At 45.2% G+C, this 1,153,433-nt stretch overlaps 1 protein-coding gene across 1 annotated transcript; it reads right to left on the bottom strand.

The window, feature by feature from the left end:
- Positions 1-63,353: 63,353 nt before the first annotated feature.
- On the bottom strand, positions 63,354-784,100 carry VWC2 (von Willebrand factor C domain containing 2). The gene is made up of 4 exons (XM_069216931.1): positions 783,222-784,100; positions 778,874-779,634; positions 421,233-421,362; positions 63,354-66,301 (listed from the first exon to the last, which is right to left on the bottom strand). Exons 2-4 carry the CDS (start codon positions 779,555-779,557, stop codon positions 66,150-66,152), a joined length of 966 nt encoding a protein of 321 aa, XP_069073032.1. The 5' UTR covers positions 779,558-779,634; positions 783,222-784,100; the 3' UTR covers positions 63,354-66,149.
- Positions 784,101-1,153,433: the final 369,333 nt, after the last annotated feature.

Consider the following 1,153,433-nt stretch of genomic DNA (forward strand, 5'->3'; position numbering starts at 1 on the left):
TTACCAGCCGGCATTAACTTCCTCTATGGGAAGAGCACGAGGAGGGCTTTTAGTGCTTGTATCCTTAAATTTACCATCACTGAAGGCTTCCTTAATTTGGTCTTCACCTTATGTTATGATTGTTCTTTTATCCATTAGGGGGTGTAAAGACATTCTGATTTAAAATTTCTATAACAATGTCCCATGTGGTCTCCTTAAAGGAATGTTAGAGGATGCTGTGGATTTTAATGATTCTTCCACCAAATTACAGGATGAAGATTTAGATGTCTAATGGGTTGGTGATTTTAATACTCCCCTTTGTTGTCAGGAAAGATTAGAATTGTGTGCAATTCCCAATGAAGTTAGAGAGTCCTTAATCCACTTTACTCATTCACCTGAAGGAGAAGCTCTGAACTCCTTTCTATGTTTTTTGACCAGGTCCATGTTAGGGAGAAAGCGGCACCAGGCTCTTTAAATGTTCCAACTTTCATAGGGAATGCGAAAGGGAGTACTATTGATTTTATTCTTATTGGCTCCCCAGATTATCATTTAATCTGTGATTTTAAGATCATTCCTCACTGTGCCAGTGACCACAATCCCCTGTGTATTTACCTAGACTTAAATATAGATCAGGTATCTAGGGATAAGGGATTGAGAAGAAATACAACCTTTCATCCAAACTCTGGTCTTCATCTGAAGTGGGACAAAATAAATCCAACGACTTTCAATCAAGAAATTATAAGATCTAGGCTTGACTCCATTAACATATGTTTATCTCAGCAGTCTGATCATGAATTTGAACTATTAAGTAATGCTATTTCGCACTCCCTTGTGGTGGACAGGCCTACTATGGGTTTGCCAGCACACAGATGGTTTGATTTTGCGTGTTCAACTGCTCACAAAAAACTAAAGGATGCCCTTAAATCAGTTCCTACTTCCCGTTATGTAATTAAATTAGCTAGGGCTGAGTATAAGGCCACCTTGGAAAAAAGGAAATCAGAGATAAGGTCTAAGGCGTGGGAAGAGCTACAGGCTGCGTCCGATCTGAAGGACACTTCAAAATTTTGGAAGGTGGTGAATCATTTTTATTTCTCGGACAGTAACACTAAGGTTGATGTTTGTCTTATCGCAGAAGAAGCTTGGTTGAATCACTTTAGGAAAGTTTTTGATCCAGACAACGACTTTCTGACTAAGGAAGAAAATAATACCAACCCCAACATAAATGCCCTTGATATTTCTTTTGATTTACATGAGATCCTTGGAGCCATTAATCGTTCAAAACAAGGGAAGGCTCCTGGCCCTGATGGTGTTCCCATCGATATTTTTAAATCTATGCCTAATCTTTGGGGTCCCTTAGTTACAAATGTCCTAAAAAGTGCTGTTAAAGGAAACATACCTCCTTCCTGGAAAATGGCAATTATTATTCCTATTTTTAAAAAGGGTAATAGACAAGATCCTTTCTGTTACAGACCAATATCTTTGATCGATTCCACGGCCAAGATCCTGGGCAGTGTGATTTTGTCCCGCCTGGACGATTGGGTGCTACAGACGCAGATTTTATCTCCAATTCAATTTGGTTTCAGACCCGGTTTGGGCACAGTTGAGCAAGTATTAAACTTGAATCTTATTCTTAGCAAATATGTAACTGCCAAAAGGGAGTCAATTCATATGGCTTTTATTGACTTATCCAGCGCATTTGACTTGGTAAACAGGGAGAAGTGTGGCAAATCATGGAAACCCTAGGGTGTGACGTGACTCTATTGGAACTTATAAAGCACCTTCATATGGACTTAAAGGTTTCAGTTCAATTTGACCCATTGGGACAGAGAACTGCCCCATTCCCTCTTTTAGGGGAGTAAGACAGGGATGTATTTTGGCCCCCATTCTTTTTTTAATATATATAAATGGGCTCTATGACTTTTTGATAACAATTGGGAAGGATATGCCAAAGATGGGTCAGAGATTGCTCCCAGTTTTGTAATATGCAGATGATGCTGCACTTATTGCACGCACTGCTAACGGTTTACAAGGCTTGTTGGACCTTTTTCTGAACTTTATGCTGGACCTCGATTTGAAAGTCAATTACTCCAAGACATTTGTCATGATATGTGGCCCTCGAGATACAAAATATAAACAATTTATTATGGGGGGCAATAATATTAATAAGGTGAGTGATTTCTGTTACCTAGGTATGCATTTAAGTTCTTCTATGCTTTGGAATACCCACCTTAAATTTAAGACCCAACAAGTGGCAAGGAATATGGAAGCGATTTTTCGATTTGCTTGTAAACTGGGTCATAGACCATCGCCTCAGATTATGACGCTATATAATTCTAAGTGTGCCTCAGCAGCTCTATATGGGGCTGGTGTCTGAGGCCACATCAAAGTACCTACTCTCCAACGTATCAAGAATAAACTTATGCGCAGACTGTTGATGGTACCTAAGTGTATAGCAAACATCATTATCCACGAGGAGTTGGGTCAATGCTTTTTAGAGGACACAGTTTCTATTGCCCCTCTTTTGTTGTGTATTAGATGTTGGACGAATCCAGCGGCAAGTCTTGTACAGGAATGTATTACTGAATATATACAGCTGGCCAATTCGAACAGGATTCCCTGGCTTTCATGTTTGCAATCATCTTTTGATAAGCTGGGGCTTACGTATATGTTTGATGAACCACAACTGCTAACCACAACTGCTAGGTCTTTGCTGAAATCACGATACTCTGAGCATACCTTAGACATAAGACTTCATAGTTGTCTGAAATTGAAATCTTTGGATTCTTATACCCAGATTGTTACGGCCTTATATATAGAACCCTATCTGACCTGGTTTTTATGTCCAAAAACCTTTTTTAGACTGAATTTGATTCATTTTAAGGTGGCCTTTCAGAATCAGTGTATTTGGCAAAAAGATTTACCACCCTGTCCCTGTGATGCTAGTTCAAAGTAAAGTACTTCCCACTTTTTTCTTTTATATTCTCTTTATGCCACCCCGAGGAAGGCTTTTATCTTACCTATTTTACGTACATTAATACCAATCCATTATCAGGAAGCTTTGATACATCTTCAGAAATGATCAAATGACAACATTTGTTTTCAGGTATTACATTTTATCAGATCATCTATTGTTATTAGGAATCGTTACTAATAATTTTTGTAATTTATTAATCTATTTATGCTGACTCTTAGAACTTATTTCTGTTTTAAAATCTTAGATTTTATATTTGGTATAGTATAGATTCTCCCACAGGGAGAAAGGTTTTTAAGTATATTTCAGGGTAGCTAAAAAGTTTTTGGGTTTTATATCATATGATCTTAGTTAATGTTCTGATAAGAATACTGGAATATTCTGCAAATGAGGAAATTGGACTAGATCACTTTGCCCTTTTTTTGTAAAATATATGTAAGATATGATGTTATGAGCTGTTGTCTTAATCCCTTTTGTTTGTTTGTTTACTTGGATATGTGATTTTAATTTGTACTTTTATGGCAAATGCCGAATAAAGATCTTTGACTGACTGACTGACTCTTTGCGATCGTAAAAGGCAACTTTTCTAACGTCTCTATATGAAGCATGGTGAAACTCGCTTCCCTCTTAGCCATTGTCTTTTGTTCCCTGGATACATTAAAAGGAGTGAATACTTCAGTACCGTTAATGTATCTCCATGGGATACGGCCATTTTTCAGTGTATGTAACATCAAACCAAGCTGCATAATGGAACGCAGCTGACCTTGTCCATGGTATAAACGTGACATGTCTGTCTGAATGATGTCTATCGTAGACAACACTATGGCCCTCATTACAACCCTGGCGGTCAGTGTAAAAGTGACGGTAATACCGCCAACAGACCAGTAGAAGAAAAAAAATGGAATAACAACCATGGCGGTTACAGCCATGCAAAACCACCACTTTTACACTTCGACCGCCAGGGTGGTAACGACCTCTGGGCTGGAGACTTCAGTCTCCAGCCCGGCGGACGTCACTAGACCGCCGGCAGTATCAGGACCCCGCATACTGCTATGGATTTCATGGGGATTTGCACTGCCACGAAATCCATGGCAGTAGGCACTATCAGTGCCAGGGAATCCGTTCCCTGGCATTGATTGCGGTCTCTCCTTCTCCCTTCCCCTCCCCTGAGTCCTCCCCCAACATCCACAACCCCCCTACCATCCCCCAAAGGTGGTAGGACCCCCTCCCCACCCCTGCCCCACACCCCTCCACAGAAACACCCACACACACCCCCCACACCCCACTACATGCACGCTCACACCACTCATACACATACACGCACACATACATACACACAGACATATATGTCACATTTCCCATACACACATTACATCCCCCGCATGCATACACACACTCACACAACCTCTCTACACACTCACACGCACACCCCCATGCACGTACACAACACCCCCTCCCCTTACGGACGATCACCTTACCTGTTCGGTGATCCTCCGGGAGGGAACGTGATCCATGGGGGCTGCCCTGCCGCCAGCACCTCGTCACCAGAACACCACCACGCCGAATACTGGGATGTAATTCGGTGGGTGGTGTTCTGATGACGTGGCGGTGGAGGTGGAACAGCCTCCACTTCACCGCCAACCGCCAGTAAGGCTGCTGGCAGCTCTCTGTCTGAAAAAGGGTGGAGGGCTGCCATACGGTTGGCGGAAGACCGCCACCACTGGCAGTCTTCAGCCCGGAGTAACTTCGGCGGTCTTTGAAAAAGACCGCTGAGGTTAAAATGAGGGCCTATGTTTGTTACTGAATAAATTCTGTTGGACAGAGTGTTCATGCCGTTATCGACAACTGCTAAAGCCTTTTCTAAGTGTTCCTTATCTATTTGCCTTAAACGCGCAGCAGCTTCTATCTGAGCAAGTTTCCATATCTCATAATACATAGCATAGCTGAATCTTTTAGAGCGCTGTTTCCTAGAACCTAACAAAAAGTCCTGCAAGTCTATATCTTCAGAAAGCGTGTTAAGGTGTTCTTTAACTGTAGCTAACCTGTTAGACTGTACCCATTGGTGGCACAGTTTACCTACACTGTATGTAGTAACTTCCCCGTGTGTTGACCTGAGATAAAGCGAAGATATGGACAGCTGATTTTGAAACCCCCTGAGGAATTAAAAAGAAATGCGCCTGACAGCCATTGGTGTCAACTTGCCAAATTAACCACCCGCTGAGACTGGAAAGTGAAGAATCATAGGTACCAGCCTGAACCTTTGCATCTAGCTGTTCCTCCGTGCTATTCAGGAAGAATTGCCAATCAGTAAACTTCGCCGGTGTGGGAATACTGGGCGTGTTCATGTCTTTTATTTTTGCTAACCCTAGGAATGATGTCTGTTGAATTGTGTCATTTAAAAACATCATTTGCACAGGAATCAGGCATGCTCTAAATAAAGCTTCGTTATCCTGTATTTGCCAATCTTGTGTTCCCCATACACTCTTTAAATCAATAGTGTTCTTCCAGTGATCGTAACCTTCAACAGTAAGACGGGAAACAAAGGAATCTGAATAAATCAGTTTTGTGTCTGTTAGCAATATTTTCCTAATTCTTGAAGGAGGTAATTTGAAAAAATAAGACTCAGAATTTTTTGTGTCATGCAGGGAAAAATACGTAAATTTCTCTAAATAACTATTCGGGCCTCCCGCTGGTGGTGTAATACAATGTTCCTACTGTGTGTAGTTGAGTGCCGGTCTATGTTTAGTTGCACGGTGCAGGTAGTAAAATCCCCAATTATTATAGCAGAACATTTCCCTGTAATTCATTGTATTTACATATATATCATAACTTTCAAATACTGACTAGTCCTTCAGTTCAGTTAACATAGAATCAACTGTCTGGACATCCCAATCATCAGATACAACACTTGGTGTAATGACATCTGTCATAGATATTTTAAATACATATGGAATTTGAATAACCTCCGTTGGCCCGTATATTTCCAATGGAACTTTGTCCTACACAGTCCCATCACAAATGGGTACAGCTGAAATGTTCACTGGGAACAAGTCTCTGCAGACCTTGTGTGATGAATAATATGGAGTTACGACTTCATCCACAGGTTCTACAGAGGAGCGTTCAGGAATGTAATGACCATTTATGGGCAAAAAGAAAACAGCCACGTAACCAATCCATAAAAATAAGGAAGAAAATGTCAGGCTTAACCATAGATAGTTCCAGGGGTATCTTAAGTAATTAGTTTTAAGCCATAGATATATCTTACATATCCTTGAAACATTTTCAGTCACTGGGGTGGATGAGTCTGAAGAAAAGTCATCAATATCAATGAAGTAACCAGAGGCAGTATCTGCAATCATGGGAGCAAGTGCAGTACTTGCAGATGGGTCTACTTCACGTGGAGGCTCATAGTAGATGGTGCCATCAGTCTGTGTTGTATTGGTGTATAAAGCGGCCAAATCTTGGACAGGAGTTGTTGTCGAAGTGGTAACAGGAACCAGCAAGAGCTCATTTTCTACCCTCCCCATGATCGAGGAGGAATTTGTAGCATTATTGGACATTGTTGCATAGTCCAAAGTAGTGTTGTTCATTCTATTTTGAAGAGTTATGTCTTGTTGGGTAGTGAGGAGGGATCGGAAACTACCCAAGGGACCTCTGGGTCTACTGTGCAGGATCGACCACATGGTGAAATTTGACATTGTCAATGGAAATAAATGTGTTTCCCTGTGCTCTGGGCAGTGGTGGCAAGATAACAGTTCTGGTACATTGTACTCCCAGGTCTGAGACCGGTGCTCTGTAGGATGGACCGAATTCCTTCTTCACAGCGATCTTTTCATGAACCAGATCGCCAACTTTAGGAATCCAGCCAGTGGAAGTTTTTGGTATATCCCTTGTTCCTAAGGTGGCAGCACTGGTGGATGATTTATCATCACGAAAATTGCTAAAAATTCCTGTAAGACAGTGAGATGTTCCTTTATGTCAAAAGGTGTTTCTGCTGCCACCATACCAGAGCCATCAAGATCTGGGACGTGCATCAGTATCCCAAAGAGAACCTCATATGGAGTGCATCCCCCCAAGGACCATCTTGGCAGATTATTCAGTGCTTTCTGGACCCCATATAGGTGATGAAGCCAGCTGCGGCCAGAACCTAATACTCTAGATGTTAAGGACTGCTTCAGATCACGGCTCTGCCTCTCCACGGCCGAATTTCCCTCAGGATGGTATGGTGAGGAGTAATGGAGTTCAACACTTCTTGTCCCCATTGTGTCCCTGAATGCCTTAGAGGCAAATGCAGGGCCCTGGTCCGACTGGAACGCTGCAACCACATATGTACCGATAAAGATCAGCAAGTCTTTTATAACAGTTCGAGCGTCAGCAGACCGCTACGGCCATACCCACAGGAATCTAGAACAAGAATGTACAGCTAGTAGGATGTATCTATATGCACCATCAGGCTGGAGTGGACCACAATGGTCCAGGTACACACATTGTAATGGGCTGCTGGATACTACGAGGGATGTCTGTGGTGGGCGTTTGACATTGGAGCCCTTTATTTGCAGAACAGAGGACGACATATTGCTTTGCCTGTTTGTATAGACCTGGCCACCAGAAAGTTTTCTGCAAGAGTGTTACTGTGGCCGAACATGGTTCATACCACCATGAGCAGAAGCAACACCCTCATGCGCTGCTTTCACTAGATCTAATTTCTGGTTTTGGTTGGGGATTGCTCGGTCCCGACTTTCTTCTGCTAAATACTGGCAGAAAAACCAGTTGGATATCCAACGCTGTTTGATATTTTTTGCACACTATGCTGTTTATTAGTGCTGTGCTATGTGAATTTTGTATAGCATATGCACTTGTATGGCTATTTAAATGTCTGTAATCTAAGACTATTCTATAGGAATGGTCTTGCTTCGCAACCGGAAATAACAGATTTTTCATTGCAGAATCACAGGGCTCAACCACTCCCTGATACTCTATCTGAGTGAGGATCTCCCTCACCGGAGCTCTTGCTACATGTTTTACAGGATATTGTGTCTGAGGTTGGGGTGTAGACCCGATAGGTATTACATGACATGGAGAGTCCTACGCTAAAGCCCATTTGACAGCGTTGGCTTCTTTTTCTACTTCTGGAACAATAATAGAGAAAGAAGGCAAAATTACATCTTCTACATGTGGGAGCTTGCGAAATGTTCGGGTGGCCAATCTCTTTCGGCCAATAGGATATCACAATTAAGTTTGTCCCACAATATCACACCGATGGTGCGTTCTACATCTCCCTCAATTTGAATCTTCAAATCATAAACTCTATCAGGTGGGAGAACGCGCCCGTCTGCCATTTCAACTGCAATATAATCGCTAGTTGCTGTCGCATCCAGATGATCTTTCAGACTCTGGCAATATACTGTGACCTCTGCTGCACTGTCTAACAGTGTCACTGCCCACGTCAAGTTCTTCAGAAGTGTTCTCAAATGTCCTGGCATTTTTAACTGACAGTGCTGCCACCTTTTTCTTTTTAAACTGTGGCTTTTGTTGTGAAGTGTTTTCTTCTTTTTTGACTGTAGACTTTATTGAGTCTTTCTTTTATTGCGCGTATTCAGGACATCGGTCAGGACGGCCCCCTCTCTCACTACGTCTATCTGGTGCATCCTGAAAAGAACGAGAGGGACGTGAATTAGTATATCTCTCAGGAGTTTTTATATTCTCCCTATTTCTGATAGTGTACCTCCTTTTGGAGTTCTCCGGATGTGGAGAGTCTGCTCTCTGCTTCTGTCTATCTTTACATTGTCTTGACTTATCCCAGCACTTTTTAGAACCCTCCTGAGCCTGTTTTGTACCTTCCCCAGGGGTGGTACTCTGTAATTCTAGCTTCTTCGGCTTGGCTCCCAGACTATCCCATCCTATACTAGTGTAGGTATCAGAAATAATTTTCAGTAGCTGTCTCTCCTGTTCCAAATGTTGAGTTTCTCGAAGACGCTGGTGTATAGCCAGTGCTACCACTTCCCCTTTAATGTTACTGAGTATTATTGAGGAAACTGCATCAAAGTTACGCATTAATTTCATCCTCAAATCTAGGGCAGGTGCTGCCCCATGCTCATTCTGTATTTGTTTTAACACTTCTGGTAAATTGGCAAGTGTCGGGGTACCATGTTTGGTAGAATAATTTGCAGCAAAGACTGTACCACATGTGGTGCAGTCATCTACCGAGGGAGCCATCCCGAAGGGCAAGCACATTGTAAGAATTCATTGTTTCTCCTGTGGTTCCGTATGGGGAAATACAGCTGATTTGTTTTCTGGGCTATCCAGCATGGTATTTTCTCCTGTTCTGTGGGTACTTTATCCATAATAGTATGCACTGTTTGTGGATTAATCCCAGTAGCCAATTGGTATCCAGCAGGTTCTGGTGGTGCTGGATGTGCTGGGTGTTGTGTTCAAAGTCCTCATTACATACTGAACAAGCCGTCTGTAGAGTGTTACTATCTCATCGTATAAATTTTGCAGATCTGCTCCTTGTATAATTTGTAACACTGGGTGAGGTGTGTATGTGGCAAACATGGGCCACATTGGTACATCATTATCAAAAGGACCTAATCTCACACATTGTATTACATGTGGTATGACGCCTTCAAAACAGTTCTGATGCTCTTGATAAATAAGCGGTATTTCATGATACTGGTATGCTTGGTACCGTTGAGGTACATTAGCAATTCTATATGTGTGAAATGTGACTGACCTGCAGTCTTCCCAGGAAAGGTGACCCAGGAGTAGGATGCTTCTGTTTGGTAAGCTTCATTAGCTTCTACTATGAATGTAATATCCCCGCCCTCATCTGTTAAGCTATGCGCTACTAGATGTAATGTTAATGCTTGTCTAGCATTCTCAGGAATGTCTATGGCGTTAGCCATATTGTAAAAAGGGTGAAGAGATGGAACACCAATTGGGGAGAAAAGTCCTTTAATGAGTTTGAGCTCGAACAACCTAAAGCCTAATTAGGTGTTCCCTGTTCAGATGAGGAGGATCTCCCACAAGACTATGGACGTCTCCGTATAATGGTACTTAGGGTACCTGTTGTCTTGTGAGACAGTGATAGTCGTGGTGCCTGTAAATTAGTGCCTAAACACCATCGTTGGTGGCGCCATGTCGTAGTTGGACTCTTGCTCTAGGCAAGACTGCTGGTTTAAGGATGACAGTACTTACGTTTGTAGGTGACTATGACTATCCTACAAAAAGTTGCAACTGTAGTCCCAACCCTTTCAGGTCACTAGCAGTACCTCACCAAAAACCCAAACAGTTAAAGGTGATTTGTGGCAGCCTTTACGCATGGACTCAAGAATATGACATCTCAGGGAGTGTCGTGGTTAAACCGAAATTACCCCATTCTCACAGATACATCATGTCTCAACCAAACACAGGCAATAACGAAGATGCAGTAAGGTTTCAATAGTTTTTATTCAACACAATCTGCAATCTACAGTAAATTGCAAGGGCTGCAATGATTAGGATAATGAACAGTGCAAGAGACATAATTGTAAAAACAAGAGTCATAATTATAAAGACTCCCACCATGGAAAGATGTAGAGTGTATAATATGTCCTATTACCTTATTCTGATAGACCTAACCTTCTACCTAAAGGAGAGCTGCCCAATCTGCCAATGCTATGTACCTGAGAAGAGCCCCCAACCCTTGTTACCTAGGAATAAGGTATCTAGCTCACACTCTGTAGGAACACGAAGTCTGGGTCAGCATCAATAGCAGTGATGGTATCTGGTCGGAATCCCTCTGATTATTTGTTTAAAGTGAGGTGTATTTATACAGATCTATTTGGACCCCTGACGTAGGTTGTTCCCAAACAATAGATAACACAGCATGCTTGGGACGGCAGTTAATATAAACAATTCCCTCAAAGATGTGAAGATGGAAAGTACCTAATGGGAACACCTACAGTTTGTTTGTCTTTGTCGCTTGATTTGACGTCTTAGCGCAGTGGCACTGATAACAAATGGCCTAACTATAAACAAGGCAGCCATCTTAAAAGAATTAATTAAATAAATGGGCCAAGACAGAGCAAGCTAAGTATGTTAAAAGTCACTAGGTAATGGGGGCACAAGTCTGCAAACTAAAGGCTAAGCTAACTCCTGTTATCCCATTAAACCAAACTAGGATTAATTACAATTTTACTCCACAAGCTGAACTTGAGGGTGACCTCTCAAACTAAGATTCAAACACTGCATGATAAAGACTGCATACTGGATTCATAAATACTCTCTTATACTGAACTATTCCAAACCTGAGGAGGTGGTATTTGGAGACACTTCTGTATGAAACTCAAACTGGTGGCAAAATTAATTTGTTGTCACTCCAATACACATTTTACTGGCTTGCAATCTGTGCATAATTTTTTATATCAACATTACTTTCTATAACCAAATCTCTGTTTCTTCCCACTAATGATTCTAAAAAAGGTTCTCCCTATCTTACCCAAACACTCTTGGTAAAGTTTCCATTCTTTCTATATTGGATTATAGCAGCTCAGGGGCATATCTATCAGAGGCTTAGTCACTTTTTCTGATGCTCCGGCAGCATAAGCATCTCAAACATATCTATGAGGCTACCAAAAGCCACTTTGTGTGGCTTTGCATGAACTCATAGATATTGAGTAGGACTAAGCAGTACAAGTCGCTGCGTTGCCTTACTCTGCACCAGGGATGCGTGCCATGGGCATTGCAGTGGATTTTCCCATGCAACACCCATTGATTTTGACTCTGCCCCAGATTTACTTAATCACGTAAACCGATGGCAGTGCCACAACTTTACACCTCCACACAGCAGGTGTAACAAGGAGAAATATTTTCATTTCTCCTCGTTTTTTCCTCTTTCCACGTGTGCTGCATTTTGCAGCACAGAGAAATATAAAAATGCCTCTTGGGATTGTTTTGTGCAGGAAGATGTTCCTTCCCACACAAAACCAATCTTGCATGCAACGCAGGCAGCCAATTGTGCACCAGTGCAGGGTGAAAGGATGGGAATGCACCGTATTTCATAAATACGTTGCATTCCAGCCCTTTCACATTGGCATAGGGCAGTGCACCAAGAAGACCTGCCGCTGCCCTAGGTCAATTCCCCATAAATATGGGCCTCAGTCTACAAGGGTGTGGCCCAAAAATAGCTTTGCAGGTTCTACGTTATTCAGATGCAGCCACTGCCTATTGTTAGGCCTCCACAAATACAAGACCATATCTGCTAAGCTTCACTATTTCCCTGTTTTTAATATATGGCCCAGATTTAAGAAAAGTGGCGCTTCATGTGGTGCTTCATGTCATGAAGCACCACTTTTCTTGCGGCCCATTGCGCCCTTGCGCAACCATGTGTGTGCGGTATTTATCATACCGTGCATCATGGCACAGATTAGGCACAATAGCATCATAATTTTTGACGCTATTGTTGTACTTTGCAGGATTAACACCAAAAATGTTAGCGTTAATCCTGCAAAGTACATAGAGGCATCTTAAAAATAATGGTATGCCTTATTGTAATGCCTGCTATGTGCAGGCGTTAAAAATGCCACAAGAAATTGAACAGTGGAATCTCATCGATTTTATTGGGCCATTTTTGCAGGTCCCCTAATGGGGGAACTCTCCCCTTTGCACAAATGATGCCTGGCGCAGGCTTAATGTGGCACAAGGGTTCAAATTAATATGGTGTGGCGTTTTTGCCACACTATCGCCACATTAGTGTAAAAAAATGACACAAGTGTGGCGAAAGTTGGCGTTAGGTCCTACATAAATTTGGGCCTATGTATCTCCTACAAACTTACGGGAGATCTAAATCCTGTTTATATTAAAATCCTGGGTTTATATGCCCTCACATACACCAAGCTCTTCTTTGGCCAATCTCATTATTTTCCCTTGTATCAGAAAAGTAAGGACTGGTGGCCACTATTTCCAGTTTCTCATTCTTCTTTCTGAAACATGCTCCTGCTGACTTTCTGCCCAAGGCCCCTTAATCTAGGTTTAGAAAACACGTGAAAGTCTACATGTTTTCCCTGATTCCTTCAGCGGGTACATTGCTGTTCGATTTTTATCAGGTGAGTGCCAGTACACCCTATTTTGGAAAGCAGTGAGTTATAGAAACTCTTCATTTACAGATGTATTAATTCATTCATTTAATAGTCACTTTCCATTGGACGATGCGGTTAGTAAACAGTGCCAATAATCGCAGATAGTTACACATCATTGAAAGAAAATTATAACATGTTGGAGCTTTTAAGTGATACAAATGTGTGAGCTAGGAAATGGGTTATAATAGATATTTACCCATCAGAATGTTTACCAACCATTCTATTTGAAGAAATCTAGCTGTCATGTATTACGTTGGAAATGGCATAAGGGAATCAATTTCTAGTTGAAGCTGAGAATGCCAGAGTCACCGAAACACACACAGCATCCATCTGCATGTGCGACCCTTAGTACACTGTGAGTTCAAATCACAAAAGTAGCTAATAAATTGTGATGTGTAAAACTTTGATCATTTCCAGGGAACATAGGTGTCTGAGAGGTGTGAGAGTTTATAGATGCCTTTTGACTCACCTGTTTGTGGGTGTTCGCAAATATTTTAGGCACAGCACACTTTCAAAATGTTCACTCCCTGGTGCTTATTTACAAATCCTGTGAGTTGCAGGTGGGTCACTTTTTGTGGCAGATAGTACAGGCCCATTTCTACAAGGCCTCACAAAGTCACTTTGCATGGCTTTTCATGGCCTTGTAGCTATGGCGTAAGGCAAGATGTCCTTTCCTGCACAGAAACAATACTGTCTGCGACACTTGCATCCTTGCACCATGGTGGAAGGATGTCTGCATTGCCACTAAGCAGCCCATTGAGTTCCAGCAAAGGGAAAGAGGACAGAAATGTGCTGTATATTGTAGATATCATGCATTTCTGCCCTTTCCCTGTGGCTCAGGGCGGCGCAGCAAGGTCACTTGCTGCACTGCCCTGCACAACGAGTCTTGTAAATAAGCCCCCCTGTCTCTTGAACGGGACTGACTCGTGCAATATTACATAAAAAAAGATACATTTTACACATAAATGAAAGGATTTGGAACTAGAGGGTTACCGTTTGTGAATTCCTTATACCGTAAATAGAGCAGTGTTCATGTGTGAGTGAGACTTACTGTGCAAGTGGCTTTGTGAATTGTAAATGGAATGCAAACCTGCACTATTTGGGGGAGTCTTTGGTTCTGTGTGTGGACACACACACACACACAATCTCCACAAGCACTGAAGCATGCAGAAATCAGCTGCCTGACCTTTTTGTAATGCTGGATATCGGAGAGGAATTGAAATGTGAAGAAATTGCACAATTGCAAACATTAGTAGAGAGTGTTACAGAGTTATAGTACAAGAACAGTGCAGGCCTAAGTTTCGCAATGATGCAAGACAAGGGAAGAGTTCACTGGAAAATAGAGTGCATGATCAGCAAGGTTTTACTTAAAGGAAAATCTGTGTTTGCAAGCTTAGAGGAAGTCTCGGGAGCAGAGCAATAAAACACACACACATGCATACAAAAATGAAACAAATAAATGGTTTGTTAAGCATTGTTAGAATAACAATGAAGAGTGTGTGGTGAAAAGGGTTAGGATTTTGTGGACTTAAGTGACGTGATGCTTTTGTAACAAATACATAATTATAGGGTTATCTATTTTTGGAACTTTTGTGCAAAACATTGTTTATGTAACTACATAAGTAGCTGTCTAAAAGCAGCTATTTGAGACCTGCTGTCTACCTGTGTGAGGAAAGCTACTCTCCCTACTTGCCTTGTTAAGAGGAGTCCTGTTTTTCTTTATTTCATTTTCCCCACAACAGTTGATGAGGCAGATAAGAGTCCCATTTATCTTCAAATGACTGCTGCTGTTGGGATACCACCTACTCCAGCTGCATAGATCAATGTGCATCTTTGATGGGGTAAGCAGACACTGTGTTGCCTAACGATTTGACTATTCACGGGGTTGGGTAGAACCTGGAGTTCCCATCTTTATAATGAGGATAATGTGGACTCTGTTCCATGTTTTGTATATGTAACTTGTCTCGATGGCAATGGTAAACATAGGTATAACGTAAAAAAGCTTATTGCATGTAAGATGGTGTACAAGCATTTTGCAATATTAATTAAGCTTCTGCGTATTAGGTAGAATGTCTATCTCAATATAAGGTTGGAAGTGGTCTATTTGGGTGATCTGAAGTTGGGAATCTGATATGTGTTCCAAAATGTTTACATAGAGGGACGGGCGAGAGGCCGATGTTGCTAAACATTACCACCAAATATGATCTGAACACTCAAATCACCGTCCTGGACCTAATGTCCAGAAGTCATTTTATGGTCTATGAGATGCATATATTGGGGGTTATCCTCTCCTGAGTATGTAGGGAAGTGACCAGTTGCTACCGATTTAGATTACAGTCAGACAATTGTGATTAACATTTAGAAGTAGTTGACGTGTCTATATTTTAAAATATGATGATGATGATGATAAATGCACATGTGCATGTAAATAGAAATGTGGCCATAGAGTGATGTTGTTGTATATTATTTTTGTGACATTGTTAAAAATGGGGTCTTTGGTTGGCAGTCAGGTTACCCCCTGTCCAAGCAAGGACCCTCACTCTATTCAGGGTAAAGGAGAATCACCCTCACTTAACCCCCGCTCACCCCCTTGTTAGCTTGGCACAAGCGGGTAGGCTTAACTTCAGAAGCAATGTATAAAGTATTTGTACCAACACATAGAGTAACTCAGTGAAAACACTTCAAAATGACACAACACAGGTTTAGATAAATAGGGAATATTTATCTAAACAAAACAAGACAAAAACAACAAAAATCCAACATACAAAAATCAAGTTATGAATTTTCAAAGAATAAGAGTCTTAAATCCTTTAGAAAACAGTGAGAATGTTGTTAGCATACAAAAGTACCTGGGTAGCGTCAAAATAACACTACACGGGCAAGTGTGAGTCGGGAAAGGTCAGTGATGCATCGATTTCTCACTCGCAAGCGAGACCGTACGTCATTCCATCTCTGGTCGGGTCGGCGTGCGTTGTTTCTCCTCTCCCGCAAGAGAGCGATGCTTTGATCTGGACAGGCACCTTGGGTCTGGGCAGGATTTGCATTGTTTTTCCACGCCCAGCGATGTTGCATTGAAAATCTGTTATCACAAAACTGTGCTGCGTGGGGTTTGAGTCATTATCAGCTTCCGTTAGCAGGTGCTGCGCATCGTTTCTCCAGCCACGCATCATCGATCTTCCAATCGCAATGCAGGTGGAGTGTTGATTTCTGCCGCAAAGCGAGCGGCGCATCGTTTATCAGCCGTTTCACAGAAGGTACGTCGAAAACTTCCCCGCACGGCGGTCTGTGCGTGGATTTTAAGTCTTTGTCTGCCAGCTTCACCTTTCAAGGGCCCAGAAACTGGATAGGGCAGGGCAGGAGTCTCAGCAGAGAGTCTAGGTGCTGGCAGGGGAAGTCTTTGATGACCCTGAGACTTCAACAACAGAAGGCAAGTTCAGTTCATGCCCTTGGAGATTCTTCACAAGCAGGAATGCACAACAAAGTCCAATCTTTGTCTCCTTTCACAGGCAGAAGCAGCAACTGCAGGATAGCTCCACAAAGCACAGTCACAGACAGGGCAACACTTCTCCTCAGCTCTTCTCCTTGGCAGAGATTCCTCTTTATTCCTGAAGTGATCTAATTTTCAGGATTTTGGGTGCTCTTCTGATAACTCTTTCTGCTTTTGAAGTAGGCCTACTTCAAAGGAAAGTCTCTCTTGTTTGTGAGATCCTACCTTGCCCAGACCACGCTCCAGACACACACAAGGGGGTTGGAGACTGCATTGTGTGAGGGCAGGCACAGCCCTTTCACGTGTGAGTGACCACTCCTCTCCTCCCTCCTAGCACAGATGGTTCAACAGGATATGCAGGCTACAACCCAGATCCCTTTTGTGTCACTGTCTAGAGAGAGGAGCAAAGAGTCCAACTGTCAAACTAACCCATACAGGGAATCCACAAACAGGCAGAGTCAAAGAATGGTTAAGCAAGAAAATACCTACTTTCTAAAAGTGGCATTTTCAAGCATACAACCTCAAAACCAACTTTACTAAAAGATGTATATTTAAATTGTGAGTTCAGAGACCCTAAACTCCCCGACAATCTGCTCCCAAGGGGAATCTACGCTTTAATCATATTTAAAGGCAGACCCCATGTTACCCTATGAGAGAGATAGGCCTTGCAACAGTGAATACCAAATTTGGCAGTAGTTCACTGCCAGGACATATAAAACACATTAGTATATGTCCTGCCTTAAACATACACTGCACCCTGCCCATGGGGTTGCGTAGGGCCCACCTTAGGGGTATCTTACATGTAAGAAAAGGGAAGGTTTAGGCCTCGTGTTGGGCCTGGCCCTTGTGGCAGGTTCATCCCTTGACTTTTTACCTCCTTCCCCCCTCTCGTGTTGGCTCTAGGACTCTGAGCACTTCATCACTGCTGATCAGTGCTAAAGTGCAGGTGCTCTCCCATCTAAAGTTGGTATGGTTCGCTTATACCTATTTGGTATATTTAATTTACCTGTAAGTCCCTTGAACAGTGGTATCTCAATGCCCAGGGCCTGTAAATTAACTGCTACTAGTGGGCCTGCAGCGCTGCTTGCACCACCCACTGAAGTAGCCTTTCAAATCTCAGGCCTGCTGGCGCAGGGCCTGTGTGTGCAGTTTTCTGCCACAGGGACCTGGCATCTAAATTTACTTGCCAGGCCCAGAACTCCCCTTTTACTACACGTCACCCCTAAGGTAGGCCTTAGCTAGCCCTCTGGGCAGGGTGCTATGTATGTAGAAGGCAGGACATGTGCCAGGTTGTGAGGCCTGTCCTGATAGTGACAAACAGCCTAACTAGGTGTCTCACTGCTGTGGGTGCTGCCTTCATAGAATTGCATTGGAAATGTTCTGCCTTATGTGTAGGGGGTATTGTCTGATTCATGAGGGGTAGCGTAGGCATGTTTGGTATGGTTGTAATGGTGGTAAGAAATGCTGCTTACTGGTGTAAGTGGATTTTATTATTACCATTACAGAAGTGCCACTTCTAGAAAGTGAGTATTTCTCTGTGCTTATGACTGTGTTTTGCAGCTTGACTCTAATCCACGTCTGGGCAGAGTGACAGTCGGGATTTGTGCATACTTTTCAGACAGCCTGTACACAGGGAGGGTGGAGGTGTCACAGAGGTGCATCTGCATACTGAGGCCCGTATTTATACTTTTTCTAGCGCCGCATTTGCGCCGCTTTTTGACGCAAAACGGCGCAAACCTACAAAATACAATGCCATTTTGCAAGTTTGCGCCGTTTTTGCGTCAAAAAACGACGCAAATGCGGCGCAAAAAAAGTATAAATACGGGCCTGAATATTCTTCCTGGGCTGAGAGAAGGGAGAGGTGGAGCACACCTGCATTTGTAAAGGCTGTGCCCTGGCCTCACACAATAGGGTTGTTTACCCCAACAAATGTTTGGAGCCTGTGCTGGAGGAGAGAGGGGGCACTCCCAGAACCAGTTGTAACTGGTTGGAACCTCCTCTTCTCTTCCTTTGTGGACACACTGTAAAACGGAGTATAAGTACAGGGGAGTTTTCCCCACAATTTGAGAACTCTTGGAACTTACCTGGAACTGGACACAGACTCCTGAAGGGACTCACCGGGAACCTCCATTGACTGCTGCTGCTGTGCTGAGCTGTGACCTGCTTGGTCCCTGTAAGGAACTGCCACCCATCTGCATCCATTTTTTGCTGGCCTGCTGCTGGGTCTGCCCCCTGTTTTCCATTATTCTTTATCCCCCAGGGGCAGGGTACCGTGGCCCCTGACCCGTGACCCCTGCAACTGCTGAAATCAAGGAGTGCTTCAGTGCTTGGAACTAGCACCTGGAGGGTGCTCTTCTCATTTCTCAAAGAACTACCGCTTTGGAAAGCCCTTTATCTTTACTACCCCAGCGCTTGAGAGCACTTGTTGCTGCCGAGGGATTCACCGCCGCAAGCCGGCTTTGTTTGTTCAAGGGCGCCGGAGTTGTGCTGTCCCTGGGACCCTCGGGGCACCAACAGATTGTAGGAAAGGAGCGAGCGCACTCCTACCATGCCCCAGGGACAAAGCACGCTCTGAGGAGTGCCCCCGGGGCACAAGCAGGCACCTGCTTTGGTGCTGCTACTCCGCCTGCAGCCTGGGCAGGCCCGTTGTAGTTTTCAAAGCTGGGTGGGAAGGAAGCCTCATTGGAGGCTCCCCGCCCCACCGGGCCCCTTTGGTTCTCTTGCGATCACGAGTTGCAGGGGAGGTAAGCCTCATCAGAGGCTCCTTCCTGCCCCACCGAGGCCCTAAATATTCGTCAGAGAGACCGCAGGCGGAGTGGAAGCCTCGCTGGAGGCCCCCACACCACATGTCTCCCTTGGGGGCCCCGCAAGAGTCGGGTGAGGCCCCCCATCGGTGGCCCCACTGGTTGTTTCTTGGCTTTCACCCCCCCTCGTTGTAGGGTCAGTTGAGGCCCAGAGGGTGCCCCAGAGATCGCAGGCCCAAGGAGGGGCCCAACATTAAGGAAATGGAGGGGGTGCGTGCCACCCCTCTCCCCCTGACATAACAGCCCCTGTCTTGGCACACAGGAGCGCCAGGAGCCCCCTTTTGATCTTCGCAGCACTGGAAGTGCCATTCATCATAAATACAGGTACTTTGAAAAGGACATACATATTCCTGATGGTCCTGGTCTGGACATTATTGATTCATTTGTTGGCTACCTATTTTTTGTATGTGACATATATGTTTGCTAGTGTTCCTTTTATGGGCATGACAGGCTTATACGTGTTTTTCACTTGCCATATGTTTTATAATGTTCCTGATATGGGCATTGATGATATTTCAATGACAAGTGCATTGGTGTAGTAATGTGATTCCTGACTATTGCTTATGTTGCTGAATATTAAGTAAACTGTGTGTTATATGTGACTACTGTTGGTTCTGCAGAGTAACTAATGTGTAACGTTCTGACACTGCTAAGGTAGCAGGATGTTACTGACATGTTGTGTTTGGTCTAATGATTGCGTTGTGTACAATACGGTGCATTTTCATATAACTTGGTGTTGTATTTCCCTTGTGGTAGGGATAGTGATTCACGTGTGTTGTGTGTGTTGTGAAAATGCTTTACACATTGCCTCGGGATAGGCCTGACTGCTCGTGCCAAGCTACCAAGGGGGATAGCAGGGGTTATCTTGGACGTATAACACCCATGCCCTGACTAGAGTGGGTGGGTTCTGCCTGGCTTAGGTGCATACCCTATCCAACCAGAAAACCTATTTCTAACATCTAACAAGTGGGTAGACTTGCCAAGTCTGATTGGAAGTTAAAACTGCACTCACAAATATGCCAATCATGGAAAGCCAATTATACATACATTTTACACAGGGGCACTTGCACTTTAGCACTGGATAGCAGTTGTAAAGTGACCGTAGTAACAAAAACAGCAAAAACAGAGTCCAGCACACTTCAACAACCTGAGAAACAGAGGCACAAAGGTTAGGGGAGATCACGCTAGGGATGCCAAGTTTGACACATGCCCACCCCCAGCTGAATGTGGGGAGCAACTACCCAACCTCATGGGAGTTCCCATCACTAAGGCGCAAGAATCTGGACAGACCATCAGCATTGGCGTTTTCTGTGCTAGGGAGGTGTTCCACCATAAAGTCCATCCACTGGAGGGAAATAGACCACCTCAACAGTTTCAAATTCTCACCCCTCATTCATCTGCATTAACCATCTGAGGGGCCTGTTGTCGCTCTGAACCCGGAAGTGAGTCCCAAATAAGTAGGGTCTTAGCTTCTTCAGCACCCAGACCACAGGAAAAGCTTTACAATCTCCACCTATGTTCCTTGGGAAGTAACCTCCTGCCAGTGAAGGCTACATGTTGATCTAGGCCCTCTTCATTAAGCTGTGAGAGTACTGCTCCTAAACCATGCTGTGAGGCGTCTATTTGCACAACAAACTCCTTGGAGTAGTCAGGAGCCTTCAGCATGGGTGCTGTGCACATGGCAGCCTCTCTCTAGATCACCTTCTTTGGTTGCTCCTTGGAAGTCAACTCATTCAAGGGGGTAACAATGGTGCCATACCCCTTGACAAACCTCCTGCAATAGCCAGTGAGGCCTAAAAAGGCTTTCACCTCAGTCTGGGTCTATGGGGTCTCCCAAGCCAGAATGGTGTCAATCTTAGGCTGTAGGGGTACCACCTGGTTTCCCAAATACACCACAGAACCCTGCCCTATTTCACACTTTCTTGCCTTAAGGTGAGGCCTGCCTTTTGCAGGGCTTTCAACAATCTGCAGAGGTGCTGCAAGTGTTCCTCCCAATTGGTACTGAACACTGCAGTGTCATCTAGGTATGCTGTGCTGAAGTCATCCAGCCCAGTCAACACCTGATTGACCAATCCCTGGAATGTGGCATGGAATATTTTCATCCCAAATGGCATCACCTTAAACTGAAAGTGTCCATCTGGGGTAGGAAATGCTGACCTCTCCTTGGCTCCCTCTGTTAGTGCAATCTGCCATTACTCAGACGTCAAATCAAACATGCTCAGGTATTTGGCAGCTCCTAACCAATGCATGAGCTCATCAGCTTGGGGGGATGGGGTGTGCATCAGTTTTAGTGACCGCATTGAGACCCCGGTAGTCCACACAGACCCGGAGTTCTTCGGTGGCACAAGGAGCAGCAGCCTTTGAGACTAAGACCACAGGGCTGGCCCAGGGACTACTAGAGACTCAATCACCCCTAGGGCTAACATCTTAGACACCTCATCTTTGATGCTGGCTCTGACCTTATCAGTCACCCTGTAAACCTTCTGTTCCTGGGAGTCTGCAAGTCCACCAGGTAGGTGACCTCACTCTTGCGCTCCACCACCTCAAATGGCCCAGTCCACTTGTCCTGGAGTGCCCTAGGCTCCACTGGTGCCATCACCCACACTTTTTGCCCAAGCTGAAACTCGACGAGAATGGCATTCTGGTCATACCACTGTTTCATGTCTGCCTGGCTTGCTTCCAGGTTCTTTTGGGCAAGAGCTCTGAAGCGGGCAGTCTTGTTTCTGAAGGCCAGCATAAAGCTAAATACATCCTGGGAAGATTTACTTGGGCCTTTCTATAAGCTCTCCTTCACCAGACTCAAAGGTACCCTAAAGGGGGGTCATACAGTAACTCAAAAGGACTAAATCCAAGCCCTTTTTGAGGCACCTCCCTGTAGGCGAACAGAAGGCATGGCAAGAGTATGTCCCACTTCCACCTCAGGGGCTCTGACAGGCCCATGATCATACCTTTTAAGGTGCGGTTGAATCTCTCAACCAGACCATTGCTTTGGGGGTAGTAAGGAGTGGTGAATTTGTACGTTACTCCAAACTCCTACCACAGAGACTTCAAATATGTGGATATGAAGTTGGTACCCCTATCAGACACCACTTTCTTGGGGAACCCCATGCAGGTAAAAACCCCCATCAGGGCACGACCCACCACAGGGGAAGTGACTGACCTCAGAGGAATGGCTTCTGGGTACCAGGTGGCATGGTCCACCAAGACCAGGATGAACTTATTGCCAATGGCTGTCTTGGGATCCAGAGGTCCTACAATGTCAATACCGGACCTCTCAAAGGGGGTACTAACCACTGGAAAAGGTGTGAGAGAGCCTTCCATTTCCCCCCACTCTTGCCTTTTGCCTGACAAGTCGCACAAGACCTGCAATGAGCATCTGAGTTCCTGTGTATTAGGGGCCAGTAGAAGTGGGTGACAAGCCTTTCAAAGGTCTTGTCCTGCCCCAAATGTCCAGCTAAAGGCACATCATGGGCCAGACCCAGTATAAAGGCTCTGAAGCACTGGGGTACCACCAGCACATGGGCTGACCCAGGCTAAATCAGGTGAGATCCTGGCTCTTTGCCAGATGCCTGGTCAGCAGCCTGCTGCAGTGAATCCACTAGAATAGGACATGTCTTCTGTGCCTCACAGATTGCCTCCATGGTGGGTCCCCCTTCCTGCTGCCACTGTGACAGCTCAGGGACCTCACCCAGTTCAGCCACCCGTTCCCCTGTAGGCTCCGGGGCATCACCCTCAGGCTTCGCCTCCTCCCGGACTGTGGGAACGTCTGGATCTGGTTCCCCATGCCCCTGCCCTTCTTTTTTTGGCAGTCCCCTGGGACACTGTTTCAGGCTCCAAGGGCTCTTGACCACCCTGATGGGCTGCCATTAACCTGGTAAAAACGCATACCCACCCAGGAAACCCAACATCTCTAAGTGTGACCTGTGTTCCACCTCCTTCTAAGGGGAATCCTCCAGGTCATTGCCAATCAAACAATCCACAGGCATGGTTGGACTCACAGCTACCTTCAAGGACCCTGAGACCCCCCATTCAAAGGGAAATTGCGCCATGCTGCACAGGCGCTCTGAGTTGTCCACTGCAACTACTTGGTGAAGTATCTGGGAATCTATCTGCTCTTCAGACACCAAGTGACTCCTCACTGTAGTCACACTGGCTCCTGTGTCTCTCAGAGCATCCACCCTCTGTTCATTAATGGTCACCCACTGCATGTACTTTTTAGTGTTCTCAGGCGCTATGGTTCTCTGGACCATCTCACTGTCCCCTAGTGAGACAAGGGTCATCTCAGCTGGCTCCTACCCACCTGGAACCAACTCCTCCACAAGCTCTACACTAGCCAAACCCTGGGACTGAGCACCAATGGGTGCCGGTATACGCTTGGAGCACTTGGGGTACCCCCTCACATGACCCACTCGGTCACATGCATTATACTTATGTGGGGGACCCCATTCCAAAGGTTTCCCTTTGGAGAACCATGGCTTCTTTTCATTGGGGGGCTGGGAATCCTTACCCTGGGAAATAGATTGGGGCCGTTTAGAAAACTCCCCCTGTTTACCTTTACCCCCCCTTTCTTGGGTTCCTGCCCACCCTTGGCGTGGTCTCCCCCATACCTCTTCTGGACCCTGGTGCTCTCCCAGCAGTCCACTTCTTGGGCAAGCTTCCTGAGGTTAGCTAGCTTGCTGTCAATTAGGTGCTGGTGCAGCTCTGGAAAACATAAACTGTATAAGTGCTCCCAAGCAATTAAATTGTAAAGCCCCTCATAAGTTGCTACCTTACCGCCCTTCACTCAACCATCCAGTGACTTGCAAAAAGAATCAACACATTCCAACCATGTTTGGGATCCCTTCATCTTGTCCACTGCACCTTGTCCTTCATGATAGGGTAGGTGAGCCCCTGGGGTTCCCCTAAGGATTTCAGAGTGTCCCTTCCCTCTACCTCGAAGTGCTTCCACAGACCCAGCCCTAATGAGCTTCAGGGACCAAATTCATATGGCGAGCAGACGCAGACCCCTTAAACCACAACAGGATGTCATCCTCCCTCTTGTAATCCTTCACAAGGTCCTTAGGAATGTGCACCTTCCTCTCAGGCTACTCTGTGCTATTGCTGCCCCCATCTCTTCTAGACTGGCTCCTCGGTTCCAGCTCCCTTAAACTGAGCTCATGAGCCAGCAGCATCTTTTTCTCCTCTATGGCCAACCTTCTCTCCTCCATTTCCATTTTAAATTTCTCTAACTCCAGCTGATTAACCCTCTCTGCCTGTCTGTCCTGTACCTCTTCAGGAGTCAGCCCCTTAGATGAGACACTACTACCTGCCCTGGAGACCTTCTCCATGGACATAACAGGCCCACCCATTATACCATTGTGTATGAATTGCTCTTCCTCCTCCTCCTCCTCATCCTCCTCCTCCTCCTCTGTGTGTCCCTCAGCTTCCTTGGCTGTCACCCAGACCCTCAGTGCCTTTTGCTGCTCCTCCTTCCTGGTGGAGCCCAAATGAGACAGGCAAGGTTTTTGAAGAACTGCTTCAATTGAACCACTATATAGCTCTCCAGTTTCCCTAAGTCAAAAGCAGCTCAAACTGATGCATCTCCAGATTGGGACATGATGAATAGTCAACAAAAGTGCAAAGTTCCAAAGGCAGAAAACAAGTTCCCAATGAAGTTAAAAAAGTCAATCAAAGATCACCAAAAATATGGAAATAGGAAAAAAACAATCCAAAAGAGAAAAAGCCAAAACAGGCTTTATGTGGTCAGTAGTGGTCTGCACTGAAACAGTAGTGTACACTTAAATACTGTATGTCAAGAACAAATACAAGTCCAATCCCAACCGCTGATCATCAATGTTAGAAATGGAGTCTTTGGTTGGCAGTTATGTTACCCGCTGTCCAAGCAAGGACCCTCACTCTAGTCAGGGTAAAGGAGAATCACCCTCAGTTAACCCCTGCTCACCCCCTTGGTAGCTTGGCATGACCAGGTATGCTTAACTTCAGAAGCAATGTGTAAAGTATTTGTACCAACACACACAGTAACTCCGTGAAAACACTACAACATGACACAACACAGGTTTAGAAAAATAGGGAATATTTATCTGAACAAAACAAGACAAAAATGACAAAAATCCAACATACACAAGTCAAGCTATGAATTTTCAAATAATAAGAGTCTTAAATCCTTTAGAAAACAGTGAGAACATTGTTACTGTACAAAAAGACCTGGGTAGCATCAAAATAACACCGTACGGGCAAGTGTGCATCGGTAAAAGGCCAGCGATGCACCAATTTCTCACGCACAAGCAAGACTGTGTGTCGTTCCTCCTCCAGTTGGGTCGACGTGTGTTTCGCCCAGCGATGTGTTGAAAATCCAGTCGCACTGTATCACAAAACCGCACTGCATGGGGTTTGCATCGTTATCAGCTTCCAATACTGGTTGTTGCACATTGTTTCTCTATCCACGTTGTGTTGATCTTCCAGCCGTGATGCAGGTGGAGCGTTGATTTCAGCTGCAAACCAGTTACGCGTCATTTATCAGCCGTGTCACGGAAGTTGCATTGAAAATTTCCCTGCACAGCGGTCTGTGGATGGATTTTCAGTCTTTGTCTGCCAGCTTCACCTTTCAAGGGCCCAGGAACTGGATAGGGCACCAATTGGTAGGACAGGAGTCTCAGCAGAGAGTCCAGGTGCTGGCAGGGGAAGTCTTTGATGGCCCTGAGACTTCAAGAACAGGAGGCAAACTCAGTTCAAGCCCTTGGAGATTCTTCTCAAGCACGAATGCACAACAAAGTCCAGTCTTTTTCCCCTTTCACAGGCAGAAGCAGCAACTGCAGGATAGCTCCACAAAGCACAGTCACAGTCAGGGCAGCATTTCTCCTCAGCTCTTCAGCTCTTCTCCTTGGCAGAGGTTCCTCTTGATTCCAGAAGTGATCTAATTTTCAGGGGATTTGGGTACTCTTCTTATACCCCTTTCTGCCTTTGAAATAGGCCTACTTCAAAGGAAAGTTTTTCTTATTTATGCGATCCTGCCTTGCCCAGGACAGGCTCCAGACACACATCAGGGAGTTGGAGACTGCATTGTGTGAGGGCAGGCACAGCCCTTTCAGGTGTGAGTGATCACTCCTCCCCTCCCTCATAGCACAGATGGCTCATCAGGATACGCAGGCTACACCCCAGCTCCCTTTGTGTTTTTCTAGAGAGAGGTGCAAACAACCCAACTGTCAAACTAACCCAGACAGGGAATCCACAAACAGCCAGAGTCAAAGAATGGTTTAAGCAAGAAAATGCTCACTTTATAAAAGTGGCATTTTCAAACACACAACCTCAAGACAAACTTTACTAAAAGATGTATTTTTAAGTTATGAGTTCAGAGACCCCAAACTCCACATGTCTATCTGCTCCCAAAGGGAATCTACGATTTAATCATATTTAAATGCAGCCCCCAGGTTAACTAATGAAAGAGATAGGGTGGAAATCTGGTAGACACTCTACCTCACAGACACTTCTGGACAAGAAACGTATTGGTGAAGAATCCCTGAACCGAGAAGAACTGCCTGGCTACTCAAAGGATTCACTGAGACTGCTTTTCTGAGAAGGACTGCTGCCTTGCTGTTGCCCTGCTGCCTTGCTGCTCTCTGTCTGTGCTGAAAAGTGCTCTCCAAGGGCTTTGATAGAGCTTGACGCCTGTTCCCTGAACTATCAGGACCAAAAAGACTTTGGCCCGTATTTATACTTTTTGACGCTAAACTGCGCTAACGCAGTTTAGCGTCAAAGAAATTAGCGCCGGCTAATGCCATTCTGAAGCGCCATGCGGGCGCCATATTTATAGAATGGCGTTAGCCGGCATTAGCCGACCGGCGCTGCCTGGTGTGCGTGAAAAAAAACCACGTACACCAGGCAGCGCCGGCGTAGGGGAAAATGGCGTATGGGCGTCTCAAAATGGGGCAAGTCAGGCTGAGGCAAAAAAATCGTCTTAACCCGATTTGCGCCATTTTTTTTTGCCGCCCAGACGCCATTAACATGACTCCTGTCTTAGCAAAGACAGGAGTCATGCCCCCTTGCCCAATGGCCATGCCCAGGGGACTTATGTCCCCTGGGCATGGTCATTGGGCATAGTGGCATGTAGGGGGGCACAAATCAAGCCCCCCTATGCCACAAAAAAAAAAAATATATATACTTACCACAACTTACCTTTTCTTCCCTGAGATGGGTCCCTCCATCCTTGGGTGTCCTCCTGGGGTGGGCAAGGGTGGCAGGGGGTGTCCCTGGGGGCAGGGGAGGGCACCTCTGGGCTCATTCTGAGCCCACAGGTCCCTTAACGCCTGCCCTGACCCAGGCGTTAAAAAGAGGCGCAAATGCGGGGTTTTTTGCCCCGCCCACTCCCGGGCATCATTTTTGCCCGGGAGTATAAATACCACGCACATGCCTGGGAGTCATTTTTTAAGACGGGAACGCCTACCTTGCATCTCATTAACGCAAGGAAGGTGTTTATGCCAAAAAATGACGCTAACTCCATGAACTTTGGCGCTAGACGCGTCTAACGCCAAAGTATAAATATGGAGTTAGTTTTGCGTCGAATTTGAGCCGAAAAAAAGACGCAAATTCGGCGCAAACAGAGTATAAATATGCCCCTTCATTCCTGCAACTGGCCTCCTTGTGTGATGAAAATTTAATGCACAGCCTGCTAAAAACAAAGTACAGCCTGCCCCGCGGTGAGAAATTCACTGCACACCGAACCAGAATGACGCAGCCCGACTTCGCAAGGAGAAGACCGATGCAGCGCCAGCATAGCGATCGGAACTTTGACGCACGGCCCACTGGATCGATGCACAGCTTACCCGGAATGACGCAGCCCGTCTTCCAGAGAGAAATCGACGCAGCGACTGCTGTGCAGGGGAAATTTCCATGCAACGCCCACTGAATCGACGCAGTGCTTGTGACTTTGCTTCACAAGCCCAGGATTCCATGCACCGACCACGGGGTGCCAGAAAACCCCGCCACCCGAAGTGGAACCAAGTCCGCACGCTGGAAATCAACGCAAAGTCTTCCCCTGCGTGGAAAATAATGACGCAAGTCGGTGTGCGAAGGGGTGAAACCGATGCATACCTCCCCGTTTTCCACGCAGCGCCTTCTCTGCGGTCCCTTGAGGAGATTGTGAACCCAAACCAGGTACTTTGTGCTTGCAAGAGACCTTTATTGTTTTTAAGAGACATTCATTTGTTTTTAAAAGACTTAAGACACTTTTAAACACTTTTACAATGAAATCTCAACATTTACATATTGCATTTTAATTGCTTTGACCTGCTTCTTATCAGATAAATATTATATATTTTTCTAAACACTGTGTGGTGTATTTTTATGATGCTATATTGTGTTATTGTATGAGTTATTGCACGAATACTTTACACATTGCCTTCTAAGTTAAACCTGACTGCTCAGTGCAAAGCTACCAGTGGGTGGGCACAGGATAATTTGGATTGTGTGCGACTTACCCTGACTAGAGTGAGGGTCTTGCTTGGACAGGGGGTAACCTGACTGCCAACCAAAGACCCCATTTGTAATAACAGCTATTTACTATTCTCACTGACTGCCCCAGCTAATGTATTGTGTCGAGATCTTATGGCTAAATTAAAAATTACGGTTCATTTTGAGCCTGATAGTACTATGATTTGTTCTAATCCTGGAGTTCCTCCTTCCAGGATTATGGCCATAACAGTAGATTCTTCTACTGCATATCAAATTAGAGTTTGAGCCACTGACATGGAAACATTTACCACAGCAATATCCATAATAACAGCAGAAACACCATAGTTGTTGGAAAGGGAAGTTCAGTTACCCAAAGAGTTCCTTTTCAGACAACAAGGGCAAGATTCTTGGATATTTGCCAATGAGTTGGCACAGCAAATAGAGGCCTTAGACATAATGCTGACCAATGGCACTCTGATAGCCTGTGATCACAACTATGCCTTATACTATCCCTTACGGGCATGCATTATATTAATTGAGCTGGATAAAATGGTTAAGGAATTACTGGATGATCAAGTGTTTGATGATGATTAGAAGAAAACAGTTATAGTCTTTCAGGATGACAAACTGTTAAGGACAATATTAGAAGTAAGGACACCCACCCTAGGTAGAGTCTTTGATTCTGTTAGGGATGAAGATCTTTCTGAAGTACCAGACACCTTATGGACTAACGGTCCCCATGATGTAGGCCTTATTCATACTGCTACTCCATTCAGAATTACATTTAAGGAAGGTGCTATCCTACCTAGGGTGAGACAGTATCCCCTTTCTAAAGATGCAGATGAGGGCATTGCCCCTACTGTACAGGTGCTGTTAAAGAAAGGAGTAATCTACCCTGGAGTGTCTCCTTGTAACACACAGATTTCTCCGTTCAAGAAATCTAAGGGTAATATTTGACATATGGTTCAAGACTTGCACCCCCTAAACAATGTAGCTGTACCAGAATTTCCAGTTGTTCCTGACCCTTCCAATATTTTGACAAATATTCATCAAGATGCCAAATTGTTCTCTGTCATGGATCTCAAGAATGCTTTCTTTAGCATCCCTCTCCATCCAGACACTTATAATTTGACAGTGTTCTCCTATCATTGGACTCAGTATTTGTATTCTCATTTTCCTCAAGAGTATTGTGAATCCTTTAGCATTTTCAACAGGGTGGTGAAAAAAGATATGTCAAACTCTCAGTGCAACAGTACATTGTTGCAGTATGTTGATGACATATGAATTTGCAGTCCTCCAGAAAAACAGTGTAGGACAAATAATATATCCCTTTTGGTTTCCCCGTACAAAGAGGATTCAAGGTAGAGAAAGACAAGACAAAAGAGCATATTTAAGAAAAGTGGTGCTGCATCTAGTGCAGCGTCATTGTTATTGTGCCCCTTAGTGTCCCCCCAACACCACCATGTGTGCAACATATTTAATATACGGCGCACCACGGCGGTGGTTAGGGAACTAACGTCAGAAGTTTTTACGCTAGTTCGGCGCTTTGCAAGATTAGCTTAAAATGTTTTTTACAGTAATCCTGCAAAGCACCCAGAGGCCCATTGTATCAAATGGGAGCCTCCTTTTAACGCCTGCTCAGGAGTTAAAGGTGCTGAAGAAAATGATGCAGAGAATTTTTTTTGTGCCATTTTTTTTGCTCCCCCCCTAACGGGGGAATGTTCCCTTTGCATACATTATGCCTGGTGCAGGCATAATGTAGCGCAAAGGGTTTCAAAGTGGCATAATGCATGAATTGCGCCACTTTGTAAATATGGCCCACTTTGTAAATATGGCCCAGCATTTTTGGCTATCTACCACCACATTAGCATTAAAAAAAAATACGCTAATGTGTTGTTGGAATGGCCCTAGACCCTCTTAAATCTGGGCCAAAGTTCAGTATTGTCAGGAAGAGGTCCATTACTTAGGACAGTAACTTAGGACAGTTATTGTCTGCTTCTGGTTGATGAGTAACTCCTGATAGAGCAGCCACTATACGACCAATTACTGAGCCAGAAAATGTTAAGGGAATGCAGAAGCTTCTCAGCTTCTGTAATTATGTGAGACAATGGCCCATATTTATACTTTTTTAGCGCCGCAAGTAAATAAATATGGGCCTATGTGTCTTTGATTACAGCACTTTAATTTGCTGACATATTAAACAAGCGAAAGACGGGAAAGATAAGATAATGTGGACACCAGAAATGAGGGAGACTATGTAAAAATTGAAAACTGAGATGCCCTAGTTTTGGGGACTCCTGTTTACACTAAGGAGTTTTATCTCTTTTGTCATTGCAATGGTCAAATGATGTCAGCTGTCCTTATGCAAAAATATCCCCTAGGACATAAACCCATTGCATATTTTAGTGGACAGTTGGATTCAGTGATAAAAGGACATTATCCCTGTGAGCAAGCTCTCATCATTACAGCCTTTGCAGTGCAGAAGAGTACCCCAAATGTCATGGGGGCACCTTTGACGCTCTATGCAGAACCTACAGTATTTGCTGTTATTCAAAAGGCTAAGACTACTATAACTTCACATAGAGTATCAGGATACAAAATGATACTGTCACTGTCATCTTTGAAGGTTGTGAAGTGTCATACAATGAATCTTGCCACATTTTTGCTCATCCTATATTAGACTCTGAGGCTGATAGCAGGAGGGGTTTTGGATGAGTCAAAGGTGAGATAAATGAGGGAGAGTTTAGTAGGGTTGTTTGGGAGATAATTGTAGTAAACTGAGGTTTGGGGTGGGCTGGATGTGGAAGAGGAGGGAAAAGCTTAGGGAAGGTTATTTTGGAGATGAGAGTAGTAGGATGGGTTTTGAATGAGTCAGAGTGGGGATGACGGATAGATTTATGGAGACATGACATAGGGTGATGGGTAGACAAAGTAAAGCTTACAAGAGAGTACATTTATATTATTTGTATTTATATATATATATATATATACACATATATATATGTATATAGATAGATACATACACTTTTTTAATTTTAATTAAGCTATTCATCATTATTATTTTTTTTTACTTTCATGTACTTATTTATAATTTTAATTTTATTTATAGATTATTTTATTTTTAATTTTTCTGTAGTACAGTAGGACTAGCCAAATAAATAAATAGATATGTAAATACATAGTAAAGGAATATATGTTCAAGGAATATAATAATGGGTATAATAGTATGAGAAGAAAGGTAGTATTGTATAAACACAGACTTTCAAGATTTTTAATATTTGAAGTTAATTAATAAGTATACTTTTCTAACATTTATTTATCTTTCTTCAATTCTTGAATAGTGAAATGCTTATGATAATAAAATATTTGATCAGTGTGGTATAAAACGAGAGTAGGGATTCATAAGTATGTAATAGAACAACTTATGTAGGAGCTATGCAATGACCTAAGAGCGTATGAAGCATAGAATAGCATACACATATATATGTACATACACACACACATATATACATACACACATGCATACACACACACACAGACACACAAATATATTTAACCGTGAGTAAATATACATTTGTTAAACAGGTTCAATTAATTCCATAGTTTGGCTGCTTGAACGGAGGAGGATGTACCACCTATAGGCCCTCGTTTTGACATTGGTGGTAAAAAACATGTACCACCACAGCGATGGCCGCCAAAAGACCATCGCGTGGCTACTATCCATCTACCATATTATGACCACAGCCGGATTTCCGCCACAAGAAGGGCAGAAATCCAGCTGTGGCCATACTGGCGGATGGCGGTAAGGTGGCGCTGCTACCACCAGCAGTGCCACGCGAGTAGACCGCCGCCAGCAGTATTATGACAAATGATATGGCCTGGCAGTGTTCTGTTGGCGGGCGCTGCTGTCGGTAGCAGCGCCCGTCCCATCTCCTGTCAGAGACCCCCTGGATCCAGGTAAATCGGGTCTTTGACAGGGGAGGGGGGTGGGGGGTGTTGGGTGTGTGTGTTTGCATGTATTTGTGAGTGTGTGCATGAATGCGAGTGTGTGTTTAGTGTTGATTGTGTGCGTGTATGTATGTAAGGGTGAGTGTGTGTATGTATGGAAATTGGAATGCGTGTCTGCATGTATGTTTCGATGTGTGTGCTGATGTGTGCATGAACGGATGAATGCATGCGTGTATGTATGTGTGAATGAGTGTGTGTCTGCATGTGTGTGTGTGAATGAGGGGTGTGGATGTAGAGGGGTGGGGGGGTGTGGAGAGTTATGGGGGCCTCCTATCAGTGACAGGGAAGGAATTCCCTGTCACTGATAGGGCCTACCACCATGGTTTTCATGGTGTTACAAAAGCCATGAAAACCATGGCAGTAGGCAGGGATATAATACATCCGGTGGCACAATAACGGCTGCTGGGCGGGAGATGGTTATCTCCAGCCTGGCGGTTGCTACCGGAGTGGTACATTGTCATAATGTGGCGGTAAGTACCGTCAGCCTGTTGATGGTACTACCACCACATTAAACTCGACCGCCGGGGTCATAATAAACCCCATAGTATTTTTCTTGTAAGGCAGTGCCAATCTTGAGCGGAGGTTTCTTTGTTGAATGTATTTGGTTATTTTGATTCTGATAACAAGCAGTCCTGTACCATGTATAGCTTTGTGGTGATACAAAGCAGCTTGAAGATGGATCTTCTGGCAAATGGTAACCAGTGTAGAGTTCTCAAGGCAGGGGAGATGTGGGCTTGTGGCTTTACATGTAATAGTAGCCTGGCAGTGGAGTTCTGAATAGGTTGTAGTTTTTTCATAATAGATCAAGATGAACTATGATTGACGCCATTGACATAATCCAGTTTGGATAGTACAAGAGAGATAGTAGCTTGCACCTTGTGTGGAAATCCGAGGTGGGGGAAGATGCGTAGCAGGGTATTCAAGGTGATGAAGCTTGTTCGTGTAAATTTTTCCACTTGGGCATTCATTGTTAACTTGGAATATATGGTAATTCCAAGGCTTTTAACTTCCTTGGATAATTGAGGAGGTGGTCCGAGATTGTCAGGTCAGGCGCACAGTGGGTCATGATTTTTCCATTCACCACATGTGAGTATTTCCATCTTGGAAGCATTTAGTTTGAGATGGCTCCAAGTCTTCCACTGATCAACGGCTCTGAGACAACTGAAGATTTGTGAGTTTTCAATGTCTTTGGGACATTCCAATTTAAGTAGTATTTGTGTTTCATCTGGTTAGTTGTAGGATGTGAGGTGGAAATGATTGATCAGTTCTGGTAATGATATCATGTAGATGTTGAAAAGCAAAGGTAAGATGATTGATGCTTGGGGGACGCCTGCTTTTGTGAGGTAGTGATTGGATGAGAAGGGGGGAAATAGAATTTAATAGTTCTGTTTTGAAGGTAGGATGTAATCCAGTTGAGAGGAGTCCCTTCTCTGCCGGCTTCATGGAGTCTTTGAATTAGGGTGTCATGGTCAACTGTATCAAAGGCAGCCGAGAGGTCCAAGAGAAGTAGTGCAGCAACTCCATTGCGGTCGACTGTGTTTTTCAGATCATCCCAGATTGCTATGTGGGCCGATTCAGTGCCTCTTTCTGGGCGGAATCCAGTTTGGTAGTCTGAAAGTATGGAATTGTCTATAATGAATTGTGACATCTGGGTGAATGCTGCTTTTTCTATCACTTTGCCCACGAAAGGTCCATTTGAGATTGGTCTGTAGTTGTTGGGGTCCTGTGGGTCCAGGTTTGTTTTCTTTATTAACGGACGTATGTATGCTTTTATTAGGAATAAAACATAAACTATATTCTGTTTATTTTCCCCAGAGCAATGGTATTGTTAATTGCACAAACGGGTTACTGAAGAATAAGTTCAGCAAGCTATGTGCCACGTTGCATAAAAAATGTTTGTACTGCCTATCATTAGCACTATTCTCCCTGAGGAATACACCTAGTTCTGATCATCACCTGACATCCTATCAGATAGCGACAGGAAGACTTATAAATATACAACTACCTGCCATTAGAAGTAAGGTACAGGGAGAAAATACAGCTGAAACTTTGAATGATGAAATGTATATGTATCTCTCGAAGTTAACAAAAGTTGTAAAGTTCATTTCTCAAAAGGAAACCAAAGAAAAGAAAAAATGCACCACTGCGGCAGTTGACTTCTCAATTGTGCTCATTGGCGATGAGGTATATATGAGGCACTTTGTCCGGAAGTCAAAAGATCAGAAATTCGGCGGTCCTTTTACCGTAACAACGTTCACCAAGGATCCATCTATCAAATGTTCAGATAAACCCTGCATCATGCCAATTACCGCCAGCAATGTAAATGGAACATCAGGCGGAGAGAAGATTGTGATCATAAAATATAGTCTCCAATTATTCAAACCAGCAAAATGAAGGTTATGTATTTTTTGTTTTCTTTTTCTTTTTTTGTCTTTTGACACTATCACTTCTATCGCTTCTTTATAGCAGTGTATTTTAGTTCTAATATCACACACCTGCAAAGAGAACTGTCTACTAAAATTCATTTATTTCATAGTATTCATACTAGGTTGTTAGATAACATGTATTATCAACACGTTAGACATAGGACTAGAAAGTATCAGTGAATCATGTTTTGTGTGCTGATTAATTCCTTATGCCACACAATCAGATATGTTACACCTAACTAAAGAAGTAGCCCCAGGCACAGCTTTTTAGGGCTCATTTACAAGAAATGATGCTGAACTGCACTAGCGCAGTTATGGGCCAACATTTTTAACGTCAGATCCTAACACCATCTATGCACCATATTTACAAAAGGAAGCACCATGGTGTCAGGATTTGGTTAGCATAAATAAAATGATGCTAACCTTTGAGCCGCGTCTTAAAGGAAAATGACGCTAGTGCTGCAAAACTGACGGACTGATTAACGGAAAGTATTTTGATGCTAATCAGCTTAGCGTCACTTTAGTGCCAAAACCATCAAAAACATTGCTGCAAGACGCCATTCCACTTAAAAAAAACACAGGAGGCACAGAAAACAGCAAAGGAGATCCAGAAATGGAGAAGCAAATAGCCCCCAGGTCAACCACAACAACACAGTTACCAGCCAGGATGCTCAGGCAGAGACCCGGGAGAAGGGGAAGGGGAAGTGCAGGTTCAGTGAGGAGAACAGCATTTGATCAGGGAGGTGACACACCATCAACAACAGCTATTTGTCACCTCCAAATTGCCATTGGGGAAGCTGGAGGCAACATGACAGGCCATAGTTGACAAAGTCAACAGTGTGGCAAAGGTCAAGAGGACAGTAGCCAACTATAAGAAGTGCTGGCATGATTGGAAGGGCAGAACAAAGGAGGACTGGCCCACAATCACAAGGCAGCACTGTAGACCGGAAGTGAAAGTCCAGCACCCCATGAGGAGCTTCGTGACCAGGAGGAGATGGTGGCAGCTGTCATCCCTTAGGAGTCATTCACAGGAGTCCAAGGATATGACAGTGCAGCATGTGAAGAAGTACAACAATCACAGGGTAAGTCGCACTGGGGGGGAAATGTGGGAAATAATTTATGTCAAAAGGGGGAGGCAACCGCATCCCTGTGCCAAAATGTACTGTATGCAAGCTAGAGTCTAAGATGCTGGCATGCTTATGGTTAAATGGTAAACAGATGTAGGGGCTCACCTACAAGTTTCTTGCGCTGCTCGTGCCTCACCTCTTCACATATAAAAAGGGAGGCATCAGTTGTGCAGGGGGCTTAGAAAGAAGCTCTGAAATGTCAAAAGGGGGTCAGCCATGTCCCAGTGCCAAAATGTACTGTATGCAGGCTACAGTGTAGGATGCGGGCATGCTTATGGAGAAACAGCGAAGAGATGTTGGGCTCACCTACAAGTCCCTTGCACTGTCGTGCCTCACTTCACATTTAAAAAGGGAGGCACCAGTATAGAAAGGGGCATGGATAGAATCATTGTATGTGCACTGACCTACCACAAGTGGTACATCCCAGGACAGAACCAGCACCTCACTTGCAACATTGTGTGAAGTGCAGCATCATTGCAGGTGTACCCCAGTGGGGGCCTCATATACAGGGCACTACCGGCACACAGTGCCATGGGAGCGTTATTCCCAATGAAACTTTGGTGATGCAGTGTGCCAGTCCATACTTACAAGGCCACACAAAGCCATCATGGCCTTGGCAGTATGGGCACCGTTCACACGGAACACTGCGTGAAAGGGCCATTCTATGGTTGTTGTTTGGGGTGCAAATGAAACACCCATGGAACCCAAACAAACCTGACACATACACAGATTAACAAGACAGGGAACTTGTCACATTCCTACCCCACCCCAGTGGTGGCATAAGAATTACATCATGGGGAGAAATATCATCAATATTCCTCTTCTGGTACCATTCCTATGTGTGCTGCAGGATGCAGCACACATAGAAAGCTGATAACACACCTTGGGGTAGTTACCGTGCAGGAAGGTCTTTATTCATGCACCTAAAATATCATCCCCACAATACTGGAACACTCGCACCATGGTCCAAGGGTGTCTGCGTTGGCACTAGCCAACATTTTCTGTTCCACTGCAGGTGGAGAGGGCATATATTATACATATGGTGCATCTCTGCCCTTGCCTGGTGGTGCAGGGCAGGGCTTCAAGGTACCTGCTACATCACCCTGCACCACTAGCCATGGAATTGAGGCTCTTAGGGGCATATTTATACTTGTTTTGCACCTAATTTGAGTCATTTTTTTAATGCAAATTTGGTGCAAAACGAGCTCCATATTTATACTTTGGCGCTAGACCAATCTAGTGCCAAATTTATGGAGTTAAATGTGTGGATGTGGAAACCTACTTTGCGTCAATGAGATGCAAAGTAGGTGTTCCTGTGCAAAAAATGACTCTATGGCCTTTAGTGCCATATTTATCCCCTGTGCTAAAATCATGCACGGGAGGGAGGAGGGGTCAAAAAATGGTGCAAAGCTTGCTTTGCACCATTTTGTAACACTAGGGTCAGGGCAGGTGTTAGGGGACCTGTGGGCCTATTTCTATGGTGGAACACCATGGAATAAGCCCACAGGTGTCCACCCCAGGCACCAGGGACACCCCCACCCACACCAGTGGGGACCCCATCCCAGGAAAGTATAGGTAAGTATTTTCTTTTTTTAAGTGCCATTGGGGGCCCTGAACAGGGTTCCCCACATGGCACTGGGTGCAATGGCCATGCCCAGGGGATCTTGGTCCCCTGTGCTGGCCGTTGGGGTGGTGGACATGAGTCCTGTCTTTTGTAAGACAGGAGTCATGCAGTATAGATGATTTTGCGTTAGAAAATGAATCTAGGCAGGTTAGAGTCATTTTGTTTTACTCTAACCTGCCTAAAGTATTTTTTGGGTGCAAAACCCCCTTCTTCCATACCACCAGCCTCACCTGCCTAGCCAACCCTTTGCTCTGGCTTGCACCATTCCATAAATATGGTGCCTGGCTGGTGCACAGAAATGGTGCAAACCGGTGCTAAACGTTTTGGTGCAAAACTGCGTTAGTGCAGTTGTGCACCAAAAAGTATAAATCAGGGCCTTTAGTCCCTCAAGTAGGAGGATGTTACGCAGTGCAGCCAACACAGCCAGCTTGCTGTGTTACGATGTGTCATGTAGAAAGTGCAGACATGCATTGCACCTACCAAAATGCAACACATACCTGTATTCTGTGATGGTGTACTCACGGCTTCCTAGCGCCAACACAAGCACACTTGCACCATGATGTAGGGCTGCCTGCGTTGCGGGGATGATTGCCCATGTATTGAGAGGGACACCTTCCTGAACTTGAACAATCATGTTGACCCTCTTCTACTTGACCTTTATGCAATACACAATGAAACAGGAAAATGGGGACTACAATGTCAGATCTCACTGTTGCACCACTTCAAAGCCATCATGTGGTTTACAAATTTGAAGTATGTCTAGATACCTAAAGCTGTGAATGTGTAACATTCCATAGGGTATCCATGGGTGTTGTGGTGGAACGCCCAAACCAACACCCATGGGACTTAATTGTTATGTAGTGTAAGGTTTGAAATGGTTACACATTTACAGGGCCATCACTAGTAACACAAGTTGGTATGGTGCGGGCTGGTAGAGTAGTGGCCTCCACACTGTGCCACTGGAGCATCAAAGTCACTGAGACTACAGTTGTGCAGTGTGGTGCTAGGGCCTTGAAAATGAGGCACCTACACTTCTCACTTGGAAACCTTGATTGTAAAGATGATCAATCATGTCAACATCTAGCAGAGCTCGACATTGACTTACCTCCATTTCATTGCAGAGGACAACAACAACCCTCCTGGCCAGCTGCCTGTCATGGACTTCTCAGTGGAATTGGATGAACAGCTGCAAACTATCAATGGCGAGACCCTCCAGGAAATCCTGGGTGTCATAAAGATAACATCTCGGGCCACAGGGAGGCCAAGCATCATTACAGGGTTTCCAGGTGATCTACCGAAGAGCTAATAAACACCACCTGCCAGCTCAAACCCAGCTCTGGACGCCCAGGACCCAACAGCCACATTCCAAAAAACTGTGGTAGGAGTCCAGCGAGAGTTGGCAGATACAGTGCAGGTGGGGATGAAGACTGTGGTGGGTACCCTCCAGGCAGTCCAGATGTGCCTCAGTTCAAATAAGGACAACTCAACACACATACGAGGTACTCAGTCTCCGCTTCATGGGCTTAAGCAGTCACTGGCCGACATTGCTGGTGTCGTGAGGCAGAGGCATGAGTAAATGTCCAGCCAAAGTGCAACAGGGTAATTCACAAAAAGTGGGGGTAATGTAGCAGGCCTTCAATTCACAGAGCAGAAGATGGACTACCTCATTGCCAACTTGGGTGCCTAACACTATGACGCTGCACAGTGTTGCAGACCCTGCAAGTCCTCCTCGCTGGTGTGCTACCTCAAGTGTTCTCACAGAAGAGGAGTTCCGGGGACACACATTCACATCTTCAGTACCTGAAGTGTGTGTGCCTCCCTCTACTGCAGCACCTACAACACCTCTGTCATGGGAGGCACCACATACATCAGAAGATGAGGATGTGGAAGAAACATCTTTCACAAGGAAAAATGGCACGTAGCTTTTCTTGTGGGATATGGCCCCTTTCTACTTTGCTCTATGCTTAACATCATGTCAGTGTCCTAACATCTGGCACTGTCCTCAATTGGACTCTCTCACTGTTGACCTCTCACATACGTGGACTGCCATTCTGTCCAATCTTCTGTAATGGCAATGTGCTCCTCCTCCTCACTGAAGCACACCTCTCCTACATGTGTCCAAGGACATGTTCACACCCATGGACTCTGTTTGGACATCCAGTGGCTAAGTACATCTGTTGGGGGGTGTCATTAAATGTAATATACAGAATTACTGCACGCAAAATCACATTTGTAAATAAATTCACTTTGTACAACCTTGGTGTCGTATGTGTGTCAAAAGCATTAACAACATGAACATGTTGCAACATGTGAAGCTAACACACTGACTGCTTACCAAAGGGATATGTTTGGATTTGTGACAGAAACAAAGCCACACACTGATTGAAACATAGGTGAAGTAACTGATATATGGCTTGACTAGCAAGCCATTCCTGAGGCTCCTAAGCATGTTATGCAACAGGTAGCATGTATGAATTGTGACAGCTGGTAAAATCACAACACAAGAGGCTGTGCTAAGCAAGGATGGCAGCAACAAGTCAACCTTCATGTGACAAACAAATGATGCATGTTCAAAACTGTGAGAGGCAGCCTTAAGTGTGTCAGCAACATATCCTTGATTTAGGGTGAGTGCAATTATAACATTACAACAATGCATGTCTCATGGCTTACCAACAGAGAGCAACTGCGTATGAATACATGTTTTGGAATGTGTGTCCATGCACATCCAGATTGTCATGTACATTGTCATGTACATTGCTAAATGATGCCTGGAGATAACTGATGTGACACCATTGCCAACCTGACAGGTAATTGACCATAGGGGAAACACATAGGCCCATATTTATACTTTTTGACGCTAAACTGCGCTAACGCAGTTTAGCGTCAAAAAGTTTTGCGCCGTCTAACGCCATTCTGAAGCGCCATGCGGGCGCCGTATTTATGGAATGGCGTTAGACGGCGCAATCAGACCGGCGCTGCCTGGTTTGCGTGGGAAAAAACCACGTAGACCAGACAGCGCCGGCGTAGGGGGAAAATGGCACATGGGCGTCTTAAAATGGGGCAAGTCAGGTTACGTCGAAAAAATCGTCTTAACCCGACTTGCGCCATTTTTTAACGACGCCCATCCCCCATCAACATGACTCCTATCATTGTAAAGATAGGAGTCATGCCCCCTTGCCCAATGGCCATGCCCAGGGGACTTATGTCCCCTGGGCATGGTCATTGGGCATAGTGGCATGTAGGGGGGCACAAATAAGGCCCCCCTATGCCACCAAAACAAAATATAAAAAAATAAAAAATTATACTTACCTGAACTTACCTGAATGTCCCTGGGGTGGGTCCCTCCATCCTTGGGGGTCCTCCTGGGGTGGGCAAGGGTGGCAGGGGGGGTCCCTGGGGGCATGGGAGGGCACCTGTGGGCTCATTTTGAGCCCACAGGCCCCTTAACGCCTGCCCTGAGCAGGCGTTAAAAAGTGGCGCAAATGCGCCGTTTTTAGCCACGCCAACTCCCGGGCGTCTCTTTTGCCCGGGAGTATAAATACCACGTAAAGGCCTGGGAGTCATTTTTTAGACGGGAACGCCTCCCTTGCATATCATTAACGCAAGGAAGGGGTTCACGCTAAAAAATGACGCACATTCCGGGAACTTTGGCGCTATTCGCCTCTAATGTATCTATAACTATATCCTATAATTCCGTAAACTAACCAACCTACCTATACAAATCTAAGCTACACTATCTTATCCTAACTTATACTTAAAACTAACTTAGCTTATCTTAATGTGTCTTTGGGCCTTAAGCTGTGCACAAAATTCCTGCACATATGGTGGCTCAAGAAAGGGAGGAACAGCCATTGGAGTAGTTGGGGCAATCGTATGTCCAAATGACAGTGATGGTCAGCCCCTGTAGACCCTGCTCTGTCTGCAGCTTTAGACCTGCCTGCTGTGTGGGTGCTGGAGGCAGATGGTCCCTTGAGTGGTCCCGCTTGAGGAAAGGCCTTCCAGGAGCCCAATGATCGCTCCCGCTTGTACAGCTGCCCCATCCTCCGGAAGCCCTTCTGCACCAGACAGATGTGGCAGTAGAATTCCACCAGCTTGTCAAATTCACGCTTCTGAGATGGGGCCATGTTGGCAGCTGAAACAGAAATGGGACATGTCAGCTAAATGTATTTTATGCAAATGAACAGGCATCACACGTTGGCCAGCACAAATCACAATGAAATCTTGAAGGGCAAGGTCCATACACATCTGCACACCAACCATCATCTCAATTTTGCTAATGTCCAAGGTATCAAGGCTAGCTAATATTGAATGATACCACTAAACCATCTTGGGCCATCTTCAAAGGATGATGTTACCATTGACTATGCTCATCAAACACAAAAGTTATGTGATCATGGTAGGTCACACTCATCTTGTTGGATTGCTCATCAATGTCTCTCCTGCATGTGCCATCGGCCTTAGATCAGTTGGCATGCACCAAACTCATCTGAGCAAGAACTGCTAGTTAAATGTAGTCCATCAACGGTTTGTGCCTGGTAGGGCAAGGATAGATGTCTGGACACACTGCTTCATGGAAAATGGATGTGACAGGTATCATATGTGAAAATGGAGGGTCGAGCACTCACCATGTCACACAGAAGAGCATGACCTTACACCAATATCCACTCAGGTGAGGTGTGCCATGACCTCCTGCATAGTCCCAGAATTACATGATGTGTCCCACTATGCTGCCCATTTCATGCGTCCAAAAATCTGGTTACTGTGTTGCACAACAGCACTCAGAACCACCATTTCATATGTGGGTGCATGCATGCCCTTACACCTCATCTGCACAGGGATGTTGGAACAGCACTGGCTAATGCTGTACATTGTATGAAGCTTTTTGCATCACATCATGGACACAATTGGGACCACCACTATTTAATGATGTTTTGAGTGATGACTTGTCGTAAGACAATATTGTAAGGAAATCCCTCAGGCCAAACACACATCAAAATCTGTGAGGATTACATGGGTTGGCAATGTTGCGACATACAACACAGTGTATGGGGCATTACACCACATGGATGGTCAAATTTATGGTATTTTCAAATGTGGTATGTTGCCCACTGTCCTGTTAATCTCTGGGACCTATCCACAGGGTCACTAAATGCACCATGACCTTAGTTACTGTGTGCTTCATGTGGCAAACAGAGCGGTAACATGTTTAGAGAACAATACCTTGCCACTCTGAATACATTTGTTGGACCCTGTGCTTCTGGCACCTTTCTGTACTGTCATCACTGTGTTTGCACTCATACATCCTATGTCCAACATTTACACAGTGCTTGCAGCACATGTTGCAACCAGTGCATTGTTTTCTTGGGACATAGAAAGAAAATGAGGCAAACCCAGTAACCCCAGGACCCGGGTATGTAAATGTAATAATACATTTCTGGCCCCAAGCAGGAAGTGTAGCCTTCGACTCCCACGGCAAACTATTTATATAATAGACCTTGGGCCAGATGTATCAAGCTCCTGGTTTGCATTTCGAAAATAGCGAATTTTAAGAAATCGCTATTTTAGAAATGCAAAATGGGATGTATCAAAACTGTGAGTCGGTAATATCGATTTCTTAAAATTCGCAAGCGCAATTTGTGAGTTGCAAATACCGAATCGCAAAAAAATTAGCAATTCAGTATTGGAAAATCGCAAATTGTGAAAACGGTGAACCTGAACAAGCTGATGACAATCCAACCAGGAAATGAGTCAGCCTATGTTGTTTCCAGGAGCCACACCCACAGTAGCAGGCAGAGAGACACAGCCCAGCACCAGGGACGCAGTCGTGTGATCCAGCCAGGAAGACAGGAAGCGCAAGCTCAAATTCAGTTGGAGGTGCTCGCTGAGGAGTTGGTCAGAACCGTTACATACTTTTTGGTAAGAACTCACTCCAGGTACCTGAAAGGGAGAAGAGGAAACTGTGGACAAAAATCCAGACAAAAATATGCGCAGTGGGTGTTGCGCAGTGCTCTGTTGAGGAAATACACAAGCGATGGTATGACTTGCGTTCCTATGCCAAGGAGAGGGTGGCCAGCAGGCTAAAGGAGGCAAGGAGCACTGGAGGAGGACCACCCACCCAGACACCATGTACACCAATGGAAGACATGGTGGAGTCCCCACTGCTTCCTGAAGCTGTCAGTGGTGTCACTGACATTGACACCTCAGGGACACCCAGCACCAGCAAAGGTTAGGGCAGTAATGATGTCTATCCCCATATGTGTATGTACAAATGCCCCTTAGAAAATATCTGTTAGCTCAATGCATTGTGATAAGTAGTCCATGCCCCATCTTACATACAACGCAACAATGCCTTATGGGAGTGGTGGTCCACACCCCTAAAGTGCTAATCCCACATATATAGCAAGTTAGTGAACAGCCACACAGAGGAACAACACAAGCAACTCACAGTGATACGATGTTAGTGTACAGTCATTATTATTGTGCTACATTTAGTGAAATATTCATAAATGACATGCTGCACATTGTCGTTGTAGATGTTCCGGGCCCTGACGCAGCAGAAGATGGAAATGTGTGGGATGGCGAAACACAGCCACAGCCCGACTCAAACACCAGTGAGTCCTTCAGCATTGTACCAACTAGAAGCAGGGCAAGGGTGTTACCTCTCCCAGAGTATAACCTGGACTCAGATGAAATGCCAGATGAAGTGTCCACAGCACCTCCCGAGGCTAGATCCACAGGAAGACAGCAGTCTCTGCCCCAGCGACAGGCAGTTTGTGTCTCACAATGAAAATATGGGAGTACTGCACAAGCAGTTGGATGCACTCAATGAAAACATTGGATCCATGCACAAGCAGTTGGAGTCTCTGAATGAGGGACAGCAAACAGCAGCCGAAAACACAAAGGAGTTGACAAATGCCATTAGGGAACTCTGCACTGATATTCAGCAGGAGCATGTCAGCCACCGTAGGCACCATCACCAATTTATGGGAAGGTTTGATGGGTTCTGCAGATCGGGCAATCGGCTTGCTAGCTCAACTGCCTTGATTTCACAACGTGCTGTGGGCATACAGGTTGAGATGGCACAGTACAGTCGGGACGTTGCACAGAGACTGGTGCAAATAACCAATGTTCTGAATGCAATGCAGAGAGCACGCAATGCTACAAATAGCGAACTTGGTGGTGGGGATAGTGAGGAGCTCTCTAGCTTCAGCAGTCTTCCAGCCCCTGTGATGGATCCCAGGCGTGGCAGCACCAGACACAGTACTGTCTTGGAACCTGCTACAAGAGGTGCCAGCGAGGCCACTGAACACTCAAGTGGAGTATATGGATGTAAGTAGTAACGTAGAGGGCTACAAGGGACTACCTTAACGTGTAGCACTACAGTTATACTATGATGCTAATAGTGTGACAGTGTTACTCGCACATGATTGCCTATAGGGCATAGCTATGTCCTATTGACACATATGTTACTTAAAGTCAAGGTAATAAAGATGCTAACTACAGAAATACATAAAAATGAAGTGGTGGTGTCATTACTTGCATCAGAAATGGTTGTGCGTGATGTCAGCACGTCTTTGCCTGCCCTCTGCTGCACTGCTCCTGTCTACTGGGTGAAGGGGTGGTAAGGGATCACCATCCTCATCTGAGTCCGACTTCCTGGGTTCCACGGGTATGCCCCTTGTCATTGCAATGTTGTGCAACATAGCACATGTAGCCACAATTTTGCAGGTCGTCTCTGGGCTGTACTGTAGTGTACCCCAACTCTTATGGATGAACCTGAGGCGTCTCTTCAGCAGTCCTAAAGTCCACTCCACCACACTGCGGGTTGCCCTGTGTGCAGCATTGTACCTCCTCTCGGCTGGCGTTGAAGGGCTATGCGCACTCTGAAAATGCGCTCCTGTCTCCTCCTCCCTCTGCTCAAACCTGCCAGAATCCTCATCCTCCACGCCATCACGTAAAGTGCAGCCATTGTGGGAAAGAGGCTGAGTCATTCTAGGCCTCTTTATATAGGTTGCACCTGGTTACCACCTGATTTCAATTCATGGTAAATTGCATGTGCAAAAGGCCATTCTGTGAATATTCCCTATTTGCGAATTTTTTATGCATCGCATTGCGAAACGGAATTTGCGTGTCGCAATCTGTTTATCGCAAATAGCATCATGATTTTGCGGATCGCTATCAGAGATTCACAATTCTACTTCGCAATTTGCGTATCGCAGATAGTGATTCAGTAAATCATGTCGCTATTTGCGATACGCTATTTTAGCGATTCCTTATTTTTGCAGTGCGAATGTCTTTCATACATCGTATTTGCCACTTTTGCATTCGTAAATGGCTGATTTTTGCGATTTGCACCGTTTGCGAATGCAAAAAAGTTTGATACATCTAGCCCATTGTTTTTTAATTGTATGAAAAGTGGGTCACTTGCCAGGCCAAATTGGCAGTTTAAAACTGCACACGGAGATCCTGCAGTGGCAGGTCTGAGCCTTGTTTACAGGGCTACTCGTGTAGGTGACACAACCTGTGCTGCCGGCCCACTAGTAGCATTTGATTTGCAGGCCCTGGGCACTTCTAGTGCACTTTTCTACAGACTTACTAGTAAATCTAGTATGCCAATCATGGAAAACTAATTACACATATAATTTACACAGGGAACACTTACATTTTAGCACTGGTGAGTAGTGGTAACAGTGTGAAGAGTAAACAAAACAGCAAAAACAGAGTCCAGCACACAGAAACAACCTGGGAAGCAGAGGCAAAAAGTTAGGGGAGACCACGCCAAGGATGCCAAGCCTAACACGTGTCCCTCCAGATGAAAGTGGGGAGAAACTACCGAACCTCATGGAGTTCCCATCATTAAGGCGGAAGAATCTGAACAGACCATCAGCATTGGCATTCCCTGTAGAAAGATAGAACACCTCAACAATTTGGGATTCTTACCCCTCATCTACATTAGTCTGAGGGGCCTGTGGTGTGTCTGAACCCGGAAGTGAGACCCAAACAAGTAGAGTCTTAGCTTCTTCAGTGCCCAGACCACAGCAAAAGTTCATGCTTAATTGCACTCCATCTATGTTCCTTAGGAAGTAACCTCATACTGACGAAGGCTACAGGTTTATGTAAGCCCTCTTCATTTAGCTGTGATAACACTGCTCCTATACTATGCTCTGAAGTCTCAGTTTGCACAACAAATCCGTTGGAGAAATCCAGGCCCATATTTATACTTTTTGACGCAAAACTGCGCTAACGCAGTTTTGCGTCAAAAAAATTTGCGCCAGCTAACGCCATTCTGAAGCGCCATGCGGGCGCCGTATTTATTGAATGACGTTATCCGGCGTTAGCCGCCGGCGCCGTCTGGTGTGTGTTAAAAAAAACGACGTACACCAGGCAGCGCCGGCGTAGGGGGATATGGGGCTTGGGTGTCAAGAAATGGGGGAAGTCAGGTTGAGGCAATTTTTTCGCCTCAACCCGATTTGCGCCATTTTTTTTCACTCCCAACCCCCATAGAAATGACTCCTGTCTTAGCAAAGACAGGAGTCATGCCCCCTTGCCCAATGGCCATGCCCAGGGGACTTCTGTCCCCTGGGCATGGTCATTGGGCATAGTGGCATGTAGGGGGGCACAAATCAGGCCCCCCTATGCCACAATTTTTTTTTTTTTAAAACACTTACCTGAACTTACCTTAATGTCCCTGGGATGGGTCCCTCCAGCCTTGGGTGTCCTCCTGTGGTGGGCAAGGGTGACAGGGGGGGGTCCCTGGGGGCATGGGAGGGCACCTCTGGGCTCCTTCAGAGCCCACAGGTCCCTTAACGCCTGCCTTTTGCAGGCGCAAAAAAACAGCGCAAAAGTGTCCGTCCGTCATTTTTTTTGACCCGCCCACTCCCGGGCGTGAATTTTGCCCGGGAGTATAAATCCGACGCACATGCCTCGGAGTCGATTTTTTAGACGGGAATGCCTACCTTGCATATAATTAACGCAAAGTAGGTGTCCACGCTAAAAAATTACGCAAACTCCATGGACTTTGGCGCTAGACGCGTCTAACGCCAAAGTATAAATATGGAGTTAGTTTTGCGTCGGAATTGCGTAAAAAAAAACAACGCAATTCCGGCGCAAACGGAGTATAAATATGCCCCCCAGTGCCTTCAACACAGGTGCTATGCACATGGCTGCCTTCAGGGCATCAAACGCTGTCTGACAAGACTCAGTCCAGATCACATTTCTGGGTTGCTTTTTGGAAGTCAACTCAGTCAAGGGAGCAATAATAGTGCCATACTCCTTGACAAACTTCCTATAGTATCCAGTGAGACCTAAAAAGGTTCTCACTTCAGTCTGGGTCTAATTTTTGGCTGTGGGGGTGCCACCTGGCCACTCCCCACCTGATGTCCCAAGTACACCACAGAACCCTGCCCTATTTGGCACTTGCTTTCCTTAATAGTGAGGCCTGCCTTCTGCAGGGCCTCCAACACTTTGCAGAAGTTCTGCAAGTGTTCATCCCAAGTGTAACTGAATACAGAAATGTCATTGAGGTAGGCTGCACTGAAATCATCTGGTCCAGCCAACAGCTGGTTGACCAACTTCTGAAAGGTGGCAGGGGCATTTTCCATCCCAAAGGGCCTCCCCTTAAACTGGTAGTGCCCATCTGGGGTGGAAAATGCTGACCTCTCCTTGCCCCCCTCAGTTAAGGCAATCTTACCCAGAGGTAAATTCAAATGTACTTAGGTATTTGGCAACCCCCAACCGGTCCATGAGCTCATCAGCTCAGGGAATGGGATGCGCGTCAGTCTTGGTGACCGCATTGAGTCCCTGGTAATCCACACAGAACCAGAGATCTGGAGTGGCACCAGCAGCAGCCTTTGGGGCAAAGACCACAGGGCTGGCACAAGGGCAACTGGAAAACTCAAAAACCCCTAATGCTAACATCTGAAAACTTCATCTTTTATGTTAGCTCTAACCTTGTCAGTCACTTTGTAAACTTTATGTTAAACAGGAGGACTGTCCCCAGTGGCCACATCATGTGTACACAAGTGTGTGACCCCTGGGATCATGGAGAACAGGGAGGCAAACTGACCTAACACCTGGCGACATTCCCTCTGTTGTTCTGGGGTCAGGGAGGAGAGGTTCACACCCCCCATAGACCCATCCTTCTCCTTAGCAAATAGGTCAGGAAGAGGCTCACTCACTTCCTCCACCCCATCATCTGTTGCTAGGAGCATAGTTAACTCAGTTCGCTCAAAGTGTGGCTTAAGGCGCTTCATATGCAGGACACTCAAGGGGTTCCTGGAAGCCTGCAAGTCCACCAGGTAGGTGACTTCACTCTTGTGCTCCACCACCTGCTTTGGCCCAGTCCACTTGTCCTGGAGCTCCATAGGCTCCACTGGCACCATTACCCACATTTTCTGGCCAGGCTGAAACTCAACCAGAGTGCCATTCTGGACATACCAGAATTTCACGCCCTCCTGGCTTACCTATAGCTTTGCTTGTGCGAGACCCCTGAAGCGGGCAGTCTGGTTTCTAAGAGCCATCATGAAACTAAATACATCCTGGGTGGCTTACTGGGGGCTTTCTCCAAAGCCTCCTTTACCAGATTCAAAGGTCCCCTGACAGACTGGCCATACAATAGCTCAAAAGGACTAAATCCAATGGCTTTTTGTTGCACCTCCCTGAAGGCGAACAGAAGACATGGCAAGAGGACGTCCCACTTATGCCTCAAGGGCTCTGATTGGCCCATAACCATGCCATCCAAGGTGCGGTTGGACCTCTCAACTAGAACATTTCTTTGGGGGCGGAAAGGAGTGGTAAACTTATACGTTACCCCACACTCCCTCCACAGAGACTTCATATATGTGGATATGAAGTTGCCACCCCTATCAGATACCACTTCCTTGGGGATCCCCATGCGGGTAAAAGCCCCCATCAATGCATGTATCACCACAAGGGAGGTGATTGACCTCTGAGAAATGGCTTCTGGGTACCGGGTGGCTTGATCCACCAAGACCAGGATGAACCAGTTTCTCATGGCTGTCTTGGGATCCAGAGGCCTCTCAGTGTCAATACTGGCCCTTTCAAGGGATACTAACCACTGGAAAAGGTTGGAGTGGAGCCTTACATTTCACCCCACTCTCGCCACTTGCCTGACAACTCTAGCAAGACCTGAAATGAGTATCATTAGGGGCCATTAAAAGTGGGTGACAAGTATTTCAAAGGTCTTGCCCTGCTCCAAATGTCCAGCTAAAGGCACATTATGAGCCAGACCCAGCAGAAAGGCTCTGAAGCACTGGGGTACCACCAGCACATGTGCTGACCCAGGCTCAGCAACCTTAGGCTCATTTACAGGAGGCCGTCCTCCCAATAAATCAAGTGAGATCCTGGCTCCTTGCCAGCCGCCTGGTGTGCAGCCTGTTACCGCAAACCCACTAGAGTAGGGCATGTCCTATGTGCCTCACAGAATGCCTTCCTTTTTGGTCCCCCTTCCTGCTGCCACTGTGACAGCTCAGGGACCTTCCCAGCTTAGCCACCTCTTCCCCTGTAGGCTCTGGGGCTTCACCCTCAGGCTCCACCTCCTCCAGGACCGATGGAACTTCTGCACCTCTTGCCCTTCCTTTTCTTGGCGGTCCCCTGGGCCACTGTTTGAGGTTCCAGGGGGCTTCTGACCACCCTGACGGTTTGCCGTTGAACTGGTAGATACGCATACCCATCCACGAAGACCCAACATCTCCAAGTGTGACCTGTGTTCCACCTTCTTCCAAGGGGAATCCTTCAGGTCATTGCCAAGCAAACAATCCACAGGCATGGTTGGACTGACAGCTACCTTCAAGAAACCTGAGGATCCCCTCCCCCCATTCAAAGGGAACTTGTGCCACTCTGCAAAGGTGATGTGAGTTATCCACTGAAACTACTTGGTTAAGTACACGGGGATCTATCTGCTCTTCAGATACCAGGTGACTCCTCACTGCAGTCACACTGGCTCCTGTGTCTCTCAGAGCCTCCACCCTCTGTCCATTAATGGTCATCCGCTGCCTGTACTTTTGAGTGTTTTCAGGGACTAGTGTTCTCTGGCCATCTCACTGTCCCCTAGTGAGACAAGGGTAATTTCAGCTGGCTCTCACCCACCTGGAACCAATTCCTCCCCAAGCGCTACACTAGCCCAACCCTGTGACTGAGCACCAGTGGGTGCCAGTGTACTTTTGAGGCATTTGGGATCCCCTCTCACATGACCCACTTGGTCACATGCATAACACTTACGGTGGACCCTTCCACAGGTTTCCCTTTGGAGAACCATGGTGTCTTTTCAGTGGGGGAATTGGGAATCCATACCCTGGGAACTAGGTTGGGGCCCTTTTGAATTCCCCGTTTACCATTACCCCTCCTTTCTTCTGAGAGAGACTCTGCCCCTCTTTGGCGTGATCCCCCCCATATTTCCTCTGGACCATGGTGCTCTCCCAATGGTCTGCTTCCTGCGCAAGCTTCCTGGGATCAGTCAGCTTGCTGTCAATTAGGTGCTGCTGCTGCTCTAGAAAACAAGGACTTTACACATGCTCCCAAGCAATCAAATTGTATAACCCCTCAAAGGTTGTTACCGTACTTCCCTTCACCGAACCATGCAGTGACCTGCAAAAGGAATCTACACACTCTAACCAAGTTTGGGACAGTTTCTTTTTGTAGGACCTAATCCTGCCCTTATACTGCTCAGGGGTCAGACCATATCTTGTGAGTAGGGCGTCCTTCATTGTGATGTAGGTGAGGCCCTGAGGATCCCGTAAGGATGCCAGTGTCTTTCCCCTCTACCTCAAAGTGCTTCCACCGACCCGCCCCCCAATGTGTCTCAGGGATCAGGTTCATATGGAGAGCAGACTCATACCCCTTGAACCACAAGTATATGTTATCCTCCCTCTCATAGTACTTCACTACGTCCTTGGGAATGTGTACCCTTCTTTTAGGCTGTACTGAGGTACTGCTTCCACCATCCCTACTGGACTGGCTCCGCTGATCCAGATCCCTCGAGCTGAGCTCATGAGCCAGCAGTAACTTTTTCTCCTCAATGGCCAGTCTCCTCTCTTCCATCTTCTTTTGTATCCTAAACGTCTCTAATTCTAACTGGTGAGTCATGTCTGCCTGTCTGTCCTGTAGCTCTTCAGGAGTCAGACCCTTGGATGACACACTGCTACCTGCCCTGGAGACCCTCCTCACAGGCATAACAGGTCCACCCACTACACCATTGTGTATATTCTGCACTTCCTGATCCTCCTCCTCTGTGTGCCCCTCAGCCTCCTTGCTGTCAACCAGGCCCTCAGTGCCTTTTGCAGCTCCTCCTTCCTAGTGGTGCTCTTAATGGGACAGGCAAGATCCTTACATAACTGTTTCAAATGAGCAACTGTGTAACTTTTCCAGTTTCCCTAACTCAAAAAACAGCTCCAGCTGGTGCATCTCCAGATTGAGACATGGTGGCAAATCAAAGACTGCAAAGTTCCAAGGCAGAAAAAAAGAGTTCCTAATGAAAAGATCAGAATTAATAAAGAAGATCACCAAGAATATGGAAGCTCACCAAGAATATGGCTGGAGGAAAAAAGTCAAAAAAGAGAAAAAGCAAAATTACAACACAAGTAGAATGTGGTCACCTAATGGTCTGCACTGAAAACAGTAGTGTATAGTTAATCACTGTATGTCAAGAACAAATATAAGTCCAATCCTCACTGCTGATTAGAAATGGGGTCTTTGGTTGGCAGTCAGGTTACCCCCTGTCCAAGCAAGGACCCTCACTCTAGTCAGGGTAAAGGAGAATGCGACTTAGTTAACCCCCGCTCGCCCCCTTAGTAGGTTGGCACGAGAAGGCAGGCTTAACTTCAGAAGCAATGTGTAAAATATTTGTACAAACACACACAGTTAATACAGTGAAATCGCTACAAAATGGACATCACATCAGTTTAGAAACATAGGTAATATTTATCTAAATCAACCAAGACAAAACCAAAAAAAATCCAACATTCACAAGTCAAGATGTGAATTTGCAAAAGAGTAAGGCCCGTAGTTATACTTTTTTTGCACCGCATTTGTGTCGTTTTTTGACGCAAAAACGGCGCAAACTTGCAAAATACCATTGTATTTTGTAGGTTTGCGCCGTTTTGCATCAAAAAGCGGTGCAAATGCGGCACTAAAAAAAGTATAAATACGGGCCTAAGAGTCTTAGGGCCAGATGTATCAAACTTTTTTGCATTTGCAAATGGTGCGACACGCAAAATTCGTCCGTTTGCGAATGCAAAAATGCCTTTCACGATGTATGAAAGGCATTCACAGTGCAAATATAAGGAATCTCTAAAATAGCGATTCTTTGCAACTGCGTCACAAATTTGAGTGTCGCATTCTGCGTATCGCAAATAGCGACATAATTTAGCGAATCACAATCTGTGTAATACAAATTGCAACCTAGATTTGTGAATCGCAGATTGCGATCTACAAAATCATGTCGCTATTTACAAAGTGCAGAATGAGACACGCAAATTCTGTCTCACAATGCTATGCATCAGAAATATGCAAATACCGATTATTTACAAAAAGGCCTTTTGCACATGCAATTTACCACAAAATGAAATCAGGTGGTAACCAGGTGCAAATTATATAGAGGCCTAGAATGACTCAGCCCCTTTTCCACAATGGCCCCACTCTACGTGATGGTGAGGAGGATGAGGATCCTGGCAGGTTTGAGCAGAGGGAGGAGGAGACAGGAGCGCATTTTCAGAGTGCGCATATCCCTTTTTGACCAGACAGAGGAGGAGCTATATGAGAAGTACAGGTTAAGCTCAGCAATGATACTTGACCGGATAGCTGATCTACAACCCATATTGCAGTGCACCACACACAGGACCAATAGTATACCCACCCATGTGCAGGTATTATGCTCCCTGCACCTATTAGCCTCAGGGAGCTATCGAGGGGTTATAGCAACAGCTGAAGGGGTCTCACAGAATGCACTCTCACAATTTTTCAATGCATTTCTCAATGTCATGCTGAGCAAAATTCAACAGCACATAAGATTCCCTAACACCCCACAGGAATTACAACAGACAAGATTTGATTTATCCCAGATTGCACGATTCCCACATGTAATAGGCGCCATCAATGGGACACATCGGTCCACCATCGGCCACAGAGTATGTTTATCGGAACCGTAAAAATTCACATTCCATGAACATACAAGTAATTAGCAATGTCTCCAACATTATAACTGATCTCGTAGCCAGATATCCAGGTAGCACACAACTCTACATCTTTCGGCACAGTGGAATTTACACAAGACTACTAGCTGGGGAGTTTGTCGAAGGATATCTACTGGGTAATGTAATAGTTGACAATGTTGCATTGATGTAAATGTGATGTAACGTATAACAATTACTCATTTTGCTCTCATGTCATTCCAGGAGACAGTGACTACGCGGTGCGGTCATTCATACTGATGCCCTCCCTGAGTCCTGCAACGCCAGCGAAAGGAGGTATAATGCTGCTCACAGGACAACCCTCAGTGTTGTGGAGAGGACCTTTGGCCTGCTGAAGAGCCACTTCAGATGCATCCACAAGAGTGGTGGTGCACTACAATACAGCCCTGAAACAACATGCAAAATTGTGGCTACATGTGCTATGTTGCACAACATTGCTACAATGAGGAGCATACCTGTGGAACCCACCGAGCCAGACTCAGATGAGGAAGGTGATCACTTGCCACCCCTTCACCCAGTAGACAGAAGCAATGCAGCAGGGGGCAGACAAAGATGTGCTAACATTATGCTCAACCATTTCTGATGTAAGTAATGACAATACCACGTCTATTATATGTATTGCTGTAGGTAGCATAATTATTGCCTTGACTTCAGGTAATATATCTGTGATTAGGACATAGCTATGCACTATACACAAACAGATGCGAGTAACAGTGTCACAGTATTAGCAGCTTAGTGTAACTGTTTTGCTACATGTTAAGCTAGTCCTCTACACCCCTCATTATGACTTCCTACAGCCACAAGCTTCACTTGAGTGCTCAGTGGTCTCGGTGGCATCTCTTGTAGTGGGTTCAAAGACAGTACTGTGTCTGGTACTGCGACACCTAGGATCCATCACAGGTGCTGTGAGACTGCTGAGGCAAGAGAGCATCTCACTATGCCCACCACCTAGTTTGCTATTTGTAGCACTCCGTACTGTCTGTATTGTCTCCAAAACGTTGGTTATTTGCACCAATCCATGTGCAACATCCAGACTGCAATGCCCTCCACTCACATGCCCACAACATGTTGTGATATCAAGGCAGTTGAGGTAGTGAGCCGATTGACGGATCTGCAGAACACCTCCAAACTGCCCATCAATTGGTGATGGCGTCTACGGTGGCTGACACGCTCCTGCTGAATCACAGTGCAGAGTTCCCTAATGGCGTTTGTCATCTCCTTTGTGTTTTCTGCTGCTGTTTGCTGTCCCTCATGCAGCTTGCACCTTTTCATTAAGAGACTCCAACTGCTTGTGCATTACTCCCATGTTGTCATTGTGAGACACCAACAGCCTGTGCATTGACTTCATGTGTTTACATTGCAGGCGCTGCACTTTCAGCATGGAAGCTTCAAGGCCACCAAAGAGTGATGGGCCCTCTCCTTCATCAGTGCACTGTCTGCCTGCATCGTGACGCCTCCTGAGGGGAGTGGACTGACGCTGAGGCAGGGACTGCTGTCTTACTGTGATTCTAGCCTCTGGGGGTGGTGTGGGTACTTTTCGGCATTTCTTAGAGTCTAAGTTATACTCTGGGAGAGGTAACAATCTTGCACTGCGTCTAGTTGGTTCAATATTGAAGGACTCACTGCTGTTTGAGTCGGACTGTGGCTGTGTTTCGCTATCCCCCACATTTCCACCTTCTGCTGCGTCAGGGCCCGGAACATCGACAACGACAATGTGCAGCAGGTAACTATTTTATTATTTCCCAAATAGTTGCATAATAGTATTAAATGTACACTGACAGGAGTCTTTTGTGTTGTTTTCTCTATTTGGCTAAACACTATCTGGCTATTTATGTGTTAGTTGCACTTTAGGGGTGTGGACTACGACTCCCATAAGGCATTGTTGCGTTATATCTAAGATGTGGCATTGACTACTTATCACACTGCATCGTGTTAATAGCTATTTTCTAAGGGGCATTTGTACATGCACATATGGGGAAACACATCATTACTGCCCTTACCTTTGCTGGTGCTGGGTGTCACTGAGGTGTCAATGTCAGTGACACCACTGACAGCTTCAGGAAGCAGTGAAGACTCCACCATATCTTCCATTGGTGTGGACGGTGTCTGGGTGGGTGGTCCTCCTCCCTACCCTCTCTTTAGCACGGGAACGCAAGTCGTACCATCGCTTGCATATATCCTCAATGGAGAGCTGCGCAACTCCCACTGCGCATATTTTGGTCTAGATGTCTCACTTTCAGGCACCTGGAATGAGTTATTCCCAAAAAGTTTGTTGTGGTTCCTGACCACCTCCTCAGTGACTGCCTCCAATTCCTGCTCACTGAATTTGAGCTTGCGCTTCCTGTCACCTTTCTCCTTCACATTCCAATCTGTGGCCATGTTGCTGTTTGGTCCTGGCTAGCTCACAAGGCTGCCTCCCTGGTGCTAGGCTGTCTCTCTGCCTGCTGCTGTGGGTGTGGTTCTTGGAAACAGCATGGGATGACTCACTTTCTGGTTGTGACGTCATCAGGCTGTTCCAGTTTGCAATTTTCACAATTTGCGATTTTCAAATACCGATTCGCTATTTTTTTCCGATTCAGTATTTGCAACTCACAATTTGCGTTTGCGAATTTTAAGAAATCACTATTACCAACTCGCAATTTTGATACATCTCATTTTGCATTTCTAAAATAGCGATTTCTTAAAATTTTCTATTTAAGAAATGCAAACCTGGAGCTTGATACATCTGGCCCATAATCCTTTGAAAAAAGGGAGAATGCTGTTGTTACACAAAGTACCTTGTTAGTGTCAATAATAAAGCTGCACGGGCGAACGTGCATCGGAAAAGGTTAGCAATGCATTGATTCCTTTTTCACAAGTGGGGCCGTGCATCGTTTCCCTCTCCGGTCGGGTTGACAATGCATCGTTTTTTCCCTCACAAGAGCGCAATGTGTCAATTTCCAGATGAGGCACCTCGGATCTGCGCAGAGTCGGGTTGAGTTTGATGCCCAGGGAGGATGCAGCACCCGCTTGTGGCTGCTGATAATGATGCAAACCCCACACAGTGCGGTTTTCTAACACTGTGCAACAGGATTTTCCATGCATCGTCCTTGGGCATCAAAATCGACCTTGTTCTCTTGCGAGGCATCGCCTACCTGACCGGAGAAGAAACGATGCACGGCCTCGCTTGTGAAGAAGGAGTCGATGCATTGGTGCCTTTTCCGATGCATGCTCGCCCGTGATGCTTTTTGTTTTATGCTAACCAAGTACTTTGTGCAAAATCATAGTTTCTTTTGTTTTCTATGGAGTAAGACTCTCATTCTTTTGAAAATCCATATTTTAAATAGTGTATCTTGGATTTTTTGTAATTTTTGTCTTGTTTGATTTAGATAAATATTACATATTTTTCTCAACTGGTGTGGTGTCCATTTTGTAGTGTTTTCACTGAGCTACTGTGTGTGTTGGTACAAATAATTTACACATTGCGCCTGAGTTAAGCGTGCCTGCTGATGCCAAGCTACCAAGGGGTGCGTAGGGGTTCACCAGGTGTGTTTCTCCTTTGCTCTGACTAAAGTGAGGGTCCTTGCATGGACAGGGGGTAACCTGACTACCAACCAAAGACCCCATTTCTAACAGGAGCAACTCACCATTGATTTTTTTTGTGAAGGAAGGTGTCCTTTCCTGCACAAAAACAACCACCCCAGCAAGGCAGGCACCCTTGCACCATGGCACAAGAGTGGCTGTATTTGCACTAGGCAGCTGATTTAGCACCAGTACAGGGGGGAACACAAGGATGCGCTGTATTCTTGTAAACACAGCGCATCCCTGCATTCTGGAAATTATGCAGCCTGGTGTCCAAAATTACTTGTAGCACCGCGCTGCACAATTTCTCAATACATAAGGCCCTTAGTACACACATGTTATGGATAAGTGAATGTTGCCATTTGATCATGTTCCCTTCTTCCAGGGGCCACCTTTCAGGGGACACACTGTCAGTTTGCTACTGTATATTGTATCTGACCCTGGCACCACATTTGACATGCAGCAGACAGTCAAAACTTCCCTGCCCAATTACCTACTAGGGACTTATAGGTAGCAGTTGGATTTAACCTTACTCTACTATCCACTAAGGACTCACAGGTAGTTGGAGTCAACCTTGCCCTATCATCTACTAATGACTTACAGGTGTCTGTCGTTGCAATAGTGCTTGTAGCATATACCTTTTATTCAGAGTAGTGGCCCTAGGCCTAGGTAGCAGACCCAGGGTACAGCGAGGGTCAGGCCACACCATTTCAGTAACTAAACTTTTTTGTACTATAACTTTCTCGCACTGTGATTGGGCAGGTAATTTGGCTACACACGGTTTGTTATCTTTTCTCACATGGGTAGTGTCTTTCTTGTCATCAAACTCTTCAGACATTGTGTGAGTCACTCACGAATTTACCACACATGACTAAACATTGTGGACTCTGCATTATTGCTGCTATTGATGTTACATTTTAGAATTGTTCCCCATCTTCAACATACTCATCATCCAACTGTTCCTGCTCCTCGTGGTCAATGGGCCATGGGAGATTATGTCTTGCACATGTGTCTGGCAGTATACAGCACAGTGGTATTGTTTCAATTGCTATTAGTGGGGAGTAGGGTAAATGGTCCCACTACCTATCATGACTACAGGTGTAATACTGCTGTTTTCTAGTATCCCCCTCCGCAATGTAGCAGGCCCAGATGAGGCAATGATTTGGACTCTGCGTGGCTTCCCTGTGGGTGTGCTTGTGAAGAGTAGTCAGCTATAGACAACAGGGCATATTTAAGAGCCCCTAGCACCACCTTAGCACCGACATAGCATCATTTTTTGTGTGCTAAGGTGTCTTTTTCCTATGCAATATTTACAAAGTGGCGCAATGCATGTATTGCACCATTGTGTAACCCCATGCACCACATTATACCTGCGGCAGGCATAATGTATGCAAGGGGGGCATTCTGGCACTAGGAGGCCCGCAAAAATGGTGCAGTGAAATGTAACTGATTTCACTGTGCCATTCTTTGCATCATTTTTAATGCCTGCTCAGAGCAGGCGTTAAAATTATGCTCTTTGCTACACTAGAGTCAACATTTTGGACACTAGTGTAGCAAAGCGCCACAATAGGATCAAAAATGTTGATGACCGCCATGGTGCACCATTTTATAAATATGTCGCAACCATGGTGTTGTTAGGTGCCCGTGTGGGGGAGGTATAGGAAAAGTGGCACATCAGCTCTGATGCGTCACTTTTTCTTAAAAGTGGACCAATATCCTTTGGCATCTGCACAGAGAGTAGGGGTGGTTTGGGGGAATGCTCTTTACAGCTAATGGCCCCTCATCTATGTACATGACATACTGTATCATGATGTACTCAGACTCATAGCTGATAGCATGAGACAGGCAATGATATTGAGTGACAAACAAGCAGGATGACCACTGATTTGTTAGACATTGCAATGTTGTGAGTTGTCAGCAGTTTCACCTATTGATTTGACACATATCTCACAGTGATCAAAAGTTCCTGACTAATATTTACAGGCCTTGGCAAACAGTGTTGCCCTGATGCATCACAAAGTGATTCCTATCTATCTGTTTCCATTTTGGTACAACAGTTCAATGGCATATATGTGTGTTTTCAGTCAACCATGTTTATTTGGGAGGCAATGTAAACATTACACACCACACTTTTCTGAGCTCAGTGCATTGTGTCTTGTACTTAGTGGATGACAACAGTGTTCTCACTAGATTTACAATGCTTTGGGCCTACTCATGGTTTCCTGGATATAGTTTTCTTTGGGAAATAGTACTTTGACATACACTCCAAGACATATGTTATATGGGAAGAGATATTTACATGTTTAGCAGTCATGCTTACTCCCCAGGTATTTATGTGAAAAATGCTGGAAAATGTGAGAATGTCCCTGTGCCCGGCAACAGTATTGTGTATGTCTGGATGATTTGTGTGGTTATCCTCCTCTTCCTGGGGAGCTTCTTGCTCCTCATCCCAGGGGACATTTGTTTTCACACAGATGTTGTGCAGTATGGTACATGCCAGGATCATCTTACACACTAATGAGGGTGAATAAAGTATTTGCCAACCTGATACATCCAGAAAATGGAAGAGGGATTTTAACAAGCCAAATGTTCTCTCAACAATGATCCCAATATATACCTGGTTATAGCCCCTCTACGCATCTGTTGGTGGATGAGCAATAGGGGTCATCACGATGGCTGAATGTTGTAACCTTGATCAGCTGAAATGCGAATGTAAAAACAATATATAATTGCTTTAGTGTACTGCATTTGCAAACATCCATGTGTGTCATGTGTATTGGTATTGCCATGCATTTCAGCCAACTATGACCACATCATATGTTAGTCATGCCAGTGTGGTGCAGTTTCCAGTGGCCTGTTCACTCACTGTATATGGGGTCAAATGCAGTACAAGCGCAGATAGATCATAACAATAAACTTCTTGACTGTCATATTTGTGCAGCAGGGTTGGGTGGTGTTTGATTCCCATTGCTCTAGTCCACTCAATGTTTTGTGTTGTCACTACATGTGTGGTGCAACAGATTGTGCTTGGGAATCTTTTTTGTCGATTCTACCTAGATTGTTGGTGACATGCCAGACATGGTTGATACATTGTCCATGACAGTAGATATAATGCCATCCACACAGTATGTCTTCACACATCACAAATGGGTGACAACTGGCATTTCTCAAAACATGTTTGCATTACACAGTGTAGTGGCATTGTGTACATGTGTGAGGAAATTGTGCCCAATTTGTGCGCACAAAACATGTATCCTGCAGATTTGTGGGTGTTAATCAGCAGTCTAGCTACACAACTTCCTGCACCGTACTACATCTCTAAGAAGGAGACCTGGTACACATTAGTTGTGGACTCATGCCAATTGAGGTCTATACAAGTCGAATTACACACAAGTTGCCTCAAGAGTACACATTCACACTTGCATCAGGGGCTGTTGGTGTATCTCTTAGCTTTCAGGATGTATATTGTGTATGCATGAGCACCTTCCAGACAAGGCTGCTGCCCCAGTACCATGCCAAGTGATGTCAGTGTGTACCATTAGACTTCACACATGTGAGATGTGAGTTATTTGACATAGCATTGGACATTTGTACAATTACATGTGACCTGGCCATGGCGGTGATTTGTCATCTGGCACCTAGGTTCTCATTGATGTGCCCCATGGCACAGGGTAGCACAGCAAATGCCTTGCTGTGCTGCCATGCTATACTGTGGAGAGCGAGGAAAGTACCTTATCAACAAGATATGGCACCCTTCTGTCCTCTCGCCCTGCACTTATGCGCAGCTTGCTGCCTAGCACCAAGGCAGGCAGGCTTGTAACATGGTGTAAGGGTACGTGCATTGTGGGGATGATAGTTTTTGTGGAGGAGTGAACACCTTTCTGCACATAAAAACAATCATGAGAAATGTTTTCCTCTTTCTTTGTGTGCTACCGAATGCAGCACACATGGGAAAAGGAAGATGTGATAGATATATTTCTACCCATTGCGTCACTCTTGTGCCACCCCTGAGATGGTGTAAAAGTGTGATACATTCTCTGCCTTGTAAATCTTTGAATAAGTCAGGTGCATTTTTCGTCCATTGGTGTTGTGTGGGTATACCCCAAGCAACACCTCTGGAAGGGCCCTTTCACACAGTGTTATGCATGTAAGGGATTCCATATTTACCAGCACAGGATAAGCCAAGCAAGGTGGGTTTGCATGGCCTTGTAAATATCAGTGGCACACTGTGCCAGGGGACCATTCAACAAATGTTGCAATGGTGGCACTGAGTGGCACAACGACGGGTTAACCGAGGCCCCTAATCCCTGATGTTTGAGGCATGACATGGCTGATGTCCCACGTGTGTTGCATGTAACCACCCCCAGGGTAAATAGTGCACCTCCCTTGCACACGGAGATGTAGAGCATATTTCCTGTCTGTTCTGCATGGCTGTGTGTCTTTCCATCGTGCAAATTATGCAAAATTAGCTTGGGATGTCTTCACCTGTATGTCAGGGTGATTTGCATTAGCTCTGTGTACAGAGGCATAGTGCATGTATGTGTGACAGGCCTCATAATGCAGTTCCTATCTGTGTAGGCAGAAAGTGATCTGTGTATTGTGCCCCCCATATGTCTTTATTCTTGTGACTGTTAGGTACCTGCTGTTTGCTTACCTAAAAGCAGGCCATTCCCATATTGTTCATCCTGAAACCTCTGGTTGATGATTGAGTTTCTGAAGATGAATGAGTCATGGACGCTGTCTGGTTATTTGGTCAGCACATAGATGACTAAGCTGTGATGGTCCACGATGACCTGAACATTCATTGATTGCGGTACACATGTTCTGTTGGGACAGGTGGTACAAGTTGCACATGTGTACAGTCGATGGGTCTGAGGACATGGGGAAACACAGTAGTTGCATAGAAGCATTGTTTAATTTCCTGCTGCAATTGCTGGGTGATAGGGAAGAGGATGTGTTGGGGCATGAGGTGGATGATTGCATCCAGAACAGAGGGCAGAAATGCAGACAGGGAGTGCTGCAATACTCCACCCACTCGAGCTGCTGTGGTCTGGAAGGATCCCGACACATGGAGATGAAGCACAGCTAGGAGCTTAGTTAAATGTGAGATGTTGGTGGATTGCTCAACCGCTGGTTGAAGATGTGATGCAATGAGGTAGATCAGTTGGATGATGGACTCTGTGCAGCCAGTAGACAGTGATGACCTCCTGGTGGTAGACACTCTCCCTTCTCCTACGCTGCCTCTGTGGTCTGGGGGGTGGTAACTGTGATTGTGCTGGATGGTGTGGTGTTGTTTTTGGGGGTTGCACTGGTCTCCTTGGTGTCCTAAGTTGTAAGAGGAGTAGGACCATGTTGTCCTACACATTGCCAGGGTATTTTGTGAGTGTTCTCCTTATGTACCTTTACCTGGGAGACATTTTAATGTATGGTCTGACCAGGCATTACAATTTTGACAAAAGTCAGATTTAGCACAACATTTCATAGGTAGGTGTCATTTTTTGACATGCTTGTAAATACGGCACAAGTGGGCTAGCATTGAGAGAACACCTACCTTGCATATCATTGTTGGTATCTGATGCAGCCAGATCTGATGAAAAATGATGCTAGCCCTAGAAAAGTAAAGCTAGAGACCTTTAATTCCACTTTGTAAATCTGGCATTGATTTTGTGCCTCCGTAGCGTAAAAAAATTGCACTACTGCAGAACAAAATCCTTGTAAATGAGTCCCTACGTCTTTTGCATCTCTACCTGTGTAGGATTAAGGCCTGAATGTAACCAGCACAATAGAATAGTAAAATCTCTAGTTAATTCCACAAAATATGATTCCTTAGCAGAAGTTTTTATATATCCTTACAGACAGACAGGACATTGAGTATGAGATAGCACGAATGAAGGAAACAGGTCTTCCTAACAGTGCAGAATGGATAGAAATGGTTTAAGGTTTAGATCTTTAGGAGGAACATGCCAGCCGACCAAGTGTAATAGTTATTTAGTAAATCCTTTACCTCTAGATTGTGTTCGTAGGACAGGATTTAAAGTTACAGGATCAGCTTGTGCTCATGATCAATGTCATTCTGATATTGAATTTTCCTGTGGGGACATATCTTTATAGAATGGCACTGCTATTAGTCAGGATGCAGTACAGAAGTGTGCATATATCTGAAATGATAATATTGTGTGATACACTTAGATGGATGGTAAAGTAAGTCCTCAGAAAGTCATGAAATGAACGTCTGTTTCTTTAAGTTTCAGAGGAAATGGCACAGTTAATGTAGGACAGAATTTCAACAGCAGTGCCACAATAAATAACGCCAACATATAAGGGGCACCTCCAGACTCATGGACTATTATTGGCAGTGTGGAGAATGCTCAGTTACGGCAGAACTAGAGAGGCCTCTGTTCCCTAGTGCCTTTGCATACCCCTGTCTTGGTAATTCCAGGAGTTAACCTTTCTATGCTACATGAACACCCCATGAGTCATGCAACAACTTGGTAACATCATCACTGACAGAGATGTGCTGCCGAATATTAATGCTGTACACCCTGAAAGGCTGTTTCCCAAGGGTACAGGTTGTTTAATGATGCTCTGTTACTTTTTGGAAGTATCCTGCCATTTGTTCAGGCAAAGGCAACTGCTCAATGGCTAGAAATAACTAGATGGGAACTTCTGAAGAAAATTAATACCACAAAAGATGGATTTAATGCCATAAAGGAAGAGCTGCGTGCTATAAGAATAATGGTCATGCAGTATTGTTATGTACTTAACCTCATGATGGGCATGGAAGGTGGGGTATGTGCCAAGATAGGAATTGCTTGTTGTACTTTTGACCCAGCAAATAAGGTGGACAATGGAACCTTTTCAAAGGCTATACAAACTTTGCATAATCTGCAAAAGAAAATGGTAGATGAAGGAGGTGCCCAGATAATTGGTTCAGTGGGTGGTTTGCTAGTGTCCCTGATGTCAGGACTGTTAAAAACTTTATTACCAGCCCTTGTGACAGTGTTGTTGATTTATTGTGGTATTCAATTAATTATAGCATGTTGTAGAAAGATCAGTACAAAGGCAGGAAGGATGTTTACAGTTAGGACACCTACATGAGTAGTAGATGCTCAGGGCAATCCATATCGTCTGGTGCCAAGTGCAGACTTAGGATTCAAACCAATAGTTAAACTATCAACTAGAGGGGGAATGTTAGAGAGGAAACAAAATGTGAAGAAATTGCACGATCGCAGACAGTAGTAGAGAGTGTTAGAGTTTTATCTTGGTAAAATACCAGTGCAGGCCTAAGTTCCCTAATGGTGAAAGACAGGTGAATTGTTCACTGGAAAATAGAGTTCATGCTCTGGAAGGTCTTAGTTAAAGGTAAACCTGTGTTTACAAGCTTAGAGGAACTTAAGGTTACAGCACACAACAATGTATTCTTTGCAAATTGAACACGTGATTGAAAGAATATGTGCAGGGGATAGAGTTAGGCAATTGTACACAGAATCTGATAAGAAGTCTTGGGAGCACACAATAAAACACACTCTCGCATGTGTACGAAAGAAGGAAATTAATGGTTTGTTAAGCATTGTTAGAATTACAATGAAGAAAGTGTAGAGGAAAAGTTAGGAGTTTGAAGACATAGGTGATGTGATGCTTTTGTAACACATATGTAATTATTGGGTAACCTATTATTTGACCTTGTGTAACAAACGTTTTTCATGTAACTATATACATGGCTCACAGCAACCATTTGAGACCAGCTCTCTACCTGTGTGGGGATAGCTACTCTCCCTATCACAACAGTAAACCTGATTTTGCCTTGCCAAGAGGAGTCCTGTTTTACTTAATTTCAGTTTTTCTGCAATATGGAATAGTGAATATATGTGTGAGTGTGTTTGTGTTTGTACGCCTTTAAGAGGGAAACATACAGGCCAACCCATAATACAAACACATAATATATATTTCAACACATATTGTTTGTTATGCCTGTTGCATCTGGTTACATTTTTACACAATTTCCTGCAAATCTAAAATGGTCATTAACTCAAAGGGTGAATATTTGTTTACATGTGGTACAGCTACAAAATAAACCAGAACAATGAACAGTACTTTATTTTGCTTATCCCTATAAAACATTTATTTTATACTCTATAACAGAATTATAGAGCTACACATACTATTGATATATACTTTAGTATAATCACTGTGAAAAAGCACATTTAGTGAACATAAATCTATATAGTGATGTGTTTCTTAAGGTTTATGAAAAACATATACCAAGATTCTATATTATTGTTATGTCTTCGGTCCCAAGGCCTTCTTATTGAAGGGATTCTGATTGTCCAGGGTCATCTAAGATATCAATATCATATTATAAAAAGAGTGAGCACTTTGACATTTTGATTTCTTATATCTGCTTGCAGTCATGTCTAGTGCACATGGCTTGGCGTTCAATCCTCCAGGTGCCTTCTTCATAAGTACAGTGGCATATAGTGCATTCATCTGTTTTCACCTCTCGCCCAGCTGGAATGATAATGGTTTCTGCAAAGCAGTTTGGTCCTGAAAGGTAAAGGAAACAATTTAGACTGGTCATCGGCCGAAAAAGATATTCACATGATGAATCACTACATTCATTTAATGTTTATTGAATTCATATAGTGCTTTATCTTAATCTGTGCACAGAGTCTTAGAAGCAGTACAAACTTGTGAAGCCAACTGTACAGGAGAAAAAATATAACCACTTAAGGCAAATTCATTTTACTTGTTGTGGATTCTTGCATGGCCAGTATTCAACAAAATCCCCACAACTTTAATATATGCAAAAGTCAGAATGGGGAGTAAGCAAGTTCAAAACTCCACATCTGATTTTATGTCATCTTATTTATTGTTAGTTGTGGTCACACAATTATGTTCCTGAGACAGTCTAAAACATTGCACCATGGCTCGGGAAATGAAGGACTCTCTGCTGACATCTTCTCTGCTCCTCAAACACAGGCTCTTATTTATGTGGAAAGGGCATATTACAGCACCACAAGCCTTCTTCCTGTACTACCCTACACCAATGTTAAAGGGTAGAAATGCACCATATTTATAAAATACAATACATTCCTGTCCTTTCCTACTGTGCTGGTGCACAATTGGCTGCCTAGCGCCAATGCAGGCACACTTGCACCATGGTGCAAGTGTGCCTGCATTTTATACATGATTGTTTCTGTGGAGGAACAGGCATCTTCCTGCACAGAAACAATACAGAGAGACGTTTTCCTCTTTCCATGTGTGCTACAGAATGTAGCCCGCATGTGAAGAGAATACATGAGGAGAAATACAAATATTTCTCCTCATTATGTGTGTTCTGGGAGGCATAAGGTTTTGGTACTGCCACAGGTTTGCATGATTGTGTAATTCTAGGGCAGCATCAAAAGCCCTGGGTGTTGCATAGGAAATCCCTCTGCAATGCTCATGGAAAGCCTCTGTGGTGCAGAGTAAGGCAACAAAGCAACTTACTCTGCTTTGTCTTACTCCATATCTATGAGGCCAAGCAAAGCCAAGCCAAGTGGCTTTGCATGGTCTCATAGATATGGTTGAGAGACTTGCTCTGCCGGAGCATTAAAAAAAAGGGATGCTCTGATCGCGCAAGCTTCTCATAAAAATGTCCCAAAGAGTTTTCATCCCAGTGAGGCCAACTCACCATTTTATTTTTCTGACTAAGTTGTCATTACACTAAAAAATAATAAAGCTTTTTATTTACAGTATTTAAAGATTACAAACGCCACACTATGAAAGGTTGCATTAAAAACATGTTATTAACATAACCATTGCACTTTTTCATAGTTTTTAACAAAGAGAAACCCTTGCGGTTTAAAGTGGCACAGAATTATTACTTCATGTGATTATGTACTCCATCTCCATTCCTTGTGGGAGAACCTTAAAATAGAAACTGCTAGACCTGGCAGCCTTAGGGTGGTTATCATCCAACTTTTTGCCTGCCTCCCTCCACTTTTCTGGCACAATTTCTGCTGGTTGTTTATGACTCTGTACACTGTACCTCTGCTAACCAGTGCTAAAGTGCATATGCTCTCTCCCTTAAACATGGCAACATTCTTCATCCCAAACTGGCATACTTGATTTATGTATATGTCCCTAGTAAAGTGCACTGCATGTGCCCAGGGCCTGTAAATTAAATGCTACTAGTGGGCCTGCAGCACTGATTGTGCCACCCTCATAAGTAGCCCCTTAACCACTTCTCAGGCCTGCTATTGCAAGGCCTGTGTGTGCAGTTTCACTGCCACTTCGACTTTGCATATACAAGTACTTGCCAAGCCTTAAAATCCCCTTTCTCTACATATAGGTCACCCCTAAGGTAGGCTCTAGGTAACCCATAGGGCAGAGTGCTATGAGGGTGAAATGCAGGACATGTACTTGTGTGCTTTATATGTCCTGGTACTGGAAAACCCCTAAATTTGTTTTCCACTACTGGGAGGCCTCTCCTTTCATAGACTAGCATTAGGACTGCCCACATATACTTTTTGAGTGTTAAATTATGATCCGATAGGGGTGACCAGGTCATATTTAGTATTGCCAGAATGGTAATAGAAAATCCTGCTTATTGGTGAAGTTCGATTTAATATTACTATTTTAGAAATGTCCCTTTCAGAAAGTGAGCCATTCTCTGCACTTAAAACGATCTGTGCCTTACAGCCTGTCTCCAATCAACATCTGGTCTATGCTGGTTGACAGCTCCCTTGTGCATTCCACCCAGACAACCACAAACACAGGACAATCAGTCACATCTGCATTCATCTGCATACTGAATAGGTCTTCCTGGGTGGAAGGGTGGAGGGTCTGACACTTACATTTCAAAGGCCAGCGGCCTGCCTTCACACAATGGACTAATTTGTCGAAATGAGACGCAAGGTGGATTGACCCTCCCTAAAAATGGAGCTAACTCCGATATTTTGATACTAGACAGGTCTAGCGTCAAAGTTCCCCCACTTTAAAGGCATTTTTGAATATATAAACTGTGTCTCTGACCCCATCAACTCCCCAACTGCTGCCCTGCTGTTGTCCTGCTGCCTTCCAGGCCTCTGACTGTGCTGGAAGGACTCTGCCTTCCCTCAAAGTGCTCTCAAAGGACTTGTATTGAGCTTGCCCCCTGTTCTAAATTGTCAGGGACAGCAAAGAATTCAATTACTAGGTTTTTGCTAGTACTTGATTCTAGCGACTCTGGAACAACTTCAGCGATGCCAGTGATGCCACTGCCTGCTCCCATTCCATGGCACTTGCTGCACGTAATGACCGTGGCCTGCAGCACAAGTCTGTTGCTGCCACGACTCTGCTGGCATCGCAATAGTGTGGAATCGACACATCACGTCCTGACGGACCGGAACCAGCAAGCGACCCTGCCAGGTCACAAGGAATTGGCGATTCATCTTGTCCTGCATCCAGATGGAACCGAAGCCTCACCTCCACCTGCTTCACAGCAGAAAACCAATGCCTTGTTCCTCAGAAGCCGTAAGGGACTGATGCCGCACCAACCCCATTGACGCCTCTTTCTGACTCTGTGCAATGTCCTTGTTCTTCATTTTTAAAAGGTACTGTACCTGGTGTCCGTGTGACTCCGTAATGAGCATTGGTAGTGTTGGATTCTTGGGAACGACTCCGTCAATGATGCCGTGATAACCCCAGTTGGAGCAATTGTGTTTTCTAGGCGCTTTAGTTGGATTTAATCTTTATAAATTCATAACTTTGCTTGTATACACTGGATTTTCATTGTTCCAACAGTATTTTATTCAGATAAATATTATTTATTCACTAACCTGTGTGGTGCCTTTTTGTGGTGTTTTCACTGTGTTGTATAAAGTTCTGCACAAATACTTTACACATTGCCTTCTAAGTTAAGCCTGACTGCTCAGTGCCAAGCTACCAGAGGGCGGGCACAGGATAATTTGGATTGTGTTGTGATTTACCCTGACTAGGATTGTGGTCCCTACTTGGACAAAGGTGTATAGCTCTGCCAGTTAGAGACCACATCTCTAACAGAAACCAAAAACATCAAGAATGGTAAGGGGTGTTAATTTAGAGAAGGCTGGACAGGGAACTAAAAGAATTCCACAATAAAGCATTCATACAGACAAACAGGCAAACTCTTTTAGACTCATTGAGGAAAAAGCAGAAATAAACACTGATTTTTATTTCTCTGACAACAGACAGTTTCCCTAAAATGGTATATCTGGAAAATGGAGGAACTCTAAAAATCAAGGGTTGCGTGACAGGGAAAGGACATAAAGTGCTATATTTAAAAGAATACGTGCATTCCTGCCTTTGTCCCCGCGCTGGCACCATTTTGGCTTCCTAACACCGACACCATGGTGCAAGGGTGCCTGTGTTGTAAGGATTGTTTTTGTGCCAGAAGGGTCACCTTCCAGCACAAAGACAATCCACTGAGGCTTTTTCCTCTTTGTATGTGTGCTGCAGAATGCAGCACACATAGAAAGAAGAAATAAACAAGGAGAAATAAAGATACTTCTTGTCACTTGGGAAGGTGTACCATTTTGGTGAATGCCCAGGTCTACAACTTTTGGTAAATCTTAGAACGTGTCAAAATCCATGGATGTTGCATGGGAACACCCACACAAGCCCTATGGAATACCCCCCTGGGCCAGAGTAATGCAACACAGTAATTTGGGCTGCTTTGCATTACTCTGGATTTATGAAGCCACTCAGAGCCAAACAAGATGGCCTTGCGTGGGCTTGCCTGTGCATGCACCACGTTGCTTGGTTAAAGAGCAACTCAACTCCAGCCATAAATATACCCCCATGGATTAATTACATCTACAAAATGGAGGAAATCAATAAATGAAGGTTCTATTATGTCTAGAAAATGGATGAAATGAAAAATGAGGGTTCCATTTGTCTAGAAAATGGAGAAATCAATAAATACATTTTTTATTATGTGGAGAAAATGGAGGAAATTAAATAAATGAAAGCTAGAGAGCGAGGTTCTTGTTTGCCTGTCAGCATGTGAGTGGGAGATAGTTCACCTCTTTACTAGTTTAACATTTGAATCCAGCAATCTTCAAGTCAAATTTGACCAGCTAATGTTTGCATAGCGTGCGCTAGTACAACGTGCTAAGTGTGGTGATTATTTTTATTAGTGGCCTTTGATCAGTTTCAGGTAGACACTGTAGCATTGTCCCCAGCCTGAGTATTTGTACATGACTATGCCACACACGTCTTTATTGTTCTGTGTGTAACTTTGAACTCAACATTATAAACATGAAATCTATTCGTCACACCCAAACACTTAAGTCAAAGTTCTACAGAGTAAATCCTGAACCAAAAAGGTCCCATCATCGCTAAATCACAAAACACTACACCCCCATTAAATAAAAAATATTTTTATACAGATATATATCTTACAACTCCTCTATAAGTCATCGTGGATTTCTGACCAAATGCCCAGATTGTGTCCTCTGAGGCTGTGACTGTGAACAGAGAAGAGAAGCATCCATGACTGGCACTGGTGCTATAGGGACAGATGCAGTGAAAGGGGCTCTCTACTGTCATACTCGAATCCAGCCTCATCTCTGAAATCAGGAACTGACAAATTATGAGGCAGATGACTGCAGTGTGAAGAATCTTTCGTAATGTACTTTCCAGGGTGGTGAGCAGTCACCATGTGTCCTTTGCAAGTTACATCTTTGAAGGGTTCAGCATCAAAGGGAACTACTCCTTCATTGAAAACAATGTTCTTGGCACATCAATGCTTGTCAGCATATTCTTTCATCTTTAGTTTATGACACAAGTCTGTTCAATGAAGTTCACCATCTGTTGTAGATCTGCTGTTGGTCCAGGTAGTGACTTTGTCCTCATCGCTCTCTCGAACATGAGGGTGGCAGGACTTTCACCTGTCGTTGAATGACAAGTCGACCAATAAGCTTGAAAAGTAGCATGGAGAGCTGAATTCAGATCAAGCTGCTCCAATTTAGCATGCTGTACAGTCTTTTTGGGTGTGCGCATAAAGCGGTTGAAAACACCATTTGTGTGTGACCAAAGAGATGCGCTTTTCTGATGCTTCACATTCAGATGATCGTGAAAGTCTCTGAATTCTTAATTGTTGAAAGGCAGGCCACTATCAGACTTCAGCATTGAAAGAACACCCCATTTTGCAAAAACACAATCTATCTTCTCAATGACTCTTTCTTGAGTAATCGATGAGAAATCTTCTACTAGTGGGAAAACAGGAGTATTCATTGATAACCACTCTCAGGTGATGTCCATTGTCATGATGACCAAAGAAATCAACAGCGATTCTCTCCCTTACATTTTTTGGTAAATCCAACATGTTCATGGTATGTTAAGTAACTTTGGGAGATAAGCAATTGCACAAATGACAGGCCTTACGCTCTCTTTCAACTCTCTTGTCAGGATGAGGAAACAAAACTCGGTCTCATAGAGCTCATTTAGTGACAACAATTTCACAATGTCCTTCATGGGCCACTTCAATTTCTTGTTGTTGCAGACTCTCTGGTATGACAGTTCTTAAACCTCATAAGACAATACCTTCTTGAATAACTGAATGCTCGTCTTTCACATTTTAGAACATTAGATATCAACTGTCATATGTGAGAGGTCGAGTGTACTGTTTTCAAGACTGATGTGCAATAATGTCTTTTAGTATCAATATGTCACTGTCTCTACTCATTGCAGTAATAATTTGTTTCAAAGAAAAGTGGCAGGAGCACTGAACTTTACAATGACGTTAATGTAGGTTTCAGCAACTTTGGAAGGGGCACCATGACACTGTAATGGCACTTGTGAAAAGTAGTCAGCAGGGTTTTTATCTTTCCCTGGTCGGTGCACGATAGTGTAGTAAAATTACTGTAGTTGCAAATCCCAATGTTGAATTCTAGTAGCCATTTTGGCTTTCGGATTGTCAGAGATAGATGGCAAGCAATTCTTGATGATCGGCTGCAAGAGTGAAAGGTTTTCCATACAAGAACATGTGGAAATGTTCACAAGCCCACACCACTGCTAAACTTACTTTGTCAGGTTGGGAATTAGCATGTTCAGTTTGTGACAAACGTCTGTTTGCATATGCCACAATATGGCTTTAAGCATTTGGCTGTCCATTGTGTTGGGCAAGGATCGCACCCGACTCAACCTTGCTTGCATCAAAAACAACCTCTAAATGAAGCTTTCAATCATATTGGGCCATTTCAGTGGCATTCTCCATTGCATGCTTGAATTTCTTAAAACTCTGTTCACACTAGTGTGACCAGTAAAATGAAGAATTTATTTTTGCTAAGTCTCTTCAGGGAGCACTTACTGTGACAAAGTCACTTATGTATCTGTAACAGTAACTGGCCATGTCGAGGAATGAATGGAACATGGTAACATCTTGTGGGGGGTTGGTAGCTGGCAAAGCTTGTACTTTAGCTTGTACTTTAGCTGGATCTGCCTTCATACCATATGGCCAAAGAATTTGAGTTTTGTTCCGTGAAACTCACATTTCTCAGTATACAGAGTTAAACCTGAATAATAATCAGCTGGAAAACAACAGATTTCTGTAAGAGATTTATCATGTTCATTTCGGGTAGCTCTGAAAACCAATATATCATCACTGATTTGAAAGCATTCATGACAGGTTGTATGTTTTGTCGAATGACGTCTTGAAAATGTTCTGCTGCTGATGACACATTGAAACTAAGGGGCATATTTGCAAGGCCCTTGCACCTCCTTGTGTCACACTAGTGTCATTTTCTTAAGCTAATGTGGTGTCAAGGAAGCAATTTCCTTGTGCCCTATTTCCAAAGTGGCGCAATGCACACATTGTGCCACTTTGCAACCCTTTCAACCAGGTTATGCCAGGGTCAGGTTTAATGTATGAAAGGGGGCATTCCGGCCCAGGGAGGCCCAATAAATGGCACAGTGAGAGTTACAACATTTCATTGCTCCATTATTTCCGCCATTTTTAACGGCTGCTCAGAGCAGGCGCTAAAACGACACACCCATTATACTCAATGGGCCTCCCTGTCCTATGTGTGGATGTCTTTCTGAGGTAAACATCAACATGGCACATCTGCCTTCCTCACTATTACTTGGCAATGAAAGTGAAGAACTCTTGGAAAAAAATGTAGATGACAATCAACTTCATTCACTGTTGATTTGCCTCAGCTGATATTGCCGCTTGACTTTTTTGACGTGCGTAGAACGTTGCTTCTGTAACGTTCGGCTCTCCATTCGGTTTTCTTGTTGTGATGCACTTAGATTTTCCTTCACCTTGCATACCATTATGAAATGGTTCTCTTTCCCACAGCCTTTTCACACTTATCCAATTGCAGGACATTACCCTTTAGGTAAAAATGAAAATCCACATCCAAGGCACAGTTTCTTTTTCTTTAGCGACATCACTTTGTGTTCTTCACGTTTGTCTTTCCGCTTACTTTTCATTTTCATGACTTGACTCTTTCTGGGCACCTCCATGTCATCAGCTTGTTGATCAGCATGTTCCTCTGCTCTGGCAACCATGAGAACTCACTCCAGACTAAGAGTTTCTCTCAGCATTCATCATTTCAATAAATCTTACAGACATTAGTCAATAATTCGAAGATGTATGGTTTCTTTACCATTGAATTCATTGAACTTACAGTGTTTGACGAGTGTGACAAGACTCTCAACAAATTCCTTGATTCTTTCACCACATTTCTGTCATTCCTGACTGAAAATGTAGCTTTCATAATCAACACTCGTCATTGGATTGATCTTAAGATTTAACACTTCTCTCATCTTCAGTTCGCAACAGTTTCTTTATTACCTCTTTTACTCCTTCACTTGCAGCATTTTTGAGGTATTTGACAACATTTGTGTTGTCTGTTTCTTCCAATGCATCAATAAAATCATCAAAAAGTTCCATCCGGGTAGTCCATCTATCACCAATATTTTGCTTTTTGGTGGTATTGAATGGAGTTTATGGTTTTAAGAAGGTGGTGTTACCATATTTTGTGCTCTTTGCAGCAGCAATTGAAAAGGTTCACTATTCTGACCTCCACTCACGGCCTTTCAGTTGGTCTGATGTGATTCACCAGTCGTAAGCACAACCCCTTGCTTCTGCTTGGGTTGTAGCACCTGCTGCTAAGGTCGGAATGCTCTCTTTCCTCAGGTTTTGGTAAGTGTGATTGTATTCTTTATACATCTGATTATCACCACCTCTAATGTTTCTCTGCATTTATCTGCTTCTACTCACAGCATTCTCTTGCACCTGGCAAACTCTGCTTGTTGTATTTTCTGTACCTTGTTGTTACTGTCTTTAGTGTTGTCGTACAATATAATATATAGCTCAGTGCCACGTAGTGGAGCAGTACCTCTTACACAGCCCTACTCTCAAGTTTCGGGCCAACAATGCATACACTTCTCAATGAGGCTTTCATTATCTTCAAAAGCTTAACACTGGCAGGAGTGGTGCTTTGACTCTAGATATGCCAAACGTCAATCTTCACTTCGACTGAGGCATGTGTGGCACACATGAGCAGTTTACTGGACCATGGCAAACTCTGTGGCAGAGCAGTGCCAATCTTCGAGTTACCACACATGGAGCTTGGTCTTACACATCTTTATAGCTCTACGTGTAACTGCAAATTGAACTTTCTTAACATGCAATCTATTGACCACACATGAAAACTTATGTCAAGGTACTACAGAGTCCATCAGGAACCAAGAGGGACCCATCATCGCGAACTCACAAGACACTACAGACACCATGTTTTATTAAATATGCAGAAAACGCTGTGATGGCAAAGGGATCAATTCCAGTGGCCCTAACTGTAGCTATTGCTAAAAAATAAGACTCAATGCTATCTTATCTGTGCTTGGATTTTCAGTATAGTTTATGACACAACTAAGCAAATTTGCATTTTGTCCAGAAGTCATGCTTGCTTTTATCAGTGAAAATAAGAACTGCACAAAGAATTTCAAGTCTCATTGCCGAAGTATTCCCTTCAATTCTTTAATAATATGACATGTTTTGTCACAGTATGTCATACTTCTATGACATGTTGTGTCACTTTTATCAAACTTAGGCCCATATTTATACTTTTTAGTGACGCATTTGTGCTGCTTTTTGACGCAAAAACAGCGCAAACATACAAAATACAATTGTATTTTGCAAGTTTGCGTGCTTTTGCGTCAAAAAATGCCGTAAATGACGTGCTAAAAAATTATAAATATGGGCCTTACATTCTTAACAGAAAGGGCATCTAACTTTTCCCATTCATTGTTTAATTCTAATGGTGATTCTAATGCATGTAGTTACAGTGATTACACCATATTATCTCATAACCAACAGTCTTGTGCTGACAGCATGTAAATGATAGTGGATGTTCAGTGTCAAAAGAGATGAGCATTCCTGTCCTTTTCTTGAGATGCAGCACAGCAAAGTGACTTGCTGCACTGTGCTGCATCACTTTGCTATAAGTATGCCCCTTAACGCCTTAATGTGTAGAGCAGATGTAGAGGTCCTCATTAAGGTGTACTACATTTTTTAGCAATATTATCCATGAGGAAGGTCACTCCCAGGTAGATATTGACCTGGATAGAGTGAGAGCTCTCAAGGTGAAGCTGAGGGCCATACTTCTCCCCCCCAACCGAAGTCAATAACTATTCATGAGTGCTCTCTCCTTGGATAATATTGCTATTGTAATTAAGAAAGCAATAATGGGGATGGGCAAGGTTGGGGTGAGGGCTCCCAGTACATGCTGACATGCTGATAGTGAGTACGATGTCAAAAGATAACAGTCTCCACAGAATGGTAGCAAACAAGTGAAGAGAACTACTTAAATGCTACAAGATGGTTGCGCAACATTCACATGATCAAGGCTCATATTTGAATGAATAACAGAGCACCATAGAAGGGAAATCAGAAAAAACATATGGCCAATGACTGAACACAAACACTTTCTTGATGGACATTATCCTATAGGTGCAATAAAAAATGATGGGGTTGGGGGAAATGTATGATATTGTGTGACAGCGCAACATTTGGAGCATACAACATTGGGATCTAGGCAGATTTAAGCAGGTCTCATTATTGGTAGATGTGGCCCTTGGAAGCTGACAGTGCTGGTGGATATTTCACCCTGACCTTTGCTAGGAGGCACTTTTGAGGTTGTGTATGATGTAGGCGTGGGTAGTGTAGTCTGTAGACTCTTGAAGAGTTTTACCACTATCTATGCTCTTATTAAAGCTCTTAGATGCCAGTGGAATTCTAGCTTGTATATGTTTCAACCGCCCTTTGCTCGGACTCTTATAAAAGTTCTGACGTGTATGTTAGTGTATATTTCATCCATACATCGCTCAGACTATTGCAGCCCCTAAACTCAGCAGCTAAACTCATTTGTGTGCCAGAAGATGCTTGACCATGCCACACATATTTCATAATTGTGTTAGCCCTCGTTAGTGCATCAAACCATAATAAGTAAACTTACAAGGCGACGTGAATAGGTGGATGAACCTTTTGACTTGCAATTAAGATATTCCTACCATAGCTCCAGTACATAATCAATAATCAATACACAATAACCAATAGTCATTAGTAATCAATAAAAGCAATAATCAATGGAGTCAGTAATTGTCACGCACCATGACCTTTCAGTCATGAATAACCACACCTTTAGTAAAAGTTTAGAATGTTTATTTCCCTATATTGACAGCGCCAAGGTCATGTAGATTAATCTCAAAATCAAATGAAACACATACAGAAACAACACTGGTTGCCCAAAGCGGCGGAAGAAACAGAATCTAATCAAAGCTTGAACTACAACACATTCTAAAGTTATGGTGCAAATCAATAGCAAAGTCAACTGCCACAAAGTTATAACATACATGGAATTCGGCAGAGAAGTTCATCAAGCATTGGTCCCTGTTATCATAATTCAATTAGTGAGAATCCTTAACTAACAACAGATTAGCATCGGCATGTTGGGCTTCATGCAAAACAGTTTAGTAACACAAATTTGGAAAAACACCTAACTATGGCTCTATCAAAACAGCGCAGTTGGTACCTAGAAAGAAAAAGCAAATATGCATAATAATCACATTTCAGATATACATATCCTTAGGGTGGATCAGCAAAGCAGAATCAGTCTTCGTCCTCAGGACATCAGTCGATCAGCAAGACATCAGGCTTCAGCATCAGAAATTATAAAAGGGCAAAGTCATAAAGCATTAAAGATAAGCATGTCTCTTATCAAGATGCATAAGAAAGTAATAACTTTTCGGTCAGAAAGAATAAGGGCAGTAAGCTGTCTTCTCTCAGAACGAGTTGCCCGTTTCTCTCTCTGCAGCGTTGTTATATTAATGTTGCCTAAACTTTCCCCTAATTCCCTATTGGTCAGTTAATTGTATGTTCACACTCTGTTCAATAAAACTACTATACCAAATCTATGAATTCTAATATTTCTCAGATCTCATATTGTTGATTGGTTCATCTTGCGATGTCCTCATTATCCGGCTTGTCAGGTAACAATATTGTTGCAGCTTCTACTCTAGTCAGTATCTTCATTGTTCTTGTCCAGGGAAAGTCAGTCTCACACACATTACACATAAAATGTTTCATTAGCAGGAACATCATCTCCTAGCAGTCGGTTCACATGAAAAGCTTCTGTTATGAGCACATTTAAACAATACAATAGACATCTCACAGTTTAATTCACTTGGTCAGCATTTTTATTAAACTAAATAAAATTATTATTAAACACTAAGAAATAAAGCTTTTACATGAGGCCTGGCAAAATAGGCTAAGACACTCGCTAAGTTAAGGCCCATAATCAATTAAAGCGAAAACATACTTCATAACTCTCAATATGACATATTACTACATTAGTCTGACATATATTCAATATTTCAGAAGTATTAATCATTGATTATTTCACTTCCTTAACATTGGTGGCCATTCTTCGTAATAACATTTTCAAATTTGTGCATTTTTCTACGTTGTTTCATTTTCTACATAAACGTATTATTCAAAATACATAAACATTCATTAATAATTTTTATTAAAGCACCTGCGCTGGCACCCTTGCAAAGGCCTTCCTTGACCATCCAGGGCTTATTGTGGAGCATGAAGTAGATTTGCAGCAAGTCCCTTGTTAGAAAATAGGGTCTTTGATTGGTAGTCAGGTTACCCCCTGTCCAAGCAAGAACCCTCACTCTAGTAAGGGTAAGTCACACACAATCCAAATTATCCTGTGCCCACCCTCTGGTAGCTTGGCACTGAGCAGTCAGACTAAATTTAGAAGGCAATGTGTAAAGAATTTGTGCAATAACTCATGCAATAACACAGTATAACACCACAAAACTAAACCACACAGTGTTCAGAAAAATATATAATATTTATCTGGTTAAATGCAGGTCAAAACGATCAAGATTTGATAAGTACAAGTTAAAATATCACTTTAGAGAATGATAAAAAGAGTCTTTAGTCTTTAACAAACATCAAGTGTCTCTTGCAAGCACAAAGCACCTGGTTTGCATTCAAGTTATCTGCAAGGTTCCGCAGAAGAGGAGATGTGTGGAAAACGGGGAGGTGTGCGTTGGTTTCTCCTGGCTCACACAGACGATGCATCGATAATTTTCCACGCAGGGAAGGCTTTGCATCGATTTCCGGCGAGTCGACTTTGATCCGCTTTAGGTTGCAGGGTTTTCATGCACCCCAGGGACGATGCAGAAAAATCCTGGGCGTGCAGGACAAAATCACAGGAGTTGCGTCGATCAGGTGGGCGATGCGTGGAAATTTCTGTCGCATGGCAGGCGCTGTGTTGATTCTTCTCACAGGAACTCGGATTGCATCGTTCTGGCTCGGCCTTGTGGCGATCCAGTGGGCCGTGCGTCAAAGTTCAGGACGCAACTCTGGTGCTGCGTCGATCTCTTCTCGGAGAGCCTGGCTGCGTCGTTCCGGTTCGACATGCTGTGATTTTCTCACCACGGTGCAGGCTGTGCGTTGTTTCTGGCAGGCTTGCAGGATGAAGTCTTTTTGGTCCTGAGACTTCAAGGAACAGGAGTCAAACTCTATCCAAGCCCTTGGAGAGCACTTCTCATCAGAGCCCGAGGTCAGCCAGGCAGCGGGACAACAGCGGGGCAGCAGTCCTGTGCAGAAAAGCAGTTAGGTGAGTCCTTTGAGCAGCCAGGCAGTTCCTCTTGGCAGGTTTCAGGTTCTGGTTCAGAGTTTCTTCACCAGTAGTATCTTGTCCAGAAGTTTCTGAAATGGTAGGGTCAGAGGCCCTGTTTAAATACCCAAATGTGCCTTTGAAGTGGGGGAGACTTCAAAGAGTGGCTTAGAAGTGCTCAAGGTCCCCTTTCAGTTCCATCCTGTCTGCCAGGGTCCCAGTAGGGGATTTAGCATTCCATTGTATGAGGGCAGGCCACTGTCCTTTCAAATATAAGTGTCAGGCCCTCCACCCTCCCAGCCCAGGAAGACCCATTCAGTATGCAGATGTGTGCAGGTGTGACTGAGGATCCTGTGTTTGGGGTTGTCTGAGTGAAATGCACAAGGGGTTTGTCAATTAACCTAACCAGACATGGATTGTAAGGCACAGAACGATTTAAGTGCAGAGAAATGCTCACTTTCTAAAAGTGGCTTTTCTAAAATAGTAATATTAAATCCAACTTCACCAGTCAGCAGGATTTTGTATTACCATTCTGGCCATACTAGATATGACCTTGTTACTGCTTTCAGATCAGAATCTACCTCTCAAACAGTATATGAGGGTAGCCCTAATGTTAGCCTATGAAAGGAGCAGGCCTCACAGCAGTGTAAAAACAAATTTAGCAGTTTTACACTACCAGGAGATATAAACTGCACAGGTACATATGCTGCCTAGTATCTACATAGCACCCTGCCCTATGGGTTATCTAGGGCCTACCTTGTGGGTGACATATATGTAGAAAAAGGGGATTTTAAGGCTTGGCAAGTTCTTTTAAATGCCAAGTCGAAGTGGCAGTGAAACTGCACACACAGGCCTTGCAATGGCAGGCCTGAGGCATGGTTAAGAGGCTACATATGTGGGTGGCACAATCAGTGCTGCAGGTCCACTAGTAGCATTTAATCTACAGGCCCTGGGCACATGTAGTGCACTTTACTTGGGTCTTACAAGTAGATTAAATAAGCCAATTGGGTATGAACCAATGTCACCATGTTTTAAGGGAGAGAGCATCTGCACTTTAGCACCGGTTAGCAGGGGCAAAGTGCACAGTCTTAAAACCAGCAAAAACGATGTCCAAAAAGTAGAGGGAGGCAGGCAAAAAGTTAGTGGTGACCACCCTAAGGCTGTCAGGTCGAATATCCCTGCTTTTAGTGACTCCACATGATTCCTTCATATGCCTTAGTGTATAGAAATAATTCACTTGTTGAGCACCTAATTTGTAGTTCGATGGGATGTCATATCCGAATGTGTGGCCTGCTGTAAATCCTGTGTCCTGTGCTCCTTATATGCCTGGCTGTGACAGGGTGCCACCAGTCATCTGCAGAGGGTATCTGTTAGACCTGAGGGGGTAGGAGAGTTATGGTGCAAAACCTTGTTGACAAGTTACCCTAGTAGGGCCTGTAACATTCTTTACAAAACTCGACTGGCTTCCAGGATGCAGAAAACAGTTTAAGAATAGGCTGATGTGCAGTTTAGCATCATACATCAATTGGATATTAGGGCAGTTCTGTATTTATGGCTGTAGTAAATAAATGTGAACCTTTAGGATTTATTGAAGGCTATGTATTTGCACATCCTGACTGGTGTGATGATAAAAGCCACTGATCTCAAAGAAGTTCATTTATGCTTGTATCTCCTGTGTTTTGCATGGGATGGTGATAGTGGACTATAATGCTTTGGTCATGAATCTGCTGGAGTTTTGATTCAGCAGATGTGTGCCCCATTTGCTTTATCCTCTTCCTTTGTTGCGATGTTTATTTTTGTGTTTGTGTGTGTGTGGGTGTGTGGGTGTGTTCACCTTTAAAGCATAAAGACAGGACTGTCCTGCCACAAAAATCACTGCATACCACCCAAAACAATATGCACAACACATACAGAAAGACACAGAAAAGGGCTTTTTGACAGCTCCTTTCTGCCACTGACTGCTGTGGTTTAGCTGGCTTTATACACTAACTGACAGGTTGTCCATCAGTGTTGTTTTCTGCCTAAGGCATTTTTCAGGTGTGAATACTTTGAAAGACATAGGGGAAGATTTATGAAAAGTGGCGCTGCACCTAGCGCAGTGCCACTTTTCTTGCACCCCTTAGCCCCCTAACGCCACCATGTGTGCGTTGTATTTAAAATATGGCGCACCATGGTCGGTAGTCAGGGGTACTAGCGTCATCATTTTTTACGCTAATCAAGCACTCTGCAGGATTAGCGTAAAAAAATGTGACGCTTGTTGGAAATGGCCTTTCTGCAGGGTCACCCCCAAACTTTTTGCCTTCATCCTTCTCTTTTTCTGACCTCATTTTTGCTGGCTTTAGGACTCTGCGCACTTTACCACTACTAATCAGTGCTAAAGTGCATATGCTCTCTCCTTAAAACATGGTGACCTTGGCTCATACCCAATTGGCTTATATAATTTATTTGTAAGTCCCTAGTCAAGTGGACTAAATGTGCCCATAGCCTGTAAATTAAATGCTACTAGTGGGCTGCAGCACTGTTTGTGCCATCCACATAAGTAGCCCCCTAACCATGTCTCAGGCCTGCCACTGAAGTGCCTGTGTGTGCAGTTTCACTGCCACTTCAACTTGGCATTTAAAAGTACTTGCCAAGCCTTAAACTTTCATTTTTCTACATAAGTCACTCCTAAGGTAGACCCTAGGTAGCCCATAGGGCAGGGTGCTATGTAGGTAAAAGGCAGGAAATGAACATGTGTGTTCTATATGTCCTGGTGGTGTAAAACCCCTAAATTTGTTTTTGCACTGATGTGAGGCCTGCTCCTTTCATAGGATAGCATTAGGGCTACCCTCATATACTGTTTAAGTGGTAGATCCTGATCTGAAAGGAGTAGCTTGGTCATATTTAGCATGGCCAGAATGGTGATAAAAAATACTGCTTAATGGTGAAGTTGGATTTTATATTACTATTTTAGAAGTGCTTAGAAAGTGAGCATTTCTCTACACTTACATCGTTCCGTGCCTTTCAATCCACATCTGGCTAGGTTTAGATGATAGATCCCTTGTACATTCACCGAGATAAATCCAAACACAGGATGCTCGGTCACACTTGCATACACCTGCATATTGAATGGGTCTTCCTGGGCTGGCAGGGACACTTACATGTCAAAGGACAGTAGCCTGCCCACACACAAAGGACTACCACACCCCCTACTGGGACCCTGGCAGACAGGATGGAACTGAAAGGGGACCTTATGCACTTCTAAGTTACTCTTTGAAGTCTCTCCCACTTCAAAGGCACATATGGGTATTGAAGCAGGGTCTCTGACCCTACCAACTCAGACACTTCTGAGGTAGAGACTTCTACTTCACAGACACTTCCTAGGGAAGAAACTCTGCATCAGAACCTGCAACCTGCCATGAAGAACTGCATGGCTGCCTAAAGGACTCACCTGGACTGCTTTTCTGAGAAGGACTGCTGCCTTGCTGTTGCCCTGCTACTCTCCGGCGGTGCTGAGAAGTATTCTCCAAGGGCTTGGATAGAGCTTTCCTGCTGTTCCCTGAAGCCTCAAGACCAAAACGACTTCATTCCTGCAAAAGAACTCCTTGTGCGGCGAAAATCGATGCACAGCTTGCACGAAACGATGCACAGCCTACCTCACGGAACAACACAGCCCGACTTTGCAAGGAGAAGATTGATGCAGCACCAGCGCTTCGACCAGAAATTTGACGCACGACCCACTGGATCGACTTAAAGCCAAGCCGGAACGACACAGCCCGACTTCCTGAGAGGAATCGACGCAGCGCCTGCCATGCTGTAGAAATTTTCACGCATCGCCCCCACCAGATCGACGCAGCCCCTGTAACTTCGTCCTGCACACCCAGGATTTCGACACATCATCCCCGTGGCGTCTGAAAACCCCACAACCCGAAGAGGATCCCAGTATCCACAGCATAAATCGACACAAAGCCTGCCCTGCGTGGAAACTCAACAACGCATCGTCTGGGTGTGCCAGAAAAATTGTTGCACACCTCCCCTTTTTCCACGCATCTTCTCCTCTGCGGTCCCTTGTGGAGAATTTAAACGCAAACCAGGTATTTTGTGCTTGCAAGAGACATTTGTTGCTTTTAAAAGACTAAAGACACTTTATATCATTTTTATAGTGATATTACAACGTATACTTATGGCATTTTGATCGTTTTGACCTGCATCTTATCAGATAAATATTATATATTTTTCTAAACACTGTGTGGTGTATTTTTGTGGTGTTCTACTGTGTTATTGCATGATTTATTGCATAAACACTTTACACATTGCCTTCCAACTTATGCCTGACTGTTCAGTGCCAAGCTACCAGAGAGTGGTCACAGGATAATTTGAATTGTGGGTAACTTACCCTATTAGAGTGAGGGTCCTTGCTTGGACAGGGGGTAACCTGACTGCCAACCAAAGACCCCATTTCTTACAACGTTAATCTTGTAAAGCACCCAGAGGCCCATTAAAAACAATGGGAGCCTCCCTTTAATGCCTGCTCTTAGCAGGCATTAGAAATGCCAATAAAAATGACGCAAAGAAATCTCTTAGATTTCTTTGCCCCTCCAGCACAGGAATGTCCCCCTTGCATACATTATGCCTGGCACAGACATAATGTGGAGCAAGGGGGTACAAAGTGGCGCAATGCAAGCATTGCACCACTTTGTAAATATGGTGCAGCGTTTTTGGCCTTCCAGCACCACATTAGCGTAAACAAAATGATGCTAATGTGGCGCTGGACTGGCGCTAGGCCCCCTTAAATCTGGGCCATAGTCCACAAAACACATTGGCATTTTTATAGTACTTTCTTTTTTTTGAGTTGGGAGGGTGCCTGCACTTTCTCAACAACTGTGACTCCCCCCTGTACCCTTTCGGCTCGCTATCTATCCCTGCTGTGGTCCCATCTTATTCAATGTGTTCTTTTGGACGGCCGGGGAGCTGAAAGTGTCACTATGATTTTTTAACTCCAGAGCACCTTATCTATTTTTATTTTACTGTGCTGACACTGCTGTCAGACATGTAGAAGCAGTACAGTAAACAAGCATTTGCAGTGCAATGCATCTCGTGTTTGCTCCAGTTAGAGCTATTAGCGTTCTAAATTCCTAACCGGACTTTTCTTGCCACATAAATTGAAAATGAAAAGTAAAACAGTTGACATAGGTGAGCTGATTCAAAGCTCCGGCCGCCATGAGCGTGTAGGAGAGACACAAAAGGAAAAAGAAGTTCGCTTGCAGTCAAACGTATCGGCAAAAGTGCAATTATCCACGTAACAGGGTCGATGGCCAAGGTGTAACAACGCTGCCCCGAGGAGGGACAAACGTAAAGCATTTACGAATGATAACAAAGGATTTCTGAATGGCAAGCCCATGAACGAGTGACAGTGACGGGCGAGTGGTGGCCGGGGTTAAAAGCCCACAGATCGATTACAGCACGTCAGAGCTAAAAATGGAAAAATTGCACTACTGAATCAGGATGCATGTGTGCGTAACAATGCTTGCTCTTGAAAGCGTCAGGACGGATGTGCAGGCATTTGTGCACCGGTCGGTGATCTTGTAATGGTTAAAAGAACAATTTTTCAATATGACTACCATGTGCGCACATGCACACACGTGTCTTGACCAGCATGGGCCAACTTGATATTTACTTTAGTTTTGTATTTCCTATGGCCAACAGTAAAATTCAAGAAAGTGCGTAGGGGCACAGAAAGGACAGCAAGCGGCAGAGGTGTACTAACCACTTCATCTATAAAAGAGAAAACAGAAAAAATATCACTGGATGCCAAGAAAGTATTGCTTCTGTTTTGTGCTTCAAAAATGTTGTCATCTTCGCGGCATCACGTACTGTAAACGATGATCTACAGCAAGTAAGGCCTGGGAGTAGTGTGAGATATAGATTTTTAAATGAAATGTATTAGCAAGGGGCTTAACATCCTCATGTATGAATTGATATCAGCATGGAAATGTAATAGATTAGCTCACAGTAAAGTAAATGCAAGCTGGCGTGTACATAATTGCCACAATTAATCACTGCACGGGAGGAATGGAAGGATGCTACCAAACGCCTGATGCATATTACTATTCATAATCGGCATTAATCAAGTTGGCAAGTGAATCTGCTAATGTATTTCTTGTTAGATGAACTAAAGATACCGCGAAATCAGTCCGAGAGGCTTGCTTATCAGTGACATTTTCAGCAGACTCTCGAGTTTAAGGGTGTTGTAATTTTCGTGCAGATGTAAATTCTAACCACATGATTCATCGAGATTGTTGTGAAATTTAGCACCACAAAGATCGAGTTGAGGCCAATGCAAAAACTTTCCACGACCACCTACACGATGCGGTGCTCTGGGTTTCTTTTATCTTCTTTTATCTTGTGGGGTGAATGAAATCATTTGGGCACATTTTCTATGTCTGTCTAGAATACTGAATAAAATTGCCACATGGGAATCTCATCTGGTCTCATCCCCTCAGTGCCACACTTTGTGTAACTGCACCACCACGCTTCACAAATTCTTTACTTTTCAGAACTTTAGCTGTAAGGGGATGAACACTACTGTGTTCACTGTCCGCTCAGACTCTTGGGAGGTTTTTCATCAGGAAACACAGGATACCAGTTTTCACCTCCTTTGTCTTTTGCATGGAAAATGAATGATACAGTGCTTCTTACATAGCATGTATTGTCTAATCTTATAATTCTATTTTATTATTTTCTATTACATTCTTTTGTGTACGTATATTGATATTGATGCAGATGTGCAGAACTTGACTTGATATTTATTACCAATTGTTATTGTGCGGAGAGGGCAAGGCTCACAAGAAGCAAAGCCTCCTTAGTTTTGAAGCATGATGCTCTCTCAAAAAATATGATTTATTATATTAAGTTCGAAAGGTCTATATGCATGAATTATGCCACGGTAATTTGTCACACCTAGAAGATTTAAACAAGGGTATGAAGCGAGAACAAGGGGTCAAATCTGTGTTGCAACGAGCTTTGTACTTGAAGTTACTTGCACTTGTAATTCAGGCTTAGAAATATAAATGGATGCACTTCCGAGTTAAAACCCAGTTTTTGAATTTAAAAAAAGTTGATTTTGCACTTGTATATCGATTTTATCATACAGAGGTGTACCACAGTAGGAATGGCCTTCAAGCTTATGCACACCATCAAACCTACTTGTTTATAGGTACTAAGCCATTCTCTGAACCCATTGCCACGATATAAATGGTCAGAGATGTACTCTTGTAAATCCCTTTTCATAGTGAGAACGCAAAGAGAAACGTCCCCCATAATTTGTCGGGGTGTTAAAAGGGGGTTTATCCGTGAGGAAAATATTTTCCCTCCGTAAGAAAAAAATATCAAATGCATTTACAATTGCTTCCTTTTTCTGCATGCAAAAATATCAGCATGGATGTTGTCATGTGCAAATGGGCGTTTCTAGACTGATTATAGTGTATCAGTGTGTTTCTATGGGGCTGCCTTATGTTACACAGAGAAAAAGATAAAAACACATTTTGATCAGACCCCGAAAGAGATTATTTTATGGAACAAGGTATGTCAGAGTGCCTAGAACGGATCCTCTTAGCCTTCTTGACTTACGTGGAGCCTCAATTAATTAGTACTGGCATCTGGGGAACCTCATTGAATCCTTATTGGTAATGATACACGCCTCTGAGTCTATAATGGAAGCCTGGGAACTTGGCCTAAGAAACAATCATTTATGACGCAAACGTTGAACAATTGTATTTCATTCACAATCAAATATAAAACAGATCAACACTTTAATGGGAGCACTTGAGTTTTTCTGAATTCAGGTGAGGTCACCCATAATCCATACTATAATCTGTTTTGTGTACTTGTAAAGCGCCTACGAATCAGTTGGGGGATACCTACTCACCTTTTAGCTTTAATTTGAAATTCCTCGCACATTTACAGAACGTTTTAGAATTGTCGATTTATATTTTGCTTCATGTGTAGACCCTTTATTAATCCATTAACAATATTTAATTTTCTAAGCAGTTGCAGGCCACCTGAATAGGCGTCAGGGACCAGGGGTGCGCAGCCTCAGATGAGGAACCGCTGGCCTAGAATATTCCAATGCTCTTTGCCATAAAATATGTAACATATATCAATGTGTGTCAGACAGCCGCCCCAAAATAAAAAAAAAGAATGCTACTCAAACCCAAAAAAACTAGATTTACACGGATAGTGATGTGAACCCCGGTCTTCTAATCTAATTTAATGAAAGATCCATAGAGTTAGGCTTCCTTAATACTTCGAATGCCTGGCTTGTGAAAAAGTAGCTTCACGCATCTCATACGTTAAACTCTAATTACTGGAAAAATACATAACAGACATGATATGGATTCTGCTTTGCCCCCACAAAGTTAACAGGGTCAACATTTATGTCAAGCACCTTTCACCAAACAGTTCTAATCAGCCATAGAAAGCAACAGGAATCGAAATTGCACAAACTTGTGTTTCAGTGCACTTCTGGCAAATTCTATTAAGTAAAACTGCAGAGTTGAAGTCTTATACTTGTCCGATACAAATTTTTGGATCAGGGCACAGCACATCTCAAAGTTACTTTGAAATGACAAGTACCCAGTATTCTTCTTATTGCACATTTTAAAGGAAGTATACGAGGTCAGAAAGTTCCATTCTTCACTTGAAATTGTCTACAGTAGTTTATACATGCTCTGACCACTGTTGAGATGATGTAGTGCAGGCATCTCCTACAAGTAACTCATGGGCTACTGGTAGCTCTCCAGCTACCTGGAAGAAGCTCTCTTGTGTGCAGCCCAACCTACTAAATTTGAAGCTTTTGCTTGGTTGAATATATGGAAATCAAAGTTAAAAAGTGTGCATTTGAGACGAAAATATGTGTATTTTCAGAACTCATAAGCTGATATTTGGAGAAAAATGGTTGGCTTTCCAAAATATATTTAGAGCTTATATTTGAGTGATAAATCATGTGGCTATTGGGAGACTTAATAGTAACAGTTTTTCCATGATGCTCTGGCATTGCACCTACGGCTGATATGTATTAGCCACGTAAAGGCAGTCCAAATCGACAAAGCTTTTTTCTACACCACTGGTGGTAACCCTCCTGTTGCATGGAGGTGATCACTAAAGGAAATCTTGCATATGGTGGCCACTAAGTAATCCTGTCTGACGTGATCACTGTTACAAAACAACAGTAGCACACAAAGAAGAAAAGTAGCTCTTACTACAGAAAAGGTTGGAGACCCCTGATTTCTAGTACAGCCATTTATTTCTGCTTTATGCCTGAATCCGGCATAACAGCACACATTGCTGTCCCACTATCAGCACACTTGTGAAAATAATGAAACCGCCTTCCAGATTGCCATTCTCTATGTAGCATGAGTGGCAGTCCCAAACAATCATCAACAAAAGTGCTTTCAAAATGAATCCTTTATGGTGCTGGAAGAAGGATTATGATTGTTCCTCACTTCTGCCCTTGGAAACAAAGGTCTTGGTACTAATTACCTTCTGTTGGGCAATGGAGAGTGGAGAGCAGATTCGCTCATGTTTTAAAAGGTAATCCACACACGAGAACCACGGTGAATTTTAATTTCTATCTCATTCCCTAGGCTCTCACCTTCGTGCAGCGTTCCGTGTTTCCCAGCTAGTTTCGCACTTTATGAATACCACTTCATCTATACATGAATACATACCCACACATATACACAGACGTACAACAAGGCCAATAGGTCTGACGCGGGCACATAAAGGCATGAGCAAATGGTATTTACATGTGTTAGTTAGCTCCTTGAAGCAAGGTACACGTGTGTATGTAGAAGCCTTGTATTCTATACGAACAGAGACAATGAAGTGTATGTCTACTGGCGAGCTGTTGCAAATCAGGGCAGTAATTAACCCCTTGTGCATTACAATTAACTGCCAACAACATTGTGCATTAACATAAACTGCAACGTTTATCTATCATACATGTTTATTGAGAGCAAGGAACTAGGATAATATAACTGTGAGATGTCTCTTTTAACATTTTTTAGACACGAACAATTATTGGGGAAGACAGTTTGCATTTACATGTACATTTTACGGGAGGATTCCCTGGGCACACCAGTGCCGGGGCCTCGTTCACGTCTGGCAGTGAAATAAACACAGCAAGCTGTAGTCCACCAGGCCTCCTCCATCTCCCTTGAGTGCAGCACCTAACCACGGCACAGGCATATGCAGGTTGGGTGTCAATGCAGGGTAAGATGGGATGTGTGACTTACCAGTCAGGGATAGGAGGAAGCAGCGAATGCTCATGAATGGAGGCAGAACGCCCCAGGCAGGCATATGCTGATGCAAGTGGTGGGCAGTGGAGGGATGCATGGGAGCAGGTAACAGAGGGGAAAACATTAGGACGGGCTGTGCTGACACCTAGTGCACGCCCTGATTCCATTGTGCAGAACTGGTGATTACAAATGAAAGCTTTGCACAATGCCAGGGAGCTCACATAGCGGACTTGTTAGAGTCAGGCAAGATGTTTCTTTACTGAGACCTACATTTAATGTAATCCAGGAGTGGTCACTTTGCAGAGTTGGAATGTTGGAATAAGGCAAGAAGGATTCCTTTACTCTGGTCTGCTAGTCGTTGCAAGTTAAAAAAACAAGCTTTATAAAGGTGCCTGGTGAAGTAAAAATAAACAAAAAGGATTGCTTTCAGTAGAACATGCATCTATATCGTAAGGAACAGAATGTTACACAGAGTGTATTGGTTTAAAATAATTGCAGGTACGTACTTCCAAGCACTGCTATGCAAGAAATCCATAGGCGATGGAATGATACATAAAAGAGCCTGTAGCATGAGGTGAGAGGTTTGTACTCTTCGAGGCTGATCCAAGATGTGATCGACAAAGTCTCAAAGGAATCGCTGAAGGTGAGTGATCCAAACACACTAATGGCTGAAGAGGGCTGACCAAAGCACACACTATGTATATTAGAAGCAGTAGATCTTGAGGATCACATCACTGCCATGCCAGACCTAAAAAAGTATAAAACATTGCCCAAAGAAATGCCTCTGTAATGAGTCTTTTTCTGGTTTTGGATCATGCCGCAAAAGTTACTAAGTTTGGATACTTATCTATATATAAAATCCATCACATCCAAAACAGGCATGCAAGTACTGTTTTAGCATTAACTTTATTTCCCTTCTCCCAAGTCTATCAGAGACATCTCCATGGTCTGCCTCCTGCTACATTTGGTCGTACATATCCTAGTGGTCAACAAATGGTTCCACCAGGGGCGGCACCTTCGCAATGGCGAAGGAGCATCACCCCCCTGGCTAAACCAGAAGCTGAAAGACAAAACAATATTTCATTACCGTTTTATCTTTCAGCTGCTGGCTCAGCCAGCAGCATGTGAAGGGGAGCGCACTGGGCCAAGGGAGGTTGAGGGGGGGAAAGAGGAGAGAATGCACCTAAGTGCGCATGTGTGTTTGACTGGCCGTCTCAGGCCCCAGGGTTGTGTCTGAGCGGCAGTCCAGGCTGCTCAGACCAATTCTGACACTGCTTTCATGTTAGGTTTAACATGAAAGCAGTGCGAAGATTGCTGGGGAGCCTGCTGGTGTCCCAGTGAATGCTGGGACACCACATCGAGAAAAGAGGAGCAATGCGGCAGGAGGCGACAGCGACGGCAAAAGGTAAGTGTTTTTATTATTTGTTTTTTTATTCCCCCGTCTCTCCCACCGCCCCCTCCCCTTGAGATTCGCTGTGCCTGCTGCTGAGTTCCACATCGTCCATTTGAGACAGTTTTTAGAATACTCTGCTCTGATGCCTTTTTGGACAAACACGAAGGCTTGCTGCACAATCCTCAATAGTGTAGTCACTGAAACAGTCAATTTCTAGAATGTGGCAAGAAATTGATGGTCTTTGGAAGAAAGAAATCCCTTTTCTCTAAAAGGATGGTGCACACACACAATCATCAACCCTCCACCCGCACACACAAGAACAAACACACTTTCACAAATGTTGTCATGCAGCTACCCACACAGTGGAGAAATGATTGCATGGTACCACAAGTGTAGTGGCATATGTAAGCTTATGCCCTCTGGAGTATACTATACTAGTGAACAGCACAGTTACTGGCATTGTCTTCGTGCCTGTGCTTCAAACAAAAACAGTTACATTCATTATTAGTATGAAACTTGCTTAAAAAAGCAGCACTTAATGCTTCTGCAATTTTACTGTGGTCTAGCTGTTGTAATCTGTTGATCCTCTTTAAATATACATGATATGATTTACAAAGCTTTTCTATGACAACTGTATCTTACTCCTGTCTTAGATATTAATTATTCCTCATTACCCAGACCTGAAGTACAACACATATTCTGTGAGCAGTCATGCCATTCTCAAGTCCTTAGTGTGACTTGCTCATGGCTTTCCAATTTTAAGACATGATTATTCAAGGAAAAAAAGTTAGGTGGTTCAGATAGCTTTATACCATATCCACTATACAAAGAAAAAGTGCAGTGAATCAGGCCATAAAGATGCATCACAAAAAGACCATGCATCTTCTGCACTTTCATACCAGATGCCGATATCATGCAAGGGGATTGCAAGAACATCATAATCAATTGCTTGGCTGAAAACACTCTGGCCTGATTTAGATCTTGGTGGAGGAGTTACTCTGTCATAACGGTGACAGATAGCATGTCTGTCAAAATATAAATCCAATTATATCCAATGGGATTTAGATTTCGGTCGGCAGAAGTGATACCCGTCCCCGTTGTGATGGAGTAACCCCTCCTCCAAGATCTAAATAAGGCTGTGTTGTGTGCACAGGAAAGTGGCATCATGCATGCAAATTAATTTGGATTTTATTCTAAAGTATACTACGTACTTCAACTTCCAATTTACTTCTGTTACCATACCTAACAAGCTCTTCATTATACTAGAGACTGACCTGGAAGGATTATGATGCAAATATACAGCCTTTGCTTTGGGTGGCTCCTTCCTATTTTATGTTTTTGAGACAGCATGTTGTCAAGACAGTACAGTTACTGACTTCTAATAGAGTACCTTGTCTCTAGGCGCATCCTGTCTGTTGGTGTATGCACTACCAGGGCATCGGAAATACTCACAAAGAATGCACACAATGTCAGACTTTCTCTATATATGGACCACAGATCTGAAATACCGTCCCTTGCACCTGAGATAACCTCCTTCATTAATGCAGTTCTGGAAGGGTCTCAATACCCAGCTCTTCACTATCTTCCTGCTATCATGGACTGTTTCTCTTCCTGTCCTTGCTATCCTCACTGTGTCGCTGTGATTTATCTGTACTTGTGTGCATTTGTTGTCCTGGGTTCATATTGGAAATGTACCTCCATTTCTGTCTGTCTTCACATGTTGTGTTTGTCCTGTTGCTATGTACAGCATATTACAAAAACCGGCTACGAAAAACATATAGGAACTTTTTCTATTTTTGGGCTAAATCAAGTTTCTGTACGTGGTAGAACATGAATTCTAAGTTCATAGATGGCTGCAACACCCAATATACAAACTTGCAATTAATAGCCTCATCACACTATAGAGCTGCAATGGCACCTTGGTTTTCAATTAACAGACAACGCATCTCATATTTTCTTGTCTCCTCCGGGCAGAATATAATTAATAAAACATGAGGTTCTGCACTGTCTGTGTACAAGTATGTAAATAATATCCTTATCAAACCAGGGACATAGCTTCGGGGGATTGGGGGTGACACCACCTAAATAAATGCACTTTTGGCTAGCCATTTGGGTCTGAGGCCTTGACTCGGGTTGTCTATGTCTGTGTTAGTTTTTCACTTCATTCTGAATTCACTAAAAGGTTTTAACTTATTTATTCATTTTTTGGGGGGATCAGAAGCTTTATATATATATATATATATATATATATAGAGAAACACTTAACTTCGGCAATTCCCTTGCCGCTCCTAATCGCCAATGGTGCCTGGATAAGACGCGCGCCACCACGTCTGACATACAAACACAACCTTATTTTTTAATAAGGCAACCAGCACTCCGTGAATGTGCAGATCTAAGGTTTAATACAAACAAACAGGAACGCGTTTCGGCGTCTCCGCCTTTCTCAACCTCAGGTTGAGAAAGGCGGAGACGCCGAAACGCGTTCCTGTTTGTTTGTATTAAACCTTAGATCTGCACATTCACGGAGTGCCGGTTGCCTTATTAAAAAATAAGGTTGTGTTTATATATATATATATATATATATATATATATTTATATATATATATATATATATATATATCTGTGTATTACCTACTGACGGTTGCCAGTAGGCAGTTATAGTTAGGAGCATGTTTCCATAGAAAAAGAGTTTTTTGACTTGCCATAGCTTTGGCATTGTTTGACAAATCTTCACACAATTTTCCAAACAAAGTGTGCCCATGATCCTTGTTGCACCTCGAAAGTTTGGGGTTGATACATCAAGCAGGGGGTAGAGATAAAGAGGCAGTGAAAAAAGTTGTGTTTCCTGTGATAATTCCCATAGGACCTTTGAACATGACTAGAGCCCGAGTCACTGGATGGAATTACACCAAATTTGGCAGAAAGCTAGCTTTCAGTAGACAGATTGTGCATTTGGTAATTTGGTGTAAATTTGTTCCGTAGTTCAGGATAATTTAAAGGAAATTCAAATTTGTATTTCTGAGGTCACAAAGACTTTGCGAATCATATCAAGCTCGTGCAGGGAAATGCAGAGCTCGAATTGGCTGCCAGGTAGTGTTGGCAGCCAACTTGGGACTCGGTTGAAATGACACTCCAGTGGCCCTAAATGTTTAGGCTGGGCCTTGAGCGACTGGGTTTCCAGGTCTGATATCAGCCTGGGGAGGGGGGCTGTGTGGCCCCTGTCCTAAAAAAAAAAATGTTTAGGTTATGGGGTCCCTGGTGCTCAGATCGTCCTGGGGAGATGGGCCGCATGGAGCCCTCCCCCCCAAAAAAAATTAAAAGGCCGGGAATGGGGTCCCCAGGGCTGAAATCGGCCAGGGGAGGGGGGCCACATGGACCTGCAGCCAACTTTGGCTGTGCATGACCAAAGGCTTTGTGCAGCGCGGGGTTAGGTGTTGGGGACTGTGAGCAGTGCAAGGTTGGGTGGTTATAGGGGGTTGATCGCAGGGCCTAGCCACAGGCCAGGCCCTACGGCCAATCCTCATTGCTCATGGTAGAAGGCTGTTTATGGCGGTTGTTGGATCAACATATAGTAATTAAATTTATTTTATCTTTAAAAAAAACATAGAAATTCACAGAGATGTTAAAGTTAGGAAAAATAATTTAAAAAAACATAGACATTCACTTAAAGAACCAAAAGTTACAGGGACGTTATAGTAAGGCTCATATTTTAAATGCACAAAACCAAAGAAATTCAACTTTTATAGTTAGCGGTATCGCAAGTATTTACAATTTGTGCCCTTTGATAACTATAACTCGCACCCTTCCCATGCACTGTGAATTACCCCACAAATTACGGCACTCATGACATCTTTGATAACATCATTGTTAATATCAATGTAATATTTGCAGTAAAATGTTTGACAAACTGTGCATGGTGAAGGCACGACTTATACTTACCTTAGGGCGCAAGTTATAGTTGCTTGAGACAACTCTAACTTTAACATCTGAATATCTATGGTTGGTACGGTTAAAATGTGAGCCTAACTATAATGTCGCATTAACCTTTGGCTTTCTTAAGTCTATCTATCTATCTATCTATCTATCTATCTATCTATCTATCTATCTATCTATCTATCTATCTATATATATATATATTCATATATATAGTGTTAGAAATGGGTTTTTTTGGTTGGCAGTCACATTACCCCTTGTCCAAGCACGGACCCTCACTCTAGTCAGGACAAAGGAGAAACACACCCGGTGAACCCCTGCTCACCCCCTTGGTAGCTTGGCACAAGCAGAAAGGCTTAACACAGAGACAATGCGTAAAGTATTTGTACCAACACACACAGTAATATAGTGAAACCATTGAAAAATACACAAGTTAAGTTATGAATTAAACTACAATATAACGCTTAGAAACACAAATGCTTCGAATTGGTGATATTACGGTGTCGTGAGGAGTCATTCCCAACAATCTGACGCAAATGGAGCAGGTCACTGAGTCACATGGACCCCCAGGTACAGTACCTTGTGAAAATGAGGAAACAAGCCGGTGCACGGAGTCGTGGATTGTGGCGTCGCTGGATCCGTTGCAGTGTTGGTTCCCGTGCTGTGGAGTGAAGGAGCAGAGGCATCACGAAGAGATGTCGGATCCTTGCTGCGGAGCCGTGGAGGTGAGGCAGCATCAGAGCAAAACGTGGGATCCGTGCACTACTAGTGGTCGGTCACAACGTGGTGCAGCGACTTCAACAGAGTCGCTGACTTTAGCGAGGCTGCAGCGGCGTTGGGCCTGCCGGGTCATCACACTGCAGCGAGCACCACTGCTTTGGTTGCAGGCGGCGTCACAGGATTCGGCAGCAGTGTCAGTCTGGAGTCGTTCAAAGTCGGTTTCCTTGGATCTTCTTGATTTTCCACCAACTTCTCCATTCAAGGGCCCAGGGATTGGCATATGCACCACTTGACAGGGCAGGAGTCTCAGCAGGGAGTCCAGGTGCTGGCAGAGGAAGTCTTTGATGGCCCTGAGACTTCAGAACAGGGAGCAAGCTTAGTCCAAGCCCTTGGAGATTCTTCTGAAGCAGGAATATGCCACAAATTCAAGTTTTTGTCCCCTTCTTCAGGCAGAAGCAGCAACTGCAGAATGGCCCAACAAAGTGCATTAACAGGCAGGGGCTACACTTCTCCTCAGCTCTTCTCCTTGGCAGAGGTTCCTTTTGGTTGCAGAAGTGAATCTTGAAGAAATCTAAAGTCTAGGGTTTTGGGTCAACTACTCATACCCCTTTCTGCCTTTGAAGTTGCCCAACTTCAAAGAAAAGTCTCTGTTGTTTACAGGATTGTGCCTTGCCCAGTCCAGGCCACAGACACACACCGGGGGTTGGAGACTGCATTATGTGAGGGCAGTCAAAGTCCATTCAGGTGTAAGTGACCACTCTTCACTCCACTCTAGCCCAGATGGCTCATCAAGATATGCAGGCTACTCCCTAGCTCCCTTTGTGTCACTGTCTAAAGGAGGTTCACAAACAGCCCAACTGTCAGTCTGACCCAGCCAGGAAATCCACAAACGGGCAGAGTCACAGAATGGTTAAAACAAGAAAATGCCCACTTTCTAAAAGTGGCATTTTCAAACTAACAATCTAAAAACCACCTTCACTAAAATATGTGTTTTTAATTTGTGAGTTCAGAGACCCCAAATCCCATCTGCTTTCAAAGGGAAACTGCATATTTAAAGGCAGCCCCCATGTTAACCTATGAGAGGGATAGGCCTTGTAAAAGAGAAAAAACGAATTTGGAAGTATTTCCTTGTTAGGACATGTAAAACACATCGGTACATGTCCCACCTTTAAAATACACTGCACCCTGCCTATAGGGCCTACCTTAGGGGTGTCTTACATGTATTAAAAGAGAAGGTTTAGGCCTGGCAAGTGGGTACGCTTGCTAAGTTGAATAGGCAGTTTAAAACTGCGCGCACACACACACACACACACACACACAGTGCAGTGGCAGGTCTGAGCCATGTTTACAGGGCTACTCATGTGGGTGGCACAATCAGTTCTGCAGGCCCACTAGTAGCATTTGATTTACAGTCCTTAGGCACTTCTAGTGCACTTTACTAGGGATTTACTAATAAATCAAATATACCAATTATGGAAAAGCTAATTACACATACAATTTCACATAGGGAGAACTTACACTTTAGCATTGGTCAGCAGTGGTAAAGTGCCCAAAGTAACAAAAACAGCAAAAACCGAGTCCAGCACAATAACCTGGGAAGCAGAGGCAAAACAAGTTTGGGGAGACCACCTCAAGAGTGCCAGGTCTAACACACACACACACACACACACACACACACACACATATATATATATATATATATATATATATATATATATATATATATATATATATATATTTATATATAGATAGATAGATAGGGGTAGAGAGAGAGAGAGAGTGATTAACCAACAAACTAGTAAATCGCCACACATAAGTATTCCTCGAACTGATGGAAATTTACCACTTTCAGTAATTCACAAACATTGGCAGTAGTAGGCTTGGAAAAGTGCACCAGATTCAGGTTTCCAGGAAGGTTACTGGCAATCAAACAACCAAAAGGTGATTGGACGAATGCTTGAAAGTAGTCTAACCACTGGCACTCGCTCAGGGTAGCATTCCAAAGTTTTTCACCCACTGTGACACTCGAGACAGTGCCTGAATGAGGGTTTGGTGGACTTAGTAAACACAGAGAAGATAGGGTGGAGGGAGGACTTCAAATCAGCCATCCTGACATTACTCTGCCTGCCAAATATAGAGATGTCAATCACCCTGTGGACATTGCTATACAGTGGTAGGAACCGCTATCAAGGTGATTTCTGTCAGTGTGGAAAAAGTTTGACACCCAGCTCCATCAAACATGACAGCCAGTCATCAAACTTTTCCAAAGTGTTTTTTTTTTCAAAAACAAACTCCTAAAGTGGGAGTTTGTATTTGGAAAATAAAAAAACTAATGACCCCCACATAATGGGAGTTATCTACCAGGGAACTGGAGTCATTTTTTTGAACTCTTCCTCACACCCAGGATATACTTAGCAGTAAAGGAGAGTTGAAAAAACAATCTGACCATCACCACCCCTAATAGTGTCAACAGTCAGATGACTTACCTACTATTTACTACTCTGTTGGGCCACTGGAAGAAGTTTTATACCTAACATGCTTTCTACCCAACTAAAAAGCAGGCTGGCGGACCTTGAGGAGAGGGTACTCTGTCCCCATTGCAACAGAGAATCCTCTCTGCCAAACTCTTATTCAGCCACAGAGGTCCACCTAATGCCAATCAGTACTAAACCTGCTGCTCAAAGGAACAGTCCATTCTGCCCCCTTGGTCATCTCATCATTCACCTTGCTGCTCTTTTTTGTTGAGAAATTTAATATTCACACTCCTTGCATTCCATTGACTAAACTGTGCCCCTGATCTATTGCTAGATGCTGGTACTTGCTACAGATACCAATTTTTTATGGGTTAGTTATTCCAAGATTAATTAACTGAGTACCTTTACCTTTATTAATAGTACCACTTGTAATTCACAGCGCTTAGAAATCTTATTGTAGTGCTGGAAAAATATATTCAGTTTTAGTACAGTAATACATGGGGGGTGTTTTCTCCCGCATGTAATGTGTATTTTACAAAAGCCTGGCCTCTAGTGATAAAACTGTGCAGTGCACCTTCTCTTCTGATCATGGTAGTAAGCATATTACCTGCACTTCCTAGACAAAATATGTGAATAAGGCCATTTTAGCTTTATTGAGCTGCCCTGCCTGTACTGAGAATCAAAGCCAGCAGTGACGCAAAAAAGAAAAAAAATACCAGGCACAAATTGCACCAAGCAAGGGAGTGTGCCTATGCCTCTGCAGAGGAGATTTGTGTTTGTGTGTGTGAGGGGGTCGGGGGGGAAAACATTTTGAAAATAAGGATACCTGATTTTTCTGGGAAATGAATCCCAATCATGCTGTACAATTATCTTTATATCTTGTTACATTTTGACATGGCTCTTCGAACGATAGCAGCACCACCCCTCCCCCCCAGCGCCTCGAAACCCTAACGGGTACATAGCGCGCTTTATAAATTATTGATTGATTGATTGATTGACTAATTTTGATTGAACAATACCCTTTAACACTGAAACCATGTTCTTTCAATGCATCGGGCACAGAGGACCTCATAAATCTACGGTGAAGAGATTTTTAAATCTCAGCCCATGTTATGGTTTGTTACTGTTCAAATGTACTTTAAAATATGACAATTGGTAGGGCTTTAGGTGGGATTAAAAAAATGGAGGAGTCGCTCAAAGGGGTGTGGCCGACATAACTAAGGACGATAAAAATCTGTGCTTCACATAGTGGGCAGTCCGACTGGTATTTTGCTGCTTCTTTCTGTCGCTGCATTCAGATATACAATACAACAAGTAATCTCACACCAACAAGCCAGGACTGTTCGGTTTGTCAATGGTTGTTAGTTGCATAAGATAAATAAGCAACAACAATGGATTCATTGTATAAAATATTGAACGTGCTTTAGTTCTGAAATAATGAGATTGTGAAAGGACCATAACGAGCCTCTTTGAAGGTACATCAAAGACAGTGCAGGGTGGTACTGCTGCAGAGTTACGTTTTTTGTTCATCCTAAGGGTGAGGGCAATAATAGAGAGCCCGACAGGGATTCGGTTCAGCACCTGCTTTTCAGAACTTCCAGTGCTGAGCACCGGCAGAACCCGGCCCACTTAAAGCCCCATTATGCCAATTATTACGCTTTCCTGATCACTTTGACTGAGAACTCCAAAATATATTATAGTGTTTATACCTTCTCAAGACCTATGTGCTTTGAAGAGGCTCGTTTAGCACTAAATTCATCACGGGAGAAGTCATCAAACAAATATTAGAATCTTCTGTAAAATGTAACATGATTTAGTGTTTATATCCATTACTGATATGCAAGAACAATCAGTTATTTTTGAGGACGCCATTGTCATTAAAACAGATTAAGGGGGTCATTACAACCCTGGCAGTTGGTGATAAGCAGGCTGGCGGTAAATACAGCCAAATTATGACCATGGCGGAAACAGCTCAGACAGGCAGGCACTTAAACACACCGACCGCCAGGGCGGAATCAACAGGCACCACTGCAGTAACTGCCTATTGCCAGGCGGAAGACAATGTACCACGCACTGTATTAAGACAGTCCAATCCACCACCTTTTCCGGGGTGGTACCAACGACATCAAAAGCCTGGTGGAAACAGAGCTCAGAAGTGAAAGGACTCACCTGTGGAGACTCAGGGAAGAACCACGCCGCCTTGTAGCCCGAGCTGCATGTCTTCCCCATGCTCTTCTACATGCTGCTCCACTACAAACACCAACGACGGCGAAGACGACCACGGTGAGTACAGCCGCCTAGCACAAAGGGGAGGGTGGGAGGAAAAAGAGAGTGACACACAAACACAACACCCCCACCCCCAACACCATATACACAAGCAGATGCAGTAACATAACATATTCACCCCGTACCCCTCAGGAATAATGCAAGGACAACTACAATAGATTAAAAAGACTGTAATAAGATAAAATAGTAGAAATACGTGCATCCAGATCAAAAAGTATATACATATTTACAAATGCAGGGACACTGCCCAGTCCTCAATGTTTGTGGGCCACAGGGCCACATTACAAAGTCCAAAGCCCCACTTCACTCCTACAACAACACGGAGAGAACACTGCAGGGGCATCAGGTCGTAAATAGGCAGGCACCTTAGGGGGACAGGGAATGGGGGGCACCTCAGCTGGAAGATGGTACAACGCCACTGTTCCCGGAGCGGGCAACATGCCCTGTGCTTGGTCCTGGGGAGTGCAAGGCCACAGTCTCTCAAGTGGGTCACCAGCCCACTGGCTTTGGAGGGGGTAACATGGCCATTACTCTGTCCTGGGGAGTGCAAGGCCACGGTCTCTCAAGTGGGTGACTTGCCCACTGGCTCTGGAGGGGGTATTGTACCCAGTGATCTTCATCCTGGGGAGGATGGGGTGAGTGGATGGCATCTCCACTGGGTCTGGAGGGGGCATCGTGCCCTGTGATCTTTATCCTGGGGAGGATGGGGTGAGTGGATGGCATCTCCACTGGTTCTGGAGGGGGCATCGTGCCCTGTGATGCAGATCTTGGGGCGTGCAAGGTCACCATCTCTCAGGTGGGTGTCATGCCCACTGGATTTGCAGGGGGCAGGCTGCACAACAGCCCATGGATGCAGATCTACAGAATGACCGCCGGCGGTGACGGCTGTTCAGTGGTGGCAGTGGAGGTGGTGCTGCTGCTGGTGGTGGGGGGCGGCAGCATCCCATCCCCTGCAGCCTTGGACGGCTGCCCACTGCTGCTGGTGGTGGTGGGGGGAAGCTCCAGCCCATCCCCTGCAGCATCCTCTGCAGCCTCGGACGGCTGCCCACTGGTGCTGCTGCTGCTGGTGGGGGATGGGGAAGCTCCAGCCCATCCCCTGCAGCCTCGGACGGCTGCCCACTGGTGCTGCTGCTGCTGGTAGTGGTGCTGGTGCTGGTGGCAGAGCTGGAGGTGGAAGTGGGGGGAGGATCCAGCCCATCCCCTGCAGCCTCGGACGGCTGCCCACTGGTGCTGCTGCTGGTGGTGGTGGTGGGGGGAAAGCTCCAGCCCATCCCCTGCAGCCTCGGACGGCTGCCCACTAGTGTTGCTGCTGGTGGTGGTGCTGGTGGCAGAGCTGGAGGTGGTGGTGGGGGGAGGCTCCAGCCCATCCCCAGCAGCCTCGGATGGCTGCCCACTGGTGCTGCTGCTGCTGCTGGTGGGGGGAGGCTCCAGCCAATACCCTGCAGCCTCAGATGGCTGCCCACTGGTGCTGCTGGTTGGTGGTGGGGTCTCCGACTGAGTCCCAGCACCAGGCCCCTTGTCCTTACTGCCTGCTGGTGCAGGCCCCTTGCCCTTCCTTTCTGCAGCTGGGGCTAGCTCATTGCCCTTCATTCCTGCAGCATTTGGGCCTGGCTCCTTGCCCTTCCTTCCTGCAGCACTTGGGGCAGACACCCTTTCCATCTGGCTGGCTAGTGGCAAATCCTTTCCCACCTGGAGTTGCTGGGGACACTACTGTGCCCTTGGACTGGGTGGCTGAGGTGCTTGCCCGGTTTATGAATACCCTGGCCTGACGTGAAGGGCGGGGTCGGGATGTGGTCAATGGTTGAGAGGAAAAGCTTCTTAGGGACATTGGGTCAGGAAGAGGGAGAAGGTGTGGGAGTGGAGGAAGAGGGAGTGGTTGTAGGAGGTGTCAGTCTGCTGTGTTTGGGTGCAGGTGCATGGGATGGATGCTGTTGTGAGGTGGATGGCTGTTGGGTATCGAGTTTGTGTACTTTGAGAGGAGGGGGCACAGAAACAGTGGGAGAGGACACAGGGGACATGTGCATGGATGTGGGGGTGGTGACTGCCAGTGAGGTGTGTGTTCTGATAAGTGTGCTGGTGATGGGGGCAGTGGATGAGGATGTAGTGCATGCAGGTGTGAGTGTAGACACAACTGGGAGGGAGGTAGACGACAAGGAGGAGGGGTCCACAGTGGAGGCAGTGGATGTTGGTATGTCTGCATCTGGATGGTGTTTGTGTGAGTGCCTGTGGGATGAAGTGTGGTGCATGTGTTTGCCATGTCCACTCTTGTGTGTTGTCCTGTGTGCATGCTCATCTGCCTGTGTGCTTGGGATAAGTTGGAGTTGAGGGGAATGGGATTGGGTAGAGGAAGTTGGAGGGGGGAGGGTGGAAACAGGGACAATGGCTGCCATCAGAGAGGAGGCCAGAGCCTGGATGGACCTCTGTTGGGCTGCCAAGCCAGTGTGAATGCCCTCCAGAAATGCATTGGACTGTTGCATTTGGGCTACCAGCCGCTGGATGGCATTCACAATGGTTGACTGCCCAACAGAAATGGATCGCAGGAGGCCAATAGCTTCCTCACTCAGGGCAGCAGGGCTAACTGGGGCAGAGCCTGTGGTGCCTGGGGCGAAGAAGATGCCCACCCTCCTGGGTGAGCGGGCACAGAAAACTTGCTAAGGGGCCGCTGGGAGGGCGGTGCTGGTATGGGGGTGGCGGCTGTACCTGTAGCTGGTGTAGCTGGGGTGAGTACAGCGTTGTCTGCCACCACCAGGGAGCATCCATCGGAGGAAGTATCAGTCTCCCCGTGGTGCTCCACTCCCCCTCCATCCCACTGGTACCCTCAGTGTTGGTTGACTCTGCCTCCTGGGTACTGTGGGATGCAGCTCCCTCAGTCGCTGGTGCCTCTGCTCCTCCGCCAGATGATGTTAATGCGCATAAGGATAGGATGACAAAACAAAAAGGGGCAGGAAGAGACAAAGGATACACTTGGTCAATGCCGGCACGAACACCACCGTTGGCGTACACAACACACTCACACACAGGGAACAGCCCTACGAACTAGGCAATGCACTACCAGTTAGAATTCTAGTCACCAGGCCATGGATAGGGACAAATACCGCGAACTGCAGCATACCTGAGACCCACACACCCCTGCCCAGTAGTGGATGTCTACTAGCTAGGTTGGAGGATTTTCACATCAGAACCCTGCCCAACATACTACCTACTCTGCAATGTCAGGCCTGGCCTAGGGGTACCCACAGGCCCACATCCCCCACCTGGATACCACCCCACCAGGCGTAAGTAGAAATGAAGGGCACTGCACTCACCCCCTTGTTATTGCTGTGATACCCCCAAATGCCCATCCAGCTCTGGATAGGCCACCAGGAGGGTCAGGGTTTGATGGGCACCCCTTCCTCGTTGGGAGGCTATCCCCAGCTGGGCTTTCGTGGTCTTCCATGCCCAGCATCTCAGGTCCTCTCACCATTTCCAACAGTGGGTGCTCCGCCTGCCGTAGGCACCCAAGGTCCGCACGTCCTTGGCGATGGCACGCCATATACTCTACTTTTGATGGGTGCTGACCTGCAGAGAAAATACACACAGGGAATGGTATTAGTCAGACTGTCCTGCCTGTTACACTCATGGCCCACCATGCCCCTTCATATCCCCAATAGCACAGACATGGCCCAGCATACATGCTGCACGCTGCCCAGGGCCCATCCATCAACCCCCCCCCACACAAGGCCTTCACACACACCACTTCATGCATTCATGCCCCATGCATCATACTCACAGTGTACTCACCAGTTGGTCTTGAGGCCCATATAGCAGTCAGTAGTGGGGTAGGACCCGATCCACTAATCGCTCCAACTCTGCCGAGGTGAAGGCGGGGTCCCTTTCCCCAGTCACACGCGCCATGGTAGGTTTCAGACACAGGTCACAGCAGCACATGCAGTGTAGGTCCTCTCCTGTTGAAGGTCAGGTAGCAAGTGAGTAAACAGAGAGAAAATGGCGGTCACGTCTGCGGAGTGCTCAATTTTTTGGTAACAGGTTCTTTCCAAGTGACATTGGGCTTGGCAGCAGGACTGTCACAGCCAATGTTCTTGTTCTCACTATTGCTGACCAGAGTGCTGGCTGCCCTGGTTAAACATATGTGCAGCTACATTGTTCTCCCCCAAGTGGAGGCTGACTTCTATGCAATGGGACATATCCCCACTATCATTGGTGTGATTGATGGGACACATATTGCATTTGTTCCCCCAGGCAAAATGAACAGGTCTTCAGAAATCGTAAAAGTTATCACTCGATGAATGTGCAGATGGTGTGTTTGGCGTACCAGTACATCTCCCATGTCAATGCTAAGTATCCAGACTCAGTGCATGATGCTTTTATCCTGAGGAATAGCAGCATCCCAAATGTGATGGCCCAACTCCAGAGGCACAGGGTGTGGCTAATAAGTGAGCCCTGGTACCCACCCAGTGGATGTTGGTGTAAGTGTATGATGTGGGCCATATGGCATAGTGTGTGGCTAACAGTTGCTCCTCGATATTTGCAGGTGACTCTGGTTACTCCAACCTATCATGGCTACTGACCTCTGTGAGGAATCCCAGGACAAGGGCAGAGGAATGTTACAATGAGGCACATGGGCGAACCTGAAGGTGAGGTTTCAGTGCTTCCATCTAACAGGTGGATCCCTGTGCTACTCACCCAAGAAGGTTTGCCAGATCATCGTGGCATGCTGTATGTTGCACAACCTTGCTTTGGGACGCCATGTGCCTTTTCTGCAGGAGGAGGAGGCTGGAGATGACCGTGTGGCAGCAGTGGACTCTGTGGACAGTGAAGATGAGGAGGCACAGGATGAGGACAACAGAAGTGCAGTCATTTGTCAATACTTCCAACGACACACAGGTAAGACAGTGTTATTTCACATTTAATTGACAGTTTGATGTGTGACATTGTCACTGGCAGGCTGTGAATTCCTACTTCTATGGCCACTCACTGTACCCATTGGCATCTCTTTTTGCAGATGTTGGTGCCCCACTATTGCTCTTGTTGTGTTTACTGCAGCAAACTACAGGTCTTTCCTTTGTAAACATTACTGTATAGTTGAATTGCAATTTATGAACCTTGTTAAACAAATACATTTTGAAATCATTTGACATACTCCATACTTGTATATTTTGTAAGTGTGTTTATTAAAGTGCTCTGACAAAAAGGGGGAAGTGCAATGGGCTGGGTGATGATGGAGGAAAGTCCAAGTTAGAGTCCAGTCTATTTGTAGCACAGGTGCATTGTCCAAGGGGGGATAGGAAGGGGAGCAATGGCAGTTCAGGGTGGACAGGATGACAGGGTGGGAAACAAGGGTGACAATCAGGAGAGCCTTATTTCCTGATGGGGGTCTTGGCAATAGTCTCTGGTTTCTGCCTGGATCAAGGGGAACATTTGCAGGGTGGTTCTCCTTCTCCAGGGGGAGGGGTGCTGGTGGCCTGTTGGTCCTGTGGCGGGGCCTCCAGTTCACTAGCGGCAGCGGAGGTGGAGGACTGTTCAGTAGTCTGGCTAGTGTCAGGGGCCTGCTAGTGTGCCACTGCCTCCCTCATACTGTTGGCCATGTCAGCCAGCACCCCTGCAATGGAGACCAGGGTGGTGTTAATGGACTTCAAGTCCTCCCTGATCCCCAGGTACTGTCCCTCCTGCAGCCGCATGTTCTCCTGCATCTTGTCCAGGATCTGGCCATGCGTATCCTGGGAATGTTGATATGCTCCCAGGATCGCGGTGAGTGCCTCCTGGAGAGTCAGTTTCCTGGGCCTGTCTTCCCCCTGGCGCACAGCAGTCCTCCCAGCTTCCTTGTTGTCCTGTGCCTTTGTCCCCTGAACCGTGTGCCCACTGCCACTGATCCCAGGTCCCTGATTGTCCTCGGTTTGTGGGGTGCCCTTGGGTTCCTGTAGTGGTGGACCCACTGCTGATTGATGTGTCCTGGGGACAGAGGTATGGGCCCACTGGGGGGGGGGTGTTGTGGTGGTGTTTTCTGAGTGGGGGAGGCTCTGTGGTGGTGTGAGACTGTGCCTGAGTAACCTGCTGTCCAGAGGTCCCTGATGGGCCAGGTTGGCCATCCATATCCAGGCGCCCAGAGCTGCTGTCATCACTGTGGACCTCTTCTGTGGGGGGACTGGATGTTGCTGGCACCTCTTCTCCGGTGACATTGGCTGGGGTACCTGTGGGTTGTAAATGCAGTGTTATTGTTTCTGTGTGTGACATATTGTGCATGGGTGGGTTTCCCTCTATGGTTGCTTTGCCTTGTGTGAGTTATTTGGTGGCCTAGCTGATTGTCTCTAGTGTGCATGCTGTAGTGATGAGTGTCCTTGCAGGGCTGTGAGTGGTGTCCATGCATTGGTATGGCATGCAGGGCTTAGTATTGGGATGAGTGGGTTGTGATGGTGGGGTGTGTGGGAGGTGGTGGAGTGATGGGAGTGAGAGTAAGGGTGGGGGTATGTGATGGCATGCAGGTGGGGGGGTGATAGTAATAGAGAGTTGACTTATCAGAGTCCAGTCCTCCTGCTACTCCTGCCAGGCCCTCAGGATGCATGATTGCCAAGACTTGCTCCTCCCATGTTGATAGTTGTAGGGGAGGAGGTGGGGTCCACCACCAGTTGTCTGTACGGCGAGCTGGCGTCTTGCTGCAATGGAACGTACCTTCCCCCGTAGGTCGTTCCACCTCTTCCTGATGTCATCCCTCGTCCTGGGGTGCTGTCCCACGGCGTTGACCCTGTCCACGATTCTCCGCCATAGCTCTGTCATCCTAGTAATGGATATTTGCTGCACCTGTGATCCAAATAGCTGTGGCTCTATCCGGATGATTTCCTCCACCATGACTCTCAGCTCCTCCTCCAAGAATCTGGGGTGTCGTGGTGGTGCCATGAGTGTAGTGTGAGTGGTGTGGGTGAGGATGTGTTGGGTGATGTGTTGGGGTGTGTGATGTAAGGTGCGTGGGTGATGTATAGGTGGTGGTGGTATGTGGCTCTGGTTGTGTGAGTGCTCTTGCTGTCTCTCTCTGCTGGCAATTATTGGTATTCGTAAAGGGTTGTGGGTAATGTGGGTGTGTTTTATAGTGGTGTGGGTGTGGTGTGTGTATGGGTGTCAGGTGTGTGTCGTTTGAATTGTCCAATGTGGTGTTGTTTTGTTTGAGTGTGTGTATTTTGAGCACAGCAGTATGTTCCGTCAATGGTTTACCGCCACTGAATGATTTGTGGGTCATAATGTTTTGGGCGTAGTTCTGTTGGCGTAAAGGTGTGGGTTTTGATACCGCCAGTTTATCACTGACCTTTGGGCTGGCGGATTTGTGTGTGTGGCTGAATAGTGACGGATTGGTGTGTGTGTGTCATAATATGGTTAGCGGATATCCCCAGTGGCGGTGGTATGTTGGTGGCAGTCAGCATGGCGGTAAGTGGGATTTACAGCCAATGTCCTTATGAGGACCTAATTCCTTATGAGTCGGTGTGAAGCTGACCAGTAGTCAACAGTCATTGTGGTTCTTGGTCAAACATCCTACTGTGCTTGTGGCTCCACCGAAAACTTTTGTGGGCACCTCTGACCTACTGCAAAGGACATTTTGAAATCACTGCGCCTGTAAATGGAAAGACTTAATGGCATATTAGGCACAACTCAACCAACTGCTTCTAAGATAGCTATGACAATCTTCTGTGATAAGGCCTTTGGAGTATTACAGGTGTGGTTCTCAAGGTTGATATTCTACTACTACTAGTGTTAAACATGGAGGAAGTACAGTAAATTGCCTCATAGTAAATAGTATGGTTGATCACTTTTCAAAATGATTACGTTTGGATTGGATGCTTCCGCCAGGAAAAAAATATAATGTTCCCCAATGTTCTGGGAGAAAACATCCAGTGTACCAAGAGCAGTGACATGGTGTGGTGTTGTTTTGTTTGAGTGTGTGTATTTTGAGCACGGCGGTATGTTCCGTCAATGGTTTACAGCCATTGAATGCCCGCCGTGGTGATTCGTGGGTCATAATGTTGTGGGCATGGTTCTGTTGGCATAAAGGTGTGGGTTTTGATACCGCCAGTTTATCACTGACCTTTGGGCTGGCAGATTTGTGTGTGTGGCTGAATAGTGATGGATTGGTGTGTGTGTGTCATATTATGGTTAGCGGATATCCTCCGCGGCGGTGGTATGTTGGTGGCAGTCAGCATGGCGGTAAGTGGGATTTACCACCAATGTCATTATGAGGACCTAATTCTTTATGAGTCTGTGTGAAACTGGCCAGTAGTCAACAGTCATTGTGGTTCTTGGTCAAACATCCTACTGTGATTGTGGCTCCACAGAAAACTTTTGTGGGCACCTCTGACCTACTGCAAAGGACATTTTGAAATCACTGCCCCTGTAAGACTTAATGGCATGGAAAGACTTAATGGCATATTAGGCACAACTCAGCCAGCTGCTTCTAAGATAGCTATGACAATCTTCTGTGATAAGGCCTTTGGAGTATTATAGGTGTGGTTCTCAAGGTTGATATTCTACTACTACTGGTGTTAAACATGGAGGAAGCACAGTAAATTGCCTCATAGTAAATAGTATAGTTGATCACTTTTCAAAATGATTACGTTTGTATTGGTTTCTTCTGCCAGGAAAAAAATATAATGTTCCCCAATGTTCTAGGAGAAAGCGTCCAGTGTATCAAGAGCAGTGACTTTTTCTTTACATAAAAAGAAAAACTGTATTTGGGTTTTGATTTTGGAAAACAAATTACATGCAGCCGGTCTGCCTTGACATCATGACTGATAGGATAGTCGACATTGAACAGTTTTGCTAAAAAGGCTGTTTCTGTGTCGGCAGAAGCACTTTAAGTGAATATTGTCTGCCTGTTTGGAAGGGGACTTTAACTCTGATGGGTGGGTAGTCATTGGGTTAGTCCTGGGGGTCCGTGACTCTTTAGAAAACTAACAAATAAATAATATAACCAGATTAACAGAATACATGTACGAGCAATAAATAAAATTGAAAGCTTTAGAACTCAATCTAAGGGAAAGGAACTGGAAACTGGAAGGTGACAAGTTAAGGAGGTATCCTGATATTCATTTGTAGAAGCAGTTTAAATGCAGTAAACTGAATCTAGAAGGGATAACTGGTTGTCTCAATCGAAGAAGCACTGGTGTGCGCCGACAAGAAGAGAGTATGCATTACGAAGAAAAAAAATAAAGTGATAGGCTAGCATCTAGCATATTTCCCTGCCTTTTAAAAATAAATCTAACTTTTAAAACGCTCCACATTCCAATTAAAATTAAATTAAATTAACATTTAGATTTTTGCATTTTTTGTTTGGACACTAAGGGCCTTATTTATACTTTTTGGTGCAAAACTGCACTAAGGCAGTTTTGCCCCAAAAAGTTTTGCACCGGCTTGCACCATTTTTTAGCACCAGCTGGGCACCATATTTATGGAATGGTGCAAGCCGGTGCAAAGGGTAGGCTAGCTTAAAAAAAAATGACGTTAGGCAGTTTTGAGTCAAAATAAATGATTCTGACCAGATTAACATCATTTTTGGACGCTAAGGGGCATATTTATACTCTGTTTGCACTGAATTAGCGTCATTTTTTTAAACTCTAATTCAGTGCAAAACTAACTCCATATTTATACTTTGGTGCTAGACCCGTCTAGCACCAAATTTATGGAGTTAAAGTCATTTTTTGGAAGTGGAAACCTACCTTGCCTTAATGAGATGCAAGATAGGCGTTCCAGTGCAAAAAAATGACTCTATGGCCTTAACACCATATTTATACTCCCATGTAAAAATGGTGCAAGGGAGGGAGGAGGGGTCAAAAAATGGGGCAAAGCTTGCTTTGCCCCATTTTTTAAGACCTGGGTCAGGGCAGGTGTTAGGGGACCTGTGGCCCTATTTCCATGGTGGAACACCATGGAATAAGCCCAGAGGTGCCCTCCCTAGGCCCTAGGGGCACCCCCAACCACACTAGTGGGACTGCGAGGATGGGGGACCCCATCCCAGGTAAGTACAGGTAAGTGCATTTTATTTTTGAAAGTGCCATAGGGGGCCCTGAAATGGGCCCCCATACATGGCACCGGGTGCAATGGCCATGCCCAGGGGAACCCTGTCCTCTGTGCTGGCCACTGGGGTGGTGGGCATGACTCCTGCCTTTTCTAAGGCAGGAGTCATGTGGCATGGTAGGTTTAGCACCATAAAATGACGCTAATCTGGTTAGAGTCATTTTTTTTTACTCTAACCTGCCTAAAGCCATTGTTTGGTGCTAAACCCTCTTCTTCCATACTGCCAGCCCCACCCGACTAAAGTCATTTTTTAAAACTCTAGCCTACCCTTTGCACCGGCTTGCACCATTCCATAAATATGGTGCCCGGCTGGTGCACAGAAATGGTGCAAGCTGGTGCTAAACTTTTTGGTGCAAAACTGAGTTAGTGCAGTTTTGCAGCAAAAAGTATAAATAAGGGCCAATATTTTGTAAGTTTGCGCCACTTTTGTGTCATAAAATGACGTTAATGTGGTGCAAAAAAAGTTTAAATCAGGGCCTTGGTGCTAGATGGGTCTAGCACCAAAGTATAAATATGGAGTTAGTTTTGCACCGAATTAGAGTTAAAAAAAACGACACTAATTCGGTGCAAACAGAGTATAAATATGCCGCAGAGTATAAATATGCCCCTAAATATGGCGTTAAGGCCATAGAGTCATTTTTTGCACGGGAACGCCTACCTTGCATCTCATTAAGGCAAAGTAGGTCTCCACTTTCAAAAAATGACTTTAACTCCATAAATTTGGTGCTAGAGGGGTCTAGCACCAAAGTATAAATATGGAGTTAGTTTTGCACCGAATTAGAGTAAAAAAAAAATGACACTAATTCGGTGCAAACAGAGTATAAATATGCCCCTAAATAAAATACTTAATAATTTTGGTATTTGCAATCTACTAGTGTTTGTATTTTTGGGCATTATTTTGAGGTTCAAGTCATGGAAATTATTTAGATGTGCGCTGCCGAGCTCCTTAAATTATTCCATGAGAATCCACAGAAGTCAAAAGTAAAGAACCGCTGGTATAGTGGACCCACCTCAGGTGCTTGGCAGCAGTCTGCCAAAGCCTAAAATAAGACCCAGAGTGTAATTGACAATTTCATCTTGACCTGTTTCTGGGGCAGGGGGATTTTAATTGTGCTATTGGTGATGATCACATGTAGGATGAAATGAATAAGAAAAAAGACGTGCTATGGACGATTTCCCAGACTTCATTTCAGTGATGAAAATACTTTAAGCGTAGGCTTTCACTTTGAGGATGTTGCCTTCTTTAGGATTGCATGTGGTAATGGATGAACCTGTTCTGATGTACCAGCAAAGAATAATCTGTACACAGCTTTAGGCTCTCACTGACTTTCTTTTTGTTTTGTCATAGTGATAGGTGCCAAGTCTTTGAGATCTTATTCTGAGAGAAACCACATGGCTGTTGGTATGTGGAAGAGAATGATGATTTTCTAAGCTCAATGAAAGAAGGATTACAATTTTATTGAAGACAATAATAGTTCTCATATACCTTGCTTACCTCACTATATACTGATGTTTTAGTTTTGTTTGACCTGAAGTTCATTGTATTACAATGGAAACCGTCCTATACAACAAGCGTAAATGTACACAAAACTGTAAGTTTACTGTTGGATTTAGCACTTCCTGCAGGGTCATCCCCAAACTTTTTGCCTTCCTCTTCCTATTTTTGCTGATTTTTTTCAACAAGCCTTAGGACTTTGTTAACTCTGCCAACCAGTACTAAAGTGCTTCTGCTCATTCCTTAAAATATGTTAGATTGGCTAATACCCAATTGGTGCAATTTATTTTACCTGTAAGTCCCAAGTAAAGCAGCACTACATGTGCCCAGACTTGTAAATTAATGCTACTGGTGGATCTGCAGCACTGATTGTGCAACCCCCTTAAGTAGCCCTTTAAACTTGTCTCAGGCCTTTATTGTAAAGTGTGGTGTGTGGTTTTAAACTGAGAATTCAACCTGTAAAAATAAACATTTTTCCAGGCCCAAATCTTCCTTTTCAATACATATATGTCACACCCAGGTTTTGCCCTGGGCAGCTCTTGGGGCAGGGTGCAATGTATTTAAAAAGTGGGACATGTACTTTTAAGTTTAAGTGGTGAAAAACTCCTAAATGTATTTTTTGTTACTGCAAGACCTATCTCTCTCATAGGATAACACTGGAGTTGCCTTATTACATTTTATAAGTGCAATTTCCAAATAGGAAGAGATAATCAGCTCATATTTGGTGTCTTAGGGCTACTCATTTGAAATCGTACCTTATGGTGAAGATGGATTTTGAATTACAGTTCTGAAAATGCCACTTTTAGAGAGTTAAAAAGGAACAAATTATGGATGGAATGCTGAACACTGAACATTCACCTCCATTCACAAAGATCTGGGTTTAATCCATTGTTTTTTTTTGCCCCCCATGCCACCCCAGTCTTTACCCTGCTCCACGTGGTAACAGTCCAGCCTGAAATGCAAGACTAGGTCCTCCCTGGACCGGAAACAAGCATCCTAGGACTGGTTTCGGAATATTACCCCTCCTCAGTCAGGCCATCTTGAATCCAGTGGCACAGTGAGCATGGGACCTGTGTCTGGGAATACCCTTCCCACTTAGAACGACAAAGGCTAAAAGAACAGATGATGGACAGAATGCTGTGCAATGGAAACACAAAGTCACAATGATCTGGGTTTAATCCATTGGCATTTTTGCCCACCACGCCACCTCAGTTTGGACCCAGCAATATGCAAATCAGTATTGACCCTGCTCCCCATGGAAACAGTCCAGCCCGAACTGCCAGGCCAGGTCTTCCCTGAACCAGAAACAAGCATCCTGGGACCTGTTTCAGAGTATCACTCCTTGTTAGACCGGTCACAATTGGCATGGTCTCCCTGTCTTTTTTGCCTCTGCTTCCCATGTTTTGACTGTGAGCTGGACTCTGTTTTTGCTTTTTTTTGGCACTCTGGGCTCTTTACCATTGCTGACCAGTGCTACAGTGCAAGTGCTCCTGTGTAAATTATATGTGTAATTGGCCTATCCCTGATTGGCATATTTGGTTTACTAGTAAGTCCCTAGTAAAGTGCACTAGAGGTGCCCACAGCCTGTAAATCAAATGCTACTAGTGGACCTCAGCACTAGTTGTGCCACTCATCTGAGTAGCCCTGTACACATGACTCAGACCTGCCACTGCAGTGTCTGTAAGCACAGTCTTAAGATGCCTATTTGACCTAGCAAATGTACCCACTTGCCAGGCCTAAACCTTCCTCTTTTCTACATGAAGGCACACCTAAGGTAGGCCCTAGGTAGCCCCATGGGTAGGGTGTGGTGTATGTTAAAGGTGGGACATGTACTGGTGTGTTCTACATGTCCTAACAGGGAGACTCAGCTTTCACTGTTGCAAGGCCTATCTCCCTCATGGCAAGGGACTGCCCTTAAATGATATTTAAGCACAGGTTCCCTTTGGGGGCAGATAGAAATGTGGAGTTTGGTGTCTCTAAACTTACAATTTAAAAATACATCTTTTGGTAAAGTTGGTTTTTAAATTGTCAGTTTGAAAATGCCAATTTTAAAAAGTGGGCATTTTCTTGCTTAAACCACTCTGTGACACTGCCTGTTTGTGGATTTTCTGTCTGGGTCAGACTGACATTTGGGCTGGTGTGAATTCTCTCTAGACAGTGAGACAAAGGGAGCTGGGGAGTAGCCTTCATACCCTGATGTGCCATCTGAGCTAGAGTGGAGGGAAGAGTGGGCACTTACACCTGAATGGGCTGTGCCTGCCCTCACACAATTCAGTCTCCAACCCCCTGGTGTGAGCCTGGAGCCTGGCCTGAACAACAGAGACTTTCCTTTGAAGTTTGCCAACTTTAAAGGCAGAAAGGGGTATAAATAGTGAAACCAAAACCCCACATTTTTAGATTTCTTCAAGGATTCAAGCGGAACCTCTGCCAAGGAGGAGAGTTGAAGGGAAGTGCTGCCCCTGCCTGTGACTGTGCTTTGTTGGGCTATCCTGTGGTTACTGCTTCTGCCTGTAAATGGGGGACAGAGAATGGACTTTGTTGTGCATCCCTGCTTGAGAAGAATCTCCAAAGACTTGAGTTGAGCTTGCCTCCTGTTGTTGAAGTCTCAGGGCCATCAAAGACTTCTCTCTGCCAGCACATGGACTATCTGGTGAGACTCCTGCCCTGCCAAGTGCTGCCCCATCCACTCCCTGGGACCTTGAAACGTGAAGGTGGTGGAAAAGGACTGAAATCCATGCAAACTCTGCTGTGGGAACATTTTTGACGCACCTTCCGCAACGCTGCTGATAACCGATGCGCCGTCGGCTTCGCAGCTAAAGTCGATGCTCCACCTGCATCACGGCTGGGAGATCAACGCAACGCGGCTGGAGAAACAATGTGCAACACCGGCATACGGACTCTGATAACGACACAAACCCCACGCAGTGCGGATTTCTGACACTGTGCAACCGGATTTCATCTCAACATTGTTGGGTGTGAAAGATCGACACAAAGCCTGCCCGGATCCGAGGTGCCCCATCTGGAAATCGATGCATTGTTCTCTTATGAGGGAGAAAAACGATGCATCACCCACCAGACCGGAGAAGGAAACAATGCACGGCCTTGATTTCGAGTAAGGACCCAACATATTGCTTACTTTTCTGACCCACGCTCGCCCGTGCGGCTTTATTTTTAATGCAAACCAGGTCCTTTTGTGTAACAACAGCATTCTCACTGTTTTCTAAGGATTAAGACTTTTACACATTGCTTCTGGGGTTAATCGTTTATGCTCGTACCAAGCTACCAAGGGGGTGAGTGGGGGCTATCCAGGTGTGTTTCTCCTTTCCCTGACTAGAGTGAAGGTCCCTGCTTGGCAGAGTGCAAACTGACTGCCAACCAAAGACCCCATTTCTCACGCCCCTCATCAGCCAGGCTAGCTTGAGTCCAGTGGTGCAGTGAGCACAGGACCCACGTCTTCCCACTTAGGTTGACAAAGGCTAAAAGAACAGATGATGGATGGAATACTGAACAATGCAAACATTCACTCCCAGTCCCAAAGATCTGGGTTTATTCCAGTGTTTTTTGCCCACCACGCCACCCCAGTTTGGCACAGCCATATGCAAATCAGTCTTCACCCTGCTCCCGAAGGGAACAGTCCAGCCTGAACTGCCAAGCCAGGTCCTACCTGGACCGGAAACAAGCACCCTGGGACCGGTTTCGGAGTATCACCCCTAATCAGCCAGGCTAGATTGAGTCCAGTGGTGCAGTGAGCACGGGACCCACATCTTCCCACTTAAGGTCACAAAGGCAAAAAAAAACAGATGATGGACGGAATGCTGAACAATGCAAACATTCACCCCAGTCATAAAGTTCTGGGTTTAATCCATCTCTAGTGGAAAGGGAATGGTCCGGCTCCCCCCAAAGTTAAGGGGGTTTTATACACATTTTGTGATGAGCAAAAACTGCAAATTCAGGGGGGTGGCTTGACGCTGTTCAGTGATGGCCGCCTTCTGCTGAGCTCCGCGACCTCGGCGGGAGGTGGGAGAGCCGGCAGCTTCTTTTTGACATATTTTGTGTTCCTGCAGATAGGAGCACTCGGGGGAACATGCCTGGAATGGAACACTCCCCTTGAAAGGACTTCAGAGGTACTTTTACATCCTCTGTGATAATTTTTATGGCGGTCGTGTGTGAATTTTCATTGCGGCCACCATTTTGTATTTTCTTTCACCTCACACTTCTCCTTTTTGAATATGCTTTGATGCCTGAAAGACTCTTTTTTGCATTTTTTGACCTACAGATGTAGGCTTTTATGCTTTCTGCTCATTGTGCCTTACCTTTTGGAATAATTTTGTCCAGATTTACCTTGTTTTTTCATTCTACTCTCTCACCTGAGGAAAACCTTCACTTTATAAGGTATATACTTTATGACATTTTGGGCAGAACTATATAATTTTTACTTATGGGCAGATCCAGGAACCTTTAGCTGACTAACAACAAAGTACAGTGTAATAGAAATCTTGATAATATTCCTTTATCAAACTCCTTTGCTCCTTTATCAAATATGTAGACTACAGGAGCTACTTCTCTCGATGTTACACCTTCAACACTTGTTTCTCCTCATGCTCTTGCGAATAAAGTTTTGTCTAAGCTTCCGGTAACGGTCTCAACATCCACAAATAAAAGAGCTAAAAAGGATCCTCCATTCCCTATTAAAGTAGCAGATACTTTATCTATGGAATTACTTATTGTGGAAATAAGAGTGCTCAAACCTTATATGGAGGATACCAATAACAAATTACAAATATTGGATGACAAATGGTCTCTTTTGGAGAACAGAGTCTCTTGTGTGGAACAAAGAGTGGAAGTGCTAGAGGATACAGTTACATCGATACAATCTTTACTATCTGAAGCTGAAAAAGCATGTAGAAGATATAAAAAATCGGAATTGCAGGAATAATTTACGCATTTATGGTCTTCCTGAAGGAATTGAAGGCTCAGACCCTTTATCTTTCTTTCGGGCATTCTGGCCCAAGATTCTAGACTTGCCTATTTCTCCTGTTATGAATATACAACAAGCACATAGGCTTGGTCACCCTTCACATTTGGCTTCGACGTCAAGGAAACCAAGAGGAATAATACTGTATTTTTTGGAGTATACAGACTTGCTGAAGGTTCTCAGAGCAGCAAGAGCTAAGGGTCGGATCACGTGGTCAGGGTCCAATCTCTTTTTTGCTCAAGATTATGCTAAGTCAGATAAACAGAAGAAATTTCTAGATGTGCGTCCGGCATTGAAGTCGCTTAATGTCCGATATGGTCTTTTTCATCCGTGCTTGTTCAAGGTGACATACTACAATAAGACTACAACATATGAGGACCCAGTATTACTTCAAGGGTTTATTGACTCTTGCAGAGGTGAAACAATGGACACTTCCAAATTATCAGAGAATTGATTATTAAATTATTTGTTTTTTCTTTTTTCCCTTTTATCTTGCACATATTTAAGGGTTGTGCCCTTTGTTGGTTCAATGTAATCTTAACAGTGTTCGATTTTTTAGGAGATTTAATTGTTTCCTCAGTTTTCTCTCTTTTTAGATCTTTTATACATTCAGTGTCCCAGTCTTTTGTCTTTGCAACCTGTGTGGTCGGATCTCCCTTCCCTTCCGTGTCTGCTGTTATGGAGTGAGGGTTACGTCATCCTCCCTTTCTGGTTTCACCACCAACACATAGTTTTTGTCTCATAGGTATGTTTTTCCTATCTGTTCATTGTTCTTTATGTAGTATTAATGTTTTCTTCTTTATTACATTATCTTTGTCTTTTTCAATTTTATTTTCTCTTCATTTTCTTTCTTCTCTTCTCTCTTCTCTTTGCTCACTTGTTTATACTTCTATTATTCACCTTTCCTACAATAAAGATTTTCTTTTGGTTACATTTCTGCATACTAATAGACAGTCATTATGCATTACTTTTATGATCATATTACTTATTTTCTATATTAAATGACAATTAGATTTCTTTCATGGAATGTTAACCCCTTCGCTGCCAGGCCTTTTCCCCCTCCTGTGCCAGGCCTTTTTTTGCCTATTTGGGGCAGTTTGCGCTTAGGCCCTCATAACTTTTTGTCCACATAAGCTAACCAAGCCAAATTTGCGTCCTTTTTTTCCAACATCCTAGGGATTCTAGAGGTACCCAGACTTTGTGGGTTCCCCTGAAGGAGGCCAAGAAATTGGCCAAAATACAGGGAAATTTTCATTTTTTTCAAACAAAATTGGAAAAAGTGGCTGCAGAAGAAGGCTTGTGGTTTTTCCCCTGAAAATGGCATCAACAAAGGGTTTGCGGTGGTAAACTCAGCAGCTTCCCAGCTTTCAGGAACAGGCAGACTTGAATCAGAAAACCCAATTTTTCAACACAATTTTGGCATTTTACTGGGACATACCCCATTTTTGCAATTTTTTTGTGCTTTCAGTCTCCTTCCAGTCAGTGACGGAAATGGGCATGAAACCAATGCTGGATCCCAGAAACCTAAACATTTCTGAAAAGTAGACAAAATTCTGAATTCAGCAAGGGGTCATTTGTGTAGATCCTACAAGGGTTTCCTACAGAAAATAACAACTGAAAAAGAAAAATATTGAAATTGAGGTGAAAAAAACATAAATGTTTCTGTACGTTTTACTCTGTAACTTTTCCCTGCAATGTCAGATTATCGAAAACAATATACCGTTACGTCTGCTGGACTCCTCTGGTTGCGGGGATATATAGGGCTTGTAGGTTCATCAAGAACCCAAGGAACCCAGAGCCAATAAATGAGCTGCACCCTGCAGTGCGTTTTCATTCTATACCGGGTATACAGCAATTCATTTGCTGAAATATAAAGAGTAAAAAATTGCTATCAAGAAAACCTTTGTATTTCCAAAAAAGGCACAAGATAAGGTGTTGAGGAGCAGTGGTTATTTGCACATCTCTGAATTCCGGGGTGACCATACTAGCATGTGAATTACAGGGCATTTCTCAAATAGATGTCTTTTTTACACACTCTCTTATATTTGGAAGGAAAAAATGTAGATGGGACCACCGCTAAACTCCAAAAACGCCTGCAACGTATTCAAAACGCCTCGGCCTGCCTCATCCTCGACGTACCCCGCAACAGCCACATCTCTGCACACCTGAGACACCTGCATTGGCTCCCAGTCAGCAAAAGGATCACCTTCCGACTTCTCACCCACGCACACAAAGCCCTCCACAACAAGGGACCGGAATACCTCAACTGTCGCCTCAGCTTCTACGCCCCCACCCATCTCCTCCGTTCCTCTGGCCTCGCGCTCGCTCCCGTCCCTCGCATTCCGCCGCTCCACGGCGGGTGGGAGGTCCTTCTCCTTCCTGGCAGCCAAGACCTGGAACACCCTCCCCACCAGCCTCAGGACCACCCAGGACCACTCCGCATTCCGGAGACTCCTCAAAACCTGGCTTTTCGAGCAGCAGCGCCTTGAGACCCGCACGGGTGAGTAGCGCGCTTTATAAATGTTAATGATTTGATTTGATTTAGAGAAAGACAAGGGGCAATAACACTTGTTTTGCTAATCTATGTTCCCCCAAGTCTCCCGATAAAAATGATACCTCACTTGTGTGGGTAGGCCTAGCGCCCGTGACAGGAAACGCCCCAAAGCGCAACGTGGACACATCCAATTTTTTGAAAGAAAACAGAGGTGTTTTTTGCGAAGTGCCTACCTGTAGATTTTGGCCTCTAGCTCAGCCGGCACCTAGGGAAACCTACCAAAGCTGTGCATTTCTAAAAACTAGAGACCTAGGGGAATCCAAGGAGGGGTGACTTGCCGGGCTCGGACCAGGTTCTGTTACCCAGAATCCTTTGCAAACCTCAAAATTTGGCTAAAAAAACACATGTTCCTCACATTTCTGTGGCAGAAAGTTCTGGAATCTGAGAGGAGCCACAAATTTCCTTCCACCCAGCGTTCCCCCAAGTCTCCCGATAAAAATGATACCTCACTTTGTGGGTAGGCCTAGCGCCCGCGACAGGAAACGCCCCAAAGCGCAACGTGGACACATCCAAATTTTAGGAAGAAAACAGAGGTGTTTTTTGCGAAGTGCCTACCTGTAGATTTTGGCCTCTAGCTCAGCCGGCACCTAGGGAAACCTACCAAACCTGTGCATTTCTGAAAACTAGAGACCTAGGGGAATCCAAGATGGGGTGACTTGCGGGGCTCGGACCGGGTTCTGTTACCCAGAATCCTTTGCAAACCTCAAAATCTGGCTAAAAAAACACATGTTCCTCACATTTCTGTGGCAGAAAGTTCTGTAATCTGAGCGGAGCCACAAATTTCCTTCCACCCAGCGTTCCCCCAAGTCTCCCGATAAAAATGATACCTCACTTGTGTGGGTAGGCCTAGTGCCCGCGACAGGAAACGCCCCCAAAGCGCAACGTGGACACATCCAAATTTTTGGAAGAAAACAGAGGTGTTTTTTGCGAAGTGCCTACCTGTAGATTTTGGCCTCTAGCTCAGCCGGCACCTGGGGAAACCTACCAAACCTGTGCATTTCTGAAAACTAAAGACCTAGGGGAATCCAAGGAGGGGTGACTTGTGGGGCTCGGACCAAGTTCTGTTACCCAGAATCCTTTGCAAACCTCAAAATTTGGCTAAAAAAACACATGTTCCTCACATTTCTGTGGCAGAAAGTTCTGGAATCTGAGAGGAGCCACAAATTTCCTTCCACCCAGCGTTCCCCCAAGTCTCCTGATAAAAATGATACCTCACTTGGGTGGGTAGGCCTAGCGCCCACGAAAGGAAATGGCCCAAAACACAACGTGGACATAACATATTTTTTTTACAGAAAACAGAGGTGTTTTTTGCAAAGTGCCTACCTGTGGAGTTTGGCCTCTAGCTCAGCCAGCCCCGGGAGGGGGGGGGCAGAAATGCCCTAAAATAAATTTGCACCCCCAGCCCCCATCCCCCCCCCCCCGGAGCAACCCTTGCCTACGGGGTCACTCCCCCTACGTGACATTGGCGCCAAAAAACAAATCCCCGGTGCCTAGTGGTTTCTGCCCCCTTGGGGGCAGATTGACCTAAAATCGGCCATCAGAAATGGTCTAAATACAATTTGCCCCCCAGTGGAGCGACCCTTGCCTGATGGGTCGCTCCCCATCTCTAAAAAAAGAAACAAAAAAAAAAAAAACACAAAATAAAAATTTGCACTGGCGCCTAGAGGTTTCTGCCCCCCCTGGGGGCAGATCGGCCTAATAATTGGCCTAAAATAAATTGCTTCCCCACAGGGAGCGACCCTTGCCTAAGGGGTTGCTCCCCTTGCGTGAAATTCACGCAAAGAAAAAACTCCCTGGTGTCTAGTGGTTTCTACCCCCCTTGGGGGCAGATTGACCTCATCAAAATAGGCCAATCTACCCCCAAGGGAGGCAGAAATGGCCTAAATATAATTTTCCCCCAAGGGGAGCGACCCTTGCCTAAGGGGTCGCTCCCCACCTAAAAAAAAAAAAAAAAAAAACTTTAAAAAAAATGATCCCTGGTGCCTAGAGGTTTCTGCCCCCCCTGGGGGCAGATCGGCCTAGTAATAGGCCGATGGGGCAGAAAAGGCCTTCCCAAAAACATGCCCCCCATGGGAGCGACCCTTGCCCAAGGGGTCGCTCCCTTTTGTCAGTATCAGTAACAAAAAAAAAATCCCTGGTGTCTAGTGGGGTTTCAAAAGCCGGATTGCAAGCAATCCGGCTTTTGAAACCCTCGGAGAGACTTCAAAGGGAAGGAAATACATTTCCTTCCCTTTGAAGCCCCTCCGGGCCTCCCCCACGTGATTGAAAGAGAAATGCTTAGCATTTCTCTTTCAATTGGGGGAGGCCCCTGTGACTAATCAGCGCGCGCTCGGATGCTGACGCCACGGGGGAATGGTGGGGGGGGGGGTCGGGGTGGAAGGGGAAGGTCTTCCCCTTCCATCCCCGGCTTGGGGGGGGAGGGGGGTGCACGGGGGGCGCGCTAGCACTCCCCCAAGTTCCCCTGTGCCATGGACGAGATGATCTCGTCCAAGGCACAGGGGAACTGTAGCCTTGGACGAGATCATCTTGTCCAAGGCACAGAACAGGTTAAAGGTTTGGGATCCCCAATAAAACGTCAAAGAGTTTTAACTCATATTTTAAAATTGAAAGCTGATATTGCCCTGTTACAAGAGACTCATATAACAAGTGTTGAGGTGGCCAAACTTAAAAGACAATGGGTGGGTCATGTTTTTGCCTCTCCACGTACGGGGAAAAGAAATGGGGTTACTATACTCTGTCATAAAGCTTTGAATATTTCTGATTTTTCTCAAGAGTCTGATGAGCAAGGTAGATGGGTTATAGCTTCAACAAATATTAATAAAGTACCTTTAACTATATTTAATGTTTATGCTCCAACCCAACCTGATAAATCTTTTTGGAATGAAATATTAGCCAAGTTAATGACTCTTTCAGATGATTATTTAGTTTTTGGAGGAAATTGTAATATGGTCATGGATCCTTTCCTTGATCGTAAATCTAATTCTAAATTTGTACCATCCACCATATTTTCACAGTTTGCCTCCATGATTGAACAAAGAGCATTAACAGATGTTTGGAGATTGTGTAACCCCACATTACAGGAATTCTCTTTTTTTTCCCCAGTGCATTCTTCCCAATCGAGGATTGATTATTTATTTGTATCACAACATCTCGTGCAACATGTTTTGAATTCAGAGATTGGTATCATATTAATATCGGATCATGCTCCAGTGAGTTTGGATCTTGATATTTTACCACATAAACAGCCAAGTAACAGATGGAGATTTAATAAGTCATTACTTCTTGATACTCATTTTACTAAGCTTTTTGAAAAGTTTGCTACACAATTTTTTGTAGAAAAAGATAATACCCAGCTATCTGTTCAGATTATTTGGGATACTTTCAAAGTGGCCTCTAGGAATTTTATTATCTCTTTTGTTGCCAAAAAATGGAAAACGGCTAATAAAAAGTTATTTAACATAATGGATCATATTAAACAGCTAGATACATTGTATTATTCTTCCAAGTCTGAAAATTGTCTTAAGGAATTACTTCAAGCTAAATTCACTTTTAATAAAACTTCGACTGATATTACTAATTCTTATCTTCTTAAATCCAGTGCTAAGTATTATGTGGACCAAAATAAATCAGGAAAACTTTTAGCAAATTATCTTAAAATTAAAAAAGATAGAACAAGGATTGAATCTATTTATAATTCTTCCCACCTTTTACTACACAAGAACGAAGATATCTTAGATGAATTTGTTCATTTCTTTACACAGTTATATACACCTGAGTCTGTTCCCACGCAGGAGCTTATTGGGGATTACTTATCTACTATTAATGCACCTATAGTTTCCTCTTCTGAGTTTACTGATCTCGACAATGATATCTTTATTAAAGACATTCTGGATGCACTAAATGTTATGAAAAAAGGTAAAGCCTTCATTTATTTCCCTCCCGATTTTGAAAAATACGTGCAGAATTCTACAACCTATTTTTGCTTCATATGATACAGACAGACTCCAATTTCTGAATTCGTCAATCTGGTACAACAAACTCATCAAGTTAAATAATAAAACCATTTACTGGAAATCTTGGCATTTGAAGGGGTTGAAATGGGTCCACCAACTTTTTGACAATGATTCCTCTCTTTCTTTTGAGCAAGCACGTTTTCTTTTTTCACTTCTATCCTCTTTTAATAAGAAATATGATGCCCTAATACATGCTATAAATACTTCTTATCGATCTTTCTCAGTTCAGCAAGCACCATTAGTTCGTTCTTCTCCAATTAGGAGCTTGTTGCTACATTCTGCCTCAGCCTCCTGTATTTACTAATCAATTGCAGCTCTTCCTACAGATAGAACTAAATCAGCAATAGAAGTACAATGGGAGGAAGATTTAGCTATTTCACTTTCTCCCTCATTATGGAATAATGTGTGGATTAGGATACGAAAGACCTCAAGAGCAGCTAATGGAATTCAAACTTTATTTTTCATTTATAATAGGCTATTAATTAATCCTTCATCCTTTCATAAAATTAATTCAAACCTTTCATCCACATGCTGGTCTTGTATGAAACTGAACCGGTTTCAGATCTTAAACACATGCTCTTTGAGTGCTCATATACTTTTCAATTTTGGATTAAGGCTTGGAATCTGATTAATATTATTTTTAAAACTCAAATCTCCTTAACTTTTGCAAACATATATTTAGGCAGCCTTGCCTCCGATTGGTCACGTTTTCTAAAAAATCCTATTGTAATTTTGGATTTATTGTTGGCTGTTGCTTTTCAACAAATTACAAAATCTTGGAAAGGCTCCTCTCAATTATTCATTCAGGCTTGGTGGTACGGGGTATGTTAGAACCATTGGTTGGATAGAGCTTATGTGTCCCTGTGTATTAAAAGAGACATGCTATGGTTACCTATTACGAATTTCCTTAACTCTTTGGTTTACTCTTCATGTCATCATTTTTCTAGAAATTAAGAGGTTTCTAAACCACCATGAAATGTTTTGTTTTTTTCCTTCCTTTTTATTACATGTACCCCACTGTTTATAACTTTTTCTACTGATATATTCAATATATACATGTACATTTTGTGATTTAAAGTATTAATATATGCATTATGCTTCTCACGATGTATCTTTTAGGAAATTGAACTGTTATTGTTTTCTTTTCTCTCTTGTTATCACATGAATTCATATCTTTTGAATATTGTATGAATTTTCAATATACTTTCTATTTTCAAACTTTAAAAAAACTGCAAATTCAGCATTGCATAACTATTGAGAACAAATATTGGACAAATCAGAATAACGATCATCACAATAAAGAACATAAGACTAACCGATTTTTAACAAAAGCTCCAGAAGCATTTGCACTGATGCTGTCTGGAGATGCATAAGATATTATGAGAATTTTTCGAAGAAAGACCCATATATCTGTGTATTCTATCAGGCCCACATCAAAACTACTGCAGATATGTCCTTGGACTTTGGATACTTTCGGTACACAAAGAAAGGTTCATTCACAATACCTGCCCTCTATGGAAAATACCCAGTTATGTCAAAGTGACTTGTGCTCTGTGAAGACTGTGGGCAGAGAAAACATGCAGAAGGACGTTGATTGGGAGGGGTGATGAGCAGAAGAAAGATGAACAGAACACCAAAAGAGAATCCATACTAATAAAATGGTGTCTCTGTAAAAATGTGGCACAACTAAATAAACACACTTTATTTAATAAGCACATAACAAACACACTTCTAAATGTCCAATTGGTTACAACTAGATTAATCATAAAAATGATTAGTATTCAAAATTAATTTGTCACCCAAAATCTTGCATTTAGAAAAATCTTCTGCATCAGCAATGCACATAAATAAATTACTTAAAGCATGATAAAAAGATAGGACTGTCCAATCTTTTTATGTATTGATGCGCCACAGTGGTAAAGATACAACTAGTAAAATACCTTTGTGAACACCAAATGATAAACTTACACAAACGTGTAGGTCTACCTTTGTGAAGCAGGCCGCCAGTCCCATCACTGGCAGGAAGGAATGTTAAAAACACACATATTAGCATGCACCTCTTGACATGCGTTTTATGATAAGGACGGGACTATATGTAAATATTCCAAAACATTAGCATGTTACAATGATGAGAACCCGCAGACTATCTTGGCTTACCTGTTCGTGTTTTCCTAAACTTTTATGTATCAGCCCTTTCGTGATAGCACTATGAAAATGTGCCATTTCTCACTATTTATATTAAATGTTTTGAAAAAGAGTCTTTCAAAAATTAAATTAATAACTGTGTACCACCTTTTTGTACTGCAAATACAATTACAATTTTTCCTCATTTCCTGGCTCCTTAACTCTATCTGAGGTCCCTGGTGTCTTCTGTGATCTAGTGAGCTGGAAGTAAATTGAATCCTTCAGATTGCTCTGCAGATAGTTCATGTTGTCAGCTTCATCATTTCACACTGACTGCCAGCGAGGTTCACCCTTTGCAGCCATCCGTAGATGCTGTCAGGACGCAGTAACTCATTGCAAAATGAGTTGAACTCTGTAAGTAGTTCAATGATCACATCACACAGCCCATGCTACAGAGTGCGGCAACTTAACGTAGCCCATTAGAGAAAGAGAGTGTTTTAGAAACTTTGCAAGGATTGACAGATGAGGTCACAGTCAGTCATTTCGCTCGAAGCAGGTCCGTGGATTTTCTATATTTAAGGAAACAATGCACGTCATTTTCATAGCAACACAACTATTATTTTCTGTTTCCATTGGGCATGAGGTGCAATTGGACTGATGAAGACCTCCTGTGGCAGTTTGTAATGTTTGCTTCCCCATACTGAATGGATTGTATCCATTTATAAACACTCAACATGAGAATAAAATTTGTTTGAGGGGTCCACCTATTTCTTTAGGTTTTTTCAAAAGTATTTTGCAGGTGTTAGTATTTTGTAAGTTTCTGCAATGAGTATGTTTTACTCTACCACGCCATCTCAATAACGCGTGTTTAGTTGTTTTGCCTCTCAGAGACCTCAATTTCGGAGCGTTTGGTTCTGGATCATGTAAGGAGGCTACAAGAGCCTCAGACTAACTTTACCAAAGACATTTAGACAATAGGCTCTCTGGTTCTGGTACCTGAGTTCTAGCCTCCAAAGAGAGCTTGGTACATGGCTGTAACTCCGATGTATTCATCAAGCTTCTATTTTGTAGGCCTGGACAGAATTTCCAATTCCTCCAGTGGAATCGGAAGAATTCTGGTAATTCCGCATTACTTTTGTAACACAGGAGTACTGAAAAAATACAATTCAGCTGCTCCACTGGTGCCAGTAAAATTTTGCAGTGGTTTTACTGGTTTATAAAGTATAGCAACCAGAGTATACACCATTCAGCTTTCCTGCATGATCTGCAATGATTAAAAACGTTTAGTCACTACAGAGTAGGTAAGGGTGATGAGTGATATGCGGTGGTTTCTAAACTTTAGAAACCACTGCAATCACTGCAGAGTATGCATGGGCACCGAGTGGTGTTTGGACACGATATTTTCTTAGGCTAAATGCATCCTCGCATTCATTTTTGGAAGTAAGGGTGCATTTTGTGCTAAGAAAATAGTACCAAAGGCCCACTCCACTCTGTCGCAGACCTCTGCAAAATCTGGCAGCATTGAATTATAATTACGCATGATTCCGTAGACTCGAACTCTGCGATTGCTGTCCAAACCTACAATTTCGAATTCAGCGATGACAGGTGTCATAGAAAAACATGAAAAACAGGAGTTTTACGGCATATTAGATTAGGGTCTTGAAAACTGTGCTTATGAGTTGCTTTCCGGACACTAGCTAGCATTTTAATGAACATCCAATTGAAAAGAAGTAGTCTGAATTTGAAGGAAGAATTTACCTTGGGCTTTCAAAAGGAGGAGGAGCAAAAACAGTATTGGATCTTGCATATAACGCCAGACAGGCACTATCAAATTCTTGTCACACGTATCATACCTTATTGTTTTATAAAACGAAAGCCTCAGTCTGAATTTCGCAAGATTTCAGACCTCTAAATTCTCCATAATGAGATTAGGTCTTGGAGGGCTAGTGTAACAACATTTGTTCTGCTGTCTGTGGTTTCTAAACACTTATCTAGAGGAAGCACTAGCAGGCTTTCCACAGGAGGCTCACTGGTCGCAATTGCTCTTTTAAGGTACTATCTGAGAGGCAGAGGCGTGTCACAGTCGGATGAAATGTGGTAAACACAATAGACCCAAACTCCTTTATCACAGAGTCAACTGGGAGAGATTATTATATTTTCTCATCAATAATGGCTCACTAGAAAAGAACAATGATTTATGGGGAGAATTACCTATTGGTTTAGCCAACTGCTTTGCTGTAAAACATTCTGATCCTTTTCAGCTTGGTGAAATCAAAGAAATTAATATTAAATAAAAGTGCTGTGACATGGCAGTCATATCAATTTGTAGTATGTGTACCACTCATGCGTGAGCCTATAAAATGACAGAAGCACATTTTTTAATTTACTAAGCTGTAAATAAGAAAAATAGTAATGCAAAAGCTTTTTTTTTACACTGTGGGTGTAGTAGGAGGAGCAAGACGGGGAGCCAGGGTGGGGGAAAGCAACACAGGATGTGCATGGTGGAAAGCAACAAATTGGGCGTACTTTGTGGAAGAAATGCAGGGGTAGAATCTACAAGCAAAAAAACACTGTCACAGGTGGGGCAACAAGGAGGGTAAGGTTAGGGAGGTGAAGCAATGGGTGAAGGAGCAATGTGGAGCAGATAGGGAAAAGCACATGGGTGAGAAAACAAGGGGGCACACACAAGGAGGAATGCAACATGGATGGGGCACGGCGAAGCACACAGTCAATGGAGAGCATCATAGAATGCAGGGGCAGATAAGGTCATGAGGGAGGCATCTGTAAAACACATGTACTCCCATAGAGAGCTTAGCCCAAAAGAAAAAGGTGTTGCTTTAAAAGCAAGCAGAGAAAACATAGAAGCAAGCCAATCAAAAGAGATGGTTTGCTCCATGGGAGGAACAAACACAAGACTCGGACACAAATAAGAAGCATGAAAATACAAGTGACAGGAAAGCCAACCAATGATAAGAATGGGATGGCTCCATGCTCCTGTATGTTCTTTTTAAGCCCACAATATGTCGTGCAATAGACAGTGGTTCAACGTAAAAAGGGGCAGATAGTTCAGAATATTCTGTATCTTGTCTGGGTAGCTCCAATAGTCTTGTTTTGTAAACATGGGCCCTATAGTTGTGCATTTAAGCTGAGGAAAAGGGAAAAGCATTAGAAGGCAACAAAAGAAAACAGTACCCTGTAGACCATTGATGGTTATGTGACAACTTGACATTTTTGAACAGCTGTAAATGAGGAACAGCTCAAGTTACAAATATGCAGACCAAAAATGGTCTGCCTAACCAGTAAACAAATGTAGGCAAACTGAATGAAGTTTAAACCCTCTTCTGATGTAAAATGCCACGGTTCTGGTTATTCATGAATGTAAGTATTACTTACTTATATATCACTTCATACCAGCTGTAAATAATTTGACTGATGGGGAAGATGCCCCCTCTGGCAATAACCACCATCCTTGTCAGGGTGATCCACAGATGTCACTAATTTAACCTCTGCTTAACCATTGGCAACTTGGCACAAAGCAGTCAGACTTAATTTGGGGACAATGCATAAAGTATTTATACAGCATACAAACAGTAATAAAGTGAGAACAGAACAAAAGAAAAATCCCAAACCTATTTAGAAAAATAGAGTACTTTTAATAAATAAAATGATGCCAGAATGACAAAAATTTCCTCAGTAGATTTTGAGATAAGCAACTTCAAAGTCGTTAGTAGTATAGACGCCTAAAGAATAAAGCGTCACTCACAGTCATCTGGTCGTGCTGGACCAGGGGAGGTCACAAGTTCATGCTGACCATGATGGAGTGTGGGCCAGATACATGGACCCTATCAGTGCTGCTGAAAACATTACCTATGTCTGGAATAAAGAGTTCAGTTTGTGGTGAAGGATGCCGTGAGGAGCAGGGAGAGCGTCGTAGATGGTTGCTGCTGTAGCATGGAGAGCAAGTGTGTCATGGATGGTCGTTGCTAGAGCTTCCCATGGGCAGTCACCGCGGGCTGTCATTGCTGTAGCACGAAATGCAGATCTCGCATTGCCGGCTGTCACTGGCGGTCACTAGTGTCAAGAGTTGGGTTTAATAGAGCTTCACGTTGGAGGTCAACAAGGGCAGCTTCAACAGGCCAGTTTTCAGTCACCAAGAGTCCAAAATGTCAGGAATGTCTCCTTTTATATTAGGAGGAGCTCATGAGATACCAGCCAAAGGTCCAGTACCTGGTACCTGGGGAGGCGCCTCACTCAGGCAGAGACTGGCAGGGCTAAGGCAGTTCTAGTTGCAGGTACATGGTGGTCCAGTGCAGCAGATGAGCTGGGCAGTTGCAGGGAAGCCTCTGGAGCTTGTTGTGTACCTGTAGCTCAGACAGGAAGTTAGCCAACCCACCCTTGGCATCACTCAGGTTAGACAGGGATGAAGGAAGCAGGTGCAGTATATCCTCTTAGAGAGCAAGGCAGCCCTTTGGTAGCAGCAGGATTGTCCAATGGTAGCAGCAGGCAGTCCTCTGTGGGGCAAGGCAGTCCTTCTTCGTCCACAGGTCCGGGAGTGTACTGATGAGTGGCTCAGGAGGCTCAGGATGTCCAATATTTATATCTGCTGCCAGCAGTTGTGTATGGTGGGGCACGCTCCAAGACATCTGTGATGCTAATAGGCTGGAGTCAGGGTCCTTTGTGCTGGAGACAAGCCCTTTGAAGATTTGAAGTGTAAGTAGGGCAGAGAGCACCTCCATTCCCAGCCATCTTGACATGATGGCCCATCCTATCCACACCTAAGCTCCTTTTGTGTCACTGTCTAACAGAATACACAAAAAACAATACCAGAACCAGACACTGTCATGTGACCCATGATACTGGCAGAAGGCACAAATGGTTAGCACAAGAAAATGGCAACTTTCTAAAAGCTGCATATTCAGAATTATGACCAGAAATCTGACTTTACCATTAATGGGGATTTTAAATTACAATTAATTTGAGTCTAAATAGCATATTTCAGCCTGGCCCCAGTCCAAAGTTATCACTTAGGTAACCCAGTGTTAGTCAATGGGAGAGAGATAGGCCTTCCAATAGTAAAAAACGGCTTTAGGAATTTTTCACTGCCAGGACATGTAAAACCTAAGCACACAAGTCCTACTTTTAAATAAAATTAATCCTGTCCTATGAGCCTTTAGGGCCTACTCTAAGGGTGACATATGTATTAAAAAGGACAGCTTAGGCCAGGGAAAAGGTTTACTTTGCCAATCTGAAATGCAGTTTTAAAATTACACTGTAGGCTGAAGGGGCAGGCCCGAGACATGTCTTAAAAATCTAATTCAGTGGGTGGCAAGTTAGTACTGCAAGCCCACTAGTAGCATTTAATAAACAGACCCTGGGTACATGTAGTGCCATTTAGGAGGGGCTTATAAGCAAATTAAATGTCCCATTTTTACCATGTTTGAAGGCAAGAGCACAAGCACGTTAGCACTGATTAGCTGTGGTAAAGAGCACAGAGAATTAGGGCAACAAAAACAAATCCAGCGAATTATGAAGGGTGAAGACAAAACGTTTGGGACATAAACGCTAAGGATGTCAGGTCTTACACCAGCATTTAGATAATCTCCAAGCACTTCTAACTGACGCAGATATGGGTATAGGAAAACCACAAACCCCATTCCAGAGGTCTTAAATTTATAGTCACCATATTAGCAGCAGGACCACATCTCAGGCCATCATGCAAAGGTCTCATGTTGTCTATGTGTCCTCCGCCTGCTTCCTCACCCTCCGCATGTTCCGCAAGATCTTCCGCTGGATCCCCGCCGACACCAGAAAAACCGTGACCCACGCCCTCGTCACGAGCCGCCTGGACTACGGCAACACCCTCTACGCCGGGACCACAGCCAAACTCCAAAATCGCCTGCAACGCATTCAAAACGCCTCGGCCCGCCTCATCCTCGACATACCCCGCAGCAGCCACATCTCCGCACACCTGAGACACCTGCATTGGCTCCCTGTCAGCAAAAGGATCACCTTCCGACTTCTCACCCACGCACACAAAGCCCTCTACGACAAGGGACCGGAATACCTCAACAGACGCCTCAGCTTCTACGTCCCCACCCGCCTCCTCCGCTCCTCTGGCCTCGCACTCGCTGCTGTCCCTCGCATCCGCCGCTCCACGGCGGGTGGGAGATCTTTCTCCTTCCTGGCGGCCAAGACCTGGAACTCCCTCCCCACCAGCCTCAGGACCACCCAGGACCACTCCGCTTTCCGGAGACTCCTAAAGACCTGGCTGTTCGAACAGCGATAACCCCCCCTTTTTCCCCTAGCACCTTGAGACCCGCACGGGTGAGTAGCGCGCTTTATAAATGTTAATGATTTGATGATTTGATTTGATGAGTGTCCAGAGCACATGGCTAATAAAATAAAAATAAGTGAAGTTATAACTGTTGATTTCCAGTCAATTTCACACAAAATAGAAAACAATCTTTCAAAGCAGATTTCAATTTAATTTGACGAGGACCAAGCGACCACAGGTGTATCACCTACAATTTGATTCGATCTTCAAATGTTTGTGTTTCCCAGCTATCTCGCTTCATAATAATGTTTGATCCTGGGCAGACTACTTGGCTTCCCTGTGCCTCTGGTGCTTTAATTCTCCAACCTAAAAGCAGCTACGAATTCACTCACCCTCAGGATGAATCATTGTATACAAAATAAGAGTAGTGCTAAAAGACTTTGTGGTCTTGTCTGCTGGATATATATATCACTTATATGCAGTATAATGGGTAAGCCTCTTGCCACATTCGCTTTCACTGTGGCAAAAGGAACAATGACACTTGATTTCACATGGCATTTGGAAGCTGCCTTTGTGTCAGAGATATTGTGACATTTCAATCTGTTTATATGCTTGACATAAAACCACTCTCGATAATGTCTTTCTTTTCACCATTGAAACTGAACATAGTATTCGGTTCTAAAGGAAAATCTGGACTCAATTTTGTTTTGGCTAGTTAAACCTAATAACTTTCTTTTCACACAAGACTGGCAGGTTTAGATTCCTCTAATGAAGGGCTCTGGTTGCTCAAGAAATCGCCTCAACTGCCAACTCCTTTAGAAATCCCAATACCTTCAGGAGAAGAGGTGGCCACACATCAGTCGCCATGGCTTATCGAGTTCAAATTGTCAGACCCACACTTGTCATGCGTCTGTGCATCGTTCTAGTACTTGCTTCAATTTCCATAAGGAAAAGTCCACTGTATGAGCAGGTATGTAGCAGATGAGCATGGCTGCAGGAGTTGCATCAGCTGCCATGCACGATCTATGAGGTGGTTTCACTGCACCTGGCTGCAAGATTGATGTGGCGCCTGAAGCAGTGATAGGTGAATTTTTTATGTGTTTCCATAGTCGAGAACTAAAATCACCGCACCTTGTTTGGAGAGTCATGACTCCTTAGTCCGCGAAATGACTCTGCAGATCTCTAAATGTTCCTAGCTCAATACATATTTCACCCAGTCCAGTCATTTAAAGTTGCATTTCTGGATTTGTAGTCATTATGAAACCAGCACTAAAAGCTCCAGAGTGCAACAAAAAAAATCTGGTGTCGAGGAGATACTCAAGAATGATATTGAACTAGGAAACGTAAGAGTTCTGGCTTCTGGCAGCAAAAGCATAGCCAACAAGCAGAAGCAGGTGTCCCTAAGCACCTGGTGAGACCTATCAGGAAAAGCAGATTTTCCAAGAACACGATAATGCCCACCCCAAGCTGTCTCTATAGAGGGGAGAGCATCTTGCAAATGAAAATAGGCTACAGCATTTATAACCTTTAAGAAATCAAATAATCAAAATATGTATCAGACAGCATTTCCAACGAGTACAACTTATTTTTACTTAGGTTTCAATAGTTTTATAGGTTTTTCAGCATACAGAACTTGGGGCAGTGAACCCACTGTAACAGACTACTCACTTTTCATTAATATTAATTATTGTGAAAAAACCTTTATAGTACTTCAAGGACAGTGAGAACACTAGCCCATTCCTGCAAAGAGAAGACAGTCTGCGTAAGAATTCGACACGTAATAGAGATTGGTTTACTCTACAAGAAGGCTGCACACATTTAACATATGTGGAAATCTGCAATTCAAAGTCATGTTTGTTCGGTTTCTGCTCCGTTTCATTGAAACTTGAGGTTGGTATTCAAGTTCCTAATCGGCACTGCAACAGCGTCTCAAAGTAAAGCAAGGGGTGACGAGGAGAACAGGGTCTCTGTGTGTGGGTGGGTGAGGGTGCATGATGGAGAGAGTAACATGGAGGGGTGGGAAGAAGCACACGGGTAAGCACAACATAGAGTGGGTAGGGAGAAGCACATGGGCAAAGTTCAGCGGGAGATAAAAAGACCAGAAGGCCTGTTCAAAAACATATGCACTCTCAAGGCATGCTTAACATAAAAGTACTGCTTGAAAAGCAAGCAGTGGAAGAACACATGCCTGACAATCAAAGTGATGTTTAATAGGAAATGCTCCATGGGAGGGACAAACAGTACACTGACAAGCTGGGTCACAAATAAGAAGCAGGCAAACGGGAGCGACAGGAAAGCCAAACAATGGTAAGCAATGGGAGACCTAAAAGCCTCTGTATGTCCTTGGTAAGCCCACAATATATATCACAACAGACAGTGCTTGTATTTTCTAATAGGCTCGAACAAAAATGTTATTTTAATCTGAACCTCCTTTGTCATCAAGAAAATATGGGCCATGTTCTTTAAGAAATAAGTAAACCTGCAAACCTTGCTTGGAGTTCATAAAATAATTACAGATAACTTAAACAATCCTGTGCAAATCAAAGCTTTACGCACATAATCCTGGAAAGATTTTATGCATTCTTTGTTTACATGTAATGTACAATTTAAAAAATGTGACTGACAGTGTACTTGACATCTTTTTTCGTCATGAGGAAATACTCTTCAGGCTCAGAAAATCAGTTTCGCTACTAACCCACCAATTTTAGGGAGTTTTCTTTGACCCCTAGGTCAAAAAAGGGTTTACTGTTGTTGCTGGCTTAAGTAAATGTGTGACTAATGTGGCATCCGGTTGGAAAATAGTTTGTGAGAACCCACAAAGATGTATGCTAGAGAACACACTCCTCACATACAGGAATATTACTTACATAGAAACCTCGGTGTGAATAAATCAATTTACAATTGTAAAATCAATGTTTCTGAATTAGAAAAGTGGTTTTGTAGTCATACAAAATAATATTTATGTGTGCGTAAGTCTGACTAACATGCAAAGAGCTTCAGGAATGAGGCCCTCTTCACAGCACAGCTGCCTGGGAGACCTAGTGTTCGGATTTATGTACAATGGGCTTTAGGTCCATCCCTTTCAACAAATAAGTTATATCAGTGGTTTCCAACCTTTTGACTTCTGTGGACCCCCACTTTATCTTTACTGGGTCTGAGGGACCCCCACTGAATCCTTATTGGAACCCAGGTATCCCCCCAATCATTCATCACTGAAAGCTGGGGACCTAATCTGTTAATATTATATCATTTTTTAAGCAGTCGTGAACCCCCTAAGGAGGCTTCTTGGACCCCCAGGGGTCCCCAGACCACAGGTTGGTAACCACTGAGTTATATGGATCAAGTTTTTCTGATTTTACATGAGGCATCGTGGATCAGATCTTACAATATCATACAGAAGTATTTCAATTATGCTGTTGGTGGGTGCATCATTCAACATCCTATACAAATCTTACATTGCAGTGTTTGAGGGATTATTTTGCTTATAAAGCCTGTATTCAACCACCACGCTTTTGTCACATTCAATTCTTTATTTCACTCATGGATTTTATACAGAAAGAAATCTTTTTTTCAGGCTATGTGCCAGTTTTGTGTCAATAGACTGCTTTAGGTTCTTGCTGGAGAGTCTCTGGTGATGGCTGAAATACTACAGGATCCAGGAATCTATCCACACCATAGTCTGGCTTCTAATGTGGGTGCAATTTGCTCTGATGATGGGTGACAGCATGGCAACAGAATTAGAAGCGTGTTTCACTGTTTACTGGACGTTCATCTGTGCTTAAATAGGAAATGCTGATTTATGACTCCCTTCACATCTTAACATCACATTTGTCAGCCATTAAACATTTGGAAACATTCAGTGCACTCACATTTTGTTATGGATTCCATTTGTGTAAAACTAGGAGAGGCCTACATGATGCAAGAGCAACCGTTTCACACATTTGCCTATGGTGAAGTAGTATTTCAATCGTGGGGGGGCAGAAAGCCCACTAGACAGCAGGGAATTATTTAAAAAGAGAAAAGTGGGTTGGGGGCTGCCCACCATGGGCACTGTAATGTCCCTACTCCAAGTAAATGAAGACACAGGGGCATATTTATACTCCGTTTGCGCCGAATTTGCGTCATTTTTTTTGACGCAAATTCGACGCAAAACTAACTCCATATTTATACTTTGGCATTAGACGCGTCTAGCGCCAAAGTTCATGGAGTTAGCGTCATTTTTTTGCGTGAACACCTTCCTTGCGTTAATGATATGCAAGGTAGGCGTTCCCGTCTTAAAAAATGACTCCGATGCATATGCGTCGTATTTATACTCCCGGGCAAAAATGACGCCCGGGAGTGGGCGGGGTCTAAAAAACCCGCATTAGCGCCGGATTTTAGCGCCTGGGTCAGGGCAGGCGTTAAGGGACCTGTGGGCTCAGAATGAGCCCAGAGGTGCCCTCCCCTGCCCCCAGGGACACCCCCTGCTACCCTTGCCCACCCCAGGAGGACACCCAAGGATGGAGGGACCCACCCCAGGGACATTAAGGTAAGTCCAGGTAAGTATTTTTTTTTTTTTTTTGTGGCATAGGGGGGCCTGATTTGTGCCCCCCTACATGCCACTATGCCCAATGGCCATGCCCAGGGGACAGAAGTCCCCTGGGCATGGCCATTGGGCAAGGGGGCATGACTCCTGTCTTTGCTAAGACAGGAGTCATTTCAATGGGGGATGGGCGTCGTAAAAAAATGGCGCAAATCGGGTTGTGACGATTTTTTTGCCTCAGCCTGACTTGCACCATTTGTGGACGCCCATATGCCATTTTCCCCCTACGCCGGCGCAGCCTGGTGTACGTTGTTTTTTTCAACGCACACCAGACAGCGCCGGCGGCTAACGCCGGCTAACGTCATTGAATAAATATGGCGCCCGCATGGTGCTTCAGAATGGCGTTAGCCGGCGCGAATTTTTTTGTCGCAAAACTGCATTAGCGCAGTTTTGCGTCAAAAAGTATAAATATGGCCCACAGTCTTTCTGCCCCCCTGGGTGGCCGAGGGAGGTAATTACCCCTGATCTGGGGGGTCGGCAGAAAGCCCATTAGACCTCAGAGAATTTCTTTTTTTAAAACAAGAGGGATACGGGCAGCCCAGGGTGGACATGACCATGCCCCTACCCCAAATAAATGGGGACATAGCCTTTCTGCCCCCTGTGGCTGATGGGGCTAATGACCCCCAATCTGTCCTGCAAGGGAGGGGGGCGGGGTGCAAAAAGCCCACTAGACTCCAGTGAAAGTTTTTTAAAAATACAGGGGTGGGGTCTGCCCCCTCAACTGAATGGGTAACAGTTTTTCTTCCCCCTGAGGGGCAGACTGGTGTAATTACCCCTCATCTGGCCCCCTAGGGGGAGCCAAAAGTCCACTAGATGGCAGGGATTTTTTTAAAATATGGGATTGGGGTCTGCAAGACATGGGCATGGCCATGCCTCCCCAAGAAATTGGGGCAACAGTCTTTGTAAAAATGTGATATGCCCACGTTGCATTTTAGGCTGTTTCCTGTCACAGGCACAAAGCCTACCCACACAAGTGAGGTATTATTTCTATTGGAAGACATAGGGGAATGCTTGGTTGAAGGAAGTTTGGAACTCCCTACAGATTCCAAGACTTTCCATCACACAAATGAGAGTAAAATGTGTTTTTTGGTCAAAGTTTGAGGTTTGCAAGGGATTCCTTGAGCCTGAGAGCCTGGCAAGTCACCCCATCCTGGATTCCTCTAGAAGTCCTAGTTTAAATAAAAGTATAGATTTTACTAGGTGCCGGCTGAACTAGCACTCAAAATCCACAGCTATCTACTTTGAAAAAAAAACAGGTAAGATTTGAGTGGGAAAATATGATGTACCCCTGGTAAGGGATGTTTGCTGTCGTGGACACTAGGCCTACCCATATAAGTGAATTACCATTTTTATAGGAAGAATTAGAAGAATGCTGGTTGGAAGGAAGTTTGTGCCTCCCTGCAGATTCCACAACTTTCCATCTTAGAAATGTGAGGGAAATATTTTTTTTAGTCAAAATTGAGGGAAAAACAACCTGATGAGAGCTGAGAGCAGCACAAGTCACCCCATGCTGGATTGCCCTACGTGTCTGGTTTCCAAAAATGTACATGTTTGATGGGTTTTACTAAGTGTTGGCTGACCTACAGTCCAAAATCCACAACTCCCTAATTCGTAAACAGCAGGTCAGTTTGGAGTAGAAAAATGTGATGTACCCATGTTGTGTTTTGGGCTGTTTCCTGTCACAGGCATTAGGCCTACCCACACAAAAAGGTACCATTTGTATTGAAAGACATGTGGGAGAATAGAATAGTAGGATATGTGTAATTATCAATTGGTTTTTGCTGCATTTGTGCCTTCCAAATGTATACCAGTGTGTAAGAAAGAAGACATTTTGAAAAACACCCACTAAATCATATGCGTCTACGGGTACCCACAAATTCCGAGATTTACACATAGCCACTGTTCCTAAATTCCATATCTTGTACACATTTCAGAAATGCATAGGTTATCTTGATACTTATTTTTCACTGTACATGTTTCACCATATGAAATGGTCTTTACTCAGTACACAACGGAAAACCATTGTATGTTGCAGCTCAGTTTTTGCCTCTGGGGACTTCAGGTTCTTAAAGAAACTACAGACCCTATCTATTCCCACAAAAGGGTGTAGCAAAGGTAATGGTACAGTACTTTTGTAAATGTGCAATTGTAACAAAAAGTTACAGATGAAAACATTGTCACAAATGGCTGCTTTTCCCTACTTGTTTTCAAAATTTCTTTATTTAAACACTTAGAGCAGTGATATCAAAGTACGGCCTGGGTGCCGCATGCGGCCAACCGGACATTTACATGTGGCCCCCAGGTCAACAGCAGCACACTGCTGTTTATTGGACTCAGCACTGGCACTACAAATTGTTAAATAAACGGGCAAGTATTTATTTGGAGTCTAATTGAAGTTAAAGAAAAGGAGTGACTAGGGTGTTTTGGAACTCTTAACTCTCAACTTTAGAAACACATTTATTATTAAAGACATCTGTGTGAAATTCAAACAGTGCATTTCATTAACCTGCAGAACCATTTCACCTTAATACACAACATTATATCAGAAGTATTTTTTAAAGTGATAGTTTTCAAAAATGAATTTTGAAACTTTCATTCCCTTCCATCCTACACACAATGTGAACTGTGAACTAAAAGGCAAGTCAATTGTTCTGTGAACTCTTTGGGAGGGCTGGGTTTCTATAAAACATGAACAACATTATAGTTTATTAAATCAGACACAGAAGGTTTTATACGGCATACATCCTGAAGACATATTTCAAGGTTCTTATATGTGATGATGAAGAAAAAGGAAAAAAAGGAGGTAAAGTGAAATAAAACATTTGTCTAGGATCACCCAATATCGTTAAGTAGAGAAGCCGGGATTTATACCCAAGTTTCTGGTTTCACATTGGGAAATTCATGTATATGCTTCACTTCCCCTACACACACTTTACCACTACCCCTCCATGCCCTACCTCCAGCCCTCCGACCGCCACCATGCTGGCAGCAATGCAGACCTCGGTCACATCAAAGACCAAACAGTGCGGCCCCTGGGAAAATATTTGTGAGTACCCATGACTTAGAGCCTCATTACAAGTCTGGGGGTCATACGACTGCCAGACTTGTGGTGGCGGTAGGACCACCTCATGCCAGGTGGTCCGACCACCTAATTACGGCCCTGACGGTCGGACTGCCATCACCACCAAGAACGTAGTTCCCAATGGGGTGACGGCGGTCAAAGTCATGCTCAGCCACGGTGTCGCTGAGTTCAGTGCTGCTATGGTGATCTCGGCTTCCCTTTCTGCCAGCATTTTCATGGCAGGGACCCTGCCATGAAAAGGCTGGTGAAAAGCTAGTGCTGGGGGGCCCCCTGCACAGCACACTCAGAATGCACACTGTCTGCTATTGCAGGCAGTGTGTATTCCAAGGGCTTTTGTGCGAAGCCATTGACCTCACCAATACCGCTGCATGGTTTCCACTGGGCTGACTGGTGGAAACGTCAGATTTCTGAGGTTTGTGTTGGTCAGCCAGTGTGAACCTTGTAATCAGCTTGGGAGGAGACCTCCAGCTCCGCAGCTGTCTCCTCTCCACAGGGCTGGCCGGCCAGCATTCAGCCCACCAACCTTGTAATGTGGCCATTAGTTTCTTTGGGAAAACTTTGAGGGATCTACACATATAGCTCCTTGCTGAATTTGGAATTCTTTAAAAAAAATTGAAATATTAAGCTTTCCTGGATCATTTATGGGTTTTACCCTTGTTTCCACCAATAACTGATAGTAGGTTGAAAGCACAAAAAGTAGAAAAAGTGGGCTACCTCTTCTAAATAAAAAGTCAAAACTGTAGCTTTTTTGATTCAGCTCTGCATGTTCCTGAAAGTTGGCAATATGGTGACTTTAGCATAGCAAAACGTTCATTAAAGCCATTTTAAAGAAAAAAACAGACACTTTTATCCCAAGCACTTTTTTTCCTATTTTTTACCAAAAACTCAAAAGTTTACTATATTTTGGCTATTTTCTTGGTCCCTTCCAGGGGAATACACTAACCCCGGGTAAAGTTAGCATCCCCAGGATGTTGTGGGGAGGAAGCTCATCTAAATAGGACCACTGCCTACTCTTAAAAAATGAAAGGAAAACTGTTCATTTTAATTTTTTAAACACATACCATTTTCCTTTAAGGGAAACAGGCTGCATTAAAAAAATAAAGATTGCTTTATTTAAAAGCAATCACAGACATGGTATCCTTCTGTGCCCCAGACGCCACCATACCTGTGATTTTAGCGTTTCCTAATGGGTCGCAAATTGTGACCAACCAATTAATATTAATGAGGTAGGTCGCTTTGCGACCCATTAGGAAATGCAAAATTAAACTCCATGAGTTTTTTACATTAGAATAGCGATTGCCTAATTGCGATTCGGAAAGAATCGCAATTAGGTAATCGCAATTTAATAGAATTATACATCTGGCCCTAAAATACTTCTTCTCTAGAAGTGAGCAAGCTGTTCATCTTCCACTCGAGAGAGCTGAGCTGTGATATCCCACAACAATAACTTTCTCCCTTTTCTTTTCCATCTGTAGATGCTGCCCCCTTGCCAAATTACTCCATCAAAAAGAGCCCAAATTTTAGATGTAAACAGATCAAACACAGCTGATATTTATCCTATCATGTTGCTCGTGCACAAGAAACATCAGTTAAAATCCGGAGGCTTTGGGCAAGTACCTGGCTATTAAGGTCCATCAACGTTCTCAAGCTTGATCAAATTCAAATGTAACTTCTGGCTTGCCAACTCAGATAGTTCTGGTTGGAGTGATGTTTTCGGGCTTCAAGTTACATGTCCACTGACAAGGCTGCCGGTAAACTTTGCATACATCCTGAGTAATCTGGCTTTGGACACAAAAGCGGCTAAAATTGCTAACCCCTGCTTTGCACAATTAAGAACTCTAAATGAAAGAACCTCTTTCATTGAAACATTTCTATATATTTCTTTGACAAATGCCTTGCTTCAGTTCAAGTTGATTGCAATTTTTGGCTTTCAAATTTGAGGGGTACAGCCAGAAATGTGCACTGTGCTCTCCCAACCAATCTTTTCTTGTGATCCCTAAAGCAAAATCTTTGACCATTGTTAACGCAGAATTTTAATGAGTTTTATTAATGAATGTTCATGAATATTGAGTGTTGGATTTGCGTAGAAATTGTATTTACTTAGAAAAAATATTGCACGCATTTGAAAGTGTGACCACAGGAGTGGCCACAAATGTTCACAAAGTGTACTTATTAATGGCTTATTAATATTCCACTGTGCTGACCTGATGTGCTCATAGCTAAAAGTCTTTCTATGAGAACTGCTTGCTAGAAGATGCTGTAATAGCTAATGCAATATTGTTTAATTTAATGTGTGTAAGACTGACTTTCTCAGGAGAACACAATGAAGACACTGACTGGAGTATAAGCTTCAACAATATTGTTACCTGACGAGCCGGATGAATGAGAACAGTACAAAAGGAGCCAATCGACGACATGTGAACCATGTAGTAGAAGAAATGCATATTTGAAGTTTTAGTTTTATTGGACAAAATGTGAACATGCGATCCCTTGACCAATAGGGACCTGGGAAGTAGTTTTAGGAAACCTAACTTAGCCAGACCGCACTGAGAAGAAGACCCCATTTGCCCATTTTCCATACTGCCATTACTTTCTTGAGCGTCTTGAGAAGAGACGTGCTCAACTTTATTGCTTAAAAGACTTTGCCTTTCCTGAACATTGATGCTGAATCCTGATGCCTTGCTGACTAGACTGATGTCCTGTTGACGAAGACTGTCACAGCTTGCTGATCCAAACTGAGGATAGGTATATTTACTATGATGTTGTTTGCTATGTCTATTTGCTTTTGTTTCTGGGTACCAACCGCGCTATTTTGATAGAGACATAGTTAGATGTTCTTCCAAATTGGTGTTGACTAAATTGTTTTGCATGAAGCCCAAACATGCAAATTCTAATCTGAAGTTAGCAAGGGAGCTCACTGATGAAGTTCTCCAAATGAAATAACAGCTGATGTCTTTTCTTTGCTGAATCTAAATGTATATGATATTGTTTGCACAATTATTCTTGCTATTAATTTGCACTGTAATTTAGGAATGTAGAGTAGCTCAGGCCTTGCTTAGATTGTGATTCTTTCGTTGTTTCGGTCAGCCAGTGTTGTTTCTGTATGTTTATCAACTGATTTTGAGATTAACCTATGTGATATTAGCGTTGTTAATATAGGGAAATAAATATTCTAACTTTTACACAAAGGTGTGGTTATTCATGACTGCAAGGTCATGGTGTGCGACAATTACTGACTCCTATTGATTACTAATATTATTGATGGTTATTGACTATTGATCTACATGTACTGGACATATGGTGGGAACATCTTAAGCGCAGTCAAAAGGTTCATTGACCTATTTGCATCCCCTTGTACGTTTACTTATTAAGGTCAGACGCGCCAACACCAACAGTGGAGGTTCTTTTTCAAGACGGTACCCAAAGCTTGCCATACTCTGCCTCTCACTCTAAGGGCCTGATTTAAGAAAAGTGGCACTGGACCCAGTGCAGCACCACTTTTCTTGCACCCCTTAGCACCCCACTAACAACACCATGTGTGCGCAGTATCTAAGACATGGCGCACTATGGTGGTAGTTAGGAGAACTAGCGTCAAAGTTCAAAGCTTTGCAGGATTAGAGTAAAAAATGTTGACACTAATCCTGCAAAGCCTATTCAGGCCCATTGTTAACAATGGTGTGCCTCCTTTTAATGCTTGCTCTGAGCAGGCGTCAAAAGTGCCCAAAAAAATTAAGCAAAGAAATCTTTTAGATTTCTTTGCGCCATTTGTTCAGCCCCCCTAACAGGGGAATGCCCCCTTTGCATACATTATACCTGGCGCCATATTGTAGTGCAAAAGGTTACAAAGTGGCGCAATGCATGCATTGTGCTACTTTGTAAATTTGGCGCAGTGATTTTAGCCGCGTTGGGCCACATTAGCATAAAAAATAATTATGCTAACATGGCGCAAGGAGGCGCTAGGGGCTCTTAAATCTGCCTGTAAATATTGCACCCAGATTGATGTTCTTTTAGAAAACTATTGAAAACCTGGCTTTTTAATCAATAACCTCTGTTCCAGTTTCTGTTGCCTTCCATATGTTAGTTGCTGCATTTTAGCCAGTGCGCCAGTGCCAAGAAGCTCAGCAAATTAGTGTTTTATGGAATAAATATAATTTAATATATCATGAGGGCGGATATATATATATATATATATATATATATATATATATATATATATATATATATATTGCAAACGTAGTTAAAGAGCACTCAGTAAACATTGGGGTAAAAGGTGCGAGGGGGGCTGATGTGTTTTTGCCAGACCCAAGAAGTTTAGCAAATGAGTGTTTTATGAAATAGTATATATGGCCTAATTATTGTTTTGTGGGTGGAAGGGGGCTTTGTGGCTCCCTCCCCAGGTCCGACTTTGGCCCTGGGGTCCACATCCCCTGTGTCCCGGTCATGTAACCTGGATGCCCCCGGGCACCCAGTCACAATGTTGGGGACCGGTGGGGGAGTCTGAAGGCCCCCACGGTTCCAGCTGGCTCCCTGCCTCCTGTAGGAGCCAGCATTGCTGTCACAGAGAGGAACCTGATAAATCAGCTCTCTCTCTGTGAGAGCAGTTTCCTCTGTCTCCCTGCCTGCATGTCCATGGGCAGGAAGACAGAGGAAACCTCTGTTCACAGTGAGGGAGAGCTGTTTGCTGTGAGTTGGAAGCAACTGTTGAAGCTTCAGCCAAAACACAGCAAACAGCTGTGTCCCAGGGGAGGGCAGCTCTGGGGGCAGAGGTCCCCAGGGTCATCATTGGGGGGTCGCGCATTCTTCCTCTAACAATCTGTTTAGCCGTGGGAAGGTGGTGGTAGTCCCCGGGGTTGAGGGGGTTGGAAACGGACCCCTTTTTAATTGTTTAATATGTGCCTCGGGGAGGTGGTGGTCCCCGGGGCTGTAGGGTGGCTGTGCAGCCCCCCTACACACATTCACAGAAACATCCTGGGGAGGTGGTGGTCCTTGGGACTTTGGGGAGGTTTGTAGGCCTCCCCTGCACATAATCACAGAAATGCCCCGGGGAGGTGATAGACTCTAGGACTGCCGGGGGGCCGTGCGCACCCCCGCAAATAATCATGAAAATGCAATGGGGAGATGGTGGTCCACTGGGATGTGGAGCGGGACGTGCAGGCCCCGCATACAATTTTACAAATGCCCCTGGGAGGTGAGGGATCCCTCGCCATGCACTGCAAATTACCCCACAAATTACGGCAATCATGCTATCTTTCATAACCTCATTGATAATATAAATGTAATATTTGCAGTAAAATTTTGGATGAAAAAACTGCGCATGGCGGGGGCGCGAGTTATAGTTATCTTAGGGCACGAGTTATAGTTACTTGAGGTAACTCTAACTATAACTGGTGAATTTCTATGGTCTAGTACGGTTAAAATCTGAGCCCCATTATAACGTCCCTGTAACCTTTGGTTTTATATATATATATATATATATATATATATATATATATATATATATATATATATATATATATGTTGCAAATGTACCGATAGAGCTCTCTGTAAATGTTGGGGTAAAGAGTGTGGCGGGCGGGATGCGAATAAACAGTAAAGCTCTATTCTACCCTACTTATGATCCTATACACTAGGAGAGCTTTGCATTGAACAACCAACTCTGTGGTTGTCTTTTTTCATCATTAAATGCTTCAAAACTACCCCCCCAGCCCAAAGGGATTGTAAGCGCTATATAAATGTTACAGTTCACTACATACAATTTATAGTGCATTCACATCGCCCTACTCAAGTGTGGCTCTCTGATGCTATTGTGCTTTCAATTTATTAAATCAGCCCAGGAGGAGATTCTTCAATGTAGCACATTGTGACTTTCAATAGCTATCCTCTGAAGTCTAATGCGTTTTCATAATGAGTGATGTCACCCTATTATCAGCAGATCTGCTGCATTGTGTTTCTTGGGAACAATATCATGAGATTAAATGGTGGCAATGAAATATATATGACAGTCTGCTAAGGCAGAACACATATTAATGTCATGGAGGAGTAAAGGGCATTTTTCTGAGCACGCGTGCTGTAATTGTGAACATGAAATGTTCTTCCCAGCTTTTAGACCACCATTGCAAAGGTCAAATTACCATTTGTGAGAGCAGCTTTCAGCAGCATTCAGTAGACAAAGGCATTATTTCTGATAAATAAACATCACTCGTTAGTCACATCTTTAAAGCTCTTCTGAATGATCCATCACACTGCAGATTCTTGAGTGAAAGTCAGTTTGTATCAATTGTTGCTCTCAGTGTAAATCAGCGTGAATTATTTGCGCTAAACCCAGCTATTGTTACTTTATAAAACACACTTACATCGTAGTTGACGACTTGGATTTTTAGAAAAACTGGCGCTGTATTACATAAACTTCCTCAGTAGTGTTACGTTTTACCAATGAGCAATATAGCACCATATTATCTCCTTATTCTTCTAATACCTACTGTAAAGCCAGGATCACAAATGTCCTAGAATTTAACTATTCCAGTGCAAATACGTTAGCAGGGGCGTCACAATTATAAGTGATGCAGTTTTTACGCCGCCCGTTATTTACTGTTATGCAATAAAGACTGTACCTTGGAGTTTTCCCCCTGTTTAATTTTGACAGGTCCTGCGTACTGAAATTTAATGGTAGAATATGCCCAGTAAATACAAGGGCATGCAGCTATTGCTATATAAGTCACAAAAATTCACATGATAAGCCATTTTTGAGGGCTTAACTTGTAATGAGCTCTGGGGTATAGAATTTTTACAGTGCGGTAAATACTGCATCTCCCATTCGTGCCCTCGTAATCAAGGCTCAGCCGTGCTATTTTGCTTCATTTCTTGGACTGTGATATTATATAACAACTGTTATAATTATTTGCATTTTTCTATTTATATTATAATGTCACACATCTTAGCTAAACAATTTATTGCCCCAATGAAAATCATGTTTAAACACAAAAGGCATATGATAATGCTAATGTTCAATAAATGAATGAGGCTAAACCTACGGGTAATGAGTGAGGGGGTCATTCTGAGTCTGGCGGTCTTGAGACCACCAGACTCAGGGTGGCCATCCGTGGCAGTCTGAACTGCCAAATTCTGACCACAGCCGAAACTCTGCGGTAATACCACCGACACTGCCAGGCTGGAGACAGCATCCAGCCTAGCGGTCCTGTGGTTGTAATCGGCCAGAGCAGCGCTGCAAGCAGCGCTTGCTGACGGATTACGAGTTCCATTCCGCCAGCCGAAAAGCTGGCGTAATGGGGGTGCCGGGGGCCCCCATGCACAACACCATCGCGCATTTCACTCCCCCAAATTATGGGCAGAGAAATGCACGATGGGTGCTGCTGCACCCGCTGCGCCGCCACATTGGCGCTGGCTCGATTTTGAGCCGGTGTCAATGTTAAGGCCCTCTTCACCGCAGGACTGGTGAACAGAAACACTATTTCCACCCGCCGGCCATGCGGTGAAGTCAGTATAGGGCCAGCAGTGTCCTGAAGGCACCAGCGGTCAGGTGGCGGGTTGGGTTTGGTGGGCGGCGGTGCTCGGAATAACCCCTGAGTTTTGATAATTCTCTTGTTTTTTTGTTCATTTTAGATTAGAAATTCCATCCTAAACCTCCCTAATCTCTTTACACGAACTACGGTTACACTAACTTCAGAAAAATATAGTCTGTTTGTGTTTTGGTGCATTGTGTCTATGCTAATACTGTATAACCAACAAGCCTTGGCAAGGACATGACTAGTGTGCACGTGGGTGAAACTGACCCATCCTAAATGTCAGCCTTGGGTCCAAACCTTCATATGTTAAATAATAGAAAATACAAATTCAACTCACCAAACAGATAAACCAAAGTTAGACCGAAAGCCTCTTCCAATTTTTAATTTGTTTATGGTGCCCTGGATAATTCATCCACCGATACCAACAGTGTGCCAATGTCGTTGCTGTATGTCTTCCAGTAAAGCCCACTTTCTCTGATCAACCCCTCTCACATCATGAAAGCTATCCTCAGTATCTTTAGAAAATCCAGATTTTCCAGTCATGGTGCCAACTGTACTGTTTGATTAGACAGAACCATTTACTGCCAGTCAGTTAAAGGTGCCATTAATGTTAGCCTTAAACTGTTCATAGTGTATGTGAGCTGAAAAGCAGAAATATGCAAAACAAATAGTGAGCTGTTCAGTTTCAGCACATTACAGTGACAGCAGACCCCCATAACATTATCATTTAGGAATACCTTCCCAAGCCCAGTGCAGAGAAAACTCATTAGGAGAGGAGAAGTAGGCAAAGGTGGCAATAAAAAAGATAGGTTAAAAACTATTTCTATGCTGTGGTAAAGCAAGATATATTACTCAAGAGTACCCTATTGGCAATAGTTGGCAGTAGTTGTGACCATGTATTTTTGAGCAATGAAAATGTGCTATTCACATAGGACCTAATTCTAAAAAATGTTTCCATATAAAAGTCCATATTACATTACAACAAAGTAGGTACTTTGCCCCCACAAACATTCAGAACCCTGTTTATGATACCAGCATCCACAGAATTTGCAGATGTTTATAGTCATAAGTGGCATTTAATACAGAGAATTGGGTGTGCCAAAGGAAGTCTCATGCAGCTGGTCAATATAAGTGGTATGAGCACCCACAAAGTCATACCTTTGTGGGTATTCATTTTATACTTATGCAGTCATTTAGACCTAGGCAATCGACCTCCAAGCCCTCCAAGGCAATGGATGCTTCGGTCTTCTCTCCCCTGGTGGAGGCTCACAAGATGATCTAAGAGATTCCTTCAGTCAAGCGGGCTTCTCTGCACCTTCAGTTTTGCGGCAGCTGCTGTTGTGCCATTGAAGGCAATGACGCTTTGCCAGACAGGACCCTTGTTTGATGAGCCCTTAAATCAGAGTTTGTTTCTTGCAAAGGAAACAACAATGACCATGATGTGCGGTGGCCATTTTGCGTTTTCCCAAAGCATGGCTGTTCTTGGTAGGGAACATGAGTGACATTGCCCTGCCCTTAAAAGGACAGGGCTACTGTCACTTTAACTTGATGGCTCGCTGGTGTCCAAGCTGTTAGGTCACAGGAACTCGCCAGTGTAATCACAGAACTTCCCCCAAATATTAATGGAGCTGAGAAGCAACTACTTTTTGGGTGGTCCAGATTCACCAAACTGTAAATGATCACTTAAGGCAGTTCTTCCTCTGTCATCCCTTGATGCATCCAGGCACTCACAAATGAGAGCCCTTTTAAAGACTGTCCATCAGTTTTATCTTCAAATCTGGGGTTACAGTGCGCTCAATAGTTACATTTTTAAAATTAATGAAACCCTCCAGTGTCTCTGTTTTATAGCACTTTCCATACCAGCATAGGGTGTTGAAGCACTTTACAGGGGACTACAAGGTGTAGGATTCACATGTCATCCACACTGGTAGGCATTTTCTAAGAGTGCTTGGCCTGGAGACACACAAACTCAGGATTCAGAACATAACAGTGGTTTGCATTGACTTTAATAATAAGACTGTATTTCTATGCAAGCAAACCTTTTTTAGCAGCATAAGGAAAATGAAAGACTGGGATAAAAAACATAACTTTCTGTTTTGTGCCATGCAGTTTGCATGCAGCTCTTTGATGGCAGTTCAAAGCTCACTGTTCTAGATTACGACTGTAACTTATGATCTGCACAATAACAAAAGAATATGTGACAAAAGCAGTGACCCGCTGTGCTATGCACATAAAATGCTGTTCTTTGCATGACACACAGCAGGCATATTAAACATCTGCACTACTTTAGATTAGTCAAAACTGCCACTAGACAAAACTCCCATCTCTCTCCAGCAGCTTTATTAATCACCAGAGTTATCTTGATGCTTTTATTTTTGACCGAGAGCTGCTGGATGTACAAGGAACTTTGCAGTGCTTTTAAAACTGTGGCACAAAGGAAGTCCTAGATATAAGTACACGTGATTCTGTCTGAGGCCCCAGCTGGAGAAGTGCTTTGCTGCTGGCTCAGGCCTGCGGATCGTCTGGGAATGTGTCACAGACCCCTGGGGGGCCACGGACCACAGGTTGGGAACCGTTTGTTTAGATGTGTGTGGGTAAATGAACGGAATAACTTGTTGTGTTGGATACTTTAATAGCTCACATAGTAATTGTGGTAAGAGTGAATGTAACTTCTTTCCCCGTGAAGGGTTGCTCACACCAACAAAACAGTTCATGAACACGTTGATGTTGGTGAAAAGAATAACTGGGCTCAGCAGTGCTTAATTTGAGCGGGTGTTTGTCAGTGTTGCCCACTGCGGATCATTTTAAAGCAAGAGGGCACTTTGTACTGCATTCTGCCTGTGTACAGGGCCGAAACTTAATCCTGAACCCAGGAAGGCAGCAGGATGTATGCACGATTGATGTCGAATTTCATTTGGTACTTTTGTTAATACTTAATTATTTTAGTTGCCGAGGTGTCGGCGATGCAACTTGAGACCAGAGGCTGAAGTTACATTGAAATACATCAGCCTGGCGAACCTTTTCAGCTGACCCTGCAGCATGCCTCTAACACCCTATATGAGACATGCTCCCAAGTAGGAGGTGGTCATCTGCAGCGTTGATGTGCCTCCCACAGGCTGTTTTCAGCTGTGAGGGGTCATGCAGATCAGATTCTTCATAATTTGCTGACATTTGTGTGGCCCTGTGCTCAGGAGGCCCGGGCATAAACTAAGCCTGTCTGCAGAGACTCCCCTGTCCTACAGAAGCCATGGCCTCTGAACAATTTACCACAAGTGATGTTAGCCCACAGAGGAACCGATCATCTCTGACTGGCATAAGTGTTCATTGTGCCCAGGAGCCAACCCCTACAGTAGCAGCAGTGGCACAGTTGGCCCACCATCCATGCCGCAGCATTCTGAGTCCAACCTGACCCATGTCTCTTTCCAGTGCTATGTTTTAACTATGCACAATATTGCCTTGGCATATATAACTCACACTGACCCAGCAGGCCACGTGAGGCCAGGCCAGAGTGGATGACACTGTGCAGTGCCTTATGTGCTGCACTGGCCGGCTAGGATCTTACTGGCAGTGGCAATACTATAAACCCACACGACAAAACGACCTCTGTGCAGTGGTACAGAAAAACAGCTAGTTTGTCTTTCCCGTTCTTGCTCAGTAACGCCTGAATGACCTCTCAGTCTGCAGCGAGCACTGTAATTGCCAGTTAAAAATAGGGGGAAAGAGAAATACAGTGAGTGCGAGGATTGGGCCCTTGGTACCGTGAATAACCTTAAATGCACAGACAAGTATCGTATTTTCATCTGTAAGAATTGTAGCAGATACTAGCCTCTGTCACTCTCCATCCTCTTCACTCATCTGCAAGACAGGCAGCTGGTCCTGGCCTGTATGACTATCAGAGCTTTAAACCCTTCTGCAGGGCTTGAAGCAGAGACTGGTCTCTATGGAGAGTGTAACCTACACTCATCTGTAGTAATAGCAGCAAATCGTGGGTTTGGGTCTTTACCCCTTCACTGCTACAGCATTGCTGCAGACCAAATGTTTTCTAGAGGTTTGTTCCCATCACCTTATTATGGAAGCTGCAAGGTCTAGTTCTTTGGGCCTCGCTATACACGTGTACTAGGTTGTAATTGCTGTGAAACAAGGAGTCTGTGTAGTTATGCTTCTATTTCTCGTTCTTTAGAGATAACTTCCTATTAATCCGTGCTGCCATCTCATACCAGTTTCCACGGAAGCAGACCCCAGAAAAATGGCGCACCAGAGCTGAAAATGTTGACAATAGTGTAGCAAAGTACAAGGAGGCCCATAGGTTTCTATGGGAGTGTCATTTTAACGCCAAAAATGGTGCAGTGAAATCTGTTAAATTTCACTGTGCCATTTTTGCAGGCCTCCTAGTGCTGGAACACCCCTCTTGCATACATTATGACTGGTACAGGTATAACGTGGCGTAAGGGTTACAAAGTGGTGCAATGCATGCATTGCATCACTTTGTGAATATGTGGTGTGGAAAAAAACACTTTAGCACTGCCTTAGCGTAAAGATCTTTTAAATATCCTCTATAGTCTGTGCTCACACTTCATGCCAATACTCTGGCTTCATCCCTCTCTTTCTCTCCCTTTTTCACTCTCAAGCCCCCCTCCCATCGCACCGCTATGCAACTCCAACCCCGAACCCAAGAGTCTGACCTCTAGAGTGCAGGTTGTTTGGCTTGTATTTTTTTATCTGCTTTAGATGTAAAAGTTATGTATTTTCTTACCACACAATAACCAAACAATCCGATTATGAAATAAAGACCTCAAGATTAACTTTCCCTAATGAGGTTTTCACACTTCAATGTATTTTATTGTCCAGTCGCTCCGGAGAAACATAAACCCATTTTTAAGCCCTAAAAAGCCTCTAAAAGTCATATAGTATGACAGGATCTCGCATAAAGTATTTATGCAGGGTCACAGCTTAGATGTAAACCACTAGATTATTGTGTTGCTAATGACTTTATTACAGCTTCCTTCTCTACCATTAAACTTTCTATTTGTGTCATGTTACAATTGACACATTTTTAAGAAAGTTTAACAGTATTTTCCAAAATATTAAAGGTATTTTTCCCTTGTACGTCTCTCTGTTAGAGACTCATCATTATTGATGTATGGAGTATTGTGATTATGTAATACATGACCATCAACACCACGTTGCACATCTTGGGTAATAATGACAGTTTGGCCACATACATGAGCATTAACGTGCTTGAACAAGCGTCTGTCTCTAAATCCTCATTGAGACATTCTCACGATTTATATTATAAGTGTATAGATCCTACCAGCCAGACACAGTATCTCCCTGCTATCTTTTAAATATCTACCCATTAACAGCAGAAAACCTGTTTTGTAGGTGCACCTGGAAATTAAAACAAGAAACGGTTACAATGACTGTAATTTATGGATTAAATCAAAGAAGGTTCAATCGGATTAGGTTTAAATTGCTGGCCGATATCTTGGCACATAATGTAAACTGAAAATTAAAGAACAAAGCCTCACTTCACACTCCCCAGGCCTGACTCCTACGAAAACAGCACAATTGCACTAAGGGCGGTGCTGGTTCTTTCTCCTGGCTCTGGATGGAAACACAGGCTATACATTTTCAATGACGCTAAAATCACGTGACCAGTAAGCATACAAGCTACTTGGTTTCCAAGAACCTAGATTTATTTGCTTTTTTGTCGGTTTTATATATGTTTGCCACTGAATTTGTGGTTTTGCGTTTCTCTGTAGCTCGTGGACCAATAGTTTCCTCTTCAAGGAGAAATACATCCGAGACAGCGCCTGAAGCTTCCAGTTCAACATCTCGCTGTGGGAAGAATGGCCTGTCTGTCTATGGGGTTAGCTATTTTTTGATACCCAAATTTAGATGCAACATCGCTGTCTCTAGAGCCTAACAATATCAACGCATTTCTGCTCAGGTAGGAAAGTTAAGTCCCTTCTCCCGCAGAGATGCCAAGCTCAAAACTACATTTTATGAATGTTTTCTATAGCAGTGTCATCTTTCCACGGCCATTTCCTCGTAAAGGTCTTTATACTTAATTGATGGGTTCTTACAGGTGCTTTGAAATGCAGTCACCTTTTTGGTGCCCTTGAGGAGAGTGAAAAAGGCAGTGACTCTGTGCACTGGATTGTGGGCCTCAGGCCAATGGTGGACCTTGATTACCAAAAACATTACAAAATATTTCTCCCACCCATTTGACAAATAAATCCACATATCAAATACCACCACTACCATAACCATTAGCGCTACTAATACCACCATTAACATCACCACCAATACCAAAGCCACCATTACTACTTCTACCATTAGCACCTCCACCTTGAACAACACCACCATTACCACCACCACCATTGTTATCACTACCTCCATCAGCAACACCATCCCTAGTACCACAAATCACCACCATTACTGTCATCACTACCATCATTACTATCAATACTTCCATCACTACTACACCACCACCAATACTAGCCCAATTACCACCACCGCTTCCACTTTCACTAACATGAATATCACTTGCTCTTCTAACACCAAAACTACATGCAACCAATCCCCAGCCCTACTAACACAATCATCATTGCTACCATTATTACCACCACCATAACCACTACTACATACCACCACCGTTACTACCACCAACACCACCATCACTGCTACTATTACCACCATCACTACCAGCATCATAACATTCTTATGTTTTTACATGTATGACAAAATTGTGTTTTGGACATAGTTGTGTGTGTAAGAGAAAGAGTGATGGGCGCATGTGCATAAGAGTCACTGTGTGTGTGCTATCAGTAACAATAACAGATCTGCTCATGCTTGCTTGCTTTGTTTGCAGTTTTTGCTCTTTGCAGCAAACCTTTTGTACTATTTTAGTTATTACGCTTATAGTGGCAAGACAAACCCTCAATGATAGTGCTTTAGCCCAAGCTAAAATGGCTGATATAATCTACTGGGTCATTGAAATATTGCACTTTTCTACAATGCTTACAATACATTATACTACACCTGTAAAAGCATCTTATTCTTCAAGAAGACTCTCACTGGAAATTCGTCTTAAACCTTTGTGTTTATCCACTTTTTCCAAAAACTGCTGATACCTTTTCTACAGGCTTAAACATTGATAGTTTTCCAAGCTAAAAAAAAAGGCCTCCACTTAGACACTGCAAGTTCAGAACACTAGTACTTTGTCAGTTGCAGCAGCTCTGACAAAACTGTGCAATCCAATTCTCCCTGAATGATAGTCCTTGGTCAGTGTCAGCAGTGCTACATCACACTTTAGGCACAACTACAATTTTGGTAATTTCCTTTTTGCACCACATGGCCTCCAGTCAGCTTTGGCCTTAATTTTGCCCAATGGTTTGCTTTCCTTGTCATCCAGCATGCATTCAAAACACAGCTGGACCTGTGTGAATATTCCGACAGGTCCACCAGACCACATGCACATATAGGGGGTCATTCTGACCCCGGCCGGCGGCGGAAGCCGCCGGCCTGGCTGGGACCGCCAGAATACCGCTGCACGGTCAAAAGACCGCCGCGGGTATTCTGGGTTTCCCGCTGGGCTGGCGGGTGACCGCCAGAAGGCCGCCCGCCAGCCCAACGGGAAACACCCTTCCATGAGGATGCCGGCTCCGAATGGAGCCGGCGGAGTGGAAGGGGTGCGACGGGTGCAGTCGCACCCGTCGCGATTTTCAGTGTCTGCATGGCAGACACTGAAAATCATGGTGGGGCCCTGTTACGGGGGCCCCTGCAGTGCCCATGCCATTGGCATGGGCACTGCAGGGGCCCCCAGGGGCCCCACGACACCCCATACCGCCATCCTGTTCCTGGCGGCCAAAACCGCCAGGAACAGGATGGCGGTATGGGGGTCGGAATCCCCATGGTGGCGCAGCAAGCTGCGCCGCCATGGAGGATTCCCCAGGGCAGCGGAAAACCGCCGGTACACCGCCGGTTTTCCGTTTCTGACCGCGGCTGTACCGCCGCGGTCAGAATGCCCAAGGGAGCACCGCCAGCCTGTTGGCGGTGCTCCCGCGGTCGTTGGCCCTGGCGGATTTTACCGCCAGGGTCAGAATGACCCCCATAGTCTTGCCCCTTGATATACCTCCCTAAAAAATTGTTGTCCAGAGATTTTTATTTTTGATTTGTGTTTTTGGATGATTAGAGAAGTAATTTAGCTTGTGTACACATTGCTAATCTGGGCCACTTTTTTCTGGATACATTTTTTTTAAAATGGCGGATGTGTTGCAGTGATGGTGTAATATTTCAGGAACCATGAGACCTATATACTTTATTCTGGTGTGAAAACATGGGTTTTGGGGGTCAAGTAGTCTTATAGAGACAGAAAATAACTTCTCAGAGCAACCCTTCCGCCATTTTCCAAAATGGTGACTCTACAATGAGGTGTTTTAGCCATCATAGTGATAATTTATTTTAATATTGTTTTTGTTTCAGGTTTTCCATTGATTCACATTCGTAAACATGAGCAAAGTAGGTGGTAGCACAGGATCTTTACTTCCTGACAGAGTGTAGCTAACTACAAAATTTGAGGACTCCTTCAACAAAGAAAAATGTGTCATATGCCAAACTAGTCTGAAAGAAAAGCTGGCAGAAATACAGCAAGCCGAAGTTCACAAAAGATTGAAACTGACAGCTGAAGAGGATCAAATATTTTATCGATGTAACAAGTGCTACAGTATACAGTGGAAAAAAGCCTGGAAAAAATTATCAAAAAATAGCAGAAACCAGTGAATCACAACAAGAATCTGAGTCTTCTAAGAAAGCGACAACTGTCAAACCCGATGCAAAACCACTTAAAAGATCAATGGGTACCACTTGTCCACCTCTAACAACTGATCAGAAAGCAGAGAATCTTCAGTGGGTTATCTGTGATTTAGCCAGAACAAGGACCAAAGAGATTGACAAAAGAACAAAGTACAGAGTATGTGAGTCTCAAAGGGCAAACATGTTTTTATATGCAGCTAGTTTCTTCCAAGATGACGTTTTCAGCTGAGTAGCCGATCTAAACAGCAAGGTAAATATATTTGCAGCAGATTTGTATGCCCCCCCGAACTGCATGCATGCATACATTTGAAAATATGAATGTACAATGAGCTCCCAGCAGCAATGTAACTGCCAGCCTTCAGTTAAGTTTGCACTCTTTGAAAAAACAAATTACGTTTTAAAGCCACTCTTGAGTGTTGGCTCTGGGTTCACACTCAGAGAGATCAGAGAAAAATTGGTTAACATTGATGAAACTGTATTGATCCATTATAATGAAATTAAGATTTTTCTGGTGAAAATGTACAATGACAGAATACGTTTTTGTCAGTCTAGCAAGAATAATGAGCCACTTATGGTTTTCTCAGCTGATTTGACTTCTGAAGTTCTCACTGCCAAACTGAGATGACAGGATGCAATAAAATCAGCAGGAACCATTTTAAGAAACGTCCTAAAAGATTTAGATTTTGGACTTAATGATACATTTTGTGATGCCCCAGAGCTGCACAAAGCATGGGAGTCAACAAGAATGCCTGATGTTACCTTAACATTTTTTACATCATTTAATATCAGCAAAGCAGAACTGTTACAAACTAAAGTAGTTGAGTTCGGAACAGAAGCTGACAACATTGATGATAGCTTTGATGATATAAGCGAAGAAGTGGAAGACAATCCCATGAACCAACAGGCTTAAGCTGTGCAAATGTACTGTCTTTTCCAAATTATATTTTATTAATTATATCATGGCAAAAAAAACTCTGCTACACATGATGACTGCCCACACAATCTATGACAAGTGGAAAAGTAGTGAGCTAATCACTTCAATGAATAGGATTGATGTATCAACAAGGTATAATGACATAGTACGGAGCAGGAACGTACAATTGCTGCTCTTGATAATTTAGAATTTGAAGACAGCTCTTCTTTGTCTGGAACATCCAGCACACATGATACTGCCATGGTTCTTTTTGAAGACTATACCAATGAAGTAGCTGCTGGAAAACAAGCTGTGTCAGCTGTAGGCATCTACAAATGAAGCTGCAAACTTATAGCCCATCTGCCTTGCCAATGTGTACAAAATGACTACAAGCCATTAACATGTCCCAGTCTACCATAAAGTTGCAAAGTGGCTGAGAGCATGTATCTTCTTCTATCTGATGAGGCGGTCTGCAAAGCTGATTTAACTGAATTTATCATATCACTTATTTGGTGTGGACTGAAAGATGAAGAAAAAACAGTTCCTCCGTGGGCTGCAATTCATGCTCTGATCTCCTAGTATACTGTCCACTGAAGAAGGATGGGTTTTTACCAGTAATACCATCTTCACTCACAAACTACGCAACAGTATAGCCAGCTCTAAAAACATTCCAAAATGTGCGTGCTTAGCTTGAGGAACAGCCTATTCTGCCAATTTTCTGTGATGACGGTGTTTTCCATATTGTAGTTAACATTTGTTTGAGCAATCCAGTAGAATTTGATAATCTTTATCCAATGATTGGCATTTTCCACATAACAAAAATTGTGTTCCGGTGTGCAGGAAGTTATCTCAGTAGATGTGGCTTAGAAAATGCACTTATTGAGGCTGAAATCTTTGGAAGCAAAATTGTCCAGTCAGTATTGAGTAGAACTCATTATGTTAATGTGCTACAAGGTATGCTCATTGTATCTGAGATAATAGAAACATTGTGTTGGAATGCTTTCTGGAACAAGAATGACAAATTAGGTTTTGCATATCTTTTCTCAGAAGTGAACAAGGCACAGGGTACACTTCATTCAAAAGGGATAATGCAATGCCAGGCAATGATCAATTCACTCCGTTCAAAATCAGAAAACCTGGAAATTAAGTTTGTAGAGACTGTCAAAGAATGTGAAGAAAAATCAGAACTTTTCAAGTACTGGGGAAATGTTTTACACAGGACCGCTCTAGTGAAAAACTAGGCACACGCTGATCAGGAAGGTGATTGGTAGCTGCAAGTGAAGACTGTGGAGTCAATGATTACTGTGTATCGTTAATTCGATTGCATAAACTACCTGAGTCATGGCTCCTAGCATTTGGAAAGAGTGAAGAAGCTAGAGGTGGAAAACCATACCTCCATAGAAAATTCCCTAAAGACATTTTGTGGTGAAAGACAAAGAGGGTAGTTTCAATGCTCTGGCTCCAGATTTGAAACTGAAAAAGACGATCCAGAAACCACTGAAAAGCTCCAAGGGAATTGTTAGACCTGACAGCCTTAGGGTGGTCACCCTCAACTTTTTGCCTGCCTCCCCCCACTTTTTGAAACTGTTTTTGCTGGTTTTATGATTCTGAACACGTTACCACTGCCAACCAGTGCTAAAGTGCATATGCTCTTTCCCTTAAAACATGGTGACATTAGCTCATACCCAATTGGCTTATTTAATTTACTTATAAGTCCTTAGTAAAAGTGCACTACATGTGCCCATGGCCTGCAGATTAAATGCTACTAGTGGGCCTGCAGCACTGATTGTGCCACCCACATAAGTAGCCCCCTAACCATGTCTCAGGCCTGCCATTGCAAGGCCTGTGTGTGCAGTTTCACTGCCAATTTGACTTGGCATTTAAAAGTACTTGCCAAGCCTTAAACTCCCCTTTTTCTATACATAAGTCACCCCTACTGTAGGCACAAGGTAACCTATAGGGCAGGGTGCTATGTAGGTGAAAAGGCAGGGCATGTGCCTGTGTAGTTTTTATGTCCTGGTAGTGTAAAACTCCTAAATTCATTTTACACTGCTGTGAGGCCTGCTCCTTTCATAGGCTAATATTAGGGCTACCTTCGTATACTGTTTGAGTGGTAGATTTTCATCTGAAAGGAGTAACAAGGTCATGTTTAGTATGGCCAGAATGGTAATACAAAATCCTGCTGACTGTTGAAGTTGGATTTAATATTACTATCTTAGAAATGGCACTTTTAGAAAGTGAGCATTTCTCTGCACTTAAAACCTTCTGTGCCTTACAATCCACGGCTGGCTGGTCACTCAGACACCACCAAACACAGGATGCTCAGTCACACCTGCACACATCTACATACTGAATGGGTCTTCCTGGGCTAGGAGGGTGGAGGGCCTGACACTTACATGTCAAAGGACTGTGGTCTGCCCTCACACCTACTGGGACCCTGGCAGACATGATGGAACTGAAAGGGGACCTTGTGCACTTCTAAGACACTCTTTGAAGTCTCTCCCGCTTCAAAGGCACATTTGGGTATTTAAACAGGGTCTCTGATCCTACCAACTCAGACACTTCTGGACAAGATACCACTGGGTAACAAACTCTGACCCAGAACCTGCAACCTACCAAGACAAACTGCCTGGCTGCCCAAAGGACTCACCTGACTGCTTTGCTGAAAAGGACTGCTGCCTTGCTGCCCTCTGGCTCTGCTGAGAAGTGCTCTCCATGGGCTTAGATTGAGCGTGCCTCCTGTTTTCTGAAGCCTCAGAGCCAAAAAGACTTCATCTCTGCCAAGAACTCCTTGTGTGGGGAAAAATCGAATCACAGCCTGCCGGAATCAATGCACAGCCTGCATTGGTGTGAGAAAATCACTGCATGCCAAACCAGAACGAAGCAGCCCGGCTCCCCGAGTGGAGACCTACGCAGTGCCAGCGCTGTGACCAGAACTTCAGCGCACGGCCCACTGGATCGACGCATAGCTGAGACGGAACAACGCAGCCTGACTTTCTGCAAGAAGAATCGACGCAGCACCTGCTGTGCGACAGAAATTTCCCCACATCCCCCACCGGATTGACGCAGCTCTTGTGACTTCGTTCCGCACGCCCAGGATTTCTCCGCATTGTCCCCGGGGCATCCGAATACCCAGCAACCCGAAGAGGATCCAAGTCTGCACGCTGGAAATCGACACAAGGCCCTTGCTGCGTGGAAAATTTTGATGCATCATCTGTGTGCGCCTGGAGGAACCAACGCACACCTCCCAGTTTTCTGTGCATCTACTCCTCTTTGCTCCCTTGCAGATAATTTAGAAGCAAACCAGGTACTTTGTGCTTTACAAGAGACACTTGTTGCTTTTTAAGAACTAAAGACTATTTTTCATTACAAAAGTGATATCTCAATTTGTACTTATCAAATCTTGATCGTTTTGATCTTGATGCACATAGAGAGATGGTTGTAGCAAAAGAAAGGGGTGACTTTATCAAGGACATTCTGCTGCCTGATCTTCTTCCAACACACACAAACTGCTGTTGTTGTGGACTATATGTCACAATTGTGAATGGTCAAAATTTCATCCATGCAAAACTTCGGAGCTGGCTTTTAGACTGTTCTACAGATATCAAAGTCAGTGTGCACCTTGCAAAAATAGCACATTATCTTTGAAAGTTATTTTAAACTATCTGTCAAATAATGTGAGATAATCAGACAAATGTCTACAAATGGAACAACTTACCTTGTCTGCATCAAAAATTCGACACCTATACCTGAGCTACTTGATAAATTCTGTTCATCAACATCCAACAAGATGAACTTGGAGATATTAACTTGCCAAAACATTGATGATGCTTCAATGAACACTGAATTACCAATTATTACAAGTGGAATGATTGTTAATGAGGAGTTGGTGCCTGCAGAGATATATTCAAAAAGGTACGAGCCATATTGTTCAAGAATTTAACAGCAAATTGGAGGAAGCTGACCTTCATATTGTGCCACATGTTGAGTTGGCTGTTCAAAATGGTTCCAATTGAGTCATTGTACTGTCAAATTACACATATGCTATTATTGTGCTACTTAGACTTGTTGCAATGTTTATAAGTCAAGGACTGTCAAAGTTATGGATCTGTTCTGGAACATGCAAGGAAAGACACTTAATCCAGCTTCATATTCTGTACAAGAAACTTGACCCAGAAATGCACAGTGTTCTTATCAAGGCACATATTCTTACGGGTGATGACACTATGAGCAAAACTGGAACAATGCTTGGAGCTGTAACAGCTGAACCTGTGAAGTTTCTAAAAAGATTTGCTGAGACAGAAGAAGAATATGACTTTAAAGATTTAGAAAAGTACCTTGTGCATGTGTGGAAAATGAGTTCTGACTGTCACACATTTGACGATCTTCGGTACAGTGAGTTCAAGAGATCAGTCCCACTAAGTGACCTTCTAACCATGTCATATTCTGTGCATGGAGACATTAAAAGTGCGTTCAACTTGATCAGATGTGTAAACGTTTTTGATCATGCATATGAGGAGAAAGATCTGTGTGAATTTGGTTGGGAAGATATTGATGGGTTGCTAAAACCTATGAAATTTCTAAAGCCTCTACCCACAGAACTTACACGTACATGTACTTTCAATGCCTGTACTATAAAAAGATGTCCTTATCGATATGCTTTTCTCAAATGTTGTCCAGAAAAAATCAGCCCAGATCAGCAATGTCTAACGAAGCTAAATAACCCTTCTAATGATCTAAAAATACAAATCAAAAATGAAAATCTCTAGACAACATTTTTCACGGAGGTATATCAAGGGGCCAGGATTAATAAGCTGGCCATCCTGTTTCAGTCATGTTCCCACCCTTGTCAGGGGCGTATCTCTTCCACTGTACAGCAGATCCATTGTGGTGTCAGCACCAGAGCTGTTAAGCTTCTCCTCGACCAACGGCTTCCAAGGAGTGACAGCAGCCCCACTAATATTATCAGAGGTTGGAGGTCTGACAAAGACATTTTGCCATTTAAGTTCAACTTTCAAAGACAAAAATATCAGATAACATCATTTATCCCATCCTGTACAAAGCTCATTCATCTACACAGCTATACCCACACTAACTTTTCAAACTTCATTCACTCATTCACCGATGTAGGCATTTATCCATGCCGTCATTCACTCATTGATCCATCCATGTGCTTGATGACTTGTTCATCCATGTGCTCACTCATTAAGCCATTTATCTACATTCACCATAGAACACAGACCCATACAGCGCTTAATATGCAAAATAAAGAGTGGTGGTACTGAAGCTCTGCTCAGAAGCCCATGGACGGTGTCTTGAAACGTCTCAGCATGCCAAATATCAAGGCTGGTAGTCTTAAATCCTCCTCACACCTCTTTTATCCACTATCCAACACTCCCTGCCCCTTTGTCTTACTCCTGTAGGTTCCTGCAGTCTCCCTTTGTGATGGTTTTCCGTCTTTGCATTTGTGTGTTTTCTCTCTTGCTCTCAGTAAATATCTAATGCGAAAATAGGTGTCAGTGGCCCTCACTGGCAACCACTGGCTCAAATTAAGCACTGCAACAATAGCATTTGAACAGTATCGTTGTTATCTTAAGGGGTCTACCCATCACTTTAGCAGGTACCGGGCATGAGAGCCCAGAACTGTCAGGTGTGACTCAAATATAGCTGTCTTCTGCTACCTAATTAGGTGACAAGCAGACATTCTCTTTGCTCGCATTAGGGCCCCTGGCATCATAGTTAGTGGCACCAGTGACCTTGTCTGGAGTGTTAGGCCTGTTGCAGCTGCTGTTTTGAATGCGCTGTTTGCCGTGAGTCAACCAGCTTCTAAGAGTCTGAGCACTCTATTTTGGGATGAATAGACAACTGCTTGGAGATAAAAGAGTGTTCTATTGGTTGTCCCAAACTATTCCCAAAAGAGGCGATTCATCTGTAAATTGGGTAAGCGACATCAAAGGGAATGAGTCAGATGATTGATTCAACAAAATAAAGCAATCAAACTGTTGCATGCGTTCTCGAATGGAGAAGAAAAACGCACCGCCTCGATTAATATTGTTCTTTTAAAGTGATGAGAATTATATTCTAAGGTAATTTGAAGATAAGGAGGCATGATATTCAAGTGGGTGAAGACAAAGGAATAATTATTCCCAGGTTTCAAAATCTCAATTAATTTATCTCGTCGAAATTTGCATGAAAAATGATAGCGCGGTGTCTGTTCAATGGAGTTTGGAGCAGCCAGAATCCATTAGCAATCCTCTGAGTTCAAACGCTGAAAAAAGACGCCAATTTCAACAGCTCACCCTTGGAGGGATACTTTTTCTTGTGTCAGATGAAGACCCGGCTCGCCTTCATTAATGGTTCCTTCTTTTATATCAAGTACTGCCGCGAAGAACGCTAGGGCTAACGCTCGGATAGAGACAATTTGGAGCTCTGATGAGTTAATGCAGCTTATGCTGCAAACATCCTCAAGATACAGTGCTGGATGCACGAGAACAATCTTTTAAGCCAACAGTGTATGTGAGATGTGCAGTGAGGCGTCAATACTGTCCAGTCCAATATTCTCGCCCTCCATAACCCTATATGTTTTTCATAATTAAAAGTCAGTGATTAACCGCCCCACTGTGACAGCATTGTATCCTCGATGAGCTGCCACACCCAGCCCTGCACACGGCTGTATTACTGAATTTCGACACCAACAATATCAAGACACAAGAATACTGAGGGCTAAAATATAGAAAGATAAGTGCACATAGGGAAGCATACATTGACTATTCCTAACTCCACATCTATGTATCTTGAAGATATATGTGCTGTGTAGGTATGTAGATGCAGCTTTAGGTATGGAAAATCTAGACGGAAATACTTGTCCTTATTTTTTTCAGTAGTTTGCCCTCAATATTCTGCCCGACTGGTATTGTGTGTTCTGTACTCAGGGTCATACCCTGCACAACAGTCTTTTTAGGTACTTTACATCCGATTCACATGAGCGACCTACTCTTGTAGTTGTCCTGGCACACTCATGATATCCAGGAATAAACATGGAGTGACAGCAAATTCTATTGACTCTGACCCTTTCTGTGCTTGGGCTACCAGCTTGGTGGCTAGAGGAGACCCGTGTGGTCAATAGAAAAACACGATGTCTGTCATGAGATCTTGTTACACAAACATTTCTACACAAAAACATCACCAGACCAATTGGAAACCAAAGAAAAAGGCAATGACCCTGACTTAGAACGAATGTGCTGTCATTAGGTGCAACATATTCTTGTAATATTCTTAGCTTACTCCTGAATTCCAAGGATAAACCAGTGAACCATGCATGCAAACCCAGGTACTGACAGGGTAACCCTTTCCTATAAAGATCATATCTAGCAGTGTGTCAATTTGACAAAGAGATGACAAAGAATAAGTAGAGTTGTACCGACTTATTACTTCAATGAATATTTATGTGCTGTGTGCACACAATGAACAGAAAGGACCTTTGAGACCCCTCAATTACATCGTAGTGTGTGGCTATCTCCCTATGTGTATGCTTGAATAGCTATAGAGGACTGAAGCAGGTATATTGCATGCTGAGTATCAGGCAATCCACATGTCTGAAGGCTTGGACTGATTTCAAGGATGTACTCCAGATGGGATGCAGATGTACGAACCAGTGAGATAAGGGGTTTTGGAATGCCCTGACATGCAAAGGTGCTGTGAGTGTGTTAAGATAGAAGATTCGCAACAGCTTAGATTCAGATCAGTCCTGCTCTCTAAAGAGAGTAGGCAAGATCTCCTGAACACAAAGAGGAGCTGCTCCTTTCCAAAGACCTGGCACAAATCTGTGGTCTCGTTATTTAATTCCCCTAGCTAGGTTTTCTTGGAATCAGCCAACATCTGAGTGGAGCAGACAGAGGCATTAGGTGATGATATTTTGATATCTCCATGCAGGATGAATTGTGTTTTCTTCATTTATCATCAACTACCTAGCCTAGGTGCAGGATACATCGGGAACAAGTAAAATCAGTACCACTTAGGGAAGGTTGAGGTGTAACTGCCCGACAGAGGGAGTTGAGGGGGAGTAATGCTCCAGAATAACCCCCCTTATTTCCTTACCCCCAAAATTACCATTTCAGAAGCCCTGGTAATTTTTGGGGTACGTAAATATTAGGTATTATGAGCCAGACTTAGCAAGGGCTCGCATTGCCCTTGCATCATGCAAGATGATGAAGAGTTAATCAAGCCCTTATGTGAGATTTACTATGCCATGCAGGGCCACTTTGCATGGCTCTGTGTGGCATAGTCAATCTAGATTAATGCAAGGCAGGCCAGGTTGCTGCTTTGCGTTACTCTGCCTTGGGAAGGCATTCAATATGTGCAGCTTGGGTGTTTCCATGCATCAATCCATGTTTTTTGGTGCATTCCCAGATTTACTACCACTATTAAACCTGGGGATACTTAAAAATGGTATGCCTTCCCAGGGGAGGCGTAAAGAGGAGAAATATGTTTATTTCTTCTCCCTTTTTCCTCTTTCTGTGTGTGCTGCAGAATCCATTCTGCAGGACATTTAGGAAGAGGAAAAAGCCTCAAAAAGCCTCAGAGGATTGTTTTTGTGCAGAAAAGTGTTCCTTCCTGAACAAAAACAAATCCTGAGTATAACACAGGCACCACTGCACGATAATGCAATGGTGTAAATGTAAATGTAAATTTGCACTTGTATAGCGCACTACTCACCCGTTAGGGTCTCAAGGCGCTGTACTCATACCACTATGGAACGCCTCCTGGCTTTTCCCTGTGAGGTGCCCACTGCTGGGCACCCCCAGGGTGAAGCCAGGCATCCAAGCGCTGTTGGGGCCGTTGTGGAGATTAAGCAAGCTATTGCCCAGAGTTGCAGAGTGGGACCCATTAATTAGATTAGGCACCGAGGCGAGAATTATCTGGTCCAAGGGAATTGAGCCCAAGACCTGCCGAAGCGGGACTTGAACCCTGGTCTTGAGCCAGATCTCAGCTTCAGGGTCTGATGGGTTTTCAGTCGAAAACTCGATGGCTGGACCATTATCAACAAAATCTAAATTAGGCCCTTAGGCTTAGAATTGTGGGAAAAGTTTCACCTTCAATGTTTTATCAAACTCATAGATGTCTTTATATTTAGAAAGAGGCTGGACACTGGTCAACAACCTGATACTTATCACTGCCTCGGTCCAACTTTTCAAAGTAGCCTATTTGAATTTGGGGGCAATGGGAGTAACAGAGTCTTGTTAAGTGTCTTGGAAAGACCCGATGAATGTAAGCGTGGCTCTACCAGTAGACTTCTTTATGGGGAACTCTGAGGATGTGTATGCTTTCATACCAGCTTTGCAGGGCTAAGACTTTGAGATTAGCACTAGAGACAATGGCTCTATTCTGTATTCTATTCTGTAATGGCTGATAAAGTAATCTAAAGTATGGGGTTTTGGGTCCAATACTTCTACCCCTTTCTGCCTTTGAAGTTGCCCAACTTCAAAGAAAAGTCTCTATTGTTTACAGGATCCTGCCTTGAGCAGGCCTGGCTCCAGACACACACCAGGGGATTGGAGATTGCATTGTGTTCAGGTCTAAGTGACCACTCCTCCCTCCACTCTAGCCCAGATGGCCCATCAGGATATGCAGGCTACACCCCAGCACCCTTTGTGTCACTCTCAAGTGGAGATGCACAAACAGCTCAACTGTCAGTCTGACCCAGACAAGGAATCCACAAACAGGCAGAGTCACAGAATGGTTTAAGTAAGCAAATGCCTACTTTCTAAAAGTAGCATTTTCGAACTAATAATCTAAAAAACACCTTCACTAAAAGATGTATTTTTAAATTGTGAGTTCAGAGACCCCAAACTCCATATTTCTATCTGCTCTGAAAAGGAAACTGCACTTTAAGGATATTTAAAGTTTAAAGGCAGCCCCAAGGTTACCCTATGAGAGAGATAGGCCTTGCAACAGTGAAAACTGCATTTGGCAGTATTTCACTGTTAGGACATGTAAAAAACACACCAGTACATGTCCTACCTTTAACATACACTGCACCCTGCCCATGGGGCTACCTAGGACCTGCCTTAGAGGTGCCTTACATGTATAAAAACAGAAGGCTTATGCTTGGCAAGTGGGGACACTTGCCAAGTCGAATTGGCAGTTTAAAAACTGCACACACAGACACTGCAGTGGCAGGTCGGAGCCATGTTTACAGTGATACTCGTGTTAGTGGCACAATCAGTGTTGCAGGCCCACTAGTAGCATTTGACTTACAGGCCCTAGGCACTGCTAGTGCACTTTACTAGGGAATTGCTGGTAAATTAAATATGCGAATCAGGATAAAGCCAATTACACATGCACAATTTACACATAGGGAGCACTTGCCCTTTAGAACTGGTCAGCAGTAGTAAAGTGATCAGAGTAACAAAAATAGCAAAAACAGAGTCCAGCATGCAGCAACAACCTGGAAAGTAGAGGCAAAGTTAGGGGAGACCACGCTAAGGATGCCAGGTCTAACAGTCATATTCAGTGACGCTCTGGATGTGCTGTGCACCACATTCACAAGGTGGCGCTAAGGCACTTTTTGTGGCTATAACTGCCTTATAACTGTGGGCCTCTCAGATGCAGATTTGTGCACATAAACTATCGTTCAAAAATGAGGATTTGGTACTTCTATGTGTGCTGCACTATGCAGCACACATAGAAGTGGCAAATGTCCATTGTAGATTGTTTATGTGCAGGAAGGAACACCTTCCTGCACATAAACAATCACTTCCCTCAACGCAGACACCCTTGCACTATGGTGCAAGGATGCCTCTGTTGGCGCAGGCTGCTTTAGCACTGGTGCAGGGGGAAATGCAGGGGTGCGCCCTATTCTTGTAAATACGGCGCATCTCTGCCTTTCAAACCAGGCGCATCATGACACTGCTACTTTTGGCAAAGGATTGTGCTGCCCCAGTTTCTTGTAGATCTGGCCCAAGGTTTATAATGACACCGACGAGTAAATAAAATATTTATGTTTTGCACTGCATCGTACGGAGTGACGGGAAATCCAGCGTTAACAGACTCTTGTTAAGTGCCTTGTCACTAAGGAGGCATTGTGTTTCTGTTTCACAATCTAATGCAGTCTGGGAGATGTAGTCCTGTTCACTTTAGTACATCCAATTCAACTGAAACACCTGAAAACAATTGTTTATTAACAAACGTTTAGGACTGCCTCATCGTGACCTGGATGACATTGAGTCAATTGATTGTTTTAATCATGGAAACCTCAGTGTGACACAAAATCACAGAGAAGACAGGCAGGTCTGACCTGCGGCACGGGAGTCATGACACTGTAAATGTTCGGGGAAATATTACATGGCCTTCCTCAAAAGGACTGCACAAAACCATACACAATGTAAAGGCTGAAGTGGTTATCAATTGTTTTCTCATTAGCACATACCTTCAAGGTGATCCCTTGTATGCGACAACCTCTGCCAGTCCTAGTCATGGCCTTGTAGCTAGCTGACACTTCTGTAAACTTTGAAATCATACATTCAGCGTAAAAAGCAAACACAAAAAAATAATTACTCTGGCTAAAAGTTTAGGACTGGCTTGGATGTGTCATTGGCTTGGCAGCTACTATATCAATAAACCTTTTTTAAGAAAGTCAAAAAACTCAAAATTTTATGCCATTCATATAAACAATGTCTTTAAGGGCCAGATTGACAAGGTCCTTGCACCACTTAGCACCCCATTTGCTGCAAATTTTTTGCCTCAAATGTGACGCAAACGGGCCACTACCATAGCGCCATATTTACAAGGTGACGCAAACTAGGTTTGGCCACCTTGCAAACCCTTTGAGCCACATCATGCATAATATATGCATGATGTATGCAGAGGGGGTGTTCCCTCGTTAGAGGGTCACTAAAAATGGCGCAATTAAATCTACAAGATTCCACTGCGCCATTTCTAGTGTAATATTTAACTCCTGCTTAAAGCAGGTGTTAAAATGAGTCTCCCACTGATTTTAATTGGCCTCTTAACACTATACTGCATTAGCATAATTCTTTTTAAGCTAATTCAGAATAACATTACAATAGCGTAAAAAAATGACGCTAATGTCTCTAACATGCGCCGTAGTGCACTATATTGTAAATACGGCACTACCATAGTGGCACTAGGGGAAACTAGTGATGCACCACTTTCTTGTAAATATGACCCTAAGTGTTTTCAGATTTTCTTTCCAAAATTTCACTCTTCAGAATGAAGGGAATTTATTTGATTACCAATAAATGATCTGACTGTTGAAGGTTGTAGGTTAGCAGTACTGATTGAAGGGGAAGACCACATGCTAGAAATTGTTTTCTAGTGCTCTAATTGATGAGGTTCAAACCATGAGACCCGAATTTCAATTCTACCTTTTCATTGGATCCGATTGTGGGTTCTTGGGTGAATTGCTTTGTATTGCTTTATAACACGTATGCTTCACTTTTCTTGGTAGTATTTTGAAACAGCACTGCAAACCTCATGCAGGTGACAGCACGTGGGACAACACAGGTTACAAAGATGGTAAGAACCCTGCCTTTGTGCTGTGTATTCTTAACATTTAAAAGTGTTTTCCCTCACCCATGAGTGTTTAAATTCACCTCTTGGTTTTTCTGCATTTTGTACTTTAAAACTGCTGTTTTGTTCTACCCATGACTGTTTACATTTCTCTCTTAGTTTTTCCCATATACTATACTAAGCCTCCATCCGCCCCCTGCAAGGTAAAAAGGCAAACTATATCTCAGTGGCTAACCAGTGTGTTTAAAAGACTGATTAATCTAATTTATGGTTTACACTGTGTTTGGAAGGTGTATGTAGCACTTGTTTTTGGCTTGAAAAAGAGATTAGTTTAAGTGCGCGAAAAGCAGTATTTTAGTGGCTTCAGATTTGGGCCTTACCTGCAGAGATGAACAGCAAGCTACAAACTGTGGATTGAGCCTATCTGTATCCAAAGAGATTCTGAATTCAGGAGCTCCTCCCTGCCCCCTGCCCAGCAGCCTATGATTCAGGTCACTTGCCCCTTATATAAGTTTCTACTTGTTGTTCTATCTGTGCTCTGGCTAGGGTTTCTATTCGACTAAGGGCTTAGGGTTTGAGTTATGATTGGCTGTTAGGAGTAGGGTTCTTATTGGTGGCTAGGGTTTCTATTGGACTAAGGGCTTGGGGTTAGAATCCTGTTTGGCTGTTAGGGTTGGTTCTGATTGGTTGCTAGGGCTAGGGTTTTCCACTGGACTAAGGGCTTCGGGTTTGGGTTTTGATTGGCTAATAGGCCTGGGGTTGTGACTGGATAATAGGGCCAGGTCTCCTATTGGCATTGGGGCTTAGGGCTAGAGTTCTGACTGGTTAGGACTAGAGTTACAATTGGTCAAAAGAGTTATTTAAGCCTAGGGTTCAGGGCATCTCAGTATGGGCATTGAGGCTAAGGATGGAGAGGACAAGAGCAGGTGCCTGTTTGGGCGTGTCCGGGCCAGGTCGGGGATAGGGCCAGAAATGCTGCTCATTTTGACATTCACCAGCAACCACCGTAAGCCATCCACATCCACAAACATAGTAACTCTCTCAGCAAATGCACACTACTCATTTACCACAAACAAACTCTGTCCACATTACAATGTCTTAATAGCCACTACAAAACCCTACAAACCACACCTATGTACCCTTCGCTCCCATCTACCATAATATGGCACCTCCATTCTCACACAAAACACCACTCTGTCCTATACTACTAACAAATCGACACATCACCAACACAACAGAAAGCTACATTATACATAACTTTAATGCATCCAGGCACACGCTCCCTGTTCATACAAAACACCATCTCTATCCTCTGCTTCCTCCTGACAGACTCCTTTATATCACAACCAAACAATACTTACACTCCACTCCACCACACATATTACCTCTTCCAGTGATCAAATCTAACACAAACACTCATACCTCTTGCCCATTCCCTCTTACACACCAGATACACTCCTTCCCAAAACACATCATTACCCCATTTATCATTCAAACTCCACTTACCAACATGACTTTACATACAAATCCTTCTCAGAAACCACTACATCCATTTCTCCTCTCACTAACTCCACAAAAGCAAAACATAACACCCACACCAGGACATCAAAGTCTCTCACACACACACACGCACATACACTTCCATAATACTTTCCGTCACAAATTAGAAAAATACATCCCCCCCACCCTTATGACTATACAAATAACAGTCGCCCTAAACTAACTTTACTACCAAATTTTCAATCTTCACTAACACCAACCATAAGTACACCAATGCCACAACTCTCATTCACCAGCATCTCATCCTTTGCACAGTTTGGGAGCATATTTACAAGCCCCGAGCACCTCCTTGTGCCACTCTAGCATAATTGTTTTGATGCTAAAGCGGCATCAAGGAGGCCTTTTTCCCACGCCAGATTTACAAAGTGATGCATCTTTGTAACCCCTTGGGCCACATTATGCCTGTACCAGGCATAATATATGCAAGGGGGATGTTCCCCTGTTAGGAGGCCCAGAAAAAATGGCAAGGTGAAATTTACCAGATTTCACTGCCCCATTCTTAGCGCCATTTTTAAAGCCTGCCTAAGGCAGGTGTAAAAGTGACACTCCCATTGTTTCCAATGAGCCTCCCCAAGCATTGCTGGACTAGTGTCGTAACTTTTGGTGCTAGTCCTCCAATGCACAACAATAGCATCACAAATTTTGTGCTTTTATACTAGTGTGTGCCATGGTGCACCATATTGTAAATTAGGCACTACCATGGTGACATTAGGGAGTTCAGGGGGGGCAAGAAAAATGTTGCATCATAGATGATGCACCATGTTCTTATCAATATGCCCCTTAAAGCCTTAAAATATGACCCACATGCAGTACTACTACTACTAACTAATACATCTTTTGCCCTAAAGAGACTCAAACAAAATAAACAACATGCCACCTTTCACAACCTCACGTGTCTTTTACACAACAAGGCTACTCTTCAAAAACGACACAACTCACCATCTCACTCTCGACACCATATCCACTACCGACACACACAGGCTCAACAATATGCCTTCTCAGCCTGCTGGACAAGGAATACGATACAGAATAACAACACTATTGCAACCCTCTTACAGTTAATAACAGCACTTATGAGACATCTGTTAGACGTTCAAAATATACTGCTCATCCTTCTAGGAAACATAGTCACACCACCACCAAAACACAATCTCTAAACTGCCTTCTAAAAAATGTTTGATCACTCTCTAAAAACAAGCACAACATCTACAACTTACTCACTGACACACAACCTGACTTACCATTCATAAATGAATCATGGTTGGGAGATGACATGGCTCCAGTGTTATATGAAGCTTTATACTAATGTGTCTCATGGTGCACCATATTCTAAATTAGGCACTACCATGGTGACGTTAGGGAGTTCAGGGAGTGCAAGAAAAGTGCTGCATCATAGCTGATGCACCACTTTCTTATAATTATGCCCCTTAAAGCCTTATAATATGACCCACATGCCCCAATACTACCCCTAACCAATACACCTTCCACCGTAAACAGACAAACAAAATAAACAACATGCCACCTTACACAACCTCACATCTCCATGTCTTTTTCACAACAAGGCTTATCATTCATAAATGAGTCAGGGTTGGGAGATGACATGGCTCCAGTGTTGCATGAAGCAGTTCCTCCAGACTATCAAACTATCGCACAAAATCATATAAGCAAAAGAGGAGGTGGAGTAGCTGTAACATTCAAACAAACAAGACAACTCACCAAAACTGATGACATTTCTATACAAGATTGTGAGAGCCTAATCACCAGATGCAACCCTACACCAAATTCCTCTGGTAACTTCCTCCTCCTTTACAGACCACCACCTAGCAAAGAGACATTCCCAGACATGTTTCAAGTCACAGTTTCAAACCTTATAACACTACACTCCAGCCTATGCATTTTTGGCGACCTGAACATTTGGTTTGACAAACCCAATATGACTAATCCAAAAACTATCATCACTGGCCTAGTCACACTGAACCTACATCAGATGGTACACAAACCCACACACATTGCTGGACATAGCCTAGATGTCATTTTTGCAAATCCAGAGCTAATTATCTTTCAAAGGATTAATCCAGTCAAATAGTCAGACCACAAATTGGTAGCTATCCAACATAAAAAACACCAGTCAACACACCCACGACCACCTTACTTGCATCCACCTATCGACTGTGGAACAAACTCCGGGGCATATTTACAAGGATGTAGTGCATGGCAGTGCATCAAGTGATCTTGCTGCGATGCCCTGTGCCACATGGAAAGGGTCAAAATCCACTGTATTCACAAGATACGGTGCATTTCCGTCTTTTTCCCCTGCACTGGTGCACAAATTACTGCCTAGCGCTAAGACAGGCATCCTTGCACCATGGTACAAGGGTGTCTGCATTGTCAGCAGGATTGTTTTGTGCAGAAAGGAATAACTGCCCAAAAACAATCCAGAGAGGCATTTTTCTCTTTCTATGTGTGCTGCAGAACGCCGCAAACCTGGAAAAAAGGAAACAACGAGGAGAAATAAAGATATTTCTCCTTGTTGCACCTGCCCTGGTGATGCATACATTTTTAATGCATTCCCAGGTTTACAGATTCTTGTAATGGGAACACCCACCACAACGCCCAGAGTATGCCTCCCTGACGCAGTGTAAGACAATGCAGCAGCTTGCGCTGCGTTGCCTTACACCATATCTACAAGGCCATAAAAAGCCATGCAAAGTGGCTTTGCACGACCTTGTACATATGGGTCTGCACTATGTGCCACCGGTGCGTCTCAAAAAGTGATGCACTGGTGGCACACAGAGCTTGCAAATATGCCCCTCAATTTTGAATACTTAGAAATGCAGCTAACAGCCAAAACAGATCTAGACACAATAAATTATGTTCAAAAACTTTATGAGTGGCTACAGAAAAACCCCTTAGAACAACAAAACAGGACAAAAGAAAACAAGTACCTTGGAGAAATACAGAACTAAAAAAGATGAAACAACAAATCAGAAGGCTGCAATTGACCTGGCTCAAAACAAACAGCAATCAAGACAAATTTCACCTATGCAAACATAACAGAATATACAAATCAACTGTCAAAAAAGCATAACAAGGCACTATTCAGAAAGAACTCAAAATGCTAAAAGTGCAAATAAATAAGTTTATAAAATTCTCACCAAATTTCATAAATCTAAATGCACAGAAGGAACCTCCCATTACTCAAGAATTCACTGAAAAACTGACCAATTATTACCAATCAAAGCAGACACCTTGGACTCCTGTTTAAAACAAAGAAACAACACCAGCAACAATCCATTTCCAAAAATCCCCTCCAAGAATAAGCTCACCCAGCCCCTGCATTCCTTCAAATAAATATAATATCACAAAGTGAGTTTACGGATCTGTCAAGGCAAGCAGGCCTTCCGGCTGCCCTGCTGACCCTTGTCCACTGCACATTTTCAAGAACATTCTTTTATCTACCTCTGCTGCCACACCAGTAAGAAGAATCATCAATCATTTTTCAACTACGGGAATCTTTCCAGAAGACCTTAAAAAGGCGTACATATGCCCATTGTTACAGAAAACAATCTTGGACCCGTATTACCCCAACAACTACAAACTGATTTCAAATGGACTTTTTTTGGGCAGGCTGATAGAAAAAGCAATATTCGCCCAGATGTCACAGTTCATTGAAGATAACTCCATACTTTCAGGCTACCAAATTGGATTCTGCTCAATAAGAGACATAGAGACTGCTCTCATAACCATCTAGGATGACTGTAAAAACATGTTAGACCACAATGGGGTTGTTGCACTACTTCTCTTGTGCCTCTAAGCTGCCTTTGACATAGTTGACCATGACACCCTAATACAAATATTGTATGAAGTCGGCATAGAGGGGCTGCTCTCGACTGGATCACATCCTACCTTCAAAAACAGAACAAATGTCATCCATACTTCCCCTTACCCATTGAAATTGTACTTCACAAAAGCAGGGGTCTCTCAAAGCTCAATCCTTCCCATGCTTTTCAACATGTACACGAAGTCATTACTGGCAATGATCAATGAATTTCAGCTTGCATGCTACAACTATGTGGATGCCACACAAATACTTCTTAAACTGGAAAGCCATAAAGACATTGGAAACTCAAAAAATGTCAGTTGTCTCAGAGCCGTTGAACAGCGAATGACACAAAGCCATCTCAAATTGAATGCTGCCAAAATGGAAATACTCACATGTGGCGAATGGAAAAATTATGACCCACTCTGCGCCTGGCCTGGCGATCTGGGACCACTTTCTAAAGTATCAAAGGAAGTAAGAAACCTTGGAATTAACATGGACTTCAAGTTAACAATGAATGCCCAGGTGGACAAATTAGCAAGCTCAAGCTTCATCACTATGAAAACATCCACACAAGTCTAGTCTACTATCTATCTTGTACTGTCTAAACTTGATTATACCAATGGCCTCTACCACAGATCATCTCTCTCACCTATGAAAAGACTACAGTAGATTCAGAACTCCGCTATAGACTACTCCTACATATACAGCAACAATCCCACATCTCCCCTGACTTGAGGACCCTCCACTGGTTACAGGTACACAATAATTACCTTCAAGTACTGCGACACTTGAAAGTCTGCATTTATACAATACAACTTTAAATCTCAATTTATTATCTTCCTTAAACATGTATACCCTTTCTATGTAGTCATGTATCTAAATATTTATTACTTTACTCATACTGTAGAAGAAGAAAAAAGAAGAAAAAAACAACTTTCACCCACTCCGATGCACTACTTAGTCTCACCCTAAACATCTCTCAATCTATCCTTTATCTCAACTCTCTGACTTATCCTAAACCTCATTCTACTACTATGATTTCCAAAATAACACTTTCTAAACTCTTTCCTCCTCTATCTCTCCTGGCTCACCCCTAATCTCATTTTACTACTATGATATCCCAAACAACCCTTCTAAATTTCTCCCTCATGTATGGCTCCTTTGACTCATCCCAAACCTCATTTTACTACTATGCTTCCCCTAATCCTTTCTATAGACTCTTCCCTCGTTCATCTCTCATTTTACTCATCCCAAGCCTCATCTTGCTACTATGATCTCCCAATTAACACTTTTTAGATTCTTCCTTCTTTTATCCCTCAACTATTCAATTCAATCCAACTAACAGACTCACATGTCCAACGCTCAAATTAACTCATACTTACCTATACCAATCCACCACTAATCCTTTTGGGTTCCTGAGTAGCGTGCAACTTGCTGAAAATCACTCTGATGCCTCATCAGGGACTAGTAAGTGCTATAGAAATACAAATAAAATTACAATACTGCCATTCTACACTGGTAGAATAAAAAAGGGGCTTATACAAATTTAGCTAATTAGGTTCTTTAGAGGAGTACAGGCATGGTCCATTGACAGTGAAAATACCTTGTGCACAAGTGAATTCCAATCACAGAGGCAGAGGCCCTCTGCATGTGCCTCAGTACAAGATTGTGTCATATGGCTTGCAGAACAGGGTAATATGTGTTGAGTAGGTTGATGGATTTTTTTTGTTTTTTGAGATGGTTAATTTTTCAAAATATGACTGAAATGTGAGACCAGATGGCTGAAGGGACATTCTTGGTAAGAAGAGAGTGCTTAGGATTAGATCAGATTCTAATATATCAATGACCTTAATGATTTTTTGCATTTTATGGAAAACAAATTTGGTCAGCTCATCCGAATTTGGAACTGCAATTAAAAAAAAAAAGTCTTAGCGTCATTTTTTTTTGCTTTCTGAAATTTGTAGCTGAAGAAAGATAATTTTGTCGGAAATTTGACATTTTTGTATGTCTTCCTTTCATTTCGTAGGAAGCTGAGTTTAAAGGAATGAGGTGATTTCCCTCATCTTTGTTTTTGTACATGTAGAATCTTTCTCTTGTTCATTTCCTTATTGAACAAATGACATTTTTTAGGTGTGGTGTTAGCCAAGGCCTTTTGATTTTACTAAAATAATATGCATAATATACTTACATAAAAGAGCTTTCAGACAGTTCTCTTCACCCATTTGTCTGTTGTTGTGTCATTCACAGTTGCTTCTGCCCACAACAGCATAGGGCAATAGAGCAGCCTATTTCAACCACTTTCAACTTTACTTTGACTGATTGCATTTTGCTCTCTTACAATGAGTACATCTGCACATAAGTTAGTTCCCTTCAGTGCCAATGTTCTGTTTTTACTTTATAATTACTTTAGTGTTGTCTTCCAGTTTAAAGCCTGGTGTGAACACAATGGGCCATATTTATACTTTTTGACGCAAAACTGCGCTAACGCAGTTTTGCGTCAAAAAAATTAGCGCCGGCTAACGCCATTCTGAAGCGCCATGCGGGCGCCGTATTTAATCAATGACGTTAGCCGGCGTTAGCCGCCGGCACTGCCTGGTGTGCGTGGAAAAAAACGACGTACACCAGGCAGCGCCGGCGTAGGGGGATATGGAGCTTGGGCGCCAAAAAATGGGGCAAGTCAGGCTGAGGCAAATTTTTCGCCTCAACCCGATTTGCGCCATTTTTTTCGACTCCCAACCCCCATAGAAATGACTCCTGTCTTAGCAAAGACAGGAGTCATGCCCCCTTGCCCAATGGCCATGCCCAGGGGACTTATATCCCCTGGGCATGGTCATTGGGCATAGTGGCATGTAGGGGGGCACAAATCAGGCCCCCCTATGCCACAAAAAAAAAAATACTTACCGGAACTTACCTTAATGTCCCTGGGATGGGTCCCTCCAGCCTTGGGTGTCCTCCTGGGGTGGGCAAGGGTGACAGGGGGTGTCCCTGGGGGCATGGGAGGGCACCTCTGGGCTCCTTCCGAGCCCACAGGTCCCTTAACGCCTGCCTTGTCCAGGCGCTAAAGAACGGCGCAAAAGCGGCCGTACGTCATTTTTTTTGACCCCCCCACTCCCGGGCGTGAATTTTGCCCGGGAGTGTAAATACGGCGCACATGCCTCGGAGTCAATTTTTTTGATGCGAACGCCTACCTTGCATATCATTAACGCAAAGTAGGTGTCCACGCTAAAAAATGACGCAAACTCTATGGACTTTGGCGCTAGACGCGTCTAATGCCAAAGTATAAATATGGAGTTAGTTTTGCGTCGGAATTGCGTAAAAAAAACCGACGCAATTCCGGCGCAAACAGAGTATAAATATGCCCCAATGTGCTTTATACTAGATATGAGCACAGGCCACACGTCACGCTTTATCAGTTCCTGTCTCCTGCCTACACTGTTGTAAATACCTTTTAGAGTGTCCATTGCAGTATTTCACATCATAACAGAATGAAACTCCTCTGTATTTCGTTATCCTCTACTTTCTATGCATCTAATGTACAACCCAAATGCTTCAATATTACACATGTGAATTCATAAGCTAACAACTCTTCTGAGCACGTTTATTCTGGACTCAATTTTAAATTTCACCATATTTATTATGGTCTTTACAGAAAGAAAACCAACCTTTATCTTTGCAACACTTATAAGAGTTTTTTATTTTGTTTCCTTCTTTATATCCTTATTTCTTTCATTCCTTCCTTCTTTTTTCTGTGCCACTTTTCCTTCCTTCATTCTTTTTTGTTCTTTCTTTCTTTCTTTTCATCCTTCCTTCCTTCAATGTGTCATCTTTTCCTCCTTTCTTCCTTTCTTCTTTCGTGCCATTTTTCCTTCCTTTCTTCCTTTCTTCCTTCCTTCTTTTTTCGTGCAATCTTTCTTTCTCTCTTTCCTTTTTCCTAAATTCATTCTTTCTTTCCTTCTTTCTTTTCCTTTTCTTCCTTCCTTCATTATTTCCTTCCTTCTTATTTATTTCATTCTTTATTCCTCTCCTTCCTTCCTTCTTTCCTTGCTTCATTCGTTCATGCCATTCTTCCTTCCTTCTTCTTTCCTTCTTTTTTCTTGCCATTTTTCCTTCCTTCTTTCCTTCTTTTGTGCTATCTTTCCTTTTTGCTTTCCTTCTTTCCTTCTTTCTTTTGAGCCACCTTTCTTTCTTTCTTTCCTTCCTTTTTTCTTTTGTGCTATATTTCATTTTTTCATTCCACCTTTCTTTCCTTGCTTCTTTCCTTCTTTCCTTTCTTCTTTTGTGCCATCTTTCTTTCCTTCCTTCTTTCTTTCGTGACATATTTCTGTCCTTCCTTTCTTTTTATGCCATCTTTCATTCCTTTCTTCTTCCATGCCATATTTCTATGATTCCTTCCTTACTTTCTTTCCCCTGTTTTATGTCCTTCTTTCTTTTTTGTGCATTTATTTATTTTTTCTTCCTTTTAATTTCCTTTTTATTCCTTATTTCTATCTTTCTATCTTTATCTTGCTTTCCTTATTCTTTCTTTCTTTCATTATTTCCTTCCTTAATTTCTTTCATCCTTCTAACTTTCCTTCTTTTTTTCTTTCTTTCTTTCTTTCCTCCCTTCTTTCTTTTCTTCTTTCGATCCTTCTTTCCTTCCATCCTTCTTCACTTTTTTCTTTGTTTCTTGGTTGCTTTGATTGTTTGTTTATTTCTTAAAGGCATGAGGATAGCAGTTGAAGGGCAGAACAATTAGGTTTTTTTAGGTCTAAAATTGTGTGTATGACATAGTTACTTACAAGGGTTTTCAGACACACTTCATCAATTTGTCTGTGGTGTATTATTCACATTTTTCTCCACCCCACTCGAGCATGCATCAAGGGGCAATGCATCAGGTTACTTTGGCCATTGGCTGACTTCACTAGGATTTTGGTATGCTGCCTTTTCACAAGTAGCAAATCCACACACAAAGTAGTTATTTTCATTGCCAGGGAGTACTATGGTAATGTGTGCATTTTAAAACTAGAAAACATTTTTGCCTTCAGTCAATGTTTTTTATTAAGATTGACGAATGCCCGGTAGCTTTTCAAACAATAAAGTTTTGCAAAAACCACGACAAAAAAAAACAAGATTTGCTGGCGAACAAAACCAGACCTATAGGCTTTGCCAATGCCGGTTTAGGCTTTGTATTTAGTTCTGGCTAGAGCAGTTTGTTAAACACCTATTTTGTCATTGCAATAGTGTTGGACCTGGCTTTTTGACAGGGACATCCCCAAACTTTTTGCCTCCTTCCTCCTATTTTTTCTGACCTGTTGTTGTTGGCTTTTGACCTCTGGGCACTTTACCACTGCTAACCAGTGCTAAAGTGCATATACTCTCTGGGTAAATTGTACTACTGATTGGTTTATCCATGATTGACTATTTAATTTACTGGTAAGTCCCTGGTAGAGTGCACTACATGTGCCTAGGGCAGGTAGATTAAATGCTACTAGTGGGCCTGCAGCACTGGTTGTGCCACCCACCTCAGTAGCCCCTTAACCCTGTCTCAGGCCTGCCATTGCAAGGCCTGTGTGTGCAGTTTTACTGCCACTTCGACTTGGCATTTAAAAGTACTTGCCAAGCCTAGAACTCCCCTTTTACTACATATAAGTCATCCCTAATGTGTGCCCTAGGTAACCCCTAGAGCAGGGTGCTGTGTAGGTAAAAGGCAGGACATGTACCTGTGTAGTTATATGTCCTGGTAGTGTGAAACTCCTAAATTCGTTTTTACACTACTGTGAGGCCTGCTCCTTTCATAGGCTAACATTGGGGCTGCCCTCATACACTGTTGAAGTGGCAGCTGCTGATCTGAAAGGAGCAGGAAGGTCATATTTAGTATGGCCAGAATGGTAATACAAAATCCTGCTGACTGGTGAAGTCGGATTTAATATTACTATTCTAGAAATGCCACTTTTAGAAAGTGAGCATTTCTTTGCACTAAAATCTTGTTGTGCCCTTCAATCCACGTCTGGCTAGGTTTAGTTGACAGCTCCTTGTGCATTCACTCAGACACACCCCAAACACAGGGTACTCAGCCTCACTTGCATACATCTGCATTTTGAATGGGTCTTCCTGGGCTGGGAGGGTGGAGGGCCTGCCCTCACACAAAGGACTGCCACACCCCCTACTGGGACTCTGGCAGACAGGATTGAGCTGAAAGGGAACTTGGTGCATTTCTTAGAGACTCTTTGAAGTCACCCCCACTTCAAAGGCACAACTTAGTATAAAACAGGGCCTCTGCCCTACCTCATCAGACACTTGCTGGAGAAGAAACCTGAACCAGAAACTACATCCTGCCAAGAAGAACTGCCTGGCTGCTCAAAGGACTCACCTGTCTGCTTTCTACAAAGGACTGCTGCCTTGCTGTTGCCCTGCTGCCTTGCTGAACTCTTGTCTGGCTGTGAAAGTGCTCTCCAAGGGCTTGGATAGAGCTTGCCTCCTGTTCCCTGAAGTCTCAGGACCAAAAAGACTTCCCTCTTCCTCTTGGACGCTCCGTGCGCCGAACTTTTCGACGCACAGCTTGTTCCGCGGCAAGAAAAACGCCGCACACCGACGCTGATCAACGCGACGCCTTCGGGACGACCGAAACTTTGACGCACGGCCTCGCAAGGACAACGCCGCCCGACTTCCCGGGAGAAATCGACGCGACGCCTGCCGTGAGATCAAAACTTTGACGCACGGCCTCGCAAGGACAACGCCGCCCGACTCCGCAGGAGAAATCGATGCAACGCCTGCCGTGAGATCAAAACTTTGACGCACGGCCTCGCAAGGACAACGCCGCCCGACTCCGCAGGAGAAATCGACGCGACGCCTGCCGTGAGATCGAAACTTCGACGCGCAGCCCCGCAGAACGACGCGCAGCCGGAAAACAAGCAGGAGAATCCACGCACAGACCCGGGACATCTGGTAATCCCCGCGACCCACAGAAAGAGACTGTCCGCGCGCCAGAAAACGACGCCCGACTTCCCCGCGTGGAAAATAACGACGCAAGTCCGTGTGTGCTGGGGAGAAATCGACGCACACACCCTTTTTCCACGCACCTCTTCCTTTGTGGCCCTCTGAGGAGATTTTCCACCAGAAACCAGGTACTTTGTGTTTGAAAGAGACTCTGTTTACTTTCTAAAGACTTAAGACACTTTATATCACTTTTCAGTGATATCTTTACAAATTCATATTGCAACTTTGATCGTTTTGACTTGAAGATACCCAGATAAATATTATATATTTTTCTAAATACTGTGTGGTGTATTTTTGTGGTGTTATGCTATGGTGTTGTATGATTTATTGCACAAATGCTTTACACATTGCCTTCTAAGTTAAGCCTGACTGCTCGTGCCAAGCTACCGGAGGGTGAGCACAGGCTGATTTTGGATTGTGTGTGACTTACCCTGACTAGAGTGAGGGTTCTTGCTTGGACAGAGGGCAACCTAACTGCCAACCAAAATCCCCATTTCTAACACATAGTATATTAATTTAAGGAGTTCAGAGTTTGGGGTCAGGCCACAGAGACAAACCTAATCACAGTATGCAGAAAAGACTGGTCAATGTCTATTTAATCACAAACAGTGGTTAGTATCTTCTCATTCCAAGGATAGCTGGTCAAGCGTATGCCAAAAGTGTTGTAAAAGAGAAGGAAGTATGGTTTGACAAGTTAAGGGGGGGTAGGGTTGTGCAAATGTATGTGGTCTGCTTTGGAAATCACCAAGTCAATGGTGCCAGCTATTTCTGTACAGAAAAGATTTTAGGTGGGAGGTTTGGGTGAGTTATTCAGCTTGTTCCAGGTGGAAATTGAAATTCTAAGCATGACATGTTTGCAGAAAGAAAGCAGCTTGGTTATCATAAAATCTATCAATACCTCCATAAACAACTTAATCATACTGGAGATATGGTGAGATAGAAAATGTGGTCTGGTTTTAGATGGAGTTTGATTACCAATATCTACTGTGAATGCTGGAAGGTCTTAGTGGGAGAGTATTAACCAGTGATCATGATAATGATACTTTGGGTATAATGTCAAATGCTACACCCTTTTTGTCAGTTCCACCTAGGTGAACTATCCTTTAGTTGTGGCTGGGTGGCAAAAATGAATGGATCTGTGACAATGTAGATAAGAGTTAGGATTGTGTTTCAGTGAGCATAAGAATATCAAGGTAACGGTCCAAGGTTAGGGCATAGTGGACTGATGAATTTGGGATTTCTGATCTGAGGTTTAATAGAGCACATCTGATGGATTGTGTATCTCTAATCAATATGGATGATTGAGAGGTGTGATGCAGATCAAGGTTTTAGACATCTCTCTATTTGGCTTTCATACTTACTCCTCTGTTTGGTCACAGAACACCTTGGTGACTTGCAATATCCTCATAATGTATGGCAGGAAGTATGTTATTCCACATATATTGCAATACCTGACGTAGGATGTCAGGTGAGGGTGGAGAACATTTTGGTGTGAGATGGAAGCTGAAAGAGGCATTAAATTCAGGTTGATTATGTCGTTCTGCAGATTAAATATAGCTTCATAGATAGAGCTTTTGATTCTGGACTTTTCATTTATGGGTGTCTTTTTGCCTGTGGAATGTGTGTGTTGGGAAGGGTACTTATGCAGTCTAGTTCAAGTGAAGGGGTGAGTGTAAAAGGAGGTAACAATATGTGATGACGAAAAGGTGTCGCTAATTCATTGACAAGGTTTGCTTTGATCTTAGCTCTGATGGTCCAAGTTTCTTGGACATCTCAAATCTGCAATCAAGATGTGGAGCTAGGTGAACTTGGGGGGTTACCCATCTACGCTTACGTAGTAGAAGAACTTGTCTGTAGATGATTTGCAACTGAATTTAGATCATTTAAAGTGCAGATCAACAAAGTCAGTGTGAATGGAACTACACAGGGCAGGACGGAGACAGTGTGTGAATTGGTAGCGGCTGATTTAAAATCATTGAGGTGCATACAGATGATGATGAAAATGTGAATATTTATGTCAGTGGACTGGAGCATGAGCTAAAGACGATAAGCAGGCTAGTATGGAGTTGAAAACGTACCTAAGCGATGTAAAACTACGAAACCTTGAGCCCTCTGAAGAGTGCCTTTCTCCTCACAACCACAAATGACTGCCATAGCAAACAAATTACAAAATCCATGTACGGCACAACAGCATGTAAAGAGACTGCTTCAGCATCAATCTTCTACTAAAGACCTTTATGCTAGGGTTTACTAATTGCTCATGAACAGCTAGACACACACCTGAATTCACTGTATGTGCATTTCCTCATAAAATACTTATTGGCATTTCTATATAAGCTATGGACTAAACTTATTTTGAAAATAAAGAGACCAGGGGTGGCTTCTCCACAATGGCAGAGGAGCGGCGCCCCATGGCTCAGAGCTAGCAGTAGAAAAATAAAACAATATTTGAACATTGTTTTATTTTTCTGCTGCTGAGTCAGGCAGTAGGTGAAGCGAGGGGCGGGCTAGGCGTTGGGAGGTGAGGGGGGGATGAGGACTTGTGTGCACTAAGTGAACATGTGTGTTTGGACGGCCTAAGATGGTCGTCCAACCACACATGCGCACTTAGGTTTCTCCAGCCTGGCTGTGTACACAGCCGGATTACAGAAAGTGCACAGGCCCCAGGGTTGTATCTGAGTGGCAGTCACTCCCACTCAGACCAATCCTGAGGCTGCTTACATGCTATGTTTAGCATATAAGCAACACCTGGATTGCAGGGGTGCCTCTTCAAAAGGATGGCCTTCAGCCTTGTTTAAAGAGGAGGATTTGATGATTACATGTGTGACTGAAGAATGTCACATTGTATGGAATTGTCTTGTGTTGTTTCAAGCACAGTTCTTCATTGTGCATGTTAACATGTTGATTTTTTTAATTGTTTTATTGCATTAGGGAGTGGGATGTGTTGTACATTCCACTCTATGGCTGTGGGACTATCTGGGTTAGACGGATCTCTGCGGTTTAGGGTTCTATGCTGGCAGTTTGAGAATGCTTAAATCCTTTCTAGGGTTATTCAGTTTCACTGGACATCTGTACTCTTAAATAGACTCACCTTTATAGGATAACAGCCTTGCCAAGTGTCACATGAGTTGGGTTAGTCTAACACATATTAGTAATACATGTGCATCCCACAAGGACTGGACATTATCATGCATATTCGTCGCACTTGGCAGGGCTGATCTGAGCAAATATATTCTACCTGCAAAGTCCTTTCTTCCTCTGCCTCATACGAGTTACAGGCCGAGGTCTTTGGTCACACCTGGGATGAATCTGACAGACTGCAGCATTGGAGAGCACTGTGCTAGAGACTCCCATTTGCTTGCAATTAAGTTGTTATTATTTATTGCCACCCACATGTGCTGCACAGCCACCCTGGTGCCTTTCCCAGCAGTGGCTCTGATATTACTAAAGCAAGAAAGCGCTGAGGAGAAGCAGGGAACACCCTCCACCAGACTATATCTCAGCACGCTGATTGTGTCTGGTTTCTAGACCACAAATTCTAAAGTCCTGCCCTCAGCAGCTAAATACTTCTTTCTGGTGATTTAGAGCTCCTAGGCAAACCCTCTCTCCCTTCCAGCTGAGAACCCTGGCCCAGAACAATATGCAAGCAACCGCCAAAGTAATCATGAGGTCGTACAATTAAAAAGTGTGCTCTTCCCTTTATTGCTCGTGTTGTCAATGCATTTAGAAAACACATGCTGAAAACACAGCTTTATATTAATAATACACATTATAATATTGTGTGCTTCATCCAGAGGTGCACAAACGTCATTTGTATATATATATATATATATATATATATATATATTTCACAGAGAGGTCACTCCATTCACAACAAAAGCCAGGTTTCCCCAGCCTTTAGCTGCATGTATGAAGCCAGCACCACCAATCCAGATTCCAATTTTCTTTTATTTAATCTCATCTCATAAAGTATAAAAGTGCTGAGTGCAAAAAATTCAGAACACAAATGGCAACGCGTTTCGGCCTGAGCCTTTGACTGGAATATATATTCATGTCACCATGGTTTTTTTCTTAGCATATTCAAAACTTAAACATTCTGGAGAAAACATACATTTTTTATCACTTTTTTCTCTCGCTAATATTGTTTTACAGAAAGATAAGGCACTTTGGCCCTCATTACAACCCTGGCGGTCGATGATAAAGCGGCGGTAATGCCGCCATCAGACCGGTGGTAAAAAAAAGTGAATCATGACCAAAGCGGAAACCACCAACACAGACAGCCACTTTAACACTCCGACCGCCACGGCGGTAGCAACAAGCGGAGTAACCGCCAACAGCTAGGCGGAAGACAATGTACCGCCCACCCTATTACAACAAGCCAATCCACCAGCTTTTCCGGGGCGGTACCAACGCCATCAATAGCACGGCGGAAACAGTACACAGAAGGGAAACGACTCACCTCTAGAGACTCAAGGAAGAACCACGACGCCATGGAGCCCGAGTTGCACATCTTTCCCATGCTTGTATACCTCCTTCTACACCCTGGAACACAAACGGCGGTGAAGACGACCACGGTGAGTACCACACCTGGCACACAAGGGAGGAGGGGAGAAAAAAGAGAGTGACACACAATTGCAACACGCAACACCCCCACCCCCAACACCATACACAAAAACAGATGCAACAACATTACATATCCACACTGTAACCCTCAGAAATAATGCAAGGACAAAAGAAAGTGAGTAAAGTCAGTGTAATAATATAAATTGCGAAAAATACACCCTCAAAGCACAAAACAGTATCTACAATATATACAAAAGGAGGGACACTGCCCAGTCCAAATTGTCCGTGGCTCACAGGGCCATATCACATAGGCCAAGGCCACACTTGACTCCTACCTCAATATGGAGAGAACACTGCTGGGGCATCAGTTCTAAAAAACACAGGCACCTCAGGGGGAAAGAGAAGGGAGGGGGAGCTCAGCCAGAAGATGGTAAAATGCAACTGCTCCTGGAGGGGGCCACATGCCCACTGCTTGGTCCTGGGGAGTGCAAAGCCACAGTCTCTCAAGTGGATGCCTTCTTTCAGTGGTTCTGGAGGGGACTTTGTGCCCACTGTGCTACATCCTGGCAAGGAGGGGTGAGTGGATGCCTTCTTCCACTGGTTCTGGAGGGGGCTTTGTGACCAGTGTGCTTCATCCTGCCAAGGAGGGGGTGAGTGGATGCCTTCTTCCACTGGTTCTGGAGGGGGATTTGTGCTCTGTAATGCAGATCTTGGAGGGTGCAAGGTCACAGTCTCTCACCTGGGTGTCACACCTACAGTTGTTTCAGGGGCCAGTACGCACTACAGCCCAGGGAGGCACAACTACACACTGCCCGCCCGTGGTCACGGCTGCTCAGTGGTGGCAGTGGCGGTGATGGCGGCGGTGCTGCCTGTGGTGGGAGGAGGCTCCTGCCCATCCCCCGCAGCCTCAGACGGCTGCCCACTGGGGCTGCTGCTGCTGGCAGTGGTGGTGGCAGTGGTGCTGGTGGCGGTGCTGGCAGCGGTGCTGCCTGTGGTGGGGGGAGGCTCCAGCCCTTCACCTGCAGCCTCGGACGGCTGCCCACTGGGGCTGCTGCTGCTGGCAGTGGTGGTGGCAGTAGTGCTGGTGGCGGTGCTGGTGGCTGGGCTGCCTGTGGTTGGGGGAGCCTCCAGCCCTTCCCCCGCAGCCTCGGACGGCTGCCCACTGGGGCTGCTGCTACTGGTAGTGGTGGTGGCAGTGGTGCTGGGGGCACTTGTGCTCGTGGCGCTGCTGGTGGTGGTGCTGGCGGCTGTGCAGGGATGCTTCAGCCCTTCCCCTTCAGCCTCGAATGGCTGAAGTGTATGGCTGGTGTTGTGGCCAGATGCTGCTCCAGCACCAGACTCCATATCCATCCTGGCTGCGGCGTCTGTGACTTTCTCATTGTCCTTGGCAGCTGGTGTTCCCTTCCTGTCCTTGGCAGCTAGTGTTCCTTTCCTGCCCTTGCCAGCTAGTGGTGCCTCCTTGCTTCTGCCAGCAGGTGGTGCCTCCTTGCTTCTGCCATCTGGTGGTGCCTCTTGCTTCTGCCAGCTGGTGGTTCCTCCTTGCTTCTGCCAGCTGGTGGTGCCTCCTTGCTTCTGCCAGCTGGTGGTGCCTCCTTGCATTTTTCAGCTGGTGCCCCCTTTTTTCCCTTGGCAGCTGGTGCCTCTCACAACAGCAGTGGCTGCAGAAACAACAGTGGGTTGTGGACTGGGTGGCTGAGGTGCTAGCCTGGGTCCTGCCCACCATGGCCCGAAGTGAAGGATGGGGGAGGGGCAGGGAATAGGTCAAGGGTGGAGAGGAAAAGCTTTTTAGGGACACTGGTGCTGGAAGAGGGTGACGGTTTGGGAGTGGAGGAAGAGGGAGTGGTGGTAGCAGGTGTCTGTCTGCTGTGTTTGGGTGCAAGTGCATGGGCTGGATGCTGTCGTGAGGTGGATGGCTGTTGGGTGTCTGAGTGCTTGCATTTGTGTACCTTGGGAGGAGGAGGCACAGGCACAGTGGGAGAGGACACAGGGGACGTGTGCATGGATGTGGGGGTGGTGACTGCCAGTGAGGGGCGTGTAGTGATAGACGTGATGGTGGTGGGGGTTGTGGATGAGGATGTAGTGCATGCAGGTGTGAGTGGAGACGCTACTGGGAGGGAGGTGGACGAGGATAGGGACACAGTGGAGGCAGTGGATGTTGGTGTGTCTAAATCTGGATGGTGCTTGTGTGAGTGCTTGTGGGATGAAGTGTGGTGCTTGTGTTTGCCTGAGCCACTTCTGTGTGCTGATTTAGGGGCATGCTGGTCTGAAGGTATGCTTGGGATAGGCTGGGGTTGAGGGGAATGGTACTGGGTAGAGGAAGCTGGATGGGGGAGGCTAGAGACAGGGACAATGGCTGCCAGCAGGGAGTTGGCCAGAGCCTGGATTGATTTCTGTTGGGCCGCCACGCCAGAGTGAATGCGCTCCAGGAATGCATTTGTTTGTTGCAAATGCCCTGCCAGACCCTGGATGGCATTCAGTATGGTTGACTGCCCAACAGAGATGGATCTCAGGAGGTCAATAGTCTCCTCAATGAGGGCAGCAGGGCTGACTGGGGCAGGGCCTGAGGTGCCTGGGGTGAAGGAGAAGCCCACCCTCCTGGGTGAGCGGGCACGGGAAACATGCTGAGGGGCTGCTGGGAGGGCGGTGCTGGTACGAGGGTGGCAGCTGTACCTGTAGTTGGGGTGGCCACAAAGGTGTCCGCCACTGCCAGGGAGCTTCCATCGGAGGAGGTGTCGCTGTCAGAACTGTCCCCTCCAGTCTCCGCCGTGGTGCTCCCCTCACCCTCTGTCCCACTGGTGTCCTCACCGTCGGTGGATTCAGCCTCATGGGCCTTGTGGGATGCAGCTCCCTCCGTCGCCTGTTCCTCTGCTCCTCTGCCAGATGATGCTAATGCACACAAGGACACGGTGACAAAACAAAAAGGGGGGGGAGACAGGGGATACACTTGGTCAATGCCAGCAACAACACCACCGTTGGCGTACACAACACACAGGGAACAGCCCTATGCACTAGGCCATGCACTACCAGTTACAATGCTAGTCCCCAGGCCATGGAGTACAATACCTAATGCTAATAGCAGCACAGCTGAAACCCACAGGACCCTGCCCAGTAGGAGATGCCCACTAGCATATTTGGGGTTGGAGTGCATCAGACCCTGCCCATCATGAAGCCTACCCTGCCATGTTCGTCCTGGGCTAGGGGCGCCCAGAGACCCACATCCCCCACCCAGATAACACCTCAACATGCGCAATTTTTTTAATCTGAAACTGTACTCTCCCCCTTGTGGCTGCTGTGATGCCTTTAAGTGCCCATCCAACTCCGGATAGGCCACTGCCAGGATGCAGAACATCAGGGGGGTCAGAGCCCTTGTTGGGAGGCCATCCTCAGCTGGGCCTTTGCGGTCTTCCTTGCCCAGCAGTGCAGGTCCTCACCCTGTTTGCGACAGTGGGTGCTCTGCCTGTCAAAGATCTCCAGGGTCTGCACTTCCTTGGCGATGGCCCGCCAAATACCCTTTTTCTGATGGGTGCTGACCTGCAGAAAAAGATACATAGAAAAAGGTATTGGTCATACCGTCGGGCCTGGTACACTCATGGCCCACCATATTCCTCCCATCCCCTTATGCACAGACATTGACCACCAGACATGCAGCATTCTGCCCAGGACCCCTCAGCCGCCCCCCCTTACATGAGGCTTACACACACAGCACTCCATGCATCGTACTCACAGTGTACTCACCTGATAGTCTGGAGGACCATAAAGTAAACGGTACTGGGGTAGGACCATATCCACCAGTCTCTCCAACTCCTCCGAAGTGAAGGCAGGGGCCCTTTCCCCAGACACTCGAGCCATGGTTGCTTCCAGACACAGGTCACAGCAGCACTTGCAGTGTAGGTCCTCTCCTGTTGAAGGTCAGGTATCAAGTGAGTGAACAGATAGAAAATGGCGGTCACGTTTGCGATGGTGTGTACCGTCACCGCCGGCGTACATCACCATTGGCTACTGGAACCAATAGGGCCCAATGATAACCAATGAGGTGTTGCATGGCGGTCGTTGACCGCCTCCTGCAACGGTGCACAAGCCAGCGGAATTACCTAATTTCCACTTGACGTATACAAACTGTTTCTGTCACAACTTGCAAGGATTTTTACTCTGAGGATATGTATGAATATGACCCTCTGCTCATTGTTTTTCATCCTAGATCTCAACTGCTGCAGGTGAATAGGAGATGGAGACATACCCCCATGTACAGACCCCTGGTGAACCTGGCAACAATGGAGGACAGGCACATTATCCTCACCTACAGACTTGATAGTGCCACAATCCAAGATCTGTGTGCCTAATTTGTGCCAGACCTGATCTCAGCTATTCGTCACCCCACTGGGATACCTCCTCTTGTGCAAGTCCTATCAGTGCTCCATTTCTTGGCAAGTGGCTCATTCCAAGCAACAGTGGCCCTGGCAGCAAGGATGTCACAGCCTATGTTCTCAAATGTGCTGACCAGAGTGTTGTCTGCCCTGATGAAACACATGCGCAGCTACATCGTTTTCCCCCAGGTGGAGGATTTGGCCACAGTGAAGGCTGACTTCTATGCACTGGGGCATATCCCCAACATCATTGGTGCTATTAATGGTACACATATTGCCTTTGTTCCCACCCCGGAGAAATGAACAGGTGTTCAGAAATCGAAAGAGCTTTCACTCTATGATACTCTATGAATGTGCAGATAGTGTGCCTGGCGGACCAGTACATCTCCCATCTCAATGCTAAGTATCCTGGATCTGTGCATGATGCCTATATCCTGAGGAATAGCAGCATCCCATATGTGATGGCTCAACTCCAGAGGCACCTGGTGTGGCTAATAGGTGAGCCCATGGTCCCCACCCAGTGGATGTTGGTATAAGGGTGTGGAGTTGGCCCTAACGGTGAGTGTCTGGCTAAATGGTATCCCTTGGTATTTGCAGGTGACTCTGGTTACCCCATCCTCTCATGGCTACTGACCTCAGTGAGGAATGCCAGAACAAGGGCATAGGAAAGTTACAATGAGGCACATGGGCGAACAAGGAGGATCATTGAGCGCACATTTGGCCTCCTGAAGGCCAGGTTCAGGTGCCTCCTCCATCTGGCAGGTCGATCCCTCTACTACTCACCCAAGAAGGTCTGCCAGATCATCATTGCATGTTGCACAACAGAACAACTATAATACAACAGTACTTCCAGTGACACACAGGTAAGACACTGTAATCTCACCTTCCATTGCTGTTTTGTGAAGTTATTTTTTTCTGGCTGGCTGCTGTTCCCACTACACAGCCCACTCATTGTACCCTTTAACATGCCTATTTGCAGATATGTGTGCCCTCCAGTGGCTCCTGGTGTATTGACTGCAGCACATTACAGGGCATAACTCTGTTTACATCACTGTACTGTCTAATTGCAATGTGTACGGATTATTAAACAACTACATCCTTAAATCATTGGACATACTCCATACGTGTTTATTCCAAGGGTGTTTATTTCAGTGCTGAGAAGTAAATGGGGATGTGCAATGGGCTTGGGTGATGGTCCATGATAAGGTACAGTCTATTGGTATCACAGGTGCATTGTCCAAAGTGGGATAGGAAGTGGAGCAATGGCAGTTCAAGGTGGACAGGGTGACACTATGGGCAGAAGGGTGACAATCAGGAGAGTCTAATTTCCTGGCGGGGTCTTGGCAATGTTCTCTGGCTTCTGCCTGGATCACAGGGACCATCTGCGGGGTGGTTCTCCTTTTGCAGGGGGTGGGGTGCTGGTGGCCTTATGTTCCTGTGGCGTGGCCTCCTGTCCAATAGCGTTGGCAGAGGTGGCGGGCTGTTCATCAGTGTGGCTAGTGTCAGGGGCCCGCTGGTGTGCCACTGCCTCCCTCATGGTGTTGGCCATGTCTGCCAGCACCCCTGCAATGGTGACCATGGTGGGGTGGATGTCCTTCAGGTCCTCTCTGATCCCCACTGTCCCTCCTGCAGCTGCTGGGTCTCCTGCAACTTGGCCAGTATCTGGCCCATCGTCTCCTGGGAATAGTGGTATGCTCCTAGGATCCCTGTAAGTGCCTCGTGGAGGGTCGGTTCCCTTGGCCTGTCCTCCCCCTGTCGCACACCAGTCCTCCCAGCTTCCCTGTTGTCCTGTGCCTCTGTCCCCTGAACCGTGTGCCCACTGCCACTGACCACAGGTCCCTGATCGTTCTGCGTTTGTGGGGTTGCCTGGGGTCCCTCTAGTGGTGGACACACTGCTGACTGACGTGTCTTGGGGACAGTGGTATGGACCCACTGGGTGGATGCTGTGGTGGTGTTTCCTGAGGGGGGAGGCTATGTGGTGGTATGGGACTGTGGCTGGTTACCGACTGTCCAGAGATCCCAGATGGGCCAGGTTGGTCATCCATATCCAGGCGTACAGAGCTGCTGTCATCACTGTGGGCCTCTTCTAGGAGTGGACTGGATGTTGCTGGCACCTCCTCTCCGGTGACGTTGTGTGGGGGTCCAGTGGGTATGTAAATGCAGTGTTATTGTTTCTGCGTGTGACATATGGTGCATGGGTGTGCTTCCCTCTATGGTTGTTATCACCAAGGCAGCTTTGGCTTGTGTGAGTTATGATTTGGTTGACTAAGTGATTGTCACTACTGTGCATGCTGTGGTGATGGGTGTCCATACAGGTCTGTGATGGGTGGTCATGCATTTGTGTTGCGTGCAGGGCTTGGTTGTGGGAGGGGTGGGTTGTGATGGTGGGGTGTGTGGGAGGTGGTGGATTGATGGGAGTGAGGATGGGAGTGAGGATGGGGGTATGTGATGGCATGCAGATAGGGAGGGGTGAAAGTAAAAAAGTAGTCCTCCTGCTACTCCTGCCAGGCCCTCAGGATGCATTATTGCCAAGACTTGTTCCTCCCATGTTGTTAGTTGTGGGGGAGGAGGTGGGGGTCCACCGTCAGTCCTCTGTACTGCTATCTGGTGTCTTGCAATCACGGAACGTACCTTCCCCCGTAGGTCGTTCCACCTCTTCCTGATGTCATCCCTGGTTCTTGGGTGCTGTCCCACGGCGTTGATCCTGTCCATGACTCTCTGCCATAGCTCTATCTTCCTTGTAATGGATGTCTGCTGACCCTGTGATCCAAATAGCTGTGGCTCTACCCGGATGATTTCCTCCACCATGACCCTTAGCTCCTCCTTAGAGAATCTGGGGTGTCTTTGTGGTGCCATAGGTTTAGTGTGTGTGGAATGTGTGAGTGTGTGGGGGGTAATGTGTTGGGGTGTGTGCTGTGAGGTGAGTGGATGGTGTATGGGTGATGGTGTTCTGTGGCTCTGGTTCTGTGGGTGTTCCTAGTATGGCTGTCTCTCTGTTGTAAATTGTTAGTTGTGGTAATGGGTTGTGGGTAATGTGGGTGTGTGTTTTATAGTGGTGTATGAGTGTGGTGTGTGTATTTGTGCTAGGTGTGTGTTGTTCAAATTGACGAATGTGGTGTTGTTTTGTTGGGTTGTGTGAGTTTTTAGCCCAGCAGTATGTACCACCAATGGTTTACCGCGGTTGAATGTCCGCCGTGGTACTTCGTGGGTCATAATGCTGTGGGCGTATTTCTGTTGGCGTAACGGTGTGGGTTTTGCTACCGCCAGTTTATCACTGACCTTTGTTGTGGCCGTCTTGTGTGTGTGTCTGTATAGTGGCGGATTTCTATGAGTGAGTCATAATACGCGTAGCGGTATACCGCCGCGGTCTCAGTCAGCATGGCGGTAAGTGGGACTTACCGCCAATGTCATAATGAGGGCCTATGTGTGTCCTGTAAACTTTAATTGAAGAATGCACTTCTTAAAGAGTAAGGACCTGATTAAAGAAAAGTGGCGTTGCACCCAGTGCAGCACGACTTTTCTTGTGGGCCTTGGCACCCCCTTAATGCCAACATATGTGCACCGTATCTAAGATACGGTGCACCCTGGAGGTATTTAGAGAAACTAGCGCCAAAATATTTGACGCTAGTTCAGAGCTTTGCAAGATTAGCGTAAAAAATGTTGACGCTAATCCTGCAAAGCCCATTGTGGCTCATTATAACTAATGGCATTTCCCCTTTTAGGACCTGCTCTGGGCAGGCATTAAAAATGGCTAAAAAAATTATGCAAATAAATCTTTTAGATTACTTTGTGCCATTTTTTCACCCCTACTAATGGGGAATGCCCCTTTTGCATACATTATGCCTGGCTCAGGCACAACGTAGTGCAAAGGGTTACAAAGTGGTGCAATGAATCAATGTGCCACTTAGTAAATTTGGTCCTGGAATTTTGGCATCATTGGGCCACATTAGCATAAAAGAAATTACGCTAGAGTGGTGCAAGCAGGTGCTAGGGGTTCTTAAATCAGCCCCTAAAGGAGGTGACGATTAAGAGATCAGTGACCAGAATAATACAGATAATCTTGAGTTTGCAAGCGCAAACCTTGTTGAACCTTGTTGTAATTGTTTGTCTTCCAGTTCTCACCAGACTTTCAATGAACCATAATATTATTTTTTTTAAATGGATAATTTCTGACATTCATACTTTGCCTGGTAACAATGTGTCACTCAAAGTGTCACACATAATAATACATTGAAATGTCATACATAAAACCACTGAAAACTTGGAAATGTCACTCATAAACAAACTGAAAATGTGCAGCTCGGGAATAAGCCTGTGTTGGATCTCAAAAGCGACCATTTGAGTTTTGTCACATTTATATAGTTTATAATTCTCAGTTAGAGGCATATTTATGGAAAAGTTGCACATCATTCGTGATGCGCCACTTTTCTAGCACCCCATTGTATTCCCCATGTGTGTTTACAATACGGCGCACCATGGCGGTCATATCCAAATTAGCATCATAATTTATGCCACTAATGTGGCACGTTGCTTGATTAGCGCCATAAATTATGGTGCTAATGCAGCAAATCACTGAGAGGCCTACTGTTTTCAAATGGAGCATCATTTTAACACCTGCCTTAGACAGAAGTTCAAAATGACGCAAAAAATGGCACAGTAAAATCTAGTAAATTTCCTCCCTACGAGGGAACGCTATTTGCCTACATTATGCCTGTCGCAGGCATAATGTGGCACAAGGGTTTACAAAGTGGCACAATGTTTGCATTGTACCAACTTGTAAATATGGCGCATGGGAAATGCCACATTACAGCCACCTTTGTGTAAAAACAAATGACGCAAAGGTGGCGCTAGACGCATCGCAAGTATGTCCGCAGTTTCTTAGCGCTGATTGTGATGAGGAAGTGGGATAAGTGCCAGGGCTTTCGTGACTCGTCACATGCCATGTGTGACAGATGCAGCTGTCCCGGCTTTGTATCCCTCTCAGCTCTCTGGAACTTTTGAGTCCAACATCACTCCTATATGACGCTCGTCACAGAGCTAAACAGAGACGTGAATTGCGATTTATGCATTTGAGAGTACCGCCTCATTTATCAACCAATGTGCATTTTCGCGTAAAGCTAAAGAAATCACCTACAGAGCATTCCAGGACTTTTAGACGTTTTCGCATTATATTCCAAGTAATCGTATAAAAGGAGCAACAAATAACCTCGCCAGTTCATTAACAATGACTGAAAACTATCGAGAGAGAAATAGAAAATGCTACGCTCAGTACAAAAAGATGTTTACTTTAAAATCGCGCAAGCTACACATTTCTTCCCTGCAGCCACTAGATGGCAACACAGTACAAGACAAATCTGGACCAATAACTAAGGAGGCTGACACAAAATTCTGAACAACAAACTGCAGGATGTACGCTGCTTTTTATACAAAAAAGATCATTAATATAGAACCTCGCCAGACAGCAAAAACTAGCACTTAATTATTATTTTAAAAAATGCTTTCCGCCATAGTGCCTTCCCAGAACCTGCCGCATAGGAGGATCCAGGGAAACCAACATACCTTTAAAATATCAATTGTACAATGTGACTTAATAAAAGAGCTAGACACTCGGGAGATGAATCTGCAGTCAGTGGGCCATATTTATACTCCGTTTGCGCCGAAATTGCGTCGTTTTTTTTGACGCAATTTCGACGCAAAACTAACGCCAACTAACGCCATATTTATACTATGGCGTTAGAGGCGAATAGCGCCAAAGTTCCCGGAATGTGCGTCATTTTTTAGCGTGAACCCCTTCCTTGCGTTAATGATATGCAAGGGAGGCGTTCCCGTCTAAAAAATGACTCCCAGGCCTTTACGTGGTATTTATACTCCCGGGCAAAAGAGACGCCCGGGAGTTGGCGTGGCTAAAAACGGCGCATTTGCGCCACTTTTTAACGCCTGCTCAGGGCAGGCGTTAAGGGGCCTGTGGGCTCAAAATGAGCCCACAGGTGCCCTCCCATGCCCCCAGGGACCCCCCCTGCCACCCTTGCCCACCCCAGGAGGACCCCCAAGGATGGAGGGACCCACCCCAGGGACATTCAGGTAAGTTCAGGTAAGTATAATTTTTTATTTTTTATATTTTTTTTTGGTGGCATAGGGGGGCCTTATTTGTGCCCCCCTACATGCCACTATGCCCAATGACCATGCCCAGGGGACAGAAGTCCCCTGGGCATGGCCATTGGGCAAGGGGGCATGACTCCTATCTTTACAATGATAGGAGTCATGTTGATGGGGGATGGGCGTCGTTAAAAAATGGCGCAAGTCGGGTTAAGACGATTTTTTCGACGTAACCTGACTTGCCCCATTTTAAGACGCCCATGCGCCATTTTGCCCCTACGCCGGCGCTGTCTGGTCTACGTGGTTTTTTCCCACGCAAACCAGGCAGCGCCGGTCTGATTGCGCCGTCTAACGCCATTCCATAAATACGGCGCCCGCATGGCGCTTCAGAATGGCGTTAGACGGCGCAAAACTTTTTGACGCTAAACTGCGTTAGCGCAGTTTAGCGTCAAAAAGTATAAATATGGGCCAGTATGCGCTGAATTGAATGCACCTCTCGCCTCCAGAGAGACTGCAGATTGAAAGTAGTTTGCAAGTGCTGAAAACTACAAAAAAGAAATGCCAATATCTGAGGCAGTACGTCTAACAAGGGACAAAATAATGCTATAAATTGGGCAATGATACTAGGACAACTACATTTTTCACTAATTAACTTAACTTGTATTGGTAACTTGAAAGTACATGTCCTGTGGGTTATTTTAAATTGTTTCTTTTCGACTTTTTGAAAAAAAAGATACCTAATTATAAGTCCCTTAACATTTTATTAAATAGTAGGTCCAGAGAGAAAGCCACTCCCAAAGTTGTGCCAAGGCTCCTGAAAGAGTGTAGTTTGGCTGTGCCACTAAAAGGTGAAAGAGTGGTCACTTTTCTGATGGTCACAATTTTGTGGTCACATTTATGCATAATGTATGGAAGCACATTAATTTAAATGGTGCACTGCAATGCATACAATTAAAGTGCATGGTTGGATATAACGTGTTATGTAAGCTATATATAATCATTATTAGAAGTTATGTATAATGTTTTAGAAATATTATTTTATATAACCATTTTATAGTTCAACTATAAGTAACAGAATTCATTTAATCTGAAACTATACTATTATTTTCTTTAAATTGGCTGGAGTGAAGGCCACATACAGTTTATGTAACTTTCAAGGTGGAGCTTGCTCTTCAAATGATTGTTTCCCAACTGCAGGTGTTAGGATCTGAAACAAAGTTAATAAGGAGTTCATTGTGCGTGAGAGATAAGAAAGCCCGGGACAAGCAGTGCAAGGATGATAGGAGTCTCCTGGAAGTTGTCAGCTGTAACACTTTTGAAATTACTGGGAGCATAAGTGCACCAAGGTTAGATGGTGAGGCTTCTGAAGTTGTAGTTCCTTATTAATTTAATTGGAGGTTTTGTTTTTCAAACAAGAAGTTTTGAAATGTGATATCATTACCCATGGAGAGAAAAAGACTTATGGAATAGTTAGTTGGCAAAAAACTCAGACTCTCTCTGCCCCTTGGTTAGAGTGGACCTTTCTGGGAGACACACCTCATATTTTCTATGTGGCTTTATGCCACAACACCTCTCTCGAACAGGATCTTCTACTGAAATTCTGTTCCTAACCTTTTTCAGATAGTCTTTTAATATTAGGAAAATAGAGGAATTAGATTCAATAGCTAGGCAGGCAAACATAATATCAGAATCCAACTATCAAGTACTTATCTTGATTTTCTGCATTGTTGCTATTGAAGTTTTAGAGGGTCATTCTGACCCCGGCGGTAAAAACCGCTGGGGCCCGGGTCGGCGGTAGCACCGCCAACAGGCTGGCGGTGCTCCGCCGGGCATTCTGACCGCGGCGGTACAGCCGCGGCCAGAAGCGGAAAGCCGGCGGTGTACCGCCGACTTTCCGCTGCCCATGGGAATCCGCCATGGCGGCGCAGCTTGCTGCGCCGCCATGGGGATTCCGACCGCCTCACCGCCATCCTGTTCCTGGTGGTTCCGCCCACCAGGAACAGGATGGCGGTGAGGGGTGTCGTGGGGCCCCTGGGGGCCCCTGCAGTGCCCATGCCAATGGGGATTCCGACCCCCTCACCGCCATCCTGTTCCTGGTGGTTCCGCCCGCCAGGAACAGGATGGCGGTGAGGGGTGTCGTGGGGCCCCCAGTGGCATGGGCACTGCAGGGGCCCCCGTAAGAGGGCCCCACTTTGTATTTCAGTGTCTGCTTTGCAGACACTGAAATACGCGACGGGTGCCACTGCACCCGTCGCACATTCCCACTTCGCCGGCTCCATTCGGAGCCGGCTTCCTCGTGGGTAGGGGTTTCCCGCTGGGCTGTCGGGCGGCCTTCTGGCGGTCGCCCGCCAGCCCAGCGGGAAAGCCAGAATGGCCTCCGCGGTCTTTCGACCGCGGAGCGGCCATATGGCGGCTCCCTCCAGGCGGGCGGCGACCGCCACCCGCGGGGGTCAGAATGACCCCCTTAGTCTTTTATATGTTGCTCCGATTTACGCCTTTACTCTCCATTGGTGATTTTGTATCTTTATGCTACTGTTTTGAGACTCACTTAGGGAACTTTGGCTTTGTATCTATAATAAAGCCAGTTGAAACTTTAATTTGACTCAGAAGTTTAATGTGTGACTATTGAGTTGCACTGAATTTGAATGACTCGGAAAAATTATCTCTTCACCCTTCAGAACAGAGAATAAAAGACCCATCGGACCCCAGGTGGTAGGTCCCCAAGCTGGCCCACTCCGTAAGGAGTCCCCCCAATATTTGAGAACCTGGATTATTAATGTCTGATATTTGCAGAGCCATTTTTGCCTAATACCAAATCAATGAGTAATTGATGAAGTAATTTTGGAGATATCTGATTCAGAACATGCTTGTGTGTGTGCAAATATAATTGCGTAGTTTTGCAAAAAGCGTGCTGGAAACTAGTTAGTCGCCTCCACTGGCCGCTCATCCCTTTTTTGAATGAGAACAGTGGTTTGGGGATTTCCATAGGAGTCAAGATTCTCAAATTTCTTTCAATAATAGACCTAACCTTGTTAGCCTTAGGGGTGTATGTGATAACACATGTCAAGGAGGTCTCCTTAGCTGGATTGTTGGAGACCAGCAGCATTTTTCTTAGAGTCTACCGTGCCCTTTTAGATGTTGCTTTCAGGAGCTTCTTAGGATAACCTCCGCTCACTAGTCTGTTGGTAAAGTTTTTAGCATTTTCAAAGTAGTCATTCCTATTAATGCAATTTCTCTGGATGCAGAGAAACTGCCCACATGGGGGATTTTCTTTAAGGGTACAGGGGTGGCCACTTGAAAAATGTAGTAATGTGTTCCTATCAGTGGACTTAGTATACAGACTGACTTCTATATTACCTTCATTCCCCATTATCCACAGATCCAGGAAATTAATTTTGTTAGTATCACATGACATTGAAAAGTTCTGGTCTTGTGTGCGCTGATTAAGCCTCTTGCAAAGGTACAGCCCATAGCCACCAGTACAATCTGTAAATACATATTTTCTTGGAATTTGAAAAGGATTGCTTTTCAGCCAAAGGGTGGCCAAAGCTACTAGAAAATTGATAGGAACCCTGTGTGGTATGGGCCTGGACTCTAAGTTTGTCCTGATTACTTCGATGCCTCATCCTGTGGTATGCCTGTATAGAGATCTTCTATGTCAGATGTAATCAAAAATTGTCTTTGTTCTTCAAAACTGGATCCTTACAATTTATTTATAATGTCTATGGTGTCCCTAACATAAGCTTGTGTGTCACTCACAAAAGGCTTTAGGAAAACATCAATGTATTAGACAAGTGGCTCTAATATAGATCTGCACGCAGAGACAATAGGGTTAGTGGATTCCTTAAGAATTTTAAGGATTACATGCATGCAAGGCACTCTAAACTCACTGTTATTTAAAAATTCAAATTATTTCTTACAAACCTATCCGCTATCCAATGCTTCTGTGATTAGGTCATTAATTTTCCCACATAGGTAGCAGGAGGGATCATCTCCAATCAAGCAATAGTGGGCTTGATTATTTAGTTGTCACACTTGCGCTACACAGCATGCGTTGAATCAGCCATGGAGAGACCAGAAATGTGTTGTATCTTAGTCGGTATGGCACAGTCCTTCTCTTTCTCCCTGTCATGCAGCAAGTGGCAGCTGATAACATTTAAAATTGATGTGGTGTACATGTTCCAGGTATAGATGGAAAGAGTGAGTGAAGTAACAATACTATAGCTCAACATTCTTAACTGATAGTAGTCATTGACCAATCTAACTTCAAAAAGTACTATCTATGTTCCAAAAGAGTTCTTTTGAAACTAAACTATTATAGATTTGTTTGTAGAAAATACATTATTCTGTATTTCTGACATGCATCTGAGCTGTAATTTTCCATTAAGAACTGAATGACAGCAGCAGCAGTATTTCGGTTTTCATATGTTTCCATACCTCTAACTTGGTTATAAAACCAGTCTTATGTTATCTTTGAATCAGTAATGTGGGTTCTCAGTACAGCTGGAAATGTAAAGTTTTATGCTATTATGGTTACTTTTACATTTTCATAAAAGGATTGAAACTGCTATGAAACCAGTTTAGACTCTTTGTTTCTTGTTTCTTGGTCGCAAACCAACTCGCAGTTACCATCCACTTGAAGTGGATGGTAACACATTCGCAAAAGGGAAGGGGTCCCTATGGGACCCCTTCCCCTTTGTGAATGCCCCAAAAATAGTTTTTCAGAGCAGGCAGTGGTCCTATGGACCACTGCCTGCTCTGAAAAAACCGAAACCATTTTTGCAGCTCGTTTTCCTTTAAGGAAAACGGGCTGCAAAAAGAAAAAAAACTGCTTTATTAAAAAAGCAGTCACAGACATGGTGGTCTGCTGTCTCCAGCAGGCCACCATCCCTGTGAGTGCATGGACTCGCTATGGGGTCGCAAACTGCGACCCACCTCATTAATATTCATGAGGTGGTTCTTTGCGACCCCATAGCGAGTCGCAGAAGGTGTCTGAGACACCTTTCTGCATAATATTTTGCGAGTTGCAATTTGCGAGTCGCTGTGACTCGCAAATTGCAAGTCGCAAAATATTGTTTTGCTACATCTGGCCCTAAATTAGGTAAAATAACTCACATGAATTGGCCCTTGACCCAAAACAGAAGCTGAAAGCCTGTTACCCCCAATAGAAATATAATTCGCAGCAATCGAAATCAATGAAATATGCTTCAGCCTGGGCAAATATACACAGTACAAGTGAAAGACATTTTAAAACACTATCTGAACATCTGGGCAGCCAGCACCGCTCTGAAGGGGAGAAGTGTAATAGGGCAATTTCAATGTTCCTGAACCGTAGTGTTCCCAAAAAGCTGGGGAAGGAAAACAGAACCGAGAACCGTGCATGGCTTTTATTTAAAGTAGGTGACTGCGGCAGCAATAACACATCAATCAACTGGTGGTGTGATTGCTGCTGCAGTCACGGGCGGCTTGCTTTTATTGAACAAGTAATGCAAGTATAAAAGTAAAGTTATAGCAGCTCTTCAGGGCGAGGACTTTCCTAGCTCGACTAATGTTCCGGGCTCTCTAGTCCTGGCACCCATTCCTCACCATAAAAACAATCTAAGTTGGTTTACATATTACAAGCTCTAGCAGTCCTTTAAACTGGTCGAGTCTTCTTTCTCCTCCTCCCCATTGATGGTAGGGCAACACCCTCTTGCCCTTGAACAGTGGTCACACATCCACCCAGTACAGGAAGTCGTCTTGCTGAATTGTGTAACTTTTAGTAAAACTGGGCCTTAGTGAGTTGTCATACTGTCCTTTAGGTCGTGAGTGTGGTGTCTTCCACAATCATGGAGAATAAGATGCCAAAGTGCTTATACATTTATTTTCACATTGAACAAAAAAGGAGTACCTGGGTCATTAGCCTTTTGTGTGCTGCACATTTACAGTCACTGGAGGTATTAGTGATTAGACCTGTTTAACACACAACTTTAATATTTTCCAGGTTTTACTGCAGGGTGCCGAGATAAGAAGAAACTGGCTTTGGTGAATATTGATAACTCTTTTTTTCACAAATATATAGCACACAGCGTCAGACTAAGATTTGTTTTAACATAAGTAGACCACGTTTGTCTTTAATCAAACAGCCACTAACGTTCTTTATGGATTCGTTTGTTGCTGAATAATATAAGTTGTGTATACAATTTGATATGATATGTTTAAATTCTGGTTGCTGGCATATACTCTACTGCAAGAAAATGTGGGCACAAGAAGTTGAACAATGTGATTTCCACTAATGATTGATATGTTATGCCTTGTAAATACATTTAGGTTTGATGCCTAATGTTTGACGCTATATGATTTAATGGATTCATTTGGTAATGTGCACAAAAGGTGTTTAGTCATCATGGATAATGCAATTAGTAACCTTTATCTTTTTTTAAAAAAATTAAATGCCCTTTCTAGCCCTGAAGACGTGTTTGGGTGACAACCTAGTAGAAAAATACATCTTGGCTGGAAGTTTCTATTGAAGATTATATTGTAAGGAAATTTAGAACTCTGAAATTTGTATGTGCCAGAAGAAAATTTTATGGACTGCTTATGTAAAATAAATGTGCCACGGCTAGTATTTTGTGAACATCTCTATTGATGTTATGTATAAAAGACTTCGGCCCAGATTATGAGGCTGGCGTTCTGAAGAATGGCAGCCTTACAATGGCTGTTGGACTACAGTGGCTGAGGCAGTCCAACTGCCGCATTATGAGGTTGGCAGGCAGATCCATCAACCTCCCACCATCCCTCCAGGATCTCAGATCCTGATGGGCTGATGGCGGTGCAGGTTGCAATCAGCCAGGGGCGTGCAGAAGTCAGTTCTGACAGGCTGATTACAACCTTGTTCTCTGCTAGCCTTTTCATGGCAGTACCACTGCCATGGAAAGGCTGGTTTAGAAGAGGTGTAGGTGGCTACAGCGGAGCCCCTGCACTGCCCATGCCCGTGGCATGAACAGTGCAGGGGTCCCCATTCCCAGCACCCTCAAAATGCACACTGTCTGCTATGCAGACAGTGAGCATTTTGAGGGGACTGGTGCTCCCGGCGTGCGGCAGCATTGCCTCCGGCTCTCTTTTGAGCCGATGATATTTTTGCCGCCCCATTCCCACTGGGCTGACTGGTGGAAACCTTGGTTTCTGCCAGTCAGCCCAGTGGGAAAGTCATAATGGGGATCTGGTGAATCATCACATGGCAAATTGTTATGAAGAGGGGAGCCAAGTTTGCAAGAAAATCTACCTCCTGCATGTGTTAGACGATGTTGAGGAAAGAAAAGCCAAAACTCCTGATCTATGAGCTCTGGTCAGAAAGTAGAGAGTGATCAAGGGGGATAGCAATTTAGGAGAAGTGTGAAAAATGTTCAAGGGCCCGATTCACAAAATGTATTTTGTAGTATGTACAGTAGTACTACCCTAGCAGCACTTACTCTTTGTAAAATGCAATTCACAAACCCACAAGTATAAATCTTCATCTCCACCTCTTGTATCTTTCCTTTGGGGAGATCCACATACATGTAAGTTTGCTACTTAGAAGGAAATGTGGGTGGGACCCTGGGAGTGCTAGAAAAAGAGGACTACTTACTACTGAATGGGAGTGGATTGGGAAGGAGCAAAGAGGTATTTAGGGAAGGACAGACACCTAAAAAGTAAGCCCGTTATTATTCCCAAACTGCACCTCTAAAGTTACTACAGCCAAAGGGTGAAATATACTCCAGCACAGACCTGAAGTAAGTCCGGTGACACACATTGCTAACCTCTGCTATTGCAATACAATCCCATAGAAAAAATGAAGGCAAAGGCTTACAATACAACCCTTTAGGAAATAATGTTAAAATACAATATTTTGACTTTTACAAATTTATATAGATTTAACGTAATATTACCATAATAAAATTAAAACAAAAATATTATTTTATAATGAAATTATTTATTATGTTTGTTAGCTTAAAAAGATGTAATTTCACATTTTTAATAATAAGATAAATATTAATTAATTTTAATTATAACGTTTACAATTTTTAATACATAATGTGTAAAGAAAAACCTTTTACTTTAGGTCGGATATTTTAAAATCTTTAAAAAATTATTGTAATTTAATATTTTATATTTAAATTAATGAAATATTTAATTCAAAAGCAAATGCTGGAATATTTTTGTTATTGAAAATAAGTATGTAAAACTAATGTACATAAATATTTGACATACAAATATGTTAACCATTTTTTTAAGTTTAATAAATGCATTAAGTTTCCCTTATACTTTACCATGAGTAGCTCTCTCCTCCTGTGATGGAGAACTCATCATATATAAGAAAGAATGCTAGTAGTAACTTCACACTATTAGGTGTTGAAATAAACATTTCATTAACTTAAACTTAAATTGAATGTACATATATTTATAATAAGAAAAAGCTGAGCTAGATAAATTTATTTTAATATTTTAGTATTATTTGCTATTAGGTTCTACTCTCCTTGTCCCCATTTTTTTCTATGGGAGGGAGTTGCAGTACCATGGGTCGATCATGCGTGGTGCTGCACTTATTCCAGACCTTTTATTAGTTGTCTTAACTTTACACTCATAAATTTGGCTCAACCCACTGATTTTGGTGGTGGAGACATGTAAACCTATACTGTGTGGTACTTTTACACATGGAAATGGTGAATAGTCAAAAGCAGTAGATTTACTAAAAAGTGTATGAGTAGATTTGCATGTTTAGATTTACTCACTTGAAAAGTTACCTTTGGGAATAGGGGCCTAAGATTTTAAACGTGTTATGTATGTTCCTATCTTATCCGATTTTTTGGTACCTTTTCTTTCTTCTTAATTTAATCATTGTATTTTTAAGTCTACCTTTCCTCTTACATGTTAGATTTGTCTAAAACTATTTGTCATTTTAAATTGTTACTCTTGAACTTTTTAACTGGAATTCTGCATTGATTGCTATCTGCATTAGGGTTGCAATCAATGAATATAAAAATTTAATATAGAAGTGTATGTTTTTGTGAAGTAGATGCTACTTAGCAAATCTTTATGTTTTCCTGCAAAATACTTTGAGCCTTATTATGAGTTTGATGGTCCCACCACAGGACTGCCAAATTCATGGGGAGGAAGCAATTGCAGTGACGTTCCCCCTGAGTGTATTACAATGTTCCCACCGGGCTGACCGGCAGGAACAGTGTTATGATATTGATCTCATGTCCATTAAGGAAGCTGAGGCCAAGATCCTAATGCTCCAGCACCCTCGGAATGCACACTGTCTGCAAAGCAGACAATGCTCATTCTGAGAGTGCTGGACAGGGGGGGGGTCTGACCTGCTGATGCCATAGGCAGGGGCAATGCAGGGGCCCCCCTGTAGCCCCTGGCACTGGTTTTCCACCAGCCATCCATGACGGGCTCCCTGCCATGAAAAGGCTGGCGGAAAGAGGAGTTGTAATCACCCAGGCGGTGCTCAGGTCAGCGCAGCTATGGCTGGTTACAAGTCCGACTGCGGTCACCCCGTCGGGATCTTTGATCCTGGCGGGGACGGCAGTCTTTGGGCTGGTCCGCCCGCCAATCTTGTAATATGGCGGTTGGACCGCCACAGCTGCGGCAGTCCGGTGGTCACCACGGAGCTGGCGGTCCTTGGACCGTCAGCCTCGTAATGAGGCCATTTGTCTTTCTTGAGTTGTTATTACCTATTGAGGAAATATTTATTGTCACTAAGGTTACTAAAATATTAAGGAGCAGTGTTCAGTGATATCATACCCTTGACCATGAGGTCATGCACAAATATAAAGCTCAGGTTGGGCTCCCACCTGCTGTATATTTTGACTTTCACCATTCTTAATAGGCACTAGTGAACACAGGCTTGAGGGCTTGGAAGCTCATTCCAGCAAGAGCTAGTATATCTCGTTGTGCTATTGGTGAGCCCACAGACATATTTCGCACCTGAATTTTTCAAATGCTTGTATAGAGAATTTAGAAATGTCTCTTCATGCAACCATTTATCGAGCAATTTACCGTTTAACATCTATTACATGTTACAACTGTAGCTCTGATTTTTGGGGCTGATTAGGGTTCCCATTTATTTTGTTTCTTTGTTTGTTTGTTTCTTACTTTCTTTCTTTTGTTCCTTATTTATTTATTTAGCTATTTGGGTAGGTATTTAATTTAATTTTTATTCCTGGTTTCCTGTAGTGTGAGCAAGACCCCTTGGGGTGAAAAAATTAAAGAGTACGTCTTTGAGTTCTTGATGGTTTCATAGGAGGGAATCACCCTATTTTTTGAATGGATGGAGATCAACACTTCCTTAGAAGGACTATTTTAGGGTTCTTGAGTTTATGAAAAATGTTTCCAGTAACACAGTCAGAACTTTAGAGTCAGGGGAGCCACCTGAGAAGACTAGGGTTGTGGTTGAGATAACTTGCGGTTCATGTCTCTATAGGTTACCGGCTTGAAAATTGCAAACCTTTTTATGGAGAGATGGATGGGTATAATATGATCCAATTTTCAGGCTCCAGTTATTAGTTGAGCATTTGGGACTCCTTTTAGCAAGGTCAAGCGGATTTACGAATACCAGAAAAAAGTCTTTAAGTGTTGCTATCTTGAATATAAATACAGCATACTACTCCCCTTTAACACTACACAAATGGGGCCTGAGCGACACCTCACAATGCGAGCGATGTAAAGTAGAGAGGGATGGATTTCTCCACCTAGCTTTGGTATGCAGCAGTATCCAAGTGTTTTGGAAACAAGTGATGGATGATTCAGGAAATAATTGAAACTCCTATTCAGGTGTCACCGCTAACTGTGCTGTTGGGATGGATGAAAAAAACGGTGATTATGCTAAGTGCAATTTCATAATTCATAACCATTGAGCTCCCCCAAGCCAAACGCCTGGTGGCTAAACATTGGGGCCATGAACTTGCACCCAAGAGAAAAGCTGAGGATGGCAGAACTGGCTTAATGGAATGATCCCCTTCAAACCTATTCTGAACTACTTCCGGAAACCTCAAGTCCTAAAACTATCTGGACACCATTTGAATTATACTTGAGGTCAACTACTAACACTACCTGAAGTAATGTACAACATTAATAAATGACTCTTATCAATAGTGTGAAGGGTGATGACAGTAGACCTACAAGCAAAACTTATCAGATGTTAAGAAGATCAAATGTATTGCAGTGTATTGCTAATGTTACAATTCTTGAATTGTTGTCTTGTTCTATTTCTTAATAAAAAATCAAATTTAAAAACGGGTTCATGTCGTGGTATCTGCAGAAGGCACAACCATACCTCCCTCCTTGAGGATTTTAAGTAATAACGTAGCACGCGGTCCTTCTGCTAGGAGTGTATCCTTGACGCAGGTTCTATAAAAATAAGTAATTTGCAAAACTTTGCTGCATTGATTAATGTGGAAGCGAGGGCTGCCTTGTATGGCCTTGAAATTCGGCACATTGTCCCTCGTAATCATCTGGTGCTGGTTGACTTTATGTTTTTTACAAGTTATTAGTCCCAGCCTTGCAGCCACGTCATTGTGGTGCGTGAATGCTGCTTCGATGAGCGCTCTCTTACCTATGGGAAATGGACATTGCAAATGGCTTTAGTAAGGTAGTTTTAGAGTCAGCGTATTGCTCTAGTATCAAAGGTAAGACAATGATATGGTAGGCTTCTAACAGTGCAATGACAATTTACTACTTGGAAGCAAAAACAGTGTGTGACCTGAACCATTTAGGTGCTTAATTACAACTATATTTTTCAGATTTTTTTTCCCTAGAATTCATGCTTGGACTTTTATCCGTAGCTTTGTATACACTTAGATGGAAAAAGAATGGTGCTATGGGGGGGGTAGAGGGGGGTGAAGGGGGGCGGGTGCCAACATCTAAAGGATGCATTGAACCTGTAATGACCAGCGCAACACATTTCAACAGAAATATGTTCAGTGGGACTTTGAAGGAATTACTTTTAATATATGTTAGGCCAGCTGAAGTCTGAAGACGTCGAAAGCGTGCACTGCGCTTTTAACTACATCTGGAGAGCGGGTTTGATCCTCTTATAATCTAAACAAGAAGTTATTGTTCTTGTTAGTAACGCTTTCATTGTCTTAGGACACTGTAAATATGCAACTGGCACATTTAATAATGCTTTCCATTTCCCTTTGCTCACGATTTTCACTCTAACATTTTTAGCAGGTGATGTATTGTATAAATGTGTGGGATTTTGCAGACGTAGCGAATGATAACCTTGAGCAACGGTTACAAATAGTACTCTAAGATGCAGCTGACTTTTGCGTATGTTTTGGGTATCTCTGAAAGTTCTGTTATAGACTGCAGCACAGAGCACAGGAACACCCAATGCCAGGGGCTGCTTCCTCTTTTGAACCGGGCATGCCTCCATGCAAATGAGGGCATGCCTTTGCTTGTCTGCTTGTGCTGTTTATCTGTATGGGTACAGGAGTAAAGAGAGTCTTCAGTGATGCACTAAATGTACTCCACTGTAAGGACAAAAGTTGACTCCACAGCATGTGCAACTATGTAATCTCCATCATTTTTCCTTTGTCCCTGAATTTCCCCTTGTCTTTTTGTTTCCGACATTTGTTTCACTGCAGATTGGTGCTCCACGGTCAGCCCTCTGGTGTAAGTTCTGGGATGGCAGGCTGTCCATTGACCTTTCCACCGTGTTGTCTCAAGTTTGTAGCCCACTTTGTCCCCTCTGAACGACCCCCTTGCAAGTAGCAGATTATTCTGGAGGGCACTAGAGGCAACAAGGGGAGCCACCTACTAGCACTCCCATCTAAATAAGGTCAGGGGTGTGAGGCAGAAATTCTGTTTTCTCCAGTGAATGTGTTTGCATTCATTACACGTAGCCATTTCTGGCATTACCGTTCCTAAATATCGGAAAATGCATGTGGTAACTGCTTCGCAAACGGTACTCATGCACACTTCATTACGGTTACTTGTCGCTGATTGAGAATGTCAATGACGTTTTCAAGATTGAGTACCGATGATACCCACAGAGGACAACCTCGTCTCCCACTTCCTCCCTGGTCTTCTTTCTGTGCTGGCATGCCTGGAAGAAATTCACTTACTTTCCTATTAGAGCAGCCTCGTGGAAGGTGTACCTGCTCCTCTGCTGAGGCTTTGTAACTTCCCTAACTCCTCACTGAAAACAAAAACACTAACCCAGACTAAATGGCTGGTAATTGGAACAGTAAAGATGTTCCTGGCACTGAACTGTCTCTGCACGAGTGTTTGACCTTGTGAATATAAACTGGAGCTGATCATGTTTTGGACTTGGAGCTGTTAGTCTCTGTTGCTGTTGGTGTGCACAGAGGCTACCCACTCCCTTCCAGCGAGGACGAAGCCTAAGGAGTCTGCAGAATTTTTACTGGATTGACCTTAGGTTGCTATGTCCTTGAATATGTAGAAGTCACTGGTCAGGCAAAAGAGATCGGATCCCTAACCCAACTCCTTGAACCGTGTTCTAACTATCATTAAGAGGCAGGATGTTGAAAATGTTACCTCAACTACTAGAGATATTAATGAAAATTCACTGACCCTACCACTTAGTTAATACCTCGAGCAAATTCCTGCTCTTCAACAGAACTAATTACAAAAAAGGCCTCTTCGCTAATGTTCATGCAATCTTACTTTAACACCTCGTGCAAAGTAATAAACGTTACCAAATGCATGTTCTATAACCTGACACTGAGCACTCCATCTCATCCTATTGCCTCCATGCAGGGCAGCTTTTTGTGCATGAAAGGGAGTGGAATTCCTCCCTTTTAACCTCAAACCTCAATTCATACTCAGTCATATCTCAAACTTAGCAAGAGCAACCTATATACTGTGTCGTGTGACCAATTGAATGTTTGGTGACCTCACACTTGCTTGATGTCTGAGATGTCATTAGCATGACTCTCCTGCATTGGGATTCTAACTACAATATGGTGCTACCGTACACAATTTCTCCCCTCCAATAAGTCACATTTATAAATGTTATGTGGGTATATTCCTTCCATTACTGACGAGAAGAAACATCAGAGACCAGCTATGAAACTAGCTACATAGAATTTCCAGGTTACTCCACATTAGCGAGACACCATGGGGCAGTTGTACTAATTATTCACACATCACAACCAATTTGCTGCTCTGATATGCAAAAGGGAAAACACAGTACAGAACAATATACACTAAGATTGGAGAGCTGCTACTGTCATCTTCTGCACTGGTACTCTAGTAAGACTGCCTTGCAAAACGTCGAACCTAGCACCTTGATGCAGAGCTGTCTAGCATACGATTTGTACTGGAAGCCTGCCCTTTCGCCGCAGATTCCTATGCACAGACAACCTCAGTAAGATCCCATGCATTGGATGTGTGCTGTGCAATTCAGCACACATGGAATCCTCTTTTTTTGCAAAATTAAATCTCCTATGGTTTAAAACCTGCTTCAAGTAGGTGTTAGTTTTTGCCATAAAGCCTGTCTTAGAAATCAGCATTTGCATCAAAACGTATAATGGGTACTGACCCGTCCAGATAATGCACCCTTGACGCAAAGTGATGCAAAGTGGCAAAAAGCACTTTTTACTCTGAGACGAAAGCACTTTTCCAGATAAAAAATACTATTAATACTGGCAAAAAAATGCCAATCCATGGCTTTGCTTTACTTTGTGATGGTGAAAATCCTTAGTAATTCTGTGCCTATGTTTGTAATCTTGGGGCTTTATTTGCTAAACCATTGAATCCTGTGAGTAGTAGCTTATGTTTTAACCAATGTATTCTACTACAGTAAGGCTCAGGATAACAGTTATTTGTAAAAGGAAAATTCGGAATTAGAAAAACAGTGCCCTGGACTATACACATAAATACAACATAAATAACTCAACCACTCAATCTCTTTGTCCTGATCACCGCAGGGCAGTTGCCTGTGCAGGCTTCAAAACTATGGGACAGTAAAACACATAAATACTTATCAGGAACAGACTATAGCACAAATGGCACCCAATGTTTAGGTTATATATCAACTTTTTTACACATGACTTTTCAGGTACCGCAGTTCATCACTGTTTGAAATTGCATTTGCGGCATGTATGCTTCTCCTTTTGACTGTATTAATACTAAATAAATAAATCTCTAATGTTTTCGAGTTATTAAACACTGCTAATTAGACTGGGTGGCTGTCAAGATGCCGAAGTAATTAAATTGGAAGCTGTGGCTGAGTCTGTTTGCGTTTTTCTTGTTTTTTGAGTCACAAGTGTTAGTCATACACTGTAAATGACAGAAAATGAAAATATCGGTCTTAGGGCCTCATTTACAAGAACCTGACGCAACAGCTCCGATGCGTCATATTTCTTGCCCTGCTCTAGGACATAACGGCGACATGGAAGCTCTGTATTCACAATACACAGCTCCATGGCACATGTTTTCACAGATGCGTCAGAAATTCTGGTGCTAAACTCACGCATTGCTGGACTAACGTAAAAAAAAGATGCTACTCCAGGAATGCCAGGAGACCCCATTGAGAAAAGCCTTGCGTCAGTTTTATACCTCCTCTAAGCAGGCGATAACATTCTGACACAATGAAGTCACAGAATGACACAGTGAAATGTCAATTTTACTGTGTCAGTTCTGCGTGGCTTTTCCCGTGGGAACGCCTACCTTGCATACATAATACCTAGCACAGGTATAATGTGATGCAAGGATTTACAAACTGAGGCATTGGGCCCAATGCGTCAGTTTGTAAATATGGAGCAGTATAGAGCAATCCCTGTGCCACCACTGTGTCAACAAAAATTATGCAATGGTGGAGCAAAGGCTTTGCAAATGAAGCCCTTAATGTCTGTACCTCATAGGGCATTAGAAAAGCAGGGCCTCATTTACAAGGCCCGTGGTGCAGGACAGTGCAGCAAGAGTCTTGCTGCACCACCTTGAATGATCAGGAAAGGGCAGAAATGCACCGTATCTGCAAGATAAGTTGCATTTCTGTCCTTTCTCCCTGTGCTGACACATAATTGCTACCTAGCGCCAATGCAGGCACCCTTGCACAGTGGTGCAGGGGTGCCTGCATTGTTGGGATGATTGTTTTTGTACAGGAAGGGACACCTTCCTATGTGTCAGATTCCTTTGGGGTCCATCGGCGGAAACACCCCAAGCAACACCCATGGAACGTCTCTTTCACGCAGTGTTATGCATGAAAGGGGTCCATATACAAGGCCATGAAAGCCACGCAAGATTGCTTTACCTGGCCTCGTAAATATGGGCTTGCACACTGAGCCACTGGAGCGTCAAAATAATTACGCTCGGGTGGCACAGTGTGCCGCTAGGGCCTCAGTCTTCTTTATTTATATATAGCCATTTTTTATTCTATCTCTAAATCGAGAAGGGACAACAACAAGTGTTTTAAGAAAAGTTCAGCTAGCGAGGTAGGTGAACAAACTTGCAAGAATCATGCCATGGTTGTGAGTGAACATAAAGCATGTGCCTGAGTAACTCTTTTCTCGCAGATCCTGCACCCCGTGATTCAAAGCTGAAATGGGTGTATGCTTGTGGGCACTCCGGTGAGTACATCTTTCCGAAGGGCAGCCGAGCTTTTGTCAAGAGTACACAATCTGATGTTTCAGACTTGAGCGGCATACCTCAAAAGAAGAGACATATTAGAGGCCTGATAGTTTTTATTTATGTTATTTTCTTTGTTTGGAATCACAATGTTTTTAAAATATGAACACATTTTGCATTCTGAAAAAGATTGTACGCAAACAGCTCTGCACCCTCATGGATACTGATTCTGTCTGCCATTATGGGTTGCAAAGACTTGACATAATGCATTTACCATTCACAAAGACAGTCAGTCCAGTAGTCACTGAGTTGTAGAAAGGGTCATTACTAGTATGCAGAAGACAAATGACCCAAGATGGCCGCCTGAATGATAGTGCCGCACTGTAGCCTGACTGATTCTCCATGCTGGACCCCCCTAAGGCCCCAACAGTATTGTGATACCACCCACGGAGGAAGAGGTGAGCCCCTTACCCCCCTCGGGTGAGTTTGGAATATGCAGGAGCCACTCTGGTGTGGAGGTGGCCGTGGAAAACCCAGATTGGCCCGCACCAAGGCAGCATTGACAGATCACGGCTGGCCCAGAAGGAGGAGAGCGAGCCATGTAGGAGATTGCTGGAGGCGTGCTATGCGGAGGAACGGTGGCACTGGTGATGGTGCAACCGGGGCTGCTGAGTTGTAATAATCCTCAGAAAAGGTTTATTCCGTTCAGACTGACACGTCCTTAGTCTGGCCCCATCGCTCGAAGAATCCCCTTTCCACTTACATTCTTTTCCATCCGCATTCTCAATTCCAACCCCGATAGATCCTTAAAGAGAACTTACATTTCCCAGATACAACATGAGTGCCTCCACTGTCAAGTAGGTCCACCTGGATTCAATGAGGGTGTTGTGCCTGAAGCGTTGAGGCCAGCAGAAGAGCAGGGGACTGGGTGGCTCTCTGTTGAGGATCTGGGCTGACAGCAAGAGCACGACGACTTGGATTGATGGGAGGTGAGCCCTCTGGGAACACTGGGCAGGCAAGGCCGTGTATACTCCCTGGATCAGGGAGGGGGGGCTCCCACTATTCCCCCTCCTCCCCCATGGAAGCCCCTGGGACTCTTGTGGGAGAGGGCCTGGATATGTGAGGCCTTCAGGAGTCGAGGGACCTGGAGGATCATGTTGTGTATTACATTGACCTACATCAACACTAGTAAAGGAGCTGAGACCTGAGTATTGAAGAGATGGTAGAGGCTTTGTGGCTATAAAGACAGAGGTGTAAACTCCCAACAAACATTTATTAGGACGCAGACCACATGCATTAAGTAAGGGTCACCGCAGTGGCTTGCATGCACTGAAGTGAACGTGAGAGGTATTCCTAGCACAGGGTTGCGGCCCTCTGTTAACACACTGATTAAACAGGGCAGGCAGGTTGGAACCTGGCACCCATTAATTGCACAATCGCACAGCTGGGCAATCCCTAGGCCATGAGGAAAACAACATGGGATGCAGATGCCACCCAAGCCCAAGGAAGGTACGGGCATGGCCCCCAAACCATGCCACCGTATTGAGGACGGCCTGGTCAGAATTGCCCAAAGTGCAAGTCCAGATAAGGTGCAGGATGGGGGGTACAATAACACCATCAATACTTTAAGTAAAATATTTGGTATTGGATGGCAACAGGGCTATTACTGAAAAAAATGATGGAGTGGCCACTATAGTAGCGCTTATGTGACAAGATATGGACAAGATGTGAGACAAGGTTAAGGACTTGGGAACCAGAATGGATGGGATGGAGGAGACGGTGGGGGTGCATACCACCACACTGACTGAGCATGAGCGTCGACTGCAGATGCATGGGGATAAACTTGCAGACCTAGAAGATAGGTCACAACAAAATAACATTTGTGTCCTGGGGTTACAGGAAGGAACAGAGACTGCACTGATTAAACAATTTTTGGAGTGCTGGCTACCAACTGTACTGCCAGGCCTTAAGGTGGCAGGGAGCTTGCAGGTGGGTACAACCCATAGGACACTAGGAGACAAGGCAAAGCCAGGAGCACCGCCACGCTTGCTTATCGCCCAGATGCAGGGATAGAAAGACAAAACGAATGTGCTGGCAGTGGCTTGGGCTCAGGGGACCTGGAATATAATGGGAACAAGATCTCCTTCTATCCTGACTATGGTACATCAACGCAGAAGAAACAGAAATCCATCATGGGGATTGAAAAGAAACTCTGGGAACGTGGTTGGGCATACCCACTACTGTCCCCGGCTACGAGTGGATGTTCACGGAAAAATACATTTATTTGACTGAGTAGAGGAGGCCATGCTGTTCATTGAGAACAACTGAAATCATGCCCACGGAGAAGAAAAAGGGGGCAATACACTAAACATGGTTTTGGAAAGGCGGGCAGCGAAACTATATTACTACACCGAGTTGACAGACCTCGAATGTCGGACCCAAACTGTGTTGTACAGTCTTGGGAGCTTCTTCAAGAGTGAATGATTAGTGGTAGTGCTGTGACTGTTGTAACCTGGACCTCAGGAGCACATAAACAGCCTGCAGTGATGGGCTGTTTGATTGTTATCACGGGTGGGGCATTGGAGGCCTGGTTGGGGTAGGCCACATGGGATAGGGGTTGAGGGGTGGCTTGGTTATGGGGATGTGGAGAAAGGAGCATGCAAACTAGTCAAGGAAGCCACTTACAGGCACAGAAAGGGAGCCGGGTACGAACAAACTGTACATCTCTTACATGGTGGTGAAAATAATCTCCTGGAAACCCGATTAAAAGATAGAGAATATGGTACTAGCTTCCCAAGCAACAGTCAAAGATAGTAATGCTACAGGAATCACACCTATTGCCAAACGAACATGACAAGATTTGCCCTAGATGGGGAGGCCACAGTGTTACTGTGGGTGGACACCAGCATTCATTTTCAGTCAGACACAGTCTTGAAGGCAGCAGACCATTGATATATTGATGTGGTGTGCGATATTGGTGGCAGACAGATGGTACTTCTTAACACATATGCACTGAACATAAATTCGCCAGACTTATATGAGAGGGTCACATGCCTGCAGGCACCATATGCACATTATGACATCAATTGGGATGGGGGACTGCAATTGCATGTTAAGCAGGGAGTTAGACAGTTGAAGGCCTGCTATGTAACTGCTGGGTAGGTCGTCATGAGCTCTAAAAGAGGGGATGGATACGTTGGATCTGGTAGAGCTGTGGCAGGCATGCCATGGGCAGACACATGGCTATTCCTTCTACTCCCCACCGCATGGGACAATCTCCAGGATAGATTATATGTTTGTACACCCAGAGCAGTTGGCGCACTTTGGGGTTATACATTATCTCGACTGCACACTGTCAGACTACGCTCTGCTGGCTGCGGAATTGCAGAGTTATGCCAATGTCACCTCAAAGCCGCAATGTCGCTTTCAATCCCAGCTGCTGCAGGGCCAGGCCTACAGGGAAGATATTTGAGAGGCAATACAAGAATATCTTTTCCGGGTACTGATCAATCTGCAGGAATTTTATGAGATGCATTTAAACTAACTATCAGGGCGAAATGCATGGCTGCAATGTATGCAGCACGACGGTCATTAAGTGACACAGTCACCGACTTGGAGCAACAGGTAGCAAAAATAGATAGGCAGGCACCATACACAGATAAGGTATGGGAAGCACAACATAACCTAAGCGATGGAAAGGATGAAACCTGCGACACATTAGGGAAACATGATTACTGTATATACACACAGAGACACAACATGAACAAGGTAACACAGCTGGTAGGTTGTTGGCGTGGCTGGTCAATAGAGAGAGAGGGGGTAATGCAGTGGTAGCCATCAAAGATGCGAATGAAGAAATGCTGACATCCCAAGATGTGATACTGAGGCACTTCGCTGAATTTTACTTTGCACCACATATGCAACAGGCCCTGGGCCTTGGCACAGACATAAAGACCATACTAAATGAGGTGCAGCTACCCCAAGTGGATGAGGAAATGAGCGCTCAATTGAATATTCCACCAGAGGAAACCAATATCAGATGGGCCATCACACATTAGAATTTCAGAAAAGCGCTGGGCAATGACGGGTTAACTGTAGAATTCTATCAAGCATATGTGGATCTTTGTAAGCCGTTATCAGCCATGTAGAGGAAGGCAGTTGAGAGGGGAGTACTGTCTTCATCGCTGAGGGAAGCACATATAGTGACCCTACCAAAGGGTGGGAGCGACCCAACAGAGTGCGAAACATACACAGACCAAGAAGGGTTTGTGTGGGATGGAACACCACTACCAATATATGGAAAGCGTTTCTCATCACTGAGAAAGCTGTGAAAGGGGGAAAAGCTTGTGCCCTAGCCAGTTTGGACGGTCATTAAGTGTTTGATGCAGTTGACTGTCTGTTCATGAATAGGACCCTCCGCGGATATGGGCTGGGGGAAGACAACCTCAGATGGGTGACGTTATTATATACTGACACCATGGCCAGAGTGAATGTGGGTCACAGATTATCGGGAGGCCTGGCGATAGAGCTCCCCTCTGATATTTGCTATGGTCATAGAACCGTTAGCACAGGTTACACACAGACGTGCAGATATCGGGGTTCTGATGGGGCAAGAGGGAAATAGTGTCTTTATATGCGGACAACATCCTGCTGAGCTTGATGGACCCTGCGAATAACTGCACACATCTCAATACCACCATAGAAGAAGTGGGAATTTGTTCTGGCTTTACTCTGAATGCTGATAAATCAAGGCTATATCCGAAATCACAGGGCCTGGGAGGGGTGTAAGACACATGTACAATCAAAGTACAGACTATACCTGTTAAATACTTAGGAATATATCTGAGTTCAGATATGATGGAAGCCTATGAGGTGATTGTGGGCGGGTTGCTGCTTAACCTTGAACAGAGTGTACTCAGATGGCTACAATTCCCCATGTCCATAATGGGGCGTATAGCCATACGTAAAATGATAATGCTACCCAGAGTTTTATATATATTAAAGCACATGCCAATGAGTATCCCTGAGGCATGCATTTGCAAACTAGACAAACTGCTCAGACTACTTTACTGGGGAGCGGTCATTCAAGAATCAGCTTGGATGCCCTGAGGTTGCCACTGGAACAAGGGGGGATGCAGTCTCCAGACTTTCGAGCCTACTACTGGGCTTCCTATATGCAATATGAGGTGCCCTGGTTTCAGGTGGACGCCGCTGACCAGGGGGGTATATCTTGAAATGGCTGGTTTAACGGAGGGAGCTGTTAGCACTGTCCCTGGTCCCTAGAAAGAAAAGGGTTACACTGCCATTACATGTTAAGGCTCTCTTAGAGATATGGGAACGGGTGACCAAAAGGAAGGGTGATTTATTTATTTATATGCAGGACTTGAGTCCATGGCACACAGGTATCTGTCTCCGGTTACCATAATTTATGAGAGCCATAGTGGAGGTAAATACCAATTTACCATGGATGGGCTACATGAGGACGGAGAGATGATCAGTTATGTACTCGTTTGCATCACATGGGGACTTGGAGGAAGTGGCTTCCTAGGCTATGCTGGCATTACAGAGGCTATACGTAAGGCTTGGGAGGAGTTCCATCAAGAACTGGAGACACATATAGTTAATCAAGCATTTCCAGTGCTAGAGAATGGTGGTAAACTAATTACACAACTTTATAGCCTGCTTTTGCCTACCACAGCTTCTCGAATGGAAAAACTTAGGACCCAGTCAGAGGGCGATCAGAGGGCAGAGCTAGTGGAGCATGAATGGTTGACAGAGATAGGCAGTTGTCAGAAAGTGACACAAAATGCTAGTTTGAAGCTGATCCACTATAAATGTGTACAAAGGGACTACGTGACACAGCAATGGCTGCACAGGCTTGATCCCACCAGAACAGAGCATTGCCCTAAGTGCAAGACTGCGCAGGGTTCATACTTACAAATGTGGTGGACTTGCCCTGGGTGGGTGACTCCTGGAGGGAGGTGGTTGATAAACGGAGGGATCTGACAGACCTCGTAATCCAGCCAATGGTGCAGCTGTGCTTTCTGGGGCCTGTGCCACGACCTAGGTAAGCCAAACGCATGGTGAAAGTATTAGAGCTGGGGGCATGCAGTGGCTAAGAAATGTGTTGCTCTGCGGTGGATGACAAATAAGATACCACCCAAAAAAATCCCTGGATGTGGGAATTTGCCGAATGGACACGGGCGGAATGTGGGGTTTGGCATAGATTACTATATAGTAGAATGCCCCACGGAGGCCTGGCTGAGTTGCGTGTACAGGGAGAAATGGAGGAGAACATAGAGATGGGAATGCAAGATTGGGTAAGGGTCTGATTGGGGATAAGCAATAAAGAATGTCACATAAATCAAATCAAATCATTAACATTTATAAAGCGCGCTACTCACCCGTGCGGGTCTCAAGGCGCTAGGGGAAAGGGGGGGTTACTGCTGCTCGAATAGCCAGGTTTTTAGGAGTCTCCGGAAAGCGGAGTGGTCCTGGGTGGTCCTGAGGCTGGTGGGGAGGGAGTTCCAGGTCTTGGCCGCCAGGAAGGAGAAAGATCTCCCACCCGCCGTGGAGCGGCGGATGCGAGGGACGGCAGCGAGTGCGAGACCAGAGGAACGGAGGAGGCGGGTGGGGACGTAGAAGCTGAGGCGTCGGTTGAGGTATTCCGGTCCCTTGTTGTGGAGGGCTTTGTGTGCGTGGGTGAGAAGTCGAAAGGTGATCCTTTTGCTGACTGGGAGCCAATGCAGGTGTCTCAGGTGTGCAGAGATGTGGCTGTTGCGGGGTACATCGAGGATGAGGCGTGCCGATGCGTATTGAATGCGTTGCAGGCGATTTTGGAGTTTGGCTGTGGTCCCGGCGTAGAGGGTGTTGCAGTAGTCCAGGCAGCTCGTGACGAGGGCGTGGGTCACGGTTTTTCTAGTGTCGGCGGGGATCCAGCGGAAGATCTTGCGGAGCATGCGGAGGGTGAGGAAGCAGGCGGAGGACACAGCGTTGACTTGCTTGGTCATGGTGAGAAGAGGGTCCAAGATGAAGCCGAGGTTGCGGGGGTGGTTTGTGGGGGTCGGTGCGGTGCCGAGGGCCGTGGGCAACCAGGAGTCGTCCCAGGCAGACGGGGTGTTGCCGAGGATGAGGACTTCCATTTTTTCAGAGTTCAGCTTTAGGCGGCTGAGCCTCATCCAATCTGCGACGTCCTTCATACCCTCTTGTAGGTTGGTCTTGGCGCTGGCGGGGTACTTGGTGAGGGAGAGTATAAGTTGGGTGTCGTCGGCGTAGGAGGTGATGATGATGTCGTGCTTGCGAACGATGTTGGCGAGGGGGCTCATGTAGACATTGAAGAGTGTCGGGCTAAGCGATGAGCCTTGAGGTACGCCGCAGATGATCTTGGTGGGTTCTGAGCGAAACGGAGGGAGGTAAACTCTTTGGGAACGGTTTGAGAGGAAGGCGGCGATCCAGTCCAGGGCCTGGCCTTGGATCCCGGTGGAGCGGAGGCGGGTGATTAGGGTGCGGTGACAGATGGTGTCGAAGGCAGCCGAGAGGTCGAGGAGAATGAGGGCGACTGTTTCACCGTTGTCCATCAGGGTTCTGATGTCGTCAGTGACTGAGATGAGGGCGGTTTCCGTGCTGTGGTTGGTTCGGAATCCGGTTTGTGAAGGGTCGAGCAGGTTGTTGTTTTCCAGGAAGGTGGTCAGCTGTTTGTTGACGGTCTTCTCTATTACCTTGGCTGGGAAAGGCAGAAGAGAGATGGGGCGGAAGTTTTTCAGGTCGCTCGGGTCAGCCGTAGGTTTCTTTAGTAGGGCGTTGACTTCGGCGTGTTTGCAGCATTCGGGGAAGGTAGCAGAAGAAAAAGAAGAGTTGATGACGGTCTGGAGGTGTGGGGCGATGATGTCGTCGGCTTTTTTAAAGATGAAGTGAGGGAAAGGGTCCGAAGGGGCGCCAGAGTGGATAGAGTTCATGATGGATTTGGTTTCTTCAGTGTTGATGTGGGTCCAGTTGTTGAGGGTGATGGCCGGGGGAGCGGGTTCGGTGGTGTTATGTTGGGTCGGGTGTCCGAAGCTGTTGTGGAGGTCGCTGATCTTGCGATGGAAGAAAGTGGCGAGGGATTCGCACGAATCCTGTGAGGGCGTGACGGCGTTGTCGTTGGCATTGGGGTTGGAGAACTCCTTGACGATGCTGAAGAGTTCTTTGCTGTTGTGGCTGTTTTTGTCCAGTCTGTCGGTGAAAAAGGTCTTTTTAGCAGCGCGGATCAGGCGGTGGTGTTCGCGGGTAGCGTTCTTGAGGGCGGTCATGTTGTCAGCGGTGTGGTCCTTGCGGCAGGCCTTCTCGAGGGCGCGACAAGTTTTCTTTGATTCTTTGAGGGTGTCAGAGAACCAGAGAGGTTTTTTGGTGTTGGTCTGTCGATGCGTGCGTTTGAGGGGAGCAAGGTTGTCTGCGCAGTTGGAGATCCAGTTTGTGAGGCTGAGGGCTGCGTCGTTGGGGTCGGTGGTGAGGGTGGGTTGGTTGGCGTCGAGTGCTGAGAAGAGTTGCTCGTCGGGGATCTTGTTCCACTGTCGACGAGGGATGGGTTGAGTGCGGAGGTGGCGGGTCTCGCGTCGGAATGTGAAGTGGACACAGCTGTGGTCAGTCCAGTGTAGAGCGGAGGTGTGGCTGAAGAAGACGTGTTTGCTGGCGGAGAAGATAGGGTCAAGCGTGTGTCCGGCGATGTGGGTGGCGGTGTTCACCAGTTGTTTGAGGCCGAGGTTGGCGAGGTTGTCGAGCAGGGTGGCGGTGTTGGGGTCGTTGTTTTGTTCCAGATGGAAGTTGAGGTCGCCTAGGAGGATGTAGTCCGGTGAGGCGAGGGCGTGCGGGGAGATGAAGTCGGTGATGGCGTCGCTGAAGGGGGCGCGCGGTTCGGGAGGACGGTAGACGAGGGATCCTCTGAGGGTGGTCCTCGAGTCCGTGCGAATCTGAAAATGCAGGTGTTCAGCGGCGAGGGGGGTGTCTTCGGTGGAGGTGGTGACGCTGATGGAGTCTTTGAAGACGATGGCGATACCTCCTCCTACTTGGTTGGTGCGGTCTTTTCTGGAGATCTTGTAGCCTTCGGGGATGGCGGTGGCGATGTCTGGAGCAGAGGAGGAGTTCATCCAGGTCTCCGTGATGAAGGCGACGTCCGGTGCTGTGGAGTCCAGGAGGTCCCAGAGTTCAACGGCGTGCTTGTGGACAGATCGAGCGTTGACCTATGTATAGGGCTGAAATAGCGAGCTGTCCTAAGTGCCAGTTCCCAAACTATTATGTATGTAATGCAAGTGACTGCTATATTTTCGTCTGTTTTGGAGGTGGGCACATGATTCTAATTGTTGATGTTTATTACTTGTTTTTGAAAACTATAAAAACAACTATAAAAAAAGAACTAGTATACAGAAAAGAGGATTACCCCCCCCCCCGATAGTGTACATTAACCAGTCCCTTCATCTAAGGGCATATGAGACCCTTTCATCACAACAGGAAATTTGAGAGGCTACTGGAATTTTGTAGTTGTTTAAACCTCCCTCTGCCTCTTCCTTCCTCCACAAAAGGGTGGTTCAAAGCTTACATTCTCCCAGAATGCCTGGCTCATGTGAATTTAGAGCTATTAACATTTCTTGAATTAGCTCAACAGAGATAAGAATCTGTTGATAAATCTCCATGGGCAAGAGCCATGCAATTCAAACCTTTTGGCGTTTCCATGAAAGACTGACTCAGACTGATCGCACAGGGAAGTAATACTCTAGCCTCACTAAAATTAGGCAAATCTAACTCGCTCTTGTCCAAGATAGTGGCCCTTGCTCTCTTACATCTCATAATATGTAGTCCCTTTAAAGTACAAGGCAAGATGAGCATAGCCCAGAGCAGGTCTTGTCTATAACCAGATACTGCTCACATTTGGGCATAACAGTGTCACATGATTTCGATGAAGTCACCAGTGAGGAATGTAGATCATTCCTGTGCATTGACAAGTAGGGGCAGACTAACTTTGAGGCATTTCTGGATCTTGATTATGTTCCCAAGAATACGAAGCCTTGTGGTCCTTGTGCCAGTGTCACAGTTGTACTGGTTGTGATTAACAGGACCAATCAGGACATCATTCGAGCAGTCATGTTACCACACATCATGCAATTATATGTTTTGTGATAAGCATTATCAGGTTAAGCTTGGCAATATGCATATACCTGGTATTTACCAGAACATTCAGAATTTGGAGTGGTAAACACCAAAATTGACTTGTGATTAGGTAGTAAGGGGTTCTTGTTCTCCTACTAGCATTCTTTCTTATATATGATGAGTTCTCCATCACAGGAGGAGATAGCTACTTATGGTAAAGTATAAGGGAAACTTAATGCATTTATTAAACTTAAAAAAATGGTCAACATATTTGTATGTCAAATATTAATGTACATTAGTTTTACATATTTATTTTCAATAACAAAAATATTCCAGCATTTGCATCTTAATTTTGAATTTAATATTTCATTAATTTAAATATAAAATATTAAATAACAATAATTTTTTTAAGATTTTAAAATATCCGACCTAAAGTAAAAGGTTTTTCTTTACACATTATGTATTAAAAATTGTAAACTTTATAATTAAAATTAATTAATATTTATCTTATTATTAAAAATTTGAAATTACATCTTTTTAAGCTAACAAACATAATAAATAATTTCATTATAAAATAAATAACTGCTTTCATTGTTATAGTTACAAGTACACTACATATGAAATTTTAAGCAACCCTGTCAATAGCACAGAATTAAAATCTTTTGCTTGATGCCATTGCATCAAATATAGAGTTCCTAGTCTTATCTCATGTCAATTTAGCCATACATCAACTAAAATTTACAAAATATGTACATTCTAACACACCTTACATTTGTAATGTGTGTCCAAAATATATGCATTTTCAATTACGTCCCAAAGCAGAAAAGATGATAATCAAACCTTTCCCTTAATAGACTTATTAAAATCCAGTAGGTCCAAAGTTAAAGGTGTGCTACCGGGTACCACATATATGCTGATCATTTTATACTCAAGGTACCTCACAAAATATAATCAATTAAACAATCCTAACATATATCAGCTAGACAGGTTATTTTCTAAACAAATTGTCTTATCGAAATATTATTAAATTTTATTTTGTCAATGTAATCTTCAATGAGTTGCTACAATTGGTATGCATACTTGTACTGTATTGTTCTAATAATAAAGTATAAATAAATACAGTGTTAAAGTGTTTGTCTTGAACAGTGCAGTGTTAATTAAACCCATACACTATACTTTATTAAAAATCTCTCTACTCATAGTACCATGCACATGTCTAATGGTGCCTGAAATGAGGGTCACCAATATGTGAGTCCTTATCTAAAGAAATATATATATATAGAACATACCAGAAAAAGAAAGTATATGTGTGTCATTAAAGTTTTCTTACACACAACCAACTCTACTCTCTAATTTAATTTTGCCATTATTGGGTGTTAACCAACTTTAAAATAATAAATGTTATGCAGCTCACGATCCTGCATGTCCATGTCAATGAAATTAACATCCCCCAGGTCAGAGAACTCCTTTACATATGGATTACCAACCTGAGTTCAGATTGAAAATATAGGTATTTCTCATATTAAACACATGTGGATATCTTTTTGTTGAAACTCATTTTAAGAACTTCTTCATCGTGCCAGTAATGTTAATAGCACCCACATTAGTGCTTTTCATATTTTCATGTTCTTATTCAATTTAGTATACTACAGTCCATATATGTACAAATGGTCTAATAGGGCATTTAAAGTCTTTATTAAGACTCACTGAAATGGTAATACCATGCTGTGTCATGGTGTGACTAGTTAGATTCTTAATACAGTTGGAATGTAATTCACTTAATTGAATAAGTATCTAAAATTAGGAAACACAGTAAAATGGTTCTTAGTTTCATCAGCATGGACAAGCAGTATTCATGAAATGCCTAGCATATATTATTATAAAAATGGTTAAAACCCAAAAATGGTGAGATCAAATTAGATATTAGAGGCAGGTATGTGTATAAACACTATGATGATGCACACATGTTTTCTTTTTCTGGTATACATTTTATATAGATTTCTTTAGAGAAGGACTCAAAAAATGTGACCCTAATTTGAGACACCAATAGACATGTGCACTGTACTACAGTGGTGAGAGATTCTTTAGGAAGTCTAGTACATGCTGTTAAATTGCAACATGTGCACTTTGCTGGTCTAAGACTTTAAAAGTATATATATACATATATATCCTTTAACATTAAACCATGTTCTAGTAGATATGACTACCAATTGTAGCAACTCATTGAAGATTACATTGACAGATCCATCAGAGAATCATTTAGATAACAGCTGATTTGTGTAAAAATAAGAATATGTCTGGCTAATATACTATACGATTGTCTTATTGTTTATACTTTTAAATGCACCTTAAGTCTAAAAATATTTTGTATGTATGTGATTTATGCAGGAGGGAGCACACCTGTGACTATTAAACTAAGGGTTTATCATTAGGATATTTGGTGAATGGTGTTTCATCACCATGTTCACCTCTATGGACCATAACTGAAAATACGTATATTTTGGGGAATAACAAAAAATCTTACATTTGCTATGAATGTAGATACATTGTAAATTAGTGTTGCTGTATGACTACAGTGACATAAAATAAGACTAATTTTTTGATGCAATGGCTTTGAGTATCTCTTTTTAATGATGTGTTTTAATAGGATTGATTAAAGTTTCATAAATTGTATGAGTATAAACAATACCTGTGAAGAAAATTATGCCATCCTTTGTAATAAACAGGAGGCATTCATTAAATGAATGAAGCGTGGAACATACATGGATTTAAATTATGCAAACAACTCTAAAATCTTTGGACATCACAACAGGAGATTTGTTAGAAAAGAATAATAGTGGTGAACTAGAATAATAATCATAGAGGTCACCAATGGTATTCAACCATGCATTTATTTTTAAATGTACTTACTTCAGCAATCCGGTCAGTAATGGTGCGCTCTTAGTGCGGGTACAGGAAGGCAGACCGATCTCCTTAATCGAGATCTTCAGCCAAAAGTGATAGTACTGCACCCTGTGAATTCCTTAGTATTAATTGCAGAACATGCAACTTCACTGACACATTTCACAGGGGTCACAGGGTCATGTATGTGTATTTCACATTTCAAATGTGTAGGAAGTGTCCTCCCAATGTGCGTCCTAGTTGTTTTACTAGCATTAGAACTTTGTGCACATTACCCCTGCCGAAAAGGAGTAAAGTGTGTGTGCTCTCTTTGTAAACATGTCAAACTTGCTTTTTCCTGATTGGCACAATTACCTTGCTTGTTAGTCCCTAGAATGGTGTAGAAAGTGCACCAAGAGCCTGGGAGTTAAATGCCACTGGTGGACTGTAGCACCTATTGCGTAATCCACAACAGTATCAGTGCAAACATGGCTACAGGCTTACCCTATGTAGCCCGACTGCTGCAATTCAAAACCTGCAATGCAGCCTGTCTAAAAATTCCTTTTAGTAAAGAATGGACCTCCTTTGCAATTATTAGTAAGCCACTCTATGTTGGCAATGTAGCATACAAGGCAGGTTGCATGGTATTTAATAGTGGGAAAAGTAGAAAATTACTATTACCATATCCCTACAGTGAAAGCGTCCTAAACGTGATTTTTACTCTGGTAGGCATAGCTGTCCTATGTAGAAAGTCAGAGTACAAATACTAATATTGTATATCAGGAATGCAACCAGCTAGAAAAATAACTAAACAACTTCTTCATTGGGTATTCCAAATCTAATTCAAAGGCAAAGTTGTATTTTAATGCATTTTAAGGAAAAGTAACTTTTCAAAAGCTCCAATTTTGTTCCCTGAAATTACAGAAGGCTAATTTGTCATACCTCTCTAGCAATTCCCAGCCTGTGCTCAGCCTGGGAAGAGATGTAAAAGAGATGTGAAATCCTACCCAATAGCACACAATAGGCTGACCTGAATGGGCAGAGATGACTCCTTGGAGCCCAACAGAATAGGGTGTAGGCTGTGGGTGCTCCATCGACACCACAGTGTTGAATCTTGCCTGTCAGGTCAGGTCAGTTAAGCCACATGTAACACTTTGGTGCACTTGAAAGGGGAAGAACAGGATGCCAGGACAATTATTGTGTATCCCTGGTCTGGTTACTGAATGACCCAGCTTTTGGCCCACCAGACTTCTGTCTCTAGGTTATTGTGGGTAAAGTGCCAGCTTCAAGCTAGATTTTAGTGTTAGATGTGCAAGGACACTAGTGATTACCACAGATGACTCCCCTACACACTCACAGCCATCAGAGTCCATGTTTTGTGTGGGAAAAGGCTTGCAACATCTTGAAAATGCCCTGACATATTTAGTTTTAGGCCAGTTTGTTTAAGGCACACATGAACAACTAAAAAAGTGGGTAGGTTTAACATGGGAATGTTTAGCACAATGCCTAGGGAATGCCCAGGAACTACCCCCACCAACTAGCTGATTATTCATAAATGTGGCTGCCCAAGAAAGAACACTTCCGGATCTACGGAAGAACAGATGTGGACTGGGCCTTCTATCTGTTACCTGAGAAGAGCCCTGAAGGATTACACATGCCTTAACGTTTATCCAGGACAAAGACGTGGTCTCCAAGGGTCATTTGGCTGCCCTCCAGTGTGGCTCTGGGACACAAAAAGCTTCAAGAAGCATTTTCCTTGGAGTGCCCCAGCTGACCTTTGGCAACTGGACCTGGTCCTGACCATGCTGGTGACCTCTGCTGAAGTCAGTGCCAAATCCTATGTGCTGCCCCTCAGCTTTCAAAAGCCTCAGAAGTGACCAAGAGGAGCTGCTCCAAAAACCCTGAAACTCTGAGATCTGAAAGTCTATCCACAAAACGTATGACCTGAATGAGCCTGATTTGTGCTTCCAAACCAAGCTCTATCATGATCAGTCTGAAATTCCAACTAAGTCCCAGTCGACTGTAACCATAAACTATCATTGGTGCTTAGCGTTTTTTGGTGCTATTTCAACCTCAAACTTTATACATGTGTCTCTGTGTTTCCCCTTATTGATTTTTTGTTATTTTGGTGTCATTTTGTTTATTTAAATTTAATCTACATTCCTAATTCGGCTTGGGGTATTTATTGTTTGGTGGTTTGTCTTTTATGCTGTTTTTGTACTTCATAAATACGTTACACATTGTCCTAAATTAAGCCTAACTTGACTCCTCTGTGCCACAGCCACCAGGGACTTCCACTCAGGCTAATTTAGTGACTTTGAGTGTTCACCCTAACAAGAGCTGTGTTTATTACTTGTGGTGGGCAGTTACCCACCCCAAATAATAATCCAATGTCAAACAAAATGAATAAATTGTGTGTGTGCATAATTAAGGTCCGGATTAAGTTCATGTAAGAAGGATAAAGCATGAAAATTTGAAACATCTAAAAGTGTGATTCAATTCAATTGGAATTTTGGGCATGATTTAGTGTTTTGCAGAAGGGTACTTTATCACAAACACAATGGAGTACCCTCTCCTGCAAACCCTTGGCTCATGTGCCTCATTTAGAGATGGGAGGATTGTAAGGGTTCCGTCAATGTAGCCCCCATTCTCTCTATCAGGAGAAAACTTCCTCTGATGGCCTGAAAGAGAAGGAGTGATAGGATGAAGGCCATTACATCAAGCACACTTATTAGGGTGGACAGTATAATGTCTTTTTTCCTATCCCTCAGGATCAAACAAAAATAATTGAAAAAATCTTCCCTTGCCCTGGGAGAAACCTCAGAGGATGTGGGAGTTTTTGGTTATTCTGAAGCAAACTCCTGCTTTTGGAGCTTACATTTTGGTGAATTGCTGCCAAAAGTGACAATGGCCAGCCACCAAACTTTTCTTTGTATAGATATGACTGCTGGGCGGGCGGGCGATCATCTATAAATCTGACAGGCAGTAGTCCATCATGATGGCAGAGATAATGTGTAAGTTAGTGTTAGAAATGACATCATTGGCATGGTTCCCCCTGTCTTTATGCCTCTGCTTCCTGTATTTTTGACTGTGTGCTGGATTTTGTTTTCTCTGGTTTTTGGTACTCTGGGCACTTTAGCACTGCTGACCAGTGCTAAAGTGCAAGTGCTTCCTCTGTAAATTGTGATTATGATTGGTTATTCCTGATTGGCATATATGATTTACTAGTAAGTTCCTAATAAAGTGCACTAGAGGTGCCCATGACCTGTAAATCAAATGCTACTATTGGGCCTGCAGCACTGATTGTAAAATCTATATTAGTAGTCCTGTAATCATGTGTCAGACCTGCCACTGCAGTGTCTGTGTGTGCAGTTTTGCATTGCCAGTTCGACCTGATAAGTGTACCCACTTCCCAGGCCCAAACCTTCCCTTTTACTGCATGTAAGGTAGGCCCTAGGTAGCCCCATGGGCAATGTGCAGTGTATTTCAAAGGTAGGACATGTACTGGTGTGTTTTACATGTCTTGGTAGTGAAATACTGATAAATTTGTTGTTAACTTTTGCAAGGCCTATCTCTTTCATAGGTTAACATGGGGACTGCATTTAAGTACCTTTTAAGTGCAGGTTCCCATTGGGAGCAGATAGAGATGTGGAGTTTGTGGTATCTGAACACACAATTTAAAAATACATCTTTTAGTAGAGTTGGTTTTTAGATTGTCTGTTTAAAAATGCCACTTTTAGAAAGTGGGAATTCTCTTGCTTAACCATTCTGTGGCTGTGCATGCCTGTGGAATCTACTTCTGTGTCAGACTGACAGTGGGGCTGTTTGTTTCTTCCTTCTAGGTAGTGACACAAAGGGAACTGAGGAGTGTCCTGCATATCCTGATGAGTCTCCTGGGCTAAAGTGGGGAGAAAGGAGCTGACACTTACACCTGAAAGGGCTGTGCCTGTCCTCACGCAATGCAGTCTCCTACCCCCTGGTGTGTGTTTGGGGCCAGGCCTGGGCAAGGCAGGATCTTGTGAACAACAGAGACTTTCCTTTGATGGTTGCCTACTTCAAAGGCAGAAATGAGTATAAGTAGTGGACTCAAAACACCAGACTTTTAGAATACTTCTGGATCAAGAGGAATCTCTGCCAAGGAGAAGAGCTGAAGAGCTGGAGGAGGAGTACTGATCCAGCTGTGTGTGCTTTGCTGGGCTAGCCTGCAGTTGCTGCTTTTCCCTTAAAGAGGACAAAGACTGGACTTTGCTGTGTATCCTTATTGTGAAGATTCTCCAAGGACTTGGACTGAGCTTGCCCCTGTTCTGAAGTCTCAGGGCCATCAGAGAGTTCATTTGCCAGCACCTGGGCTCTCTTGCTGAGACCCCTACCCTGCCAAATGGTGCCAAATCTAGTCCCAGGGCCCTTGAAAGGAGAAGCTGGTAAACCCCATGAGAAAATCCACGCACCAGAGCCGAGCGGCAGAAAAATTGATGCAACACCTGCACCGCAGCTGAAATATTGACGCATCACCAGTAAAATCAACGCATCGCCAGCTCAGTTCAGATTCATCACTGCCATGTGTCTGGATTTTCCACATATAGGCCCTCATTCTGACCTTGGCGGGCGGCGGAGGCCGCCCGCCAAAGTCCCGCCGTCAGGTTACCGTTCCGCGGTCGAAAGACCGCGGCGGTAATTCTGACTTTCCCGCTGGGCTGGCGGGCGGTCGCCTTCAGACCGCCCGCCAGCCCAGCGGGAAAGAGGCTTCCACGATGAAGCCGGCTCGGAATCGAGCCGGCTGAGTGGAAGCTGTGCGACGGGTGCAGTTGCACCCGTCACGTATTTCACTGTCTGCGCAGCAGACAGTGAATTACATGTAGGGGCCCTCTTACGGGGGCCCCTGCAATGCCCATGCCAGTGGCATGGGCACTGCAGGGGCCCCCAGGGGCCCCGCGACCCCCCCTACCGCCATCCGGATCCCGGCGGTCGGACCGCCGGGATCTGGATGGCGGTCGGAATCCCCGCGGCGGTGCAGCAAGCTGCGCCGCCGTGGAGGATTCAATGGGGCGGCGGTACACTGGCGGGAGCCCGCCAGTGGTGCCGGTCCGACCGCGGCTTTACCGCCGCGGTCGGAATCCCCATTGGAGCACCGCCGGCCTGTCGGCGGTGCTCCCGCGGTCCTCCGCCCTGACGGTCTTTGACCGCCAGGGTCAGAATGAGGGCCATAGTCTCTGGACGTAAAAACCTGCAACATCCAAAACCTGAGATTACTTGTCCGGAAATCGATGCATCTCTTCCCTACAAGGGAAGAATCGACGCATCGCTTGCCCGATGGAGAAAGAATCGATGCGCGGCTTCACTTGCGCGTAAGGAATCGACTCATCGCTTGCTTTTCCGATGCACGCTCACCCATGAGGCTTTATTTTATTACGCATACCAGATACTTTGTGCTAAAACAACTCATTCATTGATTTCTACTAATTAAGACTCATTTTACCTTATAAAGTCATATCTTTACTTGAATATGTTGGATTTTTGTCATTCTGGACTTGTTTGATTTAGATAAACATTGGCTATTTTTCTAAACTGGTGTGGAGACCTTTTCTGGTGTTTTCACTGTGTTATTGTGTGCGTTGGTACAAATGCTTTACACATTGCCTCTGAGATAAGCCTGACTGCTTGTGCCAAGCTACCAAATGGGTGTACAGGGGTTATTCTGGGTGTGTATTTCCCTTACCCTGACTAGAGTGAGGGTCCCTGCTTGGACAGAGTGCACCTGACTGTCAACCAGAGTCCTCTACAGAGCTGTAATGTTACAATGGAACAGAAGCTTAAAATTCAGACTGTTCGGGGGTGTATTCTGCATTTTTAGCAACGTGTGCAACACTGTTCTTTACAGCTGAATACTATAGGGATTTAGCCAAATTTGCGACCAGGATAACTTAAACTAAGCTGTAATATTGAAATTAAGCTGCTTTTTGAAAATTGCACAGATAGTTTGATGAGATATTTTTCCGGAAAACTGAAAGTACACAGGAGTAATGATGTGCGCATTCTAAAACACGTATGAAATGCTGATGCAATGATTTTGTGAAATTTTAACCTGGACTCCTAGATCTATGTGTGTTGTGTTTTTCGATAGTTGTTGTGTGACATCTGATTTCCTATTAAGCTTTTGAACTGTCCTTTAAAGAGAATCATTAATATATGCAGAGTCTATTGACGTAAACAAAGCACACACCTGAATGATCTATTCTGGGGTATGTTCCACGTCACTATGCCAAATAATGATGCTTAATCCTCTTTCAATGTGCTTCATTCTACTTACTGTCAAACTTCACTTAAATGACAACTGCATATTAACAAAGAGATCCTTCTCTCTCCTTTCTCACCAGTAACAGTACATGTGTGTTGATTCTTGGGATCAAAAACGGTATTGGTGCTTGGTATCAAGAAATGTGTTGATGCTTGGGATCTAAATCTGTACTTGTTAGAAATGGGGTTTCTGGTTGGCTAGGATATGCACCTCAGCCAGGCAGAACCTACACACCCTAGTCAGGGCAAGGGAGTTACACGTCCAAGATAACCCCTGCTCACCCCCCTGGTAGCTTGGCACGAGTAGTCAGGCCTATCCCAGAGGCAATGTGTAAAGCGTTTGCACAACACACAGAATACACGTGACACAATATCCCCACCACAAAGGAAACACAACACCAGATTATATGAAAATATACTGTATTGTACACAACGCAATTATTAGACCAAACATCACATATCAGTACTATCCTGCTACCTTAGCAGTTGCCAGAACGTTACACATTAGTTACTCTGCAAACTAGCAGTAGTCACATATAACACACAGGTTACTCAGCATTCTGCAACATAAGCAGTAGTCAGGAAACACATTATTACACCAAAGCACTTGTCATAAGAATATCATGAAGCCCATAGTAGGAACATTAGAAAACATATGACAAGTCATCAGAACAGTTTAGTATGTTATGTCCATAACAGGAACATGTTCATACATATATCAATACATCAAACACAGGTAGGCAATTGATATATTCAAGTCTGTAGAAAGAACTTTTAGTATATATATTATTCTTTTTGGAAATACCTAGCTTTAATGGTGAAGGCACCTCTAGTGCCTGAAAGATGGAAAATGGGGCCCTCGGCGCTCCTCTGCGCAAAACAGGAGCCTCTCTTATCCTTTGGCTGGAGGAGGGTGGCACGCACCTCCTCTCCACTGTGGACTGGCCCCTCTGGGGACCAGTGATCACTGGGGCCCCCCGAGCCTAAACCAGCCCTCACTAGGGGGGCCAATGTCCTCGGGATAATGCAAGAGGAGGGGGGCACCACGCACCCCCTCTGACTTTGTAACAGGCCCCGACTGGGGCCCGCGCGCTCCTGGGGTCTCCCCCAGGCCTGCACTGGCCCTCTGCTGTGTGGTGGAGACCTCAAAATCCGATACTGGCCCACCCGGGGCCGTAAAGGGAAGCCGGCAGCGCAGGGGGACCTCCAGACCGTGGCCTCCACAAACAAGTCCGGAGTGTCGGGGAGCAGTGGGAGCCTCCGGTGAGGCTTCTTTTCCCCCTGCCTGGCAGAAGAGACAACAAGGGGCCTGGTGGGGCGAGAGAGCCTCTGATGAGGCTTCCTTCCCTGCCCACCGGCTCCAACAGCACTCTGTGGCCCGTCCGGCTGTCGGAAAGGGCCAGGCACCAATGTAGGTGCCTGCCTGTGCTCCGGGGGCGCTCCACAGAGTGCGCTTCACCCCGGGGGAACGACAGGAGCGCTCTTGCTCCAATTTCACCCGGAGTTGGATCTTCTTGTGCCCCAGCGGCACAAAAGACAGCGCGCCTCCGGCGCTGAAGACCACGCAGCTCGGGTCGTGGCGGTGATTTCTTTAGGCAGCGATGAACAAGTGCTTTTTAAGGTGCTCAGCACCAGAAAGGGGAAGCACTTTCAAGCGCTAAAGCAATCCCCCAGCAAGCACTTTCCCAAGTGCTTAATTTCAGCAAGAAAGTGAAGCATCCCTCGTCCTTCAAAGTCGATGCAGGGGTCAGGGGTCACAGCACCCTGCCCCTGGGGGACAACAGTTCAGGAAAAAGGCTCACAGGTGGAGGGGCCCAGCAACAGGCCAGCACAAAGAGGATGCAGCAAGTGGCAAGTCCTTTTCAGTGACCAAGCAGGTCACAGGTCAGCACAGCAGCAGCAGTCCATGGCGATTCCTGGTGAGTCCTTCCAGCATTTCTGTCTCCAGCTCCAAGATGATTCAAAGTGTCTCTCAATTGTGGGGAAAATTCCCCTGTACTTATACTCAGTCCTTACAATGTTTTGCAATGGTAGGGAGAGGAGGTTCCGGCCAGTTACAACTGGTTTTGGGAGTGCCCCCTCTCTCCTTCGGCACAGGCTCCAAACATCAGTGGGGGGTTAACAACCCTATTGTGTGAGGCCAGGGAACAGCCTTTACAAATTTAGGTGTGCATCCCCTCTCCCTTCTCTCAGCCCAGGAAGATTATTCAGTATGCAGATGCACCTCTGTGACACCTCCACCCTCCCTGTGTACAGGCTGTCTGAAAAGTATGCACAAAGCCCCAACGTCACTCTGCCCAGACGTGGATTGGAGTCAATCTGCAAAACACCAGAGCCATAAGCACAGATAAGTGTGCACTTTCTAGAAGTGACATTTCTGTGATAGTAATAAAAAATACACCCACACCAGTAAGTTTATTATCACCATCACAACCATACCAGACACGCCTATGCTAACCCTCATAAATCAGACAATACCCCTTACACATAAGGCAGGGCATCTCTAATGCAATCCTATGAGAAGGCAGCACTCACAGCAGTGAGACACCAAGTTAGGCTGTTTGTCACTACCAGGACAGGCCACGCAACCTGGCCATTTACTGCCTTCTACATACATGGCACCCTACCCATAGGGATAGCTAGGGCATACCTTAGGGGTGACTTACGTGTTGTAAAAGGGGAGTTCTGGGCCTGGCAAGTAAATTTAGACGCCAGGTCCCTGTGGCAGAAAACTGCGCACACAGGCCCCGTGCTAGCAGGCCTGAGACATGTTTGAAAGTCTACTTCAGCGGGTGGTGCAAGCAGCGCTGCAGGCCCACTACTAGTATTTAATTTACAAGCCCTGGGTATAGAGATACCACCGTACAAGGGACTTATAGGTAAATTAAATATGCCAATTAGGTATAAGCCAATCATAGCAACTTTAGATGGGAGAGCACCTGCACTTTAGCACCGGTCAGCAGTGATGAAGAGCTCAGAGTCCTAGAGCCAACTTGAGAGGTCAGAAAAAATAGGAGGAAGGAGGCAAAAAGACTGGGTATGACCCTGTATAAGGAAAAAAGTCCAACAGTACTGATGGTTAGGATCAAGAAACAAATTGCTGGTTGGGATCTAAAAATCTGCTGATGCTTAGGATCATCAACCACGCTTCTGTTTGGGATCTAGAACTGTAATGATGCTTATGAATTAGAACCATGTTGATTCATGGGATCAAGAACCGTGTTGATACTTAGGATCAAAAACTATAGTGTAATTTAAAAAGGCTTGTAAGGGGCAGCAGCAGCCCATGGTTCTCCCCACTGAAGTAGTTTCATGGTTGAATATTAACTTCACTAGGTTTTATAGCACAACAAAAAAAACAAGCATTTGCAATGCAACCGGTCTCGCGTTTGCTCACGTTAGCGCTATTAGCATTGTAAAATCATAACCTGACTTTTCTTGCCACATAAACTAATAATGAAAAGTAAAACAGTTTCACATAAGCGAGCCAATAGTCGCCATGAGCTTGAAGGAGACAAAGAAAAGGAAACAGAAGTTTGCTCGCAGTGAAACTTATCAGCAAAAGTGCAATTTTCCATGTTAGCAGCAAAAGTGCAATTATCCATGTAACCAGCATAGGTGTACTTATCGATGTAACAGGGTTGATGTCATGCACAGCACTCAACTTCTGCCCAGGGAGATCGCACTGCACAGGAAATGAAGAGATAAAGTAGTCCAGAAACCAGCTGAAAACACAGAGCCTCGTATGTTTTCTGTAATTTACCAGTGCCCTTGAGGAGGGCTAAACACTGGAAAAGGCATGACATATGCATGCCTTTCACAAATGGAATCAATCGATTTTTAAAAGGCAAGCCCACAAACTAATGAAAGTGACGGGTATGACAGGGGCGTGGTTAGAAGCCCACAGAGAGATTACAACATGGTCCAGAGCGCTCGCGCGCTCGACCCTAAAAAACTCAGGGCCTCTTTTACTAGAAACTAGTACATCAGCTTTGATGCCCCAGTTTTCTGGGCCAGTTTTCTGGCTCCAGTCCCAGACCCCTAACAATGCCATGGTAGCACTGTATTTATGATACAGCACTCCATGGCATATGATTCCACAGATGCACCTGGCGCATCTGCTGGCGCCAAAGAGGCACATTGCTGGAGTAGCATTGGTAATCTGACGCTACTCCAGCAATGCGAGGAGAGTCCCATGTTAAAAAGCCCAATGGCACTTTAACGCCTGCTCTGAGCTGGCATTAAAAAAAGTGATGCTGTGAAGGTGCCGAATGGCACAGTGAAATGTAGTAATTTTCACTGTGCAAGTTCTGTGTGGCTTTTAACTTTGGAATGCCCACCATGTATACATTATACCCAGCACTGGTATAATGTGGCGTAGGGCTTTACAAACTGGTCCAATAGTCCCATTGCACCAATTTGCAAATATGGTGCAGTGTAGGGGACTGCTTATGCAGCCACAGCGCAACAAAAAAGTGATGCTACGGCGGCGTTAAGGACTTGTAAATAAGCACCTCAGTGTTGGTTTTCACCAAGGATCTTTTTTTGAATAAAGAAATCTGCATTATGTTCCACTATAAAGAATCAGGAGGGACCAAGGGGCGCAGCTGTTATTAGGAGCACATGGGTGTGAAAGTCCCACTGCACCACAATTATAACGGCGTTCTTTTCCTACCATAAAGGGTGACGTGGTCCCATTTTTATTGCTTGCATTATGGCCATTTACTACGCCACTGGAGGGACTGGCTTGAAATGCAGGTAAAGTGGCAGGTGGATGCATGAAGGAAATACCATTTGAGGTGCCTTTCACCCACATTGTTGGGCTCCCTGGGAAAAAATTGTTCTCTCAGTTATCATTACACACAAACAACCATCCTGTCTTTTAAGCGTCTTGTGATGTGTTAACTTATATATAACTGCAGCGTGACCTTCAAAGCCAGGTTGAGTGGTTATAAAGCAAAGAGTAACGCTTCTAAGTTACTTCTGCTAGCGTGCCTGGTCCTTAGTAAGTAAACTTACAAGGGGACGCGTAGAGGTCGATTAACCTTTTGAATTGCATGGAGTATCCTAGTCATGCAGTGACCATTGAATCAATAACCGACAACAATAATCAAGAAAAACACTCTATGAAACCACAAATAAAAACCATAAATCAAAAATAACCACTACTCAGGAAAAGGGTTAACAAGTTTTATACCCTATTGCTTACAATTCTAAGTCATCTGTAAGTTCAAACTTTATTCAAATCAACTCTTTTATGATTCATTAGTTAAAAGACATTGGGGGTCATTATAACATTGGCGGTAAAAGCCGATTACCGCCGTGCAGAAGACCGCCAACACACCACCGCGGCCACGGAATTCCACCACAGCCATTATGACCCACAGCACGGAATCCGCCAAAATCTAGACACCCACACAAGTCCGCCACACCAAAGGTCAGTGATAAACTTGCGATAACAAAACCTCCACCGTCACGCCAACAGGAATAAGCCCACACTATCACGACCCACGAATCCATGTGGCGGTCTTTCAACTGAGGTATTCCATTGGAGGTACACTCCGCCGTGCTCAAAATACACACACATTTACAAAACACATCCACATTGGACAAATCGAAATACACACACCTGATACACATACACACACCACTCCCACACACCCAATACAATATAAAACACACACCCACTTTACCCACAAACCCCTACGACAACAATTGCGACAGAAGGCCAGAGAGAGACATCAGCAGAAAGAACAATAGCATCCACAGGCACTCAACACCATCACTAAAACAACATCCACGCACCTCACACAACACACCTCTAAATATCACCCCACACATCACAACACACACCACCCCACACATCACCCACACCACCCCATGGCACCACAAAGACACCCCAGGTTTTCTGAGGAGGAGCTCAGGGTCATGGTGGAGGAAATCATCCGGGTAGAGCCACAGCTATTCGGATCACGGGTGCAGCACACCACCATAGCTAGGAAGATGGAGCTATGGTGAAGAATCGTGGACAGGGTCAACGCAGCGGGACAGCACCCAAGAACTAGGGATGACATCAGGAAGAGGTAGAACAACCTATGGGGGAAGGTACGTTCCATGGTCTCAAGACACCAGATTGCGGTTCAGAGGACTGGCGGCGGACCCCCACCTCCTCCCCCAGAACTCACAACATGGGAGGAGCAGGTCTTGGCTATACTGCATCCTGAGGGCCTCGCAGGAGTAGCTGGAGGAATGGACTCTGGTAAGTCAAATCTTTAACTACTTCATCCCCCACCCTACCTGCATGCTGTCACATACCCCCATCCTCACCCTCACCTCATTACTCCAACTCCTCAAACATGTCCCACTATCACAAACCACACATCCCAAACCCAAGCCCTGCATGTAACACCAAAGCATGGACACCCATCAACAAAGCATGTCCACTGCACATACCCATACACCCCCCTAAACCATTATCACAGAAGGTCCCACACAAGAACGGAAGCACTGGGATACAGGGTGACCCACCCATTGCACACCATGGCACATACAGATGCAATAATCATGCCTTTACACCCCTGCAGGACCCCTTCCCAACGTCACCGGACAGGAGGGTCCAGACATGTCCACTCCACCCACAGAAGAGGCCCACAGTGATGACAGCAGCTCTGTCCAACTGGATCTAGATGACCAGCCCGGCCCATCTGGGACCTCGGAGAGGTCGGTTCCCCTCACACTGGCACAAGCCACAACAGAGCTTCCCCCCTCTGGAAACCCCAGCACAGCACCCACCCAGCGGGCCCATACCTCTGTCCCCAGGACACGTCAAGCAGCAGTGTGTCCACCACTACAGGGAACCCAGGCTAACCCACCACCCCAACAAAACCAGGGCCCTGGGGGCAGTGGTAGTGGGCACACGGTTCAGGGGACAGAGGCCCAGGAACACAGGGGAACTGGGAGGGCTGCTGTGCGACGGGGGAGGACAGGCCCAGGGAACCCACTCTCCACGAGGCCCTCTCCAACATCATGGGAGCCTACCACCATTCCCAGGAGACGATGGCAACGGTAGTGGCCAAGTTTCAGGAGACCTAGCGGCTGCAGGAGGAACAGTATTTGGGGTTCAAGGAGGAACTCAAATCTATCAATTCCACCCTGGGCACCATTGTAGGGGTGCTGAAGGAACTCGTCAACACCAGGAGGGGCAGTGTGGCACAACAAGGGTCCCTGACACTAGCCTGGACAATGAACTGCCCGCCACCTCCACCAGCGCTAGTGGACAGGAGGCACCGCCACAGGACCACGACGCCAGCACCCCACCCCCTGTAGATGGAGAACCACCCCGCAAGCGGTCCGTGAGATCCAGGACAAAGACAGAGAACAATGCCAAGACCCCGCCAAGAAATGAGACCACCATGGTTGTCATCCTTCTGTCCCACTTTGTCACCGTGTCCATACTTAAACTGCCCTAGCTCCACTTCCTATGCCCCTTTGGACAATGTACCTATGAGACAAATAGACTGGACTCTGCCATGGACATTCCTCCACCATCACCCCTGACCATTTTACAACCCCCTCCACTATTTAGCACTTAAAAAAACACCCTTAAATCACAAAACAATCTGGAGTCAGTCTGTGCTTTCACAAATGTGTATTAGCAATAACTGTGGCAAAATGCTCTATCCAATGTAATGTCCTCATACCTATGTCACACAGCTCTAGTCCATGCGGAAACAAAGCAGAGGTCACACAGTGGGACCCACATCTGTGAAATCGAAAGGGAAAGTGACAACTCAGTGTCCATACACTGGGTGAAAATGACAGACAGATGAGAGGTAGAAGAATTAAATCAGATGTAGAAGGCAATGATGTCTTCTTACCTGTGTCTCACTCGAAGTATTGCTGGATCACCGTGTTCCTGTTGTCTAGGTCCTCTTCTTCTGCTTCCTCGTCTTCACTGTCCACAGGCCCCACAGCTGCCACAACACCTCCATCTGAACCATCCTCCTGCAGAAAAGGCACCTGTTGTCGCAAAGCCAAGTTGGGAAGCATACAGCAGGCCACGATGATCTGACACACCTTCTTTGGTGAGTAGAATAGGGAACCACCTGTCATGTGGAGGCACCGGAACCTGGCCTTCAGGAGGCCGAAGGTCCTCTCTATAATCCTCCTAGTCCACCCATGGGCCTCATTGTAGCGTTCCTCTGCCCTTGTCCTGGGATTCCTCACTGGGGTCAGTAGCCATGACAGGTTGGGGTAACCAGAGTCACCTGCAAATGGCGAGGGACAACTGTTAGACACACACTAACTCTTAGGGACATCACCAGACCCAGACACCTAGTCACACTGTATTGGGTCCATGTCCTCACCTAATAGCCACACACGGTGCCTCTGGAGTTGCCCCATCACATAAGGGATGCTGCTATTCCGCAGAATGTAAGCGTCATGCACTGAGCCAGGAAACTTGGCATTTACATGGGAGATGTACTGGTCAGCCAAACACACCATCTGCACATTCATAGAATGGTAACTCTTCCGGTTTCTGTACACCTGTTCACTCCTGCGTGGGGGGACCAAGGCAACATGTGTCCCATCAATGGCACCTATGATGTTGGGGATATATGTCCCAGGGCATAGAAGTCACCGTTCACTGTAGGCAAATCCTCCACCTGAGGGAAAACGACGTAGATGCACATGTGTTTCAGCAGGGCAGACAACACTCCGGACAACACATTTGAGAACATAGGCTGGGACATCCCTGATGCAATGGCCACTGTTGTTTGAAAAGACCCACTTGCTAGGAAATGGAGTACTGACAGCACCTGCACTAGAGGGGGGATTCCTGTGGGATGGCGGATAGCTGACATCAGGTCTGGCTACAACTGGTCACACAGTTCCAGGATTGTGGTACGATCAAGTCTGTAGGTGATAATTACATGTCGCTCCACCACTGACGACAGGTCGACCAGCGGTCTGTACACCGGAGGATGCGGCCATCTCCTCACCTGCCCCAGAGGACGTGCTCTATGGAGGAGATCAGCGAGCAGAGAGTCAACCAACACTGAGGTACGTAAACACAACTTTATGGGAAAATGTTTGAAAGTCGACATATGGCTGTATTAGTGTTTAAGCAAGGCCTAGATATGTGTGACGCAGTCAAAATTAATACCATGTGGCCCCCTGAAATGGTGTCTGCCTGATCTGTAATGTGGGACAAGGGGATATGGGGTAACTATGCTGGCGTTGTACACCGTTGCGGTAGGCGGTCGAAGACCGCGGCGCAATCCTGCATTGGTTAACATTGGACCCTATGGGTCCCAGGAGCCAATGACCATGTACGCCGGGGGTGACGGTATGCACCGCCGCGGACGTCACCGCCATTTTCTCTCTGTTCAATCACTTGATACCTGATCTTCGACAGGAGAGGACCTACACTGCAAATGCTGCTGTGACCTCAGTCTGGAAGAGACAATGGCTCGTGTGTCCGGGGAAAGGGCCCCTGCCTTCAGCACGGAGGAGTTGGAGAAACTAGTGGATGTGGTCCTCCCCCAGTACACGCTCCTCCACGGTCCTCCAGACAAACAGGTGAGTACACTGTGAGCATGCTGTATGGGCAATGCCTGTTTTGAGTGGTGTTGATGAAAGATGGGGGGGGGAGAATGAGGCGTGCATGATACTACGTGAGTGCATGTGCGTCATGGCAAGGGTAGGGATGCGGGCCTATGACTGTGACAGTACGGACGATTATATCTTCTCCTTTTCCACTGTATATTCCTGTAGGTCAGCGCCCACCAGAAGAAGGATATTTGGCGTGCCATCGCCAAGGAAGTCCGGACCCTGGGGGTCCACCACAAACGGAGCACCCACTGCCGGAAAAGATGGGAGGACATTCGCCGCTGGAGCAAGAAGACGGCGGAGGCCCAGCTGGGGATGGCCTCCAAACGTGGAAGAGGTGCCCGTCGCACCATGACTCCCCCTGATGTTCTGGATCCTGGCGGTGGTGTATCTGGAGTTGGATGGGCGCTTGAGGGCATCACAGCAGCCACAAGGGGGTGAGTACACTCTCATTCTGCTGATTCAGCGCGCATTGGAGGTGTCTGGGTGGGGGAGGTGGACTGTGGGTTCCCCTAGGCTAGGGCGAGTTTAGTAGGCAAGGTCCCTTCTTAAGGCAGGCCCTGTGGCACCCCACCCCACCTGTGTTCAGAGCCACCTACAGCTAGTCAGGCTCCTGTGACTTCCATGTGTGCAGCAATCGGGCATAGGCCTTGTAACCCATGTCCCTGTGATTAATTAGGGAACTCTAAGTGCACGGCGTAGTGCGGGGGCTTCTGTGTCTGTAGTGTCCACCAACTGTAGCAGTATTGGATGCACTCAACATGTCAGTTTTCTTCTGTCCCCCCCCCCTTTTTGTGGTCTCCCTGTTCTTGTGTGCATTAGCATCATCAGGCAGAGGAACAGTGCCACCGGAGGAGGAAGGAGCTGCATCCCACATGGCCCTGGAGGGCAACACAATGGATTCAGAAGCCACCAGTGGGGCGGAGGGCAAGGGGAACTCCACGGCAGGGACAGGAGCTGAGACCAGCGACACAGACTCCTCCTCTGATGGGAGCTCCCTTGCGGTGGTGGGCCCCTCTATGCCCCCCGCATCTACAGGTACAGCCGCCACCACCCTACCAGCCCCGCCCTCCCAGCAGCACCCCAGGAGGGTGGGCATCTCCTTCATCCCAGGCACCTCAGCCCCTGCCCCAGTCAGCCCTGCTGCCCTCAGTGAGGAGGCCATTAACCTCCTCAGGTCCCTCACTGTTGGGCAGTCTACCATTTGGAATGCCATCCAGGGTGTAGAGAGGCAGTTGCAACAGACCAATGCATACCTGGAGGGCATTCATTCTGGTCAGGCAGCCCAACAGCGAGCTTTTCAGACTCTGGCCTCAGCACTGATGGCAGCCATTGTCCCTGTGTCCAGCCTCCCCCCTCCAACTTCCTCCACCCAGACCCAAACCCCTGTGCCTCAGCCTATCCCAAGAACACCATCAGACCAGCATGCACACACGTCAACACACAAGGGAAGCTCAGGCAAACATAAGCACCACACATCCCACAGGCACTCACGCAAGCAGAAATACCAACAGCCACTGCCTCCACTGTGTCCCCCTCCTCCTTGTCTCCCTTGTCTCCCTCCTCCCTCCCAGTCTCGTCTCCACTCACACCTGCATGCACTACATCTTCAGCCACTACCTCCATCACCAGCACACCCACCACCACACCCCGCTCATGTGCAGTCACCACCCCCACTACCATTCACACATCCCCTGTGTCCTCTCCCAGTGTGTCTGTGAGCCCACCTCCCAAGGTACACAAACGCAGCCACACACCAACCCAGCAGCCATCCACCTCATGACAGCCTCCAGCCCATGCACCTTCACCCAAAGTCACCAAACGTACACCTCCTACAACCACTACCTCTTCCTCCACTCCCAAAGCCCCTCCATCTACCCGTCCCAGTGTGTCCAAAAAACGTTTCCTGTCCAACCTTGACCTCTTCCCCTCACCTCCTTCACCCCTTCAGTATCAACATGTACTTGTGTGTGTGTTGTAGTGGGTGAGGGTGGGGGTGGGAGTGTTGCGTGTTGCGTGTGTGTGTGTCACTCTTTTTTCCCTCCCCTGTGTCATAGGTGCAGTACTCACCGTGGTCTTCGCCGCCGTCTTTGTTGTTCCTGGTAGAGGAGCAGGAAGATAAAGGCTGGGAGTATCTGGAGCTCGGGTTCCATGGCGTCCTGATTCCTCATGGGGTGTGTAGAGGTGAACATTTTCCCTTCCAAGTCCTGTTTCCGCCGTGTTTTTGTTCACAGTGAATTCGCTCAGAAAAGGTGGCGGATTGGACTGTTGTAATAGAGTGGGCAGAACCTTGTCTTCCGCCTGTCTGTTGGCGGTTACAGCCGCGGTGTATGTTTGTACCGCCTTGGTGGTCGGAGTGTTAAAGTGGCTGTCTATGTTGGCCGCCACGGTTGTGATTCCATTTCTTTTACCGCCGGCCTGTTTTCGGTTTTACCGCTGCTTTAACACCGACCACCAGGGTTGTAATGACCCCCATTATCTCTTAAAGATAACATATGCGACAAAGCAACACTATAAGCTATGAATATCAGCATTAATAATGTAATTCAGCAATTAAGTTTGTCAGTCATTTGTCACCGTCAACGTCACCCCTAACAGCCTACCTAACCAAGATTAGCATTGGCATGGGGTCTTCATGCGAAAAACAATTTAGAGAAAACATTAATTTGGAAAAATCTTCCTAAATGTGAGTCTTTATAAACAGCGCAGTTGGTACCTAGAAGAAAATGCACAAAATCGTCAGTCACATTTTCATAGCTACCTATCCAGGATGGATCAGCAACAAGTCAGTCTTCGTCTTCAGGTCATCAGATAGTCAGCTACGGATCAGGCTCACAGAGTATGAGCCCAATATTAGCACCTCGGACAGCGTCTCCTGACGTCATCAATTTTCTCCCCGCAGTTCTGATTCCTCACCCCTTGTCATGACTTTTTATTAGGGTCTCCCAGTCCATCCCCTTAGTTGCTAATTGGTCCCTCAGTCAACAGATATGACTTTAACCTATAGTTTTTGTTTACTGAATCTACTAATTTTAATAAACTTCAAACGACACGAAACGGATTGGTTCTTCTTGCGATGCCCTCATCATCTGGTACTTCAGGTATCAAAATTGTTGCACAGGGCTTTCCAGTCAGTGCCTCTATTGTTCAAGTCCTGGGAAAGTACATTTAGCCTGCTCTGCACGAAATTGTATCAAATTGTCTTCATCATCTCCTGTTCATTGGTAAATTGCAGAATGTTCTAGCTAAATACATTGAACTTCGAGGGGTTCAAGGCTGCAGTCCACGATTTACAGTCCTTTGCAAGGCGTCCGGTTTCTCCATGTTCAGAGTGTGCAAGGCCCAGTTGAACTAGTCCTCCAGTTTAGCTAACTTAATACACAAAACAGAGGTTATATGTCTCATTATGACATATTACTACATTTTTCTCATATAATTTCATTATTTTTCTCACTTTCAGTTGTTTTAGTACACTGGTGATCATATTCCGATGGCACATTCTTCGAACATGCACATTATTTTTCTACGATTAATTTCTCTATGCGTTTTCACATTAGTAACAACATACAAAGCATTAATAATTTTCTAATTAGCATATCTGCTTCAACACTTCAAAAATAAAAAACATTTTTGACAGATTTGATGTTGGTGTGGCATATGTGGTGGTGAGGGTGCTGCCTGTTTTTCTCATCAGGACGATCCATTTCAATGTCTTTATATTATTAGGGTTGAGTCCCGGCTGCAGAGAGAGACTGGGTGATCTTGGGCGAGTCTCATGCTTACAAAGTGTCCCTGCGGCCTGATTGCAGTTCTTACACTTTATTGGGCGTAGTCATTTTCAGTGTTTTCTTTCTAGCTTGGCACAAGGTGGAAAAAATTTGTATTGTGCGCAAAGAACCTATCACGAAGCTCGATTCGCCTGGCCACAACTTGATTTACGCACAATCGAGGTTCCACGTGCACTGTTACATTTGCCTTTATTTTACTGCGGCCAGTGCTTCAAGTAACTAAGCAACGACGGAGACAGTTTCCAAGGACCACATTGACAGTCTTGTACTAATTTGAATAAGTGCAAGCGCTCAGCACGCAGCTGCTACAGCCGTGGGATTCTGAGGGGAGGCCTGGCACGCTGCCTCTCCGAAGTTAATCTTCTGTGGTAATTGGCCAGCAGTACTGCAATCAATCTTCTTCAGTTTTGTAAGCATTCATTGAGAATAATCCGCTTTTGTATAGTTGTCGTCCTACGCGCTTCCGGTACAACTAGCACTTTTACCACAACCAAATTCGAAAATCAGGCTATTGCAATCATGGTTTTGGAAGTGACCACAGCAGAAGGTATCTTCGGGAATACCTGCAGCATGCAACGCTAAGGACACCCATGACACGCTCTTCGCAGAGTGCTCAAGTGGCTGTCACGGACCTGGGGAAGCGCTAAATCTGAATGAATTAATTTATATTTAATAATAGAATATGGACCGAAATCAAGCACATGCCGGGAAATATTCCAAGACTGTATTTAGAACTAATAAAACTGACTAGCATTACAATAGGTGAGAAGTGAGTTGGGCTGGATTTAAGAACTGGAAACAGTTCAAAACGTTTGACTGGAGGTATTTATGTAAGGTCGATTCTCTGGCAGCCTGCAGGTTTAAGTCTGTGGCCCTTATTTACTAACATTTTGAAAGGCCTCTTGTGCAGAGTTAAATTAAGTTGAGCTGCACCAGAGCCAAAGCAGTGTTTAGTAAATAATAGGCAGTGTTTTCATATGGAACCATTATGCCCTATTTTAATTTACATATCCGGGCAGCTCTTGTTTTCCCTCATAAATGGATAACTCCTACAAGTGCCTTTAACGAGCAAATTAATCTGCCCTTGTCATAGGAGTGAAAATGTAAAACCTCTGTCGCTGACCCGCTTTAATCAAGTGTTTTGTGAGGGCTGCGTAGTTTTTGTGTCAGCAGAAACGTGTATCAAATAAAACACAACAAAATGACATCAAGAAAGTCAGACGCATAGAGCTGTCTCCCCTCAGATATGCAAGGTGGGTTGTGGCAGTGGTTGAGGACTGTAGCAGGTGCCTTGCATGTTAACTTCCAGGCATGCCACGTTTGGAAGCTTGGAAAGTAGCATACGATGTGGGGCGGCTAAGAAGTGAGGGCTAAAGTAAGAAGCAGAGAGATAATGGTTTCTGACTGGCTGGGCGAAATGCTGCGACAAATGCTGTAATCTGACTGGTTGACAAAATGAGCTTAAATTTGTTAGCTTAAAACCTTTGAAATGTTTATGTTCATTTAGGAGCTGGTCGCTGAAGAGGGCAGAGTCAGGCACAAAGGTGCTGTTCAAAGGGCAGTACTGAGGACTGTTGCTGAGTTTCATTAATGTATATTCATGTATTCTGAGTGTTGGATTTGCGTAAAAAATGTATTGAATTAGAGAAAAATAATGCACACATTTTTTATTTGTGCCAACTCGAGTGGCCGACAATGTTCACGATGTTTACTTATTAATGGCTTATTAATATAATGTTGAGGTTATATTTGATTAATGTAATAATATGTCATATTAAAGGTTATGTATTATGTATTAGCTTTATTAATCATAGGCCTTAACTTAGTGAGGTCTGGGCCCAGTTGGACGGCCTCATGTGAAGCTGCATTTCTCAGGCATTTTATAAAATGGCTGCTTAGAGAATTAAATTGTGATTTTCCACTGTACTGACCATGTGCTCGTAGCTGACGTTCGTTCTCATGAGAAACTGCTTGCTCGAAGATGTTGTATTAGCTAGGGAAACATTGTATATCATAGTATGTGTAAGACTGACCTTCCCAGGAGAAGACAATGGATGCACCGACTGGAGTATAAGTTGCAACAATATTGATACCTGACAAGCTGAAAGATGGGAACCGGAGAAGAGGAGTCAATCATCGACATGTGAACCATGTATTAGAAAATTAGTAGATTTGGGGTTTTATTTTCATTGGATTAAATGCAAACGTGCGATTCTTTGACCAATGAGGATGTGGGAAGTAGTTTTAGGGAATCTAACTTAGCCGTACTGCACGGAGAGGAGAGACCCCACTTCGCTATAATTTTCTTGACCGTCCCGAGAAGAGACGTGCTTAACTTTATTGTTTAAAGAGACTTTGCTTTTCTGAACTTTGATGCTGAATCCTGATGTTTTGCTGACCGAACTGATGCCCTATTGACGAAAAGTGTCATAGCTTGCGGAACCATATTGAGGACAGGTATAAGACGATGTTACTGATTGTTATGTCTATTTGCTTTTGTTTCTAGGTACCAACCGCTATTTCGATAGAGCCATAGTTAGATGTTTGTGTTGACTAAATTGTTTTGCATGAAGCCCAAACATGCTATTCTAATCTGATGTTAGTTAGGGTTCTCACTAATGAAGTTCGCTACATGTAATAACAGTTGATGTCTTTTCTTTGTTGAATCTAAATGTACGCTATTTGGTTTGCGCAGCTATTCATATTATTAATTTGTACTGTAACCTTAAAATGTGTAGTGGCTCAAGCTTTGATTAGATTGCGATTCTTTCGCCTCTTTGGTCAGCCAGTATGAGTTTGTATGTTTATCATTTGATTTTGAGATTAAGTTATGTGACATTAGAATTGTCAATTTAGGGAAATAAACATTCTAACTTTTAAATAAAGATGTGGTTATTCATGAACGAGAGGTCAGGGTGTGTGGAAATTACTGACTCCTGTTGATTATTGATGCCATTGATTGTTATTGCTATTGATTTGAATTGGTATGGGGTTACATGGGGGGAACTACTCAAAGCGCAGTCAAAACGTACATTGGCCTATACATGTCTCCCTTGTAAGTTTACTTAATAAGGTCTGACGCGCTAACAGGATCCTCTGACTTACTGAGTCTGACGTTAGTGGTGTCATTCTTGAAAGGGGATATAACACTTTAATGTCAGTGTTTCTCACTTGAAAGGTAGGAGGGCTCCTTCATGGACTCAAAAACTGCATGGCAAGAGTCCAGGCATCTTTGAGCCACTGACAGGTAAAATCCCCAGATGCTGTTCATGTGATATGATTGAGCCCTTCTTCCCCAAGCATGGAGGGGAACAGAAAGTGGACAGAAGTTAACAGGCGTTTGGTGTGCAGGAAGAGGGAAGAGTGTATTTAGTCACCACAAACTGCTACCAACTCGGTGGGCAATTCACCAGAAACTATGAGGAAGTGATTGCTTCAAAATGAGGGGTTCCTTGTCTCACAGACACTGGCCCACAGCCGCTGCCTCACATCTTTTCATTCTCAGAAGGAGCTCGGTGTTATGACCCTGGCACCTAGGTGGGCTGGCAGGGACATTAAGGACGTTACTCCTATACCTGCCCAGGGGAATAAATATATTTTACTGTTTGCAGTTCAGTACATAGAACATGTGCAGGACACTTCTGAGCCAAGTAAGCTCACCAGCACTCAGTGAGGGTGGAGGTGCTCCTATCTGAGGCTGGAACCAGAGGAATTTAGTTACCTTTTGATTTGGTTCGTACTGACATACGACCAGGAAGCTTGTCCCTCTGGTACAGATAGGGGCAAGCAGTAAGACAATGAGGTCCTGCCCAAGGGGGCATTGTAATAAATTTAGGGCCTCATAATGAGTGGCGTAATAATCCTCCTATGAACCTCACCACCCAGTAGTGACAAATACAAAGGGTACCAGACACTCTGCGGGTGTAAAAAAGAAGGTACTTAATGTCCTGCAGGAAATAAGACGTTACCAAGTGAATGGGTAATTTAATCTACAAATGCCCTAGTAATTCCCCATTCTCACCTAAGTTTCTGCCAGAGATTTGCTTGTTTTCAGCAGCTGGAGTCACCAGGTGAATATGTCCTGGTCTGTAGTTTTACTGCAAATCTTGTAACTCTCCTTAAACACCCCATCAGTCAAAGAATCTCGTTATGAGGGCCATTGTGAAACAAACGTGTTACAGATATGTTGGTTGTGGTGTCAAGGTTTGTTTGTAATATTGTTTGTCCACCACAAGCAAACACCACTGCAAACAGCTTCGCAGCACATATGCTATAAGAAGCAATTAATAGGTAGAACAATAAAATGCATACAAATATCACCTGAAAATCAATAAGCTTTCCAATTAGGTGAATAGGCGCAATGCAAAGTGAATTTCAAAGGATTGCTTGTAAGTGAAAGCAGCCAATAAACTGCAGCATTACTCATCCAAACAAACAAGCGTGCTCTGCTTTATTGGGATGTGGGCGGGTGACCGCCTCAGGGGTGCCACCACTATGCCATGTGCCTGCACCTTTATATAGCTGCCTTAAGTGCTTGGGCCCTAGATAAAACCAGGCTCAATTCCTTTGAGCCCTATCTGTGTGAGGTCTAGGTTCCCTGAGAATGGGTTGTTGCTACTGGTGGGGTCATGGAAACGGGGTCACATAGTAAGCAGTGAGTAGTGCAAAGAGAGTGGGTTAGGAACAACAGCTCAGTATCCACCACTGTTGGGATATTTATGAGGGCAGAAGTGAGCTTTAGAAGCAAAAGCAGAAACAAAAACATTAGGCAGGAGCTATTTCTCACTCTTAAAGGTGGGTCTGCCCACACAATCCCCAGTGAGAGTTCTGAAAGGAATGGTGGGCATGGGAATTATGCAAAGCAAGGGTATCAATAGGCCAGCTTGGACGTGCAATAGGGATTTCTGTTTCCATCGTTTATTGAATTATGTAGCAGTGACACAATGGATAGAGGGCGGGTGCGATCATAAGGGCTACCTTTGTGAAAATAAAGCTTTTTTGAATTTGGACAAGCACAGATGAATGTGCAAAGGGGAAATTTTCTTGACTATGCGTGATTAGTAGAGGCAGCTAGGATTCTCAACATAATCTCCATGCCAATTGCTGCCAGTGGCCCTCATTATGAACTTGTCGGTTCAGACCGCCATGGCTTCGGAAAAGACCGCCACCGGCATGGTGGTCTGAACCGCCATATTATTAACACAGGGAGGGCTGTCTGTGGCGGCCCTCTGCCATGGCCACACTACCGCCGACAGGCAGCCTGATGATGGCGGATTATATTATCAGACAGGGCAGAGCTGCAAACGGCGCTGCCCTCCGGATAATGTACCCTGTTTCCCCCAGCCTTTCCCTGGTGGGTTCCCCCTCCAAGGAAAGGCTGGCCGAAGGGGTGCTTCGGGCCCCCCAGGGGGCCCCTGCATTGCCCATGCACTTGGCATGGGAAGTGCAGAGGCCCCCGTGCAATGTCCCGTCGCGCAGGTCACTGCCCGATTTATGAGCAGTGATCTGCGCAACGGGTGCTACTGCACCCGCCGCACAGCGGCATTGACGTTGGCTCCATTTGGAGCGGTTGTCAATGTCCTGGCCGTGCATTCTGCTGGCCCGACGGGCGGAAACAATGTTTCTGCCTGCTGGCCCAGCAGAATGTTCTATATGCGGCCAGTGGGGACTCAGTGGGCTGGCGGTCTATGGAAAGACCGCCAGCATGAACACGGCGGTGTTTACCGCCGTGTTCATAATGACCCCCAGTGTTGGTAGACTGTATAGTTGGTAGACAAAGGGGGTCATTATGAACACAGCAGTAAAGACCACGGTGTTCATGCTGGCGGTCTTTCCATAGACCGCCAGCCCCCTGAGATGCCGCCGGCCGCATAAAGAACATTCTGCTGGACCGGGACATTGACGACAGCTCCACATGGAGCTGCCATCAATGCCACTGTGCGGCGGGTGCAGCAGCACCTGTCATGCAGATCACTGCCCGTAAATCTGGCTGTGACCTGCACGACGGGACACTGCACGGGGGCCCCTGAGCACCCCTTCCATCATTCTTTTCATGGCGGGGGAACCCACCAGGGAAAGGCTGGGGGTAACAGGGTACTTTATCCGGAGCAGCACTGCCCTGTCTGATAATGTAATCTTCCATCGCCAGGCTGCCTGTCGGCGGTAGCCTGGCAGTGGCGGAGGGCCACTACAGGGGGGGCCTCCCTGTGTTAATAATATTGCGGTTCAGACCACCATGCCAGTGGCGGTCTTTTCTGCTGGCGCCGGCATGGCAATCTGAACCGCCAAGTTTATAATGAGGGCCATAGTGTTCCTAACTCATATGGGATGATACTTGATGATTGTTCAGCTAATAAGGTTTGCAATCGCAGAAGTGGTTTGAGGATTAAGGATTGCCTGTTTCTGCTGAACAGCGGCACAAATCTTGTCTTATGAGCAAGGGCATTTTTGGTAAAGCTAGGTTATGATTGTCCCAATTCCAATTTATTCATAGGGTTCATGTGGCCCCCAAAATATTGCACAAGATATAACAGGTATGTCTGAGGTGTAGCGTACCCACCCATGGCTGATTTTATGCATATGATCTAGAAGTGCCCATTAGTAGGTAAGTACTAGGAGGCAATAGTGAAAATGGTGGTGGGAATGGTTGTTTGTTTGAAAGGTGAGTTGACTACTCCCTACTGGGTCTTCTTAAGAAAGCCTGTGAGGGTAAAATGAAATATAAGTTCCCAACTGTATCTGCTTCTAGCCTTCCAGAGAAAAGCCATGAACTGGCTATAGAAAGCTGGCTTGTCTATATATATGTGGAGGAGTGAAGTAAGGGAGTGGTTGGTGGCCCAGTAGCTACACATCCTACGGGTCAGAACAGATGAAAAATTTAGGAAGATGTGAATGACGTGGAGTTCTTAGCACGAGCAGTGTAGCAGATGTTTGACCCTCTTAGAGAAATTACACAATAGTCTTACTCTTTTCTGAAGGTAGTTGATACACAATCAATGGCCAATTTTATATTACTTGATGCTTGAAATGGCCCAACCAGCGATGAATTTTTTTCATCTGCACTAATTTTGAGGGAAAAGCACCTATTGTTCTTGAGCAGAGAGAAAAACATACAAAGGAGAAGGAAGGTGGGTGTAAAAGACGAAGAAACCATCACAAAAGGAGAAAAGAGGAAACTGGAAGAATGAGATAAAGGAGAAAGTGGTGTTTGGTAGTGGATTAAAGAGGCATAAAATGGATTGAAGGCTGTGCAACCTTGGTATCCAGCGTGCTGACATTTAATAGCACTGTCCGCAAGCCTCTGAGTAGATTTTTGCACACCACACTCATTCTTCTACAAATTAAGCACTGGTTCGAACTGTCTAATACTCTGACATCTAAAAGTAACTACTAACTCCGTCCAATGCTAATTGGAAGGTCAGTACTAAGAACATATTAATGTAAGTAATGGGAAGTTTTGTTTTTTGGTACTTTTAATAAAAAATAAAATCTGGTATAAAAGAAATGTATGCTATTAGGAAGAAATATTTTATAGTAAAACATCACCTGTTCCCAAGATTCAAGGGTGCAGCAGATGCCGAAGCATCGGGGTCCAGGTTTGTGAGGGGTTCTCCGAGCCCCATGAAGGGCCCCATGGGAAGCAGCAGGCACAGCCTAGCCTTCCCTTTGGACTCTTCGTGACGTCAGAGAATTGCCAAAATGACAGGATACGTGGTGGGGGATTTACAGGAGGATTAGTGGTAGGGTATATAAATGAGCACCAGGGGAAAGGTCAGCCCCTACATGGTGGGCTAGCTTCCCACACTGTGGGAAAGCTTGGCCACCCACAAACCCTACATGGTATGGGTAAGATGGTTGGGAAGATAGAGGAGAGGGGTGCAGAATGCCTGTTTAGGGCAGGTTGCAGGTGGAGTGGGATTAGTTGAAGGGGTATGGAGAGTCAGATGCAGGCTTGTCCACCTGGGGGGGAAGAAGCACAGGTGAGAGATGACAGGGTTTTGATGCCTGGGGCAGGGTGACAAGTTTTCATTGAAGGGATGCTTGGGAGAAACAGGTGAGATTGAGGTGGGGTATGGAAGGAGACCATGGACAAATGGTGCCTGGAAGGTGGAAACAAGGTGAACGAGGGTAAAGTGTGGGAGTGAAAGTGAAATGCAGGGAATATAAAGGGGGATTTTTGGAGTTGAAAGGTTGCAAGTTATTTGCTTATGTTGTTCAAAGTTCAAGTTATTTGCAATCCTGTCCAAATATATTGCCGTTTACACTGTACTGGACTGTGGTGTGTGACTGTGTCACAAAATTTTACTGGCTTTTACTATCCTACCAGAGACGGTGGGAGAAGGGGCAGCGGTGATATTTACCTTGTTACCATTAGGACCTATGGGCCCCTTGCTGTGCCACTGCCAAGTATCAAACGGAAACCAGGAGACTGTTTAAACCCTACCAACATCAGAGGGCTTGAAGTGATGAGGAATTCCCTCATTTGTAAATCAGATAAAGAAGACATGCCCAGTAAAAATAAAATAAGCTGGTGGACCAATAGGCGGATATAAAGATACAGAAAGAGATGAACAGGCCAATAGATATGAACATATGCGGGCAGGCGACAGTCTACCCCACGTAAAGTCTTCCCACGAATACAGAATAAAGCTATGAATGAGCTTGGTAATGGGTACTTTCATCACTAGTGTATTTACATTAGTGCTTTGCATATTCTTGCAAGAGCTCATTAGGCGGCTCTTACTTATAGCTGAACGCTTTCCATTTTTCAGTTGTCCTTCCTCAGGGCCTTCCATTCAATCAGTATGTCAACATTCGCCTTGATAACTATTGATTTCCGTTGAGTGCTGGGTTCTAGCACTGCTGTGTGGAAAGAAGAGCCTCATGGGAGTTGTGGTATAAATCACCCGAAGCTTCTGATTGTCGCAGTTTGGGGCTGCTAGAGGAGGAACACTGACACAGTCTATGCACTAAATGGATTTCACGTTTAAATTAGATATATCACCTTCTGGCATTACGAAACCATTTGTATCAGGATTCAAATCGCTAGCAATAACTGGTGTATATCTGCAAACACCTTCAAAGGACAGTAACAGCACAACAAAACCCTACAGAGGTTTCTGGTTGCAGAATGCAGTAATCTTTTAATGTACACATAAAGCTTTGGTTATACTTTCTGGCTATGGAATAGCCCGTGAGAGCATTGGTGTCAGGTTCAACATATTATTTATGACAGTGGTTCCCAACCTGTGGTCCGTGAACACCCAGGGGTCCGTGACACATTCCCAGGGGGTCCGCAGGCCTGGGCTGGGAGGAAGGCACTTCTCAAGATGGGGCCTCAGACATACACGTGCATGTGTGTTTTCATATTTATTACTTCCTTTGTTGAGCAGTTTTAAAGCACTGCAAACTGCAAAGCTCCATGTACTTTAAAAATAAAAGCGTCAAGCTAGCTCAAGTGATTAATGTATTTGCTGGAGAGAGATGGGAGTTTTGTGCAGTGGCAGTTTTGACTCAAAGGTAGCGCCCATGGTTAATATGCCTGTTGCAAAGAATGTGTATCATGCTAAAAACAGTATTTTATGTGCATGGCACAGTGGGTTACTGCTTTTGTCACAGAGATTATTTTGTTACTATGCAGTTCATAATCGTAATCTACCACAATTAGCTGTGAACTGCCATTAAAGAGCTGCATGCAAACCGCATGGCACAAATTAGAAAGTTGTTTTTTTCCTAGTCTTTCATTTTCCTTATGCTGCTACGGAGCTTATTCTTCTGCCTCAAGCATTTGCTGTGAGCAAAAGACACATATGGGAAAGGCGGAGGAAGGGAAAAACGAAAAAGCGTCACAAAGGGAGAAAGTAGAAAGCTACTAGAGTGAGCTGAAGTGGCAGGGAGTGGCTTTATATGGATTGAAGAGGCCCAAGCTGGTTTAGGATTATGCTGCCTCAGTATTCCGTGTACGCAAATTTAATTGCAGCAGCCACATGTTTAAGAGGAGGGCTTTGGGCACCGGCACATTTTTATTTACAAATTAAGCACTGCGCTAACGTCATCGCTAATCACTGTGGTGTGTTTTGAATCCTACGTTTGTGCTTCTCCGGACCAAGCACTCTTAGAAAATGCCTACCAGTGTGGATGACATGTGAATCCTACATCTTGTAGTCCCATGTAAAGTGCCCTGATACCCTACAGTGGTATGAGAGGTGCTATAAAACAAAAGAAGTACATGTGACAGAGTGGCAAGGGAGAGATGAGAGGCCCTTATGGTTTACTTCCTTTCACCTTCACTTATTTATGTGAAAAAGCTTTCTCAGATCTTGCATACCTAAAAAATAAAAACAGAAATTGCTCCGGAAAAGTAGAATCTGACCTGAGGATTCACCTTTCCTAAATAAAACCAAACATTGAAAAGGTAGTTGCGGAGATGCAGCGCCAACCTTCCTAATAAAATGTTTCGATTTTTGCATATTTTTTCAATATAAAAGAATTTTATCTTTAATAATTTGAGCATTTGTTTGGTGTGTACTTGTTATATTTTTTGCGAATTACTGTTTTACTGTTTGAAAATTAAATCGTACAAATTGCTGGGGGTCCCTGGCTTCCAGTAATGATTCATTGGGGGTACTCAGGAGTCAAAAGGTTGGGAACCACTGATTTATGAGCTACAACAAGGTGATCAATGAGCAGCTCGCAGGACGCTGTAACCTATGAACCCAAAATCCAAAGAAAAAAAATGAGCAATCATCAAATTCCTATAGTCTATTGAACCATGCATAAACATCTAATTTATTTATTTTATAAAGCATCAACCAACCAACGTTGGGCAGCAAATCTGCCCCACCAAGCAATCTGGACAGTGGACAGCTGGAATTAAAAAGCATGGACTAAGTCAGCGTATCTGGCGTATAACTCTCACCCATCCCTTGGTCCCTCTGACCCACAGTCCTTGGTCAGTCACTCTTCGTCCATGCACTCAGTTGCTTATCCTTTAATGCGTGCATCTATTCATCCACCCACCGACTCATTCTTCCCTACACTCACTTGAGTATACATAATACTACACACACAAGCTCAGCAATCAATGATGATAAACTTTAATTTACCTTTCAGACCTCTTGACTTTGCAGGCTAGTTTGTGAGGGACGTGATAGTGCTTCTAGGGATGTGGCACTTCTAATATGTGAGGAATGTAAGAGTTTTGGCAGTAGTGTATTACTGCTTATTTGTGAGAGGTGTGAGTGTATTGTTGGACTTGTGAGACTGCTGCTTCGTGATGGGTTCTAAAATTGGTGTCAATAGTACCTAACAGGTAGTCTGTGAGAAAATGTGAGAGCAATGTGAGATTGGAACTCTGTGAGGGGTGGAATAGATGGATATAAGAATACTTCTGGTATTTTGCCACTGGCACTCTGTGAGAGGTATGAGAGTGATTATGGTAGTGTATGAATGCTGAGCTGTGAGAAGAGCGAGAGTGCTGTCAGTATTTAGGGTGCTTTGCTTTTCTACCTTAAGGAGTTTCACAGCGGCCCTTGTGTTTTGTTGAGGCCATGGCTGAATACACCTTATGCATTTATTTAAAAAATCGACAAATTTTACTGTTGAAATGATGCACTAGCATTCACTCCTAACTGAAATACTCCTCTTCCACTTGTGACCCTGGGTTTTCTGCTTTCCCTAAGAGGTTTACCAAAGATTAGGGGTGGCATTAGTTTTTATTGATCTATACTGTCCATGTATTTATTTTCTAGAACCATTGCCCAATGCCTCCACCCACCAACCACCAAAGCTCTGGGTCCCACATCATGTGAACAGCCGTTTACTAGCATCAGTTAAACCAATGACTAGAGTACCAGCACTATATCCTTTAATGCTTACAAACACTCAACCTCTGCTCCAGGACACTTTCTGTGGCCTAACAAACACAGCAGTTGTCCCTGGCTGACACCAGTCTAAGTTTCGTAACCTCACAGTTATGCTAGATCCTCTGCATTAGCACACACATAGTGCATATGTGCAGCAAAGTGCCCTTAATGCTCAGGGTGGATGTGCAGTAGAGTGGGCTATATGGGAGCAGATAGTTCACCACCAGACCGAACTATGCACACACCAAGCTGCTCATACTCATGAATGCATTGAAGTGGACCACACTTGTTTACTCAATAAATCAGTAAATCTCTTTCATCACAAACTTCTGTGAAGGAGCAGCAAATCTGCAAGAATCCTGGCAGTGGTAAAATGAATACATAATGTGATCAGTGGGGGTGGGAGAAGGGAAGAGGCAGGGAACACATCACAGAGGGTTGGCTGTTTATTGCAACATGGACTGCCCACGAGTTCACTCCATATGTGGCAATGTGCCATTACATTTGGATATGTCAGCCATCGCTGACGCAGGAAATCCACAGTGCTTAATCCTACATTTCACTGGCCTTTTACTCATACATATGCGAAAAGTGCTACTATATTTTTTTTTAGCTTCTGGTGCAACAGCAGGTGGTGCTGTGGTTGGTGGAAAGTTGCAAGAATGGTTTGGGGTCAGTAGGTAATAAAATGCACCTCAGCTGTACTAAAATACCTTCCTATTGCAATTCTCTTTGATGTTGACCATGCAAAGCTCCATTCTACTGTAGTTACCATGGGATTGTAGTAATAATGTCAATATCAGTTGTGAGTGATGGAATTACTTCATCGCCGGGCCATAAAGAAGAAGATAACGAAGGTAGTAGAGCCGCAGCTTTGGGACCAACTCTATTGAACCCACAGTAAACTTCATGTAAACCCTATAGCACTTGACTCTCAGGGTAGCAAGGCAAAGCAATCCAATGCTTACCTTGGGTGGTGGTGTAAGGTAGAAACTCTGAACTGCAATGTACACACTAATAGTCCTTTTTGTGTCCCTTTGCCTACGGCTCTAAGTTGGGGAGGGCCAATCACTTGCTTTATTAACTGATTGCTTCATCAGTAAAGTTCCAGTAACAATACTAAAAAGTGCCAATTTCCAAGATATATAAAAAATGGAAAAACAGTAATACATTCCTAAAAACTGGTTGATGGTATAATGGACTACAAAGCTGCTCTACTACAGATGTTGATGGGAATTCCATTCTGGCTTGTTTACTCCAATGTCCAAATACAGTTGCTATTCTTTTTTACACTGTGATAACCACTAGTACTCCTGATACCTGCTACTCACATTCCTCCTTCAGAAGCTCAGTTCTAGTAGGACTTTTATATTTCATATTGACATTTCTTACGCCACAGCTGCCACTAGAATACATTGTTCGCTATCTACACTTGCACTAGAATACATCCTTCGCTAGCTATACTTGTTATCAAGGCACACTTTATCTTAATTACCCATGAACAAGTCCATTAAGGGATAAAATACAAGTTTTCTGACTTATGTTTGCTCTGTAGTCATAAAGTTTATTGACAAAAGTGATATGAAGCAGCGTTTGTAGAGATTTATTGGGAGTTATGTGGCAAGCGAATTGTGGTTAACATCCTTTTTAAAGTTTCTGTAGAACAAGGGACATGGCATGTTGTTAAAATTCCCTTAATTTGATCTTACATTTTAATATTTTCTGTCATAATGCATTTGTAAAAAATAGAAATCTGAGAACATAATAATGTGATAATTTATTGTTAACTTAAACATTCGAAATATGGCTTTGAGAGGTTAACAGACTTGAATGGTGGATGAAATCTAAGTTGTAAACTTCAGGATTCAAACGAGGAAATTTAAGATGACCCTTCTAGGATTTAAATTGTGAATTTTAAGTTGATCACTCCTGGACTTCAACGTCAAGAAGATGAATGAGGAACTGGCTAAACTTTTCTGGAATGTGTGCAATCAACTTCATTGCAAGAAAAAAGTACTTAAACGGTGTCTGCCAGGCACAGTGATATATGGGTGCAGAGCATTAGCAGAACATCTATAATTAAATGGACCCATGTGGCACACTGAGGGATCTATGTCACATTAGAAGAAATTACCCTTGTTTATGGGAGCAGTGTGAGACCAAGGGTGCTCTGCATGCCAAATGTACTTTACAAGAGTGTGAGGCCCTAGAAGCTCACACGATAAATGGTGCATACCTTTCGCAGTGCCTCAGATCACAAGAGGAGAAAGAGGCAACGCAAGTTTTTTTGGCAGATAATGTTTCATCTGCCAAAAAATTGTAGTTTCACTACCAGACCAGAACCTTGTACATTAGGATTGTCTGTGAATGCCCACTAAATTACAACTTACAGAGTATTCACTCTGCGGATGACCCATTCTGCACCTCCCATAGGAACATATGTTCTCACTGCTAACCTGATAGATGGCCTAACAGCCTTTCAGAAACGTGTTATACTGGTTCATGTTAAAAGTGGAATTTAGGTTTGGTAATGTATTCCAACCATGATTCTATTAAACAAGATGTTTTAGTTCTAATCTTAAATATGACATTTTGTAGTCGTAAGTGAAATGTACTACTATCAAATATTTTGTGAGTTATGCCCTTGTGGCCTGTTATTTATGCATCTGGGATTGCCAGGTGTGGGAACACAGGGACTGTTTTTACCAGGTGTATGCATTTAGGTTAGCCAGAGACAAGGGCACAAAAGCATTGAGTCATCTGTCTGATCTCCCTCTGTGGCAATATGGAAGCCCCCCAGCAGCCTCCCCCCGACACTGTCTCCATCCATGAGCCGCAACACACCATGCCTCCTCTGCTCATATTCGGGTGGTAAGTGGGAGTGGAGAAATCCCCTGAATCGACGATAACCATGTGAAATTGGACCTGGTAACTCCTGATCGGCATTGGTATTACCCATTCTAGTAACCGTATTCTATAATTGCATATCGCAGGGGTTCGAATACCAGTAAGAGTCGACTGCGGTAAATGTGGGACCCCTGCACTGTGCAACACATACATTTGGAACCCTACCCACCAGCTAACCTCACCCTGTGGTACAGAAAGTGTGAGAAGATGAACAGGTGAACATCTAAGCTAGTATCTATTAAAAGATGATTGAACTTTAAAAAGGAAGAACTCTGAGAAATGGAGGAAACTCTTGGTGTGAAATTGCTTTCTATGTTACAACACTACTATGCCTTTTTCCTATAAAGGAAAAAAAATATGTAGCATGATAAAATTGTGCATGGTGGGCTTCAGCACAGAAAAAGTTCTACTGTGCACTTTTTGTAATTAAACCATGACAATATCTTCATACAACAGATGCCCAACATGACTGCTTGGAATGCATAGGACCCAATCTTCCTGCTGCCTGGCAGACCTGCATCCTCACTTCTGTTTCAAGAGCAGTCACACCGCTTATCATAATGTAATGTGTCATGCAAAAGCTCTCCTCACTTACCTGTTTATTAGACAGGCTAATAGCTCATATGATAAAATTGAATTTTCAAAGATTGCAAAGACATTTTCAGATCATGGTATGACCATGGTGACAGGAATTATGCAGCAGGTGAGGACCAAGCGTTCAGCAGGTTTTAGTAAAATATAAGACATGGCAAGTTATGAGGCGTAATGCGACACGTTTGTAGCAGTATTATTTCATTATTTTAACAATTTTGCACAAGTTGAGACTTTCTTGGGAATGTACAACATCATTGTTATCGGTCTGACAAATACAGCAATCAGCAGCTAAAGTTAGACTTTGTAAAAGGCCTGTGGCCGCTGCAGCATTTACGGGAGTTTTGAGTAACATTTGATCCGTTTGAGAGAGAAACATTTTTTTCTGTTTGAAATCTTCAAATTATGAAGCAGATGACGATGTATGTGGTAAATGCCCAAATCCGTAATTATCTGCAAAACATTGTGGTCACAGAATTGCATAATCCCAGTGGCGCTGGGCATAACTGCCAAGGGTATATTTAACATTTAATACCCCTAGATGACAGGACATTTATTTTACCAACCAAACTGTGCATTTTTCATTATATATTTTGTTTTTTTGTCTTGTTCACTGTAGGAGGCTGGCCTGGTTTGTAGTGGTACCAAGGGGTACTTACACTCTGCATCAGGTCCAGTTATCCCTTATTAGTGTAGAAGAGGTGTCTAGCAGCTTAGGCTGCTAGAAAATGGTAGCTTAGCAGAGCAGCTTAGGCTGAACTAGGAGACATGCAAAGCTCCCACTATACCACTGGTGTCATATGCACAATATCATAAGAAAACACAATACACAGATATACTAAAAATAAAGGTACTTTATTTTTATGACAATATGCCAAAGTATCTCAGTGAGTACCCTCAGTATGAGGATAGCAAATATACACAAGATATATGTACACAATACCAAAATATGCAGTAATAGCAATAGAAAACAGTGCAAACAATGTATAGTCACAATAGAATGCAATGGGAGCACATAGGGATAGGGGCAACACAAACCATATACTCTAGAAGTGGAATGCGAACCACGAATGGACCCCAAACCTATGTGAGCTCGTAGAGGGTCGCTGGGACTGTAAGAAAACAGTGAGGGTTAGAAAAATAGCCCACCCCAAGACCCTGAAAAGTGGGTGCAAAGTGCACCTAAGTTCCCCAGAGAGCACAGAAGTCGTGATAGGGGAATTCTGCAAGAAAGACCAACACCAGCAATGCAACAACAATGGATTTCCAGACGAGAGTACCTGTGGAACAAGGGGACCAAGTCCAAAAGTCACGATCAAGTCGGGAGTAGGCAGATGCCCAGGAAATGCCAGCTGTGGGTGCAAAGAAGCTACCACCGGATGGTAGAAGCTGTGGATTCTGCAAGAACGAAGAGGGCTAGAAACTTCCCCTTTGGAGGATGGATGTCCCACTTCGTGAAGAAGCTTGCAGAGGTATTTTCGTGCAGAAAGACCACAAACAAGCCTTGCTAGCTGCAAGGGTCGTGGTTAGGGTTTTTGGATGCTGCTGTGGCCCAGGAGGGACCAGAATGTCGCCAATTGCGTGAGGAGACAGAGGGGACGTCCAGCAAGACAAAGAGCCCACTCAGAAGCAAGCAACTCCCACAGAAGTGCCAGAACAGGAACTACGAAGTGGAGTGAACCAGAGCTCACCCGAAGTCACAAAGGAAGGTCCCACGACGCCGGAGGACAACTCTGGAGGTCGTGCACTGCAGGTTAGAGTGTCGGGGACCCAGGCTTGGCTGTGCACATAGGAAATCCTGGAAGAGTGCACAGGAGCCGGAGCAGCTGCAAAACACGGGGTACCCAGCAATGCAGTCTAGCGTGGAGAGGCAAGGACTTACCTCCACCAAACTTGGACTGAAGAGTCACTGGACTGTGGGAGTCACTTGGACAGAGTTGCTGAGTTCAAGGGACCTCGCTCGTCGTGCTGAGAGGAGACCCAGAGGACCAGTGATGCAGTTCTTTGGTGCCTGCGGTTGCAGGGGGAAGATTCCGTCGACCCACAGGAGATTTCTTCGGAGCTTCTAGTGCAGAGAGGAGGCAGACTACCCCCACAGCATGCACCACCAGGAAAACAGTCGAGAAGGCGGCAGGATCAGCGATACAAGGTTGCAGTAGTCGTCTTTGCTACTTTGTTGCGGATTTGCAGGCTTCCAGCGCGGTCAGCAGTCGATTCCTTGGCAGAAGGTGAAGAGAGAGATGCAGAGGAACTCTGATGAGCTCTTGCATTCGTTATCTAAAGAATTCCCCAAAGCAGAGACCCTAAATAGCCAGAAAAGGAGGTTTGGCTACTTAGGAAGGAGGATAGGCTAGCAACACAGGTAAGAGCCTATCAGAAGGAGTCTCTGACGTCACCTGCTGGTCCTGGCCACTCAGAGCAGTCCAGTGTGCCAGCAGCACCTCTGTTTCCAAGATGGCAGAGGTCTGGAGCACACTGGAGGAGCTCTGGGCACCTCCCAGGGGAGGTGCAGGTCAGGGGAGTGATCACCCTTTCCTTTGTCCAGTTTCGCGCGAGAGCAGGGCTGGGGGATCCCTGAACCGGTGTAGACTGGCTTATGCAGAGATGTGCACCATCTGTGCCCATCAAAGCATTTCCAGAGGCTGGGGGAGGCTACTCCTCCCCAGCCCTGACACCTTTTTCCAAAGGGAGAGGGTGTAACACCCTCTCTCTGAGGAAGTCCTTTGTTCTGCCTTCCTGGGCCAAGCCTGGCTGGACCCCAGGAGGGCAGAAACCTGTCTGAGGGGTTGGCAGCAGCTGTAGTGAAACCCCAGGAAAGGCAGTTTGGCAGTACCCGGGTCTGTGCTAGAGACCCGGGGGATCATGGGATTGTCTCCCCAATACCAGGATGGCATTGGGGGGGCAATTCCATGATCTTAGACATGTTACATGGCCATGTTCAGAGTTACCATTGTGAAGCTATACATAGGTATAGTGCACGCGTGTAATGGTGTCCCTGCACTCACAAAGTCCGGGGAATTTGCCCTGAACAATGTGAGGGCACCTTGGTAAGTGCCAGGGTGCCCACACACTAAGTAACTTAGCACCCAACCTTTACCAGGTAAAGGTTAGACATATAGGTGACTTATAAGTTACTTAAGTGCAGTGGTAAATGGCTGTGAAATAAAGTGGACATTATTTCACTCAGGCTGCAGTGTCAGGCCTGTGTAAGAATTGTCAGAGCTCCGTATGGGTGACAAAAGAAATGCTGCAGCCCATAGGGATCTCCTGGAACCCCAATACCCTGGGTACCTCAGTACCATATACTAGGGAATTATAAGGGTGTTCCAGTATGCCAATGTAAATTGGTAAAATTGGTCACTAGTCTGTTAGTGACAATTTGGAAAGAAATGAGCGAGCATAACCACTGAGGTTCTGATTAGCAGAGCCTCAGTGAGACAGTTAGGCATCACACCTGGAACACATACATATAGGTCACAAACTTATGAGCACTGGGGTCCTGACTAGCAGGGTCCCAGTGACACATAACAAACATACTGAAAACATAGGGTTTTCACTATGAGCACTGGGCCCTGGCTAGCAGGATCCCAGTGAGACAGTGAAAACACCTGACATATACTCACAAACAGGCCAAAAATGGGGGTAACAAGGCTAGAAAGAGGCTACTTCCTCACATTCACACTGTACTAATTGCCTCAAGGTGCTCTACATGAAGGTGTAGAAATCTGTACAATTACAATAACACATGTGAGAACAGTTACATAGATTTTCCAGTTTTATTGAAGGTTTCACTCAATGTCTACTCCCTGTTGAGAGTGTTCACATAGCAGGTGTGGTTCCTAAACTACACACACACACACTCACACACACAAGATGCTTGAAAACTGTGTGTGCCCCAGTAGGTTTATCAGTGGCCCAATATATATGCGTAGAAGTTTGCTTAAAATGTTTAAATATGACTTTGTATGCAGTTGTGTATGTCTATTTAAATATAAATATATACTCAAATACATACAAAGTCAGATTTACAAATTTTTAAGTACATGTAGGCTCATGTGTTGCCTCAAAGAATTACTGTGGATCAGTGGAAAGCTGGTTGATAAGTACACATGGAAATGTGCAGTGTCTGTTTTGAGCTTTGTCACTTCTTAGTACATTCAATAGTTGTGTTGGTGGGGCCCAAAGTGGAGGAGGGAGGGAGCAGGATAAATGGAAACGGGGTACAGTTAAGCGGTGGTGGGAATAGTATAGGGGTGGTGATTGAATATCTGAAGAAGAGTTGGCTTTTGACTGATTTAACCCTATAGACCACCAGAAGGTTGGCTTGGGGAAGCCAGATTACATTGAATAGTTAGTAGCGTTTGATTTTGCTAAAGGTACCTGGATTCTGAGTCTTTTAAGCTTTAAGAAGATGAGAGGTCATTCTTTTCCCAAAAGAACACTTGGACAATATTGTGTGGTTTCTGGTTCTCACAGCCACATATTCCTCAGTCAGTCCATGTCCAAGAGGGTGCAGCAGTGTTTCTTATAATTCCTTATTTGATTGCTGAGGCGTTGCTGACTAGAACGTCACTGGCATAAACTCCACCGTGGACCGTCGCTAACCCAGCATGCAACTAACCTTTACACTGCAAAGCTTCTTTGGGCTGTCTCGTCTAAGGTAGGACTGACAAGACTGTTTCTCAGTAACCAGCATTTCTGTTCCTCCTGCTAGGAGCTGCCTAATCTCTAGTACTCTCAGCTGAGAGAGATCACATTTTAGTAATGAATTAGTGGCACAGACGTGATGTATGGCAGCTAACAAATCTGCAGCTGAAAAGCTTAACCAAGAAAAATAGCATAGAAATGAAAATGTCCACCTCTGAATTACAGTGAGCCATTTGTGCCTACAAGTCCCATTTGTGACACCACATTTATTTAGTGAATTATCATAAACACTAACGTGAAAATATTATTTCCAAATAGCAATAGTAGAAAATATAATGTAGTATGAGTATTAATTGATAGCACTTACAAGGATTTCATAATGAATTATGTGGTGTGAAAAAATACATGATTAAAACTGCTTTGACCCAACATGAATGGTGTTTTAGAAAAATAATTTGCTTTGCATATTTTATTTGAATTTATGGGTGCACAATAGTTTTTTTTTTTTATGTAATAAATGTATTACTGTGCATTTCGATTTCTTAACTTGACTAGGCATTAAGATTCATTTTGAAAGAAGCTATGTAAGGTTTTACTTGTTCCTGATGTCTTCTGTAATCTGATTTTTTTCTCTAGGCTGCAAAATGTAATGTGACTGTTCCATTGTATTCCAGGAGAAGAGACATGTTTCAGATTCAATAATGTAACAACATTTGTTCTAGCTGCTGACTCACAGAGGAAGCCCATGATTCTAATGTGAATGAATATTAGTTCAGTTTATTCTGTGCCATGGGAAAAGAACTATTAGTAGCAGATTATTAGAAAATGTAATTTTTGGTGGAACCATGTGACGGATGAAGCTGACAACGTATTTTTCCTGAGAATATGTTGTAAAGTAACAGAAATGGATGGTGCAATTTGCATTGATTGGATGCTGAAACTAACACCCAGGGTGTGCCCACTGTGAGGACCAATAGAATGGATTTTTGCTATTTTAATTAGTGAAGAACTTTAGAACAGAAGTCAGTCTCTTCTTCAACCTGCTTGATGACAGAACCCCTCTGAACTTTCTAGTGAGCAGTCTGTCCTGAACATGTTTAATGTCAGTTCCTTTCTGAACCTTCATAGAGACAGTAAATGTCTGCTCAAGTCTGCTCACTGGCAGTGGTTTGTGGGCATGGAACTCTGAGATGGATGCATTGTCGACAGTACCTTTTTCTCCCCACCAACGCACACTGGCCCATATTTATACTTTTTAGCACCACATTTACATCATTTTTGATGCAAAAGCGGCACAAACTTACAAAATACAATTATATTTTGAAAGTTTGCACCGCTTTTGCATGTTTGGTAAGGGATCCTTTAGGGCGGCACAGTACACGCTGCAGCTCTTAGGGACCATCCGTGGCCCCAAAGCCCTTGGACCACTGGTACCTTTTACACGTGATTTAGCTGTGAGCCAGGGGTGTGCCCATTGTAGAAACAACAACGGCACAGTTAAGGGAAAGAACATTGGTGCTGGAGTCTGGTTAGCAGGATCCCCCACAAACTCAGTCAAGTTAGCATCAATACCAGACATAAAGGGTGGTGGGGGAGGTAACCAAGCCAAAAGGGGCACTTTTCTACAGCCAGGTCCTTTCTGAACCTTCTTAAAGACAGTAAATGTCCGCTTAAGTCTGCTCTCTCACACTCTACTTCTCTAATTTTCCTGATGAGTTTTTTCATCATAGTCTTAACTGCCCTATTCTGTTATGTGGTTCTCTACTAATAAGGCCAACTAATTCTGAAATGCTGATCTTTCCTATGTGCAGTCCGTGTTCTGCACTGGCCTGATGCCGCTGCCAACCGATGCCAGAAAATGGCAAGTGTTTTATTTAGATGAATCAATGCTGCATGCTGTCCCATGAAGAGAGATATGACCAAATGTGTTTTTTTTATTTCCATTCCTGTTAGTAACTTACACCATCATAGTTTTGCAGTGAGTTATTTTAGTAAGATGTTTTCCAGATTATTTTTGCTTTTGTCCACATGTGTTAGCCCGCTCCCACACATGCAAGTTACAATTCTGGTTAGTATTAGAAATGGCACAGCTCTGAAATTGTTTTCCCAAACTGTATTTTGATCAGTTACTGATGTCACCAACATCTGCCTTAAATTCTATTAATAATTGTTATACTGTGTTGTGGCACATCTACATTATTCTTTTGGAGTGCCTAACAGTATTGATGTTTAGTATATTGAATCTTTTCAGACGCTTTGGTCTGCCTATGGTCTTCATATATGTTTATAATTTAGTTTTGAGCACCATTTATGTGACATTGATTCGGGGATTGTAATAAAGCTTTGAAACTTTATTCGGTTTCAAGTTTGATTTAGAGTTATATTGTTTATGGTGTCCAGTATTGTTTATAGTATAATGTCATTGATTTGTAATTCAATGTGTTTCTGACTACTACCTCCTTCAGCAAGTCCAAAGACCCAGTCGACCTCCATAGGTGAGAATTGTGATGGTGTCTCACCTGCCCGCTGGTGGTTTTTGAACCCAGATAAGGAAAGTAAAAACACCTTTCTGGGGCCCCGACGGCGCTCCGGCACAGCCATTGGCCTATCTTGGAGTTTTCAATGTGGTATTTTGCATCACTCTTCACCTCTCCCTTCCTATTTATTTATCATCTACTTTTAGTTTTTCAGCTCATTTATTCAATTTATATTTCACATTTTACATAATTACCTGCGTCTTTAGCCCAAACAAACCTATTATTTTTTATTCTGGAAAGATATTCAGAAAGACCTGGTGAGGTTCAAGTGCTTTGGATTCCTTGCAACATTTATTTATTTGGAGCTTTCAGGCCCAATGAGAAGCAGAGCTATAAAGTAAAGTTCATTTATTCAAAGTTCATTCAGTTCAAATTTAGGCCCATATTTATACTTTTTGACGCAAAACTGCGCCAATGCAGTTTTGCGTAAAAAAAATTAGCGCCGGCTAACGCCATTCTGAAGCGCCATGCGGGCGCCATATTTATTGAAGGACGTTAGCCGGCGTTAGCCGCCGGCGCTGTCTGGTGTGCGTTAAAAAAAACGACGTACACCAGGCAGCGCCGGCGTAGGGGGAAAATGGCAATTGGGCGTCCAGAAATGGTGCAAGTCAGGCTGAGGCAAAAAAATCGCCACAACCCGATTTGCGCCATTTTTTTACGACGCCCATCCCCCATTGAAATGACTCCTGTCTTAGCAAAGACAGGAGTCATGCCCCTTGCCCAATGGCCATGCCCAGGGGACTTCTGTCCCCTGGGCATGGTCATTGGGCATAGTGGCATGTAGGGGGGCACAAAGCAGGCCCCCCTATGCCACAAAAAAAAAAAAAATTACTTACCTGGACTTACCTTAATGTCCCTGGGGTGGGTCCCTAAATCCTTGGGTGTCCCCCTGGGGTGGGCAAGGGTGGCAGGGGGTGTCCCTGGGGGCAGGGGAGGGCACCTCTGGGCTCATTCTGAGCCCACAGGTCCCTTAACGCCTGCCCTGACCCAGGCGCTAAAATCCGGCGCAAATGCGGGTTTTTTAGTCCCACCCACTCCCGGGCGTCATTTTTGCCCGGGAGTATAAATACGACACATATGCATCGCAGTCATTTTTTAAGACGGGAACGCCTACCTTGCATATCATTAACGCAAGGAAGGTGTTCACGCAAAAAAATTACGCTAACTCCATGAACTTTGGCGCTAGACGCGTCTAACGCCAAAGTATAAATATGGAGTTAGTTTTGCATCGAATTTGGGTCGAAAAAAACGACGCAAATTCGGCGCAAACGGAGTATAAATATGCCCCTTAATGTTTTACTTTTTCTAGTCGTGCACTCACTCGATCCATTAGAACTGAACATATTTCTATTTTGAGAGATACTAAAAATTCTAGGACTTATGAAGCTATTAAAGGCAAATAAACCCCAGTCTTCCACGAGCCTACAAAAATGCGCCAGTCTGCTTGCCATACTGAATCTTTCAGAATATAACACTGATTTATGGTGTTTTGGAGAAAAATATATTTCTGACTAAAAAAAGGCCACCGATTGCACTGAAATCACACAGGCGCCATCCTTTTTCAAGCGTGCACTTTCCCTCTAGTATCTTTCAGAACCATACACCGCATCCTGTATTTCCTTTCACACAAACAAAAGCATATTGGATTTTTATCTTTCTAACTCTCACCTTTTATATTCCGGCTTTGTCGAGGGTCACTAATGAATACTGTAGCCTTGCTACAGATAATGGACATGTCTCTGCCGCTGCTTTTATAGATTTATCCAAACCTTATTACGAGAGCAATCGTATTACGCTCTTTTCAGGGCATTCTGAAATAGGATTATGCAATGCCGCAATGGATTGCTTCAAGAGTAATACATATACAGCCGTATTCCGGGGTAGCGGTGGCTCCGCATTATCTTTAGTTTGAGGTCTTTCACTCACACTTGATTTGAAGGTTAAACATATTTTTTCCAGCGGATTTCTCTGTTGTAGTGACCTATTCTTTTCAGCCTGGGGGACCGACTTGTTAACTTTAATGTCTTAGGTTTCAGACTGTGTTCGATTGTGTATACCCTGTTGCAGGTACCAGTGTTTTCTTTGTTTTACTTTCTTTATTTACTTTTTATTTTAGTTTTTTTGTAATTTATTTTTATCCTGTTGCAATCGAAATAAAGGTAGTCCTTAATGTGGAAAATCTACTGCTCTATTTAACCCCTGAAAACACATTTTTCAATTGTCAAAAGTGGTGTGACCTTGCTTAGACACGTTTTACTCTAAATATTTAAGGATGCTGCTGATTTCTGGTATTTCTGTGCCTGCACATTCTCTGAAGGCTGAGTATTATGAGAGTCTGAGTTATGTGTCCTCTCCAACCTTTAACTTGACAAATCAAGTCCGAATTACAGGTTTTACCGCTGGTCCTCAAATGTCTAAATCACTCAAACATGAAACACCTTAGAATGGGTTGAAGGGGAAAGAGGTTATTACAAGACACCGGGGGCCTTATGATGGGCTGTGCTCAGGGCCGGACTGGGAACCCAAAGAAGCCCTGACAATTCTAGCAGATCAGCCCCGGGGTCGGGGTGGGTGGGTTTTGGAGGTCAGGGTCGAGGGCTGCAGGGGAGGGGGGTGTAGGACGAACCGCTGCTTCTTTTGTTCTTTTGCTGCTGGAGGGAAATATTGCAGCACTGCTGCAAAATTCTAGGTCTGGACCGGAGGCTCCGATTATGTTTCTCTTTCTTCACTTTAATTTTGACAGCAGTCAATCAGAAAGTATACAGAGAAAAACTACAAATCCCAAGAGTATCCATAACACGTGATGACCATAGAGACAGTCCCCCTCTATAACACTGACACTCATTAAACAACTCCTCTTTCTTTGCTGCTTCGCAGCCAGTCAATTGCTTTTGTTTTGTCCTTACTCTATTACACGGTTGTTACGGCATTGTGTTCGCGCTGGGAGTGCGCTGTTGTTTAAACATTTATTGCCTGTGGGAGCGTTTTTATACCTCCCAGGGGCAGCCAATCTACTCTCATCCCCTGTCAGTAGAGTGGGAGCAGGGAAATGACGAGGCCTGGCGTTCCCACGAAGTCCTCTTTCTATTGTCACAGCTTTTGTAAAATCAGCGCGTATGTGGGAAGCCGAGTGCTCTTGAACACTCTGAGACGCATGTGCTTAGTCTCCACACAATTGCTGGCTGTGTTCTCCCCATTTTAAACCCCAAAAGTACTAATCTTGGGTTTGCAATAATTTTGTTACAGGCTAGTCCTGTTTTCTGTTTGGGCAGAGCTCCCTCCACATCCTAAGTTTTTTATATATATATATATATATATATATAACTTGTGTATATATATATATACACTGTTTCAGGGCTGATATTCTGCCCATTTGGTTCTAAATCACCTAGTTTTCTGCTCCCTTGGAGCCCTCTCTATTTCTTATCAGAATGGCTCCTTATGATGACCAAGGAGATGATGAGTACTATGTGGATGATCCTGCTGGATCTTTTGAGCATGACCTTGTCTATGCTTTAGATGCTGTGGTGCGTCATATAGTCAACCAGGCCTTGGCTCAGGCTACCAGGCCCATTAAACACCACCTTATTGGTGCTGCTGAGCAGCAAGGATGGGTGGCTCCCTCAGGAGCTCAGGCGCTCACAGAGCCTTCCTTGTCTGGCGGTTCACAAGCCCTCAAGCAGGGTAACAATCCGCATGCGGTGGACTTTGAAAGCCTTTTCCGGTCCCTGGCCAGGGATCACAACTATAATACTACTTCCTCCCAGAAATCCAAGTCCAAGGAGGATTTGGCTTCTTCCTCGTCTGACCATTTCTCTGATCAAGGGGATGATCTCCCCCGAAAGCAAAAAAAGAAGTCGCCCACCAGCAAGAGCCTATTCCTGTGCCAAAAGTCCTTACTTTTGAACCGGAGGACATTGTTCATCCCCGATCTTCTCTATGGTTGCCTCCAGCGGAAGTTGGAGACTATGTGGAATCCCACATTAGGCATGGATTTGAGAAGGAGGTTCGCTCCAGATTGCGTTCTGAATGTCCGAGACCTGATTTTCCCTCTAAAGTGACTGAAACTCCTGAACTGGATTCTACTTTAGCCACTTATTTGAAAAAGTTTTCAAAAGATCCGAAGAAGGGCATAGATTGTGCCTGGCATGGTTGCCAGGACAAGCTTTTGCATGTGACTGGTCCATTGACCAAGATTTTGGAGCTGGGTTTTCAGGCCAAGGAGTCTGGTGAGTCCATTGACCCCGATGTTCTGGTGGGTTGGGCTCAAAGGGACCTGTGCTTTTTGGGGAATGCTAATTGTGCCATTTCCACTGAATGTCGTTGTTCCATTTTGATCAAGATGGATCCCAATTAGCGGACCTTTCTTCATCTGAGTCAGGTCCTCTGGCTCAGGGCCTGCTTTTTGGCTCTCCTTTCCTTAAGGAACTTTCAAAATTTTCGGCAACATTTGCCAATTTGGACAAGGCCCAAGGGTCTATCAAAAAAGTTCTCCACCCACTTTTTCGTGGGGCCTGAGGCTAGAGGGCGTGCTTTAGGCAGTTTCAGCCAGTAGGGCCCTCAGCGAGGTTACTATCATCAAGGAAGAGGTGGCTTCCAAGACTATGACTCCTCTGCCTCAACCTTCTTTCCCTCTCGTCTGAGAGGGAGTCGTTCCAGATTCCGCAGAGGGAGATCTTGAGGCACACAATCCTACTGACAGGACACAGGATCTACAGGTGAGCCTGATTGTGAGTTCAGAGGTTGTTTTGGGGGGCAGGACAGAGGGTTTTCTGCAAGCGTGGCGCAAGATCACTTGCGATGCTTTCATCCTGGAGACCATTCAGGGCTTCAAGCTCAAATTCATTTTATGAGTCCCCCTCTGTAGGAAAATGGCTCTCTGTTGCAGTTACCCCCCACTTTTTGCCTGATATTGATGCTGACTTGACTAAGAAGTGTGCTGGGACTCTGCTAACCAGGCCCCAGCACCTGTGTTCTTTCACTAAAATGTACCATTGTTTCCACAATTGGCACACCCCTGGCACACAGATAAGTTCCTTGTAAAAGGTACCAATGGTACCAAGGACCCTGTGACCAGGGAAGGTGCCTAAGGGCTGCAGCATGTGTTGTGCCACCCAAAGGACCCCTCACCTAACACATGCACACTGCCATTGCATATTGTGTGTGTTGGTGGGGAGACAAAGGCAAAGTCGACATGGCATCCCCCTCAGGATGCCATGCACACAAAATACTGCCTGTGGCATAGGTAAGTCACCCCTCTAGCAGGCCTTAAAGCCCTAAGGCAGGGTGCACTATACCACAAGTGAGGGCATAGCTACATGAGCAATATGCCCCTACAGTGTCTACGTCTATTCTTAGATATTGAGTATATGGTCTGGGAGATTGTCAAAGTGAACTCCACAGTTCCATAATGGCTACACTGAATACTGCGAAGTTTGATATCAAACTTCTCAGAATATTAAACCCACACTGATGCCAGTGTTTGATTTATTAAAAAATGCACACAGAGGGCACCTTATAGATGCCTCCTGTATTTTACCCAATCCTTCAGTGCAGGACTGACTGGTCTGTGCCAGCCTGCCACTGAGATGAGTTTCTGACACCATGAGGCGAGAGCCTTGGTACTCTCTGAGGCCAGAAACAAAGCCTACACTGGGTGGAGGTGCTGCACACCTCCCCCTGCAGGAACTGTAACAGCTAGCAGTGAGCCTCAAAGGCTCAGGCTTCGTGTTACAATGTCCCAGGGCACTCCAGCTCGTGGAGATGCCCGACCCCCAGACACAGCCCCCACTTTTGGCAGCAAGTCTGTGGAGTTAATGAGAAAAACAAGGAGGAGTCACCCCCTCAGCCAGGACAGCCTGTAAGGTGACCTGAGCTGAGGTGACCCTTGCCTTAGGAAATCCTCCATCTTGTTTTGGAGAATTCCCCACAATAGGATTAGGGATGTGCCCCCCTCCACACAGGGAGGAGGCAAAAAGAGGGTGTAGCCACCCTCAAGGACAGTAGCCATTGGCTACTGCCCCCCAGACCTAAACACCCCCTAAATTGAGTATTTAGGGGCGACCCTGAACCCAGAAATCAGATTCCTCCAACCTACAACAAGAAGAAGGGCTGCTGACTTGAAAGCCCCGCAGAGACGACGGAGACGACAACTGACTTGTCCCCAGCCCTACCGCCTTGTCTCCAGACTCAAAGAACCTGCACAGCAACACATTTAGCGGGACCAGCGACCTCTGAGGACTCAGAGGACTGCCCTGCACCCAAAGGACCGAGAACCTCCAGAGAACAGCGGCACTGTTCAGAAACAGCAACAAACTTGCAACAAAGAAGAAACTTTAAAGAGACTCTCACTCCCTGCCAGAAGCGTGAGTCTTTACTCTCTGCACCCGATGCCCCCGGCTCAAGTTCAGGACAACCAACACTGCAGAGAGGACTCCCAGGTGACTCCAAAGACGTAGCCACCCTGAGTTGACCCCCTTGTACCCACACGGCAACGCCTGCATAGAGGATCTAGAGGCTTCCCCTGCCCGCGACTGCCTGGTAACAAAGGAACCCGACGCCTAGATCAAGCACTGCACCCGCAGCCCCCAGGACCGAGAGGAACCAACTACCAGTGCAGGAGTGACCAGCAGGTGGCCCACATCCTAGTCCAGTCTGTGGTTGGCCCGAGAAGCCCCCTTGTGCCCTGCCTGCGTTGCCAGTGACCCGGGTCCCTCCATTGCTTTCAATAGCAAACCCAACACCTACTTTGCACACTGCACCCAGCCGCCCCTGTGCGGTGTGTTTTGTGTGCTTGTGTGTGTCCCCCCCAGTGCTTTACAAAACCCCCCTGGTCTGCTCCCCGAGGATGAAGGTACTTACCTGATAGCAGACTGGAACCGGAGCACCCCTGTTCTCTATAGGTGCCTATGTATTTTGGTGCCCTCCTTTGACCTCTGCCCCTGACCGGCCCTGTGTTGCTGGTGCTGTGGATTTGGGTTGCCTTGAACCCCCAACAGTGGACTGCCTATGCCCAGGAGATTTACTGTGTAAATGCTTTACTTACCTGAGAAACTAACCAAAACTTACCTCCCCCAAGAACTGTTGATGTTTGCAGTGTCCACTTTTAAAATAGCTATTTGCCATTTTAACCAAAATTGTGTGTACTTCTGTATTAAATAAAAGTTCTATACTTACCTGTGTGAAGTACCTTGCATTTTATGTACTTACCTCAAATTTGAATCTTGTGGTTCTAAATATAAATTAAGAAAATATATTTTTCTATATAAAAACCTATTGGCCTGGAGTTAAGTCTTTGAGTGTGTGTTCCTCATTTATTGCCTGTGTGTGTACAACAAATGGTTAATACTACCCCCTGATAAGCCTACTGCTCGACCACACTACCACAAAATAGAGCATTAGTGTTATCTAATTTTGCCACTATCAACCTCTAAGGGGAACCCTTGGACTCTGTGCACACTATCTCTCACTTTGATATAGCATATACAGAGCCAACTTCCTACACCCTCTCGGTCGTTACCTCCCCGTCTGATTACTTTTTCCGTTCAAAAGCACAGATTCGTTTCTGCAGAAATCTCTTCACTTTTGAAAAAAGGCGCTATTGTCGAGGTTTCAAAGCATACTGTAGGATTTCACAGCTCGGTGTTTTTAGTGGACAAGAAAGGGGGTGGTTCCCGTCTTATTTTGAACCTCAAAGAGTTCATCATCATTTCAAGATGGAGGGCATCCACTGAAGGAGGGATATTCTTCAGGAAGGAGACTGGATGGTTTGTCTAGATTTAAAGGATGCTTATCTAGCCATTCCTATATTTCCTACCCACTGTCGTTTCCTCCAGTTTCTGTGGGAAGGTCTTTATTACAAATGCACGGTTCTTCCTTTTGGCCTCTTCTCGGCCCCCTGGTGCTTCATGAAGGTGATGCGGCCGGTAGTCGAGTCCCTCTGTGCATGAGGGTGCGCCTAATAATTTACCTCAACAGCATTCTTACCATGGCTCAATGCTCCAGTCTAGTCCTCTCCCACCTGGAGTGGCCCATTTCCCTTCTTCAGGGTTTTGGGTTCATAATCAACACCTAAACGTCGGTCTTGATTCCGTCTCAGCAGATAGATTTTCTGGGCTTTCGGATAGACTCTATCCTAGCTCAGTTGATCCTTCCCCCTCAGAAGATTGATCTAAAAAAGAGAGAATTTAGGTTACTGTTGTCCAGACAGAATGTATCTTTGAGGGCGATTGCCCGCATGGTGGGCCTGCTCACTTCTTCCATCCAAGCAATATTTCCGGGGCCTCTACATTACAGAGCTCTGCAGAGGTTAAAAATGTATCATCTTCAGAGAGGCCTCAGGTATGCAGACCAGGTTCTTCTTTCGATGGAGGCTCAGTCGGAGATGAGTTGGTGATTGGAGCACATGGAGGCTTGGAATGGCAGGGCTATCTTCAGTTCCTCCCCGGAGATTGTGATAGAGTCCAATGCCAGTCTTTGGGGATGGGGGCCCATTGCGTGACAATTTCCACAGGGGTTCGTTGGTCCAAGGCAGAACTGGACCTTCATATCAATTGTCTGGAGCTTTTAGCGGGCTCGTTTGCAATCAAGAGTTGTCCCCTCTCAAGGCGAAGAGCTGTATACTTCTTTGGATGGACAATTTCTCGACAGTGAGATATGTCAACAAATTGGGAGGGACCAGATCTCACATTCTGGTGGAGATTGCAAAAGATTTTTGGCACTTCTGGCTCCAGCAGTGGATCTCGGTGGTAGCGAAATATCTGCCCGGGAGCAGCAATTCAGTTGCGGATTGGCATTCTTGTCACCTTTGGGATTTCAGCGACTAGAGTCTTCACCCCAAGGTTTTTTGAGCTGTCTGCGCTCGGTGGGGTCCTTTCTCGATAGATCTTTTTGCTTCCTGTCTCAACCGTCAAATGAAGAGATTTGTCAGTTAAAGGCCGGATCCGGAAGCATTAGCCACAGACACCTTCCTCTATGATTGGTCTCTGGATCAGGGTATGCGTTACCACACTTCCTGGTGATTCCCAAGGTGTTGGCTCAGATTCGTCGTCAGCAGGTGGATCTTATTCTAGTGACTCCTCTCTGGAGGTCCCAGGCATGGTTTCCGGTGGCTCTGGAATTGAGTTGCGGACATCCTCTCTTAATCCCGATCAGGCAGAACCTCCTTCTGGATCCTCTGGGCCTTCCTCATTCTCTTATTTTTTCAGGACAGAAGGCCTTAGTGGCGTGGCGTCTTTCAGGGAAAGATGGAGTGTCCCAGGCCTTTGGCAGGAGAGTTCCGCTTTCATTGCGGGATCCTCGTCTTCCAGTACCCACAAAAGATGTGCTTCCGCTTGAAACCGAGTTCTTGGTGAAGTGCACGGAACGCTGACCCTTCTTCAGCGGATTGCAGTTTAGTCCTGAATTTTTGGTCTTCTCTAGCTTCGTCTGGTTTGACGTATAGATGGGTGATAATTATCGGTCGGCCATTCTGGCGGGTCATTTGCCAATAGATGGTAAACCAGTGGGGGAATCATTTGCAAGCTTTTGAAAGGTATAAGGTTGGCTAAACCCCCTTGTCCTCATTATTCTACCTTTTGGGATGTGACTGTTGTTTTACTATTTTTAGAGTCTTGGCTGGCTAATAGATTCCTTTCCAGGAAGCAACTTTTGGCCAAACTCACTATGTTATTATGTTTAATATCCTGCAAGCGGGTTTCTGATGTGAGAGCCCTGGATTTAGCAGGCAGGGTTTTGTCCCCTGAGGGAGTAACTTTTTCTATTTCCCATCGTATTAAGTGTAATTTGATTTTTTTTTCTTATCCTAGTTTTGTGGACAATCCTAAATTGTGTGTAGTACAATGTCTCCCAGCTTATGAGGTAAGTACAGAAGAATTTAGCTCTGATATGGGGGACAGTTATTGATTTAATTGGTGAAACCTTATCACCCTGTTCCGTCTGCCCCTCTGGCCAGAAGGGTTCGCTGGCTCTTGGGTGAAGCAGGCATTGATATTTCTAAATTTGGTGCTCATTCCACTAGAGGGGCCATGGCCTCAAAATCTTTTGCCCTGGGTTCCCGTCTAGAAGACATTCTAAGAGCTGCAGATTGGTCATCTGAATCTACATTCAAATCATTTTATTATAAACCTATTGTGGATATTGCATCGGTAGTGGTGGGTCAGCTTTAAACAAGTATAATCGTGTTAAGAATTTTTCAATTCTATTAAGGCCATGGATGTGAGGATTATCCTACCTGCACTGTTAAAATCGTGATTGGTTTATTGTTTTATAACTGTTTACCATTTTCATTGAAATGTTTACTGTATTCCAGTGCTTTTCCCTCCCTGTTACTGCCTATAGGATTATTTTATCCTGGTTCAGTTTTATGGCTTGGTTTTTTCATCTCCTTATAGGGACTGAGGACAAATAATTCTGACGTGTCTCCAGGGCATTATTCTGAGGATTCAGAAGGAAGTTGGATTTCGTCCCTCTTCTTTTTCAAGTTGGTGTTCTTGGTTTCTCCTCTACAGGCCATTTGATGTCCTTTCAGCTTGTGTATTATGGACTCGAATCGACTTTTTTGTGTTGTTCGAGCAAAGAAAGAGGAGTTGTTTAATGAGTGTCAGTGCTATATAGGGGGACTGCCTCTATGGTCATCACGTGTTATGGATACTCTTGGGATTCGTAGTTCCTCTTTGTATACTTTCTGTTTGGCTGCTGTCAAAATTAAAGTGAAGAAAGACAAGCATAATCCCCGCCTCTCTGTCCTTAATAGAATTTAAAAATTCTTAACGCAAATGTTAGAATTTTTTTTGCTGTCTCCCACAAAACCAGCCCTCATGCTGAAAAAAACGCCCCCCACCCTTCCAGCCAACCAACAAAAATGCCTGTTACGGCCAGTCTGGTCCTGGCTGTGCTGGTTTGGTGCATAGCCGAGCATCTGTTTTAATGTACCTGCGCTGTGTAAAGCTGTAAAGTGAATTCATTTAACCCAATATTTCTTAGAGTTAGGGCTTGTTTTTCTAGTAGTACCGTTCGGTAACAGTAAGCAAAGTTTGCCCGTTTCTGTTTCTGAGCTGTGGTGTCTAAAATAATGCACTAATTTGAAGATATTTTGGGTTAAATTAATTCACTTTACACAATGAGGCCACATAAAAAAGCACTCCTCTGTGTTGTGCCAGTGCAGCCCATCATGATAACAGGAAGAACAAAATAATCATTCTCAAGGCCAAAGAAGTGAATATCAGATTTGCTTCCGGGGAAACAATGTTGACTCCTCACAAAACCATACTCCTAGGTAATGGCCTTCTAACTGAGTATTCAAAGTCTAGCAGAAGACACACCGTCCTCTCAAAGATATAGAAGCAGCTGTGTGCCATTCCAGTCACTTCTATACTAAAGATAATTGGTGGAAGCAACTTTGTTCTTTACCACAATCTTAACAGACAAATATCTTAAAACCCCTTTTTTATCTAAGAAAACATCTAGACATGCTTGATTATTGGAGAATTACAGGAACTAAATGTTGACATTCTTAGGTGGCTTAGAAATTAGCATTCTTAGATGGCTTAGAAATAAAATAAAACAATTAGGAATGGAAATTAAAACTTCACAGCCAGAGAACACTGTCTCCAAAACAACCTCTGAAATTTCTGGAGTGAGACTATAAAAGGCTACTGAGCAAAAGAGCTAGTGATCATATGCAGGGCTAGGAAGAACATCTGTTTTGTAGTGCCAACAAGATGCTGGATTTATTCACAGATTATAACTGAGTTTAGGACTGGGCCGGCCTGTACTCCCAGGTCCCTCCAGTTCTTGTTCCATTCATTACTAATGGAGATAATTACTATCTCAACAATGGAAAAAAGGACAAAAGGAATGCTGGAAACCCATGCCCCACCCCTTATCATCGGGAGTGTTAGAAATTGGGTCATTGGTTGGCAGTCAGGTCACCCCCGGTCCAAGCAAGGACCCTCACTCTCATAAGGGTAAGAGGGAATCACCCTCAACTAACCCCTGCTTACCCCCTTGGTAGCTTGGCACAAGCAGTAGGCTTAACTTTAGAGTGCTAGGTGTAAAGTATTTGTACCAACACACATAGTAACTTAATTAAAACACTACCAAATGACACAGCACAGGTTTAGAAAAATAGAAAATAGTTATCTAAACACAACAAGACCAAAAAGACAAAAATCCACAATACACAAGTCAAATTATCAATAAAATTGCAAAAAGAATCTTCATGTAATTTTAAACACAATGCTAACGCTGTTCACGTGAAAAGGTACCTTGAGTGCATCAGAAATAACCCCGCAGGGGCGAGTGTGCGTCAAAAAGGGCTGGTGAACCATCAATGTCACTCACGAGCGAGACCTTGCATCGTTTCTCCTGTAGTCAGGTCGGCGTGCATCATTTCTTCTCTCCACAGGAGAGCGATGCGTCGATCCGGTCAGCATTCTCAGGTCCGGGCAGGCCTTGCGTAGCTTTTACACACCCAGCGGTGTTTGTGTCAAAAATTCAGATGCATGATGGTCCAAAAACCACGCAGCGCAGGTTGCGATCTCACCAGCCTCCATCAGCAATGCTGCGCGTCGTTTCTCGAGCCGCGGGCGTCAATCTTCCAGTCGCATTGCAGGTGAGCGTCGATTTTTCAGCCGCAGATCGGCGTCGCGTTGATCTTTTCCCCGCATGGCAGTCAGTGTGTGGATTTCTCACTCTTGGGCTGCCAGCTTCTCTTCTCAGGGCCCCAGGAACTGGATGGGCACCACTTGGCAGAGTAGGAGTCTGTCCAGAGGCTCCAGGTGCTGGCAGAGAGAAGTCTTTGCTGTCCCTGAGACTTCAAACAACAGGAGGCAAGTTCTAAATTAAGTCCTTGGAGATCTTCACAAGAAGGAAGGCAACAAAAAGTCCAGTCTTTGTCATCTAGCACAGGCAGAAGCAGCAACTGAAGGATAGCTCCACAAAGCACAGTCACAGGCAGGGCAGCTCTTCTTCCTCAGCTCTTCTCTAGGCAGAGGTTCCTCTTGGTTTCCAGAAGTGTTCTAAAGTCTGGTTTAGGGTGCCCTTCTTATACCCATTTTGCCCTTTGAAGTAGGCCTACTTCAAAGGAAAGTATCTCTTGATTGTATAATCCTGCCTTGCCCATGCCAAGCCAAAGACACACACCAGGGGGTCGGAGACTACATTGTGTGACGGCAGGCACAGCCCTTTCAGGTGTGAGTGACCACTCCTCCCCTCCCTTCTAGCACTGATGGCTCATCAGGAAATGCAGACTACACCCCAGCTCCCTTTGTGTCACTGTCTAGTGAGAGGTGCAACCTGCCCAACTGTCAAACTGACCCAGACAGGGAATCCACCAACAGGCAGAGTCACAGAAATGGTTTAAGCAAGAAAATGCTCACTTTCTAAAAGTGGCATTTTCAAACACACAATCTTAAAATCAACTTTATCAAATGGAATTTACACTTTAATTATATTTAAAGGTTTGCCCCCATGTTAATCTACGAGAGGGACAGGCCTTGCAACAGTGAAAAATGAATTTAGCAGTATTTCACTGTCAGGACATATAAAAGACATTACTTTATGTCCTACCTTAACTGAGGTACACTGCACCCTGCCCTTGGGGCTACCTAGGGCCTACCTTAAGGGTGCCTTACATGTAAGAAAAAGGAAGGTTTAGGCCTGGCAAGTGGGTGCACTTGCCAAGTCGAATTTACAGTTAAAAACTGCACACACAGACACCGCAGTGGCAGGTCTGAGACATGATGACAGAGCTACTTAGGCGGGTGGCACAACCAGTGCTGCCGGCCCACTAGTAGCATTTAGTTTACAGGCCCTGGGCACCTCTAGTGCACTTTACTAGGGACTTACTAGTAAATAAAATATGCCAAGGGAGACCACGCCAAGGATGAAAAGTCTAACATGTGTCCTCCCAAGCTGAAAGTGGAGAGCAACTATCCAACCCCATGGGAGTTCTCATCACTAAGGCAGAAGAATCTGGACAGGCCATCAGCATTGGTGTGTTCTGTGCCAGGACGGTGTTCCACCATAAAATCCATCCCCTGTAGGGAAATAGACCACCTCAACAGTTTTGGATTCTCACCCCTCATCTGCATTAACCATCTGAGGGGGCTGTGGTTGGTCTGAACCCAGAAGTCCCAAACAAGAAGTGTCTTAGCTTCTTCAGTGCCCAGACCTCAGCAAATGCTTCACGTTCTATGGCACTCCACCTACATTCCCTGGGAACTAACCTCCTGCTAATGAAGGCTACGGGTTGATCTAGGCCCTCTTCATTAAGCTGTGAGAGTACTGCTCCAATACCATGCTCTGAGGCATCTGTTTGCACACAAACTCCTTGGAGTAGTCAGGTGCCTTCAGCACAGGTGCTGTTTACATGGCAGCCTTCAGGGCATCAAAAGCGTTCTGGCAAGCCTCTGTCAAGATCACTTTCATGGGTTGCTTCTTAGAAGTCACCTCAGTCAAGGGGGTAACAATGGTACCATACCCCTTGATAAACCTCCTGTAGTATCCTGTGAGACCTAAGAAGGCTCTCACTTCAGTCTAGGTATTGAGAGGCTCCCAAGCCAGAATGGTATCAACCTTTGGCTGTAGGGGTGCCACCTGGCCACTCCCCACCTGGTGTTCCAAGTACACCACAGAACCCTGCCCTATTTGGCACTTGCTTGCCTTAATAGTGAGGCCTGCCGCAGGGCCTCTAACACTCTCCAGAGGTGTTGCAGGTGTTCCTCCCATGCGGAACTGAACACAGCAATGTCATCCAGGTAGGCGGCAGTGAACTCATCCAGCCCTGCCAACACCTAGTTGACCATCCTCTGAAAGGTGGCAGGGGCATTCTTCATCCCAAATGGCATCACTTTAAATTGAAAGTGTCCATCTGGGGTAGATAATGCTGACCTCTCCTTGGCCTCCTCAGTTAAGGCAATCTGCCAGTACCCAGATGTGAAGTCAAATGTACTGAGGTACTTGGCAGCTCCCAACCAGTCAATGAGCTCATCAGCTCGGGGGATGGGGTGTGCGTCAGTCTTGCTGAAAGCATTGAGTCTGTGGTAGTCCACACAGAACATGAGTTCAGGAGTGGCACCAGGTGCAGCATCCTTTGGGACCAATACCACTGGGCTCGCCCAAGGACTGCTGGAGTGCTCAATAACCCGTAGGGTTATCATTTTGGATACTTCAGCCTTAATGCAAGCCCTGACCCTGTCAGTCACCCTGTAAACCTTCTGTTTAATGAGTGGACTGTCCCCAGTGTCCACATCATGTGTGCACAAGTGTGTGACCCCGGGGATCAGGGAAAACAGGGAGGTAAACTGTCCCAATACATGGCGACAGTCACTCTGCTGCTCTTCAGTCAGGGAGGGAGGGCGCATCACTCCCTCCTCAGACCCATCTTTCTCTGCTGCAGACAGGAGGTCAGGAAGAGGTTTACTCTCCTCCTCCACCCCATCATCTGCTGCAAGGAGCATGGACACTTCAGTCCGCTCAAAGTGCGGCTTGAGGTGGTTGACATGCAGGACCCTTAAAGGGTGCCTTGGAGACTGCAAGTCCACCAGGTAGGTGACTTCACTCTTGCGCTCCACCACCTCAAATGGCCCAGTCCACTTGTCCTGGAGTGCCCTAGGCTCCACCGGTGCCATCACCTACACTTTTTGTCTAGGTTGAAACTCAACCAGAGTAGCATTCTGGTCATACCGGTGTTTCATGTCCTCCTGGCTTGCTTCCAGGTTCTCCTGTGCGAGACTCCTGAAGCGGGCAGACTGGTTTCTCAAAGACAGCATGTAACTGAATACATCCTGGGGGGGTTTACTAGGAACTTTTTACAAAGCCTCCTTGACCAGACTTAAAGATCCCCTTACAGGGTGGCCATAGATGAGCTCAAAGGGACTAAACTAAAGTCTCTTTTGAGGCACCTCCCTGTAGGCGAACAGAAGGCATGGCAAGAGGATGTCCCACTTCTGCCTCAAGGGCTCTGACAGGCCCATAATCATGCCTTTCAAAGTGCGGCTGAATCTCTCAACCAGACCGTTACTTTGGGGGTGGTAAGGGGTGATGAACTTGTCGGTTACCCCACACTCCTTCCACAGAGACTTCATATATGTGGAAATGAAGTTGTTACCCCATCAGATACCATTTCCTTGGGGAACCCCATGTGGATATAAACCCCCATCAAAGCATGATCCACCACAGGAGAAGTGATTGGTCTCAAAGGAAAGGCTTCTGGGTACCGGGTGGCATGATCCACCAAGACCAGGATGAACCTGTTGCCCATGGCTGTCTTGGGATCCAGAGGCCCCACAATGTCAATCCCTACCCTCTCAAAGGGAGTACTGACAAGAGGTAAATGTTAGAGGGGACCCTTACATTTCCCCCCACTCTTGCCATTTGCGTGACAAGTCTGGCAAGACCTGCAATGTCCATGTGAGTGCCTGCGCATTAGGGGCCAGTAAATATGGGTGACAAGGCTCCCAAAGGTCTTGTCCTGCCTCAAATGTCCAGCTAAAGGCACATCATGAGTCAACCCCAGTAGGAAGGCCCTGAAGCACTGGGGTACCACCGGCACACGAGCTGACCCAGGCTCAGGAAACTTAGGCTCACTATACAGGAGGTCATCCTCCCAATAGATCAGGTGTGATCCTGGCTTCTTGCAAGCCGCCTGGTCTGCAGCCTTCTGCCGCAAACCCTCCTGAGTAGGGCATGTCCTCTGTACTGCACGGAATGCTTCCCTGGTGGGCCCCCCTTCCTGCTGCCACTGAGACAGCTCAGGGACCTCACCCAGTTCAGCCACCTGTTCCCCTGTAGGCTCCGGGGTGTCACCCTCTGGCTCTGCCTCCTCCTGGACAGTGGGAACTTCTGGGGCTGGTTTCCCGCGCCCTCTGCCCTTCCCCTTCTTGGCGGTCCCATGGGCCACTGTTTCAGGCTCCAGGGGCTCTTGACCACCCTGACGGGCTGCCATTGACCGGGTGGATATGCATACCCACCCAGGCAGACCCAACATCTCCAAGTGAGACCTGTGTTCCACCTCCTTCCAAGGGGAATCCTCCAGGTCATTGCCTAGCAAACAATCTACAGCCATGATTGGACTTACAGCTACCTTCAAGGAACCTGAGATCCCCCATCCCCCCATTCAAAGGGAACCTGCGCCACTCAGCACAGGCGCTCTGAGCTGTCCACTGCAACTACTTGGTGAAGTACCCAGGGATCAATCTGCTCTTCTGACACCAGCTGACTCCTCACTGTAGTCACACTGGCTCCTGTGTCTCTCAGAGCCTCCACCCTCTGTCCATTGATGTTCACCCACTGCCTATACTTTTTAGTGTTTTCAGGCACAAGGGTTCTCTGGACCATCTCACTGTCCCCTTGTGAGACAAGGGTTATCTCAGCTGGCTCCCACCCACCTGGAACCAACTCCTCCCCAAGCGCTGCACTAGCCAAACCCTGGGACGGTACAGCAGTGGGTGCCGGTCTACTCTTGGGGCATTTGGGGTCCCCCCTCACGTGACCCACCTGGTCACACGCATAACACTTATATGGGGTCCCCCTACCACTGGCTTCCCTTTGGAGAACAATAGCTTCTTCTCACTGGGGAGTTGGAAATCCTTACCCTGAGAATCAGTTTGGGGCCCTTTGGAGAAATCCCCCTGTTTACCCTTACCCCCCTTTCTACTGAGAGGGACCCTGCCCACCCTTGGCATGGTCTCCCCCATACCTCTTTTGGACCCTTGTGCTCTCCCAGCGGTCCGCTTCCTGCACAAGCTTCAACCTCTACCTTAAAGTACTTCCACAGACCCGGCCCCCCAATGAGCTTCAGGGACCAGATTCATGTGGACAGCAGACTCATGCCCCTTGAACCACAAGTATATGTCATCCTCCCTCTTGTAATCCTTCACTAGATCTTTTGGGATGTGTACCCTTCTTTCAGGCTGCACTGTGATGTTGCTGCCACCATCTCTACTGGACTGGTTCTTCTGATCTAACTCTTTTAAGCTAAGCTCATGAGCCAGCAGTATCTTCCTTTCCTCAATGGCCATCCTTCTCTCTTCCATCTCTAGACTGAGCTTCTTTAACTCCAACTGGTAATCTCTCTCTGCCTGTCTGTCCTGTAACTCTTTAGGTGTCAGACCCTTAGATGAGACACTGCTACCTGCCCTGGAAACCTTCTCCTTGGACATAACAGGCCCACCCACAATACCATTGTGTATGGAACACTCTTCCTCCTCCTTATCTCCCTCATCCTCTGTGTGCCCTTCAGTGCTCTTGTTTGTCACCCAGGCCCTCAGCGCCTTTTGCAGCACCTCCTTATTGGATAAGTTCTTAATGAGACAGTCAAAACTTTTACAGAACTTCTTCAACTGAGCCTTTGTATAACTCTATAATTTCTCTAGGTCAAAAGCAGCTCCAACTGATGCATCTCCAGCTTCGGACATGAAGAAGATTTAAAACAAGGGCAAAGTTCCAAAGGTGGAAAAACAAATTCCCAAATGAAGGTTAAAAGAAAAAGTCAATCAAGGGATCAGCAAGAAGCAGAACAAAAAGAAGTCCCAAAGAGAAAAGCAAACATCACAAGACAAGTAGTGTGTGGTCACGTAGTGGTCTGAACTCAAAACAGTGGTGTACACTTAATTACTGTATGTCAAGTACAAATACAAGTCCAATCCCCTCCGCTGATCACCAACGTTAGAAATGGGGTCTTTGGTTGGCAGTCAGGTTACCCCCTGTCCAAGCAAGGACCCTCACTCTAGTCAGGGTTAAAGAGAATCACCCTCAGCTAACCCCTGCTTACCCCCTTTGAAGCTTGGCACGAGCAGTAGGCTTAACTTCAGAGTGCTAGGTGTAAAGTATTTGTAACAACACACACAGGCGGTCATTCCTACTTTGGCGGGCGGCAGTCGCCGCCCGCCTGGCGGGAACCGCCAGAAGACTGTACCGCGGTCAAAAGACCGCGGCGGTCATTCTGTCTTTCCCGCTGGGCTGGCGGGCGACCGCCAAAAGGCCGCCCGCCCGCTCGCCCAGCGGGAAGGCACCAGCAACGAGGAAGCCGGCTCCGAATGGAGCCGGCGGAGTTGCTGGTGTGCGACGGGTGCAGTTGCACCCGTCGCGATTTTCAGTGTCTGCCAAGCAGACGCTGAAAATCAATGTGGGGCCCTGTTAGGGGGCCCCTGCAGTACCCATGCCAGTGGCATGGGCACTGCAGGGGCCCCCAGGGGCCCCACGACACCCGTTCCTGCCAGCCTTCACCGCCAGAACCAGGCTGGCGGGAAGGGGGTTGGAATCCCCATGGCGGCGCTGCTTGCAGCGCCGCCGTGGAGGATTCACAGGGGCAGCGGGAAGCCGGCGGGAAACCGCCGGCTTCCCTTTTCTGACGCGGCTTTACCGCCACGGTCAGAATAGCCCCAGAAGCACCGCCAGCCTGTTGGCGGTGCTTCCTCCGTCCCCTACCCTGGCGGTCTCGGACCGCCAGGGTAGGAATTACCCCCACAGTAACTTAATGAAAACACCACAAAATGACACAACACAGCTTTAGAAAAATAGAAAATATTTATCTAAACACAACAAGACCAAAACGACAAAAATCCACAATACACAAGTCAAGTTATCACTAAAAATGCAAAAAGAGTCTTCATGTAATTTTAAACACAACGCTAACGCTATTAGCATGAAAATGTACCTTGGGTGTGTCAAAAATAACCCTGCAAGGGTGAGTGCACGTCAAAAAGGGCTTGTGAAGCGTCGTTGTCACTCACTCACGACATCTTGCATCGCTTCTCCTTTAGTCGGGTCAGCGTGCATCATTTCTTCTCTCTGCAGGAGAGCGATGCATCGATCCAGTCAGCACTCTCAAGTCCGGGCAGGCCTTGTGTCGTTTTTACACGCCCAGTGGTGTTTGCGACAGAAATTCAGCTGCATGATGGTCTGAAAACCACGGAGCACGAGTTGCGATCTCACCAGCCTCCGTCAGCAATGCTGTGCGTCGCTTCTCCAGCCGCGGGCATCAATCTTCCAGTTGCGTTGCAGGCGAACGGCGATTTTCAGCCACAAAGCCGGTGACGTGTCGATTTTTTAGCTGCAGATCAGAGTCGCGTCGATCTTTTCCCCGCACGGTGGTCAGTGGTTGGATTTCTCTTGGGCTGCCTACTTCTCTACTCAGGGCCCCAGGAACTGGATGGGCACCACTTGGCAAAGTAGGAGTCTCTCCAGAGGTTCCAGGTGCTGGCAGAGAGAGGTCTTTGATGTCCCCTCAGACTTCAAACAACAGGAGGCAAGCTCTAAATCATGCCCTTGGAGATCTTCACAAGAAGGAAGGCAACACAAAGTCCAGTCTTTGTCCTCTAGCACAGGCTGAAGCAGCAACTGCAGGATACCTCCACAAAGCACAATCACAAGCAGGGCAGATCTTCTTCATCAGCTCTTCAGCTCTTCTCCAGGCAGAGGTTCTTCTTGGTTTCCAGAAGTGTTCTAAAATATGTGGTTTTGGGTGCCCTTCTTATACCCATTTTGCCCTTCGAAGTAGGCCTACTTCAAAGGAAAGCCTCTCTTGATTGCTAAAATCTGCCTTGCCCAGGCCAGGCCCCAGACACACAGCCCTTTCAGGTGTGAATCACCGCTCCTCCTCTCCCTCCTAGCACAGATGGCTCATCAGGAAATACAGACTACACCCCAGCTCCCTTTGTGCCACTGTCTAGTGAGAGGTGCAACCAGCCCAACTGTCAAACTGACCCAGACAGGAAATCCACAAAAAGGCAGAGTCACAGAAATGATTTAAGCAACAAAATGCTCACTTTCTAAAAGTGGCATTTTCAAACACACAATCTTAAAATCAACTTTACTAAAAGATGTATTTTTGAATTGTAAGCTCAGAGACCCCAAACTCCACATGTCTAACCGCTCCCAAAGGGAATCTACACTTAAATCATATTTAAAGGTTAGCCCCCATGTTAACCTATGAGAGGGACAGGCTGTGCAACAGTGAAAAACGAATTTAGCAGTATTTCACTGTCAGGACATATAAAACACATTACTATATGTCCTACCTTAACCATACACTGCACCCTGCCCTTGGGACTACCTAGGGCCTACCTTAGGGGTGCCTTACATGTACGAAAAGGGAAGGTTTAGGCCTGGCAAGTAAGTACACTTGCCAAGTCGAATTTACAGTTAAAAACTGCACACACAGACACTGCAGTGGCACTGCAGTGGCAGGTCTCGGACATGATTACAGAGCTACTTAGGTGGGTGGCACAACCAGTGCTGCCGGCCCTCTAGTAGCATTTGGTTTACAGGCCCTGGGCACCTCTTGTGCACTTTTCTAGTGACTTACTAGTAATTTAAATATGCCAATCATGGATAAGCCAATTACATACACATTTTGTAAAGGAGCACTTGCACTTTAGCACTGGTTAGCAGTGGTAAAGCGCCCAGAGTTACAAAAACAGCAAAAACAGAGTCCAGCACACATCAACAACCTGGGAAACAGAGGCTAACAGGGAGTAATTAAAACGTACTTACCTAGCATTTGTTTTGTTCTTTTTTCTATTGCACAATGGAATGGAATGAGGAGTGCACAGGGCTGCTCCTGTGGAGCCGGAGGTGCATCAGTATTGTTTTCTGCTGTCCTCCGCACATCTCCCTGCCTGCCGGGCTGGCAGGGAGTCACATGTTGGTGAGGAGGGAGAGTGATAAGCAATGCAGGGAGAGTAAGGATGCTTGTTTGTAGAGACTCATCAGGGAGACATTGATGGAAATGGGGGATTCATGCCGGCCTAAGAGTGTTGTTCCTACAGTTGCTTCACAGTCTTCAGGCTCAGATAAGGAGGGGCATGGTCCTGATAAACAGAAGTGAAAATATGTCTCCAGAGAAGCGTTGCCTGACCTCATTTGGCTAATTAAGGCTAGCATGGGCTTCACAGAGGATGAGGTAGCTGAGGCATCCTCTGGGTCCTTGCTGCATCAGTTTTCAGACCTCAGCTATATTCTGATGCCCACCTGGCCCTTAGGGCAGGTATGTAGGGCACATATGTGGCCAAGTCGCTGATTTAAAACATTAAGAGTCTGATTTGGAGTTTGGCTGACAGGTTACTCTGTCACGTTTGTGATGGATTAACCCCATCCGCCAAACTCTAACTCAGGCCCATAGTCCCTATATAGGTCCTTGGATGACTCTTCTGACTGCTTTGGGTTGCTGGAACATATAGAGCACCAGGTGGAATATCTTTTAGATGTGTCCTTTGACATGGTAAGGGCTTCAGCTCCTTCTGGTGGGGCATGTGTGGTGGCTCATTGGAATTTGGTGCTAAAAGACTGGAAACCTGAGGTGGCCCAGAAGTCCTCCACCCTCAGGCTGCCTTTCCAGTGGAATGTGTTGTTTGGAGATGAACTGGAGGATAAGCTTCACAAGGTGTTCAGAGAGAAGATGCATTCTTCATCCCTGAAGTCAGAGCCCAGAACTCAGGAGACAGGCAGCTTTCGAATCTCAAATCACCTTTTCAACAGCTGTCAAGTAGGCAGTTTGCCTGTTTTCAGGGGAGGTTTCCTGCAAGTAGGTGTTGTGATAGGAAACCCAAGTCTCCCCATTCTAAGCCTCGTTCCTGACTGTATGTGGAGCAGGACATTGTAATAGGGGTCAGCTTCGGTATTTTCTCCAGGCCTGGTAAGAGTCTACTTCCGATGCCTCACCATGACCCGCCAAGTCCTCACCATGTCCTGCCAAGTCAACTCAGTCACAATCTTCTGCTTTCACACACTCTGACTTCTCCTGAAGATCTACAAACGGATCCCAAAGGATTGATGCAAAACCGTAACCTAAGCCCTATTTACCAGCAGACTTGACTATGGCAACGCCCTCTATGCCAGAACCACCCAGAAGAACATCAAGAAATTACAGCACATCCAAAACACCTCCGCTAGACTTATCCTGGACATTCCCCGCCATGAACATATCTCAAATCCCCTAAGAGACCTCCACTAGTTCCCTATCAAGAGGAGAATTAACTTCACGCTTACAAGTCCCTCCTCGACTTAGGACCCACCTACAACACACAGCACATTCCTTTCTACTCCCCCACCAGACCTCTCCGCTCTGATCAACAAGCACTAGCCACCATACCCCACATACGGAAGACCTCAGCTGTGGGAGATCCTTTGCCTACCTCGCGGCTAAGAGCTGGAACACCCTGCCCCTGCACATCAGGCAGTTACCATCGCTACCTCAATTTAGAAAGGGCCTTAAAACCTGCCTCTTCAACTGAAGCTCAGAGGACAACCCCCTCTCTTGCCTTGAGACCCTTACAGGTGAGAAGTTGCGCTTTATAAACCTTAATTTGAATTGATTTGATGCCTGGGTGTTGGACATTTTGAGGCACGGCTACAGGATCGAATTTTGGGAAGTCTCTCTTGCTTCAGGGTTCTCCAGACTCCCTCACCCTCCAAGTTAGTGAAAAGGGGGGCTTTGTCTCATGGGATTTGCACTCTGCTGCTGAAGAAAGCCATTCAGGAGGTCCCTCTGATGAAAAGAGGCAGCAGATATTACTCCATCATTTTCCTGGTGGCAAAGACTACGGGAGGCTTCCAGCTAGTTTTGGACTTGAGGCTTTGAACAAGTTTGTTATGCATGTGCCCTTTAGGATGGAGACATTGCAGAGGGCCTTTCTGTTAGTGGGGAAGGGTCATCTGATTTGCACTCTGAATCTGCAGGATGCTTATTACCATGTCCTTGTCAATCCTAACTCCCAGCAGTTCCTGAGGTTCTGTGTCCAGGGGACTCATTATCAGTTTAGGATTCTGCTGTTTGCCCTTCGGTCAGCTCTGAAGGTTTTTACCAAGGTGGTGGCTCCTCTGGTTGCTTCTCTCCATCTCCAGGGAATCCATCTGTACCTTTATCTGGATGATTGGCTGTTCCAGGTTCCGTTGGAGGACCAGATTCGTTAATACCTATAGGTGGTAAACTGTAAACTTTGCGCTTGTACAGTGCACTACTCACCCGTTAGGGTCTCAAGGTGCTGTACGCATACCGCTGTGGAACCCCTCCTGGCCTTTCCCTGTGAGGCCCCCACTCCTGGACAGCCCCAGAGTGAAGCCAAGCATCCAAGCGCTGTGAAGGCTGTTGTGGAGATTAAACATGCTATTGCCAAGAGTTACAGAGTGGGACCCATTAATTAGATTAGGCACTGAGGCAAGAATTATCTGGTCCAAGGGAATTGAGCCCAGGACCCGCCAAGGTGGGAATTGAACCCTGGTCCCTGACCAGATCTCTGTATCAGGGGCTGCCGCTCTACCCATTGTGCCACACTTATCCACCTGTGTGCATCCCTCAGGGCTCATGGGTTTCTGTTGAACCTGGATAAGTGTCAATTGGTGCACTCTCAAGACATGATCTTTATTGAGGTACAGTTTTGTACAGATCTCAAAAAGGTTTTCCTTTCCGCTTCTTTGACTTTGGTCCTATGGTCCTTGGCTCAAGAGGTGATGGGCATGGCTTCCTTTCCGGTCCGCAGATGTCTTCGCTTGTTCGGCTACTTGGCGGCTGCAGTTTTTAGGATCCCTGGCTTTGTGGATTCATCTGCTGTCTTTCTGGGATCCACACTCCAGGAACTTTGATTTGATCATTTCGGTTTCTTCAGCGGTCCTTCCAGAGTTGAGTTGGTGGACAGTACTGGACAATCTATCCAAGGGTGTATGTACCCTTGCAACCAGATCCTCTGACTACAGATACCAGTGCCTTTGGTTGGGGAGCAACCCTGGGGAACAGGTCTCTGCAGGCTCTGTGGTCTCTTCAGGAAGGGAGGCATCCTTCCAACTGACGGGAATTGATGGGAGTTTTCAGGACTGTCATGAGGTTTTGTGATCTTCTGGTGGGGACTAACTTGGTGGTGCCTTCCAGCAACCAGATGACTGTTGTATATCTCAACAATCAGCAAGGGATCCGCTCCAAGTCTCTCAATGTGGTGGTGCTGCCTCTGTTCCAATGGGAGGGAGAGGCATCTTCAGTCTCTGGGTGGACAATGGGGTGGCGGATGCCCTCATTCAGTTCTTTCCTCCCTCTCAGGAGCTGTCTTTCAGTCGGGAGGTCTTTCCTCAGATGTGCGGGTGGTTTGGTGTGCTTTTACTGGACGTATTTGTTTCCCGTCTCAATGCTCAGGTTCCCAGGTTTTGCTCTCCTTGGAGGAACCTGGTCGATTTGGATGATCCGATGTCAAAGTTATTGTGTAGCTTTTCCCTTTCCCGTCCCTTGGCGAAGACTCTTTTTCCCTTTTGGGATTTGCTTCTGGTGTTGAAGGCTCTGGTGTCCTCCCCTTTTGAGCCTTTGGAGTTGGCAGACATTACATTTGTCATGTTCAAGCTGGTTGTCTTAATGGCTGTTACTTCCACCAGGCGGTCTGGTGAGCTGGGAGCTATGATGGCTAGGGAATGCTTCCTGTCTTTTTTTGAAGATGGGATGGTTCTGCAGTTGGATTCCTCTTTTGTGCCCAAGGTGGCTTCCCAGTTTCATTGCTCTCAGAAGGGTGTCTTAGCTGCATTGGTTGCCGAGGCTTGGGGAGGAGGAAGACTTTGCTTGGTCTTTGTTGGATGTTAAGAGGTCATTGCAGGTCTATTTAGATCAGACCATTTCTTTTTGAAAGTCTGACTCCTTGTTCTTGTCCTTTGGGGCCTCCTCCCGGGGGATAAGGCTCCCCTTTCTCCATCAGTAGATGGATCAAGTGGATGATTGAGAAAGCTTATTTTTTGCTGGAGCTCCTCCTTCTGCAGGGATGCAAAGGTGCCCAACAAGGGGAATGGCAGCTTCTTGGACTGAGCAGCTGCCTGGGCTTCCTCCAATACTTTTGTCAAGCACTATCATCTCCAGAATGTGTTGGGGGAAGATACAAATGTTGCAGGCTGTGAGCTCTTGACTGGTTTTGTTGTGCCATGGTTTGTGTTAATAAATCACTTTTGGGTGCTGGTGTATAGTGCTGTATCCTTTTGTGATGTCATGTTTTTTGTCTATGAAGGCCTGGTTTTTGGCTTGGGTATTCTCCATTAGTAATGAATGAGAGGAGGACTGGAGGGACCTGGGGGTAATGTTCTATTACTTACCAGTAATTGCCATTACTCCTGTACCTTGTCCCATTTATCACGCCCTGCCAGTGGTGTAATTACATTTTAGAGGTTTGCCCCTGCAAAGTATATGGAGGGGGGACTCCACTGGCCCACCACCTATCACTTTTGCTAATGGAACCTTAGAGTATGGGGCCCCCTCACACTGCAGGGGCTGCGGAGGCTTATGTTATGCCACTGTGCCCCACCCTGCATCCCAAACTGCCTTTATTTTGGGGGACATGGTAGTTCAGAATAAATGCTGTGTAAGTACGTATTAAGTACTCCCAGCCTCATCATACTATTCGCTATGGTCTCAATCTAGTTGCAGCTTCCTACATTGTGGGTCTGGTTTCACATTTTTGGCAAAGGTGGACTTTAGTTACCAGCCCTGCCTCGACTGAGCTATGTGCAGGCTTATTTTCTCCTCATGTAGGTCTCTGACCTCTACCAAATGTTTCAATATAAGGGCATAACTATGTGGTGTGGTTTTCCAGATACCTCTAAATGTCCTTTAACATTTTCAAACACTTATAAAAATATAAATGCTTGCTATAACTTCACCACGTTTAGGGTTGGATGGTAACCTTTGCTTCCCTTTTGCTTTGTCACTCTTTTCTTGTTTTGTTTTCTGAAACGGCCACAGCTGGGGGGCATAACTGATCTATTCATAAAATGGTCTGTTTTTTTAAGAACCAATGATTCAGTTATCTACGAAAATTCATGTAATCGTACAATGCCTTTGGAGCCACAGTGCTATTCTTCAGTACTCCGCCGAACTACTGAGATGCCACAAATATCTTCACACACACACGGCAGCACGATGATTTTGGCACACTGAAGAAGGGTTCTTTGGCCCATAAGACACTGACTCAAGGACACAAAGGGAATAATCATTAATATAAATGAATAAGCGCATCACATACAGAATAATAATAGATACATGAAGATTTCATCACCATTAACAAAGATTTTATAAGGATATTTCAGGTATGCAGTAAACGAATGTGGGCCTAAGGCTGCCCTGACCACCTGGACGTAAGAAGATCAATGCCCCTTAAGTGATGTAATATGTGATCGCCGCCTGCCCCCCGGCTTGGCATGCAAATCTTGTTTCCGGCCACCTTTTCTTTTATTTGAAAAACATTTGTTTACTGCTTGAGTCTGTATTTGCCTGATCTTTTTAGGTTTTTCAATTGTACATTCCGGGACATTCCAGATGTTGATGTTACAAGCTTGAACTAGAAATGTGAAACCATAAATAAATAAATACATATAGACATACATACATACATACATGTGAGTTATGAGGAATACGTGCCTGGAGGCATTAATAAGAAAGAACCGCAGGAGGGTGACACAAACCCAGGTGTGTTGAGTGGATTATGGAACAATGTATCAGTTCAGTTAAACTAACCTCCATATGCACAAGACTTTGGTTAACAAATTGACAAGAAAAAACTATAACGAGGGTCATAAGAAGGAGGGCCAAACACATGGTTTGCTCATGACTAGCGAAGCTACCACACCACCAACTCAAGGTCTGGGCTATGGTACTCATAAACATTATAACCTGTATTGGTGGCCTGCACTATAGCTTAACCAAGATTGTCTGTGATAAATGTGCTACTGGGATTCATCCTGCATCACACGATTTTTGTTGTTGTTTTGCCTGAAGTTTGTGTAAGCAACTGTAGATGCTGTTTTTCAAAAAGAGAGTCAGCGTATCAGTTCTGCGTGGAAACATGTGTTGAGTTTCCAGCATGTTATTTTGATAAGAAAGATGGATAAGCTACGGCATGATTTTGTTTTTTTGTCTCATTTAAAACTGCAGATGCTGGACAAATACGATATGATAAAAAACACAAAAGCTGTCAGCTGAGGTAGTGGTTAAGGGAGATGTAGTATTTTATACGTGTCTGATCAAGAAAAGAGACATAGCCAAGGTCAGTTTAGTGAGTCTAATCTGTAAGCATATGAACTCAAGGATATGAATCAACTTACACCTTTGATCAGGGGTGGTAGGTAAATTTTTTAATGTGAAATAATTTGCTGATGTAAATGAACTCCTGACATGGGGGATGAAGGCTGTGTTCATTTCAAGTGGTGTATGAGCTGAAGAACATCTTTCACCAAAATTAATTCCTGTGCTAAGAAATTGACATGTTAGGCATATAAAGTTGTTGATGACTAATGACAGAACAGGCTCAGGCTGTGCCACTGTTTCAGATGGTGTGGTGTGAAGCAAACAATTTTACTATTTACATCCAAGAGCACGAAGATCATAGAATGTAATTAATCTTTAGTTATGAGGGAGCACTGGCATATTGTTGGGCTCTTTGGCAATAATAATTTTATCGGTGTGGTCTGCATTTTTTACTTTGAGGTTACATCATGAAACCATTTTGCTTTTTTTAAGTGTAGGAGTGACCAATAAGTTACAACGTATCACTGTAGATTTGGAGAGTGAAACAGTTTAATTTCATAATTCAGTCCTTATACGAGCTGTGAGTTATTCGAGTGCTTGTTTACCAAGACGTGCTGTAAAGTGTATAAAGGAAGTGAAGCCAGTAGGAGCTGATCATTCATTGGATGATAGTGAACTAAAGGGGAGGGAGTGTGGGGAAGCGTTACAGCAGGATGTATTGTTTTGAACCCTAACGGATTTTGTGGCGGAAAAGAGAAGTCCCTTGGAGTTGCAGCGCTTCAGAAAATGGGTGTTAATGAGAACTGTTGAGGAAGAGAAAGGCTTATTCCTCTCTACGGCGTGAGAAAGCCCATTTGGAAAAGACATTGTAAAGCGCATTTAGGATGCAGACTAACTAAAAGGAGAGTTCTGCAGGTGATTGGGGAACTGGGCAAGGGTTCTGAGGAGAGAGTTAGTGAAATGGTACATGGCTAGAGCTGTCAATGACAAACTGAGGGCAGTGGTGAAGCCACAATTGTCCACACTGGAAGTGCCACTAATGTCGTGGCAACAGTTAACTTTGGTAAAGGAAAAAATAATAACCATGGTGATGGTCTGTCACTGTTTAAGTTGGACGGTAATGGAGAGTGAGAAGCGTCAAAAAATGATGGAGGTATTCCTTGTACTCTGGTGGCAGACAATGGAGTAGAATCTGTTGATGACAGGATATGTGTTTTTTTTAACGACTGTCAGGCATGAGCAGTGCATTGTAAAAGCCGAAGGTCAATGAGCTGGTCTACTGAATTATGAATGTGATGGGAAGTGTGCAGCACTAACTAACTTGGAGGAAGAAGTTGAGTTGGTTCGTCTGGACATATCAAACCACTCTCCACAGTTCGTCGGGAGTGTCTTTGTTGGTATCTCTCAAGGGAGGAGAGCTGGTACAAAGGTGACTCTGCAGTGATTGGAAAGTTGAAAAGATTAGAACAAGTGATAGTTGAAAGGTGTGTGCTGCTGAAGAAGAACGTCAGGGAGAGTATGAGGATATTTCCAATTACAGAACAAAAGTGTGTGTGTGAGAGACAGAGAGAGACAGAGAGGGAAAGAGGGAGAAAAGAGAGAGAGATAGAGAAAGAGAGAGCTAATAACAGCTGATGAGGCGGCTCTATGTAATGTAAATCAACCAACGGAGATGGTTTAACTGTTCATAGTTACAGCTGTTCTTCTGGTTGCTTTGTGACCTTAGCAGAAGAGGTCTATGGACGTTTGTTGTTATATGTGTGTGTTTCATTTTTTGTGTCTGTGGTTTGTGTGTTGGAGGGGGGTATGTTGCAAAGGGCTTGCGGGGGTAAGGAATGACTTTCTCTTCATGATCTATATTGGTGTTGTTGCATGTGTCAGGTTGGAAAAATTTCCGTTGACAGTTACAGTAGGCCTGCAGTTGGCTGACAGAGCAGATGCTGAGTAGTTGTTGTTTATGTACTTTATTGAATAAACCTTCAAATGTACATGCTCTGGCTCATCTCTATTCTGCTGTTTCCTTAAGACTGCTTTCCATTCTAACTACAAATTCACTACAATCTCCAGCCTAGTACCTCAGAGACCGTGCATTACCTAGCTTTGCAGCCAACTAAAAAGAACGATACGTATAAGAACGATACGTATACTGTCAGAAAGTGGATTATTAGGTGAAGTGAAAGGTAGTCCGCTTTAAGTAATAATGGCATTGTTTCTTACAAGATCCAGTTAATACTTTAATATTTTAAACTTGAGCTCAGCCAAGGGTAGCTGTAGCACAGTGCAGACAGTCTAAGCTTAAGAAAAATTTGTAAAATATTTATCAGTATTTACCCAGTTATAAAGTTGAAAACACAAAATAATAAAAATCCCATTCCAATTTATGAACATAGAGTAAATGATAATGAGCAAGTAGATACCAAAATGACAAAAATCTGATGTAGGTAACCAGAGATACGTTTTCACAAAGTTGTAGGTGTTGTTGGAGCCCAAAAGCACACAGCACCAACCTTAGGTATCTGGTCATGTGAGACGGGGTCAAGGTCAAAAGTTAAGGTTGACAGCTATGGAGCGTAGGTTGAATACAGAGACCAGTTTGTTCTGGCAGAATAATTACCTTCTGACCTGGTATTTTTTTGTGAGAAAACTCTTCAGGACATTGGTGGGTTCGGGTGCTATCTAGATCCTAAGAGGTGCTCATTGATGGCATGGCTCTGGTGGGAATATTGATGTTGACTGCTGGAAAACCATGAGCAGGCAAAGTTTAGACCCAGGATGTTGTCATCGTTGGGGTGCTGCTGAGCATGGTTCCGGTGAATTCCCTTTACATCTGGACTTAGAAAATCAGGATCCTTTAAGCAGGGCAAACCAGCAAGGTAAGTCCAACCAGCGGTTTGACATCAGTGGCAGTTGCTCTGTTGCAGCCTGGTTGCAACATCTGATTCTTTTGAATTAATACTCTGACAAACTCTCTAATTGTCAAGTTATGCAATTGTGAAGGGGGAAAGGGTACATTCTAACACCAGTCAAGAGCCCAGGCCCTTTTTGGAACTACTTTTTCTCTCTAGGGCAAATCCACTTGGAACTCGTCAGGTGGGCTCTAAAGCTATCTTGGCTTTCTGCAGCTTTTGTGTTCCTGAAGCTGAACAGGAGGCTAGTCAACTAGCCCTTGGCATTCACTCGTCTGTCCTTGGTACATGTGGTGAGCAGGTACAGCTCTTGGGGTCTCTCTCCACAGGTTTAACAGTAGGTGCAGTCCTTCTTCTGTCTTCCACATGTCTTGGGGTGTTCTGAAGATGGTACTGAGGGTGCTGCTTTTATACCCAGTGCCAACCTCTGCATGGGGAACACTTCTGGCCACTCCCTAACCAATGCTGTAAACATTCCCAGGGGTGTCTCGCTTTAGAGGTGGCACAATTTGTGCTGCAGTCAACTAGTGACAATGAATATGCAGACCCTGAGTACACTTGGTACCATACACTGGGGACTTTCGGGTAAGGTAAATATGCCAATATTTTTTACCAATTTGACAAGTTTTGAGGGGTCTGAGCACATTCACTGGGGCTTGGTTAGCGGGGTCCCAATGTACAGAGTTCAAAACCCAACCACATCAGTTAAAAAATGGGAATGATCATGCAAAAAGAGGCCTATTCTTACATATACGGTGAGCTAGTGACGGCCAGAGCTGAGATAACAGGGAGTAACATCAGAAAATAGTGGCTCTGAATTACAAAGCAATTGTGTAGAACACTTTGTCAAGTTAGGTGTTAAGAGACCAAGGGCCAGATGTATCAAAGGGTTTTACCCATTCTGTGTCAATGGGAAAATGTATTCGTACATATGGCCCCAAATCTGAGGAGAAATGGCCACAGAGCAGCAGCGAATGTTAAGCAGGGCGTAGCTGGCTAAAGTAAGGTTTCTCACTTTGCTACTATCTAGTAAAGAACAGCCAAGGACTTGCATGAGCTGCATGTCTGGCTTGCCATTGGCTATTAGTAAGGTATAGCACAGCTTTATTTTGTCCGTCCATATTGGCATTGGATATTTCTCGAATAAAGATGCCTCTTTATGACTTGGTGTAAAAAACATGCCAAGACTAATGACTTTCCTTAATTTATTTTCCCATCTTTTAGTAAGCATAAGAACAAAACTTTATTTCTTTGAAAAAATATCCTTTGTATGGTCATGACACTAGAGGAAGGATATACAGTTGGAAGATAATATTTTTAAGTGACAGGTCACTGCTTAAGCATTCACCCTTCTTTGCAATTAGTTGTTATATATTTGTGTAGCTCAAGACATTCAGAAATTGTATATCTCTGTGCCATTCAATTATAAGTGGCGCTACTAACCTTTGTCACCAAAGCCATTTTTACGGGTTTCACACTTTCATTGGCATAAAAGGGACATGAAACCTACTTAAAAGATGAGTTAGTTTGAATAAAAGAGTGTTCCTCTATTTAGGCCAGGATATCATCCCGGCCCAGTTCCTTATTCTTGATTGCACAGAGCTGAGTGACTCTGAAGTTAATCCTATTGGGTTGACTGAACTCTTCTGCTTATGACTCCATGATAAATTTAAACAGGTCTGGGATGGTTTTTGAGGGGTGTATTTTCTCAGCAAATTTTAAGTTCAGCAGATGTTGTGAGCACTTAAAAAATAAAGGCTATTGATGGCTTTAAATAAGAGAAATTGTTCAGCTTTATCAAAGAAGGCATATAGGCCCTCATTACAAATTGGGTGGTTACTGCTGCCACGGCGACGGCCGCCAACATACCGTCGCCGTAGCTACCAGCCGCTCACCCGCATTATGACCGTAGAAGGAATTCCGCCAGAGGGTTGGTGGAATACCATCGACGGTCATGGCGGCGGACAGCGGTAAGGTGGCGCTGCTGCCAGCAGCAGCGCCATGCCAGCAAAACACTGCCGACCGTATCATGAGCACTGATTTGGCCTGGTGGTGTTTTGCTGGCAGACGCTGCTGCTGGCACCAGGACCACGTCTTGTCTCCTGCCGGAGGACCCCCTGCAAGCAGGTGAGTTGTGTACTCCAACAGGAGAGGGGCGTGGGGTGGTGTGTGCGTGTGTGAGGGTGTTGTGGGGGTGTGGTGGTGTGTGTGCCTGTTTTTGTATGTGTGCATGCGGGTGTGAGTGACTGAATGTGAGTGTACGTGTATGTTGTGTGTTGTGAATGTGTGTGTGCGGCAATGTATGTTAGTGTGTGTTGCGGTGTGTGGGTGTGTATGTGTGCATGAGTGTTTGGCTGTGGGTATGTGTGTGTGTATGATTGTGTATGTGTGCACGTGTGGGTGAGTAAATGTGCGGGGGGCGGAGAGGGAGGGGGAGGGTGGTGGAGGACTCTGGGGCGGGGGAGACACCTGTCAGTGCCAGGGAAGGAATTGCCTGGCACTGATAGTGCCTACCGCCATGGTTTTCGTGGTGGCACATTTGCCACGAAAACCATGGCGGTAGGCGGGGTCATAATCCCGAGGGTGGGATTGTGATGGCGGCCTGGCTGGAGACCGAAGTTTCCAGCCCAGCAGCTGTTACCACCCTGGTGGCCGGAGTGGTACATTGGCGGTTTGGCTTGAGCCAAACCGCCACTGTCATAATTTGGGAAAAGGTACCGCCAGCCTGTTGGCAGTACCTTTCCCCAAATTACCGCCGACGCCAGGGTCGTAATGAGGGCCATAGTTTCTTAAAGTAATGTAGAATGTAATGTGTGTTACATCTTTTGGCACTCCAATGTCTATTTATTAGTGTTGGTTGCTTCTTGACATGACTATGGTCCACTTTTGTCGCTATTCTTCTGATTGGACATGGTAGAAATGGGTCTTTGGTTGGGAGTCAGGTTGCACCCTGTCCAAGCAAGGACCCTCACTCTAGTCAGGGTAAAAGAGAATCACACTCAATTAACCCCCGCTAACCCCCTTCGCAACTTGGCACTAGCAGGCAGGCTTAACTCAGAGACAATGTGTTAAGTATTTGTACCAACACACACAGCAATACAGTGAACCATTACAAAATGACACAACACAGGTTTTGGAAAATTCGTAAATACTTTATCTGAATAAACCAGACTAAGGGGGTCATTCCAACCCTGGCGGTCGGTGATAAAGCGGCGGCCAACCCGCCAACAGGCTGGCGGTCCAAAAAATGGAATTCTGACCCTGGCGGGAACCGCCAACACAGCCCGCCACTTTAACACTCCGACCGCCACGGCGGGACAGACAAACAGCGCGGCGGTCACCGCCAACAGGCAGGCGGCAGACAATGTACCGCCCACAGTATCACAACTCACCAATCCGCCACCTTTTCCGGGGCGGGAGCCCCGCCGATAAAAACACGGCGGAAACAGACTACAAACGGGAAAACGCTCACCTCTATACACTCCACGAGGACGGAGGCCAGCATGGAACCCGAATTAAACATCCTACCAGCTCTTGTCTACCTGCTCATCTACCACGAGTACGAACTCCGGCGCAGAAGACAACGGTGAGTACTGCACCTACGACACAGGGGAAGGGGGAGGACGAAAGGTTACGGGCACACACATACGCCCCCCCCCCCCAACTATCAACATACCAATGCAGAGCAACAACTGAGTGACTCCCCCCAACCCCCCCTAAAAAATGCAAAGACATAATAAACTGTTAAATTAAATTTATGTAAAATTAGGTTCATTGAAGTCATGGAAAATTATCGTTATGAAATATCAAAGCAAAAATCATGAACAGTGCGAAAGCTATGTACAAAGTCAATAAGTCCTGCTCAGTGTGTCAAATATCCACAGTCCGTGGGCCAATGTGTACCAAACACATGGGCAAAGCCCACACAGGAGACCTGAGTCCGTTGGAGAGAACACTGCTGGGGCATCAGATGACAATACTACAGCCACCTCAGGGGGAAGGGAAGGGGGGCACCTCAGCCACAGGGGTCCACGACGCCAGAACCACAAAGGGGCCACCATGCCCACTGTCCCATCCTGGGGAGTGCCAAGCCACAGTCCATCATGTGGATTACAGACTCCACTGGTCATGGAGGAGGCAGGGTGCCCCGAGTGCAGCGTGAACACTAGCTCGACACAGAACCGGCACTGTCAATGGGCCAGCGGTGCATGACAGGAAGGGCCCAGCGGAGCGGTGCTTGAGACGGCGGGGCCCAGCGGAGCGGTGCTTGACAGGAAGGGCCCAGTGGAGCGGTGCTTGACAGGAAGGGCCCAGCGGAGCGGTGCATGACAGGAAGGGCCCAGCGGAGCGGTGCTTGACAGGAAGGGCCCAGCGGAGCGGTGCTTGACAGGAAGGGCCCAGCGGAGCGGTGCTTGAGACGGCGGGGCCCAGCGGAGCGGTGCTTGAGACGGCGGGGCCCAGCGGAGCGGTGCTTGACAGGAAGGGCCCAGCGGAGCGGTGCTTGACAGGAAGGGCCCAGCGGAGCGGTGCCTTTCTTCACGGCGGGGCCCTCTTCAGCGGTGCCTTTCTTCACGGCGGGGCCCTCTTCAGCGGTGCCTTTCTGCACGGTGGGGCCCTCTTCAGCGGTGCCTTTCTTCACGGCGGGGCCCTCTTCAGCGGTGCCTTTCTTCACGGCGGGGCCCTCTTCAGCGGTGCCTTTCTGCACGGCGGGGCCCTCTTCAGCGGTGCCCTTCTGCACGGCGGGGCTCTCTTCAGCGGTGCCTTTCTTCACGGCGGGGCCCTCTCCAGCGGTGCCTTTCTTCATGGCGGGGCCCTCTTCAGCGGTGCCTTTCTTCACGGCGGGGCCCTCTTCAGCGGTGCCTTTCTGCACGGCGGGGCCCTCTTCAGCGGTGCCTTTCTTCACGGCGGGGCCCTCTTCAGCGGTGCCTTTCTTCACGGCGGGCCCTCTTCAGCGGTGCCTTTCTTCACAGCGGGGCCCTCTTCAGCGGTGCCTTTCTGCACGGCGGGGCCCTCTTCAGCGGTGCCTTTCTTCACGGCGGGGCCCTCTTCAGCGGTGCCTTTCTTCACGGCGGGGCCCTCTTCAGCGGTGCATTTCTTCACGGCGGGGCCCTCTTCAGCGGTGCTTGTCCAGTCATTCAAGGGAGCCAGACCTGGCCAGGACTCCCTGCTTAGTCGCCCTCCGACCGTGCATTTGCTGGACCCTTCGGTGACGGAGTCCTGGGCCCGTGGGTGTCCTCCCTCACACCCGGGATGGGGCTTGTGGGGCCCTCCTGGTCCGCGCCCCTGCTGGCTGACTTCTCCGCCCTGCTGCCCTTGCCCTCCTTCGATGAGGCTCTCTGGCCCTTGCCTCCCCTGGATGTTGTGGCAGGTGACGGCCCAGGACTTTGCTCCTTGGGGGGAGCCGTGTCAGTCTTCTCGCGGCGGCCCTTGATTTTACGGGTCCTCTTTCCAGGGGGGGGGGGGGCTGGCTGTCCCCTTGCTGCTGGCCGATGTATCAGTGCTGGGAAAGGGTGGACTCCAAAACCCGTGCACAATGGTGACACTTGAAGCAGGGCTGGTGGTGGCTGAGGTGCTCTTGGGACTCTTAGCAGATGGAGGGGGTGGGTCAGGTGGGGCAAAGAGGTTAAGTTTGTAGAGGTAAAGTTTTTTAGGACCAATGTAAAGGGTAGGTGTAGTGGGTATGGGAGTGGAGGAAGAGGATGTGGTTGTAGGAGAGTCAGGTGTGCTGTCTTTGGGTGCAGGTGCTTGTGACGTAGGCTGTCGTGAGGTGGTTGGCTGTTGGGTGGGTGGCTGCCTGCGTTTGTGTGTCTTGGAAGAGGGGGTGACAGACACAGTGGGAGAGGACACAGGGGACGTGTAAATGGCAGTGGGGGTGGTGACTGCACGTGTGCGGACTGTACTGGAGGGTGTGCTGGTGATGGAAGTACTGGCTGATGGTGTGTGCATGCAGGTGTGAGTGGAGACGTCACAGGGAGGGAGGAGGGAGACGAGGAGGAGGGGGACACAGAGGTGGTAGTGACTGTTGGCATGTCTGCATCTGGGTGTTGCTTGGGTGAATGCTTGTGTGATATGTGGTGCTTATGTCTGGATGAGCTGCCCTTGGGTGTTGAGGTGTGTGCAGGCTGGTCTGATGGTGTGGATGGGATAGGCTGAGGAACAGGAGACAGAGACAGGGTGGAGGCAGTTAGAAGAGGGAGGCTGGAAACAGGGACAATGGCTGCCGTCAGTGCTGAGGCCAGAGCATTGAACGATCGTTGATGGGCAGCCTGACCCGAATGAATGCCCTCCAGGTATGCATTGCTCCGATGCACCTCCCTCTCTACCCCCTGGATGGCATTCAAAAGGGTAGATTGCCCAACAATGATGGTCTGTAGGAGGTCAATGACCTCCTCACTGAGGGCAGCAGGGGTAACAGGGGCAGGGCCTGAGGTGCCTGGGGCGAAGGAGATGCCCGCCTTCTTGGGCGAGCGGGCACGGAGCGAAGGCTGAGGGGCTGCTGGGAGGGCGGAGCTGGTGCGCTGGGTGGCGGCTGTACCTGTAGAGGTGGGGGGCCCGGATGTTGCCGCCACCGCTAGGGAGCTCCCTTCCGAGGACGTGTCGGTGTCGCTGGTGTCACCACGGGTCCCCGTTGTGGTGCTCCCCTCGCCCTCCGTATCACTGGTGACCTCGGTGTCTGTACCATGGCCCACCGGGGCCTTGTGAGTTGCAGCTCCCTCGTGCTCCAATGCCAATTCTCCTCCGCCTGATGATGCTAATGCACACATGCACAAGAAGATAAAGAAAAAGGGTGGGGGGAGAAATAAAAACAGGTTGAGTGAATGCATTGTCAACACCGTTGGCGGAGAGGACAGACACAGGAGCCTCATGCACTACGCCGCGCAATAGGGGTACACTACTCAGTACTTGTGACTAGGCCAACAGGTCTATGGACAACAAATGCGCACATGGGTGATGCTGGACCATCGATTGCTGTACTTGGCACCCTACAGAGGTGGGGGGCGGGGGCACAGGGCCATGCCTAAAGGAGGGGACTACACTACAGAAAGCGCCCTGGCCTGATGTCACCCACAGCCCTCCTCCCCCACCCAGACGCCTCCACTGCGTGTAAAGATAGCAGAATGTGCTGGTACTCACCCCCTTGTGTCTGCTGTGATGTCCTCACCCGCCCATCCAAATCGGGGTAGGCCACCGCCAGGATCCGGGACATCAGGGGGGTCAAGGTACGACTGGCACCCCTCCTACGTTGGGAGGCCATCCCCAGCAGTGACTCGGCGGTCTTCCTGGTCCCGCGGCGGATGTCCTCCCACCTCTTTCGGCAGTGGGTGCCCCGTCTGTTGTGGACCCCCAGGGCCCGGACTTCCTTGGCGATGGCACGCCAAATGTCGACTTTCTGATGGGCGCTGACCTATTTCACATGTACAGGGTGGGAAAGGAATTTTCACCATTTTTCTGCATGTTAGATGTGATTGCCCCCCCTCCCAAACCCTGCCATGTGGCACATGCTCTCATCTGTCGTGCCTTGCACTCCTCATTCGCTCCCCACCCCACCATCTTACATCCACCATACACAACCCAGGCATAGCCCATTCAACGTGCACCCAGTGTACTTACCTGTTGGTCTGGAGGACCGTAGAGTAGCGCATACTGGGGCAGGACCCCATCCACAAGTTTCTCCAACTCTTCTGAAGTGAAGGCAGGGGCCCTTTCCCCAGTCGCAGCAGCCATTGTCTCTTCCAGACCGAGGTCACAGCAGCACTTGCAGTATAGGTCCTCTCCTGTGGATAGTCAGGTCTCGAGTGGTTAAGCAGATAGTAAATGGAGGTCACGCCCGCGGCGGTGCGTACCGCCGCGGTGCGTACCGCGACCGCCGGCGCACATCGTCATTGGCTCCTGAGACCCATAGGGTTCAATGTTAACCAATGCGCCTTCGCACTGCGGTCTTCGACCGCCACGGTGTGCCACGCCAGCGCGTTGACCTCATATCCCACTGTCACACTTCTCAGGTCAGGCAGCCGCCATTACAAGGGCCCACATGGCTTAATTGCTACTGCGTCACACAGGCCTAGGCTTTGCATTGCCACTCATACAAGCCTTTCAATGCATAGCGATTCGTGTACTGTGCAAGCTGGGTGAACGTACCTGTGGGTTGCTTGACTCGGTGCTCCATGTTGTCCTTCCTAGGCACCGTCCGCTGGGACTTGCGAGGAGAAGGATGAATCCTCCTGTGTACCGACCGCTGGTGGACCTGTCGACAATGGAAGAACGACATATTATGCTTCGATACCGACTTGACCGAGCCACTATACATGAACTGTGTGCCCAGCTGGAGCCTGACCTGATGTCCCCCATCCGCCAACCGCCAACCCACAGGGATTCCCCCTCTGGTGCAGGTTCTGTCAGTACTCCATTTTTTGGCAAGTGGGTCTTTTCAGACAACAGTGGCCATGTCATCAGGGATGTCTCAGCCTATGTTTTCTAAGGTTTTGTCCAGAGTGTTGTCTGCCCTGATGAAATACATGCGGAGATACATTGTTTTCCCTGAGGAGGGTGATTTGGCCACTGTGAAGGGTGATTTCTATGCCCTTGGACATATCCCCAACATCATTGGTGCCATTGATGGGACCCATGTGGCTTTAGTACCCCCAAAAGACGATGAGCAGGTGTACAGAAATAGAAAAAATTACCATTCGATGAATGTCCAGGTGGTCTGTTTGGCTGACCAGTACATCTCCCATCTAAATGCCAAGTTCCCTGGATCAGTGCATGACGCGTATGTCATGCGAAATAGCAGCATCCCTTATGTGATGGAACAGCTACAGAGACACCGTGTGTGGCTAATAGGTGACTCTGGTTACCCCAACCTGCCTTGGCTATTGACCCCAGTGAGGAATCCCCGGACCAGGGCAGAGGAACGGTACAATGAGGCACATGGGCGAACTAGGAGGATTATAGAACGGACCTTCGGGGTCCTGAAGGCCAGGTTTAGTGCCTGCATATGACAGGTGGATCCCTAATGTACTCACCAAAGAAGGTGTGTCATATCATCGTGGCCTGCTGTATGCTTCACAATCTTGCATTGCGACGCCAGGTGCCTTTCCTGCAGGAGGATGGTCCAGATGGTGGTGTTGTAGCAGCTGTGGAGCCTGTGGAGAGTGAAGAGGAGGAAGACGACGGGGACGACACGGACAACACGGACACAGTTATACAACAGTATTTTCAGTAGCACACCGGTAAGAATCACCCACGCCTTTTTACATTTACTTCTGCCCTCCTGCATCTCTACTTTCTGTGTTTCCCCCCAGTTCCTTTTAACTGATTTTTGACGTTCCCTTCCCTTTTCAGAGCTGTATGACCCACAGCGTGACTGCTGCTTTGTTTGACCATGGACTAATGCTTATAGACATTGGTATGTTGTCATCACAATGTGACTGAACATTATTGCACCGTTATGTGTAATACATTTGTAAAGAATACAAGCAGACTCCTGATTTTTGAAGTGCAATTGTGATTTATTTTAAGTGCTGCATATGGGTCCATGATAGTAAAACGGTGATGGGTGGGGGTGGAGTAATGTCCATGGCAGAGTCCAGTTCTCAGTCGCACAGGTGCATTGTCCATATGCCTGTGGAAGGATGGAGCAGGGGCAGTTCAAGGTTGGAAAGGGTGACAATGTGGGACAGTGGGATGACATCAGTGGGTATCTTATGCTGGCGGGGGTCTTGGCATCCTACTCTGTCTTCTTGTGTGATCTCAGGTTCCGCTTGCGGGGTGGTTGATCTTCAGCAGGAGGTGGGGTTCTGGTGGCCTGTCGTTGTGTGGGGGCCTCCTGTCCACTAGCGCCGGCGGAGGTGGTAGGCTGTTCGTGGTCCGGGCTAGTGACAGGGGCCCTTTGGGGTGCCACATGGTCCCGCAATGTGGTGACTATCTGGTTGAGGGCCAGGACGATGGTCCCCATTGTGGAACCGATGTTCCTGAGTTCGTCTCGGAACCCCATGTACCGTTCCTCCTGCTGTGCCTGGATCTCCTGGAACCTGGCCAGTACCGTCGCCATCGTCTCCTGGGAGTGGTGGTATGCTCCCATGATGGTGGTGAGGGCCTCTTGGAGAGTGGGTTCCCTGGGCCGGTCCACCCCCTCTCGCACAGCAGCCCTCCCAGTTCCCCTGTTTCCCCGGGCCTCTGTCCCCTGGACGGTGTGCCCACTACCACTGCCCCCAGGTCCCTATTGTTGTTGGGGTGGTGGGTCAGCCTGGGTGCCCTGTAGTGGCGGACACACCGCTGATTGACGCGTCCTGGAGACAGAGGCATGGGCCCGCTGGGTGGGAGCTGTGCTGGTATTCCCAGAGGGGGTTGGGTCTGCTGTGGCCTGTGTCTGTGTGTGGGGAACCGACTGTCCAGAGGTCCCCGATGGTCCAGGCTGGTCATCAGGTTCTAGGTCGACAGAGCTGCTGTCATCACTGGGGGCCTGTTCTGGGGGCGGGATGGACAAATCTGGACCCTCCTAGCCTGTGTGTTGGCGTTCGGGCCCTGCAGGGGTAAAAGAGTATGGTTATTGCTTCTGTGTGTGCCATGGCGTGCGATTTGTGGGTGCCCTTGTCCCCCAGTGCTGGCATTCCCTTGTGGGAGGAGTTGTGAGGGTGGTTTGTGGGGGGGGATGGGTATGTGCAGTGGTCATGCTTAGGTGATGGGTGTCCATGGTTTGTGTTGGCATTCAGGGATTGGTGTTGTGTTGGGTGGGTTGTGCTGGTGAGACATTGGCAGGGAGGATGTGTGCTGGGGGGTTGGGGGTGTGGGTTGGCATGCTGGTGGTTGGGGGGGGGTAAGGTAGTTGAGATTAGACTTACCAGAGTCCATTCCTCCGCCTACTCCAGCGAGGCCCTCAGGATGCAGGATGTTCAAGACCTCTTGCTCCCATGCTGTGAATTTGGGTGGAGTGGGTGGGGGTCCGCCGCCAGTCTTCTGCACAGCGATGTTGTGTCTTGACACCATCGACCGCACCTTCCCCCGTAGGTCGTTCCAGCGCTTTCGGATGTCTTCCCGGTTTCTGGGATGCTGTCCCACAGCGTTGACCCTGTCGACGATCCTTTGCCATAGCTCCGCCTTCCTGGCAATGGTGGTGTGCTGCACCTGTGTGCCGAATAGCTGGGGCTCTACCCTAATTATTTCCTCCACCATGACCCTGAGTTCTTGGTCCGAGAACCTGGGGTGTCTTTGGGGTGCCATGGGGTGGTGTGGGGTGGTGTTTGTGGTGATGAGTGTGGTGTGTGTGGTGGTGTGTGGTGTTTTTGTGCGTGGGTGTAGTGTGGGTGATGATGTTGTGTTCCTGTGTGTGTTGGGGTTTTCGATAGCTGTGTTCTCTCTCTCTCGCCTTCTCTCCGAATTTCTAGTAGTGGGGGTTTGTGGGTGATGTGGGTGTGTGTTTTATAGTTGATTGGATGTGTGGGAGTGTTGTTTGTATGTGTATCAGGTGTGTGTATTTCAAATTGTCCAATGTGGCTGTGTTTTGGAGCTGGGTGTGTATTTTGAGCGCGGTGGTGTGTACCGCCAATGGAATACCGCGGTTGAAAGACCGCTGCGTGGATTCGTGGGTCGTAATGGCATGGGAGTGTTTGTGTTGGCGTGACGGTGGAGGTTTGGTCATCTCCAGTTTATTGCTGACCGCTGATGAGGCGGCCTTCCGTGGATGTCGGGTTTTTGGCGGCTTGGCAGTTGTGGGTCAGAATGACGGTGGCGGTTTACCGCGGCCGCGGCGGTAGAATGGCGGTCTTCTGACCGGCGGTAAGAGCCTTTTCCCGCCGAGGTCAGAATGACCCCCTAAATACGTTAAAAAGCCACAATACACCATTAAAAATATGATCTTAGCACTTAAAAACACAAAAATAGAGCCCAGGGGCACAAATGTTGCAATTTCATGTTAAGCAGCGTTGTGACGGATTCGTTTCCCACAATGCGATGCCACTGGTGCCGTTTACGGAGTTACACAGACCCCAAGGTACAGTACCCTAGTAAAACAAGTAGGAAACAGGCCGGTGTATGTAGTCGGAGAGCGAGGCGTCACTGGATCCGATACAGCTTCAGTTCCAGTGTTACAGGGCAGAGGAGCAGAGGCGTTTCGCAGTGGCGTCGGGTCTTCACTGCAGAGGTGTCGTCCCTTGGTTCCAACAGAGACGATGTCTGGCGAAGTCATGATGCTGCAGGGTGACCACACAGGGTAACGATGACTTCACAGGGCCGCAGGCGCTATGATGGCATCGGATGTCACGGACATAGGACTTACGACACTCCAATCTGCGGAGTCGTTGGGGTTGTCGCGCTTCTGCAAGGTCCACGGCTTCAGTGCAGGTGGCATCATGGTTTCCATGCAGCTGCGTCCTTAGCGAAGTCACACGGCATCGTGTGGTGTCGTTAGGTTTTTTTTCCTCAGAAATTCACTTCCAGGGGCCCAGGAACGGAAAAGGCACCCTCTGGCAAATTAGAATCCACCGCATGCAGACTTAAAACTGGATGGTGAAGCCTTTGCTTTCCCTGAGGCTTCAAAACAGGAGGCAAGCTCTACTTCAAGCCCTTGGAGATTCTTCTTCAAGCACGAATGCACAACAAAGTCCAGTCTTTGTCCCTTTCACAGGCAGAAACAGGAACTGCACAATAGCCCAACAAAGCAAAGTCACAGGCAGGGGCAGCACTTCTCCTCAGCTCTTTCGCTCTTCTCCTTGGCAGAGGTTCCTCTTGATTCCAGAAGTTATCTTGAAGAAATCCAAAGTCTGGGGTTTTGGGTCCACTACTTATAACTCCTTTCTGCCTTTGAAGGAGGCAAACTTCAGATAAAAGTCTCTGTTGTTCATAAGATCCTGCCTTGGTCCTCCCTGGACCTGAAACAAGCACCTAGGACTGGTTTCAGGGTATCACCCTTCATCAGCCAGGCTAGCTTGAATCCAGTGGCACAGTGAGCGCGGACCCACGTCTAGGCATACCCTTCCCACTTAGGGCAACTTTAGCAACACAAAAAGATGATGGATGGAGTGATGAACGATGCAAACACTCACCCCCAGTCACAGATCCGGGTTTAATCCATTGTTCTTTTGCTCACCATGCCATTCCAGTTTGGACCCAGCCATAGGTAAATCAGTCTTGACCCTGTTCCTCATGGGAACAGTCCAGCCTGAAATGCCAGGCCAGGTAAACCCTGAACGGAAACAAGCATCCTGGGACCGGTTTCAGGATATCACCCTTCATCAACCAGGCTAGCTTGAATCCAGTGGCACAGTAAGCACGGGACCCACTTTGTAAAAGTGGCATTTTCAAACTAACAATCTAAAAACCAACTTCACTAAAAGATGTATTTTTAAAATGAGAGTTCAGAGACACTAAACTCCAACTTTGTATCTGGTCTCAAAGAGAATCTACACTTTGTGAATATTTAAAGGCAGCCCACATGTTAACCTGTGAGAGAGATAGGCCTTGCAACAGTGAAAACTGAATTTGGCAGTATTTCACTTGTAGGACATGTAAAACACATCAGTACATGCCCCATCATTAACATACACTGCACCCTGCCCATGGGACTATATATGGCCTACCTTAGGGGTATAAAAAAGGGTAGGTTTAGGCCTGGCAAGTGGGTACACTTGCCAAGTCAGCTTGGCAGGTTAAAACTGCACACACAGATACTGAAGTGGCAGGTCTGAGCCATGTATACAGGGCTACTAATGTGGGTGGCAAAACCAGTGCTGCAGGCCCACTAGCAGCGTTTGATTTACAGGTCCTGGGTACCTCTAGTGCACTTTACTGGGGACTTACTAGTAAATCAAATATGCCAATCATGCAAAAGTAAATTAAACATACATTTTCAATAGGTAGCCCTTGCACTTTAGCAATGGTCGGTAGTAGTAAAGTGCCCAGAGTAACAAAAACAGCAAAAACAGAGCCCAGCACACAGAAAACAACCTGGGAAGTAGAGGCAAAAAGTTAGGGGAGACCACGGCAAGGATGCCAGGTATAACAGGACAGTTCAATGGTACTGAGTCTTGTTACCATTATACCTGAAGAATTTATGTAGAATCCTAGTATTAACTGTCTTTTTGCAATGAACAATCGAACCTTTGGGAACTCTAGTAAGAGTTTGAAAGGAGCGTGGGGGCCATATTATAGAAAGTGCCCTGAGGCTGCAACAGGCATGTGCCCTAGGTTTTTAAGCCCTGATGCACTTTGGTATTGCGAAATGGGTTGCAGATGCTTACATGGCCACTTTTATTATAAATCTTGCCTGCTCTACATGTGCACTTACTGCACCAGCCTGCTGGGGCATCTGTGCCATCTTTTTAAAATCGAGCAGGTTGCTGCCTACACAGATGAAAGTGGACCAGTGGCTTTAAACAGATGTGCCCAGTGCAGAAATGAACCCTTTAGGAAGAGCACATTTGCTGCGTACAACTACTGTCTCGTTCTCAGCCTGGAGAGTGGGACGGTGCACTGTATTCATGGTGAGTCTGCTGGTGTTCAGAATGCCTTTAGAATTATGTTTTGAACAATTATTGTTACATTTGGTGTTGCCTGTTGATACGACGAGTGAGTAAGCAGGCAAGTACAGGTACTTTGCTCAGGAGCATGTTACAGGTATGGGAACCCCATAGGAACTATGATTCAGCCGGCTCATTACAACCCCCGTCCCCCGTTGACTTAAACTTCAACTTACAGAGGTACATCACTCACACTAATTACAGCACACATTCCACATGAATCACAACATTCCACCACAGTCTAGGAGGGAGGACAGGACACCACAATTCTTCCCTTGCCAATAATAACTGTTCTGCGGGAAAATTCTAAACAGTTCATAGTCATAACTATGTTTTAAAATCATGTATTTATGATTGATGCAGCACAGATGCTCGTTTATTAGGTCACATCGGTAGACGTTAATTTGCAGCTTTTTCATTCTTGAAGGCTTCTGAAGGAATTTGGAAGTCTTGTGAGAGTGATACAAGCCACACAAGAATAATAAGAACCGCTATCTAATATTCACATTTTGCAAATAACCTTATTTCCTTTCAGCGAAATACTGTATTGAGACCAGCGTGAAAATACACCGAGGAAGAAGATTAAAATTAACATATTTAATTTTGAAACCAGCATTAAATTCTAGAATCCATCGATTCGTAGCTCACTGCTCAACCTGCTGCTACAGCCATCCGGGCAGAACCACTGATCCTCTGTGTTAATGTAGCCAAGCCCTTTATAATGGTAGATGTGTACTAGTGAGTAATGCATTGTGCCCATTATTCAAACCTGCTGCTATGAGTGGAATTACAGCTTGCTCAAGAATACCATCATTATTCCCAAACCCAAAATATCACTTCACTCCGAGCTGTGCTTCGGGGGTGTCCGGAGAAATTAGTAATTACTCCTCCCTTCGATAATCCCACTTGATTCTCTGGCAAATAACAATTTTCAGGCCATTACACTTCCATCCCAGTCACGCCAGACTTTTCACAAGCACCAGGCACGCAAAATGTCCTTGCAATGTGGTATCCATACATGTCTCGCAATTCCCATTTGGCCGGAAATTCTATTCCCATCCGGACTGGGAATCACTCAGTTCTTGGAATGAGGTCCTTTGTGTTAGTATTAGATGGGAATGTGGCTCTGTGGGGGATTCTGAATGCTGGTAAAACTAAAGGGGGAGCTCTGATTGCTAATACTGCTCAGAGATTTTCAATTAACACAACATAGTACATCACATATCGATAAACTATAAAAGTTAAAATAGTGAACCTATAGGTTACAGTTCTCTAAAATGGTGGGGGTGCTGATTGGCTTTGAGGCAGCACATTTGATCATTTAATGTATATGTCAAGGGTGCACTAATTTGCCCCTTTTGTTTTTGTCACTTTTAGTACTGTCTTTCGGCAGCAAAAATGAATATCTATTTTGTCGATGTGGACACCTGGACCTAGAAGCACAGAGGCCAAGCATGTGTTTCATCCTTTGTGCCGGAACCAAGGACGTAGGCCAGCAACTATCCCAATAGTGGCAGAGCTGGCTTGCACTGAATAAGTAGTGCTTCTTTTCCACTCCATCTCCTTGCTCCCAGATGAGGTCACACGTGATGGGAATGTTAAACTGCATCCTGCAGAATTTACCAAGCAGCTCATTTTGCATAGCCCTTTTGATCAACTTTATTGATTTGTACTGTATAGAGCCTTCAATTTGTTAAGCCCACAATCAATGACAAGTTTTATACATGATCAGGGACTGTGAGGCAGCTATTAGAGAAATAGGAGAAACCCTTGCATAGAACTGGAAATTTAAATAGATCAATGCTTCTGTCTGAAAACTAGATCCCTGTGTGCAAAGCGCCGCCAACATGTGGCATTGTGAGATGAACCTACCCTTGAGCGCTTCCGGGGGTAATATTCCCACTTGACACCGTGGACATAAATATTAAATGAAGTATTCCATTCAGTGGGTTGCACCCACGCTATTTAGGTTATAGAACATTGTAATAGCATTGCCGTCTCCCCGTGTTTAAGAAGCCTACCTGCAGATCATTAAAACACCAATTAAATGTGAGCTGACATTTACAGCTGCACCGATTTTAAAATAAATAGATAAACCTGGAAAGGTCAAGAACGTTTTACCGGTTTAATGTCAAAACCTTGTTCTGGAGATGCTGAAGGTTGTGCTGAAGGTTCTGTTTTGATTTTTTCCTATACGGATCTGTCTTCAACAAAAAGATGTAAGCGGATCAAACCGTGTTCAACCGCAGAGAAACATAATTTGTGTAGGGGGCAGCTTTAATTAGTGCATCAGTTCAAAGGCACGCAGCCCTGGGGTTTGTGGGGTCCTCTGCACCCCAGTTATAGTCAACTATTATTCAACTAGCAGTCGGGCTGGATCCTCACCGATGTCAGACTTGTCTGCACCAAGCCCCGCTATTTTCATGGCCCTGCGGTGCCACTGCTAAATGACTTTATATCACAAAAATAGACTTAGCCTGCTTTTATAATATATTGTGATGGATCGGGTAATGCCATTCACCTTTAGGTGGTGCCATCAACTGGAGTGGCCTCAAAATATGTACCAGGATATTGTTTTTTTTTAACATGCACAAGGGTGGTGTCCTGTATGAAGTTAGTGACTCGGGCCCTAATAACGATTCTGACACGTTTGCAGTCAGAACCATATTTGACTGCATTAAGGACCAAGATACTCATGCTGAATGACTCATTTGTCTAAAACATAAGAATTGGATTTTTTTTTTTTTAAACACGTCTTTATTGACTATGGCATCACACAATCTAGAGCAGACATCACATATGGTTACATCGACAAAGGCAATATGTAATTACATGGCATATCGTAGACAGGTTGGTTCATAACTAATAGGAAAGACAGTGAGGAACTACCACAAAGGTAGCAATGAGATGACAAAGTATTCTCCACATGTTTAACTCACAGTACACTTGTCCCATCTAGTATCTGTAGTGTTGCCACAGGAAGTGGGCAGCACCACTTCCACAGGATTGGAAGTGAGTAAGGGGTAAGACCCCCCGGCCGGAGGTGCGAGGTGGCTCGCACCAGGAGGACACGGTGGAGGGTATAAATAAAGGTGAGAAGGCGGGAACGGGGTATTGTAAGGAGACGGAGCGTGTAATAAAGCACTGCCAACTATTGCGTGTGTCCGGGCCGTTATTACCTGCGTGGCACCCCAACCGCCGGACATCACAATTGGTGACGAAGTAGGCCTACCGTGTTTGGTAGCAGCAACACCCCAGCGCGCTGCACCAACCAGCCTGGGGCCACGCCCCACCTGCACAGCTTGACACGTGCACAACCTCGCCCTGACGGCATCCTGCCGGCTCCATAGGCCGCCCGTCCTTCCCCAGCAAACGCCGGCACCGCCCGTCCTGACGGCGGGAAAAGAACTCAGGGAGAATACGGCGCGCACTGCTCGGCGGCAGCGATCGCTCCCCGCCAGCTGCCCCCAGCAAGGCAAAAAAAAAAAGTAGAACACAGGAAGAATGTGGCGCGCACTGCCCGGCAGCTGCAATCGCTTCCCGCCAACTGCCCCAGCAGCCAGCATAGCCCCTGCAACACGCCGAACTTCAGCGCTCAACACGGTTGGAGGGCTGCTCCATTCCAACACGTCCTCCACTGAGGCGAGTGCCAAATTCAGGTGAGAAAGGCTCATTCCACACCACCTGCGGCCCCACCCACCAACAGAAGACACACTTACCTTGAGGAGAACGTTTTTCTCTGTCACCTCCTCACGTACTCGCCACCAGCACCCATAACCAGCACAGGGATACGTCAGCAGCAGCATTTTGGCACAACACCTCCTCCAGCAAAAAATAAAATACATTAATAAACAAAGGGGAGAGAATTAGCGCTGGACAAGTCAACCCCAAGCCAGCAAGCCCAAGACACAACAGAGAATTCCAGGCCAGCACACAGCACCCCACAGTAACCAGACTCCCTCTCGCCATGGCCAGCATACCACCACTGGAGCCGTTCACCATCACCGGCGTGCCTCCTACCCAAGCCGTGAGGTGGAAAGTCTGGGTGGAACGCCTCAAAACATACTTCGACGCTCTGGACGTCCAGCCAGAAAGACAGAGACCCCTCCTTATTCACATCAGTGGGGCAGACATCCACAAAGTCTTCAAATCAATAACAGAAGCAAGGCTGCGAACATACAAAACCCTGAAAGGTGCAATCACCGCGCATTTCGAGCCTTACGCGAACCCGGACTATGAGAGATTCCTGCTACGCCAAGCCTGCCAGACAACAGACGAATCAGTCGATATCTTCTATGCAAGACTGAAAGAACTAGCTAGCACTTGCACACTGCCCGACGAAGAGGACGAAATTGGGGCACAGTTCATCCAAGGGTGCTCATCATCAAAGTTCCGGGAACGCATCCTGCAACAACCAAACATGCCCATGAAAGACATCCTCACCCTCGGACGGTCTCAAGAACTATCGCGAGCTCGAGCAGCACACATGGAGCAAGCGCCACCAGCCCAGGTGAAAGCAGAGGCGGCCAATGCAGTGACGGCGAACCTACTGTGACCAAAAGGTGACAGCTACAAAGGGAGGCTAAAAGGCAAACTCTGCAAGTGGTGCGGAGGCCCAGCACCACACCCTGCCACCTGCCCAGCTTGGGGCAAAACGCGCGGCGCATGTGGAAAAGCCAACCATTTTGCAAAAGTCTGACAATCTACACCCAAGCCAACAGCTCATACCACAAAAAAGTCAATCAAAATGGTCGAGGCCACTCCAGACCAAGATTCGGACAGTGACATGGACAGCGACCACCACACAGTCCACGTGGTGCATACCATCAGGACCCGATGACTACCCACATGCCAAATTCTAATCCAAGGACTTCCCATACCAGCACTAGTAGACACCGGCGCCTCCATAAATCTGATGGCCATGGACATATATCAGACCTTTCCCAAACCACTACCGTCACTCCGACCCACAAGTTTGCAGGTATTCGCGTTTGGCAACACCCAAACCCCTAGAGATAGCGGGGACATTCACAACAGAAGTTTCCCATGACGCCACTGGGAAAGCCACGAAGATATATGTATCCAAGGACGGTGTTGGGTTCCTGCTAGGCTGCCAAACTGCCCAAGCCCTCGACCTAGTGCATTTTGCGTTTAGCATCCATGCTAACGCACTCCGAGATCTAATAGAGGAATTCAGCTCCACGGCCCTCAGGCATCGGCGAGTAGCGGTCCACCTCCGCCCCAAAGTAGAACGCGAACTCCAACTCCTAGAACAAGAAGGCATCATTGAACGGGTTTCAGGCCCTACACCATGGGTATCTCTGATCATCGTAGCAAGGAAGCACAAGCAGCCAGATGCTGTCCGCATCTGTGTAGACATGCGCATGCCGAATCTAGCACTCAAGAGAGAGAGAGACAGCTGACTCCAACCATAGACGATATTGTCAGCAAACTAACGGGGTCCAACTGGTTCTCCAAAATGGATCTCCGGTCGGGGTACCACCAAATCATGCTACACCCCTAGTCACGGCCAATAACCACATTGTCCACACACAACAGCCTCTGGCGGTCAAGCGACTCAATTTCAGCATATACAGTGCGGCAGAAGTCTTCCAACATGTCATAAAAGGAGTCCTGCAAGGACTTCCAGGAGTCCTAAACGTGAGTGACGACATTTTGGTTCACACCCTTACCGTGGAAGTACACCTGAGGAGGCTGCGAGCTGTGTTCATGAGGCTACAGAAACAAGGACTAACGCTCCAATGAGAGAAATGCGACTTCCTAAAAGATGAGATCTGTTTCTTTGGTTATCGGTTCTCCAAGCACGGCGTCAGACCGGACCCCCTCAAAATCAGGGACATCCAAGAAGCCCCAGCTCCCACATCAGTCTCGGGGGTCCAAAGCTTCCTAGGCATGGTCACATATTGTGGCCGTTTCATGAAGAACTTGGCAGACATCACTGGACCTCTGCGACAGCTCACACAAGCCAACCACCAATGGGAATGGGGCAAGGAACAAGAGCATGCTTTCCGAGACACCAAAAACGCACTCTCTGCCGACACCATGCTAGCATTCTTTGACCCCCAACGCAAGTCAGAGCTGGTCGTCGACGCCAGTCCCACAGGCCTAGGAGCTGTTCTAGCGCAGAAGCAAGACTGCGGGGAATGGGCCCCATCACCTTTGCTAGCCGCACGCTGACACCAACGGAGCAAATGTACTCACAAATTGAGCGGGAGGCCATTGCCATCCACTGGGGGCGCCGCCACTTCTATCTCTATCTGTATGGCAAGCCATTCTCCGTGGTGACCGACCACAAGCCGCTGCTGCCCCTCTTCAAGGGTTCGTCCTCGAAACCGCCACCCAGGATCGAAAAATGGATCCTGCAGCTCCAAGAATTTGAGTTTACACTCAAGTACCAACCAGGTACAAAGAACCCTGCTGATTTTCTGTCCTGTCATGCTCGCCTGGCCACCCCCCAAGAAGTAGCAGAGGCCCAAGAAACAGAAGAGTACGTGCTGGTTAGTGGTAGATCGAGCCAGACCTCTGCCCATACTAGTCAGTGAACTAGTAACAGCAACCAACCAGGACGAATGCCTACAAATTGCCATAACGCCCACCCGGACGGGAGATTGGCGGCCACTCCAACGCCCAGACGCCTTCCAGACACAAGATGCCCAAGCCTGCCTACACGCACTGTTCAACATACGCCACAAACTCTCAGTAAGCGAAGATGGCTGCCTGTTGAGAGGTTTCTGCCTAGTAATACCATCCAGTTTGAAGGCCAGAACCGTGTCTCTCGCTCACGGAGCCCACCAGGGTATTGTCAAATCGAAGACCCGCCTCCGGAACAAGGTGTGGTTCCCAGGTTTGGACAAGCTAGTAGAAGATGCTGTCAAAAGGTGTCTCGTCTGCCAAGCCAGTGGCTCTCCAGACCCCCCAGCACCGGTCATCACAGAAAAGGCAAAGGGGAAGCGCAGACTTTGGGAGCCTTCCTGATGGGTCCTACATGATCATAGTAGTGGCCGACTACTCACGATACCCTGAAGTTGAAGTGGTACATTCCACATCTGCACACACTGTCATCCCAAAATTCAAGAAACTCATGGCCACACATGGGTTTTTTGGTGAGGTGCGCACGGACAATGGGCCTCCTTTTAACAGCCGTGAGTGGGCAGATTTCCTGGCCTCCACAAACACCAAGCACCAGCGAATCACGCCCCGGTGGCCACAAGCAAACGGAGAAGTGGAAAGGTGTGTCAAAACCCTAAACAAAGTAATCCGCATTGCCGTGGTAGAAGCGGGAATCCTAGAAAGTGCTGTATACACATTCCTACGGGAGTACAGGGTCACGCCTCACGCCATCACCGGAATCACCCCCAGCCAACTCTGTTTTGGAAGAACAGTAACGGATGCCATCCCACATCACCTGTTGTGTGCAACACAACCACCACCACCAGACCGATCAGCAGCGAGAAGAGCCAACACTAATGCGTATGCCTCTAGGAAACGGAGAGCGCGCGCAGTAACAGTGTGGGTAGGCGATGCTGTCCTGGTCAAGGACCGCCACCCGGGAGGCAAGTTCCGTTTGCCTTTCGAGACAAAACCATAGACTGTGACTGCTGTGAAAGGTACCATTGATGGTGACGGCCCGGTGAGGGCCAGAGACTATAACCCGCAACATGGCATTATTCAAACGCCTGTCCATATGAACACCCAGTGAGAAGAGAAGGAGCAGCGGGGATGAGGGAACAGACTCAGACATGGAACCCGCATGCCAGGAGATGACAAGCGAAGGAGCGAGGGTCGCTACGGAAAACCAAGTGACCAACCCAGCACCAGAGCAAGCGCAAGAGCAACCCACAGGAACAAGAACACCTAACAAGAGCGCAGAGCAGGTCCCAGTATCCAACAGGTCCGGGAGGCTGAGGCACAACCCAGGCCCTTCTCGGCGATATGCAGACTTTGCATGTGATTGATCCTAGCAGGTGAGACCAGGGGCAAGATGCTCTAACATTCCCTATCGAAGACCCATAAGGTTTCAGCGTCATCTCAAGTTTTGTACTGTTATGTTATTTGGGATATTGCCCCTTCCCCGTTGGGGAGGGATGTAGTGTTGCCACAGGAAGTGGGCAGCACCACTTCCACAGGATCGGAAGTGATTAAGGGGTAAAAAAAACCTGCCGGAGATGCGAAGTGGATCGCACCGGGAGGACACGGGGGGAGGGTATAAATAAACGTGAGAAGGTGGGAACGGGGTATTGTAAGGAGGCAGAGCGTGTAATAAAGCACTGCCAACTATTGCGTGTGTCTGGGCTGTTAATACCTGCGCGGCGCGCCATTGGCTGGACATCACAGTACCCATTTGCATCTGGTGGTCTGCCAGTCCATATTAACATTTCTCCAGAACAATAAAAAGAGTTAAACAGCAACCGTAACAGGAAATTAAAAGAGTAAGGAAAGAACAAAAATAATCAACAATAGCAGCAGCTGCAGCATATCGCAGTTACGATTACTCCCTCACAGTTCCAATCAGTCGGGGCAATAGGGAGGCAAAGGGGGATGGGCATCAGGTAACGAGAGGGGGGCAGCACACGCACGAGGGAGAGAGTACCCAGCTTATGTGAAGATGACCAAGCCGCGACTGCACTACCCACAGATCTACTATTTGAAGGTCATATGTATCTGGTGGGCCGTTCCATCTAATCTCTGGGATGGCCACTCTGTCGCAGCAGTAGACGCTGTCAGGTCCAGAAGCAGCAAATTTTCAGTGGACTCTGTCTAAGTTGAGGGAGCCTAAGCATATAGGCACTCCAACATAGCACCCCATTTCTCCAAATCCCTCTCAGCATATTCACCCATGCACACTATTCGCAGGCTGTGCTCCTCTACTTTCCCTATTTGTGCATGTCTGCCAAATATTTCAGGGGTGGCCCCTTCGCTATGGTGGAGGAGTGTCGCCCTTCTGGCTGAGCCAGAAGCAGAAAAGTAAAATAATAGTTTTCTATCATTTTATTTTCTGCTTCTGGCACAGCAGTGCAGGGAGGGGTGGGGCTGGGCCAGGGGAGGCGAGAGGGAGGAGGGGAATGTGCACCTAAGTGTGCATGTGTGTTTGGCTGGCTGTCTGAGGCCGGCCAAACACACATGCACACTTAGGTTTCTCCAGTCTGGCTGTTTACGCAACTGGTCTGGAGGAACAGCACAGACCCCAGGCGCGTGTTTGAGCAGCAGTGACTGCCGCTCAGACCAAATTCTCACGCTGCTTACATTCTATTTTCAGCATGTCTGCAGCACCAGGATTGCAGGGGAGCCTGTGCTGGTGTCTGAGTGAATGCTGGGACACCACATCGACGAAAGAGGAGCGACAAATGAGGCTGCGGCATCCCTGAAGGTAAGTTTAATGTGTTTACTTTTTTTTTTTTTGCTGTCCCCTCGTGTCTGACCCCCCCCCCCCCCCCCCCCGCCCATCCCGTTGTGATTTGCGGCAGCCACCGTTGAAATACTTATGTTGCTCTGAAGGGCCAGCCCGTGTCCAGGAGCACTTCCGTAAATGTGATGAAGACATCAGTGAGGTACAGATCATCAGCTGCGCTACAACCTCCCTGCCACCACTGAGTCAAATCCATCACCAGTTGGATCGAACAGAAGCACTGCAGCCATGTAAGGGACAGCAGTTTGGCATAAGGGGCCCGTCGCAGCACACAAGTGACTGCCGGCTTCCAAATCTCCACCACCTGGTGAACAATGAAGGGGCAGCCATCTGGGACCCCAGGCCCATGTACCAGCAACCCGGGGACTGTGCCATCTCCCTACTCTGCCAGGAGTGCCTTCCCTTCATTCAGCCCATCTGCGCACCACTGCTCTGCCTACTGCAGCAATCCAGAAAAGTAGTACATCTGGAGCTCTGGAACATCTAGGCCTCGAAATTCAGTGTCAAGTTCAGGAACTCCAAATGTACCCTGCTCCTCTTGCAGGCCTATATGAGCGACACCAGCAGTCCCTTTAGTTTAGTGAAGATGACCTTAGGTATGCAACAGAGTGAGTTCTGCATAATATAGAGGCAGCATGGCAGTAGCACCATCTGACTCAGAGCCACTCAGCTCATCACAGAGAAAGGCAGGTGGTTCCAGAACATAACGGATGACTCCAGGTTTTCGAGCACCCGCCCCATGTTAAGCCGATAGTTGGCCTCGGGTGAATGAGCCACCTGAATGCCCAAGTATCAGAAGTGATCACACCCCCAATTGAGCCCCAGCTCAGGAAGGGAAACCTGATGTTCGCGCAAAGGACTTGCCTGAAGGAAAAGCACTGATTTTTGGTGATTAACTCGCAAACCGGCGACAGTCCGAATTCAGACATGAAACTGCACTGAACTCCCCAGGTGGGTGACACAGATGAGCGCACCGTCTGCATACAGGCCGATGATGGGGTACGGCGTCCCACTACTATGGCGAACCGACAATGCTTCCATAGCCAGGGCGAAGAGGGGCAGCGACAGAGGGCTCTCTTGCCGCATGCCTCGTTCAATGAAGAACTGTTCGGAGATCATATTTCCATTCTGAACTCGTGCCATTGGCTGTCGGTATAATAATTTCACCCAGGACAAAAACTCCGGTCCTATCTCCATCCTGCTCAAAAGAATTGGAAATAACTATTTAAGAAATGATTCATCACAAAGCACGGCAAAGGGGTCCTTTAAAATAGCAGTGCTCTGGAGGTCATCAAATAAAAGAATGCAAATAAAGCTTATAGTCTGCAAAATCGACAATTTCGGGGTGATTTTCAGCCAACTATATGGCCAGATGAAAAGGAAAATCAATGTAAAAATCGCCTCAAAGTAGCACCATCAATATTTCAGTCATCAGTGCCCAGCCACACTGAGTTGAAAGGATCTGCCGTAACAAATAGGTTTCTCTGGTACTTCTCACTGAGTTTAACAATTCACAGAATATTATGCCTGGAACCATTAGCGATAATGCAGTCAGGATGTAGAAAGTGGACAGGCAACTATAAAATTAATGTCCTTGTTTCAGTCCACATTTGTAAAGTTATTGCGGGCGGGGTGGGGGTGGATGGCAAATGCATTTCAAATCTGAACCTTCACATTAATAGAACAAAAGCTTCGCGTTAAAGCAATTTTTTTAAAAATCTGAATTTTTTCTTCCTGATGGTCAAAAAGATCTATAATGGGTATTGCCAATTGCTTTTGAAATCGAAATGTTTTGTGAAGACCAGCAGTGGGGGAGAGGTCAGAAAGCGTACAATAACAGCAGACAAGCATTGCCTGTCTCAATTTAGTCCCGGTACAGTTTAAACCCACTCGGGAATAGAGAGGCCAAAACGATGCGCAGAGGCCACCTAACAGACTATTGTGCACTGTTCCTCATGAAGAAAACTACACTTTTTGAGAGTGTGTCTGTGGCGAACAAATGAGAGAACATAGCACAAATAACAACTCCAATCTCCGACGACTGCGGCGGCTTCCTCTTCCTCCGCCAGAATGTTAAAAAGTATTCAGAAGAGGTTGGCAAGAGTTTCATTTTTTAGAAACATTGACCAGGTCAGAACGCAGTAATTCTACTCACTGCCTGCCACTTAGTAAGACAATTGTGCTAAAAGCTTGTATCTTCGCTTTACAGATATTTACTTGACATTTTTTCATGCAGGTTACTAAATTGTTCAAAATGTTTTGTTTTAAAGATGTCATCAATCCTTCCAACTAAACACCTGCAAATACGTTTTATTTCAGTTTTCTTCTAACCTTTTCTGTCAATTAGGTTAGTCCATCAAAGGACCTGGTGCCGAGGACTAGAAGGCCTTTCAGAAGTTGTTGTGGGGCCCAGGTCAAACGTATTATGCAGGACCCCACCTATGTTCCCCCTAAAGTGGGTGCCAGAGCGGCGACACAGCTCGTCTTCCAGTGCTATGCATTTCAATTCAATCAGCGTGCACACATACAATTGAAATAAGCCTGTTGTCAGCGTGACGTGTCTTTTTCGCGGTTTCTCTTTAAAGTGTTGGTTAGACCAGCCCTCCCTCGCTCCCCTGGCCGCATTAGGGCAGAGGAAAACAAAGGGCACCACTAACACTCATTCGGATTGATGGCTCTGTTATCACCGCAAACAAGACTTTCAAATATAAACAGTGATTTTCATCTTCTATAGTGAGAATCGAAATATTCACTAAGGAGCTCTTGTTCAAATATATACACAGTGCTTTTGGGAGGTAGAGAGGCCAGACGGGAAATTGTGGTAAAGTAAGAAACGAAAAGTTCGTTTTTCGAACAGTTAATTTTGCTTTATTCATGTTGTGTGTAAGAATGCTTTATTCATACACATCTGGCTCTCATTAAACTACCATTTCATCAGCAAAGGGTAGAAAGTAGGTTTGCCTCCTTTTCCCCAGTAAAATACCAGTCACCTGTTTATATTTTAAGATTCTGCAAAGGCCCACACACGATTCTTCTGTGGAACTTTTTATGAAACTGTCTATACATTTTTAAGATGGCTTTTCAGGACCTCTTCACTTTATCAATCAAAGGTCATTAGAGCAGCTATAAAACATATTTGGAAGTGTTTTCTTCTTACATTTACTGTTTAAAGTATGTAGTCAGAGGAAGAATTACAGACTTTAGGTGATTTTTTTATTTTTCTGCTGGTAGAAGCATTAAAACACCGGTTAAAAGGTTATGCTGGTATAACACCAGCCAGATGTTAACTCTGGTGGAGATCCACGGAAAATGATAGGCTATTAATAGTTCGGTTGCTGTCTGGAGAAAGGTAGATTGTTTAATACATCAAAAATGTTCCTTCTGGTATCAGTTACAGTACACTATCACCGGTGATCAGCAGAGAAACAAAAGCGTAATCAGCGGTGTAGAAGTGAAAACAGACTATCTATTTTGGCTTCATAAATAGCAATAAAGTAGAGAACACTGTCTTATTATAAAGGAACATCCTCATAAAGGTGTCATTAACTGAATAATGACATGCTACTTACAGTGCATAGGAACAATATATATGTGGTAGGTTCTGCTATATATAACAGAAGTACAGACTGATAAAGGGCAGAAGGAATAAGGAAAGGAGAAAAGAGAGAGGCAAGACCTGCTTTTCTCTTTTTTTCCTTACAGCTAGATAATTAACCAGTCCTAACCAGGCCAGACTTGCTTTGCTCTTCATTGCCATAGAATTTAAAGGTCCTCTGTGTCAGTCCTTCTTTGCGTTTCCTTCCATCTATGTGTTTGGAAGTCCTGTCCAGGGCAGCTTTGCTTCTTTAATCTCCTCTTTCAGCGTTTCTCAGTCCTGTCTGTGCCAGTCTCACTTTGCACGTCTTCCCTTCCTACAGCTGGGCAAGTCGACAGATTAAGAGGGAGAGCCGAGCCAGACCCTAGTCAAAAGTCTGGCTGGGCTGCTAGAGCCAGTGCATGGCTGAGTCAAGACAATAGTTGGTATCTAAATCATCCAGTATAATGTGACAACATGATTGTCTTTTTTAAAGCCCTTGGACACTCCAGTGCCTAGAGGTGATAGTTTATATTTTTATTTAATTGTTCCTAAGGGCATCATACACTACCCAGCAGTCTCTCAGTGTGGTATATCCAGCCGGTTAGTCACCATACCCAGAATTTCCGGTACCCCCACTATTGATAACCCTGGGGATAGTGAAAATCTGGACCACGTACTGGACAACTCATAATAAGGGTCTAATTGCTTTTGTGTGGTGGGGGGCTGAAAAATGGTTGAGACTCAAACAAAGGTAGGCCATTTAAATTCTCTACTCTTTTACTATGAGTCAAGCTATTTCTCTAAGAAATATCCTGTTTTTAGAACGCATTTGGTTAAAAGTATTTTAAAATTGCCCCATTTTGCACAAAGAAGAACAAATGGCTGAGGGACACCTCTCTTGCATCGAAACCCACACCAAGCCTGGACTGAAAGGAATAGGTTTTTGACACATCTGCACTTTATCTTGCTTTAAAATATCCTGTCTCAAAGAACTTCCACCAGCAACATACCATTTTTGGAGGGAGAGGGACCCACTTAATGCCCTTGCGTGGTTGAATGCAACTGAGATTGAGTCATTAAGCTATCGTTAGCTCTCTATAACAACCTGGGTAAGCTGCTAACCAAGGTGTGCATAAGTTATCCTACAAAGCTAGTAGGCACAATCTGAGTACTGCTGTATCTGTCCTGAAAACAGCCTAATGTGAATTACTGCTTTGCTGATCCATGGTTGACAATATTTGCAGACCATTTGATGAGGACTTCCTGAATTAGTAATAATAAATATGCTAATTATTTGCCACATATTTCTAAATGTCAATTTTCTTCTTCATGTTTTACCATTTGGCGCTGCAGAACCCTTTTGAAATTATGTAATCCTTTATTTTAGAAATGCTCACATCAAAGTAAGCCATCATTTAATCTACTTTATCTAGATGGTAGATGAAAGTGGCGACTTCAAATGTTTATGCCTAATCTACGGAGAGCTTTAGCTGTTTGTTGTGACAGACTTGTAGTTTACAGTTTATAAGGAGTAGGCTTTAAGTCAGTCACTTGTTCATACTTGGATGGCTTTTTATCTATCTCACTTCTCTGCTCTTGTTTTAATGCTTTTCCAATGTATTCTTGCGTTGGTCCCGCCCATGAACATATCAGTCGATACTGTTCTGCTTAGTTGTATCCTTCCACTGCTGGGAATACATGTTTTCTTGCCCCTCCTCTGTCCACTCAATCACATTAGCCTCACTCTCCCGAGCTCATATGTAATTTCCCACGGTGCTTCAAGCATTTATTTAATTGTTATTTTTTTTATGTTTTATACAAATATTGCCCATCTGTTGTGCCCTCCTGCCCCTTGGTGCTCAGCAGCACTTACTTCCCCTACTTTCTCCCAGCACCGTCCCGTTCCACCATTCCAACCACTTTTATCCGTTTTGCGTCTGTTTTTCATTTGTTTATTTTTTTACGGTATGGCAGCTGCAATTTGCTCCCAGGCCATTCATTTCTCACACTGCGCTTATCACATTTAGGCCCATATTTATACTTTTTGACGCAAAACTGCGCTAATTCAGTTTTGCGCCCCAAAAATTAGCGCCGGCTAACGCCATTCTGAAGCACCATTCTTAACCCGATTTGCGCCATTTTTTTACGACGCCCATCCCCCATTGAAATGACTCCTGTCTTAGCAAAGACAGGAGTCATGCCCCCTTGCCCAATGGCCATGCCCAGGGGACTTCTGTCCCCTGGGCATGGTCATTGCGCATAGTGGCATGTAGGGGGGCACAAATCAGGCCCCCCATGCCACAAAAAAAAAAAAAAAAAAAATACTTACCACAACTTACCTTCTCTTCCCTGGGGTGGGTCCCTCCATCCTTGGGTGTCCTCCTGGGGTGGGCAAGGGTGGCAGGGGGTGTCCCTGGGGGCTTGGGAGGGCACCTCTGGGCTCATTCTGAGCCCACAGGTCCCTTAACGCCTGCCCTGACCCAGGCGCTAAAATCCGGCACAAATGCGGGTTTTTTAGTCCCGCCCACTCCCGGGTGTCATTTTTGCCCCGGAGTATAAATCCGACGCAATAGCATCGCAGTAATTTTTTTAGACGGGAACGCCTACCTTGCATATCATTAACGCAAGGAAGGTGTTCACGCAAAAAAATGATGCTAACTCCATGAACTTTGGCGCTAGACGCGTCTAACGCCAAAGTATAAATATGGAGTTAGTTTTGCGTTGAATTTGCGTCGAAAAAAACAACGCAAATTCGGCGCAAACGGAGTATAAATATGCCCCTTAGGCCCATATTTATACTTTTTGACGCAAAACTGCGCTAACGCAGTTTTGCGCCAAAAAAATTAGCGCCGGCTAACGCCATTCTGAAGCGCCATGCGGGCTCTGTATTTATTGAATGGCGTTAGCCGGCGTTAGCCGACCGGCGCTGCCTGGTGTGCGTGAAAAAAAACCACGTACACCAGGCAGCGCCGGCATAGGGAAAAATGGCGTTTGGGCGTCTAAAAATGAGGCAAGTCAGGCTGAGGCAAAAAAATCGTCTTAACCCGATTTGCGCCATTTTTTTACGACGCCCATCCCCCATTGAAATGACTCCTGTCTTAGCAAAGACAGGAGTCATGCCCCCTTGCCCAATGGCCATGCCCAGGGGACTTCTGTCCCCTGGGCATGGTCATTGGGCATAGTGCCATGTAGGGGGGCACAAATCAGGCCCCCCTATGCCACAAAAAAAAAAATACTTACCACAACTTACCTTCTCTTCCCTGGGGTGGGTCCCTCCATCCTTGGGTGTCCTCCTGGGGTGGGCAAGGGTGGCAGGGGGTGTCCCTGGGGGCTTGGGAGGGCACCTCTGGGCTCATTGTGAGCCCACAGGTCCCATAACGCCTGCCCTGACCCAGGCGTTAAAATCCGGCGCAAATGCGGGTTTTTTAGTCCCGCCCACTCCCGGGTGTCATTTTTGCCCGGGAGTATAAATCCGAAGCAATAGCATTGCAGTCATTTTTTTAGACGGGAACGCCTACCTTGCATATCATTAATGCAAGGAAGGTGTTCACGCAAAAAAATGACGCTAACTCCATGAACTTTGGCGCTAGACGCATCTAACGGCAAAGTATAAATATGGAGTTAGTTTTGCGTCTAATTTGCGTCGAAAAAAAACGACGCAAATTCGGCGCAAACGGAGTATAAATATGCCCCTTAATGTTTTGCTGTTACACTTTGGCCCATATCTATACTTTTTGACGCAAAACTGCGCTAACGCAGTTTTGTGCCAAAAAAATTAGCGCCGGCTAACGCCATTCTGAAGCGCCATGCGGGCGCCGTATTTATTGAATGGCGTTAGCCGGCGTTAGCCGACCGGCGCTGCCTGGTGTGCGTGAAAAAAAAACACGTACACCAGGCAGCGCCGGCGTAGGGAAAAATGGCGTTTGGGCGTCTAAAAATGGGGCAAGTCAGGCTGAGGCAAAAAAATCGTCTTAACCCGATTTGCGCCATTTTTTTACGACACCCATCCCCCATTGAAATGACTCCTGTCTTAGCAAAGACAGGAGTCATGCCTCCTTGCCCAATGGCCATGCCCAGGTGACTTCTGTCCCCTGGGCATGGTCATTGGGCATAGTGGCATGGAGGGGGGCACAAATCAGGCCCCCCTATGCCACAAATAAAAAAAAAAAAAATACTTACCACAACTTACCTTCTCTTCCCTGGGGTGGGTCCCTCCATCCTTGGGTGTCCTCCTGGGGTGGGCAAGGGTGGCAGGGGGTGTCCCTGGGGGCTTGGGAGGGCACCTCTGGGCTCATTCTGAGCCCACAGGTCCCTTAACGCCTGCCCTGACCCAGGCGCTAAAATCCGGCACAAATGCGGGTTTTTTAGTACCGCCCACTCCCGGGCGTCATTTTTGCCCGGGAGTATAAATCCGACGCAATAGCATTGCAGTCATTTTTTTAGACGGGAACGCCCACCTTGCATATCATTAACGCAAGGAAGGTGTTCACGCAAAAAAATGACGTTAACTCCATGAACTTTGGCGCTAGACGCGTCTAACGCCAAAGTATAAATATGGAGTTAGTTTTGCGTCGAATTTGCGTCGAAAAAAACGACGCAAATTCGGCGCAAACGGAGTATAAATATGCCCCTTAATTCTTATTTTTAATTTATTGCTCTGAGACGAGCGTTCACCATCTTGGAACAATACATTAAAAAAACACAGCCAAACAAAATAGCGGCTGCACTGTGATGTGCGCGTGCAAAACAAGGGGAATGCACGTTGTGAGAAGTGTTTGAACATGCCCACTTCAAATTTGGGAGATATGCATGCATATGTATCTTGACTCATGCATTCACATGCATGTGTAAGCAAGCACTGGCAAAGGCAATACATTGCTTAGTTAAAGCCTAGTCTTAATGGCTTTGCCAATGTCTTTATTTTAATTAATTCAAATTCATGGATTTTCTCTGACCAGTAATTGTTTAAAGCCTTAAATATAAGGGCAACATGGGGAACATCGGCAACAAAGTGAGAAAAAACATGTATTGTGTGTGTGTGTGTATGTTTCTTTCTGTTTGTGTATATGTGGATATGTATCATTTAATATGTTCACAATAGCAACGACGCATTACACAATAGGTATTGGGGAAACAATTAAAGTTTTAGAGCTCTGCCTTTGTTTTATACTCCACAACCGTCTCGATGAGGTTTGATCCAATGGGAACAAGGGCAACTCCATTTGTCTTAAGGAACCTTGGTCAGATAGCTATATAAGAAACTATGCTTAATCAATGCTTCATTGGGGGCGTGGCCAAGGTCTCGGAGATGGCGCACGCCTAAATTCCGAGCTCCGGAGGGGCCGGTGAATAATTGAGCGAAAAAGCGCCTCTGCCGGGCCGACCGAAGTCCGGACTGAGGGGTAGACTCACAGGAGGGGGCTAGGCGAGAGAGTGCCCCTCTGGTGACGGCGAAGTGAGCCCGGTGCCGAAATCGGCCTCCTGGACGGCTCGGGGGACGAGAGGCCTGGGCGCATGACTGCATCCGCGGCCTCGCGCTGGGCTGTGGCCGGGCCCGCCGGAGAGGGAAGGAGGCGACGGGACGTGAAGGTGCGGGGCCCTGGGCGTGGCCTTATCAGACGGTGAGAGAGCAGGGGGCGGCCGTGCCCGCGGGAGAAGTCGCGCCCAGTCGGGGCGTTGCAGGACGGAGTGGCTGAACGCGGGTGGCCCCGGGAGCAGACGGGCGCCGACCCGGGCGAGAGACTGCGGCCCCTACAGCGGCCCTTGAGGGTGTCGGGTGGCGGAGCTGACCGTCCGGCGTGCCCAGAAGCAGGCGGCTCCAGCGGAAGACGGCGGCACCATCCCGCGGTAGGAGCGGGCAATGCGAGGCGCGAGGGGGGATAGTATGGAGTCCCCTCCTGATAGCGGCACAGGTGCTGGAGGGGCCTGAGAGCCCATGAGCTCCCGCACCGGAACGGGTGCGGCGGGGCAGCGCCCCGGGAGGCGAGCGGCCCCGGGTGGACTCGGAGACCTGCTCGAGGCGGTGATTGAGACCCGGGTAGGGCTGCAGGCCGGGGCTGTGATCAAGCGTCTGGTCATTGGACCCCAGGGGACAACGGAGGAGTTCTCCTCCATCGCGACGGTGCAGCCGAAGAGCGCCCAGCGGCGAAGAGTTATCGGGAGGCTGTAAGAGGGGACCAGTGCAGCGAAAGGCCGGAGTGATAAGGGAACACACGGAGAGGTCACTGGAACGGAGACGGAACCCGGGGCCCTGACATTCCCTATGGTGGCATAACGTGCAGTAAAATCGGTCCCTTGAGGACTGCTGTGGACATTGACGAGCCTGCGTGGGACTGGTAGGCTGTTTGGGGCAAAAGTTGAAAAAGAACGATCTGGACCCGCACCAACGTGGGGCCCCTGGGGGGCTGATCTGATCCCTGGGACGGGGGGACCCATTTGTCTGGACTGCAATAGGGGAGCAAAGGCGCGGAGCACCCAACGGAGAGACTCAGAAACAGTGGACCCTGAAGGGTACGAGGACCCGGCTGAGGAAAAGCCTGGGGCAAGGCAGCGGCTCATGGAGGGGAGGGAGTGACGTCTTGGAGAAGATAGACAAACACCGCCGAGGCTGCTGTCAGGGGTCCCTGGGGCGGGGCCTGCGGCCGCGCTGATGCCCTCCAAGGCTCGCCCCAAGGCCAGAAATATGGAGTCCAAGGCTCAGGCCGAGTGCGAAGAGTCGGGCGCGCAGGACCACACACAGGTCAAGGTCCAGGACACGCTAGATAAAATTCTTGGAGCGATAGAGGACACCAAAACAACGCTGCAGCGAGAGATCAGCCAGGTTGCGGTTGAGGTGAGCTTGCTGAGAGCGGAACACCACAAATTGGTAGATAGAGTCAAAGAAACAGAAACTGCCCTGGCGGACATAGCACCGAAGCAGGAAAACCTGACAGCTGAAGTGTCCTCCCTGGTTGACAGAGTGACGCGCCTCGAAAGGAGAGTTGAAGACGCAGAGGGGAGGAACAGAAGGAATAACGTACGTGTGGTGGGTCTCCCGGAGGGGACCGAGGGTACGAACATGGTTGAATTTTTGGAGAGGTGGTTCGGTGAGACGGTGGCTCCGGGGCGCCTGACCCCCTTCTACACGTTGGAGCGGGCGCATCGGGTACCGGCGAGGCCGCTGGCCCCGGGCAGGCCCCCCCGGGCCGTGATAGCTAAACTGTTACATTATAGTGACAGGGACACCCTCCTGCAGAGGGCCAGGGAATCGGGCCCTTTTAAAGTCGGAAACGGGGAGGTGACATTATTCCCGGATTACACTCTGGAGGTACAAAACAAACGAGCTTCGTTTCTGGCAGTCAAGAGAGCCCTAAGGGAGGAGGGAATCCAATATTCGCTACTCTACCCAGCCAGATTGAGAGTGATTCTGGAAGGGAAGACATCGTTCCTTCAGTCACCTGAGGAAGCCTGGGAATGGCTAGAGTCACACAGCTCCCGGGCAGGAGGGACCACAGGAAGGGTCGCGCTTGGGAACGGGGCGCGCCGAGCGCTGAAGGGAAGGAAGCCCAGAAACCGCAGACGTATGGTACCTACCCAAACACAGAAAGAGAAAGGAAGGAAGGAGGCATTGGAGGCAGCGGCACGCATGAGCGGAGAGGCGTCACCCCAGGAAGAATCCGGGAACGAGTCTGACGACACGATGGTTTCATCTGCAGGTGAAGCGGATCATTCAACCCGAGCCCCGAAAGTAACCCCGCAAACAGCTGACGAACTTGGCTAGCCTGGACGCACGGAAGGCCCTGGAGACAGGGCGCGTATTGGGATCGACCGGCCCCTCCGGGCAAGGCCACCCCCCCAGACCAGTACTCTGCCGTTTGACAATAATGGCGGGTACTGCTAATCAGAGACTGAACAAGTTGCACTGTTGCACAATTTGCTGGGCGACCTACAAGTTCGGAGGCGCCCTGGGGACTGGGAGTTGGGTCATACAGTTAAAAGTTAATAAGGCAATGTGGGAATTGGAATTGGAATGTGACAAAGTTATAGATAAAGGGAGAGGAGGCTCCGAGGCTTGGGAGGGCCGGGACAGAGCCACCAAACCGAAAATGGGCAATGGCAGATTACAATCTCATGACCTGGAATGTTAGAGGGATGGGCACTCCGGCTAAAAGGCACAAGATACTCTCCTATCTAAAGAGAAGGGGTGTACAGGTGGCTCTATTGCAGGAAACTCACCTGGCGCCTGGAGAGGGAGAGAAGCTGAGACGTAGGTGGAGGGGGCAGGTATTCGCAACGGAATACTCTGCCTACGCTAGAGGTGTATTGGTATGGATCAGGGCGGGGGTCCCCTTCACGACGATCTCTTCCAATATTGACAAGGAGGGTAGATTTGTGATACTGGAGGGGAGGCTGCATGGTGTACCGATAGTCTTGAGTTGCATCTATGCCCCTAACCAAGACCAGGTAGCCTTCATGTCGGGGTTATCGAGTCACCTTACACGCCAATGCACCGGAGAGCTATTAGTAGGTGGGGATTTTAATGCGGTGCTAGACACTGAACTGGACAGGTCTACCCCTCCTATACAGGGGGCTGCGGCAATAAAAACAGCCAAAAGGGTAGGGGAGTGGTTGGACGGGTGGGGGCTATCGGATGTCTGGCGAGTGCATCACCCAACTGACAGAGATTATTCTTATTACTCGGGTCTTCACCAGGTACATACAAGAATCGATAGAGTAGTATGCACTGCAGGCCTGTTAATTAACATGACACGCTCGGAATACTTGGCCCGCACCTTGTCTGACCACAATCCCTTGTTAATAACGATGAGGGTGCCGGAGGACAGACCCCCCATACCGTCTTGGAGGATGTCCCCCTCAACACTTGAGGACCAGTCGTACAGAGAAGCCTTACGCTGTCATTTGACAGAATACATCGAGACAAACAACGGGTCCACCCCCACTAGGGCCCTGGAATGGGAGGCACTTAAGGTGGTGACGAGGGGCTTTTGCTTGGGGCAGTCGTCGGGGGTTAGACGTACACTTGAAAGGGAGCTAAATGCTCTGGAGAAAGACATACACGAAGGGGAGTTGGGACAGGGGAGAACTGCGCAGGAGAAGGAGGATTACAGTCGAGCCCGCAGGGAACACTCCCGCATTGAAGAGCAGCTTAGATGCCATGATAGACAAAAGTACACAGCATCCCTGCAGGCGGAGGAGGGTAGATCGGGGAGAATGTTGGCGTGGTTGGTCCGCTCCGGGGGGCAGGGTGAGCCTATCACATGTGTACTAGATGGGGAGGGTTCACACAAGCTCAGCCCGGCCCAAATAAACAATGCATTCAGGGAATATTATATGCAGTTGTACGGGAAACCCAGTGATCTGCGGACAGAGTCCTTCGACGAGTACCTACAGCAAATCCCGCTACCAACTCTGAACGCAGTGAATAAAGAGGCCCTGGGGGGCCCAGTGTCAGTGGAGGAAGTAAACGAAGCCATAGCACAGCTAGCGCCAGGGAAGACTCCGGGAACAGACGGGCTCCCCATGGACTTTTACAAAAAATATAGGTCACTGCTGGCTCCCCAACTGACTGAGATGTACGCGGAGGCACGGCGACAGGGTGAACTGCCACAAACGTTGCGGGAGGCTGTGGTGGTCCCTCTCCCCAAAACTAAAGACAGGGAAGCACGGGTGAAGGAGTTTAGGCCTTTATCAATGCTAAACAGTGATTTCAAAATTCTTAGCAAGATCATGTCTGCTCGATTGCTGCCCCATATGACCAAGCTAGTGCATACTGATCAGAATGGCTTTATTCTGGCCCGAAGCACCTCGTTGAATTTAAGACGGGTTTTCTCGGTGCTGCATATGCCCAGGGCTTTGAGACCGCCAGCTGGGGTTTTGTTGGCGGTGGACTTCGAGAAGGCCTTCGACTCAATCAGGTGGGATTACTTAAGGAAGGTGATGCTCAAAATGGGACTAGGGGAGGAATGGGTGAAGTGGGTGGACCTACTGTACGCTTCCCCCCTGGCTAGAGTTAAGACCGGAAAGTCGATCTCCAGTGCATACCCAATATACCGCGGAACTAGGCAGGGCTGCCCCCTATCACCGATGTTGTTTGCCCTGGCAATTGAGCCCCTGGCGGCACAGTTGCGGCGAGAAGGAGTGGGCAAGGGAATTATCTGGGGTCCGGCTGAGCATATCGTTTCTCTATATGCCGACGATATACTCCTTTACCTGAGGGACGGGGCGGGAGGTGTCGGGTGGGCGCTGGGGATTCTGGAGGAATTCGGGAGTCTATCTGGACTCAGACTTAACAGGAGAAAAACATTTGTATTCCCTGTTCTGGCAGGCTGCGCTCGTCCGGACTCGTGCCCTGCGGACGTAAACTGGGCCCCGCGTACTTTTAAATATTTGGGCATACAAATATTTCACGAACTGAGCGATCTTAGGGACGGCAATCTCGGCAAGACACTTAGATCCCTGCGCACCTCGGTGGAGTTCTGGAGGTCATTGAAACTATCAATAATGGCCAGAGTGGCGCTCTCCAAAATGGTTATGCTGCCACGCCTACTCTATTACTTTGCGAACCTGCCAGTGCAGGTCCCTCCTACATGGTTCCGAGAGTTAAATGCACTGCTTAGAGAGTTGATATGGGATGTGGGTCGCAGGAGAACGGCGCTAACAACCGTCTGTAGACCGGCGCGTCTGGGGGGACTGGGTGCCCCTGACTTCGAGGCGTATTATTTGGCATCTCAGCTCCAATGGGTGGCCGGCTGGATGGCGGGCAGGGGACAGCTAGACCTGGCAACAGCGCAAGGAACAACAGACACAGCTCGTATAGCGGCAAATATGGCGGGTAGGAAGGTCGCCCTCATAGGTGACAGCATAATGTGTAACGTGGCGTTGAAATGCTGGAAGCGTTGCGTGAAAAGGACCGGGGTCGTGCCGCCATACTCTCCCGCTTTACCACTGGAGGTAGTCGCCCTAGAACTACGGGGGCGTGAGCGAGGGGGGCTAGGATTGGGGCCATGGGTGGGAGCGGGGCTGGGGGCAGTGGGGGAACTATTCAAGGAGGGGTTGCTGAAGAGCTTCGAGGACTTAGTAGTAGGAGGGGTACCGCAAGGTCAATTCCTATTCTTCAGGAAGCTGATGCACACCCTAAAAGAGCACTGGAGTACAATTAATGCAGAACCCACAATCCATGGGGTGCTGCACCTCTTGTTGACGGCAGGAGAGGAACCTCACATGATCACAAAAATATACCGTGCCCAAATAGAGTCAGCTGTGGACCCCCTGCACTCCCTAAGAGAAAAATGGGAGAAGACAGCCGGGCGAGACCTGTCCGAGTCGGAATGGGCCAGGGCTCTAGCTTATCCTAGAACGATTTCACGCAACACGAGGCTCAGATATATTCAATACAATTACTTACACAGAACTTACCTCACCCCACATCGGTTGCACCGCATATATGGGGGGGCTCCCAAGGTATGCCCCAGATGTGAGGGTGGGGAAGCTGACTTTGACCACATGATGTGGGTATGCCCGAGAATCCAGGTGGGTTGGTTCGAGATGATGGCTACCCTCACGAAGTTATTCGGCTTGGAGCTCCGGCCAACCCCTGATTTGTGCCTACTGGGTCTTCGAACCGGGATCAGGTGGGGCAAGGTTGGGAATCGTTTCCTTGACCTGTCTCTGGCTCTATTTAAAAGACTGATCACGAAGGGATGGAAGTCCCCAACCCACCCATCACTAACAGAATGGAGGAACGATGTCACAAGGTGGTCCAGGGCAGAGCTTCAGGTCCTTAGGGCTGAGGAGGCGAGGGGGGTCCTTCAGACCCCAATCGCGGCGGAGTGGGAAAACCTAGTGTCTAACTGGGAAGACTTAACAAAGAGTCCGATGGAGCCTGAGGGAGTGGGATGAGCTAATGGACACGGTCAGAAGATCCCAACATAGGGGAAGTTCACTGTAACTAAGACTGAATGACTACTAAGAATCAGTTTGATCCGGATGCGGTATGAGTGTGAGGGGGAGAGCGGGATGGTATAATAAAAAGGATAAGGGAGGGTAATGACGGAACGCAGGGCAATAAAACACGACAAGCAATACCCGGGCAAGCTATCTCCCTTTTTAGTAATTCAGCAATTAAACAGTTCCTCCCACATAGGCCTAAAAGTTCATATACAGTTTGAAGTTGAGTTAAGTCTGTTAACAGGTCACAGAATACAACAGTAACGTAGGATAATGAAAATGTGAATGCCATTATAAAGTTTCAATTGGGCGAAGAAATAACTGTTGATAAGTTAAGTAAATGCATGGTAAAGGCTAACCAAATGCGTAACGTACTGCATGGACCGCAAAGCCCGGAAATGGTATAATTAGCAGAAATGTATAATCACGACAATACGTTACTGTAAGAAGAATTACACTTGTAAAAACAGCAAGTAGTTGATAACAATAAAAACAAATGTAAAAAAAAAATCAATGCTTCATTTATAAAATAACAAATGTATTACTTAGAAAACAATGCAGAAAACAACTACCCAATGATTAGTTAATCTGATCAGGATACACATCCAAAGGAACAGCGCATAGGCTAAGGTGCTGTTGTCTCACTGGTCTCACAGTGTACTCAGTGAAGGTGAGGTTTGGTGTGTATGTACACGGAATCATGCGGCTTTGGTAAATTTATAAGCAGCTGGTCCATACATTTTGGTACCTCAAGTAATTTCTCAAAGAATTAAGCAAAAGGACAGTCTTTTCGCTATAATTTTGGCATCTTGACCTTATATCATAGTTACAGGTCATTAGCAGCACAAAACAGTGGGGGCATATTGGATTTTTACCAAGACAAAGAATATGTTAATATAATCTACTGAATCATTTGTGAAGTACTTAATAAAAGAGAAGCTAAGAAAGGGGAAAAGACTTGCAGTGCCGTTTTAAAGGATTGTACCAGTAAATGAGATGGGCACAATGAATAAATGAATTAGAGAATGATTAGTTAACTGGAGTGAAAAGTGAACCCGAACATGAGAATACAGGAAGATTACTTACTTGGAACCATAACGGAATGGGGTGATCAATGCACTGTAGTGATAAGGCAGAAAACTGATTAGTTGTCAAAGTTACAAATGTAGTAAGGCAGAAAACAATTGTTTGCCAATAAAACACACAGGGGGTGATTCTAAGTCTGGCGGGCGGCGGAGGCCGCCCGCCAGACTTCCCCCTCCAAAATACCGCTCCGCGGTCGGAAGACCGCTGAGGGTATTCTGGGTTTTGCACTGGGCTGGCGGGCGACCGCCAAAAGGCCGCCCGCCAGCCCAGTGCAAAACTACCTTCCCACGAGGACGCCGGCTCCGAATGGAGCCGGCGGAGTGGGAAGGTGCGACGGGTGCAGTGGCACCTGTCGCAAATTTCACTGTCTGCAATGCAGACACTGAAATTCTTTGTGGGGCCCTCTTACGGGGGCCCCTGCAGTGCCCATGCCATTCGCATGGGCACTGCAGGGGCCCCCAGGGGCCCCACGAGAACCCATACCGCCATCCTGTTCCTGGCGGGCGAACCGCCAGGAACAGGATGGCGGTATGGGCTGTCAGAATCCCCATGGCGGCGCAGCGAGCTGCGCCGCCATGGAGGATTCAAATGGGCAGCGGAAAACCGGCGGGAGACCGCCGGTTTTCCACTTCTGACCGCGGTCAAACCGCCGCGGTCAGAATGCCCAGCGGGGCACCGCCAGCCTGTTGGCGGTGCCCCCGTCATTTTAGCCCTGGCGGTCTTGGACCGCCAGGGTTAGAATGACCCCCATAGTGGTTACACGAATGACAGAGGGGACAGTGAACTCGAACTCTAAATTAGATCATGATTTGGAACATACCCAAATATAAGCTGAACTGTTGAAAAATTAGGCAGTTAGTTGGATGCCAGAAGAGCAACCATTACTGGCCTGAAAGGGAAATCTAGTGGGACAAGTGTAGCAGACGCATAATATAATCCAAAATGGCAGAGCATAAAATACAAGAAAACGTAAGGGCCAAAAGTAATGCATACAAACTTAAAATCTAAAGAAAACGGTTGGGATAAAGAATAGCGAAAGCATAGTGATAATTTTCGTGGCAAAATTGGCAATTATTCAAAAAAGAAGAACAGCTGTTTACAACTTTGTGAACCATGGCTTTTCAATTAGTTTTCTTGCTGGACCATCAAGACTGTCTGTCCTCAGGTCCAGCCTCACCACTCAGCACCTGGCTGCCCTCATGGGTAGCAAGCAGCCCTCTACAAATCCATATGTGCGTGCACCTAGATACAAGCTTGTGCGCTGGAAGCCATTCTTTAATAAACTCATTCAAGGGTTGCCAGTCATGGGTGTGCGTATGTTTAGAGCCCAAACCTAGGAGCTTTGCCAAGGCTTGTTTAATGCAAAAAGGATATGCCAGAAGGAGACCGAAATGTCTAATGGTTGACAAGGGCCTACCAGAACAGCAGTGTTTCAAGGTGTTTCACAACATCGTGTAGAGCTACGGGGAGGTTCCCTCTCATCTGAGAAAAGAGATGGCCCTTCACATTAGTGTTTTCTGAACGGGAGGACTGTAGGATTCTATTGGTAATGTCCTAAACTCTAATTGTATATTTTTTATGGTTATTTCTGTACATATTAGCATCCATGTGTATCAGTGGAAGAACATGACCTCTCTTATCTAATTATACTGAGAGCCAGTTCAGCCCTATTACATTTGTAAATGGGTAGCCCTTCAATTTTAATTTAGGGGATCTGAACCCCCAATAGCTTTCAAATAAACAACACATACAGGGGAATCATAGTGAACAATCCTGGAGAGAAACGGGGGTCATGTAAAGTAGCTTCTGCCCTCTAAATTCAACATAAATTAATGCTTAACTTGGAAGGTGGTTTTGATGGTGCTGCTGCTAGTATGTCCATTGCTCCTGATGCTGCTCTAGACAGTCTGTGTTTGTCTGTTGCAAGCATCTATCAGTTGGTTACTAATCCTACCCATTAGCTGGATGCAGTGCTTGAAATGGAAAAATTAAAGTGAAGGTACTCTGTGCTAGAGTACCTGCTTGTTTCCGAGAAGTGCTGGTACTCTCCAATTAAAAGTATTACGTTTTTCTTGAGATGTCCCGGTACTCTACCTCTCAAAATAAAAAAGTGCCGGTACTCAGTACCGGACAGTACCGGCCCATTTAAAGCACTGGCTGGATGTCAAACATCATTCCTGTTGGACAATGTGTAGGAAATGCGCTAAATCACTATTTAGTAACAGTAGGAAAATACACAGTAAATGAAACATATGTTATATCTAACTGTTAGGAATTGGGTTTCTAGTTGGCTAGGGTACGCACCTAAGTCAGGCAGAATCCACCCACCATAGTCAGGGCCAAGAAGTTTTGCACCCAAGATAACCCCTGCTCACCCCTTTGGTAGCTTGGAACGAGCAGTCAGGCCTATCCCAGAGGCAATGTGTAAAGTGTTTGCTCAACACACGCAACACACATGACGCACTATCCCCATCACAAAGGAAACACAATACCTAAGTTTTATAAAAATAAACTGTATTGTACACAACATTATTAGACCAAACTCAACATGTCAGTAATACCCTGCTACACAAGCAGTTGCCAGGACATAACACAGTGTTATTACTCTGCCAAAACCAGCAGTAGTCACATACCACACATAGGTTACTGGTTATCCTGCAACATAAGCAGTAGCCAGGTAAACATTCCCAAAATGCACATATCAGGGTAAAAGTACATATTACCGGAAACCCATAAGGTCACAGTAAACGCTTTACTGAAGATGTACTTGCCCTAATAGACATACCCTCATAAATGCCAATAAAAGGAACATCAGGGCATCAGAGAACACATGCCAAGTTGTAAAAACATATCTGTATGGGTCATAGTAAAACACTTTACCAGTGATACACATGTCCTAGTAGATACATTACAAAGAAATGCCAGGACATCATTATGGATGTGTTCTCATCTACACCATACCCAAGAAGAAGTAAATCTCAGCCCCGTAGACGTGCTCCTCTGTTCAGGGATCCGGTAAATGTGGCGATGCGGGGTAACTTTGGGCAGGCTGGGGATCTCTGTCGAGGGTCACCACCCGACCTGCTGTATACCCATAAAACACGTGGATCCGGTGCATTTCAGGTACTTGCCCTGCCTCACACACTTGAGGAGCCAGGCATCTCCCACTACAAGGGGCATACCCCTCCTTCATGGGGCCCTCCTGGGCCCAGTTCTACTCCTCTGTGGGGGACCCTGCCTTTGGGGTCCCTGCACAAGGCTACACACTCTGTCCACAGCCGCCCACGACCTTGAGGTGGCTGCAGATTGACAAACACCTTCCCCAGCGAGCCGTGCTCCTCCTGGAGTCTGCGGCTGGGGCCTCACCGGGCCTCCCATGTCCTCGGACTGGCCTGCTCTCCTCCGTCCTCCTGCCCGATCAGCAGGTGAACTTGACTTCTCCTCGGGTCGCAGTGGTGAGGGCACCAAACTGGATGCCTGCCTGTGCCCGGGTAGTGCTCTGCTCAGCACGCTTCACCCCAGGGGCACCTGCAGGAGCGCGTTCACTCCAGTCCCCATCCTCCTATGCCCCAGGTGCACACCAAAAAGCGCAACCTTGAGCGCGCTCAATCCTGGCAGTCTGCCCGGGCTGCGGCTTTGATTTTCTCCCTTGGCATACACGGAAAAGTGCTCTCAAGGCGCTACATAAATAAAAGATGAGCACTCTAGAGGCTCTAAGGGCTCGTCAGGCGCTCAGCTCCAACAGGAGCATTCAAATATAGCACTGTCCTCATGCTGGAAAGCAAATAGCTGCAGGGGACAGGAGCCACAGCCCCCAGCCCCTGGGGACACAAGTGGATAACAGGGAGGTAGGGCCCAACAGCACACCAGCACAAGGGGGATGCAGTCAGTGGCAGTTCCTCCTAGTGACCCAGCAGGTCACAGATCAGCACAACAGCCACAGTCCAAGATGATTCATGGGAGTCCCTCCTTCTGTGTCCATGACAGTTGTTCCAGAGTGTCTCTTTGTGTGGCGAAAATCCCCTGTACGTATACTCAGTTGTTGCTCCACACTTACAAAGAGAGGGAGAAGAGGTTTCAACCAGTTACAACTGGTTCTCAGAGTGTCCCCTCTCTCCTCCAGCACAGGTTCCAGACATCAGTTGGGGGTAAACGAGCCCTTTGTGTGAGGCCAGGGCACAACCTTACCAAATACAGGTGTGCTCCTCCTCTACTTCTCTCAGCCCAGGAGGACCATTCAATATGCAGATGCACCTCTGTGAAACCTCCACCCTCAGTTGTCTGAAAAGTATGCACAAAGCCCAGCTGCCAATCTACCCCAGACGTGGACTGGAGTTAAGCTGCAAAACACTAGAGCCATAAGCACAGAGAAATGTTCACTACCTAGAAGTGGCATTTCTATAATAAAGATCCACCTACACCAATAAGCTGCATTTCTCACTTACATTACAACCATTCCAAATGTGCCTACGCTATCCCTCATAAATCAGACAATACCCCATAGCCATAAGGCAGTGCATTTCCAATGCAATCCTATGAGCAAGTCAGCACTCACAGCAGTGAGAAACCAAATAGGCTGTTTGTCACTACCAGGACGGGCCATGCTACCAGGCACATGTCATGCCTTCTACATACATAGCACCCTGCCCTTAGGGCTAGCTAGGGCCTACCTTAGGGACGACTTACAAGTAGTAAAAGTGGAGTTCTGGACCTGGCAAGTAAAGTTAGTTGCCATGTACCTGTGGCAGTAAACTTTATAATAAGACAGATTTGAAAGACTATGTCTATGGGTGGGGCAAGCAGCGCTGCAGGCCCACCACTAGTAGCGTTTAATTTACAGGCCCTGGGTATAGGGATATCACTGTACAAGGGACTTACAGGTAAATTAAATGTGCCAATTGAGTGTAAGCCAATCATACTAACTTTAGTAGGGAGAGCACCTGCACTTTAGCACTGATCAGCAGTGATAAAGTGCTCAGATTCCTAGAGCCAATAGCAAGAGGTCAGAAAAAATAGGAGGAAAGAGGCAAAAAGTTTGACGATGACTCTGCAAAAAGGGCCAGGTCCAACAGTAACTATTTACAGACTGTGTATGCTTAGCAGATGGATAAGAGAGAATGACCCGATCCTCCATTTTTTATATTAACAGTTACAATGATTGTGTTAAGGGGTCAGTTCAAATTACACTGAAAAGTGAAAACAAAAAGTACCCTACTGATAGAAGAGGTTAGAACACTTTTTTTTGCATGTATGTGTGTACGTGCGCAAGAAGAAGCTGGAAAAACAACACATCGTTTCTGAAGTCCATCGGGAAACTGCTTGTTGCAGCTTCATACCTGAAAGGTGATTCTGGCACACACAAACTAATTTGTCATGAAGTGATCAACTGTCACTTTAGATAGAAACCGAGAAATGATGACTGGGGCCACAGTGACTTATCACAGTTGATTATTTCCAGGCTTAATACTTCGAACAGCAAACTTCCACATGCTGTGTTTAGTGCTAACTGAACAGTAAGATCTCACAATGAAGAGCATGTCACTCCAGTATTCCCATCAATTCGAAATAGTGAGTGGCCTGCACACACAGATGGCATGCATGGATTCCCATAATGGTTGGTAAGTCAGGCACAGTAGAGATTGGTCAATGCCTTGTGCCCAACCTACCAAGCGATCAATCCTCTCTGCAAATTGCTTTTGGCATTCCTCAGTGGGAACTGAGTACAGTGCCTGACAAAGGCCAGGCCAAACCAACCCACCAAACTGCCATTTCCTGCTACATATGGTTCTTTGGTCATACTGTGTGTGGTTGAACACAGGACCTGAATTGCTTCAAGGTCTTACACTCAACATACTGTGTGTCCAAAACCCTATCGCGCACACCTTTATAAAGTTAATTCCAATACTGGTATCTTAGATTTTTTACAGATACCCCAGCGCAGGAACGAAGTTATCAGAAAAAAAGATTTTGATCTACATTTTACCTTGAATTGTCTGCAAGAAAATTAAGCTTGCTAGACGTCGGCCAAAATACATGCAGATTTTTCAAACACCATCCAACTTATTCTTAAATCAATAAATGCCTTTTGAGCGGAAACTGCAATTTAAACATAACATTTTAATATTTAATATAGTAGCCTGACTTCGCATGAACTCGCAAGTGCAGGACTTCGATTTAACACATTTATGATATTGAAAGATGTTCATTTTCCATTCTTTCCCTCTGTTTTCAAACAATGATCATCATGTCTCCCCCATTGCCCGGTAATCATGTTTTTCACCGCACCAAACTGGCACAAAAAGACAAACTGGTTATAATGCAGACCTCTGTGTTCAATCAGAGTTTGGAATCCATATTAGCGGCAAGATTTTTAAGGAGGTTTAATGGAGTTGGGCAGACTACAATGATCGAGTTTGGCAGACAAGAGACGGCTGCCAAAATTGGTACCGCAATGGATTGTTTTGTATTGACGGGAGTAGAAATGACTGAGATAAAGATGTTATTTGTTCGTGGGGAGGAGTGTTGGAAAACCGTGGTTTTACATAATTTTGCTTCTCATATCATGACTTATATGCACTTCTACTTTCGTGGTTTATTAGATGGGACAGATGTAGTACTACTTTTGAATAAAATGGTAGGAGGGAATAGAACTCAGAAAGGGAAGGCAAGGAAGAAACCTAAAAGGTGGTTTTGAGGGAGTTGCTGCTGGAGGGCCAATTGCTGCTGATTGCGCCCTGGAAAGTCTGTTTTTTTTCTCTTAGAAGCATTTATCAGTTACTCATCTCTCGAAGTATACTTCTTACAACCCCTGCCTGTAAACGTTACATAGCGTAGAAGGAAATATTGTGATATTGATAGCTTAAACAACTTAACATGTCCATTGAGTGGTAACACTGCAGTCTGCACTGCTCAGTGACCGGATATTCTATAAATTGCTGTCATTTGAGGTTATTCTACAGAATTCCCGAAGTATGAAAGTTCTGAGAAAGTATCCTGGGATCTATTTATTTCTTTACTTATCCATGTTTTTTCCATTGTGTGGACCAGGAACAAAAAGCGAATCTGAGTGCTGCGCATGACAGAGTACTTGTATGAATCAACAGTGTATTAACACAATTTGGAGACGTGATGGTACAAATGTTCTGTAATACAATATACATGTGAATTATATATTCCTCAAATCTAAACTGACTTTCTCAGCTAGATTTCATAAGTGGTCATCATATAAAATGCATAGAACATTTGCGGTACCTGATTTACAGTTGAGAGTGTGTCCTGTCAGCTCACTGGTGAGGGCAAAGGCCCTAGCCTCTGCCATCTTGAAAGAGTACTGACCAGCACATTTAGAGATCCCTGACTTGTTAGCAGGGATATTTGTGATGAAAGTGCTTTCAATGATTAGAGGTAGGCAAGCCAGCACATTAACAGGGAGAGGTGAGTTAATGACGAGCCAAGAGCCTGGTTCGGATAATAGAGTTTGTGCATGAGCCAAGCGTGAAAATATTTAGAGGCATATTTATAGTCTGTTTGCACCGAATTAGCGTCGTTTTTGTTACTCTAATTCAGTGCAAAACTAACTCCATATTTATACTTTGGTGCTGGACCTGTCCAGCACCAAATTTATGGAGTTAAAGTAATTTTTGGGAAGTGGAGACCTACCTTGCCTTAATGAGAGGCTTTAACTCCATAAATTTGATGCTAGACGGGTCTAGCACCAAAGTATAAATATGGAGTTAGTTTTGCAACGAATTAGAGAAAAAAAAATGACGGTAATTCAGTGCAAACAGAGTATAATTATGCCCCTTAGCGTCAAAAAGTGACGCTAATCTGGTTAGAGTCATTTATTTTGACTCTAACCTTCCTAACGTCATTTTTTTGACGCTAGCCTACCCTTTGCACCGGCTTGCACCATTCCATAAATATCGTGCCCAGTTGGTGCTAAAAAATGATGCAAGCCGGTGCAAAACTTTTTGGTGCAAAACTGCGTTAGTGCAGTTTTGCACCAAAAAGTATAAATAAGGCCCTTAGCATGTAAATCAGGCAACAAACATCACGTAAAATATTGTAAAGTGTCTTCAAAATTTTAAAAAGTGTAATTCTTTAACACTTAAGAGCTTTAGCATTATTAAGGCACATTATAGCACTGCAGTGAGATGTACATATTAAAAGGTATAGTTTCGTACAACTAGCAATATGAACTTACAAATTTAAAAGTGATTTTAAATGTGATAATGAAGAAAAAAAGAGTACACATTGACAGTTTCATGCTTTGAGCAATTTCACTTGGCCAGCTCCCAACAGATTATTCTGTATGGACATGACTATGTTGCAGGAATATGTTACACACCAGTTGTATTGTTTGAGGGTTTGTGGCCAGGAGCCGTAAAGCGCTCCGGCCAAAGGTAGGGGAGTTGTTTCATTTAATTGTTTGACTGTTCTTTTTTATCTGGCTGGTTGGATTGGTAGTTGGGGTGACGGAAGATCAGTGGGGGGACAGGGAGATGATAGGGCCTGTGGGGGCCCTGAGCTATACAATATGCGCTCATGGCCAGTACCTTTAATGATTTAACTTGGAATATCAGTTGTAAGACAACCCCCACCAGGAGACATAGGATATATGCTTATCTTCAACACCGACATGTAGAGCGGTTATGTGATTTTAGAGGGAACCTGTAGTGAAAAGAATTATGTTTGACCACTGACTTTGTGTTTCACCACTGTGCATATTAGTTGTTCAATGTTCACCAGTAGCACATTACATTTTGTATTCAGTTTAGCTGCCTATTGGCTTTATCGTAGCGTTAGACATTGCAGTTGAGACATTGCAGATGAGCTGTGTTTTTCCACATGGTAAACCAAGCTTGTGTTTTTCGTAGATTCTCTCACCGAACACTAGCATGATAAGGAAGCGCATATTTTGTGTTTTTCTCTAGTGCAGCCTTGGGAAAGACAGCCTTGAAAACTTTGCCAGCTTTCAACGCTTGTTCCTTCCAAATCTGACATACAGTAGCCAGCATGTTTTGACTATTAGAGGGAAGGGCCTGTCAGTAGGCTTTTTCATTATTCAATCTATAAAAGGTGTCCCTGGGCAGCAGCGAGGGGAATTTTCTGAGACTTCAGTCAGGAGTGGACATCAGCTGCCTGACCTGTCCCGTAAGGGTGGAAAATCTCTTTCTCGCAGTTGAACAGGAGTCATCAACTTGCAGGCATGAGAAAGATGACGAGCAGTGATAGGTCCTACAGTGATGAATTTTGACTTTTATTCTTTGCTTTGACAGTTATGCTATAATATAATCACATATATTTGCTCTGTACATTGCAATTGAGAATCACTTTGATATATTTTCCTTTCATTGCTGTGACTATTTTTAAACGTGTGCCTCCAACCTACTAATCTCCTCTCTCAGGAACCCAGTGGTGAAGTAATAATGCATGTCTTCTTTAAACTAAGCAGTGCATTCCAGAGATTGTTTTAATCTCGGTCATTAGTGAAAGCAAAACAGAACCCTGAATGGAAACCCCTTTTCCACAGTATCCCTTTATGCGCCCAAAACCGGCCAGGGCGCGTTTTGGAAACTCATTCCCCAACCATGCTTCTGGACCCTCAAGCCCAAGGATTTTAATTGGATACACAACACTGATTTGGACTGATCTGTACGCCTACTTCCAGGTAAACCAGGTATACAAGCAACAAAGCACTTCCAGCATTGGTTCACTTTGTCCAATTTACATGATATCTGGGGCTTAGGGCATCCTGGAGAGACAGAGTACGCTTTTTATGCCCCTGACCATCAGGTTCACACTCGACTAGATTACCTCTTCTGTACTACAGACTGCTGACCCCTCATATGTGGTTCTGAGTACCTGGGAAGGACCCTTTTGGACCAAAACCTGCTCCAGGTCATGTTTCAGTGGGGGGGGGGGACAAGGGCTTCCATTTGGATGTGGTGGCTTCATACAGAAGCCTTGCAGGACATGGCATACAAAGACACTTTAGCCTCACACATTTCCAAGTACTTTTAGGAGAACATGGGGTCAGTGGGGTCCTATGGGTTAGAATGGGACACCATGAAGCTTGTCATGAGGGGGCACTGTATCGCCACAATGTGGGGGAGTTGTCGTCTCTCACTCGTATTGTGCTGGCACTAGAGACAGGCCTGCGTACCACAGAGCTTGAGGCAGTATCGACACCTGATGCTCACTCTCGTCAGGCAAACTTGCGGCACCAATACCGGGAGGAGGTGAAGCAACTGTAATCTGGACTATAAGTCCTTCTTAGCCCGCTAGCATGCAGAAGGCGATAAACCAGGATGCATGTTAGCATGGTTACTGTGATCAGAGACCCCCTAGGCCTCTGATGGGCGCAATACGCGATAACTTAGGCCGCATGAGAAATATACAAGTAGACATCGATGAAGTTTTTGCTCAATATTACAAGCAGTTGTACTCTTCCCCTCTGGACTCCTCCTTGGCACCAATGTGGGAGCATCTGCGAGTGGTAGCACTGCCTCGCCTGACTCCACTTCAGTTGTAAGACTTGGAGCAACCTCTCCATTTAGAGGAGATTAACCTATCAATCTGTCAGATGGTGCATGGCAAGACCCCAGCTACCAATGGGTTCCCCGTTGACTACTATGCAGCCTTAAGAGCCACTCTTGCTCCTCGCCTGCTAGGGGTCCACCGAGAAGCGCACCACCGGGGTGCTTTACCAAGCTCTCTACTTAAGGCTCTCATAGTGGTGCTCCTGATATCAGGTAGAGACCCCCTAGAGGTGACCTATTATCAACCGTTGTCAATGTTGAACATTGACTACAAAACCTTGAGTAAGGTCCTTGTGAATAGGTTGCTTCAGATGCTTGGTTCCCTTGTTCAATCGGACCAATGTGGGTTTGTAACTCAAAGGGCGACACACTTCAGCATTCAGCGCTCGTGCCACATAATGGGGGTGATGTCCAGAGGAGCCAACATCCTGGTGGAGGTCTGCCTGAATTTCGAGAAAGCACTTGATACGCTGAGGTGGGCCTACTTACCACAGGTGCTGGAGGCATTTGAGATGGGTTCTAACTTTTTAGGTTGGGTCACGTTTTTATATACCGCCCCACATGTGCAGATCCGCGCCGGCCTCAGATTTCACACTCTTTCCCCATAAGTAGAAGGACTTGCGAAGGGTGCTCTTTAGCTCCAGTAATTTTTGCATAGCTATGGAGCCACTTTGGCCATGATGAGTACTAGGGGCCCTGACTGGGGCATTACAGTGGGACCGGACTGACACACTGTGTCCTTATATGCCGACAGTGTGTTAATATATCTACGGGACCATGCATTCATGCTACTGGCCCTTTACGACCTACCTGACCGCTTCAGGGAGATGGCTGGTCTCAAGATGAATTGGGAAAAATCCTGTATCTTCCCTTTACGCTGGGCAGTGCCGGAGGTGGTGTCCCCCCCCCCCTGGACCTTTGAGACCTTTCAATATCTTGGCGTAAATGGTTACCATTCAGATAGGGAGCTGCTCGATGGTTATCATGGCCTTGACCTCAATTCGCCAATTTATGCACTTTTGGATACAACTACCCCTCTTGCCAATGGGCAGAGCATTGGTGGCAAAAACACTGCGTCTTTTGAGGCTCCTATATTTCTTTGCAGCATCGCCCGTGATACCAACTCGATAATTTTTTCAGGACTTTGCGGAGTCTGGATTCTGAACTTGTTTGGAGATCTGCTCGGAAGCAGGTTTTGATACCCATACTTCAGTGCCCCATGCAGATCTGGTGTGTAAAGTCAAACTGCAGTAGCTGTTCTCACCGGGTAGGCTAACTAGAGGCCTGGGCAAGCTTACATGAGTGGCCAAGCTCCTCAAAACTTGTTATATCCAGCCCAGATGTGCACCAACCTCCTATGTGCTGCAGCTGCCCCTATGGAGCGTGCCGGCAATGAAAAATCTGCTAAAGGTCCTTGAGTCTTCTCCATGACCAGATGCCGGGCTCACCCAAATGGTGATCTATACAGTGATGGTGCTCTGTTATCCTTCCAGAGACTGCAAGCAATTTACGAGATTTGAGCAGGTCTTTCTTGCACACACTGCAATGAGGGTGGTGATTGAGGACAGATGGGCACCAGGACCGGCTGACCCACCACTGCACTTGGGTCTGAAGTCTTTTCAACCCATGGACTATGCCGTCGGTTGGTCTCAGTTTTATACACAGTATTACAGGGGGATGCAGTGAATTTCTGTCTCGGAGCAAGCCCAAAGGGATAAATGCTTTGGCACAGAGTTGACCACCAAGCAGTGGAGAAAAGGGGCTCTGGTAGAAACAGATTCCATGATGCATGATCGTAGGTTATGAGGAGGTGGCAGTGCAGCTACAATGTGGGACACTTATGTTGCTAAATTATTTGACAGAATGGAGTTGTCCCTTCCCCGAGGTTGTAGTGCTTACCATAATGAACTGGGCGGCTGACAGGATTGTGCTACTACGCAACCCATCCGCCTTGATACACTTGATTGCCGGACATTAACAAGAGACCCTGCTTTCTCCGGGGCTCAGTACAAAGGGGTATACCTTGCCCTGTTTCCTTTCCCCCCTTGTACCCACCACCAACCTGTACTTTATATGTTTAGAGAATCCTCCAGTTGCACGTCCCGACAATACCAAGCAACTGCAAATGGCAGCACCAGCCAGAGGGTTTCAAAAGTTACTGTTTTGTTTTACTTTGTAATATACACATCAGAAAATTCTCAGCATGACAGGGTGCAATATGTTGCATTAGATTGTCATCCTATTCTTTCTCCCATTATCTTTTGCTACCCCTCCCATGTTACTGTATGGCCTGAAACCAAAATATTGTTAATGCTGAAATAGTGAGGGATGTTGATCTATGCCAGGTCTAACAGTATCCTAATCAATGTGTGGTGATTCGCAATAAATGCCAATTAAGCAATTTGTAAAAATAGTGAAGAAAAAGAGCTTTGTTGATGTAAAGTACATGATTAAGGTCACACAATTTAATTAGCAAAAGCTACAATTTATCCAAGTTTTTCCGGTTTCACTTCATACAAATCATCCAGGGAATGGGTCTCTATTTGTCTTTCCTTATATTAGGGATTTGTTTTTACCCGCGGTTCATTTTCTGCAGTTTTTAAATACAGTGCAAACACAACAGAATACAAGCATCAGTAACATGTGTCCGTCATTACAGGATATTGAGCCGACACCAACTGCTGGCAGCACTGACAGTAATGCCACATTCTGGGTAAAGGGAGGCAGGCAGAAGCCACATGAACACTCAGCTCATTATGGGCTCAATATTCCAACAGAACCTCGAGCTGAGGCAGAGGCAGGCTTCAGGCTGAGCCTGGCTCGTGCTTTCAGTGGCTTGCCCATCTCTACTGGAGATACAGCAGAAGCACTGTAGTCAAAACGTGAATGCTTGCCGGCTGCCATGCCATAATGGACAGTAAGCATTATTTTTATTTCCATGAACAAAATGCAAAAGTGGGGCTTAATTTCTGCCCAAAAAACATCAGTGGTTATGATGCATCAGCTGTGTCTCCAACACAGCTATTTACAGAAGAAGATACTCATGTGCTCCTGTTTTTAACTTTTGCACCATGAACTAAAAACGTTTTTGTCATGATATTTCCCTTCATTTCACTATTTTAGTGTGTGGTTTGCTCCAAGACGTATATAGAGGAAATTGCAAGCACAGATATTTCCATGACTGGGAGCAATTGTTGAAGCTTGATGGCATATTTATGAGAGACTTGTGTCACGTTTGCACCCCGCAAAGTGATACATCCATGATGCAAGGCTCTGAGCCAGATTTATGAAGCTATGCAAAGCCACCTTACATGGCTTTGAGTGGCCTCATAAATCTTGAGTAAGGCAACGCAGTGTAAAACCCTAAGTCACCTTACTCTGCGCAAGGGAGGTGTTCCATGGGCAATGCGGTGGGTGTTCCCAAACAACACCCATTTGTTTTGATGCATTCCCAGATCTACAAGGCCTTGGAAGCCGGGGAATACCTCAAAATCCCATGCCTCCCCAGGGAAAACGTAACAAGGAGAAATATCTTTATTTCTCCTTGTTTTTCCTCTTTCTATATGTGCTGCAGAATGCAGCATATACATAAAGAAAAAATACGCCTCTATTGATTGTTTATATGCAGAAAGGTGCCTCTTTCTGCAATTAAACAATCCTGCAGACAACACAGGCACCATTGCACCATGGTGCAATGGTGCCTGCGTTGGCGATAGGTTGCGGAAATGGCACCAGCATGGGGGGAAAGGACAGTAATGCACTGTATTGGCTCAATACGGTGCATTCCTGTCCTTTCACCGTCATGTAACGCAGAACAGCAAGGTGACTTACTGTGCTGCACCTCGCCAAATCCCCATAAATTAAGGCCTTGGTTTGTGTGCTAAATTTAAGACAGGGAAGAATCATAATTTGCAGCTGCTATAAGGTTTAGCGCAGTTCTTAGAATCACCACTTGAATATGTTGCTTGGAAAGCAAAGCACCACACCACACACAAAGCTGCACACCTTAAAAGGGACCAACACTCTAAGTTCCACAGAGTCAGAGAGCTGGGATTTGGCCTACTGAACAATTGACTCTCGTGTTTTCTAGACATCAGACAATACTGCTTGCCTATCATTGCTTAATTAGTAATGAAAAGACTTATCTTTTCTAAGGTGCCATTTGTGCTGCTGCCAGGCCAGTATCTAATCTGTTCATTAGGAATGTATCAGGCTTGCGGGCTGACATCAGAGGCCAATAATTACGTTTCTGTCTTAGGGTGGAACAATCTGTATTAAAGAGAGCTAGCGCATAATTTCATATGATTATGTTTGCACTTGGGCTCCATTTTAATTCACCCTTTTGCATTCATTGCATTTATCCACTTTAAATAATGGAACGCTTTGCCCATAGACCCCCTGGGCTGTTTTATTTTAACTCTACACAGTGCAACAGACCATGTCGCCAGTTGCGGCTCGCTGCGCTCACAAGGGGTGTGGCAGGTGTGGCACAGGGTGGGGAGGCGGGGGGGTATGGGGCACATTTAACACAGTTAAAAAAATTAAAACGTACAGGATCCGCCGACCCGTGGCGCTCCTCTTTCCATCGTCGCTGCAGGCACAGGCTCCCAGCCTGCCCTGCGGCCAATCCTGATGCTGCTCAGAGCAGCTTCAGAATTGGCTGTGAGCACCCAGCCAGGGAGCTCCCAGGCAGACCGGGCACCTGTGTGTGCTCTCACCAACCCGGCACCACAGTGCCCAAGACAGCCAACCAAACACACATGCGCTCTGAGGAGGGGATACAACAAAAGGATAATAAACATAGTTTATAATACTTTTGTTCTGAAAAGCTTGTAGCTTCTACTGCTGGCGGGGGGGCATGCTCCTCCACCCTAACAGAGGAGCTGCCCCTGCGACTCATATGCTTAAGGTTTGATCACATGAGTCCTGCACTCCTCTCCCTTCTGCTTTATTCTGAGGGCATCCAGACTAAGTGACCAGGTAAAGGGAAGAGTGAAAGAGCTTCTCTCTGTGACATCTCTTCTGTTTGAGCCTGAAGAGGGACAAAGGCAAGACATCCTTCATATTTTACTCTTAGCCTCCCTTTAGTTTATCTACTAGCCACTCCCTTTTCTCATTAGGCAAATACAGACATCCACAGGTTTCCTGAATCTCTCCTACTCAGGTGGGTTTCGTTGTCACCAATTCGGAGTGGTTACCGTAAACCCTCTACATAGGTAATTATATTAATCCTTAAATTGCTCCTTCATCACTCAATAGAGTAAACCTATTGCCTCTACTGAGATGTCTCTACATTTCCTTGCATTGCTCTTTAACTGCTTTTGGATGGACGTCATAGACCCTCTACAGAGGTGTACGTAGTAATTCATAGGTTCCACCTTCACCACCTTGGGTAGTACACCAAGGACCTTGTATTGAGGCATTTGTAAATCTTCTTGGGTTATGCCCTCATTACTGTTGGGCTGACCCTATTGTAGCTTTACAGAGAAGTATGAAATAAAGTTCCTTGAGTTGCTCTTTCACTATCTTGGTGTTTTTCATTTGCGAAGTCTGAGAATCTCCTTTCACTGAGATTTCACCACATCTGGGCAGATCTGATTGACACTCTAATGGGGTGGTAATTCATTTGTCCTCCATCCCCAACATCTGGGTGGACTCCATAGAACCAAAACTGTATTCTGTTCACTGATCTCCTTCACACCTTGGTGGACTGCCCAGGGCTGATGTTTAACAAGCAAGGCATTGGGCCAGTATTACCTTGATTTGTGACCTGCTAAGTTTGTTTGTCTTGTTTTTCTAGATTCTTTGGGGCATATTTAAGAAAAGTGGCGCTGCACTCTTTTATCCTTTTAGCACCCCCTACTGCCACCATGTGTGCGCCATATTTAGAATACAGCACACCATTTTAACGCTTGCTCTGAGTAGGTGTTAAAAGTGCCAAAAAAATGACAGAATGAAATCTGTTAGAATTCCTTGCGCCATTTTTTCAGCCCTGTAGTGGGAGAACACCCCCTTTGCATACATTATGCCTGGCGCTGGCACAATGTAGTGCAAAGGGTTACAAAGTGGCGCAATGCATGCATTGTGCCACCTTGTAAATATAGCGCTGCATATTTGGCTTTCTAACGCTGCACTATCCTAAAAGAATGATGCTGTGTGGATGGGACACATGTACCCATATGTCCACCTTCACATCTGGAGTATTTGTTCCGCAATAGGAAATGTACCCACTCACTAAATATCCAGGTGGTATGTGATGCCCACAATGTAATACCCGACATAATGGCAAAATCCCCAGGGAGCACACATAACGCTTATATATTCAGGCGCAGTGGAATATAGCAGCACCTAGAACGTGGGGAGTTTGATGAAGGGTATTTACTAGGTACTGTGTAGTAGCACACCAGTACCATGAATATGTGTCAATGGAAACTCATGTGACACCATGCTCACAATTGTTTCTCCATTACGCAGGTGATAGTGCTTATGCATTGAGGCCATGGATCCTTACCCCATACCTAACACCTGTAAATCAAAATGAGAGGCGCTGCAACATTGAACATCGGCACACCAAAGCCGTGATTGAAAGGACCTTCAGCCTCCTGAAATCCTGTTTCCGATGCCTGCATAAAAATGGAGGTGCACTCCAGTATGCCCCGTAGATTGCAGGCAAGATTGTGGCTACATGTGCCATCCTCCACAACATTGCCACCAGGTGTGGGCTACATCTCACCACTGATGAGGCGGAATCCGAGGACAAGGAGCAGGAGCAGGAAGCGCCACTACGACGGCCTGGGGATGGTAGCATTGCGATGGAGGGCGGACGGCGACGTGATCACATTGCAACCCATTATTTTGTCAGGTAAGTGACAACTGATACCGCCCTGACAAATGTCATACACACATAGCCATGTTCTTGTTAACAACTATCCTTTAATATCAGGATTGCATTATGTGAATAGGAATACAATGACATGTATCTTGCTATAGCCATCAAACAAAATGTGGTTATATCACCTAACACATTCAATCCATGTGCATGCAAATATAGCAAAGCTCTGTACATCACTGGCTACTAGGGCTACGACCACCATGGCCTGTGCCTGGCTGGCCCACAGATGTCTGGCGGGCACTGCTGCTCCACAGGATGCGGGCATCTAGAGCAGAAATGCTGCTCACACTGGACATCTCCTCACTGTCCTGAGGGGTGTCACCTGTGCCCCTTGCTGCCTGGGAAGTCTGTAGTAGGTCCACAGCTGCAGTAATGCGGCCTAGTCCCCTGGCCACATCTCCAGCAAAATGTCCCAATTCCACCTGAGGGGTGACTGTGCGTCATGACAAGCATGTGGTAGTTGTGGCTAGACGGCCAATGGACTGACTCAGCCGGTCCATTCGTGCAGCAGTACAGCACTCCTGATGCCTTACATGGGCACGATCTGCAACCATTTCCCTGCATAGATCACTGATGGCAGTGGTGAGGCTGACAATGTTGCCATTCATGGTGGCCAGTCGAGTTTGCACTCTCCCGAATCCCTGTGTTAGAGTGTGTTTTATCTGTTGTAGATTTCTGTTCATTAATCGCATCTGTTTGATTTGTAGGCACTGACCGGTGAGTAGGGATGTCTCCAGCTCCAGGAAAAGCTGAGTACTGTTGTCCTCATCACCTGCATCACTCGCCACATGACGCCTTCTACGCCTACGCACTGCAACTCTCTGTGGGTGGCTTCCACCCATCTGTGGTCTGGGAGGCATCTGTGCAATCTGATTGTCAGAATCCTGATCCTCGATGGGTACAGGGTCAATACCAGCTTTGGTTTGTGGGTTGTAAACCTCTGTGGCAATGCTAACTGTCTCCTCTGCCGCGATGTTGGCATCATCTCTTCCATCCGCACGCTGGTCATCATTGGATACCTGAGGGAGACCTATGGGACACAATGGATACCCTGTCAGTACCTATCATATGTTTGGTACAAAACTATTTTGAGTACTGGACTACATTACCCATTATGCACTATACTTGTACTGGACTACTCAGAATGATGCATGCTTTTGTGAATTGGGGATGTCTGCATAATGGCCTGACAAGTGTGAACATGGGATTTGTGCTACTCACTTTTTGAGGGTCCTGGTGCTGAACTGTCCAGGTCCCCTATTCCCACGACAGCCTACGGCTCCAGTGTGGTCTCCACCAAACTTTCCATTGCTGTGGGTAGGGGTGCTGTGGTGCCCCCACCTGTTCCATGTTCCTCCTTAAGCCGCTCTGCAACCTTTTCTTTCGTTCTGGACCTGAGGTCATACCACCTTTTGCGGACTTCATCAATGAAGCGATGGCTGACTCCAATGGCATTGATTTTGGCCTGTATGTCCAGCCATATTTTCTTTTTTTCCGACTCAGATACAGTCATTGAAGTCCTCCCAAACAGGACCTCATGATGTGAGCAGCACTCCTCAGTGAGTATTTCCAACTCTTTTTCAGAGAACTTTGCTTTCTCTTCCTCCCTGCTGTGTTTGCCTCCTTGGTTTGGCTAGCCATGGCTCCAATTGCCCCTCTGTGCTTGGTAAGCCTCTGCTGTGTGTGCTGCCTACACTCCTCCCACAGTCATGGAGGTCACTTATTACCCAGCACCAGGAAATGAAATTGTTCTCTTTTTGCTCCCTGGTCGCTAATTGCGACTCAATTGCAATTTGCGATTCCGGATCGCAAAATGCAAGATGGTTTCAATCGCAGTCGCAATTTTGCGAGTCTCTATTTGCGATTTCGCAAATTGCAATGCAAGCCGCCACCAAATCGCTAAATTGGTGTTCCTTTCCTACGTACATACCGATTTGCATCTCAGTAATTGCGATTCGCATTGATTTGCAATTACCGAATCACAAATCTTGATTTTCGTACATATGGCCCTAAATCCGGTAAATCTGGTAATTCACTCCCCCAAAAAAGTACTAAATACACAAGTGCCACGACCAACAGCTGCTTGCTTTCTTGACGTCTTGTTATTCGCACGTGCTTGTGCTAATTTTTTACTGTGAACAGGACAGGATTACACAGTGTAGCAAAATAACATAATTTTGGGAATTTTGCTTGCTAAGAGCAACACAACAGAAAGGACTGCATATTTTTTCACCAGGCATTTCCCCTATGGATTGGAGCAATTGCAGGCTATCATTTAAGGCAGGATGCCCAGCTAGCACCTCTGCCACTGTCTCCAACTTCCCAACATAATTACAGCAAGCACAGGGGGCGAGAGGGGGCTTCGGGAGAGAGAGTACAGAGAATGAGGCGAGAAAGAGAAGAAGAGAGAGATGAGAGAGGGGAAAGGCAGCATTTTTAGCTGGGCCTAATTTTGTTCCCGGTCCGGCCCTGAACACAAAAGTGCCAAAATTACACGAGATTATGAAGAGTAATGGAAATTTCAGCTGGGCCTAAGTGCAACACAATAACAGTGCTATGGCTGAGAACTTAACCAATGGCTAGATCATTTCTGGGTGAAAAATAAGCGGCGGGAGCACTCCCTTGCTGGAAATTAATAATGCTCCTAAATCGAAAACGATTCAAGGATAAAAAAACGCCAAGAGGCTTCTGCAGGTGCTCGTCCTTTTCAAAGCTCTCCTAAAATAACTGCTGGGTGGGTCAATCATTAATTAATGTACATCTTATAGCGACATGCAAGGTGGAGGAGCCTCACAGCCTGCCAGCAGCAGAAGCTACAAACCTTTCAGAACCAAAGGATTCTGATCCATGATTATTATTCTTTGGTTGTGAAAGGGGTAGGGCCATGTGGATGACGAGCAGTGAGCGCACTCCTGCTCAGAGAGCATGTGTGTTTGGCCGGCAGTCTTAGGGCAGCCAAATACATATGCGCACTGTGCTCTCTCCAGCCCATCACTGTGATGCCGGGCTGGAGAGAGCATGCACAGGCTCCCAGTCTGCCTGGAAGCACCCTCACTGGATGCTCTCAGCCAATCCTGACGCTGCTCTGAGCAGCGTCAGAATTGGCTGCAGGGCAGGCTGGAGCCTGTGCCTGCAGCGACAATGGAAAGAGGAGTGGTGCGGTGTGGGTCGGCAGATCAGGTCATTTGTTTTGTTTATTAAATGTACCACCTGCTCCCCACTAACCACTTCCCCTCTCCCACCCCTCCCCACCCAACATCCACCCGCCCCTTGTGAGCACAGCGAGCCGAGACTGATGAGTTGGTCGGCGTAACCCTGAAACACATGGCTCATGTGTACTGAAAGTCACCAAAGAGACTGCAGAGGAGGCTGGCAGAACATTGACTACCTTTACCCTCCATGGAGCTCACCGGTTGTTCCTTTGTTTTGCCTTGTTTCCTGATTTTAGTGTGTGACTATAAGGGGACATTCCCCCTCCTTTAAACCTGGGGCCATTTGCCCTACAGGATTAGGGTAAGAGACCTCCCTCTTCTATTCTGGAAATTCCCATTTACAAGTACTTCTCACGTTGATATTGCATGACTTTGTGTTTGCTGTGTTACCTTCCTGTGTGCTGTGGTTTACTGTTTATCACTGATATGTATAATGTACTATTGATTTTCTCTCTTTTAGGCCTCCATAGGGTAGCTTCCCACAGGTAGGCCCTCTCCTTTTACAGCACCTGAGCTCCTCCTATTGAGGTAGCCCCCTTTCTCTTGCTTCTGCAGTGCATGACACTGAGGGATCCCAGGCCCTGAAGAATGCCCCCAGACCTCCTTTGGCTCTTAGCAGTGGGCAGAAACATGTTGGTCAGTAACTACTAGACAGGTGACCGTGGGAGTCTTTACTCTCCTATAGGTGTCCCATCATTTGTTCTTAATCTCACCAGCGGTCACCAAGAATAAAGGTGTACTATTACAAAGGTGACTGACTAGGTGTTCTTATATTTTCCCTAGCATAGCTGGATCCCATATTTTTCCAGATAACTTGAATTTCTGCACTCCCTCCTGTTCTTTTAACGGTGAGGTTGAGTCCGTCCAGGTGGCACTGTCCTACCCGGATGGGGCTAGGTGGTCATATGATGAAGCAAGACACTATATAGTGTGTGAGACCACCTAGTCCGTAAAGGAAATTTCCCCCACCACATAGCTTTAAGCAGCATGCAACTTGTTGCTCATAGTGTGAGATTGTAGAGCCCTAGGTAAGTTTGTTACCAGCGGTTCCATCTAACAAATAAACCCCATACCTCTTGTGTTTGTGTGTCTCGGGGACCCCACCCCTGGGACACAGCAGTTTCCCACCCACACCAACATGGACAGGGAAACATATGTTTGCATTTTTAAATCTACTGCCAGATGAAAGCAAACATTCAAGTCGCCTCCTACCGGGTGGGAAATATACAAAATGCTCACGCCGGCTGGGAGCAGACTTCTATTCAGTTTCCCTGCCTACACTATGGTGGGTGGAGAAACAGAACACATATTGCTCCTGCCCAGAGAAAGCAATTATAGATAACTGCTGCTCTACCTGAGTGGGAGCAATATCGGTTCCTGCATTATGTGGGGAGCCGACTGGGTTGGTTGCCAGTGTGTTGCTTGGTGGATGCCCTGGGTGGGCACTGAACACCCACCTATAATAAAGGGAGGCCCTGGGAGATGGGGTCGCCGAGTCAGAGAAGACTTAGGGAAGGGGTCACCCTGTCCCTTCCAATAAGATACGGTCCCAGAGGATGAGGAAGCAATTGCCGGAGAAGACTCAGGGAGTGGGTCCTGCAGCTCCTCCCCTTTTTTGTTGAATTTGGTCCAAAGGATGGGCTACCTGGGGTCTCATGATGCTCTTGGGTGAAGGGAGGCTGCAGCCCCCCTACCTTATTAATTGAATTTGACCCCCGGGGCTGAGGTTCCCTCAGGGAGGGGAGCCACATGCCCCCTTCCCTTATTCTAAGTGTTGTTTGGTAGCTGCCTCAGGTGGGCACCAGGATGCCCACCTCTAATTCAGAGAAGCCCTGGGGGATGGGGTCCCCAGGGCCACAATAAGCTCAGGGAAGGGGCCTCGTGCTGATATCTGATTGGCTGCCAGCACTGCAACAAGGAAGTGTTGGCAACCATCTTGGGACTCAGCTTCAGCTGAATCCCACCAACAAAGTAGGAAAAAAATAATAGGGGTCAGGGTAGGGACACCTTAGCATCTAACCTTGGTCTAGGGGTCCCTCGGGGACCCTGCCAAGGCTAAAAACTAAAAAGCATTTTTTTTTTAAATGTAGGGAAAATCCACAGCTCCAGATCTTCAGATTATCCCGACATTTAAAGAACAAAACGGCCAGTCTCCTGCCCTCTTTCTTTAAATTAGCCACCTGGTGGGCTAGGTCCTGGAGGCCTTGTCCGCTTTAGAATGGATGGGGGCACATGGACCCCCTTTCCTAGGGCTTCTATAAGGCCCAGGGACCGCCAATTCCTCTGGGCAATCACAATTTAAAAAGTGGAGAACCCGGGGACTACCACCTCCCCGGGCAAATAATGATTTAATGTAGGGTAGGTCCTATGGCATCTCCCAGAGCCCCAGGGGCCCCCACATACCCGGGGCAAATATTCAATTGTGTGCAGGGGCTGGGCGCCCCCCACAGCCACGGGGACCGCCTTCTCCCCCGGGCTTTAAACAAAATGAGTGCAGAGGGGGCCTCACAGCTCCCCTAAAGCCCTACTGGGGAGTTGGCCACAGGGTGGCAGGTCAAGCCCTGTGGCACACTTCCCACTGGGTAAAGCCAAAACGCGTGTAACCACTGTTTTGCATTGCCAAAGGTTCTGGTGAGATGAGGGCCCAAAGGAGAAAGGTCCCCTGTCAGATACAGGCAGGAAGCAGAATCTTCGCACACCACCTGTCCCCAGAGGAGCTGGAGAAGCAGAAGGTAGAAAGGGAGGCTAAAAATGGCCAATCTGAAAATGGAGGAGACAGCTGCCCAGAGTACTGAGAGAGAGCCTTTGGAAAGGGGAAGGCTGCTGAAAAAAGAGCCTTTGAGGAGCACAGATTTGCCCTAGCATAGAAAAACGCTGAGGCTTAAAGGACCTTGGCCAAGGAGAAAGCTGAGATTGAGATGGCCTTGACTGAAAGGAAATCGGACATGGCACAAGAGATGACCCTGAATCTGTATTTGCCTTTGACAAAAAATCAGCATTAGTGATCCAGACAGTAACACAGTTGAGCAATCAGGGCAGGGGGTATCATACAGAGGATGGGGTTCTGTGTAAGTAACAGGTAGGACAAGTGCTTTCAAGTTTTGCATGTCCTAGCAGTGAAAAACATCTACATTTGTTTTTCACTATTTTGAGGCCTATTCCTCTTGTAGGTTAACATTGGGAATTCCTTATTACACTTTTCAGCTGTAATTCCTGATTGAGAAGGAGTAGCTATGTCATGCTGGAATGGTAATGATAAATCCTCTTTACTGATAAAGTCAGAGTTGACATTACTATTCTAGAATTGCCTCTTTTAGGGAGTAGACATTTCTCTGCTCCTTGTGTGCCTGCAGTCTGTCTCCAATACACGTTTGGGGTGGGTGACAGCTACACTTTATGCATTCCCTCTAAACAACCATAAACACTGGTAGGTTAGGTATGTCTGAGTAATCATGTGCATTCTGATGGCCCTCCCTGGGCAGGAAGGGTGGGGAAGGGTAACACTTACACCGAATAGGCAGTGCCTGTCCACACACAAAGGGCTAATTACCCCCTACTGATAGTCTGGAGCCAGGACTGGGAAGAAATAGCATCTGTGCACTTCAATGACCTTTCTTAAAAGTCTCCCCTTCTTCAAAGGTACAATTGGGTATAAGTACTGGACCCCAACACGCAAGAACTTTTCTGGACCTGTGACTACTCTGCCAGGAAGAACTCCTGTGCTGCTGAAAGGACTGCCACTCTGCTGGAGTGCTGTTTGCTGAACTCTGTCTTGCTGTACTCTTGCATTGATTAACTGCCCTGTTGTCTGCTGTTCCCCAGACTGGGTGATATGGACTCACCATGTCTCACTTGAACCCACAGTGACTCCAAGGGCTTGCTGGCTTGCCTCCTGTTGCCTAAGTGTCAGGGGCACAAAATACTTCTGGGGCAAAAATCAGGTGATTGTCAACCTCCCCTTCCATTTTCTCCACCTGCATCTCCTCAAAGTCTACCCCCTCATCCTCCTGTGTTGTAAACTTTAATCAGCAGGCCTCTTCCCAGGCCCTGACGACCTGCTGGTGCTTCTATGTCTTAGATTTCTTGTTTGCAGGAAGCCTCCTTTACCTGCAGAGTCTTTTGAGCGCAGTCACAGGCTGTTGAGCTCAAACTTTATGCCTACAACTGACAGAGTCACAGATGCCCAGAGTTAAGTAGAATGGAAGTAAATTTGGAAAAAGCAAAAGAAGCCAATCAACGAAAACTGAAAAAAAGGTTCAATCCAGCACTAAGTTATTTATATGGAATTGTAGTGGTACACAAAATCATCAAGTGGTACTACACAAACACAAGTTCTGGATTCCACCACTGAACACCAATGTAAGAAATTGGGTTGTTGATTGAGGGGGTGAAACCCCTACTCAAGCAACAACCACATTCCTTGCCTGTATGTAACCCCTTGGGGATCAGGAATTCACTCCACTATAGTCCTGTAGGGCTCATGCAGGTCCACTTGCGGGTTCAGACATGTACAGTTGCAAGTCCAAGCAGGACCAGTTGCTACAGATCAGCTGGGCAGTTGCAAGGAGGCCTTTGGAACGTATTGCTTCCCTGGAGCTCAGAACAGGAGGTCAACTAACTGACCATTGGAGTCACTCAGCTTAGCCTGGAATGAAGAGAGCAGGTTCAGTCTTCCTTCTCAGAAAGTAGAGCAGGCCTCAAGCAGCAAGGTAGTCCTCTGGTAGCAGCAGGGCAGTCCTCTGAAGAATAAGGAAGGCCTCAAGCAGCAGGGCAATCCTCTGGGGAACAAGGGAGCAATCAAACAGCAGGGAAGTCGACAAGGGAAGAAAGCAGTCCTTTTTATGTAATGTCCACAGGTCTAGGAAAGCACTGAAGAGTTAGTCTGAGAGGCCGAAATCTACACCTGGTGCCAGCCTTTGAAGTGTGAGATATATCTACACTTCCCCCCACATCTGGTACTGGAATATCTCTCATTCCCCTGCTCAAACTCCAAGGGGTTTGTGGTACCAATAGACTGGTGTCAAGTTCTTTGCGAGTGTGCTGAAGGCAGACACTTTGAAATGTAAGTGGGACTCCACCTAGCCAATCCTGCCAGGATGGCCCATCTTGCCAACACCTCGTCTCCATTTTTGTCACCGTCTGAGAAGAATGCATAAATGTCAACTACACCCAGTCATGTGACCCAGGTCACAGGCAGGAAACGGTTAGGACAAAAAATGCCAACTTTCTAAAAGTGGCATTTTCAGAATTGTGAATTAAATTTCAACTTTGCCATTAAAGAGGATTTTAAATTACAATTCATTTTAGTGTAAATGTGTCATTCCTACCTGCTCCCAATCAAAAGTTATCACTTAAATGTAAATAGGAAACCCAATGGCATCAGTTGGGAGAGATGGGCTTGCAGTACTGAAAAACAAATTGAGGAGTTTTCACTACTAGGACATGTAAAATTTAAAAGTACATGGCCAGCGTTTTAAATACACTGCACCCTGCTGTTTTGGGCCTACCTTAAGGGTGAGTGATGTGCATCAAAAAGGAAGGGTTAGGCCTGCCAAAGGTTTATTTTGCTAGGTCGTGAGGCAATGTAAAACTCGACTAAACGCTGCAGTGGTAGGCAGGAGACATACTTTAAAAGACTACTTTAGTGGTTGGCACAATGAGTGTTGCAGACCCACTAATAGCATTTAATTTACAGGCCCTGGGTACAGGTAATACCACTTTACTACAGATGTATAAGTAAATTACATTTGCCAGATGGGTGCAGGACAATTTTATTATGTTTAGAAGAGACAGCATTAACACTTTAGCCCTGGTTAGCGGTGGTAACATGCACAATAGCTCTAAGGCCATCAAAAACGAATTTCCACAAACGGGAGGGGAGAAGACAAAGTGCATGAGGGAAGACCAAACTAAATGCCAAAAGGTCTAACAGTTTTTCTTTTCCAAAATTGTTTTTATTGCTGCAAATGTAAAATTATTTTTGAAAAATTGCAAAAGGTCTGCTGAACAAAAGAAAGAAGTTCATAAAGCTGATCTCTAGCTACCCATCTGAAATTAGACGTGTCAGAAATATATGCATCTATGTAGGGAATGCCCTGATCTCCCACGGGAGAGGGAGGTGCTCAGCTTACCCCATGGGGCCCCATATTTTTTCAGAATGAGTTTTGGAACATTGAAGGCAGGATGAAAATCCTCATAAGGGCGGCCAACCCTGAAAGATAAGCCAAAGAGATTGGAAATCAAATTTGTGAACTCTGTATCGGTTCATCGGATCACAGACCCCACACCTAAATATATCGTTTTTATTGCCTACAAATTGGTTTTTGCTTGTGGGAATTATATAGCATTTTTATTCCTACAAAGCTATGCCTTTTGTGTGGATATAGATTGCTCATCCTCACCCCACATTCACCCAACATAGTGAGGTTCATGAACAGGGAGAAAGGGTTTGACAACCATAAAACGTAGGCCCACAGATTTTTTTGAGCCAATCACATTCGATTTTAGTTTCAATATGCAGTTTGTTGGGCAGTTCACGAACCTCGGCAACAACGCATCTATAAATGTACTCATTTTTTCCTTCAGGTTTATCAAATGCTAGACGAGTTTATAGCAGAAAAACAGCCAATATAGGAAAGTAAGTTGGACAAATCCTCCATTTTGGTCCACATGTGGGGTTGTGATATCCAGCGGTTTTTGCAGTGCAGATGAGCAAAAATCCATGGCGTAGTCTGAATGGGAAAAACACACACACAGGTATTCTTTATCAAAAATATGTTTTACAAATGACATGTTTATATCTTTTTGGGCTGGATCAGAGATGTTATTACCTGGGTATGTAAAGTGGATGATATTACCGGCAAATCACTGTAAAATGTAATCTATGTACTAGGGACAGAGTGGTGAAATATATTACGCCATGTGAACAGAGGCGAACTAGGACAAAAAATAGGCCCGTACACGAAAATTAACGTAACCCCATTAGCGAACCAGATAATAAAAAAAAGTGCCCCACATTTGCAAATCAGAACAATTTTGAATTTGTAAAATCACACTGCATGGGTATGATGCAAGGTACAATCGACTACATACATTTGTGTTTGTTGTAGGTAATGTTTGTTTTATTATAAAGGAAATCAATAGTAGAAACGGCACTCCTGGCCATAAACCCGTCTCACAAACATGGACGTCAATTTACCGAAGTGCCAGGAATAGCGGAAGTGACCACATGCCCTTTACATCCATTTTTACCACACACACACACCACACACACACACAGACACACATACTTAAACATACATGCAAATTTACACTTGCATACGCCCTCTCACATAAACACACTCACCCGCAAGCATGTACACAACATACATTTAACAGCATTTTTACTTACCTCAGATGTATGCAAAGGGCATATTTTAGCTTACTGCACTCCATTTTTATTCCACTAATAGTGAATAATATGTTATTATTAACTATTACAGTAATGCAAACATATTAGAAAACAAAGAGAGCAGAGCCCCAGCCTATGTCAATAAGGACGAGCTGCTACTGTGTTCTTGGCACCAAATGTTCCACCTTTAAGGTAAGGGGTCGCAAAGGCAGTGCCAGGGGTCGCAAAAGGCAAACCACAGGTCGGGTCGCAGCTGGACCCCCTGGCGACCTCTAAATGACGTCCATGCTCACAAACTGCTAAGAAAAACGACTCAGACACTCATCTGTCAAACCAGCATATTGGGCCCTGCCTGACTGCCTTATAGGCCAGTCCGGCCTAGCAGGAGAACAGTTGGCAGTAGGTTATGATCCTCTCTCAATTTTCATGAAGGGAGCACTTTTGAACCCTTGATAATGGTGGTCTCATTTGATGATTTTTATAAGAGCTGTCCAAAACAAGTATACATATACCTAGGAATGATTCTGAAAAGTTTTAAACTTTTAAACTGGGAAAAAGTAAAAAAGTAATGTGTGTGTCTCAGTTGTCAATGTACCCACATGTAATTTATGTTGGAAGACTACACCATTAGCTGAATGTTCACTTCATGTAACTCCTGTGCAAGAAACAATGTGACGGTCAAACTCGATCTTAAACCAATCAGTTCATCTTTAGGCCGAAATTGTCTTCAATATTGGCAGCAAGTACCTGCCTTGCAAAAAATCATAATAGTTACAAAATAAGACAACGTTCTCCAGTGTCTAAGGTGAGCAGCCATTACAGGGACACACTCAAATCTTATTTGGATCAAAAAGACTGGGGAAAAGCATATATGAACATGTATTGAACCCAACCAAAACATAGTTAAAAGGGATCTGTCCCATGGGTGCCTAACAGAGCTAAGATATGGCTCAGGCAGTCTGCCATTTTCAGTAGCAAGAGGGAGCGCACAGTGGGTTCAGCAAAAGCCTTGTTTTCCCTTCCTTCCCTTGCATGGTTCAGAAACAGTTCTCTGATTGACCTTCTGTCCTTCTCGGATATACGCTTAGGGTTACTGAACAAATCAGAACAACCTAGAGACTGAGTTGGGGACTTGACATACTTTAACCAAGGGATCTGCAGACCGTGCGCACACCCCAGGCAGTCCTCAATAGCATGCCTGTTAAAGGCCGTAGCCTCACCACACTACACTGAAATCCACAATAGCAACTGGGCTAGTTGCACATGATCCTCAACATAATAAAAACCCAATTCCTCATGCACGAAGAATGTGGAACTTGAAGGCCCCAACCCTAACAGTCTCCTACAGAAACAATTATCTTCATTTTAGATGACCCTACAATTACAGGACCCCCCAAATAACACCTCCATACAACAACACAGAGAGACAATTTTATATATCTGTACGAGGGACAGAACAAGTTTACTGCCTACTGTGATAACACATTTAAACAAAGCACCACAAGCCTGCCTAAATCGTGTGCAGCAATTGGAAAGACAAGGCAGCGAATTTCCTAGTTGGTCAAAAATGACCCCCAAATAGGAGAATGACGATACCCTAGTTACATTCTCCCCCTTAATAACTAAAGACCTAGTTTTAGCATGCTGCTTTCCACATACATATAATGGGGTTTTGAGGAGATGGTAGTTCATCCATGAATGTAACAAATAGACCCAATAGCTCTTCAAGGCCATTTGCAGTGCAGGACAACAAAACTGCGTTGCCGCATACAGCAAAGAAGGTACACTGGCAGACTTTACTTCGGGCAGATCTTTCCCATTTGCAGCCTGGTCACTAATGAGACTGTTGATATATAATACTGCAAGCATTGGCAAAGCCAACATGTCTTTTCTTTGTGGTCTTTTCTTTGGCCTTTGTATTTTTTATCGATGTAACTGACTTTAAAATATTAGAGAAATGCTATAAAAGTGTGTTTTATTAAATTAAAAACAAACATTATTACAAAATGTTTCTAATATTTGTAAGCCAGTTGCACAGAAAAAAAGAAAAAGGCAAAATGTATTGACGTGTGTTAGAAGAAAGAGGACAGAAGATTGAAGAAGACGGGATAAGACAGAAGACCGGATAAGACGGAAGACGGCAGAAGACAGAAGATGGGAGAAGACAGAAGGCAGGAGAAGACAGAAGACAGCAGAAGACAGAAGGCAGAAGAAGACAGAAGATGGAAGAAGACAGAAGTCAGAAGAAGACTAAAGGTGGAAGAAGACAGAAAAAGAAGGAAACTGTGAGAAGACACAAGACGGTAGAAAACAGAAGATGGCAGAATGAAAAAAGGCGTGAGAAGACAGAAGACATGAGAAGAGTGCAGACGTGAGAAGATGGCATGCGGTAAAGAAGACAGTGAAGACAGATGATGGTATGCAGAAACAAAAAAGAAGACGGACGGCAACAAAGAAAGAAGACAGAGAAGAAGGCTTCAAAGAAAGAAGACATCAGAAAAGTAGGAAGATGGCATGCTGGAAGAAAAAAGCAGACAGCACGAAGAAAGACCACAGAGAAGACTGCAGCGAAGAAAGAAGATGGCATGCAAAAAGAAAAAATTAATACCTTCAGCGTCGCAGCCAGAGGAAGGAAACTGGCAAGTGTCCAATTGGAAGTGACCAGAAGGAGTACTTGGTCCACAGGCCACTCAACGGCAAGACCAGTGAAGAAGACGAAGACGACAACAAGAAATGACATGAACACGATGTGCTGGCAAATCCGAAATAGGTAAATCAGAGCAAAATTTGAGTAAGCTAATGGTAAGTTCAGGTATGTAAAGGGCTGGTTCCAAGCCCCTTTAAAAAATGTTTACTAACAAAAGATTTTGCAAGCATTCGGGCAAGCGCGTGTTCAAAACCAAAAAAAGATGGGTGACAACACACAGCCTTGTCTTACTGCACACAGAAGGGTAAAATGTTTGGTACATTACCCCCATCTCGTATCTAACAGAGGGATTAACATCTATGTTGAGAACTCTTGAAAAATCAACCAGAGGGGAGTGTAACCCAAGAGCTGCTAGGGTTTGCCAGAGTTTGGACCTAATTACCCAATCAAAAACACAACTATTGTCCATAAAGACTAAATAGATTTTCCCTTGTTTGGCCACCACATATTTACCACTAAGTAAATTTAAGTTCAAACACTGCTCCATGGTGCCCTTTCCATCCCTAAATCCATACTGACCAGGACAGAGAACATTATTGGTACTGGCACAGTCTTTTATACACTGCAAAATGATGCACCCCAGGACCTTTACAACTGAGTCTAACAATGAGACAGGTCGATAACACCTGGAGTCCTTATGGTTTACCTTTTTTAAAAACAGGGACAATACCTGCGGATTTCCAGAAGGAAGGAATTTTAATCTGGAAGTGCTGGCCAAGATAGCGGAACAAACTTCGGTCACCTCAAAACTGATGTTCAAAGGAAAAAAATGATCTTCCTTCTCAGCAATCACAGACACACCCTCATCAAGTGCATAGATCTTCCAAAAATGTGCCACCCACTGATCAGGAGTAATGAGGAACCAATGTCATCAGGCACAGCCTCACAAAGCTGCCTCTCATTGACAATGGGCCAGAATCCCCTGGAATCCCAGGATTTACAGGTTGAGATTAATCGCTCCCAGTATGCCTCTTTGAGGGCTGCTTTTCGTTCATGGATGCCAATCTTATAGGTCACTCTTGCTGCAGTAACATCAGACTGACTTTAGGGCTTGAAATTAAGAGTCTCACAAAGCTGCCAAATTGCCACCCTGCAAGCCTTATTAAACCAGCCGGTATGAACAATTCTCTGACGTCCAGACATATCCCTCATGATGAAATTTATAGAATTATTTACAACATGGAATGCATTCAAAACAGAAACAGGAGATGGGTCGGGGGATAATGAAGGTTTTAAGAGGATAACTAAATTGGTCTTAATTACTGCTTCTGATAAGCATAAAATTAGAAGACTAAACCAATTCACCCTCAATCCCTTATCATGGGGAATTAAATTGTTAGGGCCTAGAGCAGGGATAGACCTGCCGCTCATTGGTTTTGCTACCCTTACTTCAATAGGATTATGATCGCGAAAGCAAGTCTCATGAACCAACCCTGAGCTAAAGATGTCCACTAGGGTTTGTGGGACAAAAACATAATATATGACTGTCCCCCTTCTTCTGCCAACAGAAGTGGGATGTTGGGCTGGCAAATCCAGCCCTGAAGCAATCATATTGCATAGACCAGCATGTCCCAAAGCATTTAATAATCTTCTCCCCCTGTGGTCAGATGATAACTGGCAAAAAGGAACATCTTCATCCACAAACAGGTTGTTTGTAATTTGGTTGATACCTAGCTTCTCATTGAAATCATCCCCCAATATAACATTAAAACACTTGAGATGGCTAATGGATCTTGCCTCAAGAATTGATAAAACTTGAAATAAGACCTTGATTTGACACACAGGGTCCCTGACTGAGTTATAAAAATGAACTACAACAAATGAAACACAAGAAACAACGATCCATAAAATGTGGATCACTGTGTGTCTAAGGGGGAACTCAATCTGATTCTCTCAGCTTTGGAGTTCAAACGAAAACTCTGATTCTACAAAAGCTCTTAGCACCTGCCTCCCAAACAATACTCTAACCACTAACCATTTCCATAAGGGACTGCAAACAACTGTTAAAAGTGTTTTCTGTGCATTTCTGATATCTATTTAAAAAAAGAAAATATTGACACCAGTAAAATTAAAGGTCCAACAGCTCCCTAACAGAGATAATATCTTGTGAACACCACAAGCTTCTGTCAAAATACAAAGATCCGTTTCTCTCAGAGGCATCTGTTCTTTGGAATATATGTTTTAATTTAATTCCTAACTCTCCCCATTTTATACCACAAAGAAATTCTCAATGACCCTGAACATGAAGAAATGCCCTCATCCTCCACGTGCCATTGTCAGGAGTGGAACACTGACCCCACTGATTCCAGCATAAAAGTTTTAACTGTGTTATCACTCTATAAAGTGCTATGCATTTAGCATATCTATCTATCTATCTATCTATCTATCTATCTATCTATCTATCTATCTATCTATCTATCTATCTATCTACAGTAACATAACAAAAATTACAGGGACATTATAGTTAGTTTCAGATTTTACACACACAAGCCCACAGAAATTCAGCAGCTATAGTTATACTAAGGTTGTAACTTGTGCCTCCACCGAGTGGTTGTGTGAGTGGTTTTGTGAGAGTGGGAATTTGAGTGTTTCTATGAATGTGTGAGTGAGTGTGAGCGTGTTTCTGTGTGTTTGTAAGTGTGTGTGAGAGAGGTTTTGTGAGTAGGTGTATGAGTGGCCAAAGTTATTAGCAAAACAAAAAACACTTTTCCTATGGGAACCAGGTTTGAACAATAACTACTACCTACTGGCGACCACCAGTAGGTAATATCTATCTATCTATCTATCTATCTATCTATCTATCTATCTATCTATCTATCTATCTATCTATCTATCTATCTATCTATCTATCTATCTAAAAATACGTAAGAAAAATACACCATTTTAAATATCACAATTTCCAGAGACTGAAAACTTTAAAAGGCCAGATGTTCATTCAATCTAGAGGCAATACATAACCCACACAGCAACTCATAGTTCTCACCAGTGCTTTAAGTGTATCTATGACTGAGTTAAAGAAACTCATCAAAGGGAAGAATTAACCCACCCATGAGTATGCGGTCAAATTATTGTTGCTGGTGCAAACATCACCTGTGCCTGCCGACACTGTCAATAGTTGTATGAAAAAACATCTCATCAAAAAGAAAACAAAAAGGTGAAAGAAAAGGGTGACATGTCCATGAGTGTGTTTTGAAAAGTGATGCCGCAAATATATCAACTTAATACTCACTTCAGGTCCTTCATCACAGCTCCCCCCCTTGCGGTTTTGCTGCCTCCCTGGATACTGAATTGTTCACTTAGTTATTGTATTATTGTTGTCAACCTTGCCTAGCTTATCTTTGTTTAATTTTGTCTAACTTGTTTAGTTTTGTTCTACCTTCGTTAATTTCTGTTGTTTCACTCACTTTCCTGCCACTTTCCAGCCCCTTTTTCCCATGCATCTCCTTCCTGCCCTAGCAGACCCAGCCCAATGCCTCCCAGCCCCTCTCTCTACTCCCAGGACCTACTTAAAGGAGGCAACAGCATGGCCGCACAGCGGGCATGCTGATGGTACGGCGAATGCTCACCGAAGGCAAGCCCATCTGCACCTGGACCACGCCCAGTGGCAGGAACCCGGGTTCTCCCAGCACACTGATACACCGTGCTCTGAACTACAGACTCCGCAAAAACAAATCCTGCTGCACTTCTCCGCAATCAATAGTAGGACCTTTGACCTACCAACACTGTCTCTTCCCCCGCACCACTGGAGCAAACACATACACAACAACCACCACCATGCTGACCACGCCAACCATGACTGCTTCTGAACAACTCCACTGCCTCCTGCTCAAAGCACAATCGCTCTGCAAGCAAGCCACCGACATCTGGGACACCAGCACTTTCCTCACCCCTGACGTGGTCTTCTTCAGCGAGTCCTTGATCAACCCTGCATCTGCTCCTGACATAGCCTCTGCAACTTCACAGGACTACAAGATAGCACACCGGGACCACATCAACAAACACAGAAGCGAAATCACCATCATCCACAAACAAACCATCCACTGCAAAACTGCCATAGAAAATACCTCCAAAACGTGGAACACCTCAATTTCCAATTGCAAATAGATGACAAAACCACCATCAGAGCCACCTTCACCAACAGACCTCCAGGACCATGCCCCAGTTTCTGCAATGCCATCCCCGAATTTATCAGCCCGCTAGCCCCCAATTCCAAAAACTCCATCTTTCTTAGTGACCTATAATTTCACCTTGATGACCTCGATAATGCCAACACCATCAACCTCCTTGAAAGCATGAACCATATCGGCCTGACTCAACTAACCACTGACGCCATTCACTACACAGGACACACACTCATCCCCATCTTCACTGCCAGTGACAGAGACAAGTACATCCATAACACGACCTCACCTGAACAGACCATGCCATCGTCCACTTCACCTTCACAGGATCCCCCGGTACCACCACCAAGCCTCCCAGCACCCCACACTGCAGCTGGAACAAAGTATCTGAAAGCCAGTGGACCAACATCCTCAACACCTCCTACCCTGCCACCACAGCCAACCTAGAACAGGCTGTCAAGAACTTGTCCATCACCAACTGTGCCGAAAGAGTCACCCCGTCAAGTCCACCAAACACAAGAGACCCACCAAACAGGCCAGTTGGTACACCATGGAAACGAGAATCATGAGAATTGTGAAACGCAACTCAAAGTGACTAGAAAGGAAATGGCGCACAAGCAAGGAGTCTACAGACCGAGCCACCTTCAAGTCGTCCCTCAACCAATATCATCAACTACTGAAAGAGACGAAGAGAAGCACCCTAGCCAACCACAATGAAGATAGTTCTAACCACAGATAAGAACTCTTCAACATCATCAGAGAGTTCTCCATCCCCTCAGCCAGCGAAAACATCCTCACCTCTTCTCAGGAACTGTGTGACACCCTGAAGACCTCTTATATGAAGCTGCAGACACCCTCGGCCTCCGCGCTCTCATGGACGCAAACCTCAATGCTATATCTGACCACCTCCTCACCACCTAGGACCAGGTCACCACACAAACACCACAGGCATCATGAACTCCGTCCACTCAGGAACATCCACGGACCACTGCCCCCACCACATTTTCAACCTTGGGAGCAAGATGATCAGCAGTGCAACCAATATCACTGTCAACTCATCCATAACCATGGACAGCTTCTCCCAAGTATGGAAACACACAGAAGTCAAACCCTTTCTCAAGAAACCTTCCGCTGACACCAGTTAACTCAAGAACTACGGTCCCTTCTCTCTGCTTCCCTTTCCCTTCAAAGTCCTTGAAAATGGCATCAACCTCCAACTCATAGAACACCTGGAGATCAACAATCTTATGGACCCCTCCCAATCCAGTTTTCACACCAACCACAGCACCAAAACTGCTATGATAACTGTCACTGACGACATCAGAACCTTCCTGATCTGGGACAAATGGTGGCCCTGATTCTCCTTGACCTCTCTGCAGCAATTAATATAATATCTCACCACACCCTTGCCAAGAGGCTTCATCAGATCAGAAACCAAGGAGGTACCCTCAAATGGTTTGCATTCTTCCTTATCAGAAAAACCAAGAGAATCTGCCTACCATCTTTAACCTTGGAATAAAGAACATCATCTGCAGAGTCCCTCACAGCTTATCCCTCAGCCGTTCAACATCTACATGACACCCCTGGCCAACATCGTCAGAACCCACTGAACAAACAACATATCCTATGCAAATGACACAGAGATCATCTGTTCACTATCAGTAGACCCCTCCACAATGAAGGCCAGTTTCCACAGGTGCATGATTGGCATGAATAACAACTGCCTAAAACTCAACACAGACAGAATGGAAGTGCTGATATTTGGGAACAACTCCTCACAGTGGAATGACTCATGGTGGCCTACTAAACTAGGAGGACCAGCACCCACTTTGACAGACCACGCTTGCAATCTTGGCATCATCCTGGACAACAAGCTCACCATGAAAAACGAGATCAACGCAGTCTCTTCTGCCTCAATCTGCGAATGCTCCATAAGATCTTCAAATGGCTCCCTGTCAACACTAGACACACTGTCACTCAAGACCTAGTCACCAGCTGGCTGGACTATGGCAACACACTCTACATAGGAATCATCACGCTTCTCCTGAAGAGACTACAGACCATATAGAATTCAGTGGCCAGACTCCTCCTAGATCTCCCCAAACAGACCCACACCACCTTTCACAGCAAGAAGCTCTACTGGCTCCCCATTCAGAAGAGATGTTAATTTAAGATGCAGATCCACACCTACAAGGCCCTTCACAATCAAGGACCAGCATACATCAACCTCCGCCTAAACTTCCACCAACCCTCCAGACACCTGTGCTCAGTTTCCCTCTACCTCGCACACCCTGCATCTGCTGCAGCAACAGTGAAGGATGCTTCTTCTCCTACCTTGCGGATAAATCCTGGAAAAACCTCCCCCTTCATCTATGGCCCTCATCCTCTCTTCTGGAATTCAGGAAAGGACTCAAGACCTAGCTTTTCAAATGAACTATTTAGCAGCTAGCTTCTCTGTGTCTGGATACCCTTGTGGGTTATTAGCCATGCTCTGTAAAACCTGTTTGATTTACTGATTGATTGTTTGACTTCATTAATAAACAAATTTCAACACTAGAAAAACACTGGAACACAAAATAATACACAACCTGAAATCTGTCAAAGGATGTCCAAGCCGATTAAACCAAATCTACACAGAAATCAACAGAGCAAAATTCAATAGGAAGGCTTGACACTTCGTCAAGTATCATAAATGTCAGGTATTAGTTAGCTGGACAAACTCTAAACTTGTTTAGTAGCATAATAAATCTTCGCTTTTAATTAATATTAAAAAATAAAAAATAAAAATTGAGAAGGTGCCCCCCTAATAAATAGAATTAACCAAAAGAAACTTACAAAAATTTTTACAAAATGGTATATGGAACTTATTCCCAAGAGGAATGTAAACTGAGTGTGCTACATATCTTCTCCTAAGTTATGAATGGAACAATGCTGATAGAGCCACAGTCGTTAGTGTATTACATGGGTGCCATATTAGAAGCCCAGATATAAAGTCTAAACAAAGAAAGGACTAAGTCCCAAAGTCTCCGATTGTCAGTAAGCCATTTGGTTGCCATCTTAGAACAGAGTGTTTATGGACGCCAGCTCCAACATTATCCAAATAAAGATTACCACAATTTTTAAACGTGAATATTAAAAAGTCACACCAGTGAAAATACATAAAAATGGGCATCATATAGGAAGTGACAATATCAAATCAAAAAATATGAAGTAGGAAACTTACAAAAATTCACTCTCATGTCCATAGATCGAAGTCACTAATTTGTATATAGAACTCATCCCAGAAGGCAAGTTAATTATGTATGTTACATACCCTCTCCCAAGATGTGAACGAGATGAAGATCGTAAGGCTACGATTGTACACAGGTACCATATTGGAAACTCAGATATAAAGTATAAACGATGGAAGGCCTAAGTCCTAAAGTTCCCAGTTGTCGGTAACCATGAGGTTGCTATCTTGGAACCAAGTGTTGGTATATAGTCACCAATCCCACAATTATCCATAAAAAGATTGTCACAATCTCAACAGCAAATATCAAGGGGCCACAAATTAAATTACATTAACTTGGGATCATGTAGAAGGTGCCAATACTCAATATAAAATCAAAACATATGACGTAGGAACTAAATCCCAAAGTTTAAAAAAATTGAAAAATCAAAACCAAATCTACTAAAGATGTTATTTTGATAGCTAGAACTATTCATTTTGAGAGCAAATAACCTCAAATGCTCTCAATATATGATTAAAGCTCCTCGGTGGTAAGCCTAATGTACTATGGCTTATATGTATATTTGGGGTTCTATGGGGACACACATGGTATCTCAATTACATTTTTTATTTTTATTTTTTACTATTAATTCATAGCACAGATTAATGATGCTATTAATCAAGTATAGAGTTCATCAGGCTAACTAACACCTGAGATTTATGATACCATTAAGGAAGTGTCAAGTTGCCCTATTGAATTTCACTCTGTTGATTTCGGTGTTTTGGTATGGGTTATTACAAGGATGTGGTAGGCTGACCAAATACTCTTAGATAGGTTAATTCTTTTCCTTGATGAGGTTTCTGGAACTCAATCATAGATACACTGAAAGCAAGGATGAGAACTGTGCGTTGCTCTGTGAGCTCTTTAGTCTGCTTCTTTATTGAATGAACATCTGGCCTTACTAAAGTTTTCAGTCTCTGGACATAGTGATATTTGAAAATAGATGTCTTATTCTTAAGTATATATATATCCCTAATGGAGGTCGCCAGTAGTTAGTTATAGTTAGGACCATGTTTTCGTAGAAAAAGCATTTTTTGACTGCTTATATCTTTGGTACAGTTGACGAATCTTCACTGAAATCTCCAAAAAAAGTGTGTTGGAGATTTTTGTTGTGCATAGAAAGTTTTGGGGTGATCCTTCAAGTAGGGGTGACAAAAGTTGCTTTCCCATGTTAATTTTCCATAGACTCTTTAAACATGCCTGCAGCCCGATCCGCCAGAAGGAATTACACCAAATTTGGCAGAAAGGTGGCTAATGGTCTGCAGAAGGCCTTTTTTGTTATTTCGTGTCAATCCGTTCAGTAGTTTACAAGAAATTTAGGAAAATCCAAATGTGTATATCTAGAGTTGTGAATATTCACGAGTATTTGCGAATGCACGCACAAATAAAAGTGCTGTAATTGACTGGCCACAACGTGAATAGAAAGTTTCAGCTGCAATTTTAAGGTCCCAGGGCATGGTCCCCGGGCTTAAAAAACTAAATGAAAAGTAACATAAGAGGTCAGGGTGGAGGTACCCTTACCCCAGGAGTTTTATAGAGGGGGATTTGAGGGTGGAATTATGGGTTTAAAATGTGTTTCTTCACCATGTGCAATATTCTCGCATATTCGAGAGTATTCGTGAAAATTTGGGAATATTCAAGAATGTTCGTGAATAAGCAAAAAAAAGTAAAAATATCCACAGACTTATTTATACACTAATTTATTCCCTCATACATGCACTCAGAGGCTCATGTGCCGGCTCACACACCCACGCAGACACACATGCAACCACTCAGACTCACTCACAGACTCACACGTACACTTTCCGACCCACTCAGACATTCACGCATCCCCTCACAGATTCATTGACAGAGAAAGGCCCTGTGGCCAACCCCCGCTGTGCACGGCAAAAGGGGTGGTTATAAGGGCTTGGCTGCAGGGCCTGGTTGGATCAACCAGATTGGTTTGATTAAAATTACTTTACATTCAAAAACCACAGAAAGTTACTGAAAATCTAAAGGTTACACGGACATTATAGTTAGGTTCTGAATTTACTCGTACAAAACCATAGAAATTCAGCAGTTAGAGTTATTTCAAGTAACTATAACTCGTGCCCTAAGTTAACTATAACTTGTACCTTTGGGTTGATCCGTCATGTGGGGGCTGAGAAAAATGGGGGGTCCCAAAACACCTTTTCCCCATTCTACATCAATGGGACTTTTCAAATTTTTTAACACAACTACAGTCCAAAACACTCAACGGAATTACACAAAATTTGGCAGAAAGCTAGGTCTTAGTCCAGAAAGCATGCTTTTTGTGATTTGATGTAAATCTGTTCAGCAGTTTTAGAGATATTAATGGCCAAAAAATACACATATTTGGGTATGTGGATAATCAGCTGATCCAACTGCCCACGTGCTGATATCTGATTGGCTGCCAGTACTGCAATAAGGAAGTGTTGGCAGCCCTCTCAGGACACGGTTTCAGTCGAGTCCCAACAAAAAAGTGAAAGAAAAAGAAAAGGGGCCAGGGTAGGGACACCCTGGGCCCCTAACCTTGGTCTCAGAGACCATGCCAAGGCTAAAAAGCATTTAAAAAAAAAAAAAGAAATATCCCAAAATCCAAAATTAGCCCCTGGGTGGGCCCCCTTTCCTAGGGCATCTATAAGGCCCAGGTACCGCAACCTCCCCGGGGCAATCACAATGTAAAATGCGGGGGGCCCCGGGGATCACCACCTCCCCAGGACAAATAATGATTTAATGTGGGGGAGACCCTATGGCATCCCCCAGAGCCTCGGGGACCATCACACGCCTGGGGCAAATATTCAGTTGTGTGCAGGGGCTGCCCAGACCCCACAGCCCAAGGGACCACCTCCTCCCCAGGGCTTTAAACAAATTGAGTGCGGAGGGGTCATCGCAGTCCCCCTGCAGCCCTGGGGACAGCCACCTCCCTGAGGCTTTAATCATAAATGAATAGGGGGGCTGCATGGCATCCCTGGGCCCGGGGACCGCCACCTTTCAGGGGCGAACATACAATTGTGTATGGGGGGTTTCACAGTCCCCCACAGTCCAGGGGGCCACTACCTGCCCGGGGCTATAATAAAAGAATGAAGGGGGTCCACTGCAGAACCCCACGCCCTGGGGACCACCATCTCCACAGGGCTACTTTGCAACTGAGGGGGGCCACGCAACGTCCCTTGTTAGCCCAGTGCAGTCACCCACCTGGGCCAGCTCCTGCTATGTGCCAAGGTGCCCACCCGTGGGACATAGAATAATGGGATGGAAAAGAGAGAGCGGGATTGTTATTGCAATGGTCACTCCATGCGATGACTTGAAAACATCAAAATAGCAAGATGTTTGTTTCAAACGTTATAGTAACGTTTTGATGGACAGCAGACCATGGTCACTTCTGGCCTAATGGTAAAGCTCTGAAACTGTCAATCAGTAGGCTGAAGGCTCAAATCATTATATTTCACGGCAGTGTGTCTGTTTATTTTCTAGTGTTTTGACTGTTAAATATTCCTAGTGATGTAACATTTAAGTCTTTTCCCCCCTCAAAATCTGTGGGTTGAATGTGGACAGTGCACAGTAAGTAGTCACCTCTGGCCTAGTGGTTAAGGTCTCAGATATGCACACTGAAGGATAAGGGTTCCAGCCTAGAATAGTCTGTGGTCATTTCCTGCTTTAGTTTCTTTTCGACTAAAAATGTTTAAGTTACATACTGAAAAGTGATCTCACTCTTTTTAAATGACAAAAACAAGTTTCTTCTCAATTTGCCCGTAAATGCCTCATTCGAAGTATATCATTCATCAAAGCCTAAACCGCTCTCTCTCTCTCTCTCTCTCCCTCAATCTCTCACTTTGTCTATCTCTCTCAGGGTTGGCCGCAGGGACTGGCGCAAGGTTGGGTGGGCCAGGCCTTGCGGGCACCAGTTGCCGTCATAGGCCATGCATGGCAGTGGTTAAATTAATGTATAGCAATAAAAATTACTTTCCGTAAAAAAAAAACATAGAAATTCACTAAAAAAACTGAAGTTTACAAGGATATTATAACTAGGTAATAAAATTTAAAAACATAGAAATTCACTTAAAAAAACAAAGGTTACAGAGACATTATAGTTAGGCTCACATTTTAAATGGTCAAAACCATAGAAATTCACCTGTTATAGTTAGAGGTATCTCAAGTAACAATAACTCATGCTCTATGGTAAATATAACTTGCTCCCTCACCATGCACTGCTAATTACCATACCATGCACTGCTAATTACCCCACAAATTACAGCATCTTTGATAAAATCATTGATAATATTAATGTAATATTTGCAGTACAATTTTGACAAACAAACTGGGCATGGTGAGTGCGCAGATTATAGTTACCTTTGGGCACGACTTACAGCCTCCCTCACTGCCTTAATCAAATCCACAGCAGTCGCTCTTGGGCCCAAAGGGGTGCAGCCCATTCACCTTAATTGGCAGGAGCAGGAGGTCCTGGCACCTACCATCACTCAGAGCCCAAATGGCCGAGTTAAGCATTAATACAACTTCTCCTCATATTGAGTCACCAATCAATCCACCTTTCAATGAAGGTCCAGCGAGCGCCTTCACTATTAGCCAAAGTGCCCACCAGGCTGGGGACATTGTGGCAGCAATCCAACCCTAAAGGGGGTACGATCCAAGCCAATTGACATCTTAGAGCAGGCTGAACTACTTAGTGTGCATCCCGCTCACTCAGGAACCGCCGAGCCGACGACAACCAGCCACCATCAAAACCAAGCTCAAATGATCAATGACTGTAGGCATACGGTAGGACATCTAGTCTGGACCTCTTTCAAGACCAATTGGCCTGCAACTGGAGACACAGAGGTCCAGCGAGTAACCTCCCCTCAGCGCACGGATCAACCAGGCCTCCATCCTACCAAATGGAGAGATCATCAGAGTCACAATTATGCCATAAGGAGGACGCCACACATGCAGGAACCACGGAGCTGCTTGAACTGGTGTTTATACCACACTATAACCCGAGGGGCACACACAACACACTGAATAGGGACAACTTGCTACGCCTCTTTCAACACATTCCAACTTTGATGAACCTAACCTCGACTGACCTAATCTCTGTGAAGTTTGTCTGGATCCCTGATAAAGGAAACTCAAATGCCACAATATCCATCTTGGTGAACACCCTATCAAAGAGACACCATTCTGAGTGAATCTAGGATCTTCAAGGAATAGGGCATTGAATTGCTAAAGCTACATACACCAACATACTCACATGTGCTATTGCAGCAAGGTCCCCCACGAGCTCGTTAAGAGCATCCTGAGAGAGGCGTGAGGCACCAATCATCACTGGCTCCCATGTGTGTCAAAAGCTACGAACTCCTTAGGAATATCATGTTCTTGCAATTGAAGAAACATACGATGCGTGATAAGAAATAACAACATTGATGGATGGCGCCAGTCATGCAATCTCCTTTGTGGTAACCGCGAGGAATATTCCTGGCCAACATCGCTCGGATTGCCACCAACTCCAGAAACCCACAATGGCGCCTAAGCTTACAATTACATCATGGGACGTGGCAGGCTTAAAGACTATCCTGACAAGCAACCAGTGGTGGAATTCGTGAACACTAGTGAGATAATCTGTCTACAAGAAACATGGGCACTCTTTCCACAGTCCTACAAGGCTACTATGAGCTGTTGAAGCTGGCAAAACAAGCAAAGCTTTTTGGCCTGCCATCGGTGGTTTTTCAATTTTCATCAAACAAACCGTAAAAATCACCGTAGTGCCTTATAATCAACCGTCCCCTACCTTGCAAGTGGTAATAATTTCTGGGCTAACAATCTGTCACAAAAACACCTTTACTTCTGATAATCTGTTATTACAATCCACAGAAGGCTCAGAAACTCTTCTCAGTTAATGACCTCTGCAACTGTCTTGAATCCATTTTTCTAGAACATCCCACACACATGACGTCCTGCTGGTTGGCGACTTTAACATCAGGAACTTGAGAAATTCCACCCCAGCACCAAAAATGTTAAAATTCAAGAAAAAATAAATGAACTTCTAAGCACTTTGAAATTAACCTCTGCTGAACAAGCATTTGAAGCTGAATACCCCCACCACCAGCTTCCTCTTACATCAACGGAATCTCTACAATTGATTACATTTTTTTCTCCAAATCCCTAGGAAAACATCAAGATGTCAACAGGTGTGAAGCTGATCATAACCCCCTGACCCTAACATTCCCACAGCAGCCAAGTATGAGGCTGTGGGGTCTTCCACATGTACAGAAGCAACTAGCTTAGTTAGGAGGATCACATAGAGGCCCTCAGATACCGCAATGGTATCAAATTGGCTTATCAAAATGATTGCAGAATTCAAAACCAACTGGGATGATATCCTTTCCACGTGGGGCAAATTGACTGAGGAGCTAAGAGCCATCATGCCAGCAATTGGGGACTGAGTGTAACTTTTGCGTGGGACATGGAGGAGGTGGCCCAACCAGCACTATAAGGCAATTTTCACCTTACATAGAGCACTAAGAAACTCCTTGCGTCACCAGAAGCTTACCCCCACAGTTAAAACCGCAACAGAAATTATTAAACTGCGGAAAGAACACAAAAAGCTAGTGTGTGAGGTAAAGAAAGTCTCCAAAGAAAAAGAATGGATATAGATACATCAAATGCTCCAAGAAAGAAGCCTAGCCCGGTTCTGGAATTATGTCAACAAATTAAAAGCTCCAAACTCAACTAGGGCCAAAGGGTTCTTTGAAGTGGACATGGTGAGCCACGTAACAGCATTATACTCAGGCCATCCAGCCTCACCAACCCACACGATCAGACGGGGGCAGGTAGACCAGACCACCCGGAATCAGCAGGAATTTACAGGAATTTACATCATCTTACTCGCTGTCCTTAGCCACTAAGCACCTTCAACCAAGCAGCTACTGCTTTTCTGCTGCTCTATTGACTATTGCGCAGCTTTTGACGAAGTAGACAACCCGAGGCTGTGGAGAAAGTTAGCTATGTGAGGCATTCCTTCAAACCTCCTAGGGGCCATAATCTCTCTCTACTCAGGTTCATAGGTTCGCCTAAAAACAGGGCCACACACTGCTACCTCCAAAATCACCACCAGAGGAGGTCTGAAGCAAGGTTGCACTCTTGCTCCCTCTTCCTTTTAACCTTTATACAGCAGACTTAGGTAAAGCTTAGGCAAACAGTTATCTGGTCCCCTGGTGCTTAGGCAACTCGACGGTGCACATTCTTCAATATGCAGATGATATTGTAATAATGGACCATTCCAAAATTGGCATGCAGCAAGTACCGAGCAGCCTCCATGTATATAACAGAAAGAACAATCTAATGGCAAAACCAGCACAAGACCAAAAGTAGTAACCTTTGAGCTTCACAAGAAAAAGAAATCTCTTACTTGGTGCATGGGGCCAATGACTATTAAGTCAGCATCGAAATACAATTATCTGGGGGTCTCGCTCACAGATACTTCCAAACCCCTGACCCATATTGGCTCCTTAAAAAAGAAAGCTGTGGCTAAAAAGTCCTTCCGCGTCCACAGTACCCAAAGTTATAAAGGCTACCATGCTTCCAGCCCTTCATTACGGGCACTTGGACTTTCCAGGTGCCTGCGCGCCCAGCCTGGAGCTTGCCCAGACCTCAGGCTACAAGAAAATATTTCTCCTGCCAAGGTATCTACATAGATCTCGAATCTGTCTAGAATTTGGCGTGGCACATCAAGAGCTAACCTGCAAATCTGACATCCTGAAATACTACCTCCAGATACTGAAGGTGACTGGAAACACACTCAAGGCCTGTCTGCAGGGCATCTTCGAGAGCCCCGGGAACCCATGGTCTGATCATTTACAGAGGGCAATAGCAACGTTTCAAATAGAGGTCACTGCACTCACAATGGACTTGATACCATTTTCAACCTAGGAACGTAATTAACAGGCAGCTGCACCTAATCTCTTTCCATCAAGATATGGCCTCCGTAAAGACCTCAGATATCCTTCTTCCTATTAACACATTATACTTTGTAGGGAGACCCCAGCCATACCTCGTAGTGCCTATTAATAGCTGTGTGTGCAGAGACATCAAGTACATGAGATTGCTAGGCCTACTCATCACAGATTTTTATCTAGCTTGGGTCACCACTAGCAAAGAAGGGGCATGCAGATTGTGCAACTTTAAACGGGAATCCTGGCTGCACCTTCTGTGCTGTTGCCCCTCTCTTGATGCCGTTATGAGATCATTACTGAAACCGACTTTCCTGACGAAGAGGGTTTGCACTTACCAGGAGGCATCTTTGATATGTTTCTCCCAAACTGATGCAACATCCTTATCAAGGTGTGCCAAATACACAAAAGAACTAGAACTTAGAGCTCTCCTCTGACCTCGGACAAGGAATCTAAATCCCATTAACTATACCCATAAACTCATGACAGATTAGGGCAACAAGAAACCCGGAAATGTTTAATTTGCATGGCACAGGGTGACTCACTGTGTACTGCACTTTAACTATTTGCTAGGCCGAAATCAGTTGGTTGTTTACTTGCATTGTATCCACCCAATCCTAATTTAACCTGTTGCCCTTTTAGATTTGTTAGCACTCATGGTAAATTGTTTTAAAGTAAATTAACTTTTAGTTATTTGTGGACCACTTTGTGGTCTCAGCAACAATTTTCTAGCAGAGGACTTTTGAACCCACATGATTTAAAATTACTTCATAAATCCTTTCTCTCAAACTGATGCAACTAGTCAAGGTGTGTCAAATACGTCAAAGAATTAAGAGCCCTCCTTCGACCTTGGATAAGAAACCGAAATCCCACTAATTATATCCAAAAGCTTATGATGGATTACGATACCAAGAAACTGGGAAATGTTCAACTTGCATGGCACAGGGATCACTAATTGCATGCTGCACTATAAATAGGGCCTAGGTTTAAACCAGTAGTTGCCATATGTACGAACACTTTTTCCCATAGACACAGAATGGGTAAAAACCTTTGCTACATCTGGCCCTAGGTTATTTACTTGCACTTTATCTCCCAAGCTCTGGTTTATTCTGTTTTTCCTTACCTTTTCCACTTTTTTAATGTCTGCTTTATAGTAAATTAATTTTTAGCTACTGGCGATCCACTCAGTGGTCTCAGCAACAATTTCTAGTATGTATATACTGTATATATATATATATATATATATATATACACACACACACATACATATACATACATATACATATAGTGTGTGCAGATAGATAGATAGATTGTTTCTTTAAAGAGTAATTTATGTACTACATGCTTATCTAGCCCCGAGGAAGTCTGTTACAGGATGAAACATGTGTTGGCTAGAATGATGAGGCTTTGAATGATGAGCATGAATACCGCTGCAGGACCTGGACTATGCGCTCAAGGGTTTCTTCTACATTACTAGGGTCTGTGGACGGGGGAACTAGTCTTCACAGTGTCTCATGTACCCTTGAACTCCCCCCTCATACTGCTTTCCTCTGCAGTCGCTCCCTCTCCTATACATTTGCACCCTTTTTCTCACCACATATTTCGGAACCCCCATCTGCATATCTCACGTCATCTCTTTTCTTATCAACATGTTTTTTCAGTGTTTCCTTCTGCATGTACTTTCTTTCGCCTACACCACTTCACCTCCTTATTGCACACAACCCACACACTCACACTGCATTGACTGTTCCTTTCGTGCTGTCCACATTTCAACAGCTGTGGACCTTCATCACACAATTACAATAGGCATAGATGTGACCTTCACACTGTGTGCTCTTAAGAGGGGCCAAGGATTAGCTGTGCTTGTAGCCCGTCCAACTCTATTTCGTACTAAAAAGAACTGTGAGAAATTTGCACTGCTTCAGACTCAGCTCCATAGCTCTCAGTAGCGCCCGTCATAAGCACCCACTCAGAACCTGAACTCACCCCGACGCCTGGCAGCTACTACAAAAATCATGTATCTAAAAAAACCCTATAAACTACAACATCTGGAAAAATCAAATAATCTTGAGGGAATGCAAGTTGAAGTAAAACGTGAAATATAAACAGGATCTACAATGCTGATATGGATTATGTTAAGGGTGGTTCCAGTCCTGTTGAGAAATCGATCACTGTTTTTGCCTGTGAAGTCAAAGACATGCATGTCGGACCTGTTAGGGATCAAAAGCCAGGGTTTAATTACTGCTTGGTCTGAAATCCTTCAAAATCCGTCCCACTTAAATCCCAGTCTCTAGCACATTCTACGTCCCAAAGTCTGCATTTTACACCCAAATTCGCCAAACAAAATCAATCTTAAACACAGACAAAAGACCTTACTACAAAACTTTCTCTCACGGCATCAAATTCCGGCCTGATTAGGGTTTTCATACATTGTTAGCGCTGCTTGAAAAAAGCACAGCATTCTGCTGGGTCCTATCTCTCCTTACCGGTTTCGCACAGTACGGATATGTTTTTTTAACTGCATATTTTGGTACAATGTATTCAACACCACAGGCGTTGTTACGAAGTACAGACAGTAGCTGATCAGTAACCACGTCTGGTTTCATATTTGAGTACAAGTTTCCCGGCTTCATAGCAGTGAAGTGAAGCCCTACAGGAAATCATTGTCCTCAGGAGGAGTGCTGCAGAGCTCTGGCAGAAGCTCTCCTGCTGGACATTGGCATGCAGGAGGCAGATCTGCCCTTAATGAAAAATATCTACAGGCCACGTAGGTTGAAATCCACTGCATATTTACATTCCGAGGCAACCTTTCCAGCTGGGCTGTTGATGAAAAATCATGGGCTGAAATCAACATGAGACTTACAATTTATTAAACCAACGAGCCAGTGCCCTATAGGATTCTGAAACACCCTATCAGGTAAAAAAATAGAAATGTGAATTTCAGACTTAGCTTCGAGGATCTTTCTACGAGAAGAATACACGTGAGAGAGCGTAGTCAAATATTACATATTATAGACGTGAAATGCTTATATTTAACAATGCTGTATTAATAGTATTATTCATTGAAATGTATTCATAAACGTGGAGAATTTGTTCACCTGTATAAACTAATGTCAACTAGGAGAAATAACCATTTATAACTGAGCACATTAACACGTATAAAACCGCATTCATTAGAACTTGTATATCTTAAGTTAGCGTGAGTCGAGAACTAGCTGTGTAACTCTCATATTAAAGCGTATTTTTCTGTTTCTCCAGTGTGCTGACTTGCAAAAGACCATGACCCAGCGATTGTTCTTTTTCTTTACTTATTTGCAACATTTCAATATTCTCCCATTTGCATCCTAGTAGCTTTTAGTATAAATTATAAGGCTTCGAAACAAACATGGACACTTTCAAGGACAATAAAGCGAGGAGAAGAGAACTCTTGACCCGAGGTGTGTGCCAGGAAATGAAGCAACCCCAGATATGCCACCTACGAAAAACATCAATTATGAAGACCAATTAGGATTTAGAAACATATCATGAAATGACAAATGCATTACTTAATGTATAATTTGATTGGTTACCGATAGTGGGGTGTAGTGACTAACCAATAGAATTTTGGGGGAATGTATTTTGGAAAAAGGGATAAAAACCCATGGCACGAGAGACAGACACCATTAGGTAGGGAATGATATCAATTGCATCCAGAAACTCTGTCACTTTATTTGGTGACTTGAGACTTAGACAACCATCCTTGCCCATAAACTGTCCCATTACCTTTCCCCCTTAAGGGGAGAGTGTCCCTTGCCTTTAACTTAGATAGACTGACGCTGATTCAACTGATGTCCTGAAGACGAAGACTGATCCTGTATGCTGACCTATCTCGACAAGGGTAATTATAATACTAATGAAATCTATTTTGCCTTTTCTTTCTAGGTACCAACTGCTGTATGTTTGATTAGAGACCTTAGTTAGATGTTTTCCAAATTGATGTTCTAAATTGTTTTGCATGAAGCCCAACATGCTAATGCTAATTTGAGGCTAGATGAGGTATCCTTTAGACAGACGGACTGACGTGACTGACGTGATGCTATGCTGAACTAAGACTTTTAGGAGGTATTATGTATCGCGATCTGTTCTTATTCGCATGATTATCTTATGTTTCTGATCTTTGCATTATTGAAAGCTCATCTTAGTTGTCACCTTACGATTATGTTTATATGCTTCTTGGTTTTGAGATTAATGCATTTGCTATTAAATTGTAATCAATAGGGAATAAAATTCATTAAAATCTCCAGTAAGGTGTGGTTATTCGTGACTAAGAGGTCATGATTGCACCGAAGGTTTATTAATGACTAAAGTGAAATATATTTTGGTGTTAACTATTGACAATGTTATTGACATATTGATTGACTTATTGATTAGTTATCTCGTCCTACGGAGTCTCACCACTGGGCCCAAAGATTCATCGGCCTAAAACGAGTCCTGATGTGTATAAATTAACATAGACGGACGCATTAACAGTTCTGGTAGCAGAGCGACGGTTTGGCCCTTGGGGGCCCTAGGACGGAGTTTTCATTGTTTAATTTGTTTTTTGTGATAATGCAATTTGGGGAGATGATGAGTGGCTAGGTTCGCCATGGCTTTCCTGGGATCTCAGAGCCTGCCTAAATGAGTTGGGAATGTTCTCGGCGCCATAGCATGTGTGGTTAGGGTCTTTGCGCTTATTAAATCTTATGCATCTTGCAGGTGGTTGTGGAAAATTTGTGTGTGTTTAGGACAAATTAAGTGTTAATTAGAAGGAGTGGGCGTACTCCACAGTATGAGAGTAGGGAAGTCGGCGTACTTCATGTGAATGCAGCGCTTATTGCTCAAAATTATCCACGTGGTTGGTTGTTGTATACGGACCTATTGAGGTCTAAGACTCTGGAGTATGATGGTAAATATGGTTTATGTTGTAATCTGTGCGGTTTAATAGGTCAATCGGGCGTGGTTGACAAGCCAAGTTTCGAGTTATGATGCATGTGTGGAACCTTCGATGGAGATTTGACAAGTTCTAAAGTGCACTAGAAGGAGTCATTGACAAGTCGAGAGTAGGATTTGCAGGTCGAATTCTGCTTGCGTATGTGGGAACTGAGAAGGAGAGAGTAGCGGCCGAGGCTTCAAGTGAAATCTCTGTAAAGTTCTGAAGCGAATGTGTTACCCTCCTGTAGTAAACCGGCAGATTTGTGTTGTCATTTTAAGGTGCTTGCAATAATTCGCATTAGTTCGTATGAATTGTAAGGAGTTAGTGAGGTGTGGACAAGCCGCAAGACTTTGTCAGCTGCAGTGTGTGTGAGTGTGACGTCAGTGGTGCCGCACTGAGATAGGTCAGATGCTGAGAGGGGTCGCGCACGGATTGGCTGCCGTCCGTGAGAGGCAACAGGTTGAGAAAAGGGTAGGTGAAGAGTGTCCTGGGAACTAAGCCGTTTTCTGATCAAATACGAAATAAAGAACTTCAAAAATGAATGAGATGTATACATTATTGCAACCGATGGGGAACCTACACCACCTGAGGGTACTCCAGCTTATACAGTTATGGAGGAAAAGGGTGTTGCACCTTGTTTATGGATGAAACAATGGCGCAAATTGACAGAGAAAGAGGGGTGTCTAGCGTTTCCAGAACATGGGACATTCAATCCAAAGGTATTAGAAAATTTGAGGTGGATGTTAAGTACGCAGAAACCACCTCCGAGACCGGCACAATACGAGGCTTTGGCGATTTGGGACCTGATGGCTCTTAAACATAGGCAAGAAAGGTTTCACAGGAGATTGACAAGGGCAGAAAAATCCTATGCAGAAGCTAGATGGGACAATGAGAATAAAATGTGGAGACGGGGAATAGTAGATGGGTTAAAACTGTTTCCAGCAATAACACAGGGAGAAGAGACACAGGGAAAGAAAGCTTCTTGTAAAACCGACAAAGATTCAGGCAAAGTTAAAGAGAACAAAAGGTCCTGGGAAGAAGAGGACGACTCAGATGATGAGGAGTTTATGGATAGATTGCTACATGATCGTCCACCACCATATGCGGTGAGCGACGGTGTTCCGAGTACTAGCTTGGATCCTGGGAACCAGACGCAGGAGAAGGGAGTCACTGATACGGTACAGACTAGCGATACAGCCTCGATACAGAGTGGTGACAGTGTACCCACTGCACCAGACTTACCGATACAGTTGCAGTCTCCACCGCAGATAAAAAGAATTTATCCTGATGTTCCAGTGCTTGAGACTACTACAAACTTGGTGGTGCCGCCAGACCCGATATATACGAAGCCAAGGCTGATTCAGATTGAATCAACCCCAAAGCTAGTGTCGCAACCACCACAGCTGATACCTGGGTATAACCCTGTAGCAGGACCTCCGTTAGTACCTGTACCGGGTACATTAGAACAGACCTATGGTGTTGCAGCTCCAAGAAGCTTGGGACCAGGTCAGACACCTGCTGCTATATCACTACCTATTACTGTTGGTCCCCCGGTGCCGTTATATGCCCAAGAGAAAACAAGGACATGTGAACAGGGAGTTATGACTCATGATGCGATAAGAGGAGGGTCTATTAGAACTCCACAGATAATGGACCAAGAAGAACAGGTATGTGAACAACAGAGACCCTTAATGGACCTTAGTCCAATAGGGGCACCTCTTGAAGCAATGCGGCAAGCAGGGTTGGGAGTCTTGACTCCCCAAACTATGAGTACAAATACTTCCCACACTCCAATGATACATGCAGGGAACATTTCACTGCAAGGCTTTACAGTACAGCAGTTAAATGAGTGGTTAGAGAAGACTTGTGCTTCACGAAAAACTACAGTGACCGAAATTGATCCTGAAAAGGAAAAACAAGATGAATATCTGAATCTTGTACGACTAGGAGCAGAAGCTGCTGAGTTGGTGGAAGGAACAATGGGAGTAAATAGGTTGGAATCATACACTGAGGCAGAATTGAGGTACTTATGCCCTAAGATTACCAAAGAGGTGGGAAAAGTGCACCAGAGATTAACGAATTTGGCAGACAAATACAATATTGATATTGATAACACGAAACATTTGAAAAGGAGCTACAGATTAGATTTTGACACTAAAGATTTTGAACACATGAGATCTGCAGGCATGAAGACACACTTGAAAGAGCTGTTGCAAAGTGCACAAATTTGGGGAGCCCTAGAGAAATGGGAAGGCCGGTGAGCAAAGAAAAGAGATAAGGGAAAAAGAGATAGCCCAGGGTCTAATGAAGTAACAACCACACCCAATCTAGACACGGTAAAAATCTTACCCATGAGAGAAACAGCTGGTGGTGTTTTAGTGCATTTGCCTTGGTCCAGGGGAGACATTTTGGGCCATATTTATACTCTGTTTGCGCCAGATTTGCGTCGTTTTTTTTAACGCAAATTCGACGCAAAATGAACTCCATATTTATACTCTGGCGTTAGACGCGTCTAGCACCAAAGTTCATGGAGTTTGCATCATTTTTTAGCGTGGACACCTACTTTGCGTTAATGATATGCATGGTAGGCGTTTCCTTCTAAAAAATGACTCCGAGGCATGTGCGCCGTATTTACACTCCCGGGCAAAAATGACGCCCGGGAGTGGGCGGGTCAAAAAAAATGACGTCCAGCCGCTTTTGCGTAATTTTTTAACGCCTGGTCAGGGCAGGCGTTAAGGGACCTGTGGGCTCGGAAGGAGCCCAGAGGTGCCCTCCCATTGCCCCCAGGGACACCCCCTGCCACCCTTGCCCACCCCAGGAGGATGCCCAAGGATGGAGGGACCCATCCCATGGAACTTAAGGTAAGTATTTTTTTTATTTTTTTTTGTGGCATAGAGGGCCTGATTTGTACCCCCCTACATGCCACTATGCCCAATGACCATGCCCAGGGGACACAAGTCCCCTGGGCATGGCCATTGGGCAAGGGGGCATGACTCCTGTCTTTGCTAAGACAGGAGTCATTTCAATGGGGGTTGGGAGTAAAAAAAAATGGCGCAAATCGGGTTGAGGCGAAAATTTTGCCTCAGCCTGACTTGCCCCATTTTTTGACGCCCAAGCTCCATATTCCCCTACGCCGGCGCTGCCTGTTGTAAGTCATTTGTTTTGACGCACACCAGGCAGCTCCGCCGGCTAACGCCGGCTAACGTCATTGAATAAATACGGCGCCCGCATGGCGCTTCAGAATGGCGTTAGCCGGCGTTAAATTTTTTGACGCACAACTGCGTTGGCGCAGTTGTGCGTCGAAAAGTATAAATATGGCCCTTTGTCCTTTACGAATGACTATCCTAGGTTAAGAGAAAAACCGATCGAGTGGTATCAACAGACAGATAGATTCGTGAAGCTTGCGAAGTGTCTTTGGGAAGATTTGAATACTTTATTTGAGATCATTGTTCCGCCAGACCTGTGGCTCGAGTGCAAGAGAGGGGTAGATTGGCCCACGAAGGAGCCGGCAAGGGATAAGGTGACTGGAGCACCTTCTGAAGAGGTGATGAAATATTATCATGAAGTAATTGAGTTTTTGAAACAAAAGGTGTCACCGAAGGTGACTGATTGGCAGAAAATCGACCGGACTTCGCAAGAGGTTAAAGAATCAATACATGCGTATTATGAGAGATTGTTGAAAGCATTCAAACATTATAGTGGTACTGAGACTATCGAACCAAAGGACATGAATCATCTTGTGTTTAGGTTTGTCGAAGGGCTGAGACCGGAGGTCAGCCAGATGATTAAAAATCATTTGATTTGTTGGCAAGCTAAACCGATTGATGAAGTGTTGCAGTATGCGAAATACTGTAGCGATGAAATTGAGCTGAAGCAGAAAAAGTTGAAGGAGAAAGTGATGGTGATGCAGATAAGAGCTGCACAGGCCGGAATACAGGGAAATGGTGTTCAGCAAATGATACAGCAACAACCACAAATGAATGGTGTGTTTCAGGCACAGCCGAGAGGTAGAGGTCGAGGTTTTGTGAGCCGTAATTCCGATATGAATAATGTTGTTATTCAAAATGACGGTCAGGTAATGAAGAAGATGTCGCCATGTCATGCGTGCGGGGGCATGGGGCATTGGAAACGGGATTGTCTGAATATGGTGCAGGATGGTACAGTCCAGCAGAGCATTAATGCCAGTACACTACAAAATCCACGAGGTCCAAGAATGAGACACCAGAACCCGAATTTTCAGAATAATTTGGTGCAAATGCCAGGGGTACAACCCATGCAGAAAATGCAAATGCCGCGTTTCCAAACAGTGCCAGTACAATCAATACAACAGCAGATCCCTATGGTGCCTAGACAGCAAATGCAGTTACCCCTAGCTCCAATGGGACAGCAACAGGTGACGCTTCCTCAGCAGGTCACAGGTCAGGTAACGAACCAAAACAACACTGTACAGCAATTCCCATTACGAGGTGAAAGTGACATGAATGAAGAATGGTCAGACGACAGCTCAGACAGTGAAGAGTGCAGGCTTGCAGCATCTTTAGAGGTAGATCAGAGAGGCCCATATGTAGAGGGAAAAGTAATGGGCTATAAGGTTTCGTTCTTAGTTGACACAGGAGCTACACGCTCTACAGTTCGCAGTGTAGAAGTACTGAGATTACCTCTTTCAGGGCGCACCATACGAGTGGTCGGTGTGGATAACCAGTACCTGACAAATCCAATTACTGACCCAGTGCAGGTTGAAATTGGAAATTTCCAAGGCCTGCATAGATTTGTTGTATGCGATTCAAGTCCAGTGTCCTTACTAGGAAGAGACTTACTATACAAGACCAAATGTTTGATTACCTGTTCCAACGATGGAATAGAAGTTCAGACAAACAGTGATGATGAAGGAGATGAGGGTCAATTCATAGAAGAAAGAGGAGAGACGAACGAGGATTACCCTCTAATTACTCTATTTCCGGTATTTACCCTAATCGATCTACCTGCTGATCTACAAGGGTCTGTAACAGATAAAGTGTGGGATTTGACTGGGAAAGAGGTTGGATTAATCAAGGGGGTAGGTCCAGTCAAGGTGCAAATAAAGCCAAATGCAGTGTTCCCACAAGTGCCACAATACCACATGACTCAGGATGTCCTCATTGAAGTGACACAGATAATTGCAGATTTTCTCAGACAGGGAGTTCTGAAAGAAGTTCTGAGCAGTCCGTGTAACTCACCTATTATGGGTTTAAAGAAGCCCTGTGGGAAGGTTCGAATCGTGCAGGATTTGAGAAAAATAAACAAAATTGTGATAAAATGTTGCCCTGTGGTACCTAACCCGGCGGTAATAATGTTCCAGGTTCCTTGTGATAATGAATGGTTTACTGTAGTAGACCTATCACAAGCATTTTTCTCAATACCTCTAAATGAAGATAGCCAATTTTTGTTCAGTTTCAAATTCCTGGATAAGGTGTACAGCTGGTGCAGAATTCCTCAGGGGTTTTCTGAGTCACCATCCATCTTCAATCAGATATTGAAGAAGGATTTGGAAACTCTTGTGCTGCCTTTTAATTCGACTCTTGTGCAGTACATCGATGATTTGTTGATTGCATCTAAAACCAGAGACAGCTGCAAATACGATACCATTGTATTGTTGAATCATTTGGGAAAGAATGGACATAAGGTGTCACCTAAGAAGTTGCAATACTGTCAAAAAGAAGTGAAATATTTGGGGCATCTGATTGAGAAAGGGTCCCGAAGAATATCAAAAGAAAGAATAACAGCTGTTTTACAAATGAATCCCCCCACAACAAAGAGAGATGTCAGGATGTTTTTGGGAATGGTGGGTTACTGTCGCCCGTGGATACCCAATTTCTCGATCATTTCAAAACCCTTAATAAAACTGACAGGAAAAGAGGTCAAGGATGAACCATACACAATCACTTTGACAAAAGAAGAGCTTGAGTCATTTTTAGAGCTGTAGGAGTGCATGTGCAGGGCTCCAGCATTAGGAATTCCTGATTATGAGAAACCTTTTCTGTTGTTCTGTCATGAACGTGATGCTTGTTCTTTGTCTGTTTTAACACAGGTCCACGGAGATGCAAATCGCCCTGTAGCATATTTTTCAGCTACTTTGGACCCTGTCGCAGCAGCCTTACCGGGTTGCTTGCGAGCAGTCGCAGCAGTTGGTCAAAGCCTTTCACAATGTGAGGGCATAGTCATGGGATACCCTTTGACAGTATTGGTTCCACATTCTGTCGAAATTCTGTTGACACGAACTAAGACACAACACATGACAAATGCACGACTTACCAAGTATGAGACGATTATTCTGGGGTCACCAAATGTTACACTAAAAAGATGCACTGTGCTGAACCCGGCAACTCTACTTCCCAATGAGAATACAGAAATCAAAGATGGGGAATAATTTGAGCATGAGTGTCTTGAGGTGACTGAGCTCTGTACCAAACCTCGCCCAGATATACAGGATACCCAGTTAAAAGAAAACAATTGCATTATGTTCGTTGATGGGTCCTGTTTAAGAGATTCAACAGGAACATTGAGAGCTGGTTACGCAGTATGTACCATATCTGGTATAGTCGAGGCTTCCTGGCTCGAGAAAGTGTTTTCTGCACAGGTGGCAGAGTTAATAGCTCTTACAAAAGCCTGCCACGCTGCTGTGAATTTGAAAGTCACAATCTATACTGACAGCAGGTATGGATTTGGAATTGTACATGATTTTGGCCAACTCTGGTCTCAGAGGGGTTTTATGACATCCTCTGGTTCACCAGTGAAAAATGGAGAGCAGATAAGAGATTTGTTACACGCGATTCAGTTGCCTCTTGAAATTGCTGTGGTGAAGTGCAGTGCTCACACCAGATCACAAGACTTTGTGTCAATGGGGAATGGTTACGCAGACCAAGTTGCAAGATTTTGTGCATTAAACTGTATATCATTTAAGGAGCAGTGGGAATTGTTACCACAACCGGAGAACGACACAACTTTAAGCCTAGCATTACGAGTGGTTGATACCTTAGACGAATTGAAGACATTACAAAGCCGTGCTAGTAAAGAAGAAAAACGTTCCTGGCAGAAAATTCAGTGTGTACAAAGAGCAGATGATATGTGGGTTTCAGAGGAAGGAAAATTGGTTCTGCCAAATAGTCTTCTGTCCCAATTTGCCCGATTGTATCATGGGCAGGCACATTTAGGAAGAGATGCCATGATCAGATCTTTTAAAATTGATTGGTTCAATCCAAAATTCAGACATGCCGCAGAAATTACTTGTCACAGGTGCGTCATCTGTCAACAGATGAACGCTGGAAAGGGAACAGTGGTAACTTTGAGCCACATTGGAAGAGCTGGAGGTCCATTTAACAAAATGCAAATGGATTTCATTGAAATGCCTGTTTGTGGAGGATTGAAGTACGTGTTGGTGATTGTATGTGTTTTCAGTCATTGGATTGAGGCATATCCCACACGTAGGAATGACAGTCTTACAGTTGCAAAACTACTACTCAGAGAGTTAATACCAAGGTTTGGGTTTCCAGTTTCTATAGAATCAGATAGGGGAAGACACTTCGACAATGAAGTGATTAAACTTCTGTGTGCCGCACTCAACATTGAGCAGAAGTTGCACTGTAGCTATCGCCCTGAAGCATCATGACTAGTTGAACAGATGAATGGTACCTTAAAATCAAGAATAGCAAAAATGTGTGCAGCAACAAACATGAAATGGCCAGATGCATTGCCTCTAGTACTGATGTCTATGAAAAACACGCCAGATAAGAAAACAGGACTGTCCACCCCATGAAATCCTCATGGGTAGAGTAATGAGGTTACCAGCGGTACCTGCAAATGCTCTAGTGAATATTACAGATGATATGGTGTTGGATTACTGCAAAGGTTTGGCTGACGTGATTCGCTCTTTTTCTCACCAGGTGGAAGCAAACGCATTGCCACCAATCGGCGAACCAGGACATTCTTTGCAAGCTGGAGATTGGGTGGTTGTCAAGAAGCACGTGAGGAAATCGTGTCTTGAGCCACGTTGGAAGGGGCCATATCAAGTAATATTGACAAACACTACTGCTGTGAAGTGTGCCGGGGTTCCCAACGGGATACATGCCAGTCACACAAAGAGGGTGACGTGTCCTGTTGAAGAGGAACTTGAAGATTCCGGTACAGCAACGTCAGGAGGAGAAGTCTCAGAGTCAGAGACTAGTCAAGAAAGATCTGAGACTACAGGAGAGCCCACTGAGAACAGCCTTGTCCCTCAAGCTGACAGTGAATTCGAGAGAGGTGACAGAGTGCCTATCTCAGTTGAGGCAGCAGGAGAACTAAGACAAGGAGAGGTTCTCCCAGAAGTAGACGAATACAATTCAGAGCCTGAATACAGCGTAGAACCGGAAGACGACAGAGAAGGAGAAATTGTAAATTCAAGTCGAAACGAATCAGAATTATCTGATCCGGTTACAAATCCGTCAAGAGAAAACACCATATCACAAGAGGAGGGTGCTGTCCAACGTCCTGAAAGAAAACACCGAAACAAAACACACAGAGGTGATAATTGGCCAGACAAGCCCCATCTTAGAATAAGAGAAATAGCAAACGAGACAATATTAGAAGAAAGCGATACTTCACAGGCAGATGATCTGAGTGAAGGAGAACAACAAGGCGAACGAAAACTAAAAAGAATGAGAATAGCAAACCGAAGATATACAGGTCCTGAATGGGCATATGCTACAACCTCTGAATGGCAACAAGAATTCTTAGCATTCTGCTTTGATCGAGAAGTGCCAGGTCAATACTACGGTACCTGAAGGTATTCTACAAGGAAACTTGGATAAAATTGAAATAGTAAAAGCTGAAAAAAAGAAAGAGACTTTAGAAACTACCGGAAAGAGACATTAAACCTGGATTTGACTTCAAGAAACCTGATTACGACAAGCTGCTAACCTGAATTGACGAAAAGGGTCCTGGAGTGAGTGAAGACGCTGTAAAATACGCAGAAAGAGTTTACCTTCTTGAGTTGATTGTTGATCTGCTATTCTGATTCTATACAAACATGACTTATAGTAGCAAAGGAAGTAAGATGTGTGGTTGGTTAGGACTTATGATAGGCGTTGTATGTGTAATAATGATTGTGGGAGTGATTGTAGGAATGCCATGGAGAGAGAATGAAACTATTAATGCAACTTCAAAACCTGAGACTAATACTGCTAATAAACTATCGGCGTGGGAGAAATTTGAGCAAGATGCTAGACATCTGCATGAGGGAACTAATGCAAAAGGGGAACTTTCTACTAATGTCTTCTATCGCTTACTAAATGAATATGTGGAAACTATGGATGCAAAAGATTGTTATGTGTGTACTAAAATTCCTTCATCTGTGCAGGAGGGAGTTACTTATCATAGCCTCCCTCTTACTTATGGGATTAGTTGCAGCTTGCTATTAACAAGATTTTATGATCAAGAGCATGTGCAATACTTCTATTCAAATTTGGATGTTGTGTTTTCCTTTGTGCCTGTGATTGAATTTTTAAATAAGTTAGCTAAAGAGCATGATATTAAAATAGTTAGAGGATTCTTTGAGCCAACACTTACATTTGGAACTGCTTATGCACATCGCAATAATTTGACTTGCTTACTGTCTCCTGCAGAAAAAAGCTTTTTAGATCACACAGATGATAGACGTAAGGCTTTAAAGGAAAGGTTAGAAAAAGGCTTAGAAAAACTTACTTATGCAAATGATTATGCTTACACGGCAATTAAAACACAAGGCAAGTTAGCTATAGATGCATTACACGTAGGTAGACTGTGTATATATAGGCCAAAATCTAATCAAGACAATCTATTTGTGGGTACGAGTGAATGTAGACATGTGTTTCTGTTTCAGAGTAAATGGACCTTTATGTTAAATGGACAAGACCCAGCGATTCCTGGAATCTATTACATCTGTGGGTTAAATGCATATTACCGTCTCCCTAAGGGATGGTATGGGACATGTTATTTGGGGATAGTATTCTCAAAGATATACCAGATTGATGATTTAAAACAAAAACCTAAAACGTCTGAATTACAACATACTAGACAAAAATGAGAATCAGTGGCGGCTGTCATTGGTGACATATTTGGAGCTATAATCCCATCAGTGGGGGTTATCTTGAATTCTATGAAAATTCAAAAGTTGTCTACTATTGTGGATAACATGCTGACAAACTTTACAGGAGCTATACTTCTGATGGATACTGAACTTGCTGCAGAAAGAGCTATGACTCTTCAAAATCGCCTTGCTTTAGACATTCTTTTAGCAAAGAGTGGAGGTGTGTGCAAAATGCTTAATGAACGTCATTGTTGTTCATTCATACCCGATAACAGTAAGAAAATTAGAAGCATGCTTACTAACCTTACTAGAGATAATACAGATTTGAAGGATCTAAAAGAACCTGGTGTTTGGGAGAAATTTGGGAAAGGAATTGCCCGAGTGGGAAGCTGGTTTACCAACATTTGGAATGGGGTACTTGCAAAAATTATAATAGGTCTATTAATTGTTTCGATTTGCCTATTAGGATTATGGGGGGGCATGCAAAATTAATGACAAAATAAAAAGAAATTGGTCTAAAAGAGCCCGACAAAATGAAGAAACTGAAAGAGAGAAAATGTTCAATGAAATATGGGAAAGCTCACATAAAGGGAAAGATATTGAAATGCGTATCATGCGCAAGGTGAAAAATTAAGATCAAAAGATTATGTGATGATGAGCGTCATCAGAGGAGGGACTGAGAGAGCGTAGTCAAATATTACATATTATAGACGTGAAATGCTTATATTTAACAATGCTGTATTAATAGTATTATTCATTGAAATGTATTCATAAACGTGGAGAATTTGTTCACCAGTATAAACTAATGTCAACTAGGAGAAATAACCATTTATAACTGAGTACATTAACACGTATAAAACCGCATTCATTAGAACTTGTATATCTTAAGTTAGCGTGAGTCGAGAACTAGCTGTGTAACTCTCATATTAAAGCATATTTTTCTATTTCCCCAGTGTGCTGACTTGCAAAAGACCATGACCCAGCGATTGTTCTTTTTCTTTACTTATTTGCAACATTTCAATATTCTCCCATTCGCATGCTAGTAGCTTTTAGTATAAATTATAAGGCTTCGAAACAAACATGGACACTTTCAAGGACAATAAAGCGAGGAGAAGAGAACTCTTGACCCGAGGTGTGTGCCAGGAAATGAAGCAACCCCGGATATGCCACCTACGAAAAACGTCAATTATGAAGACCAATTATTATTTAGAAACATATCATGAAATGACAAATGCATTACTTAATGTATAATTTGATTGGTTACCGATAGTGGGGTGTAGTGACTAACCAATAGAATTTTGGGGGAATGTATTTTGGAAAAAGGGATAAAAACCCATGGCACGAGAGACAGACACCATTAGGTAGGGAATGATATCAATTGCATCCAGAAACTCTGTCACTTTATTTGGTGACTTGAGACTTAGACAACCATCCTTGCCCATAGACTGCCCCCTTACCTTTCCCCCTTAAGGGGAGAGTGTCCCTTGCCTTTAACTTAGATAGACTGACGCTGATTCAACTGATGTCCTGAAGACGAAGACTGATCCTGTATGCTGACCTATCTCGACAAGGGTAATTATAATACTAATGAAATCTATTTTGCCTTTTCTTTCTAGGTACCAACTGCTGTATGTTTGATTAGAGACCTTAGTTAGATGTTTTCCAAATTGATGTTCTAAATTGTTTTGCATGAAGCCCAACATGCTAATGCTAATTTGAGGCTAGATGAGGTATCCTTTAGACAGACGGACTGACGTGACTGATGCTATGCTGAACTAAGACTTTTAGGAGGTATTATGTATCGCGATCTGTTCTTATTCGCATGATTATCTTATGTTTCTGATCTTTGCATTATTGAAAGCTCATCGTAGTTGTCACCTTACGATTATGTTTATATGCTTCTTGGTTTTGAGATTAATGCATTTGCTTTTAGATTGTAATCAATAGGGAATAAAATTCATTAAAATCTCAAGTAAGGTGTTGTTATTCGTGACTGAGAGGTCATGATTGCGCCGAAGTTTTATTAATGACTAAAGTGAAATATATTTTGGTGTTAACTATTGACAATGTTATTGACATATTGATTGACTTATTGATTAGTTATCTCGTCCTACGGAGTCTCACCACTGGGCCCAAAGATTCATCGGCCTAAAACGAGTCCTGATGTGTATAAATTAACATAGACGGACGTGTTAACACACGCATGCTACTAGAACTCTGCAATACCATTTCTTTGTATTTATCCTTCCCAAACTGCTTGCCTGAGAGACGCAAGTGTAAGACTTTCGGCCTTCTGCTTTCTTCTTACATAGTGACTGAGAAAACATAAACTTCTACTTACAGCATGTCAATAGCTGGTCTTTTACAGACAGCACATGAAAGAAAAGGCAAATGTCGAAAAAAAATAGAAGCAAAGTAAACTAAGGTTTTACATTTTAATTTTGCTTCATAAATACATAATCTTGATCTTTCATTGGCATGATAATTATTGGGTCATCTGGTTTGTGGAGCTGCCAGTCACGCATCACGTGTTGTACTGGATCCTAGGTGCACCACCTAGGGGCCGCATCATGATGACATGCCTGGTTCAGCAAAGCGCTGAGCACCTGTTTCTTTTTGGGTTGTAGGGTCCGTATTACATATAGGGTACACTGTCCTTGTTTACGTCACACCTTTAAGCAACACAAATGCGGAGTGGCGGCTTCCAAACTGGTTTGTTTTTATCTGTGCAGGTGGCAACTCACCTGCACTTTAAAGAGGGGTTAGAGATGTCGGAGTGTAATTATTATAATCAAAATTAACATGAAATGTTTGCAAATTAATGCCTCATGATGCCGCATAGAAATGGTATTGCTGTGTTTTACTAAACGCATGTTTGAAATGTTCCCACGGGGAGTGGCCACCAATGTATACGATGATTATTGAAATTGACTAATAATGAATTATTAATGTACTACTGTATGATTTTATGTTAGCGTTAAGAATTACATGTTAAGGTTTTTGCTGAATTAATTTCTAGGCCTTAGTTAGCATGAGTCGGGGCTTAGCTGGCGGTCTCATATTAAAAGTGTTTTTCTAACGTGCAATGTGCTGACTTGCTGAAGGACATGTAGCTGTATTTTTCCAGAAACTAGAAGATGTGTGTAACCGTAATAAATTCCTTCTCATGAGACTCGACTTGCTCAAGGAGACATTCTTGCTGAGTGCAACAGTGTAAACTTGCAACAGGTACAAGGTCGCCTGAACTGGTAAAGACAATGGAACCACTGACTGAGCCTGAGAGGCTAAAAAGTTGTACCTGACATTCTACCCGTTGGAGACGTCAATTACAGGAGCCAATAAACTACGTGAGAACTGTTCTAAAGTGACAATTCTAATGAGGTGATTACCTGATCATTGGATGGAGATAATGGTGCACCAAAATTTTGCCCAATTGGAAATTAGGGGACTGTACAACAAGTTTGATATAATCGTATAACACAAAGAGAAATCAGCCATTACGTGCCTTTGCTATTGCCTAGACACTTTGTCACTCTGTCTTAAAGACATTGCGGTTTAACTCTTCGAACCATCCTTATCTTTGTCTTGCCTCCTTATGAAGGAAGTGCCTCGTATTGCCTGTCTTGCTGGGCTTTGCTGTGTTTCCTGGCCAATGGCGAATCAGCTGATGTCCTGAGGACGAAGACTGACTCTGTATGCTGACCCATTATGGAGGGTAACAATATGATAATGAAATTGTAATTGTCTGTTTGCCTTTCCTTTCTAGGTACCAACTAGTACATCTTGATAGAGACCATAGTTAGATGTTTTCTAAATTTGTGTTGATAAATTGTTTTGCATGAAGCCCAACATGCTAATGCTAATTCGAGGTTAGTTAAGGAGTTCATTAAACGGACGCAAATAGACAAATGACTGAATCAATGCTTTGTTGAATAATGTGCTAATGATGCTCTGCTAAAGTTAATCCATGTTGACGTCGTGTTTTGTTCTGATGTTTATGATCTTTGCGTTAATGAGATCTTATGCTAGTTGCCATATTGTGACATTGCTGATGTGTTTTCTGGTTTTCAGACTAATAAACTTGCTAGTAGAGTGTAATCAATAAGGAATAAAATAACGTAAATCTTACTAATCTTTGTGTGGTCATTCATGGTTAAAAGGCCACGGTGTGGTCAAACTTTATTGATGCATTTATCTAGATTGGTTTACCGTCACATATTGAATATTGAGAAAATTATTGACCTAGTGATTTATATGCTGATTAGTTGTCTCGTCCTAAGGTGTCTTCAATCAGGGTCAAAAGATTAATTGGCCTAAAACGAGTCACAGACAAGTAAATTATCTAAGACGGGATGCGTTATCAGAGATTCCCCTGCAGGCGGCTGCAGTGACTAACTGCACCCTGTCTGGGGAGCTTATGTGACCACCTTTCACCTCTTGAGAGGGCTGCTCCCAGGGGTGAACTGATAGTGCACCACCTTTTTGTGGCATATTCTAAGTGCGCCTACTAAGGGTATGTTTTTTCTCTGTGCCCACATTAGTAGTATGGCACGGGTGCAGAGGCAAAGCAACCTTCTGATTTGCACAGGACCACACCCCTATGGCAAAAAGAGAATGTCTCTCAATCAGTATTACAGTGAGTAGGGTCAGCAGAAGTGTCTGTTGATCTTTCTGTAATACCATAGTGTCCTTGAGGCACAAAAAGCAGAGCACAGGCCCATTTGAGCCTCTGGGGCACTAATTGGAATATAGTCCCTGGTGTTTATAGATAATACATATAAGATTCAAATTCTCAGAAGTAATGCTTGAAATGCAGCATGCACAAGTTAGAAACTGTAACCAGAGATTTAAGATGTGCTCCATATGAAGTTCATGTATTATCTAGGAGAACATCTGAGTTATATGGATGAATTTCAGGCACTTTAAATACAATATAACAGCTGATTGGCTTTCCCTTTATAAACTGGTAAGTGCTCTTCCCCTTCATTGTAAAAGCCCTAGAGGAAAGTTTGTAAAGATACTCTGTTCCTTGCTTGGCTGACAATATGGTTTTTGACCCTTACTGTACATCTTAATGGGCCTTGGATTTCTGCCACTACTCCAAGTTTAGGATGAACAGTGGTCCCATTGAGACAGCAGAATACACTAATCAGGAGTTTTAGAGAAGCTTTGCTGCTCCAGCTCAGAGGGTCTCTGTAACTAACATGGTTATGGAAGCTGCTGTTAGCCACAAGACTGGTAGCAAGATTAAGCCTCTGGTGGTAGCAATGCTGTTGGGATCTGCTCTTGAAGAAGAAACAGCTGCACTGCCCAGTATTTGGGGAGAAGCTGACCCTCGACAAGGAGAACAATTAGTTTCAGTGGACCGAAGTCTCTGCCAATATTTGGGGAGAAGCTGACCCTCGACAAGAAGAACAAGTAGTTTTAGTGGACTGAAGTCTCTGCCAAAGTTGTCTCATGACATGAGCCACCCAGGACATAAGAGGACCAGTCCAGGTGACCATAATTGAAATGAAGACATCTAGGGACCCACAGGGCAAGTGGCAGCACTCAGAGTGGGGCGGGTCTGTAACTGTTGCCCCATCAGTGGTGCAACTACAAGTGATGCAGCCAGTGCAACGGCAACAGAGCCCAGAAGGGGTGGCGTCTAGCTGGCCTACACGAGCTACAGTTTTTTACGGGCGATCGCAAAGCGATCCGTCCCGTGTTGTAATCTCTCTTTGAGTTTCAAACCACGCCCATGTCACATCATTCTCTTTCATTGGTTCGTGGGTTTGCCTTTTAAAATCGGCTTGCTTTCATTATTGAAAGGCATGTATAAGTCATGCATTTTCCGGTGTTTAGCCCTCCTCGAGCGCAGCGACCAAGTACTGAAAACATACGAGGCTCGCTGTTTTCCATCCGGTTTCTGGACTACTTTTCCTCTTTTTTCGCTGCGCGATCTCGCTGGGCAGAAGTCGAGCGCTTTGCATGACATCGACCTATTACATAGTTAATTGCACTTTTGACGGTTACGTAGATAATTGCACTTTTGCTGGTTGCATGGATAATTGCACTTTTGCTGATAGGTTTCACTAAATGCAAACTTTTATTTCAGTTTGTGTGTCTACTTTGCACTGATGGCGGCTGTCAGCTCACTTATGTGATACTTATACTTTTTAGTTTATATGGCAAGAAAAATCCAGTTAGTTATTTGAAACTGTTTTATTTTCATTTTCAATTTATGTGGCAAGAAAAGTCTGGTTACGAGTTTACAATGCTAATTGCTCTAGCTCAAGCAAACACGAGACCAGTTGCAGTGCAAATGCTTATTTAACAGGCCGTCCAACTAGTTTCTTTTTTATGTGAGCGCATGCTTTGGGATTGGCCCTGTGCTTACTCGGGGGAAGGAGACAGGCCTCAAGCATGCATTCATGCTCCCAGGTCAAAGACTTCAATAGAATGACAGCCTTGAATTCAGAGGCTACATAAATACATGCTTGTCATGAGCTGAGCTGCTTCGTGAGTAGATACGTGCAAGAAGTCATCCAATTAAGAATATCTCAGATCACTCCAGCAGAAGTAAGATGAAGCCAAGGTGCAGACTGCATGCCTGTACCTCACTTTCTTGAAGTTACATCAGCTTGTGCAGCGGTTGTTTGGCATCATTTTATGTCTGTGTGGGCTGGCTATTTTTTGGTGACATACACAGAGGGTATGGGCAAGGTAATCTTGAAAATGGTGGCCCAGAGAGTACCTGGGAATCTTGGGGTTGGTGGTATGAGGGATAGGATCATAGAACTGATGTGATTACAGGGTGAGAAACTTGGCTCTCGTAGCAGTATTGCAAGTAGCATTGTTGGGAAGAAAAAGTCCTGTGCATGGTAAGAGATGTGTACACCTGCCCTGAGTGCTCAACTGTGTTGTCGTCTGAATCACTAATGCTGATTTTTTGTCATAGGCAAATACAGATCAAGCATTTGCACTAAGACATAGACCTGCCTTACAGATTGCAGTCTTGTAGTACCGGAAGGGGCACCCAAAGCCCTGCTCTCATAGTGGTGGAAGGCTACCGACTTAACCAGGAGTTAAGCACCATAAGGATGGTGGTGGTAGAATACAGTCTAGTGATTAGTAGAAATAAACAGTTCCATTTTACTCTGTGGCACTGTAGTGAGGCCAACTGGCTCACTCACCTTCTTAAATGTTCTCCTACTGTGTGCTTAACTCACCGTTGGCATGCATCAGGTTGATGTGGAAGTATGTTCATGATGGAAACATACGCTGAATGCATGTGTGCTTGCAAGAAATGTGCTGAACAAAGGGTGAAGTGTGGTGTAGTGCACACATGGTAAATGTGTGTGATAGTAGTGTGCTATTTTAAAATAATACACACTGGTACAGTACAGAGAGACTGCAGTACTGAACAGTGTGCACAGACTGAGAGCGTGTGCTGCATGTGGGTATGCTAGTGGTGGCACAATAGAAGAGGATAACAGTACTGGGCAGTGAGTGTGCTGTGGATGTACACTTAGTGCAGAAGTGCCTTTATTGGTACATTACATGGAGGATCTTTGGCTCCATCTTGGGAAGCCCAAGCCTGTCTGGTGAAAACATAAAGAGAAGAGGAATCCCCCCAGACAGATTTGTGTATTGCTGCATTCCGGTAAGCTGGTTGGGGCATGCACTGAAAGATGGGAGAGCCAGGCTGTCTGCATGTTAAAGGGCTCTTTGATTTAAAGACAGATAACATGGAAGAGGCCCGGACACATCTCAGGAAGACAGAGATGGGACTGATAAAGGAATCATAAAGAGTGGAGGGGAGGATTACCCTTTTGACGAACATATGAAAGTGGCTGACATTTAGGTGTAAACTCTGGTCACTCCCATGAATCTTGTTCTTGGTTAATCAGTTTCGAAGTCCTGTCTGATGTGACAGAAAATCCTTTAGGAGGAAAAAGAATGGAGAAAGTTGTCCATTTCAACAAAGAAGCAGGACCTCAACATTAAACTTCAAGGACCAACACATTAAAATTACATTTTGTGTCTGAAAAGGGACCATAGGTAGGGGAGTCTGAGACCCCAAAACGTTGTCATCTGCCAGGCAGCCAGACGGGCTTAGTGAGGAGGGGAAGCTCTGCAAGACTTGTGCTTCTCACCAGAACTAGGGGCCCAAGACTGCTTGTCTCCCTGCTGGGTGAAGGGACGTCACCCAGAGAAACCAAAACCACCTGCAATGGAACCAGGAGCACCAACGCCTGCCTGCTCACCAAGACAAGTGCATCGTGAGGGAGAGGAGAGCGTTGGAGGGAGTGAGGTCCAAGGGGAGCTGTGATGTGAGGACTCCCTGAGCAAGGTGTGAAGAATCTGCTCCTGCACTGATCGGGCCATAACCCATGTGCCGGACTGATTCAGCTAGCCCGTGTACCGGGAGAGGCAACCATGGACTGAGTCAAGGAGCGAGGTGGTAAAAACACACCCCATACGATCAGTCCGTCACCCATGTGTTGGATTATTTTGGCAACCTCGTATGCCATTAGTATGCCAACATCAGGTCAGCGTGACTAGACTTGTGAGTGCCATGGTAGCGACCCTGTATGATAGGTCGCGCCGCTGGAGACGCTAAGATCAAGGGTCTGGGTCATCTCTTGAGACTGAGAAGCTGCTGCTGGAACCAAAACGGGACCAGCTAGCATTGTGTGGACTGCATGAAAGGAGGCCCGATGATCAACAGGACACCACTGGAGCCCCACCGGAGCAAGGTGACAACCCCCATCCATGGGGAGGGGAAAGTGACTTACTACATGATCGCCAGAGCAGGAGCAATCCCAATTGTCAGAACCATCCACTAGCATGGCTCGAAGGAGAAAGCCTGTCAGTTGCTGCCGCATGTGACTGCATGCTGCCAGATTTTGCTGATCCGAGCAGAACTGCGCTGCACTGCTGAAGGGTTCCATACCACCAGATAGGGTAAGCCAAAAACTGGGCCTTTGGGGTCCCAGGGTCTATACCGCATTGATGCTACAACCCCTTAGACTCTAGTGACTGAGTCAGAGGGGCAAACTCTTGAGTTCAGCCTAACCAATTACATTACCTGGATGTGGTCATTAGTGAATGGGGAATAACACTGAACCCACTGCACTAGAGGTGGGAGGACAGAATGTGGCCTGACAACTACTAGAGCCCCGATCTCAAGGGAGATTGGGTTATGGCTTTTAAAGGTCGTTTACCTTTACATGTGTAGAGTAAGAATTAAAATTCTTATTTGTGTTTACAGATCTGTAACAGTGGCTCTCCTCATAGGAGCCTAGACTGCTCATATTATGGTACTCAACAGAGAGTCAGATGCAGAAGGGGTGCTTGGCCCAGTTGAGCTGGATCCATAGTAGTTCAGGCCCCAGGACACCGGGAGTAAAAAGCCCCATCCACCACTGTTGGGCTCAGTAGCTCTTGCTTGAACTGTGGCCCTCTGAATAGGGTTCTGACAACCATCATCAGGGGAAGGACAGCTTTGGCTGAGTCACTTTGAAAAGAAAAAGTTGAAGGTCAGGAGCTGCTGAAACTAAGAGTAAATTAGAAGCATTACATAAGGGACTGTTACGTAAAGCTTTTGATTGTAGAAAAACTGTTAATTGCATGAGCACTGCAAAGGCAAAAAAGACCCAAAGAGCCTTTCCTTGACACTATATGCTCTACCACAGCGAAACATGAAAATGCTTGCACGTTAGCTGTGTCTTCCAGTGTACCTCTCTGAAGCACTTTGAACAAGTGATAAATCCTGAACAGTTACAGTTCCCAATCAGCAACCCCTGCGTCACAGACCTGATGCATCAATTAACCCACACTATTGTAAACCCTCATGCAGCATTGTAATATGTTGTATCAGAGATCCAGGGTCAGAAACAACAGCAGTGAGAAGGGATTAATAGTGCAGTGGTGCAGGGAAGAATGAAGAGCAGACAACTACAGGTGAGAGAGGAGGCTGAATGAAACCGAAAAAGAGACAAAGGGATAAGGATAATGAAGTACGTTGGGAGATACAGGGGAGCAACGTGAAACAGGGAGAAATAAAAAGAGAACAAAGTTATACAAGTGAGAAAGTCAGATGAGAGTACAGAGAGATGTAGGGGAGAATGGAGAGATGTAAGAAAGGCTGTGGATATTTGGTGAGAATGGTCTGAGGAGAAGTGTAGAGATGTGGGAGAGTAAAAGGTGGGAATTACCATGATGCAATCCGAAGCACATTTAAAGGAAAGAATAGGGAAAGTAGAAGAGAGAAGGTTATAATTGAGGGGAATAAAAGAGAATAACGGGGGACTAGAGCAAAGCAGGAGAAAAGGGTAAATGATAAAGGGGAAAGGAACAGTTCAGAATGGAAGCAGAAGTGCATATTGGCAAGAGGGGAAGGAGAGTGTTGAGAAACTGGTGGGAATGGGCAGAGAAAGAAAGGTGGAAATTAGCAAAATAGAGTGAAATCAAGTGGATGAAAAAGTTGATGGATGGATCTCTGTAAGGAAGGACAGAGAGAGGGAAGAATGGGCAATAGTAGGGAAAGGTACAAAAATACAAGGTGATGAGGAGGATGAATGAAGTGGACAAGGAAGAAGCAGGATAAAATAGAGGGATGGAGAGATATCATGGGAAAGGAAAATAGTGGAGAAGAATGAGGAAAGCTTCAAGAGAAATGAGGAAAGTCAAAATCAGAATACAGCATGATTGGGTGGAAGTAACAGGGAAAGGGCTTGGTGTGCACCTTGAATATGGACCACAGAATATCGATGAGACAAAATATTGAAAAAATAATATCGACAGGTAAGTACGTCTAGATTTTCTATACACAAAATCACATATATATAACTATAGGGCACATATATCTCCAAGGTATGTAGATGTGGCTTTATAAATAGAAAATCTATACTTCCCAATATGCACTTACCTTTTTGTATTTTGACCATCAACATTCTGTGGTCAATATTCTTCTATCTCAGTATTCAGGAGTTGATCTTCAGTAGTACAATCAAAGGGGTTGTAGATATTCATCTACAAATGCGGGCATACAATGGCAAATGGTTGAGTGAAGAGACAGAGAAGAACAGGAATACAGCTATCATGAGTGCAGCAAGTACATTGTCAGTGCTGTCCAGTGTGAGAGGGACCTACTGCATCCGAAATATGCCATTGTTTAGTACCTAACCAGTGGGTCAATTTTCCTTCCTGCATTGGGGTCCACAGTACTCTTGTTATGCCAATGTTGCCCCTCTATTATCTTTCCCAACTTTGTTGTGCCTATTTCACCGCACTGAGTGCCTCATTTCGAGATTGGAAGAACTTCTGTCCGCCAGACTCCCGACAGGGTGGTCGCCTCCACTAAGTCAGCGGGTGGAAACCTAAATTTTCACCTGCTGGCCTAGCGGGAAACAGGCTACAGCAGGGTGCACCAGCAATAGTGCTGGGCAGGGGGGGCCTGCACTGCCCATGCCAAGTGCATGGACAGTGAAGAGGCCCCCCTGTGGCCCCTGCATCTGTTCTCCGTCAGGCTTTTCATAGCAGAGTTACTACCATGAAAAGGCTGGGGGGCAATGAGGTTGTAATCTGTAGGGCAGTGCTGCATGTAGCACTGCCCTGGTGGATTAGGATTTCCGCCACCGCCAGACCGTCGGGATCCAAGATGCTGGCATAGCTGCCAGTTCCCTGGCGGTCGAATCGCTAGGGTTGTTATGTGGCGGTTGGATCGCTGCATCCGCGGCAGCCCAGGCTGCCACTGTAATGAGGCCCTAAGTGTGTAGATAGGGGAATTTTTACCTGTCACACTGGCATCAAATAGTGTCACAGTACTAAAGTTTATTGTCCTGATTGAGAGAAATGTGAAACATTCCTCTAGCTGCTAAGGTACCAAGGCCCTCATTCTGACCTTGGCGGGCGGCGGAGGCCGCCCGCCAAAGTCCCGCCGTCAGGTTACCGTTCCGCGGTCGAAAGACCGCGGCGGTAATTCTGACTTTCCCGCTGGGCTGGCGGGCGGTCGCCTTCAGACCGCCAGCCAGCCCAGTGGGAAAGAGGCTTCCACGATGAAGCCGGCTCGGAATCGAGCCGGCGGAGTGGAAGCTGTGCGACGGGTGCAGTTGCACCCGTCGCGTATTTCACTGTCTGCGCAGCAGACAGTGAAATACATGTAGGGGCCCTCTTACGGGGGCCCCTGCAATGCCCATGCCAGTGGCATGGGCACTGCAGGGGCCCCCAGGGGCCCCGCGACCCCCCCTACCGCCATCCGGATCTCGGCGGTCCGACCGCCGGGATCTGGATGGCGGTAGGGGGGGTCGGAATCCCCGCGGCGGTGCAGCAAGCTGCGCCGCCGCGGAGGATTCAATGGGGCCGCGGTACACTGGCGGGACCCCGCCAGTGGTGCCGGTCCGACCGCGGCTTTACCGCCGCGGTCGGAATCCCCATTGGAGCACCGCCGGCCTGTCGGCGGTGCTCCCGCGGTCCTCCGCCCTGGCGGTCAAAGACCGCCAGGGTCAGAATGACCACCCAAATATAGTATATTATAAACTACTGTCTTGGTTTGAACCAAAGCCCCAGTTTCGTAGATGCTAGAGGTAACTGATGGGTCAAATATATGCTCCGAGTCCCGAAGGTGCTAACACCACCTGAAAATATAAACCACTTAATCCTTTCACCAATTATGGGCCAATAAGCTTTGTTACTATGCATGTACAGTTAGGGACATCCTAGGCCTGTCAAAAGAGTTCCCTTGTCACTTGAACAAGAGTAGCGTGACGAAGACTATACACACTGTTTGCAAATGTATGTTGTTGCACTTGTGTGACTACATGATCACTGAACGATTTATGAAACTTTAAAAAAAGATTTATTTGATTATGCAAATAAGATCAGTTATTTCATAATTTTTATGGGCTCCTCTCACTAATACATATTCTTATTAAGTTCAATAATGTATATTATGTAGCATGATGATAACACTATGCTGAGGACAACATAGGCTGGTCTAGAGTACCTAGAGTTGCTACCAAATCAGCACTGACCATCATAATTGCCGTCCTTAAATTCTGATTTGCTAACATAACCAAGCTGAGTGGAATCATTATTTTAACTGTATTATATGATTCTTTTATGGCAAGGGTTTAGCGAGCTGGTGGTGATGGTAGAAGGGTGAATACCGGTATCTCAATGATGCTAAACGAGCCTCTGTCTTGTAAGTGGTGGTACCTTGAATGGAGGGAGGCTACTGCCTCCATCCAGCATAGTGAACATCAAGCCCTAATTGGGATAAGACAAGGCAGCTAGAGAACGTTTCTTATAAATGCCATCCTTACATTCATTATTTTATCTTCATTAGAAAATAAAATCAATTTACTAATTAACGCATTTTGTCATAGCGAGCAAACCACAGAATAATTAAAAGCTAACTTGTGCTTCCAGGCACATGTACTAGTATCCTTCATATATTTAAAGGTTTTTGTCAGACATCTCCTCAAAGCCAAACATTAACAGTTTACTTGACCTTGGATCTAGAAGGCCTTCATAAAGTAGTGCAACGTTTAAATACCTATCACTTGTGTTAGAGCATATGTATTAATTAAAATTAATTAATTAATGTTTATTTATTTTGAATAATTAAAAATGTAGAAAAAGATTAACGTAGAAAAATAATGTGCACGTTTGAAAATGTGCCCTCAGACAGAGATCACCAAGATTCACGAATGTACTAATAAAATGAATAGCATATATAAATATAGAAAACGTATAGAAAGAGCATAGTAGTATGTGATATTGAGAGATATAACTTGTGTTTTGCATTATATTGTAGAGCTTAACTTTGCCAAAGCTGTGGCCTAGTTTTGCCAGGCCGCATGCAAAGGCTGAATATTAACGTTAAAATGAAAGATGCTGACAAATCAGACTAACCCTAAACTGCTCATTGTTTAATTTAAAAAATGTTTAGCTGAAACCTCTGCATGAACCAACAGACAGGAGACAATGGAAACCAGAATGTATCAACTACTGTGTAAAGTGCTCAGATCGTACTTTCCCAGAACTCGAACAATAGAGTCACTGACTAGAGAAGAAGATGCATCATTTTCGATACCTGACGAGCCGGATGATGAGGACATGGCAAAGTGAACCAATCAACAATCTGAGAACTGTACAATATTAAAATGTATAGATTTGGAGTAAATATGCAATTGGACGGAGTCATAACTGGTGATTAATTAACCAATTACGAATTGGGGGATAGTCTGGGTGACTTTGCTATAATACCATGACAAAGAGGGAAAACTTCAGCTGAAGAAGGAGATGATGAGATTGGAGATGAGACGGATGGAGAGAGATGTCAAGACAATTCGAGATTCTGTCATTGGGCTCATGCTCTTGAGATCCGGATGTGTTGCTGATCGATCAGTGACCTGAGGACGAAGAATGACTTGTTGCTGATCAATACCGAGGATAGGTAGATATGACAATACGACTGAATTCATTTTTGTGCCTTTCTTTCTAGCTACCAACTGCGCTGTTTAAATAGTTTTTCTTTCCTTAGGTAGATGTTTTCCAAAATTCAAATTCTAAACTGTTTTCGCATGAAGTCCCACATGCTGATGCTAATCTGGGATAGGTGAGGTTCCTACCTTATGACATTGACACAGAGATAACTGATTGACGAACTGATTTGCTGAACTCTGCTACTTATGTTGACTTATTCATTCCTGATTTGATTATTGCCCTATACTACTCCTTTAGAATGTACTCTGATACAAGTTTTAATTAGACTATGTTTTTGGTGCCTGCTAATGAATTAATACGGATTTTTTGACTTGAATAAAGTTTGGACTAATTTTCATGAATTAGTATTGTCACTTATAGGAAATAAAACTACTAAAACGCATAGAGAGCTGTGGTTATTCATGACTGGAGGGTCATGGGGTGTTATGTTTCTGATTTCATTATCGTTGATGGCTAATGTTTATTGAATTGCGTATTAATTATTAGTGTGACTGCCATTAGCCTATCTAGGATACTCCATGCGAATCAAAAGGTTCATTGATCTATACGCGTCCCCCTCTGAAGTTTACTTACTAAGGACCAGGCGCGCTAACACTTGTTTTATCTTATCACATGCTCGTGACTGAACTGACTGTTTCTGATAATCTGTAGCTGCAATACACATGAAATCTTACGTGTGGTATGTACAAGCCGAGGGTGTAGATCTCCTGATGTTTTCAGCTTTATGTGGATGTTGTACCACAATGCTCTACTGAACAGAACAACCAGAAGAGGATACATACAGAGAAGAACTTTTCTCCCTGGTTTAATCGACGCAGTCTTCGAAATAGAAACTTCTCTGTGTACCTCATCGGAGGATATACACAACAGGCGGATGTCACTAATCGCCCAAGCACCTACTTCCCGCAGGAGAAGGCCACTTGCCTTTGGCACAGTCACATCCTTGGAAAGGAAAATTAATACTCTTCTAACTTCAATGTGGTGTCGATCCGTTTTCTGCTCAAACTCCTACTACAAAAAATGCCAACTGGAATTCGTAAATGTGACATCCAGCTGGGACTCTAATCACAACAGACAAGGACGATACAAGAGCTGACGAAATAACAGTGACTGTTTCTGCGAATGCATCGTGTCTACAGTGAAAGCCTTTCAATCGTTAAGCAGCCTGCCATTTTAGAAACCGTGCTAGTCAAGGGACGTTGTTTTCATTTGTCATCCACACTAGAGCACACTGGCTTTAAAGAACAAGGAGTCCTGTTGCTTAAAACAGAGCAGAGAGCTCGCAGTAATTAGAGGTGCCCCAGTGACTTCCCACAAGGTAAGCAGCACAAGTTCATTGATTCATCGCAGGCTGTTTTCAAGACACACAGAAGACGATACTAAGCCGGGGGCGATTTGCCAGCACTAATATCTGGAAAGGAAGGGTTGGCTCTTGAAATGAACATACACATGAAAGCTCAGGGCCTACGGCGTGGCCGAGTGACAGATGCGGATGCCTTGCGTGCCCCAGCACTCATGAACTGCGAAGCTCTGATCCATCACCCTTGCGGCTTCTTTAAAGTATAGGACAGGCACACTTACACAATACTGAAGCGGCTGTGTTCACCGTTACTATTGAATGTGGGCGAGATGAAGCACGTGACTTCAAGCGCATTGCTATACTTGGCGCTACCCTCTGTACCTTAACTAAATCATGGGGAAAATCAGTGAAAGCAAACTATTGATCAATCCCGCAGGATTCGAGCGCGCTCCCTTGAGGTGTAATACTTTAAGGAGCCTCGAGGTGAAGGAAGGTGCGCATGTTCAGATGGACTATGTTTCTAAAGGTAACACTCCCTGCGAGATGATAGGCGTAGACACATCCCAAAAGAGAGGAGAGTTAATTAAGGCAAGCATAGTCTAATGTCGAAATTCAGAATTAGAAGTCGCATTGCCTGCTCCCTGCAGAAGAGAACATTGCTCGCTGAACAATCAGACAACTGTGAGATGTGGATGGAATACTTCAAAGCAGACAAGTCTTGACTTTGAAATTGAAAGAGATGTTTTTTTTTCATGTAAATCCCATATGGGCCAGAACCTCATGATTGTTCTTTTATTCATGCAGCAGGGAAGTTGCCTTCATCTTTTTCCTTCATTTATTTTTCTGTGATTTTGCTTCCAGTAAAAAGAAACATAATCAACTATAAGGAAAGGTGTTTTTCCTTAGAACGTCTTCATTTCTTTTGCTCTAGCTTTAGCCAAAAAAAACAAAAACTGAATAAGCTTCAGCAATATAAACATGCTGACAAGTGAATACGTTTCATCAATGTACAATATTTGTCTGAGGCTGGTATGGAAGCCAGCATAATCTTAAACTTTTCAGTTTTCTTCCTGCGATCCGCAGTGTTCCAAATGATTCCAGTACACAAGATTATGCTTGCAAAGCAAAATAAAGTCACATTGAACATAAGGTGGAATTATGTGTTCACTCATTTGCACAGCTAATTTTAACTGGAAGAATTACATTTCTTACTTAAAAAAAATACGTCTTGCATTACTACTTTACCAAAAGCACTATTTCATTCATTAGCCCATTGATGGACATCTGTTATTGCTCAGTAGGCTTGACCAACTTGCAATATTCGAATCATTTTAATGGCTCCTGCTACTGCTGACTGAAAAAACGATTTGGTAACCAAGAAATTGAGACTTTTATAATGCCATTTTACAATGCCCAAAAGTGTTCCATCTGTCCCCTTGTTTAGCTGGATTTTTATGTAGGTGGTTTAAGTGAAGATGTCTTCAAGTCAGGGGAAGACATAATGAACGGCCATAAGAGGACTGGGCCTAGGATTTCCTTTTTGTTTTACAATTTTGAATATCTTATGTTCTACTTTGTGCTTGTGAACGTTTATGCGGTTTTATGTGTATAGACGACATATAAACGAAAGAAAATATAGTTTGAAAGGAACGTTTCCGCAGTACCATTCATGACTGTTCCTGGGTCACGGAGACTACTACCAGAGAGTCTTATCTATCTGGGAGAGCAAAACACAGGGGTCGTTCTAAAGTCTTCCCCAAACAGTTTATTTTGAGTTGTCCTATCCTGCATATAATAAGAAAATCAGTGGAAAGCCGTAATCATGTTAAAGTCCTCAGTCACAGCAGCATGAAGAAAACAAAATGGGAGGATGCTGCCTAGAAAATTGCCAGCAATATTCCAATGCGACTAATCTCTAAACAAAGAACCCCAATATGATGCAATGTTCAATAACCACTTTGACTCTGGTCAAGGGCTTCCTCAAAACCAGAAAAGCTGTACAGATTATGAAACAGCTACACAACCAGATAAATAGTGGCAAGCACTAAATAAATGATTGTAACATGAAATATAGAAGAGATAGACTGGACAAAAAATGAGCTAATAAAAGGGTAAAAGTGGTACAAGGCATTATTAATAAGGGATTGGGGCAGTTAGCAATAGAAGGATGACAGACCATACAGTTAATCCAACAGGAAGCATGTCCAGAAGGAGCATTTTAGAAAATAATGAACAGCAGTGGCAACAGGTCTCCAAACTTATGACCCAATCACAGTCACATTATTTTAAAAAGAAGGACACTTCATTCAAATAAGTAAACAAGACCATAGTGTCTTTCCAAGTGACTACGAGTCAGGTATTTCAAGAGGCAATTCTATCCAGGACATAGGTGCCCAGATGTACTAACATTTTGCACTGTGGATGCTACACTTTTTTGGTGCAGCCATGACGCAAAATGGTAGTCGAGATTTGCAAATCTAAGCACCTTCCACTTCACCGGGTAAGCATTAATGGGTTGGAACATGGGTGTTCCCATGCATCCACCCATGTATTTTGATGGAAACCCACACTTGCTAAAGGCAGTAAACCTGGGTTTTCACCAAAATTTTGTGCCTACCCGAGAGAGGAGTAACTAGGAAGATAATCGACATTTCTCTTCATTACCTCCTCTTTCCACGCATTTTGCATTGTGAAAGATGACTGTGCCTTGAAGGTTTTTTTTTTGTGCAGCAAGGTAACCCATCTCGGAAGGGTGCCTGTACTGGTGCATGCCTGCCTGACGTGCACTGGCGCTACCAGAGAGCAAACGTGGGTCATATATTAGTAGATATGGCACTTTTCGGTTCTCTCCTTTTCACGCAATGCAGTGCAAAAAGCTGTCTCGCTGCATTGTATTAAAACTTAGTAAAACTGTGCCTAACATTAATCCATAAAGTAGTTCCAAGCTTTCATTTTCAGGGCGAACTGTGTTCCACTAAGTCTTTAGCAATTTTTCATCAACTTTAGGTAGAGTTCAACAATTCTGGGGTATTTAACTAATGGACATTCATTTATCCAATTATAAATATTTTGAACAATATACAATCACTGCATATGGGTTTATGGACAGTAAAGTATGCATTCTATTAAAAATGAATAGAAAATCTGTGAAAAATATCTAGTGAAACTAAGATCCAAATAAAATCAAATGTTTTTTTTCTTTCACATAGCAGTTCGTTAAGTGTCCAAAAGCCAACATACTGTCAAGTAAATCCAATAGCAGAGTAGCAGTTATTTGTAGTTGGCAGTGCCGAATTTATGCAGGCGGTTACAGGCGACTGGCACTGGCTCACAGACAGAGTACGCCGGATGAAAAATAATTTGGAAGAGTGAGACAAAGACACATGGAGTGCAGAGTGGTAGAAAAAAAGCAGCGTTGGTACTGGGCAACCACAGCATTTGACAGCACTTGCAGCAAGCTCCTATAATTTTTTACAAATTAAGCACTGATAAGTGGTTAAATAGAAATTTAACCAAGAAAAAGTAAGCCACCAAGAAAAAACATGTAGGCAGAGGGGAAATAAGTTTCCAAAAGGAAACACCAGAGAACATCTGTGAAGACAGTGCACAGATTGCCCCATTCAAGAGAAGCTGTAGGAGGGTATTTTTTAAATACATTTTTGACCCCCATGTGCTCATTAAATAAAATAATGGAAAAAACACAGGAAGCTAAGTAGGCTTGCAGCGGGAGCCATTCTGTAATATTATGTGTGTAAATTTTTTCACGTAAACTGGCTACATACCCTTTTTGCAGATGGGGCAGCACTGTTCTGGGTCATACACTGGATCCACACATTCTGTCTGTGGACACGCGGACACTGTACAAAGCACATCTCCATTGGCTTCACAGCTACACCTTTCACATGGCGAAACCTGAAATACAAATACTCTTGTTTTATTACTGACACATTCTTTAAATTACATCACATTTCTATGTCAAATATGTTTTACTATTTTCAATAACTTTGCACTGTTCCACAGACACTCAAGATGTGTCTGTTTAATGCAAGCTTAGAAGGTCACATTACCAAATCTAGGGTTGAACAAACGCTTTTCTGGGATTTAAATATTGTTCTTTGACACCTGATTGGCTCGCCATTCGAGCCGTTATACTATGGAATAATGCAGAACCTTACAAAGAAGATAGTCTTTGAGGTCAAAGTTACATTTTTGTATAGGGTTAGTGGCTTGCAGGCTTTGGGCCTCATTATGATTTTGGAGGTCCGTGGACCTCTATGGTAGCAGTGACTGTCCTACCTACTGCCGTAACTTTGGTGGACTGCCAGAAGACAGCCAGCAGACTGCCATAGTCTGTGCAGTAGGGACTGCGGCTGTCCTGGCCATGGCGGCCAATGTTGGACATCCCGGCATTGGGTCTGCCATGGCCATTACGACCTGCAGGACCGCCAAGCCCTCATAAGCAACCCCACTGTCATGGAAAGCTTGGCAGTCAGACAGGTAAGAGGCCTAAAACAGGGGCCCCCGGAGGATATGGCCCCATGGATGGTGAAGCAGGGGCCCATGTGGGCCCCCCAAAATCTTTTGTTGTTCGGGGGCACACTGTGTCCTGTGCATGACATGGTGCATGGGAACAGTACGCCTTCCATGCTGACAGGTAGGGAAGCATGCCCAGCAGTAGCTTCATTCTACTGCTCCCTGCATCCCCCAATCAGTCATGACAGCCCCATGTTGAACTCGTAATCTGGCCTGGCACAGTTTGAAAGACCGTCACGGTATTGGTCCAGCAGTCCGACCGCCAAACTGGTTATGAGGCCCTCTGTCTAAGGGAGAGCCGTATGTAGATGGCAACAGTACAATGTAGCATTAAAAACATACCTTCAGTTTAAAAAAAAAAGCTGTGTCAGCTTTTTGCATCAACCAGACAATAACATTGCCAGCTTTCTTCTACAATTCTCAAAATGTGGAATATAGGTTTGTTGCACATCCTTGATGTTAAATTGATTCAATGTTAAATTGATTTGAAGTTACATTTATTGGACTATCAAGATATTTCAACTGTGTGAGGCTTTTACACCTCCACATCACATTCCGTTTCCAATACAGTACTGTCAGTTGTATTGTTAGCACACTTCTAAATATGCTGCATGCACTTTCACCTTGTAAGGTAGGAACTACATTGATGTTTTTAGGAACATTCATAGCTGACAGTTGCTGAGGAGTCACATTGACATTAGTTCCCACATTTGCTAAGCATTGTGTTGAACAACAAACTAGAAAGGAGGTAGGAGTAGGTCAGCCTGTGCTAAAGATGATCTTGCCTCTTGTGGCAACTGCATTCTGTGTAGGTCATATCTCAAGCCAATGATGTAATATTTTAGAGATTGCTAATGTTCTTTCATGGAATGCTGTTTTGTTATGTTGTGATCCAGTACTGCCTATTTGGGTGCCTTGGATGGTCTGAGGTTCAAAGTTGACAGTTAAAAGAAACCTATTATATTACTATTTAGGGATGGAAGATCAAAATGTTTTTGATCATTTGCCTGAATATAGGGCAGCAAAAGACAAAGGCCCTCATTCTGACCTTGGCGGGCGGCGGAGGCCGACCGCCAAAGTCCCGCCGTCAGGTTACCGTTCCGCGGTCGAAAGACCGCGGCGGTAATTCTGACTTTCCCGCTGGGCTGGCGGGCGGTCGCCTTCAGACCGCCAGCCAGCCCAGCGGGAAAGAGGCTTCCACGATGAAGCCGGCTCGGAATCGAGCCGGCGGAGTGGAAGCTGTGCGACGGGTGCAGTTGCACCCGTCGCGTATTTCACTGTCTGCGCAGCAGACAGTGAAATACATTTAGGGGCCCTCTTACGGGGGCCCCTGCAATGCCCATGCCAGTGGCATGGGCACTGCAGGGGCCCCCAGGGGCCCCGCGACCCCCCCTACCGCCATCCGGATCTCGGCGGTCCGACCGCCGGGATCTGGATGGCGGTAGGGGGGGTCGGAATCCCCGCGGCGGTGCAGCAAGCTGCGCCGCCGCAGAGGATTCAATGGGGCCGCGGTACACTGGCGGGACCCCGCCAGTGGTGCCGGTCCGACCGCGGCGTTACCGCCGCGGTCGGAATCCCCATTGGAGCACCGCCGGCCTGTCGGCGGTGCTCCCGCGGTCCTCCGCCCTGGCGGTCAAAGACCGCCAGGGTCAGAATGACCACCAAAGTATTAGATCAGTATAAAATTGCTGTGAAGCAACTTGATATCTATGTTCAAGAAAAGGTAAACATAGTGGTTCATCATCTTAAAAGTTTCAGACGAGAGTAAGGGCCAAAAGAGCCAACCGTATCTTACATCACTCCAATAAAGGCATAGGCTGTGTATTGTAATTTTGAAGGGTTCAAATCACAGCTAATCTGTTATTAAGTTGTTTCCAGTTGTTATTCTAAAAAGGCTAAACAACAGCTTCTCGCTTGTTAAAATTCCTAATTAGATAAAGCTGTAATATAGGCAAATTTATTGAGTGGGCATAAGGAGAGTCTCAGTAATAAGAAACTTCTTACCCATATCATGGATACAGATAAAGTAGACACTAATAGCAAGCCTCAATTATGCAAACAGAGCACCTGGAGAGCTAAAGGAAGAGGTGTTGTCCGAACACAGTTTTATAGGTGTTGCTCTTTTGGCCTCATTACGAGTGTGGCGATCCCATAAGTGGTAGTGGTTAGGACCGCTAATGTTGTGGTGGTCCGACCATCAGGGAACCGCAAGCTCTGTCAGGATCTTGTATCAAGGCACCTGGCGGTGGATATCGTAATCCATCCAGCCAGTGCTGCATGCAGCACTTCCCTGCGGATTATGACCTTGTTCGGACCTTGTTCGCCGGCAGCCTTTTCATGGCGGTTACACCGCCATGAAAAGGCTGGTGGAGAACAGGTACAGGGGGCCACAGGGGGCCCATCCACTGCCCATGCGCTTGGCATGGGCAGTGCAGAGGCCCCTCTGCCCAGCACCCTCGCAATATTCACTGTCTGCTTTGTAAACAATGATCATTGAAAGGGCGCTTGTGCAACCTGCTGGCTACAGCATTGTCGCCAGTTCGATTACAAGCCAGAGACAATGCTACAGCCTGTTTCCCCTAGGACGATGTGAGGTTCCCCCCCCCCCCTACCGACCTAGCAGGAAACTCATAATAACTCCAATGGGGAGGTTGCAAGGAATTTGGTGGACAGGCTTTCACGTCTGCCAATTGAGAAATTATGCCTTTTTTTTCTAAGGTCTAATTTTATTAGTTGTCCCACTATAACAAAGGAATGTTGGAGGTGCAATAAGGTAGAACATTTTGATAAAATTTGTAGAGCGGTCATGTGAGTTACTGCCAAAAATGTTCAAGGCCATGGTACCTCTGAAGATGATGAATTGGTCCTTTCTGTAGAGGTTGTGGAAAAAGGGCGTGCTCAGAATGATAAACAGGGATCTCCATGTACCCATAACCATTGAGGGTGTAGTAGTACTATTACTTCTGGATTCTGGTGCAAGGATCACAATTATTTCGATAGAAAAATATGAAAGCATTCAAAGGTAGAAAAATAAATTTGATTGGTTGTTTTTGGGCATAAGTACATTTTCAGACCAAGAAGATAAAAGGGAAAGTGTATGTGGCTCACAAGGGAATCAATGTATTTCGATAGTGGCACCAGGCTGATTTCAACATGGTCATCAGACCTGGAAAGAAAAAAACTGTTTCTGTAAATTGACCAAATTGGAGGGACATTTAAGTCAAGTTTCCAAGAAAATGTGCGAGAAATCTATATTTTTTTCACCCTATCCAAAGAAACAATCGGAGTGCTTGAGTTAAACAATGGCTATAGGTTGTAGCATGAAATGTAAGGGGGGCATGTTAGAAAGTTGATTATCATTTGGGGTGGGTGACCTCATACGAAAGTAAATTATTGTCAGGGTGAACCCTCAAAATCACTAAATTACCTGAGCTCAACCCCTGGTATCTATGGCACAAAGCAGACAGGCTTATTAAAGGGCACAGTATAAAGTATATATGCAGTACCAAAACAGTACTAAAATAAATCAATAACAATCCCAAACCAAATTAGAAAAATAGAGAAAATATAGTATAGAAAATGACACAAACATCCAATAAGTGGGACCAGAGATATATGTTTTTTTGTATTATTTCCTGTCAAAAAGCACAAGAGCCAATGGTAGTCAATGGTAGCAAAAGATAGGGACCTAGGTGCAATTTGAGGCTGACCGTGATGGAGAGCATGTTGGTTACACCACGTGGATTTGTGAAAGCCTGGAAGTTGAAAGTTTGAAAAGGTTTCTTAGTACTAATTCAGAAAGAGACTTTGTCACTTTCTTGACAAAAAACATTGACATTTCTTTTAAGCCCCAAAGCAGAATGGCATTTTGGCACCTTTTGGGAAGAAAAATCCTTCCAGTGAAATTGTAGCTGCCGTTGTGGAACCAAAGGCCGGGTACTTGAAGCATGATGGCCGGGTACCTGAAGCATGATAGTGCTGCTGATGCTCTGGAGCTTTTAAGAGGATGAGTACACTTCTAAGGCCCACATGACTTCAGGGGAAAGCACTTAGAGACTCTGGATGTCAGGCAGAAGCCAACAGCAAAGTTCAGTCAAGGTCAAGTTGCCACAGCATAGCTAGGCAAGTCTCAGAATAATGCATCTTGTAGCTGACCCTTGTAGTCCACTTCTTTGTACTGGGTAAAAGAGGGAGCAGGTCTAGCCTTCAGTGCTCCTCAGGTCACACACAGCAGCTGCATTCCTTTTCTGATCTTCAGCAGGTCCAGAAAATGTTCTGAGGAGGGTTCCTTGTGGTGGCATATTTATGGCTAGAACTAGTTTGCGGGTGGGGTGACTCGGGGGCACTCCCTAATGAATGGGGCAATAGTTCCTAGGCCTTAGTCTACTTACTGTTTCAGTAGTTCCTTTTTGCCTTAGTCAAACAGGCCCAAAATGCAGTGTGTAAGGGCCACTCTAAGATTGCAAAAGTCTTTAGTCACAATAGACGTGGGATGTGAGAGATGAGTGGGTCTAAAGGGGCATATCATCCTTCCACATTTAACATTTAACAATAACATCCAATTTTAAGCAGGCTCTGGACCTTCAGCAAAAAGTGAGACCAAAGTCTTCAAGGGCAAAGCAACGCCTACCTTGCAACCAGAAATGGGGAAACACATGCATTGAGTTCTGGTTCTGAGATTGATCATTTCAAGGAGCAATATTTTCACACATGCCTTAGACTGGTCCTTCAGATAGAACTTGAAACTGTGGTGTCAGCAGTCCCTACCTTGAATGTCCAGCTGAGCTCAGAGGCATCATCCCTGCTCATTCCTGTCTAACTGTAAATCAAGGTGGTCTACTGTGTTGCTCCTTGTAGGAATTACACACCTCATTATTGGCTAAGTATAAGCTAAGCAGCTGCTGGAGAGTGTTGGAAAATGGGTTATTGGTAAGGGCAGGTAGGTACCTACACTTAGCAATAGGCCACTAACCTCCACTTAGGTCCAGTTAGGTCTCAGTAAATTAAACCCAGCTCAACCCTTGGTAGCTTGGCAACGAGCGTCAAGGCTTAACTTAGGAGACAGAGTGTAAAGCATTCCAATATCACACAACAGTAATTAAATAAAACACAGGAAACAGTTTAAAAATCCAAAACCAATGTATAAAAATAGATTATATCTTTATCTTTAAAATTACACAGAAACTAATAAAATCGGATAAGGGGAACCGGAGATATGAATTTTCAAAGAATTATTGTTTTTTAGCACCTAGAAACAAAAAGCGCCAATCGGGTCGTCTGGTTGCACCTCGACCGGGGCAAAGTCAAACTTTAAGGCCGACCGCAAAGGAGCCCGGCTCGGCTACAGGCCTCGGTCAAAAGTTTACCTTCGCACTTAGTCGTTTTTCTGAAGATTTTCTTCAGCGGGACAAACCTGCCAGTCCAATCCAACCTCCTGGAACTCTTATCCGGATACGCGTCCCGGGAATCGTCAGTGGAGATTTTTACCTACGGACTAAGTCGATTTTTCGAGGTGAAAATCCTTCAACCGGGGTAAACCTGGATCTTGATCCGATGCCCTTGGAGCCCTCCTCGGATACGCTGGCTGGGAGGTCACGGTCAACTTTTTACCTTCGGACTTAGTCTCTTTTTTGGAGATTTTCTTTACAAGGACGAACCTGCAAATCAGGCCGGGTCGCGGTTGAGGCAAGCCGACTAGAGTTGCCACGGCGGATCGGTCCCTCTATGGAGCTTTTTTTCAAAAGTTCTCCAAACTTCTGGGGCTTCTCCCAGATGTTCTTTTAAGGTTCTTTTGGGGTCCACAGCTCACCCCAAGGCTCCAGAAGCTCTGAGATGATCATGGGGGGGGGTGGACCTTGGGCGGACTACAACTCCCAGAATGCACCTGGCGCAAACTAATTTTTGGCCACTGGGCTGTGGTCAGCTGGTTGATTTCTTCAGGAGTTGGTGCAGGGGACTCTGGTTAGCAATTTTTCACCTGTAGCAAACAGGGAGTCCCTCCTTGAACCAGTTGAAGCCAGGCAAAGTCCTTCTTGTGGTGAAGCCCAAGTGTGCAGCTGGTGCAGTCCTTCTCAGTGCAGGTTCCAGGTGCAGGCCAGGGGTCCAGCAGGGCAGTCCTTCTTCTTCTGTAGTTCTTCCTGGTAGGGATGTGGTAGGGGACTGAGGTGTGGGTGCAGGTCTGCCAGTTTTATCCTTGCTCCTGGGTGAAAAACAAGGGGGTCCTGGTTCTCCAATCAGGTGCAGGGTCCTTCCCCCTGTGATGACTACTTCCTGGGAAGTGTGGCAAAAATCAATCCCAGGAAGCAACATTCCTCAAAAATCCATCATGGCTGAAAAGGATTTTTGGAGGTTACATCTGGCTGAGCCCACCCACTAGTGTGGGTAAAAATCATAAACACACCCCTCTCCTGCCCTCTCCTAATCTAATCAAGGGGGCACCTAGTTGTCTGGGGTTGCAGGATGTGGGGGTGTTGCTGGGTTGTTCCAAATGTCTTTCTCTGCCTTTGAAGACCAGTTTGGCAGCCCTCCCCTTTCCTGCCTCACTATCTGCTGAGGGGAGATTCCCTTTCCCAGGCACATCCTTTTTGTTCAGCCCAGGCCACTTCACACATTATCAAGGCAGACTGGCCAATCAGAGAAGGGCACTACAGAGCTGAAATTGGCAACTTTTCAGGTAGAGTTTAAAACTCTTTACCTGAGCTAGTTATATTAAATCCAACAATTGTAAGTTCTGGGATTTAATATAACAATTAAACTTGAGGTATCCGACATTTAAGGGGACTTTGTGAATTAAAATAAATTCTGTCCATTTTAGCCTATGGAGGCCATTCACTACAGTGAGGAAAATCAAATCTGGCTATTTTACCTCACCAGGACTTATAAAACTATATATATATATATATATATTTATATATATATATATATATATGGTCCCTACATATAGTTGCATGGCACCAAATCGTAGGGGCACATAGGGCACACCTTAGGGGTGACTTAAATGTAAAAATAAGGTAGTTTAAGACTTTGGAAGTACTTTTAATTTCCAAAGTCGAATTTGGATATAACTTTAGTTTAAAAGCAGCAGCAAGTTAGAAATAACACTGGTCACCTAAGCAGCACCACGTATGCTGAGGACCCTAAACCTACATGCCCTACCATATACTAGGGACTTATAGGTAGGTTGACATAGCCAATTATAATTAGCCCAATTTGCATACTTATTTTACATAGAGCACAGGCCCTGGGACTGGTTAGCAGTATCTAGTTCACTAGCATAATCAAGAAAACACCAGCAAAAAGTGAAAAATGAGGGCAAAAAGTTAGGGGGACTCTGCAATTAGCCCTGTTTTCTCACGATTAACATAAAAAATATGTAACTAAAACATAGTTTACACAATTACTATTCAATAAAATAATTATCAATTATGACATAATTGTTATTCAATTATTCATTAATTTCCCACCCTATACTCATACAAATCAAGAAGCCCACACCTAAAATACAATAAAAAAATATTTTTCTATGATTTACATATGTAAAATCAATTAAATAATTAATGATGAATAATTATTTGTTAATTAATTAATATGTTGTTAACTTTCCAGCTTGGACTCCCACAAACCTAGCATCCCACAATTAAAATAGCAGTCAAACAAATCAGTGTTCCGTAGTTTACATGAATTGAATTAATTAAATAAATAATTAAAAAATACGAATACATTGTTAAGTAGTTATTATTTAATTCACTTCCCACCCTAGACCCCCTATACACTTATCAGCCTGCAACTAAAAAAATAAGTAAAAAAAATTATTATTTCATAAAATACATAATTAAAATCTATTAAATAATTAATAATTCATAGTTAATTGTTCAAGATTAATTTATTAACTTCCCACCCTATACCCCTACAAACCTAACAGCCCACAAATAATATACAATGAAAAGAAATCAATATTACATAACTTGCATAGTAAATATCAGTCATATAATTAAATAAAATTCATTATACAACTTCCCACCCTATTCCCCTATAAATCAACAGTCAGCTATGAAACAATAAATTACTATAAAAAAATAAATGCAAAATTCTAAATCACTTAAAATTACAAGCTATTTAAAAAAATAAAATATTTTATATAAACACTAATGATACATAAAATTGATATATCAACTAAACGCATTCACATAATTAAAAATGATATTGTAACCACTATATTACTAAACAAAATACTGAAAACATCAATATTATTTAAAATGATGTGACTTACCTCAAATAATTATTTTCTTGGCAACAATATTTGCACATCACATTATCTGTGTATCACAATATCTATTTTATGAGGTTTCTGCATGCCAATGTTTTAGATCAATATTTCGTCAAAATACAACCACATTTCAGGTTACAAAAGGAAGGAAAGTGGTGTCTGCATCATGCCCATTTTTGGATAGTTAAGGCCTATACATGTCTGATGTTTAGACAAAATATCAGAGAAAAAATATTGTATGGACAAAATATTGTGTCACGGATAGAGAGGACAACAATATTGTGAAGATAGGTTTCTATAGGTAAGCAAAGTTTTAGTATATATAACTCCACATACTTGCATTTTGGTAATACGAATATGTGAAAATAAATGTATTTTGAAAAGCAAACATTTCGTACCGGCTTGTGCTATCTCGTGGATCTGCCCAGATGAATGGATTGTGATCTGGGGCAGGCATTCTCAGGAAAGAGGATCATAACTCCACATATATGTACCATGACAGTATATATATCTACAAGGTATATAGGAGTTAAGAATAATAAATCTATTCTTTCCTATGTGCACTTACCATCTCAATATTTTTGTCCTTTGTATTTTTGACACAATATTCTGTCCACACAATTTTCTGTTTCCAATATTCTGTCAGTGATCCTTTTGTTCTGAGCTGTGGTTTCAAGAAATCCATTGATGCCTTTAATGTGGCGCAATGGGACCTTGACAGTAAGCCTATCTCAAGCCAATGATGTAATATGTTACAGCTTTCTCTAACATACTATAACGTGTGGTACCGGACAAAATCTTACATGTTGTTGGGTTCTTTATTAATTCAGTAACAGACTGCTGCTTCAAAAAAAAACAAAAAGTCGGTTTCGCACTGCTGTCTCAAAGAAGGCCGCTGTGCACCACTGGGCCAGCTATGAGCTCCAAATAAAGTGGGCGGTAATCCACCAGAGGAGAAGAGGTCCTGACCTCCACCACCCCGGCAGTTGGCAGCTGCATCTGTACTCTTCTCCTGTATGTAATCAGAATAGGCATTTCCTGGCAGCTCATGTGTAATAGCAAGACTGCAATCCCCATAAGGAATGGTGGTAGCGTGGCCACAGGGCTGACTATTGGCAACTATGGGTATTTAACTAAGTTTTCATCTCCACTTGTGGGACATGCACAGTCCCTTTCAGTTGGAGGGGGGGACTTAATGTAGTTTAGTCCTGCCTGCACTCAGAACTGGCATTCCCTGGTGGCCCATGTGTGATTGCAGGACTGCAAGCCCCATAAGGAATGGCATCAGGGTAGCCGCAGGACTGACCATCAGCAGCTGGGGGTATTTAACTGAGCTTTCATCTCCACTGCACGGGACACAAGAGGGATGCGCCGAGGCACGTGCCCGGGCGAAGACCGGGTCACAAGCAGGCCGATGTACACCAATCTGCAGCAGGACAAGGCTAGGCTGGGCCACCCCTCTTTGATCGGAGTTTTAATTTTTGAAAAAGTAAGGTAGGACTGTTTTCAACCTAATTCTCTTGGCTGATTGTTATTCACTGGATATTGCTTAAAAGATGGAGAAGAATAAATCTACACAACAACCTAAAGCGTGAAGTCCAGGGGCTGTGTCTTACCCCCAATTACCTTCTATTTGTCCTCTGCTATGGGGGCTACATCCACAGAACTTGAACTTGTGGAAACCCGCATCAAAGCAGTACAAAAACTGATGAGCGTCCCACAAGGGTCTCCCTCAAGACCACCGCTGGAAGAGGGACCTGCTGCACCCTCTCGTAATCATGCTAAAGGTCCCCAATCTTCAAGTCCATGCATTGTACATGACTCTAACATTGACATGTCTATTATTGTTTCTTCCAGTCCCGTCCCAAATACATCGAAACCCCTGCCTCTCAAACGGAAGGGAAACAAAGATAAAAACTTGAGGGGAGAGGTCAAAGCCAATAAGTTGAGACCGAAGTCTGTCATATTTGAGGCTTCATCCTCTCCATATGGATGTGATGCCGATCTCAGTTCGGCCTTGGTGAATATCTGTAAACCTCTTTTTGATAACTTGATGTCACTGATAAAAGATTACAGGCAGTAATTGCACAACTCAGCCTCCTACATGAAAATATAACATATTTGCATGACTGCCAGGTTAATTCTCAGCCAAATCTCCAGCTACAACCGTCACAACCAAGCCCTACCGTTGCGCCACTGACATTTCGGTAGCATCAAGCTCTGTGCAGCTTATTAACAATTACAGCCAACTCCTGTTAGAACATTCTAGGCAACCCTCTCAAAATCCTGATGTCATGAACCATACCCAAAGACTATGGCCAAACACTTGCCAGCAATGGGACAGAATTTGGGGAGGTAATGATGAAAATTGTGGATGACTGATCCAATTGCAATTAACCCAGGACTGTACGCCTTTTGTCATAGTACTTGCAGGCCTTTCACCTCTTTGTGAGGACCGAATAAAAAACTGGCAGATGCTTAAATGCTGCGTGGTTCATTGGCTCAAGATAAAATAAGACTGGGGTAAAAATGTGATGGATGACATCCTTATGATTCGCAGAGTAGGCCATGCCCTTAAGACTATCAAAGAGGACTGCATGGTTGTAAGCTTTAGAAATTTGTGTCGGGCAAGTTCTTTATTGCACCACTGGAGCTTCTCAGCTTCTGGAGAAAACAAAGATATCTGCACTCCCCTTTATCTATTTTTATAGGCCAACAATTTTCCCCTAATTTGGGAAACAGGAGTCTTGTCTTCGAGGAGCATTAGTGATCATAGCCCAGAGGAGCTCTGCATATCCTGTCCAGTTATGGTAGTAATTAATTTAACATGTCCTGCAAATTTGCAACATTTAAAAAAAGGGGATATGGTTAAAATGGGAAAACTGGACCAGGAAAAGTTCTTTGCTGATTTAGTCATGGGGAAGACTGAGGAAGTGATGTTTTGTTTGCCAGGTTCTGCTGATCCTCAAGTTATCCTCAGCAGTTTTAACAAACTTTGTAACACCATCTCTAGTCTGATGATCTCTAAAAGGAGACTCACCAATCCCCCTAAACATTGTTGGTTCAATCACACGTGCTCCGCCACCACAAAGCAACTAAAGCAGACAACTAGATCTAGGCCTAGGAATACGTATGAAATTAGCGAAGCAAGGAAGTTATATAAATTGGCCCTCAAATCCAAAAATAGGCAAATTAGAGAGAAGGCATGGGAGGACCTAAAAGTAGCTGCAAAATTGAGGGATTGGAAGGGCTTTATGGAGGTTATAAATCACCCTTTTTGCATAAAATAAACATTTTTAAATGGAATGCTACATTACATATGAAAGATGGTTGTCTCACTTTTCCAGCATTTTGTAAGCTAAACCATCTAATCCATCAGTTCGTCCCACCTCCAACCTTTCTTTAGACAGGGAAACTCCCTTTTCTTCACAGTTGTTTTGAGTGGTAGTCATTCCCTCGCTTAATCTAATGAAGTTAGTGATGTAGAATCTCTAAAAGCATTGTGGTAAAAGCTCCTGGTCCAAATGGGGTCCTCATCAATGCATTTAGGCTGAAGCCATCCTTTAGGTCCTCTCTGTTAACTAATGTTTTCCAAGCAGCTGTAACTACTGAAATTCCATGCTCTTGGATAAAATCCACAACAGTCCTCATCTTCAAGAAGGGTGACAGAGGGAATCCATTATGTTATTGTCCAATTTCCCTCTTAGACTCTTCTGTTAGACAATTAGGTGCAGTAATCTTGCAGAAATTGGAAGATTGGGCTACAGATATGGTCTTCCTTTCTGAAGTTTAATTTGGTTGGTTTTCATCCAGGGGTGGATACTGTAGCGCAATCCCTTAACCTTCTCCTGATCACTGAAAAATATGTTAAGGCTACAGAGGGTTTGCTACACATAGCCTTTGTTGACCTATCTAGCTCGTTTGGCCTAGCTGACAGGGGTAGATTGTGGGCTCTCATGAGCAAGGCAGGGGTTGACCACTCCATCACTGAACTCCTCCAATGCTTGCACTGGGACATGCTGGCCCAAGTGTGCCATAGTTCAGGTTGGAAGTGCATGCCCTTTTTTCAGGTTCTAAAGGGGGTCAGACAAGGGTGTATATTAGCCCCTTTGCTGTTTCTCTTTGATATCAACTCATTAGATAGAGTATTGCAGGCAAAAGGGAAGAACTTGGCAAATATATGGGACTGGCCTATGCCTGGTCTCCTTTATGCCGACGATGCTGTGCTCTTAGCACACACCTCAAACGGGATCCAGGTATTATTTGACTCATTTAATTAGTCCAGGGTGGATCTGGATGTAAAGGTCAACCACACAAAATCATTCATCATGACCCTTTGCCCTAGATCCCCTCATGACCACAAGTTTGTCACTGATTGGACTCCTATCACTAAGGTCTCAAATTTTAATTACATTGAAAGTTTATTGGACACAAATTTGAAATGGGATGCGCTCTTGGAGCAAAGAAAACTTAAAATGGATAATGTCAGCAATGATATCTTTATGCTTGCAAAACGTCTTGAACATTAGCCAGCCAGGGAGCTGATTTCTCTTTATACAGCTAAATGCCTCCCTGGGCTCATATGGGGCAGGGGTGTGGGGATATGTGTATTGACATTCCCTGAAAAATGGAAACACGCCGAAATCTGCGCCCTCCTCAAGAAGCCCAAAGCAGACCCCAATGACCTCAAGAACTTCCGACCCATCTCCCTGCTCCCTTTCCCAGCAAAGGTGATTGAAAAAATCATCAACACACAACTAACCAGCCACCTCGAAGACAACGGCATCCTAGACCCCTCCCAGTCCGGCTTCAGACGAAACCACAGCACCGAAACCGCCCTTCTCGCCGCCACAGACGACATCAGATGCCAAATGGACAACGGCAAAACATCAGCCCTCATCCTCCTGGACCTATCTGCCGCCTTCCCTGAAATCACGCCTCCACGAAACCGGAATTCAAGGAAAAGCCCTCGACTGGATCGTCTCATTCCTCTCCGGCAGAACCCAGAGAGTCCGCCTCCCCCCCTTCCGCTCCGAAGCCACCAACATCATCTGCGGCGTCCCCCAAGGCTCATCCTTCCGCCCAACGATGTTCAACAACTACATGGCCCCCCTCGCACAAGTGGCCCGACAACACAACCTCAGAATTCTCACCTACGCCGACGACACCCAGCTCATCCTCTCACTCACCAAAGACCCGTGCACTGCCAAAACCAACCTCCACGAGGGAATGAAATCCATTGCCAAATGGATGAGAAACAGCCGTCTGAAACTGAACTCGGACAAGACGGAGCTCCTCATCCTCGGACCCACCCCCTCCGCCTGGGACGACTCCTGGTGGGCCACCGCACTAGGAACCCCACCGACACCATCCGACCACGCTCGCAACCTGGGCTTCATCCTCGACTCCTCCCTCACCTTGTCTAAACAGGTCAATGCAGTCTCCTCCTCCTGCTACAACACACTCCGCATGCTCCGCAGAATCTACAAGTGGATCCCGACAGAAACAAGAAGAACAGTGACACAGGCCCTCGTCAGCAGCAGGCTGGACTACGGCAACGCACTCTACACAGGCATCCCAGCAAAAGACCTACTACGCCTCCAATGCATCCAAAACGCCTCCGCCCGGCTGATCCTCAACGTACCCCGCCACAGCCACATCTCCCACCACCTGAGAAACCTTCACTGGCTCCCCGTGGACAAAAGGATCACTTTCAAGCTTCTTACCCACGCTCACAAAGCGCTCCACAACACCGGGCCAGCCTACCTAAACAACAGACTCAGCTTCTACACCCCCACCCGTCAGCTCCGCTCCACTAACCTCGCCCTCGCCGTCGTCCCCCGCATCCGAAGAAAGACCTCCGGCAGCAGATCCTTCTCATACCTCGCCGCCAAAACCTGGAACACCCTCCCCACCACCCTGCAAGAGACTCAAGACCTACTCACCTTCAGAAGACTCCTCAAGACCTGGCTCTTCGACCAGTAACAACAGCTCCCCCCCCCCCAGCACCTTGAAACCCTCACAGGTACGTAGTGTGCTTTATAAATCCTATGATTGATTGATTGATTGATTGTTGATGTCTGCAAACTAGTGAAAATACATTTTACCCAGACTGCTAGCGGCACCCAGAAGTACTGCCAGCATCATTACCCACAAAGATTTGATTAAAGTTGCTCCACTCCTACTGTGGATAAAAATATGGAGTTTCCCCACATCAAGAATTCTCGGCAGGTACTTGCTGAATATATTAATCTGGACCATGGCGCTAAAGTCGCATGGTTAGCTTACATTAAAAAAAATCTTTGGATGAACTAGGCGTCCCCCATCTATTCTCCTCACCATCCGACAACAATAGCAGTACGAGAACCTCGTTTGCTCCCATTTTCAAAGACAAAGGGATTTGTCATTGGTGACCAGAGCACAGGCTATGAATACCGTTCAGTATCATATGGAGATTACATCTAAGGAAAGGATACAACCGTACTTTAGGATTTATCTATTTCATTTTAGGGTATTTATAGCACACTTTTTGGTGGCCTTCCCAGAGCAGGGTGGTTGGTTTGCTTGTTTACCTTGCTGTCGCTGTGACAATACTAGCAAGCAAACTTCTACCCGTTTTGCGTTTTTCGTAATTTTTACATGTCTCCAAGAGTTCGCTTCCTACAGCCCATTTTACATTTATCAAATCTGAGATCAGATAATATAGCCCTTAAGTTCCTGCAATACTTGAATTCTGAGCCACTCTGCCACGTGGTAATTAACTACGTATGTTTTGCTATAAGTATTTGAAGAACTCTGAGTCTACCTGTTCAACCACTTTTGCAATTAGTATAAATATTTTCTCTTTAGTTTTTTAATTAATATTTACATGATTTTATTGATGTATTTTATGTTTTTAAATTGTATGCTTGACATTTTTTGTTGCGTCTTTTATGGTTGTAACTGCTGAATAAAGGTTTTTTTTAATTATTTGATTATGATGATGGTGCCATAGACACTGGTGGAGGATTGTGTCTGTGCCGGGAAGGCTGCTGGGCACTTCCATTTTTCATCATAAATCTCTTATGTGTGAATACATTTTTGCTTTCCTTTAAAATGATCTTTTTCTTTTATAAGGTTACATACTGTCTGGAAATTTTAATTTTTAACTTCTGCACAAGCGGTTACTCTCTCTCATTTCTTAACCCCACACCACTTCTATAAATTACAACATTCTATCTACAAAGGTTTTTGAGCGGAGAAACAAGTGCATCTGACCTACAGCTGACAGAAGAAGTGAGAAAGAAGTTTTGTGCTCTTTAAGAAAATCCATTGTAGGATTTTTTAAACGTCTGCTACAGATGGTCTCTAATAGGGCCCGATTCCACATGCACCTTTAAAAAAGTAAGAAATCTACATACTGCAAATGCCCTATGGAGTTTTGAGTAGGCTTCTGTAATTTGGAGAATTGATAACAATCGTGGAAAACTACACTCCTGGGTTTTCTGTTGCCTTACACTGCACACAAATAACTGTTGGATATGTGCATTCAAGCAGTAAACTTTTTTAAACTGTTATATCTTTTTCACCCTCAGTAAAATTGTTTTCCTGGTGGAGGATTCCCAACTATCGGTTCGTAAGAACACCTTTACAGTTCTGTCACTTAGGCTATGTGTGGATATTGGGTGTGAAAACTATTGGGAAAGTGTACAGAGGCATATAAACCCTCTACTATGGTCTGTGGGATGATATGCGTAGTGAAGGAAACTAGTATGCAGTAGTGATGAAGAAGCAAGCATTAGGAAAAAAGAAACAAAAAGTATGGCTAATGAAAAGATTGGTAGATAGAAGGAGAAACAAACCATGGAAGGGAAAGGAAGGGCAAAAGTAAAGAATGAAACAAGAAGGAAGGAATAAAAGGTGAAAGCTATAATGAAAGGGTGAAAGGAAGGAATGGTGTAATAATGAATGGCATGAAGGGTGAATGATAGGTTGGTGGAAGCTTGGAAGGAAAAATAGATGGAAATGTGAAAGGATAAATGGTTGAAAAGATGGATGATTGATTCATGGGTGTAGTCATAACTGAATTGGTGGGAGGATAAATCTGTATATGAAACGGTAAAAGGGTGGCTGACTGGACGCACGGATGGAAGAAAGCATGGTCAGATGGTGAGGGGTGAAAAGATGGTTGGATGGAGAGGTAAAGGGAGGGACAAATTGATGGAGGAATAGATTGAAATGAATAAAGGAAAGTGTCAAGGGATGAGTGAATGGATGCAAGGAGAATGAATGGATGAACACAACTCTCCTATGGCGGGTCATGTTTGCTCACTTCTATACTTTGTGTAATTAGAGGTTGTTTAAGTGGGGGGAGAGGTATTTGCATTATCTGGCTACTCCCTTATGCATTAAATACAACTTAGTGTGTGTTTACCTGAGCCCAGATTTACGAACACTTTACGTCGAGTTTGGGTCACGTTATTAATGAAGATAAGACGCAAAGTTCAGGTTGGTATTTACAATCCAAAATAAATCACGATTTGCATTGGATTGTTACCTAAAGTAATGTAACACATGCAGTGTGCTGCCTTACATTACTTTGCATCAAGGAAGCGTTAGAAGATTTGTGAATGTGGATTTGCACCAAGATCCTCAAACTCCCTGCGGCTGGCATAATGAGGAGAAATATTTGTTATTCTCTTCGTTTTTCTCACTTTCCATGTGTGCTACATACTGCAGCACACATAGAAAGAGAGCATTGCCTTACAGCACAGTTTTTCTGCAGGAAGCAACTCCTACTTGTGCAAAAACAATGCTTACCACAATGCAAACACTCATGCACTATGGTACAAAGGTGTCTGGTTGGCATGTGGCAGCCAAAAGTGTGCCAGCGTATGGAGAGAGCCAAACAACATACATCTTTGTAGCTATGGTTCTGCCCTGTTTTCTCCCATTCACAAAAAGCAGTGCAGCAACTTCATTTTCTGTATTGTGTTGGGTAATTTGTAAATCTGGGCCCAGATTCCTTGTGAGCATCTCACTGTACCCTTTTTCGTGGAAGCACACTTGATCCCACTCCTAACTCTAAATTAATCTTTTCCAGAGTAAATTAGTTGAGAAAAAGCCTGAAATCTAGTTTCTGTGAACCACAGTTAGTTGGAGTTATAAATGTACCTTTCTTTTGATTTTGCATATTTAAGCACACTCTTTACATGCGTTGCATGTTGGCAAGAGGTGTGAATTATTTAAATATTCAGAAACAAAATGTACCGTCTGTGTAGCATATTTAAACACAAATTTACATTAAGCTAGCATATTTAAAATATTCCACTTAGCAGGCACTGATTGCCACAAACAGGTATTTAAAAAGACCTTTATGGAGATTAATGAGGAATATAATCACACATAAGTGTTTGTATTAAAATGGCAAATATGTAGGTTATGCTTGTTTAAGCAGTTTCCTTTTTTGAGCTATCGGTGTTCCCTTCGCTTAGGAGCATTCAACATTCTGGGCCTGATTGATTTAGATCCTGGCGGATGGAATAGTCTGTATTATGCCCTCCATAGGATATAATAGGATCGTTATAAAGCAGACGGGATATCCATCACGTTTGTGACAGAGAATTCCCCGCCACCGAGATCTAAATCAGGTCCTAAATCTCATTACTAAAATAATTATATCATATAATAATGGGAAACTCTGCCTTTCAGTTTCCTTTGATGAGACACTCTTGGTATGTGCAAGTTACCATAGAGCCTCTTGCACTTTTGGTCCAATATTCATTCTAGGATGTTTTGGGGGGCTCTCTTCCTTGCAGTGAGGGTGTCTGGAGCTTACAATACAGCTGAGGTAAATGTAGATGAGCAAAGCATGCAGTTCGGTATATGCATCCCACGGATAACTAACTTATCTTCTGAAGACTACTTGAGAGTTGGCTCTTTCCTACATAACCAGAACTCAAACACTAATGTGTCAGCATATTGCTGTGTAAGGAAACATTTATAATTTGATTATATGTATGCATCTAGATATGTGTATTTCTCTGTACAAATATGTGTAATATCTATGGTTTTATGGTTTACATAGATATTCTTAGGCCTGCTTAACACATATGTATTACTTACGTTTAAATATACATATATAAATATATATATAAACATATTAAGCACATAATTATATATATACATATATATGTATACGTCGAGTTTGGGTCACATTATTAATGAAGATATGACGCAAAGTTCAGGTTGGTATTTATAATCCAAAATAAATCACGATTTGCATTGGATTGTTACCTAAAGTAATGTAACACATGCAGTGTGCTGCCTTACATTACTTTGCATCAAGGAAGCGTTAGAAGATTTGTGAATGTGGATTTGCACCAAGATCCTCAAACTCCCTGCGGCTGGCATAATGAGGAGAAATATTTTTTATTCTCTTCGTTTTTCTCACTTTCCATGTGTGCTACATACTGCAGCACACTACTGGGTCGATCAGTACCATCCAAACGCTGCACCGATTTAGGAAAGAGTTGAAGACCCACCTCTTTAACAAACACTACCTCGCCATGTATTAAACGTCCACAACCCAGCTCCATCTCCTCCCACTCATTGACTTTATGCTTGTCTTTGCCAATGTACATTGCTCCGTTGTCTTTTGGCTATGTTTCCGCTATAGAAACACTATATACATACATACAGATGCAAGGTCCAGAACAAGGCATTCAGTCCATTTGGAAAAATAAAGCTGAATGTGGTTATCGCAAGTGCAGACTGCGGCCCTAGATGGCAGGGTGCCGGGGAGCAGGTCACAAAGCTGAATCATGTCCATCCATTGCTTCCTCATATGGAGGTCGAAGTGGGAGCACATGGATTGGAAAAATGATCTTTTATTGCACAAGTTTTGAGATCAGCATGCTGAGGGTACCTCTGTATTGCTTCTTGCAGTGGTAAAGCAATGCCTTAGATGTTTTCTGCTAACCTTGTTATACTAGCTCTGCAATAGGGTGCGCACTACCGCCTGAGGTAATGTGTTGCTACCACCGAAAACATTTTTCTGCAATGGGCCCAGAAAAAATGCCTCTTCTTTTCCTTCTAATTGAACTGATTTTCTCCAAACTACCCTCAGATCTCTAACTTAAAACGAAATAGTAGGTCATTCTTGGAAAGAGTTAAGTGATTTTTGATGCCTGCTCATTGCTGTGAGATTAAGTGATTTTTCTGCAGGTGAGTGTATTTCACAGGGATTACAAAATAAATCTTGCTCATGGAACGTTTCTGAGAAAAAGGTAACAGGCTTGTCAGAAACTGTGATTTACTACAAAATAACTCATGTTCAGCGTTCTTTAAGTCAAGAATCAAAAACAGCCAATATTTACTCACAGAGTTGGAGAAGGGGCGTTCTGGTTGTTTTAGATGAAGTAGAGTGTTGTCTTCTGTCTAGTGAAATGGATGGGTGATTATTTCTCAAGTAATTTACTCTAGAGGAAGGATTTTGGAAGTGATATATATTACGTTACAATACGGGAGACCGTGACAATTAAGGGTAAAATAGCTATTTCACCTTATTGCATTTCTCTATCTTGGTTCTTCTTTTCTACCACAACTAAAGCCCATGAATCCAGGTTGTAAAGCAGTCACACCGACTAGAGCCAAAGTGTAGGTAAACCAATCATATCTTCACACAGTAGTCACATGATCATTTAAGTACAATGGCAATAGCAGTCTTCTTGACTGCACTGGGAGCAAACGATATTTTTTCATTAATTACCCTTGAAGGATTGAAATGCAGGAGAAGCACAATGTGTGGGCAGGAATAATGCTATTCGCTGATATTTAACAATGGTGTTGACTATAACTGTAAGTGTATCCCATGAATGTCTACTGTTTGGATGTGGCTTTTTTTAACCATTATTTATGAGTTGCTGGGAGTGGTATCTCTAGAGGGCTACTGCTTTGGGCAACTACGATTTGCCTGGTGTTTTGAGTCCCAAAATTCTGGAAAGATTGCACCCGGTTTTCCCAGTATGGATCCGCACCTGGTAAAATCGTGGATGGGACTCAGGCAGAGGCCACTGGAAGAGGAATAGTCCGCTCTGAGCATGCCCCTACCAGCACTATAGTGGGAGCAGAAATCCTTCTCTACCCAGATAGTGCATAGCCTCTCCCACTCCAAGGTGCCTTCACAACCAACCCAGCACTCCTATACCCCCACTGGTCCCCCGACACATATTTGCCACTTGCTAAGAGCAGATGGTCAATACCTGTGCTGAACGCCACAAAGTCAGGAGAAAACTGTGGAGACCTGGTAATTTCATGTCTAACAAGTTAAAACCCATTCCTGGGTTTAACTCATTATCCACATTAACACATAGGAAGACACCATCCTATAGAGTTAATTCCTGTCCCGGTATTGTCTCTCGCAGTTAGCATGAAACTTGTTATGATTGCCTTAGTGACAGCACTTCATGGTGTCTCCCTTAATGCACTTACATACGGTGGCCCACCACGAATGTAATTTATGAGTTATATTGCATTTACAGTACAGAATCAACACCAATAGGCGCCCCCTGGAATTTTGTTCCAGTATTAAGCGGCGTCAGAAATGGTTATTCCTATGTACGGCCCATTGTATTAAAAGTAAAACTCACAATTTTGTAATGGGACAAATAACTTCTTATCCAATTTCACATAATTGCACTGTTTTTCACTGCACTACTCCACAAGCTCTGATCATGACATCGACAAGTAGGAGAAAATGCAGTCGAATTACCTTCGAGTTTAAACTCTCCCTTATTTAAAATTTAGCGAGTTCCACTGATTGATTTTCAAATGCTTCCATACCAAATAGACTAAAAACTAAGCCTTTCTCCTGAAATGTTCTGTGAAAAATGAAAGGAGCCGATCAAAAACTGAGACAATAAAGCAATCACTTCTGTGTTTATGAACCCAAGACGCACAACACTCAATATTTTTTGTGGAGAAGGTGGGGCGGTCTCAACTCATTTTAATTTTTATATATCGGGCAATGTTCTTTTCTGCCAAGTATAATGGGATCATTATTTCAAAAGTAATTGCACTGTCTGGCCAACTCTGGAAGCATGAAAAACGGAGTTAAAAATACAGCATGGATTGAAATAATGGCTCAAAGTAGATATTTCGCCTCTTGACATCTCTCTGGGTCTGCCCTGGTTTTCTACAACATCTAAAGCCCCGCGAAACTAGGTTGTCCAGTGGTCACAGCAATCAGAAAGAAAGGGTCAGCAAAACAAACACAGCGTCACAAGGTATTTCCGGTCTCATTTATTCACGTACAGTTGTAATAACGTTTCTCATTACTGCACCGCGAGCGAGAACTTGTTTTCTATTTATTGCCACAAGGGAAACTGAATACACTACGAAAACTGGGTGTGAGGAATGTAATGTCCTTCTGCAACTATACGTCAAAAGGAATATTGATCACAATAAATACTGTGGCACGATAAGGGGCAGCATGTGGACACTGCTACAGAAGGAAAATGCTCATCCGTGTTGCTACTGATCCATTACAAGGGGCATCATCCCCATCTGTAATACGGGCCAGCTCAGTGCTAAATTCTTATCCTCGTGCAAATAGGTGTTGGTTCATGAATGAGAATTTGTGTGACTGTTATGAAACCCACAGCCTTACAGTTTTCCCTTGATAGCTTTTAGCAACTCAAACCAGCCAATATTTTTTTAATATTAACATTGTATTATTTTATAAGTAAACCATATGTTACATTAAGTACATGGCCAAGGTAAGAAGGGAAATGCAGGAAAAAGGGTCAGCGAGCCGAAGCGCCCATGGCGTCGATTTCTTCCAACTGCTAAGCACGAAGTAAATTAGTTTATGTAAAAAAAACATAGAAATTCACTGAAAAAAAACCAAAGGTTACAGGGACTTTATAGTTAGGAAATAAAATGTAAAAAATTGAAATTCACTTTAAAAACCAAAGGTTACAGGGACGTTTTATTTATGTTCTGACTTTAACTTTACTGTAACTGCATAGCTGTAAGTGGTTTGGTGAGTGGGTGTCTGAGTGGGTCTGTGAGTGGGTGCCTGAGTCTCTGAGTGGGTCTGGGCTAGAAATTGGGACTCTAGTTGGCAAAGGTATACACCCTTGTCCAAGTAGGGATCACAGTCAAAGTCAGGGTCCTGTGCTCACCCTCTGGTGGCTTGGCACGGAGCAGGCAGGCTTAACTTAGAAGGGAATGTGTAAAGTAGTTGTGCAATAACTCATAACGTAACACAGTGAAAACATCACAAAAAATGCTCCCCACCAGATTAGGAAAATAGATAATATTTATCTGAATAAAAGAAGATCACAACGACAAAAATCTAATATGCAAAAGTGGAGATATCACTTTTTAAATGTTTAAATGAGTCTCAGTCCTTAATAACAATGCACGGTTGCCGCAGGGGAGGAGATCCATTGGAAAATAAGGTGCTGAGTCAGATTTTCCAGCATGGCAGAGATGGTGCATCTTTTCATTCCATGCTGCAAGGTGATGAGTCGATTTCCAGGAGCACAGCCTGGGTTCTTCACTGCGATACAGGGATATTTTGATGCCCAGGGACAATACGCTGAAAATCCTTGATGTGCAGGTAGAAGGAGCAGGCGCTGCGTCGATCCAGTAGGCAATGTGTCAATTTTTCCACCACAAGGCAGGCACTGTGTCTAGTTCTGCAGGTGTTGCGTCGATTTTCCGATGCACAGAGAGTTTCTTCTCTGCGGTGAAGTCTTTGTGGCCCTGAGACTTCAGAACAAGAGTCAATCTCAATCCAAGCTATTGGGGAACACTAGTGGGGAAGGCAGAGTCCTTCCAGCAGAGTCAGAGGCCAGAAGGCAGCAGGGCAATAAGCAGGGCAGCAGTCCTTCTCAGCAAAGCAGTCCAGATGAGTCCTTTAGGCAGCCAGGCTGTCTCTCTGACAGAGTCCAGGTGTAGATTCAGACTTGTCTGATTCAGTGGGGTCAGAGAATCAGTTTATATATATATATAGACCCAAAAGGGCTTTGAAGTGGGGGAAACTTCAAAGAGTGATTTTGAAGTACACAAGTTCCCCTTTCAGCCGAGTCCTGTCTGCCAGGACCCCTGTGGGTGGTTATCAGTCCTTTGAGTGATGGAAGGTCACTGACATTAGAAGTGTAAGAGAAACCCCTCCACCCTTAACGCCCAAGGAGACCAATTCAGTATGCAGAGGAATGCAGACGTGACTGAGGCTCTCATTTTGACTTCTGTGGTCTTTCTGCCAGAGCGCCAGTGCTGGCGGTCTGCAGACCACCATATCACAAGTGCTGGCAGCTGTCCGCCCTGTTACTGGTGGAAAGTCGCCAGCATTTGTGCTGGTGGTCAGCGGTGCAGAGGCAGGTGCATCACCAGCACCGCCATGCCAGCAGGACTTTGTCCATCGTATAACGAGCCATAGTACAGCTTGGCGGAGTCCTGCTGGTGTGGTGGTGCTGGGCATGCAAGACCACCAGGACCGATCCCCTCCAGGACTTCCTCTTCGACGGAGAAGGTACGTGGGTGTCCGAAAGGGGGGGCTGTCTGTGTGTGTGGTTGCATGTGCGCAGAGTGTGCGAAGTATGCGTTTGTGGAGGGGTAGAGGTGTGAATGGTGTGTCTGTGAGTGGGGTGTCTGTATATGAGTGCGTGGGTGCGAGTATGAGGAGGGGGTACTGTGAGTGTGTGAATGCGGAAGGGGAGGGGGTGGTGAATGCGTGCGTGTGTGTATGTATTTGAATGTGAATGTTAGTGTGCGTGTATGTAAGCGTGAATGAGGGGTGTATCTGCATGTCTGCGAGTGAGTGAGGTTGTCTGTGTGGATGAATATGAGTGAGTGGGGGTGTCTAAGTGCATGTATGCATCTGCTGAATGGCTGTGTATGTGAACGCATGCGTGCGTGAAGGGGTGTGCGTGTGAGTGTGTGGACGAGTGGGGGGATGTGTGCATGTGTGTGCCGGTGACAGGAATGAAGACGCTTGTTGTCGGGTGCGTGACCCCCCAGGATTTTCGTGGTGGGGTGATCGCCACAGAAAGCCTGGTGGTTTGCAGCCTCGGAATCCAGACAGCAGGCTGAGGCCTGTTGCTGGGTTGGAGTTGCTCACCACACCGGCGGGCCAGGTGGAGCTGTGGAGGCTCACAACTTGTAATGTGGCGGTGCTTACCGCTGGCTCCGCGGTGGTAGGACCACCACAGTGAGGCTGGGGGTCTTATGACCAACAGCCTCGTAATGAGGGCCTAAGGCCCTCATTTTGACTTCGGTCGTATTTTTGCCAGACTGCCGAAGCCAAACCCATCAGCAGGCCGCCAGTGCTGGCAGTCTGCAGACCGCCATATCACGAGTGCTGGCAGCCATCTGCCATGTTACTGGTGGAAACTTGCCAGCAGTCGTGCTGGAGGTCGGCGGTGCAGAGGCGGGTGCATCACCACCACCGCCATGCCAGCAGGCATACGTCCGCCGTATTACGAGCCTTAATGCACCTTGACAGAATCCTGCTGGTGTGGCGGTACAAAACCACCAGGACCCATCTCCTCCTGGACGTTCTCCTTGACAGAGAAGGTAAGTGGCTGTCTGAAAGAGGGGGAGGCTGCCTGTGTGTGGTTGCATGTGTGCAGAGTGGGGAGTGTGCAATGTATGCGTGCGTGGAGGGGTAGGTGTGTGAATGTTTGTGGATGAGTGGGGTGTCTGTGAGTGCGTGAGTGCGAGTATGAGAAGAGGGTACTGTGAGTGCATGAATGCGGAGGGGCTGGTGAATGCGTGTGTGTATATATTTGAATGTGAATGTTAGTGTGCGTGCATGTGCATGTGAATGGGGGGTGTCTGCATGTCTGTGAGTGAGTGGGGGTATCTGTGTGGATAGATGTGAGTGAGTGGGGGTGTCTGAGTGCATGTATGCGTCTGCTGAATAGGTTTGTATGTGAATGCATGAGTGCCTGAAAGGGTGCGGGGGTGTGTGTGTGAGTGTGTGGACGAGTGGGGGGATGTGTGCATGTGCAGAGACATGTGTGTATGTGTGTCGGCAACAGAAATTTCCTGTCACCGGGTGCATGACCACCAGGGTTTTCATGGCGGGGTGACGGCCATCGAAAGCCTGGCGGTCTGCAGCCTCGTAATCCAGACATCAGGCTGAGGTCTGTCGCCAGGTTGGTGGTGCTCACCGCTGGCAACAGCGGTGCGACCGCACCGGCGAGCCAGGCGGAGTTGAGGAGGCTTGGCATCTGCCAAGCCTCACAACTCGTAATGTGGTGTCCTTACCGCCGGCAGGACCGCCACGGCGAGGCTGGGGGTCTTATGACTGCCAGCCTCGTAATGAGGACCTGAGTGTATTGTGTTTATGGCAGTCTTCTCAGCAATCCTGACGCTGCTTACATGGCTGCTCAGACACAAGCCTGGGATATGTGAAGTTTCTCCAGCCCGAGATGGCTGGCCAAGCACACATGCGCACTTTGTGCACTCTTCCCTCCTCCCATGGCCCAGCCCTGCCCCTCCCCTGTACTGCTGACTGAGCTAGCAGATGAAAAATGAAACGATAGTGGAACTATCGCTTCATTTTTCATCTTGTGGCTCTTGGCCTGGGGGGCAATGATCCTTCGCCATAGCGAAGGAACCATCCTTGGAAATTGAACGGGCAGATTCGAGTTTTCGAAATTGGACTTAGGGCCAGATGTATCAAAGATTTTTACCCATTCAGTGTCTATGAGAAAATGTTTTCATACATATGGCCCTTAATTTTGTGCATAAAGGAGTCATCTTTGTCCTACCGGTCGGGTGAAATTAATGCTCCTCTATTGCCACAACCATGAACATTTTGCTTATTTGGGGCTAGTGTTCAAGAAACTATATAATACCGTTCAATCACAAAGCAGAGGGAAACGGCCTTTACTTGATGGCTGTAACCATGCAGGCTGACCACACAAGCGTTATTACGCTTGGTTGAACCACGCATGTGCCTGAACCACACAAATGAATGGTCACGGCACCATGCATATGCGTAGTTCAGGCACACAGCGTGAACAGCTGGTTACCCCCTGTCCAAGCACAGACCCTCACTTTAATCTGGGTAAATCACACACAATCCAAATGATCCTGTGCCCACCCTCTATGAGCTTGGCACTGAGCAGTCAGGCTTAACTTGAAAGGCAATATGTAAAGTATTTGTGCAGTAAATCATGCAATTACACAGTATAGACATCACAAAAATACACCACACTTATTTAGAAAAATATAGAATATTTATCTGAGTAAATGAAGGTCAAAATTATCAAGATTTGTAATAAGTACAGGTTGAAATATAATTTCAAGAGTTGTAAAATAGTCTTTGAATAAGAAACAGACAATTAATGCTGGGTTTGCAAAGTTACTTGGTGTGCGTCAAAAATTACACACACGAGGATCGCAGAGGAGGAGATTGTGTGGAAAAAGAGAGGGTGTGCGTCGGATTTCCCGGCGCCCACAGAAGTTGCGTAGTTCCTTTTCCTGCAACACAGTACTTGCGTCATTTGGTCTGGGTTCCTCTCTGCGGTGAAAATATCTTTGTTGCACCCAGGGATGATGCTTGGAAATCCTGGATGTAGAAGGGGGCGGGGCAAAGTCACAGGCTTGTGTCGTTCCAGTAGCGCGCTGCGTCTAATTTTCTGTCGCACGGCAGGTGCTGCATCGATTCTCCGTCTGAGAAGTCTTAATGCGTTGTTCTGGCTTGGCTGTGCGTCGCTCTAGGGGGCTGTGCGGTGAAGTTCTGGTTGCAACGCAGGTGCTGCATCGATCTTCACTCGGGAAGTCGGGCTGTGTTGTTCCGGTTCGGCTGTGTAGCGATGTTCTCGTCGCAGTGCAGGCTGTGCATCGAATTGTTGGTGCACAAGGATTTCTTTCCAGAAAGTGAAGTATTTTTGGCCCTGGGACTTCAGCAACAGGAGGCAAGCTCAACCCACGCCTTTGGGGCACTCTTCTCAGCAGAGCCAGATGACAGCAAGGCAGCAGGGCAACAGCACAGGCAGCAGGCCTTTACAGCAAAGAAGTCCAGGTGAGCCCTTTAAGCAGCCAGGCAGCTTCTCTTGGCAGGCGGCAGGTTCTGGTTCAGGGTTTCTTTCCCAGGAGGTATCTTGTCAAGAAGTGTCTGAGTTGGTAGGGTCAGATACCCAGTTTATATACCAAAATGTGCCTTTGAAGTGGGGGAGACTTCAAACAGTGGCTTAGAAGTGCACAAGGTCCCCTTTCAGTTCCATCCTGTCTGCCAGGGTCCCAGTAGGGGGGGTTTGGCAGTATATTGTGAGCAGGCAGGCGACTGTCCTTTGACATGTAACTGTCTGGCCCTCCAACCTCCCAGCCCAGGAAGACCCATTCAGTATGCAGATGTTGCAGGTGTGACTGAGCATCCTGTGTTTGGGGTTGTCTAAGTGAAATGCACAAGGGAGCTGTCAACTTAACCCAGCCAGATGTGGATTGTAAAGCACAGAAGGATTTAAGTGCAGAGAAATGCTCACTTTCTAAAAGTGGCATTTCTATAACAGTAATATTAAATCCAACTTCACCAGTCAGCAGGATTTTGTATTACCATTCTGGCCATACTAAATACGACCTGTTACTCCTTTCAGATCAGAATCTACCTCTCAAACAGTATATGAGGGAAGCCCTAATGCTAGTGTAGTGATAGGCTTGTAGGTGGGAATAGAATGTAGAGGAAGGGGGATTCTAGGTGGAGTGTTGAGAAAGGGGAGTCTGGAAGCGGCAGGAGGAGGAGAGGCTGAAGCTGGAGTGCTGGGAGTTGCTGTATTACCACCACTACCAGTACATCTGTACAGGAACCTACTATCAGAATAAAGGACTATTCGTATCATCACCGTGTAATTATTACATAAATGGCGACGAGGAGACTCTGTGCAGAAACCAAGCGACTCCCTACTCCTAACTAATGTGAGCAACAGAAGAAACCCGAAAAATATATGGAAGATCTTGAACTGAATAACTGTAAGTGCCAAGTTACATATATTTTGAAGGAGCGTGACTGTTTTCATAAGACCGTTTTCAGTGTGCCTAATAATGTGGAAAGGATACCAATAATAGTACGACATTAACGGTGAATCGATTATAAAGATTCACATTTCATGCCGTAGCAATCGGCTGTCGGCATTGCTGTGTAATTATTAATAGAAAAGAGCACACAACGGTTTTCTGAAAGTGTAAATTCAACGGAAAGAGCACGCAACGCTTTTCCGAAAATAAACAGTTCCATTCACGCGCTGAAAAAAGAACACTTCTAGCGCGTACTTCAAACAGAACCGGAACGCGAGGAAATGTAATTCCTAACACGCGCTAAAAATAGAATACCGGCGCGTGGAACAGCAAAGGGACAACAACGCGAAGAGATACAATCGTAGATGTAGCGGCATAAATCAAGAACTACTCACATTTTGTTGTCGACTCTGACTCCTGTCTGTGTTTTCATCGATCTCACAAGCAGCAAAGCAGCAAAACAGAAGAAGGACTCTTACAAATGAACTAGAAAAAAGACTGTGATATGAAATACCACATTGGAAACTGAAGGAAGATTGTAATTATAGATTGTGATTTATTTTAATTTCTAGTTATTTTGAATTTAGTGCAGTTATGGCTGAACAAAGTATCTCAGCACCTCCATGTTTTTTACCTTTGCCAGGAGAGCCAACAATTCCTTGGAAAAGGTGGAAGAACATTTTTTCTACTTATTTATTAGCGATAGGGGGGGACAGGTACAGTCCTCTTAGGAGACAAGCAATCTTATTGCATCATTTAGGGACTGAAGGTCGTAGAATATATGATGATTTGCCTGAGATATCCTGGGGCATGGGGGATGGACAACCTGCAAACCCATATGAAATGTCTCTACAAATGCTGGAGACACATTTTGCTCCTAAAATAAGTATAGTATTTGAACGACATAAGTTCTTTTCTAGAATTCAGGGTTATGATGAGGATGTATTAACTTATGTTGCGGCCTTGAGGGGATTAGCAGTAACGTGTTATTTCCAAAATTTGAGTGACTCCTTAATACGTGATCAGATTGTACGCTGTACTAACAGCAAGAAAGTGAAGGAGAGATTGTTATCCATTGATCCCTCATTGGAAGAGTGCATACAAATAGTGCGAAGTATGGAGCATACTGAAACATGGATGAAAGAAATTGAAGTTAAGAGTCACATGAGGGACTCGGACAAGGAAAACACAGTTGAGGTGAAAGAGTTCAAAGTAAAGAAACAAGACAAGAAGTCTGGAAACAAAGGAATTAAAGTCATGGAGAAGAGGAATCCTAACATTTTGTGTTATAGGTGTGGAGGTTTGGGACATATTGCCTCTAGTCCTATGTGCATTGCGCGTACCTTAACGTGTAGGGTGTGTGGAATAAGAGGTCATTTGGCCAAAGTGTGTAGGTCGAAGGGTAAAGTATTTAATAATAGTATCAAATCTGTGGATAATGCACAAGAAGAGCAGGAGGAGATTGTTCTAACTATTAATAGTGCTTTGGAAGTTAACCAACGAGAAATAGAATCCAAAAGTGAAAGAAATTTCAAGAAGGAGAGCACTGTCAAATTGGAAAAACCCCATTGTGACATAATGTTGGAATCCAGATCTGTAAGGGTACTAGTGGATTCTGGTAGCCTATTTACTTTGATATCCAAGAATGTATTTATGGAATGTTTGGAAGGGAAGATTGAGGATTTGCAAAATGCAGACGTCAGAGCAGTTGGATATGGAGGGAAGAGAATCAATATTCTAGTAATGAAGTGGATGGACATTTAGTTCAAGGGCAATGGAGTATACGGGAAGGTGTATATAACTTCTGACGGGTCAAATCTTTTAGGATGGCGACATCAGAAAGACTTAGAGATAGTACTGGACCCTAATGCAGTTGAACCTGTCATGATTGTGGAAAAAGCAAATATTGAACATATGGAGACTCAAGAAATGGAAACAGAGTGGTCCAGAAAGTTAATGGAAAAATTTCCCAATGTGTTTACTGACAAATTAGGTAAACTGAAGAAGTTTACACATCGCATAATTTTAAAGGAAAATGCGATACCAGTAGTCCACAAGGTGAGGTCCATACCATTCTTGATGCGGGAACCACTCCAACAGGAACTTAACAAATTGTTAGAGGAAAAGATTATTGAACCTATAGAGTCCTCGGAATGGTTGGCGCCTATCGTTGTGGCACCTAAGGAGGGAAACAAGATTCGTCTATGCATTGACTTGAGGGATTTGAACAAGAACATTTGGGTGGACAGGCAGCCTTTGCCGAACATCACAGAAATGTTGAGTATGATGGGGGGTGGTAAAGTGTTTAGCGTATTGGACATGTCTGCGGCTTACCATCAAGTTAACTTGCACCCGGATTCACGGCCATTAACATCTTTTGTTACTCCTTTGGGTGCATACCGTTACTGTAGAATGCCTTTTGGGTTGGCCTCAGCATCAGCTGTATTCCAACGAATCATGCAGAATGTTTTTAATGGCTTCCGAATGTATTGTGTTTCCAGGATGACATCATAGTAGTGGGAAAATCTTTGAGTGAACATAATGAGTTGATGGGGAAAGTCTTAGAGAGAATTGAGGCTCATGGGTTGACTGTGAAGAGAGAGAAATGTCAGTTGAGGAAAGATCGAGTGAATTATTTAGGTCACGAGGTATCTGCTGAAGGGATAAAACCAAAAAGAAGTATTGTAAGGGCGATTAGTGAGGCACCGAGACCACAGAACGAGGATCAACTAAAATCATTTCTGGGATTAGCAGAATACTGTTCAAAGTTTGTACATGATTTTACTGTGGTTGTGGAGCCTATGAGATTGTTGTTAAAAAAAGGGACAGTGTTTGAGTGGGGAGAGGAGTGTGAAACAGCATTTATGAGGATTAAGAGTTCCATTATCAATGCTCCTACTCTGGGACATTTTGATGTGTACAAGAAAACGATCTTAATGACGGATGCTAGTAGTGTGGGATTAGGAGCGGTTCTCATACAGGTGGTGGAGAATGGAGAGAAAATCATTGGATTTGCATCTCGTAGACTTCAGGGAGCAGAACGCTCATACTCTGCCATTGAGAAAGAGGCGTTGGCCTGTTGCTGGGGTGTAAACCACTACAGGTACTATCTATGGGGACTGCCTTTTGTACTTCGGACGGACCATAAACCGTTATTGCAAGTTTTTAAGTGTGGTCGAGGTTTGGAGGGAAGTATAACACCCCGGATATCTAGATGGTTGCTTCATATTATAGATTTCAATTTTGTGGTGGAATTCGTAAAGGGTAAGAAAAATGTTGTGGCCGACTGTCTGTCACGTTTGCCAGTTGATGAGAGTTCTGAAGAGGGGTCGTTAATGTATGAAATGGAAGTAGAGGGGTTTCCAATAGATGTTGAGTTGGCATTAGGACAAGAGGAGTGGGAGGAAGCTGTAGTGGAGGATGAAGAATACTGTGAGTTAAGAAGGCTCATATGTGATCCTGATAGTAGTAGCAGTCTCCCACATGAAAGTTTGAGACAATATTTAGAGGTAAGGAATGAATTGAGTATTCAAGGAGAGAAAATATTAAGACGCGGGAAAGTTGTTCCTCCAAGGAAACTGAGGGTGAGGTTGATAAAATTAGTGCATGAGGGTCATCTAGGAAGGAGTTTAACCAAGAGGAGACTAAGACAATTTTATTGGTGGCCTGGAATGGATAGGGAGGTTGAACGGATGGTGAGTGAATGTGTAGCGTGTGGTAATAGAGACAAGACCAGAGTTCTCAGGCAGCCACCTTTAGGATGTGTACAGTTCCCAACACAACCATGGGAGAAGTTAGCTTTGGACTTTATAGGCCCAGTGGATAAATTGGGTAGGAGGAATCGATTCCTTGTTGTTCTGGTAGATTACCATAGTAAATGGTTTGTGGTTAAGAGTTTAGAACGAATCACGACCAGTAATATTATAGAATTTCTTAAGAAAGTGTTTTTGGAAGAAGGTGTGCCGAGAGTTCTGATTACTGACAATGGCGTGCAATTGGTGTCAGCAAGCATGAAGGAATTCCTGACTGGATTGGGGATTAAACATGAGAAGGTTGCGTTGTTCCATCCGCAAGCTAACGGATTAGTGGAGAGGGTGAATCGAATGATTATGGAGAATATTCAACTCTCTTTGGCGAATGGACTAGATTGGAGAATGGAATTGAACAGAATGTTGTGGGCACATAGAGTAACACCCCATTCGGTAACGGGGGAGTCGCCATTTGTTGCTCTTAAAGGTAGAGAACCAGCAACGAAGGAATTTCCTTGGTGGTTATGTGAAAAGAAACAAGTATGGGTTGATCGGGGAAGGATGAGAATGAGGGTAATAGATCAGCAGGAGCGTAATAAATTAAGATATGACATTAGGAGAAGAGTGAAGAAGATTGATGTGGAAGTTGGTGATTGGGTGGTAGTGAAAAGGTTTGGTGTAGTGAAGAAGGGTGAAAGCAAGTTTTCTAAACCACAAAAAGTGATAAAGGTGTATAACAGTGTGGTTAAGCTGGATGATGGAAAGGAGTGGAGCATGGGAAACTTATGCAAAATTAGGAACGGTTAGTATTGTTTTAATTGTAATAGATATTATCTGTATATAGTTTTGTGTGTATTCTCTTTTGTAGGATGTGTAAGGGGGGAGATGTGTAGTGATAGGCTTGTAGGTGGGAATAGAATGTAGAGGAAGGGGGATTCTAGGTGGAGTGTTGAGAAAGGGGAGTCTGGAAGCGGCAGGAGGAGGAGAGGCTGAAGCTGGAGTGCTGGGAGTTGCTGTATTACCACCACTACCAGTACATCTGTACAGGAACCTACTATCAGAATAAAGGACTATTCGTATCATCACCGTGTAATTATTACAGCTAGCCTATGAAAGGAGCAGGCCTCACAGCAGTGTTAAATGAATTTTAGGAGTTTTACACTACCAGGACATATAAACTACACTGGTACATGTCCTACCTTTTACCTACACAGCACCCTGCCCTATGGTTTACCTAGGGGCCTAACTTGGGGGTGGGTTATGTGTGGAAAAAGGTCAGTTTAAGGCTTGGCAAGTACTTTTAAATGCCAAGTCGAAGTGGCAGTGAAACTGCACACAAAGGCCTTGCAATGGCAATCCTGAGGCATTGTTAAGGGGCTACTTATATGGGTGGCACAATAAGTGCTGCAGCCCCACTAGTTGCATTTATTCTACAGGCCCTGGGCACATGTAGTGCACTTTACTGGGGACTTGCAAGTAAATTAAATAAGTCAATTGGGTGTGAGCCAATGTCACCATGTTTTAAGGGAGAGAGCATAGGTACTTTAGCACTGGTTAGGAGTGGTAAAGAGTGCTGAGTCCTAAAACCAGCAAAAACAGTGTCAAAAAAGTGGAGGGAGGCAGGCAGGCAAAAAGTTAGAGGTGACCACCCTAAGGCTGTCAGGTCTAACATGTGGGCTGCTGGGTAAGTGGGGCTGGGGTGGGTGGGGGGTTGGGGGGAATTATGGACAGGGTGGGGGGTCGGGTTGTTTTTAGGATGGGGCGGATTAGGTTTTAGGGTTAAGGGCAGGGGTGGGGTAGTTTTTAGGACGGGGTGGGTTTTAAGATTCAGTGTAGGGGTTTGGGGTAGTTTTTAGGACAGGGTAGGGTTTAGGGTTCAGGGTGTGGGTGGGGGTGGGAGGATCAGAAAAGTTTTTAGGACATGGCAGGGTAGGTTTTAGGGTTCAGGGTAGTTTTTAAGACAGTGTGTGGTAGGTTTGAGGGTTCAGTGCGGGCAGTGGGCCGGGTAGTTTTTAGGACAGGGCTGGGTAGGTTTTAGAGTACAGAGCTGTGGCGGGGGTAGAGGTAGTTTTAAGGGCAGAGTGGGGTTACTTTTAGGGCTGAGGGAGGTGGTGTAGGGCTCAGGGCAACGAGTGAAAGGGGCATTTTTAAGGGCTGGGATGGGATAGATAGCAGAGTATGGTATCAGGTGAAAGGGGGCAGGGCAGGGGGCAATTTACCAGGCATGTTTCTTTACCAAACATGCTCTTACAACTAAATGTGTTGTAAAGGCATGTGTGGTAGAGATGCAGTTGTTGTTGTGACCGCTTGAATCCAGCATACAACCCAAAGTAGATGTTATTCAGGATTTACCAGCAATGACAGTAGAATTCGCTCATGTATGCAGGTATGTATATGATTTTTCTATAGGGCTGTACAGAGTCATAGATAAGTATAAATTAAAGGAGTGATAGGAGAAGTATCTGGGTTATGAGATGGTAATACATTGTTGATGTAGTGTTCTTGTAATAGAATTGCCTTCAGCTTTTTTGGAGCAGCTTTGGGATGGTCCTGGAGGATACAGGAATCTTGTTCCAGATCCTGGGTGCATAGACTGAAAGGGCGTGATGTCATATTTTACACTTCTCAGTCTGCAGTCTGAAGGTGTCCTGGCTGTGGGTGTGCCAATACCCATCAGATATGGTAAGCTTGTCTGTAAGATAAGCAGGGGGTCTGGTTGTGATGGCTTTGTAAATGATGCAGTTGGTTTTGAATTTGATGTGGGCTGGCAAAGGGAGCCAATGAAATTCCAACAGGTAATGTGATCATATATCTTCTGGTCCTGTATAAGAAGTGCTGTGGTGTATTGGATGACCCAAACAGGGCCAATATGCAATCTGTGAAGCCACGGAGTAGGGCATTACCACAATCCAGATGTAATAGTATGGGGGTTTGAAAACAGTTCTGAAATTGCTTTCTGGAAGAAATGGTTTGACTTTCTTTAGAAGACAGCAGACTCATCTTCAACACTAGCATGAGTATGCATCAGTAAGTAAATTTAGACACCTAAAACAACTTCTCACTTTTAACAGCTTCCATATATTATCCCCTGCTTGGCGCCTGAGATACATATGGTTAGCTCATACATGTACCAATTTTCCTATTAGAATCTAGAAGCATGCACTCAAAAGTTGTAACCAAAGGAACTGATTTGTGAATTATCAGTACTATGCTGGTCATAATTCCATCCAAGAGCAGCTAGTGAACACATGCACCTGTTTGACAAGGACATATTTGACTCAAGTGGACATCAGAAATGAACTGAGGCATTTGCTGCGGAGTCGAGGACTAAAGATTAAATTGCAGATGATAGAACATGAAAAGGTGGCTATAATGCTGGCTTCAGCACTTTGTCATAAAATCATGTAATTGGCCATATCTTCTTGTGCCTCAATTAGGCCTTAATTGGCCATTTATTCCATCTGATCTTTACCCTGAGGGCTGGAGCAATTGGAAGATGTCTTCTAGAAGGTCAATGGCAGCTTCCTCTGTCCCCTGCTCTCTGTGGTTTACAGGAGCTGGCACAACTGGCAAAAAGAGAGAGACTCAGAAAGAAAGGAGAGAGAGGAAGGAAGAAAGAAACAAGACATCAAGTGAAAGTCAGGGAGCAGGCTGGTTTTAACATTTTAGAGGGGGCTTGTTTGAACATTTTGCAAGGGTTGTTTTTCATTCCTAGTCCGGTCCTTGCTCGAATTGTAAATTTGTGTAGTATGTAATGTAATTATGTAATACATGTACATTACATTGTGCAGTGCTGACTGTTGTTCCAATTACATTTTCCCATATCCCTCAATCAAATTCTGAGTTATGAAGTGTCACCTCAACCCAAGCACTTATAGTATGCTGTTCTATGTATAGCATTTCATGTTTCATCTGCTCCTCTGCAATAAAATTTCACTCATTAAAATGGTCTCCTTGAACATAAAGTGGTGTGCTTTAATGAGAAGCAAGCTCTACTCTATAGAGATACTACTACTACTACTGCTGCTGCTACTACTACTACTACTAATAATAATAATATTAATAACAATAATAATGATAACAATAAAAATAATGATAAAAAGGTACAGCTGTACTCCAGGTTTATTACAGACATAACAGGCATAATTATCAGGGCACTGCCTTCCATTACAACGTTCTATTGTTAAAACTCACCCATGTACCCATTTCATATAACCTTTCATCCTAACACAAGCTTTCTAATCTGCCCCTTTACCACGTATGTATACATTCACCCTATTTCTCTCATCTTCTATGAACACAGGTACACTATCCACCTTAGTTGCTTCTCCTCAAAAACATGCTTAAGGGTGTCTTCTGTAAACAGGGCCGGACATGGGACCATATGCAGACCTGACATAAATGATGAAACCAGTCCCACGCACTTCAACATCCCCCCTCTCTCTCTTTACATTTATTCTCCCTTTACTTCTCTTCTCTCTCTTCTCGCAGATCCTTTTCTGTCCTCTCACTCTTTCCTTGTGCACTCTTACCTCTTCTCTCTCTGTTTTTAATCCTCTATCTTTTTGTCCCTGCTTATGCCCCACTGTACCAGCTGCAATAGACCCAGGAAAGCTTCAGAAAGTCCCAGAGGTCCAAGAGCGGGCTCCAAAAGTGTGCTTCCACTGTCTTACTCCTTTGTAAACACAGACTGCAGGACTTTATCCTAGAGTCTGTGGGAAAGACAGAACGCATTCAAAAGCTGGCTTATCCCAAATGGGAGTTGATCCAAATATTTATTGTTTCATGAAAATGAGAACACCAGCACAGGGGAAGGTGATAAAATGAGTGTTATGTTTTGTAACATGAAGGGAGCAGGGAAATTGTTTCTCATATTGTTTTCAGTTGTGTTTCAATATCCTCTAACAGTGATCAACCAGAAGGTCAAGAAGGAACCTTCCTATCAGAAACTTTCACTATAACTTGCACAGGGTCATCCTGCTTAACAATCTTCCTTTAAAAAAAAAAATAGACTTGTATGTGATTAAGCAAAAACAGAAACATTAGTGTAATAAGCATATAACATAATACATAAATCCTTCAGAAATATGGCCTTGGTGCAAAAAGAATGTCATAATAAACAGTTGTGAGATAAAGGAAGACACAGCAAAATACTCAATCTTAGACATATTAGCCTAGACATAGCTAAATCGTGCATGGGCCTTAGTGCCCTTTGTAAGACCAGTGACCACCATTCAGATACTCCAGGGGACGTAGGACTAACCCATGATCTAGTGATACAAAGCCGTACAGTAGTAATCACTACACTCAGGGATAATCTACAACGAATATCACATTTGTGTGCGAGCATAAAATCCTTGACTGCTAACTGAATATCGTGACTCATAAGGAAAGACAGGTGCTGCAGCCTTACCAGACCAAAAGCTTTAAACAAACAACATTTCACAAACCTATGGATAATGTCCGCTGCATGTAAGCTGCATTTTGGACATTGGGTCTTGTGGTCTGAACTACTCATAGACCACTTGCATATTCTTTCCTATGTATAAAATAACATATAAACAGTGACAAATTGCTGAACTTTTAAGGTAACAGAACAAACTGAGCAGCTAATAATATCCAAAAGCATCAGAGATATCATCTGCTGAAATATTATGATCAAGCTTGGCATTTCATTGAATAGCCATACTAAGGCCTTCATTATGAACTTGGTGGCAAACACGCCGACCGCCGTGCTGACGGCCAACAAAAGACTGGCAGTGGTGGTGGGTGGCATACCGCGGTATAATGATGCCAAAAATGGAAATTGGCAACAAATTTTCAACCTCCACCCACCGCCAGGGCCAACGATGGCAGAAACACAGGAAACATCACCCCACCACTGCCACGCAGTCAAATCCCCCACCCACCAAATAATGATGCACAAATCAGCACAGCGGTCAGTGAAAGTAGAACGATCATTGGCGGTACCGACCGCCACGGTCAGAAATGGGAACCGCCAACAGCAAATGCACACATTGGCTGATTTGAAAAGCACATACCTGACACACATCCACACCACTATAAAACACACACATACAACCCCCACAATCCTCTTCTACGCCAATAGCACAGCACATATTGACATCCCAATATGCATACACTGAACAGACCATCACACAAGTCACACACACAAAATCGCCACTAAAACGCAAACACTGCACACCCACCATCACAAACCAATATCCCAACCACACAACAGCACTGTCACCAACTCACCTACAACACACCACCCACAACACACACCATGGCACCCCCTAAGCACTCCCACTTCACCGACAGGGAGCTAAGGACCATGGTGGACGAGATACTCAAGGTCGAACCACAGCTATTCGGGGCACGGGTGCTGCAGACGCCCTTGGCCAGGAAGATGGAGCTATGGCAGAGGATTGTCAACAAGGTCAAAGCAGTGTGAACTCATCCACACATAAAGGATGACATCAGGAAGAGATGGAACGACCTGTGGGGGAAGGTGCGCTCCATGACACAACATCGAGGTATAGAAGACTGGTGGAGGTCCCCCTCCCCCGAATACACCGACTGGGAGGAGAAGGTGTTAGCTATCCTGCACCCGGAGGGCCTCACTGGACTCCCTGCAGGACTGGACTCGGGTAAGTCAACAACAATACCCTGACAGTCACCACACCTGTAATGCATGTATTACTCCATCCCTCTCACTACCATCATGCTCCCCTCCCCTACCTAGCCCACAACACCCAAACACTCCTATCCATGTTTTCAGCATGCCCCAAACCCCCCATTCAAATCATTATCCAGCCCCATGTGCACAGTCACCAACCCATGCATGTAATGTCAGGAGCACTGCAACTCCCAGAATGCACTACCACCCTCTCACTAAATGCATCAAAAAGAACACAAAGGGACCCTGCATCCTACTACATGGGAATGTAACCACCAATTACTGCTGAGCACTGCTGCAAGGGACAAGAAAGTGCAGGACACCCACATCTCTATTCTCTCACACACAGGTACCACCACCCATGCGCTCCAGACAGAGACGTCAAGGAGTGCCAGTCCTCCACCTGAAAGTGAAGACCGCACTTAGAAGTGTGCAGAGGGATGTCTGGACACAGAGAAAGTCCCTGGCCCATCCCACAGTCCTGGACAGTCACCTTCCAGAAGTCCCACCCAGGACACTACTGACACCCCTACCACTCAGCCACCACCATCAGATCTGGCCCAACACCCGCACATCAGTGTCTCCAGGCCACAGACTGGCTGCCCACATGTACAGAGGAACGAGTCTCCACCCACCACCAGGCAGGATGGTGAAGTGCCCAGTGCAAGGTGGACTGCCATCCCTGTGCAGGGGACACAGACACAGGGGGCTAGGGAGAGTGGGAGGGTATCAGTGACCCAGGGGGCCCAAGGAGGGATGCTGCTGCCCAGGAGGTCATTGCTGAGGTCCTGGGAGCCTACCACCATTCCCAGGACAGGATGGGCTAGATCCTGGCCACGTTGGAGCAGAATCAGAGGCTGCAGGTAGCACACCACCAGGAGGCCATGGAGCAATGGAAACAGCTCAATGCCACCATGGCCTCCATTGCAGGGATGCTGCAGCACCAGACCAACATCCAGCCTGAGTCCTCCACTCACTTGCAGGCCCCTTACACTAGCAAGGACACTGCCCTGCCATCAACATCTGCAGCAGCTACTGGAGTGGTGGCACTGCCAGAGGACTCACAGGACACCAGCACCCCTTCACATTCAGCCTCAGGTACCCCTTCGCAAATGTGGCCTCAGACCCAGTCATCCCAGTCAAACACTAGCCAAGACCAAGTCCACCACCAGGAATTGACTCTGCCCTGAACTGTCTCCTTTGTGTGCCACTGAGCTACCTTGTTTACATGCCACTGCCATTTCACCACCTTCCAATGGTCCCATGGACTTTGCCCCTGTGCTATCAACAGCTGTGGAAATGTACCTGAGGATATTGTTCACCATGTGCCCACTCCCTTCCACTGTCCCATCACTCATGTATGTTTTATCTTAAAATAAATACACTTGTACACACAAAACATCTGTCCTCATTTAATGTCAGCAAGCAAATGTCAATGTGTATGTATTAGCCAGTTTCCATCATAATGCCACTTAAACTGCAGGAGGTCTAACAGACTGTTGTGTTTGAAGTATGTCACACTGTACATTCCATTGCTTAAACACACATCTGTTTCTTCATTCATAAAGTAGAAACATCACTGGTAAGGAACACCACAGCATTTAGTACATAAGTCTCACAGAAACAATGCAGGAAACCCATTTGCAGAATAGGAAATGTACCTCAGAGTCACTGGAAGTATAGCCGGATTAGCTGGGTTCTGGAGTTTATCTCTTCCCACTCTTCTTCTTCATCACTCTCATTCTTCCTCTGAGGTAGCAGAGGTGGTTAGGCAGCATCCTCCTCTTCCAGAAGTGAGATAGTTTCCTCAGAGACAAGTTATGTAGCATGCAGCAGGCCACTACTATCTGACACACCTTGTCAGAGCCATAGCACAGGGATCCTCCAGAGAGATGCAGGCAACAACATCTTGCCTTCAGGAGTCCTATGGTCCGCTCTAGCACCCTCCTAGTGCAACCATGTGCTTCATTAAAATAGAGTTCAGCATCTGTCCGGGGATTTCTCACAGGTGTCAGGAGCCATTGCATGTTTGGGTAGCCAGAATCCCCTAGAAAAGTGAGTGAATGAGGGTTAATACACACACTTACTACTTGCATGCAGCCTGCCTGTCAGGTATGTCATTAGTACAGTATCATACACACTCACCTATGAGCCAAGCTCTGTCCCCCTGTAGTTGTCCCATCATGTGTGGCACACTGCTGTTTCTCAGGACATAGGAATAAGTGAGGGCAGCAGAGCTGACTGGGCAGGAGAAGAGGTGCCTGTGGCGAAGGAGATGCCCACCCTCCTGGGTGAGCGGGCACGGGCAACTCGGTGGGGGGCTACTGGGAGGGCGGATATGGTATGAGGGTTGGCGGAAGATGACAAACAATGGGTGGGCCCAGTAGGGTCCACCAACACCAGGGAGCTGCCATCGGAGGAGGTGTCAGAGTCACTACCTTCAGTGGTAGTCACCTCCCCCATGGTACTCCCCGCCTGGAAGGCATTCACAGTGCCATGTCTGGCATACAGAGATCTTTTCAAGCTCTGGCCTCTTCTTTGACAGCAGCTAGTGTCCCTGTCTTTCTGTCCCACCTCCCGCCACCTCTACCCCTTCTAGCACCCCACTCCCTTCATCCATCCCAAGCACACATACAGACAGTCATGCACCCAAATCAACACACATGAAGCACACAGAGAAACACAAGCACCACACGTCCCACCACACGCAGGCACAGACCCAACATACCAAAGAAGACACACCAACATCCACCTCCTCCACTGTGTCCACCCACCCTCCTGCCAAAACACACAAACTCTCACACTCATCCGCCACACATAGGCATACTTAACAGGGACCTGTATCCACGTCCAGCACACCTATACCTCATACACTACTCCCTCTACCTCCACTCCCAAACCGGTCTCCAAATCCGCCTCCTGCTGCACCTAGAAAGGTTTTCCTCTCCCGTGTTGACCTGTTTGAACCCATTGGCCAACCCCGTCTTATCCCTAAACGTTCCCTTGGCCTCACAAAGTCTATTCCTTCCTCTTCAAAGTCCTCCCTAGTCAGCCCTTCCCATTCTCGTGCCCCTTCCCCAGGGAGGAAGAAGACCTGTGTTGCCTCTGGTCCCTCTGCCATCCCCCAGTCCAAGCCCACTCCTCCTCCTTCCAGGAGCAAGCCCAAACCATCTCCACCTCCAGAACCTACACCCAAGACACACCCTTCCAAACCTGAGATTCCACCCCTATCACCCCCTGCCCCTGATTCCTAAGGTGCCTGGCTGCCCCATTGATGCCCCTTTCTCAGTGGAGAATTTTTCCATCACAGGAGTCAAGTGTAGTCTATATTTGCTCTTTGGGGACTTGAATTTGGACTGGCCTATTGCCTTGTTTGAACAGATATTATTATTTCTAAATAATACATTTTAGTGCCCAACAGACCTGTTGGTGCAATGTTGTCCTGTTGTGCAGCATTTCACTGTGGGGGACTGGAGTACACAGGTGTGTGCACTGGTTCTGATATATGTTTGCATGTGTCTGGTAAGTACATTTTAGTTGGGTATGTATGGCTTGGGGTGGTGGGGGGTGGGAGGGCATTGTGGTGTGGGTGGTGTGGGTGGGTGTTTAATTGTGCCCTTTCTTCCCAGGTGTGCTAGGCTGAGGTACTTACCGTCATTGTCTTCGTCGGCGGTCACAGTCCGGGAGAAATATGGCAAGGAGAAGCACTGGCATTATTTCCAACTCTCGCTCCATGTCGGCACCTGTGTGTTCTGTGGTGCAGTCTTTACCACCAGGTTCAAAATGACCAACTAGGTCTATCACTCTCTCTATCCACTGACATAATCCTATATAAAAGCCTTAATGATAGATTGCGCACTGTACAAAGAAAAATAAGCCAAAATATCACTTTATCTGTCTCTAACAGTATATATTCGGGAATGTGAAAAGAAATCACAAATCTGAAGATATCTGAATAAGGACTGTTGTGGAAGGTCATAGTTTGCAAAGTAGATAAAGTACAAAACCCATCAGAGTTGAAAATCTTAACAATGGTCTTTATTCCCCGGTTTTGCCATACCTTGGCCTGAGTCATGAATGATAGATGGAAAATTAGAGTTGCCCCACAGCGGTGTAAATGAATAAATAAATGGAAGACAACACCTAGTACAGATTTCTCCCCCCCAAGATCCGGAAAACGTAAATGATAATCCTAAACCAAACTTGTTTGAAATACTTAGGATGGGACCGAAGGCAAAGAAAAATCCAGAAGTCTGGACACAAGACCATTTGGTACCCCAAAGCTAAAAATTCTGGATCATGATGAGTGAGAATATTCGTAATGTGGGAATCAAAAGCTGCTCAAAAATACAGCTTAAAAGTGAGACAATCCTCCTTGATTAAGGCGATGCTTTAGAAAATGTATGGCCCTTCCAGCCCTCTTATATCCCCAGATGAAGCTAAGCTACCTCTTGGCCCCTCAAGTCACGTAAAAAAGTATCTGGGACTCATAGAGGGATCGCCCCAAAGAGATAAAGGAATTTAGGTAAGATGTTCATTTTGACAATATTACAGCATCCAAAAATGATAATTGGAAGGCTATTTCATCATCGCATCTTAGGATAACAGACTTTAAGGGAGTTTCATAATTTTAATGAATAATTCAATTAACATTAGCACAACTCTTAACCCCCAGGTAGGTGGCAGCAGCAACCGTCCCTAGAACTGAGCAGTCTGCATTAAAATTCATAGTGGTGTATATTTTTAATAAGTTATGATTGTAGCCAGAGACAGCCCCAAACCTCTCAGCCTCAAATGCTATTTGTTCCATACCAGACATAGGATCAGTCAAGTAAACTGCAACATCATCAGCATATGCACTTACTTTAAGTTTGACCCCGTTTAGTACAACTGGTCAGATCTGAAAGTATGCACCAAGTAATCTTAGATATGATTCTATATAGAGAGGAAATAATAAAGGGGACAGAGGGTAGCCCTAACACGTGCCGCAATAGTTACTAAATGGAGGAGAAATATGTCCACCCAACACCAACTCAGTAACCTGACATGAGATATAAAGCAGCTACCAAGACCAACAGCAAAAAGAGCAGGCCAGAGAAACATCCATGACACTCTGTTGAAAGCCTTCTCAGCATCCAATAAAACTATACCCAACCTGCTATCAACTGTTTTTGCCACATCAAACGCAGCAAATGCAGAATATGTGATACCGGCCAGGGACAAAGCCATGTTGTTGTGATGAAACTAAATACTGAACCAGAGGGGCCAGGCAAGCAGCTAAAATTTTAGTAAAACCTTTCATGGCTGAATTTATCAGTGAGATGGGATGGTATGATCCTCTCTCCTCTGGGGGTTTCTCTGTTTTTAGAAACACTAAGATGTTAATAAGGTCCCAGGAAGCAGGAGTTTCCTCACCCTTATCAATGCTTATCACCAGATTCATGAATAGGGGGAGCAGAACTTCGCTAAATATCTTGTAGAATTCCCACTTGATAGTAGACTTTCCTTGCCTTTCCCGATGGTAAGGATTTAATTGCCTCTTTAATTTCCTGGACAGTAAAATACTTCTCTAGCTCTGCTATCTGATATGAGTCAAGACAGGGCAGACACTCATGGTATATGTATGCACTGATCTTGGATTATTTAGTAGGTATTGAGAGACCATAAATATCCTAATAGGAGTCTGTAAACCGTTCTACTATGGAATGGGTACCATGATGAACAGTTCTGTCTTTACCCTTGATACTTTTAATTACGTTACTGTTTGTTTGTTACACAATTGGATATGCAAGAACTTGTCCAATATTTTCCCCATACTTACATTGATGCACATTATTGCTATGGTACTTTGCAGCAACTTTTCCCTTTAGCCCTTGGTCCAATATACAGCAAAGCTACACCACTGGTAGGTAAGCAGAACATTGATCCTGACTTATGTCCCAAAATACTTGGGAATTCTGGTACTCTGCCTTCTGGAGCTGGGCTCAGCATTTCGTGTCCTCCTCTTTCATCAACCTGTCACCCTGCAAATTAAACTGAAACGTAGTACCTCATATATAAACCTTTATTGCATCCCACACAATAAGGGGTAGAACAGAACTAATACTAACTAAAATAAATTCCCTGAGGCAGTCATTCATTCAAACTGTATATTCAGGATTAAAAAAGAGTGATCAGACAAAAATTAAAACCACGTCCTTCCTTATTATAATCAGTTTGCTGCAACGACAACAAGAGCGGATTGTGGTATGAAGTAATTTTAGGACACACCTCAATACTGGCAAATTTAATCAACTGCTGGACAATAAAGGCCATGTCAATCCTAGAATACAGCCTATGTGGTGCAGACCATTAGGGTCAGAGGCAGTCCTCAGAATCAAATATTCCAAATGTCTAGAGCAAAGTATGGCAACTTCCTGTACGGTGGTCGATTGACTAGTGCAGCTAACAAAGTCAAACCTAATGTGCCTTAAGAGAGACTGATCTTTGTACACAAGAAGGGTGTCTGTTAAACAATCCGGAAGCTTCTCCCACAGTATCCCTGGCTGCTCCACTCATTGAGGTAACCTCGGCGATGGAGGCTCAGAAAAGGAAAAGAAACAATGTCAATCATCAGGCTTCCCTGCCTAAGAGCAGCTCTCTACAGCAGTGGGTTACATCAAAGAAGAAAAGGAAAACCACTCCCACCAGTCAATCAGATGCACTCGGTTGGTCATTACAGGACACTGAGGAGGGGTGGCAGCATTTCCAAAAAGTCAATGGCTCCTCTTCACAGTACCTTGACCCCAGTCAGTGGTACACCTATTCCCTCTGCCTCAACTGCAAACTGCCTGAAAATTCCTGAAGTCTCGGATGATTTCAGCAAGACAGGAATAACACTGGCCAGTCAAACAATAAGTAAGGCAGAGCCATCCACATGTAGTAGTGGTATTGCTGGAGGTACAACTATTGGGTCAACTGATCTAGATATGGATACCGTCACTATGATTTCCCCTCCATCCATTGAACCCTCTCTTACCACAATTATTCATCTCATGCAGGTTCAGCACTATGAGGCACTCAAACACTACGTCCAGTTTAAAAGTGATAACCTACAACTGTACAATCTTCAGACAAAATTGCAGGGAGAGTTTCTACCATTACAACACAGGTCTTAGAACTTCATCAGTGAGTGACAGGGACGGAAGAGGTCAGGATGGCCTTGGCAATACCAATCAGAGAGCACGAGGACCGTCTGACCCAGATTCAAGCTAAGATCAAGGATCTGGAGAACCCACATTGGCGTAACAATCTTAGGGTCTTTGGCATTCCCGAGGGGGAAGAGGGGAATAATGTTTGACAATTCATTAGTCACTTGTTTACAAAGGCTTTTCTGGAGCTGGATTGGGACTTGGACTGCCTAATTCAGCGTGCCCGTCGTCTTCTGTTCCGGCATGATGCAACCAAATCTGATAAAGCCACCCATCTCAGTTAACTCAGCATCTCTTTTTGTTCGGTAGGGCTTTTGTAAGTTAACAATGGACAGACACTGCAGCTTAGACAGATGACTGATCCACTGAGAGCAGTGGGGGAGCTGGTCTTCCTTCAGGAGCTTGCTAGGTTGAAGATATTCAAGGATGGTCATGTCCAGTATTGTTATCCTGAGGCTGATACTGCCAGGGTTCTTAAGAAGAGGTAGGGTTAGAATTGATATTATAGATGTATTATCATTTGTGTTTTACTTCCATTATTCATCTCAATTCTGTAGCATTCCCTAAATGGCTTCCAGCTTCTTTCTTCATTGCTCTCTCATGGTTGCAGAGATGTTTAAAACTTTGAGCACATCTAGTACCAGGGTGGCCATGGGGCAGAGGGGCAGGGGTAGGGCTGTGAATGCACTGGTGGCTGTCCTAGTGTCCTGACAGCTCAAAGTGTAGGATGATTTTTCCCTGTGGCTGGGGTGGGGTTTCTGTTTGGAGGGTGTTTGTCACTTATGTTGGTTCTTTTTTTATCATGTCATATAGACCTTCTGGGTGTTTGGATGGGTGTTAGGAAAAAGAAGCTGATGTGATCATATATGCTTTAGACTTACAGATGAGTATTGTGAGATATTGGGTTGCTGGTTGACTGGGGTGTGCGCTCTGATCAAGCAACAGCCACAATCCCTTGCAGGGTGAACCACAAAAAATCACTCATTTAACCTGTGCTCAACGCTGGATAGGGTGGCACAAAAAGCAGTCCAGATAAACTTAGAGGTAATGTGTTAAGTATTTATACAGTACACAAACATCAACACAGTGAAAACACAGAACAACAAAATTCCCAAACCATTTTGGAACAAATAGAGAACATTGTGATAAATGAATTGACACAAAAACCATGAAAATCCAATTAGTAGAACCAGAGTTCTGAATTTGCAAAGTTTAAGGTTCAAAATAGCAAGTCCTCATTTTTGGCCATATGGGCACCATTAGCACCACAACCAAGGGCCCAGGAATGAACAAAGACCTCTTGGGGGTTCAATCAGGCTGGACCCAGGTGCAGGTTTAAGATGGTGGGAACCAGTTATCTCTCTGTGGCTAAGAGCAGGAGACCAGCTAAACTAGCCCTTGGAGTCACTCCTGAAGTCCTGGGTGCAGGTGGTGATGCAGGGCTCTGCAGCAGGGCTGCCCTCTGAAAGTCCCAAGCAAGCTGCAACGTAAAGCAGCAGTCTGCCAGAATGCACAGCAGGTCACAGCAGCAGGCAGTCCTTCCGTAGGTCCAGCAGTGTACTGAAGAGTGGACCTGAGAGCCTTATTTTTATACCCAGGTGCCCTGCTCTTAACTCTCAGTTACACCCAGTCATGTGACCTAAAGCAAGCTGCAGCCACAGAGGGCTAAGGGCTGGAAAATGGCAACTTTCAAAAGTGGCATTTTCAAACTCGTAATGATACATCCGACTTTACCATTAAAGAGGGTTTATCATTACAAGTTTGTAGATACCAAATATGACATATCTACCACATCTGGTTAAGGGATTACAATGTATTCAATCTAATAAGGAATTACCAATGTTATTCTATGGAGGAGTAGGCCTCACAGTAGTGAAGAAAATGAATTTGGGAGTTTTCACTACTAGGACATGTAAAACTAAAAAGTACATGTCCCACCTTTTAATTACACTGTTGTGTAGCCCTTTTAGTTATAGCTCCATGCACCGTATTAACCTAGATATATTTTATTCAGCTTCGTTTATTATTTTATCAATAGGCACATTTATGGTGTTGTTTTATTTCTCTCTATCTAGCTATTCTTTGCTTAGGCTAGCACTGTGTTCTTGAAAAAGCACTTTGTGTTTCTCTCAAGGCTACAGTAAGATAGGTTTCAGGTGAACGTGGTAACATTTTTGTCTCTGCTATTCATAGAAACACACACTTCCTTACATAGGGACATTTTGTCAGAACATCAGTTGTTTAATTATAAAAACACTTCCCTGTACCGCACATGTTAGAGGGAGATTCCAGCCAGAGGACCACAACTGTATGCTGATTGCTGAATGCTGTGCTACAGCTGCTTATGCAGATTTCAGGCTTTTTCTCAGGTATGGGGGATGATGTCTTCCCAGGGGAACCTGAAGGGCAGAACTAGACCTTAACATGCTATGCTCTAATATAACCTAGGTATGAATTAGTCTACTTGGCTCTAGTGACAATATGGTAGTGTTATTTCTATGCTTTACTTTCCTTGTCAATATTCTAATTCTGTCAAGCTTTATCGTCCTGGTTATTGCAATACATGCTTTATTGTCTAAGATGCAGTCGCTTTATTAAAACCTTATTGAAACATATAATGCCTCTGTTCGTTATTTGTATATGTGAGACTAATGTAACTGAGAGAAATGGATGAGACTTGAATAACCACGATTTCCTCGAGAAGTCAATTGTGTCAAGCGCTCGGCTGCCCAATCCTCCCTATTCTTGGGGAGAGATGAGGCACTGGTAGTTAGCCGGAGCAAAACCCTGATTAGGGCGATAGGTGTCACCTGTAGTGGGTTAAGACTCAGTCTCCCACACCTCAGATGATTCTGCTGCTCAAATCCAGTAGTCTCATTAGAATAATGAGAGCCCACGCGACATGGCGCGCCAACGTTTGGTCAGGGTCTAATTTTCGGGTCCTCTTGAGCATCTCTTTCTCACTATACTGTATACAAAGATACCTCAGTACTATATACTGAGACGTCCGTGGCATTGAGGATTTCCTCCTGAGCTAAGTAGGGAATACCTAACTGTTGTTTGTTCAAGCTTGAACCCTAAAAGGATAATCCCCATTTGGTGTGCTTATCTTTGAACAAATTTAACATTTATTATGGCGAAACAACAACAGGTAGCAATTGCAGTTAATATGTGACCACCCCTTACTGCACATTTATTGGTGCATGGCCTAACGGCCCAGGGGGGTCCAGTCACATTCAGTTTATAGGCCAGAACCTTTTTATTCTTGGGTCACACTTCCAGCAGTTGATGGGAACACAGATACATTTCAAACTACACACCTGCAAACGTACCTGCACAATACAGACCATATGCATATCTAGAAATACATCTATCTTATCAAGAACATAATAATTGGCTTGATGGCACCCTACGCCACACAATTGTGCACGTTAGGTTAGGTCCTCTAAGGAATGATGGTCCTACATGGCCATTACTGGCCACTTATACACCTCATCTGTCTGCAGAGAACCAAACGGTAGCTGAAGTCTGTCGCTTATATGCTGAGCTGACAGCAATAAACAGACAATTAGTACCATTTGTAATGCAAACATTAAACTAAAGCCCAGCATGTGCTGCACCAGCGCAACCACATGCAGTGACGCCAGGCATTAACCCTGCAACTGTACGTTTGATCATGAGTAAAGTACCTGCCAAACGAGAAGAAATTCCATTTTGGTTAGCTCAAAAAAATAAGTGCGCTGGAAGCAGTATTACACCATACGGGAAATCAGGATAAACACAGAATACTAACTATGTGCTTGCCATTGGGGATGTTGCCCACAGTAGATAACTGTTATACATGGGGCACTGTATTTGCCACGCTCTATACTACCGCACATGGTACACAAACACTTGCCAATTTACCGGAAGTGGTGAAAAAAATTCAAGATGAATACGGGGCTGCCACAGCCCTGGACTTGGGGATGCAACTAATGGGAAACTGTGCACAGTATTCTCAATTATATTAAGAAACCTTAAAGGGGAAGCGGTCGCATTAGCGGTGCACATGCGGCTCCGGGACATTCTTTCCCAGGATCAAGACCGCGAGCTGCCAAAGATTATTGTGGGGACCTACTCTAGTATTGGTTGAGTTAGTCGGGGGGCCAGACCAACAAAACCACAATTTCAAGGTAAATCTAATAAAGATTTTACCAAGCAAGCTCCTGAGGGTAGTAAGAAATGCTTGGATAAAAATAAAAAAAACTCCTAAAAAACAAAGGGGAGAATCTACGCACACGGAGACCCCACAAAATAGATATAATCTCAGAAATAGAGATAATATGAAAACGCGTGACAAATATCAATATACTGATACACAGCAATCTTGTTCCTTTCAGGACTCATCTGAAAAATGCAGTGAGAGAGGTGGGCGGTCAGAGCGAAGAACTGAGTGCGTGAAACCGAGACAGGAATCACAACGCTCAACAGAAGTTTCTGTTAAAAAGGAGGAGAAACTTCCCCAACATAAACCTCAATTCAAAAAGAAAAAGGTGGCAGAAGTTCGACATGCCCTTCAAGAAGAGGGCTCTCTTGAAGAACAAGGAGTGGGTACTAGCGCCACTAGACAGCGCAGCAGAGGTCACAATAGTTCACCGGAATCTTCTAGAGCTTCTTGAGGTGAAAGCAACTGATGACTTCCTACAAGTAGACACTGCGGACATGCGTGTCTCCACACCTGACAGGATGTACGAAGTAACATTACAGTTAGAAGGAGACATTGAACGCACAATAGATGCAATCTTTTGGAACTGCGTCATCAACATATATGATATTTTGCTGGCCAAACAGCATTGGCCACCTGAATTTGTCCGTACATGCCCATATGGGGAAGATGTTTTCAAACCTTCTTTCTCGCTCCTTGTTCCCGAGGAGCTCGCAGAAACCTACGCCATCGATTGGGCAATGGCACAGGCACCCGCATTATATCACAACCACAAAGGATGGAACAAAGATTCCCCCTACTATGTAATTCCTATTAAAAATCAACCCCAGCCCCTACCCTAATATCCAATAAAACATGATGCTAAAGCACCCACGAGGGAAATCCTTACACAACTGGAGTACCAGGGCGTAATTGAACCCTGTGTCTCACCTATGAATAATCCCTTATTCCCAGTAGCTAAACCGGACCATTCATACAGAATAGTCTTAGACTACAGACACTTAAACAGTCATACATGCACATCTGCTATACAAAACTCACATAGCACAGCTCTCATGAATAACACAGTGCGAAAAAATACAAAACAACATTAGACATTTCTAATGGTTTCATCTGCCAAAATATAGCACCTGAGAGTGGAGACTTAACAAGTTTCAGCGTACGAGGCTCCCAGAAAAAATTCTGTTGTTTACGCCAGGGGTACAAGAACAGTCCAGGACTGTTCGTGGCTCGTGTGACTTCAATATTGCACAACATTGACCCTGAATCATTGTCCTATGTCGATGATATCTCAGAGCTTTTCAAACAGACATGCTAGCAGCGTAACATTAAACACAAGAGACAACAATACACATTTGGTCATCAGAGTAATTGCTGGTGCCATTGGTTTCACCTATGTAACTTTCAATGAGGGTGAGACAGTCCCGATTGTATACAAATCACATTTGTACGCAGCAGCAGAACAACGCTTTGCTCTAACTGAGATAATTCTCACTGCTGTTCAGATGGCTGTCATGAAAGAAAGACCACTAGCCCAAAGCAAACGCATAATTGTTGTTTCCCCAATTCCAGCCCTTGAGGCTATTGCCAAAGCCAGCATTCCTAATGCTAAAGCATTACATCCACTGGGCAACCTCCTTGACAGCCACTGATGTAGACTACATTTTTGACCCACAATTACAAACTCAAGAATTTTTGCATTATGAACTAGAATATCCAGTTCCAGCAAATACACTGCCTATTGATCAATATCAAAGAGTCATGTAGACCGATGGCTCAGCGCAACCTGCAACTGGCAAAAAACATCAGTACTCCGCTGCTTGCGCAGTCGTAAGCCGCTACATGGAGGATAATACATTTTGTCCCCAACATACGTTCACACAAACCTTAGGGGATTGCACAACACAACTAGCAGAGCTAAAGGCTCTGGTGATGGCACTGGAACTGCACAGTTAACACTGATTGTTTGTGATTCATGCTACTGTGTCCAGTCCTTCAATGAATACCTGCATTACTGGCGCCAGAATGGGTTCAGAGATTCTAAGGGCAACACCATTAAACACAGACTTCTGTGGGGGAGAGTAGCGGATCTCAAGGAAACGCTACCAAATGTCCATTTTGTACATACACTTGGACACCAGCGTGTTGGAATACACGTTGCTGGAAATACATTGGCTGATGAGATGAGGCACTGCTACTGCCAGAGCAAAAACCGGATTAGGGCGACAAGTGTCACCTGTAGTGGGTTAAGACTCAGTCTCCCACATCGCAGGAGATTCTGCCGCTTAAATCCAGTAGTCTCATTAGAATAATGAGAGCCCACGCAACAACACAGCATGCTGCCCTATGGGCTACCTAGGGCCTAATTTAGGGATGACTTATATGTAATAAAAGGGGAGTTTAAGACTTAGCAAAGAGTTTTTGATGCCAAGTTAACAGGTCAGTGGGACACTGTCTTCAGGCTGCAATAGTATACATGGAACGTGTTTTAGCGTGCTACTTAAGGGGGTGGCACAATAAGATTTGCAGGCCCACTGGTTGCTTTTAATTTACAGGCCCTGGGTATATGGTATACCACTCTACAAGGGACTAACATGTAAATTAAATATGCCAATCACGTATATGCCAATCAAATCATGCATTAGGGAGAGAGCACAGGCATTTTAGAACTGGTTAGCAGTGGTAAAGTGCACAGAGTCCTAGGGCCAACAAGCAAAAATCCAGTAAAAAGTAGGAGGAGGAAGAAAAAAGTTAGTGTTGACCATGTAGAGATGGCCATTTCCAACACGACCGCCCTGCAGACTAAAGCCAGGGTAGACTAAGCAATACCTTGATGGCCTTCCCTGCTTAGGCTATAGAGCATGGACAATTGCCTCTACTGCAGGGGCACTTGTCATTTATATGCCTCTTTAAATTCAATTGGACCCCGCTGTCTACACTCTCCTGAGTGACTGAACTGACCCATGGGGAACCCTTCTCCTCAACTGTGGACCCCATCTGTACAGCACATGACCTTAACTTGCTCACAGATGCATCCCAGTAGGCAGACAGTACCACAATGGCCAACAAAGTAATGTGGCCCATTCCACTCCTTGGATCAGACTTCTGTCCCCAAACAAAGGAAAACTCTGTCCATGAGGACAACAACCAACATGGGCCACTGACAGCTGTCAGTGTTAAGAGCCAGGCCCCAGTCCTCCCTGGGGTCTCTGATCTCTGATGTTTCTCAGAGAGGGGCAGTACCTCCAGGTGACTTTCACCCTTTTTCCACTCTCCATCCCACCAGTTTAGGGGTGGTAACCTGAGTGTTAGAAATATGGTCTCTGGTTGGCAGTCAGTATGCACTCTGTCCAAGTAGGGACCCTCACTCTAGTCAGGGTAAGAGAGATACATACCTAGGATAACCCCTGCTCGCCTCTTGGTAGCTTGGCACAAGCAGTCAGGCTTATTTCAGAGGTAATGTTTAAAGTATTTGTACAACCACACACAGTAACAGCACCACAAAAGGACTCAACACCAGGTTAGAAAAACAACCAATATTTATCTGAGTAAAACAAGACCGAAATGACAAAAATCCAACATACACAAGTTATGAATTTTTCAAGATTAAACTTCTATATACAGCTTAGAAACACAAATGCTTCAAATTGGTGATATTACAGCATTGTGACAGAGTATTTCCCAACAATCTGATGCAAATGGAGCCGGTCACGGAGTCGCATGCACCCCCAGGGACAGTACCTTGTGAAAATGAGGAAAGAAACCAGTGCATGGAGTCAGAGACCATGTTGCTGGATCCGGTGTGGGGTCGGTTCCAGTGCTGCGGAGTGAATGCGTTGGTGCAAGGCATCGGGTGCTTGCTGCGGAGCTGTGGAGGTGAGGCATGTTGGTGTGACTCACACTTCCAGCAGGGTCGATATCCCGCGGTCAGGATGTGGTCTGGCGACCTCACGGGGTCACGGTCATGCCACGATGCTGCAGGCGCTGTAGCGGAGTTGAGTGTCACAGATGTCGGTGACACTGCACTTCGGAACTCATGGAGTCATGGACTTCGGTGAGGCTATGGCAGCGTCTGGCCTGTGGTGTCATCACACTCCAGTGAGAACCACGGCTTCAGTTGCAGGCAGCGTCACTGGATACATCAGCGGCGTCAGTCCGGTTGTCGTCTGAAGTAGGTGCACTTGGTTTTTCTTAGTTTTTCACCACCTTCTCCTTTCAAGGGCCCAGGGACTGGTTTAGGCACCAGTTGGCACCACATGGCAGGGTAGGAGCCTCAGTATGAGAGTCACGGTACTGGCAGAGAAAGTTTTTGGTGGCCCTCAGAATTTAGAACAGGGGGCAAGCTCAGTCCAAGCCCTTGGAGAAACTTCTCAAGCAGAATACACAGCAAAGTCAAGTCTTTGTCCTCTGTAAGGTAGAACTTCATATGCTAACCCAGCAAAGCACACATAGCAAAGGGGCAGTACTCCTCCTCCAGATTTTCTCCTTGTCAGAGGTTCCTCTTGATCCAGAAGTGTTCTAATGGTCTGGGGGTTTTGGGTCCACTACTCATACTCCTTTCTGCCTTTGAAGTAGGCAAACTTCAAAGGAAAGTCTCTGTAGTTGACAAGATCCTGCCTAGCCCAGGCCTGACTCAAACACACACCAGGGGATTGGAGACTGCATTGTGTGAGGAAAGGCACACCCCTTTCAACCGTAAGTGTCAGCTCCTTCCTCCTCACTATAGCTCAGGAGACTCACCAGAATATGCAGGCTACACCCCAGTTCCCTTTGTGTCACTGTCTAGAGGGAATTCACAACAGCTCAACCGTCAGTCTGACCCAGATGCGGAATACATTTCAGGCAGAGGTACAGAATGGTTTTAAACAAGAAAATGCGCACTTTCTAAAAGTGGCATTTTCAAACTGACAATCTAAAAATCAACTTTACCAAAATAGGTATTTTTAAATTGTGAGTTCAGAGACCCCCAACTCCACATCTCTGTCAGATCCCAATGGGAATCTGCACATAAAAAATATTTAAAGGTAGTCCCCATGTTAACCTATGAGAGAGATAGGCCTTGCAACAGTGAAAACCGAAATTGGCAGTATTTCACTGTCTGGACATGTAAAACACACCAGTACATGTTTTACCTTTAACATACACTGCACCCTGCCCATGGGGCTACCTAGGGTCTACCTTAGGGGTGCCTTACATGTACACAAAGGGAAGGTTTGGGCCTTGCAAGTGGGTATACTTGTCAGGTCGAATTGGCAGTTTAAAACTGCACACACAGACAATGCAGTAGCAGGTCTGAGACATGTTTACAGGGCTTCTCATGTGGGTAGCACAATCAGTGCTGCAGGCCCACTAGTAGCATTTCACCTACAGGCCCTGGGCACCTCTAGTGCACTTTACTAGAGACTTACTAGTAAATCAAATATGCCAATCATGGAGCCAATTACACATACAGTTACACAGTGAGGACTTGCACTTTAGCACTGGTCAGCAGTGGTAAAGTGCCCAGAGTACAAAACCAGCAAAAACAGAGTCCAGCACACAATCAAAAACACATGAAGCAGAGGCAAAAAGACAGGGGAGACTTCGCCAAGGATGCCAGATCTAACACTGAGACTGGTCTTTCAGCCCAGGATCTGTACCCTGGGGCTGGACAAGGGTCAGAGGTAATTTCTTCCTCCTCCTAGCCCTCCATCTGGGCTTGTATGCCCTCCATTTGGGAGTTTGCCCAGGGTGCCCTGGTTGCCCGTCCTTCCTGGCTCTTCTGTCACAGGTGACAGCTCATTCCTCAGAAGGGAGACTACGGACATCTGGGACCAACTATAACCCTTCTCCCCAACCCACTGCAGGGCTACCAGGGCCATGGGGCAGACATAGACCTGCCCCTGGGCCTGGGTTAACCTACACACCTGATCAGTGTAGTGCTCTGGGGAAACCAGCCTATCCACTACCATGTTCTGGTTGGCCCGGTGTCCCTCAGAGCAGTGATGGGGATCCCAATCACTTTGACCTGGTGAAAGTGATGATTCCCACCCTCAGGGATCACAGGTTCACCCTCTGAGTCTACCTCCAACTAAGGGAGATTATGGTATCTTCTATCTCTTCCCCTTGAGGACTACCTCCTCCTAAGGCCACATGGGCCACTACTGTGGAGTTTCCACCAGTGGGTAGCTCCTTTGGACATAGGGAGTTCCCCTGCTTGTGTCATAATTAAGAACAATCAAAGCAGTGGGGTTGGAAATGGGGCACCCTGGACCACTGCCCATTAAACCTCCCTCCTTCTTCTCAGAAGGGACTCGGAAACCTTCTCTTTACCATGAGAATTGTCTAGGTCTCCCTTGACCTCCCCCTCCTTCTGCTGGGGGAACCAGAAACACCCTTCTTGGAGTCGCTCCCAGGTATCTTTTTTGCCACTCTGCTGCTGGCCCAGAAGTCCGCCACCTCAGCAAGCTTCTGAGGATCAGTCAGCTTGCTGTCTACCAGGTGTTGGTGAAGCTCCGTAAAACAAAAACAGAGCATGTCCTTCTTCAAAATCAGGTTGAACACCCCATTTAAATCATTTACCTTGCTGCCCCTCACCCAGCCCATCAGTGCCTTTCTGACATATTCAATGAAGTCCACCCAAGACTAGTGTAAAGTCTTTGGCTGTCCCTGAACCTTTGCCTGTATTTTTCAGAGGTCAACCCAAATTAAGAAAGAAGAATGGCCTTCATAGGGGCATTTTTGTTCTGGTTCTCTACCTCTAGTATAAGGAGTGTGTCCCTCTCCACCGGAGACATATGCTTACACAAACAACCCCCCTCTCTCTTTATAGCCTTATGTACCCTCAGCGTTACCATAGGCCAGTGGTTCCCAAACTTTTTCGACCCGCGGCTCCCTTGACCTATTGGCAGTTGGCCGTGGCTCGCCATTACGTTACTTTTTTTGGCAGCTGGGAGGATGTAAGCCCGGCATCGGGAGTACTTCCATTTCCTCCCTGAAAATAATTGTGATGAAGGTATTATAATCGTAGTTGTGATCTACTTTGTCACTGAACTGATGCTGTAATCAAGCACTTTATCAGCAACAAATACTCACTTTACCACCTCTCCTTTTTACTCCGGGCCTTGAAGCCTTAACCCACACGCTCCTGCCATGAAAGCATCTTCTTCAGTGGCAGCAGCTTGCATCATATTCTGCATGTCACAGAACTAAACAGAATGCATATCTCTGACAATCCTTAGCAACAAATATGACACAAACACTATTTAAGTGTTTGGAGAAGTCGTTGTTTTTCATTGGTCCTGATGAAGCGTCAATGGATCCGGTTGGACCGCCAGACGCGAAACATGTAGACCCTATACTTGGAGGTACCATAATTGGTTTAATCCTCTTGTATTCTTGTTGAGAGTACGTGAGCATCACTACTCACTTAGTACTCCTATTTTGTTTTTAACTTTGGTCTCAATCACATTATTAATGATTAAATTTATGACTGTTAATTGTTGATGGATAACCGATTTTATTTAGCCTCCTTTTCTCTCCATTTTTACCCAGGTACTTGAATTTAGGTACCCTATCTAAATGATCTGTTCCCTCTAACTATTAGTAGAGCAAAAACGGTTAAGAGCCCTGTAGGAAGTTGGCTCTGTATGCACTATTTCAAAGTAAAGAATAGTATGCACAGAGTCCAAGGGTTCCCCTTAGAGGTAAGATAGTGGCAAAAAAAGAGATAATACTAATGCTCTATTTTGTGGTAGTGTGGTCGAGCAGTAGGCTTATCAAAGGAGTAGTATTAAGCATTTGTTGTACACACACACAGGCAAAAAAGGAGGAACACACACTCAGAGTCAATTCCAGGCCAATAGGTTTTTGTATAGAAAAATATATTTTCTTAGTTTATTTTAAGAACCACAGGTTCAAATTTTACATGTAATGCTTTGAATGAAAGGTATTGCAGGTAAGTACTTTAGGAACTTTGAATAATCACAATAGCATATATACTTTTCAAATAAATCACATATAGCTATTTTAAAACTAGACACTGTGCAATTTTCACAGTTCCTAGGGGAGGTAAGTAATTGTTAGTTCTTGCAGGTAAGTAAACCACCTACGGGGTTCAAGTTTGGGTCCAAGGTAGCCCACCGTTGGGGGTTCAGAGCAACCCCAAAGTTACCACACCAGCAGCTCAGGGCCGGTCAGGTGCAGAGTTCAAAGTGGTGCCCAAAACGCATAGGCTTCAATGGAGAAGGGGGTGCCCCGGTTCCAGTCTGCCAGCAGGTTAGTACCCGCGTCTTCGGAGGGCAGACCAGGGGGGTTTTGTAGGGCGCCGGGGGGGACACAAGTTAGCACCAAAAGTACACCCTCAGCAGCACGGGGGCGGCCGGGTGCAGTGTGCAAACACACGTCGGGTTTGTAATTGAAATCAATGGGAGACCAAGGGGTCTCTTCAGCGATGCAGGCAGGCAAGGGGGGGGCTCCTCGGGGTAGCCACCACCTGGGGAAGGGAGAGGCCCTCTTGGGGGTCACTCCTGCACTGGAGTTCCGATCCTTCAGGTCCTGGGGGCTGCGGGTGCAGGGTCTTTTCCAGGCGTCGGGATCTGAGAGTCAGGCAGTTGCGGTCAGGGGGAGCCTCGGGATTCCCTCTGCAGGCGTCGCTGTGGGGGCTCAGGGGGGACAACTTTGGTTACTCACAGTCTCGGAGTCGCCGGAGGGTCCTCCCTGAAGTGTTGTTTCTCCACCAGTCGAGTCGGGGTCGCCGGGTGCAGGGTTGCAAGTCTCACGCTTCTGGCGGGAAACGCTGTTGTCTTTAAGTTGCTCCTTTGGAAACAAAGTTGCAGTCTTGGGTGAACAGGGCCGCTGTTCTCTGGAGTTTCTTGGTCCTTTTAGAGCAGGGAAGTCCTCTGAGGATTCAGAGGTCGCTGGTCCTGGGGAAAGCATTGCTGGAGCAGTTTTCTTCCGAAGGGGGGAGACAGGCTGGTAGAGCTGGGGCCAAGGCAGTTGTTGTCTCCGTCTTCTCTGCAGGGTTTTTCAGCTCAGCAGTCCTCTTCTTCTTAGGTTGCAGGAATCTGAGTTCCTAGGTTCAGCGGAGCCCTTAAATACTAAATTTAAGGGCGTGTTTAGGTCTGGGGGTTAGTAGCCAATGGCTACTAGCCCTGAGGGTGGGTACACCCTCTTTGTGCCACCTCCCAAGGGGAGGGGGTCACATTCCTATCCCTATTGGGGGAATCCTCCATCTGCAAGATGGAGGATTTCTAAAAGTTAGAGTCACCTCAGCTCAGGACACCTTAGGGGCTGTCCTGACTGGCCAGTGACTCCTCCTTGTTATTCTCATTATTTCCTCCGGCCTTGCCGCCAAAAGTGGGGCCGTGGCCAGAGGGGGCGGGCAACTCCACTAGCTGGAGTGCCCTGTGGTGCTGGAACAAAGGGGGTGATCCTTTGAGGCTCACCGCCAGGTGTTACAGCTCCTGCCTGGGGGAGGTGATAGCATCTCCACCCAGTGCAGGCTTTGTTACTAGCCACAGAGTGACAAAGGTACTCTCCCCATGTGGCCAGCAACATGTCTCGAGTGTGGCAGGCTGCTAAAACCAGTCAGCCTACACAGGTAGTTGGTTAAGGTTTCAGGGGGCACCTCTAAGGTGCCCTCTGGGGTGTATTTTACAATAAAATGTACACTGGCATCAGTGTGCATTTATTGTGCTGAGAAGTTTGATACCAAACATCCCAGTTTTCAGTGTAGCTATTATGGTGCTGTGGAGTTCGTGTTTGACAGACTCCCAAACCATATACTCTCATGGCTACCCTGCACTTACAATGTCTAAGGTTTTGCTTAGACACTGCAGGAACACAGTGCTCATGCACTGGTGCCCTCACCTATGGTATAGTGCACCCTGCCTTAGGGCTGTAAGGCCTGCTAGAGGGGTGACTTATCTATACTGCATAGGCAGTGTGAGGTTGGCATGGCACCCTGAGGGGAGTGCCATGTCAACTTACTCGTTTTGTCCTCACCAGCACACACAAGCTGGCAAGCAGTGTGTCTGTGCTGAGTGAGGGGTCTCCAGGGTGGCATAAGACATGCTGCAGCCCTTAGAGACCTTTCCTGGCATCAGGGCCCTTGGTACCAGGGGTACCAGTTACAAGGGACTTACCTGAATGCCAGGGTGTGCCAATTGTGTAAAACAAAGGTACAGGTTAGGGAAAGAACACTGGTGCTGGGGCCTGGTTAGCAGGCCTCAGCACACTTTCAAATCAAAACATAGCATCAGCAAAGGCAAAAAGTCAGGGGGTAACCATGCCAAGGAGGCATTTCCTTACACAACCACCCCCCCAAACGAAAGAGGATGAGACTAACCTTTCCCAAGAGAGTCTTCATTTTCTAAGTGGAAGAACCTGGAAAGGCCATCTGCATTGGCATGGGCAGTCCCAGGTCTGTGTTCCACTATAAAGTCCATTCCCTGTAGGGAGATGGACCACCTCAACAGTTTTGGATTTTCACCTTTCATTTGCATCAGCCATCTGAGAGGTCTGTGGTCAGTTTGAACTACAAAGTGAGTACCAAAGAGGTATGGTCTCAGCTTCTTCAGGGACCAAACCACAGCAAAGGCCTCCCTCTCAATGGCACTCCAACGCCTCAATGGCACTCCAACGCTGCTCCCTGGGGAGTAACCTCCTGCTAATGAAAGCAACAGGCTGGTCAAGGCCATCTTCATTTGTTTGGGACAAAACTGCCCCTATCCCATGTTCAGAGGCATCTGTCTGCACAATGAACTGCTTGGAGTAATCTGGAGTTTTTAGAACTGGTGCTGTGCACATTGCTTGTTTCAGGGTGTCAAAGGACTGTTGGCATTCTACAGTCCAGTTTACCTTCTTGGGCATTTTCTTGGAGGTGAGTTCTGTGAGGGCTGTCACTATGGATCCATATCCCTTCACAAACCTCCTGTAATACCCAGTCAAGCCAAGGAATGCCCTGACTTGAGTCTGGGTTTTTGGAGCTGCCCAGACCAGAATAGTCTGGATCTTAGGCTGGAGTGGCTGAACTTGGCCTCCACCTACAAGGTGTCCCAAGCAAACCACAGTTCCCTGCCCTATCTGGCATTTGGATGCCTTGATAGAGAGACCTGCTGATTGCAGAGCCTTCAAAACCTTCTTCAGGTGGACCAGGTGATCCTGCCAGCTGGAGCTAAAGACAGCAATATCATCAAGATAAGCTGCACTAAAGGACTCCAAACCAGCAAGGACTTGATTCACCAACCTTTGGAAGGTGACAGGGGCATTCTTTAAACCAAAGGGCATAACAGTGAACTGATAATGCCCATCAGGTGTGGAGAATGCTGTCTTTTCTTTTTCTCCAGGTGCCATTTTGATTTGCCAGTACCCTGCTGTTAAGTCAAAGGTACTTAAGAATTTGGCAGCACCTAACTTGTCAATCAGTTCATCAGCCCTTGGAATGGGATGAGCATCTGTCTTGGTGACAGAATTAAGTCCTCTGTAGTCCACACAAAACCTCATCTCTCTCTTTCCATCCTTGGTGTGAGGTTTGGGGACTAAGACCACTGGGCTAGCCCAGGGGCTGTCAGAGTGCTCAATTACTCCCAATTCCAGCATCTTGTGGACTTCCACCTTGATGCTTTCCTTAACTTGGTCAGACTGTCTGAAAAATTTGTTTTTGACAGGCATGCTGTCTCCTGTGTCCACATCATGGGTACACAGGTGTGTCTGACCAGGGGTTAGGGAAAAGAGCTCAGCAAACTGTTGCAGGACCTTCCTGCAGTCAGATTGCTGTTGGCCAGAGAGGGTGTCTGAATAGATCACTCCATCTACTGAACCATCTTTAGGGTTTGATGAGAGGAGATCAGGGAGAGGTTCACTCTCAGCTTCCTGGTCCTCATCTGTTACCATCAACAGATTCACATCAGCCCTATCATGGAAGAGTTTTAGGCGGTTCACATGGATCACCCTCTTGGGGCTCCTGCTGGTGCCTAGGTCCACCAGGTAGGTGACCTGACTCTTCTTCTCTAGCACTGGGTAAGGGCCACTCCATTTGTCCTGAAGTGCCCTGGGAGCCACAGGCTCCAAAACCCAGACGTTCTGCCCTGGTTGAAATTCAACCATTGCAGCCTTTTGGTCATACCAAAACTTCTGGAGCTGTTGGCTGGCCTCAAGGTTTTTACTTGCCTTTTCCATGTACTCTGCTATCCTTGAACGAAGGCCAAGTACATAGTCCACTGTGTCTTGTTTAGGCTCATGAAGAGGTCTCTCCCAGCCTTCTTTCACAAGAGCTAGTGGTCCCCTTACAGGGTGGCCAAACAGATGTTCAAAGGGTTAGAACCCTACTCCCTTCTGAGGCACCTCTCTATAAGCGAAAAGCAGACATGGCAAGAGGACATCCCATCTCCTTTTGAGTTTTTCTGGGAGCCCCATGATCATGCCCTTTAATGTCTTGTTGAATCTCTCAACAAGGCCATTAGTTTGTGGATGATAGGGTGTAGTGAATTTATAAGTCACTCCACACTCATTCCACATGTGTTTCAGGTATGCTGACATGAAGTTGGTACCTCTGTCAGATACCACCTCCTTAGGGAAGCCCACTCTGGTAAAGATACCAATGAGGGCCTTGGCTACTGCAGGGGCAGTAGTCGACCTAAGGGGAATAGCTTCAGGATACCTAGTAGCATGATCCACTACTACTAGTATGTACATATTTCCTGAGGCTGTGGGAGGTTCAAGTGGACCCACTATGTCCACACCCACTCTTTCAAAGGGGACCCCCACCACGGGAAGTGGAATGAGGGGGGTCTTTGGATGTCCACCTGTCTTACCACTGGCTTGACAGGTGGTACAGGAGACACAAAACTCCTTAACTTTCTGGGACATGTTGGGCCAATAGAAGTGGTTGACTAGTCTCTCCCACGTCTTGGTTTGTCCCAAATGCCCAGCAAGGGGAATATCATGGGCTAAGGTCAGTATGAACTCTCTGAACTCCTGAGGCACTACCACTCTCCTAGTGGCACCAGGTTTGGGATCTCTTGCCTCGGTGTACAGGAGTCCATCTTCCCAATAGACCCTATGTGTTCCAGTTTTCTTGCCATTGGACTCTTCAGCGGCTTGCTGCCTAAGGCCTTCAAGAGAGGGACAGGTTTCTTGCCCCTTACACAACTGCTCCCTTGAGGGTCCCCCTGGGCCTAAGAGCTCAACCTGATAAGGTTCCAACTCCATAGGCTCAGTTCCCTCAGAGGGCAGAACTTCTTCCTGAGAAGAGAGGTTCTCTTTTTGTTGTTGTGTTGCAGCTGGTTTCCCAGCTGTCTTTCCTTTCCTCTTGGTAGGCTGGGCCCTTTTTTCAGACTCCAGCTCTACTTTTTCACCCTGAGCCTTGCACTGTGCCCTTGTTTTGACACACACCAGTTCAGGGATACCCAGCATGGCTGCATGGGTTTTCAGTTCTACCTCAGCCCATGCTGAGGACTCCAGGTCATTTCCAAGCAAACAGTCTACTGGGATATTTGAGGAGACCACCACCTGTTTCAAGCCATTGACCCCTCCCCACTCTAAAGTTACCATAGCCATGGGATGTACTTTAGTTTGATTGTCAGCATTGGTGTCTGGGTAAGTTGGTCCAGCCAGGTATTGACCAGGGGAAACCAGTTTCTCTGTCACCATGGCGACACTGGCACCTGTATCCCTCAGGCCTTCTACACTTGTCCCATTAATTAAGAGCTGCTGCCTGTATTTTTGCATGTTAGGAGGCCAGGCAGCCAGTGTGGCTAAATCCACCCCACCCTCAGAGACTAATGTAGCTTCAGTGTGACACCTGATTAGCTCTGGGCACACTGTTGATCCCACTTGGAGACTAGCCATTCCAGTGTTAGCTGGAGTGGAGTTAGAAGTGGTACTTTTCTTGGGACAGGCCTTGTCTCCAGTTTGGTGTCCAAGCTGATTACATCTACGACACCAGGCCTTTTTGGGATCAAGGTTTTTACCCTTGTACCCAAAATTGTTTTGTGAAGAGGCTCTGGGCCCACCCTCCTGTGCAGGTTTTTGGGGGCCTGAAGAAGACTCTTTACTATTTTTGTTTTTGGATGTCTCAACACTCTTCCCCTGGGGAGGCTTTGTGACCCCTTTCTTTTGGTCACCCCCTGTGGAAGTCTTGGTCACCCTAGTCTTGACCCAATGGTCCGCCTTCTTTTCCAATTCTTGGGGAGAAATTGGTCCTAGGTCTACCAGATGCTGATGCAGTTTATCATTTGAACAATTACTCAATAGGTGTTCTTTCACAAATAAATTGTACAGCCCATCATAATCATAAACACCACTGCCTTGAATCCAACCATCCAGTGTTTTCACTGAGTAGTCCACAAAATCAACCCAGGTCTGGCTCGAGGATTTTTGAGCCCCCCTGAATCTAATTCAATACTCCTCAGTGTAGAATCCAAAGCCCTCAATCAGGGTTCCCTTCATGAGGTCATAAGATTCTGCATCTTTTCCAGAGAGTGTGAGGAGTCTATCCCTACACTTTCCAGTGAACATTTCCCAAAGGAGAGCACCCCAGTGAGATTTGCTTACTTTTCTGGTTACACAAGCCCTCTCAAAAGCTGTGAACCATTTGGTGATGTCATCACCATCTTCATATTTAGTTACAATCCCTTTAGGGATTTTCAACATGTCAGGAGAATCTCTGACCCTATTTATGTTGCTGCCACCATTGATGGGACCTAGGCCCATCTCTTGTCTTTCCCTTTCTATGGCTAGGATCTGTCTTTCCAAAGCCAATCTTTTGGCCATCCTGGCTAACTGGATGTCTTCTTCACTGAGGCTATCCTCAGTGATTTCAGAGGTGCTGGCCCCTCCTGTGAGGGAAGTAGCATCTCTGACTATCACAGTTGGAATCAGGGATGGAGGGTCCCTGGGTTCCCTAGTTAGGACTGGAAGGTGGGAATTCTCCTCCATGTCACTAACATCCTCCTCTGGGTTGTCATCCTCAGAGGGGTTGGCTTTTTCAAACTCTGCCAAAAGCTCCTGGAGCTGTTGTTTGGAGGGTCTTAAGCCAATTGTGATTTTCTTTATTTTGCAGAGTGACCTTAGCTCCCTCATCTTAAGATGGAGGTAAGGTGTGAGGTCGAGTTCCTCCACATTCACATCTGCACCAGGCATTATGTTTCTAAAAGTTGGAATACTTTTTAAGAATCTAAAACTAGTTCTAGAATCTAATTCAAACTTTCACAAAACGTTTAAACTCTAAGAGAAATGCTAACAGGGACTAACACAAGGCCCTAGCAGGACTTTTAAGAATTTAGAAAAATAGCTCAAATTGCAAAAATCAATTTCTAATGACAATTTTTGGAATTTGTCGTGTGATCAGGTATTGGCTGAGTAGTCTAGCAAATGCAAAGTCTTGTACCCCACCGCTGATCCACCAATGTAGGAAGTTGGCTCTGTATGCACTATTTCAAAGCAAGGAATAGTATGCACAGAGTCCAAGGGTTCCCCTTAGAGGTAAGATAGTGGCAAAAAAAGAGATAATACTAATGCTCTATTTTGTGGTAGTGTGGTCGAACAGTAGGCTTATCAAAGGAGTAGTGTTAAGCATTTGTTGTACACACACAGGCAATAAATGAGGAACACACACTCAGAGACAATTCCAGGCCAATAGGTTTTTGTAAAGAAAAATATATTTTCTTAGTTTATTTTAAGAACCACAGGTAAAATTTTTACATGTAATACTTTGAATGAAAGGTATTGCAGGTAAGTACTTTAGGAACTTTGAATAATCACAATAGCATATATACTTTTCAAATAAATCACATATAGCTATTTTAAAACTAGACAGTGCAATTTTCACAGTTCCTAGGGGAGGTAAGTAATTGTTAGTTCTTGCAGGTAAGTAAACCACCTACGGGGTTCAAGTTTGGGTCCAAGGTAGCCCACCGTTGGGGGTTCAGAGCAACCCCAAAGTTACCACACCAGCAGCTCAGGGTCGGTCAGGTGCAGAGTTCAAAGTGGTGCCCAAAACGCATAGGCTTCAATGAAGAAGGGGGTGCCCTGGTTCCAGTCTGCCAGCAGTAAGTACCTGCGTCTTCGGAGGGCAGACCAGGGGGGTTTTGTAGGGCGCTGGGGGGGACACAAGTTAGCACCGAAAGTTCACCCTCAGCAGCACGGGGTGGCCGGGTGCAGTGTGCAAACACACGTCGGGTTTGTAATTGAAATCAATGGGAGACCAAGGGGTCTCTTCAGCGATTCAGGCAGGAAAGGGGGGGGCTCCTCGGGGTGGCCACCACCTGGGCAAGGGAGAGGGCCTCCTGGGGGTCACTCCTGCACTGGAGTTCCGATCCTTCAGGTCCTGGGGGCTGCGGGTGCAGGGTCTTTTCCAGGCGTCGGGATCTGAGAGTCAGGCAGTCGTGGTCAGGGGGAGCCTCGGGATTCCCTCTGCAGGCGTCGCTGTGGGGGCTCAGGGGGGACAACTTTGGTTACTCACAGTCTCGGAGTCGCCGGAGGGTCCTCCCTGAAGTGTTGTTTCTCCACCAGTCGAGTCGGGGTCGCCAGGTGCAGGGTTGCAATTCTCACGCTTCTGGCGGGAAACGCTGTTGTCTTTAAGTTGCTCCTTTGGAAACAAAGTTGCAGTCTTGGGTGAACAGGGCCGCTGTTCTCGGGAGTTTCTTGGTCCTTTTAGAGCAGGGCAGTCCTCTGAGGATTCAGAGGTCGCTGGTCCTGGGGAAAGCGTCGCTGGAGCAGTTTTCTTCCGAAGGGGGGAGACAGGCCGGTAGAGCTGGGGCCAAGGCAGTTGGTGTCTCCGTCTTCTCTGCAGGGTTTTTCAGCTCAGCAGTCCTCTTCTTCTTAGGTTGCAGGAATCTGAGTTCCTAGGTTCAGGGGAGCCCTTAAATACTAAATTTAAGGGCGTGTTTAGGTCTGGGGGGTTAGTAGCCAATGGCTACTAGCCCTGAGGGTGGGTACACCCTCTTTGTGCCTCCTCCCAAGGGGAGGGGGTCACATTCCTATCCCTATTGGGGGAATCCTCCATCTGCAAGATGGAGGATTTCTAAAAGTTAGAGTCACCTCAGCTCAGGACACCTTAGGGGCTGTCCTGACTGGCCAGTGACTCCTCCTTGTTATTCTCATTATTTCCTCCGGCCTTGCCGCCAAAAGTGGGGCCGTGGCCGGAGGGGGCGGGCAACTCCTCTAGCTGGAGTGCCCTGTGGTGCTGGAACAAAGGGGGTGAGCCTTTGAGGCTCACCCCCAGGTGTTACAGCTCCTGCCTGGGGGAGGTGATAGCATCTCCACCCAGTGCAGGCTTTGTTACTAGCCACAGAGTGACAAAGGCACTCTCCCCATGTGGCCAGCAACATGTCTCGAGTGTGGCAGGCTGCTAAAACCAGTCAGCCTACATGGGTAGTTGGTTAAGGTTTCAGGGGGCACCTCTAAGGTGCCCTCTGGGGTGCATTTTACAATAAAATGTACACTGGCATCAGTGTGCATTTATTGTGCTGAGAAGTTTGATACCAAACTTCCCAGTTTTCAGTGTAGCCGTTATGGTGCTGTGGAGTTCGTGTTTGACAGACTCCCAGACCATATACTCTCATGGCTACCCTGCACTTACAATGTCTAAGGTTTTGCTTAGACAGTGTAGGGACACAGTGCTCATGCACTGGTGCCCTCACCTATGGTATCGTGCACCCTGCCTTAGGGCAGTAAGGCCTGCTAGAGGGGTGACTTATCTATACTGCATAGGCAGTGTGAGGTTGGCATGGCACCCTGAGGGGAGTGCCATGTCGACTTACTCGTTTTGTCCTCACCAGCACACACAAGCTGGCAAGCAGTGTGTCTGTGCTGAGTGAGGGGTCTCCAGGGTGGCATAAGACATGCTGCAGCACTTAGAGACCTTTCCTGGCATCAGGGCCCTTGGTACCAGGGGTACCAGTTACAAGGGACTTACCTGGATGCCAGGGTGTGCCAATTGTGTAAAACAAAGGTACAGGTTAGGGAAAGAACACTGGTGCTGGGGCCTGGTTAGCAGGCCTCAGCACACTTTCAAATCAAAACATAGCATCAGCAAAGGCAAAAAAGTCAGGGGGTAACCATGCCAAGGAGGCATTTCCTTACAAGCCCCCCTCGGGGGAGCCCGTTAGGTATTGCAGCGCCGGCCTAACGAGGAGCTTTCCCAATGATGAAGCCAGTCATCCAATGAGATGCATGTGGGTTCTCGCTCCTGTAGAAATAGGTCCTTGTTTGTTTGGGACAGTGTACCCTTCTTTTTCTTATTACTTCTCATGGGAGACTGTACACTGGACCAGTAACCTCCCAGGTCCCTCTCCTTTGTTTTTTCGTAAGAATAGGAGTATTCAGAGTAAGAAGGAGGAAGTAGAGTTAAGAGTAGGAAAATTAGGAGAGTAACCGACAGTGAATAGCTGCAAGGGTAAGAAGGAATATTATTTGGAGTAAGCAGAAACTTTGTTGTTAGTAAAGTGATGAAAGTAAGAATGACAGAATGAGATAAAGATGATAAGAGAACATATCAGTTCATTTACTTTGAACAAAGAATCTGTGCTAGTAAAGCTGGATGTGCTTTCCATTTCATGCACGGACCACATTGAAGTTAGGATCTTTAACTAAGCACTATTTCAACTTGCTTCAATTGGTTAAATATCACATGTACGCAGCTGAAATAGGTAATATTTACACGTTTTAAGGCGATCAGACACTGCTGACATGCACTACCTGGCATTTATAAGCATGTTATTGCTGTTTCACTGGCTCGCTAAGGTACAATGTCTATCTGTACAATAGTTGACAGCTCTACCTGTCTCAGTGACATATCTTGTATGGAAGAAGAGTGCAGTGGGAGGCGGGCTGTGGTGCATTAGCAGGCATGCAGCTGAGGTCTGACTGCAGTCACTAAGCTGAGTATCCTATGATCTTTGTCTTATAGACAAGTGTTTGCTGTGTAATAAACTGCCTATCTGTGGGGCCCTGCTGACAAGAAAAACAAAGTGCACAAGACAATAAAGGTACCTACATGCAGACATAGGGTGGCTTATTCCGAGTGAAGTGTTTGTGACCTATCGTTGGAGGGACAGAATTAGTTGTCTGTGACAGCAGGTCTTCTATGCGTTATTTGCGTTATTTGCTGAGCAGGAGAAATGCCCTTTACAGTGCTTTACTGCATATTCCTTTACCGTTTATTTTATTTTTGGAGCTTGTGTATTAAATCAATGTTATTCACATTCACCCTTAATGACCTTTATGACGCAGTCTTCCTTGCCTCTTTACCTATGTTGAGGTTATAAGATAGCATGTATATTTTAATTATACTGCACAAAAGGTTTTTTTAAATTGCATGAAGGGATTTCTAAAATTCACTTGAGCAACACTTCTGAACTGTTTAGCTCAGGGTCAGGACCTGTTAAATAACTCTGAGTTGAAGGATGGTTTTATGTTTCAGTGTCATCCATTAACACTGCAGTTAGCAGGAGGGCAGGGCAAATAGTGACAGCAGATATTTATAGCAATTCCTTGTTCCCAAATTGAGTGCTTGGTGCACGGCGCCCCTGGCTAGTTTCGATGGCGTACCTGGGTGCCACGGCGCACAGATTGGGAACCACTGCCATAGGCTGAAAGCCATTTATCTATATCATACCCCACCCCATGACTGAGCACCAGGTCTTTCGGTAAGGTTGTCAACATTGATCAGCTCCATCTGCATGGTAGTAGAGAAGACAGGGTTAACTAACTATGGAAAAAACAAAAAATGGCCAATGGAAACTAAGGAGAACTTAAAAAATAGGTATGATGCCAAATTATTTGTCTGCAATTTTTGCTAGAAACAAATCACTATATGGCACTGCACAAACTGTGGGAAACTGGGTTGTTGGTTGACCAGGGTGAGAACCTTGGTCAAGCAACAACCACAATCCCTTGCAAAGCGAACCACCAAAAGTCACTAATTTAACCTGTGCTTAGCCCTAGGTGGCTTGGCACAAAAAAGCAGTCAGGCTAAATTTAAAAGTAATGTGTTAAGTATTTATGCAGCACCCAAACAGCAACACATGAAAATACAATTCGTAGAACCAGAGTTCTGAATTTTTTAAGTTTAAGGTTTAAAATAGCAAGTCCTCAGTATTGGAAAATGATCACCTGGGTACCTTTAGCACCACAACCAAGGGTCCAGGAATGGATGAAGACCTCTTGGGGTCTCAAGACTCAAGGCTGGGTTAAGGCATAGGTTTAGGATGGTGGGAGTCAGTTATTCCCCTGTGGCTCAGAATAGGAACAGAACAGCTAAAATAGCCTTCGAATCCCCTTCTGAACTCCTGGGTGCAGGCAGTGATGCGGGGTTCAACAGCAGAGCTGGTCTCTGAAAATTACAAGCAGGCTCCAGGAAGCAAAGTAGTCCTTCCATGTGCAGCAGCAGTCTGGCAGAGTGCACAGCAGGTCACAGCAGTAGGCAGTCCTCTGAAAGTCCGTCCACAGGTTATCCACAATAGTAGACGTCTTTTGAATCTTTATCAACTTCAGAATGACTCCTACTGAAGGAATCACTGCTCCAAATATATCTCCCACTATAGCAGAAGAGGACTCCCTCCTCTGTCTCTTCTTCAAATCCTCCATTTGATAAATCTTTGGGAAACTATCCCCAAATAACATGTCCCATACCATCCTCTTGGAAGATGGTGACTAGCATAAAGACCACAGATGTAATAAATCCCTGGAGTAGCAGGGTCCTGTCCATTCAACATAAACGTCCATTTACTCTGAAACAAAAACACATGCCTACATTCACTCGTTCCCACACATAAAGTGCCTTTGCGTGATTTAGGCGTGTATATACAAAGTGTCCCTACGTGTTGTGTATTTAAAGCTAATTTCCCTTGTGTTTTAATTGCACTATAAGCATAATCATTCCTGTAAGTCCTTTCCTCTAAGCCTTTTTCTAATTTCTCCTTTAATGCCTTTCTCATGTTATCTGTGTGATCTAAGAAGCTTTTCTCTAAAGGTGTAAGCAAGCATGCCAAATTATTTCTATGCGCCTAAGCTGTGCCAAGGGTTAATGTAGGTTCAAGGAAACCTCTAACTATTACTATGTCATTATCCTTAGCTACTCTACTTCAATACCTAATTATAGGAACAAACGAAAACACAACATCATAATTAGAGTAAAAATACTGAATGTACTCCTGGTTATAAAGTCTTTTCTAGTAACAGGCTACAACTTATTCCATAAGTAAGTAGCAGACTATGATAGGTGACTCCTTCCTCAACTGATGAAGGACTCTGCGTACACACATAACAATTCTTCGCATCCATTGTCTCAACATACTCACTCAACAAGCGATAGAAAACATTAGAAGAAAGTTCTCCTTGTGCATTAGTATCCTCATGCAAATATTTCTCATCTAACCTAAACTTCTTTATTGCCGTTAGTGCAGTAGTCATCTCAAAAGCAGAAGTATGGTTGGCTTCTCTCTTATCAAGAACAGGCATACGCACATTCAACACCACAAACAATATCCCACACATAATCGCCAAACCAATGCTCATATATTTACAGCGCCTAGCATCTCTACCCTGCTGACTAACGTTACTCATGATCTGTAAAGAATCAGAAAGCAGAATTTAGAAAAACTTGCAGCAAAAATCAAAAATAGGCAATTATTCTTTCAGCAGTCATTTGCAGCTTTCAGTCTCACTTCCAGGATCCCTTGTCAAAATCGGTTATCAGCTTTGTCAAAATCAGGTTTCAAAAGTCAAATTAGGTAATCAATGTCTATTCCGGTTTCTTTCAACGGTCTCTTTCTCAAACATTTCTCAGGTTGTTTCAACAGCTCAGTTCATAAACTTCCTCCAGGTGGCAAAATACTGACCCGGAATCTCTCTATCAAAACAAAAAGACAAAAACTGTTGCTGCCATTCATTCATAGTTGCATACGCCCATTCAGGACCTGCGTATCTTCAACTTGTGACTCTCTTTCTTTTCAATTTTCAATCACCATTCAGTTCTCCTTCACTTAGATCTTCTCTTCTTGTGGTATCTACTTCTTCCTTGATTGTTGGTTCAACATCCACTTCATTCCCGTTTTCTACCTGCAGCTACGGCCACTTGTCTCCTTTCAGTGGACCTCTTGTCGGTGTATTCTTCAGAGTCAAACTCAAACCCTCTCCTTGTCCTGCGGTGTTTTCTCTTGACGGAATTGCAACCGGTTCAGGAGGAGTCAGATCACAATAACTTTGATTCACCTCAACTCCTTCCCCTTCTGGGTCTGGCAATTGCTCTGCTTGTCTCTCAAGATCGTCTGCTTCTCGGAAAGCCCTCCTCTGACTAGGCTCTCCTGCTGCCTCAGTTGAGATAGGCTCTCCGTCACCCTCCTGGAGGTCTTCTCCTTCGTCTCTCACAGGAGTGACTGAACCGTCCTCAACGGGCTCAGATCCAGTCTGAGTTCTCCTTTGTTCTCCTTCTGGCCCTGAGACTTGTCTCACTGTTGTTGGCACTCTCAACAATGCTTCTTCATGATCCAGTGGACATGCCACTTTCTTCTTATGACTTGTGTGAATCCAGTTCGGAATTCCAGCACACATCACAGCTGTGGTAGTTGTCAAAACTACCTGATAAGGTCCCTTCCAACGAATCTCCAAACACGTTTTTATCACGCGTTTCCGGACCACAACCCAGACTCAAGCTCTCAGATTGTGCCTTGGGTCATGGAACGGTGGCAGTGTGGTGGCTTCCACCTGCTGAGAGAAAGTGCAAACCACATCAGCCAGACCTTTGCAGTAATCCAACACCATGGGCCAGATGTAGGTAGCTGTTTGCATGTCGCAAACTGCGAAAAACGCAGTTTGCGGCATGCAAACAGCCTAACGCGATGCACATCCCCAAATTGCGAGTCGGTACCGACTCGCAATTTGGTGATGCGACTCACAAATAGGAAGGGGTGTTCCCTTCCTATTTGCAACCTCATCGCCATGCTGAGTTGCTTTGTGACCGCGAATGCGGTCGCAAACCAATTCGCAGTTACCACCCACTTGAAGTGGGTGGTAACTCATTCGCAAAAGGGAAGGGGTCCCCATTGGATCCCTTCCCCTTTGTGAATGCCGAAAAAAATGTTTTTTCAGAGCAGGCAGTGGTCCTATGGACCACTGCCTGCTCTGAAAAAAACGAAGCCAAATGGTTTCGGAATTTTTTCTTTTTGCAACTCGTTTTCCTTTAAGGAAAACGGGCTGCAAAAAGGAAAAAAAAACTGCTTTATTAAAAAAGCAGTCACAGACATGGAGGTCTGCTGTCTCCAGCAGGCTACCATCCCTGTGAGTGCATGGACTCGCTATAGGGTCGCAAACTGCGACCCACCTCATTAATATTCATGAGGTGGGTCTTTGCGACCCCATAGTGAGTCGCAGAAGGTGTCTGAGACACCTTTCTGCATAAAATTTTGTGAGTTGCAAAGTGCGAGTTGGTATGACTCTCAATTTGCAACTCGCAAATTTTTACTTTGCTACATCTGGCCCTAATTCATCTAATGTTGACAAGTGCATTTGCAGGCACTGATGGTAAGCTCATTGCTCTGCCCATGACAATCTCATGCGGTGACAATCCTGTCTTCCTGATGGGTGTATTTCTCATTGACATCAACACTAAAGGCAATGTGTCAGGCCATTTCAAATTCATGGACACACACACATCTTTGCGACTCTTGACTTCAATGTACCATTCATCTATTCCACTAGTCCTGATGCTTCAGGGCGGTAACTACAATGCAACTTCTGCTCCATGTTCAGTGCTGCACACAGTAATTTAATTACTTCACTGTTGAAGTGACTTCCCCTATCTGATTCTAAAGAGATCAGAAATCTGAAATGCGGTATCAGTTCCCTAAGCAGTAGTTTCGCTACTGTGAGACTATCATTTCTTTGCGTAAGGTGAGCTTCAATCCAGTGACCAAAAATGCAGACAATCACCAACACATATCCCAAACCTCCACACACAGGCATCTCAATAAAATCCATCTGCATTCTGCTGAATGGACCTCCCGCTCTTCCAATGTGGCTCAAATTAACTACTGCACCTTTCCCGGCATTTTGTTGTTGGCAAATGACACATCGATGGCAAACTGCTTCAGCAACTTGTCTAAACTTTGGGTTAAACCAATCATGTTTGAACAAACAAATCATTGCATCCCTCCCAATATGTGCTTGACCATGATAGTACCTTGCCATTTGAGACAACAGGCTATTTGGCAAAACCATTTGACCCTCTTCGGAAACCCACGTTTCATCTTGTCTTTGCACACATTTCATTTTGTTCCATGAACATTTTTCCTCCCTGTCAACATTATTCTGCAACGTTTTCAATTCTTCCAAAGTGTCAATTATTTTCAATGCATAGCTTGTACACGTTTAATCTTCTTCAGGTAACAGTTCCCACTTGTCTTTGAACGATATAAAGTTGAATGTGCAAAACCTTGCGACTTGATCAGCCAATCCATTTCCCACTGACACAAAGTCCTGCGACTTCAGATGTGCACTGCATTTCACCACGGCAATCTTTTCTGGCATTTGAATAGCATGTAACAATTCTTTAATTCTCTCACCATTTCTCACTGGTGAACCAGAAGATGTCAGGAAACCTCTCTGTGACCACAACTGGCCAAAATCATGGACTATTCAGAATCCCTACTGGCTATCCCTAAAGATAGTAACTTTCAGCTGAGTAGAAACATAGCAGGCTCTAGTAAGGGCTACCAGATCTCCTACTTGAGCAGAATACACTCCTCGAAGCCAAGAACCTTCCACTGTACCTGTAATCGTGCACACAGAATATCCTGCTCTCAGTGTCCCTGTATTGTCTCTCAGACAAGAACCCTTGACAAAGATAATTTGGTCATTTTCTTCCAATCTGGTATCTCTAATGTCAGGTCTCGGTTTTGTGCACAAATCAGTTACTTCAAGACAATCATGTTCAACATCTTCCTCTTTTTCAATTTCAACATTTTCACTCAGAAGTACGGTTGCCGGGTTCAGTACTGTACATCTTTTCAATGATACATTTGGTGACCCTAGAATACTCGTTTCATATCTGGTCGACCTCGCACCAGTCAAATATTGGGTTTTCGTCCTTGTGAGTAGAATCTCAATTGAGTGAGGGACCATTACAGTCAGGGGATGTCCCATCACGGGATTACACTGAGAAGGAAGCATGCATTTTTAGCTAGACATTCTGCCCTTACATTTTGCCCATAGTGCATCTTGACAAGAGACGTGCTTAACTTTAATGCTTAGAGACTGCGTTTTCTGAACTTTGATGTTGAATCCTGATGCCTTGCTGATCGGCTGATGTCCTGAGAGCGGAGACTGACTCTGCTTTGCTGATCCACCCTGAGGACAGGTATTATGATCCAGACTGTTGATTGTTATGCATTTGTTTTTTTCTTTCTAGGTACCAACTGCACTGTTTTGATAGAGCCATAGTTAGATGTTTTTCAAAATTTGTGTTACTAAACTGTTTAGCATGAAGCCCAAAATGCTGATGCTAATCTGATGTTAGTTAAATATCCTCACTAATGAAATCATGATAACAGGGACTAATGCTTGATTAATTTATCTGCTAAACTTCATGTACAGGGAGTGCAGAATTATTAGGCAAATGAGTATTTTGACCACATCATCCTCTTTATGCATGTTGTCTTACTCCAAGCTGTATAGGCTCGAAAGCCTACTACCAATTAAGCATATTAGGTGATGTGCATCTCTGTAATGAGAAGGGGTGTGGTCTAATGACATCAACACCCTATATCAGGTGTGCATAATTATTAGGCAACTTCCTTTCCTTTGGCAAAATGGGTCACAAGAAGGACTTGACAGGCTCAGAAAAGTCAAAAATAGTGAGATATCTTGCAGAGGGATGCAGCACTCTTAAAATTGCAAAGCTTCTGAAGCGTGATCATCGAACAATCAAGCGTTTCATTCAAAATAGTCAACAGGGTCGCAAGAAGCGTGTGGAAAAACCAAGGCGCAAAATAACTGCCCATGAACTGAGAAAAGTCAAGCGTGCAGCTGCCACGATGCCACTTGCCACCAGTTTGGCCATATTTCAGAGCTGCAACATCACTGGAGTGCCCAAAAGCACAAGGTGTGCAATACTCAGAGACATGGCCAAGGTAAGAAAGGCTGAAAGACGACCACCACTGAACAAGACACACAAGCTGAAACGTCAAGACTGGGCCAAGAAATATCTCAAGACTGATTTTCTAAGGTTTTATGGACTGATGAAATGAGAGTGAGTCTTGATGGGCCAGATGGATGGGCCCGTGGCTGGATTGGTAAAGGGCAGAGAGCTCCAGTCCGACTCAGACGCCAGCAAGGTGGAGGTGGAGTACTGGTTTGGGCTGGTATCATCAAAGATGAGCTTGTGGGGCCTTTTCGGGTTGAGGATGGAGTCAAGCTCAACTCCCAGTCCTACTGCCAGTTCCTGGAAGACACCTTCTTCAAGCAGTGGTACAGGAAGAAGTCTGCATCCTTCAAGAAAAACATGATTTTCATGCAGGACAATGCTCCATCACACGCGTCCAAGTACTCCACAGCGCGGCTGGCAAGAAAGGGTATAAAAGAAGGAAATCTAATGACATGGCCTCCTTGTTCACCTGATCTGAACACCATTGAGAACCTGTGGTCCATCATCAAATGTGAGATTTACAAGGAGGGAAAACAGTACACCTCTCTGAACAGTGTCTGGGAGGCTGTGGTTGCTGCTGCACGCAATGTTGATGGTGAACAGATCAAAACACTGACAGAATCCATGGATGGCAGGCTTTTGAGTGTCCTTGCAAAGAAAGGTGGCTATATTGGTCACTGATTTGTTTTTGTTTTGTTTTTGAATGTCAGAAATGTATATTTGTGAATGTTGAGATGTTATATTGGTTTCACTGGTAATAATAAATAATTGAAATGGGTATATATTTTTTTTTGTTAAGTTGCCTAATAATTATGCACAGTAATAGTCACCTGCACACACAGATATCCCCCTAACATAGCTAAAACTAAAAACAAACTACAAACTACTTCCAAAAATATTCAGCTTTGATATTAATGAGTTGTTTGGGTTCATTGAGAACATGGTTGTTGTTCAATAATAAAATTAATCCTCAAAAAAACAACTTGCCTAATAATTCTGCACTCCCTGTATATAATCACATTTACGCAGTTCACTTTGCTATTGATTTGCACCATAACCTTGGAATGTGTTGTAGTTCAAGCTTTGATTAGATTACGTTTCTTCCGCCGCTTTGGACAGCCAGTGTTGTTTCTATGTGTGTTTCATTTGATTTTTAGATTGATCTACATGACCTTAGCATTGTTAATATAGGGAAATAAATATTCTAACTTTTAATAAAAGGTGTGGATATTCATGAATGAAAGGTCATGGTGCGTGACAATTTCTGACTCCACTGATTATGGATGTTATTGATTGCTAATGATTATTGATTATTGTGCATTGAATATTGATTATGTACTGGAGATATGATAAGAACATCTTAATTTTGAGTCAAAAGGTTCATCGACCTATTTGAGTCCCCTAGTAAGTTTACTTATTAAGGTCAGACTCGCCAACAAAGCAAAGAAAGAGAGGGTGACTAGAGATCAGAGCTAGAAAGAGACAAGCAAGAGGATAGTAGTTGAGACAGAATGGATGTGAGAGTATGAGAATAGGAAAAAGGAGGAAAGGAGCTGGCTCGTATGAACATTTTTGCCAGGGATGCTTTTGGTTGCCAATCCGGCCTTGATGACTGCAATTTTTTATATGGCCGAGCTAGTCTGATACTTCCAAACGGGCAGTATTTTGTTCTGTTAGAAATGATAAAGGTAGGAAGATAATATAATGATAAAATGCAGACCAGATCCTACAGAGTCGTAGTACACATAATGCAAGAAATGAGAGAAAGATAACACATTGGTGCGTTGAGTGCTTGAAGAGCAACCACAGGGGAAAGCTGGCAAACAGCCAGCAATGGCACAACGGTTTAGGCGTAGGGGCCTGCTGGCTCTGGGATAAAAACCTCCCAATTAAAACAAGAAATTGACCTTCCTCACTGGGTGAGCCATAATTGAGCATACCTGCCTGCCGCAGGGATTCGGCTTATTCTCGTCGTTGTCTCATCTTCAAATACAGACTGCAGGGTGTCGCTTATATTAGCGAACCGCTTTGCCATTGTTTCTGTTGTGTTAAAGTCTTATCTGTTCCTTAGCAGCACATAGACCATAAATGTTTTTACAGAGAACAACAGTGTCTTTGTTTTGCGGCATTTAATGCACAAAGAAAGCAAAATACATAAAAGCAGTCTTCTTAATTGGAATTCACCCCTTGAAAGCGTAAATAAACAAGAATCCGTTTACCGCTTTTCATTGATTTTTTAAATGTGGGGAGAATTAGAATTGTAACACTAATGCAGGCGAGGAGCACAGAGGCATAAAACTGCATAGTGTAGCAGGCCAGTACAGGCTCTCGAACCACGCATTAATGCGGTATTGATTCCGTCGTGTAGAAAAGGGGTCCCGTTGCAATAAAAACAAACTTAAGGTTAGGGGACACTTTTATGTTTCAGAGAGAGGCTGTGAATGTTGGCTGTTATTCCTTAAGTATTAATGCCAAAGCCCTGCACAACGTTGCAGTAATTACCCACAGCTCGAGATGGAATCCCAAGCGGTATGAGGCCGATTCTCCATATGTTTAGGCGCATTGAGTGCAAATAAAGGGCGACCCCCTCAGAATGTTACTGCTAGTAAAGTTACGTTAGCACCAGAGTAAAACACACATTTATTTTCTATATTTTAGATCTTTAGGAATGTCGTTCATGATTTTTGGGTTGTCAATTTCACTCCATCTCACTCATTAATCCTGGTCATCGTATCTGTCCTGGGATCTTTTCTGTTTTGCCAGCTGTTAGTGTGAAGATCCGTTTCGAGCTGTCTCTAGGGTCGAGCGCGCAAAGCGCCGCTCTGTCCCTGTTGTTATCTCTATATGGCCTTGTAACCATGACCATCAGCTTGGTTGGTTCCTGGGCTTCCCTTTTAAAATTTGCTTGACTTGAATAGTGAAAGGCATGCATACCTCATGCCTTTTCCGGTGTTTAGCCCTTCTCGAGCGCACCGGCCAACTACTGAAAACATACAAGGCTCCATGTTTTCCGTATGGTTTCTGGGCTACTTTTTCCATTTATTTTGTAGGCAGCACTATCTCACTGGGCAGTAGTAGAGCGCTTTGCATGACATTAACCCTGTTACATAGATAATTGCACTTTTTGCCAGTTATATAGATAATTGCACTTTTACTGATATTATGGACTCTCTTGTTTTTATCATATTTTGTGGCTTTATTTGCCACTCCCTTATCAGCTATCAAGCAGTAATTTTCTCTCTAGTTTTTATTATATTTAGCGGTTTTATTCGCCACTCCCTATGCTTTAAAACAAGGTTATATTTTAGCCGGCACCACATAGCAGATAACAAAGATGCTCAGGGATAAAAGACAACACAAAACGCAGAAAAAGATTTGTCTTCAGAACAAAGAATGATGGAGTAATGACTTATGTACATGCTTAAGGCAGACTGCTCTCTGCTGGCCCTTCTACAAACAACGTACATCGAGATACATTTGGAAGGCTACTATTCATGTACAGTTATCATGCTATGTTTATTTATAGAGTACACGCAGGCAGAACTCCTTGGTACCACCTGAAATAACTCAACATTCAATAGACACATAAAAACATCTCAGCCAGAAGAGCACGATAGCATAAGAAGTGCACGATAGCATAAGAAATAATAAAAAAAATCTATGGCTCAAATGGCGAGATTTTGAGAGATTTCATTAATCTGGACAGACTGGATTCGCCACGCCAGAAAAGAGGAAGGGAATTCCAACATAGGGCAGCAGAGTGAGCATTCCAGATCAGGGCACAAGGAGAGGTACTTGATGGGTGGAAAGCAGGACCGTTCAGGAGTGTGCCGCATTTATTTAAAGGTGAGAAAGTCAGCAGTGTTATTACGAGAGATCGCTTTATGTCAGATCAAATCGACAGTGCTTCGAATTGACAGCCTGTGTGGGTTCTAAAGGGGTTGTGCCTGGAGAGTCCTGTAATCAGGCATCCTCCTGAATTATGCACCAGCTGCAGACGGGGCAGGCCATTTACCAGAGCGGCGAGTTAGAAAAAAATACTTGTCCAACTGGAAACGGGCAATTATCAAAGAGCTACGGACCAGAGAGTTCATTAAAGAGAGCGATCTTTTCTGGATTTTTAACTGTGGGAAACAGACCTTCACCAATTGCATAATTTGGATGTCCATAAAAACAGGAACTATGTAAATACCCAAATTACACACCACCTTAGCAGGCAGGAGACGAGGGATATTGATAAGAGCTAGGGTAGCATTCTTCCAGATGGAAACTGGTTAGGGATTTATTCCAAAAGGCAAAATGATTAAACTTTTGAATAAGCAGATTTTACACACAAACTTGTATATAACGTCATGCATATTTGTTCAAGAGACCCATTTTAGCTTTGGTGTTTGCCAAGAACATTTGATTTTACGATCATTATTACACTTATAATATACGTACTTAAAGGGCCTTCCAGCCACCTCTCTTCATCTCTGATCTGTTGTTGTGTCATTCACAATATGCCCCCCACTACAGCATATAAAACTGGGAAATGTGCCAGCCAACCTAAGCACTGGTGAAATTAACTTTGAGTCACTGCATTTTGCTCTTTCACAGGGAGCACAGATGTACACAAGGCAGTTCTCATCAGTGCCTATATTTTTCAATTATTTTATGACATGTGGAATTGTAATCCCTGTATATGTCAGTCACTATTTTTTAAAAAATAATCAGTGACTTGTAATGCATCACATCGCCAATTATAAAAAAAAATGTTCGAACTCAACTATTATAAGGCTATTACAGTAGAGTTCTGATGCCACAATGAAAGGCAGGTAGGCCACTGAGCATAATTAAAGCTGCTGTTTAAAGCAACAAATTGAACGTTGCTTTTCTTTCTTCTGTTTGATTTTAATAGCTTACAATGACAAGTAGAGAGAATATGTAAATTTTTTCCACTCCTTAGAGAAAAGCTATATTTCTGCATGTTTATACACGTTCTGAACTGCTGCAGTGTTTTTTCCTTTTAAAAACTGAACTGTTTCTAATATGTTTGCAACAAAGATCCAAAAGGATTTTGATGTGTTTAATTTTGCACTATAGGTTTTATTTGTATTCTTCATGTTTGCAAACATGCTTGCTCTTTCATATGAAAGAGCTCCACAACAAGGTTTTAAGTGGTTTGTGGGAAGAGAGATGGTGTGACCATGTGTTATACAGGATAAAGTACCCCCTCGCATACATGATAAGGATTTTGCAAGGTACCTCAGAGTTCCATAAGCATAGAAAGCAACTTGCGCTTTGGAATCATGCCTTTATATTGTTATGGGACTCCACAATGACTTGAAATATCCTTATAATGTACTGCAGGAGGTACTTTATCCCTAATATAATTACTTCAGTGTTTAGAGTCTGGTGTCATAGCAGTAAGCTTTTGATGGGAACACAGGGCACATTCCAGCTTTATCAGATCCCACTTCCTGCTAATGCTGTTGTATATTCCTTTCCGAGTGGCAATGTTTTTTTAGGTCAAGCGTGCAAGTACTTTGACCTGTTGTAAGTACTGTGGGCTTTTAACCTCGCCCACCACATGCCCATCACTTTCATTCGTTCGTGAGCTTGCCTTTCAAAAATCCTTGTTATCATTGGTAAATGCTTTATGTTTGTCCCTCCTGGGGGCGGTTTTGTTACTGCCTTGCAGACTGCTCCTGTTACATGGATAATTGCACGATTGCTGATACATTTGACTGCGGGCAAACTTTTTTTTATTTTTGTGTCTCTCCTTTGTGCTCATGGCTGCCATGGCGCTTTAAATCGGCTTGCTTATGTCAACTGTTTTACTTTTCATTTTCAATTTATGTGGCAAGAAAAGTCCAGTTAGGAATTTACAGTGCTAATAGCTCTAACTTGGGCAAATGCGAGACCTACTGCATTGGAAATGCTTGTTTTTGGTGGGGATACTTTTATGTGCAGTAGTATCCTCCATTTCTTTCTTTTGTATATTTATTTATTTATTTGTTTTTATGGACTAGGCATAATACAGCAAAACATAAGCTACCGCAATCAGCACAAATTATATACAACTAATAATTTAAATTTTAGTGCAAATATTTAACAGATTTACACATTTTGAAAACAGAATAACAAATTTCAACAAGTTTCTATTCCCTTTTGATGTTCATATTATCACTATCTCTCCATCCCACAAGCGTTAGCAGCGACGTGTGCGTGCTTCCATCAATGAGAACACAACAACCAAAACATTATCTATCGTAAACATAGTAATAATGTTAAGTAATAAAAAGACAGGTAGGTGGCACTGGCAAGGCTCTTGAGCAAAGTTAGTGCTCTGAATTTACTGACAGGGACAAATAATTAATGATAGCTATAGCATTCAGAATTGACGTCATACTAGCAAATCCCACACAAAGGGAAGGACCTAAGTCTAAGCTTCTATATTCATTCATCGTGGCAAAGTACTGACTGACAAGAGGCTTACTCGAGCTAGTCTTGAAGCACGCAAGACAGACTGTCATGCTTTAGAAGGGGACAATCGCACAAGAGAAGCAGCGAGCCGGGCTCTGGAATTCAGTCATTGTTGGAGGATCTCGTTAGTTTTAACCTCAGAGCCACAAGCGTCAATTTGGAGGACAAAGAGACTGACAGGGCAGTATAGGGTGACGGAAATAAGCTGCATGTCAAGTGCAAGCTATGAGAACAGATTACAACAGCTACACGGAGGCGTACAGCCAGCTGAGGATGTCAAGGATGGATTTAAGAGAACAGGCTAGATTCTGCAAAGGTGTCAGTCTTGTTAACGGCTTCATTACTAAAGCAGGAAGGTGGAAGTAGGACCTCGTAAGCCAAAAGAGCAATGGGGTTAAAGACCATGTACTCGATCTTAAACACTAAGCCTTCAAGAGGCAAGCATGTTTAGGAGAGTACACCTAGTACAACTGCATAACACATGCGTTAGAGAGAATCTTATGGAGATGGGATGGACTTATAAATTAGTTGCTATGGGGCACGGTTACGTACTACATTCCCTTTTTCCCTATAAGAGGTGCCACTCAGGGAGGTCACAGTACAGCAACGTTTTCTGTTATTTTGGTAAGCAAAGTATTTTACAAAATACTTTCATTAAAGGAATGACTTCTACTTCAAGTATAATATAAATATCCCAATATCCCAGTCAATAACTTGATGTGAAAATGTAGAAAAAATACTGATATAAATAAGAAAAAAAATCTATTCAGTTAAGTTTCAGTTTATTATCAGCTTATCCTCAGCCTTGCAAATTGGACCTCAATAACAATTAAAAATACTCATGCTAAATTATATATCATTAAATGTTCCAACCATATAAAATACTCTGGAAAACACCCATTGATTGTGGAGTCATTCATTTAAACATTCATTCAGGCTCTGGTAATATTCTCGATCATAGACAAAAAAATGTTAACTTCCACATATCTTAACCAGGAGCAAGTGAGATGGGCCTGAAGTGCTCCACCACTGCCAGTATATTGGTGCATTCTATTTGGTTCATTTATACCCAGTCAAACTCACAACCAGTAAAGGCTTTGGGTTTCTAAAAGGACCATCCGGTGAAAGATGTCATATTACATCTCAAAATCCCAGATGAAATCATCAAACAAAGCACTGTCTAAAATATGTATTGATGGTGATTGTTATAATGTATGAGAGAGTTTACAGAACTGCTTTTTTTCCACACTTTACTACTACCCTTTAAAAATATATACATGCCAACCATAATTTAGGGTCACGTAGGGTTGGTAAGTATGGTTGCATTTAGGCAAATTGTGTTCAATCCCACAGAAATCCAGGGACCGTTTCAGGGTCACCGTTGTCACCCTTACCCTAACCTCCTCATGCTACACATTCCCTGACTTGAGTTTTAAGACGTCCCTTAAATCTCATATTCCCAAATCCCTTCAGCTTTGAGGAGCTTAGGAGATGTAGTAGTTTTCGAGTCTACCTCTTCACATGCATGCACACCCAATAACAATACCCATATGAGAAGTAATGTTTCTTTCATAACTAATTACACCAAAGTGCATACACTATACTCTTTTGCTAGTTAAGGTACATGCTGCCTGCTCCTTTTTGGAGTGGAACACTAATTCTAATCCAGTCAACACAGGTAGGGTCCTGCTTGTATACCACATGGTTGTCTTTCAGAGAGCAACTTTTGTTTTGTCCAGTCCCTTCATTCATACTTGAATCCATAGAAAGTCCCCATACATCATACCCAGCTAAACTTTTGCAAAATATGTCCTTACCCATTAAGCCATCTGTTTGTTGGTAGTAAAATGAATCGGGTCTCATTAAAGATCTCTGGATCTGTCAACCATTTAAAAGACTTCTGAAGGACACAGCAGCCCATGCAGCAGCAGCAGCACCAGACTAAAAGCTAGGATGTGCAAAAATGAAAAGTCTAGGTGCCAGGCCATCTCTTGATGAGCACCAATGGTGTAGAACCTCCTCCAAGTTGGAATCCACCAGGCACCATCCCCCTCATCTTTGGAATCGAAGTCAAAATGTCACTTTCTGTGGAACAAGTTGCCACCTTTCTACTCGGGACACCAAGCTCATACATGTAAGTGTAAACACTGCTTTCCACCTTGGTGCAAACTTCTAATTATTTAATGTGGCCAGGCAGTCCAATTGCAAGAGTTTCTGTTACTCTGAGAACTTATATGGCCCCATCGTGCATGCCCAAACCTGTAGACTGAGCACACATCATTTGAGATGGTCATTACAGGTTGTTTTCTAAAGCTTACCTTGTGTTCCCATCATTTACAAAAGAGATGAAACAAGCATTGCCAATGCCAAGAGGTCTGGCTTTAAAGGGATCTTGTATGATAATGTAAAGCATTACAAGTTAGCATGAGAACAGATATCTATTTGTGTGAAAGCAAAGAACTGTAGAATAATATTGGTGTAGGTTAAAAGGTCAGGTGACAGTTGCACTCTCAAGCCACACTTAAAAATGTATTCAGGTTAATGACTGCCCTCCTCCCTCTGTGCTGCTGGCAGAGCATACCAACAAACATTATCTAGTTTAATTATATTGTTAAAAACGATTGCATCCTCTTAATTTCATTACAATGCTTCTTTCTTTTTCCATATAAAATCAATTACTGCCTCAGCCAAGACGTTTCCTCTGAATTGGACATTACGGCATGTTGACACCAGGATCAGTGTCACCTATCATGACAGGCACTTGGCGATTTCTCAAAAGCCCAAACCAGGACTTGAGGATTGTGGTGGGAATCATTACTTGCTCTGTTTACATTTGAGCTCTATGAAAAATAGATTAATACGAAAATCATACATGAAAAATGGGGGTACTGTACTAGACTCAAGATGTTTTCTTTTTCTGGACACATACAAATTCAGGGGCATATTTATACTCCGTTTGCGCCGAATTTGCGTCGTTTTTTTCGACGCAAATTCGACGCAAAACTAACTCCATATTTATACTTTGGCGTTAGACGCGTCTAGCGCCAAAGTTCATGGAGTTAGCGTCATTTTTTTGCGTGGACACCTTCCTTGCGTTAATGATATGCAAGGTAGGTGTTCCCGTCTTAAAAAATGACTCCGATGCATATGCGTCGTATTTATACTCCCGGGCAAAAATGACGCCCGGGAGTGGGCGGGTCTAAAAAACCCGCATTAGTGCAGGATTTTAGCGCCTGGGTCAGGGCAGGCGTTAATGGACCTGTGGGCTCAGAATGAGCCCAGAGGTGCCCTCCCCTACCCCCAGGGACACCCCCTGCCACCCTTGCCCACCCCAGGAGGACACCCAAGGATGGAGGGACCCACCCCAGGGACATTAAGGTAAGTTCAGGTAAGTATTTTTTTTAATTTGTTTTTGTGGCATAGGGGGGCCTGATTTGTGCCCCCCTACATGCCACTATGCCCAATGACAATGCCCAGGGGACAGAAGTCCCCTGGGCATGGCCATTGGGCAAGGGGGCATGACTCCTGTCTTTGCTAAGACAGGAGTCATTTTAATGGGGGTTGGGCGTCGTAAAAAAATGGCGCAAATCGGGTTGAGGCGATTTTTTTGCCTCAGCCTGACTTGCACCATTTGTGGACGCCCATACGCCATTTTCCCCCTACGCCGGCGCTGCCGGGTGTACGTCGTTTTTTTTAACGCACACCAGACAGCGCCGGCGGCTAACGCCGGCTAACGTCGGCTAACGTCATTCAATAAATACGGCGCCCGCATGGTGCTTCAGAATGGCGTTAGCCGGCGCTAATTTTTTGGGCGCAAAACTGCGTTAGCGCAGTTTTGCGTCAAAAAGTATAAATATGGCCCTCAATACGGTATTGGAATGAAATATACATCATCGTCAAAAGGCATTGGTCTCAGCTTCTTTTTAGTGCTTTTTATATGAAATACAAATTAATTAAATGAGGAATCGCCGGTGAGAACCTCCACCACCTTCCTTTACATCGGACTAATGAAAATCCTCTGGAATAATGCGCAAACTCTAGAGCACATTTTTAAACATATTTACAGTCAGCCTCACACGTCTGCGCGGGGGCAGCCCTTTTAAATCAGTGACTGCTGTCAGTGTTCTAGGTACGTCAAGAAGAGCACCATCGTAGCTACATTTTCATGTTATCCACATAAAATAAATGCATAAACAATATAAATTGATCGAATTCACTTAGTGGTTACTTTAACAGCATGGAATTGATCCAGCCGTCATGGTCCTATGTTGGAGCCCTTTTGCATATAGGCAATAGACAGTCCTATTTCTAGATGTGCAACATGTCCCCTATTTAAATTTGGTCCTCCTAAGTAGATAAAGGGAAACAAACAGAGAGTTAAAGGAGTGACTGAGAAAGAGTGAATGAAAGAGAGAGGCAGTGATGATTCAGAGAAACAGGCAAAGAGAGGAAAAGAAACAAAGCGACAGTGAGAACATGGCACAGACATTCACAGACAGAGAAATACAACGAGGAACACAGTGAAGGATTTAAGAGAGTAATGGAGGGAGTGCGGGAGATGTGTCATTTAAGCACAATCCTCCCGGTAGTAGATCGAAAGGCAATAATGAGTAATGCCCAGGCTTCTCCAAGATGCAATGCTGGGATAAGCGGAAAAAACACACTAATGTTTTGAAGACAAACAAGAGTTGGTTCTTGTTTACAAATTCTGTCTGCAAACAGTTTGATAGGTTCACACTCTCACGTACGTGTTATCTCCACATTACAAAATCAATGTCGGAACATCCCTCTCCGCCTCTCTTGCAGACGACGGCAGCTTTTCCCTATCAAGTAATCTATCGTACCCCGTCTCTTCTTTGGCCTTCTGAAACTGCTGCGAATTTCAGTAGTCCGTCTCTGTAGAACATGCACTCTGCTAACTGGTACCCGTGCTGAATGACCCGGCTTGACCTTTCACTGTAAAACCAAAGAATATTTTGGAATGCGTCTTTAAAAAGAATACATTCATTTCGATGTAATGGGACCTCATAACCTGGGGCACAGGCTGGGAAGATATAAACTGAAAGCAAATTAAGAGGGGCAGCCCAGCCAAAGCTGATTCAAGGGTTGGCTTAGGCTCTAGAACCCTCATGCATTGCCGTTTCCTAACATATGTAGGAAGGGCGCGTACACTTTTACACTCTTCTTGCAGGCATCCAGGGACTTAAGTCCACTCCAAGAGGATCAGTAAAACCTCAGGGAAGAGCCGACCTCCTAGGGAGAGAAACCCACGTGGGGGTTCCCCACTACCTTGTGTACCTGCCCTGCCTTCTGCCTACCACCTACTCTGCTCTCTGTGGGGGGAAGTGATTTAGGGGTAGCGGAAGGCCTACTCAGGGTTGGTTAAGTTGGGAGGGATGCCAACCTGAGCGCAGGCACACCTGCACCTTCACAGGCCTACACTATCAGGCCTAATACATGTTGGTCAGGCTACTCTGGTGGGTGGCACACTCAGTGCAGCATCCCACTAGTGGCCAGGGCCGTACCTGCTCTGTGTATATGGTGTACCTTTTTACAGGGCACTCCTCAGTACGGCACCTCAACCAATCACGTAAGCACCCCTTTCTAGAATGAGCGGGAAGGGCAGGAGTACTTTACCACTGCAGTACAGTGGAAAGTGACCAGAGCCCTAAGGCTACGCAAAGAGAATCAGCACAAAACTGAGAGAAAAAAGCTAAAAGTTTCATGGAAAACCCCTAAGAAGAGTTATGTCCAAGAGTTTTGTCTTAGTATATTAACGTGCATCTCTCTGCATACAGAAGTATTTATAAAAAGTGATACTTTTTAAACAGATACTGAGAAACATTGCTGCCCCATCGTGATGGCATGCCATCATTGAGCAACATGTGTCCTAGATCCTTATCATACAAAGAGCAACTTTAAGAGTTTATTAACTCAAACACACGAGAGGTTCTTGTACCGCGCACATACTGAACTCACTAATGTATTTGACTAAGATCAAGCAGGGTAGTCAGGATTGATCACAGATTTTCCAGTTTCACACTTTGCAACTAAGCCACATTACACTTATCCCTAACATCAAAGATTAATTTGTCCTGAATTTTTGGAAGAAGTGATTAATGAGTGAGAGACAGACAAAGCCACATTTTATTTTTGGCAGTTTTACATAGCACAAACCTTGCCCATGGAGATACAAGTGCTTCACAAAAGACACAACCTACTTTACACATGTATTTATGACACACGGAGATTTGTCAGATTTACAGGATATGGAGATGAGTCCTGGATTCAGACCTGGTTCCCATGTTACATGGCTGGCATTTGTAGCCAGTAAATCACATGGCCTCCAGTGAAAGCTTGGCTTTTGGGCTTATGATTCCAAGAGGGTTTGCTTATACCCAATTGGCATATTTAATTTACTTGTAAGTCCAGAGTAAAGTGGCACTGCCTGTGCCATGGGCATCTAAATTAAATGCTACTAGTGGGCCTGCAGCACCAATTGTGCTACCCACTTCATTAGCCATTTACACATCTCACATCTGCCAATGCAGCCCATGTGTGCAGTTTTAAACTCCTGTTTCGATCTCGCTAAAGAAACCTTTTGCCAGGCCGACATCTTCCTTTTTAATACCTATAAGTCATCCCTACGGTAGGCACTGGACTCTCTAGTGGGTAGGGCTCACTGTATTTAAAAAGTTGGACATGTATTTTTTAAGGTTTACAATTACTGGAAGTGAAAAGTTCTTAAATTCCGTTTTCACTCCTGGAAGGCTTACCTCTTCCACTGAATAACATTCGAGTTACCTTATTACATTTAATAAGGTGTAACTTCCACATGGGGACAGGTAACTAGTTGAAGTTTGGTGTCTATGGGATTGTAATGAAAAAATCCTCTCTTTGGTAAAGTCCGATTTTGAATTATAATTTTTGAAATGCCAATTATAGAAAGTTGGCATTGTCCTGCCTTATCCTGCAGCCTGTCAATGAGTCACATGACAGGGTGTAGTTGGAATTGGGCTTTTTGTATTCCTCGTAGACAGCCACAAACAGTAAAGGCTTAGGTGTGCTTGGATAGGCCATCATTGGCAGGATGAGAAGGCAGAGCAAGCACAGCTGTACTTACACTTGAATAGACTGTGTCCTGCCTCCACATAAAGGGTTGCATACCCCCCTGCAGTTAGTCTGGAGACAGGGCCGAAGAGGCAGAAGACCTGTGTATTTCAAAGGGAAACCTCTAGAAGCTTCTCCCACTTCAAAGGAGGCAGCAGGTATAAATATTGGGCGTCAGGCAACAACTCTTCAGTACACTTCTGGACCTGTGGAAACTCTATCAGCAAGGAGAGGTGCTCTGCTACTGAAAGGACTGCCACTCTGCTGGACTGCTGCCCAGCTGGACTACTGACTTGCTGGACTGCAGCTACGTTGGATTGCTGCCTTGCTGCCCCACTGCCCTCCTACCTGAGGCAGAGGGATTAGACCTGCACCTAAAACCAGGACTGCCAGACTTACTCAAAGGACTAGACTGCTGGCCTCCTCTTCAGAGCCACAAGGACATAACAAACTTCCAACCTATTGAACCAGCAGCCAGATCTAGCTGGAGTAAGCACCAGGCCCCCAAGTGGTCCCCCTCCGTGGAGCTGAATTGCAGTTTATGGGCTCTTCATGACTTCAAATAAGCCCATTGGTGCCAGATCCTTGTTGCTCACACTGCCGAATTACAAAGTTCTATAAGGCTGACCCTTCTGTCTACAGCATTGACCGCTGGCATAGAATGCCATTGCAGAGCTCCAGCACAACAGCCCATGATGAAAACAGGATCGTCGTTCTATAGTGATAACGTCTATGATGCTCATCCAGCACTTTGGGCTGTAACAGTGACATCCACAATGTTTTCCTGCTCCTTGTGGCTCCCTCCACTGTGATTGAAACTCTATGCGGTGGACTTAAAAGGTAACTTTTCAGAGATATTAACTTGGTCCCTGTATTCGACCTGTGGGGTTAGCCTCATCTTGTGACTTTCCTCCAGTCTTGTATGACCAGATAGCTGCAAGTAGCACTTTGGGGATTTTGGAGCTGTTTTCGCTCAAACCTTTAAAACTGCACATCTCTGATTCTACTGATAGAATGTTTGTTGTTTTAGTCTTGATTTATTTGTTGAATTCTACTTTATTTTTCTAAATTGGTGCACAATTTTTGTTTTCATTTTAATAATGTTTGACGTGCTGTATAAGTACTTACACATAGTACCTAAAGTAAGCTTGACTGCTCTGTGCCAAGCTCCCAGAGAGTTAAGCACACGTTAATTTGGGGTTTGTTGTGACTTCACCTTGACAAGAATTGTGGTGACTAATTGAGTAATGTTTCATCCCCCCCAACCAGTAACCTAGTTTCTCAGACACTTGGGGGCATATTTACAAGGAACTGGCACATCGGCTCCGATGTGCCAGTTTCCTTGCGTCACCCTGCGCCCCTCTAAGGACACTATGGTAGCGCTGTATTTACAATAAAGTGCACCATGGTGCACGTTAGGACAATATAGTAAAAAGTTTTTACGCTATTATGGCACTTTGCTGGACTAGCGCCAAAAATGTTGCCGCTAGTCCAGCAAAGCACAGGGAGGCCCATAGGCTAATGCACTAGTGCCATTTTAACACCTGCTTTGATTTGAGCAGAAGTTAAAAAATGACACTAGAATGGCCCAGTGAAATCTTGTAAATTTCACTGCGCCATCTTTTTGGGCCTCCCTGTGGGGGAAACACCCCTCCGCCCTTGCATACATTATACCTGGGGCAGTTATAATGTAGTGCAAGGGGTTACAAAGTGGTGCAATGCTTGCATTGCACCACTTTGCAAATATGGCACAGGGTGGGGACTGGTTAGCACTGCCTTAGCGTTTAAAAAACAAATTATGTTAAGATGGCGCTAGGGGCTTGTAAATATGCCCCATAGATCTTTGCCACTTCATTGTACCTTGGGGTGTACTCTCCTCTATTTGGATTTACCATTTCCCAAATGCCGTCACATTGCAAAGAGTGCCCTCTACCCACTCGTAGTCTTTTCACTGTTTTGAAGTGATTATGTGCAAACTGTTTGTTTTAACAATGTTCTCTATAACCTATAAGCATGGCCACTGGAATTATGTGGTAGGGGACGACGAACGTATGTGGCAGAGTTGACTAAATCATGAGTCAAGAAAAGGCAAATTATACTGCATAATGAGGCACATTATGGGATAATATTATCTCATCATTTTGCCATTTTTACACTTAACACGATACGGCCAAGTTGTTTTCAACTTGTTACAACCAATTTGAAACACAACTACAGGAATCATTAATAGCAAGGTTGACCAGTCAACCTTTGCTAAGGACCTTCTAATTCGTGGCCAAGTGTGTGCTGCCGCATTTTTAGTAATGTTTGATCTGTTTGAGTTAGAGACAACTTTTTTGTTAAAAATCTTTAGATTGTACAGTAGATGATGGATTTATCTGAAAAATGCATTAACTCAATTATTATGGGGAAAACACAGAATTCCAGTGGCTCTGCCTATAATGGAAGCACCACATGTGACTAATGGTATGATAGTGTTATTACAGAGCGCTAGCTGCGTCTCTAACATTTCACTAACCTCTTGGGTTATTTTTCACGTGCTTTAACACCAGCTTAATTAAAATCTTCTGTGGTGGCACTCAGAACGCCACTATCACTGTACTTCTTTAGCAGTACTAATATGTATACAGCTCAAGCTATAAAAGCACAATAATTGCAATTTATGTTACACAGCATAATGCTAAAACTATTTTCCAAACAAAAAGTACAAGCCAACGTTTAAATATGTATTTACTATTGTAAGCCTTTTAATTCTCCATACATAAAAAATAAATACCCTTGCTTCCACAAAGATTTTTGTTGAACAATTGGAATTAGGATACATTTTAACATTTATGATACAGAGCGAAACTGTGGGACCAGGTTTTTATCATACACATTCTCATTCAAAAGCCACTGTAGGAAATATCGGAAACCACAAAGTTCTCTACTTATGGTGACGCCATGATTCATTCTTTCAGAGCTGTGTGGTTTAAAATACCCACTTTGCCTTGAAGCTCTACCATCGATCACACTTATTTTGCTCTACCTCCTCTATTTTATCCAAACTTCCACGGAAATCTGCGTTTTTAAGTCCAGATTCATTCAGTAATCTGTTATTGCCACGACACGGCACCTGAGCCCTGTGTTTACTGACACCTGGAGGGAGACATTATTCTTGATAAGAGAAGACTCTTTAGGAGGTATGCTCAAGCTAACCACCAGAGGCACTCCGTTTTTCTCTTAATGACAGAGACACATTCAGATGTATTTTTGTTTATTAATAAAAACAAAAACATATATGATATTGCCCGGGCCCTTTTGCAAGGAACGGCAGAGTGCTACAAATAAAAGGTACTGTTAATAGAAAAGGATGTTGGATGGTCATGACTACTTTAAACACTACTAACCAAAAGAGTGTACAGTTATTTTCTTATACATTTGCATTACGCATACTTACACTTTTAGGGATAGGCCAAACTTACACATATGATTTGTTCAAGTGCTCAAGTAACATATAGAACACAGTTTTCTAGACCCCAAGCTCAGCTACTTAGCCAGTAAGCTACATTTACAAAGAATCTCTCAGAGAAGGGCTGGGGGTGCCTGGAATCAACTGGGTAGGATATTTTACACTATGTTATGGCACATTCCTATATGTGGGCAAAGTCTTTGATGGGCTGATCGCCCACATACTAGTATTCTTACCAAGCAAAGGCATTTGAAGCCTGCGTACTACTGAGGGAGTGCTATCTTTGAATGCCATGGACATTCTATAGAGCAGTGAAAGACCATCTGCCTTATGTTGTCCACTCCTGTCTCTTACTATCCAACAGAGCACTCCTATTCGCTGCCAACAAAGCAGACTTAAGTGAGCTATGATAAATGCATATCATTTGTTTTATATAACAGTTTGTGATAAATGTGTTAACTTGCAGTTACCTACTTTTTGTACAGAAGAGGGTTTGCTTAAATTTTTCCCAAACAAATATAGAATATTGGTTGTAATTTGTTTTTGTATTGCTTCTAAAAGTGTGTTTGTAAGCACTGTAGTCTTTGCAAACTACTAATAATGCTGCAGAGACTGCATAAACTCTACAGAGAGGTATTTTTGGTGGTGCTCACTATACAAATCTTGCAATGAGATTATAGGTTGGGGTTATGTGACTGCCTTCATATGCCACCAATCAATCAAACAAACAAGATTTATAGAGCATGGCTAATTACTCTCATGGGTATTCATACACTTAGAGCATTGCTGCTAAGGGGGTTCAGTTGAACAGCTAGGTCTTAAGTCCTTTCCTGAATTCTAGAAGAGAGGATGAGGTTCAAAAGTGAAGGGGGAGGTTGTTCCAGGATTTAGCTGCAAGTTAGAAGAAGGAGTGTCCTCCTCTGTTGCTTCAGCAGAAACGGGGTGGTGTGCAATGGAAAGGGAAGTGGAGTGCAGGTGTCCGTAGGGTTGGTGGAAGTTCAGGCGGTGGTTGATGTACGCTGGTTCTTGATTGTGAAGGGCTTTCTAGGTGTGGATCAGCATTTTAAATTGATAGCTCTTCTAAATGGGAATTCAGTGGAGGTTCCTGAGGAGGAAGGTGGTGTGGGTCCATTTGGGAAGGTCGAGGATGAGTCTAGCCGCTGCATTCTATATAGTCTGTAGTCTCTTAGGCTCCTGTGTAAATTGTATGTGTAATTGGCTTTTCCATGATTGGCATATTTGATTTACTAGTAAGTCTCTAGTAAAGTACACTAGAGGTGACCAGGGCCTGTAAATCAAATTATACTAGTGGGCCTGTAGCACTGGTTGTGCCACTCACAGTAGTAGTCTTGTAAACAGGGCTCAGACCTGCCACTGCAGTGTCTGTGTGTGCAGTTTTAACCTGCCAATTCGACCTGGTAAGTGTACCCACTTGCTAGGCCCAAACCTTCCCTTTTTACACATGTAAGGCATCCCTCAGGTACGCCCCAGGTAGCCCTATGGGAAGGGTGCAGTGTATGTTAAAGGTGTGACATGTATTGATGTGTTGTACATGTCCTGACAGTGAAATACTGCCAAATTCAGTTTTCACTGTCGCAAGGCTCATCTCTTTCATAGGTTAACATGGAGGCTGTCTTTAAATATCCTTAAAATGCAGTTTCCTTTTCAGAGCAGATAGAGATTTGGAGTTTGGGGTCTCCAAACTCACAATTTAAAAATACATCCTTTAATGAAGGTGGTTTTTAAATTGTCAGTTTGAAAATGCCACTTTTAGAAAGTAGGCATTTTCTAGCTTAAACCATTCTGTAACTCTGACTGGTTGTGTATTCCCTGTCTGCGTCAGACTGACAGTTGGGCTGTTTGTGAACCCCTTCTAGACAGTGACACAAAGGGAGCTGGGGTGTACCCGGCATATCCTGATGAGCCATCTGAGCTAGAGTGGAGGGAGGAGTGGTCACTTCCACCTGACTGGGCTGTGCCTGCCCTCACACAATGCAGTCCCCAATCCTCTGGTGTGTGTCTGGGACCAGGCCTGGGTAAGGCAGGATCTTGTGAACAACATAGACTTTCCTTTGAAGTTTGCCTACTTCAAAGGCAGAAAGGGGTATAAGTAGTGGACCCAAAACCCCAGATTTTCAGATTGCTTCTGGAACCAAGCGGAACCTCTGCCAAGGAGAAGAGCTGAAGAGCTGGAAGAGGAGTACTGCCCCTTTGCCTGTGACTGTTTCTGGGTTGGCCTGCAGTTCCTGCGTCTGCCTGAAAGAGGACAAAGACTGGACTTTGTGGTATATTCCTGCTTGTGAAGAGTCTCCAAGGGCTTGGACTGAGCTTGCCTCCTGTTTTGAAGTCTCAGGGACATCAAATACTTTCTCTGTCAGCATCTGAACATTCTGCTGAGACTCCTGACCTGCCAAGTAGTGCCCTATTGAGTCCCTATGCCCTTGAGAGGTGAATTTGGCAGAACAAGGTCTGAAATCCACACACAGACACAGTGCGGGAAAAATGTAGACGCACCATGTGCACGTGGCTGAAAAACGATGTGCCACCTGCGTCGCGGCTGAAGTCGATGCACCACCTACATTGCGGCTGGGAGATCGAAGCATCGTGGCTGCAGAAATGATGCAACACCCACTTGCAGCTGCTGATAACAACACAAACCCCACACAGCTCGGTTTTCCAACACCTTGCAGCTGGGTTTCTCACACATCATCACTGGGCATCAAAAATAAACACAAGCGTGAGTGGGTCCGAGGTGTCCCCTCCAGAAATCGATGCATCGCTCTCTAGAAAGAGAGAAGAACAACGCATTGCCTACCCAACTGGAGAAGAAATGATGCACTGCCTCACTTGCGAGTAAGTAATCGACGCATCGCTGACTTTTCCGACGCACTCTCGCCTGTGCGGCTTTATTTTTTACGTAAACCAGGTATTTTGTGGAAAATCCACATTTCCATTGTTTCCTATGGAGTAAGGGTCTTATTCTTTTGAAAATTCAGATCTTGACTTATGTATTTTTAATTTTGCCATTTTGGTCTTGTTTGATTTAGACAAGTATTACCTATTTTTCTAAACTGGTGTGGTGTGGTGTCTATTTTGTAGTGTTTTCACTGTATTACTGTGTGTGTTGGTACAAATACTTTACACATTGCCTTTGAAATAAGTCTGACTGCTTATGCCAAGCTACCAAAGAAGTGAGCAGGGGTTGTATCAGGAGGGTAACTCCCTTACCCTGACTAGAATGAGGATCCCTGCTTGGGCAGAGTGCAAACTGACTGTCAACCAGAGATCTAATTCCTAACACCATCATGCATCTGCAGAAGTTGTCCATCATGGTGGAGGGGCCTTCTGATAGTGAAAGGTTGAGCTGGGTGTTGTCTGCGTAGGATATAATATTCATTCTGTGGGTTCTGGCGATGCTGGCCAAGGTGGTCATGTAGATGTTGAACAGTGTAGGGATGAAGGATGAGCCTTGTGGACACCAGAGATGATGTTCTTGGGTTCAGAGGTGAAAGATGGTAGGCAGATTCTCTGATTTCTTCTGATTAAGAAGGAAGTGATTCATTTGAGGATGTTGCCTTGGATTCCAATGTGGTAAAGGCTCTTGATAAGGGTGTGGTGGGATGTGGCTTCTCCCCGGTCAAGGAGGGTTCTGATGTTGTTGTGGCATAGATCAGAATGGTTTCTGTGCTGTGGTTGGTGCGGAATCTGGATTCTGAGCAGTCCAGAAGATTGTTGTTCTCCAGGTATTCTATGAGTTGGTGGTTCATGGCATTTTCAAGGACTTTGTCAGGAAAGGGGAGCAGAGAAATGGGATGATAGTTTTTGAGTTCCCTGGGGTTGGTGAATGGTTTCTTGAGAAGTGGTTTGACGACTGCCTGTTTCCATTCTTTGGGGAAGGTGCTGTGGTTATGGATGACTTGAAAATGGTAGTGAGCTTGTTGCTGATCATCTTGCTTCTGAGGCTCAAAATGTGGTGGGGACAGGGGTCCGTCAGTTCTCCTGAGTGGACAGAGTTCACAACAGCTCTGGTGTTTTGTGTGGTGAGGCGGTCCCAGGCGGTGAGCAGATGGTTGAAGTCTGCCTCAGGGTTAGAATCCATGGGAGCAAGGAGAATTAAGGTGTTTGCAGCAGTAGCTTGAAGGTTTGTAGATGGCTGAGATCTTGTTGTGGAAGAAGTCCGCCAGGGTGTCTCAGAGTTCCTGACAAGAGGTGATTATGCTTTCAGTGGGTGAGGGATTGGAGAACTCTCTGAGGATGCTGAAGAGTTCTTTGCTGTAGTTAGAGCTGGTTTACATGTAGTTGGCTAGGGCACTCTTTTTGCATCTCTTTCAGAAGTTGGTGGTATGGGTTGAGGGATGACTTGATGGTGGCACAGTCTGTGGGCTCCTTGCTGGTGCACATTTCCTTTCTAGTCACTTGCAGTTGCACTTTGTGGTTCTCAGCTCTGTGGTGTACTAACTGGCCTGCTTTGTGGGTCTTTTGAGCTGGAAGGGCTTGATGGGGGTGACTCAGTCAGCACAGCAGGTGATCTAGGCAGCCTAGATCTTGACAGCCTGTTCTAGGTGTCAGGGTGGGAGGTGTTGAGGGCGTTGATCCACAGACTCTCTGATACTTTGTTCTAGCTGCAGTGTGTGGTGCTGGGCTGCTTGATAGTGGTGCTGGGGATCATATGATGGTGAAGTAGACGATGGTGTGGGCTGTCCAGGTAAGGTTGGTGACATGGCTGTACTTGACTCTGTCAATAACCGTGAAGGTGGGGTTGAGTGTGTGTCCTGCATAGTGTGTGAGGTCAGTGACTAGTTGGATGAGACTGATATTGCTCATGTTTTCAAGGAGATTGGCGGTGTTGGTGTTATGAAGGTCATTGAGGTGAAAATTGAGGTCTCCGAGGAAGATGTAGTGTGTGGAGTCAATGTTGAGCAGGGCGATGAATTAGGGCATGACATCGCCAAAACTGGAACGTGCTCCTGGAGGTCTATAGGTGAGAGTGTCTCCGATGGTAATTTTCCTGTTGATTTGGAGTTGTAAATTGAGGTGTTCCATGAACAAAGCGGTGTCCTTTGAGGCAGTGTGGTGCAGTGGAGGGTTTCTTTGTAGATGATGGTGATTATACCACCGTGCTTGTTGATGCACTCCTGATGTACTATCTCATAGCTGTTATGAGTAGCTGCAGAGATATCGGGCGTGGATACGAGGTTGAGCCAGATCTTGATGAGGAAGCTGATGTCTGGAGCGAGGGAGGTGATAGTGTCCCAGATCTTGGTGCTTGTGAAGTGACTGCATTGAACAGGATGCAGTAGAGTTGTTCTGAAGCAGTCGTGGTCGGTGTGCTGGTGGTCATCGTGCATGCGGGTGCTTTGGTTTGCAGGAGAAGAGACAGTACCAGCAGCAAAAAGATGGTACAGTTGAACATAGAGAGTTGCAGCAGCAGTTGTTGTTACCTAGGTTGTGGTCCAGAGCTCAGCTGTGGTGTATCTGCGTGTGGTGGGAGAGCCAGGGTTGCTGGATGTGGTCCAGGCATGGATGGGCACATATGGGCTTGCCTTTGGCACCCTCTTGGTACGCTGATGTCATGGCTGTGCTGCAGCCTCTATTAAGTAGGTCATGGGTGGAGAGAGGGGCACTGAGCGGTGGTGGGTGGGCTTTCAGGAAGCAAACAAAAAGAGGTAACAGAAAGCAATACAGGACCTCCCCACACAATACCCAAACACAAGATTAAACAGTGGGATAAACAGAACAGTTACAAGCAAGGCAGTAAGGAGGGAAAAGGCATGAATGGCTGTTCGAGCAGCAAGGGGGGAACTGTAGTGAGGACCTGCCCGAACCACACTATCCTACCCTAAAAGAGAATGATGAATACCAGAAAATTAAAGTTGTCTTTTAAAATTTAGCAAAATGTAACATGACAAAGAACAGTGTCATACACCATAATACACACACTATAACTACTTTGAATGCCCCATTATAAAAAATTTAAACATACCACAATATCTAGGGATGGAGATAATTCATGGTGTACAACAGTAACACATTTAACCCCTGCCAGATCATCTCCCTTTATTTTGGCTATTTGGGGTAATTTGTACTTAAACTTCCATAATGTATTGTACAGATAATGTATCCACACCAAATGTGCAACCTTTTTTCCATCATCCTAGGGATTCTACAGGTACCCAAAGTTTGTGGATTCCCTACAAGGGGACCAAGAAAATAGACAAAATATAGCTAAATTTTGAGTTTTGGGGGAAAAATAGGAAAAAAGTGCTCTGCTAAAAGTGTCTGTTTCTTTTATAAAAATGGCATCAACTAATGGTTTGCTATGCTAAAGGCACTATCTTCCCAGCTTTCAAGAACATGCAGGGCTGAATCGAAAGACTTAGGGGGTCATTCTGACTTTGGCGGGCGGCGGACGCCGCCCGCCAAAGTAACCCAGTCGAAAGACCGCTCCACGGTCTTTGGGGTCATTTCGACTTTCCCGCTGGGCCGGTGGGCGACCGCCAAAAGGGCGCCCGCCGGCCCAGCGGGAAAGACCCTGCAACAATGAAGCCGGCTCCGAATGGAGCCGGCGGAGTTGCAGGGGTGCGACGGGTGCAATTGCACGCGTCGCGATTTTCACTGTCTGCACAGCAGACAGTGAAAATCTTTATGGGGCCCTGTTAGGGGGCCCCTGCACTGCCCATGCCAGTGGCATGGGCAGTGCAGGGGCCCCCAGGGGCCCCACAACACCCGTTCCCGCCATCCTGTTTCTGGCGGTGTAAACCGCCAGAAACAGGCTGGCGGGAAGGGGGTTGGAATCCCCAGGGGAAATCCGGCGAGAAACCGCCGGATCCCCTTTTCTGACCGCGGCTTTAGCGCTGCGGTCAGAATGGCCCAGGAAGCACCACCAGCCTGTTGGCGGTGCTTCCGTGTCCCTCCACCCTGGCGGTCCATGACCGCCAGGGTTGGAATGAGGGCCTTAATGTTTTAAGGCAGTTTTGGCATTTTTAAAAGAGGTAGCCCATTATTCCCCTTTTTTGTGCTTTCAACCTACTTCCAGTTTGTGGAGGAAACCAGTGTGAAACCCATTGGTATTCCAGGAAATTAACTATTTCTGAAAAGTAGACCAATTCATATGGTCAAATATGTAGAGTGACAAATAGGTAGCAAGGTCACCTATGTATTTCTGAAATGGGCAGAAGATATGGAGTTTGAGAGCTGTAGTTATTTGTACATCTTTGCTTTTGTGGTTACCTATATGAACATACGATTTAGAGGGTATGTTTCAAAATGTCTTCTTTCTTACACACTGGCTCACATTTGGAAGGTAAAATCCAATTGCCAATACCAAATATCCTACATCTCAACGCTCCCACATGTCTTCTGATAAGAATATACCCTCACTGTGTGGGTAGGCCTAGTGCCTGCCACAGAAAATGGTCCAAAAGACAACATGGAAATATCCAATTTTTCCATTCAAAACGGAACTGTTTTTTTGCAAAGTGGGTAGCTGTAGATTTTGGGTCCTAGCTTAGTTGGCACCTACGGAAAGCTAGCAAACCTATAAAGTTTTTAAACTAGACACCTAGGGAAATCCAGGATGAGGTGACTTGCATGGCTCTCACCAGGATGTTTTATCCAGAATCCCTTGCAAAACTCGAACATTAACTAAAAAACACATTTAACTCCTATTTCTGTGATGGAAAGTTCAGGAATCTGTGAGGAGCCACAAACTCCCTTCCAACCACCATTCCCTTAAGTATTCTGATAAAAATTATACCTCACTTGTGTGGGTAGGCCTAGAGCCCGTGACAGGAAACAGCCCAAAACGCAATATGGAGGCATCACATGTTTCCACTCAAATCTGACCAGTTTTTGCAAAGTTGGCAGCTGTGAATTTGTGGCGCTATCTCACCTGACACCTAGGAAAACCTAGCACACCTGTAAATTTTTGAAAACTATACCCGTAGGGGAATCCAGGATAGGGTGACTTACATGGCTCTCATCAGGTTGTTTTACCCAGAATGCTTTGAAAATCTCAAACTTTAACTTACAAACAGATTCTGCTCACACTTCTCTGATGGAAAATACTGGAATCTGCAAGAAGACACAAAGGGCCATATGTACGAACACATTCCCATTGACACCGAATGGGAAAAACCCTTTGCTACATCTGGCCCAAACTTCTTTCCACCCATTATTCCCCTAAGTCTTCCAATAGAAATGGTACCTCACTTGTGTGGGCATGCTTAGTGCCTGAGACAGGAAACGGCCAAAATGCAACATGGATACATTACAGTTTTCGAAACTGACCCATATATTGCAAAGTGGGTAGGTGTAGATTTTGGGTCCTAGCTTAGTTGGCAATTAGGGAAAGCTAGCAAGCCTATACAGTTTTAAAAACTCGACATCTAGGGGAATCTAGGATGAAGTGACTTGCATGGCTATCACTAGGATGTTTTACTTAGAATCCCTTGCAAAACTCAAACCTTGACTAAAAAACAAATTTTCCTCCTATTTCTGTGATGAAAAGTTCTGGAATCTGTGAGGAGCCACAAACTTCTTTCTACCAGTATTCCCCTAAGTATTCCAATAAAAATGATTCCTCACTTGTGTGGATAGGCCTAGAGCCCGTGGCAGGAAACAGCTCAAAACGCAATATGAATGCATCACATTTTTCCACTCAAAACAAACCCATTTTTTGCAAAGTCGGCAGCTGTGAATTTTGGGCCCTAGCTCAGCCGACACCTAGGGAAACCTAGCACACCTGTAAAAATTGTTAAACTATACACCTTGGGGAATTCAGGATGAGGGGACTTGCATGGCTCTCATCAGGTTGTTTTATTCAGAATTCTTTGAAAATCTCAAACTTTAACAAAAAAACTGATTTTCCTCACATTTCTCTGCTGGAAAGTTCTGAAATCTACGAGGAGACACAAACTTCCTTCCATCCATCATTCCCCTACGTCTTCCAATAGAATTGGTACCTCACTTGTGTTGCTATGCTTAGTGCCTGAGACAGGTATTGACCCAAAACGCAACATGGACACATCACAGTTTTCCACTCAAAACTGACCATTTTTTGCAAAGTGGGTAGGTGCGGATTTTGAGCCCTAACGTATGGGGCACCTTGGGAAACTTAGCGAACCTGAACATTTTTAAAAACTAGACACGTGGAGGAATCCAGGGTGGGGTGACTTATGAGGATCTCACCAGGCTGTTTTACCCAGGATCCCTTGCAAACCTTAAACTTTGACTAACATTTCTTTAATGGAAAGGTCTAGAACCTGTGGGAAGCCACAAACGTCCTTCCACCAAGAATTCCTCCAAGTCTTCAGATAAAAATGGTACTTCACTTGTTTGGGTAGGCCTAGTGCCCGCAGCAGAAAACAGCCCAAAACACAACATGGATACATCACATTTTTCCACTCAAAGTTGACCAGGGGCAGAAGGACTGTTGCCCCACTTATTTGGGGGGCATGGCCATGCCAAACCTGGGAAGGCCCCACCCCTATATTATAAAAGAAAAAATCATCCCTGATGTTTAGTGGGCTTTCTGCCCCCAGGATGAGCAGATCAGGGGTAATTACGGCCCATTGCCCCCAGTAATTGTGGTGGGGGCATAACTATGCCCGGGGTGGGCAGCCCCCACCCCTTTATTAGAATAAATCCCTGGAGTCTAGTGGGCTTTCTCTCCGGGGGGGAGGGGGCAGATTAGGGGTAATTACCCTAATTTGTCCCCGGGGAGGCAGAATGACTGCTGATCCATTTAGTTGGGGTGGGTGCATGGCCACCACCCCTATATTATTGTTTTTTAATTACCTGGTCTCTAGTGAGCTTTTTGCCCCCTATGTGGGGCTGATTGGGGGAAATTACTCCAGGGACAGGGGGCAGAAAGACTGTTTACCTGGGGTGGGGGCATGGTCATGCGCATGCTGGTCAGCCCCACCCCTATATTTCTATACAATTAAATAAACCTTGGTGTCTAGTGTGAGCTTTTTGCCCCCCTATGGGTCAGATTGGGGGAAGTTACTTCATCTGCCCCGGGGAGCAGAAAGATTGTTTACTTGTGTAGGCACCGGGCCGTGCACATGCTGGGCAGCCCCACCCCTATATTGCTATACAATTAAATAAACTGTGATGTCTAGTGGGTTTCTGCAAAGGTAACTGCCCCCATCTGGCCCTGGGGGGGCAGAAATACTGAAATATAAAAATTGTAAAGGTGGAGCCCAAGCTCTTGCCCAAGGAGCCACTCCCCGTAATCCTGGTGGCTAGTAGGTGGATCCCTGCTTGGGTTTTGCTGCCCTGTGGTGATCTGCAAGCAGGGATCTACTGAAGAGGGGTACCATTGGAAAGAGGAGATTCTCCCATGAGAATCAGTGCTCAAGGCTGAGATATGCCCCTGAGCACCGATTCATCATGACCTGCGTGCCAATTGTCAATGTAGTAAAAACACAAGAAAATAAGCAAAAATAAAAAAAGAGGGGCTGCTTGGGAAGCTCTTCCCGAACAGCCTGATGTGAAAAACAACATAAAGGACGATCTTTACATACCTCCACAGTGTCGGCCAATGGCTGACACATATAGAGGAGAGGTAGTGTGGGTGTCGGCCGTTGGCCAACACCCACACTTAAAGGGTTAAACTGCCTATGATGTCACAAAATTGAATCATCTCTGTAAGAAATTGGGTTTTTGGTTAAGGGGGTGGTAGCCCCACATAGGCAACAACCACAGTACGTCTCAGGGAGACCCATAAAATTCACTAAATTAACCTGTGCTTAACTCTCTGGTAGCTTGGCACAGAACAATCAGGCTTAACTTAAGGGCAATGTATAAAGTATTTAGGTAGCACACAACCAGTAATAATGATAGCATGTAAAGCATCTTGGCAACCGCAATATGTATCTAATAAGTTATGAGCTGCTACATAATTACTGCATCTTGTTTTTTTAATTGACGGTAGTTTTTAGGAGTGTTTTTCTTACGGAAATTAATAGAGACTGAAAGCTCGTAAACATTTCATTTTAAGATCCACCCACTAATAAATGAATATTTATAAGACCACTTTTTAAAGACTGCAACCTTATAAAAAGAATTCCTTAAAGAACTACTGACACAGTCTTAATCACATTGCATACACCCAGGCATTACATTATATCCTGCATAGCGGGGCCATTCAAAGATACAGGATGAAACAAGTGCCCTAGATTTATTTGCATCTTTGAATTTGGAATTGATCAGTGATGAATCATGAAAAGGTCCCCCCTCCCTTCATTGTGCTGTAGGCAGTGGCCCCGATTTTGAAACAGTCCACCAAATACCAATGGGCATTTCAACCATATTTATAAACAAGAAAAGAAAATTGTGGAGCAATTGCTATCTTAGTATACATGGATCAGCCGAGATCTGGATGGGATAAAAAGCCAAAGTCATCACCTCAAGTGTTGATGGCATAAATCACAACTCGAAACTGGACACAAGATTAGCAGAAATGGCTATTAAAATGCTGTTTGGGGAATAAAAAAAAACATGAAAATCACAACATATCAAAGAAAAGCTTTACCATATATAAAGAACAAGCATACCCTGGAGCTCTAAAACATGGAAAATGCCATAGCAGATCACTGTTAAGACATGTTCAGTCTTAGAATACCAAAATATAAAGATTCAAAACACAATTGAAAATACATCTTACGTATCTGCATACCCTCTCCCCCAGTCCCCTGAAACCAATGAAATCATCCTTGACCCCTCTCTCAATGCAGTCCCCGGGGTGGAAAAAAGCTGGGACCCCCCTACTAATGATGTACCGCCTTGATTAATATTGCTCAGAGAAATGTAACACACATTTTTCACCCACAAGAGGCTCCAAGACTGTCCATCTATTGTCTGATTTCCAAACCGCCGTATTGCATCAAAGCTCTAGAATTGTTTGTGATAGATAAACCACTAGAATAAATACCACTTCTTCAGGTGCACTAATCAGGGTTCAGGACCGGTAAGATACTATGGCCCTCATTCTGACCTTGGCGGGCGGCGGAGGCCGCCCGCCAAAGTCCCGCCGTCAGGTTACCGTTCCGCGGTCGAAAGACCGCGGCGGTAATTCTGACTTTCCCGATGGGCTGGCGGGCGGTCTCGTTCAGACCGCCAGCCAGCCCAGCGGGAAAGAGGCTTCCACGATGAAGCCGGCTCGGAATCGAGCCGGCGGAGTGGAAGCTGTGCGACGGGTGCAGTTGCACCCGTCGCGTATTTCACTGTCTGCGCAGCAGACAGTGAAATACATTTAGGGGCCCTCTTACGGGGGCCCCTGCAATGCCCATGCCAGTGGCATGGGCACTGCAGGGGCCCCCAGGGGCCCCGCGACCCCCCCCTACCGCCATCCGGATCTCGGCGGTCCGACCGCCGGGATCTGGATGGCGGTAGGGGGGGTCGGAATCCCCGCGGCGGTGCAGCAAGCTGCGCCGCCGCGGAGGATTCAATGGGGCCGCGGTACACTGGCGGGACCCCGCCAGTGGTGCCGGTCCGACCGCGGCTTTACCGCCGCGGTCGGAATCCCCATTGAAGCACCGCCGGCTTGTCGGCGGTGCTCCCGCGGTCCTCCGCCCTGGCGGTCAAAGACCGCCAGGGTCAGAATGAGGGCCTATGATTCTTTATGACATCTGTGAAAGTGTGAATTTTTTAATATGTTTATTAATGATTTTCATAATAAAAATGCGTAATTAACTAACGTGTAAAACTAGAAGTTTCTGAAATGTCTGTTTTTCTGTTCTTGGTTGAGCAAAATTATATTCAGATGCTGTAGTTATTTTCAATGATTCAAAGCTTTCATAATAAGAGTTTTCGAAGCTTGGGTTGACGTATCAACAGCTACCCCTAGTGGGTTGCGGTGTCATGTCTTACAAGGTCATGTATTAACCAAACATTGCATAAGTTGAAATGTTCTATTGTTTGAGAATGTGACTAATATCTGGTCTTTCCTCGAGGATGGAAGTAGAAGTTACAGTGAAAGCTCCTTCCTGAGAACAAGAGATGTGAGAGGGAGATGAGACAATGGAGTTACAGACGAGATGGAAGAAGAAGAGTTACATCGAAAGAAAATGTTATAGTTAGCGTAGGTTTGTCAAGTTTAGGTCTTAAATTTTGTTGTCAATTGGTTGAAATGAAACACCCATAGACTGACCAATCAGGAGTTCATTAGATTTTAGTATAACAGCCAGTGTAGAATGATTAATAGTTAGCACGCATTGGAGGGAAGCTTAGGAGATCATTGGAGAGTAGGAGAGTTGGTTTGTTGTTCTTCAAGAGCAGACAAGATTTGAGACTAGCTGTCGTTAGGCCCATAGCTGATGGTGTCCTCAAGCTGATGCTGATCATTTGCTGTTACTACTATTTTGGTAATATATGTTATCAAACGTGAATTGAGTCTCTCTTGCTTTCCAGGTACCAGCTGCAACTGATGATTATATTGCTGCACATTAATAGTTTTTTTATAATCAAGTTAGTGGTTTTCTAAATTTGTGTTACTAAATTCTTTTCACATGAAGCCCAACATGTAATGCTAATCTGAGGTTAGATAGAGAATTAATTTTGATATACTTATGACCTGTTTTGAAATCGTTTGATGCTGAACTAATGCATACTCTTCCACTATTACCAGTTTTTGTATTATAAATAAGTGTGATTCTTTTGGAGATAATTTGTTTAGTTGTATTAATCAAATTGAGATATATATATATATATATATATGTTGTTTTAATTAGCCACTATTGATCTTATATGCTTATCATTTGTTTTGAGAGTTACTCTCTTGACCTTAGCTTTGTTAATATAGGGAAATAAATCTACACATTTTTATTATTAAAGTGGTGTAGTTATTGACTGAAGCTTTGTAATATTGAATATTGTTGAATTTATGGTCCTCACACTTCTCATGGTTGACATTCCCTAAAACCTATGTCGCTTCGATCCATCGTCCTGTAGCGCAGGATCCACTATTCAGAGCTGAAAATAGCTAGGATTTTGTGACGCGCTCTCAGTTTTTGGTAGCAGATTAAGGTTACATCATTGTTTGATGATGTCATAATGGGACTGTGAGGTTCGGGTGTGTCAAAGTGATTCGCTTGTTCTTTCTTTCTTTTTTCAAAATAGTCAAGCAGATTAACATGATGAGTAGCTAGTTGCCTTAAGTGACTTTCCCCGGTTCTTGAAGACCCCCTAGGTTGATGGGTATGTTCTTGGTGGTGTTTGATTGTATTTGATTGAGGAGAATAAAGTGTTTGCACTTGCACAGCTTTAGCTAATTTTCAGATGATTGTGTCAAATATGAGTTAAGAGGAGTAGGGATACTCAAATTAGTGATTAGATGGAGTGGGCGTACTCCTACAGGTATGAGAGTAGGGAAGCAGCGTTCTTCATTTAAGTGTGGCGCTTGATGCAGGAAAAATTATCCACGTGGTTGTTGATGACAGACCTAAAGAGAGAGGTCTGGGACTCCGGAGTATATTGACAAGTGTAGAGAGACACTTGATATATGTTGTAATTTGTTCATTTAGTAGATCGTGCTGTTGAGTTTGTGAGAAATTGGTCTGAATGAAAATATGCTGAAGACTTGGTGAGTACTAAGTGCACTAGACAATATTCTAAGGAACAGTGGAGTAGTAAAGTTTGCTGGTCGAAGTTTACTCACGATTGTGGAAACTGTGAAAAAGGAGTAGGCGAAAGCTGAAGGTTTCTTTGGAATGTTCTGAAGTGTTTGTGTTACCCTACCTGTAGTAGATGAGCGAATTTGTTTTCTTATTTTTGAGATAGCTCACAAATTAATATTACTTTGATTGTGTGTATGGGTTGTGAAAGGGTTAATACGATAGACTGTCAGCGTCTTAGCGAAGGTGCTAGGGGGATTGAATGTGTTGAGTGTGACGTAGGAGTGCCGCACTGGGATTGGTTGATCGATAGAAGGGAGTCGCTTACAGATTCGTCATTCAGTCTGAAAGTAGAGCAACACAATTGGAAGGCAGGGGGTGGAAGAGAATTGTGGGATAGCAGTCACTCCACATGATTGGTTAGTCTTTCTTTAAATTTGTTTACTGCTTGTTGAGTTGTTTTTTAATTTTTCCTGTGGATATTGTGTTTGAATAAATTGAGTCAAAATTAAGCTTTTTAAAGCTTTGAAATGTGCATTGAGGGGTGATGAGTACATTCCGGTACTTAAAGGAGCAATTTTTCCACCAGAAAATACTCCAGCATACATTGTGTTTGAGGAGAGAGGTGCAGCAGCATGTCTTTGGTTGAAGCATTGGGTTAAAATCACAAAGAAAGAGGATTGTTTATCTTTTCCAGAACATGGTATGTTCAATTTAAGAATTCTGGATAACCTGAGAACGAAGATGTACAGTCTTAAACCTCCACCGAGGCCAGCGCAGTATGAAGCATTAGCTGTATGGGAGCTGGTAGCGAAGGAACAGTAGTCTTTAAAATATGGAAGGAAAATGAGAAGGGTAGAGAAAATGCTGTCTGAAAACATGTGGGATGAGGAACAGAAAAGATGGAGAGAAGATACATTACGTGGGGTTAGGTTATTTCCAGCAAGAACAAATGAAGACGAGGCAAAAACAAAAGATGGAAAGAAAAAGAAGAAGGGTTCATTAAATTAAAACAGGATGCAAAAGAGCTGAAAAGGGTCATGTGTGAAATGGTCGGTAGAAGGACAAACGAGGTCTGAAGAACACTTGCAGGTGTTTAAGATAGAGAAGGTTTATTTGGAAAGTACGTAAAGTAAAAGGTCCTACTCCAACCACGTCCTCATTCTTCCACGTCCACTCCCAGTCTCAACGGTCTCTCTCCCAAATGCCTCCGACCGTTCTAGATTTCCCCAACATTCTTTCCTTCCCTGTCATTCTCACACTTGTGCTCACAACACACACACAGAACGCTTTCACAACATAATGATAACAACATAAGGATACCACACCATGGGCCAGATGTAGCAAAGTTTTGCGAGTCGCAAATGGCCCGAATCGCTATTTGCGACTGTGCAAAATCGGAAATGGGATGCAAAAATCCCATTTCCGACTCGCAAAAAGCGATGCGAGCCGTTAGCGACTCGCAAAGATTGCAACCTCATTTTGCAACTCGCAAATAGGAAGTCGCAAACCATATGCAATTGCAACTCGCAAATTGCGACTAGTCGCAAAAAGCCCAGTTTGCATGTCCCATTTACCACCAACTCAGAGCAGGTGGTAACCATTACCAAAGTATAAAAGGAGACCCAGAAGGCATCTGGGTTACTCAAGATAGTGGAGATATACCTGATAGCAGTGAGGAGGAGAGTCCACGCAGCCCAGCAGAGGAGGAGGAGGAGCCAGAGACAGGAGAAGATTTACAGAACAAGGCAGACACTCTTCCAGCAAACTGAGGAAGAGATATACGACAAATACCGCCTTAGCAGCGCAGCCATACTAGAATTAATTGAATTACTAAAACCACAGCTAGAACGCCAGACGCTGCGCGGCTGCGCCATCCCTACGCATGTGCAAGTGCTATGCTCACTGCACCTCTTAGCCTCAGGGAGCTATCAGGGGGTCATTGCTGTGGCAGGTGGGGTATCCCAAAGTGCACTGTCAAGGTTCCTCAGGGCATTCCTAGATGCCATACTCACACACGTCTCACTTCATATACCTACCCAGGAATGAGGCAGAAATTAACAGCAACAAGCTGCAATTTTACCGGATTGCCAACTTTCCCCATGTCATAGGGTGTGTAGATGGGACACATATTCAAATATGCCCCCCTGCAAACCTGGAACATCTGTTCCGCAACAGAAAGTGTACCCACTCACTCAATATTCAGGTTGTTTGTGACGCCCACTATGTCATCACCGACATTGTAGCAAAATTTCCAGGCAGTACCCATGACTCCTACATTTTTAGGCACAGTGGGATACACCAACGCCTGGAACGTGGGGAGTTTGGAGACGGATACCTCCTACGTAGAGCTGCATACACCTCGTAGACATACACACAGGTCACTGTGCACACCAACCAGGACTTTCTAACAGTGTAATGTTTGTGCCCAACAGGTGACAGTGCATATGCTCTACGGCCATGGATTATGACTCCGTACTTAACACCCCGCAATGATTCCGAGAGGCGATACAACAGTGCATATAAGAGGACCAGGAACATAATAGAACGCACCTTCGGATTGCTGAAAGCAAGGTTCAGATGCCTCCACCGTAGTGGAGGTGCCCTCCAGTATACCCCCATTACAGCATTCAAAATTGTTGTCGCATGCGCCATCCTGCACAATATTGCCACTCTACGTGGGCTACCTCTCACCCCTGCAAACCCTGATTCAGAGGATGATGAGCAAGAGCAACCACATCGCCATCATGGGGATCGGAGTATAGCAAATCAAGGCAGACTGAGACGGGAACACATCGCAACCCAATACTTTGGAAGGTACGTGTCAACTTCAACCATACTCACCTATTGACCAAAAACTCCATTTGTTAAGTGGAACAAAAAAACTATTTAATATGTGCAGAAATTCAACTATTTACAATTACTAACTGTTCATGAACATCAAAAAGCAAACCACGCATGGGGCACATTTGTGTCATGTGCCCCTACATCAGGGACAGGGTCCAGTCTATGTCCTACGGTGGCCTCTGCCAGCTTGGCTGGTCCTAGGTTGTTCTGCAGTGCTCTGCCTGGTACTCCGACTCCGGAGCACCCTAGTGTCAGTGGCAGAGACACTGCTCACTGTAGAGCCCTCTTCGCTGTCCTGGGGTGTGTCCCCTGTGCCCCTGGACAGATGCCGTGCCTCCATTAAATCGATCACATGTGTGATCCGGCCCAGGCCTCTAGCCACATCCCCTGCAAAGTGGCCCATTTCTACTTGGAGGCCAACTGTCCTTCTCGACAGGCTAGTGGTGTTAACTGCCAGTCTGCCAATTGATGTGGCCATCCTGTCAAGCCTCTGTAGCAGCTGACGGTCCCTGCGCCGCCCACCCTCGCCCTGTGACAGTAGTCCTGCCACCAGTTCCCTCATGGACAGGGCTAGGTCCCCAGTGTTTGTGCCAATCACGTCCAATTGGGAATGGAGCTGCTGCATGCTGGCCTCATTGCTCCTCACAAAGCGGTGCAGCACCCCACTAATACGCCCTAACATATTGTTCTGCAGGCGCTGACCACGGAGCACCTGTGCCTCGGTGTTGGTGGTAGATGGACGGCCGGACTCAGCCTGCAGCCCTGCTCTCCTGAACCTGCGTCGCCTGCGCAGCGGTGGATGCCCTGTGTGCTCTACTGTGGCACTCCTGGCTGATGCGGGCGCAGCCTCCTTAACCACTGTTGCAGCAGGTGTTGACATCACAGGGATGGTGTTGGTCGTGCAGGTGTGAGTGGTGGCAGCTCATGTGCTGTCCTCATGGGGCTGGCTGCTGTGGCTTGTGGTGGTGTCTTGTGGGAGACCTGTGGGACATGGGGAACAGACTGTCAGTGTCTACTATCTGTTGCACACTTCCTAATAAACATTTGCCTATGAACTGCCTACTTGACTACATTTCCCATAATGCATCATTATGGTGTTTGCTACCCTGTAATGGAGCTATCTTGGTTGTGCATGCCCCTGTGTAAATGGTGGGTGGGGGTATGGCATTGATGGGGGTACAGGCATATCACATGGTACTCACCGGTTGATGTAGTGGGCTCAGAGGTGTCCAGATCTCCTATTCCTGTCACTGTCTCCTGCTCCAGGGTTTCCTCCACCCTTTCTTCCAGGGGTGTGGGTGGTGGTACGGATGATGGTCCCCCTCCTGTGCCTCTCATCTCCCAGAGCCTTTCTGCCACCCTCTCCTTGGTCCGGGGGCGGAGGTCATACCACCGTTTTTTTATCTCTTCCACACTCCTGTGGCTCATCCCCAGGGAGTTCACTTTTTCTTGGATCTCCAGCCAGAGTTGTTTTTGGGTTGCTTCTGGCACATTGAGGGCTGCCTTTCCAAAGAGATCATCATAGTGCTGACAGCATTCTTCTGTCAGCACCTCCAGCTCCTTCTCAGAAAATTTGAGTTTTCTTTTTCTTGGTGTTTCAGCCATTGTAGCTGCTGTTCCTCCTGTTGGCTGTGCAGCAGTTTTAAATGGGTGTGGTCCTCCCTCCTCCCAGGTGTATTAGTAAACTTCCTGGCTGTGATGTCATCATCATGTGGCAGGAAGTGTTTCCAGAGTGTTCTGGAGTGGTTTCTGGAGTGTTCTGCAGCACCTGCAATCAATTTACATGGTACTCGCAATTTGTGACACCCACTCGCAAATTGCGAGTTCGTTTTTTGCACGGTCGCAAACAGCGACCTCACAGACAGCGGACTCGCTATTTGCGTTGCGACTCCGGGTGCGAGTCGCAAATTGTACACGGACATTGTACCTGCATTCCTATTAGCAACACGCAATTTGCGAGTCACACATACTCGCAAATTGCGAGTCGCTAATTTTTTTGTACCTACATCTGGCCCCATCTTCCCCATATCAACTCGAAGAAAATAAAAGAATAGTATATAACAGAACCACATGTCAATTTCACTTGAACAATAACCAGATTATGTTGCATGCGAACCAAAATAAAACAGCCTGAATTTAGCATTACAAAATCCATGAAGAAAGAACAAAGTTTGGCGTTCACATAACATAGTCCTTAAACCATGACGGCGTTGATACATTTCTTTTTGACCGAATCTCAGTTGGATCTTGCATGCTGGGAATACTTAAGGCATTACGAGTCTCTCAAGCAATGACATCCGAAGGCATGCTTTGACCTACATTGGGTCCCAAACATTTAGCCACTCTATTCAAGTTCCATATCCTGTGGTCATCTGTTTTCACGGCATTCTTGAACAGTTTTATGACTTTAAATGGACCTTTGAATTTTGATGATTTTCCCTCCTTCCTTGGAGACTTTATTTTAACATAATCGCCTTCACACAACACTGTTTCTTTTACAGCTTTCCGCTGGTCATACCTCAACTTTCTTTTCACTTTCACCTCTCTCTCTCTCTCTCTCTCCAACCTTCAATGTTATCAACCTGATCATCAATCTCCTTTCTTTTCTCAATCACCCACCTAGGTTCCATTTCACTGTAAGGTGCTCTACCTTTAAACAACTGAAAAGGAGTCACACCCGTTGTGGAATGTGGTGTTAGACAATATTCTTGAACCTTTTTCTTTACTTCACTCTCCCACTCAACACCATTAACAAGCGCTATTTGCATGCATTGCTTCAGCACCTTTATAAAGCGCTCAACAACTCCATTAGACTCTGGGTGATAAAGAGTTGTTCTCTTGTGTACCACATTTCCTTCTTTTAAGAAAGACTCCGCTGCTTCAGAGACAAATTGCACCCCATTTCTGTCAGTAAAGTAGAGGGGAATCCCTCTCTTTCAAATAAGTCATCCAGAAAATTCATTATGTCTCTTGATTCAACCGAATTCACAAATTTGACTTCAGGCCAACGAGAAAACATGTCAATGCAGACCAAAATATAACGGTCAGCAGATTAAAATTTTATTGGGCCTAAAATGTCCAGAGCTATGTCAGCCCAGGGACCGGAGGACTCCTCACGCATGACCATGGGTTGAATTCTACATTTTAATATCTTATCAGAACACAGGCACTCATGACAATTCCTCACTACCCTTTCTACCATCATGTCCATGGCAGGCCACCAGTAGGCGTTCCTCAATCTCTCCTTTGTTTTGGATATGCCCATGTGACTTGAGTGAGCACGATTTACAAGTTCCATTCTCAAGCTAGCTGGGGGAACCAACTTGCTGCCTCTCATCAAAAGCCCTTCCACAACGAACAATTCATTTCTGACCTGCCAATATACTGACATTTCTTCACCTGGTTTCTCCTTGACACCCCAACCATTAATGACTTTATTTAGCACTTCCTGCAACGTGACATCTTTAGCGAACTCTTCCACCCATGTTGGTTCAGAAATCGCTCCCTCCGTAACAATACAGACTTTTATCTCCTCATCAGCCACAATGTCTGCAAAACACCCTCCTTCAATGATCTCATCATCTTTCCCAGTTTCTGGACAAAGTCTCGAAAGACAATCAGCCTGAACATTCAATGTCCCAGGCATGTAGGAAATTACAAAAACAAATTCTTGCAATGCCACTAACCACTTCCTGATTCTATAAGAAATCATGTCTATTCCTTTTTTAGTAAATACCTCTATGAGTGGCTTGTGGTCAGTCATTATCTGAAATTTATGTCCCCACAGAAATTTTCTCAGTTTTCTCACTGCCCAAAAGACACTTAGCGCCTCTTTTTCAACAACGGAATAATTGAATTCTGCTCCCTTCAAACAACTAGAAGCAAATAGAATTGTCCTCATTTGACCGTGCTTTTTTTGCAATAAGACCGCCCCAAGACCCTTTGAGCTAGCGTCAGTCATCAGAATAATTTCATCATGAGCGTCAAAACTCCCTAAATCTGCTGCCTTATCTAAGCAGGCTTTGATGTCCTGATACTCCCTTTCACATGCCCGATCCTACTTAAATTCTGCTCTTTTCTTTAACAATTGTCTCATGTAATAGGTTCTTTCTGCAAAGCGTGGGACAAATTTATTATAAAACTCTGCCATCCCTAGAAACTTTACAAGTTCTTCTTCATTTTGTGGACTGGGCAATTTTTTGATAGTGTTGACTAAACTCGCCTCGGGACGAATTCCTCTCACCGAAATTTCATGACCCAAGTATTCAATGTTGGGAATCTTTATCTTGCACTTCTCAGCCTTGAGCGTTAGGCCATTGTCTCGTAGTTTTTCTAAAACCATCCTCAATCTCTCATTGTGTTCTACCAGATTGGTCCCTGTGACTAGTAAATCATCCTGATACACCTTCACCCCTTCCATGCCTCTCAAAATTCTTTCCATGGCCCTCTGAAAAACCGATGCCACAGAAATCAACCCAAATGGCATTCTAAGGAACTTAAATGTACCAAATGGTGTGATAAAAGTGGTGAGTTCCTGGGAAGAACTATGTAGATTGATCTGATGGTAAGCAGAGGTCAAGTCTAGTGTTGAGAAGTGCTTTGCCCCACAGAGTGAACACAACAACTCTGTAATATTTGGAAGTGGATAGTGATCTATGATGACAGACTTGTTTAGATCTCTAAGGTCAACACAGAGTCTGGCATCGCCATTGGTCTTCCTTGCCATTACCACTGGTGCCACCCATTCTGAAGCCTCAACCTCTTGAATGATCCCACTCGTGATGAGTTTGTCAATCTCAGCTTTCATTTTGTCCCTTACCAACAAGGGAACATTCCTTACCTTCGCTGCCTTCGGTTGAGCTCCAGGCTTAAGTCTGATTCTATGTACATAGTCCGTAAGGCGACTTAATCTGTTGCTAAAAAAATCTGGAAACTCTTTCACCCAAACGCACACATCTTCAGAAACAGATTGGACCGTGTGATTATCCCTGAGTCTAACAGGTGGGTCTGCGTTTGGATCAAGCAAAATTCGGAGATCACATTGGTGAAACCAACTAATTATAGAGTCCCCGTTTACAGAGACATACACTTTTGCCGGAATAAGGCGTTCTTTAAATTCTATACTTCCCCAAAAGTAACCTAACAGCTTTATTGGTTCACCACCATAATCCTTGGATATCACATCTGGTTTTGATAAGTCAACCGTCCCTTTTAAATGCTGATCATAAAATGTTTTTGGTACCAATGTGATTTTAGCCCCAGAGTCAAAGAGAATTTTGAGGGGTTTACCAATCACCAAGATTGACTCTACAGGACCATCAGAAGACCCAACACCAGTTTGTAAGACCTGAACAACATTCACCGCTTCCGCATCATTTGTGTTACTATCACACCACACTTCTCTTATTTTTTTAGAGCTATTCTTCATCCTCCAACATTTTGCAAGATGTCCAACTCTACCACAGTTTCTACAGAGTATTTTGCAAGCAGGACAATCTTTGTTATTGGCCATATGGCCAATATTGCCACATCTAAAACATTTTCCAGTAAAAGTTTTCTTCGTCAGTGCTGATTCTCCACCACCTTTATTGTCAGTGGTGTTGCATCGAATAGCTTTCAAAGAAGCTCCTTATTCCCTTGTTGTGTCCAACACAATGGAGTCTTTGCGAAGCACTTCAACACATTTCTTGGAGTGTTCACAGGTTCTGGCCAACACTAGGACTTCATCTAGGGATGCATTATCTTTTTGCCACATGCTCTCCTTTACTTTTTCCAAGGAGCACCCAACCATGAATTGATCCCTTAGACGTTCCTCATAAGTATTTCCAAACGCACAAGTAGAAGTAAGTCTTCTGAGCTCCGTTATATACTGTTCCATTGTCTCACCTTGGCGTGCATTCTTTTTCCAAATTAGTACCTTTCTAGAATAGTACTTACTTTTGGTAAGTAATGAAGATCCAGTTTTTTTAATGAAATTTCAAATTCATTAAGACCAGTTGAGTCTGCATCTGAAAGATCAGGAAGATTTTCAAAGACTTCCTGGCCCTCAGTCCCTTAGCAATGCATTAACAGTGATGTTTTCCTTTCGCGCTCAAAGAAGTACCACACACCCTAGCATAATTGTTAAAAACCTTTTTCCACTTTAGCCAAGGAATGGGTGGATCACTGGGAGAAGTTAAAAAGAACGGTGCAGCAGGTACGTTCTGCATGACTGTTATATTAAAGACAAACTGGATTGATTCAGTTACGGACAACATAACGAAATTGCCACTGCCGAATTGGAATGAAGTTAACAAAATAACTTTAAGCTGCAAGACAATGGAATAATTCTTGGGAGTCTGTGGATATTTTCATTTCAAACTGGGTCTCAATGTCACATTTCCGGTGTAAAAGCACCTTATTTATTTAGTTTTTACAGTTGAACGTACTCCAAAGATAAAGTTAAAGTTTCAGTGAGACACGCGCTGAATCAAATGTGTCAAAGTAACAGAAAGGGGCAAGTTCTGTGCCTCAGTTGAAGATGCAAAGGCTCAGCGCGTCGTGGTTACCGTTGCTAAGCACACGATTCATGCCAAAGAGTAGATGTGTTGCTAGGCGTCCGTGGTTACCGTCACTGTGCGCGGGGTTCGTGCCCGTTGCTAGGACGTTGTTAGGGTTGCACGTGATGCCAAGGGGTGCACACAACGAGTGAAAAATCTAAATAATACACTGGTACAGGAGCGCAGGATAGTGTTGTTAGGACTGCTTCTCTTCCGCCGCAGAGATTCGCTTGTTTCTCACCTTTTCTTCCACCGCCGAGATACACTATCTGCCCGCTCTCTGATCTCCCGTCATTCTCCCTATCTGACCAGTCTCTGGTCGCCAAATGTGAAATGGTCGGTAGAAGGACAAACGAGGTCTGAAGAACATTTGCGGGTGTTTAAGATAGAGAAGGTTTATTTGGAAAGTACGTCAAGTAAAAGGTCCTACTCCAACCACGTCCTCATTCTTCCACGTCCACTCCCAGTCTCAACGGTCTCTCTCACAAACGCCTCCGACCGTTCTAGATTTCCCCAACATTCTTTCCTTCTCTGTCATTCTCACACTCTTGCTCACAACACACACACAGAACACTTTCACAACATAAGGATAACAATATAAGGATACCACATCATGTTTAACGATGATGACACAGAGGAAGATGAGGTGGTTAACCATGTTGTAAAAACATATCTTCCACACAACGTGAGACAGCAGAATATAAATGGATTAAATGGGGGCGGTATGAATAATATAATTCCTACTGCACCATCTACTTCCAAATCAGTGAGGGGTGACCTGAGTCATGAGACAATTCAGATGCAGAGTAGTTTTAATGACTCGTTGAGCAATAGACAACAGTTTGAGATGAACATTCCTGAGGTACAGCCAGAGATCCAGACACTGAGGACTACGGCAAACATAGCACTGTCACAGGGTTGTCAAGGGACAAAGATATGAGCACCTGTACACATACAGATTGCACAAATGCAGAGCATGAGAGCAGGAGAAACATTAGGAGCTGGAACACTGATGAATCCAGATGCAATTACTGTACCTATTACGATGGGTCCAGTAACTCCATTATAAGTTTGAGTAAAAAATAGTGGAGATAATTCATTACTAAGGCCCATATTTATACTTTTTGACGCTAAACTGCGCTAACGCAGTTTAGCGTCAAAAAATTTTGCGCCGTCTAACGCCATTCTGAAGCGCCATGCGGGCGCCGTATTTATGGAATGGCGTTAGCCGGCGCAAGCAGACCGGCGCTGCCTGGTGTGCGTGGAAAAAAACCACGTAGACCAGGCAGCGCCGGCGTTGGGCAAAAATGACGTTAGGGCGTCTTAAAATGGGGCAAGTCAGGTTGAGGCAAAAAAATCGTCTTAACCCGACTTGCGCCATTTTTTAACGACGCCCATCCCCCATCAACATGACTCCTATCATTGTAAAGATAGGAGTCATGCCCCCTTGCCCAATGGCCATGCCCAGGGGACTTCTGTCCCCTGGGCATGGTCATTGGGCATAGTGGCATGTAGGGGGGCACAAATCAGGCCCCCCTATGCCAAAAAAAATTATAAAAAAAAAAAAAAAATACTTACCTGAACTTACCTGAATGTCCCTGGGGTGGGTCCCTCCAACCTTGGGTGTCCTCCTGGGGTGGGCAAGGGTGGCAGGGGGGGTCCCTGGGGGCAGGGGAGGGCACTCTGGGCTCATTTTGAGCCCACTTGTCCCTTAACGCCATGCCTGACCCAGGCGTTAAAAAGCGGCGCAAATGCGCCGTTTTTAGCCACGCCCACTCCCGGGCGTCTCTTTTGCCCGGGAGTATAAATACCACGTAAAGGCCTGGGAGTCATTTTTTAGACGGGAACGCCTCCCTTGCATATCATTAACGCAAGGAAGGGGTTCACGCTAAAAAATGACGCACATTCCGGGAACTTTGGCGCTATACGCCTCTAACGCCATAGTATAAATATGGCGTTAGTTGGCGTTAGTTTAGCGTCGAATTTGCGTCGAAAAAAACGACGCAAATTCGGCGCAAACGGAGTATAAATACGGCCCTAAGGCCCATATTTATACTTTTTGACGCTAAACTGCGCTAACGCAGTTTAGCGTCAAAAAGTTTTGCGCCGGCTAACGCCATTCTGAAGCGCCATGCGGGCGCCGTATTTATTGAATGGCGTTAGCCGGCGCAAGCAGACCGGCGCTGCCTGGTGTGCGCGAGAAAAACCACGTACACCAGGCAGCGCCGGCGTAGGGGGAAAATGGCGCATGGGCGTCTTAAAATGGGGCAAGTCAGGTTACGTCGAAAAAATCGTCGTAACCCGACTTGCGCCATTTTTTTTTCGACGCCCATCCCCCATCAACATGACTCCTATCATTGTAAAGATAGGAGTCATGCCCCCTTGCCCAATGGCCATGCCCAGGGGACTTCTGTCCCCTGGGCATGGTCATTGGGCATAGTGGCATGTAGGGGGGCACAAATCAGGCCCCCCTATGCCAAAAAAAATTATAAAAATAAAATAAAAAAATACTTACCTGAACTTACCTGAATGTCCCTGGGGTGGGTCCCTCCAGCCTTGGGTGTCCTCCTGGGGTGGGCAAGGGTGGCAGGGGGGGTCCCTGGGGGCAGGGGAGGGCACTCTGGGCTCATTTTGAGCCCACTTGTCCCTTAACGCCATGCCTGACCCAGGCGTTAAAAAGCGGCGCAAATGCGCCGTTTTTAGCCACGCCCACTCCCGGGCGTCTCTTTTGCCCGGGAGTATAAATACCACGTAAAGGCCTGGGAGTCATTTTTTAGACGGGAACGCCTCCCTTGCATATCATTAACGCAAGGAAGGGGTTCACGCTAAAAAATGACGCACATTCCGGGAACTTTGGCGCTATACGCCTCTAACGCCATAGTATAAATATGGCGTTAGTTGGCGTTAGTTTAGCGTCGAATTTGCGTCGAAAAAAACGACGCAAATTCGGCGCAAACGGAGTATAAATACGGCCCTAAATGTGCAGAACAGACTGGGACCAAACTCAAATGAGACAAATTCTCTAATAGATTTGTCACCTGTCGAAACATCGGGAACAACGGCTCAACAACCGACTACGAGTTCAGGACAAGGGCAAGGAGCAGGTGCACAAGCTAGTGGAGTACCTCTGAAAGGTTTGTCTGCACAAGAAATGACAGAATGGTTGAAGGACTTAAATAGTTCAAACCAGCAACAGGAGAGAAAGGAAAAGGAGGAAGAAATGATAAACAGTGTGAGGTTAAACATGGAAGGAAGTGACCTTTTAGAAGCAACAATGGGAGTGAACTGACTTGACTCTTATACTGAAGGGCAATTGAGATACCTGTATAAGGTCATTACAAAAGGAGTGAACAGAGTCTATCAACAGTTACAAAATGTGGCAGATGATTACGACATTGATTTGACAAAGATAAAAACATTAAAAAGGAGTTATAGACTGAATTTGAAGGAAGAAGACTTTGTTCAGATGAGATCTACAGGGATGAGGACACATCTCAAAGAGTTACTTGAGAGAGTGCAGATTTAGAGGGCATTGGATAAATGGGAGAGTAAATGGGACAGAAAAAGAGAGAGACCTAAGAAAGATGATGGGACACAGGCAGGAGACGTAGTAAAAATGTTACCAATGAGAGAAACGGCAGGAGGGAATTTTATTCATGTACCTTGGAATAGAAGTGACATTATAAGTTTTACAAATGATTATTCAAGACTGAGAGAGAAGCAAATGGAGTGGTATCAGCAGACAGATAGGTTTGTGAAACTTTCTAAGTGTCTTTGGGAAGACATGAATACATTTTGGTGGTCATTCTGACCTCGGCGGTAAAAGGCGCCTACCGCCGGTCAGAAATCCTCCATAATCCCGCCGCGGTCGCGGAAACCCGCCACGGTCATTCTGACCCGCAGAAGGCAAACCTCCGAAAATCCGACAGCCACAACAGACCGCCAGACCAGCGGTCGGCGGAAAAGTGGAGGTGACAAAACCTCCACCGTCACGCCAACAGAAATACGCCCATGCCATTACGACCCACGAATCCACGCAGCGGTCATTCAAACGCGGTATTCCATTGGCGGGACACACCGCCGCTGTCAGAATACACACAAACGAACAAAACTCAGCCACATTGGACGATTTGAATCCCACACACCTGATACACATACACACACCACTCCCACACACACAATACAATATAAAACACACACCCACATCACCCACAAACCCCTACGCCAAAAAATTCTGAAAGAAGGCCAGAGCGAGACACCACCATCCACAAACTAGCAGCCACAGCCACTCCACACCATCACCCACACACTATCCACACACAAAACAACACACACCACCACACTCAACACACTTAACTACACATACTCCACCCCACACATCATACACACCACCCCATGGCACCCCAAAGACACCCCCGCTTCTCAGACGAAGAACTCAGGGTCATGGTGGAGGAAATCGTTCGGGTAGAGCCCCAGCTGTTCGGCACACAGATACAATACACCAGCATTGCCCGGAGGACGGAGCTATGGCAGAGGATTGTCGACAGGGTCAACGCTGTGGGACAGCACCCCAGAAATCGGGAAGACATCAGGAAGCGATGGAACGACCTACGGGGGAAGGTGCGTTCCATGGTATCCAGGCACAACATCGCCGTGCAGAAGACTGGCGGAGGACCCCCACCTCAACCCCCACAATTTACATCATGGGAGGAGGAAGTCTTGAACATCCTGCATCCTGACGGCCTCGCAGGAGTCGGCGGAGGAATGGATACTGGTAAGTTGAAGCTTCACTACTGCTTCCCCCCCACCTGCATGCCAAATCATACCCCAACCCTCACCCCCATCCTCGAACCCCACCCTCACCCCCACCCCCATCCTCACCCCCACCCTCACCCCCACCACCATCCTCACCCCCACCCCCAGCACACCTATTCCCTGCCAATGTCTCACCATCACAACCCACACATCCCAAAACCTAGGCCTGCATGCGTCCACTAAGCATGGACACCCATCACCAAAGCATGCCCAATGCATATACACATCCCCCCCACAAGCCACCCTCACCAAAGCCCCCACACACGAATGCCAGCACTTGGGGACACGGGAACCCACAGATACACCCATATGCCACACATTGAAACTATAACCATACCTCTATACCCCTGCAGGACCCGACCGTCAACACACCGCCGCGGAGGGCCCAGAATTCTCCACACCCCCCACCCAAGAGGCCGTCAGCGATGACAGCAGCTCTGTCGACCTGGACACCGATGACCAGCCCGGACCATCGGGGACCTCTGGACAGTCGGTTCCCCTCACACAGGCCCAGGCCACTACAGACCCAAACCCCTCTGGGAACACCAGCACAGCTCCCACCCAGCGGGCCCATGCCTCTGTCTCCAGGGCGCGTCAATCTGCGGTGTGTCTACCACTACAGGGCACCCTGGATAACCCACCACCCCAACAACAACAGGGACCTGGGGGCAGTGGTAGTGGGCACACCGGCCAGGGGGCAGAGGCCCAGGGAAACAGGGCAACTCGGAGGGCAGCTGTGCGACAGGGGGGGGACGGGCCCAGGGAACCCACTCTCCACGAGGCCCTCACCACCATCATGGGAGCATACAACCGCTCCCAGGAGACGATGGCGACGGTACTGGCCCGGTTCCAGGAGATCCAGGTACTGCAGGAGGAACACTATCGGGGGTACAGGGAGGACATCAGAGCCCTCACCTCCACCCTGGTTACCATGGTAGGGCTGCTGCAGGACCTCGTCAACACCAGGACGGACACTCAACAACACCCAAGGGCCCCTGCCACTAGCCTGGACCAAGAACAGCCAACCACCTCCGCCGGCGCTAGTGGACAGGAGGCCCCCGCACAGCAGCAGCCCACCAGACCCCCACCTCCTGCAGGAGAAGAACCACCCCGCAAGAGGGCCCTGAGATCTCGCAAGAAGACAGAGTAGGATGTCAAGACCCCCGCCAGCAATGGATACCACCTGATGTCATCCCACTGTCCCACATTGTCACCCTGTCCATCCTTGAACTGCCCATGCTCCATCTCTCCACAGGCCTCTGGACAATGCACCTGTGTGACTGTTACTCTGGACTCTGCCATGGACATTCCTTCACCATAGCCCCCACCCACTTGAAACCACCCATCCCATTTTGAGCACTTAAATAAACACCTATTTTGCACAAAACTATCTGGAGTCTGGCTGTGATTTCAATATATTGTAATTGACATGACAGTGCAAATATGTCCTTGTACATGGTGAAGTCAACAAACAGCTGCCACAAAGCTGTAGTCCATGGGGAAACGAAGCACAGGACTCGTAGTGGGGACCCCAGATCTGAAATAGGGAGGGAAAAGCCACAACTCAGTCATCATACACTGGGGCAAATAGACAGGCAGCAGAGATGCAGGAGAGTAGTTCACATTTACTAAATTATCTTTGAATTGTTACCTGTGTCCTATTGGAAGTACTGTTCAATGATTCTGTCCCTGTTGTCTGTTTCAGCCCCGTCGTCTTCCTCCTCGTCACTCTCCTCAGGTTCCACCGCTGCCACAACACCACCGTCTCGACCATCCTCCTGCAGGAAAGGCACCTGGTGGCGCAAAGCCAGGTTGTGAAGCATGCAGCAGGCCACGATGATGTGACACACCTTCTTAGGTGAGTACATTAGGGATCCACCTGTCATATGCAGGCACCGAAACCTGGCCTTTAGGAGGCCAAAGGTGCGTTCGATCACCCTCCTAGTACGCCCATGGGCCTCATTGTACCGTTCCTCTGCCCTGGTCCGGGGATTCCTTACTGGGGTCAGTAGCCACGACAGGTTGGGGTACCCAGAGTCCCCCACTAGCCATACACGGTGTCTCTCTAGCTGTTCCATCACGTAAGGGATGCTGCTATTCCTCAGGATGTAGGCGTCATGCACTGACCCAGGGAATTTGGCATTTACATGCGAGATGTACTGGTCAGCCAAACACACCACCTGGATGTTCATTGAATGGTAACTTTTTCTGTTCCTGTACACCTGCTCCCTGTCTCTTGGGGGAACCAAAGCCACATGGGTCCCATCAATGGCACCAATGACGTTGGGAATATGTCCAAGGGCATAGAAATCACCCTTCACTGTAGCCAATTCGCCCACCTCAGGGAAAATGATGTAGCTCCTCACGTATTTCATCAGGGCAGACAACACTCTGGATAACACCTTCGAAAACATGGGCTGAGACATCCCAGAAGCAATTCCCACTGTTGTCTGAAATGAACCACTTGCCAAGAAATGGAGTACTGACATGACCTGCACCAGAGGGGGAATCCCTGTGGGTTGGCGGATGGGGGACATCAGGTCGGGCTCCAGCTGGGCACACAGTTCATGTATAGTGGCACGGTTAAGACGGTAGGTCAGGATAATGTGGCGTTCTTCCATTGTCGACAGGTCCACCAGCGGTCGGTACACGGGAGGATTCATCCGTCTCCTCGCCAAACCCAGCGGACGGTGCCTAGGAAGGACAACATGGAGCACACAGTCAAGCAACCCACAGGTACGTACTCACAGCTAGCACAGTAAACGATTCTCTATGCAGTGAATGGCGTGTCTGAGTGGCTATGCAAGGCCTAGGCCTGTGTGACGCAGTTGAAATTGAGCCATGTAGGCCCTGGAAATGGCGGCTGCCTAACCTGTGAAGTGTGACAATGGGATGTGAGGTCAATGCGCTGGCGTGGCACACCGCGGCGGGCGGCGGCCGAAGACCGCGGCGCGAAGCCGCATTGGTTAACATTGAAGCCTATGGGTTTCAGGAGCCAATGGCGAAGGGCGCCGGCGGTGGCGGGACGCACCGCCGCGGTACGCACCGCCGCGGACGTGACCGCCATTTTCTATCTACTTATCCACTTGCGACTTGAACTTTCACAGGAGAGGACCTATACTGCAAGTGTTGCTGTGACCTCGGTCTGGAAGGGACAATGGCTGCTGCGCCTGGGGAAAGGGCCCCTGCCTTCACTGGAGAGGAGTTGGAGAAACTTGTGGATGGGGTCCTCCCCCAGTATGCGCTACTCTACGGTCCTCCAGACCAACAAGTGAGTTTAATTCAATCTGGATTTGGGGCCACTGGCTGGCTTGGGGGCCTGGCGGGGGGCCTGGCGGGGATGGGGGGCATGTTGGGCCTGGCGGGGGGCATGGCGGGGGGCATGGTGGGGATGGGGGGGCATATTGGGGCTGGCGGGGGGCCTGGCGGGGATGGGGGGGCATGTTGGGGCTGGCGGGGGGCCTGGCGGGGATGGGGGGGCATGTTGGGGCTGGCGGGGGGCCTGGCGGGGGGCCTGGCGGGGATGGGGGGCATGTTGGGCCTGGCGGGGGGCATGGCGGGGGGCATGGCGGGGAGCATGGCGGGGATGGGGGGGCATGTTGGGGCTGGCGGGGGGCCTGGCGGGGATGGGGGGCATGTTGGGGCTGGCGGGGGGCCTGGCGGGGATGGGGGGCATGTTGGGCCTGGCGGGGGGCATGGCGGGGGGGCCTGGCGGGGATGGAGGGCATGTTGGGCCTGGCGGGTGGCATGGCGGGGGGCATGGCGGGGAGCATGGCTGGGATGGGGGGGCATGTTGGGGCTGGCGGGGGGCCTGGCGGGTGGCCTGGCGGGGATGGGGGGCATGTTGGGCCTGGCGGGGGGCATGGCGGGGGGCCTGGCGGGGTTGGGGGGCGTTGGGCCACTGGCAACGAAAATGCAGACAAACTTGAACGTGGTATTTCTCCCTCCCTGTACGTGTCACATAGGTCCGCGCCCATGAGAAGATCGGGATTTGGCGTGCCATCGCCAAGGAAGTCCGGACCCTGGTGGTCCACCATCGACGGGGCACCCACTGCCGCAAGAGGTGGGAGGACATCCGCCGCGGGACCAAGAAGACCGCCGAGTCTCTGCTGGGGATGGCCTCCCAACGTAGGCGGGGTGCCTGCCGTCAACTGACCCCCCTGATGTTCCGGATCCTGGCGGTGGCCTACCCTGATTTGGATGGGCGCGTGAGGGCAGCACAGCAGACACAAGGGGGTGAGTACAAGCATTATCTACTCTGTTGTCGCGCAGTGGAGGTGTCTGGGTGGAGGAGGAGGGCTGTGGGTCCCCCTAGGCCAGGGCGATATCTGTAGGCTGGGCACCCCCGTAAGCCCCTGTGTCCCCAGCCACCACCCTCAGTAGTTTGTCAGTACAGCCATCCCTGGGCCGTGTCATCCATGGGTGCAGTTGTCAACTCTAGGCGTGTAGGGCATGTTCCACGGAATGCGTAGCGGACCCCAAGTGCGCAACTTAGTGCAGGGGGCATCTGTGTCTGTCATGTCCGCTAACTGTACCGGAGATCCATGTACTCAATATCCCTTTATTTCTCTCTCCCCCCCCCCTTTTTGTTTGTCTTTCTGTGCTTGTGTGCATCAGCATCATCAGGCGGAGGAGAAGTGGCATCGGGGCAGGAGGGAGCTGCATCTCACATGGCCCAGGAGGGCCATGCCACAGAGTCAGACTGGACCAGTGAGACGGAGGGCGAGGGGAGCTCCACGACGGGGACGACTGGACCCTGCAGCGACACGGACACGTCCTCGGAAGGGAGCTCCCTTGCGGGGGTGGCACCATCCGTGCCCCCCGCCATTACAGGTACAGCCGCCACCCAGCGCACCATCTCCGCCCTCCCAGCAGCCCCTCAGCGTTCGCCCCGTGCCCGCTCTGCCAGGAAGCCGGGCATCTCCTTCGCCCCAGGCACCTCAGGCCCTGCCCCTGTTACCCCCGCTGCCCTCAGTGAGGAGGTCATTGACCTCCTCCGAACGCTCATTGTTGGGCAGACTACCCTTTTGAATGCCATCCAGGGGGTGGAGAGGGAGGTTCATCGCAGCAATGCGTACCTGGAGGGCATTCATTCGGGTCAGGCTGCCCATCAGCGATCGTTCCAGGCTCTGGCATCAGCACTGACGGCAGCCATTGTCCCTGTCTCCTGCCTCCCTCTACTGACTCCCTCCTCCCAGTCTCCTGTTCCTCTGCCTGTCCCACCCACACCATCAGACCAGCCTGCACACACCTCAACACCCAAGAGAAGCTCATCCAAACATAAGCACCACAGATCACGCAGACATTCACACACGCAACATTCCGATGCAGACATGCCAACAGTCACTACCACCTCTGTGACCCCCACCTCCTCGTCTCCCTCCTCCCTCCCTGTGACGTCTACACTCACACCTCCATTCACCTCACCATCAGCCAGTGTTTCCATCACCAGCACACCCTCCACTCCAGTCCGCACAAGTGCAGTCACCACCCCCACTGCCATTTACACGTCCCCTGTGTCCTCTCCCACTGTGTCTGTCACCCCCTCTTCCACACCACACAAACGCAGCCACCCACCCACCCAACAGCCATCCACCTCACGACAGCCTATCCATCCTGCACCTGCACCCAAAGACAGCAAACGTGACTCACCTACAACCACATCCTCTCCCTCCACTCCCATTCCCACTGTACCTACCACTCTCCATTGTCCCAAGAAACTCTTCCTCGCCACTGCTAACTTCTTTCCTGACCCTGAGCCCCCCCCTCCTTCTCGTCGGGGTAAGAAGAGCACCTCAGCCACCACCAGCCCTGCAGCCCCCTTGACAAGGGTGCAGGGGTATTGGAGCCCACCAGCCCGCATGTCTGGATCTTCGCCCAGCAGCAAGGGGACAGCCAGCCCACCCCCTGGGAAGAGGAGCAGAAGGCGGAAGGGGCGCCGCAGGAGCCCGGCTTCTACATCCCCCCCGGACACCACCCAGAGACAGTCACCAGCCACAGCTCCAAAGGGAGGAAAGGGCCACAGACTCCCGACTAAGGAGGGCAAGGGCAGCAAGTCGGAGAGGTCAGGCAGCAGGCCTGCTGCCCAGGAGGAGCCCACCACCCCCATAGCCGCTGCCCAGGGAGGACCCAGCCCAGCTGGCCAGGAGGGCCCCACCACCCACAGCCCAGGTGGGCATTGAAGGAGCACCATCCCCGCTGCCCAGGAGGGCACCACCAGGCAAAAAGCAGTTGGCCATAGACCGGCCGCCGTCTCAAGAACCGCTGAACTGGGCCCCGCCGTCTCAAGAACCGCTGAACTGGGCCCCGCCGTCTCAAGAACCGCTGAAGTGGGCCCCGCCGTCTCAAGCACCGCTCCGCTGGGCCCCGCCGTCTCAAGAACCGCTGAACTGGGCCCCGCCGTCTCAAGCACCGCTCCGCTGGGCCCCGCCGTCTCAAGAACCGCTGAACTGGGCCCCGCCGTCTCAAGCACCGCTCCGCTGGGCCCCGCCGTCTCAAGAACCGCTGAACTGGGCCCTGCCGTCTCAAGAACCGCTGAACTGGGCCCCGCCGTCTCAAGCACCGCTCCGCTGGGCCCCGCCGTCTCAAGAACCGCTGAACTGGGCCCCGCCGTCTCAAGCACCGCTCCGCTGGGCCCCGCCGTCTCAAGAACCGCTGAACTGGGCCCCGCCGTCTCAAGAACCGCTGAACTGGGCCCCGCCGTCTCAAGCACCGCTCCGCTGGGCCCCGCCGTCTCAAGAACCGCTGAACTGGGCCCCGCCGTCTCAAGCACCGCTCCGCTGGGCCCCGCCGTCTCAAGCACCGCTCCGCTGGGCCCCGCCGTCTCAAGCACCGCTCCGCTGGGCCCCGCCGTCTCAAGAACCGCTGAACTGGGCCCCGCCGTCTCAAGAACCGCTGAACTGGGCCCCGCCGTCTCAAGAACCGCTGAACTGGGCCCCGCCGTCTCAAGCACCGCTCCGCTGGGCCCCGCCGTCTCAAGAACCGCTGAACTGGGCCCCGCCGTCTCAAGCACCGCTCCGCTGGGCCCCGCCGTCTCAAGAACCGCTGAACTGGGCCCCGCCGTCTCAAGCACCGCTGAACTGGGCCCCGCCGTCTCAAGCACCGCTCCGCTGGGCCCCGCCATCTCAAGCACCGCTCCGCTGGGCCCCGCCGTCTCAAGAACCGCTGAACTGGGCCCTTCAAGGCAAGAGGCGCTGAACTGGGCCCTTCCAGGCAAGAACCGCTGGCCCTTTGGCAGACGTGGCAGGGCAGGATCTGTCTCGGGCAGGGCTGCAGGATGTCCTCTGGCAAACATGCCTCCTCCAGTGGCAGTGGAGTCTGTTATGGACTGTTTGGACTGTGGCTTTGCTCTCCCCAGGATGGCCCAGTGGGCAGGCCACCCACTGTATGGACTGTATGGACTGTGGCTTTGCTCTCCCCAGGATGGCCCAGTGGGCAGGCCACCCACTGTATGGACTGTATGGACTGTGGCTTTGCACTCCCCAGGATGGCCCAGTGGGCAGGCCACCCACTGTATGGACTGTATGGACTGTGGCTTTGCACTCCCCAGGATGGCCCAGTGGGCAGGCCACCCACTGTATGGACTGTATGGACTGTGGCTTTGCACTCCCCAGGATGGCCCAGTGGGCAGGCCACCCACTGTATGGACTGTATGGACTGTGGCTTTGCACTCCCCAGGATGGCCCAGTGGGCAGGCCACCCACTGTATGGACTGTATGGACTGTGGCTTTGCACTCCCCAGGATGGCCCAGTGGTCATGGAGTCCCCTCGTGGATCTGGCGTCGTGTACTCAAGTGGCTGAGGTGCCCCCCCTTCCCTTCCCCCTGAGGTGCCTGTCCTATTTTCTTTCTGATGCCCCTGCAGTGTTCTCTCCGTGGAGTTCTTGTCGTGGGACTGGGCCTTGCCCCTTTGCACAGGACCCCTGTGGTCCACGGACAGTGGTTGGACTACATTTAGTAGCTGTATATATTTTGTACATAGTTTATTTATTTATTGGGATTACTGGTGTCCATATTTCAATATATCTGCCCGTTTATGATCTCTTCTTTTGGTCTTTGCATTATTTCGGAGGGGGGGGTTTGTGGGTTGTGACAGTGATCTGTGGGAATGCATTGATGTGTGTGTTGTAGTGGGTATGGGTGGGTGGGTGTGTGCCGGTAATCTTTTCCCTCCCCTGTGTTGTAGGTGCAGTACTCACCGATGTCTTCCGCGCCGCCGGGCGTGCTCCTGGTATATGAGCAGGTATAGGAGTGCGGGGATGACCTGCAACTCGGGTTCCATACTGCCGGAATCTCGCGTGGAGTGCGTAGAGGTGAGCGTTTTCCCGTTCGTAGTCTGTTTCCGCCGTGTTTTTATCGGCGGTGCTCCCGCCCCGGAAAAGGTGGCGGATTGGTGGGTCGTGATAGGGTGGGCGGTACATTGTCTGCCGCCTGGCTGTTGGCGGGGACCGCCGCGCTGTTTGTTTGTTCCGCCGTGGCGGGCGGAGTGTTAATGCGGCGGGCTGTGTTGGCGGTTCCCGCCAGGGTCAGAATTGCATATTTTGGACCGCCGGCCTGTTGGCGGCTTGGCCGCCGCATTATCACCGACCGCCAGGGTCAGAATGAGGGCCTTTATGACATTGTGGTACCAGCAGATTTATGGGTTGAATCCAAAAGGAGTGTTGATTGGCTGAGTGAGCCACAAAGAGATTTGAAAACAGGTGCGCCATCTCCTGAAGTAATAAAATATTACTATAAGGTCACTGAATTTCTGAAAACTAGAGTTTTGCTGAAAAGCGTTGATTGGCAGCGCATTGATAGACCAACACAAAAAGGGAAGGAATCAGTTCATGCATATTATGAGAGATTGTTGAAGGCATTCAAACAGTTTAGTGGTGCAGAAACTATTGAAAAGGAAAACATTAATCATTTGGTGTTCAGATTTGTCGACGGGTTGAAACCAGAAGTGAGTCAAATGATTAAGAATCATTTGATATGTTGGCAAGCAAAGCTGATTGATGAGGTTATACAGCATGCTAAATATTGTAGTGATGAAATTGACTTGAAACAGAAGAAGCTGAAGGAAAAGGCAATGGTAATGCAGATTAAGACAGCTCAGACAGGGATGCAAGGAACTTACAACAGTTCCTACAGGGAAATGGTTTGTTTCTGAATCAAGGTCGCGGTAGAGGTCAAGGAATGATGATTCCAGTAGTTAATAAAAATGTGGATCTGAGTTCAGTGGTGATGCAGGATGAACAGCAGCAGTGAAAAGCATTACCTTGCCACATTTGTGGATTGCTGGGACATTGGAAAAGACAGTGTCTGATGTTGAATCAGGGAGGAGAAATGGTTCAGCAAACAAATGGTGTCAATTCATTTCAAGGCATGAGAGGACAGAGTATGGGAGGCCAAAATAGGCCAAAATAGACATTTTCAGAATAATGTGAATAACATGCAAGGTTTTCAGCCTTTAAAGCCAATGCAACAAATGCAAAATGTGCACCTCGGGTACAACAAGTACAAATTCCACAAATGCAGCAAATGCAGCTGGTGCCTGTACAGCAAATGCAATTACCAGTGCAGGTTCAATTAATACAGAGACCAATGGAGCAGCAGCAGGTTTTGCTTTCGCAGGTGGTCACAAGTAAGAGTAAAAACAAATGTGTAAAAAAAGTAGAACAATTTCCCTCACAAATTGAGAGTGAAATGAACGCTGAATGGCCGTTGAGTAGTTCAGATGAGGGGGAGTTTGTGATGGGTGCATCATTAAATGTTGATCAGAGAGGTCCTTATGTGCATGGTGAAGTACATGGCCATGAGGTTAATTTTTGGGTTGACGCAGGAGCAACACGCTCGACGATAAGGACAGTGGAATAACCAGACATACCTGTTTCTGAGAGGACAGTGCAGATAGTAGGCGTTGCAAATAAACAGTTGGTTAATGCCCTTACAGAACCAGTCCTTGTGAAAACTGGAAATTTCAGAGATTACCATAGTTTTGTTGTTTTTGATTCCAGTCCAGTATTGCTGTTGGGAAGAGATTTATTGTGCAAAATAAATTGTTTGATTATGTGTTCCAGAAAGGGAATTACAATGGAGACCATTAGTATTGATGGAGAGGATTTGACAGTTGATGAAGGAAACAAAAAGTGAGAGGTTGTGAACTAGCTTTGTTGAATGTGGAGGAGGACCAGGTGGTCAATGAAGATGAGACACATGAAGAACATGATTTGGAAGACTTACTGAGTTTCTTTCCAGTGTTTGAAAAGAAAGATTTGCTGAGTCATTTTCAGGAAAGGGTTAAACCAAAGGTTGCGGATTTGTCAGGTAAAGACATTGGTCGAAGGAGTCAAGGTGGCAGTGAAAGAAAATGTGGTGTTCCCACAAACAGCTCAATACCCCATGACAAATGAAATCATAGAAGAAATAAGACCACTGATAGAACAGTTTTTGGAACAAGGAGTTTTGAAAGAGTTGATGAGCAGTCCATGTAATTCATCAATCGTGGGTTTAAAGAAGCTGAATGGAAAAATACTTTTGGTTCAGGATCTAAGGAAACTAAATGACATTGTAGTGAAGCGTTGTCCAGTGGTAGGCAATCCAGCAGTGATAATGTTTCAGATTCCATACGAAGAAGAGTGGTTTACAGTCATTGATTTGTGCCAGGCATTTTTCTCTGTCCCTCTTCATGAGGACAGTAGATATCACTTTTGTTTCAAATTCCTGACTAGAGTCTACTGTTGGTGCAAGATTCCCTAAGGGTTTTCAGAATCACCATTGATTTTCAATCAGATTTTGAAAAAGAACCTGGAGTCGTTGATGATGCCCTATAAGTCGACCTTAGTGCAGTACATTGATGACTTACTGATTGAATCAAAGACAAAGGAAGGCTGTAGGGAGGATATGATTGCATTGTTGAATTTCCTGGGGGACAATGGTCATAAGATTTCACCAGCTACATTGCAATACTGTCAGCAAGAGGTGAAGTATTTGGGACATTTAATTGAGAAAGGGTCAAGGAGAATTTCCAGAGAGAGAGTGGCGGCGAAAATGAAAATGGCAAGTTCACAAAAGGAGTTGAGGATGTTTTTGGGAATGGTAGGCTATTGTCGACAGTAGATCCCAAATCTTTCAGCGGTTTCAAAGCCATTGCAAAGATTGACACAAAAGGATGCTTCAGATCATATAATGATGGATGAGGAGTGTGGGAAAGCTTTTACTGAACTGAGAGAAAGTTTGTGCCAAGCACCAGCTTTAGGTATGCCTGACTACACAAAAACTTTCCTATTGTTTTGTCACGAGTGAGATGGATGTTCTTTGTCTGTCTTAACACAAAAACATGGTGGTGTCAATTGCCCGGTAGCATATTTTCCAGCTGCCTTGGATAATGTTGCAGCAGCCCTACCCAGATGTCTGCGAACTGTAGCAGCTGTTGAACATAGTATAACTCAAAGTAAAAATATTGTGATGGGTTATCCTCTGACAGTAATGGTACCTCATTTATTTGAGATCCTGTTGACCAGGTCAAAGACAGAATATTTGACAAATGCAAAATTGACTTGTTATGAGACAGTTATTCTAGGGGCACCAAATGTAACAATAAAAAGGTGCACAGTGCTTAACCTGGCAACATTATTACCAAATAAGGGGGAAGATCTGTCCAACATAGATGATATTGAACATGATTGTTTGGAGGTGACAGAACTTTGTACCAAACCAAGAGAGGACATTAAAGATACTTGTCTGGAAGGCAATGATCAAATTATTTTTGTTGATGGTTCCTGCTTACTAGACAACAGAGGTGTATTGAGAGCAGAGTATGCCGTTTGTACAGTCACAGGCATACTAGACGCTTCATGGCTTAAAGGAGTAATGTATACACAAGTCTCAGAGCTGGTGGCTCTTACCAGAGCATGTCAATTATCAGATGATCAAATGAAAGTCACAATATACACTGATAGTATGGATTTGGAATTGTGCATGATTTTGGGCAAATTTGGTCACAAAGAGGGTTCCTAACTTCTTTAGGATCACCTGTAAGAAATGGAGAAAGGATACATGATTTGCTACAAGCAGTGCATAAACCTGAGAAAATTGCAGTGGTCAAATGCAGTGCAAACCAGAGAGGTCAAGATTATGTAACATTGGGAAATGCTTATGCAGACCAGGTTGCAAAATGTTGTGCTCTAAATGAAATTTCATTCAAGGGAAATTGGGAATTGATGTCTGAAAATGAAGAGACTTACGCAAATTTTACTGTACAGATAGTGGAGACACTAGATGAACTGTAAGCAAAACAGAGCAATGTTCCAGGAGAAAAAATGAGAGATTTTGATTAAACATCGATGCATACAAAGGGAAGATGAGATTTAGGTGACAATAGAGGGAAAGGTAGTTCTGCCAAACAGTCTACTGACGCAGATGGCGAGGTACCACCATGGTCAAACGCACATTGGAAGGGATGCAATGATCAGGAGTTTTAAATAATATTGGTACAATCCAAAATACGGACAAGTGGCAGAGCATGTCGGCAAAGGAACAGTTGTCAACATGGGTCACATAGGTATGGCAGGAGGTCCCTTCAGTAGAATGCAAATGGATTTCATTGAAATGCCTGTATGTGCTGGTTTTAAATAGGTGTTGGTGATTGTGGGCATTTTCAGTCATTGGATTGAGGCTTACCCGACAAGGAGAAATGACAGTCTGACTGTGGCTAAATTGCTTCTGCAAGAACTAATTCCACGTTTTGGTTTTCTGGTTTCAATTGAATCGGAAAGGGGTACGCATTTCAATAATGAGGTGATAAAATTGCTTTTTTCAGCAGTAAATATTCAGCAAAGATTGCATTGCAGTTATCGCCCAGAAGCTTCAGGTCTAGTAGAACAAATGAATGGAACACTGAAATCACGATTGGCAAAAGTGTGTGCATCAACAAATCTGAAATGGCCAGATGCTCTACCTCTAGTACTAATGTCAATGAGAAGTACACCTGGCAAAAAATGGGCTATCTCCACATGAAATACTGATGGGGAGAGCAATGAGATTACCAGCAATACCTGCAAATGCGCCTGTGAATATTACAGATGATATGGTACTAGATTACTGCAAAAGCCTAGCTGATGTGGTTTGGTCTTTTTTCTCATCAGGTGGAAGCTGCATCAGCCCAACAAGCACAAGGTCAAGTACATAGTTTGAAAGCAGGAGACTGGGTGCTTATACGGAAGCACTTCTGAAAGTCTTGCCTTGAACCACGTTGGAAGGGTCCGTATCAAATTGTGCTCACTACAACAACTGCAGTGAAGTGTGCTGGTTTGCCGAACTGGGTGCATGTGAGCCATACGAGGAAAGTGCATGATCCAACAGAAAGAGAAGAGGAGCTGTTGAGATTACCAACATTTGAGAATACCAGGAACAAAGGAAAAGAGAGTAAGCAAAATATCGAGAATGACAGAGATGTACCTACTCCGATAACAGATGAAAGAGAACAAAATGGAAATGAGGAAGAAATTGACAAACTGTAAAAGGAGTAGAAGAATCAGTCCAAGAAGAAAGAAGTGAGACTGATTTCAATCCATGGAGGGTGTCCTCGAATGAAAACGGGAAACAGAAAACAACAGAAGAAAGATCTGCTCAGAGGAGGGTGACCTCAGTAGCAGGTAGTTTGTCTAACCAAACCGAAGACAAGACAGACCTCCTTGGGAAAGGAATTGAGAATAGTCCCGCCCCAGTGGATTATACTCTTCCAGAACCAATTGGGGGAACGTCTGAAGAGAAAGGTCCTAAGGCAAGTGAAGACTCAAAATTGAGAAGACTATTGACAAAAGGAACATTGAAAGGAGACAATTGGCCAGAGAAAACTGCTGAAAAAGGAAAGATTGACGTGGTATCATCAATACCAGAGGAAAGAGAATTGCCTGGCGAGGAACAAACTAGTGCAGAAGATAGTGAAAGTGGAAGACGACCAAAAAGGAAAAGAGTTGCGAACAGGGGATATGCTGATCCTGAATGGGTATACTTAAATTCAAGTGACTGGCAAGAAGAATTTTTGAGCTATTGTTTTGACAGCGACTTAGAAAGTTCTGATTTCGGAATGTGAAGATTCAAAAAAGAGACACTGGGTGAAAAGAAAGATGAAAAATTTAATGTTAAACTCACGGATGGATAAGGGAATCATAAGTAGAAAGCTTGGAATAGATTATACTTATACTGACATCACTAAACAGGGTAAAAGAACAATAGATAATGAGCATGTAGGCAAACTCTGTATACAAAAACCTTGGAGTAAGAATGATAGATTGTTGGAATGAGTGAGTGTAGACATGTTTTTATGTTTAAGAGTAAGTGGGATTTTATAATGAATGGACAAGACCCTCCGATACCTAACATTTACTATATTTGTGGAAGAAATACATATTACTTTCTTCCTAGAGGGTGGTACGAAACATGTTATCTGGGAATAGTTTTTCCAAAAATCTTTTCTGGAAGACTTGTGTAAAATTCCTGATTCAATTAAATTTCAAATGAGACACAAGCGAGAATCAATTTCTGGTATTATGGGAGACATATTTGGAGGCTATAATTCCATCAGTGGGAGTATTCTTAAATTCAATTAAGGTTCAGAAGTTATCCACAATAGTGCACCCGTCGCGAATTTCAGTGTCTGCAACTGCCAGGAACAGGATGGCGGTATGGGGTGTCTGAATCTCCATGGCGGCGCAGCAAGCTGCGCCGCCATGGAGGATTCATCTGGGCAGCGGAAAACCGGCGGGAGACCGCCGGTTTTCCTCTTCTGACCGCGGCCAAACCGCCGCGGTCAGAATGCCCTGCGGGGCACCGCCAGCCTGTTGGCGGTGCTCCCGCCGACCCTGGCCCCGGCGGTCAAGGACATCCAAAGTTTTAAATCTGATGATAATAAATAAATGTATTAAAGGGTAATGTGATGACATAAATAGTCATCCGAGGAGGGATTGTGAGAGTGTACATTTTCTAATATGTTTATTAATGATTTTCATATTAAAAATATGTAATGAACTAACGTGTAAAACAAGAGGTTTCTGAAATGTCTATTTTTATGTTCTTGGCTGAGCAAAATTATATTCAGATGCTGTAGTTATTTGCCATGATTCAAAGCTTTCATATTAAGTGTTTTTGAAGCCTGGGTAGACGTATCCACAGCTACCCCTAGTGGGTTGCAGTGTCATGTCTTACAAGGTCGTGTATTAACCAAACATTGCATAAGTTGAAATGTCCTATTGTTTGAGAATGTTACTAATATCTGGTCTTGCCTCGAGGATGGAAGTAGAAGTTACAGTGAAAGCTTCTTTCTGAGAACAAAATATGCGAGAGACGGATGAGACAATGGAGCTGCAGACGAGACGGAAGAAGAAGAGTTACATCAAAAGAAAATGGTATAGTTAGCGTAGGTTTGTCAAGCTTAGGTCATCCATTTAGTTGTCGATTGGCTGAAATGAAACCACCCCAGAGACTGACCAATTAGGAGTTAATTAGATTTTAGTATAACAGCCTGTGTCGAATGTTTAATAGTTAGAGTGCATTGGTGAGAAGAGTAGGAGATCGTTAGAGAGTAGAAGAGTTGGTTCGTTGTTCTTTGAGAGCAGACGAGATTTGAGACTAGCTGTTGTTAGGCCCATAGCTGATGATGTCCTCAAGCTGAAGCTGATCATTTGCTGTTACTACTATTGTGGCAATGTATGTTATTAAATGTGAATTGTGTCTCTCTTGCTTTCCAGGTACCAGCTGCAACTGATGATTATATTGGTGCACATTAATAGTTTTGTTACAATCAAGTTGGTGGTTTTCTAAATTTGTGTTATTGAATTCTTTTCACATGAAGCCCAACATGTAATGCTAATCTGTGGTTAGATAGAGAATTAATTTTGATGTGTTCATGACCTGTTTTGAAATCTTTTGATGCTGAACTAATGCATACTCTATCATTATGACCAGTTTTTGTATTATTAATAAGTGTGATTCTTTTGGAGATAATTTGTTTAATTGTATTAATCAAATTGAGATATATTCGTTGTTTTAATCAGCCGATATTGATCTTATATGCTTATCATTTGTGTTTCAGAGTTATTTTCGTGACTTTAGCTTTGTTAATATAGGGACATAAATCTACACATTTTTATTATTAAACTGGTGTAGTTGTTTGACTGACGCTTTATAATATTGAATATTGTTGAATTGATGGTCCTCATACTTCTCATTGTTGACATCCCCTCAAACCTATGCCACTTCGATCCATCATCCTCTAGCCCAGGGTCCACTATTCAGAATTGAAAATAGCTAGGATTTTGTGGTGCGTTCTCACATCTCAGCATATTAAGTCTCTGTCAATCGCAATATTCAATTTGGAAAACCGGAAAAATTGTTCTGGATTTCTGAAAATGCCCTAAAGGTAATCAGTTAATTCCACTTCGATGAATTTCAACAGGTACTCATGGAGTCTTCATGCAGCAGATTACAATGTTTCATTCCTCAGGGGTCTTCACTATTTCAAAACTCCTTTAAATGCATGTCTTGAAACAACTGTAAGGCAACAATAAGATTCTTTCTTGATAAATGCAAACCACAATCATGGTTTATATCTGTTTAGAAAGAATTTCTGTTCAAATCACCAAATGCCATTGCCACATACAACACTGAATGAGATAAAACTCTCTGTGCCTATATTCTGGTCCTTGGAGGATGTCCTTTCACTTTAACCTGATGTACTAGGTGTAGGACCTCGTAATCATCTTTGATCCAATTTTTCATACAGTGATATCAGGAATAGCTGACTGCAGCTACAAAAGGGATTACAGTGAGTCACAATATATAGATTCTGCTGATACAGGGATCCTACTAACACTGGGGCCAGCTGCTCTCATAACCTTATTCTGCCACACCTAATAAGGCAAGTGCCTTGTCTAATACATATATACAATGCAAAGTGATGTGAATTTGGAACAAGCTGCATTTGAGCCTAGGACATTTTGGGAACACAGAGTATGTTTCCTAAACTGATTTAAAAGTCCACATTAAGGACAAACACAGGATTATTACAGGTTATTACAGGTTCAGTGCAGATTAAATAAGACTTTCTCTCAAGCAGTCAGGACACATATTCCCAGCCACACTAGCTTTCAGTTTGGGAAATTACCAGCTTTATGTACCATTTACAAATTTCTGCACCATCTTAAACCCTTCTACCTCTGCATTTTTCTATCACCAAACAGACCAAATGTTGTAGACTAGACTGCACCAGACTGCATCACGTGCAGGCTATTCTCACAACAAAACTGCATGTGACTGGGAGATTGGTTAATCTGCAAGTGTTATCCCTCTGCATTTTCCCTACATTAGTTCAATTGGAACAGGACCGACTTGGATTCCAGTGTAGGATGAAAAGCACCTTCTTTTAAATTCAAAGGACAAACAACTGGCAGCAACATTACCCTAATTATTTAATTGACTCAGTAAGCATGATGTAGAAACCCCATGAAAAAAAACGTAAAAGAAAAACTACGGCGAAAATCCACAGAGGCTGAGATCCACTTCTTTAACACTATAGCATCACCAGTGGTTAGATCATCTTCTCTTTTTCATATTTGAAAACAAATCTGAATATTTAAGGTCTTGGAGCTAGAGAGGGAAAACTACAACTCCATAAAATGCCCCAACGCAGGAAATGTTTCTTCAGAGGCCTCCAACAAAAAACCTATTCCTAACTGTATTCATGAAACTATCTGGGTAAGTAATTGCCTGAGTCTAGTCCATGCAGGAAAAGGGAAATCATCTGGAAAAGGAAAAGGGCCAGCTCAAATACTGGGTGGTCCTGTGACACTTGCAAAAAAGCTGTGAATCATTTTAGGAAACAAAGGCCCATATTTATGAAAAATGGCACACAACTGTGCATCATTTCTTTTATCGAGATCTAATACCATTCCTTAATGTCATCCATGCGCCATATTTATAAAATGATGCACGATGGTGCTAAGGAATGGCTAGCGTCTCAAAAAAATAAGCTAGCCAGTGAGGGATATCATTAAGGGAAATGACGCTAGTGAGTAAAAAATGACGCTAGGATGATTAGTGGCAAAATATCTGTTGCTAGTCAAACTTGAATCATTTTTTGATGCACAAGCAGCCAAGTAAGGACTCCTGTCTAAGGACAGACAGGAATCATTACCACTGCTGCAATGTCCACCACCGGGGACCAGTGTCCCCTGGGCAAGCCCTACAAACCCAGTGCCAGGCAGGGGGCCCCATGTAAGGGGCCCCCAATGGGCCTCCACACACATACACTTACCTGCAACTTACCTGGGATGGGCTCCCTTATCCTGTAATGTCCCTGTGGTGTGTTTGGTGGTGTTGCTGGAGTTTGGTGTGGGCATCTTTGTGCCCATTCCATCGTGTTTTCCCCTGGAAATGGGCTTACCTGCACTTTACTGCCTGGTCTGACCAGGCATTAAATAATGATGCTAAACGGGCTTAGCACCATTATTTAGGCCCACCTCCTAGTTGCGCGTCAGTTCTGCGTCGGGTGTTAAATATGGCGGTCGGGGGCTAGTGTCATTTTTAGAAAGGGAACTCCAACCCAATAATGCAAGGTGGGTTGGCACATCCGAAAAATGGTGCTTCCTCCAAAGTGTTGACGCTAGACGGGTGTAGCGTCAAAATATAAATATGGAGTTAAGTTAGCGCCGCCTTAGCTTCAAAATAAATGTGCTAAGGGGCTGCTAACTTTCCATAAATATGGGCCGAAGGGGCTTATTTATAGGCCCCTTGCGCCGCCAGAGCATCACTTTTTGCGATGCTCTGGTGGCGCTGTGCCCTCCTCCATATTTACAAGGCGGCGATCAGCCACTTTTTGCTGCTTTATGCAGCCTTGCACATATGGGTCGTCCTAACACATCTGCAGCAAAGGGGCGTGCATTGGGTGTTGCTGTGGGTATATCCTTCCAACACCCATTGCTTTTTGACACTGCCCCAGATTTACAAGGGAACATAAATCTGAGGCAGCTCTAAAAACTCACACCTCCCCAGGGGTGGCATTAGAGTGCCACAAAAAGGACAAACATTTTTTTTTCTCCTCCTTTTTTCCTTTTTATATGTGTTCTGCATTTGCCAGCACACATAGAAGGAGCAAAATGCAATTAATGATTGCTTTTGTGCAGGACGGTGTTGTTTCCTGCACATAAACAATCACCCCGCAATGCAGACATCCTTGCACCATGGTGCAAGGGTGCCTGTGTTGGCGCTAGGCAGCCGTTTTAGTGCCAGCGAAGGGGAAAACACAGGGCTGTGCGATATTCTGGTAAATACAGCGCATCCCTGCATTTTGGAAATGACGCAGCTCAGCTCAGCAAAATTGCTTGTGGCACTGTGTTGTGCCATTTCGTCATAAATGAGGCCCTACATTCTCTGATTAGGTGTAGTGATTTGTTTTGCACTCCCAGGGTACTGAAAGAAAGTGAGGGAGCTACACAACATGTTGTTCAGGACCTAGAAAATCAAATCTGCCCAAGCAAACAAAAACGTATGCAGCTATAGAGGGAAATCAAAAAGCAAAGGGGCTTATTTACAAGCCCCTTGCGCTGCTGGTGTGTCACTTTCTCCCATATAAAAAGTGACACACCAATGGCGCTAGGGGCTTTTAAATAAGTAAAGAATTTAGGGGCCTATTTACAAGCCCTTTGTGCCACCAATGCATACCTTTTAAAAGGGAAAAGTTGATGCACCACCTTAATATGAAAAGGGAACGGCTGAGGGAGAGGAAAGAAAAAAGAACTTACAGACAGCCATGGTTAAACTGGGCCAGGAATTGGGAATAGTATATAGAGAAGGACTCCGTATTCTCTCATGTTATTCCTCATGTCATGGTCAATAACTATTAATATGCCTATTATTTGGTGAGGGATATGTAATGAAGTTGGAGATATTAACCCTATGGGATACACCCACCTAATAACAGTGTTTTATAGCACTCTGAATTCGCTTTTTTGACACATTAAAAACAGATGCAAAAATCCATTATAAATAAATCTGCCAGTCTTAAAAACAATTAGTTAACCCACGGGTGCAGCAGCACCTTACAGCTGATGGAGGAGTTGCCCACATGTCATGTAGTAAAGTCACTCTACATCTGTATTAGGGGAACAAGTTGAACATAAGGTATGGATGGAACACCCCACTCTTCTCTGATTAGGAAGGGATCTTCCCAACCTGTGGAGTATGATGCTAGGTGGCCACCGATGATGCGCAACTTCGCCTAGAGTGTTTCCTCCTCAGCCAGTAAAGTCACTCCCATAACCAGTATGGTCACTGCACCGCCAGCTGTGGTTACAGAAATATCTTAATAAAGGAAGGCATGAGTGTACGGTTGTGTGGGAGTGACCCTCTCCAACCACCTTCAACGATAGGTAAAATTGCCTTTTTTTAGTAAGTGTGGAATGGGCAGGGCACAGCAAACAAACTTGCCCTCTGCCAATGTCGTCGCCCGTGTTGGCTGTTGATGCAAATGGTGGGAGTAATAACCCTTGCTCTATCCTTTAAGAAGAGGAGGTTAAATGGGCAAGCTCCGTTGGTGGAATTGAGAGGCCACCCATGGGCACTAAAAGACATTATAGCACTGTAAGAAGGAAGTAAGGAGCATTTCCTGGTTAAAGTGTTGTCAAAGGATTGGCTAAATCTCTGACACAGATCTTATGAAAACATGATGGCATGCTAGACACTGGGCGCTTTTTTTCAACCTCTGTGTTTTATATGGGAGAATAGAGGAGCACTATATGCAACAAAGAGATGTTGGCAGCCGGAGGGTGTGGTGACCTGATCCAAGACTGCAAGGGTGTAAGAAGAGCTCAACATTTATGGCTGATGGCCTATAAGAGTGGAGATTGGGTAATTATAAGGAACAAGAAACAGGCACAAGAAAAAAATAATTAATCTGGAAATTGTGCGCTTATAGGACCTGGTTAAGCCACCTATTAAGTAATAAACTGTAACTGTATAATTGGTTGGCAGTTGGAGAACACACAACACTAGCCAAAGGGGAATCTATTTTAAAGAAACTCGCTCACTTCACCCCAAAGGACTGGGGGCATTAGTAGATGAAAGGGTGAGTGGGGGTGCCCCTATAACAGACAGGACTAAATTGCATCAGTTGCAAAAGTCCCCTACTGTGTTGGAGTCAGTTTCATTACCACCAGCTGTAGGAGTTCAGAAAGGCTCAGGAGAACAGCCCACAGTAGAGAGTGCAGATGTGCAGGAACATTCTACAAAAGACACTGAGGATGATCAAGTACAGAGCCAATCATTTGTCCCGGTGTCAAGGTTGGAGAAAGAAACAGAAGGGGGAGGTTCCAGATTGTATTCAGCTTTTAGCAGCAAGGTGGCAAGAAGTGGCCTGATAGGCCGTGACAAGGATAGTGAAAGTAATACAGGGGGACCAACAGTACCCCTGTGGCTAAGGGACTGGTGGATCTCAGTTGGAGTGAAGGCGGAAATGGAGAGAAGATCCAGTGGTACTTCCCATAATCTATAATTGTCAGAGTTTGAACTAAGTGGAGATATGGGGAAGAATGAAAGCCAGTTTAGCCATTGTCTCAGTAATGCCAATAATTTAGATACTACAGTGCTCCAATCAGTATCCAGCCTACCTGAATTGCCTCTATATCATTGACTGTATCAGGTGTCTCAAGTGCCTGCCACAACGTCAGCATCAACTAATGCTGTAAAGCATATGGTTCATCTAGCATGGACCCTTGCTGATGAAGGAGCCCAGCTCCCCAATAATAGAATCGAAACAGTGTTGAACTTTTGGGGGAGATACAGGAACTAAAGCAAATTCAACATTTGCTGGTCCAGTCCCCGAGTGGTAAAATGGAAGAAATTGAGAAGACAACTGACCTCTACTCTGCTCAACTGGAAGAAGTAAAATTGTGGGTCTCTCCCCTGGAAGACACCCAGGGTTGTGTGAAGTCAGCAAATGTCTTTCATGCCAAGGAAATTAAGCCAATTAAGCTCTAACTATATGAACATGAAAACCACATTTGTGGGCATTCCTGAAAGAAAATAATTGGCATCCTCACTAGCAAAGTTATAGCAAATTTAACCCATGTTTTCCCAGAGTTTAAAGAAGACCTTATGATTATGAGAGCACAACACGTCCCTTTCACAGAGCATGCCAATACCGCATTGCTACATACATTGTTAGTGGATTTTGGAGACTTCAGAGTTTGAGAAAAAGTATTTTTGCTAGTGATAAAGCAACAAAGCTTCTAGTCTCCAGAGGGCTTCAGTTACCAGATATTTACAGATATGAGCATTGAGACTTCAAGACAGCATAAGGAATTGAGATCACTGATTTCTGCATTCAAAGCAGAGGGGGGCTAATGCTACATTAATGCAGCCATCAAGACTGAAGGTGTTGTTGAATGGGACAGTTAAGATTGTTCAAGAGGTAGAAGCAACAAGGAAATACCTGCACGAACATTAGAAAAAAAGATAATTGTGATACAGTCTATTGTACTTGGGGCTTTCAGTGTTATCTGATTAGGGCAATATTGTACCTTTTGTGTCCCTTGTTTTTTAGCATACTGTTGAGGGCTGGGACTAGGACAGTGAGTGCAGACATCACATTGGACTGGTGAAGGGTGGGTAGGACATTAGTGCAGAAGGCGTACAAAGCACATGGATACCTAAATGAGGGAAGGCGGGTGAGTTGCTTTTGGGGAGGGGGCACAGAAGAGTGGGAGATGGGAGGTAGGTTGAATGGGGAGGGGTAGGAGAGGCGGCAGCCCATGAGCGGGGCTATTGCCTGGGCTGAAAAAGACAGTTCCTGGGATTTGAACAATGTTTTTCATAAACAGAGGGTGGGCAGTAGAAAGAACCACAATATTGTAATAAGGAGACCACCAAGGTTTGGTCTGAATGGTAACATGATTCAAATAGAAGATGTTTATGGATAGGTATGAACTTAGTATTCTGTCCATGAATGTGAACGGGCTCATTAAATTGGAGGAAATGTAGGGCTATCTTAAGTTGATTGGAGAAACAGAAACCAACCTTTGTGTTTTTACAACAGACACATATTATCCAGGAGAAAGAGGGGCAAGTTACTTCTGACCCGTTTCAACTTCTGATGTATTCCGCTGTTTCAGCAGCACATAGAGGGACAGCAGTCTTAGTAAGTAAGCGGTCTATTGGCCAGATTACTAAATAAGTGATTGACAAGAAAGAGAGATGGGCACTTGTAGAGGTGTTACATGAGTAGTGCTAATTACATTAGTCTCAGTATACAGTATGGTTCGGTGGTTGAGTCTGAGCCCCTGTATGATTTCATTCTCCATTTTGCCCGATTTTTAAAAAAATATTGTAATTGGTGAGATGTTACCTGTGCCTAATCCCAGATTTGGATCACAGCAACCCCAAGGCTAAACTAAGAAGCCTAGAGTGGGTCAAGCCATAGAAAGGTTAAAGAATGAGTTTGATCTTCTTGATCCCTGGCTCAGATCAAACCCTGACCTGAAACAATATAATGTCTTCTTTGTCTTCTGGATGGCTTTACAGTTAGACTTTTTTCTTATTACTGATTCCTTGCATATTCACAGGTCCAGAAGTGTATTGAGTCAGTGGTGTCACAGGTCCAGTACCTATGCCTAGTTGGGCCTTTGAAGTAAAGGAAGCCAGGCTTGTGAAGTGCACAAAGGTCTTGCTCTTCCCGTCTTGGCTCCAAATGGGCTACTTTGGTGGGTGGCACAAGCAGTGTGGCAAACCCATAAGTAGTATTTAATTTACAGGCCCTGGGCACGTGTAATGCGGCATATTGGTAAATTAAAAATGTCAATTGGAGATAAGCCAATGTCATCACGTTTAGGAGAGAGAGGACAAACACTTTAGCACTGGTTAGAAGTAGTAATGTGTACCTAGGCCTAAAGCGAGCAAAATCAAGGTCAGAAAAAAGGAGAAGGTAGACAAAACGTTGAGGGGAAGAGCACCAAAAGGCTGTCAGCTCTAACAGCTATGCACACTAGAATCCACAAAATATCCAAGGTGTTTCTGGTAGAGGACTTTTATATGGAAAAGATGTTGAAGGAGGTTCCACCATACTCAAACATTTTCAAACTTTATAGGAGAAACCCCATGTTGGTTAGATGACAGGCAATATCATTATTTAAGCAGAAGCAAAAACAGTCATGGAACCCCCTCAGCATCCCACAGATTCAAGCAGCACTTTCCCTCCAATTTGTTTGCCTCTCAAAGCTACAGCAAAGAGAAAGTGGGAAAGAGTTAAGTTGGGGAGAGTAGGAGACTGGTTTAATGTTAACAACAGAATAACTTCTTGGGAAGAAGGACAGATGATTTCTCCCTTAGAACAGGTCTCAAAAATCATGGAGTATTTCCAAGTACTGTACTTAGGAAATTTCTCTTACTCTAGACACAGGAATCAAGGGAGAGAGTGAACGTAACATACACATATAAAAATACAAAAAGGTTTGGGCAAAGGGTAAGCTGGTTGCATATATGTCACAGGAAAGCTGCAAAATGTTTCGTGCTGTCAATAGAAAGTTGCTTAAAAGGAAAAGAGGGGGTCCAGACGGAGGACTTCCTGTAAAGAATGCCATTTTGTAAAGGCTGTGGAACTTAAAACCGGAGGGCCTGGACCCCAGCCCTCCTCTAGCAGAGATACTGTATTTTTGAATGGTAAGATCCCACTTGTAAAATATCTTCTAATTGAAAGTACTTTGCATATGAAACATAAGTTAAGTTCAGCACGTTATTTACTATAAGGTATAGGAAATTGAAAGGAGTTAAAAAAAAAAAGAACAGTCTCTCCTTTAACAAGTATTAATCAAAGGGAAATTAAGTTCCAATATTCAACGAAGTTTCAGCCAACATGTGTTTCGCCCCATGTTGCAAGTACGCCAGGGCTTTCTCAAGGCTGTAAAAAATATATATAAATGATGTGAGACACAAGGTAGATCACTTACTACAGAAGGGTGCTACCAGAAATGTGAATAGCGTAAAAGCAGACGGATTGAAAAACCATCCTTGTCTGCTGTGCTCCCAAAGAAGTGAGAAAAATTGTAATGGAAAGAATCCCCTTAGTGGGGTTCAAGAGCAGAAAAATATTACAATCACCCTAATTATAAGGAATATTAGTCTATAAGTAGTGAAACAACTGCATACATGTTGCTATGCTCGCTACAAGAGAAGAAGGGAGAGTGAGTTGCAGGCCGGAATGAAATCCCCTTGAGAGAAACTCAAGTAATATAGGAGAGAAAAAATATTAGGATAAATGAGAAAAAAGATAATCTATAGATTGATATTCATATGTCAAGCAAATGAAAGCATGCTGGCACACTCGTGATTTTAGTAAAATGAAGATCAAGGCTGGCTGAGGGAATGGCTAAATATAATATAATATATAAGGATTAGTCTGAATCGGTAACATACCATGTCATATATAGTGGAAAACTCTTCTGACAGAAATGTCACAATTGTTGGTAAAGATCTGGGCGCAAAAATGTGTGCAACATTTAAGAAGACCACATAACAGAATGTTGTGCAAATAATAGTTACATCATACTTTGAAAAGCCTCACAATGTCTCGCTCAATCATGATTCACAGAATGATAAATTATGAGGTCGAATGCTAGAAAAGACATAAAGATTGAGTACAGAGGAAATTACTAATGCGTTAAATGTATGAAAGGTGCAACAGGAGGACTCAAATATAGGGAAGGATTAAACAAATAATTCGGGTCACTAAATAGTAATCTACTTTAGAAATGCGGTATGGCCACTTAGAGGCCCTCAGTTCTATATAGTGGGCTTGTAAAGGTGAAAAGTTACTCTTACCGAATTATAAGTGTGGAAAGGCCTTCCGACACGTCCTGCGGTAAATCGCGAAGGACGCGCTGGAAGAATCTGCGTTAAATAACTGTAGTCCTTCCTCTGATCGAAGGTACAGAGACAGAGGAAGGACTAAATGGGTGCGAGTGTCGTCAAGGAATAATGACGCCATATTAGGAAAGCTGAGTTGGTACGAACTTATAAAGAATCGTAAAAACGTGAACGAAGAACAAATAAGGGGTGAAAATGGAAATAAGAAGAAAAAATTAGAAAGATTACATATTAAATTAAGGCTACACAGATAATCAGGGAGATAACATTGAAACTAAAAAATGGAGATGTCCAAGGGGAGGCAAAAGAAACAGAGACAATAGCATGCCTGTAAATAATATCCAAGGGGTGATTCTTACCCCGATATGTAATCAACAAAGTAACCAGAACACATCAAGGGAAAATACATGCAAGCAATGCATAAAGAAGAAATGAAACAAGAAAGGCAATGCATAAGGACAAAAAAAATATATAGAACACTTCAGACTCATTATAACAACCAATAATGCCATTCATGGTCCTTGTTTAAACCATTATACACTGTGTTGTAATGGATGATCATCCGGCTCTCTTCTTGGCGTAGACGCAGATGTAAGTTGCCCCCCCTTGGGGACAATGTGATGCGTTTAAGGCCACAAAAGGTAAAGTTACGTTCATTGAGGTGAAATTCATTGTAATGTTCCACAAGAGGCGCCTTGGCCTCCAATTTTAAGATATTGCGGTAATGCTCTTGGATTTGGATTTTTAAAGGACGAATAGTACTTCCAATGTAAACTTTTTGACAGGGACACCATATTGAATATACAACATTGGTGCTCTCACAGTTTATAAAGTCTTTAATCACGAATTCCTTGCCGTTGATGTTGATTGTAGTAAATCTGTTGAGCCCTAATTTGCAAATCGAGCATTTGGTGCAAGTATAAAACCCATTTGGTTGTGGGAAGAAAGGTCCTGGAGATTTAGATTGAAAGAAGGATGGGCAAAGTTTATCCCTGAGATTTCGGGGCTCGGCGGAACCCTATTTGTGGATGAAGAGTAATATATTGATAAATAGAAGGATTGTTTTGTAGTAAGTACCAGTGTTTCTGAAGGTATTTGCGAATAGAGTGATGACCATTGTGGAATTTAGTGAAAAGGCGAATAGTTGAGTCCACTTTACGCCGATGTGATGTGTTGATCATTTTGTTCCGGTCCAAATTGCCTAGCCTATCTTTGGAAAGGTTTAGGAACATTTGATTGTACCCCCTAGCCTTGAGTCTCTCCGTTATTTGTGAGGAAAAATAGTTATAGTCACTAAGGTTAGTGCAGTTCATTCTGGCACGTCTGTACTCGCCTTGTGGAATGTTTTTAATTATACTAGGTGGATGGCAGCTAGTCGCATGCAAAATTGAATTCGCCACTGTCTGCTTCCTGAAAACGTTAGTCTGCAGTTTGTCGTTCTCAATATAAATCAGGAGATCTAGATACTCCACCTGCACTTCTGAGATGTGAAATGTGATGTCTATGTCCCATCTGTTGGGTACTAGGGACTGTAAAAATTCAGTCAATATAATTTCACTTGCTTGACATATGAATATCAATCTATAGATTATCTTTTTTCTCATGTTCAGAAGCTTCTGGGAGCTTCGCTTGTACCGGATGGTAAAGGTAATTCATTAAGAAGCACGAGGCATATCAGCTAAAAGACAAGGAACATACAAGCTTGGTGATGTATAATAGCTGGGCAGTGATAACTAAACAATGGAAATCAAGGGACCCACCTGAATGTCAAATATGGTTGAATACGTTTTTTATGGTCTATAATGAAGAGTATTTGTATGCTAAAATGGCGGGGAGGGGCAAAAGTTTTTTTTTGAAAGTTTGGCAATGTTTTATTTATCATACAGAAAGCACATTAACTGAAAGCACTGTATAACAGCACGTCTTCTTTCCCAGCACTTCAGGAACAGCTAATGCACTTTCCTTGCGATATATTGTGGATTTTTTGTAGAAAAACCTGGTATGGTCTCTAGTACATATGTCTGAATCAATGTTTATGGAAAGTTCATTGGTTAGTGTGATCATTGGAAACTGATAAAATAATTAACTAAAAATAAAAAATAAACCTGAGGGGAATAGCTTTCATGACCGAGGCGGCAAGGGATACCAGACACAGGTCAGACAAATCATCAAAATTCTGGAATCACATATATTATGCCACATATCATAACTCAAAAGGAGCAGATAAGTCTCAGACATGTGTCTAGCAAAGTGATTTATAGTGCTTTGGATATCTGCGTGGTGAGAAATACACTCAAAGCACTTTCTACTGAAAATAACTTTTACTAAATATAGTTTTAAATAAGATAGCATTATGCTGATAAAAACACAACCCTGTGCGAACACAAGTTAAGTGGGGACACCTTTCCGTTTTCTTGGACAGGAATTGAAGTGAAATAAGGAAAAGACTTCCAAAAGTGCACAGAAACAAAGTCGTTTTTCAGGCCAAGCTACTCCATACTTTCCCCAATGTGACTGAACTTGGAAGAAGGGATACGGATAGTTCTAGGCACCTTCCATTCCTGCTTCCATATTTTTCATGTGCAATTAATATTTCTTACTCTTTTCTCCCTCCTGAAAAGTTAGGTGACAAATGCTTCGTTAGTCTCAAAATTAGTTAAAGGAAAACTCAAACTCCTGCGTTCTTGAAGACACTGATTATCACATAGAATTCTAACCGATTTTCATCCCATGGTCTCCAATCACAATATAGAGATACATAAACCAAACACAGTTGTTATATTAAAGTGTAAAATAATAAATAAACACGTTAGTCTCAGTCTCCTCCCCATAGATAACAGAGAAAAATGTTGTAGTGGTTTATATGAATAGCAGTGTCTATGGAAGAATCCATTTTTCAAATATGTTCAAGACAAATTCAACAATTCTGGTGTCAGGCTTCCTAGTAAAAGCATGTGCTGTTTTAGTCTGGCAATGTAATACTAGAGCCAGGAGGAGAGAAATATTTTTAAGATAAAAGTTTTGTAGCGTCAAGTGCGTCCTTTGAATCAAGGATTGGACCCATACAAGGGAAAATGAAGCTATTGAATGTTGGAATCTCATTGGTAGGCATTCAAAATTAATAATGGAATCCCAGATCCAATAATCTAGCTAGATTGAGATATCTATCTTCACGGCATGCCAGAATGAGCAAGTAATTGCAGTTCGTGAACATTCTAGGATTACAGCTATTTTGTTTGGGACAACCTAGGTTTTGGTAGGTAGGGCTCAATATGGTGCAAAAAGGAAATAGGAAGTCTTTGGGTCTCACCACGAGTTCAGCTATTGCCCTTCTCCAACCAGAGCCTAGGGTCATAAGATATACAGAAGGATTTATTTTCACATAAGTGGATGGGTGCTAGACTGTGAGATTGCCCCCATTTGCAGTAATACAGAGACTGGTCCATCTCCCACAATCAGAGAACAATTTACATGTTAACGCTCTTACGTCAAACTTTCATTATCGCACAATTGTTTGGTCTTTATTCTGGTACACACCCTCCAGTTCTAATGTCACCCTTGATTAAAGTTTCATGAGCTAAAGGAGGAACACCCAAAATTATACCATGACCTGGTTAGCCTAGCCTTTTGATCATTAAATGACTCCAAGGCTGCCTTTAAGAGTGTTAATTGATAATGTGTGGAATCAACTATTTTCTGTGTAGATTATAAAATACATAGACTGTAGAATAACCACCTGTTATCTGGATGGTTGTGTCTAGTGAATATGCAGGTGAATTCACCATGCTTTTCACTCTCCACTTATGAAGGCATTGCATAGTGGGCTTTCACAGCAAGGGTGTCACGCTGAAAGAAAAGGGCAGCAGGTCAAAAACAGACTGAAGAGTATCTGGCACGAGATGTGCACGCTAAATGGTAGCAGGTCAAAAACAGAATTAAGAGTATCTGGCACGAGGCATGCAACCCTAGGTAAAACAAGCGGGGTGAGTTCTGATTGGGTACACAACATGGCAGTTGTGGTGACATATACATCACGGTGAAGGTATAATGGGGAGAGGCGGGTCAGACAAAGGCAAGGTACCCTACTCATACTGTGCAACACTGGGGGTGTTAACCAGAACATGCTAGATATAGGTACATTAGACATACAAAGTGTAGGTAGAATGGAGGAAGGTATCTTTAAAAATTCCTTGAAATCTGTAAATTGGTCTTGAGATCCTTCTTTCAAAGGATTGTGAGGCTCGGAGGGCCTTATTATTTACCATGACAGTAGCAAGGGCTAATTTAAGACACTGCCTCTGCCATAGTTTTGGGATGCCTGATTTCTAAAATATTTGAAGATTTAGAGAAGAGCTATTTTATCACCATAGGCAGTGGTAAATCGTTTCTTGTCACAGGAAGTTTAAAGGTGTTTGCTGCATTTGGCTATGCATGTATCAACACGTTTGGCATTGTAAATAAACAACACTACATAGCACAATTACCTACCCAAAGGACAATAACAACATAATTAATTATACTAAACCACAACATAACAAAATAGAACCTAACACAACAACAACAATTGTACAACACGACCTTTGATTGTAGAAATGCAGCACAAAATCAGAGTAGCACAAAAAAACTGAGTACATCACAACTGCAACAAAATGCCCCAGAACAAACATAAACAAACATTTTTAGTACACATTACAGCCTACAGAAACATGCTTTCATTATATGGTAGTAAGAGGAATTTACAGCAACCACAACATAACATAACTCCAATGACATAAAATAGTTCCAGTCAAAATGGTTTTTGACCCGACCCAAAATATTTATACCTTTTTTGAGTCAGAATGAAAAAACTATATTAGTCAGCGCATAAGAAATTGTTTGTTATGGGTTTGATAAATGGGCTCCACCTGCCTATTGGTATACAACGGGATGAAAATCTGGTAGAACAGTATGTGACAATCACTGACTTTCTTAAAGAACACAAGCGTTTGAGTTTATCTTCAATTCATTTAGAGGCTCAAGAAGCATTGGTCCCTTAAATTTATGGGAAGGAAATCCTTCAAATATGGTTTATAGTGTTCCAAGGCTGACTAATTACTGTTGGGGTTGCACATGCATTTGTCCTCCTCCACCGTATTAACCATAATAGATAAGCAGCAGGGTAACAATATGGGTAAACCTGCTTTTTTACGAAAACAGGGGTCAATCAATCTATTACATTTTATCCAACTTAAGACCTGCGTACATTCCAAATCCCTCAAAGGACATTTGCTCAAATATATTGCTGTTAAAATATACTGTATTTAAAATGTTCTCCTTTTTCATTATGGTGGCCACATTTTCCCTCACTCAATTTAAGGATTCAGGACGCTGTCGCTGAGGTATGACATCATATGCTGTCAGTGTGTAATATTTCTTTATGGCTCCTGAGCAGTGCTAGGCTTAAAAAAAGAGCACTGAAGCGAGCGAGATTTTAGCTGATGTGACAGTACTGTTCCGTGATTGCCAATAAGTAGATTTGAACTCCCTCTACTCTTGCTAGTTCCAAACAGCGTGCAGACCTAAAACAAATAGGTGGAACTTAGTACCCATTCTTAGAGGGCAACACTTTGGGATCAATTTGGAGCCCTGACACCACATGGCAAAATAGTATAAACAAGAAGTGTAAATTTATGAATTCCTTATTTAGGATAACTTTATTAAGCACTACATCACCCGAAAAAATCAGGTAACAAGATTGGATTTTGGTAATATTGGGGATTAAACATGATACTAATCAAGTTTTATATATGCACATTTGGGCCGTATTTTTCAATTTTTCATGCATGTGCAACGCAGCAAGCCACCTTGCTGTGCTGCGCAAAAAGGAACAGGCAGGATGGCACTGTGTTTAACATTATTCCTGTCCTTTCCTAGCCTTGGCGCACTTTAAGCTGCCTAGTGACAAAACAGGCACGCAGCATCATTTTGCAAGGGTGCCTGATTTAGAGGCAGGATTGTTTTTGTGTCGGAAGGTAGACCTTCCTGCACAAAAACAGTCCTAAGAGGCATTTTCTTCTTTGTACGTGTTGCAAAATGCAGCACTCGTGGAAAAAAGTAGAAAAACCTGAGAAGATTTCTCTTGTTACGCCTCCCTGGGGAAGTGTAGCATTTTGACACATTCCCAGGTCTACCACTAAGGGTAAATCTGGGAATGCACCAAAATCCATGGATGGATGCGTGGGAACACCTATGGAACGTATGGAACGCTTCCCTTCTGCAGAGTAACAGAAGGCAGCAGTTTGCACCTCTGCCTTGCGTTACACTAGGTTTATCTAGCCATGCAGGGCCAGGCAAAGTGGCCTTGCTTCGCTTGTTAAATCTCACTTAGGTTTTGCGTCACCCTTGCACCCCCTTGCATGGCACAAGGCGATGCAAAATCTTAATAAAAAAGCCCCTTTATTTTTGTTCATCTTGGGGTCACACAAGTGAAAAGAATTGACCTATTATGGAGATAACCAACATTAATATAACTGTCAATCTTCTCGTAAACACTTAGCAGGATTGTTTCAAGCAGCTGAGTGCTTATTGATGAAGAGAATATGTAACCAGATAGCCCATTCAAAAGACATGTTCGTGGGACTTGTCATTTTATATGTTGATGAATAATTCTCACACCCATCAGAGAGACAGTTCTGTACATGATAAATTATCAATAGGTGCATTGGTAATATCAGCTAATATGCACATTTATAGCAGGGGGTGGAGCTACTATACCTAACTTCAAATGGAGGGCAGTTTTTATTTGATTAGCAGAAGCAGGGAAAACGCATTGACCGCACTGACTCTCAGAGAAGCTCCTTTTTATTAAAGCTGTATATTACCTCTGACTTTACTTGAGAAAAAAGAAAAAAGGGCTGAGCGCTGAGCAAAATGATGCAGGGTGCTCGGCCACACAAGCACACAAGAAAGACAGGAAGCTGACATTCAGACGATGCTCAGGCAGCATTGTGCCTGTATATATTTATCACAAAATAGTGAACTAGCCCAACTCTATGCAAATTGTTTAGTTCTCAGCTAGTTTTGCCTCTTTTAGGCAACCAAGTATTTTGGAGTTTACACTGATTCACACTTGAAGAGCATATTGAAAATAAGTTCAAAAAGTCTGGTAGCAGATGATCTTTCTCTTCAAGATACAACCTTTCTTTCCCAGTCACAGCAATTGATCCACTGTGGTGGGCCTCGTTCTGTCCTTTAGGAACAATGCTCTAAAAACTGGACACTCTGAAGTGATACTAACTTCTCGAAAAGCAGACAGACAAGTATCACCACATCACCTTCACCCTTCACGACCACCACAACTAAGTCCCATTCTTGCAACGCCATCGTTTCAGACTAGGAAACAACCTTAATTTAAAACCTTTCTTCTTGGGTGAGACCTGCACTACCCATAGTATAAAACTTATTTTATCCACTTTCAGCTCCTTAACTTTTTATCTGAGACTGTGCACAATTGCACAGTCTCGGTGGACACAGTGTAATGTTGATCAAAGCTCTGATAAGGATGAGCCTTCCAAGACTATAGCAGCAAGCCACTCATTGAGTCTCCACATCCTAATACCACTTATAAACCCAAACACTGCAACATAATACATGAAATGTTGATTATCTTCAATTATAGCAAACAACTGTGTGTCAGTACTCCACAGTATCTACTTGGGTGAAGTGATGAGCTGGGAGCTCACTGGAAAGTGGCATTCTAAACTACCACGTCCCCAATAAAGTGACACTACCTGTTCGAAAAGCCTATTTCTGTGCTGCAGTGTTAGTTGCCGTAGCATGTCCCTTATTACACTCATAGACTCATTCCAAGTACAGCACAAGTCTTAATTTAGGAGTGCTCTGTATTTGTGCCCACTTTTGCACAGCATGCACCACAGATGTTGTGCAAACTCTACCCAGACCTGTTTTTTCTAATTGTAAATTTCTACAATGTCCACCTGGAGGAATCTGTATGCACAAAACAGTGTAAGTAAGGTATACATCATGCAAATGCCATTTTAACATGTCATTACCCATTGCCTGGTGCAAATATTGGGTTAAAGCGCATACAATCTGTCTGGTTTTGTGCTGAGGTTACCAATGTGTGCCACTCTATCTCCTAAAATTCATAGTATAGTTTATTTATTCAGGTGGCAATGACTTAGGTATACGACTTAATTAAATCTGTTTTTAGAAACACGTTTGGTTGATTTGAATTGCTTCATTTGACTTTTTTATTCTAGCTGTGAAAAAATGAGCTCATATATATGAAGTGTGGGTGTGTATATGTACTCATGCTTCAATAATTTCTACAAATTCACTGTAATTCATAGGTTTTAAATGGAAGCTGTTTTAGTAATTAAGTCAAATCTAGGCCCTAGAGACTTCCCTCACCAGTTTCATAAAGAACTGTTTGAATTTCCGACGCTAGTAGAATGTAGAGCATAACGTCACTGCACAAGGAATTATTATGACTGTTGCTCCAAGAGTATGTTTTTTCAATACATCCAATTATAATTGCAGAGAAGTGCCTTTGGGCACATCATTCATATGAAATATTAGTGTCTGTGTGTATGTGAGCATAGCGCTTGTTTCCACTTCACAAACCTCTCAAGACCCAGGCTTGCTTTGCTCTCTGCAGGGTATTTTGCTTGACCTCATTGTAAGCAAGCGGATATCATTTAAAAGACTAATAAACTTATGCACAGAAATAACATGAAGCCCAGGGCAATACCTCCTGATATACATTTTTGAAAATTATTATTTGCAATATGTTCTCCTAACTCAAACTTTTTTTCAGATTCTTTGCAATACAGTTTTAGAAGGCCTTTCTTCTTAGCCATGTTGTACACCTTTTATTAACAGCTGGACAAAATATCGAACAAAAAAACATTGTGATACAAAAATGTGTCAAAAATATCAGAATGGTTACTGGCGTCAAGATGTCGGTCGCACTCTAAGAGTGCTCAAGACCCCTCAGTCATCCGCCCCCATTAGCCCTGGTGACCCGTGACCAAAACCCATCTGACATGATTGTGCCCCCCTAGAGAGACTCAAGAGGGTATTGAGACATCTGGAAGGTCCGGGGACGGAGCAGTGGAGCCCAGCCAGGGGCAATGCCTGACAGGAGGGGTTGGGCCGAGGGGTGAAGCGCGGCTGTTTGTGTGCAAAGGCCCAGCTGCTCGCTGGGTGGCTGGCCGTGACCAACAGCCCGCAGTAAGTGATCCTGGAAGGAGAGGAAGCCAGAGGAGCAGATTGGCCGATTACAGGGCCACGGCATAGAGAGGTCTAGTGAGGAGGGGGTCCGGGCCGGAAACTCCTTCCCAGACCCGGGGAAAAAAGTGGACCGGGCCAAGTGACTGGGCTGTGGCTGGAGCCCGAGCGAGGCTCTGGAGCATGACAGGGCCTGCCACCACTGACTCTGGTGACCCACGGCCAGCACCCTGACCGGCGCAGCAGTGCCCCTATTTATTTGCATGAATGCAGTTACTTTCTGCCATCTGTGAATTCTTTAGCAGTTAATTCATTGTGGGGCCTTGAAATGGATAAATATGTGGGTGAAACATATGGATATCGAAGTTAAGAGGTGGAGTCTCTGGGTTACTTTTTGGCTTACTAATCAGCCTCTGAAACCTATAGAAACATTTCACAACAGTACATTTTAAATCATTTATTTTAGAACTTGGGACAAAAGCATAATGTAATTTTAATTGATATCCTTCAATAGGCGACCTTTCAAATGGTAAAACATGGACATCTGTAATTCATTTCACGTATAAAGTTGGCAAATACAATTTAATTCTAAACTCATTTGCACAGAGAAAATGATTCCATATTTAAATAAAAATTCATTTGATCCAGGTGTTGCAAACAGGGACAGCAGCCCCCCTCTCCCCACCCCTGGGGGGGGCGGGGGGGTCTTGCTTGTCTTGCAAAGGCAACGGACGCGCTGCACCGGAGAACTTCGCCGCAGTGCAGCTTAGGCTAACTTTTAAGCTGCCCACCTTCTTTTGCCTCCATGTACCTCAGCAACTCTGGTGGGTTGGAAGGCACAACACCAGTGGCGTAACGAAGCATGAGCCCCCCACCTGCAAAGAACATGGAGGGGTCCTTGTCCGGACTTACACACGAGCACTAAGGCCTGGGTGCTATGCTAAGGGGGTCCCCACGCAACACGGGGCTGCGAGGGCTTTTGTTACGTCACGCACAATCCACATGACATTTAAGTATTATGCATCACATACGCTTTCAGAGAGGATCCCATTTCAGTGTATCGCCCCAATAATTTAACTTGAACCAGGGGAGCACACTCTACTTTGTTTGCATGGGTAATGACTGCAAACACAAACAGGTCTGAAGGGCCATACTACAATAGCAATTTACACTAGTAAAACAAAACACTGATTACATTTTGTGATTTCACTGTTTAGCAGTAATTACAACCCACACATTTTATGTACGGTGATCGCCGATTTCTAAAAATATAATCAATCAAATGCAGATTTATGAAGAAATAAACTTTGTTTTCATCACATATTTTCATTGATTATTTCTCCTATTGACTGGTAAAGAGGCTCTCAGAATTATGAATTTATTTAGGTGGCTGCTGTAGGGAAGGATAGCTCTTTCAAACAAACCAGGATAAAGTTACACTCAAAGAATATTCATGTTTAGGTTGGTTGAAGAGAGTTTTAGTTGTGACCGCGCCATAATGCATGTACTGTAAACATTGACCTGTATAGAGGCTTATGCAAATGGTTGCAAGAAAAAGATGTGTTGTGATTCTGATTAGTACCTAACACATGCCATGACTAAATTAGAACAACCTATATACAGGGAGTGCAGAATTATTAGGCAAGTTGTATTTTTGAGGATTAATTTTATTATTGAACAACAACCATGTTCTCAATGAACCCAAAAAACTCATTAATATCAAAGCTGAATATTTTTGGAAGTAGTTTTTAGTTTGTTTTTAGTTTTAGCTATGTTAGGGGGATATCTGTGTGTGCAGGTGACTATTACTGTGCATAATTATTAGGCAACTTAACAAAAAAAAAATATATACCCATTTCAATTATTTATTATTACCAGTGAAACCAATATAACATCTCAACATTCACAAATATACATTTCTGACATTCAAAAACAAAACAAAAACAAATCAGTGACCAATATAGCCACCTTTCTTTGCAAGGACACTCAAAAGCCTGCCATCCATGGATTCTGTCAGTGTTTTGATCTGTTCACCATCAACATTGCGTGCAGCAGCAACCACAGCCTCCCAGACAGTGTTCAGAGAGGTGTACTGTTTTCCCTCCTTGTAAATCTCACATTTGATGATGGACCACAGGTTCTCAATGGGGTTCAGATCAGGTGAACAAGGAGGCCATGTCATTAGATTTCCTTCTTTTATACCCTTTCTTGCCAGCCACGCTGTGGAGTACTTGGACGCGTGTGATGGAGCATTGTCCTGCATGAAAATCATGTTTTTCTTGAAGGATGCAGACTTCTTCCTGTACCACTGCTTGAAGAAGGTGTCTACCAGGAACTGGCAGTAGGACTGGGAGTTGAGCTTGACTCCATCCTCAACCCGAAAAGGCCCCACAAGCTCATCTTTGATGATACCAGCCCAAACCAGTACTCCACCTCCAACTTGCTGGCGTCTGAGTCGGACTGGAGCTCTCTGCCCTTTACCAATCCAGCCACGGGCCCATCCATCTGGCCCATCAAGACTCACTCTCATTTCATCAGTCCATAAAACCTTAGAAAAATCAGTCTTGAGATATTTATTGGCCCAGTCTTGACGTTTCAGCTTGTGTGTCTTGTTCAGTGGAGGTCGTCTTTCAGCCTTTCTTACCTTGGCCATGTCTCTGAGTATTGCACACCTTGTGCTTTTGGGCACTCCAGTGATGTTGCAGCTCTGAAATATGGCCAAACTGGTGGCAAGTGGCATTGTGGCAGCTGCACGCTTGACTTTTCTCAGTTCATGGGCAGTTATTTTGCGCCTTGGTTTTTCCACACGCTTCTTGCGACCCTGTTGACTATTTTGAATGAAACTCTTGATTGTTCGATGATCACGCTTCAGAAGCTTTGCAATTTTAAGAGTGCTGCATCCCTCTGCAAGATATCTCACTATTTTTGACTTTTCTGAGCCTGTCAAGTCCTTCTTTTGACCCATTTTGCCAAAGGAAAGGAAGTTGCCTAATAATTATGCACACCTGATATAGGGTGTTGATGTCATTAGACCACACCCCTTCTCATTACAGAGATGCACATCACCTAATATGCTTAATTGGTAGTAGGCTTTCAAGCCTATACAGCTTGGAGTAAGACAACATGCATAAAGAGGATGATGTGGTCAAAATACTCATTTGCCTAATAATTCTGCACTCCCTGTATATTAATCCACCACACTTTAGAATCTCACTCACTCAGATTAGCTTTATTTCGGCAATCTACGCCATAAAAAAACACAGAATATACAAAACATAAATTATAACAAAACTCTTAAAAAACACAAATACAGATCAAGACATTAATAAAGTGCATAGTGCCATTATAAAACATACATGTCATGTCCGACGTGCAGCACAAGCAACCGCCATAAGAAACTTAGGGCCAGATGATCAAAGATATTTAGCATCGTAAATGGTCTGATTCACAGCATCGGGCCATTTGCAACTGCTAAAAAGCTGTTTGGCATGTTCCATATGCAAAATTGTTAAACGGTAACCTGTTACCGAATGGCACTTTGGCATTGCGGTTCGGTATTAGGAAGGGGCGTGTTTAGGGCATCCCCTCCTAAAACTGAAAAGCAGTGGCTTGATTGAATGTTTTGTGAACGAAATGCAGTCGAAAAGCATTCGCAGGTTCCCATTCGCAAACAGGAAGGGGTCCCAGAGGGACCCCTTACCCTTTGTGAATGTCTGTAAAAAAACATTTTAAGAGCAGCCAGTGGTCCTGATGACGCAGAAATGAAGGTTTTACATTTATTAGGGCATAAACGTAGTGCTGCAATAATCAAGTGTGACTTTAACCGAACTAATAAAGATTGTACGGGGACAAATGTGCCCTCAGAGTAGTTTGCCAACATTTATAAGCGTGCTTAATATAACGTGATGTATTAGAATTGCACTAATCCGACATAATCGTAAACGTGTGCTATGATTTGCTTGTTTGAAATGTTTTAGCTTAGCATAACTTTAGTGGAGGCTTTGGCCTAGTTGCCTTGTCTCACGGTTTAGATTCTCGTATTTTTCCAATGTGCTAATAAACGTGTATTCTTGCTTGAAGCTGTACTTTTCCAGTGAGATCAGTTCACATGCTTATCTTTAAGGTTTCGTGCCAGCCTGGCATCTTCTTCTTTGCTCCAAGGTCAATCTGCAGGTGCGGACAATGGAAGCTCTGAAAGTGAGTTAATTGGTAAAATATGTTGCAACTTACGTTCCCGACTCCAAGGATAATGTATGCCTAGGTAGAAGCTTGAGAACTGTTGTTTTTGATTGGACAATTTGAAGCCAACCTATGAACCCTCCAATGGAAGACCCTACTGGATTTGAACTGTTGTCTATTTAAACCAGGTGCACAAGAAGAAAGCAGCCATTACCCGGACATTATTGCCATTACTCGCCATTACCCGCCATTTTGCAGGACATTGCAGCCATTATGGCCCATCTTGCAGACATCGTCATTTTGCCATCTTCTAGAGACTTTAACCTCTTAAATGCGGGCGTCGGCCACTGGCCGACGCCCACACACCCTCCCTGGTGCGGGTCACGACCAGTGGCCGACACCAGGAAGGGCATTAATAAATCCTCGGGTGCGTCGCACCCGAGGATTTTTTTTTTATTTTTTTTCCCCCCCCGGGAGACACGGAAGCTACCGTGTCTCCCCCGCCCCCCACCCGCCCCTTTGTGACGCTGACGTTGCAAAGGTGTTTTCCCCATGAAAGCAGGAAGCAGCCTTGCGGCCGCTTCCTGCTTTCATGGGGAAAACGGCCTTTTTCACGTTCGGGAAGGCCTCGTAAGAAAGGGGAGAGTCTCCCCTTTCTTACGAGGCCTTCCTGAAAGTGTTTCCTGGCCCCGATCGCAGCACAGATATATCTATGTAGATATATATTTATATATATATATATAGGTAGATCTGTATCAAAGAGATTTATAAAGCGCGCTACTCACCTGTGAGGGTCTCAAGGCGCTGGGGGGGGGGATGGGGGGGAGGGAAAGGGGCTAGGAGGTTCACTGTTCAAAAAGCCAGGTTTTGAGGCCCTTCCTGAAAAGAAGTAGGTTTTGGGTCTTGCGAATGTGAGTTGTGAGTGCGTTCCATGTTTTGGGTGCAATGTAGGAGAAGGATCTGCCCCCGGTGGTGGTGTGTTTGATGCGGGGGTCAGAGGCGAGAGAGAGGTCAGCTGAACGGACGTTTCGTGTGGGGGTGTGGAAGGTGACTCTCGTTGAGGTAGGCAGGGCCTGTGTTGTGGAGTGATTTGTGTGTGAGGATGAGGATCTTGAAGGTGATCCTTTTGTCAATGGGGAGCCAGTGGAGGGATTTGAGGTGTGGAGAGATGTGTTCGTGTCGGTGGAGGTCGAGGATGAGTCGTGCTGCTGAGTTCTGGATGCGTGTAGTTTGCACTTGAGTTTTAGAGTGGTGCCGGCGTAGAGGGCGTTTCTGTAATCAAGCCTGCTGCTGATGAGTGCGTGAGTGACAGTTTTTCTGGTCTCTGTGGGGATCCATTTTAATGTTTTTCAGTATACGGAGTTTGAAGAAGCATGAGGAGGTAAGAGCGTTGATTTGTTGGGTCATAGAGAGGGAGGAGTCTAGGATGATGCTGAGGTTGCGTGCGTAGTTGGCGGGGGTGGGTGCAGGGCCTAGCGTGGTGGGCCACCATGGGGGGTCCCAGGTTTTTTTGGTGAGGGCCAAAGAGGATTATTTCGGTTTTGCTTGAGTTGAGTTTCAGGTGGTTGGCTGTCATATATACATCACTTTTGTCAATATGTGTGTGGTTTCCCTGGGGGGAAAAGGGTCCGACTTGTCTAGTGGCAGTTTTAGTGCCATAAAGAAGCGCAGAAGGTTTATATGCCTACTGCAAAGAGCACATCTGTATTTTATGTAAATAGCTGAGTACATTAGTAAAGTCTATGGAGAGATGAAGGGCACTTTTGCTGGGTGGTAATGAGGGAATCCGAGGAGGAGGGAGTGGGAGCACCAATAATGATTGTTGGACTGGGCGCAGGAGGTGCTAAAGACTGTGACGAATGGTATGTGACAAGGTGTTTTTTGAGTGTCTTGAAAGTACGTGCTGATTGAGGGAAGAAGCGCAGGTAAGGTGGCCTCTACTGTTGCACGTATCTCACACACACCATCGATTTTGTGACTGTCTACGTAGGCTAGTGTTTTAGAGCAACAGTTTAGCCAATAGCAGAGATGGCATCTTGATGGATGACTGCTGCCTGCACTCGGGTTATAGAGGACCGCTCTGACATAGGATCAGAGACTGAGACATCAGATACTGAGACAGCATCTGAGGGATAGGACAATGGCGCAGACTCTGGGAGTGATTTTTCAGTCAGAGGAGTCCCATTCGAAAACTCCTCTTCCAGTACATTATGAGGGAGGTGATGAGGACAGTCCTGCTGTCCCTTCGCAAGCTGTTTGTGCAACTGGGTAATAGTGGGTTAGGCCAACCCAGAGAGCAGGTGAATGCGGCGGCAAGCAGAGAGAGAGTGCTCTCTTGGGAGCTCACCAATTTAGTTCAGCCCCAAATTCCACCACCCAAATCATATTGTGGAGACATCAAAATTGTCTATGGCAAAACAAACTGGTTTTGTAAGGCAGGCACCTGTGTTTTTGGTCCTGGATTCGGCGGCCATATAGAGAAACACACTAAACCCAAACATTTCTGGAAACTAGACATTCGGGGGAGTCCACAGAGGTGTGACTTGTGTGGATTCCCCAAAGTTTTCTTACCCGGAATACCCTGCAAAGCTGAAATGTTGAGAAAAAACTCTATTTTTCTCGCATTTCTGTCACACAAACTACAGGAATATGCTGGGATCCACAACATTCCTACCACCCAGTGACTCCTCACCTGTCCTGATAAAAACACTACCCCACTTGAGTGTCTACACCTAGTGCCTGTGTCAGGAATGGATCACCCCAGGGTCAACAGCTGCCTCACGTAAGGACCAACATTGACCGTTGTGTGATCTATTCCTGTCGCAGGCACCAGGCCTAACCACACAAGTGAGGTATCATATTTATCGGGAGACTTGGGGGAACGCTGGGTGGAAGGAAATTTGTGGCTCCCCTCAGATTCCAGAACTTTCTGTCACCGAAATGTGTGGAAAACGTGGTATTTTAGCCACATTTTGAGGTTTGCAAAGGATTCTGGGTAACAGAACCTGGTCCGAGCCCCACAAGTCACCTCATCTTGGATTCCCCTGGGTTTCTAGTTTACAAAAATGTGCTGGTTTGCTAGGTTTCCCCAGGTGCCGGCTGAGCTAGAGGCCAAAATCCACAGGTAGGCACTGTTTTCTATGAAAAAATGTGATGTGTCCACGTTCTGTTTTGGGGCATTTCCTGTCGCGGGCGCTAGGCCTACCCACACAAGTGAGGTATCATTTTTATCGGGAGACTTAGGGGAACGCCCGGTGGAAGGAAATTTGTGGCTCCTCTCAGATTCCAGAACTTTCTGTCACCGAAATGTGAGGAAAACTTGTTTTTTTGGCCACTTTTTGAGGTTTGCAAAGGATTCTGGGTAACAGAACCTGGTCCGAGCCCCGCAAGTCACCCCTCCTTGGATTGCCCTAGGTCTCTAGTTTTCAGAAATGCACAGGTTTGGTAGGTTTCCCTAGGTGCCGGCTGAGCTAGAGGCCAAAATCTACAGGTAGGCACTTCTCAAAAAACACCTCTGTTTTCTTCCAAAAATTTTGATGTGTCTACGTTGCGCTTTGGGGCGTTTCCTGTCGCGGGCGCTAGGCCTACCCACACAAGTGAGGTATCATTTTTATAGGGAGACTTGGGGGAACGCCGGGTGGAAGGAAATTTGTGGCTCCTCTCAGATTCCAGAACTTTCTGTCACCGAAATCTGAGGAAAACTTGTTTTTTTAGCCACTTTTTGAGGTTTGCAAAGGATTCTGGGTAACAGAACCTGGTCCGAGCCCCGCGAGTCACCCCTCCTTGGATTGCCCTAGGTCTCTAGTTTTCAGAAATGCACAGGTTTGGTAGGTTTCCCTAGGTGCCGGCTGAGCTAGAGGCCAAAATCTACAGGTAGGCACTTCTCAAAAAACACCTCTGTTTTCTTCCAAAAATTTTGATGTGTCCACGTTGCACTTTGGGGCGTTTCCTGTCGCGGGCGCTAGGCCTACCCACACAAGTGAGGTATCATTTTTATCGGGAGACTTGGGGGAACGCCGGGTGGAAGGAAATTTGTGGCTCCTCTCAGATTCCAGAACTTTCTGTCACCGAAATCTGAGGAAAACTTGTTTTTTTAGCCACTTTTTGAGGTTTGCAAAGGATTCTGGGTAACAGAACCTGGTCCGAGCCCCGCGAGTCACCCCTCCTTGGATTGCCCTAGGTCTCTAGTTTTCAGAAATGCACAGGTTTGGTAGGTTTCCCTAGGTGCCGGCTGAGCTAGAGGCCAAAATCTACAGGTAGGCACTTCTCAAAAAACACCTCTGTTTTCTTCCAAAAATTTTGATGTGTCCACGTTGCGCTTTGGGGCGTTTCCTGTCGCGGGCGCTAGGCCTACCCACACAAGTGAGGTATCATTTTTATCGGGAGACTTGGGGGAACGCCGGGTGGAAGGAAATTTGTGGCTCCTCTCAGATTCCAGAACTTTCTGTCACCGAAATCTGAGGAAAACTTGTTTTTTTGCCACTTTTTGAGGTTTGCAAAGGATTCTGGGTAACAGAACCTGGTCCGAGCCCCGCGAGTCACCCCTCCTTGGATTGCCCTAGGTCTCTAGTTTTCAGAAATGCACAGGTTTGGTAGGTTTCCCTAGGTGCCGGCTGAGCTAGAGGCCAAAATCTACAGGTAGGCACTTCTCAAAAAACACCTCTGTTTTCTTCCAAAAATTTTTATGTGTCCACGTTGCGCTTTGGGGCGTTTCCTGTCGCGGGCGCTAGGCCTACCCACACAAGTGAGGTATCATTTTTATCGGGAGACTTGGGGGAACGCCGGGTGGAAGGAAATTTGTGGCTCCTCTCAGATTCCAGAACTTTCTGTCACCGAAATGTGAGGAAAACTTGTTTTTTTAGCCACTTTTTGAGGTTTGCAAAGGATTCTGGGTAACAGAACCTGGTCCGAGCCCCGCAAGTCACCCCTCCTTGGATTCCCCTAGGTCTCTAGTTTTCAGAAATGCACAGGTTTGGTAGGTTTCCCTATGTGCCGGCTGAGCTAGAGGCCAAAATCTACAGGTAGGCACTTTGGAAAAAACAGCTGTGTTTTCTATAAAAAAAATAGGATGTGTCCATGTTGTGTTTTGGGGCATTTCCTGTCGCGGGCACTAGGCCTACCCACACAAGTGAGGTATCATTTTTATCGGGAGACTTGGGGGAACACAGAATAGCAAAACAAGTGTTATTGCCCCTTATCTTTCTCTACATTTTTTCCTTCCAAATATAAGAGAGTGTGTAAAAAAGACGTCTATTTGAGAAATGCCCTGCAATTCACATGCTAGTATGGGCACCTCGGAATTCAGCGATGTGCAAATAACCACTGCTCCTCAAAACCTTATCTTGATCCCATTTTGGAAATGCAAAGGTTTTCTTGATACCTCTTTTTCACTCTTCATATTTCAGCAAAAGAATTGCTGTATACCCAGTATAGAATGAAAACCAACTGCAGGGTGCAGCTTATTTATTGGCTCTGGGTACCTAGGGTTCTTGATGAACCTACAAGCCCTTTATATCCCCGCAACCAGAAGAGTCCAGCAGACAAAACGGTATATTGCTTTCAGAAATCTGACATCGCAGGAAAAAGTTACAGAGTAAAACATAAAGAAAAATGGCTGTTGTTTTCAGCTCAATTTCAATATTTTTTTATTTCAGCTGTTATTTTCTGTAGGAAAACCTTGTAGGATCTACACAAATGACCCCTTGCTGAATTCAGAATTTTGTCTAGTTTTCAGAAATGTTTAGCATTCCGGGATCCAGCATTGGTTTCACACCCATTCCTGTCACTAACTGGAAGGAGGCTGAAAGCACCAAATATAGTAGAAATGGGGTATGTCCCAGTAAAATGCCAAATTTGGGTTGAAAAATTCGGTTTTCTGATTCAAGTCTGCCCGTTCCTGAAAGGTGGGAAGATAGTGATTTCAGCACCAGAAACCCTTGGTTGATGGCATTTTCAGGGAAAAAACCACAAGCCTTCTTCGGCAGCCCTTTTTTCCCATTTTTTTGGAAAAAACAAAATTTTCACTGTATTTTGGCTATTTTCTTGGTCTCCTCCAGGGGAAAACACCAACTCTGGGTACCATTAGAATCCCTAGGATGTTGGAAAAAAAGGACGCAAATTTGGCGTGGTTAGCTTATGTGGACAAAAAGTTATGAAGCCCTAAGCGCGAACTACCCCAAATAGCCAAAAAAGGGCTCAGCACTGGGGGGGAAAGGCCCAGCAGCTAAGGGGTTAAGTAATTCTCGCCCTAGAGACTTTAACTTTGATTTGTCCCTTTGCATGAAGTAGTAGTTTTATCTTGCCGCTGTGAGGCAATTGCCCGTCCACCCTGCCCCTTTGCCCCCGTCCCATGCTGATCGAAACCGGTACCTGTGAGACGAAGACTTCCTTGAATGCTGATTGAATTTGGTAAATATGAAAGGAAAATGTACAATTGCATTGTGTTTTCTTTTTAGGTAACCAACTGCTGATTTTTGATAAGAGCCCTAGTTAGGAGTTTTCCAAATTAATGTTGCTAAATCGTTTTTGCATGAAGTCCCACATGCCGATGCTAATTTGAGGTTAGATGAGGATTCATTTGATGCACGATGCAATTTGAGACCTTGTTATGCTGACTAAATGTATGCAATTAGCTCATTACTGATTATAGTTTTAGTGGTTTGTGTTGCTATTATCGAAGGCATTGTTATTCAAATGCTGCATAGATTGCATCTGTTTCGCCGTTATGGACAACTATTAATGTTCATTTACATATATCATTTGGTGTTGAGACACATTTATATTGTGCTAGCTTTGTTAATATAGGGAAATAAATGCATTAACTTTGAATAAACTGGTGTGGTTATTCATGACCGAAAGGTCATGGTTCGCCGAAATGTTTTCTGGATTGATTGTTAAGTGTTATGTTGATCAGGGTATTGCTTATGTTCGTTATTGATTGTTGATTTGATTGATTACTCTCGGGTGAAGAGTGTCCCACTTGGTCAAAAGATACATCGACCCAAGAGCGTCCAGATACAGGTAATTTATTAGGACGGAACGCTCTATCAGTAGATGGTAGCAGAGGACGGTTTCGACTTTTGGGACCCCGCTCGAGACATACATGGTGTTGAATTAACGGTTGCGCTCTTTGAGACCCCACTCGAGAAGTTGAATTAGATTTTTCTTGGGTAAAACAGATTGAGAGAATGATGATGGGCTAAGTCCCCCGCGACTTTCCCGGGATCTCGGAGCTTGCGAATGGAAAGAATGGAGGTGTGAGATCGGCGTTGGTGGTACTAGTGATGGTATGAGTGAAGTTAGGATTTTGCGCTTGCACAGCTTATTGCCGCAGATTGTGTGAAAAGGTTGCGAGGATTTTAGAGAATAGCGGAGGTGCGACTCCGAGTGTAGGAGTAGGGAAGTCGTCGAACTTCATAGAAAATAGCGGAGGTGCGACTCCGAGTGTGAGAGTAGGGAAGTCGTCGAACTTCATGTGCGTGTGGCGCTTTGTGCAGAAAAAGGTCCACGTGGTTGTTGTTGTTGAGACGGGCCCTGCGAGGTCAAGAGACTCCGGAGTATGTTGAAAAGTGTATGAGACACTTGTTTTATGTTGTGGTCTGGTCGGTTTAATAAGTTGATCGGGCGTGGTCAACAAGTCGGTACGTGTGTTAAGGGAGTGAAAGAAACTTCGACTTCGGGCTTTGACAAATTCTAAGTGCACTAGAATAGATCATTGACAAGTTGAGAGCAGAGTCTGCGGGTCAGATTTGCTTGCGAAAGTGGGGACCGAGAAAGATGGAATAACTGCCGAGGCTAGTGAAAAATCCCTGAGGTCCTAAAGCGATTGTGTTACCCTTCCTGTAGTAAACCGACAGATCTGTTTTATATTTTTTGGTTGCTCGCGATACATGCTAGAAGTTGTTACGAGAGGAGCTGAGTGAAGGAGGACAAGCCGCGAGGCTTTGTCAGCCGCAGTGTGTGTGAGTGTGACGTCACTAGGAGCCGCGCTGGGATAGGTTGGTTGCAGAGAAGGGTCGCGCACGGATTGGACGCAGTCCGTGGGGCTCGATTGGAAGGGGAAAGGCAAGCGAAGAGTATTCCGGGAATTAAAGTCACCTATTGATTACAAATTTTGTGATATAAAAGACGAGAAAATGAAATTTTTTAAAGCGTTAAAGAGTGTGATGAAGGGAGAGTCTTACATTAAAGCGAGCGTAGGAGAGGAGACGCCACCCGAAGGTACACCAGCTTACATTGTAATGGAGGAAAAAGGGGTAGCTCCGTGCCTTTGGCTAAAGCAATGGCACAAGCTGACAGAGAAACATGGGAGCGTAGCGTTCCCGATTCATGGGACATTCAATATAAGGATCCTAGAGAATTTGAGATTCGCGATGTACGACATGAAGGTACCTCCAAGGCCAGCACAGTTTGAGGCTCTAGCGATTTGGGAACTAATGGCTAGACAGCAACAGCAAAAGAAGTTCGAGACCAGGATGAGAAAGGTAGAAAAGACACTAGCGGACGCTAGGTGGGATAATGCACAGAAGGTGTGGAGATCAGATATATTGCAGGGGATAAAATTGTTTCCCGCAATTGCTAAGGAAGAAGAGGAGACAGGCAAGAAAGCTACCTGTAAGACAAATAGGAGGTGTTCCAAAGATAGAGAAGAAGAGTCAGAGGATGAGGAGTTCATCATCCAATTGCTGAACGACCGTCCACCACCCTATGCAGCGAGTGGACAAGGTCCAAGTACCAGTTCTGCCCCTCCGGCACCGGTACAGAATAATGAAACTCCGAATTCAGAAACGCCATCGGGATCTAAGGACCCGAGTTTACTGTTCACCCTGCAGATACCGCAGGTTAGGAGAATATATCCAGATGTGCCCATATTGAAACCAGCAGAAAATTATCAGCCGCAGGTCCCAAGGTACTACAGCAGTGACAACAGTACGGGAATGATTCTAGATCCAACCGTAATGGGAGTACAGAATGGTCGTAACCCAACATTGGCACAAGCTGAATCAACCCAGCTTTTGATGCCTCAAAAGCAGATGCAGGGGGGAACCGCACATGCTCAGATGACGGGGAGTCAGATGGGCATGCCGGCAATGATGACCCATAGTGTGGGAATGAACATGCCTCAGAACATGGGGAATGGACAGAACCCAGATGCGATAACCCTACCCATTACTGTAGGTCCACCGGTACCTTTGTACACTCAGCCTAACTTAGGTATGAGCGGTCAAGGATCAATGGTGCAGAGTGGAACGGAAAGGAGGTGCATAGAAAACACTCCAGAGACAACTCCGATAGCGGCTCAGCCACTTGGATCTGGGTCCTTGATGGAGTTTAGTCCCATATGTGCTCAGTCAACAGTGGTGAGGTCGAGTCCCCCACTGATGATACCGCTAACATCGAACACTGAAAAGTTGCCGCAACCATCAATGGCAGTCGATGTGAATGCTACACTGATGGGGTTGAATGCGCAACAGCTGACACAGTGGTTCAACAGTCTGTATTCCACACAAAGCTCAGCCAGCGGAAAGGGAGAGGACTACCTGAATAGGGTCAGGTTGAACATGGAGGCAGAAGAATTGGTGGAAGGGACTATGGGTTTGAATAGGTTAGAGTCCTACTCGGAAGAAGAGCTGAGGTATCTATGTCCCAGGATTACGAGAGAAGTGAACAAGGTACACAGAAGGTTGCAAGAAATAGCTGACAAAAACGGGATTGAGATAGACAAGACAAAACACTTGAGCAGGAGCTATAGATTGGATTTTGGGACCACAGACTTTGAACACATGAGGTCAGCAGGCATGAAAACGCACCTTAGAGAATTGCTGCAGAGTGCACAAGTGTGGGGGTGCCTAGCAAATGGGAGAGCAGATGGGCAAGGAAAAAGGAAAAGAAGAAAGACAGTGTCCCAGAGCATAAGGAGAAAAGACCACAGAGTAGTGATGCAATAACTATGTTACCAATGAGGGAGACAGCAGGGGGAAAATTAATACATGTACCGTGGCACAGAAGCGACATTCAGGGGGTTATTCTAACTTCGGAGGAGGTGTTAATCCGTCCCAAAAGTGACGGAAAAGTGACGGATTTACCACCAGCCGTATTACGAGTCCATTATATCCTATGGAACTCGTAATACGGCTGGTGGTATATCCGTCACTTTACCGTCACTTTTGGGACGGATTAACACTCCTCCAAAGTTAGAATAACCCCCTCAGTCTTTTACGGATGATTTTCCCAAACTGAGAGAGAAACCGATTGAATGGTATCAACAGACTGATAGGTTTGTGAAGCTTGCAAAGTGTCTTTGGGAAGACCTGAACACCCTCTTTGAGATTGTGGTTCCGGCAGATTTGTGGGAAGACTGCAAAAGGGCTGTAGGTTGGCCGACAAGTGAACCAGAGAGAGACAGGGATACGGGTGCACCATCACCTATGGTGATGAGCTTGTACTATAAGGTGATCGAGCATTTGAAAACGAAGGTTGCCGCGAAAAATGTGGATTTGCAGAAGATTGATCGAACTGCCCAAGAGGCTAAAGAGTCGATTCATGGTTACTATGAGAGGTTGTAGAAGGCGTTCAAGAACTACAGTGGCACGGAAACAATAGAGGCGAAGGACATGCTTCATTTTGTGTTTAGATTTGTGGAAGGGCTGAGACCAGAGATAAGTCAGATGATAAAGACGCATTTGATTTGTTGGCAGTCGAAACCTATTGATGAGGTGTTGAATTATGCGAAATACTGTAGCGACGAAATTGAAGTGAAACAGAAAAGGTTGAAAGAGAAAGTGATGATGATGCAGCTTAAAGCAGCTCAGACAGGTTTGCAGGGGTTGCAAGGGTTCCAACAGCAGGTACCGCAGCCGCAGGGAAATATGGTGTTTCAGCCACAGGCGAGAGGCAGAGGCAGAGGAGGTTTTGTAAATAATGGTCCGGATTTGAATACTGTTGTGACTCCGAATGGTGTGCAGGCAATGAAAAGGGTGATGCCGTGTCACGTGTGCGGAATCGTCGGACATTGGAAACGCGAGTGCCCAATGATGGTGCAGGAAGGTGCAGGTGTTGGTCAGCAAAACAATGATGTCAATGCATTCCAGACAATGAGGGGACCGAAAATGAGAGGTCCAAACCCAAATTTTCAGACCATAAATCAGCTGCAGGGATTACAACCTATGCAGCCGCAGCAGATGCAGATGCCCCGTATGCAGATGACGCAAATGCAGCCGATGCAACAGCAGTTTCCCATGGTACCTAATCAGCAAATGCAAATACCTTTGGCACCAATGAATCAGCAGCAAGTGATGGTTCCTCCACAGGTCTCGAGTCAGGTGATGAATACAAATGGCACGGTACAACAGTTTCCATTACACAGTGAGAATGGAATAAACAATGTATGGGAGAGTGAAAGTTCAGATGAGGAGGGAAAGTGTGTGCTTGCAGCATCCTTGGAAGTTGATCAAAAGGGTCCATATGTAGAGGGAAGAGTCATGGGTCATCGTGTTTCATTCTTAGTTGACACAGGAGCCACACGTTCAACTGTTAGGAGCATTGAAGTACCAAATTTGCCACTATCAGGGAGGACAGTTCAAGTAGTGGGAGTAGCAAACAGGCACCTGACGAACCCAATAACAGATCCAGTACCAGTCAGTATTGGTAACTATCAAGGGTTACATAATTTTGTGGTATGTGACTCAAGCCCGATAGCACTGTTAGGGAGAGACCTATTGTGCAAATTGGGATGTTCGATTATGTGTTCAGACGATGGAATTAGAATTCAGACGAACAGTGATGGGGAAGAAGAGGAAAGTGTAGAAGGGGATGAGATGGAAACTGTCGATGAAGAATATCCTCTGATTACCCTTTTTCCGATGATAACTGAAGAAGATATTCCAGCTGAGTTACGGGAAACAGTCGGAAAAGAAGTGTGGGATATGACAGGAAAGGAGGTGGGATTGGTGAAAGGAGTGGAACCAGTGAAAGTGACAGTAAAACCCAATGTAACTTTTCCCCAGACCCCACAATACCACATGGCACAAGACACCCTCATGAAAGTCGCCCAACTCATTGACGAGTTCGTAAAACAGGGAGTATTGAAAGAAGTGTTAAGCAGTCCATGTAATTCACCAATCATGGGACTAATAAAGCCGAGTGGAAAGGTCCGAATTGTGCAGGACTTGAGGAAAATAAATGACATCATAGTTAAATGCTGCCCTGTAGTACCGAATCCAGCTGTGATAATGTTTCAAATCCCTTGCGATGCCGAGTGGTTCTCAGTCATCGACTTGTCACAAGCCTTCTTTTCGGTGCCTCTTCATGAGGACAGCCAATTTCTCTTTTGTTTCAAATTCTTAGACAGAGTCTACAGTTGGTATCGAATTCCTCAAGGGTTTTCTGAGTCACCGTCAATATTCAATCAGATTCTAAAGAAAGACTTGGAAGCGTTAGAATTGCCATTCGAGTCAACTCTAGTGCAGTACATTGATGACTTACTGATTGCGTCTAAGACAGAAAGTGGCTGCAAAGCCGATACCATTGCTCTACTGAACCATTTGGGAAGGAATGGACACAAGGTGTCCCCTTCAAAGTTGCAGTTCTGTCAGAAGAAAGTGAAATACTTGGGTCATCAAATAGAGAAAGGGTCACGGAGAATAATGAAGGAAAGAATAACAAGTGTACTTCAAATGAGTCCACCAAAGACAAGGAAAGAGGTGAGGAAGTTTTTGGGGATGGTGAGCTACTGTCGCCAGTGGATTCCCAACTTCTCGACTCTAGCAAAGCCTTTACTGAAACTGACCCAGAAGGATGCTTTGGATGAAGTTGAGCTGAAAGGAGATGAGATGGATGCTTTTATTGAGTTGAACGAATGCATGTGCAGGGCTCCAGCTTTAGGTATGCCTGATTACACAAAGCCTTTCACATTGTTTTGTCATGAACGTGATGCATGTTCTTGGTCTGTCTTGACCCAAGCCCATGGTGGCATAAACAGACCAGTAGCGTATTTTTCAGCTAATTTGGATCCGGTCGCAGCAGCACTTCCAGGGTGTTTGCGCGCCGTAGCAGCAGTTGGTATCAGCCTCACTCAGAGTGAAGGAATAGTGATGGGACACCCATTAACAGTCATGGTCCCTCACTCAGTTGAAATACTTTTGACCCGCTCCCGAACGCAACACATGACTGGAGCAAGACTCACAAGGTATGAAACAATAATTCTGGGCTCACCGAATGTGCAGCTGAAAAGGTGCACTACGTTGAATCCAGCAACCTTCTTCCCGGAGAAAATGCTGAAATTGAGAACGCTGAAGACGTCGAGCATGACTGCCTTCAGGTGACTGAATTTTGCACAAAACCCCGACCTGACATTAAGGATACTAAGCTTGATGAAAATGACCAAATTGTTTTTGTTGATGGGTCATGTTTAAGAGATGCATTGGGAATTTTGAAAGCAGGATATGCTGTATGTACTGTAACAGGTGTCTTGGAAGCGTCCTGGCTTCAAGGAGTATACTCCGCACAAGTAGCAGAGCTTGTAGCCCTTACAAGAGCATGCCAACTGTCTACATTGATGAAGGTTACCATTTACACTGACAGTCAGTACGGGTTTGGAATTGTGCACGACTTTGGGCAACTATGGTCACAGAGAGGTTTCCTGACCTCTTCAGGGTCCCCAGTGAAAAACGGGGAGAGAATAAGGGAATTGTTACACGCCATTCAGATGCCAGCCGAAATTGCAGTGGTAAAGTGTAGTGCTCATACAAAAGGACAGGACTATGTTTCCTTGGGAAACGCATATGCGGATCAAGTCGCAAGATTTTGTGCCTTGAACTGTATATTGCTCAGGGATGAATGGAATTCGATAAGTGAGCCAGAGCTTGAACCAGCTGAAGCATTCGCCTTAAAGGTCGTGGATACAATGGATGAACTGAAAGCATTACAGAATAGCGTCAGGGAGGAGGAAAGAGTTTCCTGGATTAAGTCACAGTGTACAAAGAGACCAGATGAGTTATGGGTTTCAAATGAGGGAAAATATGTTTTACCAAATTGTCTCTTATCGCAGCTAGCGCGGTTCTATCATGGGCAGGCTCACCTAGGGAGAGATGCCATGATAAGATTGTTCAAAACTGATTGGTTTAACCCCAGATTTCGTCAAGCTGCAGAAGCAGTTTGCCATCGTTGTGTCATTTGCCAGCAGATGAACCCAGGAAAGGGAACAGTTGTGAACGCGAGCCACATTGGCAGGGCGAGTGGCCCGTTCAGCAGAATGCAGATGGACTTCATTGAGATGCCTGTGCATGGAGGTCTGAAGTATGTGTTGGTGATTGTGTGCATTTTTAGTCACTGAATTGAAGCATAACCTACACGTAGAAATGACAGCCTTACAGTTGCAAAACTATTGTTGAGGGAGTTGATACCACGTTTCGGATTCCCGATCTCTTTAGAATCAGATAGAGGAAGTCACTTCAATAACGAGGTGATAAAGTTACTTTGCGCAGCGCTGAACATTGAGCAAAAACTGCATTGTAGCTATCGCCCTGAAGCCTCAGGACTGGTGGAGCAAATGAATGGTACACTGAAATCAAGAATGGCGAAAATATGTGCATCGACAAATTTGAAATGGCCTGACGCATTGCCTTTGGTGTTAATGTCAATGAGAAACACCCCTGACAGAAAGACTGGATTGTCCCCGCACGAAATTCTCATGGGCAGGGCCATGAGACTTCCTGCAGTTCCCGCAAACACGCTTTTGAATATTACAGATGATATGGTGTTAGACTACTGCAAAGGTCTGGCTGACGTGGTTCGCTCTTTCTCTCACCAGGTGGAAGCAACCACCTTGCCACCGATCCAAGGTCCAGGACACACACTGAAAGCAGGTGACTGGGTCGTGATAAAGAAGCACGTGAGGAAGTCGTGTCTGGAACCCCGTTGGAAAGGCCCTTTCCAAGTGATCCTGACGACAACTACCGCTGTGAAGTGTGCGGGGGTTCCCAACTGGATTCACGCCAGTCATACAAAGAAAGTGTTGTGTCCCACAGATGAGGAAGTTGAAGCGCTGAAACTGCCAGTACCTGATAACAAAGTGCTGAGTGCGGAGACAGAGCAAAACAGAACTAGAAGCGAACAGGCAGAAATAGAGGAGAGAGAAATATTCTCTGAGGACGAAGCAACCGATTCACTTGGGGAAGACCAAGGAGAAACCTCAGACAGCGACGAAGCAGCTGAAGGTAACAAAGAGCCTGAAGCAGCTGAAAGTGACAAAGAGCCTGAAGAGAGTAACGGTGACAAAGGGCTCGAAAGAGGTGAAGAAGCAGGAGAGCCTGATCAGAGGAGGGCTTTCCCAGAAGCAGACGGTACAGAAAAAGAAAAGGAAAACTCAATTGTCTCCCCAGAAGGAGGGGACAAGGCAGAACAGAACGAAACTGTTCAAACTTCTTCAGAAGAGATCGCAGGTCCATCAAATGGACACAGTGCAAAGAAAAGACAAAGTATATCGACAGTAAAACTAAGAACTAGAGAAAAGTTGAACGACAGTGAAGGGCCAAAAGTGAAAGAGAAAAGAAAGGAAGTGTCTATCGTGGTACCAACCTCAAGTGAAGAAAAAGACTTGGCCAAAGTGGAAAGTACCAGCGAGGCAGAATCAAAGAGAGAGGCAAAATTGAAAAGGAAAAGGATACCAAACAGGAGATATTCCGGTCCAGAATGGGCATATGTAGTCAATGACGATTGGACTGACGAATTTGTATCTCTGAGCCTCGAGAACGAAGAAGAAGAGATACCAATAGAAAAGAAAAGTTTTATGGACACTGTTGATTGAAAGCTGATAAATGACATTGCTTGCTATAATCTAACGTGATACAACCAGCTGAGACATTGCTAAACCGGATGAGACATTTGCTTACCTGATAAGACCTTGATAACATGATTGACTCTTAAACCCGATTTGAGACAACATTGCTAACTGAAAAAAAAAAAAAAAAAAAGAGAGACTGAGTTATTCCCGAACTGAGTTATTGCCGAATTGAGACAAATGCTGCTAACCGATAAGTGACTGGGCTTCTGAAGAAAACTGTGTGAACATTGCGCTCGTTAAGCTTTGTAACTGATTGCTAAATCGTTTCCTTTTACAGGTGCTTCTAGCTCTCTGATTCTATACAGATCATGACTAGGTACGCTACACAAAACAGTAGAGTGAAATATTGTAAATATGCGTGTATAGGCTTGATAATTGCATGTGTACTAATAATAATGGCAATAGTGCTTGGAATGCATGGTAAGGGTGAGAATGAGAAAATTGATGCTTCTACTTATGCTCCTGTTACTGTCACTGAACTAACTGCATTGAAAAGACTAGAATTAGATGAGAGACACTTGCATGATAAGAAAGAACTTTCGTATAATGTTTTCTATCGCTTGCTAACAGAATATGTTGAGACTATGGATGCGAAAGATTGTTATGTGTGTACACAGATACCGACATCGGTAACCGAAGGGGTGACTTATCACCACATGCCTCTTACATATGGGATTACATGTAGTATAGTAACTTCTAGATTTTATGGTCAAACTAACATACAGTATTTTTACTCAAATTATGATGTTACCTTTGCATATGTTCCTATAATCACGCAGCTAAGCCAGATTGCTAAAGATTGGGATGCTAAAATAATGAGGGAATTTTTCGAGCCAATGCAACCTTTTGAAACAGCTCACGCACATAGGGAAAATCTTACCTGCTCGCTATCTGCAGTAGAAATAAGCTTTTTAGATCGCACAGATGATAGAAGGGCACAAATGAATGCGAAATTAGAAAAAGAGCTACATAAGAGGACTTCAGTAGATAATTATGCTTTTGCTGCAATAAAGACACAAGGGAGAATAGCTTTAGATGCTTGGCATGTAGGGAAATTTTGTATATATCGAGGTGAATCTTATTATGATAACATTTTTGTAGGAGCGAGTGAATGTAAACATACGTTTATCTTTAAGGCCAAATGGACATTCATGCTGAACGGACTTGATCCTGTCATACCTGGTGTATATTACATTTGTGGGCATAATGCCTATTATCGTCTTCCAAAGGGATGGTGGGGGAGATAATATTTGGGTATAGTGTTCCCAAAGGTTTATCAACTGGATGACCTATCGATGATTCCAAAGACATCTGGATCCCATCGTATCCAGAAAAGAGAGACCGCAGCTGCTGTGGTAGGAGATATATTTGGAGCCATGATTCCTTCATTGGGAGTTGTGTTGAATTCCATCAAAATAAGAAAGTTGTCTACTATAGTGGATAACATGTTGACAAAATTTTCAGGTGCTATAATCCTGATAGATGCTGAACTTGCAGCGGAAAGAGCTATGACTCTTCAAAACAGGCTTGCCCTAGACATTCTTTTAGCAAAGGATGGCGGCGTTTGCAAAATGCTTGGTGCGCGACACTGTTGCACGTATATTCCAGACAACAGTGCAAAGATTAAAACAATGCTTGCTAATCTAACAAAAGAGAGTGCAGACTTGAAGGAATTGAAAGAACCAGGAGTGTGGGAGAAGGTTGGAAAGGGACTTGCTTCAGTGGGAAATTGGCTTGGTGGCATTTGGAATGGAATCTTGCTAAAAATAATACAGGGAATTCTAATAGTTCTAATTTGCATCTTTGGAATTTGGGGAATAAAAAGGGGAATATTAATGATCATGGCAAGAATTAAAAGAAGGAAGGAAGAGAAAATGATGAAAAGAATGGCAGAAGAGTACAAAGCAAGGACAAGGGGAACTAAAAGGCAAAGAGAACTGACAGAATTTTAATGGAATAAAATTTGTGGGATTAGTTTTGTGTGATGACAAGTAGTCATCAGAGGAGGGATTGATGACGCAGAAATGAAGGTTTTACATTTATTAGCGCATAAACGTAGTGCTGCAATAATCAAGTGTGACTTTAACCGAACTAATAAAGATTGTACGGGGACAAATGTGCCCTCAGAGTAGTTTGCCAACATTTATAAGCGTGCTTTATATAACGTGATGTATTAGAATTGCACTAATCCGACATAATCGTAAACGTGTGCTATGATTTGCTTGTTTGAAATGTTTTAGCTTAGCATAACTTTAGTGGAGGCTTTGGCCTAGTTGCCTTGTCTCACGGTTTAGATTCTTGTATTTTTCCAATGTGCTAATAAACGTGTATTCTTGCTTGAAGCTGTACTTTTCCAGTGAGATCGGTTCACATGCTTATCTTTAAGGTTTCGTGCCAGCCTGGCATCTTCTTCTTTGCTCCAAGGTCAATCTGCAGGTGCGGACTATGGAAGCTCTGAAAGTGAGTTAATTGGTAAAATATGTTGCAACTTACGTTCCCGACTCCAAGGATAATGTATGCCTAGGTAGAAGCTTGAGAACTGTTGTTTTTGATTGGACAATTTGAAGGCAACCTATGAACCCTCCAATGGAAGACCCTACTGGATTTGAACTGTTGTCTATTTAAACCAGGTGCACAAGAAGAAAGCAGCCATTACCCGGACATTATTGCCATTACTCGCCATTACCCGCCATTTTGCAGGACATTGCAGCCATTATGGCCCATCTTGCAGACATCGTCATTTTGCCATCTTCTAGAGACTTTAAGTAATTCTCGCCCTAGAGACTTTAACTTTGATTTGTCCCTTTGCATGAAGTAGTAGTTTTATCTTGCCGCTGTGAGGCAATTGCCCGTCCACCCTGCCCCTTTGCCCCAGTCCCATGCTGATCGAAACCGGTACCTGTGAGACGAAGACTTCCTTGAATGCTGATTGAATTTGGTAAATATGAAAGGAAAATTTACAATTGCATTGTGTTTTCTTTTTAGGTAACCAACTGCTGATTTTTGATAAGAGCCCTAGTTAGGAGTTTTCCAAATTAATGTTGCTAAATCGTTTTTGCATGAAGTCCCACATGCCGATGCTAATTTGAGGTTAGATGAGGATTCATTTGATGCACGATGCAATTTGAGACCTTGTTATGCTGACTAAATGTATGCAATTAGCTCATTACAGATTATAGTTTTAGTGGTTTGTGTTGCTATTATCGAAGGCATTGTTATTCAAATGCTGCATAGATTGCATCTTATGGACAGCTATTAATGTTCATTTACATATATCATTTGGTGTTGAGACACATTTATATTGTGCTAGCTTTGTTAATATAGGGAAATAAATGCATTAACTTTGAATAAACTGGTGTGGTTATTCATGACCGAAAGGTCATGGTTCGCCGAAATGTTTTCTGGATTGATTGTTAAGTGTTATGTTGATCAGGGTATTGCTTATGTTCGTTATTGATTATTGATTGTTGATTTGATTGATTACTCTCGGGTGAAGAGTGTCCCACTTGGTCAAAAGATACATCGACCCAAGAGCGTCCAGATACAGGTAATTTATTAGGACGGAACGCTCTATCAGTCCCACTGACCACTGCCTGCTCTTAAAAAATGAAAGGAAACCTTTTCATTTTCTTTTTTTAAACACATCCCGTTTTCCTCTAAGGAAAATGTGTTGCATTTAAAAAAATGCTTTATTTAAAAGCAATCACAGACATGGTGGTGTGCTGACCCCAGCTGGCCACCATCCCTGTGATGTTTTGAGGTTCCCAGTGGGTCGCAAAGCGGGACCTACCTCATGAATATTAATGGCGTAAGTCTATTTGCGACCCACTGGTAATCACAAATGTAGCTCAGTGGAGTTTTGAACATTTGGAATTGCGATTTCCTAACTGCGACTTACATTGCGTCACAATTAGGAAGTTGCAATTCCAAATGTACGATTATCTGGCCCTTAGATACATTAAAAAAAAAAACTTGTTCAGTTGCTAAAAGCTGAAGATATAAAAAAGCAGGTGTAACCTGAGAGAAATCCTGGGTTGATAAAAAGAGGTTTTAAAAACTTGTGCCGTAGGGAGATATAAAAGGAACATATCAACGTGATGTGGAAAGTGTCACGGGGGAAGCTATATCACAAGTACATATGGGTAAATCTGAAGACATATCAATTGTTCTCAGAAAAAAACAGCTGATGAAACATGCCTAACCTAAAATAAGTAGCTAAACGACGCTCATAGGTTGGCATTTCAAGGAGAAGTTTTTACCATGACAAATCTGTGATAAGATTACTTTAACAGGGCTGAAGCTTCCCTCTCAGCAGGAGATCTGAGCAAAAACGTCTCCTTAAGTCAAGTTAAATCCTGTTTAATAATAGTTTGAGGATTCAGGAATAACTCCATTCTTCCAAGAGCTCTAAAATTACCCCTAATACATATATATATATATATGTATATATATATATATATATATATATATATGTACATATGCCAAACGTGGTACTCAAGACATTCTCCAGACATTCTTGGATAATTAACCTGTTGAGGCTTAGTTCTTCTTTCAACCAAATGGCACACTACAGTAACAGAGGCTTTAAAATCTGTAATATATCCCATCCCTAGCTCTTCATGAGTTATCTCAGGAGTGCTATGACTGACGTCCAATAGGCTCCTGAAAAATGAGGTTTTAAGCACTCCAATAGGATCTTTCTTCACAAACCCCCAAACCTCACTACCAAAGGATGACATTGGTATCCATTTAGCTTTATAAATCTCTCAAGGATTTCAGGGGCTTATAACCCAACCAGGATGAAAAATCTAAGATTCCATCACAAGATCTTTTAGGATTACAAATATTCTTTTTAATCAAGGGTTGCCAAATCAGTGTGGGGTCTATAAGCATTCCTGAACAGGAGAAGTTTTCACCTCACTCAGGAACTGATCTTGGACGGAAGGAAATACTTTTAGTATTTCTTGGCTCCACAATCATCACATGGGATTTACTGAAATTTGTAAATAAATCCAAACTAGACATAAAGGCCCTATTGGATGTCAGATAAGATGTTATGTTCCTTCGCCCAGTTGGTCAACATGTTCAATATAATCCTACCTATAATCCTGACCTCCACCTCAGTAAGTAAAATTGGCCATTACACAGGAACTATAACAGAATGACGCCACAAGGGGGAATAGAATGGCCATTTGCAGAGTTCAGATGGGGAGTAAGAAGAGGGGCCCAAAGATCAATAAAAGATTTTAAAAGATACTCAGGAACACCATTTGCTTCAGGTGCCTTCCCCCAAGGAAGCGAAATAATAGCATCTCCTACTTCCTCCCAAGATAAAATAGGTTTTGCAGCCTGAGCCAGGTTGGTAAGGGAGGAAATTGACTCATTCTACCTGTACAGGGCTGACAAATGAAACTCTCAGGCATGGGCAGGAACTAAAGCTGGAGTGGTTGATCACTTTCCAAAATAAAGCTCTTGTTTTCAAGTGACAGGCCTGTCACAGATCCTCCCACAGCTCTTTTTTTAAATTCCAACTTCCTATAATTGATCGCAGCTCTATATGCAGTTCTACACTCGCTAACCGGCTCCCTAACACATGGTTGTTTCTTTAATGCAGATAAAAGTGTCTTATACACCCACCTACAACTGCTATCATACCAGTGACAAGAAAACAGAGAATAAGCCTTAACCGGCATGGAGAGGACTTCACTCACATTTATGCATATCTTCTCATATGCCTCCAAGATGTTAAGATTGGGGGTCCACTGGATTTAAACAAGTCAGAAACTCCAAGAGACAGGACATGACTAAGGGCCACATGTATCAAGCGTTTTTGCATTCGCAAACGGTGCGAATAGCCGTTTGTGAATGCAAAAATGCCTTTCATTATGTATGAAAAGCATTCGCTAAGCAATTTTAAGAAATCGCTAAAATAGTGATTCCTTGAAATTGCGAGCCCATTTAGAGAATCGCAAATTGCGATTCTCCAAATAAGAAATCGCAAATAAGGAATCCTTATTTGTGATTTCTTAAGCACATGTATCAAGATTTTCCTTAATGAGAATTGGGCATTAAGGAATCACAATTACCACCTAGTAAAACTTGGTGGTAACCATGTGCAAATTTTAAAAATACATTTTTAAAATTGACATGTAATGCACACATGCCCCTTTGGCATGTGTGTGCCTTACATGTCCTGAATTTTTTTTGGGGGTGCAGCAGAGGGGGCCTTAGGCCCCCAGCACCCTGGGGTTTTGCATTTCCTAAATTGCGAATTCCAGTTAGGAATTTGGGAAATGCAAAAAATGTGCAAACATGGGCCTGCAGGCCCATAGGTGCGAATGGGCTCAGAATCGCTATTTGCGATTGGGTAATAGCATTTGTGATTTTTAGGAACTCGCTATTACCGAATCGCAAATATGATACATACCATTTTGCGAATCAGAAATAGCAATTTCTTAAAAATCGCTATTAGAGAATCAAAAAGTGGTTTCTTCATACATCCGGCCCTAATGGCCTGATTATGAGTTTGCCGGTTGGAAAAAACGACTGCCAGACCTGTGGTGAGGAGACCAGCAAAGAACTGGTGGTCTCCCCACCAGACCCATTATGAGTTTTCCACTGGGTTAACCAGCGCCCAGTGGAAAACGCGCAGACTCAGACTTGTTCTCCGCCAGCCTTTTCATGGGTGTGGAACCACCATGAAAAGGCTGGCAGAGAACGTGGTTGTAATCAGCACGGCGGTGCTGATTTCAGCCCCACCGTGGCTAATTACAATTACGACTGCCGGCATACCATTGGGATCCGAGATCCTGGTGGAGATAGCGGTCTTCTAGAAGCACCGACTGCCACTCTTGTAATATGGCCGTCAGACTGACACAGCCCGGCGGTCTGACCTCCACCGTGAGTCTTGTCGTTTTTGACCTACCAGACTCATAATCGGGCCCTAAGTTATTAGTAAATTGTTCTGGCACAACTTTACACCACTTTAATCTATGCTATTGGTCATATAGTCTAACTTTAGAAGAGAGGGCAAGGTACCTCCAACTTAAAGTCCCAATGAAAGCTAGCAACAAGAGGATTATAATCCTTTAAGTAATTCCAATTCACTGAGAAAGAAATAAGTGAAGATAATAATGCCACGGAAACATAGATGCGATCTATATACGATCCACGACCATGACCTTTAAAGTAGGGGAGTTATGACCCACCCGTAAGCTACCCAGGCTTAATGAGTTAACCAGATTAAATTCAACTGAAAATCATTCACCACATCGCCTTGAGTAGAATGCTTAAGATGAACTTGATCCTGAAAAACATCCCCCTCTGACCCATCTCCATTATAAAGATAGCAGTCTTTACAGGGATGCAAATTAAAATCACCAAGGACCAGTGGAAGTATAAATAAATTGGATGAATGGAATAAAAATAATGTAAAAAGGTACTATGTGATACCATAACATTCTCTCTCCCATTCCCATGTACCGCATTATAAACATTGATGCAAAATATTCTAGTGTTATTCCTAAATTGAGTAACACCCCAAGGATGTGAGGGGAAGTACCTCCAATTTTGTTCCATATTATCTGCTAAATTGAGCTTGGCAAAAGTAACAAGACCCCACTAGCTCTCCCACTGGATGAGGGAAAAGCACTGATTGAAATAGGTACTTAACCATCTAGGTGAAACCCTCCTCATAAATCCCAGGTCCCCTGGAAAGGTATTTTAACATAGAGCGTAAGGGATTTCATCCAGTCAGGTTCATCACGTTTCTCTGACAGCCCTGCAATATTCCATGACATAACTTGAAGAGCCTGTGTAGGTGTTAGCTCAGACACAGTAGGGACACTAGGGTTAGGGCCCTGTGCCAGTCAGGCCTGATTATCCAGACCACTAAGACATTCAAATCATTTGGACAAGGTGAGGTTTTTGCCTGCTTTCTCATCCAATGCTTTACGAAAACTTTCAGGAGCCCTCCCGTGGTCACAAGAGAAAGCCATAGGGCGGTGCCTTAAGGTAGATTTGTAAAAATAGCCCAAGGATAATGCTGTAATACCACCAGAAGCTGAAGAACCAAGTCCAACATTAAATGACCAGCCCTAAAGATATTACAGAAGTTAATAACAGTGCTATTTCCCTTCAAGGGTTTTGAGAGGACCGCCTATCCAGCCTACCCTATGCACCATAATTATTTTATCAAGTAACATTGAGCTTATATCAGATGGAATCCTTCCTGAAAGTCAATGGATGGTCTTATTTTTAAGGTGAGGATAGTCCTTTCTTACAGATTCCACAACAGTTGGAACATTTGCCAAAATCGACAAATATGGAATACAGGCAGGTGATGGACGCAGAATATCCTTGCAAACCGCTTTTCACAGTGAGCAAGCAGAGAGCGATATCCTCAACCTAGAATTATCCCTGGGGGGAACCAGCCTGAGGCCTCCCTCTCTGCTTGTACTGCGGATTCACTCAACATGAGATACCTGTTACACTTGACAGTTACCTTGTATCTTAACAATCTTGGACATGGGTCACTGATGGGAGCTCTGGGTCACTGATGGGAGCTCCCTGGGATCCACCCTACATGTATCACCTTCTAGGCGCAGCAAGTGCTGGAAGATGTTTCTACATTCAATTCAGCTGTCTGAACAGAGGTGGTAAAAACAGGTAAACTAGGTAAGGGACCCAATAGGACACACCAAGGATCCTACCATTTCTTCTAACTTGTCAAACCTAAGAGATTATCTGTAGCCAACTGGATTTTTACTTCAATGGAGCTGACGGCGCTCTAAATAATACGCTTGTACCTATCAGCAGTCTGATCCTTCCTGGTTTTCCGTGGATTCATTTGAAGGTTACACATTTTGAGACAACCCCTTCCCATTTTTACATGTGTTTCTGTTACCATGAGCTGGGGTATTGCTCCTCTGTGCCACACCATCTTGAACCCCCTTCGCAGACTAACTTTTGATTCGATCCAGACTCTTCACAATCTAACACATGAGAGACAGAGGGCTTGTTAAGAACCAGAGAATCCAGGTCTTGTCTGGAATTATTTACTTGTTCCTCAACTGACATAATTTCATTGGCAAGGGCTCCCACAGCGCAATTTAGATAGGTTATAATAGAGCTACTTGTTCTAGGGCATATATCACGAAACACCTTAGCATCAGCTTTCTGTTTCCCCATGGCAACAATATAATAAATTAACCAAGCAAAAAAATTACACCAGAGCCAGCAGAGGAATCAGGTCCCACCAAAGCTGAGTCCTTGAAGATTCTGGTAAGCGTGCAGGTGGGAAACCGCCAAGGAGATATTCTGCGCTGCGGGATCAAAGAGGCCTTGAGTACACTGTCACAGGCTCTGTGCACTAGGCAGTATGACAGCTGGAGGAACGAGTCCCACCCCAGTTGCGTCCCTGAAGATGCTAAGTATGCGGGCAGGAAACCGCCAAGGAGAAACCCCGCGCTGCAGACTCTAAGAGAACTTACGTAAACTGTCACAGGCCCCGCTCACAAGTTGCAATGACAGCTGGGGAACCAAGTCCAACCCCTGCTGAGTCCTTGAAGATGCTGGTAAGTGTGCACATGGGAAACCACCAAAGAGAAACCCTGTGCTGCGGCCTCCAAGAGGCCTTAAGTACACTGTCACACGTCCCACTCACTAAGCGTGAGGACAGCTGGGGGACCGAATCCCACCCCAGCCGAGTCCTTGAAAATGCTGGTACGCCTGCGGGGGGTAACTGCCAAGGAGAAACCCTGTAATATGGGCTCAAAGAGGCCTTAAGTACACTGTCACAGGCCCTGCCCACTAGGCACTATGACAGGTGGTGGACCGAGTCCCACCCCAGTTGCGTCCTTGAAGATGCTGGTAAGTGTGCAGGCGGGAAACCGCAAAGGAGAAACCCACCTTACAATCAAAATCCACGGTACTGTAACCTAAACTGACACTAAACCGTCATGATGCATTGCTCCCCTTGGGCACCAATATACTACATTGCATGTTACCAGCAATAATATACCAGGCAATAATCACTGTTTACTAACACAACACACCACAATGCTTTAACTGACACTAAAAAACATCACATTGTAACTTAGAGACACTAACCCACCTAACTGCATTGCATGCTATGGAAATACATCTATCCACATTGTTTTGACTCATAGGGACAATGTCCTACAAGACTATTCTACACTGCAACTAACAGTATCCCACACATCATTGCATTGAACACTAGGGGTCACCACTGTAATATTCTGCTTAAATCCTAGGGATGCTAACGGACCACATTGCACTTGAACCTAAAGACACTAAGGGCTAGATTATGAGCCCGGTGGTATCAAGACCTCCAGGCTCACGGTGGCGTACGGACCGCCGCAACTGCAGTCCAACCGCCAGGGGACTGCCGTCTCCACCAGGATCTCTGATCCCAATGATATGATGGCGGTCTTGGCTGTGATCTGCCTGGGCTGCGCAGAAGTCATCTCTGCCCTGCTGAATACAACCTTTTTCTCCACCAGTCTTTTCAGAGTGGTTTGACTGCCATAAAAAGGCTGTCAGAGAACAATTGCAGGGGACCACAGGGTGGTCCCTGCACTGGCCATGCCCACGACATGAGCAGTGCATGGTCACCCTCCTGGCACCCTTGAAATGCGCACTGTCTGCTGTGCTGTGCAGACAGTGAGCATTTCAAATGTGCACCCTGAGTGTGGCAGCATTGCCTCTGGCTCAATTATGAGCCAAGAACAATGCTGCTGCACCTTTATCACTGGGCTGACTGGCGGGAACCTTGGTTTCCCCCCATCAGCCCAGCGGGAAAGTTGTAATGGGGCCGGTGGGGAGACCGCCAGCACCGTGGCAGTCTCCTCATCGGGAGTTTGGCAGTCGGATGTTTCTGACTGCCAGACTCGTAATGATCCCCTAATTCACCTTTCTATATTTAGGAAACACCATTAAACTATACCTGAGTGGGTGTTTGGACAAATTAAAAATTTTAAAGTATCAGGAGGCAAAAATATTGGAAAATAAATATTGTGATGCACAAGAATCGTGATGCACAAATATTGGTGACAAGATTATCATTTTCTGAGGTAAGTAATATTGTTTTGAACAATATATATGCTGTTAATATCATTTTCAATAACATAGTGGTTCTTTTTTTTAAGATAAAGTTTTATTATTATTAAATTGTATCAGCAACAAGCCTTATAATAGTATAAAAAGTACACATCAAAAAAACTAAAAATTCATAAGAGACCCATAATCGCGATTTAAAACTTAGTAGCAGCAATCACTTTATTCATAAAAAAAACACATATCCCTAAACAATTGAATATAAATAATGTATTTAAAAACTTCTACCCCCCACTCGTCCACATCTTGGAAGAGAGGCAGCCCTTTATCAGTGCCTATCCTCTACTCGGAGTAGTGCTTATGCTCACAACATTTTATATTGGGAGCAATAACTCACATGGCTACAGGGTCTTTTGGAGGGAAGAGAGGGACCCCAACGTTAGCGTGGGGTGAACCATTATTTCATCGTACCACTAACGCCTACGGCCTTATTGGGTCTGGTAGAATTTTATAAATCAGCCATCCACAGTTTGGCTGGCAATTCCCTTAGCCTGGGCCAAGCGGCCCATATATATGAAGCGATCAAGTTATGCTCGCTCATATTGCCCGGCCTTGCGCAAAGTGCGAGTGCAGTTTTAGTGCAATTTGCTCCACTTGACTTAAAAAGAGGGAGCAGCCACCGACGCCTTGCCTCATCTAATTTCTTACAGGCCAGGGTGAAGTGAGCCACGTAATCCACCTCCCTAGGGGTGCAGTCACAAAACTCCAAACCTACCGCCAGCCCGCGAGTACGGACCAGGTAGCCTCTTAGGGGCAGCACTCTCAGCCTGTATTTCATATGGAGATTCCGCTTCAATTCAGGTAGCAACATATCCAAATAAGCCTGGGGAGCTGGATCACAGATATTGTTAAAATAATAGTGCATAATTGAATGAGGCCTGAGTTCCTGGTACACCCTCATCTTACTGAATTCCCAGTATCGTTCTTTTACCAGGCCCACCGTATCCTTGGAAACTCTGTCCAGATCCATCCATAGGTCCTCCAGCTAAAGGTTTCCTGGAGTCTTTTTAACATAAGCTCCCCAGAAACACCCCCCAGAACCACCACACGTGGTGACTTCTTCCAAAGTTTATAAGTACACTACTGCCTTAGGGTTATGCACTAGCCTCACCCAATAAAATACTGGTCTTAGAGCTGCTAGTTCCGAAATCGATGTCAAGTTTGCTTCTGCAAACAGAACTTTCAAAGGGGTTCCCGGCCCCAGCCCCAATAATGTTCTCTGAAAATTATTCTCGGCAACCTGCAGCACTCTATCATTTGTATATCCCCAGAGTTCCGCTCCATAGAGTGCCACAGTCACCACTTTTCGAGCATATATCTCGAGAATAATGCTAACACTCCAGCCTCCAGCCTTATACTTAAATTTCAGTATTGCACGAGTTGCTTGTTTAAGGGCTATGGCTGCATTCCAAACTTGGCAGTCCCAATTTAGGTTCTCAGAGAACAGCACCCCTAGATAATCAAAGTGCTTAGTAACCTCAAATGGGGCATAGTTAATCGTTAGCTTTCTCCGTAGACTAGAAGAGGGCCGCAAGGTCATTCCCATGGTCTTCATGTAGTTAATGATTAATGATTTTTCCTCACAGTATTTCACAAAGCGGGCAAGGAGCCTATGCACCGCATTTTCAGTGCGTGCCATAAGAACTGCATCGTCCACAAACAATAATATTGCCACCCTCCTACCCATTACAAGGGGGACATATAACTGCTCCCCTTAGAAGAATTGAGTCACATCATTCAAAAATAGGCTAAAGAGTAGGGGTGCCAGGACGCAGCCTTGCCGAGCGCCCTTTTGCACCTGGAAGGGTTCTGTGCATTCCTCACCCATCCCATACCTTACTCTAGGCATGTTGTCCATATGCAGTGATGCTATAGCTTTGACTAGGGAGGCATCAACCCCTAGACTTAACAATGACCTCCATAGTTTACCCCTGTCTACTGAATCAAAGGCGGCTTTCAGGTCTATGAAGACAAGGTACAGCAAACACTTCTTGATTACAGTAACTTTATATGAAAGCAGAACTTTCCCTAGGACCTTCCCGGTGCCGTCCAACAAAGAGATCGGCCGGTAATTAGCAGGGTATCCTTGATCGCCCTTCTTCTAAATCTGAACAATGACTGCAGAGCGCCAAGACTGCAGCACTATGTTTCCCACAAGGACTGCATTGAACACCTTAGTGAGTATTTTGGCCCAATAAGGAGATGCCTCACAATAAAGGTCCACCGGCACCATGACTGGGCCGGAGACTTATTCTTCTTCATTGCTCCCAATGCTCTAGTTACGTCTGGGATTGAAATTCCTATCTCACAGGGGGTAATAGGAGGGATATCAACCGTGGGGGTACTATATAATGTACTAAAATGATCAACCCAGGCAAGGGGGCCTATGCAAGTTTCTACTTCAGTTGCTGCCCTCTTCCCCACTCTTGCCACAAATGCCCAGAATCTTTTTGGGTCTTGTTCAGCGGTAGTTTCTTTAAGTTCAGCCCAGAGTGTACTTTGGTACATCCACTTCTTAGCTGCCAATAGGTGCTTATACCCCTTTTCTATGTGCTCTAAATTTATCTTCACTGATAGGGCCATCATGGCGCCGGGATAGGGCAAGCGAGACCTCTCTTTTTGCCATTATACACTCCTCATCAAACCAGCCTTTACAACCCGTCTGCCCTTTTCCACTGTCAACTGGCTTGGGTGTTACAGGTTTAGACCACAAAGCCCTCAACTCCCCTATCATTGCGCCAAATGCCACCAGGATCGGGGGATGGCAATGGGCAAAGCATCTATAATGGATTGGCCATAATTAGCTATTATGGGTTCGAATTAGTAACTGTTAATTAATTATTTAATTGATTTTAAATATATAAATCATGGACTATAAACTTTTTAAGTTATACTTTAGGTGCGGGTTGCAAGATGGGTAGGGGTATAGGGTTGGAAGTTAATTAGTAACTGAATAATGTTTATTAATTGATAATTATTTTATTGAATGGTAATTATGTAAATTGATTAATGTTTTTTTATTTTGTAACACATATATATATTTATGCTCTGATTAATTTTTATATTAACAGTTTACTATTCTTTCTACAGTCATGTTGTTACTAATATATGTAATATGTTTGAAGTTAAGTATTTTCCCTACTCTTGTTTAGACTGTAACGGAACAGTAAAATGATTCTCTTTGTAACTCAGCACTTTCACTACTGTTGCGCTGTTTGGAGTGGGAATAGTAAGTATTACCCCTCCAAAATGCAACGCTTTCCATACTGTTTTACCGGCTGGAGTGGGAATAGTAAATTTAACCCCTAAAAGTCCAGCACTTTCCCTACAGTTGCACTGACTAGAGTGGGAATAGCATATTTGATCCCCACAAAGTCCAAAACGTTCCCTTTTGGTTCACAGACTGGAATGGGAATAGTACATTTTACCCCTCCAAAGTCCATCACTTACCCTACTGTTGTGTTGTTTGGAGTGGTAATAGTAAATTTTGCACCTCCGAAGGCCCACCCTTTACCTACTAGATGGAGTCCAACACTTCCCCTGCAGTTGCCCCCTTTGGAGAGGGAAGACTAAATTTTATCCCTCCAAAATCCAGCACTTTCCATACTGTTGCATAGAGAGGAGTGGGATATGTACATTTTGCCACTCCGAAGAATGACACTTTCTCTACCATTGCATAACCTAGAGTGGAAATAATAATCATAATGTTCTTGGACACCAATAGTTTTCATAGTATTGATTAAATAGAGTTTAAACAATTAGTTATTTTTTTAATTTTACATAATTTGTTGTTATTTTCATGGTTAAAGTATTTTTTTGTAAATGTGTTCTATAGATTTTTTCAACTTTTTCCATTTTACTTATTGCCTACATTCCTTTTTACAATACTTTTTGCAATACATTACTTTTTACAATATTTTTTCTTATTCACTTGTTTATATTTTTATGGCTTTGTTGTGTATGTATGTTATATGTTTTATATATATATATATATATATATATATATATATATATATATATATATATTCATGAATATAAAACAGAGATATGTGTTTGTGTGTTTATATAAGTATATTTTTAACTATGTATTAAATGTTAGTGGAATATATTTTATTTCCATTATAGTAAAATGATAGATTAAAATATATGGCATTTACTACTTTAAACATTAAAAAATCAATGTTTCTGTGTTTTTGATTGACATTAATGTCAACTGTATTTTTTCCCCAATCTTTTTGTACTTGCCATTATAAGTATAAAATCAAAATATTGTGGTATATGATATTTGTGACACAATACCTTTGTCAACGATATTGTTTACAGCAATATTGTTTGAGTGATCCACCCCAATGCATCCTAAGGATGTTAACCGACGACAATGAATTACACTTCAGTGATCTTTACCCATTACCCTGTACTGCATCCTAGGGCCATTAACCCAACTTTCTGCACTGCTGCATAGGGACACCAACTCATCACACTTCACTAAGGGGTCAATTAGGAGTTTGGCAGACAGAAACACCTGTCCACCAACCTCCCAACAGGGTGGTCGCTGCCGTGTTGCGACCTCGCCGCCGGCCCCGTTATGACTTTCCCACTGGTCTGACAGGCGGCACCATTGTCGCAGGTTCATGATAGAGCAGGTGACAATGATGCTGCAGGCAAGGCGCACCAGCACCCTCGAAAGCAGACAGTGTGCATTTTGAGGGTGTTAGGCAGGGGAACCCCTGCACTGCCCATGCCGCAGGCATGGGCATTGAAGGGGCCCCCCTGTGGCCCCCTGCACTTGTTCTCCTCCAGCCTTTTCATGGCGGTGGAACCGCCATGAAAAGGCTGGCAGAGAACAAGGTTTTAATCAGCAGGACGGTGCTGATTTCAGCACTGCCTTAGCTGATTGCAACCTTCACTGCCATCAGCCCATCGGGATCTGAGATTCTGGGGGGGATGATGGTAGGTTGGCAGGTTTGCCTGCCAACCTCGTAATGTGGCGGTCGGACCGCCACAGCCACGCCGGTCCAACAGCCAATCCAGGGCTGGCGGTCTTTGGACCACCAGCCTCGTAATCAGGCCCTTAGTCTTACAGATGCTCACCTGCCACACAAACCTGCTTTCCAGGAGCACCAACTCATGAAAGTGAGCAGAGAAAACTACCACAACATATTGCATTCAATCTTAGGCTCTATTAACCTGACAATGCACTGTAAGAATAACAGGCAAACATTCGCCCATATCTCCTATATATAATGACTCTCCATACTGCACTTCCTAACATATAAACTGAACACACAGCACTGAATTAGAGGGAGACTACTAACAACCATTGCTGGACAACAGGTCATTACAGACAAAGGAGACACATCTTGACGAGTGAACTGACAGCAAATAACTAACTTAGAGGTAAATTTGTACTCACTAAATCACAATCTTTCATCATTGTCTCTATAATTATACCGATGAGTGCTGTGCTGTTGTTTGGTGTGTATATCTTGCTTCATGAGACTTGAAACGTCTAAGAAAGGCACCCACTAAAGGTCACTTTTTATTTTGAAATACTTTTAGTGGCAAATCTTCCTGTGCGAGTATCGGCAAGCATTAGCCTTTCAAATAAAACATACTATCATAAAGGCAAAGATTTAACTGCCTCCATCAGGTTTAGTAAAAAGGCAAGATGAAAACAGGAAAATCTCACAAATATAAAAAATGATAAAAGTTTTCAAAGGATATGGAAAAATGAAAAACGTCACCAATAAAAGGCAGTTTTACCAAAAAAACTCGAAACAGCATAAAAAGCCTCAAGTGACCTCCAGTAAGGTGACTAGGGTCTAGGCTTACTTGTAGCTGGCACATATGTGTGATATAACTTGGGATCTGCCACAATAAATCTTTCTACCGTCACAATTTAAACGCATTTGAAGCAAAAATAGTCAAGTGGGACCATCCTGTAAGCTGCACCTTAGCACTCCAGGAGGTCGGAGATCAAAATTAAAAAGCTGAGTGGGATGCATTAAAAAGTAAAGTTTACCGGTATCTGAATGTGGCCAGCCTGAAAAAAGGTGTTTCCTAACTGTTAGAGCTTTCAAAATTTGCTTCTAAAATGTTCAGTAGGCTCAATCGGGAGCTGCTTCCAAACAGAGCCTGCATGTACTGCAAGAGCTCTTGAACTGATGTGAAAATTTGGTTATACGAGGTCAATTACGAACAAGTTGCCAAACAGTACAATGCTTGCTGCCTACCTGAAGATACTGTTTTCCCTTGTTCAAGTGTGTTACAATGGTGCTTTAAAATGCCAAAAAAAATGCCTCAGTATGATAAATTTGAAAGCTGTGTGGTGAGGGCCCACAAAGCCAGACTGAGGGCCTGATTATGAGGCTGATGGTCAAGGGACCACCAGTCTTGCAGTGGCGGTAGGACTCCCTCACTCTAGGTGGTCTGACCCGTGGCTTTGGCGGTTCCTCGGTGGGGCCGCCAAAGTCATAATGAGGTCCTGAGTTTGAGCACCATTTTTTCGGGCCTCCCTTGTACCGGAACGCCCCCCTTGCATATATTATGCCTGATGCAGGCATAATGTGGCACAAGGGGTCGCAAAGGGGTCGAAAAGTGGCATAATGCAAGTATTGCAGCACTTTTTAAAGTGCGAGCAGAAAAGCCACCTTAGCATCAGAAAAATGATGCTATGGCAGTAGGTGATGCAAGGTGCTTGTAAATATGCCCGTTGTGTTTTCTCTTTTAGTAACCTTTCATGCACCCTGCTTGTCGATGTATTTTGCCATTATATGCCAGCCTAATTGTCAGAAAATCTGATGCATACACACCTCAATCTTACTGAGCATACAGCACTGTGGCCGAAGTCCAAATCATAGGAATCCAATAGTGAAATGAATTAGAAGGCATAGAGGACTATTTAAAAAAAAAAGGCAATTTAAAATGTATTAGTCCAGGTCTCACTTGTTATAAATCTCCCTAATCCTGCTATTATGCAATAATCCTCCATAATCCCCTTGAATTTGACAAACTTTTTTAAACTCTGGGAGCTATTTTGGGCGTCATTGAAGTGAGAGTTACCTGTTTTTGCTAGGAGATCGTATATGCAATAGGATTTCACTATGTTATTTGTAGGCACTGAAGTAATATTGGACAAGGGGATCTGTTGCATAACAGGAGCCCCATTAATTTTTCTTCCTTGAGGTGGTTGGGCTAGGGAGACCTCATTGTCCTGGAGTACCTTCTGGAACACTATAACGGACAAAAGTTGTTTTTAAATAGGTTTGAATGCTTACAGTTCCACACTCTAATGGAGACAATGGGAGGCATGAGAGTAAACGAAGGAGGAAAGTTAACAGCAGCTTGCAGCGGGGTTTCGCGAAAGGATAAAAAACACTTGGAGCTAACCCAAAAACTAACACGCAGTGCAGCAAATTAGATAACCCCATATAAGCTGCAGAAATAGTACTCTCTGAAGTTTATAAAGAATGGTAGACATTAATTAGGGTGTAATGAAGCAGATTAGTTATAAATATGGTAGTACATAATACTCCATTAAATATGTACATGTGGCACCAATGTACACTCATGCATGTCAATGCATGGAGTCAGTGTAGCTGAAGTGGCGACAATGATCCAGAGAAAGTCGTAATCTTGATACGTGCGGCACCCCCTAGGACTGAACACCTTTGACTGGATCCCAGCTGGCTGATAAACATGCAGGGTTATGTCGCAGTTCAAGATGTAAAGCACAACAGAGATAGAAAATCAAGCCTCATGTGAAACACACACTCCTTCGAGATGGTGGCTACATTGTTTGACTGCAATTCTAGCTTGGAGTGACTGAACACAACAATCTGTAACCAGAACGGATCCTGGAATATGAGCTTCTCATTATTCTCCAAAAACCAAACAGGCTCAACCATGAACAAAGTAGAACATATTTGTTTAGGGTTAAAGACCTTCTATTCAGTTGCCCTTTCTTAAGTTAATGACATGTCCCTACACAGAGCTGTTAACTCCCTGGATGGCATAGAACAGCTTGCAGGATATCTCAAACATGAGTTAAGAAATCATAGACATTCTTCGAATGTCTCTCTGAAGAACAGCAGCTGCTGAAGGGAGGCTTGGTGATGAATGAGCAGATACTGTCGATGCACACTGGATTTGAGAGACAAGTAAGTGGCTTCTAAGGGCCGGAAAATGATAACAGTAGCAGCTGTTGCAAAACATGCTGAGAACGAGACAGTCCCTCTTCAGGGACCATGCCAGACAAAGACAGCGAGCTGAGAAATCCTCACCTCTGTGGAGCAAGAGACCAGTCAACAGGTTCCAAGTATGCCCTTTCTATCTCAGGTTGACCAGAGGGTTTATTCAACCCAGCCTTATAGTTAATGCAGACTGTCAATCTTGATATGTAAAGCCACAAGCACACATCTCTCCTACCTTGAGGATCCTACATTGGTTACTGGTTGCCAGAAAATCCACCTTCAAGTGGCTTTGTACCATCCACACAGGGCCACTTTTCATCTGGAAAAAATAATCAAACAAATGCAACAAAGGAACATCTGATAGACTGAGATCCTGTCTCAAAATGCCACCATCCAAGAAAAAAAACATGGGTGGAACATCTTTCTTTGTCCAAGTAGCCAAACTACAGAATTCATTACCCCCAAACATAAGATGCACAGACACCCATCGCACTCAGAAGGTTACTCAAGAGTTTGGTCTTCCCTACGTGACCACCATACTCAAAACACAAAATGTAGAACAAAAGTATACACAAGCCACCAAACAATACATGTACAATCTTATTCAAGTGGAGCAAAAAAAAGATAATCAACCATACTCTATGTATCAAAATGTCAGTGTACTCATATCCATTTGTCCATCAATATGGGTTACATAAAATATAAAACTATGTACTTTATAAAGTAAACATATGTGTTAATGAGCGCCCATATATCAATGTTCTGCTACTTGCTATGAAAATACCTCTCAGTATGTAAATATGAAATTAGTGAAGATATCTGAAAGGATGTAACAATGTATTTTACAGCTTAATCAAAAAATGAGCATTTCTCCGTTCAAATGCATATATGGATACAAAAAATGCATAAATAATATTTCTTTTACATACCTAAAATGTGAATATCTCAGCCTATAAAGAATAATACACACATGTACATATGGGTGTTTATAACGTATGACTATATTCAACAGTACATATAAATTACATACATATCATATTTGTGTTGAAGTGTCTATGCATACATTTCACCTATAGATTATAATGGTGCGTATGTATCTAAATTGATATAAATAATTATTCTTCCTGGAAGACACAAAACAAATATCTATGTATACATATGTATACTTTTATTTTTATCATCTATAAGTAGGTTGATACATAGGTAACATAAGTTAATGAGTATATGCTTATCGGTTTATTTTCTATCTATGGGAATGCATTCCTCTAGCAATGCATAAATATGATTTAGCAAATATATGTATAAGTGCTTAACTATTGAAATATTGGGATGGGAACCCTTCACAACTCTGCCCATGCCTCATATCTCGGTCTCATCCTAAAACTCTTTCAAACTAAAATCGCTGTTTGCGAGGTGCAAAAGCCACATCGCGATGCCCATTCCCATTTTGCGAGTCGGTAACCTGGTTACCGACTCGCAAAATGGGACTGCGAGTCGCAAATAGGAAAGGGTGTTTCCCTTCCTATTTGCGAGTCGCATCGCAATGTAGGATTGCTTTGTGACCGCGAACACGGTCGCAAAGCAATTCGCAGTTACCACCAGTGTCATACTGGTGGTAACCCATTCGCAAAAGGGAAGGGGTCCCCATGGGACCCCTTCCCCTTTGTGAATGGCCTTTCACTGAAAAAATAAAACTGAAACGTTTCATTTTGTAATGCATCTCGTTTTCCTTTAAGGAAAACGGGCTGCATTACAAAAATAAAAAACTGCTTTATTTAAAAAACAGACACAGACATGGTTGTCTGCTGTCTCCAGCAGGCCACCATCCCTGTGAGTGCTGCGATTCGCAAGGGGGTCGCAAATTGCGACCCACCTCATTAATATTAATGAGGTGGGCCTTTGTGACCCACTTGCGACTCGCAGATGGTGTCAGGGACACCATCCTGCATCCGGCATTGCAACTCGCAAATTGCGAGTCACTCAGACTCGCAATTTGTGAGTCGCAATGCCAGAATTTCATACATCTGGCCCTATGACTCATCCCAAAACTCTCATACTAATCTGAAAACCACATCACTGGAATTTAACACTTGAATTTTAACATGTATTTTAAGCCCCGGTGTAATATCGATAATAGAATGCATATTTATATTACAGGTAGTGTTGTTTCAGTCTCCAATGTGTGTATTGCTCAATGGATTATTTATATGTCTTAGTAAAGGTATTTCATTAATTGATTGATTGATTGATAATGTATGAGCTCTAATGGCCTTCAGGAACTGTGTGAGCTGGGATCTGCTTTTATAAGTGAGGTCCCGGCCTGACTTGGCGATCACAGCTACTATGGTCTCTCTTGTGGGCTTAAAGTGTGCTTTCGGGGGCAGTACTTAATTTGAGCTGTTCGTTGTTGGTGTTTCCCACTGGCATTCATTTTCCAAGAGCAAGAGGGAAACACACAGCAATGGGAAAGAAGAAGGAAGAAAAAGAAGGGAAAACTCACCAAGGGAGAAAGCAGGAACAAGCAACAGTGAGATAAAACGGGTAGGGAGTTTCTGGCAGTGAATTAAAGAGGCCTAGGTGAATTCAGGACTACTCAGCCTTGGTGTTTGATGTGCTGACATTTTATAGTGACAACCTGCACTCATTTTGCAAATAAGACACCTTTGGGGCAAAACATCTGAGTCACAACCCATAGGTGCTCAGGGCAATGCTGACTAGGCTCAAAGCATATCCTGTGATCAAGAGCCATGACTGGAGGTCTGAAGTGGTCTTGTACGTCTGCATAGATTGTTTGGGTGTCCACTCTCCCCTGGCATGCTTGGGAGCATGTTTATGGCAAAAAGGACATAGCAGCAGCAGCTGCTGGCCTCTCCAGATGCAATTAAAATGTTGGTTAACCAAATACCAAGGCTGGTAGTTGTTAATTACTTACCAAACACTCCCCGCTCTCGCAGTTTCCTACTTTCTCCTTTAATAACTGTTTCTCAACCTTCGTCTCTCCAGTCTGTGTGTTTTTCCCTCTCTTGCACTCAGTAAAGATCTGATGCTGAAAATAAGTGCCGGTCCCCCAGAAAAAGTGCTGGTACCCCCCCACTGGTTGAAATTAAGCACTGATCACGGGACAGCAGCAGGTGTGTGTGTATATCCGGGGCCTCAACTGCAGGGATAGACAGAGTGTGGACTGGCTCACTGATCAGAAGCTCGTGGTTCAAATGTTAGAGGACAATGCATATGCTAATGGCAGAAAGAGTGTTAATGTTATCTTCTGTCTCTTTATGGAAAGAAAACATGCAGCTCATGCTTTACATGGTGCTGTTTTTGTTGATGTGTGTGCCATAGTTTCTGGGCAAAAAACAGCAGTAATTGTTGGGAGAGAGTGTGTAATATTATGTTTACTGGAGACTGCTACATTGTAACTTCCCCTTCCTCCATACTGCCATTGAAAATGAAAACACACATTTGTCACTACTGCAGGGAATAGAATGGATATTCAAGGCAAGTGGGCAATGCACCCTTGTAAAGGTGATCTCTGCGATGCTTTCGTTTTTTCATTCCTGCTACCATGTGCAAAAGTACAATGGTGATGCTGTTGGTGAGTGGGTCTTATGGGAATGTGTACATTGTTTACTTCTGACAGCACTGCTGGTTGTGGTGCTTTGGTGGAGGCACCTATTGCATTGCGAATAGTCAGTGTTTGTGTGTAAGGGCTTCTTGGATTGTGCACGATGGAGCATTTTCATACTTCACAGGAATCAATGCCCTTGAAGGTGGATGAATCTTGGGACCCTGCAATAGGGCGCGGTAGAACCACTCGACTCAATTTCAATACAGACCAATTAAATTCAACAGTATTACCCATTTGGCTATACAAGGAAAACTCCAGTCAGGAATACTGCTAAGGGTTTTATTACAAACTCAAGCTCAAAGTCATGTAGACAATTCGCAAGACCAAATTATAAAGATGCATAGTCACCAAAGGTTTCCCAACTCTCTGTCAATTCTTTCTTGGCAGGATAACACTCTCATTAGGGGCCTGATTGAAGAGGCCCTAACACCACCTTTGAGCGCCATGCCATCATGTCTTTGACGCTATGGTGGCTCTAAAGTGGCTTTTTACACACATCGTTTTTACAAAGTGATGCAATGCATGCATTGCGCCACTTTGTAAAACCTTGCCCAACATTATGCATGTGCCAGGCATAGTGTATGCAAGGGGGGTGTTCCCTCGTTAGGGGGGAAGCGAAAAAATAGCACAATGAAAAATAAGAGATTTCCATGTGCATTTTGTTTCAGCACTTAAAAGGGGGCATGCCATTGAATACAATGGGCCCCCCATGTACTCTGCAGGAGTAGCAGCAACATTTTGGCACTACTTTTGCAGACTACATCAATAGGGTCAGGACTGCTGATGCTGTTGCCCCCACCCTGTGCCATGATGCCACGTATTTTAAATACTGCACACACATGGTGGTGGTAGGGGGCCACTTAGGGGAGCAAGGAAAGTGGTGCTGCCCTGGGTGCAGCACCACTTTTCTTAAAACAGACCACAAGTATTTATAAATGCATGTCCAGATAGGTGCTTTTGCCTGATTGTTGACCAAAGGTATGATTACAGTCTGTTCATCAGGCTGCTGCAACATGTGCTTGTTTGAGGCTGCACTCATGTACAAGACACCAAAAACTGAGATTAGTGGGTTTACACACCTGGTTGGTGTGTACAACTGGCCAAGTGACAGGTTTAATTCCAGATTCATCTTTCATTCTGCCTGAGAAAGACTGATTGCCACTCAATTGGCAATATTATAATATGTTAATTGCTTTGCTATGATTCTGGACTATCTTAAAAACGAAACAGTTGATGTGAGCACCCCATGTTGATCAATTCTCTTATGCACTGCATGATTAAGCTATATCCATGAAGGAGCCACAAATCTGGTGCTTTGCCCATTGAGCACATCATGCCAAAAGAAACAGGAACAATACTGCATAGTAGCATACATTGTAACAACCAGCTTTTAATTCTCTTTTACGACCCACAGCACATACAGTGTCAAACTCACTAAAATAAATAGGGGTAAATGTTGTATGTGCAGTGTGTTTTATAAAATGCATAGTTTTGTCACTAATTTCTTCAGACTGTTTTCCGGATGAATGTCCACATTCTCTGTGCGGGTGGTCATAAATATTGTAAAGTATGACATACACACTTATTTTTAAATGGAACATATTGTGCACAAAGTAGTGTGTTTTCCTTGTGTAATGCTTTTGTGTTGGTAACCTGTTATGCTTGGAGTTATGCCGCATTGACAGGCCTTGGTTTAATTTCACAGCAGAGTAAGGGTTCACAAGTACTTTGTTGCCAAACTACACTAGGATAAAAATGCTAGACACAGTGATGCAGTACCTATACAAGGGATGTGCTGTTGTTCCAGTGCACTGTCCCTTCATAAACACCAGTTCCACTAAATTATGCATCTGTTTGCAATATGAGAAACCGATCATTAAGGTTCTTGTTGTAGGCAGCAGAGTTGATGCTTCAAGTTACACATCATTTTACATACACCATCCACATAGCCAAGCAATCTCTTAGTCTACCCAGAGATCAGGCTCCAGACACCGTAGATACACCCTCTTGCAACAATGCTTTTTCACCAAAAGGCAAGAACCACAACCCACCGTTCCTGCTTGATGTATTCCAAAATTGCCACCAGCCCTGCATTTAGCACCTGTAGGCAACCACTGACCAATGAAAACCTATAAATTCCACATATCACCAAAGCACAGAAACAACGCTCATCTCCTTCACAGATGACTTACGCATGATCCTGGACAGAATAAACACAGTGACCTTCATCCTTCTGGCCTTCTCTGCAGCATTTGACACAGTATCCCGCCTCCTTATCCGATGCCTGTGGGATACTAGCATCCAAGGACCTGCTCCCCACAGGATCTGTTCCTTCCCGATAGGCAGAACACAAACTACCAGGTTGGCCACATATTCACCAGAAACCCACAAACATATCTGTGGAGTGCCACAAGGCTTGTCCTTCAGCTCCACCCTCTTCAAAGCTTACATGTTCCCTCTAACCAAGGTCATCCGCGCCCACATGACAACCTCTCTTAGACGGATGTCATGCACTTCATACTCTCTCAGGAACAAACTAAGTTCACAGCCTGCATGACTGAAGAACCAAATAGATGAAGTTCAACTAACTCAAGCTAAACATCAAGAAGACCAAAGTAATGACTTGGCAACAACACCTCACGATGATACTCTGCCTGGTGTCCGGTTGACCTTGGACCCACACACACCCCCAGCACCCACGCCTGGAATCACGGGATCATCATTGACAACAAACTGGACATGACTGCGGAAGTTAGTGCCATTACAGCATCCTGCTTCCACATCCTCAAGATACTGAACAAAATCTTCAAATGGCTCCGAAGCAGCAACCGAAAGACTGTCACACACACCCTAGTCATTATCAAGCTAGACTACGGGAACACCTTCTATACAGGAATCAGCAAGCAACTCACCAGAAGACATCACACCATCCAGAATGTGGCAGCCAGATTCACCCTCAACCTCCCACACAGAACCCACATCACACCACACCTCATGGCGCTCGCTCCCAATACACAAACATGCTCAGTTCAAACTCCTCACTCGCACTTTCATGGCACTGAACAGCATCAACTCTGCCTACCCAAATAGTTGTATCTCCTTTCATAAACCTACCAGACTCTCCCGCTCAGCTGGACTTCTACTCACACACATCTCATACATAAGCATAAATGGATCAGGAAACTAGGACTTCTACTGGAGCCTCCACCTACTCTTCTTGCGTTCCTCAAGAACCTAAAGATCTGACTGTTCGAATAATCCTGCACACCCTAGGCAGGGCTAGACTCTGCCTGCTTTGTTTCCCTCCTGTGTGAGTGTGCACTCTAATTATTTATATAACATAACTGAACAAAGGAGAACAAGAGGAACACAGATATTTGTAGACTTTCACTCTACATATGCTCCAGTGGAAGGGGGGCTATAGGGAAGTGTCACCATTTCAACAATTCTCAAAATAGCCATTTCTGCACCGTCTTCAAGGAAATACATCAGGACTGGTTCCATCTATTACTTTTCAATCAGTTTCTCTGAGTGCAGGGACTCCAATATTCTGCTGTTAACCTATACTACCCAATATTCCAAATTATCAACAAGAGATGGAATTCAAGACTGCATTTCTGCTCAACTTTCTTCTTCAGTTATCCACCTGTGCTGAATCCAGGAGGTGTCAATGGGCAACATAAAATCAGTGAAAAAATACATGCCAATGATTGCTACAACAGGGAGGTGTAAGATGAACATCCACCTCCACAGACATTATTTCTTGTGAGAGGCCTAGAAGATACATGCCTCTTTTACTAAATCAACATTTTATAGTTTTAATATGAAAATTACATGAACTGCCACACTAAATTGCCCTGGCCACAATTCTTTCCAGTAGTATGTTTGCACAAAGTTGCAATATAGAGTATGAACTAGATTAACATCCCTACCTCCATTTTCCTCAACACCCTACCCCCCATACACACTCATAGTGTGGTTCATGTATATCATACATGAAGTAACAGCCTGTTCCTCTCTAACCCACAATAATAACCTGTGCCCTTTCTTCAAACAAATAACCTTTCTTCAAACAAATAAATTAAGTGCGCAGTGATCGTGGGGATAATAACCAAGTACTTAATTTCAGATAGGCATTGAACCAAAGCATTCCAAATCTTAGAACATTACTGATTTGTCTCTGTCAACGTGTGTGTACTTTTCTCTAGAACACAATTCTGCCAGAGATAGTGATTCAAGTGCATAATGTATACATCTTCATTTGTGTTAAAAAATATAATTAGCTAAAACCAAGATGCAAGGGGATGCAAGGGGTTACATTTGTGCGGTAAAGTAAAAAGCACACTGAAGAGGCCTCCTGACAATAAGAGAGTTGGTTCAAAGTGTAAAGCATTTGTAATATGAAATCTGCTGCAGCTCTTCTGAGTCTTTAAACGTTAAAAATTAAAACTCTTAATCACTAGGGTTTGGCATGGCACGTTTTATGACAAGTTTCATGCTAATCAATCAACTGAGGACAAAAGAAATGGAACGGAGGTCTGAAAAAGTAAACATAGTGATGTTTCCCATTTTATTTCTCATAGGAAGCAGTTGACTGGGATAAAAAAATAGCTGAATGGAAGTACACCAAACTTTGCATGACAATAGAAGTTTACACATTAAATACCTTTCCTTAGTTTGGTGTAAAAACCGATTCAAAAGCATTTGAGAAATTAACATTAGAAAAATGGTTTTGTAGGCCTCAGATTGAGCCAGCCTAACAAGTCGAGCTTTGGAGACAGACTTAAATGGACTGTTAGTTGGTCAATGAACCTGGGTTTACGAAATGTCTGAAAGATCCAAATTAAAACAAACAATAATCAAATCCAATTGGAAAAGAAGCTTTTTCTCCCATTGTCCATTTTGGCCCTGTAATCCCAAAGCTCTCTGACTACAATTTGAACAAAAAGATTGCAGATGCCATTACAAAGGCTCAGTCTGGCCTCCTGAAAAAACCCAAGAAGGTTTATGAGGGGCAAAGGCAGCATTCTCTGACCCGTTGGCTCAGGTAGAGGGCTCCCAAGGGAACCCCCATGTTATTTATTTAATTATGTATTTACCCTGAGGCTGGATATATCTATCTATCTATCTATCTATCTATCTATCTATCTATCTATCTATCTATCTATCTATCTATCTATCTATCTATCTATCTATCTATGATTCTGAATTGTGCAGAATTTGAGTGATAATTCCAGCACCTGGTAAGGACTGGTTCTCTGGTGTGGCTTATTTACCTGCTGACATAATTTTCTTTGTGCCCCACCTGAGAATGAGACATAACATGTGGAATCAGCATTCAATGTCACAAGTACTGCATGGGGAAATGGTGGAGTAAGGTGATGGATACAGAATTCAGAATCTGATTGGTGCACAGACTTCTGTATGAGCTATGATCAAAAGGAAAACACAACTTGGAATTAGGGACTCAGTATAAAGCCTGTAAAGTTACAGAAAGCAGGGATAGTTTTTTTTAACATAGATTTGGGTATCTCTATGTTGTGGTTATTATGCTACTAACGTGCTGTAGGGTTCAAGTATATTGTACTGCATTTTAATTGTATTTTCATAAGGCTTAATTCTCTTTACGAGGCACTAAAGCTCGCTGCCCTGTGAGTGGTATGTATTGTGCAAGCTTGCCACAGGGTCTTCAAAGGTTGTGTATATGCTGTGCATGCTGATCATTGTTGTACTTTTCCCAAGTATTGTCACTGCTGTTATGTCTGAATTACAAGAGAAAAAGAATGATAAGTGTTCTTCTCTTGAATGATTCTAATGTATGTATGGATGGATAGAAGTGTGTGAGTGCATTGTGGCCTTTGTTTGGACATGTTTTGGTATGATATGAAGGGTTCTTTCCTACAGAGGTGCAAAGACAGTGATTTAAGCAGTTAAAGGGCACGGACGTTTAACCAATTACCCTGAAACAGCTTCCGAGGAAGGAAAATGCCAGATACACTTCACAGTTCACCCAAACCTACTGCACTGTACAAGATGGATGGATGTGGAGGGCTGGGCCATTAATTAAAATCATTGATAGAACCTCATGACAGAATGCAAGGCTCAAGATTCTATTTAAATAGTGCCTTATGTTAGGAATGGTTTCAAGGCACTAAGAAAAAAAGAAAAACTTTTCATGATATTTATATTGTTATAAACATTTATTTTATTTTTACATTGAATGTAAATCCTTCTGAAATTGCTTTTGATGTAAAAGATCCCTGGGCCTCACAAGCATTAGGAAAGTGCTATTGATGTAAAAGCACCTTGGGCCTCACAAGCATTATGAACATGCTATAGGGTGGACAACAGAGCTGTTTTGCTCATCTACATTTTAAAGAAAAGATACTTATCTCCCCTTTTAAAAAGTTAATCTGCTACAAGGCACCACTGCAGTGTATTTATCAATGGAGAGAGATATGTTAATGTAGCTTGTCATCCCCGTTTACCTGACCCAAGTATCTGACGCCTTGCAGGTGGGCTGAAGAGAGAGAAACCGCATGGGCCACAGGAAGAAATTTAAAAAACTAAGCCTCCTCCACTATTCAAAGACATTTGGATGGGCTGAGAAGTACACAAGGCCAGCACACACTTCAACTAAAAGAATTCTGTGTGTCCCAGAATCAGCAGCAGCCCTGGCTACAGCACATGACGGGGGGTGAAGACCCTTTAGCCCAATGGGCTTTGCGTGTCTTGATGCAGGCGCAGAGGCAAGGAAGCTGTTGGGTGTTGCACTGTCATTGTGCCCCCTAATGGCTGGCCTCTAGGATGAGGGGGTTCTGAGGGGAGGGGGGCCTATGGATCCTGCAGACATCCCCTTGCAGGTGGTTGCAGTCATTCACTGAACCTGCCTGCAAGGGGATCTCTAATACCCCTTAAAATTGCAGGTGGGTTGCCGCCTACACAGTAAAACACCAAGTGGCTGCATCAAAGCTGCTCTGTTTTTCACTTGGATGCGCTGCCCTGGGGGCAGCATGATTTCACGGCTGCCGTGAGGGCAGTGCTTTCAATGTAATAGGGCGCACTTTCTTTGCTTGTGCTCAGCGCACCTATTTTAAGGTGATGGCACAAACATTGAAAGTGCACTATATGTGTAAAAGGGCTCCAGATAGGTAAAAGTGGGGCCCACATCTGGAAATCAGAAACCTTTTGATTGCGTAACGGCACTCTGTACAGGTATTTTGCAAGGTATTGGAGACTGTATGTCTTTGCGTTTGCTGTAGAAAATATTTGTGATAGCAGCAGGTAAATCAACTGTAAAATTTACCCACCAAACCATAAACAGGCACACAAGCAGCCAAAGAACGGCCCACATACTGGCCTTTCAAACTAGCCCTTCTGGCACTGTCAGTCTGTTCCATATGCCAGCCTGACCCTTACTCTACTAATGGTGTCAAAATAAATTCTCACTGGATTTCACATTCGATTCAAACATTTACGCCAACCTTCGACAGAATACAGACTCATGGCAAAAATAAATGCATTAAACAACACAATTTATTTCTAACGTTTTAACTTTGCCTTCTCTAAGGCGGTGTTTTTAAAGTTTCAGTAGACTAAAACACTCCCAACCTAAAGTAGTAACTTACTCTACTTCTTTCATTCACACACTTTTACATTTCCACAGGTCATAATTGCTTGTTCCATATGTATCTCACAGCTGTCTACCTTTCTCCCAAGCATATATTAACTACATATACTATATTAATTAGAATCATAGACAAGATAATGTATTTTGGGATTAAACCATTCTTTAACACCTATTTTTGTTGCGGTCCAGTCTCCTTGATTGAGATAAGGATGGTATTATACTGAAAGTATGGGAATCTGACAGCAGTAGAAAACATACATCACCACTGTCAGTCTACCCACTCTGCAGAGCCTAATGACAAAATAGTGCGTCCGATCCACTGGAGGAACCACTGGGTATGGAAATGTAAAAAAAGAAAAGAACTGCAACTCAATGGATCAACATATCTTTGGACTTCGGTAAAGACATTTGGTTCACATTTAGATTGTGCATGAATCACAGTTGTTTATCTTTAGTTGGAGAATAACATCAAACGCAGTGTTTCCAAAAGTTTGTCCGCATTTAGATGTGGATTTAGTGCCTGACTAAGGCAGGAACTAATAAGCATGGTATTGTCGTATTTAGCAACGCCTAGTACCCATTTTCTTTCTCACAACCCATAAGCTCCTAAATTAGCCGTTTTTTCTGACTCCCGAGAACAAGCAATGAGGTTTATCCCATCCCGTGGAATCCATGCATTCAAAAGACATTATGTTGAAGATAGTCCATTAGACGTTGATATACACTAAATAAGAGGATGATACAAAATGTCAGGCAGAGCGGCAGACGGAGAGGAGGCATGAGGCATACACAGCATTGGTGGTAGAGCAGCCGGCACAGGGTAGTGGAGGGCCACCCTTACTGTCTGCAACCTGTAAGAAAGTGTGGAGAAAGGCATGCTCATGCCTGAGGTGAAAAAATAATGTGAGGCTGGCAGGGAAGGGTGGTATTTGAGGTTAGCAAAGATCCTTCAAGCAAGAAGAGGCAGGCCAGGGCTGCAGAGGGGGCTCAGCACTGGTGGGATTGTCAGACTTTGTTCTCCCTCTTCCATGCTTAGTGAGGTTAAGGAACTCCTGTGATCCCTGTTGTAGCTGGGCACAGTCATAGCTGCTCGGTAGTAGGGTACTTCCCTGAGAAAAAGAAAGTGGAGCTTTGACACTCTCCAGGGGGATGATTGGTTGGAAGTTGACAGGGTAGACATAATTGGTGAAGATGCTACCCACAACACCTACCATTCTTTGGCTGCTGACACTGAAGAAGCCAAGAGGCTGTACAGCATATTACCACTCATTGGCCAATGGTGACTAAGATATGGTATAGGAGACATCTTGCCTTTCTTGGGCCTCAGAATCCACTGAGCTGGAAGCAGGGGGTGGAACACTTGGCGCCATAAAGGTCTCTATTAATAAATAAGGGTCCCCCACAAAAGTGGAGAAAAGCTAAGCAGCAGGTAAGAAACTCCAGTGCATCTGGTTCAAACAGCAAATGAACTAATCCTGCAGTTAACAGGGAACTCAAGCTGAGAGTAAGTGGAACTAAAGACATGAAAGAAAGGTCAGGCAGAAGGAGTAATTTGAGGGTAGATTACTCACATGGTCACACATCTGTCCGATGGGAGGCATTACTAGACATCCAAGTTGGGATATGGATGATAGGAGATCACTTGTTTCACAGCTGACAGTTGTTGTTGAGGTCTTGTGCCAGGAATTGGGGTTTGAGTTCCATGGCTACAAACAAAGGGGTTGGAGTGTAGGACATCACATTAGGGAAGGAATCATGGCGTTCACGTAGGACATATAATGTTTATGGAGGTTGGAACCCCTTTTTATAATCTGAAGGGGATGAATTTGCCAGGTAAGTTTTCAATGATAATGCAGTCAATAAAATTGTGGGGTGTGAAATTTGCCTGCTCCAGGAGATATACCTTTAGCAGGAGGGATATGAGGATATTAAGATCTAAGTCCTACTGCAGACAGTACTTCCTTCCAGCAAAATGAAAAACATTTAGTGTGGACATTCTAACAGTCCCACTGGCCAATAAAGATGGTAGTTTGCTTCTTCTCAATGAGCAACTTATAGGAGAGGAGCAGCAGTAGCTCCTTCATTAGAGCAGAGGAGCGTCACCCCCGGCCAGCAGCAGAAGGTGCATAGCCTTTAACAAACAAAATGATAATAAACAATGTTTATTATCGTTTTGTTTGTTAAAGTGGTGGGGCCACGGGGGTGATGAGCAGTGATGGGAGTGCACTGTGCTCTCCCCTCAGTGTGCATGTATGTTTGGCCGGCCATCTCCCTGCACAGGCTCCCAGTCTGCCTGAAAGCTCCCTGGCTGGGAGCCATTCTTAACGACGCTCCAATCAGCATCAGGATTGGCCGCAGGGCAGGCTGGGAGCCTGTGCCTGCAGCCTGGAGCGACGATGAGGGAAAGAGGAGCATTTTTATTTTATTTTATTTTTTTAATTACATTTCACCCCCTCCTGGACTCACCCCCTCCCAACCCCGCACACTGTGACCGCCCCGCCCCTTGTGAGCAAAGAGAGCCACGACTAGTGAGTAAGTATCTATAGTGTTGATGAATGTACCAAATGTCAGCCAGGAAAACTTTTTAGGGCTACGTTGCAGAATCTGCGATCACTGACATTGTTTTTTGCTGGCGATTAGAATTTGTTAAGGAATTAATTATGGACCAACGGGTTACAAGTATAGGTGGACATGTGGCAAGCACATAACCCATCAGTTATAGATCACTCTCATTACATATCTTCTCAAAGATCATATGCTAGGCCAAATATCTCCATTGACCAAACACTCAAATGTAAATAGATTGAGCAAATCATGGAGTGACATATCTTAGTGACAACACTCCAGTAATATGCAGGTTGGAATTAAAACAACAGACTAGAAAACAGGGGTGACAATGATAACTGAATGTCACCCTCCTGAAGCATCCAGTAGAAAGACCAATAGTGATAGGCTAACAGGAAGACTTTCTCCATTTTAATGATACTGGTGAAACCTCCTTGGGAACAACATGGAACGTCTGTGAGGCAGTCATGAGGGAAACTTAGAATGCTAGTTTTAAATAAACTCGAAGAAGCACTTGCAGTAGTAGGGCAGAGATTTTTTGAAGGGGAAACAAAGCCGAAAAGCCTTTAGCTCTCAGGCTCAAGGCAAACAAAAGCACAGTCATTTATCAAAACAGTGAGAAATCAGAGGGAAGAGAGGCAGACAAGAGAATTGGCAAAGCCAACAGATTTCTCTGGCACAATCAGAGGTACTGTCAGCTCAGATGAGGTGGAGCCAGTGGAGGAGTATGTGAGGCAGGCCTAAAACCAGATGGATTTGCTTGAATAACCTATCACAAAAGAAGACATTGTTAAGGAAATAAAGGGACTCAAAAGATTCAGGCCCAGATAGGTTTACCCCAGTGTTCTATAAATCAAACCAGTCTGTGGTGCTTGGCATGAGGACAAGATTGTTAACGTCTTCGCTAAGTAGGCGAGGGTGGCTCCAATGATAGAAAATTCACATGACTAACTAAACCAGAAAAGATAGGAAGGAATGTGGGTCTTCCTGAATGCATATATTAAACCTTCTTGAGGGCTTTGGTAACTTAACTGGGGCAGTGTTCCAACAGTTGATTCACCCATATCTGCCTTGATTCCTGAGAGTCAGAAGGGTTGGCCAAAAAAGTGATACACCTCACTGAGAAAGCTCCTGCACTCAAGGCAGTGAAAGCGAAAGAGATCTACAGACAGAGTGAGAGAGAGAGAAGAAAGAGAGAGAGAGAGAGAGAGAGGCAGAGAGAGAGAGAGAGACGATGCTACTCTCCCTTGATGCTAAAATGGCCTTCAACAAGGTTGAGTGGAGTTTCCTCCCCAGGGTAATGCTGACTCAAGGAATCAGATACAATTTTATGAACATGATGTTGGGAGGCTATGTGTCACTAACAGTGACAATTAGCAATAATAATATGGAGTGGGGAGCGGGTTGGGAGGGTAATGAGGCTGGGTTGCCGTTTGTAACCCCTTCATTTCGCCCTCTGCCTGGAGCGCCTAGTCCTGCAAATGTGGGATGAAGTGGATGCAAATATATTTAAGCTTACTATGTTTGCAGATGGGATTCTGGTTTCATTGACTGATTACATTTCATCCCTCATGTCACTGGTACAAGAGTCAGGATACAAAATAAACATGCAGATCGGATGCACTCAACTTTTCATTAGTTGAGTCTATGCTTTGCCAGATACAAAGGTTGTCACGCTTCTCATGGAGCTCAATCTCTATAAGGTATTTCAGTATCCTCATCACCTCAAGCCTCCAGGGGATATACCTGGTGAACTATGCATCTCTTTTGAACTCCATCCTGAGAGAGTTGTAGAGATGGCACAATTTGAATCTATCAGGTCTGGGATACATAGCATTGATTAAGATTAGGACAAGGTGGAGTTTACAGAGTCGGGCCACGTGGAACTCCACAGAGTAGTTAAAAACCTCCACGGGTGAGCAGAGTTTCCCCTTTGCACCTGTTCACGTTGAGTTTAGTGTTAAATGCACTGCAGAGGACATCTTCACCTTCAAACTCGCACACGAACGGCACCCCTCTGTTCACATGGGCGCGGCCATCTTGTCTTCTTACTCTGTTCATGGTGTTGGGCCTGTTTTTAAAACATTTTTAGTACCTTTCTGAGCTTTTCATTCCTCTGCCCCCCCTAATTAATCCATCCCTCATTTTTATTGTTTGAACTAGTGTGTGTTTTTGCGCCTGTGTATTTTGAAAGATTTTTTCCTTTTGTTTGTGTCCTTTTGAATTTTTTGTCATTTTTCCCTTTACTTCCTTATTTCTTCCTTCCTTCCTTTTCCTGTTTCTTTTCTTCACCCCACCCAGCACCATGGCAGAGCAAGACTGTGAACAGGGGAGCAGTAATGCCAGGCCTCCCATGAACAGCCTGCAGCTGAAGCCTACCCTACCACAAAGGTGTGCATCACTGGGCTATTTTTTGTGAGGTGAAGGTGCAGCACTGTTTTTTTAAGTGCAGCACCACTTCCCCTCCATGCTGGCAGCAGGAGCCAGGTCTGCCAGAGGCTATTACCTGCAGGTGCATTGGCTGCATTGGGTGACAGTTCACAGGCGTGTGCTGCACCAGCCAGGTCCAGCGCACCACCCAGCAGCTGACGTGCTGCTTGGCGGATATCCATGACTGGGCTCTGTGAGTAGTAACTATATTATTTGTTGTGTTAATGTTCAACAATGATAACTTTTTTTCTGAATAGCATGCTGCTCACACTCAGCGGTAAGCCACATTTAGTTTACGTTAAGGATATTATTATGTGATCCAGTTTGAGTTAGGCAGCTGCTTTGGCTGATTATTTAAGAAGCCATTCAATGCAGACTCCTCTGTCCTTTCGTCACCATAGTCAATTAGTGATATCAGTGAGTTAGCATCCTCTCTGACTTTCCTTATGTAGCTCGTACAGTCCCAAGCAATTTCACACTATGTAGTACTAGTATGCACCAATACATTGCAAAAAAGGAGGCTGAGTTGGTCCATCAAGGGGGTTGAGAAATTAGAACAGAATCAAAGATCATTCACTGCAATGCACTAGTTCCAAATGTAGTTTTTGGTCAGAAAATGTGGAAAGGGGATTTTAGAAATATAGCCAACTCAACGATAGTCGATACTAGTACCATATACGATCTGATTTAGATAAGTACAAAGTTACTGCGTTTGCCTGGTACAATAATTTTGTGGAGATTAACTGTATCACTGATCTTTTTTTCTTTATTTCTTACATAAGCACCCAAGGGCAAAAAGAGGGGTAGTACAGAGGTGGGTCCGGCAACATCTAGCAAGAGCTGGGAAGGAGGCACCGACCAGCAGCGCCAATGCTGAGGGCTCTGCTCATTCTAGCAAGTCCTGTTATTTATTATTATTATTGCCTTAACTTTTACCTCTGTCCGCTATTATACTACTTTTAACTTTGCCTTCTTTATTTTGTTTATACTGCCCCCTTTTATTCCAACTCCCCTATCCAAATTTTGTTTAATTCCTCTTATCTATGTATTATCTATTTTCCATATTTCAAGTTTTTTCTGGTAGCTGACTTTTTCCATTAAGTACCAGTCTGTAGATTGCATCTGCTTTGTCGGTAATCTTTCACTCTCCCCTATGTATCTTTTGGTACTGTAAGACTAAGAACATATTTTTGGTACGCTACTGTGTACTGTGAAGATTGCAGGCCCAAGTAGGCTAGTGTTATACATAATATTCACCATGTATGTTTGTTGAGAAGGCTTTCTTTTTCTTGCTCATGCTCTAACAGTTAACGAGAGAGTGGCCATGGTCATGGACCCCCCTCCAATGTTGTGCTTTGTAATTCATTTATACAGTTTACCAGCAGTTCCCATGACAGTGCAGCATGCCTGTAAAGTATGAGGTCGAATTGCATTTGCCAACCAACACCGTATCTCTTTTATTGACCATTATTATTCCACACCTTCATTGCTATTCAGTGATTCAGAGTCATCATCATCATGGGCTATAGCTCTGCCACTCCATTATGAATAGTTTTTGGTTGGCTTGACTACCTGGATTTTCTAACATTGTGAACCAACAACATTCCCTGAGTGATATTTTTGATAGAAGATACTTCAGTGTTGCTAGCCAAACTGTAGTGGTATATTGAATGTTTTTATTTTTATTAAAAACAGTAAGGAGAGGCGAATCTGGCAACTAAAAATTGTAAAATGTTTTTTTCTACCCACACCAACCACCAGTGCTGCCGCCTCAGGTGCCACTGCAAGACAAGTGTCAGTTGGAGGGGAAGAAGCAACAGCAGGGGAAGGGCGGTGGTAAGTCACATTGCTTGCTTTTTTCACAATTATTATTATACTCACTAGCTACAAGGGCTTCTTTGTGACTCGTGATCATGAACCCCCGCTTTACCAGCTACAGTGGTGGTTGCATTATGACCTCTTCTATCTGCAGCTCGGGAAAAGCTCACATAATGTACGCTAAAAATTATGGTTTTATGGAAACGGTAAAAAACAGAAGGTTGAAAGAAAGGATGGGTGAAATGAGTGAAACGAAAGGATGTGTGGGTGGGTGAAAGGATGTGTGGAAGAGTATTAGGTAAATGGATGGATGGGTAGAAGGATAATTTAAAGAAAGGGTGGATTCTGAATGGATGGATAATGGATTGAAATTATGGTGAAAGACTAAATGAGAGAAAGTAAAGCTTAAATCATGGTGGCTATGGGTCAATATAGGAAGAATGAAAGAATGATTGCTTGGTTGAAAACACAAGGGAGCTCTTCTGGAGAGGGGCATGCTGCTCATCTACTTCACTTACTTTGATTTATGGTTATAAAAGTTATGGTTCAAAGGTATTTTAATTGTGTTCTAATCCGTTGACTCACTGTATTTGTTAAGCAAGGCAGATATGTATACCACTCATCATCATTTCTCAACCCCCTCCCAGCCCATGGCATTTTGCCACCCATGATTGAAATGTAATATGGTTCAATTCCTGACTGCAGTTATGGCTGTGTAATGTGTGTCTGATTCAGTAACTGCAGCATTTCCAAAGTTTTAGATGCATTGCAAACTTAGCACACAAGATGTGATTTCCTTCTCCCACTGAGTCATCTCTTAGCACTTCGCTACTTCATTCTTTTCTAAGTTCTTCTGTCCCAGCCTACCAAAAAAACTGAAAAATCCATTCTTGGCATGTGCCATATTTCTATGGCCATGTGAAGTGATTCCAAAATATATTTCATGGTTTCGCATAACAGATTTATTTTACGCCTGTTCAGATTTTTCCCTTTAGATGTTCGTCAATTACAGTGACTGAATAAGCCAAAGATTCGACACACGAGTCATCGATGATCAGTGACATCCCCCTATTCTATAGCAAGAGCACTACCTACCTTCATAATCCCTCTACCTTACCCTACAGTACAGTAAGTCAAGTTTCATTTCTTACTGCTGAACAAATGAATATGTTGGAAATAATTTGTGGTGTTAGCGAGGCCAGTGAGTAAGGTGGGACTAAGGGCCTGATTTGATTTCAGGTTTGGAGGAAGGGATAGTCTGTGACGAATGTGCCAAATATAATCTATATAACCCGTTCCTTTCCATATAGTGCAGTGGGTTGTTTTCTCCACCGTCTACGGCAGACTGGATAATAATATCCACATTTTTTACATGACATATGTGACATAGCATCTTAATTATTATTCATCTGCCTCTTTGGAGCCAGGGTAGAACGTGAAAGGCATTTGGAGAAGAGCAGGGACATTAGAATTAAAGATAGATGAATGTCAACTACAGCTGCCCCAGCTTCAGACAGTAGTAAAGTACAAAACCCTGTCCTTCATAGTACATAATGCCTTACTCATAAATGAAAGGTAATTATTTTTCCACTCAAAGTGTCTGTTTAGTTACTGGAAAAGCATTTAAAAGCCCTTAAAAGAAAAAAATCAAATCAGTTTTGTTTTTTTGTCTGGTGTTTTTCTGCCTCAATTCTTTTCTGCCAGACAGTCAGTGCCTTTTTATGTTGGCCCTGTGATAATCACAAATTCCAATGGCCCTAGGGGTCAGCAATGTACTGCCACTGTGCCGCCCACCACTTAATTTTAAACAAGTGTTTGCACAGACCACTGTTTACAATTTGTCTTTTTTCTTTTTTTTTTTCTTGATACAGCTACTCCTGTTGGTCCATCAGCACCACCCAGGGAGAAGATAGCAGCCCATCTCCAGCAGCATCCAGGCCAAATACTGGTAGCTGGTGGTCCTAGAGGATGAAGAAGCAGAAATACAAGCTGCCCCGACCCGGGCCATAGTTCAGCAAGCCAGCCCCAGCCTCCCAGCCATTCCATCACTGGCTCCATCTATCAGGAACAGCTGCCACCCCCTCCTGAGCTGACACGCAGAGGACATTGCTGTGGCCCATCCTGCAGCGGCTAGACCTCCTGGAGAGGCAGGTGGAGGACCGGCTAGAGAGGTTGGAGGTGGAGCCTGGACCAGCCCCGGACTCAAATCAACTGCGCCCTATTCTGAGCCCTTTTTAAATTTTTTGTTTTGGTGGGGGGGGCTTGTTGTGGGTGAAGAGGGTGGGAAGGGAGTTGGGACTGGGTTTTGGACTTACGGCTTCATTAGAAGTTTGGTGGTCCCACCGCAGGACCGCCAAACTCGCAGGAAGGACACCGCCATGGTGTCCCCCCACCCTATTAAAATGTTTCCACCAGTCCGACTGGTGGTAACACTGCAATAGAATGTTCCCGCCTGTCAAACAGGAAGGAACAGTGCTACAAGATAGCACTTGGCTCCCTTAAAGGAACCAAGTCATATCTTGCAGCACAAAGAGGGCCAACCAGCACCTTCAGAATAAGCACAGTCTGCAAAGTGCTGGGCACGGGGCCCATGCACTGCCCATGCCATTGTCATGGGCAGTGCATGGGCCACCCTGTGGCCCCCAGCACACCTCACTACCAGTCTTTCCTTGTTGGTGAGTTCTGCACCGCCCTGGCTGAGTACAACTCTGACCACTATCATGCCCTCAGGAACCATCTTCCCGGCAGGGATGGTGGTCCCATGGAGGTCCCGCCCACCACGGTTATAATTAGGCAGTCGGACCACCTGGAGTGTGGCTGTCCATCAACGTGAGTAAACAGTTCCTTTGACTTTTGTTGTGGACTTTTGCCTTTTGGTGACAGGGCTGTTTGTTTGGGGAGAGGAGAGGGCCTGTAGTAGGTGGAAAGGGTGAGTGTTCTATTAGTAAACATATAAGGATATAATTTATTATACTTGATTTATGCCTCAGATGTTTAGTTTGGTGTTTTAATTTGCACTTTTAGTGTAGCCTGTTTTTAAATCTACTAAAAAAAGTGTATGTCATTTACTTATACCGTTTCTCTACTGCCCTCTGTAACTATATTGACCACTAGGGCATGCCTGCCATTGTCTATTTTGCCTACAAAAACATAGATACACACAAACAACATCTTCTTCAGTAGAATATAATTACTAACTAAATAAGCTAACTTCAATTCATAGTTCGCTTACCTGAATAGATAAAGCAAGGGCTAATACCTCAGCCTTCTTACTGCAGGGTTATTCCTAAGGTGGCATCTTAATGGGGTGGTAGTAGCGATAGCAGGCTAGTGTGCTAACAGGAAAGACACAAGGTGCCACTCACACCTATACAAACCCTACCTGCAGAATTAATCAAAGGGTTATTCATCACTGTCAATTGAAAGAAAACAAAGAGTAAGTGTGTCATATATTTTAACTTTCGGAAGACTGAGACAAGACTACCACAATGACAGTATTTGACACACAACAGAAAAGGCCTGCTATGATGATAAAAAAAACAGCAAAACCAACTTCTTCTGAGCAATGGGGAGCTGGTATTTAAAAACTAAGCTTAGTAAATGAAATCCTCGAGTCAGGAGAAGTGGGCTCAGTGTTAAGAGTGGTTGGACAAGGTTAAGCGTTTACATAACACAAGGCCTTGATGATGATGGTTTGGGACAGTTGTGGAATAATGCTCAGGTAATAGAAGGTCATGAAGTGAGTTGGTGTCACTTTCACCTCTTTCACCCCAGCAAGTGTGTGACCCATTTATGGTGTAAAATTAAGTCACACCTTAATATATCACACAGCCCAGGGGAAGAGGGTTAGGAGTTCAATGAAAGAATTGGAAAGGGGATTTGGGTAAAGGTGTGACAAAGACAAACTGCACAAAATAAACCATGGCAATATTAATTGAGGCGATAAGCAGCACACCATTATCAATATGTTGTGGAAGGAAATGATGAAGAGATAAGTATGAAGCAGTTCAGTTAAATGTTTTGCAAATAGTCCTTCTGCCCCAGCAGAGAGACCAAATATAGTATATCTCTTAATGTTATGTCTTCTAGGTTTGAAAAATACTACTTTTGGAGGATTGAAGTTAACCCACACAGTTCTAACAATTATGATTGTTAAAATGAAAATGATACTGTGTTTCCACATTGGGTGGTGCATCTCCTTTCTCTTGGGTGCCTGGCTGAACCTGTCCATTAGGTAAGCTGGAGTGTGTTGAGCTTTCACCAAGCTCTGTTTGTGCAGGGGAAGAGTGGACTAGGAGAAGGCCTGTATATTAAAAAAACAATAAATGTATTATTGAGTAAAGGGGAAGGACAAAAGGAAGCAAGGTAAGGTTCATGAGGAGTCAGGAATGTACCAAGAAGACTAAGAGGCAGAGCAAGAACACAAGGAGAGCTTCACTATTTGAGGCAGAAATGAACCAAACAAACACTCAGCAGAATTTTCCAAATCAATGCACATCTTTCCAATCCACAGAGTGGAGTGAGTACTACGCCTCAGAATCTTCGCCATCATCATCGTTTCTCTTTGAAGTCAATAACTTTCTCCTTCTAGCTGTTTAGGTAGTCCCGCCCTGAGTTCTTCCATCCACCTCCTCCTTCTGGTTCTAAGTAACTCCATCCAAACCAAGCGAGGTAGACCTGTGTAGTGCACTGCTGAAGAAGAACAAATAGTTAATAATTTGAGGGTAGATTACTCACATGGTCACACATCTGTCCGATGGGAGGCATTACTAGACATCCAAGTTGGGATATGGATGATAGGAGATCACTTGTTTCACAGCTGACAGTTGTTGTTGAGGTCTTGTGCCAGGAATTGGGGTTTGAGTTCCATGGCTACAAACAAAGGGGTTGGAGTGTAGGACATCACATTAGGGAAGGAATCATGGCGTTCACGTAGGACATATAATGTTTATGGAGGTTGGAACCCCTTTTTATAATCTGAAGGGGATGAATTTGCCAGGTAAGTTTTCAATGATAATGCAGTCAATAAAATTGTGGGGTGTGAAATTTGCCTGCTCCAGGAGATATACCTTTAGCAGGAGGGATATGAGGATATTAAGATCTAAGTCCTACTGCAGACAGTACTTCCTTCCAGCAAAATGAAAAACATTTAGTGTGGACATTCTAACAGTCCCACTGGCCAATAAAGATGGTAGTTTGCTTCTTCTCAATGAGCAACTTATAGGAGAGGAGCAGCAGTAGCTCCTTCATTAGAGCAGAGGAGCGTCACCCCCGGCCAGCAGCAGAAGGTGCATAGCCTTTAACAAACAAAATGATAATAAACAATGTTTATTATCGTTTTGTTTGTTAAAGTGGTGGGGCCACGGGGGTGATGAGCAGTGATGGGAGTGCACTGTGCTCTCCCCTCAGTGTGCATGTATGTTTGGCCGGCCATCTCCCTGCACAGGCTCCCAGTCTGCCTGAAAGCTCCCTGGCTGGGAGCCATTCTTAACGACGCTCCAATCAGCATCAGGATTGGCCGCAGGGCAGGCTGGGAGCCTGTGCCTGCAGCCTGGAGCGACGATGAGGGAAAGAGGAGCATTTTTATTTTATTTTATTTTTTTAATTACATTTCACCCCCTCCTGGACTCACCCCCTCCCAACCCCGCACACTGTGACCGCCCCGCCCCTTGTGAGCAAAGAGAGCCACGACTAGTGAGTAAGTATCTATAGTGTTGATGAATGTACCAAATGTCAGCCAGGAAAACTTTTTAGGGCTACGTTGCAGAATCTGCGATCACTGACATTGTTTTTTGCTGGCGATTAGAATTTGTTAAGGAATTAATTATGGACCAACGGGTTACAAGTATAGGTGGACATGTGGCAAGCACATAACCCATCAGTTATAGATCACTCTCATTACATATCTTCTCAAAGATCATATGCTAGGCCAAATATCTCCATTGACCAAACACTCAAATGTAAATAGATTGAGCAAATCATGGAGTGACATATCTTAGTGACAACACTCCAGTAATATGCAGGTTGGAATTAAAACAACAGACTAGAAAACAGGGGTGACAATGATAACTGAATGTCACCCTCCTGAAGCATCCAGTAGAAAGACCAATAGTGATAGGCTAACAGGAAGACTTTCTCCATTTTAATGATACTGGTGAAACCTCCTTGGGAACAACATGGAACGTCTGTGAGGCAGTCATGAGGGAAACTTAGAATGCTAGTTTTAAATAAACTCGAAGAAGCACTTGCAGTAGTAGGGCAGAGATTTTTTGAAGGGGAAACAAAGCCGAAAAGCCTTTAGCTCTCAGGCTCAAGGCAAACAAAAGCACAGTCATTTATCAAAACAGTGAGAAATCAGAGGGAAGAGAGGCAGACAAGAGAATTGGCAAAGCCAACAGATTTCTCTGGCACAATCAGAGGTACTGTCAGCTCAGATGAGGTGGAGCCAGTGGAGGAGTATGTGAGGCAGGCCTAAAACCAGATGGATTTGCTTGAATAACCTATCACAAAAGAAGACATTGTTAAGGAAATAAAGGGACTCAAAAGATTCAGGCCCAGATAGGTTTACCCCAGTGTTCTATAAATCAAACCAGTCTGTGGTGCTTGGCATGAGGACAAGATTGTTAACGTCTTCGCTAAGTAGGCGAGGGTGGCTCCAATGATAGAAAATTCACATGACTAACTAAACCAGAAAAGATAGGAAGGAATGTGGGTCTTCCTGAATGCATATATTAAACCTTCTTGAGGGCTTTGGTAACTTAACTGGGGCAGTGTTCCAACAGTTGATTCACCCATATCTGCCTTGATTCCTGAGAGTCAGAAGGGTTGGCCAAAAAAGTGATACACCTCACTGAGAAAGCTCCTGCACTCAAGGCAGTGAAAGCGAAAGAGATCTACAGACAGAGTGAGAGAGAGAGAAGAAAGAGAGAGAGAGAGAGAGAGAGGCAGAGAGAGAGAGAGAGACGATGCTACTCTCCCTTGATGCTAAAATGGCCTTCAACAAGGTTGAGTGGAGTTTCCTCCCCAGGGTAATGCTGACTCAAGGAATCAGATACAATTTTATGAACATGATGTTGGGAGGCTATGTGTCACTAACAGTGACAATTAGCAATAATAATATGGAGTGGGGAGCGGGTTGGGAGGGTAATGAGGCTGGGTTGCCGTTTGTAACCCCTTCATTTCGCCCTCTGCCTGGAGCGCCTAGTCCTGCAAATGTGGGATGAAGTGGATGCAAATATATTTAAGCTTACTATGTTTGCAGATGGGATTCTGGTTTCATTGACTGATTACATTTCATCCCTCATGTCACTGGTACAAGAGTCAGGATACAAAATAAACATGCAGATCGGATGCACTCAACTTTTCATTAGTTGAGTCTATGCTTTGCCAGATACAAAGGTTGTCACGCTTCTCATGGAGCTCAATCTCTATAAGGTATTTCAGTATCCTCATCACCTCAAGCCTCCAGGGGATATACCTGGTGAACTATGCATCTCTTTTGAACTCCATCCTGAGAGAGTTGTAGAGATGGCACAATTTGAATCTATCAGGTCTGGGATACATAGCATTGATTAAGATTAGGACAAGGTGGAGTTTACAGAGTCGGGCCACGTGGAACTCCACAGAGTAGTTAAAAACCTCCACGGGTGAGCAGAGTTTCCCCTTTGCACCTGTTCACGTTGAGTTTAGTGTTAAATGCACTGCAGAGGACATCTTCACCTTCAAACTCGCACACGAACGGCACCCCTCTGTTCACATGGGCGCGGCCATCTTGTCTTCTTACTCTGTTCATGGTGTTGGGCCTGTTTTTAAAACATTTTTAGTACCTTTCTGAGCTTTTCATTCCTCTGCCCCCCCTAATTAATCCATCCCTCATTTTTATTGTTTGAACTAGTGTGTGTTTTTGCGCCTGTGTATTTTGAAAGATTTTTTCCTTTTGTTTGTGTCCTTTTGAATTTTTTGTCATTTTTCCCTTTACTTCCTTATTTCTTCCTTCCTTCCTTTTCCTGTTTCTTTTCTTCACCCCACCCAGCACCATGGCAGAGCAAGACTGTGAACAGGGGAGCAGTAATGCCAGGCCTCCCATGAACAGCCTGCAGCTGAAGCCTACCCTACCACAAAGGTGTGCATCACTGGGCTATTTTTTGTGAGGTGAAGGTGCAGCACTGTTTTTTTAAGTGCAGCACCACTTCCCCTCCATGCTGGCAGCAGGAGCCAGGTCTGCCAGAGGCTATTACCTGCAGGTGCATTGGCTGCATTGGGTGACAGTTCACAGGCGTGTGCTGCACCAGCCAGGTCCAGCGCACCACCCAGCAGCTGACGTGCTGCTTGGCGGATATCCATGACTGGGCTCTGTGAGTAGTAACTATATTATTTGTTGTGTTAATGTTCAACAATGATAACTTTTTTTCTGAATAGCATGCTGCTCACACTCAGCGGTAAGCCACATTTAGTTTACGTTAAGGATATTATTATGTGATCCAGTTTGAGTTAGGCAGCTGCTTTGGCTGATTATTTAAGAAGCCATTCAATGCAGACTCCTCTGTCCTTTCGTCACCATAGTCAATTAGTGATATCAGTGAGTTAGCATTCTCTCTGACTTTCCTTATGTAGCTCGTACAGTCCCAAGCAATTTCACACTATGTAGTACTAGTATGCACCAATACATTGCAAAAAAGGAGGCTGAGTTGGTCCATCAAGGGGGTTGAGAAATTAGAACAGAATCAAAGATCATTCACTGCAATGCACTAGTTCCAAATGTAGTTTTTGGTCAGAAAATGTGGAAAGGGGATTTTAGAAATATAGCCAACTCAACGATAGTCGATACTAGTACCATATACGATCTGATTTAGATAAGTACAAAGTTACTGCGTTTGCCTGGTACAATAATTTTGTGGAGATTAACTGTATCACTGATCTTTTTTTCTTTATTTCTTACATAAGCACCCAAGGGCAAAAAGAGGGGTAGTACAGAGGTGGGTCCGGCAACATCTAGCAAGAGCTGGGAAGGAGGCACCGACCAGCAGCGCCAATGCTGAGGGCTCTGCTCATTCTAGCAAGTCCTGTTATTTATTATTATTATTGCCTTAACTTTTACCTCTGTCCGCTATTATACTACTTTTAACTTTGCCTTCTTTATTTTGTTTATACTGCCCCCTTTTATTCCAACTCCCCTATCCAAATTTTGTTTAATTCCTCTTATCTATGTATTATCTATTTTCCATATTTCAAGTTTTTTCTGGTAGCTGACTTTTTCCATTAAGTACCAGTCTGTAGATTGCATCTGCTTTGTCGGTAATCTTTCACTCTCCCCTATATATCTTTTGGTACTGTAAGACTAAGAACATATTTTTGGTACGCTACTGTGTACTGTGAAGATTGCAGGCCCAAGTAGGCTAGTGTTATACATAATATTCACCATGTATGTTTGTTGAGAAGGCTTTCTTTTTCTTGCTCATGCTCTAACAGTTAACGAGAGAGTGGCCATGGTCATGGACCCCCCTCCAATGTTGTGCTTTGTAATTCATTTATACAGTTTACCAGCAGTTCCCATGACAGTGCAGCATGCCTGTAAAGTATGAGGTCGAATTGCATTTGCCAACCAACACCGTATCTCTTTTATTGACCATTATTATTCCACACCTTCATTGCTATTCAGTGATTCAGAGTCATCATCATCATGGGCTATAGCTCTGCCACTCCATTATGAATAGTTTTTGGTTGGCTTGACTACCTGGATTTTCTAACATTGTGAACCAACAACATTCCCTGAGTGATATTTTTGATAGAAGATACTTCAGTGTTGCTAGCCAAACTGTAGTGGTATATTGAATGTTTTTATTTTTATTAAAAACAGTAAGGAGAGGCGAATCTGGCAACTAAAAATTGTAAAATGTTTTTTTCTACCCACACCAACCACCAGTGCTGCCGCCTCAGGTGCCACTGCAAGACAAGTGTCAGTTGGAGGGGAAGAAGCAACAGCAGGGGAAGGGCGGTGGTAAGTCACATTGCTTGCTTTTTTCACAATTATTATTATACTCACTAGCTACAAGGGCTTCTTTGTGACTCGTGATCATGAACCCCCCGCTTTACCAGCTACAGTGGTGGTTGCATTATGACCTCTTCTATCTGCAGCTCGGGAAAAGCTCACATAATGTACGCTAAAAATTATGGTTTTATGGAAACGGTAAAAAACAGAAGGTTGAAAGAAAGGATGGGTGAAATGAGTGAAACGAAAGGATGTGTGGGTGGGTGAAAGGATGTGTGGAAGAGTATTAGGTAAATGGATGGATGGGTAGAAGGATAATTTAAAGAAAGGGTGGATTCTGAATGGATGGATAATGGATTGAAATTATGGTGAAAGACTAAATGAGAGAAAGTAAAGCTTAAATCATGGTGGCTATGGGTCAATATAGGAAGAATGAAAGAATGATTGCTTGGTTGAAAACACAAGGGAGCTCTTCTGGAGAGGGGCATGCTGCTCATCTACTTCACTTACTTTGATTTATGGTTATAAAAGTTATGGTTCAAAGGTATTTTAATTGTGTTCTAATCCGTTGACTCACTGTATTTGTTAAGCAAGGCAGATATGTATACCACTCATCATCATTTCTCAACCCCCTCCCAGCCCATGGCATTTTGCCACCCATGATTGAAATGTAATATGGTTCAATTCCTGACTGCAGTTATGGCTGTGTAATGTGTGTCTGATTCAGTAACTGCAGCATTTCCAAAGTTTTAGATGCATTGCAAACTTAGCACACAAGATGTGATTTCCTTCTCCCACTGAGTCATCTCTTAGCACTTCGCTACTTCATTCTTTTCTAAGTTCTTCTGTCCCAGCCTACCAAAAAAACTGAAAAATCCATTCTTGGCATGTGCCATATTTCTATGGCCATGTGAAGTGATTCCAAAATATATTTCATGGTTTCGCATAACAGATTTATTTTACGCCTGTTCAGATTTTTCCCTTTAGATGTTCGTCAATTACAGTGACTGAATAAGCCAAAGATTCGACACACGAGTCATCGATGATCAGTGACATCCCCCTATTCTATAGCAAGAGCACTACCTACCTTCATAATCCCTCTACCTTACCCTACAGTACAGTAAGTCAAGTTTCATTTCTTACTGCTGAACAAATGAATATGTTGGAAATAATTTGTGGTGTTAGCGAGGCCAGTGAGTAAGGTGGGACTAAGGGCCTGATTTGATTTCAGGTTTGGAGGAAGGGATAGTCTGTGACGAATGTGCCAAATATAATCTATATAACCCGTTCCTTTCCATATAGTGCAGTGGGTTGTTTTCTCCACCGTCTACGGCAGACTGGATAATAATATCCACATTTTTTACATGACATATGTGACATAGCATCTTAATTATTATTCATCTGCCTCTTTGGAGCCAGGGTAGAACGTGAAAGGCATTTGGAGAAGAGCAGGGACATTAGAATTAAAGATAGATGAATGTCAACTACAGCTGCCCCAGCTTCAGACAGTAGTAAAGTACAAAACCCTGTCCTTCATAGTACATAATGCCTTACTCATAAATGAAAGGTAATTATTTTTCCACTCAAAGTGTCTGTTTAGTTACTGGAAAAGCATTTAAAAGCCCTTAAAAGAAAAAAATCAAATCAGTTTTGTTTTTTTGTCTGGTGTTTTTCTGCCTCAATTCTTTTCTGCCAGACAGTCAGTGCCTTTTTATGTTGGCCCTGTGATAATCACAAATTCCAATGGCCCTAGGGGTCAGCAATGTACTGCCACTGTGCCGCCCACCACTTAATTTTAAACAAGTGTTTGCACAGACCACTGTTTACAATTTGTCTTTTTTCTTTTTTTTTTTCTTGATACAGCTACTCCTGTTGGTCCATCAGCACCACCCAGGGAGAAGATAGCAGCCCATCTCCAGCAGCATCCAGGCCAAATACTGGTAGCTGGTGGTCCTAGAGGATGAAGAAGCAGAAATACAAGCTGCCCCGACCCGGGCCATAGTTCAGCAAGCCAGCCCCAGCCTCCCAGCCATTCCATCACTGGCTCCATCTATCAGGAACAGCTGCCACCCCCTCCTGAGCTGACACGCAGAGGACATTGCTGTGGCCCATCCTGCAGCGGCTAGACCTCCTGGAGAGGCAGGTGGAGGACCGGCTAGAGAGGTTGGAGGTGGAGCCTGGACCAGCCCCGGACTCAAATCAACTGCGCCCTATTCTGAGCCCTTTTTAAATTTTTTGTTTTGGTGGGGGGGGCTTGTTGTGGGTGAAGAGGGTGGGAAGGGAGTTGGGACTGGGTTTTGGACTTACGGCTTCATTAGAAGTTTGGTGGTCCCACCGCAGGACCGCCAAACTCGCAGGAAGGACACCGCCATGGTGTCCCCCCACCCTATTAAAATGTTTCCACCAGTCCGACTGGTGGTAACACTGCAATAGAATGTTCCCGCCTGTCAAACAGGAAGGAACAGTGCTACAAGATAGCACTTGGCTCCCTTAAAGGAACCAAGTCATATCTTGCAGCACAAAGAGGGCCAACCAGCACCTTCAGAATAAGCACAGTCTGCAAAGTGCTGGGCACGGGGCCCATGCACTGCCCATGCCATTGTCATGGGCAGTGCATGGGCCACCCTGTGGCCCCCAGCACACCTCACTACCAGTCTTTCCTTGTTGGTGAGTTCTGCACCGCCCTGGCTGAGTACAACTCTGACCACTATCATGCCCTCAGGAACCATCTTCCCGGCAGGGATGGTGGTCCCATGGAGGTCCCGCCCACCACGGTTATAATTAGGCAGTCGGACCGCCTGGAGTGTGGCTGTCCATCAACGTGAGTAAACAGTTCCTTTGACTTTTGTTGTGGACTTTTGCCTTTTGGTGACAGGGCTGTTTGTTTGGGGAGAGGAGAGGGCCTGTAGTAGGTGGAAAGGGTGAGTGTTCTATTAGTAAACATATAAGGATATAATTTATTATACTTGATTTATGCCTCAGATGTTTAGTTTGGTGTTTTAATTTGCACTTTTAGTGTAGCCTGTTTTTAAATCTACTAAAAAAAGTGTATGTCATTTACTTATACCGTTTCTCTACTGCCCTCTGTAACTATATTGACCACTAGGGCATGCCTGCCATTGTCTATTTTGCCTACAAAAACATAGATACACACAAACAACATCTTCTTCAGTAGAATATAATTACTAACTAAATAAGCTAACTTCAATTCATAGTTCGCTTACCTGAATAGATAAAGCAAGGGCTAATACCTCAGCCTTCTTACTGCAGGGTTATTCCTAAGGTGGCATCTTAATGGGGTGGTAGTAGCGATAGCAGGCTAGTGTGCTAACAGGAAAGACACAAGGTGCCACTCACACCTATACAAACCCTACCTGCAGAATTAATCAAAGGGTTATTCATCACTGTCAATTGAAAGAAAACAAAGAGTAAGTGTGTCATATATTTTAACTTTCGGAAGACTGAGACAAGACTACCACAATGACAGTATTTGACACACAACAGAAAAGGCCTGCTATGATGATAAAAAAAACAGCAAAACCAACTTCTTCTGAGCAATGGGGAGCTGGTATTTAAAAACTAAGCTTAGTAAATGAAATCCTCGAGTCAGGAGAAGTGGGCTCAGTGTTAAGAGTGGTTGGACAAGGTTAAGCGTTTACATAACACAAGGCCTTGATGATGATGGTTTGGGACAGTTGTGGAATAATGCTCAGGTAATAGAAGGTCATGAAGTGAGTTGGTGTCACTTTCACCTCTTTCACCCCAGCAAGTGTGTGACCCATTTATGGTGTAAAATTAAGTCACACCTTAATATATCACACAGCCCAGGGGAAGAGGGTTAGGAGTTCAATGAAAGAATTGGAAAGGGGATTTGGGTAAAGGTGTGACAAAGACAAACTGCACAAAATAAACCATGGCAATATTAATTGAGGCGATAAGCAGCACACCATTATCAATATGTTGTGGAAGGAAATGATGAAGAGATAAGTATGAAGCAGTTCAGTTAAATGTTTTGCAAATAGTCCTTCTGCCCCAGCAGAGAGACCAAATATAGTATATCTCTTAATGTTATGTCTTCTAGGTTTGAAAAATACTACTTTTGGAGGATTGAAGTTAACCCACACAGTTCTAACAATTATGATTGTTAAAATGAAAATGATACTGTGTTTCCACATTGGGTGGTGCATCTCCTTTCTCTTGGGTGCCTGGCTGAACCTGTCCATTAGGTAAGCTGGAGTGTGTTGAGCTTTCACCAAGCTCTGTTTGTGCAGGGGAAGAGTGGACTAGGAGAAGGCCTGTATATTAAAAAAACAATAAATGTATTATTGAGTAAAGGGGAAGGACAAAAGGAAGCAAGGTAAGGTTCATGAGGAGTCAGGAATGTACCAAGAAGACTAAGAGGCAGAGCAAGAACACAAGGAGAGCTTCACTATTTGAGGCAGAAATGAACCAAACAAACACTCAGCAGAATTTTCCAAATCAATGCACATCTTTCCAATCCACAGAGTGGAGTGAGTACTACGCCTCAGAATCTTCGCCATCATCATCGTTTCTCTTTGAAGTCAATAACTTTCTCCTTCTAGCTGTTTAGGTAGTCCCGCCCTGAGTTCTTCCATCCACCTCCTCCTTCTGGTTCTAAGTAACTCCATCCAAACCAAGCGAGGTAGACCTGTGTAGTGCACTGCTGAAGAAGAACAAATAGAGAAACAGAATTGGAGTATTTGGTCTAGATTTGTGTTTGGTACCTAAAGTTACTCATCTGGTCTCTGAGGAGCCAGAAAAAGGAGTGGACCCTGCAGATAAATCTTGATAACAGCGAAAGATCCATCACTTTTCAGGAAAAAAATTATCATCCATCAGTCCCCAAACATGGTAAATCATCTAAATCAGGTTTACAAATGTGTTAACCTCCCTCCCTCACAGTAAGCCACAACATGCATCATCAATCACAATCACCCAATAATATATCACCACTCATTGGTGCAATAGTTACTAGTTACCTCTTCCAATCCAAGCAATGTTGATAATAACAACGCATTATCTTCTCTTTGATGGTGGCAACACATTGGAATTTGGCATGTGCACTTGCAGTCTTTTAATCAATGATCTTCTGGGCAGCCCTGCTATGTGATGTAAAAAAGGGTAGGCAATAGTATGGGAGAGAGGTAGGCATTGTCTCAAATGTCCTGAAGGAATGTGGGGGCTTCTTCTCTGCACATAGGTCCAACTCCAATCTTGCCACATATGTGATTATTATAAATGGTGGGGAAGCATAAAACCGACACAAACTATGTTCCACTATTTTTTAGCACATACATAAAGAAGATCACAATAAATAATTAAAGAGTTCTATGTTGGCACTGGCATACTCAGCCTCAGAAGTAGAGTTTGTCCTCAAACTCAGCAGGTTCACCCAGAGGTTGGTCAGCAAACACACTTGGTTCTGACCAATCATCCTCTTCCTCCTCCTGAGGTATTTCCGGGTCGGTGTTATCAGGTGGAATAAAATGCTGGTTCATTTTGATCATGGTTAATCTCTCCATTTTTTGAGGTGAGAGACATGTCATTCTCACTGTAAAAACTGCACCAGCTACACTGAACACATGTTCAACAGACATGCTGGCTACAGAACAAGCCAGGTACTTTATTGCCAGTCTGCTGATCTATGGCCATTGGCACATCTTCCCATACCAATACACCAATAGGTTTTTATCCACAAACACCTTTTTTGGGTCATCCCGATACTCCTGGAACATCCTCTGAAGTGTCCTTGGTGCTGCCATTTGCTTGCCCTCTTTTTCCTTTGCCTCTGCACTGGACTTAGGACCTGCCACTAGAAACCAAGCCAATGCAGTGGTTGGGTCCGATTCTTCTGGTGCTGTTGTTGCCGGTGTTCTTGAGACTGCTGTTGGCTGCTGTAAGACAAGACTGCCCTCCCTGGAAGTTGAATGCAGCACCCCAGAACCATAGAGTGGCACTCTAAGTTCCAGATGCTCTTTTTCCAGTTCTCCAGCTGCTCAACAATCAACCTCTTGTAATTTGAAACATTCCATTCAGACAAAGAAATGATAGTGGGAAGAGATTTTTTATAGCGTGGATCAAGTAGGGTGGCACAGCTGTACTCTTTGGACTTGATAATGTCATTTTGCATTGTGGGAAAAGTGGTCTGACTGCAGAAGCCCCCTACCTTTTTGCCCCCATGTTTAGCTGATACTGGTGTTTTCTGACTTTTACTGCGCCCTGGGCAGTGCTAACCACACCCAGGGCTGATGCCCTGTATAACATGGTATATCCAAATAAGGCATAATTGTAATTGCCTCCGACAACCTACCTATAAGTCCCCAGTGTATTGTGGGGGATGTAGGTTTAGGGACCCCAGGATAGATAGGGCATCACTGGGTGGAATGGTTTGGTCCCCGGTGTCATGTAAAGGCAGCCCTGCACTGCTGGCTGCTTTTAGGTTAAAGTTAACCCCAACTTTTTAATTAAAAGTACTTCCAAAGTCCTAAACTACCTTATTTTTTACTTTCAAGACACCCCTAAGGTATGCCCTGTGTGCCCCCAGCGTTTGTTGCAGTGTAAATATAAACAGGGACTTCATAAAAGATGTTTTATAGGCCACTGGTGAGGGGAAAAACAGCCAAATCCGTTTTTCCCCATTGTGGTCAATGGGCCCTATAGGCTACATGGAAAGACTTTAAAAAAAAAAAAAAAAGTCTTATTTTCCATAGGAATGAGATACATATAGCACGTTTGGTATCAAAGTAAATGTTATAATAAATCCAACAACTTGCCACTGTTGAATTTTATATATCTAAGCCAGGGAAAGAGTTTTAGAACTCTTTCTGAAAGTTATCAAGTTCAGCCCTGTAGTGCCTTTCCTGATTTGTCAGCCTCTCGCAGACTGAGCCAGGCTGCCTTGATGAGGTGTGAAGTGGCCTGGGGTGAAACAAAAGAAGCAACTAGTTGGCGGAGAACTCCTACAGCAGATGGCAGAATAGGATGGAGGAAGAGTAGCCAAACTGGTTTTCAAAGGAGGGAGAGCCACTTTGGACAGAAACTGGACCTCGCCTATTTCCTGCAGCCCCAGACAGCTAGGAGCACCTCTGATTAGTTTAAGAGAGGGTCTGGAAAACTGCGTGTTAAGGGAAACTTAGCCACACCAATGGGTGGACTCAGCCAAATCTAAACTCTAAGACTGAACTTTTGTCCTCTTGGATTTTGGAAGAATGTTGCTCCCTGTGATTGGTTTTTGCCACACTTCCCAGGAAGTGGTCACTCTGGAAAGTGGTGGCCTGCACTTGGTTGGACAGGAGCACCCCTGCGTTCCACCCTTAAGAGCAAGGCTATATATGGCAGAGCTACCCCACACTTTAGACCCCTGCAGGAAGAAGATACAAGAGGAAGAGGGACTGCCCTGCTGGACCCCTGACCTGCACCTGGACACTGCACCCACAAGGCTGCACACATTAGGCTTCAACAACAAAAGGACTTTGCCTTGCTTCTGCAACTCCAGGAGAGGGCTCCCTATAAACAACAGATACAAAAGAGCTTACCAGAGTCCCCTGCATCAAGTCCTGCAAGAATAGCAAGGCTGGTAGGTGTCCATTTGAGGATTCTGACCTGGTGCATTCTGGGAACCGTAGTCCCAACATCCAAGGAGCAACTCTAGAACCTTGGAGTAGGGTTGTGGACACTTTGATGACCCAAAAAGTACTTCTGGAAGAAAATCCAGAAGTTTGGAGAAACTTTGGAAAAAAGCTCCATATGTGGACCAACCCGACGTCGAGAGTCAAGCCGGTCAACGTCAACCGTGACCCAGCCTGAATTTCAGGTTCATCCTGCTGAAAAGCTCTGGAGCCCCAGATTTCCAGGATTTGACTGGGGGCTCACAGATATGAAATCTGACGATGTCGCTTCAAAATCGGTTTACTGAGGAGGACAGCCAGACGTCATGGAAGAAAAGCTCTGAAAAGGTTTTCAAGTCCGAAGGTAAAAATTTCACTGAGGCATTCCACACAGTATATCCAAGGAGTGCTTCATCGTGGTCGGCCTCCACTGGTGACTTTGCCCCAGTCAGAGGAAATCTTTAAGAAGTTTTCGAAGTGTGAAAGTAAAACTTTAACCAGGGCCTCCCGATCAGTGTAGCCAACCAGGGCTCCATTGTAGTCAGCCTAAAATTTTGACTTTGCCCCGGTTGAGCGTGACCAAATGTCCCAGGTTGGAGCTTTTGTTTTTTAGGTGCTAAAAAGCATTTTTTTTTCATTTAATCTTTAAAAATTCATATCTCCAGTTCTATGCATTAGATTTTTTTCATTTTTGAGTCATTTTAAAGATACAAATATGTTATATTTTTAGAAAGCAGTGTTGAATTTGTATTGTGTGTTGTATTTTACTTATTTACTGTTTTGTTGATATTAAATGCTTCACACACCTGTCTCCTAAGTTAAGCCTAACTGCTCCGGGGCCAAGCTACCAAGGGTTGAGCAAGGATTAATTTACTGAGATCTTGACTGGACCTAGTGGGGTTTGGGGCATGTTGAAACGGGTAGGTACCTACCTGCCCTTAACAATAATCCACTTTCCAACAAGCAGCCTTGCATTACAAGTTAAGCAATAGCTTAGGCTCTCAACCAAGGCAAGCACTTCAGAGTGTTCGTTCACACATCCTAGTGCGAACCTTTCAGACACCTTCTTCAGCAGCTCCTGTAGCAGATGCAACAACAGGATGGCTTGGCCCATTTTACTGTCCTCCTTGCTATGTTCCGACATGAAAACCTCAAAAAGGAGCAGCATCTGTGTCAGGCATTTGTCTAGGCCCCATTTGTCCACATCCGTGGTCATAGCTTTCCCAATTGCATCCCCTCCTTTTAGAGTGACACAGTCCTAGATCTGTCTGCACTGCTCAAACAGACGCTGCAACATTTAATAGGTTAAGTTCCAACGTGTTGGTGCGTCCTGTATCAGAGCTTTAACTAGTATTCTGTTACCATGCTGAATAATCCGGAACTGCTTCTGAGCTTTCAAGGAATTGCTGAAATGAGTGAAGATTTGTCTTCAGGTGGTCAGTATGTTGCTGACTATGGCCCTCATTACGAGTCTGGTAGACTCTCGGTGATGGTCGGACTGCCGCACTCAAAGTGTCTGACTGCCACGTTACAACCCTGAGGGCAGACCCACCAGGGGACCACTGTCACCGCCGGGAACGTGGTTCCCTATGGGCTGACTGTGGTCTGAGTTGTGGTCAGCCACAGTAGTGTTGCACTCAGCACCACAGTGCTGTTTACAACTCAAATTTCCACCAGTCTCTTCATGGCAGGGGCCTACAATGAAGAGGCTAGAAGAAAGCCAGTGCAGGGGGCTACCGAAGAGCCCCTCTACTGCTCATGACCATGGCATGGGCGGGGCAGAGCCCCCCCCCTGCCCAGCACCCCCTTAATGCGCACTGTCTTCTTTGTACACAGTGTGCATTCTGAGGGCGCTGGTGTGCTAGAATATTGTATTCAGTTCCCTTATGGGAGCTGAGACCAACCGTAGCACTGTTCCCGCAGGTCAGCCCTGACTGAACGTCATAATACAATATTCACGTTGGTCAGCCAGACGAGAACATTGTAATATGGCGGGGGTGCCTCAGCATGATGGCAGTGTTGTCCGCCCTGAAGTTTGGCAGTCGGCTCGTCCAACCGCTAAACTCATAATGAGGCACTGTGTCTTCTTTTTTTAGAAGGTCTTGCACAATTAGGTTGAGACAGTGCACCAAACACAGGACCCTGAAATAGCCACTGTATGCCATGGCCTTGGCTATGCTACTGCCATTTTCCGTGGCAGCAAATCAAATTCTGAGACACCTGGGTCGCAGCCGAACAGACACTTTGGTATTAAATTAGTCCAAGATGTTTGCAGCTGTGTGTGATTTCTCCATGACAAAGATGGATAATGTTGCATGCCTCTGAAGGTGCTCAAAAATTTCTTCGGGCTAAGACATGTAGATAGCAGTTGCTTTACCCTCTCAAAAGAGATCCAGTGTGCAGCGATGCACATGTAATCAGTAGCCAGACAACTGGTTCACATGTCTTTTGTACGGGGATAGTGTGGACAACACTTTGCTGCAAAGGTTGCCCAACCCGTTGCAGCACATTGTGATGCAACGCTGGAACAGCAATTCTGTCAACATAGGTCCATCTTGGAACCTTCCAGTACGGGCAGATGGTTGCCAAATACTCTAAGAATCCTACTCCTTCCAAAAGTGAAAAAAGAAGGAGGTCCAGTGGTAACATTTTTGCCAGCTTCCCCTTGTCCAATCGTGCCATTGGGTTGTTGCGGTTGTAGGGCCCCTCCTGCCTAAACATGCCCATAATAGTAGCCTGAATTTTCTATTTTTCTGGAGCCACTGGAGATGCGACGTTTGAGATGATGGTGGTGGTAGATTCAATGTGCGTCGTGGTGCAGTCATCTTATGCCGAGGTGTCTCCATTTGACTCTGAGTCTTCCTGTGCCATTGTGAGGTCGTTGAGGCAGGTGATTCTCGTGCACTTTTGAGGACAGGGCTGCTTTGCGTGAGGTTGTCACCCTTTTCTTCCTCACCTTCCACCATGATTTGACCAGTTGTAGCTGATGTTTCCCGGCTCTCCTTACATTTTTAAGGTGCTCCTCACAGCGGATTGTGTGATGTTTTTTCATGGAGGCCGTCTGGCCTCCAGTAACATAATGTGAACCAGGTTTACCTGGACGAACACTTTTGTGGCAAATTGAGCATGTGGCAATGTTCTCTTTCTCTTTGCTAATCCTAAAAAAGTCCCAAACTGGGGAGAAGTACTTTCTTACTGAGTCAGTTCCAATGCCTGAAGAAGAACTGGACGTAGGCTGATGTGTTGATTGCCTCTCTCCAGTGCATACTTCTACTGAGGTATGGGTTGGTGTGGGTTTCTGTTGGGGCCTTACAAATATGGGAGCTGGCAGTGCTGCCTGTGCCACATCCCTCAGAGCAGCCTGGATAGTAATGTCGGTCTCCTCTGTGCCAGCTTTCACAATGACTGGCTCGTTGTCATCATCCTCCTCACTATCATCCCCTTACATAGATTTCTGGAACTTTCTTTTCCCTTGTCTCTCCTGATGTCTCCGGACTATGCCGGGGTTCACTCCATGTCCCTATTATCGTCATCAGAATGGGTGCTTGCAGAAGGTGGTGGAGCAGTACCCTTCCTTTTTCTTGCTGGAGGTCTGGAACCTACTGATTCTAAAAGAGAAGTTTCTTGCTTGGCTGGAAGCTCGACTTCCTGTTCTGTTTCAATTTTCAGAAGATCTATTATTGCTGGCCGTGGCTGCTCTTCACTTTGCTCTGTTTCCTGGAACAATTGGGTACTATTTTGTAAAAGGGACAAATCCATTTCAATGTCACTGCTCGTCTGCATCACCATGATTGCAGTGGCTGCCTTAATTGACAGACATGGACTTGGGCTTAGGTTGGTGGGGTGCTGTAGATGCGGGAGTGCTGCTCCCAGGTTCCTCCCCAGAGGCTGTGTGGCAGGCACACGTTTCCCAAAAATGCTGTGGTTGGCACACTATTGGTGTGCTTCTTCTCACTGACCACTTTCCTGGGATCAACTTTCTTTTGGGCCATCTTAAAATTCTCAGTTGGCAGAAGAGCACAAGCAGAAGAGATCGAAGGACTAACTCTACAGGCCTTCTCTTTGGCAATACTGTGGGTGATGTGACAGCTCTTTTCCTGTGCAACTAAAAACCACCAAGCAAGAAAAACATGTAGTTAGTGAAATGTGACATGGTTGCAGGATGAAATAGTACAGACAAATGCAATATTAGTGTGGTTGTTTACTTATGTAATAAATACCAATTCAATCAAACATTGTAAAGTCAAACCACAGCACCACACCATAAAAGTATATTTCATATCAGGAAGCACAACATGCAGAAAAAGCCTTAAAATCCTTAAAAAACGTAGCTGCAAGGTGGTGCAGGGGAAATGGAAAAATCATTAAAAAAATGAATTATGCTGCTGATCTGTCAACGGTGCACCATAGCCAGGGTGCCCAGCTGGAAATTGAATGAATATACACCTAAAGAAACCGAATGCTGGAGGGATGAATAGATGGATGGATAGATGAATGAATGTTGATGGATGGATGGATGAATCAAGGCAAAATGCGGGATAAAAAAATGAAATAAAAAATAAAAACAATTGAAAACACTTGAAAACACTAAAATTACAATTAAAATAAATAAAAAAATAAAATTGATATAAAAATTAAAATAGACAAGTAGAATAAAAATAAAATTAAAATGAAAAAAACATTAAAATTAAAATGAAAAATAAAATATGATAAACAATTAAAATAAAAAGTGAAATAAAACAATAAAGTAAAAAAATTAAATATAAACTTAAAATAAACAAATAATTAATAATTGCCAAAGTTTTATGTAAGCCTATAGCAAAGGTACACTGGCTGCATGCACAAAATGGCTGCCAGTCACATGGTAAAACAACAAGGAGAAAGGAGGCATGGCTAACAAAGAACACATGCAAGCCTATGGCATTGGAACACTGTCTGGATGCAGAAAATGGCCGCTAGCCACATGGTCAGAAAACAACAAGAAGCAAGGAGGCACGGTGAACAATGAAGGACCCATGCAAGCCTATGGCAAAGATAACCTGGCAGGATGCACAAAATGGCTGCCAGTGCCAGCCAAATGGTAAAACAACAACAAGGCGTGAGGAGACATGACAAACAAAGAACACATGCAAGCCTATGCCAAAGGGACACTGGCTGGATGCATAAAGTGGCCACATGGTCAGACAACAACAAGAAGAAGGAGCAAGGATGTATGGGGAACAAAGAAGAACCCAGGCAAGCCTGTGTAAAAGACACACTGGCTGGATGCCCAAAAGGGCTGCCAGTAACATGGTAAAACAACAAGGAGCAAAGCGGCATGGCAAACAAAGAACGCATGCAAGCCTATGACAAAGGGATATTGGCTGGATGAGGAAATGGCTGCCAAGCACATGGTCAAATAACATGAAGGAGCAAGGAGGCATGGGGAACACAGAAGAACCCAAGCAAGCCTATGGCAAAGACACTTTGGCTGGGTGAACAAAATGGCTGCCAACAACATGGCAAAAGAACAACAAGGAGCAAGGAGGCATGGGGAACAAAGAAGAACCCATGGAGGCCTATGGCAAATATGCACTGACTGGATGCACAAAAAGGCTGCAAGCAACATGGTAAAACATCAACAAGGAGCAAGGAGGCATGGCAAACAAAGAACACATGTAAGCCTATGGCAAAGGGACACTGGCTTGATGCAGAAATGGCTGCCAGGCACATGGTCAAACAATAACAACAAGGAGCAAAGAGACTCAGGGGAATAAAGAAGAACCCATGCAAGTCTATAGCAAAGACACACTGGCTTAATGCACAAAATGGTTACCAACAACATGGCAAAACAAAAACAAAGAGCAAGGAGGCATGGCAAACAAATAGCACATGCAAGCCTATGCCAAAGGGACACTGGCTGGATGCAGAAAATGAGCGCTAGGCACATGGTCAAACAACAACTGCAAACAAGGAGGCATGGAGAACAAATAACACATGCAAGCCTATGCACATAGACTACACAAAATGACCTTTGGCCACAGGGCATGGAGATCAAAGACAAATGGTGGGCGATAACAAACACACACACAGACACACACACACACATACACTGGCCATAAGGAGGCATGAAAACACTAAGATTAATTCAGGAATGTAAAACACGAAAATTAACAGAGCTATAAAAAAAATCACAATAGTGCACATCCTCCTATGCCATCAAATATTACTCCACAACATATATTCATTTTTCAAAAAACAAAATGCAAACAGTAGCCAACATGTTTAATTTAAGCCAATGCCACCCCGCCCTAAATGAAGTTTTAAAAACATATACCACTGAAACATTTATTTTATAAACAGATGACTACTATTACTGGGCCTACTGGCTATTTGGCCCTTTTTAAACCTAGGCCACATTGTATAATAATATTGAAAATTTAAAAAACATGTAGAAAAGGTGCTGAGCTGAACAACAATATTCCTTCACAAAAGATGAAAAATAAATTAAGTGCAAAATAAATAAAAACTACACCCACACTCCAGGCCCCCCAACACTATAATTAGTTTTAATCTGATTAAAGTAGAAAGAAATACTGGTGCATGCCGAAGCAAACAGACAACACCCTTATTCAATAGTTTTAGATCTTACTTGTTTGATTGCACAAAAACAAAGTCCATAAATCCAAAGGTATATCCTGGAGATAAAGAGAGTAATCATTCCATCTGGAAATCCAAGTGAAAAGTGGCCAACACATGGACAAAGCACTAGGAGGAGCTGCTGAACAGGAACAAGAAATTGTAGTCCCTGGAGCACTTTCTTCCTGTTTAAAAAAAAAAGGCTTCTCAAACTAAAAAACAACTTGAAGAGCCCGTTGGAGAAGAAAATCCACTGAAAAACCTTTTTATGACTAGATTTAGATGTATCTGGAGTAGAAAATCTACTCCAGGTGCATTTGCACTTGCAAGCGGGACTGTTTTGGCCGCCATCGCAGCCAGAAGCAGTGCAGGTAAACGCAAAGACTCACACACACAGCTGGAAATGGAGGGAGCGACCACAAAGTCTTGCGCACAGTCACCAGCAGCCCTAGAGTATTGTGGTGCTTGTGAGAGAGCGCCACAACCAAATCTCATGCCTGCGAGTGAACTCCGCTCTGTGGCAGAGTGCGGAATTCGGGAACTACGCGCTACTCCATGTATCGCGAAGTGCCCTAATTCTGCAAACTCTGCTTAAGGAGCAGAGTTTTCTAACAGGACCTAATAAAGATGAAGAATTCTGCAGAGTCTTCTCTCCTTGTACCAGGCCTGATAATTAATGTACTAGGAAGCACAGGGTGCATATTTCAGAAGATGTGCACCAATTTGGCCTATGTCTGACAGTTGAAAGTGTTGGTATTTTGTGAAAATAACACATTGATGTTTAGCGTCCAATGTGTATATACTTAAAATAAAAAGCTGGGTGTCAATAATTATTAAAAATTCATACAACACAGGACCGCAAGCAGAGTTTCCTGTGCTGCGTTTCATGAATGGAGAAAGCTGAAAAGCAACATATGTACTAAGATATTATTTTCTTCAGCTCTCTCCATGCGCTGGAACATGAGGCTGCTAGTGCTAATACAAGTACCCCTGGAACATGCTGCAAAGGATCCTTTTTATATAGGCAGGATAGTTTTGGTGAGCCAGTGGTTGTCGGTTGGGCCCCCGGCACTCTTTTATGGGGACCAGCACTTATTTTTCCGTATCAGACATTACCAGAGAGCAAGAGAGAGAAAGACACACAAACGGGAAAGAAGGAGAAATAAAAATATGGGAAACATTCATAGAGGGAGAGAGCAGTAACCTGCAAGAGTGAGATAAGGGAGCATGAAGTGACTGACAGTAGATTTAAGAGGCCAGGGTAGTTTCAGGACTACACAGCCTTGGTTATTGGCCCTCCGCCATTTCATAGAATCAAGAAAAGGCTTCTAAGCTGTGCCCTGGGCACCAGCACTTATTATTTTAAGCACTGGATAGCTTCCTGAACAAAAACAATCCTTAAAGGCATATTACTCTGTCACTGTGTGCTGCAGAATGCCTCTGTCGGGCAGGCATATGATTCTTGTGCAAACCCAGTTTTACAAGCATTTTTTAATTCTGGGTTTGTGTTAAACTACATAGGTTGAGACATGGGAACACCCATGCTCCACCCATGTAATGCCTTCCTGACACAAAGTAACACAAGGTAACACTATGTGCTGTGTGGTGTTATTTTGTATTTACTAAACTACACCAAGCCTACAAATCAACTTTGAGTGGCATAGTGAATGCCAAAAAGGATTCTGAGTTGGTCTGCACCACAAACGTTGTACAACACAATGCAAAATCACAGTAGATTTGGGCCCCAGTATTTTGGGACAAAAATTACTTTTCTTGAAAATTACTGGTTTTATAAGGTTTTAAGTTTATTCAAAATTAAAATCTTGCATTTTATACTAAAATATGTGTATTTCCAGAAACTGTCGAGCTGTTTGAGAACACAAGGATTGCTTCTTCTAAGTATATGTATAAATGCATGAGTCTTACATAATACAAAATTATCCACAAAGCAACAGGGTTGTGTGCATGACTGGTAATATGATGATATGGTCTAAGAATAAGTGGGGCGGGTGGTACATAAAGAACTCTGGAGGGCTGGTGATGTGATGATGCAGTGGGAGGATAGAAAGGTATCTAGAGGAAGTTGGCAGTGGGAGAGTGGACTGAAAGAATGTGTGTGCATTTAACATTCTAACATATATCTGTGGATTTAATTCAGCTACCTACCAGTGGGTCAAGTGGAACAACATACATTTTTCTTTTTCCCCTGTACACAAAACACTTGTTAACTTTTAAATGTTTAAACAACAGCAAATCGAAATCAACTGTTAGGCACATCTGTGTGTGCACCTTAAGTTAAAGCCTATGCAAAGCCCACAAAGGTGCTGTTCAAAATGGTTGGTGACAGGTCAGACATAAGGGATAAAGTAACTCTGTGGTACATTATAAGGATATTGCAAGCAAACGCGGAGTTCCCTAACCATGTAAAGGAACAAAGCTGAAGGCAGAGTTCCTATATAAGGTTATGGAATACCGAGGTGACTTGCAATATTCATGTACGGCAGGGTTACTTTATCCCAAATTACACATAGTCACATCATAACCTTTTCCACAAACCATTTAAATCCTTGGTGCGTAGCATTTTCATATGAAAGAGTGAGCATGTATGCAAACATGAATAATAAAAATAAACACTCTGGTGCAAAAATTAAATACATCAAAAACCTGTTAGATATTTGTTGCCAACAGATCTTGGAAACAGACCAATGCAGGTCAGTTTGTTTTTTTAAAATAAGCTGCAGTAGCTTGAAATGTTGAGAAACTTGCAGAAAGGTTTTAGTGTTTCTCTAAGGAGCGCATAGAAAACATATCCTCTCTGCTTGTCATTGTAAGCTATTAAAACAGAGCAAAAGAGAGAAAAGCTAAGTTAAATTTGTTGATTTTAACAGCTGCCTCAGTTAGGCTCTGTGACCTGATCTGCCTTTCACCTCTGCTACTGGCTCTATCAGCCGACAGTCTGATGTCAGAATTCGACTTAAATAACTTATAATTATGATGTATTTTCTTTATAATCAGTAACGGAGTGCATCACCAGTCGCCAATTATCAAGAAATTAGAGATGTGCAGTTATACAGGAATTATAGAATCCCATTGTTAGAAATGGGGTCTTTGGTTGGGAGTCAGGTTACCCTCTGTCCTAGCAAGGACCCTCTCTCTAGTCAGGGAAAGTCACACACAATCCAAATTATCCTCTGCCCACCCTCTGGTTGCTTGGCATTGAGCAGTCAGGCTTAACTTAGAAGGCAATGTGTAAAGTTTTTGTGCAATAAATCATGCAATAACACAGTATAAACACCACAAAAATACACCACACAAGTTTAGAAAAATATAGAATAAGTACATGTTGAAATATCACTTTAGAAAATGCTAAAAAAGAGTCTGAAGTTCTTAAAAGCAGTAAGTGTCCCTTGCAAGCACAAGGTAACTGGTTTGTGTCTAAATTATCCACAAGAGACCTCAGAGGAGGTGATGCATGGAAAACTATGAGGTGTGCATCGGTCTCTCCAGGTGCACACAGATGGTGTGTTGATATTTCCCACGCAGCATGGGCCTTGCGTTGATTTCTGGTGTGCAGACTTGGATCCTCTTCAGGTTGCAGGGTATTTGGATGCCCCGGGGACGATGCAGAGAAATCCTGGGCATGCAGGATGAAGTCACAGGAGCTGCATAGATTCGGTGGACTATGCGGGGAAATTTCTGTCGCACGGCAGGCACTGCTTTGATCTCAACTCGGGGAGCTGGGCTACTTCGTTCCAGCTCAGCAATGCGTTGATACAGTGCACCATGAGTCGAAGTTCTGGTTTGGCGTGCAGTGATTTTCTCACTGCGGTGCAGGCTGTGCGTCGATTCTGGCAGACTGTGCGTAGATATTTCCCCGCACAAGGAGTTCTTTGCAGAGATTAAGTCTTTTTGGCCCTGAGACTTCAGAAAACAGGAGGCAAGCTCAATCCAATCCCTTGGAGAGCACTTCTCGGCAGAGCCAGAGGGCAGCAAAGCAGCAGGGCAACAGAAAGGCAGCAGTACCTTTCAGCAAAGAAGTCAGGTGATTCCTTTGGGCAGCCAGGCAGCTCCTCTTAGCAGGTTCTGGTTCAGAGTTCCTTTCCCAGTAGGCATCTTGTCAAGAAGTGTCTGAGTTGGTAAGGTCAGAGGCCCTGTTTAAATACCCAAATGTGCCTTTGAAGTAGGGGAAGACTTCAAAAAGTGGCTTAGAAGTAGACAGTTCAATCCTGTCTGCCAGGATCCCAGTAGGTGGTTTGGCAGTCCATTGTCTGAGGGCAGACCACTGTCCTTTGACATGTAAGTGTCAGGACCTCCACCCTCCCATCCCAGGAAGAACCATTCAGTATGTAGATGTGTGCAGGTGTGACTGACCATCTGGTGTTTGGGGTTGTCTGAGTGAAATGCACAAGGGAGCTGTCAACTAACCCAGCCAGACGTGGATTGTAAGGCACAGAAGGATTTAAATGCAGAGAAATGCTCACTTTCTAAAAGTGGCATTTCTAAAATAGTAATATTAAATCTGACTTCACCAGTCAGCAGGATTTTGTATTACCATTCTGGCCATACTAAATATGACCTTGTTACTCCTTTCAGATTAGAATGTACCACTCAAACGGTATATGAGGGTAGACCTAATGTTAGCCTATTAAAGGAGCAGGCCTCACAGCAGTGTAAAACAAATTTAAGAGTTTTACACTACCAGGACATATAAACTACACAGGTACATGTCCTGCCTTTTCCCTACATAGCACCCTGCACTATGGGAGTTTTAAGGCTTGGCAAGTACTTTTGAATGTCAAGTCGAAATGGCAGTGAACCTGCACACACAGACCTTGCAATGGCAGGCTTGAGGCATGGTTAGGGGGCTACTTATGTGGGTGGCACACTCAGTGCTGCAGGCCCACTAAAAGCATTTAATCTACAGGCCCTGGGCACATGTAGTGCACTTTTACTAGGGACTTATAAGTAAATTAAATAAGCCAATTGAACATGAGCCAATGTCATCATGTTTAAAGGAGAGAGCATATGCACTTCAGCACTGGTTAGCAGTGGTAAAGTGTGCAGAGGCCTAAAACCATCAAAAACAGTGTCAAAAAGTGGAGGGAGGCAGGCAAAAAGTTGACGGTGACCACCCTAAGGCTGTAATGGCTAACTCCCATATATTTAAAATCAATTAGGAATATTTGGAAACACTTGTTCCCACAATTGTTAGATATCTTTGTGTACAGTAATGGGATCATCTACTATGTTTTAAATATTTTTTCAGTAGATAATGAATAATGTTTTGTAAATGGCATCATATCTCCCATTTGTAAAATTATTGGGATGTCAACGCCCCACCTTGCCCCTCAGGAACTTCTTGCAAAACTCAGGCATAGTTGATATCCGCACTCACTAGAAGCAGTATTCTAGGAGGCTGGCCTGGTTTGTAGTGGGTACCTTGGGTACTTACACCTTATACCAGGTCCAGTTATCCCTTATTAGTGAAGTAGTAGTGATCTAGCAGCTTAGGCTGATAGAGGTAGCTATAGTAGAGCAGCTTAGGCTGAACAAGGAGACATGCACAGCTCACGCAACACCCCTTATAGTTACACAGTACTTATACAGAAGTAAAAACAAAACTCAGTGTTACCAAAAATAAAGGTATTTATTTGGGTGACACAGAACCAAAAATATCTTAGAGACAATTCTCCTTCTGGAGGTAAGTATTATGCACAATATATACACTAGACACCAAAATTAGACATGTAATTAGTCATAGAACAGTGCAAACAATAGGAAATGCTATAGAATGCTATGGGAGAAAATAGGTCAAGGGGCACCACAAACCATATACTAAGAAAGTGGAATGCGAATCACGAATTCCCCCCTAGACAAGTGTAGTGTGTGCAGAATCGCTAGGAGAGTAAGAATACAGTAAAGGTAAGTAAATTACCCCACCCCAGAGCCTTGAAAAGCAGGAGTAAAGTACTGCAAGTTTCCTTAGGACACACTACACCTCGTGATATGGATTATTGCAGTAACCAACCAAGTCTGCAAACACCAACTGCTGGATTCCTGGACCTAAAGACTTGCAAAAGAGGGGGACCAAGTCCAGAAGTCGAAAGAAGTTCCAGGAAGGACAGGAGCCCCTGCCAACCCAGAAGAGGGTGTAAAGGAAGAGTCCCCGGTTAGTCGAAGACTGCAGGAATGCACCCTAGGAAGATGCCAGTGGGTTCCTGCATGATGCAAAAGATATCCCACGACATGAAGATGGATGCAGTATTGATTTTGTGTGGGAAGTCGCCAACAAGCCTTGGTTACGATAAATATGCGTTTTGTGTCAAAATGGCGCTGGCTGAACCCAGGAGGGACCTGGGGGCCAGAATTCTGTGTGAGGAGGAAGAGGGGCCTCTCAGCACTTTAGAGAGCCCTAAGGATGCCAGGCAGCACCCACAGGAGTCCCAGGACATGGGGACACAGGAGGTGCAAAACGTGGTTGGTGCAGCACAAGAAAGGAAGGTCCCACGCCGCAGGAGAAGAACTCAGCGAGTTGAGCGTCACAAGATGGAGTGCTGGGGACCTGGGCCAGGCTGTGCACGAAGGAATTTTGCAAATTTTGCACAGAGGCCTCAGGAGGTGAAGAAGATGCAGTACACAAGGGTACCATAGCTCATAGAGAAGGCAAGATGTTACCTCCTCCAAATTGCGTCAGCAGGACCTCAGGACATTCTATGTCAATGGGGTCCACCCTCTGTGCCCTTAGGAGCACGCTCGTCACTTTGAGAGGAGTCCAAGAGTACCGGTTGTCGTCTTAGAAGGTGCCTGTGTGAGCAGGGGAGTGACTCCATCACCCCACAGGAGATTTCTTTGGTCCTTCTGGTGCAGGATTAAGACAGGGAGTCCCCAGAGCATGCACACCGTGGAAACTGTTGCAATTGCTGGCTAGAGCTGAAGTTGCAGAAGAAAAGTATCCCTTGTGAATACTTTGTTGCTGTTACAGCGGTTCCTGGAGCAGGCTGCCCTTGATCCGAGGTCAGAGGATGAAGTAGTAGTTGCAGAGGATTCCTGAAGGAAACTTGCAAGCAGAATCTGAAGGGAACCACAGGAGAGACCCCAAATAGCCCTGAGAGAGGGATTGGCTACCTTATCAGGTAAGGACCTCTCCGGGGTCTCTGACGTCACCTGCTGGCACAGGCCACTTAGAGCCCTCCAGAGTGCCCCCACACCTTGCCAAACAAGATGAGCACCTAGGGTGGTGATGGACAGGGGATCGGTCACTTCCCTTTCCTTTGTCCAGTTTCACGCCAGAGCAGGGGACAAGGGGTCCCTGAACCGGTGTAGACTGGCTTATGCAAGGAGGTCACCATCTGTGCCCTTCAAAGCATTTCCAGAGGCTGGGGGAGGCTACCCCTCCCCAGCCTGTAAAACCTATTTCGAGAGGGTGTAACACCCTGCTCTCAGAGGAAATGCTTTGTTCTGCCTTCCTGGGAATGAGCTGCTAAGAACCCCGGAGGGCAGAATCCTGTCTGTGAGGTGGCAGCAGCTGTAGCTGCAGTGCAAGCCTCAGAGAGCTGTTTTGGCAGTACTGGGGGCCATGGTGGAGCCCCCAGGATGCATGTAATTGGCTCTTCAATACCAGATTTTGAATGGAGGGACTATTCCATGATCTTAGACATGTTACATGGTTAAATGGTAACTCTGAGTTACCATTGTGAAGCTACATATAGGTATTTACCCATATGTAGTGCATGCTTGTAATGCCATCCCTGCACTCACAAAGTCCCGGGAAATGGCCCTGAACTATGTGGGGGCACCTTTGCTAGTGCAAGGGTGCCCTCACACTTAGTAACTTTGCACCTAACCTTCAGCAAGTGAAGGTTAGACATATAGGTGACTTATAAGTTACTTAAGCGCAGTAAAAATGGCTGTGAAATAATGTGTGCATTATTTCACGCAGGCTGCAATGGCAGGCCTGTGCAAGGGTTTGTCAGAGCTCCCTATGGTTGGCAAAAGAAATGCTGCAGCCCATATGGATCTCCTGGAACCCCAATGCCATGGGTACCTAGGTACTATATACTAGGGACTTATAAGGGGGGGGCCAGTGTGCCAATTGAAATTGATAAATGAAGTCACTAGCCTACAGTGATAAATTTAATAGTAGAGAGAGCATAAGCACTGAGGTTCTGATTAGCAGAGCCTCAGTGACACAGTCAAACACTATAAAGACACACACATTAGGCCATAAACTATGAGCACTGGGGTCCTTACCAGCAGGATCCCAGTGAGACAGGCAAACACATACTGACAGACAGGTAAAAATGGGGGTAACATGCCAAGGTAGAAGGTACTTTCCAGCAAGTATAGAGGCTGGAAAGATAAAATTTGACTGCGCAGATCTTGGTCCCTATTCCAGCCTTGATAAACGTATTTGCTCACATATATTATTATATAATGTGGGCAGGCCTGCAAACTTCAACATTTCTTTCACGTGTGAGGAGAGGATGGGGCCTTGAAGGGGCCGGGACTGGAGTGGGATAGGGGTCTCTGAACCCATTACCACCACACTAAAACACGAGGGGTCAAGGGGCCTAGAGGAGGGGCCACGCTTGGAGCACAGCTCTGTCCCAGCAGACCCACTCACACGCCACCTATAATAAATTACAATGGCTTGAGAAGTTGCTCTAGACATCCTGGGGAGATGCCAGCTGTGCTAAGCCTTAAACATAACTAGCTGGCAACCAGCTCTCCCCAGGGGTTTCCCTCTCCTTATGTACATACTTTGTGATATTGGCTCTTTACCAAGAGTTTATGTGAAGAGTACTGATATCATGTGACAACAGCACCATGTGAGTTGACAAGTCTGTGTGGGACTAAATATGGTCTCTTGGGTTGGAAATGGGTATTTGAGGGTGGGGATGCCATTGAATGTTTGTGACTATCCACAAACGGCTCTACTTACGAGTATTCTCAAATACTGCATTCTAATCCTGGTTTTCCGCTCCCTGTGTACACACTTTGTGATATTGGCTCTTTACCAAGAGTTTACCTGAAGAGTACCAATATCGTGTGACAACAACACCATGGGAGTTGGTAAGGCTATGTGGGACTAAGGGGCATATTTACAAGAGAGTGGTGCATCGGTCCTGATGCACCACTTTTCTTGCATCGTCCTTGCTCCACCTAACGACACAAGGTAGCGTCGTATTTACAATACGGTGCACCATGGCGGTCGTTAGGACAATAGCATCAAAATGTTTGATGCTATTGTGGCACTTTGCTGCACTAGCGTCAAAAATGTTGACGCTAGTGCTGCAAAGTACAGGGTGGCCTAATGATTTAAATGTGTATGACATTTTAACGTCTGCTCTGAGTAGGGCTTAAAAATGACAGAAAAAAATGGTGCAGTGAAATGTTGTAAATTTCATTGTATCATTTTTCCTGGCCTTCCTGTGTCGGAACGCCCCCTTTGCATACATCATGCCTGAGGCAAGCATACTGTGGCGAAAGAGGTTGTGGCACAATGCAGGCATTGCGCCACTTTGTAAATACGACGCTGGGAAAAGACACCTTAGCGCTGCCTTAGCCTAATTAAAAATGGCACTATAGTGGCACAAGGTGGTGTAGGGGCTTGAAAATATGCCTCTAAATGTGGTCCACTGGGCTGGAAATGGGAGTTTGAGGGTGGGGATGCCGTGGAATGTTTATGGCTATCCACAAGCAGCTCTACTTCTGAGTATTCTCAAATACCGCATCCTAACACTGGAAACAGTCTCGGAAATGTAATGTCAAGGGCAGGAGTAAATCAGGTTCCAGGGAGAAAGTGTGCAGGAAATACTTCCAAAATTGGCAGTTTTAGGGATTTTTCCCCTTGAATATGTTGTTGTCCCTGTAGAAACAAAACGCTGGCTTGTGCGAATTAACTTTGAGTATGGGTTTCCCAAAACCTATTGCTGAGATGAAAGGGTATGAGGCCTATTAAACAAATGTACTTAAAGATTGAAAGTCATTATTTAATTGTGCATCCACATTTTAATTAATAAATTAGCTTCTGTTGGTAAAATTCAATATGTTTTATCTCAATACATTCTCGGTTAGTATGAAATAATAAAGATGAATACGTTTGTTGATTTGTTTCTATCTTTATTTACAGTCTTGAAATGTTTGGATCCAATGTTTTTTACTTCATTTTGATTTGGTCCTCCTTTAAAGTAATTCAATATCGAATTGCAACCTCAGTGAGAACACTTCCTATCATTCTTCAGTGGTTTGTGCCCTTAACCACAAACTAATAAGCTCAGACTTTGGCATATGTATCGTCCATCAAGGAAGGACGCCAAAGGTTGTATTCATGCCCTCACACTTCCCAAAAAATGAGCACTGGCCTTACTGCTCAGAACCATACTATTAATGTTGATATCATCAAGTTTACTAGCAAGACAAACTCTCTAGGTACCACGATCTAGGCACCTCCATCCATTATTTATTTGACTTGTATGTTTTTATATAGCAAAGTTCTGATGTTATGCTATATTACGCTGTTATGTTATGCTATGTCATACTGTTGACATTTGTATAATATCCTATCTGCTACTACTATGGCTTTATTAATGGCTGACCGGAAGACCAGAATTCTCATGCATGCTGTGAAACTCTGGCCCATATTTATAATTTTTGACGCAAACCTGCGTCAAAAAAAATCCGCCGCCAACGCCATTCCAACGCGCCAGGTGGGCGCTTTATTTATGGATTGACGTTAGCCGGCGCTGTGGCCAGGTTAGAATAAAAAATAATTACTCTAACCGGGCAACGCAGTCATAGGGAAGAATGGGGATTGTGCACCAAAAAATGGTGCAAGTCAGGTTAGAGTAAAAAATCATGGCTCTAAACAGACTTGAACCATTTTTTGATGCACAACCCCCATTGAAATGACTTCTGTCTTAGGAAAGACAGGAGTCATGCCCCCCTGCCCAATGGCCATGCCCAGGGGACTTCTGTCCCCTGGGCATGGTCATTTGGCACAGTGGCATGTAGGGGGGCCCATGTTAGGCCCCCCATGCCACTTAAAAAAAAAAAAACGTACCTCTACTTACCTGTACTTACCTGGGATGGGTCCCCCATCCATGGGTGTCCTCCAGGGGTGGGCGAGGGTGGCAGTGGGTGTCCCTGGGGGCAGGGAAGGGCACCTGTGGACTGCTTCCATGGCCAGAGACCATGGAAATGAGCCCATAGGTCCCTTAATGCCTGCCCTCACCGAGGCGTTAAAAAACGGCGCAAATCAGGCTGGGTGCCATTTTTTAAGGCACCTCCTGTGCGTCAAAATGACGTGGGAGTATAAATAAGGCGCACATGCCTTAAAGTCATTTTTTGTACGGGAACGCCTACCTTGCATGTCATTAACGCAAGGCGGTTTCACGCATCGAGAAAATTACGCACACTGCTGAATTTTGACGTTCTCGGGTCGGGCGTCAAAATATAAATATGGTGTTAGGTTTGCGCCAAATTTTGATGCACATTTGGCGCAAACAGAGTATAAATATGCGCCTCTGTTCTATGTATTGTGCAAGAATAGGGGTCATCTGGAAAGAATCTTCGGATTTGATCCCAGAGAAATGCCGACCAGCGCACCTCGCAGCTTCTCTCTGATTTCCTGGGGAGGGTACCTGGGGCTCCGCCCGTTGTTCCTTTGGACATGCATACTGTATATTGTGTCTGCTGCTCCCTGACAAAATGCACTGGGGCTATGTTTTCCAAACACAAGCGTGAAATGTAAAGAACGGAAGCGAAATGTATGAATAAAAAGATATTTTTATTAGCGATAGTATTCAAAAAGAATATTGTTTGATGAAAATCCTGAAACAAGCAATTGTGCATCGTTTACAAATAAGTATTGCACTCTAGGGGACGACATCGACGCGTGCAACAGGATACGCAGCCTATGGTGAGGGTGTGCCTAACAATTATTTTCCTAATCGTTCCCAAGCTGAAAGGTACCCTCCTGCTGCAAGCAAGCGTGAGATCTATATGGAAATACTGCATGGAAACCGACAGAATGTGAATTTAAAAATAAAAGCTTTTAAATACATTTATTTTCCCCGTCTTCCTAGTTTCCTGGATTCTGCTACAGGCTATTATTTTCCCTTATTTTAAACCTATTACAAATTGCAGTTTTGCTTTGATTTACATTGCTTTTGAAAGCCCACCCATAGAAACAGAGTCCCCAAGCAATTTTTCAACGGCTAGGGATGAATAAACACGTATGTCATCTATCCCAATACGTTGTGATCACGTGTTTTTGTGGCGTTTAAGTATGTGTTTGCCTTCAATGTTTATACAGCTGTGGGAGGATTGGGTTCTGGCACAGTGAAAGAGCACCGCATTGATACTGAACCCTCTTTACATTATAACATTGGTGGCCCAGTCTCCTGACAAATCATTTAGACTACAATTATAGCTAGGTCTGTTATAAGTCCCTATAGAATATGACCTTTATGCCTATTCTTGTGGCTGGGTCAGATGATTATGACACTGTGCTACTAGAAGAATGGGACAGTTTGATACCTGCGCTTGTTACTGTTTCCCCAACTGCAAACCTCCCCAAAAAATAGTCAAAACCCTCTCACCAAAAGTCTATAGATGTACATGATCACTCAAGCACATTTCAGTTGAAACAATTTGTAATAAAGTCGCAACAAGTGGTCTTCATTTCAATTAAGGAAAGAATACCTTTGACCTAGTCTGTTAGGTACTACTTTTTTAACACCAACACTGTGGAGTTTGTGTACAAAGGACTCCCTCATTTCCCCTACTCCTTAGAAGAAACTCTCTTCTAGACGGCACAATGACTAATTCAAAGAGAACTTCTTAAGAATCCCAAATCACAATGAAGTAATGAACAGTCTAATCTTGTAGGATACTAATCACAAATGTTTTGTGAACTTATGCTAAATGTACATGCATGAAAATAACACTAATTAAACATAAACTCCACATCCTGTTATCAGAATAATACTGATAAAATTCAGTATAGAAAGTTACACCCAGGCATGATCCTGGAACAAATTATCCTTCTCCAGCCTAGAGGTCCCAAAAAGTCCTCTGTCTTTTATAAAAGGCATTCTTTTCATTGGAATGCATCATTTGTTTACCTCTCAAGCACAGAAGGTCTGGTGTCCTTGACTCCTTGTTGTACTTAAGTGCACCTGTTCCTATTCACAATGGTTCAAATGGTATACGAAGGAACCATCCACATAGGTCCAATGTACAAATCAAGTCTGAAGTCACAAACCCTGTGGTTCACAAAATCAGATTATTTGCAACCACAAAATAGTGTTTAGAATTGCACACATCTCTTTGGCAAGTTGGAAAATTCTTTGACTCTAAAAGGGATTTCAGGACCCCTAACAAATCACAAGTTGGAAGAGGGTAGAATCTCATCTCCTACTATTTGGGAGTTGGAGTGAAGTAGCAATGGAATGAATCAATGATTTGTTACTGTGCTTGCAGTTGCAAACCATCAATCATATACTAACACCTCAAAAGGTGTATTAGATTTACAAAGAGGAGAATATATGCATATGGCCATCCCTACATTCACACTAATTCACATGGGCTCACAAATTGTGACTTGTCTAATTAATATTTCTCAAGTAGGTAATTTTGTGATCTCATGTGAATGTACAAATTGTGATATTATTTATTGGTATGGAGGTGGCATCACAGGGCACATACCAATTCGCAAACTTGTCAGGGTGTAAACTGCACACACTGGTTTGGAAATGGGTCTTTCTACGTAGGGTCCCTCATTCTGTAGGGTAAATAGAGGTGGCGCTCTAAACCAAATGGCAAATTATTTCACGGCCAATAAATGACGCTGGAAAGAACATCCATCAGGAATGTAGGCACCTGCACTCATTTTGAGAAACTTGAACTTATTTTTCATCATCAGTGTAAGGAAATGCCTCTTTTGTAAGGTCACTCCCAAGTTTTTTGACTGATGCTGCTGGTTTTTCGACTCTGCGAATGCACTGAGGCCTGCTAACCAGATGTTGGTGCTAGTGCCCTAACCCTAAAGTGTATGTTGAATTGGCTGTACCCAATTGAAAATGGCTAACTTACCTGTAAATCCCTAGTATGTGGTACCCTTGCACCCAGGGCATAAAAATTAGAGGGGTATTCCATGGCTTGCAGCACTGTTTGTGCCACCCTGGAGCTCCCCCAAGTAAAATGAGTCCCCCAGTCCGCCACTGCCGACTGGTAGAACAGTCCTGCACTGGAAAACCGACTTTGCTATTAACAGCAAAGGCAAAGCTACCACTTTCCATGTAGTTGTGTAAGTCACCTCTTTGGCAAGTCTATCATGCCTGAAAGGCAGGGTGAGACATGAAACAGGCAGGACATGTCCTTTACATGTCCTGACAGTAAAACGCTCAAAACTACTGTTTTACTGAGGAAAGATGTGGTCACCCAATTGGCAAGTACAGTGTTACACGCTGACCCCCTCAGCTGTGCTAACTCCTGAATTGTACAAAAGTGGGCACTCCATACAAACACACCATAAAAAGGGGCACGCCACACAAAAGTGGGCACTCCAAGGGATCAAACAACTCATTACATCAAGTCTGACTTGTATTCCAAGTCAAAATTAATGTAACATTGCATCGTCTCAAACAAACATGAATCCTGCTCCACAAGATAGCTTTCTGCCCTCCTGATGAGACATGTCAACTACACCATTGGAGAGGGTTTCCCCATTGTTGAGGTAGACAGGCTGGTACAGAGAGCAGAGAGGGGACACCGTTTGCCAAACCAGTCTCCCTAGAGGTGTGTGATAGAGAATAAACAAATGTTTCCATTTATTTCCTTTTCTTGTTCTCAAACTGTTATTCTGCAAAACCCGTTATCGAAACAAATTACATCCAATCGTGAATCTGTGCAGCCAGGCTTTATGAAAGAAACTGCAATAGGGGTAAAGATACTGATTATTTAGATGAATATACATTTTTCCTTAATTCTGTATATCAGCTACATGTACACACCTTTCTATCCCCAACCCTGTCAACATTATTAGTGGGGAATGTGAAATGCAATGCATACAAAATAGCAGTAAAACCAAGAGTTTATTTTCAACACTGGAAAAACTGTGAGAGAAAAATCATCAACTACAAAGACTTGCATGGATATTAGGTATTTTCTAGCAGTATTTCAATTCCTTGATGGACCTCTGGAGAGAATGGCAGAGTTAGGTTGGACAACATGAATAAATCATTTTGTGTTTGCCTTTCTGAGACACTTAGTTATCACTTATGCTTTCAATTGTTCCCTGCACTGACAATTTCTGCATTTCAATTGGGAATTGCTCATGATTGTTTTTGTTATTGCTTCCACAGGCACTCCACTCAAGAGTTTTATGCTTTTTGTAAATTGTTTTTGTCATGTGAGAAAACGTGTATCTAGCTCATGAAGGTTGGCAAATGAAAACACTTCCATTTATGTATGTTGAAATCCACAGCCCACAAAATGCATTGTACAAAGCTATATACATTGCACGGCAGGCATAAACTGCCCAATTGGAAGGCATTTCCAACCCCTGAGACAGGACAGATCTTAGTTTAAAAAGCAAGCAGAATTCCCATAGCCTTAACTTTGCAAACCGTGATCAGTATCATGGAAATGTCCCCACGCGCAGTGCCCAGTTGAGTGCCTGTTTTATGCGATTGCTCTAAACACAGTGAATACATTTAAATTGGAAATTGTCAGAGTGGGTGCAAAGCTGCAGACGTAGGGCCAGATGTAGCAAAACGCCAATTTGCGAGGTGCAAAGTGCGAGTCCATGCGACTCGCAATTTGCACCTCGCAAATTGGTATGCCGTACGGTGTCTCAGACACCGACTGCAACTCGCTATGGGGTCGCAATGACCCACCTCATGAATATTCATGAGGTGGGTCGCAAATTGCGGCCCCATAGCGTGTATAGGCACTCGCAAACATGGAGGCCTGCTGTCGTCAGCAGACCTCCATGTTTGTGACTGCTTTAAATAAAGCAGTTTTTTTTTTTTTAAGTGTAGCCCGTTTTCCTTAAAGGAAAACGAGCTGCACTTTAAAAAAAAAACGAAACCTTTAGTTTCGGTATTTTTTCAGGGCAAGGAGTGGTCCATTGGACCACTCCCTGCCCTGAAAAAATATTTTTGGGTCCATTCACAAAGTGGAAGGGGTCCCATGGGGACCCCTTCCAATTTGCGAGTGGGTTACCATCCACTTCAAGTGGATGGTAACTGCGACTCCATTTGCGACCGCGTACGCGGTCGCAAATGGAATTGCATCCCACTGCGAGTCGCAAATAGGAAGGGAACACCCCTTCCTATTTGCGAGTCGGAAATGCATTTTGCGAGTCGGTTCCGACTCGCAAAATGCATTTCTGCATAGGAAACTCCGGTTTGCGACTCGCAAACGGCAAATTTTGCTGTTTGCGAGTCGCAAACTGTTTCCTACATCTGGCCCGTAGCTCCGAAAGAGCGATCAGTGGTTGCTTCTTTCCCCTTTAGAGCTGCTTTGTATCTAGCTTATACACTAACTCAGAAAAATCTCAGGAACGGTATGCACTTTAGTCAGTACAGTCGTATATGAATAGGCCTCCAGCTCTGCCCTGCGCAATCTTGCACGATCATGACGTCTCTCTATTGCTTATACGCACTTACAAATTCAAACTGAAAGAAAAGGAAGATTTGCACCCAATTCAGGAATGCGCGTTTTGTGGTAATTACTTCACCATGTAATTTTTGCTCGCAAGAATTTTTCGAAGAACACCACAATGAAATTGTGATGACCAACCTGTTCATTCGGCCTTTTTGCATCTCAGAATGTGAACATGCAAACAATTAGCTTGTTCCTCCCTTTCACACTACTTAGGTTTGAATAATAGGGTTATAGCTCACCTACAAAATAAACAAACTTGTAGTTGAAATTCTCATAACTTCATCATTATTTCATAGAAGTCCGACAGAAGCCACAAAGGTCCATATTATCCAAATAGCATGCAGTACGTAAATGTCACTGACGGATATTTTTCTTTTAGAGGACATGCTTTAGTAGCAAAGTTCAGTAACCTGTGTGAACTTTCACATGGTCCCATTCCGCAATATGCATTTGGTCCAGTTGTCACCCTTGAGAATGCCATGCATTGCGCCATCCCCCAGTAACAGGTGGGAGATGCTACTGAAAGCAGGGGACGTCTCCTTCACAATGGCGAAGGAGCATCGCCCCCCTGGCTAACCCAGCAGCTGAAAAATAAAACAATAGTTTACTATTGTTTTATTTTTCAGCTCCTGGCTCAGCCAGAAGCATGTGCAGGGAGGGGTGGGGCTGGGACATGGGAGGGGGAAGAGGGAATGGGGAGTGGAGTGCACTTAAGAGCTCACTTAGGTTTCTCCAACCCAGCTGTGTTACACAGTCAGGTTGGAGAAACTGCACAGACTCTGATGCAGGCAGACCAAGCCGCTCAGACCAGTTGTGGAGTTCTGGAGCTGCTGCCATGCTAGGTTTAGCATGACAGCAGTGCCAGTATTACATAGGAAGCCTGTGGTGGTGTCCCAGGGTCTGTTGGGACACCAACACCATTGAGAGGAAACAGGAGCAAGGCAGCTGGCTTTGGAAGGGTAAGGTTTTTTATTATTATTATTATTTTTATTTCACCCCCGCCCTTATCACTCCCCCCCTAAAGATTTGTAGCGGTCACTGCTGACTGAAAGAGAGACGGGGGGGAACAAGTACTCTACTTGGGCAATTCAGTTAGGAATTGCACTTGAACATTGATAAGGAAGGGAGGATTTCTCCCGAAGTAGGGTCTATAGGTTTCTCTTAACAGGTACGCAGTTCTGCATATTAGCCTTTTAGCGTGACACTTAATAAAGCCACTTCATGACAGTTCTCTGCAGGTTTTGCCCTGCAGCTATATACAGTCACTGTGCGCTCCAGCCAAGCTGACAACTACAGGCACTAAAATATGACTACAGTAAAATGATGAATGGTGTCATCACTCTGCACACAGCCTTGGCACATTTAACTATCATATGCATAAACCAGCTCCACACACTGATCACCACAGAGTGGCACTGGACGTGGATCCTGGGTTCTGTCCTACAGTGAAAAAAAAGTACTAAAAAAACCAAAACACAGTTAACACGCTTCTTGACAAATGTGGGTAGGATCTTAAATTTTACTCTGCTGTTCAAAATGTATCTACTCCTATGGCGTCTGTGATGACATCTAGATATGCCTCATTTTGAAAAAAGAAACTAGAAGACGCAGCTGTTAATCCCAGGCCAATACCGCAAACTGCCTGGACTATTTTGTATGCTAGCTGAAAGAAAATACATTGGGCCTGATTCACAAAGTAAAACTTACACTTTCATGTAAGCTTACAATTGTTTGCTATTCACAAAGGGATTAACAAGTAGTATCTTTATGAGTGTGGAGCCTCCACACATCAAAAGACCAGTGGCGGTTTCTCCATGAGGGCAGGGGAGCTTCGCCCCACCCACGAGCCACGCTAAATCAATGAGAACAATAAAATGGCAATAAACTCATTTCATTGACATTTTATTTTTCACAAGGCCCGCCACAGCCGTCAGCCTGCCATGGAGCCAGGAGAAATGAGGTGCATGTCCTCTGGAGGACTAAAGCAGTGCTGGGCAGACATGTACATATCTGTTCGGCCAGTCGACTTGCGCCGGACAAACTTGCATGTGCAGTTTAAAGCTCTCCACCTAGCTGGCTTTGGACAGCTGGATGAGGACCCAGCACAGGCCTAAAGGGCCTGAAAGAGCGACTAGCCAGTAAGCTACATCTAGTCCTGGTGCTGCTCTCATGCTGGTTAAATTAAAAAAGAACACATGATGGACGGAATGCAGAGCAAAACAAACATTCACCCCCAGTCATAAAGATCTGGATTTAAGCCATAATTCTTTTGCTCACCACGCCACCTCAGGTTGGACCCAGCCATATGCAAATCAGTCTTGACCCTGTTCATCATGGGAACAGTCCAGCCCGAACTGCCAAGCCAGGTCCTCTCTGGACCAGAGCCAAGCATCCTAGGACCGGTTTCAGGGTATCACCCTTCATCAGCTGGGCTACCTGGAATCCAGTGGCGCAGTGAGCACGACAACCACGTCTAGGCATACCCTTCCCACTTGGAGCAACAAATGCAAAAAGATCAGATGAAGAACGGAATGCAGAGAAAATCAAACATTCACCCCCAGTCACAAAGATCTGGGTTTACTCCATCGTTTTTTTGCTCACCACGTCACCCAGGTTGGACCCAACCATATTCAAATCAGTCTTGACGCTGTTCTTCATGAGAACAGTCCAGCCCGAACTGCCAAGCTAGGTCCTCCCTGGACTGGAAACAAGCATCCTAGGACTGGTTTCAGGGTATCAACCTTCATCATCTAGGCTAGCTTGAATCCAGTGGTGCAGTGAGCACGGGACCCACGTCTGGGCATACCCTTCCCACTTGGGGCAACAAATGCAAAAAGAACAGATGATGGACGGAATGCAGAGCAAACCAATCATTCATTCCCAGTCACAAAGATCTGGGTTTAATCCATTGTTTTTTTGCTCACCACGTCACCCCAGGTTGGACCCAGCCATATGCATATCAGTCTTGACCCTCTTCCTCACGGGAACAGTCCAGCCCGAACTGCCAAGCCAGGTCCTCCCTGGACCGGAAACAAGCATCCTAAGAACGGTTTCAGGGTATTACCCTTCATCAGCTAGGCTAGCTTGAATCCAGTGGCGCAGTGAGCACAGGACCCACGTTTGGGCATACACCTCCTACTTGGGGGTGACAAATGCAAAAAGAACAGATGATGGACGGAATGCAGAGCAAATCAAACATTCACCCCCAGTCACAAAGATCTGGGTTTAATCTATTGTTTTTTTGCTCACCACGCCACGTACTGGGGGTGAATGTTTGACATTGTTCAGCATTCCCTCCATCACTTGTTCTTTTTGCATTTGTTGCCCCAAGTGGGAAGGGTATGCCCAGACGTGGGTCCCATGCTACCCATGCCACTGGAATCAAGCTAGCCTGGCTGATGAAGGGTGATACCCTGAGACCGGTCCTAGGATACTTGTTTCTAGTCTAGGGATGACCGGGCTTGGCAGTTCAGGCTGGACTGTTCCCATCGGGAACAGGGTCAAGACTGATTTACATATGGCTGCATCCAAACTGGAACGGCATGGCAAAAAATTATGGATCTAGGCCCAGATCTCTGAACTGGGGGTGAATGTTTGACATTGTTCAGCATTCCGTCCATCACTTGTTCTTTTTGCTCATGCTGGTTAAAAGCATGAGAACAGCACCAGGATTGCTTAGGGAAGTTTCCTCTTGCACTCATGCCAGTGGGAGCCACAAATTGTGAAGGACAGAGGATGCAGCCCTGGTAAGTACAATTATTTTATTTCTCATGTTAATATAATGCATGCATGTGTTTTTACTCTGCACGCTTGTTTTATGATAGTGTTTTGTGTTGCGGTGGAACACTTTGCTTGCCCCACCACTTTCATATATTACCAGTCGCTGCTACAAAAGACCTATCTTTTCATGTGCCAAAACTCTGCACTTGTAAAGGTACTACTCACAAATCCATCTGTGAATTGCAAACAATCGTAAACTTACACCAAAGTGTAAGTCTACTCTTGTGAAAAAGGCCCTATCGTTTAGCAGCTGTAAGATCACGATTCTAGTTGCGGGTTGTGCAAAAGAAGAGGTGGTACCACTAACATGCCTGAATCATGGGAAGAAAAAACAGGGATGCCTTAATGAAAACGGCAGCAAAGCCTTGAGGAAAAAGTACAGAATTAAATCAGGCACTATTTATGACTGAGTGGTAGCAATCACCCTCAAACAAATGCTGTTACCAATAATATCAGCTGATTATGCTATGAAAATTCACCCATTCTTCATAACGAATCACACATTTTTAGCTTACATTGAACCTTATTATGGGTTCCCTTTTTTGTTCAGGGATACAGGGCTGGAATTACCAAATCTAGGCTGTATTCACACACACCAAAATATGGGGATTAAGTGTTATATTCACTGGAATGGGGAATAGCACAGGCCCAATTCTTGGGAATATAAAAAGCCCAAATCCACATCCATTTTGATGTCTGTGGTGTGAGTTGTACAGCACACACGTAGGGGACGACATAATATGAGACAGGAGCGTTGCGAGGATTGTGTGAAGATCCCCCCACTGTGCAGGAGAAGTGCAGACAAGCTGCCTTTGACCTCTGCAGCCCCTCACAGTTCTCCAGGTATGGTCACTCTGTGATTACCAGGTTTGATGCTTGCACTAACAGTCATTCCAGGTTTGGAGATGCTGGGCAATCTGAAATGGCCAGGAGCGGAAGTCACCTGAATTACACCACTATATAAAAGAATGAATTGACACACTCCTAGTAATATAAACAAATCCAATAAAAAAAACACAACAAACTCGGATTGAGTCATGAACAACTAGTGTTTCTCATGCCATATTCATAGACTACTGAGGCTAGTGTTAAAAAGAAACCTACAGAAGCTGTATATACACCATGGTGCAAATGGCATGCAAAGTGTAAATCAAATTTCAAGGGGAAAAAAAAGAGCTCTGAATGTCTTAACTGAAAATCTTGAGTCCCTACAATATATCCTAGAAAGTATAGAAAAACAGAATGGTCTTCAGGAAACTTCTAAAATTCGACTAAGGTAGGATGCCTGTAACCCTCATGTGAATATGTTAAAATGCACACTTCCCTAACGTGCAACACACACTGTTAATATGAGTCAATCTACGACAGAACAGACCTAACAGTATGTATCTAAAGACATTGGGCCCATTCACGAAGGTAAAAATAGACATGAATATTTATTGACAGGTAAATCAACCCCCTCACCAAGGACCAATTCTCCACCTTTTAGCTATTCACAATTTCGAGTAGGGATTTACACCTAGGTGTTGACTCACGTCTCCACCCACCTCAAATGGGGGAGTTGAGTCCCCTACAACAGAATTTATGAGTATAAATTTACGAATTGTAACGTATCACCTGTTAGAGGAGATCTCCACCACCAGGGTCTAGAATTCAGAGAACTCCATCACGAGGGTCTAGATTCCACGATTGAAACGTAAAGTGAAATGTAAAAAAGTTTACTATTTTTTAAAACACAATATGTAAAAATATTTTATTGCAAATTATAAATGTACAATAGCTTAAATTACGTACTATCAACCTGGAAATATTAGAACAGAATGTTACAGCAAAGAAGCTCATCAAAGTAAATATGTATTTATTAAAATAATTTGAATGTATTCATTTAATTCATAAATATTAACTTTAAACAATAATTAAAATATATATTATTAAACTTTTTTTTGTAAACTTTGTTAACTGTTATCTATTTAATTATTTTCAAAACTTTTCAACTTTTAAAAAGTATAACCGTTTTTTAATTACATTAAAAAATACAAGCAATAATCAATAATTACGAATATTTTCTCAGTGATATGTGTATATATAATGTATTCATACATTTTCAGAGGAAGCCTTCAGCCTCCGCTGGTTATCTAAAAGTGACAGATGGGTATTTGTAAGAAATATTTGGTTTGACCCTCTTGGGACCCATGACCAAGCGAGTGTGGACGTTTGATCCTATCTATGTGTTTCATTCACCTCTAACCCCCAGCCAGTCAAGTATTTTTGTAACAGATTATACATGACAGCACCAAACTACTGCAATAATTAATAATACAAAATTACATTAGGCTAGTTAGTATGAACTGCATATCAAGATACAATTTTAATACGAATTATTGTGAATAAGAAGTGGTAATTCTGGCATCCCACAGCTGATGTTGGCTAAAGGCTGGTCTAATATTCAACCTAACAAGAGGACTTGCTGGTTCTCCCATGTGCTATTTATTGGAATATTTGTGGATTTTAGAGCACAGTTGACCAATAAAGTAAGATAGGGCATTTTGAATATTATGTCAAAAGGAAGTTTAGGGATTTTTAGTGCATCTTTCACTAGCAACATAGTTTAAAATTATGGCAGAGGATGTATGTGAAAGTAAATTGGATAAGACACACTGGTCATAACTGGATATAAAGGAAAACTATTAACACGGGGGACGGAGTTTGTCCCCAATAAATCCGTAAGGAACATTGAGGAAAATAGTGCACTGCAATGCACATAAGATCTATAGAATGGCCAAAAAATGGATAAAAATAAAGATACCTTTACCGAGGTGCTAAAGGAGTCCTCCCCCCAAGGAAATCTAAAGACAAGTTGAAGTATATGCTGCATTTAAAAAGAACACTGGTCCGCAGTACTAGTTGCACCTCAATAGGACTTAAAACATGATTACAGGGATTGGGGAGGCTAGGAGTTCTCTCCTCGAAAGATATGTGGGCGCTATTAGGAGTAGCAATGAGGTATTCAAGCGCATGATAGTAAAGTAACATTGGTCAAAACTGGGTGACAAGCATCAACAATCCCAGTTTTTTGCGTGTTTTACTGTGCTGAGACTATGTCTGACTTAGCTTTCACTCCTCCCTCATGATCCTTGTATCTGGCTATTAACAGAATGTAAATTTCTTGAAAAATGAAAGTTTTCATATTCTCTTTGAAGATAACACACATATTTTATTTTTTATTGGCACAAAACATTACCAGTGGCACTGGGGGTGACATAGTTCAGCATTCCATCCATCATGTTTTTTTGCATTTGTTGTCCTAAGTGGGAAGGGTATGCCCAGACATGGGTTTCGTGCTCGCTATGCCACTGGATTCAAGCTAGTCTGGCTGATGGGAGGGAATACCTCAAACTGGTTCCAGGATGCTTGTTTCTGGTCCAAGGAGGACCTGGCCTGGCAATTCAGGCTTGACTGTTCTCACAAAAAACAGGGTCAAGTCTGATTTGCATATTGCTGGGTCCAAACTAAAATGACATGGCAAGCAAAAAAAATTGATTTAGGCCCAGATCTGTGACTGGGGGTGAATGTTTCACATTGTTCTCTATCATATCCATCATCTCTTCTTTTTGCATTTGTCACCCTAAGTGAAAAGGGTATACCCAGACATGGGTCTGGTTCTCCCTATGCCGCTAAATTCAAGCTAGTCTGGTTACCCCGAAACCTGTTCCAGGATGTTCGTTTCCAGTCCAGCGAGGACCTGACCTGACCTGGCCTGGCAGTTTGGGCAGGACCGTTTCCAGGGGGAGCAGAGTCATGACTGTTTTGCATATGGCTGGGTCCACACTAGAATGGCATGGTGAGCAATAAAATGATGAATTTAAACCCAGATCTGTGACTGGAGGTGAATGTTTGACACCATGTCCATCATCTGTTCTTTTTGTAGGCATACGGGTAGCATTAAATTTATAGGCACTGGACACAAGTAGTGTGCTTTGCTAAGAACCAATCGGGTATGAACCAATGTTACCATGTTTTATGGTAGAGAGCACAAGCACTTTAGCACTGGCTAGCAGTTGTAAAGTGCACAGAGTCCTAAAGCCAGCAAAATCGAGGTCAGAAAATGGATGGAGGCAGGCAAAACGTTGGGGGGAAGACCACCTGAGGCTCACAGGTCTAAAAAAGGGCAATACCCCTGTCTCAGGCCTTCCTAGTTAATGTCACCTGGGCAATCTGCTGGGCCCTCCCGTTCCATAACAGGACTCGAGGGACCTTGTCCACTTTCTGAATAATCAGCTCGGCACCACATCGGGTGTGTTCTGGAGGGCATACAAGAATTTTGGCAGGTATATTATTTTATAGAGCGCAGCCATCCCCATCAGCGACAACGGCAAGGAGGACCAGTGGCCCATGTCCTTCCTATAAGCCTCCAAAATCTTCCCCAGATCTTCCTGGAGAAACAATTCCTTTTCTGTAGTCACATACATGCCCAGGTATCTGAAACCCTGGGGTTCCCAGTGCACCAGAAGGGATTCTGTGGAAGGAGCTCAGTCAGACAGGGGGAATGCAACTGACGTGCCCCAGTTAATGTGGAGCCCTAAGTAGACCCTAAAGATATTCAGAATCTCAAACACACGCGGGAGAGAGTGGCACAGTTTCTGCCAAGTATAGAAGAATATAATCAGCGTATAAGGATACTGGGTCCTCCCATCCTGTGCCCCACAGCAAGGTGCGTATCTAAGCATTACTATGCAACCAACTCGCAAATGGCTCAAGTGCCACTATAAATAACAATGGAGATACCGGGCATCCTTTGTCTGGTACCACTCCCAATTTCTAACTCCTCCAACAGCACAACATTTATCTTCACCCAAGCCACCAGGTGATCATAAAGTAGCCAAACCCACCCCATAAAAGAGCAGCCAAAGCCCCTCTTCCACAAGACCACCCTTAAGTACAGCCATTCCACCAAGTCAAATGCCTTTTCGGCATCCAAAGACAGCAGGACCACTGTTTCCTGGATCCCACTGCAGTGCGTCAAGCACTTAAACAGGTGTTTAAGATTATATCAGGTAGCCCAGTGCGGCATACAGCCTGACTGGTCTGTAGCCACAAAGAACTCCACCACATTCAAAATACATGCCACCAGTACCCATGCCAACACCTTTACCTCCACTTTAAGCAAGGTAAGTCTTCTGGTGGCTTTCCCTCCTTGTATACTAGTACAATTATGTATACTAGTACAATTAGAGCATGCCGTAGATCCTCTGGTACCACCTCTTCCTCTCTGGCACCATGAAATAACTTGCTTTAAGACATTTAAAGGACTCATGGGTAGGCATTGGGCCCTGGAGCCTTTCTCCCCTTCATATGGGCCACAGCATCTGCAATCTCAGAGCCTGGGATCTCCGCTTCCAGAGCTTTCTTCTCCTCTTACCCCAGAACAGGTGGCAGGAGGTCCCGTACAAACTCAGGCAATCCCTCTTATGTCTCTGTATGACATGGCTTTTATAGCTCCCGGAGCTGGGCGACCAAAACATTTGCTATACCCTCTGGAGTCTCCACTTCCACCCCGTCCCTCCCCCGATTCTGTGAATCCAACTCTGCTAAGCCGATCACGCCAGGAGTTTCCATGCCTTATCACCAAATTCATATACCCTCCCCTGCTTCGTCTGAAATTGAGCCTGCACCTCTCTGCTGCAGCCATCAACAGTCCTTCCTCAGCTTCTTGATGATGATCACCAAGTTGGGGGTTTTGGATCACAGACCCGGGCTGTCCCTTTCTAAACCAGTTTAGCCTTGAGGTCCATGCACTCCCTGTCCCAGTCTCAAGTCTGCCCTACAACATTTGAAATCAACCGACCATAGATCACCACCTTAAATGTCTCCCACAGGACCATCCTGGAACCCACCGACACCCGGTTTTCCACAAAATAGACCTTGGTCGCTCCGAACAAAAATGCCTAAGATCCCAATCCACGAGCTCCCATGGGTGAAGGGTCCACCCCAGCTTCCGACCCTTTCCCGATCTTTGACATACCATAATCATGGTCCAAGATGCCTATGGGTATGTACTGGGTGTCCACACCTCAAGTGAAGCTGGTGATGCCGAACCAGAAGACAGTCCATGTGGGATAGCAATCTCATGGCTTTGGCTACATGGGAAAATCACCTCTCCCAGGATGCTGCACCCGCTAGCGGACTGTCAGTCTCAGGGAGCTTAAGAATGTCACCAACTGTGTATCCAATCTGGGCTGTGGCCTGTCTGACTAATACTGTCTTGCCTCCCTTGTGCCACTAAGCTGAAGTTGCTACCCAAAAAAGTGAGAGCATCTGGCAGTGTCACCAACCAGTCTCCCATTTTTGCTAGGCCTTCAGTCGGCAACCACTGAGGAAGGTACCACAACATCACTATCAGGGGCAGCCCATTCCAAGTACCGGCTACAGCCGCCCGACAACAATCTAGGGTTGCCCAGGTTCAATCAATGTGGAAGGGGACCCTCTTGCGCATTCAGATCCCTAACACTCTGGATCTCAGAGAGAACCCCACTTGCAAAACTATCTGGTATCGCCCTCTGCTGAAACAACCACACTAGTTGCCCACCAGGTGGGTCTCCTGCAACCACACAATTTATGTATTATGCCTGGCCAAGAATTTCATAAAAATCCCCCTTTTCAGGCTACGACCTAACCCATTCACATTCCATGAAAGGACCCTGAAACCATTTCCCATCTGACCTCTGGGGAGCAGACTCCCTACCTCATCCACCCCAGTAGTGCCCATGCAGTTCCATACATCCCAGCATTTTCCACACACGCTGCTGCCTGGCCAATCCAACCCCGCCTCAACAAGAACTCCCCTGTTCCCTATAACCTTGTCTGGTGAGCCTGAACTACCCGCCCCTAATGCCAGAGGTATCTGTCACAACCCCCCAAACACATGCAAATTTCCATCCTGTCTGTTGAAATCAAAACCAAAGTCAATACATGGACAGGCCAACGGCCTGCAGTCATCAGTGCCTCAGCAGTCTCTCTTCTTCTCTCCCCTAACCCAGGGAGAAGGCTTCACCATCTGAGGAGCCCTTATCTGAGCTCATGGCCACCCATTTGTTACCAGCCGACCAGGGCTGGCTAAAATGGTCCACCACTTGGACTCTGGCTGACTCCACCTGCAACTTAGTGGGGGTACCACCAGGGCCCCCCACGCTGCCTCTGGGATCTCCAGGACTCAGCCTGGGGATGTTCAGGGTGGGTGGGCAAGGGGTGCCTTTTAGACTCCAACCAGTCCCATACCGCCACCACTGACTTAAAGAAATGTAATCCCTCACCCATCCATGACATGCAGCTTTGCAGGGATCATTAGTGAGTACTTGCTGAGCTGCCATAACTGCCCCTTCACCTCCACAAACGATTCCCATTGTTTCTGCACCTTTGGCCTGTAATGTGAGTAAATGGTCACAGTCTCCCATCCAACTTCCAAAGGCCATGGGTCCGAGTCACTTGAATAATTTGGTCCCAGTCCCTGAAATTGAGAAGCCGCACCATCATTGCCTGTAGGTATGCCCCAGCAGTGGAGGACCACCCATCACCCTGTGAACCCTCTCTACCATAAACAGTTTAGAGGGTTTCCTCCCCTACATCACAAAGTCCAAACAATCCTCCATGTGCAGCTCAGCCGACAGGCCCTCCATCCATTCTGGAACTCCCTGGTCTTCAGGAAGAGGGGGCCTCTAGGTCATCCAGTTTTCCTGTCATAGCCACACTTTCTGCTTCTAGTTCTTTAGGTGGGCCTCAGTCTCCAAGACCATCGGCATCAGCTGTTTGAGGGACCACACTGTGGCGTCCACCCTCTTCGCCAACTTTCTATGGACTGAGTGCAACAGTCCCACCTCCTGGGACACTAACTCAATCTTGTTTTCCAAAGTGGACATGGTGTCCTGGATGGCAGAAAGGATTCTTGCTGTGTGGGCTTCCAAACCCAAAGCTATGTGTCTTGGCTGAACACTATCTGTGCCCTCTGGTGGGCTTGCGTGAGTCCCCAGCTGCACTGACTTACCCCTCTTGGTATGACCCATCGCTGATGCAGAGTGTCAACCCCTCAGTCTCTGGGCTGTGGAAATTCTCACCAGATGTCCTTCTAGGCAGCCGCCTCACCTACCTCAAGTTTAGCCCAGGGTGTCTGCTGCTCCATTGCCGCTGTCTCAGTCCCCTTTGACCACTTCTGTTCTGAGCTCCAGACTGCCCTGCAGCCAGCACACCACAGCCACCTCCCCCCAGCAGCATGCGCAACCCCCGACACCCTTCAGGCTGCAGCCAGGTGTCCAGCCACTGCCTCAGGGGCACAGCTACAGAGGGCTCATACCAGCCCCTGGCAAGCCACCCCAGCCACCACTGCAGGACACGAGCACCCCTCCCCACTCCTTACTCATCAAGGCCAGCCAGGGACTCAGGGCCTCCACTCTCCTCACTCTTACAGAAACTCCATTTCCTCTGCTGGCTGTTGGACCAAGCTGAGAACCAACTACAGACCTGAGGTCCCTCCACATCGCCAGGTTGGTCCACTGATATTACCCTTCAGGCCCCCACTTCATCCACTGTCTCCGCATGGCCTCAGCTCATTGTTGCAGTCCCAGATTTCTTGGCTGGCTTGGGGCCAACGCCTCCTAATCCAAGGGGGGGACACACCCCAAGTCCTAAATTCCCCTGTTTCTCCAAGTGTCACCACCATATCACCCCTTGGTCGCCCACTTCATCCAATGTCACTGCAGGGCCTCAACTCTATGCTGCAGTCCCAGGTTCCTGGACCATCTCAAGGTTGACAGCTCCTCCTGGGCTCTCCAGTTTCTTTAAGTATCGCCACCTGAGGTACTCCCTGTACTACTCTGAGACCCCGACTGCTGCTGTGTTGTCCTCGAAGCCTAAAGTTTGTCACCAAGAAACAATGCTGCAGCCTCCTGGACTCCAAAGCTAGTACAGGGTCACACCATCAGGCACCTTCTTGGCCATGTCCATCAGCCTCGCCTCCATCTTATTGGCTCATGTGCTATCCATGGGGCCTCTTATGCGCCGGCACAGGCTTCTGGGCCTCCCGGGCCTCACCTGCTGGTATTGGGCCCCACAGGCTCCAGATCTTTACAGGAGAATTGCCTCCAGACCAGACCTCGGTTTTACTTGACCAACTACATGCATGCTACACACCCCTATGCTTGGATTTTTGAGCACACAATTCCAAAGCTAAAAATGAAACTGCAAGGCCTAGAATTCAAATTTCTGTTGACTGTAATTCCAGGGCAGGCTGACAATGTTGTATCAAAACACAACAGATATGGTGAATGTTTTTAAAAGGAGGGTATTTCCTGTCCCTACTCAAATGTCCATAGGTGCAAGCCCTGTTTTGGGTCATAATATATTTGGATAAAGAGGCTGTATCCACGTAATGCGGCAAGCTTCATCTTTGGTCACTTTCTCCCAGCCTTGTAGGATGATACTACCAGGGTGGAGTCGACCCCAATAAGTGAGGGAGTCATTGAGATGTATTAATAACCTGGATAAGGCAGGGATCTCATTCAAGATAAATATACTTTAAGGTAAACCAACGGTGCATGATTTATTTAGTGGTACCTTAGGTATTGGTAGAAAAAAATGAAAAGATCAAAAGCTGGATGTTTTGGGGTACAATAGCCACATCATCTTACAATGTGCCGACATATTCCTGCCCACATAAGTGCCATGTAACTGGTTAGGGGAAGAGAAAAAAAATGATAGACCCTAGTCTAGGCTGGTAAAAATATTGCGCCATCCAGCAAGAGCCAGACATTTTTGTCTGTCAAACAAGAACTTAAATTACGAAATCGAAAAAAATACTTCAAACTTGTGTAAACTATCCTCAAACAATTTTATGTGCAAACAGATGTGTGTGGCCCGGCAACAAATTGCAATTACTGGGACTTTATAACCAGAAATAAATGAAAAAATAACTCATAGAGTGGGACTGGGTGCTGGACCAGAAGCAGGGCGGGGAGCATTGGGTTGGAGGGGGAGGAAAAAGAGATGTGGGGAGGATGGCAGATAAAGAGCAGGAGAAGAGCAAGGAATGCATGCACTCCCTATGGAGAGGAGGGATGTAGCTCCTCCAGTGAAACACTCTAACACCAAACTATTCCTGGGCTGGGAAAACACAATAAAAGATTGGAAAGCCAGTGAGTCAAGAGCAGACAATCAGTATAGCAAACAAAGTCATCCAGTCATGAGGAAGGGTCGGAGCCCAAACACACTCTAAGTACATGTTACGCAGTGGAAACAATATTTATTCCTAAAGGCAGAACCAAAACATATGCACACACTAAGCAAACTGAAAACTTGGTAGCTAATATTTCGGCTCCCTTGTTTACTCTCGAACTGCTTATTGCTTCCACTGCACCTAATGTCTGAATAAATCAATATCTGAATCTCTTATTTGCTCTCTGTTGTCCACCATGGCTCAGCCACTCCCTCTTAAATTATGACCGGGCTAAACTCATGGATACTTGGGCTGGCCTAGTACAGCTCCCACCTGGGTATGTCCATACCAATATCTACTACCACTGGTGTGTCCTCACAAATATCCAATCCAGATTTGATTTATAGGGTGCAGGATTATGCAAAAGGGAGTCATCACCTGGTTTACATCTGCAGTTAGATGTTCCCTGTCTTGACTCCAGCTTGACAGTCAGGTATGCGGTGAAAACCATATGTCACCCAGTAGTTGCCCTCTTATGCACATGGAAAATGTTAATTGTAAGATTTCTAAATCTAGGGACCCCTGGCTGAAGATTATATCGCCCCTTTCTCTGTTACTATTTACTTCTAACAAATCAAATGAGTAGGAGAGGGTCCCAGTGACTGAATGTAACTTCTCTGTGTATCAGGGACTGCACAATGAGCCTTGCAATCTCCAGACATTCCAGGATTGTTTGCTTTACCCACGGCCCAGTTTTTGGCAGTTTTTAGGTCTCACCTACAGACAGTTTCAGCTGTCTGTTGTTGAAAGATCTACAGTATTATATACAATATCAGTACCTAGGCTTTATGTTAGCACATTGCTTTTTATTAGTTGGTTTTCTTGCCAGTCTGATTTGCTTGCTTCTTATTTGCTGACTTTAATTCCTGTTCTTGTTTATGTCTCCTCCCTGCAGCATAGCTTCTTTACCAACCTGTTGATTAGATTAATTGCATCCTTTTGTTTCCTTGCTTTGTTCTTTCCTTCTTCATAACCCCTCCACTGTGCTCTGTTTATTGCTCCCCCACCTCAAGCCCTCTGTTGCTTCCCCGACCCATCAGCATCCCTCTTTGTTTTTTAAACTCCACTGCGTCGATCTCGAGCTTCTTCTCCTGCTCGGCATCACTCATCAGCATTTACTTGCTCTCCCCAGCCCCACATTCCTCAGTTGCTTCCCTCCCCAGCCAGTTTTTTTTTTAATTTGTCATGTGCTTTTACATTTCTCGGAGAGATTGATGGGGTGAATCTGGGTTGAGCATTAACGTACAGGTGCTTTGGCGCACCTTTTACTTTTTCATTTACGGCTCCAATGGCATCTGCTATCTTGGAATAGTAAATTAAAAGAAATGGCTACCACGCCATGTAGCGTGCATATGCATGCATAGTGAGGCATACACGCATATACATCATCATATTGTGCCTGCCATTGTGTTATTATGCATAGTGTGTGCATGTATGATGATTAACACGCTTGTATACATGTTTCTCAGCACATGCGCAATCACCATTTTGTTCTATTTGCTGATGCTGAACAGTATCGCCGAAAATCACGGCACAACCAACAGATCTGCATTTGCAAAATAAAAAGTCAAGATTATTAGCTTTGCCAGTATCTGACATGCTGTGTGAGGTCTAGCAAATTAACTTTTTCATTTGTCATAGAGGTATTACATTTCAAATATCGTGCAGATTCCAGAACTGAGATACCAGCACTTGAAAGCAGTTTATTACAGAAGCAATAAATCAAGTCGAAACAAAACATACCACGTGATTCAAATGAATATGCTAGACAGCAAATCAGTTAGGAAAACAGATATTTCAAGAAAATGTCATTATAGAAAGTGATACATCACACGAAAATTGCCCACTCGCTCTTTTCCTTAGGAGTGCTTTAAATCTGTGAATATGGAGCACAGCAAGTGCTGACTTTATGAGCTGCTCCATACTTTCACTATATTACACATGAAAAAAAAAACTCATAAAACGCCCTAAAATGTCTGTGAAATCTTTAACATTACGTTTTATTAAATTATTAAAAGCTCACGTGCCTCTAATACATTCTTTTTCCCTGTGAATGTGGTTTTACAGAACACACATGGCTTAACATAAAACATAAAAAAATCAATTTCGCACAAAGAATTGGACTTAACTTTGCCATTTGCAATGCTTTATTCCTTCCACCCATCCACTATAAGACCTTGGGTCTTAAAATTGTGTTCACTTTACATGGAACGATAGATTGGATTAATTAGGTTCACCTCTATTCTTATAAGTTATTCTAAACCTATTTTCTCTTGTTGCGCTTTTTGACAAAAGTCTGAATTCTTCTCTTGATATTTATTTAGCCTTTTCAGGCTGCAAGCATGCGTAACAGAACATAAACCGCTGAACCGATTCATCAATTTTACAGTTGTCACTGTTTACAAGCGGAAGGGGGACGATGGCAGGCGCCGGCCGTAGATGGAAAGCACTCTCCGTGTGCGCTCCCTTTCAGTGTCCTGGCCGCTGAGTGAGCAAACACCGGGGAGAATTGTAGGGGTAATTTCCACTCCCGTGCACCGTGTGGATATACATTCATAACAGTTTGGAATGTGCTTTGTACGTGCCCCATATATGATATGGACCTTTCTGGAGGGAAAACCACAGTGCATGGGGAGAAGGCGGCTGTATTGCGGCTAACGCAGTCCTGAATCAGAGAGCCTCAAGGAAGGAATCTGATGCAACTCGTGCTACTGGTGAACAGTCATCTGCTGAGAATCTAAGATGTATGGAACTCCGATAGCCGTAACAAGGGATCTGGGTGGCCCTGAACCAAGATGGAAGGAAATGGTAGGAGCCAAGCAGACTTGACAGTGTAGGGCAATCTCCCAATGCAATACAATTGGCATTCGTCTTGCGGCTAGCCATGAGCGATCTTACACCTCCAGAGGAAAGGGTCCAATTCATAAACTGTATGTTTCAAATGTTTAGTAGTACTGCAGTTTTACTACCCACACACTAAATTCAATTAACAAACCTACATGCGAAGACCTCCGCTCAACCTACCTTTTCTTTAAGGATATCACTGCACAAAGTCTACAGTTATTAGTAAATGTGGGAAAGACAGAGCAGTGACTGGTAAATGGGGAATACATACTACAAAAAGGATGTGTTTAGGGAAGAGTAAGGAGTGGTTTAGGCAGTGCTAAGAAGGGGCTTGGAGAGGGACATGCACCCACGCATTAAAGAGTAATCCCATTGCTATTCATAAACTACAGCCAAAAATGTCCGAAAACAGTCACAAATGTATTCCAGCCCAGGCTTGGAGTAAGTTTAGCACCACACATGGCAATCACTAAAACTGCAAAACCCATCAATAGAAAATAATGAAAAAAGGGACTTAAAGTAGTACCCCATAGGAAAAAATGTCAAAATAAATACATTTAGTTCTGCTTTATTTTTTTTTTATAGATTTATACCAATCTAATTTAATGTTAAAATTATATTTATATAAAACATATATGATTGTATTATACAATATTTGAGTAGCATTTCCTAATTTGAAAATAAATTAAATTAAAAAATATATTTAAATTATTTCTATATATAATGTTTAGTAATTTTTAATACAAAATAAATATAAACATTTTTACTTTAGCTAGGATTTTAAAAAAATCTTTAAAGAATAATTTTAGTTTAATACAATTAAATTATTGGATATTAAATTGAGGAGTGTTGTCATTTTTTATTTTGCTTCACATTTAAAATAAATATGTCAAGTTAATGTACATTAATTTTTACCATAAAAATACTTTTACTATTTTTTTAAGTTTAATAAACTTTTACAGTTTACTTTATTCTTTGCCATGGGTGGATCTCCAACCAGGCGGCAGAGACTTTTGCCTATGTGTGAAAATTAACTAGTATTAAGTTTGCACTCATCTGAATGTTGAATAGGGAAAAGTAATACATTTACTGCTAATTGTAAGAATAAAGTTATATATGTAGATTTGTTCAGAAGTAATTGTACCTTGATGAATAGGTTCGAAGCCCCTGTGCACCATCACTTCATAGCTAGCAGAAACAAAAGAATACAGTAGCAGGGGAGGATAGAGAGGCAGTACTTTTTGGCTTTCTACAATTCACTGTCAGATTCATCAGAAGTACACAGAGGAGCCGGAAGAAATGAAAGACATCCTTAAAAAAAGGTAGTAAGGCATATAAAAAGAGGATTCTGACTAAAATTGTGGACAGAGGTTTTACTCGAAGCTTCACGGTTTTGAAGATGTTGTCTAAGAAACGATGAGAGGTGGAGGGGAAGGACTTAAAAAAAGAGATATGCTGAAAGAGCTGTGGGAGAGGGGCAACATTTTAGTACAAGAGCATGGTATGCCCCCCCAAGAAAGGGAAAGGATGACATTGATCAACCCATCTCTACACTGACAAAGTGGAGGTATTTCTCGAATATGGGTAAATAATATTGCAGTGTCCAGGAAAAACTTGCTTTTTTGTCTGTAGCTCACTCAATGGGTATCACTCAGCATGGAATTAGGGCACATTTTAGTATTTGTACTGGAATAGTAAAATCAATAGTGATGAACTCTATCAACAAAGTGACACAAAAAGTCCCTATGTGAAGCTAAATGTGAAACAACTGATCTTAAAAGCGATTCCAAAATTAAAACAAATTACACCTCCTGATCCACAAAACCCCAGGAAGGGCGGGTGGAACTGGAGCCTGATGTTAGGGGTCACTAGGGGTAGCAGCTGTAACCCCTGGGTTGCATCTTGCGACCCCTGACACTGCCTTTGCGAACCCCGGCCTCAGATGTGGCAAACTCCATTCAATAAATACAGATTGAGCTCGCCCTTGTGGATGTCTTTTGAGGACCCACTCTTACTTTTCTACAAATAGTGAATAATATTTTAGCCAGAAATGTAATATAAAATGGTGTCCAATCGGCTGGAATAGGACCTATCGTGGTAACTAAGGTAAATAAAATATGCTGTCAAAAGTATGTTGCATGTATGGTTTCAGGTGAGAGTGTTTTTATGTGAGAGTATATGTTTCAGTGTGTGCATATGTGCAAGCATGCGTGCATGATTGAAAGTGAGTGAAAGTCAGTGACAAAGATTGACAATGTGTGAGATTGAGTGTCAGGAGGTGAGTATAAGCGAGTCAGAGTGAGTGAGTGAGACTGAGTGAGAGTAAGTGTGACTGAAAGTGAGTAATTGAGAATGAATGAGCATGAGACAGAGTTAAAGAGTGTGAGAATCACTGTGACTGAGAATGAGTGAGTGTATCAGTGAATGAGTGAGAAAAGAGTTAGAGTAAGATTAAGTTCAAGTGGAGGTGAGGGACAGTGAATGAGAACTATGGAGTGAGAGTGGGAGTGAATGGGTCAGAATGAGTGAGTGGGTGAATGTAAGTGCCCGTGAGAATGTGGTATTATGCTTGTGAGTATGCTACATGCCGTGGGATAGTAAATGTAATTCTAGTCTTGTGGAGGCACCCATTGGCAAAGTACTGGGGCTGGTAATCCTTATCATGAAAGGCACCTGTGTTAAAATACTGCAGACTGGAAGTAATTCTTGGTATATAAAAAAGGGTACTGCCATACTAGAGATAATTAGTACCAAATGCAGTAATTACTGTAATGGTAAAATGTTAGTAATGTTAGTAATGGCATACCAGAGGTAATTCTTGGTATATGGCACGCCGGAAGCAAAATCCTGGCACTCGCAGATTGAAGGTAAATATTGTCTAGAGGAAAGTCAACCGTGTCATATTAGGGCTGGGCAACCATGGCAAAATGCTGTCTCTGAGGTAATGTTGGCATAAGGGTCATCCATGTGATGTGTGGATGGCATTAATGATAACATTTTGGCTCTTGCCTATTGTATATCATCTTTGGCCTAAGGGGGTATCCATGACAAAATGCTGGCTCCAGAACAATGAAGGTAATTTTTGGCATATTTGGGCACCCGTAGCACATTTTGAAAAAATGGGCTTAATTTCTAGAGGCAGTCAGATTTAATTGGCTTGCAAAAGAGTGCCTTTTCAGAGCTTATGACTTAACATATGTATGTGAAAGTTGTGCTTTAAAATGCACTATTCGAACCAATTCTTTTGAAAATTTCTCTAGAGCAGAACCCCCCAACCCCTCTTAGAAAAGGTCTGCCAACTTGCTTCACAAACCTGCTACAATCCCAAAGTGTTCGAAGCTCATGTCAGCACCTCCATATAGGCAGTATTTAAAACAGACGTGTTTGTGTTGTGTTGTCAGATTAATTATGCAGTAATTTTGGAACTTCAGCAATGTCACTTATTGTGATGCCATCAGGTTTAAGTTCACGTGTTATGATCTCCTGGGGAAATACAGGGTCAAAAGTCATATGATGACACTAACTATGATGTAATTAAGGTCGAAGGGTGTGCGATGCCACTTCTACTACCCCTAGCATTTTGGTGAATCAAGGTCCACAGAGCCTGAACTCTGTCATTTATCAAAAATGACCTCTGAAATAGAGGTCATTAGAGACGAATAAACCAGGAACTGAAACGTCCAAGAAGGAGAAGCTCCATGCAGCAAAAGAAAAATACAAGAATGGATTATGCAAATCCCCTGGACTGTATCACTAAAACAGTACCCTTTTCTTTGGGAAGGGTGAAGGCCAGGAGGACTGAGATGGCCTCAGATCTATTTATTGGTTTAAAGAGATTCATATGACTTGGTGGTAGAGCCTTTCGTTTTTCTCATTCAGAGCCAAGGATATGGCAGAGGTCTACACAATGTTAACTGTATGTTTCATATACCAAGCAAGAAACAACATGATGAGCAGACCCTCAAGAGTTGGAGCAGCTGTATATGAAGCAAAGAAAAATAACCCAAGGAGCTGGAGTATCACGAATGAAGAAATTTAAAGACAGTACACATTTACACATACATTTATTCCTGATTCATATTTAAAATTAGAATCTGGAACTATGACTGATGCTAGAGGAACACATTCAGTGGCTGAGTGCTTTCCTGTACATCAGATGAACTGGATGGCCTCAGTCACAAAAAAGAGGGGTGACAGATCTGCAGCAAAAGATAATAAAAAGCACTAGAAAGTGTGGGAGATTCCAGGAAGCCATATCTATTCTTTTTTTATCAAATCTTAGCAGAGGTGAAGAGCTCACACAAACATACTGGAACAGAGGTTGTGGAAGTAACTAACTAACTTGAGAAGATAGATCAAGATATAAAAGGGGTTTCCAAGTAATGTGGAAACTTAGAAAGGAAAGTTGAAGTGTTAGGGAATCAGTGTATAAATAGAAAAAAGACACCATATACATTGTTACAAAAATTACAAAGAAAATGTGAGGATTTTGAAAATAGATCTAGAAATTCAGATCTATAATTTATAACAATTTGTAAGGATGCTGAAAATTACAAACCCGTGGAGGTTTTCTTGAATAGACTCGTTAAAGAGGTAACTTTTCTTGACCTCCAGAAAAAGGAAGAGATCACACAAAAGAGCATCTTAATGATACATTAGCGTCATTTGTTTACGCTAATGTGGCATTAGATGGCCAAAAACACTGCACCATATATAGAAAGTGGCGTAATGCATCCATTGTGCCACTTTGTAACCCTTTGCGCTACATTATTTCTGCGCCAGGTATAATGTAAGGAAAGGGGGCATTCACCCATTAGGAGGGCCAAAAAAATGGTGTGAGGAAATCTAACAGATTTCCTTGCATCATTTTTCTCACCACTTTTAATGCCTGCTCAAAGCAGGCGTTATAAGGGGGCATGCCATTGAAAATACAATGGGCTCCTATGTACTCTGCAGGTGTAGCGCCAAAATTTTGCCGCTACTCCTGCAGAGCACATAATTAGCGTAAAACAAATTACGCTATTGCCCTCATACGGCACACACATGGTGGCGGTAGGGGGGCATTAACGATGCAAGGAAAGTGGGACTGCATTAAGTACAGTGCCACTTTTTTAAAATCAGCCCCTAAGTGCCTTTCCAGAAGAATAAAATGGAGAGCAGGACTTGTAAATTTCATGATCTACTGGATTAAGGGACAGTTCTTGGAAACAGCTAGAACTTCAGGGACAATCAGCACTTTTGCTGGTTTCTCATTTCGAATACTCTCATATTTAGCATTTGAGACAGTGCAAATGGGAAAGGAAATGAAAAAGTTAATCTGTGAGTTCATAAGGAAGGATGCAGCGGTTCAGACAATACAGCAATCTATTTTTTGTTTAAGAAAACGTAATTATAGGGTTTTGTGGTTTTACAGAAAAAAAAGATGCAGGGTGATCACAACAGTGATTTGTGACAAGTTTTGTGTGCCATCAATAAATAGAGTGCATGGCAGCTCAAAAGGAAGGCACAATGCTCACACTCATATGCAACAACATAGTACATTTGCGTAGTATCAAACGGAAGACAGCAAAGATCTTCAGCACCTTCATCGGACATATCATCTGGAGACGAAAGTCCTCCCAAGCGAGAATGCTGCAGGATGTTGGGCATAGTCAAACTAGCCCTCTCTCTCTTTGTATACGTTTTGATTGGCAGGCAAATCCTTTCAAACTTAAACATCTTATCAAGTAATGTAGTCAGGCGTTCCATAGCATAAATATACCACAGCATAAGGGCCCTGTGGGGGCGGTGGGGCTTCCAAATGTGCGCATGCTGTCAAAAGGAGGAAGTTAAGCTGCCAGCCCCTGGGGCTTGTGTAAGGGTAGACTTAATTTTCCCCTGCCTTGCTCAACAGTAGTAGTAATGGATAGAGTGGCAGAATCGCAGAGCAAATTAGGCAGATCTGTTCGAGCACCTCTCTCCAGAATTGATTCACAAGCGCACACTGCCACCACATATGGAAATATGTGCCCCACTACCCGCAGCCCCTCCAGCAAAGGTCAGAAGCCCCCGTCATGGCATGTATGAGTACTGGAGTAAAGTACCACCTGGTGAGTACTTTGAACATGTTACCTTTGTGTTGAAGGCAAGTGATATACCTGCTACTCGTGTACCGAGATGCTGCCAGGTCTCACCTGATATTGTTATTTCAAGGCCATCCTCCCATCATGACTGATAGGGGTGAGTATGTGGCTGTGAAAGGCTACAGAGGGCTGTGTATTGGTGGATAATACACCTATATACCCTGGGTAAACAGTGCTCCAGAGGCGTTTTAGCCCTGCTCTCTTTAATTTGACCATTTCTCAGTTGGCCAATGAAGGAGTTGGGTAAGGTGGAACTCATCTGGATAGTTGAAAGAGTTGTCTGGATGCATGCCTGTCTAGTAACCCCCCTCTCCAGTCTTCAAAGGTGGTATCCATCATGCTTGGCCGGAACTCCGGGATTCCGCGTGATGGGGGAAGCTGGGAACGGTACATTGTAGCAGCCTGATGCCAACTGACTTTGCCCCAATGGCTTAAGAGGGTGAAGCAAAAAGGGGAATATGTGGGGGCTGGAAACTAATAAGGGGGTCTCACCCACATGATGCAGAGAGAAGTCTTTGCTGTCCCTGAGACTTCAAACAACAGTAGGCAAGTTCTAGATCAAGCCGTTGGAGATTTCTTCTCAAGATGGAAGGCACACAAAGTCCAGTCTTTGCCCTCTTACTCTGGCAGAAGCAGCAACTGCAGGATAGCTCCACAAAGCACAGTCACAGGCAGGGCAGCTCTTCTTCTTCAGCTATTCAGCTCTTCTCCAGGCAGAGGTTCCTCTTGGTTCCAGAACTGTTTCTAAAGTCTGTGGTTTTGGGTGCCTTTCTTATACCCAATTTCGCCTTTGAAGTAGGCCTACTTCAAAGTAAAGTCTCTTTTGAATGTGAAATACTGCCTTGCCCAGGCCAGGCCCCAGACACTCACCAGGGGGTTGGAGACTGCATTGTGTGAGGGCAAGCACAGCCCTTTCAGGTGTGAGTGACCACTCCACCCCTCCCCCCTAGCACAGATGGCTCATCAGGATATGCAGGTTACACCCCAGCTCCCTTTGTGTCACTGTCTAGTGTGAGGTGCAACCAGCCCAACTGTCAAACTGACCCAGACAGGGAATCCACAAACAGGCAGAGTCACAGAAATGGTATAAGCAAGAAAATGTTCACTTTCTAAAAGTGGCATTTTCAAACACACAACCTTAAAATCAACTTTACTAAAAGATGTATTTTTAAATTGTGATCTCAGAGACCCCAAACTCCACATGTCCATCCTCTCCCAAAGGAATCTACACTTTAATCAGATTTAAAGGTAGCCCCCATGTTATCCTATGAGAGGGACAGGCCTTGCGACAGTGAAAAACGAATTTAGCAATATTTTACTGTCAGGACATATAAAACACATTACTATATGTCCTACCTTAACCATACACTGCACCCTGCCATTGGGGCTACCTAGGGCCTACCTTAGGGGTGTCTTACATGTAAGAAAAGGGAAGATTTAGGCCTGGTAAGTGGGTACACTTGCCAAGTCGAATTTACAGTTAAAACCGCACACACAGACACTGCAGTGGCAGGTCTGAGACATGATTACAGAGCTACTTATGTGGGTGGCACAACCAGTGCTGCAGGCCCACTAGTAGCATTTGAGTTATAGGCCCCGGGTACCTCTAGTGCACTGTACTAGGGACTTAGTAATAAATCAAATATGCCAATCATGGATAAGCCAATTACATACATATTTTGTAAAGGAGCACTTGCACTTTACCACTGGTTAGCAGTGGTAAAGTGCCCAGAGTAACAAAAACAGCAAAATCAGAGTCCAGCACACATCAACAACCTGGGGAACAGATGCAAAAAGTTAAGGGAGATGCGGTTTACGGGGTCAAGGGAACAGCCCTGCTCAAAGAGCACCTAGGGTTTAATATAGGGGAGGCGTGCCAATCTAAGGCAAACTGGAGTTGGGCAGCCTGAATATAATGCTCTATGTTGGAAAACATCAGACCTCCATCTGCCGTGCGCCTGTACATAGTCTGCCTTGATACTCTCGGAGTAGAGTTTACCACACAAACTGAAGCAGCTGTTTCTGTGTTTGAAGCATGGTCTTGGTGGGTATCCACAGTGGTAGTATGTCAAAAAGTGGTCAAGAAAGGTAATTCATTTTAATGCTATTTATGTGGCTAAGCCAGGAGATCTCAAGCTTCCCTCATCCGTATAAGTCATTGCAAAGCGCCTCTAACACTGGCAGGATATTGCTAGCATAAAGAGTGCAGGCAGAATTTGTAAGCGTTATCCTCAGGTAATGCAGGGAGGATGCATCCCATGAGAGGCCCGATGAAGTCAGTAAGTGCTGAAACACTCTGGTAGGGTCCGCTACTCCTGTGCCTGTGAACTTTGTGTAAATAATATGACAGCCCAAAGCTGCTTAGAATTGCTGAAGTAAACCCACGGGGTGTAGAAAACAGCAATCTAATTTAAAGATTTTGTGGCATGTAGAGTTCAAGATTTTAGATATGATTTCAACTGCATGGGAAGTCTTACCTAAGCTACGGGATACAAAGAAGAACTAATATTGAATAAATCCTTTAAGTTCAAGAAATGGTAGTAAGCATGATAAAATCTGAAAAAGCTGTAAAAGGTTAGTTTTAGAGGGCAACGTGAGATAACATATCAAAATGGAGTGAAGTAGAAACGTTCTTCCTTTTTTGGGCTTTAGTCCAGATTTACCAGCTGTCAGCAGAACCTTTTAATACGGGCTCTTCATTAACGGGGACTCTCAGCCCCGGATCCTCAAACAGCAGTGGGTGGTGGGAGAAAGTTGAGCCCAGGAGGGGGACAGAGCATTTATGGCAAAACTGTAAGAAGTGCAAAAAGCAAAGAATTGACACTCCAAAGAACTACCAACCGTTGCAGCACATTGGATAAAACTCAAACTTATAATGGACAGCAAAAATGCATTCTACATAAGCCATGACGTTTAACGGGCATATTTTATATTTGCAAGTGCCTTTTGTTTTTTCCTTTTGTATGCTGTCCTTCTATGAAAAAATAAAAACAACTTTGCAGTTGTCAACTGAAAATAACTATTTTCGATCAAAAACAGGAGTAGCTAAACCCATCTAAGTACAAAACATCATAAAGTTTATTTTCAAATTTAGACAGTATTAAGCTGTAAATTATCCCAGGCACAAACGTTTCTTCCTACATGTTAGTTATTTTGAGCAATGTAAATTAAGACCCTAGGGTTCCTATTACACTAAAGCAATAAAGATGCAACCATCTATGAAATGCTGCAGAAAAAGCCATTTTTTGCTGTTTAAAAGGAATAAGTTCTCTTAGCGGGGCAAAGTACAAAAAGACCCTTTATATCCTTTACATGGTAACTTAGGGTTTACTACTTGACAGTGCCAGATAACTTATATCACTGGACCATAGTTATGTACTGTACCCTGTCTCGTCTAAACCTTAGCAGGGTGCAGAGGAAGCATGTGAAGGGATTCTGATCATGTTGATCATGTGGACCGCACTATCTGCTGGGTGATAGTATGTTAACCATGGCAACTTCACCGGGCCAAAGTTAACACCACCTCAATAACTGTATTACATTCTATTTCATAGGGACACTGTAAATGAATGATTGATGTAGGTTGAGTTGGAGTGCAATGTATCAAGGATTTCATTAAGTACAAGTGAAATTAAGTGACATCTGAGAGTGCCGTTGAATTAATTATTGAAAGTCAAACACCATGCATATATTGCACGTATTATATGCAAATGTTGGGATAGAAAAGTTGGATTATAATTGATAAGATTCTTGGTTACATTGGTTGAAAATTGCATAATGTCTATTGCTGTACTGTTTATTTGTAAGCAGCCATCAGACTTTCGTTGATGCATGATATGGGTTGAAAAGTGCTGGTTAAGTCAATTAACTGGAACAACCAAATGTTAACAGCATAAGAGAGAGTTTGAACACCCAGGTGGCAATGATCAAGGGTTTCATCCCATAAATAGCAATCATTATGGTCACTGTTCATTCTGAATATAAAGCTCTCCAGCTAAGATTAATTGCAAGGTATTCGTTAAGCAGTTTACTTTTTTGTTTCAGCGTAACCATTACTCCTACAGATAAAGCCTGCCTTTTAAGGATGTCCATAGTGTACAACAAAGTGGCCTTAAAGGTCCTGATATATAAGTCATCAAGGGCTGTGCTCTTTCCTCTTTGCTGTGATTTTTGAACTCCTCCAAAGCATTTGAATTGCTTAATCATTCTTTGTCTCTGTCCTACAAGAACAGCTGGGGAGCACTTCTGAGGAGTCGGTATGGTTGATCAGTGACCTTTCCGGCAAGTGATAACGCCAGGTCAGGATTGTTCTGTATGCACCCAGTAAGAACAAGGTTAACTGGAGTAAAGCAGACTTGTGTTCTAGTCGCTTTTCCTGTTTAATCTTTATACCGGTGATATGGATGATTAGCAGGTCAATACTTTGCTAGGGCATGTTGAAGCAGATATGCTAATTAGAAAATTATTAATGATGTTTATGTGCTTGAATAATGAAAAGTGCACAGAGAAATTAATCGTAGAGAAAATAATGTGCACGCCTGAAATGGTGGCCTCGGAACACGAAAGCCACTTATATGAGAATGTATTAATATAACTGAAACTGTATGAAATGATAAAAAATATACAAGAATAATGTGGTAATATGTCATAATTAAATGTATAACCTATGTTTTACCTTAAATTGTAGTTTTAACTTAGCTGAAATTATGGCCTAGTTTTCCTAGGCCGCGCACAAGAGAGCTGCAATATTAACCGCGTTGCAAGAAGGTGGATGTATGACATGACCCCGAGCTGCCAGATGTTAAAGTTGCTTATCTAGAATTCTCTGCAATGTACCGGCGGACAGGAGATGATGAAGACAATTTGATACAATTATGTGTAGAGTAGGCTAAATGTACTTTCCCAGGACATGAACAATGAAGGCACTGACTGAAGAGGAACATGCAACAATTTTGATAACTGAAGAGCCAGATGATGAGGATATCGTATAGCGGACCAATCCGCAAATTGTGAAAGGACTGATATTAAAATTGGTAGATTTGGAAAACAAATATTATAGGGTAATGACATATCTGCTGATTGACTGACCAACTGGGAATTAGGGGGATGGACTGAGAGACCCTAGTAAAAAGTCATGACAAGGGACTAAATGCAGAGATGCGAGGTTAGAATTGATGACGTCAGGAGAGGCTGCTCGAGATTCTGTCATTGGGCTCATGCTCTGAGAGCCTGGAGTGTAGCTGACCAATTGATGACCTGAAGACGAAGACTGACTCTGTTGCTGATCCATTCTGTAGATAGGTAGCTATGAAAATGTGACTGACTAATTGTGCCTTTTCTTTTAGGTACAAACTGCGCTGAGTATAGATTTTCACTCAGAAAGATGTTTTCCAAATTCATGTTTTCTCTAAATTGTTTTGCATGAAGTCCCACATGCTAATACTAATCTGGGTTAGGTAGGCTCTTAGGGATGATGTTGACGGTGACAAATGACTGATGAGCTAACTGCTGAACTCTGCTATTTGATGCTGGAAATCTTTTATTAGCTTATGTAGAAGTATTCAAGCATATGCTTCTTTAAGTTTCTGATTTGATTATGTTATTGATAGTCATTAATGAACTAATACTGAGATGATTGAGTAAAGTTTGGTCTAACTCGTTGATTTAGTATTTTAATCAATAGAGAAATAAAAATTGTTTAACCCTTCACTGAGTTGTGGGTTATTCATGAACAAATATTTATAGATGTTGTTGATTGAAAGTTAATGGCTGTTCATGTTGATTATTGCTCTCGGTAGTCACTACATACTCCATGCGATCCAAAGGGTTCATCAACCTATAGGCATCCCCTTGTAAGTTTACTTTCTAAGGACCAGGTGCGCTAGCAGTTTTTGGTAGCAGAGGATGGTTAGTTTCTTTGGAAAACTAGTTATGTGGTGATTGCTGGTTATGGCGGTAGTTTAAGTTAGGGTTAGTTGTTTGTATTTTTATGAGGTTTGAATTGTGTTTTTATGAAATGGCAATTGTAGCAAAGATGATGTCCCATTAAGCCCAGAAATTACTTTCCCAGATCCTGGATCGCGCTAGTAAAGATGGGAATGTTCTTGGCGTCCTTGTGATAGTGTGAAAGTGGTAGGTTGCACTTGCAGAGGCTTAAGCAAATCGCAGGTGAATTGTGATGTATGTGAGGTAAAGAAGGGAGTTTGCGTACTCCAGTTGAGGATAGTAGGAATGTGCATACTCCGCGGTATGTGAGTAGGAAAGTCGGCGAACTTCATATGTGTGTGGCGCTTTGTGCTCAAAAATTGTCCACGTGGTTGCTGGTGATTTACGGACCCTGCATGGTCTAAGACTCCGGAGTATATTGACAAGTGTAGGAGACACTTGGTTATATGTTGTAATCTGTCTGGTTTAGTAGGTTGATTGGGCGTGGTCAACAAGTTGATGTGAGAGTTAAATGAGTAACAGAATTTTTCGACTAAGATTTGGCGAGTTCTATATGCACCAGGACAGACCCATTGATTATTTGAGAGTGAAATTCGCGGGTCAAATTTTGCTTGCGTATGTGGGAGACTGAGAAAGAGGAATAGCTATATGAGTGAGAGCGCCATTAATGAAAATTAGTAAGGTCTCTGAAGCGATTGTGTACCTTCCTGTAGTAAACCAGCAGGTTTGTTTTACTTATTTTGGTTAAAGTGCCCGCAATATTTCACATTAGTTTTGTGTGGACTGAAGTCTAGGAGGACAAGCCGCAAGGCTTTGTCAGCTGCAATGTGCGAGTGTGACGTCAGAGTGTGCCGCGATGGGATAGGTTGGTTAAGTAAGAAGAGTCATGAGCGGACTGGCAGCCATCAAAAAGAGGCAATTGGTTGAGTAAGCAGGTGAAAGGAATCTAGGGAGTAAAAGTAATTTCATTGTTGAATAAAAAAAAATACAATAGAAAAAATGAAGATTTTCAAAGCATTTAGAAGTGCCATGAAGGGTGATTCTTACATTAAGGAATCAGTGGGGGAGCCGACCCCACCGGAAAATTCTCTGGTGTATATTGTAATGGAGGAGCGGGGTGTCGCACCATGTCTTTGGTTGAAACAATGGTGCAAGATGACAAAGAAGTTAGGAGCCTTAGCGTTTCCAGAGCATGGAACATTTAATTTGAGAATCTTGGATGAATTGTGAATGACATTATATGAGACAAAGGCATTACATAGACCAGCACAGTTTGAGGCTTTAGCGGTTTGGGAGCTAGTAGCCAGACAGCAACAAGAGATTAAATTCAAGAGGAGAATAAAGAAGGTGGAAATGTCCTTAGCAGAAGCTAAATGGGATTGGGAACAGAAAGGTGAAGAACAGAGACATTACAGGGAATTCAATTGTTTCCTGCAATCGCAGAAGAAGAGTCAGAGAAAGAAGATACTGCTAAAGGAGATCAGAGTACACGGACAAAGAGAAAGAAAAAGCCCTACGTAGACGATTAAGATTCAGATGTTGAGGACCTTATTGCACAGTTGTTGAGGGATCGACCTCCGCCATATGCGACCCATCCAGGGGGTCCAAGTACTTGTTCTGCTATGATTGCGCCAGCGCAGGTATCAGGGACAGTGGAACCAGTGCAGACAGATAATGGAAAGGTACAAGGGGTAGCAAAGAGTACACCCAATGCAGGGACTACTTCTGTGGCTCAAGCCCAGATGCATCCACCATCAATACAGAGAATGTATCCAGATGTACCAGTTCTTGAGACGATTTCAAACTTATTGGTACCATCGGAGCAAGTGCTCCAGAGGCCAATGCTAGTTCAGACTGAGCCGACTCCAATGTTATTGCCTCCGGCACAGTCACAGGGTTTGCCGAAGTTTACAACGATAACAGGAACACAGTCAGATGTCACAGCTGTGATGAACCAGGCTATGGTGGTAACCTTCCCACATGGTGCAAGTGTCAGGGCAGCTCCAGATGCAATATCACTACCGATTACTGTTGGTCCAGCGGTACCTCTATTTGCACAAAAGAAAGCAAGTGCAGGAGATCAGAGTAAGATGTCACAAACTCTTGTGAGGAGGGGAGGAAATGATGCTGTGCAGATGATGTCATCTGTGTGTCAGACCTTTAATGGATCTAGACCATTAATGGATCTTAGCCCACTTGTAGCGCTTCCAGATACAGTAAGTGGCCCGAGTGCGAGTCAAAGTTTGAAACCTTTGATGCCGCAAAATCCAGGTGCAGCAGTGCAACAGGTACCAGTGCCAAATGCAGGTAACATCTTGTTACAGGGATTGGCAGCTCAGCAATTGAGTGAATGGTTGGACAGTCTAAATACACCTCCAAATACCTCCAGGGATGAAGAGCAGATAAACTGTGTAAGGTTAGCTACAGAAGCAGCAGAGCTAGTTGAGGGAACAATGGGAGTGAACAGGTTAGAATCCTACACAGAGGAAGAGCTGAGGTACTTGTGTCCAAAAAGTAACAGGTCAGAGACAAGACAGAAGTAATGACAGTACACCAATTCCCATTTTACAGTGAGGATGAATTAAATGAAGAATGGATGAGTGACAGTTCGGATGAAGGACTGTGTATGCTTGCAGCGTCCTTAGAGGTAGATCAGAGAGGATCTTTTGTGAAAGGGAAGGTGATGAGTTACAAGGTCTCATTTCTAGTGGACACAGGAGCTACACGCTCTACAGTGAGAAGTGCAGAAGTTCCAAACTTACGTGGGAGTAGAGAACAGACAGTTAACAAATCCTATAACAGATCCAGTGCAGGTTGAGATTGGTAACTTCCAGGGACTACACAGATTTGTAGTCTGTGACTCGAGTCCTGTATCGCTACTTGGAAGGGACTTACTGTGCAAGACAAAATGCTCCATTAGTTGTTCAAACACTGGGATTGAGGTACAAACTAATAGTGATGATGAAGAACAGGTGTCTGAGACAATGGTCAGCAATGCAAATGAAGAATACCCATTGATTGAGTTTTTCCCAATGTTTACTGTGAAAGAATTACATGTGAATTTACAGGGAACAGTGCAAGAAAATGTCTGGGACCTGACAGGCAAAGAAGTAGGTTTGATTAAGGGAGTGGAACCGATTAAGATCACTTTTAAGCCAAATGTAGCATTCCTGCAACTTCCACAGTATAATATGGCACAGGATGTCCTAATGAAGGTGGCACAAATAATTGGATAATTTCTAAAACAAGGGGTTTTTAAAGAAGTATTGAGCAATCCATGTAACTCACTGATAATGGGTTTAAAGAAGCTGGGTGGGAAAGTGAGCATTGTGCAGGATTTGCGAAAAGTGAACGATTTGGTGGTCAAGTGTTGTCCAGTGGTGCCAAATCCAGCAGTGACACTGTTTCCGATTTCTTACGATGCAGAGTGGTTCACAGTGATTGACTTGTCACAAGCTTTCTTTTCTGTTCCTCTTCATGAGGATAGTCAGTTTATTTTTTAGTTTCAGATTCCTAGACAGAGTCTACAGCTGGTGTAGGCTTCCACAAGGGTATACGGAGTCACCATCACTGTTTAATCAGATCCTGAAAAAGAATGTGGAGACATTGGAAATACCATACCAATCGACTCTAATGCAATACATTGATGATTTGTTGATCGCATCCAGGACAAGGGACGAGTGTAAGTATGACTCGATTGCCCTGTTGAATCATTTGGGAACATTTGGACATAAGGTGTCACCTATAAAACTGCAGTATAGTCAGAAATCAGTGAAATACCTGGGACACCAGATTGCGAAGGGGTCAAGGAGAATCTCCAGGGAAAGAATTACCATGATTTTGCAGAGAAGTCTCCCGACTTCACAAAGAGATGTCAGAATGTTTCTGGGAATGGTAGGGTATTATCGGCAGTGGATTCAAAATTTGGCTGAAATTGCCAAACCCTTGCAGTAGTTACTGATAAGGAAGTTACAGATCCCATTACCCTAGACGAGACTCATATGAAAGCGTTCACTGAACTGAGAGAGAGTCTGCGCAGTACTCCAGTGTTGGGAATGCACATGATGCTTGTTCTTTGTCTGTTTTGACGCAGGTCCATGGAGGTGCTTATCGCCCAGTAGCCTATTTTTAGCTACCTTGGACGCAGTCGCAGCAGCTTTACCAGGTTGTCTATGTGCAGTATCCACAGTTGGTCAAAGTCTTTCTCAATGTGAGGGGGTTGTTATGGGATACTCTTTGACAGCAATGGTACCACACTCTGTTGAAATCTCATTGACAAGGACAAAAACGCAATATTTGACTGGTGCAAGACTGACAAGGTATGAGAGGAGCATATTGGGTGCTCCAAATGTAACATTGAAAAGATGTACAGTATTGAATCCAGCGACATTGCTTCCAAGTGATACTGTTGAAATTGAAAAAGAGGAAGACATTGAGAATGATTGTCTTTAGGTAACTGAGCTGTGTACAAAACCAAGGCCTGATATTAGGGACACACAATTGGAGGAAAATGACCAAATTGTCTTCGTTGACAGTTCATGTCTCAGAGATGGAACAGGGACATTCAGAGCAGGATATGCAGTATGCACAATCACAGGCACATTAGAAGCTTCATGACTGTGAGGTGTATATTCTGCTCAAGTGGCAGAATTGGTAGCTCTTACTAGAGCCTTCCGTGTTTCTGCGAGACTAAGAGTCACAATCTATACAGACAGTCAATTTGGATTTGGAATTGTTCATGATTTTGGTTAATTGTGGTCACAAAGAGGTTTCCTGACCTCTACTGGAACACCAGTTAGAAATGGCAACAAGATAAAAGAGTTATTGTACGCAATACAGTTACCTGAAGAGACTGCAGTGTTAAAATGCAGTGCCCATTAAAAGACACAGGATTACATCTCATTGGGAAATGGATATGCAGATCAAGTCGCAAGGGTTTGCGCATTGAACTGTATATCGTTTAAAGACAAGTGGGAATTGATGCCTGAGGAAGAAAGTACATGTACAAGTTTTGCATTAAAGGTGATTGATACATTGGAAGAATTTAAAACATTGCAGGAAAATGCAGACAAGGAGGAAAAGCGACTTTGGGTCAGATTAAAATGTGTCCAAAGACCAGATGAAATATGGATTTCTGAGGAGCGTCAGACAGTTTTGCCTTATAGTTTACTATCCCAGATGGCCCGTTATCATCATGGGCAGGCATATATTGGAAGGGATGGCATGGTTAGATTGTTTAAAATTGATTGGTTCAATCCTATCCTAAATTCAGGCAAGCAGCAGGCAAGGCAAGAGGCATTATGTCATCGATGCATAATTTGTCAGCAGCTGAACACAGGAAAAGGGACAGTGGTAAACCTGAGCCACATTGGAAGAGTAGGAGGTCCATTCAGCAGGATGCAACTGGATTGCACTGAAATGCCTGCGTGTGGTGGTTTGAAGTATGTGTTGGTGATTGTGTGTTTCTTTAGTCATTGGATTGAAGCATAACCCACATGAAGAAATGACAGTCTCACCGTAGCAAAGCTGTTGCTTAGAGAGTTAATACCACGTTTCCAATTTCCGATCTGTTTAGCATCAGATAGGGGAACTCACTTCAATAACGAGGTGATTAAACTCTTATGTGCAGCACTAAACATTGAGCAGAAGTTGCATTTTAGCTATCGCCCTGAAGCATCAGGACTAGTGGAATAAATTAATGGTACGTTGAAATCAAGAATTGCCAAGATGTGTGCTGTTACAAATCGGAAATGGCCAGATGCATTACCTTTGGTGTTGATGTCAATGCGAAACACACCTGTTAGGAAGACAGGGCTGTCGCCCCATGAGATCCTCATGGGCAGAGCAATGAGATTGCCAGCAGTTCCAGCCAATGCACTTGTCAATATTACAGATGATATGGTGTTGGACTATTGCAAAGGTCTGGCTGATGTGGTTCGCTCTTTCTCTCAGCATGTGCAGGCTACCACCGTGCCACCCATCCATGACCTAGGTCACAATCTGAGAGCCGGAGAGTGGGTCGTCATCAAAAAGCATGTTCGCAAGACCTATTTGGAACCGCGTTGGAAGGGTCCTTACCAGGTGGTGCTAACGACTACGACAGCTGTAAAGAGTGCAGGACTTCCGAACTGGATCCACGCAAGTCATACAAAGAGAGTGGTGTGTACACAAGGGCAGAAAGAAGTGTTGTTAAGAGCACCAACAACAGCGAAACAGGTAGCTAAATGTGAACCAGAATACGAGACAATTGAATGTGAGGTTGAACCTGAGCTTGTGGAAGATGGGTCTATTACCCCTGTAAGAGACGAGAGTGAAGAATTACAGGAGGGTGTGCAAGAACCTATCTCAACGGATACAGAAGGAGCGCCTAGCACAGCCGAGGTTCACCCAAGCAGGTTCACCCAGAAGCAGACAGTGCTGAAAAGCAGACAGAGCAAGTGCCAGATCAGGAGGGTGAAAGAGTTGAGATGGATCAAAGTCAAAGTGATTCAACTCCTTCTGAGCCCGTTGCAAGTTCATCAAGAGAAAACACCATAGAGAAAGAAAAGGAAAAGAGTCCAATCTTGAGAAGAATATTGACAGAAGGAACGAGAAAAGGAGGTAACTGGCCTATATCACAGATTGGGAAGAAGAAGGAATTGGTCATAAATGAAACAACAGAAGAAGAAGTCGATACTACGAGAAAAGAAGAACTAAGTGAAGGAGAATTAGGTGGTGAACAAAGTTTTAAAAGAAAGAGAATACCAAGTCGAAGATCCACAGGTCCTGAGTGGTCATGTGCAGCTACCAATGAATGGCAACGCAAGTTTATGTCCTTTTGTTTTGATAGAGAACTTCCGAGTCAGTACTTCGATATAACCTGAAGGCGATCAAAAGGCTGAGTTGTTGAGCTAATCTAAAGAAACCTGAGAAAAGACTGTTAAAATAAAACTGGAAGAGACATTGATAACTTGACATGACAATCTAAAAAACTGGATGTGACAAGCTGCTAATCGATTTTGACAAAGGAAAAGGGTTCCTGAATGTGAAACTGAACTGTGAAAAGATAATTGTTCTAAATTTTTAATTTTTTCCGTTGCACTTTATTTAAGAGTTACTTCTGCTTTCTGATTCTTTACAGATCATGGCTAAATTAAATAACCAAGTTAGAAATGTTAGGTGTTGTAGATATTTGAGTGTTGGAGTGGCAGTTATGTGTGGAATAATGTTTATAATAATGACTGTGGAGCTGTCTAATCATGATATGAAAAAGGCTACTATTGTTTCTGTTCCTGAAACTACTACACTAACAGCTTTTGAAAGGTTTAAGTTAGATGAGAAATACTAGCATGATTATACTAATGCTCAAGGAGAGCTTTCTTCTAATGTATTCTATCGCTTGCTGCTTGTTGAGTGAGTATGTTGAGACAATGGTTGTGAGGAATTGTCGTGTGTACGCAAATTCCTTCTTCAGTGGAAGGAGTTATGTACCATAGTTTGCCATTAACATATGGCATAAGCTGTAGTTTGCTACTAACAAGATTCTATAACCAAGAGCATATACAATACTTTTACTCAAATTTTTATGTAGTGTTCTCATTTGTTCCAATTATTAGATATCTGAGTAAAATAGCTAAGGAACATGATAGAGTATTAGATAGAGGCTTCTTTGAACCATCATTAACGTTTGGAACTGCATATGCGTACAAGAATAACTTAATATGTTTGCTTACGCCACTAGAAAAGAGCTTTATAGGGCATACTGACGACAGGAGAAAGGAACTGAAAGAAAAATTAGAGAAGGGAATAGAGAAGAAAACTTGTAAGAATGATTATGCTTACACTGCTATTAAAACACAAGGGAAATTAGCTTTAGATGAATTACATGTTAGGAAGCTTGTATATATAGGCCAAAATCACACACTGACACTTTATTTGTGGGAATAAGTGAATGTAGGCATGTGTTTTTGCTTCAGAGTAAATTGACTTTTATGCTGAATGGTCAGGACCCTGCGATTCCTGGGATCTATTTTATGTGTGGACTTAATGCTTATTACCGTCTTCGTAGAGGATGGCGTGGGACATTCTATTTGGGGATAGTTTTCCCTAAAATGTATCAGATAGATGATTTAAAGAAGTTTACGAAAGTGACAGAATTACATCATAAGCGACAGAGGAGGGAAACCTCTTCTGCAATTGTGGGAGATATTTTTGGTGCAGTAATTCCTTCAGTCGGAGTTATTTTGAATGCAATCAAGATACAGAAGTTGTCTACTATTGTGGATAACATGCTGACAAATTTTACAGGGACAATACTCCTGTTAGATACTGAATTTGCTGCGGATGGATCTATGACGCTTAAAAATAGGCTTGCTTTAGACATCATTTTAGCGAAAGACGGCGGAGTCTGTAGGATGATTAATGCTAGGTATTGTTGCTCTTACATACCTAATAAAGGAGATAAGAGACTTACTCACTAACGTAACTAATTCAAGGAAGTATTTGAAAGAGTTGAAAGAACCAGGCGTTTGGGAGAAGGTTGGAAAGGGTTTTGCTTCAGTGGGCAGTTGGTTTAGTCAAATTTGGAATTCGGTATTATTAAAAATTGTACACAGAATATTAGTTGTGATTGCTTGTACATTAGGATTATGGGGTATGTGCAAATTATGGCAAATGATAAAATAAGGGAGATCTAAGAATAATCAGAGGAGGGAAGAACAATCTAGGGGAAGAATCTGTACAACAGAGACAAAACTGTAAAACGTTAGTAAAGAAAGGTGAGATGACCTATTTAGTCATCAGAGGAGGGACTGTTGAAGCAGATATGCTAATTAGAAAATTATTAATGATGTTTATGTGCTTGAATAATGAAAAGTTTGCAGAGAAATTAATCATAGAGAAAATAATGTGCACGTTTGAAAATGTGCCCTTGGAGCACGACAGCCACTTATACGAGATTGTACTAATATAACTGAAACTGTATGAAATTATGACAAATATACAAGAATAATGTAGTAATATGTCATACTTAAATGTATAACCCATGTTTTACCTTAACTTGTAGTGTTAACTTAGCTGAATTTATGGCCTAGTTTTCCTAGGAGTCGCACAAGAGAGCTGGAATATTAACTGCGTTGCAAGAAGCTGGATGTATGACATGACCCTGAGCTGCCCCGATGGTAAAGTTGCTTAGCTAGAATTCGCTGCAAAGTACCGGCGAACAGGAGATGATGAAGACAATTTCATACAATTATGTGTAGAGTAGGCTAAATGTACTTTCCCAGGACTTGAACAATGAAGGCACTGACTGAAGAGGAACATGCAACAATTTCGATGCCTGAAGAGCCGGATGATGAGAAAATCGTATAGCGGACCAATCGGCAGCTTGTGAAAGGACTGATATTAAAATTGGTAGATTTGGTAAACAAATATTATAGGCTAAAGACATATCTGCTGACTGAAAGACCAATTGGAAATTAGGGGGATGGACTGGGAGACCCTAATGAAAAGTCAATGACAGGGGACTAAAAGCAGAGATGTGAGGGGAAAATTGATGATGTCAGGAGACGCTGTTTGAGATTCTGTCATTAGGCTCATACTCTGAGAGCCTGGTTTGTAGCTGACCAATTGATGACCTGAAGATGAAGACTGACTCTGTTGCTAATCCATTCTGTGGATAGGTAGCTATGAAAATGTGACTGACTAATTGTGCCTTTTCTTCTTAGTACCAACTGCACTGATTATAGATTTTCACTTAGAAAGATGTTTTCCAAATTCATGTTTTTTCTAAATCGTTTTGCATGAAGTCCCACATGCTAATGCTAATCTGGGTTAGGTAGGCTCTTAAGGGTGACATTGACGGTGACTAATGACTGACAAGCTAACTGCTGAACTCTGCTATTTGATGCTGGAAATCTTTTATTAGCTTATGTAGAAGTATTCAAGCATATGCTTCTTTAAGTTCCTGATTTGATTATGTTGTTGATGTTCATTAATGAACCAATACTGAGATGATTGAATAAAGTTTGGTCTAACTCGTTGATTTAGTATTGTAATCATTAGGGAAATAAAAATTGTTTAACTCTTCACTGAGTTGTGGGTTATTCATGAACAAATATTTATAAATGTTGTGGGTTGAAAGTTAATGGCTGTTTATATTGATTATTGCTCTTGGTAGTCACTACATGACTAGGATACTCCATGCGATACTCCATGCGATCCAAAAGGATCCTCGACCTATACGCGTCCCCTTGTAAGTTTATTTACTAAGGACCTGGCGAGCTAGCAGGCGCTTATATCTTCGTGTTCTTTGCTATAATATGACTTTATAATTAAAATACCAAGAACTCCTTGAAAGCTAACCTTTATTTAGACCAGAGTAATGTTCATTGCTTGTGGTTAAAATGTTAAAATGTTTGTAGATCGCAAGTTTGTAAATATTGCTATTTAGGTATCTGGTTGGCTAGGTGACTTACGTCTGTTCCAAAGTGATGTTCTAAAAACACGGCTAGTTATCTTAGGAAACACCTGACACACAGAATTCAGTTTATCAGGGTGACTGTTTCCTCCTGCATAAAACACGCATCAGAGTCGAAGATAATGTCAGGGATGTCATCTGTTACCTGGCTTGAATATCATACTGAATGACAAGGGAAAGGTAAAGCTATTTTCCAATTTATATTTTTCCATTTTCTATTAACCACTCTATTTCTTTAACGGATTGCTACCTCCAAAATAAGAGAGGTTTAAAACGTCTTAAAATGTTAGTCATTAATCGAATAAATGCCACCACAAGCATGTTACTGAGAAACCTCATAACCCTTTTAAACGTACAGTTCCTCGAGGTCAGCTAAAAAAACTGTATTTCAGTTTTTCAAAGAAACTAAGAAATGTGGCTGATGGGACAATTATGTTTGTTGTGAATGTGTAAAAAAATGTGGTACCGTTTCATATATATTGTCTTTTTATGAAAGGGTTTCAATTATTGGCTAAGCAGTGCTTTTCTTGATTAGGATAATTAAAGATTGGAGGCCGTATTATGAAAAAAGTGCACTGGCCCTTTAAAAAGGTGTGCTGAGCACAAACAGAGACACCCTATTGTGATGAACGCAATGCTCCCTGGGCAGTTGTGAACTCATTCTCACTAGGGAAGCACACCGAGTGAAATACAGAGTGGCTGCTTTAAAGCTGCTCTGTGTTTCACACTGCAGACGGAGCTGCCTGCACTTTAAAGAAAGGTCCCCCGGCAGGCAGGTGCAGTGAGTGACTGCTCCCACGCGCAGGGGGTTGTCTGGAAAGTCTGTAGGCCCCTCCTTTTTTCCTTCCAGGCCTCCAGAGGGCTGACTAAAGGAGGCACACTGACAATCCGCCACCTTTTTTGTGTTGCAATGTGAGTGTGCCTCCTAAGGACCGTTTGAGTGTGCTTCTGTGTCTATAACCCTAATGCTCTCTTTTCTCTCTTTCCATCATTTGGTGTGTTAAGATAATGCATTGTTGCTGTGAGTATCCTGTCACTGTCCTTGCCCTACCCCTGGTCTTCTCCTGTGCCTCACCCATATCCTTCTCTATCTGTACCTATTCTGCAATCCTCCACTGCTTCCTTCCTTCTTCTTACTGACTATGTGCAGTCTGAATCGGCAGAAACAATGGAAAGACTGACAAACCATGGCCCGTATTTATACTTTTTTTGCGCCGCATTTGCGTCGTTTTTTGACGCAAAAACGGCACAAACTTGCAAAATGCCATTGTATTTTGTAGGTTTGCGCCGTTTTGCGTCAAAAAGCGGCGCAAATGCGGCACTAAAAAAAGTATAATTACGGCCCCATATTCTTTGTGTGAATGCCACACAGCTACATATTCAATGGTGAGATGGTAGTTGGCTTCACTTGTTCTTTTTTAGTCATCCGTGTTTATTCTAGGTGTTTTTGGTCGACGTTTTAGTTTAAACAACTCAGTACCCAAATTAAGACACCATGTTTTATTTTGTCTTTTGAAATCTAGTGAAAGGAACTGGACTCAACCACCTCTCACTTGCTAGAGATTTCTGAAAAACAGACTAATTCAAAATACAGGAAAGGGCCATATGTGCAGATCCCTCAAGGGTTTCCCAAAGAAAATAATTATTAAAATAATAAATGTTGAAAATGAGTAGGAAGAAATGGGCATGTGTGACAACAATTTCATCTGTAACGTTTTGTCATAATGGCTTAATGACAACAACAATATATCATTATGTCAGCTAGATCCTTCTGGTTGTGAGGATATATAGGGTTTGTAGGTTCTCCAAGAACCCAAGGTACCCACAGCAAACAAATGAGCTGTACCGTACAATGGTTTTTCATTGAGTACAAAGTATAGACCACTTCTAATAGTGACAAATGTGTACAAAGGAAACATATGTTTTTTCGAAATGGGCACAAGATATAGAGTGTAGGAGCAGTGGTTATTTCTACATCTCTGAATTTGTGGGTACCTGTACTAGCATATGATTTGGAGGATATTTCTCAAAATGCCATCTTTCTTATACACTGGCTTACATTTGGAAGGCACAAATCAGTGAAATCCAGTTGATAATAACGAATCGTCTACTATTCTATACTTCCACAAGTCTTCCAATAAAAATGGTACCTCACTTGTGTGGGTAGGCCTAGTGCCCACGATAGGAAACGACTCAAACGCAACATGGACGCACTACATTTTTCCATTGAAAACTGACCCTCTTTTTCTAATGTGGGTTGATCTAGATTATGGACCCAAGCTCAGCTGGCATCTAAGGAAACCTAGCCAACCTGTACATTTTCAAAAACTAGACACATAGGGGAATCCTGGGGTCGACTGACTTGCGTGGCTGTTACCACATTTTCTTTGCCCAGAATCCCTTGCAAACCTTAAAGTGTGACTTATTTTTATGCAATCAAAACATATTCCTGGCTCCCAACCTGTGGGCAGAGCCAAAGCCCCTCTTTAGTAGTGCTCACATAATTGTCTGGCAAAAGCTGTGCTGTCAAGTTGTCACTTTATTGTCCTGACGTCTCAATGTGAGCTGTGACTGAGCTTCACACTATCCAAACAAAATGGTAGAGAAAGGTAAAATAGTTTTTGAATCCCTGGCAGTTAAAGTTGGGAATCTAAGTAAACCTCCAAAGAAATGAGTGCAAGTTATTAGGAGTAACAATAATAAACAATTATTTATACAGTTGTGTAAATAAAGAAATAATGGTTACCATCAGCATATATTAAAGAGAAGAAACGCAATAAGTAAAATGCTACAAACTACTGATTAATCTAAAATTGTTCTTGGCAGAATAAACACATCTTAGCCCATTAGCTTTGTTATAGATAGATTAAATATAAAATAAAGTACACAAAAGAAAACAAAAAAAGGTATTATCACAAATTTCAAGTATTGGAGATCCGTAAATCAGCATAATAGGTTTTAATAGGTTCTCCCTGGAAGAATCTAGGTGTGTGATTCTGTAGTGGTGCTCTGGCATGCCATCCAATCTATGCTCACCCAGTATTTTAGCAGCTGCTGTCAAGGTCATTAACCCAGTGCTCCATTACATTTTTAATGCTTCCCTGTCCTCTCGTGTTGTCCTTCAGAATTTGAAGCAGGTAGCTCTGATCCCTTTGCTTAAGAAGTCCTTGGATGGCCCTTCTAATTTGGAGCATTACTTTTTAGTTGCTGCATCCAAAATGCTGGAGAAGCTAGTCAATCAACAGTTTAAAAAGTATCTGGAACATCATGACCTGCTACATCCTTCTCAATCAGGCTTCTGAGCCAGGCAAAGTACTGCAACCTCTTTGTTGGAGGTTTTTGAATTGATCAAATTCTGCCTTGACCATGGTCAAAGTGCCACTCTAATCCTTTTGGATTTGTCAGCAGCTTTGAATACCATCTCTCATCGTATTTTGCTACCTAGATTGCCTGATGTTGAACTTGGGGGATCTGCCCTACAGTGTATTCAGTCATCAGACAGGGGGCAATCAGTGAGGCTGCAAACTTTTTCATCCCCTTAAGACCACTTAGATATGGGGTTTCTCAAGATCCTGCTTAAAGCCCTACCTTGTTTAATATTTACAAGTCCACTTTTGCCTCCATTGTGGAATACCAAGGCACGCAGGTGATTTCTTATGCTGATGACACCGACTAATCATCTGGTTGGGTGAGAACAGAACAACTGGGAAGCTGGCTTTTAAGATATGTCAGGTAGAGGTTTTGGATTTGATTAATAAGAACCATCTCAAATGTAACTCACAAAAAATGAGATTATTTTCTTTGGCCATTGTGAGGCTTTCAGGCTTGACAAGTAGTTAAAGATCATGTGTTAAATTTGATCATAACCTCTCGTTCTGGCCCCAAATTCTTTCTATATCTGAGACATGTCTTTTCTTGATCGATCTGCACACTTAAGACGACCTTAGAGTTTGTTCTGCCACAAACCTATTTACTTGTTATTCATTTGTTTATTGCATGACTACATAAATGCTCTGTTCCTAGGTTTACCTAGCTATCTATTGGACTGTCTAGAAGTAGTTCAAAATGCTGCTGCCAGACTATTTCTAAGGGTGCCCAGATGACATTCAGTAACTAGTCATTCCACATATTTGCATTGGCTTCCGATCAAAAAGCAAATTATCTTTAAGGTCTTCGTCATTGTGCTCTATGCTTTTCATCTGACTGCTTCCAAATATCTCTGTCACAGGCTTTCGCCTTACCAGCCATCCCAGCCTCTTAGACTAGGAGAGCCTTCACTCTTGAAGACTCTTAGGTTCCACCTTAAAGACGGGGGGAATATCCTTTCTCCCATCTAACCACTTAGGCCTGGAAACAGCTACCACTCCTTCACCTTCTCAGGGGAGAAGTTCAGTTCAAAAAGCAGCTAAAGTCTTGGTTGTACAGCCACTGAGCCTTCTTGGGGGAGGCCGCCGCACGCTTCCAGCGCTGGACAGCTGGTACGGCAGCTGAATGCTTCATAAATTATGTTGATTGATTGTCTGATTAACTGATTTTCAAGCGAGTCTCACTGATATGAAAAGATATGTGAATCTCTTGTGAGGCTTTTCATAAGCTGGACCAAGTCCATTCAACCAGTTAACTTGTACTCCTTCTAGTTGGAAGATGGATTTCTTCCTCTGTGTAAAGGTGAAAATCCAAGGAACAGTGTGCAGCTGTGCCAAGACTGCCATTTACTCTTTGGTCCCCAGGTTCCCCATATAGTTTTTGTTTTGTACTTGGCAACAGTTTGTGGGGGCCTCTAAATATCTTCAACCATCCAAACTCCAGACTGGCGTACTTCAAGGTCCCACTATTTTGGTGAATCCTGAGAGACGAGTCCCTCCATTATTCCCCCCTCCAAGGATGTTCGAAGTGGCCTCAAGAGAATTGACCCCTTAGCCTTCTCTTCAAAAGCCCTGGTTGGGTGGAGTGCCTAGTAGCGCCCAGGAGAGATACCTATAGACTTCCCAATGTAAACTGAAGTCCATAGGTTTAGAGAAGGAGACTCCTTGATGTTTATTCGTTTTTTCAAATTAACATATTCTCTGCAAACAGTGTGCATAATGATAACAGGCATACATATTTGTAAATATTACAACATGTGACCTGCAGTAAGTTGCTATGTGCACATTACTTACTGACAAATGTATTCTTAGTATTATCTGGCACTGATTATGAACATTTACAGTACTGTAAGAATGGTGTTTGCAAGACAGAGGATGAGTGGTGTTTATAGGTGATAACCCTAATCACCTACCTTCATGTTCTTTATTTGCTTCCGGGTCTATATGGAGGAAATTCATAGCCTGCTGCCAGATCATACACTGGAAGCTAAACATAGCACTCTGTGTGTATGGCGAGACCACTAGAATGCCTGGGGGAAAGATGACCTACAAAGCACCTCAGTGAGGACAGAAAGAACGGCCAATCCTGATTGGCTTGACATTTTTACTATAAGGATACACTGGACATTGCATGGCAGTGGACAACAGCTTAACTGCCGGACACTTGAATTATAAGATAATGCTTCCTAGCAGTTCACTGAACATGTTTTAGACTTGGACCTGTGAAGGTACAACACTCATAGGTGTACCCACAGTGTGGGGCTCTCAGGTATGCCCTTCCTCCTGAAGGTGCAGCTATAGCTCTGCTGGGCATCATTGCTGCTGCTGCTGTCTTGCCTGTGTGTATACCTCCAGTCAGCTGTAGGAGAACAAAGAAGCAATACTACATCTCACAAGCTCACACTAACCTCACCACAACACCTGAGGTGGGCTGCTGAAGAATCTGTTTTGATAACTGCTATGCTGAAAGAAATTCACCAGCCCCTCAAGCACCCTCAGTAGAAATGAAGGAAGGCTGCCTGTAGGATCAACTCCTTCACGTGAAGGTGACTCTGCTTGATGAGCACACCTGTCTACTTCTATCTTTTCTTATTTTATTGATATTGATGCCCCTTGTGCTGAATGTGAGGACACTTCGTAATATATGTTATGTCCTGAGCTATGTTTTGTTTCAAGCTTATAGCCCGGTTTCTATCTTGGTGCCTAGAGGTCAGATGCCTAAAAAGTGTCTGCAAACTCTACACACACACACCAGCTAGGCAACACAGTTCCCTTCCTTTGCACGTTCTATTGACCCTGCTGTGCCATTGTGCTTGCTTTTATTTGTGCCGTTTAGAGAGTCTCAAACCTTTAAAGTTGCTAACCTTAATCATTATTCATGAGCTATAAAGCAACCTCCATTTGGCTACAGAGGCTTTTTATAGCTTTGCAATAACTAGCCATTTGAAAGCTAGTATTGTTGTGTCCATACTTATTGCATTGGCTCTGTTCGAAGTGTATTCTGAGCTTTATGAATATTAGAAATTTATGGAATGTGTAGAAAGGTTCACGGCAAAATAGTGTGTTACCATCTTCTTTAACTTTTTTATGGTTTCTAAATGTTATCATCGTAAAACTACTGGTTCATTGTACCATTACTTGCTGCATTTGTGTACCATGTTTTTTCTGGCTACTGTTTTACAATGGGTACGTTTAATGCACATAAGATATAACTAAAAGAGTTATGCAACACCCATCGTGGTAGGACATTCCTAATTCATTACAGCCTTGATAAGTGTGTTGTACTGTGCTTAGACTCACAGAGAATCAAGCCTTGGCTGATCACCCACATCTATCAAGCAGGTCAATGAGGCTTAAAATACGATCAATTACTGTTACACACTTGGTCTAAGCAGATTGTGGGCTCCAATAGCAGTCCAGGACTAAAATATACTGGGTAGTCTGTCCAGATGACTGTATTTCACAGTTGTGTAACAAATCGTTTTTAAGCAGATTGAAGTGGTGATTATGACGAGTTACCTAGTGTTTTTTCCAGCACACAAAACAGGGATTCCCCCTGACTGCATGGGTCCAATTTTCCTTTGACTACAAAGTGATATTTTCAAAACATCTGAGACTTGCCTTATCATTATGGAAATATCACTGAACACATCTTATAAAATCCAGTTTGAAGGAGATCTCTCTGGCATGGTCATGGGCTAGGATAGATTACTGGCCTGTCCTGAATGTAGTAATCCTACTCTCTTGAACTAAAATGACACCTCTTTTTTGGCCAATATGTAGCTTGTATCTAAGTGAACATGAAGTATTAAAGTTGGGGAGATACCAGTGAGCGGGATCAAATTTTCTTAAAATGTTAGTGCCAAAGAAGTTAGCATATGGTGATGAATTAACCTACATTTGAAGGCCTAACAGAGAAAAAAACATGAGTTGTAAAATGTGAATGTTTAAATTATGGTGAACCACGTGGCAACCATTCGTATTATGCACCACGTTTTAACATAAGAGTTTTGCATTTATATTAAATTAAGTACTAATGCGAATTAGTATTAAGAGTGTTATTGAAAGTAGTAAATGAATATGAATTAATCGTACTTATATTTAATTAAATGGATTTTATTAATGTGAGTTACATGTGTGCAGAAAAATAAATGCACGTTTAAATTTGTTTTAACATGTTAGAAATAATGTTTTCAATTAAAAAATTTGCTTTCATATATGAATTCTGAGGTGTGCAATAGGTGTATTAATGTATTAAGTGTAGTAATGAGTATAAAGGCTTCCTAGTTTGACTAGGCCTGAAAGATTAATTTTGCAACTGTAAAGGAAAATCACTTGTTTATTTTGTGCCCGCTGACCTGGATTATTTTCCTGGGCTACTAATGTGATGTTGAATGCCCTATTGTACTGAAGGCAAGAAACCTATTTTAGAAATAACAATGTTGCACTATTTGTTCTAGCTGCCGAACAAGACAGGAAATTTGTAGTTCTCATGTGGAAAGTATTAGTTCAGTTTATTGTGTGACATGAAAGAGGATCTTAAGTAACAAATAATTAGAGATTGTAATATTATGTTGCAAATGTATGAAGTCATGGAATTAACAATGCACTTTTGCTGAGAGGATCTGGAAAAATAGCAGAATTGGCGGTGCCATCTGCAGTCATTGGATGCTTATCCTGACTTCCGAAGTGCACCCACCTGAAGGATCAATCAAAGGGATTGTAGTCATTTTAATTAGTGAGAAACTTTGAACCTGAGTTTAGTTTGTTCTTTCCCCTGCTACAGTGCTGTTCAGAACTCTGTTGGAGTTTGTCTATTTGTTGAAAAGTGCCCCCTTTTGGGTGGTCACCTCCCACTTTTTGCTGTCAGATGCTGTGGTATTTGACCTGTTAGTATCTGAGGCCGGCTAAGCAGGCCCCAGTACTGATGTTCTTTCCCTTAAAGTATATGATGAGTTGCATAGGCCAATTCGCAATCACCTTCTCAACCCTCTAAGTCCCCAGGAAATGGTACCTAGGGCAAGGGTGGTAATGGGAGCACCAGGGTTGTAGCACTGATTGTGCCACCCTGGATACCTCAAGTAAAAGAGAGACTGCAGGGCAGCCGTGTCAGCCTGCATGACCAGCCTGCTGCTCAAGTGATATTCTGACCACACCAGGTCCAAGCAGAGTCATGTTACTGCCCATGGACAGGTCAATCACCCCTAAGGCAGACTCCTCTAGCTCAGGGGGCAGAGTCCACTGTTCTATGCCCCTGTGTAGGCATTTGAACTGCAATGCTGGCCAGAGTAACCAGCAGTCCATTGGATAACTTGGGCTGGCATCTGATCACTGCTCAGATGTCCAGCTCTGCAATGGCCCAGACAAATCCCGTTTTGTTTGGTATCAAACACGGTGCTTTTTAATCCTGAACAGGATGCATACATTTAGGATTAAAAAGCAGAAGTTAAGGTGGCACCCTTTGTACTGTACTGTTTTGGTGGCTCTACAGAGTTGCTGCCGCCACCAACAGAAGTCTGACCTCCTGCCAGTGGTGCTAGCACCTTGCCAGGACATAGGACAAAGGGCATGGGCAGGAAGGAGGTCACACCTCCTCCCTCCCAGAATGGCTAGTGAGAAAACCATCAAGGCAATGAGCCTCTGATGTGCAAGTATTGTCTCCCCAGTGGAGAACAAAGCGTTTCTGCCCTACCCGACTGGGCAGGCAGGAAATTAGATATGCAGGAGCCATGCACCTTCCTCAAACTAGCCACACCTCTGAGGGTAGGTTAGGACGTCTGCACAGCCAATGAAGGGTTCTACCATCTTGGCACACCTCTAGAATAGTGGGTTCTGGGTAGAAAGTGATATACTCACCACAGGAAGTCATTACTGCAGGGTCGGTGTAGCCCATTGGCCACGGCCCCTCACAACCTTAAACGCCCCTAAACCAGAATTTAAGGGGCTCCCCTCACACCAGAACTTAGATATTACCTGAGCAAGAGGAAGGAAGCACAAAGAGACACCTGCACCAACAACAAGACCTGGACTCCAGCCCCAGCGTGAAGCAGAGGACACAGAGTGACGTGCAGAGACCAATAATGGAACCATATGCCCGGTGTGTGCTAGTGGTGAAAACTCATTGGTCGCGATAAGAGGGAAACCCGTGGACATGAAAATCCCAAGGAAGACTCCCCTGACGCACCAGTCCCCCGTGAATTGCCAGAGTAAAGAAGTGCTGAGGGCAAAGAACTGTGACCCGATGGGCTCTGAGTGCCTGACTCCAAAGAAACTCAGTATCCAGTATCCAAGGAGTGGAAGTGAGGCCCATGCCAAGTTTCAAGCCTCTACTCCCCACCAAACTGCCCTCCAGCTGCCAAAAAGCTTGTGGCCCACCCTTGCAGGTACCAAGGGTGGTTTGTTGCCTGCATGGAAACTGAAAGCCACACAATGTTCACCGACTCCAGAGCACCCCCCGCCTAGTATAGGAACCTGCGTTGCCAATGCCCCCCCCCCGTCCTGTGGGTTTGCAGCCTGAAGGAAGTGACTTTAACTGGAGCAGCAAAGCAGCTCTGGCACAACCAGCTCGGTGATTGACAGCTAGGAGCTATCTCTGCACCCAGAGCCGCCAGACGAGGTGGTGAAGATCCAAGTGTTGGATCCTGGTCCTGGCTCCCCAAAGACCTCTACATCCGAAGGGTAGAGTGTGAGTCCAACCCCCAAGTCCAGTTTTTCAGAGAGCAAAATGCACCAAACGAACTGCAGAGCATTCAGCACCAAGGACAGCTAAGTCACCTCTGCAACTGGACTCTCTTAGCAAGGTAACAAAAGTTTGACTGTTGTCTCTTGGTCTAGGTCCTCGCAGCACCTTAAGTTCCCATGGGTACACCGGAACTCATTCTAGAAGTGCCCAACTACACACTGCTGGAACCGTGCATGCTTATCGCTAATGCCTTTACCAGGAATGCATTTACAATGGTAAAATCGTTGTAAACGCTTTCGTGGTAAAGGCATTAGTGGTTAGAACAAGGTCGTTGTTCCAACCTCGTTGTTGAGCCACGGGTGCTTGAAGCACCCGTGATTCCGACATATAAACCAAGAGACACATCTTCTGTTCGATTAACTTACCAGTATCCATTAGAATGCCATCATTTATGTTACGTATTGGCAAATGGAAAAAAATCTCTTATTTTGATTGAGGTGAGCCTTGCCCCCACATAATTGATCGTCATACGTTTGGATCAAAAACAAGGCGAAGTGTGTTACAAACACTCTCAAAATATAGACCCTTTACAGAAAAAAGTTAGCTAGCAAATCAGCGACACATACCATCTTACAATGAAACAAGACTGGCAAACTGATAAAATAGTGCAACCTTTCAACCACATTGTTATCTTAAATTAACTGCCCTACTATACCTTCCAATTTTACAATTATGGTGTTGAATAACTTGAAGAATACTGTTTATTGTGTTACACTCGTTCTAATGCTTGTTTTCTTTATTTCAGATTATGTTAATGTCCAATGGACATCGACACGTGCATTTAATAATGCATTTGTTTTCTTCAACCCTTTTTTTGACACATCATACTTATTGTAGGGTATCAATGCATTATCCCCATTTTCTAAATTCCCTCTCACTTCAAAGAACGGACATAAACACAGGTAGAGAGATGCAAAATGCATTTATCAGATTAACAAAGTAAAGGTTTTGTAAAGAGCAAAGCAGTGAGATCCATTGAACTAAGAGTATGATTTCACAGTCAGGTCTACTCAATGGCCCTCATTACGAGTGCCTGGCTGGAAAGGTAATCATTATGCCACCTTATAAAATCTGATAACATTTCTAAGTTGCGATAATTATTGTCTATTACAAGTTGTGGCCTTTGAAGAATCAGTATTTACACATTGAATTCCACACGTTTTACATTTTTTTCCAGAACTCCCATCCCCTGTCCCTTGCATCTTCTATGAGTGTCTATTGTCATTTCAGAACGTTTGGAAGAGGTTATAAATGTTAGATATTAAGTCTGCCTGTGTAACTGGACCTAGCTACCTCTTGAATATTAATTATTTCAATGTATATGTCATACTAATTCTCATGCATGTGTTTATCACTATTGACTTCATGTAAGTACCAACAATCAGATGGGTAAACACACTTGCAGTAAAACACATTGTTGGAGCTCGTATTATTCAATTCCTACACTGCTGCATTATTCTACACTCATAGTTACTTGGCCTGACTCTGTTGATGCAAAGACAAATGTGTGTCATCCAAAATATACAATTATTAGGCCCTTTACTTAAGCAACCGAATATACTCCAAGAGCAATGATGCAGGTGCACTCATCGTACTGACATCATGCAAATCCATATTACCCAATCACTATAAATAGATACCCTAGGCAGACATTCAAGCAAGTAGAAGGTTGCCCAATAAAGGGGTCCTTTCACAACTACCAATAGAAATAGCAAGTATTTAGCAATTCAAACTGGGAGATGGGGATTAAAACATTTCTAAGTACTCACAGATTTGGTAGAGGAGAAAATCAATGCAAGGGGAGATCAATCAATCAATCAGAGATTTGAAGAGCGTGGCTATTCACCTGTGAGGGTCTCAAGGAATTGGAGATGAGGCAATACTTTTTGGATCACACAATTAGAACCCTGGCCTAAACATTCCCTGTGGTGATCCTCAATTACCTATTGTTGGAAAATGATTACACCCAGAAAGAAAAAAAGCCTTTCCTTATCAACAAAATATCAATAACTGTTGGCCCAAGGTAGCAAGTCTCACCTTGATGATTATCACCAAACATGCACACTACCACCACACTCGTGATACACACCTGAGGAGATCCGAGTTGATTTTGTTTCTGGAGAACTGCATTAAAAGGAGCCCGATGGGTGACTTCCTTGTTTCTCATAATGTCTGGAAAAGGCACTTTTATGTTGAATTTATAGATTTTCATTGAGGTGCGGTTCCATAAACATTGTTAATTAGATACATTGTTCTACTTTTTTATATTTGAGGTACATTAATTTCTTAAATTATTATGAAAGTTATCAAGACACACTAACCCACTTGCCAAAGATCAATGGAAATTTACATCTTGCTAACCAAATTTATTTTTGTGTAATCACTTTCCCTTGCAACTCATATGTCAAACGTATGAAGTGTTATCCGAGAAGGTAAATAAACAATTGGAGCCAGTTGGAGACAGTTTATAGAGGAAAGTGCTAACTCAATTATGTAATCAACATTCTTGCTTGAACAGTATATTGAAGATGTGGGAGTTGAATTAAGGTCATAAAGCATGTCGATCCTCAAACATATATGTTAGGTGTTTGACTGAAAGAAGTATGCACTAATACAGTATGTAGTGGCCTAAAACCTTTGGGCTGGATTTTGTTGAAGTAAAGATTATTTTGTAAATGATAGTTGGACAGCCACCATCATGTCTGAAGAAGTCAATATAAAACAAGTTTTTTCTTTTCTCCTAATATGTGACTGATTTTTTGCCAATCTGTTGATGCGTTCTGCATTGTACTTTGCTCATTCCTTCTTTTCTTATTCCATTCCAAGAAATTCTGGAGTGAAACAGGCAAACTTCTGTGTCACCTACTATATATAATAAATGTCCCTAGTGTGCCCACAGCTCTTGCAGACCTAACCAGCTGGATCCTTACTGAAGCACCCATATTGTCAGGCATGGATGAGGTCTAGAGTGCAGGCACTGGAGACTGCAAAAAAAAATTCCGTAACATTCTGACAAGGGTGTCTCACTCAAACACTGATCTTACTTTTTATCAACAAGCTTGAGCTCCTAGGGAAACAGTAAGGTTTGTAACTACAGCATTACCACACATGCTTCTATCACGTGTTCATTACCGCACAATGCCTTTACAACGCTTTGCCTTTCCCATGCACATGCCTTTACCATTAAATAGTAATCATATATCATGTGTATGAAACCTCTAAAAAAATACCCTTACCACCCATATGCCCTTACCCACCCTAAACTCTAAAATATATTTACCACTTTAATACCCTTCTTACCCACCCTCACCCTAAAAAACCCTTACCACCCAAATATCTTTACCCACCCGTAACCCTAAAACGCTCCTACGCTAATATATCTATTTATACATGGATATGTGTGTGTGTGTAAATAAATAACTACAAGGTGTGCTGTCAAGCACTGTCACAGATTTTGTTTCCATCCACCTCTCAGTGTGACTGCTTTATGAATGAGTTGCACAACTATGGGTTCCACAGAGGGACACGATTGGTGGGTGCTCCTGGCACCAACCAGGGTTGTAGAACATTTTGATTACAGAAACAAGTGAAACTCTTGAAACTAGCTCAAGCACTGGAGATAGTACAGCACAAAAAACATAGAGCTGAGGTCCATTTGCCTCTCCTCTTGAGACCCTGCACATAATGCATTAAACATGTGCCACCTCTTGGATGGCACACAGCTTGTTCACGTGTTGACTGTTTGTTCTTTTCCCCAGCATCTCTATTTTAATGTGGTGTAAAATACTCATAAGGAGTTATTTTGTAAATGTTCATATATTTACACAGATCAAAGGTAAATCAATATTCCCCTTGAATCAATAAAAAATCTACATTTTCTGTGTGCAAACCCTACAGAGAAGATGTGCTTGAGGTATTAAACATATACAACTATTCAGATGGTTATAACATTTTAAACAAAACATAACAACAACAAAAGAATCCGAAGCACAGTAAATTAAAAAGAACACAAAATGCATCTATGTTGTGGCACAAGTGCATGAAGAAGGCATTCTCTTAAATGCGTGGGCCTATGCTACTATGCAAATCAAGGGACTCTAACCCTCACGTGGGCTCATTCAATTGATGTTACAGAAGAACTGCACAGGCGTCTATGGTTCTTTCCATATGAAGGAAAGGTTCCGACTCCAGGGAGCTCTAAAACTCACCCAATTGCTCCCAGCACAGCATAGCTGTCGAGATCCTCCTTCTGAAATGAAATTGTTGCTGTAAAAACCTTGACAGCTCAAAAGAGCTAGGTTCACACATCAAATATATAAAATAAATGTTATGATCGTGTAATTTTTAATTATTTATATATATAACTTTTTTCAGCCAGTGACGAGGCACTGAAAGATTGCGGGGCGAACAGCACTGAAGAACCCAAGATTAGAATTTAACAGGAGATTAGTAATAAGTGCTTTTTTTTTCCTTGTGCGTTAGTTGTATCAGATTTGAGTTCTTGATGTTATGTATGTTTAGCAGAGTTTAGAGTAGGGGCAGAAGTTTGGGAATAGATTTGAAAAAGAGGAAGTAGCAGGTTGTTTTGTAAGTAGTGGTAGTGTGCTAAACAAGGGTGGGTGAAGTCTGAGGAGAATGTTTTGGAGTTTACAGTAGTCAGAAAGATTTGGGATGAGTCACAGATAAGAGGGACAGCGGTTGTAGGGAACATTTCGTATGTCACTGACACCTAAAATTTGGAATTCCTTTCTTTTGCATTCCAATTGTCTTTATTGGCCTTGCATAAAAATCTGTTACTGTTCTTTCTATTCCTGTTTGTTGCATTCCCTAAAGGCATTCTCAAAATCTAGTGGCTGTGCATTACGATTCATGGTGTATGTTTTAATTATAATTGTATGTGGTATTTTTAAATGCTCAGAGCTTTGATATACTCCCCTGTAAATAAAATAAATCCGTAAATCACAAATCTAACAAGTAAATCACTTACACATCATTCAGAAAAGCAATGCATCTAATTCTGCTTAAATACTTGTATGACCGATCTCTATATGAGGAATGTTAGAAAGGCCTCCATAGCTTTTGATATCCCATTATATAAACATATTTCTTTCAATGCTCTCCGAGATAAAAAAAACAAAAAAAAGAACAAAAACAAAACAAAACAAAACACATAGCTAGAACTAGAACTGCATTTCAATTAATTAAAATAACCTTTTTTCAAATTGCAATATTCATTTGATCGTTTATGCTGACTGAAGAAGCTGATGGCTACCCTACATCCAACTGAACTGAGCTCTCAAGCGCTTAACCTGATCAGGATGAGGGTAAAGACAATCGTGGAACGAATACATCCATACATAACAATTTATCTGTAATATGCAATGAGCTAGTCTTATTCTGACACTTCTTTGGATGTATGCATATATAAGTATGATTATGCACTCAAGTTTGTATGATTGAATGTATATGTACTTACACATCGCCAGAGTATCTATCAACTTATAAAGAGCTGAAAAACATAAAAGCGGAGGTAAATAATGGTAGATGGTGTGTAAGTTGGGTTGGGGAAAGATGGAGGGATGATTCACAAGGCACTCCTTCACGGCAAAGGTTTTTCATAGATGATGAGATTAGGCCTCAATGGCCTACAGCATATTAAACAAGCATTTTCAATGCAATGGGCTCGCATTTGCTCGAGTTGGAGCTATTTGCGTTGTAAACTCCTAACCTAACTTTTCTTGCCACACAAATTAAAAGAAAAAAAAACACAGCGCGATCGCGCGGAAATTGAAAACGAAAATACGGAGGGCGATCGCGCTATGTAAACCCCAGCGCGATCGGATGCGGGGAAAATTAACAGATAAAGTAGTCCAGAAACCAGGCTCAAAATATCGAGCCTCGTATGTTTCTAGTAGTTTACCGGTGCTGTGTAGGCAGGCTAAGCACCGGAAAAGGCATAACGTATGCATGCCTTTCACCAATAAAAGCAAGCAGATTTTAAAGAGCAAGCCCAGGAACCAATGAAAGAGACTAACGTAACCTGGGTGTGGTTTGAAGCCCAAAGAGAGATTACTTTATGGATGGAGCGCTTTGCGCTCGCCCATAAAAACAGCCAGTTTACCCCAATGGACGACAATTTGCCAACTATCTTCACTGCAATCCATTATTTGCCCATTTTATTTGTGCACATGTTCTCGTGGATTGATGAATGTAGATGTTGAAAAGGTTGATCATAGAATAAGGCAGTTATTCGGAGAATGGTGATAATCACACGTTGAACCAAAACTGGAGGGGGAAGGGAGGGGGAAGGAGAAAAAAGGGATGGAAAATCTGCCTTCCTAGTGTAACCTCAAGATTTTTCACCTGTTAAATGCTGAGCAAATGTGTGGGCTGGACATCTTCTGAAACTAGTTCTCCATTCATTAAGGAATTAGTTTTAGGGACCAGCTTGGAATACTGCCATACTCTCATATCCTAATGTTACCAGTAAATGCCCTACTTGTAAGGATGAACTAAGACTTCTGTTGCCCATATGGGTTGATCCATCTGTCTTGTTGATATGAAGCATCCAATCGAACAAATAATTTGTTTTTTAAAAGCTTCCTTACTTATTAAGAATAACGAATAGTAGACTGTAGAAGTTGTATCTGCACTACAACATAAGACACCTGGGACTTGAATAATAACATCTACTAAAAGCGTTTACTAAGCATACTTTGTATGTAGAATTGTATGCACTAGTACACATATTATCCATTCTTGAATATGATTATTTGGAAATAAAAAATCTCTCTGGGGCCCCCAACACTGGCCCTCTGAATTGGGTGCCCCCCCAATTCCTTCTCTCTCTACACGTAACCTGGGTATCATAATTGATGATCAGTTGACTATGAAACAACAGGTGACCAAAGTAGCTTCTACCTGCTTCGCTATCCTGAAGTGGCTTCATAAAATTCTCTGGATGCTTCCGGTGGCTGCCCAAAGAACCGTGGTCCAAGCGCTGGTTATTTCTAGACTGGACTACGGAAACGTGCTCTATTTGGGTGCGAATAAAGAAGCGCTACATAAACTGCAAGTTGTTCAGAACTCGGCGGCCAGGCTTCTTTGCCAACTTCCCAGAATCACTCCTACTTCTGGTACACTTCGTGAACTTCATTGGCTAAGAATTGAGAATCGTATCAAATTCAAAGCCCTATGCTATATGCACAGAATTAATACGGGCCTAGCTCCCAACTACCTTAAAATTTTGGTTCAACAATATCGGCCCTCTCGTTCACTTCGATCCTCTAATCAACAAAAATTCCAGGTGCCCAAATTCCGCCGCGCTAAAATGGGGGGACGCTCTTTTGCTTTCCTAGCTCCCTCTCTCTGGAATTCTCTTCCCTCTTACTTACGTCATGAAAGGATGTTCATTAGATTTCGTAAGGAGCTCAAGACTTGGCTCTTTAACCAGTAATCGCCCAAGCTGTTTTTCCTGAGCCTGCCTCTATCTTGCATTGTCTTAAGCGCCGGGAAACCTCCGGGTAGCTGTGCGCTATATAAAATCAATAAATAAATTGTAATACAACCTGAACTAAAAATGAGTAGTTCTAGAAGGAAATAGTTTGGACCATAATTACAGAAGGTGTGTAAGCCATTTCAAGCACTCCAAATAAACATTCTTCAACAGATTCAGCCAAACCCCATTAGCAAATATTCTATTGCATACATGTAAATAAATGTTTATTGCTTATTTTATGTTTATTTTGCAGGGAATGTCTACACTGGAAAGGTAAATTGATTCCAAGGGAAGAGGCTTTAAATGAAATACAAACGTAATTGTAGATTAATGCGTTGGGACTAGAAAAGTATCGGAACACAGAAAGGCATAAGCAGGCTTGTATAATGAAGAAGAATGGAGAGGCATAATATGATTTTTTTTTATTCTTTTTATTCAATTTTCATTGTACTACACATAACAAAAAACTGTGTAAAAGCATAGTATCGTGAACCATCTCAGCATGGGTGTGAGAGCAAGAAAAGATTGATGAGGGGAGAGGTCTAAGATGCAGACTAGGGAACAAGGGGTTTAGACCATCATCCGGTAAATTCATACACACACATCTTTGCCTTAGATGGGTTATTGTATAGCAGGGGAACACCTACGTCTCCTAGGGAAGGTCACTGGTGGCAGACAGGCCAGAGGAGCTCAGGCAAAAGAGGGGGGCTGGGGGAAGGGACCCTCCTCTCCAGTCCCGCTCCATTCCCTGATACCACGTAAGGGGCATCATTGTCTGCAGATGATGCACCAGATTCTGAGTTGTCGCACCGGTCCGCCTCCCGATCACCCAACCTGCCTAGCATGCTCCTCCGTGACTCAAGGTCTTGCTCTGCTCTGTCATCAGTGCGTACCTTCTGCAGTCTACATCCCTCCTCTGTTGCCCATTCCATGAAATCAGTGAGTCATTTAGACACTGCTGAGGGAGTCCGACTAGCCAAATGTAATGCTATTCATCGTCTAGTCAACTCTAGTTCCAACTGTGGAAATCTCTACTGCATTTCTTTACCTGTTTTGGGAAGCAGCAGTAGTCCCAGCAGGCAGTGTCGGGTCATTAGCTCTATTGTCACCCTTGTTGCTCCACACACCCTCTGTAATACCTCACCTGAGAACTCCTATATTTGCGTACAATCCCATGCGACATGTCCAAAATCTGCCGGGAGTGCCCCACATCAAGTGCAGCCAGCCGGCACATCGGGTAGATCCTGTGTAAGCACTTTGGTGTCCGGTAAGCTCTATGTATGTAGTAAAATTGTACTAGTTTGAATTGGGCATTGCCGGCTACATTGCAGACCTGTGCCAGCATTCTGTTTCACTCAACATCTGTGAGAGGGGTTTTCAGCTCCCCGTCCCATGCCACACAACTAGATACAACAGACGTCTGCTGATCACTTTTGAGGGCAATATTTAACTGGGAAATAATACCCTTGGTGGAGCCAGGATCAAGGATCACCTGCAGAACTTGTGTTTCACATGGCTTATCTGGGAATGTTGTCTAGATCTCATGGGTTGTGTGCGATATCCTCTCGCAGTAATTGACCGCGGTGTATGCCGTAGTGCGTGGTTACCTCTTTCATCGTTAGAAAGGTGCCATTTAAAAATAGGTCACCCACCCTCTGGCAACCACCCTTCACCTATTTCGAGACATTCATGGACTCACGAATACGCAGAACGGGTGCAGCCACCAGATCAGGATCAGCCTGGCAAAGGGTGCTTATCTGAAAACTTGCATGAGAGCTGTTTCCCATGCCTGAGTTACTTGTGAGACAATAAATGGGTTCCCCTCAATTAGTCGTCGACCGCGCATGAGCAAATTGAGAAGCTCAGCCAGTATGATTGAGCCACACAGCAATGACTTCTTCCATTTTAGCCCATCATCACACCACATAGCCATGTATTGCAACAGGCCCTCTAGGTAGTAAAGTCTGAGGTCCGGGAGACCAGGTCCACCGCAGCTAGGGTTCAATTTTAAGGTCTCAAGGGGGTCCTGCGCCGTTTCCCCTCCCACACCAGGGTCACCATCAGTCTACCAATCTGTCAAAACAGTGTGTTCGGCAGTACACAGAAAGAATTCTGCATTGTATAAAGGCAACGGGGTAAAAGGACCGTTTTGCTCAGGGCCTCCCTACATCTCCCTACCTGTCACTGACAGTGGGACCATGATCCAGAATTGTAAAGAGGCTGCAAGGCCATCTAGAACCCATCCCATGTTTACATCATACCGTTGTTGGGTGCTGCGCGCTATTTGCATGTCCAGATAACAGAAATTCTGGGTCCCCCATGGTAAGCCTACTTTGGGGAGATCATACGCAGCCATCTCTACCAGTCTTGCCAGAGGTAACAGCATCGTCTTGTGGCGTTTAACATAGAGCCCAGACACCACTCCAAAGTCAGCCAGCAATCGAAAAAGAAGAGGCACCAAGCGCTATGGGCCCTTCACAAAAATTGGGGCATCATCGGCATACATAGACACTACGGCCCATATTTATACTTTTTGACACAAATCAGCGCTTGCGCAGATTTGCATCAAAAAGTTTACCGATGGCTAACGCCATTGCAATGCGCCAGCTGGGTGCCTTATTTATGGAATGACGTTAGCCGGCACTGCGGCCTGGTTAGCGTCAAAATAAATGACAATTACCAGGCAGCAGAGGTGAAGGGAAGACTGGGGGCTGTGTGCCAAAGAATGGTGCAAGTCAGGTTAGAGTCCAAAATATTGGCTCTAACTTGACTTGCGCTATTTTTTGACGCACAACCCCCATGGAAATGACTCCTTTCTTAGCAAAGACAGGAGTCATGACCCCCCTGCCCAATGGCCATGCCCAGGGGACATCTGTCCCCTATGGCGCCATGTTTTAAGGCCCGCCTCCTTCTGTGCGCCATTTTGACGCCGGAGGATAAATAAAGCGCACATGCCTTAGAGTCATTTTTTGCACATGAACGCCTACCTTGCATGTCATTAGTGCAGGGGAGGTTTTCACATACAAAAAATGACTCAAACTCCATAACTTTGGCACTAGACGGGTCTAGCGTCAAAGTATAAATATGGAGTTAAGTTTGCGCCTAATTTGCGTCAAACAAATGTCGGAATTCTGGCGCAAATAGAGTATAAATATGGGCCTACATGTGTCTTATTTCCCACCTGTGTGCCCCAGTCATGCAGTTTGGCTCTAAGGTGTATCACCAGAGGCTCCATAGCTGGCACCAACAGGAGCTGTGACAGTGGGCAGCACTGTCACCTACCTCGTGCTATGCTGAAGAGATCTGATACCGCATTTCCCGACTGCACCCCTGCGCTTGATGCCTTATGCAGGAGTTGCACCCACCCTCTCCTCCCCGAGCCCCATTCAGTGAAGGACCTCCCACACGTACATCCAGGACAACGTGTCAAATGTCTTATCTAAATCTAACGCTATGAGCGCAGTTCGTATGTTTTTGTTGAGGGTTTCATGCATCACATGGGATAACCTTCTCATATTCATGTATGTACCAAGGCATGAAGCCACATTGATCTTCACGGACCAGATGCATGATCACCCGTCGGAGTCGCTGCGCTAGGAACTTAGCCAATAATTTTACATACATCGACAATAAGCATTGAGAACAGCCTGTAGGAGCCTGGGACTACGGGGTCTTTGCTTGGTTTGGGGAACACAATTATAAGGGCTTCCCACATGTGGGCTGGTAATTTGGCATCCTCACTTACCTCCCGAAGGGTTTCAAAAAGTACAAGAAGCAGGATGACTGAGGATGTCTGAAATTATCTAACCGGGAGACCATCAGGTCCTGGACACTTCCCCCTAGCCATATCCCAAAGGGCCTCACCAGTTCCTCAATTGTGATGTCTTCTCCGAGTCTGTCCGCTTGGGCTTCTATCAACCGATGCATGTCAATCCGTACTAAAAGAAACCCTAATCTCTGGGGCCACTGTTGGTCTCGGGGCTGCATATACCCCCACTAGATGGTCACAGAGGAGGAAGTTAATTGCTGCCTGGCCCATGGTTAATGCATCATCAGGTCTGCAGAGTGTGAGGATAACTGGTGAGGGCCATTCACATTTGAGCAGCCAGGCCAACATGTGGCCTGATTTGTCTCCTTCCCTGTAAAGGTGCTGCCTGTAGTTCTTATGGACATGACAGTCCAGCTTACCCCAGATAGCTGTCACTGTCCCATGAGCCTCTGCAAAGGCCACATCTCCCATCTCAGGGCCCCACACCCATCCCTGCAATCCCCTAAGTCACTCCTCCCCCTCCCTCAGGTCTCACTCTAATTTCTTTCTGATCCCGCAGGTCTTGGCAAGGCTTCCTCCCGATGACCAGCTTATGAGCCCCCCACTCGGCACCTCTTGTCTGGGCAGTATTACAGTTCATGGCAAAGTAACCCTGCAATGCTTCCATTATGTCAATGTTATATTCCGGATCTATCAATGCCTTGGGCTGGAGCCTCCATAAGGGGATGTGAGGTTTGTGTCCCCGCACACCACAACAGCAGAGGGGCATGTTTGGAGAGAAACACCACCTCATAGCTTGCCTTTACAACATTAAGGTCACCCTCGTTTGTTAGGAGAAAACGGTCCAGACGGCTATGGGCCCCCATGGGTGGGGGAGTAACAGGAGAATTCCGTATTTGTGGGGTGGAGCTCTCTACATATATCAACCAAATTTAATCTGGTCATGGTTTCCCATAATCCTTTCATCATGCAGGGCTTTGTGCTCATCCGGGACTGATGCTGGTCCAGGTGCCCATGTAAAATACAATTGAAGTCATCCTACCAAATGATAGACATACCTAATTAGGGGAGCAACTGTTTCTCCAGAGCTCCAAAGAATCCTCTCTCATCAGCATTAGGCGCACAGACATTAAGAATACGAAGTTCCTTTCCATTCAGTACTCCATGTAGAAGTATATAGCAGCCGATCCTGTCAGCTGCCTGCCCTCGTATCTGAAATAGGACCCCTATGGCCACCCATATGGACACCCCTCTTGCATATGAGGAATAAGTAGAAGAGTATAGTTGACCTCTCCTATTTTTGTGTAGTTTCTTGGCCTCTGCATCCAACAGATGTGTCTCCTGGAAGAGCGCAATGTGCACTCCTGTTTTCTGAGAAAGGTGTGAATCCTATATCTTTTTACAAAGGAGGTCTGCTACAGCCATCATCCCCTGCCTCCCTATCCCTCCACCCCCTCGTTGTTTGAGACACACAGATGCCTCTGCACAATCTATAACTGTAACCCATGAACAGATCCCAATCACCCTCCCCAGGTAAACACCCCAAAAAATCAACTAGTGTCTCCCCAAGCATCATAATGGGACCACTCTCCCAAACTTGCAACCCCAGTAGAACTGTAGAATGTTTAGGGACAGTAAGTCACATATCTAAGCTATAACAAAGGGATGAGAACAAACAAAGGCTCCCTGTGAAAAGCAACTGTTGTTTCGCTTCCGTGCACCCTAAGACCCCCTCCAACAAACCATGCACGCAACCTGGGTTTCATCCTAGATTCATCACTCACGATGACCCGCCAAGTCAACTTGGTCACATCCTCCTGTTTTCACATACTACGACTTCTCTGGAAGATCTTCAAATAGATCACAAAGGACTGCCGCAAAACCGTAACCCACGCTCTGGTCACAAGCAGACTCAACTATGGCAACGCCCTCTATGCCGGCACCACCGTCAAGAACCTGAAGAAACTACAGCACATCCAAAACACCTCGCCAGACTCATCTTGGGTGTCCCCCGCTGCAAACACATCACCAGACACCTAAGAGATCTCCACTGGCTCCCCGTCGAGAAAAGGATCAACATCAAACCCCTTGTCCATGAATACAAGGCTCTCCACGACCTAGGATCCACCTACCTCAACCACCGCATCACCTTCTAGTCCCCCACCAGACCTCTCTGCTCCGCTCAACAGGCACTAGCCAACTCATACCGCTTAGGGAAGACCTCGGACAGAGGAGGATCCTTTGCATACCTCACGGTAAAGAGCTGGAACACCTTGCCTCTTCACCTTACGCAGTCACTATTGTTGCCTCAATTCAAGAAGGACCTTAAGACCCGGCTCTTCGACTGAAGCACAGAGGACTAACCTCCTCAGCACATTGAGACCCTTATGAATGAGTGCTTGTTCTCTATACATTATGATTGATTGATTACCACTCCAAGAACATCACCATACAGCTCTTGAAGGGAAAGCGTGAAGGAGAGAAGACAGGGACAAGAAGCTAAGGGAAAGAGAGAGGAAAATGATAAAAAGTAAATGAGTAAACCTTAGAGGCAGGGAGTAGGTGGGGTCAGCTCAGTGAACAAGTGCCCAATCCCTGTTAATAGTGTAGCCCCTGAGCCCCGCAGTCCCCCAGCATTAAAACGTCACCGTACTTCAGCATCTCTTCCACACTCAGCCCAGCTCAGCCAATCATCCCTTGCCCGAGGGAGGAAAGAAGCCCAAGGCACCACGAGGAAAGAAGAGGCAGAGGGAGATAGGGGACAGAGGGGGGGAATACTCAAATGAGCTCAGTGTGAGTCCTCTTTCCGGTACCACTTCTGGTTTCCACTATGACTCATTTTTGGAGTGCTGCATGGTTTCGGCTTTCTCAGGATCTCCAATGAGTGGCGAGTCGATCCATTTCCCCACCCGGCCTACAAATATTCTGTGGCATAGACAGTGCCTGGGCCATTGACCACCCCACGTACTGGTATGCGACCTTCTCACCAGGGGTTCATTGCTGAGTTGCCCCCAGAGGTCCGTGTCAGTCCCCCAGTAGTGCCTTGCTTGGATATTCCTGCTATGCTGCAGTAGTGTCTCCACTCAATTGCCTACGGTCTCCCAACAAGTCTTACTCAGTGCAGGATGATGCAGCAGAGGTAACTGTCTCAACTAATGCTCTGGCTTCCTCTTGCTCCTGTTATTGTGTTTCTAAGTTCAAAGTGCCGTCAGGTTGCGCTGTCACTTTGTGGTGGGTTTTGAGCGGCATATCTGTCTGCTCCTCCTCCTGGATGGGTGTGGTGGGCTTCACCCTCAATGGGCACCATCCCATGGGCATCATCGGAATTCAGTCTCTCTCTCAGTTCTCCAGCCAGTCCCAAGTCTCCTCAGGAGTTATAAAGAAAGGGGAGCATCCATCATGTATTACTTTCGGCTTAGTGGGGTAAAGTAGCATGTAGATTAGTCCCATCGCTTTTAGCTTCTTCTTGACTCCGTTAAAGGATTGCCTCTGTAGCTGAACAACCCTAGTAATCTGGAAAAATGCATAAGCTGTGGTTTTCAAATGTGAGGTCTCCATGTCTATGAACCCACTGCAGGATTACGTTGCGTCCCTGTAGTTGAGGAACTTAGATATATTAGTTCTAGGTGGGGCACCTAGTTTGGTGGCGGGGACAAGGGTCGATGTGACCTCTCTACTATAAAGACCCTCAACACGGTCACAGAAGGGAGAGTTGACCTGATCCATTCTTCCAAAAAGACCACCGTAGCACTGCCCTCCACTCACTCAGGGAATCCAACGAATCTTAGATTAGATCTGAGGGACCGGCCCTCTGCGTCTTCCATTCTTGCCTCCAGTCTCTGTGGGTGCATTTTGAGCTCAGCCAACTTGGCCCGCAGAGTGGAGTCTTCTTCCCAAATCTTCTTGATCTCATTTTCCATTTCCACAGATCTCTCAAAAACTTTACATAGAACAGTTCTAAGCAGGTTCACATCAATTGCTATGGCTTCAATATTGGCTTATACTGCCAGTCCTGATGCCTGAATAGCTGCCAGAATCTGGGTCCCCGATTGCTCATTTGTGTCTTGTGTCCAATTGCCATCTTCCATCTGTGGTCCTTCACTCCTACCCAATGCAGTGAACTAATCTATTTTGGTTTGTTGGGTGTCCCTGTTTGGCCTGTACTTGCCCACTGTGAATAAATATTTAGTTCAACTTTAGAACTGTCCTGTCCCCAGCCGAAAAGCACACAGAGTCACTGAGAAGGCACTGCCCCCTAGCACTGCTAGGACATCTAGTGCACTGTCGAGCCACTCCCAGGACAGCCAGGCCCCACCCCTCAGGTTCAGCCAGCAGCAGGCACCCAGTCCACACCCACGCACCAGGCCTCAGTTGCCCCCCCTCCTCCAGGAGGGCCACCAGTCAGTATCCTCTCCACTGCTCCTGTACAGGGGGTGCAGTTTTATATCCTATTTGGCTACTTTGCTTTTCACTAGACAGTAGGGACAGTTGCCACGGCCCCCTGCTAGATGCCAAACCACTTGCCATCACTCCCTTACCAGTACAGAGGTCCCTCCTCTCACCTAGCGCTGGGTCCCTAAGAGTCCGTCAGGTGGTTCACTGCAAGTCAGGCAGATGTCCAAACACAGGCCTCTCCTAAATACCTGCAGCACTCGGGACAAAAGTCATAAGCCCCCCTCGAGCCATTCAGTTTGGCCCCCTTCGTGACACCACTTGGGCCTACCTCCACAGAGAGGAGGCATGCAGGTTGAATTCCCACTGGGTCAATCCTCCGCTCAACTTACAGTACAGTGATATCTTGGTAACTGAGAGAAAGGGATGCGATCTGATGTACCACAATTCCCTGGGGAGTCTATCTTACAATGAGCCCAGTTGTCACAATCATCTCGGTCATGGATGGGGCACTGCTAGTTAGTCAGAAACCCCAGATCAGGCTGACAGGGGTCACCTGGTGTGGAATTGTACTTAGTACCCACAACCCAGGTGATCCTACCGTTCAAATCTAGTAGCCTCATTACCCTAATGAGAACCTACACAACATGGCTTTGTGACATCTCCTCCAACGAGGCTGGCTGTAGCCCTACACCACTTCCACTTGCTCCTAGGGCAGGAGGATAACTCTCCAAGGCAGACCCTCAGGACGGGCCCAGGGCAGGTGCAAAGGCAAATGCTGAATGCAGTCACCAACGGCCTCCACCGAGCCTCCACCAGGCCCCAGGAGGCTCCAGCAGGGCTCTGCCACAGTTGGGGATGCTGTTCCAATACTTAGGAGAGATATGGGCAGGTCATCTCCAGACCTCGTGTCGGCCCCATACCTCTCAGAGTTGGTTGGCGGGCTCCCTCTACTTCTGGGCCCTCCTACCCCAGTCACTTAGTCCACCACAGCAGGCAGGTTTTCAAACCTAAACTTTAATTTCTCCCTCGAGGGCCCCTGAAAATCAAGAGGATCAAAAGTACCACACTCCCAGTGGGCTTTATCCAGGCCAACGGTGCTCAGCTCCGGAAGTCCACAGCGGGAGCTCAGGCACACACCCCTGAGCCAACCCCTCACCGGGGACGCATGTGTTAGTTGACACCTCTGACTGCGCTGCACGTATGTTGCTGGCTGTGATCCTTCAAGAGCTCTAGTCGCTCCTGAACCTGACCCCACCGCAGCCGCCTCCTCGGTCAGGCCCTGTGCTGGTGGACTGCCACAGACCAGCTCCTCCCATGGGAAGCTCACCAGGCGGTGAAGGGATCTCCCACGGGGGCCCCACTACAATGCCCACCTCTACTCTCAACTATGCGGTCACAGTTTGGGGGGGCCACAGGGCTTTGGGGACAGGAGGATGATGGAGGATTCTTCATCTGCGGCTGGTCACACCTGCCATAATATGATATGTTAATGGAGGAGTGATATATGTAGGAGGGGAGAGCACACAACACAGCTAGAATGTGGTTGTAATAAATGTACCTTGAGGCTTGACCTGAACGGAATCAGAGATTGTCATACAAACAGGGTGTCACAGAGAGGATTGTCAGTCCCAACTGCAGCAGTAAGCTATTACAGATTTATAAATCATTGCAGTAAATCATACATGTGTTACCTCAAAATAATTTCCTTCATAGACTGTTTTCCATAGCATTATCGAGAACCACCCTATTTTAAAATAACCTTAATTTAAAATTAGTATTCGAAACAAGTGTCTGAAAAGATTATGAGTGGTGATTTGAAGATGTTTCCTTAGGCATCACAAATATCGCCTAACAATTCATCAACTTTAGATTCAAAGTCACGGCCCACCAAGAGAACCAGTTCAAGTAGAGAAACATGAGCAAGGGCATTTAAAATTATAAACACAGAATTTGTGCATGAAATCAATCTGGACAGTACTATGGAACCAAAGTAGTCCTCTTATCCTTTAACGTTAGAGAAATGTCATGCTTGATCACGCGATGCATCACTAGATGCTAGTGGCAGGGTGTCGTCAACTGAACACTAACCCAATATCATCTGCAGAAAGACCTCATGCAGATATTAGGACATGAAATTTGCTCATTACAGAACTGAAACCGTGTCCGTTCTTCCCTGCAGGGCTTTAGATTCTGACACAGTTATGTAGTTGCTAATTTCACACAAAAAGGAATCAATACTAAACAGAGACATAACGAGTTTTAGTACAAGATGCCAAGTAAAATTGTTATTCTGGATGCTCATGTTAATTACTGCAAGACACTCCCTCCCCTGTGGTAAGCCATTCCGCATTTTTGTGTACATAGGGAGCCTGGATTCAGTCAAGCCCTGAAAAGAAACCTTTTAAAAATCCCCATGCAGTTAAAAAATATGCAAAAGAGGGTCTTTTCAGTATACAATGAATGTATGAGACAACTAATTGAGGGCCCAATTTATATGTAGGAGGGATGTATTCACTTTCGCAAGAGCAATGGTGTACACATACCTCACACATCAAGGTCCACCCTTCCGATTCAAAAGTAGGCAGACTTTTGGTTTGGCTACGGAAGTGATTACTCTGTAACCACCAAAGCCAAACCTTTTCTGACAGCCCAACAAAAAAAGGGCTGGCGAAAAATGGCTAAATGTTTGCCCATCCAATCAGAAAGTGCAGACATGTAGTCATTTTTTTACTGTCTGTCACCAAGGACAGTAAAAAACAAATAACGCTCCCCAGCAATGAAACATAAGTGAGAGGAGCATTACTTTTTCTATTTTCAAAATGCAAACCCGATTTCAGGTTTTATTTTATGTTTTTTAACAAAAAAAAGAAAACTGTTCGGTGCTGGGTTGCATCATGTGGACAGGAAGTGTTGTGACAGCGGTGCCTGCCAATGCTTTCTAAATGACCGTCAGCTCTGCGGTCATTTATAAACTTGGAAGTCTGGGCCCACAACAGAGCGGCAGAGGCACTTACTCTCACACTGGCAGAACAATGGCCTGAATGCCAAAATATAAGTGAGGCCCTGAATGTCTGTTTTAGAGTGTTTTTTCCGGACGTAAAATATTCAATCATACGACATGGAATGATCATTTAAACTGCCAATAACATGAGCAGAGAGAGTAATAATCCTCTGTGGGAAGCCCACTCTAAATATATTCAAGATATTAGGTAAGCATACTGCATATTAAAAAATGTGCAATCAAGCCAGCCTTTAAAACCGTCAGGAAAAGGAAGTGAACATCTTCGAGAACTATGGTATGTTGTTATATTATGTCGATTTGTATAGTGCACTAATCACCCTTAAAGGTATCCAGGTGTTTGTGGTTGGGCAGGTACGTGGTCCGAAGGGTGTTTAATCAAAAAGCCAGGTCTTCAGCTTCTTGTAGAACTTGAGGAGAAGGCTCTGATGTGTTGGGGGAGGTTGCTCCATGTTTTGGGTTTCAGGTAGGAAAAATAGCAACCTCCTATTCTGCTTTTGTGGATGCAGGGAGTGAGACAGAGCGTAGCTTGTGGGCTGGTCAAAGCATATGTGGTTGTTCGTGCATTGTGGTTCTGTGTTGTGTAGGACAAGAGCTGGCTATGCTTATGAATGGTTAGCCTGTGAAGTTTTCTGAGGTGAGGTGAGGTGTTATGTGGGTGCGCCATGGGAGGTAAAGTATGAGTCTTGCAGCAGTTTTAATGATGGTCTGGAATCTGTGTAGGAGTTGTTTGGAGATTCCAATGTAGAGAGTGTTGTCGCAGCTCCGCCTGCTGGTGATGAGTGTTTGTATGATGGACCATCTGGTTTTCTGTTCCAACCATTTGAACATCTTTTGCAGCATGCGTAGGATGTGAAAGCAGGAGGTGCTAACTGTGCTGACTTGTGCAGTCATATTGAGTGATTAAGTTGAAAAGGGTGGGTGTGAGCGATTATCCCAATGGGATTTTGCATATCAGGTCTTGGTCTCTGATGTGAAGGGTGGCAGTCGCACCCTTTGGGTAATTCCTATGAGGAAGGAGAAGACCCATTTGAGTGTGGATCCTTGTATTCCAATCTTGTGGAATTCTGTTTTTCTTAAGGGGCAATATCGTGTTCCCATGGAAATGGTTATATCTGGGAGAAAACCTTTGCACCATATTTAGGACTTGCCAGAACTTTCTGTGAAATTTGGATTTAGCGATGTGAACATTTTCAGATGGAAAAATATTTTAGTGTTGGTAGTTTTCCTGATCCAGTGACTTGTGAATACTACCCAATGTTCACAAGACACAGTATAGCCATACTTTTAGCTTGGACATCAACTTTCTTTTTGATTAGGGTAATCCAGTGGGGCTATCAAACACCTTTGCTTCCATTTTCCAAGTAGGTCCGATCAACGTTACACAAGTTAGTTTTTACTTTTATGCAATTTTTTCTACTTTTTTTAATTTAGAGGAGAATTCCTTTGATCTAAGGTGATTTATTACCATTTATTTATCAATGGTAACATTTTTATTTATTTTTGGTTTGCCATTCAGTTTTGTTGTAATGTGTCTGAATGCTGATTTCCTTTATTTCTGATTTACCATTACTTTTTTAATGCTACCTAGTTTTCTACTGAATACTAATCTGTTACTTTTTATGTTGTCATATCTCTAGATCCCTTTTTTCAATTCTTTACTGTTATAATTTTTTTAAATATGAAGCAAACTTTTTTTATTATTGTAGTTGGCACGGCTTTGAAGCACCACAGACGTAACCATTACGTCCTAGTACTGGCCCTCGGGGGAAGCACTAGTGCCCCCCCACCCCCCCAGGAGCTTCCCCCACACCCCCAAGGCAGGGATGGAAGAGGAATTGCTTCCCCTTCCATCCTCGACCCCAGCCCCCAGTGACATCTGATGACATCAGCATGCAATCGGGCGCTGACCTCGTCAGAGGCCGCCCCCATCACACTGGAGGCTCAGCTTCCAGCGAGATCAGAAGAGAAATGCTTTGCATTTCCCTTTCGATCGTGGGGGTGGGGGCAGGCAGAGGCATCAAAGGAAAGGAAAGAACTTTCCTTTCCTTTGATGTCTCTTTGAGCATTTCTGCAGCCCGATTGTGAAGCAATCAGGCTGCCGAAATTCCCACTAAACACCAGGGAGTTTTTTTTTTGTGTTTACAATAAAGGGAAGCAACCCCTTTGGCAAGGGTAGCTCCCATGGGGGGAATTGTTTTTAAGGCCTTTTCTGCATCTCTGGAGAGAGGTCGGCCTATTGTAATTAGGCCGATCTGCCCCCAGGTGGGCGTAAACCTCTAGACGCCAGGGATAGGTTTTTTTCTTTCATTTGTTTACACGTGGGGAGCGACCCCTTAGGCAAGGGTCGCTCACCTGGGAGGAAAATTGTCTTTGAGCCATTTATTTTTAAAATTAATGTATTTTATTTTATTAATATACCTCCCCCCCTTCCACACGCTGCCCTGGCCCCTGTAGCCCCAGCGAGCAGCGACTGGTCTATTTTAGAGATATATTTTCTGGCAAAAGAAAAAGCAATGCAGAACATTCCCCGCTAACCATGCTTGAGACTGTCTCTGTGTCTCCCCTCAAGAATCAAAGAAATGCCCCATCTCATGGCCCCAACTTTTCTTCCTTTCATGCTCTGGGCATTGCTAATGTGCAGAGGAAGGGCTTCCATTTGAAAAGGCCTTGCTGTTGATGTTTTTGTCTCAAAACAACATGCAACCTAGATAGGTTTGGAGCAAGATTCTTTCTTTTCCTGAATATTTTGTGTAGCCTTGCTTTTAAAGCCAGACAGTTGGGCACCTCTGCGGTAGAGGGATTCGTTCGGAAGACTGACAGTGATGCGCAAACCGCAAAATGCCAGAAAAGCAGTGTGCATTCCTTTGATGAAAAAGCAGTGCTAATATTTAGGAATGGAATATTACAAAATTTCAAACATGGAAAAGAGAAATTAAACAGAAAATAACAATTTATCAGTTCTATTGATTTTGTTATACTGATTTACTTCTATGCTGTTCGTTAGAAGTTAGGAATCCAGGAATCCAACCCTGACAAACGTTAGCCAATTAAGGTTTTTAATCCATGTCACATTTTACCAGAGTGCTAATCATGACAGTTCTTTAGCAAGCAAATTTTCTTTTCTCAGAGCTCAGTACATGTAGCAAGAATGTCTTTAGCTGCGTTATTAGTGGATTCTTGCCTCAGATACCAGATGTAAAGAATAAAATAAATATAAGTTGATGTGGGGGATACAAAAAGATAGAATTGCACATAGGAAACAATGCACACCGCTTACCTTGCAATAGGTTCTCTAATACCCTTAGACTTAGTGGACACTATACAGAAATGCTGTTATGTTATATGAAGCTGGACAATAAAGTAAGAAAATGAATGGAGTACAGAAAATATTGGAAAAAAATGTTACGAAAAATGAAAGCCTACGGACACTAGCCTTTAATATTGTGATACACTTTAAGAACACGAATTGCACTCCTTCCACAGGACACCAGGAACTCACTTCACAGATATTTATCCAACAGTTGAAAGACTAATTCTCACAGGTTTCCACCTACAAATGACGTCGATTTTTGTGTTTTATGGGATTCACAAAAATACAACGAAGTATTCATGGAAAACTGTGAAAGTCAGAGGTTTTCTAAGTACTACTGCTGCTTAATGGTAATCCCTGTCGGTGTCCACTAGACAGACGATCCACATGAAGGTATTAACTGCGAATACACACAGAACATATTTTTCCCGAGGGAATCCTCTTTCTTTCCCCATAAATTGAATATGGCCGAAATCTGTTCCGTTATCCTTCCTTTTCTGCTTTCTGAAGCTGTAGTTTTCTTTGTGGTTTCAGAGTAGAACATATCACTCACAAATGTGCTAATTTTTTTAAAGGGGCGACCCCAGCCCCACTCCTCAGGCATCCGTTTACTTTACTTTTTCTTTTTTTAACCCCTTCTCTGCCAGGCCTTTTCCCCCTAAGGTGCCAAGCCTTTTTTTGGCTATTTGGGGCAGTTCGCGCTTAGGTCCTCATAACGTTTTATCCACATAAGCTACTCATGCCAAATTTGCGTCCTCATACCCAGAGTTTATGGGTTCCCCTGGAGGAGACCAAGAAGTTAGCCAAAATAGATCAACAATGTTGTTTTAAAGAAACACAACATGGGGGAAAAAGGGCTGCAGAAGAAGGCTTGTGTATTTTCCCCTGAAAATGGAATGAACAAAGTGTTTGCAGTGCTAAAATCACCATCTTCCTAGCTTTCAGGGACAGGCAGACCTGAATCAGAAAACCACATTTTTCAACACAAATTTGGCACTTTACTGGGACATCCCCCATTTTTTTACTATTTTTTGTGCTTTTAGCCACCTTCAAATTAGTGACGGAATGGGTGTGAAACCAATGCTGGATCCGAGACAGCTAAACATTTCTGAAAAGTAGACAAAATTCTGAATTCAGTAAGTGGTCATTTATGTAGATCCTACAAGGTTTTCCTACAGAAAATAACAGCAGAAATAAAAAATATTGAAATTGACGTGAAAAAAACAGCCTTTTCTTTCCAAGTTTCACTCTGTAACGTTTTCCTGCAATGTCAGGTTTTCGAAAGCAATATACCCTTGCATCTGCTAGACTCTTCTGATTGCAGGGGATACATAGGGCTTGTAGGTTCATCAAGATCCCTTGGTACCCAGAGCCAATAAATGAGCTGCACCTTGCAATGGGTTTTCATTGTACAGCGGGTGTACAGCAATTCATTTGCTGAAATATAAAGAGTGAAAAATAGGTATCAAGGAAACCTTTGTATTTTCAAAATGGGCACAAGATAAGGTGTTGAGAAGCAGTGGTTATTTGCACGTCTCTGAATTCCGGGGTCCCCATACTAGGATGTGAATTACAGGGCATTTCTCAAATAGATGTCTTTTTTACACACTGTCGTACATTTGGTAGGAAAAAATATAGATTAAGACAAGGGGCAATAACACTTGTTCATCTACTCTGTGTTCCCCCAAGTCTCCCGACACAAATGGTACCTCACTTGCGTGGGTAGGCCTAATGCCTGACACAGGAAATGCACATCACATTTTTACAATGAAATCTGATGTGTTTTTTGGAAAGTGCCTAACTGTGAATTTTGGTCTCTAGCTCAGCTGGCACCTGTGCAAACCTACCAAACCCGTGCATTTTTTAAAACTAAATACCTAGGGGGAATACAGGATGGGATGACTTGTGGGGCTCCCACCAGGCTCTGTTACCCAGGATCCTTTGCAAACCTCAAAAGGTGGCAAAAGAACACTTTTTCCTCACATTTTGGTAATAGAACGTTCTGTAATCTGAGAGGAGCCACAAATTTCCTTCTACCCAGCACTCCCCCCAAGCCTCCCGATAAAAATGGTATCTCACTTGTGTGTGTAGGCCTAGTGCCCGTGACAGGAAATGCCACAAAACACAACATGGACATATCACATTTTCCCAAAGACTACTGACCTGTTTTTTGCAAAAGCCTAGCTGTGAATTTTGGCCTCTAGCTCACCCGGCACCTAGGAAAACCTAGCACCTAGGGGGACACCTAGGGGGACACAGGACTGGGTAACTTTGTGGCGCTCTCACCAGGTTCTGTTACTCAGAATCCTTCGCAAACCTCGAAATAAGACAATAAATAAAAAAACATTTTTTCTACAAATTTAGGTGCTGCAAAGTCCTGGAATCTGACGGGAGCCGCAAACTTCCTTCTACCCAGCGTTCCCCCAAGTCATCCAATAAAAATGGTACCTCATGTGTGGGTAGGCCTAGTGCCCATGACAGGAAATACCCCAAAACACTATGTGGACACATCAAAATTACCAAATATAAAACTACCTGTTTTTGAGGATTTGGTGGGGGGGAGCACCTGCATTTTTGGTCCTGGGCTCAGCAGCCATCTAGGGAAACCTACCAAACCCAAACTATTGGAAAACTTGACACCCAAGGGAGTCCAGGGCAGTGTGACTTGTGTGGATCCCCCAGTGTTTTCTTACCCAGAATCATCAGCAAACCTCAAATTTGGCAAACAAATCACATTTTTCCAAATTTCTGTGTGGGATCATCACACCAGCACAAATTTCCTACCAACCAACGGTCCCCTCAGTCTCCCTGTAAAAATTATTCCTCACCTGTATAGGTGGGCCTTGTGCCTGTGACAGGGAAGAGCCAAAAACATGTTGAAAATGAGGGGGAACGAAAGCATGTCCAAAAGGGCAGTTTGGAAAAAAATGTTTTTAGGCTGACAAGTGGGGCAGAATTTGTATCGGTATAGATGAGACAATGCTGGGTGATAGGAATTATGTGGATTCCTGCAGATTCCGGAAGGTTCCATCACAAAAATGTGTGATTTCAAGTAAAGTTGGAGGTTTGCATGGCATTGTGGGTAAGAAAATGGTGCGGGATGCATGTGAAGCACACCACCTTGGTCTCAACCAGATGTTTAGTTTTTAGATGTGTCTAGGTCTCGTAGATTTTTCTACATGGCAGTGTTCCAAAGTCCAAAAAGTGCAGCCCTCATCATTCTAAGTGGGATGATTTTGAGAGTTAGGCAAGCTCTCATGGCGCAAATGTAAAAGCAGAACCCCAAAAAATCAAATGTCCTCTTGCTTGCTGTGGGATAAGATGTTTTACTGTGTGGGGGGAGAGCTGAAAGACTGTTACCCCCTTCAGTTGGGGTGGGGGCATAACGATGCCCGTAGTGGTTGGTAGTCACCATCCCATTATTTTTTTTTCACTTCCCTGGCATTTAGTAAGCTTTCTGTGCCCCCCACTACCGGGGCATGGATCAGGGGTAAGTGCCCCATCTGCCCACCGGTGGGCAGAACAAATTTGTCCCCATTTATTTGGGGTGGGGTCATGGCAATACCCCCACCCTCTTTTTTTGAAAATAAATGTTCCCTGGTTTCTGGTTGGCTTTCTGCCCCCTGTGGAGGCAGATGGGCCTTACAAAAACTGGCCGATCTGCCCCGAAGAGGGCCAGAAATGTCCGACAGTAATTTGCCCTCATGGGGAGCTACCCTTGCTCAAGGGGCTGCCCCCACAAACAGAGCACACACACACACCAATCCCTGGTGCCTAATTGGTTTCTGCCCCCCCCGGGGGCAGATCGGCTTAATAGAAACAGGCCTAAAATAAATTTGCCCCCCAGGGGAGCGACCCTTGCCTAAGGGGGCCTGCCCTATGGCCAATATCCTGACGCTGCTCAGAGCCCGAGACGGCCGGGCCAAATACACATGCACTCTGAGGTGAGTGCATAGTACACTCCCTTCAGTGCACGCCATCCCCAATTCCCTGCCCCTTTTACAATGAAAGGTTAACAAACTTTGTTTATCATCCTTTGATTGTTAAAGGATTTGCAGGGCTTGCTGCTGGCGGGGGTGACATTCCTCCCCATAGCAGAGAAGCCGCCACTGAAATGGACATAAAGGCCCTCATTATGACTTTCTGAAAGACCGCCAAAGCCAGAGGCACCAGAAAACCGTCAGTGCTGGCAGTATTCTGCCCTCCATATTACAAGAACTGCAGGATTTCAGCCACATTTTGGGTGGAAATCCTGCAGTAGTCATGCTGGCGGGTGGAGGCGCATGGGTGGTTCCACCACTGGCCCGCCCTGCCAAAAGGACTCCTCCAGTGGTATTCGGACCCGTTCCCTGACGGACTACCTCCTCGCCGGACAAGGTAAGCCGGGCATCCGACAGGGGAGGGGAGTGGGAGGGTGGGGGGTGTTGTGTGTGCATGTGTGAGTGGGTGTTGTCTGTGTGTGTGCATGTATGTGTGTATGCGTGTGTTTATGGGTGTTCGCATTGGTGTGTGCATAGGAGTGTGTATGTGTGTGAATGTATGTGTGTATGCGTGGTTGAATGCGTGTATGAATGTTGAAGTGAGTGGGTGTATGACTGTTGAAGTGAGTGAGTGTATGGATGCTTGTGAGTGCATGTGTGTATGGATGCTTGTGAGTGAATACGTGTATGGATGCTTGTGAGTGAATGCATGTGTGTCAGTGTTGGGGTATGAGTGTATGCGAGGTGCATGAATGAGTGTATGCAGGGTGCGTGTGGGTGTCTGTGTGCGTGTAAGGCGCTGTACTAGAAAGAGGGGTGGGATTCATTGTAATAGAAGCGGGCAGGGGCGCTGTACTAGAAGGTGGTGGGGGGTGCTATTCTGGTAGGGGCGTGTGGGGGTTCTATTATGGAGGGGAGTCGTCTGCCGGTGACAGGGAAGAAATTCCCTGTCATTGGTAGCCTTTTCGCCAGGGTTTTAGTGGTGGAGCTACCACCGCCGAAACCCTGGTGGAAAGCTGGCTCATAATATTGCTGGTGGTCTTCACTGGACTGAGCGGGGATGTCGCGGGTTGGCAGAGGCCAACCTACCACACTCATAATGTGGCAGTCTTCACCATCAGCAGTGAAACCGCCACCATGGCCCCAGAGGTCAGAAGACTGCCAGGGTCATAATGAGGGACAAGGTCACTTTGTTGAAAATCTAGAATGGAGAAGTCATGAAACTTTTTTAATTTACCTATTCAGATGCCTTCAGTCACAAACCGGGTGTGACCTTGAAATCACCCTGCATTGTGAGGATAGAGCTGCCTTTAACATAAGATGAAAGGAAGGCTTACTAGCTTGCTAGGACTATGACAGAGGGCTGGAGAGAGACTACTGTGCTGATTTAGAGTTTGGCAGATGGGTTTCTGTGTCACAAATGTGACGGATATCCTGTCCACCATAATAGGATTCCCATGGGATATAACGGGATCGTAACAGAGTGGACGGGATATTCGTCATGTTTGTGACGTAATAGCCCCATCCTTCAAACTGTAAATCAGGCCCTATGTCTTTTGTTGTGACGTGGATCTCTCGGACTGGTCATCTGTTAATGGGCTAAGGAAGACAGCCTCTTTCTGGCACCTGAGGGCCGAGGATTTCAAGTCCTTTCAATTATGTCTGCTTTTTACCCTGAAGAACGTCTCTCTTGTGGCTGAAGAATATAGAGGATACTTTAAAGAAAGAAAGCTTTACCCATAGAGATTGAAACCAATGCTCCAACCTCAAATGAACATTTCTCCTGTCTGCTGTCTTTGTATCTGCAACTGGATGTATGTACTGCCTTCTCTCTGTAAAATCACTCCCCTGTACCTGGTGATTGTAGAAGAACTTGATGACAGCGGAAAGCTGACGCTGCAAATAAAATCAGAAAACCAGTTGGAACTGAACATTTTCTTGACCTGAAATAAAGTTGGAGTCATTACTCCTCCCCCTTGTTTTCCCAGCAACCTCCCCCCGAGGTGCCATGGTGTTGTATCGGAGGAACAAGTCATGAATATTCAAACTTTTTTTATTAAGATGCTTTTCAAGCTGAACCTTTGATTCAGCAATCAAGCCAAATTGACCCTTTATAAGCATTGCTTTTCTTCAGTACCAAACATAAATACACTGCTGCCCCACTTTGACTGATTTAAAAAAACATTTCAGCACATATTATTTTTGTTTTTCACTGTGTGGGGCACTGCAGCATTCCCAAAATTACCATGCTGGAGTTTAGAAGGTGGATGAGCAACACATTTTTGCTTACAACTCAGCTTTCCAACAGCCTTTCAATGGAGATCAACCTGCCATGGAAAGGCTGGTGGAAAGCCAGTACCGGGGGCCACAGGAGGGCCCCGGCACTCCTCATGCCTACGGCATCAGCAGTACAGAGGTCCCCCTGCCCAGCAGCATCGGCATGCTCACTGTCTGCTCTGCACAGGCAATGCGCATTTTGATGGTACTGGTGTGCTACGGTATTGGCCTCAGAGCCAAGACCAATATCGTAGCACTGTTCCCACCAGTCAGACTGGCAGGAACGTGTAATGCAATGTTCCCACTGGCCAGCCCAGAGAGAACATTGTATTATGCTTGGGAGGGATGCCACAAGTATGATGATGACGTTCCCTCCCCCCTCCACCCCCTCCCCGATTTTGCCAGTCGACTCGTCCAACCGCCAAACTTGTAATGAGGCCCTTAGCGATGTGGAAATGAAATATTCCCTGAAACCCAGTTTCCATGTGTTCTTTCCTGCGCAGTAAAGTATTATCACTAAAACTGTATGCCACTATGCTTTGAAAATATATTTGCAACAGTCTGCACTAAAATGACCACTATCTACATATTACAACCTTACCACTCTTCGGCTGAAGGCATTTGTTATGCTTGTTCTTAGTGTGATATTTAGATTTTTCACAATTCAGATGACTTCAGTGATGTAACACTGGCACCATCACCCCACTCTGATAATTGTTCCAGCCCACTGAAGGAGTTACAATTAATTTTTACTATATGTAAAAGGTAATGTTTGTACCTGTCTCACAGGTGTGACATTGTGCTGACTATATTTGCCTGAATCCTACATAATCAAAGGCCACTAAAACATAGACTGAAGTGCCATAAGTTTTCTATGTACATCGGGCCATGGTGTAGGAGATTAACAGAAGGGGAAGACCCCTACTTTAAGGTGAGATGGGAGGCTTCAAGGACTGGATAGTGTATCTGCTAAAACAGGCAACGTCATTCTGTAACAAAATATATGTGTGCCAACGTATTAACAACAAACCTATGTAATACCTGTTCATCAGACAGTCTTTATGCACTTCCAGACTCCCTCCTCCCATACATTGGTTAAATGTAGTGCTCTGACAGATAACATTCCAAGATATTGTGTTAAGTCACTAGGACAGCACTGGTAAAGCAGCAATCCAAAATAACTTCTCTCAGTATAAAATACCTGATTGAGCACAAAAAGACCTGTGTGACGACCGCAGGTCCTTCTTGGAACATGGGTTACTTGGTTAAAGTTCTGCCTTACTCTTCTGGTGCCCAACAACAAAAGTACCAAATAATTACATTAGCGGCAGAAGTATTCAACAGTTTGGCAGGCAAATAGTAAAGCTTGCACTTACATTTTATGATTCACTTCCTGCTTCTGTAGTCTCGGAAGACTCAGGGACACTGACGCGAGCATAGCACTCTTCCTATAAATGTTGTCTTGAGAGACTCAGAGAAAGGGAACAGAAGAACATCTTTTGATACTAAAGTGAGGTTTATGAACTTATTTTAAGTTTCTTTGTGCCCTTCACTCCCATGTTAGCCCGGAAGGTTAGGGACAGGACGTCCAGTATTGCGGATGAATAATCATGGGCATGTGATCAGTACATAGGGAGTGCGCTGGTGCCGTCTGGTCAATGTTCATTACAATTCACCACATTGAATGTCCTTGACATGTTGCTTATTGTGGGGTGAGCTAATGGCAAGCTTTCTGGTGCGTACATCACAGATTTGCCTGAGAGTAAGTGGTAGGATGTGCTGCTCAAGTACATAGTACTTACAAAGCAGCACTGAAAATGTTTAGCATTCTTTCTCAACACACTAATGGTTAACAAACCTTAGCAGCAATTGGGTGTACAAAATATATTTGTGAGTTGGATCAAGAATGAATGCATTGCATCTAGAACTTTAACCACCCATAGATTTGGCACATTTCTAAAACTTTCTAATGAGATACGTTCGATTTATGTTGTGTTTCACAAATTAAAAAGTATTTAATAACATATTTTTGGCTTTCTCTGTCATGTATGATAATTCCTACAGGTATTTTCAAGGTTAAAATATTAACATAAGAACCAAAAACATAATAAAAGGCAAGTACTAAAATCCTAATTTGAAGTGCTTTTTAATTCTCACCATAGATTAAGCACCATGAAATTGTGAGATTTAAAATCAGCAAATATATTTGTCAGTTGTGTTCTATATTTCACATTTTACCTTTTGTGTGCCTTATGCTATGCATAGCATGTTTAACCAGTTGAATATCAATAGTGTATTAAAATCCTCACCGATCACTCAATAAGCAGGGCAGGTCATCAGTTCAAGATGGAATATAGCAAGGATGTGGGCATTGTTTTTGCTGGAGATATGGAATGTGATATGATCTTTTCAGCCTAGAACAATCTGCTCTTAATATATTTTCAAAGATGTCCGTTAAAAATGCAAAAATATAAGAAACCATTTCCATCATCCCTTCTAATATGTATAGTTTTACAACTGATCTGAATTTCAGATTCGTGGTTGCTTGAATAGTTTGATCTTTCCATTTTTTAAATGTGTTTCTTTAACATTAATAGTGTGCCCTAGTCACAAAATCAGTAAAACTGCCCAGAATTACACCTACAAATCTGTGCCGGGGGATATTATTCAGTCATCCCACTGAGAATGTATTATGACTTGTTCTTGGGCTCCTATTTCCTCAATGCACAATTTATACATAGAGCATAATTATGCCCTGGGGAAATACATCCCGATGTGCATTTTAGCATGTGTTTCCTTCCCTTTATTCTCTACAGGATATTTTTCCTTCATTGCCCCAAAACTGGATGTGATCCATTCCCTCATCAAGTTACTCCAGCCCTTTGCTGGAGTAAAACTCTGACCATCCGAGGGTAGGAAATACTTGGATTGGAGTTTGTGAATACCTAGAAGACTCACTAGTATGCAGGTATTTACAAACATTCAAGGCAACAAAAGCAGTGATACACCTACTGCCCTACATTTTTGTGGGGTTTACTACTGCAGTTTTATCTGCAACTGTGGCAGTGAAAGAATTACTTGCTTTTTTATTGATTGTGGGTGGTATAGGGATTTGGATGCACAGTATTATTTTAGAGTATATATTAACTATTGTTAATTGTTCAATATTTTAAGTTGTGTTTGACATTTTGCATTTGTGTGTTACTGGGAGTTTAAAGGATATGGTTTGATTTAATTATTTATGTAATTATATGTACAGTTTCTGTTATAGTTCTGATATATTTGTAAGTTTTAAAACATTTAATTAATTATTTTTTAAGATATTTAATTGACTTTTAGTTTTTTTAGCTTTTTCAAATTTCTATAGAATTAAATTATACTATTTTGGTGCAGTAGATCTAACCCCTCCCAATCTATGCACTTCCGCATAATCTGTTGGCCTGACGTTGGAACAGTAAATATGATACCTTCTCCGCATTTTCCCCCTACCCACAGCCAGACCATACACCATCCACAATGATTGTTGGGCTGGAGTAAGAAGTGCAGATCTGCCCCTTATTTATGCACTTTCCACAGTGTTTGTTGGATTGAAGGTAGAATGGTAATCCCCCCACTCCAACATGCACCTTCAATATAGACTTGCATGATGTTTGTTAAACTTCCATTAGAATAGTACATTTCCCCCCACTAAAGTATGCATGTTCCCCAATATTTTCGAACTGGAGTTCATTAATAATTCTGCACCGTGGGCCTCATGACACGGGTGGTGGTGTTAAGACCGCCGCAAACAGGGCAGTCCAACCGTCCCAATATGACCATGGCGGAGCTGCCACGTCAAACCGCCGACACAGCCAGGCTGCAGCCAGGCTGCAGCCAGCCTGCAGCCTGGCAGTCTCAGTGGTTGTAATCCACCAGGGCAGCCCTGCAAGCAGAACTGCCTTGGTGATTGCGAATACCCATCTGCCTGCCTTTCCATGGCGGTAAACACCGCCACGGAAAGGCTGGCGGAATGGGGGCGTCGGGTGCCCCTGGGTGCCCTGCACTGCCCATGCATTTGGCATGAGCAGTGCAAAGGCCCACATGCACAGCCCCATCGCGCATTTCACTGCCCGATTTATGTGCAGTGAATTGCCCATAAGTTATAAGAATTTTGAAGAATTATTTTAAAGTTAACAAATTAATATTTGTCATTTTTAGGTTATACATTAGTGTTGAAATATAGTAATTTAAAAAAATATTTTTTAATTAAAATATTTTTAATTACAAACAAATACATAGGATTAACAAGATAATGTTGATATTATGGACTACAAGACTTGTGAACTGATTGCACCTTAGCTCATTCATATAAAAGTCAATATTTTAGTTCTCAATGGTTTTTGAAGGATTTTTATTACAAAACTGCTTTTCCTAAAAGTGTCAAAGGACTGCTACATTACTGTCTGTGCTGAGAAATGAAGGAAGCAAATAGGCTTGGACAGCCTGTTTGTTCCACTGGGGACTCCCCTGGTGGGCTTGAGCCTCTGGAGGCCGTTTGTTAGGGCAGGGGGTTGCTACTGGTGCCTTTGTCACTTTCTCTAGCTTCCCCATGTGATTTTAGCGGGAAGGGGAGATTTCAGTAATATATAAGAAGAAAACAAAGAAGAGAAAGATGATAGATCTAGGAGGAATGGAGGTGTGGTTTTAACATTTTGTTAGGGCTGGTTTTGGTTCCCAGTCTGCTGTTGGAGGCAAACAACTTGGGTATATAGATATTTTCAGAATTCCACAAATCATGTGAAGAGTGTTATGCTTCTGGACTTAGTTTGCATTTGGCTCTTATCAACTCCACCTCTTAATTATTTTCCTGCTGTTGTCCTGCGAGTTCTTATATTCACAGTCGCAGTGAAACTGATTGGTCTCTTGACGCTTTGCACAAAGCCTTTTTGCTCCAGCTCAGATGACAAGAACAAAGACAGACTGGCTGCACTTGCCAGCCACCCAACTCCATGCCCAACAGATCTATGACACAGCGGTGCTACTGTCTCAATACGTCCAATACATGACTATATTTTCTATGCAATACTTCTTTTATTGGCTTGTTGCGTTTTTAGCCCAATCACTTTAACATAGAATATGCTGTATAAAACAATTAAAAGCAAATGGTCAAATCGTTTATGACAATAATGCTAAGTCATAGTGAAAGTTACAAGGAAAAGGGAATAGCCCTTGAGGCATTTTTAAAGAGATTTTCAGATGAATTTCAATGGGAAGGGCATTCCAGACTTAATGAGCTCACAATGAGAAGGAGCAAAACTACGAGGCAGCACCGTGAGGGCAGGGGAATACACAGAGGGTGGATGACTGAATGATATGAATGGGTTGGTAAAAGGCAGGCACCTCTGTCAGAGAATGGACAGAATTTGAAGTTTGACTTTCAAAGGCTAAATCTAAATATATGTTTAGTTCTCATGCAGTGTAAATACATATGTTTACCTTTCAATCAGTTCAAATGCAAAAGAAGTAAATGTTTTAAAAACCAATAAAAATGATAAAAGGTAAAATATGAAGAACTCATTTTATTACAGTTCAATTTAAAACAATTAAGAAATAAAAACGCAATGACAATGTCACTTGCAAATCCTGTTCATCACGTAACACTGTAAATTTATCAATAACATTCATTCTTCCATAAGTCTTCAATCAAGGTTATACAATTTGTAACAAATCCCACTAAACGATAGCCAAAACCTTACCAACTTTACATTTTAAATATGTATATGATAAAAGCTCTACGATTCTTTCTCATAGGGTTGGTTCAAGCATCATGATTAACAGTAGTCCCAGTCCTGGAAAAAAAGGAGCACCCTAAGATTTTTCTTGTGATAAAATGATATTGGTGATTTTAAACATGCATTGGAGCAATGCTAAACTGCTGAGTCAATGTTATGCTGCAATGCCTTTAAGAGGATAAAATAAATATATACATGTTGCACATAATGTTGAACACTTCCTTTTAAATATTTTAAACATACTGTAACTGAACAATTAGTTTAGTTCATATCAGTTAGATTAACGTTATACAATACTGGAGACCTGGAATTATGTAGCAGGGAGCAGTCTCTCACAAAAAATCCTTAAAGCGATACAATGAAGAGTCAGAACTTGGCTGTAGCTATAGATAATAGTATTCTGAGATTAGTCTGTCTTTCCAACCATTCATCTCATACACAATTTTTTCAACAAAAGGCAAGGAAATACAGCTGAATTCCACAATGAAAATAATAATCTTAAATCTTCCCTTCTCTACATTTGAGCACGATGAAATGCAACACTCTAACAGTTCAATTAAAGTTTTTGTAACTTTTGGACGACAAGTACTCAATATGTGGCATACTAGAAAAACCCCATATTTCCAGCTGAAAAACAAGCTATTTTACTGGACTCTGTCCTGTTATGTCTGAGGTTTGGCCATTAGACAAGTGGTACATTTGTATCCAATAGGACACACATAGAAAAGTATATACAATAATCATGCATCCTTGAACATCTAACACTCCAAACAAGTATCACATAAAAGCACCTCCACATTTTCATCTTTGTATAGTTATCTGCAGAAATACTTAGCTCACTATCATTAATCAATGCTGCTAAAGCTACTTTAGGTCACTGCAGGTATGATCCAAGAGAACTGTGTCTGTACACAACAAAAATTATGACACAAGCTTCACCAACTTTAGAGAGAAATGGCTTCACTTTCTGAATTATCTCTCGGAATTCTGCACTATTAAGATTAAAAGCATATGTGAAAAATGTACAAGGCTGTGTAGAATCTAATCACTGGAGCAAATAGTAGAGATCTTGTGGTAAACTACATTGTGCAATTTTAGTACAGAAAATACGCCTTCGTCTTCATAAAAAGTATACCTGAAAACTATAGGAAAGAATACAGGTATAAGACTGAACAATATACTGAAATGGAAGCAAAGCAAAAGGTAAACCAAAATAATAGCAGCAACCACAATTGAAAAGAGGCAAATCAAGTGAACGGAAAAGGTTTAGCTGATGAAAAATGTAAATTTGTTGAATATATTGAAAATGAATGCTTCCATCTTGGAGGGGTTAAATTGAAAAAAAGTTATTAGCCCTCTAGGGACTGATGATAGACACACAGGTAAAAAGTGATGTTTGAAAGAAACTATTGAAAGAAGGAACTGATTTGTGTGACATCAGCACTGAAATGTGGAAAGACTCCAAAGGAAGAGAAGGTGAGTGACAGAAAAGTAGTATTTAAAGAGCAATTGTCAAAGTACATTTACATTCCATAACATAAAGATGTCAAGAATGAGAGACCCTCTGTGAAAGAATCTGAAAAACAAAGAAAATGTATCAAAAACCTAGGTAAATGAAGAGTCTGAAATGTCCCTGGAACGAAGTGAAGAAAGAAAGATAAGTTGATCAGTGATATCAGATGCCGCAGCAAGAATCAAAAGTACTACAACTGAGTCGTGAAAATGTCAGAGAAAGCAAGAAGTGTAGTTTCAGTATAATATCTAAAATTGTATCTAGGTTGAACAGATGAAAGTCAATTATGTTTCTAAAGAAAGTACAAAAGCCAAAAATATACCATTCTCTCATACAATGTAGGCAAATTGGGTAGAAGAATGATTGGGAAGTATTTCAAAGCAAGAGCAACGCTCAATAGGTTTTTTAAGAAAAGAGATAGCATGCAACAATAGCTGTGAATATTTCTGATTGAAGTGACATAATACAAACAATAAATATATTTCTCTTAAAAGGGAATGATAATCTTCTTTTGCAGGTTTAAGTGCATTACTGTTGGACGCTTGAATGAGTGAAATGATAGAAAAGGTATGTAATTATTTAAAGCTTTGTATTGTATGTCAGTGATGCTCACATTGCAAGATAAGAGAACGCTGTGAAGCTAGGTTAGTAGTAAAACATGCCTTATCAAGTAAGCTCATAAGTCCACAGCAGGATAATGAATACAGAAAGGTGTAAGAGTGGCTGTGGCAAATGCTTTCACTGAGTGATCAACATTCAAAGTAAAAAAATTGAATGGGTAGACAGGGTAGGAAAAGAAGTAATAGATGGATGTAATAACAGCAGGAGATGCTCAGCACTGACCATGCCGAATGTAGGTCTGCAATGGAAATTAGTGTGATGGAAATTATTTAGATATAGAGAAGAGGTGTTCTCATGTATCTATAAATGTCTGTTAAAATTCACCGGAGCAATCAGATGTTTTGTGTTAGAGAAAAGAAAGTTCCAGGAAAATGACACCTTAATGGGGACTACCGGTCCACAAAAAGAACAAAAACAGCAACGTAGAAAAATCACTATTTAAAAGAGGTCACTGAAGGAAGGGATATAGTAGATGACTTGCATTTCAAGTGGGGGTGAAAGAAGAATGCAACCCCTCGATCCATACCATGATGCCTAGGAAGATACAAAACTGAAGGATTTGAGGCAGCAAGGGCAATGACTATGTGAGGAATGGAACACTCGTAGTGGGACAAAACTCACATAATTGTGCACACAAATATTCAACCTTGGTACACAAAACTTTCATTTTAAGTAGGAAAATACTGAATTTTGTTCACAAGCATCAAGATTGGCTTATGGGTTAATGGACAGTTGGAATGTGTCAATACAGAAAGTTCGCCTGTATGGGGAATTTCAGCATTCACAAAATTAGTTTTTGAGTGTGTGGGAATTCTTAATGACAGTGGTAGCTGGTGATCTTTGAAAGTGGTGTGGTGCAATACTTGCCTCGAGTTCCAGTGAGCAAGCTAAGTGAGGCTCACTTCTATTAATATTTTTTTTTAAATAGTGTGAGATAGGGGACATTTAAAACACAATTTTAACCAAAACATGCTAAAAGGCCAGAGGCCACCTTTTAAACATTCCAGTATTTTAACAGAGAGTCAATGAAGCTCAACACTTGCCAAAAGCCTGTGCCATTTTTTCAAATGCTGCCTATGCCTTCCCCCATATGTGTTAAGAATTACCTCCAATGTGCCATTGCCATCATTATGAAATGGGTGCCATGCATAAGAAATGGATGCCCCTCCATGCTAAGACTTATGTGCAATATGCCAGTAGCAGAATAATTTTGCCATTGATAGTGCCTTTTACTGTGGGCGATCTATATGTCAAAAATTACCTTCAGTATTTAGGGCCAGAATTTTCCCATGGTTTGCCCCTCAAGCCCTGCCATGAACCCAATTACCTTCCTTAAGGTCAAGAGTTACCTCTGTTATACCAGCACCAGCATTTTGTGATGGGCTCCCCCTGTATTTTGCCTCCATTATATCCAAAATACTTTTTGCTTGGGCTCTCCCAGGGGTCGGACAGGGACAGAAAATAGGTCAGGGCACCAAAATAAAAGTGGTCTCCATTAGTGAGTTAGAAAGCTAAAAAGTTACCCACGTTTGGAAGTCGTGGCAGTTTTGGACTTGTACAGACAGAGGGCATCATTATAGATTTGGCAGTCCCACTGCCAAACTCGCGGAGAGGACGCCACCACCATGGTGGTATCGTCCCCCCCGAGTGTATTACAATGTTCACCCTGGGCTGACCGGCAGGAACATTTTAGTACACTGCTCCCGTGGGGCTGCCCGGTGGGAACGGTGCTACGATATTGGCCTCGCCTTACTTAAGGGAGCCAAGGCCAATACCATAGTACACAGCACCCACAGAATGAGCACTGTCTGCTGGGCAGGGGGGCGCTGCACTACCCATTCCCCCTATGGCCCCTGGCACTGGCTTTCCGCCATCCTTCTCATGGTGGGGACCCCGCCAGGAGAAGGCTGGCGGAAAGCTGAGCTGTAATGAGCCAGTCAGCTCTGAACTCAGAGCTGCCCTGGGTGAGTACAACTCAGACCACCGTTGGACCATCAGGAACCATGTTCCCGGCGGGGCAGTGGTCCCCTGGTGGGTCCGCCTGCCAGAGTTATTATGTGACCGTCAGACTGCCACAGTTGCAGTGTTCCGACCATCACCGTGAGGTTGGCGGCCCTTGGACCGCCAGCCTCATAATCAGGCCCATAGTTTGTAAGTGTTTTGCAGGGAATGTAAGACTGCATGGATTTTAACTTGCTGCAAGCAAAGTTTGTTTTAATATCAGGAACATTAATAGTATAGACCATCCTAACACACCAGAAAACAGGCCCACAAATAGCCAAAAAACCCACCCACAAACATTGAAGTGTGAGACCAGCCTTTTGGACACAGTCTTATTTCCCTGTTGGACAGTCCAATCCTGGCTCTCCAATATACTAATAAATACCTCCAGTATGCCTAGGTCTTAATTTTTCCATGGATGCCCTCCCTTACACCAATAATTACCTTCAATATGCCATGCCACAATCCATGGGTCTAACCAAAATGTCAAGAATTACCTTAAGTATGCCATGGCCTGTGACAGCTGTATAAGCCTAAAAAACACTCTCACTCAGTCACACTCACTCACTCTAACTCATACACGTCACTCAAATTCCCTCCCTCACTTTCACTCATTTTCACTCAAACTGACTAACCCATTCTACCACCCCTCACTCAATTCATATCACTCACACACATAGCACCCTATTCTCACTCCCACACTCACTATCATTTACTCATTCTCACTTATCTTATCCTTCACAGGGCTGAAAAATCCACTTGACCACTCTTGTTGAAAAGTGGAGGGGCAATAAAAGATGCATTTAAATCTTGTTCTTATGTCACATTTGCTCTGTGTTCACAGACAGAGGTCAAAAGTCAATTTTCCTTTCAATTAATTTTCCTTCTGACTGCAGAGTTCCAGGACTTTGTAAGGTGAACTCTGTGACCTTCTGCTTAGAATGAAAAATAAAAGGATATAGACTGTCAGTTTTTTCAGACAACATTTAAATGAATAACTCAATGGTGCAAACATTTCCAAATATATTTCAGTAGTTGTGAAAGCCGTTTTTTATATTTCTGTGTGTTGAAAAAATATTTTAATAGAGTGAAAACAAACCAGAATACTTTACATGTTGATGTGCAAAGGAAATGTTTTCACAGAGTGTTAATACACAGTAAAGCTGCAAGTTAGTGGAGAGGTTCTTGGACATCTCTTGGAAAGTTACTGTGTGTAGATGTTACCACATCATGGTTCAGTAATGTGTTAATTAAAATTGAGTGTTTAAACAAACTGAGAAACACTCCTGCCCTGATGGCAATGTTGTTAGTAAACTAAAAGAAGTCCTGGGTTATGTGGGCTAGACCTCATGGGTATGTGAGCTAGATTCTTGTGATGCATGCAGCAAACTTTAGTCTACTTAATCAAACAAAAGAGTTTTTTTGTACTGCAAAAATCCTGAACTCACATATTTGAAAGTGCAATCATATGTTAGAATTAAGAAAAAGGTGACCCTGTAAACTATTTGCCTAGGATCACACAATTTGAGACCCGTTTACAGGTGAAGTACATTACAGTAAGTTCGAGTAGATTATTTAAGTTACTCGACCTGTAGGTCTAGGAACATTTTTATGATTTTTTTAGCCCTGCTTCAGTCACTCTCACTCACTGATTCTCACTCTCAGTCACATACATAGTCACAACCACTCTTTCACAATCACAGACTCTCATTCATCCCCTCTCCCTCACTCACATTCACTCTGTCTCCCTCACTTACACTGTTTCACTCACACTCTCACTCACACATAAACAGTGGATTTGTTTATTACCCACCTTGCTTCCTCTGCTCGCCACTCATCCATGGCAGCAGAGGGGTAGGAATCCAGTGCTTGTCAACATGACTTCTATGCTGGAAACCAGGAGCCAGGCATGGCACCAGGGTCAGGTTTAACAAGGTTCAGATCCAACTCTAGTCCTCTACCAGTTTCTGATAAGCTTGGATGCAGAGCTCTAAAGGAAGCCTGGACATGGCTTGAGACTGAACCCCTGCTACTCTATGTGGATTCTCATTGGGCACAGGAATTAGCAAATGAGCACCCTGTCAGTCCAGTTTAACAGACATGCTGCACACCCTGAGTCCTGCACAGTATATTTGCTAAATAATAATGAATGTGACTGTGGGAGGGAAAGTAGTTTAACTGCAACGTTCACATATACACAATTCAGAAATCCAGTTTGAAAATAGATCGTTGATCAGTCCTGTCAGCCTCCCTTCTGGTCCTGAAATCATTAACCTGAGAGAACAAGAGTGCTGACATGCGAACATGCAATAGTATCCTGTTTTCATGAATGCTGACCTGTAGTTGAGCCGGCACTACTGTGTAGGTCCACATGTGAATGATGATGACAGTCAACACACTCAATAGTCATGGATGTTCACCTACAATTTGCAGCTGGTATAAAGTCCTGGAAATATAGGTATATTGCTTTATATGAATGGAAGGGAACGCTGCCACATTCAGTTATAATTCGGGATAATATGCATATTTACACAAAAAAGAATTTTAAATGTGGAAAGCCAAAACAAAACTGCATGCCCTAATGCACTTTTGTGTTACATTCCCATGTGTGGAAATGTCCACATGTTGAATATTCCGCCAAGTGGATTATAAATGTTAGCCCTCCTGAAATGTTTTAATCATTATGAAAGTTGCTACCAAGATACAAGTACAGAAGTAGTTTTTTAAATTTTTACCTATCGATTTGTGACTTAGCAAACAGCTGTCTTTCGACAGCTGCACCTTCATGGACGTGTTGTGAAACAGTTCCATTAGCAGACCTGTTTTGGTCTTGGTATAGACAGCAGATGTTTGGAAGGCCTCATGTCATCAGTTCTTCAAATCCCCCCATTAAGGTACAATAAAAAAATGTTATGGTATGCTGTCGATTTCTATGGCGCAGTTTGTCACCCATGAGGGTATCAAGGTGCGGGAGTGGGGAAGTCCAAACTCCTAGTCGAACAGCCAAGTCTTCAGAGGATGAGAAGTGAAGGAGCTGTCCTTATGTGTTGATGAAGCTTATTCCAATTCTTTGTGGAGATAAAGGAGAAGGCGTGCCCTCCTGACTTGCTTCTGTGGATGGAAGGGACCCCAGCGAGGGTGAGAGAAATAGAGCGCAGTTTTCTGGAGGGTTGGTAGAGTTGAAGTCGGTCATTGAGGTATGCTGGCCTGATGTTGTGGAGAGCTGTGCAGGTGGGGATGAGCAGCTTCAATTGGTAACATTTCTGTGTAGTCAGTGTAGTTCTGTGACGTAGGGAGAAATATGGGTGCTTCTAGAGATGTATCAGACAAGGCTGGTGGTGGTGTATTGGATAGTCTTGAGTCTTTGCACAAGCTGGTAGAAGATGTCACCCTAGAGTGTACTAGTCGAGGAGATTTGTTAGGAGGGCCTGGGTGCCTGTGCAACTTGTGTATGTGGGGAGCCATTTGAAAATCATGCAAAGCATTCTGAAGATGAGAGAAGATTGCAGCCATGACCGCAATCTGCTCTCATCGTGTTGATCTGTTTATTAATTGCAAATTTGTCATGGGTGAGGCTGAGGTTTCTGGTGTTGTCTGTGAGGGCGGCAGTGGGTGTGGGGCCCAGTTTGGGTGGCCACCAGGAGAAGTCCCAACAGGAGCTCTTTTTATCAAAGATCAAGATCTCAGTTTTGTCCATGTTGTGTTTAAGGCAGTTCTCTCTCATCCATTTGGCCAGGTTGGACATGCAGGAGGCAATGTTGGTCCTGATGGGGTTGTTTATGTCAGTGAGGGAAAGGAGGAACTAAGGGCCTCATTTCAACTTCGGCGGGCGGTGGGTGCCGCCCGCCGGGCGGGAACCGCCACTTGGCCGCTCCGCGGTCAAAAGACCGCGGAGGCCATTCTGGCTTTCCCGCTGGGCCGGCGGGCGCCCGCCAAAGGCGCGCCCGCCGGCCCAGTGGGAAAGGCCCTGCAACGATGAAGCCGGCTCCGAATGGAGCCGGCGGAGTTGCAGGGGTGCGACGGGTGCAGTTGCACCCGTCGCGATTTTCACTGTCTGCAATGCAGACAGTGAAAATCTTTATGGGGCCCTGTTAGGGGGCTCCTGCACTGCCCATGCCAGTGGCATGGGCAGTGCTGGGGCCCCCAGGGTCCCCACGACACCCGTTCCCGCCATCCTGTTCCTGGCAGTAAAAACCGCCAGGAACAGGATGGCGGGAAGGGGGTCGGAATCTCCATGGCGGCGCTGCAGATTCAGCCCACCCAGGGGTATTCCGGCGGGAAACCGCTGGATCCCCTTTTCTGACTGCGGCTTTACCGCTGCGGTCAGAATGGGCTCTGAAGCACCGCCAGCCTGTTGGCGGTGCTTCCGCGTCCCTCCATCGCCAGGGTTGGAATGAGGCCCTAAGTGTTGTCAGCATAAGAGACAATGCTGATCCTTTGGGTTCTTATGGTATGGGCAAGGGGTGACATGTACATGTTGAACAAGTCTGGGCTGAGAGAGCAGTCCTGGGGAACTCCGCAGACGAGTTTCCTGTGTTCAGACATGTAAGGAGAGCGTCCGATTCACTGAGTTCTGTTGGAGAGGAAGAAGGCGATCCATCTCATGGCTGGCCCTTGATTTCCTGAATACTGTAGTCTGGCGATGAGGGTGCAATGGGAGACGGTGTTGTAAACCGCTAAGAGATCGAGCAGGATGAGAGCGGCAGTTCTCCTCTTACCATGATGTACCAGATGTTTTCTGTTGTGGCCAGGAAGGTGGTTTCCATGCTGCAGATGCTGTGAAACCCTGACTTTGAGGAGTCATGGCGGTGGTACTGTTCTAAGTGGGTGGAGCGTTGCCTGTCTTTTTTCAGGACTTTGGATGGAAAAGGAAGGAGCGAGATGGGTTGTAGTAACTGAGTTAGCTGAGGGTTTCTTCAGGATGGTCATGACTTCTGCATGTTTCCAGCGAGGATGGAGGAGTTGATGTTGTTAAGGTTGGCACTGATCAGAATTCTTCCCCCAGGCTGTATATGTCGTTAGGGAAGGGGTCTGTGAGGGACCCTGAATGTATGGTACTTTGAGTCTGCCTCTTCTACCATTGACTTTCATGTGCTTTTTCAAAATTTGCCATTGCCCGACAACCTACTGTTGGAAATGACCATCTTTTGTGTGGCGTACCCTCCAATTTTTGTCTTGATTGTTTTTGCTGGCTGTGGAAATCTGTGTACTTTACTCCTGCTAACCAGTGTTGAAGTGCCTGTTCTCCCTCTTTCAACATGATGTATCTGGCATACCCTTAATTGGTCTATTTAACTTACCTATAAGTTCCAAGTATACTGTACCACAGTGTACACAAGGAATGAAAGCTAAATGTCACTAGTGGTCTGCGGCACCCATTGGGCCATTACTATAGTGACAATGTTAACACACCTTATGGCCTGTCACCAGCAACCTGACTGTGTTTAAGTTGCCAATTCGACCTGTCAAAACAAGCCCTTTTGGAAGGCCTAAACCCATTCTTTTTAACATGTATAAGTCACCCCTAAGAAAGTCTTACTGCTCATAAGGGAGGGTGCATGGTATTTAAAAGTAGAACACGTAAAGGTTTAAAGTTTTACATGTCCTTACAATGAAAAGGGTCCAAAACCTATTTTCATTGTATCAGGGTTAGCTATTCCGTAGGAAAGCACTGGGATGGAATATTACATTTAATATTGATATTTTCGCCTAGGAAAGAGCTACAGAATTAATTCTTGACAATATTTATTACAAGCACAATTCATTAGTAATGTTGGATTTGTAATAAATATTTTAGAACAGGTACTTTAGAGAGTTACCTGCCTAAAGCCTCTAGAAGCCCATCTGCGTGGCCTTCCAACTGTCACCCAGGAGCTGAGTAGCTCCTTTGATGCAGTGTGATTCTTTCTACAAAAGCTGAGACAAAGGTCTTGGGTGTGGGGAAGTGTTTTGTTTCTCTGGCAGGCAGAACATCCTGGCTGTGCCCAGGAACTTAATGTACTTCAGAGAGGCCTACCCTGTTACAAGCAAATGTAGTTAACACCTGGGCCTGCCCCATTGCTTTGTCCTCCTAGCCAGTCAGGCATCAGGCCAAGAGAGAGAGGAGATGCCCTCAGAACTGGCTTTGAGTGACCACTGGAGACATAGTGCAAATTTCCGTGACCACACCCCTAGGGTGGGAACAAGAGCTTTGCACAGAAGAAGACAGTTTCTGCTATGTTTGTTTTGAACAAAGACAGCCATTGTCTGATCGTTTGTAGAATGGTACATACAGGAAGTGCTGCAAAAGTGGGTGGGGCCATCCCTGGGAACTTTTACCCCAATGGTTACGGATTGGCAAAGAGTTTCCCCCACCCGCAGGCTACTACTGAATATAAATGTGACATCCCCAGTACCCTCCTTAAAACTCTTCTGGACCTGTGGAAGATTCAGAAGAAGCACCACCCTGCTACTTGAAGACCTGAAGATGACTGGATCTGCTATTCTTGGACATGGAGCCCCAGAAGAGACCCTACGGGTCAGTTGACTGACTTGCTTTTTCAGCTACAGCAAGCTTCAAGATGACCTTTCCTGCGTTTTCTGATGAACAGCTTCAACGGGGCCTGGCCTCCTCCCTTGTGCTGGAGCAAGGTCTGACCAGTGTTCCCTGTAAGGTGCACGCGTGCGCACACCCTAACTTTCCATATGAGCAATCTATATTGTCAAGCACACACACTTCACAAATCACACAAGAGACCTTTCTAGCTGTTTCTACAAATGTGAGAGGCACTAAAAAAACTGTAACTTGGTGTTAGAGAGCCACAGGGAGAAGTGGAGGCAATCTAATGTGGGGGAGTTGAGGAGCAGTTCACTGTGCAAGAGGCAGTGAGTGGGGTGGTCACAAGGTACATAGCAGGTGGCTCCTGCACATTTCACTTGCTGGATTAGTTTTGGTGATATGGGTAGTTGATACAGGGATATATAGGCAGCAGTGGCATCTCTGATTGATGCATTTCTTTTTACAGCCATGCATCAATTGGCGTCCAAGGGCATGACTTGAAGGTCTGGTAATAATCTTTTGCTCAAAGTTCTCTGGGCATTGTTCGTGTTTACACACTGAATGCTGTTGCTCCTGCAGGGAGGACTTCTGCTGTTCTTGGCCCAGCCATTCAACCCCTTGAACAAAGCTCAGCCAATCATTCTTAGTGCACAGGCACAGCTGAGGAGCAGAGCCCTGCTTGTTATCTAAATCATGCAGCAAGCATCACCTTAAATATGATAAAGTCTCTTCAAAATACAAAAATGCACCTTTCTTTAACATGCGGAAGCTATGGCATTAATATGTCACATTTTAACACTGCACTGCAAGGCACTGATTAAAAGGAGGTTTTTAAGCATGATCGCAGAACCATTCCTCCCCCCCAACCCTTGGCCCGTAACAATACTGTTTGTGAACTGAGGCAAGTAAGTTGTCATGTGCACCTTGTTTGTGGCCCACATTTTTATCAAAACAATATGATTGTACGCCTCTTATGCTGAACTCATCTACTTGAAGTTGCTTAATATACTATAACGAAGAAAATGGAATATTGCTGAACTAAAACATTTTCTAATGGTCACACAATTTGGTTATGTGGGATAGTCAGGATTAATCCCAGGTTTTCTGGTTTCATTTTGTACAAATCAACCACTAAATTGGTGTCTGAACTGAGAAATACAACAATAATCAGCATTCACTGGGCCCCTGTGACCCTGGCCCCAGTGTTGCAGAACCTGCTTCTCAAAGGAAGCTAAGCATCGGCACAAAACTAACTGTAGCATTTTCTTTTAGAGGCACCAGCTCACTGTTTTCATGTAGTGTGCATGCTCTGATGTTATTACCATTGGTGCAGCAGGTGCAGTGGCACCGGGGACCAAATAATATACATTTCAGAATTTTCCTATCTCAGCAGCAGTCGAAGGGGCCACTTTCCTTGCTTGTTCTAGAGCCCATGGTTACACTACTTAATATTAGCTAGTCTTTCTAAAATATGCATAAACCTGAGCTATGTGCCACCACTAGCAATGATGGAGGACTGTATTTTTTAACATGACAGGATTTGCTTAGAACCTTGCACAGATAACAATATCCTTGTTATGTGTAACTGCATCTCCACTGTCTGAGTAAGAGTGAAACATTTGCCTACCTCTTCTTGGTTCATTCAGGCTTCCCTTCAACCTAAATTAAAGTTTTCCATTTGTTTCATTCACAAGCACAATTTGTTTATAAATGTAGCTGTAATAATAATCACTGTACAATGCATACAATAATAAATCCAAGTGTTTTGGAAATACACACCACACACATTTTTACATCTACTCATTTAAAACAAAATACGCTGAAATGTATGGATGCTTTATGTATTATTTTATTTTGCATTACTTGAGAGAATGAGGTGTTACAAATGTTGTGTGTTTGCAGTTTTTTATGCACTATTTGATGCTTGTACACTGCATAAGGTGAAGTGAGTATCATCCATGTGTCTTACTGAGTAGAAACTGTGGGTATGTGATTATGATGGGACGTGATTCAGAGCTCTGTAATTAAGGCAGAATGGAGTGCAAGTTTCTCACATTGCCTGGCAGTGAGTCCTAGCGTTGGTTTATAAACTTGTTCAACTTAACAAATGCTAGTAAAGAAACGTGAGTACACCCATGTTTGGCATGAAGTGGAACGCCAGGTAAATCTTCTATGCATGGTCAGTGTCTTAGCATGCATAGCCATGGCTGCACTGCACAAAGATTTTACACTGCCACACATAGAACATTCGTCCTGACCCAAAATGCTGTGCACAAGGTTTTAAACCTGTGACTGGTGTCATACAGTATTCCTCCTTGCCTAACATTAAAGCCTAGAACTTAGAAACTTTTTGCCAACTGTGTTCCCTGAGAACCAGCATGGTACTGGGATCAGCTTGCCAAGCCGATCCACCAAGGCTGCATCACCGTTTTGATTGAGTTCCACTATGTCCTTTTCCATAGCAACAAATATGCTCCAGGGGGACCACCGTCGACCATCATCTGACAATGACATGCCATCTTTGTCCACAGCCTGCAGGCTTTCCACATTGAGGAAATACTAGCTGTAGTAAAGTTTTGAAGTCTGAGCATCGAAAGCTTCAGAAGACCAACTTACTGCCTGAAATCGATCGAGCTTGAGAGATGTTGTGGTGTGAAACCTGAACTTTTCCTGCTCTGAGCATTTTCACCTTCATCAATGGCTTCAATGAGACCTTGGACTTTGGTTCCCTGTTGTCGATGAGCCCAACTTCAGCTACAACCAGCTGCCTTGCCCCGCTGAATACTTTTTGCTCATAAAAGGTTCAAAGTATGAAGGCAGTTTTTACTGGAACAAATCTTGTTCTTGTATCCAGCTCACGCTCCATCGTGGTCGGCCTTAAACCTTACCCTTGTCTCAATTAGGCGCAACCAGATGACTGAAGTTGGTGTTAAAAGCTTTTTTGGCACAATTTTTAAATTCAAAGTTTACAAAGTCATAGCTCCTGTTCTACATATGGGATTTTTGTCATTTTGGTGTAATTGTATTTACTAAAATGTACTCTGTCTTTCTAACTTGTTTTGAGATTTTTCCTGTTGTGTTTTCACTTTATTACTGTTTAAGTACTGCATAAATACTTTAAACATTGCCTCTAAGTAATGCCTGTCTGCTCTGTTCTTTACCTACCAGGTAGTTGAGCTCAGGTTAACTTAGTGAGTTTGAAAGTTCACCCAAAGCTGAGATGACTGACTGAGTTCATCCTGACAAGGGCTGTGGTTATTATTTGAGGTGGGTAATTACCGCCCTCAACCAATACCACAATTTCTTACAGCTCTCTTTCAAGGCTGTGGCATCTTGTGGATGTTTGCATTGCCCTATTTATATGCCATTATGGTTTGGTGATCTGGCATCATGTAGTCCTTTTGTTAGCTCTCAGATGTGACATAAAGTGTAGCTTCTAATTGAAAGCCAGAATGTGTTCTTTGATGTATTTACGATGCTGACACACAACATTTTAATTGTTGATTTACTCCTTTTTTTATTTAGGACTTGAGTGGGGACTATGTTTGTTGGCCTCTCATAAAGATACAGTGCTATTCACTAATCACTCTTGCCAGCTCTTTTGGTGTACTTTGCTGATGTGGTAGCAGGTTGTTGGATAAATAACGTTTTATTCACAATGCGTGCATGCTTTCATTAACGATGCAGAGAAAATACTGACATTTTCAATACTTTGCTGAGTATGCCAATTAAGGTCACCATTTATAATACAAACTTAATCTTCTCACTCTACACACTTTTTTAATGTACAGCTTATCTCTGCTAATGCACTCTGTTCAACAGGAGGATTTTACTCCCAAGTTCCATATCACTGTAGCCAACAAATGTCTCCTTTATGGGATAATCTTTATATGATAACAAAGGCAGAAAACGTGAAGTCACCCAAATATCACCAAACACTACCACTAACCAAACATGTTTTGGCTTCGACAGTTCTTGTTGTTTAAGGATCTGTTATTTGGAGATTGATACCACTAGTGTTAAGACGAGCTGCAGAGCCACAAAGGTAAACCTTCATCATGTCTGCTCTCAGTCTATGCTACTCTGGTGTGAGTTCTGCTGTAAACGTGTTTAAATTGAGCATTTCCTTTTGATCTGTTGAGCCAGCAGCATTAATTCTGGTAACAACTGAGTACACGGCCATAGGTAATTAGGCATTTCCTTAGGTATAAATGAAAAACATTGTTATTTTCTGTTATATAGAAAACTGTGTATTAAGGAGCTCCATATCACATTCACTTACTAATATAGGAAACTGTGTAATAAGATGATGTATAACACAGTTAGTAATATGCCAGTTCTTTTGACCACAAATCATATAAATGTCTAGGTGTTGCTCTAAAATTCCCCTAGGGCTCGGGTAATAAATTGAGATATTATTATGAAGTAATAACGTTGGACACATTTAAATTTATTACTTAAGACACAGGCACCAAGATTAATGCAGAAGCACAGACAGAGAGGCAGAATTACAGTGAACCTGATTTAGTTGTTTTTGCATACAAGCATTGTTATTTTGAGGCTGTTGCTGAGCACATTAATCAAGACGGTATCATTTGTCCTCCACTGAATATTGCGTGATTGCAGTTCAATGAACAGCGCAACACATCGAGTGGGTGTTTTTCATAATGAAAGATTCTTGCAACAAATATCATGTCTTCCTGGGTCAAACAGGTTACAAGAAATATGTCTGCATTAACATCGGTGCAATCGCCTACTTTTGTGTCACAAGATGCTCTTTACGTCTGAAAATGATTTAAAGGAACCTCACCTGGAAAGGGGGTATGACAGAACTGAATCAGGAAGCATGCCAATTTTGATAAAAATCCCTCGCTAGTTTTCAGGTGGTGGACGACCAATAAACACAAAGAAAAGCTTGCCTTCGATGAAAGCATTGCTCTTGGTGCATTTAAACACTAAGGTCCTCAATATGAGTACAGTGGTCTTGAGACCGCTGTACCCCCCGTAGCGGTCTTGAGACCGCTGTACCTGCAGTGGCGGTCTGATTGCCACAGTTTTGGAGGTCTGACCGCCAGATTACGATGCTGGCAAGCAGACCACCAAAAGACCGCCATAATTGTACAGTCCCTTAGTTTTAGTACAATACAGTTTTGCATATGTTGATGATTATGCCTGAGGATTAGTGATTTTATCCTAACATGTTATGGATGGGCTGGGCATGCACTCTTGTTTACAGTGAAAGAATAGTCAGGCCTTTAAGTAAATCAAAATCCATAGTTTTAAAATAATTTATTATCCCAACAGCAATTAACATGGTCTTTGTTTTTCAGCACTCCCTTCAGGAGTTGTGAGCAGAACACCAATGTCATCGTAGAAACATGACCAGGGCTGGTCTTTGATGGTATTGCTCCTTGGGCAGAACCAAATTTGGTGCCGCCACTGCTGATGGCGTATAAAATGAGACAACAGGATCCAATTTTGTGTTCACAGGTAGGGAGCTGGCTGATTATATCAGAGCAATAACTGGCCTCGTAACACAAACAGCTTGCTCTTCCTCCAGCTCACTCAAATCACCCACAGGGAAGCTGCTTCAGGCTAGTGAAAAGTTGTTTGTGAAAGATGGGGTTTGTGGAATGTGGGCAGGGGACCAGAGGGAGATTGGAGTTAGGGGGAAGAGTAGGTGTTAAACATGCACATTTGCGGATTATAGAAAAAATGATTAAAAGCAGTCTAGGGTGAATCACTGGACCCAGGACCGAGGGAATCTGTCACCTGCATAACTCTAATGATGACACCTTCTGCACCCATCTAAAGGCTGGCACTTTTGGGGTGGTCCCAGGTCGCCTATGTCACAGGCCACCAATGACCATGACATTCGTTAAAAACAATGATTACTTTAAGTGCTTTAAGGTTATTGCAAGAATAAACACAGCACTTTACCAAATACTGAAATAAACAAAATGGATCTTGGAATGTGCTACGATTCCAATGGATTGCAAGAACACATTGTACACTAAGCCTGCATCCCCGATGTGTTGAATTATAACTGTATGCACGTTTAGCGTGCATGTAATTTTCACATAGCCGTATTCAGTGTAAATGAAGTAGCACCAAGGCAAACCCATAAGGCCTAAAAATGTCTCTTCCATCTGTTCTAAGAAGGGCCAGAGTCATAACAGATTTTACAGCCAAAAAAACACTAATTTACTTTAGAGCCGTCCCAGACACATTCTACCTCTGAGAGCAATTACAGGATTGGGGTTCTTACAATTTCATGGTTATTTTGATGTTCTCGTAAAGCTCTTAATAAGGTCTTCTTTAGGTATCCATCAGATAAACTGATAATTTCGGAAACTTTGTAGGAAACTGTTTACTTGCATCTGGGTATGTGTCCAATCTCTTGATTTGTTGTTCTTCCGGCTCTCAGGTATAAGTAAATACTCTGATCCCTCGGGGAACTGTAGCTTCACTACTGGGTGGCAGCTGTCCTTTAACAATGCATTTTCACTGGTGCGTGCACCTGTGAATCCGTTAAAGTCTCCCTGAGCTATGCTGAAGAAAGTGCATGCATTTACCTCAGTAACTTCTAAGCATTTTTCAACAACCAGAAGCCTCCGACACTGTGATTTGAGGGAATACATATTAAAAGTGGGAGCTCAAACTTAAAACCAGGTTTTAACCTAGACCCTCTCTAACTAAATGTACGCTCTCCATTACACAATTTCTGAATCCTTCCTTAATGGTTGGCATCAGGAAAAAATTGAAGCAATTGATTTAGCTACATTTCATGCTTATGGAAAAGTAAGTGGAGCTACTCGATTTTACTCAAAGCTTAATCCCATTTTCACATTCCAAATGTCGGCAAAAATCAGTGTATTCTATTCCTCAGTAAAAAGGTTGCTATTCAATTTTGCCTTTTTGTTACACATACCTTTTGTTGAGACATATGGTCGAACAAGTTTAAGATCCACAGGTGGCCGTTAGAGTTACTTAAATGTGTAAATGTATATGTCAAACTATATACATAACTAAAGTGCAAGAAAATTAATTGTGCTACCAACTGGTTTACTGTAAGGATGATAAGAATGCATAACAAGTTTTAAGATATGGAAAAAAGCATGGACAGGCAGTACCAGGGACAATATGCCACATACTTACCATGAACTCCTCTAAGGTTTGGTAGATCTTCCCCCTGAACTCACAGTAATTCTTCTTCTCCTTGCACTGAGGGCAGCAGTGACTGGTGTCTACCTGGATGCAGCGAGGGTGAAGCCTGGGGCACTCTGGTTGTATGCAGAGAGGGCCCTCTTCCGTGCACCGACACGGGCAAGCAGAAGGGCCAGGTGTGAAGGTGTCCCCAATGGCATAAACAAAACCACTCTCATCTATACAGCCTTTTCCTCTGTAGTCTGGGTAGGCATACTCCTCTGGAGATTCTGGGGTGGCAACAGTTTCTGAAATGGAGTCTTCTTCCAAAACCTCTGTCTGAAATCCATCCGCCTGCTCTTGGGCTTGGTGGGGGCCTGCTGGTGCGCTGCTTGGCCCATCCCAAGCCTGTTTTGATTTGGTATAAGGTTCTTTGCCAGTGTCACTCCTGTTGCCATTGGCTTTAAACTCCCTGTTGGTTTCATTACGGCTCATCTCCTTTATTTTGGAAAGTCCGACCTGATTCTGATTGTCCCGCCGTGCCTGGTCACGCCTGTCCTGGCTAGGCCTGGGCTCCTTATCCTGAGTCAGCTTCTGCACTGGGAGGGCTGGGCTGCAGAGGGCCACCATCAAACAGCAGGTCACCAGCAACGAGCCGGACAGGGCTCCAATGGCCATAGCAGTGGAACTGGGCATTTCCTAGCACTGAATCCCATGAGGGGCAAGCAACTGCATCTCCATCAACACTGAGTCACTAGGTCTATCCAGGAGCCCTGCAGAGAGAAAACAGAAACACACATCAGATCACAAGTCAGGTATGTTAATTTCTTTGAACCAGTCTTGTTATCCGATCTAACTAGAGTAGAGAATGCTCCTTTTGAGACTGTGTTTTTTAAGAAAATAATTTCAGTATAAGACTTTTGCGTAAAGCCTGGTATTTAGAGTACACAGTAAAATGTGAAGGTTTGTTTATACAACTGTGACCATGGTGGACAACTCAAGTGTGTGTGCTCTGCACTAAGGTCAAAGTGGTGAGCAACCACTTTTCACTGTTCCCCCGTTCATGAAAAGTAGGTAACCCCCAGCCAATTGCTGTCACTGACTCTATTGAAGTGTACCCATACACATCCAGCTCCACTCAGTCCATAAGACCTGAGGGAAGCATAACAAGAAGTGAGGAGCAGATGCCTAGTCAGACTGATATGCTGTATATCTGGATACATTCTTCCACTCTCTCCACTAATAAGGCTGGGAAGTTGTGCTCTTTGTTTTTCGGGGCGGGAGATGAGCGAGGGTCACACTGCCAGATTATGTTTCCAGAACAAGACATAAAGCTGAGGGAGGGTTGGGGAGATACAATGTATTTTTGGATTGTAGGGTTGATAAGGGGAGGTGGGGATGTTCCCAAGTGACAGAATGTAATGTGGATTTTTAAGTAACCAGAGGATTGGAAAGGACTTTAGTGACGTGAGTGAGATCTCTCCTATATTCTTATGCCGCAAGTTTTCTGCTATTCCAGCTGCTCTTTTCTTCTTCATTAAGTGAGGAAAGTAATTCTCTTTCTCAATTATAATGAAAATTGTCTGGGAGTATCAGCAATTTCCTGATATGCCCTGGCCTTCTTTCAGAATCACATTTATGCTTAATCTTAGGTAGACAGCTTCAATCTTCCTCAGCTCATTTTCTGGCTGATCCTAAATTTAGTAAAGCTTGCTTGGGTCATGTGTCTTTTCGGCTCTTATATCACCACCTTGACATTTGTTTCCTCTGAGTCTTCATTCTGTGCCTTCCTTGCAATCCTTTTGGGAAGCCTCAAAGACCTGGCTCTTCGTCAATTCCTGTTGTGTGGTTAAGTTGTGTGGTGCCTCCCACCTAAGTGCCAAGAAGCCCAGGCATATGAGCAATGCATAAGTACTTGATATTAAATCAGATAACATAAACAGTAGGGAGGTGAAGTGAGTCTATAGGGGCCATCTGTCTTTTAAGGAAGGGACTGAAGGACCATGAAGTAGAGTGTGGGGGGAAAGTATTGGTGAGATGTATTGAATCTTACTGGCAGTTGTTTTTTGTTTTGTTTTTTTTAACTTTTGTAGCTAGAAAGAAGCAGGGAAGGGATAAGATAAACCCTGATGTTGTGGCTAAAGATGATGACTTTGGAATTTGAAGAACCAGGTTTGATCCCAAGTCTTGGCTTAAATCTCCCAGTGCCTACAAAAAAGTCTGTGACCGAAATTTGGTGCTGATGTCAATCTATGTCTTAATTTTTACATCCCTTCAGCTCCCTCCCCTCCCCCGGGGGAACATTGCTGCCAATAATCTGGCAGGTGCAGTGACACGAGGGCCCTTTGCCCCTCAATTATGATTTATGTAGGCCCCCAACCTGGGTATGGGGAGGCATTTTGCTTGCTTCTAATAGGCTCCCTGACATCCTTACTACCCCACTACCCACCACGAGCGAATCATGTCCGATGTTGCTACTCTGAAGAGACCTCAGTGGGGAGGAACAGATGCAGAAGAATTTCGTCTTACAAAGAATATTGTAAATGGAAATAACCCAGGGCCCCTTTGAGAGGCCAACAAGAGGTAATTTGGCAATGCATAGCATTGCTACCCCTAGACTGTGGTGGATGTGACGAGCATTTAAAACGTAAAACTAATGAGACCCATCATTAGACTCCCATTAGCCTCATTCCTCTCCTCCTGGCGCACGGGACAATAAACAGACGGGAAAGGACGCCCTCCTTACTTACGGAGGCCTGATGTGCCCAGCTAACATCCTATCTAGCAGGGGAGCAGAACGAGGATGCTGTCCCCTTTGTATCGCCCTGCGTTCGTCCTGGCCAGCTCCACATTAACTTCTTCTAAAGAACACACGAGCTATAAAACCTCTATTTGCCATTCACCAACGTGCACACTGTTGTTCAACTGGCGCAGCCTGTCACTTCTTCAAACAGGAAAGAGAGAGCTGCATGAGCTTAGGCAGTGAAGCAGCAATGCTCTGGGGCCGCGGTATGTTATCAGCATCAGTGTTTAATTTGTAAATAAAAACGTGCCGGTGCCCGAAGCCCTCCTCTGAAACTAGCAGCTGCTGCAATTAAATGTGCGAGCGCGGAATACTGAGGGAGGCAGCCTAATCCTGAAGCCATCTCGAGCCTCTTTCATTCATTTACAGCCACTCCCTCCCCTTCAGATCACTCTCGCAGCTTTCTGTTTTCTCATTTTAACATGCTTTTTCGTTTTTCTCTTCCTCCTACTTTTCCATATGTGTCTTTTGTTTGCAGGAAATGCTTGCGGCAGAAGAATTGTCGGCCCTCAATAATAAGTGGCGGTGCCCCGCACCGGAAACCACCGCCACAAATTATGCACTGATTAGCATTGTCCTTCCCTTGCAGACAGGCGGGGATAGCCTGAAATGGGAAAGGGGGTCTCACAGCATGCAGCACGTGCGTAGAGGTGGTATGGGAGGGGGGACCGGAAATGGTTTAATCATCTATCTCCTTAGCTCTCCATTGCGGCCGAGTAAAAAAAAACAAAAAAAAAACAGAAGTCAATGGTGTGGTATTCAGGTACACTAACTGCAAAGACAAGGCACCGTTTTCTCACAACGCGGACTTATATTTTTATGTGCAGAAATATAACAAGATAAATGTGAGACTCGCCCAAGCTGGAAATTTTGAGTTGTCCCAGTGCAAGCCCGTCCGTGAATTGCCGTCTGGTGTGTGCTGACTAGTAGTAGTCTGTGCCCCTTGCAGCCGCGCCGGGCTCTGTGGGTCTCTAAGAAGACACAGCGCGTGTGAGTCAGGTCCGCCTCACGCTGTGCCAGCTCCCCACTCCGTCCACTTCCCACCCCGTTCACGTTTTCTCTTTTGCAAATCAGTCTAGTGGAGTGGAAAAAAGCATGACAACTCTTGTCATTGTCAGTGTGCAGCAAAGGCTTGGCTCAGAAGGGGCTGCTGTGAGCCGGGCGTGTTTGTCCGTCAGAAAATGTGAACAGAAAATAACGAGCACAAGTAAAATAAACAGAAATGGAGGGGGGTCCCCAGTGGTCGCGTGACATTCTCCCCTACATGCCATTTCCAGCACCCAGCGCGGATCATACACTGTCATCATCATTCTAAATGCACATCACCAGCGATAGTACTTACAATATATATTAATTATCCACTGAAAATATAAAATGTAAAAACTAAAAAAAACGTACAGGAGTTGGGCTTGTACTGGGCGTCATTTGAACTACTCCACATAACGCATACAGAAAAAAAAACACTCATCCATTCGCATCATCACGTGTGTACATGACAACTAATTCTCACAAAAAGTGGCTATTTTAAAGAAATTGATAAAATACTCAGAAACTTACATCCACGCACGTCGAAAGACAGATTGTTTCCACGTTAAAGCAATCCACACATTCGACAACGCTTTACAGACAGCCGCTGCTTCCACGGGGTTCCCATGATCTTTTCTTTTTTATATAAAATGCACTAGAAACAGAAACCGGCAGCAGCAAGATATAGGTGGGTCCCAGTAAGACTTCCGTCAATGCCAGGTGTATTGGTAGCGCAATTGCAGTCTTCCCTCAGAGGCAATACGTATCTTGCAGGCTTGTCCTCCCTGTGGTTCTGCCAGCCGTGCTCCAGACTTATAGCTCCCAGATCGTCTCCTTCTGGATGACTCCAAGGCTCGCGGACGCGATGTGCAAAGTGCGACAGGTCAGCCAGAAGGAAAGGCAGCGCAGACACGCACAGCCACCTCTGACTTGCGCAGCAGCTGCTGCTCCGGCCCCTCCTACTACCGTAAAAAATGCACTTTAAAAAAGTGATAAAATATTTCTTACATTCTGGGGAAAATCCAGTTAAAAATAGACAGGGATGTCATGGATTCTGCAGTCGGGGTTTGAGCTCCAGTTTGACGTGGGTTCGGGAAGTAGTTTACTTGTCCAAGAGAGTTAATGTGCAGAATTGCCCCATGTGAATTTCTGTCTCTGCAGCTTTCCTCAATTCTGGCGGCAATCGAAGGGCAGAGTCGCTATGTGTGCGCTACGGAAACCGAGAAAGCGCCGAGTTAAACAACCGTCTGACAATCAGTCTGCGCACTCCAAGAAGACGAGACAGGAATGAATTAGACCGCGGATGCCAGAAGGGGAGCTGCAGATCACGGAACAGCCTGTAACTGCATGCCCGCCTGCCTCCCAGCTCTCCTGTCCCACGTCTACTGTGATTTTCTTGTTATCTGTCCTCCTCGTGCCTGACCTGACTACATTCTCCCTGTGGTCTGCTGCTACCGTGTCACGCTGCCTAACGATCACTGCTGATGATTCTAGGGTTAGAGAACCAGGCACATAGTACTGGCATCAGCACAACATCATGTGAGCCTCGGCTATCACTTAATCTCCCAGTGCCTACCAAAACCTGTGCTGTATGTAATCTAGCTCTTACATAAAGCGCTCCAATGTCGTCGGCGCTATATCACAGAAACAAATCTTACATATTTACCGCTTTGGTAAACCCAGTATATATGGCTTTGCTTTTTCCTGAGTAAAACATTTATAAAGCCTGTTGCTGTGATTAAAAAAAAAAAATCTATTTAATATATCAGTGTACTTTTGCAATGTAAAATAGTCCCACATGTATTATGTTAGACCTGGCATCCTTAGCGTGGTTTCCCCTACCTTTTTGCCTTTGCCGCCTGTATATTTGATTGTGTGCTGGATTTCACTTTGCATGTTTTTGTGCTCTGGGCCCTTTACCACTGCTGATCAGTGCTAAAGTGCAAGAGCTCCCTGTGTAAATTGTGATTATGATTGGTTATCCATGATTGGCATATTTGATCTACGGGTAAGTTCCTAGTAAAGTGCACTGTGTGTGCCCAGGGATAGGAAAACCAATGCTACTAATGGGCCTGCAGCACCGATGTTGCCACCCACCTAAGTAGCCTGCAAACCTGGCTCAGACACCCACTGCAGTGTCTGTAAGTGCAGTTTTAAACTGCCATGTCAACATGGCAAGTGCACCCACTTGGCAGGCCAGAACCTTTCCTTTTAATACATGTAAGGCACACCTACGGTAGGCCCAAGGTAGCCCCATGGGAAGAATGCAGTGTATGTGAAAGGAAGGACATGTGTTGGTGTGTTTTACATATTCCAACAGTGAAATACTTCTAAATTCGTGTCTCACTATTGGAAGGCCTATCTCTCCCATAGGTTATCATTGGAGCTTCCTTGTAAAACCTTAGAAGTGTAGCTTTCAATTGGGAAGGGAATGTGATTTGGAGTTTAGGTTCCCTGAACTCATAATTCAAAGATACATCTTCTAGTGAAGGTAGTTTTTAAATTGTGGGTCTGGGCATATTCTTGCTTTGCCATTCTGTGTCTCTTCCTGCCTGTGGAATCTGGTTTAGACTGACAGGGACTGTTAGTGCATACACTCTATGTCACACAAAGGGAACTGAGGTGTGCCCTGAATATCCTGATGACCCATCAACTGGTTAATTGGTCTTCCTGATCTAGAGCGGTTGGAGGAGTTGTCACTGACACATGGCTAGGGCTGTGTCTTTCCTCTCACAATGCTGTCTCCGCACCCCTGGAGTGCGTCTGGAGCCAGGCCAGAGCAAGGCAGAATATTGTGAACAGCAGTGGCCTATCTTCGAAGTATGTGTACTTCAAAGGCCAAAAGGGGTATACGTATTGGACCTAAAACTCCGGACTTTTAGAACATTTCAGAATCAAGAGGAGATTCTGCCAAGGAGAACGGCTGTAAGGAGGAATACTGCTCCTTTGCTGTGTGTTGCTTTGTTGGGTTGGCCTGCAGTTGCTGCTTTGGAGAGGACAGGGACTGGACTTTGCTGTATATCCTGCTTGTGAACATTCTTCAAGGGCTTTTGTGTGCTTGCCTCCTGTTGGAAGTCCAGTGCCCCATGTCTCTGATGCCTGTGACCCCCCCAATGACTCAGATGCAGGCCCCGCTGTGCGGCTGAAAGAATAAACGTATCGATGGACTGCAGCTGAGAAAATCGACGCAGCGCCTCTTTGCCACAGCCACATCGACCTTCAGTGCATCTGAATTTCCACACATCACACCTGTGCGCCCAAGTTTACAATGCAGCACCCTTGAAAAGAACCGCCTCAGAACGCAACAGCCAATTGAGAAGCTAGGGTAGCCAGAGTTAAACCCTTTAGGAAACGTTCTTTAATGAATCCTAGAATCATAACTGGACCTACTGAGGTTGCAGTGAATCCATTAGAAATGCACCATTTACGAAAAGTGGGCCAACAATTCATATAAGAAGCTACGTTTGAAGGTTTTCTTGACTTTCAGGAATCTATGGCAGCTGATTTGGCGGAGCCTTTATCCTCAAAGAATCAAGACGTCAAACTTAGTCAATTATGTTGAAGAACTCGCAGCTGAAGAGACCAGTGAGGTGTAGGATAGATTGAGAGATGCAGAAAATTCCCTTTGGATATGCTCATGAGGAGAGAGCCACTGTCCCTGAGGCCAAAAGAGTACTGTTAGAAATAGGGTCTCTGGTTGGAAGTCGGTTTGCACTCTTTCCAAGCAGGGACCCTCAATCTAGTCAGGGTAATGGAGATACACACTTAGATAACCCCTGCTCACTCCCTTGGTAGCTTGACACAAGCAGTCAGGCTTTTGACGCCGAGTATGATGCATGAGAAATCCAGCCTCCCGGTGCTGGAAAACTGTGCTGCATGGGGTTTGCATCATTGTCAGCAGCCTCAAGCAGGTGATGTGTCATTTCTCCAGCCGTGATGCGTCGATCTCTCAGCTGCAATGCAGAGGGAGTGTCGATTTTAGCCGCGAAGCATGTGGCGCACCGTTTTGCAGCAACGTTGCAGGTGGTGTGTCAAACTTTTCCCTGCACGGTTTTCTGTGCGTGGATTTCAGCCCTTGTTCTACCAACTTCACCTCTCAAAGGTCCAGGGACTGGATAGGGCACCACTTGGCAGGAGGCTCAGCAGAGAGTCCAGGTGTTGGCAGAGGAAGTCTTTGATGGCCCTGAGATTTCAAACCAGGAGGAAAGCTCAGTCAAAGCCCTTGGAGATTCTTCACAAGCAGGAATATACCACAAGGTCCAGTCTTTGTCCTCTCTCAGGCAGAAGCAGCAACTGCAGGCCAACCCAGCAAAGCACAGTCACAGGCAAAGGGGCAGTACTTCTCCCCAGCTCTTTAGCTCTTCTCCTTGGCAGAGGTTTCTCTTGAATAGAGAAGTAATCTAAAGATCTGGGGTTTTGGGTCCTCTACTTATACCCCTTTCTGCCTGTGAAGTTGAAAAACTTAAAAGGAAAGTCTCTGTTGTTCACAAGATCCTGTCTTGCCCAGGCTTGTCTCCAGACTCACACCAGGGGGTTGGAGACTGCATTGTGTGAGTGCACGCACAGCCAATTCAGGTGTAAGTGACCACTCCTCCCTCCACTCTAGCTCAGATGTCCCATCAGGATATGCAGCCTACATCCCAGGCAATACACAAGGAGGCAGAGTCAGAGAATGGTTTGAGCAAGAAAATGCCCACTTTCTAAAAGTGGCATTTTCAAAAAAGCAATTTAAAAACCAACTTCATCAAAAGATGTATTTATAAATTGTGTGTTCAGAGACACCAAACTCAAAATCTCTATCTGCTCTCAAAGGGAAACTGCACTTTAAGAATATTTAAAGGCAGCCCCCTTTTTAACCTAAGAGAGAGATAGGCCTTGCAACAGTGAAAACCGAATTTGGCAGTATTCCACTGCTAGGACATTTAAAACAAATCAGTACATGTCCCATCTTTAACATACACTGCACCCTGCCCATCGGGCTACCTATGGCCTACCTTAAGGGTGCCTTAAATGTATAAAAAGGGAATATTTGGGCTTGACTACTGGGTACACTTGCCAAGTCGAATTGGCAGTGCAAGACTGCGCACACAGACACTGCAGTGGCAGGTCTGAGCCATGTTTACAGGGCTACTCATGTGGGTGGCACAACTAGAGCTGCATTCCCACCAGTAGCATTTTATTTACAGGCCCTGGCACCTCTAGTGTATTTTACTAGGGAATTACTAGTAAATCAAATATGCTAATCAGGGATAAACCAATCACCAATACGATTTACAAAGAGAGCGTATGCACTTTAGCACTAGTTAGCAATGGTAAAGTGTCCAGAGTCCTAAAGCCAACAAAAAACTGGTCAGAAAAAAATAGGAATAAGGAGGCAAAAAGTTTAGGGATGACCCTGCAAAAAGGGCCAGGTCCAACATGTACAATCAATATAACAGAGTTCCTCTCCTCCCACATATTCTAGAGCACATTTGGGAGGAGGAGAGTTTTTGGAAAGGCATACAGAAGGACCTGGAGACAGGGAACCGATAGATCATCTGTTACCCAGGACACCACTCCTACATGTTGTGTTGAAAAAAGATCTAGCTCTGGTGTCCCCAAGTGGGCATATGTCTAAATGAACTCCCAGTCATCAAGTAGCAAAAGACTGAATAAGGAAGAGTCTGGCTGAGGCTGTCTGCCCAGAAGGTCAGATGACCCAGGATGTATAAGGCTCCCAACGTGACCTTGTGGACGTCCACCCAAGCATAGATCGGGTCTGCTATTTGATTCAGGAACATAAATAAGACCCACCTACCTTCACACTACTATCCAGTCTGATTTAGTCTGTTGCTTCTCGTAGCACTATGGCAATTGAAGTAGCATCTTCCCACCTGGTTGTATGTCCTTAGGAAGACATTCCTCCTGTCCAACTGTGGGGGGAAATCCTGCAATGTTCGCTATATTGCCAAAAGCACTTTCCAGGTGGAGGAGTAGAGACTTTCTTACTGTAACAAGAGCCCTCTCCTATCCAGATTCCCCAGTGCACCCGCCAGCCCAGAGACAGGCATCTGTAGTTAGCTGGAGAGAAAGAGGATATTGTAGTGGAACTCCCTTTGATAGATTTCCTCCCATTAGCCACCACCTAAATTTCCAAGCTATCCCTGAAACTCAGGGTTCTAAGAACTCGGGGACCAGTAGCTGAGAATATGGTTCACCAAGAGCTTTAGATGATATCATGCCCAAGGAACAACCTAGTTGAGATGACTATTAGTCTGTGAACTTTCAGCCAAGTTCTTCCTGTTGCATTTGGCTGATTGAGGAGTCACACGAGGATCTGTTGAATTGAGATCATCCATGGTAGAGGCAGAAATACTAAGGCCAAGTAAGTGTTGAATTGGGCCTCACTGTATATACGTCTGTGATGATTCTATGCTGAATTTCTGAAAGCAATGATGAAGCAAAGATATTGAAGGTCTTTCATCATAAATTCCACATTCTCTTGAGCCTTGAGAAAAGAGGAAGCAGGCAACAACCAGTCATCAAAATATGGGAATATAGTAACACACGATAACAAGGAGGGAGGAGGAGTTTTTTGAGGGGCTGAGACTGTCCTCCTTATAGCCTATATAACATTTAAAAAAGGCCCATCCCAGAAAAGATTCCACAGGGTGGACACAGAAAAGATGTTTTTGTGTAGAAAAACTCTCACCCACCTGGGTTACTTTTTGGTGGCATGCTTCATCATTGGGTTTCCTCCCGTTCCGCTGCAGAACGGGGCGTGCTACGACCAACAGAATACGAGGGATTACTGATGTAGTTTCATCAATGTGAATTTTGAGAGGGATAGGAGTGGTGGGGTCTTAGGTGAGTTAAAAATACCTGCCTCTGGATGCTATTACTAATTTAATATGTGTCACAGGGGCGGTATGGTTAAAAAGGGGCATCAAAGGTGGGGTATACTATGTACCTTACCTCCTGGTTGGTCTACATGTTTCAGAGTCTACCCTTAGACTCCTCTTCAGGACCAAGATGGACTCCCTAATATCACTCCTTGATTGACTATCGCTAGTAATAGCAATAACACTGAATGCTCTGTGGTATAGTGTGATATGCTTAGCTAAAGTGAAATAATATAATACCCAATGGTACCGATGTTTTTCTGAAAAAGCTGTGGAAACAAAAGAGTAACAGTTATCATGGCCCTTGTATAAGTTAGTCTGCTATTCGTATTGCTTGTGGGTGTGGTGGCACTTATTTGCAAACTACACCCCACTCGTGGGAAAAAACACTTGTGAATATCATGTATGAAACAGTAGACAAATAGAGGACAAACTACATTTAGAAAAATATGTAAACACACATAGATGCGTAAAGCACCTCTAAAAACGCACATGTGGTGCATGCGTGACCTACTTTTTAGTGTCTACTCTCTCGTATCATAGATCCTCCGGGAGGGGTGTGTGCTTGTAGTCACACACTGAAAATATATGTAGAATATTAGACTCACCAAATGGCCACTTCTATGGCATGTTGCAATGGGGGGTAAAGCACTTACTTCGTCAAAGTGACACTCCTGCCTTGTGCCTAATGCTCACCTCCCTGAGGTCTGAAACTCTGTAACTCACGTGGGAGTCTAGTTTATAAACTCACTGTAGCTGACACGTCTCGACCTGCTGCAGCGTGTGTGTAGTGGGCTGATGTAGGAGTAGGAGGACCCCCAAATTAGGAGTCATCCGTCAGTGCCTGTTTTGGCGCTGACCTTAGCAAATAACCAGAAAAAAGGGTTGGGGCGGTGGGCTACACTTTCTCAGGGGAGTGGGGGCTACTTATTAGTTATGTAGATGTGTATATAAATATAAAAAAGGATCAAAATATGTTTTATTTTATTATTTCTGAATGGAATTCCCAGGGTAAACCTGATATAAGAAATTTGAGGGGATAGGAGGCAGGGGTGGATTACCAGGGGGGTCTGAGGGCTGCTGATCCTATGTATTTAAGGAGATGGTCACATGTATTAATATTGCTTTGCTAGTCAATTTATGTTGCAGTCATTTTAGTGTTTCATTAGCTGGCCCCAAGGGACATTTTCTTTGAGGCCTCGTTGGTGTGTGCATAACTGAAAAACCCAACGTTGTTCTCTTTCGAGTAGAAAGGATTTGCTATTGATCTCTTTGTGGTATTCAAGGATAACCAATGGGTAATCCTCCACAGTATGTCCTTTTTCTAGGTAATGGGTGGAAATTTTTGTGGTGAATCTGCCACATCTCAGATTCCTCCGATGTTCACAGATGCAAATTTTTACTTTGTGGTGGTCATCCCTATATAATGTAACTTGCATGGGAAAGTACTCATGTACACTGCTCGCTGGGTGTTACAGTTGGACAAATCCCTGCTTTCCCATGTAGTGTTATCATTGAAGGTGACCCTTTTGGTAGCAATTGTTAAATGGCACACGCTACAATTCCCACACAGATAATGTCCAGTTGGTGGTGGTAAATAGTTGTTCCCATCCAGTTTCTTTTTGGACATCCCTGGGTGGGTATTCACTACCTTAGACTTTTTGCCACGTTTATGGGAAAATATGGGTTTGGGAATCTTCAATGAGCCACTATTCAGGATGCATCAATGCTTGTTTATGATCTTGCTCACTTAATTAGAGGCTACATTAAATGTTGTAATACATAAAGGTCTTTCTTTTTTTTTCCTTTTGTGGAGGTATGTCCAGATGGGCTTCTCTCTGGTTATTGCATGCTCGTATCATGGCCTGGTTAAGGATTTTGGGGGTATTTCCTTGCCTTCAGTTTTGATACTAGGTTCTGGGCTTGTAGTTTGTAGTCAGACACCTCAGAAAAGTTCCTCCTTAACCTTAGGAACTGTCAACATGGGAGGTTCTCCCGCAAATGGCGGGGATGGGCACTTTCGAAAAGTAATAGATAGTTTTTAGCTGTCGTTTTTTTTATGGGTGGTCACTTTGAAGGCCCCATTAGTAGCTATCATATTGAGGTCAAGGAAGACCAATTGTTTCTTTCTTTTAGTGTGAGTGAATGTCAGGAACTGTTCCTGTCTATTGAGCCACTGCAAGAAAGACTCTACTTGTGTCTCTTCCCCTTCCCAGATGACCAATATGTCATTGATTTACCTTTTCCATAGTACAATGTTATCTCTGTATGGGTTAGTGGATTTTAGAATTCTTTCTTTCTCAAGATGGTAGACGTAGAGGCTGGCCAGACTAGGTGCTTCCCATGCCTGCCCTGTGTTTTTGAAGGTACAGGTTTCCTTCAAATAAAAAAAAAAATCATTGTTAAGGCCCAGAAACAACATTCCATAACCACGTTTCGTGGTGTGTGGTAGTCCCAATCCATATAAAAAATGACCTCCTTGATTATGCGCAATGTGTCAGAATGAGGGAGACTGGTATGTAGGCTTTCCACATCCAGGCCTATCAGTGTTTCAGTTGCAGGGTCGAAGAGTCTGTCTTTGAAGAGACACAACACATCTTTCGTGTCTTTAAGGTATATGTCGGTGTTCTGGACTATGGATCTCAGGAAAGTGTCAGCAAACCGGGACAAAGGTTCCAAGACTAAAGTAATATCAGATACAATAGGTCTACCAGGGTTTGGGGGGGTGTTTCAAGATTTATATGAATTTTTGGAATGGTATAAAAATAAGGAGTCAATGGATTTGTGTTGATTAGAAAATCACCTTCTTTCTAGGAGATCCAGTTGTGTGCTAATGCTTGTTCCACCATCCTGGTGATCTTAGTGCTAAGGAATTCTGTAGGGTCTTCCTTGAGTCTCTCACAGTTGCATGTATCACCCAGTAATCTAAAACACTTTTTCCGATAGCTTTCTGTGGTCTGGATGACGATGGCACCTCCCTTATATACTGGTTTTATGACTATATTGGTGTTATTGGCTAGTTCATGTAATGCTTTCTTTTCATCTCTTGTTGTATTGTGGAATATCTTTAAAGTGTCTGGATTAATCTCATTAATGTCCTTCAGGACTGCTTGTTCAAAGCCAAGAGGTTCTGCTAGAATGGATTCACTAAGGGGTGTAAAACACGATTTGTTGCACAGACCAGTGTTTCCCATTGTTGAACCAACAATAGGTGGCCGACCCTCAAAAAATGATATTAGTTTGACCCTTCTGATGAACTCATTGGCTTGTATGCAAAATCTAAATTTGTATGTGGGGGGCAGTTGAAACAAAACCCAGACCCTTCTCCAGAACACAAGTCTGGGTGTGGGTTAATGTTAACTCACTCAAATTTACCACTAGACTGTGCAGCTGCTTGTGCTTGGCTGGTTGTACAGACCCTGTGTGTTCTCCACGGTCATGCTCCATGTAAACACTCTTCCCTGTACTTGGTCAGGTGCCCAACGGACCTGGGATTGTCTCTTTGATTTGCCCCCTGGGCGTCCTTGGCCTGATCCTAAAACAGGGGGGTAGTATTGTGAAAATTGTTCCCCAGATTCCCAATGTTCAAAATGCAGAGGATATATCTGAAGTGGTAATGGGCCTTGTGTAAAGGGGGGGGGGGTGGGGGTAGGTACATGGGATACATGGCCCATCCCTTCCTTGTTCTAAAACCAGCCCTTCTGGTTACTGCACCCTCATTTTAGGGATCTAAGCTACTGGAGCCTGAATCGAATGAGTCAGAGTCCGTGTTGTACCCTGGGTTTCTTCGTGAGGGAACAGTCTTCCCTAATATAGGGGTATACCTTTTCATGTGAAAATGTTCCTACATCTTTTTTGAGTTTCTAATGCTTAGTCTGTTTTAAATACATCTCATATTCATTAGTGGATTGATTCAATTCTTCTAAGCGCCACAGTAGACATGTATGCTTTGAGGTGGACCGCAAGATTAAGTGCTGCTGGTGTGATTTGGCAGATTTCTCACCACTAGTTGGATTTAAAATTCCTTCCTGGCTGTGGTGGGAAAGTCACTCTACTTAAGATTTGGTTGGGAGGGTCCTGTTGCTGTGGGTCAGATGAACAGCAACAGTGTGGGTGCTGCTGAAGCAAACGGGTGGCTATCACACCATGTTGATGGGGAGAAACTTGTTTTGCTTATGGATTTGTCCTGACCCCTTATGTCACATGACCTGCAATGGTGTGGGGGCTGTTGAGACAAGCTGACTGCTTCTTCTCATGGGCAGCAGAAAATATTGACAAAGAATGGGCAGACCCCTCATCTTCCCCTTTCCTTCTGCTCAGTCAGTTTGCAGTATATCATTTGTGACTTTTTATCACTCCAAATTAATGCTGTGATGGTGTATTTCATAAAGGAGAAAACATACTGCATGGTAAATAAGCATTGACAAGGTTATGCCTACGCAAAATCTATTGGCTTTGTCGATGTTTTTTAGACTTGTTACACAGCAGCGTAACCAGCTGTGCAACAGGCTTGAAGAAGGAAGAAAGCACAATGATACAGTCAGCGTTGACAGCAACATGACTTTTTTTTTATTTCAAGCCATGTAACACTGCAGCCAATGCTGCTGTGCAATATTTGTAAAAACAGTGCAAATGGAGGAAGGCAGGGGATGGGGAAACAACAGACATCTGGAGGAGGGCAGGGGTAACCAAGGCAGTGGGAGGAGGGCTGGTGATGGGGGGGGGGGACAAGTACCTGACAGCATGAGGCGGGCAGGGGTTAGACACAGTGGACAGCGGAAGGGTGTGGGGAAAACCACGGATAGTAAGAGAAGGGCAGCAGGAAAATGGTATGAGAGTGGCTGGGAAGACCATACAACCTCAAGTAAAAAAAAAAGTTTAAAAAAAGTACCTGGAGAAGTGTGCGGTGAGTGGAGGGACACTGGCAGCAAACAGGAAGCTGTGATAGGTCCTCGGTAGGGACAGAAGGCCTGGGAAGAGTGCAGGAAGACATGAGCAACCGACAGGAAGCAGGAGGCATCACTAGTAAAAAGCAGGGAAACAAGAGTGATGCGGAAGTCAACTAGTGGTAAGTAGTGGGCAGATCGAAGGCTGCTGAGGCTTTTTTTAAATAAAAATACCTTTCTCTGACAACGCATGTGCACAGTAGCTGAACCTTAAAAATCATGTTCTAACTTGGTCCTTGTTGATTCTTCAGGTAAAAGGTTATATCAGATGTTGTGCTATTTTTCCAATCCAGTCCAAGTAGTTGTTTTGCACATCTTTGAGGTCGTGGTGCTATTCATATCCATAAATGTTTGTTTTTACATTCAATAAACTTGGCAAAGTAGTTTGCTTAGCAGTTTGAGAATATATCTGCTTTCCTTGATTAATGGTAAAGCGGGATATGCTTTGCTGAACTCTAGGATTTTAGGAATAGCTTAGAGAGCTTCGGAATGATTTGTGCAGTAGAAAAGCAAGATATCAGCGCAGAGTTCAACTTTGGATTCAATTTACTGTGATCTGGTCTGTTCGCGTTTTTCGAAATGTCTCAATAAATTCGACTGGTAGCTCCATGTGTAGCAACAGAAATTCCTTTCTTTGATTCTTTTAAAAAGTTCGGACTAACGCCCCGTAACCTTTTGTTGAAAATATTGTAGAGCAACTGTTAAAACAAAACGGGATTGAGAAGAACTATATGAAAAAGGTCACTTTCTAACAATTCTAGAATGTTCATGCTGCCTGTGAATAGGATTTCCCCTACAAGACCAAGAGTCTGTTTAATAATTTGGCATGGGTCTTTCTTCTCTCAAGAAGGCTAGGCCATTACTCCTGTCACCCTGGCTGAACTACCACAATCTACCACCATTATTGCTCTCAGTTTTCTAATAGTATATTTGGATACTGCCCAATTCATGACAAAAATATTTATTAATACACTTCTTAATTTCTTGTACTAGAAAACAATAGAGTCCTTTCAGAAATCCTTTCTAATTGCCCGAAGCATCTATAGGTGGTAGCCACAAAAATATTAAACATTTTGTCTATGGAACACTGTCAAATGTATAATATATGACAACCAATGTTGGGCTCAGTAAACAGCCTCGACTCATGCTTATCCTTGATTATTTTATTTCGTTCTTTAATGACCTTTAGTGATGTGTGATTGCTTATTATTCATTAAATGTGTGTTTTTCCACTTACATTGCGTTTAAAAGCAAAATGTTTGAGTGAAAGTGCATCTACTGTTTAAAGCTGTATTTCCTAGGTGCATTTGTAAACTGTGTAGGTTACTGTATATGTTACTACATCAGTGCTCCCTTGTACGTAGCAGGCCCGTTCTGCAGCAGAATGGTAGGAAACCCAGTGATGAAACATGCCACCAAAAGGTAACCTTCCTTTTCCTTGTCCACCCTGTGGAACCTTTTTTGGGCTGGGCCTTTTGTAATGTTATATAGGTGTTAGAAATGGGGTCTTTGGTTGGTAGTCAGGTTACCCTCTGCAAGGACCCTTACTCTAGTCAGGTTAAGTCACACAGAATCCAAATTATCCTGTGCCCACCCTCTGGTAGCTTGGCACTGAGCAAGCAGACTTAACTTAGACGGCAATATTTAAAGTATTTGCGCAATAAATCATGCAATAACACAGTAGAACACCACACAGTGTTTAGAGAAATATATAATATTTATCTGGATAAATGCAGGTCAAAATGATTAAGATGCAATAAGTATATGTTGCAAATATCACTGTAGAAATGATATAAAGTGTCTTTAGTCTCTTAAAAGCAACAAATGTCTCTGGATTTCTGTCCACAATCTCTATTCAATTTTAGGCACGTTCCAATGGGTCCTGCAATCCAATTTGCGTCAACGCGTTTCGGTGGTTTTTCAAAAGTCCTTCCACCACCTTCTTCAGGACATTAAGATATACTCCCCTCATATATTTTCCAAATCTGCATGTACCATAAATTAAGTAGATATCAATTAACCAATCATCCCAAATCCATATGTTTATACACACATAGGTTATAGTTTCACGATAGTCCACAGACCGGGTAACCTCTGCATGTACCATAAATTAAGTCGATATCAATTAACCAATCATCCCAAATCCATATGTTTATACACACATAGGTTTTAGTTTCACGAAAGTCCACAGACCGGATAACCTCACGAGATCCACTTAGTTCCCCAATTAGTATCTTCAATCACAAAGGGCCCAATATTGATAAATAGGCTCCCAATATTTTAAATCCAAATGGCGAAGCTCCGTCCTCGTCCTCTTCACACAAACAAAGGAATTACACTGCATCGATTCCTCTCAGGAAGTCGGGCTGCGTCATTCTGGCTCTGCTGTGCGTCAATCCAGTGGGCTGTGCATCGAATTTCCGGTCCCTATGCTGGCGCTGAGTCGGTCTTCTCCTTGCGAAGTCAGGCTGCGTCTGTCCGGATAAGCGTGCAGCAAATTCTTCACAGCGATGCAGGCTGTGCGTCGTTTCTGGCAGGCGGTGCGTCGATTTTCGCTGCACCGGGAGTTCTTCTTGCAGAAATGAAGTATTTTCGGTCCTGAGACTTCAGGGAACAGGAGGCAAGCTCTATCCAAGCCCTTGGGGAGCACTTCTCAGCACAGCCAGAGAGCAGCAAGGCAGCAGACAAAAGCAAGGCAGCAGTCCTTCTCAGAAAGCAGTCAGGTGAGTCCATTGGGCAGCCAGGAAGTTCTTCTTGGCAGGTTGCAGCTTCTGGTTCAGGTTCTCTTTCCCAGGAGGTGTCTGAGTTGGTAGGGGCAGACACCCTGTTTAAATACCCAAATGTGCCTTTGAAGTGGGGGAAGACTTAAAAGAGTGGCTTAGAAGTGCACAAGGTCCCCTTTGAGTTCCATCCTGTCTGCCAGGGTCCCAGAAGGGGGTGAGGCAGTCCTTTGTGTAAGGGCAGGGTACTATCTTTTGACATGTAAGTGTCAGGCCCTCACCCTCCCAGTCCAGGAAGACCCATTCAATATGCAGACATGCAAATGAGGCTGAGCATCCTGTGTTTGGGGTTTGTCTGAGTGAATGCACAAGGGATTTGTCACTGAACCTAGGCAGACGTTGATTGTAAGACACAGAAGGATTTAAGTGCAGAGAAATGCTTACTTTCTAAAAGTGGCATTTCTAAAATAGTAATATTAAATCCAACTTCACCAGTCAGCAGGATTTTGTATTACCATTCTGGCCATACTAAATATGACCTACCTGCTCCTTTTAGATCACCAGCTACCACTCAAATAGTGTATGAGGGTAGCCCTAATGTTAGCCTATGAAAGGAGCAGGCCTCACAGCAGTGCAAAACAAATTTAGGAGTTTTACACTACCAGGACATGTAAACTACACAGATACATGTCCTGCCTTTTGGCTACACAGCACCCTGCCCTATAGGTTGCCTAGGGCGAAATTTAGGGATGACCTTTACGGAGAAAAAAGGGAGTTTTAGGCTTGGCAAGTACTTTTGAATGCCAAATCGAATTTGGCAGTGAAACTGCACACACAGGCCTTCCAATGGCAGGCCTGAGACATGGTTAAGGGGCTACTTGAGTGGATGGCACAAGCAGTGCTGCAAGCCCACTAGTAGCATTTAATCTACAGGCCCTGGTCACATATAGTGCAATTTACTAGGGACTAATAAGTACATTAAATAAGGCAATTGGGTATGATCCAATGTCATCATGTTTAAAGGCGAGAGCATATGCACTTTAGCACTGGTTAGCAGTGGTAAAGTGCGCAGAGTCCTAAAACCAGCCAAAACAGTGTCCAAAAAGTGGAGGGAGGCCGCCAAAAAGTTAGGGGTGACCAATAAGGTATAAGGAGGACAGTCTCAGCCCCTCAAAAACCTCCTTCTCCCTCCTTGTTATCATATAATTTAGGCAGCGCAGAGCTGCTGGAGTTTCTATAATCCTCCTTTACACTCACACGTGAAGGACCATTAGTAAATATGGCGGAAATAATAGGGGTCACTTTCTTGGCAGAGGAAGTAGAAAGGATTTTGGCTTCAGTATCCCCATTTGGTGAGACACCTACATCAGAGAATGTGGGAGACAGTAAGGATTGGGATGAACTCAACACCCTCAAAAGGAATCAAGTTAAAACGATGATCCATGGGATCATGATGACAGAGTACCTGAGAGCAAATGAGGCCCCACAGTGCCTAATAGCAAGAAATAAACCCTTAATTTTCCAGCATGACAAGATGTTTAAAAAAGATTGGTCACTTATATCATGGCATTGCACCCAGGATTGGCTAATTTTGATCATAAAAACAGCAACACGACTTTCGGAGGAACTAATGGGGGAGATCCTCAACCAAGTATGCACAGAGAGCAGTGGTCGTTCACATGCCATTCAGCCATGTAAGGATTGTGTCACCTTAATGCTTGTGACCATGGTAAACTCTCAACACGCTCAGAAAAAAAGCCATCCACACCATATGCCATACACCTCACACCAGGCAACAGATACAGACTCTGCATCAGACTATGCAATCACACATACCACACTCTCACAGAAGACACTAAAAACCTTATCCACACTCCTTTCACTAGCACTCATGCTCTGGCATCCGAACAAGAAATCCATCTCATGATCCTCAACACACACTCAGGAGTCAACCAAGCACATAATATCTCAGACACTATCACACTACACAACTTTGACTCACTCTTCTTTACAAAAACATTACACAATCATCTACACACATCCTAATGATCCTCACAAGCAGTAGCATTGAATGTGCAGATCATACGGAGAGAAAAAAAGGACCATTTTGCTTTCACTGTCTTTCTTATCCACCTGGACCTTCCCCCAAGGTCCCGGTTATTAAAGGTAAACATACAGATATAGGCCCTCATTACAACCCTAGCTGTCACGACTCACGTGCTGCTTGCGCCTGGAGTTTGCAGATCTTGAGGCGTGGATCTTGAGGGTTCGGCTTTGGCCCAAAAAGGGGCGACTCTTTCTGGTAGCCACGGTGCTGTAGGCAATGGAACGCCAAGAACAGACCGTGACCTGAAGAAAGTAGCGCCAGAGGGAAAAAACCCCTTCAGAAGAAGGGGAAAAAACCTCCAAGAGAAGATTCACAGAGGATTCCTGAAAACAAGAACAGAGGAACAGGAATCAAAAAGAACTGACGTAAATAACACAGAAATGGCGAATTCCAGAACCAAAGGCTAGGAAATCAGGAGCGAGGACACCATCTGAACAGAGAGTGTTGCAGCGCAATGAAGAGAAGAAAAAACCACCCTTAAATACCACAAAACAGGAAGTGACCCACAGGAAGAAAAAGGACACCATCTTGGATAGGGAAAAGTAGATAGAATAGAATAGAATAGAAACCATAGAGAATAGGGAAGGAGGAATGCTGGGAAGACAAGGGTAACCTGGGAAGGGGAAAAGACATAAAGGAAAGTGCAAAAAACAGACCCAAAAAGAAAGAAGACAGAAGAAAGAAGAAAGAAGCCACAACAGGTAAGAGGGTCAGGAGACACTAACAGAAACGGAGGGAGAGAACAGAGCGAGGCCCCAAGTAAGCTCTGGGGCCTCGTAGGGTGCAGGAAAGCCTCGGGGCGCGCCGCGTCTTAAGGACGCGAAGCGCGGCCCGAACTGAACGCGCTGCTTGTGCCGAACGCTCGGCTCGCGCCACGCGGTGCGGCGCGACAGTAGGCCCCCCTCCCAAAGGCCCTGGTTTGAAAGGAAATAAACGGTGAAAGCGCTGAATCAGAAGAGGAGCATGAACAGAAGATGCATCTTCCCAAGAACATTCACTGAGAGGATAACCCTTCCAATGAATCAGATACTGCAGACGTTTGTGAAAAAGTCGGGAGTCACAAATTTCCTGAACCTCATATTCAGGAACATCATCCACTAAGACAGGAGGAGGACAGGAAAACTGACGAGAATAAGGATCAGGCACATAAGGTTTGAGTTGGGAGACATGGAAGACTGGATGAATCTTCCACGTGTGAGGCAAGTGAAGACGGACAGTGACAGGATTAAGCAACTGGAGAATACGGAAAGGGCCATAGTAGCGAGGTGTGAACTTGTTCTGAGAGAGACGTGAGGGTAAGAATTTAGAAGAAAGCCAAACTTTATCTTGTGGATGGTAGTCCGGAGTGGTCCTACGTTTCTTGTCTGCTACTTTCTTCATATATCGTTTGGTGTGTAAAAGATTGGATCGAATCAGTCTATGGATTTGTAGAAGGCGTTTGGAAAAATAAGTAATAGCGGGCAAGGGAGTGGGAGACCGAGAAAAAGTAGGAAAAGAGGTAGGATGAAAACCATAAGAACAGAAAAAAGGAGCGGTCTTGGAGGCACTATGGACTGAATTATTGTAAGAGAATTCAGCAATAGGAAGATAAGTGTTCCAGTTGCTTTGAGTAGAGTTGCAAAAACAACGAAGGTATTGTTCAAGGCCTTGATTCAGACGCTCTGTCTGTCCATTGGTCTGAGGATGGAAGCCCGATGACAGAGCTCTATTGATATTAAGTGTCTTACAAAAATACCTCCAAAACCGGGAAATGTACTGAGGTCCTCTATCAGATATAATGGTATGAGGAAGTCCATGAAGACGGAAAATGTGGTCGATGAATAACTGGCTTAGTTCTTGGGATGTAGGAAGCTTTTTCAGAGCAGTGAAATGAGCCATCTTAGTAAAAGAGTCCACAGTGACCATGATTACCCGGTTTCCTGCTGAAGGTGGTAACGAACACATACAATCAGTAGAGATGGTGTGCCATGGAGTTGGCGGAACCGGCAAGGGCTGGAGTAATCCTGCAGGTCTGGTTCGGGGAATCTTGACTTGAGCGCATGTGGGACACGCCTGAACGTATGTTTCAATATCCAGTTTCCAAGTAGGCCACCAGAAAAATCGTGATAGCAGTTCTTGTGTGGCCTTGATGCCTCTATGACCAGCAACCGGTGAATCATGACACATTTGTAATGCTTTTTCTCTAACTCTGTTAGTAGGGATGAATAACAGATCTTGATAATAATAGTATCCTTGTCTCTTATGTAATAGAGGCCTTAAGTTCTCTACTTCGTCATCAGATAGATTGGAGTATTCTAGTTGTACCTCCTCCAGAAAAGACTGAGCTACCCCAATGATCTTATTAGGTTCCAGTAGATGTTGAGCTGGGGCAGGAGTACAATCTGGATAACGACGCGACAGAGCATCAGCCAGAATGTTTTGGGAGCCAGGAATATGTGTAATGTAGAAATCATACTGGCTGAAGAAGAAGGCCCAACGAGCTTGACGACTATTTTGGCATACGAAATTTCGTAAGCATTGTAAGTTTCGATGGTCTGTTCTCACTTCAAAGGGCTCCTTGGAACCCATCAGAAATTGTCTCCATTCTATACAAGCTGTTTTCAGAGCCAACAATTCTCTTTCTAGTACTGAGTAATGTTGTTCTGCAATAGAGAGTATATGAGACAGATAGAAAACAGGATGTTCAAGACCATCATCCTCCTGTTGTTGGAGTAGGACGGCTCCAATGGCCTTTTCAGAAGCATCGGTGACGACAATAAATTGTTTGTTGGTATCTGGATGTCTTAAAATGGGAGCTTGCGTGAATGCTTTCTTTAAATCCTGAAAGGCTGTTTCGGCAGCTTTAGTCCAGACAAACCCTTTAGTTAGACTTTCCTTCTTTAAAGTGTGAGTTATATGGCTAGTTTGTTTTGCAAAGTCTGCGATGAATTGCCGATAGAAATTCGCTAATCCTAGAAAACATTGTGTTTCTTTAATAGAAGATGGAGAAGGCCAATCTAGAATAGCTTGTACTTTTTCTTGATCCATAGCTACACCTGTGGGACTTAAATGATAACCCAGATATTTGACTTCCGTCTTGTCAAACTCACACTTCTCGGGTTTGCAAAATAGTTGATGTGCCCGGAGTCGTTGAAGGACTTGTTTCACATGGAAAGAATGGAGTTCGGGATTTCTAGAATAAATAAGAATATCATCTAGGTAGATGACAACTGTCTGATTCAGGAGATCAGAAAACACTGAGTCCATAAATCTCTGAAAGATTGCGGGGGCATTAGTAAGACCAAAGGGCATTACTCTGTATTCAAAGTGACCAAATGGAGTCCTAAAGGCCGTTTTCCACTCATCTCCTTCTTTAATGCGTAAAAGGTGGTAGGCTCCCCGTAGATCTAGTTTGGTAAACCGTTGGGCCCCTCTGACTGCCTCTAAAATGTCCCTAATGAGAGGCAAAGGATATCGATCCTTAATAGTTATCTTATTCAGACCTCTAAAATCCAGGCAAGGGCGAAGATCCTTTGTCTTCTTGGGTACGAAAAAGAGAGGAGCCCCGGCCGGAGAAGACGATGGAACAATAAGACCACTTTGAATATGTTCTTCCAAGTACTCCTTTAGTACTTCCTTTTCAGTTTCCGTGAGGGAATACATCCTTCCAAAAGGAACAATAGTGCCAGGTTCCAAGGGAATAGCACAATCATAATCTCGATGTGGAGGTAACACTAGTCTGGAGGGTTTTTGGAATACGTCTTGAAACTCCAAATAGTGTTCAGGAACTCCTTGGACTGTATTAATGGTCGAACCGGTAGTACCTTCTGTGATTATTGATCTCTTGGGTGACCAATACTTGTCAGAAGCAAAACAGTGCTCGTGACAGAACTGTGAGGACAAGGAAACCGTCCGGGTAGCCCAGTTCACATATGGATTATGTCTGATGAACCACGGGATTCCAAGAATGATGGTATGATTGGGGCAAGTTATAAGGTCAAAGGAGATGTGTTCCTGATGGTTACCGATCTGTAAACTCAGCATCAGGGTAGTAGTATCAACTGGACCCGATGATATCAAGGATCCGTCCACCGTGTGTACTTGTTCGGGAATCTCCTTAGGTTGTATAGGAATTTGTTGAGTAGTGGCCCACTTCTTATCCATATAAATTCCACTAGCTCCACAATCTAGTAGTGCCATAGTTTTCTCTTGACGGCCATCAGGTAATTGTAACATGACTGGTACAATGAACAAGGATGTAGTATTGTCATTAAAGGAACTGATGGAAGGTATAGCTGCTAATCCCGTCCCCTCCCTTCTTACAGAGGACGGGAAGTGGCGTTTCCCGATGGCCTTGAAGGACGTACTGGACAGGTACGAAGCATGTGGCCGGCAGAACCGCAGTACAAACACAACCCATTCTTTCGTCTATCTTCTCGTTCGCTAGCGGAGAGAGGGCCTCGAGTTGTATCCACCTGCATGGGTTCTCCTTCGATGTCTCTGACAGGAGGGCGAGGTTCCTCAGAACGATGCGGAAAAACTCGTGAAGTGCTTGGTTGGAAAGACCCTCTACTCTTTCTCTTCTCTGCTCTCCGTTCCTGAAGGCGATACTCGATGGAAAGGGCTTGATCCACCAGGCCACGAAGATCTTCCACTCTGGTGGAATGTACTAGTTCATCCTTTATTTCTTCTTTGAGTCCTCTACGAAACAAAGTCACCAAAGTACGTTCCACCCAGGTGGTCTCCCGCTAGCTGACGAAAGCGTGTTATGTATTGAAGGACATCTTGTGAGCCTTGATGAATATCGCATAAGGCTTCTTCCGCTGAAGCCTCCAATCCTGGACGACTAAACATCTGCTTGAAGCGATTCACGAAGGCCGAATAGTCCGACAATACCGGATCATTAGATGATACCATCGGGGTTGCCCAGGCCAAGGCAGGACCGGATAAGGCACTGATGAGATAACCCACTTTTGTTCTGTCTTGGGAGAACTGGGTGGGTCGGAAGGCGAAGTAAACTGTTAAGGAATCAAGGAACTCACGCAGTTGGGTTGGCTCCCCAGAAAAACGATGGGTAGAGGCGGAGAGCGTCGGAACGTCACCACTACGGAAAGCCAAAGCCTGTCGCAATGCAGCATTCTCACTACGTAGTTGTTGTAATTCTTGAGCTTGTTGTTGAATTGTCGTCAGGAGAGATTGATCCGGATCTGCAGCTGCTACCACAGTGTCTTCCATGGTGTTAGAAGACGTCGGAATGGTTTGGCGCTGCAATCTGTCACAACTCACGTGCTGCTTGCGCCTGGAGTTTGCAGATCTTGAGGCGTGGATCTTGAGGGTTCGGCTTTGGCCCAAAAAGGGGCGACTCTTTCTGGTAGCCACGGTGCTGTAGGCAATGGAACGCCAAGAACAGACCGTGACCTGAAGAAAGTAGCGCCAGAGGGAAAAAAACCCTTCAGAAGAAGGGGAAAAAACCTCCAAGAGAAGATTCACAGAGGATTCCTGAAAACAAGAACAGAGGAACAGGAATCAAAAAGAACTGACGTAAATAACACAGAAATGGCGAATTCCAGAACCAAAGGCTAGGAAATCAGGAGCGAGGACACCATCTGAACAGAGAGTGTTGCAGCGCAATGAAGAGAAGAAAAAAACACCCTTAAATACCACAAAACAGGAAGTGACCCACAGGAAGAAAAAGGACACCATCTTGGATAGGGAAAAGTAGATAGAATAGAATAGAATAGAAACCATAGAGAATAGGGAAGGAGGAATGCTGGGAAGACAAGGGTAACCTGGGAAGGGGAAAAGACATAAAGGAAAGTGCAAAAAACAGACCCAAAAAGAAAGAAGACAGAAGAAAGAAGAAAGAAGCCACAACAGGTAAGAGGGGTCAGGAGACACTAACAGAAACGGAGGGAGAGAACAGAGCGAGGCCCCAAGTAAGCTCTGGGGCCTCGTAGGGTGCAGGAAAGGCTCGGGGCGCGCCGCGTCTTAAGGACGCGAAGCGCGGCCCGAGCTGAACACGCGGCTTGTGCCAAACGCTCGGCTCGCGCCGCGCGGTGCGGCGCGACACTAGCGGTCCGAAGACCACCAGGACCGCTGTGGCAGTGTCACTGCTGATGGGCCGGCAGTAAATACCGCCAAATTAGAAGTTTGGCAGTGTGGTCGAAGCCAAACTGCTGAGCCTCCACCTGTCCCACCATATTACCGCGTTCCACCGAGCTGGAGGTGAGCACCTTCAGCACTGTGGATGGCGTGATACTGCTAGTGGTATCACAAGGCGGGAGACCGCGAGTATTTTACTGGCAGTTACACTGCCAGAAAAAGCTGGCGGTCTTGCACCCTGGCTACAGGAATAAGCATTCCTGTCACCAGGATACATTCTCACACACATCCACTCCACATGCCTGCACACATGCACTCACACACTTCTACACACACACAAACACACCCCCATGCAAATGCAACATAAACACCCATTCACACTGACAAACAAACACAAACACTGCACTCCTGCACACATTCACGCCCCACTCCCCCATGCACATACATACATTCACACCCCGCACCACATACATGCATGTATTCACTCCCCCTGATACGTTCACACACACCCCCTGCACTGCATACATGCATGCATTTGCTCCACCTCCCCATGCGCATACATACATTCACACACATTCCCCCCTGCACCGCATACACGCACTCACCCACTATTCCCATCCACTCACACAAACACTCACCTCCCTCCCCTGTCCACACACAATCACTCACACACGCAGACACGCACCCATAAACACTCCTCCTTACCCCTGCATTCACGACATTCATGCACTCACACATACACTCTCCCCTTTCAGACGATCCACTTACTTCGTTTGTCAAGGAGGTCGTTCAGGAGAGGATTGGTCCTGGCACTTCCACTGCCAGCAGCGCTTCGCCACCTGGGCACCGCCACACCGTATTACACGACTGGACTCTGAAGACCGCCGAAGTTGTGATGCGGGCTATAGATTTACTCAGTCCATACTTACTCACTTGCATATTCATTCCTACACTTAGTAGTAACATTACAGTTTTTTGTCATGCACCATTTCAAAATGTAAAGTCACTCATAGATGTAGATTTACATACCTCAACTCTTGTTCGAGCCTCCAACATCAAGATTTATGAGTGTAATGTTACTGCTATTATCGTTTTACATGTAGGTGGAGATCTCCACCACCATGGCGGAGGTCTCTCAAAGAAAAAGCATAGGGAAAATAAAAAAGTAAATACACTTGAAAAGAAAAATATGAAAAATAATTTCATGTAAAGTAATAATTTAAATTATTATTGTAAAATAATTTTAAAAAATTGTTTTAAAAAACTCAAATGTGTATTATTCAATATATTGAATTAATTTTAAGATAATTTTATAAAAGAAAAAATAACAATATTACATACAGTAACAATTTTATTTTTATTAAACGTGTTTTCAAATTTAGGAAAAGTAAGTTATAGAATAATTGTAATTATTTTTAACAAAAGGTGAACATTGCCACTAAATGTAATATTTAAAAAAAATAATTCTAATGAAATGTTATAGTAATACACATTTTAAAATAATTTTATATATCTTTTAAACACACATAAAATTATATATAAAAAATCGTCTTTATTTAACAATATTTCCTGGAGGGTACTATTTTAAGCCCCTGTCCAATACTCAGATGGGCTACATTTACTACTGTCTGGGACTTTTTTGCCTGCAGTAACTTTAAAAGTGTAGTTTATGGGTAATAAAAGGCCAGCTATTTGTCGGAGTTTGCACTTGCAGTCCCTCTCTAAAGCACTCCTTACTGCTCCCAAATCCTTCCCATTTAGGAGCAAGTATTCCCCATTTTACAGCCCTTACCCACTATCCCCCAACATTTGCATCTAAAAGGTAGACCTACATGTACAGTGATCAGAACATATGTAGCAGAGATCTCTGCATGGAAAATATAGGAATTGTGATGCCAGAGATCTCTACAAGTAGCTTTGTGAATTGTATTTTGTAAAACATGAATGGTACTTTTGTAGTACTATAAAATGTACTACAAAATGCAGTTTGTGACTAGACCCCTAAGTAAGCCGCAGACAGCAGGACGAACTTGTTGCAAAAGGAACTCCTAAGTATCAAAAAGGCACTCTGTCATCAAAAGAATTCAATATACTTCACAACATATACAACAGCATCTTCAAAATCCATTTGGGTATCAACACACCACTAAAAGCACAATTATTTAGACTCATGCTCTCAGCACCATCATACTCTCACGAGTTCACTGCCAACAAGCAAACCTTTCACAGGCAAAAAACAAATGGAGGCAACCAACGTCACTGATGATGTTATTAAACTCAAAACACTACATCCTGTCTAAAAAAAGTCTGCAACACTTCAGCCAATGGTACTTTCTACAAAACAATCAGCAAAAAGTCTAAAATAGAAGCAAAGATGCCCACAGACAATTATATTCTGTGTTGATTTCCTGCCAGACTCTCTACGGGCCAAATTCAATTTACAAGATCAACCCTCTAAATCACTTCTCCAAGAAGATAAACAAGAACACACCCCAAATCGACAACAACAATTGGATGCCTACTCTGCCTCCATCCATCTCAAAGCAACCACTAAATGGACAGCCTACAATCTCCTCATACATACTGACTTCATCAACACCGTCAACTGCCTCAATGTTGCCTCCGACCGAGAGGAAATTCTTTGCTCATCGATCATGAAACTCCTTCATGGATAAGCCATCACACACTTCATCAAAATTGACAATATGTCCCTCAATCAAAGAACCCTTCCCAGACAGTGGTAAAATAGGACAAATCCTTTGACTGCCTAATGATCTCTTCAAGGAATTGTTGCAGCACATATGCTAATATGAAAATATGCTAATGAGTTGCGTATATTTACTAATGAGAAAATTTGACATTTGATTAACAGTAATTGAAAATAATGTGTATTGTGTAAAATGTGCCCACGGGGAGTGGTCACCATCTGTGTTAACATTACTAAAATAATGTGAAATGCTTAATATTTTGTATTAATATGCTATAAGGAAGGATATAGATTTATAATTATGGTGTTACATATTCTTAAATTAGCTATTCCGGAGGCCTAGTCAGCGCTAGGCCTTGCCTGCTTAAACATGGAGAAGCGATGAGGTGCCGCAGACTGGAATTGGAGAAAAGGACCTTGAACTGTACAGAGTTCACCATTAAACACTGCTAGAAAAATCTGCAAACTCACCAACGGACAGAAGACGATCAGAACAAATTTATACAATAATGTGTAGAGTAGGCTAAATGTACTTTCCCAGGACTTGAACAATGGAGCTACAGACTAGGAGCTGGGGGCAACAATTGCGTTACCTGAAGAGCCGGATGATGTCCTCATCGACTAAAGGACCAATCATGTTATTGGAACTTGATTCTCAAAATAACGTAGACAAGTAGTAAACAAAAATTATAGGTTAGAGTCATAACCCCTGATAAGGTTGACCAATGGGCAAATTGTGGGACGGACTGAGAGACCCTAATAAAAAGTCATGACATGAGAGGATAAATCAGAATGGAGAGGCAGATGTTGATGACGTCGGGAGACGCTGTCCCAAGTGCTGAAATTTGGGCTTGCTCCTTGTGAGCCTGAGCCTAACTGATGACCTGGAGATGAACACTGACTTACTGCTGAACTATCTTGGATTAGCTATAACACAACTGACTAACATCTGCTTTCCTTCTAGGTCCCAACTGAGCTGTGTTAAAAATGTTTTTCTCTTTTAGTTAGATTTTTCCAAATTATTGATTTTTGACCAAATTGTTTTCGCATGAGGACCCACATGCCGATGGTAATTTGAGGTTGGTAGGCTGACAAGGGTGACTAATGGTGACTTGGACTCAGACTGACTGGCTCAAATTGCTGAATTATTCAATGTTCATGAATCGTTATGCTTGATTAACGTTGGTTCTATATTAATAAAGTTCTGATAATTCATTGCTCATGCTGCTGTTAAAGTTTGATAGTTACGGTTCCACTGAATAAAGGTTTTGATTAGAGTTGTAACTAATAGGGAATAAATCAAACTATATTCTTATGAGTGATGGTATTTCTTTTAGATTGATCTTCAGTATTATGTGTTGCTTTATAAATGAATTAGTGCAGATGTTTTCTTACTCACGATACTTGACTAGTATACCCTATGCGATTCAAAAGATTAATCGACCTATACGCGTCCCCTTGTAAGTTTACTTACTAAGGACAAGGCGCACTAGCAGTTTTTGATAGCAGCTTGATGGTTAGTTTCCTTAGGGAACTAGTTAAGTGGTGAGTAAAGGTTATGGTGGTAGTTTAGTATAGTTGTCTAGATTTATGAGGTTTGAATTTTGTTTTCTAAAATATCAATGGTAGCAAAGATGATGTTCCCTTAAGCCCAGAAATGACTTTCCCAGATCCTGGATCCAGTGAGTGAGGTTGGGTATGTTCCCGGCGTATTTGAGATAGTATGAGAGTGGTAGAATTGTGCTTGCCTAAGCTTAAGCAGATCGCAAGTGAATTGTGATGTATGTGAGGTAAAGAGTAGGGAGTTGGCATACTCCAGTTTAGAGTTAGTAGGAGTGTTACTTGTAGACGTAGGGGACTGAGAAAGAAGAATAGCTAAGGTCCCGGAGTGTGTTTTTTAGTGAAAATCTGTAAGGTCTCTGAAGCGATTGCGTCCCTCCTGTAGTAAACCAGCGGATTTGTTTTAGTTATTATTTGATGAAGACACTCGCAATATAACTGCATTAGTTGAATGAATTTGAGCTGAGGGAGGCGAAGCCGCAAGACTTTGTCAGCCGCTGTGTTTTAGTTTGATGTCAGTGTGTGCCACGCTGGGATAGGTCGGTTACTTAGAAAAGCCGCGACCGGATTGGCAGCCGTCTGTGAGAGGTGATTGGGTGAGTGAACGGGTGAAAGGAATCTTGGGAGTAAAAGGCATTTCATTTATTGAATTAAAATACATAACACAGGCAAAATGAAGTTTTTCAAGGCATTTAGGAATGCGATGAAGGGTGAATCATACATTATGGCTTCAGTGGGGGAAACAACCCCCCCAGAAGATAGTCCAGCACATCTTGTAATGACAGAAAAGGGCATAGCTTCTTGTCTTTGGTTAAAGACATGGAGTGCATTGACTAAGAATCAAGGAACCCTAGCATTTCCAGAGCATGGAACATTTAATTTAAGGGTTCCAGACCAATTGCGATTATCATTGTATGACATGAGACCGTTACCGAGACCAGCACAGTTTGAAGCTTTAGCAGTTTCGGAGCTAGTGGCCAGACAGCAGCATGAGCTGAAAACTAATAGAAGGATAAAGAAGATAGAGAAGTCACTAACCAAAGCTAGATGGGATTGGGAACAAAGAAGATGGAGAATGGCAACCATGAAGGAGATTAAGATGTAACCCTGCAATCACAGAAGGTGATGATTCAGATAAAGGAGATGATAACAAGGAAGGGGAGAGTGAGGAAAGAAAGAAATAGAAAAAGTCTTGTGTAGATGATGAAGATTTTGATGTGAGGATTACATTACGCAGTTACTGAGCGATAGACCTCCATCTATGATGACTTATGCAGGGGGTCCAGGGAATATTGCTACAGCCCCTCCTGCTACTCCTGGAACATCCCAGGGAGCCGCGGGTGCTGTACAAACAGAAGGAGGACAGATACCAGGGGTAGTGCAGAGTAAACCAGTTACAGGAACGAGAGCAGAAGCTCAAGTGCAGGTGCCTACACCTTCTGCACCAGGAATTTACCCAAATGTACCCACTTTTTAGACAGTTTCAAATATTGTGGTGAAGACTGAGCAGATGTTTCCTTAACCAATGCTAGTTCGGACTGACTTGATTCCAATGTTACTGCCGCTAGCACAGATACAGAATCCTCTATGTTGTTGAATAGCTGGGGCACTGCAGATAGATGCATAGTCCCTTTTCTACTTCGAGTGACGGAGGACTAAAAAAGTGTTGGTCCTTCCTCTATTTTGGTGTTAGTGCAACAAGTTAAATGGTGGCTACATGGACACGCGGTACGAGGTGAATGCGCATGTTCCTGTATCATTATACGGAGGCAGAGGATACCTTGGCAGTTGCCGGAGGACAATTAAGTCACTTAAGGTACTATGTTTGAAGAAGGATGCATGTATAAAAACTTCTTTGTATAATGATGAAAGCGGCAGATTTATCGTTCGTGTCCTTATTCAAAGAAAGATGGAAATGGCTCATAATTTGTTTGTTATAGGGCAGCAGACAGCGTTTGGATCGTGTTCCATTGGGGAAGTAGCTCTTGGAAACTCACTGACTGTGGGTCTGCAGTCAGGTTCAAAAAAAGTTTGTTGGAGTGATTGTGAAGGTAAAATGTTAATGGTCATATGACACTGGAATGGTATCTTGTGGCTGGTTAGTTATAACGTGACGATATAAGGGTTGCACTATATCTCTAATTTTTATTCTTGCTAATTCACATTTTTACTTATGTATATATAAAGGTTCCTTCTAATTTTAACTCAAGCATTTACAGTAGGGTGATTTTGGTGACATGTATAGGGATCTTTAGTACTATGGGTGATTTGCACGGTGTAATAGGGTGCTACCTTGAGTTTTGACTTGACTGTTTGGACACTGTTTCATCTAATGGACTTTAGATCACTGTGCTCCACTTTGAGTTAATGGTACAGGTGTTGTGATAATTAATATGATTCTATTGAATAAAATGTTTGTCTCTGTTGATTTTGGGGATTCAGAATAGCTAATATAAGAAGCGACTACAATCCAGCCCTGAAGAAGTCAAGTGACGAAACACGTGTTGGCTGAGAAGTCGTTACAAGGAATTTGATGTTTTATTTTAATTTAGAGTTATAAAAAGATTTGGAGATGTACTCAAGGATGAATGTAATGGACTTTGGAGATAACATGGACTACCACTAAAAGTGTCCGGTGGCTGAGAAGTCGTTACAAGGAATTTGGATGTTTCACTTTGATTTAAAGTTATAAAAAGATCTAGAGACATACTCAAGGATAAATGTAATGGATTTTGGAGATAACATGGACTACCACTAAAACTGTTCGGAGAACTTGAAAGAGGTCGGACTTACTAATATTCTTTTCCTCTTGATTTTTGAGGGAATGAACAATGAATTTTGAGTTTGCAAATTAAAGTGCCAGGAAATTTACCAACTATTACTTCTAAGGTTTACTGCCTTTCATTGAGCCGTTTATTGCAAAATATGTGCTGTGATAATTGTATATACATTGAAACTTGTTAGAAGTGTGAATAACTGTATTTTCAAGATAAGTGTACACTTGCTCAACGGGTGCCTCAGCATTTTCATAAGCATAATTGGTTGGTTCTACAGCCGACGTTTGGAGTTTTAGGGTCTATTCCCTATTGTAGTGCACCGTTGCAAATATAGCAGTCCCATAAATACAATATTGGGAGTTCCCCTTGGTGCGCCATTTCTCCCATTAAAATACACCCCTTCTGGTAGAGAATTCAGAAACAGAATATGCCAAGGCCTAATCAGTTAACTGGGTCATCAGTGGATCTCGCACCAGTTATGAATCAGGCAGTGAGAGTAACACTTACACAAATTGCAGGTTCCAGTGCAGCCCCAGATGCAATATCGCTACTGATTACTGTTGGTCCAGCTGTACCCTTATATGCTCAGAAGAAATCAGAGGCAGAGGGACAAATTGAGATGTCACAGAACTTAGAGAGAAGGGGAGTGGGAGACTCAGTACCAACAACATCATCTTCAAGTACTTGTCCGGGTGAGCTTAAATCTCCCGCAGGATTTAGTCCTCTTGTGGCATTACCAGATGCAAATCAGAGTATGAGACTTTTGACACCACAAGCTTTGGGGACAGGGGTACAACAGTTGCCAGCGGTTAATGCGAGTAACATTTAATTACAAGGGTTAACAGCACAGCAGTTAACTAGTTGGCTGGATAGTCTAAGCTCATCGCAAGGTGCCTCAAAAGGGGAAGAGCAACTGAATCGAGTGGGACTAAATATTGAGGCAAATGAATTAGTTGAGGGAACAATGGGATTGAATAGGCTAGAATCTTATACAGAAGAGGAGCTGGTGTATTTGTGTCCGAGGATTACAAAGGAAGTGTCGAAAATACATCAGAAAGTAGCAGAGAAACATGACAGTGATCTTAAGACAATGAAGCATTTGAGCGAAGTTACAGATTGGACTTCGAGGCAAAGGATTTTGAACACATGAGGTCTGCAGGAATGAAAGCACATTTAAGAGACTTGTTGCAGAGTGCGCAGATTTGGGGAGCACTAGAGAAGTGGGAAGGCAGATGGGCAAAGAGACAAGATAAACAAAAATGAGAATTAGAAGGGGAAACAGAGGGAACAGAGAAGGGGGAAGCAGTCAAGATGTTACCAATGAGGGAAATTCCAGGAGGGCAATTAGTTCATGTTCCTTGGCATCGAAGTGACATACTGTCTTTTACCAATGATTATCCTAAATTGAGGGAGAAACCAGTTGAATGGTACCAACAGACTGAGAGGTTCGTGAAACTCTCCAAGTGTTTGTGGGAAGACTTGAACAAAAACATTGATTGGCAGAGGATTGACAGGACGGTTCGGGAAACCAAAGAGTCAATACACACCTATTATGAAAGATTGCTAAAGGCTTTCAAGGAGTACAGTGGTAAGGAAGCAGTCGAACCAAAATACATGTTGTATTTTGTGTTCAGCGTTGTTGAAGGGTTGAGACCTGAAGTAGGGCAGATGATTAACAATCATTTGATTTGTTGGCAGGCAAAGCCGATTGATGAGGTGTAGCAGTATGCTAAATAGTGATGAGATTGAATTAAAGTAAAATAAATTGAAAGAAAAGGCAATGGTGATGCAGATTAAGGCAGCACAATCAGGAGTGAAAGGAGCTTTAGTGCCGCCGATGCCGCCGCAACAGAGAGCTGTTGCGTTTCAGCCTCAAGTGAGGGGTAGAGGACGTGGTATGGATGTGATGCGTGGTCCGGATTTGAACACGGTGGTTATTCAGAATGACATGCAGGGCATGAAAAGGATGTTGCCATGTCACCTGTGCGGAAACGTGGGACACTGGAAGCGGGAGTGTCCGCTGATGGTGCAGGAAGGAATGGTTCAGTAAGGTGATGTCAGTATAGTACAGACAGTGAGAGTCCCTAGAGTGAGGGGCCAAGTTCTGAATGTCCAAAATAGAGGTCAAAACTTTTTGCCAGTACAACAGATGCAGGTGCCATGAGCACAATATACTCCTTTAGCACCGGTACAGCAGCAGATTCCTATGGTGCCTAGACAGCAAATGCACATACCTCAAGCCCCGATGGAGCAGCAGCAAGTTATGCTTATTCAACAGGTCAGTGGTCAGAGATCAGATAACAGTAACAATACAGTACACCAATTCCCATTTCACAGTGAGGATGAAATAAATGATGAATGGATGAGTGACAGTTCGGATGAAGGAGCCTGTATTCTTTCCGCATCCCTAGAGGTAGATCAGAGAGGGCCTTTTGTTAAGGGAAAGGCAATGGGACATAAAGTGTCATTCTTGGTTGACACTGGAGCCACGCGTTCCATAGTAAGGAGTGTAGAAGTACCAGACTTGCCCCTTTCCGGAAGAACAGTGCAGGTCGTGGGAGTGGAGAATAGACAGTTAAAGAATCCTATCACAGAACCAGTACAAATTGAAATTGGGAACTATACAGGACTGCATAGATTTGTGGTGTGCGACTCAAGTCCCGTATCCTTGTTAGGCAGGGACTTATTGTGCAAAACCAAATGCTCCATAAATTGTACAGATGCAGGAATAGAAGTCCAGACAAATAGTGACGATAAGGAAGAGCAGGCATCAGCCATGGTTCTTAATGAAGCATTTGAAGAGTCCCCTTTGTTTGAGATTTTCCCAATGTTCACGTTGAAGGAATTGCATGCAGATTTACAGGGAACAGTGAAGGAGAAAGTCTGGGATTTGACAGGGAAAGAAGTAGGTTTGATCAAAGGTGTGAAGCCGAATGTTGACCTTCCAAAACTTCCACAGTACAATATGCCACCGGATGTGATGATGAAAGTGGCACAAATAATTGGGGATTTCTTGAAACAGGGTTTGTTGAAAGAAGTGTTGAGCAGTCCATGTAATTCACTGATAATGGAGTTGAAAAAGCCTTGTGGAAAAGTGCGAATTGTGTAGGATTTGAGAAACGTGAATGACAAGGCGGTCAAGTGTTGCCCAATTGTTCCCAATCCAGCAGTGATACTGTTTCAGATTCCATGCGAGGCAGAGTGGTTCACAGTAGTCAATCTGTCACAAGCTTTCTTTTTAGTACCACTTCACGAGGATAGTCAGTTTCTTTTCAGTTTCAAATTCCTAGATAAAGTCAACAGCTGGTGCAGGCTTCCACAAGGGTATAAGGAGTCACCGTCCTTGTTTAACCAGATTTTGAAAAACAATTTGGAGTCATTGGAATTACCTTGCCAATCAACTCAGTACAGTACATTGATGACTTATTGATTGCGTCCAGGACAAGGGAAGAGTTTAAACATGATTTGATTGTCCTACTTAATCATCTGGGGGACTACGGACACTAAGTCTCACCTGCAAAGCTGCAGTACTGTCAGAAGTCTGTCAAATACTTGGGTCATCCGATTGAGAAAGGGTTGAGGAGAATTTCCCGAGAAAGGATTACAATGATTTTGCAGAGAAGTCCACCAACTTCCCAGAAGGATGTAAGCATTTTTCTGGGAATGGTAGGACACTGTAGACAATGGATCCCGAATTTTGCAGGGATTGCTAAACCTTTACAACAATTGACCCATAAGGGGGTTACCAACTCCATTACTCTAGATGAAGATCAGATGAGGGCTTTCACTGAATTGAGAGAGAGAGTTTGTGCAGGGCTCCAGCGTTGGGAATGCCTGATTACACAAAGCCTTTCACACTGTTTTGTCATGAACGTGATGCTTGTTCTCTGTCTTGACAAAGGTCCATGGAGGTGCTTTTCGCCCAGTGGCCTATTTTTCAGCTACCTTGGACCCGGTTGCAGCAGCTTTACCAGGTTGTCTGCGAGCAGTAGCTGCAGTTGGTCAAAGTCTTTCCCGATGTGAAGGGGTAGTCATGGGATACCCAGTGATGGTAATGGTGTCACATTCAGTTGAACTTTTGCTGACAAGAACAAAAATCCAACATTTGACAGGGGCACGACTGGCAAGGTATGGGACAAGTATATTGGGAGCTCTGAATGTTACTTTGAAAAGATGTACAGTGTTGAATCCAGCAACATTACTACCAAGTGATACTGTTGAAGTCGAAAAAGAGGAAAACATAGAGCATGATTTTCTTGAAGTTACAGATCTCTGTACAAAGGCTAGACCTGATATTATGGACAATCGACTGGAAGAAAATGATCAAATTTGTTTTGTTGATGGTTCATGCCTTAGAAATGGGACAGGCACATTGAGTGCAGGGTATGCTGTGTATACAATTACGGGAACCCTAGAAGCATCTTGGCTTCCTGGTGTACATTCAGCACAAGTGGCAGAATTGGTGGCTCTCACTAGGGCATGTTGTGTCTCTACCAGGCTGAGAGTGACAATATACACAGATAGCCAATACGGATTTGGAATTGTTCATGATTTTGGCCAATCGTGGTCACAAAGAGGGTTCATGACATCCAGTGGAATCCCAGTACGAAATGGTGACAGGATAAAAGAGTTATTGTACGCAATACAGTTACCTGAAGAAATTGCTGTAGTAAAATGCAGTGCACATCAGAAAACACCAGACTGCATTTCCCCCGGGAAATGGATGTGCGGATCAGGTAGCAAGATTTTGCACCCTGAATTGTATATCGTTCAAGGATAAGTGTGAACTAATGCAAGAAGAAGAGACCAGTTGTGCAAATTTTGCTCTAAAAGTAATTGACACCTTAGAGGAATTGAAAACTTTGCAAGAAAATGCAGACAAGGAAGAGAAAAAGTTGTGGGCAAAATTGAAGTGTATGCAAAGACCAGATGAAATCTGGGTATCTGAGGAGGGACAGATGGTGCTACCGAATTGTCTCTTGTCCCAGATGGCTCGGTATTACCATGGTAAGGCACACATTGGAAGGGATGCCATGATTAGGTTGTTCAAGGTTGACTGGTTCAATCCAAAATTTCTGAGGCAGTGTGCCATAGATGTGTGATTTGCCAACAGTTGAACGTGGGGAAAAGACAGTGGTAAAGTTGAGCCACATTGGAAGAGCAGGAGGACCATTCATCAGAATGCCATTAGATTTCATTGAGATGCCTGCATGTGGTGGACTGAAGTACGTGTTGGTGATTGTTTGTGTGTTTAGTCACTGGATTGAAGCATACCCCACGCGTAGAAATGATAGTCTCACAGTGGCAAAGCTGCTGCTTAGAGAGCTGATACCAAGGTTTGGATTTCCGATCTCTTTAGAATCAGATAGGGGAACGCACTTCAACAACGAAGTGATCAAACTCTTATGTGCAGCACTGAATATCGAACAGAAGCTACATTGGAGCTATCGACCAGAGGCATCATGATTGGTAGAACAAATGAATGGTACCCTGAAATCAAGAATCGCCAAAATGTGCTCAGCCACAAATTTGAAATGGCCAGATGCATTGCCTTTAGTGTTAATGTCAATGAGAAATGTACCTGACAGGAAGACAGGATTGTCCCCCCACAAAATTCTCATGGGAAGAGCAATGAGACTGCCAGCAATACCAGCCAATGCCATAGTGAATATTACAGATGATATGGTGTTCGACTACTGCAGGGGTCTAGCTGATGTGGTTCGATCTTTTTCTCAGCAGGTACAAGGTGTTACACTGCCATCTATCCATGACCCAGGTCACAACATGAGAGCCGGAGATTGGGTCGTGATCAAAAAGCATGTGCGGAAAACCTGCCTAGAGCCACGTTGGAGAGGTCCATATCAAGTGGTGTTGACGACTACAACAGCTGTAAAGTGTGCAGGGTTGCCCAATTGGATACATGCAAGCCATACGAAAAAGGTGGAGAGTCCCCAGGATCATGAAGAAGTGTTGCTGAGAACACCAGCAGCAGCGAAGCGAGTAATTCTGCCTGAACCAGAACCAGAACAAGTTGAGCCGGAAGTGGACCCAGAACTGACAGAACAAGGATCAATCACCCCAGTAAGAGACGAGGGTGTGGAAAATCAAGAAGCAGAATGTGCAGACAATACAGAAAAGACATTAAGATATCCATGCACAGGAAAAGTGCTAATGCAAACAAAAGGGACTAAAAAACAAGGAGACTCAGGGGGTCATTACAACATTGGCAGTAAAAGCATCTTACCGCCGTGCAGAAGACTGCCAATACACCGCCGCGGCAGCGGAATTCCGCTACAGCTATTATGACCCACATACCGGAATCTGCCGAAATTCAGACACCCACACAAGTCCCCCACACCAAAAGTCAGTGACAAACTGGCGAAAACAAATCCTCCACCGTCACGCCAACAGAAACACGCACATGCTATTACGACCCACGAATCCACGTGGCGGTCTTTCAACCGCGGTATTCCATTGGCGGTACACACCGCCGCGCTCAAAATACACACACATCTCCAAAACACCGTCACATTGGACAATTCAAAATGCACACACCTGATACACATACAAACACCACTCCCACAGACCCAACACAATATAAAACACACACCCACATCACCCACAAACCCCTACGACCAAAAATTATAGACGAAGGCGAGAGAGAGAGAGCACAGCATCGACAACCCCACCACACAGAGGCACACAACACCATCACCCACACAAGATCCACGCACAAAACACCACACACCACTACACATCACCACACTCATCACCACATACACCACCCCACACATCACCTACACCACCCCATGGCATGGCAAAGACACCCCAGGTTTTCAGAGGAGGAGCTCAGTGTCATGGTGGAGGAAATCTTATGGGCAGAGCCACAGCTATTTGGATCACAGGTGCAGCACACCTCCATTCCAAGGAAGATGGAGCTATGGCGAAGAATAGTCGACAGGGTCAACGCAGTGGGACAGCACCCAAGAAACCGGGAGGACATCAGGAAGAGGTGGAACGACCTACGGGGGAAGGTGCGTTCCGTGGTCTCCAGGCACAACATCGTGGTTCAGCGGGCCCCCATCTCCTCCCCCACAACTAACAACATGGGAGGAGCAGGTCTTGACCATTATGCATCCAGAGGGCCTCGGAGGAGTCGGTGGAGGAATGGACACTGGTAAGTCAAATCTTAACTATCATATCCCCCACCCTACCTGCATGCTATCACACACCCCCACCCTCACCCCCTCCCCTATCACTCCAACTCCTCACTAATGTACTAATAACACAAATCACCCATCCCAACACCAAGCCCTGCATGACACAACAAAGCATGGACACCCATCACTAAAGCATGGCCACTGCACATACCCATAACACCCCCTAACCATCATCACACAAGCCCCCACACAAGAATGCTAGCAATGGGGTACACGGTCACCCACCCATTGCACACTATGACACACACAGATGCAATAATCATGCTTTTACACCCCTGCAGGACCACTACCTAACGTCACCAGACAGGAGGGTCCAAACATCTCTACCCCACCCACAGAAGAGGTGCACAGTGATGACAGCAGCTCTGGCCAACTGGATCCAGATGACCAGCCCGGACCATCGTGGGCCTCGGGACAGTCGGTTCCCCTCACACAGGCACAGCCCAACACTGAGCTACCACCCTCTGGAAACACCAGTACAGCACCCACCCAGCGGGACCATACCTCGGTCCCCAGGACACGTCAATCAGCTGTGTGTCCACCACTACAGGGAACCCAGGATAACCCACCACCCCAACAACAAAAGGGACCTGGGGGCAGTGGTAGTGGGCACGCGGTCCGGGGGACGGAGGCACAGGAACACAGGGGAACTGGGAGGGCAGCTGTGCGACAGGGGGCGGACAGGCCAAGGGAACCTACTCTCCACGAGGCCCTCTCCTCCATCATGGGAGCATACCACCACTCCCAGGAGACGATGGCTACGGTCCTGGCCAAATTTCAGGAGACCCAGCGCCTGCAGGAGGAACAGTATTTGGGCTTCAGGGAGGAACTCAGAGCCATCAGCTCTGCCCTGGGCACCATCGTAGGGGTGCTGAAGGACATACAGAACACCATGAGGGACACAGTGGCACTCCAAGGGGCCCCTGACACTAGCCTGGACGATGAACTGCCCACCACCTCCGCCGGCGCTAGTGGACAGGACGCCCCGCCACAGGACCACCACACCAGCACCCCACCCTCTGCAGACGGAGAACCACGCCGCAAGCGGTCCCTGAGATCCAGGAACAGGACAGAGCACGATGGCAAGACCCCGCCAAGAAATGAGACCACCCTGATTGTCGTCCCACTTTGTAACCCTGTCCATATTGGAACTGCCCCAGCTCCACTTCCTATGCCCATATGGGCAATGCACATGTGAGATTAATAGACTGGACTCTGCCATGGACATTCCTCCACCATCACCATTTTACCACCCCCTCCAATAATTAGCACTTCAATAAACACCCTTGAAGCACAAAAATCTCTGGAGTCAGTCTGTGATTTTGAAAATGTGTATTAGGTATGACAATTACAAAATCCGTTCGAAAATGTAATGTCAACATACCTATGTCACACATCACAAGTCCATGAAGGATGCAAGCAGATGACACACGTTGGTAACCACACCTGTGAAACCGTAATGGAAATGTACAACTCAGTTACCAAATACTGCTTGAAATTGACAGTCAGGATAGAGGTAGAAGTGTGAAAGTAAATGTATTAGTAAAGAAAGTGTTCTCACCTGTGTGTCACTGGAAATATTGCTGTATGACTGAGTCCCTGTTGTCAATGTCTTCTTCCTCTGCTTCCTCCTCATCACTGTCCACAGGCTCCACAGCTGCCAAAACACCGTCATCTGGACCATCCTCCTGCAGAAAAGGCACCTGGCGTCGCAAAGCAAGATTGTGAAGCATAGAGCAGGTGATGATCATCTGGCACACCTTCCTTGGTGAGTAGAATAGGGAACCACCTGTCAGATGGAGGCACCTGAAACTGGCCTTCAGGAGGCCGAAGGTGCGTTCGATCAACCTCCTAGTACACCCATGGGCCTCATTGTAGCGTTCCTCTGCCCTGGTCCTGGGATTCCTCACTGGGGTCAATAGCCATGACAGGTTGGGGTAACCAGAGTCCCCTAATAGCCACACCCGGTGCCTCTGGAGTTGACCCATCACATAAGGGATGCTGCTATTCCACAGGATGTAGACGTCATGCACTGAGCCAGGGAACATAGCATTTACCTGCGAGATGTACTGGTCTGCCAAACATACCATCTGTACATTCATCGAATGATAACTCTTCCGGTTCCTGTACACCTGTTCACTCCTGTGGGGGGGGACCAGAGCTACATGGCTCCCATCAATGGCACCTATGATGTTAGGGATATGTCCCAGGGAATAGAAGTCACCTTTAACAGTAGCCAAATCCTCCACGTGAGAGAAAACAATGTAGCTCCTCATGTGTTTCAGCAGGGCAGACAACACTCTGGACAACATGTTGGAAAACTGGGACATCCCTGATGCCATGGCCACTGTTGTTTGAAATTACCCACTTGCTAGGAAATGGAGCACTGATAGCACCTGCACTTGAGGGGGGATTTCTGTGGGATGGCGGATTGGTGACATAAGGTCTGGCTCCAACTGGGTACACAGTTCCTGGATTGTGGCACGGTCAAACCTGTAGGTGATGATTAAATGTCGCTCCTCCATTGTCAACAGGTCCACCAGTGGTCGGTACACCGGAGGATTCCGCCATCTCCTCACATGTCCCAGCTGACGGTGCCTAGGAAGGACAACAGCGACCACAGAGTCAAGCAACTCAGAGGTATGTACCCACAGCTACACAGAACACAAAACAAAATCCCAAAAGTTGTCTGTATGTGTGTTGAGTCCAGGCGTAGGTATGTGTGACGCAGTTGAAAATGAAGCCATGTGGGCCCCTGAAATGGCAGCTGCCTGACCTCTAAAGTGGGATAATGGGATGTGAGGTAACTGCGCTGGCCTTGTACACCGTCGTGGTAGGCGGTCGAAGACCACGGCGCAATGCTGCATTGGTTAACATTGGACCCTATGGGTCCCAGGAGCCAATGACGAAGTACGCCGGCGGTGATGATACGCACCGCCGGGGACGTCACAGCCGCGGACGTGACCGCCATTTTCTATCTGTTCAATCACTCGATACCTGATCTTCGACAGGAGAGGACCTATACTGCAAGTGCTGCTGTGACCTCGGTCTGGAAGAGACAATGGCACGTGCGTCTGGGGAAAGGGCCCCTGCCTTCACTGCACAGGAGTTGGAGAAGCTCGTGGACGGGGTCCTCCCCCAGTACACGCTACTCTACGGTCCTCCAGACCAACAGGTGAGTACATAGGGTGCAAGTTGTATGGGATATGCCTGGGTGGAGAGGGCTGGATGTAAGAAGGAAGGGGGCAGAGTTCTGCGAGCATGAAGGACTGTGAATGCATGTGCCACATGGCAAGGGTAGAGATGTGGGCCACTCACTTCGACGGTGCAGTTGGTAATGACTTCTCTTTTTCCCCTGTACATGTCATGTAGGTCAGCGCCCACCAGAAGAAGGATATTTGGCGTGCCATCGCCATGGACGTCCGGACCCTGGGGGTCCACCAGAGAAGGAGCACCCACTGCCGTAAAAGATGGGAGGATATTCGCCGCTGGAGAAAGAAGACGGCGGAGGCTCAGCTGGGGATGGCCTCCCAACATGGGAGGGGTGCCCGTCGCACCATGACCCCCCCCTGATGTTCCTAATCCTGGTGGTGGCCTACCCTGAGTTGGATGGGCGCATGAGGGCATCACAGCAGACACAAGGGGGTGAGTACACTCTCATTCTGCTGACTTTGTGCACAGTGGAGGGGTCAGGGTGGGGGAGGAGGGCTGTGGGTTTCCCTAGGCCAGGGCGAGTTCCATAGGCTAGGCCCCTCCGTAATGCAGGCCATGTGCTACTCTACTCCACCCCACCCCACCTCTGTAGAGTGCCAAGTACAGGTATACATGCCCCTGTGTCATCTATGTGTGCAGATGTCCACCATAGCAATGTAGGCCATATCCCGGGAACTGCATCTGTAGAGCCCAACAGCGCGGCGTAGTGCAGGGGGCTGCTGTGTCTGCATTGTCCGCCAACGGTAGCGGTAAGCCATGCACTCAACCTGTGTTTCTTCTGTTTCCCCCCTTTTTGTGCTCTCCCTGTTCTTTTGTGCATCAGCATCATCAGGTGGAGGTACAGTGGTACCGGAGCACGAAGGGGCTGCATCCCACATGGCCATGGAGGGCCAGACCACGGAGAGAGAGACCACGGAGAGAGAGGGCAAGGGGAGCTTCACGGCGGTCACCGGCTCAGCAACCAGCGACACGGACTCGTCCTCCGATGGGAGCTCCCTTGTGGTGGCGGCAACATCTGTGCCCCCCACTTCTACAGGTACAGGCGCCACCACCCCTACCAGGACCACCCTCCCAGCAGCCCTGTGCCCGCTCACCCAGGAGGGTGGGCATCACCTTCGCCCCAGGCACCTCAGCCCCTGCCCCTGTCACCTCTGCTGCCCTCAGTGAGGAGGCCATTGACCTCCTCAGGTCACTCACTGTTGGGCAGTCTACCATTGTGAACGCCATCCAGGGTGTGGAAAGGGAGTTGCAACACACTAATGCAGTCCTGGAGGGCATTCATTCTGGTCAGGCTGCCCATCATCGAACCCTGCAATCTCTGGCCTCAGCACTGATGGCAGCCATTGTCCCTGTGTCTAGCCTCCCCCCTCCAACTTCCTCCACCCAGACCCAATCCCCTGTACCTCTGCCTATCCCAAGCACACCATCAGACCAGCCTGCACACACCTCAACACACAAGGGCAGCTCAGGCAAACATAGGCACCACACATCCCACAAGCACTCACACAAGCATCACCCACATACAGACACAGCAACATCCACTGCCTTCACTGTGTCCCCCTCCTCGTCATCTCCCTCCTCCCTCCCAATGTTGTCTACACTCTCACCTGCATGCACTACCCCTACAGCCACTAGGACTCGCACCAGAACACCCACCACCACACCCCGCTCACCTGCACTCACCACCCCCACTACCATTTACACGTCCCCTGTATCCTCTCCCAGTGTGTCTGTGACGCCCCCTCCCAAAGTTCACGAACGCGGGCACACACACACCCAACATCCATCCACCTCACAACAGCCTCCAGAACATTCACCTGCACCCAAACCATCAAAAGTTACACCTCCTACAACCACCTCCTCTTCCTCCACTCCCAGACCCCCTCCAGCTACCCGTCCCAGTGTTCATCAGAAACTTTTCCTGAGCAACGTTGACCTCTTTCCCACCCCCCCCCTCCAATTCATAGGTCCCGTACTACCACCTCAGCCAAACAATCTCCGGTACCAGTGGTGCCTGTTAGAGGTATGTGGAGTGCACCGGCCACCAGGGCAGCCAGTGTGACACGGAGCCAAAGCACAGCCAGTCCCCCCCCCTGTGAAGCACCAGAAGTTTGACATTGCCCGACGGGAGAGGGGGAAGACTCCTGCCGGCAAAGCCGCTCACAAGGGTCCCGGGTAGAGTATCGAGTCAGCTGTGACTCCTCCCAAGGTGGGGAAGGGGCGGAAGAAAGCGCCAAAGTCTGGGAAGAGCAGCACGGCGGAGAAGGCCGCCATCATCCCCGCTGCCCAGGACGCCACCGCCAGCCCCATCGTCACTAGTCAGGAGACCACCGCCAGAGTCAGTGCCCAGGAGGGCAGCCCAATCGTCACTGGTCAGGAGGCCACCGCCAGAGTCAGTGCCCAGGAGGGCAGCCCAATCGTCACTGGTCAGGAGACCACCGCCAGAGTCAGTGCCCAGGAGGGCCCCGGCAGCCACAGCCCCGCTGGGCAATGAGGGACCGCCATAGCAAACACCGCTGCACAGGTCAGAGACAGCAAAATCAAGCACCGCTGAACAGGGCAAGCACCGCTGAAAAGGGTAAAGACCGCCATGGCAAGCACCGCTGAACAGGTCAGAAACTGCTAAGTCAAGCACTGCTGAACAGGGCAAGCACCGCTGAACAGGGCAAAGACCGCCATGGCAAGCACCGCTGAACAGGTCAGAAACTGCTAAGTCAAGCACCGCTGAACAGGGCAAGCACCGCTGAACAGGGCAAAGACCGCCATGGCAAGCACCGCTGAACAGGTCAGAAACTGCTAAGTCAAGCACCGCTGAACAGGGCAAGCACCGCTGAACAGGGCAAAGACCGCCATGGCAAGCACCGCTGAACAGGTCAGAAACTGCTAAGTCAAGCACCGCTGAACAGGGCAAGCACCGCTGAACAGGGCAAAGACCGCCATGGCAAGCACCGCTGAACAGGTCAGAAACTGCAAAGTCCAGCACCGCTGAACAGGGCAAAGACCGCCATGGCAAGCACCGCTGAACAGGGCAAGCACCGCAAAATCAAGCACCAGTAGCCCATGTGCAGCAGGGGCAGTGACGGAACTGGGACCGTCACGGGGAGAGTGATGCACTCTGGGCACCAGTCCCCCTCCAGAACCAGTGGAGAACAGCATCCACTACCTCAGTCCTTAACAGTATGAAGCACTCTGGGCACCAGTCCCCCTCCAGAACCAGTGGAGAACAGCATCCACTACCTCAGTCCTTAACAGGATGAAGCACTCTGGGCACCAGTCCCCCTCCAGAACCAGTGGAGGCTGTTATCCACTTGAGAGACTGTGGCTTTTCACTCCCCAGGATAAAGCAGTGGGCAAACCACCCACTGAAAAGACTTGTGAGACTGTGGCTTTGCACTCCTCAGGATACATCAATGTGCATGGAGCCCCGTCGTGGATCTGGCGTGGTGCTGTCATCCGGCTGAGGTGCCCCCCTTCCCTTCCCTCTGAGGTGCCTGTTGTATTTCGATATGATGCCCCAGCAGTGTTCTCTCCGTTTCTGGACAGGTATTGTGTGTGGGCTTCGCCCATGCATTTTGGGCCCAGTGGTCCACGGACATTGAATGGTGCATACCTGCACTACTAATTGTGATGTATAGTTGTTTTAATGTGTATATATATCTGTATATATTAGCTTACTGTATTTTGATACATTACAATGGTTGAACTAATTTCCTTTTGTCTTTGCATTCTTCCGGGGGGGTTAGAGGTTGGTACTGTGATGTTTGGAAATGCATTGGTGTGTGTGTTGTAGTGTGCGAAGGTCGGGGTGGGGGTGTTTCGTGTGTGTGTCCCTGACTTTTGCCACGCCCCTCTCCTATGTCATAGGTGCAGTACTCACCGTTGTCTTCGGCGTCAGCATTGCTGATGATCGTCGAGGAGCAGGAAGACTATCGCAGGGAGTATTTGGATTTCCGGCTCCGTGGTGCCCGCCTTCCTCGTGGAGTGTGTTAAGGTGAGCGTTTTGAAATGGCTGTTTCCGCCATGTTTTTATCCACTGTGAATCCGCCCCGGAAAAGGTGGCGGATTGGCCTGTTGTAATACTATGGGCGGTACTTTGTCTTCCGCCTGTCTGTTCGCGGTGACCACCGCGCTGCTTGTCTGTACCGCCGTGGCGGTCGGAGTGTTAAAGTGGCTGTCTTTGTAGGCGGTTTCCGCCACGGTTATAATTCCCTTTTTTTTCCCGCCGGCCTGTTTGCGGTATTACCGCCGCTTTAACACCGTCCGCCAGGGTTGTAATGACCCCCTCAGTGCCAGAGCCTGAGGGGGAAAGAGTTGAGCCAGGTCAAAGCAAAAGTGATCTGACTCTTCCTGAACCCGTTGCAGGCCCATCAAAAGAGGGCACTTCAGACAATGTAAAGGAGAAAAGTCCTATCTTGAAGAGATTGCTGACAGAAGATGTAAGAAAAGGGGATAATTGGTCTGAATCTCAAATAGGCAAGAAGAAGGACTTGATAATAAATGAAACAATAGAGGAAGAACAAGACACCACAAAGAAAGGTGAACTGAGTGATGGAGAACTAACAGGGGAAAGGAGGTTGAAAAGAAAGAGAGTGGCAAGTTGAAAATACGCAGGACCGGAGTGGGCATACGCCACAGCAAGTGACTGGCAGAACAAGTTTATGTCCTTTTGTTTTGACAGAGAAGTTCCGAATCAGTACTTTGATGCAACTTGAAGGCGAGAAAAACAACAGACTGTGTTGCTGAATAAAAAAAAAGATTGAGGTTACTGATTTACTGGAAAATACATTGATATCCTGATATGACACTAAGAACCTGAAGTTGACCAGCTGCTAACCGATCTTGACAAAGGAAGAATGGGTCTTGTTGTGTGAAGTTAAAAGTGTTAAAAAGAAGTATATTTTTGATTTTTTGATTTTTGATTTCTGTGTTGCATAATAATTAGGAGCTGAAAACTCTGCTTTCTGATTCTTTACAGATCAGGGCTAATTTAGATAATAACATGAGGCATATTAAGTATTGTAGATATCTGAGTATAGGAATGACGATTGTGTGTGGAATATTGTTTTTAATAATGATTGTGGGTATGTCAATTCATGAGATGAAAGAAGTAAGAGTTACATCTGTGCATGAAACTACTACACTAACAGCTATAGAGAAGTTTAAATTAGATGAGCAATACTTGCATGATTATACTAACGCAAAGGGAGAATTATCTTCTAACGTCTTTCATCGTTTATTGAGTTAGTATGTGAAAACCATGGATGTGAAAGAGTGTCTTGTGTGTACACAAATACCTTCCTCTGTGGAAGTAGAGGTCACTTATCATAGTCTACCACTGACTTACGGTATAACTTGTAGTCTGTTACTAACATGCTTCTGTAACCAGGAGTACATTCAGTACTTTTATTCAAATTATGATTTAGTATTTTCCTTTGTTCCTATAATTAGATATTTGAGTAAGATAGCTAAGGATCACAACATAGTATTAGTTAGAGGATTCTTCGAGCCTACACTAACATTTGGCACAGCTTATGCGCATTGTAACAATTTGACTTGCTTATTAACTCCCATGGAAAAGAGCTTCATAGGGCATACTGACGATAGGAGAAAAGCATTGAAGTAAAAACTAGAAAAAGGATTAGAGAAAAGGTCTTACAAAAATGATTCTGCTTACACTGCTATTAAAACACAAGGAAAGTTAGCTTTAGACGTATTACATGTAGGGAAGCTTTGTATATATAGGCCAAAATCACGCACTGACACTTTATTTGTGGGAATGAGTGAATGTAGGCATGTGTTTTTGTTTCAGAGTAAATGGACATTCATGTTAAATGGTGCTGACTCTGTGATTCCTGGAATCTATTATATTTGTGGACTTAATGCTTATTACAATCTCCCTAAGGAATGGTATGGGGCATGTTATTTGGGAATAGTATTCCCTAAGATATATCAAATAGATGATTTGAAGAAAATACCAAAAATGACTGTGTTACACTGGATGAGACAAAAAAGAGAAACAGCCTCTGCAATAGTAGGGGATATTTTTGGTGCAGTAATTCTATCAATAGGAGTTATATTAAAAGCAAACAAGATACAAAAGTTGTCAACTATATTAGATAATATGTTAACTAACTTTACAGGAGCTATATTATTACTAAACACTGAGTTAGCTGCGTAAAGAGCTATGACGCTTCAAAACAGGTTTGCTTTAGACATAATATTGGCGAAAGACGGAGGAGTCTGCAAGATGATTAACTAAAGGCACTGTTGCTCGTACATTCCTGCAAATGAGAAAGAAGAAAAAAAATTGCTTACTAACTTAACTAATGTAAGTAAGGGTTTGAAGGAGTTGAAAGAACCAGGTGGGAAATGGATTTGCGACACTGGGAAATTGGTTCAGTCACATTTGGGGTGGGATAATGTGGAAAATCGTTCAAGGAATATTAATTGTGATGACTATTATATTAGGATTATGGGGGCATGCAATTTATGGCAAAAAATTCAATTAAACAGAGCTCAGACTAATCGGAGGAGGGAAGAACCACCTAGAAGAAGAATCTACAGGGAAAATAGAAACAGAAGCGATCAAAATAACTGAAAGTAACTTGTAGTGCTTGACAAGAAAGGTGTGATGACATATTTAGTCATCAGAGGAAGGACTGTTGCAGCAGATATGCTAATATGAAAATATGCTAATGAGTTGCGTATATTTACTAATGAGAAAATTTGACATTTGATTAACAGTAATTGAAAATAAAGTGTATTGTGCAAAATGTGCCCACAGGGAGTGGTCACCATTTGTGTTAACAGTACTAAAATAATGTGAAATGCTTAATATTTTGTATTAATATGCTATAATGAAGGATATAGGTTTATAATTATGGTGTTACGTATTCTTAAATTAGCTATTCCAGAGGCCAAGTCAGCGCTAGGCCATGCCTGCTTAAACATGGAGACGCGATGAGCTGCCGCAGACTGGAACTGGAGAAAAGGACCTTGAACTGTACAGAGTTCACCATTGAACACTGCTAGAAAAATCTGCAAACTCACCAGCGGACAGAAGACGATCAGAACAAATTGATACAATTATGTGTAGAGTAGGCTAAATGTACTTTCCCAGGACTTGAACAATGGAGCTACAGACTAAGAGCTGGGGGAAACAATTTTGTTACCTGAAGAGCCGGATGATGTCCTCATCGACTAAAGGACCAATCATGTTAATAGAACTTGATTCTCAAAATAACGTAGATAAGTAGCAAACAAAAATTATAGGTTAGAGTCATAACCCCTGATAAGGTTGACCAATGGGAAAATTGTGGGACAGACTGAGAGACCCTAATAAAAAGTCATGACATGAGAGGAAAAATCAGAACTGAAAGGCGAATGTTGATGACGTCGGAGACGCTGTCCGAAGTGCTAAGATTTGGGCTTGCTCCTTGAGCCTAACTGATGACTGATGACCTGGAGACGAAGACTGACTTGCTGCTGTACTATCTTGGATAGGTAGCTATAACACAACTGACTAACATGTGCTTTCCTTCTAGGTACCAACTGCGCTATGCTAAAAATGTTTTTCTCTTTTAGTTAGATTTTTCCAAATTATAGATTTTTGACCAAATTGTTTTCGCATGATGACCCACATGCCGATGCTAATTTGAGATAGGTAGGCTGGCGAGGGTGACTAATGGTGACTTGGACTCAGACTGACTGGCTCATATTGCTGAATTATTCAATGTTCATGAATCGTTATGCTTGATTAATGTTGGTTCCATATTAATAACGTAATGATAATTCATTGCTCATTTTGCTAATAAAGTTTAATAATTATGGTTCCACTGAAAAAAGGTTTTGATTAGAGTTGTAACTAATAGGGAATAAATCAAACTAACTTCTTATGAGTGATGGTATTTCTTTTAGATTGATCTTCAGTATTATGTGTTGATTTATAAATGAATTAGTGCAGATGTTTTCTTACTCATGATACTTGACTAGGATACCCTATGCGATTCAAAAGATTCATCGACCTATACGCTTCCCTTGTAAGTTTACTTACTAAGGACAAGGGGCGCTAGCTGAATCAATGATCTTGCCAACTACTGTCGTTTTATCGACCTGGCATTTATCGAAAAAATACCAAAGAAAGCAGTCTCCATTCAAGTAAAAAGTCATATCCAACCTTATCATGGAATGCACGTATGGATTGAGACCATGCTGCAGGTCAAAGACAGTTACCTTTCATGTAGTGAAGTGCCCACTTGATCACCAACAGGAATTACACCTTCTTGCTGATCCTACTTAACCTCTCTTCAGCCTTTGACTTGGCCAACTACTTAACACTGATCTCTTCACTGGACACAAGCATATGTTCCTCCGGCATGGTCCTGCTGTTGGTAACCTTCTAGTTCACCAAAGGTATCCTGTCTTCCACAGAGCATACTTCAAGGTCAATTAACTCCCTACATCAAGTAGAAAAATCATGGTTCTGTGCTGTCCCCATCATCTTAAACATCTGCTGGAATCTCTGGGAATCCTACTCAGTGACAGACTCCTAAGAGTCAATCAATACTTTTATGACACAATTGTATATGAAAATATCCATTGCCTTTGATAGTTGGCCTTAAAACCTGTTTCATACTCATTCCGAACTAGTGTCCAATACCTATGTAAAATCCAATCAGCCTAAACTTTAAAGAAATAAAACCCTGTTCATCACCTTGGCACCAGCGAGGCAGCAGATTATGCAACATTGGGTCTCTTAACAATATTTCAGAAAACCCCTTGCTACAAATGGTACTATTTTTCTACAAACTGGAAAGATATGTGTTCATAACCCTGTGGTGAGGATAAGCCTGCCTATTAGGAGAGACTAGTTGATGGGGGTGTGGCTTGGCACCATATGAAGATGGCTGCCTTCATCGGAGCTCCGTGACAGCGACGGGAGCTGAGAGAGCCGGCTCGGGTTCCTGGGAATATTTTATGATTCCTGAAGAGAGAAAAAGTTAGGGGAGTATGCATGGGAGGCATTATTCCCCTAAAAATGAAGTGAAAGGTATTTTTATGCCTTATTTGAGTGACTTACGTCGTTTGAGGAATTCATTGCTACCCCCATTTTGTTTTTTATTTTCCACCTCACAATTTTGTTTTTTGCTTTATTCACCGTGGCCTAAGAGTTTCTTTTGGCACTTTTTGGTTTAAAAGTGTATATTTGTGCTCTCTATTCATCGTACCCTACTTTTTGGAAGATTTGGTCCAGCTTGTTGTGTATTTTGGACTACTCTCTTTTCTGAGGTCAACCTCACCTCATAAAATGTATGTTTTACTGTATATGGGTCAGAATTATATATATTTGCTTATGGGCAGATCTAGGAACCTTCAATTGACTAACAACAAAGTACAGAGCAATAAAAGTTCATGAAATCCATGGCGGTAAGCACTATCAGTGCCAGGGAATTCCTTCCCTGGCACTGATAGGGGTCTCCCCACCCCTCACCCCCACCCCGACTCCCTCCCCTACACCCCCCACCACCCCTGCAACCCCCCAAAGATGGCAGGGACACCCTCCCCACCCCGACCCCCAACATCACATAACTCACACACACACCCTACACACATGCAGGCACCACCAACACACACATGCACACACCCCGACATACATGCCAACATCCACACACACAGTCAGACACGCACACCCACATTCAAACATACACACACACATCCATACAGACATACCCACAGACATACACGCACTCATTCCCAAACACGCATCACCCCCACAAGCATACACACACTCACACACCCCTCTATATACTCAGTCGCACACCCTCATGCACGCACACAACACACAACACCCCCCTCCCCTAACGGACGATCGACTTACCTGGTCCGTTGATCCTCCGGGAGGGGACGGGAGCCATGGGGGCAGCTCCGCCGACACCACACTGCCAACAGAACACCGCCACGGCGAATCACAGGACGTGATTCGCTGGGCGGTGTTCTGTTGGCGTGGCCTCCACGCAACCTCCACTTCCCCGCCGCCCGCCAGTATGGCTGTTGGCAGCTCTCCATCTGTAAAGGGACGGAGAGCTGCCAACTGTCATAATAGGCCGAGCAGCAAACCCCCTGCACTGGCGGTCTTCCACACGGCGGTCCCTCGGCGGTCTTCAAAAAAAGACCGCCGAGGTCAAAATGACCCACCATGTTTTTGCGTCTCCGGGTACAGGGAAAAGAAATGGAGTTACTATACGGTGCCATAAAGCTTTGAATATTTCAGATTTTTCTCTAGACTTTGATGAGCAAGGTAGATGGGTTATAGTTTCACTTAATATTAATAAAGTACGTTCAACTATATTTAATGTTTATGCTCCAACCCAATGTAATGTAATATTAACTAAGTTAATGACTCTTTCGGATAAATATTTAATTTTCGGAGGAGATTGTAATATGGTTATGGATCTTTTTCATGATCGTAAATCCAATTCTAGATTTGTACCATCCACCATATTTTCACAGTTTACCTCTATGATTAAACAAAGAGCATTAACAGATGTTTGGAGATTGTGTAACCCCACATTACAGGAATTTTCCTTTTTTCCCCAAGTACATTCTTCCCAATCAAGGATTGATTATTTATTTGTCTCACAGCATGTCATACAACACATTTTGAGTTCAGAAATTGGTTCCATATTAATCTCGGATCATGCTCCAGTGAGTGTGGATCTTGATCTTATCGCACATAATCAGCCAAGTAATAGATGGAGATTTATTAATTCATTACTTCTCAATACTAATTTTACTCAGCTTTTTGAGAAGTTCGTCACACAATTCTTTGTAGAAAATGATACCCCTCAGATTCAAATTATTTGGGATGCATTCAAGGTGGCCTCTAGGGGTTTTATTATTTCTTATGTTGCCAACAAAAGGAAAACGGCTAGTAAAAAATACTTAGTTTAATGTATTGTATTAAACAATTAGAAAACCTATATTACTCTTCTAAATCTACGAGTTGTCAATGAATTACTTCAAGTTAAAATTTACTTTCAATAAAAACTCGACTGAAATTGCTAATTCTTATCTGCTTAAGTCCAGTGCTAAGTATTACGGGGGCCAAAATAAATAAGGAAAACTTCTAGCAAATTATCTTAAAATCAAAAAAGATAGAACAAAAATAGAATCTATTTATAATTCCTCCAACTTTTTATTACATAAGAACAAAGACATTTTTGATGAATTTGTTCATTTCTTCACACATTTGTATACTTCTGATTCTGTTCCCATGCAGGATCTTATTGATCAATACTTGTCTACCATTAATCCACCTGTACATCCCTCTTCTGAGTTTTCTGATCTTGATAATGATTTTTCTATTGAAGACATTCTCAATGCACTAAATCTTATTAAAAAAGGTAAAGCCCTAGGCCCTGATAGCTTTACTATTGAATTCTATTTGCGTTTTTCTAAATTATTAGTTCCAAGATTATTTAAACCTTTTACCTATTTTGTTATCTCAAAATCCTATGGAGAGTCTTTTCAGGAGGCCTTAATAGTTCTTATACCAAAAGATAACAAAGATCCAAAGTTTTGTAAGAATTATAGACCTATATCTCTAGTAAATTTGGATGATAAAATCTTTGCTAAAATTATTGCTATGCATTTGGAATTGATTCTCCTTAAGTTATTTGTTAAAGAGCAGTCTGGCTTTATTAAAAGACGCTTACTATCGGACAACACATGCTTATTTTTTAATATTTTAACTAAGTCTGTGACGTATAAGGACTCTTTATCTGCAATTGCTATAGATGCGGAAAAATCTTTTGATAGTGTTAATTGGTCCTTTATTTTTTGAACACTTTCATGGTTTGGCTTTGGAGCTAAATTCATACATTTTATCTTATTATTGTATTCTTCTCCTAAAGCTGCTATTTTTCTAAATGGTTTAATCTCTCCCTCTTTCTCACTCCATAGAGGAGTTCGTCAGGGATGTCCGCTGTCACCGCTTATGTTTGTCCTTGCTGTGGAAACCTTTTTATTGAAACTTAGAGCTAATCCAAATTTACATGGTTACCATTATGGGGAAAGACAGATCAAATTTTCAGCTTATGCTGATGACATCTTACTTCTGATATCAAATCCGAAATCTTCACTTCCCTCCTTTCTATGCGAAGTACAGAATTTTGCTTTTATTTCAGGGTATAAGTTAAATAAAGATAAGTGTGAAGTACTTACTTTAAATAACTTCTGCTTTCCTGAAGATTTTAAATCTTCAAATTTTCACCGGAACAATGATAAAATTAAATATCTAGGTCTGTGGTCTAAACCGTCTCTTAAAGATACAATTTCTGTATGTTTTGCAATTATTTTCTGTTTTTGATTCTCTTATATCTAAATGGAACCCTTTATTTTTATCCTGGTGGGGTAGATTAGATTCTCTTAAAATGATGTTACTTCCTGTAATCCTCTTTTATCTATCAAACATTCCAATTAATATCCCCTGTTTTTATTTTAAGAAGCTGAACTCTATTTTACCTAAATTCTTATGGAATAATAAGAAACCCAGAATGTCCCTCCAAACATTAATGAGACCTAAATGCATTGGAGGGGTTAACTTTCCAAATCTCTGCTATTATCATATGGCCTTTTCTCTTAAGCAAGCTTCTTGTTTATTGAAGGAAGATGATTCTGCTTTTTTACCTTTAGGGGTTGAAGTTGAAAAGTCATTTGTTGTTCCCTTTACATTTTCGGAGGTATGAACACTCTCAAATAGACCAACATCTATCTCTCTCCCGATTTGGAACAACTCATGTAGAATTCTGCAGCCTATTTTTGCTTTATACAATGAAGATAGAGTGCAGTTTCAAAATTCGTCAATTTGGTACAATAAGCTCATTAAGTTGAATAATAGAACCATCTACTGGAAAACGTGGCATTTGAAGGGGTTAAGATGGGTGCATCAACTATTTTAAAATGATTCCCCTCTTTCTTTTGTACAGGCACAACTACTTTTTTCATTTCCAACCTCTTTTAATAAAACAAATATGATGCCCTAATACATATTGTAAATAGTTCACATCAATCTTTTCCAGTTCAGCAAGCACCTTCGGCCTGCCCTCATCCAATTAAGAATCTGTTATTACAGTCTACATCAGCTTCTTGTCCTTATCAAACTATTACAGCTCTGAAGATAGACCTAAATCAGCAATAGAAATGCAAATGGAGAAAGATTTGGATATTTCATTTTCACCTTCTTTGTGGAATAGAGTGTGGATTAACAAACAAAAGTCCTCTAGAGCAGCTAATTCAATTCAAACTATATTTTATATATATAATAGGTTATTAATTACACCTTTTTTTTTTTACATAAAATGAATTCTAACCTTTCGTCCTCTTGTTGGTCCTGTAATAAGCCAGTTTCAGATCTTAAACACATGCTTTTTGAGTGTCCGTATACATTTATATTTTGGGATAAAGTATGGAGTCATATTAATACTATTTTTAAAACTCAAATTACCTTAAGCTTTGCAAATATATTTTTGGGTAGCCTTGATGCTGACTGGTTTTGTCTTCCAAAAAATTCTATTTTAATCTTTGATTTATTGTTGGCTGTTGCTTTTCAGCAAATTACGAAAAATTGGAAGGACTTGTCTCAATTATCCTTTCAGGCTTGGTGGTATGGTGTATGTTATAATCATAGGCTGGATAGAGCTTATGTTTTCCCTGTATCCCTTGCTATTAAAAGAGACATGTTATAGTTACCTATTAGAAATTACCTAAACTCTTTGACTTATTCTTTGAGCTATCATTTTCCTAGAAATGAGGAGGTTTCTAAATCTCCATGAATTGTGTTTCTTTCCCTTTTTTATTGTACTTCCTTACACTTTTTATAACTCTCTCTCTCCTAAAATATTTAATATATGCATATATACCTATGTTTTACATTTTTAATATATTTAGTGTGCTCTTCAAATAAGCGTTTCTCATGAAATTGAACTGCTATTGTATTATTTCATTCCTGTTATCAAATGTATTTATATCTTTTGAATATTGTATTAATTTTCAATAAACTTTCTCTTTAAACTTAAAAAAAGGAGACACTAGTTGATATCAATAAAGTCACAAGCCTAATGCATGCATGAATATTTATATGTGGAATGTGTATACTGTGAACTTAGCCAAAAAGCAGCAGAACACTGTACTGGGTCAAAGATACAGTCAACACATGACAGAAGTGGTAGCTAGGATTTGGCAGCAGAAGTTGATTGTTACTGCATTTTGGGGTAGTGTTCTTTAAAGAGGTGCATCTATAGCTGTTTCATAAATGGGTGCATGGTTGGGGCGGTGCTAATGGATACAGAGATGTTGTTCCAGATTTGTGGGTGCATGGGTACTTACAAGACCCATTTCTGGTTAATTTCTGAGGTCAAACATAATCAGGAACATTCATAAAGTATGGTCATGGGATAATATAAAATAAAGGAAGCCTACATTATGATATGCACTAGGGCAGATATGGTAAGCTTTGTTCTGGGGGCTATATTTTTTGTAAGAACTTATAAGTGCATCATTTATATTTGGGGCAGTCCTAATGGATACAGGGATGTTGTCCCAGACGTTCGGTGGATAGGTACTTAGGAGACCTAATTCTGATTGCTTTCTGAGATCAGACAAGATCAGGTACATTCAGTATAGTATGGTCATAGGGTAATATAAAAGAAAGGAAACCTACATTATGATATGCACTAGGGCAGATATGGTAAGCTTTTTCCCAGGAGCTATGTTTATAAGAAGAAACTACTAGTGCATAATTTATATTTGAAAGCCCCCTTTATGATAGAAGATGTCCCATAGACCCATGATATGTAGAATACCATTAGGCAGTCGGATGGACTTGTCCCTGTTGACTGTCATTGGCTGGGTGAAGGGAATCTGATGGTTAAAAAACATAAACAGTTCATTCTTTGTTTTATGGCCATTTGTGTACCTGCCAGCTGTCCTTCCTTTAACAGGATGATGCATTTGTTTTCAAAACTACATTTTGGGAGGTGACAGAAGATGTGCCCTGGGCACTGGGCTTCACTCTCACAATATATAGTAGTCCCATGGAAAAAGTAACAGGCCAGAACCACAGCTTTGAATTGAGCTAGACTCAAACCTTAATTGACTCTTTCATGTGAATTCCACTTGTCAGTCCACTTAAAATGGTGACGCCACACTCCTAGGGTGATGGGGGAGGTAATGCAAGCCCCTTCACCCCTGTGGAGCAGGGGACCTCCCGCCCTTCACGGCCCCCAAACCCTTCAAGGAGACCCCCTAATCAGCTGGAGGCCAATGAATGTCTCTAAAATTTCTAAAACTATGGATCCCTCATCACATTCTGCTGGGGGACTCATCATTTTATGTTACTCCAGTGCACAGTCCATGCTAAGATTATCCAAGAAGACTTAAAGCTGTGGCTCCTTAGGCAGATAAGCCAGTCTTTTGGCTGGGCTTCTTCAGCTACACAAACTCATGTGCCCCTTTCAGGTACACACACAGCACATACTTCCAGCAGTGTTCCTTTAATTACACAGAGAATACTTAAATGCCAGTTTAGATACACACATTATGTTACTAGCTGTGCAGAAAACAGTGATAGAAATGTATGCTCAGATGCACAGAGCACTCTTCAGGCTGAACCTGTTGCTATACTGGAATTAAGTCACTGGGCTGTCACTGGGTGGAGAGTAACATGTCTGTGATGCACTATACTTGAATATCCAACATATCAAAGACTTAGCTGTACCAAAACTGAGGCCAGCCCAGCTTTTCATTTCAGTGTTCTCCATTTAACCACTTGGTTGCACTCAAAGTTTAAATGTCTTTGAAATGATCTGAAGTGCAAGACACAACATGCACTATATAGATGTTCACAAGTACATACGCGTAGCAAATCCTTTAGATATGGCACTGACATGCTGATTCATCCAAACACAGGCATGCACAAATGTGGATATACTTTTTGTGGTGTGTCTCTGTGTATTTTTGTTTACACAAATTATTTTCCATTCATTTTTAGCACATAATGGAAGAACTATTGATTTAACAATTGTGGATGGGATGATGGATGGTAATTTAAATGGATGGATGGGAGAGTGGGATAATTTGTAGATGGACAGCAAGATGAAAGGAAGGAGATCGGGGAAAATGAATGAATGAATGAACAGATGTTGGATGGATAGGTAGATTGATAGGATGGATGGCAGAAAGGGTACGTGTGTGAATGGGTGAAGGGACGGATGATTAAGAGTAAAGGGATGAGCTAGAGGATTCAAAGATGACATGATGGATGGATAGATGGATATAAGCGTGAAAGTATCTCTTTGAGGGAGCATTAGCATGCTCACTTTACTCACTTGCTGCCCTTTGATGCATGCTCAAAGTGGGGGGTATTTAAATTTTCTGGTTACTCCATTGGCTCTGTGGGTTTATACATTAATGAATAGATGAATGCTGTTGATAAAAAAAGGTAGTGGCTGAGTGAGTAGATGGATGCGTGCCTACCTTGATGGATGAAAAGTGAGGATGGATAGACAAATGTTTGGAAGTGTTCAGGTAAAGACAGTGGTGATGGTTGATTGTATATTTAAAGCTCTAATGGCACACTTTTTGTCAAGTCAGAATTTATAGTCGAGAAAGACTTGTAACAGAAGTTTGGAGTAGTATGTGGCTACAGATAATGGTAATAAACCAAGTAAGCAACCTGTAAGGGGCTCACTTGTACAATAGCGAACAGTAAAGGATCAATGACATCATATCCAGGTATTCAATATAAAAAAACAAAAATATTAAAAATTAAATACAAAAATATTGACTTCCTACTCACCAGCAAAATCACAAAGATTGAGAACTCAAATATCATTAAAAATATACATTTTTATCTGTATTGAAAACAAAAATATGGTTACCTTTAAATAAACATTGATTCACACAACATTAACTACAATATTATCACCAAAATAATCATTAATAAATATATAAAAAACACTGTTTACATATAACACTGACTTTAAATAAACTCATCATCATCATAAATACTTTGTTTGATTCACAAGAATCATAAAGGCTAACATCAATAAAAAGCAATACATACAACCAATCATTAAAATACTTATAACTGCAAACAAAACAAGTTTAAAAGGCAGTTGTATAGCATCATCACTAATAATTATTATGAATTCAAATAGAGCATAATACAAAACGTAACATAGCATGAACAGTAGCTGTACAGCCCAGGTTGCTCAAACAAGAAAAAGCCAAAAGACTAGTTCTAATACCTGAGGCCAGAAGGGCTGGGTGTAAAAATCTTCTCCTCCGTACAGCGTACAAACTGCAAAAATAAAGAAAGCGCATTGCGTTCTGGGGGGTGAAACCATCACAAGGACATGGAGGGCGCATGTGAAACCATGTACCCTGAACAGAAAATGCTACCAAGAAATGCATAGTGTTCAAGCGAAAACTAGTCAAAAAAATCTTTGGAGCTCAGAGGAAATAATTTGAAGATACGGGGCAGGATACAGAAGAAATGTCTGTGGTTTAATGACCGGCCCTAAACCCCCCATCCTACTTCGAGCTCAAATCATGGATGTAGTGACAAAATAGCTGTTTGGTTCTTGCTATTGTCACAGGAGGCAGGGAGTCAGTGGCTAAAAAATACTTTGCAACGCCCAAGCTAGCAAATGTTTTCCTAACACAACTTAACCAAGGTACGTCCATGGCAAGGCAATCTGCTAGCACTGCTCTGCAGAAATGGACTTCCGGGTACCTCCACACTTTAAGCCAGTGCAGCAAAGACTGTACTCTAACATGATCAGCTATATATCTCAAACTAACTTCAGTATGCCAGAAAGATGATGAAGTAGCTCATGGGACAGCAAGCAGATGTTTTAAAAATTTATTGTCTACTTTCTGAAGAATTTGACTGTTGGTGTAACCCCATACACCAGCCCCAAAAGAAGCAAAGGATAGGCATTTACTTTTAAAAACAGCAAGCATTTTTTTCACCAGCTTGTGACTCAATTTTTTTGCGAATCTAAAAACAGCATCTATATATCTTTGAAACTAAAAGTGTGAATCCCCATTAAAAATTTCAAATTAAAATCCACATCTGAAGGCACACTGAGGTAAGTAAAATTGGGGACTTTCAGAATCTCTGAGCCCTCAAGGACAAACTTTCTAGCTTTGGAAAGCCTCGGCCAGCATTTCATAACAAAAGACTTAGGTCCTCATTACGAGTATGGCAGTCATAAGACCACCGTACCTGCAGTGGCAGTCCGACTTCCACATTCTTGCTGGTCCGCCTGCCAGATTACGATGCTGGCAATTAGTCTGCCAGAAGACCGTCTTTAACGCCAGGATCATGGTTCCCAATGGGTTGGTGGTGGTGCAAGTCATGGTCAAGCATGACAGTGCCGATGTCGGCACCACTTTGCTGATCATGGCTTGCCTATCCGCTGGCCTTTCCATGGCAGTGACCCTGCCATGAAAAGGCCAGCAGAAAAGAAGAGGCAGGACCACTGGGGGCCCCTGCACTGCCCATTACACTGTCATGGGCAGTACAGGGGCCCCCTTGTCAGCACACTTTGAATGTACACTGTCTGCCATGGCATTCCAAGTGTCCTGGTGGCATCAACAGTGCAGGGGCATTGGCACTGAGAGCCAAAGCCAATGCCACTTCACTGTTTTTACCAGCCAGTCAGGCAGGGAGTTCATAATATGGTGGTGGAGAGACTACTGGCTTGGCAGCTGCCTCCCTATCGCTGTATTGGCAGTGCGACGGTCGGACCGCTAATGTTGTAATGAGGCCATTAGATCTATTTGTCCTAAGGCCAAGATTATGCATGAAAATGTTAAAGGCATCCAGTAAACACAGCAGATGGTGCTGTTCTTATTTTAGGGAGAGCCAGTGGTCTTCATGGAGTGGCCATGGGAGAGGCCATGAGTTGATAGTTGGCAAATCTTTCCCTGTGCTATATAGATGATCCTCGAGTCCATTTATGTAAAGAAGAAAGAGGAAGGAGGCTAAAATACACCTTTACCTCACCCACTTCACAGATGGAAACTCCTCCATAAAATCACCCTCCTGGCTATATCGCACTTTGGCAGTGGTTTGTGCATGAAGTCTACTAAGGAGAGTTATAATAGCAATGCCCACCCCCAATTGTGCCAGTTTGACCCATAGTTTAGATCTGTTAACTGTATCAAAGGCACAGGTTAAGTCCATAAAGGCGAGATGAACGCAGCCTTTTTTTGTCTTTGTGTATTTTTGTACAATTAAAGTTAGGCTCAGAGTCTGTTCTACCATGCCTAAACCTGGGCAGAATCTAAATTGAACTTCAGCTAAGCAGTAAGTTTCTGCTGCACATTCCTCTAATTTAGCTAATAAGACTCGGCCTAAGATCTTCACTGGCTTATCTAAAAGACAGATTGAATGGTAGTAGTGTGGTTGGGCCTTATCTTCCTTTTTCAAAATACAATTTTTTTTTGCTTCATTCCAGGTCTTAACCTGTGTGCCGATCATAGCAGGTCTTAATTCATTAGTAATAAACAGTCTCAAAAATTATGGGAGAGTTTTAGATAAGTCGGAGGTAATTCAATCCAGGCCAGGGGCCAGGTCTGGTGGGCAAAACTGATTAGCCCATGTAAGACCAAGACTTCCATTGACTTACCGAGAGCTATTGCTGCAGACATATCATAACCGGAGAATGATGTCTCAAACTCTGATTCCCCAAGCACTTGATCCTCTTTGCTAAAATAAGTGTTTCACCCATGCCTGAGGAGGTATAATAGCATCTATAATAGAGTGGTCTTCTCCAGACAAGCTAGTGGAATTTAAAACCTGCCAGAAAGCTTTCATATCTTTCAAACTACCTGCTTCTATAAGCTCCTCCCATACCTTTTCCCTAATTTCTTTCTTCCTTGCAGCTATAGTTTCTTTATTAATCTTCCTCGCCAATCTAATGTTGTCATGATCACAGGGGTGAACACTGAGGGCCTTTTTAAGTGCTCTGTGAGCTGAAGTGCACAATTGAATAAATCAAGAAAGGTTTTTATCTGGCCTTATAACCTCTCTTGTTAGTTTACGTGCTGCATAGCCTGTTATAATGTTAAAGGTCTAGATGACATCGCCAGGGTTCACATTTTGTTCCTTGTTGTTATTCAAATAAACTCAAAACATTTTATAAACATATTAAATAAAAAATATTGCCTCAAGGAAATATGTACTATTCACCTCAATAAATTATATAACTAAAATATTAACCATACAATTCCTAGAAAATTAGCATTAATCACAAATGTTTAAACACCAACCTATATAATAATAAATTTATATGTAAATATGTTTATATTCAAAACTATCAAACTATATATCACATTTGACAATTAAAACCTAAATTAGCATTTACCATAGAAGTACTGATAAAGAACTTTCAAGCTAAATCTAAACCAACCAATAAAATAAAACTCTAAACAACTTTAACAGGTGAAATCAAACAAACAAATAAAGCTGCAATATAAAAAGCACACTAATTTAAACAACTAAATTCTTAAAAAACAACAAAATCTGCAAAACAAGAGTACTTTGCTAGATTCCCTCATCAGACCATTAAAGAAGAAATAGATATGCATGAAAATCTACCTAACCAAGTAAGTAAAACTTATATGTAAGCTAAAACATATTGGCCCCCATTACAACCCTGGCAGTCGGTGTTAAAGTGGCGGTAATATCAACAGGACGGCTGTAAGAAAAAATAGGATCACAACCACGGCGGAAAAAGCCAACACAGACAGCCAATTCAACACTCCGACCGCTTCGACGGTAGCAACAAACGCTGCAGCGGTAACCGCCAACAGACAGGTGGAAGAAAATATACCGTCCACCCTATCACAACCCGCCAATCCACCAGCTTTTCCGGGGCAGTACCAACGCCATCAAAAGCTTGCCAGAAACAGGACTTGGAAGGGAATCCACTCACCTCTCGACAAGAAACGAAGAACCAGGACGCCATGGAGGCCGAGCTGCAGGTGTTCTCATGCTGGTGTATCTTCTCATACAAGACGGATATCAAAGAATCATGCACAGATCCTGGATACTTGGCTGTGACTTGTGAGATGTACTGGTCTGCCAGACACACCACCTGAATGTTGATTGAGTAGTAGTTATTCCTGTTCCTATATACCTGTTCATTAGCACTGGGAGGGACCAAGGCTACATGGGTGCCGTCAATGGCTCCTACCACATGTGGAATGTGTCCCATCTCATAAATGTCTGCCTTCACATAGGCCAAATCCACTCAGTAGGGAAACCTGATGTAGCTGTCCAGGTGTCCCAACAATGCACTCAGTACATCCTTTAAAACCAGACTGAACATGGGCTAGGGCATCACTGCTGTTAAAGCCACTGTATTCTGAAAGGAGCCTGTGGCCAGGAAGTGTAGCACTGGCAAGACCTGAACGATGGGATGTATAGAATAGGGATTGCGAATGGCAAGCATCAGATCTGGCTCCAACTGAGTTCAAAGATCCATGATGGTATGACGTTTAAGATGATATGTCTGGGTGACATGCCTTTCCTCCATAGTGTCCAGGTCTACTAGTGGACAGTACTCTAGTGGTTGTGTCACTCTCCTCATGGCAGCATAACTATGTTGGAAGAAATGAAAATACAATGAGTTATGCAGTATGCACACATCATGTACACTTTGTTTATTACCTCACACCTAACATCTGTGGAGGATGCCTAGCACATCTGACATATACAGTACTGCCCATAAATATGCACAGATTTCACCCTCCTTGGTGCACATTGACAACTATGACAATGGGATTGCAAATATGATAATAATGTTAGAGGAAATATATGTAAGACTTAGCTGTCCTGCAGTAATCTCACATATGTCTTGGAATAGATCAATATCTTCCCATGGACTATGAATCTCTGAGCAGCTGTACAAAGTTACCACCATATTTACTCACTCAATACAACTTTTACTTCACATTTGCACAATATGTTACTCAAACATGATGGCAGTACATAGAGATATACAAAATTTTAGGGGAGTAACTAAATGATGCAGATTAGTATACACCGCCATCTATGAAAAGAGCACAAAATGGCGGATTCCTGACCTACTGTACTGGACAGAGACCTAAGTCTGCATGCGGAAGTCGCCATGACAGTAGGCGGTCACAACCGCTGTGTAACTTGCCATTGGTAAACATTACTGCCTTTGGCGGACTTGGGCCAACGGCGATGTCCACCAGTTGTGACAGTCATGTACGTGGCGGCTGTGACCGCCATCTTCTACACTATTGCTCAATAGACTCCTGACACTGTTGCCAGCAAGACCTCAACAATGTGAGCTGCTGTGTACTGCCTCTGGGAGCTGTCATGCCACATCCTGCAGGAGATAGGGCCCCTGCCTTCACCTTGGAAGAGCTTGAGAGGCTAGTGGAGGAGGTCCCCCTCTGTATGGAGAGCTATATGGGGCACCAGAGGAGCAGGTGAGTCCAATGTCCTAGCCTTGTATGATAGGTGTTCTGTTTGACGTTGCATCAGGCATGTGAACTAGTGAGAGTGTTAATGCATGCAGATGGCATAATGTGAAGGTGTGTGTGCAGAGACCAAGGGTACATGTGCCAACTTGCTGTGACTGATGTGTGCTGACCTCTCCTATTGGTATGGCACATGTGTACATTTCGTTCTCTTTTTGTCTCTGTCATCCATGTAGGTCAATGCCCATCAGAAGAAAAGGATTTGGCGTGCCATTGCCAAGCAAGTGTGGACCCTGTGGGTCCACAGCCGGCAGAGCACCCATTGCAGAAAGCGGTGGGAGCACCTGAGATGCTGGGCCGGGAAGACTGCTGAGGCCCAGCTGGGGGTGTCCTCCGAACAATGGAGGGGTGCCTCTCAGACCCTGACCCCCCTAATGCCCTACATTTTGGTGCTGGCCTACCCTGAGGTTGATGGGCATTTGAAGGCAGCACAGCAGCCCCAAGGGAGAAAGTACTGACTGACTCCATGTACTTTACTCTGGTAGTTAATTGTTTGCTGTAACACTTTAGCAGCTGTGACACTGTAGTAGGTGCTACATGTATGTTGACTATTGGGAATACATAGGCCCATATTTATACTTTTTGACGCAAAACTGCGCTAACGCAGTTTTGCGTCAAAAAAATTAGCGCCAGCTAACGCCATTCTGAAGTGCCATGCGGGCGCCGTATTTATTGAATGACGTTAGCCGGCGTTAGCCGCCGGCGCCGTCTGGTGTGCGTTAAAAAAAACGACGTACACCAGGCAGCGCCGCCGTAGGGGAAAATGGAGCTTGGGCGTCAAGAAATGGGGCAAGTCAGGTTGAGGCAATTTTTTCGCCTCAACCCGATTTGCGCCATTTTTTTTCACTCCCAACCCCCATAGAAATGACTCCTGTCTTAGCAAAGACAGGAGTCATGCCCCCTTGCCCAATGGCCATGCCCAGGGGACTTCTGTCCCCTGGGCATGGTCATTGGGCATAGTGGCATGTAGGGGGGCACAAATCAGGCCCCCTATGCCACAAAAAAAAAAAAAAAAAAACACTTACCTGAACTTACCTTAATGTCCCTGGGATGGGTCCCTCCATCCTTGGGTGTCCTCCTGGGGTGGGCAAGGGTGACAGGGGGTGTCCCTGGGGGCATGGGAGGGCACCTCTGGGCTCCTTCAGAGCCCACAGGTCCCTTAACGCCTGCCTTTTGCAGGCGCTAAAAAATGGCGCAAAAGCGGGCGTACGTCATTTTTTTTGACCCGCCCACTCCCGGGCGTGAATTTTGCCCGGGAGTATAAATCCGACGCACATGCCTCGGAGTCGATTTTTTAGACGTGAACGCCTACCTTGCATCTCATTAACGCAAAGTAGGTGTCCACGCTAAAAAATGACGCAAACTCCATGGACTTTGGCGCTAGACGCGTCTAACGCCAAAGTATAAATATGGAGTTAGTTTTGCGTCGAAATTGCGTAAAAAAAATGACGCAATTCCGGCGCAAACGGAGTATAAATATGCCGCATAGTATTCAAGTTGCCTGACTAAAAGATGGAGATCTGGCCTTGGGGTTGCACATGTGTACATTTAGGGGCCAGATATATCAAAAAACCAAATTGCATTTCTTAAATAGCGAATTTTAAGAAATCGCTATTTAAGAAATGCAAAATGGTTTGTATGATTTTTGCGATTCGGTAATAGCGATTTCTTAAAATCAGCAAATGATATTACCGAATCGCAAATAGAGAATCCAGCTCCATTTGCACCTATGGGCCTGCTGCAAATGGTTTTGCATTTCCTAAATTGCAAATTCCTGTTAGGAATTCGCAATTTAGGAAATGCAAATCCCAGGGTGCTGGGGGCCTGCTGCACCCCAAAAATATTTTTACGGACATGTGAAGCACACACATGCCTTAGGGGCATGTGTGCGCTACATGTCAATTTTAAAAATGCATTTAAAATGCATTTTTAAAATTTGCACATGGTTACCACCAAACTTTTGTTGGTGGTAATTGAATTTCCTAAATGCCCAATTCGCATTTATGAAATGCTTGATACATGTGCTTAAGAAATCGCAAATAAGGATTCCTTATTTGAGATTTCCTATTTAGAGAATCGCAATTTGCGATTCTCTAAATGGGGTCGCAATTTTAATGAATCGCTATTTTAGCGATTCCCTAAAATTGCACTGTGAATGCCTTTCATACATTCTGAAAGGCATTTTTGCATTCGCAAACGGACGAATTTTGCGATTCGCACAGTTTGCGAATGCAAAATCGCTTGATACATCTGGCCCTTAGATCACCTGGGTCAAGGAATATGGCTGCATGTTGAGTTGCACAATTCACAGTGCCGCATGTGTGCCTCTACCCAGCCATATACATGTATGTATGCTGCTGTATCATCCTACCCATTTAGTATTTCCAAGTCCATTATTTTGAATATATGTAAATGTAGCTCTAAGGTGTTTGACCACTCCCATCTGTGAAGATTAGCTGTATTTGCTACATAGTGCCTGACATATTTGTTACAGGGCCTAGTTACCTTTTGTGCTGGTACATGTTTTGACTCCATGTGAAAATTACATCTCATTCAGTTAATAGGTGTGGCCAGTATTGGACTATTCATATGAGTTTGCGGAGGTGTCCCGATTGTCCCTTCATTTTCATACAATGGGATATATGAAGGGTGTAATGGAAGGATATCTAACTATCCGTGTCTGATTTTGTCTATTTGCCCTTACCATGCATTTCCATGCAATTGAAATGTGGGTAAATCACTTTTATCCCAATGCCTTTGTTTTAGAGGAGGTAAGTGATTAGGCTGTCCTATCCTTTGACAATGTGCTATGTCCATGCTATATGTGCCAATGCCCTACTAATAATAGTGCAACATATGGTATTAGCTGCCTACATCATGTCACAATGGTTAGTTGGGACCAGATCTTGTTGAGCGCAACAATCATTTCTACCCTTAGCCTAGCTAATGTGGCCAGTTTGGACAGGGACTGGTTTTGGCTCACCTCATATTTCGAGATGCCATGGTTTAGCTGTACTACTATTAATTATACAGATGTCGTTGTTGTGGGATATGTTGTCAGTTTAATGGCAGTCGTGTAGGTCCATGTGTACATCATATGTACATGTCTTTTCAGTGGGATATGTGTGTTGTCTGGACTTACCTACTGAAAATCACGTCAGGAACGTTGAGAGTGCTGTTGGTGTACTCATGTTGTCATGTCATGGCTCTGTGTTTGTATCTGCATTTCAGGTGAAATGTGATGCGTCATATTAGGAATTAGTAGGTTGTCCTTTGTTTAGTTGTTGTAACACTGCTCTGTGATAGTCAGTGGATGTCTCATGTATGCTAGGTAGGCCACTGTAGCTGTGCAGGCATGTTGGGTGCGATATTGAGTATCTGTGAATAGTGACTGCAACTATTCCTCTAAGATTTGGTACATGCAGTGACATAGCTGTCCTCTAGTCATGAAATGTAAAAATGTGATGACACCTGTATGGAACTGTGACATATTGGGCCTGATTCTAACTTTGGAGGACGGTGTTAAACCGTCCCAAAAGTGGCGGATATACCACCTACCGTATTACGAGTCCATTATATCCTATGGAACTCGTAATACGGTAGGTGGTATATCCGCCACTTTTGGGACGGTTTAACACCGTCCTCCAAAGTTAGAATCAGGCCCATTGTGTCTTCATCAGAGATTGATCCATTGTGTTATATATGTACAGAGGGATCAGCTAGGCATGCGATTGCCGACACAGGTGCTGTGTTGTTTGTGAAAAGAGTTTTCTTTACTTGCATGGAACATGACTTATGGACATTGACTGGTCAAATGTTGATCCTTAACATGCATGAGATCTTGTTATCAGTCAACTACATTTCCTAAAGGTGATAAGATTATGGAGAGTTATGCCCTGGATTAGGACAGAATATCAGCTTTAACCAGGGAAAGATGAGCATGCTGACATAGATTTACAGGTGATTTGATGGAATGCTCTTGTTGTGCTACCTTACATGGATAATGACGTCGGTGAGATAGATGACAATAAGGGGTGGATAGAAGTAACATGTTTTGGCATGATGTAGGATCTGTGGATTTCTTTGAGGATTCCTTGACAGGAGATGTATGCCTACAGTTGTGCATGTTGTAATGTATGTATGTTAAGAATGAGATTACCCTATTTCCACTTCTCTATCTCTCCCTCCCTTTCTCTCTATTTGTGTGCATCAGCATCAGCAGGCAAAGTAGACAGGGCATAGGCAAGTGAGGATGTTGTTCTGCCATGGGACCCGGAGTGCTGATACCACCAACAGCGAGGGACCCAATGACCTGGAGGGCGAGGACAGTGCCACGTAATAGACTGGATCCAGCGCAATATCTTTGGAATCCTCCTCCAGTGGACACTCCCAGGCAGACCCATCTGGGACCACCCCACGCCATCTTTGTCTGCCACCCCCTTACCAACACCGCATTCCCTGTAGCTCCCCACCCAGTTGTCTGTGCCCGCTCACCCAAGAGGGTGGGCGTCTCCTTTGCCCCTGCCAGCCTTGCTGCCTTCAGTGAGGAGGCTATTGACCTCCTGATGTTGATCTCTGTGGGTCAGTCAACCATCTTGAATGCCATCCAGGGACTATCAACTCAAGCCCAGTATAGTAATGCATTCCTGGAGGGCATTCACAGTGCTCTCGCTAACCTACAGAGATCCTTTCAGGATCTGTCCTCCACACTGATGGCACCCAGTCACTCTTTGTCTTCAGTCCCCCCTCCACCTTCCTCTTCCCAATCCCAAACCCCTGTTCCCTGACCAAGCCAAAGCAAGCAGGCATACAAGCATGCATCCACCTCAACATCCAAGGGTAGCGATTACAAACACAAACACCATAAGACCCACCACCAGGATGCACACAAGCAACATCCACCTGCAGACACATCAACAGTCACTACCTGCCCTGTAACCCCCACCATCCCCAGCATCACATACACAACACCTGACATACCTGCAGTCACCACACCAACACAGCCACTACACCTATCTTACCCACATACATCACAACAGCAGACCCTCAGACATCAATCCTCAATCACCACATCCGGAGGCACAACAACCACAGACATGCCTACATGCAGCACATCCACCATGTCTGCAGTCACCACCCCAACAGACAGTCACCCATCCACCACGGCATCTCCAGCACCTCTACTCCTCTTCCTCTCAAGACACATAAACGCCCACACTCACCCACCCAATAGACACCCAGCTCCCATAAGTATACCTTGCACACACATTCACTCAACCCAAGACATCCACCAAAACCCCTCAGAGAACCATTCCCTCTCCCTCCTCACCCAAACCCTTTTGCTTTGACTGTCCCCGTCTGTCTAAAGAAATATTTCCTCTTGGAGTTGAACCTTTTTCCTAATCCTCTCCCACCCCATGTGATCCCCAAACGCTCTGTGTCCCTCCCCAAGTACAGCCCTTCTACCTCAACCACCCACTGCCCCTCCTGCAGGTACTGATGCCCCTCCCCACCAAGAAGTCTACCCCTCCCAAGAGTTCCCAACTCTCCCCTAAGCCTTGACCTAAGCCTCCTCTACGAAAGGCAAGCCCTAAAGTCCCCCTCTCAACCCTAAACCCAAACTCCCCCCTGCAGCCTGCCCCCTAATCCCTGAGGTGCCTGCCTGCACTCTTGATGCCCCTACTTGTAGAGGTTACATGACACTCAGGAGTCAAGTTGGGGAATTTACAGTTGCCATATGTGCATTTTGCACATGTCTATTTGGACTGGCGTATGGCCTTATTCTTTGTACATTTGTGTATATATATATATATATATATATATATATATATATATATATATATATATATTTAGTTAGAGAGATAGATAAGGCCAACTAATTGTTGGTTTAAAGGTTACGTCTTTGTCCTGCTTGTATTCTCTTAGGGCAGTTTTGGTCTTGGCTGATTTTGTTTGTGTAGAGTAAGTTTTGTGTGAGTCATGGTTCTGCTGCCAGTTGTCTGGACAGCATGTGTGGTTGTGTGCATAGCATTTGTCCTCCAGGGATGGGTGTATATTGCATGGTGGGCATGTGTATGTTGGGGACATGTTATTGTGTTGGTATTGTGTGATTTTTGTGCTGACATGTGTTATTTGCAGTGTTGTGTACCTTTGTGTGGTTGAACTGCCTGCATGAGTGTTCGTGGGGATTGGTTTGTCAGATCCGTTGTGAGGTGTGTTTGCGGATTATGACGTATGCTTCGTTCTTTGGATGTGTGATTGTGTGTGTTAGTTCTCTGGTGTTGTTAGGTTGTGTTGTATGTATGATTAGCCATCTAGTGGTGTGTATTGTGTGCGCTTAACGGTGCTTTGGTGGTGTTGCGATTGTGGAGTAGGTGTTCCATTTGGTGGTGTTGTGTGTGACTGTGCTGGTGCTGTGTATCTGGGGGTTGGCGTGTGTTTTTGGTGCTTGTGTGTGTGTGACGTCAATAGTGTGTGTACTATGTATGTGTGGGTGTGGGTGTGTATGTGGCAGTCTGTGTGTGTGCACGTCAGTCTGAAGTTAGGTGTGTGTATCACCCTGCCACCCGTTCCCGATTGGTGTGTTGTGTGTGCGTAGGTACTTCGATATTTTGCAACCGTGCCAGGTAATTGTGTGTACTTATGGATGCTGTCGTTGTTGTTGTTACTGGTTCCAGAGTAGTTGGGCAGCCAGTGGGAAGATGTGTAGTTCTGGCTCCATGGCAGATCCAGAAGGGTATGGCTTCTGAAGGTGAGTGTCCCCATTTATACTGTTGGTTTCCACCAGGGTTTCCATGGCAGAAACCTTGGCGGTGTGCAGCCTCATAATAGATCGGATGGGAACATGGTCTCCAGCGATCTGCAGGTGGCTACCGTCGACTGTGGCGGTCTGACCACAGTGGTGGTGCCAGCGTTGGCTTAGCTGTAATCTGTTGTGAATACTGCCATGGTCATAATTTGTGGTCTTCTCCGCCAGCCTGTTGGTGGTACGACCGCCACTGTGTTTACGAGTTTCGCATACATGGTACCAACGTCGAAATGGCGTCAGAATCACTGCTGTATCGTTGGTGGTCCACCTGCCCTATTACGATGCATGCAGTTACATAGACAAAAGAATGCTGTGGTCCCGCCACCAGGAAATCTCGACAGCATCAGTGGGGGATAGGCCAGTATATCTGTTAAAGGGTGGACCGTCAGTGTTAAAGCCGGTCCAATCACGAAATGCCTTCTCCTCCGATTTGACTGTGGCGGTCAAAACACCACATCTGAGCTAGTAGAAAGGGAGGGATATAAAGTTGAATCTCACCTTTACTCAGCCTCACACATCCTGTGCCTCCATGAAGCTGATCCTACTTGCCCTGCCGCTGATGTTCCTGCTTGATGATGTAAAAAACGGACACCATTATGGATGCAACTGACACTAAGCTAAACTCTTACCCGTTTCCATCAACTGCTCAGCAAATAGAAGCCCCGCCATGGACCTGGCAAGTGGTTTGTGGTCCCAGCACCAACATTTTTTGTGAGTCCCTGTTTGGAATTGTACTCAATGTAAGATCCAATTACAATTCTACAATGCCCTCTTTGGTCAGATCACTGACACTGTACAGGCACACTCAGCAAAATTCAACATATTCAGATCTCATAATCAGGGATAGTGATGTGTGCATTAAATTGTGTCAGATGACAGCACCTCCTCTGTGAAACCCTCACATAGCCAACATGTGATATCAAAGGTACATCTGTGTGGATTTCATGAAACTGAAACACACCTTCTCTGCTAAATCTCTGTAATGAACTCTCACATGTCACTCACATTTTAAGGTGATGTTAGGTAAATGGGATTCAAAATAATCAGTGCAAGAAACATTCAAAGGACACATGTAAAGACTTTCCTCTCTTTAGGTTTGCCTCTTCCAGGGGGATCCCTGGAAGGCTGGGGCCCTGAGCCACAGTCACTTTGCACATGCCTCAAAACATCTAAGTGCACATGAACTGTGACTTGAAGTATATCAGGGATAACTAATAGCATAACCAAGTGTCATGCATATGTGGGTAATGTGTTAGTGCAAGTCATGAAAGCAAACACAGCAGTAACAGCATCTGTCTCACGTTAATATAAAGTGGGTGTACGGTACACACACAAAAAGGGGCACATGTCAATTAACTTTCATAATAAGGTATGACAATTTAACACCCTCCATATACAACATACATCATAGGTAGAAGTGCAACCTAAATGATGTAAATATTGGCCAAGCCAAGCTGAAATACTTGACACATGAAATACCACCCAATGTAATGTCCGCCACAATTAGATTTCATCACACAGAGCCATCCATTGATCATTTCCCCTCATCCTTTGTAACTCCAGCACTGGTTCCAAGGTCAGATCATACAAACCACTTCAAATGGATCAGTAGTCAGGGATGAAACAAACACAACTGTAGTTACAAATCACAAAGTATCCAATATCATTAAATAGTTAGCAAAGTAGTGGCAGAACTAATGTGCTCTGAACAAAACAAATGTTTAATTTTCACATTGTGTGGCCCAGCCCATTGCAGTGCCATTAAACTGGCTTTTCATGACACTGCCAGGGAACTTCCTCACAAAGGGGTATCCTTTGGGCATGGCAGGCACCTCAAAGATGTTACATGGGATGGGGACATTTGGGATTAGGAGGGGTGCCCTTGGGTTTGGAAGATGGGAGTTTGGAAAAGGAACAAGTGGACTGACATTTAGGAGGGGGGGTTGGTAGTCAGAAGGGTTGGACCCACATTGTGATGGGGGACCCTGGCAAATGGAAGAGGTGGATAGGTCTGGACTAGGGATGGTTTTGGATGTGGAAGGGGTGGGTTTGGATGTGGTGGGGATTGGAACCTTTGTGGAAAGGGCGGTAAGTGGATTGGGGGTACAGGGTGCCAGGTGAAAGATTGGATCCTCAATGGGTAAATTGGGAAGGGCTTTGGGAGTGAGTGGAGTCTTAGGGTTAGAGACAATGGCAGTGTCTGATGTTGTGGGACTGTGGTAGGTGCAGATGCATGTGCATGTGTATCAGGTGTATGTGCTGCAAGTGTGGCTGTCTGTTGTTTGTCAGTTGTCTGTTGGGAGTGTGATCGTTTCAGTCTGAGTTCCTGTGTGTATAGTATGAGTGATGTGTCCATGGATTTTAGTGCAGGATGTGTGTGCTGTGAGTGCTGATGTGGTGGTGACCGTGGATGTGGATGTCTCTGTTGTCTATATGGATGTGATGGTGGTTGCGCTGAAGCATGTGGGTGTGAAGGTATCTGTGCTGGGTGGGGATATGGCGATGGCAGTATGGTGAGTGCATGCATGTGTATTGTCTCCAGTGCAGTGTGGGATGCAATGGGTGAGTGGTATGAGGATGTGGGTGTGGTGCTGTCAATGGTAGAAGTGGTGTCTGTACATTTTAATGCGTGTAATTTGTTTTTTGTGTGGTAGTGCCTGTGTGTATGTGCTGCTTGAGACTGTATGGGTGAGTGCGTGGCAATGTGTGCCTGTGCTTTGAGGACCTTTGGTAATAGGGTATTTAGGTGGGTATGGGCCCGGGGAGGAGCCCATGGTTGGGGTGGATGGGAGGCTGCAGTGAGTAAGGAGGACAGAGCCTGAAAATATCACTGTAAGCCAGACATGGATCTGTGAATGCTTTCCAGTTAGACCACCATCTGCTGCAGATGGGTGCCTTGCCCTTGGATGGCATTCAGGAGTGAAGTCTGACCCAATGACATGTTCCTCAGGAGGTCAATAGCCTCCTCACGCAGCAGGGGGGGGGTCAGGGCAGGGGCCGAGGTGCCTGGAGAAAAGAAGATGGCTCGTCTTTTAGGGGAGTGGGCCAGGCCAGGCCATGATTTTACCAAATAGGATGGCTACAAAAAATACATTTCCAGGAAGGATGTTCACACAAGGCCCAGATTTTCACCAAATGCTCATTGCACACTGATCACACATTTGACTTGAAACTTAATCATATGTCTACTTCCGAAAAAGTCTAATGAAAGCTGTACTGAAGCAGTTTAGCTACGTATCACATGCAGCATAGAAAATAGCATCATGTTCACCTTCCAGAAACCCACCACGCACCACCACACCCAACAGATCCCCTGCTGCAACTGGAGCAAAATCAGCCAAGATCAGCTGAACACCAGCCTCGCCCAAAAACCAACCACCGAACCCACCAATCCAGACCTCACAGCCTGCAACCTCTGGAGCTGGATCGACATCTGTGCCAACACTCTCGCCCCGCTCAATAAACCTTCCAACAGAGGTGCCAACAAGAGAGCCAGCTGGTTCACCTCGGACCTTCAAGCCTCCACGCAAACCTGTCAGAAACTAGAGAGAAAGTGGCTCCTCGAACAGACTCCGGACAACCATGCCGCCTTCAAGAACGCCATCCACAATCACCATCACCTCATCAGATCTGCCAAGAAAACCTCCTTCAAAGACCACCTGGACAACAACGCACACAACAGCAGGGAGCTCTTCAACATCATGAATGAACTCTCCAACCCCAGCACCAGCACAAACGACACCCCACCTTCACAAGACCTGTGCACCTACCTCGCCGCCTTCTTACAGCTTCAACAGCCAGACCACCCCGCCAAACACCGACTCCTCAGACTCTCCACCCAATTTCAACTATGACCCCCTGCTCGTCTGGGCCAATGTGAACGAAGACGACAAACCAAAACCATGGGCACCATCCACTCTGGATCTCCGTCAGACCCTTGCCCGCACCACATCTTTAACAAAGCAAGCGCCACCATTGCACCCCACCTCCGCAAAGTCATCAACATCTCTTTTGAGACCGCGACCTACCCCGAGAGCTGGAAGCATGCTGAGATCAAACCCATACTCAGGAAACCCACGGCGGACCCGAGAGACCTCAAGAACTTCCGCCCCATCTCCCTGCTCCCATTCCCGGCCAAGGTCATCGAGAAGATCGTCAACAGACAACTGACCTACTACCTCGATGAAAACAACAGCCTGGACCCATCCCAGTCAAGGTTCCGCAGCAACCATAGTATGGAAACCGCCCTCATCGCCGCCACTGACGACATCAGGGCCCTGCTTGACAATGGCGAAACCGCGGCCCTAATCCTCCCGGACCTCTCGGCAGCCTTCGACACCGTCTGCCAACGCATCCTACGCACACGCCACCACAAGGCAGGGATCCGGGACAAAGCTCTGGAGTGGACCACCTCCTTCCTCTCCGGCAGAACCCAGAGCGTGCGGCTCCCCCCTTTCCACTCCGAAGCCTCCAAGATCATCTGCGGCGTTCCCCAAGGATCGCCCCTCAGCCCTACACTTTTCAACGTCTACATGGCCCTGCTCGCCCACGTCGCCCGGCTGCACAACTGCAACATAATCTCCTATGCCGATTACACCCAACTGATCCTCTCCCTCACCAAGGACCCCCTCCCCGCCAAATCCAACCGAAGGAATGAAGGCCATCGACAAATGGATGAGGAACAGCAAACTGAAGTTGAACTCAGATAAGACGGAGGTCCTCATCTTCGCCACCAACCCCTCAGCCTGGGATGACTCCTGGTGGCCGACCGCTCTGGGAGCAGCCCCAAAACCCACCAACCACGCATGCAACCTGGGCATCATCCTCAACTCAACACTTTCCATGACCAAGCAAGTCAGCGCCGTCTCCTCAACCTGCTTCCACACCGATACAAGAAGAACAGTCACCCAAGCCCTCGTCAGCAGCAAACTTGACTACGGAAACACCCTCTATGCAGGAACCCCGGCCAAACTCCTCAAACGACTGCAACGCATACAAAACGCCTATTCACGCCTGATCCTTGATGCCCACAGCCACATCACTCCCCTTCTGAGAGACCTACACTGGCTCCCCATCAACAAAAGGATAACCTTCAAGCTCCTCACCCACGCACACAAGGTGCTCCACAACACCGGTCCAGCCTACCTCAACAGAAGACTCACCTTCTACACCCCGTCCCGCCAACTCCACTCAGCCGACCTCACCCTCGCCACAATCCCCCTCATCCGAAGAGCGACTACCGGAGGCAGATCCTTCTACCACCTCACTGCCAAGACCTGGAAAACCCTTCCCTTGCCCCTACGACAGACCGAAGACCTGCTGACTTTCAGGAAGTGGCTCAAAACCTGGCTATTTGAGCAGTAGCAGCACCCTCCCCCCTCAGCACCTTGAGACCTTCACAGGCGGTAGTGCGCTCTTCAAAAACACTGATTGATTGATGAAGACATTGAGGGCCAAAGATGCTCGAAATAGATACTCCAAAGGTATACAGCATAAGACTTCTTATACCCATATGAACATCTCCAATCCTACTTGGTATAGGTGAAAGCAACATTCATAGATTGCATTCCTACAGGTCAATACATGTTTGAAGGCTGCTGTGTGTCAGTGATTATCTATGACATGAAGATGTGGAATCACTGTAGTCCGAATAGGATGGCACATCATAGCTCTATTTGTTATAGAAAACACAAATTGCCTTGTAAGGATGAGTGTCGACACTCACATATGATCTATACATTTCTCCTTCTCAGTCCTTGATGCATGTCACCAGTCAGTGAATGAACTTTGAAACACTTTTGCAGATGAACTAACAACAGGGAAATGTGTACTGGGCAACATAAAGGCATTAATGCTGATGGCACCAATGATGTTTGCACACTCATGTCACTGTTGAATCCCAACTTACCAATTGGAAGTAATGTCCAGTCACTGCATAGAAAGCGTTATATGTCACATGTAATTGGACCACCATCACATTGGAGGCAGTAGAGAGGGAACATCAATCCTTATACAAGGAAGACACATGGCCTGTTTGATACAATTGTCACCCAGAAAATCAAGGAACATGACATGATGTATCAGTTTAATCAGCCATGTGTCTGTTCAAAACACTAACCTGGTAGTGGACTGGACTCTGCTGGTTTCCTGGTCATAAAGACGATAGGCACAGTACATCAGCATGTACCTACTACCAGACCTACACAAAAAGTAATTCTTCTTGTGCATCACGCATGGATCACCTCTAATATTGATGGGGAAATGCCTGCCTGTAACACACAAAGTTGGCAATGTGCCATGTATGATTCTGGCCTGGACTCATCCCCTTGTAGCTGCTGTTAGGCCCTAAGCTTCCCATCAGACTCTGGGTAGGCCACTACCAGTATGCAGACCATTAGAAGGGTCAAGTTCTGAAATGTACCCTGTCCACGTTGGGAGGAAATCCCCAGCTGGACCTCCGTGATCTTCTGGGTCCAGGGCCTCAGGGCCTACCACCTCTTCCTGCAATGGATGCTGCACCGGTGATAGACCCCCAGGGTCCACACTGTCCGGGTAATAGCTTTCCATATGGATTGCTTTTGATGAACATTGACCTGTATGGTTGTAATGGATGAATATACAGATTATAACTGCCACATTTTTTAATATCTATTTAATTGAGAAACATTTTATGTACATCTAGCAGAAGCCTAAATAAATACCAACACATTTCATGTGTATTTCTCACATACTGCTGACTATCCTCAAACCTGGTGCTATACTGACTGGCCAGCACACAAACATCATATAGTCCAGGGCCATCCAAGCACTGTGATGGAAACTACTATGAACAACAACACACCATAGTGACCTTCTGAAGACTAAACCACTTTTGCATGATTTTACAGAAACCCTTACAGCCAGACCCATTGACCTGATGCATAGGTTTCATACAGCCTGGTACAATAATATAGACTACAGCTAAGACTTGGGTTACAATGGAAAGGCTGGCATGTGTGTCACTGAGAACATCCTCTCTGGGGATGGGTGGACATTTGGACTACTTAATAGGATACCATACTAAGTATGATTGAGTTTATGTGGTATATACTGCCATCACAGTACACACCTTTTGCCATATGTGGTCTTGCTACTGGGATGACATCAACATACCATTGTATTTATTGTTTCTGTGGTTTAATGTAACTAATCTGGTGACCCACATATCGAATGCTCTTCAGAAGTAACCAGCTATCTGCACTGGTATTGTGTCACAGATGAAACGGGCCTATACAGTACAAGTATGAATTATGGAAAAGTGTCAACAGACCTGTAGGATAAGCGACCTGTCATAATTAAATGACACTCATTAACAATGTGGGTCAAAGGAAAGAAATATCAGGTCAGTGGGTTACCTCAGTCACTATTCAGTCACTATTCCATATGTATTCAATGTAATAGCAATCAGGGATACTGTAGGTTCACATTTTCGGAACATCCAATGATCTGCAGGTCTACAGGAACATTATCCTGTGCATCAGTTGTATTGTCACAGTAACTCTGCCCTCGCCCGGGCCATGGCCCTAAATGGGGAAAACCCAGTCTTAGGCCTTGCTCCCTGCAGGCTGAACATACTGATCCCATTTGAACATTACATTTCTACTGCTTCAATACCTAAAAGTATTACTAGTTGCCATCCAAATGTTGCAAGATTAATCAGGATTCACTCTGGATATCAGAGGCACATTGTAGCCCGTGGGAATGGAAAAGATGGAGTTAAACAGAGTAAAACAAAATCTATGTAAGATAGGTACCTGTTCCTCTTGTAAGCCATAGTGCTGGCCATACAGGGAAAGCACTTCTGTTACCAGTAGCTCCAGCTCCTCTGGAGAGAAGGCATGGGCCAGCTCACCTGCTTGGCTTGGCATGATTGCCCCCAGAGGTGGCAAACAGCTACTAAAGTGGGGAAGGTATTGATAGCAGCAGTGACAAGAGGCAAGTGAGTTATTTTTCAAACCACGGCATACATGTGCACCAAGTACGTGGTCATCAGCGCAGACGGACACAGCCATTGGCCCACTATGATCACAATCACTAACATTAGCCTATGCCTGTATCCGTCATGGATGGAACTGCCCACTGCGTGGTCGACTTCCAGCAGCGGCAGCTTCTGAATGTCCAATATGCGAGGTCAGACATCTGCCATTTTAGCAGTTGTAAGTAAAGTGTTGGTGACTGTGAAGAGCATTACCACCACACAAAATGAGGACGAACATGTTTACATATGTACTACTCCATTGTCATGTGATTTCCATGAGACAAATCATCTGTGTAGTGAATTACTGTGCATAAGGGCAAGACATGTGCGGTGCACTTTACAAAGCGGCTGACTTTTTTTTAACCTTTAATATCCAAAATTAACATTATTGTGCTAAGACTACATTACTGAATGTATATTTTGCATATTTATGCTACAGACACACGTGAAGGCCACAATGCACAGTAGGCAATTATCATGTGGATAATGTGTTATGGTTTCTGAACCAGTTATGAGTGTCACATTATTTTTGGGTGACTCTTATGTTACTGTGGACATTGGGGCCAATGTTAAAAAACTGTTTACAAATCACACATATGTACCCTGGGAGAGAGAGGAGACAAAGGTGTCTAGTGTACCACCCATTTACAGACCTTCAGACCATGGAAGAAAGGGATGTCATCAAGAAGTTTTGTTTTAATAGACAAAAAGTACATTTATTTAATCGGTTGGTGCGTGATCTCCTTCATCAAATCACTCATCCTACATGTATCCCACCAATTGTAAAAATTATGGCAGTGTTGCCTTTTCTGGCCACAAGTTCCTTTCAATGCACTGTGGCTGTATTTGGTGGCATGTTACAACCAATGTTCAGTGGTGTATTACAAGACACGCCTTCATAGTGAGACACATTGACAGCTACATCCGGTTCCCCAGACGTGAGGATTTAGCCAATGTGAAGGTTGACGTCTATGGATTTGGTCATCTCCCACATGTGGCTGGAGCCACTGTTGGCACCCATATTACCTTAGTGCCACCGCAGCCAGGGAACCAATTTATCAGAACATGAAGAATATCAACGTGCAAGTTGTTTGCTTACCGGATTTGTATAGCTCAAACATCTGTGCCCTCTTCTCAGGTTCAGCCCATGATTGGGGAATAGCACCATACCACAGCTGATATCACAACCTCTACCGGAGAAAGCCTGACTTGTTGGTAAGAATGATCTGTCCTAACATTGTGGGGGTGATGTCAGGTACCATAATCAGAAACTGTGTGACTTATTGTAGCACTTATGTCTGTCTTCCAAATAAGAGGCTTAGCATATCACAACTGTCCATGGTTGTTGACAATGCTGGGGAATCCAACTACACCGGGGGAAGTCTTCTTCAAGTTGGCCAATGGAAGAACACAGCAGCCAGTAGAGAGGAATTTTGGGTTCCTGAAGACCAGATTCAGATGTCTGGGCAAGACTGGGAGAGCCATCCTCTACTCACCCGGGAAGGTGTGTCAAATCACTGTGGCCTGCTGCATGCTCCTCAACCTCACCCTGCAACACAACATCCCTTATATCACATAGGATGGAGACCATGAAGTGCCACCAAGTGAGGATCCTGAAATGCCAGATGATGATAGAGGTGAAGAGGAAAGAGCTGACTTGCATCAAGATCTCATTGACAACTTCTTCTCATGTAAGTATTTTGTAAGTTGTCATGACTTTGACTATTGAAATTCTTGTTATTTGGACTATATTTTGGGAAATATTGTGAAGCTGAAGCTCTGGCAAATTCTGGTGAAAGGTGTTTGTGGAGGAAGGTTTTGACACATGCTCATTTTGTTTGTGTTGCTTTGTTTAGCTTCAATTTTTGTCATGGGCAGTGCTCTCCAGAAGTTGACTGTGTGAATTGTGTCATATGTATAGTTTCATAGCTAATCTCTTTGTCTTGGTCTGTTTTATGTACCTTCTACATCCCATCTTCATTTCAGAGTTGTGACATTAGCAGGTATATGATGCTGTTTGGATGTACAAAGTAGACATTGGTTGTTTCTGGTAATGTCTGTCACAGACTTTGGGTGTACAATACCTGTATAAAGACAGCTTGCACAGTGATAGGATGGAAGTTAAGAAGAATCCATTGGACTTGTTACTTGTCCTATGGTGGCCCTAATGCAATATGTATGCCACCATGTGCTCCAACAAAATGTTGATTTGGGCCCAGATCATGCTAGTCTCCCTTCACATTGGCTAAATGAATAAACTGTATGTAGCTGTCGATGTGTCTCCTCACTTTAGGCAAACATGCTTGTGGCACATCACAGAAATTTGTTTGTGACATTCCACCAGGTGAATCAACACTGGATTGGAATGACCCTGTGATCAGAAACTGTTGTGCGGTCATGTTTCTGTTCCTGGCTTTAAATGATTTAGGATTCCTTTTGTGAGGTAGGCGATATGGCCCCAGCTGATGACATAGACCCATTTTATTTTGCCCATTCTACTGGAAATTGTTTGATGTATCCCCTACTTTCATGTTATCAAGGTCTGCACCTTAAAATGTGATCATTGACACAGAATATATGAGCTATGTATAATTTGCTGTTTCTGACACCATGCCAGCCTATGATTGGAACAACAGAATAAAGATGTTATAGAGAAAGACACCTGTATGTTTTTGTAGTGTGACAAGGTTGTGATGCTGAGCTAAACATTCAGTATATGGAACATATCCATGCTTATACAAGTAGCTTGTTTTGGCATTGTAAAGTTCACATGGTAGTGCATATATACATTGCTAGATGTGAGATTTACTACAACCAACAATGTGTTTGTGACTTGTGTATTTATTAAAGTGGTAAAGCTGAAGAGACACATTGTTCAAAAACAAGCATAAAAAAATAAGTGATGTAGTCAATCACGGTGAATGAAACTATAGTTGAAAATTGTCTGAAGTCCAAAGTCCAAAATACTACTCAGATGAGAAAGGGAAAAGTGTCCAGAAATAGTCCACTGATTGAATGTGTTACACACACTGAAGGAAATTAAGGATGAGGTTTCTCGCTGGCGGTAGTGGGTATCTTGCCATCTGCACTTCCTGGATTTTTGCATGGACGCCCCTGCTTCCGAAGGCGGAAGGGGGTTCCGCTGCTGCAGAGATGGGAGTGTCTGCAGGTGTGTCTTCACCTGGCAAGGCCTTCCTTTCGGTGGCTGCCACAGAGATAGATGGCCCAGATGTAGTTGGACCACAGGAAGAGGTAGATGGTGGTGGGAAAGCTCTGTACAGGGTTGTGTTTACGTCCTGTAAAACTCTAATTATGAAGGCCATGATGGTGTTGTGGGTGGCCAGTTCCTGGTGCATGTCCCTCTGGAACTGCTTCATCTCACAGATTTCCATCAATACCTGGCCCATCGCATCTTGGGGTTCATGATACACTCCCAAGACTTGGTCACTGGTGGCTGGTGTGTGAGTGGCCCCAGTGGCTTCACTGTGCTGGCCCACAGTAGCCCTCCTATGAACCCTACCCCCACAAGCCTGTGCCTTGGCCCAGGGTGCTTCTGTGACTGGGCTAGTGATTCTCTCTTCAGCGTCCAGAAGTGGGGGGCACACAATGGTAGTAACTGTGCTAGGTACACAGGTTTGGGGGACTGGGGTTGGCTGAGGTGTTGCAGCTGGGTTGGGAGGTGTCGATGTGGGGACATTGAGATTCACTGTTGCTGTCCGCCCAGGCCAACTAGATGTGCCAGGACCGTCATCCACAATCACATGTCCAGGAGTGTTGTCATCACTGAGAGCTTCATCTGGGGGTGGAGTGGGAGTCTATTTGATGGCCAAGCTCTGCCCAGGTGCTGTGCCAGATCGACATGTTGTGAAATAGAGAACATTGTTATTGGTGGAAGTGCGGTATCTACATCCATATGTTTTGCGTCACAGTAACTATAGACCTAGGAAGAATAAAATAGGTAGAGATTACTAATGTGGTATATTTCTGTGGTATTGATCTTGTAAACAAGACATTCAATACATGTACTAGAATTGAGCAGCTCATTAGCTGAGCTGATATGTTGCGATTTGGTTTAAGGAATGAACATGACATCTCACAAACATTTGGGCCAACACAGTGGAGAAATAACCTGTGTGTTTGACCATTCCAAGGCCTAGTTGTGTACAAGACAGGCAAACACACTACATTGATTGTATATTTAGCCTTAGTCATCATGTGAGCAGTACAGAGTCAATGAGTCAGCTTCCACTTCTAATCAGCTGACTTAGCTTTACTGCCTTACACATATTTGAGGTACACCCTTGGTATAGTGCCTCTCATGCCATCACTAGTTTCAGTTGAGAAGACCAGGACAATATCAACCTAAGTAGGCAGACATGTCTCTGAGTAGAGCATTCTATCTAGCTTGCTCAGTCCATGAGAACTGAACAACAGTTGTAACATGTCAGACAAGTGAAAATGGGCAAAATCACAATTGCATCTTGTTTTCTGTTACAGAAGCAGGGCCTCGTGGTTGTTGCAGTCATTTCAGTCTCTACCTCCAAATACTTGACAAATGGTTAACTCCATGAGAAGTGAACATCAGTTGTAACATGTCAGACAAGTAAAAATGAGCAACATCACACTTGCATCTTATTTTCTTTTACAGAAACAGGGCCTTGTGCTAGTTGTAGTCATTTCAAGCTCTACTTCCCAATTCTTGACAAATGGTTAGTCTAACATACCTGTTGCCAAATGCAGTTGGGCTGGACCATACATTTACATATTGACACACATCATGGGTCCTGCAATGATAATTTAAGAGCAATACACTTACAGACACCATTCCAACATGTGGCATGTAATGGAAATTTATATATTTGATTTTGTTTGCAACTATAGACAATGACACTGACAATCAAACATCCATGATACTTTGAGTATTGCATGTTAGGAAAGTACAGATAGACAGCACAATAGCAAAAGCTGAGTTGAGAGCATACAAGACATTCAAGTGTTGTGACAGTTAGTTAGTGAGATGAAACTGAACAGACGCACTCCCCCAGCTATTTGTGTCAAGCCCTCAGAATGCAGGATGGCCAAGACCTTCTCTTCCAAGGGAAACAGTAGTAATGGGGAGCTGTGAGGAACCACCACCAGTCTTCTGGGGCTCCAGGTGTTGCTTGGAGGCCAGGGAATGCACCTTCCCCCTCAGGTCATCCCACTTCTTCCTAATTTCTTCCTTTGTGTGTAGAGTGCTACCTACAGCATTCACTCTGTCGACTATCCTGTCCACATTTCCCTTTTCCTACTGAGAGAAGTATGAAGGACTTGGGGTCCGAACAATTGTGGCTCTGCTCTTATGATTTCAGCCATCATGACTGACAACTCAGCATCTGAAAAATGTGGATTTTTTTGACGTAGCAAACAAATGCAGCAAAACTGTGTGAAAAATGTTAAATGGGATAAGGAAAAAGGCTGCCTTATGTCACCAAAAATGTGTGGTCTCTGTCTCGCAATATATACATTTTGTAATAACTTGCAGCAGCACACAGAGAAAGTGCAAAGAACTTCAAGGTAAGCGAAGTTCCCCTTTTCAAATGTGATCGCTGTCTCTGCACTGCAGGATGTATCTTGAGGTTGTCTGAGGTAAGATTTCCCCACTATGCCTTTGTTAAGGAATTCCTTGCAACACAAAGGCATAAAAGTACATAGTCATAACCAGTGCTTAATTTGAGAATAAAAAGGTGCCGGTGTGCAAAGCCCTCCTCTTAAACACACGGCTGATGCTATTAAACGTACGAACACGGAATACTGATGCTACGTAATCCTGAAGCCATCTCGGGCCTCTTTAATCCATTTACAGCCACTCCCTGCCCCTTCAGCTCACTCTTGCAGCTTTCTGATTTCTCCTTTTGTGATGCTTTTTCGTTTTTTCTTTTCCATATGTGTCTTTTTTACTTGCAGTAAATAATTGATGCAGAAAAATAAGTGCCGGCCCTCAAAAATAAGTGCACCGGAAACAACAAGCACATATAAGCACTGGATAACCAAAAAGTCAGTGAGCTTTCAATAATCTGTCTTGTTCCCACGTTTATCCTTTGGGGCTTGTTCACTTTTTATTTTATACATTTAAAGCATAAAAGTTAGAAACTCTTGTTAGTTCTCCTGACAGTACTTCTAAGAAAGTTCCTAAAACATAATAATGGTGCTGCTCGAATATATGCTATTGTCAATTCAGATACGGAAAGGAAACGATGAAATGAAGACGGAAATTTACATTTGCATCTTTTACGGTGGAAGTCTACCTCTGTACTAACATTTTATACTTGTAATGTGGTCTGTTTTATCCGATTGGGAAAAATCTGTTAATCGATTTCCTTCACGAAGGCCAGGTTAGATATTAGTGCCTTCTTATTCCTCTCAGCAGCCCAGTATACACAGCAAGATCCGCAAATGCATCACACAGCTCTAACTGCTGGGCACAGTGTAACTTCTATGTTCAACAGCATCGCATTTTATTACAAGCAAAGTGAGCGTCTTCACATGGACAGCCTTCGGATCAAACAAGATGACTTGCTGAGGAAAGACGAGGCTCCTTCCACTGCATCTGCAAAAAAAAATGTTTTTAGTGTCTATCACTTTCATCATAGGTTTGATGAGGGCAAGCGTCACCATCACAGAAACATCTGCATGAAAGAGTCTGTAATAAACTAGATGGGACTCAGAAGAAGTGAGGTAGGAATCCCTTTATTCTTTCTTTTCCGAAATCCAAGTTACCGTCAATAAAATCCCAACCTCCTCCTAGGACCAACCGTCTCTCTCTCCGTTCTCGCGCCCCGCATTCTCGAACCTCTAGAGGTTCTCATTCTCCCTCCAATACAACACACCTCCCTCCTATGTAACACAACTAAATTATGGAACAAACATTAAAATTAAAAGATATACATCAATTCATCACAAAATTCTTGAGATGGTAAGGAGTTCTGATACTTCTTTTTGGCCTTTCATCCGCCGCATTAGGAATATAGTCTCTCCGTCCACTTAAGATGTAGTCTTTTAGATGTGAAGGAGTCTTTATGTTCCTTTCGGACTTCCTCGTTTCCATATCGTCAGCAGGACAGGTGTTCTTCTCATGTTGACACCTTAAAGTATCCACACCCGTAGCATCAGCATTAAATTTACTTATTCTATTTAAGTTCCAAATTCGGCCATCACTTAGTTTAACAGCATTAGTGAAAAGTTTTACAACCTTTAAAGGAAAACCAAATCTCTTACTACTAGTCTTCCCTACAGGATTCTTGACCATAACCCAATCACCAACACTTACACAAGTCTTCTTCACCGCATTCCTTTTATCAAAATAACTTTTACTCTTAAAAGATTTCTCTTGTTCCCTGAATTTCCAATCCTCATTAACACCCTTTCTTCCTTTCGCCCTCAAAAATTCATTGACCCAATGTGGCTCAAGTATGGTATTCCCTCGTCTTCCTCGAAACAAAGCAAAAGGAGTCTGTCCTGTTGTAGAATGTGGAGTATGTCTATATACCGCAACTTTATTAATTATCTCTTGTTTCCAGTTAAGGTGATTATCTTTAGCCAAGGATATAGTTTCTTTTAAAACTCGGTTGAATCTCTCAACCAATCCATTACACTCAGGATGATATAATGCACATAACTTATGCTTAATTCCACATTTCTTAAGAAAATCTTCCATCTCTCTTGAAGTCAATTGTACCCCATTATCAGTAAGTAAGGTGGAAGGAATGCCTTCCCTAGTAAAGAGAATTTTAAGATTCTCAATTACTATCCGCGTATCAATCCCTCTGGTGAAAAATAGCTCAGGCCATCTAGAATACATATCCATGACCACAATAACATAATCAACAGCACCATCACCATATATAGGACCCAAAATGTCTAGTGAAATATCCTCCCAAGGTCCCTTCGATTTGTCTCTAACTATCATCGGTTGAATCCTAACTTTCATCGTCTTCTCATTAAGAGCACACTGTATACAGTCACGAACAACTCTCTCTACATGAGTATCCATCCCAGGCCACCAATAAGATGATCTCAACCTCTCCTTCGTTTTAGATATTCCCAAGTGACTGTCATGTGCTTGACCAATCAGTAAACTTCTTACACTAGATGGTGGAATCAACCTCAACCCTCTAAGTAATAAATCCCGATCAACACTTAACTGATCTCTCACATTCCAAAACTCTCTGCACTCTACACTGCCTTGATTTTTATTTTTCCAACCAGAACAAATTAACTTGAGTACTTCTTGTAAAACTTTGTCAGACTTAGTATCCTCACGCCACTTATCTTCAGGAATCATTTCAAGATCCAGCACACAAACACTATCAAATTGCTCAAAATCTTCAACATCTTCAAAATCTGACGTTTTAGGAGATACCAATCTTGATAACACATCCGAAGAGAAATTATCAGTCCCAGGAACATACTCAACTTGAAACTCATACTCTTGCAACGCTATGATCCATTTGGTAATTCTGCTAGAGATAGCATCAACACCTTTGGACTTAAAAATTTCAACCAATGGTTTGTGATCAGTTTTTACAACAAAAGATCTTCCCCACAAAAACTTTTTTAATTTCTTTACTGCCCAATAAACCGCAAGAGCCTCTCTCTCAATAACAGAGTAATTTGTCTCAGTATCTTTCAGACTCCTGGAGATGAATGCTATGGTATTCTCTGCACTGCGACATCCTTGTTGCAGAACCGCACCCAACCCTTTACCACTGGCATCAGTTGTCAGTATGGATTGCAGTTTAGGATTAAAATTCTTCAGTTTGGGAGCGTTACACAGACAATTTTTTAACACAATGAATTCTTTCTCACACTCCTCATCCCACAGAAATTCTTTACCTTTCCTTAATAGCTGTCTCATGTTGAAGCATGAACTTGCAAAATTCTGAATAAACTTATTATAATATTCAGCCATCCCCAAAAATCTCATCAATTCTTCCTTAGAGTTAGGAGAAGCCAAACTCTTAATCGTGTCAACAAGATCTTTCTTGGGAAATAAACCACCACCAGTTATAGTATGTCCAAGGTAGTCAATGTTCCCCACTGCAAATTTGCATTTTTCCACCTTAATGGTTAAACCATATTCAGAAATTTTCATTAACACCCTCCTGAGGATTTCATCATGGGCACTACTGTTCTCCCCATAAATCAGAATGTCATCCTGATATACACACACACCATCAATTCCTTTTAAAATGCGTTCCATTGCCCTTTGAAAAACAGACGCAGCCGAGATTAAACCGAAAGGCAATCGAATAAATCTGAACGTACCAAAAGGTGTGACAAAAGCCGTTAAATCTCTTGAAGATTCATCTAAGACTATCTGGTGATAAGCCGAAGTTAAATCTATTGTAGAGAAAACCTTAGCACCAGAAACCATAGTTAATAACTCAGAAATGTTGGGAAGAGGATATCTGTCCACCATTATACATCTATTAAGTTTGCGAAGATCCACACAAAGCCTAATTTTACCATTAGGTTTTTTAGCCACCACTATGGAGGACAACCAGTTAGTTCCCTCCACCTCTTCAATTATCCCTTGATCTTCTAATTTTTTGAGCTCTGATTGTAACTCATCCCTAAGCGCAAAAGGAACATTCCGCACTTTACTACAACACGGTATAGCATCAGGAAGCAACTTAATTCTATGAGTATATCCCTTCACGCAACCTATTCTGTCACTAAAAACATTCGGAAATTCTTTACACAAGTTCTCAGTGAGATCAGTCGTAGAAATTGCATCCACATCACCCATTTCCCTCATACGTTTCACTTTAATAGGAGGCGAACTGTTGGGATCAAGCATCACACCAAGATCTTTCTGATGCCACCAACTTATGATGCTATCTCCTTTTTTTGAAACATAGACTTTTCCAGAGGTGAAACGTTGATCATACTCTATCAACCCAACAAAATAACCATGTAAATCAATGAGCTCACCACCATAACCACAAGGTTTGATATCAGGTTTCAAAAGATTAACCTTACCCTTCAACTCATTTTGATAAAACTTATTAGACACAATAGAAATTTTCGCCCCTGAGTCAAAAAGTACTTTAGTTCTTTTACCCTCTACAGTAATATAATCAAGAGGACCAGACAACTTGTTCCCAACTTGAAGTATGATTTGACCACAGGCAAGATCAGATTCAGCGTTACCGACATCAGAATCATTATCAACCACTCTCACATGTTGTTTTGTTCTTTTCAGATTACACACCACCGAAAAGTGACCCTTCTTTTTGCAAAACAAACAGAAATTATTAAGAGCTGGACAAAGCTTACTATTAGCAAGATGTCCCACTCTTCCACACCTAAAACATTTCTTGCTAGCACTACTGGAGAATAATTCTTTATCAAAAGGTTTGATTATTTTGGGTTTAGTATCCCTAACAACATGAACCTCTTTGGTATCACAGTGTTTCACAGCATCAACACACTTAAGAGAATGTTCAATTCTTTTAGCTAAAGAAATAACTTGATCAATCTGAGGATCATCTAAAAGCCATAGTTCACTCCGTACTTTTTCAACATTACATCCCAACATGAATTGGTCACAAATTCTCTCATCTATTGCGGACCCAAATTTACATGATGAAGCTAAGCGTCTCAAATCAGTGATATAATTCTCAATAGATTCACCCTCCAATTGAAAACGCTTCCCAAAGTAATACCTCTCAAGAATTGTGCTAACGTTAGGAAGATAATGAACATCTAGCTTTCTAATACATATTTCATACTCATTCAAATTGATCGCTTCACTGTCAGGAAGATCAGGAAGATGGTCAAAAACCTCCTGACCCTCTGTTCCTAAACAATGAAGAAGTAAAGCAGTCCTTCTCTCATTACTCAACAAAGTACCACACACTCTGGAGTACCTCTCGAAGACTTTCTTCCATTTAGCCCACTTAATTGGGGGTTCACCAGGAGTGGAAAGAAAGAAAGGAGGAGAGGAAACATTCTGCATATTTGTAGAAAGAGTATATAAAACTAAGTAATAATGTATCTAATCTATACCGTTACAGATATACCCATAAATATATTTATACTTATATATAAGCTAAACTTAGTATAACAAACATAAAAACTGAAACAGATTCTTACTAAAACATAAAATGCAGAGACTAAAAATGCTTTCTTAATAATATATGAACAAGCGTTTTTTAAGTTGTGGATGAATCACTGAAAAGCGTCTCTTGGTTGCCAAGACGGCACTATAGTGCAGTGCAGTCTGAAAAATTATAAGCAACACGCAAAATGTGCCTTTACAAACACATCAAAGTCTAAGAAGAAACGATGACAGCCGGCAGCACTCTTCTCGTTTCAAACGGCACGATGTTTTCTGGATGATTAGTAACACGCCGGGTTGACGGTGTGTGCGCGTTGCTAGGAGACAGCACGTGCAGTCCCTAACAAAATGCCGGGTTGACAGTGTGTGCGCGTTGCTAGGAAACAGCACGCGCAGTCCTTGAAAAAAAAATGTGTTTCAATAAACACACAAAAATCCACAAAGAAATTAAACTCCACAAAGAAATTAAACTCCCGAATTGTTTGCACGATGACAGCCAGAAGAACTCCTCTCGTTTCTACCTCCCGAACGTCAGTAGAATGAGTTGATTTCAACCTTGAACAGTTCTCGAAGCAAGCAGACGATCCGAAGCGCCGCCGAACATAGAAAGGAGTTGAGATGTCAACACGCAGAGTTGACCACCTTCGTCGCCAGTGTAATAAACTAGATGGGACTCAGAAGAAGTGAGGTAGGAATCCCTTTATTCTTTCTTTTCCGAAATCCAAGTTACCGTCAATAAAATCCCAACCTCCTCCTAGGACCAACCGTCTCTCTCTCCGTTCTCGCGCCCCGCATTCTCGAACCTCTAGAGGTTCTCATTCTCCCTCCAATACAACAGAGTCTCATTTTATTTTGTATCTAAATCTGTTGCCATTTTCATCTCCACCATCAAGAAGTGATTCAAACATTTGCAAAAATGGACGTTGAAACTGAGATTTCAAAACAACACAACACAGGTTGTTTACTGATAATGTACTTGTCTTGCTCCTGTAAAATGCTGCATTTGGGGCCATAAAACAAGCATAGGCAAAGTAAATGGGTCGCCCCTTTGGGAGAGCTATTGGCTTTGTCAATTTCTTTTAGCCATGTTGTACAGGAGTGTGACCTGCTGAGTAAAATAGCTGAAAAAAGCACTATGATGCAGACACAGCTGATCGTGAAGGGCAGTGATGAGTTTTCTTAGAAAAATCTTACCTCAGACAACCTCAAGATACATCCTGCAGTGCAGAGACAGCGATCACATTTGAAAAGGGGAACTTCGCTTACCTTGAAGTTCTTTGCACTTTCTCTGTGTGCTGCTGCAAGTTATTACAAAATGTATATATTGATCTCTTAAAGCTGCCAAATATCTGTTATTTTTCAAACAACCTTATTTGTCATGGCGAGCAGGCAGTTTTCTGGTAGGGGGTTGGGGGGGGGGGTGGGAGGAGTGGAGAGGGATGTCTGTGTCAGCCTGCCACAACAACCTAAGGAACTGTGTGCAAGAAAAACATGATTTATTATTTGTCATGCTTTATTTTTAAAGAAAATAATTTTACTTAGTGTTTTTCCATACCAACAAAGATTATTTTCTATCAATAAAACATGATACATATTACAGAATAATTACATACTTATATGTTAGATAATAGTTTGTGGAAGCATTTGCTTATAGTACAGACTGTGTTGCTTTTAGAGGTTGGTACCTACTTTCCAAGGCAGTTTTTTATTCATTAAAAAGTCCCTGCCAGTTACTGAAAACAATGCACCCCTTAAATTCTATGCAAGTCTCCCTTGACGCAGAATGAAGAGACAATAGCAAGAAGTGAGAGCTGTTTATTCAACCAAAGCTCACTCTATGTGTATTTTTTGTGACAAAACATCTTTCAGACAGCTGCACTGTGAATAACTCAGTGCCCAGAAAATAAATTGTCAAAACCTAGAAACCGTTAACTGCATCCCACTAATAATCAAAACATAGCAACAATATTTAACCATCCACAATAGATGATGGTGCTAGAACTCAGAGTACAGAACTTCAGTACATTATCAAAGTGCAGTGTTGATTAACTTGCAACCATTTTTCATGCTCATGTTAGAGTAACATTTTTGGGTTCTCTCGCCTCTGATGTGCACAGGCCTTTGTTTTCATGCTTGGCAGAGTGAGGCAAGAATTTGCAATCCATCCAGCACAGCGCTGAGATAATCCCTGTTGTGCCTTTTCTCATGGTACTTCTTTGTTCTTCTCCTGAGAAACCCAGACACTTGCTAGCACAGTTATTCAGACTTTCGTTTTCTGTTACATGCATCCTCCTTCGACGATCTATATGATGAAAATGTATAAATCTTGGGGGAAAACATACTACATTTTGTCAAATTAGTTATATTAAATGGCAATATTAACATATCCCTCTGAATTATGCATTTTAACAATGTGCCTTTTACAAAACTTGTGAACATATTTTTGAACAAAATAAGTGATGTTGCTCACACCCTATCGAACATAATGAAAAAATACTATTGCACGGCACACTACAGTTTCAGGTGGTTATTGTGGTAGTCACCTGGTTTTGTTATCGATCTCTGGAATAAATATTAGTTTGTTAAAGTGGATAATGTGGTTAGCATGTTCCACATGAACCTATTTAAAACATTGGATGATGTGATGAGAGAATATGGGATCCCGCCAAGCCAATTCCTGGCTTAAGGGTCTCTGACCAAGGCTGAGAGGTTACTCTGGAAGGCAGGGGGCACAGAATTGATAGTTCCACAATGCTACACACATTTTTGATGATAAGCAAAGATGACAGGAAAAAAAAAAAAAACACAATTTAGAGTCTCCACCACAGTTAGGACACTGTCAGACCTAAGATCCAAGTGGAAAAAAGCCTTGGAAAATGTAGCAGCCAATAGTGGCTTAAAAAGATGCCGTTCGGTTTTCTACTTTATAAGTCCTTTATTGCCATCAAGGTATATATATCCAACCCTGGCAGATCACAGTCAATAACTGTCCACTGCCTTACAATGTTTTTCACATTCCCCATTCTAATTTCATGTTCTGTTGCTAAGCAGTCACTAGGACTCTCAGTATTCTAATACAACTTAAGAAAACATATCTCCCTTCCTATACTAACAAAACTATATACATGAACTACCATAGCAAAAAAACAACCCTCTTTACGCAAACTTAACATAAACATTTCCACAATGTATCTCCTTACCCTGATTATCTGCTTAGGCATAGACCATTTGGATAAACCCTTTCTTGTTCCTCCCACAGCCTGGTTCACACCCAATCCTCAACTGCAAACTTACACTTTTTCACCCTACTCATCATTCTTTCATCATAATTTCCTTGCATCTTCCCAACCCGACTTAACAATTTCCTTTCATCTACCTCTCTCTTATCTGCTTTACCCATCCAACCAGGTACAGCTTTGGTACAAGGTTTCCTACCTTTTAATAACATAAAAGGAGGCTCCATTCTAAGGGAACATGGAGTGGTACGATAACTCCACAATAAATTCTTACGGCCATATTTATACTTTTTGATGCAAAACTGCGCTAACGCAGTTTTGCGGCCAAAAAATTAGCGCGGGCTATCGCCATTCTGAAGCGCCATGCGGGCGCCGTATTTATTGAATGGCGTTAGCCGACCGGCGCTGCCTGGTGTGCGTGAAAAAAAACCACGTACACCAGGCAGCGCCGGCGTAGGGAAAAATGGCGTTCGGGCGTCCAAAAATGGGGCAAGTCAGGCTGAGGCAAAAAAAACATCTTAACCCGATTTGCGCCATTTTTTTTTGGCGCCCAGACGCCATTAACATGACTCCTGTCTTAGCAAAGACAGGAGTCATGCCCCCTTGCCCAATGGCCATGCCCAGGGGACTTCTGTCCCCTGGGCATGGTCATTGGGCATAGTGGCATGGAGGGGGGCACAAATCAGGCCCCCCTATGCCAAAAAAAAATAAAAAAAAATACTTACCACAACTTACCTTTTCTTCCCTGGGGTGGGTCCCTCCATCCTTGGGTGTCCTCCTGGGGTGGGCAAGGGTGGCAGGGGGTGTCCCTGGGGGCTTGGGAGGGCACCTCTGGGCTCATTCTGAGGCCACAGGTCCCTTAACGCCTGCCCTGACCCAAGCGCTAAAATCCGGCGCAAATGCGGGTTTTTTTAGTCCCGCCCACTCCCGGGCGTCATTTTTGCCCGGGAGTATAAATCCGACGCAATAGCATCGGAGTCATTTTTATAGACGGGAACGCCTAAATTGCATATCATTAACGCAAGGAAGGTGTTCACACAAAAAAATTACGCTGACTCCATGAACTTTGGCGCTAAACGCGTCTAACGCCAAAGTATAAATATGGAGTTAGTTTTGCGTCGAATTTGCGTCGAAAAAAACGACGCACATTCAGTGCAAACGGAGTATAAATATGCCCCTTAATCTCCCTCTTCCAATTTAATCCATTCTGAAGTGACAATTGTGTATTCTCACTCAATACTCTGTTGAACCTCTCCACCAATCCATTTCCCTAGGATGTGCTATAGCTGTCATAATCTGCTTAACACCACAGCATAATAAGTAATCTTCAAATTCACAAGACATAAATTGAGGACCATTATTAGTCACTACATCTTCAGGATAAACCTCTCTTCTCAATACCTCTTCACAGAACTCTTTCATCATACTCAACTTGATGTCTTTCACCACACTAACATCTGGTTATTTGGAATGATAATGCATCATGACAATCGCATAGTTTTTTCCACTTCCACCAAATTCAAACGGACCACAGACATCCATACCCACCTTCTGTCATGGTTTGCACGGAGACGGCTTAGGAACAACAGGAGTTTTCTCACTAGCATGTGTCTTGTCACTACACGCACAGATAGTTCCTCACATACCTTTCCACATTCCGATCCATACTTGACCACCAGAAATCCTCCCTTGCCTTCCTCTACATACCTGACATACCCCCATGTCCCTCATGTAGAATTTCAACACCTTCTCTCATAACTTATATGGCACAATCAACTTGTCCCCTCTCCTCAAGAGACCGTCCTGTTCAGATAGTTCCTACCACACGTTGTTATAATTGGCCACCATCCTGACATCCTCTCCTAACTTCGACCAATGCTCGTCAAACTTTTTCCTTAACATTTGCATCTCTGCATCCTTACCCACTGCTGTCTTCCATTCATCTTCAAGTATAGCATTGGTTTTCATGTCTTGTATATCCGCCATCAACCAATCCTCATCTTCACCTTCATTAGTTCCTTGTATTGGCAACCTTGACAAACAATCGCCATTCACATTGCCACACCCGGTACATACTTCACTGTAAAAGTATACTCTTGTAGTCTATATATCCATTTTGCAATTATCGAAGACACTCAACTGGCACCCTTTGTGGTAAAAATATCAATTAACGGTTTATGATCTGTTCGTAATTCACATTTTCTCCCCACACATAATTTCTGAAATACTGAATTCCCCACCAACAAGCAAGTGCCTCCTTTTCTACCACAGGATAAGTCACCTCAGCTACCTTCAAGGTTCTTGAAGCAAATGCTCTAACATGCTCTTTCCTTTTATCTACTTGCATCAAAACCCTTCCAAACCATACATACTATCATCGGTTGATATTATAGTATGATTCTGCGTTACAAAAGCCTTCAGCTCAACAGCATTAACAATACTTCTTTTGAGATTGTCAAACGCTTGTTGACATTCCTCTGACTATACAGACTTCGGATTCTTCTTCATTAACACATGCAATGGTTGTGCTACATGAGTAAAATTCTTCACAAATTTGGCATAATACTCTGTCAAACCCAGGAATGATCTTAACTTGTCTTTATCAACTGGACATGGTGCTTTTTCAATTGCCTCCATCAAACTAACTTTCGGTTTTGTACCATCCCCAGATATAGTATGACATAAACACCCAACACTCTGGCATACGAATTTGCATTTATTAACCTCAACAGTCAGTCACGCGTTCTCCAAAATTCCACATACCTTCGTCATTACTGTGTCATGTTCACCCACATTTTCTGCCCACACCAACCCATCATCATGAAATAAACGTACATTCTCAACTCCACTTAACAAACTTCGCATAACCCTTTGAAACACTGCCGAAGCAGATGCAAGACCAAATGGCATGTGTATAAATCTAAATGCACCTTCAGGTGTGATAAAAGATGTGAGATGTTTTGACTCTGGATGTAACACAATCTGATGGTACGCACTTGATAAATCAAGAGTTGAATACACTTTTCCACCTTGGATTCCAGCTAGTAGCTCATTTATATTCGTTTTGGGATGTATATGTATCCATATATTGTCATTAAGTTCTTTTAAATCCACACACATACTGATCTTGCCATTAGGCTTCCGTGCTAATTCCACCAGACTTAAATATTCTGATGAATCAATCGTCTCTATCACCCCATCTCCAACAATTTCGACAGTTCCTGTTTTAGCACGACTCTCAACATTACTGGTACACTTCTTGCTTTGTGCACCTTTGATCTAGCACCATCCTTCAAAACTATTTTATGTTGAAATTATTTTAGACATCCCAACTTGTCACCAAATAAGTTAGGAAATTCAGTTTTCCATTTCTCGGTATCCTCATGCAACACAGTTAAAACTTATTCTACAGTATTAGGATTTAACAGTACTTTCAACGCCCTTTGTTCATTCCACTCTAATAGACACCGACCACTCTCAGCTACATACATCCAACATGTGATTTCCCTTTGTTTGAAAATTTGCCTTCCTTGAAAACAACCCACAATGGGTATACTGCTTCCTCCACACCCAGCCAGTTCTACTTTGGATATGGATAAATCATTATGTCCTAGGTCAATCCACGTCTCCTTGTCGATAAGCGTATACGGAGAACATGAATCCGCCCACATACTTATCGACATACGATTTATACTCACAGCACATTTTGGAGGTCTATATTAATTATTGTCTAACATAAATATATTATTCGTCTGTTTAATTCTGCAGTGACATTGTTAAGCATAAACACCTCTATGTGATGATGATGATCATCATCAGATGAAGTATGTCCTTCCTTCTGAACACCATTTTGTAAGAAATTCACACTTTTTTCTTGTTTAGTACTTTCTTTTGATTGCATACTTTATAGAAATGTTCCTGTCACATTTGAAACACTTGGCATTCATAGCAGGGCAATTCATTGATTATGCCAAATGATTAATGCTTCCACACTTACAGCAACTTTTTTTTACATCCCCTTTGCTGTTGCTTCTGTTATAATACTTGCTTCTGTCAATGGCTTGCACAGATATCCCAACTTTGTTTTCTAGCTCCTTAACATATCGTGACGTATCTTCCATACGTTTTGCAACTACTAATGCTTCATCTAAAGACTTATTTTTCAAGCTCAACAACTTCTCTTGGATTTTTATATTTTTAGTACGATTTATCAATTGGTCTCTAATTATTTCCTCATGTTATTCGCTGAATTTGTACGTGTTTGCTAAAGTCCGCAATGCACTAACAAATTGATCAATAGACTCATAGGGTACTTGTGTTCTTGAAAAGAGCTTATGACGTTCTTCAACAATACTAGTTTTTCTATTGTAATGAGTTTCTAATGCCCCCATTGCTTTGGCATACACATCTTCTTCATTCACCTCTTCATCTGATCCACCATCTCCATTCATAATAACGCTCAGTAAACGCAATGTCTTCAATACTTTCCTACCTTCTACACCTACATTGTGCTTCAACAAATCCACTTTTCTTTTAGGTGTAAAAATAGCCCCACCCAAAGCCTCCAAGTAAGCTTCAAATGCCTCTTGCCAATCCTTCCAAGGCACACTTGGTTCCCCAGGCATTGCCAAAAATGTGAATGGAGGTGCGGTAAATTGCATGATGTTATCTTACAGAAATAAGTATGTGTAAAAAAACAAACTAAAACAACAGATGTAGTCACCGTAGTCCAAGTAGTCCAAGTAGTCACGCTTGTTGTCAGACTTCTTTGTTTTTCAGACCTCCTTTCATTTTTGCAGGTGTGCGTTTCACCATAGCAACAGTCACTCACTATCCATCCTTGAAACGTTTCTCCAACCAAGTACAACAATTCTTTGAAATTCTGCCACTGAAGGATACATGCTTTGTTTAAAATCACCATGTGTTCCTGCACCCAAGTAGAAAACTGTTCCTTGAAATTCTAAAAAAAAACTAAACACTCTGTGTAAAATCCCCATGTAAGGTTGTTATGCTGATTTAAACACTCAGGCCCTCATTACAACCCTGGCGGATGGTGTTAAAGCATCGGTAATACCACCAACAGGCCGGCAGAAAAAGAAATTGAATCACGACCATGGCGGAAACCGCCAACATAGACAGCCACTTTAACACTCCAACTGCCACGGCGGTAGAAACAAACACTGCAGCGGTAACCGCCAACAGACAGGCGGAGGACAAAGTACCCCCCACTGTATTTCAACACACCTATCCGCCACCTTTTCCGGGGCGGAACCAACGCTATCAAAAGCATGGTGGCAACAGTACACAGAAGGGAAACCACTCACTTCTCGACACCCAATGAGGAACCAGGACGCCATGGAGCCCGAGTTACACGTCCTGCCCGTGCTGGTCTTCCTCCTGCTGTATCAGGAGCAGGATAGACGCCGTCGACGACCACAGTGAATACTGCACCTACAACACAGGGGAGGGAAGAGGGAAAAGAGAGTGACACACACAGGCAACACGCAATACCCCCATCCCCACCCTCACCCACAACACCATACACACAAATAGATGCCGCAACATTACATATACACCCCCTCACCCCCTGGAAGAACGCAAGGACAAAATTAAATGATTGTAACGAGTGTAATCATGAAAAATCAGATAGTGAAAGTTAAAAAATCAGTATATACAAATATGTACACCAACTACACAAGTCCGGATAGTGTACCATTCATTGTCTGTGGACCAGTGGTCCCAAAATGCATGGGCGAAGCAAACACAGGATACCTGACTCGAAACGGAGAGAACACTGCAGGGGCATCAGATCAAAAATAAACAGGCACCTCATGGGGAAGGGGAGGGGGGCACCTCAGCTGGATGCATGCACGACGCCACTGCTCCTTGAGGGGGCTCCATGCCCATTGCTGTATCCTGAGGAGTGCAAAGCCACAGTCTCTCAAGTCTTTCCAGTGGGTGGTTTGCCCACTGCTCAATCCTGGGGAGTTCAAAGCCACAGTCTCTCAAGTCTTTCCGGTGGGTGGTTTGCCCACTGCTCAATCCTGGGGAGTGCAAAGCCACAGTCTCTCAAGTGGATGTCAGTCTCCACTGGTTCTGGAGGGGGCTCGGTGCCCAGAGTGCTTCATCCTGCCAAGGACTAAGGTAGTGGATGTGATTCTCCACTGGCTCTGGAGGGGGCTTGGTGCCCAGAGTGCTCCACATGGAGTGTGGCTGGTCCCATTACCTCACATGGGTGTGTGTGCCACAAGATTGCCTAGGAACAGGTAGCATGATACGCCATGGAGGCAGAGACATACCCCACCCTTCCACCTGCAGGTGCAAACAGTGATGAGAGTCATGCCTCATGGAAGCTGGGCAGAGTCCAGGAAGTCTCCTCCAGCCTCGAACGGCTACCCACGGGGGATGGTAGCCATGTCAGTTGTAGTTCCACTGTCCAAGCATGTCGCGGAGCTGGTGGCGGTGCTTGCGGCGGTGCTTGCGGCGGTGTCTGTGGCGGCGGTGCTGGCGGTGGTGCGTGTGTCAGAACCTGTTGAGGGACACAGCAGGATGTCTCCTGCAGCCTCGGATGGCTGCCTACTGGGGAAGATGCTGGGGAATGTTGCTGAGGCTGCAGACGTGCAGGTGGCGGTGCAGGTGGCTGTGCAGGTGGCAGTGCTGGTGGCGGTGCAGGTGGCGGTGCTGGTGGCGGTGCAGGTGGAGGTGTTCGCAGCCGTACAGGTTGGTGTAGTCGTTGACAGAAGGGGTGACACTAGTCCCTCAGTCTGTGTCACCGTGCCCTGTCCTGACCTGCTCTTCAGCTTTTGTCCCTTCCCCACCTTTGATGGTGCCGCAGGTGTCTTGCCACTGTTCCTTTTGATTTGGAGGAGCCCTTGGTGGCTGGTAGGTGTGGCTTCTCCCTCCAGGACGTGGGCACCTTCTTCACCTTGGCAGGTGGCGGTATGTCCTTGGCCTCGCAAGGTGGCACACTGGCAGCCCTGATGGGTGGCACACTCGATGACCCCACAGTTGCTGGCAACCCGGTAGAGAGGGCCATTTCCAACACTCACTAATTGTGGTAAAATTCTTAATACTAGTTACCTTCACATATAAGTTACTCATGAAAGCACAAAAAGCAATAATCAACATCTGCAGGCCATTTGAGGTTCTCGAAATGAGAACAGCATGATCTGCTCATAATACAGTAGGGATGAAGCAGTTTGCTGCTTTTAGTACATCCTTTGTGTGTGACTATTAACAACTTTATAACTAATTAATTTAGATTAAAAATAGAAAAGGAGTCAAGATACAGCCCTGCCGGACACCCCAGTTAGAATTGATCTGAATAGAGCGCTTTCCATTTAGGCCATATGGAATCTTGACAAAGGTGTCCCACTGTAAAGGTCTCAATGAAATGACTTGTGCTTTTTCTACCCCATCTTTTTTCAGTATGGGTGATAGTATGGGCCAATTTGCAGTATCAAAAGCACTCAGGAGGTCCATAAATGCCGTATGTACAGTGTCCTTCTTTGCATGTATATACGTCCCTATCAGGAGTGATAAGTTTAAGCATTATTCTACAGTACCAATACCTGATCTAAAACCAAATGGGATGTCTAATAAAATATGCATTCTCTCTGACCATGCCTTCAGTCTTGAAAGGAGGACCGATCCAAAATATTCACTGTAGAGTCCAATAAGGATATACAGTAGTACAGCTTGGCAAGTTCTTATCCCCTTTTTTTTTACAATAGGAACAGTTATTGCCTCTTGCCCGGCCACAATTACTGCCTGTATCATGCTTGTCTGTAAGGGAAACGAAAACTTGATACTCTCTTTAAAAATATCCACTGGAAAACCATGAGGGGCAGGGGCCTTTCAGGGTAAGCTTATTTTTACATTGCTTGCAATTTTCTTAACAGTAATGAAAATAATTAGCTCATGGGTGGCCTCAGAATCGATATTACATTTCTTGTTTCTCCTGGCATTACCAAGGGGAGGGAGTCTGATTCGTGCACCTTGGAGAAATGTGAAACCCATGTGTCAACTAGAATTATGCACTCAACCTTTGGGGTGGGATTTTCAGAAAATAAGGTGGGATTTACTGTTTCTGGCTTTCCTTGTGGCTTCAAAGTCATTCCAGGCTAATTTTCTGATTTCCTTCCTTTTTGTTCTTCAACGCTGCCTTATTGGTTTTATGGGCTTTTCCTATTTTTCTTGGGACAGCTGAGAGCTATCGTGAGGTATTTATGTACAGCAGAACAAGCAGAATTGACCAATTGATACAGTTGTTTATATTTTAATCTGGGTTGGACAGTAAGGGATTGGGAAATCTAATGACATAATACTGCAAAGGTATTAATTGTGGTGTTGGCAGGAGGTTCTATGGAGAAGCAATCTGCAATAACTTTCTTAGTTTTTTTTATAGCGGATTTTTCATAAATATTGTAGGGTTGAAAGTACCCCTTTAATTCTTATGCCCCCAATTAAGGAAAATTTTATGGTTCCCACCTTCTTTGTAATTGTAATTGTAATCATATTTACAAGGAGACTACTATGCCTGATGAAACGTCGAAGTGCTTTTCAGAGAGTATCACGCTACTCTGGAACCCAAAAAGGATTAGTGGTTCATTAGTATAGAGAAATGAGAGTTAATTTGAGTAATGAAAATGTGAGTCTGTTAGTTGGATTGAATAGGATAATGGAGGGATAAAGAAGAGAAGAATCTAGAAAGTGCTATTGTAAAGCTTCTGGACTCCTTATGATTATGATCACTAGTGCTATTTCCAATTATTTTGAAATCACTTGACTGAGGAAAAAGGTCTTTTGATAATTAATTAAAATCAATTATGTTGGAATTGAGCATATCTATATATGTTCGCAAGATATGTGTTAGGGCCATGTGGATAGTGAGAGCAAGTTAATGTGAACAATCAACCTATTTAATGTATCCTCCTAAGGGGCAGTTTCAAAATAGGTGTTCTCAACACCATCAGTGTCTTTAAAACCACAAACTGGGTAGCCACTGCATGAGCATAAATGCATTCTTAAGTCCCAAGACCATAACTTACAATACAGGGAACCAGTTACTTTTTTGAAATGCAAAATTAAATCATCCAGGTAATCCACTACCTCATTGGACTGCTGATCAAACATATTGTAATAACAATTAACAATCTAAACATCAGGGTCTGTTAGAAAGGACAGACGTAGTAGTTGACACCAAGCAGTCGAACAAAGACCCTTGAACTTAATACAAGCAAGTTTAACAGAAATCAAAACTGCCAGGCCTCCCTTCTCCCTACTGGCCTCGGAATGAGTTGCAGAGTTACAATAGGATTGAAAGCCGCTTAAATGTCCAAACTTCCAGGTCTCCTGGAGGCAAATTATATCAAATTAGGTTAAAAACCTTAACCATTCTGTATCTGTTAATTGAAATTGAACTTGGGCAGTGTTCTGCTATAGAAATGTGTAACTTCCGGGACCCATCCATGTCTTTATATTTGTAGTTTTCATTGTCTGGCTCTCCACCTTTCTAGGTGATTTGGGCTCATCCCCATGTCAGGAATGCAACCCTCAAGGAAAGTACAAGGCGCAACAGAGATATCATTAAAAAAGTCAATCAATGTCCTGACGGTCAGTAAGGGGAGAAAAGCAGTTACACACTTCAGGAAAGGAAGCAAATTTATTGGGCTTTTCTCGCCCTGACCCTGCGCCAAACGGGAGAGCTTCTGTGAGAATTTATTCAAGGATGTATAAAAGTGCCCTGGGGGTGGGCCTTAATCCTCCCTGCTATCCTGGCCAGATGATTCAAGCAGAGTAGGAGATTTTCCACTACCTTAGGATTTCTGAAGCTTATAACAACCCAAACTTTCCTGTAGAGTTTTCGTTGCTCAAAACCAACCCACACCACTTTCCTTACTTTAAGTATGTCCCAAAATAGATTGCTTGACCAACCTGAATTTTCCTTCAGCCAGTGGAACACCTTGGTTTTGAGGTCACAGCAAGATTCCTTTTTGTTGTCAGATAACACAAGGACTTCTTCTAAAACAATTACATATGAAGTGCATTTGGGTGGCAGGTGAAGACTGGGCAAATGATTTCATTAAACTAGCCATAAGAGGAAGAGCTGGTTAGTTGTTCAGTAACTTTAGTGTGGTGTGTTAAATTAGAGACTTTGGGCCTGATTTAGATTTTGGTGGAGGGGTTACTCTGTCACAAATGTGACAGATATTCCATCTGCTGAAATCTAAAACCTAATATACCCGATAGGATGTAGATTTTGGTGGATGGGATATCCATCACCAGTGTGACAAAGTAACCCCTCTGCCAATATCTAAATCAGGCCCTTTGTCATCCAGTCCTTTAAGCTTTCCTTAGATATCGGTACAAAAATCCTTCAACATTGACTCTAAGTTCAAAAAGGATGAACAATGTTCAGAAATAGGACTTTTCAATATGTCCAGATCTGATGTCCCAAGATTAACCATATACCTTCAGTCAGCACAAGGCTAATATTTTTTTTTTCTGATAGTAGATGAGTGTTTTTCCCACTATCTGCTTTATTCTTTAATAATGACTGCTTGCTCTTCTGCTTTCTTTTAGGTGATGGAGGGCATGGTGTATGCTGGCCTGGTAAGACATCAATATTGTCAATTTGTTGGCTTTGAATGACACACAAGTTTTTGGCAAGTTTTGTAGTCCTACTAGGATCCTTTCCTTTATTGTTAGGACTAAAAAATACCTCTCCCCTCTGCCTTTTGATTAGTTGCTAAAATTGAGGAATTTACCTCGTTTATCTCAATAAAAGCTGATGAACCTTGGAAAGGCGGCGGGCTGCATCCATTCTCACCTCCACTAGGCCATTATCTAAATTAATTACTCCCATGACTGAAGAGAGGTAGCTGGTGATTAAGCGTGTCCTGGGGGCAAAAGTGTCCTTCCCACCTTTCTTACATCAGGCTTTAATTTTACCCATAGCATCCAAGCGATAAAGGGAAAATCCAAACTGGATTCTGCCCAGGAAGAGGTGCTGAATTGGCACTCATAGCATTCTGGGATGATCTTAAAAACACAGTCGACCACAATGCCTTTGATACTGTTGACCATGACACCCTAATTCAAAGACTCCATGAAGCCGGCATAAAAGGGACTGCTCTCGACTGGTTTGCATCCTACCTTCAAAACAGAACTAATATCATCTATTCTCCTCCCTTCTTGTCCAAACCCTACCTCACAAAAGCAGGGGTCCCTCAAGGATCAATCATCTCACCTATGCTTTTCAACATCTACCTGATGTCATTACCAGAATTGATTAATGATTTTCAACTCACATGCTACAACTATGCAGATGACACACAAATACTTAAATTGGAATGTCCCAACTGTGGAAAAATAGTTTCTCACTCTTCGTGCAACCACTGTTCATTTGACATCAGGACAACCATATTGAATGTGGCATCCATTTTGTGAGTGTTTTAAACACCCCGTCGCAGAGGAAATAGGCAGAAAAAGATGCAGCTTGAAAGCAGCTACATCGTGTAATATGCCTAAGGCCGAATACCAGACCGGCCACATACCTGCGGTTAAGCCAATTTTGAGAAAAACTAATTTCCACAGAATAACCTGCAATTGGAACAAGGTCATACTTGCCATTTACTACACACTATTATACGCTTCAGCTGTTTGCACATTTTTTGTTTGTAAGCAATCTCCCACTCCTCTCCCCTGATGCATACAAATGTTTTTATACCTAACTAGTGGAAAATGATTGAGCCTCTGCCATTTGTTTGCATGTAGTAGAAAAATTTATAAAAGCTCTAAGCTGCGCGAAGTAAGACAGACTTCTCCCTAACCCGCTTGGTGAAGGAGCTCTCCCTTAACTCGAGTTATTGAATAAATCCCGATTATTCTCTACATCTCGGACCCCGTCTCTTTCCTTTTTTTATTATTTATTTAACTTACAAGGCAAATTCAGAGGTATTTTAAATTATTTACCACATTTTGGCGCCCGAACAGGGACTTTCCCTTCTCTACACGCGACGGTTTTGCCGGTCGCGGGTTTTTCCCCTACTCTCTCTCTCGACGGACTTAAGGTGCACCCGGTGGGGATTTCCCGCCGAACTCCCTCGGAGACCCAGGGGCGGACCAGCGCCCAGCATACACATGAGGCGGTGAGAGACGCGGAAAGTCCATACCCGAGTGCGACAACGAGGAGAAGAGGAGTCCGAGACTTCCGAGATCCCTCAAAACGCTCAGCGTCTGGATTCGATCGAAGAATAACGAGTTTGCTTTTCGGTGAGTACTGCTGAAAAGTATCAAGACGTTTTCTGTTTAAACAGAAACAGTACAGATATATATTAAGAATGTCATTATTTACAAAATTCAAGTATCGGGCAAAAGAGAAAAAAATGTTAGAGAAGGCGATTGCACTCCCACCCAAGGACACTCCAGCTAGGTTCATGTATAACAAACATGGTATGCCCGCCATTGTATTCTTGGACCTAAGGGTAGAATATACTAGTCAATTAGCGGAACGATTCAAATGGCCAAGTACGGGGACTTTTGATATAGAAAATGTCCTCAATGTAGAGGAACAGTTGTTCAGGAGAAAAGCAAGACAGGGCCAGTTAGAGGCCATAGAATGGTGGAGGAAAGAAGCCCAACAGAGGCAAGAGAAAGCGTAAGGAAAAGTTGAGAAAGCCGAGAGAATGTCAGGAAAAAATAGACAGGAGGAACTACAAGAGAAAGGAAAGGAGGTAGTTCTCGAGCAGATAAGGGAAAGTCAAGGAAATGTTACAGGTTAATACCCCGTACTGCCAAGTTGTGAAAATTCCTGCCCCGATAAATCAAAAAAGAATCCTCTCCTTCCCAGTGCACCTATGCCCCCTGATGATTCGGCGCTTATAGACTTATTAGATGTGCCACCCCCATATTCTACCAATACACAACAACTCTTACCCGTACATAATCTACCACCAGTGGTTTCTCCTGAAACTGTTGAGGATCTCTCCGAAGCCACGAGATTTCTCTCTATAGCAGAAAAGGATAAGAAGGACGAAGCGGGAGGGGGAGAACCAGAAGGACAGTGCCCACACGATCCCTTATCCACGATATACCCCGCCTTAGGGGACGAGGGAAAAAGACTAGTTGCCATTTGGAAAAAAATAGAAAAGATCCCCGCTGTACAAAATAATATCAATGGTATGCTAGAATTCATGTTAAGAGGGGGCGACTCTACTCCCTATCAAGATGTCTTGAAAGGAAGAAACAGAAAACAACAAATGTATATATATACCTTCATGTTATATCTATTTGCTCGATACTTCCAATTTAAGAGATTAAGAAATCCGGCGAAATTAGAAGATTTAATGGAAGAGGTGGCGGAGGAAGAGGAAGGGGGGGATAAGGGAGAAGGAGTGGATTCCAAATTAAACAAATTATTAGATCTCATGAGGGAACGTAGACATAAATTTAAAGAAGGAACAGTAACTCCCGAGAGGAAAATCAGTAAACAGCACCCTGTACGATGCGTACCACCCCTAGGGGATAGGTTTGCTTCCCTACTCGCGTTCGCAGAATCTCCAAGTAGCGAAGAATTATATGAGGAAACTGAGGAAGCTCTAGACTGGTTCTTTGAACAAGAACCGCCATTGACAGCCGAGGAACAAGAACTGGTCCGTACTGCTACCCTATGGACTTCACAACCGAAGATTTATAATTCGGACATTATAGCCCAGTTATACTCTAGTTTACCCCTCACCCAGCGTAGGTTAGCAAGTCTGTACATGACACAACACTTGATGACACTGAATAGAGTTTTCAGACCCCATCAATCAACCCTTGAAGACTTGTTATCCAAATGTACCTCCTTGGCCTTCTTGCAAGATCCTGCACACTTCCTTTACATATTTTTAGATACACGACAGGAATATCATGATGAAGTGGCTAGGACACTCCTTCGGGCCCGCAATACTGATTATAGGGAGAAAGAAATGTATCGACAATACCCTCTCAGAGAGGTCCATCCTAGAGTAAACGCCGCAAATGAATTGCAGAAAGTTTTTGTGTATTCACCTCTTACTAAATTAGAAATAATGAAAATGAAAGAAATGGTACCACCGCATTCTAAGGATCCTGTTGGGTTTTTTAAGGAACTCACAGACGTCCTTACTATGGGACTATATACCTTAACAGATCTAACAATTATACTAAAAAATTTGCTGCCCCCAGGTATTTATGAGAAATTAAGGGGACAAGACTGGTTGGTGGATAACGCAAATTTGAATTGGGCCGCGTTAGAGACAAATGACAACGCCAGGACAGCTGGAGCTGACATACCCGATGATGTGAAATTAGCACCAACCCTCATTCTTAAAGTGTTGCCCCAACTTCTTACCACAAGGAAAGAGGATTGGGACGCTATCTCCGCCTGTAAACAAAAGCCAGGTGAAGATATAGGGGATTATTATACGAGATTAGAGAAATGTTTCACTGCCAATAGTGGTCTTAAATTAGAAAGTGATTCATATGCACATCTTTTTGTATCCAAATTGGTAGAAAACAGCCTCCCGAAGTTAAGGGAAAGAGTTCAAAAGGTAGAGAGCTCCTGGCAAGCACAAAGTCCCTCCCAAGTCCTACGAATATTACAATACCACCAAAACAGGATAAGGGGGGAAGAAGAAAGCGAAAAAGTTAGGGTAAAGGAGACTAAGTTAAGAGCACTGGTAGCACAAACATTGATGCCCAAAGCAGGCCCACAGTCTCAAGTACAAAAGAAGGTCAACAACACTAAAGGTGTTTGTAACTATTACAAAAAGCCTGGACATTATGTTAAAGATTTACAAGGGAACGTTACGTGCCCAGTTCTAAAACATAATGTGGCCACTGGGAAAACTGCACCCAGAATACATGTTCCTCGAGATCAGTACAGACCTCAAGAAGGAACGCCCCAAGAACAGAATCAGGGAATACCAAACACAACGCAAATGTACATATCTGATGAAAATACTGGATATGCCGATTTCCCCAGTTTTTTATGAGGCTGCCCAGGGGGGGTTGAGGATAAATTGCCCCTTATCCCTATACCTGTGGACCAAACTGGTCCATATGTAGACATTCACCTCCTGGGACAGGACAAGAAATTCCTATTGGATACAGGGGCAAGTAAGACAACGATAGATCATAATGAGCTCCAACAAGCTCCACTTTCTGGAAATAAAAATATTTTGCTGGGTTTCTCTGGTCAACCCATTACAAGTAATACATCAGAGCCACTACCCTTACAAACTGGCCCCCTTACCACTACGACAGATCTTCTCTTGACTGATGCTTGCCCCGAGAATCTATTAGGAATAAAACAATTGAAAGAATTAGGAGCCATAATAGTGTGCTCCCCCCAGGATGTACGTCTGTTCCTTCGGGACTTCAAGGGCCATTATACAGTCAGAGATTTAGATCCTCGATTGGCCCACCTCCCAGCCGAGTTGTGGGCCACCAGTCCCACATCGGTCGGGCGGATGGTCATTACGCCCCACAAGATCATTTTAAAGGAGGGAGCCATGCTACCACGACTCCGTCAATATAAAATGCCTCCACAAGCTGAGAAAGACCTTATTTCCATTATAGAGGACCTCATCACTAGTGGAGTGGTGATCGAAGTACCATCAAATACCGTGAATTCCCCCCTATTACCTGTGGCAAAGAAAGTACAACAAGGAGAAAATACCAACTATAGACTTGTGGTAGACTTACGGGAATTAAATAAATGTGTTGTGGCACAACATCCTGTCGTACCAGACATATCTACCCTTTTAACAGCAATTGATTGTGAAGCCACACATTTTACCGTTATCGATCTCAAAAACGCGTTTTTCAGTGTACCAATACATGAAGACAGTCAATATTTGTTTGGGTTCTCATTATCCGGAAGGAGTTTCCTGTTTACCCGAGCTCCTCAAGGATTTACTGACAGCCCGAGCATCTATAGCCAAGCACTAAAAAGACAGCTAGACACCATACAAATGCCTGATCAAACAGCCCTTCTGCAGTATGTCGATGATATACTCATTACGGCCAGATCTGAGCAGTCATGTGTCGAAGCTTCATTATTGGTATTAACATTCTTGGCTGAAAATGGCCACAAAGTGTCGCCAAAGAAATTGCAATTCTGTCAACAGCAAGTGACCTACTTAGGGCACTTACTGTCAAAGGAGGGAAGGCAGCTAACAAAAGAGAGAATACAATTGATACAAAATATACCACAGCCAAAAACACAGAGACAGGTACGCGAATTCGTAGGACTAACGTCATACTGCAGACAATGGATTCCCCAATTTGCACTAATATCAAAACCACTTGTAAAATTGACAACATTAGAAGCGAGCACGTCACCCCACTTCCATGGACAGAGGAACACACGCTCGCTTTCAAAACATTGAAAGAGGCGATGTGTCAGGCCCCGGTGTTGGCCACCCCTGATTATCATCAAGATTTTACACTATTCGTCACTGAAAAGAATGGGACCGCTCTATCGGTCCTGATACAAGAGCAAGCTGGAAAACAAAGACCATGTGGATATTTTTCATCTACCTTAGATCCTGAAGCACAAGCTCTTCCTGCATGCCTGAAGGCTGTAGCAGCAACAGCTCAAGCTATTAGACAAAGCGATGCTATAGTATTGGGACACCCTTTGATAGTACGAGTTCCCCATGCAGTAGAACTATTACTTAACAGAACACAGACGCAACATCTAACAATAGCAAGACTGTCAGGGTATGAATTGACACTTTTTCAACCTCACATACAGATCTTAAGATGCAATACCCTGAACCCTGCTACACTTTTACCCATTCACGAGAACATAGATGAGGTACATGATTGTATGGAAGTGATTGAACAAGTGACAAAACCACGAACAGATTTAAAAGACACTCCATTACCAGATGCAGAAGAAAATATTTACGTGGATGGTTCTTGTAAAAGAACAAAAAAGGGGGAGATAAGGGCCGCCTATGCTGTTACCACAAATACTCAAATTTTAGAAAGCAAACAGATACCCATTCTCTCAGCACAAGCTGCCGAGTTGATAGTATTGAGCAGGGCCTGTCGATTGGGTAAAGGAAAATAAATAAATATTTATACTGATTCACAGTACGCCTTTGGAGTAGTACACAATTTTGGAACATTATGTAGAGAAATAGGATTCATGACATCGCATGGATCAAAAATACAACATGCAGACTTGATAACACAATTGTTAGATGATATACATCTACCAGAACAAATAGCTATAATAAAATGCAAAGCACACACAAAGGGGACAGATCATGTTATATTAGGAAATGCATTAGCAGATCAAACAGCTCAAGACATGACACAGAAAGACGTAGAGAGTACGCTGCATCACGATCCCGAATTTATGCATATGCAGGTCACACGAGATATAACTATGGATATCCAAGACATACAGAGTCACGCCACAAATGAGGAAAAAGAAAAATGGAAAGAGGAAGGAGGGATACTAACTGATCAAGGATGGATGACATCACATAAAACAGTATGGTATCTTCCCGATGCCATGGTACAGATTATTATAGATACAATACATGGACCAGCCCACCTTGGGGAAAAAGCTATGCTAGACGCAATACAACATATATGGGACAATAAACATCTTAGGGCAGCAGCCAAACAGAGTCCAAACATGTATGATATGTTGTCAGTCTAATATTGGAAAAGGCACAACAGTAGGGGCAGGAGGATTTCATCCTCCTGAACACCCTTTTGAAGTTATACAGATGGACTATATACAAATGGAAAGGTGCAGAGGACAGAAGTATGTACTCGTAGTAGTATGTACATTAACACGATGGACCGAAGCTTATCCTTTACCTGACTATACTGCCAGCACTACAGCTAAACAATTGATTAAGGAGTATTTCCCTAGGTTCGGTCTGCCCCGAGTTATATATTCTGATAATGGTCAACCATTCTCGTCTGAATTAATGAAAAAGATATCGCTCCTGTTGGGATACCAGTGGAAATTTCACTGTGTGCGTCATCCACAGGCAGCAGGCCTGGTTGAGCGACATAACCAGATTTTAAAAAACAAAGGGGCATGTTTATACTCTGTTTGCGCCGGAATTGCGTCGTTTTTTTTTACGCAATTTCGACGCAAAACTAACTCCATATTTATACTTTGGCGTTAGACGCGTCTAGCGCCAAAGTCCATGGAGTTTGCGTCATTTTTTAGCGTGGACACCTACTTTGCGTTAATGAGATGCAAGGTAGGCGTTCACGTCTAAAAAATCGACTCCGAGGCATGTGCGTCGGATTTATACTCCCGGGCAAAATTCACGCCCGGGAGTGGGCGGGTCAAAAAAAATGACGTACAGCCGCTTTTGCGCCGTTTTTTAGTGCCTGCAAAAGACAGGCGTTAAGGGACCTGTGGGCTCTGAAGGAGCCCAGAGGTGCCCTCCCATGCCCCCAGGGACACCCCCTGTCACCCTTGCCCACCCAGGAGGACACCCAAAGCGGGAGGGACCCATCCCAGGGACATTAAGGTAAGTTCAGGTAAGTGTTTAAAAAAAAAAAAAATGGTGGCATAGGGGGGCCTGATTTGTGCCCCCCTACATGCCACTATGCCCAATGGCCATGCCCAGAGGACAGAAGTCCCCTGGGCATGGCCATTGGGCAAGGGGGCATGACTCCTGTCTTTGATAAGACAGGAGTCATTTCTATGGGGGTTGGGAGTGAAAAAAAATGGCGCAAATCGGGTTGAGGCGAAAAAATTGCCTCAACCTGACTTGCCCCATTTCTTTACGCCCAAGCTCCATTTTCCCCTACGCCGGCGCTGCCTGGTGTACGTCGTTTTTTTTAACGTACACCAGACGGCGCCGGCGGCTAACGCCGGCTAACGTCATTCAATAAATACGCGTTAGCCGGCGCTAATTTTTTTGACGCAAAACTGCGTTAGCGCAGTTTTGCGTCAAAAAGTATAAATATGGGCCAAATTGTCAAAAATATGTGCAGATAAGAAAATTGATTGGATAACTGCTTTACCTGTAGCACTGTTCTATATGAGAATGGTCCCCCATTCCAGGATAGGATTAGCACCATACGAGATCGTTTTTGGAAGACCACCTAACAAATGGGGGATACCTCGAGCTAAGTCTATAACAGATATTGAAATACCTGTACTGACTGATTACCTGGCTTCCTTGATGTCTGCTCTTCAATCTTGTCTTTCACAGGTTGCAGCCGCATTTCCTGATAATACTGAGCCCAAAGAGCACCAGATCAAACCAGGCGATTGGGTTTATATTCGCAATTTTGATCGAACAACACCTCTTGAGCCTCGATGGAAGGAACCGAAGCTCGTTCTACTGGTTACCAGGACAGCTGTAAAAGTCGAAGGTCGTAAGGGATGGCTCCATGCCAGTCACTGTAAGAAACATTTTCCCAAGGAAAAAAGTGGACAGACATCGCCACTTCAGACACAACAGAACGCAGAACAATTGACATTACCCACAGAAGAAAGTCTCCACCAGACTTATAGATCTAAACTCAGGTCATCTACTCGAGCCCAGGTCAATTAAGTCCAAACAAGCTCTACTTGTTGGTGAAACGGCAGGGGCTCTGAGAAGTATACCTGACAAAAAGGACGACGGAGACAGTGAAGCAGAAGATGTTGAGAGACAAATACAGAAAGAAAATGTGTGCGAAAAGAAATTTTTGTATAATGATGTTAATGTTGTTTCTTGCAGCAGCAATGTGTTTAGGTTGGGTTTTACATTTAATTTTTCCATCTAGTCAACTCCCTATATTCTCACCCAACAGTACACAAGAACATACCTATTATGATCTTACGCCTCATGAACGGGCCCACAGATTAGCTATGCAAAATAATTCCTTTGTACGGATGTTACACTATACTCACCAGGTTGCGATACTACCGATTGCTGGATATGCGGACAGATCCCCCCTCATCAGAATGACGGAGGGATGCCAATGGTACCTTTTCCATTTTCATATAATGGTACCTGTGAGGCTTGGTTTGCCTTAATAACAGCGTACAATACCTCTAATTCCGCATGCCCTGAAGGAGATGCTCGAATATGTAAGAATGGGTGGCCATGGGGAGATCTGAATACTGTCCTTAATCAAGTCTGTTATCCCGACGATAATGGAATACCACAGGCTAAGGGGACTATATTTGAAAGTGAAGAGTATAAACAGGAGTATTGGTCTTCCAAATTAGTAAATACCAAGCCTAAAAAGAAAGGCGGACCAACCTCCATATCTGTTTCCAAAATGAAAGGACAGCTGTGTGTCCAGAAGACTGGTATAATCCAGGTAGGACACAGTGAATGTAATATTACTGTGAGTTTCGAGGATAAAGGCCAATCAACGTTTCCAGCATCTAGACATACATATTTTGTCTGTGGAGAGATAGCCTATATACGTCTTCCCCTCGGATGGGGAGGAAGATGCTATATATCTTTCCTATTGCCTCCCGTTTTCCTTGCCCCGCCGATGTATCATAAGGATCGCCTACTCCCTAATGAGAGGCATAAGAGATCTATAGATACTTCGGGGATAGATCAAACAGAGACTACCCTGGAACAGTATACAGACTTCAATAGAGGTTTCTTCTTCTTTATTGGACTGATTCAGAATAGTAAGCTTATCCGTAGGCTTACTCGAACAGTAGAAGCAGTTGTAAATCAGACTATAGCTGCTCTGGAAAAATTTGACACAGGAACAATCCGCTATCAGAATGGTAGCGCTTCAAAATCGTCTTGTTCTTGATGTCATACTAGCAGAGAGGGGCGGAGCGTGTAAAATTATCGGGTCGAGCTGCTGTGTTTTCATACCCGATAATGCCCCCTCTGTCTATGAGGCTATTTCTAGATTGCACAAAATTGCGTCCAGCTTACACCAGGATCCTGGCAACTGGACCTGGTCAGGATGGTTTTGGGGACTAGTCTCTACATGGGGCTGGAAATTGATTTCTGCTATTGGCATAGCATTGTTTACATTGATGGGATGCTGCCTATGCATCCAGTGCGGCCCGCCACTCTGTGGATTGTGTGCTACCATGTGCATTCCTAAACCACACATCCAGAAAAAAGAAAATGTTAAGATTATGCTCCAAGATCATATTGATGATCTTATAGCCATCGAGATAGAGGACAATGGTTGCACTCTGGTGCAAGGAGGGAATGTGATAAAATAGTTTCTCACTCTTCGTGCAACCACTGTTCATTTGACATCAGGACAACCATATTGAATATGGCATCCATTTTGTGAGTGTTTTAAACACCCCGTTGCAGAGGAAATAGGCAGAAAAAGATGCAGCTTGAAAGCAGCTACATCGTGTAATATGCCTAAGGCCGAATACCAGACCGGCCACATACCTGCGGTTAAGCCAATTTTGAGAAAAACTAATTTCCACGGAATAACCTGCAATTGGAACAAGGTCATACCTGCCATTTACTACACACTATTATACGCTTCAGCTGTTTGCACATTTTTTGTTTGTAAGCAATCTCCCACTCCTCTCCCCTGATGCATACAAATGTTTTTATACCTAACTAGTGGAAAATGATTGAACCTCTGCCATTTGTTTACATGTAGTAGAAAAATGTATAAAAGCTCTATGCTGCGCGAAGTAAGACAGACTACTCCCTAACCCGCTTGGTGAAGGAGCTCTCCCTTAACTCGAGTTATTGAATAAATCCCGATTATTCTCTACATCTCGGACCCCGTCTCTTTCCTTTTTTTTTATTATTTATTTAACTTACAAGGCAAATTCAGAGGTATTTTAAATTATTTACCACACAACAACAATGAAAACTTATAAAGCTTCAATTGCGTCAGAGCCGTTGATCAGTGGATGACATGGAGCTGTCTCAAACTGAATGCTTCCAAAACAGAAATACTCACATGTGGTGTCTGGAAAAATGATGACCCACTGTGCACCTGGCCCGACAATCTGGGATCACTCCTCAAGTATCTAAGGAAGTTAAAAACCTTGGAATTACCTAGGACTCCAAGTTATCAATGAATGCCCAAGTGGACAAATTAGCACGATCAAGCTACATCACCTTGAAGACTCTGCAACGCATCTTCCCCACCTCAGATTTCCATACAAGGTACAAGCTACTATCCCTCTTATACTATCTAAACTGGATTATGCCAATGGCCTCTACTATGGATCATCTTTAAGTATTAAGAAAAAACTACAATGTATTCAGTACTTAACTGCCCAGCTACTATTACATGTAAAGCCTCCAGCCCACATCTACCCTGTCTTGAGAGCACTACACTGGTTATGGGTTGCCAGAAGATCCACCTTCAAGCTGCTTTGTATCACCCACAAAGCCTTACATTGAACAGGACCACTTTTCATCAGAATAACCAAAAACATTCAACAAAGAAACATCAGCTCAGGATTGGCATCCTGCCTTAAAACACCACCATACAAGAAAAAGACAATAGGTGGTACATCATTCTCTGTTCAAGCAGCCAAACTAAGGAATTCATCACCCCCAAATATAAAATCCAAGGATAATTATCTTGTCTTCAGAAGTCTACTCAAGATTTGGCTCTTTCCTTCATAACCACCATATCCAAACAGCAATGGACTTCATATGCCTGTGTTGATAAATATTTATAATCTGATTATGTGTGTATACTAGACATGTATAGTTCTTTAAGAAATATGTATAGTTACTATTTCATAATATTTAAATTATACACATACTCTTTAAGTCTGTTTAACAAATTTATTTTTTTCACGGTTAAATTGATATATGTGTGTATGCATGTGTGTATATGTATTTGTGTGTATTCCAAAAAAACGATGAGAAGAACTCGTCGAACCACCTGCACCATATCGTAATATTGAATCAATCCAAGTCTGCAGAAGAAGGAAACAAATCTTTCCTATAAAGTCCGCTGCTTTATTCTGTGCGTTTGTAGATGAAAAAAGCTATCTCCCATAGAAAACAACGAGTGTGTGTATATATATATATATTTATATTATTCTTTGCTTAACATGTTCATAGGTCATTTCATAGCTCCTAGATAAGTTGTTATATTAGATACTTATGAATCCCTGCTTTCTTTTTTTACATCACAATGAGCATATGCTATCTTAACTATTTAATAGCAAGCATTTCGCTATTGAAATATTGAGAAAAGATAAATGAATGCTAGAAAAGTACACTTATTAATTAACATCAAATATTACAAATCTTGAAAGTCTGTGTTCATAGAATATAACTTTACTTCTCATGTTATTATACCCATCATTATATGCCTTACTATGTATTTCCATATCTATGTATGTATTACTCTAGTTCTACTGTACTAGAGAAAAAAGAAAAAGAAATACATAAAAAAATAATAATAATAATAATTAAATAAAAAATATAAATGTAAATAAAATCTATCCTCCATCCCCAGTCTGACTCATCCCAAACCCATTCTGCTACTTTGATCTCCATAAAACCCTGTCTAAGCTCTTCCCTTCTCTACCACATCGAGCTCACCCCAAGCCACAGTTTGCTACTATGATCTCCCAAACAACCCTACTAAATTCTCCCTCATTTATCTCACCTTTGACTCCTCCAAAACCCCTTCTGCTACTATGATCTACCCACTTTTCCACAGGCTCTTCCCTCCTCCATCTCCCCTTTACTCACCCCAAGCCTCATCCTATTACTATAAACTCCCATTTAACACTTCTGGATTATTCCCTCCTCTATTCCTCCATTACTCTAGTCAATCCAACTAACAAACTCGCATATCCTCTGCTCAAATTAACTCATACGAATACTAATACTGTACTCATATTTCCCTATACTAGTCCACCACTAATTCCTTTTGGGTTCCGGAGTAACGTGCAACTCGCCGAAAAGCGTTTCAGTGCCTCATCTGGAGTAGTAAGTGCTATATAAATACAATTACAATTACAATTAGTGAATAAAAAGAAATAATCTTAATTCTTCTGTTCTTTTAAGGCTAGCCACAAATGCATTTGTGAGAATCACTGCAAGAATCTGACCTCCCATTGAACGCCAACACACTTCCATAGCTCAAAGATCTAATCCTAAAATGGTGGTCTAAAGCTAAAAAACAAACAAACACCACACAAAATATAAACCCAAAGTGAATAAAGATAGTTTTTAACATTCTACATTTTGCAAGCAATAAATACAGTAATCCACTGCTCCATCAAACTTTGCTGCAAACTACCACTTGCTAGAATTTCTCATACCCCTAATTATATACCTTAACTTAAGAAAATATGCATCAAAGAAAGTTCCTATATCTCATCATAAACCCCTTTTTCTATCTCTGAACGTTCTCTAAGCTATTCAAAGTCACACAGGTTGAATAACTTCACAAACTACAATTCTGCAAAGAAAGACACACAACCTAGATTTCACAACATGAGGTCCATTCTAGAACACACCTTTGCACTATGGACAAGTAGAGAGTAAAATTGGAGTCTTTGGACTCTTCTATCTAAACACGTGGGGAGCCGATGCAGCTCACCTCTGTTTGATAGGGGTCATTACACAAGTTGTGGTGATTCCATGTGAAATGGTCAAAAACAAGAGCTATCAAGAAGTAGATGTTGTGACAGGAATAGTAAGGAAAAGTCTACTTCCCCTTGGGGGGGTCCAAAACAAATTTATCATATGGACTGTGTGCTGACCCAGGATCAAGCTAGTTCTGAAATGTATCTGTAATAGGAACTTACTGCTTGAGAAGAAATGTGGATTTGTCCTAATGTGTGGGAGAAATACTGTTTATCTTTGGTCACTTATGCCCACTCACTCCCCAAAAACGCATTGGTACAGCATGAGCGTATCTTGTGCTGGATTAGATATTGTGCACAAATATTAAAAATTAGACGTCTGTTACTGTTTTCCCACAATTATACATTGTGCACAAAATGGGCTCCTGCCTAATAGCATTAGCATATTTTGTTCTCCGATAACGCTAAAAAACGCGTTACACTAGGAAATACTGTAATTTATTTTCACGCCAAATTGCAACTCGGTTAAAACAACACTTAGGAAGCTCTTGGAAGTTTTTAGTGTACAAAATGTGGCAGTGCTACCCAGGGCAGGTACATTTCACACACCATGCAATGCAACGCAAAAACGTCTGAAATTCCAATTTCTGCTCTGTAAAAAATGGATGTACAGCATTGTAGTTAGGTCTCTTGTGGAGTCTGGTTGCTAGTAAGAATCAGCTTCACAGCCTTCAATAGAATTTTGTTTATGCTTTATTTTGGTTTCATGTATATTTTCGCATATTTTCATTGAACTAGAATTTACACAGTGACAGATGCTTTCAATTGTCAAGTGAGATTCCGTCTGATTTTTCTTCCGGTTTGAAGCATTCCTGTTTCCAGTATAAATACATAAACTCATGGGATGCATTTTTCTTTTTTATTTTGTTTGCTTTAATAAGCGGGTTGAATTTGCATGTACTGGGTTTTGGACCCTAACAACTTATGGCACTAGGCGTTGTTTTTTCATTTAGTTTAATTAGCTAAGGTATTTGATAAAAGGTTTCCTCACTTATTCAGGTCTTCAACATATTCCTACTGGAGTTCTATTTGGTATCTAAGTGCTATTGCATGAGCGAAGAAATCGGTTTTAAGGAATTTCAATGCTGGCCAGTCATTAAATGGATGTCTAACTGCTCTTCACACCAGTTGTGCGATTGTACTAACCTTTTTTTTTTATTGCAGTATGAAATAGGTCACCCAAAACATAATCAATCAAAAGAAGCTTTAGGAAAAACAACAGGAGGGAACAAAACAATTCTGACTTGACATAAAAAACTAAATAAATAGATTGACTACGAAGTGTCAAAGCCAACGCACATCAACTGAGATACATCCACCGATTAGCAACCCATTTACAACCCTTAGGGCCATATTTATACTTTTTGACGCAAAACTGCGCTAACGCAGTTTTGCGTCAAAAAAATTAGCGCCGGCTAACGCCATTCTGAAGCGCCATGCGGGCGCCGTATTTAATCAATGACGTTAGCCGGCGTTAGCCGCCGGCGCTGCCTGGTGTGCGTGGGAAAAAACGACGTACACCAGGCAGCGCCGGCGTAGGGGAAAATGGAGCTTGGGCGTCAAAAAATGGGGCAAGTCAGGCTGAGGCAAATTTTTCGCCTCAACCCGATTTGCGCCATTTTTTCCGACACCCAACCCCCATAGAAATGACTCCTGTCTTAGCAAAGACAGGAGTCATGCCCCCCTGCCCAATGGCCATCCCTCCAGCCTTGGGTGTCCTCCTGGGGTGGGCAAGGGTGACAGGGGGTGTCCCTGGGGTATGGGGGGGCACCTCTGGGCTCCTTCCGAGCCCACAGGTCCCTTAACGCCTGCCTTGTCCAGGTGCTAAAAAACGGCGCAAAAGCGGCCGTATGTCATTTTTTTTGACCCGCCCACTCCCGGGCGTGAATTTTGCCCGGGAGTGTAAATACGCCACACATGCCTCAGAGTCAATTTTTTAGACGGGAACGCCTACCTTGCATATCATTAACGCAAAGTAGGTGTCAACGCAAAAAAATGACGCAAACTCCATGGACTTTGACGCTAGACGCGTCTAACGCCAAAGTATAAATATGGAGTTAGTTTTGCGTTGGAATTGCGTAAAAAAAAATGACGCAATTCCGGCGCAAACAGAGTATAAATATGCCCCTAAGTATCCAGTGAGTGAATAACACTCTACAGCTGAATGACACCCCATAAAAACAGTTGAGGCATAGAGACCATGCATATTATGATTCGTCCTGTGAGTGAATTATTAAAGGGTACCAGATCTGCATGACCCTCTTATAAGTTCACCCCAAATCAGTGCAAATCTTTTCCAGGTGACAGTGTTATACTGTTCCCTCTAAAAGGCATAACTGTGTATTAGGGTGGTAGAACTTCTGGACGAGGGGACTGAGTTCATCTACTACATCAGTAACTGCTGCATCAAAATGTAAGTAGCTCACAGTACTTCACCTGAACCCCCTAACTTTCCCAGGGTAACAGATGATTACCACAACCTCAAACATGACACTCTGACTCCCAAGGAAGTAGTGGAAACAGATGTTAATCTTTTTGTTGTTTACTCATGCGTGCCAAGGGGAAGCACAAGAAAGGTTTGAATAAAGGTTTTCAAACATTTATTGAAATAATTGTATTCTTGCATAGAGAGAATGAGCTGTGATAATTAGGCAGATGAAACAAAGCATTGCAAACAGTGTTACTAACATGGCGAAAAGAATAAACAGTCCAACCATCGAGATCTTAGACCTAGATATTCCTACTGTGTTCAATCTACATTCTGAGAGCAGAACAGATGTACCCTTAGCCGGTGCCCAATCTAATAGGATAGCCTGAAACCCTCATACATGGAAAGCTGAGCCAGGGTGCCAGTCCTAAGTGGAGTTGGCAATCCTTCACTGCCAGATAAAAGATCAGTATCAGCAGAGCTGCATATTGAACACAGCATTTGTTCCAGAACAGTAGCTGCTGGAGTGCCGCTCTGACCAGTGGTGGCTTCTGCAAATCTGAAGGGGAGGGATGGGGGAACGGGGAGGGAAACAGGGGAAATAAACAAAAATGATAACAAAAATAAACTTACCTTTTCCAGCCATCGCAGACCACGTCACTCCTCTACTGATAATGTTGGTGTCCCAGCAGTACCTGGGACACCAGAACTGGCTCCCTACACAATCCTGGCACTGCTCTCATGTTATACTGAGCATGGGAGCAGTGCCCGGAATGGTCTGAGCAGCTTGTTCTGCCATTCAGCTGTTGCATAGGCTCTCATTATTCTAATGAGACTACTGGATTTGAGTGGCAGAATCGCCTGCGGTGTGTGGGACTGAGTCTAACCCACTACAGGTGACACCTGTCAGCCTAATCCAGGTTTTGCTCTTGCTAACTAGTGCCGCATCTCTACCCAAGAGCAGGGATGATTGGGCAGCCGAACGCATGACACAATTGACTCCTCAGGGAAAATGTGGTCACTCAGATCGCATCTGTTTCTCTCATTCACATTAGTCTCACATATGCAAGGACAGTCAGAGGCAGTATACGTTTCAATAAGATTTTAATGAAGCAATTGCATCTTAGATAATAAAGCATGTAATGCAATAACCAGGACGATGAAGCATGACAGGATTAAAATTGTGACAAAGAGAGTAAAGCATAAAAATAACACTATCATATTGTCACTAGAGTCATTAAAATAATTCATACCTAGGCTATATTAGAGCACAGCATGTTAAGCTCTAGTTCTGCCCTTCAGGTTCCCCAGGAATACATCATCCCCTATACCTGAGCAAGAGGCCTGAAGTCTGCATAAGCAGCTATAGCATAGCATTCAGCAATCAGCATACAGTCGTGGTCATCTGGCTGGAATTTCCCTCTAACATGTATAGGACAGGGAAGTGGTTTTATGATAAAACAGCTGATGCTCTGAGAAAATGTCCCTACGTAAGGATGTGTAAGTTTCTATGAACATTGGAGATAACAGCATTACCACGTTTACCGCCAACCTATCTTACTGCAGCCTTGAGAAAAGCACAGAGTGAAAGAAATGTCTTGTTTAAGAACGCATTGCTGGCCTAGGCAAAGAACAGCTAGATAGAGAGAAATAAAACAAGACTGCAAATGGGGCTAGTGATAAAATAATAAACAAAGCTGAATCAAATATATCTAGGTTAAAGTGCACAGTGACAAGCCTAGTGTGCTAAAATAACGTGCAAGAAGCTATAACTAAAATGGCTACACAACACAGTCACTGAATGGGAGTCTGTGCACTTTCTCCAACCCGGCTGTGCAATACAGCTGGTTGGAGAAACCTAAGTGTGCATGTCAGTTTGGCCTGCCTGAGACGGCTGGCCAAACTGACATGCATACTTAGGCCCATATTTATACTTTTTGACGCAAAACTGCGCTAACGCAGTTTTGCGTCAAAAAAATTAGCGCCGGCTAACGCCATTCTGAAGCGCCATGCGGGCGCCGTATTTATTGAATGACGTTAGCCGGCGTTAGCCGCCGGCGCCGTCTGGTGTGCGTTAAAAAAAACGACGTACACCAGGCAGCGCCGCCGTAGGGGAAAATGGAGCTTGGGCGTCAAGAAATGGGGCAAGTCAGGTTGAGGCAATTTTTTCGCCTCAACCCGATTTGCGCCATTTTTTTTCACTCCCAACCCCCATAGAAATGACTCCTGTCTTAGCAAAGACAGGAGTCATGCCCCCTTACCCAACGGCCATGCCCAGGGGACTTCTGTCCCCTGGGCATGGTCATTGGGCATAGTGGCATGTAGGGGGGCACAAATCAGGCCCCCTTATGACACAAAAAAAAAGAAAAAAAACACTTACCTGAACTTACCTTAATGTCCCTGGGATGGGTCCCTCCAGCCTTGGGTGTCCTCCTGGGGTGGGCAAGGGTGACAGGGGGTGTCCCTGGGGGCATGGGAGGGCACCTCTGGGCTCCTTCAGAGCCCACAGGTCCCTTAACGCCTGCCTTTTGCATGCGCTAAAAAACGGCGCAAAAGCGGCCGTATGTCATTTTTTTTGACCCGCCCACTCCCTGGCGTGAATTTTGCCCGGGAGTATAAATCCGACGCACATGCCTCGGAGTCGATTTTTTAGACGTGAACGCCTACCTTGCATCTCATTAACGCAAAGTAGGTGTCCACGCAAAAAAATGACGCAAACTCCATGGACTTTGGCGCTAGACGCGTCTAACGCCAAAGTATAAATATGGAGTTAGTTTTGCGTCGAAATTGCGTAAAAAAAAACGACGCAATCCCGGCGCAAACGGAGTATAAATATGCCCCTTAGTGCACTCACTCCACTCTTCATCCCCCCCACCTTCGAAGGCTGAGCCCTGCCCCTTGCTGCACCTGGTGGCTGAGCGAGCAGATGGAAAATAAAACAATCACACAACATTGTTTTATTTTTCAGCTGCTGACTCTAAGCCACGGGGGTGACGCTCCTTCGCCATTGCAAAAGTGCCACCCCTGGCTGTGGCCCTCCAGGGCGCCCTGCAGCACTTATATAATCAAAGCGGCACTGTGTTAGAGGTGCAGCGCTTATGCAATAATATGTCTATATGTTAGAAGCACTCTCCAAACAGACAATGTAGGCACTAGTGTATCTTGTACTCTATTCCTAACCTTGAACTGAGTTTACAGATTACACGTCGAGAAAGTCTAACTAAAACAAGCAGCATATACAGGGGCATATTTATACTCCGTTTGCGCCGAAATTGCGTCGTTTTTTTTGACGCAATTTCGACGCAAAACTAACGCAAACTAACGCCATATTTATACTATGGCGTTAGAGGCGAATAGCGCCAAAGTTCCCGGAATGTGCGTCATTTTTTAGCGTGAACCCCTTCCTTGCGTTAATGATATGCAAGGGAGGCGTTCCCGTCTAAAAAATGACTCCCAGGCCTTTACGTGGTATTTATACTCCCGGGCAAAAGAGACGCCCGGGAGTGGGCGTTGCTAAAAACGGCGCATTTGCGCCGCTTTTTAACGCCTGGGTCAGGCATGGCGTTAAGGGACAAGTGGGCTCAAAATGAGCCCAGAGTGCCCTCCCCTGCCCCCAGGGACCCCCCCTGCCACCCTTGCCCACCCCAGGAGGACACCCAAGGCTGGAGGGACCCACCCCAGGTAAGTTCAGGTAAGTATTTTTTTTTTTTATTTTAATAATTTTTTGTGGCATAGGGGGGCCTGATTTGTGCCCCCCTACATGCCACTATGCCCAATGACCATGCCCAGGGGACAGAAGTCCCCTGGGCATGGCCATTGGGCAAGGGGGCATGACTCCTATCTTTACAATGATAGGAGTCATGTTGATGGGGGATGGGCGTCGAAAATAAATGGCGCAAGTCGGGTTAAGACGATTTTTTCGACGTAACCTGACTTGCCCCATTTTAAGACGCCCATGCGCCATTTTCCCCCTACGCCGGCGCTGTCTGGTCTACGTGGTTTTTTCCCACGCAAACCAGGCAGCGCCGGTCTGATTGCGCCGTCTAACGCCATTCCATAAATACGGCGCCCGCATGGCGCTTCAGAATGGCGTTAGACGGCGCAAAACTTTTTGACGCTAAACTGCGTTAGCGCAGTTTAGCGTCAAAAAGTATAAATATGGGCCACAATGTATTCTTGGAGCAATATAGTGCAAGCATAAAGTGTGTAACACGCCATTGCTAAAAGCTATATCAGCTAAACCTAGTAAAATGTAAAATATAAAAATAAAGTAAAATATGGAACCAATGTGGGCCCAAGAAAGCTTCATGACAACAGCAGTCAAAGGGCATGCCACACCACTGTGAGAATGTAAGTGCTGGTTCAGCAACCAATAGTCTGTCAATCCATAGACACCTTGCAGTAATTCCAATTCATGTAAATGGATTCCATAGTTAAACTTTAAAACCAGTTAAACTTAGAAGAGCAGGCCTGGGCTGAAGTTCAATTAACCTGGAGTAATTGGAGCAATTTCAGTAATTCTGCATTACTCTTTGACACAGAATTACAAATAGTGCCACAATAACATCATCTTGCATAATTAGGAGTAATTTGGGTCGATATCCCTACCACAAGAGCACATTTAATGAGTGTGAGCAGCTGCTCATGCTCGCTATTCGTCTTCTGCTGCTTTAATGCTATTTCCTAGCGCAAAATGCATCCTTGCGTTAATTTTAGAGGTGAGGGGCATTTTTACTCTAGGAAAATAGTGATAAATGCAGAATTACTCTTCTTGCGTAATTCAGCCTACTCTCACCACATTTTTGAGCAATTTAACATGCTTAATTTACACGGAATTACACAAATTATGCCTACCCACAGGTTATAGACAGCTGGTTTTGGCATTTGGTTTCATTATGACATAAACAACTAAAAGTAAATAAAAAACCTACTATCAAAACACACTCATTTGAAAACAGATGGCCATTATAGGAATAATGTAGCCATCTTCCAATTAGGATTGAGAATCAACATATTTTCCCAATAATCCCATTGTAAAAGACAGGGATCCAGATTCACAAAGGTTTTGCTGTTACTATTATAGTACTCCTGGTTTACAGTAAGCCGGAGTATCCAAGGGATTGAATCACACCCATTCCTTGCAGAATCTTTGTGAAATGAGCCCAAAGTTTGGTAAAATAATGCTGATGCCTGCGCCTTACATTTCTCAGAGTGGAATGCTGGTAAAATGTAGATTGCTAAATGTCCGGGACTCTGACTCTACACCATCAGTGCTCACATTTGTCAACCCAACCACTACTCCATTTGAGGATGGATGGATGACAGTATATGTAATAGAAGGCATAAATTATCAGGGAGTAGGTCTAGGACGGGTGTCCAGTCAATCGCAAGCTACCAGTAGCTCACAGATACCTTCAGAGTAGCTCACATCCTTGTGTTCCCTATTAAGCATTACAGTGACATATTTTCCATTTAAAGTTAAGGAAAGGCTGTGTTTATTTTACACCATTATAATTAGGCTGTAGATATAAAGACCTGATAATCAGTAGTGCACTGTCAGATTTATGACCAAGGATGGTGCGCATTGGTGAAGAACTGAAGCACTGAGGTATTTAGCTCATAAATAAAAGTCACTGTCTACTCAGTCTTGGAGCATAGAAACAAAATTATGTTTCTGAATGTTTTTAACTATGAAAACTTCAAGCAAAATGAAGAGTGAACAATAGTTAAGGCTTCAAATACATTTTCTTCAATTTTAAAGTGTTCAATTTACAAACAGCAGGCCTCATGTTCTTATAGGCCAGTAGACACTGTGTCATATTTACAACTGAGAAATACTGTTGTTTTTTAAATGGGAGACAGTTAAAGTGAAGAATAATATTTCTAGGAGTCCTAAAGTTTTGCTCCATTTTTATTTAGGCAATTACTTCTCAATTTTTCATGAAACCTGTTTTTAATTTTAAACTCCTCCTATTTAAACAAATGGCTGTATTTTTCTGTTATACATATGGCACAGTGTCTACAGGCCACAAAGACGCAAGATGCCTACTGTTTGTAAATGCAACACGTTGACATGGGGAAAATGTAATTGATGAATTTTATGGAATCCATATAGGCATAAAGTTAACACTTCAGTTTACATTTGTCACATTTTAAAAGTGTCTCCATTAAACACATCAGTCATCTTGCTCCCAGTGACTGGTAGACACAGTGCCATATTTATAAATGAAAAACACTGCCATTATTGTAACATTTTTGCAGAACATTTTTCTGCTCTTTACATTTTTCCCATTTAAAAATGGTTGCATTTGTTTTATTATACAAGTAGCATGCCACATATTGTGAAAAGGTAAATCCTGTGCCACAAGTATAAATGACATCACCCATACACATATATCCCATTCAAACATAGACATATTCATAGATCTCCAAAGATCAGACTCTCAGACTCTCACTGACACACATGGAAGCCCTGTCATAGTGCCACTAGTCATAGTATTTTGCTTGAAATCATAGTATCTGGCTCTATGGGCATTAGTCTTAAAGTCAATTAAACTGGTTGTGGTGTCATCTGGTAACAATGTGCGAGCTGCTTGACCTTCAGTAGATCATGCTTTTTACTGGTTAGAAGTAGCTCTCACTACAGAAAAGTTTGGAGATCCTTAGTCTGGAATCACATCAGCTGGGCCATTATGCTAGATTGACACATGCCATGTAATTAGTTTTCGGTTATTGAAATGCCACATCTGTAGTTATAAAAATACTCTTTTTGTTTCTATGGAGTGACTACTCTGCTGAATGTGTCTCTAATAATTTACTATTTTCATTGTCTAGAAACTGGGAAACAGCTGTATTCCATTAGCCTCCCACACTGGAGCCTCTGTTATCAGAAGTGCCACTGTAAAGGTCTATTTTTTTAGTAAATATGTCTATTCAGCCACTTTTTGGTCACATAAAACATCCTCATCATAGATACAAATTCTATCACAGTATGGCAAAATAAATCACGTACAACTAAAACAGTAAAAACATTAAAATTCAATTAGACTATAGTCAGGTGCCTAAGCTATCCTTCTTAAAGTGCTAACGCATAAAGAGAAATTACACAGAATAATTAAAAATTCAGTTATTCTGTAAACAAACTGATGCACATTAGGCATTTGGTGATTGGACACAAAAAAACATTTACACATTAATTATAAGCTTGCCCCTTATGCACCAGGCCTGCAGAAGATACCTTGATACTGAGAAAATCACCCACTCAGTGTTTTTGGATTGCATTATGTGCATCATCTCTAAAGAACGTTGTCAGAGATAATCGCCGACACAATGGGGCTATCCTCTTGCTCCTAGGCTTTGTGAAATGGGGACAAAAAAAAACCAAGAAATGTTCCACAGGACAAACAGGTAGGACACAAGGGTTATTGGTCACCTGCTTCTCATTCCTAAATTCATTCACTGGTAAAATTCCATATCTTACTCTCAGGAAGAGTAATCTAGCCATAAGTGGCTCTATTTGGTCCAAAAAAAATTCAAAAACAGAAGTGCATTTCTCATTCATAAACCACCCTGTTAAGGTGCCATGTGCCAATGAAGAGAACCAGTTCTTCACAATGTTTGTCCAATACCTATCCTTCAGTTGGTCTAAATCCCCTTATTATGACATGCTCAACCATAACTTTACCCAGTATAATCGAAGTTTTAGGGCTGCAATACATTTACAATGTTATTCAGCCTTAAGTCAAGTCGCGGGGGGGGTTAGTGGAGCGCTTCTAGGTAAAGCCAATATCAATCCTACAGTCAACTCCAGGCCTCTAGTTTTGTCATGACCTCATAATTCGGCCCCAAACAGGGCAGCACCCAATCTCTTTGCATGATATATCTCAAGGACTGGGGCTATAGGACAGAAACTAGACTTGTTCGACTTCCTCCTAAATGAAGAAATTAAACATGCTGCGGGGACAATTGACTTCAATATTTAAGGGGCTCATGATAAGTTGCTCGACAATCTCATGTCTAAGTAATGAAATTCATTAACCTGTTCCAGGTAAGCTGATCCCACTCTTACTTTTCCCCTAAAGGTCCTGTGTGGCTGGAATGCCATAAACTGTGTTTTGGAACATTAATTTCCAAGCCAAACCTGGAACATGCATCTGAAAGTTGATCTAGGATACTCTGTAATCCGAAGAGTATTTTGGATTTTGAAAGAGTGTCATTGGTGAATAAGAATGCTGGGACTCACTCATTCCCTAATCTCAGGCAATCCCATCTACTCTCGTACAGGGTACTGTTGGAAATGACCTTTCTGCAGGGTCACCCCCAACCTTTTTGCCTTCCTCCTTCTCTTTTTCTGCCCTCATGTTTGCTGGCTTTAGGACTCTGCACACTTTACCACTGCTAATCATTGCTTAAATGCATATGCTCTCTCCTTAAAACATGGTTACATTGGCTCATACCCAATTGGCTTATTTAATTTACTTGTAAGTCCCCAGTCAAGTGCACTACATGTGCCCAGAGCCTGTAGATTAAATGCTACTAGTGGGCTGCAGCACTGGTTCTGCCACCCACACAAGTAGCCCCCTAACCATGTCTCAGGCGTGCCTCTGCTGTGCCTGTGTGTGCAGTTTCACTGCTACTTCGACTTGGCATTTAAAAGTATTTGCCAAGCCTAAAACTCCCCTATTTCTACATATAAGTCACCCCTAAGGTAGGCCCTATGTAGCCCATAGAGCAGGGTGCTATGTAGGTAAAATGCAGGACATGAACATGTGTGTTCTATATTCCCGGTAGTGTAAAACTCCTAAATTTGTTTTACACTTGTGTGAGGCCTGCTACTTTCATATGATAGCATTAGGGCTATCTTCATATACTGTTTGAGTGGTAGATCCTGATCTGAAAGGAGTAGCCAGGTCATATTTAGTATGGCCTGAATGGTGATACAAATTCCTGCTTAATTGTGAAGTTGGATTTTATATTACTATTTTAGAAATGCTACTTTTAGAACGTGACCATTTCTCTACACTTAAATCCTTCTGTGCCTTCCAATCCACATCTGGCTAGGTTTGGTTGACAGCTCCCTTGTGCATTCACTCAGACACACCCCAAACACAGGATACTCAGCCTCACTTGCATGCATCTGCATTTTGAATGGGTCTTCCTGGGCTGTGATGGTGGAGGGCTTGACACTTACATGTCAAAGGACAGTAGCCTGCCCTCACACAAAGGCTTGCCACACCCCTTACTGGGACCCTGGCAGAGAGGATAGAACTGAAAGGGGACCTTGTGCACTTCTAAGCCACTCTTTGAAGTCTCCCCCACTTCAAGGGCACAATTGGTTATTTAAACAGGGCCTCTGCCCCTACCAACTTAGACACTTCTGAGGTAGACACTCTACCTGACACAGACACATCCTGGAGAAGAGAACCTGAACGAGAATCTGTAACCTGCCCAGAAGACCTGCCTGGCTGTCCAAAGGACTCGTGACTGCTTTCTGTGAAGGACTGCTGCCTCGCTGTTGCCCTGCTGCCTTGCTTCTCTCTGGCTGCGGTGAGAAGTGCTCTCCAAGGGCTTGGAAAGAGCTTGCCTCCTGTTTCCTGCAGTCTCAGGACCAAAAATACTTCATCTCTGCAAGAAGGACTCCTTGTGCAGCAAAAATCGATGCACAGTCTGCCAGAAACGACGCAGAGCCTGCATCACAGTGAAAAAGTCACTGCACGCCGAACCGGAACGATGCAGCACGACTTCGCAATGAGAAGATTGACGCAGCACCAGCTTAGCGACTGGAAATTCACTGCACGTCCCACTGGATCAATGCACAGCCGAGCTGGAACGAAGCTGCCCGATTTCCAGAGAGGAATCGACGCAGCACCGGCAGTGCGGTAGAAATTTCCATGCAACACCCACCGGATTGACACATCCGCCGCAGTGACTTTGTCCTGTCAGTGCCGGAAATCCACACATTGTCCAGGGGGCATCTGAAAACCCTGCAACCTGAACAGGATCCAGGACTGAGTGCTGGAAATCGATACAGCCGTCCCTGCGTGGAAAATAAATGACACATCTCCCTGTTTTCCACGCGTCTCCTCCTCTGCGGTTCTTTGCGGAGAGTTTGAACGTAAACCAGGTACTTTGTGCTTGAAAGACACACTTATTGCTTTTAAGAAACTAAAGACACTTTATATCATGTTTACAGTGATATTCTCAAATATACTTATTGCATTTTAATCGTTTTTGACCTGCATCTCATCAGATATATTATATATATTTCTAAACTCTGTGTGGTGTATTTTTATGGTGTTCTACTGTGTTACTGCATGATTTATTGCACAAATACTTTACACATTGCCTTCTAAGTTAGGCTACCAGAGGGTGGGCACAGGATAATTTGGATTGTGTGTGACTTACCCTGATCAGAGTGAGGGTCCTTGGTTGGACAGGGGGTAACCTGACTACCAACCAAAGACCCCATTTCTAACAGGTATCATTTAGGGCATTTATACAGAGTGTAAATAGAGATGGGGTGATGACGCACCCCTGTTTCACCTCCCTTGATATGGCTATATGACCTGTTAGCTTTCTTTCCTTATTCCACCTTACTCATGCATAATTCCCACTGTGTAGGCGTATCAGCAAAGCAAACTTTAGTGGCATCCCCATCTCCTTCACAGTAGACAATTGGCTGACTTGAAGTCCAAGAACACCACATACAGTATTCCACAAAATCAGTAGAAATCAAAGTACCTGATCCGCAGTACACATGCACACCCTCAATCCAGCTTGTAGATTGGACAAAATTTGATCTTCGTCCATCCACGATTGTTTCTTTGCCAATAGTTGTTTGCAAAACTTTTTTTGACCATTGTCAATCAGACTTATAGTGCGATAGTTGGCATGGTCACACATCCCATTTTTTATGGATTATTTCCACCACTGTCCAGGTCTCGAGTATCTCTGTCCCTTTGGCTATGGCACTTGACATTATATTTAGCGAATATCCCCCATACAATCAATATGGGGCAATACAAATCCCCAGGAATCCTATCTAATCCTGGATCTTTGCCCTTTCTCATGGACCTAATAGCTGCTTATGTTTCAGCCAGGTTAAATGTGACTGTGGGGACAGTATTCCCAGTGTTTGGAAAAAGTTCTAGTCACTCCACAGAAGCCTATCCTAACATTCAGGATGCCCTAACGACTCTAAATATCACACCTGATCTTAGTGAATACTTAAAAGGTCTTTAATGTACCATTGTCATTGCTTTATAATTTGGACTACTAAATGTGCACTAAGTAATCTGGCTGCACCACAAAATTGGTCAAAACAGTGAAAAAGTTATTTCTCTGATCATTAGTGATCATTAGTAATCACTAGTGGCAAACAGTGGCAAACATAATTTGACTTCTATGGGTGGCCCAGTATTATTACATTTTAATGTTCTGATGGCTCAGCTCACCTGGGCCAAGGGCAACCTTAAGTGCCCGTGTGCCAACTCACAAAGGCATTTGAGTACCTGAAGTAGCACTCTTGTAGTTCGCTTACTCATACATATATTTGTCAGTTGGCCCCCTAAGTGATCCCTAAATGATTGTTTTAGATTTGGCGATGTTATGTATTTTTTATGATAATTTTTCTGGTGCACATAAAAAATATTTCTATATATTTCAGCCTGTTGCTCCGAATCACTAAAGCATTTATGAATAAATGAAGAATTACTAGCGGAGTCCTACTTCGCATAAACAGAAATACCTTTGTGAATTGACCATTATATCCATGTTGTGGCTTTTTATGCCTTGCACCCAGTATAAGATTCTAGCTTTATAAAAAATACATTGAGGATAAGTATGAAGACAGTTAAAAAAATTGTAACTTGATAATTTTGCTTTAAATGATGAGGGTAAAGGTAATTGTCATAATCCCACCATTTTATAATACAAATGCATTGCTTTAATAAAGGGGTCATCATTTAAGGGTATCGTCACATAAAGTTGTGGGTTGATTTTTGAGAGCCCTATACTCAGAGCCCTAACCTGATGCTGATGGTCCCTAATATCTGTGTTTTCACTTCTTTGATGTACTAGACTGACCCTTACTCCTTATAACATTTCCTCAGCATGGATATGTGGTAGTGCCATGATGGGTTTGTTAGAAAGATCATACCATCATCTGGCGGCAAGCTGTGCACCCAATCCCCCAGGAGTGCCCTCCCATCTGCTCCGCAAGTCCTTTGACCGTGAGTGGTGGTGGGGTTGGACACATATGTCAGACTATTAGAATTTACAATATGAAGAGGGTAATCATAAAAAACAAATAGTCCTATTGGTTTTATTAAGGGGTCAGCAGATCAACATTTATGAAGCAGAGTTTTTGTCTATGACAGATAGTCACCAATACCCATAATCAAATGTGTATTTTATAAATTCACACTTGGCAATGTTTAATACGATTGATAATCACAAAATATATTATTCAATAAAGTCTTAAAAAAATTAACATGTCTTGAGTTTTTTTTAATTTTACAGGTCACAAGGCGCAGCCATAGAAACAAAACACAAGAAGTCCCTGCAGTCCAGCTGTAGAGAATACAGCTTCGTTACAGAGAGCCTCAAAAACAATTTTAAGCTCTGCTGTGGTCACATAAACAACAACTCAGGAGACTTTGGGCCTTATTATGACTTCGGCAGACAGAAAAGGTCGTCTGCCGAAGTTCTGACAGTTAGGTTGCAGCCAGTGTGGCAGCCTCCCTGCTGGACCCATTACAAGTTTCCCGCTGGGTCAGCAGGCAGAACCTCAGTTTCCACCCTCCGGTGAAACAGCATACAGCATTGTCTCCGGCTCATAATAGAGCCAGTGGCAATGCTGTAGTGCGTAGGGTGCACCGGCAACTGTCGCAATATTCACTATCTGCAAAGCAGACACAGTGAACATTGTGAAGGTGCTGGTCCGGGGGGACCCTGCACACCTTCCCCTTCAGCCTTTTCATAGTAGTTTTACTGCCACGAAATCACTGGTGGAGAAGGGGGTTGTAATCCCCAGGGCACCGCTGCCTTGATGGATTAGGACTGCCAGCATGACCAGACCATCATGAAGTCAAAATCTGAGGGTGCTGGCGGTCTAACCGAATCGCTACCACCGCAGTCGTAATATGGCACTCAGACTGCTGCATTAGCGGCGGTCTGACCGCCACCATGGACCTGGCAGTTATTAGACCGCCAGGTATGTAATTAGGCCTTTTGTGTGTGCTTTTTTAAAATGTTGCTGTTGGGGCTGCCTGTATTCCCTGCAGTCCTCCATATCAGAAAATGAGTTGGTGGTACCCCTGCCTCTTTTGGAGGCACCACCAGGATCCAAACTCATTTATAAAAAAATCCCATTAAGGGGTGCTCCCGAACTGAAGTAGTGAATTTTGGGATGAGTGGCTACTCCACTCATTTCACATCCATTATTATTATTTTTTTTTTATAATGGGAGCAGCATGCACCTCCCTCCCCTCAGCTGTCTGTAGGCCCTGGAGACACTATCCCCTGAGGCATCACTATTTGTTTGGGGGCGATAGCATGGGTTCCTCCCCCCCCCTTGCCATTTACTGGCCTGGAGGACCCCAAGCCCCAGGCCTGATGACAACAGTTTCCCAGGGACTTCACCTGCCGGGTCACTGCAGCTTCCTGCCTGCAGGATTACGGATAAGGAGAACTTAAATTCCCTGAACACAGGTTTGTTTCCACCCAGCAGGTGCAGAAAAAAGCTGTTACCACCAGACAAACTACTGCAAGCTCCAAATGCACCGCAAAGGGTCCAGGCTGAGGAGCCAGCATGGGCCACAGCTGCCTCCCCCCACTGCTGCCTGGTCATTAATTGCTGTAGATTTCCACAGGTAGGTGCATCATTCCCCCGGTCCCCAATGGATTTGATGAATGTGGGTCTCCCCCGGGTGGTCACATGTAGACCTGGCAAAAAAAAAAAAAGTAGTCATCTCTTATCAGGAGAGCCAGCAGGGGCTGCGAGGGGCCTGGTGCTCCCCCAAGGCCTCTAATAGAATTTATGGATGTGGATGCCACCGAGGCACCCACCAAAAAAGAAAAAGTGCCCAGCTCCCACCAGCTGGCAGGACCTGAGGGAGAAAAAGATACAATGTGACACTTTAAACCCTAAAAACACTGAAATTCATCAGAATTCAGCAAGTCACTTATAACCTGCATTGCCTACCATGCACTGCTTATGACCTCATATATTAAATCACTCATGGCATGTTCAATTACATAATTGATGACATCACTGATGATATAACTGAAGGCATCATTCACTGAGTGTGGCAGTTTGTTATACAATTATCAGACTGAATGGTATTCATTAAGCTACTTCAAGAGCAAATACTATAATATTTTTGTACTGCTAGTGAGTGTACGTTTTTGTAACATGGATGGCCTTCTAAAGAAGTTTTGGGTGTTTGGATAGAGTGGGATCTCTGTTGATATCCTCTACACTAGGCAACGAGTGTGTGGTAGGGACCTGGTCAATTAATGAAGCTGTGATGGGAGTTGGTTCTTCATAAATACTTGTGCACAGGGAAAAGGTTGTGCATAGCGGGGGCTTGGCCAATTAATGGAGTTTGTGTGTCTGGAGAGTGAAGCCTCTCCCTAAAGAGTTTTTCACAAGACAATGACTGTTTAAACTAGAGAATTGACCACCTGGTGTCTGTAGGGAGAGGGCTGTACATGAAGAATTGTGCAGAGGTCAAGGGCTGTATGTAGTAGAAGCTTAGCCTCCTAATCTGTCCGGAGGGAGTGAGCTCCCAGTGGAGACTTATTTACAGATTATGTAGTATGGTCTTGACCACTGAATGTGGGTGCCTGCAGTGTCTACATTGAGTGGTCTCTCTATGAGGAATCGTGCACAGGGTGAGGCTCTGCATAGCAGGAGCTTGACCACCTACTAGGGCTTTGATGTCTAGATGGAATGGCCTCTCCGTGAATAGTTATGTACAGAGTGAGTACTCCCTGTAGTATAGGCTTGTTTATGCAAGGAGTTTGAGTATTTTGAGAAGTGTGCTATACTATAATTATTTTATATATGTTCTGATGTTCATGTAATGCTTTCCATGATTCTAAACCATTTAGTACTCATTTACATGCTTGAAAAGCTGTAATGGTTTGTAGAATAAATTGAACAGTAGTAGAATGGATGATGTCATCAGAGATGCCATTAATAATGTAATTTCAGTTGTCACTAATAATGTCATTGAACATTGTTGGAAAATGGGTTATTGGTAAAGGCAAGTAAGTACCTACACTTAGCAACAGGCCACTAACCTCCACTTAGGTCCAGTTAGGTCTCAGTAAATTTAACCCAGCTAAACCCTTGGTAGCTTGGCAACGAGCGTCAAGGCTTAACTTAGGAGACAGAGGTGGTCATTCTGACCTCGGCGGTAAAAGGCGCCTACCGCCGGTCAGAAATCCTCCATAATTCCGCTGCGGTCGCGGTAACCCGCCACGGTCATTCTGACCCGCAGCAGCCAAACCTCCGAAAATCCGACAGCCACAACAGACCGCCAGACCAGCGGTCGGCGGAAAAGTGGAGGTGACCAAACTTCCACCGTCACGCCAACAGAAATACGCCCATGCCATTACGACCCACGAATCCACGCGGCGGTCATTCAAACGCGGTTTTCCATTGGCGGTACACACCGCCGCGGTCAGAATACACACAAACGAACAGAACTCAGCCACATTGGCCGATTTGAATTCCACACACCTGATACACATACACACACCACTCCCACACACACAATACAATATAAAACACACACCCACATCACCCACAAACCCCTACGACAAAAAATTCCAAAAGAAGCACCGAGAGACACATCATCGAACACAGAATACCATCACACAGAGGCACACTACACCATCACCCACACAATATCCACACACAAAACAACACACACCACCACACTCAACACACTTAACTACACATACTCCACCCCACACATCATACACACCACTCCATGGCACCCCAAAGACAGCCCGCTTCTCAGACGAAGAACTCAGGGTCATGGTGGAGGAAATCGTTCGGGTAGAGCCCCAGCTGTTCGGCACACAGGTCCAATACACCAGCATTGCCCGGAGGACGGAGCTATGGCAGAGGATTGTCGACAGGGTCAACGCTGTGGGACAGCACCCCAGAAATCGGGAAGACATCAGGAAGCGATGGAACGACCTACGGGGGAAGGTGCGTTCCATGGTATCCCGGCACAACATCGCCGTGCAGAAGACTGGCGGAGGACCCCCACCTCAACCCCCACAATTTACAACATGGGAGGAGGAAGTCTTGAACATCCTGCATCCTGATGGCCTCGCAGGAGTCGGCGGAGGAATGGACACTGGTAAGTTGAAGCTTCACTACTGCTTCCCCCCCACCTGCATGCCAAATCATACCCCAACCCTCACCCCCATCCTCGAACCCCACCCTCACCCCCACCCCCATCCTCACCCCCACCCTCACCCTCACCCCCACCACCATCCTCACCCCCACCACCATCCTCACCCCCACCCCCAGCACACCTATTCCCTGCCAATGTCTCACCATCACAACCCACACATCCCAAAACCTAGGCCTGCATGCGTCCACTAAGCATGGACACCCATCACCAAAGCATGCCCAATGCATATACACATCCCCCCCACAAGCCACCCTCACCAAAGCCCCCACACACGAATGCCAGCACTTGGGGACATGGGAACCCACAGATACACCCATATGCCACACATTGAAACTATAACCATACCTCTATACCCCTGCAGGACCCGACCGCCAACACACCGCCACGGAGGGCCCAGAATTCTCCACACCCCCCACCCAAGAGGCCGTCAGCGATGACAGCAGCTCTGTCGACCTGGACACCGATGACCAGCCCGGACCATCGGGGACCTCTGGACAGTCGGTTCCCCTCAGACAGCCACAGGCCACCACAGACCCAAACCCCTCTGGGAACACCAGCACAGCTCCCACCCAGCGGGCCCATGCCTCTGTCTCCAGGGCGCGTCAATCTGCGGTGTGTCTACCACTACAGGGCACCCAGGATAACCCACCACCCCAACAACAACAGGGACCTGGGGGCAGTGGTAGTGGGCACACCGGACAGGGGGCAGCGGCCCAGGGAAACAGGGCAACTCGGAGGGCAGCTGTGCGACAGGGGGGGGGACGGGCCCAGGGAACCCACTCTCCACGAGGCCCTCACCACCATCATGGGAGCATACAACCGCTCCCAGGAGACGATGGCGACGGTACTGGCCCGGTTCCAGGAGATCCAGGTACTGCAGGAGGAACACTATCGGGGGTACAGGGAGGACATCAGAGCCCTCACCTCCACCCTGGTTACCATGGTCGGGCTGCTGCAGGACCTCATCAACACCAGGACGGACACTCAACACCAACAAAGGGCCCCTGCCACTAGCCTGGACCAAGAACAGTCAACCACCTCCGCCGGCGTTAGTGGTCAGGAGGCCCCCGCACAACAGCAGCCCACCAGACCCCCACCTCCTGCAGGAGAAGAACCACCCCGCAAGAGGGCCCTGAGATCTCGCAAGAAGACAGAGTAGGATGTCAAGACCCCCGCCAGCAAAGGATACCACCTGATGTCATCCCACTGTCCCACATTGTCACCCTGTCCATCCTTGAACTGCCCATGCTCCATCTCTCCACAGGCCTCTGGACAATGCACCTGTGTGACTGTTACTCTGGACTCTGCCATGGACATTCCTTCACCATAGCCCCCACCCACTTGAAACCACCCATCCCATTTTGAGCACTTAAATAAACACCCATTTAGCACAAAACTATCTGGAGTCTGGCTGTGATTTCAAAATATTGTAATTGACATGACATTGCAAATATGTCCTTGTACATAGTGAAGTCAACAAACAGCTGCCGCAAAGCTGTAGTCCATGGGGAAACGAAGCACAGGACTCGTAGTGGGGACCCCAGATCTGAAATAGGGAGGGAAAAGCCACAACTCAGTCATCATACACTAGGGCAAATAGACAGGCAGCAGAGATGCAGGAGAGTAGTTCACATTCACTAAATTATGTTTGAATTGTTACCTGTGTCCTATTGGAAGTACTATTCAATGATTCTGTCCCTGTTGTCTGTTTCAGCCCCGTCGTCTTCCTCCTCGTCACTCTCCACAGGTTCCACAGCTGCCACTACACCACCGTCTCGACCATCCTCCTGCAGGAAAGGCACCTGGCGGCGCAAAGCCAGGTTGTGAAGCATGCAGCAGGCCACGATGATGTGACACACCTTCTTAGGTGAGTACATTAGGGATCCACCTGTCATATGCAGGCACCTAAACCTGGCCTTTAGGAGGCCAAAGGTGCGTTCGATCACCCTCCTAGTACGCCCATGGGCCTCATTGTACCGTTCCTCTGCCCTGGTCCGGGGATTCCTTACTGGGGTCAGTAGCCACGACAGGTTGGGGTACCCAGAGTCCCCCAATAGCCATACACGGTGTCTCTCTAGCTGTTCCATCACGTAAGGGATGCTGCTATTCCTCAGGATGAAGGCGTCATGCACTGACCCAGGGAACTTGGCATTTACATGCGAGATGTACTGGTCAGCCAAACACACCACCTGGATGTTCATGGAATGGTAACTTTTTCTGTTCCTGTACACCTGCTCCCTGTCTCTTGGGGGAACCAAAGCCACATGGGTCCCATCAATGGCACCAATGACGTTGGGAATATGTCCAAGGGCGTAGAAATCACCCTTCACTGTAGCCAATTCGCCCACCTCAGGGAAAATTATGTAGCTCCTCACGTATTTCATCAGGGCAGACAACACTCTGGATAACACCTTCGAAAACATGGGCTGAGACATCCCAGAAGCAATTCCCACTGTTGTCTGAAATGACCCACTTGCCAGGAAATGGAGTACTGACAGGACCTGCACCAGAGGGGGAATCCCTGTGGGTTGGCGGATGGGGGACATCAGGTCGGGCTCCAGCTGGGCACACAGTTCATGTATAGTGGCACGGTCAAGCCGGTAGGTCAGGATAATGTGGCGTTCTTCCATTGTCGACAGGTCCACCAGCGGTCGGTACACGCGAGGATTCATCCGTCTCCTCGCCAAACCCAGCGGACGGTGCCTAGGAAGGACAACATGGAGCACAGAGTCAAGCAACCCACAGGTACGTACTCACAGCTTGCACAGTAAACGATCCTCTATGCAGTGAATGGCGTGTCTGAGTGGCTATGCAAGGCCTAGGCCTGTGTGACGCAGTTGAAATTGAGCCATGTGGACCCTCGAAATGGCGGCTGCCTGACCTGTGAAGTGTGACAATGGGATGTGAGGTCAATGCGCTGGCGTGGCACACCGCGGCGGTCGGCGGGCGAAGACCGCGGCGCGAAGCCGCATTGGTTAACATTGAAGCCTATGGGTTTCAGGAGCCAATGGCGAAGGGCGGTGGCGGTACGCACCGCCGCGGTACGCACCGCCGCGGACGTGACCGCCATTTCCTATCTACTTATCCACTTGCGACTTGAACTTTCACAGGAGAGGACCTATACTGCAAGTGTTGCTGTGACCTCGGTCTGGAAGGGACAATGGCTGCTGCGACTGGGGAAAGGGCCCCTGCCTTCACTGGAGAGGAGTTGGAGAAACTTGTGGATGGGGTCCTCCCCCAGTATGTGCTACTCTACGGTCCTCCAGACCAACAAGTGAGTTTAATTCAATATGGATTTGGGGCCACTGGCTGGCTTGGGGGCCTGGCGGGGGGCCTGGCGGGGATGGGGGGCATGTTGGGCCTGGCGGGGATCGGGGGCATGTTGGGCCTGGCGGGGGGCCTGGCGGGGGGCCTGGCGGGGATGGGGGGCATGTTGGGCCTGGCGGAGGGCCTGGCGGGGGCCCTGGCGGGGATGGGGGGCATGTTGGGCCTGGCGGGGGGCCTGGCGGGGGGCCTGGCGGGGATGGGGGGCATGTTGGGCCTGGCGGGGGGCATGGCGGGGGGCCTGGCGGGGATGGGGGGCATGTTGGGCCTGGCGGGGGGCCTGGCGGGGATGGGGGGCATGTTGGGCCTGGCGGGGGGCCTGGCGGGGGGCCTGGCAGGGGGCCTGGCGGGGATGGGGGGCGTTGGGCCACTGGCAACGATAATGCAGACAAACTTGAACGTGGTATTTCTCCCTCCCTGTACGTGTCACATAGGTCCGCGCCCATGAGAAGATCGGGATTTGGCGTGCCATCGCCAAGGAAGTCCGGACCCTGGGGGTCCACCATCGACGGGGCACCCACTGCCGCAAGAGGTGGGAGGACATCCGCCGCGGGACCAAGAAGACCGCCGAGTCTCTGCTGGGGATGGCCTCCCAACGTAGGCGGGGTGCCTGCCGTCAACTGACCCCCCTGATGTTCCGGATCCTGGCGGTGGCCTACCCTGATTTGGATGGGCGCGTGAGGGCAGCACAGCAGACACAAGGGGGTGAGTACAAGCATCATCTACTCTGTTGTCGCGCAGTGGAGGTGTCTGGGTGGGGGAGGAGGGCTGTGGGTCCCCCTAGGCCAGGGCGATATCTGTAGGCTGGGCACCCCCGTAAGCCCCTGTGTCCCCAGCCACCACCCTCAGTAGTGTGTCAGTACAGCCATCCCTGGGCCGTGTCATCCATGGGTGCAGTTGTCAACTCTAGGCGTGTAGGGCATGTTCCACGGAATACGTAGCGGACCCCAAGTGCGCAACTTAGTGCAGGGGGCATCTGTGTCTGTCATGTCCGCTAACTGTACCGGTGATCCATGTACTCAAAATCTCTTTATTTCTCTCCCGCCCCCCCCTTTTTGTTTGTCCTTCTGTGCTTGTGTGCATCAGCATCATCAGGCGGAGGAGAAGTGGCATCGGGGCAGGAGGGAGCTGCATCTCACATGGCCCAGGAGGGCCATGCCACAGAGTCTGACTGGACCAGTGAGACGGAGGGCGAGGGGAGCTCCACGACGGGGACGACTGGACCCTGCAGCGACACGGACACGTCCTCGGAAGGGAGCTCCCTTGCGGGGGTGGCACCATCCGTGCCCCCGCCATTACAGGTACAGCCGCCACCCAGCGCACCATCTCCGCCCTCCCAGCAGCCCCTCAGCGTTCGCCCCGTGCCCGCTCTGCCAGGAAGCCGGGCATCTCCTTCGCCCCAGGCACCTCAGGCCCTGCCCCTGTTACCCCCGCTGCCCTCAGTGAGGAGGTCATTGACCTCCTCCGAATGCTCATTGTTGGGCAGACTACCCTTTTGAATGCCATCCAGGGGGTGGAGAGGGAGGTTCATCGCAGCAATGCGTACCTGGAGGGCATTCATTCGGGTCAGGCTGCCCATCAGCGATCGTTCCAGGCTCTGGCCTCAGCACTGACGGCAGCCATTGTCCCTGTCTCCTGCCTCCCTCTACTAACTCCCTCCTCCCAGTCTCCTGTTCCTCTGCCTGTCCCACCCACACCATCAGACCAGCCTGCACACACCTCAACACCCAAGAGCAGCTCATCCAAACATAAGCACCACAGATCACGCAGACATTCACACAAGCAACATTCCGATGCAGACATGCCAACAGTCACTACCACCTCTGTGACCCCCACCTCCTCGTCTCCCTCCTCCCTCCCTGTGACGTCTACACTCACACCTTCATTCACCTCACCATCAACCAGTGTTTCCATCACCAGCATACCCTCCACTCCAGTCCGCACACGTGCAGTCACCACCCCCACTGCCATTTACACGTCCCCTGTGTCCTCTCCCACTGTGTCTGTCACCCCCTCTTCCACACCACACAAACGCAGCCACCCACCCACCCAACAGCCATCCACCTCACGACAGCCTCCCGCTCCTGCACCTGCACCCAAAGACAGCAAACTTGTCTCGCCTACAACCACATCCTCTCCCTCCACTCCCATACCCACTGTACCTACCACTCTCCATTGTCCCAAGAAAATCTATCTCTCTACTGCTACCTTCTTTCCTGACCCTGAGACCCCCCCTCCTTCTCGTCGGGGTAAAAAGAGCACCTCAGCCACCACCAGCCCTGCAGCCCCCTTGACAAGGGTGCAGGGGTATTGGAGCCCACCAGCCCGCAGGTCTGGATCTTCGCCCAGCAGCAAGGGGACAGCCAGCCCACCCCCTGGGAAGAGGAGCAGAAGGCGGAAGGGCCGCCGCCGGAGCCCGGATTCGATATCCCCCCAGGACACTAGCCAGCCACCGTCAACAGCCACAACTCCAAAGGGAGGAAAGGGCCACAGACTCCCGACTAAGGAGGGCAAGGGCAGCAAGGCGGAGAAGTCAGGCAGCAGGCCTGCTGCCCATGGAGGACCCGTCACAGCTGCCCAGGAGGAGCCCGCAACCCCCATAGCCGCTGCCCCGGGAGGAACCGGCACAGCTGCCCCGGGAGAGCCCACCACCCCCATAGCCGCTGCCCAGGGAGGACCCAGCCCAGCTGGCCAGGAGGGCCCCACCACCCACAGCCCAGGTGGGCATTGAAGGAGCACCATCCCCGCTGCCCAGGAGGGCACCACCAGGCAATGAGCAGTTGGCCATAGAATGGCCGCCGTCTCCAGCACCGCTCCGCTGGGGCCCGCCGTCTCAAGAACCGCTGAATTGGGCCCTTCACGGCAAGAACCGCTGAACTGGGCCCTTCAAGGCAAGAACCGCTGAACTGGGCCCCGCCGTTTCCAGCACCGCTCCGCTGGGGCCCGCCGTCTCAAGAACCGCTGAACTGGGCCCTTCAAGGCAAGAACCGCTGAACTGAGCCCTTCAAGGCAAGAACCGCTGAACTGGGCCCCGCCGTCTCCAGCACCGCTCCGCTGGGGCCCGCCGTCTCAAGAACCGCTGAACTGGGCCCTTCACGGCAAGAACCGCTGAACTGGGCCCTTCAAGGCAAGAACCGCTGAACTGGGCCCCGCCGTCTCCAGCACCGCTCCGCTGGGGCCCGCCGTCTCAAGAACCGCTGAACTGGGCCCTTCAAGGCAAGAACCGCAGAACAGGGCCCCGCCGTCTCCAGCACCGCTCCGCTGGGGCCCGTCGTCTCAAGAACCGCTGAACTGGGCCCTTCAAGGCAAGAACCGCTGAACTGGGCCCTTCAAGGCAAGAACCGCTGAACTGGGCCCCGCCGTCTCCAGCACCGCTCCGCTGGGGCCCGCCGTCTCAAGAACCGCTGAACTGGGCCCTTCACGGCAAGAACCGCTGAACTGGGCCCTTCAAGGCAAGAACCGCTGAACTGGGCCCCGCCGTCTCCAGCACCGCTCCGCTGGGGCCCGCCATCTCAAGAACCGCTGAACTGGGCCCTTCAAGGCAAGAACCGCTGAACTGGGCCCTTCAAGGCAAGAACCGCTGAACTGGGCCCCGCCGTCTCCAGCACCGCTCTGCTGGGGCCCGCCGTCTCAAGAACCGCTGAACTGGGCCCTTCAAGGCAAGAACCGCTGAACAGGGCCCCGCCGTCTCCAGCACCGCTCCGCTGGGGCCCGCCGTCTCAAGAACCGCTGAACTGGGCCCTTCAAGGCAAGAACGGCTGAACTGGGCCCTTCAAGGCAAGAACCGCTGAACTGGGCCCCGCCGTCTCCAGCACCGCTCCGCTGGGGCCCGCCGTCTCAAGAACCGCTGAACTGGGCCCTTCAAGGCAAGAACCGCTGAACAGGGCCCCGCCGTCTCCAGCACCGCTCCGCTGGGGCCCGCCGTCTCAAGAACCGCTGAACTGGGCCCTTCAAGGCAAGAACCGCTGAACTGGGCCCTTCAAGGCAGGAACCGCTGGCCCTTTGGCAGACGTGGCAGGGCAGGATCTGTCTCAGGCAGGGCTGCAGGATGTCCTCTGGCCAACATGCCTCCTCCAGTGGCAGTGGAGTCTGTTATGGACTGCTTGGACTGTGGCTTTGCTCTCCCCAGGATGGCCCAGTGGGCAGGCCACCCACTGTATGGACTGTGGCTTTGCTCTCCCCAGGATGGCCCAGTGGGCAGGCCACCCACTGTATGGACTGTTTGGACTGTGGCTTTGCTCTCCCCAGGATGGCCCAGTGGGCAGGCCACCCACTGTATGGACTGTATGGACTGTGGCTTTGCTCTCCCCAGGATGGCCCAGTGGGCAGGCCACCCACTGTATGGACTGTTTGGACTGTGGCTTTGCTCTCCCCAGGATGGCCCAGTGGGCAGGCCACCCACTGTATGGACTGTTTGGACTGTGGCTTTGCTCTCCCCAGGATGGCCCAGTGGGCAGGCCACCCACTGTATGGACTGTATGGACTGTGGCTTTGCTCTCCCCAGGATGGCCCAGTGGGCAGGCCACCCACTGTATGGACTGTTTGGACTGTGGCTTTGCTCTCCCCAGGATGGCCCAGTGGGCAGGCCACCCACTGTATGGACTGTTTGGACTGTGGCTTTGCTCTCCCCAGGAAGGGCCAGTGGTCATGGAGTCCCCTCGTGGATCTGGCGTCGTGTACTCAAGTGGCTGAGGTGCCCCCCCTTCCCTTCCCCCTGAGGTGCCTGTCCTTTTTTCTTTCTGATGCCCCTGCAGTGTTCTCTCCGTGGAGTTCTTGTCGTGGGACTGGGCCTTGCCCCTTTACTCAGGACCCCTGTGGTCCACGGACAGTGGTTGGACTACATTTAGTAGCTGTATATATTTTGTACATAGTTTATTTATTTATTTGGATTACTGCTGTCCATTTTTCAATATATCTGCCCGTTTGAGATCTCTTCTTTTGGTCTTTGCATTATTTCGGAAGGGGGGGGTTTGTGGGTTGTGACAGTGATCTGTGGGAATGCATTGATGTGTGTGTTGTAGTGGGTGTGGGTGGGTGGGTGTGTGCCGGTAATCTTTGCCCTCCCCTGTGTCGTAGGTGCAGTACTCACCGATGTCTTCCGCGCCGCCGGGCGTGCTCCTGGTACAGGAGCAGGTATAGGAGTGCGGGGATGACCTGCAACTCGGGTTCCATACTGCCGGAATCTCGCGTGCTGTATGTGGAGGTGAGCGTTTTCCCGTTCGTAGTCTGTTTCCGCCGTGTTTTTATCGGCGGTGCTCCCGCCCCGGAAAAGGTGGCGGATTGGTGGGTCGTGATAGGGTGGGCGGTACATTGTCTGCCGCCTGGCTGTTGGCGGGGACCGCCGCGCTGTTTGTTTGTTCCGCCGTGGCGGGCGGAGTGTTAATGCGGCGGGCTGTGTTGGCGGTTCCCGCCAGGGTCAGAATTGCATATTTTGGACCGCCGGCCTGTTGGCGGGTTGGCCGCCGCTTTATCACCGACCGCCAGGGTCAGAATGAGGGCCAGAGTGTAAAGCATTCAAATATCACAAAACAGTAATTAAATAAAACACAGGAAACAGTTTAAAAATCTATAACAAATAGATTCTATTTTTATCTTTAAAATGACACCAAAATGAATAATATCGGATAAGGGGAACCGGAGATATGAATTTTTAAAGAATTGGTTTTTTTTTAGCGCCTAGAAACAAAAAGCGCCAATCGGGTCATCTGGTTGCACCTCGACCGGGGCAAAGTCAAAGTTTAAGGCCGACCGCGATGGAGCCCTGCTCGGCTACAGGCCACGGGAGGCCTCGGGTAAAAGTTTACCTTCACACTTAGGGGGTTATTCTAACTTTGGAGGAGGTGTTAAATCGTCCCAAAAGTGACGGAAAAGTGACGGATTTACCACCAGCGGTATTACAAGTCCATTATATCCTATGGAACTCGTAATACGGCTGGTGGTATATCCGTCACTTTACCGTCACTTTTGGGACGGATTAACACTCCTCCAAAGTTAGAATAACCCCCTTAGTCTCTTTTTCGAAGATTTTCTCCAGCGGGACGAACCTGCCAGTCCAATCCGACCTCCTGGAGCCCTTCTCCGGATACGCGATGCAGGAATCCTCGGTGGAGATTTTTACCTTCGGACTTAGTCGTTTTTTCGAGGTGAAAATCCTTCGACCGGGGTAAACCTGGATCTTGATCCGACGTCCATGGAGCCCTCCTCGGATACTCTGGCTGGGAGGTCCCGGTCAACTTTTTACCTTCGGAATTAGGGGGTCATTCTTGGACCGCCAGGGCAAAAATGACTAAAGCACCGCCAACAGGCTGGCGGTGCTTTGTTCCCTATTCTGACGCAGTCGCACCGCCGGGGCCGGCGGTTTCCCGCCGTTTATGCCCTGGCCGGTGATAATCCACCAGGGCAGCGCTGCAAGCAGCGCTGCCCTAGGGATTATGACCCCCTTACCGCCAGCCTGTTTCTGGCGGTTTGCACTGCCAGGAAGAGGCTGGCGGTAAGGGGTGTCCTGGAGCCCCTGGGGGCCCCTGCACTGGGCAGACAGTGAAAAGCACGACGGGTGCAACTGCACCCATCGCACGGCCGCAACACCGCCGGCTCCATTAGGAGCCGGCTCCTGTGTTGCAGCCTCATTCCCGCTGGCCCGGCGGGCGCAAACTTGGTTTGCGCCCGCCGGTCCAGCAGGAATGTCGGAATGGGGGCCGCGTGAGTGCGGCTGCGCCGCCCGCCAAGGTCGGAATGACCCCCTTAATCTCTTTTTAGGAGATTTACCGGGACGAACAAGCAAATCAGGCCGGGTCGCGGTTGAGGCAAACCGGCTAGAGTTGCCGCGGCGGGTCGGTCCCTCTATGGAGCTTTTTTTCAAAAGTTCTCCAAACTTCTCCAAATTTCTGGGGCTTCTCCCAGATGTCCTTTTAAGGTTCTTTTGGGGTCCACAGCTCACCCCAAGGATCCAGAAGTTCTGAGATGGTCCTTGGGGGTGCGGACTACAACTCCCAGAATGCACCTGCCGCAAACTCCTTTTTGGCCACTGGACAGTTGTCAGCTGGTCGCTTTCTTCAGGAGTTGGTGCAGGGGACTCTGGTTAGCAATCTTTCACCTGTAGCAAACAGGGAGTCCCTCCCTGAACTAGTTGAAGCCAGGCAAAGACCTTCTTGTGTTGAAGCCCAAGCGTGCAGCTGGTGCAGTCCTTCTGAGTGCAGGTTCCAGGTGCCGGCCAGGGGTCCAGCAGGGCAGTCCTTCTTCTTCTGTAGTTCTTCCTTATTGGATGTGGTAGGGAACTGAGGTGTGGGTGCAGGTCTGCCAGTTTTATCCTTGTTCCTGGGTGAAAAGCAGGGCGGTCCTGGTTCTCCAATCAGGTGCAGGGTCCTTCCCCCTGTGATGACCACTTCCTGGGAAGTGTGGCAAAAATCAATCCCAGGAGGCAACATTCTCTAAAAATCCATCATGGCTGAATCAGATTTTTGGAGGTTACATCTGGCTGAGCCCACCCACTGGTGTGGGTAAAAATCATAAACACACCCCTCTCCTGCCCTCTCCTAATCTAATCAAGGGGGCACCTATTTGTCTGGGGTTGCAGGATGTGGGGGTGTTGCTGGTTGCTCCAAATGTCCTTCTCTGCCTTTGAAGACCAGTTTGGCAGCCCTCCCCCTTCCTGCCTCACCATCTGCTGAGGGGAGATTCCTTTTCACAGGCACATTCCTTTGTGTGAAGCCAGGCCACTTCACATCTCATCAAGGCAGCTTGGCCAAGCTGCTAGAGGCTGGCCAATCAGAGCACAGCAGCAAAAACAATGCAGGGTTTAAATTGGCAACTTTTCAGGTAAAGTTTAAAACTCTTTACCTGAACAAGTTATATTAAATCCCACAACTGGAAGTTGTGGGATTTATTACAACAATTCATTTGATACCAAATTCTTAGTATGCATCATTTAAGGAGACTTTAAAAATTAAAATAAAGCCTCCCCATTCTAGCCTATGAAGGCCATTTACTACAATGAGGGAAAAACGAATTTGGCTGTTTTGACCTCACCAGGGCTTATAAAACTATTTTTATAAAGTCCCTGCTTATAGTTACATGGCACCCAGCCCTAGGGGCACATAGGGCACACCTTAGGGGTGACGTATATGTAAAAATAAGGTAGTTTAAGACTTTGGAACTACTTTTAATTCCAAAGTCGAATTTGCATATAACTTTAATTTAAAAGCAGCCAGCAAGGCAGGCCTGCCTTTAAAATGACACTGGGCACCTCAGCAGTACACCTATGGGTGCACTACCTATGCTGTGGTCCCTAAACCTACATGCCCTACCATATACTAGGGACTTATAGGTAGGTTAACTTAGCCAATTATAATTAGCCTAATTTGCATATCCAGTTTACACAGAGCACAGGCCTTGGGACTGGTTGCAGTACCCAGGGCACCATCAGAGTCAGGAAAACACCAGCAAAAAGTGGAAAATGGGGGCAAAAAGTTAGGGGGCCTCTGCAATCAGCCCTGTTTTCTCACAAACATGTCATGTGTGAGGTAATAGTTGAGGTTGTAATTAGCTCCCTGAACTATAACTGGCAACTGTTTCTATTTTTGGGGGGCTTAAAGCGTCACAATATGACTGACATTTTGACCTAACTATAACGTCCGTTTAACCTTTAATTTTTCAGTAAAATTCTGGAACGGGGGTTCAAAATAATGTACGTTTTTTTTCGATACCTAATTATTACTTCACTTTAACCTTTGTTTTCTTCAGTGAATTTCAGTGTTTTTAATATAAACCTGACTATAACGTATCTTCAATGTTTGTGTTTTTCAGTGAATTTCTGTTGTTTTTTAGCATAAAGTAAAATGATATTGGATAGCTAGGTATAATGCCAATGCTGTACTCAGTTTTTCCTTTGATTTTTCTGTAATGAGCTCTAATTTTCCAACTTAATGCCTCTGATATTTGTTATTATTGTTTTACTTTCAACAGGCCACACAGAACATCCACAAGAATCTACTATCAATGGGAGTGACTCATGGGAGTTCTGTGGAGGTTTTACTTCTTGTTACAACTCCTGCTAGATACTGCTGGACCCATGACAAAAAAATTGTGTTTAGTTTGAAAGAGCACTTCTTAATTTGGAGACTAGCACTTTTCTCATTCACTCAGTTTACAAGGATCACTTGAGATTTTTTCTGAAACTATTGTCTTTTTAATTATTTGCAGTCCTGTCAGTTTACCGTGGAACTATTGAGAGATCTATGACATACACGAAAAACATCTAATTGGTTGAGATCAATGTCTTGCTTCATTTTAAGGAAATTCCCACCCTTTCAACCTCATCTAGGAATGGCACTTTCATGTGATAACATTGTGTGTTGGCCTCTACAATTTATATTGTACTTTTGTATTTTTTGGAGAATTCACCATAGCACTAGGGGTTGAGAGGAAGCATGAGCTGTGGGAGTAGCAGGCCACCTCTTGCCAGCCCACCAAAGAGTTGCTGGTATGGCAACGTTTACAAATTTCCTCAGGCTGCAAAAAAGTCTCTTCAAGATTTGTGCTGCACAACCTCTGTAAAAAAAAAATTCTGATGGACATACAAAAAGTACTGCACTAATGGTAGGTGGAAGTAAATCTGGTCCATGCACCTTGCACGTCTTGCATGTGCAAAGCACCAAAAGCAGGAGAAAGAGGCATCCACCTCTAGATTTGGACGATCAATTCGACCAAGAAATCGGTGCCTCAGTAAGTGCGGAAGATCTCTCTTACCTTGAACCAGCCTACCAGCACATCACAACTTACTGCCACAGGTGTTCGAAGGTAGTCTATATTGGAGCACCACTATCAGGAACAATTTTTCATGATACACAAGTGTCTGACGACAAACAATTTTTTTTATTTTTTTCTCACAACCAGGTTTTGATGCCCTTTGGTTTTAAAGTTCAACCTCATAAAAAAAACAAAATCCCTCCAAAAATAAAAAAATGTTAAAACAATTGCTAAGAAAATGTTTCTTTTAGAACCGTCTTTGCTGGTTTAAAAAGAGAAAAAAATAATGTTGTCTCTCATGTATAGGTCTTTTGTTGGCATACCAATGTAGTCTGAGACAGCCGTCTCTGCATATTAATAAAAGAAAAGCCTAATAACAAAACACGTATGAAAGTAGATTTGTCTTACATGTATAAGATATTGCTTGAGATTGGTGTTGCTTCTTTCGAGAACACCTAAACAAAATTTTTATTTGTATTTATAAACTGACAAAATCAATTTTTGTGTTGGTTTATGAATAATAGTAACTAAGTGCAATCCAACCCTTTGCATTACGTTTCAACCACAGGGTGCTCCATAGGTGTGATATGGGAATTATCATGCATCCACCTATGGTTTGTTGGCAAATCTATATCTACAATTACTTGTACACATGCCAAAATCCTGTACCACTCTAAGGCTGGCATAGCAAGGAGAAACATTTTTATTTCTCTTCTTTTTTTTCTCTTTCTATGTGCTGTATTCTACAGTAAATATAATATAAAATATAAAAAACCTCAAGGGGTAGTTTTAAACAATGCTGTGCAGGGCAAATGCTGTGTGTAAGAGGCAGGTGGCCACATGAGGATTGAGTGTCTGGAGAGAATGGGCTCTCTGCAAATACTTTTGTAGAAGACAAAGGGTGTGCATAGCAGGGACTTGACGACCATGTAACCAAGCTTGACTGTCTGAAGGGAGTGTGGTCCCATGGAAGACTTTTGTACAAGTTGAAAACTGTGCGTAACAGGGGGTAGGCCACCGAATGAGACTTAGGCGTCTTGAGGGCATGGGATCTCTGAGAAGATGTTCAAACAAGGACAAAGGTGTGTTTAGCAGGGACTTATCCACCTAATTGGGTTTGGGTGTCTGGAGGGAGTGGGCTCTCTGTCAAGAGTTTTGTACAAGACAAAGTGCGTGCCTAGGAGGGGTTTGACTATCTAATGGAGCTTGAGTGTCTGGAGGGAGTGGGCTCTCCATGAAGACTTTTGCACAAGCTAAAGAGCGTGCATAGCAGGAGTTTGACCTCATAATGTGGCTTGGGTGTCTGAGGGAGCTGGGTTTCAGTGAAAACATTTCTACAAGATGAAGGATGTGTGTAGACGGGTCTTGGCCACCTAACAGCACATGAATGTCTGGAGAAAATAGGCTATCTGTGAAGCCTTTTGTATCATGTGAAGGCTGTGCGTTGTATGGTCTTGGCCACATAATGGTGCCTGGGTGTCTGGAGGAAGTGAGCTTTCTATGAAGACTTGTGTACAAGACAAAGAATGTGCTTTGTAGGGTCTTCTTGAAAACCTAGCAGGGCTTCGGTGTCTAGAGGAAGTCCCTTCCCCCATTAGACTTTTGCACAAGATTAAGGATGTGTATTGTTTGGTCTTGGCCACATAATGAGGCTTAGGTTTCTGGAGGGAGTGGGCTGTCCATTAAGACTTTTTGTAATGGGTGTAGGGTGTGCGTTGCAAGGGCTGGCCACCTAATGGGACTTAGGTGTCTGGAGACAGTGGTATCTCTGTGAAGCCATTTGCTCAGGGTCAAAGGGTGTGCGTAGCAGGGGCTTGTCCCCCAAATGTGGTGTGGGTGTCAGGAGAAAGTGGTCTCTTAGTGAAGACAGCTAAAGACAACGGGTGTGCGTAGCAGGTGGTTGGCTACCTAATGGGGCTTGGGTGTCTGGAGGGGGTGGGCTCTCCCTGAAGACTTTTGTAAAAGATGAAGCATTTGTGTAGCAGAGACTTGACCTCCTAATGTGGCTTAAGGGAGTGGGCTCTATGTAAAAGCTTTTGTAAAATAAGAAGGGTGGGCATAGTAGGTTCTTGTCCACTTGATAAGGCTTGGGTGTCTAGAAGGAGTGGTACCTCTGTGAAGACTTCTGTACAAGGAGTAATGTAGCGAGGGATGTAGGGTTTTGGCCACGTAACAGACCTTGAGTATCTAGAAGGAGTGGGCAGTCCATGAAGACTTTTGTACCAGGCAAAAGGTTTTCATAATAGGGTCTTGGTTACCTAAAGGGGGTTGGCTACCTGGAAGGACTGGGCTCTCCATCAAAGCTTTTGTTCAAGGGCAAAGGTGTGCATTGTAGGGTCTTGGCCACATAACAGAACTTGAGTGACTGGAGAGAGTGGGCTCTCCATCAAGATGTTCGGAAAAGGCAAAGGGTGTATGTAGTTGGAGATCGCCACCTAGCAGGGGATGAGTCTCTGGGAGAGTGGGCTCTTTGTGAGAACTTTTTTACAGGGTCAAAGACTGAGTAGTAAGGGCTTGGCCACCTAACAGGGCTTGAGTGTCTAGCGGGAGCCTACTCCCTCTTTGAGAAAGATGAAGGTTGTGTGTTGTATTGTTTCGGTCAACTGATGGGGCTTAGATGTCTGGAGGGAGTTGACTGTTTATGAAAGCTTTTGTACCAGGAGGTGGATGTGCATAGTAGGGTCTTGGACACATAACAGGGCCCAGGTGTCTGGAAACTGCGGGCTCTCCGTGAAGACTTTTGTACAAGAAAATTCACAAATATGTTTGAAAGTTCATGACTTCACCAACAAATGTGTCTGCAGTGATCTGAAACAATTTATCACCTCCCTGTTCGCCTTCAGATGCAGCTAACCTTTTTGCCTGTAGCACTCCCATCAGTATGACACATTAGCTCTTAATTCCTTAATTCATCTAGTAATACCCTCGAAAGAACCAACAACTATCACAACACTGCCTCCGCCATTGTCTTCAGATGCAAACTGAAGCATTTGTTGGTGAACTTTCAAGCATATTTGTGAATTTTTTATTAATCTATTTCGTTTGATGTAAAATGCTCATGTTTTTTTTCTGTTAACCTTGAGAATTATTACAGATATCATTAAAGAGTATTTTATTGAAGCCCTGGCTACGCGGATTGGATCTGTGAAACACATGGTGCCTTCTTCAGCTGTTGTAACATTTGATCTTTACACCGCTGACAACATTTGGAATGGAAATTATTGCACTTTATAATAACTTCATGTGACTACTGTCTTCATACTTGTATTCATATATATTTATTGTCATGTACTGCTATTTGGGTACTTTTGTATGAAAATTATTATATTGTACAATAATCTCATGAATCTACTATCTTCAGGTCTATTCAAGTAAATCATTTGAATACTTTATTTTGGTGTATTGTGACTTTATGACTTTAAGGAGGACTCTTTTTAGAAAATGTTGACTTTCCACCCTCTTGCACTATTACCTCAATTAAAGATTTACTTGCTTTTCAGTAAAATTTGAACTAAACTTAAGGCATACAGGAGCCTCAGGTTACTTGAATCGTATCAAAACAAACAAGAGATTATATTCTATAATTCTATTTGTTCCCAGTTTGAGGAGGAAGGTGTTAGATGAAAGGTACCCACCTATATGGAAATCTTTTTCAGAGTCATTGTACAGTTGTCCAGAGAATGCCTGTTAAATACATAAAGGTCAGAACCTGTTAAGACCTCGAAGAGGCTCGACACCGAAAAACAAGAAGTTGGTAGAACAATAAAAAGAAGTGTGAATATTCAAACCTACCCTAATACAGTCAAGCCTTTAGCCATCAATTAATAAACAATTGAAAATTATCATTACTGTGCTTCAAAGACTAAATACAATGGCTCTCAAATAGGCTATGATTTTATAATTGATTTATTTTTTATGTGAAAGAATATGCTATCCCTTGACGGCTCAATTCAGAAAGATCCTCCAAAATTGTGGCAGAGCCTCCACACTCTTGGCGCAGTCTCCGCACTTGTGGCAGAATCTCCCCACTGCACTTTTTCATTGTGGGGTTTCCACCTCTTCCATGACTGCAGAGCCTCTGCCACAACAGCTGAGGCTCTTTGCGAATTGGGGCCTGAATATTTTAAATAATGAATTAATTCAAAATGATTTTTCAACAAATATCAAAAAGAAAGTTGTATGGAGTATGACCTGTTTTTGATTGGTAAAATGAATGAAGAGACTCTGGATTAAGGAGCACTAAACAATACTTGCACGTTTTAAGAAGTAATGTATGCAATATGTAGGATAATATGGATCCCAAGATTAAGAGATGATCTGCATTCCATAAAATAATAATTGAGGAGTTATTTCCTGAAAGAGAACATTGTTATGCTAATCTATGCTTTTGCAAAAAGAGGCAGCAAATCATGACAAAAGAAGTACCAAATGAATTTTAATTTTAATAAAACCAATACATGAAAAAACAATAGAAGTATTTAGTATTTAGAAAAGAAACATACACCATACACTGAAATGCATGAAAATGTATAATTCGTTTTGTGTTTTTTTAGTAAAATTGATTTATCATGAATTAAAAATGATACTGTTTGGTGCATGTAGTATTAAAAAGCGTTCTGCAGTCAGGCTTTCAAGCAATGTCACCTTTACTTAGAAACGAAGCACTAAGGCAACAGAACATAACATGACCCTATATGTTTAACTTTGCTTTGTAAAACCATTAGCATTTTGAAACAATGAACGTGACTCACTCTTAACTGGACAGCTTAACATCAGCCGCAGAGTCTTGTAAGAGTTGAGAAAGTAGCTTCATTTAAATCTGAGTCTGGCATTGCACAGTGGCTGGAGTAATCATCGAAGAAATCGGTAGTGCCTCTATCTGTGGTAGACTTCATCAGTGCAATTAAGGCAAAACCATAATAACAAGGCATTAAGGTATGGGTGGCCATACCACTGCAACAGCGTACCTCATAAAATATGTTTGTAGCTAACTGCAAGCCACAGAGAACACTACTGAAAATAATGGAACAGTTGAGTTACCTTGACAGGTGCATGTGCTTACTGAGAAACAAAGTGTTCAAGTTTTGGACTCCGTGAAACATTACTAGAGGACTTCTAAGGGGCCGGCCTGCCCACTGCAATTTGGTGCAACTGTTATTGGCACGTGTTTTTTTGTTGTGATCACTTGTGTTAGAATGTACTAACCTAGTAGTCTAGATCGAACAGACATAATTTATATTTTCTCTAGACTCTTAGGGGGTCATTCCGACCCTGGTGGTCATGGACCGCCAGGGCCAGGGACGGAGGAAGCACCGCCAACAGGCTGGCAGTGCTTCAGGGGCAATTCTGACCGCGGCGGTAAAGCCGCGGTCAGAAAAGGGAAACCGGTGGTTTCCCGCCGGTTTTCCCCTGCCCCAGGGAATCCTCCACGGCTGCTTGCAGCGCCGCCATGGGGGTTCCGACCCCCTTCCCGCCAGCCTGTTCCTGGCGGTTTACACCAGGAAGAGGCTGGTGGGAACGGGTGTCGTGGGGCCCCTGGTGGCCCCTGCAGTGCCCATGCCACTGGCATGGGCACTGCAGGGGCCCCCTAACAGGGCCCCATTAAGATTTTCAGTGTCTGCAAAGCAGACACTGAAAATCGCGATGGGTGCCACTGCACCCGTCGCACACCAGCAACTCCGCCGGCTCCATTCGGAGCCGGCTTCATCGTTGCTGGGGCTTTCCCGCTGGGCGGGCGGGCGGCCTTTTGGCGGTCGCCCGCCTGCCCAGCGGGAAAGTCAAAATGACCGCCGTGGTCATTTGACCGCGGTACGGTCTTTTGGCAGTCTCCGCCCGTCGGAATGACCCCCTTAATCTAAAACCAACCATACACAGAAAAACCTTGCTGGTTAGCAGTAGACCTGGGAAAGGAAAATGGAACAGGAGAGAAAACAGAAACACTTGGGCCCTCATTTATACTTTTGCGTCAAACCGTTTACCGCCGGATAGCAGCATTTCTGGACGCCAGCTGGGCGTCATATTTAGGGAATTACTCTAGCCGGCAGTAAGGCCCGGTTAGTGTCAAAATAAATGACGCTAACCCGGGTGGGGGAGGCGTAGTGGAAACAGGAGGTTGTGCCTCAAAGAATGGCGCTGGTGAAGTTAGAGTCAGAAAAATGACCCTAACCTGACTAGTGTTATTTCTTGACGCATAACTCCCATGGACATGACTCCTGTCTTAGTATTGAAAGGAATCATGCCCCCCTGCCCAATGGCCATGCCTTGGGCATGGCCATTGGGCACAGTGCCATGTAGGGGGGCCGAAGTTAGGCCCCCCTTTGGTACTTAAAAAAATAAAATTACCTGGACTTACCTGGGATGGGTCCCCCCATCCTTAGGTGTCCTCCAGGTGTGGGTGGGGGTGTCCCTGGGTGTAGGGAAGGGCGCCTGTGGGCTGTTTCCATGGCCTCTGACCATGGAAAATGTCCCACAGGTCCCCTGATGCTTGCCCTGACCCAGGCGTTTAATAATGGCGCTAAACAGGTTGAGCACCATCATTTAAGGCCCTCATCCTCCGTGCGTGATTTTTGCACGTGCGGATAAATAAGGCGCAAAGACCTCAGTCATTTTTTGCCCGGGAACGCATCTCATGCATCTCATTGAAGTAAGGTAGTTTTCCACAGGCAAATAATGACGTTTACTCCAATACTTAGATTGTAAGCGGGTCTAGCATCAAAATATAAATATGGAGTTAAGTTTGCACCGGATTTGCGTAAAAAAATAATGCTGCAAATCCAGCGCAAACAGAGTATAAATATGCCCCTTGATACCACCTCTTACATTTTATATGCAACTATGCATTGCCTTCCACTGGATGAGTGCTGATACAGAAAAATATCAACCTTGCTACAGTGACTAATATCTTCAATTGCATATGCTATATCTTCAGAATATGTCTGTGTTTACTACTTGCTAAGGTTGAGAAAACACTGAACTAGAGATATAATGCAAATACTATGGCAGTGATTCTAACCGCGTCGGGCGGCGGTCGCCGGCCGCCATGCGGTTACCGGCAAATGACCGCACAGCGGTCACAAGACCGCGGCGGCCATTCTGGCTTTCCTGCTGTGCTGGCGGGCGACCGCCAAAAGGCCGCCCGCCAGCACAGCGGGAAAGACACAGCAACGATGAAGCCGGCTCCGAAAGGAGCCGGCGGAGTTGCTGGAGTGCGACGGGTGCAGTAGCACCCGTCGCAAATTTCAGTGTCTGCTAGGCAGACACTGAAATTCCTTTTGGGGCCCTCTTACGGGGGCCCCTGCAGTGCCCATGCCATTGGCATGGGCACTGCAGGGGCCCCCAGGGGCCCCGCGGCACCCCCTACCGCCATCCTGTTCGCGGTAGGGGGTGTCAGAATCCCCATGGCGGCGGAGCGCGCTCCGCCGCCATGGAGGATTCTCAAGGGCAGCGGAAAGTCGGCGGTACACCGTCGACTTTCCGTTTCTGGCCGCGGCTGAACCGCCGCGGTCAGAATGCCCAGCGGTGCACCGCCAGCCTGTTGGCGGTGCTACCGCAGTCATTCGCCCTGGCGGTTTTTACCGCCAGGGTTAGAATGACCCCCTATGTATTAAATGGATGTCAAGAATATTCAGAACTAATATACTTTTTTCCCAACATACAACTTCTATCATAGGTTCAAACTATCTGCTTTGAAATACTTCAATTGGTGATGGCTTCATGATCTGCTGTATAACACAATGTAAAATTATAAATTTCACCTGGCAACAGGCACTCATGTTCCTAATCTGTATTGCTACCTTAATATAATAGGTGTATCAATATTAAAATGTATCATAGTCTTTGGTGGATGATGATCTTTCATGTTACACTGAATAACAACATGTGCAAAGTACAAATTGATAGCACTTAAACAATATTCCTTGAAACAGTTTTTAATAGAATTGGTCTCCTCAAAAATTGATTCTTAAGAACACTTTTCTGTATCCAGTTCAGACTTCTTTTGATTAAAAGATGACCATAAGGTTTCCACGATTTTCCTTATCCCTGGTAGCAAGGTCCTGACTGCAGCAACAATGTACCTCTATTGCATATCAGGGAGGCTCTTGACCATGAATAAATTATTTAGTGACTTCAAAATGTCTGTATCTACTTGCAGATCTCGTGAGAGTCCTGTGACTTCAAAAAAATCATGTACTTTACTTGACTGAACCTAGATGTATTGCATAGTGTATCCAGCAAAGGCTGAATCCTCTCTCCAGGGAGGGCCAACGCTCCATGCACACAACCAGCCTTTTCTGTTAGTGCACACTTGCTGTCAGTTAAATGTATCGCATCTCATCTCTTGTCAAATGTGAAGAGGTGAGTGAAGGCCACAGATCATGACACTATGGCACGTAAATGCAATTGATGGATAGAGTAGTGAGGTATGGTGTTTCATCATTTGCGAGCATCTAACATTGTATCCTAAACATTATTAGGTTCTTATTAATGTTTTTTCACTCAGCATTTTTCATGTATTTACTTTTCTTCACCCCTTTCTAAAGTCTTACCTTAGGCTGCCAAATGATTTTTAATGGATGACACTTAGGCCCTCATTACGACCCTGGTGGTCGGTGATGAAATGGCAGCAATACCGCCAACAGGCTGGCGGTAAGTACTGCCAAATTATGACCATGGTGGTGATATCTCCAAAAGACAGCCAATGTACCACACCGACTGCCGGGGCAGAAACAACAGTCATAATGGCAGTAGCTGCCCACAGCCAGGCGGAAGACAAAGTACCGCTCACCATATTATGACATGCCAAACTGCCACCTTTTCCGGGGCGGTATCAATGCCATCAAAAGGCTGGCGGAAACAGAGCACAGTAGTGAAAGGACTCACCATTGGAGACACACGGAAGAACCACACTGTCATGGAACCAGACCTGCAAGTCTTCCCGATGATTTTCTACGTTATGCTCCACCACGAACACCAACGCCGGCGAAGACAATGATGGTGAGTAAAGCCGCCCAGCCCACAAGGGAGGGGGGAGGAAAATGAGAGGGACACACACACGCACAACACACACCCCATACACACACACCATACACACAACTAGCTGCACAAGAAAAACAATTTATCCCCATAAATTGTCTGAATAATGCAAGGACAACAGGAATTGACTAAAGTGATTGCAATAAGATCAGCATCAAAAGTAATATTTCGATTTGGCAATGCAACAGATATGTACAAATGTACAAAAAAGGGACACTCCCCAGTCCTCAGCTAACAGGAGCCACATGGCCACAGGGCAAAGTCCAAGGCCCCACTCGTTCCCTACACCAATGTGGAGAGAACACTGCAGGGGCATCAGTTGGCAAATAGCAGGCACCACGGGGAAGGGGGAGCACCTCAGCTAGATGCTGAAACAAGACCACTGGTTCTGAAGGGGCCAACAAGCCCTGTGCATGGACCTGGGGAGTGCAAGGCCACAGTCTGTCAGGTGGGTGACTTGCCCACTGGTTCTAGAGGGGGCAACATGCCCTGTGCTTGGTCCTGGGGAGTGCAAAGCCACAGTCTCTCAAGTGGGTGTCTTGCCCACTGGTTCTGGAGGGGGCAACATGACCTGTGCTTGGTCCTGGGGAGTGCAAGGCCACAGTCTCTCGGTTGGGTGCCTTGCCCAGTGGTCTGGAGGGGGCAACATGCCCTATGCTTGGTCCTGGGGAGTGCAAGGCCACAGTCTCTCAGGTGGGTGACTTGCCAACTGGTTTTGGAGGGGGCAACATGTTCTGTGCTTGGTCCTAGTGAGTGCAAGACCACAGTCCGTCAGGTGGGTGACTTGCCCACTGGTTCTGGAGGGGGCAACATGCCCTGTGCTTGGTCCTGGGGAGTGCAAGGCCACAGTCTCTCATGTGGGTGACTTGCCCACTGGTCTGGAGGGGGAAACATGCCCTGTGCTTGGTCCTGGGAAGTACAAGGCCACAGTCTCTAAGCTGGGTGACTTGCCCACTGGTCTGGAGGGGGAAACATGCCCTGTGCTTGGTCCTGGGAAGTGCAAGGCCACAGTCTCTCTGGTGGGTAAATTGCCCACCAGTTCTGGAGGGAGCAACATGCCCTGTGCTTTGTACTTAAGAAGACTGTCCTGCTGCTACCAGAGGTCTGCTGTGCTGCTTGAAGCCTGCCTTGTATCATCAGAGGACTGCCCTGCTGCTTGAGGCCTGCCTTGCTGCTTAATCATAGCACTACAAGAGTGACTTCAAGCGCTAGTTAGCTGGCCTCCTGTTCTGAGCTACAGGGACACAAAAAGCTCCAACAATCTTGAACCCACACCTGGATGCTGCCTTAAGTGAATTCTGACCATCAAGTGGTGCCAACCCAGTCCTGGAGCCTTGAATGTGGTGCTAAGGGAGCCCAAACAACCAGTACCCAAAACTTATCCTTTAAAAGGTGTTATGAGAACTGACAGGAGACCGGGACCTACCTGCTCACCGATCCGTCCAAGGTGCATTGCCTGTCCGTCTGACTTTGTGGTAGTTCCTCCTACATTCTTCTTCATAGAAGCAAGTCATATTTAGCAGTTCCGTTTTGGAAGTTTCCAGCTTAGTGGAGCCCTTGTTGGTTACAGCTTGCAGGTTCCTCCTGCTGGAGATTTTTGAATTCCAAAAGTCAGAACATAGAAATCTTCACCACAACTTTGTCCAGCATCTGTCCAACAATGACACCTCTTCCTCGGACACGGCCGGCTGCTATGTCCCACCAAACCTTACCTTCTCAGACATTTTTCTACAAACGTTTTTCTAAGCCCTAAGGTAAGCTTAGTCCAGGCCCAATCCAGTTTGTGAAATTGAATATATGCTCCTTTTTTGCGTTCAGCAACAAATTTTGACTTTGCCCCATTGTCACTTGACTAGATGACTAAGGTCAGACCTTTGATCTTTTAGGCACTAGATTTCACAAAAAACTATAAACAGATTCATAAATCTGGTTCTACTGATTAGATTTATTTATTTTTCCTGTCATTTTCTTTATAATAATTTTCTCAATTTTTCTAACTTGGTGTTGGATTTTTTTGGTGTTGAGTTTTCACTTTATGACTATTTGAATACTTCATAAATACTTTAAACATTGTCTATAAGTTATGCCTTACAGCTTTTGTGTGGAGCTACCAGAGGGTTACTCACAGGTTATTTTTTTTTATTTTTTTTTTATTGAGCATTTTACGATATAAATAATACAACAAACAAACTTGCCAGTTATCATCATTAGTGTGTTACATATAGTATGCTATTAGGTGTCATACAGAAAGGAACATATTACAATAGTCAACATGTCCATATCAATAAAGATTACAAGCCCCTAGACTGGACACATGGGCTTGGAGGGTCACAATATTCTGCGTTAGTGTGTAAAGAGGGCAGCCGCGGAAGAAAACAGGGGTAGCGATCAGGATCATGCTAGTGTTACGGGCATTTTCTACATGATGTGAGAGGAGAGGAGTGCGATGTATCCCTACCGCCACCCTCTTCCTAGGGATCATACACTTAGGGGCATATTTATACTCCGTTTGTGCCGGAATTGCGTCGTTTTTTTGACGCAATTTCGACGCAAAACTAACTCCATATTTATACTTTGGCGTTAGACGCGTCTAGCGCCAAAGTCCATGGAGTTAGCGTCATTTTTTAGCGTGGACACCTACTTTGCGTTAATTATATGCATGATAGGCGTTCCCGTCTAAAAAATCGACTCCGAGGCATGTGCGTCGGATTTATACTCCCGGACAAAATTCACGCCCGGGAGTGGGCGGGTCAAAAAAAATGACGTACGGACGATTTTGCGCCGTTTTTTAGCGCCTGCAAAAGGCAGGCGTTAAGGGACCTGTGGGCTCTGAAGGAGCCCAGAGGTGCCCTCCCATGCCCCCAGGGACCCCCCCTGTCACCCTTGCCCACCCCAGGAGGACACCCAAGGCTGGAGGGACCCATCCCAGGGACATTAAGGTAAGTTCAGGTAAGTTTTTATTTTTATTTTTTTTGTGGCATAGGGGGGCCTCATTTGTGCCCCCCTACATGCCACTATGCCCAATGACCATGCCCAGGGGACAGAAGTCCCCTGGGCATGGCCATTGGGCAAGGAGGCATGACTCCTGTCTTTGCTAAGACAGGAGTCATTTCTATGGGGGTTGGGAGTGAAAAAAAATTGCGCAAATCGGGTTGAGGCGAAAAAATTGTCTCAACCTGACTTGCCCCATTTCTTGACGCCCAAGCCCCATATCCCCCTACGCCGGCGCTGCCTGGTGTACGTCGTTTTTTTAACGCACACCAGACGGCGCCGGCGGCTAACGCCGGCTAACGTCATTCAATAAATACGGCGCCCGCATGGCGCTTCAGAATGGCGTTAGCCGGCGCTAAGTTTTTTTGACGCAAAACTGCGTTAGCGCAGTTTTGCGTCAAAAAGTATAAATATGGGCCTTAGAGTATCTCCTACTGATTCCCTGCTTGATGTTCCCGAGCCCAACTCACAAACGGATCCCAGATGTCACGGGGCCTAGATGCAGCTGGCATTAACTCCCAGAATGTGGTTAGCTGCGTGTGCCCGTAAGTTACATCCGCCAGCCAATCCCTCACCTCGTTCACCCTCTGCCTACCCCAATGGATCGCCACCCGTCGCTTAGCAAACAGTAGAAGTAATGCATGCAGCCTGCGCACTGCTGGCGGAGTGTCCCTGACATACCCTAGCAGCCCAAGCAGAGGGGAAGGGACGTCCGAGCAGCCCACTATCTGGTTTACCGATACAAAAACCTGAGACCAATAACCCTTCAACCTCGGGCAGGACCACGCTATATGTAGAAAAGAGGCCGAGGCCGACCCACATCGCCAACATTCATCCGTCTCCCTAAGCCCCATTCTTTTCAGGCTGATGGGGGTTCTGCAGAACCTATGCAAGTATTTAAAATGTATTAAACGCAGCTTGTAATTTGGCGAAAGTTCAGAAAGCTGCCCACAGCAGTACTCCCACTGTTCCTCAGAAATCTCAGGCTGGAGCTCCTCATTCCAATGCAGCATAGATTTAGGCGCCACTCCCGGTGTCATGTTTTTCATATGGCGATAAATACGAGTTACTAACTTTCGGGGGGAAGGGGAGCCCACCACCGCCTCCAAAGCTGTAAAGACTGGTGGCGCGTCTGGGAACCCCCCGAATAGCGTCCGGCACGCCGCACGTAATTTATGGTACAGAAATAATTTGGAGAAGGGCACCGTACCCCCCTCCTCCGACGCCAGGGGGGGGGCATAAACTTACCATTGGGAAAAAGATCCGCAAAGGTGCGGAGATGCATCTTGTCAATCAGGTGACCAGCTATCCCATCAGCCACGCAAGGCAGCATTGGGTTATGCAACAGAGGAAGCGATGGAGCATACAACAGTGGGACCCCGGCCCTCTTGCGCAACTCCTCCCATACCCACTGCAGCATCCTAGCCGTATCTACATCTGCTCTAGGACGCCTTGCCTTAGCGCATATCGCCACTCCAAGTGGAAGGGGCGCCACCGCATCTCGTTCCACTGCCACATGAGGCTGAAAAGGGATAGGGTGGGTCCAAAAATGCAAGAACTGAGCCTGAGCACAGAGGGCATACAATTTTATATCTGGGGCACCCAAACCACCCTGTCGCAGTGGCCGTGCCAACATGTCCCACGCTACCCTGGCCTGTCCACCCGCCCACACCAGTTCCACCAGGCATGACCTCAGAGTGGTAAAGAAGTGTGCTGTAAGCGGTATAGGTATATTGACGAATAGATAAAGGAATTTGGGTAACACTATCATTTTTGTCAACGCGATCCGCCCGGATAGCGACAGGGGCAGGGAGGCCCATAATTTCACTTTCTCGCTCAGCCACATCATAGCCCTGCCAAAGTTAAGGCCCCAGATCTCTTGAAGGTCCCGGCTAACCCAAATCCCCAGATATTTGACTTTTTCCGCCTCCCAGCGCAGGGGATATTCAGAGCGCACCTCCGCAGTGCCGTCCGTGAGGGGAAAGATTACCGATTTAGACCAGTTGATGGAGATGCCCGCGAAGCCCTCAAAGCGGACAAATTCCCGCAGGATGGGATCCAAGTTGTCCGCAGGATTGGTAAGATAAAGGGTCACATCGTCCGCGTATAGTGATATTAGAAGGTTTCTAGAACTGAATCCTATACCTCTTGCAGTATGATGTTGCCTAATCCTCGCTGCCAGCGGCTCCATAGCTATGGCAAATAGCAGCTGGGAGAGAGGACAACCCTGCCTAGTACCACGCAAGACAGGGAACGGTTCAGACACCAGGCCATTCACCCGCACTCTGGCTGTAGGTAAAGTGTAAAGCAGGCGAATTTTCCTAAGCAGCAGCGTACTGAACCCCAACCTTTTTAATATATGGAATAAATACGGCCATTCAATTGTAACAAAGGCCTTAGTGGCATCCAAAAACAGCACGACAGCTCTAACCTCAGGGTGTAGGTAATGTAATGCAGCGAAGATCGTTCGCAGGTTGTGGGAGGTCGCCCTTCCTGGTATAAAACCGGATTGGTCAGGGAGTGCGACCATCGGCAACATTGGTTGCACCCGGTTGGCGAGCAGTTTGGCCAAAATTTTCACATCTACATTAATCAGGGATAAAGGCCGGTATGAGTTTAGATCGTCAGCAGGTTTATCTGGCTTCAGCAGCGTGATAATCAGCGCTTCGCGCATAGTGGCAGGCAACACCCCTCTCTCCAGGGCCTCCTCGTACACTGCCAGCAACCGGGGCGACAGCTCATCTGCGTATGCCTTATAGAAAGCTGTTGTCAGACCATCAGGTCCCGGCACCTTATCAGGCAGCAGGCTCCTGATAACTTGCGCCACATCTCCGGCGTCTATCGGGAGGTCCATATATTCTCTGTGGTTATTATTGAACCATACCAATGCAATGGAATCTAGATAGGATGTAAGCCCCTCTGGGCATACATCATGGGTGTTGGTATATAAACGAGAATAAAACTTGTGGAATGCTCCTACAATGTTCTCCTTGTCATGAAGCAGTTCACCATCAGCCGTGCGCAGTTCATGGATATATGTCGCGGGACGCGGCGGTCTAATCATATTTGCCAGGACCTTCCCCGGTCTCCCTCCCTCGCCGTAACGCCTCGCCTCCGCATACTTCCCCAGAAACTTGACCCCCCGCGATGCCTCCTCCTCATACTCCAATAATTTGGTTTTCAACAGCCCCTCCACCTCTGATTCTCCAGCCTCTAAGAAAGTACATTCGAGTCGTTTTATATTGGCTTCCAGCGCTACCAGAGTACCCCGTATCGCCCTCAGTACACCCGCCTGCCGGGCTATACACTGGCCTCTAATGACGACCTTGAAGGCCTCCCACAGAGTCGCCTCTGTGTCCACCGATCCCACATTATGCTCAAAATAGTCATTGATATCAGTCCGTATCTCCTCTCTGAATGTAATATCAAGTAGCGCCTGGGGTGGGAGACGCCACGAGAACGCCGGGAAAGGACCCCCAGGAAGTAGTAACCTCAGCATACAGGGCGCATGGTCAGACAACGTGCGGGGCATGTGCTCTACCTGCGTCGTCCACAGTGCAACATCCCGCGATACCAACCAGAAGTCAAGACAGGAACACGCGCCGCTATAGGTCGATATACAGGTGCCCTCCCTCAGGTCCCCATGCCTACCTCGCCATACATCAACCAGCGCGCCATCCAGCATTATTTCCCGCAGCGCGGAGCCCGCCAAAGGATTTAATGTGCGAGCTACCCCCTTCCTATCTACTTTGTCATCAAGTACTGCATTGAAATCACCTCCCCATACAACTGTATCGCATCCAGTGGCTTTCACCTGCCCCCAAAGCTTATGGAAGAAACCTGGAGAGTCAGCATTAGGCCCATACACAGCCACAAATACTACCGAAACTCCGCACAAAATGCCCTGTACCAAGATAAATCGCCCCTCTGGGTCGCATTGTACAGCGCCCTCTTGCCAGTCCAGCCCGCGTCGTACCAGTATCGCCACCCCCCGGGCATAGTTGGAATAGATAGCTGAATAAACATGCCCCCATCTGGTGTGACGCAGTCGCTGGGCGGGTGCGGTGTTCAAATGAGTTTCCTGCAATAGGCAGACATCAACACCATGCCGTACCAAATATGCATGTACCAACCTAGCCTTCCTGTGGTCGTTGAGCCCCCTAACATTCCAGGTGAGACAGTTCAATGTTTTATCCACTCCTGACATTACCCACACACATTTTGTAAAGTGCAGTAAGACATGTTGACAGTGACCAGGCTGTACGCTCAAGACACCACACAGATAGCATACAATAGATATTGTCAGTAAACAACAAGATAACAACCCCAACCAGCCGCCCCCCCACCCACTCCAACCCCCCAACCGGGTCGTAGATTAACCATCCCCATACTATCCCCAAAGTGACATTTTAGTAAACAAGGGAACATTCCCGAGGGGGTGTGGCGATGCCGGCTACTTCCCCGTATGAAACAGGGTGGCCGGAAGATCTGCAGGGGATCCTCGCCGCGCAAAACCTAATAATTTAGATCTATCTAGAATGGCAGATGACAAAGATTGAACATCAGGCATCACAAGTGCACCACCCCCTTCCGCGGATAAAGGTCACATTTAAATAGGAGCCATTCCCACAGGATATATTAGATTGGATCCACGTATACTCATTGTCACTGAGCCTGCTATCTATTGTCTCCTCAGCATCCCTGGAACATTGTACGGATTTGCGGCCCACATGTTTGGCGAACTTCAACGTCTCCTTGGCATCAGTGAATATGTGGGCAGATCCCTCGAAGGACACCTTTAATTTAGCTGGGTAGAGGAGGGAGTACGGGACCTGCGCCTGCAGAAGAAGCCGCTTTACAGGCAGAAACTCCCGGCGGGCAGCCTGGACAGCCGGGGTGAAGTCAGGGTAAAAGGAAATGTTATTGCCCTTGTGGGTGATGGATCCTCTCTCCCTTGCCAGTTTAAGGATCAAATCACGGTCTTGGTAGTTCAGGATTCTCGCAATTATAGGCCGGGGCTGCGCTCCAACAGGGGGCCTCTGGCCCAGCGACCTGTGTGCCCTTTCCACCGCAAACACCGCCGAGAGGCTAGGGTCAAACAATTCGTGTAGGAGTTCAGTGATATATGTTTCCATTTTAGTTATGGCAGTGGTCTCCGGGATCCCCGTGATGCGTAGATTATTGCGCCGGGACCGCGCTTCCAAGTCCTCATTCTTCGCATGGATTATTCCCAATATTTTGTCCATGTGCAGGAGCTGGTCTCTCGTTTCCACTTGAAACTCATGACACTCAGACTGGCGAGCCTCAAACGTGTCCAACCTCGTCTCGTGTGTGGCCACCTGTGTTTTCACAGAGTCTAACTGACTGGTAAGATTGTCCAGTTTAGTGTCAATATTACGGAGGCTGGAGCGCATCTCTAGCATCAATGTGTGCAAATCTTCGCCCTGATCGTCAGCAGCCAGGTCGCGCCCCCCCGCCGCCTGGGGCCCCTGCTCCACCTCTCCCTGACGTGTGGAGTGCTTATGATCAAAGTTCAGCTTCGGCTGCTTAGCATCATGCTTCCCCATGGCAGCAAGAGATCCACCGGGTCCTGCCGCGAGCCACCAGCCAAGGCCCACAGCCACCTCCGCTCCCTAGTGGCTGCAGCAGGGCACCCCCACCTCCTTCACGGCGCTCTCGCCGACTGATTCCACACTAACAAACCACAGTGTCGCCGCCAGTACCTCCACTGGGTTCCCTTAGATTGACTCTCCGCATTAAACCAAAACCGTTGCCAGGGTCTAAGCAAATGTCCACTATATCATCTACCAGCGCAGGTCGGCGGGGGGGGAGGGCCCTCCGTTCACTCCCCGCACTCACGAAGCAACCGGACAGGCCATAGTAGAGCCTGTCCCTACTGTCTACATTCCGCCTCCTGTTTAGCTGTGTTTGCACACGGGCTCCCAGTCTCCTCACCTCTGCATCACCGGAGCACGCCACCTGCGGCACCCGGGCAGACCAGGCACTTCCTCCTCCTCCAAAGCTCCAGATCCCCTCCACAGGGCGCCCTCGGCATCCGCGAGATCCTGCGCCGGAGTTTAGCCGCTCTCCAGTCCGCGCGCCACTTCACTTTGATGTCGGTGTTTTGGCCCCAAAATGGCGGCGGCCGCCGCCAAAATCTGCTGCACCGGCTCCCGCCGCAGGCTCAGCAACAATTTCCAGTGGGCCACCTCCGTCCGTCGGCATACAGCCCAAATGTCTCACATGTAGTTTTTTTAGGGGTGCAACGCCCTGCCAGCGTCGTCCGCACTTGCGAGCAGCGCTCCGAGCCCAGAGCCGCCACCCGGCTGCACGGCTCCGCGAGTTCCACTTTTAATCAGCCCGGGGGGCGCCTCGACACCCCAGCGCTGACAGGATCTCTTGGGCTGCTTTCAACAATGCCGGGACCTTTCAGCGTCCCGGCGCTGCCCCCGCACAGGCCCCGCCGTCAGCACACACCCCGGGCCTGAGTTACGGCTCCTCCACCAGCGAGCCCCAGCAGGCGCCTCCGTCGGATCCGCCCTCCAGCCGCGCGGTCCCCCAGCTCCTCTAAGGCATTAGGATATGAGAGTCTCATGCCTCCGCCTGTGTCGCACCGTCATCTGCACGGTTTCTACAGGTTCTGCCAGCTTAGGCTCGCCCCAAAGTGAAGGATAATTAAAGGATTTCGATCTGGCCGGCGGAGCTCACTCAGAGAGCGGCCATCTCGCTGCTCAGCAGGCCACGCCCCCACTCACAGGTTAATTTAGCGACTTTCTGTGATTCACCCTGCCAGGGATTGTTGTTGTTGTTGCTTGAGAAGGGTCTTCACCCCCTCAATCAAAACCCAATTTCATACATTGATGGCAGTGGTGTGATTCAGTAGTTCTGTTTGGGCAGTACTACTGTGATTTGTGTAACATTAAAATCCCAAAAGACAACAGACATCAAATCAATTTTCTTTCTCAAATTATTCATGTTTTCTCCTCTTTTGCTTTTTCTAAAACTCTCCTTGGTTTTTGATTGAGTCATGTTTTCTTTTTTCTAAATTTAACTTACCTCACAGCGTTTTCGCTTATAATGGAGATGGACGTGATCATCATGGATTACCTCAGCAGGGCTGAGCTGCAGAGGCTTTGCAAAGAAAGAGGGCTGAATGTGGGGAAAAAGGCTACAAATGTAAGTCTCGAAGTAACCCTCAGAATCTTTGAAGAAGTCAAAAGGAGGCTGTCCATGCCAGAGGAGCAGGAAAAGGATGGTTCAGTGGAGGAGGAGGTGGACTTATAGGAGGAGGAGAAGAATGCAGAGGACCTGGCCACAGGTACTGACCTACCACAACCTGAGGAGGAAGAGGACAACTTGTTCACAGGAGTGAAGCCCCCTGCCGGGGCAGGGAGCAGTTCATCTTGCCACAACCTGTACCGTCATGAGCTGGAAGAAAGGAAAGCAGAAAAGGAGTTCAGGTTGCAAATGACCAAACCGAAAATGGAGAAGGCAGCAGCCAAGATGGCTGCAGAGGTGAGAAGGGCTGAGGTAGACAAAGCCCTGGAAGACAGAAAAATTGCCTTGGATAAAAGAGAGATTCATCTGGCCTGTGAAATGATTAAACAAGAGCTGGACCAAAAAGCCAAGCAGATTTTAAAATCCATCAACAATGGGGGTAGCAATTCAGTGTCCAAGAGAGAGGTAATGGGCTACATAGCCAAAGACCTGGTGCCTAGCAATATGGTGGGGAATGATGCTGCTACCAGAGGACTGTGGGGGGGCTTGAAGTCTGCCTTGTTCCCTCAGTGGACTGCCCTGCTGCATGTGATGGTTTTATGCTTTTAATGCAGCCTTGAGAATGCACAGGGGCTCAGAGGAGAACTGGGGAGCACGTCTTTGGAAACACATGCCCACAGTCAGGAGGGACACCTTTCTTTTGGTCCATTTTGGTTAAGCATTTTGGTCCTCTGCCTGTTGGACACAAACTCCGGGCACTCCCCTGACCCCTGTGAAGAAAGGTAGGAATGTGGAGGTGATGTTTGATGACATTGTCTTTTGAAAATCAAATTATTTCTAATACCTTAGCATCCCCAGTTACTGCAGAATGCAGCACCCCGAATACTGCTTGGGATCCCTAGGTATCAGTAAGTCTCAGAGGCCTTACGTCAGCTCCATTGGTTGCCAATCAGAAAGCACTTTGCATTTAAAGTGCTCTGTATTGCTTTCAAAGTCCTTCATGACTCTGGTCCAAAGTACTTGAAGCAAAGCTTTACTTGGTACATCCCTCCAGGACACTTCCCTTGGCAGTAGCTACGAATGTCATCATTTCCAAAAGCAGACAGGCTTCCTAGGTGGTAAAAGCTTTATAACTGGCACCACTAAACTCTGGAACAGCCTTCCCCTCAACCTTAAGTCAATGACCAGTTTTCTTCCATTTTGGAAAGCTCTAAAAACCTGGCTTTTTGTTAAATACTAAGGGGCAGATTTAAGAGCCCCTAGCACCTCCTTGTGCCATGTTAGCATCATTTTTGTTGATGCTAATGTGGCCCAACGAGGCCAAAATTGCTGCACCTAATTTACAAAGTGGTACCATGCATGCATTGCGCCACTTTGTAACCCTTCATGCTACATTATGCCTGAGCTGGGCATAATGTATGCAAACGGGGCATTCTCCCATTGGGGGGGGGGGGGGCTGAAAGAAATGGCACAAAGAAATCTAAGAGATTTCTTTCCATCATTTGTTTCTGCACTTTTAACGCCTGGCCGGAGCAGTTGTGAAAAGGTGGCACACCATTGTTTTCAATGGGCCTCAAGGGGCTTCGCAGAATTAGTGTCAACATTTTTTACGCTAAACCTGCAAAGTTCCAAACTAGCGTCAAAACTTATGATGCTAGTTCCCTAACTACCGCCATGGTGCACAGGATCTTAGATATGGCGCACACATGGTGACTTTAGTGGGGGGCTAAGGGGCGCAAGGAAAGTGAGCCGCACTGGGAGCAGTGCCACTTTCCTTAAATCAGGCCCTTAGTGTCTTCTTTAGCAGCTATAACCTTTCAGAGAAGTAGCAGCCTTTGGGCACTCACACTTTTTAAATTTCTATTACATTACATTGTTGAACTACAGGTAGGGGATCAGATGAGGTCGGCTCCCATTAGAGCCATTTACTCACCAAATTTGGGCTTACCCCTGAGGAATACCACATCAGGTTTAGGAATAGCCAGAAGTTTCCAAATCAGTCTTTGGTGGATTTTTGGACCACTCCAGCAAGGCACTGAATGGTAAGGAGCGGGTCATGAAAGTAGTTTCAATGGGCTGTGTGACACCATTTTGAGAGAGCACATGCTCATTATTTGCTTTACAGAGTTGTGCCAATACTTGATTGACAGCAAGCTAACTGAACCTGGTGTGCTTGCAAAAGAGGCAGACCTCTGGGCCAGCACCAGAGTGTTCAAAAAGGCATTGTGGGGGATCGCCAAAAGGGTGGTCAAAGTCCCTAACTAAAGAAGATGGTGGAGATAAAAAATAAAGTACAGAGTTTTTCCCCAGAACAGTTCACAGAGGAAGGATACCCAGCCCCAACCTGACTAGAAAATGAATTGGTTTATTAACAAAATAGGACAATTTATCTCTTAGTGCAAACTGTTGTAGATATATACAGGTAAAGAGGTGATGTCAAGTGTCACAAGACAAGGGGACAAAGGAGACGGTACGAACGTTCTTGCTAATACATCCAGATTTAGACTACTGTAAGGTTTCCTCCGGTGTCCTCAAAGCAGGTAATCCCCAATACATTCCACTAGGTTGTAGAAGCACACAATCATGAGAGTCACTAACCAGTGGCTCTGGTTCCCTTTTGAGAAGAGGAGGGAGGGGGCTCAGGTACTCTAAAGGTAGCTGAGAGTCCTCCCACACATGTTGATTGTCTGCTAGGGAGTGACTAGGAACATACAGTCTAGAAGGAAGTGAAGCTGACAACAGTGGTGAGCACTGGCCTATCCATTCAATACTACAGGACAAGGTTACACTACATAGGAAAAGAAGCCATAAAACTGGCAACCATTATCAGGGAGGTATGTCACAAATGAGCGTATTGAGAAGCAAGGTCTGCAACTCCAATGCCATGTTCAGCTGTCCCACATCTTTCCCTCAACCTCCATGCTACTGTTGGTTCTATTTTCTCTATTTCTCTTTTCATATTTGTACATTTTTCCTATTTTCTCTGTTAAACTCTAGTCACCAGAAAGTTTCAAAGGTAAAACCATGAGAGTTTATTACAAATTTAGAATCATTACGGAAAGCAAAAATAGTTTAATTCAAAATGAAATTTAATCTCCAAATAAAAAAGAATGGCAATTAGCAGAGGCTTAAGGTTCTATTCTAGATAACTAGCCAAAACCAGATATGACTCCGCACAAGGCAAAATAGTGCATAAACAAGAGGTATGACAATATAGACAAGACAAACTTCTCAGAATTATTCTAACTACCTTAGTTAACAGTCTAATTTAGAGACTGTACCGTGTTTTACATAGTTTTCAGGCAAAGAAATCACACTGTCCACCTACTGTGAAACAACATCCAACTGTAAAACAGAAAATACATCACAAGAAAAATGACTTTTGCTCTAGTACTAATGTAGTAAAACAAAGACACATTTTAAATTATAAGCACAACCTCCACAGGCAGAGGAAGCTGCCTTGTAAGAAACAGTCAAGCCTATAAAACTACTTGAATTAAAGTTATTTTATAAAATGTTGAAGAACACATGATAGACTTTTCATCCTTGGTGTGGTCTCCCTTAACTTTTTGCCTCTGTTTCCCAGGTGTTGATGTGTGCTGGACTCTGTTTTTGCTGTTTTTGTTACTCTGGGCACTTTACCACTGCTAACCAGTGCTACAGTGAAAGTGCTCCGTTAAAAATGATTTGTTTTTGTATGTATGTAATTGGCTTATCCATGACTGGCATTTGTGATTTACTAGTAGGTCCCTAGCAAAGTGCACTAGAAGTGCCCAGGACCTGTAAACCAAATGCTGCTGGTGGGCCTGCAGCACTGGTTGTGCCACCCACCTAAGTAGCTCTGTAATCATTACTTAGACCTGCCAATGCAGTGTCTGTGTGTGCAGTTTTAAACTGTAAATTCGACTTGGCAAGTGTACCCACTTGCCGGACCTAAACATTCTCTTTTCTTACATGTGAGGCACCTCTAAAGTAGGCCCAAGGTAGCCCCAAGAGCAGGGTGCAGTGTATGGTTAAGGTAGGATGTCCTGACAGTGAAATATTGCTAAATTCGGTTTTTACTGTTGCAAGGCCTGTCCCTCTCATAGGTTAACATGGGGCTACCTTTGAATCTGATTAAAGTGTAGATTCCCTTTATGAGCGGATGGACATGTGGAGTTTGGGGACTCTGAGCTCACAATTTAAAAATACATCTTTTAGTGAAGTTGATTTTAAGATTGTCTGTTTGAAAATGCCACTTTTAGAAAGTGAGCATTTCCTTGCTTATACCACTTCTGTGACTGCCTGTTTGTGGATTCAATATCTGTGTCAGTTTGACAGTTGGGCTGGTTACACCTCACACTAGACAATGCCACAAAGGGAGCTGGGGTGTAGTCTGCATTTCCTGATGAGCCATCTGTGCTAGGAGGGAGGGGAAGAGTGGTCACTCACACCTGAAAGGGCTGTGCCTGCCCTCACACAATGCAGTCTCTAACCCCCTGGTGTGTGTCTGGGGACTGGCCTCGGCAAGGCAGGATTTCACAATCAAGAGAAACTTTGCTTTGAAGTAGGCCTACTTCACAGGAGAAATTGGGTATAAGAAGGGCACCCAAAACTACAGATTTTAGAACACTTCTGGAAATTAGGAGGAACCTCGGTCTGGAGAAGAGCTGAAGAGCTGAGGAAGAATAGCTGCCCTGCCTGTGACTGTGCTTTGTGGAGCTATCCTGCAGTTGCTGCTTCTTCCTGTGCTAGAGGACAAAGACTGGACTTGTGTTGCCTTCCTTCTTGTGAAGATCTCCAAGGGCTTGATTTAGAGCTTGCCTCCTGTTGTTTGAAGTCTCAGGGACAGCACAGTCTTCTCTCTGCCAGCACCTGGAGTCTCTGGAAAGACTTCTACTCTGCCAAGTGGTACCCATCCAGTTCCTGGGACCCTGAAAGGGGGTGCTGGCAGCCTAAGAGGAAGAAATCCACGCACAGAATGCTGTGCGGGGAAAAGATTGACACAACTCCGATCTGCGGCTGAAAAATCGACACGCTGCCGGCTTCGCGGCTAAAAATTGATGCACACCTGCAAAGCAACCCGGAGATCGATGCCTGGGGCTGGTGAAACGACGTGCAGCATCGCTGATGGAGGGTGGTGAGATCGCAACCTGCGGTGTGTGGTTTTCGGATCATCGTGCGGCTGAAGTTCCGACACAAGGGCCACTGGGTATGTAAAACCAACACAAGGCCTGCCCGGACCCGAGAGTGCTGACCGGATCAACGCATCACTCTCCTGCGGAGAGAAGAAACGAGGCACCCCGACACGACGAAAGGAGAAACGATGAAGGTCACGCTCATGAGTGAATTTGATGCATCGCAAGCCCTTTTTGACGCACACTCGCCCATGCAGGGTTATTTTTGACACACCCAAGGTACATTTTCACGCTAACAGTGTTAGTGTGTGTTTAAAACTACATGAAGACTATTTTTGCATTTTTAGTGATAGCTTGACTTGTGTATTGTGGATTTTGGTCGTTTTGGTCTTGTTTTGTTTAGATAAATGCTTTCTATTATTCTAAACCTGTGTTGTGTCATTTTGTAGTATTTTCATTGTTACTGTGTGTCTTGGTACAAATACTTTACACCTAGCACTCTGAAGTTAAGCCTACTGCTTGTGCCAAGCTACCAAGGGGGTAAGCAGGAGTTAGCTAATGGTGATTCTCTTTTACCCTAACTATTGTGAGGGTCCTTGCTTGGACGGGGGTAACCTGACTGCCAACCAAAGACCCCATTTCTAACAACACATTTGTAACTTGAGCTGCATTGACATGGAACCATGTTAATTTTTATATGTGCAAATCACAACAAATGAAAGTAAACTTGAGTCCTAGTCATGCCAACTTAATATGTTTTGTTATCTTAAATGCAGTTAACAACCCAATCATGTTAACTAAACAAACACAGTTATTTGTAAATTATAAATTCACTTTGATGCTATCATGTACAATACACAAAACTCATTATAGGTTTAGCATAAACCTACATATTACACATAACAAATTCTCCTCTACAGTTAGTGCCTAGTTTGAGCCGGTGGTTACAGATGGGGCCCACTGGTACTCATTTCGGGCACTTATTTTTTCCAGACTTTGATCTAGAGCAAGAGAGAGAAAAACAAAGAGATAGTTAAACAGTGACAAGGGGAGAACGCAAGGATGAAATGAACCTGAAAGAGTAAGATAAAGAGGCAGGCAGTGTCTGGCAGTGTCTCTGGTAGTGGATTATAGAGGCATTAAGGGGCATATTTATACTTGTTTTGCTCTGAATTTGTATCATTTGGTTTTTTACGCATAATCAGTGCAAAACTAACTCCATATTTATACTTTGCCGCTAGACCCGTCTAGCACCAAATTTATGTAGCTAAAGTCATTTTTTGGACGTGGAAACCTACTTTGCGTCAATGAGATGCAAAGTAGGCATTCCTGTGCAAAAAATTACTCTTTGGCCTTAGCGCCAGGATTAACCCTCATGCTAAAATCACCCAAGGTGGGGAGGAGGGGTCAATTAATGGTGCAAAGCTTGCTTTGCTCCATTATTTAATGCCGGGGTCAGGGCAGGCATTAGGGGACCTATGGGCACATTTCCATGGTGGAACACCATGGAATAAGCCCACAGGTGGCCTCCCCAGGCCCCAGGGACACCCCCACCCACACTAGAGGGACAGCGGAGGATGGGGTACCCCATCCCAGGTAAGTATAGGTAAGTACAGGTAAGCATTTTGTTTAAGTGCCATAGGGGGCCCTGAAGTTAGCCCCCCTACATGGCACTGGGTGCAATGGTCATGCCCAGGGGGCCCTGGTCCCCTGTGCTGACCATTGGGGTGGTGGTCACGTGGTATGGATGGTTTTGCATCAGAAAATGACTCTAGGTTGGTTAGAGTCATTTTTTTTTACTCTAACCTGCCTAACGTCATTTTTTGGTGCAAACCCCCCCTTCTTCCATACCACCAGCCCCACTAACGTAATTTATTTTACACTAGCCTACCCTTTGTACCGGCTTGCACCATTCCATAAATATGGTGCCCGGCTGGTGCTTAGAAATGGTGCAAGCCAATGCTAAACCTTTTGGTGCAAAACTTCGTTGGTGCAGTTTTGCACCAAAAAGTATGAATCAAGGCCTCAGTGCCTTGGTATTGGTACCCGACCTTTGATCGTGAAAACGTTATTCACCAACGCTTATTATTTTAGATATTTAGCACTGCAATGTGCAATAATGTGCTTCTATATTACTTTGTAATTATTGGTTTGCAAAATCCTTTATCTTTGAGGCTTTTTCACGTTTCTGCACGACTTTCAGTGCGGTAAATGGCTTCCACATACACAGTAACGCAGATTACTCCGCCGATTGACTAAAAGGTATTATGAAATGATTAAATACCACATTTGAAAATGTCAAATAAAAAGCGAAATACAGCAAAGTCTTTCAGAAAAGTAACAGAGATTGAACACAGCCAGTAAATATGTGTTCTAGACATATGCCATTCACAAAATCATAAACAAGCCAAAAATTGCTTTTTTCATGCCATCACATATTCGTGGTCATAACAATGGTATTTACCCTCAACACTGTCTACTTTTATATTTAATTATCATTACTTAAAACCGGATGCTCTCTTAATGATCCAGGCAGAGTGCAAAATCCTCTCTGATCTGGAGTTCTCTTTAGAGGAATGTGTGTTACAGCATGTGATTGTGACAGACGAAAAACGGCTCATTGTTTTGTAAAAGAAACAGATGACTAATGTTACAGTTTTGAAATTGAACTTCCCAACTACGCACCCTAAAGGTGACTGCTTGCTATTCATTGTGGAAGGCCCCCGACACACCCTCAAAAGGCGACATCATTTCACATTGTATCCTGCACTGCAACAAGTTAAATCATTAGCACACTCTCTTCTGTTTTGTTATATTATTATTATTATTATATATATATGTGTAGCACAAGATTCACCCTGGAAGATATCCTGGTGCCGAGGCAGGAGCTGTATAGTGCAAACCAGGGCTGGAGCTAGGTCTTGTTAATACAAGAAATGAGGTTTCAGAGGCAGGTTGTTCCAAGCTGTAGGAGCGAGGTAGGAGAAAGCACATTCACTGGATATGGCAGGAGAGTTGTGAACGTTTATTTGGTGGTTGGCGTATGTTGGGCCAATGTTATGTAAGGCTTTTTATTGGTGCGTGAGAAGTTTGAAGCATGCTTGTTTGTGAAATGGGAGCAAGTGGAGCCCTTTGAGGTGTTGGGTGATGTAAGTGTGGGGTGGGAGGTTGAGGGTGAATCTGGCTGCTAGGTTATGTATGGTCTGGAGTTTTCTGGTCAGTTAAGCATTGATTCCAGCACAGAGTGCATTGCCTTAGACTAGCTTGCTGGTGATGAGTGCCTGGCTGACAATTCTGCTGGTGCTGGTGGTGAGCTATTTAAAGAGATTCTTGAGCATCTTGAATGTGTGGAAACAGGAGACAGAGACTGTGTTCACTTGGATGGTCTTGATGAATGTGTTGCTTATTATTATTCTGAGATTCTTCATATCTGTTGGAAGGAGGCCACCAGGTGGAGTCACAAAGTGAGGTGTCTTTGTTTTGAGCTTGAGGTGAATGGGCTTTGTCTATCTGGTGACTTCAGCCATGATATGGCCCAGTGCATAGAAGTCAGCCTTAACTGTGGCCAAATCCTCCACCTGGGGGAATACGATGTAGCTGCGCATGTGTTTCATCAGGGCAGACAACATTCTTGTCAGCACATTTGGGAACATAGGCGGTGACATCCCTGCTGCCATGGCCACTGTCTCTTGGAAGGACCCACTTGCCAAGAAATGGAGCACTGACAGGACCTGCACAAGAGGGGGGATGCCAGTGGGGTGGCAGATAGCTGAGATCAGGTCTGGTGCCAATTGTGCACACAGTTCATGGATAGTGGCCCTATCGAGTCTGTAGGTTAGGATAATGTACCTGTCCTCCATTGTCGCCAGGTCCACCAGGCGTCTGAACACAGGGGTATGTCTCCATCTCCTATTCATCCTCACTGATTGAACTCTAGGGTGGCGCAGATGCTCCTATTCAAAGATATGCTCAGATTAATATGCCTTGCATTTTTTTACAGAAACAGTATGTGAATGTGTAGGTCCGTTGATGTGCTTATGTCTGCTGCGATGCAGTTAGGTGCCATGGCCTGTTCCCCCCTGAAATGGCCACCGCCTGACTTGTGAGGAGGGACAAGTGGAAATTAGGTAATTCTGCTGAAGTTGTGCGCCGTTGCGGGAGGCGGTCGATGACCGCAGTGCAACGGGAAACATCCTGAACAACTAGGTCTAAACCACTACTTGCCTGAACCACTACTGCTAAACAACTAAAAAGTCTCTACAACTAAGTACTGAACAACTACTGTCTAAACAACAATTGTGCCTGAATAACAATTGCCTGAACAACTACTTTTAAGGTAAGGTTTTCTTTTTGCTTTTTATGGTTTATTAGTTGTTTAGAATATATATATATGTATATATATATATATATATATATATATATATATTAGTTGTTCAGGCAATTGTTATTCAGGCACAATAGTTGTTTAGACAGTAGTTGTTCAGTACTCAGTTGTAGAGACTTTTTAGTTGTTTAGCAGTAGTGGTTTAGGCTATAGTTGTTTAGGACCTAGTTGTTCTGTCACATATTCCAGTGCAACACATCATTGGTTATCATTGGGGCCTAAGGGTTCCAGTACCCGATGTGATGTACGCCAGCGGTGACAGTACGCACTACTGCGGACGTGATCGCCATTTTTTATCTGTTCACTCACTTGCTACCTGATCTTCAACAGGAGAGGACCTAAACTGCTAGTGCTGCTGTGACCTGTGTATGGAAGCGACCATGGCTCGAGTGTCTGAGGAAAGGGCCCCTGCCTTCACTTCTGAGGAGAAGGAGAGACTAGTGGATGGGGTCCTGCCCCAGTATCCTTTGCTTTATAGTCCTCCAGACAAACAGGTGAGTACACTGTGAGCACGATGCGTGGGGCATGAATGTATGGAGTGCTGTGTGTGTAAGCCTCGTGTGGTGGGGCTGAGGGGTCCTGGGCAGAGTGCTGCATGTTTGGTGGGCAATGTCTGTGCGTAAGGGGATGGAAGGGATATGGTGGGCCATTAGTGTAACAGTCCCTACGGTATGACTAATACCTTTTCTTATGTATCTTTTTCTGCAGGTCAGCGCCCATCAGAAAAAGTGTATTTGGTGTGCCGTCGCCAAGGAGGTGCAGACCATGGAAGTCTTTGACCTGCGCCGCTGAGCAAGGAAGATGGCGGAGGCCCAGCTGTGGATGGCCTCCCAACCAGGAAGGGGTGCCCGTCATACCCTGACCCCCCCTGATGTTCTGCATCCTGGCGGTGGTCTATCCGGAGTTAGATGGGCACTTGAAGGCATCACAGCAGCCACAAGGGAGTGAGTACAGTTTCAAAATCATGAATTTGCACGCATTGAGGTGATACCTGGGTGGGGGATGTGGGTCTGTGGGTGCCCCTAGGCCAGGACGAACATGGCAGGGTAGGTTCCATGATGGGCAGGCTCAGATGCACTCCCACCCCAATAATGCTAGTGAGCATCTACTACTGGGCAGGGTCCTGTGGGTTTCAGTTGTGCAGCTAATGGCGTTAGGCATTGTACCCCATGGCCTGGTGACTAGCATTGTAACTGGTATTGCATGACCTAGTGCATAGGGCTGTTCCCTGTGAGTTGTGTACTCCAACGGTGGTGTTGTTGCTGGCATTGACAAGTGTATCCTCTGCCTCTTCCCCCCCCTTTTTGTTTTGTCACCCTGTCCTTGTGTGCATCAGCATCATCTGGCGGAGGAGCAGAGGCACCAGCGACGGAGGGAGCTGCATCTCACATGGGCCTGGAGGACGAATCCACTTATGGTGAGGACACCAGTGGGATTAAAGGCGAGGGGAGCACCACGGCAGAGACAGGAGGGGACAGTTCTGACAGCGACACCTCCTCCGATGGAAGCTCCCTGACGGTGGCGGACACCTCCGTGGCCACCCCAACTACAGGTACAGCCTCCACCCATCGTACCAGCACCGCCCTCCCAGCAGCCCCTCAGCGAGTTTCTCGTGCCCACTCACCCCAGAGGATGGGCATCTCCTTCGCCCCAGGCACCTCAGGCCCTGCCCCTGTCAGCCCTGCTCCCCTCAGTGAGGAGGCTATTGACCTCCAGAGATCCCTCTCTGTTGGGCAGTCAACCATACTGAATGCCATCCAGGGACTAGCAGGCCATTTGCAACAAACAAATGCATTCCTGGAGGGCATTCACTCTGGTGTGGCGGCCCAACAGAGATCATTCCAGGCTCTGGGCAACTCACTGATGGCAGCCACTGTCCCTTCCTCCAGCCTCCCACCTCCAACTTCCTCTACCCAGTCCCATTCCCCTCAACCCCAGCCTATCCCAAACACACCTTCAGACCAGCATGCACCCAAATCAACACACAGAAGTGGCTCAGGAAAACACAAGCACCACACTTCATCCCACAGGCACACCCACAAGCATCCAGATGCAGACATACCAACATCCACTGCCTCACTGTGTCCCCCTCCTCCTCCACCTCCCTCCCAGTAGCGTCTCCACTCACTCCTGCATGCATTACATCCTCATCCAGTACCTCCATCACCAGCATGCCTATCACTAGACTGTACGACGAAACAACAACTTCAAAAACAACTACTGCCTTAACAACGAGGTCGGAACACCGACCTCGTTGCTACTACTAATGATTTTACCACGAATGCCTTAACAACGATATTTCGTTGTAAAGGCATTCCTGATAAAATCATTAGCAATAGGCACCATTCACCCTACATCCCTCACCCCACCCCCCCAACCCCACCCCAAAACCTAAAACCCTCTGACCCCCCACCCACTCCCCAAAACCAAAAACGCCCCACCCCCTCAACCCCACCCCAAAACCTAAAACCCCCTGACCCCCACCCACTCCCAAAACCAAAAACACACCACCCCCCAACCCCACCCCAAAACCTAAAACCCCCTGACCACCCACCCACTCCCCAAAACCAAAAACGCCCCATCCCCCAACCCCACCCTAAAACCTAAAACCCCCTGACCCCCCACCCACTCCCAAAAACGCCCCACCCCCCCAACCCCACCCAAAAACCTAAAACCCCCTGACCCCCCACCCTCTCCCCAAAACCAAAAACGCCCCACCCCCCCAACCCCACCCCAAAACCTAAAACCCCCTGACCCCCCACCCCCTCCCCAAAACCTAAACCCACCACTTACGTTCGCCAACTCACTTCTTTGTACCTTAACCACGCATGTTCGTTGTTCAGAACATACGTAGTTAAGGCACAAAAAACCGGAGCCGTGGTTAAAAAAAGCGTTGTTGCGCTTTCGTTAACCACGACTTTCGAAGAAAAAAAAGTCGTAAAAAAGGATGTTCCCCCTATCACTGCACACCCCACACTGGCAGTAACCACCCCCACATCCATGCACACATCCCATGCGTCCTCTCCCACTGTGCCCCCTCCTCCCAAAGTACACAAACGCAAGCACTCAGACACCCACAGCCATTCACCTCACAACAGCATCCAGCCCATGCACCTGCACCCAAACACAGCAGAGAGACACCTCCTACAACCACTCCCTCTTCCTCCACTCCCAAACTTTCACCCTCTTCCAGCCCCAGTGTCCCTAAAAGGCTTTTCCTCTCCACCCTTGACCTATTCCCTGCCCCTCCCCCACCGTCCTTCAGTTCGGGGCAGGGTGGGCAGAACCCAGGCCAGCACCTCAGCCGCCCTGTCCACGGCCACTGTAGTTTCTGCAGCTACTGCATTTGTGAGAGGCTCCAAGGGGGCAACCGTCAGCACTGCCAGTGTGCCTGCACCACCTGCCAAGGGCAAGACGGGGCTGCCAGCTAGCAAGGGCAGGATGGGAACACCAGCCAGCAAGGGCAAGAAGGCACCACCAGCTAGCAAGGGCAAGGAGGCACCACCATCTAGCAGGGGCAAGGAGGCACCACCAGCAGGCAGAAGCAAGAAGCCACCACTAGCTAGCAAGGGCAGGAAGGGAACACCAGCTGGCAGAAGCAAGGAGGCACCATCAGCTGCCATGGGCAGGAAGGGAACAACAGCTGCCAAGGCCAATGTAAAAAGAACAGAAGCCGCAGGCAGGATGGATCTGGTGCCTGGGGCTGGAGCAGCATCTGGGCAAACACCAGCCATGGCACTTCAGCCGTCCGAGGCTGCAGGGGAAGGACTGGAGCCTCCTCCCACCACTGGCAGCACCACCACCTGCACCACCGCCAGCACCGCCACCTGCACCGCCACCTGCACCACTGCCAGCAGCACCACTGCCAGCAGCAGCCCCGGTGGTCACCCGTCCGAGGCTGCAGGGGAAGGGCTGGAGCCTCCACCCACCACTGACAGAACCGCCGCCAGCCCCGCAACTGCCACCACTGAGCAGCTGTCACCGCCAGCGAGCAGTGTGTAGTCGTGACTACATGGGCTGTAGTGCTTCCTGGCCCCTGCAATAACTGTAGGTGTGACACCCAGGTGAGATACTGTGACCTTGCACCATCCAGGAACTGCATTACAGGGCACAAAGCCCCCTCCAGAACCAGTGGAAGAAGGCATTGACTCACCCACTCCTTGCCAGGATGAAGCACACAAGGCACAAAGCCCCCTCCAGAACCATTGGAGGAAAGGCATCCACTTGAGAGGCTGTGGCTTTGCACTCCCCAGGACCAAGCAGTGGGCAAACCACCCTCTTGAGAGAGAGTGGCTTTGCACTCCACAGGACCAAGCAGTGGGCAAACTACCCACTTGAGAGACTGTGGCTTTGCCTACCCCAGGACCAAACTGTGGGCAAACCACCCACTTGAGAGACTGTGGCTTTGCACTCCCCAGGACCAAGCAGTGGGCAAACCACCCACTTGAAAGACTGTGGCTTTGCACTTCCCAGGACCAAGCAGTGGGCAAACCACCCACTTGAAAGACTGTGGCTTTGCACTCCCCACTTGAGAGACTGTGGCTTTGCACTTCCCAGGACCAAGCAGTGGGCAAACCACCCACTTGAGAGACTGTGGCTTTGCACTCCCCAGGACCAAACTGTGGGCAAACCACCTACTTGAGAGACTGTGGCTTTGCACTACCCAGGACCAAGCAATGGGCAAACCACCCACTAGAGAGACTGTTTCCTTGCACTCCCCAGGACATTGAAGAGGGCATGTAGCCCCCTGCAGCCCCCACATACAGAGGAACGCAGATTACTCAGCCGATTGACTAAAAAGTATATTGAAATGATTAAATACCACATTTGAAAATGTCAAATAAAAAGCGAAATACAGCAAAGTCTTTCAGAAAAGTAACAGAGATCGAACACAGCCAGTAAATCTGTGTTCTAGACACATGCCATTCACAAAATCATAAACAAGCCAAAAATAGCTTTTTTCCTGCCATCACATATTCGTGGTCATAACAATGGTATTTACCCTCAACACTGTCTACTTTTATATTTAATTATCATTGCTTAAAACCGAATGCTCTCTTAATGATCCAGGCAGGGTGCAAAATCATCTCTGATCTGGAGTTCTCTTTAGAGGAATGTGTGTTACAGCATGTGATTGTGACAGACGAAAAACGACTCATTGCTTTGTAAAAGAAACAGATGACTAATGTTACAGTTTTGAAATTGAACTTCCCAACTACACACCCTAAAGGTGACTTCTTGCTATTCATTGTGGAAGGCCCCCGAGACACCCTCAAAACGCGACATCATTTCACATTGTATCCTGCACTGGAACAAGTTAAATCATTAGCACACTCTCTTCTGTTTTGTTATATTATTATTATTATTATATATATGTGTAGCACAGGATTCACCCTGGAAGATATCCTGGTGCCGAGGCAGGAGCTGTATAGGCCAAACCAAGGCTGGGGCTAGGTCTTGTTAATACAAGAGCTGAGGTTTCAGAGGCAGGTTGTTCCAAGCTGTAGGAGCGCAGTAGGAGAAAGCACATTCACTGGATATGGCAGGAGAGTTGTGAAAGTTTATTTGGTGGTTGGAGTATGTGGGGCCAATGTTATGTAAGGCTTTGTATGGGTGCGTGAGAAGTTTGAAGCATGCTTGTTTGTGAAATGGGAGCAAGTGGAGCCCTTTGAGGTGTTGGGTGATGTAAGTGTGGGGTGGGAGGTTGAGGGTGAATCTGGCTGCTAGGTTATGTATGGTCTGGAGTTTTCTGGTCAGTTAAGCATTGATTCCAGCACAGAGTGCATTGCCTTAGACTAGCTTGCTGGTGATGAGAGCCTGGCTGACAATTCTGCTGGTGCTGGTGGTGAGCGATTTAAAGAGATTCTTGAGCATCTTGAATGTGTGGAAACAGGAGACAGAGACTGTGTTCACTTGGATGGTCTTGATGAATGTGTTGCTTATTATTATTCTGAGATTCTTCATATCTGTTGGAAGGAGGCCACCAGGTAGAGTCACAAAGTGAGGTGTCTTTGTTTTGAGCTTGAGGTGAATGGGCTTTGTCTATCTGGTGACTTCAGCCATGATATGGCCCAGTGCATAGAAGTCAGCCTTAACTGTGGCCAAATCCTCCACCTGGGGGAATACGATGTAGCTGCGCATGTGTTTCATCAGGGCAGACAACACTCTTGTCAGCACATTTGGGAACATAGGCGGTGACATCCCTGCTGCCATGGCCACTGTCGCTTGGAAGGACCCACTTGCCAAGAAATGGAGCACTGACAGGACCTGCACAAGAAGGGGGATGCCAGTGGGGTGGTGGAAAGCTGAGATCAGGTCTGGCTCCAATTGTGCACACAGTTCATGGATTGTGGCCCTATCGAGTCTGTAGGTTAGGATAATTTACCTGTCCTCCATTGTCGCCAGGTCCACCAGGCGTCTGAACACAGGGGTATGTCTCCATCTCCTATTCATCCTCACTGATTGAACTCTAGGGTGGAGCAGATGCTCCTATCCAAAGATATGCTCAGATTAATATGCCTTGCATTTTTTTACAGAAACAGTATGTGAATGTGTAGGTCCGTTGATGTGCCTATGTCTGCTGCGATGCAGTTAGGTGCCATGGCCTGTTCCCCCCTGAAATGGCCGCCGCCTGACTTGTGAGGAGGGACAAGTGGAAATTAGGTAATTCTGCTGAAGTTGTGCACCGTTGCGGGAGGCGGTCGATGACCGCATTGCAACAGATCATTGGTTATCATTGGGGCCTAAGGGTTCCAGTACCCAATGTGATGTACGCCAGCGGTGACAGTACGCACTACTGCGGACGTGACCGCCATTTTTTATCTGTTCACTCACTTGCTACCTGATCTTCAACAGGAGAGGACCTACACTGCTAGTGCTGCTGTGACCTGTGTCTGGAAGCAACCATCGCTCGAGTGTCTGAGGAATGGGCCCCTACCTTCACTTCGTCGGAGAAGGAGAGACTAGTGGATGGGGTCCTGCCCCAGTATCCTTTGCTTTATGGTCCTCCTGACAAACAGGTGAGTACACTGTGAGCACGATGCGTGGGGCATGAATGTATGGAGTGCTGTGTGTGTAAGCCTCGTGTGGTGGGGCTGAGGGGTCCTGGGCAGAGTGCTGCATGTTTAGTGGGCAATGTCTATGCCTAAGGGGATGGAAGGGATATGGTGGGCCATTAGTGTAACAGTCCCTATGGTATGACTAATACCTTTTCTTATGTATCTTTTTCTGCAGGTCAGCGCCCATCAGAAAAAGGGTATTTGGTGTGCCGTCGCCAAGGAGGTGCAGACCCTGGAAGTCTTTGACCTGCGCCGCTGAGCAAGGAAGATGGCAGAGGCCCAGCTGGGGATGGCCTCCCAACCAGGAAGGGGTGCCCGTCATACCCTGACCCCCCCTGATGTTCTGCATCCTGGCGGTGGCCTATCCGGAGTTAGATGGGCACTTGAACGCATCACAGCAGCCACAAGGGAGTGAGTACAGTTTCAAAATCATGAATTTGCACGCATTGAGGTGATACCTGGGTGGGGGATGTGGGTCTGTGGGTGCCCCTAGGCAAGGACGAACATGGCAGGGTAGGTTCCATGATGGGCAGGCTCAGATGCACTCCCACCCCAATAATGCTAGTGAGCATCTACTACTGGGCAGGGTCCTGTGGGTTTCAGGTGTGCAGCTAATGGCGTTAGGCATTGTACCCCATGGCCTGGTGACTAGCATTGTAACTGGTATTGCATGGCCTAGTGCATAGGGCTGTTCCCTGTGAGTTGTGTACTCCAACGGTGGTGTTGTTGCTGGCATTGACAAATGTATCCTCTGCCTCTTCCCCCCCCTTTTTGTTTTGTCACCCTGTCCTTGTGTGCATCAGCATCATCTGGCGGAGGAGCAGAGGCACCAGCGACGGAGGGATCTGCATCTCACAAGGGCCTGGAGGACGAATCCACTGACGGTGAGGACACCAGTGGGATGGAAGGCGAGGGGAGCACCACGGCAGAGACAGGAGGGGACAGTTCTGACAGTGACACCTCCTCAGATGGAAGCTCCCTGACGGTGGCGGACACCTCTGTGGCCACCCCAACTACAGGTACAGCCTCCACCCCCGTACCAGCACTGCCCTCCCAGCAGCCCCTCAGCAAGTTTCTCGTGCCCACTCACCCCAGAGGATGGGCATCTCCTTCGCCCCAGGCACCTCAGGCCCTGCCCCTGTCAGCCCTGCTGCCCTCAGTGAGGAGGCTATTGACCTCCAGAGATCCCTCTCTGTTGGGCAGTCAACCATACTGAATGCCATCCAGGGACTAGCAGGCCATTTGCAACAAACAAATGCATTCCTGGAGGGCATTCACTCTGGCGTGGCGGCCCAACAGAGATCATTCCAGGCTCTGGGCAACTCACTGATGGCAGCCACTGTCCCTGCCTCCAGCCTCCCACCTCCAACTTCCTCTACCCAGTCCCATTCCCCTCAACCCCAGCCTATCCCAAACACACCTTCAGACCAGCATGCACCCAAATCAACACACAGAAGTGGCTCAGGCAAACACAAGCACCACACTTCATCCCACAGGCACACCCACAAGCATCCAGATGCAGACATACCAACATCCACTGCCTCACTGTGTCCCCCTCCTCCTCGTCCTCCACCTCCCTCCCAGTAGCTTCTCCACTCACTCCTGCATGCACTACATCCTCATCCAGTACCTCCATCACCAGCATGCCTATCACTACACACCCCACACTGGCAGTCACCACCCCCACATCCATGCACACGTCCCATGCGTCCTCTCCCACTGTGCCTGTGCCCCCTCCTCCCAAAGTACACAAACACAAGCACTCAGCCACCCACAGCCATTCACCTCACAACAGCATCCAGCCCATGCACCTGCACCCAAACACAGCAGAGAGATACCTCCTACAACCACTCCCTCTTCCTCCACTCCCAAACCTTCACCCTCTTCCAGCCCCAGTGTCCCTAAAAGGCTTTTCCTCTCCACCCTTGACCTATTCCCTGCCCCTCCCCCACCGTCCTTCAGTTCGGGCAAGGGTGGGCAGAACCCAGGCCAGCACGTCAGCCACCCAGTTCACGGCCACTGTAGTTTCTGCAGCTACTGCATTTGTGAGAGGCTCCAAGGAGGCAACCGTCAGCACTGCCAGTGTGCCTGCACCACCTGCCAAGGGCAAGACGGGGCTGCCAGCTAGCAAGGGCAGGATGGGAACACCAGCCAGCAAGGGCAAGAAGGCACCACCAGCTAGCAGGGGCAAGGAGGCACCACCAGCAGGCAGAAGCAAAAAGGCACCACCAGCTAGCAAGGGCAGGAAGGAAACACCAGCTGGCAGAAGCAAGGAGGCACCATCAGCTGCCAAGGGCAGGAATGGAACAACAGCTGCCAAGGCCAATGTAAAAGGAACAGATGCAGCAGGCAGGATGGATCTGGTGCCTGGGGCGGGAGCAGCATCTGGGCAAACAACACCAGCCATGGCACTTCAGCCGTCCGAGGCTGCAGGGGAAGGACTGGAGCCTCCTCCCACCACTGGCAGCACCACCACCTGCACCTCCGCCAGCACCGCCACCTGCACCACTGCCAGCAGCACCAGCCCCGGTGATCACCTGTCCGAGGCTGCAAGGGAAGGGCTGGAGCCTCCCCCCACCACTGACAGAACCGCCGCCAGCCCCGCAACTGCCACCACTGAGCAACTGTCACCGCCGGCGAGCAGTGCGCAGTCGTGACTACATGGGCTGTAGTGCGTCCTGGCCCCTGCAATAACTGTAGGTGTGACACCCCGGTGAGATACTGTGACCTTGCACCATCCAGGAACTGCATTACAGGGCACAAAGCCACCTCCAGAACCATTGGAAGAAGGCATCGACTCACCCACTCCTTGCCAGGATGAAGCACACAGGGCACAAAGCCCCCTCCAGAACCATTGGAGGAAAGGCATCCACTCACCCCCTCCTTGCCAGGATGAAGCACACTGGGCACAAGGCCCCCTCCAGAACCAGTGGAAGAAGGCATCCACTCACCCCCTCCTTGCCAGGATGAAGCACACTGGGTACACGGCCCCCTTCAGAACGAATGGAAGAAGGCATCCACTTGAGAGACTGTGGCTTTGCACTCCCCAGGACCAAGCAGTGGGCAAACCACCCACTTGAGAGACTGTGGCTTTGCACTCCCCAGGACCAAACTGTGGGCAAACCACCTACTTGAGAGACTGTGGCTTTGCACTACCCAGGACCAAGCAATGGGCAAACCACCCACTAGAGAGACTGTTTCCTTGCACTCCCCAGGACATTGAAGAGGGCATGTAGCCCCCTGCAGCCCCCACATACAGAGGAACGCAGATTACTCAGCCGATTGACTAAAAAGTATATTGAAATGATTAAATACCACATTTGAAAATGTCAAATAAAAAGCGAAATACAGCAAAGTCTTTCAGAAAAGTAACAGAGATCGAACACAGCCAGTAAATCTGTGTTCTAGACACATGCCATTCACAAAATCATAAACAAGCCAAAAATAGCTTTTTTCCTGCCATCACATATTCGTGGTCATAACAATGGTATTTACCCTCAACACTGTCTACTTTTATATTTAATTATCATTGCTTAAAACCGAATGCTCTCTTAATGATCCAGGCAGGGTGCAAAATCATCTCTGATCTGGAGTTCTCTTTAGAGGAATGTGTGTTACAGCATGTGATTGTGACAGACGAAAAACGACTCATTGCTTTGTAAAAGAAACAGATGACTAATGTTACAGTTTTGAAATTGAACTTCCCAACTACACACCCTAAAGGTGACTTCTTGCTATTCATTGTGGAAGGCCCCCGAGACACCCTCAAAACGCGACATCATTTCACATTGTATCCTGCACTGGAACAAGTTAAATCATTAGCACACTCTCTTCTGTTTTGTTATATTATTATTATTATTATATATATGTGTAGCACAGGATTCACCCTGGAAGATATCCTGGTGCCGAGGCAGGAGCTGTATAGGCCAAACCAAGGCTGGGGCTAGGTCTTGTTAATACAAGAGCTGAGGTTTCAGAGGCAGGTTGTTCCAAGCTGTAGGAGCGCAGTAGGAGAAAGCACATTCACTGGATATGGCAGGAGAGTTGTGAAAGTTTATTTGGTGGTTGGAGTATGTGGGGCCAATGTTATGTAAGGCTTTGTATGGGTGCGTGAGAAGTTTGAAGCATGCTTGTTTGTGAAATGGGAGCAAGTGGAGCCCTTTGAGGTGTTGGGTGATGTAAGTGTGGGGTGGGAGGTTGAGGGTGAATCTGGCTGCTAGGTTATGTATGGTCTGGAGTTTTCTGGTCAGTTAAGCATTGATTCCAGCACAGAGTGCATTGCCTTAGACTAGCTTGCTGGTGATGAGAGCCTGGCTGACAATTCTGCTGGTGCTGGTGGTGAGCGATTTAAAGAGATTCTTGAGCATCTTGAATGTGTGGAAACAGGAGACAGAGACTGTGTTCACTTGGATGGTCTTGATGAATGTGTTGCTTATTATTATTCTGAGATTCTTCATATCTGTTGGAAGGAGGCCACCAGGTAGAGTCACAAAGTGAGGTGTCTTTGTTTTGAGCTTGAGGTGAATGGGCTTTGTCTATCTGGTGACTTCAGCCATGATATGGCCCAGTGCATAGAAGTCAGCCTTAACTGTGGCCAAATCCTCCACCTGGGGGAATACGATGTAGCTGCGCATGTGTTTCATCAGGGCAGACAACACTCTTGTCAGCACATTTGGGAACATAGGCGGTGACATCCCTGCTGCCATGGCCACTGTCGCTTGGAAGGACCCACTTGCCAAGAAATGGAGCACTGACAGGACCTGCACAAGAAGGGGGATGCCAGTGGGGTGGTGGAAAGCTGAGATCAGGTCTGGCTCCAATTGTGCACACAGTTCATGGATTGTGGCCCTATCGAGTCTGTAGGTTAGGATAATTTACCTGTCCTCCATTGTCGCCAGGTCCACCAGGCGTCTGAACACAGGGGTATGTCTCCATCTCCTATTCATCCTCACTGATTGAACTCTAGGGTGGAGCAGATGCTCCTATCCAAAGATATGCTCAGATTAATATGCCTTGCATTTTTTTACAGAAACAGTATGTGAATGTGTAGGTCCGTTGATGTGCCTATGTCTGCTGCGATGCAGTTAGGTGCCATGGCCTGTTCCCCCCTGAAATGGCCGCCGCCTGACTTGTGAGGAGGGACAAGTGGAAATTAGGTAATTCTGCTGAAGTTGTGCACCGTTGCGGGAGGCGGTCGATGACCGCATTGCAACAGATCATTGGTTATCATTGGGGCCTAAGGGTTCCAGTACCCAATGTGATGTACGCCAGCGGTGACAGTACGCACTACTGCGGACGTGACCGCCATTTTTTATCTGTTCACTCACTTGCTACCTGATCTTCAACAGGAGAGGACCTACACTGCTAGTGCTGCTGTGACCTGTGTCTGGAAGCAACCATCGCTCGAGTGTCTGAGGAATGGGCCCCTACCTTCACTTCGTCGGAGAAGGAGAGACTAGTGGATGGGGTCCTGCCCCAGTATCCTTTGCTTTATGGTCCTCCTGACAAACAGGTGAGTACACTGTGAGCACGATGCGTGGGGCATGAATGTATGGAGTGCTGTGTGTGTAAGCCTCGTGTGGTGGGGCTGAGGGGTCCTGGGCAGAGTGCTGCATGTTTAGTGGGCAATGTCTATGCCTAAGGGGATGGAAGGGATATGGTGGGCCATTAGTGTAACAGTCCTTACGGTATGACTAATACCTTTTCTTATGTATCTTTTTCTGCAGGTCAGCGCCCATCAGAAAAAGGGTATTTGGTGTGCCGTCGCCAAGGAGGTGCAGACCCTGGAAGTCTTTGACCTGCGCCGCTGAGCAAGGAAGATGGCAGAGGCCCAGCTGGGGATGGCCTCCCAACCAGGAAGGGGTGCCCGTCATACCCTGACCCCCCCTGATGTTCTGCATCCTGGCGGTGGCCTATCCGGAGTTAGATGGGCACTTGAACGCATCACAGCAGCCACAAGGGAGTGAGTACAGTTTCAAAATCATGAATTTGCACGCATTGAGGTGATACCTGGGTGGGGGATGTGGGTCTGTGGGTGCCCCTAGGCAAGGACGAACATGGCAGGGTAGGTTCCATGATGGGCAGGCTCAGATGCACTCCCACCCCAATAATGCTAGTGAGCATCTACTACTGGGCAGGGTCCTGTGGGTTTCAGGTGTGCAGCTAATGGCGTTAGGCATTGTACCCCATGGCCTGGTGACTAGCATTGTAACTGGTATTGCATGGCCTAGTGCATAGGGCTGTTCCCTGTGAGTTGTGTACTCCAACGGTGGTGTTGTTGCTGGCATTGACAAATGTATCCTCTGCCTCTTCCCCCCCCTTTTTGTTTTGTCACCCTGTCCTTGTGTGCATCAGCATCATCTGGCGGAGGAGCAGAGGCACCAGCGACGGAGGGATCTGCATCTCACAAGGGCCTGGAGGACGAATCCACTGACGGTGAGGACACCAGTGGGATGGAAGGCGAGGGGAGCACCACGGCAGAGACAGGAGGGGACAGTTCTGACAGTGACACCTCCTCAGATGGAAGCTCCCTGACGGTGGCGGACACCTCTGTGGCCACCCCAACTACAGGTACAGCCTCCACCCCCGTACCAGCACTGCCCTCCCAGCAGCCCCTCAGCAAGTTTCTCGTGCCCACTCACCCCAGAGGATGGGCATCTCCTTCGCCCCAGGCACCTCAGGCCCTGCCCCTGTCAGCCCTGCTGCCCTCAGTGAGGAGGCTATTGACCTCCAGAGATCCCTCTCTGTTGGGCAGTCAACCATACTGAATGCCATCCAGGGACTAGCAGGCCATTTGCAACAAACAAATGCATTCCTGGAGGGCATTCACTCTGGCGTGGCGGCCCAACAGAGATCATTCCAGGCTCTGGGCAACTCACTGATGGCAGCCACTGTCCCTGCCTCCAGCCTCCCACCTCCAACTTCCTCTACCCAGTCCCATTCCCCTCAACCCCAGCCTATCCCAAACACACCTTCAGACCAGCATGCACCCAAATCAACACACAGAAGTGGCTCAGGCAAACACAAGCACCACACTTCATCCCACAGGCACACCCACAAGCATCCAGATGCAGACATACCAACATCCACTGCCTCACTGTGTCCCCCTCCTCCTCGTCCTCCACCTCCCTCCCAGTAGCTTCTCCACTCACTCCTGCATGCACTACATCCTCATCCAGTACCTCCATCACCAGCATGCCTATCACTACACACCCCACACTGGCAGTCACCACCCCCACATCCATGCACACGTCCCATGCGTCCTCTCCCACTGTGCCTGTGCCCCCTCCTCCCAAAGTACACAAACACAAGCACTCAGCCACCCACAGCCATTCACCTCACAACAGCATCCAGCCCATGCACCTGCACCCAAACACAGCAGAGAGATACCTCCTACAACCACTCCCTCTTCCTCCACTCCCAAACCTTCACCCTCTTCCAGCCCCAGTGTCCCTAAAAGGCTTTTCCTCTCCACCCTTGACCTATTCCCTGCCCCTCCCCCACCGTCCTTCAGTTCGGGCAAGGGTGGGCAGAACCCAGGCCAGCACGTCAGCCACCCAGTTCACGGCCACTGTAGTTTCTGCAGCTACTGCATTTGTGAGAGGCTCCAAGGAGGCAACCGTCAGCACTGCCAGTGTGCCTGCACCACCTGCCAAGGGCAAGACGGGGCTGCCAGCTAGCAAGGGCAGGATGGGAACACCAGCCAGCAAGGGCAAGAAGGCACCACCAGCTAGCAGGGGCAAGGAGGCACCACCAGCAGGCAGAAGCAAAAAGGCACCACCAGCTAGCAAGGGCAGGAAGGAAACACCAGCTGGCAGAAGCAAGGAGGCACCATCAGCTGCCAAGGGCAGGAATGGAACAACAGCTGCCAAGGCCAATGTAAAAGGAACAGATGCAGCAGGCAGGATGGATCTGGTGCCTGGGGCGGGAGCAGCATCTGGGCAAACAACACCAGCCATGGCACTTCAGCCGTCCGAGGCTGCAGGGGAAGGACTGGAGCCTCCTCCCACCACTGGCAGCACCACCACCTGCACCTCCGCCAGCACCGCCACCTGCACCACTGCCAGCAGCACCAGCCCCGGTGATCACCTGTCCGAGGCTGCAAGGGAAGGGCTGGAGCCTCCCCCCACCACTGACAGAACCGCCGCCAGCCCCGCAACTGCCACCACTGAGCAACTGTCACCGCCGGCGAGCAGTGCGCAGTCGTGACTACATGGGCTGTAGTGCGTCCTGGCCCCTGCAATAACTGTAGGTGTGACACCCCGGTGAGATACTGTGACCTTGCACCATCCAGGAACTGCATTACAGGGCACAAAGCCACCTCCAGAACCATTGGAAGAAGGCATCGACTCACCCACTCCTTGCCAGGATGAAGCACACAGGGCACAAAGCCCCCTCCAGAACCATTGGAGGAAAGGCATCCACTCACCCCCTCCTTGCCAGGATGAAGCACACTGGGCACAAGGCCCCCTCCAGAACCAGTGGAAGAAGGCATCCACTCACCCCCTCCTTGCCAGGATGAAGCACACTGGGTACACGGCCCCCTTCAGAACGAATGGAAGAAGGCATCCACTTGAGAGACTGTGGCTTTGCACTCCCCAGGACCAAGCAGTGGGCAACCCACCCACTTGAGAGACAGTGGCTTTGCACCCCCCAGGACCAAGCAGTGGGCAAACCACCCACTTGAGAGACTGTGGCTTTGCCTAACCCAGGACCAAACTGTGGGCAAACCACCCACTTGAGAGACTGTGGCTTTGCACTCCCCAGGACCCAGCAGTGGGCAAACCACCCACTTGAAAGACTGTGGCTTTGCACTTCCCAGGACCAAGCAGTGGGCAAACCACCAACTTGAGTGACTGTGGCTTTGCACTTCCCAGGACCAAGCAGTGGGCAAACCACCCACTTGAGAGACTGTGGCTTTGCACTCCCCAGGACCAAACTGTGGGCAAACCACCCACTTGAGAGACTGTGGCTTTGCACTCCCCACTTGAGAGACTGTGGCTTTGCACTTCCCAGGACCAAGCAGTGGTCAAACCACCCACTTGAGAGACTGTGGCTTTGCACTCCCCAGGACCAAACTGTGGGCAAACCACCTACTTGAGAGACTGTGGCTTTGCACTCCCCAGGACCAAGCAATGGGCAAACCACCCACTAGAGAGACTGTGTCCTTGCACTCCCCAGGACATTGAAGCGGGCATGTAGCCCCCTGCAGCCCCCACATACACAGTAACGCAGATTACTCAGCCGATTGACTAAAAGGTATTTTGAAATGATTAAATACCACATTTGAAAATGTCAAATAAAAAGCCAAATACAGTAAAGTCTTTCAGAAAAGTAACAGAGGTTGAACACAGCCAGTAAATCTTTGTTCTAGACACCTGCCATTCACAAAATCATAAACAAGCGAAAACATTTTTTTTTCCTGCCATCACACATTCGTGGTCATAACAATGGTATTTACCCTCAACACTGTCTATTTTTATATTTAATTATCATTGCTTAAAACCGGATGCTCTCTTAATGATCCAGGCAGGGTGCAAAATCCTCTCTGATCTGGAGTTCTCTTTAGAGGAATGTGTGTTACAGCATGTGATTGTGACAGACGAAAAACGCCTCATTGTTTTGTAAAAGAAACAGATGACTAATGTTACAGTTTTGAAATTGAACTTCCCAACTACACACCCTAAAGGTGACTGCTTGCTATTCATTGTGGAAGGCCCCCGAGACACCCTCAAAAGACGACATCATTTCACATTGTATCCTGCACTGGAACAAGTTAAATCATTAGCACACTCTCTTCTGTTTTGTTATATTATTATTAATATATATATGTGTAGCACAAGATTCACCCTGGAAGATATCCTGGTGCCGAGGCAGGAGCTGTATAGGCCAAACCAGGGCTGGGGCTAGGTCTTGTTAATACAAGAACTGAGGTTTCAGAGGAAGGTTGTTCCAAGCTGCAGGAGCAAGGTAGGAGAAAGCACATTCACTGGATATGGCAGGAGAGTTGTGAAAGTTTATTTGGTGGTTGGAGTATGTGGGGCCAATGTTATGTAAGGCTTTGTATGGGTGCGTGAGAAGTTTGAAGCATGCTTGTTTGTGAAATGGGAGCAAGTGGAGCCCTTTGAGGTGTTGGGTGATGTAAGTGTGGGGTGGGAGGTTGAGGGTGAATCTGGCTGCTAGGTGATGTATGGTCTGGAGTTTTCTGGTCAGTTAAGCATTGATTCCAGCACAGAGTGCATTGCCTTAGACCAGCTTGCTGGTGATGAGAGCCTGGCTGACAATTCTGCGGGTGCTGGTGGGGAGCGATTTAGAAAGATTCTTGAGCATCTTGAATGTGTGGAAACAGGAGACAGAGACTGTGTTCACTTGGATGGTCTTGATGAATGTGCTTCTTTTTATTATTCTGAGATTCTTCCTATCTGTTGGAAGGAGGCCACCAGGTGGAGTCACAAAGTGAGGTGTCTTTGTTTTGAGCTTGAGGTGAATGGGCTTTGTCTATCTGGTGACTTCAGCCATGATATGGCCCAGTGCATAGAAGTCAGCCTTAACTGTGGCCAAATCCTCCACCTGGGGGAATACGATGTAGCTGCGCATGTGTTTCATCAGGGCAGACAACACTCTTGTCAGCACATTTGGGAACATAGGCGGTGACATCCCTGCTGCCATGGCCACTGTCTCTTGGAAGGACCCACTTGCCAAGAAATGGAGCACTGACAGGACCTGCACAAGAGGGGGGATGCCTGTGGGGTGGCGGATAGCTGAGATCAGGTCTGGCTCCAATTGTGCACACAGTTAATGGATTGTGGCCCTATCGAGTCTGTAGGTTAGGATAATGTACCTGTCCTCCATTGTCGCCAGGTCCACCAGGCGTCTGAACACAGGGGTATGTCTCTATCTCCTATTCATCCTCACTGATTGAACTCTAGGGTGGAGCAGATGCTCCTATTCAAAGATATGCTCAGATTAATATGCCTTGCATTTTTTTACAGAAACAGTATGTGAATGTGTAGGTACGTTGATGTGCCTATGTCTGCTGCGATGCAGTTAGGTGCCATGGCCTGTTCCCCCCTGAAATGGCTGCCGCCTGACTTGTGAGGAGGGACAAGTGGAAATTAGGTAATTCTGCTGAAGTTGTGCGCCGTTGCGGGAGGCGGTCGATGACAGCAGTGCAACAGATCATTGGTTATCATTGGGGCCTAAGGGTTCCAGTACCCAATGTGATGTACGCCAGCGGTGACAGTACGCACTACTGCGGACGTGACCGCCATTTTTTATCTGTTCACTCACTTGCTACCTGATCTTCAACAGGAGAGGACCTACACTGCTAGTGCTGCTGTGACCTGTGTCTGGAAGCGACCATGGCTCGAGTGTCTGAGGAAAGGGCCCCTGCCTTCACTTCTGAGGAGAAGGAGAGACTAGTGGATGGGGTCTTGCCCCAGTATCCTTTGCTTTATAGTCCTCCAGACAAACAGGTGAGTACACTGTGAGCACGATGTGTGGGGCATGAAGGTATGGAGTGCTGTGTGTGTAAGCCTTGTGTGTTGGGGCTGAGGGGTCCTGGGCAGAGTGCTGCATGTTTGGTGGGCAATGTCTGTGCGTAAGGGGATGGAAGGGATATGGTGGGCCATTAGTGTAACAGTCCCTACGGTATGACTAATACCTTTTCTTATGTATCTTTTTCTGCAGGTCAGCGCCCATCAGAAAAAGGGTATTTGGTGTGCCGTCGCCAAGGAGGTGCAGACCCTGGAAGTCTTTGACCTGCGCCGCTGAGCAAGGAAGATGGCAGAGGCCCAGCTGGGGATGGCCTCCTAAGCAGGAAGGGGTGCCCGTCATACCCTGACCCCCCCCTGATGTTCTGCATCCTGGCGGTGGCCTATCCAGAGTTAGATGGGCACTTGAAGGCACCACAGCAGCCACAAGGAAGTGAGTACAGTTTCAAAATCATGAATTTGCACGCATTGAGGTGATACCTGGGTGGGGGATGTGGGTCTGTGGGTGCCCCTAGGCCAGGACGAACATGGCAGGGTAGGTTCCATGATGGGCAGGCTCAGATGCACTCCCACCCCAATAATGCTAGTGAGCATCTACTACTGGGCAGGGTCCTGTGGGTTTCAGGTGTGCAGCTAATGGCGTTAGGCATTGTACCCCATGGCCTGGTGACTAGCATTGTAACTGGTATTGCATGGCCTAGTGCATAGGGCTGTTCCCTGTGAGTTGTGTACTCCAACGGTGGTGTTGTTGCTGGCATTGACAAATGTATCCTCTGCCTCTTCCTCTCCCCCTTTTTGTTTTGTCACCCTGTCCTTGTGTGCATCAGCATCATCTGGCGGAGGAGCAGAGGCACCAGCGACGGAGGGAGCTGCATCTCACATGGGCCTGGAGGACGAATCCACTGATGGTGAGGACACCAGTGGGATGGAAGGCGAGAGGAGCCCCACGGCAGAGACAGGAGGGGACAGTTCTGACAGCGACACCTCCTCCGATGGAAGCTCCCTGACGGTGGCGGACACCTCTGTGGCCACCCAAACTACAGGTACAGCCTCCACCCCCGTACCAGCACCGCCCTCCCAGCAGCCCCTCAGCGAGTCTCTCGTGCCTACTCACCCCAGAGGGTGGGCATCTCCTTCGCCCCAGGCACCTCAGGCCCTGCCCCTGTCAGCCCTGCTGCCCTCAGTGAGGAGGCTATTGTCCTCCAGAGATCCCTCTCTTTTGGGCAGTCAACCATACTGAATGCCATCCAGGGACTAGCAGGCCATTTGCAACAAACAAATGCATTCCTGGAGGGCATTCACTCTGGCGTGGCGGCCCAACAGAGATCATTCCAGGCTCTGGGCAACTCACTGATGGCAGCCACTGTCCCTGCCTCCAGCCTCCCACCTCCAACTTCCTCTACCCAGTCCCATTCCCCTCAACCCCAGCCTATCCCAAACACGCCTTCAGACCAGCATGCACCCAAATCAACACACAGAAGTAGCTCAGGCAAACACAAGCACCACACTTCATCCCACAGGCACACCCACAAGCATCCGATGCAGGCATACCAACATCCACTGCCTCACTGTGTCCCCCTCCTCCTCGTCCTCCACCTCCCTCCCAGTAGCATCTCCACTCACTCCTGCATGCACTACATCCTCATCCAGAACCTCCATCACCAGCATGCCTATCACTACACACCCCACACTGGCAGTCACCACCCCCACATCCATGCACACGTCCCATGCGTCCTCTCCCACTGTGCCTGTGCCCCCTCCTCCCAAAGTACACAAACGCAAGCACTCAGCCACCCACAGCCATTCACCTCACAACAGCATCCAGCCCATGCACCTGCACCCAAACACAGCAGAGAGACACCTCCTACAACCACTCCCTCTTCCTCCACTCCCAAACCTTCACCCTCTTCCAGCCCCAGTGTCCCTAAAAGGCTTTTCCTCTCCACCCTTGACCTATTCCCTGCCCCTCCCCCACCGTCCTTCAGTTCGGGCCAGGGTGGGCAGAACCCAGGCCAGCACCTCAGCCACCTAGTCCACGGCCACTGTAGTTTCTGCAGCTACTGCATTTGTGAGAGGCTCCAAGGAGGCAACCGTCAGCACTGCCAGTGTGCCTGCACCACCTGCCAAGGGCAAGACGGGGCTGCCAGCTAGCAAGGGCAGGATGGGAAAACCAGCCAGCAAGTGCAAGAAGGCACCACCAGCTAGTAAGGGCAAGGAGGCACCACCATCTAGCAGGGGCAAGGAGGCACCACCAGCAGGCAGAAGCAAGAAGGCACCACCAGCTAGCACGGGCAGGAAGGGAACACCAGCTGGCAGAAGCAAGGAGGCACCATCAGCTGCCAAGGGCAGGAAGGGAACAACAGCTGCCAAGGCCAATGTAAAAGGAACAGATGCCGCAGGCAGGATGGATCTGGTGCCTGGGGCTGGAGCAGCATCTGGGCAAACAACACCAGCCATGGTACTTCAGCCGTCCGAGGCTGCAGGGGAAGGACTGGAGCCTCCTCCCACCACTGGCAGCACCACCACCTGCATCGCCGCCAGCACCTCCACCTGCACCGCCACCTGCACCACTGCCAGCAGCACCACTGCCAGCAGCAGCAGCCCCGGTGGTCACCTGTCCGAGGCTGCAGGGGAAGGGCTGGAGCCTCCCCCCACCACTGACAGAACCGCCGCCAGCCCCGCAACTGCCACCACTGAGCAGCTGTCACCGCCGGCGAGCAGTGTGTAGTCGTGACTACATGGGCTGTAGTGCGTCCTGGCCCCTTCAATAACTGTAGGTGTGACACCCCGGTGAGATACTGTGACCTTGCACCATCCAGGAACTGCATTACAGGGCACAAAGCCCCCTCCAGAACCAGTGGAAGAAGGCATCGACTCACCCACTCCTTGCCAGGATGAAGCACACAGGGCACAAAGCCCCCTCCAGAACCATTGGAGGAAAGGCATCCACTCACCCCCTCCTTGCCAGGATGAAGCACACTGGGCACAAGGCCCCCTCCAGAACCAGTGGAAGAAGGCATCCACTCACCCCCTCCTTGCCAGGATGAAGCACACTGGGCACAAGGCCCCCTTCAGAACCAATGGAAGAAGGCATCCACTTGAGAGGCTGTGGCTTTGCACTCCCCAGGACCAAGCAGTGGGCAACCCACCCACTTGAGAGACAGTGGCTTTGCACCCCCCAGGACCAAGCAGTGGGCAAACCACCCACTTTAGAGACTGTGGCTTTGCCTACCCCAGGACCAAACTGTGGGCAAACCACCCACTTGAGAGACTGTGGCTTTGCACTCCCCAGGACCAAGCAGTGGGCAAACCACCCACTTGAAAGACTGTGGCTTTGCACTTCCCAGGACCAAGCAGTGGGCAAACCACCCACTTGAGAGACTGTGGCTTTGCACTCCCCACTTGAGAGACTGTGGCTTTGCACTTCCCAGGACCAAGCAGTGGGCAAACCACCCACTTGAGAGACTGTGGCTTTGCACTCCCCAGGACCAAACTGTGGGCAAACCACCTACTTGAGAGACTGTGGCTTTGCACTCCCCAGGACCAAGCAATGGGCAAACCACCCACTAGAGAGACTGTGTCCTTGCACTCCCCAGGACATTGAAGAGGGCATGTAGCCCCCTGCAGGAGTAGTGGCATTGTACCATCTTCCGGCTGAGGTGCTTCCCGATCCCCTTCCCCCTGAGGTGCCTGTGTATCTTTGACCTGATGCCCTCGCAGTGTTCTCTCCGTATTCAGGCAGGAGTCAAGTGTGGCCTTTGCCCATGTGTTATGGCCCAGTGGCCACGGACATTTTTGACTGGGTATTGTCCCTCCATTTCTATATATTGTAGATACTGTTTTGTGCTTTAAGGACGTATTTATCTAAATCTTTATTATTACACTGGCTTTACTGACATCCTTTTGTCCTTGCATTATTCCTGAGGGTTACGGGGTAGATATGTAATGTTGTTGCATATGTTTGTGTGTTTGGTGTTGGGGGTGGGGGTGGGGGTGTTGCGTGTTGCTTATGTATGTCACTCTCTTTTCCTTCCCCTCCCTTGTGTGCTAGGTGCGGAACTCACTATGATCGTCTTCACCGCCGTTCGTGTTCCTCGTGTAGAAGGAGGTAGACCAGCATGGGAAATATGTGCAACTCGGGCTCCATGGCATTGTTGTTCTTCCTTGAGTTTCGAGAGGTGAGTGGTTTCCCTTCTGTGTACTGTTTCCGCTGTGCTTTTGACGGCGTTGGTACCGCCCTGGGAAAAGGTGGCCAATTGGCGTCTCATAAGACAGTAGGCGGTACGTTGTCTTCCGCCTGGCTGTTGGCAGTTACCGTTGTGCTTGTCGCTACCGTCGTAGCAGTCGGTGTGTTAAAGTGGTTGTCTGTGTTGGCGGTTTCCGCTGTAGTCAAAACTCAATTTTTTTACTGCCGGCCTGTTGGCGGTATTACTTTTGCTTTATCACTGACCGCCAGCGTTGTAATAAGGGCCTTAGTCATTACCTGCAAATTTGCCATTTTACATCATAAGTTAATAAGATGTCACGTCATCATGAATGCTAACAATGCTCTAGTATTCAAAAAGTTTGGCATAATGTAGAATAAGAAATTGGATTGTTATTTGAGGTGGGGTAAGAACACACATATTCATAATCTTTGTCAGAGTCAACCCCCAAACTCACTAAATTCATCCGAGCTCAGCCTCTTCTCAGCAATCGCACAGCACAGACAGATTTAATTTATGGCAATGTGTTAAGTATTTATGCAGTACCAAAACAGTAATTAAGTTGAAATGCTAAACTATAAAAATTCCAGTTGTAAAAACGTGGCAAAAATTAAATTTTCATCATAACACACAAGACATGGAACACCCTCTCTCAAAACATTAAAGCCTCCTCCTCAGTTCTTGAGTTCCACAAGAAGCTAAAGACCTGGTTCTTCATTTAAGCACCTTGGGGACCACAACCCTACACATCTGCATAAGTGGCTGGATACCCTCTTGGGGAATTAGTATGTTATGCAAATCAATAAGACAGAACATAACAGCATAACAATAAGAGGAATAGCGACATGATGCACAACATGCCAGTGATAGTCAATGATTATGGTAGACTGGGACCTAGGTATAATTTGATGCTGACTGTAATGTAGTATGGGTCAGATAAATTAACCAGGTTTATCCTGGAAAAATATTTCCCCTTCTGACTTTAGTCTTTTCATTTTCAATCTACCATAGAAGTACACTTCTAAAGACCCCTTGGACCATAGGAGAGGCACTTGGAGACTCACAGGGTGTCAGGCAGAGTCCAGTCCATGTCTAGTTGCCACTGATCATCTAGGCAGCTGCAGGAAAGGCCTCTTCTAGATTTTAGAATACATTTAGCTCTAGTGGAGGTCAGTCTTATGGCCCATGGGTTCCACTTCTTTCTCCCGGGCACAGGAGAGTGACCAGGTCCAGACTTCTAGTCTCTTCCCAGCTCTTAGACAGCGGTTTCAGTCATCTTCTGATCCTACACGGGTCCAGGAGTGTTCTGAAGTGGGTTCCAGGTGGTGCTACATTTATGCCTGGCACAAGCTAATGTGTGGGAATGACCCCTGGGAATGCCCTAAGGATGGTGTAAAGGTTCAGGGAGCTAGTCCTATCCACTGTGGGCATTTTCAAGATGGACAAAGCCTTGGCCATGCCATATTTGGGCTCTGAGACGTGGATGTGGTGTGTGTGTTTGGGTGTGTCTGTGTGCTTAGAGTATACAATAGAAATTTGGTGCAAGGGTAATGACAGGTACCAGGAAGTATGTTAAAAAGAAAACGTTTATTCACAAACTGGTGTCCTTCCTTCCTGGGAGTCGGGAATAAACTGTCTCTCCTGGAACCCTGAATGCCTCACAATCTAGAACCTTCCAACATATTACATCATAACACATCTCCTTCCCTACATCAAATGATAACAATAAGCACATAATGAAATAATGGAAAGCACATAAGATTATAGAAAGGATAAACATGGCTACAATAGTAGTCCACAAGATTAAAATGGTTAAAGAAACATATTGTATGCTTGATGCTATTATGATCTAACATGTTCTTCAAGCTAAGAAGGTGGTCTGCAAATTCTGTTTTCATTGATTAATTCATGTAGATCATGATCATCATTAGACTCACGAGTATTAGATATAGAATCACCAACATTGGACCTTCAATAATCTTTTGTTCTCATCTCCTCATCTCTCATGAGCCTAGCTCCTGAACATCCTGTTGTGTAGCCATTTTAGTTATAGCTCCATGGATGTTAGTTTAGCATACTAGGACTGCCCCTGTGCACTTTAACCTAGATCTATTTTATTCAGCTCCGTTTATTATTCTGATAATAGCCAGTTTTGCTGTCTTATTTTATTTCTCTCTATCTAGCTGTTTTTGCCTAGGCCAGCACTACATTCTCAAACAAGACATTCTTGCTCACTCTGTGCTTCTTTCAAGGCTGCAGTTAGATAGGTTGCCAGTGAAAGTGGTACAAGTTTTGTCTCTGACATTCATAGAAAAACACACATCCTTATGTAGGGACATTTTCTTAGAACATCAGCTGTTTTATTATAAAAACACTTACCTGTCCCTTACACGTTAGCGGGAGATTCCAGCCAGAGAACCATGACTGTATGCTGATTGCTGAATGCTTTGCTACAGCTGCTTATGCAGACTTCAGGCTTTTGCTCAGGTATGGGGGATGATGTCTTCCCAGGGGAATCTGAAGGGCAGAATTTGAGCTTAACTAGATGTGCTCTATTACAGCCTAGGTAGGAATTAGTCTATTGAATCTAGTGACAATATGGTACGGTTAGTTCTATGCTTTACTCACCTTATCACAATTTTAATCTTGTCATGCTGTATTGTCCTGGTTATTGCAGCCCATGCTTTGATATCTAAGATGCAGTTGCTTCATTAAAACCTTATTGAGACATATACTGCTTCTGTTTGTCATTGTGTATGTGAGACTAATGTAACTGAGAGTGACCACGGTTTCCCTGAGAAATCAATTATGTCATGCACTCGGTTCCCCAATCATTCCTGCTCTTATGTAGAGATGAGGCACTGCTAGTTAGCCAGAGCAAAACCCGGATAAAGGCAACAGGTGTCACATGTAATACGTTGGACTCAGTCTCCCACACCGCAGGTGATTCTGCCGCTCAAAATCCAGTAGTCTCAATAGAATAATGAGAGCCTACGTGACAATTCTTCTGCACTTTCCTTTTTGGCACATTCTCCTCCTTCTTTATATAAAGCTACATTCCTAAAAATCTATCTTTTACCACCCTCAAACACAACAAAAAATTTACCAACTCTGTCCACTCTTTACAGGTCCTGACTTGACCTTGACCCAATAACCTTTTTCTATTTTCCCCAATTGATTTACAGACACTCTCCCCCATACTCTTATCTCCAGTACTTACCCAAAGTGGTATCAACCACTCTGGTATTAATTTGGTACCAGGTGCCCATCTTCTCATTTCTTGAAAAATACATTTTTGTGTAACGCTGTGCATGGTTGTGCGATATGCCCACACCATGTCACATACCATTCTCCCCACATCACAATGACTAGCTAATACCTTCTGAATGGTTCCTTTAATCACTGTATTAGCCCTCTCATCTATCCCATTGCTTTGGGGATTATAAAGAGAGTTATGTGAATGTCTTACTCCCTAGATCCCAAGAAAGTTAACCGTCTCAGACGATGTCAATTGAGTGCCATTATCATTGATGAGTTCCACCGGCACTCCTACCTTTGAAAGAAATTCTAATTCCTAATGGTTGCTTTAGTGGCAACCCCTCTCATAAACTTCACAATCAGACACTTAGAACTTACATCCACCATCACTAATATATATTGTATCTCATTTGACAGCTCAGTCATTTGGCCTATGAAAGCGAAACAGAACATGTGCCATGGTCTACCCGGACTTTCAATGTGTCCGTTACCTAAAGACTTCAGTTCCCACCTTCAGTCTTTTCTCACTTTCTTTGCAAACCATACATTTTTCCACAGATCAGTTAACTTGTTCATCTAAGGCATCCCATCATCATTCATTTTTCAACCTTTCCTTTTGTCAAACTCTAACCCAAATGTTCTTCATCGAACAACATAAATAACCTTGACCTCACATTTCAAGGTGGTACAAATCGGTCACCTCTCTATCACATTTTGACCATAAACAGTGAACTCATCAAGAATTTTAAAATATGGTTGTGCATCTAATGAACTCATACTCTCTTGTGGCTCCATTGCATACCATCTTCATCACAACTGTTAGTACTGCATTCACTTTATTTTCCTCTTCCCACTCATGTATGGTAAATGCTCCTGAACCATAGTGCACTGCATCATGTACCAACAGTACTGTACCATCCATTTCATTCTTTTTTATGATAGGATAATCTTCCACATGCTCCCAAACCACAGGCATTCTAGGCAGACAGTCTGCTTGTATATTCCACCAACCTTGGATAAATTATACAGTCTACATGTATTCTTGCAGCCTAGCTGCTAATCTTGCTAGCCTGGCTGAACCTTTTCCTGCATCCCAGGTAACAGTATATTCATAAACGTTTGTGATTGGTTCTCAAAGTAAATTGTATGCCCCACAAGTACACACAGAAATATTCAGCTCCCCAAGCAGGAACCAGAGCTTCTTGCTCAATGACTAAATAGTTTTGCTCAGATTGTGTCAACAAGCGCAATACAAATGCAGCCATCATTTTTTTATTTTCATTCATCTGGGGCAATATCACTCCAATTCCGGAAACGTGCATCAACTGTCAGCACCAATTTGAGTTGGGTGTCAAATGCTGTCAACATGTTTGCCTAACAAATTTCTGTTTTTATTATATCAATACATGTTTGTTGCTCTTTGTCCCACATGGCCTTATTCCCTTTTTCAGTAATTTTCTTACATTTTATGTTTTATCTGCAAATTTCTCTGCAAATTTAGCATAGTATTCTATCAGTCCCAAAAACGATCTCAATTAATTTTAGTCCTTAGTACAAGGAACCTACTTGATAGCATCAACTAAACACCATTTGGGCTTAATCTTCCCCCCTCAGTAATGGTGTATGTCAAATACTCAATTTGCCAAGCTGGAAATGTATATTTTTCATGACTCAACATTAGACCCACTTCTTCCAATTTCTTTAAAGCCTTCATCAATATTACATTATGTTGTTCTATTGTAACCCCCAAACACCAGAACATCATATTGGATGTAGACAACAATTCCCATACCATAAAAGAGTTGAGACATCATTTGCAGAAATACACTTGCAGCGAAAACTAAACCAAACTGCATACGAGTAAACTGATATGTGCCCTTTTTAGGAAGGCAGTGAGTTGCATGGGACCTTTATGCAACTTCACCATAGGGTATATACTTTTCAGATCTAATTTTGAGGAATATCAAACTCCCTTTATGGAAGAAAACAACTCATTTATATTGGGAAGCAGAAAGGTATCAGCAACAACATTGTGATTTAACAACCTCAACTCCACACAAAACCTCAGACATCCATCTGATTTCTGTGTGATCACTACTGATGATACCCACTGGGATGTTTCTATGGGTTCAATACCACCTCCCTTCAAAGTGATACTTGTAACCACACTTCCTGAATTTTTTGTTTGCAGAAAAATAAATGTAAGTCAGAAGTATGATATGTACTTCCACACAGACTACATTCCTTTGCTTTGTCTCTGATATCACGCGCTATGCCTCTAACATCACCCTTGTTGCTGTTTTTAGAAACTGCCTTGACCTCTGTCTCAGGACTACAACTGTCTCTCCTCAAAACCGCAACTTTGCTACTTGTTTCTGTTTTTTTCTGCTTAGTTGTTTCGTACATTGCTGCAACTCTTCAATTACATTGGCTATCTCTACGGCATCTTTAAGTGAATGATCTTTGAAAGCTCATAACCTTTTTTGTAATTTTTTATCTTTGCACTGCACAATAAGGTGGTCACAAATTAACTCATCTGTCATCAGTCCAAACTGACACTTGACTGATAGTACTCTGAGCCTGGATACAAACTCTCAATGGATTCATGTTCAGCTTGGGGTTGAGTATAAAACTTATATTGTTCCATTACTAAATTTGTTTCCTTAGCAAATCTAGTTTATAATCTCTTTAGTGCCTCCTTGTATACATTATCCATAGGTTGACCATTAGCTCCTACTGCCACAGGTAAGTATTTTAATATTCATTGACTCTACCTAGTGCATTTAACAGAGCTTTGTTCTAGCTGGAGAATAATTTTGACTATGTAATGCTACAATATAATTCTCAAACATCTCAACCCAATCATCACAGGTTATCAATGGTACCCCTTGTTGAGATAAAAAGAATGAAGATGGACTAACATTACTATGTGATGCCACACTAGCAAGGTGTGAGTGTTATTGCAAAGTATTCTCCTGACTACTAATTAAAAGTGAAGAAAAAATATGCAGAGTATGATCTTATATTGATAACAATAGCAGTCTAAAACACAATGTTCAACTATGCAATCAATGCACACATGAGTGAGGCCGCTTATATTGTTTTTAGGTGTGGAAATCACTGCATCTGTTCTGTATTCTAGACTGTTGTATTGTGCAAATCACCTTTTGTGTACCAATCACCATGTCTGCACTATGTAATGCACTTTTGTGGTGTGCAAATCACAGTTTATGTACCAGGCTCATCTGATTTAATGTCTCAAAACTGTTATCACTGCTGTGCGTATCACCATTTAAATATTTTGCACTATTGTCACGAAGAAATATTCTCCTTTTTTTGAATAGGTGTTCAAATCACAGTGTCTGCCCTATGTTCTGGACTGTTATGGTGTACAAACCACTGTTTGTATACCCTGCTCTTCAGATTGAATATTTTCACGCGGAATCACTGGTGTGTGGAGCACTGTTTAAAAAACACTCTCTTATCACTAAGGATTGTTTTTATTATCATTTGTATTCTTTTGTTTTGCTGTGTCAGTCACCATAATGATGCCACGTACCCCAATCAAAGATGGCACCATGTTGTGCATGCAGCATGTTAGATCACAAGTTTGTTGCCTGACGCATGGGTAATTCTGAGGCTGTGAATGCTCCTCATGGCTGCAGTGGTGCCCTCAAATGAATGACAAAATGTTCCTCACGGCTGTGGCAGGTATGTTGTGTGACCCAATTTCTAGTAACTGTGCAGGAGTAATGACTGGTATATTGAAGTAGGGTAAAAAGGCAATGTTTATGTGTCACGCAACCTGGCATCAGTCCTCCTTGAGAGTCAGCTATTAACTGTCTCTCCTGGAACACGCATGCCTCACAATCTACAACCCGCAACACATTACATCATAACAATATTTCTTGTGTTCTCTCACATCTAACACCAACATTCATTTTGAGGCAGTCCCTGTAGTCCCAAGAAATTCAGAGACAGTAGTCTGATAGAACACGTTTGAGATTTCATGCAACCAAGAAGAAATGATTTGGCATCCTGTCCCACCCTCTGAAGTGTGCCCCACATGTTATATATAAAACCTTAGCAGAGAGGTAAAGCAGACCCTCCATCAGTATTTGACACTAATATTAAAAAGACGTGCACTGTGATTGTAAACTGTCTAGCTTTGCAGAAAAAAGAATGGCTCTTCCCAGGTATCAACTTTCATTTAACTGTGATGGGAAGCTTCTTTGAAGAACGCTCAAGTGTCATAAGAAGACTCTCAGCAAACCTGTCAAGCAGGATTTTACACCCTACTGTTAAAATGAATGCTCACAACCCCACCCTGCATATTGTGCCAGGTTCGGAGGGGTCACCTCGGCCCATTCAGATTGGCCTACTGTTTACTCCTGGGAGGCATTTCACATCCATTCATACCTATTCAAATACTAATTACGGGTTGGTAGAAGTGGGAGAACACATGAAAAGGGGCATCTCGAAGGTCTAGCTAGGGAAAAGGTAACTATCTAATATTTACTTTTCCTTATTAATTATAATAAATTTGAATTAATCATTACATCGGATTTGAAATACCTCTTAAAAAGAGTCCTTGAATCATATTTCTAGCGGCTTGCAACCCGAAATTAGAATTATTCAATGTAATTATGCAAAAAAGTTCTTTCCCATAGGGAAAAGGCAGCCTTGCTACAATGAAAACAGTTTTCAGGGATTTTTCACTGTAGGACTGTGTGTGACATTAAACTTAAAAATGTCCTACTTTTAATTACCATGCACCCTGCCTTATGAGTAGTAAGACAGGGGGGCTTATGAATATTTAAAATGAAGGCCTAGTCCTATCAAAAGGGGTTATTTTGAAAGGTTGAATTTGCAGTTTTAAAATTGCAACAGCTAGGCCACACATGGTAGACCTGAAGTCATGTTTGTACTGTCACTATAGTGAATGGCACAATGGGTGCTGCACGCTGCTAGTGACAAATAAATTACAGGTCCTTGGTACACTTTGGTATGATGTAATAGGGACTTATAGGTACACTAAATATGATAATTAGGAGTATCCCACTTATATACTGTTGAAAGGGGAAGCATACACACTTTATCTCTGATTATCAGGGATAAAGTGCACAGTCTTACAACCAGCAATAATATAAGGTCCAGCAAAAGGTGAAACATCCAGGGTGATCATGTAGAAAAGTTGGATTCACTACAGGTGGCATAACTATTATAAAGGTAAAGAGGTGCAAACAACATGACAATTTACAATACCAATTATTTTCCTCTGATTTTAGCACCTACACTGTATTTTATGGATTAGGATAGATGTTCTATCCTTCTGTCAGTAGTAGCATGAGGGTACAGAAAGATTGCCTATATATTGTGTCATTGTTTACAGAGGATTTTACTACGTATCTGTCTTTTTATGAATGAAACCGGCTCTATAATATTATGGGTTCCAGATCATAAAATGCAATTTTTTGTTCCTGTTTTTCAATTTCCAAGGGATACCGTAGAGGATCTATGTAGGAAAATTGCAAAAGATATGTTATTAAAACGTAGGGCCTGATTTATATCTAGTTGGTATGGATACTCTGTCTCAATGGCAATGGTGTATCCATACTTGCAAGAGGGGGGTGCGCCGACCCAATTTAAATGCGGGAGGACCTTTGGTTTAACTACTGTGGAAACTACTCCATTGCTACTGTGATTAAACACCTCCAAAGGCCATACGGAATGAGGGCTGCCAAATATTAACCTCTAAGTCCACCCCCCTAATTTAGATGGGCAGAAATAGAGGTCTGTTTTCACTGTCCGTTGTTGACAGGAAACCCCTGGCAGTAAGGGGCAATGAAAACTACAAAATGCTACCCTGTCTCTTGGGTACTCTCATGGGAAGGGGAGAATTTTCTTTTTTATCTTCACAAAGAATATCCCACTTCAGTGTTGTCTTTTTTACAATAAAAAAGAAAACAATTTGCAGCATGGCTACATCATGCTTGACAGAGCTGTGCACCAAACTGCAAAAATCATGACCAGGAACTGCTGTGACAACGGTTCCTGGCAATGCTTTAAGAATTGACTGCCAACTTCATGGTCATTTTATAATTTGTGGGTGGTAAGGATAATTACTCCATTGCCCTGACTGCCAAACCTCTGTCCTCCAAATTATAAATTGGTCTCTCAGTCTCTTTCAACTTAGGTATCAGGACATAGGGATATGAGCCATGTTAGAGGGCTCTTCTTGCCCTGATGAAAGCCCACATATGTATAACTACACTATAGGAGGGGCTGAAACATGCTGACCAAATTAAGGCAGTGAAGGAGGTATCCTAATAAATACCACTTACCCCATTATTTTATTTGCCTTTTATCTTGTATGGCACAGCTTTATTTTGAAATAAATTAGTTGCTGTAATACTTGCCCCTACACAAATTTATCATATATTTGTTACTGTCCTACAACTGAAAAGAATTTGAACTAAAAGTACAGACGAGCTCTGAATGAGGTGTTTAGCTCACCCTACATTAGTATGTTGATGGTGAAGGAGTTCCCCTATGAGGAAGCATGTGATCTAGTGAGGATGAGGATGCATTATTTTAAAAAATATACTTTTGTGCAAAGACACTTTAGAGTAATACCAGTTACTAATGAGTCAGGCCTGAAAAATAATTATTCTGCTATAGGAAGACAATGAGATATCTGTTCTCTCTAGTTCATGACAGAGTCTACTAATCTTTTGTGTGAGGTTAAAAGGGAAAGCCCATCTCAAAAGAAGTGATCACTACTTCTGAGAAGTTTCATATGGTAAATTATTACAAGACCCAACTTACCAATATTGCTTCAGGTCCAATGAGAATATAGATATTTATATGGATGGATGTCTGTCCATAACAGGTTTGTTTTCTAATAAAGGGTTCCAGCGGAAATCCAATATACAAGGAGTGTGAAACTCGAGTTGTGTATTATGTCGCCTGGACCCCTAAGTTGAAAACACCAAACTATTGACAACTACCCATCTTCAATTTTATGTTGTACATGAATTCCATTGCTCTTCTCTCCTAGGACCAGCTACATATAAGAAAAAATAAGAGTGCAGGTGTACATTGCAGACAGTGAAAAAAGGTGAATTGTAAAGTGTTGTCGTTTAAGTAATTTGAGGAGTTTTAAGTGCTGTTCAAAAAAGTGAGAATGACCAACGTGCTGTGGTGTTTATTTCAAAGGCATCAATACCAGCAGAAGAAACATAGTCAGTGTTATACAGGTAATGTGTGTAAGAGGAAGATACTCCTTCTGTTTACTTGTTGAATGGAGTTTGTATTTGTATCAACCACAACCCCCTTATGATTTTGTTAATAAGAGGCATGTTGAAGGTGTCATCCTGAACTGTTCTTCTGTAAAAGCAGTTACATATTTACAACTCTGGTGCAGAGTATGTTTCAGGTGCTAGAGCGGCCATGAGTGAGTAGATGGTTTTAAGCCAAGTGGGAAGAGTGGCGTGAATATTTTGTAGTTTTTGTAGGAAATGATGAGTGTGGAGTGTAGCTCATCCTAGCAAGGATTGGGAGAATGGTTACAGGAGGTGCTCGAGCAAATTGCCATGTTTTCTCTGTTTTTGTCGATGTTGTGCACTGAGAGAGCTTATTTAGAGGTTTACATAGAGCTACCTAGATGGGGGTTGCGTAGGGAAAATGTAAAGTTATGCATTATGGGGAATATTATTATACATAATAAGGGATGCATGAGGGATGATTTCTGGGGAGTAGGCAGGGGTATGGAGGTGGAGAGAAAACACACACCATATGTGGTAGAGCATATGTGGACAGGTCCCAGTAAACGTTTAATCTAGTTTTCATCACCTGTGAGGGGGACAAAGTTTCTTTCTGCTGTGCTCCCCTATTCCCTTTTCTGCGAAATTATTTTGAACTTTACCATGGCTGAGGCCTGCTAATCAAGCCTCAATTACATGTTGAAATGGAAACTATTTTTGACGCGTCCCCAGATTTACTTCCAAGGTGAGGAATAATGAGGAGAAATCTATTTAATTCTCCTTGTGTTTCCTCTTTCTTTCCTCCCCCACCCTATGATAAGGTAGGAAAGGGAAGGTGTTTAAAGGTGTTTTATTAGTAGGCGTTGCAAGGTACTCACCACTAGTAGTAAGGCCACAATCACAATAATTAATAATGAATAATGAATTAATCCTTTGCTCAAACCTTGGTTACCATGTCAACGATCAGACAGGCTTAATTTAGGAGGCGGGTGTGTAAAACATTTAAAAACACAAATACATTAAATATGTAAGACACAACACATAATAAAAAACCCACACCCATTTATAAAATTAGGAAATACTTTTATTTTTAAAATGACACCAAAGCAACAAAAATCCAATGTAGGGAGCCAGGGATTTGAATTATTTGAAGAGTAAATGTTTTCTAGTGCCTAAAAACCAAAAGTGCCTTTTAGGAACATCTGGCTGCACTCGACCAGGCCTCGGCACGGTTCGGCATCGGCAGCTTGACTTTCATCGATGGGTCGGTCACCTTGTGGATCATTTTTCCAAAGTTGCTCCAAACTTCTAGTTCTTGTTCCAGAAGTTCTCTGTTGGGTCTCCAGTGGTTGACAACACCAGTCCAAGGGGCTAAAAGCTCTGAGATGGTCCTTGAGATGTTCAGACTACGTTTCCCAGAATGCACCTGTCAAATCTTTAAAAGTCCAACTAGAGGTGGTCAGCTGGGGACCTTTTGGTGGAGATGATGCAGATGACACTCTTTTAATCTGATGCTTTCATGGAGTCCATTCAGTCACTCTCTTGAAGCCTGACACTGTCCTTTGAGCCAGGAGCATCTGTAGAGGGGGAAGGAGGTTCTTTCCATTTATGTACAGACTGGTGTGCAGGCTCATAGTGCAACATAACACTACAGCCGTAATAGTGTTACACAGCCTTCACTAGTATGGCTGCAGTCCCTGCCAAAGAGAGTACGGGACACCCTCCACTGAAATAAATTCTGCAGGCGCCCATGCTTTGAGCTGTATTTCCTCAGTGTGCAGTAGGTGCAATCATCCAGAGTGCAGACCCTTAGGGTGCAGACTAGGGTTCCAGCAGGGCAGTCCTTCTTCTCCTTGTAGTTTTAGGCAGGGATCTGAATTGCTGGGCAGTTCTCCCATATGTATTCAGTTTTCCTGGGCTGGCAAGCAGGGGGGCACTGCTGACCACTGACCAATTGGGTGCAGTGTGCCCCTCTCTGGGGTGACCCCTTTCTGCAAAGTGTGCAAAAACCAATCCCAGAAGCACTATTCTTTCAAAATCCAAAATGGAAAACAATTCTGTGCGGATCTGGCTAAGTCCTCCCACTGGTGTGGACAAGTTTCTTTAACACTCACCTTCCAGCCCCTCTTTTAATCTAATTACTGGAGCTCCAATCTCTCTGGGGTGGTAGGAAGTGTGTTGAGCCTGTGTCTTGTCCTAACTGTTCTTCCTTCCTTGAAGACCTTGGGCTACCCATCCCCCTTCCTGCCTTTTGATCTGCAGTTTGCAGATCTCCACCCACCAGTTGCCCCATTGTCTCGGTGCAGGCAACTTCCCACTTCATTAAGGCAGCTTGGCTCAGCCTGGCAGAACCAGAAGCTGGCCAGTCAGAGAGGAGCTGCTGGAAGGGTGGATTTTGGCTCATCAGAAAAGAGAGTTCTATATCTTCTTTTCATGTGATAGTTATAATAAATCCAACAGTGGCCAGTTGTTGGATTTATTCTATCATTTTAAAACCAAGAATGACATTTGTAGCACTTTCCTAGCAATAGTTATACTTTGGTAAAGTAGCCTATGAGCTAATATACTACAATGGGGAAAAGCGATCTAGGCAGTTTTTCCCTCAACAGGGCATGTACAGCATCTTTTATAATGTCCCAGATTATAGTTATGGGGCACCCTATCCCTGGGGCAGTTAGGGGAGACCTCAGGGGTGACTTATATGTACAACTAAGGTAGGTTGAGACTTTGGGAGTACCTTTAATTCCAAGAACAAGGAAGATTTTTTTCTCCAAAAAAAGAGGGTGGGGGTATAGCCATAACCCAACCACAAATAAAAGGGGGCCAAAGATGTACTGCCCACTGGTGGGCAGATGGGGCAATTACCCCGGTTCCACTCCCCGGGGGGGGGCAGAAAGCATACTAGATGCCAGGGAATTTAAAAAATATATAAAATAGTGGGGTGGTGGCTATCAACCAGTATGGGCCTGATTATGCCCCCACCCCAACTGAAGGGGGTAACCGTCTTTCAGCTCCCCCTCTGCATACTAAAGCATCTTATCCCATTGCAAGCAAGAGGACATTTGATTATTTTGGGTTTTGGCTTTACATTTGGGCCATGAGAGCTTGGCTAACTCTCAAAATCGTCCCACTTGGAATGGTGAGTCCTGCACTTTTTGGACTTTGGGACGCTGCCATGTAAAAAAATCCACAAGACCTAGACATATCTGAAAACGAAACATCTGGGTGATTCTAGGGTGGTGTGCTTCACATGCACCCACACCATTTTCTTACCCTAAATGCCCTGCAAACCTCCAACTTTGCTGTAAATCATACATTTTTCCCAAATTTTTGGGATGGAACCTTCCGGAATCTGCAGGAATCCACAAAATTCCTACCACCCAGCATTGCCTCATCTATACCGATAAAAATTCTGCAGCAATTGTCAGCCTAAAAATGTTTTTTTCTAAACTGCCCTTTTGGACCCACTTTGGTTCCCCCTCAATTTCGACATGTTATTAGCTCTTCTCTGTCACAGGCACTTAGCCCACCTATACAAGTGAGGTATCATTTTTAATGGGAGACTGAGGGGAACTTTGGGTGGTAGGAACTTTGTCCCGGTGCGGTGATCCAATGCAGAAATGTGGGACAAATGTGATTTTTTTTATAGCTAAATTTGAGGTTTGCTGAGGATTCTGGGTAAAAATACATTGGGGGATCCACACAAGTCACACCTCCCTAGAATCCCTTGGGTGTCTAGTGTTCAGAAATGTCTAGGTTTGGTAGGTTTCCCTGGATGGCTGCTGAGCCCAGGACCAAAAATGCAGGTGCCCCCACAGCAAGAACAGGTAGTTTTGTATTTGATCATTTTGATGTGTACACATAGGCCCTCATTACAACCCTGGTGGTCGGAGATAAAGCGGCGGTAATACCGCCAACAGGCTGGTGGACAACAAAATGGGATCACGACCATGGCAAAAAACCGCTATCATAGACAGCCATTTTAGCACTCCGACCGCCAGGGCGGTAGCAACAAACACCGCGGCAGTCACCGCCATCAGACAGGTGGAAGACAATGTACCACCCACTGTATTATGAGAGGCCAATCTGCCAGCTTTTCTGGGGCGGTACCAACAACATCAAAAGCACGGCGGAAACATTACACTGAATGCGAACCACACACACCTTTTGACACTCAACAAAGAACCAGGACGCCATGGAGCCCGAACTGCAGGTCCTCCCCATGCTGGTCTATCTACTAATGCACCAGGAATTTGAAAGAAGGCAGCGGCGACGATGACGGTGAGTATTGCACCTAGCACACAGGGGGGGAGAAGAGTCACACACACACACATGCAACACCCCCATCCTGACCCACAATAGCATACACACTAACACATCCAACAACATTACACATACACCCCGTAACCCCCTGGAAGAATGCAAGGACAAAAGGAATTGAGTGAAATCTGTGATATTTTGAAAATGCATATAAAGTGAATGATTGAAAACAACAGTTTCTACAAGTATGTACAATATGACAGAGGGCTGTACACTGTCCATTGCAAATGTCTGTGGACCAGAGGCCCAAAAAATCATGGGTGAAGCCCATACTTGACTCCTGCCTCAAAACAGAGAGAACACTGCAGGGGCATCAGGTCAAAAAAACACAGGCACCTCAGGGGGAAGGGGAGGGGGGGCACCTCAGTCGGAAGATGGTACTACGCCACTGCTCCTCGAGGGGGCAACATGCCCACAGCAATGTCCTGGGGAGTGCAAAGCCACAGTCTCACAAGTTTCTCAATTGAGTGGTTTGCCCACTGCTTGGTCCTGGGGAGTGCAAAGCCGCAGTCTCTTAAGTCTCTCAATTGGGTGGTTTGCCCACTGCTTGGTCCTGGGGAGTGCAAAGCCACAGTCTCTCAAGTCTCTCAAGTGGGTGGTTTGCCCACTGCTTGGTCCTGGGGAGTGCAAAGCCACTGCCTCTCAAGTCTCTCAAGTAGGTGGTTTGCCCACTGCTTGGTCCTGGAGAGTGCAAAGGCACAGTCTCTCAAGTGGGTGGCTTGTCCACTGCTTGGTCCTGGGGAGTGCAAAGCCACAGTCTCTCAAGTCTCTCAAGTGGGTGGTTTGCCCACTGCTTGGTCCTGGGGAGTGCAAATCCACAGTCTCTCAAGTGGGTGACATGTTCCACTGGTTCTGGAGGGGGGCATTGTGCCCAGTCTTCTTCATCCTGCCAAGGACTGGGTGAGCGGATGCATTTCTCCACTGGTTCTGGAGGGGGCCTTGTGCCCAGTCTTCTTCATCCTGCCAAGGATTGGGTGAGTGGATGCTTCTCTCCACCGGTTCTGGAGGGGGCCTTCTGACCAGTCTGCTTCATCCTGCCAAGGATTGGGTGAGTGGGTGCATCTCTCCACCGGTTCTGGAGGGGGCCTTGTGCCCAGTCTGTTTCATCCTGACAAGGATTGGGTGAGTGGATGCATCTCTCCACTGGTTCTGGAGGGGGCATTGTGCCCAGTGATGCTGCACCTGGGGTGTGGCAGTTCACATTCCCTCACCTGGCTGTCTAAGGCATGAGTTGTGCAGGGAACAGGTAGCATGATACTCCATAAAGGCAGAGCCACACTCCATCCTGCGGCGACTTAGGCTGCAAACTTCTGGTAGTGCCAGTGCTGGTGGTAGTGCCTCAAGTGGTGTGTGCAGGGTCCAGGACGTCTCCTGCAGCCTCGGACGGTTGCCCACTGGGGATGCTGCTGTTGTCTGATGTAGTGGCACCGGCTGGGCATGTGGCGGTGCATATGACGGTGCCTGCAGCGGTGTCTGCGGCGGAGATGCTGCTGGTGCTGCCCGTGGTGTAGGTGCTTGCAGTAGTGAAGGGAGACACCAGGCCATCTCCAGCAGCCTCAGACGGCAGCCCACTGGGGATGATGCTGGTGACTGTCGTTGTGGCAGCGGTGGTGCAGGGGGTGGTGCAGATGGCAGGACAGGTGGCGGTCGTTGCGGCGGTGCTTACCGTGCTACAGGTTGCTGGCCTGTCAGGACAAATGGTGGTCACCAGTCTCTCATCTGGAGGCTCCGAGCCCTGAAGTGACTTGCCCTTGCTTTTGTGTCCCTTCCCCACCTTGGTAGATGCTGCTGGGACCTTGGCACTGTCCTCTTTTGTTTTGGATGAGGCCTTGCTGGGTGAGTGGTGCATCTTGTCCGTGGTGCATGACGGCCCCTTCTTAACCGTAGCAGGTGGCGAAATCGGGTGGTCTTTAGCATCGGTAGGTGGCACACTGCCAGCCCTGATGGGTGCCCACTTCGATCCTCTCGGACTTGCAGGGACCACAGCGGACGCCGACTTGGTGGCTGAGGTGCTGGCCTGGGATCTAGACATCCTGGCCTTAGGGGAAGGACCTAGGGGGAGGCGTAGGGGAGAGGTCAACGTTAGCCAGGAATGTTTTTTTGACACTCTGGGACGGGAAGATGGAGGGGGTGTGGGAGTGGAGGAAGAGGTAGTGGTTGTAGGAGGTGTATGTCTGCTGAGTTTGGGTGAAGGTGCATGGGCTGGAGGCTGTTGTGAGGGGGATGGCTGTTGAGTGGGTGTGTGCCTGCGTTTGTGTACTTTTGGAGGAGGGCTCACAGACACACTGGGAGAGGACACAGGGGACGTTTGCATGGTTGTAGGGGTGGTGATTGCTTATGAGGGGTGTGTTGTGATGGGTGTGCTGGTGATGGAGGCAGTGGCTGATGATGTAGTGCATTCAGGTGTGAGTGGAGGCGCTACTGGGAGGGAGTTGGACGAAGAGGAGGAGGGGGACACAGTGTAGAAAGTGGATGTTGGTATGTGTGCATGGGTATGGTGCTTGTGTGAGTGCCTGTGTGATGATGTGTGGTGCTTATGTTTTCCTGAGCCACTTTTGTGTGTTGATGTGTGTGCATGCTGGTCTGAAGGTGTGCTTGGGATAGGGTGAGGTAGAGGGGATTGGGTCTGGGTAGTGTAAGTTGGAGGGGGGAGTGTAGGAAAGTACCATCTTGCCTGGCATGTTACCCCCATTTTTACTTGTGTGTCAGATTGTTTTTGCCTGTGTCACTGAGATCCTGCTAGCCAGGACCCCAGTGCTCATAGTTTGTGGCCTATATGTGTTCCCTGTGTGGTGCCTAACTGTATCACTGAGGCTCTGCTAACCAGAACTTCAGTGTTTATGCTCTCTCTGCTTTTAAAATTGTCACTGCAGGCTAGTGACTATTTTCACCAATTCTGATTGGCACACTGGAACACCCTTATAATTCCCTAGTATATGGAACCTAGGTACCCAGGTTACTGGGGTTCCAGGAGATCCCTATGGGCTGCAGCATTTCTTTTGCCACCCAGAGGGAGCTCAGACAATTCTTACACAGGACTGTCACTGCAGCCTGAGTGAAATAACGTCCACGTTATTTCACAGCCATTTTACACTGCACTTAAGTAACTTATAAGTCACCTATATGTCTAAGCCTCACTTAGTGAAGGTTAGGTGCAAAGTTACTAAGTGTGAGGGGGCACCTTGGCACTATCCAAGGTGCCCCCACATTGTTCTGGGAAATTTCCCTGGACTTTGTGAGTGCGGGGACACCATTACACGTGTGAACTACATATAGGTCAATATCTAAGATCATGGATTTGTCCCCCCAAGGCAAATCTGGTATTTGGGGTGCCAATCCCATGCATCCCCGGGGCTCCAGCATGGACCCTGGGTACTGCCAAACTAGCTCTCTGGGGTTTTCTCTGCAGCTACCGCTGCTGCCAACCCTCAGACAGGTTTCTGCCCTCCTGGGGTCTGGGCAGCCCTGTCCCAGGAAGGCAGAACAAAAGATTTCCTTTGAGAGAGGGTATTACACCCTCTCCCTTTGGAAATAGCTGTTAAGGGCTGGGGAGGTGTAGCCTCCCCCAGCCTCTGGAAATGCTTTGAAGGGCACAGATGGTGCCCTCCTTGCATAAGCCAGTCTACACTGGTTCAGGGATCCCCCAGCCCCTGCTCTGGCGCGAAACTGGACAAAGGAATGTCCATTACCACCCCAGGGGTGGTGCCCAGAGCTCCTCCAGTGTGTCCCAGACCTCTGCCATCTTAAATGCAGAGGTGTGAGGGCATAATGGAGACCGCTTAGTGGCCAGTGCCAGCAGGTGACTTCAGAGACCTCTCCTGATAGCCTCTTACCTGGTTAGGTAGCCAATCCTGTGGGCTATTTAAGATCTCTTCTGTGGGTTTCTCTTGAGCTAACAAATGCAAGAGCTCAATGGGTTCCTCTGCATCTCCTTCTTCAACTTCTGCCAAGAATCGACCGCTGACTGCTCCAGGACGCCTGCAAAACCGCAACAAAGTAGCAAGACGACTACTAGCAACATTGTTGCGCCTAATCCAGTGGTCCTTCTGTTCAAATTTGGTGGAGGTAAGTCCTTGCGTCCCCACGCCAGACAGTAATCCTCTATACTGCCTGATCTGCAGCTGCTAGAGCTTCTGTGCACTTTTGCAAGGATTCCTTCGTGCACAGCACAGCCCAGGTCCCCAGCACTCCGTCCTGCATTGCTCAACTCACTGAGTTGACCACCGACTTCGTGGGACCCTCTTTTGTTGTGTTGAGATGACTACGGTTCTCAGATTTCTTGAAAGCCTGTTCAAGTGCTTCTGTGGGTGCTGCCTTCTTTTGCGTGGGCTCTCTATGTTGCTGAGCACCGCCTCTGTCTCCTCCTCCAAGGGGTGACCTCCTGTTCCTTCCTGGGCCCGGGCAGCCCCCATTATCTTTAACTGCAACTCTTGCAGCTAGCAAGGCTTGTTTGCAGTATTTCTGTGTGGAAACAACACTGCATCCTCCAGCACGCCGTGGGACATCTTCTGACCAAAGGAGAAGTTTCTGCCACCTTCTGTTGTTGCAGAATCCTTGGCTTCTTCCATTTAGAGGCAGCCCTTTTGCACCTTCATCTGGGGTTTAGTGGTCTCCTGCCCCCCTGGACACTTGCGTGACTCTTGGACTTGGTCCCCTTCCTTTACAGGTCCTTAGGTCCAGGAATCCGTCTTCAGTGCTTTGCAGTCAGTTGTTGCCTTTGCAGAATCCCCTATCTCCACTACTTTACTGTCTTTCTGGGGTAGTAGGGTAACTTTACTCCTACTTTTCAGGGTCTTGGGTTGGGGGATCTTGGACACCCTTGGTGTTTTCTTACACTCCCAGCGACCCTCTACACACTACACTAGGCCTGGGGTCCATTTGTGGTTTGCATTCCACTTTTGGAGTATATGGTTTTTGTTGCCCCTAGGCCTATTGTCTCCTATTACATTCTATTGTGTTCTACAGTGTTTGTACTACTTTTCTAACTGTTTACTTACCTGATTTTGGTTTGTGTGTATATTTTGTGTATTTTACTTACCTCCTAAGGGAGTATATCCTCTGAGATACTTTTGGCATATTGTCACTAAAATAAAGTACCTTTATTTTTAGTAACTCTGAGTATTGTGTTTCTTATGATATAGTGCTATATCATATAAGTGGTATAGTAGGAGCTTTGCAGGTCTCCTAGTTCACCCTAAGCTGCTCTGCTATAGCTACCTCTATCAGCCTACTACTAATCTACTAATAAGGGATAACTGGACCTGGCACAAGGTGTAAGTACCATGAGGTACCCACTATAAGCCAGGCCATCCTCCTACAAGGAGGCTGGACACAGGGACAATGGCTGCCATCAGTGCTGAGGCCAGAGCCTGCAATGCTCTCTGTTGGGCCGCCACGTCAGAATGAATGCCCTCCAGGTATGCATTTGTTTGTTGCAAATACCTCTCGACACCCTGGATGGTATTCAGAATGGTTGACTGCCCAACAGTGAGGGATCTCAGGAGGTCAATAGCCTCCTCACTGAGGGCAGCAGGGCTGGCTGGGGCAGGGCCTGAGGTGCCTGGGGTGAAGGAGATGCCCACCATCCTGGGTGAGTGGGCACGGGAAACATGCTGAGGGGTTGCTGGGATGGCGGTGCTGGTGGTGGGGTGGCGGCTGTACCTGTTGTTGGGGTGGACACAGTGGTGTCCGCCACCGACAGGGAGCTTCCTGTCCCCGTCGTGGAGCTCCCTTCACCCTCCGTCCAATTGGTGCCTTCACCTACAGTGGATTCGCCCTCATGGGCCATGTGGGATGCAGCTCCTTCCGTCGCCGGTGCCTTTGCTCCTCGGCCAGATGATGCTAACGCACATAAGGGCAGGGTGACAAAACAAGAAGGGGGGATTGCCAGAGGATACACATGGTCAATGCCAGCAAAACCACTACTGTTGACGTACGCAACACACACTTAGCTGCCCTATTCACTAGGCCATGCCCAACCACTCACTAAAGTAGTCACAAGCCCATGGGGTACAATGCCTAACACCAGCATCTGCACACATGACACCCACAGGACCCTGCCCAGTAGTAGTTGGCCACTTGTACCATTGAGGTAGTGGTGCTTCAGAGTCTGCAAACAAGGGACCTACCCTGCCATGATCGCCCTGGCCTAGGGGCACCCACAGCCCACATCCCCCACCCAGTTACCTCCTAAAGCACGCAAAGTCAGCTTTCTGAAACTGTACTCACCCCCTTGTGGCTGCTGTGATTCCCTCAAGCGCCCATCCAACTCCGGATAGGCCACCACCAGGATGCGGAATATCAGGGGGGTCATTGTGCGATGGGCACCCCTTCCACGTTGGGAAGCCAGCCCCAGCTGGGCCTCAGCCGTTGTCCTGGTCCAGCCGTGCAGGTCCATCTCTTCCACCAGTGGGTGCTCCGCCTTTGATAGACCCCCAGGATCCGCACCGCCTTGGCGATGGCACGCCAAATACCCTTTTTCTGGTGGGCACTGACCTAGAGGGAAAAGTCAGAGGAAAATGTAATTACTCACCCGTCCAGACCATCATACTCATTGCCCACCAGTTCCCACCCATGCCCTGACGCACATACAGTGACCACCTCTCATGCAGCGTTCAGGCCAGGATGCCTTAGCACCTCAAACATATGGCTCACATCCACACCACTCCAAACAGGCATTGCCCACACATCATGCTCATAGTGTACTCACCTGTTTATCTGGAGGACCGTAGAGTAACGTGTACTGGGGGAGGACCCCATCCACCAGTTTCTCCAACTCCTCCGCAATGAAGGCAGGAGCCCTTTCCCCAGACACTCTAGCCATTGTCGCTTCCAGACTCAGGTCACAGCAGCAGTTGGAGTGTAGGTCCTCCCCTGTTGATGGTCAGGTAGCAAGTGAGTGAATAGGTAGAAAATGATGGTGACGTCTGCGGCGGTGCGTACCGTCATCGCCGGCGTACATCGCCATTGGCTCCTGGGACCCATAGGGCCCAATCATAACCCATGTGCGTCATCGCCCACCTACTGTGACGCAGCACAATGCCAGGGCAGTTACCTCATTTCCCCTTGTCCCTCCTCACAGGTCAGGCAGCCGCCATTTCAGGAGGGCACATGGCATGGCACCTAACTGCATCACAGCACATATTGGCACATATACTAACTCTCGAATTCAAACACTCCTGTGACATAAATTCAAACACAGTTGTGCTATCTATGTGGTAAATGACCCTCTCCTCACTGTTCTCCTCCATAGGCTCAACCGCTGAGGCAGATGATGAGATGGCGGCATCCTCCAGTGTGCAGACCCCTGGTGGACCTGTCGACAATAGAGGACAGACACATTATCATCACATACAGACTTGATCGTGCCACAATCCAAGAACTGTGTGCCCAATTGGAGCCAGATCTGATGTCAGCTTTCCGCCAGCCCACAGGAATACCCCCTCTAGTGCAGGTCCTGTCAGTGCTCCATTTCCTGGCAAGTGGCTCTTCTCAAACAACAGTGGCCATGGCATCAGGGATGTCTCAGGCAATGTTCTCAAACATGTTGACCAGAGTGTTATCTGCCCTGCTGAAAAACATGCACAGCTACATCGTCTTCCACTAGGTGTAGGGTTTGGCCACAGTGAAAGCTGACTTCTATGCCCTGGGACATATCCCCAACATAATTGGTGCCATTGATGGTACACATATGGCATTTGTCCCCCCGCAGAAATGAACGGGTGTACAGGAATAGAAAAACTATCGTTCGATGAATGTGAAAATGGTGTGTTTGGCGGACAAATAAATCTCCCATGTGAATGCCAAATATCCTGCCTAAGTGCATGACGCCTATATCCTGAGGAATAGCAGCATCCCTTATGTGATGGGCCAACTCCAGAGGCACTGGTGTGGCTAATAGGTGAGCCCAAGGTCCCCACACAGTATACGTAGGTGTCTCGGTATGGGGTTGTCCCTAAGGGTTAGTGTGTGTCTAATAGTTGCCCCTCGATATTTGCAGGTGACTCTGATTACTCCAACCTCTCATGGCTACTGACCCCAGTGAGGAATCCCAGGACAAGGGCAGAGGAATGTTACAATGAGGCACATGGGCGAACAAGGAGGATTATTGAGAGGACCTTCGGCTTCCTGAAGGCCAGGTTCCGGTGCCTCCATCTGACTGGTGGATCCCTATACTACTCACCCAAGAAGGTGTGCCAGATCATCGTGGCATGCTGTATGATGCACAACCTGGCCTTGAGACGCCAGGTGCCTTTTCTGCTGGAGGATGAGCCTGGTGATGGTCTTGTGGCAGCGGTGGAGCCTGTGGACAGTGAGGAAGAGGAGGCAGATGAAGAAGATGTGGACAACAGAACAAACAGTATACAGCAGTACTTCCAGTGACACACAGGTAAGAGACTGTAACTCGTCCTCACAATTAAGTATACTTTTGGACATTGTACATGGCAGCCTCTTACCCTCTGTCTATGGCCACTGACATTTCCCTTTGGATTCCCTTTTTTCAGATCTGGTTGCCCCATTCTGGCTCCTGCTCTTTGTACTGCTGCCCACCAGCTGTCATACAGTGGTAGAAATTAAATGAACATAGACGTTGCAATGCTTTGAGAATGTTGTAAGAATACATCTTTCAAATCATTACATTGACTCCAGTATGGTTTATATTTCAATGGTGTTTATTTTTTGTGCTAAATTGTATGGGGGTACAGGCAGGGGGCTTGGGTGATGGTGGAGGAAAGTCCAGGGTAGAGTCCAGTCTCTTGGTATCACAGGTACATTGTCCAATGGGGCATAGGAAGGGGAGTAATGGCAGTTCAAGGTGGACAGGGTGACAGAGTGGGACAGAAGTGTGACAATCAGGAGAGTCCTATTTCCTGGCGGGGTCTTGGCAATGTTCTCTGTCTTCTGCCTGGTTTGCAGGGACCATCTGCAGGGTGGTTCTCCTTCTGCAGGGGGTGGGGTGTGTGTGGCCTGTTGGTCCTGTGGTGGCGCCCCCTGTCCTCTAGCACCGGCGAAGGCTGTTCCTCGGTTTGGCTAGTGTCAGGGGCCCTTTGTTGTGCCACTGCCTCCCTCATGCCTTGCCCATGTCAGCCACACCCCTGCAATGGTGACCAGGATGGTGTAGATTTTTGTGAGGTCCTCCCTGATCCCCAGGTACTGTCCCTCCTGCAGCCAGTGGGTCTCCTGTAACTTGGCCAGAACCGTGTCCATGGTCTCCTGGGAATGGTGGTATGCTCCCATGATGTTGGAGAGTGCCTTGTGGAGGGTCGGTTCCCTGGGCCTGTCCTCCCCCTGTTGCACAGAAGTCCTCCCAGCTTCCCTGTTGTCCTGTGCCTCTGTCCCCAGAACCATGTGCCCACTTCCACTGACCCCAGCTCTCTGATCATCCTGTGTTAGTGGGGTTGCCTGGGGTCCCTGTAGTGGTGGATACACTGCTGATTGACGTTTCCTGGGGACAGAGGTATGGGCCCACTGGGTGGGTGCTGTGGTGGTGTTTCCTGAGGGGGAGGCTCTGTGGTGGGTTGGGACTGTGGCAGGGGAACCGACTGTCCAGAGGTCCCTGATGGCCCCGGTTGGTCATCGTGATCCGGGCATGCAGAGCTCCTGTCATCACTATGGGCCTCTCTCTTCTGGGGGGGGAATGGATGTTGGTGGCACCTCCTCTCCGGTGATGTTGGGTAGGGGTCCTGTTGGGATGCAAATGCATTGTTATTGTATCTGTGTGTGCCATCTTGTGCAATGGGTGTGTTTCCCTGTATAATTGTGCTTTCCCTGTCCCCTTGGCCTTGTGTGATTGCTGATTGTTTGGGCTGGGTGAATCTCTCTACTGGGCATGCTGTGGTGATGGGTGTCCATGAAGGGCTTTGATGGGTGTCATGCATTGTTGTAGCATACAGGGCTTGGTATCGGGATGTGTGGGTTGTGATGGTGGGGTACATGTGAGGTGATGGAGTGATGGGAGTGAGGGTACGGGTTGGGGTATGTGATGGCATGCAGGTGGGGGGGGTGATAGTAATAGAGATTTGCCTTACCAGAGTCCAGCCCTCCTGCTACTCCTGCGAGGCCCTAAGGATGCATGATCGCCAAGACTTGCTCCTCCCATTTTGTTAGTTGTGGGGGAGGAGGTGGGGAGGTCCACCGCCAGTCCTCTGTACAGCAATCTGGTGTCTTGAAACCATGGAATGCACCTTCCCCCGTAGGTCGTTCCACCTCTTCCTGATGCCATCCCTGGTTCTTGGATGCTGTCCCACGGCGTTGACCCTGTCGACAATTCTCCGCCATAGCTCCATCTTCCTTGCAATGGACTTCTACTGCACCTGTGATCCGAATAGCTGTGTCTCTACTCAGATGATTTCCTCCACCATGACCCTTAGCTCCTCCTCAGAAATCCTGGGGTGTCTTTGGGGTGCTATGGATGTGGTGTGAGTGATATGTGTGAGGTGATGTGTGGGGTGATGTGTTGGGGTGTATACAGTGATGTGCGTGGATGGTGTATGAGTGATGGTGTTCTGTGCCTCTAATTGAGTGTGTGCTCTTTGCTTGTCTCTCTGTGCTTGGTCACTTTTTTTTGTTGTAAGGGGTTGTGGGTAGTGTGGGTGTGTGTTTTATAGTGATGTAAGTGTGTGGGTGTGGTGTGTGTATGTGTGTCAGGTGTGTGTATTTTGAATTGTCCAATGTGGTGGTGTTTTGTAAGTGTGTGTATATTTTGAGGGCAGCGGTGTGTACTGCCAATGGTTTACCACGGTTGAAAGACCGCTGCGTTGATTCGTGGGTCGTGATACTGTGGTCGTGATACTGTGGGTGTATACCTGTTGTCGTGACGATGTCGATTTTGCTATCGCCAGTTTATCACTGTCCTTTGGTCTGGTGGACTTGTGTGGCGGTATTTTCTGTGTGGGCCATAGTACTCGTGATGGATTACCGCTGCGGTTGGCGGCCGTCATTACGGCGGTAAGCAGAATTAACCGCCAGGGTTGTAATGAGGGCCATAGTGTTTTGGGGCATTTCCTTTCACGGGCACTCGGTGTACTCACACAAGGGAGGTACCATTTTTATCGGGCGACTTGGGGGAATGCTGGGTGCAAGGAAATTTGTGGCTCCTCTCAGATTCCACCGAATCCTCCTAGTCCACTAATGGCTGGGCGAGGGCAAATATGTTTCTCAACTCACGCTTAAGATGGACTTGTCTCTCATACATTTAAATACCTCTCTCAAGCAGAGATACCATCTAATGTTACTTAAAGAAGCTATCTTTTCTGTGTAAAACAAAGTGTAAACCCTTTCCTCAAGCACACATTCCATGCCACAAGCATTCACACACTGCTTCACATGTGCATACATTCCAAACACACAAACATAAGTCATTGCCATAAAACTATGGCCTGCTGGGGCAAATTAAGCAATCAGGAAATACCTTTACATTAATTAGGAGCTGCCTGTTTATTGGTTAATTCTAAAGTCGAATGTGCATGTAAATTTAATTTCAAAGCAGGGCTGGCTTTAAAGTGACAGCAGGCCACACAGCAGTGCACACTTAAGTGCATTCAATCTGCTGGGCCCCTAAATCTACATGCCCTACCATATATTAGGGACTTACGGTAGGTTATCATGCCAATTATAATTATGCCTAATTTGCATATACTTTTTAAACAGAGCACTGGGCTTGGGTCTGGTTAGCAGAGTCCAGGGCACAGTCAGAGTCAGAAACCAACAGTATCAGTCAAACAATGGGGGTTATCTATGTAAAAAGGATAGCTTTCTCACAGCAGAGTAGAGGCTTCAGATGGAAAGCCGAGAAACTGAGTCTACGCATTTTTAAGGCACTCTGCACAGACTTGAAGTGTCAACGTTCTGCAGTTCATTTCAGATTAAATGGAGAAAAAGTGCACACTGCAGGTGACGTGTGCCTCAACAAAGGAGCCTAGCTTCCCATCTCCTTCTGGGCCCTATAGCTGAGATAAACATGCAAGTGGAGCAGGTAAGTAAAGTAAAAAAAACTAAACAGCAGCTGAGTTGGCAACACTTATCCACATTGAGTCACAGCTCAAGTCAGGTGTGCTGAAGGAGTTTTTGTGAAACCACCAATGCTGTTGAGAAACTGTGAAATTCATTACGTTCTCACTTAATCTAGACCTTATTTAAATAGCAACAAAACAAAGCCAGTGACTGAGAAATATCATTTGTTATATTGTGTTGTGAACTGTCCCTCTGTGACACCAAAATGTGAGGAAAATGTGTTTTTTTAGCCAAATTTTGAGGTTTTCAAAGGATTCTGGATAACTAAACCTGGGGATAGCCCTACAAGTCACCCCATCTTGGATTCCCCTAGGTGTCTAGTTTTCAAATATGCGCAGGTTTGGTAGGTTTCCCTAGGTACCGGCTGAGCCAGAGGCCAAAATCCACAGCTAGGCACTTTGCAAACAACGTCAGATTTCAATGTAAAAATGTGATGTGTCCATGTTGCATTTCCTGTTGCGAGCATTAGGCCTACCCATGCAAGTGAGGTACCATTTTTATCGGGAGACTTGGGGGAACACAGAATGGCAAAACAAGTGTTATTGATCCTTGTCTTTCGCTACATTTTTTCCTTCCAAATGTAAGACAGTGTGTAAAAAAGATGTCTATTTGAGAAATGCCATTTAATTCACATAATAGTATGGGCACCCCGGAATTCGGAGATGTGCAAATAACCTCTGCTTCTCAACACCTTATCTTGTGCCCATTTTGGAAATACAAAGGTTTTCTTGATACCTATTTTTCACTCTTTATATTTCAGCAAATGAATTGCTGTATACCCAGTATAGAATGAAAACCCATTGCAAGGTGCAGCTCATTTATTGGTTCTGGGTACCTATAGTATCCCCGCAACCAGAAGAGTATAGAAGATGTAACGTATATTGCTTTAAAAAATCTAACATCGCAGGAAAAAGTTACAGAGTAAAATATGGAGAAAAATCGTTTTTTACACCTCAATTTCAATATTTTTTTTTATTTCAGCTGTTATTTTGTGTAGAAAACCCTTGTATGATCTACACAAAATGCCTCTTGCTGAATTCAGAATGTTGTCTACTTTTCAGAAATATTTAGCTTTCTCGGATCCAAAATTGGTTTCACACCCATTTCTGTCACAAACTGGAAGGAGGCTGAAAGCACAACAAATAGTAAAAATGAGGTATGTACCAGTAAAATGCCAAAATTGTGTTGAAAAATTGGGTTTTCTGATTTAAGTCTGTCTGTTCCTGAAAGCTGGGAAGCTGGTGATTTTAGCACTGCAAACCTTTTGTTGGTGCCATTTTCAGGGAAGAAACCACAAACCTTCTTCTGCAGCCCTTTTTTCCAATTTTTTTGAAAAAATCGAAATGTTCACAGTTTTTTCGCTAATTTCTTGATCTCCTTCAGGGGAACCCACAAAGTCTGGGTACCTCTAGAATCCTAAGGATGTAGGAAAAAAGGACTCAAATTTCGCATAGGTAGCTTATGTGGACATGAAATCATGAGGGCCTAAGCGCAAACTGCCCCAAATAAAAAAATAACCAAAAAAAGGCCTGGCACCTGAGGGGAAAAAGGCCTGGCAGCGAAGTGATTAAACAAATGGACGGTAAATCACCCCCGACCTTAAAAAAAATGTTATGCACTCTCCCAGCCCCACCGCTCTCAGACTTCATCACCCACCACTGATTGCAACTTCTCATGTAATGCCTGTGGATTTTTAGCTGGAAAGGTTTATTCCACTGTCTCTTCATTTGGAGTAGTGGTACTGGGTGCACTTAGAGTTTACAGCTTTTCTCTGTATTTCTAGACAACTCTTCTTAAGTGCCTTAGTTCGCACGGTTTTTAATGCTCTTCTTAAGAATTCAGAGTACAAAGGGTACACTTATGAGCTTTAATTGTAATGTCATCAATGCAACGAACACAAAATGCTCCTCTGACGATCGTGTCAATCACAGAGGTTAAGTAAGCCAAGATCACTGGCAAAAAATGGATGTTGACTATTTTTTCCACAAAGGTGCAATAAACATGGCCATATCATCTGTTTATCAGTCAGATCCACAAAGCAGCGGATGCTGCGGCAAAATAATTGGCTGAAAATGTTCCAATTAGAAAGAAACATCAAAAGATGTCTGTTTGCGATTCCAAAAAAACAGAGTAGAGGATGTATAAATGAGGCATACAATTAGCACATTCATAAAGTGTTTGTACCTTATGTTTTACGTTGAGACGTCTGAGGAAAAAAAGTTCAAATGTTAATACAGGAGGGCTTCGAAGTAATGTTTGGAGATGGGCATTTGATTGCAGACTGTTCATGGTTGTGGGCAAGTCCGTGCAAACAACATTTTGAAAAATTAATACGTTTGATTGAATGACAGATCATTTTCTACAGTGTATTATATAAATGTAGGTCCACGGACATCAACTAGGGTCCCTGGACGCATACAGTCTGATTGGCCGGAAGTACCAAGAACAGGTCTGTTGCAGCATCTATTAGGGTAGACATGTATGAGGGGGATGTCGTAGCATAACATAGACTGTCACAGTGCCAAAGAGCCGTGAAATTAGCTTTCCAGACACTAAGCCATGCTCAATGTGGTATGATGTTGGGCAAAATGTATGCGCAAAAGCATGGCCAAAGTGATGCTATTGATGATGTCACTGGTGAGGCGATTAATGATGTCACCAGTGTTACTATTAATTGTGCCAGTTGTGATGTCATCTGTGACATGATATTCGAGGTTGTGAGCAGTGCATTAGGGCGAGTTGTGGTTTGATCAGCTAACAATAACTGGTCAACTTCAATGGTCATTCACCTTTGCTTCTTAACATGAATTTAACCATGGCCTTTTAAGGAAAGTTCTGACATTTTTTAAACGTACATTAATGTCTAATGAACAAAAACATTGTTTATTTCACTGAATGTATGTGTTTTTATGATATGCTACAGCCAACTTTTATGTTTAAATTCCACTATCCCAGTGCTCTCAAGTCTTGCATGAGCAGCTTTCCCAGTTCAAATGTATTATTTGCATTCTGGGAATCATAGTCCTGATTTTAAAATGGCATCGACAATACTACAAATCCCACAATGCAAAGAAAACCCTGGAATTTATGAGCTAGTCTTGCGTGGAATGGAGAAACATGAGCGCTGCTGTTCGCTGTTGACTGTGCAGTCAATCCACAGTGCCTGGCCCGGTCACTTTACATATGTATATTTTCTCCACTTCTGCGTTTCGATCATTTCCAACCTCATGTGTCAACCAGCTTTCTCAAATTCTTTTACCTACAAAATATGCACTAAATGAAGAATATGAAAAAGGGCCTAAAACCTGGTAGGTTCATTAGGTGTACATGCATGCTAGAGAGATCTTTGTGTACTATACATCCCGTCGATTGTATTCTCAGTAATCTAAATTTCGCCAATTAAGAACAATTACATTTGTGTTTGTTTTCAAACCTCTGAGACGCAGCGCACCTGTGGTATCAAGCACTACGAAGAAAAGTCTTCTAATTTCATTGTGTCCCCTTAAATGCTGCATTTCTTATGATTGCGAATCTGCCGCCTCCATAGAAACTGCCTCTCACTTTCCCACCTCCACAATGCCCACTAACTTTTAAATATAAATATTTAAATAACATACGCGTGTGGCACTGCCTGTGTCCCACAGCTTCCTCTATCCTCATCTCATACTAATAGGCCAGTCCTCTCTGCCTTCACTCGGTGAACCTTAGGGAATGCGATGTAAAGCTCCATGCACCTCCTCTTTCCCCATGAAGAAATATAAAGATAAATGAATACATCAATACATAAATAAATAAATAAATAAATAAATAGATACGTGAAATTGACTAAACGTTGAAGTGGCTTGTCTGTACCCTCTTCTACATTCATTACTTGGGAACGACTGAGACCTGCCTCCAGCAGAAGAATGAGCACATCGTCCCTGTTCCAAAATAGGCATGTCAGCCAAACCTAAAGAAATTGGCTAATAAACGCCATTGTTCATTATAGCCCAAGTGATTCACTGTTCTGACCCTCAGGGAGTTCATATTACACTTGAATCTTAATTTTTACTTGAAGACGTGCTTAATAATATCCCGTGGCGGTAAGAGGTAATCATTTGTCAGATGCAGAGCACTTCATAAGACTACTAACAACCGTTTTTAATGCTTTAGTGAGGCACAATCACGTAAAATTTGCATTGGCTAAACGAAGACCGCCAGGAGACATCACTGTTTTGCCTGTGCTGGAGATCAACATCTCCAGTTAACTGCGTCACAAATGCTGTGAAACGCGCGTGATTATTTTGTATTGTAAGCGGCACCGTCTGTTACATGGATAAATTGCCATTTTTGATTCTTTAGCACATAGGGGCATATTTATACTCTGTCTGCGCCTTGCGTTAATGACATGCAAGGTAGGCGTTCCCGTAAAAAATGACTTAAATACTGATGACGCGGAAATGAAGGTTTTACATTTATTAGCGCATAATCGTAGTGCTGAAATAATCAAGTGTGATTTTAACCGAACTAATAAAGATTGTACGGGGACAAATGTGCCCTCAGAGTAGTTCGCCAACATTTATAAGCGTGCTTTATATAACGAGATGTATTAGAATTGTACTAATCTGACATAACCGTAAACGTGTGCCACGATTTGCTTGTTTGAAATGTTTTAGCTTAGCATAACTTTAGTGGAGGCTTCGGCCTAGTTGCCTTGTCTCACGGGTTTAGATGCTCGTGTTTTTCTAATGTGCTAATAAACGTGTATTTCTGCTTGAAGCTGTACTTTTCCAGTGAGATTGGTTCACATGCTTATCTTTAAGGTTTCGTGCCAGCCTGGCATCTTCTTCTTTGCTCCAAGGTCAATCTGCAGGTGCGGACAATGGAAGCTCTGAAAGTGAGTTAATTGGTAAAATATGTTGCAACTTACGTTCCCGACTCCAAGGATAATGTATGCCTAGGTAGAAGCTTGAGAACTGTTGTTTTTGATTGGACAATTTGAAGCCAACCTATGAACCCTCCAATGGAAGACCCTACTGGATTTGAACTGTTGTTTATTTAAACCCGGTGCACAAGAAGAAAGCAGCCATTACTCGTCCATTACCTATTAGCCATCAGACATTAGACATTGGACATTCGCCAATTGCAGACATTGCAGCCATTATGGCCCATCTTGCCGACTTCGTCATTTTGCCATCTTCTACGATGCCAATTGATGTTCGATGCCATTTTGAATGAGACTTTGATGCTTTCTCTAATCGAGAGAAAGAGACTTTAAGTAATTCTTGCCCTAGAGACTTTAACTTTGAACTGCCCCTTTACATGAAGTAGTAGTTTATCTTGCCGCCGTGAGGCAATTGCCCCGTCCACCCTGCCCCTTTGCCCCGTCCCATGCTGATCGAGAAAACGGTACCTGTGAGACGAAGACTTCCTTGAATGCTGATTGAATTTGGTAAATATGAAAGGAAAATTGTACAATTGCACTGTGTTTTTTTTTAGGTAACCAACTGCTGATTTTTGATAAGAGCCCTAGTTAAGAGTTTTCCAAATTAATGTTGCTAAATTGTTTTTGCATGAAGTCCCACATGCAGATGCTAATTTGAGGTTAGATGAGGAATCATTGTTGCACGATGCAATTTGAGACCTTGTTATGCTGACTAATGTATGCAATCAGCTCATTACAGATTATAGTTTTAGTGGTTTGCGTTGCTATTATCGAATGCATTATTATTCAAATGCTGCATAGATTGCATCTTTTCCGCCGTTATGGACAGCTATTAATGTTCATTTACATATATCATTTGGTGTTGAGACACATTTATATTGTGCTAGCTTTGTTAATATAGGGAAATAAATTCATTAACTTTGAATAAACTGGTGTGGTTATTCATGGCCGAAAGGTCATGGTTCGCCGAAATGTTTTCTGGATTAATTGTTAAGTGTTATGTTGATCAGGGTATTGCTTATGTTCGTTATTGATTATTGATTTGATTAAATTGATTGATCTCGGGTGAAGAGAGTCCCACTTGGTCAAAAGATTCATCGACCCAAGAGCGTCCAAATACAGGTAAATTATTAGTACGGAACGCTCTATCAGTAGATGGTAGCAGAGGACGGTTCCGACTTTGGGACCCCACTCGAAAGGTATATGGTGTTGAATTAGATTTTTCTTGGGTAAAACAGATTGAGAGAATGATGATGCCCTAAGTCCCCCGCGACTTTCCCGGGATCTCGGAGCTTGCGAATGGAGAGAATGGAGGTGTGAAATCGGCGTTGGCGGTACTAGTGACGGTATGAGTGAAGTTAGGGTTTTGCGTTTGCACAGCTTATTGCCGCAGATTGTTTGAAAAGGTTGCTAGGATTTTAGAGAATAGCGGAGGTGCGACTCCGAGGATTTTAGAGAATAGCGGAGGTGCGACTCCGAGTGTGAGAGTAGGGAAGTCGTCGAACTTCATGTGCATGTGGCGCTTTGTGCAGAAAAAGGTCCACGTGGTTGTTGTTGTTGAGACGGGCCCTGCGAGGTCAAGAGACTCCGGAGTATGTTGAAAAGTGTATGAGACACTTGTTTTATGTTGTGGTCTGGTCGGTTTAGTAGGTTGACCGGGCGTGGTCAACGAGTCGGTACCTGTGTTAAGGGAGTGAAAGAAAACTTCGACTTCGGGCTTTGACAAATTCTAAGTGCACTAGAATAGATCATTGACAAGTTGAGAGCAGAGTCTGCGGGTCAGATTTGCTTGCGAAAGTGGGGACCGAGAAAGATGGAATAACTGCCGAGGCTAGTGAAAAATCCCTAAGGTCCTGAAGCGATTGTGTTACCCTTCCTGTAGTAAACCGACAGATCTGTTTTATTATTATTTGGTTGCTCGCGATACATGCCAGAAGTTGTTACGAGAGAAGCTGAGTGAAGGAGGACTAGCCGCGAGGCTTTGTCAGCCGCAGTGTGTGTGAGTGTGACGTCACTAGGAGCCGTGCTGGGATAGGTTGGTTGCAAAGAAGGGTCGCGCACGGATTGGACGCAGTCCGTGGGGCTCGATTGGAAGGGGAAAGGCAAGCGAAGAGTATTCCGGGAATTAAAGTCACTTAATGATTACAAACTTTGTGAAACAAAAGACGAGAAAATGAAATTTTTTAAAGCATTAAAGAGCGCGATGAAGGGGGAGTCTTACATTAAAGCGAGCGTAGGAGAGGAGACGCCACCCGAAGGTACACCAGCTTACATTGTAATGGAGGAAAAAGGGGTAGCTCCGTGCCTTTGGCTAAAGCAATGGCACAAGCTGACAGAGAAACATGGGAGCGTAGCATTCCCGATCCATGGGACATTCAATATAAGGATCCTAGAGAATTTGAGATTCGCGATGTACGACATGAAGGTACCTCCAAGGCCAGCACAGTTTGAGGCTCTAGCGATTTGGGAACTAATGGCTAGACAGCAACAGCAAAATAAGTTCGAGACCAGAATAAGAAAGGTAGAAAAGACACTAGCGGACGCTAGGTGGGATAATGCACAGAAGGTGTGGAGGTCAGATGTATTGCAGGGGATAAAATTGTTTCCCGCAATTACTAAGGAAGAAGAGGCGACAGGCAAGAAAGTTACCTGTAAGACAAACAGGAGGTGTTCCAAAGATAGAGAGGACGAGGAAAAGTTAAGGAGAGAAGAGGAGTTAGAGGATGAGGAGTTAATCATGCAATTGCTGAACGATCGTCCACCACCTTATGCAGAGAGTGGACAAGGTCCAAGTACCAGTTCTGCCCCTCAGGCACCGGTACAGAATAATGAAACTCCGAGTCCAGGAACGCCATCGGGATCTAAGGACCCGAGTTTACTGTTTACCCCGCAGATACCGCAGGTTAGGAGAATATATCCAGATGTGCCTATATTGAAAACAGCAGAAAATTATCAGCCGCAGGTCCCAAGGTACTACAGCAGTGACAACACTACGGGAATGACCCTAGATCCAACCGTAATGGGAGTACAGAATGGTCGCAACCCAACATTGGCACAAGCTGAATCAACCCAGTTTTTGATGCCTCAAAAGCAGATGCAGGGGGGAACCGCACATGCTCAGATGACGGGGAGTCAGACGGGCATGCCGGCAATGATGACCCATAGTGTGGGAATGAACATGCCTCAGAACATGGGGAATGGACAGAACGCAGATGCGATATCCCTACCCATTACTGTAGGTCCACCGGTACCTTTGTACATTCAGCCTAATTCAGGTATGAGCGGTCAAGGATCAATGGTGCAGAGTGGGACGGAAAGGAGGTGCATACAAAACACTCCAGAGACAACTTCGATAGCGGCTCTGCCAACTGGATCTGGGTCCTTGATGGAGTTCAGTCCCATATGTGCTCAGTCGACAGTGGTGAGGTCGAGTCCGCCACTGATGATACCGCTATCATCGAACACTGAAAAGTTGCCGCAACCATCAATGGCAGTCGATGTGAATGCTACACTGATGGGGTTGAATGCGCAACAGCTGACACAGTGGTTCAACAGTCTGAATTCCACACAAAGCTCAGCCAGTGGGAAGGGAGAAGACTATCTGAATAGGGTCAGGTTGAACATGGAAGCAGAAGAATTGGTGGAAGGGACTATGGGTGTGAATAGGTTAGAGTCCTACTCGGAAGAAGAGCTGAGGTATCTATGTCCCAGGATTACGAGAGAAGTGAACAAGGTACATAGAAGGTTGCAAGAAATAGCTGACAAAAACGGGGTTGAGATAGACAAGACAAAACACTTGAGCAGGAGCTACAGATTGGATTTCGGGACCACAGACTTTGAACACATGAGGTCAGCAGGCATGAAAACGCACCTTAGAGAATTGTTGCAGAGTGCACAAGTGTGGAGGTGCTTAGACAAATGGGAAAGCAGATGGGTAAAGAAAAAGGAAAAGAGGAAAGACAGTGTCCCAGAGCACAACGAGAAAAGACCACAGAGTAGTGATGCAATAACCATGTTACCAATGAGGGAGACAGCAGGGGGAAAATTAATACATGTACCGTGGCACAGAAGCGACATTCAGTCTTTTACGGATGATTTTCCCAAACTGAGAGAGAAACTGATTGAATGGTATCAACAGACTGATAGGTTTGTGAAGCTTGCAAAATGTCTTTGGGAAGACCTGAACACCCTCTTTGAGATTGTGGTTCCGGCAGATTTGTGGGAAGACTGCAAAAGGGCTGTAGGTTGGCCGACAAGTGAACCAGAGAGAGACAGGGATACGGGTGCACCATCACCTATGGTGATGAGCTTGTACTATAAGGTGATTGAGCATTTGAAGACGAAGGTTGCCGCGAAAAATGTGGATTGGCAGAAGATTGATCGAACTGCCCAAGAGGCTAAAGAGTCGATTCATGGTTACTATGAGAGGTTGTTGAAGGCGTTCAAGAACTACAGTGGCACGGAAACAATAGAGGCGAAGGACATGCTTCATTTTGTGTTTAGATTTGTGGAAGGGCTGAGACCAGAGATAAGTCAGATGATAAAGTCGCATTTGATTTGTTGGCAGTCGAAACCTATTGATGAGGTGTTGAATTATGCGAAATACTGTAGCGACGAAATTGAAGTGAAACAGAAAAGGTTGAAAGAGAAAGTGATGGTGATGCAACTTAAAGCAGCTCAGACAGGTCTGCAAGGGTTGCAAGGGTTCCAACAGCAGATACCGCAGCCGCAGCCGCAGGGAAACATGGTGTTTCAGCCACAGGCGAGAGGCAGAGGCAGAGGAGGTTTTGGGAATAATGGTCCGGATTTGAACACTGTTGTGATTCCGAATGGTGTGCAGGCAATGAAAAGGGTGATGCCGTGTCACGTGTGCGGAATAGTCGGTCATTGGAAACGCGAGTGCCCGATGGTGGTGCAGGAAGGTGCAGGTGTTGGTCAGCAAAACAATGATGTCAATGCATTCCAGACAATGAAGGGACCGAAAATGAGAGGTCCAAACCCAAATTTTCAGACCATAAATCAGCTGCAGGGATTACAGCCCATGCAACCGCAGCAGATGCAGATGCCCCGTATGCAGATGACGCAAATGCAGCCAATGCAACAGCAGTTTCCCATGGTACCTAATCAGCAAATGCAAATACCTTTGGCACCAGTGAATCAGCAGCAAGTGATAGTTCCTCCACAGGTCTCGAGTCAGGTGATGAATACAAATGGCACCGTACAACAGTTCCCATTACACAGTGAGAATGGAATAAACAATGTATGGGAGAGTGAAAGTTCAGATGAGGAGGGAAATTGTGTGCTTGCAGCATCCTTGTAAGTTGATCAAAAGGGTCCATATGTGGAGGGAAGAGTTATGGGTCATAGTGTTTCATTCTTAGTTGACACAGGAGCCACACGTTCAACTGTTAGGAGCATTGAAGTACCAAATTTGCCACTCTCAGGGAGGACAGTTCAAGTGGTGGGAGTAGCAAACAGGCACCTGACGAACCCAATCACAGATCCAGTACCAGTCAGAATTGGTAACTATCAAGGGTCACATAAATTTGTGGTATGTGACTCAAGCCCGATAGCACTGTTAGGGAGAGACCTATTGTGCAAATTGGGATGTTCGATTATGTGTTCGCACGATGGAATTAGGATTCAGACGAGCAGTGATGGGGAAGAAGAGGACAGTGTAGAAGGGGATGAGATGGAAACTGTCAATGAAGAATATCCTCTGATTAACCTTTTTCCGATGATAACTGAAGAAGATATTCCAGCTGAATTACGAGAAACAGTCGGAAAGGAAGTGTGGGATATGACAGGAAAAGAGGTGGGATTGATGAAAGGAGTGGAACCAGTGAAAGTGACCGTAAAACCCAATGTAACTTTTCCCCAGACCCCACAATATCACATGGCACAAGACACCCTCATGAAAGTCGCCCAACTCATTGACGAGTTTGTAAAACAGGGAGTACTGAAAGAAGTGTTGAGCAGTCCATGTAATTCACCAATCATGGGACTAATAAAGCCGAGTGGGAAGGTCCGAATAGTGCAGGACTTGAGGAAAATAAATGACATCATAATTAAATGCTGCCCTGTCGTACCAAATCCAGCTGTGATAATGTTTCAAGTCCCTTGCGATGCCGAGTGGTTCTCAGTCATTGACTTGTCACAAGCATTCTTTTCGGTGCCTCTACTTGAGGATAGCCAATTTCTCTTTTGTTTCAAATTCTTAGACAGAGTTTACAGTTGGTGTCGAATTCCTCAAGGGTTTTCGGAGTCACCGTCAATTTTCAATCAGATTCTAAAGAAAGACTTGGAAGCGTTAGAATTGCCATTCGAGTCAACCCTAGTACAGTACATCGATGACTTACTGATTGCATCGAAGACAGAAAGTGGCTGCACAGCCGATACCATTGCTCTACTGAACCATTTGGGAAGGAATGGACACAAGGTGTCTCCTTCAAAGTTGCAGTTCTGTCAGAAGAAAGTAAAATACTTGGGTCATCAAATAGAGAAAGGGTCACGGAGAATAATGAAGGAAAGAATAACGAGTGTACTTCAAATGAGTCCACCAAAGACGAGGAGGGAGGTGAGGAAGTTTTTGGGGATGGTAAGCTACTGTCGTCAGTGGATTCCCAACTTTTCAACTCTAGCAAAGCCTTTACTGAAACTGACCCAGAAGGATGCTTTGGATCAAATAGAGCTGAAAGGAGATGAGATGGATGCTTTTATTGAATTGAAAGAATGCATGTGCAGGGCTCCAGCTTTAGGTATGCCTGATTACACAAAGCCTTTCACATTGTTTTGTCATGAACGTGATGCATGTTCTTTGTCTGTCTTGACCCAAGCCCATGGTGGCATAAACAGACCAGTAGCGTATTTTTCAGCTACTTTGGATCCGGTCGCAGCAGCACTGCCAGGGTGTTTGCGCGCCGTAGCAGCAGTTGGTATCAGCCTCACTCAGAGTGAAGGAATAGTGATGGGACACCCATTAACAGTCATGGTCCCTCACTCAGTTGAGATACTTTTGACCCGCTCCCGAACGCAACACATGACTGGAGCAAGACTCACAAGGTATGAAACAATAATTCTGGGCTCACCGAATGTGCAGCTGAAAAGGTGCACCACGTTGAATCCAGCAACCTTGCTTCCCGGTGAAAATGCTGAAATTGAGAACGCTGAAGACGTCGAGCACGACTGTCTTCAGGTGACTGAATTTTGCACAAAACCCCGACCTGACATTAAGGATACTAAGCATGATGAAAATGACCAAATTGTTTTTGTTGATGGGTCATGTTTAAGAGATGCATTGGGAATATTGAAAGCAGGATATGCTGTATGTACTGTAACAGGTGTCTTGGAAGCGTCCTGGCTTCAAGGAGTCTATTCTGCACAAGTAGCAGAGCTTGTAGCCCTTACAAGAGCATGCCAACTGTCTACATTGATGAAGGTTACCATTTACACTGATAGTCAGTACGGGTTTGGAATTGTGCACAACTTTGGGCAACTATGGTCACAGAGAGGTTTCCTGACCTCTTCAGGATCCCCAGTGAAAAACGGGGAGAGAATAAGGGAATTGTTACACGCCATCCAAATGCCAGCCGAAATTGCAGTGGTAAAGTGTAGTGCTCATACAAAAGGACAGGACTATGTTTCCCTGGGAAATGCATATGCGGATCAAGTCGCAAGATTTTGTGCCTTGAACTGTATATTGCTCAGGGATGAATGGAATTTGATAAGTGAACCAGAACTCGAACCAGCTGAAGCATTTGCCTTGAAGGTCGTAGATACAATGGATGAACTAAAAGCATTACAGAATAGCGTCAGGGAGGATGAAAGAGTTTCCTGGATTAAGTCACAATGTACAAAGAGACCAGATGAGTTATGGGTTTCAAATGAGGGAAAATTTGTTTTACCAAATAGTCTCTTATCGCAGCTAGCGTGGTTCTATCATGGGCAGGCTCACCTAGGGAGAGATGCCATGATAAGATTGTTCAAAATGTATTGGTTTAACCCCAGATTCCGTCAAGTTGCAGAAGCAATTTGCCATCGATGTGTCATTTGTCAGCAGATGAACCCAGGAAAGGGAACGGTTGTGAACTTGAGCCACATTGGCAGGGCGGGAGGCCCGTTCAGCAGAATGCAGATGGACTTTATTGAGATGCCTGTGCATGGAGGTCTGAAGTATGTGTTGGTGATTGTGTGCATTTTTAGTCACTGGATTGAAGCATACCCCACACGTAGAAATGACAGCCTTACAGTTGCAAAACTATTGTTGAGGGAGTTGATACCACGTTTCGGATTCCCGATCTCTTTAGAATCAGATAGAGGAAGTCACTTCAATAACGAGGTGATAAAGTTACTTTGCGCAGCGCTGAACATTGAGCAAAAACTGCATTGTAGCTATCGCCCAGAGGCCTCAGGACTGGTGGAGCAGATGAATGGTACACTGAAATCAAGAATGGCGAAAATATGTGCATCGACAAATTTGAAATGGCCTGACGCATTCCCTTTGGTGTTAATGTCAATGAGAAACACCCCTGACAGAAAGACTGGATTGTCCCCGCACGAGATTCTCATGGGAAGGGCCATGAGACTTCCTGCAGTTCCCGCGAACACGCGCTTTTGAATATTACCGATGATATGGTGTTAGACTACTGCAAAGGTCTGGCTGACGTGGTTCGCTCTTTCTCTCACCAGGTGGAAGCAACCACCTTGCCACCGATCCAAGGTCCAGGACACACGCTGAAAGCAGGTGACTGGGTCGTGATAAAGAAGCACGTGAGGAAGTCGTGTCTGGAACCCCGTTGGAAAGGCCCTTTCCAAGTGATCCTGACGACCACTACCGCTGTGAAGTGTGCGGGAGTTCCCAACTGGATTCACGCCAGTCACACAAAGAAGGTGTTGTGTCCCACAGATGAGGAAGTTGAAGCGCTGAAACTGCCAGTGCCTGATAACACAGTGCCGAGCGCTGAGACAGAGCAAAATAGAACTAGAAGCGAACAGGCAGAAACAGGAGAGAGAGAAATATTCTCTGAGGACGAAACAACCGATTCACTTGGGGAAGACCAAGGAGAAACCTCAGACAGCGACGAAGCAGCTGAAGGTGACAAAGAGCCTGAAGCAGCTGAGGGTAGCAAAGAGCCTGAAGCAGCTGAAGGTGACAAAGAGCCTGAAGCAGCTGAAAGTGACAAAGAGCCTGAAGAAAGTAACGGTGACGAAGGGCTCGAAAGAGGTGAAGAAGCAGGAGAGCCTGATCAGAGGAGGGCTTTCCCAGAAGCAGACGGTACAGAAAAAGAAAAGAAAAACGTGATTGACTCCCCAGAAGAAGGGGACAAGGCAGAACAGAACGAAACTGTTCAAAGTTCCTCAGAAGAGATCGCAGGTCCATCAAGTGGACACAGTGCAAAGAAAAGACCAAGTATATCACCAGTAAAACTAAGAACTAGAGAAAAGTTGAACGACAGTGAAAGGCCAAGAGTGAAAGAGAAAAGAAAAGAAGTGTCTGTCGTGGTACCAACCTCAAGTGAAGAAAAAGACTTGGCCAAAGAGGAAAGTACCAGTGAGGCAGAATCGAAAAGAGATGCAAAATTGAAAAGGAAAAGAATACCAAACAGGAGATATTCCGGTCCAGAATGGGCATATGCAATCAATGACGATTGGACTGACGAATTTGTATCTCTTAGCCTCGAGAACGAAGAAGAAGAGATACCAATAGAAAAGAAAAGTTTTATGGACACTGTTGATTGATAAATGACATTGCTTGCTATAATCTAACGTGAGTACACACGAAAGTACGGGGTTCTCTAGAAGCGGACGTCGCGGATATTAGCGTAGTCCTAAGTTGTATGTATTCCTATTTGGAAGGGTAAAGTCAGTGGAATGTCAGTTGGAAATTACCGAGTGGAACAGCGAGGGGTGGGAAGAAGGGAATTTCCTTTTACGGACTAGGTGGTCTCACACACTATATAGTGTCATGCTTCATCATTTGACCACCTAGACCCACCCAGGTAGGACAGTGCCACCTGGGCGGACTCAACCTCACTGTTAAAGGAACAGGAGGGAGTGCGTAAATAAACTTGTTTCTGGAAAGATCGGGATCCAGCTAATCTACTGAAAAACTAAAAACACCTAAGCAGACACCTGTGAAGAGCAACAAATTTAATGGTGGTGTCTGTCTGGTGTAGTTAAAAAGGGGGGTTGGGACACCTCTGTGAGGACAAGGACTCACAGGGTCACCTAACTAATTACTAGCCAACATGTTTCTGCCCTCAAAAGTGAGCCAATGAAGGTCTCGGGGCATTCGTCAGGGCCTAGGATCCCTACGTCTCACGTTGGAGGAAAATACTCTATGGGGAAATCAAAGAGTGAGAAAATGAAAAAAGAATGATCTACATTACCCAAGGAATTACCTTGAGGCGGCCTAAGGGGAGAAAAACTATTAATTAGCACTCTGGTGGCACACAGCACTGCAAAACCAACCAACTACACACGTGTCAAGGGGATGCATTCATGCACGCAACACATATGTTCAAAAAAGGTAAAATACATGCGTGGAGTGACTGAGTGGGTATATCTACACAAGTGGACAGTCCTATCACTGCAGGGAATTATAGTTCTTACCCTTTTCTTAGAGGCAGCTAGCCTCTGGTATCCAGGAGGGGGAGTGTCCCCTTATAGTCACACACTAAGGGATAGAGAACTCGGTAATTTCCAACTGACATTCCACTGACTTTACCCTTCCAAATAGGAATACATACAACTTAGGACTACGCTAATATCCGCGACGTCCGCTTCTAGAGAACCCCGTACTTTCGTGTGTACTTTGAATTATAGGGAGCTAAGTACGGAGTGTTCCTCCATAGTTATCCCCCCTCCTCCCTCTTCCTCTCTCCATGTGTAATGATAATCTAACGTGATACAACCAGCTGAGACCTTGCTAAACCGGATGAGACATTTGCTAACTTGATAAGACTTTGATAACCTGATTGACTCTTAAACCCGATTTGAGACAACGTTGCTAACTTGAAAAAAAAAAAAAAAAAAAAAAAAAAGCCTGAGTTATTGCCGAATTGAGACAAATGCTGCTAACCAATAAGTGACTGGGCTCCTGAAGAAGACTGTGTGAACATTGCGCTCGTTCAGCTTTGTAACTAATTGCTAAATAGTTTCTTTATAGGTGCTTCTAGCTCTCTGATTCTATACAGATCATGGCTACACAAAACAGTAGAGTGAAATATTGTAAATATGCGTGTATAGGCTTGATAACTGCATGTGTACTAATAATAATGGCAATAGTGCTTGCAACACGTGGAAAGGGTGAGGATGAGAAAATTGATGCTTCTACTTTTGCTCCTGTTACTGTCACTGAACTAACCGCATTGAAAAGATTAGAATTAGACGAAAGACACTTGCATGATAAGAAGGAACTTTCGTACAATGTTTTCTATCGCCTACTAACAGAATATGTTGAGACTATGGATGCGAAAGATTGTTATGTGTGTACACAGATACCGACATCGGTAAAGGAAGGGGTGACTTATCACCACATGCCTCTTACATATGGGATTACATGTAGTATAGTAACTTCTAGATTTTATGGTCAAACTAACATACAGTATTTTTATTCAAATTATGATGTTACCTTTGCATATGTTCCTATAATAATGCAGCTAAGCCAGATTGCTAAAGATTGGGATGCTAAATTAATGAGGGAATTTTTCGAGCCAATGCAACCTTTTGAAACAGCTCACGCACATAGGGAAAACCTTACATGCTCACTCACTGCAGTAGAAATAAGCTTTTTAGATCGCACAGATGATAGAAGGGCACAAATGAATGCGAAATTAGAAAAAGAGCTAAGTAAGAGAACTTCAGTAGATAATTATGCTTTTGCCGCAATAAAAACACAAGGGAGAATAGCTTTAGATGCTTGGCATGTAGGGAAATTTTGTATATATCGTGGTGTATCTTATTATGATAACATTTTCGTGGGAGCGAGTGAATGTAAACATACGTTTATCTTTAAGGCCAAATGGACATTCATGCTGAACGGACTTGACCCTGTCATACCTGGTGTATATTACATTTGTGGGCATAATGCCTATTATCGTCTTCCAAAAGGGTGGTGGGGGAGATGTTATTTGGGTATAGTGTTCCCAAAGGTTTATCAACTGGATGACCTATCGGTGATTCCAAAGACGTCTGGATCTCATCGTATCCAGAAAAGAGAGACCGCAGCTGCTGTGGTAGGAGATATATTTGGAGCCATGATTCCTTCATTGGGAGTTGTGTTGAATTCCATAAAAATAAGAAAGTTGTCTACTATAGTGGATAACATGTTGACAAAGTTTTCAGGTGCTATCATCCTGATGGATGCTGAACTTGCAGCAGAAAGAGCTATGACTCTTCAAAACAGGCTTGCCCTAGACATTCTTTTAGCAAAGGATGGCGGCGTTTGCAAAATGCTTGGTGCGCGTCACTGTTGCACGTATATACCAGACAACAGTGTGAAGATTAAAACAATGCTTGCTAATCTAACAAAAGAGAGTGCAGACTTGAAGGAACTGAAAGAACCAGGAGTTTGGGAGAAGGTTGGAAAGGGAATTGCTTCAGTGGGAAATTGGCTTGGTGGCATTTGGAATGGAATATTACTCAAAATAATACAGGGAATACTAATAGTACTAATTTGCATCTTTGGGATTTGGGGAATAAAAAGGGGAATACTAATGATAATGGAAAGAATTAAGAGAAGGAAGGAAGAGAAAATGATGAAAAGAATGGCAGAAGAATACAAAGCAAGAACAAGGGGAACTAAAAGGAAAAGAGAACTGACAGAATTTTAGTGGAATAAAATTTGTGGGAATAGTTTTGTGTGATGACAAGTAGTCATCAGAGGAGGGATTGATGACGCGGAAATGAAGGTTTTACATTTATTAGCGCATAATCGTAGTGCTGAAATAATCAAGTGTGATTTTAACCGAACTAATAAAGATTGTACGGGGACAAATGTGCCCTCAGAGTAGTTCGCCAACATTTATAAGCGTGCTTTATATAACGAGATGTATTAGAATTGTACTAATCTGACATAACCGTAAACGTGTGCCACGATTTGCTTGTTTGAAATGTTTTAGCTTAGCATAACTTTAGTGGAGGCTTCGGCCTAGTTGCCTTGTCTCACGGGTTTAGATGCTCGTGTTTTTCTAATGTGCTAATAAACGTGTATTTCTGCTTGAAGCTGTACTTTTCCAGTGAGATCGGTTCACATGCTTATCTTTAAGGTTTCGTGCCAGCCTGGCATCTTCTTCTTTGCTCCAAGGTCAATCTGCAGGTGCGGACAATGGAAGCTCTGAAAGTGAGTTAATTGGTAAAATATGTTGCAACTTACGTTCCCGACTCCAAGGATAATGTATGCCTAGGTAGAAGCTTGAGAACTGTTGTTTTTGATTGGACAATTTGAAGCCAACCTATGAACCCTCCAATGGAAGACCCTACTGGATTTGAACTGTTGTTTATTTAAACCCGGTGCACAAGAAGAAAGCAGCCATTACTCGTCCATTACCTATTAGCCATCAGACATTAGACATTGGACATTCGCCAATTGCAGACATTGCAGCCATTATGGCCCATCTTGCCGACTTCGTCATTTTGCCATCTTCTACGATGCCAATTGATGTTCGATGCCATTTTGAATGAGACTTTGATGCTTTCTCTAATCGAGAGAAAGAGACTTTAAGTAATTCTTGCCCTAGAGACTTTAACTTTGAACTGCCCCTTTGCATGAAGTAGTAGTTTATCTTGCCACCGTGAGGCAATTGCCCCGTCCACCCTGCCCCTTTGCCCCGTCCCATGCTGATCGAGAAAACGGTACCTGTGAGACGAAGACTTCCTTGAATGCTGATTGAATTTGGTAAATATGAAAGGAAAATTGTACAATTGCATTGTGTTTCTTTTTAGGTAACCAACTGCTGATTTTTGATAAGAGCCCTAGTTAAGAGTTTTCCAAATTAATGATGCAATTTGAGACCTTGTTATGCTGACTAATGTATGCAATCAGCTCATTACAGATTATAGTTTTAGTGGTTTGCGTTGCTATTATCGAATGCATTATTATTCAAATGCTGCATAGATTGCATCTTTTCCGCCGTTATGGACAGCTATTAATGTTCATTTACATATATCATTTGGTGTTGAGACACATTTATATTGTGCTAGCTTTGTTAATATAGGGAAATAAATTCATTAACTTTGAATAAACTGGTGTGGTTATTCATGGCCGAAAGGTCATGGTTCGCCGAAATGTTTTCTGGATTAATTGTTAAGTGTTATGTTGATCAGGGTTTTGCTTATGTTCGTTATTGATTATTGATTTGATTAAATTGATTGATCTCGGGTGAAGAGAGTCCCACTTGGTCAAAAGATTCATCGACCCAAGAGCGTCCAAATACAGGTAAATTATTAGTACGGAACGCTCTATCAATACCCATGTGCCATATTTATCCTAGCGTGCAAAAATCCTGCACGGCTGAGTCGGATAAAGGCCGTACAGTCCGATTTGGGTAAAAAAATAACACCTGGGTCAGGGCAGGTGTTAAAATGGGGCAAACACACCATTACTTAAGGAAAACACACAAAAGCAACAGCAGAGCTCCAAAAGGAAGACATGCAGGTGCTATTCATCCAGCATGCACGAAGACGCAGAGCACAGGACCAACACCAGCAGCTTCCACAACACCAGCAGAGACCTCAAAGGCAGGGGAGGATATTCAGGACCAGGACAACCCTTCTGGGACTCAGGCAACATGACATTGTCCAGAGGTAGAGACTCAACTGGCAAGCCATTCAGCAGCTGCTGCGCCACATTGAGCCACAGTTGGCACCCTGCTTGCAGACACCCCACATCATTCCACCAGAGACCAAGCTGCTAGCGGTCCTCCACATGCTGGCAAGCTGCTCGTTTCAAACCACTGGTGCCCTGGTTGCTGCGATCTCACAGCCCTCATTCTCTGACATCCTACCAAAGGTATTGGATGCCCTCATCTCCCTCACACCCCGCCACATCAGCTTCCCCAACACACAGCAGAAGCAGCATGAGACCAAACAGGGCTTCTACAAAATCAATGGCTTCCCACACACGCTTGGTGCTATTGACAGCACACATGTACGGATTGTGCCACCTGCTGCAACCGAGCATCTATACCGCAACAGGAAGCACACACACTCCATCAATGTGCAGGCCATTGTTGATCACCCGGGTTTGATCACCAACATCGTGGCAAAGTATCCTGGGAGTGTCCATGATTCATTCATCTTCCGCAACTGCACCATTAATCAACACTTCCAGGATGGACGATATGGCAATGGCGTACTTGTTAGTAAGTACAGAAACCTACTTATATACACACAGCACAGGTAGGACGCACAACACATACACCACTACATTTACACGTGGCCAGGAAGACACTGAGGTTCTGACACTGCTAGTCATGTTTGATATCCTGGCCCAATGGGATACACACCTAGGGTCAAATGACAGATGCAAATAACAACAGATGCCACTAGTCCCCAGACACAAGGGAACAATTTAAAACCACACAATGACAATGACATGGCCTTAACTGCCAGTACAACTTGGAAGATTAATCTTACAATATCACATCAATAACACTCAATCACACACCCTTCCAAACAATATGGACTGTGTAAGGGGTATGCAATGTGTTTCGCTGCAGTTATAAGACCATGACACACATAGCATGATGATGATGACTCTAATGAATGGGACATGGAATCATTCAGGCTGTACCAACATCTCACATCACTCCTGGTCTGACATTGCCCACTACCAATAAGCAAGTGGACTGTGCTAAGAACACATATTGATGTGACAATATTGCAAAGTGCACATTCCTTCACATATAGTTTGAGACAATTACACGTATACACAACAGATGTACAGGCATATGGATCTTCTGACACTCAAACCGTCAACCCCACAACCAAGTTAGCCAGCTTAACTGGACCAGGTTCAGTAGTGTAGGTACACGTTTGAACATGAGTCAACTCGGTGAGGGCAGATAAATAGATCTGCATGGAACTTGTCACACATGGGATATTTGTGCATTGTCAATTGTCAACACGTCAGTGCTGCCAAATTATGGAGATGTGTTGTACATTGTCACCTAGCCAAATCAAAGGGCCTCACTGATCTTTAACAAATTCTATTGAATATGTTAAATTGGATGGGATGTCCAGGCCATTTAGATGCAACCGTGTTACCACCATTGTGGAATTGATTCTGTGTATGGAAGTACCATGTCACCCCCAGTTGAGACACATTGACACCTCTTTCACATGACATAATGCATGGGAGTACACAATGTACTTTAAGTCTACAAAAATACCGCTGACATCCGGTCAATCAGCCAAACACCAGTTCAGATAATGAAACATCCCGATGCCAATGGTATATCCTAGAAGACTAAGATTCCACACAATAACACAAACACAGATGAGTCACAGACAACACAAGAGAACAACTGCCATGCAAAGAGATAATCATGGTGCAAGCTCCACCCAAATCTTTCACTCATTTTCTCTTTCTGCTGATCAGGGGTATGGGATCCAGCCATGGATCATGACCCCATTTGCAAACCCAAGCACAGCATCAGAGCGTGCCTATAATGAGGCACATCGGAGGACACGCACCATAGTAGAGAGGACCTTTGCAGTCCTGAATTCAAGATTCAGGTGCCTCAACATCACCAGAGGCAGCCTCCTATACTCACCTGAAATGGAGTGCAAGATCATTTTGACCTGTGCCATCCTGCACAACATTTGTGTAAGTAGGAACATTCCCCTCTATGAACCAGCCCCACAAATGCCTGAAGAGAAGGAAGAGGAGGATGCTGTCAATCAACATGAGGGGGACCATCCAAACACTACAGCAGGATTATGTCAGAGACAACACATTGTACAAAACTTCTTTTAACTCTACTCACCATCACCACTGTCTTACCATATGTCATTAAACACCTATTCTAATCACTAAATCATGGTCTGGGTAATAATTTATGCATCACATTATCCCTAGGATTCATAATCAGAGTTTAGCCTCATGGAGCATTGCAGATAAACAGATTAGGATACTAAAAAATCCACATCACATTTGCTATGGCACACATACATGTTGGCAACATGGTTCATTGCAGCATATGGCACACAACTAAGACACCATCATTCATAAGGTAAAAAACTGCTTCATACATAAGGCAGTGGATTTACTATTGCATTGGTAACAGGAATGTATGACCAGACCCTTGACAGCAGTAAATGTGACATCAGCTATCTCTGCAAGGAGTATGTGTGACAAGAAGTCCATGTAAGCTGCAAATGGATAGCACGAGTGCCCCAGGTATGACAAGCATTGCTCACAAGACATGCCCTGTGCAGTCCATCCAGGATATAAGTCCTGCCACTGCCATGTTTTCAGTCTCTCCCCACCCTTCTGTAGGGGGCCCTGAAAATGGACTATTTGTACCCAGATAATGCTTCATCTACACGCACCCAGACTCACATTCTGACTCCAGTGTGCTTCCCTCTTTAGTATGGCATGCCATAGTCATAGTTCATATGTCTGCATGGACATCAGGTCAGATAATGCACTGCCTGGTAGTCTATAGGACCTGTAATCACCAGTCAATTGCTTCCCACGTGAAAGGTACTGTTGGCCCTTTGAACTTGATTCTCGCCTACAGGACTTGTGAGAGACTGAAGCTGCACACACCTGTGAGCACTTCCATGAGGACCAGCCATTTGAACCTGCACTGCCCTTGCTGCTGCCTGGAACGGCTTGGAAGCTGCCATTATATGTATATCCTTGTTATGCATTGCCATATCAATCACTTGTGTAACACAGTCTTTGGGTGATTGTTTAATGTGCAGCCCACAGGACAAATACAGTTTTAATCTCCGCAGTGTTGTTCCAGCTTTTCCCAGTCTCATTCTGCTCACTGTGTATTTGCCTTGTTCATGTTAGTTCCTGACAGAGCCTCCATCCTGTTAGCCTGATTGGTTCCTGTCTTTGTGTTACCATAAATGTTCCCTGTGGCTACATTTGTCTCATAGTTGCATTCCATGCCCTCACTTTCCTCCTGGGGTATTGTGTCTAGTAGGTCTACGATAAATCCTCAAATAGATTGTAAAGCGTAATCAGTTTACTTATCGTATCATGGTCTGGGACATGTCTTCAAATAGCCTAATCTCGGCCCATCTCTTGTCTGGGTTTCATGTATGCATGAGTGACAAACAGTATGTATGAGTGACAAACAGTGACAGTGTACCATGGCTGTATGCATGGATTGGGTATGGTGCCTCCAGCACAACAAATAATGTTTGCTAATGTGCATGAAAGGACAAAACATGTTTGTGCCCTGATGGTCCACACACAGATTCACATCGGCCCCATCCTATTGATGGGGCTTGCGTGATGACTAGCTGTGAGATTAATTAGCACAGAGGCACTGATGTTCCCGGTTGCAGTGGGAATTTTAGAGGCCACCCGGTGTACAAATGTTGTGATGAAACCTGCCAGTTTAAAATTACTGATCCATTAACTTTGTGAGCACACCAAGGTTGCCCGGTTGTCAGTCTCATAAAACTTCTGCAGTGACATAGGTGGACTATCCCCATGTGTGTTTTCAATTCCTCTTTTCTTTCGTTCAATTCTGCTTTGAAGGATACTCTGTTAATGCAGGGAATGGCTCCACAGACTCGTGACTAGACCTGCACGTAACTGTGACAACATGGACCCCAATAATGACACAGGGTACACATTGCCACACACTTGAACTGGACACCTTTGTGCAATTCACCACTGGAAATATGTGAATACATGCTGCTTGGTCTGCTGGTCCTCCACTGCCACAAGAGAAACATAGGTCATTTATATGACTCAAACCGTGGAGTGACATTACACTTTTTGATTGGATTTGGGACTCTGTGTCACAAACTCTGTACATACATAGCATTTTCAAATGCCTGACTAATGGGTAGTATACAAACAAGTGACCAGGAAGTGGTATCCAACATTCCAGTACATGTGATGGCTTAGTCTTGTAACATTGGCATTATCAACCGTCCTCTATCTATCCTGTGCATAGTTTGTCATGGGAGATGCTTTTGTCCAAAAACGTCATGGAAGTTCACACAGCATTTGTTGCTATGTTTATGACAAACACATTTCCTGACTCATTTCCACACTGAATAGCATCTGAAGGTTATCCACATTTACAACAAATGCATACGAGCACATTTATTAAAACACGTCTTGTGAGGGCCAACTAAAATTGAAATAGCCAATTCACAGACATTGACACACAGGCAATGAGTTAATGTATTAAGTTGCATAGCCTTGCTATCCTCTATTGACGCAGAACCTGCTCAAACTGGGTAATACCAATTTGTATTCCAAAAGTTTGGGTATCTATTACCTCAGTGAAGAGTGCTAATCCGGTACAACAACTAGAGGATCATGGTATGCAGTAGTGTGATCTGCTGCATGTGCCCAAACACTGGAATGCACAATGCAGGTGCAAACAGCCTATCTCTGTATAGTTACAGCTGTCATGTACTATAAAAATGTGAGAAATGACCCAAACACAGTAAAAGACATACATTTTGACACATACAGGTAAAAAAAGACACTTATATGTCAAAAATCGCTGCATTTACGTAGAAAAATGACGCTCACAGCCATGATACATCCATTTGCCCCAGAGCGGTAATTCCTACACTGTAACCCATGAAATTGGTTACCAATGCAAAATATTTGGAACAATGGATGTGGAGTAATTTCTTAGCATTTTCGTTAAAAAAAATTGACGAATAGATTGTAAGCGTCATAATATTTTGAGGCATCATAATAAAAATGCACTGCATTTGAGGCAGGAAGTGATGTAATAGGATTTCCTGTTTACAGAACTGGTACAGTGGGTGTATTTTCACGTTCACTTTGCAGTCTGTGATTTTTCTAGACTGTGTGGCTGTGCTTAGAGTTTTATCTGTCCCAATTGTGCTTTTGTCTCCTGTGTGCCATCCAATTTGTCATCTGTGTTATTTGTAAGTGTCTCAGTTGTTCAATGTAAGTGTTTATTTGTCATTTTTTGGTGTCTAATTTTGTCTTTGTACTGTTGGGAGTCTGTTATGGGTATTGTTAGTTTGGGGATAGTTGGGCTGTTTTAGGGTTACTTTTATTTCATTTTCCTCCCTCCTTTCCCTATATTATCCTCTGTACCCTTTAATTTCCATATTATTTCTATCATGTTGGGTAGGCCACGTATGGGGAGAATGGGTGAGGAGGAGCTGGCGGGATTCATTTGGCCGGTGTGCCACTTCCTCCCCTTGATGATCGAAGCAAGTGGCAGGGTGATACAGGGGTATCACACAGAGGCTCCGGTGGTCAAAGGTGTTATACCATCTGCGTCGCATCTTCAACACACCGCGCAACGACCACCAACTAAAGCACTGCTGGGCTGACCTTGTTGCCAGAGAGCAAGACCTGCTGGACCACCTGGGTATTGTGATTGGTGGCCCTGATGGTGAGTACAATTCAGAGTAATGTGCACATTTAAATGCTCTGTAGTGACAGTAGCAGATTTGTTGATATGCTGCAGGCAATGTTTTTGGACATGTGGAATTCAAGTTAAACATACAGTGGCCCTGAGTTGTACAATAATTGCTACACATTACTGTCATATGTTGACGCAACAGCTGCACTAACTTACAAAACGTTAACTGGATCTTGTAAATTAGTGCTGCCTTCACATCAATAAATGATGCTAATGCAGCTCAAACAGATGTTTTATCCATGGTCTGTGAGTGTACCAGGAAAGAGATGTTTTTCACCAGCTAATTCAAATAATTAATGTGTTCCCCAATTATTTAGAATACATGTCTGAACTGTATTCTGGCCCATACGTACCCATTTCTTTCTAACCTCAGGTAATATCTTAGGCTGATAGTTTGACTTGGTTGTGCCGCAATTAAATTAGGAATGGATGCCAAAGTAATGCACACGGGTTCATTTCTAAATGTTTGGTGCTACTTTCCACAGCTGTAGCATATAACATGAAGCAAATGATACAAATTGAGGGATAACAACTATCACTGGCCCTCTGTTCATTGTACCTGTGTGTTTTAAATTGGTCTTGGGCACAATAGCTGGAACAGAGCTAATGCATTTCCGATCTGTGTTGCTCTATAGCCATGCACTTCTCATAAGTTATGGGGTCATCATGGGATACCTGACGTTGGGGAATGCATGGTTACAATGTATTACGTGCATGATGTCGTGCAAGGGACACCTGACCAATTCCATCATACATATAAAGTTCTCTAATACTTTGCTAGTTTCGTTTGGTACACCCCTGCTGATCTAGTGCAGCATATGTACAATAACTAACTTCCCAGTATGGAGGCTATCACAGACATGGGTGTATGCTAAGATCAGAAGACCAGCATTCCTGTGACTGCTGCCATTCCGAAAGTACATACAAATTGAAACCTACATCATCGTGATTGACACAGTGGTACATTTGCTAAACCATGTTTTAATAATGTGACAGTGTCAGTTTGATGTATACCCGCTGATCTCCCAACTTGGCAAATGTAAGATGATGGATGTGGCTAACTGTTATTTCCAAAACCCATTATAGGTACACAGGGCAATAAGTGACACATTCCAGGTGCAATGACTACAGCTGTGCCCATGCATTCTGTCATGGATGACCACAATATACACTGTCAGCATATATTTCATTGTTGTATTAAAATATAAAAAATGGCCAATCCATGTCTTGCCTCAAATTGTCACAAAGTAATGCACAGGATCCCTGCGATTATGGTGTCATGGGGGCATATGTGGCTCAGGGTACACTGTTAATGTAGCATATATAACCTCCACACAACACAGGCCCTACATGTAAGGGACCATACAAAGCATAATAAATCATGACCTTCAATCAACCCACATGCGCATCACACAGTAACTGATTGTCCCTTGATGCACAAGCCACAATACCTGAGTGACTGGTATTGCAGTGCTCCAGGAATGTGGCTTTGCATGTCTCTCATTACTACAAATGATGAGAGGAGTACACTCCATAAATGAGTCTGCAACCAATTGATGGAGCATGTTTGTCACCACATGATAGTTAGGGCCACAGCATGTTTGCAGATGTGTGTGTATCACTCACTGGAGTGAAATGGTCTGTAGATGTTTGCAGTGCTATGTATGTTGGAGTATCATCATGCCTGAGATGCTGGACTTTCAGATATAATGTCACACACAGTAATTTTATTTGAAAGTGTTGTACAGTGCACAGACATTGAGCACCCTTCCATGCTTTACAGGTGGACCTGCCCCTTACACAATTGGCGAAGTGGCTCGATTTGTGGACCCAGACATATCCAGGAAGTGTTGATATTTCTGTTCTGTGTTGTGTTTGCAACTGTTGTGTGATTGACTCCTGTGTGTTGGACACATAGCAAGGTATAATGTGCTGGCACATGATCTGATATGTAACTTGACTGGAGTTTCACTTTTTTTCCATATTTGAGTTGGACAATCAGTAGCGTATAGTTATATTTTGGGATTGTAGTGTAGCCCTGTAGGAATGGCCATGTGAATAGGGTGACATTTGTTGTTACATTTTTTATAAAGAAAATTTAGCAGAGGGCCATATTCATGATTTAGTCAGCAAGTCAGACCCTGGATCTCACAGAATAGGGATGCCAAAGTCTTACCCACCAACTTGAGCCTCCCTGTTCACTAATGAACATGTTCGACTGTATGTTTGACTTCTTAGCAGCATGTAGCTCCACATGTTGTGCTAAGTGTATGTGGCACTTGAGTACAATGTCATAGGTGTGCATGCAGCTCATGCCCAGATGTGTGCTTGCATCAATCTGCTTGTTGTAGGACAGGTGTTAGTGGTATCAAATGATGTTGACAATTCTCTGAAATTACAAACATAAATGTGGATGGTATTGTCCAAGGTTTGTGTCTATCCTAATTGGACACCCTCCTTACCTGTGGTGGACTGCCTAAACCCATGTACAGCTGTCCAAAGCTTCCAAGGTGTCTTTGATGTTTGAAAGTATGTGTTGCTTGTCCATCCCCGAGAACGACTCTTGATTAGCAACTGCATACTATCCTGGCAATTCCATTTACAAATAACAGATCTTGTGGCCCTTGATTGTCATCCAGAAGATAGTCATTAGTTGGCCTGTCAAACGTGGAGGACTTTCAGCACTTTTTACATGACTAATCGCTGAACAACGATGCTTAGATCATTTAAGTTGGTACACATCTTTTAGAGCATTGCTGTGCTGTTAGGTAGGACATGTGTAGGCTGCATTGGCATGTACTTCCTCAGGGAGAATCTGTGATCTGTATGGTGATACAGCCTGTTTCAGCTACATTAGATGTATTGTCTGGTTCTTATCAGTAGCTATATCACACAATGAAGTACCTAATGTTTGGTTTTATCTTTTTTAACAGCAGCCAGATCTGTGCATTTCAGCGGCAGGTGATGCGTTACTGCCACATTCTGGATGTGGAGTCTGGGTTCCGCCACATGGCACGGCATTATCGCCATGAAAGAGCCTCAGGGGTGTGGAGGGCATTTGCCCAAGGGGGCCCTTCTGTGTCCACAACAGCCACCACCACCAGCACCACCACTACGACCCAGGTGGCACCAAGGATGACAGCTACCACTGCAGGACCATCGACTTCCTCAGTTCCAGGACCACTGATAGCAGCACCTGCACCTCCCCCTCCAAGCATGGCACCACCAAGTGGACAACCCTCAACAACTCGCACTCAGACCACCCCTGCTGCAGTCATTGACACTGGTGATTTCCGTGCTATGCAACGTGACATGCAATGGATGTTGTGCAGACTAGACAGGCTGCAGCATGAGGTGTCACAAATAAATAAGAGGGTGCATGCCATTAAGAAGACCCTGCAGAGGGTGAACTTGTGAATCTGATTCCCTCCCCTCCCTCCTCTTTCCTGGTTCTTTTAATTAGTGGGTTTAGGGGGCTTAGTGTTAGGTTAGAATAGGCTGTTAGTTTAGTTAGTAGTAGTGGGTTGGGGGTATGATATTTTTTACATGTTAGTTTTATGTGTGTGGGTGGGTGGGTGGTTGGTGATGTTGGGGTTTATGTGTATTAAATAAAAAAAACTTTAAAAAATGAAAACATATTTAAAAAAATACAAAACAATTCATATTTGTTTAGTATAAGATACTCTGTGTTTAGGTTAGTATATGTTGACCTCCATGTGTCCCGTCATATAAGGGGGTGGGGGGGTTGATGTGTAGAGTGTTTAGTTAAATGTGATAAGTAAGTGTAGCTTAGGGTAGTTAGGGCCAGTTGTAGGTAATGTGTAGTTAGGATTGGTTAGGTTAGTTAAGGTGTTTCCCCTAGTTTTAGTATCCTTTATTACTGTTAAGTAAATATTTAGGTACTCCTTTACAGTATGTGTCATATGCTTGGGGATCAGGGCCTTGGCATGGGTGAACAATGTCAATTTAGTATATGCATTTGTGTTCCATCCTGCATCCAAATCCCAATTGAGCTGTCACATTGGCAGCTACACTGAAGCTACTTCTCTGTGCATCTGCCATCCATTTCCCCCACCACTCAAGGTTACTATGGATCCCAATGTGTTGTTAAGTTTGGATGTATGTCTTCAATCTGACATACTTTGAGACCAGATTTCGTATTGAGGACACTGTGTTACGTCTGCCTGCAGCCTGACGATCATGTGAACCCTGATAAGGTGAGTGGTGGTATAATCTCATGTAGTATAATATATATTACTCACACCTATCATTTGTTACATTGTACAGCCAGGTTACTTATTTGTACGTACACTCATACACATCCATTCCTGCAGTATGGTGTGTGTGAGGAAACATTTTAGTCAAATGTCGCATACGTAAAGATTGTCTGGAAGAAAAATTAGAAGACAATATTTTTCTGCTTAGACATCCCTTGAAGAAGACTTATTCTGTCCAACACAGCATTATACTGTATAGTTTCTATTTACCACTGAATTAACCCTCAGGAAGGGTAGATCATGGTACAATCCAGACCACAGTGCACAGTTATCAGCCCACATTCTTTCAGGGCAGTTGTATTGACATTCTATTGCCATTGACATGAGGCAAACATCACTAATCTCCCTCACGTTTGATGTGTCACATTACACAGAGACAAAGTGGTTGTGTAAGTGCTATTTAGTTTAAAGTGCTTTAGTGCTATTTTACATAGTCCAGGATTATGTGTCCATTAGTGTGACACCTTCCATTGTGATCCTACACAAGTGCAAAAGGAGATGTCATCGGACATGCTACGGTGAAATGTTGTACAGTGCAGAGGGATATGAATTGCCAATGAGGTAGTGAGAGACAATCACAATCACAGGGCATAGTGACTAGGTAAACAGTGGGCTGGAAAACAGTGCTTGTGAGCAGCTATTGCAAGACTGACATAATACAAAGCACAGGACCTTGGTCATAAGTGGCCATGTGGCAGGGACTTGTGCTACCGGGTACTCTTACGGGTGAAGGTGATCTGTTCCACGTCTTCATCTTATGATGTGTGTGTCGTTTCCTCTGCCCTGGGTGGTGGTGGGTTTGAAGGGGCAACACACACTTCAGTGTTTGAAGACGTGGAGTCAGAAATCCCGGTAGCTGCCAACTGTGGGGCTATTAAGGGCAGTACTGCAGCAAGGAGGAGCTGCTGGTTCTTAAGGATAGCAGCTACATCACTGTGGTAGGCAGCCAAGTCGGCCCCGAGGGGGTCAATATTGCATTTGTGCACGCCTTGAAAGGTTTGTTGTTGGAGGTGTTGTGTCAACTCTCTTACTGCTGTGCTGGTTTCCTTCACACTTTGTTGAAGTTCTTGCAAGATTGATGTTCGCCCTTGCATGGCAGCTGCCTGTTCTGCAGTTGACATCATGCACAAATGCCCCCCCTCTAGGCTGGCTGTCATATTTTCCATCCCCACCCGCACTTCCTTGGACAGCTCCTGCTGTACTCCAACTACAGTCCTCTCAAAGCTGGTGCCAGTGTTGTCAGAGTCCTCACGTGGGTTGGAGCTGGCAGGTCGTACTATTGGGGTAGTGGGTGGGTCCTCTGTGATGGCTGCTGTATCTGTGCTCCTCCTTGCGAGTGAAGGTGGGGTCTGGAGGGTTCCGAGGACATCCTGGAGGGTCTGCTGGCTGAGGTTTGTCAGCTCGTCATCCATGTCATCAGGGAATTCCAGGACAGGCATATCCCCAGGAGAACTATTGTCCTCTGCAATGAGATATTGTACAATTAGTGTGTCTGTGTTGTGGCATTTGTAATGTGACGTACCTGAATTCCTATTAGTTGCACATTGTGATATTGGTTCCTGTTCATTGTTTCTGTCATTAATATTAGCATTCTCCCAGGTATATGCCCCACCTGCATGTCACATGTAGTGTGGGCAGTTTGGGGCCATGTCAGCGTCACATCCTCTAGTTGTAGGTTCTGCCCAAATTGTATGTTGCCACCTTCTTATCCTACTCAACCCTTCGTCTATTTCCATTCTCATGTTGTGGCCTTGCACTGGCTGTGGGTGTTCTGATGGCACTTGCACCACACTTAGCAATGTGGAACTGCCCCAGTCAGAGATTTCACATCCAGCTATATGTTGCTGAGACCTAGCATATACTATGTATAGCACTGGCATGGCACACTACAGATGTCAGCATTGGTAGAGTGTAATGTGGAAGTTGGGGAATGTGTGCTACATTGGATTGCACTGATGGTCCTAGCAGTGTTCCATTTGCCTCTTCTGACTGTGCAGGTGTATTTCACTAGCCAGTTACATATGTCCTCCCCCTAAATGTTGTTGTCTGAGCAGTATAACAGTTGGGATTGCTGCATGGTGTCATTGCCGCTATTGTGACCCAGGCACAGGGTGGTCCCTTACATATGCAGCATGGGTATGACATTACTGCTGAGTTTCTGACAATGGCTGATGTTTGTAGCGACTATGGACATTCCCATTTGACAGGTTTAGCACATTTGTATTGATTACAGGGGATTGATAACGTTGTCATCCTGAACCCTCTAATTTGTGTTTGATCCATGGGCACGTAACTGCCATTAATTACTTGACCTGCACACACAGCAGCGGTGGTAGTGGCAACTGTTGTCAATGTTATATTCCACTTGCGGATATGGATTGAGACTGTTAATTGAGCCATAGTTCATGTAGCAACAATACCAGCTGTCATGTGACAGCAGGCCAGTTTTACGTTGTACCCTACCCTCCTGGACTGGCTTTACCTTTCCATCATCCCTGGCATGGCAGCATACCCCAATGCAAATGTTGTTGGTGTAGTGTACTACTGTGCCCCAGGTTTCCTCTGAACAGCCCATGCCCCCGTGCCCATTTGCCCATTCCACTCCCTGAATATCATTACTTCCATGCATTGTGTAGTAGGTGGGACCCCCCCTGCTTACAATGTACAAATGGCTATTTTTGTTCCCCATGCTACTTACCCTGCATCTGTGTTGTCTCCTGGTAGTCTGCGCTGTCCTGTCCTTGAATCCCTGTGACGATCTCCTCAGGGATGATGGCTGCCACCACCTCCTCCATGTGGTCCAGGGCTTCCTGCGCTGCTGGACTCCCACCTCCAGTCTGCTGTGCTGCCTTCCTGGTCCTGGCCATCTTTTCCTTGGTCCTGCGCTTGCAGTCATGCCAGCATTTCTTGCACTCGATGACTGTTTTCCATACTTCTGCCACATTGTTTATCTTGTCGACAATTTGTTGCCAAATTGCCTCTCTGCTACCAATTGGCAATTTGGAGGTGACAAAAAGTTGGTGTTGGTGTTCCGTCACCTCTTTCATCAGTATTTCCTGCTCCTCTGTACTGAACCGACACTTCCTTTTCTTCTTCTCCGTCTCCTGGGACTTGTGTGGGTCCTCCTGGCTGGTTCCTGGTCTGTTGTCATCTTCCCGGGGTCCCTCAAAGCTTCTGGGATCCATTTTGGCTCTCTCTTGCACATTTTGCAGTGTTTGCGCTGCTTTTTGATGCAATTGCGGCAAAAAAAGGCACGTATCCGGTTTGCGACATTGTAAACCGGCTCAAAGTCATTTTCGCTGCGTTAATGTCGTTTTTCTTTACGACGTGACGCATTGGTTTGAGTAAAATAAAATGACTGACACCAGTGGTTTGCGCCGCCGTGCGTCAAAGTATACATTTTGACAAGGACAATTTGGGAAAGGACAAGAATGCATAATATTTGAAATCATATAGCGTTTTTATGTTGTGTCCTTGGGCTGGCACACAAAGTGCTCTGTAAATCAAATGCAGATATCCTTATGCCATGGTGCAAGGGTGCGTGCGTATGGGACAGGATTGTTCTTGTGCAGGAAGGTGCAACTTCCTGCACAAAAACAATACTTTGAAGCATTTTCCTCTTTGTATGTTTGCTACAGAATGTAGCAAACCTAGAAAGAGGAAAAACAAGGAGAAATAAAGATATTTCCCCTTGTTACACCCCACCTGGGGAGGTGTGCCAATTTGACACATTCCCATTGCTCTAGATTTATGAAGCTATGCAGGATTACAAAAGATGGCCTTGAATGGCATGATTAGTATGACTTAGTAGTTGTGTCACCCTTGTGCCCCCTTGCGTGGCACAAGGGTGACACAACTTGTTGATAAATCTGCAACTTAGATTCTAAGAATCTACATTTTAACATAATGACATAGGTTATGCATGCACAAGTATCACCATTTTTATGTACATATCAATATATAATAAACCATTGAAAATCTAATCATAATGATATATTTTGGCCTGTGTGCACATAGACGTTGAAGAGGATGATTGCCTACTAGGGCCCATATTTAAGAAAATGTGGTGCACCAGAGCTGACGCATCCGTTTTTTTGCACCCCCCCTACTGGCACATAATGACACCATGGCTGCGCCGTATTTATGATAAGGCGCACCATGGTGGTTGTTAGCCCAATAGCACCAATTTTTTTTATGCTATTGTGGCGCTTTGCTACACTAGCGTAAAATATTTTGACACTAGTATAGCAAAGTGCAAGGTAGCCCATAGGTTTCTATGGGAGCATCATTTGACACCTGCTCTGAGCAGACGTTAATTTCACTGCGCCATTTTTGAGGGCCTCTTAGCTCCAGAACGCCCAGTGTATAGATTATACCTGGCGCAGGCACAATGTGGAACCAGGGTTTACAAAGTGGTGCAATTCATGCATTGTTCCACTTTGTAAATATGGCACGTGGAAAAACCCACTTAAGAACCACCTTTGCATCAAAAAAATGACACTTTGGCGGCGCCACAGTGGCACTAGGGGCTTTCGCAATAAATCTATCTCGACGATCACTCTCATGAAGTTCTAGACTCAATGCAGACTACATTTACCCATTTTGCGATTCCTTTTAGCACGCCGTTTTCACGCGATACTGCAATATAATATATCCGTCCTTATTGGTTATGAGGTTGTGACTTCAGAAATTACTTCTGACACATATTGTCATTAACGGATTCGTTTTCTAGATGCTTCAAAATTAATCATCCTTCCCTTAAATATTAAATTAATAATTATCCAAGGAGGTATCATATTTTCCTCGTTATCCATTTCCATGTTTTTCGACAGGAATTTGAATTAATTTCTCAGCTTCCTAAACTAACATTTTTGTTGACAACTTCTCACGCATCCTTCACACATCACAGTTTCCACCAAGCGTGCAATGAACATTCTCGTTAAGTTTAATGAGATCCGACCAGATCACATGCAGCGTACAGAGCGTCCGCTTTGGCTTTCTGTGACTGTTTGTGTCCTTTCTACTCTCACTCCCGTCGTCCTCACCCGCGTGGTACTCTCGGCAGAAAGAAAAGAATAACTGTAATTATGTTTCACCGTGTTTCATATTCTGAAATTAACACGTCCCTGTTTATCTTTCTGACAAATTAGATTTTACATTTTCAGGTTTCATATTAGTCTTGCCTCAGGAAAGTGAAACACAAAATTAATGTTGCAGTTCATTATTTTAAAGCTGAAGGAAGTAGCCTGCTTTTTTGGGTTTCATTTATTCATGACAAATAATTGCATATAACACACAAGAGGAGACGGAGGATTTATAGTTGAAATTGCCTTGCAAATGGTTGACAGAGAGGTATTCAAGTGTCATGGCTCGGGATTGAAATATGGCTTTTCAACATGCGAACACACTGGGGGTGATTATGACCTTGGCGGACAGCAGAGGCCGTCCGCCAAGGTACCGCCGCCAAATGACCGCACCGCGGAAAGACCGCGGCAGCCATTCAGACATTTCCTCTGGGCCGGCGGGCGCTCTCCAAAAGAGCGCCCGCCGGCCCAGAGGAAATGCCCCTGCAACGAGGACGCTGGCTCAGAATTGAGCCGGCGTAGTTGCAGGGGTGCGACGGGTGCAGTTTGCACCCGTCGCGTATTTCAGTGTCTGCATTGCAGACACTGAAATACACAGTGGGGCCCTCTTAAGGGGGCCCCTGCAGTGCCCATGCCATTGGCATGGGCACTGCAGGGGCCCCCAGGGGCCCCGCGGCACCCCCTACCGCCATCCTGTTCCTGGCGGGAGACCCGCCAGGAACAGGATGGCGGTAGGGGGTGTCAGAATCCCCATGGCGGCGGAGCGCGCTCCGCCGCCATGGAGGATTCCCCCGAGCAGCGGGAAGTCGGCGGGAGACCGCCGACTTTCCGCTTCTGACCGCGGCTGAACCGCCGCGGTCAGAATGCTCGTGGGAGCACCGCCAGCCTGTTGGCGGTGCTCCCGTGGTCGGTGGCCCTGGCGGCCACCGGCCGCCAGGGTCAGAATGACCCCCACTACTGTTTGGTATTTCCATAGATTGCCCACTGAAGAAACAAAGTGAAGTCTGCACAGCGAGTCGTTTGAGGCAGGCATGGCTAGTGAGGCATCAATGCCTGCATACAAATGGTGACATCCTCATTATATCTGTGATGGCGCTATAGCTACCGCCCAGCATTATGTGGTCACCAGAAAAGGAGCTTTGCCGAGCAGCACACTCAATAGGGCTTGGACTCAATCCACTGATTGATCTTTCTCTCTGATTTGACAGTGGGTGTTTGCTTCTTCTGAACAATAGTGCGTGTATTTCACTATTTTCATTGTGTGAAGGCTTATGCACAGTGCAGTAGGGCTCAGATGGTCTACTGCTTTGTCTCGTATTTCATTACATGTGATCTCACAGATTACTGTAAGAGGTTAGGATTTTGGTGTTGGCCACCTCTTCTGACAAACTCTGGAGGCATCAGTGCATATTGTCGTGCCAAATGTATTTATGTGGATATGTTGCAAGCTTTACCGACTACACCTGTGATGAACTTTTACAGAGCTTGTGAATGTAGTAATATTATTGTTATTTCATCAGCCTACTGCCGCACAAGTGTTTCTTGTAAGAGTCCAGGCACAGGTTTATGCTCAGAACCCAGACTATGGTTTCCTCTTCCTGAGTTCGTAGAGTCTCCTGCTTATAGGTCATTATGTTGTAATCAAGATTCTTCTCTTTTCTAGGTTCTTCTTGTGCTGGACTAGACTTTAAATATGTCTCCCAAAATAAAGAAAAGAGAAAACGTGTTAAGTACGTTTTCCCTTCAATCTTTGTTTCCCCATCCCTTCTTTCTTTTCTTTCATTTCATGGTTTTGTTGCTAAGTTCTTCTCTGTTGATAGCATTCGTCTCCCTTACTGGTTATCCTTTTCTTTCCTTGAATTCTCAATCTATACCCATCTCATTTCCTTTCTAGGATTCTCAGGAAAATTAGGTGAATTTTCCTTTTTTCTTAAGTGCCCTCCTCTTAACTTTCCCTTAGTTATGCTTTCGTACTTTTCAGATTCCAGTTTTGAAGAGAAAATAATTAGTTAAAGGGTCACATTCTCTACCAGCTTTATTCATCAGGACCTATCTCTCCTCTTGAAAACTGGCATGACCAGCACCATACCTCAATAGTCAATTAAGAATGGCATGTTCCTCCAGGAATATGGCAGTGCGGGTCCTGGCTGTCTCCTGACTGAGAGGCACTCGGCTACTCCCATTTGCTTTCCTTTGGGTTCCTCTGCCTCTGGGTATTTCGCTCTGGTTTCCATTAGAGCATCATTGGTTTTCAGGTTCTCTGCTGGTCTCTGTCTGCAGTTTGCTAGCCCCCCAAGCCCTCCCCGGTCCGCGCTCTTGTGGCTTCTCTGCCCAAGGCATTCAGCGTTCTGCAAATGCCCGGTCGGTGGTATGTTTTTTCTTTCTTTCTTTTCTTGTCTCCTTATTTGTTAGTTCTTTTTCAATTCTGCTGCCCTTTTTCTGACAAATGTTTTCTTCCATTCCAGGTGGCTTGCTTCTGGGCATTCCTGATTCATCAAGAAATCCTACAGCACCTCTGGAAAGTCCTCCTCCCCTCGTATTTGTAATAATATGACTGCATATTGGATAGTTTGCTTGTGGGAAAGCTTAATCTCAATACAGAATGCCTAAGTTAATGATTACAGGCCAGTGATGTGTGCTCCAGGCCTGATTGGTTAACTGGGAAAGGAAAAGATATGTCATTATGAAATGTTGTACCAAACACATTAGATCTGACATATTTATCGTGAAACAAATATTGAAAGCAACAGGCCTTTAAGAATGGATTATCACTGCACTGTGTTAAAGTCTGTTGTCAGGCATTTTGCTACATGGAAAATCACAAATATTAGGCAAATGTGTTAGTGTGGTTTACTGCCTTTGATAACTTTGTTAGATCAGCAAAGCAGGCTGGCCCGGTCATCCGGAGGTTTTTGCAGCCAAAAAGATTCTGAGTTTCAAATTTCAGGAAAAGTTAAATGGCGTATACTTCGACACCTGCATCCTTCCAGAGAAACAGAACACCTCTCTATGTCCAATCCCTTTATCTCAGTTCTGGGAGCAAGCTCACACCTCATCAAGTGGGCAGTTGAAGTCCATGCAAACTGGACTCTGAAGATTTTAAGCAGGGAACAGATATATTTCTAAAAGTACCCTTTTCCAATATATGTATTTCAAAATCTGACGCCACTAGTGAATTGGGCTTGTAATAGATATTTGAAAAGGCCCAAAAATGAAGTTTGTAAATATTTCCTAGCTAGAGGTAATAATATTAAACTTAATATTGTGTCCGAATGCTTCCATATGAAGCAGCAACAGTGAAATAGATTTTGGAGCCTTTTCACTGTAATGGCATGTTTAACATGAACATTTTAATTGTCCTAGTTTCAAATAACACACCCTGCCTCATGGGCAGTAACGCCTACTTGGATGTAACTTATAAATATTTAAAAAGAAGGTTTTGGCCTGTCTTTTTTGACAGATAACATTTTCAGTTTTAAAACTGCACAGCCAGGCTGTAGAAGGTAGACCTGCAACCATGTTTAGACTGTGACTATAGTGGATTGCACAATAGGTGCTGCAGGCCACTTCTGCCATTTGACTTACAAGCCGTGGGTACGTGTTGTACCATAATGGAAATTTAGATGATTACGCTAATTTTATTATGTCAAAAAGGGGTAGCATGGGAACTTTACCACAGGTTATCAGGGGTAAAGCGCACAGTGTTATATAGTGTGTTATTTTGGAAGGGCGAGTAGGTAAAAGTAAGAATGACCCAGTAGATGGAAGAGAGGATGCATGAGAGCATAGATGGGTGAAAGAGTGCATGCATGTTGTGTTAATGCGTTAGCTCACCAGTGATTGAAGGTGCACTTTCAGGTGTAAGACGGACCTATTGGCATTGTTAACACCTGTTTCTAAAGTAGGAGTCCTGCAAAACTCTTCTTCACATAATGGTGATTTATTAAATGGAAGAAATTAAAAAAATATATGTTATAAGAACTTAAGTGAAAGTGAGTGGATTGGTATTGTTTTCATATTGTAGGCCAATTGCAAAAACATTTAATTTGCGTGAAAGGAGGAACATAAAATAGGGCATCATAAACATCAAACTCATCTTTAGCACAAGAAAATAAATCCAATAATTGTGTTTAGCACTTTCCTTTATTTAACCATCTTGTTGCAAAAAGGCCAATAGGTTGTAATTGGCAAATGGGATGTTCTTTCCAAATAAAGTGGTGGATATCCCATCTGCTAAATTCGCAGTTCCCTCGCTTCACTCAATTCAGAGGAAACCTCTATGTTTCTGTCATCGGATCCTACTTATTCTCTGCCAGAATAAACCATTAACTAACAGTCCGTCCAATATTGGGATATCCGTCAAAATACTTCAAGCTGTTCATTGTATTTAGGGCAGACGTTACACCATTTTTTGTACTGTTTGCGACAGAAAGGACATATCTTGTAGTCTCAAACAGGAAAGCACAAAAATGATCGCCACACGCTGGGAGTATACTCCAGACATTTCAGTGACATTTCGTTTTTTAAATTTTAAGTGGCAAACTCCTGCTTTGGGAGTAAATTGTTGGAGAACAAACATCTTTTCTGAGCAGGAGCATTATACATTATATCTGCTCATCAAACTATCATGGTTTTCTCAGAAGCCACAGAGCCTGCCTGGCAGACTCTCTAAATAGGAGGGGGTGTACCCCTTGAGGGCAGTGAAGTATGCTGGGGAAGCTGCCGACCATAGTAAGTGGTGGGGCAAGCAAGCTGCCACTGAGAGACACTAGCAATGCCTTTAGGCTCAATGACAAATCTCTCAATCAAAGCTTGTTATAAACTATGTTTAGAACAAGCCACAACTGAGATCTCTGGAGCAGAGGCTGAAGGCAGTGTAAGTTTCTCACTGTGTCTATCAGTGAGTGTAAGAGATGCCATTGTCGACTCCAGAAACATTAAGGGCCGTATTTATACTCCGTTTGCGCCGAATTTGCGTCGTTTTTTTCGACGCAAATTCGACGCTAAACTAACGCCAACTAACGCCATATTTATACTATGGCGTTAGAGGCGTCTAGCGCCAAAGTTCCCGGAATGTGCGTCATTTTTTAGCGTGAACCCCTTCCTTGCGTTAATGATATGCAAGGGAGGCGTTCCCGTCTAAAAAATGACTCCCAGGCCTTTACGTGGTATTTATACTCCCGGGCAAAAGAGACGCCCGGGAGTGGGCGTGGCTAAAAACGGCGCATTTGCGCCGCTTTTTAACGCCTGGGTCAGGCATGGCGTTAAGGGACAAGTGGGCTCAAAATGAGCCCAGAGTGCCCTCCCCTGCCCCCAAGGGACCCCCCCTGCCACCCTTGGCCACCCCAGGAGGACACCCAAGGCTGGAGGGACCCACCCCAGGGACATTCAGGTAAGTTCAGGTAAGTATTTTTTTTTTATTTTTTAATAATTTTTTGTGGCATAGGGGGGCCTGATTTGTGCCCCCCTACATGCCACTATGCCCAATGACCATGCCCAGGGGACAGAAGTCCCCTGGGCATGGCCATTGGGCAAGGGGGCATGACTCCTATCTTTACAATGATAGGAGTCATGTTGATGGGGGATGGGCGTCGAAAAAAAATGGCGCAAGTCGGGTTACGACGATTTTTTCGACGTAACCTGACTTGCCCCATTTTAAGACGCCCATACGCCATTTTCCGCCTACGCCGGCGCTGTCTGGTCTACGTGGTTTTTTCCCACGCAAACCAGGCAGCGCCGGTCTGATTGCGCCGTCTAACGCCATTCCATAAATACGGCGCCCGCATGGCGCTTCAGAATGGCGTTAGACGGCGCAAAATTTTTTGACGCTAAACTGCGTTAGCGCAGTTTAGCGTCAAAAAGTATAAATATGGGCCTAAATTAAATGCACTGCGTGCATGCTAGAAACAGTCACTAAATTGCTGTCATACATTACAACATTTTAAAGATAAATCTTAAAGTTAACTTTAAAATGTTAATGTAATGCATGTTAATGATTAAGTTACTGTTTATACTTTTTATGTATAGGAAATAAAAATTTAATATTTACTTACATTCTGCCTGCTCGTCCTCCGGTTCTGAAGTGGCGTAACAAAACTTAAGGGGTCCCCCCTGCAAAGTACATGAAGAGGCCCCCCCTCCAGACTGACTCCAGAGCTCTCAGGCCAGGGCACTGTGCAGAGGAGCCCCCTGGAGCTCAAGGTCCCTCTGCACCGCAGGTGCTGCAGAGGCCTTTGTTACACCATTGTGGTCCTGGTGTTATCCAGTTGTCCTGATCCCTAGAGCATACCCCTTAACTAATCCAGACTCTGCTCTCATGCTGTTGATCAGCATGAGATAAGCACCTGGATAAGTAAGCTGACTTACTCAGAGCTCTGTCAGGCAGTGGGTGCCTATGCCTTCTCTCCACAAGGCTGCCTAAGATACTTTGGTTTGGAGAGGTTTAAAGTGCGCAAGTCAGGCTGACCGTCGCAAGACAGCTGGTCAAAGTGACATTGCACATTAAACTGCATTCACCACTCCTCTGTGCTGCCAATCTGCACCAATGGCAGCCCTTAGCTTGCAGCTCGGGCTGCCAGAGGAAAAAAAAATTGTAATACACTCAGGCCCATATTTATACTTTTTGACGCTAAACTGCGCTAACGCAGTTTAGCGTCAAAAAATTTTGCGCCGTCTAACGCCATTCTGAAGCGCCATGCGGGCGCCGTATTTATGGAATGGCGTTAGCCGGCGCAAGCAGACCGGCGCTGCCTGGTGTGCGTGGAAAAAAACCACGTAGACCAGGCAGCGCCGGCGTTGGGCAAAAATGACGTTAGGGCGTCTTAAAATGGGGCAAGTCAGGTTGAGGCAAAAAAATCGTCTTAACCCGACTTGCGCCATTTTTTAACGACGCCCATCCCCCATCAACATGACTCCTATCATTGTAAAGATAGGAGTCATGCCCCCTTGCCCAATGGCCATGCCCAGGGGACTTCTGTCCCCTGGGCATGGTCATTGGGCATAGTGGCATGTAGGGGGGCACAAATCAGGCCCCCCTATGCCAAAAAAAATTATTAAAAAAAAAAAAAAATACTTACCTGAACTTACCTGAATGTCCCTGGGGTGGGTCCCTCCAGCCTTGGGTGTCCTCCTGGGGTGGGCAAGGGTGGCAGGGGGGGTCCCTGGGGGCAGGGGAGGGCACTCTGGGCTCATTTTGAGCCCACTTGTCCCTTAACGCCATGCCTGACCCAGGCGTTAAAAAGCGGCGCAAATGCGCCGTTTTTAGCCACGCCCACTCCCGGGCGTCTCTTTTGCCCGGGAGTATAAATACCACGTAAAGGCCTGGGAGTCATTTTTTAAGACGGGAACGCCTCCCTTGCATATCATTAACGCAAGGAAGGGGTTCACGCTAAAAAATGACGCACATTCCGGGAACTTTGGCGCTAGACGCCTCTAACGCCATAGTATAAATATGGCGTTAGTTGGCGTTAGTTTAGCGTCGAATTTGCGTCGAAAAAAACGACGCAAATTCGGCGCAAACGGAGTATAAATACGGGCCTCAGTGCCATGTTTACGAAGTCCTTTGTGCAGCTGGAATGTCACTTTTAGTGATGGTTCGGCAGCGCACACTGCAGGGCCATATTTACAACACCACATAAAGCCACCCTGCATGGCTTTTCATGGCCTTGTAAATATGAACTGAGTCAAAGCAGCGCATGTCGCTGCATTGACTAACACTGAAACAGGGAAGCGTGCCCTGGGCGTTAGGGTGGGTATTCCCAGGTAACACCCATGGGATTTAACACATTCCCAGATTTACAACATTTTATGAATATAGGAATACGTCTAAAGCCTACGCCTCCCCAGGGGAGGCATAAGGGAGCCACAACCAGGAGAAATACTTTTATTTTTCCACGTGCTTTGTTTTTCTATGTGTGCTGCATAATGCAGCACACATAGAAAGAGGAAGATGCCTCATGTGATTATTTTTGTGCTGGAAGGGGTCCCTTCCTACGCAGAAAACAATCATCCCTGTAACGCAGCCATCGTTGCACCATGGTGCAAGGGTGCCTGCATTGGCACATGACAGTCCTTTGTGTGCCAAAGCAGGGGAAAAAGATAGGAATGCTCATTTCTTATAGACACAGTTCATTCCTGCCCTTTTCTTTTGATGCAGTGTGGCGCTGCCCTGCGTCAAAAGATTGTAAATATGCCCCTCAGTTTATTACCATTTTACTTTTTACTTTTGCTGTCCGTGCAGTCGGGGTGGAGTGACTCTCAATAGCCCATATGGAGCAACCACCACTGGAAGTATGTCCCTCCATTGACATGGTGGAATGGAGAACCGCCCTCCATACTCTAAGGGCCTGATTCCCAAAGGTAAACTTACACTTTTTTGTATGTTTATGATTATTTACAAAGATATTTATGAGTAATATCTTTGTGAGTGTGGAGTCTCTGCACATGAAAAGGCATATATTTTTATCTGTGGAGACTCTGCACTTCTAAAAATAATACTCAGAAATCCCTGTGTGAATTACAAACAATTGTGAACTTACTTAAAATTATAAGTTTATCTTTGTGAATCAGGCCCTTATTGAGGTCATTATTGTATGGCTTGTATGAAGTTATCAGGTACACCTAACTGGTATTAATAAAATAAGGGCAGTGCTACATGGGAATTATTATAGCAAAGATATACAGAATGGAATGGACATACAGAGACCACTGCATTGTTATTGACAGATGAGCATTACAAAGTGTGTGACGATTGAATGTGCCAGAAGCATAATGTATTCTATAATCTAGTAGCAGCAATGCAAGAGGCAAGGTACTAGTTTTTCTTTGATGCTAATATTTCCTCCACGTCAAAACTAATTTAACTGGCAAAGGCTTAAATGTTTTTTCCAATTTGTCTTCATTAGCATTTTTATATATCAATTCGAGAAAATCAGTAGAAACAGAATCCAAGATAATCCCTTCACCTGATCTCCTTCTCCAAACATCACCAGTTTACGAGTATAGTCTCTTGTGTCTATAAAGTTGGGACATGAAGACTGCAAGCAGATAAAAGATGATAGCATACTACTCGGCCCAGGATTACCCTGTAAGGTTGAAAAGGATCTGACGGTTTATCGCACACATAAATAGGAGTTTCAGTCACGGTTTCTAAGCCAGTTAGATTTGCAAGAATGATCCTTGAGGGCTGCTTTTCTTCAGAGATACGGTGTATGACTTGCACAACTGGCTCCCAGGTAAGTGTCAATGTAGGGTTGATTGTGGTGCAAAATGTGGTGAAAATATGTGTCAAACTCAACCTTACCATATTTGTAGAATTCACTACTCTGATGCCCTAAGGAGAAGAAAGGGCTCTCCAGTTCTTGGCTATTTGTCATTTAGCAAAGGTGAGAATCAAGTCCACAAAGTTAGAAGTGCACTGCTTACCCTGGTCCTCGTCATCAGACGTAGAAGACAAATTTTGGGCTGACACAGGTCTTTTTTCCCCATTCATCCTGATAGCTAAGCAATACGATCCTCCCATCAATGCTCTAGAACAGTAATTCCCAACCTGTGGTCTGGGGACCCTTTGGGGTCCGTGAAGCCTCCTCAGGGAGTCCGTGACTGCTTAGAAAATTAAATAATATTAACAGATTAGGCCCCCAGCTTACAGTAATGACTCATTGGGTGTCCCTGGATTTCAATAATGATTCAGTGGGTGTCCCCGGATTCTAGTAATGATAAAGTGAGGGTCCACAGAAGTCAAAAGGTTAGGAACCACTGCTCTAGAACCCTACAGGACCAAACCAAATTCTCAAATGTGGCTCTCACTTGGTTACATTGAGGACATAGCATAGGCCTCTGTCAGTACATAATTTAAAGGTGCCCAGGCATTTGGGGCCAGATGTAGGAAACTTTTGCGAGTCGCAAATGGGTCGCAGCGCTATTTGCGACCTTGCAAAAAGCGAAATGGGATATACAAATCCCATTTCGGAGTACCAAATAGCGATGCGACCCATTACCGACTCGCAAAAATTGCGACCTGATTTTGCGACTCGCAATTAAGAAGTCGCAAATTGCGAGTTGCAAAGCGAATGCACAAGCCAGTCACAAATTGCGACTAGTCGCAAAAAGCCCATTTTGCACACCCAGATTACTACTGATTCCGAACAGGTGGTAACCAGAACCAAAGTATAAAAGGAGACCCAGAAGGCATCTGGGTTACTCAAAATGGCTGCACTATACATGATTGCATGGAGGAGGAGAGTCCAGGCTGCCCAGCAGAGGAGGAGGCAGAGACAGGAGAGGATATACAGAACCAGGCCGACACTATTTCAACAAACTGAGGATGAGATTTATGACAAATTCAGACTGAGCAGCGCAGTTATCCTAGAGATCATTGAACTGCTGAAACCTCAGCTAGAACGCCAGACAATGCACGGCTGCGCCATCCCCACACAATTTCAAGTGCTATGCTCACTGCCCCTCTTGGCCTCGGGTAGCTATCAAGGGGTGATTGCAGTGGCAGGTGGGGTATCTCAAAGTGCCCTCTCACGATTCTTCAGATGTTTCCTAGATGCCATACTCACACATATGTCCAGATATATATACCTTCCCAGGAATGAGGCAGAAATTAACAGCACCAAGTTGGACTTCTACAGAATTGCCAACTTCCCCCATTTAATAGGATATGTGGACGGGACACATATACCAATTTTCCCACCTGCAAATATGGAATATGTGTTCCACAGTAGGTAATGTACCCACTCACTAAACATCCAGGTGGTATGTGACGCCCATAATGTCATTACTGACATTGTGGCTAAATATCCAGGGAGTACACATGATGCATACATATTCAGGCACAGTGGGATGCACCAACACCTAGAACGTGGGGAGTTTGGCGAAGGATATTTATTAGGTTCTGGTGAGTACACTCTGATGCCTTAAATACATGTTACTGCGTAACCCTGTGATGCCCTGCTAATTTTGCCTCTTTTGTCAAACAGGTGACAGTGCATATGCCCTGAGACCATGGATGCTCACCCCATACCTAACACCTGCCAATCAGAATGAGAGGCGATACAACACTGGACATCGGCGGACCAGAGCTGTCATAGAGAGGACGTTCGGCTTGTTGAAGTCACGATTCCGATGCCTGCACAAAAGTGGAGGAGCATTTCAGTATGCCCCTGAAACAGCATGCAAGATCGTTGCTACTTGTGCCATCCTACACAACATTGGCAATCATGACAACACTCACTAATGTAAGACACACAAAGCTCAGTTGTGTGGTTCAACAAATTATCCCTTTTATTTCAGGAATATAATGGGGAAACTATAGTCAACTGAACTGCATAATGAAAGCAAAAAGTATAGTCTGACACATTTAGTTCATGTGCCTCTATCACACCACATATTAGTAGCTCACAGCCTCCTGCGACTATGGCCACCCTGGCTCACTCCAGGCTGGTCCCCTGATCCCTGGCGGGCACTGCTACTCTGCAGGATTCGTGCATCAGTTGCAGACACACTGCTGACACTGGAGATCTCCTCGCTATCCTGCGGGGTATCGCCAATGCCCCTTGCTGCCTGTCTGGTCTCTGGCAGGTCCACTGCATGGCTGATGCGGCCAAGTCCTCTTGCCACATCACCTGCAAAATGGCCAAGTTCGGCCTGCAGCCTCACTGTGCGCCTTGACAGGCAGGTTGTTGTGGTAGGAAGGCGCCCTATTGAAACACTTAGGGGGTCATTCTGATCCTGGCGGTAATTACCGCCATGGCGGAGGTCGGCGGTAGCACCGCCAACAGGCTGGCGGTGCACCGCTGGGCATTCTGACCGTGGCGGTTCAGCCGCGGCCAGAAACGGAAAGTCGGAGGTGTACCGCAAACTTCCTGCTGCCCTTGAGAATCCTCCACTCCGCCGCCATGGGGATTCTGACACCCCCTACCGCCATCCGGTTCCTGGCGGGTCTCCGTCGCACCTTCCCACTCCGCCGGCTCCATTCTGAGCCGGCGTCCTCGTGGGAAGGGTGTTTCCCGCTGGGCTGGCGGGCGGACTTTCGGCAGTCGCCCGCCAGCCCAGTGGGAAAGCCAGAACGACCGCCGCGGTCTTTCGGCGGGAACCGCTTGGCGGGCGGCGACCACCGTCCGCCGCGGTCAGAATCACCCCCTTAGTCTGTCCAAACGGGCAGCAGTGTTGCGCTCCCTGCGCCTTGCATGTGCCCTGTCTGCCACCGTTTCTCTGACCAAGTTGTCTATGGAAGGAGCTAGGTTTGCCATGTTTGCGTTCATAGAAGTGAACTGGTTGTCCACATTAGCAAAAACCGTGGGAGAGTGCGTTCTGCAGTCTGGTCAGGTTACGATTCATCAACCGCATGTGTCTGTTTTGCAGCCGGTGACTTTGCAGTAAGGATGCCTCCAGTCCCAACAATTGTTCGTCAGTGACATCCTCCCCATGCGCTGACTGCATTGGGCGTTGCCGTCTACGTACAGAGCCAGCTGACCTGTGTGGTCTACTCTCCCTCATCATTGGCCCCGGTGTCACGTTGGCTGCCTCTAAACTCAGATCAGGATCATCCATGTCCTCTGGTGCATGTTGGACGGGTGGTGTTGTCATGTACTCCCCCGCAGTTTCCGTGGCAGCCTCCTCTTATGTGTGTATGGCTTGTTCCACTCCCTGCAAAGTGGCGCTGTTGGTGGGTCTTTGTGGGAGACCTGTGGGACACAGGGGAAACACCGTCAGTGCCTCACATATGTTTGATGACTCAGAATAAAATGTTCTCAATATTTGGACTACTGTACTGCATTGCCCATAATGCACTGTTCTATAGGTTGCAAAACTGGGAGTGGGGCTAATCTGGAGGTGCATGCTTATGTGTACTGTGGTTGTGTGCATGGTGCATAGAGTGGTGTGAATACGTTAATTTTGGTACTTACTTTTGGATGTTCCTGGTGCTGAACTGTCAAGGTCTCCAATGCCAAGTACTGCCTTCGGCTCCATAGTAGTCTCCACCATGGCTTCGATGGCTGTAGGGGGTGGTACTGTAGATGGGTCTCCTCCAGTGCCATGCATCTCCCTCATACGCTTAACCACCCTTTCCTTGGTCCTGGAGCGAAGGTCATACCACCTTTTGCGGATCTCATCTAGTGTGCGGTGGCTGACTCCGATTGCATTAATTTTGGTGAGGATGTCCTGCCAGATTTTTTTCTTTTGGCTGTCAGGGACACTCATTGCTGCCTTTCCAAACAACACACCATGGTGCAGGCAGCACTCCTCTGTTAGCACCTCCAACTCCTTCTCTGAAAACTTTAGTTTTCTTTTCCTGCCAGCACTGGGTGTCTCCTTGTACTGAGATGACATTGTTGCTGTAGCTCCTCTCACCTGGGTGTGACTCTGCAGTTTGGGCTGGGTAAGCTCCTCTCTGTTCCATGGGGTTACTTCCTGGTTCTGATGTCATCACTCAGAACCAGGAAGTGGGTTTTTCAACAGTTTATTTGCACCTGCATGCAATTTGCGAGTCAGTCTCAATTTGCGACTCCGGACCGCACTCTTGTGCAATTTGCAACCTTATCCATTATCCAATCTCCATAATGATAAGACATGAGTAAATGCATCTGTTGTTGGATCCTTCTCACCCTCTCTCTAGCGAGTGAAAGAACTATGGTCAGTGCTGCATGTGCTAGAAACTGCCCTGAGGGGAGATTGCATATTTGCTGGAATTTGACAACAAACATGAGATGACCTGTGTTATAGAAGGCCCACAGTGTGGTATCTCTGTCCAGATCCAGGGATATCTGTTTGTGCCTTTCGATAACCCAGCAAAACATGGAAATGGCCACAGTGGAAACTCTGGGGCACAGACGATTAAACCTAATTGATAAATCATATAACAATGCAATCTGTATTGCACCGCTCACTATAAGATGGACGCAAGTTTGATGACATCCTACTTGTCTAGTATATGTTCCCCTACTTCCGTGGGTAGCATCCCACCCTTCAAATGCATGTGTTTGAAGGATGTGCTCGGACTGAGTCATCTTTCCACACTCTGTTGTTGGGCTACGAAACAATAAGATTCAAAGTCTGGTTCCCACATTACAGCATCTATTCAGAGATATAGAGTTTCTAAAGCAACCCTCCTTCTCTGTGTCTACCCCATCAAGTTCATCAGTAGTGTGGCAAGCTCCTGAATGAAATTGTGATTTAGCTGTAGGGGATATTTACAAAACATAATAAGAAACAATGCAATAACAAAATTTTAGCCAAGTATAACTGGCCCATAAATTGAATGCCAGCAAAAAAAGCCTTCTGAAGCCCATGCTGATGTCAGCTCCCTAAGAGTGCCCTGTACTTTGCCTTGTTAGTATCTGTAGTTTAGCACCCCAACATTTCAAACATAGTACCTTCTACTAAGAACCCTTCGACTGTTGGGTTGGTCAATTGTCTGGCCTCCTTCACAGTAAGTAAGAAGAGCCATGACTCATCTTTAATGATGTGTACACCAGAAGTTCTCCCAAATCTATGCAATTCAGCCAATAGTATCAGCCGACATGAGTGAGTTTCACATATATAACAAAATGTAATCAGCATACATTGAGATGATGTGTGCATAGCCATGTCAAATTAGCTACAATTATATTGTGCTAAGGGCTCCCTGGCATGTGACAAAACTAATGGGGGGAAAGGACAGCCTGAATCATCCCTCTCTGCACATGTCAGGCATTCGACATTGCATTTTGTTTGAACATGGGCTGTGGTAGCTGAAAGAGAGGGGGATGAGAAGGAACAGTAGGAGCCAAACTCCGGCACATTACAGCCCTCCTTCTGTAAAACCACCACTCCAGCTTCTTTCTTGGTAGGTGTCAGTTGTCTTCTGCTATACACTTCTGTATAAAGGTTGAAGAGATGTTGGATCAACTGCCCCTGGAAATTCTTACAGAACTCCAGAGGCCGCCCATCTCCACCTGGAGTTTTACCAATGTGAAGCTGTTGTAAAGGAAATGCAAGCCGCTCTGGATGAAGGGGAAGTTCAAGCTCATTATACTGTTCACTGGTCAGGTGAGTTAGAAACCACCTGCAGATAGTAATCCATCTGCAGTGAGGACTGTGTCATTCAAGTGATAAACAGACTGTGATAGTAGGCGGAAAAGGAGACGTTGATGCCTATCAGTAAAAGTGATCTAACCGTCAAGTTGGCATAATGCCTGTATGACTGTGTGTGACATCACATCCTGGATCAGAGGGATCAGTAGGTGACCCACTTTGCTCTCCTCAGCATGTCTTTGGGCAAGGTATTCTTTATAACGATAAAGACAGCCTGTCAATGAGCTCTTTGTGGGAGCACTGTAGTTGCACCAATTTAGTCCCTAAGTCAGGTTGAGAAGATATTAATCATTCTGTAGTAGTCATCACCTGTTCGAGGGCTTTGCATGGTGCATGTAAGGCCTTACAAACCACAATCTTAGATTTCAGGCATATCCCCTGGACATATACTTTAAAAGCATTCCTGATCAAGAAGATTTCCGGTATGCTGCTTGTTTTTGTTTTATAAGAATGCTTAATCACTTCACCAAGCATGAGCCTATATAAACCATTGGCGTGGATGTTTGTGACCTACTTTTAGGTATATGAGCAATCCCATTGTCCCATACTCAAAGTATGGAGCATACCAGCTAATTATGTGCATTGCTTTACCATCCAATGTGCCCAACAAACATACATTGCATCCATCCTTATCAACTTTACGTTCTGTGATATGGTAAGGGAGCCCAGGGCGTACTCAGGCTGTCTGATTAATCTGTACATACCATCTCAGTGGAACTCTCATGCTTTCCTGAAGCATGATGTTGTTTTCTGGTAGAAGTGCCACATGGACCCCGCATTGTTTCCGATATGTATGTATGGTGTGCCTTTTGAACAAATTCCCCAAGTCCCCTATATTCTAAGTAATGATGGTATAACTGATTTCACTTTGTTTCATTAGCCTAATTCTCGGTTGTTGTGCACCCAATATCCTAGATGCAGATCATGTGTGTCACCCAGAGGTCTCGGCTATCGGATTAGCCATGTCACCCATGTAGTAATTTGCGATGCACAGAAGACTGTCAAGCAGCCTCTGAAAGTGTCTAAAAAAAATGATGACTAGGTGAGTGAATCTTATACCCTAACAATCCTCCCCCCGGGTGTAGACCTGCCCAGTGTCCATACCTGTAGATATAAACTTATCACCCTGTATTGTGGAACATCTTACAGTCTGTATCATGCAAACAGAAAACAAGCATCAATACATTGAGGAACAGAGTCAAGTGTGTGGAAGGAAGCAAGAGCTAACGTGTGAACTCGTCTGAACTGACTCCAGCTTCAGCAATGCTTCAGTTTTTGAGTGAATGCCTTGCTGCATCCTTCCATCAGATGTGTCAGTATTTCTGATGCATCCTGGGACCCTAGGCCATGGAGAGCCATATTGTAATTGTGACACATCCATGGCATCGTAAACATTTTGGCGTGGCACAACTATTTTTGATGCATTGCTGCCCCAACACAGCAATGCATCAGTCCTTGTAAATGCCTCCTCTAGGACTGTTCAGGCTTCAGTGACCGGAGGGTGTCATTTACTATGCTTTCAACCGTGACTGTGTGAGGATTATTGCATTTTTAGGGCAACCTCTCAGAAGCAGCTTCTCTGCTCATCTCACTCTCTCTCTAATGATTACGTTGACATAAAACCTAAATTGTATATTTATAATCATTCTTTCTGTCCATTATACCCCCATAAGACAACATTCACCCTCATGTCACCTTTTGCACATGACCCAAGATGGGGAGGCTGATAGTTGTATGCTCAACTATTGGGAATACACCTTTGGGATGGATTCCAGAAGTAGGCTCATCTTCATAAGATCAGTTTCATTAGTATTTTCAAATACAGGCAGAACTGCACTTCTGAATATGATCCTAATTGGTGCATTTTTCACCACTATATGAAAGTGGTGAAATTGCCTAAGCACAGAGACTTTCGCTCCTTCAACCTAACACAAATGAAATTTGCCTTCGGTGCTGGATACTTATTTGTCTGAGTGGAACCCTAATCAGTCCCTCGATTCTTAAAATACAGAGGCAGTCCAGACGGAGTTAAGTCCCATGGAAATATAATTGCTATGTAACTTACCTGAGGAGTTCTAGAAATGTTTGACATTTTTATCAGTGGTGAGCTTAAATTGTATAATTCTGCGTAGCATAATTACATGGAGTTACCCAAAATTGCCAGAGAATATTTGGAATTAAGTGAAAAGAGTATTTCTCTATTTAACACTATTTTCTAATGGATGTAAAGATGCATTGTGCGCTAAAAATATCTCAAAATGCATCAGAACATAAATACCATAAATGTGCAGTTAGGGTAGGATTTCCCCCAACTTACTCTCAGAATTTAGTGCTATAAGAAATAGCTCTAAATACACCAGAACACAAAACAGCCACTTGGCTCACTAAGGGCCAGATGTAGCAAAGGGTTTTACCCATTCTATGTCTATGGGAAAATGTGTTCGTACATATGGCCCTCACTCTCTTCCTCCACCCCATCATCTATTGCTAAGAGCATGGACAATTCAGTCCGCTCAAAGTGTGGCTTGAAGCGGTTCACATGTAGGACCCACAAGGGGTTATTGGGAGTGTGCAAGTTCACCAGGTAGGTTACTTAGCTCTTGTGCTCCACCACCTCAAACTGCCCAGTCCACATGTTCTGGAGCACCCTAGACTCCACTAGTGCAGTGACCCACACTTTTTGTCCAGGCTGGTACTCAACCATGGCGGCATTCTGGTCGTACAAGCACTTCATATCTTCGTGGCTTGCTTCCAGATTCTCTTGGGTGAGCTTTCTGAAGCGAGCTGTCTGGTTTCTGAAAGCCAGCATGTAAATGAATACATCCTGGGAGGTTTACTGGGGGCGTTCTCTAAGCACTCCTTCACCAGACTCAAGGGTCCCCTAACAGGGTGGCCATACAGTAACTCAAAAGGACCAAATCCAAGTCCTTTTTGAGGCACCTCCCTGTACGTGGACAGAAGGCATGGCAAGAGGACTTCCCACTTCCTCCTTAAGGGCTCTGATAGGCCCATGATCATGTCTTTTAAGGTGTGGTTGAACCTTTCAACCAGACCATTGCTTTGGGGGTGGTAAGAAGTGGTGAACGTATACGTCACCCCACACTCCTGCCACAGAGACAACATATAAGTAGATATGAAGTTGGTACCCCTATCATATACCACTTCCTTGGGGAACCCCATGCTGGTAAAAACCCCCATCAATGCACGACCCACCACAGGGGAAGTTATTGACCTCAGAGGAATGGTTTCTGGGTACCGGGTGGCATGGTCCACCAAAACCAGGATGAACCTGTTGCCAATGGCTGTCTTGGGATCCAGAGGCCCCACAATGTCAATATCCACCCTTTCAAAGGGGTACTAACCACTGGAAAAGGTTGGAGGGGAGCCTTACATTTCCCCCCACTCCTGCCACTTGCCTGACAAGTCTGGCAAAACCTGCAGTGAGCATCTGAGTGCCTGCACACTAGGGGCCACAAAAAGTGGGTCACAAGCTGTTCAAAGGTCTTGACCAGCCCCAAATGTCCAGCTAAAGGTACATCATGAGCCAGACCCAATAGGAAGGCTCTGAAGCACTGGGGTACCACTTGCACAGGGCCTGAACCAGGCTCAGCAACCATAGGCTCACTATACAGGAGGCCGTCCTTCCAATAAATAAGGTAAGATCCTAGCTCCTTGGCATGTGATCAGGGCGTCCTTCATGATAGGGTAGGTGAGCCCCTGGGGATCCCTAAGGATGTCAGAGTATTCCTCCCCTCTACCTCAAAGTGCTTCCACAGACCCACCCCCCAATGAGCATCAGGGAATAGATTCATATGGAGAGCAGACCCATACCTCTCAAACCACAACAGTTTGTCAACCTCCCTTTTGTAATCCTTCACAAGGTCCTTAGGAATGTGCACCCTTCTCTCAGGCTGCACTGTGTTATTGCTGCCACCATCCCTACTCGTCTGGCTCCTCTGAGCCAGCTTCCTGAAGCTGAGCTCATGAGTCAACCTTTTCTCCTTCATGGCCAACCTCCTTTCTTCCATCCTAAACTTGTCCAACTCCAACTGGTGAGCCCTCTCTGCCTGTCTGTCCTGTAACTCTTCAGAAGTCAGACCTTTGGATGGCACACAGCTACCTGCCCTGGAGACCCTCTCCCTGGAGGTAACAAGCCCACCGACTATACCATTGAGGATGGATTGCTTTTCCTCCTCCTCATCCCCCGCCACTGTGTGCCCCTCAGCTTCCTTGGCTGTTACCCAGGCCCTTAGTGCCTTCTGCAGCCCCTCCTTCCTGGTGGAGCCCTTAATGAGACAAGCAAGGTTTTTGCAGAATGACCTCAACTGAGCAACTGTTTAGCTCTCCAGTTTCCCTAAATCAAAAGCAGCTCCAGCTGATGCATCTCCAGATTGAGACATGATGAAGAGTTAAAAGTGCAAAGTTCCAAAGACAGAAAAACAAGTTCCCAAATGGAGTTCAAAAATTAAACAAAGATCACCCAAAATATGGGATTAAGGAAAAGAGTCAAAAAAGAGAAAAAGCAAAAATCACAAAGACAAATAGTATGTGGTCACATAATGGTCTGAACTGAAAACAGTAGTTTACACTTAATCACTGTATGTCAAGTACAAATACAAGTCCAATCTCAACCGCTGATCACCAGTGTTAGAAATGAGGTCATTGGTTGGCAGTCAGGTTACCCCTTTGCCAAGCAAGTACCCTCACTCCAGTCAGGGTAAAGGAGAATCACCCTTGGTAAACCCCCGCTCACACCCTTGGTAGCTTGGCACAAGCAGGCAGGCTGAACTTCAGAAGTTAAGGCCCGTATTTATACTTTTTTTGCGCCGCATTTGCGTCGTTTTTTGACGCAAAAACGGCGCAAACTTGCAAAATACCATTGTATTTTGTAGGTTTGTGCCGTTTTGCGTCAAAAAGCGGCGCAAATGCGGCGCTAAAAAAAGTATAAATACGGGCCTAAGTATTTATACCAACACACACAGCTACTCAGTGAAAACACTGCAAAATGACACAACATAAGTTTAGAAAAATAGATATTTATCTAAACAAAACAAGAGCAAAACGACAAAAATCCAACCTACACAAGTCAAGATATGAATTTTTAAAAGAATAAGTCCCTCATTACAACCCTGGTGGTCAGTGATAAAGCAGCGGTAATACTGCCAACAGGCCGGCGGTAACAAAACTGGAGTTATGACCACAGCGGAAACCGCTCAGACAAACAGCCACATTAACACACTGACAACCACAGCAGAATAAACAAGCACCATGGTGGTAACCGCCAACAGCTAAGCAGAAGACAATGTACCGCCCCACTATTATGACTGGCCTATCCACCACCTTTTCCGGGGCGGTACTAATGACATCAAAAGCCTGGCTGAAACAGAACTCAGAAGTCAAAGGACTCACCTGTGTAGACTCATGGACCAACCACGACACAGTGGAGTCCGAGTTGTACATATTCCCCATGCTCGTCTACATTCTGATGCATTATGAACATCAATGCCGATGAAGATGACCACGGTAAGTACTGCTGCCTAGCACACAAGGGAGGGGGGAAGAAAAAGAGAGTGACACACACACATGCAACACGCAACACCCCCTCCCCCACCCCCAACACCATATACACAAACAGATGCAGTAACATTACATATTCTCCCCGTTTCCTTAGGAATAATGCACAGATAAAATGATTTGAAGAAAGTGAGTGTAATACGAAAAAATACTAGGAATAACTGCATCAAAATCGAAACGTATATACATATTTACATATGTAGGGACACTGCCCAGTCCTCAATGTCCGTGCGCCACAGGGCCACATCACATAGGCCAAGGCCCCCCTCACTCCTGCAACAACACGGAGGGAACACTTCAGGGGCATCAGGTCAAAAATACAAAGGCACCTCAGGAGAACGGGGAATTGGGGAGTGCCTCAGCCGGAAGATCGTACAACGCCACTGGTCCTGGATGGGGCTGCATGCCCACTGCTTGGTCCTGGGGAGTGCAAAGCCACAGTCTCTGAAATGGGTGGTTTGCCCACTGCTTGGTTCTGGGGAGTGCAAGGCCACACTGCTTGGTTCTGGGGAGTGCAAGGCCACAGTCTCTCAAGTGGGTGGTTTGTCCACAATCTTTGGAGGGGGTAACATGCCCTGTGCCTGGTCCTGAGGAGTGCAAGGTAACAGTCTCTCAAGTGGGTGATTTGCCTACTGCTTGGTCCTGGGGAGGGCAAGGCCACAGTCTCTCAAGTGGGTGGTTTGCTCACTGCTTGGTCCTGGGAAGTGCAAGGCCACAGTCTCTCAAGTGGGTGATTTTCCCACTGCCTGGTCCTGGGGAGTGCAAGGCCACAGTCTCTCAAGTGGGTGATTTGCCCACTGCTTGGTCCTGGGATGGCTGCTGTGATGCCCCCACGCACCCATCCAGCTCCAGATAGGCCATCGCCAGTATGCGGCCCATCGGGGGGGGGCAGGGTTTGACGGGCACCCCTTCCTCATTGGGAGGCCATCCCCAGCTGGGCCTCCGCAGTCTTCCATGCCCAGCATCTCAGGTCCTCCCACCGTTTCTGACAGTGGGTGCTCCGCCTGCCATAGACCCCCAGGGTCCGCACGTCCTTCAAGATGGCACGCCATATACCCTTTTTCTGATGGGTGCTGACCTGCAGAGAAATACACATAGAAAAAGGTATCAGTCAGACCGTCCTACCTATTGCACTCATGGCCCACCATAGCCCTCACATCCCCTTACGCACAGATATGGCCCACCATACATGCAGCACGCTACCCAGTGCCCTTCCACCAACCCCCCCACACAAGGCCTTCACACACACCACTCCATGCATTCATGCCCCATGTATCGTGCTCACTTGTTGGTCTGGAGGCCCATACAGCATTTGTTACTGGGGTAGGACCCCATCCACCAGTCGCTCCAACTCCTCCACGATGAAGCAGGGACCCTTTCCCCAGTGACACAAGCCATGGTAGGTTCCAGACACAGGTCACAGCAGCACATGCAGTGTAGGTCCTCTCCTGTTGAAGGTCAGGTAGCAAGTGAGTGAACAGATAGAAAATGGCAGTCACATCAGCAGTGGTGCATACCGTCACCGCCAGCATACATCACCATTGGCCACTGTAACCCATAGGGCACAATGTTAACAAATGAGGAGTTGCACAGTGGTTGTCGACCGCCTCCCGCAACAGCACACAATGTCTGCGGAATTACCTCATTTCCACATGTCCTTCCTAACAGGACAGGCGGACGCCATTTCGGGGGGTCAGGCCATGGCACCTAACTGCATCACAGTACACATAAGCACCATTCGAGCCTATCCAACAATATACTGTTACAGTCACAACATGCAATGAAGTGTAGTGTTTGAAAATATGGGATACTGACCAGCTGCTCACCGTTTTGCCCCCTAGATTGCAACCGCTGCAGATAAATAGGAGATGGAGACATCCCCCGTGTATAGGCCCCTGGTGGACTTGGAAACAATGGAGGACAGGCACATTATCCTCACCTATAGACTCGACAGGGCCACAATCACAGAGCTGTTTGCCCAATTAGAGCCAGACCTGATATCTGCTATCCGTCACCCCACCGGGATCCCTCTCTTGTGCAAGGGCTATCAGTGCTCCATTTCTTGGCAACTGGTTCTTTCCAAGTGACATTGGGCTTGGCAGCAGGAATGTCACAGCCAATATTCTCAATAGTGCTGACCAGAGTGTTGTCTGTCCTGATTAAACACATGCGCAGCTACATAGTCTTCCCCCAGATGGAGGATTTGGCCACAGTGAAAGCTTATTTCTATGCAATGGGACATACCCCCAACATTATTGGGGCTATTTATGGTACACATATTGCATTGCATTTCTGAAAGTCCAGGATAGAATCCAGTTTATGTGGATCACAGGTGCATTGTCCAAGGGGGCATAGGAAGTGGAACAATGGCAGTTCAAGGTGGACAGGGTGGGACACAAGGGTGAAATCAAGAGAGTCTTATTTCCTGGCAGGGGTCTTGGCAATAGTCTCTGGCTTCTGCCTGGATTGCAGGGACCGTTTGCGGGGGGAGGGGTGCTGGGGGCCACAAATTTCACAGCCAATGTTTTCAATCGTGCCAACAAGGCTCTTGTCTGCCCCGATAAAACACATGTGCAGCTATATTGCCTTCCCCCAGGTTGAGGATTTGGCCACTGTGAAGGCCGGGTTTTATGCAATGGGACATATCCCCAATATAATTGGGGCGACTGATGGAAAACATATTGCATTTGTACCCCTCTGCCAGAATGAACAGATGTTCAGGAATCGTAGGGGTTTGCACTCCATGAATGTGCAGATGGTGTGCTTGGTAGACCAGTACATCTCTCAAGTCAATGCCAAGTATCCTGGGGCGGTGCATGATGCCTTTGTCCTGAGGAATAGCAGCATCCCAAATGTGATGTCCCAACTACAGACGCACAAGATGTGGCTAATAGATGAGCCCTGGTTCCCACCCAATATATGTTGGTGTATGCCTATGGTGTTGGCCATATAGAATAGTGTGTGGCTAATTGCTGTACTTCAATATTTGCAGGTGACTCTGGTTACCCAAACCTATCATGGCTGCTGACCCCTGTGAGGAATGCCAGGACAAGGGCAGAAGAACGTTATAATGAGGCACATGGGTGAACTAGAAGGATCATTGAAAGGACATTTGGCCTCCTGAAGGTCAGGTTCAGGTGCCTCCATCTGACAGGTGGAAACCTGTGGTACTCACCCAAGAAGGTCTGCCAGATAGTAGTGATGCTAACGCGTCCCTTTATGATAAATTATTTCACATTAGGACTCGTTTTAGGCCAATTAATCTTTTGACCCAGTTGAGAGACACCTTAGGACGAGATAGCTAATCAATATGTCAATCAATACGTCAATAATGTCATCAATATTTATTACAATAATGCATTTTACTTTAGTCAAAGACATTAATCAACTCAAGCTAAAATAACATTACCTGGCCTAAACACATATAACTTCACAACTCACCTGCAAAATGCATAAGCTGAGGAAGCGCAAATTCTACACCACACATGCTAAAATGCAGAGAACATTCCCAACTCAATTAGGCACGCTCTGATATCCCTGGAAAGTCATGGGGAATTTAGAAACACATCATACCTCTAATTTGCATTATCTCAGAAAAACAATTTAAACAATAATTCTCCGTCCTAGGGCCCCAAAGGGACAAAGCCATCCTCTGCTACCAGAACTGCTAACGCGTCCCTTTATGATAAATTATTTCACATTAGGACTCGTTTTAGGCCAATGAATCTTTTGACCCAGATGAGAGACACCTTAGGACGAGATAGCTAATCAACATTCAACATCAACATTCTCCTGCTGTGATCACAACAGCCAGCTACAGGTCATTAATTCTATGCTCATACTAATTACAGTTCATTTGCAATGGTTGTTGCTGTTTCAATCAAACAAATTTGCAATACTTGAAATAATAGTAGTCGATTTTTATTCAAGGGTGTTTATTGTTGTGCTAAAATATAGAGGGGAAAGTGTAATGGAATCAATATATCAATCAATACGTCAATAATGTCATCAATATTTATTACAATAATGCATTTTACTTTAGTCAAAGACATTAATCAACTCAAGACACCACCATGACCTTTCAGTCATGAATAACCACACCAGTTTAGTAGAATTGTATTAGTTTTATTCCCTATTGATTAAAATTTTAAAAGCAGGTGTGTCAATCTCAAAAGCAAAGCACTCAATATTATTGTCATAATTTGGCAACTCGAATAAGACTTAACCAAAACAAGGAATGCAATTATTAGAGCATAACACAGCGTCAACATAGATCAACTTTAGCAGAGTGTCATTACCGCGTCAGTTCAACAAAGCATAGATTCAGTCATTTGTCTATTTGCGTCAGTTTAGTGAACCCCTGTCCTAACCACTGATTAGCATTGGCATGTTGGGCTTCATGCAAACAATTTAGAACACCAATTTGGAAAACATCTAGCTATGGTCTCTGTCAAAAGTAAGCAGTTGGTACCTAGAAAGGAAAAGCAAACCGACGAATCACAGTTCCAATGTCATAGTTACCCTCCAAGGTTTAGGTCAGCACCCAGGTTCAGGCTTCGTCTTCAGGACATCAGTTGATTCGCCATCAGTCAGAGACTCAGCTCACGGGGAAAAACGGGGCACTTCCCTCATAAGGAGGTAAAATGTAAAATAGGCAATCTAAGGACAAGGATGGTTTAAGTAAAACCATATAAGACACCAAACAGAGTGACAAAGTTTCTGGATCAAATCAATAGCATTTCCCTAATCAATCTCTCCTGGTCTCCTGCTCCCTAATTCTCCTCCTCACTTCCTGGTGACAGGGGTTTTTATCCCCTTTTCGTTGTACATTCCCCTAAATCTTGATTGGACAATTATTGCACCTCACTATCTTTAGACAATTAAAAAAGATTATGTCATTAATCTTTCACCCCACATTAGTTCTCAGACAGATTATTGGTCCATATGATTGACGTCTTCAGAGGTAGCATGTCCGTTATGATTTCATCCTTATGTAATTTCTTTGCACATCTTCGGTCAGTAGCTCCATTGTCGGAACCGGTTTGAATGACCTTGTACATCATACTAATCTACACTGTTGCATTTTAACTATTACATTTCTACAAACAATATGAATTTCATGAGAACGGCTCTACTATAGTTACATTCAGCTTCTAGTTTGAAGGGAAAAAAAAGAGTTCATGTCCTTTTGCGAGTCAGCACACTGCACGTTTAGAAAAACACATTTAATATGAGAGCCAGGCAACTAGGCCTCGACTCATGCTAACTAAGGCCTACAAGATTTATTTAGCAAAACACTAATAACATAATCATTAATAATTAGTACAAAAGTATTCTTTAACAAAACATTCGTCATCTTTATTAGTCTTCGTATACAATGGCGGCCACTTCCTGTGGTCACATTTCAAGTGCACGTTTAACAAAATATACTAATACATTTTCTATGCGGCATTATCACACATTATTTCATAAACATTTCATGGTAATATAGATTATATAAGCTACGCTCTCTCAGTGACATGCTGCATGTTGCACAACCTGTCGCTCAGACGGCATGTACCTTTTCTGCAATAGGAAGAGACTGGAGATACCCGTGTGGCAGCAGTGGACCCTGAGGACAGTGAGGATGAGGATGCAGAGGATGGGGATGTGGACAACAGAACATCAGTGATACGTTAGTACTTCCAATGGCACACAGGTGAGACGGTGAAACTTCACATTTCTATGAGTATTGGTGTATTCTGTGTGGCATTGGCATGCTGACATTACCCACTTATTTACCCTACTTACTGTTACCTATGGATATTCATTTTGCAGATGTTGGTGATATGACAACATTCTCCTGCTGTGATCACAACAGCCAGCTACAGGTCATTAATTCTATGCTCATACTAATTACAGTTCATTTGCAATGGTTGTTGCTGTTTCAATCAAACAAATTTGCAATACTTGAAATACTAGTAGTCGATTTTTATCCAAGGGTGCTAATTGTTGTGCTAAAATATAGAGGGGAAAGTGTAATGGAATAGGGTGATGATGGAGGAAAGTCCAGGGTATTGTTCCAATCTGTTTGTAGCACAGGTGCATTGTCCATGGGGACATAGGAAGGGGAGCAATGGCAGTTCAAGGTGGACAAGGTGACTGAGTGGGAGACAAGGGGGACAATCAGCAGAGTCTCATTTCCTGACAGTGGTCTTGGCAAGTGTCTCTGGCTTCTGTCTGGTTCGCAGGGAACGTTGCGAGGTGGTTAACCTTCTGCAGGGGGAGGGGTGCTGATGGCTTGTTGATCCTGTGGCAGGACCTCTTTGCTACTAGCGGCAGCGGAAGTGGAGGGCTGTTCAGATGACTGGCTTGTGGTAGGGGCCCACTGGTGTGCTGTTGCCTCCCTCATGATGTTGGCAATGTCTGCCAGCACCCCTGCTATGGAGATACGGGTGCTGTTAATGGCCTGCAAGTCCTCCCTGATCCCCCGATACTCTCCCTCCTGCAGCCTCCTGTTCTCCTGCACATTGTCTAGGATCTGGCCCATAGTGTCTCGGGAATGTTGGTAGGCTCCCAGGATCTCAGAAAGTGCCTCCTGGAGAGTCGGTTCCCTGCTCCTGTCCTCCCCCTGGTGCACAGCAGCCCTCCCAGTGTCCCTGTTGTGTGCGCGGTGTGGGCTGGGTCCCCGTACAGGTGGGAACACTGCTGATTGACGTGTCCTGGGGACAGAGCTGTGGGTACGCTGGGTGGGTGCTGTGGTGTTGGATCTTGATGGAGGAGGCTCTGGGTGGTCTGTGAGTGGGCTTGGGTGACCGGCTGGCCAGTGGTCCCTGATGGGCCAGGTAGATCGTCCAGATCCTGAAGTCCAGAGTTACTGTCATCACTGTGGGCCTCTTCTGTTGGGGGACTGGATAGTGGTGGCACCTCCTCTCCAGTAACATTGGTGGGGGTACCTTTGGGGATGTAAATGATGTATTAGCTTCAGGTGTCTGACATTTGTACTTCTGTAGTTTTCCCTCTATGGTCGTTGTTCCCCTGCCAGCTTTTGCTTGTGTATGTTGGTTATTGTGGTTATGTTAGTTTCCCTATGCTGTGCATACGTTGGTGATGAGTGTTCATTCAGGGCTGGGAGGGGTGTCCATGCATTGGTACAGCATGCAGGGCTTGGCATTTGGGATTAGTGAGTCCAGTCCTCCTCCTACTGCTGCCAGGCCCTCAGGAAGCATGATTGCCAAGACTTGCTCCTCCCATGCTGTGAATTAAGGGAGAGGAGGTGGAGGTCCACCACCAGTCCTCTGTATAGCGAGCTGGTGTCTTGCTGCAATGGAACGTACCTTCCCCCGTAGGTCATTCCACCTCTTCCTGATGTCGTCCCTTGTTCTTGGATGCTGTCCCACGACGTTGACCCTGTCCACGATTCTCCACCAGAGCTCCATCTTCCTTGTTATTGATATTTGCTGGGTGTGGTGTGTGTATGGGTGTCAGGTGTGTGTTGTTTGAATTGGCCAATACAGTGTTGTTTTGAATGTGGGTGTCCATCGTGAGTGCGGCAGTATATACCGCCAATGGTTTACCGCCGTTGAATGTCCACCGTGGTGATTCGTGGCTCATAATGTGTTGGCCGTTGTTCTGTTGGCGTAACGGTGTGGGTTTTGGGACCGCCAGTTTATCACTAACCTTTGGTCTGGCGGATTTGTGTATGTGGCTGTATTCTGTTCGATTGGGGTGTGTGTTTCATAATATGGTGAACGGATATTCGCCGTCACGGCGGTAAGTTGTCAGTCGTCAGGCCGGCGGTAAGCGGCATTTACTGCCAATGTCATAATGAGGGCCTTAATCCTCTAGAAAATACTGAAAACGTTGTTAGCACACAAAGTACCTGGTTATTGTCAAAAATAAAGCTGCACGGGTGAGCGTGCGTCGGAAAAGTAAGCAATGCATTGATTCCTTACTTGCAAGTGAGGTTGTGCGTCGTTCCCTTCTCTGGTCAGGTCGGCGATGCGCTGTTTTTCTGCCTCGCAGGGGAGCGATGCATCGATTTCCGGATGGGCACCTTGTATCCGTGAAGGCTTTGCATCGATCTTTCACAGCCAGCGATGTTGCCTTGAAATCTGGTCACACGGTGTAGGAAAACTGTGCTGCATGGGGTTTGTGTCGTTATCAGACTCCAGTAACAGGTTTTGCACATTATTTCTCCAGCTGCGTTGCGCTGATCCTTCAGCCGTGATGCATGTGGAGCGTTGATTTCAGCCATGAAGCCGGTGGAGCTTTGTTTATCAGCTGTGACACAGAAGGTACGTCAAAAATTTTCCCTCACGGTGGTTGATGTGAGGATTTTCAGTTCTTGGCTGCCACCCTCACCTCTCAAAGGTCCGAGGACTGGATAGGCCACCACTTGGCAGGGCAGGAGTCTCAGCAAAAAGTCCAGGTGCTCACTGGGGAAGTCTTTAATGGCCCTGAGACTTCAAAAACAGGAGGCAAGCTCATTTCAAGCCCTTGGAGATTCTTCTTTAAGCAGGAATGCTCAGCAAAGTCCAGGCTTTGCCACCCTTTCATAGGTCTTTTCCTTGGCAGAGGTTCCGCTTGACTCCAGAAGTGATCTTGAAGTAATTTATCTTTCAGGGGGTTTGGGTCCACTACTTATTCTCCTTTCTGCCTTTGAAGTAGGCAAACTTCAATGGAAAGTATCCCTTGTTCTGCCTTGCCCAGGCCAGGCCCCAGACACACACCAGGGGGTTGGAGACTGCATTGTGTGAGGGCAGGCACAGCACTTTCAGGTGTGTTTGACCACTCCTCTCCTCCCTCCCAGCACAGATGGCTCATCTGGATATGCAGGCTGTACCTAGGCTCCCTTTCTGTCACTGTCTATAGGAGAGGTGCAAACAGCCGAACTATTAAAGTGACCCAGACTGGGAATCCACAAACAGGCAGAGTCACAGGATGGTTTAAGTAAGAGAATGTCTACTTTCTAAAAGTGGCATTTTCAAAAAAACAAACTTTACTAAAAGGTGCATTTTTAAATTGTGAGTTCAAATATCCTAAACTTCACATTTCCATCTGCTCCTAAAGGGAATCTGCACTTTAATAATATTTAAGGGCAGCCACCATGGTAACTTATGAGAGAGATAGGCCTTGCACATTGAAAACCGAATTTGGCAGTATTTCACTGTCAGGACATATAAAAGTCATTAGTTAGGTCCTACCTTAAACATACACTGCATCCTGCCCATCAGGCTACCTAGGGGCTTCCTAGGGCCTACCTTAGGGGTGTCTTACACGTAAGAAAAGGGAAAGCTTAGGTCTGGCAAGTGGGTACACTTGCCAAGTCGAATTGGCAGTTTAAAAACTGCACACACAGACTCTGCAGTGGCAGGTCTGAGCCATGTTTACAGGGCTACTGATGTGGGCGGCACAACCAGTTCGGCAGGCCCACTAGTAGCATTTGGTTTACAGGCCTTGGGTACCCCTAGTGCCCTGTACTAGGGACTTACTAATAAAACAAATAGGCCAATCATGGAAAGCAATTAGGCATATATTTTACATAGGAACACTTGCACTTTAGCACTGGGTTGTAGTGGTAAGGTGCCCAGAATAACAAAAACAGCAAAAACAGAGTCCAGCACACATTAACAACCTGGGAAACAGATGAAAAAAGTTAGGGGAGACCACGCCAAGGATGCCAAGTTTAACATTATTCATATCACAATCATGCTACACATGACATGCACCTATGTGCACATAAAGGTTGCACGATACAACACTCTCAAAAGGACATACTGCATGCACACACATTCAATTACAACAACCATGTCGCATCTACTGTACAGAAAAGGTCTTTATGTGCTTATCTGGAGCCCCATACAACTGTCCATAGAGGGGTAAGACCCCATCCACAAGCCGCCCAAGTTCTTCTGGTGAGAAGGCTGGGGTCCTGTCTCCTGTAGAAAGTGCCATTGTGGCTTCCAGATACAGGATACAGAAGCTCATGCAGTGGAGGTCTTGATAGCTGGACAGTCAGGAGTCAAGTGAAATGGCTTTAAGAAAATGTCAGTCAATAACACAGCTGTGATCACCATCACCACCCGCGGTGATCATCATTGGCCTCTGTTCTCAATAGACATCAATGTTATCCAATGAGGAGTTGCATAGTGGTTCCGACTGCCATTTTACACAATTATTTATCATTGTACCCAATTATTTGTGCGTCATAGCTCAATCTAGCACACTACATGCCAGGCCCTACACATTGTGAATTTACTCTGAAATTATAATGCCTTACACCATTTGTATTGTACTCAAAACCCTGCTCCAAACTGTCAGACCTAGGGAACCGTGATGTACTATATGGTTTCCTGACTCATGTCTTCATATGTCTCCATTCACTGTACATTTATGTTGTTGACATTCTTTATAATGAAAGGGGGTTGTATTTGATGTCCATCAGTATGGAGGAGCAACCAAAGTATAGATGTCAAATAGGTTGCCTGTGAGGTTGATATTTCAGCATTGATTGAAAACATGGGTGCTCAATATGTTTTTTCTTTGTTACACTTGTATTGTTTGCTATTTGTAGATACCGACCAATGCGGAAGTGGAGGAATGCACCAATGTACCGGCTCCTAGTTGACCTGGCTACAATGGAAGAACGACATATACTGCTCACCTATCGACTGGATAGTGTGACAATCAGAGAACTGTGGCCCATATTTATACTTTTTGACGCAAAACTGCGCTAACGCAGTTTTGCGTCCAAAAAATTAGCGCCGGCTAACGCCATTCTGAAGCACCATGCGGGCGCCGTATTTATTGAATGACGTTAGCCAGCGTTAGCCGCCAGTGCCGTCTGGTGTGCGTTAAAAAAAACGACGTACACCAGGCAACGCCGGCGTAGGGGGAAATGGGGCTTGGGCGTCAAGAAATGGGGCAAGTCAGGTTGAGGCAATTTTTTCGCCTCAACCCGATTTGCGCCATTTATTTTTCACTCCCAACCCCCATAGAAATGACTCCTGTCTTAGCAAAGACAGGAGTCATGCCCCCTTGCCCAATGGCCATGCCCAGGGGACTTCTGTCCCCTGGGCATGGTCATTGGGCATAGTGGCATGTAGGGGGGCACAAATCAGGCCCCCCTATGCCACAATTTTTTTTTTTTTAAAACACTTACCTGAACTTACCTTAATGCCCCTGGGATGGGTCCCTCCAGCCTTGGGTGTCCTCCTGGGGTGGGCAAGGGTGACGGGGGGGTCCCTGGGGGCATGGGAGGGCACCTCTGGGCTCCTTCAGAGCCCACAGGTCCCTTAACGCCTGCCTTTTGCAGGCGCTAAAAAACTACGCAAAAGCGGGCGTACGTCATTTTTTTTGACACGCCCACTCCCGGGCGTGATTTTTGCCCGGGAGTATAAATCCGACGCACATGCCTCGGAGTCGATTTTTTAGACGGGAACGCCTACCTTGCATATAATTAACGCAAAGTAGGTGTCCACGCTAAAAAATGACGCTAACTCCATGGACTTTGGCGCTAGACGTGTCTAACGCCAAAGTATAAATATGGAGTTAGTTTTGCGTCGAAATTGCGTTTAAAAAAACGGCGCAATTCCGGCGCAAACGGAGTATAAATATGCCCCTGTGTGCACAATTGGAGCCAGATCTCATGCCTGCTACTCATCATCCAAATGCAATTCCTACTACTGTACAGGTGCTCTCAGTGCTCCAAGTTTTGGCCAGTGGGTCATTACAGGTGACAGTGGGCAGCAGGTATGTCTCAACCAATGTTCAGTTTAGTGTTGAAGGATGTTCTATCTGCCTTGCTCAAATTCTCTTAATGTGCAGAAGGTGTGCCTAGCTGATCAGTATATCTCACAAGTGACTACCAAGCTCCCTGGATCTGTGCAGGACACCTACATTATGAGGAAGAGCATTGCCCCACACCAGATGGCACAACTACAGAGAGAGAGAGGCTGGCTCATTGGTGGGTATAATGTTTGTTTTCACTGTCTGTCAGAGCATTTATCCTTTCCCTTCTCCGCTGTATTATTGTACTTATGTTATGTGTGATTCCACTATTCCCAGGTGACTCAGGCTACCCTAACCTATCCTGGCTTTTGACACCAGTGAGGAATCCGAGGACAGAGGCTGACAATCACTATAATGAGGCATATGGAAGGACCAGAAGAGTGATAGAAAGGCCACATGTCCGGTGGATCCCTGGTCTACTCCCCTGATAAGATCTGCCAGATAGTCGTGGCCTGCTGCATGCTGTACAATTTGGCCCTCAGATGGCATGTGCCATTGCAGGAAGAGCAGGTGGGGATCCAATGCACTGGTGGCAGCAGAGGGAACAGAAGACAGTAAGGAGGATGATATGGACACTAGGACTCAGCTGATTCAGCAGTACTTCCAATGACAGTCAGATAAGTTTGTGGTTGAGTTTATTACAATCACCTCGTATAGTGCAGTGTGGCAGTTCTTATATTCAATTCAGTCGTATGTGGTTTGCTCAGCCTCAGTCATCTCAGTGTGGTTAGTGGTACAGGAGGGAGATATAGGGATACTGTACTCCTGCCTTTGCTATGTTTCAACGGTATGTTTGCTCAGAATAGTTTGGCCAAATCAAATTTTTGACTCAGAGTGCCTCTGTAGTTAGGATGTGCTGTTGGTAGTGTTGTGGTTGTACTGATGGCCTCACACTTCACCTCTGTGATTAGGGTCTCCCTGACAGTTTCTCCAGCACTGGATGCGATAAAGGAGAGTGTGGCATACAGACAACATTCCATGGCTCTATTCTTGTTGTGTGTTCTAAGGCCATTACTGAGGTTGTGTGATGGGTATAGTCATGTTGAACGTTTATTATACTGTTGTATTTGTAGGACATGAGGCCTGTGAATCTAAAATGGTATATGACACAGGATCATGTTGTTTGACAATAATCTACTTCCAATTTGTATGTCATGGATGTTTTACCCTTTTTTCAGATATTGCAGTGGTCACTACTGAGTACCCATTGAATACCTGCTGACTGCTATGCATCAGATTGGTGGATGGTGAATGGTAGCAAGCACTTGCACTGAAACAAGCTGACACTATGGAAGAATATTGATGTTCTGTAACATTTACACTGTCACATAGTAGCACAGATATTGCATAGCGATTAAATAAAAGCACAAATACATTAGCTGTGTTTAAGTGTGTTTGTTTATATTACAAAAAGGAAGGGATAGTGCAAAAGAGTGGGGTGATGGTGGACAAAGTCTCCAGTGTAGTGGCCCAAGCAGTTGGTAGCACAGGTCCAGTATCCATGGGGCCATAGGAAAATGCAACAATTGCAGTCCAAAGTAAACAAGATGTGACAGTGGCACACAAGGGAGACATGTTAGGAGAGGACTGCTTCCTGGCAGTGGTTTTGGTCTTGGCTACAGTCTCTGAAGGGTGTCTAGTTCGCAGAGAATGTTTGCGGGGGTTCCTCAGCCAAGGAGGGAAAGGTACCTGTGGCCTGTGTGTCCTCTGGCAGGGTTTCCAGTCCACTAGCTGCAGCAGACAAAGAGGGCTGGGCATGACTCTGTCTAGTGGAAGGGGCCTGCTGATGGGTGGACAGCACATGCAGAATGGTGGCTATTTCCCTAAGCCCCCATGCAATAGAAGCCATGGTGGCATTGTGGGCCTGCCACTGCTACATGGCCTCTGCAGTCTCTGGTTCTCCTGAAAAAGTGGTGAGACCCTGGCCCATCCTGTCCTGGGAATTTTGGTATGCTCCCAGGACTTGTGATACAGCTTCCTGGCCAGTCGGTTCCCTGGGTTGCCCCACCCCTTGGCCATCAGTTGATCTCCCGCTGGCCCTTGCCCCCTGTGCAGTTGTCCCCAGAACAGTGTGCCCACTCCCACTTACACCAGGTCCTTCATCGTTTTGCCTGGTAGGTGTTGATTCCAGTCCCTGTACTGGCGGGCACACTGTTGATTGACGTGTCCTGGGGACATGGGTCTGGGGTGTTGGGCGACTGGTGTAGTATCAGTCGCAGTAGTAGGATGTTCTGGCATGGCCTGGGTGAGGCTTGTGAAGTGTAACAGACCAGAGGTGCCAGATGGGCCAGCGAGATCTTCTAGATCCAGACGTCCAAAGTTGCTGTCATCACTGGGGACTTCTTCTGGTGGAGGACTGGGTGTTCGTGGCATCTGCTGCTGGCTGACATTAGCAGTGGTACCTGCGGACATCAACAAAAGCTATTCATATCTGTCTCACTCTTTCACATTGCCTAACCAGGGACATGGTGCTGGATGGTTTCTCCCCAGGTATGGAATTGGTAGTAGCCAGTTTATTTATTGCTTTGTGGTGAATGGAGTTTAATTTATTTGACTAGATCTGATATTTGATGACATATCAGTATTTTTGCATTACTGACATTGCTATTTCCTAGTTAGCTGTTAGAACCTGCTTATTCACTAGTATTTGTCATCCTTTCCTATGAAGGTGTACCTATGGGATGGGTGTTGTGCATTTTTAGGTCAGTGAAGGGTGATGCATTGCTGGATTGGTAGTGCTTCATGCAGAACATTCTTTACTTAAATTTGAGAGTGCAGACGTTAGGAAGGTGTTAGTTGAGTGGTGTGGACATGCAGGGGAAATGAGTATGGGTGGTTAGGGGGTGGGTTTCAGTGTGGGATGGGGTGGCTTGGGGATTGATATGATGAAAGGGACACATGCAGTACAGCTGTATATAGCGGTAGAGAAGAATAGGTGACTTACCACTTCACTGCCAATTCCTCTGGTGTTTCCATTCAGGCCAGTGGGAGGAATTGGGGGGTCCATCGCCAGTCTTGTGGATGGCAATCTGGTGTAGTGATGCCATGGATTGCACCTTCCCCCCGTTGGTCATTCCAACTCTTCCTTATGTCGTCCCTTGTGCGTGGATAGTTTCCCACTGAGTTCACCTTGTGGATGATCCTCCACCATAACTCTATTATCCTGACTATGGATGTCTGCTGCACCTGTGCACCAAACAGCTGTGGCTCTACCCTAACAATTTCGTCCACCGTGGCGCGCAACTCCTCATCTGTGAAACGGGGTGCTTTTGCGGGGACTTGGTGATGTTGTGTGTGTGGTGAATGGGTTGTGCAGAGGGTGATGTCTTATGTGGGAGGTGGAGGGTGTGTGGTTATGTGGGATTAAGTGCTAGTGGTCTATAGTGCAATAGTGCAGCGCATGTTTGTGTGCAAGGCTGTTTTGTGGTGTGTGATGTGTGTTTCGGGTGTAGCGGAAGCTGTGTTGAGTATGTCAGTTCCTTGTCGTGAGTGGCCGTGAGTTGTGTGGCAATTGTTTTCTGTTGCACAGGATTGAGGGATGTATAGATGTGTGTTTTATACTTGTGTGTGTGTGTGGTGTTTGTATGTGTATCAGGTGTGGTGAAATGGCCAATGTGGGGTAGTTTTGTTAGGAAGTTGGTATTTTGACCTCAGCAGTTCAAACCGCCAATGACTTACTGCCATTGAATGACCACTGTGCTGATTTTTGGGTCTTAATATTGTGGGCGGTATCATGTTGGCATGGCGTTGTTCTGCCTGGCAGTGTCAGATTTGTGGCTGCTTTCTGGTGGTTTTGTGTTTGTGAACACATAATACGGCGATCTATTCACCACCTCTGTGGCGGTCTTTTTGTGGCTGCCAGCCCGGCAGTCCATGGAAAAGACCGCCAAACTAGTAATGACCACCTATGTGTTTATAACACGGGGATTATGGAGTTGAGGACTCTCGAGTAGAAGGCATACGGAAAAAGTGCGTTGGTGTCCTGATGTGATTGGTGTACTGTTTACTCAATAAATCACCAGATTGATCCTGCAGTGTCCTGTTCTTGGCATCACGGCGTAATGGAGCTATGGAGTGGTGTTATGGTGTGGATGTCTGCGATGAAGAAAAACATCCAAAAGTGTGATAAACATATATATATCTGTATAAATACATAGATAGAAAGATTGATAGATAAATGGATAGATGTGGGTACGTTATTCAAACAGAAACTCAGACATTTAAGCTTTCACATGGGGGAGGGTGAATTGTAAAAGTTTAATTCATGCGATCCACAAGTCGCATTTTGGCTCAGCCGGGCCTCCGCATCACATGACCATATTTAGTGGTGCATTACCCTCTCTTAACAATGTCTCTCTATTGGTTGGTTTCTCTTCTTTTCTTTTCTCCCAACTTTCTCCCTAATGCTTTCCTCTTCCTTTTCTTTCCCTCCTTTTTCCTACCCAACCTTTTGTTTGTTTTTCTTCCCCACTCCCTATTTCTTTCTGTTCTTTTACAGCTGCCTATGTAAACACATAGAGATTACTGAAATTGCAGACATCATTGGTATATGATTTTTGTTATCATGCACTTTTAGCTGGTACACATTGAGGATTTTACTGATATACACTTCATCACATTTCGCTTTGGAGTATCCGCTTGCTTTAGAACTGTGCTTTTAGACTATGGATCAGAGCCACTTTATTTGCCCGCCGGGGCTTCATTGTGAAGCAGACATATGCACTTGATTTGCTGTTTGATAATTTTGCGATACTTTAAAAGACAAATTTGTATTTTCATTATTCCCCCTTACACTTTGGTTGAATTCTCTATACATAACTTTTCACATTACTTTGCCCAATCAGGCTTGATTCTTTCACCCTTGTTTGCGGAATGGCATATATTACAGGCCAACTTGGGCCTTTTGTGCTAATGCTGAGAATCGACAATATTAAGATTAACTGTTCCCCCCAAAAATGCTTTTTTTGTATTTTGTGCCAATCCATGTGTTGTAATAACTGATGAAATGTGGGGATCCATGTATGCACCTATCTGTGTTATATGATCATACAAACTGCCATAGAAGTTGCTTAATGCTTCTTGTAGACCCTACTTCCTTCCAAGATGGCTCCCATTTCCACATATTGGTCAATGTGTATTTTCTATGTTGTTTACTTTTAACCAGGGATGGATCCTCCATTAGGGCGGAGGAGCGTTGCCCTCCTGCCAGAAGCAACAGCTGCACAACTTTTTGTATAAAATGATATTAAACAACATTTATTATTGTTTTTATTAAAAGGGGCGGGCCTTGGGGCTGTGACAGGGATGAAGGGGAGTGCACAGCACTCCCCTTCAGTATGCATGTATGGTTGACCGGCTGCCTCGGGCCGACCAATCACACATGCACACTGGGCTCTCTCCAACCCAGCATCGCAGGCAATGCATTGCTGGGTTGGAGACAGCAGGCAGAGACTTTCGGTCTGCCACAGAGCACTCTGGCTGGGTGCTCTTTCCAATCCTAATGTTGCTTTCATGCTGCTGGCAGCATGAAAGCAACATTAGGATTGGATGCAGGGCAGGCAGGGAACATGTGCCTGCAGTCCTGTCAAGGAGCGGATGGAAGCAGTGTGGCGCGGCTCAAAAAGATAAGTTTAAAAAATAATTCCATCATTTAATTTTTGTTTGTCATGCCCCCCTACCCCGCCATGCGCTGTGCCGTTCTCCCCCCATTTTCTGTCCCACGAGCCACTCCTGCTTATAACTAGGCCACTTCTGTAACTTAGGGTCATGTGACCAAGACTCGAAATGTGTCTTATGGTGTTGGTGAATTAAACTCACACAGTTCATCCTCCTCTGTGTGAGCTCTTTCATTTCTGTTTTGGATGTGCAACTGAAAATGTCAGTTAAAACATATGTTTTGAACTAACAAAACCACTGAAGCTCACCTGTTATAGGTATTTTAAGTAACTATAACTCATTCCATAAGGTAACTATACCTCTTGCCCCGTCATGCAGAGGTTTGTCATCAAAAATGTCTTTGTAAATGTTGCAGTGATATTATCAATTATGTCAATTAGCATGTAATGAGTGATGTAATATGTGAGGCAAATTGCAGTGCATGGCGTGGGAGGGAGTTATAGTTACTTTCGGGCACAAGTTATAGTTACTTGACATAAGAGTAACTGGTGAATTCCTGTGATTTTGTTTGTTTAAAACATATGTTTCTTTTGACTTTTCCACCTCACTTCAACCTTTGTTTTTTACAGTGAATTTCAAAGTTTTTTGAAAAGGAAAATGCCAAACCTACATCTTGGATACAGGACAGGGCCTGGAATTAGAACACCCATATTTATTTTTTATGGGGAAACCCTAGGCCATCTGCAGCCCCAGCAGGGGCTCCCCTGCAAGCACAAATCCTTTGTGCCAACAGGAGCTAGCCATTTATTTTTAACTCTGGAATTGGGAGTTTGCCCCCAAACCTTTACAGGCCCTAGCAAGCCTATCCCTAGAGGCAATATTATTTTTTAAGCAGAGGGGGTGCACTGCACCCCTCCATGAGAATGTACATGCCCTGGAAACCCTTTCACTTGCTTAGTTTTATATTCTAGGGGAGGAGGTGTGTAGCACCCCTCACAGAGCCTTTAGGGCTCTGGGGATCCCATCCCCCAGCGCTTTTATTTTTAAAGGAGAGAGGGGCACACAGCCATCTCTCTAAGCCAGTGGTGGCCCCAGGGATCCCGTCCCCAGGAAGTGAGATGGATGCCCTGGTGCCCACCCAGAGTAACAACAAGACATTATGTTGGGGGATGCTGGTTGAGCCCTTGGGCCCCTACGGCCCAACCAGCTCCCCGCATGCACCCATCCTGGTTATTGCTCCTGCCTGGCGGGAGCAGGTGTTATTCCCTGCTCCCACTGGGTAGGAGCAATCTGAGTTCCAAATGTATGCTTCCACCCGGTGGGAGCATTTTCAAATCTGGGTGGGAGCAGACAAGTTTTCCCATCCTGTGTTCTTGAAATGCTTGTCTGTTGTTTATTTGTTTAACTGACATAAAAGGTGTTGATGATTAACTAAAAGCCTCCTTTTCTGTTTACCTCAAGGTCATCTGGTATGCTTGCTTGGTGTTTATTTGATCAGCTGCCCTGCTACCTGATTGAAGGCCTCCACTTCCTCTTTCAATTTACTGCCAAAGGCAGACTTCTAATTGACAGAAAACACTCAATGATTTTCTAAAAGGCTCCAGTGGTTAATGTTTTTGTTTACTCAACCTTCATTTTCCTTGCGCAGTCTCCTCTCGAGACAGCCTTCTAATTAACAGGACACACTCAGTAATGTTCTAGAAGGCTCCAGATAAACACTTTAATGAAAGACTGTAATAGATTTGAAACTAAGCTACCTGCTTGTTTTAAAAGGGAGCTTTGCCTCCTGTCAATGCTGTCTTTGGATTCTAAGAGCCCCCAGCTACAACAAGAATAACCTGGACATCTTCACCTAGAAGCTAGGGGCCAGCAACCTGTAGTAATCTGTCACTTATTTCTATGATAGTGCGTTCGCTACAGCATGCTATGTGTAAACATTCTGTTGTAATAATTATATTGTTTTTAGGTGAACAGTGATATTCCGTGCTTTGACAGTTGTGAGGGACTGGCAAGGAGGGACGTTACGCTTGACCTTCGGTATGAATAAACATTAAAACATCAAGTCATCATCTACTGAGTGTTACATTACAACATATTTTGGTGACAAGCTGCTGGTTCCTTCTCAGCAACAGTGAGGTCGCAGCATGACTGTCACCGAGACTGTTGCTTCGGTGAGTGGTCTTGGAGATCCCACGGCACTCATTGTGAAGATCAAACTTAAGCATGATCGACATAGCGCTAAATTTTAAACTGGACATTACGAAAGTTACAAACTCAAGGAGGGAGCGGCATTACGGTGCGCAATGCCGAACGTGAGACACCAAGTGCATGCTTGGCAGTAGTCAGTGAGCATTAGGTACTCAGCATGAGTTTCCATGAACTAGTTTGGTCTTCGACAATGAACGCACAAGTTAGCCCGAGGTCAAGTAAAACTAAAAAGCAGTTCTACAAGTGTTCACTGTGGTTTTTGTGGTTTTATAGTGCCGTTGAGCAGTCTTACCGACACTTTCACTGCTTGGTAGTCATCAGCCTGCAGACGACGGACTGCTGTGGCTGGTGGGTGTGAGAACGTGCAGCGTCTTCAAGGTGCACACCCACCAGCTGTTATACAATCAAATTGAAGAAGGACTGCTTGAAGTGTACACCTGTATTGTATACAATAACAAAGCTAATTATCTTACATTTATTTATTACTACACAAATTTGGTTGAAAAAATAGCAGTTTATTTACTTTTTCTTCTCTACAAAAATGAATGTTCCATCAGTAGCAACATCTTCACCATTCTTAACACAACCAGGAGAGTCACCTATAGAATGGGAGTAGTAGCTGCACATTTTTTACAACTATCTGGAGGCTTTAGATGGTCAAAGATTCGTCTTAGTAGGAAGATAATTATTGTAATAAATGATTAATAAATGATACAGGAAAAGAGGGACAACATATTTACAAATACTTACCAGCTCAAGCAGAAGATGTAGACACGGAGGGCCATATTTATACTCCGTTTGCGCCGAAATTGCGTCGTTTTTTTTGACGCAATTTCGACGCAAAACTAACGCCAACTAACGCCATATTTATACTATGGCGTTAGAGGCGAATAGCGCCAAAGTTCCCGGAATGTGCGTCATTTTTTAGCGTGAACCCCTTCCTTGCGTTAATGAGATGCAAGGGAGGCGTTCCAGTCTAAAAAATGACTCCCAGGCCTTTACGTGGTATTTATACTCCCGGGCAAAAGAGACGCCCGGGAGTTGGCGTGGCTAAAAACGGCGCATTTGCGCCACTTTTTAACGCCTGCTCAGGGCAGGCGTTAAGGGGCCTGTGGGCTCAAAATGAGCCCACAGGTGCCCTCCCATGCCCCCAGGGACCCCCCCTGCCACCCTTGCCCACCCCAGGAGGACCCCCAAGGATGGAGGGACCCACCCCAGGGACATTCAGGTAAGTTCAGGTAAGTATAATTTTTTATTTTTTATATTTTTTTTTGGTGGCATAGGGGGGCCTTATTTGTGCCCCCCTACATGCCACTATGCCCAATGACCATGCCCAGGGGACAGAAGTCCCCTGGGCATGGCCATTGGGCAAGGGGGCATGACTCCTATCTTTACAATGATAGGAGTCATGTTGATGGGGGATGGGCGTCAAAAATAAATGGCGCAAGTCGGGTTAAGACGATTTTTTCGACGTAACCTGACTTGCCCCATTTTAAGACGCCCATGCGCCATTTTCCCCCTACGCCGGCGCTGTCTGGTCTACGTGGTTTTTTCCCACGCAAACCAGGCAGCGCCGGTCTGATTGCGCCGTCTAACGCCATTCCATAAATACGGCGCCCGCATGGCGCTTCAGAATGGCGTTAGACGGCGCAAAACTTTTTGACGCTACTAGCGTCAAAAAGTATAAATATGGGCCGGAGTGTATCTTGATGCACAGAAAAAAATTAGAATTGAGGTTTACTAAAACTCAAAATGTAGTCATGAAGCCACATAAGTTCTACACACATCCTCAAAGAGAGGGAGAATTTGTTGACAATGCTGTTTCAAAATTGGGAGAACTATCAGTGAAGTGTCAGTTTGGACAAATGGATGATGAGATGATAAGAGATCAACTAATTGTTCAACGTAGGCGTAAGAAAATGCAAAAGAGGCTGTGGGCAGCATCGAATCTCACGTTGAAAGATGATATTTAGATAGAGAAGGTTGGGGAACAGTCGGAATATTGTATGAAGGTGGCAAACAAAAGAGAGGCAAAAGGAGAGGTGGCAGCAGTAAGCAAACACTATGGCCCGTATTTATACTTTTTTTGCGCCGCATTTGCGTCGTTTTTTTGACGCAAAAACGGCGCAAACTTGCAAAATGCCATTGTATTTTGTAGGTTTGCGCCGTTTTGCGTCAAAAAGCGGCGCAAATGCGGCGCTAAAAAAAGTATAAATACGGGCCTATGTAACTTTAAATATGCCAAAGACAAAGAACATAAATAAAAAAATGTCAAGGGAGACAATTATCAAGTTTACAAATAAAATATGTGCAAGATGTGGTAGTTACAGCCATACTACTGAGGCAAAATATTGTTTTGCAATTGGGAACAAGTGTAGAAGATGTGGATTGAAAGGACACTTTGCTAGGATGTTGCAATCCAAGTAAGGGGAAGATAGCCATGTTGTCAGAAGAAGTTGGAGATGACATCCTACCGAAGGGAAATGACAGGATTCTGTATGTTGAGGATGAAGAAATTATTAAGAAAAGGAAGCAAAGGCCAAAAGCTGAATTTGCAGTGCGGCGAAGACCTATAGAAATAACGGTGAATTCTGGGTCTTTATACACAATTGTTCCAAAAAGTGTGTTCCTGTCTGAGTGGACAAAAGTGAGACTGCTTCCTAAAGACATAACCTCGGGAGGATACCAGGGAGAAAAAATAGACAATATTCGGTATATGATTGCAGAGATCAAATTTGAGGGAAGCCACTGGCAGCTACAACTACCCACTGGAGATCGCCAGTAGGTGAGATATATATCTACTGTATATATCTCACCTACTGGCAGTCACCCATGGGTAGGTATAGTTAGGACCATGTTTCCATAGAAAAAGTTTTTTCTTGACTTGCTTAAACTTATAGCACCGTTTGATGAATCTTCACTAAATCTTCCCCAAAAAGTGCCCTAGTGACTCTTCTTCACACAGAAAGTTTCAGGGTGATCTGTCAAGCAGGGGCCGAGAAAAAGGTGATGGTCAGAAAAGTTGTGTTTCCCATATTAATTCCCATAGGATCTTTAGACACTACTGAACTGCTGGACGGAATTACACCAAATTTGGCAAAAAGCTAACTGTCGGTACGCAGATTACATTTTTGATTATTTGGTGTAAATCTGTTCTTTAGTTTACATGAAATAAGGAAAATTAAGGGAAATCCAAATTTGTATATCTGTGGCCATAAATCAATCATGAATACTTGCCAATTTTTGTGAATGCATGTGAATAGAAACACTGTAATTGGCTGCCTACAACCTGACTAGAAAGTTGAGACTGCCATTTTACGTTATGGGAGAGGGTCCCCAGAGATGAAAATCGAAATGATAAGTGGTATAAGGGGTCAGGGAGAAGGTACCCTGACCCCTAAGGTGTGAATTAGGGGTGTCTTAGGGTCAAATTATGGGTTTAAAATGATTTTTCATCACCATGCGTGATATTCACAAATATCCTTAAATACTCAAGAATACTCCTCAATATTCAATGATATTTGAGGATATTGGAAGATGTTCACGGATATTTGAGAATATGCAAAAAAAATAAAAAACCTTCACAGACTCATTCATACATTTATTCCATTCACTCATACACTCATGGACCCATTTTCAGACCCACTCAGACACTCAGGCACCCACTCACAAACCTACTGACAGAGACAATCCCTGTGGCAAACCCCCACTGTGCACAGCAGGGTAGTTATAAAGGCTTGGCTGCAGCCAAACCCTGCCGTGCATGGCACAGTGGTTGGAATAACATATAGGGGGTTATTACAACTTTGGAGGAGGTGTTAATTCATCCTAAAAGTGACGGTAAAGTGGCGGATATACCACCAGCCGTATTACGAGTTCCATAGAATATAATGGACTCATAATATGGCTGGTGGTATATCCGTCACTTTACCGTCACTTTTGGGACGGATTAACACCTCCTCCAAAGTTGTAATAACCCCCATAGTAATTAAAATTACTTTGGGGGTCATTACAACCCTGGCGGACGGTGTTAAAGCTGCGGTAATACCGCAAACAGGCCGGCGGAAAAAAAAAGGGAATTATGACCATGGCGGAAACCGCCAACATAGACAGACACTTTAACACTCCGACCGCCACGGCGGTACAGACAAGCAGTGCGGCGGTCACCGCCAACAGACAGGCAGAAGACAATGTACCACCCATAGTATCACAACCCACCAATCCGCCACCTTTCCAAGCGGATTCACCGCGGATAAAAACACGGCGGAAACAGCTTTTGCAATGGGAAAATGCTCACCTTAACACACTCCACGAGGAAGGAGGGCACCATGGAGCCGGAACTACAAATACTCCCTGCCCTTGTCTTCCTGCTCGTCTACGAACACCAGCAACGGCGGCGCCGAAGACAACGGTGAGTACTGCACCTACGACATAGGGGAGGCAAAAGTCAGGGACACACACACGCAACACCCCCACCCCGACCCTCGCACACTACAACACACACACCAATGCATTTCCAAACATCACAGTAACAACCCACAACCCCCCCGGAAGAATGCAAAGACAAAAGGAAATCAGTTCAACCATTGTAATGTATCAACACACAGTAACCAAATATATACACATATATATATACACATTCTAGAATTTATACATTACGATTAGTAGTGCAGGTATGCACATATCAATGTCCGTGGACCACTGGGCCCACAAAGCATGGGCGACGCCCACACTAGATACCTGTCCACAAACGGAGAGAACACTGCAGGGGCATCAGATAGAAATACAACAGGCACCTCAGGGGGAATGGAAGGGGGGGCACCTCAGCCGGATTACAGCACCACTCCAGATCCACGACAGGGCTCCATGCCCATTGATGTATCCTGGGGAGTGCAAAGCCACAGTCTCTCAAGTCTCTACAGTGGGTGGTTTGCCCACTGTTACATCCTGGGGAGTGCAAAGCCACAGTCTCTCAAGTCTCTACGGTGGGTGGTTTGCCCACTGTTACATCCTGGGGAGTGCAAAGCCACAGTCTCTCAAGTCTCTACAGTGGGTGGTTTTCCCACTGTTACATCCTGGGGAGTGCAAAGCCACAGTCTCTCAAGTCTCTACAGTGCGTGGTTTGCCCACTGTTACATCCTGGGGAGTGCAAAGCCACAGTCTCTCAAGTCTCTACAGTTTGTGGTTTGCCCACTGTTACATCCTGGGGAGTGCAAAGCCACAGTCTCTCAAGTCGATAACATTCTCCACTGGTTCTGGAGGGGGACTGGTGCCCAGAGTGCTTCATCCTGTGCAGGACTGAAGTAGTGGATGCATGTCTCCATTGGTTCTGGAGGGGGACTGGTGCCCAGAGTGCTTCATCCTGTGCAGGACTGAGGTAGTGGATGCATGTCTCCACTGGTTCTGGAGGGGGACTGGTGCCCAGAGTGCTCCATCCTGTGCAGGACTGAGGTAGTGGATGCATGTCTCCACTGGTTCTGGAGGGGGACTGGTGCCCAGAGTGCTTCATCCTGTGCAGGACTGAGGTAGTGGATGCATGTCTCCACTGGTTCTGGAGGGGGACTGGTGCCCAGAGTGCATCACGCTCCCAGTGACGGTCCAAGTTCCGTCACTGTCCCAGCTACACATGGGCTAACGATGCTTGAGTTGGCGGTCTTTGCCCTGTTCAGCGGTGCTTGACTTTGCTGTCTCAGACCTGTTCAGCAGTGCTTTGCCATGGCAGTCTTTGCCCTGTTCAGCGGTCTTTACCATGGCGGTCTTTGCCCTGTTCAGCAGGGTTTCACTTTGCTGTCTCTGACCTGTTCAGCGGTGCTTTGCCATGGCGGTCTTTGCCCTGTTCAGCGGTGCTTGACTTTGCTGTCTCAGACCTGTTCAGCGGTGCTTTGCCATGGCGGTCTTTGCCCTGTTCAGCGGTCTTTACCATGCCGGTCTTTGCCCTGTTCAGCGGTGCTTCACTTTGCTGTCTCTGACTTGTTCAGCGGTGCTTTGCCATGGCGGTCTTTGCCCTGTTCAGCGGTGCTTGACTTTGCTGTCTCAGACCTGTTCAGCGGTGCTTTGCCATGGCGGTCTTTGCCCTGTTCAGCAGTCTTAACCATGGCGGTCTTTGCCCTGTTCAGCGGTGCTTCACTTTGCTGTCTCTGACCTGTTCAGCGGTGCTTTGCCATGGTGGTCTTTGCCCTGTTCAGCGGTGCTTGACTTTGCTGTCTCAGACCTGTTAAGCGGTGCATTGCCATGGCGGTCTTTGCCCTGTTCAGCGGTCTTTACCATGACGGTCTTTGCCCTGTTCAGCGGGGCTTGACTTTGCTGTCTCAGACCTGTTCAGCGGTGCTTTGCCATGGTGGTCTTTGCCCTGTTCATCGGTCTTTACCATGGCGGTCTTTGCCCTGTTCAGCGGTGCTTGACTTTGCTGTCTCTGACCTGTGCATTGGTGTGTGGCATGACAGTCCCTCAGTGCCCAGCGGGGCTGTGGCTGCCGGGGCCCTCCAGGGCACTGATGCTGGCGGTGGTCTCCGGACCAGTGACAATACTGGTGCCCTCCAGGGTTCTGACTCTGGCGGTGGTCTCCGGACCAGTGACGATACTGGTGCCCTCCAGGGCACTGACTCTGGCGGTGGTCTCTGGACCAGTGACGACACTGGTGCCCTCTAGGGCACTGACGCTGGCGGTGGTCTCCGGAACAGTGAAGATAGTGCTGGCGGTGGCGTCCTGGCCAGCCGGGAGGATGGCGGCCTTCCCCGCCGTGCTGCTCCTACCAGACTTTGGAGACTTCTTCTGCCCCTTCACCACCTTGGCAGGAGTCACAGCTGACTCTGCACTCCCCCCGGGACCCTTGTGAGCAGTTTTGCCGGCAGGAGTCTTCACCCCCTCCCATCTGGCACTGTCCAGCTTAAGGTGCTTTACAGTGCTTTGGCTCCGTGTCACACTGGCTGCCCTGGTGGCCGGTGCACTCCACAGACCTCTAACACGCACCACTGGTACCGGACTTTTTTTGGCTGAGGTGCTACTACGGGACCTATGAATTGGAGGGGTGGGGTTTGTGGGAAAGAGGTCAACGTTGCTCAGGAAGAGTTTCTGACGAGCACTGGGATGGGTAGCTGGAGGGGGTCTGGGAGTGGAGGAAGAGGAGGTGGTTGTGGGAGGTGTAACTTTAGGTGATTTGGGTGCAGGTGCAGGTACTGGAGGCTGTTGTGAGGTGGATGGATGTTGGGTGTGTGGGTGGCCGCGTTTGTGTACTTTGGGAGGGGGCATAACAGACACACTGGGAGTGGACACAGGGGACGTGTAAATGGTAGTGGGGGTGGTGAGGGCAGGTGAGCGGGGTGTGGTGCTGGGTGTTCTGGTGCGAGTCCTAGTGCCTGTATATGTAGTGCATGCAGGTGAGAGTGTAGACGACACTGGGAGGGATGAGAGAAACGACGAGGAGGGGGACACAGTGGAGGCAGTGGATGTTGTGTCTGTATGTGGGTGATGCTTGTGTGAGTGCCTGTGGGTTGTGTGGAGCCTATGTTTGCCTGAGCTACTTTTGTGTGTTGAGGTGTGTGCATGCTTGTCTGATGGTGTGCTTGGGATAGGCTGGGGTACAGGGGATTGGGTCTGGGTGGAGGAAGTTGGAGGGGGGAGGCTAGACACAGGGACAATGGCTGCCATCAGTGCTGAGGCCAGAGATTGCATGGTTCGATGATGGGCAGTCTGACCAGAATTAATGCCCTCCAGGAATGCATTAGTCTGTTGCAACTCCTTTTCTACACCCTGGATGGCATTCACAATGGTCAACTGCCCAACAGTGAGTGACCTGAGGAGGTCAATGGCCTCCTCACTGAGGGCAGCAGGGGTGACTGGGGTAGGGGCTGAGGTGCCTGGGGCGAAGGTGATGCCCACCCTCCTGGGTGAGCGGGCACGGAGCGAAGGCTGAGGGGCTGCTGGGAAGGCGGTGCTGGTGGGGGGGGGGTGGCGGCTGTACCTGTAGAAGTGGGGGGCACAGATGGTGCCACCACCACAAGGGAGCTCCCAATGGCGGACGAGTCCGTGTCGCTGTTTGCTGATCCGGTGACCGACGTGAAGCTCCCCTCGCCCTCTGTCCCACTGGTATATTCAGAGTCCGTGGCGTGGCCCTCCATGGCCATGTGGGATGCATCTCCCTCGTGCTCCGGTGCCACTGTACCTCCGCCTGATGATGCTGATGCACAAAAGAACAGGGTGAGCAGAAAAAGGGGTGGGGGACGACAGAAGAAAGACAGGTTGAGTGCATGGCGTACCGCTACTGTTGGCGGACAATACAGACACAGCAGCCCCCTGCACTACGCCGTGCTCTTGGCCTCTACAGATGCTATTCCTGGGATATGGCCTACATGGCTAAGGGTGTCATCTGCCCACATAGATGACACAGGGGCATGTCTACCTGTACTTTGGCACTCTACAGAGGTGGGGTGGAGTGGCACATAGCCTACGTAACTCGCCCTGGCCTAGGGAAAGCCACAGCCCTCCTCCCCCACCCAGACCACTCTACTGCGCGCAAAGTCCACAGAATGAGAGTGTACTCACCCCCTTGTGTCTGCTGTGATGCCCTCAAGCGCCCATCCAACTCAGGGTAGGCCACCGCCAGAATCCGGAACATCAGGGGGGTCATGGTTCGACGGGCACCCCTCCCACGTTGGGAGGCCATCCCCAGCTGAGCCTCCGCCATCTTCTTGCTCCAGCGGCGAATGTCCTCCCATCTTTTCCGGCAGTGGGTGCTCCGTCTCTGGTGGACCCCCACGGTTCGGATGTCCTTGGCGATGGCACGCCAAATGTCCTTCTTCTGGTGGGCGCTGACCTACATGACATGTACAGGGGAAGAAGAGAAGTCATTACCAACTGCACTGTCGAAATGAGTGGCCCACATCCCTACCCTTGCCATGTGGCACATGCATTCACAGTCCTTCGTGCTCGCAGAACTCTTCCCCCTTTCATCTTACAACCAGCCCTCTCCACCCAAGCATAGCCCATACAACGTGCTCCCCATGTACATACCTGTTGGTCTGGAGGACCATAGAGTAGCGTTTACTGGGGGAGGACCCCGTCCACGAGCTTCTCCAACTCCTGTGCAGTGAAGGCAGGGGCCCTTTCCCCAGGTGCAGCAGCCATTGTCTCTTCCGGACCGAGGTCACAGCAGCACTTGCAGTGTAGGTCCTCTCCTGTCGAAGATCAGGTATCGAGTGATTGAAAAGATAGAAAATGGCGGTGACGTCCGCGGTGGTGATGTCCGCTGCGGTGCGTATCATCACCGCCGGCGCACTTCATCATTGGCTCCTGGGACCCATAGGGTCCAATGTTAACCAATGCAGCATTCCGCCACGGTCTACGACCGCCTACCGCGACGGTGTACAACACCAGCGCAGTTACCTCACATCCCATTGTGCCAGTTTAGAGGTCAGGCAGCCGCCATTTCAGGGGCCCACATGGCTTCATTTACTACTGCGTCACACATACCTAGGCCTACACTCAACACACATACAGGAAGAGTTTTGTATTTGGTGTTGTGTTCTGTGTAGCTGTGGGTACATACCTGAGATTTTGTTGACTCTGTGATCGCTGTTGTCCTTCTTAGGCACCGTCAGCTGGGACATTTGAGAAGATGGCGGAATCCTCCAGTGTACCGACCGCTGGTGGACCTGTTAACAATGGAGGAGCGACATTTGATCATCACCTACAGGTTTGACCGTGCCACAATCCAGGAACTGTGCACCCAGTTGGAGCCAGACCTGATGTCACCAATCTGCCATCCCACAGGAATCCCCCCTGAAGTGCAGGTGCTTTCAGTGCTCCATTTCCTTGCAAGTGGGTCATTTCAAACAACAGTGGCCATGGCATCAGGAATGTCCCAGCCTATGTTTTCCAACGTGTTGTCCAGTGTGTTGTCTGCCCTGCTGAAACACGCGAGGAGCTACATCGTTTTCCCTCAGGTGGAGGATTTGGCTACTGTTAAAGGTGACTTCTATGCCCTGGGACATATCCCCAACATCATAGGTGCTATTGATGGGACCCATGTAGCTCTGGTCCCCCACCGCAGGAATGAACAGGTGTACAGGAACCGGAAGAGTTATCATTCCATGAATGTACAGATGGTATGTTTGGCAGACCAGTACATCTCCCATGTAAATGCAATGTTCCCTGGCTCAGTGCATGACGCCTACATCCTGCGGAATAGCAGCATCCCTTATGTGATGGGTCAACTCCAGAGGCACCGTGTGTGGCTATTAGGGGACTCGGGTTACCCCAACCTGTCATGGCTATTGACCCCAGTGAGGAATCCCAGGACCAGAGGAACGCTACAATGAGGCCCATGGGCGGACCAGGAGGGTGATCGAACGCACCTTCGGCCTCCTGAAGGCCAGGTTCAGGTGCCTCCATATGACAGGTGGTTCTCTATTCTACTCACCAAAGAAGGTGTGCCAGATCATCATCGCCTGCTCGATGCTTCACAATCTTGCTTTGCGACGCCAGGTGCCTTTTCTGCAGGAGGATGGTGCAGATGACGGTGTTGTGGCAGCTGTGGAGCCTGTGGACAGTTATAAGGAGGAAGCTGAGGAAGAAGACATTGACAACAGGGAGTCAGTCATACAGCAATATTTCCAGTGACACACAGGTGAGAAAATTAGTTAACTATTATATTCACTTTCACACTTCTACCTCTATCCTGTCTATCACTTTGCAGCAGTATTTGGTAACTGAGTCTTACATTTCTATTACGGTTTCACAGGTGTGGTTACCAACGTGTGTCATCTGCTTGCTTCCTTCATGGACTTGTGCTGTGTGACATAGGTATGTTGACATTAAAATTTCAAAAGGATTTTGTCATAGTCATAGCTAATACACATTTTCAAAATCACAGACTGACTCCAGATTGTTTTGTGCTTCAAGGGTGTTTATTTAAGTGCTCAAAAATGGAGGAGGGTGGTAAAATGGTGAAGGGTGATGGTGGAGGAATATCCATGGCATAGTCCAGTCTATTCGTCTCACAGGTGCTTTGCCCATATGGGCATAGGAAGTGGAGCTGGGGCAGTTCCAATCTGGACAGGGAAACAAAGTAGGACAGTGGGAGGACAATCAGGGTGGTCTCATTTCCTGGTGGGGTCTTGTCATCTTGCTCTGTCCTGTTCCTGGATCTCAGGGACCGCTTGCAGGGTGGTTCTCCGTCTGCAGGGGATGGGGTGCTGGTGTGGTGGTCCTGTGGCGGGGCGTCCTGTCCACTAGCGCCGGCGGAGGTGGTGGGCAGTTCATCGTCCAGGCTAGTGTCAGGGGCCCCTTGGAGTGCCACAGTGTCCCTCATGGTCTTTTGTATGTCCTTCAGCACCCCTACGATGGTTCCCAGGGCAGAGCTGATGGTTCTGAGCTCCTCCCTGAACCCCAAATACTGTTCCACCTGCATGCGCTGGGTCTCCTGAAACTTGGCCAGGACCGTAGCCATCGTCTCCTGGGAGTGGTGGTATGCTCCCATGATGGAGGATAGGGCCTCGTGGAGAGTGGGTTCCCTTGGCCTGTCCGCCCCCTGTCACACAGCAGCCCTCCCAGTTCCCCTGTGTTCCTGTGCCTCCGTCCCCTGGACCGTGTGCCCACTACCACTGCCCCCAGTTCCCTGTTGTTGTTGGGGTGGTGGGTTATCCTGGGTTCCCTGTAGTGGTGGACACACAGCTGATTGACGTGTCCTGGGTACGGAGGTATGGGCCCGCTGGGTGGGTGCTGTGCTGGTGTTACCAGTGGGTGTAAGGTCAGTGTTGGGCTGTGCCTCTGCAAGGGGAACCAACTGTCCCGAGGCCCACAATGGTCCGGGCTGGTCATCAGGATCCAGAGCTGCTGTCGTCACTCAGGGCCTCTTCTGTGGGTGGAGTGGAGATGTCTGGACCCTCCTGTCTGGTGACGTTCCGGAGTGGTCCTGCAGGGGTATAAGAGCATGATTATTGCATGTGTGTGTGTCATGGTGTGCAATGGGTGGGTGTTTGTGTACCCCAGTGCAAGCATTCCTGTGTGTGGGCTTGTGTGATGATGGTTGGGGGGGTGTAATGGGTATGTGCAGTGAGCATGATTTAGTGAGGGGTGACCATGCTTAGTTGTTGCATGCAGGGCTTGGTGTTGGGATGGGTAGTTTGTGTTATTAGTACATTAGTGAGGATTTGGAGTGATAGGGGAGGGGGTGAGGGTGAGGGTGTGATAGCATGCAGGTAGGGTGGGGGATATGATAGTTAAGACTTGACTTACCAGTGTCCATTCCTCCACCGACTCCTCCGAGGCCCTCTGGATGCATGATGGTCAAGACCTGCTCCTCCCATGTTGTTAGTTGTGGGGGAGGAGGTGGGGGTCCGCCGCCAGTCCGCTGAATCGCAATGTTGTGCCTGGAGACCACAGAACGCACCTTCCCCCGTAGGTCGTTCCACCTCTTCCTGATGTCCTCCCGATTTCCTGGATGCTGTCCCACAGCGTTGACCCTCTCCACGATTCTTCGCCATAGCTCTATCTTCCTGGCTATGGAGGTGTGCTGCACCTGTGATCCAAATAGCTGTGGCTCTACCCGGATGATTTCCTCCACCATAACCCTGAGCTCCTCCTCGGAAAAGCTGGGGTGTCTTTGGCGTGCCATGGGGTGGTGTAGGTGATGGGTGGGGTGGTGTATGTGTTGATGAGTGTGGTGATGTGTAGTGGTGTGTGGTGTTTTGTGCGTGGAATGTTGTATGGGTGATGGTGTTGTGTGCCTCTGTGTGGTGGGGTTCTCTATTGCTGTGCTCTCTCTCTGTCGCCTTCATCTCCGATTTTGGGTTGTAGGGGTTTGTGGGTGATGTGGGTGTGTGTTTTATATTGAATTGATTTTGTGGGGGTGGTGTTTGTATGTGTATCAGGTGTGTGTATTTGGAATTGTCCAATGTGGCGGTGTTTTGGAGATGTGTGTGTATTTTGAGCGCGGCGGTGTGTACCACCAATGGAATACCGCGGTTGAAAGACCGCTGTTAGAAATGGGGTCTTTGGTTGACAGTCAGGTTACCCCCTGTTCAAGCAAGGACCCTCACTCTAGTTAGGATAAAAGAGAATCACCCTCAGCTAACCCCTGCTTACCCCCTTGGTAGCTTGGCAGAGCAGTAGGCTTAACCTCAGAGTGCTGGGCGTAAAGTATTTGTACCAACACACACAGTAACTTAATGAAAACACTACAAAATGACACAACACCAGTTTAGAAAAATAGGAAATATTTATCTAGACAAAACAAGACCAAAACGACAAAAATCCAACATACACAAGTCAAGTTATGATTTTTTAAAGGTTTAAAATAAAAAGAGTCTTTAGGTAGTTGTAACACCACACTAGCGCTGCTAGCGTGAAAATGTACCTGGTTTGCGGCAAAAATAACCCCGCACGGGCGGTGTGCGTCGAAAATAACCCGGCACGGGTTTATGCGTCGAAAACAGCTCGGCTCGGCGAGGCGCGTCGAAAAAGCCAGCCACGCGACGGTCCGAAGTCCCGCGGCGCTGGTTGCGATCTCTCAGCCTTCGTCAGCGATGCTGCGCGTCGTTTCTCCTGCTCCGGGCGTCGATTCTCCGGTCGCGTTTCCAGCGGCGTCGTTTCTCAGCTGCGGAGCCGGCGTCGCGTCGTTTTCTCAGCCGCGATCGGATTCGCGTCGATCTTTTCTCCGCACGGTGCTCGGTGCGTGTATTTTTGTCCTTAGGCTGCCAACCTCTCCTTTCAGGGTCCCAGGAACTGGAAGGGCACCACAGAGCAGAGTAGGGGTCTCTCCAGAGACTCCAGGTGCTGGCAGGAAGAAGTCTTTGCTATCCCTGAGACTTCAATAACAGGAGGCAAGCTCTACATCAAGCCCTTGGAGATTTCTTCTTCAAGATGGAAGGCACACAAAGTCCAGTCTTTGCCCTCTTACTCTGGCAGAAGCAGCACTGCAGGAAAGCTCCACAAAGCACAGTCACAGGCAGGGCAGCACTTGTTCCTCAGCGATCAGCTCTTCTCCAGGCAGAGGTTCCCCTTGATTCCAGAAGTGTTTCTAAAGTTTGTAAGTTTGGGTGCCCTTCTTATACCCATTTTAGTCTTTGAAGTCACCTTTCTTCAAAGGGGACTCACACCTTCTTGTGAAATCCTGCCTTGCCCAGGCAAGGCCTCAGACACACACCAGGGGGCTGGAGACAGCATTGTCAGAGGCAGGCACAGTCCTTTCAGATGAGAGTGACCACTCCACCCCTCCCTCCTAGCAGAGATGGCTAATCAGGAATGCAGATCACACCCCAGCTCCCTTTGTGTCACTGTCTGGTGTGAGGTGAAAAACAACCCAACTGTCAACTGACCCAGACAGGGAATCCACAAACAAGGCAGAGTCACAGAATGGTTTAAGCAAGAAAATGCTCACTTTCTAAAAGTGGCATTTCCAAACTCACAATCTCAAAATCAACTTTACTAAAAGATGCATTTTTAAATTGTGAGTTCAGGGATCCCAAACTCCACCTGTCCATCTCTTCTCTAGGGGAATCTACACTTTAATCATATTTAAAGGTAGCCCCCATATTATCCTATGAGAGAGAGACAGACCTTGCAACAGTGAAAACGAAATTGGCAGTATTTCACTGTCAGGACATATAAACCACATTACTATATGTCCTACCTTATCCATACACTGCACCCTGCCCTTGGGGCTACCTAGGGCATACCTTAGGGGTGCCTTACATGTAAGGAAAGGGAAGGTTTAGGCCTGGCAAGTGGGTACACTTGCCAAGTCGACTTTACAGTGTAAAAATACACACACAGACACTGCAGTGGCAGGTCTGAGACATGATTACAGAGCTACTTATGTGGGTGGCACAACCAGTGCTGCAGGCCCACTAGTAGCATTTGATTTACAGGCCCTGGCACCTCTAGTGCGCATTACTAGGGACTTACTAGTAATTCAAATATGCCAATCATGGATGAACCACTTACATATAATTTAAACAGGAGCACTTGCACTTTAGCACTGGTTAGCAGTGGTAAAGTGCCCAGAGTAACAAAAACAGCAAAATCAGAGTCCAGCACACATCAACAACCTGGGGAACAGAGGCAAAAAGTTAAGGGAGACCACGCCAAGGATGAAAAGTCTAACACGTGTCCCCCCCAGCTAAAAGTGGGGAGCAACTACCCAACCTCATGGGAGTTCTCATCACTAAGGCGGAAGAACCTGGACAGACCATCAGCATTGGCGTGTTCTGTACCGGGTCGATGTTCCACCGTAAAGTCCATCCCCTGTAGGGAAATGGACCACCTCAACAGTTTTGGGTTCTCACCCCTCATCTGCATTAACCATCTGAGGGGTCTGTGGTCGGTCTGAACTCGGAAGTGAGTCCCAAACAAGTAGGGTCTTAGCTTCTTCAGTGCCCAGACCACAGCAAACGCTTCACGTTCTATGGCACTCCACCTACGTTCCCTGGGTAGTAACCTCCTGCTAATGAAGGCTACGGGTTGATCTAGGCCCTCTTCATTCAGCTGTGAGAGTACTGCTCCAATACCATGCTCTGAGGCGTCTGTCTGTACAACAAACTCCGTGGAGTAGTCAGGTGCCTTCAGCACCGGTGCTGTGCACATGGCAGCCTTCAGGGCATCAAAAGCGTTCTGGCAAGCCTCTGTCCAGATCACTTTCTTGGGTTGCTTCTTAGAAGTCAACTCAGTTAAGGGGGTAACAATGGTACCATATCCCTTAACGAACCTCCGATAGTATCCTGTGAGACCTAAAAAGGCTCTCACTTCAGTCTGGGTCTTGGGAGGCTCCCAAGCCAGAATCGTGTCAATCTTAGGCTGTAGGGGTGCCACCTGGCCACTCCCCACCTGGTGTCCTAAGTACACAACAGAACCCTGCCCTATTTGGCACTTGCTCGCCTTAATAGTGAGGCCTGCCTTCTGCAGGGCCTCTAACACTCTCCAGAGGTGTTGCAGGTGTTCCTCCCATGTGGAACTAAACACAGCAATGTCATCCAGGTAGGCGGCACTGAACTCATCCAGTCCTGCCAACACCTGGTTGACCAACCTCTGAAAGGTGGCAGGGGCATTCTTCATCCCAAAGGGCATCACATTGAAGTGGAAGTGCCCATCGGGGGTAGAGAATGCTGACCTCTCCTTTGCCCCTTCAGTTAAGGCAATCTGCCAATACCCAGATGTTAAATCAAACGTACTGAGGTACTTGGCAGCTCCTAACCGATCAATGAGCTCATCAGCTCGGGGGATGGGGTGTGCGTCAGTCTTGCTGACCGCATTGAGACCCCGGTAGTCCACACAGAACCTAAGTTCTGGAGTGGCACCAGGAGCAGTAGCCTTTGGGACCAAGACCACTGGGCTGGCCCAAGGACTGCTGGAGTGCTCAATAACCCTTAGGGCTAACATTTTGGAGACTTCCTCCTTAATGCAAGCCCTCACCCTGTCAGTCACCCTGTAAACCTTATGTTTAACAGGTGTACTGTCCCCAGTGTCCACATCATGTGTGCACAGGTGTGTGACTCCTGGGATCAGGGAAAACAGTGAGGCGAACTGTCCCAGCACGTGGCGACAGTCCCTCTGCTGTTCCTCAGTCAGGGAGGGGGAGAGGATCACTCCCTCCACAGACCCATCTTTCTCTCCTGCAGACAGGAGGTCAGGAAGAGGCTCACTCTCTTCCTCCACCCCGTCATCTGTCGCTAGGAGCATGGATAGCTCAGTTCGCTCAAAGTGGGGTTTGAGGCGGTTGACATGTAGGACCCTCAAGGGGTTCCTGGGGGATTGCAAGTCTACCAGATAGGTGACCTCGCTCTTTCTTTCCACCACCTCAAAAGGCCCAGTCCACTTATCTTGGAGAGCCCTAGGCTCTACTGGTGCCATGACCCACACTTTCTGTCCAGGCTGAAACTCAACCAGAGTGGCATTCTGGTCGTACCACTGTTTCATGTCCTCCTGGCTTGCTTCCAGGTTCTCCTGAGCGAGACGCCTGAAGCGGGCAGTCTGGTTTCTTAGTGCCAGCATGTAGCTAAATACATCCTGGGGTGGTTTACTAGGAGCTTTCTCCAAAGCCTCCTTCACCAGACTGAGCGGTCCCCTCACAGGGTGGCCATAGATGAGCTCAAAGGGGCTAAAGCCAAGTCCCTTTTGAGGCACCTCCCTGTAAGCGAACAGAAGGCATGGCAAGAGGACGTCCCACTTACGCCTCAAGGGCTCTGACAGGCCCTGAATCATGCCTTTCAAGGTGCGGTTGAATCTCTCAACCAGACCATTACTTTGGGGGTGGTAAGGGGTGGTGAACTTGTAGGTTACCCCACACACCTTCCACAGAGACTTCATATAAGTGGATATGAAGTTTGTACCCCTATCAGATACTACCTCCTTGGGGAACCCCATGCGGGTAAAAACCCCCATCAAGGCACGTCCCACCACGGGGGCAGTGACCGTCCTTAGAGGAATAGCTTCTGGGTACCGTGTGGCATGGTCCACCAAGACCAGGATGAACCTGTTGCCCAGGGCTGTCTTGGGATCCAGAGGCCCCACAATGTCAATTCCTACCCTTTCAAAGGGAGTACTGACTACCGGTAAAGGTTGGAGGGGAGCTTTGCATTTCCCCCCACTCTTGCCACTTGCCTGACAAGTCTGACAAGATCTACAATAAGCAGCTGACTGCTTGTTCATCAAGGGCCAGTAAAAGTGGGAGACAAGCCTCTTATAGGTCTTGTCCTGCCCTAGATGTCCTGCCAAAGGCACATCATGAGCCAAACCCAGTAGGAAGGCCCTGAAGCCCTGGGGTACCACCAGCATACGAGCTGACCCCGGCTCAGGAACCTTAGGCTCACTATACAGGAGGCCATCCTCCCAGTAAATCAGGTGAGTACCTGGCGCTCCGCCAGCCGCCTGGGCTGCAGCCTGCTGCCGCAGTCCCTCAAGAGTAGGGCATTCCTTCTGCGCTGTGCAGAATACTTCCCTGGTGGGTCCCCCTTCCTGCTGCCACTGCGACAGCTCAGGGACCTCCCCCAGTTCAGCCACCTGTTCCCCTGTAGGTTCCGGGGCATCACCCTCAGGCTCTGCCTCCTCCCGGACCGTGGGAACTTCTGGGGCGGGTTTCCCGCGCCTCCTGCCTTTCCTCTTCTTGGCGGTCCCCTGGGCCACTGTTTCAGGCTCCAGGGGCTCTTGACTACCCTGATTGGCTGCCATAGACCGGGTGGATACGCATACCCACCCAGGCAGACCCAACATCTCCAAGTGAGACCTGTGTTCCACCTCCTTCCAAGGGGAATCCTCCAGGTCGTTGCCTAGCAAACAATCAACAGGCATGGTTGGACTCACAGCGACTTTCCAGGAACCTGAGACCCCCCCCCATTCAAAGGGAACCTGCGCCACTCTGCAGAGGCGCTCAGAGTTGTCTACTGCAACTACTTGGTGAAGTACCCGGGGATCAATCTGCTCTTCAGACACCAGGTGACTCCTCACTTTAGTCACACTGGCTCCTGTGTCTCTCAGAGCCTCCACCCTCTGTCCATTGATGGTCACCCATTGCCTGTACTTCTTAGTGTTATCAGGCACTAGGTTTCTCTGGACCATCTCACTGTCCCCTAGTGAGACAAGGGTCATTTCTGCTGGTTCCCACCCACCTGAAACCAACTCCTCCCCAAGCGCTACACTGGCCAAACCCTGGGACGGTGCACCAGTGGGTGCCGGTGTACTTTTGGGGCATTTGGGGTCCCCCCTCACATGACCCACCTGGTCACATGAATAGCACTTACGTAGGGGACCACCTGCCATTGGCTTCCCTTTGGAGAACCATGGCCTCTTTTCACTGGGGGGTTGGGAATCCTTACCCTGGGAATCAGTTTGGGGCCCTTTAGAGAACTCATCCTGTTTGCCCTTACCCCCCCCTTTCTTCTGAGAGGGACCCTGCCCACCCTTGGCGTGGTCTCCCCCATACCTCTTTTGGACCCTGGTGCTCTCCCAGCGGTCCGCTTCCTGTGCAAGCTTCCTGGGGTCAGTCAGCTTGCTGTCAATGAGGTGCTGGCGCAGCTCTGGAAAACATAAACTGTACAAGTGCTCCCAAGCAATTAAATTGTAAAGCCCCTCATACGTGTTTACCTTACTGCCCTTCACCCAACCATCCAGTGACCTGCAAAAAGAATCAACACATTCCAACCATGTTTGGGATTCCTTTCTCTTGTAGGATCTAAACTTCTCTTTGTACTGCTCAGGGGTGAGACCATACCTGGTAAGTAAGGCCTCCTTCATGGCAGGGTAGGTGAGACTCTGAGCATCCCCTAAGGCCGTCAGTGTGTCCCTCCCCTCTGCCTCAAAATGCTTCCACAAGGCCGCCCCCCAATGAGCTTCAGGGACCAGGTTCATGTGGAGAGCTGACTCATAACCCTTGAACCACAAGTAGATATCATCCTCTCTCTTATAATCCCTCACAAGGTCTTTTGGGATGTGTACCCTTCTCTCAGGCTGCACTGTAGAATTGCTGCCACCATCCCTACTGGACTGGTTTCTATGATCTATCTCTTTCAAGCTAAGCTCATGAGCCATTGTTATCTTCTTCTCCTCAAGGGCTAGCCTTCTCTGCTCCAATTGGTACTCCCTTTCTGCCTGTCTGTCCTGTAGCTCTTCAGGTGTCAGACCCTTGGAGGATACACTGCTACTTGCCCTAGAGATTCTCCCCTGAGACATAGCAGGCCCACCCACTACATCAGTGTGAGTGACTTGCAACTCCTCTTCCCCCTCTGGCTCCTCATCTGTGTGCCTCTCAGCTGCTTTGGCTGTCACCCAGGCCCTCAGCGCCTTTTGCAGCTCATCCTTCCTGGATGAGCTCTCAATGGGACAGCCAACATTCCTACAAAACTGCTTCAACTGAGCCACCTTGTAGCTCTCCAATTTCTCCAAATCAAAAGCGGTTTCAGCTAGGGCATCTCCAGACTGAGACATGATGAGAGGTTAAAAAAATATGCACAGTTCCAAAAACAGAAAAGCAAGTTCTCAAATGAAGTTTCAGCAAAGTCAATCCCGGGATCAGTGAAAAAAAGAAACTGAATGCAGAGAAAAACAGTCCAAGTAAAAAAACAAAAATCACAAGACTAGTAGTATGTGGTCACGTAGTGGTCTGAGATCAAAACAGTAGTGTACACTTAATTACTGTATGTCAAGTACAAATACAAGTCCAAATCCCGACCGCTGGTCACCAATGTTAGAAATGGGGTCTTTGGTTGACAGTCAGGTTACCCCCTGTTCAAGCAAGGACCCTCACTCTAGTTAGGATAAAAGAGAATCACCCTCAGCTAACCCCTGCTTACCCCCTTGGTAGCTTGGCAGAGCAGTAGGCTTAACCTCAGAGTGCTGGGCGTAAAGTATTTGTACCAACACACACAGTAACTTAATGAAAACACTACAAAATGACACAACACCAGTTTAGAAAAATAGGAAATATTTATCTAGACAAAACAAGACCAAAACGACAAAAATCCAACATACACAAGTCAAGTTATGATTTTTTAAAGGTTTAAAATAAAAAGAGTCTTTAGGTAGTTGTAACACCACACTAGCGCTGCTAGCGTGAAAATGTACCTGGTTTGCGGCAAAAATAACCCCGCACGGGCGGTGTGCGTCGAAAATAACCCGGCACGGGTTTATGCGTCGAAAACAGCTCGGCTCGGCGAGGCGCGTCGAAAAAGCCAGCCACGCGACGGTCCGAAGTCCCGCGGCGCTGGTTGCGATCTCTCAGCCTTCGTCAGCGATGCTGCGCGTCGTTTCTCCTGCTCCGGGCGTCGATTCTCCGGTCGCGTTTCCAGCGGCGTCGTTTCTCAGCTGCGGAGCCGGCGTCGCGTCGTTTTCTCAGCCGCGATCGGATTCGCGTCGATCTTTTCTCCGCACGGTGCTCGGTGCGTGTATTTTTGTCCTTAGGCTGCCAACCTCTCCTTTCAGGGTCCCAGGAACTGGAAGGGCACCACAGAGCAGAGTAGGGGTCTCTCCAGAGACTCCAGGTGCTGGCAGGAAGAAGTCTTTGCTATCCCTGAGACTTCAATAACAGGAGGCAAGCTCTACATCAAGCCCTTGGAGATTTCTTCTTCAAGATGGAAGGCACACAAAGTCCAGTCTTTGCCCTCTTACTCTGGCAGAAGCAGCACTGCAGGAAAGCTCCACAAAGCACAGTCACAGGCAGGGCAGCACTTGTTCCTCAGCGATCAGCTCTTCTCCAGGCAGAGGTTCCCCTTGATTCCAGAAGTGTTTCTAAAGTTTGTAAGTTTGGATGCCCTTCTTATACCCATTTTAGTCTTTGAAGTCACCTTTCTTCAAAGGGGACTCACACCTTCTTGTGAAATCCTGCCTTGCCCAGGCAAGGCCTCAGACACACACCAGGGGGCTGGAGACAGCATTGTCAGAGGCAGGCACAGTCCTTTCAGATGAGAGTGACCACTCCACCCCTCCCTCCTAGCAGAGATGGCTAATCAGGAATGCAGATCACACCCCAGCTCCCTTTGTGTCACTGTCTGGTGTGAGGTGAAAAACAACCCAACTGTCAACTGACCCAGACAGGGAATCCACAAACAAGGCAGAGTCACAGAATGGTTTAAGCAAGAAAATGCTCACTTTCTAAAAGTGGCATTTCCAAACTCACAATCTCAAAATCAACTTTACTAAAAGATGCATTTTTAAATTGTGAGTTCAGGGATCCCAAACTCCACCTGTCCATCTCTTCTCTAGGGGAATCTACACTTTAATCATATTTAAAGGTAGCCCCCATATTATCCTATGAGAGAGAGACAGACCTTGCAACAGTGAAAACGAAATTGGCAGTATTTCACTGTCAGGACATATAAACCACATTACTATATGTCCTACCTTATCCATACACTGCACCCTGCCCTTGGGGCTACCTAGGGCATACCTTAGGGGTGCCTTACATGTAAGGAAAGGGAAGGTTTAGGCCTGGCAAGTGGGTACACTTGCCAAGTCGACTTTACAGTGTAAAAATACACACACAGACACTGCAGTGGCAGGTCTGAGACATGATTACAGAGCTACTTATGTGGGTGGCACAACCAGTGCTGCAGGCCCACTAGTAGCATTTGATTTACAGGCCCTGGCACCTCTAGTGCGCATTACTAGGGACTTACTAGTAATTCAAATATGCCAATCATGGATGAACCACTTACATATAATTTAAACAGGAGCACTTGCACTTTAGCACTGGTTAGCAGTGGTAAAGTGCCCAGAGTAACAAAAACAGCAAAATCAGAGTCCAGCACACATCAACAACCTGGGGAACAGAGGCAAAAAGTTAAGGGAGACCACGCCAAGGATGAAAAGTCTAACAACCGCCATGTGGATTCGTGGGTCGTGATAGCATGGGAGTGTTTCTGTTGGCGTGACGGTGGAGGTTTTATTTTCACCAGTTTAACACTGACCTTTGGTGTGGCGGACTTGTGTGGGTGTCTGAATTTCGGCGGATTCCGAGATGTGGGTCATAATAGCTGTGGCGGAATTCCACGGCCGCGGCGGTGTTTTGGCGATCTTCTGCACGGCGGTATGCGGCTTTTACCGGCAATGTTGTAATGACCCCCTTTATGTTAAAAAACCATAGACAGTCAGTGAAACAACCAAAGGTTACAGGGATATTATAGTTATTTCAAGAAACTATAACTCATGCCCAAGGTAACTATAACTCGCGCCTTCGCCGTGCACAGCTAATTACTCAAATAATATATTATTGATGACATCTTCTATGCAATCTATGATATCATCACTGCGAGTTATAGTTACCTTAGGGCATGAGTTATAGTTACTTGAAATAACTCTAACTGCTGAACTTCAATGGTTTTGTGTGAGAAAATTCAGAACGTAACTATAACGTCCTTGTAATATTTGAAATTTTCAGTGATATATATATTAATATTCATAACATATATATGTATTTAGTGAGTGTAAGTGAGTATAAGTGGTTTATGGATATGTGAGGAGGAGTGTGAGTGGCTGTAAAGGTGCAAAGGTGAGTGGGTATGTATGTGTGCTTGTATGGGTGAGTGACGCAGTGTGTTTGTCACTGTAGCAGTAAATGAGTGGGTGAGTCAGTGAGTGGATGAGTGAGTGAGTGAGTGAGTGGTTGTATCAGTGTGTTTATGCATTTGTGTGGATGCGTCAGTGACTTTATGGGAGAGTGAATGGATGTGTGAGTAGCTGTATCAGTAAGTGAGTTGTTGTGTTAGTGCCTGCATGGGTAATTGAATGGGTGTATCCGTGATTGTACAGGTCAGTGACTGAGTGTGGTAGTTGTTTTACAGGTGAGTTTTTTGTGTGTTAAGTGACTGTATTGAGAAGTGAGTGGCTGTGACTAGATAGCTGAGTGTGTGGGTGTGTTACTGCTTGTATGAGCGAGTGAGTGAGTATATTCGTGGCTGTGTGGGAATTTTATTTGTTTTGAGAGTGGCTGTACAGGTGTATGAGTTGATGGCTGAGTGGCTATATGGCTGTGAGTGGATGTAGGAATAGGTGACAGTAATGTAGGGTGAGTGAGTCTTTGTATTAATGGCTGTTTGAGTGAGGGCATGCATCAGTAGTCTTATGGGTCTATGAATGAGTATGTGAGTAGTTCTGTGTGTGGATGCACAATTGTTTGTTTGGGGGTATGTGTGGGTGTCTGAGCTTTTTTTGTGGGTGATGTCATTAGTGATGTAAATTGAGATGTCACTCACCATGTCATGAATGATGTAATATTTGAGGTCAGAAGCAGTACATTACAGGGGCACAAGTTACAGTTAACCACGATAACTATAACTGCTGATTTTCACTGCTTTTGTATGTGTGAAATATGAGCCTAACTATAACGTCCCTATAACCTTTGTTTTTTTCAGTGAATTTCTATGTCTTTTTTACTTCTATTTCCTAACTATAACATCCCTGTAACCTTTGGCGTTTAAAGTGAATTTCATTTTTTTTAACGTAAAGTAATTTTCATTACTGTACATTAATTCAATCACTGCTGAGCACGGCCAAAAGTCGTGCACGGTGGGGGTTGGCTGCAAGGCTTGGCCTGTGGTCAGGCCCTGCGGCCAACACCCTATAACTACCCAACCACACACACTATCTGTTTTTCTGGGTTTGATAATAGGTGTGAGAGAGGGTATCTGGGTGTGAGAGTGACTGTGAGAGTGACTGGCTGAGTCTGTGAGGGAGTGAGTGAGTGTCTAATTAGGTCTGTGAGTGGATCCAAGAGGGTCTGAGTGGGGCTTTGAGTTAGTTGGTGCACAAGGCTCTGAGTGGGTCTGTGAGTGAGCGCATAAGGGTCTGAGTGGGGCTGTGAGTGGGTGCATGTTAGATCAGACAGCCTTAGGGTGGTCACCCCCAACTTTTTGCCTGCTTCCCTCCACTTGTTGACACTGTTTTTGCTGGTTTTTAGGACTCTGCGCACTTTACCACTGCTAACCAGTGCCAAAGTACATATGCTCTCTCCATTAGAACATGGTGACATTGGCTCATACCTGATTGGCATATTTAATTTACTTATAAGTCCCTAGTACAGTGCACTGCATGTGCCCAGGGCCTGCATAATTAAATGCCACTAGTTGGCCTGCAGCACTGATTGTGCCACCCACATAAGTATCCCCCAACCATGTCTCAGGCCAGCCAATGTAAAGGCGTGGGTGCAGTTTCACTGCCACTTCGACTTGGCATTTAAAAGTACTTGCCGCGCCTTAAACTCCCCTTTTTCTACATGTAAGTCACCCCTAAGGTGGGCCCTAGGTAACCCATAAGGCAGGGTGCTGTGTATATAAAAGGTAGGACATATACCTGTGTGGTTTATGTGTCCTTGTAGTGGAAAACTCCTAAATTCCTATTCCAGTGCTGTGAGGCCTACTCCTGCCATCGGCTAACATTAGGGCTACCCTCATATACTGTTTGAGTGGTAGGTCCTGGTCAAAAAGGGGTAGACAGGTCCTGTTTAGTATGACCAGAATGGTAATACAAAATCCTGCTTACTGGTGAGGTTGGATTTTATATTACTAGTTTAGAAATGCCACTTTTAGAAAGTGAGCATTTCTCTGCACTTAAACCCTTTTGTGCCTCACAATCCACGTCTTGTCTAGCCTGATTGACAGCTCCCTTGTGCATTTCAACCAGACAACCACAAACACAGGATGCTCAGTCACACCTGTGCACATCTACATACTGAATGGGTCTTCCTGGGCTCGAATGGTGGAGGGCCTGACACTTACATTTCAAAGGAAAGTGGCCTGCCCTCACACAATGCACTGCCAAACCCCTACTGGGACCCTGGCAGACAGGGTTTTACTGAAAGGGGTCCTTGTGCACTTCAAAACCACTCTTTGAAGTCTCCCCCACTTCAAAGGCATTTTTGGGTATATCAACTAGGTCCCCGACCCTACCAATCTAGACACTTCCTGACACTTGAAGATACTTCTTGGGTCAGGCACTCTGCCCCAGAACCTGCAATCTGCCAAAGGGAACTGCTTGGCTGCCCAAAGGGCTCACCTGGACTGCTTTTCTGAGAAGGACTGCTGCCTTGCTGTTGCCCTGCTGACTTGCTGGCCTCTAGCTGTGCTGGGAAGTGCTCTCCAAGGGCTCGCATTGAGCTTGCCTCCTGTTCCTGGAGTCTCAGGGCCAAAAAGACTTCATCTCTGTAAAGAAACTCCTTGTGCAGCGAAAGTCGATTCACAGCCTGCCAGAATCGATGCACAGCCAGCCTCGTGGTGAAAGAATCACTGAATCGCCGACCCGGAACAATGCAGCCCAGCTCACCCAAGTGGAGATTGACATAGCACCAGTGCTGCAAATGGAACTTTGATGCACAGCCCACTGGATCCACGCATCACGAACCGGAACGACACAGCCCGACTTCCTGCGTGAGGAATTGATAAGGTGCCTGCTGTGCGACAGAAACTCTGACACATCGCCCACCCGATTGATGCAGCCCCTGTGACTTCATCCTGCACACTCAGGATTTCCCTGCATCATCCTTGGGCGTCAAAAGGCCCCGCATCACAAAGAGGATTCAAGCCTGCAAGGCTGAATTTGACACAAAGCCCTTGTAGTGTGGAAAAGAATCTTTCCATCGTCTGTGTGCGCCCGGAAATCCGATGCACACCCTCTGTTTTCAACGCATCGCCTCCTCTGTGGTCTCCGTGCATGTGATTTTGACCCAAACCAGGAACTTCAGACTAATTTTATTAATATCGAAGTGATAGTTTCAACTTGTAATTATCAAATCCTGATTGTTTTGACCTTAATTTAATCAGATAAATATCTTATATTTTTCTAAACCTGTGTGGTTTCTTTTTGTGGTGTTTTCACTGTTTTAATGCACACATACTTTACACATTGCCTTCTAAGTTAAGCCTGACTGCTCAGTGCCAAGCTACCGGAGGTTGGGCATAGGAAAAATTGGATTGCGTGTGACTTACCCTGACTAGAGTGAGGGCCCTTGCTTGGACAGGGTGTAACCTGACTGCCAATCAAAGACCCAATTTGTAACAGTGCACAAGGGTCTGAGTGGGTCTGTGAGTGGGTGCGTGAGTGTGCGAGTGGGTTTGTGAGTAGTGGATAAGGGTCTGAGTCGGTGTGTGAATGGGAGAAAGATTGAAAGAGAGGAATTGAGAAAGAGTGAGAGAGAAAGAGTGAGAGAGAGAGAGTAGCTTTTTAGACTTTGATGAATGATGTACTGAGGATGAGATATTTGTGGACAAAGGAAACATACATTTGTCTATTAAAAACAGTGAGATCAACTTTCAGTATGAACCTTAAACTTTAGAAGTTTAAAAAAAATTAAATAAGGAAAATGGCCATGGGCACACTTGCAGGAGAACAATCAACTTTCAGTGTGAGGGTCTACGAACCTTAACCTTTAGGCCATAGGTGCCTCCATCCTGTGATGCTTCCAGACATACCTATGACAGTCACTGCACGCATGTGATTGGAAAGAATACTGAATGTATTATCACTAGGGAGGTTTAAGAGTCAAACCATAGATAAATAAACAAAGACACTGCTAAGCAATACTAGAATTTGAAATTTCTGCCTAAAGTGTGACAGCACAAGACCTCGACTATTAGGCCAGAAGTGACTCTGTTCTGCTCTTAATCCAAATGTAACTGTAACATTTGTGCCAAACATCTTACTAGTCTTACCCTTTGAAGATGTTGCATGCAGAGACCATTGCAATGACAATCTCACTCTCTCTCTTCCATACCTTTATGGAATGGAAGAGAGAGAGTGACAGGACCCCAGTGGGAGCCTCCAGGCCCTGGCAGTCCTAGCCGGTTCCCCATGCCCTGCAGGAGCCAGCATTGCTCCCACAAGCAGGGAGCTGCTTTAAAAAGGAGCTCCTAACTTTTGGGAGCAATGTTTTCACCAGTTTCCCAGCACAGATATTTGCATGCAGACAAACAGATGAAAACTTCGCTTTCTGCAAGCAAGAGCTGTTTGACAGCTCTCACTTGCAGAAAGTTAAGCGTTTGCTCCAACTTTTTCTGACTTGGCGGGAGCTGTTGAAGTTCCCGCCAAGTGAGAGCAAACAGCTATTGCCCGGGGTTGGCACCCTGGGACATAGCAGGAGCTAGCCCTGGGGGTTGTTGGTTCCCAGGGCCATTTCTGGCTTCATAAGCGAGGGTCGTACCTCCAACTTAATTAGCTGAGGGGAGGTGGTGGTCCCTGGGGTCGGGTCCGTAATGGACCCCCTTGGGAGGTGTTAGTTCCAAAGGCTGCAGGGAGGCTGGGTGGCCCACCCACTTTTACTTTTACTTAGATTCCTCAGGAAAGTGGTGATCCTTGGTCCTTCGAGGGACGGGTGGCCCCTGCTGCATTCATTTACTTAGATGTCTCGGGAGGTGGTGGTCCCTAGGGCTGTTTGGGGGCCCCACCATTCATTTGCTTTGATGCCCTGGCAGGTAGTAGTCCCTGGGGCTGTGGGAAGGCTGGGTGGCAGCCCCAAATTCATTTACTTAGATGCCCTGTGGAGGTGGTGGTCTCTGGGTCTGTGTGGGGGCATGAAGCCCCCATATTATATTTGTCTAGCCCTGGGTGGGTGGCAGTCACAGGGCTGCGGGGGGCTGAGTGGCCACCTAACGTTCATTTACTTAGATGCCCCAGAAAAGTTTTGGTCCCTGGGGCTGTGGGGGGGCTGGCTGGCTGGCTGGCAACCCCCATTAATGTCCTTAGATGTCCATGGGAGGTGGTAGTCCTTGGGGCTGAGGGAGGCCAGGCAGCCCCCCCCACATTCATTTATATTGTGCCCCATGAAGGTGACAGTTTCCAGGCTGCAAGGGGGCTGTTCCACCCCCCCACACAGAATATGTTTGGCCCCGGGAGGAGGCAGTCCCTGGGGCTTCAGGGGGGCCAGGTGCCCCCCCGCATTCAAAATGTCAATGCTCCGGGGACCTAGCCAACAATCACAGCAGCCCTTGTTTTTATTTTTATTTTATTTCCCTCAAATTTGTGCCATCCTTGTGAAATCATGGCAACATTTTTAAAAAAAAGGCATTTGTTTGCCCTGTGGGAGTCCGTTTGGGCACCAGAGCAAATGGGTCAGGGTGGTTCTACCCTGGCCCCTTGTCTTCTTTTGTATTACTTTTTTGTGGGAATCTGCTGAAGTCGAGACCAAAGATGACTGCCAACACTTCCTAGTTGAAGTATTGGCAACCAATCATAGCTCTTCACAAGCTTGTTATCATTCATGAAGTCGCCACAGATGTACATTAATTTCTCAAAAACTACTGAACAGATATACACAAAATAACCCAAAGCACAATCTGCGTACTGACAGCTAGCTTTTGCCAAATTTAGGCGGTCATTCTGACCCTGGCGGTTGAAAACCACCAGGGCAGAGTGCTGCGGAAGCACCGCCAACAGGCTGGCGGTGCTTCCGGGGGCATTCTGACCGCGGCGGTAAAGCGACGGTCAGAAAAGGGAAGCCGGCGGTTTCCCGCCGGCTTCCCGCTGCCCCAGGGAATCCTCCACGCCGGCGCTGCAAGCAGCGCCGCCATGGGGATTCCGACCCCCTTCCCGCCAGCCTGGTTCTGGCGGTTCTCACCGCCAGAACCTGGCTGGCGGGAACGGGTGTTGTGGGGCCCCTGGGGGCACCTGCAGTGCCCATGCCACTGGCATGGGCACTGCAGGGGCCCCCTAACAGGGCCCCACATTGATTTTCAGTGTCTGCGTGGCAGACACTGAAAATCGCGACGGGTGCAACTGCACCCGTCGCACACCAGCAACTCCGCCGGCTCCATTCGGAGCCGGCTTCCTCGTTGCTGGTGCTTTCCTGCTGGGCGGGCGGGCGGCCTTTTGGCGGTCGCCCGCCAGCCCAGCGGGAAAGTCAGAATGACGGTCTTCTGGCGGTTCCTGCCAGGCCGGCGGCTTCCGCCGCCGGCGGGGGTCAGAATGACCCCCTTAGTGTCATTCTGTCCAGTGATTTGGGTTGTAGTCATGTTTAAAGCACTTATGGGCATTAACAAGGGAAATGCATGTTTTTTTACCCCCCTTTTTCTCGCCCCCCCCCCGATGGATCACTTTAAAAATTCCCATGAGCAACAAGAAATACCGGCACACTTTTTTGGGGATAATTTCATGAAGAGTCATTAAATGGTGCCAAAGATATAGGTAAGTCCAAAAAATATTTTTCTATGGAACCATGGTCCTAAGTATTACTTCCTACTGGCGACTGCCAATAGGTAATATATATAACCCTGGTTCTCCCACCACAAGGTGATACACTGCTGCCGAGCCTTGGACCCCACACTCTGAAACAACAACTGCTGCTGCACTTGTGCATGATCAATGATAGAACCTTTTACCTGCTGGCACTGTCTCATCTCTACCAGCACCAGAGACCTGTACACACAATGACCACTACCACACTAACCACGCCATCCATGACTACTTCAGGACAACTCCACTGCCTCCTGCTTAACTCACAATCACTTTGTAAGCATGTCACCTAGATCTGGGACACAATCACCTCCCTCACCCTGATGTCGTCTTCCTCACTGAGACCTATCTCAACCCCGCATCCACTCCCAACATTGCCTGAGCAATTCCAGACAGCTACATGATAGCACACTGGGTCCGCATCAACAAACACAGATGTGGAATAGCCATCATTCACAAAGAAACCACTCACTGCACCACCATCGCAGATGACACCACCCTTATCATGGAATTCCTCAATATGACTCCTGACCTGACTGGTGACCCCTGACCTGACTTAAGGCCAGGAACCACTCTGCACACCGAGCAGCTCCACCAGACTGCCCTCATGCTAACACCGCCATCGCTGCTGCCGCGAGTTCGAGGCCCTCCACCACCCACAGACACCCACCTGCACCTCATCCCTGGTGTCTAGCGGTAGACGCAAGTATCATGTGTTGGTCTTCTTACCTTGTGTGTTTGTCTTACCATCTGTTTTCTGTGCTTGTTTGCCGTTTTTCTGCTTTTGCCTTTTTTGCTGTCTCTGCCTTTTTCTGCCCATTTCTGCTTTGCTTGATCTGCCCAGTCTCCCAGTTCCCGCCACTGCGTCCCCTGCAGCCCCACCCCCTTCACACCCCAATTTGCCACCGCCTCCCACCTCCCAGCTGCTCCTCCCTCCCACCTCCCCTTCGTAATGGCGGACACTGCACGGTGCTCAGAGTAACCCCTGACCTGACTTAAGACCAGGAACCACTCTGTGCGCCAAGCAGCTCCACCAGACTGCCCTCATGCTCCTAACCCCGCCCTCGCTGCTGCCGCAAGTTCGAGGCCCTCCAACACCCGAAGGCACCCGCCTGCGCCTCATCCCTGGTGTCTAGTGGTAGACGTAAGTATTGTGTGTTGGTCTTGTTATCTTGTGTGTTTGTCTTGCCCTCTGTTTTCTGTGATTGTTTGCCATTTGTCTGCTTTTGCCTTTTTTGCTGCCCCTGCCTTTTTCTGCCCGTTTCTGCTTTGCTTGATCTGCACGGTCTCCCCGTTCCCACCGCTGCAACACTTGCGGCCCGCCCCCTTCGCGCCCCCATTCGCCTCCCAGCTGCTCATCCCTCCCACCTCCCCTTCTTAATGGCGGGCGCTGCATGCCAGAGGCAAGCCCTTCTGTGCCCGTCCGCGCTTGGACCGTGCCCAGCGCCTGTCCCCCTGCCCCTCGAACCTCCCACGCCTCCAGACGCAACTACACCACCGACAAAGCTCCTCGGGCTCAACCCCTGCTGGCCCGCTGCCTGTGCCCAGGCCTCCCCCAGGCACACCCACAGACCCTATGCCTGCCGCTCATGCTACTTCACCTGCAATCAAGCCACCAAGCACCACAACAACGCCAGACACCCCAACCATCTCAGCTGCATCGTCAACACCTGCTCCGTCCACAAACACGCCATCGAGCTCTGGGACCTACTCATATCAGCCTCCCCTGACATTGCCTTCCTCACCGAAACATGGATGAACCCCTCATCTGAACCAGTCATCACCATAGCCATCCCTGAGGGCTATAAGATCACCAGAAGAGACCGTATCAACAAACCAGGAGGAGGAATTGCCATTGTCCACAGAAGCTCCATCAGGATGTTCACCAACACCCATGACGCCCTGGATGCCGCAGAACACCTACACTTTCAGACACACATCAATGGCAAAACCACCCTGAACGGAACCCTTGTCTACAGACCACCAGGCCCCCGCCCCCAATTCTGCGACGCCATCGCCAACACGATCAGCTCCCACACCCTCGCCACCTCGGACTACCTGCTCCTCAGCGACCTAAATTTCCACCTGGAGAACACCAGCGACTGCAACTCTGCTGTCCTACTCACCAACCTCGCCGACGTCGGCCTCAAGCAACTGATCACCTCGCCCACCCACTCAGCCAGGCACACGCTCGATTCCAACTTCTCCTCCAGAAGCCGCATCACCTTCACTCACACCACCAAACTCCGACCACCATTGCGTTAATTTCTCCTTCCTGAAGCCCACCACCCACCACCAACAGCATCCGATCCCTCACCGCAAGTGGAACAAGATCTCCAAGGAACAATTGATCTCCAACCTCGCCCAATCGCTACCACCCAAAACCAACGACCCCAACACCCCTGCCCTCAACCTCAGACAATGGCTTGACGACTGCGCCAATACCCTCGCTCCACTCAAGAATACCAGCAACACCCGCGTCAACAAGAAAGCTCCCTGGTTCACCGTAGACCTTCAGGCCTCCTAACAAGAATGCCGGAAAGCTGAGAAAACCAGGCGCCAAGAACAATCAGAGAGCAACTTCACTGCCCTCAAATCAGCTATGCGCAAACACCACCAGCTCATTTGGACCACCAAAAGATCTTTCTACAAAGAATGGATTGACAACAACGCACACAACAGCAAGCAGCTATTCAACATCATCAAGGAACTCACCAACCCCAAGTCCTGCTCCACCGACCCTCCCTACTCTCAAGACCTCTGCGACTCCCTCGCCATCTTCTTCCACCGCAAGATCACAGACGTACATTGAAACTTCGCAACATTGTCCTCCACCACCACCACCACTGACATGGTTGACCCCATCGCACCCTGCTGCACCAACGTACTGAGCACCTGGACCCCCACCAATGATGATGAAACCACCAAAACCATGAGCACCATCCACTCTGGCTCTCCCGCAGATCCCTGCCCTCACCACATCTTCAATAAGGCCAGCCAAATCATCGCCCTCCAGCTCTGGACCATCATCAACAGCTTTTTCAAGACCGCCATTTTCCCGAAAAGCTGGAAACACGCCAAAGTCAATGTCTTGCTCAAAAAGCCCAAACCCGACCTGAGGACCTAAAAAACTATCGACCTATCTCCCTACTCCCCTTCCCCGCGAAGGTCATAGAGAAGATAGTCAACAACCAACTTTCCCGCTTCCTGAAGGACAACAGCCTACTCGTCGTCTCTCAGTCTGGATTCCGCAAAAACCACAGCACCGAGTCCGCCCTCATCGCCTGCACCAACATCAGGACCAGGCTTGACAAAGGTGAAACCGTTGCCCTCATCCTCCTCGACCTCTCCGCAGCCTTCGACACCGTATGTCACCAAACCCTGCGCATACACCTCTTCGACACCGGAATTCGCCACAGAGCCCTGGACTGACTCACCTCCTTCCTCTCCGAAAGAACACAAATAGCTTGCCTCCCCCATTCCGGTCTAAGGCCACCAAGACCATCTGCGGGGTCCCCCAGGGATCCTCCCTCAGCCCCACCCTCTTCAATATCTACATGGCTCCGCTTGCCAACATCATCCGATCCCACGGCCTCAACATCATCTCTTACGCCAAGAACAACCTCCACACCGGACTCCTTGCTATCACCGACTGGATGACAGCAAGCCACCTCAAGCTGAATTCAGAAAAGACCGAGATCATCATCTTTGGCCCCAACAAGTCAGCATGGGATGACTCCTGGTGGCTGGCCCCCCATGGGCCGCCCCCAATTCCCACCACCCACGCACACAACCTTGTATTCATTCTAGACTCTTCACTCTCCATGACCCAGCAAGTCAACGCCATCTCGTCCTCATGCTTTAACACCCTTCAAATGCTCCGCAAGACCTTCAGGTGGATTCCCGTTGAAACCAGGAGAATGGTCACCCACGGCCTCGTTAGCAGCAGACTTGACTATGGCAACACCCTCTATGTGGGAACAACGGCCAAGCTCCAGAAAAAACTCCAGCGCATCCAGAACGCCTCAGCATGTCTCATCCTCAACCTCCCTCGCCGCAAACACATCTCTGCCCACTTCAGGGGCCTCCACTGGCTACCTGTCAACAAAAGGATCATCTTCAAAATCCTAATCCACGCTCACAAAGCTCTCCACAACACTGGACCGGTCTACCTCAACGATCGACTCAACTTCCACAACCCGACACGCTAGCTCCACTCCGCCAACCTCACCCTCACAACAGTCCCCCGCATTCACCGTACCACGACCGGTGGCAGATCCTTCTCCCACTTCAACGCTAAAACCTGGAACTCCCTCCCCGGCAACCTACGTAAGACCGAGGACCTCCCAACCTTCAGGAAGCGCCTCAAAACCTGGCTCTTTGACCAGTAGCACCCCCCACCCCTCCCAGTGCCTTGAGACCCTTCCGGGTGAGTAGCGCGCTCAAAAAACTTGATTGATTGATTGAATATCCAACTCCAAATCAATGGCAAAACTACCAGCAGAGACACCCCCACTGACAGACCTCCAGAAACACACCCCATTTCGGCAATGTCATCCCTGAATTCATCTCTCCTCTCGCCATATATTTCAAACACTACATCTTGCTCTGAGACTTCAAATTTCACCTCAATCACCTCAACAACACCAACACTCCAACCTCAATGAAAGCATGAACAAAATCAGCCTCACTTAACTTGTCACCAACCCAACACACTACTCAGGACACACACTCAACCCCATCTTCATGGCGACTGACAGAGTCACATACAGCCATGTCACTGAGCTCATCTGGACAGGCCATGTCATCGTCCACTTCACCATTACAGGATTGCCCAGCACTGCCAAGAAACCTCCCAGCATCGCACACTGCAGCTGGAACAAAGTATCAGAGAACCAGTGGATCACGGCCCTCAACAACTCCCACCTTGACACCGCAACCAACCTTAGACAGGCTATCAAGAATTTCCCCACCTAGATCACGGATTGTGCTGACAGAATCGCCACCATCAAGCCCACCAAAATCAAGAGACCCACCAAACAGGTCAGTTGGTACACCACAGAACTGAGAACTCTGAAACACAACTGCAAGTGACCAGAAAGCAAATAGAGCACCAGCAAGGAGCTCACAGTCCAAACCACCTTCAAGTCATCCCTTAACCCCTTCCCCTCCATGGACGTAATGGTTACGTCCATGGCAGCGCCGCCATGGACGTAACCATTACATCCTGGGACTGGCTGTCGGGGGAAGCGCTTCCCCCGAGGGCCACCCCCCTAGGCCAGGGCTGAAAGGGGAATCCCTTCCCCTTTCACCCCCACCCCCCCATGACGTCAGCGCGCGATCGAGCACTGATTTCATGAAAGGGGGAAAGACGCGCTGGAAGCCATTTACTTCCAGCGTGTCTAAAGGAGAAGGTGAGTTTTTCACCTTTGTGCGGGGGGGAAGCCTCTGAAAGAGGCATCGAGGGAAATGAAAGAGTTTTCCTTTCCCTCGATGTCTCTTTGAGCGATCGGGCAGCAGGAATGCCCACTAGACACCAGGGATTTCTCTATGTGTGTGTGTGTGTGTGTTTATTAGTGTGGGGGAGCAACCCCTTGGCCAAGGGTCGCTCCCCTTTGGGGGCAAATGTATTTTTCGTCATTGGCCCTATTTTTAGGCCGATCTGCCCCCAAGGGGGGCAGAAAGCCACTAGACACCAGGGATTTTATTGTTGTTTTTTTAAAATTTGTGTTGGGGGGCGGCCCCTTGTACAAGGGTCGCCCCCAGGGGCCCATATGTATTTTTGGGCAGTTCTGCCACCCTTGGGGGCAGATAGGCCTATTTTTTTTAGGCCTTTCTGCCCCCAAGGGGGGCAGAATCCCCATAGCGCCAGGGATACTATGGGGGTCATTCTGACCCCCCGTGGGCGGCAGTCGCCGCCCGCCTGGAGGGAGCCGCCATATGGCCGCTCCGCGGTCGAAAGACCGCGGAGGCCATTCTGGCTTTCCCGCTGGGCTGGCGGGCGACCGCCAGAAGGCCGCCCGCCAGCCCAGCGGGAAACCCCTCCCCACGAGGAAGCCGGCTCCGAATGGAGCCGGCGGAGTGGGTATGTGCGACGGGTGCAGTGGCACCCGTCGCGTATTTCAGTGTCTGCAAAGCAGACACTGAAATACAAAGTGGGGCCCTCTTACGGTGGCCCCACGACACCCCTCACCGCCATCCTCCGGCCGCCAGGAACAGGATGGCGGTGAGGGGGTCGGAATCCCCCATGGCGGCGCAGCAAGCTGTGCCGCCATGGGGGATTCCCAGGGCAGCGGAAAACCGGCGGGAGACCGCCGGTTTTCCTCTTCTGACCGCGGCCAAACCGCAGCGGTCAGAATGCCCTGCGGGGCACCGCCAGCCTGTTGGCGGTGCTCCCGCATCCCCGGCCCCGGCGGTCCTTGACCGCCGGGGTCGGAATGACCCCCAATATGTGTGTATGTGTGCTTTGTGTGGGGGGGTGGCCCCTTGGGCAAGGGTTGCTCCCCCTGGGGGGCCAATGTATTTATCTGCATTTCTGCCCCCCATGGGGGCAGATTGGCCTTATTTTTAGGCCGATCTGTCCCCAAGGGGGGCAGAAAGCCACTAGAAACCAGGGATTTTATTGTTGTTTTTTATTTTTTTGTGTTGGGGGGCGGCCTCCTGGGCAAGGGTCGCCCCCAGGGGCCCATATGTATTATTGGGTAGTTCTGCCCCCCCTTGGGGGCAGATAGCCCTATTTTTTTTTAGGCCTTTCTGCCCCCAAGGGGGGCAGAATCCCCATAGCGCCAGGGATACTATATGTGTGTATGTGTGCTTAGTGTGGGGGTGTGGCCCCTTGGGCAAGGGTCGCTCCCCTTGGGGGGCCAATGTATTTATCACCGTTCTCCCCCCCTTGGGGGCAGATTGGCCTTATTTTTAGGCCGATCTGCCCCCAAGGGGGGCAGAAAGCCACTAGGCACCAGGGATTTTATTGTTGTTGTTTTTTTGGTGTTGGGGGGCGGCCCCTTGGGCAAGGGTCGCCCCCAGGGGCCCTTATGTATTATTGGGTAGTACTGCTCCCCTTGGGGGCAGATAGGCCTATTTGTTTAGGCCTTTCTGCCCCCAAGGGGGGGCAGAATCCCTATAGTGCCAGGGATACTATATGTGTGTATGTGTGCTTTGTGTGGGGGTGTGGCCCCTTGGGCAAGGGTCGCTCCCCTTGGGGGGCCAATGTATTTATCGCAGTTTCTGCCCCCCTTCGGGGCAGATTGGCCTTATTTTTAGGCCGATCTGCCCCCAAGCCACTAGACACCAGGGATTTTTTTTTTTTTTTTTGTGTTGGGGGGCGGCCCCTTGGGCAAGGGTCGCCCCCAGGGGCCTGTATGTATTATTGAGTAGTTCTGCCCCCCTTGGGGGCAGATAGGCCTATTTATTTTAGGCCTTTCTGCCCCAAGGGGGGCAGAATCCTCATAGCGCCAGGGATACTATATGTGTGTGTGTGGCCCCTTGGGCAAGGGTCCTCCCCAAAGGGGGCAAGGTAATCTGGGCGATTTCTACCCCCCCCCACCCTTGGGGGTAGATTGGCCTATTTTTTTTTAGGCCCATCTTCCCCCAAGCAGAGAACACTAGACACAAGGGAAAATTAAAAAATGGTTGGTGGCGGAGTGTTTGTCAACTGGCGAAGTATTTGCTTTTATGATAATAACAGTTTTTCTCCTTTTTGTTCTAGTTCAAAGCTTTTGCTGACTTTGCTGTGGCTTGTTGCAGTTTTGGCAGTAGTTGTCCTGCGGTTTGCGCAGTTGCATGTTTTAGGTAAGTAAATAAATTTACTCCAAGTGAGTATTGTTGCCATGCATGAATGACATGTTTGTAGGTGGTGTACTGAATGCAGGATTGTGTGTGAAATTGTCCTAAGATTTATGCACAATGATTATTGTGTTGTCTTATGTCTAATTTGCTTTTTTTTTTTTCTCTTTTTAGTCGGATATCATTGGTGATTGCTGTGGCTGTGCAGAGTAGTTGCTGGTGAGTCAAGCTTTTTCAGGCAAGTGAGCAGTATAGTTTTTGAGTTTATAACTCTTAGTGATAAAGCTATACTTTGTTACTTATCTTACACAGTGCTGGTTGTTGGTGGTGTATTTGTCCAGTTAATTTTTGTAAGAAGGATCATGGTTAGCCGTAGGATGACCGCTCAGCAGGTTGTTAGTGTGCTTTTTGAGTCATCTTCTGACCATGAATATGAGACTGACTCTGAGGCAGAGGAGGAAGTGCAGGATTCTGGAAGTGAATTTTCTGTCAAAGATAAATCATCTGATGATGAAGCCACTCTCAGTGCTGATGAAGGGCCTGTTTTAGAGGAGGACAGTGACCCATTGGAAGACCTGACCCGTGGGTTGCACCAACCATGGAGCAGCCACAGTTGCCTGCGTTTACTGGTTTTCCAGGGTGTCGAGTTAATACGGAAAACTTTTTGCCCATCAACTTTTTTGAGTTGTTTATGGACGATATATTTTTGGAAGAGATTGTTGAGCAGACTAATTTGTATGCAGAACAGTTTTTGAGGGCCAACGCTGCCAGACTTAGGCCACACTCTAGAGCTAGCCGGTGGATTCCCACAAATCTGGAAGAGTTGAAAAAGTTCATGGGTTTAATTTTTTTGATGGGGCTGATAAGGAAGCCATCGCTGTCTTCATATTGGTCTACTAGTCCCTTGATGGCAACTGCTACATTTCCTGCCATCATGAGTCGTAACCGGTATGAGCTTCGTCTTCGGATGTTGCATTTTGTAGATAATGCTTTAGCCTTGCCACAAGATCATCCTGATTCTGACCGTCTTTTTAAGATTAGACCTGCCCTTGATCATTTGGTAGATCGGTTTTCAGAGATCTATGTTCCAGGGAAAGAAATATCTGTAGATGAGTCTTTGGTCCTGTTCAAGGGTCGTTTGGTTTTTAGGCAGTACATTCCTAGCAAGAGGGCATGGTATGGAATTAAATTGTATATGCTGTCTGAAAGTAGTACAGGATATGTTTATAATTTCCGGGTCTACACTGGTAGGGATTCCAATATTGACCCCCCTGGTTGTCCACCCACTTTTGGAGTTAGTGAGAAAATTGTGTGGGAACTTGGTAGACGACTGTTTAACAAAGGTCACCATTTATATGTAGATAACTTCTACACTGGAGTTCAGTTGTTCAAGGAGTTGTTCAGAGTGGACACTGTTGCTTGTGGCACAATCCGCTCCAATTGGAAAGGCTATCCAAGAGAGCTTGTCTGTAAAAAACTTGAGAAGGGACAGTGCAGTGCCTTGCGGAATGATGAGCTGCTAGCTCTGAAATTTGTAGACAAGAGGGATGTATACATGCTAAGCACCATCCATGATGAGAGTACTTCACCTGTGGCTGTTTGGGGTCAGGTTGCCGAAGTGCGCAAACCTGTGTGCATCTTAGACTATAATAAGCACATGGGTGGTGTTGATAGAGTGGATCAGAGGTTAGAACCTTACACTGCTGCTCGTAAGTCTTATGTGTGGTATAAGAAATTAGTGGTTCACTTGTTCCACTTGGCAACTTTTAATGCTTTTGTTGTGTTCAAGGATAGTTCTCCAGAGTCAAGGATGACATTTGTGAAATTTCAGGAGTCTATCATAGCTCGCCTTGTTGTGCTGGAACAGGCAAGAGTTCCTAGAGAAGCAGTGGTGGAGGATGTGGATAGATTGAAAGATCGTCACTTTGCTGAGCACATTCCTCCCACGGCCAAAAAAAACTTTCCTGCTAAGAGATGTAGAGTCTGTGCTCAAAGAGGTATCAGGAACGAGACTAGGATGTACTTCCCTGATTGTCCTTCAAAGCCTGGGCTGTGTGTGGGTGGCTGTTTCAGGAGCTACCACACACAGAAGAATTATTGGGAAATTCCGTGAGCATAAGCTGCTGTTTTATATTTTTATATGTTCAGTTTCACGGTTGGCATTAGTCATGTATTCAGTTAGAGCTTTTGTGCTTGTAGTTTTGTACTTATTTATGATGGTTTCTTTGTTGTTTAAAAAAAAAAAAGGGATGGTATGTGTGGGGTGGTGCTTGGCTGGCGGTGTGCGTGGGGTGGCACTTGGCTGGCGGTGTGCGTGGGGTGGCGCTTGGCTGGCAGTGTGCATGGGGAGGCGCTTGGCTGGTGGTGTGCGTGGGGTGGTGCTTGGCTGGTGGTGTGGGTGGGTGGGGTGGCGCTTAGCTGGCGGTGTGTGTGGGGTGCGCTTGGCTGGCGGTGTGGGTGGGGTGGCGGTTGGCTGGCGGTGTGTGTGGGGCTTGGCTGGTGGTGTGGGTGGGGTGGCGCTTGGCTGGCGGTGCCAGCCAAACGCCAGTCCACACACTCATCAGCTGGTGTGATTGCTGTATCAGGCATGTGGGCGTATGAAAGTGATGGGCCCTTGACTGGCGCTGTATGTCGATTCGAGTCTTGTAATGTGCTGGGCCCATGGCTGGCGGCGTGAATGGTCTTGTGCATGTCATGTATGAAAGGTGTGTGAATGGACTGTAAAGCGGTTGGTGCCTTGTCGTGGCTTTACACCTCATGAGCTGTGAGTCATTGGTTCAGTTTTTTGGCCTTTCAGTTATTACCAGTGCATTTCACTTTTGTGAAATCTCTTGTTAATAAAATTTGATCTACTGAACCATCACTCACCCTCGTGCCAAATCCAACCAGTATGTGTGGTACAAATGACAAAACCTGCTCCGCTGTAATCAGGCGTCGCAGCACACTTGAGACAAGCTAGGTGTCTCAGGTGGGACCCCGATGATGAAGCATGCCACCAACTTGGTTGGTGGGTGAGGGGTCTTTTTCACATAACCTAAGTGCGTTTCTTTTCACAATTTTAGTGTTTGGCACATCACAGACGTATGTGGACACATCAAAATGATATATTACAAAACTACCTGTGTTTGGGGGGGGGGCACCTGTGTTTTTGGTCCTGGGTGCGGCCTTCATCTAGGGAAACCTACCATACCCAGACATTTTTTTAAACTAGACACCCCAAGGAGTGCAGGGAGATGTGGCTTGCATGGATCCCCCAACATTTTCTTACCCAGACGCCTCTGCAAACCGCAAAATGTGCCTAAAAAAATATTTTCCTGACTTTTGTTTGTACGATCACCGCTCCAGCACAAAATTCCTACTCCCAGGCATTCCCCTCAGTCTCCCAAGTAAAATGACACCTCACTTGTGTGGGTCCCCAAAGCAGAGTCAGCCTAAAGATGTATAAAAGAAGAATATGGGGCTCATTCTGAGCCCGGCGGGAGCCGCCAAATGACCGCACCGCGGTCAAAAGACCGCGGCGGCCATTCAGACATTTCCTCTGGCCCGGCGGGCGCTCTCCAAAAGAGCGCCCGCCGGCCCAGAGGAAATGCCCCTGCAACGAGGACGCCGGCTCAGAATTGAGCCGGCGTAGTTGCAGGGGTGCGACGGGTGCAGTTTGCACCCGTCGCGTATTTCAGTGTCTGCATTGCAGACACTGAAATACACAGTGGGGCCCTCTTACGGGGGCCCCTGCAGTGCCCATGCCATTGGCCCCGCGGCACCCCCTACCGCCATCCTGTTCCTGGCGGGTGAACCGCCAGGAACAGGATGGCGGTAGGGGGTGTCAGAATCCCCCATGGCGGCGCAGCAAGCTGCGCCGCCATGGGGGATTCCAAGGGCAGCGGAAAACCGGCGGGAGATGCCCGGTCAGAATGCCCTGCGGGGCACCGCCGGTCTGTCGGCGGTGCTCCCGCCGACCCTGGCCCCGGCGGTCTGAGACCGCTGGGGTCAGAATGAGCCCCTATGACCTTATCAACTCGCTGTGCTATCCCATCTATCTCTACAAGTTTTTGGCCTTATTCTGTTGCAGGCACCTGGCCCACCCACGCTCGGTGGAAGGAAATTTGTGGCTCCTCTCTGATTCCGGAACTTTCTGTCACCAAAATGTGAGGAAAACGTGTTTTTTTAGCCATATTTTGAGGTTTGCAAAGGATTCTGGGTAACAGAACCTGGTCAGAGCCCCACAAGTCACCCCATCTTGGATTCCCCTAGGTCTCTAGTTTTCAGAAATGCACAGGTTTGGTAGGTTTCCCTCGGTACCAGCTGAGCTAGAGGCCAAAATCTACAGGTAGGCACTTTGCAAAAAACACCTCTGTTTTCTTTAAAAAAAATTGGATGTGTCCACATTGCGTTTTGGGGCATTTCCTGTCGCGGGCGCTAGGCCTACCCACACAAGTGAGGTATCATTTTTATCGGGAGACTTGGGGGAACGCTGGGTGGAAGGAAATTTGTGGCTCCTCTCTGATTCCGGAACTTTCTGTCACCAAAATGTGAGGAAAATGTGTTTTTTTAGCGAAATGTTGAGGTTTGCAAAGGATTATGGGTAACAGAACCTGGTCAGAGCCCCACAAGTCACCCCATCTTGGATTCCCCTAGGTCTCTAGTTTTCAAAAATGCACAGGTTTGGTAGGTTTCCCTAGGTGCCGGCTGAGCTAGAGGCCAAAATCTACAAGTAGGCACTTTGCAAAAAACACCTTTGTTTTCTTTCAAAAAATGTGATGTGTCCACGTTGCGTTTTGGGGCATTTCCTGTTGCGGGCGCTAGGCCTACCCACACAAGTGAGGTATCATTTTTATTGGGAGACTTGGGGGAACATAGATTAGCAAAACAAGTGTTATTGCCCCTTGTCTTTCTCTACATTTTTTCCTTCCAAACATAAGAGAGTGTGTAAAAAAGACAACTATTTGAGAAATGCCCTGTAATTCACACCGGAATTCAGATATGTGCAAATAACCACTACTCCTCAACACCTTATCTTACAAAGATACAAAGGTTTTCTTGATAGCTATTTTTCACTCTTTATATTTCAGCAAATGAATTGCTGTATACCCGGTATAGAATGAAAACGCACTGCAGGGTGCAGCTCATTTATTGGCTCTGGGTACCTAAGGTTCTTGATGAACCTACAAGCCCTATATATCCCCACAACCAGAAGAGTCCAGCAGACGTAACAGTATATTGCTTTAAAAAATCTGACATTGCAGGAAAAAAGTTACAGAGTAAAACGTAGAGAAAAATTGCAGATTTTTTAACCTCAATTTCAATATTTCTTTTTTTCAGTTGTTATTTTCTGTAGGAAACCCTTGTAGGATCTACACAATTTACCCCTTGCTGAATTCAGAATTTCGTCAACTTTTCAGAAATGTTGCGGTTTCTGGGATCCAGCATTGGTTTCATGTCCATTTCTGTCACTGACTGGAAGGAGGCTGAGAGCACAAAAAATCATAAAAATGGGGTATGTCCCAGTAAAATGCAAAAATTGTGTTGAAAAATTGGGTTTTCTGATTCAAGTCTGCCTGTTCCTGAATGTTAGGAAGCTGGTGATGTTAGCACCGCAAACCCTTTGTTGATGCCATTTTCAGGGAAAAAACCACAAGCCTTCTTATGCAGCCCCTTTTTCCCATTTTTTTGAAAAAAACAAAATGTTCACTGTATTTTGGCTAATTTCTTGGCCTCCTTCTGGGGAACCCACAAAGTCTGGGTACCTCTAGAATCCCTAGGATGTTGGAAAAAAAGGACACAAATTTGGCGTGGGTAGCTTATGTGAACAAAAAGTTATGAGGGCCTAAGCGCGAACTGCCCCAAATAGCCAAAAAAGGCTTGGCACCTGAGGGGAAAAAGGCCTGGCAGCGAAGGGGTTAACCAATACCAGCAACTATTGAAAGAGATCAATAAGAGTGCCTGGGCTGACCGCATTAAAGCCAGCTCTAACCACAGAAAAAACCTTTTCAACATTATCAGAGTTCTCTAACCCCCCAGCCACCAAAGACAACATCACTCCCTCTCCGGAACTCTGCAACACCCTTGTGGAGTTCTTCCACAGAAAGATCTCCACCATCTATAAAAACATCGAACCCAACCCACTGCCGCTGACACCCTCAGCTTTTTCGCTCCCATGGATGCAAACCCTGATGCTATTTGTGACTACCTGCTCATCCCCTGCAACCAGTTCACTAAACAAAACACCACAGTCATCATGAACTCCGTCTTCTCAGGAGCACTCATGGACCCCTGTGACCACAATATTTTCATCCTTGAGAGCAAGATAATCCACAGTGAGCTCACCCCTGTCTTCAAATCATCCATATCCACAGCCACCTTTCCAAAAGTATGTAAATACATAGAAGTCAATTCCCTTTGAAGAAACCATCTGACGACCCCAGCAAATTCAAGCACTACCTTCCCATCTGACTTCTCCCTTTTCCTGACAAAATCCTCAAAAAGACCATTCCCTGCCAATTGACTGAACACATGGAGATCAACAATCTTCTGGACCCTCCCAATTCGGAATCCGCACCACCCACATCATCGAAACTTCCCTGATTTTTGCCAATGAGAACATTAGAACCGTCCTCCACCAGGGAGAAATGGCGGCCCTGATCCTCCTCAACCTCTCAGCAGCATTCAACACTATGGGGGTCATTCAGACCCCGGCGGGCGGCGGGAGCCGCACGCCTGGAGGGAACCGCCATATGGCCGCTCCGCGGTCGAAAGACCGCGGAGGCCATTCTGGCTTTCCCGCTGGGCAGCAGAAAACCGGCGGGAGACCGCCGGTTTTCCTGGTCTGACCGCGGCCAAACCGCCGGGGTCAGAATGCCCTGCGGGGCACCGCCAGCCTGTTGGCGGTGCTCCCGCATCCCTGGCCCCGGCGGTCCATGACCGCCGGGGTCGGAATGACCCCCTATGTCTCACCACCACCTTATCAAGAGGCTTCATCACTTAGGAATCCAAGGAGAGGCCCTCAAATAGTTTGTATACTACCCAACTCTAAGAACACAGAGTGGTTGTCTACCACCTTTCACCTCAGAACGCAAGAACATAATTTGTAGTGTCCCTCAAGGCTTGTCCAATGCCTACATGACTCCCGTAGCCAACATCAGGAGAACCCATGGAATGAACAACATATCCTACACAGATGACACCCAGCTCATCCTCTCACTATCAGAAGATCCCTACTCCATGAAGGCCAACTTCCCCAGGTGCATGGGGGCATTGGCAGGTGGATATAACAACTGCCTAAAACTCAACACAGACAAAATAGAAGTGCTTATCTTCAGGAATGACATCTCCCTGTGGAACTATTCCTGGGGCCTACTGAACTAGGACCAGCACCCACTTCGGCAGACCATGCTCACAACCTTGGCATAATCCTGGAGCAAGCTCACCATGAGAAATAAATTACCACAGTCTTCTACCTGCTTCCTCACCCTTTGCATACTCCGTAAGATCTTCAAATGGATCCACGTCCACACCAGACAAACTGTTACCCAAGCCTTAGTCACCAGATGGCTGGACTACGGCCGCTCACTCTATGTAGGAATCAACACTCACCTCCTGAAAAAACTACAGACCATACAAAATTCAGCAGCCAGACTCATTGTCGACCTCCTCAAATGGACCCAAACTACCCTCGACTTCAAGAACCTCCACTGACTCAACCTATTCAGAAGATATGCCCATTTAAGATGCTGATACACACCTACAAGGCCCTTGACAATCAAGGATGAGCATACATCAACCACCACCTGAATTGTCACCAACCCTCCATACACCTGTGCTCTCCCTCACACACACCCCTGTATCTGCCAAAGCAACAGTAAAGGATGCTTCTTCTCCTTCCTAGTGGTGAAATTCTGGAAGGACCTCCCATTTCACGTGCAGATGCCATCCTCTATTCTGGAGCTCAGGAAAGGACGTAAGATCTGGCTATTCTACTGAGCCCATTAGCAGCTAAGTTCTCATTGCATGGATACCCTCATGGGGATTAGCCATGTTCTCTAAATCCTGTTTTATGGATTGATTGATTGAGACAATCATACCATGCACAATACTCAAGCGAGTATCAACACCACCTTTATTGACTATTTAACAGACATTCCTCTCTCTCAATCAAATCTGCTCCAGCAGGCCAAACTTGATGAACCAATTCAAATTGAGGAATTATGCATGACTATCTCTCAAATAGCCATAAACCAAACCCCAGACACTAACGGCCATTCCATATACTACTACACTACTTATGACACTACTTACTCCAAGATTGATTGAAGTCTACAATGAAGCAAGAGAGGTGGTGAACTTTCAAAGATGGTGCGTGAAACATTGATAGTGGTACTGCCCAAGCAAGGGCATGGCCCACTGGATGTGGGATCATATAGACCACTATCACTCCTACATCTAGATTATAAGATACTAGGGAAAGTGCTCACCAACAGATTGTTACCCATAGTTAACGCTCTGGTCCATACTGACCAGAATGGTTTAATTCCAGGACAGAATATCTTCCTGATTATGCACAGATTGTTGGGACTGATGAGCGCCCACTCTGTGAATAATGATAATTACTTAGTGATGTCACTTGACATAGAAAAAGCTTTTGATACCCTAGGATTGAGTTATCTAGTAGCTGGAGAACACTGGAATAGGTCCATGATACATTAGTTGCATCTATACGCTGTATAGTCAACTGTAAAACCAACCTCTTGCCAGGGTTAAGAGTGGACAGACAAATTCAGCATGCTTTGATATACACAGGGGCACAAGACAGGGATGCCAGATTTTACAACTGGTATTCTCTCCTGCTATGGAGCCACTAGAGTGTAAGTTACGCCAGCAAGCCCAACATTTAGAAGTGCTGGCTCATGGTGGCTGACACATAGTATTCTTATAAACTGAAAATGCATTAATTTATGCGGAGATGCTAGTAATATGCTCTCAGTGCTGATTGAGACCCCAGAGAAATTTGGGGATATATCGGTTCTCAAGGTCATTTGGACCAAGTTCTGTCTATTCCCACTAACAAAGAGGACAGAGCATGATAAAGACTAGGCTTTGTTTTTCAACAGAAGATGCCTTCATTGTTCAATGGTAGATGCCTATTTAAACGTCATGAGTGGTGGATGCACAGTTAGCCCTTGCAAGGTGGGACATGCATATTGCGCCCCCTGCTAGATTTTATCTTTGTGTTGTTTTTTATTGTTTTGTGCCGCATATTAATAAACAAGAGAATGTGATCCCATTCAAATTAATCACCTCCTGGGTGTGCCACAACTGGTGAGGGAGATTGAGTTGCTGCCCTACTTCCTGGTTGCCAACCTCAATGCCAGTTTTTGGGCAGGCAGCAGACTAGGCTTTGTTTTTTAATAGTAGATGCCTATTTAAATGTCATGAGTCTGCAGACAAGCAGTTAGCTCCTGCAAGGTGAGACACACATTTCACGCTTCCTACTGCATTTGATCATGGTGTTGGTTTTTAATTGTTTATACCTTTTGCGCCCTATTTTTATAAACAAGAGAGTCTGATCCCATTCAACCTAATCAACGTCCTGGCCTGCCAGTGCTTGCTGAGGGCTAATTGTAATAGAGGGAGATTAAGCTGCTGCCCCATTTTCTGGGTGCCATTCCTGATGCCATTTTTGGGCAGGCATTCTTAGACTTGGCATCCTTGGTTGGTCTCCCCTAACATTTTACCTCTGTTTTCCAGGTTGTTGATGTGTGCCGGACTCTGTTTTTGCTGCCTTGGATACTCTGTTCACTTTACCACTGCTATACAGTGCTAAAATGCAAGTGCTCCTATGTAAAATGTATGTGTAATTGGCTTTCCATGATTGGCATATTTGATTTACTAGCCCAGGGCCTTTATATCAAATGTTACTAGTGGGCCTGCAGCACTGGTTTTGCCACCCACATTAGTAGCCCTGTAAACATGGCTCAGACCTGCCACTGCATTGTCTGTGTGTGCAGTTTTAAACTGCCAATTCGACTTGGCAACTGTTCCCACTTGCCAGGCCTAAACCTTTCCTTTTCTTACATGTAAGGCACCCCTAAGGTAGGCCCTAGATAGCCGCAGGGGCAGGGTGCAGTGTATTTTTAAGGTAGGACATATACTAATGAGTTTCATATGTCCTAAAAGTAACATACTGCCAAATTCAGTTTTCACTGTGCAAGGCCTATCTCTCTCATGGGTTAATATGGGGGCGGCCTTTAAATATTAGTAAAGTGCAGATTCCCTCTTGGAGCAGATAGGAATCTGAAGTTTAGGGTCTCTGAACTCACAATTTAAAAATACATCTTTTAGTAAAGTTAGTTTTTAGATTGTGGGGGTCATTACAACATTGGCGGTATAAGGCACTTACCGCCGTGCAGAAGACCGCCAATACACCGCCGCGGCCGCGGTAGACCGCAACAGCAATTATGACACACATCACGGAATCCGCCAAAATTCAGACACCCACACAACGCCGCCACACCAAAGGTCAGCGATAAACATGCGGAAACAAATCCTCCACCTCCATGCCAACAGAAACACGCCCATGCTATTACAACCCAAGAATCCACGTGGCGGTCATTCAACCGCGGTATTCCATTGGCGGTACACACGCCGCGCTCAAAATACACACACAGCTCCAAAACACCGCCACATTGGACAATTACAAATACACACACCTGATACACATACACACACCACTCCCACACACCCAACACAATATAAAACACACACCAACATCACCCACAAACCCCTACAACCAGAAATTCTGAGAGAAGGCGAGAGAGAGAGCACAGCTATTGACAACCCCATCACACAGAGGCACACAACACCATCACCCACACAACATCCACGCACAAAACACCACATACCACTACACTCACCACATTCATCACCACATACACCACCACACACTCACACACACCACCCCATGTCACACCAAAGACACGCCCGCTTCTCTGAGGAGGAGCTCAGGATCATGGTGGAGGAAATCGTCCGGGTAGAGCCACAGCTATTTGGCTCACAGGTACAGCACACATCAATAGCCAGGAAGATGGAGTTATGGCGCAGAATAGTGGACAGGGTCAACGCCGTGGGACAGCACCCAAGAAATAGGGAGGATATCAGGAAGAGGTGGAACGACCTATGGGGGAAGGTGCGTTCCACGGTCTCCAGGCACAACATCGCGGTGCAGCGGACTGGCGGCGGACCCCCACCTCCTCCCCCACAACTAACAACATGGGAGGAGCAAGTCTTGACCATCTTGCATCCTGAGGGCCTCAGAGGAGTCGGTGGAGGATGGGACACTGGTAAGTCAAATCTTAACTATCACATCCCCCACCCTACCTGCATGCTATCACAACACCCCCACCCTCACACCCTCCCCTATCACCCCAAATCCTCACTAATCTACCCATAACACAAACCACCCATCCCAACACCAAGCCCTGCATGACACAACTAAGCATGGTCACCCCTCACTAAAGCATGCTCACTGCACATACCCAGAACACCCCCCCAACCATCATCACACAAGCCCCCACACAGAAATGCCTGCACTGGGGTTAACGCACACCCATCCATTGCGCACCATTTAACACACACATTAAATAATCATGCAGGAACCCAAAGGTCCGTCACCACACCAGAGGGTCCAGACAACACCACTCCTCCCCCAGAAGAGGCCCACAGTGACGACAGCAGCTCTGCCCCACTGGATCTTGATGACCAGCCCGGACCATCGTGGGCCTCAGTACAGTCGGTTCCCCTTGCCCAGCCACAGCCCAACACCGAGCTTCCACCCTCTGGTAACACCAGCACCCACCCTGCGGGCCCAAACCTCCCTACCCAGGACAGGTCTATCAGCGGTGTGTCCACCACTACAGGGCACCCAGGCTAACCCACCACCCCAACAACAACAGGGACCTGGGGGCAGTGGTAGTGGGCACACGGTCCAGGGGACGGAGGCACAGGAACACCGGGGAACTGGGAGGGCTGCTGTGCGACAGAGGGAGGACAGGCCAAGGGAACAAACTCTCCACGAGGCACTCTCCTCCATTATGGGAGCCTACCACCACTCCCAGGAGACGATGGCGACGATCCTGGACAAGTTGCAGGAGACCCTGCGTCTGCAGGAGGAGCAGTATTTGGGGTTCAGGGAGGAGCTCATGACCATCGGCTCTGCCCTTGGCACCATCGTAGGGGTGCTGACGGACATTCAAAAGACCTTGAGGGACACCGTGGCACTCCAAGGGGCCCCTGACACTAGCCACGACGATGAACTGCCCACCACCTCCGCCGACGCTAGTGGACAGGAGGCACCGCCACAGGACCACCACACAAGCACCCCAACCCCTGCAGACGGACAACCACCACGCAAGCGGTCCCTGAGATCCAGGAACAGGACAGAGCAAGATGGCAAGACCCCCGCCAGGAAATAAGACCACCCTGATTGTCCCCCACTGTCCCAATTTGTTACCCTGTCCATATTCAAACTGCCCCAGCTCCACTTCCAAAGCCCAGATGGCCAGTGCACCTGTGAGACTAATAGACTGGACTCTGCCATGGACATTCCTCCACCATCACCCATCACCATTTTACAACCCCCCATCATTTTATGAGCACTTAAATAAACACCCTTGAAACACCAAAAAATCTGGAGTCAGTCTATGATTTGGTACTTTGTATTATCAATCACAGTGCCATAATGGGTTACCCATTGTAAGGCTAACATACCTATGTCACACATCACAAGCCCTTGAAGGATGCAAGCAGTTGACACGTAGGTTACCACACTTGTGAAACTGAAATGGAAGGGTACAACTCAATTAACAAATAGTGAGTGAAATGTAGGTACAGGATAGAGGTAGACGTGTGAAAGTTAATGTAATGTCAAACCAGAAAATGTTCTCACCTGTGTGTCACTGGAAATATTGCTGTATGACTGACTCCCTGTTGTCGTTTTCTTCTTCCTCAGCTTCATCCTCATCACTGTCCACAGGCTCCTCAGCTGCTACAACACCGTCATCTGGATCATCCTCCTGCAGAAAAGGCACCTGGCGTCGCAATGCCAAATTATGGAGCATGGAGCAGGCTACGATGATGTTGCACACCTTCTTCGGTGAGTAGAATAGGGATCCACCTGTCATATGAAGGCACCTGAACCTGGCCTTAAGGAGGCCGAAGGTGCGTTTGATAACCCTCCTAGTCCGCCCATGGGCATCATTGTACCGTTCCTCTGCCCTGGTCCTGGGATTCCTCACTGGGGTCAATAGCCAGGAAAGGTTGGGGTAACCAGAGTCCCCCAATAGCCATACACGGTGCCTCTGGAGTTGACCCATCATATCAGGGATGCTGCTATTCCGCAGGATGTAGGCGTCATGTACAGAGCCAGAGAACATAGCATTTACCTGTGAGATGTACTGGTCTGCCAAACAGACGATCTGGACGTTCATGGAATGATAACTCTTCCTGTTCCTGTACACCTGTTCACTCCTGCGGGGGGGACCAGAGCTACATGGGTCCCATCAATGGCACCTATGACGTTGGGGATATGTCCAAGGGCATAGAAGTCACCTTTCACTGTAGGTAAATCCTCTACCTGAGGGAATATGATGTATCTCCTTACGAGTTTCAGCAGGGCAGACAACACTCTGGACAAGACGATTACATAGGCTGGGACATCCCTGATGCCATGGCCACTGTTGTCTGAAATGACCCACTTGCAAGGAAATGGAGCACTGACAGCACCTGCACGTCAGGGGGGATTCCAGTCGGATGGCGGATCGGTGACATCAGGTCTGGCTCCAACTGGGTACATAGTTCCTGGATAGTGGCACGGTCAAACCTGTAGGTGACGATGACATGTCTTTCTTCCATTGTCAACAGGTCCACCAGCGGTTGGTACACCGGAGGATTCCGCCATCTTCTCATATGTCCCAGCTGACGGTGCCTACGAAGGACAACAGCGAAGAACGAGTCACTATTCCTCCAGGTATGTACCCACAGTTACACACAAGACTACACCAGACACAAAACCCTTCCTGTATGTGTGTTGAGTGTAGGCCTAGCTATGTGTGACGCAGTAGTAAATGAAGCCATGTGGGCCCCTGAAATGGCGGCTGCCTGACCTCTAAACTGGGACAATGGGATAGTGGGGTAACTGCGCTGGCGTTGCACACCGCCGGGGTAGGCGGTCGTAGACCGCGGCGCAATGCTGCATTGGTTAACATTGGACCCTATGGGTCCCAGGAGCCAATGAACAGGTGCGCCGGCGGTGATGATGCGCACCGCTGCGGACGTCACCCCCATTTTCTATCTGTTCAATCACTAGATACCTGACCTTCGACAGGAGAGGACCTACACTGCTAGTGCTGCTGTGACCTCGGTCTGGAAGCGACGATGGCTGCAGCGTCTGGGGAAAGGGCCTCTGCCTTCACTGCACAGGAGTTGGAGAAACTTGTGGATGGGGTCCTCCCCCAGTACACGCTACTCTATGGTCCTCCAGACCAACAGGTTAGTACACAGGGAGCACGTTGTATGGGCTAGGCCTGGGTGGAGAGGGCTGGGTGGAAGAGGGAAGGGGGCAGAGTACATAGAACATTAATGCATGTGAATGAATGGGCCACATGGCCAGAGTAGGGAGGGGGCCACTCACATTGACGGTGCAGGTGGTAATGACTGTTCCTCTTCCCTTGTGCATATCATGTAGGTCAGCGCCCACCAGAAGAGGGACATTTGGTGTGCCATCGCCAAGGAGGTCCGGACCCTGGGTGCCCACCAGAGACGGGGCACCCACTGCCGGAAGAGATGGGAGGACATTCGCCGCTGCAGCAAGAAGACAGGCAGAGGCTCAGCTGGGGATGGCCTCCCAATGTGGGAGGGTTGCCCATCGCACCATGACCCCCCTGATGTTCCGGATCCTGGCGGTGGCCTACCCGGAGTTGGATGGGCGCTTGAGGACATCACAGAAGACACAAGGGGGTGAGTACAATCTCATTCTGCGGACTTTGCGTGCAGTGGAGGTGTCTGGGTGGGGGAGGTAGGCTGTGGGTGTCCCTAGGCCAGGGCGAATTCTGTAGGCAAGGCCCCTCCGTAATGTAGGCCATGTGGCACTCAACCCCACCTCAGCAGGGTGCCAAGTTGAGGTATAGTTGCCCCTGTTGCATCCATGTGCGCAGATGTCCACCATTGCCATGTAGGCCATATCCCAGAAATTGCATGTGCAGAGGGCAGGAGCACGGCGTTATGCAGGGGGCTGCTGCGTCTGTCTTGTCCGCCAACGGTAGCGGAATTCCCTGCACTAAAACTCTCTTTCTTCTGTCTCCCCCCCTTTTCCTGCTCTCCCTGTCCTCTTGTACATCAGCATCATCAGGCGGAGGTAAAGTGGCCCCGGAGCATGAGGGAGCTGCATCCCACATGGCCAGGGAGGGCCACACCACAGACTCTGAATGCACCAGTGGGACGGAGGGCGAGGGGAGCTTCACGTCGGCCACCGGATCACCAACCAGCGCCCCACTTCTACAGGTACAGACGCCACCTCCCCTACCAGCACCGCCCTCCCAGCAGCCCCTCAGCATTCGCCCCGTGCCCGCTCACCCAGGAGGGTGGGCATCACCTTCACCCCATGCACCTCAGGCCCTGCCCCAGTCACCCCAGCTGCCCTCAGTGAGGAGGCCATTGACCTCCTCAGGTCACTCACTGTTGGCCAGTCTACCATTGTGAATGCCATCCAGGGTGTAGAACGAGAGTTGCAACATGGTAATGCATTCCTGGAGGGCATTCATTCTGGTCAGGCTGTCCTTCAGCGAACCCTGCAATCTCTGGCCTCAGCACTGATGGTAGCCATTGTCCCTGTGTCCAGCCTCCCCCTCCAACATCCTCCACCCAGACCTAATCCCCTGTACCCCAGCCCATCCCAAGCACACCTACAGACCAGCATGCACACAAGTCAACACACACAAGTAGCTCAAGCAAACATAGGCACCACACGCACCACAGGCACTCACGCAAGCCTCACCCACATACAGACACAGCAACATCCACTGTCTCCACTGTGTCCCCCTCCTCCTCGTCTCCCTCCTCCCTCCCAGTCTCGTCTACACACACACCTGCATGCACCACATCTACAGGCACTAGGACTCGCACCAGGACACCCAGCACCACAAGCCGCTCACCTGCACTCACCACCTCCACTGCCATTTTACACGTCCCCTGTGTCCTCTCCCAATTCATCAGTCCCGTCGTAGCGCCTCAGCCAAAAAGCCTCCAATACCAGTGGTGTGTGTTCAAGGTTTGTCGAGTGTACCGGCCACCAGGGCAGGCAGTAGGTACCGGAGCCAAGGCACTGGCAGCCCACCCCCTGTAAAGGCTCTAAAATTGGAGAGTGGCCGACGGGACCGTGTTAAGACTCCTGGTGGGACAACAAGTGACATGGGTTTGAGGGGGATTGGTGAGTCAGCTGTAACTCCATCAAAGGTGGGGAAGGTCCAGAGGAAGTCTGCCCAGCCAGTTGTGAGTGTCACGGTGGAGAAGTGCGCCATCATTTCCGGCGGTCCAGACACAACCGCCAGCACCGTCGTCACTGGTCCAGAGACCACCGCCACCGCCGGAGTCACAGCCCAGGAGGGCCCAAGTATCGTCACTGGTCCAGAAACCACCACCGGAGTCACAGCCCAGGAGGGCCCAAGTATCGTCACTGGTCCAGAAACCACCACCGGAGTCACAGCCCAGGAGGGCCCAAGTATCGTCAGTGGTCAGGAGACCACCGCCGGAGTCACAGCCAGGAGGGGCCCGGATGCCACAGCCCCGCTGGGCAATGATGGAACGTCATGCCACCCACCAATGCCCATTGTAGAGAACGTCATGCCACACACCAATGTCTGTATCAGAACCGCCATGTCAAAGCACCGCTGAACAGTCCAGAACCACCATGGCAAAGCACCGCTGAACAGGGCAAAGACCGCCATGGCAAAGCACTGCTGAACAGTCCAGAACGGCCATGTCAAAGCACCGCTGAACACTCCTGAACCACCATGGCAAAGCACCGCTGAACAGGGCAAAGACTGCCATGTCAAAGCACCGCTGAACAGTCCAGAACCGCCATGTCAAAGCACCGCTGAAAAGGGCAAAAACCGCCATGGCAAAGCACCGCTGAACAGTCCAGAACCGCCATGTCAAAGCACCACTGAACAGGGCAAAGACCGCCATGGCAAAGCACCGCTGAACAGTCCTGAACCGCCATGGCAAAGCACCGCTGAACAGGGCAAAGACCGCCATGGCAAAGCACCGCTGAACAGTCCAGAACCGCCATGTCAAAGCACCGCTGAACAGGGCAAAGACCGCCATGGCAAAGCACCGGCTGAACAGTCCAGAACCGCCATGTCAAAGCACCGCTGAACAGGGCAAAGCACCGCTGAACAGGGCATGCACCGTGTAGGAATGAAGAGGCCGCCACATCAGGCATCCTTCTCCCATGTGCAGCTGGGACAGTGACAGGACATGAACTTTCACGGGGAGACTCATCCAGTCTGGGCACCAGTCCCACCCAGTACCAGTAGAGAACTGCCTCTACTTGAGAGACTGTGGCTTTGCACTCCCCAGGATGGCACAGTGGGCAAGCCACCCACTGTAGAGTCTTGAGAGACTGTGGCTTTGCTCTCCCCAGGATGGCACAGTGGGCAACCCGCCCACTGTAGAGACTTGAGAGACTGTGGCTTTGCACTCCCCAGGATGGCACAGTGGGCAACCCATCCACTGTAGAGACTTGAGAGACTGTGGCTTTGCACCCCCAGGATACATCAATGGGCATGGAGCCCCGTCGTGTATCTGGCTTCGCATTCATGTGGCTGAGGTGCCCCCCCTTCCCTTCCCCCTGAGGTGCCTGTACTGTTTCTATCTGATGCCCCGGCAGTGTTCTCGCCAATTTTGGTCAGGTATAGTTTGTGGGCCTCGCCCATGCATTTTTGGACTGTTGGTGCACGGACATTGTTGTGTACATATCTGCACTACTTCTAAGGATTGTATGTGTAAATAAGAGTGATTTTGAGATATATATATCTGTATATTTTTGTATGACATGTATATTGCCACATTACAATGTTTGCCCGAAATTCGCTTTGTGTTTTCATTCTTCCGGGGGGATTGTGGGTTGTTACTGTGATTTTTGTGACTGCATTGGTGTGTATGTTGTAATATGCGAGGGTGGGGGAGGGGGTGTTTGTTGGGTGTCCCCCTAACTTTTGCCTCCCCGTGTCGTAGGTGCAGTACTCACCGGTGACTTCGGCGCCTACGTAGCTGTTGGTCGTAGAGGAGCAGAAAGACAAGGGCAGGTAGGATTTGTAATTCGGGCTCCATGGTGTCCTCCTTCCTCGTGGAATGTGTTCAGGTGAGCGTTTTCCCATAGCAAAAGCTGTTTCCGCTGTGTTTTTATCCACGGTGAATCCGCCCCGGAAAAGGTGGCGGATTGGCGGGTTGCAATTGTGTGGGCGGTACATTGTCTCCCGCCTGTCTGTTGGCGGTAACCGCCGCGCTGCTTGTCTGTACCGCCGTGGCGGGCGGTGTGTTAAAGTGGCTGTCTTTGTTGGCGGTTACCGCCAGGGTCATATTTCCCTTTTTGTGTCCGCCGGCCTGTTTGCGGTATTTACGCAGCTTTAACACCGTCCGCCAGGGTTGTAATGACCACCTGTGTGTTTGAAAATGCCACTTTTAGAAAGTAGGCATTTTCTTGCTTAAACTGTTCTGTCACTCTGCCTGTTTCTGGATCCCCTGTCTGGGTCAGTTTGACAGTTGGGCTGTTTGCACCTCTCCTCTTGACAGTGACACAAAGGGAGCTGGGGTGTAGCCTCCATATCCAGATGACCCATCTGTGCTGGGAGGAAGGAGTGGTCACTTACACTTGAATGGGCTGTGCCTGCCCTCACACAATGCAGTCTCCAACCCCCTGGTGTGTGTCTGGGGCTTGGACTGGGCAAGGCAGGATCCTGTAAACAACAGAGACTTCTATTTGAAGTTTGCCTACTTCAAAGGCAGAAAAGGGTATAAGTAGTGAACCCAAAACATCTGAAAATTAGATCACTTCTGGAATCAAGAGGAACCTCTGCCAAGGAGAAGAGCTTAAGGGCTGAGGAGAAGTGCTGCCTCTGCCTGTGACTGTGCTTTGTTGGGATATCTTGCAGTTGCTGCTTTTGCCTGTGAAAGGGGACAAAGACTGGACTTAGTTGTGCTTGAGAAGAATCTCCAAAGATTGAACTGAGATTGCCTCCTGTTGTTGAAGTCTAAGGGCCATCAACTTTTTTCTGCCAGCACCTGGACGCTCTGCTGAAACTCCTGCCCTGCCAAGTGGTGCCCTATCCAGTCCCTGGGCCCTTGAAAGGTGAAGTTTGCAGACAACAACTGAAAATCCATGCACATAACGTCATGCAGGGAAATTTACGACACACATTCCGCAATGCAGCTGATAAACGATGCACGGCCAGCTTTGTGGCTGTAATCGACACTCCACGTGCATCGCGGCTGGGAGATCAATGCATCGCGGCTGGAGAAATGAAATGCAAAACCCTCTTACCATGGCTGATAATGACGCAAATCCCACGCAGTGCGGTTTTCTGATACTGTGCAATTGGATTTTCCACGCATCGTCCCTGGGTGTCACAGTCAACACAACCCTGCACGGATCCGAGGTGCCCCGTCTGAAATTCAATGCATCCCTCTCTTGCGAGGGAGATAAACTACGCATCAGCAACCTGACCAGAGAAGGAAACTATGCACGGCCTCACTTGCGAGTAAGGAATCGATGCATCGCTGACTTTTCTGATGCATGCTCATGCGTGTGGCTTTATTTTTTACGTTAACCTGGTACTTTGTGTAACAACAGCATTCTCACTGTTTTCTAAGGATTGAGACTCTTTTTCTTTTGAAAGGTCATATCTTGACTTGTGTATGTTGAATTTTTGTCCTTTTGGTCTTGTTTGATTTAAACAAACATAACTTATTTTTTAAAACTGGTGTGGTGTCTATTTTATAGTGTTTTCACTGTATTACTGTCTGTGTTAGTAGAAATACTTTGCACATTGCTTCTGAAGTTGAGCCTGCCTGCTCTTGCCAAGCTACCAATGGGGTGAGTGGGGGTTAACTGACAGTGATTCTCCTTTACTCTGACTGGAGTGAGAGTACTTCCTTGGACAGGGGTAACCTCACTACGAACCAAAGACCCCATTTCTAACATCATGGACTAGGCTTTATTTTTCAATGGTAGACACCTATTTAAATGTCATGACTGTATGGACGCGCGCAGCAAGCATGTCACTAGTGCGCCAAAGGCAAGCCCCTCTGTGCCTTTCGATGGCTGGAATGCACCATGCGCCAGAACCCCTAGATGTTTTCCTACAGGAAAAGGCACCACAACTGATTTGTATTCTAGTGTATAGACCTCTAGGACCTAAGGTGGTCTTAAAAGCAGAATACGCCCACATTATTGAACCCTATTCAAGAAAAGACAATTTTACCTTCCTGGGGGTTTTAAATTTCCATTTGGAGGATGAGTTGTGCAAAGACTCAAGAACCTTTAGGGACACAATGGGATGTGCTGGGCTATCATAATTGGTTAACATTCCCAAACATAATGCAGGACATGCATTGAATGGAATATACTCTAACGATCCTCATCTAAAATTTAATGAGACACAACCACTTAGCTGTCACACCACTAAGCAGCAGGCTTCTCTCTTTCTTGGGCGACCACAGAGGAGGAACGAAATTGCAAGAAAAGCAGATTATATAAAAGGAACTGGAAGGACTATCTGGAGAAGTCTCCTCTGATACCCTTAGAAGCAGCCACAACTGATTGTGAGGATGTGGAGCTGGCCATAGTGGAGTTCTCATCCTCGATTGGCTCTGCTGTAGATATGGTTGCCCCCCCTAAGAAAAGTAAGAAGCATAGAAAAGAGCCATCAGCCCCATGGTTCACCAAGCGGCTTAGACAATTTAGACAGTCCTGCCAGTGACAAGAATGTGCCTTGCGGAAAGACTATGAGACGCCCAAAAGTACAGCAGTTCTTATCAAGGATTACAAGGCCGCACTCAAAGAAGAAACATCAAATTTAGAGGACTCCCAAGAATTTTGTAGCACTTTTGCTCCTACTTAGACATCAATTATGAATAATGTGGAAAGAAGCTGCTGCTAGGACATTAAACTGAAAAGTCTAATTTAGATCCTAATGATCTAAAAAACTATTGTCTCATCCACTTGCTCCATATACCTTATATAGTCTTAGATAAACATCTAATTACAGAGCATATGTCCATTGTGGGGGTACAGGGACAGCTGAAAGTGCCTCAGTTTGGATTTAGGAGCAATCATGGCACTGAATCCACATTATCACCAGGCAACAGTATCAGATCATTGATAGGTGCCGGGCATGCTACAGTACTGATCCTACTGGATCTGTCCACAGCATTTGATACCATCTCCCTGATTCTCCTGTCAGATTGATTACAGGAACTGGGAACAAAAGGCTCAGCTCTAAAATGACTTAAATCCTTCCTTATAGAAACCTTGCTAATATTGACCGTCAGCCAACTCAGATCTCACTACTTCACCTTGCCATGTGGGGTCTCTCAGGGACCTTCCCTGAATCTGACGTCATTTAATCTATATGTTTCCCCAATGCCTAAATTGATTCCGACATTTGCGCTACAGGCTCTGTCTTACGCTGATGACACCCAAATATTTGTGCCCATTTCAAAAAATGACAAGCCCATATCTGCCAATGTTGACACCCGTATGAAGGCAGTGGCTAAGTGAATGAATCTGAACAGTCTAAAACTTAATGGAGATAAGACAGAGGTCTTACTTTTTGGTAATTAACCAGATATATAGAACAATAGCTGGTGGCCAGAGATGCTGGGAGCACTGCCCACCCACACTGAATGGGAGCAATTATGGAGAAAAACATGTTGTTTGACAGACAGGTGTCTCACAAAGTTTCGACTTGTTTCAATATTATTAGAATTCTCAGAAAAATGTTGCCTTTTATCCCAGTACCTGCAAACAAGTGGTTCTGGCACTGATATCTTCCCGACTGGACTACTCCAATGCACTTTATCACGATATTAAAAAGTCGGCCTTAATTAACCTGCAAATGGTGCAAAATGCAGCAGCGAGACTGATCCCAGAGATTCCCAAATAACATTCTTTCTCGATAGGACTGAACAAACTACGCTGGTTACTAGTGAAAATGTACATTATGATTAAGGTCGTGGGCATTGCTCACAAGGCCTTGCATAGAGTAAAAGAAGTCCATGCTTCAGTGGTATGTACGATTTAGGCAGCCCCGCTTGGTAAATCAAAACTTAGCAGTAGTTCCTAAATTCTGAAAAGCAAGATGGGGAAACAGAGCCTTCTCGGTAGCTGCGGCCCACCTATGGATTTTTCTTCTCTGACATGTCACCTATTGGAAGAATCATTTATCCTGTAGGAAGCCTTTAAAAATCTGGATCTTTACATTATAACTTGCTCAAGCTGTGCCTGCTATCTCAAAACCTATTAATCTTCCTTCTTTCATCTCAGCTAAACCGTCTCTTAACTTCCTTGGCGCACTTGGGTATTTGTGCAATCCTATAAATCTATCATATCATATCAGAGAGATCTCAACTCAGTTTAGACGGTAACGGTGATTTCACACGTTCAAGTGCTTGGTAATTCATATATACCACAAGAACAGTGACCTATTGGAGGGCAACCTGAACATGACTCTAAGTTATATACTTAGATCCCTTACATTTTGGAGGTAGCTGTCATTGTCCCCGGTGGGATGGATGGTGATCGCTAAGATGCTGATTCTGCCCGGGTTACTGCACTTTTTTGCAGCCCTTACAATAAAAGTTCTGACACTTTTCTTTACAGAACTGCACAGCCTATTCTTGGAGCTGGTGTGGGGCAGAGGTAGGAAATATGTGACACTCCATAAAACACAGGCCCATATTTATACTTTTTGACGCTAAACTGCTCTAACGCAGTTTAGCGTCAAAAAATTTTGCGCCGTCTAACGCCATTCTGAAGCGCCATGCGGGCGCCGTATTTATGGAATGGCGTTAGCCGGCGCAAGCAGACCGGCGCTGCCTGGTGTGCGTGGAAAAAAACCACGTAGACCAGGCAGCGCCGGCGTTGGGCAAAAATGACGTTAGGGCGTCTTAAAATGGGGCAAGTCAGGTTGAGGCAAAAAAATCGTCTTAACCCGACTTGCGCCATTTTTTAACGACGCCCATCCCCCATCAACATGACTCCTATCATTGTAAAGATAGGAGTCATGCCCCCTTGCCCAATGGCCATGCCCAGGGGACAGAAGTCCCCTGGGCATGGTCATTGGGCATAGTGGCATGTAGGGAGGCACAAATCAGGCCCCCCTATGCCAAAAAAAATTATTAAAAAAAATAAAAAAATACTTACCTGAACTTACCTGAATGTCCCTGGGGTGGGTCCCTCCAGCCTTGGGTGTCCTCCTGGGGTGGGCAAGGGTGGCAGGGGGGGTCCCTGGGGGCAGGGGAGGGCACTCTGGGCTCATTTTGAGCCCACTTGTCCCTTAACGCCATGCCTGACCCAGGCGTTAAAAAGCGGCGCAAATGCGCTGTTTTTAGCCACGCCCACTCCCGGGCGTCTCTTTTGCCCGGGAGTATAAATACCACGTAAAGGCCTGGGAGTCATTTTTTAAGACGGGAACGCCTCCCTTGCATATCATTAACGCAAGGAAGGGGTTCACGCTAAAAAATGACGCACATTCCGGGAACTTTGGCGCTAGACGCCTCTAACGCCATAGTATAAATATGGCGTTAGTTGGCGTTAGTTTAGCGTCGAATTTGCGTCGAAAAAAACGACGCAAATTCGGCGCAAACGGAGTATAAATACGGCCCACAGTGTCCACTTGTGGAGGGAGTCTGGGGCCCCTAATTACGAGATATACTTTGCAGCTGGGCAATTGTTGCTGCTGCAGTGGCTGAGTACTGCGCAGTTTGCAGAAAGACTGGAAATACATTTGCTCAATGGGGACCACATATACACATGGTTATCGAGACCCAGGGAACCCTAACCAACTGAAACCAACTTGATGCAAAAGTCTCACACATGGCTTTACCAGTACAAATCCATACATAAAGGCTGTCCATCCCCCATATTTATCACTGACCTTATTATGGACACTATCACACTTATGTGCAGTTGCATTACTACATGATATGACACCAAGGCAATTGCCCATGGTAGTTCCTTATATCTGCAGATAGTGTTTACCATTGAAGATACTTGCAAGGTTGGTAAGCACTTCAATTAAACGCTTTTTCACAGCCCTTTTATTAAGTGCTTGATTTAATTTCATAAAACTATCCTTATGTGGTATGTTGGTGTATACTGATGTCACATCAAATCTAGCCAGGAGAGTGTCATTATCAAATCTGCAGGTTTGGTGCAATTTCTTAATAATATGCAGGAAGAGACTGGAATCCTTACAAAATAACCCGAGAGGCTAGGAGGCCCAATTTAAAGGTCTGGGCTTCGCTGTGTGGATATCTCCGTTACACGTATGTATGATGGGGGAAGGGAAGCATGCCACTCCTAAGTCAGGTATGCTTCAAACATTTATTTAGCAGCGTGCAAAGACACAACACATTTTGACCCGGATGGGTCTTGTTCACATCTGTTGCAAGGTTACAAGGTTACAAGGTTACAAGTATACAAGATCCAGTGCCAAAACCCTGTAATGTGCACAGCCTTTGTCACTATGCAGATTGGAGTAGCCCACAGGCGCATATATATATATATATATATATATATATATATATATATATATATATATATATATATAAAAAACATCTACTGGGGGTCACCACTAGGTAGTTATATTTAGGACCTAGTTTCTCTATAAATAGCATTTTTTTTACTTTGCTATATCTTAGGCGCCACTTCACGAATCTTCACAAAGCTTTCCGGAAACATTTGCCAGGCACATCAGCTGAAGTCTGGAAAGTTTGGGGGTATTCTGTCCAGGGGGGCTGAAACACATTTTCTCCATTAATTTTTTCAGAGGGAATTTGACAATAGAACCTAAACTACTAGATGGAATTACACCAAGTTTGGCAAAATGGTTGGACCTGGTCAAGAAAGCTACCTTTTTTTGTTTTGGTGTATTTCCGTTTAGTAATTTATGAGAAATTAGGGAGAAAACAAAATTGTATGTATAGGGACGCAAATGATTCACAACCCCTCCCGATCTCATGCTGAGATCTGATTGGCTGACAACACTTCAACAAGAAAGTGTTGTCAGCCATCTGAAGCTGAGTCCTGGATAAAATGCAAAAAATAAAGAAAAGGGCCCGGATTACAAACACCCCTTCGCTCTGGTGATGTGGTCCCAAAGGGACCACCAGGGCTAAAAAGCATTTTTTAAAGTTTTACGGCCAGAGTTGGGTCGGATCCACAGATCTGCCAAAAATATATATAAAAAAAATGAAACACAGGCTCCTGAGCTTTGTTATTATAAATCCCTGGGTCGGCCATGTCCTGGGCAGGGCATATGCTGAAAAAATGTGTGGGGGGGCATCCTGGCCCCCTCCTGCTGCCCCGAGGACTGCCACCTCCCTAGGGCTCATAATTAATATGCAGGGGAACGTGCACCCCCACTACCCTGGGGAACACTACCTCCCCGGGGCTGTAATCAAATATGTGGGGGGCATTACCCCCCTCTGCCCAGGGATCACCACCTCCCCACCTCCCATTGGCATACAGAAAACAATAGTGAAGGGGGTCCATTTCGGCCCCCTTTTAGCCCTGAGGATTACTACCTCCTCAGGACTATGTTCATATTGGAGGGGGGCCACGTAGCCCCCATCGAGGAGCCACTGATGGCCCTGTAGTGTGGTTAGTTTTACGTATCCTTTGCGCATTAGCTTCAGGCTTTAGGCCTTTGTGCACTTTGCCCTGAATGTATTTTATTCATTTGCTGACAGCTTAGAGCCTCTGTGCACTTTGCTCTAAATGCTTTTTATTAGGCTTCGTACTGTTATTTTTCAAATAGCCAGTTATACGGTGTTGTTTTTTATTCATATCACACTGTTTTGCCTACTTCAGCACTGGAGTTCTCCATATCATATTCACTCTGTGCTTCAGTCAAGGATACAGTCTGGTACATTGCCGATAGACGTGGTAGGAGTTTAGATTTGGCATTCCTGCGTAGGGACATTTTGTGATCACGATGACATGTTAGTTATAAAATCACTTCCTTGTCCCAATACACGCAAGAGGGAGATTCCGACCAGGGAACCACAACTAGACGCTGACTGCCTCGTTGCAGATGCTGAACCAGATCACAGGCCTTTGCTCAGGTATGAGGGCTGATGTCTCCCCAGTGATTCGGAAAGGCAAGCTAGAAGCTTAACATGCTGTGCTCTAAATAGAACAAGCAGAGGGAGAGTAGAAACTGTTAGGCACTATGATAGCTTTGTTCTTATGTTTTACTCTCCTGGTGACTATTTCAATCTTACTGTGTTGTATTGTTCTGGTTATTGCGGCTCACGCCTTATTATCTAAAATACAGTCGTTTTATTAAAACATAATATAAAACTTATACTGTCTTTGTCATTTGTATATGAGATCATATTGTAAATGAGAGAGTTGGTTTGGATCTGAGTGACCACGACTTCCCTGAGAAGTTCCAAAGATGTCATGCGCTCTCCTGCCCAATCATTTCTTTCCCGTGGGAGAAATGAGGCACTGCTAGTTAGCCGGAGCAAAAAAACGGACTTAGGGTGACAGAGTTCCTTACACGTGGGTCAGACTCAGTCCCCCACACCGTTATCGATCCTGCTGCCTAGAAATCCAGTAGTCTCATTTAGGATAATGAGAGCCCATGCGACAGCCCAGGGGACTGCCACTCCCCAGTTCTGTTTTCTGCTATATCCCGGGGTGGCCATCCCTGGGACATAGCTGTTTCTTGTGGCTCAGCTGAAGCTCTGAAGCTGCAGCCAAGCCACAGCAAACACTTCGGTTTTTGACAGCTTGACCTGACAAGCAGGTCCCGCTGTCAAAAACCAAAGCTTTCATATCTGTACCCTGCAAGTATGCAGGGAACAGAGAGGACATGATTCAGCAAGCAGGGAGCTGCTCTTGAAGCGGCTCTGTGCTTTCTGAAGGAACGGCACCGTGAGGAAATCCATAAGGCTTCCCCATGGGTGCCAGAGAGCCAGTAAAGGGCATTTTGTTAAAAAAATTAAAAACATGAAATAAATATATATATGGGGACCATGAGGGGTCCCAGATAGCCCTCAGAGGGCAACAAAAGTAAAGAAGTTATAGCTGAGTGTGAAGGTCACAAACCTTCACACTGAGTACTCAGGGTTCAAGTCCAACTGGACTTGTTTCCCTCTTTTTTTCTTTTTCTTAAGGTAAAAAATAATTTGATTTTTAAAAGTTTAAAAAATGACAGATACAATTTATATTTTACATTGTACAGAATTATCTCATTCTAAGTACATCATACATCAAATTCTAAAAACTCTCTCTCCCTCTCCCTCTCTTTTTCTCTCTCTCTTTTGCCCATTCACACCTGCACTCAGACCCTTACGCATCCACTCACAGACCCACTCAGAGCCTTGTGCCCATACACACAGCCCTAGTCAGACCCTCTCACAACCACTCACAGATCCACTGACAGCCTCATACACCCACTCACAGATTCACACAGATACTGACACACCCACTAAAACACTGATGTACACACTCTCATACCCAGACAGACAATCTCACAGCCACTCTCACCTCAGATACACCATCTCACACCTATTCTGACACCCAGGGAAGCAGCAGATAACTTCCACCATGCAAGGCCAAAGGGACATGGACATCATGGGGTTGGGTGGTTAGGGGGGTTAGCCACAAGGTCTGGATGCAGGCCAGGTCTTACGGGCAACCTCCGCTGTGCACAGACAAAGGCTGTTCACAGTGTAAGGTTGTGTGCTTACATGGGGTTGGACTCAGGGCTTGGCCACAGGTCAAGCAATGTGGCCAATCGCCACCATGCACGGCCAAAGGCCATGCACAGCTGTGGTTAGATTTACATATAGTAATAAAAAGTACTATACATTTAAAAAATCATAGAAATTAACCTTTGTTTTTTAAGTGAATTTCTGTGTTTTTTTTTAAACTCTATTTCTCAACTACAACGTCCCTGTAACCTTTGTTTTTTCAGCACATTTATAGTTTTTTTATTTTATTTTTAAGTGAAATGCCCATTGTAATGCACTGTGTGGGGGGGGGGGGGGGGTTTGGATGCAGGGTCTGGCCTGGCATTGTGTTGCCCCCACAGAAACATGCTGCTCCTGACCCCCCTTGCCATACATTGTCCAAGTCCATACCCTTCGGTCTCATTATAGAGCTGTGTGGTCGTTATTCTGCCACTGCCCTTCCTTCCTGCCCTGCACAGTCAGTTTGCTGCCCTATCCACCTCCTCCATCCCCTCTGTTGTCCAAATCCAAACACCAGCTCCCTGCCTTCTGGCCTGCATGGTACAATGTGCTGCCACTCACCTCCCTTTAGCTTGATGTCCCTGCCCACTCCTCCTGCCCTCTGTTGCCCAATTCTGTGTTCTAGCATTGTCCTCTTGCTTAGAGTCTGGACTTAACTTGCTGCCCCTGCCCTCCTTCCCCTTGCCCTCCGATGTCTCTATGCTTGCCCCTGCTCCCTTGTTTTTGCTCACCATGTTCCATGGACCTGTCACTGCCCCCCAATCTACTCTGAGTGTTCTGTGGAGCTGCCACTGCCCTTCCAGATGCCTGCCGCCTTTCCCTGCCATCTCCACCCTGCGTGTCCAAGTTCCATGCCCTCTCTCTTGCCCATGGTGCATTTTGCTGCCAAAATCCATGGCACATTTTGCTGCCACTGCATTCTGTCATCCATGCTCTGTTGAGCTGCAACTGCTACTCCTACATACCCTGTGCAGTCTGTTGTGAAGGCCCTTCCCCTGACCACTCTTGTGTATTTCAATCTCCTACCCATCCCTTCTGATCTCCATGGTCCTTTGTGCATGCCCCTGCCCCCTCCCCCTTGCTCACCATGGCCGTTGTGCTGCAACCTTTGACCCTGCTTCTGCAGGCAGGTCGCTCCCCGCTCCGCCATCCGCGCCACCTCCACTCCGCTTTTTTGTTTTCCTCCCTGTTTTTCCCCGCCGCTGCGTCCCCTGCGTCCCCTGCGTCCCCTCCTGCCTCCCCCCTCCTTCTCACTGTTTCCTTTACTCGTTTTTTCCCCGCCGCTGCGTCCCCTGCGGCCCCACCCCCAGCCCTCTCATTTGTCAGGCCCTCCCGCCTCCCAGCTGCCACTCCCCCCCTCCTGTTATGGAAGCCGTGGCGTGGCCGCGTCGCTGGCGTGCCGAAGGCGCGCCAAAGGCAAGCTCGTCTGCGCCCGTCCGCGCCTCGACCGCTCCCAGCGCCAGAACCCCTGGCCCCGGAAACAGCCACCCCGTCAGCATTCGCTATAACGCGGACACCCTACGCGCACTCAACACCAGCCGAGACACCACCTGCTTCCAGGCCTCTCCAAAGAGCACGCATGGACCCTTCTCCTGCCACAACTGCTGCTTCACCTGCAACAGAGCCCACAAACCTCCTAGGATCAAGACCAACCACCTCCGTTGCATACTCCTCAACACCCGCTCAGCACGCAAGCACGCCATTGAAGTCTGGGACCTGCTCGACTCCACCTCCCCGGATGTGGCCTTTCTAACCGAAACTTGGTGGAACGACTTCTCAGCACCCGACATCGCCATAGCCATCCCGAACGGATACAAAGTCGCTCGCCGAGACCGCACCAACAGAACCGGAGGAGGCATAGCCATCGTCCACAAAGCCACCCTCGAAGTCAAAACCACCCTGGACGACTCCTTCAGCGCCGCCAAACTCCTTCACTTCCAAGTCCGCACCGACCCCAACGCCACGCTCAGAGAAACACTCATCTATAGACCCCCAGGGCACCTTTCAGCAACGCCATCGCCGACCTGGCCAGCCCCCACGCCTCCACGGACTACATCCTCCTCGGGGACCTGAACTTTCACCTCGAAAACAACAATGACACCAACTCCACCACCCTGACTGAAAACCTTGCCAACCTCGGCTTCACACAGCTCGTCAACACACCCACCCACACAACCGGTCACACCCTCAACCCCATCTTCTCCACAAGCAACCACGTCACCTTCAACCATACCACCGAACTCTACTGGACCGACCACCACTGCATCCACTTCACCTTCAAGAAACAGACAGAACACCACCTCACCGAACAACCACCCTGCCGACGATGGGGCAAAGTCACCGAACTTCAACTAACCAACTCCCTAGCCCAGAAACCACCCGTCAACCCCACTGAACTTGACATCGCCGCACACAACCTCAAGCTATGGATGAACGACTGCGCCGACCGCCTTGCTCCACTCAGAAAACCCTCCAACAACCACATCAACAAAAAAGCCACCTGGTTCAACAACGACCTCCAAGCCTCCAAACGCCACTGCCAAAAACTCAAGCAAATATGGCTACTCGAACGTACTCCAGACAACCACACGGCACTCAAGGATGCCACACGCAAACACCACCAACTCATCAGGGTAGCAAAAAGATCCTCCTTCAAAACCTGCCTAGAAAACAACACCCACGACTGGAAAGAACTTTTCAGCATCGTAAAAGAACTCTCCAACCCAAACGCCACCATCAATGACATCACCCCCTCCCAAGAACTATGCGAAGCCCTAGCAACCGCCTTCCACCGAAAAATCATGGACATCCACGACAGCTTCAACTCCCCTCACACTCCGGACGCTCCTACACCACCCACCACGAACTCCACCCGCTCTAGCCGACTGACCTCCTGGACCAGCATCAGCGACGACGAAATCCGCAAGACCATGAACTCCATCCACTCCGGATCACCATCAGACCCCTGCCCACACCACATCTTTAACAAAGCAGACACAGCCATCGCACCACACCTACGGAAAGCCATCAACATCTCCTTCGAAACTGCAAGATTCCCGGAAAGCTGGAACACGCCGAAATCAACGCCCTTCTCAAGAAACCAAAGGTGGACCCCAAGGACCTGAAAAACTTCCAGTCCATCTCTCTGCTCCCTTTCCCGGCAAAGGTAATCGAGAAAATCTTCAACACTCAGCTCACTCGGTACCTCGAAGACAACAACATCCTCGACCCCTCCCAGTCCGGCTTCAGACACAACCACGGCTCCGAAACCGCCCTCCTCTCCGCCACAGATGACAT

Source organism: Pleurodeles waltl, chromosome 2_1, assembly GCF_031143425.1.
Source record: "Pleurodeles waltl isolate 20211129_DDA chromosome 2_1, aPleWal1.hap1.20221129, whole genome shotgun sequence".
NCBI classification, from domain to species: Eukaryota; Metazoa; Chordata; class Amphibia; order Caudata; family Salamandridae; genus Pleurodeles; species Pleurodeles waltl.

Excerpts from the sequence above, each read along its gene's own strand:
- VWC2 (XM_069216931.1), bottom strand. The coding sequence starts at position 779,557 with ATGCCCAGTTCCACTGCTATGGCCATTGGAGCCCTGTCCGGCTCGTTG. Across the intron at positions 421,363-778,873 it reads AAACCTTAGAGGAGTTCATG|GTTTCGCCATGTGAAAGGTG; the intron begins GTAAGTATGTGG and ends TTTGTATTTCAG. Across the intron at positions 66,302-421,232 it reads CTGCCCCATCTGCAAAAAGG|GACCAAACTGCTTTGCAGAA; the intron begins GTATGTAGCCAG and ends TTTACCTTTCAG.